Source organism: Heteronotia binoei, chromosome 5, assembly GCF_032191835.1.
Source record: "Heteronotia binoei isolate CCM8104 ecotype False Entrance Well chromosome 5, APGP_CSIRO_Hbin_v1, whole genome shotgun sequence".
Classification (NCBI taxonomy): Eukaryota; Metazoa; Chordata; class Lepidosauria; order Squamata; family Gekkonidae; genus Heteronotia; species Heteronotia binoei.
In genome coordinates, this window is record NC_083227.1 from 141,232,429 (window position 1) to 142,385,861 (window position 1,153,433).

General features: G+C 43.7%; 3 protein-coding genes across 6 annotated transcripts; 1 reads left to right on the forward strand and 2 right to left on the reverse strand.

Annotated features, from left to right (window-relative positions):
* Positions 1-87,871: 87,871 nt before the first annotated feature.
* Positions 87,872-165,214, reverse strand: FGF1 (fibroblast growth factor 1). Of its 3 annotated transcripts, none has more exons than XM_060240531.1 (4): positions 164,718-165,212; positions 106,519-106,720; positions 89,457-89,560; positions 87,872-88,841 (listed from the first exon to the last, which is right to left on the reverse strand). In XM_060240531.1, exons 2-4 carry the CDS (start codon positions 106,682-106,684, stop codon positions 88,650-88,652), a joined length of 462 nt encoding a protein of 153 aa, XP_060096514.1. In that variant the 5' UTR covers positions 106,685-106,720; positions 164,718-165,212; the 3' UTR covers positions 87,872-88,649. The 3 variants fall into 3 exon arrangements, with proteins under 3 accessions (XP_060096514.1, XP_060096513.1, XP_060096515.1); XM_060240530.1 differs by having other exon boundaries at positions 87,872-88,844; positions 164,718-165,206; XM_060240532.1 differs by having other exon boundaries at positions 88,635-88,866; positions 164,718-165,214.
* Positions 165,215-263,593: 98,379 nt separating this feature from the next.
* On the forward strand, positions 263,594-801,084 carry ARHGAP26 (Rho GTPase activating protein 26). Of its 2 annotated transcripts, XM_060240534.1 has the most exons (24): positions 263,659-264,478; positions 389,000-389,095; positions 395,541-395,602; positions 404,742-404,813; positions 407,243-407,344; positions 411,861-411,971; positions 423,132-423,236; positions 424,511-424,640; positions 424,847-424,947; positions 432,243-432,337; positions 476,794-476,872; positions 535,062-535,098; positions 556,016-556,081; positions 560,711-560,785; positions 598,037-598,121; positions 608,526-608,584; positions 610,106-610,211; positions 656,694-656,853; positions 668,299-668,437; positions 684,391-684,544; positions 713,186-713,266; positions 765,132-765,242; positions 780,098-780,189; positions 798,811-801,084. In XM_060240534.1, the coding sequence occupies exons 1-24, from the start codon at positions 264,325-264,327 to the stop codon at positions 798,897-798,899; spliced, it is 2,361 nt and encodes a 786-aa protein (XP_060096517.1). In that variant the 5' UTR covers positions 263,659-264,324; the 3' UTR covers positions 798,900-801,084. The 2 variants fall into 2 exon arrangements, with proteins under 2 accessions (XP_060096516.1, XP_060096517.1); XM_060240533.1 differs by lacking the exon at positions 713,186-713,266 and having other exon boundaries at positions 263,594-264,478.
* A 72,927-nt stretch (positions 801,085-874,011) lies between these two features.
* NR3C1 (nuclear receptor subfamily 3 group C member 1) lies at positions 874,012-998,903 on the reverse strand. The gene is made up of 8 exons (XM_060240535.1): positions 997,729-998,903; positions 948,936-949,099; positions 942,203-942,319; positions 929,335-929,613; positions 927,944-928,088; positions 882,594-882,724; positions 881,673-881,830; positions 874,012-880,532 (listed from the first exon to the last, which is right to left on the reverse strand). Exons 1-8 carry the CDS (start codon positions 998,901-998,903, stop codon positions 880,380-880,382), a joined length of 2,322 nt encoding a protein of 773 aa, XP_060096518.1. The 3' UTR covers positions 874,012-880,379.
* Positions 998,904-1,153,433: the final 154,530 nt, after the last annotated feature.

Here is a 1,153,433-nt window from a genome sequence, read left to right on the forward strand (position 1 = left end):
AGCCTCAAGGGGGCTCATTTTGCGGCATCTCCCGGCGGGAGGGTGGCACCCGCACGGGACACATATCAAATGAAAGAGGGGGCGCAGGGCTATCAGAAACAGCCGGCGGAGGGAGTTGGGAGAGCACCCCACTGGGGGATCCACACCCCGAAAGTGATGAAAGTGGCGCAGATAGAGCCAACAGAGCAAACAGGACAAAATAAATAGGCTGCATTATGCAGCACAGTTGAGAAAGTGCCTTATCCCATATACTGATGAAGTATATACAGGATTTGAGAACAAAATTGTTTCCGGCGGTGATATTTGGGGGATTTTTGGGGACGTCACAGGAAGTGCTGTGAAGTCACTTCCTGTTTCCGGCAGTGGCATTTGGGGGAAATGATGTCATTTGGGGGAAGTGATGTCAGAGGAAGTGATGTCACTTCCCGTTTCCGGCAGGTGACGCGGGGGAAATGATGTCACAGGAAGTGGTGTCACTTCCTGCTTCCGGCGGTGGCATGACATCACCGGAAGTGACGTCACCGGAAGTGACGTCACTTCCTGTTTCCGGCGGCGCGCGCGCTGCGCGCGCGCGCACCCCTACCTCCCCCCCCCCCCCCTCAGGTGTCCCTGGCTGGCCTTCAGACATTATGGTCACCCTACTCCTATTTTTATCATTTTTCAGGCCTCTGTATCTATTCCTTATTGTAAATTACCACTGCTTTTATGCCAATAAAGGTATGAAATTGAAATTGTATAATACAAACAGGAGAGAGAGATTTCGGTCTCCGACAGGAGCGTGAGGTGATATGGGGATACACAGGGGTGGCAGCCATCAATAACAGCATGACATCACTTCCAGGAAAATCTGGAAGTGATATCAGTGCTCTCTAGGAATTGCCAAAATGCTGTCATTTTACTAGAGAGGAGTGACATCACATTGCCAACCAAATGGCCATTAAAAAATTCTCCCACTGCTGCCCTGTGAAGCTGAGGGTGAGAGATCCCCTGCCTCCATGGGATGAAGGCTGGAAACCCTAATGGGCCAAACCAGAAAAGACTCAAGAGATCAGTGGTGAGGATGAATTTGAGCTTTCTCAACATCCATAACATTTCTTAAAAGCAGCCTTAAAGGGGTAGATTTGTAGAGAAAACACTCTTCCTCCTGGATAATTATCCCCCATTACAGCTGCAATTACCCACACTAGAGAAAAAATACATAAAAGGTTTTTAAGTAATTAAACTAAGGGTCAAGCTTGTAGAGTAACCCTTGTGTGTTTATATGCATTCACCTATTCACATGCAAAGAAAGTGGAGTATGAGTTCGGTGTTTCAGACTTATTTTCAAACAAAAAAGGGAGTATATTGGTGTGGGGATCCGCTCTGGTTCTTTCCACATTTTTCCCCAGGTAGGTTTACTTCCAGTATCTGAGCCAGGCTGCGGAAACATTGTGGAAAGAAAAGGGTTGTACAATGCAGGCTTTAATTCACCTTACTTAAGCTCTCTTATAAAGTGGACTTCTCCACCTCTCACTTACTTTAAATGGTGACCCATGAAAAATTGTTGTTGCTGTTATATTGTTTATACCCAATAGTTAAACCCCTGGTCTGCAGAGAAACATCTGCCTTTGCTCTACAATCAAGAATGTGAATTGCCTATAAAATGTGGATGTTTTCACCTTTCTGTTTGAAATCTGGTAGAGCTACAATCCTTGTGAACCTTCTCTGATTGGATCAGGAAAAGTTACAATGGAAAATGTGTTTCCCACTGAAATTACTGGAATTATAAACCTAGTATAATAAAGAAAAGAAGCCCAAATACAAATAAAGAAAAAGAATTGAAAATATTTGAAACAAACTGAACATCAGTACAGTTTTTGTGTTCACACCAGGCTGTGTTGGCTATATATTACGTCCCTTGCTTGCAAAAAGTTTAAATTTCTATGAGCTATCTATGGTTTATAAATGTAACAGTCTTCTAAGGAAATATTCTAAAACATTCTTGTGGAAATTGAGTGTTTTCTGTTGGAACTCAGATTGTAAACTGTTCTTGGGTAACAGAGAAAAGTCTGTGATTAACATTCTCCTGATTCACTCAGGGACATCAAGTCTAAACCCTTCCTTCCTGCCCGAAGTGGAATTATCATTAACTGGTAACTAGTTTTCAAGAGGAACATTTTTTGTAGTCAGTGGAGTTCTTCCAGGTTCCACCTCCCCCCCCCCACCCCCTAGTTTTTACAAATTAAAATGGAGAGCTGAAGCCAGATGCCAACAAAAATGCACTTACTATGTACCAGCTAGCCAAGGCAGCAAACCACAAGTTTAGCAACACAACCTCTAAAATATCCTTTCAAGCACTGGCTGGTAAAAACACTTTCTGAGGCCATCGTTGCAGTTACTCTTATTACTCATAATATCCTTTATGGAGAGGAACTTAAATAATACTTTAGGGAACAGGAGCTCCAAAAAACCCCGGCAGACTTTTGAATTTGGTGTCATGGAGCAGTTTTCTTTTGCACGATTACAGACTACAAACCATGATTATGGAGTTGAGAATAATGTCTGTTTGCTAAATCGCTACTTGCCTGCATGAAAAGGAGTCGTGCGGTGCCTTTCATTTCTGTTTTAAGAGAATGGCCTGACCAGTTTTTACCTTTTTTTTTTGGTTTGGTCCAGACTCAGGTGCTGCAAAAGAGATACTTTTCACAGGATTTTGCCTTGAATTACAGTGGAGGAAAAGGCATTTGAACAATTGCAAGCACTTAAACCAAATGTTACTTATATTTCAACACAAATTATTTCATTTTTATCTCCCTTCCTACAAGGAACTAAAGGCACCATTTGATAATTGAACACATGAAGGTGTGTTTACTTTGAGAGGTCTATGAAGGTATGCATTCCCTACTTTGACAGGCAGCAGCTCTCCAGGGTCTCAGGCAGGGGTCTTGCACATCAAGTACTATCTGATCCTTTTAACTACAGATGCTGAGAAAAGAACCTGGGACCTTCTAAATGCAAAGTGGATGCTGTACCACTGACCCATGGCCCTACCCCCAAAGTGGATTTGAATGAGTTATAAATGAGTTATAAAGAAAGTGAAATATATTAAGAACCACTGGGGAGGGACGGTGGCTCAGTGGTAGAGCATCTGCTTGGGAAGCAGAAGGTCCCAGGTTCAATCCCCGGCATCTCCAAAAAAGGTGCTGCAAACAGGTGTGAAAAACTTCAGCTTGAGACCCTGGAGAGCCGCTGCCAGTCTGAGAAGACAATACTGACTTTGATGGACCAAAGGTTTGATTCGGTATAAGGCAGCTTCATATGTTCATCCATCACCTGTAAACTATGTTGACAGAGACCTGGGATTGCAATGTTAAATTCCTTCCCTATCCCCCCACCTCAGCCTTTGCGCATAGGCTTGCCCATGTGAATATAAGACACTAAATATGCAAAGGTTAGATGCAGGGTTTGCCACCAAGCTGCAGTGATTGGCCTGTGGCTATTGAGTGAGCTTTGTGGATGAGCATGAAAATAAACCCAGGTTGTCTCAGTCCAGATCTGACACTCTGTACCCAGTGGTTCTGTTGGTTGATAGAGAGAGAGAGAGAGAGAGAGAGATTATTTCTTGCTTCACAGAAGAAAGTGAAAGATATTAAGAACCACTGAACCAGAACAGAATGTGAGCATGTAACAGCCTTTGAGTATTCTGTTAGCGCCTGGAGATCTCCTGCTGTTATACTTGATCTCCAGACAACAAAGAAATAGTTACTTTGGAAGTTGGCTTTTATGGCATTATGCCTTGCTGAGGTCCCTCCCAACCCCAAAATTTTCAGGTATTTCCCAATTTGGTGCTGGCAACCCTATCACTACATCAGAAGGTTGCCAGCTTCAGGTAGGGAAATCCTTGGAAATTTGGAAGTGGAGCCTAGAGAGAGTGGTAAGAGGGGCCTAGGCAGGCCATAATGCCACAGAGGCCATCCTTCAAAGCATCCATTGCTCTAGGGGAACTGATTTCTGTCATCTGGAGAGCAGTTGTAATTCCATGAAATTGTCACTCCCCCACCTGTGTTACCCAAAGTTGGCAATCCTACAGGATCCAGAGCCTTAGATTGGGTGTTCTGCATTTCTGCTTTTCACCATAATTTCAGTGTGGGCATGCAAAACGGCTTAATGAACTTACAAACTGAATCTTATTAAATGTTAACCCATGCTTCGATCAGTTTCCAGAGCAGGGGACCTTGATTGTCTTCCTGTAGACCACATTATTTGGGAGCAATGTTTTAATTTGTCGAAGAAATGTTGGCCTTCAGTGTCTATCCTGTGATGTAGGAATAGGAGTGGGTCATGTCTAAATATTATATTGGAATGTCACCAGCAGACCAGCACTTGGAGAACTTCCAAAATCTAATAAGAGAAGTCAGGAAAGCAGTCAAGAGGAAAATCTGCTTTATTTCTTCAGACAGATGCTGCTGCATTTGTTGGAAAGGAAATGGGTTCTCCCACCCTACCAAGTCTCTTATTCTGCAGGCTTGCTTTTCTTTTATTTCTCTTGTCACCAGGCACCTCCCGCTTCAGATTTGTCACCTTATAAAGATCTGGCTTTGCTGAGCCATTCTAGTCCTTACCAATGAACTGCAGGATATTGAAGGATTTTGACTGCAAGTCACCCAGCAGCAGCAAATCTGCCTCTTTAATCCAGCTCATTTCCATGTTAGATATAACTCATTCAGGTCTTGATTTCCTAGAGCTAATACTCTATTTCCGAGGGTTCATGTTTCTAGTTACTAAATCTTAGCGGTGTGTGTGTGTAAAATATGGAATCTGGTGCTAGTGAATGATAATGGTAGTATGAAGGCCTTTTTTAGCCAGCCTACTAAGAAGTAGCAGAATGGTTCAGATTGCTCTCCCTGTGCAGAGATCAGACATACCTGTGTATAAAATGCATATGAACAACATCCATGTGCTCAATAACGCAGTCTGAAGCACAGTCACACCCTTGTAAGTTCACTGAAACCAATGGATTTAGAAGGAAATAACTCTGATTAATATTGCACTATACATCAAGTCCCTTGCTATAATATACAAACAGATTATTAAATCATAGTCCTTGTTTGGTTGGGAAAGGATTGATCTCTTCTTTCTGGAACCGCCCCCTCGAAATATACTGAACTGGGTAATGCAGGAAAGTTGTCAGTAAGTGGCACTGTGACTTTTAGACTGGGTCCAGACTAGGGTTGCCAAGTCCAATTAAAGAAAAATCTGGGGACTTTGGGGGCGGAGCCAGGAGACTTTGGGGGTGGAGCCAGGAGACATTGGGGGTGGAGCCAGGAACAAGGATGTGACAAGCATAATTGAACTCCAAGGGAGTTCTGGCCATCACATTTAAAGGGACAGCATGCCTTTTTAAATGCCTTTCTTTCATAGGAAATAATTAAGGATAGGGGCACCATCTTTTGGGGCTCATAGTGTCACGGCTGATTCTGGGTCAGGCAAAGTCCAGGGGCAGTCCGAGGTCTGTAGCCAGTAAGCAGGAGGGTCCGAGGCGCCAAATCCGAATCACTGTACAAGTATCGCAGGTCCGAGGCCCAGAAGCTGAGGTCAGGGAGTCCAGAAGTCACAAGCCAAAGTCAGGGAGTCCAGAAACCAAAGTCAAGCCGGGGTGGATGCTAGAACGTCAGGGAGATGACTAGTTGCTTCCACAAAGCCTCCTCCCAAAGCCTACCGCGATATAGCCCTCTGCTGGCTGTTGCCCATTTGGGCTAATTGCTGGCTCAGAGAGGCAGCCAGGATCCTGTTACAACTCAAGCATCCTTGCTCTTAGAAGGGCCAGAATCCTCTCAAAACCCAGGGCTCAGGGAGCGTCTTGCTTGTGAGCGTGCCGCCCTCCTCCGATCCCTGAGGTCCTGACGGAGGCGGTCACGCACACGCGCCACCCGAGAGGGCGAGGCAGGGGGGCTGGGATCTTCTCCAGCAGGAGGCAGGGGCACTGGTGCAGGTGGAAGGGGCACAGTTTTTTCTGCAGGCTCCACTTCCTCTGCTGGGTCCCCAGCACCCATGACACTTAGAATTGGACCCTCTGGTCCAATATTTTTGAAACTTGGGGGGTATTTTGGGGAGAGGCACTAGCTGCTATACTAAAAATCTGGTGCCTCTACCTCAAAAATAGCCCCCCCCCAGAGCCCCCAATACCCATGGATCAATTCCCTATTATTCTCTATGGGAATCGTTCTCCATAGGGAATAATAGAGTGCCTAGTAGACATTTCCCTCTCCCCCCACGCTTTCTAAAGAGGGGGGAGGGCCTCCATACCAGGGAATCCCCCCTCCCTGCCCCCTCCCTCTCTCTCTCTCTCACACACAAATACTTACCATACTTGGTCTTCTTCCAGCAGAATTTGCTCGCTGTGAAAACAAAAGCAAGGCTGCACAGGAAAAGAAAGGGAGGGTCCGTTCCTGTTTCCTGTGCAGCCTTAAAGGGACACATTTTAAAAACGGATCCCAAGCTGTAAAACAGCATGATGCCTACAGGTATGTTCTCTCTCCCCCCATCCCCAGATTTTTTAAGAGCAGGGGAGGAGGCTGAAAATTTGGGGGTCCCCCACCAGGGCAGGAGGGTTGGGAGGCCTAGTCCAGACTGGCACTTTAAACCAACACAGGGAGGGCTCCAAAACAGGTCAAAACACCAAGTCCAAATAAGTACATCTGACTCCCATCCTGCTCCCGTACTCACCCCATCCTTAGGCATCTCTGAGACAGCTCAAAAAGCTACCATTTCTGAGGTGGTAGAAAATTTTTGTGCTGCATGCCATCTGCCTTTCCAGTGTCTGTACGCTGGAGCCACAAGCCAGGCTGCCCCAAGCTGCTTCTGGCTTTTAAAAATTATTATTATTTAAAAAACATTGTTTCCAAGTGTAAAGTACTGGGGTTGACGCAGTAAGAGACCAGAGTCGGAGAGTGATTTCAGCAAGCTTTACTTCAGGAACACAAACACAGAATGAGCTCTATTCAAACCTCCCGCTCCTTTATACAATTCTTGCCCCCTTCTGATTGGTCCTTAACTATGTACATGGATTGGCTATTTACAGGGGCCTAAGGGCCTATCAGGGTACAGTATGAGCCTAGATGTTGACTGGCTACTTATGTTTCAATCCTTCCCCTGATTGGGCACGCTTAGGCCTTCTCTGGAACCCTGGTGTGGAGTACAAGCTTTGGCTTGTTCAGCTTCCCTCCAAAAGTAACAGTTCCCTCCAAAAGTAACAGTTCTCCCATTTGAGCCTAGGACACAACACCCCTCCCCCCATAGTTCCAGCTATCAGGTGACATAGTCCTGGAGATATGCCGGAGGGCGGCGGTCTCGTGTCGAGCGTCGGAGCTCCGAGGGGACTGGGCGTTCCGACTCGGTTGGTGGTTCCATGGATGCAGAGCTGGAGACATCTGGGACGGCGGCCCCGGGAGACCTGGGTTCAGCTGCGCGGTCGGGGGTCTCCTCCTGCTGGGCCGAAGCGGGCTCCACGGAACCCTGTTCTGTGTCAGGCTCACGGGGACTTACGTTGTCCGGATCTGGAGCCTCTGACCTTGGCTCCCCGGCAGGCAGGCGACCACGGAGTTGGTCGATGTGTCGCCTCAGGAGATGTCCACCCTCCAAGGTCACTGCATAGGAGACCGGTCCGGTGACGTGGTCCACCTTTCCAGGGAGCCAGGCGGGGCCAGTGGTGGCATAGTTCCGTGCCCACACTGTCTCACCTGGGTAGAACCCTCTGGGGGCTTTAAGGTGTTCCGGCGCCGGTCGCCTGTCTGGGGCTCGGTCAGGGTGCAGCTTGTCCAGCAGGGTGGTGATGCGGCAGCCCATGAGGAGTTCGGCTGGACTGCGACCTGTGGAGGCGGTGGGTGTGGTCCGGTAGGCCATTAGGAAACACGCCATGTCTTTTGGCCAGTCTGAGGGGCCCAGACGGTTCAAGGCCTCCTTTGCCATGCGCACCATCCGCTCTGCCTGGCCGTTGGTGGCTGGATGAAACGGGGCAGAGCGAATGTGCCTGATGAGGTTCCTGGCTAAGAAGTCCTGGAACACTGCGGACATGAATGCTGTGCCGTTGTCGGTGATGATGGTCTCCGGCAACCCGTGGGTTGCAAAGATGGCCCTCAGAGCCGTGATGGTCGCCTGCGATGATGGTGAGGGCACCTGGACCACCTCCAACCACTTGGAGTATGAATCCACTAGTATGAGTAGAGTCCGCCCATGGAAGGGGCCAGCAAAGTCCATATGCAGTCTTGACCAGGGGTTTTTGATGGATTCCCATGGTTGCACTGGGCCACGTGGGGGGTCAGGCCTTGACACCTGGCATGTTGGGCACCTTTTAACCCAAGCCTCAATTTCTGCATCGAGGCCAGGCCACCAGACATAGCTCTGTGCGAGAGCCTTCATGCGGACTATGCCCGGGTGTGCCTCGTGCAGGGCTCTAAGCACTTGGTCTCGCAAGGGTTTGGGGATGACAACTCTGTTGCCCCATAGTAGGCAGCCTTTGTGGGTGGATAGTTCGTCTTTCTGGGCTGCAAACGGAGTAAATTCCGGCCCAGTCGAGCCCTTGGGCCACCCCCTCCCCACCCAGTCCAAGACACGGGAGAGGACTGGATCACGAGCGGAGCGGGCAGCAACGTCGCGGGCGAGCAATGGCCTGTCCGGAAGCATGTCCATCAGTAGGATCTGATGAGCCGGGGCTGGATCGGGATCCACGTCAGGCAAGGGCAAGCGGCTCAGGGCGTCAGCATGGCCCATTGCCTTGCCCGGGCGATGCACTAGGGTGTAAGTGTAGCCGGCTAGAAAAATGGACCAACGGAGGACCCGTGGGGACAACACCTGAGGGGTCTGCCGGTCTGATGCAAAGAGGCCCAAGAGGGGTTTGTGGTCCGTATAGAGGGTAAAGGGCCGGTCGTAGATGTAATCATGAAATTTTTTGACGCCGGCCACAACTGCCAACCCTTCTTTGTCGATTTGGGCATAGTTCCGCTCCGCCGACGAGAGGGTCCGCGAGTAGTACGCGATAGGGACTTTGGTCCCATCAGGGAGTCGGTGGCCCAGAACTGCCCCCACGCCATAAGGGGATGTGTCGCATGCAAGGACCAAGGGCAGGGTCTCGTCGAAATGGGCAAGGACGGAGTTGGACATCAGGAGGCCCTTGATATCCTGGAAGGCTTTAGCGTGCTGGCGGCCCCACGCCCAGGGTCGGTTCTTGTCTAGAAGCCGGTGCAGGGGTTCGGCCACCGCTGCCTTGTGGGGGAGAAAAGCATGATAAAAGTTTAGGAGGCCGAGGAAGGCCTGGAGTTCTTGCTTGTTGGTGAGCGCTGGAGCATCTCTGATGGCACGCAGCTTGGCGTCGGAGGGGTGGACCCCCTGGGCATCGATGGAGAACCCCAGGAATTCCACCCGATCCACGCCCAGGAGGCACTTCTCCCGTTTGACCTTGAGGCCGGCTGTTTCAAAACGTTGTAGGACTCCTCTAAGGCGGGCAGCAAATTCTTCAGGCGAGGCTGCAGCGATCAGCACATCATCGAAGAATGGAGTGACTCCGGGAAGTCCTTTTAAAAGAGAGTCCATGAGTTCCTGGAACAACCCCGGAGCCACACTCACGCCAAATTGCAACCGCTTTACTCTAAAGGCCCCCCGGTGGGTCACAATTATTTGGGCGTTGGCCGTGGCCTCATCCACCGGCAGCTGTTGGTAAGCTTGGGCCAAGTCCAACTTGCAAAAATTTTTGCGCCGGCTAGAGTGGCTAAAACGTGGCTGACGATGGGCACAGGGTATGCGTGGGCCTGAAGAGCCTTGTTGAGGGTGCACTTATAGTCTGCACAAATCCACACCTCCCCACTGGGCTTGACTGGAGTCACGATGGGAGTTTCCCAGGTTGCGTGGGTGACAGGCTCTAGTATTCCCTGTGCAATTAGTTTATCCAGTTCCTCCTCAATTTTAGGCTTGAGCGCGAATGGAACTCGCCGCGCTTTAAGCCTAATAGGCCTCACTGTGGGGTCGAGGTGTAGTGTAACCGGGGGACCCGTGTAGCAGCCCAAGGTGCCATCGAAAACGGCCGGGAACTCTTCACAAACCTTGTTAAAGTCCACTCCGACAGTCTTATTGACCCCCCTGATCTCTATTCCCAGGGGCTTGAACCAGTCGAGACCCAAAAGGTTTGTAAGGTGGTTCTTGACCACTAGCACTTGTAGCTGGCCCTTGAACCCCTTGTATTGGACTGGGACCGGGCCCACTCCCAAGATAGGACCTTATTCTTCTGGAAGTCCACTAAGGTAAACCCCGGGTCCCTGAGACGAGGCCTCAGCCTGGTGGGGATTTTAAAAAATGTCTCTGCCGCTATAATAGATGATGCTGACCCAGAGTCCACCTCCATTTGGCAGGGCACCCCCCCGATCCCTACATTGACCCGGATTTTGGAGGGCCTGACTGGCGAGGGTAGGTACTGTACCGGGTATGGGTGGGCGTGGAGAGCGTTGGTCTCGAAGTCTGGCTGGCCTTCGGAGTGCGCAGATCTTTGCGGGACGCGTGCTCGGGATGTGGATCTGCAGGCACAGGCGATGTGGCCTTCCTTGTTGCAGAGTCGACAGGTGGCATTCCGGAATCGGCAGGTCTTCCACTCATGCTGGCCCCCGCAACTTGCACATGCAGGTGGTGTCTTGTGTCTCATGCCCTGTGGGACATGGGTGGTCTTCCTTCCTGCTGAACGATAGCCGGTTTGTAGAGCTCTGTCCTCGTCCGAGTCCTCCATAGATGGTTCAGGGTTGATCTGGTGTGTCGCAGCCTGTCTTGTCAGCCGCGGCTCTGCTGATCTGTCCTTCTCCCAGCTGGTGGCCACGTCGATTGCCTTTGTTAGGTCGCACTCGGAGAGGGACAGGAGTTTCTGTACTAGTTTTTCGTCCCTCAAGCCCCATACGAACTGGTCGAGCAGGGCTTCATTAAGGTCTGCGAAACTGCATCGGCTTGCCACCCGGCGCAGGCTTGTCAAGAACGCCATGGTGGTTTCGCCTGCCTTCTGTGTCCTTTGTTGGAAGTCCCAGTGCTGGGTGAGCTTGGTTGGCTGGGGCTGGAAATACTTCTCCAGAGCGCTGATGATGTCGTCCACCGGCGTCTCTGAGAGCTTCCTGGGTTGGAGAAGAGCCCTGGCTAAGTCCACGGTCTCCGTGCCACACGTACTGATAAGCAGAGCTCTCTGCATGGTAGTCTCTGTAATCTTCCGGAAGGTCAGGTATGACTGGAAGCCTTCGACCCACGAGTCCCACAGCTCGGGGCGATCGATGCTAAAGGGCTGCAGGAGGTTGGCTGAAGCCTCCATTCTTGGCAGCATGTCTGGGCGGCTTGCGAGATGGGGTGTGCGCAGATGGCTTGGATTTAGCCACCTTTCCGTGTTCCTGGTTCTGTTGCTGGTTCTTACTGGCATCCCATCCTCGTCGCCAGTGTAAAGTACTGGGGTCGACGCAGTAAGAGACCAGAGTCGGAGAGTGATTTCAGCAAGCTTTACTTCAGGAACACAAACACAGACTGAGCTCTTTTCAAACCTCCCGCTCCTTTATACAATTCTTGCCCCCTTCTGATTGGTCCTTAACTATGTACATGGATTGGCTATTTACAGGGGCCTAAGGGCCTATCAGGGTACAGTATGAGCCTAGATGTTGATTGGCTACTTATGTTTCAATCCTTCCCCTGATTGGGCACGCTTAGGCCTTCTCTGGAACCCTGGTGTGGAGTACAAGCTTTGGCTTGTTCAGCTTCCCTCCAAAAGTAACAGTTCTCCCATTTGAGCCTAGGACACAACACCAAGCACATAGGTGCATAGGTTCATGGGTGCAAATGTGCATGACCACTGAAACAAATGGGGGAAAAAACCCAAACTGAGTTGAGGGGATAATACACTACAGCCATTTGACCATGCCAAAGCACCTCCCATGTGGGATACAGGTGCTTTGTGGGGGAGCAAGTGGATGGACTTCCACCACTCCATTTTGAGCTGGCCTGATTTGGGACACCTCCCATGGACCCCAAACTGCTGGTCTGGACTCAGCCTTAGAGGAGTTTCAGCTGATATTGGTACTTTTATTATTTGTTTTTGCATTTGTTGACTCATCTAACTGAAAAAAAAAATTACTAGATAACACTGGATTAACCTTAGTGTAGCATTGCACTGCCCATTATAGGGTTGCTAGCTCTAGATTGGGAAATGCCTGGATATTTGGGAGATGGAACCTTAGGAGGGTGGAATTTGAGGAGAGGAGGGGAGGGACCTCAGCAGGGTATAAACCCATAGAATCCACCCTCCCAAACAGCTATTTTCTCCAGGGGAGCTGATCTGAGTTGTCTGGAGAGCAGTTGTAATAATGGGAGATCTCCAGGTACCATCTGGAGGCTGGCAAGCCCCTTTTCATGTCCTTATAGTAGTAAATTCAGTTTAAGTTTAGTACATAACAACCCCATGAGATGATGTTCTAATGTTTCCCAACATTTCTTTCTTTTTTCCCTCAGAAAAACAATAGGGAAAATGTTTTCTCATAGCTTCATTATATCTAGATATACTGCTTTGAAGTATGGGCAAAGTACTTAGGATAGTGTCTATCAAGTTACTGTGAAGTTACATTTTGGAGTAAGTCATCTGTTAAATAAAATGAACCTGACATGCTAGTGAAATCCTAATTAAGGGTGCCTAATGAGGATACGGTGGAGACTACACTAGCTGTTATTTGACTATATGGCAGGGGAAGAATAATACAAAACCATGTCTATGTCCACATCATAAGAACATAAGAAGAGGTCTGCTGGATCACACCAGTGATCTATGTAGTGCAATATCCTGTTTTACACAGCAGCCAGTCAGTTACACTGAAGGGCTCACAGACAGTGCACAGAAGCCAAGGCCTTCCCATAATGTTGCCTTCTAGCTCATGATCTACAAACCATAGTAAATTTCCAGTTTTAGAAAATCATAACATCTGCCGTCTTGATTCTTTCAGTGCTCTGTTCACTGTATTGCTTTTTTGTTTTGTTTTGTTTTGTTTTGTTATTTCTTTCTCTGAATTAAGGAGTTTCCAGACTCTTACTAGAGTTTCCAATCTAATCACCACACCTCAAAAAGGATATTATAGCATTGGAAAAAGTGCAGAAAAGGGCAACTAGAATGATTACAGGTTTGGAACACTTTCCCTATGAAGAAAGGTTAAAACGCTTGGGGCTCTTTAGCTTAGAGAAATGTCGACTGTGGGGTGACATGATAGAGGTTTACAAGATTATGCATGGGATGGAGAAGGTAGAGAAAGAAGTACTTTTCTCCCTTTCTTACAATTCAAGAACTTGTGGGCATTCAATGAAATTGCTGAGCAGTCGGGTTAGAATGGATAAAAGGAGGTACTTCTTCACCCAAAGGGTGATTAACATGTGGAATTCACTGCCACAGGACGTGGTGGCGGCTACAGGCATAGCCAGCTTCAAGAGGGGATTGAATAAAAATATGGAGCAGAGGTCCATCAGTGGCTATTAGCCACATTGTTTGTATATATATATACAAATCTCTGCAGTGCAATTTCACTAATTCCACCTTCCAGGAGTAGACCTCTGATTCTCCCGTCATGTTCTTCCTGGGGAGCTGCGATCACACACACTAAATAATGTACTTTCAATCCACTTGCAGTGAATTTTCCAACTGGATGTTGCCAGTTCACACAGTAAAACCCAGTTGGAAAGTGCATTGAAAATGGATTGAAAGTGATATTATTTAGTGTGTGTGATCACAGTCGGGGTCCCCAAGAGAGGCAAGGGCGGGGGGGGGGGAGCCTGCAAAAGGAGGTAAGAAATTTCTCTCTGTTGATGCAAATCCCTCCCCCCAGTTGAGATGTTGCAGGGGTTCAAAGGCAGTATCTAGCTAGTAGCTTGTCTTCTTGGAGATCTTTGTACCTCAACCAGCCTTTCTTCAATTTATTGCTTAGTTTATCCCATCTTATATGACTGTGGTCAGGTTTTTCATTCTATGAATCTCAGATTAAATAACTTTTGATCATGCAACTTTTCTCAAATGCAGGTTGGTCTCTCTCTCTCTCTCTCTCTCTCTCTCTCTCACACACACACACACACACACACACTTTTTGTCTTACATGCTCACACACACATTTGTGACTGAAGTAAATTTATTTTGAAAAAATACACACATAACATAGAGAATGCTGTTTTCTCTGGAATCTACTACCTCAAGAGGGCTGTTTGACATTTCCTTACAATAAAGCTGGTCATTCCAAAATATTAATTTTCTACATCACCCCCAGCATTGCTGTTCTACTATAAGAGATAAAACAAGGGGTCTTGGGAAAGTCTTCTTTAGAAACACTGCAACTTCTCTTAATAATATTATCCATTGGACACCCATTTCCAAGCCCAGCTAAATCTTGACATCCAGTAAATTGTATGTTGCCTTTCCTTCCTTTTCTGCTATCCAACAGCTTTATCCTGTTGGAAATGTTCCCTCTGGTAGCTGAAGGAACCACTTGGCTGAATCTTATCCCTGCTGGGCTATAGTTTAGGCAAGGGAGCCTGGAACAGGAACTTGAAGAAATTCTCGCTAGTTGTAAAATGTGCCTCATGCAAGCATTTCTTTCAGAGTAAGAGGAAACAGAGAAGAAAAATACCAGCAGTATTGATGGCTTCTGCATATTCTGAGCGTGTGGTTTTGGCTTTGCTAACTTCACTGAAATGTGAGGAGAAATAAAGCCTAAGAAACATCTATATAACAAGGGGGAGAAGTTTTTTTCCAATATGTGTACAAAAATGTTTTAGGAAGACAGACTGTAGCACAAGGTTAGGTATCACTGGCTTAGCATAGGAATGTAGAAATTTAGTACCATATAAGGAGGGTTGGCAGCTCCAGGTTGACAATACCTGGAGATTTCGGGGATGGTGCTTGAGGAGGGCAGGGTTGGGGGAAGGAAAGAACCTCCCAAAGAATCCACCATCCAAAGCAGCCATTTGAATGGGAACTGATCTCTGTCACGCTGAGATCAGTTGTAATAGAGGGAGATCTCCAGCCACCAACTGGAGGCTGGCAATCCAAAGTACATGCTCAGGCATTGGGTATTTTTTTTCAGCCCTTCTAACTGAGGCTTCAAATACACCGTGAGCTCAAAGTCCTATATGTGGAGCACCCAGGTTTTTAAAAACTCATTCATCAGGTGTGCAGGGACTCCATTTGGACTGATGCTGGGACTAACACTTTTAGGCCTTGCACCCCTGCACTTTCTTGCCTGATCAAAAAAGACCCTGTTGTGAAAATGTACATGTGCCCAATACCAGTCATATGCATTTTCATGTTTGCGCAGATATTTTATTTATTTGTTTGATTTCTAGCTCTCCCTTCCCTGTATAGCAGGGCTCAGGGCAGGTAACAACAGTGGTTTAAACAATAAATACAATATCCATTAAAATCTAATCCAGTACAGTTAATAGTCAAACAGATGGCACATAATTAGGGTTTGTAGAATCTTTCGGGATCAAGTGCCGTGTTCTACTGGAGAAAGTTTTCTTTCCAGACGTTTCGTTCTCAGCTGCGGAGAACATCCTCAGTGGCGCTGCAGCCGGAGCAGGCGCTCAGACCTTCTTGGCTGCTGTGCATTGAGTGGGGGCCCTGGCACATAATGGCACATAAGACGCAAGTTCCAGTTCTCAAGGGAAGGCTTGTACATCATGTGTATCAGTTGATGATACAACTGATATTAAGACAGAGTTGGTGGCTGGAAAAGGAGGGGGCTCACCTGGGACCTGCCTACCTTAGGGACCATCTCTCCCCACATGTTCCCCAGAGAGTGCTGAGATCGGGGTCCCAAAACCTTCTTACAATCCCTGGGCCAAAGGAGGCCCGTCTGAAAGTGACCAGAGACAGGGCCTTCTCGATTGCAGCTCCCTGTTGGTGGAATCAGCTCCCGGAGGAGGTAAGGGCCCTGCGGAACCTTGAACAGTTCCGCAGGGCCTGCAAAACAGCCCTCTTCCGGTTGGCATATAATTAATTGTTATCGAAATGCCTGAATATTCAAATCTCGAACATCAGATTTTTAATACTGGAATATTGAAGAACTGATTTAAAGAAGGTAGCATAGTACATACTGAAGTGAGTTTTACATGTTTTTATGTATTTTATATGTATTTTATGTATTTTATTGTATGATTATAATTATCAATGTATTATTAATGTATTTTAAATTGAGTTGTTAGTTTTTGTGTTGTAAGCCGCCCTGAGCCCACCTCGGTGGGGGAGGGCGGGATATAAATCGAATAAAATAAATAAATAAATAAAAGCTATCATTGCCTCAGCCTCATGCCTGGTGGAACATTTTGGCCTTGTGGAACTGCATTAGGTTCAGCAGGGCCCAGATCTCATCTGTGAGAGCGCTCCACATAGCTGGCTTCAGACAGCTATGCCAGTCTTCTATCAGCACATCTAATGAGTCACCAGGGTGTTCCAGATCCTGCAGAACATTCTGGAAACCAACTGGATCCATTAATATTAGCATCACCTACGTAAAGAGGGTCTGGGGTACTCAGCTGGGCCTTCAGGACAAAATGGTCTGACCATGTGACATTCAGGACCACATCCATCCCCTTCCCAAAGATCAAATCCCATGTGTGACTACCTTGATATGTGGGGCCTGATACCAACTGAGAGATTTCTAGTGCTGCCATAGAAACCACCAGGTCGAAAGCCTGTAAGAAGGCAGTATTATCAATACAGACATTGGAGTTCCAAGGCCCAGACTGCCACCGCCTCCAACAGATTCAGCAGGGTATCTGCTGGTGTGCTAGGCAACTGGTATGCTAGCCAGATAGCCAAACTCTCTTCAGAGCCCCACACTAGGACTACACAATCAGTGTTGGAGATCTTGGGGCTAGGGAAAAGACTGTAAAATGAGTATTGCCACTCCTTCCCCCCTCCCCCCTCCAGCCTTTGCCTGAGACTGATCAAGCACCAAGTAGCCTTGGGAGGGTCAGTTTTGCCTTTCCTCACCCAGGTCTCAGTTATGCAGACCAGGTTCACCTTTTGCACCACAAAATAATTTTGCATTGTTGCAGTCTTATTATTGATGGACCTGGCATTGCACAACATCAGTGTTAGGGGAAAGTTTATTTTCCACTTCCAACATGTCTTGGGATGGACGAAGGTTGGAAAGAGACTGAGCATAACTGTATCTCCATCTTCTCCCTGTTTTATACCTTGTCCCACTGCCTTACCTCCCACATCCCCCAATCACTGGGATTCATGACTCCATAGAGACCCTCATCACATCTAATCTGGTTCCATCTCTTTGCCCCTTGAGCCATTTTTTATTGGGAAAAAGGTGCAGGGGGGGAGACTTAAAGGCCTTCCTTTTAGTGTCCTAACACAAAGTGTGCCTTTGTACAGGAGTAAGGGAGTGTTTGTTGAAAGCCTGGTGCTCCATATGTAGAACTCCCACATATTGTATAATTAGAACCTCAGGTCCTTTAACTAGGAATGTGTTTGTGTCCATCAAGTTGCTTCCAGTTTAAGGCAACTCTATGAATTAATGACCTCCAAAATGATGTTAGGGATTAATCTTGGCATATTCTGCATGCAAAGAATCTGCTGTACAGCTGAGCTGTGTGCTATCCCCAAATGCGGTTGTATACCAGCCAAAACCTGAACCTGGCTCATGAGGTTGAGAATTTTGTTGGTGACTCTATACTGCTGGCACATATAGTTTTCACAGTCATCCAGCAGGTACATATCTTTCCATCTGAAGAATTGCATGTCTGTGGATGACTTGTCTCACCTTTGAGCAATTCTCATTCCATCGAAATAGTCCACAGTTATGAGTTTCATTTCATCATGTCTTACCATCTTTCACAAAAGGGAGGCTACAAAAAATACAATGAAAAAAAACCCCTTCCAATCTGATAATAGTCAAGACGGAAAAACTGTTTAGAGAAAATGTGAAAGTTCTACACCCATGAATACCAAGTGGCCTTGCAGGTTTTTTGAGACAATGTTTTGTGGGTTTGTTTAAAACCACACTTTTCTCCCTTTATTCATTCTAGAAACAAACTAGTACCCATAATGCACCCATGTAATGGGGGGAAGGAAAGAAAGAGATAGAGAGAGCCTTGCTGCAGGGGAAACAGTCACACTCATGTTCCTTTAGGGGGGAGAAGCATTTCTTTATGATTTTATCTGACTTTTCAGCACCTCAAAGTCCTCATAGCACTCCAAACCAAGGGAAGATGGATGTTCTGTCACTTGAGTAGGCACAATACTGACGCCAACCTACTATATAATTTTTTAAAGTGACATTAGCAGTGCAGTTGTAGGGAAAGAGAGTAGTTCTGCTGGTATTCTTCTTTTTGAAAGGCAAAAGTATTCTGATCTTTTTATATATTTTTCATGCTATTAAATGCTCCTCATATTATGTCTATATGGATGGCTTGTAAGAGCATTTCTATGATTTCAAAACCACAAGGCAGGATCCAGTCAGGCTTAAACATGTCAAGTCCCACTGATTTCTATGGAGAGTTAAGTACAGTGGGAGGGGAAGCAACTGTCTACTACTAGCTGGAAGCACGAGATATATGCAAATAAGCTTCAAGAGAATATTGCAGCTGCAAAATTAATCATACTCTTTATGCCCCCCATTTCTCTCTTAGCCTCTATCAGCTCTGCCCTTAATTTAAATAACAGACCCTGATGACACATTTTTGTATGCCAGAAATGAAACGATTGTGTTACAGTTACTCACAAACATGCTTAGCAGCACTTATCTTTCATGCACTGTGGCAATGTATGGTCAAAGCTTCTGCAGCCAGTCGCTGTGTCTAGCTAAAAAGAGTTTTCATTGATCATCAAAATTTATGTTTCTGGATCTGCAGTTGTCCCAGACTGCCAATATACCTAGGCTAGATGCTTTCTTCCTATTCCTTCTCCTCTGCCAAAATGATTGTCTGTGAAGAAAAAAAACCCTGAGGCACCCCCATTATTCCTTCACATATTCTGTCATTGAGCAGGGACACTGAAAAATCAGTCCAGGCCGCAGCCCTGTCACTCTTGGCTCAAATGGACTGTACCTTTCCACTTATCTATATGAAGCATTTTTCAAATCCACACAAAGTACAAGTAGATATTGGCTGCTGAAAATGGATTTTCGTTTTCCTGCTGTCCGTTCCTTAGTTAACAGAAGCTTGTGGAATGTTTCTAAGCCCTGGATTGGCTTTCCTTGCTGCTTCTTGGAGTCCTATTAAGACATTGGGTTAATTGCACAGGAAATGCACAGTCCGTTGCAAGGGAACCAAATTGCCATTTCTCAGCGCTCAAATTGCTGTCACTTGGGAAATAAACCCCACCACCATCAGTTAGCAGTTCCTTGAAACTGAAAGTGGTATTTGGATAACACTGGCTGTATATAGATCATTCAAGGGGGTAGCCATGTTGGTTGGAAGTAGCAGAACAAAGTTTGAATCCAGTGGCACTTTTAAGACCAACATAGTTTTATTCAAGGTGTAAGTTTTCATGTGCAAGCACACTTCTTCAGATACAGCTTAAAGCTTGAATACAGCTTATACCTTGAAGGTGCCACGGGACTCAAACTTTTTTCTTCTAGCTGCGTATCTGTCAAAAGCAGCTGTTGGCTATTTTCAGTGTCCTTACTAAGCATCAGTGACACCTCTTCCCAATGTACATACCATTGAAATGTTATTTCATATTTCTAGTTTATTACAGCATAAACTCCTGCCATCATAGTACTTCCACAGTTATATAACAGGAGGAGGATGACAACCAGTTGATGTTCTCTGAGTACAACTATTTCAATCAACTTTTTAAATTATTATTATTTATAACCCGCCCTCCCCGCCGAAGCAGGCTCCTGTACAATGGCTATCCAAACTCACATCCATCATGGGGACACTTGTGTGGCTTTATGTGAGGCAAGATCTGTCTTGAATGCTAACAGATCGTTTGCCTTTTCCATCATCTGGAAGAGCCCTAGGGAATTTGGACATGAGTGCTAGAGTTTCTTTGGAAATATTAGGCAAGCATTGCATAAAATGACCTCTTTTTGTTATATACAAATGGACACACATCTGTAATCCCAGGCTGTGCCTCAGCGGAAAGGTACACACAAAGAACTACTCAAACCAGAGGAGACACTTTTAAGTGCCACATGCATTCACAGCACCTAATTTGCCTTGTCCTTCAGTAATTTGTCTGCTTTCTTTCCTCTTTGGTTGCTTCCTGCCTCGTAAAATGATAGCCAGCTGCCTCTTCAAGGGAATGATGGAAATCCCCTGGGAACAACTTAGAGAGAGGGAGAGTTGTGGGGGGGGGGGGACATGCCCACACAACCCCTCTCTCCAACTGATGACCAACTTGATGCTATCTTAAACTGTTTATCAGTCCATATGCCAGACTGACCACTCTGGATGTGAATATAAGAGACCACATTTTTAAAAATGAACGTTTATTTTTGTGGGAAGGGAAACCACATAAAACACACTAATATCTTTTACATACATACATACATACATACATACATACATACATACATACATACATATATATTCCCAGTGGAAAATTAAAACAAAAAACAAGTTATTAAAACACACTTCCTCCTTTCTCTTTCTGTTAAAAATAGACATTGATCGAACAGATAAATGGTATCAGTTATGACCCAAAGCACACAAAGTGCCTCATGAATGCAGAACAAATCTACAGTACGCATACACATACAAATATAGGGATATAAAATACAGGGCAAATCTACACTACACTACACATACAAATATAGGGATATAAAATAAAGGTTTATACCCACTTTATCCAGATGGCTTCTGTGGTGGAATAGTCCTGTTCCGTCAGCAGGCCCTGTCCCACCTAGCCTTCCAAGGTTCTCTCAACTGTGAGAAAAAGACCCCTAATTTCAGAACATCGTAGTCACCCATTTGGTTGCCAGGCTGCCTGGAGACTCAACTCACACACATCTGCCAGGAAAAATGTGGGTTTTGTCTACCAGACTGTAAGGCACTTATGTGAGTACTAACAGCCACAACGATGCAGTGGCACTCCGTATCTCTGGAAGAGTGCTAACCAGGAGGACAGATGGGTTTCCAGCCACTCCGTGTGTGCACCATCTCAGCTGTTGCAGCAGAAGAAGTTGCACCACCAGGAACTGTCCGGGCAAGTGGATTCCAGCCTTGACCATAGAATCCATATAGGTAGGCTAACATCATCAGCAACTATCTTCCTGCAGTGCCAGACTCCATGACAGCAAAGTGGGAGGCTCACGTACTCAACAGATGTCACCTATGCATAAGGCAATCACGCTTATCTTAGGCGTGGATCCTGTCAGACTGCCTAAAGCCTTTGTCCAACAGAACCCAAGACAAAGGATGGTGCCAGTAGAGGAATGAAGAAGAGGAAGAACATCTTCATCCAGAGCCAAGCTTCTTTGTATAGATCGGGTGTTACCTTAGGTAGCAATTTGGCCATCTATTGTCACCTTTCAGATAAGTTTTGATAGCCTTTTAATCACTTCCACCCCAATAATTTCACCCATTCTTGCCCTTAATGGTCATCCTGGAGCCTCCCCTTTTTGGCCCGTTGTTACCTGGAAGTCCAATCAGGTAACCAGAGCCAAGTCTGCTCATTGGCCAGGTATGAGCATCCAATCAGGTGCCCCCAATAAACTGGCTATTGGCTACCGCATAAGTCCAGCCCTTATGGTCATTGCGGAGCCTCCCTTTTTCTGAGGTCATGTACCAGCTGACCACATGTTATCCGCCCCTGTACCTCCTACCCTCTAAGGACTCAAGGTAGTCCTTATAACCACAGTCCCAACTCCCCACAGGTGTGCATCTAGCAGTACCCCGTTCCTGCTGTTTAGATACATCCCTGATTCTTGGCCAGTTGAGGGTCCCCTTCCCCATTATCCTCGTTTGTCGCCATTGGAGCCTTCCTTGAAGACTACGATCGGTAATTATCACCCTGTTTGTCCATCCTTATGTTACCTCTATGCATTTCTCTCTATTTTTATTAGGTCTGTATGTATGTTATATGAGTCTATTATCTTGTATGTGTGTGTTCTGTATTGTTCCGTAATAAAATTATAATTGCTTTACTTAATTAGTGTCCTTGGTAAGTTTAGCAATAATTTCTGAAAGTGGAATCCTATATACATAGATTCTAGGTCCTTTTTAAGCCAAAGGTGCCCACCTGTCAATTCCCCAACCTCTTTTGAGGACATTTTGGTTTACACAACACCTGGAGAGGCTCTGGTAACCCACCACCACCACCTCACCTTTGTAGGACTTGTCCATTGGGAGGGTCAGGGCTCCTAGCTTCCTACCCAAATTCGCTGGCCTTGTTTCTGTGTCTCTTGATGTCCAGCTCCTGGTCACTATAGGGATGGTTTACTACTTTGTGTGCTCCTGGAGGAATAACGACTTGCCAACTGCTCCAAACTAGATTGCCCCAGAACAATTGCACAGGCAGACACTGGTAACTTCAGTTTCAATGTATCTGAGGAAGTGCATGTGCACACAAAAGTTCATACCTTGAATAAAACTTTATTGGTCTTAAAGGTGTGACTGGACTCAAACTTTGTTCTACTGCTTCAGACCAACATTGCTGCTCACCTGGAAGTATCCCAATATGTCAACTTGTGTGGGGTGAGGGTGTGGAAAGCTGGGTTGATGCATTGGGATGTCAGCAGTGATCAAAGCACTGATGTAGGAGAAAAGTGATCTTGCACTCTTTACAAAGGGCAAAGGAAAGCCTAGCTTGAAAACTTAGAAAAAGTGTGGGGGGTGGGCAGAGGAAAGTTTGTAATATGGAGTCAGCTTCTTAAATCTCTAAATTGCTTTAGCCTAAAGTGCGCTGTAAACAGAAGAAATGCAGAGCAAAGCATTTAGTGCAGAAGTGCCCCTTGGGCTTATAACAAATGTCCAAAGCCTTCTTGGAAGAACAGCAAGGTGGAAGCACTTGTCAGAGAGAAGAACACACCCTTCCCAGCAATGTGCCTATTGGATTTTTTTATGCATGTCGTTCTTGCTGAAGTAGCCTTGCAAATGATTTTGGAACATGTTTCATATGCAACGGTAGAAGAGCCCAAAGAAAACACAGGCCCTAGCCAAACCCAAATTTATGTCTGTGGGTTTGAAGCTCATGAGATCAATTTTTGTTCAGTCAAAAACTGATTTCAAAGGTTTAGTCTCTCTTTGAGTTTCTGGGCAGGGAAGCGGTAGTGGTATACCCAGCGCTACAGCCCATAGGAAATGCTACTGCAGACCCACAGCCCTGGTATTACATTTTTTGGACAGCATGGAGATGGCGGTCTGTGTGAAACAGAAGCATGTGGGGGCCCCTTTGGGCTGAGTGGAAGCAATAATGCCGTTAGTATTATTGCAGAGCACCATTGGTTGCTACTGCTGGAACATATAATGTTAAGGTTGCCAATCCCCAGGTGGGGGCAGGGGATCCCCCGGTTTGGAGGCCCTCCCCCCGCTTTAGGGTCATCAGAAAGCGGGGGGAGGGGAGGGAAATGTCTGCTGGGAACTCTGTTATTCCCTATGGAGATTTATTCCCATAGAAAATAATGGAGAATTGATCCATGGGTATCTGGAGCTCTGGGGGGGCTGTTTTTTTTGGGTAGAGGCACCAAATTTTCAGTATAGCATCTAGTGCCTCTCCCCAAAATACCCCCCAAGTTTCAAAAAGATTGGACCAGGGGGTCCAATTCTATGAGCCCCAAAAGAAGGTACCCCTATCCTTCATGATTTCCTATGGAAGGAAGGAATTGAAAAGGTGTGCCGCCCCTTTAAATGTGATGGCCAGAACTCCCTTTGGAGTTCAAGTATGCTTGTCACAGCCTTGATCTTGGCTCCACCCCTAATGTCTCCTGGCTCCACCCCCAAAGTCTCCTGGCTCCACCCCCAAAGTCCCCAGATATTTCTTGAATTGGACTTGGGAACCCTATATAATGTTAATGAAGGGACACCAGAAGAGAGAAAGGCCTCCTTGAGGATTAATATGCAGCTGATAATTGTACTGGGCAATTTAGCTTGTACAGGAAATCTGTTGTATGAATTGAGTAGTCTTTTACTCATCTGTCAAACTGTGTATCCTGATATGATCCCGACCCTGTGTCCTTTTCATTTTTCAATTCATTTTATTTCATTTTATTTGATTTATATCTCGCCCTACCCCACCGAGGCAGGCTCAGGGCGGCTCACAACACAGAAATTCTAACAATAGGATCTAAGAATTAAAATACATAATAACTTACATAATTAAAACAACTAAAATCAATCGATCGATGTCAGTGTGCTATCTTCCTTGGTGAATGTAACTGGCTTTTGTGAAACGAACTTTCTGTTGAGTGTGTTTAGAATTGTAGCTCTAATAAGTATGAGGAAGTGAGGCTGAAATAGGGCTTACTTCTGAGTATGGCAGGGTACAAATATATCAGGACTCATGGTGGATAGTATGGAAAGGAAACTTTCTTCCACTTTTAGGGCTCAGAAGTGAAAGGGCCTGTGCAATACTGAATACAGGACAGGCAACTGGATTGGGCCAGAGGGTGAGGGTTATGACAGACAGTAGTGGGGGTGAGGATGAAAGACAAGGAGAGGAATCAGGGCAGCGCCTAAGGAGCTGAAGGAACTTGGCTGGTTGTGGGTGGAGCCTATCTTAAATTGCTAGCTTAGAGGTACGGGCAAAGCTGGACAGGACTTAATAAAAGTGGTTTCAGGGTAACAATTGGGTTGAGACAAGATTATGGGCATAAACCTGAATAATAAAGAAATGTATGGCAAAGGCAAGGATTTGCCATTATGCTTGCCAACTTTAGATTGGGAAATTCCAGGAGATTTGGGGGTTGGTGCTTGAGGAGAGAAGAGGTTGGGGATGTGATGCCATAGTGTCTATCCTGTGAAGTTGCCATTTTTCTCCTGTGAAACTGATTTCTGTCACCTGGAGATCAGTTGTAATTCTGAGAGAACTCCAACCCCTGCCTGGAGTTTGGTAACTTAATCTGTCAAAGACCCCAAAGGAGTGGTTTCCAGCCTTTATGCTTACCCGTTACATGTCCATTTGCCTGCTAAAGAACCCCTGCATGTCTGGTGGAGAAATCTGTGCATTGTAGAAAGGTTGGGGGGAGGGATTTCAGAGCACCCCTTCAGTTCACGTAGACTATTAGGCTCCACTTTTGCTCCATGGGAACTGAGAGTGTGCCTGGGAAAACGTCTTAATGTGTTTTCCTGCAGCTGCACATTACAAGGGAGATTAGTAAATGGAAGGAGAGCTGCTTTACAAGGAAGATGCTCCCCCCCCCCATTGATCTTTTTGAGGAAGTTCATTAGTGTACCCTGATAAACTTCCAAGGAACTCTAGAATTCTTCGGAACACAGTTTTAAAATAACGCCCTTAATAAATTTTGGTCCATCTTGCCAATGAAAGAGCATTCACAGAAAATGTGAGCTGGAGAGCTCAGCTCCTAGCAAATGTGCTAAGAGCTTGATTTATTTTTTCATTGTTGTGTAACTGAATTAAAAATAAGTCAGGATAACTCACAGTGGTAACTGATGAAACCCAATTAAACTTTTGGTTTCATCCTATATATTTGGGCTTTATCCCAGAGGGATGTAACAGCCTGGAACAATGTGCACATTAACATCCTTTGCAATAAAGTGTATGAAAGATAAACATGTGGGATAAATAAAGTGCAGGACAGGAAACAGTGGTTTATAAAGCAGTGGCCAAGAACAACACAGGTGATGTCAGAGCCCAGGCTCTCCAGTCTATCTGCTCCCCTTTCTGAATCCATTAGGCCTGATTCGTATTGCTCAATAAGGACCTCCAAGCTGAATGCTTAGTTTCTTTTGGAAATCGCTCAATTTAGACGTTGCTATTTGGAGAAGTGGGGAATGAATGTTTTAAGATGGTTTGCCAAGGTAAGCCTTAGTGTAGTGAATTTCCCTGGTCCCACTGCCAGCTACACCATTGATAAAGATTCTGCTGAACCAACTCGCAATGTGATGGGCAAGATTCCGATATGACTGTTCTCACTGTGGTAAAGCTAACATCTAGATCACCTTAAAGCATTATCAGAAGGGTTTAGTACAGTCACTGGGGCTGCTATCGCTTCACTCTTTGAACACATCTTCCCATGTTGCCCAATCAGCTACTGAAATTAAGAAGAAATCTAGGAGCAACTTTCAATCTGCGTAAGAAGCTGTATTTACGAAAAAACAAAAACAAAAGGAAACCCCATATAAGATCCTGAAGAAGTTATTTGTTGCCAATATATTTAGCATTCCTTGAGATGAAGTAAACACAGGTAGGGCCAACAGAATTTACCTGGTTTACTGAACTGTTAATACCACATTTTTGTTAAGCCTCTTCTAGGTTTGCCAACTCCAGACTGGGAAATTCCTGGAGATTTCCGGTGCAGCCTAGGAAGGGGAGGGTTGAAGGGAAGGGATCTCAGCAGGGTCTCATACCATACAGTCCACTCTCCAAAGTGGTCTGGTGATCAATTCCCCAGATCACCAGGCATACCTGGAGGCTGGAAAGCCTACCATCTCCCTGTTCATTGTGCATGCTTGCACTCATGCCATTTCTCAGTCTCTTTATAACTGTATTTTAAAAAAACTGTATTTTTTAAAAATAATTGTTAAAGGCATGTTAATTTCATTCTGCATTCAAGGGAGTACAGGTTTGTGAGGTAGGGAAAATAATCAACGTGTTTGATTTAGAGGTCCTTGCTTCAAGTCAATAAATTGATTTTTTAAAAATTGAACTGCTCCACATTTTTATCTTATCAGCCCAAAATGCCTTTCAGTTGCTCCTTCAAACTGTCCAGCCAGTTACAGCTTCCTAACAATGAACTGACTCTATATTTACAAAATTAAAATAATAGCAGTTTTTCAGAATTTTCCCTTTGCAATGGTTATAGGTAAACCAGAAGCAAATATTTTATTTATTACTTGATTATGTAGTTAGTACCTTATTTTTGTTAATGAATATTATTTTGTTGCATTTAAATTATTCTGCTTAGAAAATAATATGGTAAATTAAAAGGATTAATTTTCAGTTCCTGCCAACAAAGGTCAGGTGTATGAACATGACGGTGGACATGTTTAATCTCTGTAACAGGTGCATTTTCCCTTCTGGTTAATCTCTTTTGAAAAATGCTTCTTTGGTTGTTTACATGGCGTTGACAAGAAATGATTTTACCTCCACAGAGCACAAAGAGCTTGTTAACTCCAGGATTTTGTACAGACTACAGAAATAAACTCTCCCCCCTCCCCCGAGAATTATATTCAACTCAAAGCATTTTAAGAGTGGCATATTTTTGTTCATAATGAAAATGCACACCATGGCCACTTAGGCAAAATGAGTACCCAGCTTGCTGGGGGTAAAGTGTAGCTGACTGGGGAAGGCAATGGCAAACCACCACATAAAAAGTCTGCCAAGAAAATGTCATAATATGACATTTCCCCATGGGCTGGTAACAACTCGGTGTTTGCACAGGGGGGAGGCTACATGACAGTGGCTTTTAACCAGACAGTGGATGGAAGATATGCAGGATGTTGTCTGACATATAATAATATATGTAGCATAGATACAGTACATGATATGCTGCCATGTTTAATTCTTAGAAGGCTGTTATGTCTTGAATGTCAGTCTTAATGTTATAACACAGAGAATGCTACAGAGGCGACCAGTGGAAGCCCACGGGTCCCCGGATGTAGCTCGCTAATATGCTCCGTCAATCAAGATCTGTGGTGGGAAGTTTAACTGGCCAGGATTGGACCTGGCCAGACAGAGGGTTGTTCCGGGGTATGTATATAATCAGGACCCGGCCCACGTGTCTCTCTCTTGTGATGTACTCACCAATAAAGTATGTTGCCTTCAACACGTCTCGTCACTCAGTACATCACAAAGGCATAGAGGTTAATCTGAAATTAAGTTAGTGTTAACAGAGAAAAGCCCAAATCTAAAAAAAAAAAGAGATTGTATAAGAAATAATCAATGTTTGGTTTCCAATAGATAATACCAGACTCAAAATTGTCATGCTATGCACACACCCTGGGGAGTAAGCCCAATTAAACAAGATGTGTATGTTATACGGTCAGGTTGCTTCCTTTTTATAATGACCCTATGAATAAATGACCTCCAAAATATCCTATGGCTAACAGCCTTGCTCTGATCTTGCAAACTGAAGGCCATGGCTTTCTTTTGGGTTTTTAAACGTTTTTTTATATGTGCATGTGTATGTGCATGCAGCTGGAAGTTATGGTAACCTTTGATGACTGACCCCTACTGGGGGCCTGGAGGATATTCAGGGAGGTAGCTGAATAAAGCTTGCTTCTGTGCCTCTGGTACTCCAAGGAGGTCTCCCATCCAAATACTTGCCAGAGTTGTCCCTGCTTAGCTTCCAAGATCTGATGAGATCGGGCTTGCCTGGGCTAGACAGGTCAGGGCAAAATGGAACTTCTTTATTGAGCCAATCTATCTCATGATAGGCCCTCTTCTTTTCCTTCAATTTTTCTAAGCATTATTGTTTTTTCTAGTGATGTTTGTCTTTTCATTATGTGGCCAAAGTACAATAACCTCAATTTAGTCATTTTAGCCTCTAGCAAGAATTCAGACTTGATTTGACCTAGAACCTACTTACTTGTCTTTTTGGCAGTCTGTATATCCATAAAACTCTCTTCTAACACAGTGGCTCCCAACTTTTTTGGCACCAGGAACCGGTTTCATGGAAGACAATTTTCACATGGACAGGTATTTGTGTGTCTGTGGTGTGTGTGTGTGTGTGTGTGCTGGGTTTTTTTTGTCACCCCAGGCTGCCCCCTGCCCACACCCCATCCCTGCCCCCCATGGGGTTCTTTAAATGAGGGGTAGGTGAAGCTCGCTGCTGCAGTGCACCTTCTGCCCACCTGGGATTTGGGTGGATGGAAAAGGTGGTGCTTTGGAGTGAGGCCATGCTGCCTTTTTTGTCTGACCAGGTCCTGGGCGGGTGAAAGGGGCGGTGCAGCACCTCTGCCTCGCTCTTCGGCCCGGTTGCTAACAGGCCACGGACCGGTTCCGGTCCACGGACCATGGGCTGGAGACCCCTGTTCTAACACATTTCAAATGAATGAATTTTCTTCCTGTCAGGTTTCTTCATTGTCCAGTTTTCATACATAGCAATGGGGAATACCAAAGTATGAATTATCTTGATCTTGGTCTCCAGCGACACTTCCATATGTTTAAGGATCTTTTCTAGTTCCTTCATGGCTGCCTTTCCAAGTCTCAGTCTCCTAATTTCTTCATGTAATCTCCCTTTTGTTTGATAACGGAGCCAAAAAATAGAAAATTCTGAACAATTCCACATAATTCAAATTTTATTAAGTTTAACAATTACAAAAATTTTTTAACACAATTCTCCCAACTATAAAGTAATAATGAAAATAGTAAAATTAATATTAATTGTAACCATAACAATAAAATAATCAATAATAATAAACCAAAACATTTAAAAACAACAGTATAGCACAGTTCCATTTTTCCAAGTACAAAAACTTATATAAACATAAGTAAAATACAAAATTCAGATATTTAGTTGGCACTGAAAATAATTTAGAGCCTTTCTTAGTTGTATATGCAAAAAAATTACCACTTTTCTACAAAATTGTTCTCCAGTAGCAGATTTTCAGCCAGTAATATTTGCATCAAAAGTTTATCTTTTACTACTAAATCCTAAACTTTGTCAAACCATTGACACACTGTTGGAACCTTATTTAACTTCCAGATCTGAGCTAAAGCCAATTTCCATGCCAGAATCAATAGTGAAATCAATTCTAGTTTTAGTTTAGAGTGATTATGATCAGGCCAGAAGTTCAATAAAACAGTTTCAGGTTTAAAAGCAATTACAAAGCCCACTATCTCACTAATAACATCCAGTATTGAAGCGGGAGAGGGCTCGGCAAGGTTGGGGGTGGTCCGAGCCACGTGTTCTTTCTTCGAGAACATGTGGCTTGGCCTGCCCCGCCCTTACTTGGCCCTCTCCCGCTTCAAAGGGAGCCAGTAAAGAGGCCATCTCCATCTTTCTTGCTTCTCTGTTCCCTCTGAAGCCAGAGAGGGCCAGGCAAGGGCAGGGTGGGCCAAGCTGAGCCGCATGTTCTCAAAAAAAGAACACGCAGCTTGGGCTGCCCTGCCCCTTGCCCAGCCCTCTCCCTCTTCCAAGGGAGATGGGAGAGAGGCCACCTCCTTTCTTCACAAGAAAGAAGGAGGCGGCCTCTTTCTGGCTCCCTTTGAAGTGGGAGAGGGGCGGGCTGAGTGTTTGAACAAAGTGTGTGCAGCCCGATGATGTCACTTCTTGGGGGCGGGCAGGGGCGCAGGGTTCTGCCTGGGATGCTAGGCGGCTCATTTTTTCACCGCCACTCTCCCCAAGCTCTTTCCTGCCTCCCCTGCTCTCCCTGCAGTCCCATTTTCACCACCACCGCTATCCCCGGGCTTTTCCCTGCCTTCCCAGCTCTCCCCGCAGCCCTGTTTTTTCTGTAACCGCTCTCCCCAAGCTCTTCCCTGCCTCCCCCACTCTTGCTGCAGCCCCGTTTTCGCCGCCACCATAAGAACATAAGAGAAGCCATGTTGGATCAGGCCAGTGGCCCATCCAATCCAACACTCTGTGTCACACAGTGGCCAAAAAAATTAGATAGATAGATAGATAGACAGACAGACAGACAGACAGACAGACAGACAGACACACTGTGGCTAATAGCCACTGATGGACCTCTGCTCCATATTTTTATCTAACCCCCTCTTGAAGCTATCTATGCTTGTAGCCGCCACCACCTCCTGTGGCAGTGAATTCCACATGTTAATCACCCTTTGGGTGAAGAAGTACTTCCTTTAATCGGTTTTAACATGACTGCTCAGCAATTTCATCGAATGCCCATGAGTTCTTGTATTGTGAGAAAGGGAGAAAAGTACTTCTTTCTCGACTTTCTCCATCCCATGCATAATCTTGTAAACCTCTATCATGTCACCCCACAGTTGATGTTTCTCCAAGCTAAAGAGCCCCAAGCATTTCAACCTTTCTTCATAGGAAAGTGTTCCAACCCTTTAATCGTTCTAGTTGCCCTTTTCTGGACTTTTTGAGGTGCGATGATCAGAATTGTACACAGTATTCCAAATGAGACCGCACCATCGATTTATACAGGGGCATTATGATATTGGCTGATTTGTTTTCAATTCCCTTCCTAATAATTTCCAGCATGGCATTGGCCTTTTTAATTGCAATTGCACACTGTCTTGACATTTTCAGTGAGTTATCTACCACGACCCCAAGATCTCTCTCTTGGTCAGTCTCTCCACCACTCTCCCCGGGCTCTTCCCTGCCTCCCCTGCTCTCCCTGCAGCCCCATTTTCACTGCCACTGCTCTCCCTGGGCTCTTCCCTGCCTCCCCCGCTTTCCCCACAGCCCCGTTTTTCCGTTGCTGCTCTCACCACCAGGCTCTTTCCTGCCTCCCCCGCTCTCACCGCAGCCCTGTTTTTGCTGCCAATGCTCTCCCTGGGCTCTTCCCTACCTCCCCTACAGCCCTGTTTTCACCGTTGCCGCTCTCCCCTGCCTCCTCCGCTGTCCCCGCAGCCCTGTTTTCACCACTGCCACTCTCCCCAAGCTCTTTCCTGCCTCCCCCGCTCTCCCTGCAGCTCTGTTTTTTGCCACGCCACTCTCCCCGCCTCCCCTGCTCTCCTCGCAGCCCCATTTTCACCACCGCCGCTCTCTTCGGGCTCTTCTTCCCACCCCCAAGAGCGTATGTGAGAGAGAGTTGGGACCCAGAGGCTGGCTACTGGAAGAAGCATCCAAGACTCCACTGCCCCCCACCCAAATTTTATGTCATCCCCCCCCCCCCCCTAATTTTATGTTCTGGGCTCCCCACCTTAAAATTTTTTGCTACGGGGCTGGGTAAAATACCAGCATGAATAACATTTAGAATTCTATAACTTAATATCTGCAAATCTAGACTTAAAAAGAGATTTCCAGAGAAATGCCCATTGTTCATTACTCAGAGTCGATTTACAACCCGCATGCCATTGTTTCTATTGATCCCAAGATTTCTGATTTAATAGAAATGACTCCCCTAATTTTCATTTACTCTGATTTCAAAATAGTTTCATTTCAGCTATTTACTTTTGTGTACTTCTGTGTAATCATTAGGGTTGTCAGTTCTGGGTTGGGAAATACCTGGAGATTTTGGTGGTAGAGCCTGAGGAGAGCAGAATTTGGGGAGGGGAGGGACTTCAAAAGGGTATAATGCCATAGAGTCCACCTTCCAAAGTGATCATTTTCTCCAGGTGACTTGATCTCTGTCACCTAGTGATCAGTTATAACAGCAAGAGATCTGCAGCTACTACCAGGAGTCTGGCAACCCTACTAAACGCCACAAATAGTAAGGACAACCGAGACTGGATTTTGCTTCACAAAGAACCTTTTAGTATCCCAAGAAACAATAAAGAAACATTGCAAGAGATATTAGAGAGAAGGATGTGTCACTAATGAGTTATATAAAATATAACAAACAAGTCGGAAGAAGATTAATAAATAATACAGTGAGCAACACAGTTAAGCACAATAAGAGATCCTACTCATATGTAAGAATGAAAAGGAAGGAGGCGGCAATTGCAGAATTGATGCTCAGTAGGGTTGCTGCATTACTCATAGAGCACACAATGAAAGTAAAATTACTCAGTGCTTTTGTCCGCATTGGTGGTGAATTGTGAGCAGATGATGAGCAAAACTGACACAAAGAAACCATGGATAAAGATAGGAAACCATAGGAAAACAGTAGAGGAGAGAATATTAGGTTCTTTAAATAAATTCACGTACACAGGATCTGATTCAACATACTGCCAGGTGTCACTGAAACTAGCTGAAGAATTCTTCCCCCCACAATGTTATATTTATTTATAAACTGTAAGAAACCCCCCCCCCTACTTTTCATACACATGGACATCGTGATCACCAGTATGGTTGCCAGGGTGCCTGGAGCTTTGACTCACACACATCTGCTCTAAGAAGTGGACTTTGCCCACGGTTTCTAAGGCTTATGTGAATACTATAAGCTTTGCAGCAGCATTCTACATCTCTGGATGGGTGTTAGCCAGAACTACAGACGAGCCTCCAGCCGCTCCTTGCGTGCCCAGTCTCGGCTGTTGTAGTGGAAGAAGCCATGCTGCCATGAACTGTACGGGCAAACAGTTTCCAGCCTGTTTCCATGAACCAAAGGCTAACACCACCAGAATCCATCTTGTTTTCCTGACTCCATTACAGCAAAGCAAGAGACTCACGTATCCAACAGCTGCTTCAACTTCTGCATAAGGCAATCAAGCTTATCTTAGGTGTGGATCCTGCCAGACTGCCTAAGCTTTTGTCCAACGGAACACAAGACAAAGGATGGTGCCAGCAGAGGAGTAAAGAAGAGGAAGAACAGCTTCACTCAGAGCCATAGTTATTGTATAAATCGGGTGTCACCTTAGGTATCAATTTGACCCTCTATTGTCACTTATAAATAAGTTTGGATAGCTTGTTTAATTATCTCCACCCATGCCCTGCCCTAACTGTCACACTGGAGCCTCCCCCTTGCCCATTGTTACCTGGAAGCTCAATCAAGTAACCAGGGCCAGGTCCGCTCATTGGCCAGGTATGGGTATCCAATCAAGTGCCCTCAATAAACTGGCCATTGGCTACCGCACAAGTCCAGCCCTTATGGTCATTGCAGAGCCTCCCCTTTTTCTGAGGTCATGTACCAGCTGACCACCTGTCATCCGCCTCTGAACCTCCTACCCCCTTAGGGGTCAAGGTAGACTTTATAACCTCTGACCCAACATTCTGCACATGTGCATCTAGCAGTACCCCATTCCTGCTGTTTAGATACATCCCCGATTCCTGGTCAGTTGAGGGTCCCTTCCCCCATCGCCCTAGTTTGTTGCCATTGGAGCCTTCCTTGAAGACTACGATCAGTATTTATCACCCTGTTTGTCTATCCCTGTGTTACCTCTGTGCATTTCTCTCTATTTTTATTAGGTCTGTATGTGTGTTATATGTATTCATTATCTTGTATGTGTGTTCTATAAGTTTCTGTAATAAAAGGATAATTGTTTTACTTAATTAGTGTCCTTGGTAAATTTAGCAGTAATTTCTGGATGTGGAATCCTGTATATATGGATTCTAGGTCCTTTTGAGCCAAAGGTGCCCACCTGTCAATTCCCCAACCTCTTTTGAGGGCATTTACAAAACATACACTGTTCACACAAACATTATATTACAAATAAAGCATTGTTGTGCGGAGATAATATAGAGCCTTAATATAGTACCAAATAAGCAAGAATATATATAAAAACATCATTCTACTCATCTGTTCACTAAAAAAGATTGGAACGTTGTACTCTGTTTGAATATCAACCTTTTTCACCACAGCCCAGATCTTCAGTTTGAGAAATTTATGTTCAGAGACGTAAGTACTATGGGCACGGGTGTGGTCAGTGTTCTGTCACTTTAAAATGTGATTAATTTCACTTTTGATATGTTTACTTTGGTTATAAGAATTTTTGTAAATCACACTTAAATTTCTTTATTGTTGAGGCTGGTTCTCGTGGAGGTTTTTCTACCCTTACCCTGCCCCACCCGGGGACTGGCACCCTACGAGGGGAAGGTGTAATTGTACAGTGTAGGACAGGGGTGTCAAACTCATTTTTTATGAGGGCTGGATGTGACATAAATGAGGCCTTGAGGGGCCGGGCCATGTCGGGTTGGGCTGGACTATGTGTGTAACTATTTAAGATTAGGTAGCAGAGATAAATTTTATAAAGAACATAAAAACAAATATATTTTTTAAACAATGAAAAACATGCTTAAAACGTTAGCACTCAGATCAACAGATCAACACCCACAAAATTGGACTAGCATGACTGTATTCTCCAGCTACTAGTTGCAAATCACTGTTAAGAGAACATAACAGAGGCAGAAGGAATATAAAGATGATTGTGAATAAGAACGTAAGAGAAGCCATGTTGGATCAGGCCAATGGCCCATCCAGTCCAACGCTCTGTGTCACACAGTGGTAGGGTGGCCATAATGTCTGAAGGCCAGCCAGGGACACCTTTAGAGAGGGGAAGGTAGGGGTGTGCGCGCGCGAAGTGCGCGGGCCGCCGGAAACAGGAAGTGACGTCACTTCCGGTGGCGGCATGCCACCGCTGGAAACAGGAAGTGACATCACTTCCTGTGACATCATTTCCCCCACGCCACCTGCCGGAAACAGGAAGTGACATCACTTCCTGTGACATCATTTTCCCCGCGCCACCTGCCGGAAGCAGGAAGTGACACCACTTCCTGTGGCATCATTTCCCCAAAATGACATCATTTCCCCCAAATGCCACTGCCGGAAACAGGAAGTGACTTCACAGCACTTCCTGTGACGTCCCCAAAAATCCCCCAAATATCACCGCCGGAAACACCAAGATTATTTATAGAGAGGGAAAGGGGGAAATAAAGTTAAATAAAACTCTTTTTTTACTTTTTTCAAAGTGAGAAGACTAGAGAGAACGGGTTCCACGCTGAGAAGCCAGTCAGATTCCAGTGAGATTCCAGTGAGACTGTGCTGCATAATGCAGCCTATTTATTTTGTCCTGTTTGCTCTGTTGGCTCTATCTGCGCCACCTTCATCACTTTCGGGGTGTGGATCCCCCAGTGGGGTGGTCTCCCGACTCCCTCTGCCGGCTGTTTCTGATAGCCCTGCGCCCCCTCTTTCATTTGATATGTGTCCCGTGCAGGTGCCACCCTCCCGCCGGGAGATGCCGCAAAATGAACCCCCTTGAGGCTTATGGTGGCAGGGCTTGGGGGAAGCGAGCTAGACTGCTGTTCTTTTGAGGGGTTATAGAGTGTTTCGAGCCCGTCCCTGTGGCATCGGTCCCATCATTGTGGGACCCAGGGGGCCGGCGCAGCGGCACGCTGAACCAGCCTGTCACTAATAACACAGGTCGAGATGCAGGACAGGAACCCGGAAGTGACCGACAGGCTGCTTCAGCGTGCCGCTGCGCCGGAGGTCGTTGCAGTGTCTGACTTGGCCTCGTTGGTCTTCATGTAGCTGGATGATCATGCTGAGGAACCTTGGGGGACATCCTAAACGTTCCAAGATTTGCCACAGGCCTTTCCTGCTAACGGTATCGAAAGCTTTGGTAAGGTCGACAAAAGTCACATACAGAGCCTTGTTCTGTTCCCTGCATTTCTCTTGGAGCTGCCTGAGAACAAATACCATGTCGGTGCTGCTCCTGTTAGCTCTGAAGCCGCACTGGCTCTCTGGGAGGAGTTCTTCTGCAATGGTGGGCACCAGTCTGTTCAGGAGTATTCTGGCAAGGATTTTGCCTGCGATGGAGAGCAGGGTTATCCCCCGGTAGTTGGAGCAGTCTGACTTTTCCCCTTTGTTCTTGTATAGGGTGATGATGATTGCATCGCGAAAGTCCTGTGGTAATTTGCCTTGTTCCCAGCAGGTGACAAGTACTTTGTGAAGTGAGCTATGTAGTACTGTGCCCCCATGCTTCCAGATCTCTGGTGGAATTCCATCAACTCCTGCTGCCTTGCCACTTTTCAGTTGCTTGATGGCTTTAACAGTCTCTTCTAGAGTGGGGATCTCATCCAACTCTGTTTTCACTGGTTGAAGTGGGGTGAGGTGAATTGCTGAATCTTGAACTACGCGGTTGGCACTGAAGAGAACCTGAAAATACTCCGACCACCGGTTCAATATGGATGCCTTGTCTGTGAGGAGCACTTGGCCGTCTGCACTACGCAAGGAACTCTGAGTCTGATATGATGGACCATATACTGCCTTCAGGGCTTCGTAGAACCCTCTTAAATCACCAGTGTCTGCACACAGCTGGGTTCTCTCAGCAAGCTTGGTCCACCACTCGTTCTGAATGTCTCGAAGCTTGCACTGGAGGTTGCTACATACAGCGCGAAAGGTTGCTTTTTTCCCAGGACAGGAAGGCTGAGCAAGATGTGCTTGGTAGGCAGATCTCTTCTTCGCCAGTAAATCTTGGATCTCTTGATTGTTCTCATCAAACCAGTCCTGGTTCTTCCTTGTGGAGAACCCGAGGACTTCTTCAGAGATCTGCAGGACGGTAGTTTTTAGGTGTTCCCAGAGTGCTTCTGGAGAAGGGTCTGTGGGGCAACTGGGGTCCTCAATTCTTGACTGGAGTTTTGCCTGGAAGGCAGCTTTAACTTCGGCTGACTGGAGACTGCCAACCTGAAACTTCCTCCGAGGGATACCTTCTCTCCTGGGTGTGGGTTTAAAGTGAAGACGGAGATTGCAGCGTACAAGACGATGATCCGTATGACATTCTGCACTGGGCATTACTCGGGTGTGTAAGACATCATGAAGGTCTCTCTGGCGCACCAGAATGTAGTCGATAAGGTGCCAGTGCTTGGACCGTGGGTGCATCCAGGTTGTCTTCAGACTGTTCTTCTGCTGGAAGATAGTGTTGGTGATGGTGAGCTGGTGCTCCATGCAGAATTCTAGCAGGAGGCGCCCGTTGTCATTGCAGTTGCCAATGCCATGTTTGCCAAGTACTCCTTTCCAGGCTTCCGAGTCTTTACCTACTCTGGCATTGAAGTTGCCAAGGATGATCACCTTGTCCTCTGTAGGGGTCTTCCATACGAGGTTGTGTAGATCAGCATAGAACTTGTTCTTTTCTGCAGGATCTGCTTGAAGGGTTGGGGCATACACACTGAAGAGTGTTGCATGCTACTTGTTTTGAAGTGGGAGGCGCATGGACATGATGCAATCTGAGTGACCTGTTGGCAGGTTTTCGAGTTTGGAAGCAATGGAGTTCCTGACCATGAAGCCAACGCCAGAAAGGCGGCTCTCAGCCTTTGACTTACCTGACCAGTAGAGGGTATAGCCAGCACCGTGTTCTTGAAGACTACCTTCCTCAGGGAAACGGACCTCACTGAGAGCTGCTATGTCGATATTCAACCTGAGAAGTTCGTGGGCAACTAGAGCAGAGCGTCGTTCAGGGCGACCACTGCCTACTGTGTCAAGCATGGTTCTGATGTTCCAACACGCAAGCTTTAGTCTTTGCACACTTTGTGAGGCAGGTGCATGCCTTTTCTTTGTTGTTATTTTTTGACCGCAAGTAAGGATGCCCGTTGACCGCGGCTAGCCAACTGGGGTGGAGGAGATGAGCTTTGTTTAGGCCACCTTTTCTAGGCCCCTCTCCGTGTGGAGCAAGCAGTGCTGTCCCTAGATAAGGCTGCTTGGTCGTTCAGGGTGCTGCCGAAAAATGCTTTCGTCTCCGGGTTAGCATCAGGCGACCAATACCCTGAACCGCCTACATGCAGGATCGGGACTGCGGCTTCCAGTGGCACCTTCCACCTGCCGTTTCGCCCCTTGCCCATCGCTGCAGGACTTGATGCGTTGTGGGTTGTGTATGTGGATATGCCCTTCAGGCCTGCGCAGAGGAATTTTTTAGGTGAAGCCCAGTGTGCGCGGTACTGGCTCCACCCTTTCACCTGGGGGTCATCTGCCATGGCCCAGTAAGCCGGGACGCCGGCAGCGAGTCCTCCAGGTGGTAGGTGTTACATTAACGAGCTCTATCTGCCCGGGTTTGATGTTAGAGTTTTCCTTCTCTTAGGCTGGCAAGGTTGGTGGGCCCAGCCTGCCCATCCGGTTATACCGCCGGACAATTCGGTCGCACCATGACGTAGCAAACTCTGTGAAAAACGGGGGGGACCAGCGAGAAGGTGTTGCTATGGATGCAGTAATGCAGGAGAGGCCATTGCAGTGACCATCTGCCAGGCATAGCCAGACAGTGACCACGCGGCATTCACTACACCGGGAGAGGAGAGGCTATGTATTGCGCATACACTTTCCCTGGGGGGGGGGTAGGATACCCAAAGGGAGCCCACCCACCCCCACCTCCTTATCCCATATACTGATGAAGTAAATACAGGATCTGAGAACAAAATTGCACCAGAAGACACAAGCACAAAGCTCCCTTACACTGAATCAGTGCTTGGGTCCACCAAAGTCAGTATTGTCTAGTCCAGTCACAAACACAAAGCTCCCTTACACTGAATCAGTGCTTGGGTCCACCAAAGTCAGCATTGTCTAGTCCAGTCACAAACACAAAGCTCCCTTACACTGAATCAGTGCTTGGGTCCACCAAAGTCAGTATTGTCTAGTCCAGTCACAAACACAAAGCTCCCTTACACTGAATCAGTGCTTGGGTCCACCAAAGTCAGTATTGTCTACTCCAGGGGTGGCCAGAGGGAGGGAGGGAAGGAAGGAAGGAAGGAGGGAGGGAGGAAGGAGGGAGGGAGGGAAGGAAGGGAGGAGTGAAGGAAGGGAGGAGGGAGGGAAGGAGGGAAGGAGGGAAGGAAGGAAGGAAGAAAGGAAGGGAGGAGGGAGGGAGGGAGGGAAGGAAAGAAGGAGGGAGGGAGGGAAGGAAGGAGGGAAGGGAGGAAGGGAGGGAGGGAAGGAGGGAAGGAAGAAAGGAAGGAATGGAGGAGGGAGGGAGGGAAGGAAGGAAGGAAGGAAGGAAGGAGGGAGGGAGGGAGGGAAGGAAGGAGGGAAGGAAGGAAGGGAGGAGGGAGGGAGGGAAGGAAGGGAGGAGGGAAGGAGGGAAGGAAGAAAGGAAGGAAGGGAGGAGGGAGGGAGGGAAGGAAGGAAGGGAGAAAGGAAGGAAGGAGGGAGGGAGGAAGGAGGGAGGGAAGGGAGGGAGGGAAGGGGGGAAGGAGGGAAGGAAGGAAGGAAGGAAGGAGGGAGGGAGGAAGGAGGGAAGGAGGGAGGGAAGGAGGGAAGGAAGAAAGGAAGGAAGAGAGGAGGGAGGGAGGGAAGGAAGGAAGAAAGGAAGGAAGGAGGGAGGGAGGAAGGAGGGAAGGAGGGAGGGAAGGGAGGAGGGAGGGAAGGAGGGAAGGAAGGAAGGAGGGAGGGAGGGAGGGAAGGAAGGAGGGAAGGAAGAAAGGGAGGAAGGGAGGGAGGGAAGGAGGGAAGGAGGAAAGGAAGGAGGGAGGGAGGGAAGGAAGGAGGGAAGGAAGGAAGGGAGGAGGGAGGGAGGGAAGGAGGGAAGGAAGAAAGGAAGGAAGGGAGGAGGGAGGGAGGGAAGGAAGGAAGAAAGGAAGGAAGGAGGGAGGGAGGAAGGAGGGAAGGAGGGAGGGAAGGAAGGAAGGAAGGCCGGCCGCCCCCTCCCGCCAGCCGCCCCCCCCGCTTTCGACCCCCCCTGCTTACCTTGTTCCAGGGCGGGTGGCGGCCTCTCCTCCGGGCGGCTGGTGCTGCTGGCGGGGCTGGCGGCGGCTGTGGAGGCCGGGGAGGCGGCAGAGACGCCGGCGCTGGTCTCTGGAGGGCCTCCAGGGACCAGCGCCGGCCTCTCCGCGGCCTCCGCTGGCCTCTGGAGGCCCTCCAGGGACCAGCACCGGCCTCTCCGCAGCCTCCGCTGGCCTCTGGAGGGCCTCCAGGGACCAGCGCCGGCCTCTCCGCGGCCTCCGCTGGCCTCTGGAGGGCCTCCAGGGACCAGCGCCGGCCTCTCCGCGGCCTCCCCCTGGCCTCTGGAGGCCCTCCAGGGACCAGCGGCGGCCTCTCCGCGGCCTCCGCAGGCCTCTGGAGGCCCTCCAGGGACCAGCGGCGGCCTCTCCGTGGCCTCCGCGGGCCTCTGGAGGGCCTCCAGGGACCAGCGGCGGCCTCTCCGGCCTCCGCCACCGCCGCCGGGCCCTGCGCGCAGGCGGGGAAGGTGGCGAGTGAGGGAGCCAGCGTCCCTGCGCGTGCGCACACCGCCATGCGCACGCGCAGGGACGCTGGCTCCCTCACTCACCGCCTTCCCCGCCCGCGCGCGCGGCCCGCCGGCTCCCCGCTGGCTATACCGGGACTTCTAATGGTCCCGGTATAGCCAGCCCGGGAGCCGGGAATTGGGGGCCAGAACTGGGAAAGTCCCGGGAGACCGGGACGGTCTGGCCACTCTAGACTGGCCAAAAAAATTATATATATATAATATATACACACGCACACACACACACGCACACACATATATATACACACTGTGGCTAATAGCCACTGATGGACTTCTGCTCCATATTTTTATCTAACCCCCTCTTGAAGCTGTCTATGCTTGCAGCCGCCACCACCTCCTGTGGCAGTGAATTCCACATGTTAATCACCCTTTGGGTGAAGAAGTACTTCCTTTTATCCGTTTTAACCTGTCTGCTCAGCAATTTCATCGAATGCCCACGAGTTCTTGTATTGTGAGAAAGGGAGAAAAGTACTTCTTTCTCTACTTTCTCCATCCCATGCATAATCTTGTAAACCTCTATCACGTCACCCCGCAGTCGACGTTTCTCTAAGCTAAAGAGCCCCAAGCGTTTTAACCTTTCTTCATAGGGAAAGTGTTCCAAACCTGTAATCATTCTAGTTGCCCTTTTCTGCACTTTTTCCAATGCTATAATATCCTTTTTGAGGTGCGGTGACCAGAATTGCACACAGTATTCCAAATGAAACCGCGCCATCGATCTATACAGGGGCATTATGATGGATAAATAGTTCTTTGAACTAATAAGTCCTTGTTTCTGTCATAAAAAGTATAATTTCCTTTCTGCATGAGTGGTCCATATAACAAAACTTATAAAAGAGAAAAGTCACACATCCATAACCCATTCATTCTGAAGGTGGTCAGAGGAAGGAATATGGTTTTCAGTGTGCTTGCCTGTGTGCATACATTAAAGAAGACGTATGCCCTGTGAGCAGTAAATGAATTTACACTTAAGACTGAAGATCATATCTTCTGATGGATCATAGACAGTATCAATGAAACTATCTTAAAAACTATTGAAACCATCTCCCAGAACTCAGGTGAGATCCTCAATCCCAAAACAAATATAATAACCTACAAAAGATTATGATGTTTACAGTTGTAATTAAGACGATGACATCATTTAGCGCAACAGGAAAACTCAGGTTGTGCTAGAACCAGAAATACTTTTGTGAAAAGTATGTATTTATTTATCAAAGTCAAGACAGATGGCCCAAGTCAATAGACTGTGCTGCAGGCTACAGGGATGGTGTATTACAAGTTTTTTAAAAAACCTCAATATCAACAATTAGTTGGACAATCAGAGTGCAGAGTTAAATTCATTCTCCTTCTAGATAAAAGCAGTGATCTAGACTGAGTCAAGAAGCAACCGAATTCAGGGTTTCCCCCCTATCCTGCAGTCCTCCCCCTCTTATGTTTTAATTAGATGTTTAGAGATCAAAGTTTCTTGTGTCTTAAAAGCTCAGAGTTATATATAACCTGCCAAACAGGAGGACATTTTTCTCTAAATGGCAGAGCTCCCCCATGAAACAGAGGCTCCAAATGGCATTCCCTAAATGCCATAACAAACTCTCCTCTTGTCATTTGAGACCACAGTCTTCAACACATCTCATGACACTTACATAAGGGTGATCCTTCAATACTGCCCACTATGTTAACTTAAGATCACTGGCATAGTCCCTACCTATATTCTTCTCTTCTTTGTATGCCAGTGACATATCCATCAAGGTGGGCAATTGCTCTGGAAGCAAAGTTGGGCTTTGATAACTCACCCCAGCCTTATTAATGTAACGGGCATACTTGGAGGCACAGAAAGATCTCGTCACCTACCTACTGTTCTGAAATCTACTACCCAAGCTATGGTAACTGTGAATGTCAGTGAATGGAAGTTGCCAACTGCCTGGAGGGGGAAAATCCCATCCCTTTAATAGAGGGTTAATGACATGATATTTCCCATGGGGGCCCCATGCTATGAAAACCTTCAGCTGCCCATTTCCATCCATTGAGCCTCTATTAAAGGACCAGGACTTCTTTTCCCTCTGAAGGCAGCTGTAAAGGGGACTGGATGAGATTGTCTTCAAATTATATTCATCTCTATAATTCCTTGCTTTTGCTATCAACTAACAGTTTGGGATTATGGGAACATATCTACTAACTAATTTCATAAATGAGAAATATGCACAGGTGAATTTATGCCATTTGCCTAATTTGGGCTTGTTTCATGTACAAGATCTTTCTTTTTTGGCTTTTTAACACCAAAGGTTGCAGATGGCTTGGCCCAGGCAAGGTAAATTACAGAAGACAGGAACTCGGAATGTGAACTCCTTGGAGGAGGAACAGAACCTACAAGGCTTCAACACCTGAAAAATACTGTTTTGTTTTATGAACTAATATTCCAAATTCCTTGCGAAAGTCAATTCCTAAGCCTCAGATGTCCATGACAGAGGAAGTGAAGAATGAGTCTCTTGCCAGCAGCGTCAGTGCATTGAAAGAGTATCTTTAATAATAACCAGATGGATTCATAGAAATGGTTAGCTCCTTACCTCTCGCCCTGCCCCCAAATCAGTTGTGGGATAAATGAGATTCAAATGGCTTAGGAAGGACATCTTGGAGAACTCTGGTGCTGTGATTCCCCAAGAGATCTGGGATATGGCTGAAATACAAAACCCTGCCGTGGGAGTAGTGCTTCCTAAGCAAACTTGGAAGAAAGGTAGTACAGAGGCCTGGCTGCATCCGCTGGGGGAATGATAGGTTGCACTAGGAGTGATTTCATCAGAGCTACTACCTCTTATGTTTGCACAGTGGTTGCTAATTTGATCTGGATTTGAAATCCTGTTTTATTTATGAGTCTGCTTTTAGAAACTGCCTCTCCCCCACCTTTTCTCTTTGGGTATCTAGGGATATTTGGCTCCCCCTAACCCGCAAAAGAAAGGAAATGGGACTACTGCACTGTGCTGAGTTTTTGTGTTGTAAATCAAAAATAGGAGAAGGGAAAGGGGAATGTAAGATTTTGAGGCATGTCACTTGGATTTGTTCCTCTAAATTCCTGTTTTGGTGCAGCTTGTTCACTCAGGCTGTTAAGCAAAGTCTAGCAAATTTGCTGTCTCTATTCATGCAGGGCAGTGGTGAGGCTTGGGTTGCCTGGTCCCCCCTGGCCACCAGTGAGGGATGGGGGGTGGGTTAGGGTTTCCATCTCCAGGTTGGGAGACTTCTGAAGATTTGGGAATGGAGCCTTGGGAAAACAGGGACCCCAGTGGGGTACAACGCCATAGAGTCCAACCTCCAAAGTATACATTTTCTCTAGGGGAACTGATCTCTGTAGTCCAGAGATGAGCTGTAATTCTGGGAAATCCCCAGGCTCCACTTGGAGGCTGGCATCCTTAGGTGAGGTCCACATTGTGTTCACATCATAGAAGCTTTCATTGCATGGTGGTGGTGGGGGGGGTATTGTCAGCAGGTAGCCAACTAATGTCAAAGAGGAGCCTGGATAGGGTTGCCAGCTCTGAGTCAGGAAATATTAGGAGATTGTTTTGGGAGGTGAAGCCTGAAGAGGATGGGGTTTGGAGAGAGGAAGGATTTCAGTGGGGTATAATACAATAGAGTCCACCTTCCAAAGTGGCCAATTTTACTAGGTGAACTCATGTCTGAGATCCCCAGCTGCTACCTGGAGCTTGGTTAGGCCCAGAATACAGAAAGTTTGAAGTGTTCCAATTTAAAACTATCACAGTCAAAAAGGCTAACATAATATTGCAAAGTAGACACAAAAGTAATGAATTCCAGATTTCTTAAAGTTGTGTCAATGTTAAATACAGATTACTTGTTTATAAACAGAGGCATAGGGTTTCCAGGTCTGTGCTGGAAAATACAATGAGATTTTGGGGGTGGATCTGGGAGAGGGCAGGGTTTGGTTAGAGGAGGGGCCTCACCATGGTACAATGTCATAGACCTTTAAAGCAGCCATTTTCTCCAGGGGAGCTGATCTCTGCCAGCTGTCAAGATCTGGTTCTTGCCATGATATCATGTAACCTGCATTTTCATGTATTTTGATTTTTACACATTTGCTTTGGCTCTGTATGTATGCTCACATTCTTTGTAACATTGTTATAAGTAATCTCTCTGCCCTGGCTAATTCTTCTCAGAAGCGGCAAAGTTCAACTTTATCTGTCTAGCTGGAGACTGTTAACTTTCGATTTTGGATAAAACTGTCTGAACTGTGGGGGGAAGAGGGAGAGTGTCTATCTGTGAATTATTGGTACCTGATTAATTTCAGGCCAAAGCTTGTGCACCTTCAGGACTATGTAATTGACAGACAGTAGTTTATAAAGGTACAGTCTGACTGTTGGAGGTCAGTTCTAGCAAGACCAGTCCTTGCTGTGAATATGCTCATCATTAAATAAAGCCTAATTTGATTTACATCAAAGAGGTGTAATTAATGAGTGCTGCACAGAACTTGACACCAGCTGGAGATCAATTGTAAACGAGATCTCCAGGCCTCACTTGGAGGCTGGCAACCCCACCACAATTTGTTTAATTGATTAAACCTCCAAAGAATATTTTAGGGCACAAAAATATTAATTGGCAGGCCTGATAGTCAAGGGGCATTTGATTATTAGCAAGGATATTTTTATTCTGGTGTATTACAATATCAGAAAGTGAAAAAGAAAATATTACCTTGCCAAATCAATTGAGTAGTAACAGGGTGTTTGTTTGTTTTTTAGCAGGAATGCACAGGAACGCAGTTCTGACTGGCTTGGTGTCAGGGAGTGTGGCCTAATATGCAAATGCAAAAGTTCCTGCTGGTAGTGTTTGTTTCTTAAACATTTTAAATGTATTTATTGCTTACCCCAACCTGAAGGGCAACTTAGGACATCAAATCAGCAATCCAGACAATACAGCCTTATATTATATGCATATGTTAATGATATATGCATACAAAGCATAGATCTTAGACATACATTTTGCATATGATAACAATCAGTCAATCAGCCAACTCCTTAATGGTAGATTTGGTTCTGATTTGCTGTGTGCCACTATTTAAGGCCTGGGGGATAAATCTAAGATCTGAGATTGTATCCTCAGGACAACACGAACAAAACAGCATAAATCAACTGTCTTCTCTTAGCTGTCAGAACTCATTTCAAGTGGGAAGAAGAGTTGCCTAAAATTCCAAATGCCCCCTCCATTCCCTTCCCAAACTTGGAATGCCCCTAATATATGTAGATCACTCCACAGGGGGAGGTCATATATCCTAGTTAAGAATCACCGCAACCCTGTTCAAGAGGAGTGTTGGATTCCACACAGAACGTTTGGATATCTGTTAAGACTTTTTTTTAATGTGGACTTTATGAACAGAAGGACTGCTCTTTTCTGTAGTGGAACCACCCCTTATGTAAGAAAGAGGTTTTTTTACTGCACAATTAGGTATTTCACAATATTCTATTAATTGACACAGAGTCTATAATTTTTTGCTGTATATTTATTTCTTGCGCACAGTATTGATATTTTTGCTGTTCTTCACTGTGCAGCCACTTGCTTTTCTTTGGGGTGTCCAGTCTCTGGAAAGACACCAGCCTGCTGTCCCTCCTAACCCTACTCGGGGACTGCTTTCTTAGCTGTTTCCAGTGAGTCTGAAGCATAGCTGTCTGATCGCAATTCCAATGCAGGTTCCTGATGTTTAAAGTAGCTTTTCTTCTAATAGTTTGCATCCGGGCTGCAGAAAGTGTGCCTGTCGTTTGCAGCCTAGATAGAATGGGAGAGCATTCCAGAGCTGCTTAGCTTCTTTGCTTAGTGGATTTGCTGTTTGCCTGGGGAGGGCGGTGGAGCACAGAAAGGGTGTTGGAAAGGAAGCTTTCTATTTATGTACCAGCTAGCTGTACTGCAGGTGGTAAACCTTACAGGGTATAAATTTCCTCCCGCTGTCACATCTTGGAGGTAGGCAGCACCTTCTTCTGGGCTTAGTCCAAATACTTTAGACTGGCCAAGATGGTAAGAATGACAGTACAAAAAAAATGCTAGAGTTCTTTCCAGATCAGTAGTCTGCCTCTGTACTGCCCCCTTCTGGGTACAAAAACAATTTCTAAGATAGATCGTGTTGGTCTGAAGCAATAGAACAAAGCTTAGTTAGTCTTAAAGGTGCAACTTAATTTCTAAGATATTTTGCACATTGCATTTTAAAGGTCCGTCCATGAAATGTTTAATGTTATGTACATAAAATGGAGTTCCTGAATATGACGCATCAGTGCTTGCATATGTGTGCATTATTTATTTGCAGAATGTGATGATGATAGGAAGTGCTATCACGTTGCAGTCAATTTATGGCAACCCTGTAGGGTTTTCAATGCAAAGAGATGTCCAGAAGTGGTTTGCCACTGCTTGTCTCTGCGTTGTGACCCTGGACTTCCTGGGTGGTCCCTGAGGTAAATACCAGCCCAGGTTGGCTCTGCTTAGCCTCCAAGAGATGATGAGATTGGACTACCTGAGGCCATCCAGGTTGCAGAATGCACAGGTCTTTTTTATATGCTTATATAAATCTCCACAGGGTCACAGCCACAGGGCCCTGTGGACATTTATATAAACATTGTCCAATGCCCGCTCCACCCCTCCCTCCGAATCTTCCCTGTCAGTTGAATTTTGGCAGGCCAACTAAGAGCAGAGGTGGAGGGAGCCAGGGGTAACTGTGCTTGCTGCTGTCTCCTTTGGTGTACTATTTTTTCTGCTCCTGCCACCTTGTGGTTGGCTGGAAGAGGGAGGGAGTCTGGGGCATATGATGCTGACAGCAAGCTCCTCCCCCACTGCCCTTGCTACCCCTGCAAGTTTGCTTTTCTGGGTTTCTATCCTTCCCGTCCCTCTGAGCCCACGTGTCTCTTTTTTGCAGCCCAGCAGAAAAAAACAGCAGAGCAGGGAGGGGCTGGGAGGCTGGCTGCACAGGCAGGCCATTCTCTCCTGGCTGCTGCTTTCTCTGAAGTGAGCCTGCAGTGGAGCCTGGGGCAAGAGGAGGGGAGTGCTGAGGAGGTAGGTGTGCAGGGCCGTAGGCAAGCTTGACTGGCTATGTCAACACCTCACTGCACCTATGCCAGCCAGCCCAGCCGACCACAGGTCACATGACCTCGCTACTGGCATGATGTGATCTGTCATGTGACCTGTGGTGATATCAGAAGTGACACAGGGCACGAGATATGTCCCCTCCGTGCCCCCTCTATGTCATTTTCTGGGGGTACCTAATTGTGTTAGCTATGTGCTTGGAGACTGGGCAGAACCTTTTAGAGGCCAGAGCATGGTTCTCAATTCTGACGTTTTGGCTACATCTTCATTTTAGGGCTAAGCCCATGTGTTAATTTGATGCTGTCTGATCCCTTTATATCTCATTAGGCACACTGGATCCAAGGGAAAATACAATCTATAGGTGTTCCTCTCTACTATATTCTTATGTTAAATGAAGCCAAGCATACAGAACATTGAAATAGAGACTTTTAGATCTAGAAAAACAAACCCTCTTTTCTCTAGTACTTAAGACATGCTCCCCTCTGGTGTTTGACATCATCCCTAATTATGAGGCACCTGCTGCTTACTTCTCACAGTTTATTCTCCCTCAACTACATTGAGCTTTCATGCTTGCATGATTCTATGCCCTACCATCAGTGGCTCTGTCTGGGAGATTTGCAAACATTCCCTGTCACGAAAGACTCTGCCCATGTAGAGGAAGGAAACCTGAATTGGTAGCTCGTATTCTACTCTACTGTGATTTTTATGAAAAAGTGCAGAACACCACAATCAGCTCCCTCTTGTTTAATCTTTATGGACTATCTGAGGAGAGGCTAGTTTCCCTTTTATTATCTGACCGGCATCCCCATATTACAGACGCAGTAGCAAGATGTCTTTCAATCGCTATGATGATTAGGGAGCATAAAATTAAATCTCCTGCTGGGTGACCCGTTATTGTATTTCAGAGCTGAGGAAGCATTTTAAATCTGTATTCTTTGCTGTATATTCTTTTTGTATGCTAATAAAGGTACTGAAATGAAACATACAGGGCTGGTCCTGCCACAAGGCAAAGTAGGCAATTGTCTAGAGTGCCAACCTTCTGGGGGTGCTGAATTGGTCACTCCCCCATGTGACTCAGTGACATTATCCGTGCGGGAGCGGGGCGCCAGAAGTTTGCCTTGCTTAGGGTGCCAGATAGTCTACGGCTGGTACTGGAAACATATAGAGTGTTTTCGCACTGACCTTAATCGGGAGCAACGTCCCTCTTCATCACGCAGCGTCTGCGCGGATTTCGCACTAATTGCTCCGCAGAACCCGGAAGAGCCGCAAAGTCCCACGGCTTTTGCGTCGCAAATGTAAACTGGGTTTTGGCCAGTTTACATTTGTGACGCAAAAGCCGCGGGACTTTGTGGCTCTTCCGGGTTCTGCGGAGCAATTAGTGCGAAATCCGCGCAGACGCTGCGCGGTGAAGAGGGACGTCGCTCCCGATTAAGGTCAGTGCGAAAACGCTCATAATCTGTATGTCTGTGGGAGTGCTGGTAGTGAAGAAGCCTCTGGTAATGAGTGCTTGAGAGCCTTGCAGTGCCATTCTAAGCAGAGGTCCGCCCATCCGTGTGCATGGAAGTCAATGGGCTTAAACGGGTGTCACTCCATTTGGGTTGGCACACTTAATGTCATTCAGGAGAAGGGGAGGCAGACGTTTCTAGCTGCTCTGTCATTGGCTAGATATCTTAGAGTGGGGCAAAACATAAAGAAGGAACTAGGAACTAAATGACGGAAGAGTCAGAGAGATCATCTGGCTAAAAGACACGAGGGCAAGCAGGAAAGAAAGCTGTGAACGTAAGAACAAAGAGAAGGAACAAGAGAACAAGTCAAGAGAAGCATAGCATGTTGTAGACTGCAGAGAGGTTCACCAATAGATTTGAAACAACCAGCCACACTTTTGACTGCCAGCCTCTAAATATACTATATAGTAATATGCAAAATAGTATCCCCCATGTAGAAGACATGTCAAATATTAATTGATGTCAACACAGTCTCTGGCAGAGTTACAATGTCACGTGCTGGGGCTGGGTCAGGCAAAGTCCAGGGGCAGTCCAAGGTCTGTAGCTGGGGAGCAACGAGGGTCCAATATGCCAAAACCGAATCACAGTCCAGGTATCGAAAGTCAAAGGTCCAGGAGCCGAAGTCGGGGGGGGGGGGGGTCCAGAAGTCAAAGCCAAAGTCAGGGGGTCCAGAAGCCAAAGTAGATGCTAGAACGTCAGGTAAGTGACTAGTTGCTTCCACAAAGCCTTCTCCCAAAGCCCACAACTATATAGCCCTCTGCTGGCTGTTGCCCATTTGGATTAATTGCTGACTCAGAGGGCGGCCAGGATCCTGCTGGGACTCAAGCATCCTCACTCCTTGAGGAGCCAGGATCCTTTTAAAACTCAGGGCTCAGGGAGCGTCTTGCTCATGAGGGGGCTGCCCTCCTCCGGTCCCTGAGATCCTGACGCAAGCGGTCACGTACACAAGCCACCCGAGAGGGCGAGGCCGGGGGGCTTGGATCTTCTCCAGTAGGCGGCAGGGGTACAGTTTCTTCTGCAGGCTCAGCTTCTTCTGCAGGGTCCCCAGCACCCATGACATACAACACCATGTTGTGACAAATCATTTCCATTGTACCAAACAAGGAACAACAGGCTTGATAGCACTGCCACTCTTTAAAACTATTTCCCTGTTCAGCTGAAAGAAAGAGCTGGAGAAGGCCAATTGAGAGGAACTTCTCTTCCTTGGAACTATCTCTTTGCTTGGGTGCTGGCCAGAGGAAATGGTGTGGGGGGGGGGGAGAACACATGCCAGCATCACCAATGCAGTTATATAACTTCAGCTAAAATCTGGAAGCTAAAATTTGCTAGCATTTTACCATAGATTTGTTTCAAAATGCTAGAGGCATGTCTTTTCCATTACCAGAAGTCCCCCTGGCCACCAGCAGGGGAGCTGGTGAGCCGCCCTGAGCCACTTGTTGGGAAGGGCGGGATAAAAATCATTAAATAAATAAATAAATAAATAAATTGAGGGATATGGTTGCCAGTTCCAGACTGGGAAACTCCTGGGAATTTGTGGGTGAAGCCTGGGCAGGACAGGGACCTCAGTGGAATACAGTGCCATAGAGTCCACCCTCCAAAACATCCATTATCTCCAAGGGAACTGATATCTGTCATCTGGAGATGAACTGTAACTCTGGGAGATCTCCAGGCCCTGCCTGAGAGCTGCCATGCCTAGGAGGGAACCACACAATTCTGTCATGAAATGCCACCAAATGGACCACAAGAGTCCGATGTGTGTGTGTGTGGGGGGGGATGGCAGAAAAACTTGATATGGAATCTGTGCAAGTCCTTGTGAAGGTGACCCTTTCCCTCTGCATTTTTTTAAACAGATAGTTCCAGGTCTGAGACAGGAATACCGCACATTGTGCTGCTTTTGTTTTGCCAAGACTTGTTTCAGATAAGGAGACACGGACAGTCAGTCTGTAAGGGTTACCTACATTTTGCACATATTTTTAGATATCAAAGGCCATCAACTGCTTTTAGGGAAGGAGAATCATACAGATGGGGAGCTAGCCAAAGTTTCTCCTTTCCTTTCCTTTCCTTTCCTTTCCTTTCCTTTCCTTTCCTTTCCTTTCCTTTCCTTTCCTTTCCTTTCCTTTCCTTTCCTGTTAGTGGTCGTATGCATGGAGTTCTTGTGTCACCATAGCGGAATGGTTACTTGTCATGTGATCCTACTTTTCCTATGTTCTGCATTCTTACATTACTGGAGCGGTGTGGGTTGAAGCCATGGGGGGCATGGAAAGGCAAAGAGATGAGAAGCAGTCCAGTGAAAACCCAGAAGGACCTGGAGTGGGCACTGAGCAACAATGAGCCGCAAGAACATAGCCATTCTTATTCTCTTGTCTTTCTTTGAGGGAGAGCCAAACACTTTCCCCCTCTTCGTCTTGGAAAACCTCTAATGAGATGCTTCCCTTCTGACCCAGCTGCACACAAATCTAGTCGGGTAGAAAGTTATGAATGTGAAGACTTGATTTTCCTCTTTGCTAATCTTTTTGACATAAAGAAAGATTATTTTGACTTTAAAAAAAACCCCAGACTCAATGAAGGGTTCTTGCAGTCAGTCTGAATGTGTGAGGGTGGGCAGATATTTCCCAGTTCCAAGGTAAAAACGACCCAGTTCCCTGCTTTGACTGGATGGAAACTTTGAGATAATCAGTCACAGGATCACAGAAACCTCTGTGGTAGGTAGGAGCCATGTCATTTCCATGCCCTTGTTCGACTGACACAGCAGCCTCAGGTCTGCCTGGTGATGTAGCATCCTGACGGTATTCCTGTCCTGCCTCCCAGAAGAACTCTCATTCCAGAGGAAGCAATTCTTCCCTCCCCTGTGCTTAATAGGCTCCTTCCTGCCCCTGATGGCACCCTCGGGCAGCAGCAGCTTCCTCAATCGCTGGGAATTGAAGCCCTGGCATTGATGGTGGGCTTCTGCTCCCCCCTCCCCCACCCCACATCCTGCTGAACAGAAAAGCTTTAAAAGGAAAAGTGCTGTTCGGCTAGGAGTGAGATAATCAAACAAAGACAATGGCCTGCCTTTCTCTATGACTGTGTTCATCGACATTGGAAGCCTTTCTTCAGCTTTAAAAGAGCCTTCCTCTGAATTGCCAGAGCGAGGCTTCAGACTTCAAACTGAGCAGAGCGGTAGGAAACAGGCCTGGCAATATTCGCACTGAGAGACTCAGTCTGGTGTAGTGGTTAAGTGTGTGAACTCTAATCTGGAAGAACCTTGTATGATTCTCCATTCCTCTACCTGCATCTGCTGGTATGACCTTGGGTCAGTCATAACTCTCTCAGAGCTGTTCCTCTCAAGAGCAGTTCTCGGAGAGCTCTCTCAGCCCCACCTACCTCACAGGCTGTCTGTTGTGGAAAGAGGAAGGGAAAGGAGATTGTAAGCTGCACTGAGTCTCCAAGTGAAGGACAGGGTATAAATCCAACCTCCTCCTTTTCCTCTCCTCCTCCTCCTCCATGGGTCAGCAGGTTTATAGTGATGAGGGACATGGGTGTTTGGGGAAGAGAGGAGATTGGTCCCATGTCTTTTTCAAGCTCTTTTTGTGTGTGTTTGTTTTAGAGTATTACTAATTCTAAGAAGAAGGAAGAAAGGCAGTGCAGAGCAAGCCAGAGTACATTTCCCTGTGTCTAGAAAGTTGATGAAACTCATAACTGATGTAAGAAGCTAACAATTGTTCTGCAGTTCTACAGGACATTCTCTCTCTGTGTGTAACATGATCATGCGGCAGCTATTATCTCCATGTTCACATTCTTATCAAACAAGTGGCATACCTGAAAAAAAATTCACTGTTCAAAAGCATGATACACATAAAATAAAATTAGTTTGGTAACGGGAGGAAGTAAAAATTGCTGTTTCTCATGCCCTGCCTTCTGAAACATTAAACAGAAATTGGCAGGAAAAAATTCTACAACTCACTTGTTGGATTATTTTTAGCACAACATTGTAGTGTTAAGAACTCTTTTTAGAGGAGGTTTCTTTTTAAGATAAGTGCACCTGATGTTTGACTTACCTTTCATGAGATTCTTATGTGAATTTGTTATCTTAATTACTTCAATAAATTGCTTGATCCCTCCAAGTGGAAGATGATTGGACCATCTTCAGTTAAGCTTAGGAGTGGAAATGTGGTCTACTGTCTTCTTCCTGAGTCAGATCTCTATCATACTACCAAGCCTCGTACCCATGCTTACCTTGGCAGGAATAATTCTAAAAGGACATACTGATTAATTTTCTGTCTCTGCTATTTAAAAGGTCAGAGTCACACAGCTGCTGAAATATCACATAAAGACCACTAACTACATTAAACAATCCCCAATACACAACATTTCCCAAAGGAATTAAGCTGAGGATCCACATTATGTGGTATCCCATGGTACTGCCATGGAAAAGAAGGAAAAGGTTCATCCCATCCTCATCTGAGAAGGAATACTAATTTTGGCTGCCCCAAGAGGGAAGACATCCAAAGGTCTTTCCTAACCATTGGCCAAATAGCTGTGATATCATAGAAGTCTGGATGAGGGCTGGAATGGCAGTGAAATAAGAAAGAGGAGACTGAGGGTGTTTTTACATTCAGTTTGATCCAGAGTTTTTGGGTGTTCTTACACTGACAGTTTGTGACTATCACCGCGTTGGAAACTCACCTTTTACATTACCTAACATTCTCACAACTGTTTAGCATCGTTGCTGCCCGAAGCATCTACATTTGTTTCGGTGAGATGAGTTTCGGAGCTGCTGCTGCAACATTTCTCTTCACACTAGTTTTGATCTGGTCTTTTCTCTAAAGGTGTTTCATACTTGTATTGTAGAAGTTTTCATGCATTTTAAAAGACTCCTCCAAAAGCTACCACAAGTGCAGTAATTTGCATAAGAACTGACAGCACTTGAAATTTTTACATATTATTGCTTGCCTCAGCTAGTAATTTAAATTTGCATTGTTTTTGCAGTGTTGACACGATTTCCAAGCAATCGTATACATTTAACTAAGCACTGGTATTCTGGCTGCCTTCTGATCAGAGACACCCCCTTCCCCCAAATTGAAACGCTTAAATGTAAAAGGAAAATAATTAAAGCGGAACAGTGGCAGACGATTTGAAGACTCTAAAACTCTGAATCAAACTGAATGTAAAAGCACCTTTAGAGTCTTCAAATCGCCTGCCACCGTTCTGCTTTAATTGTTTTCCTGTTACATTGGTGGACTTGCTCTGCTCATTTTGTGTAGCCAAACTTCTATATTTCCTGCTGAAAGCGTTTCAGTTTTGGGGGGAGGGGGGGGTCTCTGATCAGAGGGCAGACGGAATACCAGTGCTTAGTTAAATGTATACAATTGCTTGGAAATCGTGTCAACACTGCAAAACAATACAAATTTAAATTACAAGATGAGGCAAGCAATGATATGTAAAAATTTCAAGTGCTGTCAGTTCTCATGCAACTTACTGCACCTTGTGGCTTTTGGAGGAGTCTTTTAAAATGCATGAAAACTTCTACAAAACAAGTTTGAAATGCCTGTAGAGAAATGACCGGATCAAAACTAGTTTTGAGAAAAATGTTGCAACAGCAGCACCAGAACTCATCTCACCGAAACAAATGTAGATGCTTCGGGCAGCAATGATGCATAACAGTTGTGAGAATGTTAGGTAATGTAAAAGGTGAGTTTCCAATGCGGTGATAGAGAGTCACAAGCTGTCAGTGTAAGAACACCCTGAAAGAAAGCAGTTGGTCTGAATGCCAGAAATACAAAAAAAAAAAAAAAAAAAAAAGGATCCTGAGTGAAGGAAGCTGAGGAGGCAACAGAGAGATCAGGGGAAACAAATGAGTGAGGAATTAAGGAATGGAGGAAACGTGTGGTTCTGTGGGAACTAGGATTGCCACTTGCCAACTCTGGGCTGGGAAATACTTGGAGATTTGAAAGTTAGAGCCTAAAGTGGAAAGGGATTGGGGAGGGGAGGGACTTCAGTGGGGTAGTATAATGCATAGAATCCACCTTCCACTGTGGACATTTTCTCCTGGTGAACTGATCTTTGTTGCCTGGAGATATGCTGTAATCCCAGGAGAGTTCCAGCCACCATCTTGAGGCTGGCAACTCTGGAGGTAACTGAAGAAACTGAGTGAAAGAGACAGAAGGGTGTGGCATAAGGAAAAGTGCAGAAAAGAGAGTGTGAAGCTTATGAGAGGAAATTGGGACAAGCTGCGGTGAGAATGCTGGGCTGGTGAAAGTACCATAAAGGGAATATTAGGCCACAGGAAATATGTGGTGTGTGAAAGGAAAAATGTATGCAAGCACTGACCCAGATCTTTGTCTCTGCCTAAATTTCATGCGTGTGATCTTTTGAGTCTGTTTAATTTTCTTTCCTCTTGACAGCTGTGACTGTATACATCCCTTCCAAAGTCTGATTACAACCTGGAATGATTGCAAAAGCAACGAGAGGATCTTTGCTTCCTGCTCTAGGCTGCAGAGGTACAAAAGTCAAGTGTGATCAAGAGAAATGGAGGAGGTCTAATTCTGTTCTGCTCCTTGGAAGCTTAATGCTGTGCGTGGAAAAAAAAAATCCCAGAAACTGTAGATCTGGATGTGGAGATTTTCTATTGTCCTCATTTCCTTGAATGTAGCTTCTTTAGGTTGGTGATAATCACACTACACTCTGATCCTTCTTGGGGCTAATAATATGTATATTCTAGCTGCCACATGATGACTGCTTGAAAAAAGCAAGACATTCCTGGCAATGGTATGGACATTATTTGCACTATTAGATTGAGCTATGTGGTAAACTGCTCTATCTATAATGGCTGCCCTAAGGAGCTGCTCCCATGCAGACATTGTTTTCCATGTAGCAAAGCTGTTCATAAGGTAAGTGCAGGGAGTAAATTATTATTTATTTATTACATTAGATTTATATTCTGCCCATTCTACGAAGACTTAAGGCGGCTAACAACATATTTGATTTCCTATATATTTGAGTTTCACAACACTTATTTTGGATTCTTTATATATGGATTAAAACTACTAGGTTATTTATTTCCATTTATTTTAATGGTAATGCCATTTCTGGTTGTAACTCTCCTCCCCCACCCCCATTAAATTGTAATTATATGTCCTAGGATTATATACTACTCATTCAGGACTTCTTTTTGAGCAGGAACACACAAGAACGCAGTTTTGGCTGGCTTGACATCAGGGTGTGTGGCTTAATACGCAAATGAGTTCCTGCTGGGCTTTTTCTAAAAAAAAAAAAAAAAAAAGCCCTGCACTCATCCAAGAGTTCCTCACTTTCAGATTTCAGTCAGATAGGAAGACAGGACTCAATCTTATAAGCAATTATAATTCTGGATATAGGGAATCAAGACAAAATTGATGGGTGAGCTTTTCTTTATTTCAAGAGAGGGGAAACAAGGGTGAAGGATATAAATATCTGAAACAAAAAAGTAACAGTTGTGTGTCTAAGTGGAAAGCTGTCATGGGTCCGCCTCAGCCTGAACTAGCTGCTTCTGATAACATCCATGGTCATGATAGTGACACAGAGGCTGCAGAGGTGGACCCCAGTGCACAGGCTGTTTATGACAGTGCATTGTCAGCTCTCACAAGCACCAAGACCACCAAGGGGGTAACTCTGCAAGGCAGTGCCCCATCAGTCCAGGATCCTGAAGACATTCCACAAGCAGCCTCACCTCCGTCTTCTCTCAAGTCACTGGAATGCAAAGGCAGTGGGCATGCCTGGAGCTCCTCGAGAGAAAATGAAGTGTGCACCTCACCACCACCTGACAATTACCAAGTCAGGAAGAGCACCTGGGTCTAACAAGCCAGGTGGATGACTCACTCATGAGCTCAACAGGACCCAGCTGTGAGCCTACTTTCAAAGAGGGAGCAGCAGAAGGCTTGGGCATGGGAGTGACTCATCACAATTTTGTTGATGCCATGAGTACTGTACCAAACCCTGCTACCTCTTTTTTTTTTAGTTTTATATATATATAGCCCCATGGCGCAAAGTGGTAAAGCTGCAGTACTGCAGTCGGAGCCCTCTGTTCACAACCTGAGTTCAATCCCAGCAGAAGCTGGTTTAGGTAGCCGGCTCCAGGTTGACTCAGCCTTCCATCCTGAGGTCGGTAAAATGAGTACCCAGCTTGCTGGGGGTAAAGTGTAGATGACTGGGGAAGGCAATGGCAAACCACCCCGTAAAAAGTCTGCTGTGAAAACATTGTGAAAGCAACGTCATCCCAGAGTCGAAAACAACTGGTGCTTGCACAGGGGACTACCTTTACCTTTTTATATTATATATATATAATTTTATATTATAACTCGTTATTTCTCCATCTTACATTCCTACAATATCTTACATTCATATTACAGATCCATCAATTACTCTCTTCCTCCCCCCTCCCTCCTCCCAAATTGACCATAATACTTTCGGAAAGATGGCGCAGTGACACAGTGCACTGGATTGAGTGTCCTCTTCAAGTATGCTGATTAGTAGTCTTAGAGGGGGGTATCCCCAAAAAGAGAATTGGTAAGAATCTCTATAGCTAAGGGAGTTGGTTGGAATGCTGGAGGGGAGATGGAGGTCCCCTCCCACCCAAGTTTCTAACCTGTCCCTTGCTGAGGTTAGTAAACACTTTGTGCAACTCAATTGGGCCTCCAGAGCTTGGAGGAGTGAGAATGCAGAAATCACATCAACTGGCGTTAACCCCAGTAGAGAAGTTAAAAGATCTACATACCCAATTGTGTGAGTAATGACGGGGAGAGAGCTTGTGCCATGAAAGACTGGAAGAAATTGAAAAAGGAAAGGGAAGTTGAAGCAGGTTATTGGGAGATTGGTCAAAGTGAAGGAGAGTAGAAGGTCGAAGGAAGTGTGTGGAAGTGCGTGGAATGTGAGAGTCACCATTTTGGTGAATTAAAGGGGGAAGAGGCGGTTCTTTGTGGGAATGCAGCTGCCTCTTCCTTGAAGAAAGGGCTGCGAACTACTCCTGACTGTAGTGGAGAAGAAAAGATCAGTGAGATTGTTGCAGGGGGAACTGTGGGTTGACTTGAGCTGTATTTTGATCTGGAAGGGATGGTGCAAAACCGGTTGAAATTAACAGAGAGTGCTACTGACTGTACGGGGGTTTGTGGGAAGAAGAAGCAGGAAGAAAGAAGAACAAAGAAGGAAGGACAGTATTGTGTTGTTGTAGATGCTCTAGAGACTAAACTTGTTGCCTGGGAGGATGAATTAAGACAGAAACTTTTAAAGGGGAATCTAACAAAATGCAGTGGATGCTTTGAGTTTTATTAATTTCAACTAATTTCAATTCATTCAGTACTGAATGAATTGATTAAGCCTAGATTGTTTTTGTGACTGAGGTAATTAATTTGTGATTGTATAGTTAATTAATTATTAATTGAAGAACTGACTGGAAATAATTATTAGAATAAAACTCAAATGAATTAAACAAATGAGCAGAGAGAACAAAGTTGAATAGAGCTGATTTAAATTGATAGGAGTGACTAAAGTGTCTAGGTATGCCTTATATACAAGAAAGCCTTATATACAAGAAGCCTTATATACAAGAAACTATTAGAACGTGTTGATTAAAATGTATTAGATACTTTAGTGTACATAGAACAAATATATTGATAAGAGCTAAACAGGGTAAGAGAGAAAAGGAAAATGGGGGGGGGATTTGGAGTCAAAGATTAAAAAATCTGGACAAGGAGCCTCACCAGGAGTAAACAAATTTGTTGCCATAGCCATAAGCCAAGATGCCATTGAAAAATTACAGAATATGATGATGACTGGCTTTAAACAAAACCAAAATATATTAGAGGGAATTAAAGTGGAGCTCAAAGAAGAAATAAGAAAGACTAACAAAAAATTGATTAATTTAAAAAACAATTATTAATTAACAGCCAACAAACCCATAAATTATCAGCTAAAGTGGAAGAATTGGATGAGAAAAAGATAACTATGTCTACTACACTACAAGAATGGAAGGATAAATGTAGAGAGATTAATTACAGAACTATTAAATTAGAAATGGAAAAAGCAGCCTACATTCTGAGGTTCCAGAATGTCCCAGAGGAAAAGGGAGAAGATATATGCAAAAAAATTAATGAGCTCCTAGCCTCAAGTGTAGAAGCGGTGTTAAAAGACATTAAACAAGAGATAGATTGGACTAGAAGAGTGGCCTCATCTTATACTAGGAACTCAAACCTGCCGAGGGAAACCCACGTAAAATTCATGAAAGTTTCAACCTGTGAAGCCATTTTGAGAGCCACAAGGGGTAGAACTGATCTGGAAAGAAAATAAGATCAAAATTTTAAAAGAAGTTCCTGGGAACATGAGGCAGAGAAGAAATAGATACAAGAAATTAACAGCTTGGTTGATGGAAAATGATATTCAATTTAGATGGCAAATTCCAGAGGGTGTTCTCTTTACCTTTCAGGAAAAAAGGTTCAATCTGAATTCAGTACATAAAGCACAAGATTTTTTGGAACGTTACGCAGAAGATAATAGACAATCATCGGAATCCAAGGAGGAAGTAGAGCGTGAATATGAGGAAGAAAAGGATGGTGGGAAAGTAAGAAAGAGAGAAGAAAAGGAAAAGAAAAAGAGGGGGAAGATGAAAACGAGATCCCAAACCCAAAAGAACAAAGAAACAATATCAGATAGTAATAATCAGAAGAAATAATGAATAGGGAAAGATTAAAAATAACATTGGTTAACGTTAACAGTTTGAATGCGCCCCAGAAAAGGAAGAAGATTGTTCTGCAATTGAAAAAATTACAAACTGATGTAATATGTTTGGAAGAAACACATATCATACAGAAGGATGTTAAATACTTATAAAATAAGAAACTAGGAAAATTGTATACGGCATCAGATCAAGTGAAAAAGAGAGGGGTCGCAATCTATGTTAAGGACAAGATTGAATCCCAATTATTGTATGCGGCAGAGGATGGCAGAGTGCTTCTGGTTGAAATCATACTTAATGACAAAAAAGTGTTGCTAGCTAATATTTACATCCCAAATGAAAAACAAGATAAATTTTATAAGAATATGCATGATAAGATTGTTGGTTTGGACTATCAAGAACATTGTATCATAGGTGATTTTAATGCAGTGTTTGATGTGGAATTAGATTGGAAAGCTGGAAAAAAGAATAAGAAAAAATGTCAAAATCAATTTCCAAAAACTTTTTAAAAGATGGCCGAAGAACTAAGATTAATAGATGCTTGGAGAACACAAAATTTTAAATCTCGAGATTTTACCTTCCATTCTGAAGTCCATGACTTGTGGTCTAGAATTGACATGTGCTGGATCTCATCTGCTCTGTTCCATGCTCTTGAAGATGCAATGATTTTGCCTCGGACTTTTGCAGATCATAGCCCAATACAGATTATCTTGACAAACCTTAGAAACAGACCTCGATCGACCTTAAATCTTCAACTCTTGAAGGAAGATGATTTTTTTGAAAGAAGCCAAAGATGAAATTAAGATTTTTTTTAAAGAATGTGGAAGAAGACACCTCAATCCAAATAATTTGGGATGCGTTTAAAGCTTTTTTCAGAGGAATTTCAATACTCTTCTAGAAGGAATAGCGATAGAACATGAACTTACAAACAATTAATAGAAAATCTGGGAATTCAAAAAAAGAAATTGAAAGAAAAAAGCAGTGAGGGAATTAAGATTAAGATTCAGAACTATCAGCATCAGATAAACTTGTTATTAAGTGAAGAACTAGAAAGTAAATTGTGAAGGGTCAAGCAAAATTTCTTTGAGAATGCCAATAATACTGGTAGATGGCTGGCTTTTAGACTAAAAAAAGTTTTAAAAAAAGAATGATTAAGAGCTTAAGGAAGGAAAATTTTGAAGAATCACAGAGAAGAGACCAAATGGAAGAAATTGTTAGGAACTTCTATCAAAAGCTATATAAAGAACAAGAAATGCTAGTGAAACAACAAGAAAAATATAAAGAGGTGGCCAAAGTAAAGAAAACTCCCACAAATTTAAAAGAGATTCTAGCCTCAACCAAAACAATCCAAGATATTGTTGACACAATAAGAATACAGAAAAATAATAAAGCTCCTGGTCTGGATGGTTTACCGGCAGAATTTTATAAAATCTTCGCAGAAGAACTTTTGCTTCCATATAAAAAAGTGGTTGAAGGTATAGAACGTACAACTAAAGTTCCAGACTCTTGGAACGAGGCCATGATATCCCTGATTTATAAAGAAGGATCAGAGCCAACGGATATAAGAAATTATCGACCTATATCTCTCTTAAATACTGATTACAAGATCTTTGCTGCCATTTTGGCACAAAGACTAAAAAAAAGTTTTGACAAATGTAATAGAAGAAGACCAAACTTGGTTCTTACCAAAAAGACAAATGAGAAAAAAGGAAGGAATATTTTAAACATCTTGGAATATTATCAAGAACAATATTATTTATTTATTTAATTTGATTTATATCCTGCCCTACCCCACCGAAGCGGGCTCAAGAATTATCAAGATAAACAAGCTGCTTGGGTTTTTTTAGATGCGGAAAAAGCTTTTGACAATGTTAATTGGAATTTTATGTTAAAATGCCTAGAAGATATTGAATGTGGGACATATTTTAAGTGTATAATTCAAGCCATCTATACGAAACAGCTAGCAAAGGTAAACATTAATGGAGTGCTAACAAAACTAATACAGATCCAACAAGGTACAAGGCAAGGGTCATCACTGTCATCACTGCTATTTATTTTATTATTAGAATATTTGATTCATGTGATACGAGAAGACTTGGAGATTAAGAGATTGAAACTAAAAGGGGAGAATTATAAGGTACAGGCCTTTGCAGATGATTTGGTGATCATTTTGGAAAATCCAAGTACATCAACTGAAAGACTTAAAGAAAAATTGGTTCAATATGGTAAAGTAGCTGGTTTGAAGATTAATTATAAAAAACCGACGTTCTTGACAAAGAACATGACAAAAGAACAAATTAAGGAGCTAGAAACTAAATCAGGCTTTGAATATGATAAAAAGGTGAAGTATCTAGGATCATATATTACGGCCGGAATAAGGAAGTTGAAAGTCGACAGTTACGATAAACTTTTAAAGGAGATTAAAAAGGACCTAGAAAGATGGCAAGACATCCAAATATCACTTTTAGGAAGAATCGTGACTATAAAAATGAATGTCCTGCCAAGACTGTTGTTTTTGTTTCAAATGATCCCTATAATCCTACCAGACGCTTTCTTTCGACAGCTAAATACCTTAGTCTCCAAATTCATCTGGCAAAAGAGACCTAGAATTAAGTTGAAAGTCCTACAGGATGTTAAACAGAGGGGAGGTTTTGGTCTCCTGGACTGGCAGCTATATCATAGAGCCTGCACATTGGTGTGGGCAAAAGATTGGGTTACTCTAGAGAAAAAAAAGACATTGGTCATAGAAGGCGCTGATTGTCACGAGCTGGGGCCAGGCCAGGCGAAGTCCAGGGGCAGTCCAAGGTCTGTAACCGGTGAGCAAGAGTGTCCAAGGTGCCAAAGCCAAATTGTTGTCCAGGTATCGTAGGTCAGAGGTTCAGAAGCCGTAGTCAGGGGGTCCAGAAGTCAAGCCAAGGTCAGGAGGTCCAAAGTCAAAAGCCGAAGTGGATGCTAGGACGTCAGGTAGATGACTAGTTGCTTCCACAAAGCCTCCTCCCAAAGCCTACAGCTATATAGCCCTCTGCTGGCTGTTGCCCATTTGGGCTAATTGCTGGCTCAGAGAGGCAGCCAGGATCCTGTTTATTTATTTATTTATTTATATTAAGATTTATACCCCGCCCTTCTCACCTAGGTGTCTCAGGGCGGCTTACAACACAGTAATTAAAACAATTTCAGTTTAAACAATTAAAATACCATTAAACCATAATTTAGTAAAAACAAGATAGAATAAAAACCGGCGGCCTATAGATACATTTTTTCATCCAGGATATTTTACATTGTCAGTTAATATCATAGGCCTGCCGGAAGAGGACTGTCTTACAGGCCCTGCGGAATTGCCCTAGATCCCGCAGGGCCCGCACCTCCTCCGGCAGCTGGTTCCACCAATAAGGTGCCGTTATTGAGTAGGCCCGATCCCTGGTGGATTTTAGGCGGGCCTCCTTTGGCCCGGGGACTACCAACAGGTTTTGTGAACCTGAACGTAGTACTCTCTGGGGAACATGTGGGAAGAGACGGTCCCTAAGGTAGGCAGGTCCTAGGCCATATAGGGCTTTAAAGGTCATAACCAACACCTTGTACCGGACTCGGAATATTACTGGCAGCCAGTGCAGACCCTGGAGCCCCGGTCGAATGTGCTCCCATCTTGGGAGCCCTAATAACAGCCGGGCAGCAGCGTTCTGCACCAACTGCAGTTTCCGGGTTCGGCACAGGGGTAGCCCCATGTAGAGGGCATTACAGTAGTCCAGCCTCGAGGTGACCGTAGCATGAATCACTGTTGCCAGGTCGTCACGTTCCAGGAAGGGGGCCAACTGCCTCGCCCGCCTAAGATGAAAAAAAGCGGACTTGGCAGTGGCTGCTATCTGAGCCTCCATCGTCAATGAAGGCTCCAACAGCACCCCCAGGCTCTTAACCCTGCCCGACGCTGTTAATGGAGCGCCGTCAAAAACTGGCAGGGGGAGTTCCCTTCCCGGGCCGCAGCGACCTAAGCAAAGGACCTCTGTCTTCGCCGGGTTCAGCTTCAGCCCACTCAGCCTAAGCCACCTAGCCACTGCCTGTAACGCCCGGTCCAGATTTTCTGGGGCGCAGGCGGGCCGGCCGTCCATAAGCAGATAGAGCTGGGTGTCATCAGCATATTGATGGCAACCCAGCCCATACCCTCGGGCCATCTGGGCAAGGGGGCGCATATAGATGTTAAATAACATCGGGGAAAGCACTGCCCCTTGAGGCACCCCACACTCAAGCGTGTGTCTCCGGGACAGTTCCTCCCCAATCGCCACCCTTTGTCCCCGACCGTCAAGGAAAGAGGAAAGCCATTGCAAGGCCAACCCCTGAATCCCTGCGTCGGCAAGGCGGCACGCCAGGAGCCGATGGTCGACCATATCGAACGCTGCCGATAGGTCCAACAACATCAGCACCGCCGAGCCGCCTTGATCCAGATGTCGCCGAAGGTCATCCACCAGGGCGACCAGCACCGCCTCCGTCCCGTGGCCCGGGCGAAAACCAGACTGGTAGGGGTCAAGGACAGAAGCGTCCTCCAGGAAGCTCTGTAGCTGCAACGCCGCTGCCCTCTCTATAAGTTTGCCCAAAAAGGGCAAATTCGATACCGGCCGGTAGTGTGCCAATTCGGTCGGATCTAACGTTGTTTTCTTCAAAAGGGGACGGACCACCGCCTCTTTGAGCGCCGATGGAAAATGTCCCTCCAATAGGGATCTTGCAACTCAAGCATCCTTGCTCTTAGAAGGGCCAGAATCCTCTCAAAACTCAGGGCTCAGGGAGCGTCTTGCTTGTGAGCGTGCCGCCCTCCTCCGATCCCTGAGGTCCTGACGGAGGCGGTCACGCACACGCGCCACCCGAGAGGGCGAGGCAGGGGGGCTGGGATCTTCTCCAGCAGGAGGCAGGGGCACTGGTGCAGGTGGCAGGGGCACAGTTTCTGCTGCAGGCTCAACTTCCTCTACAGGGTCCCCAGCACCCATGACACTATCCCCCCCCCCAGGGCCCCCCTCCGTCGAGGGGCCTGGGAGGTCGGGGTGGTCGTTGTGGAACCGTTGCACCAAGTCTGGGGCATGAAGATTGTCCACGGGCTCCCAAGACCGGTCTTCTGGGCCGTATCCCTCCCAGTCCACAAGGTACTGGAGGCCTCCACGATGGTACCGGGAGTCCAGGATCTGGCGCACCTCGTATTCTTCTTCATCATCCACCAACACTGGTGGCGGTGGAGAAGGAGGCCGAGCTGGGTCAGGGCGTGCAGCTGGAACAAGGAGGGAGCGATGGAACACGGGGTGAATGCGGAGGTGGGGTGGCAACTGGAGCCTGAAGGCGACGGGGTTTATTTGTTCTAAGACAGGGTAGGGTCCAATGAACCGCGCATCCAGCTTGTGAGACCGACCAGGCCGGCGCAGGTAGCGAGTTGAGAGCCACACCTGATCCCCCGGCTGGATTGGGGGGCCTTCCTGCCTCTTCCGGTCCGCAGCTAGTTTATAGGCTTCCTTGGCCCGCTGTAGCTGCTCTCGGAGCAAGTCTTGGCTGGCGCGGAGTTCTTGCAGGTAGGCCTCAACGGCGGGGACATTCGTGGGTGGCAGGATCGCCGGGAAGAACCGAGGGTGGTACCCGTAGGTTGCAGCAAACGGGGTCATTTGGGTGGAGGAATGGACCGCGTTGTTGTATGCAAATTCCGCTAGAGGCAACAGAGTGGTCCAGTCGTCCTGCTGGTAGCAGGTGTAACAGCGGAGATATTGCTCTAGCGTGGCATTGGTGCGCTCTGTCTGACCATCTGTCTGTGGGTGGTAAGCTGAGGACAGGTGCACTCGAGTCCCCAGGCTGGAATGGAGGGCTTGCCAGAATCGAGAGGAGAACTGGGGGCCCCGGTCTGAGATCAGGTGGGCTGGGAGTCCGTGCAGACGAAAGATGTGTTGCAGGTAGAGCTGGGCTGTCTCCTGAGCTGTGGGAAGTTTCGGGCACGGAATGAAGTGGGCCATCTTGGTAAATAGGTCGACGACCACCAAGATGCACGTCTGACCCTTGGATCGTGGAAGTTCCATGATGAAGTCCATCGAGATGGTATCCCAGGGTCCTGAGGGTGTGGGCAAGGGCTGTAACAACCCCGAGGGTTTGGCTGGGACGTCTTTGGCCCGTCGGCAGACGTCACAGGAGCTGACATAACGGGCAACATCGGAGCGAACTCGTGGCCACCAGAATTCCCGTGTCAGCAAGTGGGTGGTCTTATGTTGTCCAAAGTGCCCAGCGGGTAACGCGTCGTGGGTCATGCGTAGTACTTCTGCCCGCAAGGGCCCGGGCGGCACATAGAGGCGTTCGTGGTGTAGCAAGAGGCCGCCTCGAGTCGTGAACTCGCCTGTTGCGCCATCTTGGAGTGCCTGGAGGTGTTGCTGGACCCAGGGATCATTGGCCTGGCTAGCACGAATGTCCTCCACGAGTGCTGGTGAAGTGGAGGTGGCTGCAAACACTGAGGGTGGCAGGATGGGAGCAGCAGGCACGGTCTCAGTCGAAGCAGGAGCGTATTCCGGTTTCCGCGAGAGCGCATCGGCTTTCCGGTTCTGGGTATGGGGGATGTAGGTGATCTTGAAGTCAAAGCGGGAGAAGAATAGGGACCACCGGATCTGGCGCTGGTTGAGACGGCGGGTGGTCTGGAGATGCTCCAAGTTCCGGTGGTCGGTGAGCACTTGGACAGGGTGGCGAGCCCCTTCAAGGTAATGTCTCCAAACCTCAAAAGCCACCTTGATCGCGAGCAACTCCCTCTCCCAGATGGTGTAGTTCCTCTCTGCAGCAGTGAGCTGGCGTGAGTAATAGGCGCAGGGCTGGAGTGGCTGGGACGGCTCCTCGCGCTGGGACAGCACTGCTCCCAGGGCCACGTTGGAGGCATCAGCTTCCACCGTAAAGGGAAGCTGGGGGTCGGGGTATCTCAGGAGTGGCCCGGTGGCGAAGCGGGTCTTCAGGGTGGAGAAGGCATTATCGGCCTCTGGGGACCAGTGGAAAGGTTCTTTGGGGCGGAGTAGTTGAGTCAGGGGCGTGGTCAGAGATGCATAGGCTGGGATGAATTGCCGATAGTAGTTGGCAAAACCAAGGAACCGCTGCAGGTCTTTGCGATTCTGAGGGGCCTGCCAGGTCAGGACCGCTTCCACCTTTTTCGGGTCCATGAGGATTCCCTGTGGTGACACAATGTGACCAAGGAACTCGACGGAGCGCAGGTCAAAGTCGCACTTCTCCAGCTTGGCGTAGAGGCCATGGGCTCGTAGGCGCTGTAGGACCTGGCGGACGTGCTCGGCATGCTGGGCAGGATTGCGGGAGTAAATTAGAATGTCATCCAGGTATATGATCGCGAAGCGGTCGAGCAGGTCCCGGAATACATCATTCATGAACCTCTGGAAGACAGCGGGGGCGTTGGTCAATCCGAAGGGCATCACCAGGTGCTCGTACTGCCCGTATCGGGTCCCAAACGCGGTCTTCCATTCGTCTCCGGGCCGTATGCGCACCAAATTGTACGCTCCGCGGAGGTCCAGCTTGGTGTAGATTTGGGCCCCCTTTAAACGATCCAAGAGTTCAGGGATCAGTGGTAGAGGGTACCGGTCACGGATGGTGATCTTGTTCAGGGCCCGGTAGTCATTGCACAGCCGGAGCTCCCCGCTTTTCTTCTTCACGAAGAGGACTGGAGCAGACAGGGGAGAAGTTGAGGGTCGGATGAATCCGCGCTTCAGGTTCTTGTCCAGGTAGTCTCGCAAAGCTGCCAACTCAGGCTCCGACATTGGGTACAGACGCCCCACCGGGAGTGGTGCCCCAGGTACCAAATCAATGGCACAGTCATAGGGTCGGTGAGGGGGAAGCTGATCTGCTCCTGTCTCTTCAAAGACATCGGCGAAATCTGCATACTTCTGAGGGAGCTGAGGACCACCACTCGGGATGCCGGCTGCTAGAGTGGTGGGAGGAGTCAGATGGGGGCATGGGTCTCGGAAGCATAGTTCTTGCTGAGCCCAGTCCACGATGGGGTTGCGCAGCTTCAGCCAGGAAAGGCCTAGAATCAGCGGGAAGCGAGGCATGCGGGCGACATCAAACTGCAGCTGTTCTTGGTGCTGCTGGACGTGGAAGGTGATGGGACAGGTCTCCTGGGTGACGGGGCCAGAACGGAGGAGGCGCCCGTCAATAGCCTCCACCAGCGTCGGAATCTCTTTTGGCTGCACTGGGATCTGGTGCTGCTTTACAAAGGCGGCATCTACGAAACAGTGGGCCGCTCCCGAGTCCAGCATGGCATACACGAACAGCCAGCGTCCATCGGGCAGATGGAGTTTGACTGGTAGCAGGAACGGGCCCGGGGTATCAGCCTGTTGTTCGGAGGACCCAGCTAGTCACCCCAGGCTGGAGGGTCCACTTACGCCTGGGGCTGGCCTTTTGGCGGCGGTGGCAATGTAGGTCTGGGTATTCGATGTTTAGCAGGGCAGCCAGAGGCATAGTGGCCTGCCGTGCCGCAGTAGAGGCACAGGTTCTGCGTGCGGCGTCTGGCCTTTTCTTCTGGAGTCAGGCGGGGTCGAGCAGCTCCAAGCTGCATAGGCTCACCCTCGTCTCTGGTACTAGCTGGGGATGGGAGAGGAGCCAAGTGGCATGGCGCAGGGAGCTGGCGCCCTCGGGTCTTGGCTTGGCGGCGACTTTCCAGGCGGCCATCGATGCGGAGGCAGAGGGTGATAAGTTCCTGGAGCGTGGGGGGCCGCTCCACCCTGGCCAGTTCGTCCAGGACTTCCTCTGCCAACCCCTCGGTAAACTGGTCCATCTGAGCAGCCTCATTCCACGCCAAGTCTTGGGCCAGGAGCTTGAATTCGGTGGCATACTGAGCCACCGAGGACTGGCCTTGTTTCAGGGCCCTGATTTTCCAGTTGGCTGTGGCTGCTTGGACTGGGTTGGAGAAGGCAGCAGACAGGTGGGCCTCAAACCCCTGGTAATCAGTCAGTAGGGGAGAGGACCCAACCAGTAGGGGTGTGGCCCACTTGGCCGCCTGCCCCTTTAACAGACTAATGATAAAACACACCTTCGTCTTGCCATTGGGGAAGTCCCGTGCTCTTAGTTCAAAGTACAGCTGACACTGTGCCAGGAACGCAGGAAATTCTTCCACAGCACCCCCAAATCTGTCAGGTGGGGGAACTGGGCACTTGGCTGGAGCACTGGCTGCAGGCTGTTGCTGCAAGTGCACTACTGCCTGTGTCAGCTGCTGTACCTGGGCTTGGAGGGCAGCCAGTAGTCCTGCGGTTCCACTTGCTTCAGCATCCATCATGTGGAATGGGTGCTTGTGTGGGTGGAAGCAATCTGTCACGAGCTGGGGCCAGGCCAGGCGAAGTCCAGGGGCAGTCCAAGGTCTGTAACCGGTGAGCAAGAGTGTCCAAGGTGCCAAAGCCAAATTGTTGTCCAGGTATCGTAGGTCAGAGGTTCAGAAGCCGTAGTCAGGGGGTCCAGAAGTCAAGCCAAGGTCAGGAGGTCCAAAGTCAAAAGCCGAAGTGGATGCTAGGACGTCAGGTAGATGACTAGTTGCTTCCACAAAGCCTCCTCCCAAAGCCTACAGCTATATAGCCCTCTGCTGGCTGTTGCCCATTTGGGCTAATTGCTGGCTCAGAGAGGCAGCCAGGATCCTGTTGCAACTCAAGCATCCTTGCTCTTAGAAGGGCCAGAATCCTCTCAAAACTCAGGGCTCAGGGAGCGTCTTGCTTGTGAGCGTGCCGCCCTCCTCCGATCCCTGAGGTCCTGACGGAGGCGGTCACGCACACGCGCCACCCGAGAGGGTGAGGCAGGGGGGCTGGGATCTTCTCCAGCAGGAGGCAGGGGCACTGGTGCAGGTGGCAGGGGCACAGTTTCTGCTGCAGGCTCAACTTCCTCTACAGGGTCCCCAGCACCCATGACACTGATCTTCCAAGAGGCTGGCATTCTTATATGTGATACCACCCACCCACAAAAACCAGTATGTTTGTTAGGTATGAAATTAGGAAGGCGGTATATAGAACTTGGCAATGAATTAAATCCCAACTCTATAGCAAGGTGCCGAAGTGGCTGTCTCCAATAGAAGCTTCGATTCACTCAAACTTATTTAACTGGGATGAAAGTTATACTTATAATACACTATTAGATAAACAAGGAAATTTGAAGATTGAGGGGAATGTAAAATTAGATTGGTGGACCAAGATGCAAATTCAATCCAAATATGCAAAAGATAAAACTCTCAGCTTTGCAGAAAAAATGAATGAATTAGATGAAATATGGACTGGAACTGATGTAAAATTTATTACAAAAATATATAGTGTACTATTAGGGATGAGAATGCAAGAAGAAATTGTCAAAGAAAGCATGGTTAAGTGGATGCAAAATATTGGACATACGATAGCATTAACAGATTGGGAGAAACTATAGAAAATGAACATAACATTGACTAGATCATCCACCTTCAATGAAAACGTATACAAGATGGTCTATAGGTGATACGTTACTCCTGAAAAACTATAAAAAATGTATTCGAATAGCTCGAATAGATGTTGGAAACATCAGAAAGCTGTTGGTTTGTTTTACCGCATGTGGTGGCAATGTGAGAAGGCAAAGACATATTGGACCCAAGTACATACGTGGTTGCAAAAGATATTTAAAATAAGCTTAAAGCATTTACCAGAAGTTTACCTTTTGAGCATATGTCAAATTCCCATCTCCAAATTGCATACTAGATTTCTGGTATACACAACTACAGCTGCGAGGATTGTATATGCAAGGCATTGAAAGACACCACTGATACCCCAAAAAGAAGAATTTGTACAGAAATTGCTTGAAACAGCAGAAATGTTTCAGTAAAATTGTCTGAAGGAAATACAAGCTATTGCAAAAAAAACCATGACAACCTATGTATGATTGGTTGGATAAGGAAGACTAGGTAAAACGAGGAAGAGGAGTTAAGTAAAAAGAGGGTCTGTATATATTTAAGATGAAATAAGTGGTATACAATTGACTAAAGTTCTCACCCCCCCCCCCCAATTTTTTGTTTATTTGTAGTTTTGTATTTGGTATTGTTTATTGGTTTTCTGTTTTTTTCTGTTGTTGTGTTGTTATTGTTTTGATTTTATGTTAGGAATATTCTTAGAAATAAAAAAGATTTCACATTGTTATGCAAAAAAGCCAAACAAACCAAATTGACCATAATAGAATTCATTTATATTTGCAACCACATGCACACCTTTTGAAGCCTGAGCCTTATTTCATTATTGGCCCCTCCTGTTTTTATCCATCCTATATATTTGTACCACCTTTCCTTGATTTCTTAAATCTTATCCTCTCCTTGCTTTCCTTGTTTTAGTATTGATGGTATATCTGACTGAATCCATTCGTATAAATAACCGTTCCATTTATCCAAAGTCCATTTCGTGGCATCTTTCCAACCAAATGCTATGACAGCCTGGGCTTCCAAAATCATAGCTTTAAATATCTCCTGGAAGGGCTTCTCCACTTTAGGATTTCCCAGTATTCCCATAAAGAATACCTTTCCCGAAAGTTTAACTTTAACTTTACACACTTCTTGCACTTTTCCCAAAATCTTCCACCAGAATTCAGCCACTCTTGAACACTCCCACCATAGATGTGCATAATGTCCCTTCTCTTTATTGCAATGCCAGCAACTGGATCTCAATCCCTTAATCATATATGCTAATTGAACTGATGTTCTATACCATTTCCAAATTAATTTCATTTCTAATTCTCTATATTTTTCTAATTTTATATCATTAATATTCCTCATTACTTTGTTTATCTCCTGTTCCGATAGTTCCACATCTTTCTCCCACAAACCCTGCTACCTCTTGAACCTCTGGCCTTGACCCTTGGACCTGCTTGACCATGCTTCTTGGACCTGCTGTAACCCTACCTGCCTCTGAACTCTTGCTTGACTCACCCGTGCATGACTCTTGGTCTGAACTCTCAAGTACACAACTCTGGTTAGTGTTTTGGCTTGACAGTTCTAGCTTCTCCTGCCAGAGTCCTTCCTGACCCTGAACAAAAGCTCCCATATGTGGCTGTTGGGAACATCAGGCATGTGCCATACCTCTCGATCTCAGGGACAGTGACTTCCAAGACACCTAAGGCTCCTAAATATATATCTTGCAAATTACAGAAGCCGCAACAGCAGAAATTCACATATGTTTCTTGAAACTTTCTGCATTTTCAGCAGTTGGTTTTATTGGTGTTTTACAGTAGTTTGCATCACTGCCAGTCAGCAGAGTCAAAAGGGATTCAGTTTCGCTCAGGGCTGCTTCCATACCAGGGGGATTTTCCATGGTAGTCTGCCCCTCCCACTGTGTTCTCACATGACCCTCAGGAATCTCCACATAGCTTGTCTTAATTTTTTTTTTTAATCTTTGAGAAGCATGGGTAAGACAATTCTGCATAAAAATAATGCGATGCTTAAACTTTTTTTTTGGGGGGGACGCCTCCCAAGTCTTTTTAAACACCCCTGACAATGCCCTCCCCCTCCCTAAAAGGCAGGGTGAGCTATGGGTGATTTTCTTCTTTTCAATAAACAACATAAGACTAATGCAATACCTTTAACAATCTTTTTTGGTTGTTAAGCCAGTATGGTGTGCTTAGGAGTGCAGACTCTAATCGGGGAGAACCAGGTTTGATTCCCCATTGCAGCTGCTGGGTGACTCTGGGTCAGTCACAGTCCTCTCAGAGCTGTTCCCTCAAGAGTAGTTTTCAAAAGAGCTCTCTCAGCCCCACCTACCTCACAGGGTGTCTCTTGTGGGAGAGGAAGAGAAGGAGATTGTACATTGCCCTGAGACTCTGAGTGAAGGGTGAGCTATAAATCTAAACTCTTCTTTAAAAAAACAAAACAAAAAACCCTTCATATTTGCAGAGCCTCCAACAATAACCGCCCCCCCCCCTCCAGGGCAGGTTATTTTCTTCTGTTATTATAATTGTTGGTAGTGACTGTCCCCTTGCATCTGGCCATCAACAAATGAAAAGAGGGACTGACCAGCACTTCACCCCTGCGCTCTTTCCCCTTCAGTCCCAAGAAACTGCTTGTGCTGATAATGCCCTGACCAGGAAATACTTGGGGGGTATTTTTTAAAGCGTATGTCCCTGCATTTCTGTGTGAATGCACACATCTGGAAGTCATAGCAACCTCTGGTGACTGACCCTTAATGGGGGTCTGGAAGAAATTCAGAGAGGTGGCTGAATAAAGTCTGCCCTTGCCTCCCTCCTGTGGAATTCCAAGGAAGTCTCCCATCCAAATACTTGCCAGAGTCAGCCAAGCCTGCTTAGCTTCCAACACCTGATGAGATCGGGCTTGCCAGGGCTATCCGGGGCAGGGCAGGAAATACTTTTTAGAAGTTTAAAATAAAGCAGATTTTTGTGTATGGGAAGAACAGACTGTTTATGGTTTGTGCCCAAATGGAGGATGATGCCAAGTGGAAACATGCAAAAAAAAAACCCACTTCAGAAATGTGGCCGAACCGTGGGAAATTTTTGTTATAGATAGAATCCAGGTTGCTATAGTTTTTTGCAGGACTACAGAGTGTGGTAGGCCCCCAATCGATAAAGATCACTGTCTCGTATTCAGGCTGGACAAATATCTGGCCCAAACTTAATCTTTCCAATATCCATTTACATTGATATTTGGGGATGCAGATCTTTTTATATGTATGCAGTTCCTCTAGGGAATACTAAGTTTAGGTTTAGTCATTCAGCTTTTGTGTTCTTTTTCTAAAGATTGCTGCAGCATCCTCATTAGCTTCTGTGGGGCTTTAGAAAAAGAAGAATTGCAGATCTATACCCCGCCCTTCTCTCAGAATCAGAGACTCAGAGCTGCTTACAATTTCCTATATCTTCTCCCCCCACAACAGACACCCTGTGAGGTGGGTGGGGCTGAGAGGGCTCTCACAGCAGCTGCCCTTTCAAGGACAACCTCTGCCAGAGCTATGGCTGACCCAAGGCCATTCCAGCAGGTGCAGTTGGAGGAGTGGGGAATCAAACCCGCTTCTCCCAGATGAGTCCACACACTGAACCACTACACCAAACTGGCTCTCTTCCTCCCCAACAGACACCCTGTGAGGTGGGTGGGGCTGAGAGGGCTCTCACAGCAGCTGCCCTTTCAAGGACAACCTCTGCCAGAGCTATGGCTGACCCAAGGCCATTCCAGCAGGTGCTAGGGGTGTTTTTACGCTGACAGTTTGTGACTCTCTATCACCGCATTGGAAACTTACCTTTTACATTACCTAACGTTCTCACAACTCTTTTGCATTGTTGCTGCCCAAAGCATCTACATTTGTTTTGGTGAGATGAGTTCTGGTGCTGCTGCTGCAATGTTTTTCTCAAAACAAGTTTTGATCCAATCATTTCTCTACAGGTGTTTCAAACTTGTATTGTAGAAGTTTTCATGCATTTTAAAAGACTCCTCCAAAAGCCACAAGGTGCAGTAATTTGCATGAGAAGTGACAGCTCTTGAAATTTTTACATATCGTTGCTTGCCTCATGTAATTGAAATTTGTATTGTTTTTGCAGTGTTGACACGATTGCCAAGCAATTGTATACATTTAACTAAGCACTGGTATTCCGTCTGCCCTCCCCCAAATTGAAATGCTTTCATCAGGAAATAGAGAAGTTTAGCTACTAAAATGAGCAAAGCAAATCCACCAACGTAAAACGAAAATGATTAAAGCAGAACGGTGGCAGGCCATTTGAAGACTCTAAAACTCTGGATCAAACTGAATGTAAAAACACCCTAGCAATGTATACCTGTGGGATGATCTACTGACAGTTCTTTTTGCAGGAGTTTTTACACTCTAAAAATCCTGTGTTGCTGCGGCCTAGCTCAGGTGCCCCCAGATCTTTTGAGAACCTCTTTCTCCCTCAACATCCATAAGGAAATTGTACCATTCCCCCACATACACAACTTGAAAACTCACTAGGGTTGCCAAGTCCAGTTCAAGAAATATCTGGGGACTTTGGGGGTGGAGCCAGGAGACTTTGGGGGTGGAGCTAGGAGACATAGGGGGTGGAGCCAGGAACAAGGGTGTGACAAACATAATTGAACTCCAAGGGAGTTCTGGCCATCACATTTAAAGGGACAGCACACTTTTTAAAATGCCCTCCTTCCATAGGAAATAATGGATAGGGTACCTTCTTTTGGCGCTCATAACATTGGACCCCCTGGTCCAATTGTTTTGAAACTTGGGGGGTATTTTGGGAGGAGGCACTAGATGCTATACTGAAAATTTGGTGTCTCTACCTCAAAAAACAGCCCCCCCAGAGCCCCCGATACCAGCGGATCAATTCCCTATTATTCCCTATGGGAATCATTCTCCATAGGGAATAATAGATGGGGGCGGGGCTTCCCCCTCCGGCCAGCTGGCTGGGGGAGGGGGGAAGCCTGTAAAACCAGGGGATCCCCCGCTGGGACCTGGGGATTGGGAAGCCTAAAACTCACTAACCTACACGGTCTCATCTGCCATTTTTATAACAATTTTTTGTTTTGTTTTAACTATGTATTAAATTCTAATTTTTTTAAAAAGGGAGATTTTCATTTATTTCACTGTTTGCTGTAAAGAGGGAAAGATGGGGTGTTTATTCTACTTCACTTGTGTAGGGCCATAATCTAACACAGAGTTAAATGGGTTTAAAGCCATTGAAATCAATAGGCTTAGCACACTTAACTGAATGTTGGATTGCGGCCTGTAGCTTTAGCTGGTGATGCCGTCGCTCTTGTTCATCCATCTGGAGCAATTACTGGGGATTATTTTTCAGGAGGGAGTGTTGACATTTTCCCCCCAGCTGGGTGTCAAGTATACACCTGAGGTTAGTAATAGCTGGCCTTCAGATGCCTAATGAAAGGAATGCCCTGAGGTTAATGAGGTGCTAGGAAAAAGCAGAACTAAATCCGATATTACCATTTTCCAGCTTTCGGGTTTAATTAGAAACCCCAATCACCTGTGCATATAGACATTTCTCTTTGTACCCAGTTGGCAACTCAGCCCTTAAAAAGGGGAGTGGGGATAGTGACAAAATCTAACAACCTATTGGCTAGATTTAGAGGGGTTCTCTCACCTCCTCATGCCACATCCCAGATCCATTCACGTTTACACCACTCAAAATATTCCTCTTTCCCAAAGACAACCAACAGCTTCCACAACAGCATGTCTTACAAAGAAAATTTGCTTCAGGCTTCCATCTGTGCATTCCCTCCCCTCCCCCCCCCCCCGCAATGAAAGAGTTCCCACACTTTTTCTGTGTGTGTGTTGGAAGGGGCCCAGGAGTTTGGCCTTTGCAAAATTGGCTGCTACTGAGTAGTCACACATCTTTTAGTACAAGGCTTTCCAACAGTTATCCATCATAATTAAGTATTCTCAGGCCCCTGCTGATAGATGAGGTCTGTATCTAAGTGAATGAATTCTGAGGTTAAAGGTTGAGTGGTTTAACCTGATGAGAAGACTGGGGCACTGGCTTGTAGAACAACACAACAAGGCTAATTCTGTGGTTACAAAAACAGATATTTCACAAATGCTTGCTAACAACATTGCAGAATGAATGGAAATGGTGTCATGATTGACAGATGCGTAAGCCTCAAGATAAAGGAACTAGTGCATTGATAAATGTGACCAAAATGGGCTGCTTCCTGCCATGGTTTTAAAAAACATGTTTAGACTTCAAATATATTTTGTGTTTATTGACATGGGACAAAGTAGTGTGTGTTCCCCAATGTGGTGCCCCAGGCACTCACCAGATGTTTTTAGAATGTGGGTGGGGCTAGGTGGGGCTTTTGTCCTGAAAGATTTCTGATGGGCCATTAGACATTTGATTGGCTGTGCAGATTTTAAAACCTGAGTACAAAAAGTTCCTGGGTTTAAAGGGCTAAATATATGCACAAGAAATAATAGTGTGAGTGTGTTTTAAGTGGTCAGGGTTGCCTCCAATAAGTAATGTGTTAGGGTTTGTAGAATCTTTCGGGATCAAGTGCCGTGTTCTACTGGAGAAAGTTTTCCTTCCAGACGTTTCGTTCTCAGCTGCGGAGAACATCCTCAGTGGCGTTGCAGCCGGAGCAGGCGCTCAGACCTTCTTGGCTGCTGTGCATTGAGTGGAGCCAGGGCTGCTGGAGAGCTGCTATTTCTAGGCTGGAGGGGGTGTGATGAAAGGGCAATTGGTTTGTGGATGTGCCCATTGTTTGGTGGGGCTTCCTGGAAGGGTAGTGATAAGGAAACTGGCTGTTGAATGTGACCATTGTTCTGTGTTAATTGCTGGGAGGGTTGGAAGGGGTTTGAAGATAAGGAAGATGGTTGTTGACTGTGCTGATTGTTCTGTGGAATTTGCTGGTTGTTCTGAGACTTTCTGCAATTTATCGTCTGTAGGGTGTTTTGCAGAGCTGGGTACCAAGATTGGTGGATGAAAATCCCTTCTTCCTTTCTGTTAAAATTGTGCTGGTGTTTGTAAATCTGTGCTGGTGTTTGTAAATTCAACAGCCAGTTTCCTTATCACTACCCTTTCAGGAAGCCCCACCAAACAATGGGCACATCCACAAACCAATTGCCCTTTCATCACACCCCCGCCAGCCTAGAAATAGCAGCTCTCCAGCAGCCCTGGCTCCACTCAATGCACAGCAGCCAAGAAGGTCTGAGCGCCTGCTCCGGCTGCAACGCCACTGAGGATGTTCTCCGCAGCTGAGAACGAAACGTCTGGAAGGAAAACTTTCTCCAGTAGAACACGGCACTTGATCCCGAAAGATTCTACAAACCCTAATGATGTTACCAGCCGTGAAAACCTGAAATCTTTGATATTAATGTGTTATGTAGGCCTCCTGATTCATCTGTGGCTAGGACTATGGTAGATTAAGATTACTGCAAATGTGAGCTATAGGAGAACACATCAAGCCCATGCCTATTTGTGTCCCGCCTGTGTCTGCAAAAGATCACTCTGTTTCCTTCCTTTTCACTGGCTATTACATGAGATTGGAAAAATCTCTAGTACAATGAGAGAGAGACAAAGGATTGCTCTTTTTGATGGTAGGCTACAAACTCGGTCATATTTACCTGTGGAAGCTTAGATACCCAGCCATCTTAACTAATCAACTGGCGTTTACTTCTATTGGAGTTTACTTGTATTCCACTGGGATACAAATAACTTTTCTTCATCATTAATCCCAAACAGGCAGCTGTGTACTCAGGGTCGGCCCAAGTGCTTCTGGCGCCCAAGGCAGCACAGTTCCACCGCCGCCCCTGAGTCCCGGGCCTGCCACTTACTTGCGTGTAGACCCACAGCTGCTGCCTACTCAAGAGAAGACCCGCGGAACTGGGAGGGCAGGAAGGGAGGCAAGGAGAAACAGCGGCGATCGGGGCAGGCAGGGTGGGAAAGGAGGCAAGGAGAAACAGCAGTGATTGGGACTGGGAGGGCAGGAAAGAAGGCAAGGAGAAGCAGCGGTGATTGGGGCAGGGAGGGTGGGAAAGGAGGCAAGGAGAAACAGCAGCGATTGGGACTGGGAGGGTGGAATGGAGGCGAGGAGAAGCAGCGGTGATCCAGGCGGGGAAGGTGGGAAAGGAGGTGAGGAGAAGCAGCAGCAGTCGAGATGGGGATGGCAGGAAAGGAAGCGAGGAGACGCAACGGTGATCCAGGCGGGGAAGGTGGGAAAGGAGGTGAGGAGAAGCAGCAGCAGTCGAGATGGGGACAGCAGGAAAGGAGGCGAGGAGAAGCAGCGGTGATCCAGGTGGGGAAGGTGGGAAAGGAGGTGAGGAGAAGCAGCAGCAGTCGAGATGGGGACAGCAGGAAAGGAAGCGAGGAGACGCAACGGCGATCCAGGCAGGGAGGGCAAGAAAGGAGGTGGGGAGAAGCCACTGCGATTGGGCTGGGGAGGGCAGGAGAGGAGGCAGGGAGAAGCCATGGTGATCAGGGCAGGGAGGGGAAGGATTTTTTTTAAAACCAAAGGATGAGGGTGGCCAATTTGGTGCCCCTCCAGGGCTGGCACTCTAGGCAAGTGCCTAGTTTGCCTAGTGGAAGAGCCAGCCTTGTGTGTACTCTGTACTCTACTTGAACTCCATTACCTGCATCAGCAAGCTGGTGACCATAGACTGGGGCTAGGTTGGGAAATTCCTAGAGATTTGGGGATAGAGCCTGGGGAAGGCAGGATATGGAGTGGAGAGGGAGCTCAACCGAAATGTAATGCCACAGTGGGCACTCTCCAAAGTTCCCATTTTCTTTAGGTGAACTAATTCTATAGTTTTGGAGACTGGTTGTAATTCCAGAAGAACCGTAGGCTCCACCAGGAGGCTGGTAACCCTAAAGTTAGTGTGATTATACTACTAAGGTGGGGGAGGGGACTTGCATTTTTGTAAGCCACAGAAAAGTTATAGAGGCTATAAAGAATTGTTTAGTTTATGGGTTGGTTCATGGCCCAGGAGTTTATACCTCTAAAGGATCTACTCCCTATCTAGTTACCGAAGAAGATAAATTGAACGTGGAAGCTCTTCTTGTTTACATTACAGCAGACAAGGGGCTCTAGTGGGCCAGGTGGAGCCCATATAGTGAGAGACAGCTGGAAATGTCAACCACAGCTCTTGATCCCAAAAGGGGATGATGACTGAGTTCAGTGGGGGGAAATTTATAGAGAGCGGATTAGGAAGGGGGGGAAAAAATGGCAAGAATTTACAAACAGAAGAAAACCAGAATAGCTCATCTTACTTGAGAGATGAAAAGTTTGTTGCAATGTAATACTGCTGAGTTGTATTTTACAAAAGTAAAAAAGACGCCACTGAGCAAATAAATTTTAAGCAAATAAAAAAGTGCCTTATGAAACAAGCATATTAATTGCAGACTCTGGTTAAATGGGACTCAGCTTCTTCACTGAGGAAAAGTTTCTGTCTTGGGAAAAGAGATTTCTTGCATTGCCCTTTGTCCAAAAAATACAACACATCCTTCCTTTAGCTGCTGTTCTGGAAATACTTATCATGTGGCTCATAGCCCACTAGTAGAATATGTGCTGTTTATGTAGAAAAATCTCAGTCTCTACTCCAAGGATTTCATGTAGGAGCATTGGAAAAATCTTTCTCTGCCTGAGATGCTGGAGAAATTTCTTTTGGAGAAACATGTGATGTGTGTACATGTGATCATGCTTCATACTGAGTAATCAGCAAATCTGTGATTAGGAAGGATCCCAGGTCTTATTGGCTAATTACTCTGGAACAGGGGTCCCTAACACAACCGGCACTTGCTCCAGGCGCAAGATCACTTTTGTGTATCAATTTTAAAACCCTAATTGCATTTACTTGCTGTGTTCATTAAAGAACACTTTCCCCATTCTTAACAAGTATATTATCAGAGCAACTACTCCATTCTTACATTTGACAGTACAACTTACAAGAAATCTGTTACAAAAATTCTTTATATAAAGCATGATAAATCCACGCAATTATTCAGACCACATGTGGAAACACAATTCAATTTGTGTATCCAGTCGCATTCTTCCAGAAGCAGTCTAGTGCGAATATCCTCAGAAGAACCTTGCATTTCATGTTTATACAGAATGAGATATTTAAAGCTGTCATAAGCATGCAATTTTTCCATTAAATGGGATGAGCGAGTGCCAGTTGTAAGAGATTCATGGAGACCTAGTGGATTTTGAAATTCACAAAGATTTGGATTGTGATTGATTTTGAAAGAAATATTGTAAGTATGGATGCATATTCCTGTATGTGAGGTTGGGTTGCAATACTGGTTGGCATGTAATATCAGCATTGTAGCAGCATGAATATTATATTTAATATTTCAGTATGAACTTGGAATATCTCTTGTTGAAGAAAGTCTTGAAGCAGGTGTACCAAGTCAACTACCTGTCCATGGGATTCCATATTTCATACGGCAACACCAGGACCAAGAGGATTATTATCTTTATTCAGGACTTTGAACATCCAGAAAGCTAAAGGAAGATTCCTCACATGTAAGCGTTGGTGCCTGTATTTTTTGCATTGCATGCATTGCCTTCTGTAGTACTGGGACTTGTTATATTTTGTACCTTTGCCTTAGTATATGTTATGGAATTGTGTCGGAATTTGATGAATGTTTAGTGATTTTGTATCACGATAGCCTTTTGGTTGTGTTACATAACCCTCCAGGTGGGGTTTGAAGATCTGCTTTTACAACTGATCTCTAGCTGGCAGAGATCAGCTCCCCTGGAGAAAATGGCTGCTTTGAAGGGTGGACTCTATGGCATTAGACAATGCTGGTACCCCTCCATTCCCCAAACCTTGCCGTCTCCTGGATCAGCCCCCACAGGTATTTTTCAACACAGACCTGGCAACCCTGAGTGGGGGAAGGAGAATGTTTGACAGAGTAGAACTGTACATTCACATGGGTAGCCATGCTGGTGTGAAGCAGCAGAACAAAGTTTGAGTTCAATGGCACCTTTAAGTCCAACAACATTTATAGGTATATGCTTTCATGTTTTATTCCAGGTATAAGCTTTCATGCAGAAGAGCTGCTTAGAGCAGGCAGAAAATTTGTAACTGAAGGATCTCAAATGCAGGAACAGTATCTCAGTTCAAGAGTTCAATGGAAACTAAACATTGACCGTTTTCCCACTGAGCTTACCTCGGAGCGACGTCCCTCTTCACCGCGCAGCGTCTGTGCAGATTTCCCACCAACTGCTCCGAGTAACCAAGTAGAGTCGCGGCTTTTGCGTCGCTAACATAAACTGGTTTTTAGCGGTTTCCATTTGCGACGCAAAAGGTCGGGAACTTCCTGGTTCCTCGGAGCAGCCTCGGAGCAGTTGGTGGGAAATCCGCGCAGACGCTGCGCGGTGAAGAGGGACGTCGCTCCGAGGTAAGCTCAGTGGGAAAACGGCCATTGTTTCTTATTCTTATTTTTCTCAGACTGATTTTTCACTAGGACTTGTTCCGAATGGAGAGCCCTTTTGATCCCGGTACTTTTCTTCATTTTCGCACAAGTTGCCCCGGAGCTGCGAGTTGGCGTGCCGTTCTCCCCTGGCAAGCAGAAACCACTTGGAAGAGGATCCTGCTTGCAGCAGAAGAGCATTGTGCCAACTTGCAGTTCCGGGGCAACTTATGCGAAAACGGAAAAGAGCCCTGGTTGTGAAAGGACTCTCCACCCGGAACAAGTCTCATGCGAAATCGGTCTCAGTGTTTTGTTCATAACATAAATAAATGTTTTCTTGTTTTGATTAATTCTGTGGGCTGCATATTTAAGGGAAAGAATCATACACAGGATAGGATATGAATTATTGGTGGCAGTGAGTGACTGGAACAGTATTTGAGTCCCAACCCTGATAGTTCTGTGTGAGTGAGGGCTAATTACTAAAGGGAGCTGGGCTACCCTGTCTGTGGATGACTTTGGGAGTGAGAGAGAGGACCTGAGATGTGAAATGGTCATAGCTCTCTTTATATTTTAAAAGACACAGCCTGACCTACTGATAACCCTGAACCTGAGGGAGAGATGCTGTTGAGGGTGAGTGGAGAAAGGGCATTGCAACAGATTCATGGAGGGTTCTATCTAACAGATTCTATCAGCGGCTACTACTCAATCGAACTAAAGGGAATCTCCAAATTCAGAGGCAGTAAACCCCTCAATCCCAGTGCCAAGGAGGCAACATCAAAGAAAAGTCTTGGCCTCTATGCTCTGCTTGTTAGTACTTTGGGACAACTGGTTAGCTGCTGTGTGCAGAGCCGGCTCTTCCACTAAGCAAACTAGGCACTTGTCTAGGGCGCTGGCCCTGGAGGGGTGCCAAATTCAGCGCCCCCACCTTTTGTTTAAAAAAATTCCTTCTCCTCCCTCCCTGCTGCCACTTCTTCCCACCTCTTTCCCCTCCCTCCCTGCCCCAATCGCTGCTACTTCCCCTATTGCCGCAGTTTCTTCCTGCCTCCTTCCTCGACCCGATCGCTGCTTCTTTCCCCATTGCCGCCACTTCTCCCTGCCTCCTTCCCTGCCCCAATCACTGCTTCTTCCCCCGGTGCCACGGCTTCTCCCCACCTCCCTTCCCACCCCAATCGCTGCTTTCCCCCCCATTGCCACTGCTTCTCCCCACTTCCTTCCCTGCCCCGATTGCTGCTTCTCCCCCTCCCCCCCATTGCCGCCGCTAGTTGGGCAACTGGTATGATCCAGCAGGGCTCTACTTATGTTCTTAGGTCACACGGCAAAGTCTGAAGCCACTTTTCTCATAGGAAGTTTCCTTAGGCTGGAGGATGGTTTGCAACTTTGCTTAGTGGAGTGGTAGTCTATAAGTCAGTATAATCACTTCATATGTTCATGTGCTCTTCCAGTGAGCCCTTTCCAAAACAGACAATGAGGGTGAAATGAGGAAACAATCAGGAAATGAAGCATTCCTTTAGAAATGTCAGTCTTGCATTTATTATTAGAGAATTGGCCTAAAAGAATTTATGAACCTGCCGTGCTGGTTTTGGAACAACTGGTTTGTAGGTAACAGAGCGCCCCATATTCATGTTTGTTCTGGAATCATGTGTGTCTTTGGAGACACTCAAGAAATGGCAGGAACTTTATTTGTATGAAGAAATAATACCAATGGGAGTTGTCTCTTGGCTGTGCTTATAGTAATGAGGTAAAAAACAACCACCTCAGATTGAGATATTCACAGGGGTCGTTTTGTAGAAAAATATGTGGCAGAGCTCATTAACATAACTCATTAGCATATGCCACCACCACCCACCCCATCCAAAAGCAACCCAATGCAAGAAAGGAGATCCCTGGGCAAGCGAGGCCTGCTTGGGCTGGCTAGAGATCCAGCCAGCCCAAGCAGGCCTCTCTCACCTGGGGCTCTTCTGGATTGCCCCCCACCCCCAATCCAAAGGCCAGCAAGCCACATAAGAAGTGTAGAAAGGGTGGTGTGGATTTCTCCAGGGGTTAATGAGGGCTGCTGGGGGCCTGGCAAAGCCCCTGATGGCTGGCTGGCTGCCTGCTTTCCTAATCCAGGGATTGTTATGCAGCTGCACCTACTATTCAGTGGAAAAGGTAGACGAGGAGGAAAAGGGGGAACCCTCAGAAAGGTTCAGGAGCTGTGCTCCTGTGAGCTCCTACTGAATCCAAGGCCTAGATATTCAAAAGGATTTTGAATGCCTTGATTTTGTGTGTCCAATGCAGACTGCATATTTAAGCAGAAGCTAATCAGAATGTTTTCTTGCAACTGAAGTTCATCTGAAAGTAAAAGTCTATTGTGGGGGGGACAGACATCAGTACAGGAAAATATTGTTTGCTTCCCCTAGCAACTGAAAAATTCAGATGGCTTGATCAGCAAAACAAATAGCTGATCAAGCAATTTTGGAAGTGCAATAAAATAATAGGGATTCATAAAATTTGTCTTTGGATGAGAGAAATTCAATGAGGCCTTGCCACTGGCAGATTCACAATTTTATCCTAAAACCACTACAATGATGAAGGATAATTACTTGAACTGGGTTAGTCTTTTAAACATGAAAGGAAATCAATGGAACTGAGCAAGTACAAGGAATCTAGGCTATAACTATGGTCTGTGAATCACATAAGGCCTCGCTAGGGTTGCCAAGTCCAATTTAAGAAATATCTGGGGACTTTGGGGGTGGAGCCAGGAGACTTTGGGGGTGGAGCCAGGAGACATTAGGGGTGGAGCCAAGATCAAGGCTGTGACAAGCATCATTGAACTCCAAAGGGAGTTCTGGCCTTCACATTTAAAGTGACCGCACACCTTTTCAATGCCTTCCTTCCATAGGAAATAATGAAGGATAGGGGCACCTTCTTTTGGGGCTCATAGAATTGGACCCCCTGGTCCAATCGTTTGGAAACTTGGGGGGTATTTTGGGGAGAGGCACTAGATGCTGTGCTGAAAATTTGGTGCCTCTACCCCAAAAAACAGCCCCCCCCAGAGCCCCAGATAACCGCGGATCAATTCTGCATTATTTTCTATGGGAATAAATCTCCCTAGGGAATAATAGAGTTCACAGCAGACATTTCCCTCCCCTCCCCCCGCTTTCTGATGACCCTGAAGTGGGGGGAGGGCCTCCAAACCCGGGGATCCCCTGCCCCCACCTGGGGATTGGCAACCCTAGGCCTCGCACATATGTTACGAAAAGACATGGAGAATTGATCCTAGCATATCACTTGGAATCTGGGTATTTAAGCATGTAGTAATTGGAATGGATTTCCATCATGCTTCAAAGTTAACCTATAGCCCAGAGAAACCTTTGCTGTGCAGCACTATACCCAGGGCTGGACCTAGACTGTTTGGCACCCTAGGCAAGACTAAGTACTTGTGTGTCCCACCCCAGCACTGATAACCATTTTTCAAAAACAGATGAATTGTGGGGGAAATGCAATTGCTCCCTGACCTGGATAGCCCAGGCAAGCCTGATCTTGTCAGATCCTGGAAGCTAAGCACGGCCAACTCTGGCAAGTATTTGGATGGGAATCCTCCTTGAAATAACAAAGTTGGGAGGGCAGACTCTATTCAGCCACCTCTCTGAATATCATCTAGGCCCCCAGTAGAGGTCAGTTACTAGAGGCTGACATGACTTCCAGGTGTGTGTGTGTGCACATGCGTGCACACACACACAAAATACCAGCTACAGGTACTCTGCACTCCAGGCAGCTGCCTAAGGTCGCCTAGTGGAAGATCCAGCCCCGACTGTACCAAACTGTGCCAATGTTTCTGAAGCCTCAAGAAAATGCAGGTATATTAGAAACACATGCCCTCAAAGCCATGAAATAGATGATGGTGGTGATATTTATCCTGATGGGAGAAATGTGCCAGGAGAGCCAGTTTGGTTTAGTGGTTAAGTATGCAGACTCTTATCCGGGAGAACTGGGTTTGATTCTCCACTCCTCTGATTGCAACTGCTGGAATGGCCTTGGGTCAGCCATAGCTCTCATAGGAGTTGTCCTTGAAAGGGCAGCTGCTGTAAGAGCTCTCTCAGCCCCACCTACCTCAAAGGGTGTCTGTTGTGGAGGGGGGAGTAAAGGAGATTGTGACTGCTCTGAGACACTGAAATTCAGAGTATAAGGCGGGATATAAATTCAATATCACCATCATCATCATCATCATCAAATGACATCATACTGGAGTCAAAGGCCAGATGCTGCACTGTTTCTAAATGTTTCTAAAAGACTGTTTCTGACAGTCTTTAGTTACTTAATTTTTAACCTACTTTTCCCTAGAGGCAGACATGGTTTCCTCCCACTATTTTGTCATCACAGCCAATAAAGTAGATTAAACTGTGAGGGGGGAAGTGACTGGTCTAAGATCATTCAGTGAGCTTCATGACAAAATGGGGATTTCAGTCAGAGGGCTTGATCCTCAATCAATGAAGTGATGAGCTCGTTATGTCACTGTGGGCCTTGTTGCCTCTTGACAGGTAAGCCTGTGGCAGGGGTCTCCAATTTCTTTGACTCTGTGGATATCTTTGAAATTCTGACGCAGGGTGGTGGGCTCAACTAAAAACTGGCAGCCACAGGATGCAGAGCCAACCACAAAATGGCTGCCACAGGCGGTAGAGCCAAACATCAAATATCAGAGAGAGAGAAAGTAAAGGTAAAGGTAGTCCCCTGTGCAAGCACCAGTCATTTCTGACTCTGGGGTGATGCCACATCACAACGTTTTCATGGCAGACTTTTTTATGGGGTGGTTTGCCATTGCCTTCCCCAGTCATTGCCTTTGCCTTTCCCCCCAGCAAGCTGGATACTCATTTTACCGACCTTGGAAAGATGGAAGGCTGAGTCGACCTTGAGCCAGCTACCTGAACCCAGCTACTGCTGGGATCAAACTCAGATCGTGAGCAGAGCTTAGGACTGCAGTATTGCAGCTTTACCACTCTGCCACGGGGCTGCTTACATCAGAGAGAGAGAGGTCATGCATAATTCTAATAGTAACTACTCAGGATTTTAAGTAAAAACTCTGTTTAACATTCTGTTTAAAATGCTTTCTTTTACACAGCTTATGTTCAGCTACACTGTGAAGCTCCTTGTGCTGTGATGACAACTGCCGTTGAAGCAATGTTTTAAAAATCTGAACATCCAATCAGATGTCCAATGGCCAATCAGAAGCCCTGCTAGGAAAAAGCCCTGCCCACTTAGGGTTGCCAATCCCCAGGTGGGGGCAGGGGATCCCCCGGTTTGGAGGCCCTCCCCCCGCTTCAGGGTCGTCAGAAAGCGGGGGGAGGGGAGGGAAATGTCTGCTGGGAACTCTGTTATTCCCTATGGAGATTTATTCCCATAGAAAATCATGGAGAATTGATCCGCGGGTATCTGGGGCTCTGGGGGGGCTTTTTGGGGGGGTAGAGGCACCAAATTTTCAGCGCAGCATCTAGTGCCTCTCCCCAAAATACCCACCAAGTTTTAAAAAGATTGGACCAGGGGGTCGAATTCTATAAGCCCCAAAAGAAGGTGCCCCTACCCTTCATTATTTCCTATGGAAGGAAGGAATTGAAAAGGTGTGCCGTCCCTTTAAATGCGACGGCCAGAACTCCCTTTGGAGTTCAATTATGCTTGTCAAAGCCTTGATCTTGGCTCCACCCCTAATGTCTCCTGGCTCCACCCCCAAAGTCCCCAGATATTTCTTGAATTGGACTTGGCAACCCTATGCCCACTTCTAGGGATTTTTTGGTAGAAAAAGCCCAACAGGAATTCATTTGTTTATTAGGCCACACTCCTGATGCCAAGCCAACCAGAACTGTGTTCCTGTGTGTTCCTGCTCAAAAGATGCCCTGCCCACTTCCTAAAAACACTTGGTGGGTGCCAGGAAAAGTGTTGGTGGGCTGCTGTGTTCAGCTGGCTGTTGGTGCAGGATGACAACTGATATCAATACAGTACAACTAAGTTGTGGATCACATTCTTTAATCCTGCTGAAATAAATGATTTAGCCACAAAGGCAATCCTGCTGATTTCAATTGGACTTACAGAAGTGTACTCAAACTTCTATTATATCCTTTGTGTTTTTCAATATGTGGTCATTTTCGTTACCAAAATCTTGATTTCTTTCCCCCTTATTACTGTATATAGTACTTTGATAATTTACAGTTAAAATTGTTCAACAGTATACAGTATTACTGAAATTGTTTAACAGTTTAGAATGTATACAACTTTACTTAAAAAATAAATACACATTTCATATAACAGATGCTATCAAGAATCAGAGCACTATTATTTGAAGAAAATGTTATGTATTTGGTCCTAAAAAGCACAAAATTAATTTGTTTCAAAGGAAAGACCAATTCCAGTGTCATCAATTATGCTTCCACACAATAAATAAGGAGTATGAAAAGCTGTCTTTGAAAATTATAATATCAAATACATGTTTCAAAAAGGGAAGCCTTACTATGTATGGCTGTAGGAACTGTGTGTACATGCCTATCTATGACTATAATTCACTTAGTCCATTTTAGAGATAATATTGTGGGATGCATCTGTATTATGATAGCAGTGGGTGCATATTTAATATAGTTTGCTTTTTTTTTTTTGTCCCATACACTTTTGTCCCTTTTAATGTTCCCCAGAGTGGCAGAATAAATGGAAAGGAAATGGAAAGGCTGCTGGGTGGTTAATCCTAAGGGACATACTGTACTTTGTGAGGTAAACTTGTCTAATCAGGAGATACTGGTAGAAGAAGGAAAAGTATAGCCTTTTGGCCACGATGCGTCCGCGGTCCCAGTTTACTTTTTCCATTCTTTTTTAAGCCAACGAACCAGTTCTTATCTTCATGCTTCTTCGATCTATAGGTATTATAATTGTTTTCTTCTACCTTTTCCAGAAACAAACATTCTTCCGTTGGTAACTGCTGAAGAAAAAGAGGGTGGTGACTTCATAAAGGGAGACAAATGAAATGACTGGGTGGCTTGTTACTACTTATCTATGACTGGGTTGTTGTCTGTGAAAAAGAGACTGAGACAAAGTGATGACCCACATAACTGGCAATGCTGAAAAGCTGCCTATATCTCAGTTGACCAATATGGCCAAAGACCCATTGGGGCCTACGAGCGATTATCCTGTGGGATTGCTGCTGCCTAATTCTGCTCCTTCACTATTAAAACTGTCAGTGTGTCTGCTCACTCTTCTCTCAGCATCTGTGGGTGCTAGATGAATACCGCATGCAACATCTGTGATGTTTGTTTATCCTAGGACTAAATTCAACTCAGGATACCTAAAGGTATCACCCTCTGTGATTTGGCAGCTGATACAATATTGTTCCTTCTGAGTAAGAAATCCAGTATCTGAAATATTTTAGGAATGTTGTCTCCAATTATTTTATTTATTTTTCCAGAAATAATGCTGCACAAAGGGCGGCAATCCAATAGCAAAAACAACAAACACCATCTAATTTCTGCTTGTGGGCTAAGGCACAAACCTCAAAACCTCCCCAAGTTCATTCTCACAGAAACCTCATACTTACCGAGCCATATAAAAGTCCGTTGTCATCCATAGCCAAGTACTGTCCAGACTCTGTGCTCTTTATATACACCTCACCAATATTTTCCGCAGTCAGCAGCAACCGAACTACAATTGGGGGGCGGGGGCGGAGGGAATATAACAGCAAGAAAGTAAAGTATGATTGGAGGGAACAAGATATACTGTAGTTCTTTTGTTGGAGCTAAGTGAGCCTGGCCACCTAAATGAGAAATGGAACAGTATATCAGATGCTCTGAACTCTATAGCAGGAAAACAATCTATAATATACAAAAAAGCATCAACAACTAAGAGTCAGTAACCATGAGCTTCTCCTTTTCCCTCCTGCTGCCATTATCTCATCTTCTTCCCTTTTCTGCTGCTTTCCTCTCACTTCCATTTTGACCCCCCCTTTCTGCATCTTGTTCAATGTCCGAATACTGACCAGTTCGGGTAGGGGTTTTTTTGGTGTGTGTGTGTAATATCTGCACATCTCTTGAGTGGTTATCCCCAAATTAGGCTTCCACTAACAAAAATTTCAGATTTTCAGATCTTTCTGCAACCATGGGATTCCCCCAGGTCTGCAGAACCCTACATCATAGGTGTAACTGGTACAGATTTTAATTTCTTAAATTTCTACCTGCTGTTTGATATTGTTATACTGCATTGTAACTTTTAGTTTTATGGATTATCTAATTTTTCTTGTAATTTATGCCACTTGGAAAAACATGCTATAGATATTTAAAATAAATAAATAAATATCGGCATACCTCTCACATACAATTTTATAGAAGCTGTGTTGATTTGTTGTGCAGTTTTTTTTCAACTACAAATGTCATTTGGGAAAGGAAACAATTTTAGAGATCAGCCATTTTTCTTTCTTTTTGACAGATTCATAAAATTTCACCATCTGAGGAGATCATTAAATCGTCTGGTCTGACTCCCTGCACATATCTGGAATCCAGTTTTAACCAGTCACCTATATATAATTTTTACCCTTAAACATCAGCAGGTTCAGCCAAAAGGGGGGAAAAAAGTCAAACAATGCATACTACGGCAAGAGAAAAGTAATGAGGGGGAATGTGCTACCATTGCCAGTAGCAAGGAGTTTTAGAAGGTGACGCTTAAATGACTTAATAAGATGAACCATTGTTTTGGTGTAGAGGAACCTGAAAACTCTCCAGAATTAATTAGGTCATGTAGTAATAGGGCAAAGTAGATGGTGTAGCCAACAACAATTACTAAATGCAATAATTGCTTTCTGTGGGATTGTGGACTACAGATTCTCAGTTCACATTGTATGGTGTGTTTTTGTTTTAATTGCTTTGGCCTGTAAAAAGACACTGAATCCTCACATGACTTTACCTCTGGAAAACACAGGCTGCTGTAGCTCCTCTCCTTCAATTAGACACTCTTTAGAGAGTATGCTGCATAATTAGCAGATGGGCTAGGAGAAGACTTTCAGTCATTTGTGGCTGCTTTGTTCTTCTCTGAGCGTTGGAATTTGGCATTTGAACAACACTTGAATCTGCTTTACACAGGTCTCTAAATGTTGCTGTCAAATAGAGTGGGTAATGGAGGAGCAGAGGAAGCAGAGCAGCTGCATTCTTAGCACAGGGGACTAAAAAAGAGCCAAGACTAGTTTTTTTCTCTTGCTGAGTGTCAGAAGAAAAAATACAGCTGAAGGATTCAAATGTGCTATTTTCACAGTTCTATGTCACAGTTCCATGAAGAAAATTATATATGAAATTGTGCACATGCCTATTTGCCACCATGCTCTGTGACCTCCTAATTTACATTATCATGGCTAGATGACCCTGGAGGTCCCTGCCAACTCTGTGATTAGAGAATTCAGACCTGCAGCTGGTGGGAAGGAGGAGGCGACCCCCAAGGTGTCTTGCAGTGGGGCTGGATTGGGCAGGGCGCAGAATTGAACTGCCTGTAAACAAGGACTTGGGAAGCAGGGGGGGGGGGTATGCTTTGCTCCCCTCCAGGACAAGGTTCAAGGCAGGAGGGCTAATCCGGAGCATTAGGGAGACCTTGGACATTGGCTCCCTCTCTGCAGAGCCCTGAGCCCAGAAGCCAGACCCTCCTCAGCCTCTGTGGTGGGGGAGGGGGAGGGAGTGTTCTGCTTCCCCCAGATCCTGATGTTGTCCCACCTGACACCTGTGGGGTGAAGGGAGTGAAAAACAAAGACAGGATGAGGTGGGAAGGAAGGAGGAAGGCGGCAGGGGAGAGGGCAGGCGGCCAAAGGCTGGGGGGGGTGGATCTCCTCTTCCTTCTCCTTGCGGCTGTTTCCCAAATCCCAGTTCCTGTGCTGACAGCTTGGGGTGGGCTGAGGGGGTGGGGGCTGTGCTGTACCCCAGCCGGTAGAGACAGGACCTGCCTGAATTTACACCGCCGCACAAGGAAGGGGAAACGGGGCCACCCTGGTTGGAGGTGCTGATTTGGAGCACGGAGCCTGTTTCCACATGGGTTATGATGGGTTAAAATCATAGAGTGGGAGGGGATCTCCGGAATAATTTGGTTCGACCCACTGCACAGTGCGGGAAACTCACAAACACCTCCGCCCCTCCCCCTCTGCACATATCCCCAGTGGCCCCTGCTCCATGCCCAGAGGATGGCAAGGATCTCCAGGATCTCTGGCCAAACTGGCCTGGAGAAAAGTATCTGACTGATCCCAAAGTGGCCTGGGCGTGTAAGAAAGGGCCATGAGAACTAAGCTCGGATGCAGCCTTTCCTGCCCTCCTTCTCATGATCTGACTGATTCACAGGATCCACATTGCTGTCAGATGGCCATCTAGCCTCTGTTTATAAACCTCCAAGGAAGGAGAGCCCATCACCTCCTGAGGAAGCCTGTTCCACTGAGGAACCGCTCTTAACAGTCATAGAGTCACAGAGCTGGAAGGGACTTCCAGGGTCATCTAGTCCAACCCCCTGCACACTGCAGGAAACTCACAAGTACCTCCCCCTAAATTCAGAGGATCTTCTTTGCTGTCAGATGGCCATCTAGTCTCTGCTTCAAAATCTCCAAGGAAGGAGAGCCCACCACTTCCCGAGGAAGCCTGTTCCACTGAGGAACTGCTCTAACAGTCAGGAATATTGAACCAGGAACTCTTGAGTTTAATTTCAACCCACTGGTTCTGGTCCTACCTTCCGGGGCCACAGAAAACAATTCCACACCCTCCTCTCTATGACAGCCCTTCAATTACTTGAAGATGGTGATCCTATCACTTCTCAGCCACCTCTTCTCCAGGCTAAACATCCCCAGCTCCTTCAACCTTTCCTCATAGAACCTGGTCTCCAGACCCCTCACCGTCTTTGTTCAAAGCTCTTGGGAAGTGGGTTTGTTCCCCCCTTCCCCCCAGCATCATGGTGCTTCTGTGAGCTCTCAGCCCTCCCCCCCAGCTTTTCTCTAACCCTGTCCCAAACCGGCTTTACTGGGAAGTTTTGGAAAAGATCCCAGCAGCCCTGGATAGGTGGTGAGAAGGTTTGATCTCCCAGTCCTGCAGCCACCATTTCCCCTCTCCTTGTAACAATCAGGCTTGAGTTGGCCTGATCCAACATGGCTTCTCTTATGTTCTTATGGCAAACAGACATTTGAGCATTCTTCTGACAGCAGCATGTGGATTTTGCTCAGGTCTTGCTGCACAGTTGTAAAGGGAAAAAATTCCATGACTCAACTGGCTCTAGAAGGAGAATCTCATCATCTACTTTCCAATCCCTGCTCAACTATGGTGTTCACTAGCTGACTTTGAGTCACTCACTAATTCTCAGCCTAATCTATGTCACACAGTTGTTGCAACGTTAAAAGGTGGTGGTGGGAGGTGTTTTTCATATATTTTGTCTTGAACTCCTTGGACAGATGCAATCCCTTAGACGTGTATCAAATTGATCACATGGGTTACAGTTGCTGCCACAGCTTTTTAAAAAAAATCTTTGGTAGAAAAAGCCCAGCACGAACATATTTGCATATTAGGCCACACCCCCTGACATCACCTTGTTTCACACAGGGCTTTTTTGTAGAAAAAGCCCAGCAGGAACACATTTGCATATTAGGCCACACCCCCTGACACTAAGCCAGCCGGAACTGCATTCCTGCTCAAAAAAAGTCCTGGTTGCTGCATTTTAGAACACAAATTTTTTAAAAAAACCCTTACAAATGAACAATTCAAGCCCAGTGCAAGGAAAGGCACGCTCTAAAACCATCAACACTCTAGTAAGCTGTATGTCTGGTTCCTATTGCCATAAATATGGATAATGTATTGAGTAACTACAGATTTTTTTTTTGGCCCTTCACATAATTCTTTGGAAATAAATCCCACTGAAATTAATAATCTAATTGAGGAGGGTTGGAATCCAAAGGGAGATTAATCAATATAATTAGTCAGCTAAAGTTTAAATCCAAAAGCAAAACAATCCTTTTTTTTTTTTTGGTGGTCAATAATGTTTGTCACTTGGGACGTGAAGGGGCAAGCAAGATCTGGTTTGGACTCAGTGCAGCTGCGTGGTTAGAAGGAGGTTGATTTCACCACCTTCTCCCAATTTGCTGTTGGCCATGGACCTACATGACTATCCACGTGGGTCCCATGAATGCAGGAATCAACTTTCCTGGAGTCAGATGAGACTCCTGGGAAAAAGGGAAAACAGGGAAGGTCTGTGAACACTACACATATGGATTGATGGATTCAACCCAACAGCTCCTTCCTTCCTGAGCCAAATTTGATGAGGAGGAATCTTAAAGATGGTCTCAAAAAGCCACTGTAATTGAGAGTTTTCTACATATAAATGTGTTTTAATTCAAATAACGTACGAATTAACTGCTGCAAAGCAAGACAGTTAACTTATTTAACTAGTTGAAAAGCCTACCTAGAGCTTTACTAGGATGGGGTCTCTAAAATTCCATTACAGCAAGCAACCCAAAATGTAGCTTCCCAAGAGTGAGAGAGACTCCAGATCCAAAACACAGAGACAGCCTAGATGGGAATGAAGAGACAGGGAAGAGGTGGAGTCAAAGAAAGAGAAGCAGCATCTATGCATTAAGACACCAAAAGCTAGGACACAGGAGAGTTAAAAAAGTAGGGGTTTTCCAACTGAGCTCCAGAATATGCATGAATTCAACACTGGAGGAATGCACCTACTTGCACCAATTAAGGGAACAGAAGCCTTCACTCTTGACAGATGCGGGATCCGCATATTACTTCAGCATGCTACAGGGGACCCATTTTTGAAAAACATGTTCACCTTTTTGCCTTCTTTCACCAGATCATCAGATTCTTTCTATCCCTCACCCATCATTTCATCTCTCTTTAAACAATCTCTAAACAAACATACAAAAAACCATGGCAATGATACACTGGTGGGATTGCCAACTATGGATTGAAAAATTCCTGGACGTTTGGGGATGGTGCATAGGAATGGTAGAGTTTGGAATGTGGCTCAGCAGGATATAATGCACCCATGAAAGCAGCTATTTTCTCCAAAGGAATGGATCTCTGTAGTCTGGGGAACAGTTGTAATTTCTGGGAGAACACCAGGCCCCACCTTGAGAATGATAACCCAGATAATGACCCTCCCTTCCTCCCTTTCTCACTCTCCTCACCTAAGAGTACCTGACAGGTGGTGGGGAATGTTGGGTCTGGTTTAGGATGGCTGGTCAAGCAGCCGTCCTTACCCTCACTTAGCAGAATGCTCTTTCTGAGCTTCAGCGCAGCAGCATGGCCTAGTCAAATGGTTACCACACTATCTTACAAACTGAGCAGAGAGCCTTGCTTTATGTTAAGAAACTGTTATGTATTCACATAAGCTGTGTACCGCATGGCGATCCCTACAGAAGGCGACCCCTGGGTCCCCGGATGTAGCTCGCCATACGCCCCGCCCACCAAGATCTGTGGCGGGAAGTTTGGACTGACCAGTATTGGCCTGGTCAAATGAGGGGGCAGTTCCAGGCAATGTATATAAGTGGGACCCGGCCCGCGTGTTCCCTCTCTTGTAATGTGCTCCTAATAAAGTATGTTGCCTTCAACCCGTCTCGAGTCCCAGTACATTACAGAAACTAATACTTGTGTATTTATTTAAAGAAACATAGCATAAAAATATTGTGGAGAGAAAGAGTGTCTAAACTACTCTATCTAACTGGACGGCTTTGGAGTCTGTAATAGGCTATCTGCTTAGTTCAGTTCAGCAGGAGAAACACCATGCTGTTCCTCCTGATGCATGCAGGGAAGAAGAAAGAAAGCTGAGAACAAGGAGGAAGGAAGTTCCCTGAGTTTATATTCTATTGACTAGAGAGGGTGAATGATAGCAGAACAAACAGGAAGGAGGCTGACATATGAACCTAGCTCTCTAGCTTGCTCTATGGTGTTTGTAGTCTTGGAGGACTAAGAGACAGTGCCAGTCTGTTCTTCTAACAGGGAATGTGTGTGTGTGTGTGAGAGAGAGGGCTTGGATTTTGCCTTTGCCCTTCACTCTCTTGTCTTGAGTAGCCAGCCACCCCGCATTCAAACTGCCCTTTCTTTTGCCATCCATAGTTGGAGGTGCAGATAGGAGCTCTGTGTGTGTGTGTGTGAGAGAGAGAGAGTGGGCTTGGATTTTGCCTTTGCCCTTCACTCTCTTGTCTTGAGTAGCCAGCCACCCCACATTCAAACTCTGCCCTTTTTTTTTGCTATCTGTAGTTGGATGCACCCCAGGTGAGATCTTTGAACACATTCTGAGATCTTTAGATAAAAAGAAGAAAGATATTTATTTGCTAAAATACAACTCTGTTCACGAGAGCACAGGAGCACTGGAAAATTATATCAAAACATTGCAGAAGTGTTACAGACTAAGAAACATGAAGCTAAGTTGAACAAGCCACATGTTTTATCTTGGCGTTCTGTTACAAGGAATGGACACAAGCAAACTTGGAATTTTAAAACAAGAGGCTTGTCAAAGTACCCTTTACTTCAATTCTCCCCTATTTTCTGGCCCTTGGCCTGCATACTTCAAAACAGTATGTTCAGGTTTTTAACTCCTTACTCTCCCAGATGGGTTTCTTTTTGGCTTATTTTGAAATTGGGTTTGAGTTCCTGTGTGTGCTACCCAGTACCTTATCCAAACATAGCCAGGTACACATCCCCAAACTTTTATTACCCCAACTCAGGTAGGGTTTCCAGGTCCCTGCTGGCTACCGGTAGGGGGTAGAGATAGATCCAGGTTGGGAAATTCCTGGAGGTCTGGGGATGGAGCCCAGGAAAAGACAGGGAGCTCCGTGGGGGTACAATATCACTCAGTCCACCCTCCAGTGCATCCATTTTCTCCAGGGGAACTGATTTCTGTAGTCTGGAGATGAATTGTAATTCCTGAAGATCCGCAGGTCTCACCTGGAGGCTGACATCCCTATACTCAGGAGATCGAATAAGTCTTGTCCCTTCCTGACAGGTGGGTGAGTCTGTTGATCTGGCTATTTGTCACCATAAACAAAAAACCAGTTTCCTTCTGGCTGGAAATCCAAGGTGTTTATTATGACTTTGCAGGGCCTCTCAGATGTTGAACAAGGCATTCTGTATTCCATCATAAGAACCAGATAAAAACCAATATGTAGATTGGTTTGGCAGTCTGCTCCTAGCCTCAGAATGTATACTTGAGAGTCAGGGAAAAGACTGCGCATCTCTAGCGTAGCTGCAAACCATGTCACACCAATAAGAGGGCCCTGCCTTATGCTTCGGAAGCCAGGAATTTTAATGGACGCTCAAGGCTGAACTAAACTTCCCCAAATATTCCTGCTTCAATATAACTGGCCTCTGCCTTTTTCAGTAGTACGGGGGGGGGGGGGCTAGGCTACATTTATTAGTAGTCTGTACAAATGTCATTGCATAGATGAGCTCCATAGGTTGTGGAAAGTGAGGGCGCCACCCAAGTTTACTTACGTAGTCAGCTGTAACTAGGGTTATTCCACTGGCACATATCCATTTAAGGAGTTTCCTCTGTAAATATTTTTTCATCAGGATGTCCAAGTTTAATAGCTCATTTACGCTAAGCTCATTTCTGGCACAGGCTCCCAAACACACATCCTTTAGAAAACTACACTGGCTACATGCAACATGTTTCCAGCGAGCCCCTAATGAAGGAACGATGCCTGGTAGGAGAGGTTTTTTTTTTTCATTTCAGTCAGTTCTTTCCTGCCTCGTAGCTGTGCCTGCTCTTATCGCTTACTGGCCTACTGGAGGAAGGACTAAAAAACAAAACAGCTCACAGTTGTAATACAGTTGCATCCCAGAAAAGCCTGGAGAATCCTTTTACTATCACAAGATGGGGGTGGTGACCAGTAGGTAAGATGAGTTTTTGAAAGAATTAGACAAATTCAATAGAGTGTATGAATATCAGCTGCTATAGGTGATAACAAACCATCTGTGCACAGAAGCAGGGTACTTCTAATACCAAACCATGTAGGGAAGGCCAACATGTTACATGCAGCCAATGCATGCCTTGCTTGTGAATGCCAAGAGTTATCTGGTTGGGCACTTTTGGAAATAACGTTGGAGTAGATAGAGATGTAAATTTTCCAGGCTGAGCCTGGCAACTGGAGGGAGGGCTGAGGGACATGGGAGGGGCATAATGGGAGATGGCATTGAGAACATAATGATGTCACTTCTGGAGAAAACCCGAAAGCAATGGTGGTAGCATTAAGAACCAGAGAGTTTCCAGTGATCAGCACTGGTGCTAGGGTGCTGGTAAGGGGCTGCCGCCCCAGGCAAGCTGCCTCCCACACCTGACTTCCCACCTGCTGCATGCCCTTCCCTCCTCCCCACCCAAGTGTGGCAGTGGCAGGCTCCAGCTGGTGTGCTGGAGTGCATCCGCTGCTGTTCCATGTCACCACCCCGACCAGCCACTGGGTGCCCTCACCACTTGAGGCTGGGAAGAGAAGGGAAGATGTGGAGCAGCGGCAGGAAGAAGTCGAGAGCTTCCTTCCTGCCTTGCAGCCTCTTGTCTTGCACCCAGCTGCTTTTATTTGCTGATGGCTCATCCACCCTAGCAGGCTGCTCAGGCCACCTATGGGGAGAGGGTGGGGGTGGGAGGGTGTGCCCAGTGACCCTGTAGGCCAGGTGGCTCCCATAGGTGGTCGCCTACATGGCCTACTTGGATGTGCTGGGCCTACCAGTGATTCCTTCAGCTACTACCATCACTTCCAGTTTCCCCTTGGAAGTGATGTTATCCCGCTTATGATCTGGTGAGTTCAAGGTGCTGGATTCCTTGCCCTGATAGGGGGCTTGGCAGGCCTTAGCCTTGGTTTAATCCTTACAATTCTTATATTCTAAAGTCAATTCTGAGCAGAAGGCCTAAAGGTCTAACAATATGTTCCCCAGAGAGCGCTACGGTCAAGTTAAAAAAATCTTCACGAAATCCCTGGGCCAAAAGAAACCAAACTAAAAACTACCAGAGAACAGGCGTTCTCTATGAAGGCCCCCCGATGGTGGAATCAACTGCCGGAAGAGGTGCGGGCCCTGCGGGATTTTAACCAATTCCGTAGGGCCTGCAAAACTGTCCTCTTCCAGCTAGCTTTTTAAGACGGAACCCCTGATAACATCAATAACACCGAGCCATCTTATACACAGTTTGATTATTTTATAATGTTATATTGTTTTATTGGTTTTACTGTTTAAATTATTAATTATATTATATATTGTTTTATTGTATCATGGTTTTACCATGTCTTGTTAGCCGCCCTGAGCCTGCCTTGGCGGGGAGGGCGGGATATAAATAAAAGTTTATTATTATTATTATTATTATTATTATTATTATTATTATTATTATTATTAAACATAGATTCTGTTAGAATTAAATGGGCATGGAGCTAATATAAAACCAAAATGTAGCCACATGTGTTATCTATGGGTGAGGTTCTCTAAGAATTTGAAGAGACGTTATTGTCAAGGCTTGAAAGATAAACACTTGACTTTGAATCTGGCCTTTCCTCCACTCTTATGAAATAAGTGCTTGATTTTGTTGCTTTCACACAGAGCAGTATTTCCATACACAATCTCTAGTGTTGGAGCAACCTGAAAAATTAAATGCATTTTCAGCAATTTCAGTTGCTTATTCCATTTGGGAAATTTTCATTAGATCAATACAACTTCTCTTTGTTGTGGCTTATATAATTACATGGAAAATTCCCTGAGTCAAATGGAAAGATGTTTCATGCATAGAGAGCACTACATGAAGCTGCTTTTACATGGCTGTATTTTCAAGTGGTTCATCAGGAAAGTATGGTTGAAATGAGCTTTAGAGGGCTCATAAAAGGCCATTGGTAGGTCCTAGGTTCCCAACCAAGATGTGGGCCATCCCATAATGCTAAATAATCCCATAATGCATCCTATAATGTTTTTAAAATCCCACCAAGTTTCAGAAACAGCAAAGGGAGGAGATCTGCTGCTTTACAAGAAACAAAACATACAAAACTATTGGACATACAAAACTAGTTATACTCTTCTTTGGTCCTTGGAGCCCATCATGTGTCAAATAGGGCACAGGGGTGCTCCCCAATACAGTGGATGGGGCATTCATCGAGTATCTTTGCCTGCAACTTGTTTTTTCTTTCTTTGCAAATGGCAAGCACATTTGGGCCTTCTGCAGTATCCTTGTTTGCTTTCCTACCTCCCTTGCTTGAACAGGGTTTCAAAAAAAGGTTACATGCCAGTTTATTCTAGGTTAGAGACTTCCTGTCTGTCCTTTGCTATGTTTATTCAGGATGAGATCACCTTCATTCAGTCTACTTTTGAGTGTGTGTAAGTGTGAGTGCGTAAATGGCATTTATAATTAAAACTCTACCATAAACTGACTTCAGAAACAAACCAGAAAGCAAAGCTGGGGCAGGGGAGGAAAACCAATTATTCCTGCGGCTTTTCATTAAAAAAGAAGTACTTTTCTTAGAATCTAGAGCGTGTGTCTGAGTCCCGGCGCATCCTGCAGCAGGGAGTCCAGCTGTATTCCAGTAAACCTTCAGTAGAGCAGTGTATACACAAAATAGGAAAAGGCCCTTTCTGTGAAATCAGTGCCTTTTGTGTGTGTTTTCTTGGTATATAGCAAAGCTCTGTGCATTGATCTTCTGGAAAATCATAACAATTAATCTTACTATTCCAATATCAGCTTCCATTTCCATAACACCTTTTCTCTTGGCAAGGGATCCCAACAAACCTTCCATGAGCCATCCATTTTGAGATCATAATATTATTGGTGCCTTACAGCTTCAAAACCCAGATTCCTTTGAATCCATGTCCCCTCCACTTTTTACTCCTTTATGTTTCTTTTCTGTTTTATATCTGCATCTTTGTAGTTTGAAGCAGTGTGACAGATGCTGTGATAGAAAAGAATAAGGAATAATCACCAGAGGATTGTCCGTAAAGACATAAGGCCATATGGGCACTGCAGAGAACCTATAGATACCTTCAACAGCATCTAGGAATTCTGTTGGGACTCGCTAGAAAAGCACATCATAGGCGCAACCTTAGTAGGCTTGCCAACTTCCAGGTGAGGGGTGAAGAGCTCCTGGAATTAAAACAGATCTCTAGACTACATATATCACTTGTCTGTCTGTCTGTCTATCTATCTATCTAACACATTTATTTCCCTTCTGATTGAGAAAATGGCTGCTTTGGAAGCTGGAATTTGACATATACTCTATCGTTCCCTCCTTTCCTTAAGCCCCACCTTTCCAGACTTCAGCTTCTCCAGGTACTTCTGAACCCAGAGTCTTGAAGGAAGTCTGACCCCAGAGTCTGAGGGAAGAAATATGGTGGTGAATGAAATGTGGATACCATGTTCTCCACAAATATGTTGTTGGTTTAAAAAGGGGAGGAAGGATTCTGCCTTACATAATTAAGCCTAAACACATGATGCATTGTTTACAGGTGCACTCTGGATCCTGTGGATTAGATGTGTTCTGCCTGTAAATTCCACACATGAAATTTAATACCCAGGAAAGTGGTAGCCTGAGTTGGATTAGGACCATGGCACATAAGAGAAGAGTCCAAGGTTCCTCCCACACTATTTTCCTGATCTGAGACAGGGCAAATAGCAGCTCCTCAGGGCTGTCAAAGGTCAGTGGGGGAAACAGGTTGCGGGGGGGAAGCTTATTCCCTCTCCTCATGTGTCATAGCCTTGATCTAAATCGGGCCCTGAGAATAAGATTCAAGCAGGGAACTCCAAACACACATCCAGGCCACAGGACCCAAGACCAGATACAGGCACAAAAAATGTATTATGAAGTTAGGCCCTCAGTACCCAGGTGTGGGCGCTTGTTCCCCTTCATATTTCAACACTGTCCCAAAGTGCAGCACTTTACTGTTCTTCACAGGAGTCAAGGAAAAACATACACACAGTGAACTCAGAGAAACTGCATGTGAGGATAAACCTGCTCACTCTCCTTGGTGACCTCATAGGGATCAGGTCTACTCTGACTCCTCCTGAGTTCCCACATACCTTCATCCAGGATGCTGAGAAGGTTGGAAAGAGCATCCATTTCCAGGAATGCAATCATAAACCAATAATGTTTACTGTAAAGCTAACATATATGCATTAGGATTGTTTCTCCATTAGTGGCTACCTCTCTGTTTGAACACTCAGCACATATGGTCCCAATATAGAACTGCATCTTAAATATATTTCTGAGTGAAAAAAGGTTTTTTTTTTTTACAAACTTGTTTGCCTCATTAGATAATGGTCATTATTTTTTCCTTCAGTGGATGCTAAAGGGGGGGGGGGCAAGGGACTCAAGGGAAATGATTTGCATGGATAGAACAAGAAGGGGTACATTCATATACATGATTCATAAAGAAAATAGACAATTTCACACAGGCTCAGAAGCATGTGTAAAGCATAACGGAATTCAGTGGAAGACCAGATTCATAGGGCACTGCATTGGAAAGAAACAATATGAGCTCTTTACCCCTTTGCTGTCTGAATGATTATTTGCTAGCAGAAGCAATTTAGCAGAATGTTGGGCTTACTTCAAGTAGTGAATCCAAAGGAAACAGTTTGTTAAAATAGATGCATGATGCAGTCCATAATGAAAATAAAACTGTTCATGGCACCCTAACTCAGTGCAGTCTGATTCTGGACATACCATAAACATCAAAGACTTGAAAATTACTGGTCTAACTGATAAGCCTGAAAAAGCTGTCTTATGTTGTCAACTGGAGAGTAATGGTGCATTCTTTAATATTCTTGCTTTAAATATAATATTGGTGAATGAGCATTCTCCAGTCTTCGCACTTCTACTCGCAACCCCACAAGTAGGAGGGGTCAAGGATGGAGTATTGGTATAATACTCTTTCAACTTGCTTTTAAGATGGAACCCAGGAAATGACATCAAACCATCCTATGCATATATCGAACTGTAGCACTTTAATTTATAATTTATAATATTTTAATGTGTATTTAACTTAACTGATGAATGTAATGTAATTATATTTTAACTGCCTTTTATAGTAATGATTGTATTTTATTGTAATCATGGTATACCATGTTCTGTGAGCTGCCCTGAGCCTGCCTTGGTGGGGGAGGGCAGGATATAAGAATAAAATTATTATTATTATTATTATTAAGACTCAGAAAAAGTAGGGGAGTAAAATTTTAAAATATTACTACTTATAATGTTGTCGCCACTGTTGCCATTTGCTCACTTTGTCTGGTGGTGACATTGCTGACCAGCTGCTTCTGCAGTCTTAAGTTATAGAAGGAAAGACAGCAGACTCAAGTCTTTGCAAGAGCAACAGCATTCTTCCTTTATAATTCTGTTATGGATGCCAGTCCCCTGATTTTGGGGGCTCCAGTTCACCACTGGCTAGCTGGCCTGCCAGTCTCCTGCAGGGTCCTTCAAATTTGTCTGGAGGAGAGGGCAGACTGACCCATAGCTAGAAAATCTTTGGTGGGGGGGCCCACAGAATAAAATTTTGGACAGAGGGTCCCCCTCTCACGGCCCCCACTATCTCTGGCACAGTGGCGCCGCTTCTCTGGCGGCCCCTCCCTCCCTCCCACCCTGCGAAATGCTGGCTCCTCCTTGGGCTCTTTCCAGCCCTCCCCCTTTCCGCGCTGGTCGCACTCATCACAGGAAAAGCTGCGCGGGGAGAGCGCCGCTCCTCTGCTGGCCTTCCAGCACTCTCTGACGCTCTAGCGCTGGGGCCGCGGCAAAAGGAAGCGCCAGCAAGCCCTGAAAGTGCGCCCACCGCCTCTGCTGCTTCCTCCCTACTTTCCTCCCATTCGATCCGGAGAGGGAAGCAGCAGAGGCGGCAGGCGCTCTCTTTCACTGCAGCCGCAGCGCTAGAGCTCCGGAGAGCGCTGGAACGCCGGCAGAGGAGCGCCGGTCCCCCGGTGCAGCTTTTCCCATGATCGGCGCAGGTGGGGCTGGAAAGAGCCCCAGGAGGAGCTGGTGCTTCACTGGGTGGGAGGGAGAAAGGGAGAGGGAGGGGAGCAGGGACCGCGAGAGCGGCAGGGAGTTTGGGGGCTGCCAGGAGGGGCCACACTAGTCAAAGAGGGGGGGGTTCAATGGAGGGGCTGTGCCCCCCCCCCCCGCTCATGGCTACGGCCCTGGGAAAGGGAGAGGGGCAACCGCTGGCCGCATGCCTGCACTCCAAGCAGTTAATTCACTGCTCAGGATTCAGGCGTGCAGGCCCTCACTCCTCAAAAAGCATTTAAAGGTTCTCTTTCAATGCTCTTGGAGAACAGGGGCCATCTGTACCCGAATCCCAAGGAGTGGCTCACATGTGTGGGGTCCCTCCTCTCAAAAAACATTTAAAGGCATTCTTTAAATGCAATTGGAGAGAAGGGTGGGTGCCTGAATTTCAGGCACATCCCCAATGTGGTGATGTCACTTCTGAGTGACACTATCACATTGAGGACATCCCTGCCCTCTCCACTGGGGAGGAGGCAGGACATGGCAGATGGTTCGGGAAGAAACAAGCATTCTGCGCATTTTTGTTTGTTCCTTCCCATTTTCCAGGGCTCAGTGATGGCACAGAAAATGGGTTTTGGATTTGGATTAGTTTTGTGTTGAATTTGTGAAGTCAATGATATTTTAAAATGCAACCAAATTGCACTGTATTAAATTTGTAATGGACATTTTAATTAAAAAGAAAACAAGTTTTGGAGTTGACAGACTGCAACGCTATGCAAAGTTACACCAGATTAAACCCATGATTTAGGCTGGAATACTTCTGCATACAATTGCATTGTAAATCCAGGATTGTGCACAATTCTAAGTGTAATAATACACACAGCCTACACACAGCCTAGGATTGCCAGGTCTTCCCTGGCCACTGGCAGATAGGGGTGCGAGATTCAGGTTGAGAAACTCCTGGAGATTTGAGGATGGAGCCTGGAGAGGACAGGGATCTCAGTGGAGTACAATGCCATACAGTCCACCCTTCAAAGTAGCCATCTTCTCCAGGGGAACTGATCTCTGTAGCCTGGAGACAACTGGTAATTCTGGGGGATTCCCAGGCCCCACCTGGAGGCTGGCATACTTAACACAGCCACAAAAGAAAGATAGTACCTGCAAGAGTTTTTTCTAAACACTAGTGAGAAAGACTCAGGGCTTTTTGCTTCACATTGCTAATGTGTGTGGCTGCCATTAAACTGCATATCCCACCCCCACATTTAATATGTTTAGTAAAAGAAATTGAAGTTGTAACATTGACTTGTTGCAGCAATGCCTATTTCAATTCATTGTGACCCGCAGAAAGGTGGAAATGGTAAATCAGCATTTTCATACATCGCACCACCCCCCCAACACTACCAGAGAGATGCATGGGAAAATATGATTTGGCACTAGCCACATCTCCCTTCATTTGTAATTAAGCCTTTAAAGCAACTTGTATGCCACAATGTTCTTTGCCTAGTTTTTGGTAAAAGGAAGACTTACAGACTATGTGTAATGGATTTCCTCCTGATACTGTACAACCTTTACGTTGCTGAATCACACTCTCCCAACTATACTCCTATTTGACTTGTAGTTTGTCCTAGTTCACTCTATGAGACTGGATATTATTTGTATTGTAGGGGCTGTCATGTTATATTTAGTGATTTTGTTTAAAAATATGAAGGCCCTCTATGTGTCTGCTGGGTGGGTACATATATGTGCCTTTGGCACCTTTTTTGTTTGCATGTGGGAAACATCAGCATGGTCCACTGCTATGCAGAGGAGAAGACTTGGTGCAAAGCACAACTTGCTTTTTCTTTAGTGGCTGACAAAACAACAGCGCAAAATGCCATAGTTCCAAAGGGGAAATGAAAGGTAGGAGACAAAAACTAAAAATAACACTGGCCATCTACAACAGGAATTTTAAAACTGTGTTGCCAGGATGTGTGATGTCCATTATCAAGTGTTCCTCAATGAGAACAGTGATGGCAGACACACTTTCCTAGTTAGAAGCTTGCCTACTATTACTGATGTTCCCAATCAATGCCCTGTCACATGGGGAAATCAGGCATGATTTCATTGCTTGAAAAATCATGGTAAGTCCACCCATGAACTCTAGAATATGCCCAGAATCCTTGACAATACACAAGGGATCCATGGCCAGTGTTCACAGTTTCATCAGGTGATAGATGGTCATCTTTCAACAATCCTACAAGATAAGCCCATATATATATCCCTGTATTATAGATGGGGGCTTAGAATGAGAATGGTTTGTCAAATATCACCATACATGACTGAACCAAGGACTTCCAATGCATAGCTCACTAGGGCAGGGAGTTGCAAGCAACTTCTCTAAATAAAGTGGGTGAATAGTCTCATGTTAATCTGGTGACTTCCCCCACCCTGACTGGTCATTTTCCTCTTTTCATGCTGCAGCCATGAACTCTTGCATTGCCTCTTCTTTCTATAGCTCTCCTGCCCACGGTTCATTACGGAGTTGAAGAAAGAAAACAAGGAAGGATCTCCCTCCCACTCCACCCCATTTTTAATCATTGCAGCCCTATGGAGAAGGGTAATAGCTGAAGGAGCCAGCTTTTGTGTGCTTAGCTGTGCCATATTAATTCATCTTGAGGCAGAAAATCTCTAAACTCAGAGAAAAGGCCAGGGAAAAGCTTACTATATTGGTCATTTCGGTCCCTTGTGCCATCAACTTTGCCATCAGGACGTATTCTCAAAAAGTGGCCTCCACTGCTGCAGTAAAGCAGTTTGGGCTTCTTGTAATTCGCCATTGGAAGGTCAAACGTTTCTGTAAGAGCCATGAATGTTATTTCCCCTTCAGCCATTTCTTCCTTGCCTCTTTAGGTGTCAGGGCTTCAGTCCTGGAAAAGAAATTCAACACAGTAGCCATCATAGCAATAAAATACTCAGTTCATTTGCTGCCATTGTCTAGTCAAAACTGGTGACTTGTATACAATTAATTGTGTACATTAATCGTCTCTCACATTCCCACTTAGGGCCCCCTTTTCCCTCTCTATTTGGGGCCGAGATTAGTTAGGCAGCCACAGGTTTGCCATCCTTGTCTCTATTCATTTTAACAAAAGCCCTGACTCTTTTATATATACCAGGTCTCCCCTTTCTTTCTCTGAGACACCACCAGACTGTTCCCTTACCAATTTCCCCTATCCCAGATATTTCCCTGAGAGAATGTGGTAGGGAATTGAATGCTTCTTCCCCTTTCCCACTGCCACCATATAGCTAGATACATAAGCTGAGGCCTGACTGATTTGTGCGTGTAATTTTATACACTGAGGCAATTCACTTGCAAGTCAACAGAGACAAACAAAAGGGAATTAACTTGTATTGAATGGAGTGATCTATGTACATGGACACAACGTTTCTCAATACTTGAACTCACAATCCCTAGTTCTCCTTATCCTTCTAGTCTTCTCAGTTACAAACTACCTCTCCCTCCCAGTCAGCTTCCAACTCTACCTCCTCTCTCAGATGCAACCTCCTAACTGTTAACTGTCCCCTCCCCTCAATGTTCTGTCAGCTGTCATTGAGTGCACTCTGAGAGGGGCAGAGTGGGATCTTTCCATCACAGTGCATGATCTAGCAGTAAGCTCCTTGCACAGATAGATGAAGTTGAGAAAATAGGGGACGTACAATCATTCCAAGTTTTGTCCCACCAACATGCCAAAGGACTGTTTTGTAAATATTACGACTCCCTATTGGTTGTACTTGGAAGATTAATATAGGCCTTAAAAATTGTAACATCCTTCGTTTACCTATTAAAACAATCTTAGAGAAATAAACAAGAAGATACTGTTCTGATGAGGTATTGCATATAGCTTATCTACAATAGCACAATGATACTCACTCCACAGCCTGCAGAGAAACATTTTGATAATAGCCATCAACCAAAGGAATCACATGAATACTGTATGCCCTTTTTAGCATCCCACCAAACACACATTTAATAATATAACTATCGATATGAAATATACAACTATAACTTTTTACATTAGCAGGGTATCTTTGAGCATGTATGGATGTCTCTCCCTACCACTGCTGTATCTTAGCCATCCTTGCATATCTGGAGTGAGGGAGAGGGCTCACAAATAAGTCCGGTGACACAAAACAGGATACAAGCTTCCAAGTTCCTCAGAGATCACAATTAGGTTTTAAAGAGTAGTGCTTAATTCAACTATCTCATTCAGCTGCATGTTGATCCAAGTTCATAGACAGAGCTTCTATATCTCCACAATTTTTACATAAACACTATGGAGAAGTGTTGTGTTGTAAAAAATAAAACTGTTAGGTTTATTTTGAATCCACATTAATGATGAAACTATCAATTTCTAACAAGTTCACCCTATCTCTCCTTACTGTTTTCATCACCAAGGATAGGGCTGAATGGCTTGAGAAACCACTAGTTTCACAACCTGTGAGCCACAAAAATGTGAACTGAATAATGCTATGTAACAGTTACTCAAAAATAAGTCCCTCTTGGTTACTGGGATTTACTCTCAGGTTAGTATGTACAAGATTGTAGACCAAACACCACACCTGGGAAAATATGAGGGGGGTCTCAAAAATATTTAAAACTCACATCAGTACTGGCCCTGCGAGGGAAGGACTGGCAAAGTGCTTGTCTTTTCTCTGCAGAACCTGCACACTCAGTTTAGGTTTGCCATTGTGTAGTGGTTTTCCATCGAAGTACTAACCAGGGTGGACACTGCTTAGCTTCTGTGAGGTGACAAGATTGGACTAGCCTGGCCATCCAGCCCAGGGTGACTCAGTTCTAGGCCTGCTTAATTCTTGTGGAAAGGAAAAATATACAGATCGCAGGCCTTAGTAAAGCATTTTTAGTTATTTAGTACAGGGGACAACAAAACAAATCAAAAAGCCCCTGAAGCCAGGGCCCAGTCCTTAAATATGCTAAAATATGAGGGGTAGGCTAGGATGTTTCCCTTTTGTACCTGATGGACTAATGATCCAAGTGCTTCTCCAGAGCATTTTAGCAGAACAGTTCCGTTGGACATTTGGAAATGATTTCATTAATTTCACATTACTATACTCCTTTAAGACTCCACACTATTTTTAGAATGCATCCTTGCTTGCCAGCAGCTTTTGACTCCACACAAGAAGTTGAATGAATACTATTTTCCACCCCCATTGTCCTGCTGTGCTAGACATGAACGCTGTTCTCATACTTTTATGACCATGTCGTTGGTATTCCACACACAGCTCCACTCACGGCCCTACTATTATACTTTTGGCAAAGGGATGTTGGGCTTTACGGGAATGAATGTGTGTGCGCGTGCTCAAGGAAGAGAGAGGACGCAAACCAAAGACAACATTAAAATAAATTGTTTTTCTGGTTAGAGGCCTAACCTCTTAATGATTAAAACGCTTGGAGAAGATCACAAATTTTCATCCAAGATGCTAAGTAAAAGATATCTCTTTCCAGCAGCTATGCAGCACCCCACAGTGAAAATGAAATGGTCCAACAGCTATTCTGTCCGGAAATGTCTTGTGGCCTTTCCAGACGGGTGACAGTAATTTATATTTTTGCTGATACTGAATTCAGGGGATGCCATATCAGTCCATACTTTTACTCATGCTTCCAACGGCCTTTTTTGGTAGAAAAAGCCCAGCAGGAACTCCTTTACATATTAGGCTACACCCCTGATGTCACCATTGTTTCACACAGGGCTTTTTTGTAGGAAAAGCCCAGTGGAAACTCATTTGCATATTAGGCCACATGCACTGATGCCAAGCCAGCCATAACTGCGTTCCTGCTCAGAAAAAGCCCTGGGTTTCAGAACTGTAGGAGAGTAATAAATGACAACAGCTATACGTATCAGAGGATGCTGGGTTGCAGTTGGGCTGCCATCTCCCAAGTGAGGCCTGGGGAATCAACATATGAAGCTGCCTTATACTGAATCAGACCTTTGGTCCATCAAAGTCAGTATTGTCTTCTCAGACTGGCAGTGGCTCTCCAGGGTCTCAAGCTGAGGTTTTTTCACACCTATTTGCCTGGACCCTTTTTTGGAGATGCCAGGGATTGAACCTGGGACCTTCTGCTTCCCAAGCAGATGCTCTACCACTGAGCCACCATCCCTCCCCTATTCCTTGAATTACAACTAAGCTCTGGACTACAGAGATCAGTTGCTCTGGAGAAAATAGCAGCTTTAGAGGGTGGCATTATACTCTATGGCATTATACTCTCCTGAGGTCCCTGCCCTCCTCAAACCATGCCTTCCCCAGGCTCCACCCCCAAATCCAGAGCTGCCAACCCTCCTTGCAATGTCTCTGATGTTTTCAGTTCTTTGTAGCTTCATTGTGAAACACTTCTAAGCAGGCATTCTGCAAATCACAAACTTTTTATTCAGAATGTATTCCAGCGTTAGACATCTTGGGTATTGTTAAGAATTATCTTACCGTGAAATGATGCAGAAGTTCATAACGGAATTCTAAACCTATAAACCTTTAGGTTGAAACAAAAATTATTACAGTCTTTAGCTGTAAATAGTGAATATTAGCATCTTTGACCTTTTATTGTCAGATCTATATTAAAGGGGTGCCTAGCAGAGCACTCTGCAGGCAGTAAAAGGTAACAGTCAACTTGCATTTCGCTTGGTTTAACTCTTTCGTTTTTTTAATGTTTAGATCATCATTTCCCCCAAATTCCGATAGCTGAGGCACACTGTTTTCTGATCTGAAATGAAGATGCTACTTCAAGGTTACCAACGCTGGGTTGGGAAATTCCTGGAGATTTGGGGGCAGAGCTTGGGGAGAATACAGTTTGGGGAAGGAAGGGAGAGCCCAAAGCAGCCATTTTGTTTTCTCCAGGGCAACTGATCTTTGTGTAATTCTAAGAGAACTCCAGCCTCCTCTGGCAATCCCAGTTTATACACAAAAAGTTTTATACTTAGGGTGCTGAAAACACGAGCCACTCACACTCAAAAAAGGCTAGCCAGGAGGAGTCCCCATGACCCACAGTCCCATGACGCAGCATAAGATACAACTGTCCCTGTTCAGTATCTATTGCCTCAGTTTCTTGAAATCTGTCTCTTTGTATTGCTGTCCCTAAAATGTTCCAGTGTTTGCCTTTGGGGATTCATGCTACTTATTATATTTTTGATTATCATGATATTGATACTATTGAATTTGTAGTATGAGCCATCCCCTTGGATACTTGGACCTTTATAATACATATTGCACCCTTCATATGCAGATCCTCATTGCACGTTCTATAGCTGGTAGGGGTTATTTTAAAATTTGATAATATATGAAGAAAAATTAAGTTTCTTCCCCTTGAAGTTAAAATAAAAATACCTTTGACATTACAAAGTAAATAAATGTTGTACATAGCAGAGAGCTTGGGTGATAATTCTTTGATATGAAAATAGGGATGTTACATGCATGTCCTAGTCATGTTTTTTAAATGTCAGAAGGTGCTACAGCAACAACACCAGGCTTACAGTAAGAAGGCAAGGCAGAACAGTAAACCAGACAGAGGTACAGCAGCCAGCCTCCTCTGTGAGTGATCATTCTCATACCACATTAGCAGTTTGGGAAAATATTTGTTTAGACTGTGAGCTGTTTGGCCAGGTTTTTAAAAAAATACATTTTAGGGATTATTATAAATAATAAAATAATGCTGTTGCTGGAGAGAATATAACAATAATTCTCCCATGTATAGATTGGTTGATCCTGTACCTGAACGTTGCCACTTCCTTATCGTGGTCCTTTCCTAGCAGCATGTAGGCTTCATGATGAATTGGATTTTGAACCCAAAATTTAACTTTAGCCTTTTATATTAAATTGCCACAGGGGTGTTGAACATGCAGGCTCCTCTCCCTCCTGGTCCCCTGGGGAAGGAAGGAAGGAAGGAAGGAAGGAAGGAAGGAAGGAAGGAAGGAAGGAAGGAAGGAAGGAAGGAAGGAAGGAAGGAAGGAAGGAAGGAAGGAAGGAAGGAAGGAAGGAAAGAGCCAGAGCTTCCTTTGTCCAGTTCCCTCGATCCCATGGGAGAAATACTAAGAAAGCACCTTTAAGACCAACGAGTGCTAACGTTTTAAGCATGTTTTAAGTTTAAATTTTTTTTAAATTATATTTGTCTGTGTCCTTTATAAAGTTACCATCTCTGCTACCTGATATTAAATAGAAACACACACGGCCCAGCCAGACATGGCCTGGCTCGACAAGGTCTCATTTATGTCAGATCTGGCCCTCATAACAAATGAGTTTGACACCCCTGGCCTAAAATATCTTTTTTTGTTGTTTAAGTTTCTTTTATGTTTTTTTGAAGGAAATAAAAAAGATTTTCGAAAAGAAATTAAAACATTGTGGTGTAGTAAACTGAGAATATAAACGGCAACTGCTGGTCCCTGATATTGATACCAGATGAGTCTCTTGATATATACCATCTTGCTGACAAATACTCCTCTCTTTCAAGAGGCTATCTCTGTGCAGCATTCATGGATCTAAAAGCACACCTCTTTCTTTAAACAAGAAATAGTTTCTCTCTCATAAGAACATAAGAGAAGCCATGTTGGATCAGGCCAACGGCCCATCAAGTCCAACACTCTGTGTCACACAGCGGCAAAAAATTTTATATACACACATACACTGTGGCTAATAGCCACCGATGGACCTGTGCTCCATATTTCTATCTAAACCCCTCTTGAAGGTGGCCATACTTGTGGCCGCCACCACCTCCTGTGGCAGTGAATTCCACATGTTAATCACCCTTTGGGTGAAGAAGTACTTCCTTTTATCCGTTTTAACCTGTCTGCTCAGCAATTTCATCGAATGCCCACGAGTTCTTGTATTGTGAGAAAGAGAGAAAAGTACTTCTTTCTCTACTTTCTCCATCCCATGCATTATCTTGTAAACCTCTATCATGTCACCCCGCAGTCGACGTTTCTCCAAGCTAAAGAGTCCCAAGCGTTTCAACCTTTCTTCATAGGGAAAGTGCTCCAGCCCTTTAATCATTCTAGTTGCCCTTCTCTGGACTTTCTCCAATGCTATAATATCCTTTTTGAGGTGCGGCGACCAGAACTGCACACAGTACTCCAAATGAGACCGCACCATTGATTTATACAGGGGCATTATGATACTGGCTGATTTGTTTTCAATTCCCTTCCTAATAATTCCCAGCATGGCGTTGGCCTTTTTTATTGCAAACGCACACTGTCTTGACATTTTCAGTGAGTTATCTACCACGACCCCAAGATCTCTCTCTTGGTCAGTCTCTGCCAGTTCACACCCCATCAACTTGTATTTGTAGCTGGGATTCTTGGCCCCAATGTGCATTACTTTGCACTTGGCCACATTGAACCGCATCTGCCACGTTGACGCCCACTCACCCAGCCTCAACAGATCCTGTAGTGTATCAGTAAATAATATGCGACCAGGCGCAGGGGCAACTGGGCCGTCCCAGAAGCCCCAGCACAGGGCGCGAATCTCCCCGCCTATCAACAGCTGTGGCGGGAAGTTCAACGGGTCAGGATTGGCCTGACCAACCCTGTAGGTTGTACCGGGGATTGTATATAAGTGGGACCCGGCCCGCGTGTTCTCTCTCTTGCAACGTGCTCCTAATAAACCATGTTGCCCTACTCTCGTCTCCGCTTCGAGTACGTTACACTGGCGACGAAGGTGGGATTCTAGCCTTATCGGCTACGACGGAGATCTTGGGCAACGAACGACCGGTCACGACCGCCGCCGCCACCATGGCCAACCAGGGCGGAATCACCGGCTACCTCGAGGCCTTCGACCCTGCTAATCCAGAGGGCTGGGAGTCCTACTCGGAACGGGTCGAGTTCTACCTCCGGGCCAACAAGGTCACCAACGCCGGAACAAAGAGGGATGTTCTCCTGAGCGTATGCGGGCCTGCCACGTTCGAGATCGCAAAGGGTCTCTCGGCGCCCGCCCGCCTGGCGGAGAAATCTTACGAGGAGATCATCAGACTCCTCACGGGCCACTTCTTGCCGCAGCCCTCACGGGTGGCTCGCAGATTCCTGTTCCACAGGAGGGACCAGGCGGCAGGAGAATCGGCCGCCGACTATCTGGCAGCCCTCCGCAAGATCACCGGGAACTGCAACTTCCCCCAGCTGGAAGACACCCTGGCCGACCGGTTCACGTGGGGCCTCCGCGACGAGAGGCTCCAGCAGAAGCTCTTCGCCAAAGAGGAGCTCACCCTCCAGAGCGCCTTCAGTGAAGCGGTGGCGTTCGAGAGGACCTCCAGGACCTTTCCCAAGACCCGGTCAGACGCCGTCCACCACGAGGAGCTGGACCACGACCGCATGGAGGAGAGAGAAGCCTACCAGCTGCGTCGCCCCGCCGGCCCACCCAACAGAGCGGCCCAACGCCCCCGAGCGGCCGATCGACCACCGGCGTCGGAGAGGGCTCCGGCCACCAAATGCGCCAGCTGCGGCGACTCCCACGATCGGAGAGACTGCCAGTACCGGACCTGGGACTGCCGGAGCTGCGGGAAGACCGGCCACATCGCCAGGGCTTGCCGGGCCAAGCTCAACCGCCGGAGGCCGACCACGCACCACGAGTCAGCGGAGTTCCACTCAGCAGACTCCACGTCCCTACAGGTACTGAACTTGCCCCTCGCCACCCCCGATAAAATTAAAGTGGCAGTCCTCATCGAAGGAAACCCCTGCCAAATGGAGGTGGACTCAGGTTCCTCCATTTCCCTCATAGCGGAGGAGACCCTGAGGGAACTGTGCCCCCGGCAGCGGCTGCAACTACGGCCGGCGAACTTCATACTCCGGGACTTTCAGAAGAACCCGGTGCAAGTTGCAGGGTGGGCGCGGGTGCAAGTCGAGAGGGGGTCCTTCTACGGGCCGCTGGACATCCTGGTGGTAAAGCGCCAACTTGCCACCCTGCTAGGGCTGGATTGGTTCAAACCCTTGGGAATACGCGTGGAGGGGGTGGGGCAAACCCTAACGCCCAGCGGGTTCGGGGAGATTTGCAAAGAGTTCCCCGAAGTATTCGACGGGTCCCTGGGAAGCTACAAGGGGCCGGCCATCTCACTGCCCCTAGACCCCACGGTCAGGCCGATTCGGCTCAAGGCAAGGAGGGTTCCGCTCGCCTTGAAGCCCAAAATAGAGGCCGAACTAGACCGCCTTACAGCCCAGGGAGTCCTGGAGCCAGTGGACTACGCCCCCTGGGAGACCCCCATCGTAACCCCACTTAAGCCAAACGGGGAGGTGCGGATCTGTGCAGACTACAAATGCACGATAAACCGGGCACTGCAGGATAACCCCTACCCAGTGCCGGTGGTGAGCCACGTCCTGGCTGCCCTCGCGGGGTCTAAAATCTTCGGGAAGCTGGATCTGGCCCAGGCCTACCAACAGCTCCCGGTAGACAATAAGACGGCCGAGGCCCAGACGATAGTAACGCACAGGGGGGCCTTCCGGGTGAGGAGGCTACAGTTCGGGGTAAGCGTCGCTCCGGGGATCTTCCAGAGTATAATGGACGCTCTCCTTAAAGGGATCCCCGGAGTCCAGCCATTCTTCAATGACGTTTTAGTCGCCGCCCCGGACCCCGAAGAATTCGGCAACCGCCTAAGAGAGGTGCTCCGCCGGTTCCAGGCTGCGGGGCTCAAAGTCAAGAGGGAGAAGTGCCTGCTGGGGGTGCCGCGGGTGGAGTTCCTGGGGTTCGCCGTGGACGCAGCGGGAATCCACCCCACGGAAGAAAAAACACGGGCCATCGTGCAAGCTCCGGCCCCCACCTGCAAAGCGGAGCTACAAAGCTTCTTGGGGGTCCTTAACTTTTATCACTCTTTCCTCCCCCACAAGGCCGCCCTGGCAGAGCCCCTTCACCGCCTACTGGATAAAAAAGCCCCTTGGGTTTGGGGAAAACGACAAGCCGCCGCGTTTCAGGCGGTCAAGGACGTTCTGGTGTCCAACGCGGTGCTCCACCATTTTGACGAGGGCCTCCCCGTCATCTTGGCTTGCGATGCGTCGCCGTATGGGGTGGGAGCAGTCCTGGGGCACCAACTCCCGGACGGGAGGGAGGTGCCGGTAACGTATTACTCCCGCACACTGACACCGGCAGAGCGCAATTACGCGCAGATAGACAAGGAGGCTCTGGCGATCGTGGCGGGGGTTCATTAACTAGGGGGGGAGGGGTGTAGTGTATCAGTAAATAATATGCGACCGGGCGCAGGGGCAACTGGGCCGTCCCAGAAGCCCCAGCACAGGGCGCGAATCTCCCCGCCTATCAACAGCTGTGGCGGGAAGTTCAACGGGTCAGGATTGGCCTGACCAACCCTGTAGGTTGTACCGGGGATTGTATATAAGTGGGACCCGGCCCGCGTGTTCTCTCTCTTGCAACGTGCTCCTAATAAACCATGTTGCCTACTCTCCTCACAATCCTCTCTGGTTCTCACCACCCTGAACAACTTAGTGTCATCCGCAAACTTGGCCACTTCACTGCTCACTCCCAACTCTAAATCATTTATGAACAGGTTAAAGAGCATGGGACCCAGTACCGAGCCCTGCGGCACCCCACTGCTTACCGTCCTCCACTGCGAAGACTGCCCATTTATACTCACTCTCTGCTTCCTATTACTCAGCCAGTTTTTGATCCACAAGAGGACCTGTCCTTTTACTCCATGACTCTCAAGCTTTCTAAGGAGCCTTTGATGAGGAACTTTATCAAAAGCTTTCTGGAAGTCAAGGTAAACAACATCTATTGGGTCTCCTTTGTCCACATGTTTGTTCACCCCCTCAAAGAAATGTAACAGGTTAGTGAGGCAAGATCTTCCCTTGCAGAACCCATGCTGAGTCTTCCTCAATAACCCATGTTCATCAATGTGCCTACTCATTCTGTCCTTGATAATGGTTTCTACCAACTTTCCTGGTATTGAAGTCAGACTGACTGGCCTGTAATTTCTCGGGTCTCCTCTGGAACCTTTTTTAAAGATGGGGGTGACATTTGCTACCTTTCAGTCCTCAGGAACGGAGGCAGATTTCAATGAAAGATTACAGATTTTTGTTAGAAGATCCACAAGTTCAACTTTGAGTTCTTTCAGAACTCTCGGATGTATGCCATCCGGACCCGGTGACTTATTAGTTTTTAATTTGTCTATCAGTTGTAGGACCTCCTCTTTTTTCACCTCAATCTGACTCAGGTCTTTCAACACCCCTTCCAAAATTAGTGGTTCTGGGGCGGGCAAAAAGTTCTCATCTTCCACAGTGAAGACGGAGGCAAAAAATTCATTTAGCTTCTCAGCCATTTCCCTATCCTCCTTCATGGCCCACCCAGTCCAACATTCTGTGTCACACAGTTCCCAAAAAAACCAAGTGCCATTAAGAGGTCCAACAGTGGGGCTAGAAACCCTTCCACTGTGCGCCCCCCCCCCAAAGCACAAGAATACAGAGCATCACTGCCCCAGACAGAGAGTTCCAATGCTAAGTTGTGGCTAATAGCCACTGATGGACCTCTGCTCCATATGCTTATCCATTCCCCTCCTGAAACTATGCTTGTAGCCGCCACCACCTCCTGTGGCAGTGAATTCCAAATGTTAATCACCCTTTGGATGAAGAAGTACTTCCTTTTATCCATTCTAACCCGACTGCTCAGCAATTTCATTGAATGCCCACGAGTTCTTGTATTGTGAGAAAGGGAGAAAAGTACTTCTTTCTCCACCTTCTCTATCCCATGCATTATCTTGTAAACCTCTATCATGTCACCCCACAGTCGATGTTTCTCCAAGCTAAAGAGCCACAAGCGTTTTAACCTTTCTTCATAGGGAAAGTGCTCCAACCCTTTAATCATTCTAATTGCCCTTTTCTGCACTTTTTCCAATGCTATAATATCTTTTTTTATATTATACACAATACTTTTTTGAATTGTACACAATACTCCAAATGAGGCCACACCAGCGATTTATACAGGGGCATTATGATACTGGCTGATTTGTTTTCAGTTCCCTTCCTAATAATTCCCAGCATAGCGTTGGCCTTGTCTCGACAGTGAGTTATCTACCACAACCCCAAGATCTCTCTCTTGGTCAGTCTCTGCCAATTCACACCCCATCAACTTGAATTTATAGCTAGGATTTTTGGCCCCAATGTGCATTGCTTTGCACTTGGCCACATTGAACCTCATCTGCCCCACTGATGCCCACTCACCCAGCCTTGACAGATCCCTTTGGAGTTCCTCACAATCCTCTCTGGTTCTCACCACCCTGAACAATTTAGTGTCATCTGCAAACCTGGCCACTTCACTGTTTACTCTCAACTCCAAATCATTAATGAACAAGTTAAAGAGCATGGGACCCAGTACTGAGCACTGTGGCACCCCACTGCTTACCACCGTCCACTGAGAAAATTGCCTATTTATACTCACTCTCTGCTTCCTATTAATTAGCCAGTTTTTGATCCTCAAGAGGGCTTGTCCTTTTTCTCCATGACTCTTGAGCTTACTAAGAAGCCTTTGATGAGGAACTTTATCAAAAGCTTTCTGGAAGTCAAGGTAAACAACATCTATTGGGTCCCCCTTGTCCACATGTTTGTTCATCCCCTCAAAGAACTCTCCTGTCTACATATTCCTGGAATTTGTCCCTATTTGCATGCCAGGTGGTTAGTGCTCACACACATGACCTAGAGTTAGGGTTGCTAGGTCCTTCCTGGCCACTGGGGTGGCTGGGTGGGTACAAGCTCCAGCCTGAAAAACACCTAGAAATTCTGGGGTGGAGCCTGGGGAGGACAGGAACTTCAGTGGAGTACAAAAGCATCCATTTTCTCCAGGGGAACTGATCTCGGAAGTCTGGAGATGACTTGTAATTCCAGGAGGTCCTCAGCTCCCAGCTAGAGGCAGGCATCCTGAATGAGAGTGTCTCATGTTTCATCTCTTTAAGGCTGCAATGCTGTGAATACTTACTTGTAAGTTAGGTCCATTGAACACAGTAGGACTTCATCCTGAGTAAACATATTTACAATGGGAAGTGGATGCCGCTGAGAGGCTTGCCAGATGTCTGGAGAAAAATGTTATTTACCGAGTGCTATTTACCTTCATGCCACAAAAAGCTTCATTTCCACATTTCCTCAAATTAAGCCTCTGTGAAAGGGACAGTGCATTTTCTTCAGATCTGTTGGCAACCCTGGTGCACAATTCTGCATTCTATTAGACTTGGGGGGTGGGGCTCCTTATGAACCAAACCATTGCACATCCTGCTTCCAAAATCAGTGCAGGACATGGACAAAGCCAATTCTTTCCCAGTCTCCCTTTTTCCTAGCTCTATTTACATGTACATCTTTTTGTAAGAAAGAGTCACATTCCCTTTACAAATGAAACTGGGCACCAGTACTTGGATAGATGTGGAGTTTGTATTACACGTTTGATTGTACATGTGTTGAATATAATGTGAGAATCACTAAATGCATATACAAAGAACAATTAAGTGTGCACTGTACGTGGATTGTACGTGTGTTCTCTATAACTTGTGAACAGAGCTTCTTTTACAGAAGGAAAAAGGGTTCTCTGGACAGTTCCCAGTGTTTCTATATACTTGAAAAGCAAAGAAGTAAAGTATGTAAGACTCTTTTGCCCTCTTATGGATTAGAACTTTTACTTCATCCAAAAGAATCAAGGAATGTATTTTTTTTCTTAGTCTTTTGATTGTATAAGCAACTAGTGATTAAACTGTATTAATGGTTAATTAATCTAGGCTTTCAGTGTGCAAGCTGGTTATGCAATCAAGTTTTATTTGGTTTATTTATTTTAAATTTCTTTCTATTGTGTTGCCTATTTATTCTTTGGGATAATGTTCAGTCTTCCTTGAGATGGGTGGGACAGTTTTCAAAGAGAAAAACCAAACTCTCTGTTTTTGTTGTAAAGCTTTTTGCCGTGATTTGCTAAGTTAAGTTCAATGTGATAAATGAATTCATCGCCAGGCTATTTGCTACCTAGTTTTTTTTACCTTTGCCATTTTAAAAAATACAATTGGAAAATGGCTTGCAAGAGTGACACCAGGTGGCTGAGTCTGGTATGACTAATTTATTTCCTTGAGAATAAGCATGTTCATTCTGAAGAAACCTCAGGGCCAAGCTACATGCTACACCTGATCCATGCCAGGTCACAGATGCAGTATGTCCATACCATACCAAACCTTTAATGGCATAACAGTTGCAAATAAAAATACACAGAATATAAAAATTTAAACATTGGAGATAAAATCAAAATGAAACCGAGCTTATAGATGCATTCATACATGAACATAAGAACATAAGAGAAGCCATGTTGGATCATGACAATGGCCCATCCGGTCCAACACTCTGTATCACACAGTGGCCAAAATACACACACACACACACACACACACACTGTGATTAATAGCCACTGATGGATCTCTGCTCCATATTTCTATCCAATCCCCTCATGAAGTTGGCTATGCTTGTAGCCGTCACCACCTCCTGTGGCAGTGAATCCCACATGTTAATCACCCTTTGAGTGAAGAAGTACTTCCTTTTAACTGTTTTAACCTGACTGCTCAGCAATTTCATCGAATGCCCACGAGTTCTTGTATTGTGAGAAAGGGAGAAAAGTACTTCTTTCTCTACTTTCTCCATCCCATGCATTATCTTGTAAACCTCTATCATGTCACCTTGCAGTTGATGTTTCTCCAAGCTAAAGAGCCCCAAGCGTTTTAACCTTTCTTCATAGGGAAAGTGTTCCAAACCTTTAATCATTCTAGTTGCCCTTTTCTGCACTTTTTCCAATGCTATAATATCCTTTTTGAGGTACAATGACCAGAATTGCACACAGTACACCAAATGAAACCACACAATCAATTTATACAGGGGCATTATGATACTGGCTGATTTGTTTTCAATTCCCTTCCTAATAATTCCCGGCATGGTGTTGGCCTTTTTTATTGCAATCGCACACTGTCTTGACATTTTCAGTGAGTTATCTTTTTTTTTTTTTGTAAAATTTTTCAAGTTTATTACACCACAGTGAAAAGACAAAATACAACAAACTAAAAAAACACAAACACATCATAATATACAATACATAAAAGTCCTCTCACCCATCTCACACATCCTGAAAGTTGCAAATTCCCTCCACCCCTCAAACATACTCCCAAACATCCGGGGAGCGATTGGAGAATAACTTCTTCTATTTCTATTGTTCCAATGTCAATCCTTTGCTTTTAACCCAACAATAAATTGGTTCCCAACTTTCTTTACATTTTAATATATTGCCATTGCGTACTTTTGTAGTCATCAAATCCAGTTCCGCAGCTTCAATAAGTTTAACAATAAATTCTTCCCTTGACGGAATTTGCGGGGACTTCCAATATTTAGCGAATAATATTCTCGCAGCAGTAACAATATACATCAATATCTTAATTATTTTAGGTGGAAAATCTTCTCTACATACATTTAGAAGATATAATTCTGGTGAATGATTCAATTTAATCTTTAAAAATTTTTGGGTCCAAGTATGTATTAAGGCCCAGTACTTTTTGGCGCGCTTACATTTCCACCAGATATGGATTAGTGAACCTTTAATTTTTTTACATTTCCAACATTTATTGGAGTAACTAGGATATATCTTAGCTAACCGGTCATTTTCAGTGAGTTATCTACCACGACCCCAAGATCTCTCTCATGGTCAGTCTCTGCCAGTTTACACCCCATCAACTTGTATTTGTAGCTGGGATTCTTGGCCCCAATGTGCATTACTTTGCACTTGGCCACATTGAACCGCATCTGCCACGTTGATGCCCACTCACCCAGTCTCAACAGATCCCTGTGGATTGCCTCACAATCCTCTCTGGTTCTCACCACCCTGAACAATTTAGTGCCATCTGCAAACTTGGCCACTTCACTGCTTACTCCCAACTCCAGATCATTAACGAACAAGTTAAAGAGCATGGGACCCAGTACCGAGCCCTGTGGCAGCCCACTGCTTACCGTCTTCCACTGCGAAGACTGCCCATTTATACTCACTCTCTGCTTCCTATTAATTAGCCAGTTTTTGATCCACAAGAGGACCTGTCCTTTTACTCCATGACTCTTGAGCTTACTAAGGAGCCTTTGATGAGGAACTTTATCAAAAGCTTTCTAGAAGTCAAGGTAAACAACATTTATTGGGTCCCCTTTGTCCACATGCTTGTTCACCCCTCAAAGTACTGTAACAAGTTAGTGAGGCAAGATCTTCCCTTACAGAACCCATGCTGAGTCTTCCTCAATAACTTGTGTTCATCAATGTGCCTACTCATTCTGTCCTTGATAATGGTTTCTACCAACTTTCCCAGTATTGAAATCAGACTGACTGGCCTGTAATTTCGTGGATCTCCTCTGGCATCCTTTTTAAAGATGGGGGTGACATTTGCTACCTTCCAGTCCTCAGGAACGGAGGCAGATTTCAATGAAAGATTACATATTTTTGTCACGAGATCCACAAGTTCAACTTTGAGTTCTTTCAGAACTCTTGGATGTATGCCATCCGGACCTGGTGACTTATTAGTTTTTAATCCATCAATCAGTTGTAGGACCTCCTCTCTTGTCACTTCAATCTGACTCAGATCTTTCAACACACCTTCCAAAATTAGTGGTTCTGGAGCGGGCAAACACTTCTCGTCTTCCGCAGTGAAGATGGGGGCAAAAAAATGCATTCAGCTTCTCAGCCATTTCCCTATCCTCCTTCAGTAATCCTTTGACCCCTTGGTCATCCAAGGGCCCCACTGCCTCCCTGATTGGTTTCCTCCTTCTAATATGTTTGAAGAAATTTTTATTGTTGGTCTTTATGTTTTTTTTGCAATATGCTCCTCATAGTCCCTTTTTGCCTTCCTGATCACAGTCTTGCATTTGATTTGCCACAGCCTGTGTTCCCTTTTATTAATCTCACTTGGACTAGCTTTCCACCTCTTAAAGGAGCCCTCCTTACCTTTTTCAGCTTCCATTACTTTGTTTGTTAACCATGCAGGCCTTCTCTTATACCTGTTTGTGCCTTTCCTAACTTGTGGTATATATTTTATCTGAGCTTCTAGGATTGTAGTTTTAAATAGCCTCCAAGCTTCCCCGAGGGTTTTGACTGTATTTACCTTTCCTTTCCGTTTCCTCTTCACATGCCTCCTCATCTCAGAGAATTTACCCCTTTTAAAGTTAAACGTGGTTGTGCTGGTCTTTTGGGGCAACTCCCTATTTATACAAATGGTGAAATCAATAACATTATGGTCACTGCTCCCAAGTGGTGCGATCACTTTTACATCTCTCACCAAGTCTTGGGCATTACTTAGGACCAAATCCAGGATCGCCCCACCCCTGGTAGGTTTTGTGACCATCTGCTCCATAGCACAGTCATTGAAAGCATCTAGAAACTCAATCTCTTTTTCTTGACCTGAACACATATTGACTCAATCAATCTGCTGGTAGTTAAAATCACCTATTACGACACAGTTTTTACATTTAGCTGCTATCTTTAATCCTTCTATCATATTATAATTGTCCTCTATCTTTTGATTTGGTGGGCGATAACAAACTCCCATAGTCAATTTTCCTTTTGGGCCCTCTATTTCGACCCAAAGCATTTCTAGAAGGGAATCTAATTCTTTGACCTCAGTCTTACTGGATTGTATACCCTCTCTGACATACAGAGCCACCCCACCTCCTTCCCTCCCTATCCTTCTGATATAACTTATATCCAGGAATCACCGTGTCCCACTGATTCTCCTCATTCCACCAAGTTTCTGAAATTCCCACAATGTCTATGTTTTCTCCCAACACTAAACATTCCAACTCACCAATTTTACTTCGAACACTTCTAGCATTTGTATACAAACATCTATAATTTCCCAGGCAAGTTAGACCCGCAACCTTCCTCCTGCTGCCTTGAGACTTTGGCCCATACTGTTTGTCACCATCTCAGTGGACAACTCTGATCCATTACCCGGCAAAAAAGTAACAGGTAACCCTTCATCTCTTTGAGATTAGTCCTCCCGAACCAGAGACATTTCATCTCCTGTTGGCTTTCCCCCAAGATTTAGTTTAGATTTAACATGGTCAGATTTAAATTTAAGGATGTCAGCCAAAAATTTTGCCACAGCCTCGCTAACCTCCCCCTCAGTATCATTCAATAAATAATAACAGGGTGGCAGAATAGAGAAATCTGGGGAGAAAGAAAGCTTGCAAAATAAATCTTTACGGAGATTATGATAAAAGGAACAATCAAGCAATATATGCTGAATTGAGTCGGGAATATTCGCTCCACAGGAACAGAGTCTGTCGCCTAAAGGGACTCGATGATATCTCCCTTGTAAAACTTTGGAGGGAAACACATTTAGACTAGCCAACATAAATATCCTGCGATGACTTGGAATGGTTAAGTCTGATAGATAATGGGGCATTTTGCCGCAGAAAGCATAAAGACCTAAGGATGCTGGGAAGCAAATATAATGGTCTGTTGGCCTTAGTTTTTTTTCCCTCCAACTCCAACAGTCTCAATTTAATACATCTGAAGATATATGACTCATCAGAAGTAAAAAAAAAATCATCAACCTCTATCCCCAACTGATTAAGTTTGGACATAAGAACTGCTGACCAGGATGAAATATATGGGTCTCTTTTCATACAATCAAGAAGGCTGTTAGGATCTGTTCTAAAGTGAATTTTGAGCCAGAATTTAAACACTGCAATCCAGGCTTTTGTCTCCACCAAAGACTGACCCACTTCAGAGCAGAGAGCAAAGTAGGACACACATTTTGGCATACCAAGAATTTGTCTAAAGAATGAGGCTTGAATGTCCTCCACTTTCCTGGTAAATGCTGAGATCCATATAGGGAACTCAGGTGCTGTTACACCATTATGCACCATTATACAATATATGGCATTTTTTTAAAAAAAATGTCAACAGGTGTCTTGGAATCAAGACACAGAAATATCTTCACAATAATGAAAGATCTTGCTTACCTGTTGGCAACCGAGTGACCCCAAAAAAGGCTCCTTACAGATGAACTGTCTGCTGGACAGCTTTAACACTTTCCAGACAGGTCTGTTTCTACCAGCCTTGAGATAAACCCACTGATAGATTATTTAGTTGAAGTTAAACTTCAAACCTACATATGCCTGTGCTTCAGGGCTCTGTCAGCATGTTTTGTGGGGCGTAACCTTACCAATGCCAAGGAAAATTGCATGAGACGGGCCAATCTGGTTTTTGCATCAGTGGTGCCTCATTAGCAACTTAACACCAGCATGATAACTGGAACTGGCTAGATGTTAGAGATGTTGGTGGAGAGAAGTTTATGTTATCTGTGGACTCCAGAAGAAAAATAAATTATGGTTTATTGAGCTTGAGCAAAGGAATGTTGGCTTCCTTCCTTTCTTTTCTGAGTAATCTTGTGTCTAACCAAGCCACATCAAGTGCTGTTATCATTTTTTGAGCCTCTTTAGTTTAAAATGGAAAGTGTTGTTAGTCATTACAGTCAATAGAAAACATCAAACACACGGGCAGGGACCTACCATGACACAATGAATAATCCTGTTCTGACACATCATCCAGCTTGGGTACCGGAGAACATTTTAAAAAGAGCATCTTGAGCTGTAAGGGATCATTTTTGATCCCACCAGAAGACAACCCAGAAAGTTGAACACTAATCAAAAGCCAGTATGGTACAGAGAGGGTCTTAAGTGCAGGGCTCAGGACAAGGAGACCTCAGTTCAAATTTCTCACAGCCATGAAGTTTACTGGGTGACTTTTGGTCAGTTACTTTTGCTCAGCTAAACCTACCTCACAGAATCAATGTGAATTTAAGTGGTGTGGCGAGGGCATATTGTGTATGTGTTGTGTGTGTGTGTGTGTATTAAGTGTCTTCTGGTTTATGGTGACGTTTCAGATTAATGACCTCCAAAATGCCCTGTAATTAACAGCCTTTCTTGGGTCTTGCAATTCATCTCATGTTGGTTTTTGATTTGATCTGATTCCTGCTGCCTTAAACTTTTCTAGCATTATTGTCTTTTCCAATGACTCTTGTCTTCTCATAATGTGACCAAAATATGATATCCTCAGTTTAATTATTTTAGTTTCAGAGTTCAGGCTTGATTGGGTCAAGAACCCGCTTATTTGTGTTTTTGTCAGTCCATGGTATCCATAAAACTCTCCTCCAACACCATATTTCAAATGAATCTACTATCTTCCAATCTGCTTTCTTCCTTGTCCAGCTTTCGTACTCACTTAAGAATCTGTTTTAGCTCCTTCACGGCTGCCCTTCCCAATCTCAGTTTCCTTCTGAGTTCTTGATTGCAGTCTCCCTTTTGATTGAAGATGGAGCAAAGGAATAGAAAATCTTGAACAATTTCAGTTTCATCATAATCAACCTTTCTCTCTCTCGGCTTGGCTTCGCGAACGAAGATTTAAGAAGGGTGCAATAGTCCACGTTTGCTGCAGGCTCGCTGGTGGCTGACAAGACCAATGTGGGACAGGCAGGTCCGGCCACAGCGGCTGCAGGGAAAAGTCTGATTTAGGGTTGGTCCTGTAGCAGTGCGATTCTTCCTCAATCTCCTTTTGTCCTCAAGACCAGCTATGCGTGTGTTCTCAAAGGAAGAGACAGCCTGGTGGATGGTGTGCCTCCATGCTTTGCGATCTGAGGCTAGGTCAGACCACTAGTGATGGTTGATGTGACAGGTGCTAAGGGATTTCTTCAAGGAGTCCTTGTACCTCTTCTTTGGTGCCCCTCTATTTCGATGGCCGGTGGAGAGTTCGCCATACAGGGCAATCTTGGGAAGGCGGTGGTTTTCCATCCTAGAAATATGCCCTGCCCAGCGCAGCTGCGTCTTCAAAAGCAGTGCCTCGATGCTGGTAACCTCTGCCCGCTTGAGGACTTCAGTGTTGGTCACAAAGTCACTCCAGTGGATGTTGAGGATGGTGCGAAGGCAGCGCTGATGAAAGCGCTCAAGGAGTCGCAGGTGATGACGGTATAAAACCCACGATTCGGAGCCATAGATGAGGGTTGTCATCACAACCGCTTTGTAAACATTGATCTTTGTGCCTTTTTTCAGATGCTTGTTGCTCCACACTCTTTTGTGCAGTCGGCCAAATGCACGGTTTGCCTTTGCCAGCCTGTTGTCAATCTCCTTGTCGATCTTGGCATCTGAGGAGATGATGCACCCCAGGTAGCTGAACTGCTGGACTGTCTTCAGAACTGATTCACCCACAGTGATGCAGGGAGGGTGATAATCTTCCTGGGGTGCAGGCTGGTGGAGAACTTCTGTCTTCTTCAGACTAACTTCTAGGCCGAATAGCTTGGCAGCCTCTGCAAAGCAGGACATCATATGCTGCAGAGCTGATACCGAGTGGGAGACGAGTGCAGCATCATCAGCAAACAGTAGCTCTCGGATGAGTTTTTCCATTGTCTTGGAGTGTGCCTTTAGTCGCCTCAGGTTGAACAGGCTGCCATCGGTGCGATAGCGGATGTAGACACCATCGTCCTCATCTAGATCTACTGCGGCTCTTTGAAGCATCATGCTAAAGAAGATCGTAAAGAGAGTTGGCGCAAGAACGCAGCCTTGCTTTACACCTGTGCCTATTGGGAAGGGCTCCGAGAGGTCGTTGCAGTGTCTGACTTGGCCTCGCTGGTCTTCGTGTAGCTGGATGATCATGCTGAGGAACCTTGGGGGACATCCTAAACGTTCCAAGATTTGCCACAGGCCTTTCCTGCTAACGGTATCGAAAGCTTTGGTAAGGTAATCAACCTTAAAGTTGCGTAAATCCCCTGTAGTCGTTACTTTTGTCTTCTTGATCACAGAATCATAGAGTTGGAAGGGGCCATACAGACCATCTAGTCCAACCCCCTGCTCCATGCAGGATCAGCCTAAACACATCTCCATGTTTTTAAGACTGCCAATGAATGGGAGGTCACCACCTTCCTAGGCAGCTGGTTCCAGCTCTGAACTATTCTGACCATAAATCCCTCCCCCCAACCCCCACTATCCAGCCAGTACTTTGCTGCTTGTAATTTGAGCCCATTGCTTTGGGTCCTATCCTCGGCTGCCAAATGGAACAGCTCCTTGCTCTCCTCTAAATGACAGCCTTTTAAATATTTAAAGAGAGCAATCATGTCCCCCCTCAACCTCCTCTTCTCCAGACTGAACATTCCCAAGGCCCTCAGTCTTTCTTCATAGGGTTCTTCCTCCAGGCCCTTGATGTACCTCTCTTTTGCACCGGCTCAATTTTGGTTGGCATCTTTTGGTTAGGATTTTGTGGATTCTGTCTCTGTAAGCTTGAAATAGCTCAATTGACATTTCATCTACTTCTGGCGATTTGTTTCTCCCAATTGCTCTCAGTGCAGGTTTCACTTCACTTTCTAAAACTGTAGGTTCTTCTTCAAAAGATTATTCTTCGAAAGAATCTGTCATCTTTTAATCTCTTTTGTATAGTTCTTAAGTTAGTTGTTCTCATCTCTTCTTTATTTTTTCCTGTTCAGTTAATATCTTTTCATGTTGATCTTTCAGCATGCCTAACCATGCTTTAAATTTACCTTTGATTTCTTGGATCTTGCAAAATCCATCCCCTGTTCTATCTTTTTAATTGTCCTCTTCTATTTCTTTACACTGGTTATTATAATAGTTCTCCTTGTTTCTATGTGCAAGTCACTGGAATACTGAATATAGATTTCTGATTCTACTTTTCTCTTTTCTACTTTTGCTTCTTGTCTATATTTAGAAACTGTAAGAGTTTCATCAGTCATCCTTTGAAGCTTTTCATTTCTTTTGACTATTGCAGGGGTGTCAAACTCATTTGTTATGAGGGCCAGATCTGACATAAATGAGACCTTGTTGGGCCGAGCCATGTGTGCCATAAAATGTGCTGCGTAGCAGAGATATAAACTTTATAAAGACACAAACACAATTTAAAAAAGTTTAAAAGTGTAAAATAAAACATGCTTAAACATGCACTTGTTGATCTTAAAGGTGCTTTCTTTATTTCTCACCCATGTGATCCAGGGAACTGGGCAAAAGAAGCTCTGGCTCTTTCCTTCCTTCCTTCCTCAGGGGGCCAGGAAGGGGAGGAGCCTCAGCCAATAGAAGAAAAAGAGGCTTAACTCAGTACCTCTGCTGTGCAATTGAGAGAGCCTGGCAAAGCAAGCAGGGATGCAGAAGGAAGCAAGAAAGAGAAGGAAGCAGATGACAGCCAGTTACTCGGGGGCCTGATTCAGCCCGTGGCCCACATGTTTGATACCCCTGGACTATAGGAATAATCGTTGTATATTCTTCCTTGATAATTTCTCTGGTTTTAACCAATAGTTCTTCCAATTCATGATCACTTGTCTTGCATTTAGTGCAAATCTGTTCTTCATAGATCTTTAAATACTTCATAAATGTTGCTTAGATGGTATTTTGGCACTATAACTGTTATAGTGTTTTTCTTCAGCTTTATTTTAATTCTCAGTATTAAAAATTCATGGTCTTTACCACAGTCAGCTCCTGGTCTTGTTTTAGTTGAGACAATAGATCTTCTCCATCTTCTTCTAATGAATTTGTAATCCAGGGCTTTTTTGGTAGAAAAAGCCCAGCAGGAACTTATTTGCATATTAGGCTACACCCCCTGACATCACCATTGTTTCGCAAGGGACTTTTTTGTGGAAAAAGCCCAGCAAGATCTTATTTGCATATTAGACCACATCCTCTGATGTCAAGCCAGCCAGAACTGTGTTCCTCTGCATTCCTGCTCAAAAAAAGCCCTGATGCAATCTATTTGATTTCTATATTGGCCATCTCCTGATGTCCATGTATACAGTCATCTGTTCAGTTGCTTGAAACATGTTTGCAATGAACAAACTGTTGTCTTCACAGAATTCTATGACTTGCTTTCCTGCCTCATTTCATGCTTCTAGCCCAAATCTTCCAACAGTATTTGATTCTGCTTTGTTTCCTACTTCTCCATCCCAGTCACCTATGATTTTCCAGCACATCTCAATTAGGTGTGTGATTAATTTCTTCCTGGACACTTGCACAAAAACTTTCAGTTTCTTTTGTTGTTTGTTGTTGGGCCATAAAATTGAATGATGGTTACATGACAGGCTTTCCATGAAGTCTGATTTATATTACTCTGTCAGATTTTGCATTATAGTGCCTGACTGCTTATGCTGCATCTCCCCTCACTATTACAGCAACTCCACTATTAGAGCAACTTCTTCTGTGTTTGTCATTTCCAGAGTAAAGCACCTTGTATTTTTTGACTGCAAATTGCAATCCTTAAACATTCCATTATGCATACTGGCTTCCATTGTGAAAAGGCAGAAAGACACTGAATATAATAATTTTTGCTGTGTTTGTTACAACAGTTAATTATTCTGAAATTTAAGCCCACACATACAAACATACATAATTATACTTTATGTTGTGAACTGATTTGAGCATAGGCAATGGGTAAACTATAAATTGAATTAATAATTATACAATAATTGTTGATTTGTGCATGTGTGTGTATATACAGCTGATAAACAGAGCTCTTCTCTACTGTTATGGTATACACATTTACCTCAAATGAAACAATCCCTTATTAATTGCATCATTTGCTACCTTTTCTGCTCCTTTCCCAGTCCTCCTCTTCCTGTGTAATATTACCTTTGCCCCTCCCTTTCCTGTGGTGGTGTGGAGCATGTTTTTACTTGTGGCATGAAGAATCTGGAACTTCCCTCTCTAATTGTTATTTGTGGGGAGGGGGAAATGAACCTATAAATGAAAAACATAACAATTAGTCATGAAGCCCTGCATAATGTCAAATGACAGAACTGCCGTATAGGTGAAATTAAGCCTCTTCCAGTTCACTCAGAGCAGCAACATATTATGTTAACGTTAACAAGCAGAGTTCAAGTAATATAGCTAAGCATCGTACATTCCACACTACCTAAGCCTATTTAGACAGACAACTACTGACCTTCTTAGGTAAGGTTTGTACTTTGTATAGTTGATGCTGGGATTTGAGCACTGAAAATCTTTTAGTGAATACAGCATCGTTGTCACCAGCTTGTTGTTTTGTTGTAATGAATCTTTTTATGGTATATTTTGATTCTCAATATCCTCCCCATGCCTGATGCTGTGAATCTTGCACAGAAGTACTGTCAAAGTGATCTGAACTGAAAGCTGATCAATAAAGATTCAGTAACTGGCTATGGCAAGGGGCTGTGAGTTGAACAGAGAGCATTATAGGAATAAAAAACAATTTCACTCGGAGGTTAAATCGGGCCAGATAATCATGTTCCTCTCAAATGTTGCCACCTACCGCTTCTCCGCCCCCTACTTCGCTTTTGTGTGAGACATAGGCCTAAATGTCAGACCACAAAAACAATACAGCTCAGGTTTGTTTGGTGTTTTGCTGCAGGCGTGGCTTCCTCAGCAGAAAGATCCTGCCCTGACCACCTCCCACAGAAGCACTTACGTAGCCATTTCCTTCCACTGCATGTTGCCAGAAAAATAAACCAATTAAAAAAAATCACTCCTGGACCAAGGCATGGCCTTTAATACATTTATTTCTCAATGCCATTTATAGACACCATTCTGTCTCTTTCTCTCTGTCTCACTCCTTGTGTGTTTGGACCTGAAAATATAAATGCCCAGTTGTTTGTGGTCAAGAAGCAAGCCACTCACACCATTGGCACTAGAAAGTATTTAAGAACATTCCATCTGAAGGACTCTGCTACTGCATATACACAAAATTCCTAATCTAGGACCATCTGTGTATGTAATACTTTCTCAGTGTTCAAATTAAGCTTAAAGGAAACAATCTAATTTCCTCAGACATCACAGTGAACTCTATCTTGAGACACAAGGTCGAACCAATTAAATATAGGGTTGCCAAGTCCAATTCGAGAAATATCTGCGGACTTTGGAGGGGGAGCCAGGAGACTTTGGGGGTGGAGCCAGGAGACATTGGAGGTGGAGCCAGGAGACATTGGGGGTGGAGCCAGGATTAAGGTTGTGACGAGCATAATTGAACTCTAAAGGGAGTTCTGGCCATCACATTTAAAGGAACCTTTTAAATGCCTTTCCTCCATTGGAAATAATGAAGGATAGGGGCACCTTCTTTTGGGACTCATAGAATTGGAGCCCCCTGGTCTAATCCTTTTGAAACTTGGAGGGTATTTTGGGGAGAGGCACTTGATGCAATGCTGAAAATGTGGTGCCTTTATCTCAAAAAACAGCACCCCCCTGAGCCCCAAATACCTTGGATCAATTCTCCATTATACCCTGTGGGAATCGGTCTCCATAGGGAATAATGGAGTGTCCAGCAGACATTCCCCCCAGCTTTCTGATGACCCTGAAGCAGGGGGAGGGCCTCCAAACTGGGGGATCCCCTGCCCCCACCTGGGGATTGGCAACCCTAACAAAACAATCTGCCATTGAATTCTGAATCTCTGGCGAGTTTGAGAGTCATATCAGTCTGCATGGACAACTTGGATTTACCCATCTTTACTGACTGATGGACTTTGGGAAAGTCAACAGTAGAACAATTCTTAATTTCTTACTTCAGCTGATTTGTGTTATTTACCAGGTTATCCATGCATTTGCCTCTCATAGGACTGACCTCTAGAATACACTATACTTGAGATGATTTAGAACTTTCTTCAGTGGGTGCAAAACATTACTACTGGCAACAGCCCTGGCTACCTGTGAGTTTCTAATCCTAATTCAGGGTGTTGATCTTTAAGACCCTTTGGGACATGAGATGTTCATAGTTTGGAGTGCATTTCTTCCTGTATTTATTTATTAATTTATTAAAACATTTATGTTTTGTCTTTTTCACTACCCACAGTGGTTCAAAACAGTTGACCCTGTCTTATTATTATTGTCTGGAATGGTGTCTTGAATGTTCAGAGTTCCCATAGTGAAATAAATTAGATCATCTGGGGGCAAAATAGGACTGTTTCTACATTAGCCTTGAGTTATGGTATGATTTCCTGGAATAAAAGAATCCATGAAAGTCTCTTTTAGTTTTCTATAAGCTATGGATGGCTATTATTTTAAAAGCTAATGGTTTATGCCTTTAATTTGATTCTATTGAATTTCCAATTGTTTGACTATTATTTTTTAAATATACCTTGGTCCCAGGATAAATTCTGGAGGGCACATGATATCCAAATGACAGAACAATTTTATTATAGCTAAGGAGACCACTTCCTAGAAAGGGAATCTCCTGGAATTTCTATGCATCCTGTTCAGAGCTTGAATATAGAAAGGGGAGGGGGGGAATGAAATAAGCTAGTTTCAAGCAGCAGGAGAAGAAGCATATAAATTCACTAAGTAATTACTGTGGCATACTGATATGATATAGGAACTTTATCTACCAGCTTTATCTATTTATTGTTGGAATAGAATGGATGGATTTTGCCTGAGATAGGCAGTGGAGCTATTGAGAACAGGGGCACATCATCTTGCAGATGTATGTCATAGCATCAAGCTGCTAGATCAGAATGCTATGAAGTGTATGGCCGTTTTCGCACTAGCGTTTGCTCCGGCGTAGCGCCCCATTTACCTCCGGATCTTCCCTTGGATTTCGCACATGTTGCTCCGGCGCTGCGCTTTGCTCCGGCGCTTCAGGGATTTTACGCCGGAGTATGTTTTTCAGCATGTTGCCGGAGTTTCCGAAAACCTCCGGATCCACTCCGGATCCACTCAGCGGAGTTTCCTGTGCGAAATCCATCCACGCCGGATCGACTGCTTTGTGGGCGTCACCCTCTCCCTTTCCGTCCTCCCACCCCATCCACCCGCTTGGCCAATCATCAGCCTTTCGCGGCGCTTCCCCAAAGTGCTGGCACGGCCATTTTTTAAAAAAAAACTTCACAGTTTTGCGTAATAGCGATATTTCGAAATTAACAAATAGAAAAAAAAAACCCTCCTGGAATAGCCTCAATTGCCACTTCAATTGGTTTCGTTAGAATTTTTTTTATTATTATTGACCTTAGTTGCGTTATTTCGCTGTTGCGTTATCTCGATAATGCGAAAACGACCATTGTTGGGGGGGGGGGAATCTAGTGCCGGTGCGGGCCAAAGCGTTCATGTGTGTGTGTTTTAAAAAGGGAATGCCTCCCTCAGCTGTGCCACCAGGATTTCTGGACCTGCACAAAATCTCCATGTATAAAATGGGAAGTTGGAATCCTGCATTCTTCTCCCTGGCTACATTCCGCTCGGTTAGAAAATAGACGCGACCTCGCGCTTCACACGTGCCACAGAAGGGGAAGGAGAGAATGGAGCGGGGGGGGGGAGCTCTGGCAGCAGGAATCAGTCAGGTCCCCGTTGCAAGCGCCAGCCGGGGAGGGGAAAGAGAGCGGAGGAAATTTGGGGGGGGGGGGATCTAGTGCTTCAGAATTTTGGGGGGGGGAATCTAGTGCTAGGATTCTCCACTGTGAATGCTTCCGTTAATACATAAAGGGCTGTGGAGGATTCTACAGCTGCAGCCAATCCATAAGCAGCAGCAGCACACGTGATGCGGTTTGTCCAAGAAAAGAAGGGGAGGGAACAGCTCGATGTTACGTTAGTACGTTAGTACGTCATTACGCAACCAGACTTGCGCTTAAAAAAAAAATGATTGACAGGGCATCGGACTCAAGCCGATGCCAGTGGGAAAACGATTTGAGCCGGGGCTTCAGGGAAGGCGACTCCGCAAAGAGTCACTAGTGGGAAAACGAGAAAAATGATCCGGACATAATTGCGCCGCGGAAAAAGGGGAGCAAACGCTAAGTGCGAAAACGGCCTCTGTGTTACAGTTTATATAGGACTGCCAGCTCTGGGTTAGGAAATACCTGGAGATTTTGGGGGTAGACCCTGAAGAGGGCAGGGTTTGAGGAGAGGAGGGACTTCAATGGGTTATGCCATAGAGTCCACGTTCCAAAGCAACTGTTTTCTCCAGGTGAACAGATCTTTGTTGCCAGGAGATCAGCCGTAATAACAGGAAATCACCAGCTATCACCTGGAAGTTGTGCAACCAAAACAGAGAATCATGGCAAAGAAAGGCAGGGGAATCCAAAGCACAAGGCTTTCAAGCCATGAAAACCAGCCTCCAAAACCCCCCCACAAAAAATCAAAATTATTTAAGCAATATATATATATATATTAAAACAGACAACTCAATTAGTCTTTTATGCAAAACAAGGAACATATTCACTGGAAAGCAGTCCCATCTTTTTCAGCAAATTAATGCCAAATCATATCAGGAAAATCCAAGTGAAGTAGAGAATGATGTCAAAACTGTCCAGTATTTCTTGATATGTGCAGCCAGCAGTCCATAAAGCAACAAGGTCATACTGGTGCCCTTGATTCACATTAGCTTCTTCAAGCTGCATAATAAAATTATGAATACTTAAACACTCCCTAAAAATACAGTACTATAGGTACTTCATGAACCAGATTCGATGCATTTCTGTGTGATCCTTAAGTTTCCAACTATGTTGCAGGATAAGGTGCATAGTAACAGATGGCTTCTCCAGCAAGAAATGTGCATGATATTCAAACTTAATACATTGATTCCTGTGGGGTTAAATAATGAATGGGATTTGACATCCTTTCTTTAATTTTAGGGTTCTGAGTGTCTTCTTATTGTCATTCTTGTATTTTATGTATGGACATTGCTCTAGCCTATAGTACTGTATCTTTAAGGAACGCTTAAGTGTATGCACCTGTGGATATATAAGCTGCTAGTATTTTCTGACATTATCACGATTGAAGTGTTATCCAGTGTTGAATGTTGTTGGCGTTCTTACCCTGTGGATGAAATTATTTGTGAGAAGGTTATTTGTGAGAAATACCAGTTCAATTTTGCTTGTATATACATGGATTGGATTTTTATATTTATTGTTCATAATTTTATTATGCAACTTGAAGAAGCTAATGTGAATCAAGGGCACCTGTATGACCTTGTTGCTTTATGGACTGCTGGCTGCACATATCAAGAAATATTGGACAGTTCTGACATCATTCTCTACTTCACTTGGATTTTCCTGATATGATTTGACATTAATTTGCAAACTAATGTGAATTAATGTGAATATGTTCCTTGTTTTGTATAAAATACTGATTGAGCTGTCTGTTGATGTATATATAATCATATTATTTAAACATATATTGTTTAAATAACTTTGACTTTTTGTTTGTTTGGAGGCTGGTTTTCACAGAAGCCTTGTGCTTTGGATTCCCCTACCACCTGGAGGTTGGCAACCCTAAATGTATAGCTGTGATGAAATGAGATGCACACCCCCCATTGTTCTCAAAAAATTCCGCTGCCTGCTAAATTCGAAAAAGCAGTTTAGAGATTGAGTACACTGAAAAGGAACATTTTTGCACCACCATACATACACCCCCCTCTCCTGTTTAGGAATCTCTGGTGCTCTCTAGTTTTTTGTAACTAGCGTAGAGCTTAAGGAGCATTTTGAGAAAGAGAATGTTGTGGGTCATCCCCTCTGACCTGAACTACTGAGGACATGTGTGTATTTGAAAGGGGAGGGAGAGAGCTGCATGCACCCCAAGGCTGATATCAAAGAAGTCTAGCGTAATAAATCTGGTCACAAAGGTAACAATGCTTACAAGAACTGTTCCTGCACTAGTGCCAAAGAAACCCACAGAAGCCAGCTTTAAAAATGTTGGTTTCTTCTGTTTTTCTTATAGTAGGGTGGTTCCAAAGATTTTTTTTCCCATAGAAGCCCAAGCGACCCCTTCCTTGATCTTCTTAACAAAACAAAAATCACCACATAAAAGAAAAGGAGTAAATGATGGGTTTAGAATTCTATAAGACTGGGCAAAATTATAAGTTTGAGTTGTCGGTGCTTTTAGCCCAGGCTTCCATGAAAAAAATAGTCTGGGTGCTTTTATAATTGAAACCTGTGAATAGATGCACCTTTTCAGTTGTTAAAGTAACTACTCCTGGAATAGAAAATTGCTCTCTTCTTGGCTATATGCAGTGCTTTTCTCTCCCAAATCCAAATTATAAACAAAAACAAATACAGAGACAAAATGGCAAAAACAAAACAGTTCTAAAACTGGAGTGAGAAACTGATCAGTCTTGAGGATCACATTTGACCAACTTCAAGGCTGAACTTTGTGCCAGTGTGACCTCCTGTGATATTAAGCTTGTTGTGCTGATTTTATATATAAATTCAATACCTTATAACAGAATTTACTATCTCATAACAGAATTCACAGGGAAAAGTGGCAAAATAGCTCCTGGTGGGTGGGAATGGTGAGGCTATTGGTGATTTTGCAGGTACGAGCCAAGAGGCAGAATCTGCATCTGGCTTCTCAATAATTCAAAGTGAACTATTGTGAATATTTGCCAAACTTTATTTAGTGTTCACTTTAGGACAAAGAAGGGTACTGATTGCAACAAGAGCACTTTCCAATTGGCTTCATTGTTCTTAATTAGTTTTTATCTGTCATTAAGTTGGTGAACCATGAGACTATATTCTCTGAAGTGACCCTATCACAATTGACCCATGACCACTGAAAGATTAAATTTGCCCCCAATGAAATGTAAGTAAGAAGTGATCCCTTTTCCAGTTGCTACTTTTGTGCACATTGCAGGGAAACCAGATTAATTAAATGCAGGTAGTGTTTTCACAACTGACAGCAAGGGTATGTATTTTCCCAGTTAAGCTTGGGATGTTTACGCCTCTCTTCAAAATGTAAACAAGAGGCTAAGGATTTATTTTATGATCGTTTGAGTCCACTGATTTTACTTTGAATTGATGGAGTAGAAAGTATTACTCTGCAGTTTAATATATTGTATTTGCTAAGCTGGAAACACAGCTCAGGTTACTTCCCTTCCCACAAACTAAAGGTTCATTCTCACATGGCTTGATTTTTACTACAATTTGATTTTGCCATTTTCTTCATGGTATCGCCTTACTTGGCAACTCACAGCTCTGTGTGACAACTCTGTTCAGGTGATGTGGGAGCTATTTGGTGCTTGATCTTGGATGTCTGCATCACACACGCAAGTCATTACTTGATCTTGCACGCAGCAAACCAGGAATTTGTGTGTCTGAATGAACCTTTACAACTTCTAAATGTGAGGAGAGCAAAGTCTGACCTTTTCAGTGTTTACTTGCCTGGCCTTACGGTATAGTTTATTTAGATATTTATATCCGCTTTCTCTCCCATTGGAGCTATGGTTGCTTAAAACACTGCTCTTCTCTCCTACATGTTGTCCTCACTAGTCCATGAAGTAGGTGAATCTGAGAGAGAGAGAGAGAGAGAGAGAGAGAGAGAGAGAGAGAGAGAGAGAGAGCACCCAGTGACCTTCCATGGTAGAGTGAGGATTCAAGCCTGGATCTTTCAGATCCTAGTTCATCATTCTAACCACTACACTACACTGGCTTTTCCTGCTTATAAAACTCTAGCCCCTCATGGCTGCTTAAATTAGTTGGGGGGCGGGGCTGGCTGAATGGGCCTGAGAGACAATAAATTCCTCCCTGAGAAAACGGATGGTTGCTCTTGCCTTGAAGCTGACAATGATGTCCACAACTAAAGAAACCTACTCTGTCTAGATCCAGGAGATTTTACTAACTATCATCCTGTCTCAAATGTACCACTGTTGAGCGAGATAACAGAATGGGGTTGGGCAACTTCAGGGGTCCCTGACTGAAGCCATTCGCTTGCATCCATTTCAGTATAGTTCTATCCCTGGTTACGGGATTGAAATGGCCTTGGTCGCCCTGGGAGATGATCTACACTTGGAGCTGGATGGGAAAGCATGACCCTGTAATTCTCCTAGACCTCTCTGTGTCTTTCAATACAATTGGTCATGGTATTATTTCTGTGCTGCCTTTTGGGACTGGGACTGAGAGGCACTTTTCTGTGGTAATTCCAATCTTACACCAAGGATAGGTTTCAGATTGTAGTGCTGGGGGACTGCTGCTCTGTCCCATGGAGTTCCTCAAGGTTCCATCTTGTTCCCATGCTTTTCAACATCTATGTATTGATGTACATTTATGCATTTTTATTGAATTATTTTAGAATTTTGAATGTATTTTTAATTGTTCAAATGTTTGAATATTTTCATGTTCATGGCCTTGGGAATCCTAACTGGGTGGAAAGGCAGCATTAAGATGTTTTAAATAAAAAGGTTAGGAGTACACTGAACTAGACAGAACAAAGCCTCGCATGGAATGAGGTTTCTACAAGTGCAGGCGACTTGCTTTGTAGAAGCCTAGGTAAAAATGATAACAAAGATTTGTTGGTATTGTGACGCAAGTATCATACAAATAGCTTTCCAGCAGAGGGTGCTCAAGGTTAACTATCAAGATAGTTTTGGAGGGTAGCTGAGTTGGTCTGCCGTAGAACAGTTAGACTGGAGTCTGGTAGCACCTTAGAGACCAACATGGTTTTCAGGGTACAGGGGACTTTGACTCTTGAAAGCTAATACCGTGAACATCTGGTTGGTCTCTAAGGTGTTACTAGACTTGAATTGTGAGTGCCTAGTGAAACTACAGCCAGAAATGCAAAGATACTATTAGAGTTCAAGCGTCCTAGCTGTTTGGATAAGGTTCATGGCCTTGGTTGGGAACCTAGTTTTCCACCCTCTTATCCTATAGTGCTTAGGCCATTTTAGTTGCATAAGTTACTTTCCATTTACCAGTAAACATCATTGCTGAGATTTTACTGATAAAAGTTGGCATGTTCCGACAATAATGGAGAAAAATATTTTTAAGGAGTCATTGCATATTTGTTCTAAAACCAGTACCTTGACATTATTTATGGATATTTTTTGCAATTCCTCAGGTTATTTGTGCTTCCTTTAAACAGATACACTGGGTTGGCTCCAGTCACTCCCTTCCACTAAGTGAGGAGTCTTCCTCGGCTACTTGAAGCTTCCACCAATAGAGCAAGACTCCTGCCTCTGATGGAAGAAGTCTCTCTGATTAGAAAAAGGTAATCAGAGTCACTGTATTAATGTTGCTCTTAATAGTTAAGACTGTTGCACTTTTTAGCTTTTTGTTGAGCATCGTTTTGACTACAGAAAGCACTGGGTAGACCCAAGTGGCAGGAAATTTTTGAATCAGTTCCCAGGCTGAGCATAAACTCATTAAATATATTCAACTTTGTCCTCATGGACTGCAAAAGCAATCATTCCTCTGGAAACCCCTACACCAGAGATTTCTAGCCAATAGACAGAGAGCATGTTCAATACGATAAATCAACAATCCCTCTGAGATCAGAAAACGAACAATTGGCAGAATGGGATCAACAGCCTATCAGACATAGAAAGCTCCCAAGCTGTTTATAAATGTAAAAGCTTGTTGTGTTCATTTTCAAACTTGTAATCCCAGCTACCTTCCTAGGGTTTCCAGCAGACCCATAGCCATTGTGGGGCATCTTGGGATCAGGCCCCTAACTTTCCAGTCATACCCCACACATTTTCATTCCAGAAAATAACATTTATTTCCTTTTTTAATTTAAATCAGGAGTGCTGCATCACTACCCTACCCCCGTTCTTCTCCTGATGATTTGGTTAGCCTCGTTTTGAATCACTGGCACCCCTTGACCTTGTTTGCGATGAGGGGAGGGATGAAGAACATGAGCAATATCTCTGCTTTCCCAGCACAACTCTGATTCATGCAGGGAAGAGCAGTGATGAAGGGGAGTGCCCTGTTCCACTGCCATCAAACATCCAGAGAGGCAAGGGGGAGGTTGTCTTGCTTCTGCAGCTGACTTTGGCTGCAGAAGCAGGAAGAAAACTCAGTGATCCTGCACCTCGCAGTCAGTCAGAGGGGGAAGGCCTTTTTCTTTCTCCCCCCCCCCTCTTGCTCCCCCACCTCCCAGATTTCCCAATGCCCCACCCCCAAATTCCTGACTGTGCCCCTGGTTGCCAGGATGATTTAATTATCAGCAGTCATGACAGATTATACTAGTTCAGGATACCAATCATATTAACACCTTTTGGCTACCAAGCAGTTGCTTGAAGCACAGCAATATGAGGTGTTTACACCTGGAGATCTGGGTGTCTGAATTAACTGACGGTTTCCTATAGCATTAAAAAAACGTAAGAGACCAGTCCTGATCTCTTACCTGAATAAGGTAAGTATGGGCGTTTTCGCACTCACGTTCAGCCGGCGCGACCCCCCTCTTCACCGCGCAGGATCTGCGCGGATTTCGCACTAAATGCCGCGGAGCAGCCGGAAGAGCCGGAAACTCCCGTCGCAAAAGCCGCGCAAACGGAAACTGCTTTTTGGCGGTTTACATTTGAGCGGCTTTTGCGCCAGGAGTTTCCGGGGCAAAAGGATGCTCCGCGGCATTTAGTGCGAAATCCGCGCCGGCTGAAGGTGAGTTGCGCCGGCTGAAGGTGAGTGCGAAAACGCCCTAAGTTCTTCAAGAACTCTGTTGACTGGCCATCCTGAGAAGAAAGTCCCTCTTTTAGAGTACAACCTATGCTCAGAATCTGAGCTTTCTGATGGCAAGGCCTCAAACTACGGACCCTGGCAAATAGAACCAGGTGCCTTACTCCCAGCACAACCCTAGTAGCAATCAGAAGGAACTTGCTTTTTGCTGACCTTAAGCACTATCAGTGTTACAGGCAGAAGGATTATCAAAGCAATTATCTGCTCCGAGGCTGTCAGGTCACACCAGAGGCCAATGAGGTTTCTCATGGGTCCCAAGCCTAAGCGTGGTTTTTCAAGCCAACCAGTGTAGTGTGCTGGTTAGAGTGCTGGACTAGGATCTGGGAGATCCAAGTCCTTCAATGATGCTTCCTAGTTGATTTTGGATTAGTCACTCTCCACCTAAGCTATCTTACAGGGGATAGTGTGAGGACAAAATGGAGGAGGGAAGAATAATGTGCACGGCTTTCAGCTCCTTGAAGGATAGGCAGGATAAACATATATGAAATAAATAAGCAAGCACACATGCAACTCATTTCTTGAGTCCAGATGAAACCGCTGCCTGCCTGCTCAGTTCTGCTTGCCTCAAGACCACCAGACAGTAAATTCACTGCTTTGATATTCTCCTTCTTCTGCATGTAGATCAGCTGAAGGTGCAAGTAAACCAGCAAAAACGTCAGAGAGAGAGGCTTGTATATGCTTCATTTGGACAGAAAGAGCCCAGAATAATTAACAAGAGAATCATGACCAAAAAAAGCCGTCTCATCCATTGTGCTAAAGAGGTGAGGACGTAAGGAACCAACGTTGCACTTTCATCCAGAACTTCTGCTGAGCCAAGCCACTTCTCGCCTGTACTGTAACGTCTCATGAAGTCTTCTACTACCAGAAATAATCAATCCCCAGGGTGTGTATCTCATTTATTTATGTCTCTTTAAGGAGTTATTACATCTGGAATGGATGGATTCTCTTCTAAAACTCATTCCAGGACCCACAGGCTCCCCACAATATATAGCCTGCTAGAATGATGCCAGAGGCAGAAGAAAACAGCTTTCTCCCGATATGCTTGTTTCCCACCCAATGGAAATAAAACGGTAATACCAGCTGCTATAGCACATATGTTTCCCATGAATTTATTCTACATAATAAATGACAACTCTTGTAATTATTTGTTTTATGTTGTGATTAAAAAAAAAAAAAACCTTGAGTAATTCAAGTTTTATTCCAAATTCAGTGCAACCATATGTATGCATTTTGTTCTTTGAAAGGGCTCACATGTTTTTAGGCTATGGCTGACATAAGTCTCCCCTTCCCCCTTGGAAACAGCCAATAAAAAAAGAGATATGACATCATCACAACCAGCGCTTCCCTGTTCTGTCTAACCTACTAGCAAAAATGAGAGTATGGGCAGGAAATGCTAAGCAGGAGAATGCCAGAGCATATGTTTCTTGCATTACTGGAGACAGAGGGGTGTGAACAGGATGGTGTCAACCAGTGTTCCCTCTAAGCTGAGTTAGTGTGAGCCAGCTCAAGGGTTTTTAGCCTCCGGCTCACACATTTTTCTCTTTGCTCAGGAAAAATGGCCCCAGAGCAAACTAATTTATGCAGTAGCTCACAACTTTAATGCCAGTAACTCACAAAGTAGAATTTTTGTGACTCAACAGCTTAAAGGGAATATTGGTGTCAACCCTGTAATGTGCAATTAGGCCTTATGGGCTGCTTCATGGAATTTTGCTCCATTCCCTTATACAAACTACATGTGTTCTTTCTCCAGAAGTGAAATGATAGCTGCATTGGCATGCATATCAATGTTCCCTCTAAGCTGCAGTCTTGTGAGCAAAAATTCTACTTTGTGAGTTACTGGCATTAAAGTTGTGAGCTATTGGCATTAAAGTTGTGAGCTAGTGCATAAATTATTGTGCTCTGGGGCCATTTTTCTTGAGCTAAGACAAAAATGTGTGAGCTGGAGGCTAAACATCTGTGAGCTAGTTCGCGCTGACTCAGCTTAGAGGGAACACTGATGCATATATATATCAAATATCTATGCATACATTCAACATGCATTCAAGCACAGGAACAATCCCCAACTCAAACGCAAAAGAGCCTGGACCAGCCAACCATCCAGCACTCAAGGTAAGTCTAAATGCTTCTTGCTTTCTGTCAGATACAGAATGATGTGGAGCTAAGTGTGGTCCACCGCTTCTCTTGTTTGAGAGTTGTGTTGTTTGGGGCAGGGCTGGAGAGCTGGCATCTGTAGATTGTGTGTTCTGTGGCAGGGAGGCTGGCACCTGGTTGTGAGACCCAAAACCAGCATGCTTGTTGTGCTTGGCCAGCTCTCCCCATGTTGTTTGGGGCAGGGCTGGAGAGCTGGCATCTGGGTTTGCTGCAGCCAGGTCTGCAGCGTGGACCTTGAGCAGATTGTGTTTTGTGTGTCAGTGACATTGGCAACTGGGTTTATATTGGTTCCAGGTCAGCAGGGTTATCGAGTAGATAGATGGATGTAGTGCATTTGGGTCCTATAGAGATTCTCTGGTGTGAAGTTAGGTTTGGCTTTGTGTGCCCCAGGAATTGGACCCCCGGGCTCAATTTTTTTTTGGCCTTGTGGGTTTTGTGTGGGACAGTGCCCTGAAGCTGCACAGCAGTTTTGGGGGCTCTCCGCAAAACCCCTGCTCCCCAGAGCCACTTTTCCCACGACAATTACAGTGGGGGAAGTGGCTCTAATTGGTTTTTTCTCACCATTGGGAACAGTGTTCCTTTTGGGGTGTCCACAGATGGGTGCAGTCTTTTTGGGCCAGGGAGGGTTACATGGGGGGGAGTTCCATGAAGCTGCCCTGCAGTTTTGGAGCCTCTCCCTCAAACCCCCCTCTGACCAGAGCCACTTTCCCCACAGCAATTATAGTGGCGGAAGCGGCTAATTGGGCTTTCCCCAGCATTGGTGGCAATGGGCCTTTTGGGGAGCCCAAAGACAGGAACCCCCTGGCCCAATCTTTTTGGGACTTGGGGGTTTTGTAGGGGAGAGTCCTCTGCGAGTTCCCTGCAGTTTTGGGGGCTCTCCTTCAAACCCCCTGCCCCCCAGTAGCCTCTAATTATGCCCTATGTTGCCATTGATTTCAATGGCCCTTAGGGTATAATGGTGGGATAGGGGCACCCTCTTTGGGTGCCCCTGGAATGGGACCCCCTGGTCCAATCTTTTTGGGACTTGGGAGGTTTGTAGGGGAAAGTCACCTGCAAATTTGGGGGCTCTCCCTCAAACCCCCTCTCCTCCAGGCGGCTTCCAATATACCCTATTTTGCCATTGATTTCAATGGCCATAGGGTATAATGGGGCCGTATATTTGGAAATAGCCACGCATCTACCATATATGCTATTCTGAGTACTGGTATTTGGAAATATACGGTATTCCAAATTTTTTTGGCCCCGTATATTTCCGAATCTGATTTTTTCCAAATCTTTTTTTTTTGCACACCCCTACCCACATCCCCTTCCTCAATGCCTCTGGCCAATTGGGATCATAGTGTGAGCAAGAGACCCCTAATTTCAGTTATATACAGACATCGTAATCACCCATTTGGTTCCCAGGGTGCCTGGAGATTCAACTCACACACATCTGCTGTGTAATGTGGGTTGTATCTACCATTTTCTAAGGGGCTTATGTGAATACTAACCGCCTCAGCATTACAACAGCACTCTATATCTCTGGAAGAGTGCTAGCCAGAAGTACAGATGGATTTCCAGCTGCTCCACGCGTGCACCATCTTGGCCATTGCAGTGGAAGAAGTCACATCGCCAGGAACTGTCCAGGCAAGTGGTTTCCAGCCTTGACCATGAAAGCCATATTGGTAGGCTAGCATCATCAGCGACCATCTTCCTGCAGTGCCAGACTTCATGACAGAGAAGTGAGAGGCTCACATACTCAACAGCTGTTACATCTACATAAGCAATCAAGCTCCGCTTAGGCGTGGGTCCTGCCACATCGCCCGAGTCTTTGTCAAATGGAACTTTAGACAATGGACGGTGCTAGCCAGAAGAGCAGAAGAGGAAGACCAGCTTCACCTAGAACCAGAGTTCTTTGTATAAATCGGGTGCCACCTTAGGTACCAATCTGGCCCTCTATTGTCACCTTTAGATAAGTTTGGATAGCTTGTTTAATCACTTCCACTCAATACCTCCATCCATGCCATGCCCTAACTGTCATTCTGGAGCCTCCCCTTTTCCTGAGGTAACACACCATGTGACACTGCATCATGCCCCATCTGACTCAGCATCGTAATCCTTTTGGCCTCCTACCCCCTAAGGGCTTAAGGAAGACCTTATAAGCTCTGACCCTGCATCCCACACGTGTGCATCTGACAGTACCATATACCCCGCTATTAGATACACCACCTGATCAGTTGAGGGTCCATCCCCCATCTTCTTTTTCGTCGCCATTGGAGCCTTCCTCAAAGACTACGATAGGTAATTATTAGCCTGTTCGTCAACCCTTGTGTTTACCCCTATTTCAACCCTATCTTTATTAGGACTGTATGTATGTTGTGTGATTTTATACCTTGTATGTTTGCCTCTATTTTATAATAAAACCCCTTAATTATTAGACCATATATTGCCTCATTATTGGGTAACTTCCAAAGAAGACGCCTTCTATAAAGGTTTTAGATCTCGCTGAAAGGCTGATTGCCCACCACTCTAAATTCCCCCAAACCCTATTTTTAGGACAACTTGCCTTACAGATAGGTACAGGAAGGTGACAGAGGAGTTGTGTGGATGGGGGTCAGCAGCAATGAGCCAGATCAGAAGTCCTGGGCCCTGGCAGCTGTTCATCCTTAGGGTATGCTGCCACTGGCCCTGTACAGATGTATCCTGACATCACTATATATTGTGCAATTGTGTGTGGACAAGATAGTCTAGTTGCAAACAATTTCTGCAACACAATGATAGCACAGTATCATGTGTGGCTATGGCTCAGATTGCCAATGTATTTTAAACAAGCAAGTGATGAAAAAGCCATACTGCTGGTGTTGTATAGAATGTGTGGAACCATGGAATGTAAGACTGTATTCTTAAAAAGAGGGACTATAGCTCAGTGGTACATGCTTTCCACATAGAGGGTGCCAAGATCAATCAACTGGCATATTCAGTTAAAAGGATCTTGGTAGCAGAGCTGGGAAACTGACCCTGTTGGTGCGGTCACACTCACCATTAAATCCATCTGCAACGTGCCTGTATTATAATTTTCCGATCAGACAACAGCCAGGCTCCCGTTCTATCCCATGTGGGTCCCATTGCTGGTCGATCAGATTGCTCTACCGGACCTCATTTCATGAGACGTCAATCTGCATTAGCGCAGGCACAGTGATGCCCGCTATCTGCAGTGCGTCGCTTTTAAATGGGTCAGATCACTAAAGTTTTGCTAGTCCGTTGGCACTACTTTTCCAGCACAAGCACTACGCGTGCAGAAAAGAACCCAGGAATTCAAATCAGTTCACATCTACTTTCAAAAGTGATTTTTGTTTCTGGACATAAGGGCAGGTAAACGATTTATCGAGCCAACATTCGCTCGCTCATTCACTGGCACAGTGATATCACTTGCAGGGGCTTTGGGAGGGAAGCGGTGGTGTGCTTCCGAGTCGCCAACGATGGAGCGTTCAAACTCCGCTCAGGAACCGTCAGAAGGATTTTGTTCCTGATTTAAAGCAGTATCAAATTAGTCCGCGCCCCAGTCGTCTCAACGCGGGACTCGAACGAGCTAACCACCATTCGCAGATGCTGACGTTTGGACAACCGCTTAAAATCCGACATGCTTCCGGGCTCCACTCATGCTCATAGCGGGATTTTATGAACGTCTGACCTCACCCCCAATCTGTTGTAATCAGAGTGGATTTACTTCTGAGCTGGACTATGGACCACCAGTCTGACTGATAAGGCTTTGTCTGTTGTGAAGACACTCTAGTTTCATACCCAGGCAGAAAACTCTTTGCTCAGGCGTTCTTTAAAAGATGATGCGTTAAAAGAGACTCCATGATCCTTTTTACAATTGGACCCAGAATTTGTCTGTGGAGTAAGTATGGGAGCAGTAGAGAGCACCAAAGCCTATTTTCTCCAGGGAGTGTTATTGTAAAGTAAGAGTCCTGAGAAATATGCCAGTTCTCTTGCCAATTACAACAAGGCTTGCCTTAAATTAGCAAAATGGTATGTTTAGCTTAATAGCAGGAACAAGATGAAATAGAAATCTTGCTTATGCATTGCTGCCTACACATAAAGATAGCAGACACATTGATATTCTTGGGAGCTTCCTGCTTCTACAATGTATTATCATTGTTTACTGTAATATTAAAACCAAAATTGCTTGGGGATTGGGGATAGTGCTGTCTGTTATCCTTTGGATTAAAGGCTATTACAGTACAATTGCAAGTCACAGTGGTTTTCTTGAAGCTGCTGCCAATTTATCATAAGGCAGAAATAAGAAATTTGTAAAAGTTCAGATACTGACACAGTTTTTTTAAATAATAATAATAATAATTGAATTATTAGCTAAACTTGATCCCCAGAAGAGCACCCCCCCCTCTAACCCCCCCCCCCCCCATTTTAGAGAACTTTTGAGGAATGTCAAAAATAGCTTTTTGAAGAATCTGCTTCTTTGGCAATAGCAGTCTTAAGTAAATGTGGCACATACTGATAGAACACATAAACAGAAGAGCAAACTCTCTAAGGAAATGTCCACTTCTTCTAGCCAATCTATGAACTGTCTGGAAAGGGGCTAATTTCTCACAGATATATAAATTCTCTAGGTGAACAGCACATACACTGCCATGTGTAAAGAGCACATGACATCTTAGGAAAATTATTTCCTTAAAGGAAGTCATTGTATATGGAACAGCCCAACGTCTACCAACTAAAATGAGCTTGCACTAACATGTTCTGTTGAAGAACACTCAGTCGTATATATCCTAAAAGGTTTGTTAGCTTTGAGATATGAATGACATATCTCCTTCATTGTCTATATATTTGTGTGTTCTTACATGTATAAAAATAAATTTAAAGCCAAATGAAAACAAATAAAATTCTGAAGCTGACCCATGGACCCATTCCTGCTCACCTCTGTCTTTGTAAACACTAAAGGAAAAATAATAAAGTCTGGGAATAGGATTAGGTAAGATTCTTTTAAATTCTTCTTTGGCAAAATTCTGTCCTGGACAGATATAACTCTTCTGAATCTTTAATCATGGTAAGAGCAGAAGCAGGCTATGGAATAGAACACAACTCCTCACTTGCACATGAATCCCACACCCCTTGTCCAGGCCTTGAATTCAGCAGGAGCTCACAGGAGTGCAGCTCCCGAACCTTTCTGATGCCCCCCTCCTCCTCCCCACCTACCTTGTCCATTAAACAGTAGGTGCAGCTGCATAGCAATCCCTGGATTAGGAGAGCGGGCAGCTATCCATCCACCAGAGACTTTGCCGCACCCCCAGCAGCCATCATTATCCCCTGGAGAAGCCCACGCCACCCTTTCTCCACTTCTTATGTGATTTTGGGTGGTGGGTGGCTTGCTAGCCTTTTGACTGTGGGGGGAGGTGGACAAGGAGAGCCCCAGGTGAGTAAGGCCTGCTTGGGCTAGCTGGATCTCTATCCAGCCCAAGCAGGCCTCGCTCCCTGGCGCTCTCCTTTCTCGTGTAGGGTTGCTTTTGGCTGGTGGGGGGCCGCATATGTTAATGAGTTAAGTTAATGAGCTCCACCACTTATTTTTCTACAAAATGACCACTGCCCTTTTCCATTCTTAACTATAGTTGCAGTTTACATTAGCAGTGATCTTAACCATGGTTAATACTTACCAGAGTTTGCTGTAGTTAAGAACAGTATAATTGTAAACCATAGACAAGGCTACTTAGAGTAATGGAAAATTGAAGTACAAAGGGGGAAGGAGTTGTGGAGAGACAACATGTAATCCTGCAACCTAGACACTTTACTCTGGTGAAGGAGCTGGGGATATTACATTTAGAATAACTGCCCATGGCTCTATTGAGAGATAACAGCAAGCCATAATTTGTCAGAATGGGAATGAGCCTTGGAAGTACTTGCAGGGCCGGTTCGAGGGGGGTGCTTGCCCCAGGCACCACCTGGGGGGGGCACCAAATTGAGCGCTCCCTGGGGGCGGGTGGGGGGAGCAAGCCAGCAGCCCCGCAGATCGGCTGCTTTTGCCGCAGCAGCAAAACTGCCCTGCACCCCCTCCCATCTGCCTCTCTCCCTATTTAAAGACCTTGCTTTTCTGGCAGTCAGCAGTGCTCCCCCCCCACCCCCGGCTGATGTTGTCCTGGCCCAAGATGTTTGCTAGTGATTGGCAGTAGTCGGAAGGGTGGAACTGGTGCAAGGGTGGCTGATGTAAAGCTCAGAGGGTTGGAATTAATGAAACTGCGGATCTCTTGGGGAGGGGGGAGTTTAAACAAAAAAGCTCATCTAGAAAGAGTCTCAATTCCAGGGAAGCTTGTGTTGCGCCCCTCTATTTAATTTGTGTGTGTGTGTGAGAGAGAGAGAGAGAGATCATGGTACAAGGAGGCAGCAGCAGGGCCCTGCTTATGAGAGTTTGAGAGGGAGCTGTGCCTTAGGATTGTGTGTGTGTGTGTGTATGCATGTGTAAGTGAGAGAAAGGGAGAGAGAGCCCACGCTGCTTCCTTCAAATCTCTGTCTCCCTATTCTTGCTGCCAGTCTACCCAGCCTTCCCTCTGACCTCCCCCCTCCCCCCAGTGCTCCAACCTCCGTGTTCTCACTGCTGCTCAGGAAGTGTGGCTGGGGAATCCTGGTGCTGGCAACTAGGGATGCCAACCTCCCCAGAATTATGGCTCATCTTCATACTACAGAGATCAGTTGCCCCGGAGAAATGGATACTTTGAAGGATAGACTCTATGGCATTGCAGCCTACTGAAGTCCCTGTCCTCCCTAGGTTCCACCCCCCAAATCTCCAGGACTTTCCCAATGTTTATCTGGCAACCCTACCCTCCACCCCCCACCAGAAGCCAGGGAAGACCCTGGTAACCCTTGCTTCTTAGCCAGGGAAGGGCACAGAAGGCGGCTGAGATGCAGTTTGCAGGAAGCGTATGTGCACATGAATGCTCATACTTTGAATGAATTTTTTTGATCTTAAGGTTGTCACTGAACTCAAGCTTTGTTCTAAATATAGCCGGTGGGGGGGGGGGGTGGGCAGAATCTTTGGGAATGGTGTAATTTGCATTTGTTGTGAAACAGTACCACCTGATTATATTATATTAAAAACATTGATCATATTATATATGTGTGTGTGTGTGTGTGTGCATGCCATTTTTTACTTTCCCCCTCCCTCAAAAATATGTAGATCTGGCCCTGAGTACTTGTAGCAGGCATTTTGAAGTGTTCCTGGTTCCCAGAGCTTGTTGTGACATCTGAACTGGATAAAATGACAAACTTGTTTTAATCACAGCTTTTTGTTCTGTCCAATTTGAATGTCATGAGGAGTTGCGGTTTCTTGAGAACCAGTCGGTGTATTGAGCCCTTCTTCCACAGCATGACAGGAGCAAGGAAGCAGGTGGATCTATCTGACAGGTCAGGTCAGAGTAACCTTGTCAGCAAGCCGGTTCTGGCTGGACTATGACTAAGGGAAAGTACCTGCTGAAGTCAGCAAGTATATGGACTGCCTTGATTGGCTGACTTGTATATATAAGGACTGCAATACCTGTATGTAGTTCTCTCACTCGAGAGGTGGATGCTGGCGGAGCACTTTGTCGCTCAGATCTATGATTATCACCACACTAGTTACACTGTATATATCTTGTAAATACACTGTTTTGATACTAGGTGCTGGTGTGTGGCTTACCTTCTTTCCTGAGTTTACCCTTGTACAGTTCTCTATTCCTCCCTCTGCACACACACGCACCGGTAACATTGGCCTAAATCAACGCCAAGTTTTCATTAATTCTTATGCTTCCTGCATAACTGTGCATATAGAAGCATCATTGCTATAACCATGCAACATACAATTTTTAAACAGATCTTCTATGCAACTTCAGAGGATACACTAACAGTCTGATCGTATGCGGTTACTCAACTCAAAGCCCACTGAAAACAACAGGCTTAGACTGGGCTAGCTCTGAATATTACAAATTTAGATTTGCGCTTTCAGTTTCCTAGATATGTAATAATGTTTTTGTTATTGTAGAAGACTGTGCTGGCGAGTCACTTTATGGTGACTCCATAAAGTCCCACCTCATGGGGTTTTCAAGGCAAAAATTGAGCAAAGGTGGTTTGCCATTGCCTTCCTCTGCACAGCAGCCTTTCTTTGTGGTCTCCTGTCCAAGTATCAAATCTGCTTAGCTTCTGAGTTCTGAGATAGCGCTAGACTGGGCTTTTTCACATGTTTATTTCCTTTATTTTCCTCTTTGTTTCCACTTCTTTCAACTATATTGGAGGTGACTGTCAATTTGCAATTTCATCCTTTCTAGGGATTGTATTCTTTCATCCATGGGATCCTGCATGCCAAAGTTTAGGTAGATTGGAGAAATACTCTTTTTTCTTTTTTTCTCCCATCTAATCTTCATCTTCTTCTAATTGGGATTAATTCTTAGGGCTTGTAAGAGATCTTTCCTGCTGAATTTCAGATAGATAAGGGAAAGCAGCCTGTTTTATAGGCAATTAACATTCTCGACAGGATATTTGCCAGCCCTAAAAGGGCAGAACAGGCAGAAGAAATAATCTGCCACTCTAAGACATCAAAAACATTACAGAGAGGGAAGAGATAGCCCTTGGGAGCCTGTGGAGGCAGGCAGGAAGAAATATAGCACAGAGGATTTCCATGCACATACTGGAAGAGGCAGCAATACAGGTAAGATCCCTCTTTGATAAGGCAGTGACTGATGGAAATGCACCCAAACCTAATATATTCTGTTGACTGGTCAACATGATAATCACTTAAATTATCTGCCAATTCACTCTTATTCCTTCTCCATCAGCTGATTCACTCCCCTCTCCAGCGCTTGTTGTTTGTGTTCTCCAAACTGAAGGCACATTAGCAAGCCACAAGAACTAACGGGGATTAAATACTCTCACCAACTATTTCTGCAGAGCATTTGTTTTTGTTTTTTTAAATTTGTATTCAGTGTAATGGCTGCATGAAATTGCCGTGAGTGCAGGGGAAAGTGGGATAACAGTTGAAAGAATTAAATAAATCACAGAATCTTTAGTTCATATTTTGATTAATTACTTCACTGTAGGAAAGGTTATTAGACATAGATATTGCCCCAGACTTTTAAGAGAATTGAAGTAAGCTGGGAGGACAATGGAAAGGCAATGTGGATGCTAAAGCACTGACATAATGGACTGTCAGTGACTCATCCCTTTGAAGAAACTGGGTGACAGACACTTCCAAGCAGTCATTAAGGGCAACACCATTTAATAGCTGCAAGTACTGTAGGCAAGGCACTATACCTGAAGGTTGTTGGCTCAAACTCAGGCCTATTATGGCTCACAAATACAGGAAATACTTGGGATTATTAAGGAGCACAACTGTGACTAATACCTACAATTTCAACATCTCTAATTCCAGGTCTTGCACGCAGATCAAAAGAAACAATGGGTGAGATATGTAATGAGTTTTACTATGCAAGTTTAAAACAAAATTCTTACCTTAAGGCTGAGAGATGAACATGAACACTTTTTCCCCATCATTCTTTAAATCTTACGTATTCACTCAGTGAGGCCAAGATCATTTAACTCATTTACAAGACAAGATTTAAAAAAAGATAATGAGATCAGTAAACGCTGACAACAAAATTCCAATATGAAAAGTACCTGTTATTTGAACCTCAAAACTTCTGGCAGCCTTTTCTTTACTCACTGTTTTAGCTAAAGATCCATCAAAACCAAACATCTAGGTGAATACCACACACATACAAATAAGCTGAAGATGTGTTTAAAGGGCTGGCCCAACCACTAGGTATACCTAGGAGATCATCTGTCCGTGCCCTAGGCAATCACCCATCCAGATGAAGGGGCACTAAGCCCATCCGCTGACAGCATTGTGAGATCTGTTGCAACATAGCAGCCCCTGGAGGGTGCCGTGGGCATGTTGATGCACCACAGCAGTCAGTGGCTAGGGCCTTCCCATGTTGCTGGATCCATGAGCAGTGGCAGCATAGCACTCAACAAATGGTAGCTCTGGGCACGGCCATGCCATGCCAGTGCCCAGGCAGAGTCATCGGCCTTTCTCCATTAGTGGCAAGGACTCAGCAGCAGCAAGCCCCAGCCTCAGTGAGGGCTAAGGTAGTCAACTCCAGGTTGAGAAATTCCTGGTGATTTGGGGCTGCAGCCTGGGAAAGGTGAAGTCTAAGGAAGGTGGAAACCTCAGTGGGGTATAATGCCATACAGTCCACCCTCTAAAGAAGCCATTTTCTTTGTGGTCTAGAGATTAGTTATAATTAGGGTGTGTAGAATCTTTCGAGCTCAAGTGCCGTGTTCTACTGGAGAAAGTTTTTCTTCCAGACGTTTCGTTCTCAGCTGCGGAGACGTCTGGAAGAAAAACTTTCTCCAGTAGAACACGGCATTTAAGCCTGAAAGATTCTACAAACCCTAATGATGTTAACAGCCATGAAAACCTGAAATCTTAGATTAGTTATACTTGGGAGATCTCCAGGTTGTACCAGGTTGCCCTTGGAGGTTAGCAACCTTAGGTGGCCTATGGGGTCAGCTTCCTTGCAGCATGGGCAGTGGTGAGGGTATATTCACTTAACTAGGCTGCCAAAAATCCTTGGGCTGGCCCTGCATGTTTCCCTGCCTTTCTCTTCATATATAATATATTATCCGGCCAATTGAATTGTTATTTAGTTTGTCCCCTCTGTGATTTAGTTTGCTTTTCACATTTCATGAAATGGCTGATCTAATTCCCATCACTGACCAGGGGATTAGATACTTTCCTGGAATGCATACACTTCCACTTGAGATGAATTACACAAAGAAGACTTTCCAGAAAATAATTACAAGGGTTTAGAACAAGGCTTGAATCCAGTAGCACCTTAAAGACCAAGAAAGTTTAATTCAGAGTATCTCAAAGGTCTTAAAGGTGCCATTGGACTCGGACCTTGTTCTGTTGCTTCAGACAAACTCACTTGAAACTACAGGGGTTTAGGAAAGCATGAGAGCAATAGATGTAAATGTATTCCTCACATTTCCCACACTTCGTGTAGTTACATTTCAAATGAATTCTCTAATGTAATACAAACAATGTTTCAAACTCCTGCAAGTAGTTCTCTAACAATTTGGCCAATGTGCATTCCCTTTTACTTAGCCCCCATTTTGAGTTTACAGAATCCTTGTACTTTGAGATAAAAGACAGCTAGAATCCCTGCTTCCCACACTAATACTGACATGGAACTTATTCTGTGTGTCAGGAGAAAGCTGGAACATGTAGCATGTTAATGGCACCAGCACAAATGCCTCTCTGTTTTGGTTGAGTTTGAACAAAAAGCCAGCCACGCACCACTGAAAAAAACAGCCATTCACATGAATTGCACACTTACAGGTGAAGGGCAACAATGGAGCATTGGATTCATATGGGAGCTCCTCTTCCCTTGCAAAAACTGCGATGGAAACAGCAATCTTGCTTGAGTTTGTATCTATGAAAAACTTCCACAGAAATCATCAGACGGTTTGAAATGGATGGAAATATAGAAAAGCTATGAGAGAGAAAACTTGCATGTCAGGAGGGCAGATGTGTCAATTAATCAGACCTTGTTGTTGACTAGAGACAATATTTTAATATTTGAATTATACCATAAAATGGAATCTCTTGGGGCCAAACTAGATGTTACATCACAGACATGTATAATTGTTTCTTATTTATAAAAAAAATGCAAGAAGGCTACAATCAGAAATTGAGGAATGGCAGTACAGTACAAGTGCTGCTTAATCCTTCTCCTCAAACTTGGAATCATAGAATCATAGAAGAGTTAGAAAGTACCTCCAGGGTCATCTAGTCCAACCCCCTGCATAATGCAGGAAACTCACAAACACCTCCCCCTAAATTCACAGGATTTTCATTGCTGTCAGATGGCCATCTAGCCTCTGTTTAAAAGCCTCCAAGGAAGGAGAGCCCACCACCTCCCGAGGAAGCCTGTTCCACTGAGGAATCACTCTAATGGTAAGAAAGTTCTTCCTAATGTTGAGCTGGAAACTCTTTTGATTTAATTTCAACCTATTGGTTCTGGTCCTACCTTCTGGGGCCACAGAAAACAATTCCACACCATCGTCTTTATGATAGCCCTTCAAGTACTTGAAGATGGTGATCATATCACCTCTCAGCCGCCTACTCTCCAGGCTAAACATCCCCAGCTCCTTCAACTCTTCTTCATAGGACTTGGTCTCCAGATCCCTCACCATCTTCGTCGCCCTCCTCTGGGCCCGTTCCAGCTTGTCTATATCCTTCTTAAACTGTGGTGCCCAAAACTGAACACAATACTCCACGTGAGGTCTTACCAGAGCAGAGTAAAGTGATACCATCACTTCACGTGATCTGGACACTATACTTCTGTTGATACAGCCCAAAATTGCATTTGCCTTTTTAGCTACCGCATTACGCTGTTGACTCATGTTCAGTGTATGGTCCACTAAGACCCCAAGATCTTTTTTGCACATAAGGACATAAGAGAAGCCATGTTGGATCAGGCCAATGGCCCATCCAGTCCAACACTCTGTGTCACACAGTAATAAAAAAAAACCCCAAGTGCCATCAGGAGGTTTACAAGTGGGGCTAGGAGCCCATCCACTTTGCCCGCCCCCCCAAACACCAAGAATACAGAGCATCACTGCCCCCAGACAGTTCCAATAATATGCTGTGGCTAATAGCCACTGATGGACCTCTGCTCCATATTTTTATCCAATTCCCTCTTGAAACTGGCTATACTTGTAGCTGCCACCACCTCCTGTCATAGTGAATTCCACATGTTAATCATCCTTTGGGTGAAGAAGTACTTCCTTTTATCCGTTCGAATCTGACTGCTCAGCAATTTCACTGAATGCCCACAAGTTCTTGTATTGTGAGAAAGGGAGAAAAGTACTTCTTTCTTTACTTTCTCCATCCCATGCATAATCTTGTAAATCTCTATCATGTCATCCCACTACTGTTAAGACAAGTCTCCCCCATCCTATCACCATGCATTGGATTTTTCCTACCTAAATGCAGAACTTTACATTTATCTCTGTTAAAATTCATTTTATTGGTTTTAGCCCAGTTTTCCAGCCTGTCAAGGTCATCCTGTATCCTGTTTCTGTCTTCTACTGTATTTGCAACCACTCCCAATTTAGTATCATCGGCAAATTTAATAAGCATTCCCTCTATTCCTTCATCCAAATCATTTATAAAGATGTTGAACAAAACAGGTCCCAGGACAGATCCTTGAGGCACTCCACTTGTCACTCCTCTTCAAGAGGATGAGGAACCATTCACAAGCACTCTTTGGGTGCGATCTGTCAACCAGTTACAGATCCACCTAACGGTAACAGGATCCAAACCACAAGGATAGTATGTGGAACCTTATCAAAAGCCCTACTGAAATCAAGATAAACGATGTCTACAGTATTCCCCTGATCCAGCAAACTAGTCGCTTTCTCAAAAAAAGAGATCAGGTTAGTCTGACCCATGCTGGCTCTTAGTAATCACAGCCATTCTTTTTAAATGTTCCAGGACCAACTGTTTGATGATTTGTTCTAAAACTTTTACAGGTATAGATGTCAGTAGTTACCCGGATCCTCTTTTTCCCCCTTCTTGAAGATGGGGACAACATTCGCCCGCCTCCAATCTTCCAGCACCTTTCCTGTTCTCCAAGAAGTCTCAAAAATAATAGGCAGAGGCTCAGAAATTGCATCCGCAAGCTCTTTTAGAACCCTTGGATGCAATTCATCTGGCCTTGAGGGCTTAGTTTCATTTAAAGAAACTAGGTGTTTATGTACTACCCCTATCCTGTTCCTAGGTTATAACATCATACCCTCCTTATATGTTCTGTTTTTGCCATGTTGAGCACCATTTCCCTCAGACGGGAAGACTGAGGAAAAGTAGGAATTGAGCAGTTCTGCCCTCTCTTCATTACCCATTACAATTTCACTTTCTTGCCCTTGCAATGGGCCTACCACGTCCTTGCTCTTTTTCTTACTCCGAACATAAGAAAAGAACCCTTTTTTGTTGTTTTTAGCATCTTTGGCCAGCCTAAGCTCATACTGAGCTTTAGCTTTCCTAACTTTTTCTCTACAAGCACTGGTGATTTGTTTATATTCATCCTTGGTTATAAGGCCCTCCTTCCAATTCCTAAAGGAGTCTTTTTTATTTCTCAAGTCTTTAGAGAGCTGTTTATGGAGCCACTTTGGCTTCTTTAGGCTTTTTCCATTTTTTCTTCTCATAGGAATCGATTGTGATTGTGCTTCCAGTATTTCGCTTTTAAGAAACTCCCACCCCTTCTGAACCCCCTTCCTCCTAAGTATTTCTGACCATGGGATTTTACCCAGCATAGTTCTAAGTTTATTGAAGTTTGCCTTTCTGAAGTCCAACCTATAACTCTGACTAGGCATATATTTTCTCTTCCCTAAGACTGTAAATTCCAAAATCACATGGTCACTACTGCCCAGGGTGCCCTTCTTTCCACTTCTTCAATCAATTCTCCTTGTTGGTGAGAATCAAATCCAAGATAGCAGATCACCTTGTATCCTTCTTCACTTTCTGGAAAAGGAAGTTGTCAGCAAGACAAGTCAGGAATCTATTTGACTTTTCATTTTTAGCAGAGTTGGACTTCCAACAGCTTTTTTCTCCTCAGACCTCTCCCCCTAACTGCTTTTCCAGAAAAAAAGATACATAGCCCGAGGGATAATTTTGAGTGGAAAATGAATAGAGAGGAAAGGGTTAAACAGTCTCACATGCTTACTTTTATTTATTTGTTTTTAATTGAGAGATTGTTCCATTGGTTTGCACTCTATTGTCTATTAGCCCTCAATAGTAACATTTGTCAGTTCTGGTTGATCTTACACATATACTATAGTAACTTGTCTCCAGATCTCTTTATCTGAATTATTTGGAAGGCCCTATTATGATCATTTTTGGGTGGGGGAGAGGAATCCACCTTAAAGTGTTAGCTAATGAGCACCACCTTAAAGTGTTAGCTAATGTTGCAGACAAACAACAATCCTCATAGGTACATCAGTCAGGATATGCCTGCAAAATGATTTCAGCACAGAGCTGGAAATAGGGCTTCATTTTAGCAGAATAAATATATTAACAACTTGCGTTAGTTCAGAAGGCAGTTTTACCCCAAAGAGATGGCCTGAGTCAGATGCACGGGAGATGGGAAAAATAATATTGTTGTTCTCATTGCGTTGACTTGGTGTTACTTGTGTTTTTACAAATCTCTTACACTGTGTTTCCCTTGTTTGTTTATTATATACATCTATAGGATATGGTTTTATGGAATGAACAGTTTTCTTTCAGTGATGTAGATAGAGAGTGTATTTTGGAAAATATGGCTTCTTTAGTAGAGGTTCCTTTGAATAATGAGGATGGAGACTGGAACCAATTACTGATTCTTAATAAGCAGAAGGTACAAATGCAGTTGCATGCTATGTCATATGACTGACTATTATAAAGCAAGGCATATTCCATGTGACCTCCAGAAACAAAAGGCTCCAGCTATGTTTCTGGAGTCAGAGGAATTTAAGAAGAAATGGGTTTTGATCAGTAATAAGCGTTCCTCTGATTTGATGCTCCTGATAATAGAGAAGTCACAGGAGGAAATTTCTAAACTGAATGATGCCATAGACAGGTTACAACTTACCACTAAGGAATCCGTGTCTACTAATACTTTTGACATTCATCTACTGGAATTACAGAATAATATTAAGAGCTTTGAAACTAAGATCAAGGAAACCAAAGCTAGGTAAATTTAAAATAGACATTAGGGACTGTCCAGGGTTTATTGGAGGTGTTCTTTTTCAGTGTTGGGGAGGAAAAGAGTATAATGGTCAGATATGACCATTTCTAATATCAAAGGGGGAAATGGGACATGAGTCAGCAGGAAGGTCAGGATATGAGTTGAGACCAACTAGACAAATGAGACCTTTTTTAGTCAGAAAATCCAAAAAAGAGGACCTAAGAAACATCTCGATACCAACCTCACAAAGCAAGATGCAGACTTTAGTCATTAATCTTTCCTCCTGTGTTTTGTCTAATGTAGAACAAAGAGTTCTGGATCTTGAACTGGGTTTTGTTCCCACTACTTATTCACATCTTGTAGATTTCTTTAAATTGATGTGATTGTTAAAATTAAGGATTATGTTTCATTGATACTGCAGATGTTCCTCAGAATAAATGGTGTCCCAAATCTACATTCATGCCCGCCATTATTGAACTATTGATACATTCTTTTGAGAAACTCATATTAAGGGATCTAGAACAATTGGAATAATGAAAACCATGCCTGTGAGGAATAATAAACTTTGCACACATTAACAAAGGACTTCAGCATAATTATAAAACAGGCAGATAAAGGGGGAGCCACAGTGATCTTGGATACAAAGGTTTATCGTACAATGGTAAAAGTCTCCTTGGTATACCAATAACATAATGAATATTATAAAGGAAACCATCAATTAGGCTCTCATGTTAAGATACATTGCCAGGTTTTTGTGTAATAGATATCCATGACGTCCCATTTTCTATGCGCTCCCAACAATAAACAAGAAAGGATCTCCTGTGGGGAGATCCATTGTATTGGTATAGGTTCTGTACCAGAACCATTGGCAGAGTTTTTAGACTCCTTCCTTCAGTTTTGTGTTTTATTACTGGGGATTAGCTATGGCTGTATGAGAGCTGATATTCAATGGACAATGATGCGACAGACTTTATCATTGGTAGAAAGAGTAATTTCTTTTGAGCATTGGGTAATTTTTATGAATAGTACACTACGTGTGATACTTGCATAGAGACTAGATGCCAACTATTATGTTTCTTGTTTACTCAGTTCCTTCATTAGTGTTTATTGCAACCGTGAAAAAGATCCTAGAAACATGCTTAAAGTTCTGGATCCATATTGTCACTGAAATCACCTTTGTTGATATGAAAGTATAGACTGACAGACAGACAGACAAACAACCTTTATTGGCATATCAAAGATAAATAGACTATCAGTTGCTGAAACTACTTTTGGTTGCTTCTGAAATAATAGTGCTGACAGCCTTGGACTGCCAGTTGCTGCAACTATCTTTGTTGGTTTCTGAAATAACAGCACTGACAGCCTTAGAAGTATTTTGGATGAATTTTGTCTCCGCTTGTCACAATCAGAATACTGAGTACTACCAGCGAGAACTTTATATATATTCCTTCTGTTCATTCCTGTGGATTAATTGCATATTGTTATGATTGAGTTGTTAAATCTGTAAAAAGTATTATTCATATTTATCAAATAATATATCTTTAAAAATCATAGAGTTCAAGTCATCAGGATTCGTAGAATGTTAAGTTAATTGAAAACACTATTGTTGTTCCTCATTGGGTTGACATGGTGTTATCTGTGTTTCTGCAAAGTGATTTCAGCACAGAGCTGGAAACAGGGCTTGGTTTGAGCAGAATAGCTACATAAACAACTTACATTAGTTCAGCAGGTATTTTTACCCCAAACAAAGAGATGGCCTGAGTCAGATGCAGGGGAGATGGGGGAATCGTATTAAATACGCCCTATTGCATGAAGACAATACTATTAGTAACAACTGCCATAACCCTTTTCAAACAGGGCATTCAAAAACAAAATCTTTTTATCCTTCCAAGCCTTGGTTAGTAATTCCCTGAGCTGCTAAACAATTGGGATGAGCTTGCACCCTCACTGTATTGGAAACTTATCATTTGTGTATGTAAACCTGAATAAGCATCCTCAAAAATGATGGAGAAGGGCTGTAGAGTACAGAGGAGGGAGTTGTTCCCTGGCATCCCATTCTAAAAAAGGCATTCCAGTGACAGCTGCTAATAATAATTTGGGCTGATAAAAATTTTGTGTAAATTATCTTGATAGGAAAAAAAAACTCAGACACTGAGACTACTGAAATAATAACGATATCTATTCTACCATTTAAACTGCGCTCTTTGGACATTACCTGTCTCCAGAGAAATCATTTCAACCCAGTAGAGGCCCACAGATACAGATTATGCATCTGTGCATAGCATTCTGATCCTCATTTTCTGAACCCCGCTGAACTTGTTAGAATTACCTGGTGAAAGGATTCCCATCCTTTTGTGGGGCTGCTAGATGCATGAAACACACACAACTAGAGTTGCCTTGGGGATCCATGTTATAACCCTCTATTTAGGAAAACCATTTAATCCATTGAGCCTACTGGGAATAAGTCATTGGTTAGGCAACAACAAACACCCACATAAACATTTTCCTCTACTTCCATGAACTGGGATACTAGGCTGTAATAGTCCATGAATTTTTATAACTGTGACAAGCAAGGGACTTAAAGCTGGGGGAGAGATGCCATCCAGTATGAAAAAGACAACATTTACTATATGGTGTCAGATTATAGCACTCAACTCAGTTAAAACCAGAAGAATCTATCAAAAAAACCTGCAACGTTTAGAGGAACAATAGTATGATCAGTTCTGAGTTTCCATTCATGCACTAGACCAACAACATGGTTATAGATCTTTCTAACTAGGCAGGCATCCTCTTTCTAACTAGGCAGGCATCCTCAGGCTAGCCCAATCTTCTCAGATCTCAGAAACTAGGCAGGGCAGGCCATGGTCAGTATTTGGATGGGAGATCACTAAGGAATACATGGGTCATGACATTGAGGCAGGCAATGGCAAACTGCCTCTAATCATCTCTTGCCCTGAATACCCTATGGGGTCACGTAAGCTGGCTGTGACCAAATGGCAAAAAAGAAAAGTCAAAGACAAAAGGCAAACACTTAAAATGTACTCATCTATCAGCATCTTGGAGTACCTAGATTCTAAGGGTGATAAGAAAGGGCCCAGCTTGCTCAAAAACACTATCAGAGAGGCTCAAAACTTTTAAATAGAACTTACACCTATTTTTCTTTCAGTTCTAACTATTCACAGAAAATATTACCCCATGGAAATGCTATAGAGCAGAATAGTTCCAAACAAATGCAATTGCAACATCTGCCTCATAAACCTGGGTTCTGCATTCAGCACATTATAAATTAGATTTATTTATTTATTTATTTATTTATATCCCGCCCTTCCCACAAAAGTGGCTCAGGGCGGATGTTTAGGAAGTTTTCATTTAAGATGAAAACTTCCTAAACATCAATCTCACTATGTGAGAGGAGTAATCATTCCCGTAGATTGTAGTTTCTGTTTGTCTGTTTCTTTGTATTTGTTTATTATATTTCATCTTGTTCTTGGTCCAAGCAGCTCTGTATGAAATACAGTGTTCTTCCCCCTTTATCCTCACAGCAACAATATAAGGTAAATTAGGCTCAGATAGCATTATGGCAGAATGGCAATTTGAATCCAGTCTCTCCAGTCCTCCTTCGACATTCCAACCACCAGGAATGATGGAATGAAGTCTGATTCCTTGCTTCATTTAAAAATTAACTCAGATACGGACAACTTGTGGCTAATTTACAGATGAGCATAACTGATAGGAAAACATGCTAATTGTGGCCACAAAGAACACAGAAATTGCTGATAGCTATGCTAGCCAATTAAAAAAAACTAAAAGCAGGTAATACTTGTATTATGACCAACAAAAACACCATCAAGCAGCAAACAAGGCTGTGAATCCATCAGAAGTCTTCTTTTGGGTTGGGTTGTAAATATGACAGTGGGAGGGGTAGATAAAAGATGTTGCTGGCCATGATGAAAAGATGGCATTTACAGATTTTAACTGCCTGAAAATGGAGCAGAGGAGGTGCTATGCACACTTAATTAGGTTAGGCTAGATTAGGCTTGGTGCTACTTGATTGTTCTGTAGGGTTGCATACCTTCAGGTGGGGCTTGGAGATCTCCTGGAATTACAACAGATCTCCAGATGATACAAACCAGTTCCCCTGGAGAAAATGGCAGCTTTAGGGGGTGGACTGTGAGGCATTATACCTTGGTGCGGTCTGTCCCCCTCCCAAACTCTACCCTTCATAGGCTCCATCCCCCAAATCTCCAGTTATTTTCAGACTTGGAGTTGGAAAACCCAGGGATGGAATTTTAGCAGGAGCTCCTTTGCATATTAGGCCACATACCCCTGATATAGCCAATCCTCAAAGAGCTTACAAAATAGAGCCTTGTAAAGGTCTTGGAGGACTGGCTACATCAGGGGTGTGTGGCCTAATATGCAAAGGAGCTCCTGTTAGAATTCCACCCCTGAGAAAACCTACTTGAAAATATAAAAATACAAGTTATTCAAATATGTCTTCAACAATGATTGGTACCTTGTGTGGTCTAGAAAGAAAACTAAAATAAAATGTGGTGTTAGGAAAGAGATTAATTTTAGGTGATGCAGTAGGCAAAAAGTAATGGTAATATAACCATTGTTTTAGGTTGTTGTTATAATTATTGCATAATTTTCCACATAATCTTTGTATGCTTTGAAGAATACAGAATTTAGCCAAGTCTAGAACTGGAGAAAAATGATCTTCCATCACTGCATAATGGGACTGTGCTGATATGCCCTCCATTTACTAGGTAATGTTACAAGATTTGGTTTGTATTGACTTCATTTTGTAACGTACCACATAAAAATCATCTTCAGCAGTGCCATGTATGAAAATTCTCTACATCATTCTGGTTATGAAGTGCTACATGCAGACAGGAGAAGGGATCATGATACACCATGCCACCATTCCTGTATGGTCTGGTACTAAATTGGTTCAACCCAACAAGCCATTCTTTAAACTACAAAGCCACAAGGATCACCACACTATCACAAGATTTAGCAATAATTCTATGGTAATTATATACTCAGCATCTAAACATAACTTATCTATGAAGTCTTCCAGTTCAAAACTTTACCATAAACTTATCTGTATCCAGTTATAGCCATGTCCTTTGCCACAGCTGAAGGTGTGTGTATACACATATGTAAGGCTATTTTTGATTTTAATTACCTCTAGGGTTGCCAAGATGTCTGAAGAAAACTGTCCACCCTTCAGTAGAGACCTAATGTGTAGAAATGGACAACTAAAGCTTTTCATGGCATGGACATAAACAATGTCACCCAATAAATAACATCCCATTTAGCCTCTATTAAAGAGACAGGACATTTTCTTCAGGCTGCTTACATCCCTACAAGATGTACCATTTTCATCCATATATATGCATATGTTCTGCAGGTACAAAAATACAACAAGAAGTCTGTTTGATTACAAAGCACAATATCACTGAAAGATATTGTTCCAGGCATGTTCAAATATCTGTTTTCAAGAGCTTAGGTGAACCATATCACCTAAAGTAGCTACCACTTCCCTCATCCATTCCTCCCACACATAGCTCTTTGGCCCAGTGTTTTCTCTAGGATTCATATCCTACTTTATTCCCTTACCTGCTGCACAGTCTTCAAGCTGATGGTGTTGGAGCCTTTTGCTGTTTGTGTCAGGGAGGCAGGTTCTTCAGGCTGAGCAGTGGGAGGGAAATGTGCCAGCACTACTTCAGGTTTCGTCTCCTACCAGATTCCAGTCTAGTTTCACTTGGATGCTGCCTGTAGTTTCCCCTCTGTGGAGTGAGTTTTTCCTCTTCCTTCTTTTTTTACTACATTGCTCAGAGTACAGAGGTGACAGGTCACAACATGCATAGCAGGTTGGTGGAAAGCTTCCAAAGCTGTGTCCAGAGCGCTTGCTACCCGAGAAGCAAAAGTCTGTTGTCAGTTGGCTGAGTCGTCCATCCCACTGGTGGCTGCCCAGCTCCTTTCCCTGCTGCTTTGTTTTATAGACAGCTGGAAGAGAAACCACCCCTCAATCTAAAACCACAAGTTGACACAGAGCAGGAGGAAAAAGGGACCTAAGACCGATGGCTGACAGAGAGCGTGGACAGTAAACAAGAACAACAGGCAGGCTCTTCTGCTCTGCTCACACAGTCACTGGCAGGCAGCAGGCACTGCAGCAGCACAGCTCTTAAGTAAATCATGTCTAATGGTTTTCCTCTAGACAGATGATTAAACTGGAAGGACCACTCAACTAAGCCAGAGAGATCTGAATTTATTTTGAGGCTCCAGTGCCAAAGAATGGGTGGATTGTGCTAGTCGGATCATTTTTAAACATCTGCAAGATAGTGAATATTTTTTCCTGCTGCATGGATTCCTGAGAGAGGGGAGTGTTGTTCTAAGTATAGCACAAGGGCAAAACTAGACAGGAACTAGGGATGCCAGCCTCCAGGTGAATCATGGATGGTAGTTAAAGAGACAAGGCAAAGCCTCTCTGTGTTAAACGTCCAGGCTCTATCTATTTCAAATGAAAAAAACATTCAATGTTTTTACACAAAACCGTTCATACATTGAAAAAAAACTTGGAAATTGACAACCACGAATGGGACAAATACAGTGCAGAACAGGCAGTCCAACCCCAAAAAGTCGCACCAGTAAAGTTCAAGTAGTGATACAATCACTTATTTCTTTTCCAAGGGGGACATCTTCTATTCAAGCCACTGCAGATTGAAATCTACTAAAGATCAGAGACAGACAGATAACAGGAAGCTGCTAAATGAGCATTTCTGGATATTAGGACCTCATTTTCACAAAGAGCTTCATCCAAGCTTTGAAATTCACAAGACGTATATCTTTGGGATCCAACTGCTTCTATCTCTGTGCTTCTTCCAATAAGGTTACAAGCTGTGCTTTTTCAAATAAGGTTAATTTGTAATAGATAAAGCTTGGATGTTTAACACACAGAGGCTTTGCCTTGTCTCTTAGCCTCTAGGTGGGACCTGGGGTCCCCCCAAAATTACAGAACATCTCCAGATTACAGAGATCAGTTCATCTTGGAGAACATGGATGCTTTAGAAGGTGGACTCAATGGTATTGTGCCCCACTGAGGTCTTTATCCTCCCTAGGCTCTATCCCCAAATGTCAAGGAATTTCCCAACTTGGAACTGGCAACTCTACCCCTCCCCTGATCCCCTGGCAACCCTAACAAGGACTGTAGCAGATCACTCTTTAAATACTAATCTAGCCATGTATAAAGCTGAAGGGTGTATGGCTTCCATCCCCAAGGTGAGGCCTGGATATCTCCTGTTATTAAACTGACTTTCAGACTACAGAGTTCAGTTGGAAAAAAATGAATGCTTTGGAAGGTGGACTGTCTGGAATTATAGCCATCTGATTTCCTTCTCCTCTCCTCACTACCCCCCCTCCCAAATTGCCAGGAATTACCTATCCTGCAATGGGCAGCCCGAAAATGTTGAATAATTTCAAAAACATAGGGAATGCATTAGGAAGGGGATTTGCTGAACTCTCCCTGCCCTCATTATTGCCTTTATCCTCAGCAGGTGTTTGGTGTTTTTTTTTTTACAAGATGTGAACCCAGATGACAGAGTGTTGGACTGGATGGGCCATTGGCCTGATCCAATATGGCTTCTTTTTTTGTTCTTATGGCATGCTAAGAACTGTTCCTCCCTCTGATAGAAAGCTGCTTTTTATGAGCTTGTTAACTGTAGCAAATGTTAACAGAGTGCAAGTGGCAGGTGCATTCATGGCTAGTTTAGCACTCAGGCATTAAATTGCAAGTTGGGAGAAACGAGACGCACATAAAAAGTTATTTTGTGGTCAAAACAGGATTCCTGCCTGGAAGCTGCCTTGGAATTCCAAAACAAATTATGGGAATATTTATGCAAACTAATTTTAAAAATGTTGGGGCAATTTGCAGCATTAAAACATATATAATGTCATCTAAACACAGTGTACTGAAATATACTAAAATGATATTAAATAGATGATGGAACTTTTTTGGCACTAGATTTTTATGTATAGTTTAAAATAAACAGGCCATGATTTACCATTTGATTGTGTGGCTGCTTCAAGAGGGGATTGGATATATGGAGCAGAGGTCCATCAGTGGCTATTAGCCACAGCATATTGTTGGAATTCTCTGTCTGGGGCTGTAATGCTCTGTATTCTTGGTGCTTGGGGGGGGGGTCAGTGGGAGGGCTTCTAGTGTCCTGGCCCCACTGATGGGCCTTCTGATGGCACCTGGTTTTTTGACCACTGTGTGACACAGAGTGTTGGACTGGATGGGCCATTGGCTTGATCCAACATGGCTTCTTTTTTGTTCTTATGTCATGCTAAGAACTGCTCCTCCCTCTGATAGAAAGCTGCTTTTTATGAGCTTGTTAACTGTAGCAAGGCTGTGGTCAGACATCACTAATTACTCCATCACATTTTGTGATGGAGATTTTCAATCAGACTCCCACCCTGATCCGGCCTCACCACATGCCTCTTCCATGGTTGACCATCTAGATTAGAGCTGCGTATCAACGATGGAGCATGCGGCCCAGCCTTTTTTCTTTTTTAAAAACAACTTTGACATTTTTTAAAAAAAATTCTTGGGTGCACATGTGAACACATGAGCATACGTACTACCAGTTTAAAACAAACATACTGGCAACAAACAGAATTAAAATTTATAATTCTGAACAATCTTAAGTGCACACCAGTGGAGTTCAAATATTCGGAAACATGGGATGAATATGCAGAAATCCATAAGCACTGGACTTTCTCTGGTGGCTATCTACTTTGCATTCGACTTGTCATACAATGAGGTGAGTATGATAGGGGAATGAATGCCAGATGTGGCTATGTGAACGAGCCCATTAAATCTGTAAGGGAACAGCAACTATATTGGACCAAACTGCCTGTCTGACTGCAGCCCAAGTTTAGCTCTCATCCTTAATGCTGGAGCATAATTTATGCCTAGGTGAGGTGGGGGGAAAGGATTACTCTGGGCAGTTGGGCCCAGCATTGGCTGTCAATCAGTTAGCTCTCAAGCAGCTTCCTGCAGCTCGCCCACAGAGGCCAGCCCATTGTCGGAAGTGTGGGGAGGCAGGCTTGGGGGCTGCAGCTTTTTCTCTGGTCTTTGGCTCAGGTTGAAAAGGAATGGGCTACAGGTGCACTGGGCATTCAAGAACTCTCCCCTTGCAAAGAAAAAAAAAGATATACTGTGGTTTATTCCACAGTGCTCTGTCTTTAGCGGCTGTACAACCATTTGACATTGGGATGCAATCCTTCAGGATCTGGGCTGCCATTTCAGCATCCTGGGGATTGCTCAGCTGTATGATAAAACCACTTGGCAGGTGATGGTCTCTTGCATTCAAATCTTGTATGGGGCCTCACATACTGGCTTATCTTATGCTCTCTGGTACCTCTGGATACAGCAGCAAGAAGGAAGGCAGTTTGGATTTGTAGGTGTAGTATTGTGCTCTGGGAGAAGCTTCAGGTAGTAAAGTCTGGGTGAGGATTCCAGTTTGGGCTGGGGAAAGCACTGGACATCAGTTGGCTGGGCCAACGGAGCATGAGCTGGTGCCAAACTCACCAAGGCTACTGAACACCATGATCATCCACACACTCTTGCCCTTCAGGAGGGTGAAAATGATTTAAGTAGATGATCTGGCATCTCACTGTGTTTTACAGCCTGAGATGACCTGGAGCAATGCCTGCAGCAGTTCCCAGACATCCAAGCTTCTGAAGAGTAGGGGGTGGTGAAGTTAATGGGACCCCAAGACAACTAATTGTGCACACAGCAAATTCAACAAAGTGCTCTGAGGGGTGGTGTGATTGAGCACCCAGGTATTCCCACAACCATGGTAGTAACAGATCAGATAGTAACGATATAGGGCTTGGTGATCTCAGAGATGGCTTGATAACACATATTACTGATTCCTTTGGTTTGATGGTAGAGCCAGGCAAACTAAGCTGCCTGCTTCCTGTGATGTTTAGGAATTCACTGTGGCCCATAGTGCAGATCGTTCAGGGTGGGCTCCCTGTATGACTGACTGACTGACTGACTGACTGACTGATTGATTCATTCATTCATTCATTCATTCATGTTTCTATCCTGCCTATTCTATGCAGACTCAAGGCAGCTAACAACATAAAAATAAACAGTGGCAATATTAAAACAATAGAACAATCAGATAAATTGCTATGGTGTTACTTCAGGCATATAATATTTCCTTTCTCAACGTGAACAGATCTAGGCAGTTAGTACTAAGTGCGATAGATCCAGATGCGGAGGCAGCCCTCTCCCATTAGATGGAGGCAGATGTGAAGGCAGCCCCTTAAGGGGCTCCATTGGGGAAGGGTGCACAACAGGCAGCTTCGGGTCTGACACATTGGCTACGCCCCCAAAAAGGTGATGATGACTAGAAATTGTGGTTTCACTTTCAGCCCTAATACCAACCTCTGCCCTTGGTTACCACAACTGGTGGGTTGGGGAAGGACTGACAGCTGTGAACTGCACTTGTTGTCTCCTGTTCCCAGCCTATGCTGTGCCAAGACTTGAGGAACCTGTAATCAATAAAGAACATAAAAGAAGCCATGTTGGATCAGGCCAGTGGCCCATCCAGTTCAACACTCTGTGTCACGCAGTGGCCAAAAAACTCAGGTGCCATCAAGAGGTCCATCAGTGGGGCCAGGACACTAGAAGTCCTCACACAAGCACCAAGATTACAGAGCATCACTTGCCCCAAACAGAGAGTTCCAACCAGGCCTCGGATTAAGCAGGAGCTCACTTTTTGTGTGAAAAAGTACTTCCTTTTATTTGTTCTAACCCAGCTGCTCAGCAATTTCATTGAGTATCCAAGAGTTCTTGTATTGTGAGAAAGGGAGAAAAGTAGGTCTTTCTCTACCTTCTCTATCCCGTGCAAAATCTTGTAAACCCCTCAATCAACATTTCTCCAAGTTAATAAGCCCCAAGCATTTTAACCTTTCTTCATAGGGAAAGTGTTCCAATCCTTTAATCATTCTAGTTGCCCTTTTCTGCACTTTTCCCAGTGCTATAATATCTTTTTTGAGGTGTGGTGACCAGAATTGTACACAGTACTGCGAATGAGGCGGCACCATCGATTTATACAGGGGCATTATGATACTGGCTGATTTGTTTTCCCTCAATTTGACCCACTAGGTAAATTGTCTCAAACTCCTTCTTTAGTTCTGTCGCTGGATGCCAAAAAGGCCTTTGATAAGGTTGAAGTGAATTATTTAAAAACATTACTATGCTTTATAACATTTGGACCTAGATTTTTGGATTCAATAGAAGCTATTTATAGAACTCCAGAACCCCAAATTAGTATAAACTATTATAGACCTGATGAGTTAAAACTGAATAGGGGCATACATCAGGGATGTCCCTTGTCACCAATTTTGTTTGCTTTGTCTTTAGAACCATTAGCCCATCTAGTTAGACAAGACCTGAGACAGAAAGTATTTCTATTGATAAAATAGCCCACAGGTTAAGTCTTTTTGCAGATGATAGTGTTTTATTTAAGTAATCCTTCTAAAACCATATCTATATTAAAAACTATAATTTATTGCTTTAGTACATATTCCAGATTTTCAATCAATATTTTGACATCAGAGATATATCCAATTTATGACCTGCCAAATATTAAACAGAAGATTGAAACCATTTTCCTCTTCAAATGGGTAACCAAAACATGGTGGCACTTAGGTATCTACATACCTTTGAATATGATCTAGAGGGAAAACAAAATCTTTAGGCTAATTGACATCTGTACTAATAGCAAACAGAGTATTCTTGCTCAATTAGAACATAGATTTAAAGACCAAATCCCCTGGCTGGAATATACTAAATTACATCATGCTCTCCATAAAGTTATACCAATTATTTTTGCACAGATAGAATTAGCAAATTATTGGAGGATGAAAAAGATCTCTACTTTTAAAACCTTAGTAAAAGTTTATGTTATATATAAAAAAGAATTAGCCTGAGATAAATGGGACTTTGTTTACAATCTTTATTTTAGAAAATCTATACCCCAGATTTTTGCCCTCATAAGGACTACAAAGACAGCTAACAATGTAAAAACTCACATAATATAATCACATCTTTAAAACCAACAAAAACATATCATTAAAACAATTAAAACGGGATCATAGAATTATAGAGTTGGAAGGTACCTCCAGGGTCATCTAGTCCAACCCCCTGCACAATGCAGGAAACTCACAAATACCTCCCCCTAAATTCACAAGATCTTCATTGCTGTCAGATGGCCATCTGTTTAAAAACCTCCAAGGAAGGAGAGCCCACCATCTCCTGAGGAAGCCTGTTCCACTGAGGAATTGCTCTAACTGCCAGCAAGTTCTTCCTAATGTTGAGCCAGAAACTCTTTTGATTTAATTTCAACCCACTGGTTCTGGTCCTACCTTCTGGGGCTACAGAAAACAATTCCATCCCATCCTTTATATGACAGCCCTTCAAGTACTTGAAGATGGTGATCATATCACCTCTCACCCGCCTCCTCTTCAGGCTAAACACCCCCAGCTCCTTCAGCCTTCCTTCATAGGACTTCGTATCCAGACCTCTCACCATCTTTGTCGCCCTCCTCTGGGCCCATTCCAGCTTGTATAGATCCTTCTTAAAATGTGGTGCCCAAAACTGAACACAATACTCCACGTGAGGTCTTACCAGAGCAGAGTAAAGCGATACCATCACTTCATGTGCTCTGGACACTATACTTCTGTTGTTACAGCCCAAAATTGCACTTGCCTTTTTAGCCACCGCATCACACTGTTGACTCATGTTCAGCGTATGGTCCACTAAGACCCAGAGATCCTTTTCGCACATACTACTGCTAAAACAAGTCTCCCCCATCCTATAGCCATGCATTGGATTTTTCCAACCTAAATGCAGAACTTTACATTTATCTCTGTTAAAATTCATTTTATTGGTTTTGGCCCAGTTTTCCAGCCTGTCAAGGTCATCCTGTATCCTGTTTCTGTCTTCTACTGTATTTGCAACCCCTCCCAATTTAGTATCATTGGCAAATTTAATAAGCATTGCCTCTTTTCCTTCATCCAAATCATTTATAAAGATGTTGAACAAAACAGGTCCCAGGACAGATTCTTGAGGCACTCCACTTGTCACTCCTCTCCAAGAGGATGAGGAACCATTCACAAGCACTCTTTGGGTGTGATCTGTCAGCCAGTTACAGAGCCACCTAATGGTAACAGGATCCAAACCACAAGGATAGTATGTGGAACCTTATCAAAAGCCCTACTGAAATCAAGATAAACGATGTCTACAGCATTCCCTTGATCCAGTAAGGTAGTCACTTTCTCAAAAAAAGAGATCAGGTTAGTCTGACATGTTCTTGAGAAACCCATGCTGGTTCTTAGAAATCACAGCCATCCTTTCTAAATGTTCCAGGATTGACTGTTTGATGATTGGTTCTAAAACTTTTCCAGGTATAGACGAGCTGATGGGTCTATAGTTACCCGGATCCTCCTTTTCCCCCTTCTTGAAGATGGGGACAACGTTCATCCACCTCCAACTTTCCGGCACCGCTCCTGCTCTCCAAAAATTCTCAAAAATAATAGCCAGAGGCTCAGAAATTACATCCACAAGCTCTTTTAGAACCCTTGGATGCAGTTCATCGGGCCCTGAGGACTTAGTTTCATTTAAATAAACTAGGTGTTTATGTACTACTCTTATGCTGATCCTAGGTTGGAACTTCATACCCTCATTATATATTCTGTTTTTTGCCATGTTGAGCACTGTTTCCCTCAGAAGACAAGACTGAGGAAAAGTAGGAATTGAGCAGTTCCGCCCTCTCTTCATTACCTGTTACAATTTCACTTTCCTGCCCTTGCAATGGGCCTACCATGTCCTTGCTCTTTTTTGTACTCCTAACAAAAGAACAGAACCCTTTTTTGTTGTTTTTAGCTGATCAAAAATAAACATTTAAAATGTAAAATATTGGGCAGAGAGGACAGGTTTATGCCTGCCTTTCTCCCCAGTGGGGACTCATAGCAGTTTGCATCATTTTTCTCTCTTCAATTTTGGCTCACAACATTCTTCCCTTCTCCATTTTATCCTCCCAACAATCCTGTATGTCAGGCAGAGGCTATGTAGCTGGTCCAAAGTAACCCAGCAAGCTTCCATGGCGAAGTAGGGGTTTGAACCCAGATATTCCCAGATCCTAGTCCAATGCTATAACTACCACACTGCTATAACTACCACACTTTAGCAGACTTATGCAGAGGACTGAAGTTCAGATCCAGAGACATTTATGTATTATGGGCCAAGAAGAATGAGTTGACAAGCCCAATCAGCAGCAAAGGGGACAGAAGAAACAGAGCTGTGAGAAGCAATGGTGGCTGGGAAAAGAAATTGTTCTGAAGCCCCAGCAGCTTAGCTTGATCTTTAAGGCGCTGTTTCCAGATCTGGCCAACTCACACGAAGACACTTGTAGAACTTTTACAGATTTTATTGAAATCCCAAGCATTTTACAGGCTACTCACTGCGTTCCTGTCATAAGGTGGGAAATGAATGCTGAAAAAGCTCTTACAAATGACGAATGCGAGGTGGAAAGACAGATGCATGGGCCTCCATGTTGCACTAGTTGCTTAACAAAGGATTGTAAACAAGCAGGAAGAAGACAATAAAAATAACCTTCCTGAGTCTGCAGATGGGGCCAAAACCTTCCACAATTAGCCAATTGAGTGGGACTATATAATCCCACCTGACCTACAGCACCTAAAAACTACAGATCCCATCACCCCATATCCTTAAAGGTACAGCATTTCCTTCTTACTGAATTAATTCTCTGCCCCCTTGCGCGGGCAGAACAGAAATACTTCTTTAGATTGGATGGAATACAAACAGCTGTTTTTTGTTTATCTGATTTTGTTTTGGTCTTCCTTATAATATTTGAAAAAATTACATTAAAATAATTTAGTAACACATTTTAGATCCTGAATTTTTTTTTTGTTGCACTGCTAGAATTAAAGCTTTTTTGGTGTGTGGATAGAATGTATCTTCTGTTGTTTGAGTGAAGGGAGAACAGAGGAGACTGGGCTATGCTATACCATTCCACATCCCCCAGAATTCAAAAAGAATTATCCGAAGACCTCTCTCTCTTGTGCTCTCTGTGTCTTGGCATCTCTTCAACTCTGCAGTTCACAACCCCAGCTCATATGTTTATCAGGAAAAAACCACAAGAACTTTTTTTCTCTTAGTTATTAGAGGAAACAGATGTAACTACAGGCCAGGTTTGGAAATAGTTATCTGTTTTTACTGGTTCCTAAATAACACGATGACAGTAATATTGGGGGTTTAGAATCTGTACTTGAAAGTTGCAGTTTCTGGGTATGCCACACTTCAGACATCTTTGCCAGAATGTATCATAAAGAGTAATTTTTCCTGTCTTCAGGAAGCAAAGCCTCTAGTGTGATGAAACACGATTACTGTTTACCAGAGCTTTTTTTCTGACAAAGATGGAAATAAAGGAGAAACATATGGGTGCCCCCCATGAACTTTTAAGCATTTTTTGAGACTTTTGTTTCCACAAAGAGATTCTGGAACTCCATTCCACCATGTTTCCCGAGAAAAAAAGCCCTGCTGTTTACTGATGGACAGGCAACAGCCTACAGTGATTCATGAATGGATAATACTGGCTTAAGAAGAGTACTATTAAGATCAAAACTAGCTGGCACAATTTTGTCCCTTTTGGCGGGGTCATCAAGGCCTTACCAGAAGAGGAAGGGTGAACATGTGCAATCATAGTGCATTGTTTTGCTTAATCAAAAAAGAAAGAGGCTGCTGCTTTCCTCACTTTCACCGCGTACATTAACAGTGCAATCCTAACCAGAGTTGCCCCTTGCTAACTCAATTGAAGACAGCAGGCTTACAAGTACAATGTAATTGCTTAGAATTGCAATGTAAAAGGTTTAATAATTGCTCTATTTTGCTTTCCTCACTCTTCTTTAGTTTCTGTTTGGGCCATTAATTTGCTAATCTCCACCCTCAGTCTTCTGGAAATCAGATTCCTGCATAACCATAGCCACTGTGTCCCTATTAGTGTTATGCAATAATCTTATATTTGTTATTGTGAGTATTGGGATTTATTTTTGTATTAATTATTAACCATTTAATATTTATCAGGTAGCATGAGGTCCCTTTTCATGTTTTTAGAAAATTTGTGGAATATCCCCTGTTGAAAAAGAATTGGAAACAGACGGGGCAGAAGTTGACGACCTGTCCAGGGATTTTCAAGCAACATTTGGAAATTCATATTTCATTGATGGAAATTTCACTGAAGAAATCACGACGTGAAGACGATGTTCTCATGTTGAACTTTTCCCATATGTATCTATTCTAAGGACTTTATTAGGGACATATGTTTCTTTGTGTTTATGGTTAATAATACAATTGTTAGTTAATTGTCACTATAACCTTGTGGTTGTGTTTTGATAATCCCCAGTTGGGGACAGGGGATCCAGTTTGAAGGCTCTCCTCCTGCTTCGGGGTTATCAGAAAGCAGGGGGAAGGGAGGGAAAGGTGCTCCATTATACCCTATGGAGATTAGTTCCCCATAGGATATAATGGAGAATAGATCCATAGGTATTTGGGGCTCTGGGTGGCCAGTTTTTAAGGTAGAGATACCAAATTTTCAGCATAGCATCCAATGCCTCTCCTCAAAACACCTCCCAAGTTTAAAAAAGATTGGATCAGGGGGTCCTGTTCTATGAGCCCCATAAGAAGCTGCTCCTAGCCTTCATTATTTCCTAAATGGAGTGAAGGCATTTAAAAGGCGTGCGGTCCCTTTAAATGTGATGGCCAGAATTCCCTTTGGAGTTCAATCATGCTTGTCACAGCCTTGCTTCTGGCTCCACCCCCAAAGTCCCCAGATATTTCCTGAGTCAGACCTGGCAACCCTACTAGGAGTGGCAGCTACTCTGTAGAAGGCAGTCAGTTCCTACCTTCTTGCTAATCCAGTCCCAGGGCTCAGAGGGAAAACTAGTTTTGGGGCCCTTCCACAAGATTCAAAAAGGACCAGGTTCTCCAACTGAACCGTAACCTACTTATGAGTAAAGGCCTTCTCATAAGGCAAGCAAATGAATCATGACAAACAAAAGAATCATGAAATGAACATGGCTGGAAGCTTTAGAAGAGAGAGGGAGGCTTGGTAATAGAGTTGCCAGTATTCCTTCAGCAGATGCTGGAAGGTATTGAGGGTGATGCCTGGGGGTGTAGTTTGGGGAGAATGTGACATCATTTCTGGGTGATGCTCTAGGACAGGGTGTCAAACTCATTTGTTATGAGGACCAAATTTGACATAAATGAGACCTTGTTGGGCCTGGCCATGTGTGTCATAAAATGTAATGCCAGATAGCAGAGATATAAACTTTATAAAGGACACATACACAATTAAATATTTTTTTTTAAGACTTAAAACATGATTAAAATATTAGCACTCATTGGTCTTAAAGGTGCTTTCTTTGTGTCTCTCCCGTGTGATTCAGGGAACTGGGCAGAGTGTTCCTTCTTTCCCCAGGGGACAAGGCGGGGGGAGCCTCAGCCAATAGAAGGAATAGAGACTTGGCTTAGTAGCTGTGCTGTACAATTGAGAGAGCCTGGCAAAACAAGCTATTTCTGCCCCCTTTCCTCCCCAAGGGAGGAGGCTCAGCCAATGGAGAAAACAGAGACTTTGCGCTGTAGCTTCTGTGCTATTGAGCAAGTCTGGCAAGGCAAGCTGTGAAGCAGAAGGGAGCAAGAGAGAGTTAGAAGGAAGCAGATGACAGCTTAGTTGCTTGGGGACCTGATAGGAGCCCTCTGGGGGCCTGATTCAGCCCCCAGGCTGCATGTTTGACACCCCTGCTCTAGGAGCTTCTCATCTCTATAGTAAAAATCACAAATACCTTGGGAAATTCCTAGAGTATTGTTAGGGAGGCCATTTCGTCACTATTTGTTTTCTTCTGCTTCTCAATAACTCAAGGGCAGGGGACTGAGGCTGAGGGTGAGAGTTTACCTACTGTTGGCAAAATCGTGACAAGGCAGCAAGGAAGGAGGGAATTCAGAAGCTCATTCTTTCCAGATAGGGAGTCAAGTAGAGAAAAAGCGAGTGCAACTAATCCACTTTCCTCTGGCTGAGGCCAAAAGAATTTATAGTTTGTTCCACATTTCTTCCTCACAATTCTCCAAATGTTTTTTATTTTGTCAATCTCATTGCAAATGAGAAATATTTCAGAAAGCACCACTTTTCCTCTGGTGGTACCAGAATCCTTCTCCTTTGGCAAACTCAATTATCACCCTAAACCATTCAGAGAAATAAAAGAAGGAACCTTTTAAAGTCATCTACGGATCATTTCCTATCAAGCTTTTAAAACTAGCAAAGAAAGAGTCCTCATTTAGTTCTGTGTTCTCATTGCTTAGACAGTGTAATTAAATCAAATCCCATCTGGCATCTAATAATCCAATATTGAACCAGAAATATTGCCTTATAAAGATTTTTTTTTTCTGGAGGAAGTCTGCCTCAAAGCTTGACGCACAAGGATTAGAAAAAAGTCTGAATTACCCCTTTTGCCAAACACACCCAAGCTGAATCTGTGAACTATACTGGGATCTTAAAACCATAAACACGCTGCAGATCACTTGGGACAGAGGTGGGGAGAACAAATGGAAAAGCCATTCTGAGCCGCCTTCTTGACTGCAAATGCTAAAGGGGGGGGGGGGAATCAGAAGGATGCTTCAGAGTTTGAAAGTCTTTATTAAAGACACTGCAACCATGTCACTGTGTTCAGTTCTGTGGAAGTTTTGAGCTGACCTGTTCCTATAAATGCCATGTTTTAATCTTGAAGTACAATAATTAAAAAAGAACAGCTGAAGTGAGGAAAATGCTACTCTGACTCATGGGAACATGATTTCTTAGAACAATATAACTTGTATCTTTACCTTTCTACTCTGGGAACAAAGCAGGCCCTAAAAACATAGAGGGGAAATTATTGTTCCTTAGATTAATGTAGCATTTTCCTATTCAGTTTGAAGCACCAACCCTAGTCAGTATCACTTACCAAGGTCAAAAGTGTGCAGGATGCTACAGAAGCTTGAGAGGAATCAGGCTATCTGAAAGTTCAGATTGTTAACCGGTTTTGGGGTTGGGAGCCCTTGACCCTCAACAAATTTCCAGGCAGAGACCTCTTTGCTCAAAATCCAAAGATTTATTTGTAAGAAAAAGAAGAAGAAGAAGCATTTGCAAATGGGGAGAAAGATTTCAGGCTCAGCTGAGTCTCTCTCTCTCTCCGTCTTGTTAACATAAGCTGCTGGTTTTTAAAGCATTCCCGACGCAAAGAAAAAAAACAACCCCCCCTCCTTTCTCTTCCTGAGGTCAAAAACCGGCCAGAGGACTCACAGTCTGACTCCTCCCGAGCGCAAAAAAGCATTTCCCCCCCCTCCCTTCCTTACATGAAAGCACAGGCAGGTACTGAGCACATTACCTCATTTTGCTTAATTGGCTAGGGCCTCTTCTGCCCAGCTAGATAGATAACGCTTCCCGTCCTAGCAAACTCTAATATATATATATATATTAATATATACTCTAATATATATATATAGTGATTATGAGTAACATACACAACGACCCTGCATCCAGGTTTTCTTCTGAGTGAACAAGACTTGGCCTGAATTATGCTCAACAAGATCACTGCATCAACATCCATATTGAACAAGGTAAAGGAATGACAGCAACCATTCGCTTTTCTCTGAGTTTTTTTCTTTCTCTCACGTGACCTTGCTTTTGGACTTAATTCAAAAGATATTTTAGGGCTGGCACAAAGCCCAGGGGAAAGGACAAGAATTCTATCTGGCCTGTCTCCTCCGTATGTACAGAGAGTTCTTAGGCATGTTAAACAGTCTTTATTTGGATGTCAAGTAAAAATTAAAGGAAAGGTTTCATTAGGTGTAATCAGCCATTTGTCTTTTTCACTGGCCATCTTTCCTCCTAGACAAGAAAATCTTTAACACTCCATTAAATAACCCTTCTGGATTAATAGAAGGTTAATTTCAAGGAGAATGGCAGGTTGTACAAGACACTGTGATCCTTTTGGGCAAGAGGAGAAGGAAGAGGTGAAGGAAGAGCAAACTAGCCTTACTTATTTCTCCCAGAAATTAATTTCCTCAGTTACAATTTAGTAAGATGAACTATACTATGCTGTGAAAGAAAAGTACAACTTTGGGTTTTTTGTGAAGGCTAAGGCTTAATGCTGCCTAGAAGCTATCCTTTGGGATTTGAAGGCCTAGTCCCTGACTTCCAGTGACCAACTGTAACTACTCAGATAAAGAGAGATAAAGACATTCTGCACATGGGCAGAGGCACACTTTTCTTATTCCTTCTTGTTGCAACAGATACTAGCTGACCATTCCTTGTTTTGACGAATAACTCAGAATGATCAGCTTTTCTTTCCTCATGAGCAGGCCTCGGATTCAGTGGGAGCTCACAGGAGCACAGCTCCTGAACCTTTCTGAGAGTTCCACCTCCTCTTTCCCACCTTGTCCGTTGAATAGTAGATGCAGCTGCATAACAATCCCTGGATGAGCTCCACCACCTATTTTTCTACAAAACGACCCCTGCTCATGAGTGCTAATCGTTAAAATACATTTGGCAGGCTCTGTGAAAGAACTCATCAGACTTTGGAGGAGATGATAGCAACTCTGGGTTTTGAAAAGCTGGAATTAAGAACTATGAACTGGCAATGCTTAATCACCCCACCCCCCATTTTATGTGAATTAGCTGGCCTCCTGTAATGTAGAAAACTTGGCTACTCTAATGGTTAGCCTGCAGCTATGTAAGGAAAAGTAGCATAGTGCATATTGATGTGAGTTTTATATATTTTTATGTATTTTATTGTATAATTATTAATGTATTTTAAACTGATCTTTGTTAGCTTTTTGTATTGTAAGCCGCCCTGAGCCCGCCTTGGTGGGGTAGGGCGGGATATAAATCGAATAAATAAATAAATAAATAAATAAATAAATAAATAAATAAATAAATAATATGTTTTTGAATGAAGGAAGCATTACAAAAAACACTGTTAATGATTTCAGAGGTCATCCCTGAATGGTAGAACTTGTGCTGATGTACATTCCTTTACATTGTACAATTCAGCCTGAAAATGGAGAGCTGTTGTTCCCATGATGTTCTCTATAGTGAATCGTTCCTTATCAGGTTTTTAAAAAACCAGTTATGCTCTTCTCATTTCTCTAAGTGGTGAGATGTTCCAGAGAGCACTGGAGATTTATGGCACTGTGTAATGCTGGCTTTATTTACAAATATGCAAGTGGAGTCTGGGTGGAGGCAAATCCTCCTCCACACATCAGTTGCCCAAAGAGATCTGACACTGTTGGTGTGCTTCAGCAAACTACTAGCAGTCTGTCTTATTTTCTCTCTGCCTCTCCCAGAATATAAACTGCTCCCCCCCCACCATAAACACACACATGCCCCATCTTTTCATCTGGTAGAGTGATTCCCCGCACCCCCCCCCCCCCCGGCAAGCCCTCATGGCTGCTTGGAAGGAGTTATTTCCTACCACTGAAGACCTACTGAAGAGACATCTTTATTTGTTGAGCAGCATTACCATTTGCCATAGGCAAATAAATACCGTATTTTTCGCTCCATAAGACGCACCTGAGCATAAGACGCACCTAGTTTTTAGAGCCGTTTGTGTGAATTTAGAGGCATTTGTGTGAATTTTTTGCAGTATTCGCTCCTTAAGACGCACACACTTTTCCCTCCACTTTTTTGGGGGGGAAAAGTGAGTCTTATGGTGCAAAAAATACTGTATCTCTTCAGGCATGTCACTAGAGGCTAAGCTCAGAGGAGAGCCTCATTCACAGTCAACAGACTCCAAATTCAAAATAATACCGTATGTATGAAACCCTTGCTAGTTTTGCTTAGGCCAGTTCTACTGAAGACTGATTATATGTACTTTTCAACACATTACCCAATGTATACATTTCATTGTTTTCTCGTACTTGATTTTTATTTTAAAAGTATGTCGCTAGACATAACTCACCTGAGATAGTATACTTGTTGGTACGTTTCAAGACCATGCAAGAAAATCTGAACACAAATTACATGGGAAATAATTGTATTCCCTGTGGTCACTTGTGAGCTGAAAACTTGGCAAACACTGGCACCTGCAGTCTGATGAGAAGCATGACTTTACTCCCTGATTCTGCTTTAATATTGTTTTCAGCCACTCTGCCTGGGAGAGAGGAAAGTGGGTTAGGCTGGCAGCTTTGATTCCACTGATTTATAAAACCGTTTAGCAAAGTGGTTTTTAAAAAAACGTTTGTAGATTCGAAGAAGGGAGGTTTAAAGAATATAATACAGAGATCCCCAATGTGGCATCCACTAGTGTGTTTCCTGTTGCCCCTTTGGTTTTTCACAAAGCATCTCTTTTCCATAGCAAATAGCCACACTGATAGTGCAGTAGCAGCTGCTCTACCCCTGGGCGTCTGCTTTCCCAGAATCAAGCAACTGATTCCCCACCAGTTGTTCTTGTATGGCCGGCCCTTCACCATCTTGACGAACCACAAGCCCCTACTGGGCCTGTTCGCCCCTGACTGCCAAACACCCCAAATGCTTTCACCACGGGTGTTGAGGTGGTCCATTTTCCTTGCAGAGTACCTCAAGTACCGCCCGGGGAAGGCGATGGGCCACACCGATGCCCTGAGCCGCCTGCCACTGCCCTCAACGGACCCAGATCCAGCCCCAGCGTTTCAGATCATGTCACTAGCATCCCTCCCAGACCGCCCGGTACATGCCAAGGACACTGCCTGCTGCTCCTCGAAGGACAAAACTCTATCTCGAGTTCTGGACTGGGTATGGAGGGGGCTAAGGGGAGGCTTTCACCTCAGCCGAGTTCCAGGATTTCTGTGGCTGGAACTTAATAAGGCACATACGGTCGGCCCCCTTTCATCCTGCCACCAACGACTAAGCAGAGAGGATGGTGTGGGTTATGAAGGAAATGCTCTGCTACATCATACATGGAGAGTGGGAAGCCCGCTTAGCCGAGTGCCTCCTGGCACAACATTCCACCCCCAGCACCATCACAGGCCACAGTCCAGCTGAGCTGCTCATAGGTCGACGGCTTACTACCCTGCATGACCGTATACATCCCAACCGAGCTCCCGACCTACAAGAGGTGCCGGAAGCTGTCCGGGCACCCCAGGGGTTTGACACAAGTGATTTAGTGTTTGCTAAAAACATCAGGGTGGGCCAGTAGGGATACCAGCATGGGTTTCCAGAGTATTGGGTGCCGTTATGTACAAGATTACATCCGAGGGGGGTTTCACGATGAGGCAGCACATTGACCAATTACGGGCACGCAAGTCACTCGGAGAGGAGGGGGACAAGAGCGTCACAAATCTGACAGCCATGCCAGATGCCGCATCGTACAAGCCAGAGGAAGCAGAAAGACTAGAAGCAACACTCCTGCCGGCCCCCGAGATGGTGGAGCAGCCAGGACTACCACCTGAACTAGAGATCGCGGGGAACCCGGCTCCGCCAACCGAGTTCCCCTCGGCACCAAGCCCTATGCCCAGGCCGCTGGAAGCTGCCACCACGTCCCCAACCACACCAGCGCTCAGGCAGTCAACACGAGAGCATCGCAAGCCCGCGTACCTAAAAGACTATGTCCACTAGGAGCTTGCGAACTAAGGGGGGAGGGATGTTATGTATGTGGACTCAAGTGAAGACTTTGGGTTTGGCTGCCGGGCTCATTGGAGCCATACGGACTGAGCTTGGGGACTTGGGAACAAAGGGCTGCAGGATCCAAATCTCTGCAGCCCTAGACCAATCACAAGCCTCCACCAGTTTGAATGACCCAATGATGTGCTAGAGCAGGAATCCAGAGATGTATATAAGTTGGGCTGGTAGACCCCATTCCCAGTCTTGTAATGTAGCCCTATCCTATAGCATGTCTTTTAAAGAGCTTATGATCACTCATCTGGCGACTCCTCCATGCATAGAACCCACTATATTATAATTTATACCTTGCTTTTCTTCCCATTAAGGACACAAAGTGGTTTACATTATGCTCCTCTCCTCTGTTTTATTCATTTTGTATTTATCTACTGAGTAGAACATAAACAACAGAAAGAACAGCAACCTCATTTTTTACATGCAACATCTCTGGACTCACCCGAGTTTGCCTTTTGTGACTGCAGTGCATGAAGTGAGCAAAGGGGAAGTGTTCCCCTTGGCTCTGCAGAGGCAGCAAAGAGCTGTGTGGACCGGTCCTGGCTGCATCCCAGCCCAGCCAATCAGGCAGAAAGACGGCGCTTCTAGCAGGACCTGGAAGTCAGAATCTTCACTCTAGTCTACCTCTCTCAAATATAGCCAAATTGGTTGCCAGGCCCTGCACTGTTGACTCCAGGGTTCTCACCCACTATTCCTTCGTGGTTGGTTGGTTTGGGTTTTTGGGTCTTTGTCGCATGTTCTCCTTACAGCTTTAATAGACAATTTGGGTATAGGGCTGAATCCAATCTTGGAGAGAGGCTGATCCTGCATGGCTGCATTCCCTGATCTGGGGACCCCCATAAGGAGTCTCGGGGGTGGGACCATTCAATGATATGTCCATCTCAGTCAGCTCTGACTCTCAGATGGCAAGAAACCACACAGTAGCTTGCACCCATTTGGGGTCCTAGGACTTACCATCCCATGTGGCTCCCCCAGCAGGTGGGCTGGGTGGATGGCTGGTGCCATTGTCCAGTAGGTGGGTTGCCCAAAGCTGGATCCATGCCCTATGGCGCACCAGTGCTTTTGTGTTTGTGTTATAAAACTGTGTGACTTGTTTTCTCCCCAGTCATATTGTCTGCGTGTTTGTTCCTCTTTTGGCCCTTGCTCCCTCCCCTGCCCCCAAGTCTGCAAATAGATTTTATTCTAGCTAGGATACAGAAAAAGGGAAAATAAACAGAAGAGATCCACAAGATTCCCAATTTTCATGTCTGCCAAGAAGCACTAGATTCGACTGTACTGGCACTGACCTCTTTGTCTTCATGGATGCATAGCTCTTCAAGTCTGATATTCAAATTCTGAAAAACTTCTCTTGGCACACCCTGCAATGTCTGTTCCCAGTGCTGCATCCATGACCTGAACCTGGCAAGACTGTCATGATTGAAAGGCTGAAAATAGAAAGGGCAATAATGTTTGTGTGAGTATTAGACATGATATGATAAGCAATGCAGAAAACAGTACTACATGTGTGGAAAATGATGCTGTGAAAGCAAGATAGTACACACAAGCAAACAGATAATACACACAGTAGTGTAGTCCACACAGTCCCATAGCTTTTATTACAGTACCTTTTTGAACCATATAGCCTGCAACAAAGAAGGTACTTTGTTACAGCACCTTCCTGAAGCCCTATAATATTGACCTATTACCTTTATAAAAATGTCTTAAACAATGCTGTTTTACATAGTTTGCAGACTGGCAAACTAGTTTAGAATGCTTCTGATGTTTGCCCTTCTAAAGTACATCCAAACTAAATTGGAACTTCTTTCTTAAAATTGTTTTGCTGTTCTAGGCTCTTCAGTGTAAGAAAAATATCACTAAAAAGCTCACCTTCTGGGGTAAACAATTTTTGTACTTTAGACAGAAATAATGAATGAATTTTCTATTTTGGGGTCAGAATTTGTATACAACTAACTTCAGAAGACCCAGCTGAAATTAACAGAATATTCACAAGATATGATGATGGACACTAGTATACATGATTTTTCAGAAGGCATTAGACCAACTTGTGGGGATCAGGTCTGCCAGTGACTCTTAGTTACAGCAGGTCTATGAACTTTCATGCTCAGAGGTCTTTCTGAATACCAGATAGATACCAAATAAAAACAAACAAACAAACAGAAGACAGGCAATATTATTACACTTTGATTATCAGCTTCTATAGGCCAGTGCTGGAAACAGAATGAAGAACAAGACAAACTTTAATCTGAGCCAATAAGGTTATTGTTATAGAGTCACATTAATGGGGTCTATGTTACCCCTAGTTTACCACTCTATTAAGCACAGTTTATTTATTTACTTATTTATGTATTAAAATATGTATGCCCTACCTTTCCTTTTTACTCATGTTTGAAGCCTTTCTCCAATCTAGGGAGTCTTATTCCAAAGGCCCTTTCATTTGCCACTTGAGTAGGCTTCTAGACTGGAGGAAGGCTACTTGAAGGACGGATGGTCTACCAATCCAATCCAATCACACCTTTATTGTCATAACGAAAAGAGATATACAGAGACTTGCCAACCAAACAACAATCAGATATGTCTGTTCAAAGAATAGAAGGCTAAACTATTTTCTTGAATGTAGGACAGTAAGAAAAGACTATCTAACAGAACCTTCCGGAGATTAGTATACAGTTGGCAGTTCAATAAAATATGCTGGATGGAATCTGGCGAGCTTGACCCATATAGACAATGTCTCTCGCTAAAGGAGACTTGACGAAATCTCCCATAGAGAACATTGGAGGGAAACGCATTCATCCTAGCCAGCATAAAAGCTTTCCGATGTTGCGGATTATCTAATTCAGATAAATATTTGGCCATTTTCCTGGCCGTCTGATCAGGTCCAAGTGAGGCAGGAGAGCAGGTATAAAATTGGACAGGCCACAGTTTATGAGATTCTAGATCTAAGATTCTCTGTTTGATAAATCTAAAATTATAAGATTCATCAGATAAAAATAGATTGTCAATTGCAATTCCCATGTATTTGAGCATAGACAATGTCTCTCGCTAAAAGAGACTTGAAGAAATCTCCCACAGAGAGATTTCATGTTGGCTGCAATACATGTAACAATAGCCACAAGGGGGTGCTCTGTCCATATCTGCAGACTGCAGGCCAACTGGTCCGGTTCCAGAAACAACCGGAACTGATCATCTCCTTTTAAAAGAAACATTTGACAAATATATTTTTTCTGCTTGAATTTGCTCTGTTGAATGAATGTGTCTTGAAAGATTGTTTTGCATCACTACATTCATGTGAATCATGCAAATGCTATGCATGAGAATCAGAACTCTTTGCAAATTCATATGTGACACCTATTTGAATCTAGAAGTGCCCAGAGAGATGCCTAGTAAGCCTTTAGTTATTGGATGCAGGAGCCATTGATTTAGTACTTGCATATGTATTGCCCAATGCTGCATACATAAGATCCTGTTACTGCATACAAGGGTTTTTACCCTTGTACAAGGGGGTGGGGAGGGAGGCTGCAAACTTAAGAACATTTCCTTGCTTGGGCATAAGCCCTTCTGAGTAAAATGGGACTTTCTTCTGAGTTCACCTGCTTTGGATTCCTCCTCAAGGCATGAGCATTGTTTTACAACTGGTATGCCGTCAATGACTGGTGTGGAAAGTAGGGTCAATTGTGATGATAAATAATCTCTCCATCAAAACAAGAAAAAGAATAACCAAAGTAGATAAGCCATGATCCAGCCAAAGATAAACACTTGTATGCAGGGAGTCAACCCCAACCTGAACCCTGACCCACCAAATAGTTCCAGGAAGGGTTTTTTCCCTGTGAACGTGAATTAAACTCCAGCCTAAAATAATTGGTTTTGTTTTTGGTTCAGATTCAAAGCAACTAACAGACTAATTGTAGACAATAATTCTAGACCAACTGTGGAACAGGGATCTAGGGCTTACAAAAGAAGCTGACCTGAACAATGGTGAAGAAATGCAACAGTCACCAAAGTGACAGTCACTCAATGCCCAGCAGCCAAGAAGGTCAGAGCGCCTGCTCCGACTGCAACGCCACTGAGGATGCTCTCCGTAGCTGAGAACGAAACGTCTGGAAGCAAAACTTTTTCCAGTAGAACACGGCACTTGAGCCCGAAAGATTCTACAAACCCTAATGATGTTACCAGCCGTGAAAACCTGAAATCTTTGATAGTCACCAAAGTGCTCACATTTTAAATTTCCTGTCATGTTCAAAAATCACTTGTACTTTACACTATGTAGGGCAAAACTGGGAAAAAGGAGTTGGATAGATGCTAGAAAGCAGGTGATGACAGGAACACATATGTAAGCAGGGCTGGGGAAACAGGGTGGAACAGAGTTCCAGAACCTCTTTGTGGAAACAAAATTATTTTTTTAAAAAAAAGTTTAAAAATTCATGAGAAGCACCCATGTGTTTCTCCTTCATTTCCTTCTTGAGAGTTCTGGCACCTCTTTTTCCAGAAAAAAAAACCAAAACCCTGTATGTAAGAATTGATGAAATGTATGAGATTTTGCGTCAAAGTTCTAAAATAAACATTAGGGGTACACAGTGAGAAGAATGTAATAATATTGAACCCAGGCTTTCGAAGGGGGATTTTTTTTTACCATGATTGCTTATTTTAGTGTAGGATAGTTCAGGTTCAGGGTTCAAAACTGTGTGTTCTGGAGTTTTCAATGGGGAATGTATATGAAAGTCTGCGGCAGCTGTTTATGAAGATAATGGCACCAAATTTGCGCAGAACACAGTCCTCCCTGTAATTTAAAGAACCACTCATTTTCAAGCAGATTGAACAATGAGTTTTGATTTTACAGACTCCCAAAGTAGGTGATGTGTGAGATAGGGACATTTTTCTCTATAGATTCCTAAAATGGCGGTCAAGTGGCAGTCTAGCAAGAGAAATCCAGCTGACCATGGCATTAAAAAGTCTGCATTTTTCTGCTCTTGCCATGACTAATTGACAATAAAAATCCACTGAAAACTCTGCATTTGCCACTTTCCCTTGTTGCGGTCTGTTTGTTTCCTTTTATAAAGTGAAAATAGCAACCTTTGAAAACTCCCCCCATCCCTTTCCATCAGTCTGCCATTATATTCTATTTGGACATTTCAGGGGGGGCTGGAGTAGCTGCTTTTCAGCCAAATGATATAAAAATTGCTGCAAAGTGAGTGCTGTCTGTCTGCTAAAGAACTTCTGTCAAACAAATTGGAAACCAAGGGGACAAAATCTATCAGCTCCAGAACAAACTGCCCCTAGCCTTCATAAGTGCATAAGTGGCTCTTTTTAAACCAAATGACATCAAAATTTAGGTAGACTGAGTGCTACCTATCCAAAGTTTCAAGCAATTTGGGCCATGGGGATGGAGCTCTCTATTTCCCCAATCATAGGAATTCCAAAGAACAAAAGGGCATGGTCCCCACAAAAGAGGGAGGGAAAGAGAACTGCAGCTCTCTGTGACTTGTCTCCTAAGGTGATTGGCTTGAAGCACTCTGTGTCCCCCCTTGCAAGGTGCTGAGTGGAAGGGCAAGCAGTAGAATCAAAGGAAAAACACAAACATATGCTGTAGCTGGCTAGCAACTCCCAAAGATGAAAAACAACATGGATTGTTTGGGGAGGAATTTTCCTAATACCTAAGAATCTCAGATTCGTGTTACCATTCCAGAAAATCACAGTAATGGTTTGAACCACTGATTTCCGTGTACATTTTTGGTTCAGGAAATTTGTGATGCACACCCTAATGCACATGGTGAAATCCATTGTAGGCGTAACAACAGTTATGCCCTCAGGTATCAATGAACGTAGGTGCATTGTGTTGGACTGTAGTCATTGTCAAGAACATAAGGATGAATTTAATAAATTGTCTTGATATCAAGTATGACAACAGACAGTCTCATGGCACTCACCCAGGCCAAATGCAGGATTGGAGTGTGCAATAAATTGTGGGGGGGGGGTCGGTCTTCAATGTGCAACGTCTCTTCTCTTCACTCCACAACAAGCCCTCTTGTTGTTGGGGAATTTCAGCTTTTATTCAGCCAGCCAGCCTTGTTACAGACTTGTGCAGGCAGTTCACTTCACTTCCACATGTTCTGTCACTTCTGCTCCCTTCTACTTTGCAGCATTGCTGACCACACCCAACTCCATTTTACCACAGCCTTAGAGACCAGTCCCAGAAACAGAACCTATCCCCTTATTCCAGCCCTTTCCTGCCAGGCCCAATAATCATGCAGTTCTACTGTTACCCCTTCACCACCAACAGGCACTGAAATTGCTAGGAAGCCCTCTCTGTATTCTTACTGTACTCATGCCTGGCCACACATGCCCAATGGACTACCACCAGCCTTGGCTCCTTCCCTACTCAGCTCCTCCATACCTCTTCTGTAGCCACATTCAAGAAAAAGGGCAGACAGTTTTGAGCCCCTCTGTTATACCAATTATGAAGACAAGTGATGGCCAAATTTCTGGGGGTAAGGAGTTGGTGGAGTCAGTGATTTAACTATATAAGTATCTCTCACTGAGAGAAATATCCCCTCCATTTAAGGGAGTAAAGTGATAAAGCTCCTTCGGGAGAATTGATCAACCTGTACTCCCTTTTAATTAGCCAGTTTCCCAACAAGTTTGTTTTTAAAAGCCAGTATACACAGTGTTTGCTGAAAGAAAACAGTATGAGAAAATTCCAGGAATACCTCCAACTAGGTCTGTCTTAACGCATGGGCCTGATGGGCACTTGCCCGTGGGCCCCACGAGCACAGGGGCCCAATATTGTTTTAAACAATTTTATTGATAACATATGGTAACTATTTCCGTTAATAACTTCTTTTCATCTATCCCATATGCTTCTTTCTAATCACCCCTCCCCCTGTTACTTGACCCCCGCCAGTGTTATTTACTCAAAATACTAACATTAAAAGGTACCGTTAATTACTAAGAACTAAAATTAATATTCTTCTTTCTTCTAAAGTTTAATCATTATCAAAAATTGTCCAAAGTCCTTTTACTTTCCACTCTACATAACTTCTAAATTTTTTCCACTCCCTTTTAAAATCTTCTAAATCATAGTCTCTTAAAGTTCTTGTTAATTTGTCCATCTCACTCATGTCATAACTTTTACAATCCAATCCCATTTTTCTGGTGTTTTTTCTTGCTTCCATAGCTGCGCATATAGTGTCCTAGCAGCTGAAAGCAAGTACCAAATTATAGTTCTATCTTCTTTTGGAAATTTTTCCATTTGTAATCCCAACAGAAAAGTCTCTGCAGCTTTCTTGAAGTCATATCCCAAGATCCTAGAAATTTAATAATAATAATACTTTTTATTTGTATCCCGCCTTTTCCGCCAGGCCAATACTTTTTCGCTCTTTCACAAGTCCACCACATATGGTAGAAAGAACCTTCATGTTTTTTGCATTTCCAACATCTGTCTGGCATCTTGTTATTCATCTTTGCCAATTTTTTAGGAGTCATATACCATCTATACATCATTTTAAAACAGTTCTCTTTAATACTCTGACATGTTGAAAGTTTCATAGAGTTCTTCCATAAATATTCCCATGTATCCATCTGTATTTCTTTATTTACATTTATTGCCCATTTAATCATTTGAGATTTCACTACTTCATCTTCTGTAGACCATTTTAAAAGTAACTTATAAGTTTTTGAAATTAATTTTTCATTATCTCCAAGCAGAACTTTTTCCATTTCTGTTTGCTCTCATCTTATTCCTTCAGTTTTAATATCATTTTCCACCAAACTCTTTATTTGTTGCATTTGAAACCAATCGTATTTGTTATTCAACTCCACAGCAGTTTTCAATTCTATTTTGCCACTTTGTATTTTTAATAGTTGATTGTATGACAGCCATTTTTCCTCACCTGTCTCAGCTGTTATTTTTACCACTTCTGCTGGCACTATCCATAACAGTTTTCTTTCATCACTATATTTCTTATATTTCATCCAGGTATTCAACAAATTATTTCTTATATAATGGTGAGAGAAAAAACTATCCATCTTTTTCTTCCCATAATACATATAAGAGTGCCAGCCGAATTTATTTCCATGACCTTCCAACACTAAAAGTTTTTTTATTCAACAGCATCACCCAATCTTTTATCCACACTAAACAAACTGCTTCATGATATAATACAGGGGCCCCATACTAATCTGTATATGATGCAGTACTTACCGACCATTTACATTTTTATTCCTGTGAGTAGTTGTCGTAGGGGCCCAGTACACTGCTTGGCCCGGGGCACATAATGCTGTTAAAATGACCCTGCCTCCAACAGTATATTCTTTCCTTCCCTACATTCATCTTGTTGGACCATCATGTAATCTCTGTTTCTTTTGGGGTTTTGTAACACTTTTGATAACAAAATTGAAAAGAAAATCCTAAATAAAGAATTTTTTTTTAAAATCTAAAATATGCTCAACTTTGTCTGGACTTACCTTTAATTTTTTGAGCCTTTTCTTAGCTGCTTATATCTAGGAATGATATGATCAAATCCATATGTTTATCCACCAGTAAAGAAAGAAGAGATAAACAAATGGATAGTTCATATGAAAACATTGGGAGGCTGGACTTACTGTCAAGTTGAATATCTAGAGACATACACAGAATGTGCTCTTTGATTTAATAAATTATCATTTCCATTCATCACTATAGATGGGGAAAATACTGTAGATGGGGAAAATAGTTTCAGGTAATTTTATGTTTCTATATAATTTAACAGGTACTTTAAAAATGATTTATTTTAATATTTCTCCCCTGAGTTTTTAAATAACATGACAGCCGCAAATGCAAGGTGAAAGCGCTGGAATCCCTAAAGACCAGACTTTCCCTGATGTCTGTTAACCATTTAGAAGATATTGGATTTAGAAGACAGGGATATTGGCGATTGGGGCACAGAAGGCAGATATCACTGTCTGATCATGCTCTCCTTCCTGTTGATGTGTTTTGTTTAATTGTTGTTTTAAATTGGTTTATATGTATATATTTATTTTAAAAAACTGGTTTTAATATTTGTTTGCTGCCTTGGAGACCCTACATTGGGTGGAAAGGCAGCAAAAAATGTTTTAGATAAATCATGGTTTGTGAATTTCTTCTGTGTACCTCCTGTCCTTTAAGAGGACACACAGGCAACATTTTTGACAAATGTTATATGTGATACTCATAATAAATAGGTAGAGTCTATGGACCCTTTCAGACAGCCTTTGTAATCCATTTTAGTAGCTACTTCCTAATGGGTTTTTTTGTGTGGGTCATTTCAGACAACCTTTTTAGCAACTGGCTGCTAACTGATTTTATTTACCTTTTCATACAAAGCATGGTTGTGTTGTTCTTGAGAGAAACTGCTTTCTTCCATTTTCACTTCTTCGTTCTGCTTCTGGTATAATGTGCTGTTTAAAACATCTGCAGCCCTTCCAACAGTGCCACTTTTCCCTGCACTTTTTCATGGTATAATCTTCCTCAGTCCTTTTTGAAACATTCTAAATTGAGTGCTATAGTGCTAGACCAATATAGCACTTCAGTGATATAGCAGCATCATTGAGATACCTTGACACCATTTAGATACATTGAGATCACAGCTGTTCTTATGTGGATAACAGAGGAGAGAAGTAGCTCACTGGGCAGTGGGTGCACAGGGCATCAGTGATGGGTGTGACAGAAGTTGCTAACCTAAGCTGTTCGTAGCAAATATCCTTATGTTCACCCATCCATGCTTCATCCACTCCTCCTGTATCTATGTAACAACAATCACAATCTCAGTTTATCTCAGTGGCACCAAGATATCTCAACGGTGCTGTTGTAATGCGGAATTGCTATATTAATCTAGAGCTATAGCTGTCTACTTAGAATATTCAAAAAAAAAAAAAGTTCCAGGAAGGTTGCACCATGAAAAAGGGTGTAGGGGAAATGACACTGTTTGAAATTACCATAGTGCTTCAGAGACAGCTCATTAATGGAATGAAATTCACTGTGTGAAACCCATCCCTGTATTGCTTTACTTGGAATCAGGCCAACAATGGGTAACATCCAGTTTAGAACAGCAATGTGAAAGAGGCCTACATCTCAACTCTGAGCCCATTAAAGAACTTAGTCTATGTTTCTTTGCATGATAACACTTCATTAAACATAATGAAACAACATCTACATTATCCTGGACAAACACTTCAGAATGCCATTCATCCCAGCCATTGTTCTTGAAGTTCTTTCTCCATTACCATAACTTTAATAATTGTGTTTAAAATTATTTACACTGATCTAGGGAACAATTCTCATCAACAGGCATATGGTTTCTGCCTGTTAGATAATGAGAGTTGCTAGCGACCTTTTATAACGCAGGATGCTACCTGCAGAAATACCTTGTTCCATTTACCCTACTTCAATGAGATGCATGGTGGGATGCACAATGATACAGTTTTTCAAGGAGCAACCATAGTCCCAGGAAAAGGAGCACACATGTAGCAAAACACAGGAAGAAGAGCACTGAGACACAATAAAGGTAAGATAGGTATGTTGGGAACTGGGGAGTGGGAGTAGCTCAGTGGTAGATGGCATGCTTTGGATGGAGAAGGTCCCAGATTCAGTCCCCAGCATCTCCAGATAGCTTGTGTTGGGGACTAACCTCTCTCCACCTGAGACACAGAAAAGTGGACACTGTTGGGCTGGATGCACCAATGGTCTGATGGTATAAGACAGCTTTGTATGTTATGCATTGCAACAAAGCATTAGTGCAAAATGTTGCAGGCCCATCCAGGGCTTTTTTTTTAAGCAGGAAAGCAGTTCCGAGGTGCCAGGGGTGTGGCATAATATGCAAATGAGTTCCTGCTGGGCTTTTTCTACAAAAAAAGCCCTGGGTCCATCCAATTTTTTCAAACATTGTTCCACAGCAGGAGACATTAGGGAAGAGGACACTTTCCATTCCTGTAGTGAAACTTGCCACCAGTTCTTAAATGTGACATTTTCAATGACATTGTTCTAGAGAATTTCCCTCACTTGTTAAGTGTTTCCAAAATCAGTTCCTTTGGGGGGGCGGGTTGTTCTCTTTTTTGTTTACCTCATCCTCATTTATGTGTTGGCAATGAAATAGATGTTTTAGGTTCCCCTCCATTCTCTCTCCCCCTTACTTTTATTTGCTGAGCCAGAAAATAATTAAGAAAAGCTAGGGCCTTGGAAGGATCAGCATCCAGGATATTTTATTTGTTACCATCAGTCAGTTCAATGTTTAAATGCCTTCTTAAGCAATAGTTGTTGCGCAGCATTTCTTCAAGAGGTAACAAAAATCACAGGCATTTATGTCCATTTGTTCCCACTGATGCTTCATTGCCTAGGATCTTGAAGAATTCCTTATTTTGTCTTCTCTCAGTCCAATGATTAGCACAAATAGTATCAGACAGGCTTGTTCATACAATGCCTGCCGGGTTTCATGTCATTTCCCCTGGAACAGAGGCATGGAGAGCCCAAACAAAGAAAAGTCTGTCTCTCTCCTTTTCTACTGGCATCCAGGCATTCATCTCAGAAAATCTAGCTTGCTTTTGTCTGTGGCATTTTTGAATGTGCCTTTGCTGAGTTCTGCAAGCCTCTTGTGTGTGTCAGCAGAATTTCATTATCTGTTCAATACTGCAGCTCAGTGTCCGGACCTCCGTTGATGTATGGTCCCTGTTAGCTGGAGGTGTTAGCTGTTACTGAAGGTCAAATCATGGTCATGGCTGAGAGGAAAGGGCACTCTGGATGTGTCCAGTAGGGGCTGTGTTGGCCTTCTTTTCCTACTTTGATTGGAATGGAGGATGAGCATCTGCTTTCAAGTTTGGGACCTTTATTAGCAACGTCTTAGAACTGGCAGCCAGCAAAGAAAGGAGTAGGGAAGTCTTTATCTACATACATTGAAAATAGCCTTAGTGTGCAAGTCATCAAGAGTTATTTGTCATTATTGCAAGTCACTAACTCATTGCTCAATAGGTTATATTTGACATAAGAGGATCACTCACTGCTGAAAACCTACAGACAACCCTTAATTATGCATTTTTAAAAAGAGCATTGAAATCTGCCAAGGTTTAAAATGACTTTAGATTGCAGGAAAAAATCAAATGGCCAAGTATCACTACTAACAACAATAAAAAAAAAATTGGTCTCCAAACTCTAAGATCATAGTTGGCACTTGCATCTCAAACTTGACAATGTAATTCATCTTGCAAGTAAAAACATGCTTGCTTTCAGACTTTTTCTCAGCATTTAACTTCAATAAAGTTAACATTCAGAAGACAGCAGTCTACAACATCTTAAAAATGAAGCTGCCTAATTAGTGGGCTGTCTAGCCAATAGTGCCTCCACTGTATTTTAGTGCTGGAGGAATCCAGAATTCCAGGAAAGGCAGCCTTGTCGGATATTTTCTCAAAGAGAATGGTGGGAATGAAGTGTCTCAGGAGGAGATGCAGATGAATTCAGTCACTCCTGAAAAGCCCAGCCACCCTTCTTGGAGGAACAGAAAACTGACTCAGAGATCCTGTCCTTCCCACATTGCTTCCAAGGCCATTGCACAGAGTGTGGAAGGCGGGCGGGGGAAAGAGGGTTGGTTCTATTGATGTTGTCTGTGTTTTGAAAAAAAGTGTGGATCAGCAATGTTTTACTGGGGTGGTGCAGCTGATAGGAGGCACAGCACTGGAGTGGCACAGCAGGGGGAACATTCAAATGGCAATCTTAAGGGCACTTTCCTGGGAGTAAGTCCCATTGAATAAGGTGGAACTTTTTTTTCTGAATACATCTGCTCAGGATTGCTCTCTCAGTCTCTGAGGCACTACAAATAAACACATTAAAATGAAATGTTGAACACTGACAAATGCCATTGAGGAGAGGGAGATATTCAATAGGGATCCATAACATTTGAGTCCCTGCATTTCACATTGCAATGACAATAGCAAAAACAATGGCTTGTACATTATCCACTGATGGAAGGGATTTCTAACAGCAGAGAGGAATTTCTTCAGCTCTCCCTTCCCCTGCAGCCTAAAATGTCCCCAGAAATGCAGTGGAATCCATGAACAGCGTGGGAAAGGAGTCAAAGGTCCTGGAATGAGAAGATAAAAATCAGTAAAAATCTCTCCTTCTCCCTTATTTCACTTGAAACTTTTGACTGGATTCAACCCATAAAACATCTGGCACTGTGGAAAAGTAGTATCTCTACAACACAAGTACTGTCTTGAAACATTTGTACTCTAGTTGCCAACTACTGGGGGGTTTTTACTGGTCCTACAAGTATTCTGGTACACACATAAAATAAAACTTAAAACAGGACTAAAATGAGGGTTGCTATTGGTTCAGAACCTACCAGTCTATAACCATAATATCTCAAATTGTTTCTGATACAGTACCCACTTGCCATGCTGAAATTTGGCTTACATCCTCTAAAACTTCCTGAGTAGCCAAAAGCTGTGAATATTAGCATGTAGAAGCAAACAAGTTGGCCAGCCATGAATCAGGGGGAGCCTCAGCTTTCCCCTCTACCCTCCCCAGTATTCAGGAAGCTGCTTATTGTGGAAAAGCAAGTCATAGTATGTGCTCCCCATCTGCCCTGCATGCCTGCCAGTGGATGCAAGTGACACTTTGCCCTGCCTAACAGGCACAGCTCCAAGGAATGAAATAGTTCACTCAAATATAAATCCCATGCTTATATCAAAACAAAAGCCTCCCCTCAAATCCTGAGATAGCGGGGAAATGTGGAATGATGGAAAATCATAATGCTATGCCCAGAAACATCTAGAGGTACAATCTAAATTGGCAAGAAGATGGGGACATTGTCTAAACAAAACTCTTAGCCTGTCAGGCACAAAACTGCAAAATCTCTTCCCTCAATGTACCTCCTGAAGCTTGGGAAAATTAAACCAGTCAGTGAGATCAGAAGATTTCCAGTGCTTCTCAAATGTTGGACAGAATTCTATTTATATTTGGAGCATTTACTGTATTTACAGATGGGAATGGTTTGGTTGGATCCTGAATAATAAAGATCCAACAGCACTTTGGTAATGTAACTGTCAAGCATCGATATTTCTCAATAATCAAGCTTTTGTTATTGAATCAAAAGTTGCTGTATTATAAAACTCCATAGCTTAGTCAAGGACAGAATCCTTGGAAGTAATGACGTATACAGATTCGAATAGTTACTTTATAGGAAGACTTCAAAAGGATAACATACAGATGTGATTTGAGTCACGGGCTCAAAGGCTACTATCTAGTATCTCTTTTATTGCTAAGGAATGCAAGCTAATAAAAACATCTCCCTTTCTCACACTTTCGCAGAGAGTAGATAAGACCTTTCTGTGTGAATCTGGGGGAGAGGCGCATTACATCTTTGCTACAAGGCTAACCTAAACATCCTCGGGCCAGATGGCATTATTATGCACCCTTTAGTTGTAAAGGTGGGGGGAGCAGGCCAGAGTGGTGTTCTGCTCTGTGTCTGTTGGGCCTGCATGACACATGTAAATACGCATGCTTGACAGTAACATGGTGTTCAAATATGGACTCTTCCATCTGCAGACTAAAGTGGTACAGATCTAGGATGGTTGTAAAGTCTGCTCTTTGTACTTGCCTGAAGCCCCACTTCCTGCCATAGTTTGTCTATTTTAAACAACTGCTGAATTGGGGGAGTGAGCTGCCATCTTGGTTATTCACAAGCACATATTTTTTCCATGCTTTCAGTTTATTATTGGACTAGATGACCCTGGAGGTCCCTTCCAACTCTATGATTCTATAGGAGGATGCATAATGAAAATCATTTTCAGAATGAAACCATTTGCGGGGGGGGGGGATTCATCTTATTCTAGACATCTCTTGTTTTACTGTTGTGCCATGCATAAAGTCATATTGTTGCAAAGCTCTGGAACAATGACCCAAAACAACAAATGAATTGTGAAGCAAAAGGAGAGCATAAAAACCATACTCAAGTAACACAGCTTGACGGCCTTCAGCAAATACAATAAATTTTGACTTGATCTGATATGACACAGCATATGATGAACATGGGGCATATACTGCAATGGGATCTATTAGTAACAAATTTTCAGTCATAAACATTACATTTGAAAGATTTCCTAACAGAAATAATCTCCAAAATTCTGTGCATATGAACAGGGCTAAGTTTGTCTCAACAGATTTGCTGCATGCATCATTTGGTGACCATGAACTGGAGAAAGGCAAGAACATTTTAAATCTGAAACAACTGCTTTTGTTGAGAAATTAGTTCTGATTTTGTTTTTTAAAAATCCTTGGCAATGGTACTAGGTCAGAACAAAGAAAAAGGTCAGTCGGCACAACTGGCATTCATTTGGATTCTGAGAGTAGTAGAAGATGGCGTCTTTGAATCCTCATTAATAAGATCTTCCTTTTTCAAATGCTCCGGCAGCTACTACTGGGCCAGTACAATTCAAGATAGTTTCAAAACTTCCTGTTATGTATGGACTGTCTAGACCTAAATGGAAGCTACTTGAAATTTCTTCCTCAGATAGCTGTTACATCTAGACTGGACTATTGCAATGAGCTTAGAGCAGCACCCGCCTCACGGCCTCACTGGACCTCTTTATTTCAGTCTCTTCGGAGTATTTTACTTGTTTTGTTGATGGGACCACAGCAGCTTTGTTTGTTCTTCCCACAAAATATAGGCTCTTGAGAACTTTAACTTAAACCACAGATTTATTGTAACACAAAGTCTTAACTTGGGGATATGGGAGATATTTACACAGGCTAATACGTTGCTCAGTTGTTTCAGGCTTTACAATCACTTTTACTTTCTTGGAGTCTCTCACAGTTACACAGTCCACAGTTTCCCTATAACTCACTCTCCACCTCTAGCCAAGGTCTGGCCTCTTGGGATTGATGTGTCAAGTCTCACCCCTCGACTGGAGTCTCTCCTCTCAGCCCTCTTTGTGAGGAAATGACCCCTCTTTTCCTATATTATAGTGACAAGCACGGTTGCCAGGGCGCCTGGAGAAGTGAGCTTGCACCCGTCTGGCCAGAGAGTGCTAGTAAAGCCATCCAGGAACTAAATAAGACTCATGTGTACAAGCAGCATTATTGTGCTGGCATTCTAAACAGGCACGAAGTGCTTGCCAACATATACGAACGTTTCCCCCCTGTCACTGAGTGGGCCCGCCATGGTGAGGAAGAAGCTGCGCCGCCACAGAGATGTCCAGGCGACCGGTGTTGAAGCGCTAAGCATGGAAACCACTGTGTTTCGCTAACACCACTTGTAGCCATCTTCCTGCCAGGCTGGACTTCATTCCTTCTTAGTGGGAATCTCACGTACGCACCCTGAGTCATTCCTAGCCCGCAAGCAACCCATCCGTTTTATGAATGGATTAATAGCTCGACTGTTGATCCTAATTGCTCAGTAATATCCTGAACAGTAGCTCTGGTCTAGGAGATGATGAGAAAAGAGGAAGGATCTCTCCTGTCACATCCAAGCCTTTTGTCTAACCCGGGTGATACCTAGGCCAGTATTTGATTCCCTATTGTCACCTTCCCAGATAATCCCATCTCATCCCAAGCACCCAACCATTTCCATACTGATATCATCGGAGCCGCCTCAGGCACTGTCGCAACCTGGAAGTTTCTAGGATGCCCAGGATAAAGGTGAAGTTCATTGGTTGAAGCAAACACCCAATCAGGTGTCACCAAAGACTCACCATTGGTTCAGCCGATGTCCAGCCTTCGCTGTCATCACAGAACCTCCCATCTCTCCTCCCTGTTGCCTCCCATCCCCTAAAGGTACAAGTGAGGCTTTATAACATGTGGACTAGCTACCCACATGTGTGCTTCTATTCAGCAACCCATTTACCGCTGTGTAGATACATCCCCGATTCCTGATCAGTTTCGGGCCCTTCCCCCATTCCCTCAACTGTCACCTTCGAAGTCTTCCTTGGAGTCTGCGAGAGGTAATATCGCCCTGTATGTCTACCCTTATATGTACCCCTATCGATCTATCTTTATTTCTTAGGTCTGTGTGAATGTGTGATTGTTTTGTATTTTATCCTTGTGTGAAAGAACTATTATTCTAAAATAAATTACAATTGATTTTACTAAATTAGAGTCCATTTTATTGAGCACTCACTCTCTGGATGATTGAGCCTGGTATACATTTGGTAAAAAGATTCCTATTAAGCCGGGTGTCCACCTAACTAATTCCCCAACCTCGTTTTGAGGGCATTTGGCTTAACATCTTGGTGTCTCAGACCCACATCCACTCCCTCAACCACCTCACTAGATCTTCAGAGTTGTCTCTAGGTGTTTGTGACCGTTCAGGTCTTAACTGACTCACACACACACAGCCCTCTTGGCTGATTTTGTCGAGCTTGCAGTCTCTGGAAGACTTCCCCGTCTCTGCCTCAAGCTCCTTCACAGGATCAGCTGTCCTCTCAGCCTCTCTGGCAGGCTCGAACTGACCCTCTCAGTCTCTGTCAGGCTTCACCACTGACAGACTTCTCTGACAGGCCTCCACTCTGTCAGACATCAACTTGACTGACTCACTGCCTCAGCAGTTTCTGTACTAAACTACTTTTCCTCCCTGAGAGCTCCGAGCACTTTGCCCCCACCCTCAGGTCACCTGACGCAGGCCTGTGCGTCTTCAGTTTATGGTTGCTTTCCGTCACAGAGCTCTACTTGGGTTTATTCTTGAAGGGTGTTGAGCAGCTGCAACTATTGCAGGATGTTGCGGCTAGGTTGCTGGTTGGGCCCAGTTATCAGGAGCATGTGAACCCAATACACAATAATCACACTGGCTACAGATCCACTCCTGAGCCCAATTCAATGAGTTTGTTTTGTTCTTTAAAGTCCTACGAGGCCTGGGACTGGGTTATCTGAAGAAACTATATTCTCTAATGCATTCCTGCCTAGGAATTATAATCAAAGGGACAGTCCCTCCTGACTGTCCCACCAGAGAGGGCCTTTTCAGTGGTAGCCCCACAATTATGGGACAACTTCCCCAGAGAGGTGTGTCTGGTCCCCTCACTTTTTATCTTCAGGATACAGTTGAAGACAGTTAAATTTATAACTGCATTTGACTAATTTAGTTTTTTATTTTATTTATTTATTTACGTTATATTTATATCCCGCCTATTCTATACAGACTCAAAGTGGCTAACAGCATAAAGTAGACAGTAAACAAAAGCAATATTAAAACAATAAAACAATCAGATAAATGGCAATGGTGCTACTTCAGGTGGATCATGTAATATTTTCTTTCTCACGCACACAGATCCTAGGCAGTTAGTAATTAAAGCACGATGGATCCAGATGTGGTGGCAGCCCTCTTGTTATATGTTATATGCCATCCAAAACAGTTCAGTCCTGCAGGCCCTGCGGAATTTATTGGTAGCCCAACTTGAGATTTTAAATTGTGGGTTTTGTTTACACTGAAAGCCACCTTAAGTTCCACAAGGTAGAAAGGCAGCTAATAAATGTTTTAAATACATAAAATAAATAAATTGTATTAAGTACTGAGCAAGACGGACCAATGGGGGGGGCGTGGCATGCTCAGCTGAGAGGAAGACGTGTTTTGTTTGAGCTCCCGGTAGAATGCTAAAGGGAATTAAGTATTCCTTCTTCTGGTGATAAAAATAACAAAGCCTTGAAGACTTTAAAATAAGTCGGTGATAGTTGTGAAGTGGGAGTCTGGAAGTTGGCCATAGGCTAAAGTTAAAACTAATTGGTGCTGAGAGAAACGGCAATGGCGACCTCGGACTCAGAAGTTGAAAGTGAAGATAAGGTAATGAAACCAAAAGACTTTCAATTAGAAGTTAAGAGGGCTGTGGAAGCTGCCAAGAATAGCATTATTAAGGCAGTATCAAAGATTGTGGATGAAAAAATAACTAATTTAGCTGAGGCCGTTGAAGCCATGGCAGAGACTGTGAATAGTGCATGGGAAATGGCGCAGCTAAATGAGAAGAAAATTAACTTGTTGCAAAAACAGTCCAGACAGTTGGAAAAGCAAAATAAATACCTTAAAGATAAACTGATGGACTTGGAAAATCGGGCCAGAAGGTCAAATTTGCGGTTGAAAAATATTCCAGAAACGGAGGACATGGATAATGTGATTAAATGGATGGCTGAAATGCTCCCAGACTTAGGAATTTCAAGGGAAGATTTGGATCGTATTCATCGAGTTGGGAAGCAGACAGCTGAGTGGAGGTGGCCGAGAGATGTGATAATGTGTTTTGGAAAATATACATTAAAGGAGCAGGTGCTTAAAGGCATGAAGGCCTTGGATAGGCAAGATAAGTTACTGTATAATGATAAAAAAGTGTTGGCTTTTGAAGATTTATCACAGGAAACAATCAACAGGAAGAAAAAGTTAAGAGTGTTTACCAAGGTGCTGCAGGATAAAGGAATGAAATACAGCTGGAGAATGGCACCCTTTGCTCTGAAAATGGTGCATGAAGGAGTAGAGCTGTTTGCAGAAGATCAGAAGCAGATGGAGGAGCTATTTAAACGTGTGGGACTGCAGCTGCCTAAGGATTACAAGCATTCCCCTGACTGGGACTCAGAAGGGGAAAATAGTTTGGAAGAGCAAATGGGGAACACTCAGAAACAGAAGAAGAAGAAAAAGGAGGAAAAAAAGACTTGGGACTTCAGGGAAAGGACTAAGACTAAGAAATGATTGAGGGAAGATGGATTAAGGAAGAAGGAAAGAAGATAGAAGGACCGGAATAGCTCAACATGAACAGTTTTTTTGGTGTTTTTTTTTTAATTGCTGCTGTTGCTCTTTTTGAGTTTACAGTGTGGGAGAGATGTCTTTTTTCTCCCCCCCCCCCCAATATGGATGTTAGTGGTAGCTGGATGTCTGATGTGTTTAGTGGCAGGATTGGGAAGAAGATGTGTAGATGGTGGCTGATTGGGATGATGTTGGTATGTTTGGATGGTGTGATTGGGGTATGGATGGATAATTGGGACCTAAGGGGTGAATGGGTGGAGTATGAATGGAGTAAGAAGGTGAGTGAATGCATATTGGGTAGAATTCTTTATACAAGAAATATGCCACGAGCATTGGCATATTGCATTTTTCTTGGATGGGTAGAATTGGTAATGGAGGGTAGGTGGAGGGTAGATAAGCAACATCAGGTGGGGTTGGTTAAGGGTGATTGGGGTTTAGAATTCCAGGCTGGTAGAGAACAGAAGAGATATGGGGAAGAGCTATGGTTAGGTATAATATGATAAAAAATGTTAATGTTATATGTACAACTCTTAATGTTAGAGGGCTAGGAAATCCAGTGAAACGGGCAAGAGTTGGGAGATATATTCAAGAGTTAAAAGCAGATGTGCTGTTCTTGCAGGAGGTATATAATGGGGGGGAAAGAGAGATGAATTTCCCTGGATTTGGGAAAGGTAAGAAATTTATTGCTCCAGGCTCCTCAAAGAGCAGAGGGGTGGGAATAGTATTTAATTCTAAAATAGATTTTGTTGCAGATAAAGTAATGAGAGATAAGGATGGAAGGTTTATTTTTGTACAGGGTCATTTGGAGGGAGAGCCGGTGGCTTTAGCTTCTTTGTATCTCCCTAATGTGCATCAGTTGAATGTATTGTATAGATTTTTGCAGAAGTTTGAAAAATTTTCACCCTATACTAAAATAATAGGGGGGGATTTTAATATTAACTTGCAGGGGAAAGGTAATGTTAAAAAAAGGAAGGCGGAGAAATTTAAAAGAATGTGCGGGAAATTTGGTCTGCTAGAATCATGGATGGAAATGTTTCCTAATGATGATGTATATTCTTTTTACTCTGCCGTGCATGGAACTTACTCAAGATTAGATGGAATCTTAGTCTCTCAAGAAATGAGGAATTGGGTAAAAGATATGGAGATCGGGATGATTAAGATTACTGATCATGCCCCTGTTTCAGCCTTTTTGCAAATAGGTCATTGTAATAGATCGTATAATTGGAAGTTTAATCCATGGTTAGTGGCAGATGAAGAAAGTAAGTGTAACATTAAAAATGCAATGGAAAGATATTTTGAAGAGAATAGGAAATCAGATACTTCATTAACAATAGTATGGGAAGCAATGAAAGCCACTATTAGAGGTGTGTGTATACAGAATTTGGTGAGATTGAAGAAGGGTAAAGATAGGAAAATTAAAGAAGTAGAAGAAGAAGTTAGAGTATTGGAGGAGAAATTTAGGAAATCTAAGAAGAAGGAGGATAAAGAACAAGTAATTAGGAAAAGGGAAGAGTTGAATGTATTGGATGTTAATAGGACTACGTTAAAATTATGGTATAACAGACAGAAGTATTATGAGTTTGAAGGGAAAGGAGGAAGAATTTTAGCAAATAAAATTAAGAATTTTCAGGTTAGGAAAAATATTAAGGCAATCAGGAACGATATAGGGTTTTTGGAAACTGAACCTAAAATGATACTGGAGAATTTTATAGAATTCTATAACAAATTGTATGCAAACAAAGGGATTAAAAAGGAAGATATAGAAAAATTCTGTGAGGGGTTGGAATTTTTAGAATTAAGTGAAGATAGTAGGAAAGAATTAGATAAGGATATAACGGAAGAAGAAGTTAAGATGGCTATAGATTCTATGAATATGCAATCTGCACCCGGACTGGATGGTTTTAATGCGGTATTTTATAAGCATTTTAAGGATATATTGGTGCCTCATGTGACTGAATTGTTTCAAGGAATTTTGGATGGATCTCCTACACCGCCTACATGGTTGGAGTCGAGATTGGTGTTAATTTCGAAACCTGGGAAAGATCAGACTTTAAGGGATTCATATAGGCCAATTTCAATCACCAATATGGATTATCGAATATTTGCAAAGGTTATGGCAATGAGACTCAAAAAATGTATTGCACAATTGATAGGGAAAGAGCAATTTGGGTTTATGCCTCAAAAATATTTAGTAGAGGCAGTTAGGAAGGTGATGGGTATGGTTTATTTAGCTAAAAATAAGGATTTGCCGCTTACGCTTTTGGCGTTGGATATTTATAAGGCCTTTGATTCTGTGGATTGGACATACATGAAGACTATATTTCAAAAGTATAGGTTTGGGGAGAAATTTCAAAATATGATTGAGGCAATATATTCTAAATCTAAGGCGTTGATAGGAGTTGGTGGTTCAGTAGAGGGATATGTTCAGGTATTGAGTGGTACGAAGCAGGGATGCCCTTTATCCCCTATGTTATTTATTTTAGCATTGGAACCGTTAGTGAATAAATTAAAAAAGGATAAAAGAATTATAGGCTTTGAAGTTCCAGGGAAAGGGAAAATAGATGGGAATCTCTTAACAATGTATGCAGATGACATGATGGTGACAATTAAGGATGTGGAGCCCGCAGTGGCACCTTTAAAAAAGATACTACAGGAATTTGAGGAAGTGTCAGGGTTAAAAGTGAATTTTTCAAAATCTTCAATGATGTGTGTTAATGTAAAACCAGGGTTACAATTAGCAGCTTCAAAAATTTTGGGTATTCCCATAGCAAATAAAATGGTGAAATATTTAGGGGTTAATATTCCTAGGAATATTAAAAAAATATTTGAGTATAATTATAAAAAAATCTGGAGTGGAATTCAAGTTAAAATGAGAGACTGGAGGAAGAGGAAGGAGTCAATTAGTACAAGGAATGCCATGGTTAAAATGTTTTTAGTTCCTAGGTTGACTTATTTATTTTATGTATTGCCTTGGCATATACCAGAATACGTACTGAAGAGATGGCAAGGAGATATAGATAGATTTGTTTTTGCATCAAAGAAACCAAGGACAGCCAATAGGTATAGATATTATGGTATTAAAGATGGGGGATGGGGGATTCCCAATATAATTTACTATTATGATGCATATCAATTAAGGCATTTAATGATTTGGTTGGAGGGAGAGTTAGGAGAAGAGCTGAACGGGATAGAAAAGGAAAATTTAGAGGTAGTAGGAGGAAAGGAAAGTTTATTTGATAGAACGAAAAGGAGGAAGAAGATAGGTGATAAATTATCAACATTTATAGGGCCCAGTAGGGTATGGGAGAAGTGGAAGATAGAACTCGCTCCGGAGATATCATCTATTATTAAAATGTGGTACTATGATAAATTTGCTCCATTAAGGGGATCACTGTCAAAGGAAGTAGGAGATAAACTGAAGAGGATTACGATTCAAGAATTGAAAGAGGTTTGGGGTACTGATGGGGTGAAGAAAGAGGAGTATAATATTTTGAATAATATTAATTGGTTGTTAAAAAGTCAAATCTCCTCATTGCTGAAGGAGGAAGAACTTAAAAATATTGGTAAAAGAATTAATACTCCCTTTGAAAAATTGGTGAAAGAGTATAGAGAAGATAAGTCAAAAATAGTTTCAAAATTGTATAAGATTTTATTAGGTACAGGGAAATCCCCGAGAGAATTTTTGAAGGAACATTGGGAAACAGATATTGGAGATAAAATTTTAGATGAAGATTGGGAGAGGATGTTTAGATTACCTCCCTTTGTTACAACATCTAGGTTAGTGCAGGAGCAGGGATTGAAGATGATACAGAAATGGTATTATACACCCATTAAGATGTATTATATTTCTAAATCAGGGAGTAAAAATTGTTGGAGGAAATGTGGAGAAATTGGAACTTTCAGTCACATGTGGTGGGATTGTCCCTTAGTGAAAAAATTCTGGATGCAGGTTGGCATAGAGATGACAAAGATTATGGGATGGAAAATAAGTATATCCAAAGCAATGGCAATTATTAATTTGGATGGTGTGGGATTAAGATCAAAAGAGGATAGTAAATGGATTAATTTGATGTTAGTAGCAGCAAGACAAGTGATAGCAAGGAATTGGAAAGAAGCTGAGGAATTGACAATTAATCACTGGAGGGATAGAATGAATAGTATAATTATTTTGGAGTATTTAACGATGAAGATACGAAGAATGAATGGATTAAAGGTTAGGGAACAGGAGGAGGGATGGTTTAGGAAGATGGTGAGATATTTGGAAAAGTTTAAACAATTTAAGACGATTGGTTGGTTAATAAGAAAATGAATGGATAAGATGTTTAAATAGAGTGACGGAGTTGTATTTGGACGGAATGTTAATAGTTATAAATTTATGGATTATTATAATGTATCTATGGCCTGGGACTCTCACAGAGGTGGATTGGTGGTGGAATACATAACAATAAAAATTTTTATTAAAAAAAAAAAAAAAAAAAAAAAAAAGACGGACCAATGGGTTAGGCTGCTTTCACATACACTAAATAATTTGTTTATTTAATTCGATTTATATCCCGCCCTACCCCACCGAAGTGGGCTCAGGGCGGCTCACAACATAAAAAATCCAACAATAAAATTAAGAATTAAAATACATTAATAATTTACACAATATATAAGTAAGGCAGTGGTTTAATTTCATTTGTTACCCAACTGGGGATTGGGGACCCTCCACACAAAGTAGAAGGCCTGAGTTTGTCCGTCACCCTAGCAACGCCGCCGCCATCTTGTTTACGTCCGTCTCCCTGAACGTCCAATGCACTTTCCAACAGGATTTTACTGTTTAAACTGGCAAAATTCAGTTGGAAAGTGCATTGAAAGTGGATTGAAAGTGCATTATTTAGTGTGTGTGTTCGCAGCCTTAGTTGACTATAAAATAGCTTTATATGTTCAAACCTCTTCTGGGGGGGGGAGGGCTTCTAAGCCACCTTGTGAAGGCCCTTTTACATGCCTGAAGTGTCGCTCTTTCCAGTGAATGAACAACCAGTACATTCCACAGAACAATCAGCACAATCAACAACCATCTTCCTTTTCTTCACACCCCTTCGAACCCTCCCAGCAATTAACACAGAACAATGGTCACATTCAACAGCCAGTTTCCTTATCACTACCCTTCCAGGAAGCCCCACCAAACAATGGGCACATCCACAAACCTATTGCCCTTTCACCACACCCCCTCCAGCCTAGAAATAGCAGCTCTCCAGCAGCCCTGGCCTCACTCAATGCACAGCAGCCAAGAAGGTCAGAGCACCTGCTCCGGCTGCAACGCCACTGAGGATGTTCTCCGCAGCCGAGAACGAAACGTCTGGAAGAAAAACTTTCTCCAGTAGAACACGGCACTTGAGCCCGAAAGATTCTACAAACCCTAATGTCACTCTTTCATTTAATGTTCTTGACATAATGGGAGCCCTTGTTTCTACAGATGATGCAATATAAAAAATATGAGATATTTAAAATCTGTTAAATGTTTTGATTACCCATGAAATCTCTACACATGGTCACACTGCTTCACATAGGTACATACAATGTAGCTTGTGACAGTTTGTTGCACTTTTGGTTGGTACACCAAACAGACACTGTGCTAGTACCTTCCTTGTTTGTTTTGTCTTGTTAGAGGCAGAAACCAAATGCCTCTGAATTCTTGTCTGAGATTACTAGATACCTTGGGAAAAGCAGTTCCATTATTCAAAACAAAACAAAAGTGTAATGGTGTATCATTTTCTCTTTGGCCTTCATTGTCTTTTTTGTTTGATTGCCATGAATATAGGTCTTCTGCTTACTGCTAGTAGGAAGCTGCTCTTTGCTTGCCAGGTATATTGTTTGATCTTTTTATTGCAGATCTTCCCTTACTGTGTCAGTTGCTGCATTATTTTGGTATTGAAATATCTAGTCAGACAATCTGCATTTTATTCTTCACAATTCTCAGTGTTCCAGTCAGAGCATGAAAGCAGCCACTTAATGGGTTATTCTGTCCATGAAGGGACTAACTTTGTTCATTACCCCCCCCCCACCACCACCACTGCTGTACAACAGGATTTCTCACATGTCCCCTCCCTCACAGATTTGTTGCTACTTAACTGCACCCACCTGCATCCTCCCCTTCCCTCACAGACTATTAATCCTGGGGTCAAACATAGTGAGGGGAAGAGCACAAAGGATCTGCCCATGGGCAGTTGTAGCAGTCATGCACGGATTGCTCACCTGATGAATAGACCTGCTCTGAGGTGGGTGACATCCCTCATCAGAACTGTTCCCATACTGCGGATGGGGACCAAGATCATTTAATGGGCCCATGGCAGAGGTTTGAACTAGGGGTGTGCAAAAAAAAAAAAAAATCGGAGTTAATCGGATTTGGAAATATACGGGGCCAAAAAATTCTGTACCCTCCTTGGGGTGATCGTTTTGGACAGAAAACTGTCCCCAAAGCTCATCTCCAAGGAGGGCTGCTCTTGCTGCCCCTCCTCCAGCTGCTGAGGACGAGCGACATCAGCTGGAGGAGAGACTGCCTGAGCAGCAGATCCCTGCTCAGTGCCAGCACCTAATGGCACCTCTGCTGGGAGGGTCCCAGCAGCAGCCTTGATGAAGGGCCCAAAGCGGGCCTTCTTCTTCATCACACTCCGGCCAGAGGTCGGAGTGCTGGAAGGTGGCTGTGGAGTGGCCCTACGCAGAGGTGTGTGGGGGGGAAACCTGGGTCCTCCTCCTCCCCTCCACTCCTCTAGTCTTCTCCTTAGCCTTGCCCCCAGGGCCCCTCTTTGGCTGCCTGTCACTCATGTCACCCTTGGCCAGTCTCACACAACCTGAACTGAGAGTGGGGTTTTTTACAAACCTAACTCACTGCACTGTACCCTGAACCAACAGGTGCCCTGACTTCTTTTTAAAAACCCTCCCACTAAAACTTGTTTGTTTGTTTTTTTGGTCCCTAACCTGTTCTTCTTTGGGTTGGGGTAGTAGTAGTCTGGTAAAGTTTAGGAGACTAGGTGATCCTGCCTCTACCTGGCTACAGTTTTTAAAAGGCTACCTTGAGATGAAGGCAATCCTTGTTATATCCTCCTAGTTAAACTTCTCCTAACTAGATCCTGGGACAAACCGGATTTCCTTGCAAACTAGAAATCAGGTGTCCCCTATAACTTGAGAGAAGCTGTGGTTTACCCTATGGAAATCTAAGGATGCACCAGCTTTCAGTGGCTGAAACAAGATGCACTGCAACCCTAGTCTTTTTAAAAGGGAGCCTGATGTGGCCTAGTAGTACTAGTCTCGCTGCCTTTTATGAGAAACCTAAAATCTTTTTAAATCACCCCTATCTGGCCTAGTTGAATTTTGAAAGAAGATAAAGCCCTAAACTGGATTATTTTTTTTTAATTTCAAAAAACACAATCCCTAAAAACACCCTTATTAGTGGGGCAGCCTATTTAGTGGCCCTAGCCAAACCAAAAGCACCCTCAGACTCCAAAAATAACTCTATAAAAACGTGAAAGTGACCCACCCCACACAGCCCACACACCAACCCCCCACCACCAACCAGAGGTAATTTAAAAAAACCAAAACGTGACAGAAAGAAACTTAACTTTTAACCCCACCCCGCCCAAAACCAGAACCAGGAAAAGGGACAACCCAAGAAATCCAAACCACCCAAATCAGGAAAAGTAAAAGGACACTGCACTTTTAAAAGTCCTCTCACTAAAGTAAGATATGGGCAAATTGGCAAACCCCGCACCCCAGGCCCCCACCACCAGCAGAACCCCCTAACCCCAAATAAGCTACCCAGTACTCACCCACCCAAATCTGGATAAGTAAAGGGACTCTGAGTCTTAAAAAGTCCTTTTACTAACTAAAATAAAAACAAGAACCCCAAGACTGTCTTACCTTAGACGTCTTCTCTTCACCAGGCAGGTCAGGCAAGGCTGAGAGAGAGAGCAGCAGCTGAGGCCAAGGGCCAGCGCAGCACAATCTCTCTCTCACACCAACACAGCAGCAATGGAATGGAGTTCAGCCAGGCAGACTCCTTAAAAAGGTTCTCTGGCCCTACACAGAGCAATTTCAAAAAATACCACTGCTCTGTGATTAGCCAGAGAACAGTATTTACTTGGATACCCAAGTAAACAAAAGAACAACAATGTTGCTGATGGCTGGGGGATTAGCCCAGCCATCAGCTACACAACAGCCCTGCAAAGCATACATTTGCAATGCATTTTGCAAATGCATGCTTTGGATTGACTGCTGGGGCTCCTCTCCCCCTCCCTCTTCCTTCCTGATCCCAGGGAGGCTATGGGAGAGGCGGGAAAAGGCTTCCAAAGGTGGGAAAGGAGGCAAGCAGCTCCCCCGAGGCTGCAGAAGCTCCTTTCCCGCATTTTCCATGGAGTTCTGTATACTTCCAAATATCTATTCCGAAGTATACGGGGAGCCGTGTAATGGCTTCAAAATGGATTCGGAAGTATATGGCGCCGTATACTTCCGAATCAGGGGTTATTCGGCGCTTTCTTTGATTCGGCCGAACTGAATACACACCCCTAGTTTGAACTACAGATTGCCCAGCTCTCAGCTCAGTCTTTTAGCTACTGCTAGAGTGGCCAGCCTTCAAGAGGGCCTTGGAGTTTTCCTGGAATTAGAACTGATTGCCAGACTATACAAATCAGTTTCCCTGGAGAAAATGGCAGCTTTGGAGCGTTGAATCAATAGCATCATGTCCTTGATGAGCACCTTCCTGTCTTCAAACTCTCCCGCATGCTCCATGCCCAAACTTTCCCAACATGGAGTTGACAACCATATCTGTGGTAGCTCACCATTAGACCATTCTGGAGTATCTAAACTGTTTCTAGTGGTTTACTTTCAAACATAGAAACCTGGGGAAAAGATACCAGAAAATCTATCCCCTAGATATTCTTTATTTTGTAGTCAGTATAATATCCTATCTGTCTCCATGGGGGCCGGAGCAGTTCACATGACACTTTTCTCCCAATTTCACCCTCCTAATGACCCTGTGAGACAGATGAGGGAGAAAGAATGACCAGCCCAAAATCAAACTGTGCGCTTCTTCACAAAGTGGGAATCTGATCCATTATCTACCCAGTTATACACATCATCTGCTGCATTACACTGGTTTAGACCATTCCTGTTTCTCCTTTTCTATCTCAGTTTCCTTCCACTTATTACACCAGGCCTTGGATTCAGCAGGAGCTCACAGGAGTGCAGCTCCTGAATCTTTCTGACAGTTCCACCTCCTCCTTCCCACCTTGTCCATTGAATAGTAGGCGCAGCTGCATAACAATCCCTGGATGAGCTCCACCACCTTTTTTCTACAAAATGACCCCTGTATTACACTAATGCCACTAGTGATTTTCCACTTAGATGTATGTAATACAAGAGTCAAGGGGAAATTTCCTAATGGTTTCTTTTGTACAATTGTGTTCTTACACAGACCTCTTTTCATGTAAGTTTACATGAAGCAACTTCCCAGCAGACTTTGGCCTTAGACATTGTGAATGCAGAGCAAAGTCAGACATGTTAACAGGTTTACAGCTATCCTACCTGCTTTGTCATTGTCATTAAATATGTTCCCCAAACTGATCCATTCAGACATGATATACTCCAAGATCTTTTCAAACTCATTTAACTTACTTTATGAACACATGAACCCTCTCCAATGATAATCTAATATTACATAATCATTAACAGTGTTCCTGTTTTACTGAGTAGTGATTACAAATGTGAATCCACTACAGGCTTTCTGATGAATACCCAAGCTTTACACATAAGAATCTCAAAAATAAAGAAGCATACTTTTGCTTCCAGTAGTTAAATAATATTTCTTATTTATGGAGGGAACTAGGAGTAAGGCCCATTGTGAAGAAAAATACAACAGACTCTAGAAGGAGGCTCTGTGTGGGTGGAGCACTTGTTGTCTTCTCACCCACCCAAGGGAAGGCATTCACCCCCCCACACACAAACACACACACCTCAAGAAGTGTGAATCTCTGCCATCTGGAGAGCAGCTGTAATTCTGAGTGCTCTCCAGCTGTCACCTGGAGATTGGCAACAGTGGTTTCCCAGGAGGAGATGCCTCTCCCTCAGAAGCCATCTGGAGAGCAGTTGTAATTCTGAGTGGTCTCCAGCCATCACCTGGAGATTGGCAACAGTAGTTCCACAGGAAGAAATGGCATTGTACCTGTCTGAGGTCCCATCCCTCCTCAAACCCCATCCTCTCCAGGCCCCACTCTTTAAATGTCCAGGAATTTCCTAACCTGGAGTTGGCAACCCTATATCTTTCTCTTTATCTACACCTCTTTCAGCTTTTCATCACCTTCCCCCTCCCTGCAGCTTTTATATAGGAAAAGGACAGTCTTTCTCCACAGTGTGGGTGAGCCAAGGGCAGGTTACATCATTCTCCTCTCCCCACCCCTTGATCTGAACAATAACTCTGTGAGGCAGATTAGGCTGAAACTCTGTGACTGGTCCAAAATCACAGTCAGCTTCCACAGCAAAGACTTGGGTCTGGCAGACCACACCCTGAAGCTCTAACGTGTATACTCTCCTCAAAGTCCACCACAAAATCTCTAGGAATTTCCCACCAACCTGGAAAGGTATCACTAAAGGCCTCTGGGTGAGTGCCCCCCCAGTCTTGCCATCTTCCCACCCACGCAAGTGAAGGCATTCACTCCCCCCCCCACCTCAAGGGAAGCTGCCATTCTGAGTGATCTCCAGCCCTGATAGGGTTGTCAAGTCCAATTCAAGAAATATCTGGGGACTTTGGAGGTGGAGCCAGGAGCAAGGGTGTGACAAGCATAATTGAACTCCAAGGGAATTCTGGCCATTATAGTTAAAGGGACAGCATACCTTTCTAAATGCCTTCCTTCCATGGGAAATAATGAAGGATAGGGGCACCTTCTTCTGGGGCTCATAGAATTGGACCCCCTGGTCCAATCGTTTTGAAACTTGGGGGGTATTTTGGGGAGAGGCACTAGATGCTATACGAACATTTTGGTGCCTCTACCTCAAAAAACAGCTTCCCCCAGAGCCCCCAATACCCGCAGATCAATTCCCCATTATTCCCTATGGGAATCGTTCTCCATAGGGAATAATTGCCCAGTCGACATTTCCCTCTCCCCCCCCCCCGCCACTTTCTGATGACCCTAAAGCGGGGGGGGGGGGGCTCCAAACCTGGGAATTGGCAACCCTCTTTCTCTCACACACACACACACTGGATCAGTTTCCTTCACAACGACATCTGAAAAGAAGAGGGGCTATGCTGCTCTCTCTTAGTTGCTCTGAAACGAAAGCAAAACAAACTGAGGGACTGTGTTGCCGACCCTTCCCATGAAGTACTTCCTGCTTAACTTTAAAGACACACAGACATGCACACATTTTGAAACGGACCTGTTTGCAGGTTTTTAAACCTGTCCAAGATCTAGAGCTGCATGGTGGCTGTGGGGGCGGGGCTTCCCCCACCAGCCAGCTGGCTGGGGGTGGGGGGAAGCCTGTAAAACCAGGGGATCCCTTGCTGGGACCTGGGGATTGGGAAGCCTAAGCCCTCACCTAAAAATTGGCAACAGTGGTTCCTCAGGTAGAAATGGCTGGTTTGGGGTTGGCCTTGTCTGAGGCCCCACCCTTCCTCACACCCAATCCTCTCCAGGCTCCACCCTTCAAATCTCCAGGAATTTCCCAACCTGGAATTGGCAACCCTATCTCCTCGGCCAACCATCCTGGGATGAGGCTGAGGGGAGGAGGGAGACAGGGAGTGAGGAAAGAGGCAGGAAAGACAGGAAATAAGCTCCCTGGCTTATTTTGGCAACCTTCAAATGCAGCCTGAATTGGCAGGTCATCTGTGAGGGTCGTTGATAGGGTGGAAGAAGTTTATTGCTGGTGGTGGCCACAACACCTTTTGTGAGGCTGCAGTATAGCGGCAGTCCTTTCTGAGGCCAGCTGACAGAGAGGACACAGAGAAGAGTGGGATATGTGTCTCTCTCTGAGGTAAGACTGCTTTTGGCCCTGAGTAGGCAGGGGCAGGAGAGTCAGCCAGTGGGAGGCAAAAGACTCTGACTGAGCTGTGATCAAGCAATGGTTTCTGGAGTGCCTTGCTTTCTTCTCACCCAAGTGAAAGCATTAATTCCCCCCATACACATACCTCAAGGGGAGGTGACCTGGAGTTGGCAACCTGGCAGCCTCTACATGGGGAAAAGGACAGTTTTTCTTTTGGGAGGGAGGCAAGCAGCTGGAGGTTGGCAACAGTGGTTCCCTGGGAGGAAATGGCTGGTAGCATCAAGCAGTTGACATTGTGGGGAAAGCCTTTGCAAGCCTCACTTTCGCTCCCTCTGAAGTGGCCCCTCCCTGCTGTGAACAAACATTCCTTGTCAGTTGAAGAGATGTTAACTGCTACTGTTTGTCTGTATTAAAGGGAGGAAGGCAGACAGACAAAATGAAATTAAAAGACTGAAAGACAGAGATACAGAGAAAAAATGAGAGAAAGAAGGAGGTGGTAGAAAAAAGAGGGAGAGAAAGGAGTGAAAGGAAAATGAGAAGAAGAAAGATAGACAGGGCCCTGAGGAGAGGTAATAGTGATCAGTTAGCCCCCAGCAGAGAACTGTCTCAGACATCAGTGGCCATCTGACGGTGTTCTTGCCTGACAGGGCCGGTGGTGGGTGGGAGAGGGCAGAGGATGGGGGGACAGGGCAGTGAGCCAATGTGAGACCATAGGGGTTGATGGACATGTGATGGGCCAGCGGCTCTTGGAGTGCAGGCTTAGCCAATGAGGGACCTGGATTTGGCTTCACCAGAGGACTTTTAGGGCTGTTATTATAAAGGATGGGAGGCATATTCTTCAGGTTGTCTTGCCAGCTCTGGTTGGGGAATTCCTGGAAATCTGGAGACTGGCAAGGACAGATTTGGGTAGGGAAGGGAGCTCAGGAGGGATGTGATGCCACAGAGTAGTATACTAGCAAACCTTTGTTAATATTATGAACAGAAGTGGGGCAGGGGGAAGAATTATCCCATGATCTAAGAAAATAGTAAAATAACACTTCCCCTCTCTTCCACCCTTTACAAACATGGTAGCTGAACATTAAACTGTTTTAGTGGCTATACATGTAGAATAGAAGTTAGAACTCCCAGTTCAGACACTGGGTTACAATCACTATTGTGTCTGTGAAAGATCTAATAGCCCTTTGTAAAAGTTACTTTGCTATATGACAAATGATGTAATCTTTTAAGCAGGGCTTTTTTTTCTTTAAAAAGCCCATCAGGAACTCATTTGCATATTAGGCCATGCCCCTGACATAACAATTGTTTCATGCAGAGCTTTTTTTTCTAGAAAAAGACCAGCAGAAACTCATTTGCATGTTAGGCCACACTCCCTTGCACCAAGCTGGTCGGAACTGCATTCCTGCTCAAAAAAAGCCCTGCTTTTAAATATAATTAAAAATGACACATCGATGTTGCCCTATCCTTACATTTGGCCATAGCTGTTAATGTGTAAGGGAAAATAAATTTGAGAATCAGCTTCAGGATTCTAGTTCTTTTACCAGAAGTAGAACAATTTGAGCAAAATTCTGGAAATAGAGCAACAGTTGCACCTTTGTGTTTGTGTAATTGTAGTAGGCATTCAGCCTGCAGCAGTCATTCATTTTGTAATACTAGACAAGTCATTCAAGATGATAATGTAGTGCTTGTGGTGTCTGAAACACATATATGTATGATTATACGACTTAAATGGTGGTTTTAAAATGAGAATAGAAAGGGTTATTGTCCTTGGGCCAAGCACTGGCTTGTACTCCTTAATCTATGGTAATTAACTTGATATATTAGGGTAAAATACACCACACTGTAGAATAATCATTTTGTTTCACTAGTGGGATTTTATGATCTCTCTCTAGGAGTAAGACCAGAATTGTCTATTAAGCTGAAAATAGTTATTACTGTCAAATCCCAACAGTTTACTCTTCCTTGGTCTCTGCATTCTTAAACTTTCCAGACATATTTCTTGCTCCAGTTTTGTTGAAGCGGATGCTGAAGTTGCGTTGCCAATAATGGGATTTATCTTTAAGAGTTTCTGGATCATGGCAGCTTGCACAGTATCTTAGAAATCCAACGTTGAATTTGACCTTGAAAAGTGTGATAGTTGAAAAGAAGAATTGGGATTTGCCCACCAAGGTCGGAATAACGAGTCGGACACAATGCATTGGAATGAAATTGGGCCACTTTATTAACTTACAACATGAACAGCAAGGGCACCCCACCAGCGGCCTGGCCAGGGCTAGGGGTCACCGCGACCGCTCCCCTGCCATTAACGGGCGAGGACCCAGCCCCCCAGCCGGAGCTGAGCCGCGCAGCTCCCTCCAGGGAGGCCCGCACCAGAGGGCCCAAACCCAGATGCATGTCTCGGCAGAAAGGCACCCTTTAGCCGAGCCTCCTGGACAGTCTGCATTCTCCAACCCGGGTCTCCAAACCCCAAGGTCGATCATGCCAGACCCCAAAATTCCCCAAAAGGGGGATGCTTCACAGTCCTCCCCTAGCCGCATAGTGTCCTAAACCCCTAAAACCTGCCACTAATAAGGCCAAGTCTCTACTTAGGGCTTAGCACCCACCGGGAGGCCCAAAGCCACCCGCAACCCTTGCTGCAAATCTCTCAGGAAAAGCATATTACCCTTTTCCGAGAGATGTACCCCATCCCCTCTGTAGAGGTCAGGACATCTCACCGAAATATCCGGATGGGGTAAATAGTGGCCCAAACCCTTCTCAAGTACTTTTCTAATTTCTTTATTGGCTTTATACCTAGCTCTTTCTATGGCTGCAGGGTCCACAGCATGACACCACACCTGGCGGGGCAGCATGGCTGACCAGGCTAAAGTGGTCTTCGGCCATCGCTCCCTAATGCGCTGGAAGTCATCCCGGGCTTGCCACACCAAGGCCTTACCCTTCAATAACCCCAGATCATTACCTCCCAGGTGAACAATTAAGACCTGTGGAGGAGGACCCGCTCTACCCTTGAATAACAACGGCAGCAAGCCTGGCCACTGGAGGCCCCGACGCCCCTGCCATTCAATAACTGCATGCTGGCTGAGTCCCAGCTGAGAGCCGACCGCAGTTCTCCGTGCTTGAAGAGCAGCCCAAAACACGTAGCTATGGCCGCAGATGAGAACTCGGCTCCGGCTCCTCTGGCCAGGAACAGCAGCATCTAAAAAGAGAGAAAACCATTAAACACGAACAGGACCAAATCATTCCACAATCCAAAGTGCTCACTGCCCGAAAAAGGGGCGTATGTAGGCCTTATAGGCCGAAGAACACCAACGCCCCAACCTCTGAATAGAGGTGGAAGGAAACTCCATGGCAGCCGCTGTCGAGGCCGCCCCAATTCTAAAGGAGTGGGTCCCAAACCGCACCCCTGCTAACCCTAATTCACCCAACGCCCTGGACGTAACAGCCCCAAACTGGTGTTTCGTCAGTGGCTTACCATCCAGGTGTATAAACAAAAATTCATCCTTGGGCCCGCGCACTGCCAAATAAGCAGCCAACGCATCAACTGGACACAACTCAAGCTCTGAACAACTACCAAGCTCGAGCACAGTACCCCGCTGCAACTGATCCGTCTTCGAGCGACGGACAGTAATGACCGCCTTAGCCTCGAACAACCTCAGATCCCTCAACTGCAAAGCTCTACCAGAAACATCGTTTCTAGACTGAGCTACCAGCTCACTCACTCTAAGAGCCCCAAAAAAGGCTAACAAGGACGCAGCATGAAATAAACATGCCTCAAAAGGCGAGGCACACACCACGCCCCATACCCTCTTCAAACCCTGCAGAATCGACGGAGACACCGGATTCCGCGTATCAACCCTGGGCCCGGCCTCTCTAGACCACCCCTCCAGCATCTTTCAAAGACGAAAATCTGCTGTATCATCCCTATAACCAAGTGCCTTACTTGCAAAAGCCAATGCAGACAGGCACCCCCTAATAGAACGCACGGCCAACCCCTTACCTCGTAGCGAAACACAGTAATGGAGCAATTCCTCCACCGGGAGGGGCCAAACCCTGAGATACCCTACCTCAGCCCGAAAGTCTTCAAACTGCCGCACGGCCCGCTCGTAAGACTTCCGAGTGCTAGGCGCAATGGCTAGACCTATCGCTCTGCAGGCTTCGGCTCTCCAATTTGCCATAACTCCTGGGGCATTGGCATCGGCTCTCCGTCTGCCTCCGGGGCCAGCTGACGAAACCTCTCCATCTGTTTATGAGATAGAGCGTCAGCCACCCCGTTGCTCACCCCAGGAACATGCCTGGCTAAAAACAATATATTGAGCCGCAAACAGCGCAGAGTGAAGGCCCTCACCAACCTCATCAACCGCTGCGATTTGGATGAAAGGGAATTAATGACGTGGACTACTGCCATGTTATCACACCAACTAAACTGCAACTAAAATGGGAAAGAACTCGAGAAACGTAAGATCTCGGTTCACCCCTACCCGCGTCCAGGAATCAGGCCAAACATCCGCGTACCAGTGTCCACGAAAGTACACTCCAAAGCCTAAAGATCCTGCAGCATCAGACATGACCTGGAGCTCGGCCTCAAGCATCAAGTCTTCCCTCCAAAAGGAGACCCCATTAAACGACTCCAAAAATTCCTGCCAAACCCTCAGATCATCCCTCATGCTGCAGGTAACCCTAGTTCTATGCTGAGGCAAGCGTAACCCTGCCATAGCATCACACAGTCTCCTAAGAAAAGCCCTTCCAGGAGCAACCACTTTGCAAGCAAAGTTGAGGTGCCCCACCAATTGCTGCAATTCCAGCAAAGTGACCTTCTTTCTAAGAAGAAATGCATTAATCCTAGCCCTCAGCTCCACTACTTTCTGAAAAGGCACCCTAGACAACTGATCGATCGTGTCGATCTCAATCCCCAGGAAGGTCAACCTCTGGGTTGGACCTTCCGTTTTTTTCGGCGCTAAGGGTACCCCAAGTTCAGCAGTGAGCTCAGCAAAACCAGCCAGCAGCTGGCCACAACGCCCTGTCCCCTCGGGCCCCACAAACAGGTAGTCGTCCAAATAATGAACGACGTCCTGCAACCCCACTTTCTCCCGCATAGCCCATTCTAAAAACGTGCTGAAACGCTCGAAAGCGGAACATGACACAGAGCAGCCCATCGGCAATGCTCTATCCATGTAAAATTGGCCCTCAAAAGAAAACCCTAAGAGATCAAAGTCATCGGGGTGGACGGGCAAAAGGCAAAACGCAGACTTGATATCGCATTTTGCCAATTCTGCCCCCACCCCGCAATGCCTCACCACAGCGATAGCTTGGTCGAAGCTGGTGTACCTAACAGAGCATAAATGCTCTGGGATCCCATTATTCACTGACTGCCCCTTAGGAAAAGACAAATGGTGAATCAAACAAAATTCACCAGGCGTCTTTTTAGGCACCACACCTAAAGGCGAGACTCTCAAAGTAGTCACTGGAGGCTGTAAAAAAGGACCAAGGATCCTTCCCTCAGCCAACTCCTTAGCAATCTTGTCTCTAACAACCTGTTCCAAACCCTGAACAGACTTAAGATTTCTAGACATGAACGGAGCTCGAGACCCCTGAAAAGGGATCCTAAACCCAAACTTGAAACCCTCCAACAGGTACAAAGCGTCAGCCCTCTTAGGATACCTAGCCAGCCATCGCTCAAGCGGTCCCACCCTTATCGGGCTGGGCCCCTTTCTTGGCTGGAAAAGCTCCTCCGCTCCCGCTGGGCCTCTTAGGATTCCTGCGCCCCCGGGCTTTAGGGCAGCTGTCGAAGGCATGGGATCCACCACACATGGGGCACTCATGCCTAAACTGGCACGCCTTTCTATTACACACCCCCAGGGATCCAAAGTCCCAGCAGAGCAAGCGGGGTTGAACCGCCTGCCCCGCTGTACCGCGGGGAGAGCTCGACGAAGCAGATGTGGACGCCCTACTCACTAAATGACCGCTATCTGATCGGTCACCCAGGTTAGGCCTAGCCGGGGAAATAACCTGCAGCCAAAGCTGCTGGTGAATCCGATCCCACTGGAGCGACGGATATAGGGCAGCCCTCATTCTAAATTCCTGGTCGTACTGTAACCAGGCTGATCCACTAAAGGCTGTATAGCCCTTATAAATTATGTCCAAGTATTGAAACAAGGATGCCGCCCGCCACGGCTGCGCCCTGGCAATTACCCCGGCATAAATGCAGAACCCAGGCAGCCAATTAGCCCATGTTCTGTCAACCTTTCGCTTCCGCAGCTTCTCCTTCTTCTTTTCATCTAATTCCTCTTTGTCTTTCTTTTCTATTTCTCAATAAAGAAGAGAAAATATGTCCACATATTCTCCCTTTAAAATTTTCTCCCTTGTGGCAGGAAGCAAATGGTCCCCGAGTGGCAGAGCAACCTCCCCAAAAGGCAAGGCTGTAAAAGGCACCATCCCGTACTGAGATGGTGCTCCCAAAATGGGACCTGACAAGCTCATCTGCCCTGTACCTGGATGCACCCAAGGCATGCCCTGCCCCCCTGGCCAAGCCCAATTCTGCACCAGCCCAGCCCCAGAAGGAGTAGGCACACCTAAACCTATCCCTGAGGCGCCCTGCCCGGCTACATGTTCCCCATGGCCAAACCTGCCCAGACCCAACTTGCATACCATCACCAGACCTACCTCCAAGTCCAGCAGGCACCACCGGCAAACCAATGCCCGACGTCCGCGCCTCCTCCACTGCACCTGCATCGGGGCCACTGGAACCGGCATCCTTGCCAGGCACGACTCCACCAGACCTGCCCTCAAAAATGGACAACCTGGTGAGAATATTAGCCTGCCTTGCCTTTTTGGATTGCCTAACATTGCCCCCCACACTTAAGGAAGGAACACCCGCCGCCTGCTCTAAGGCCTGCAGCCTACTCAAAATATTATAATCCACCGCCCCTTCACCCTCCTCATCCGAAGAGGATGACGGAGGTGGTGGCCTCCTGGCAGGAGCTTTAGATGGTCTGGGTGCAGGCTTCTTACCCTTGGACTTGCCTGAACCTTTACCCCCAGACATTTTGCCCACCTTCCTTATAAAAAGGGCACCTCAAAATGGCCGCCCAACCGTCTTTCTGCCCCTTTCTCAAGGAACCTAAAATGGCCGCCCAAACTGCCTAACAACAGCCCCAGCTACCAGCACCTCAAAATGGCCGCCCAACTGTCTTTCTGCCCTTTTCTCAAGGAACCCAAAAATGGCCGCCCAAACTGCCTAGCAACAGCCCCAGCTACCACAGCTAAATGCTACTCCACTATAACTAAGGGTGGTGTGGGGGTTTCAACTGACTCCACCTCCGGTGAAGACTAATGTCACCTTACCTGGCCCAAGCTTCCACCAGGATCTATCTCAGATTCTGAATAGCTTAAACTGCAGTACTGCAGCTTTAACACTCCGGGCAACCAAGCTCCTGCAACATATAATTGGAACACACCATATGCAGGAGCAAGGAACCCCGACGACCACCCCAACTCCACCAGGCTAGGCTTCAAATTGACCCTCAACCACGTCAAACACCCAGCCCCCCAGAACAACTCAGCCAGCCAGCGTCCAACCCCATCAGGCTAGGCTTCAAATTGGCCCTCAACCACGTTAACCGCCCAGCCCCCAGAACAACTCAGCCAGCCAGCGTCGATCCGCTGCTCAATGAAGCTGCCGCCACCGCGCCTCACGAGGAGCACAAGGAGCCCCAACTCGCTCTCTCCACGATGAAACGAGCCCCCAGGAAAAACGCGCCGACACAAACAGCCTCCCGCACACGCTCCCGATCGCCGAGGGACTGAACAAAGGGGACGGGGAGCTAGCCGTTGACGCGGCTAAACCCCGCCCCCAGCAAAGCGCGCCTGAACGCGGCGAACACCAACTCTTCCCGCCCTGGTGGGCAAACAGCTCCAAGCAGCCTAGCAGCTATGCTGCAGGCTGCAAGATCACGAATAGCTACATTTTGCATTAACATTGCCTAGTTTTTGCTGTACCAACGTCTTATGAAGGAATTTGCCATGTTTATTTTACATATTATAGAACTTTAGGCCCAGTGGTCCCACAATCATTTCAGAAACCATCTTAGAAAACCTAGCCTTGATTCTTAGACTCTACCAGGAGGCAGATGGCCTTTCCTGCAAACGTTTGATTAACTATTAGGGTTGCTAAGTTCTAACTAGGTTGTAGCGAGGGACTCCATTTCGCACACTTTGTACATGTGTGCCACGATGACATCACTCAGAAGTGATGCCGTTGTGCAGGGCATGATGTGCTGGGGATGCCCTAGGATTCAGGATTACCCCAAATGCTAGAGAGTCCCTGGTGTGACATGCCCTGTGTGATGACCACTTCTAGGTGACATCATCACGCTGGGCATGTTGTGTGACGATGGAGGTCTTTGGGGGCAGGGATCCCCTGGTGGCCCACTCCGTGCTAGCAGGTTGGGGAGCCCCAAACTGAGGGATCCCCTGCCCCCAGTAGGAGCTTGGCAGCCCTATTAACTATGTAATCTTGTCCTATACAGTACTCCTAACTACACTATGCACCAGTCATAAGCACAGGGAAAATATGGCTGCCACAAATGGGGCAGGGAGTTGCTTCTGACCTTGAGTAAAATACTTTAGCAAGTGCATGACTTTTCCTAACCTAGCATAATACTCTTCCAACCTCTTTATTTTTGTATGGGTCATTCTGCAAAAGAAATTATGAGGAAAAGGGGAGCATCCTAATTCCTGGAGGTTCCAAAGGAGCAGAAGAAAATTCTTATTAACATCATTAATCAAAGTCTTCTATAGTGATTCTAATCCTCTCTTTTCTGAATGGGGTTGTCAACAGCTTAGAAAAAAAAAAAGCCTTGCCCCTCATCTCTGTGCCATGAAAAATTTCTACACATTAAACTTCAATTAAAGGGGGAGGCATTTTTTCCCCCAGGTTGTTGGTAGGGTTGCCAGGTCCCCCAGCCTCCAGTGATAGATAGCTGGGTAAGGTTGCCAGATGCAGGCTGGGGAATTCCTGGATATTTCAGGATGAAGCTGGGGAGGACAGGGACCTCAGTGGGGAACAATTCCGTAGTGTCCACCCTCCAAAACATCCTTTTCCTCCAGAGAAACACATCTCTGTTTCCAGTGCGATCTCCAGGTCCAACCTGGAGGCTGGCATCCCTAGTGGGCAAAAATTATCAACTTAAAAAACAGTGCTCCCCCAAGGGAGAATGATTCAGGCCAGCAAAATAAATGCAAATAATTGTTTTTCTATTTGAAGTCATGTGGGAGAGCCTAATCTGGCACACACACACACACACATGGCCTGCCACCCTAGGCAAATGCATAGGTCCAGGCAGGCCTCAGATTCAATGGGAGCTCACAGGAGCACAGCTCCCGAACCTTTCTGAGAGTTCCACCTCCTCCATCTGAGAGTTCCACCTCCTTGTCCATTAAATAGTATGTGCAGCTGCATAACAATCCCTAGATGTGCAGCTGCATAACATTCCGCCACCTATTTTTCTACAAAATGACCCCTGGGTCCAGGGCTTTTTGGTAGAAAAAGCCCAACAGGAACTCAGTAGCATATTAGACCATATCCCTTAATATTAGCATATTAGGCCACACCATCTGGGATAATCAAGTGCAAATTGAACTGGTGGTAGCTGGCTCCCACCCCTCACCCCTGCTACCCCTCCCTCTGTCCCTTCACGTGGAAACTGCAGCTGCTCCCAGCAGATCTTTAAAGGCACCCACATACCCCAGCAGTAGTCCTTTACAATGCTCACCACTCAGGCTTCACAGAGAGAGAGAAAGGAAGGAAGGGAGAAAGGGGGTAGAAAGGAAAATAAAGAAATGGGTAGAAGAAAGGGAAATGAAATGGAGGGAAGAAAGGATAATAAAGGTAAACAAAGGGGAGAAGAAATGGAAAGAAAAGTAAATAAAGAAATGGGGAAGAAATTGAAATAAAGGGGAGAAGAAAGGAAAATAAAAAAATGGGGGAAGAAAGGGAAAGAAAGAAATGGGAATAAAGGGAAACAAAGAAATGGGAGGAAGAAATGGAAAGAAAGAGAAATAAAGAAATGAGGGGGAAACTTACATGAACTGTGACAGTAACTTTTCCAGGCCCTGCAGAAATTCTAGCCGGCCAGCCATCCCCCTGGGAGGCTGCCGCACAGTACATCTGGGCCCTGTGATCCCTGCCTGGCCCTGGGGAGGCTGCTGCACAGTGCGGCTGGGCCCCACAATCCTCGCTGGCCAGCCAGGCCCCAGGGAGGCTGCCACATGGCTCGGTTCAGCCCAACAATCTCTGAGGCCCACACCAAGTGACCCTGCTGGACAAAACCCACCCAGGCCCAGTCACTTTCTAAAACATTTGGCAGGCACCAAGAAATGTATCAGCAGGTGCTCATGGGCGTCTCATTAGGAACCCTTCTTTAGTTCATATCAGTTCAATAGCAAGCAAGAAAAAGGGGAAGACTGGAAAATGTGTTGAAGAGAATGAATTAATTTCATTAATTAATTGAACTCTATCAATATCAACACTACTGGTTCTTACTAGTTCAGAATGTCCTACATGGTTATTATCAAGTACTTTGTAATCCATTTCATATATCAGTTCTAATGCCAATCAACATCTATTAGTCTCATAATCTGTTACAGATTTCTACTTGATTCCACTGGTAGTTCATTAGCTGATCATTCATTAGCACCTCATAATCAATCATTTAAATTAGCTGGCAATGTATTGCCTTATTCTCTTATGATTTGAAAAAGATACTGACATCTGAATTAGAAAAACCCAGTTTCTACTATGTTCTCAGATACAAGTTCCTCCTCCTCCTCATTATTAATTCAATTCATAAATTGCCGAATCCCTGCTACTGTAGGGACAGTCTCATAGATACGTTGGTCCCTGACTGCTCAAGGCCTTATAGGTCAACAGCAAAATGTTGAACTTGACTCAGTATTCAAGTAGGAGCCAGTGCAGCTGGCACAGCACAGGATATATACGAGTCATCCTTGACATTTCATTGCTAATGGTAGCAGTGTGGGATACTTGAATACTCATTGGTTTGGCTCATGTCTTGTTTTTCAGCCAGAAACACGGACATGATTTTCAGATGATCAGTTCAAATGTTTATCAACCCATTTGTGGCTTCAATGCATTTTTTCAAACAGTGCAGTTGAGAATAACAGTATTTTCCTGCGGCTGTGGCTGCCATGTTCCCTGCTATGCCACCAAAGGGCTTTTTGAGTTCTCAAAATTGGTAATTGCTTTGCAAAGATGTGCACTAGCCGTCTAACCCTTCTGTTTTTCTGTTGTGTTGATCTCTGTATCCATGTGTTGATCTCTGTATTCAGCTTGAATGTTTTTTTTAAAAAAAACAACAACAAATCTCTGGCCCTTTTCCTTGCAGAGTTATTAGGTGAAAACTGGGGTACACAATTTTTCTTATAACTCTGCAAGGAAAAGGGTTGGAGACTTATGTAAAATGAAAGCTGGGATCTCAGAAATCATGGTAATAATAATAATAATAATAAATTTTATTTCTATCCCGCCCTCCCCACCTTAGCGGGCTCAGGGCGGCTAACAGCATATTACAAAACATACAGTGATATTATAAAAACATTTAAATCCAACAATATAAAACATCAACAATGAAACTACTAACATTAAAAACCAGTTCAATGATATAATTATTCTGCGGTGTGAATCTTCCGACCGCATTGGCGGCTCCTTAATTCTTGATCTTCCTAACAGTCCGGATGTGCCAGTTTAAAAAGGACGGTCTTGCAGGCCCTGCGGAACTGCTCAAGGTTCCGCAGGGCCCGCACCTCCTCGGGGAGTCGGTTCCACAGAGTAGGAGCCGCACTCGAGAATGCCCGTACTCTGGTGCTCTGATGTTTAATCTCCTTCGGCCCGGGGATGGTCATCAGATTTTTCCCGACTGACCTCAGTGCTCTCTGGGGTTCGTATGGGGAAAGACGGTCCCTCAGGTAGGTGGGTCCTCGGCCATATAAGGCTTTAAAGGTAACGACCAACACTTTGTACTGGACTCGGTATATAATCGGCAGCCAGTGCAGTTCACGTAGCCCCGGCTGTATATGCTCCCGTTTTGGAAGTCCCAACAACAGCCTGGCCGCCGCGTTCTGCACTAGCTGCAGCTTCCGAGTCCGGCACAGAGGTAGCCCCAAGTAGAGGGCATTACAGTAGTCTAGTCTTGAGGTGACCGTTGCGTGGATCACCGTTGCGAGGTCCCGGCGCTCGAGGAAAGGGGCCAACTGCCTTGCCCGCTTCAGATGGAAGAATGCTGACTTGGCAGTGGCTGCTATCTGGGCCTCCATTGATAGTGAAGGCTCCAGTAAAACACCTAGGCTCTTTACCTGGCGCGCTGCTTTCAATAGCGCACCGTCGAAGGCCGGGAGAGCTATTTCCCTTCCCAGGGCGCCGCGGCCCACGCACAGGACCTCTGTCTTCGCTGGGTTCAGTTTCAGCCCGCTCAGCCTGAGCCATGTCGCGACAGCCTGTAAAGCCCGGTCGAGATTCCCTGGTGCGGAGTTGGGCCAGCCGTCCATTAGCAGATAGAGCTGGGTGTCGTCTGCATATTGATGGCAACCCAGCCCAAACCGCCGGGCAATCTGGGCGAGGGGGCGCATATAGATGTTGAACAACATCGGGGAGAGAACTGCTCCCTGAGGCACCCCACAATCCAGTGTGCGCCTCCGGGATCGTTCTCCCCCAATAGCCACCCTCTGTCCCCGACCTAGGAGAAAGGAGGAAAGCCATTGCAGGGCCGACCCCTCAACCCCAATGTCGGCGAGGCGGCGCGTCAGTAGCCGATGGTCGACTGTATCAAATGCAGCCGACAGATCTAACAGCATCAGCACTGCAACGCCGCCTCGATCCAGTTGCCGTTGGAGGTCATCCACTAAGGCGACCAGCACCGTCTCCGTCCCATGGCCCGGCCGGAAGCCTGACTGACATGGGTCCAGGACAGAAGCGTCATCCAGAAACCTCTGAAGCTGCTGCGCCACAGCCCTCTCAATAATTTTACCTAAAAACGGTAAGTTAGACACCGGTCAATAGTTCGCCAATTCGGCCGGGTCTGCTGTAGCTTTTTTCAAGAGAGGGCGGACCAAGGCCTCTTTTAGGGGTGTTGGAAATTGCCCCTCTAAGAGGGACCTATTTATGATGTCCCGTAAAGGACATCTAAGCTCCCCCTGGCAGGATTTAATCAGCCAAGAGGGGCAGGGGTCCAGATCGCATGTTGTCGGGCGAGCAGCGGAGAGGATTCTGTCGACTTCCTCCAGGCTGAGCGGGTCGAAGTGGTCCAGCACTAAACCTGAAGACAGGCACGGAGCCTCAATTTCACTCACTGTATCCAAGGTGGTAGGCAGGTCTTGGCGGAGCAACGAGATTTTATCTGCAAAATATCTCGCAAATGCCTCACAGCCTATTTCCAATTCTCTAACATTTGGTTTGCCTTGAGGCAACGTTATAAGATCCCCAATTATTCTAAATAATTGTGCTGGGCGCGAGTTTGCAGATGCAATCTTGGTAGCAAAGTATTCTTTCTTTGCAGCCTTGACTGCCATCTCATAAGACTTCATAAACGTTCTATAGGATGTTCTCGTTGCTTCGTCCCGAGTATGCCTCCACTGCCTCTCTAGTCGTCTAAGCCCTTGTTTCAGCCGGCGCAACCCCAGGGTGTACCATGGGGCCAGCTTCGTGCGAGGGCGTAGAGGACGCCGGGGTGCAATTTCGTCGATAGCCCTGGATAGCTGGTCCTGCCAGATCTCCACCAGGTCATCGAGGGAATTGCCAGTGGGCCAAGGATCCCTCAGGGCCGTTTGGAACCGTTCCGGGTCCATCAGGCCCCGAGGGCGAGCCAAAATAGGCTCTCCGCCCATACAGGGTTGGGGTAGCATCCCCATACGGGCCTTAAGGGCTAGGTGATCCGACCATGGTACCGCTTCTACGGCGATATCGTTCACCAAAATCCCGGACGCAAAGATCAGGTCTAATGTGTGCCCGGCCTGATGCGTGGGAGTCGTGACAAGTTGAGAGAGTCCCAGTGTTGCCATGGACGACACTAGGTCCATCGCCTGAGTGGAGGCCGTGTCGTCGGCATGGACGTTGAAGTCACCCAGGACCATAAGCCTCGGGTACTCCAACGCCCAGCCCGCCACTGCCTCCAATAGTGATGGTAAGGCATTGGCCGGTGCGTTAGGCGGACGGTACACCAGCCAAATTGCCAACCCCTCTCCAACATCCCACGCCAGACCGGCGCATTCAATCCCATCAATCTTTGGGCCCGGGAGAGCCCGAAAGGAGTAATCCTCCCGTATGAGTAATGCTACGCCTCCCCCCCGCCCGCTACTCCGTGATTGGTGGAAGACCGAGTATCCCGGGGGGGACATCTGGGAGAGAGCTACTGTCTCCCCGTCCCTCACCCAGGTCTCGGTCACGCAAGCCAGGTCCATGTTCTGCTGTAGCAGAAACTCCTTAAGGGTCGCGGTCTTATTATTTATGGACCTGGCGTTACATAACACCAATGACAGAGGCGAGCAATTCTTCTTAGACCCACTACCCGCCACCATTGGGATGGGAAGTAGACTGGAAGGTGGCCGAGCACCGCTTTGTCTCTGTCTCCTTCCATTATATTTCTGTCTATTCCCACCGTCGTATCTTCCCCTCCCCAGGAGCACTGGAATCCCCTGGCCGGCCATCTGAATCAACTCACTATAAAGTCACCAATGTCACTCTCCGATTTATCTCCACCTGCCACTTCGCTTACCCTCCTCACCAACCTTACCAATTCCTGGTTGACAGCCCACTATTTATATCTCAAGTTAATTTAGTAACCCTCCCAGTCCGCCTTGCAATCAATTAGGTTGAATTCTGCAAATTCATTGATTCTTAACTTATTAATAAATAAATAATCCCCCCCTCCCATCCTAATAAATAAGTTAAGTTTTTTTTTTCTGATCTAAATATTAATTTTATCGCTAATTGATTGATAAAATAATCTATAATTAAATTAACAATAATAATAAATTAGCACTATTAGCGAGCTATCTGTCATTCCTCCATGGGGTGTGAGTCCAGGTAGTCTGTTGAGTCGTTATTACCCTGCCTGTAGATGTTCTTCATTAGTGATGTTTACTAATTAGTCTCGATAATACTCTCGGTGATGTTAGTTACAGGAGCCAGTGGTGTTGGATCAGTTCCGATGATGCTAAAGTGCGAGTGCAAGTGGTGACCACTCTAGGCTTGATTCAGCCGCTCAGGTCTCTGTAGCCTGGCAGTCAGGAGAGGGGGGAGGCAAGTTTCCCTTGCGGTCTCTTAGCTGGTCCGGTCGAGGAGTACAGCTTCTGTTCGGGCGTTTCAGGTCTTCTCTGGTCTTCTCTGGCTCAGCGTTCAGCCGGGGTTCCCCTGAGCCCCGTATAGGGCTTCTCTAGTTGGGGATACCCGGCTGCTGCGTCAGTCGTACCATTTAGCGCTTGCCGGTAGCGGGGGGGGTAGGCGGGCCGGTGGGCGCGAGATGGCAGAGAGGGGCCAAGGAGGGGGGGGGCGGGGAGCAGGGCGGGGGCAGAGGCATCCGCCGGCGCCCTCGTCCTGGGGCTCGCCAGCCTCTCCTCGGCTTCTCCACTCCTCGGGGCTCCGTTGGTATTCCCCAGTCCTCCCAGCCGAACGCCTGCAGTTCGTCTATGGCGCTCTCGGCCGGCCCCCACTCCTCGCCTCTACCGACCCCCGCTCCGCGCCGGTTCGTCTGTGGCGCCTTCGATGGATTCCCGCTCCGTGCTCCCGGCTGTCCTCCCAGGCAGCGCCTCACGACGGACCGTGGTCACGCCTCACCTCCGTCCCAGCGCCAGGCCAGGTCAGTCTCCGGTCGCTGCCTCCGTTTTCTACCGATGCAATTTCCCCGCTTAGCACTCCGTCGGTGTTTCGTTGGTGTTTGTTCGTTACGGCTGCTGTCGGGTCAGCTATCGGCTTTGATATTTCAGTCCTATTTGTTGTTATTTGTTGTTATTAAAGCCTCGGCGGGAGCCCTATCGTCTAGGCTTCAACCGCCACCGCCATCTTGGGTTTTTTTTTTGGTAATAGATCAATAGGACATTAGTGCACATCTCTGCAATACCAGTTACTGTTGTTGTTTTTTCAAAAGCTCTCTGATGGCACAGAAGGGGGAAAATGCAGGGGAAATTATGGCATCTGTAGACAGTTAAGTCAGTTACAAATCATATAAATCTATAATAAAATTAATGCTTTTTTTTTTTAAATTATACCATTCATTGTTTGTCTAAGTGATCCTTGGCAATGTTAATGGCTGCCAATCTGTTTGAATTGGCAGCCTTTTTTGTGCACTCTCAGGTTTTTTGGGAGGGGGGAGAATGCAAACCTGTTAGCCAGATAGTAGTAGTAGTAAACTAAAATGTACTGCGCTTGGCCAAGAACCTCTACAATCTTAATTTTAAAAATGAGAGAACGATTATAAAAACAGATTAAATTAAAATGAATAAGGAACCAAAAGCCTGGCCCCCAAACACAAACTCATATGTGACAAATTAGGTCCCAAGCACAACTTTAGTTTGAGAGAAGCCATGAGAGTGACCTGCAGGTCTACATCAGCTAGAAGAATTTTTTTTTCTGATGCTAGACCTGGATCAAGGCTGGCTGAGATTGCTGTGAGAAATTTGGATCTAGGCTTCCAGAGGGCTCCACAGAGACACAGGGGATGGGTAACAGGTTTTCAAGTGTGGGGACCCATTAACTTGGTTGTTGGCATAGTTTGACAGCAGATGTCTGTGAAACCTACTCTAAGTCTATGAGACTCTGTTGTGATCCTTTTTGATAAACCTGAAGCATGGGGAAATTTGGAGCTGGATACCTCATGCCTGTGAAATGCAGCATCAAGTTTGTAAATCTAGGTATAATGTTTGGAACTGTCTGGGGTTACATCCTGGAAATTAGATGGTAAAGAATAGCGATGCACAATTAGGTTGCAGCTAGCAACTCGGGTAGGATCTCTCTCTCTGCCCCTAATCACAAGAGTTCATAAATGTTCTGCACAGGGTTTTTTCTTTTTTTGGCAGGAAAAGCCCAGCAGGAACTTATTTGAATATTAGGCCACACCCCTGACATCACCATTGTTTCACACAAGGTTTTTTGTGGAAAGAGCCCAGTAGGAACTCATTTGCATATTAAGCCACACCCCCTGATGCCAAGCCAGTTGGACCTGTGTTCCTGTGCACTTCTGCTCAAAAAAAGCCCTGGTTCTGCGCAAATCAAACTGGTGATCAGTTCATTTTTGATCAACAGATTTGAATATGAAACATTTGTCTGTTGTATATGAGCTATGTGAAATGACTGGCTGGCTGGTTGAGAACAAATCCTTCTTAGTGGAAGGGTGAGCTGCTATTTCCAAGCTCCAGTGTAGGCTGAGTTCTGTTTCTGTAAAGCCAAAAGAATTGGAAATGAATATGAGATACATAATTTAAAGACCTTTAGACTTTTCTTTCAGGTAGAGCCGAGAATTAACTTTGAATTAATGCAGATGAGTGTATTAGGGAATAATAATAATAATAGATTTTATTTATATCCCGCCCTCCCCACCTAGGCGGCTCAGGGCGGCTAACAACATTTCACACAATTAACATAAATAGATAAAAGTTTAAATTTAACAATTAAAAGAAATTAAACATAAAAACCAGTTAAGTTAAAATACATAATTCAAATTACATTAAATATATCTGGCAGCAATAAAATTGTTTGGCGCTGGTTCTGCCAGTTTAGATAGTTCCATGATCGTATTATAGATGGCGGTTCTTTATTCTTAGCAACTCAGCAGTCGATATCGGCATAGGCTTGTCTAAAAAGGGCGGTCTTGCAGGCCCTGCGGAACTGGTCAAGGTTCCGCAGGGCCCGCACTTCCTCCGGAAGTTGGTTCCACAGTGCCGGAGCCGTGGCTGAAAAGGCCCGTGTTCTGGTGTTTTGAAGTTTGACCTCTCTCGGCCTAGGGATGGTCACTTTATTTTTACCCATTGACCTCAGTGCCCTCTGGGGTTCATATGGGGAGAGACGGTCCCTTAGGTAGGCTGGCCCTCGGCCATATAGGGCTTTAAAGGTAATAACCAACACTTTGTACTGGACTCGGTAGGTAATTGGCAGCCAGTGCAGTTCGCGCAGCCCCGGCTGTATGTGCTCCCATTTCGAGAGCCCCAATAGTAGCCGGGCCAACGCGTTCTGCACCAGCTGCAACTTCCGGGTCCGGCACAGAGGTAGCCCCAAGTAGAGGGCATTACAGTAGTCCAATCTTGAGGTGACCGTTGCATGGATCACTGTTGCGAGGTCGCGGCGTTCCAGAAAGGGGGCCAACTGCCTCGCCCGCTTCAGGTGGAAGAATGCTGACTTGGCAGTGGCTGCTATCTGGGCCTCCATTGATAATGAAGGCTCCAGTAAAACGCCCAAACTCTTTACCTGGCGCACTGGTTTCAATGGTGCGCCGTCGAAGGTTGGGAGAGCTATTTCCCCTCCTAGCGCGCCGCGACCCACACAAAGGACCTCTGTCTTCGCTGGGTTCAATTTCAGCCCACTCAATCTGAGCCACCTCGCTACAGCCTGCACCGCCCGATCTAGATTCCCTGGGGCGAAGCCGGGCCGGCCGTCCATTAGCAGATAGAGCTGGGTGTCATCTGCATATTGATGGCAACCCAGCCCAAACCTCCGGACAATCTGGGCAAGGGGGCGCATATAAATGTTAAATAACATTGGGGAGAGAACTGCCCCCTGAGGTACCCCACAATCAAGTGTGTGCCTCTGGGATCGCTCACCCCCAATAGCCACCCTTTGTCCCCGACCAGAGAGGAAGGAGGAAAGCCATTGCAAGGCCAGCCCCCCAACCCCTATGTCGGCGAGGCAGCGCTTTAGCAACTGATGGTCGACTGTGTCAAATGCCGCCGACAGGTCTAATAACATCAGTACCGCAGTGCCGCCCCGATCCAGATGCCGCTGAAGGTCATCTGCTAAGGCGACCAGCCTTAGAATGAGACAATAGGGAAGAATAATCAAGATTTACTAAAAGCAATGATATCAGCGGGTAAAGCCGTAATAGCGGCAGGATGGAAGGATAAAAGTAAATGGAAGGAAAGAACTTGGCATAATTATTTCTCTGATTTTGTTCAGTCAGATATAGCTGCTATAATGTCTCAGGAAGGATCATGGGAGGAAAGAAGATCAAGAATTAAGGAAAAGTGGTGGATCTACCTGAAATGGGTGAAGGAAGAAAGGAGAGTGGACATTCAGTGGAAGCTTCAAGTCCTTTGTCCCTGGCTGGAAGAAGAAGAGGATGTATAGACTAAGGGGGGTGGGTTGGGGAAAATATGTAAAAAGGATATTAGAAAGTGTGTAGAGAAATGGATAATGAATAATGATAATAAAATATACATATAAATAAAGACCTTTAGACTTTAATATTAACATATGATGTTTGGGGAGGGTCTGTGACTGCTTAGCAGGCAGAAGGTCCTTGGTTCAATCCCCAACAATTCCAATTAAGCACCAGATAGTATGTGATGTGAAAGGCTTAGGGTTCCCAGCTTCCCACTGGGGGTGGGCTTTCCCCTGGTTTGGAGGCCCCAACTCACCAGCATGGATCTCTGCCCTGAAGAACTCTATTGGTGCCTGACATGCCCAGCACAATGACATCACCCAGAAGTGACATCATCATGCTGGGCATGTTGGGCAGGGGATGCTCTAGCATTTGGGTTAAAAACTCCATGGTGCCATTGAGTTTTTAACCCAAATGCTAGAACATCCACCACATGATGACATCACTTCTGGGTGACATCATCACACTGTGTGAGCTTTGTGCTTGCAAGTGACATCCCCTGCCGGGAGCCAGGCAACCGTAGAAAGGTCTCTGCCTGAAATGTGAGAGAACTTCTGCCAGTCTCAATAGCCAATACTGATTTTATGGGACAGGGCAATAGTCAGGATTTAAAGTTTGGTGGAGCCCAGAGACAGTTTTTGATTGGGGGCCAGGGGGCCACCAATAATCCCCTCCCCAAAACAAACAAACTCTGTATAGCCCTGCGATACACACACAGTGAGAAGACAAAAGACAGATTGGCACACAAAAGCGCTGCTTTTCCTCACTTACACCCCCCGCCACCAACTGTGTTTGCTGCCAATAAGAGAAAGGAGGACCTAAAGAAGGAAATCACTGACCATGCTGGCTCCATTTCCAAAGACCACTGAAACAAAGAAGAAAACAAGGAAGAGGCTCCCTTCCCCCAAATGAGGCATCGGACGGCGGAGTGGAAGCTGTGGTGGGATTGGCACATGCTAATTAGGAACCCAGCCCTTTTACCTTGGCCCCAAAGGTTCATGGGAAGAGCAGGAGACAGGGTGGCCAGCCAGGGAGCTGTGGCCATAAGAAAAGCTGGCTGGAGGCATGGGGCATTGGGGGAGCCAGCCAGTGCAGCGCAATTGGGCAAGCTGGGCAGGCACTGGCAAGGTGAGGCCAGAAGAAGGGAGGGAAGGCCACCCTGATGTGCCCACCGGGCTGCTGCATGAGGGAGGGAGATAGGGCCAGTCAGCTGATGAACATCTCTGGGGTGGCTAACAGAGCTTACATGGGAAAGTGCTAGCTGGTGGTGGAGAAAGCTGGTGGACTGCAGCTACACCAGGCAAGGCAATGAGGCTGGCTGTGGGCTCCATCCAGCAAACCTGCTGTGAAGCTCCATGGCTGCCTTCTCCTCCCCGCCTCCACAAAACTTCTCTCCTTCAAGCCCTCTCACTCTGGCAAGCCTGGGGCAGGGAGGAGAGGGCCTCTCAGCTGCAAAGGATTTGGAGGCAGTGAGTCCAAGGGCAGTTCTCCACCCCCACCCCCTGCTGCACTGAGGATGGCCGCGGGCCCCTCAGTGGCAGCGAGTGACTAGAGGGGTGGGCCAGAAAGGTTACGGAGGGGAGTTGATTGGACCCCCGGGGCCCCCCTGTAGCTATGGGCCTGTGGACCAACAGTCTGATTCAGTGTAAGGAAGCTTTATGTGTATGTATAGTCACTAATTTTCTCTCATTTTCACTGATTTTCTCCCATTTTTCATTTACTTGCAAAATTCAAGTAAGGATAATGCTGAAAGAGACCACACCAGCTCTCACAGTAGGCCAGCATTTTGTTAGGTTCCCCCACCCCGACTTCCCACAATTGAGTTGTCTCACTTTTCTGGCAGAGTTTTTGTGTTTTTAACAGCTGCATTTCTGGGGGGAAAAATCAACAGGTGTTTCCCTTTTTCACTGTTTTCCCACTCTTAGAAAAATTTCACCTGTCAGATAATTACTTACCCTACATTTGTCAAAGGCACAGGGGTCTTGTCAGACTAAAGGTGGCAACCTTAGTCCATAAGTCTTCTCATTTTTGGACAGTAATCAGGTTCTTAACTACTTCTGGAAAATGACTTGCTTTGCTCTGGTTTAAATGGAACTGTTCTAAAATGTGCCCCAACACTTTAAACCCAGCTGTAGTCAGCCACAACTAGGTTAGCAAATCAACTCTATTAGAACTAAATTGTTGCAGATGTACAGTGCAGCCAAGCCAACGGATTAGAATTTCTGCACTGGCAGCACACTTGGGGGGGGGGGGTGAGGGGGAACCAAACAAGAGAAAACTAAAAAAAGAATATTCCTTCATCTGAGTTCTGAGAATACAAAGCAGGACCATGTTGTAACCAATATGCACAAAGACAAACTAAAGCTGAAGGTCATTAACTGAGATCAGGCAGGAGGCTGTGGTTAGCTGAACTGTTACTGTTACAGGCTCAGGACACCACACAGGTCCTTTACAGAGAATCTACTTAAAACTGTTAATGATAAAACAAATGCTTAATTTAGATGTCCTTCCCCCCACCCCCCAAGCTATGTAGGATTGTGCTACATTATTTAGAAAATATGAGGCTAAACTATACCCTGTGCTGGAGTTCTATGACTGGATGTGTGGTGTGGTGTGGTCTGTAAAATGGCCCATAAAAGGTGTGAGGAAGTTCCATCTGGACAGGGGTCAAGGCACTTCAGAATGGGTTTAACTCCATTTCCCTAACTTAAAAATGCCCCTCTCCAGCTGCTTTAAGTCCCAATAAGGGGGAAAAGACAGATACCCTAAAGCACCTTGAGGGATACTTTTGAGAATGGAAATAGTAGGGCTTTTAATGTTGTACTTTGTACTGAGTACTGACACCTTTTGTGGGAACTCTTTTTCAAGTCCTGAGCTGGGAACTGATGGAAATCAGCACAGCATTATATATGACTATTGGCACCTTTTTTATATACAAAAAAAAAGCAATGGGAAACAGTGAATTCAAAGTGGGGGAATAGTCAACCACTCCATCTTCAGCACCATGGCCCTAATCCATATCACCCCATGGCAATATTATTTTTTTTAGCATCAAGTAAGAAGAGTTTTATTCACGAACCTCCAACACAATGTGTACCTAGGCCCCAAGTATGGTGAACACATCACTAGACCTATTTAGGTTGCTAGATCCTCCTTGGTCACCAGCAGGGGATGGGGGGTAGAGTTGCTAGATCCAGGTTAGGAAACTCTTGGAGATTTGGGGAATGAACTTGGGGAGGATAAGGCAGTGAGATACAATGCCATAGAGACCACCTTCTAAAGCAGGGGTCCTCAAACTTTTTAAATAGGGGGCCAGTTCACTGTCCCTCAGACTGTTGGAGGGCCGGACTGTTGTGGTGGCTGCCGTTACTGTACAAGGCCGCGGGCCGTCAGTTCTCCGTCTTCTGCATCTCTCTCCCTTCCCCACACCACACACCCCAGCCTGGGAACTCACCTCACCTCGGTATTGCCTCACACTCTGTCTCTGCCGCCTCAGCCCAGTGCCAGAAGTGTGCATTGCTAACGCGAGTTTAGGTCGAACGTCACTTCCGGTCTGATTTTGCCATAACCCGGCGGGCCGCATAAACGTCCTCAGCTGGCCGCATCTGGCCCGCGGGCCGTAGTTTGAGGACCCCTGTTCTAAAGCATCCATTTTCTCCAGGGGAACTAATCTCTGTAATCTGAAGATGAGCTGTTATTCCGTGGGATTCCCAGGCCTCTCCTGGATGCTGACATCCCAAGACCTATTATTATTGTTGTGTTTTAACAATTTATTAATAACATACGGTTACAATGTTTAGTTATATCTTTTCTATCCCTAACCCATATATTTTCAATCCCCCCTCCCTCCATTATTAGGTTTACCCCGAAGTTATGTATTTAAATCCAAATATAAAGGTAACCCAAACCCATCAAAATACAATGTCTTTTTCTTCTCATTCATATTAAAAAATTGTCCAATGTCTTTTTACGTTCCACTCTAACTCTATATATTTTTTAAATTTCTTCCACTCCTTTTTAAACACTTCCTAATCATAGTCTCTCAAAGTTCTTGTTAATTTATCCATCTCATTCCATGATAAAACTTTCACAATCCAATCCCATTTCTCTGGTATTTTTTCTTGTTTCCACAACTGCGCATACAATGTCCTAGCAGCTGAGAGCAGATACCAAATTAAAGTCCTATCTTCTTTTGGAAATTTTTCTATTTGTAATCCTAGCAGAAAAGTCTCTGCAACTTTCTTGAAATCATAACCCAGAATTTTAGAAATTTCTTGTTGTATCATCCGCCAAAAGTTTTTTGCTTTTTCACAAGTCCACCACATATGAAAAAAGAACCCTCATGGTGCTTACATTTCCAACATCTGTCTGACATCTTTTTACTCATCTTTGCCAGTTACTTCGGAGTCATATACCACCTATATATCATTTTAAAACAGTTCTCCTTGATATTCTGACATGTTGATATCTTCATCGAGTTCTTCCAAAGGTACTCCCAAGTATCCATTTGAATTTCTCTGTTTATATTGATTGCCCATTTAACCATTTGAGATTTTACTATTTCCTCTTCTGTAGACCATTTCAATAGTAATTTATATACTTTTGATATTAATTTTTTTTGTCTCCAAGCAAAACCTTTTCCAATTCTGTTTGCTCACGTCTAATTCCATCAGATTTCATATCATTTTCCATCAGACTTTTTATTTGTTGCATTTGAAACCAGTCATATTTATTATTTAGCTCTTCTGCAGACTTTAATTCAACTTTCCCACCTTGAATCTTTAACAATAGATTATATGACATCGCTCTTTCATCCTCAGATTCAGCTGTTATTTTTATTACTTCTGCTGGCACTATCCAAAGCGGTTTCCTCTCATCACCATATTTCTTATATTTTTCCAAGTATTTAATAAAGTGTTTCTAATATAGTGATGAGAAAAAAACCCATCCATCTTGTGTTTCCCATAATGCAAATACGCTTGCCAGCCGAATTTATTCCCATGAGCTTCCAACCTTAAAGGTTTTTTATCCAACAGCATTATCCAATTCTTAATCCACATCAAGCAAACGGCATCATGATACAGTCTTAAATCCGGGAGCTGAAAGCCTCCTCTCTCTTTTGCATCTGTTAAAATTTTCATCTTGATTCTTGGTTTCTTCCCAGCCCATACAAAGTCAGAGATCTTCCTTTGCCACTTATTGAATTGTTTGCTATCTTTCACAATCGGGATAGTTTGAAACAGATACATTATTCTTGGCAAAATATTCATCTTAACTGCAGCAATCCTGCCCAACAAAGACAAGTTAAGTCTGTTCCATTTTATCAAATCTTTGTCCATCTTGCACCAGAGCTTTTCATAATTATTTTTAAATAAATCGATATTCTTCATAGTTATTTCTAAGCCAAGATATTTAACTTTAGAAGTAACCTTACACCCCGTCAATGCCTGCAATTCATTCTGTCTATTTGGTTGCATATTTTTACATAAAAACATCAACTTCTCTGTATTTATATATAGTCCTGCAATCTCTCCATATTCTTTTATCTTGGTTAAAAGCAATGGTGTTACTTGAATCGGATTCTCTATAATAAACACAATGTCATCTGCAAAAGCTTTATATTTATAAGAGCATCCTTTAATTTTTAATCCTTCTATTTCTTTGTCGTCTTGTACTTGTTGTAATAAAATGTCAAGAGTCATTATAAACAACAATGGTGATAACGGACATCCTTGTCTTGTATCTTTGCTTACCATCAATTCTCTTGTAAGATCTGCATTTACACACAATTTTGCTTGCTGTTCCGTATATATTGCTTTCGTCATTCTTATAAAATGTTCCCCTAAATTAATTTTTTCCATTACTGCAAACATAAACTCCCAATTCAAATTGTCAAAGGCTTTTTCCGCATCTACAAAAAATAAAGCCGCTTCTTTTTCTGGATGCTTTTCATAATATTCCACAACATTAATGGCAGCTCTTACATTGTCTCTTATTTGCCTTTTAGGAAGAAATCGAGCTTGATCTTTTTTTATAAAGTTTATCAGATATTGCTTCAGTCGTTCTGCCAAAATTCTTGTGTAGATCTTGTAGTCATTATTTAATAATGAAATTGGTCTATAATTCTTTACATTTGTGACATCTTTATCTTCTTTAGGGATTAATGAAATTACAGCTTCTTTCCAAGTATTTGGAATTATCCCTTTTTCTCTTATTATATTGATCAATTTCTGCAGTTTGGGTGTTATCTCATCTTTAAGGGTTTTATAAAATTTAGATGTAAATCCATCTGGCCCAGGAGCCTTACCTGCTTTCATTGCTTTCATTGCTGTTTCAATTTCGATCTTTTCAATTGGATCATTTAAAATCTTTTTCATATATTCAGTCAGGGGCGCTATTTGAATATTTCGTAAATACTTTTCCATTTTTTCTTTTTTATTTGTCACGCCTTTAAATAATTTTGCATAATATTTGAAAAATTCTTTTTTGATTCCATCTTAGTCTACTATTTCTTTTCCATTCGCCATAATTTTATTGATGGTTTTATTTTCTTTCTTTTTTTTCAACTGCCAGGCTAGGTACTTCCCAGGCTTATTCGCACCCTCAAACGATTTCTGTTGTAAACTTTTTAAATTCCATTCTAATTCTTTGTTCAGCAAATGTCTTACTTGAGATTGCAATATTGTAATTTCTTTTATTAACTTCTTTTTTCCTGGTCTTTTTTTCAATTCCCCCTCTTTTATTTATTTCATTTTGTAAAGCTAGCAACCGTTCTTCTTTGGCCTTCTTATCTTTATTATTCAATGTAATTACTATTCCTCTCATTACTGCTTTGTAAGTGTCCCAAACTGTTTGAAATTCTACATCATCAGTTTCATTTATTTGGAAGAACGCTGCAGTTTCCTTCTCTAAAAATGCCACAATGTCTTTATCTTGTAGTAGGTCCTCATTAGTTCTCCATCTTCTTGTTTTTCTTTGCAATTTTGTAGTCCAACATATTGGATTGTGATCTGCAAAAACCTTTGGTAGAATCTCTACTTTTTTAGTCATGAGGCCCAAGTTTTTGGAACCCCATAACATATCTATTCTAGAAAAAGAATTATGTCTTGCTGAGAAGAAGGTATAGTCTCTTACTTCAGGATTAAATTTTCTCCAAATATCTTCTAAATTTTCTTGTTTAACTAACTCAAAAAAAGAATTTGGTAATTTTCCTTCTTTGTCTTTCTTCTTTTGGCTTGATCTATCAATATTATTTTGTATTGTCCCATTAAAATCTCTCATCATCAAAATCTGGTCGTACGACATTTCATCCAACTGTCTATTAATGTTTTTTAAGAACTTGTCTTTTGCTCCATTAGGTGCGTACAATCCTAATAACAATGTTTTTTTTGTCTCCATTGTCACTTCTACTGCAATATATCTTCCTTCTTTATCTTTGAGTATCAGTTTTGGCTCTAATTGTTCTTTAATATAAAAGACTACCCCTCTTTTCTTTTGTTCTGCCAATGAAAAAAATTCCAATCCCAAATTTCTGTTCTTCAAAAATTTACAGTCTTTTTGTTGTATATGAACTTCCTGTAGACAAATTATATTACATTTTTGTTTTTTAATCCAAGTAAATGTTGCTTTTCTTTTTTGTGGTGAATTTAGTCCATTTATATTCCAAGATAGTAATTTGTACTCCATTATGGTGCAGAATCTTTATTCTCCTCGAAAAAGCTATACATCTCTTGTTCATACTTTATTGTAATCCTTCTTTCATGTTGTTCGAAGCCAAGACCTTCAGGTAGTATCCATCTGTATCTTGTACCCTCTGCCCGCAGTTTCTCTGTTAGTCTCTTATATTTCTTCCTGTCATTAATCACTTGTCTTGGTAGTTCTTTCATTATTTTAACTCTAGTCCCTTCTATTATCCAAGCTTTTTGAAAGCCTTTGTTTATAATTTTTCCTGCTATGTCCTTGGACCTTAGTTTTATAACGATATCTCTGGGTAGGCCTTTGTTTTTTGCATATGATGAGTTGACTCTATAGACACTATCCAGCATACTTCTAAATTTTTCAGGATCTTCTTCTAAGTATTCAGCGATGATTTTCACCATATAGTCCATCAAATCTGTTTCCTCTCTTTCAGGTAGTCCTCTCAGACGCACTTGTGTTTCCATCAATCTGCAGTCATGAATTGTAACCCTTTCTTGAAGCTTTAACAAAGTAGAAGCCTGTGTGTCTACTTTCTCTTCAACTTGTTTGACTCTATTTCCCAGTTCATCTTTAAAGCCCTCAATATCTTTTCTAAGATCACCAAAATCTTTTTTCAATTCTTTTTTAAGGGCCAATAACATTTTATCCACTCTTTTCATCATCTTGGTTTCTAATGCATCAAATTGGCTTTGCATCTTGTCAAAAGAATGAGCCCTTGATCGGGTTACTCTCTCTTCTGACATATAAAAAAACTCACCAAAATTAAAAAGGTCTCCAAATTAAAATTCAGCACCAAGTCCAATAGCTTAGAGTATGCTGTTTAAAATAAAGCTAATTTCATCTTCCTCCCATCTTCCTGGGCTGAGATATTGATTTTCAACAAATTTGGCTGTTTCCCCCCCCTTTTAAAATGGCAATCGTTCTTTCTCTATGGTTACACACAATCTTAGAGAGGTCCTTCTTTGATCTTGGTTTTAATTCCTTCCTGGTTCAAATGTAACAGCTTTTGTAATCCTTGTAGGCTTCACCTCATTGGCCAGTAGGTTTTACTTCCCAGTTCAGGTTGCTCAGTTCCCGTCCATCAAATATCGCGACTTTTGAAACTTGCAGATAAGAGCGTGGAGTGATAAACAAAAAGCCTGCATCATAGACCTCAGGAATGTAAAACAACTTCCTTCTTTTACAAATTCTATTTAAGTCTTTAGCTTCCAAAAGTCCAAATTTAGCAGGCAGTTATCTCCTTCTATTTTGCTTCACTTCTATTTGTTTTTAATTTGCAAGGCTATTCAGATTGGCTTAAAAGAGTCCCAGGAGCAGAAACATTGAATTACGGTACCTTATCAGCTTATGCTCTTTCACTTCGGCTTCTTAGTTATCTTGCAGTTATAAATCAGTCCTTGAAGTGCCTGAGTTCCGACAGGCTTAAGTCAATTTAATGGCTTTTTAATCCTTTGTAGATGATGGAAGACGCTCCCCCAACGTTGGATCTCAAGGCTCAAAAAAGGCGGCTTCAGCCACCTAATTTCAGCCGAGGTCAACAACTAAAGGTATTTAGGCGTCATCTTTGTCTAATCTCTGGCTGAGATTAGTGGGCAGGGCCCCCGAAAGGGTCTTTCTGCCCTAAACAAAGGGGAAAAAATCCCCCTTATTCAGAGGGCTGCAGCTCTGCCGTCAGCTCAAACCGGAAGCCCCAAGACCTATTATTATTGTTCAACAGTAAACAAATAGTTGTGTAATAGTAATGCTTATTGGAGATTGTGCAACTGAAGTTCTTCAAGAGCAATAGCTCCCACCATGAAACACAAAACCCATATCCCCTTCACAGACAGGAAAGGCTTTTTCTATGGCTGTTTCACTCACCAGAGGGAGCCCTGTGGTGCAGAGTGGTAAGCTGCAGTACTGCAGTCCAAGCTCTGCTCATGATCTGAGTTCGATCCCAGCAGAAGCTGGATTCAGGTAGCCAGCTCAAGGTTGACTCAGCCTTCCATTCTTCCAAGGTCTGTAAAATGAGTACCCAGCTTGCTGGGATTAAAGTGTAGATGACTGGGGAAGGTAGTGGCAAACCACCCTGTAAAAAGTCTGCCATGAAAACCTCATGATGCGATGTCACCCCAGAATCAGAAACGACTGGTGCTTGCATAGTGGACTAAAAAGGTAAAGGTAGTCCCCCTGAGCAAGCACCAGTCATTTCTGACTCTGGGGTGACGTCGCATCAAGATGTTTTCACGGCAGACTTTTTATGGGATGGTTTGCCATTGCTTCCCCAGTCATCTACACTTTTCCCCCAGCAAGCTGCGTATTCATTTAACCAACCTTGGAAGGATGGAAGACTGAGTTAATGTTGAGCTGGCTACCTGAACCCAGCTTCCACCAGGATTGAACTCAGGTCGTGAGCAGAGAGCTCGGACTGCAGTACTGCAGCTTTACCACTCTGTGCCACTGGGCAGCTGCACAGGGGACTACATTTCCTTTTTTTCTCTCACCACACTGTAGTAAACTCAGGCTTGCTTTCAAGTATACACTTGACAGGAAACAATAGATAGAGTTGCAAATTGTCCAATAAAGGGGTGGGAATGGATTAGCTTACCATGAAATGTTATACCTCATTCTCTAAAGATGGACAGTGCAATTGTTAAAGATCAAAACATCATTGAAAGAAGAGTTGTGAAGGTTTCTTTGGACACTTCAGCAATGCTGGTGTCAACAGTGGGAAGATCTGGCAGATGATGAAGCCCACTACTGCTGTGAAATAATTGTTCTTTTTGTCACACTGTAAACTTCACATCACAGTAAAGTATTAGTAATAAGGCCCATTATGGAGAGAAATCTAACGGGCACTAGAAATTTGCTATGGGTGAATTTCATGACATTGGGGTGGGGAGGGGAGGGAAAGATAGATGGAGGCAAGGTATATAAAGAAGGCAGCTGTTGGGAAGGGAAATGGAGAAAGTGGGGAAATGTGGGGTAGGTTATCAGAGAAGGGAGGTATCTTGAGAAATAAGGGATGAAAGGCAAAAGAGGTGGGGTAGCTTTCTTTCCATCTCCTCCCCCCTCCCTGCAACCTCTATCTAGGAAAAGTGCAATCTTTCTCTGCAGTGAGGACCAAAGCAACTTACAAAATTCTCCTCTTCCCCCCTTTGATCTACACAATAACCCTGTGAGGCAGGTTAGGCTGAAAGTCTGTGACTGGTCCAAAATCACCCAGTCAGTTTCCACAGCAAGAAGCTGGGTCTGGCAGACCCTGCTATGAAGTGCCAGCTGCTGCCATATCACACCGGCTGTCACTGGGGGGGTGACCTCAGCAGAGTATAATGACTCAGAGTGTAGTATTTCTCCAAGGGAACTGATATCTGCCCATCTGGAGAGCAGTTGTAGTTCTGTGGTCTCCAGGCCTCACCTGGAGATTGGCAACGATGGTTCCCCAGGAGGACTTGGCTGGTTTGGGGAGTGGAATCTATGGCATTGTACCCGTCTGAGTTTCCACTCTTCCTCAAACCCCCTCTCCACGCTCCACTTCTCAAATCTCCAAAAATTTCACAACCTGGATTTGGCAACCCTCTCTCCTTCCCAGCCAACCATCAACCTACCTTTATCTGCCCCTTGGACTTAAGCTTTCCATCTCCTCCTCCCTTCCAGTCTTTCTCCACAGTGGGGACCAAAGAGCTTACATAAGTATCCTCTCCCCCTTTTGATCCGCACAGACTTGTGATATAGGTTAGGTTGAAATCACCCAGACAGCTTCCATAGTCTGGGTCTGGCAGACTCTTTCCTGAAGCGCTGATTGTCACATCACAGTGGCTGTCAAAGTTATTGTGAGCTGAAACCATATGTAATACTTCCACTTAATTGTACTTTAAATATGATATTTTTAAGAGATGAACTGGGCTCTATTTCTTACATTTACTAAATAACTGCAGCAGCATCCCCTTCAATGATACGTGAATGAAGTATTTACATTTTTTTAGAAGTATTTAAGACATTTTAAACTCAGACCAGAAACATATTATTTCCCTGAGGATCTAATGGAACACAATTTATGAATCTTTACTATATCACTGAATCTTCTATATATTACTGTTTTATTACCTTTAAGAAAGAGATATCCAAGACACAGCTTGCTAGAGCTACCTAGAATAGTTTTCTTTTAAGTAGAGTTAGTTTTCAAGCTTTTAGGAGAGAGCATTTTGCCAGTAAAATTCAGAAGGCTTTTGCATCTAGTTAAGAATAGGTATAGGACTGGCTTGCTTCTAAATTAAACATTTAAGTCGTGTTGAGAGCATTTTGCCATCAAAATTCAGAAGACTTTTGCATCTGGTTAGAAAAGAGGTCCAGGAATAGCTGACTCCTAATATACATGTAATGCAGAGAGCATTTGGCCAGCCAAATCTAGAAGGCTTTTGCATCCGGTTAGGGAAGAGGTTTAGGACTGGCTTGTTCCTAGTATAAATATAAACATTTGCAGGGTTGAGAAGTCAGCTCTTGATAATAATCAAGAATATATGTTTAAAAATTATTCATTTAATTTTTTTGAAAGTTATCCACTTGCAACAATCACCATGGTTTATTCCAGGATGAGAAATTCTGAAGAAAATAAAGAGGTAGCGGAGAGCATTTTGCCAGTCAAATTCAGAAGGCTTTTGCATCTGCTGGTGATCCCTGGCCCTAGAGAGGTCAGGCTGTCCTCAACAAGGGCCAGGACTTTTTCAGTTCTGGCCCCAATCTGGAGGAACACTCTGCTGGAAGACACTAGGGCCCTGTGGGATCTTTTACAGTTTCACAGGACCTGAAAGGCAAGAGTTGTTTCACCAAGCTTTTATTTGAGGTCAGCGACAGTTGCTGGGCTGGCAACCCTTTCCCTCCCCACCAAGGGGGCTCCCTGCTCCAATGCAGCATCTAGAAAACAGCAATTGGTAGCACTTCATAACAGATGTCATCAGGTTTGTTACCTGTTTTTAGTGATTGTTTTTTATGATTATTGTATGTTTTATTGTTGTACATTGCTCAGAGCCCGGCTGTGATAAGAAGATGTTAAGGCCTGACAGGCTCTCAATATTAACACTGAATTGTAATAATAATCTGATAACTTTGAAGAAAAGAAAAACATTCCTGAGGAAGACTTTTGATGAAATGAGCCTACATCTGGGTGCGCATTGGATGGATTCTTCTTTGCAATCTTGTAAAGTTGAACTTCTTTATAATGTGTTTTAAAGGGTTTATATGACTTTTTAAACATGTTTTACTAAATGTTGTTAGCCAGTATATCACAATGTTTTGTCTCTGTGTGTGTATTTTCTGAACAGGAGCAAGCAGCCAGGCCCAGTTAAGTCATGCCAGTCAGGTAGCATCAAGTCATCCAGAGGGTGCTGCCAGGCCTAGAGTAGGAAACCTCCAGGAGGAGGCTGAAGATATCCTGGTATCACAACTGAACTCCAGAGAACAGATCTCTTTTCCCTTGGAGAAAATAACAACTTTGGAAGGTGGACTCTATGGCATTCTATTTAGCTGGGGCCTTTCCCCTCCCCAAAGTCTGGCTTCCATATATTCCACCACAAAATCTCCAGGAATTTCCCACCAACTTGGAACTGGCAGCCCTAGCCAGGACTGGTCCCAATGAGTTCTCCCTCAAAGGCCAAAAAAGCCCCCCCCCCCAGTCTTTTACTGGCAAAACCAATAGGGTTGCCAGGTCCAACTCAGAAAATACCTTGGGGCTTTGAGGGTGGAGCCAAGAGACTTTCTCATTCCCCCCCCCCCAAATAAAAATACAATACCATTCCCCTGAATACAGTCTTCATTCCTTCTCCCCCAGCAGCTGACTGCACTTCCACTAAATTAAAGTGAACACACACACTCTCTCTCACACACACACATACACAAACACAGCCAAATAAACACAGTTTGCTAGCACACAATTTTGTGATCTCACTGGAACCACCTGCTCTATTTCAACCAACTTCTTAACACTAACAGGAAAATGAAAGCAGAACAGCTCCAAACAAACAGAGGGGCTCTGCTCCCTTCTCTTCCTTTTACACACTCACCAGGAAGATCCAGGAGCCCTCAGCCAATTGGGGGAAGGCTTTCTGTGGCCGTTTCCCTCCTCCTCCTCCCACACTCAACCAATGGAATGCAATAGACCTTGACTGATGATTTGACAGGCCAAAGGTTGATGCAGCACAGTCCCAACTAATCAGGGTGCTCCATTTTGCCACCACAAAAGGGCTTTTATATATATAGGATGGTGATGGATGCAAAGTTCCAACCAAAAACCGAAGGACAGTTTGCTCACTCTATTCACACATGTTCCTCCTCTTTCTGACAGTATCAGATCAGTGGACATCAAGGAGAATTTCTGGGTATCAATTATTCTTTTTAAAATGCTATATTAAATTAGTTCATCCCCCTCCACCCTTGAAGCAACAGAATGCTGGGATGTGGGCATACAGAATTTGCCAAACCTACCATGAGAGCTCTGTTTGAGACATCTTGGTGAGGCTGCATAAAATCATAGAAACATAGAATTGGAAGGGACCCCAGGGTCATCTAGTCCAACCCCCCTGCACAATCCAGGAAATTCACAAATACTTCCCCCCCCCACACACACACACACACATCCCCATTAACCCCTGCTCCATTCCCAGAATATGGCAAAAACCTCCAGGATCTCTTGCCAAACTGGGCTGGAGAAAAATTGCTGACTGATCCCAAAATGGCAATCAGCATTTCCCTGGGTGTGTAAGAAAGGGCCACAAGAACTAGGCACTGATGGAACCCTTCCTGCCCTCTTTTTCATGATCTGCCTAATTCACAGAATCAGCATTGCTGTCAGCTGGCCATCTAGCCTCTGTTTAAAAACCTTCAAGGAAGGAGAGCCCACCACCTCCCGAGGAAGCCTGTTCCACGGAGGAACTATTCTGTCAGGAAATTCTTCCTAATGTTTAGCTGGTAACTCTTTTGATTTAATTTCAACCCATTGGTTCTGGTCCAACCTTCTGGGGCAACACAAAATGATTCTGCACCATCCTCTATATGACAACCCTTCAAGAACTTGAAGATGGTGATCATATCACCTCTCAGTCATCTCCTCTCCAGGCTAAATAGCTCCTCATAGAACTTGGTCTCCAGTCTCCTCACCATCTTCATTGCCCTCTTCTGGACATGTTCCAACTTGTCTATATCCTTCTTAAAGTGTGATGCCCAAAACTGAGCACAATACTCTAGGTGAGGTCTAACCAGAGAAGAGTAAAGCAATACCATCACTTCATGTGATCTGGACATTATTCTATTGATAAAGCCCAAAATTGAATTTGCCCTTTTAGCTACGGCATCTCACCACTGACTCATGTTCAATGTATGGTCTACTAAGACCCTAGATCGGGGTGTTGAACTCATGAGGGTTGGATCTGATATAAATGAAGAAGAAGATGAAGAAGAAGATATTGGATTTATATCCCGCCCTCCACTCCGAAGAGTCTCAGAGCGGCTCACAATCTCCTTTACCTTCCTCCCCCACAACAGACACCCTGTGAGGTGGGTGGGGCTGGAGAGGGCTCTCACAGCAGCTGCCCTTTCAAGGACAACCTCTGCCAGAGCTATGGCTGACCCAAGGCCATTTCAGCAGGTGCAAGTGGAGGAGTGGGGAATCAAACCCGGTTCTCCCAGATAAGAGTCCGCACACTTAACCACTACACCAAACTGGCTCTCCACACCTTGTTGGGCCAGGCCATGTCAGGTTGGGCTGGGCCACGTCAAGCCAAGCCATGTGCCAAGCATCGATATTTCTCAATAATCAGTCTTTTGTTGTTAAATCAAAAGTTGCTTTATTGTAGAAACTCTGAAGCTTTACCAAGGACAGAATCCTTGGAAGTAATGAGGTATACATGATTACACTGTTACTATACAGGATTACTTCAAAGGATAGCATACAGATGCAGTTTGAGTCACGGGTTCAAAGGTTAGTACATAGTATCTAGTTTACTACTAAGGAATTTAGGTTATTAAAAACATCTCCCTTTCTCACACTTCTTCCAGGCCTGATAAGAACTGTCTGTGTGAATGTGGAGGAGAGGCACCTCACAGCCAGGCTGCAGCGTAAACATCCTTGGGCTAGATGGATTTACTATTTGCCCAACCATAGAAAAAGGGAGGGAGGCGGTGGATACTAGCGGCCTGCTTTCTGTCTAAGAAACCACCATTGTACTTAGAAATATGCATGCTTGACACCATGTGTATATCTATTCAAGATTAGGTAGCAGAGATATAAACTTTATAAAGGACACAGACAAACACAATTATTTTTTTTAAAACCCTTAAAACATGCTTAGGATGATAACACTTGTTGGTATTAATGGTGCTTTCTTTGTATTTCTCCCATAGGATCCAGGGAACTGGGCAAAGGAAGCTCTGGCTTTTTCCTTCCTTCCTTCCCCAGGGAAAAGAAGGGGGAAGGAAGAGAGGCTTGGCTCAGTAGCTCTGCTGTACGATTGAGAGAGACTGGAAAAACAAGCTCTGCCTTATTTGTTCTAAAACTTTTCCAGATATAGATGTCAATCTGACAGGTCAGTAGTTACCTGGATCCTCCTTTTTCCCCTTCTTGAAGATGGGGAAAACATTTGCCCACCTCCAATCTTCTGGCACCTCACCTATTCTCCAAGAATTCTCAGAAAACCATGAGTTTGTTTAGTATCCTTGGATGCAGTTCATCTAGCCCTGAGGATTTAGTTCCATTGAAAGAAACTAGTATAGATTCTGCACTTAGCACTTGGCTAAGTGCAGAGTCTCCCTCCCTTCTATGCAGGGCTCCTCACAGCAGTTTTTTCCCCTGGATTCTGCATCGGCATCTCCAGAGTGGAGTGGGGCTGCATGCTCCCTGTTTGCTTCTGCAAACTAAAGAGCCAGGAATGAGAGCAGGACAAAGACTAATGCAGAATTGGTCTAGGTGTTTATGTACTACCCAGAGGAGGTCATTTGCATATTAGGCCACGCCACCTGGCCTAGGAGCACATGGTTGCTGCATGGCGGGTTGGGCCAGATGGAGCCCTGGCCAGCCCAAGCAGAGCTCTGCTCCTGTGGGTTTCAGCAGAAAAAACAACCCTGCCTCCTTTACATGTAATGCTACACCTCTGTCCTTTCTTATTTGTCTGTCCCTTTTAAATAAGTTGTACCTCTCAATCCTAATATTCCAAATCATGGAAGGCTTACTCTTTCTGAGTAAGCAAATGGAAATGGAAAAGGGATGGTTGAAGAAGAAAAAAGTAGAGCCAAAGGGGATGGTCCAAATGGAAGGGCCATGGTTAGAGGCAAAAGGGATTGAACCAAAGAGGAAGAGAGTCAAGTCATAATCGTTCTCCTAAGGCCCACACAAACCTGGAACAAGCTCATTTGAATCATAAAATTAAGTTCTCTTCTATCAGATGGGTACAAATGAAAATATTGCACATAGTAGGATCTTTCAGTTGCTTAAATGTTTTGGATGGATGCAGATTTTCAGTGATGACAATGGAGAAACTTTTCTTCAAAATCTCAGATGAAGGCTCCTCTAGAACAACATTTGTATTGCTTTTGCACAAACAGTGTCAATTTTATGGAGCAGCGCTGCACATAAAATTAAGGAAAATATATTTTGTTCTTTCTGATTTCAAATAAAGTAATAAAAGTAACTAAGAAAGGAAATATTTTATGATCTTTTTACCGGAGTAAGCAAAGTGATGTTGAAAAGAGATTGGCTGAACTAGAAAGAAAAGTGGGAGGGGGAGGGCAAATGGGAGAGGTGCGATTAAAGGGGAGGGCCCAGTTATACTCAGCTGCACAATAGCCATGCAAACCTGAAACTGGCCCTGCACTTTGGTGGAAAGGGTTGCTTCAAAAGTGGTCATATCCAGCTGGACTCCCTAATATGGACATTTCTGCAACTATGTCTATAACTGCCACTTATTAACATTTTAGATGTACAAATAAATCATCTTATCTTGTATACCTCAACTCCATGATGAATGCAAGCAGCCCTTCCGAATACTTTAGGATTACGTTTTCTGCATTTTCCATCACAACTAGATAATGGCTTTTGTGTGTGTGTGTGTGTGTGGGGGGGGAGAAATTAAAGCCAGGCTCTATGTATGGATTCTGCAGCCCCATTGGTGTGGTTCCTGGGCCAGTCAGAAGGGGTCTCTAGAGAGTTAAGGTTTGCTCTCTTTACTCTCCACAGTACGATTTTGCATCAATCCTTCCCAACCCAAATGTCTCAGTCAACATGTATATATGGGATGGGCAGCTAACAAACTTTGGTCACAGATATTTTGATAATAAAAGTATTTGTTTGATCTATATGTGTCTGTGTGTGTGTGTATAAAGATCAAACTTAAATACTTTTATTATCAAAATAAATACATATTGTAATGTCTCATCATTTATTTTGATGGGCATTATGATTCAGAAAACTTCAACAGAGCCTGCATCCCATAGCCTATCCATTGTTTACCAGGATTCTGAATGGCTTCTGTTTATTTCTTACCAACCCAACACTAGGGTCACTTGCTCCCTTTTCTGTCTCTTGTTCCAATGGCTGCCTACCTGTTATCACCAAATATTCCTTCACTCATGGCTGAAACAGACACCAACATGTTTCCAGGAAGGGAATGAGTTCTATGATATATTACAGTGGTTTCCACACTTACATTCAGGAAACCTGTGTCAGGATGGAAATTCAGTTAGTCATAAAATCTGTAATGGCAAACAAATGTCTTGGAAAGATTGCTTGTCCACCCCTACTTGTCCTTTCCTTGCAGTAAGTGGGTGCAAAGGAGAGTTAAATGCATTCTAGTGTGCCTTCTCAGATTGTACAGGGTAAGGGTGAAATGTTCCAGGCACAGCTTACTGCCATGTTTAGTGAGATCTTTAGTAGAGGTCCTTCTATCATAACTTCTTTCTCTGCTACCCCAGATCACAATTCACTTCCCTATCTCTACACTACAGAATCCTTTTTCCTACCCCAATTTTGACTATGCTAGAGGGAGTGACTGGTGCAGAGATCTGGAAGGGGCAAGAAAGAAAAACTGCCATCTTGCATTGGTTTCTGGGACAATATGGAGGAATACCAGGAGGAAGTATCAAAGTGCAATTTCTTATGCTTGGCTTTTACCACTGTCTCCATGCACTTCTGGCCTCAAGAAATGGACAAGTGATCTTTTGTCTCCAATCAGGGTTGGATACTCTGCCCATTTGTGAGTCTTGACACCATGTTAGCCACTATTGCTGGACTTACCCCTAGATTTGGCCAGCACCCTTCACACTGAGCCTGGACTCCACATATTGACCCCAGCAACACACAAGAGTTCTGTGGCAAACAAGTTCATGTGTGAATTATACCCTGAAGATGGACAGTTTGAACACCACTGATTTATTGCTTAACTCTCAGAAGCTGATGCCATCTTCATTTATTTGCCTCCGCTTTGGAAGAGGGAGAAAACTCTGGCATGATAGAACTCTACTGTATTTTCTCTGCCTCCCCTCAAGCTTTTGCGAAGAGGAGTCAGTCATCTATTGTTAACCCTCATGTGGTCCTGGAATTTGGCAGGCATATTGACATAGCCATTGGTAAAATAGATAACATCAGATACACTATGGATGTATCCTCTGCACTATTACTTAGAACTAACAATGCAATCCTAAGCAGAAGTCAAGTTTAGAAGGGTATAACTCTGTGTGCAATTGTACCGTAATTCTTCAATTAATGTAGTTAGTTCTTAATTCTGAATAAGCATGCATGCACTGGATCATGCTCCAGACCAAATTTGTTTGGAATGTGAATAGAATTTAAAGCAACCACAACTTTAAATAAAAGCCAGAAATATTTTTTTCCCCCGGGGGCAGTTAGAATATGTGCATCATAAATTTTGAAACGAGGTGCAGCAATTTATTCAATTAAATGTACCTGGACTGGGACACAAATAACAAAATAAGAAAAAGTTCAGCATTCTCCAGGTGTTAAACCAGACAGCAAAGGCAAATAACATAGATATGATGAAGGAGGGATTTGAAACTAACAATGCATACGTTCTGGGAAATTATCAGAGACGCATCCACTACATTAAAACCATTACATACAGTGAATGATTAATGCATTGCGCTTATGTTGCTTCTCATCCCATCAAATGCCTTGTGGAAGACCTTTTGTCTTGTTAATGCTTGTTCTCTAGTGCCCTTAAGGGCAGCAACTGAATGCTCAGGAACAGTTAAATATTCCTGAACAGCATGGAATAAACAGAGCTCCAGCCTGCACTTCTAGACAGGCTACCATCCCTTATCCCCAAATCTTTTTTTTTAAAAAAAGGTTCATGTCACCAATTGGTTCTTCTAAGGCAAACACACCATGTTTTAAGAGACCTGAATTAACAGGCATCAGACTAATAGCATGACTCGTGCAGTTCACACATAGTATTAACCCACATGCACAGTTCTGCATTACAAAAAGTAGCGGTATTAAAGGGCTATTAGATATTAAAGGAATGAAGTAGAAGCTTAAAAAGCAAAATGCAAAAGTGAACTTCAAGGGAAACTTGAACTTCCAGCCATTCTGATTCTGACTAATATAAACTCAAAAGCTGATGTGTGATGTATGATGCAGAAGTGACCCCCAACACAACTTCAGGCTGCACAGCCTCCTCCAAGCAAAGCAGAAAGATCAGCTATGTTACCTGGATTCCCTAAAAATCCCCAGATTTTTCTACTCAATACTCAGCCTTCCTAATGCACAAGGGAGCCAATCAGGGCATTGCATACTTACAGTCTGGAGTCTTGTTGGCAAGTGTGTCCTTCTAGCTAGTGAAAAGAGAGAATTAAGACAGCCATGTGGTACAAGTACTGGAAGGCAATTCCAAAGCAGACACCTATGAAACAGGCTATCCAATTGATGTAGTAAGGTTATTTATACTTATCAAAAGCAGGAAGATTCTTCCAGTAGTCTTAACACTTCACTAAAAAGGACTGCCAAGAATATCAGACACAGGAAATTCCACATTTCACATGTCAGCAAGCAGGTTTTCAGACAAGAGGAAAAGTTTGGGCCTTTAGACAAAATGAATTTTCATGACCAATTTAAGATGGCAGTTGATGAAGGTTAAGGTTCTCTCTGTGACAAATGGATTTCTGTATGTTTCAATGTTTATAATATTATTCATTCGCTTCTTTGTGAAAAAGCTGATGCAAAAGTAGCAGAGAGAATTGCTAGCAGGTGCCATCATCTGTAACAATAGAGGATATGTTAGTGAAAGGGTCTGTGGTAGTGCAGCTGGTGTTGATGGATCTAATAAGAGCATGGCTATGTTATTTGACTTCTGTAACAAATCTGTGAAGCTGCATTCTATCTCTCTTCATATGTTTTGATTTCATTGCCTGTATTTTCTAGAGCTCCCCTACCTTATGTGCTGCAAACCAAGTTTTATTATCAGCATTAATGGCAGTGGGAAGCTGAATTCAGCCACAACTAATTGAGTGGGGGCCACTATTAGAAGGCAATGCTTATGATTTAGAAGGCAATGCTTATGATTTTCTAGCCATTATACTATTACACTCTCTCACACACACCCTTGCTCACCCAATGGACAAGAGCTTTGGGGCAAGTTTTCTACTCTGTACTGTCAATCTTGCTGTTGGGGGCTAGTACTTTGTAGCGTTGAAATGCAAAGTGAAAGACACTGGGTCCAATTCTACTCTACCCTCTGTGCCAAGCTTGTTCTCAGGTGACTTGTGTCATACAATTCAAAGTAAAACGCATGTGTGGTATTTTTTAAAATTACATTACACAGCATCAGGGGTTGTTTTGTAGAAAAATAGGTGGTGGAGCTCATTAGCAGACTATTAGCATATGCTGCCCCCCACCAGCCAAAAGCAACCTGATGCAAGAAAGGAGAGCCCTGGGCAAGTAAGGCCTGCTTGGGCTGGCTAGTGACCCAGCCAGCCCAAGCAGGCCTCACTCACCTGGGGCTCTCCTTAGCCATCTCTTCTCTCCCACCCACCGTCAAAAGGCCAGCAAGCCACCCACCACCCCAAATCACATAAGAAGTGGAGAAAGGGTGGTGCAGGCTTCTCCAGGGGTTAAGGGTGGTGCAGGCTTCTCCTGGTGGCTGGCTGCCTACCCACTCTCCTAATCCAGGGATTGTTATGCAGCTGCACCACAGCTGGACAAGGTAGATAAATGGAAAGGAGGAGGGGGGCATCAGAAAGGTTCAGGAACTGTACTCCTATGAGCTCCTGCTGAATTCAAGGCCTGCACTGCATCAATAGGAGCAAACTACACATTGGTTAGTCAGGGGTGCCAATCTCATTTGTTATGAGGGCCAGATCTAAAATACATGCGACTTTGTCGGGCTGGGCCATGTGTGTCATAAAATGTAATGCCAGGTAGCAGAGATATAAACTTTATAAAGGACACAGACAAATGCAATTAATTTAAAAAATTAAAGTAAAAAATGATTTAAGTATTAGCACTTGTTGATCTTAAAGGTGCTTTCTTTGTATTTCTCCCATGGGATCCAGGGAACTGGGCAAAGGAAGCTCTGGCTCTTTCATTCCTTCCCCAGGGAACCAGGAGGGGGAGGAGCCTCAGCCAATAGAAGGAAGAGAGGCTTGGCTCAGTAGCTCTGCTGTGCAACTGAGAGAGCCTGGCAAAGCAAGCTCTCCCTTCCCCCCTTCCTTCCCAAGGGAGGATCCTCAGCTAATTGAGAAAATAGAGGCTTTGATCTTTAGCTCTTGGGCAACTGAGCAAACATTGAAAAGCAAGCTGTTATGAAGAAGGAAGCAAGAGAGGGAGAAGGAAGTAGATGACAACCAGTTGCTCAGGAGCCTGATAGGAGCGCTCCAGGAGCCTGATTTGGCCCCTTGGCCACATGTTTGACACCCTTGGTTAAATTGTCACTTACTCTGAAGAAAAGCAGCTTTGGAAGGGGCCTGTTTTGAGTGGAAAAGCTGGGGGGGGGGGTGCTTTACTTTTTTCACCAGCTGCCATTGTTCTTCTGATTATTCCCAATTTACTTCCTCCTCTCCCCTAATCGTGGGGTTCAAAATACAAGCTAATATATACTTGGAACTTTATCTGCAAATAAATTCAAGTAGAAGAACAGATTTGGCCTTTTCCTGGAGTTGCTTTTCTTCACATAAATAGCAAGTAATTTGCTTCTGGGAGAATACAGTCAATTCCTATGAAGACTGACAACTGATAAACTCTGTAACCAGTGACAAACAGCAGCAATGGGCAGCCAGAATTTTCACTTCAGTTTTGCCTGTAAACTCTGATAATGGCATAAGACATGCTACTTTTCTCAGTCTGCATGTCTTTAGGCTAAAGTGTGCACTCCTGGATCTAGGGCCAGCCTGAGCAAATAGGCAAACTGGGCAGTTGCTTAGGATGGCTTCGAGGGGTGCCAAATCAAAATAGAATTGAATTTCTTTTCTCTGTTTTTAATACAGTATTATGCTATTGCTGGAACTCATTTTTCTCATTTAAGTTCTTGCTCATGTTTTCAGGGCACAGTGTTGCTCTGTTGTAAGGGATAGTTCCGATCTGGCAACTACAGGCCTGAGCAGAACCCTGGAGAGGCAGCATATGAATTTCCTAAATAATACTACAGCTGTCATTCTCCGCCCCCCCCCCCCCCGCCCATTTGTTTTTTGGCCCCTGTAAACCATGTTTTTTTAAAAAAGAGGCAAAGGTAGTCCCCTGTGCAAGCATCAGTCGTTTCCAACTCTGGGGCGATGTCGCATCATGTTTTCACGGCCAACTTTTTACAGGATGGTTTGCCATTGCCATGAACCTTGCAAGAAATAGCTGGATTACTGTAGCTGTGTGGATCGTATGTCCTTAACTTATTAATCATATTGCTTTTCTAGATATTCTGGTACAAAACCATAAGGACTCTTGCATTCAACCCTTCTCCTTGTTCAAGCATAACTCTGGCCAGTGAATCCATATTTGGCCTTGAGACTGGAATCAGTGGGATGGTTCCAGCCTTAAAACCAGAAGGAGTGAGATGTTACTGTGACTTACTTTACAAGAACATACTACTTGTTCACAACATTTATTTCTGTTGAATTTTTTTATGCCCCCTCTCCAGGAACCTGTCCAAGAAAGTTTACATGACCAGTTACTAGATTAAAAAAGACCTTTGGTAGCATGTAACTGAAACTTTGAAAGTATTAATTGAGGTTGTTTCAAAATAATGCTAACTTCTCTTGCCTAATTCAAAGGCAGAAAAATGACTAATTCCTTCATTTCATGGTATTTATTTAATTTGAAAGAAATAATCCTAAACACAGATAGGAGTATGATCAGGATAGTTGGTAATTGGTTTAAAACTTCCCCCTAGAATTGTTATTAGAAATGTATTTCCTATTATTTCTCTTATAATGTGACAATAGTGAAGAGAGGTGCAGTTTTAATGTATAAAGAGTTCCAGTACTTTCTAGCTACGTTAAATATAATAAAACTAACCCTCTGTAACCCCTTCAGATACACTAATCCTAACAAAAGCCATTTAAATAGGGTAACCATCTGGTTGTTTTTTTGCAGCCCAACCTTTAAAAAACTCCAGAAACCTCCTGATCTGCTCTTGTTAGCAAACAGGATATTTTAGGCTGAGCAATACCTTCTGAAACTTGTCAGGCAAAATAAATAACAATAGGTTAGTGTAATGTACTGAAGTCGGAAATGTTCAGATGGCCACATGGTTTATTAAACAAGTACATCACAAAGACAACATTGCGGGTCCGGGTCCCCTGATATATATATTTCCCGGAACAACCTCCTTACTGGTCAGGTCCAATCCTGGCCAGTTAAACTTCCCGCCACTGATCATCATAGCATTCATCCCTTCTAGGCACCGCCCACAGGTGCGCTGTGCTGTACTTTCCGGGACGAACACCAGACACAACACTCCTCCCCCCCTAGTTCAAGGTACATAGTCTTTCAAATGAGCTGGCGGCTGCTGCTCTCTGACATACCACCGAGGTTCAATCTGGGGAGCTGGGGCTGCGACCTGGGGTTCTGTAACCACTGGTTCCTCACTATGGGCCGTGGTCGGTAGAGCGTTGTCTCGAGCCTGCAGAGGTATCTCCCCTGCCATGTAAGGCTCCTCCACCAGTGAGCCCGGTGAGCTTGGCAGGGTTCTTGCAGTGGCCCCATGCTCTCCCCATTCCCCAACCCCCCTGGCCCTGCCGGTTCCTCTGGCAGGGTGCGGCGGCAGAATTGGTCTGTGGAGGAGCTGCCCCCCTTCCGACAAGACCTCGTATGAGCGGGACCCGGTGAGCCACAGCACGCGAGCTGGTATCCACTCTGGCTCTCTCGCAAAGTTCTTGGCATAGATCAGATCCCCCGGAAAGAACCCCCTAGTGGCCTCCCTGGTCTCAAGGGAGCTGCGGAGGTCCGGGGCCCAGTAGAGGTGTAACCTATCGAGCCGAGTAATTATCCGCCTGCCCATGAGTAATTCGGTAGGGCTTACACCCATAACCGGTTTGGGGTTGATCCTGTTCCCAAGCAGAAAGGCTGACAGTCGGTGGTCCCAATCTCCTTGGACTATGCGACCCAGGGCCTCCTTGGTTGTGCGAACCATGCGCTCCACTTGGCTGTTAGTGGCTGGGTGAAAGGGAGCGGACCATATGCGGCAGATGAGGTACCTATTCAGGAAGTCTTGGAACTCCCAGGAGGTAACTGCCGTGCCATTGTCCGTCACTATGGTATCAGGGATTCCGTGGGTGCAAAAAACCCTCCGTAAGGCTCTGACTGCGGCCGCGGTGGAGGTGGAAGCAACTGGGATGACCTCCAGCCACTTCGTTTAAGCATCCACCAAGACAAAGAATATTTGTGCCTGTTGTGGCCCCACAAAGTCTAAGTGTAGCCAGGACCACAGCAACCGATTGAATTCCCAGCGATGAATGGGGGCACCAGGCAGATTTGGCTTGGACTCTTGGCAGGGCGGGCACCTCCTAACCCGCCCCTCTATCTCTTCGTTCATTCCCAGCCACCATACATAGCTCTGTGCCAGAGCTTTCATACGCAATATCCGTGGGTGCGTCTCGTGCAAGGCTTTGAGCACTTGCTTCTGGAGTGGGGGAGGGACCACCACTCTGCTGCCCCAAAGAATACACCCTTTGTGTAAGGAGAGTTCTTCCAGGTGGGAAACAAACGGTCTGAATTCAGCGTCCAATTTGCCCGTGGGCCACCCCCTCCCCACCCAGTCCGAAACGCCTGCAAGGATGTGGTCTCTGCCCGTGGATCTGGCTACCTCCACTGTGTGGAGGGGCCGCTCCGGTAGATACTCCAGGAGTATCACGTGATGAGCCGGGGCCAGATCTGGGTCCATCTCCGGCAGTGGAAGGCGGCTGAGGGCATCTGCATGGCCCATTGCCTTGCCGGGGCGGTAGACAAGCTTGTAGGTGTATGAGTTGAGGAACCCATTCCACCGCAGGACCCACTGTGACAGGATCTGCTATGTCTGGCGGTCTGGGGCAAGTAGGCCGAGCAATGGCTTGTGTTCTGTTGCAATCGTGAAGTGCCTACCATACAGGTAATCGTTGAATTTGTATATGTCCGCCACGATTGCCGATGTCTCCTTAACCATTTGGGCATAGTTGCGCTCGGTCTGGGTCAAAGTGCGAGAGTAATAAGCCACAGGGACCTCTCTCCTGTCCTGGAGTTGGTGGCTCAGGACGGTACCCACCTCGTAAGGGGAAGCATCGCATGCTAAAATCACGGGAGGGACTCATCAAAATGGTGGAGTACCTCATTTGAAACCAAGATGTCCTTGACCACCTGGAAGGCTGTGGCCTGCTTTTCCCTCCAGACCCATGGAGCGCTCTTATCTAGGAGTCTGTGTAGGGGTTCAGACAAGGCTGCTTTGTGGGGCAAGAATGAATGGTAAAAGTTCAGGAGCCCCAAAACACTTTGTAGTTCTGCCTTGCAGGTGGGGGCAGGGGCCTGTACTATCGCCCTGGTCTTGTCGGCCATTGGGTGAATTCCTGCGGCATCCACCACAAACCCCAGGAACGCCACCCGTGGCATCCACCGCAAACCCCAGGAGCTCCACCCTTGACACCCAAGCGAGCACTTCTCCCACTTCACCTTGAGACCCGCATTCTGGAAATGGCGGAGCACCTCTCGAAGGTGTCGGCAGAACTCGTTGGCGTTGGGTGCCGCTATCAAAATGTCATTGAAAAAGGGTTGTACTCCGGGAATCCCTTTAAGGAGAGAGTCCATTAAGCTTTGGAAAATTCCTGGAGCCACGCTGACCCCAAATTGTAGCCTCTGCACCTTGAAAGCACCTTGGTGCGTAACGATGGTCTGGGCCCCAGTCGTTTGCTCATCCACTGGAAGTTGTTGGTATGCTTGGGCCAAATCCAACTTCCCGAAAATCTTGGAACCGGCCAAGGAGACGAGGACATGGCTGACCACCTGGATGGGGTATGGGTGGTCCTGTAGTGCTTTATTAATTGTGCATTTGCAGTCTGCACAGATGTGCACTTTCCTGTTTGGCTTGACTGGGGTGACTATAGGGGTTTCCCGAGTGTCATGGGAGACTGGTTCTAGCACCCCCTGGACTACAAAGCGATCCAGTTCGGCTTTGATTTTTGGCTTAAGTGCTAACGGAACCCATCGAGCCTTCAGCCTTAAAGGCCTAACCATGGGGTCCAGCTGCAACGCGATAGGTGGCCCCTTGTACGTTCCCAGAGCTCTATCGAATACTTCCGGGAACTCCCAGCACACTTGGTCGAAATTGTGGGCCTGTATGTGGTCCGCCCCTACAATTTTGATGCCCAGGGGCTTAAACCAAGGCAATCCCAACAGGGTGATGAGTTGGCGCATCACCACAAGTATGTCCAGGGCCCCTTTAAAATATCTGAACTCTATCCAAACTCTGGCCCACCCCATGATCTGCACTGGATTCTTTTGAAAGTCCCGCAATATGAACTCCGCGGGCTGCAGGGCCGGCCGGTTGTGGGGGCAGAGTTTACTGAGGGTCTCCTCCGAAATATTGGAGATGGAGGATCCTGTGTCCAGTTCCATCAGGCAGGGACCCCCCTTGATCAAGACCTGCACTTTGACCTTGTTGGGGGTGTCCTGGGGCAAGTTCATTACCTGGATGCTGTTTGCGGCCGTCATGTGTGCATCTGTCACATCGTGGTGTGCGGACTGGGGCCTCTTGTTGGTTCTGGCCCTGCAAGCTTGGGCGATGTGGCCCACTTTTCCGCAGCTTCTGCAGTCTCGGCGCTCATGTGGGTCCCCACAGCTGGTGCACTTGGTGCTTGGTTTCTTCGCTGCCTGTGGCTGGTTTGGTGTTTTTAGCCTGCCGCGTGACTGGTGGCGAAGCTGGTGTGCGGAAGGGCTGGTGTGCGTCTGTTCGAAGGTGGTTGGCTGTTGGAGCGCTTTCGCGAGGTCGATGTCTTTGTCCTCATATGCTAGATACTTTCGGCGCATTTCTCCTTCCGGATGCCAACCGCGAATCGGTCCAGCAGGATCTCTTCCAGGTCCCCCATGAAATCGCATCTCAGGGCTAATCCACGGAGCTCTGCAAGATACTCAGCAGTGGACTCAGCTTGTCTCTGCTGTCTTGTGTAGAACGTGTGCCTGCGTGTGAGATGGGACGGCTGTGGCGCCATGTGGTTTGTCATTGCCTTGACCAGTTGGTCGTAGGTGGCCCTTGTGAGGGTGGTTGGCATGATGAGTCGCTTCATCAGCTGGATGGTCTCCACCCCACATGAACTCAGGAGAAGCGCCTTCTTCTTGGCCGCTGCCTCCATTTTGTGCAGCTCTATATAGTAGTTGATTTGGTCCACCCATGATTCCCATAAGTTGAGCCGGGTGACATCGAATGCTGATAAGGTTTGTCCAGGAGCAGTAGCCATGGCCTCGGCCGTGGAAGCACTAGAGATTGGAGCGCTGTAGGCTGCTCTCCGCTCACCGGTATCCCAGTCTTGTTGCCAGTGTAATGTACTGAAGTCAGAGACGTTCAGATGGCCACATGGTTTATTAGCGAGTACATCACAAAGACAACATGGCGGGGCCAGGTCCCCTGTTAAATACATTTCCTGGAACAACCTCGTGATTAGGTCCAATCCTGGCCAGTTAAACTTCCCACCACTGATCATCATAGGTGGGCTGCGTTCATCCCTTCCAGGCACTGCCCACAGGTGTGTTGTGCTGTACTTTCCGGGACGAATACCAGACACAACAGTTAGAATCAAACACCCAGTGCAAAATAGTGATGATCTGAGACAATAGGTATTACAGAACGGAAAGGAAGAAATAACTTGAGCAGTTGCATAGACTTGAATGTTAGGACAGGCAAAAATCCTCAGTCATGATAGGCAAAAAAAAAAAGGGGGGGGCAACTTTCATTCCAGCAAGGGAAAAGCTTCTCCTGTTCAACGCCTGCCTCTCTTGCAAAAAACAAACATCGCCACGTGCAAGCTGCAGTTTTTCATCAAGTTAATTTCCATTCAGGAGAATTCCCAGCTCCAAAGACATCTGATTCCATCCACCGCCTATGTTCAAACCCATTTTAGGCATTCAATGGTCTGAATAAACGTCCTTTTTTTTTAAAAAAAAAAGACACGCTCGAAGAGGGCAATCCTTGCGCAAACGTGCTTCACGGGCCCGTTAATTCCCTGCAGGGCAATGATTCCGTTTGTTCATTTAGGCGGCGGCAACAGGCTTACTCTCTATGCCCTTGAGCAACCCTCACCCGGCTATCTCCCCTCCACTCCCGAGGGAGACAGAGGCTATTCCTTTAAGAAGGCGGGCAAGCGAGGGGAGACGCTCCACGCGGTTTGACATAACTCTCGCCACGCCCTCCACCATCCCCCGGTCTGTCATCTCAGGGCATCTTCCTCTCTTTCCCTCCTCCTTGCCCCTCGAATAGACTGCACGTTGATTGGCTCAGGCTGGCGCAAGAGGCGGGGTTACGTTCGGGGAGGAAAAAAAACCAAAACACCTCCCTTACGACGTTCCAATGGGCAGCGCGGTCGGAAAATGATATTCAGTGTTCCAATGGGGAAGTGGAGTGTCCCGATTGATCCCGGATGCCGACGGCGATGGCTGTGCTGAATTGATCAAGTCGCCGTCGCTTGCTGCTGAGCGAGGCCGCGGGAGACCTCACCGGCTGCCTTGGCTGAGGGCTTTTATTTATTTATTTCGTTTTAAAGGCAGCGTTGCAGTCCCCACCAGGCTCTGGGGTAAAAAGGGTTCCGGCAACAACAGCGGTTCTGAGTTTGCAGCGCGTTTGGTTGTTCTCGCCATGAGTTCTCAGGCAGCGGCATTCGCTACTACAGCAGCAGGAGCACCGCCCCCCTCCTCCAAGCGGCTCCCGGTTTCTTCTTCAGGCATCTGAAGCAGCTCCCAGTGCAAGTTCTGCGCCTCATTAACTTCGCTGACCTGGTGTGCTTTTTTTTTTTTTGTAATTAATTGCTTCACTTCCCTGCCTCTAGGCGCCTTGAGAAACTGAGGCTCCTCACTTGGTGTCTCTTTGAATTTTGTTAAACAAACTGCATGTATTTTCAATTTTAATAGCATTTTTTTTAAGGCGTTTTGGGAAGGACGTTGCATTTCTGGCTTTTTCTGTTCCAGCTGATTTTTTTTTTAAACAAAAGCTTCGTTTTGGAAGGGCTCGTGGAAATCATGGGGCTACCTGCCCTGGAATTTAGTGATTGCTGCCTGGATAGCCCTCAGTTCCGAGAGAGGCTGAAATCGCACGAAGCTGAACTGGACAAGACCAACAAGTTCATCAAGGAGCTCATAAAAGACGGCAAGTCGCTCATTGCAGCGCTTAAGAGTAAGTGGCAGGGGCTGCCCGTGCCTGTCAGGAGTCTGAAGAGCAGGGCGATGGTGAACGGGGAAGTGGTTGTCCTGATGACTTAAACTGTGAAAGACCCACCTCAGATAGTATGTTCGCAAGCCTCACCTGCTGGGGCGCCCATAGCAAGGAGCAGAAAGACCAGCCTCTTGAAAATGTGGTAGTTTAGTAGTCTTACACGCAAATGGAGAATAGAGTTTGCACCATAGTTTGCGCCTCTGTTCCTTGCAACAACAAAGATGTGAAAGCGCTGAGGGAAGATAAAGAACCACACTGCAGTGGCAGTGACACTGTGCTGACTAGCCACAGTTGTAGATTAAGAACCTTGGGTGTGTATTTCAAAAACATGTAAGTCATTGTGTTCTTTTCCTGATCTGATCCAGCAACCTTTTGTGAAAGTGAAAGGCCTTTGGGTATGAAACACTTCTCAAAGAGCACTGAGGGTTTCCGGGTTAGGCTGTTTGGCTTAAGGAGTGGTATTTCTCAGCTGTCTTTTGCCCTTACTAGAGTTTACTTTTGCATTTGAAATGATTTTGTTATACATTGCAATGTCAGGCATTGAAATAACCGGCTAAAGATTTCCTGTTTTTGTCTTTATTTGGTTGTTAATTAGGGTCATAACCTTAGCAGAAGAATTATACTGTTTTTTATTTTAATATGTTCAGATCTCTAGATTGGTACTCAGGGAACCTGTGGCACTGAACACTCTTTGATGCTCTAGAACTCTAGAGAGATGCTCTTTAATAGAAACGCTATCTAGTCATAGTCCCAAATAATGTTACTGCTCTATACTCTCTTGCCCGTTCTCTTCAGAATTCCAGCAGAATTTCAGTCGCGTACTTATATGCTACTGTATAGTTGACCAGTATGCAGTTGTTTGCTTCTTTACTGTGTCTTGGTTTCTCTCCCCCCCCTTCTAAAACCAAATCTGTAGAAGAGTGACATCTGAAAGAATTGTCATAAAAGATAACTGGAGGATTTAGTTTGTTTCAACAGGGACAATACTACAAGACTGTCTTGGAAAAGAAATGAATCGGACAAGGTGGAGAAAACCATATCTACTTGATCAGGCGGCTAAGTGATGAAATGGAAGTGTTGCAGGCATAAACCTTACCTTACCGCCTGATCTTGTGTACTTAAGTAGGCAAGCTTGACTCTGCACAATATTGGCCTGTTAAGGCCGACTGAATCTTATCCTGTTACACTTGAGTTTGTGTAACCAGCTTGGTGTAGTGGTTAAGTGTGTGGACTCTAATCTGAGAGAACTGGGTTTGATTCCCACCTCTCCACATGTACCTGCTGGGTGACCTTGGGTCAGCCACAGTTCTCTCAGAGCTCTCTCAACCCCACCTACCTCATAGGGTGTCTGTTGTGGGGAGAGGAAGGGAAGGTATGCTGCTCTGAGACTTTTGAGTGAAGGGTGGGGTATAAACCCAGTCTCCTTCCCCTCCCCCTTTAATGCTAACTTGTCTTAAACTGTCTTTACAGTATCATTGGTGCACCTCAGGTTTGATTCTTACACATTTCCAAGGAGAGAGAAAGAGAGGGGCATACACAACCATGAATATCAAGGTACCAAATGGTACTGTTGGTTAGCGGCATGGTTATGACACTGCAGATGGGGCATTGCTGTACGTTCCCTTTCTCATAGGTCTGTGACACCCTGCCCAATTTTTGTCTAGTGCTGATTTACACATACGGCATTCTTTGTAGCCAGCACACAGGGCTGGAATTTCATTAATGTGTGGCTCTTGCTTTTCTCTCTTCATAAACTAAACACTTGTCCCACCAGTAGGTGCCCAGTTTTGGCAGTACTGGAAGATGGTATCTGAAATATGTTATCACTGTTAAAAGGTTTGGTACCTGGATTTGTGTCTCTGTTAGGTGGCCTATTGTTGGTAAAAACTGTTTTGAATTAAGAGTTTGTTTTTTTAATTCAGCTTGAATTTTGCATCATTACACTTCATCCTAAACTTTGTGTTATCTTCTTGTGACCCTTTGATCCTGCTGTTTTGTGTGTGTGTGAGGGGGCCATACTTCCTACATAAAATTATAGCATAGTGAGGATCCACTAATTACATCTAAAGGATGTACTCTAGTCCATGAAAGTTTATGCTAAAATAAAATGTTACTTGTAAAGATGCTACAAGACTTTTGTCTCTGCTGTAACAGGCATCCCACTGGGATTGAAAAACTGAGTGAGAAAAGTTACAGGTGAGTGCGTGGAGTAATTCTGTAGTTGTCATACTGAGAGAGCATTGCAGCTCAGATATTCTTTCTGCTGTTTTTTCTGTGCTTCCTTGATAGCACAGTGTTAAAGGGTCTTTAACTGCCTTTCAGTTTTGAGGAGGAGGTCTCCTAGGAATGTATATTCCTCCCCCCCACTTTTGTTCTATAGGGGTTCCTTTGGGACAAAATCTTGTGTTGACTGGTATCAAGATGCTACCATGTGACATGATAGTGCATTCCTACTTGACACAGCAGCTTGGAAGTTTTGCATGCCGTGACTTATTTTTGGCTCCACTAGCATACACTGGGTTGCTTACCAAGAATGAGGGCAGCTGGCATGACTATTCAGGGCCTGTGTATATCAGGATTGCAGTTGTAGAGTTGCTCAGCTGTAGCTGTGAAGTTTCATTTGTGAATCTCCTTTCTACTTTGGGGATCAAATTATGATAATATTTGTGCTGTTTTGTGAGTTGTGATCCATCCAGAATTTGGCTTTTGAACATGCCCCTTTTACACTTTGCATGACTGTTAAAAAAAAGATATTTATAGTTCTACCAACTTGTCACCAGTAGTATAATAGCAGCTTGTATGTTTTTGCAATATGTGAGAGATTGCTGTCCTGTATATTTTTGCAGGTGCGAGAGATTGCTGTCTGGGCTAGAAATTAACACTATATTGTGTAAAAGCCATCTGCAGTGCCACAGAATTCTTTTTGAGAGGACAGTGAAATATAAAATGTCTTTATTGGAAATGTAGTGTTTGGTCAAACTGTATTTCTAGTAAATTCCTGAGATCATGCTGGGTGGTGAAAATTGCCATTCAAAGATTTTTTTTCTTGGAATAACAACCATTTATAAAACACTGTACTAGTCTTTTTTTTTCTTTACTGCTGGAGTCTGCTAATCATCAGATTTTTGCACAAAGTAAAAATGATTTCTGTGATCAAGCAATAGATGGCTTGGCTGCGAATACTTCCCATAGTAGTGGCAAGATTAAAGTATGAAGGAATTGCTTTGGTATGAACTCCCTCAGAATGTGATTTGTTCATGTTTCTTAAAATAAGCAGGGTGAGGAAAAATGAACAAATGGGATTTTACACCTGTTAATGCTCTCAAGCTTTATCTGTAGATGACTTGCCTTGTATATAATCATGTTCATCTGGATAATAGTTTTCATGTGGATAACAGCTCATCTGGATAGGTGTTTGTACAATTTCCCCTAGGTTAAAAATGGTCAGTGTATTTTTTAAAAAACTTTTAAAAGATAAAGGTAGTCCCCTGTGCTAGCAACAGTTGTTTCCGACTCTGGGGTGATGTTGCATCACGACATTCTGTGAGGTAGACCAGACACAGACAATGAATGGCTCCGTCACCCACTAAGTTTCATGCTTAGCAAGGACTTGAATGCAGGTTCAGCACTCAGACAACTAATGCTGTTATTTTTAGGACTGACTGGTGAGAAACTTGTGTGGTTCAGAAAGTGGTCTCTGTATTGAGGGACATGTTTATGTTCTATTGAGCTATTGTATTACAGATGAACAGCATTTTTTAATACAAGGGCATCTGAAACTGCAATACTTTTAGATGACTGGTGTTTTTTGATGGCAGGCTTTGGGTGGGGGCTACAGGAAAAATCACTTGAAATTTGCTTTATTGCTGTCTCCGTATATCACTCAGTATTCAGAGGGACCTGTCCTTTGTTAACACATTTCTCTCTTTTTGGTTCCTTATGGTATGTAAAATTCCAAAACTTTAGCAAATGACACATAAAAATGAAAGGCAAATACTGGGTGTAGAAGACGTAAGGGTAAGAATAGCAAATGGGAGGGAACAGTCTCAAAAAAGGGATGGCTAACTTCAACAACATCAAAGAGCCACTGAAAATGCTGGGTTCTGCAGCTCATCTTCACAAAATGATTTTTGGTTGGAGTGCATGTTTTGCTACTTATCTGTAGCTTTGCAGAAATATAGGAGACTCTGTTCCTCGGGGTGGGGAGGGGTGGGTGGGGAGGGGGGCGGTGTTGGATCCATTGCTCTCTGTTACTTGACCAGTGTAATTTCCCCTCCCTGCTATTAGCTCTGTTGGAGGGAGAGGGAAACTTAGGCTTTAAAAAAGTTATTTGCTTTGTTGTTGTGGCAGTTGGGGGGGGAATTCAGACTTGGTAAATGGCATGCGATAGACAGGGTTTAGTTTGACTCTGTTGGTGAAATTTTAACTTAGGGAAAAAATGTGCATCTACTAGCAGATATTTGTTAACCATTGGCTTAGAATTCTGTTTGGGGGCACAACAAATACTTGAACTAAACGTGCATTTGTTTAAGCTTTGGCAGAGCTCACTTGTTTTGCTTCCAAAGTCCTTATGGAGTGCTAGAAGTGTACAGTGTTTGTGCATGCTGTATGTAATGGAGGTTTTCAAGCTATTATACTAATTCCAGGTGTCTAAATTAATTTTTTTTTAAATTATCTATAATCTTTAAATTCATATTTTCCACATTGTTAGCTCAGTCGCGAGATCTAATACTTTGGTATGAATTGATGTTCAGTGTAAATTTCTATAGGCAGAGCAAACTGAAGCTACTAAATATTTTGCTGGCTCAGTCTTCTCCTGTCCTGTCCATAATGCCTCTTTTCATTCTGTGTAAAGGATGATTGCTGTTTAAAATTGTTGTATAAAGGTGGTCTCTGTTCTTGTGCAACTATTTAGTGCCTGCATTAAGACTTCAAAGCTGCCATGAAATAATTCAGCAAATTGTTGTGGCTTAGAAACAGAGTCAAATACTTCCTTCTAGTTCTCTTGGTTTTTGTACGGTAAAACCTGTTTTGTTAAGTCAAGATGTTCAACTGCTGATATGAAATTAGCTCATGTAAATTTAATAATAGAGAAGAAATTGGTACATCTTCCCTCACATTTAATGGGAAGGGAGGAGATGAACCTGTTGTACACCATTAACATACATCCTGTTATTGATGGAGCCGCAGCAGCCTTCAGTATCAAGTTTAGGTAGTCATTGTGTCTTTCCCCACACAGAGAAGAAGAAGCCACCTTATGGGGTATATTGCTGCCATGACCTTTTAAGCTCTATTTTGTTGGCATCAGTCTCTTGGCCTTTAACTGGCCCATGTATTCGGTCAGTCTTAGAAAATTTGGGCCAGCCCTTGTTCAGGAGTTGGGTTTTTTTGGGGGGGGGCAGGGTGGCATTTACTGGACAAAGGAGGTGAGTTGGACAACAGGAAAGGCAGAAGCAGGCTATTTTCCATGATTTAGTTCTAGCCATAATGGTCAGCTGACATGCCCAGAGAAGATTAAATCTGAATCAATGAAAGGCCCAGAAAGAAACTGATGAATCAGGCATGGCTGGCTTTGCAACTATTATTCTTTCAAGCCATTCAGGTTATTGTGGGGCACAATACTCCGTAGGTCTTTTCTAACAAAAGAATCCTGATGATTTCTGCCTGTAAAGTAACTGTTTCTATCCCAAAGCTGGCACCTGGCTTGCCTCTATTTGGAAAGCTTTTCACTATAAGGTCCTTCACTAGTCACACCTTCTTCCTACCTCAGGCCTTTCCCTGGACCAGTTGGAAAGTTTACACCAGGCTTCCCGTGCCCTGCTTCCAACTTTGGAAAATTAAACCTTTGTTCCCTGTATTATCTGGCCTGTATAACGGAAATGTTTCCATCATTCCATTTTTAACTCTGTACCTATCAAATTAAGATTTGACAGGAATTAAGATTGCCGGGAAAAAATATCAACAAGCTCAGATGTGCAGATGACGCCACTCTAATGCCAGAAAATGAGGAGGACCTAAAGAATCACTTGTTGAGGGTGAAAGAGGAGAGCACAAAAGTAGACTTGAAACTCAACATCAACAAAACTAAGATCATAGCATCCGGCCCCATCACTCCTTGGCAAATAGAAGGGGAAGACGTGGAAGTAGTGACAGACTTCACATTTCTGGGATCCAAGATCACTGCAGGTGGTGACTGTAGCCATGAAATTAAAAGACATTTGCTCCTTGGGAGGACAGCTATGGCAAACCTAGGCAGAATAATAAAAAGTAGAGACATCACTCTGCCAACAAAAGTCCATATAGTCAAAGCAATGGTATTCCCAGTAGTAATGCATGGTTGTGAGAGTTGGACCATAAGGAAGGCCGAGCGCAGAAGAATAGATGCTTTTGAGCTGTGGTGCTGGAGAAGAATCTTTGGACTGCAATCCTTTGGACTGCAAGAAGATCAAATCAATCAGTCCTAAGGGAAATCAACCTTGACTGTTTCCTGGAAGGTCAGATGCTGAAGCTCAAATACTTGGGCCACCAAATGAGAAGGCAGCATTCACTGGAGAAGATCTTGATGCTGGGAAAGACAGAAGGCGAAAGAAGAAGGGGATGGCAAAAGATGAGATGGCTGGACAGCATTACTGATGTAACTAACATGAATTTGAGCAGACTTAGGAGGATGGTGGAAGACAGGAGGGCCTGGCGTGACTTTGTCCATGAGGTTGCAAAGAGTTGGAATTGACTGTGTGAATGAGCAACAACAAAAATCTGTCAAATCCATTGCTGCTCCACCAGCTTTCCTTTTTGGATTGCTTTGAATTAATGTCAGAATGCTGCTTCGTTCTTGTTTTGACAAGCTGTCAGAGGAATCCTCCTGGAACTCCAAACCTCTGGATTTATGTAGGTTAAAGGCCTGCTTATATGGGGATACTTGTTTAAGCCACCCTGGCTGACATTCATATGAAGGAAAAGATTAGGACTCTTTCTCTACATGTTCCTTTTCTCCTTCTCTCATTTTCCATCCTTTGAAATACATGTTACATAATGCTTTTGTGTGGGTGCTGGGACAGTGTACTGGTACTGTGGGCATCTTTGTATTTTATGCTTATTTTAATTACATGTTTGTAGCCCTGTTCTGGCTTATAGACTGTTTATGATTATTCTGCTAAGTTCCTGCCTCCATTTAATTTCCAAACCTGCTTCGTACCTTGGTTATAAAGGTCCCTTAAAATATGTGTGCGTCGTTCCTCTTATACTGCATGTTACTCTAAACCTTCAGCTCCTTTGGAACAGGAGTGGGAGGTGCTAGAGAGATTTCTGTCTTATGCTTGACCTTCGCAGTGTGAATTTGGACCGAAGTGGGAAGCAGGCCTCATTAACATAGATGTATGTTTAGCATGCATAAGTGCTCCTGAGCTTACGCAGTAACAGAAGGTAGATGCCTCTGAGATCTGGCATAGTTGTACTAGAAAGAAATAGATGACCCAATTAAAAAAAAATCAGTCTATTGTACCGTAGATGCAGGTCAGGAACAGAGATATCTACCATTTATCACAAATCCAACCCAGGAAGACAACAGCACATGTTTTGTCCAGCAGCCTGAACAGTTGCTCAGACTGTAGAAGATATGGTGGCAGCAGCAGCCAGAACTCTGAATGCCCCATGTTTCTGTGGACACCTACTTGGTCTTAATGATACGGTACTTAGTCCGTGCTGGGTCTTCAATCACTACTGGCCAGTGTGGGCATGTTAAATTCTAAACCATGGTCAGCGGACATGCTCAGAGAAAATAAAATCTGAGTCAATGAAAGCCCAGACAAAACAAGCCTATTATGCAAATAAAGCCTATTATGGCATTTCCACCTCCCTCAAAAGGTTAGATTGTTGATAAGGTAGTGTAGGATGGGGCTAACATAACTCCTTTCCTCCCAGATAAGCTTTACTTGTTTTAATTTATTTATACCCTGCCTTCCTCCCCAGTGGGGATCCAAGGTGACTTACACTATTCTCTTCTCCTCCATTTTATCCTCCCAGGAACCCTGTGGCATAGGTTAGGCTGAGATTGTGTGACTGACCAAAGGTCACCCAGTGAGCTTTCATGGCACACATGGGGGATTTAAACCTAAGTCTCCCAAATACAATCTTAACCACTATACCAGACTGACTCTTACATGTTAGAACTTTAATTCTGCTTCATTGTAGAGATTTTTTTCCTGCCTTGCTTGAGAGTATGGTCTTAGGTAACCAAGATTCATCCCAGAGGGGATTTGATTGAAGATTAAAGGATGTATTTTATACTCTGACCTTCCTAAATTACTCTCCCCCCCTGCTTCTACTTATATTCCAATTGTGGAATTTATTTCAGTGCCAGAATCTAGCAAGATTCCAGCCTATGGTTTCTTGTGTAATGTTTGGGTAGCTGTAAGTACAGGTGTAGGTGAGAGGGTTTCATATGTCTCTCTTCACGATAAAAAACCTTGCAGTGTGTGATTGCTTCCTCATCTGAACATTCACAATCGAATGGTAGCATTCCTGGTATTGAATAATAAGGTTTTGATCCTTTCACACATCTCGCTTTGTGTTACTGCAGTTGCCCACAGAGTAGTATTGCAAGATGTGGCATTGTGCCAGTCGAGGACATTAGCGGACATTAACATCTGATGTTATCACAAGTCTCCATTGCTTGTGCCAAAGCAAACTGATCACAGGTCACACAAGTGGCGTTTAGTGCCCTCCCCACAAGAGTTCCAGAATCTTCAGTTGTAGCTGGGCCTGGGGCAGCAAAGGTAGAGGTTATTGTCAAGCTGGTGGGTTGTGTAGGCCAACATCTGCCAGTTGCTCCCCACTAGTTTTGGCTTCTTAATATCAGTTAGCCTTAAGTTAATGCATCCTTTTCTGTTCTCCCTGCCTGATTTTCTCAGCAATCATATTCTGTTTTTATAGTAGGTGGAATAGGGCTTTTTTCATCAAACTTTGTGTTTTCAAACATGTAATAGAATGCTTCTTTTCACTGGTGTGTCTGTTTAGAAGCGCTTTACCCAGCCAGCTCACGCTTCCCACATTCACAAGACGCAATCGGCAACCATTCCATTCACATGTGAAGCTGTTCTGACAATAGAAATATACATGTGATATACCAATATACCAGTATCCGTGAGTTATTGGTAAACTGCATACTGTTACAATTTACTTGCACAAACAAATACCAGATGTACATTTGCAAATACATACTATGTTAAGGAAAACTGTGATATCAGAACTACCTGAATCACACAACAATAGGTTGCAATCCATATCCCACTGGCATATCACTCATAATGACTATAGGTTGCACTTTAAGAGACTTGCCATGTTATACAGTCAACTGGAGAGCCAGTTTGGTGTAGTGGTTAAGTGTGCAGACCAGGTTTGATTCCCCACTCCTCCACTTGCACCTGCTGGCATGGCCTTGGGTCAGCCATAGCTCTGGCAGAGGTTGTCCTTGAAAGGGCAGCTGCTGTAAGAGCTCTCTTAGCCCCACCCACCTCACAGGGTGTCTGTTGTGGGGGAGGAAGGTAAAGGAGATTGTGAGCAGCTCTGAGAATCTTCGGAGTGGAGGGCAGGATATAAATCCAATATCTTCATCTACCTCACACGGTGTCTGTTGTGGGGGAGGAAGGTGAAGGAGATTATGAGCAGCTCTGAGACTCTTCGGAGTGGAGGGCAGGATATAAATCCAATATCTTCATCTACCTCACAGGGTGTCTGTTGTGGGGGAGGAAGGAAAAGGAGATTGTGAGCTGCTCTGAGACTCTTCGGAGTGGAGGGCAGGATATAAATCCAATATCTTCATCTACCTCACACGGTGTCTGTTGTGGGGGAGGAAGGTGAAGGAGATTATGAGCAGCTCTGAGACTCTTCGGAGTGGAGGGCAGGATATAAATCCAATATCTTCATCTACCTCACAGGGTGTCTGTTGTGGGGGAGGAAGGAAAAGGAGATTGTGAGCTGCTCTGAGACTCTTCGGAGTGGAGGGCGGGATATAAATCCAATATCTTCTTCTTCAACCACTGCAGGACTGGCGCTGATGCTTAGGTCTGTTATGCTTAGGATAGAAAACTATCTTATCTTTGGTAGTTAACAGTTGCAGTTATGCTTTTTTGAACGGATAATTTGCTAAGTTCCAGAACAATGGCTGAGGAAATAGACTTTATGTATGCAGGAAAGGTATAAAATGATGCTAGTGATTCCACTATAAACAATGCTTCTACCATTGGCTGTCATTTAAGTTACAGCATTCAATGAAACTGCTAGAGATGTGCAATCAACAGCATGGAGGTTTAAATGTAAAGCTTTTTAATATTGTGATTGATGATGATAGCTCAAAATTAAACATGCTGCTTTATATTAGTAATCAATATTTTAATTCTCCAAACCATTCACATAAATGGTACCATTCACATAAATAAGAAAGGAGAAGGGCCTTAATGAAAATAGCCGAGGGCTCGAGCACATGTTTTGCATACAGAAAGTTCCAGATCCAGGCATTTCCAGTTAAAAGGATCTCAGTTAGCAAAAATATAGGAAACTATTTGTCTGAACAATTGGAAGAGCTGCTGCCAAGTAAGACTGACAATAGTGGGCTATATGAACCCCTAGTCTGTTTTGTTATTAGTGCAATCCTACACATGTATACTCTGAAGAAAAACCTATTGTGTTTTCTAGTAAGTGCATTTTGGATTTCAGATTGTAACACAGTTCCTTCCATGAATTTATTTTACTGTATTTCTGTCCTGCCTTTCCTGCATGCAGGTTCAGGGTGGGGCACAACGTGTAAAACAACAATAAAACCAGCTCTAATATTCTAAAATCATTAACACTTAAAACCAAGATTGCGTTCTGGGAAAAAACTATTTCACAGCATTCTGGCACAATATAACTGTTGAGAAAAAGAGAGGCCAGTGCCTACGAACATTTCCAGATGGTACAGTTCATTGCTCTCAGATAGATCCAGAGCAGGCCTTATATTCCAGTGATATAACAGATTACAGCAGATTATGGCAGGAGGGGCCAGATGGTATTTTACATTCGCTGCCTCATCCAAAAGCTGGGTGGAACAGCTCCATTTTATAGGCCCTGTGGAACTGTAAAAGATCCTGCAGGGGCCTGATCTATATTGGGAGCTTATTCTACCAGGTTGGGGCCAGGGCCGAAAGCACCCTGGCTCTGGTTGAGACGAGACAGATGTCTTTTGAGCTGGGGATTTCCAGTAGGTGCTGGTCTAGTGAGCCCAAGGCCCAATGGGGCATGTATGGGGAGAGGCTATCCTGTAGGTATTTTGGTCCCCTGGCTGCTAAGGTCTCTGAAGGTTAAAAATCAACACCTTAAAACTGATTTTGAATTGTTGGCAGTCAGTGCAGTTGACACAGCACTGGCTGAATTTGTGCCCATGGAGACATCACAGTCATCACGTGTGCTGCTGTATTCTGCACTAGCTGCATCTTCCAGGTCAGGTACAAGGATAGGCCCATGTAGAGAGAGTTACAATGGTCCAGTCTGTAAGTGACCATGGTGTGGACCACTGTCGCTAAGTTGTGGGTGGAGAGGTATGGAACCAGTTGCTGAACTTGCTGCAGATGGAAAAAAGCTGACTTGGCAACCGTGGTGACCTGGGCCTCCATGGATAGTGAGGTATCCAATATCACCCCCAGGCTCCAAACTCTTGGTGCTAGTGACACTCCACCCAGTGCTGGAAGCTGAATTTCCATACCTGGCCCCCCATAGATCAGGTCCTGTGTCTCCACTGGGTTTAGCTTCACCTGGCTTTGTTGTAACCAATTAAACCCCCCCCCCCCAAAGCCCTGTTCAGAATACTGGGGCTGAGTTTGGCCACTGTCCATTAACAGATAGAGTTGAGTGTCATCAGCATATTGATGACATCTCAGTCCAAACCCCTGGATTAACTGGGCAAGGGGGTGCATATAGATGCTAATGAGCATCAGGGAGAGGATCATCCGCTGAGGGATGACACAGTCCATTGGATATCGTGGAGAAACCCTGTTCCCCACCCTCTGTCCCCAACCCTGGAGAAAAGAGGAGAACCATTTCAAGACAGATTCCTGAATCCCCATGTTGGTGAGGCGATGATTCAAGAGATTATGATTGACTGTGTCAGATGCTGCTGTCAGATTGAGAAGCGTGAAGATAGATTCGGGTGGGTAGCCATGTTGGTCTGAAGCAGCAGAACAAAGTTTTGAGTCCGGTGAGGTTTGGTTTGGGGTGTGTGGGCTTTCATGTGCATGCGTCTGAAGAAGTGTGCATGCACTTGTGCATTGTGCCTTGAATGGAACTTTGTTGGTCATGGGGGTGCCACTGGACTCAAACTTTGTTCAGTTTGTAATACAGTTTGTAAACCTATAGGAAAGTGTAATAGTTTAGTGATAATCAAAAATCCCCGGCTGAATCCTACACCCTTCCAGTTAAAACAATCTTTGGTAATTGGGTTAGCAAGATCTGTGCTTGAGATGGGAAATAAGGATATGAATTCAAATATTTTTGGTCTGAAAATATACATGAAGAATACCTTGTCTGTATTTTTGTAGTATATTTGGGATTTGTTGTGATAGCGGTGAATGGATTCCCCTGAACATTCTGGAAATATTCAGGAGTATCTGGGAATATCAAAGCTTTCAGGATTGTTTTTCTTCACTTTTACAGTATTTCTGTCTGTGTTCTCTACCCAGGTGTTGATATTGACCTGCCAGGTTGGTTTGGCTTGGATTCTGTAATTTGAATTTGGTCTTGTTTGGCTTGCAACTTTGGCCCTGTTCAGATGCACAGTATTATCAGATGTCGCTGCTGTTAGCCCCCCCCCAGTCCTTCTCGGAACCACATTATTTTGTTACCTGCTCTTTTGCGGTGTTTTTTGAGTTCTCCGGTTTTACCTTGTAGTTTTCTCTGTCTGGATAGTTCTGCTGCGATATTAACCAATTTCCAGTTGTCTGAAGGCTGTCCCAGAGCAAAAGGAGCATCAGACATCCAGTTTACGGTTGCCATTTTTTTCACCAATTAGCAATATGCGCATAACCGCGTAACCACATGTTTTAACCTATGTGCATATGCGCATAATACACGCAGGCGCATAATAGTGGAAGAAAAAAGAACTGCATCGTGCCATCCAATGTCCCTCTAAGCTGAGTTAGCGTGAGCTAGCTCACAGATTTTTAGCCTCCAGCTCACACATTTGTCTTCGCTCAGGAAAAATGATCCCAGAGCACACTAATTTATGCAGTAGCTCACAACTTTAATGCTAGTAGCTCACAAATTAGAATTTTTGCTCACAAGACTCTGCAGCTTAGAGTGAACATTGGTGCTGTCATGTGGACGGCAGAAGGTGGTTTCACCATGGAGTGATTTGAATTGCAGTATGGCAGTCTGATCGATAACATCCGGAACAAAGATATTCGGAATAGAACCGGGTCAGTTTAACACGGACTCAACACGCTGTGTGAGCAGGGCCTTTGTGTGCTTTAAGTTGATTTGATTTGGATTCTCTGGTTTGACATTTGTTGGGCTTGCAATTTGTTTGGCTTAGGTGCTGTAGTTTGGCAATGGCTTGGACTTGATATCTATTGTGTTAGGCATGCCACATTGACCTGTGGTTCTGCTTGGATTCCCTGGTTCTGCATTGGTTCTGTAGGGCAGTGGCCAGTGGTCACTTTGCTTGCTTTTGCTGTTCTTTGCACTGGTGAAAGCATGGGATTTCCCCCAATAACTATCATCTACAAGTGTGTGTGTTAAGTGCAGACAAGTCACTTTTGACTTATGGAGACTATGATGCTCTCCAAAATGTCTTGTTAACAGCCATTCTCAGGTCTTGAAAACTGAGGGCCATGAGCTCCTTGATTGAGTCAGTCTATCTCATGTTAGGTCTTCCTCTTTTCCTGTTAACTTCAACTTTTCTTAGCATTATTATATTTTCCGGTGATTCTTGTCTTCTCATCATGTGACCAAAGGGCCTCAGTTTAGTTGTTTTAACTTTTAGGGAGAGTTTAGGCTTGATTTGATCTAGAACCCACTTATTTGTCTTTTTGGCTGTCCATGGTTTTTGTAATATTCTCCTCTAACACCACATTTCAAAGGAATCTACTCTCTTCCCATCAGTTTGCTTCACTGTCCAACTTACATACCCATTCATTGTAATCGGGAGTACTGTGGCATGAATTAACTTGATCTTGGTCACCAGCGTCACATCCCTACATTTAACAATCTTTTCTAGCTCCTTTATGGCTGCCCTCCCCAGTCTCAGTGTCCTTCTGATTTCTTGGTTACAGTCTCCCTTTTGGTTACTAATTGAGCCAAGGAATAAAAAATCTTTAAAAATTTATGTTTCTTCATGTCAGCCTTAAAGTGGTGCAATTCCTCAGTAGTTTTTGTCTTCTTGATGTTATTCTAGAATCCTGTTTTGGCATTTTCTGTTGTAACCTTCATCAGTAATCATTTCAAGACTTCCAAGCACTATCTGGCAAAGTCTTACTAGGTTTTCTAGTATTTCTGAATTTAAAAATTGGCCTGTTCTTCTACATCTGGCTGCCATATCTGCTTTTAACTTTCATGCCATCCCTAAGCAGGGAATTCTGTGGATTGGCTGCATTGTATCTGATGTGCTGCAATGTTCCTTAGTTTTCAGTGTATTATCCACTCAACTGAGGCATGACTCTTATGGGTTGCGAATTGAGGAAGAGTCCATGTTTTCCCTGTGGGCCATATGTTGTTCAGTCCATAAAAGTAAAATGTCTGGTAATAAGGGATTTCCAGCAGTTAATAAAAATGGATGTTCTGAGTTTCTTGGGAATGTTCTTTCTTTAAGTGTGGAAACTGAAAGTGAGGAAAGTTTGCATCCTGTTTTTGACATAGAACTTTAACTGTGTGGTTGGGAAAACATGCACCTATGTCAGTGTGAATTTGGTGCAGATTCACTCTGCAGTGTAAGGAGGAAATCTTTCCATTGACTCTCACTTTTGTGCTAAAGGAGCTTCTGACTTAGGTTCTATGCTTTGTTTAAAGAGTGCTCTTAATCTGCACAGTGACCCATCCATATAAAGAGATCTGTTGACAAAGTGGTGAGATGTCTTCAGTTTGGAAGGAATAGTGAGAATCCAGATGAAGTGGAATCAGAAACAAAGTTTATTCAGAGGCATTAATGCTGTTCTGGAGAACTTGCAAAATCAGGCATTCACAACAAGCATCCAGTAACAGTACCGAACACTAAAATGTTTGTTATGAAATGAATATCCACACTTTCATATGTACTGTGCAATGTATTCCTCTTGGGAAGGGGGACGTTATGAGACTATGCAGGTTGTTGGTAAAGGTTTGATTTCCAAAGCAGATATCCAGGTATTGGGGTACCTAGTACTTCAAAAGATTAAATCCAGAAGAGGGAGCAGTTGTATGATGGTTGCCAGGAAGGGGTTCTCCTCAGCTACAAAAACCTCGTGGCTTGGAGTCTCAGGTGTTCATGTATGAAGTCTCAGGTGTTCATATAGGAATACATATTGCAGAAAATTGTGATTTCAGTGGGTAGTAACATGTTATATAAAAACATACTTTTATTTATTTTGACATTTAAAAAAATCAGGTAAAGTAAACAGATTTTCTGTTGACCTTCTGGACTCGTTAATAGATTAGGGAGAGAAACTATAAGTATTGGTAGGTGTGGGATATGCATAAGCAAATGGAGCAGAGTAAGTTATTCACTTTCTAGACATTTATTTACAATTTTATATTTACTTTGAACCTTTACTCCCCCCTACCTCCACTACTGGTACTGTTCAGTACAATTAGCAATACATGGCCATGCAGATAGGCCAGAGCAGCTAGTAGACAGTTGGCTTTTCCTTGTATTGTCTACATCAAGTAGTAACAATGAGAATATAAGCAGTAAAACATAGCAGCTGGGGGTTTAGTTGTCATTGACTCCTCCTTTTCCTTTATCACTTATCTCATTTTTTCTGCAGAACTTCCTCATCAGGTAATCTACGTGGAATAGTAGAAACACAGTGCTATGTTTTTATTTGAATCTTGGGTTTATGCCATTTAACACTTTTCCAAGAACTGATTTCCTTATCTCTCCTTTTGTTTGTTTTTTAAACAACCCTGTATCATAGATTTAACTATGGCAACTTCCCACAAGACAAATATGTATTTACTAATGCTTTTACAGAAGGGAGATTTAGCAAATGCAGGGGTGTGCATTTGGGTCTACTCAAACCAAAAATATACCTGAGAAACACCATATTGGTATTTTTGAGTATATTTCAGCTTCCCAAATGCAGCTAGGATTTTTTGGGAGATCAAAAAAAAAAAAAAATCCCAGAAAAAATCCCAGATATATTCAGGAATTACTGGCTCCATATGAGCCTCTGGGGAGGACTGTTCCCAAAGGATCAGCTCCTGGGTGGGCTCTGTCGGCAGTTCGGGTTAAACTGGGCTGTCCATCAGAGCCCCAGTGTGCCCTGTGAAGAGAGTTCTCCCTTTAGGATTGGCTGCTTGGCAAGCTCTTTAGGACAGTCCAGTTTAAAGAGATTGCCCAAAGAGCCCCAGATCTGAATACGTCATTGGAATTGGGATTTGGGTTTTTCCCAGGAACTCTGAAATTTTTTCAGGTCCAATAGACCCGAACAGAAAAATACCAAGAAAAAAATTGCACACCTCTAGGCAGAAGAAACTGTGAGGATTTTTGCTTTGTAAGAATAATCACTTAACAAAACCTAATATATTCTTTGTAGTAGTATGGTTTTTTTTTTTTAATTTAAGGATTAATTCTCTGCCACATTCCCCTATCAGAGGGAAAATTCAAATAACTAAGTGCCCAAATAATTGTTTAGGAACTGGCCTGAAAATAATTGGTAAATTCTTTAGAAGCTAGGCACTTCTGAGGTAAATTATAAAAATGTTTTCAAGTATAGTCCTACCTTTCTTAGGTGTACTGTGGAGGTACATTTTGCTTCTGCTTTCCCTTGGCAATTGACAGAATTTCATTGCCCACTTGTGAGAACCCAGAATGAGACCAAAAGTAACTAACATTTCCTGGAAGGGGAAAGAGTGGTTTTAGTGTTAAAGATTAAAATATATACATATGAAATGGTTTGTAGGATTTGTAGTGGAGGTACAGCTTCACTGTAGAATATATTTTGCTTTACTGGATCTAATAATACACAGATCTCAGTCTTTCCCCAGCTGCCCACTGCTACAAAGTCTAAATTCTAGAGCTGAAGAAAAATCCAGTGGCACTTGACAATAATAATAATAATTTTATTCTTATATCCCGCCCTCCCCCGCCAAAGCGGGGTCAGAGCGGCTTACATGACATGGTTTACACCATGATTACACTAAAATCCAGTCATTACAATAAAAGACAATTAAAATAGTTAAATACATTCAATTAAATTAGATAAACAGTTAAGATTATTAACAGCTACAAAATAAAGTGCCACAGTTCAATATATGTATAAGATGGCTAGGTGTCATTTCCGGGTTCCATCTTAAACGTGAGTTGATAGAGGGTGGTTTTGCAAGCCCTGCGAAACTGATTTAGGTCTCGCAGGGCTCGCACCTCCTCTGGTAGTTGATTCCACCATTGGGGAGCCATTGTGGAGAAGGCCTGCTCCCTTGTTATTTTCAGTCTGGCCTCCCTTGGTCCATGGATTCGTAGTAGGTTTTGGGAACTGGATCTCAGTGCTCTCAGGGGAACATATGGAGAGAGGCGGTCCCTAAGGTAGGCAGGTCCTCGGCCATATAGGGCTTTAAAGGTAATGACCAGCACCTTGTAACGAACTCGGTACACAATTGGCAGCCAGTGCAGCTCCCGCAGCCTAGGCTGTATGTGTTCCCACCGTGGTAGTCCCACTAGCAGCCTGGCTGCCGCATTCTGCACTAGCTGCAATTTCCGCGTTCGGTACAAGGGCAGCCCCATGTAGAGGGCATTACAGTAGTCCAGCCTCAAGGTGACCGTTGCGTGGATCACAGTTGCCAGGTCACCGCGTTCCAGGAAGGGGCCAACTGCCTCGCCCTCCTAAGATGGAAGAAGGCGGATTTGGCAGTGGCAGCTATCTGAGCCTCCATTGTCAAGGAAGGCTCCAGTAGCACTCCCAAGCTCCTGACCCTGCGCACTGGTATCAGTGACGCATCGTCAAAAGTCGGTAGGGAGACCTCCCTTCCTGGCCCGCCGCGACCCACGCAAAGGACCTCTGTCTTCGCTGGATTCAGCTTTAGCCCACTCAGCCTGAGCCAACCCGCCACGCCTTGCAACGCCTGGTCCAAGTTTATGGGGACATCGTCGGTCCGGCCGTCCATCAGTAGATAGAGCTGGGTGTCATCAGCATACTGGTGGCAACCCAGCCCATACCTCCGGGCAATCTGGGCAAGGGGGCGCATGTAGATGTTAAACAACATCGGGGAGAGAACTGCCCCCTGAGGCACCCCACAATTAAGTAGGTGTCTCTGGGGCAGCTCTCCTCCAATTGCCACCCTTTGTCCCCAACCTTCAAGGAAGGAGGAGAGCCACTGTAAGGCTAGCCCCCGAATTCCTGCGTCGGCGAAGCGGCGGGTCAGCAGCCGATGGTCGACCATATCGAACGCAGCCGACAGGTCTAACAGCAGCAATACCGCCGAGTCGCCTCGGTCCAGATGTCACCGGAGGTCATCCATGAGGGCGACCAGAACCGTCTCCGTCCCATGACCCGGGCGGAAGCCAGACTAACATTTATTCCAGCAAGAGCTTTCATGAATCAGAGCTCGCTTTCTCAGAGCTTAACCATCAAGTGTGACCCTCCAGGCAGTTACAATAACCCAGTTGTTAGATTTTCCATAAGCTGAGAGAGCTTTCTGTAGCCAGCTGTTAGACTTACAAACCCTACCTGAGGAATGGCGGTCAAACCACCCTTTTTAACTCCTCCAGTTCCCCATCCCATTTCTCTCGGAGGGTTCCTTGGCAAGGGCTCTGACTGGCTGTATCTGGCTTCTCTAGTGTGCAAGCAAAGTTAAAGGGTATTGGTGGATTTATAAAAAAGAGAGTGAGAGAGAGGCTGATTTAGCCCTGTCTGTCACAAAGGCCTAAACCAGTCAATAAGGACTGCCACCCTTTCATTATATTATGTAAATGTCAACGTAAAAGATGGCTACTCATTTTGGAGGAGATTAAAAAGGGATGCCTGTGCATTTTGTTGCCCTTGTATATCACCAGAGTTGATGAATATTTGTAGATAATGGAGTATTGGAAAACTCAGGATATTATCTGCCCGATTAAATGCTAACTGCTCAATTTTACTATTAATGTATTATTGCTCTCGTAAGTCTCTGGCAGCTTCCGTCTGCTACCACATAATGACAAATTCCAGAGTAATAGCCATGCAGCAAACTCTCCAAAGAATATTGTGGTACTGTTAGAAGTATAAAATTTATGGACAGGTTGAAGCTGGGGTGGGAACTGTTTTCCTTTTTAAATGAAAAATTGAGGGAAATGAAAACACATTGAATAATATCTTATCAAAGCAGAGCTTATTGCTTTCCCTACATAAAATTAGTAATTTATAACAGCCTATACAGTTTTACTATTTGGGATATTAAATGAAAAAGCTGAAATGCTTTAGTTTTCAACAAGCAGTATTGCAAATTACCTAGTGTGTGTGTCAGAGAGTGCACATATGTTGTGAACTGCTGCAATGTAAACTTCCTTACCACATGTTTTAAGTTTTTGCAAACTGAAGATTTTTTTTGGGGGGGGGGAATAAAAGTTGAAAACAGGGAAAAACAAATCTTGTAGTAAAGGAAAAGATGTGTTTGGATAAAAAACAAGCATAAGGCTGGTAGCATAGATACTGAGTAGGGATGGGTATGAACCAGCTCATGAGCCAAAATTCAGCATGTATTTGGGTCGGTTTGGAACTCTTGAACTCATGTTCAGGGGAGGTGCCTTTCCTGAACATTTACTGGACTTTTATCAGGGTTGGTTTGGCTGTTCAGGGCCTTTTAACCCTAACATCTGAGTAGCATGGATCCGCACACCCACCCCACCGTTAAGGTTGAAATGGCTGCCATTTGGCTGTGAAACGGCTGAAGTGACTTGAGACTGAACTTTAAGGACATTCCGGGTGAAGGGTTTAAGCATAAGTGAAAGAAGGCAGGGATAATATAATGGGCCTGTGCTGTTGAACCTTCACCTCCTGCTGTAGGATAGATTGCTCAAGCAAAACCAAGTAAGAACCACAGTTTGAAATTATTAGTGAACAATGGAAAACTGTGTAGCACAATAATAGTATGTCAATGAGGAACAATTATGACTACAATTTCTGTATCCAACCTCTGGTATATTATAATAAAGAAAATAAATGTGGCTGACAAATAGGCACTGTCCATAAGATTAATGTCCATAAACAATATCAGTGCACAGTCCAAATACTATTCGAAAATTATCCTGGAGTAGATCACAAATTTGAAGAATAACAAAGGAAAGGACGCTGCGGCCAGAACTAGAAGCTCAGGACCGGTTTTGATGAAGACACCTTCTTCAACTTTTAGGCTCCACCTGCAGCTGTATAGAAATCCTTGCATGAGGACAAGTAAAAAATCAAACGCAAGTCCACAGTGTCTGAAAACACACACTCAACCACTACAGTCATGAATATGTGTTGGCCATGGAAGCTCCAGTCATTATTCATTCGGTAGACATAGTGCAAACAGTTTGTGGCTGGAATTGCTTCTTAGGGTTGCCAATCCCCAGGTGGGGGCAGGGAATCCCCCGGTTTGGAGACCCTCCCCTCGCTTCAGGGTTGTCAGAAAGCGGGGGGAGGGGAGGGAGATGTCTGCTGGGAACTCTATTATTCCCTAGGGAGATTTATTCCCATAGAAAATCATGGAGAATTGATCTGCAAATATCTGGGGCTCTGGGGGGGGCTGTTTTTTGGAGTAGAGGCACCAAATTTTCAGTGTAGCATCTAGTGCTTCTCCCCAAAATAACCCCCAAGTTTCAAAAAGATTGGACCAGGGGGTCCAATTCTATGATCCCTAAAATAAGATGCCCCTATTCTTCATTATTTCCTATGGAAGGAAGGAATTGAAAAGGTGTGCCGTCCCTTTAAATGTGATGGCCAGAACTCCCTTTGGAGTTCAATGATGCTTGTCACAGCCTTGATCTTGGCTCCACCCCTAATGTCTCCTGGCTCCACCCCCAAAGTCCTCAGATATTTCTGGAATTGGACTTGGCAACCCTATTGCTTCTCCATAGCAGTTGCCAACACCCACTGTCTTTTTAATAAAAAGAATCAGAATCACAAACACCTGTAGTACTGATTTAAAGAGACATCGCCACACAAGTTGTTGTATCGTGTTACAGAGAATCACAGTGCAGCTGATCACCTGACATGCAACCTTTTACAAACATAAATCTATGTTGGCTGTAAAAGCTCCAGTCTGTGCCATTCAATAGACTTTATGGCTGAAATGGAGTATGCCTTAGCATTTGCCATCCTTTACCAATCTATAGTACTTTCCAATGCCAATTTAAAGAGACATCACCATGACGGTTATTAGTACAAAGATTGACAAAAATGCAGCTAGTTCCATGGCCTGATTCAACCCTGCTGGAATTGTTTTGAGAGTATGTATCCGATAGCATTCCCTTCTTAAAAGATGTTTCTGTACATCAATCTGTTCATAGGGTCTTGACACAAATTTCTCAAGAACTAAAAAAGTGAAGTCATTAGGGGCATGTCTTGCCTCCTGAAAATGCTGATAGAGGGGGGTATCCTCATTCAGTGTCTTGAGGCACTGATATTGTTTATGGGCATTAATCTTATGGACAGTGCCTATTTATCACCCACATTTATTTTCTTTATTATAATATACCAGAGGTTGGATACAGAAATTGTTGTCATAATTGTTCCTTATTGACATGCTATTATTGTGCTACACAGTTTTCCACTGTTGGATACATTGCTGACAAGATTCTTTGCTTGTGGGGAGCCTTCCTGGGCAGTGCCCTCGTCAACCAGGCCCCTGCAATGGTCTTTAGTGGCTGCATAGGATCTGTCACTGCGGGGCTCATTTGTGACTTGTCGATCTCTTGGGCTGTTGGATTTTTGTACTGACTCATTGCTGTGATTATATGTCTGATGGGATGGGCCATTCTGGATTTGAGAAGGACTTGGTTCCTCACATCCCCTACTTTTGAAGTGACTACGCTGTGGCAGATATTTTCCAATCTCATCCCATTCCATGATGCTGGAATCTTTTCCATGCAAATTGTGAGACTCAGAAATCTTTTGAGTGAATTTAGTTTAGCCAGGATCTACACTTCTCTAGTTTTTTAAAAAAATATCTAAAAGAAGTTATAAGCATCTACCAGCAGCTGCAAGGAAACTTATTTTTTGACTTCCAGCTTCCTAAAATCTTTGTGGCAGAGGTTTGGCCTGAGACACAGAATGAAGATTCTTATCATCAAAAACACCAGTACTCTCTTCCTGTCAGGAGTCTGTATTTCCATTTTAGAGGAGCTTTGTAACTCCTGCCTTCATATGCTTTGTAACTCCTACAGGTTTTTTACACAGTAGTTAAATACACATATAATGTGGGGTATATTTAAACTCTCCTGTGGTAGGGCAGTTTAGCATTAGGTCATATAAGGAACTGCCACTGTAAATGTACCCTTCAACTGGGATTGGTTATTAGCTAATCAAAAAAAGTCTGTAATCATCCTGTTAACAGCCTGTAATTGTAACTCTGCATCCTTTCTAGTGCCTTAATTTAAGTTGAAGAAGTGAGCTCTAGTCTCTTAGGAAAAAGAGGGTTTATTAGAGGAGAAGAATGATCTCATATTTGGCAGGTTTTAACAGTGAAAGCTTATAAAAATGAAAAGGAAGTGGTGAGGGAAATTCAGTGGTGACAGATGGGTATAAGGCAAGGGAATTAAAAGTGGGTGTACTGTAAAACCCTGCAAGATTCTTACCGTTTTAGTTTAGGCAGCAGCTTACAGGGCTTCGTTGCTTTGTGCATATATATGTACTTGTGCCCATGATGGAAGAGTAGACTTCTGCAAATCCTTTTCCAAAAGGTGCAGTCCCAGGGCTGCTGTTAATTTCAGGTCAACTGGGAGCAAGGCAGCTAGAAGGATGAGGTGACAAGGCCTTCCTAGATGGGACATAACACTCTGAGCCACTTCACAGCTCTCATTTTTTGTGCAGATCTGTGAGTTGCATTTTCTAGTGTCAGGAAATGGTGATTGACTTCAGCCTTCTGTTGAAAGTTATATGTGGATGGAAACAAACCTGAGTTTGACTGTGGTAAGTGTGTGATGGATTTTGATATGCATGAGGGTCAGGCCTTGAAGCAGGAGCTCACAGGAGCACAGCTCCTGAACCTTTCTAACACCCCTTCCCCCCACCTACCTAGCTTGTCCATTAAATAGTAGGTGCAGCTGCATAACAATCCCTGGATTAGGAGAGCGGGCAGCCAGCCAGCCAGCCACCAGGAGCTTTGCTACATGCCCAGCAGCCCTTATTAACCCCTGGAGAAGCCCACCTCACCCTTTCTCCACTTCTTATGTAATTTTGGGTGGCGGGGTGGCTTGCTGGCCTTTTGACTGAGGGGGGGGGGCAGCCAAGGAGAGTCCCAGGTGAGTGAGGCCTGCTCACCTGGGGCTCTCCTTTCTTGCATCAGGTTGCTTTTGGTAGGTGGGGGGGGGGGCGGCATTTGCTAATAAGTGCCACCACATATTTTTCTACAAAACGACCCCTGATGAGGGTTGTAGTTTTGTTCTCCAATGCTGTAGGACAGGGATGGCCAACGGTAGCTCTCCAGATGTTTTTTGCCTACAACTCCCATCAGCCCCAGCCAGCATGGCCAATGGCTGGGGCTGATGGGAGTTGTAGGCAAAAAACATCTGGAGAGCTACCATTGGCCACCCCTACTGTAGGGGAAGGTATAATTCTTGGTGTTCAGATGCCAGATGAGGTGGGTTGTAGTAGTTCTGAGGCTGTAGGAGGCAACTGTATGGTCAAGGAAAAAAAATACTGTACTCTGTATCCTGGAGTGAAGCAGTGATTTCCTTCTCATCTTGCACTTCTGCTTTATATGTGGGTGAGGTCAAAACATGTACAGTTGGAACTGCCTTCCTGAATCAAGCACAGGACGTTGTGGGAGGAAGGTTCCTGGCTGTGAACAAGATGGAGTTGACTCAGATGCCATGACTGAAACCCTTAGTTTACCCTGATTCAGACTCAAAAATCAAAGCATTTAACATGGAACTGGGGGATTCTTTACTACTTCTGGGCTTGAAGTGGAGGTATGCAGTTGGAACCTATAACTTCTTTGTTGAGATTTTTTCTGTAACATAGTGAAAGCTAGAAAGTATGTGCAGGAACACTGATGTGAGGGCTTTTTTTTTTGTAAATGAAAGCATAAATCTTTAAGGTTTTTGCCAGAAATTACTATGTTAGACTAATGGGATTCAGTTCTTTATTATGGTCTTTTGACCAAACATATAATCAGCTTTACAGTTTACACAGTGAACAACATTTATACAATAAAATGTGATCTAATAAGATGTAAACCTGGTTAGAACACATTTCCATAGCCTAAGTATTCACACACATAATTTGGTTACTTGGTGCATAATCCTAGGGTTCTCATCACATAAAACAGTGGCCCCCAATCTTTCTGGCACCAGGGACCGGTTTTGTGGAAGATAATTTTTCCACAGACTGGTGGGGGTGAGGGTGCTAGGGTTTTTGATGGGTTCCTCTGGAATCCTTTTTAAAGATGGGGGTGACATTTGCTACCTTCCAGTTCTCAGGAACAGAGGCAGATTTCAATGAAAGATTACATATTTTCGTCAGGAGATCCATAAGTTCAACTTCGAGTTCTTTCAGAACTCTTGGATGTATGCCATCCGGACCTGGTGACTTATTAGATTTTAATTCGTCTATCAGCTGTAGGGCCTCCTCTCTTGTCACCTCAGTCTAACTCAGGTCTTTCAACACCCCTTCCAAAATAAGTGGTTCTGGGGCGGGCAAACACTTCTTATCTTCCACAGTGAAAACGGAGGCAAAAAATGCATTCAGCTTCTCAGCCATTTCCCTATCCTCCTTCAGTAATCCTTTTACCCCTTGGTCATCCAAGGGCCCCACTGCCTCCCTGCCTGGTTTCCTGCTTCTAATATACTTGAAGAAATTTTATTGTTGGTCTTTATGTTTTTTGCAATATACTCCTCATAGTCCCTTTTTGCCTGCCTGATCACAATCTTGCATTTGATTTGCCACAGCCTGTGTTCCCTTTTATTAATCTCACTTGGACCAGCTTTCCACTGCTTAAAGGAGTCCTTCTTACCTTTTACAGCTTCCATTACTTTGTTTGTTAACCTTGCAGGTCTTTCCTAACTTGTAGTATATATTTTATCTGAGCTTCTAGGATTGTAGTTTTAAATAGCCTCCAAGCTTCCCCAAGGGTTTTGACTGTATTTACCTTTCCTTTCAGTTTCCTCTTCACATGCTTCCTCATCTCAGATAATTTACCTCCTAATCTCAGATAATTTATAACGTTATGGTCACTGCTCCCAAGCGGTACGATCACTTTTACGTCTCTCACCAAGTCTTGGGTATTACTTAGGACCAACAAAATCAACAAAAGATGTTATATAGGGAGTATTTCTCAATAAGTTGCTGTATAATCAAGGACTGATCCAGCACGGATTTGCCTGTTCTAAAACCAGCCTGTTTCCCCATTGAAACATGCTCCTAGTTGAGCCAAATCTGAAAATTTGTTTATTAGGTGCCTTGCATAAAACTTTACTATAATATACAAGCTGATTGGCCTGTAGTTCAATGGCTTGTCCTTCTTGCCCTTTTTATAAAAAGAGGACTACTATAGCTAAATGACTAATGAGGTTAATGTTGCATCTTTTGCTCTAAGGAAAAGATATGGTGGTGCTAACTCGTAGTATACTACATCATCTGTAATGGACATAAAAATAAAATCCTCTTTTTATCTGCTGTAGTTGGTCAAAAATGTTAGTATTTGTCTTTAGTCCATGGATACCAGATAAGAGCTATCATATTTCTCTCCTGAGCACCTGAAATAGGTTACCTCAGTTCCATGAACAGGAATTGACAAGAATATCTGTTGCTTGCTCTAGTTCTTTAAGGAGCAGCATCCTTTAATCATGCTCTCTTCTGAATTAATTGGTATTGCTCAAGTGGAAGTATGGGGCTGTAACCTGTAACTTTGTCCTCCATTGTAATATCTTCATGACACATTGACTATTTTAAGTTAGTGAAAAAGGATCAAGACTAGAGGCATTCAGGTGTAAACACAGGTTGATTGATATCAACTTTTTGGAAATACCAGTTAATCTTTTTTTGTAGGAAGATGGAAAGTAACTTCTGCTTTGACTGCTGCTAAATTCTTAGGCTCTCATGAATTAAGAATTTTTTATTCAGGAACTAATAACCATTGTGATTGTAAACTTTATTATGAATAAGCCTTTAAAGATCAATTCAGGTTATTGTATTAGGCTGTGACTCCAAAATACTTCTGAACTAATTTGATGATTCCGAGATGACTGAGATGATTTTGGGAGGAAGAGGGGAATAGTTTATAGCAGAAGGCAATAAGATCTGCTCATCTGCTTAGAGAGATGGAGAACGACAGATATTAAAAACCCGTATACTTTGGTTCCTTCCCCCATGGTACTTCCATAGAACTCTACAAAAGTTTCTTTCTGCAGTGTATATTTTCTATGGTACTGACTTTTTAAAATCCTTACAAGCTGGTTTGATTGTGCAACTTTTTTCAGCTGTTTGTAATTTAAAGAGCATGTTAATGTCTACATACTCTTCAAAGTTCGAAAAAGTATTTTCAGACTGCAATTAATGCTTGGCCTTTCATGTACTCATAATGCAGAACAAATAGAGTGGCTGCTGAGTTTCAGGGATTATATCAGTTAATAAAGGGGTCCAATGTAACTGGAGGACAGGATTCATGGTGATGTATCCGGATCCAAAGGTTTGCAGAACACTGACAATGCATCATTTTTGCAGACTTTTTGATCTGGATGAGAAGTTTATGGTGTCTGTCTTCTCACTGCCCTGAGAAAAGAGGAAGACCGCTAAATTTAACCAAAGACTTGGGCACACTAAGATTTTCTATTTGTATTTTTGAGGCAATTGAATGCAGCTTCATCGCCCACAGATTGCAGTGATTCATTTTATATGCTCTTGCTAACAAGTGTAATGCTGTGAAATGATTGGAACTGAATTGTAGCTGGGCGAGATTCAGAAGTGTTTGGCATCCCATGGCTGGGGGAAAGCAAAGCATCTGGTTTGTAGGAACAGCGCAGTGTCTTCCAGAATGCACTCTGGCTTCTTGATGAGATATAAATATACTTGTTTGAACATGCGATTTCTCTCATACCAAGAAGGATTATCACTCCAACAGCAATTGCTGCAGTTAGGGGGAGGGGAAACTGATTTAGAGGGATTCTGTCATAATCCACAGGTGGTGGCTTTGCCATGGTCTCATCACTTGAGTATGGAGAATAAGTATCTGATGCTACTGTTCTCTTCAGAGTAGCAGCAGTCATTTTAACTCTCCTCCATGGCCTAAGGGACTGGTGGGGTGAAGTTACCATCTGTGGGATTGTGATTAACCCTAATACAAAATACCTACAGCCCCCTCAGCATAAATATATGCTTCCACAGAGTTCCACGTTAGTTTTACTACTTTGATATTTTCCGTAAGGTTGCACCAAGGTACTTTTTATGAGAAATAGCCCAGACATCTCTTTGCCTTTTTAAAAATGTGTAATGTTATACACTTTTTCCCTTTCTCAAGGTAGTTGAACTATTTGGAATATTTAGTATGTGTTTATCTAGTTGAGTTTGGCAGGTTCTTATCAGATGTCTCTAGTTTTTGCTAGGGAGGGAAGAGGTATGTAAATTTAAGTCTTCCTAATAGTGAGAAAAGGCAGGGAGAATATAGAAAAACAGAATTAATACTTAATGCCAGTTTTCACTGTAGAGAATGTGGGGCAGAGCTGCTGTTTTCAGGAGTGGGGGTTGGAAGAACGGAGTCAAAAGAAGTGATGGGATGAAATTCTAGAGATAAATTAAAGACTAATAGGTTACCAGGTTGAGATGGCATGCACCTGAGGATTCATAGGATGCTCAAAAGGGGAATTGTTGGTATCTTAACAAAACTACACAATGTGTCACTAAAATCCAGAGGAAGGTAGCAAACACCAGCATTTGAAAAAAGGAGATGCATTAAATTATAGGCCAGTTATCTTAATGGCTGTTCTGGATAAATTGGTGGAGGGAGGGGATAGAGCATATAACCATTGGAATGAACACCCAATGAAGTTGGTAAGCTGAGGACAGAAAAAAGGAATTCAGGGAATAATATACTTTTGGAATGTGTTGCCAGAGGTCATGTCGGTGACCACTAGTTTAATTGGTTTTAAAAAGGCATAGGGCAAATTACTGTTGGATGTGTCCATCAATGGCTCTTAGCCACAATGAGTTAATTGTTCCTCCATGTTCAGAGGTAATACCTCTCTGGAGGGGGAAGCTTTGTGCTCCACTTACAGGCATTCCATGGACAACAGGTTGGCCACTGAGTTAAACAGGATGCTGAACTAGAGGAGCAATTGGCCTGCATTGCTGCTTTCAAATACTAATACCTTTAACAAGAACTGGCAATTTAACAAGAACTGTCCAATTCAATTGAAATGTGGTGTAGCAGGAGAATATTACAGATACCATGGACTGCCAAAAAGACAAATAGTGGGTTCTAGAGAATGAAGCCTGATGTCGTGGGTCAGTCAGGGCTCAGCAATAGTGAAGACCCCTCAGGAGAAGAAGAACCTTGTGTAGCCAGCCTTTAGTTAACAGAAGCTGATCAGCAGGAAAATGAGCTGCAAGATGAGTAGTTGCAGGATTACTTCTGAGAAGCTGGCTGCAACTATTAAAACCAGACAAGAGAGGTTGTTAAGTGTGGACACAATAAGTATGATAGATACTAAGCCACTGACTCTGCCTTGCCTGACTTCTGGCCCCCTGACCTTGGACTGAATGACCCTGCCTTGCCTGACTTCTGGCAGCTGATACTTAGAGCCTGCAAACCAGTACACCTGAACTCTCTCTAAAATCTAAATAGATCAAACTCAGCCTATTGTAATTTGGACACATTATGAGAAGACAAGAGTCACTGGAAAATACAATAATGCTAGAAAAGTTGAAGGCAACAGGAAACGAGGAATACCTAACATGAGATGGATTGCTTCAGTAAAGGAAGCCACGGCCCTCAGTTTTTCAAGACTTGAGTAAGGCTGTTGATAATAGGACGTTTAGGAAGTCACTAATTCATAGGGTCACCATGTCAGATTTTGACAGCAGTTAACACACACACAGATTGTTCAAAGTAAGTAAAATGTGGTAGACTTAAATGGAGAGCTAGTTGATAATTAGTACTGACACTCCCGAACAGTTACTGATGCGGCAGGTATACCAGGGTGTAACGATTTTTAAAAGATTATAAAAATTACATTTAAAATGCTAATATTAATTTAAAGTTATATATGAATGTAATGTACAGTCTGCATCATAACTTCTTACAACTGAATTCATGACCTTTGTAAAACATATTACTAAAACCTGTTTTCTATGTAAAAGAACAAACAGGGACAAGATACATAATTATTGAGGCAAACCATTATATGTTTGCCACGGTCATATAAAGCATGTATTATAAATTATGCATATTTAGATTATTTCCCATGTCATAGAGAAGCATGAAGATGGTAACTAAGAGCCCATATATAGTGCTCAAGGTGATCATACTTAGTATCAGGGCTTTTTTTCTGGAAAAAGAGGTGCTGGAGCTCTCAAGAGGGAAATGAAGGAGAAACTCGTGGGTGCCCCTCATGGACTCTTGAACACTTTATGAGAATTGTATCTCCACAAAGAGGTTCTGGAACTCCATTCTGCCACGTTTCCCCAAGAAAAAAGCCCTGTTTAGTATCCTTATAAAAGAGAGAGAGAGGCAAACATAGGCTTAAACATATGTTTAAAATATTTAAATTGCCTACGTTTGTTTACAGATATCGGGATGGAGCCTGGAAAAGAAAGAGTTTAGGGAGAGGAGGGAGCTCAGTGGGGGATGTGATGCTACTCTCTGAAGCTGTGATCCCCCCCCCCCCGGGAACTTATCCGTGTAGTGTGGAGATCAGTTGTAATCCTGGGAGAATCCCAGTCCCACCTGGAGGTCGGCAACCCTAACAAGGCAGCCAACAAAGCAGCAAAAACTGTAAGGACACAAGCATTCTAACTGACTAGTACACAATTTTAAATAGATCTAAATGGGCAGCTGTGTTGGTCTGTAGCGGTAGAACAAATGTTGAGTCCAGTGGCATCTTTAGCAACAAAAGTTTATTCAAGGAATGAGTTTTTGTGTGTAGCCACACTTCCTCTGATACATCAAAATGGAAGCTTACAGTTTGTTCTCATTCTCTCTCTCTCAACATAGGTTGATAGAGAGATAGATAGAGAGATAGATAGATAGATAGAGAGAGAGAGAGAGAGAGAGAGAGAGAATAACAGGGAGGTCGCAGTACTGGGAGTAGGAAATGTCCAGGTCTGTGTTGGAAAATACCTCTTCTGAAGTTTTCACCCTCACTTTACTGCAGGCATGTAATGTGTCCTTTGTTCAGAAAATGCTGGTAGCAGTTTCTTATGAAATAAAAACAAATATGTCCATTTTAATGGTTTGTGTGGGAAAATAAAAACTTTGTAGATCAAAGTTGCTCGGGTCCTTTTATCTTGAAAGCCCCAATATCTTGATACTCATGGATAGATGAGCAAGGACAAGGCCTCTGTTACAAGAAAAACCCAACCTGGTCCAAGTATTATGATCTCCTTTTTGCCTTATAATGCAGGAACAGCTGATATGCAGGGTAGGCACCCTTTGATTCCTTTCTACTAGTTTATGTGCCTGTAAATTGCATAGAGCTAGAAAAAAATTATTTACTCAGTGTGATGAATAAGTTTAGTGTGGCCTGTTGTGGGTGGGTAGAAAGAGACTTGGAGGGGAGAAGTAATACCAAAATCTGCACAGCTTGTTCACTTCAGCACTTCTTCTAATGAATCATCTGTCTCTTTATCCACCACGTCTGAGCAAGCTGTTGCAATGAAAGCTGTTACCAGCAAAACTAAATCGACTTGCTTTCTTGCTTTTTTTGGGTCATGTTTCTTCTGTGTGACAAATGATTTAACCGTAATCCCAAAGACTTTAACACCTGTTTTCCTAGGAAGAAGGAATGGCTTTGAATTATCTGCTCTTCTGCATCAGATCAGATTTATTGTTGATTTGGCAATTAGCTGATAAGTCATGGGACACTCCCACCACTTTTTTCATCTTTAGGAAGTATTGTGGGGGTGGGAAACCTACATTTTCCTTATTTCCCACCCCCCCCCCCCTATAATAGGCAGAAAGCCTTCCATCTTAACACAAAATTAGGTTTCCCATCTTGCTTGTGAACAGGACAAACCAGCAGCCTAAGTATTTCTTATATGCTAAATTGATAGTTAAAATTTTGCCACTTCTGTTAGTCCCAAATTAAGATGCATGTGCTTCATTCATCTGACAGATGTTATTGTTTTAAACAGTTATGACATAAGCTCTTTGATGCAGCGTATCTGCTCGTTTTAATCATTTAATGCTTTCAGAGAAATCCTGGTCTTTCATTTCTGTTCAGTGTGTAGAAATATTTCTGTCTGTCTTGTCTCTTCCCCATAATTGTTGGCTTTAAAGTATTCACCGTAGCTTGTAATTCTGGGTTATGTACTAAAGGGAGTGTAGAATAGCTAGCTAACAGTATAAGCAAAGATAATGGGTTGAATGCAATGCCTACAGTCTGTTCAGTGAGTAATCTGCATCCTATGGAATAGGTGCACTTGCTTAACAGAAGGGAGTTGTTAAATTCAACCTGTTTCTTCCTGAATGACCTTTCTTTCCACTGTGAATAAATTGGCCAGGCCATGATGAGTAGTTTCCTAAGATGTGTTTGTGAGTTAAAGGCGACAGAGGAATCTATCTTTTTTCAAGACAAGACCCTGGCTGGACAGCTGTATGGTATTCTAACCATAAGCTTAGCCAATAGTGGGTTGTGATCTCTGTACACAAGTGGATGGAGTTATTGTCACTGCTTACAAATTCTGGTCCCCTGAATCCAAACATTTAAGGAACTGACCGGGAGGGGGGGAGCGGGGGGAATCAAAATCTTGGTTCATGACGCACAGCCTGACACTGCTTTCTCTGAGTATAAACTAGTGAAAGTTTCCATGTTTATTCACATAAACACTTAAGTTTTATTATTTCCTTTATTTGCTAAGTCTTACATTACCCCAAATGGGGCAAAAATTATAAGATACTTGACAGTTGCCAGAGCAGAAACCCTAAACAGTAGGACAATCTCTTCTCCTCTCCCTTTCCTTCCAGTACAAGACTTTTTAGATAGGCAGAGATTTTCCTGAAGAGCCTTACACTGTAAGTTGGTTGTAAAGAATTTTAAAAAATAATATGTTTGATATATGAAATTGCATTGAAAAATAGAATTTTAAGCTTTATGCTAAAAAGAAATCTTTGAGAATTGTGCAGTTAAGAACATAAGAGAAGCCGTGTTGGATCAGGCCAATGGCCCATCCAGTCCAAAACTCTGTCACACAGTGGCCAAATAACCAGATGCCATTGGAAGGCCCATCAGTGGGGCCAGGACACTAGAAGCCCTCCCACTGTCCCCCCCCCCTCTGAAGCACAAAGAATACAGAGCATCAGTGCCCCAGACAGAGAGTTCCATCTATACCCCGTAGCTAATAGCCACTGATGGACCTCTGCTCCATATGTTTATCCAATCCCCTCTTGAGGCCATCTGTGCTAGTAGCCAGTATCACTTCCTGTGGCAGTGAATTCCATGTGTTAATCAATCGTTAGGTGAAGATGTACTTTCTTTTATCCATTCTAACCTGAATGCTAAGCAATTTCATTGAGTGTCCACAAGTTCTTGTACTGTGAGAAAGGGAGAAAAATACTCTCTATTCCATGCATAATCTTGTAAAACTCTATCATGTCATCCCTCAGTTGTCGTTTCTCCAAGCTAAAGTCCCAAGCGCTTTAATCTTTCTTCATAGGGAAAGTGTTCCAACCCTTTAATCATTCGAGTTTCCCTTTTCTGGACTTCCCCCCAGTGCTATAGTACCTTTTTTTTGAGGTGTGGTGACCAGAATTGTACACAGTAGTCCAAATGAGGACACACCATCGATTTTTACAGGAGCATTATGATACTGGCTGGTTTGTTTTCAATTCCCTTCCTAAATCCCCATCATAGCATTAGACTTTTTAATTGCAGTCGCACACTGTCTCGACATTTTCAGACATTAGCTACCTTCCAGTTCTCAGGAATGGAGGTGGATTTTAATGAAAGATTACATATTTTTGTCAGGAGATCCACAAGTTCACATTTGAGTTCTTTCAGAACTCCTGAAAGTATGCCATCCAGGCCTGGTGATTTATCAGTTTTTAAATTGTCTATCAGTTGTAGGACCTCCTCTCTCGTCACCTCAGTATGCCTCAGGTCTTTCAATACCCCTCCCAAAATCAGTGGTTCTGGGGTGGGCAGGCACTTCTTATCTTCCACAGTGAAAACAGAGGCACAAAATGCATTCAGCTTCTCAGCTATTTCCCTATCGCCCTTTAGTAATCCTTTTATCCCTTGGATTTTGCAGAGATTCTTACTGATGGAAGAGGAGGACAATTTTGACTTATTCTCCCCTTCCTGAGTTTGATCTCAGAGTCCTTCCTCAAGCTTGTCCATGGGCAGCATTTGAAGAAGTGTTTTGGGCTGCAGTGATGGGTGGGGTGGGGGGGGTGCTAATGGTAGAAATTTCTGTCACTGGCAGAAATATGTCATGGATCCAAGCCAGTGTATCAGTTCTCTCAAGAAACAAAATGCGCTGGTTTGTATTGGACTTTTGTGATTGGGAAATATGTTACAGGCTTGGGTAACTTGTGTTCTTTCACACCTGACTGCACTTTCCTATTATCCATAGTGAACAAAATAGTGAACAATTGTTTGCACAGGAAGAGGGAGGAGAACACATGTGAGCATGAAGTTTGGGCATATACTTCCAAATTATGGTTTGCTGTTCCATGAGAACTGAGCCACTGCATGACCACCTAACTTACAGTGCTGACAGCTACCCACACACACTCCGTGTGACTATATGCCTGAGTTCATATGTTATGTTATGTTATGTTATACATGGCATATTTTGGGGAGAATCTTAAATGCGTATTTAAGACTTAGTTTTCAAAACTGTTCTGAACCCTGCCATTAAGGTAACTGCATGATAAATGAACTTTAAAAAGGCTCAGTAAGTGCTTCACTGATCCAGTCATAGCCATCCAGTCACACATGTAAAAATTGGATAAGGATGGGGTTGCCAGTAGACCTGGAGAAAAATATCCTGCCCATTTTGTAGAGGTTTAATATGTGGAAATGTGCTTTTGACATTTTTCATGGCATGAAGATAAAAAACAAATTATCTGGTGAGTAACATCCTATTATCGCTAGATGAGGATGACTGAGCTACACAGTTCTCTCTCACTCTGTGCCTTCATATGTTCCGTGATGCAGCTGTATGAAAGCAAACTTGTGTGTTAGCATATCTGATTCATTGTTATTTTTTTCCAGCCTAATATGCTATTGTCTTAATGAGCACCAACAACACATGGTTATCTTTACAGGAATGTCTGTGTAGTGATCTGGGTGTGCTTACTGTTTAAACAGTACAGAAGGTGGAGTTCTTCCTTTGTTATTCCTACCAGACAGTGTCTTCCAAGAATGCCAGTACTCAGGTTGCTGAGCAGTTTTTGTTGCCAAATGGACAGCATGCTCTGTGTTCCATGATCTTTGCTTCCTTCTACTTAACAGTGATGCAGCTGCTGCCTGGACCACGGATGGTGAAATTTAAGGAAGAGAATTAGTGGAAATGAGTTGAGCTACTGCTATAAACTCCTATCTTTAATGTAGATGTATGACTTGCATTCAGAGGTCATTTTGTAGAAAAAAGGTGGTGGAGCTCATCCAAGGATTGTTATGCAGCTGCACCTACTATTCAATGGACAAAGTGGGAAGGAGGAGGTGGAACTGTCAGAAAGGTTCAGGAGCTATGCTCCTGTGAGCTCCTGCTGAATCCGAGGCCTGCTTGCATTAAATAAAACCACTTTCCCTCAGATGAGTGATAGTGCATATTTGCCAGAGTTCGTAGGGTGTAGGTGGTCATACTTCTCTGCCATTGAAACAAAGCCTGTGTACGTTAACTATACATAGTCATCCCCTTAGTACCCTGATTCTCTGCTCATTGCATGTTTTTTCAACATTTGAATTGTAAGCTCTGTGGAGAGCGGTATTGCTTGTCATGTTACTGATATGTATTTATGTGCGTTAAGTTGCAACCTACACAGAGCTTTCAAGGCAAGTGAGAAGCAGAGGTGGTTTACCATTGCCTTCCTTTGTAGAGTCTTCTTTGGTGGTTCTCCATCCAAGTACCAGATGAAGAAGATATTGGATTTATATCCCACCCTCCACTCCGAAGAGTCTCAGAGCGGCTCACAATCTCCTTTACCTTCCTCCCCCACAACAGACACCCTGTGAGGTGGGTGGGGCTGGAGAGGGCTCTCACACCAGCTGCCCTTTCAAGGACAACCTCTGCCAGAGCTATGGCTGACCCAAGGCCATGCTAGCAGGTGCAAGTGGAGGAGTGAGGAATCAAACCTGGTTCTCCCAGATAAGAGTCCGCATACTTAACCACTACACCAACTCCACTTAGTTTCTGAGACCTGATGAAATCGGGCTGTACTATATCATTTAGCATCCCCATATCACTGATAGCACAATATAAATAATAACCTTAAACTCCTGTATGGTTTACTTATTTAATTAGGAGTATGGCTAGGAATCTTACTGTTGGAAATGCCTGTCTTTTTTTTCTCCAGAGACTGAACTGTAGAATGCTTTCAGGAAATCCTTAGGGTTTTTTTGCATATTGTCATTTAAACATTGCCCCTTCCTCAGTTCTGTTTGTGAGGCAATAAGGACTTAAAAAAAAGAACTTCCTATTTCTTCTTTCTAAGTAAATTGTTTTGTTGTTTTCTATGGCTACTGCAGAAGAAAGTCTGGCTTGACTATCTGAAAAGTTATTTTTTGGCCAATGTCCCTGATGAATAAGATAATATCAATTGCTTTGTAATATTTATTAGTAATGTTCAGTTGGTAATGTTCAGTTCCTTGCCTTCCCCCTCAACCATATGGTTGAGTGTAGAAATTTTTTGCTACTCAGCTGCTAGCTACAGGAAATGAAGAAATTTTGTCCTTTTCTTCAGGAAAAAAAAGAGGAAGGAAGGGTAAACTTCCTGTGTTCCATTCAAGGCTTCTGGCCTGAAATGTATTAAGCCAGTTCCTGTATTTTGTAATCTTCAGGGCATCGATCAAAAGTATCTTGCTGAGTGTTTTCTTGTTAAAGGTATTGGGACTGCTTCTTTACCATCTACGTTAGGGGCGTCAAACTCATTTGTTATGAGGGATGGATTTGACATAAACGAGATCTTGTCAGGCCGGTCTATGTGTGTCATAAAATGTAATGCCAGATAGTGGATATGTAAGCACAATTAAAAAAATTTTTTTTTAAAAAAACTTAAAACATGCTTAAAAGATTAGCACTCTTGCAATATTTTGTTTATTTAATGGTTTCTGATAACTGACATCTCTTGCTCTGAATTATTGTATCAAAATCTGGAGACAGTGTCTGTGCTGTAACAATCAAGTAGGCTGTTCAGGTGTTGTTCAGGTGTGTATTTGTAAGTTGTGAACCTATTTTTGATTTATTGACATTCATTACAGAATTCTCATGGCCAATGCGTGACCCTAAGACCCAGGGTAAAACATGAAATGGCTGGGCATTTTGAACTTTTGTACATGAGTTGCTTTGTGTGCTGGTCATCCAATGGAGAAAATAGAGCCTTTGCTCTTAGCTCCTGTGCGATTGAGCAAGACTGGCGAAGCAAGCTGTAATGCAGAAAGTAGCAAGAGAGATAGAAGGAAGCAGATGACAGTGAGTTGCTCATGGGCCTGATAGGAGCCCTCTGGGGGCCTGATCCAGCCCTCAGCAGCACATTTGACACCTCTGATCTAGGTAGTGGCAAAAGGTGCAGTTGATTTCAAAATCTGATCAAGGCCCAAGTGCTGTGAATTTGGTTCTTGAGTGCAGCAACAATACATTTCACCATAAATCTGACACTAATTAGTAATGCTAACTTGACTTTTTATGTTGATTCAATTGAGATGTCATTTTCCAGTTTGTTTGGAGGACAAGCAACATGTCTTTAGAACTGTGTTTTAGCAGAAGTATTCTCCTTGCTGTTTAGTAGTTTGTAATAACTAGTGATTTGGACTAGCTTCTTCAAGTATTTTTTGTTTAGTTGCACAGTCAAGTCCATGGGCCAACTCTTTGCAACCCCATGGGCCAAGTCACGCCAGGCCCTCCTGTCTTCCACCATCCTCCAAAGTCTGCTCAAATTTATGTTAGTTACCTCAGTAATGCTGTCCAGCCATCTTATCTTTTGCCATCCCCTTCTTCTTTTGCCTTCTGTCTTTCTTAGCATCAGGGTCTTCTCCAGTGAGTGTTCTCTTCTCATTTGGTGGCTAAATATTTGAGCTTCAGTGCTCTTGAAGTGTAGCGGCATCATAATTCTAGCAAGCATTATGTGTCTCTTCTTGGTTAAGAACATACACATTTCTATTGAGGTAGGTTAGGCTGGAAAAAATGACTGGCCCATGGTCATCCAGTGAACTTCCATGGCAGATCTCCCCACGCTATAACCATGATACCATACTGGATTTGAAAATTGTTTACATTTCACTGGTGAGAGACTCTATTCCAGCATTCTGGATTTGTAGTGTTAAACATAAGTAGTCTAGCCTTCCAGCTAGCTATTGATCACATCAAATGTATAAGCAAGTGTCCTTTTCCCGAAATTACTACAGAAAGCTGGGAGATGATTCATTTAGGACTAACATTCATTTAGAAATATACTTTGTAGGCCAGGTTATTGGGGTTTGATACAAAACATACAAACAAGTATTTGCTGTTTGAGTTTGGAACACTGGAACACAATTTGGACCTATATACTGGGTTACATGGTGGCTGAAATCTCCTGGGATTACATCTGATCTGCAGATGATAGAGATCAGATCACCTGGAGAAAATGGCTGATTTGGAAGGTGGATTCTATGGCATTATACCACACTGTAGTCCCTCCTGTCCCCAAACCCTGCTCTCCTAAAGCCCAACGCCCCAAATCTTCATGTACGTCAGAACCCAAAGCCAACATCTCTACTAGGAATGGGCATGGACTGTGGACCAATTTTTCCCCCAGAGTAGGATCTGGTTTGTGGTTTGTGAACCCTATCTGTCCATCCACCAATATGGACCTCCATAGACTATCCCAGGAAGTCCATGGGTCCATGTGGGAGCAGGGCTTGTAGAAGCTATACAGCATGCAGGTGATGGCTGAACAGTGATTTCATGGTGAACTCACCTCTTTGCCTTCACTCACACACTGCCTGACTGCAAAATGTGCGGTACTTGAGTGAAGGCCAAGCGCTGAGTTCACCTACCCGTAAGTGGGTGAACTCGCCACTCAGCCTTCACTTCTGTGCTGCATAGCTTTGTAAAGGCCATTTAACATTTAAGTGGCTTTTGCAAAGAGGCCAAGCAGTGACATCACTCACTTCTGGTTCACCTGGAAGTGAACTGGAAGTGGATGAATGGACCAAACTGACCATGGTCTGGTCTGTAAAAATTGTGTGCTCTGTGGTCCAAGTGGGGGGGGGGGTGTCCATGGGACCTCCACAGACTGGACCTGGGCATGGACCTGGGCATGGACTGTGGACCTCCACAGACTGGACCTCCACAGACTGGACTTTTTTTGCTGGACTGTTGCCATCCCTAATCTCTATCTATAGACCATCAAATATGCATTTTCTAATTAGGCATCTGACAAGATTTTTCTGATCTCTATGGTCTGACTGGAAGAAATACAGTAGAAGGGGATATGATTGGTCATATGTAGCAGCTATATGAACAGGCAAAAATGTTTGGGAAAAACTAGTAATTAAATTAGAGTCTAAGTACTGAAATTCCACTGAGACCAGAAATATTATTATTCAATTATGTTGCAATGGTAGCTAAAAGATACCTGGTTGTTGTATTATATTTGATAACGACTGCTAGATCACTTTTTGCTAGGTTTTGGAAATAAGGGACATTTCTGGTGATGCAGTGATGGATCAAAAAAAAGGCAAGGGAAAGTTTATAGTAACAAAGCCGACAGCCAGGGAGTTGAGACAAAACAAATTGAGTTACTCTCGAAGTCAATAATTGATTGGTCAGAAAATATTAGTATGTAATGATCCTTCTTTTCGCTTCTGGTTGTTAGCAAATATCTCTTTGTTCAAACATTCTTATTTATTCTCTGGTTTGTTTTGTCTTTTCCTTTGTATATTAACATCTGGATTTTTAAAAAGGGAGATGACTGGTAAACAGGGAATGTTTTTGATACTCTCTTCTGCTCATTCATTTCTCCCTGCAATTTCTCCACTGCTGCTTTTTTTTTTTTTAAATTGCTTCTTCTAGCCAGAGGACCCTGCACTGGGGTCATTTGTTGCATGTAGTTCTCTCTGAATGAACAGTCAAAGATTTGGAATGTGAGTTTATGTTGCCTCATTTTAGTATTCCTATCCTTGGGCTACAGGCATGGGCTCCAGACATACTCTCTTTGCTCTTAGCATCTGCAGACAGTTGTATCGATCAGTTTGAACAGCTTGCTCAAAAACACATTTCAGTCCTGCTTTTTTAGGTTTCCAACTTGGAGAAAATGTGGCAATACTTAGCAAAAGTGATACCCTTCTAACTCAGTTGAAGTCAGTAGACTTAAAAGGATATCGCTCTGTTTAGGATTGTGCTGTTTAGCAGTGTTTGAACTGCACTTCATGCCTGTTATTTCCAAGAACAAAGCAATTGCTACCGTATGTGTGGTTTCATGTGAAAGTGAAAGCAATTTAATTAAGAAGAAGAAGATGATATTGGATTTATATCCCGCCCTCCACTCCGAAGAGTCTCAGAGCGGCTCACAATCTCCTTTACCTTCCTCCCCCACAACAGACACCCTGTGAGGTGGGTGGGGCTTAGAGGGCTCTCACAGCAGCTGCCCTTTCAAGGACAACCTCTGCCAGAGCTACGGCTGACCCAAGGCCATTCCAGCAGGTGCAAGTGGAGGAGTGGGGAATCAAACCCGGTTCTCCCAGATAAGAGTCCACACACTTAACCACTACACCAAACTGCAATTAAATAAAAGCAAATAACCATACAACAATAATTGCAATAGCCAGTGAATACTATTTTCCTTTATTATACAGTGCTCAGCAAGCTGCTTTGATATAGCGATATAGATAACATATCTGCTAGATCACATCAACCAGTTGTCTAGTCCAGCATCCTGTTTTGAACACCAAGATATTTCTGAGAAATCCACAAGCAAGGCATGAAATGACAGCCTTTTCCCACAGTTTGTTTCCAGTGTCTGCTATATGGCATAATGCCTCTGAAACTTTGAATCCTCACACTGCCACTGAAGCTCTCTGGATGACCTTGAGCCGGTTATTCTGTTTCAGCCTAACCTAACAATAGATATCTGTATGTTCTTATAGAAGAAGGGACGCATAATATTTGCTGGAATTAGGATGCTAGTTAGTCATTCTGACTTGCCCTTTTCATGTTGGTTCAATTCAGATGTCATTTTCAAAAAACATTTCTGCCCCCCCCCCCCCCAAAAAAAAAATCTAGGGTTTTTTCCCACTGGAGTAATGGAATAAAAGTTCACTAGAACACAACCTTCCTCTAAATTTTCCATTCTTTTGGTTTCTTCTCAGTTCTAGTGGTAGAGCTCTGTATGAAAACAGTACAGATAAATTCTGGTCCATTAGCACCTTAAGAGTCCAACAAGATTTTGTGGGGTATGAGCTTTGGAGAAGCAAAGCTCCCTTCATCAGATTTAAAAAAAAGAATATATTTGCATTCCTACTTGTATCTCAAGAAGGAAACATCGACTTTTGAAAGCTCATAAACACTCCCCCCCCCATTTTGTTGGTCTTTATGGTGCAACTAAACAGAAATCTACTTGGTCTACTACAGACCAACATGGCTGGCTTCTGAAAATATGAAATAGTACTTCCTTTTCTTATCCTAAATCTATTGCTCATCAATGTAATATTATTAGGGGAGGGGAATCTTTCTCCAGTCTCTCCATAGCATTCATGATTTTATAAATACTTATTTCCTCTAAGTGAAGATGTCCAAATGCTTTCCTTATACAGAAGGAGTTCTATTATCTGGGTCTCTTGGGTTGCCTTTTTCTGTGCCTTTCCATTGTTGTGATGGAAGTTCACAGAGATGCTTAGAGTTGTTGAGAGCATTTTTTAAATGTTGACAGCTTGTCTGCTGTATTCTTGAGCCTGGAAAAGGACAAAAAACCTGGATCTTATATGGCAATTGTTCAGTGAGTTCAAAAAATATCCTTTTTTCCCCTCCATTTGACATAACCCATTAGGTACCCTTTCCCAATTCTGTAATTTAAACGTGGTTATATCTCTTAACATCTTCTACATAAGACCCCTACAAAGAATTAATTTAGCTTCTCTGCAGCACTCTCTAGTCCTCCTGTGCTCCTTTCATGCTCCCATGAGACTCGTTTGAAAGTTCAGCTAGCACACCTACAGGTGGATGGCATAGCTGTTGGATTTCAAATGATTTCCTCTCACAGGTCAGAACTGTTTCCCACCCTTTCCTGTCTTGAACATCCCGCTGATGTTAAACAGTGAACTCTAGTAGATTGACGTAAAGATTGTTAAGGGAATTTTTTTTAATGGAGTACTGTGACTTAGATCTCTTAGAGATGTCAGTGTCTGCTTGAACATGAACTTTTGTTTTGAGTCACACCTGCTTTATAATTATCCTTTAAATGAAATGTGAAGATGGGTGGCTTGCTGCAGGTTACAGTGAATTTGGTTTGCTTGAGGCAGCTGTTTGCAATAAATGGTTGAGAGGTCCTGACCTTAGATAAATTGTTTTCTGAATGTAGTGTGTTTATTCCATACGGCTTCAGCCATTGTCTGTTGCTACGTTGACTGCAGAAAGAGGCCTCTTACAAGTAGTTAGTGTACGCGTGTGTTTTTTTCTGGAAGTTCTGGAGTGTCCATTTCCCTGATCAAAATGACTGACAGCAGGTTTTTGTAATAGGCTTTTTCATACAAACCTGGATCACAGAGATCCCACTAAGCACATTCCAGAGACATTTATATTAATCTATTCTTGGGAAAAAAAGGACTAGTGGCAAGCTTATTGAGGCACTGTGGTAAGCCAGAGCTTGCTCTTTCAGATGCATTAAGTGATCATGTAAGTGGTGATATGATGAAGGGAAATCTGAGCCGCATTAAATTTACCACATTAAATTTCATAATACTCATATTTAAAGTGCCAATAACTTAACCACCTGCAACAGAGTACCATGGTTCAGTATTCCTTCTAAGTTGAGTTAGTGTGAGCTAGCTCTCAGGTTTTTGGCCTCCAGCTCACACATTTTTGCGTTTCTCAGGAAAAATGGCCCCAGAGCAAGCTGATTTTTGAAGTAGCTCACAACTTTAATGCCAGTAACTCACAAAGTAGAATTTTTGCTCACAAGACTCCACAGCTTAGAGGGAGTATTGCCATGGTTACAGACCTGGAATACTGTGTGGTTGAACTTACTTCAGTTTACAGCAGTGTCAGAAAGTGCTGTTGTTCTGACCTGTGTGGTAATGAGGGTTCATTTTCTTCACAAATCAAATAACAGTACAGTAGGGTTTCCAAGTCCAACTCAGGAAATATTTGGGGACTTTGGGGGTGGAGCCAGGAGCAAGGTTGTGACAACCATGATTGAACTCTGATGGGAGTTCTGGCCATCACATTTAAAGGGACTGTGCTAACCTCTGTTGGAAGAACTGTGGTGAGAGAGGAGTCTATATCCATTGTTGGATGAGCCGCAGCAAACTTTAAGGATTTGGGAAAAAATATCACAATGCATCAAACAAAATGCAAATCTAGACGTCTTCTTAACACTTGAACATACTTTTCTAAACAAATGCATGTCATACAAACAAAATATGGTTTCTTTTCTCCTAGCTGCAGCTAAAGCAGCTATAGTGACAAATTGGAAAGCTGCTACTGCTCCATCACTCTTTGCCATGGAAAAGTATGGCATTATTATATAATGGATAAAATAATGGGCAACATATACCATCTGGAACATCCTACCTCACAATCAAACTTCTCTGTTATTTAGTTACCTATTCTTAATTATTTGGTTGAACAAAATGAGATTCCTAGACTGGTAGATACTTTGAATCTATGGCAAAAGTTACTGTCTTAGAAATATAATGTTCATATTCAGATTTTTTGAGCTTTATTAGTAGAACTATTCATTGATGAGTAAACCCATTGTTATTGTTATAATGCTTCAATTAGTTTTTGTATCTAATAGAACATGAAGTCATCTATATAATTCTGAATTTATATTTGTACTTTCTTACCTTGTATTCTGCAATATAATCTGACCATTTTTTCTTTTATTTGCAATAAAATATGTTTTGACATGACGTAAAGGGACCGTGCACCTTTTAAGTGCCTCCAATTATTAAGTGGCACCTTTTAAGTGCCAAAGGAATTTCTATAACATTAGTTTCAGTGACCAAGCAGCATAGTATCATAGGTGGCCCTAAGTTAAATGTCTCAAAGTTAAATGTCAGCAGTTTGGGCAAGGGATAGTGCCTTCAGGAGAAGGAGAATAGCCCATTATTAATAGTTACTAGAGTATATCCTTGTGACTTTGTGTACAATTTCTTTAACACACCCAGATTAACTAACCATAAAATAATACCTGCAAGAACTGGCCAGACTATCAAAGGAAGCATTTGGATTGTACTGATGCCGGAGCTGGGAGTGATGACTCAATCCAACAGGTCAAAGTTAATTGTAATTTCATAATACAAACTCGTGGCTGCTTTGTGTGCCTCTTTTGTGCAGAATTTGGTTTGCTAAATTGCTGGCAAGGAGGGGGCAAGGTAAAGTTAGGTAACTGTCTTCGTTTCTCTTTTGATCTTGTATCATCTTCATAACTGAATAAATTTCTTTTTGTGGTCATTCCAGAAAGGCATTGTGCAGTGGCAAATGCTATCTGGATACATGGTCAGTTTTTCAAAATTCTAATAAAGGGGGAGAAAGGTCTTTATTGTTAATGAATTATTAATTAACTATTAGCATGGAGACAGAAAAACATTCTGCATTGGAAGAAAACAGATGCTCAGCTAACACCTTTCAATTAGTTATTATTTATTTATTTACAAAATTTATACCCTACCTTTCTGCCCTCATCAGGGCCACAAAGGCAGCTAACATTAAAAACATGCATCTGAAAATCCATTAAAACCAAACAAAAACACAGCATTCAGCAGGTAAAGCAAGTTAAAATACTCATACATAAAAACAGCAATTAAAATGGCAGGAGGAGGAATCATTGAGGAACTGGTAGGAAAACAAAAACGTCTACATCCACTGGTAGAAGACAGCAATGAAAGGGGACAGGAGAATCTTTCAGGGGAGAGAGTTTAAAAACTTCAGTACCTCAACCAAGAAGGCCCTCTCCTGGGTTGCCACCTGTCTAATCTCAGAGGGCAGGACATCTGAAGCAGGGAACCCTGATGCTTTATTTTCATTTTACAACATATATACCCCACCTTTCGGTCCTCATAAGGCTGATAAATTAAAATATACATAAGATCACATTTTAAAAACCATAATGACCATAGAGGAGTAGGGGTTCCTAAAGGTATGCTGGTCTCAAGCTATGTAGACTTTAAAGGTCAACACTAGCAGATTGAATGATGCCCAGAAACAGATTGAGAGCCAGTATAGGTGGGCCAAACCTGGAGCAATATAGTTCCTACAACCTACTTTAGTCAACTAGAAATTATCCCTTAATACCATGTAGGTAGGTGTGTATAGTGAGGGAAAACACTACATATGTGTTAATCATTCTTTGTACATAATTATTTAGCTCTTCCCAAAGACCCTTATTTTCTGTAGTGAGCGATGGTAGAGCATGGGGCTGCTTGGATATTATATCACCTTGGCCTTCAACCATATTAAAATATTTCATTTTCTGTAGTGAAAGAATGTAGTGTTTAAACTTGCTTGGGCATTATGCCTCTTAAGTGGGTGAGGACAGAAGCTTGACAATGAATATTCATTAGTGTGAAAAAGGCATTCTGCTAATGCCCAGAGACTGCATACTTTTATACAGGGAAGTTATAACGAGGTGGTTTGCAGTTAATCATTAAAATCAGATAGTGGAATAAGTGAAAGTGGACATTCATTTTTTTGCTTCTTCCCTCCCCGCCCCAACCTACTCTTCAGATAACTTTTCCAGTACAGACAGAGGAAGCAACTCAGAAATTCTGTAACTCTCACTCCAGTTTTCTGTTCAGTGTCACTGGGTATTGAAGAAGAGAGAAAGAAACAAAACAAAAGCAAAGGGGCTAGTGAGAAAAGGTGATAGGATAGAGCAAAACTTTCTTGAGAAGTGGGTTAACTGAATCACAGTGCCATTCTAAGCAGCTCTACTCAGAATCTTATTTAGGTCTGGCTTACTCCCAGGAAAGTGCTCTTAGGATTGTTCTGCCAGTTCCCACTGACTTGCTGCTCCTCCTCCATGATTCTTTACCAGGTAATTGAGACATTTCCCCTCTTGTATCTCTGCAATGCAGATTAGAGACTTGAAGCTTGGAGGGGTTTGTGTGAGGCAAAGCACCCCTGGCCTCTCTTCATGGGTTAATGTGAATAGGTGTTACTAATTGGCTTCTGGGCCTACACAGCTTCTCATGAGAACCTGCAGTCTGTGTGATGGGGAGTGGGGAGAGCCAGAGGTGATGAGGTGATTTCCTAGAGGTTTCTCCTGGAGATACATCTTGGAGACACATCACTGCCTGATGTGTGGGGCCTAAAAAAAAATAATTAGACTAAAGCCCTGAGGAAGAGGAATTAGCTTGGATTTTGATGGACTAGAGGCCTAAACTATGACACACAACTAGTAGTAATGCAGAGAACACCTGAACTTTGGCCTTTGCTTTTGGAACTTAAGGTTGGTGCTGTCTAACATATATTCTGAGGAGTGTTTGACAGTTGAGCTAGCTTTCTTATTGTTTTGCAATGTGATCAAAGCGTAATGTGTTGCATGTAGAGTAATTCTTTATTTCGTTTAGAATTCAGTAAACTTAATCATTTTTTAAAAAATAAATAATGGTCTGGTTACTTGTGTGCCCTGGGGACCCCTCAGGAATCAGCTTTGAACTCCTTGGCAGGAGAGAAGACATTTTGAGGGCTTGGACAATAGCCCCCAAATAATCCCCTTGTAGCTAAGGGCCTGCTTGGAATCTGCAATCCGTTATACTCCTTTTTCAAATATTTCAGTATGATGATAACTTCTACAACTTCTTCTTGATCAGATCAGACATAAATGAGACATTGTCGGGCTGGGCCATGTGTGTCATAAAATGTAATGGCAGGTAGTGGAGATATAAATTTTTATAAAGGATGCAGACAAACACGATTAAAGATTTTGTATGTCTCCTGTGTGACCGAGGGAACTGGGCAAAGGAAGGTCTGGCTCTTTCCCTCTCTCCCTAGCGGATGAGAGGGCGGAGCTTCAGCCAATAGAAGGAAAAGAGGCTTGGCTCAGTAACCCTCCTGTGCATTTGAGAGAGCCTGGCTAAGCAAGCTGTCTCTCTCCCCTTTCTCCTCATGGGAGGAGCCTCAGCCAATGGAGAAAACACAGGCTTTGCTCTGTAGTTGCTGTGCGAATGAGCAAGCCTGGCAAAGCAAGCTGTAACAGAGAAGGGAAGCAAGAGAGAGGAAGAAGAAAGACTTGCTCACGGGCCTGATAACCCTCCAGGGGTCTGATTTGGCCCCAGGCTGCATATTTGACACCCTTGCTCTACTTTCCTGTGTCCTATGTTATGGAGCTATTTAATGCAGCTATTGTGAACCTTGAAATTGATTTGAAACTTCTGCTGGCTGTGGTTAGTAACTACATGTTGGTTGATGCTATGGCTTTATACTTATCAATAAGCACATGTTTTCTGTTATTTAAGAATTAATTTAGAGCAGGGGTGTGGAACCTCTGGTCCGACCCACGAGACCCCACGGACTGTGCACCGGCCTCCCGAGGCCAAGCTGGCCAGCGGGAATCACTGGGCCAGGCCCTGCGCTGGTGTCCCCGGGCCCAGCAAGGATCGCTGGGATGGGTTGCGCTGCCCTGAGTGCCGCATCTTAGTGGGCTGCGGCGTGGATGAGCTGCCCCCCAAAATTTTGCTCGTCTGTCTGCTGAATGGCATCAGACAGAGACCCCATGGTGGAGTGGGAACAAGAGTCGGCGTGGGTGACAATTGTGCCTTATCCCATATTTTCAAAGCACAGTCCTTCCCCATACTAAAACAGGCTTCTTGCAAGTGCTTAGTTTCTTAACAAGACCGGAAAGAACTTTTTCTTCCCTCCCCTTGCTCTGCAAACGCACAGCGCTCCACCCCTGCCAGCGGGCTGCCTGCACATCCACCTGGACCTGTCACAACATGCGCACGCATGCAACCCCCCCTTCAGAGGACCCGTTATTGTTTTCTGACCTGTGTGCAGGCATATGTCCTGATTTGTCCCTCTTTTTTCAAAATTAGCGGCATACGGTGCTACCCACTGTTGACTAGAACAGGGCCATTTGTCTTAGTTGATTGGCAACTTTGTTGTATTTCCTATTGCTTTTTTGAAATTCTGGTGTCAGTACAGATGCATAATGCAATTACAGCTTTCCAGTGAATTCCTAGGGGAATGGCAGTATCCTTTTTTTAAAAAAATCCTTTTTTATTACCCTACTAGGTGGAAGGGAACTATTGGAAAACAGAAGAAAAATCCTGTACATAATTACTTTTAAGTCTTTTAATTGCTGTATGGAAGAAGTGTTCTATGCATCATGAAAGCTTGCATACTTTGTGTACATTGATTGGACCTGAGAAAGGCGTTGCTTTACTGATTTTGTGAGTTGCTATAGGAGTAGCTAAAACCTGCAAGAACCCCTTTCTTTTACCCATTTCTTCCTCACATTTCATTATTTCATTTTCTTTGCTCTCATTTCTTTATCTCTCTCTCTCTCTCTCTCTCCTAAGTGGTGGGTGTTGTGAAGGACGGCTGGTGGGGTATGTGGGTGCCTTGGGTCTGGTGGGAGCAGCTGCAGATTCTGCTTAGAGGGAGGGAGGGGTGGCAGGAGTGGGAGCCAGCTACCACCAGTTCAACTTCCACTTGATTATCCCAGATGGTGGGGCCTAATATGCTTATATTTGGGGGTGTAGCCTAACATGCTAATTAGTTCCTGCTGGCCCACGAATGATGTCATAAATTTCTAAATGGCCCTTGGTGGAAAAAAGGTTCCCCACCCCTGATTTAGAGCATCAATGTTACGACCAATTTTGTGGGCATTGTTGCTTCTGGCTTCCTCATGATATGCAAAATGCTTTCTGAGCATCAATTAGGGTTGTTCAATACTGATTCCCCGCTAGCCTTGTCCCGGTCTCATGCTCCTCATCTCTGCGGCCCTTCTGTCCGATTTTGCACATGCTGCCGTGGGCTGTGACTCTCCCCATCTCTTTCCTGCAGCAAGCAGAAACCAGTTTTCAGAGGATCTTACTTGCCGCGGAAGAGGCAAGGTGAGTCGCAGCTTCGTGGCAGCTTGCGCGAAATCAGACAGAAGCGCTGCAAAGAGGAGTGTGAGACCAGGACAAGGCTATTGGGGAATTGGTTTCTCTGCTGGCAAAACTAGTGGCTATTTTAGCAGGGCTTCCATCATAGATTAATAGCAAGCATAGAGGCAAGAATTATACAAATGACCAGCAATAATAACAATTTGATTTCTTTTTACGGTATTTATAGCTTATTGAAATGTTACAGATCAGCTTCCTGATGATAATTCACTCACAGTCAATACTCTCCCTGTGCTTTTCTAAAAAAGCGTTTTCATGCTAGGACAGCAAACAGAATTACTGGGGCTATATGCTTTATTCATTGTTGCCTCTGCTGTCAAACCTCTTAATGCTTTATTCATTGTTGCCTCTGCTGTCAAACCTCTTAAGAGTATAATTTTAGAATGCAATCCTGAAATGAAAGCTATGAAGTGTAAATAAGTATTGAGAACTTAGGGTCCTCTTGCTAAGACCTTAAATGAGCACATGGGGGAAACCCTTATATTTAACATTGTGGTTGTTCAAAGCTCTGTTTGTTTCCTGGGAATTAACGTTATCTGCTTTTTGCTGAGTGGGACCGCAGTGTCTATCATAATTACAGCCCACTGTGGAAGTGGTGGTTTTAAAGGAGTTAGCCTGTACTGTCAAGCAGAATTTGGTATATCTTGTTCTGTTGCTATCCTCAGTCCTTTGATTTAGGCTGCTCTTGCTTTTATTATGGGTTATGTTGGCAGGAGCTGTCTCCCACACTCATTTGCTATGCAAAGAGACCTAACTGCAAAACACAGTCCTTGGACATTTCAAACCATTGGTTTCCAAGCTCTTTGGTATTGTGACACAGTCCAAATTTACTTGGTATGGTGGCCCACTTTAAAAAAGCATGCACAAATTAATAAAAACTGCAAAAGCCTGGGACCCACTTTGACAGGCTTCATGACCAACAGGTTGGCAAACACTGGTTCATAGAAGGTATCTCATGGAATCTGGTAAGCATTATCCTTAGCAGGCATTGGTGCAACATGTAATGCTAAACATGGTTTAAAGGAAGTGGGAGTAGACAAAATGCATGCTCTTAGCGATTTACAAATCACTGCGTGTGGGGAAGCCAGTAGTCCATCAGCTGAGAGACTTACTTTCTTAAGCTTAAAATCTTGGTATGGGTGGGGAGCTTAAATGCCATGAATGCCTAGAACTTTCTAGAATAAGGCATCTAACAAGATTTTGCATCCCAGATCTAAGTACCCTCTGGGGAACATTTGGGGAGAGACGGTCCCTAAGGTAAACAAGTCCTTGGCCATACAGGGTTCTAAAGGTGATAACCAGCACCTTGTAGTGAATCCGGTATACTATTGCCAGCCAGTGCAGCTCCCGCAGCCCTGGTTGTATGTGCTCCAGTTTGGCTTTCCCTCCCTCCAACATCTGATGTTCACGTCTTGCAGCTCTCAGACATCTGACATTTATTCTATGTAGTTCTTACGTTAAGCAAGCTTGGCCACCCCTGCTGTAAGCCTTTCCTCCTTATGCTTATATCTTCTGCTTCTGCTGCTCCTGATTCTGATTCAAGGAAGTGAAAGTGGGAATGGATTGTGAGTGGGTGAGTGTATGGGTATGTGTGCAGTCCGGTATTGCCTTTGAGTGGCTGTCATATTTAGCAAATCTGATGTAATAATAGCACACTTGCAAGACTCAAATTAATATTCTTTTTATTTTCTGTCACTGTCTTTCTTTAAAGGTCCCACAATCTTATCCCATATTTTCAAAGCACAGTCCTTCTCCATACTAAAACAGGCTTCCTGCAAGTGCTTAGTTTCTTAACGAGACCAGAAAGAAGAACAATTGCAGATTTATACCCCACCCTTCTCCCTGAATTAGAGACTCAGAGCAGCTTACAATCTCCTATATCTTCTCCCCCCACAACAGACACCCTGTGAGGTGGGTGGGGCTGAGAGGCCTCTCACAGCAGCTGCCCTTTCAAGGACAACTCCTGCGATAGCTATGGCTGACCCAAGGCCATTCCAGCTGGTGCAAGTGGAGGAGTGGGGAATCAAACCCAGTTCTCCCAGATAAGAGTCCGCACACTTAACCACTACACCAAACTGGCTCTGACCCTGGGGGCAGGGTTGATTCAGAGAGCCTGCAAATCCATATGAGAATTGAAACAAAAATAAATATAGGGCAAAAAGCCAAATATTGTTAGCTGGCCAGGAAATAGAGCTACCTTTTTATAGGTGTGTGTCGTTTGTAGCACAAGATCTACTCTTTCGCTGTTTCTTTTTTTTAAAAAAAGTCTGAGATTTACATCTCATGTGCTTATTAAAATACCTAGTATCCTTTGGTCATTCTTATGCTATAGTGAAATGTAGCAGTGAGCCAATGCAATGGAATCTAATGGGACTCCCCATTACTCCCCCAATGACACCAGGAAGGGAATTTTGTTTTGTTTTGTTTTCTTTTTTAAATAATGAATTATTTATTCAGGAAAGAAATTTTCTGTTTGCTGGCTGGGAGTGGCAGGAACCAGTTTTATATATAAACATGAACTCTTTCTTTAAGGAATAGCTTACTTTCCCAGCATCTCTCATTTCAGACAACTAGTTTGCTACTGCCGTTGTAATTAGGAAAAATAGTTCTAAATGAAGCATAATGTTACATAGACCTGTCCATATTGTTTAGTTAGTCTCTGAACATTGCTGAACATAGACCTAACCATCAGTATGTGGCTTTTTAAAAGTAGCCTTTGACTATTTTCATGGATATTTTTTATTTTATGTGGCATGCTGAAAACCTTAATCCTTGCCAGTTTTGGAGAAGTCAGTTGAAGGCTTAAGGTTTGCTGTGCCGTGCCTTATAACAAAGTTACTTCAGACTTATGATATAGCACTCTCTGGCCTATTTCAGGGTAGTGATAGTAATGGTCTGTGTTCAGCTCGTAATCCTTGGCATAGTACCTAATGTTTTAAACATCTACTTTGCTCATACACATGCACACATGGATCCAGATGAGCTTTGCTTGTGAGCTGGTTCTGGTGAGCACCTTTTTTCTTGCCAGTCTAGCCTTTAAGAAGCCAAAGAAAACATGTTAACAAAATGGTGGCAAAATTCTGAGGTAACAGAATGGGACTCTTCTACATACTGCAGTAGAGGGTTTACATTTTTCAAAGTTTCTCTAGGTTAACAATTTCCTGTAAGTGCAAAACAACACAAAAAAGGTTAATATATAATCTTTATCCCTAATGTGCTAATTAATTTACAGGGAGTTTTTAAATGAAGAATCATACAGCATGGGATCTCCCCTGTAGGCTATGGTGGTACAGTGCATTCTGCTACCTCAGATCTCTGCCATCGTGTTCTGTTGCATGCATAGACCAGCAGGCCTAACTGCCTATATTTTGAAGGTCTAATTCTGTGGGCCAGTTAATCTATGTGGTGGTGATGAGGGGAATCAAACCAGCTGATCACACCACATCTCTGCCTGCCATCTCTTGCTCCATGATCCTATGCTCTGAGCCCTTTGGAGCTTAATGGAGTAAGATGCCAGAAAAGAACAGAGTTGAGAGAATAGCCAAATATAGGAGCCTATCCACCTCTGTTGGAGCAAGAATCTACATAAACCCAGTCTGACAGCTACAGTATGACAGCTGGTGATCTAGCTGCCAGGCTAGGTCACAGTGACCTGATCAGCAGACCGGCTTGAGCCGGCAGAAGCCAAGTGATGCAATCTGCTGAGTCAGCACGGCCAGGATTGGCTGCTTGGACTATATATGATCTGTGTGTGCATCACACAGGTCTCTCCCTGTGAGATGGTGGTTAGGCGAAGCACTTTGTCCGTGGAGGTGATATTGTATAGACTGCACAAGAGAGCACTTGTTGTGTATATATGTTAATACACCTTTTGGCACTAGTTGCACGTGTCTGCCTGATTTTCTTTCCTGAAGCCCTGTGTCGGGCAAGTCATCTCCCTCACTCTGCTACTCCCGCTCCGACAGGGTTATGGGCCCAGGGCGGTTCCGCTGCGCGGAGGAGAGAGTTGAGAGTTGAGCTGACTGTGAGTTTGGAAAGAGCCGGAGGCGAGGAACGCCGGTGAAGGACACAGAAGCACCACCGTTCTCTGTTTGAGAGCCAGAGGGACGTCGGCAGCCAGCTGTGAGGAGGAGTCGGCACGATGGCTCAGCAACAGCTTGGAGTAGCCGTTGAGAAGCTCACCTCAGCCAACTACGCGGTGTGGAGCCTGAGAATGCAACACTACCTCAAGCGTGAAGGGCAATGGCTGTTCGTGAGTAACCCCCCTGCTGACTTATCTCCTGCCGAGACTGTGTTATCGGATAAGGCACTGGCCAACATAGTGCTATCTATAGGAGATGACCAGCTGGTTTATGTGCGAGGGAAGGACACTCCCAAGGCTGCCTGGGACGCGTTGAGTGCGGTGCATGTTAGCACCACTGCTGGTTCCTTCATGGCCTTGACAAGGAGGATGTTCCGCACCGTTATGCCGGCTGGAGGGTGTGTGAAAGATCACGTCAAACGGCTAACGGACTGTTTCGTTGAGCTGGAGGCAAGAGGCAAGACTGTAGCTCCAGACGACAGAGTGTACATTTTGCTGTCGTCGTTGCCACCTGAGTACACTCCCCTGATAACTTCTCTGGAGACGGTGGACGTAGCGACCCTGACCATGGAATACGTCTGTGCCCACCTGCTTGACTTCCAAGAGAGAATTGCGGCCGTGAGCTGTCCGGGGGTGTCGGCCGGGCAGTGTGCTGTTATCGGTGTGTCCGGGAAGACAGCCAAGAATGAGCCAGCTTTTGCTGCTGGCAGGCGTCCGAAGGTGGAGGAAGTGGAGCCGACTGCGTTTGCAGTCCGTCGCTGCTATGGATGCGGGTCGTCGCAGCACCTGCTCCGAGCTTGCCCTGAGAGGGAGAAGAGGCGGGGGCGTGTGCGGCGAGAGCGGAGGACCGCCAGCCCGTGTGAGGAAGCAACCCGGCTGGTCACGTCTGCAGTAGAGAGCACAGGGTCTGCTTGGATTTTAGACTCCGGGGCAACGAGCCATCTCTGCTGCGAGAAGGAGTTGTTGAAAAACATTGACAGTCCTGAGCATAAGTATGTGAGATTGGCTGATGGGACCACTGCCAATTCTGTTTGCTCAGGCAATGTGGAATTTCCTGCACTGAAATGTATGTTGCAAAATGTGTTGTATGTACCCTCACTGCAGTCTAACCTGTTGAGTGTTAGCACACTGTTTGACCAGGGATACCAGGTGAGATTTGAGAAAACCTGCTGCAAAATCCTGGGAGGTGGGGGAAAGTTGCTTGTGACAGGAAAGAGGGAAGGTAAACTGTATGTGGTCCAGAGTGATTGTGCCCAGGTGGCTCAGGTGTCGAATGAGCCTGTGCACAATAATTGTATACATTTGCTCCATAGGAGACTTGGGCACTGCGGATTTAGGGCGTTAAAGAAAACCCTGGAGCTTGTGCCTAGTTTGAAAGTAAATCCTTGCAAATGTTACTTGGATTGCCAGGTCTGCAACAAGACCAAAAGCAAGGCGTGTGCTGTTGCTAAAGAAAGCTCAAGGGAAAGCACACGAGCCCTGGAACTAGTCCATTTAGACGTTATTGGCCCATTGCCAAAGAGTCTGTCGGGGAGGAGATACTGCTTGGTGGCCACCGACGACCACACGAGGTACGCGTGGGTTTTCACCATGGTGCATAAGTCTGAGGTGTATAAGACATTCACCAAGTGGGTCAAAGCAGTGGAGAGACAATTAGGGGTTAATCTCCTGGCTGTACAAACCGACAGAGGGGGGGAATTCTTATCTAACCAGATGAAACGTTGGCTGGAGAACAAGGGCATCGCCCACCGTCTGACGAACCCGGCAACGCCCCGAGAAAATGGGCATGGGGCTGTATTGCAGAATGTGATGTATTGCATGTTAGAGGATGCACAACTGCCAATGACCTATTGGGCAGAAACCATACATGCAGCTGTTTTTTTGCAAAATAGGGTTTGGTGTAATACTGTGAAAAATGTGCCTTACAGGTTACTGTTGAACAAGACCCCAGATTTGAGTTCTTTAAAAGTCTTTGGGTCACGGGCTCGGGTTGGCATCCACTCCACGAGTAGCGGGGAGGGGGATGTCCGGGCAGAGAGCCTAATTTTTCTGGGCTACAAGCCAAGGGCCAGGTGTTATCGTTTCTGCAATAGCAAAAGCAAGATAACACTTAGTAAGAGTGCCCAGTTCAATGAAGAAAGCAGCTGGCCAAGGTTGCACTCCTTGCAGAAACAATTTGTCCTGCTGCCAAGTAGCGATAACGATGTTGGAGCGCAGCCCAGAACTCCAGCCCAGGAGGTGGCACCCAGTGGGGCTGGAGAAGGTGAGCCGAATGCTGGCACAGAGCCTGACGAGCAGAGTCAGGAGGCAGAGCCTCAAATGCAGGAACTGGAGGTAAAGTGTGAGAGTCAGGAGGTTCAACACCCAATTACAGGGGCAGAGCAACCAGCCCAGGAGGTGGTAACAGAGCAACCCGAAGAAGACAAAGCTGGTCCAAGCACAGGGCCACGGGTGTCTGCCAGGTCCACCAAAGGCCAACGTCCCGCTAGGTACAAGTGTCCCTATGTCACTCTGACTGTCAATCCAGACCCACCCGGATTTGAGGAAATGTTAAAAGAAAAGGCTAAGAAATGGAAAGCCTGGGTGGCAGAGTGCGAGGCAAGGGAGAAGGAGGCTGAAGCCAAGCGTCTGAAAGAGCTGGCTGAACAGGAACACGATGATGTGTTTTACAATCATGATGAGTTCCTGAACGAATTCCGGAAAGGGTTCCGAGCTACGTAAATATGAACTGTAATGTTGCTGGTGGACATGTATGTAAACTGTGTAAAGTGTTTTGGTGCACTGGGTTTAAATAGATTAGGAGGTGTGTTGGAGCAAGAATCTACATAAACCCAGTCTGACAGCTACAGTATGACAGCTGGTGATCTAGCTGCCAGGCTAGGTCACAGTGACCTGATCAGCAGACCGGCTTGAGCCGGCAGAAGCCAAGTGATGCAATCTGCTGAGTCAGCACGGCCAGGATTGGCTGCTTGGACTATATATGATCTGTGTGTGCATCACACAGGTCTCTCCCTGTGAGATGGTGGTTAGGCGAAGCACTTTGTCCGTGGAGGTGATATTGTATAGACTGCACAAGAGAGCACTTGTTGTGTATATATGTTAATACACCTTTTGGCACTAGTTGCACGTGTCTGCCTGATTTTCTTTCCTGAAGCCCTGTGTCGGGCAAGTCATCTCCCTCACTCTGCTACTCCCGCTCCGACAACCTCTTGTCACCAAATTATAGGAGCATGTAAAAAACTAGGCAAACAAACAAAGCAAAAGAAGAAGAAGAAGAAGATATTGGATTTATATCCCACCCTCCACTCCGAAGAGTCTCAGAGCGGCTCACAATCTCCTTTACCTTCCTCCCCCACAACAGACACCCTGTGAGGTGGGTGGGGCTGGAGAGGTCTCTCACAGCAGCTGCCCTTTCAAGGACAACTTCTGCCAGAGCTATGGCTGACCCAAGGCCATGCTAGCAGGTGCAAGTGGAGGAGTGGGGAATCAAACCCGGTTCTTCCAGATAAGAGTCCACACACTTAACCACTACACCAAACTGGCTCTATGCAATAACTATGCATGTTATTGTTTAATGATGAACACTATTCAGCAATTTAAGAGTGGGGTTAATTTAGGGTTGCCAAGTCCAATTTAAGAAATATCTGGGGACTTTGGGGGTTGAGCCAGGAGACATTGGGGGTGGAGCCAAGATCAAGGCTGTGACAAGTATAATTGAACTCCAAAGAGAGTTCTGGCCATCACATTTAAAGGGACGGCACACCTTTTCAATGCCTTCCTTCCATAGGAAATAATGAAGGATAGGGGCACCTTCTTTTGGGGCTTATAGAATTGGACCCCCTGGTCCAATAGTTTGGAAACTTGGGGGATATTTTGGGGAGAGGCTCCAGATGCTATGCTGAAAATTTGGTGCCTCTACCTAAAAAAACAGCCCCCCCAGAGCCCCAGATACCCATGGATCAATTCTCCATGATTTTCTATGGGAATAAATCTCCATAGGGAATAATAAAGTTCCCAGCAGACACTTCCCTCCCCTCCCCCCGCTTTCTGACGACCTTGAAGGGGGGGAGGGCCCCAAAACCGGGGGATCCCCTGCCCCCACCTGGGGATTGGCAAGCCTAGGTTAATTGCTCTTATGATTTGAGCAAGGTTTTTTTTTTGTAGAAAAAGCCCAGCAGGGACTCATTTGCATATTATGCACCAAACCAGCTGGAACCACGTTCCTGCTCAAAAAAGCCCTGGATTTTAGCAATCTCTATTTTATTTCCTTTCTGCAGTCTCTGTTTACAACAGCACCTAGATCTGCCTTGGTTGTTCTCTATCTGGAGCAGGTCATCTCAGCTGCCTGGCACATAGCCATGCCCTCTAAGACAACTTTTTGCAGCTTTGGATCCCTAGAACCTTCCATGATCTGATTTCTTGTTTAAAAGCTGCTGTTACCTACCAGAAGTGGGGGTGTTTTAAAGCTCCATGCCACTTCTGGCTTATGCCCTCATCTAATCCAAGTTTCCTGACTGTCTTCCACCCAGGCTCCTATACTACATCCCTTCTATCTTAATATACATTAAGGGAGGCTAGATAATAAGGAATGATTCACATATCATAATAAACGTTGGTTTGTTATTTTTGAAACAGGCCTTAGAAATTCTTGACTTGTGCATTCCCTCCTTTCCCTTTTCATGCAGTTTTCAAATTAAGAGTCAAATGGTAAATGAGTCATGGTATACCGTAGTTCATTGTTGTATTTGAATAATAAACTAGATTTCCCCTCTCTGCCTTCCAAAACAGGTCTTCACATCATAGTTCATGATTTGGATGCGCCAAGCTAAGATATGTCACAGAAATGATTAATTTCAGAGCCGTGTACAAGCTCAAGGTTTCCCAAGGCTCATTCTTGTAACAATAATCCTTAAAATAAGTACTCATTAACTTTGACTCATTTCAGTCAACACAAAATAATGGCTTTTCAATTAATTGTAGCTAATTCATTATCCAAATATAGGCCACTAAACCAGGCCTTGAATTCAGCAGGAGCTCACAGGAGCGCAGCTCCTGAACCTTTCTGATGGTTCCCCCTCCTCCCTCCCTCCCTTGCCTATTGAATAGTAGGTGCAGCTGCATAACAATCCCTAGATTAGGAGAGCGGGCAGCCAGCCAGCCACCAGGGGCTTTGTCACACCCCCAGCAGCCCTCATTAACCCCTGGAGAAGCCCACACCATCCTTTCTACTTCTTGTGTGATTTTGGGTGGAGGGTGGCTTGCTGGCCTTTTGACTGTGGAGGGGGGGGGGCGGCCCAGGAGAGCCCCAAATGAGTGAGGCCTGCTTGGGCTGACTGGCTCTCTAGCCAGCCCAAGCAGGCCTTGCTTGCCTGGGGCTCTCCTTTCTTGCATCAGGTTGCTTTTGGCTGGTGTGGAGGTGGTGGCATATGCTAATGAGTTATGCTAATAAGTTACACCACCTATTTTTCTACAAAATGACCCCTGCACTAAACGAAATATGATTAGTTAAGGGCTATGAAGCCAGCATCTTTGAGTGATCTGCCTTATTGCTCTCAGTGCTTTGTTCTGGAAATTTGTCTGCTTCATCCATTGTAGCTGTGGTGTGGTATGCTTACCCCTAGTGAAATCAATTCACTTTACTATTTATGCCTCTTGCAGAAAGATAGTGTTGTGAGAACAGAAATGACAACAGTAGTTACAGCGTTATTATGACAATTTGGTGCCAGCTAGACATTGGGGGAAAGTTTATGTGCTAAGTCATTAATCAGCAGTTGACTAGGTGGGAATAAGTACAAATATTCAGTATTGGGCAGGACTTGGTTTTCCTGTTATGTTGGACTAACATTGTATATACACATGGTTTCATTCATTTGAAAGGTATTAATTGTAGGGCTCCCAGAGTTGGATCTTTTATGTGCTTGTAGACAGTTTGTGAGAATGTTGTTATTATGGTGGATAAGAGAGTTATTCTCTTTATAAGTATATATCAATTGCCAGGGTTTTTTTGGGGGGCGGGGAGAGTAACAGTCTGTAAGACCTAGAAAGATTTTTTTTAGTTGTTTGTAGGTGTATAATCTCTTGACATCCACCTACTAAAGCAGTAAATTTTTAGTTTTCAGATGCAAAATGGTAGATTAAAAAGTCAAAATTGTATAAGGACATATTCAAAGGACCCCTCATGTGGAAGCGGGCTCGGCGCTAGGGTTTCCTGCGCCCCAGGCCAAACCCTGCTCCTCCGCCTCCCCCCCCAGAGAATATTTGCACGTGCTTTGTGCATGCGCCCTGATGATGTCACCGATGATGTTACGTCATGCTCCCCGACTTTGCCAAGGTCTCCCGAGAGCCTTGGGAGGCCTTGGTGAAGTCTGGAAGGCAGCGCGCGCACTCAGAGCCTAGTGTGTGTTCAGAGCCTGGCTCTGAGCATGCGCACTGCCACGCCCCCCCTCCACTTCGCTGAGGTCTCCCGAGACTTAGGTGTAGTCTGGAAGGCAGTGTGCATGCTCAGAGTCCGGCTCTGAGTGCGTGCACTGCTACGCCTCCCCCACTTCGCCAAGGTGTCCTGAGCCTCGGGAAGCCTTGGCGAAGCCCAGAAGGCAGCACGCGTGGGAGAGGGGGCACCTCATGGCGCTCCTAGGCCAGGTGACACCCTAGGCGGCTGCCTACTTGGCCTACTCCCACACGCTGGCTCTGCGTGGAAGTAGGACTGTGGCTCAGTGGGAAGGTATCTGCTTGGCATGCAGCAAGTCCCAGGTTCAGTCCCTGGCATCTCCAGTTGAAAGGTTCAGGTAGGAGGTGATATAAAAGACCTTTGCTTGAATCCCTGGAGAGCTGTTGCCAGTTTGAGTATAGACAGTACTGACTATGATGGACCAAGGGCCTCATTCAGTATAAGGCAGGTTCATGTGTTCAGAAGCAAACACACCTAAATTATATTTTTAAAAATTGTATTGTTATTTTACCTTCTTTGGTTTGAGTTACCTTCTTTGTATTGAGTTATTTTTACCTTCTTTTGGCTTCAGTTTCCTGCTCCTGTTATGTTCCAGTGTGTTGTCTGCTGTGACCACTGTTCTGGCAGTTGAAGTTTGCCCCCACCACCAGGCCTGACCAGGGACTATTTTATTGGGTTGCTCATCATGGCATGTCATGCCATAATCACCACCTGAAAAAGAAGGCTTCTCATGCTGCTCCCAAACACAGACTGAGATAGGGAAAAGAAAGCGCATATTCTTTTAGATCCGACCGACGAAGATATGGTTATGCATATTTAGCTGGTTTTTTTCCACCCTAAAAAGAAAAAGGCATATTCAGATGTTTAATAAAAGCAGAAAAGAAAAGATGAAGGCTTATTCAGTGAATTGTGCTGATGAACTGAAGCTACTGGAACACCTCTGCTCTCTGGGTGGCTGACAAGGTTTGATGTGGGAACAGTAGTCTCTTCAGTGGTTACATACCTTTGATTTCCCCCTGAAACATATGCATATTTATTCCAGATACTTTCAAGGTGCAAAAGATAAAGAGCGTTGGGATGTAATGATGCTGGAGCAGGTGGCACCAGTTATTACCTTCCCATTCAACAAATTTTCTCCTGATATAATTGTGAATAATAAACGATTTCACCTGGGTAAAAGTTAAATCATGGGTGTCAAACAATGCGGCCTGGGGGATGAATCAGGCCCCTGGAGGGCTCTTATCAGGCTCCAAAGCCACTGGATGTTGTCTGCTTCCTTCTCCCTCTCTCTTTCTCCCTTCTGCATCACAGCTTGCTTTGCCAGGCTTACTCAATCACACAGGAGCTACAGAGCAAAGTCTCTGTTTTCTCCATTGGCTGAGGCTCCTCTCTTGAGGAGGAAGGGGGGAGGGATAGTGTGCTTCAAAGGAAGCTCTGGCTCTTTCCTTCCTTCCCTAGGGGATTAGGAGGGGGAAGACCCTCAGTCAATAGAAGGAAGAGAGGCTTGGCTCAGTAGCTCTGCTGTGTGATTAAGAGAACCTGGATTGCACGTGAGAGATACAAAGAAAGCACCTTTAAAACCAACGAGTGCTAATGTTTTAAGCATGTTTTAAGTTTTTTTTTTTTAAAAATAGTTGTGTTTGTCTGTGTCCTTTATAAAATTTATATCTCTGCTACCTGGCGTAACATTGTATTTATTTATTTTATTCCACTTTTGTCCTGCTCTCCCCGCTGAGGTGGGCTCAGGGCGGCTCACACAGACATGCATGTGCATGATTCAACGTAATAGTACAGCATTAAAACCACAAAACATAGAATAAAATAGACATAAAATACATAAAAAATGTTATGGTGCCATTATGACACACATGGCTCGGCCAGGTCTCATTTATGTTAGATCTGGCCCTCATGACAAATGAGTTTGACACCCCTGAGTTAAATGGTTGCAAACAAGAGTATTTAATTCTGATCCTAAGCACTTTACTTTAGTTGTCTAATGGTTACTGTTTTACTTTATGTCTACACGTGATACAGACATTCAGTCTATGCGGAAGGTGAAAAAGGTTGCTTGTGTATATAAGAACATAAGAGAAGCCATGTTGGATCAGGCCAATGGCCCATCCAGTCCAACACTCTGTGTCACACAGTGGCCAATATATGTGTGTGTCTGTGTGTGTGTGTATGTGTGTGTGTGTATATATATATATATATATACATACAGTATATACACACACACACACATATACACTGTGGCTCATAGCCACTGATGGGCCACTGCTCCATATTTTTATCCAATCCCCTCTTAAAGCTGGCTATGCTTGTAGCTGCCACCACCTCTTGTGGCAGTGAATTCCACATGTTAATCACACTTTGGGTGAAGAAGTACTTCCTTCTATCAGTTTTAACCTGACTACTCAGCAATTTCATTGAATGCCCACAAAGTCTTGTATTGTGAGAAAGGGAGAAAAGGAATTATTTCTCTACTTTCTCCATCCCATGCATTATCTTGTAAACCTCTATCATGTCACCCTGCAGTCGACGTTTCTCCAAGCTAAAGAGCCCCAAGCGTTTTAACCTTTCTTCATAGGGAGAGTGTTCCAAACCTTGAATCATTCTAGTTCCTTTTCTGGACTTTTTCCAATGCTATAATATCCTTTTTGAGGTGTGGTGACCAGAATAGTACACAGTATTCCAAATGAGACCGCATCATCGATTTATACAGTGGCATTATGATACTGGCTGATTTGTTTTCAATTCCCTTCCTAATAATTCCCAGCATGGCGTTGGCCTTTTTTATTGCAATTGCACACGGTCTTGATATTTTCAGTGAGTTATCTACCATGACCCCAAGATCTCTCTCTTGGTCAGTCTCTGCCAGTTCACAACCCATCAACTTGTATTTGTAGCTGGGATTCTTGGCCCCAATGTGCATTACTTTGCACTTGGCCACATTGAGCCTCATCTGCCACGTTGACGCCCACTCACCCAGCCTCAACAGATCCCTTTGGAGTGCCTCACAATCCTCTCTGGTTCTCACCACCCTGAACAATCTAGTGTCATCTGCAAACTTGGCCACTTCACTGCTTACTCCGAACTCCATATAGCTTGGCCATATGTGCTGGCTCTATTCCACTTTACTGAAGGCTTTCACGATACTGGTAGAACATGTCACTAGAAATGGGATATTCAGAATTTGCATTATGTTTGTGAATTACTTCATTCTGAGGAGAGGTGAAGAAACACAAAAAGGACTGATGGCTACCATTGTTCACTGTAAGCTGAGTTGGTGTGTTAGTTCACAGTTTTTTAGCCTCCAGCTCACAAACTTTGTCTTAGCTCAGGAAAGATGGCTCCAGAACAAACTAATTTATACAGTAGCCAAATCACTCACTCACAGCTTTAATGCCAGTAGCTCACAAAGTAGAGTTTTTGCTTACAAGGCTCCACAGCTTACAGGGAACATTGGGCCACTGTTTAGGTTACAGAAGAGGACAGGAATTTGTTTTCTCTCTCTCCCACATATACTGCTTTATGTTGGAGTTGGCTGCCATTTTTAGCCACTTCCTTATTCCCTTATTACAACTCGCAACTGCTGACTGCCCAGTCAGAGGCTATGATTTCCAGATGGGATTGAATCCTGGTTCTTCCATGCTTGAAAAAGGGAGAAGAAGATATTGGATTTATATCCCGCCCTCCACTCCGAAGAGTCTCAGAGCGGCTCACAATCTCCTTTCCCTTCCTCCCCCACAACAGACACCCTGTGAGGTGGGTGGGGCTGGAGAGGGCTCTCACAGCAGCTGCCCTTTCAAGGACAACCTCTGCCAGAGCTATGGCTGACCCAAGGCCATTCCAGCAGGTGCAAGTGGAGAAGTGGGGAATCAAACCCGGTTCTCCCAGATAAGAGTCCGCACGCTTAACCACTACACCAAACTGGCTCTCCATAGAATATTGGCAACAACTGGATCTCTGATACAGTCAGATCTCAATCTCATTATTTCCTCCCAAGCTGGCTCATAAGTTTTTGCAGAAAGTGTTTTTGTACCTCAAGATATGAGCACTGCATAGTGACTCTCTTCTGGGCTCATGTTCTGATCTTTATGTTGTTAAAATGATTCCATTTAAAAAAAAAAAACCTCACCCTGGCTTTTAAGTCTTTGCTTTTTGTCCCCAGCATGAATGCTCAGATTTCCCCCCAGTTATAGCTCATTTTCTCTGCAACATGCTCTTTGTTGAAAGAAAATCATGTTCACTTTTGTGTGGGTTAGAATCTTTTGTTACAAATTCTGATTATTTATAGATAGGGGTGGAGGAAAGGGAAAGACTAAAGCTTCTGCCTTCCTTTCCTTTTCCTGTAACATTTTCCCTTAGAGATGTCAAGGAAGAGAGAATAATACACACCTTCCTGTCAAAATATAATGTAGCCCCCACATGAAAGCTAGCAAAAATGAGGAGGTTATTCCCTTGTCTTTTTTAGGTAGAATTAAATTGATATTTAGGTTTCACAGGAATGTACAGGTTAATTTCAAAAATATAGCTTACTTTAAAGCACTGTATATTCCTTTCTGTCGTGTCCTTTGCTTTTTATGCATCTGATCTCCCCAAACAGCACAGAAGTTAACCAGTATTATAAACTGGATGGTTTTAGTATTAGAAGAGAAATACCTTGGTCTCTGGTTTGCACATGAACACACACTCGACATGTAACCATGTCCTAGGACAGAATTGTGGTTCTTTGTTACCATTTCTGGTGAGGGCTCTTCAGTTTATGCATAATTAGTTTTAGTATTAGACTAAATAATTAAAGCCATGTGATATTTGTGAAGAATTTGGATGTAGCTTTCAACGTAGGTTAAAAAATTTGTGGTTGGATCCAATACTCCCTCTAAGCTGTGGAGTGTTGTGAGCAAAAATTCTACTTTGTGAGCTACTGGCATTAAGTTGTGAGCTCCTGCATAAATTAGTTTGCTCTGGGGCCATTTTTCTTGAGCTAAGACAAAAATGTGTGAGCTGGAGGTTAAAAAACTGTGAGCTAGCTCACACTAACTCAGCTTAGAGGGAACACTGGTTGAAGCCAAAGGTACTATCACATTGCTGTATTTTTTATTTATATTTCGATTTGTATCCCGCCCTTCCCACCGGAGTGGCTCAGGGCGGCTTACAGCATATAAAATCTAACATAGGTTTGGCTTTAAAACATCAACTAGCAGCAGTTTAAAACAGCAAGTTAATAAAACATAAAACATAAAAACCAGCGGTCTGTCAGAATGCACACTACCACCATCCAAAATTCCCAATGTCGGTTAGATGTAAGCCAGCCGGAAGATGACTGTCTTGCAGGCTCTGCAGAACTGCCCAAGGTCCCGCAGGGCCCTCCCCTCTTCCGGCAGCTGGTTCCACCAGCAAGGCGCCGTTACCAAAAAGGCCCGATCCCTGGTAGATTTCAAACGGGCCTCTTTTGGCCCGGAGATTACAAGCAGGTTTTGAGAACCCAATCTCAGTACTCTCTGGGGAACATGTGGGGAGAGACGGTTCCTAAGATAGGCAGGTCCTAGGCCATATAGGGCTTTAAAGGTAATGACCAGCACCTTGTACCGGACTCGGTATATTAATGGCAGCCAGTGCAGATCCCGAAGCCCTGGCCGAATGTGCTCCCATCTTGGGAGCCCTAATAACAGCCGGGCAGTGGCATTCTTCACTAACTGCAACTTCCGGGTTCGGCACAAGGGCAGCCCCATGTAGAGGGCGTTACAGTAGTCCAACCTTGAGGTGATCGTACAAATATTGCTGTTCAAATATTTCCATTGTAGCAGGATGGGTGTGATTTTTTTTTGCTTATCTCCCCCCTCACACTGCAGATTTTTGTTCTGTCCCCATAATGTTCCTGAATGTCATGACCTTGAGCAGAATTCGGGATTAAAATCTGTGAACCATAGCAAGAAGGGGAAGCCAGGATGGCACACTGTAGAAGCTCTTCTCTGCTCATGGTGCTTTGTCTCTGACAAAGTATATAGCATCCATCTATACCAAGAATTCAATGGAAGAAAATCTGTTTAGAACTGAGTGTAAGAATGTTTGATATTTGTATTAAGTATACATGATGCCAAACATGTATGTAATGTGGACTTGGTAGTGTAACACATACGAAAAAGATAGGTCCCTGTCACAAGGAGTTCACAATCTAAAATTTGACAGTAAGAGGAAGAAGGCATGAATGCAAACAAAATGTGACTCAGACAGATTATATAAGTGTGTAACTTAAATGCACAGTTTATATATATATAATTTATAAGGTCTTCTGTTTTTTTTTTTTTAATTAAGTGCCATATGTTGGAGTGATATTTACATATTATTGTCAATACATTTCCACCTGCCATCCTTTTTCAGTATAAAGCAAATAAAAACTATGGGAGTAATAAATTTAAGAATGCGTAAACAGTGTGTTGTAAATTCTGAAAGGCAAGGGAAGTAGTAGAGTGGGATAACCTTGCTTCTCTCTTCTTTTCCATCGTGATGAAGAGATCTGAAGAATTTAGTATGCTTGACCTTCAAATCTTTGGAGATGAAATATTTATTGTTCTAGAGGAAATCACTGCATCTTCTTGTTACTGTAACAGTGATGCAGTTAGGTAATTTTGGATTCCAGACTTCATGGTCTCATGAGGTTCCTTTAAATTGTAATACCTGCTTTAGAAGCGAAGTTTCAGCCTGCTTTTGGGGTCTCCACTGCTAAGCTGGGGCTGTGGACTTACTCCACAGAAGTTAATGCCGATGACACCATCTGTTGGGTTGTGGAACATACAAGAAAACCCTATATAGCTTGGGACTGGCATAACTGAAGGGCAGACTGTTCCCCTATGAATCTACCCAGCCACAATGGTCATCTTCTGAGGCTCTGCTTTACATGCCCCCATCTTCTGAGATTAGGTGGGTGGCAACCCAGGAGAGGGCCTTCTCATTTGTGGCACCAAAACTCTGGAACTCTTTCCTCAGGGACACTCATCTGTCTTCTTCTGTTGCCACCTTCTGCTAGTGGGTGAAGACTTTTTCGTTTAGGTTGATGTTCTCTCAGTGATTCCTCAGTGATTCCTCCTTCGTTTAGGTTGATGTTCTCTGCCCAATGTTTTAATTGTTGTTTCTATGTTTTGTACATTCATTTTAGCTTCAGTTGTAAATATGTTTTTGTTCAGTTTTAATGGCTTTTAAAATCTGTTTTACAATATTTATTTTTAATTTGTTAGCTTCCTTGATGGCCCTGATGAGGGAGGAAAGGTGAGAGAATCAATTTTGTAAACAAATAAGAGAAAGTAGAGGATGGTAAGAGAAGATCCATCTCTTAAGATTTCTGAATCTAAAATGTATCTGTTAGTCATGTGGTATGGAGAATCAAATTCCAGTACAGATGAAACAGAAGCATCCAGTATAGTGGCTGATGATATAGGTGTTAATTCCCACAGGTGATTTTTGTGAATGTGGCACCAGAAAAAAAATCCTCTTGCCCTCATGCAGATTGTCATCAATGAAAGTACTGAGGATGTATTGTGTCTGATGTTTGTGTCTTTGTGGCTGCCTATCCAAAGATACTTGTTTACAAACATCTAACTGGCCTTGAAATTATGAGTTTGCTTCTTGGCTGTTAGCCAAGTGATTGTTGAAGATATTTCAAGAATATTTGAAGAAGATTTTTAGTGGTATGTAATTCTCAGTAGTCCTACTACATTTTTTTTAAAAAACCCTTTTGATTCTGTCAGTTTTGAAATGGGCTGTTATAAATATGCATTTTCCTGCCTCTTCAGTGCATATGTGTTGACCAACTTATCTATATTTGGTAGCTAGCTACAATGTTCCAGGGACAGGTTCCTTTTTTCTGTGCAGTAAACTTATTTGCAGCACACAAACATGGAAAAGGAAAGGAAAGGTCCCTTGTGCAAGCACCAGTCATTTCCGACTCTGGGGTGACATTGCTGTCACAACATTTTCACGGCAGATTTTTTACGGGGTGGTTTGCCATTGCCTTCCCCAGTCATCTACGCTTTCCCCCCAGCAAGCTGGGTACTCATTTTACCAACCTCGAAAGGATGGAAGGCTGAATCAACCTCGAGCCGGTTACCTGAAAACCCAGCTTCCACAGGGGATCAAACTCAGGTCATGAGCAGAGCTGAAACCACCTCAAATCAGGCCCATAGCCTATCTTATGTACAACTGTTATCAACAGGGGCAACAGCAAACTTAAAATTTCTCGAAGTAGGCTGGAAACTCTGTGGTGGAATTGTGACGGACAATGCAGATATTGATGAATTGGCCCTAACTAATTTGTGCTCTAACATGTCGTGCAAGTGGCACTCAGTTGTGCAGATGGAATCTTAATGGGTGAAGAAAAATATGATAATAATGGATTTATACCCCACCCTTCACTCTGAATCTCAGAGTGGTTTATAATCTCCTTTACCTTCCTCTCCCCCAACAGGCATCCTGTGAGGTGGGTGGAGCTGAGAGAGCTCTCACAGAAGCTGCGCTTTCAAGGACAGCTCTGCAAGAGCTGTGACTGACCCAAGGCATTACAGTAGTTACAAGTGGAAGAGTGGGAAATCAAACCCATTTCTCCCAGATAAGAATCTGCACACTTAACCAGTACACCAAACTGGCTACACCAAACCTGGCATGATCTTGAGCTTTATCCCTTGCAGTAGCAAGGAGCTGTGGCACATAAACAGTCAAACATAAAACTTATATCAACTATTATTCCCTGGCATACTCCCCATTCAAAAAGAATCCCATATCTGTATATACCATAGTGGATAACATACATGAATTTAATAGTAAAATGGCTAATAATTTTGTGAAAAATACTAAGGTGCAGTGATCTGGGTCACAACTGAAGGGGGCGCTGGTTAAAGGGTGTCCCTAATTGATTGTATGTCAGCATTTGTGGAGCTTGTAGTTCTCTAATTAGATGACCCATAGCATTATGAGGAGACTTTGGCAATAGGCATTTCACTGCAGTATATTGCATTGAAATGATATTGTTCTTCAGCATCGGGTTCAGGTAATTCTGTAGGCTGAGATATGGTGGTGGTGCCTTTGGTAGTGGTAGGAAGGGACCTCTCTGATCATGGGGAATCAATATCTTTGCATCTGGATGGAGGGTAGTTTTTGGATGATGTCCTTTATCTGGTAGTGGGAACATAGCTTAGGCTTAGGTGATCTGTTTCTAATCATAGGAATGGGAGAAAGTTTAGGTGATCAGAGAAGCTGGAGTCAGTATCTGAGTTACTGAGTTATCTGAGTGTGTGTGTGTGGTGTTGTTTTCTTTGTTGTGTTTTTCTGATGGGGGCCATCTGTGGGCTTCAGCCCCTTGCCTGCAGGCACTTGCTGCCTCATCTGGTACTAATAACAAGCTGGGCAACCACCAACTGCCACCAATGAGTCTGAGAGTATCTTCTGCCAGATGGAGTCATATGTCTTGCACTCCATACTTGTGTTGCTATTTAGATCCCCTCCCTAGTTGCTGTGTGTACTGCTATGCTGAAGATGGCGACAAGGCAGGAGCTCTGGTGCTAGGGCTCCTGAAAAACTGAAACCTTATGCCTACTGCACGCCTGCAATAGTTGCTTCTAAGGGCGGACCTAACAACTTGTTGCTAGGGAAAGGTGAGGAGCGAAAATTTAAGAACCTGGAGGGTTCCCCAGAGCATCAGCCAGCCCTATATTGGTTGGTTCATCACTCCAATGGGGTGCTTTCAGTATGTGTTGTCTTTGACTGTGGGATCATGCTGTTTGGGTGATCACTCCTGATTCCTCTGGAATGGCCATCTGTCATTTCCTGCCTGACATATTTCTTGAAGCATTCCTGCTGCATAGTGTGCTGATTGGTAGTGTTCCTAGTTTCCACACATGAAGCAATAATTACAAGTGCCCCCTTTTCCAGACAGTTGACAGGTCTGGCCACCTCTGACAGCTCTTCTGCCCTCACAACGAGTATTTTGACAGGTATTCTGAACAGCTTGTTTTAGAAGGGTAATGTCAGTTTGCACATCCTTGATTTCATTAGAGTTGGCTTTTGGTTCCCTTGTGTCTTCCAAAAAGGAATTGCTGTTTTCTTTGGGTGAAAATAGCTTTTATCTCATTCTGTAGTGCAGGGTTTCTTCTCTGTTTTTGGGCACCATTTCCCTTGTTTCTCTTTTTCTTCACTGATAGCCAAGTTCAGTTTTGGAAATAAGGTATCATCTACAACTGGGCTGTCATTTAAATAAGGCTACATTAGGATCCTAGTATCAGTATTCTGCAGTCCTGAATGAAAAAATGCAGTAGCGTGTTTTCAACCAAAACAGAGTCATGCTTTAGGCCAGAAGTTGTATTTTGGGAGACGAGCAGAATTTTTGTCTCAAATCCAGCATCTTGAGTAGAAAATCCTGAGGTGACTCTGTATTGCTTTTGATAACTCAAAGTAAACTTCAGTTGCATCTTTCCCCTGATAACAGGGTCTCAAGGTATGCCTTAATTTTGCTGAGATTCTTGGAAAAATTTCCTTGATAATAGCTTCTATGACTACCACTCTGTATCCTTTCTAAAGCTCAATTTTCAGTCTGATAGGCCAAGCATGATAACGCTCATCCTCTCTCATTACTGAGAGTTGCCCGTCTGCCCACTTACTTTGAAATCTTTCCTTTGGATTGATTCTCATGTCATTGATAGTTTCCTGTCCATCAACATTTTATGTCTCGTTCTACCTTTTCTTCAAATTGTGCCTCAAGTAGCTTTACATTTTCAGTATATTGCTTCTGTAGTTCTACCTCCTTAGTTGCAGCACTGAATTCTGCAATCTTTATCTACTTCTGTGTATGTATGCAGCTCTCTCACTTTATGTATGTGATGATGGTATATCATTAGCAAGCCACAGCAGCCAATAGGCCATAGAATCATAGAGTTGGAAGGTAACTCCAGGGTCATCTAGTCCAACCCCCTGCACAATGCAGGAAACTCACAAATACCTTCCCCTAAATTTACAGGGTCTTCATTGCTGTCAGATGACCATCTGGCCTCTGTTTAAAAACCTCCAAGGAAGGAGAGCCCACCGCCTCCTGAGGAAGCCTGTTCCACTGAGGAACCGCTCTAACGGTCAGGAAGTTCTTCCTAATGTTGAGCCGGAAATGCTTTTGATTTAATTTCAACCCATTGGTTCTTGTCCTACCTTCTGGGGCCACACAAAACAATTCTATACTATTCTCTATATGACAGCCTTTCAAGTACTTGAAGATGGTGATCATATCACCTCTCATCTGCCTCCTCTCCAGGCTAAACATGCCCAGCTCCTTCAACCTTTCTTCATAGGACTTGGTCTGCAGACCTCTCACCATCTTCATTGCCCTCCTCTGGACCTGTTCCAGCTTGTCTATATCCTTCTTAAAATGTGGTGCCCAAAACTGAACACAATACTCCAGGTGAGGTCTTACCAGAGCAGAGTAAAGCAATACCATCACTTCATGTGATCTGGGCACTATACTTCTGTTGATACAGTCCAAAATTGCGTTTGCCTTTTTAGCCACCACATCACACTGTTGACTCATGTTCAGCATATGGTCCACTAAGACCCCGAGATCCTTCTTGCACATACTACTGCTGACAAGTCTCCCCCATCCTATAACCATGCATTGGATTTTTCCTCCCTAAATGCAGAACTTTATATTTATCCCTGTTAAAATTCATTTTATAGGTTTAGCCCAGTTTTTCAGCCTGTCAAGGTCATCTTGTATCCTGTTTCTGTCATCTACTGTATTTGCAACCCCTCCCAATTTAGTATCATCGGCAAATTTAATAAGCATTCCCTCTATTCCTTCATCCAAATCATTTACAAAGATGTTGAACAAAACAGGTCCCAGGACAGATCCTTGAGGTGGAGTTCCAGCGTGTGCTGACGTCACCAATCAGTGTCTGTTTCTCATGCAGCCGATTCGAGTCCATATTGCTGTGTGAGAAGTGACCCGTGATGTGCTGACACTTCTGGAGCAGAAGTTGGTAGTCATGGGTCGTGGCTAGATACCGACGATCCTGGCTTTTCGTCTGACCCAATGCGTCCTTAACCATGAGGTGGAGAAGGTGGGCCACACAAGGAAGGCGTTGTAGGCCCTGACGCTGGACAGCCGCCTTGATGTTGGAGCCACCATCAGTCACCATGAAGCCCGTGGTGACGTCCCCACTGCCTACCCAGCCCTCTGACTGCCGTGAGAGGATGGCTCTGAGAGTGTCTGCCGTGTGCGGCGGGTCGACTGCTTCGGCGTGCAGCAAGGCCCAGTGATAGCTGGCCTGGCGGCCCTGACCCTGCCTGCCGCTACTGCCACCCCCACCCTGCAGCTCACTGGGTTGCCACCAATGCGCAGTCAGGGAGAGATCCCCCTCGAACGCATGTTGGGAGCTCCAGATATCTGAGGTGAAATGAACAGTCTCCCCGGCAGCATGGGACAAATGCACCTTCACCACAGATCTGGTTGCCCTGAAAATAGATGGCACAATGGTCCTGCTAATTGTGGTTCTAGCAGGAATTTTGTACCAGGGCGCCAGGTACTCGAGCAACCCTAGCACCCCAGCATTCTCGACCACTGAAAATGGAAGCCCATGGACGACCAACCTGGCAAGGTTCCAGGCAATCACCCTCCTGCCGTACCTGATTCCCCCTCTTGGCACACAGGTGCCACCCCTACCAAACATCTCAGGCAGAGATGGCTGGCATCCCTGCACTGCCACAGAACTCTCCTTGAGAGCACTGGAGGTAGTCACGATGGGACGGTCCTCCTGGCTGGCTGATGTTGGCTGCTTGGGCACCCCAGCACCAGCCTGCTTCTCCCCCTTAAGAAGCACCGCCTGGTGGTGCTTCCGCAGGTAGTTCTGCATCACCCCCGGAGTCAGGTGTCCAGGGTCCCGCCTACGACTTATCCAGGCGCTGCGCATAGTGTGGATTCTCCATAAGTCGGAAATGCTTCCGGACCAGCAGCTTGGGTGTCTGGAGCCACCTCCTGTGAGGTGCTCAGGGCAGACACATAGTGTCTCAGGGTGGCAGGAGGGGCTGGCTGCTGGGAGGAAGTGGGCAGAGGTGGAGGCACCTCGTGTTTCTCCATCTCTTTCTCCTCCACCCCATGTGGCCTCCCCTCCTGGCCATCCCCTGAAGGACTGCTGTTGCCCGAAGGAACCGAAGAAGGGGGCTGGTCCTCCTCCACCAGCTTCTCCTCCAGCTCCTGCAAGACACCCACCGCAAGGAGGGCCTTGGGGTGATCGTTTTGGACATAAAACTATCCCCAAAGCTCATCTCCAAGGAGGGCTGCTCTTGCTGCCCCTCCTCCAGCTGCTGAGGCCAAGTGACATCAGCTGGAGGAGAGACTGCGTGAGCAGCAGACCGCTGCTCAGTGCCAGCACCTAATGGCACCTCTGCTGGGGGCACTCCAGCAGCAGCCTCGATGAAGGGCCCAAGGCAGGACTTCTTCATCACACTCCAGGCAGAGATTGGAGTGCTGGAAGGTGGCTGTGGAGTGGCCCTACGCACAGGTGTGGGGGGGAAACGTGGGTCCTTCCCCTCCCCTCCACCCCTCTAGTCTTCTCCTTGGCCTTGCCCCCAAGTCCCCTCTTTGCTGCCTGTCACTCATGTCACCCTTGGCCAGTCTCACACAACCTGAACTGAAAGTGGGTTTTTTTACAAACCTAACTCACTGTACTATACCCTGAACTAACAGGTGCCCTGACTTCTTTTTAAAAACCATCCCACTAAAACTTGTTTGTTTTTTTGGTCCCTAACCTGTCCTTCTTTGGGTTGGGGTAGTAGTAGTCTGGTAAAGTTTAGGAGATTAGGTGATCCTGCCTCTACCTGGCTACAGTTTTTAAAAGGCTACCTTGAGATGAAGGCAATCCTTGTTATATCCTCCTAGTTAAACTTCTCCTAACTAGATCCTGGGACATACCGGATTTCCTTGCAAACTAGAAATCAGGTGTCCCCTATAACTCGAGAGAAGCTGTGGTTTACCCTATGGAAATCTAAGGATGCACCAGCTTTCAGTGGCTAAAAGCAAGATGCACTGCAACCCTAGTCTCTTTAAAAGAGAGCCTGATATGGCCTAGTAGTGCTAGTCACGCTGCCTTTTATGAGAAACCTAAAATCTTTTTGAATCACCCCTATCTGGCCTAGTTGAATTTTGAAAGAAGATAAAGCCCTAAACTGGATTAATTTTTTTTTAAATTTTGAAAAGCACAATTCCTAAAAACACTTTTATTAGTGGGGCAGCCTATTTAGTGGCCCTAGCCAAACCGAAAGCACCCTCAGGCTCCAAAAATCTCTATAAAAACATGAGTGACCCAGCCCACACACCAACCCCCACACCAACCAGAGGTAATTAAAAAAAAACCAGACAAAACCTTAACTATTAACCCCTCCCCCCCCCCCCCAAAAAAAAAAACCAGAACCAGGAAAAGGGACAACAGGACAGGATGCAAAACCAGCAACAACAGAGAATAGATCCAAACAGATCACTGCGAAAAGGCCAACAAACTCAACTGTTAAAAAAGTGACCTTTTCAATAATAAAAAACCTCAGGCCAAATCAGTCAAACCCCCCCCCCCCCCCCAAACCAGAACCAGGAAAAGGGGCAACAGGACAGGATGCAAAACCAGCAACAATAGAGAATAGATCCAAACAGATCACTGAGAAAAGGCCAACGAACTGTTAAAAAGTTACCCTTTTAACAATGTAAATTATGCCAAACAGCCGCCCCCCCAAGAACCAGAAGAGAAAAAGAACAACAGCAGCATAATACAGCAGCTACAAATCAAACACAGAATCCTTTTAAAACAAGTTGACTTTAAACAATACAGGAACTTTACCAACCCCTCCCCTTTAAAAAACTTGACTTTAAACAATACAGGAACTTTACCAACCCCTCCCCTTGCAAAAAGCCTTTACCCTAGCCCCAAGAAATCCAAGCCACCCAAATCAGGAAAAGTAAAAGGACACTGCACTTTTAAAAGTCCTTTTACTAAAGTAAGATATGGGCAAATTGGCAACCCCCTCACCCATGGCCCCCACTCCCAGCAGAACCCCCTAACCCTAACCCCAAATAAGCTACCCAGTACTCACCCACTCAAATCTGGATAAGTAAAGGGACTCTGAGTCTTAAAAAGTCCTTTTACTTTTATCCTAACTAAAATAAAAATAAGAACCCCAAGACTGTTTTACCTTAGACATCTTCTCTTCTCCAGGCAGGTCAGGCAAGGCTGGTAGAGAGCAGCAGCAGCTGAGGCCAAGGGCCAGCGCAGCACAATCTCTCTCTCACACCAACACAGCAGCAATGGAATGGAGTCCAGCCAGGCAGACTCCTTAAGAAGGTTCTCTGGCCCTACACAGAGCAGTTTCAAAAAATACCACTGCTCTGTGATTGGCCAGAGAACAGTGTTTACTTGGATTCCCAAGTAAACAAAAGAACAACAATGTTGCTGATGGCTGGGGGATTAGCCCAGCCATCAGCTACACAACAGTCCTGCAAAGCATGCATTTGCAATGCATTTTGCAAATGCATGCTTTGGATTGGCTGCTGGGGCTCCTCTCCCCCTCCCCCTCCCTCCCTGATCCCAGGGAGGCTATGGGAGAGGCGGGAAAAGGCTTCCAAAGGTGGGAAAGGAGGCAAGCAGCTCCCCTGAGGCTGCAAAAGCTCTTTTCCCGCCTTTTCCATGGAGTTCCAAATTTGGAATTATACGGCACCGTATAATTCCAAATCAGGGGTTATTCGGAGGTTTCTTTGATTCGGTCGAACCAAATTCATACCCCTACCTATAAGTCTGGCTATGTATAGCTTCCCCCTTCCCTAAGACTGTAAATTCCAAAATCACATGGTCACTACTGCCCACTATTTACACTTCTTCAATTAATTATTCCTTGTTGGTGAGAATCAAATGCAAGATAGCACATCCCCTTCACTTTCCTTCTTCACTTTCTGGGAAAGGAAGTTGGCAGCAAGACAAGTCAGGAATCTATTTAAGAACATAAGAGAAGCCATGTTGGATCAGGCCAACGGCCCATCAAGTCCAACACTCTGTGTCACACAGTGGCAAAAAATTTTATATGCACACATACACTGTGGCTAATAGCCACTGATGGACCTGTGCTCCATATTTTTATCTAAACCCTTCTTGAAGGTGGCTATACTTGTGGCCGCCACCACCTGTGGCAGTGAATTCCACATGTTAATCACCCTTTGGGTGAAGAAGTACTTCCTTTTCTCCATTTTAACCTGTCTGCTCAGCAATTTCATCGAATGCCCACGAGTTCTTGTATTGTGATAAAGGGAGAAAAGTACTTCTTTCTCTACTTTCTCCATCCCATGCATTATCTTGTAAACCTCTATCATGTCACCCCGCGGTCGACGTTTCTCCAAGCTAAAGAGTCCCAAGCGTTTCAACCTTTCTTCATAGGGAAAGTGCTCCAGCCCTTTAATCATTCTAGTTGCCCTTCTCTGGACTTTCTCCAATGCTATAATATCCTTTTTGAGGTGCGGCGACCAGAACTGCACACAGTACTCCAAATGAGACCGCACCATCGATTTATACAGGGGCATTATGATACTGGCTGATTTGTTTTCAATTCCCTTCCTAATAATTCCCAGCATGGCGTTGGCCTTTTTTATTGCACTGTCTTGACATTTTCAGTGAGTTATCTACCACGACCCCACACCCCATCAACTTGTATTTGTAGCTGGGATTCTTGGCCCAATGTGCATTACTTTGCACTTGGCCACATTGAACCTCATCTGCCACGTTGACGCCCACTCACCCAGCCTCAACAGATCTATTTGACCTTTCGTTTTTAGCAGAGTTGGACTTCCAACAGACATCCGGGTAATTGAAATCTCCCATGATCACTGTGTCCCTTCTCTTGGAGAACTTTGCAGTCTGTTGTTGAAGTATCTCATCCAAGTCCTCTGCCATCCATAGACACATGAAGCTACCTTCTACTGAATCAGATCCAAGGTCCATCAGATTTAGTATTATCTACTTGGACTGGCAGCCAGGGTCTCAGGCAAAGGACTCTCATGTCACCTGCTACCTGGCCCTTTTAACAGGAATTACTGGGGATTGAACCTAGGACATTCTGAATGCTGCTTATCTATCTGCTTTGAGGAGACAGAACCTGAAATAAAGCAAGATCTCTGGTCTTGTTGGAACAAAGCATTCATCCTTTAAAAAACGATTAGGCTGCTGCTTGATTTTTTTTGTGTATGTGTGTGCAAGAATAGGATTTTATTTTGCTGAGTGGTGCAGCATTAGTCATGTGTCCTTTTTGTCATATAAATCTGTTGACTATTCAACTTACAGTGTTCTTTTTCTCGCTTTTAATTTGACAAGGCAGCTACTTTGTGCTATGAAAGTGCTTCCTGTATGTGTATAAAATGAACCGTAGTACCATATTTTGTCCAAAGAGCAGAAGAATGTGCTTTATGGGTTGTAGCAAAGGACAGTTTGGAAATCCAGGTAGACATTACCAGTGTTTTTATAAAACAAGATTAACTCAAATCTTTCAGTTTCTGTTCTGCTGCAGTTAGTTTGTGATAGTTTGATTAAAAAGTTGGAAAATCTCTTTAAGACTTCTTTATTTTGTGCACCTTTCTGGTTGTTTATTGAACCACTGGCACCTTCTGATTTCTGTTCTTTTTTAGCATATCCTCATACACAATATATTTTTGCAGGAATGATTTTACCAATAGTGTTTACTCATGTAGGGGATTTGTGCATGACTGCAGTTTCCACATCAATTATTACAAGGTGTTGTAACTGTGAGAGAGTTTTCTTGTAATAAAGGGTGCCTGTGTACCACTGGGAGGGTGGGAATAGCACCATCTAAAAGAATCAGTTCCCACCCATACTGTAACCCTTTTGTTGTTATCCCTAGCTAAGGAGTGTGTGTGAGAGAGTGAGAGTTCACATTCTATTGCCACCACTAATCATTAGTGTTGGCAACGTGTCTATTGTATGTGCAATAGAGAAAGTTTTGTCATGAGTAATGTGCAAATACCATCTGTAAAATATAGTAGTGATATGGTCCAAGTGGCTTGAAAATAAGATACTTCAGTGGTAAATAGCTGGCACAGATACTATTTCAGTGTTAAAACATTCAGGCAATTTACAGACTGATAAAACTTTACTCCAGTTCATGAACTAGAGCTCACTTCTTCAAATGCAATCACTGGTCAAATTCATCTGTTCATATTCAAATGCTCTAGCTCAGGGGTGCCAAACTCATTTGTTATGAGGGGCGGATCTGACATAAATGAGATCTTGCTGGGCTGTGTGTGTCATAAAACGGAATGCCAGGTAGCAGAGATATAAACACAACTTTTTTAAAAAAACTTAAAACATGCTTAAAATATTGGCACTTTTTGATCTTAAAGGTGCTTTCTTTGTATTCTCCTGTCCAATCCAGGCTCTCTCAATTGAACAGCCGAACTACTGTCTTCCTTCTGTTGGCAGAGGCTCCTCCCCATCCTGGTCTCCTGGGGAAGGAAGGAAAGAGCCAGAGCTCCCTTTGAAGCAAGCTATCCCTCCTCTCCCTCCTCTCCAAGGGAAGAGCCTCAGTCAATGGAGAAAATAAAGGCTTTGCTCTGTAGCTCCTGTATGATTGAACAAGCTTGGCAAAGAAAGCTGTGAATGCAGAAGGAAGCAAAAGAGAGTACCTTCTGTTAAAGTCCACTTACCAACAATCTCTGCCTTTCATCATCTGGTAGAAGGGAAGTCTGTCTTCTTACATTAGGTTTCAAAGAGGTTCCTCAAGGACCTTAACAATCCGAATCCTCCTAGGACACCATTGTACTTCAGTGGTCCCTGTCCCTAGTACTGACCCATTTAATGTAACCTGCTTTTTTGATAACCTTTCCTTCAAGGTGTCCTTCCTAATGGCTACATCTACTAGGAGGGTAAGGGAAATCACAGCCCTTAGGGCTGACTACCTTTTTATTAAGTTTCATGACCAAAAGTGATATTAAGACCCAGTGTTTGCTTTTTTACTGAAAGTGATTTCTAGATTCCATTTGAGCCAGGACATTTCACTTTCCACCCTTTTCCTGCTCCCATTGTCTGCACCTGAAAGACGGCTACACACATTAGATATAAAACTTGCCCTATTATTTTATTTAAACAGAACAAGTTAATTTGAAAAGGTTTCAGTTGTTTCTCTGTTTTCCTGTCTCCTTGAAGGAAGAAGCTGCATCTGCTCAGATGGTGTCTAGGTGGATTGTCTTTACTATCAGGAGAGCCTAAGAACTGACATTGGTGCAGTATCCTTTACAGATATGGACACACTCTGCAAGGGCTCAAGAGACATCTACTGCCTTTCTACGAGGCATCCGGTTAGCTGATATTTGCAAGGCAGCAACCTGGTCATCTGCAGATGCTTTTGTTAAACACTATTCTGTGGACATTGATACAAGAAATGAGATATCAGTGGGGACAGCAGTTCTACATTTGATCTTCTAGTAAATCGCTCATCCCACCACCTGGTTAAAGCCAGTTTGCTAGTCTCCCACGTGTGCCTGCATAGAACAATGATGATGAAAACAATGCTGCACTTACTTGCAACTGTTGTTCATCTAGTTGTCTCCATGTAGGCACACACCCCTACCCCACTGTGAGCTCCTTGACTCTGCATTTGATAGATGCTTTTGAGCTGTGGTGCTGGAGAAGAATCTTGAGAGTCCCTTGGACTGCAAGAAGATCAAACCAGTCAGTCCTAAGGGAAATCAACCCAGACTGTTCCCTGGAAGGTCAGATACTGAAGCTGAAGCTCAAATACTTTGGCCACCAAATGAGAAGGGAGCACTCACTTGAGAAGATCCTGATGCTGGGAAAGACAGAAGGCGAAAGAAGGGGACGGCAAAATATGAGATGACTGGACAGCGTTACTGATGTAACTAACACGAATTTGAGCAGACTTTGGAGGATGGTGGAAGACAGGAGGGCCTGATGTGACCTTGTCCATAGGGTCGCAAAGAGTTGGACTCGACTGTGCGACTGAACAACAAAGTGATGACTAAGGAGAACTGAGGAGGGGAGAGGGGGTCCTCCCCAGAGCACATGACTGTTAGGTGGGAAACATGGATCTGATTGGGAGGGGCCCCTCCTGCTCTGTTAACCAGGCTAGCTAAAAAACTTCTGATGACTGGCCTGCAATTGTGCACAGTCCATGTGTGCCTGCACACAGACAACTAGATGAACAACAGTTACAGATAAATTTGACGGTGGAAGACTGCCCTCCTTCAGATATGATCAGATGACTTGTTTTAATGGTAGTGCCAGCTGCTAATGACCCTTTAGGTAGCTTGCGGCATTTGGAGTTGGTCATGGTTCCCAGTCTTGGGACCAGAATATATGTATGTGTGCTGCTTTCACAGATGATTGACAGATTGGTACGTGGGGCAAAGGATCAACTTCAGAAATAAAGGTCTTAAATACATCTCTTCAGGTTGACACACATTTCTACTGTAACTTGGGGATCTCCTTGTAAACTCATTGGTGATGTATGGTAATCAGATTTTCAAGAAGCGTTTTCATGCCCTTCCTTGAATAATATGGTTTCTTAGCAGGAACATCTTGGAGTGGAGTGGATAAACAAACGTTACTTCATGGAGACAACCTTTGAAGTGCCTGTGGTGTTATCAATTACAGTCTGGTTTGCATAACCTGAAAACAGCTTATTCTTGTTTGCATACAATGCTGCTTGTCGGTAATGTAACAGTGCTGCTAGTTTTCTTACCTAAATAAGACATATACCTGGTGTGGTGTACAGTAGTGGAAAAATGGTACATTCTGTCCTGGCAATTATTTGTATCATTTGCTATTTCTTACGCAAAATGAGACACTTACGTTGCATGGATTTAGGAAACTCAGGAAATTGTTCAACACACCTTTACAGAACTGGAACACAGAGAAAATTTGAAGCAAACAAAAAGGTAATATTCTCTAGTATTTTATTAAGGCTTTCTAAGAACTCCGTAGTAGCCTGTGGCGCAGAGTGGTTAAGCTGCAGTACTGCAGTCAGAGCCCTCTGCTCATGACCTGAGTTCGATCCCAGCGGAAGCTGGGTTCAGGTAGCCGGCTCCAAGTTGACTCAGCCTTCCATCCTTTCGAGGTTGGTAAAATGAGTACCCAGTTTGCTGCGGGGAAAGTGTAGATGACTGGGGAAGGCAATGGCAAAACCACCCCATAAAGTCTGCCGTGAAAACGTTGTGAAAGCAACGTCACCCCAGAGTTGAAAATGACTGATGCTTGCACAGGGGACTACCTTTACCTTTTTAAAGAACTCTGTATAAAATGCAACAATGTAAATTCTGTGAGATAGGTGGAATTGAAATGCTGTAAAAGAAAACAAACAGAAACAGATGACAGGGTCCAAACCATCCCAGTATTGTGCCTGATAAAATCATAAGCATTTGGCAAATTAGTGTGAATTTCTAATGTCTGTAATCCCTTCAAAAGCAGATATTTCTTCATTTCACTCCAGTGTTTACAAGGCTATTATAGAATCTGCATCCAATGAAGTGCTATTTGAATTTATTATAGACTTCAGTTATACCTCATTTCCCTGCTCCTCCTCTTGTGTGTGTGTGTGTGTGTGTGGGGAGACACAAAACAGTTTACAATCAGGGGTGTCAAACATGCGGCCCGGGAGCTGAATCAAGCCCCAAGCAACTGGCTCTTGTCTGCCTCTTTCTCTCTTTCTCTTGCTTCCTTGTGCATCTCAGCTTGCTTTGCAAGGCTTGCTCAATTGCACAGGAGCTATAGAGCAAAACCTCCATTCTCTCCATTGGTTGAGGCTCCTCCCCCTCATGGTCTCCTGGGGAGGGGGGTGTCACAACTCAGAAGGGTCTTACTAAATTACTGCCACCACTCTGGGTTAAGGGTTCCCCTTGAGAAGGCCCAGAGTACCCTCCCTTAGCTAGGCCAAATAATGGGCGTGAGGACCAGACAGAGTAAACAGCAACAAAAAGTTTTATTCCAGTGCAATATAAATTAACAATGTGCATTAACCAGTAAAAGGGTGAAAGGAAAATAAACAGATGCCCTAATGCATCTTACAGTCCCTACTCTTACCAGCACTTACCCCCTTGGGTAAGGGTCTCTCCTCTGCTTCCAGCTCTCCAGGCTACAGCCTGCTTCCAGCTAAGCCTTCCAGGGAAAGAACACCCACTTCCTGGGCTTGGCCTTTATATAATCTCTTCCCAGGCCTCACCCCTCTCTGGGCCTGTTTCCCTCCAAACCCCTTGCTACCCAATCAGAGGGACAGAGGGGATCCTGGGAAATGTAGGCTTTTTCCAGTAACTCCTAAGCAGGCTTCCCTGGGGCCTGCAGGCCTCACTAGGCCCAGGATCATGACAGGGGAGAAAGAGCCAGAGCTTCCTTTGCCCAGTTCCCTGGATCCCATGAAAGAAATACAAAGAAAGCACCTTTAAGACCAACAAGTGTTAATGTTTTAAGCAGAGCTTTTTTTGTAGCAAAAGCCCAGCAGGAACTCATTTACGTATTAGGCCACACTGTGAGGATATTGCTTCACATAGGGCTTTTAAGTAGAAAAAGCCTACCAAGAGCTCATTTGCCTATTAGGCCACACCCCTGACACCTAGTCAGCCAGAACTGTGTTCCTGTGCGTTCCTGCTCAAAAAAAGCTCTGGTTTTAAGCATGTCATATTTTAAGGGTTTTTAAAAAAAATCTTTAGTCGTGTTTGTCTGTGTCCTTTAAAATAATATAGCTCTGCTGCCTAATCTTAAATACACATGGCCCGGCCTGGCCTGGTCCGATACTAGGGTTGCCAAGTCCAATTCAAGAAATATCTGGAGACTTTGGGGGTGGAGCCAGGAACAAGAGTGTGACAAGCATAATTGAACTCCAAGGGAGTTCTGGCCATTACATTTAAAGGGACAGCACATCTTTTTAAATGTCTTCCTTCTACAGGAAATAATGAAGGATAGGGGCACCTTCTTTTGGGGCTCATAGAATTGGACCCCCTGGTCCAATCATTTTGAAACTTGGAGGGTACTTTGGGGAGATACTATACTGAAAATTTGGTGCCTTTACCTCAAAAAACAGCTCCCCCAGAGCCCCCGAAACCTCCAGATCAATTCCCCATTATACCCTATGAGAATTGATCTTCACATACGGAATAATGAAGTGCTCAGCAGACGTTTCCCTCCCCCCCCCTCATTTCTAGCAAGTCTGAAGCAGGGGATTGGCGTCTCTACTCACGGGTTGCTGCCAACTTCTTCACAGCAACACAGACACACCATCCCAAGAGGAAGCCTTTCAATCGGAGACTGAAACCTCCGGAGGTGCAAAGGCACATGGTCCTCTGGGGGTGGGGCTTCCCCCCGCCGGCCAGCTGACTGGGGGCGGGAAGGAGCATGCAAAAGCGGAAAAACTTCCGCTGGGATCTGGGGATTGGCAAGCCTATCCGATACAGCCTGGCCCAACAAGGTCTCAGTTATGTCAGATCCAGCCCTAATAACAAGTGAGTTTGATACCCCTGGAACTGTTCTCTAGTTCATTTTATTCCCACAACAACCATGTGATGTAAGTTAGGCTGAGGGTGTGTGACTGGTCCAAGGTCACCTAGTAAGCTTCCGTGGCTGAGTGGGTATTGGAACCTGGATCTTCCAAATTTGAGTTCAAGACTAACTGCTATGTCTCACTTCCTGTTTGAAAGACGCGGAGTGTCCTTTGCCAAAATATATCTACCCCATTTTTAAAATTTCTGTAAAAAGAAAAAAAAAAAGTTCCATCAAGTCTCAACCATTTGACTATCTTTTGCTTTTGAAGCCCCATGGGGTCACCAGTAAGTCAGCTGTGATTTGATGGCACTTTCCAGCACCAGTATAGATTCATCTGGAAGGAAGAGTAATATTCTAAGTCTTTTGTTGCTTGTTCATACAAATATTAACAGTTTACTAATCACATGCTTAGAGATTTCTCTAAGTTTATATTCTAGAGCGGATTTTTATTTGTGCTCTGTGAAACCATGCCAAGAACAAGTCTGGGACATCCGTCTTTTGAGTGAATGAATGGAAAGAACAGTGTTGCTGTCTTCTATTCACAAAACCTTTGAGCAATTTACTGTTAAAGAATCACTGTAGAAATTATGAAAATGGTTATCCATACAGCACCTCTTTCTGAATAAGGATCTCTCATATTCACCTGAAGTAGATGGGTATATTTTCTGATTATTCTCCAATTTTCAAAAATTTCTTTTTTTTGAATATGTGCTCAGAATGCAGTGTTCATTTTTTTAAACATGTTCCTGTGGGCTGTAAATCAAAGAGAACTGCCGTCATGGGATTTATGAATGCATTGTTGATTGCCTTTGGTATGTTTTTCAAAATAACAAATCCCTCTCGTCAATGGCAATTGAGCTGCTGCTTCATTATAAGCCTTCAGTCAGTTGTTTTCTATTATGGTGCAACAGTTCTGAAGCTAACCCAAATGTTCTGAACGGATTAATACATATAGAACAAGAGAATGCATTCTAACATTCTCCATAAGAGTCTATTGTAGAAAGTATCTATTTAAAGGGAGACGTATGATAGGTTCACTTAGCTATCCAATAGCATTTATTTAATTAAAATTTTAGGCTGCTCTTCCCTGTAAGCTGGGCTCAAGGCAATTTACAATAGAAAGGAACACATAATAAATAACCAGAAGTTAAAATACTACAGTAAAATACATAATATATACATCAAAATTCAATCCATTCCAAGATGGCAGGAATATTTTGGATTTCACAGGGCGGGGGGGGGACTTGCGAAGAGTGCCAGACTACATGCTGTACTATTGCTGTCTTCAACCAAATGCCTGGTGGATCATCTCTGCCTTACATGCCCTCTGGAAAGGTAACAAATCCCACAGGGCACAGTTGTTCTCCAGCAGATAGTTCCATCAGGTAGAGGCCACAGCTGAAAAAGCCCTGATCCAGATTGAGGACAAACCAGTATGAAGTACAGCAGAGAAGAACCAATAATCTTGATGATCATAAGAAAAAGTCAGCCATGCTTTAAAAAAAGGTCTGCCTTGCAGTGGCTGACCTCCTTTCTCCAAGATCGGGGACAAAGGGTGGTGATAGGGGAGGAAGCATCCCAGAGGCACTCTCTTAATTGTGGGGTGCCGCAGGGAGCGGTCCTATCCCCGATGGTATTTAATATCTATATGCGCCCCCTTGCCCAGATTGTCAGGAGGTACGGACTGGGTTGCCATCAATATGCGGATGACACCCAGCTTACCTATTGATGGGTGGCCAGTCTGACTGTACCCTGGAAAATCTAGACCTGGCGTTACAAGCCGTGGCTTCTTGGCTCAGACTGAGTCGGCTGAAATTGAATCCGACGAAGACGGAGGTTCTCTACCTGGGTCGGGGTGATCCGGGGAGAGAGATCCAGCTGCCGGCCCTTGATGGGGTACCACTGATACCGGTCCCTAAGGTCAAGAGTTTAGGCATGCTCCTTGAGTCCTCCCTTACAATGGAGGCTCAGGTGGCAGCCACCGTTAGATCTGCCTTCTTTCATCTTCGGCAAGCGCGGCAGCTGGCCCCTTACCTGGAACGCAACGACTTAGTGACGGTAATCCATGCTATGGTCACCTCAAGAATAGATCACTGTAATGCTCTCTACATGGGGCTACCCCTGACGCTAACCCGGAGACTGCAACTGGTGCAGAACGCTGCGGCACGGCTGTTAATGGGGCTGCCACGACGGGAGCACATTCAGCCAGTGCTGAGAGAGCTGCACTGGTTGCCTGTTGTGTTCAGAGTTCGCTTTAAGGTGTTGGTACTAACCTTTAAAGCCCTTTATGGCCAGGGACCTGCCTATCTATGGGACCGCCTTTCCCCATATATCCCCCAGAGAGCACTGCGATCAGGGACAAAAAATCTGTTGTCTGCCCCTGGCCCAAAAGAAGCCAGGTTATGCATAACAAGATCCAGGGCTTTTTCGGTGGCAGCAGAACTTTGGAACACCCTCCCAGAGCTATAAGGGCCCTGCGGGATTTGTCGGCGTTCCGCAGGGCCTGTAAGACCGAACTGTTTAAACAGGCTTTTGCGGTTTGATTGGAAAGGGGCTGCCACCAGGACATCCACAGAATGCTGGCGATCATAGTCGGAAAGTCAATACCGCCTATATTGGATTGAAACAGCGCTAGAATGTTTTTAAAATTGATAAGTAAATTATGGTTTTATATGTTTTATTGAATTGAATTGTTTTTATGATGTTGTAAGCCGCCCTGAGTCCGCTTGCGGAGAGGGCGGGATATAAATGTGAAGTAATAAATAAATTAAAAAAACTGGAATTGAATGTATCCTTTTGTAGTGGGAAATCATCAGTCTCTTTAGAGACTGTGGGCACAAATCAACCAAGAAGCAAATGAATATGTGTTGTAATAGTAGTATAGTATCTGAAGGGAGAAACTTCAGGACTGGGCAAGGACTAAGTAGAAGTCATGGATGCTGATGAAGCTTGCAGCTATATTCAGATTTTTGACTCGTGCTTGTATATGTGTCAGTAAGGTTAGCTAATAACTTGTAAAACATAATTTATCTGGTGGGTGGGAACTAATATATGTTGAGTATGTGTGTATGTTATGCCTTTATTAATTTGTGGCATTTTCAGTACATTTAAGTTTCCCCAGTGGGGTTAAACAGCAGTACCCTGGGGTTGTTTTAGGTCAAGATAAAAGTATTGGGCAGGGTCATGTTGCAGTCCCAATCTGAACTGATCTTTATGTGAAAAATAGTTATGAAAATGGGCATGTCTAATTCGGCTCAGGGACCCCAGGATAAATATAGAATTACAAGGAAGGAAGAGTAACTCTGTCTCTCAGCTTAACTTGGTTGTGAAGGTAAGAAGGATAGCCATGCATGCCAGTGTGAGTTTCATGGAATTTGGTAAATTGATAGCTTTAAAGTGAGGTCTTCGGTGTAACTCAACTTTAGATTTGGGTCATAGCTTTTGTGGTTTTTGGTGTGTTCTGGCTTTTTTGTGCTTATTCTTATGGACTTTATCTAGCTATTGTATTAATAGGATGTCTTGGTAGGTGCAGGGGAATGAGAAAGTTGTTTGGAAGTGCTAATTGACAAGGCAGACAATGAGGAATAAATCATATGGAGTAATAGTGGTAGGTGAGAGGTAATGTTGGGTGGCAAAGATGACTTCAGATACATTTTTGCTTTAATCTTGAGTTTATTTGCAAAGATTTTTGTTACTCTTCTATTTCATTTACCATATTTCTGCAGCCTTCAATAGAAAGATTTGAAGAAAGAAGGAAAACAATACAGAATCTCAGCCTTACTTTTAAGCTTATTGGCTAAAGGAAAACAAAAATGATGCCGTGAGAGTTTCCATCTCTGAACTGAGTACAGGAAGCACTGCATGGAAAGTTTCAGGTCTTTACAACACAATAATTAAGAGAGAGAAAGTGTGTGTTGTGTGTGTGTGTGAGAGAGAGATATATCCCAAGTAATTCTTTTATTTGTTTCTACTATTCTTGCCAACCTACTTGTGGGGTGCTTTGAGATTCTTGCTTTACTCCTTTCCCAGCAAGCAATAGAGCCATTTGATGATATAGTTTAAAATAAAAGGTCAAAGGCACACACACCAGCTGTTTGTTGTTCCCTTCTTCTTTCAAAGACTAATGAAACAAAGTTAGTATGCATATGATACAGGGACAGAAAGAAAGATTCATACAATAAGCAGCTGGATTAAATTTAATTACCTTCACTACCTTACTGAAATATCCCTTAAAACTAAAATGATTAAAATATTTACCAGAGAATTACTGGTAAAGTCAGGCCTTGAATTCAGCAGGAGCTCACAGGAGCACAGCTCCTGAACCTTTTCAAGGGTTCCCCACCTACCTAGCTTATCCATTAAATAGTAGGTGCAGTTGCATAACAATCCCTGGATTAGGAGAGCAGGCAGCCAGCCAGCCACCAGGAGCTTTGCCATACCGCAAGCAGCCCTCATTAACCTCTGGAGAAGCCCACACCACCCTTTCTCCACTTCTTATGTGATTATGGGTGGTGGGTGGCTTGCTAGCCTTTTGACAGGGGGAGGGGTCCAAGAGACACCCAGGCGAGTGAAGCCTGCTTGGGCTGACTGGATCTCTAGCCAGCCCAAGCAGGCCTTGCTTGCCTGGGGGCTCTCCTTTCTTGCACCGGGTTGCTTTTGGCTGGTGTGTGTGTGGGGTGGCTTATGCTAATGAGTTTTGCTAATGAGCTCCACCACCTATTTTTCTACAAAACGACCCCTGGGTAAAGTAATAATCTTATTGAATATTTTAGTATCATTTATGCTTTTAATGTCTACTAAGACGTGAAGTGTGCCTGCACATGAAAGCTTATACCTTGAATATTCAATCAATCAACCTTTAATGGCATGTAAAAACAGGTTAAAAGAACAATGGGTTGAAAAACAGAAAATAGGTTAAAATACTGGACATCAGGATTAAAGTACATTTACATAAGATCACAGTTAAATGGGACAACAAAACTGTTCCTTGTCTTGACGAATCATTTTGGCCCAGTACAGAAATAAGGCAGTGTTTACAGTTATGTCAGGAGTAACATCCTTCAAAAGAAACTGGACCTTATCTGGATCAGCCAGACCCATCTTATTTAAAAGAATAGGATCCAAAAATCGACCACGAATACTTAGATAAAAGGGACAATACAGGAGAATATGTGAAATGGTTTCAATAGATCCAGACTTACATGGACATAGTCTGGCCGGGTAGGGTATGTTGTGATATCTACCATATAAAACTGCTGATGGCATAACATCAAATCTTGCCAATGAAAAGGCCCTACGCTGTTGAGGACTTTGCAAAGAATAGAGATCTTAAAGGTTCTACTGGATTCAGACTTTGTTCTGTTGCTTCAGACCAACATGGCTACTCACCTGAATCTAAGACATGATATGTTCTTCTTTTAGATCTAGAAATGCCTGTTTGTTGCTTCTGCGTTATAAAATAAAGTCTAGTGTATAAAGCCCAATAGTGTTCACAATAATGATCTCTGTAACTAGCAGCAAAAAACCCTAAAATCACACATCATTTACTAAAAGCCAACAAGCATAAAGAAATGTGAACTACGTAGAACAAAACTGTGGGCGAATGGAGAAGTACATATATATGCTATGTACCAGATGAACTGTTAAGGGGATGAAGTTCTGAAGTTGTGGTGACACCATACAGAAAAGGTCCTATTCTTAGTAACTTCATACTTTGTCTCCATGGTGAGACATGCTCCTGGAAACATTCTGGGGATGTTTCTAATTGACAGGCAGATAAAATGAAATGCTGCAGCAAACACTGTGAATGTATTGAATTTGATTATTATGTTACTTGCTATAGAATATGGAGTAACAGAGAATAAACGTAATTCAAAAATTGGGAAATAACAGGTACATTTTAATCCAACACAAAGATAACAATAAATAAGGAATAACAAATGACAGGAATGCAGATGTAGTCCTGTTCTGTAGCTATCGTCTCCTGCATACAAACAACAAAAGTTCTGACCTCTTATGAAGTTATCTGTTGTAATAAGTGGCAAAACCTGTAAAATATAGATGTTGTTTTAAAATGTCTTTAATGATAAAGAAAAACTTGACAATCTTATTTAATCCAGCTGCAGTTTGAAACATTTCCTTATAAATTAACAATACCATTATTTCCATTTGTCAGTCCTGAATCTATTGCCCATCAGCGTCATTGAGTACTCCCAAGTTCTGGTATTATGGAAAAAGGAGGAAAAAAATCCACTTTCTCTACCCATGCATTATTTTATAAATGCCTCTCATGTTTCCCCCCGTCTTTTTTTCTAAGCTGAAATGTCCTAGATTCTTCAGTCTCATAAGAAGGGTGCTCCAGCTTCTTAAATTGTTTCAGTTGTCTTCTTCTGTACTTTTCCCACCTCTCCAATATCCTTTTTTGAGATATGGCAACCAGAATTGCACATAGTGATCTGAGGAGACCACACCATAGCTCTTTGCAAGAGTCTTACAATATTGTCTGCTTTATTCTCAGTGTCCCTTTCCTAATAATTTCCAGCATGGTGTTGTGATTTTCACATGAATCAACATTTTCATGAAGTTGTACACTTAACAGCCTCAAGATCTCTTTCAGTCTCAGTCTTGGCCACTTCAGACCATATCAGCATATATTTAAAATCAGGAGTTTCCTTCAGCCATTTTTATCCCTTGATGTGCTTAGATGGTTTTATCTTTAATAACAATTTCTACTAATTTGCCTGGAAAAGTTATTAGGTTAACTGACCTATACATCCCTGGCTTTCCTCTGGACCCTTTTTTAAAAATTGGTGTGACAGTTTCTTCCTTCCAGTCCTCTAGCACAGAGGTAGATTTTTGTAATATTATGTATACTTGTTAGTGGATAAACACAGTTTCACATTTGAGTTCCTTAAGACCCCTAAGGTGTATGTTGACAGTCTGGACCTGCAGAATTATTGTTTTTTTGTTTACATAGTAGTCCTAGAATTTCATGTCTTGTAACCTCAGTTTTGCAGTTCTTTAGATCCCCTGCTGAAAAATAGTGGCTGTGGCATGGATGTATGTCCCATATTTTACCCAGTAAAGTGGGGACTGGATTTTGAAGAACATTTTACAGAAAACATTCCTTATCTAACACATTTGTCTCTATTTAGTCAGATGAAAATTAATCATGATATTTCCTTAAGTAGCATCTAATTTTGCTCTAAAATTACATGTTTGTTAATAATTCTCATCTTTCAGCAACTGAGGAGTGTTTGTTTGCCATGCTAGAAAGCATATATATTAACTTTGATTCTGGCATTTTTGAATGCAGCATAGAGCTCTTTCTTTCATTTATAGGTTCTGAAAGTCATGAGAGAAAGCCCCCACTAAAATGCTTTACATACATTTTCTTTGTTTTGAACCTAGTAGAAACCTGAATGGCAAAGGTAGGTTGGGTGAAATAAAACCATAACATACCAAGATGTTGTAAGTCTGTCTTATTTTTGGCTGATTCCTTTGCTGCAATGAAGTTGCTAGGCGACAAGCCAGTCTGCCTTGCTGTTATAATGGCGATGAGTAGCTGAAGAAGGATGAAGATGATTCAGTACTGTAGCTGCTAGTTAGGGAAGGAGACAGTCTCCTTTACTTTCTCTTGCCGGTAGACTGCTGTCAATAGCACATTGATGTGGCAATTAGTATCACAGTTCTGAAACAACATTGACTATCTTTTGTTCTGTTTCTTTCCTGCATCTTTTTTTGGAGGCAAAGAATCTTTATTTAATTTACATCTGGATCAGATTATTTACATTTAGTATACGTAAGCAACTTTCAGTACAGTCAGTAGTGTTACAAAATCTCACAGGGGAGGGGGGATGTTCCTCTGTGGTAAAAGCACTTATTCATACGTTCTTTGCTTAGCAGCATGAGTTTGTAAATAGGCACTCTAATGACTCTCGGTGCAGGTTAAAATCACCACCATGTAATTCTGGCAGGAAGCTTTAAAAATTGGATTTTAATTAGTTGTTGTAGAGTTTCTGGGCTGTATGGCCATGGTCTTGGGATGGCATAGTAGTACCTGACGTTTTGCCAGCAGCGTGACTGGCATCCTCAGAGGTATAACAGAAAGATAGAATTCTCTCTGTGTCAGATTCCTCTCACTTTGACACATAGAAAACTTTACCTTTCTGTGTTATACCTCTGAAGATGCCAGTCACAGCTGCTGGCAAAACGTCAGGTTCTGCTATGCCAAAACCACGGCCATGCAGCCCAGGAAATCTACAACTAATGAACTCCGGTCGTGAAAGCCTTTGACAACAAATTGGATTTTCTTTTCTCTTTCTTTATTTTGGACCACAAGTGACTGATATGTTTTTTTATTAAACATATAGAACAGAGGTCCATCAGTGGCTATTAGCCACAGTGTATTGTTGGAACTCTCTGTCTGGGGCAAGTGATGCTCTGTATTCTTGGTGCTTGGGAGAGGCAACAGTGTGAGGACTTCTAGTGTCCTGGCCCCACTGATGGACCTCCTGATGGCACCTGGGTTTTTTGGCCAATGTGTGACATAGTGTTGGACTGGATGGGCCATTGGCCTGATCCAGCTTGGCTTCTCTTATGTTCTTATGATAGGTGGGTGTGAGCAAGCAAGTAAATATTTGGCGGGCTTAGGAAATGTTTAGATTTTCTAGTAGCTTTCAAACTTTTTAGCAGATTCTTTCCACTGAGGATCCTTTGTACATCTTCAGTGTTTTAGTGACCGATAGTCCTATTCAACCTTTCCAGACTTGGAACCTCCTTCCTTGGTGACAGCATGGGGACTGACCTAGTGAGCTTTTAAGCATATGCATGAAGTCACATGTCATCACAGTAACCTAACAGGAAGAGGATGTGTTAGAGTTGTGTGTTATCTAACAGAAAGAGGTAGCATCATGGTTAGCAGACCAAGAGAGCAAGAAACAAGAAGTGCAAGTTGAGGCAGGTTCAGAGACCCTTCTTTTCACCTCAGAAGCTCTTCCTTGCTGTACCTCTTTCCTCACCTGATACACCCCATCTTGACTTACCTGCTAGTCACCTATGAGGGGCCCACCCTCCCCTTCTCTCTCTCTCTTACATGCACATGCATATCATGCTTTCTCAGGAGCTGTGGTTCTGTGCAATGAACACATGCACAGAACATAGGCAGGCTAACTGGTGGTGATGGTGGGATAGCCAAGCTAGGTTGTGCTGTATGGTGTAGAGTAAGGAAATCTTTTGTGAGGAGTAGGAATATCTGAACTTGCCTGAGCTAAAAGTATTTCTCCACTAGCTCTCCTTTTGTTACTTTAAGCTTGCAATAGAAGCAGCAAGCCTGCCTCCTTGCTCTCTGTTCAAGCACACTAACTACGAGTCCTTCCAAAGAGCTGCAAGAAAAAAAAATACATTTATGTAGGGAATTGCAGCCCTTCTGTGTGGTCATGACCCATGGGCTGAAGACCGCTCATCTAGAGGAAACAATTCATTTAGAGTTCTGTCTCAAATTTTTGGGACCTGATGTCATCTTGCAAACTGCATGTGTCCTGGACACACACAAATGTCTGTGACTGCATGTTGCAGAGTGAGATCAGAAGTAGCAAGCTGTATTTCAGGGAAGCTTGTCTGCTATTTATGATCTAATTGAAGAGCCCAAAAGTCCCTCAAAATACAGCTTGAAAACCACTAATAAAACCAGGCACATTTCACTCTAGTGATCTTTCAGACTTGCTTTGGAATACTCCCCACTACACACACACTTAATGTCCAATCGGTATTTATATCACAAAGCAGGAGTCGAGTGCACCTGTAAGACCAACAAAGTTTTATTCAGAATGTAAGCTTTTGTGTGGTAGAAGAACACTTCATCAGACAATAGGATGGAATGGCAAACAGTCCTAAGTATAGAGAAAAGTGGGCAGTGAATTAGTATGCAAAATCATGGAAATGTTTGTTAGCAGATTTAAAGAATCACAATTTGGGATTTCGTTATTGTTAGTTTATATTAACTGGGCTGCAACAACAAGGAGTCACTATAAGTCAGAATAGCAGATTGATGTCTATGTCATTAGGTGTGAAGTGCAATAAATAAGAGTCTGTTGTAATGTTAGTTCTGGGTTTAAAATGAGGGCATTAGTTTCTGAGAGGTTTAATTTAAACATGTAACACACATAAAAACATCATTCTGGCTTGCTCTTAGAAAAAAAAAGAATACATTAAAATGAAGATGGGTTAGTATATGTAATGAGATAAACTGCCAATATCCCTTATTTGAGTATGTCAATGCAAAAAAAAAAAAAAAATCACCAGACCCCAAATTGTGATTCTTTTAATCTACTAACAAACATTTCCATGATTTTGCATACTAATTCACTGCCCACTTTATATTTAGGATTGTTTGCCATTCAATCCTATTGTCTGATGAAGTGTGCTTCTAGCACGCAAAAGCTTACATTCTGAATAAAACTTTGTTGGTTTTAAAGATGCAACTTGACTCCTGCTTTGTTCTACTGCTTCAGACCAGCAGGGCTGCCCACCTGGGTCTATTTAAATCACAATTGTTCCAGAACTTTTTTTTTTAATACAAGGTCTTCTCTATATGTGTCTTACCTCTGAAATTTAGAGTAAGGGAAAGGCCTCTTTTCTCTTTTGTCTGTAAAGCCTTTGTATTTGTCTGTGGCAGTGTGACATGCCAGGGAAGAGTTCTATGCAGGTGTTGGGGGCTGTGGTAGAGCACAGGCTTTGTGCACAGAAGTTCCTAGGTTCTGTCCCTTGCATCTCCAGTAAACGATCTCTAGTATAATGTTTTGGGAAAGATCTTTATTGCTTCTGCCTGTGAAAACTGTGGGTTAATAACCTCACTTGGAATGGTAACTTAGTGGGTTCTTGTTTTCAGGGTCCCTTTTAGGAAACTTGTGCTGGATGTCTGAGTGACTCCTCGGAGATCTCATTCAGCCCAATATTTCACTTTCCAGTGTTGAGTAGCAATATAAAATGAAGAGAGAGGTACAGATCACTTCTGTGTACTTGTTGCAAACAACAGTGCATGTTTCAAAATGTGTAACATGGGCTGATGGAAGGGAAATGGTAGCTAAAGAATGTGACTGTAGCTGGAGAGCACCAGCTGATAGTCTGCAAGCTGGAAGTGAAGAGGGGCTTTGGAAAAGACAGTTGGATGTGGAGAGAGCATCTTAGAGGGTAACATATCATTCCTCAATCTTAAGTCTTCTCCACTCATCTGTTCTCTAGTTTCTTGTATTGCTAAGGAAACTGAAGTATTTCCAGGTGAGGATTTTTTCCCCCTTCTGTACTGTTTGAGCCATAATTATACTTTTTACATTTCTTTCCTTTAGTGGCTAGAGCCCAATTATCAGGAGTGCTAGTAGTGAAGAGGTCTCTGGATGGTTGACATAAATATGACTCACTCTTTTCACGTGTATGTTTACAGTCTGTCGGTGATTTTGTCGTTGCTTGCCAAGGCTGTTATTACTGAGAAGTTCCAAGTTCACTGCTGGCTTTCCCATTATATTTAACAGCTGCTCTATATAAATGTTATTTAGATTGCACAGCAAATCTTAAATGTAAAGAGGACAGCTGAGTGGGGGGGATCTTTAGTAAAAGTTCGGGTAGTGAATCATGGTTCCATTCAAATCTTCAGGGGGTTTCACTCAGCCAGATAAATAATCCTGACAGAACTGGCAATATGTATTCCTGTCACTTTACTACCAGCACTAATAAATAATGAAAATGTCAAGAAGCCCACAGTGGGATAAATTTTTCCTTTCCCATACTCCTTTCATTGGATCGCAGCTACAGTTCTTCCACCCTTTTTCTCATTTCAGCACCTTCTTATTAAGAGGAAAAAACAACTATTGAAATTACAGCAATAAACACTTCAGACAATATGCTGTGCAAGAGTGGTAGTGAGTTTTAGGATGACTGTTTCCTTTCACTTGTTTACTGAAGGCTGGGCAGAAAGTGAACTTTGAAATCAATGTGTTTTATATTCAGAAATTTTGTACTATTTTGTGGAATAAACACAACATTGGCTACTCTCTTCCTGGTGTCATCTGCACCCTGTGGGACCTTGCTCAGTTCTGTAGGACATTTAAAAGAGATGTTCCACCAGGCTTATGGCTGAGGACAGCAACAGCTCACACTGTGGCTTTTATTATGGCTTTCTCCCTCTGAGGCAGAGGCCATCTTGTGAGTGATTCCCAACCCACTTGTAGGGAGCCAGGACTAACTTCAAACTTCCTTTTCCCGTTGGGATTCACCCTAAGTCAGTTCTTTTCCTGCGTCAGTAGGGAGAGCATCTAGTTATAGGCTGTGCCTATTGCCTTAGTAGTTTACAAGTCCTTATTCTATTTCATTTATCCCTCTTGACAGCTCTATTACTGCTTTTTTCTTAACTAGCCTTCTGTTACCTGTCTTCCTCTCCTCACCCTTCCTTCTTTTCCTTCAGTCGAGTGCAGGCTTCAGCTCCCCGACCGCCATTTTTTGGCGTTCTTTTTTCCTCACCGAGAAGGATCAGCACGGCTAGCAATCATGACGTGACGTGAAGAGGACGACGGATTCCTATCGGAGGGAGAGGGTCAGAACCTCACCTCCGGACCAACGATGGCAAAGGGAGCTGGCAAGACTCAGCAGTGGCTTGTGCAGGACTCCCCGTTGGAGCCGCCATTCCATGGCATGCAAAGAGTGCACCAAAAACGGCTGCTCGGTCACTGAGACGAGGCTGATGGCTTCAGGCCCGGCAAAATCTTCCTTCCCATCCAGCAGAGGCGGTGAGCGTAGCGACCTGGGAATGAATACCGCGGGGGCCCCCTTAATCAGCATTGCGGGGGAAGGGGAAGGAATGAGCCGCTTTATTCACGACTCGCAAGTAGACCAGTTTGAAAATCCCCAGCCAGGGGATCTTATTCCCATGCTTCTCCCCCAAGAATTCATCACTATGCTATGTGATATGTGGGATGAGATAGGGTCTTTGCATAGAAAGCGGACCAGATCCAATAGGTCTCCCTCCGTATCCTCCTTGAGATCCCCTTCTCCTCACAGAGGGTCTAGGCCCCGAAAATGCCCATGGCCAACTAAGGCAGTCCAGAAGCGTATGCTGGTCCAGGGAAGAGATAGGGCCGGAGAAGGGTCCCCCCTTAGAGATGGACTTCAGACACCCAGTGACAGGAAAGAGGGTGAATTTTCCTTGGACGAGGATCCAGATATAGAGGTCCCAGAGCCAGTGCAGAGATTTTTCAAGGTGGAGAATCTGCAATAGAACCCTCACTGCTCTGGATCTTCATGATGATCCTGACATGGAGGAGGAGGAGACCAAGTCCAAGGTTAATCACAAAGAGGGAGACATGGAGTTTTTTCCAAAGAGGGCTTCATATGCCAAGGCCTTTCCTTTCCTAGCTTATTTTGAAAGGCAAATGAGAGCAGAGTGGAAAAGACCACTTGCTAAGGGCCATCTCCTTTCTGGCTGACTCTATGCTAGACGCTATAGGGTTTACCTCCAGAGTTATTTCTTCATCATCAGCAGCTAGACATTCTATTTGGCTAAGAGCTTGGTCAGCAGACACCTCCTCTAAGAACATTGTGATGGCATATCCCTTCCATGGGGTGTAGGGCATTTTTTTACACACACTCCCTCTCTCATGCAGCAGCATCACCATAACCAAAGGTTGGGCTGCACCATACAAACAGAAAATCAAATAAAAGAAGCAACTGACATACTCGTTACATTTTAAAGATTACATAACTCACTATCATTGTTCCCTCTAAGCTGGGATAGCCAAACTTGCTTAACATAAGAGCCACACAGAATAAATGCCAGATGACAGAGCCACAAGACATGAACATCAGATGTCTGAGAGCTGTAAGACATGAACATCAGATGTCTGAGAGCCACAAGACATGAATGTCAGATGTCTGAGAGCTGCAAAACATGAACATCAGGTGTTTGAGAGCTGCAAGACAGGAAGGAAGAGAGGGAGAGAGGAAGGAAGAAAAGCAAATACCGTAGATGGGGAAGAGAGAGGTAGAAAGAAAGCAACTTTAACTTTAAATGCATTCTCCAAGCTGCCAACTGGCTTGGCTTGGACAAGTGAAAGAGAGAGAAATGCCTTCTCCAAGCTGGCCAACGGGGCAGTGGGGGCTTCAAGAGCCACACAATATGTGTGAAAGGGCCACATGTGACTCCCAAGTTAATGTTAGCTAACTCACTGATTTTTAGCCTTCATCTCACACATTTTTATCTTAGCTCGGGAAGGATGACCTCAGAGCACAATGATTTATGCAGTAACTCACAACTTTAATGCCAGTAGCTCACAAAGTAGAATTTTTGCTTCCAAGACTCTGCAGCTTAGAGGGAACATTGCTCACTATATAAATATCTAATGTTCATCCTACAACAGCCTCTTCTCACCTAGAAGCTTGCAGATAACAGTTGCAAAACTAGAAAACTTTTAAAAGGTCTATCAAATTTCTTTCATTCTCTTCTGCCTCTGCAAGAGAAATGACAAAGTTATTGCCCCCAAAGTTCTTAATTGGCAGGGAATTTCAGGATCTTGGTGCTGCTTGCTTGGTGCATCTGCTTCTTGGAACTCTGCAGGCATCTGCTTTGAGCCCATGCAAATCCAAGCTCATTCCAAAAAGGCAGTCTTGTGAAGTACAAACTCTGAGGACTGCTTTCCCATTGACCTTACTATACGGAAATGCTTGTAAACATCAGCACTTGAAGTATGCTGAACAGTTTTGGAAGCTCGTAGAAGCAATTGCGAAACATGGAGTAAGTACAGCTGCATCGTGTTTCATATTTGCCCTACTGTACAGAAGAAATCATCAGGGGTGTTGGTCTCTGCGAAAAACTCGACCTGTGGAATCACTACCTGCACCCAGTTGCTGAAAACTGGACATTAATTGCCTTCAAAGTGATTTTGGGCAGGAGGTGGATGTTCCTTATGCAACTTTTCTATGAAATGACATGGTTCAATATGGATAGTTTTATATGTTGTTTAGTAAATTAAGTTTGTATTATTTCTGAGGCTGGTTTACACGGAGGTTTGTTAACCTGCTTGTCCTGCTCCATTAACTGCATTGCTTTTTGTTGGTTTCACAGTCCCCAGTTGGGGGCAGGGGATCCCCTGGTTTGGAGGTCCTCCCCCTATTCCAGGGTCATCAGAAAACAAGGGGGGGAATGTCTGCTGGGCACTCCATTATACTCTGTGGAGACCGATTCTCATAGAGTATAATGGAGAATTGATCCGTGGGTATGTGGAGCTCTGGGGGAAGCTGGTTTTTGAGATAGAGGCACCAAATTTGCAGCATAGCATCCGGTGCCTCTTCTCAAAACATCCCCCAAGTTTCAAAAAGATTGGACAAGGGGGTCCAATTCTATGAGCCCCCAAAGAAGTTGCCCCATTCTTCATTATTTCCAAATGGAGAGAAGGCATTTAAAAGACATGTGGTCCCTTTAAATGTGATGGCCAGAACTCCCTTCAGAATTTAATTGTGCTTGTCACACCCTTGTTCCCTCCCAGCTCCACCTACCCCCAAAGTCTGATGGCTGCACCCCCAAAGTCCCCAGATATTTCTTGAGCTAGACTTGGCAACCCTAAGCATATTTGGAGTTATACTTCATATCATTGAAAACATTGAACTGCTCTGTAGTTGGCTTTTTTTTAAAAAAACCCCTCAACTCTTATGTTCTCTTTCCTAAATTTTCAGTGTCTTTTTTTGTGGGGAGAGGGAAGGGTGTCTTCATATCTTTATTCAAAATTTTGGACATTTTAGATAGTTTCCAGGCAAAATATTATGAAATTATTCTTTCTTGTAGTCAAATGAAAACACTGATATGAAATGGCTAAAAATGGGGGATCATGGTCCACTGGGGAGGAACTTTGAGGGTTCACATTACTTCAGTTTTCTTTCTCTGTTTAAATGTGTCCGCAATTAGCAGAGGTTGGTTGTGGATGGTTTGGTGGAAGAAACCAAGTTATTTTAGTCCTTAATGGCAAACTTATGGCTAAGTCTGCTTGTTGCCTGCCCTTCTAGGAGGAAGGTATCTTTTTAGTGTTTGGTGCAGCTAGGGGAGATCAAGATTCTGACCTGGCAAGGGGGACACAATGATCACGAAGATGGTTTTCCCAGGGTGAGGCTCATCTGTTGAACTCTGGGTGTGTTGCTTCTTGCTATCTCCCTCAATGTAAGGGAATGTGACTTTTTTTTAAAAACATCATTGTGCTGAAATGGATAGAGTGGCAGACTTAGGCTGATTTTACACTTATTGTTGATTCTGATTTTTTGAACACTGAATTCGCCTGCTAGAAATCTGCATTATATTATTGGATCTACATTCAAAATTTTGCTCCTCACTTTCTCCGGAGTTTTTTAACTTTACAATTGCAGTGGTTTCCACGATTCTTAGCTATGGATTAATTGTGACAATTCAATAGATCTGTGGTTATGTACTACATCCACTAGGTGGCTTTAGATCCTAATCTGCAGAAAACCCCAGTTCACAAGTGGTCTTGTAAAGTGAGGAGCGGCACTGGTGAAAACAGTTTCGGTGCCAGTTCCAGAAACTGAATGTGAACGACTACTAAAAATGCAAAGCAAGACAGAAGTGACTGTGGTATGCAATGTAAACTAACACTTTTCAAAGTACACTGAGAGAGGATCTTCTGCCCAATGTAAAATCAGCCTAGGACTAGCTTGCTGGGTGGCCTTGGGCCCATCACAAGGTCTTAACCTGTCAACCACAGGGTTGTTGCTGTGAGATAATGGAGGAGGGGAGGATGATGTTTTAAACTGCTTTGAGTCTGAACTGCAGGGGGAAAAGTTGGATATAAAGAAATACAAACAGGGCTTTTTTTGTAGAAAAGCCCAGCAGGAACTCATTTGCATATTAGGTCCATCCCCTGACACCAAGCCAGTCGGAACTGTGTTCCTGTGAGTTCCTGCTCAACCCCCACCTCCCAAATACAGATTTTAAAAAAGAAAAGAAAAGAATGGAGCTGATGTGTCCTAGCTAGAGTATCTGGCAGTAGACTTCAGAAATAATGGAACCCATTTTCACAACTTTACTACATTGTGACATTTTCTGTATAATGGGCTGATTGTTAGGGTTTGGCAAGGAGACTTTACTCTGCTTCAGCCTTCCATATGGCTGTGATGTTGGAAATGAAGGAAAACTGCAATCCTGTTCTTAATAGGCTAGAAATGTTCTCAATAGAACCTTGAAGTTGGTCATTCTGAAAGGAGGCTATAACTTGCCCTGCAGCCATACTCTTTGCATGCTCTTCTTCCTTCTGACTTCAGACTAAGGAAGGCATAAGCTTTGGGAGGCATATATTTCCTGTTTTTAAATATAGGCAATTACGCAATACACTGCAACATTTGTTGAGAGGAAGTGCAGAAATAACCTCTGTGTACATTATAGATCCTTGTTCCTTTTGGAGTAAGTGTACTTAATGTTCTAACATTTGTTTGTCACTTTAATGTTACCATTATTAATTTGTTGCCTTTGTTGCAGTACTAGTGTACAATTTTATGGGTCATTTGCCCATTGTGCCCTTCTAAAATTCCAGCAGCAATTTTTTGTAACCTCAGCAGTAGCAGCAGCAACCTGGTGTCTTCTGACACTGACTCGTAGATGTCTGACAGTGCTCATTCAAGATTTATTAGCTGCCTTGTTCAATGGTAGTTAAAACAAATGCTTTAACTTTTTCTCTTTAAATGCAATACTAAAAAATAGCATTGAGGGATTTTTTTTCTTTTTTAGCTGTGCTGAACTGTCCGCAGTAATTTTTCTTTTGCTTGGAGTAGGGGGATGAAGGGATAAAAATTGCATCTAATATGGGGGTTGACCATGTCTCCAAGGGAGTTAATTTTGTGTTCTCACTAAGTCAGTGCAATGAATTGTTGGTACCATGAACGAGATGTCCTGGATATTGTGCCCAGTATGACTAGTTGGACAAAGAGAACGGTACCCCCCACAAAGAAAAATACTGGGCACAGATTCCAGAGGTTCTGAAGCCAAAATACATTTCCTTGCCTACCTCAGTGCCATGCCAAAGTCAACATTACCTGCTGTTCATAAAATGTGCAAAGACTTTCCTGTGACCACAGTTGAAACTAGGAGGAATCACACCCTTGCTTTTGAGATGAGAAAATTGGATTTCTGGGTAAAATGGCAAAGAGATCTATGTAAGGTTCCACAGTTACCCTCAGTAGGCTTGTCCAATCAATTTTTTTTTTAAACAAAGAGCATGATTTACATCCCTTTTCTGTCTTAGGTTCAGTTCCCGGCATCTCTACTTAAAATGATCTTGGGTTGGGAAACACCACTGCCTGAGTCTTTGCAAGAACAATTATCAGTCAGAGGAGACGGTATAGGACTGAAAAGACCAAAAGTCTAACAGTTTAAAGCAGTTTCATACATTCATATACAAAATGCTTAAACGTCTCTTTGATGTTGCAGCTTCTAGCCCCCCCCCCAAAAAAAAATTCCAAACAGAAGGAATCCTCACATCTGCCCTGACCTTTTTCTAAAAATAGCCCCACTTGTCCACTACAATAGTCACACTTGCTTACTGGAAACTCTTTATTGTTTTTTTTGTTTCTTCTGAAAAACACTCTGCCTTCCCTATTGTATATGGTCTTTGATGTTTGGTTACTGTGGCCTTTGGAAGATCAAAAGAGTACAGAAACAATTTTGTTGGAGCAAAAATGTAGTAGACATGTCTCTCAGCTCTAATGTCCACTACTACTGAGGTTAGGGTTGCCAAGTCCAATTTAAGAAATATCTGGGGACTCTGGGGGTGGAGCCAGGAGACTTTGGGGGTAGAGCAAGGAGACATTAGGGGTGGAGCCAAGATCAAGGCTTTGACAAGCATAATTGAACTCCAAAGGGAGTTCTGGCCATCACATTTAAAGGGACGGCACACCTTTTCAATGCCTTCCTTCCATGAAGCGGGGGGAGGGCCTCCAAACCGGGGGATCCCCTGCCCCCACCTGGGGATTGGCAACCCTAACTGAGGTACAACAAAAAATCTTTGCTATAAGATGAGACTAGGCTTTGTTTACAGTTTGTCATACAGTCAGTTTGTGGGGGGAGGAGTTATTAATGAGAAAGAAGTGAAATACAAGCACTTTGTAATTAACGAGCAGGTTTCTGAAATATTAGGGCAGAACCACAGAATATACCTGACACGTGTTGGGCCACAGATGTGCAACAAGACTTGCAGTCAGCATACATTGCGATCGATTTCCCACTCACCTTACTTTGCTGTGACGGTCCTCTTCTCAGTGGGGCTTCCTTCTGATTTCACACGATCTGCCCCAGGGCTGCAAGTAATGTTGGTGTTTTTGTGCGGCAAACAGAAACTGATTTTTAGAGGTTTCTGTTTGCTGCGCGAAAATGCTGACGTTACTTGCAGCCCCAGGGCAGATAGTGTGAAATCGGAAGGAAGCCCTGCTGATAAGAGGAATGTGAGAGTGGCGTAAGGTTAGCAGGAAATCAGTCTGGGAGAACTCAATTTTAAAAGGTGTTTGCTCAGCAATGTGAGGGAGCATGTGCGGAGGTGGGGGTGGGGAAGCAGCTTTGTTTTCGCTTCCATCCTGCTGCTTTTTTTTAAGCAGAAAGAGAGACAGGGAAAGTTAGGAAGGACATGTGGAGCCGGAGAAAAGAAGCAAAAGACTCCACCACCGCTCTTGCCATTGGTGAAAGTGGTGTGGGAGGGCAACCAGAAGCTCCTCCCCTTTTGCGGTGTTGAGCAAACACATGCTTTTGAATAGCCCCCCAATGTATGTCTGTAAGTCCAGCCCATATACCTATGACCTGACACGTGTTGGCCATATTGCATATTTTGGTCCTTGGTTTGGTCTTGAAACCCATTTGTTGGGCCACATAGTATAAATATTGTGTTCCTCTGATATTTGTCTCCAAAGGACCACTTGGCTCATCAAACAAATAACATCAAGAAATCTTTTCTAGTTTCTGGAGCAGGTCTGGGATCCAGCATGTATGGAATGTTGCGAAACGTCGTTTTCTTGTCTATCCTTGACTTTTTGAATTTTAGCAGCTGAACAGAAAAAGTATTTTCAAAATAGATGAAACAATATGTGTGTGACAGCAATGCTCTCTCTAAGCTGTGGAGTCTTGTGAGCAAAACTTCTATTTTGTGAGCTACTGGCTTTAAAGTTGTGAGCGAGTGACTTGGCTACTGCATAAATTAGTTTGCTCTGGGGCCATTCTTTCTGAGCTAAGACAAAAGTGTGTGAGCTGGAGACTAAAAAACTGCGAGCTAGCTCACACTAACTCAGCTTAGAGGGAACACTGCTTGTGAGTGTGGAACTTGGTGGTATATGATGTGGAATGTCCTCCTCCATGAAACTATTAAGAGCTATGGTCCTAATTTAGTTATCATAGTTAACTCCTAGTGTAAAACAGAACTGCTTTTCATTTTCTTTTCCAATGTAAAGGATTTTAGTACACATAGACCTCTCCTCTGCATCCATAAACATGCAGTTGTGGTTTTTCAGTTGATGTTCACAATATGTTGGATGCCTGACCTTAGTAGTTCTGGGAGTTTTTCTGGGACTCTTCCCCTCACCTGTTGAGTTGGCCTTTGACTCAAGTTTCTTATCCAATAAAGTATACTTATATTGCTTCTTTGGTACAAAGTTCCTTCTAATCAAGAGATTGATCAGGACTTCGGTCAGGGCTCTTTCAATCATGGTCCTGTCGAGTCAACTGAGTCTTTGAGTCTTGACTTCGTAGGCCATAGTGTAAAAGGTTTTACCTTAAACTTCCTTTTAAAGTATAGCTGATGTGGTTCCTGCTGTGAGCATGGAGACCTCCATAGGGTACGCTTGGCTTGCCAGTGGCCACATACTTTAAAGGGGGCTGTCTGGTGGATGGAAGGTGTTGGCAAAAGAAGGGGAAAGACTTTGGAAAGGGGGTCCTAAAATGTAAATAAAAATGGAGGTCTTGATGTCACACGTTTGACAGCCACTGCTTTAGAACAGTTTCCCTACAGTAGTGGCTACTGAAGTTTGAGCTTATATAGGAAGGAAGAAGCTATTCTTCTAGACCCAAACCAGAGTGGTGCAGTATGGCCAGGAGAGTGTGGGGGTGTGGCCTAATATGCAAACAAGTTCCTGCTGGGCTTTTTCTATGTAAATAGTCCTGGATGGGGGTCATGCTTGTTACCCTCCTGGACGCTGTAATATGTTAGGGGCTTGAGAAGTCCAGGTTCCTCTCCTCTTTATATTTTCCTTTTCTTAATTTGCATTCAGTATACTAGAGGACAAGGAACGTGATCATTCTGAATCACACTATTTTATTTGAAACAGGGGAAGGCTCTTTTTTATTATATTTTGTGCCAGCTTCAGGAATGCTCTATGCACCTCTGCCTCATCTCTACATGGCCTTAACTTGCCATCCTAGAGCAAAATCTTTGCCTCTTATCATCAGTATTAGATTCAGTACAAGCTGGGAGAAACTGTGGGAAGACAAATGACTGGGAGACCCTGCTATTCAGTACTCTCCTTCTAGGGTTGCCAAGTCCAATTCAAGAAATATCTGGGGACTTTGGGGGTGGAGCCAGCAGCAAGGGTGTGATAAGCATATTTGAACTCCAAAGGAAGTTCTTGCCATCATATTTAAAGGAACTGCACACCTTTTAAATGCCTTCCCTCCTTTGGAAATAATGAAAGATAGGGCCACCTTCTTCTGGGGTCGTAGAATTGGACTTGGAGGGTATTTTGGGAAGAGGCACTGGATGCTATGATACAAATTTGGTGCCTCTATCTCAAAAAACAGCCCCCCAGAGCCCTGATACCCACAGATCAATTATCCATTATTCTATGGGAATCGATCTTCATAGGGAATAATAGAGTGGCCAGCAGACATTCCCCCCCCCTTGTGCTTTCTGATGACCTTGAAGTGGGGGAAGGGCCTCCAAATCAGGGGATCCCCTGTCCCTACCTGGGGATTGGCAACCCTAAGCTCAGAAGGCAAGTTCACCCAGTAACACTGCTTAGAACAGCAGCCTTAATTCAGCATGCCTACTTCAGAGAGCACTCCCAAATCAGCGTGCAGAAGGTTGGGGCAGCTCTCTTCAGCAGGAAACAGAGGCACTGCGATCTTTCTTGCGCCTAGTAGGGAGTAAGCTCAGCTGAAACACTGGGATTTGCTTCCAAGTAAATGTGCAAAAAGAAGATTATGAAGAAGTGGGATGACGGAAGCCTGTGGAATGCAAAGCGGCTGCAAATTGATCCCAGCAGGTTCTCTGTGTAAACGCCGGGATTGGGAAGTAAAAGAGAGAAGCCAGAAAGCACGGGGGAGGGCGGCGGCAATCCTACAAGGGCTAGGCAGTATGCAGTTAACTTACCACTCCCTCCCTCCCCTGCTCCAGGAGGCCCTCTTACCTTTGTGTGCGTGACTGCAACCAAAGTTCCCTTCAGAAGATCAGACGAAGGGGGCTTTGAATCTTGAAAGCTGTTTATAACCCTAAAAATCTTGGTGGTCTCTTAAGGTGTTCCTAGACTCGGCTTGGCTCTTCTCCTGCAGAGGAACTGAGCTCTCCACCTTAAGCAACTGCTCACAACGGAATCGCTCCCAGACGCCATACCCTCCACCCCGCTTCCAGTTTTTTGGAAAGCGGGAGAGAAGGGGGCTAATCCTGGGGTCCCCTGCCAGGGCGGGAGGTTTGGGAAGCTTATCTCCTTCAGCATACTGTCAGCTCTTTAAAAACCTTTGCCAAGCCCTCAGAGGGCATTCTGAGTGCTCATCATGCTCTTTTGAGAGGTGTCCTATATCTTTTTAATTGTACAACCTTTTTTTTGCATGCCTAGAGATTCCCATACTTATTCAGAAATCCTGAACCTTTCCCTGAATGGGCTGCTTTTGCTGCCTCTGTGATAAACTTGTAACTGTCAGGCTTGCTGTTAGAACACATAGCAGAGATAGAAAAGTGTTTGGTAGATATTTAAATACCTCCAGAGCTGTAGATATTTATATTTAAAACAGTAACTATCATTGTAGTTCGCTGGGAATGTTTCTGAAGTCTGTTCCTCCGTTTAGTCTTATCTGTGCCTCCTCTGGGCTGTCTCTATAACTCAGCACTAAGTGTTTTTAGAAAGTAGGTGGAGCTTTTACCCTGCAAGGTTTCTAATTGGCCATAGAAGATTTGATTGGCTGTGCAGATTTTAAAAAAATTGCTTTTAGAACCGCCAAGCTCCTGTTGGAGGCGGGGTTTCCCCCAGTTTGGGGCCCCCCCAGCATGCTGGTATGGAGTTGGCCAACGGGGGGATCCCTGACCAAAGAGCTCCATTGGTGCGTGTCGTGTCCATTGTGATGGCATCACCCAGGAGTGATGTCATCATGCTTGGCACATCATGTGTAGGACAGTCTAGCATTTGGTAAAAATTCTATGGTACCATTTGGTACCATAGAGTTTTTTACCCAAAGTCCTACCAAGTCAAAGGTGTTCCTCAGTTTTTTAAGCCCTAAATGGTAAAAAAGGACATAAAATACCCCCTGACCAGAATTTAAAATAGCTTGAGTGGAAGGGTATTTTTTATCATAAAGCGGGACTGGGAGAAAGAGTTAAACTGCCCTTTGCCATGATCTGGACTGGTGCTCCAACAACTGCTGTCCAAGGCCAAGATTACATGCCTAGAACCCTAGGAGTTCAGTGCCGGCATTGTGTGACCCTTAATTTTGAAAATATATTAAGGATGAGGCCACTGTTTCTGGAGTAGAGAAGGCGAGAAATTATTATTAATTATGAGCCTGCCGAGAATGAGTAACCTCCTCTTTAGAACAGCGGTTTTGTTCCTTACAATCCCTTCTTTTAAAAAAGGAAGATTCCCTTGCTTGATAAGTATACTCTTGGGCAATTTGATTTTATTGTCTTCAAACTACCATAATTAGTATTAATAGTACTGCTGCCTTAATGTATGCTCCCTTTCTCCACAAGAATTTTTATGTGACTTTCCCTGCCTTTTATAATTGTTTCCTACAATTCTTGTGACCTGTGGCCATGGTTCAAAATCCAGTTACATGTGAGTTGTGTTGGAAGAAGGGGAATTCTTAAAGCACTTCAGCCAGAGTGGCAAGATAATTGTTTGTCTTGTTAGAATTCTTTTGTTGAAATCAAATTTCAGACAGGATGTTTTTGTATGTGGGCACACTTAGGAAAGCTGAGGGAGAGGGGAGTTTCCAAACACCAAAGGGACTCCAGAGGTATGCAGGAAAATGGAGTGTGTGTTAAAAATGTTATAGTTTTCCAAATCAGTGGGACAGAGGGCTGAGCATATGCATGGTCCTCTTGCTGCCTTTGAATGTCATCAGTACACAGATAGCAAGACCACAACTGATAAGGGCTGTTAGTGAGGCTGAAGTAAAGGATGTGGTATGCCAATCAAGTGGAGAATCTTCAAGATGGCTGTAAGGAGGGGAGGCTGTTAAAGGATACAGGGGAATAGTAGGCAGTAGTAGGAGAAGAAGACCGTAGATTTATACCCCGCCCTTCTCTCTGAATCAGAGTCTCAGAGCGGCTTACAATCTCCTTTATCTTCTTCCCCCACAACAGACACCCTGTGAGGTGGGTGGGGCTGAGAGAGTTCTCACAGAAGCTGCCCTTTCAAGGACAACTCTGCAAGAGCTATGGATGACTCAAGGCCATTCCAGCAGGTGAAAGTGGAGGAGTGGGGAATCAAACCTGGTTCTCCCAGATTAAGAGTCTGCATGCTTAACCACTACACCAAACTGGCTCTCACACGAAACTGGTAGGAAGAGTCTGAGTTGGATGTTTCATGGTGTCTCAGCCCTGAGGAAGAAGGGATGGAGCAGGGGCACAGCTCTGAGGAAGGCAGCAGCTCTGTCTCAGAGCCAAAGAAAGAGCTAGCATGGTCTGCAAGAACAAGGAAGAAGCAGACAAGAGTAGGGCTCAGCAACATTTGTTCCCTATGGAGCGAAGGCCTACTTTGGAGTAAAAGCCTCCTCAAGAGAAAGGTGCTGTTCAAGAATAAGAGCAAGGAAGCTAGGGGAAGAGGGACGAAAGGACCCAGCTGACGCAGGTAAAGGTGGAAGCTGGGAAGGAGCTGTAGGCACACAGGTGGGGGTGAACCCTTTACAGGTTAGGGATTACTGAGCCTCCCGGAGTCTCAGAAGATGGCATTCCTGGCCCAGAGGAAAGCTAGAAGGAATTTTTCCCACCTGATCTAGGTAGACTGGCTTCCCCCTGGCTTAACTCTACAGGAAGGGCACAACAACCAGGGCCAGAACTTAAGGAGCTGGTGTTCTGAAAGGAGCAAAGTAATTAAAAAGGTAGTCCCCTGTGCAAGCGCCAGTCGTTTCCGACTCTGGGGTGACGTTGCTTTCACAACGTTTTCACGGCAGACAGTTTACGGGGTGGTTTGCCATTGCCTTCCCCAGTCCTCTACACTTTCCCCCCAGCAAGCTGGGTACTCATTTTACCAACCTTGGAAGGATGGAAGGCTGAGTCAGCCTGAGCCAGCTACCTGAAACAGCTTCCGCCGGGATCGAACTCAGGTCGTGAGCAGAGAGTTCAGACTGCAGTACTGCAACCTTACCACTCTGCGCCACGAGGCTCTTTTCCTCAAAGTAATTAAGTGTCTTCATTACATTTCTGACATGTTTGCTTGTGTTTGGCATTATCAAAGAATATAGCATCTCCACAGGGAGACGTGAGCTCTGACCCTGGAGACATCACACATGGCCCGAAGTTTTCATTCTCATTTTCATTCTCAGAAACCATTCACCCTCTACAACAAATGCTGTATTTCTTTTGATGCACGTCCAAGTGAGTGTTCAGTTCTATACAAATAGATCACACTCTGGATGTGTACTCTGACAACATGCACAATTTTTGTGAATCTGCGCTTGAGTTTATGTAATATCGTTGAAGCAGACTGTGGTGTTCAGATCTGCTGGTCTTGCCTTATTTCAACTTAACCTATGTGTTTCAAGGGTCAAACCAGATGTGTCCAACATGGGGATTCATCTACCATTTTAAAGCTTAATGAGGGTGATTTAATAATGTAATGAGGAGCCACACAGTGCCTTGGGGTGAGAAGCTCTTATCCCATCCCCCACACTTTTTGAAATGTACTCCTGAGAAATGTACTCCTGGCTCGTAGGTTTGGGAGTGCTGCTGGATCCTAGTACTTAGTTATTTGGGGCTGCTCTGTTTGACATTGTATCTTGTATTGTCTTTGACCTATTTACCAGCCATGCCTCTTCCTCAGAAAGATGTGATCTGGATATGGTGATCAATGTCTTGATATAATCAAGATTAAGTTACTGTAGTATGCTTAATGTGGGGGTTACCTTTGAAAACTGTCTGGATAACTCAGTTTGGTTCAAAGTGTGTTACTCAGGCTATTGACTGAGGGGGTGGGGTGGGTAGAGAGAGATACATGGATTGTATCACTCCTGTGCTGAAACATCTGGCTGTATTTGGAAGCATTGATTGGTGGGAAGATCTGGCCTACTATGGCATGAGATGGTAGCTGACAATTAAGGGGTATTAGCCTTATTTCATGCTTGTTAATAAGCTAGCGAATAGGCTAAATGTTACAGCCTGTTTGCATGGCTGATGTAAATATGTCTCTCATTTGATTCAGCTTGTTTGATTTTTAAATATTGTGGTATGCAAAATGAAATTCTTGCTGTATAGGAGTTAATTTTGGTTCATGTTTTAGTCTGGAAATTCCCTTCACAATTCCAGTTAGCATTCTTGCAGATATTTTTAATTGCTGGTACTCTTCCAACGGCTAAGTAGCAAGGTGGCTTTGTTGTAGACTTCCTTTTTTCATGCAACAACAGATGAATGAATAATGGAAGAGATTAATGTGGAAAGATGGTTTTCTTGTGGAATATATCTCAGGCCCAGAATAGCACAGTTTTCTTAGAATCTGTTTTTTGCTCTTATCTGGCTTGTTAGTTTCCATTTCCCGCCTTTTATTTCTATCCAGTCTCTTCCATAAACATTTGCATAATTCAGTAATTACTCCAAAGCATGGTTACAGAAAATATGTTTGAGTGTAATATTTGATCTGATAGAGTATTACTTGTGATCAGTGTTCCCTCTAAGCTGAGTTAGTGTGAGCTAGCTCACAGATTTTTAGTCTCCAGCTCACACATTTTTGTCTTAGCTCAGGAAGAATGCCCTCAGAGCACGCTAATTTATGCAGTAGCTCACAACTTTAATGCCAGTAGCTCACAAAGTAGAATTTTTGCTCACAAGACTCTGCAAGTAATAGTTTTATTGTATGTGCCATTGGCCATTACAATATAAAATCACAATATAAAAATTTACATTCAAAAAATCATAGTGAAACAGCAGATCTTCAGGTTAGAACTGTACACTTCTAAAGTTTCATAAGTACATCGTTAGTATGTTTAAAATCATAATAGCTGGGCTGGATTATAGAGCTCGATATGGTGCATTACTAGGAGCCACCTTGGAGCTAACTTTTCTAGCTGCGAGTGCAAAAAGTGCTACCTTGCGTGAGACCAAGGGGTTCATGCCCGACAATTAAGAAAAATCAGTTTTTCGTTGTCAGATAAGTTGTGTACTTGACTTAAAATTCCAGAGAGGAATCTGCTTCTTAGGTCTGAATATAAAGGGCACACCATTATATAGTGAAAGAGATCTTCCATTGCTGTTCCATGTATGCATACACATTGTTCCTGTGGTTTGTTAGTATACCTTCCAGACAGCAGTTTCAGTGGGCATAGTTTGAAAATGAAGTGCTTAGAGGGAACATTGCTTGTGATTGCCCTGCGAAACAGAGTAAGACACTGTAGTTTGGTTTGGTGTGTCCATGACTTCTGCTGTGTTGTGATATGGTGTCTTAATTAACAAACTACAGTTGCAACCAGGACTTTTTTTGAACAGGAACTCACAGTAATGCAATTCTGGCTGACTTGACATCAAGAGGTGTGGACTAATATGCAAAAGAGTTCCTGCTGGGCTTTTTCTACAAAAAAGGCCCTGGTTACAACTAGTACTTTTTGCAGAAATGAGTGCTGGTGAGCAAAAGGGAAAAAAAGGTTGAATAGCTCTATGCATGGTTGACTTACACTTTTTGATATTCAAACTATGATTTGTGTTCTAAAATGTAGTGCAAACCATGAATAGGGTGATGTCTTAATTGAGCCAAAGTTTGTGCAAGGGAACTAATCTAGAGATGTGAAGTCATGAGGAAAAGAACTGGGGGGAAAATGGAAAAGAAGGATTTTTCCAAATACTTTTAAAAACAATTTTAATGGAAAAGTCTGAAATTTTATAGTGTTGACAGAACTAGGGGTGTGCAAAAAAAAAAAAAATCGGCATTACACGGATTCGGAAGTATACGGGGAAAAAAAATTCGGAATCCCCATATACTGCTGAATACCGCATTCGGAATAGCTGCATATACGGTAGATGCGTGGCTATTTCCGAATATACGGCCCTATTATACCCTATGGGCCATTGAAATCAATGGCAAATAGGGTATATTTGAAGCCACCTGGAGGGAAGGGGGTTTGAGGGAGAGCCCCCAAATTTGCAGGGGACTCTCCCCTCCAACCCCCCCAAGTCCCAAAAAGATTGGGCCAGGGGATCCCATTCCAGGGGCACCCAAAGAGGGTGCCCCTATTCCATCATTATACCCTATGGGCCATTGACATCAATGGCAACATAGGGCATAATTAGAGGCTACTGGGGGGGGGGCAGGGGGTTTGAGGCAGACCTGGCTGCAGCAAACCCAGATGCCAGCTCTCCAGCCCTGCCCCAAACAACACGGGGAGAGCTGGCCAACCACAACAAGCCTGCTGGTTCGGGGTCTCTCACCCAGGTGCCAGCTTCCCTGCCACAGAACACACAATCTACAGATGCCAGCTCTCCAGCCCTGCCCCAAACAACACGGGGAGAGCTGGCCAACCACAACAAGCCTGCTGGTTCTGGGTCTCTCACCCAGGTGCCAGCTTCCCTGCCACAGAACACACAATCTACTCTATAAAAACAAGAAAGTGACCCAGCCCACACATCCCACACACACCCTCACCAACCCCCACACCAACCAGAGGTAATTTAAAAAAACCAAAACAAAACCAGCAGAATCACAAAAGGCCAAGTGTTAAAAAGTGGCCTTTTCACCAACAAGAAAGCTCAGGCCAAATCAGTCAACAACAACACCCCCACCCTTAAAACCAGAACCAGGAAAAGGGGGACAAAAGTGGCCTTTTAAACAATGAAAATTAGGCCAAACAGCACCCCACCCCCCAATAACCTGAAGATAAAAGTAACAGAAACAGCACAACACAGCAGCAACAAATCAAACACTGAATACTTTTAAAACAGTAAAAAACCCTCAACTTTTAACAATACAGGAACTTTGCCAACCCCCCCCCCCCAAAAAAAAAAACAAAAACAAAAAACCCTTCACCCTAACCCCAAGAAATCCAAGCCACCCAAATCAGGAGAAGCAAAAGGACACTGCACTTTTAAAAGTCCTCTCACTAAATTAAGATACGGGCAAATTAGCAACCCCCCACCTCAGGCCCCCACCCCCAGCAGAACCTAACCCCAACACCAAATAGGCTACCCACCCAAATCTGGGCAAGTAAAGGGACTCTAGTCCTTTTACCAACAAAAACTAAAACAAGAACCCCAAAACTGTCTTACCTTGTCTTCTCTACTCCAGGGAAGTCTGGTAAGGCTGAGTGAGAGAGCAGCAGGCAGCAGCTGACGCAAGGGCCAGCCAGCAGCAGCACAATCTCTTTCACACCACCAACCCACATACACCAACACAGCAATGGAGGAGTCCAGCCAGGAAGACTCCTTAAAAAGGTTCTCTGGCCCTACAGAGAGCAATTTCAAAAAATAGCACTGCTCTCTGATTGGCCAGACAACAGTGCTTACTTGGATACCCAAGTAAGCAAAAGATCAAAATAACAACAATGTAGCTGATGGCTGGGCCATCAGCTACAAAACAGCCCTGCAAAGCATGCATTTGCAATGCATTTTGCAAATGCATGCTTTGGATTGGCTGCTGGGGCTCCTCTTCCCCCTCCCCCCTCCCTGATCCCAGGGAGGCTATGGGGGAGGCGGGAAGAGGCCACTAAAGGCGGGAAAGTAGGCAAGCAGCTCCACTGAGGCTGCAGAAGCTACTTTCCCGCCTTTTCCATTGACAGCTGTATACTTCTGAATAGCTATTCGGCAGTATACGGTGAGCCGTATTCGGCTGCCGCATAATAGGCGGCAATGGGAATTGGCTACGGCCAATTCCGTATACAGCTGAATCAGTGTTGATTCGGCTGTATATACAGTTCGGCCGAACCGAATGCACACCCCTAGACAGAACTCTGATTTTCTTTTTGGAGAGAATGACAAGTTTTACCCATTCACAAATTAAGATTCATGTGCAAAGATAGCATAGGGTATACCAGCTTGTAGCATGCTCTATCTTGTTACTACTGGATATGTTAACTTTGCTTGTAGAAAAGTCATGTATTTATAATTTCCTATATGTCAAATAGTACAATTTTATATGTCAGTTCAGTTACCTTTATTGGCATTAAAAGAGAGATAAAAAAGAAAATTTAGATATAAACACATATGCAAAAAAGTAAAGGTAGTCACTCATTCATACAAATAGATAAAACATGCCATCAGGAGTCAATAAAAGAATGTTCTAAAAGGGACTAAAATCCATTAAAAATGTCAAAATCAATCTGTCAAACACAAGTTTAAGTTACAATACATTACTGCAAATAAGAAGAGCAGCCTGCAAAAACTTTGCCACAGCATCGGTTATGATCCCAGTTCCCATAAGTGTTGTTCAGTAGATACAGTAGTTTATATGCATCAGGAAGCTCTAAGATACTATCAAGAATTAACAATAAAATGCTGTGGCAAATATTAACATAATAACAGCATTCTAATAACACGTGAGATGCTGTTTCAATAGACCCACTTGCACAACGGTATAGTCTATTAGCAAAAGGTATACTGTTAAATCTCCCAGTTAAAATCGCTGAAGGGGAGGGCATTGGACCTAGCAACAGAAAAGGTTCTGCGTAGTGCTGAAGTCTGAAGTTTGTAAAAATAGCTAGCAGGAAAGCCCACGGAAGGCAAGATCCCATGACTAAGAGGGGAGCATGTCTTGTTAGCTTCATTGTACAGTTCAGATAGCTCTACCTCAAATAATCTGTCCCTTATTGTTCTCATTGCCTCTGGTTCTGAAAGGGAGAGAAGAGATTCAAAAGAGATATTCAGTATTCAGTTTTATATGTGTAATTATAAATGATGTTTTATGCTATTAAAGTACTAGATCTGATCAGAAGGAACATATGGCATAAATTTCACCCTCCCTCCCCAATTTGGAGAGCAACCAATTCTTTAGACTTATTTTTTACAATAAAACAGAGTAGTGCCTAAGTTTACCTAGGACCTGGATGGAAAATAACAGTACATACTGTCAGTTGCAAACAGAAAATTTAGTCTTGTTTCTTGTGGTTGCTTCCCTTTCATTATAGTGAAAGTTAGTTTAGAAAATTGAACATCTAGAGCCCAGAACACAGTTGCATGTAGGATGGGCATCAACCAAATTACGAACTGAAATTTGTCATGAATCTCAGTTCATGCCATGTTGCTCCCGCAAACCTCCCTTGAAATTCCCAGGTGGCTTTGGGAGGTTTGTGTGGTTCATGTTGGTAGATGTGCTAGTGCTGACAGTGGGGCTTGGAGGAGGCATTTAAAGAGACCATGTCTTCTCCAAGCCATGGTGTCATAAATCAGTGAGGCATTTAAAGACCTTCTGAGTTCACTCATCAAGTTGTGCTGCGATAGCTTGCAAAAGCCATTTAAATTATTTTTGCTCATAACAGACCTCATAAAGGGTGCCAGATCATTTTTAAAATGGTTGAACAATATAGGGGCCAAAATACAGCCTTGCTTGACACCCATTGTAATTGCAATCTTAGAGGTTAGGTTTTCATCTTTTGAGCGTCTAACCTGATTACTTAGTTTCTTTCGCAGATTGTCCCTGGGCACTGAATCTAAAGCTCCCTTAAGGTCTAAGAAAGCTGTGTATAATTTGGGTCCTTTCCCTTTCCTGTATTTATTTACTAGATGTCTAAGGACTGCACAATGGTCCAAGGTTGACTTACCCATACAAAAGCCAATTTGCTCCGGCCCCAGGGTTTGCTGGTCTAGCATCCAAGATTTAAGCTTATTGGCCAAGTAATTGGCATACAGCTTCCCCATGATGAATAAGAGACTGATCAGTCTATAATTATTTGGGAGCTGAGGGTCTCCGTTTTGAAAGATGGGCACTAAGACAGCATTCTTCCATGCTTCTGGTATTACACCAGACCTATCTATGGCTATAAAAAGGGCTGCTAGGAAGGGGGCCCACCACTGTGGAAAAGCCTTGATAGCCTCAGGGGGAATAGCATCAGGCCCTGGGACTTTTCCCAGTTTAAGTCCTATGGTTAGAGATTCAGTCTCCTCAACTGCATTGGAGCCCAAATTGGACAATCATCCAGACAAATCAAATTCCTCTTCAGGATTGTACCTGGTCTCCTGAAAAATCATAAAATGCTTATACCAGCAATCAGCTGTGATCAAGCTATTTACTGAACCATTTCTTCCCATTGAGTCAGCTGTCAGGGACCAGAATTTCCTTGAGTCATTGTTAACTGTGGCCTGCAGGAGAGGTTCCCAGCTTTTAAGCAGAACATTTTTTCTGCTTGTCCTTATAGAGTTGGTGTAAAGCCTTTTTAAATTCAAAGTATTCCAATGGGACATGGACTAAATTTGACTCCCTATAGCGATGGTAAATATCACATAAGTGGCTCTTCATCACCTGACACTATCAAACCAACCGCATGCAGAGACTTCCCCGATGCCCCGTTGTTGCTTTGCATGCAGTGAATGTCATGATCCCAGAAAGTTCATTTACAAACTTATCATATGACAAGATCCGCTCTGATGGTGTGGTATCTAATAGAGCTACAAATTTATCTAGGATGCTAGGGTCAGGACAAGCCCTGTTACACACTTATTTCCTATTTTGACATTTATTGCTTCTAATGTTGTTCCCCCTTAATTGGATCCATACAGCTGTTAACCTTGTACACTTGACTTGTTCCTGTTTTGTCTCAAAATGTCCACATCATGTTATATGCTAATTTGTTTTCCCAGTCTGCTTATACATTTGAATGGTTTTCTTCCATTTCATTGTGTCCGAAGAAATGTGTATGTGCGCATGAACATTTATAGCTTGAATAAAACTTTGTTGGTCTTAAAGGTGCCGCTGTAATTTTATTCTGTTTCTTCAGACCAACATAGCTGCCTGCCTGGATCTATTAACATCAGATAATTAGACATATCTGGAAATTGCAGAGAACTGCAGTTCTCAGTTGATAGTCTCACTTTTTTTTTTTTGGTAACACATGTGGAAATACAAATTATTTCCTTGGTGTTTATGTCCTATGAAAGCTATTTCTACAGTTATTAATGCATTTATTAGAATGATGTATGAGATCACCATCTAGTGGTGGAAGAAGAGAATCCCTGTGGTAGTCATGGTAAATGGAATGAATAATTAAAACTGCATGTAAAGTTGGGTGTAATTTCTGATCTTTAATGCTCCTGACATGCATATTATTTTGAACTATTATTATGGTATTTTTAAAAACTATCTTAGGCTGAAGCAACACTGTTGATTTTTCTTTTGGATACTTTGATCTATTTTGTTACCAAAGTGGTGGGCTTAGAGTCTTCCCATCATTTAGGCTGATGGCTTTGTTTTTTCTTTCTCAGCCTGTGATTAAATTATTTTCCCCCCCTCTGACATGGAGGACATCTTGGTGGGTAATTTCCACCATCCTTACAGGAGGCAGGACCAACTTCCTCTTCCTGTCTGTGTCGCGGAAGTCACCCACCTTCTCAGTTCTGTTCCTGTCTCAACAGGTGAAGCAGTTCTTTCACAGGCTCTTTACCTTTTAGAGCAGAGGTTCCCAAACTTATTTGGCCTAACGCCCCCTTTTCAGAAAAAAAAGTTATGCAGCGCCCCCCTGGAAATCTACCTTCAAGAAGTGGACTAAAAAATGCAATTACATATTTGCAGATAGATTAAACAAAGATGTTGTAAAGAAGAAGAACTGCAGATTTATAGCCCGCCCATCTCCCTGAATCAGAGACTCAGAGCGGCTTACAATCTCCTATGTCTTCTCTCTCCACAACAGACACCCTGTGAGGTGAGTGGGGCTGAGAGGGCTCTCACAGCAGCTGCCCTTTCAAGGACAACACCTGCTATAGCTATGATTGACCCAAGGCCATTCCAGCAGGTGCAAGTGGAGGAGTGGGGAATCAAACCCCATTCTCCCAGATAAGAGTCCACACACTTAACCAGTACACCAAACTGGCTCTCAAAGAAGACACTTTGAAGCTTGAAATTTTAAAATTATTTTATAAAATCAACCATAGTAACATTCGCATACACAGAGAATTTTTGAAATTTCTTTGTAATTATTACCCCCCCTCCCCTTGTCAGCTCCTTGGAAGCCCCTGACAAAGTGCAGGCAATGTTTGCCCTGTGAAGAAAAGCAGCAGCGTGGCAGCACTGCCTGGGGCTCTTGGCTGGCCTGCTGGCTGGCGCAATCGTGCCACTAGGGAAGGGGGAGTAAGGGGGTGCCCAGCAGCGCCTCCTGGCAGGGTGGCACCCTAGGTGATTGCTTACCCACCTACTCCCATGCACTGGCCCTGCAGAAGCAAGGTTGCCACTTTTGGAAAAGTCAGGGAAATGGAAATTGGTCAGGGAAATTGTGATTAAAATATATTCAAGCAGTGGATTTTTGACCTGCTGCTGAAAGGGCATGATCTGTTCTTGTGGCAACTGGAAGAGAGAAGTAGCAAAATACAAGTAAAAATGATGCCCTTTCCCAGTTCCACCTTTTTCTCAGCTCCACCCCCAGCAACCAGCCTAATGTGTTTGTTGAGCTCTGTCTCTGCATGATTTCCAAGGTCTGCCTGTAGCATTGGCAAAGTGAGGCGAGTTTAGCAATATACAAACTTTAAACATCTGTTTTCGTTCCTCCCTGCTAGTACTACATTTAACTTACATATAAAAATAAGCATGTTTTTGGGTCATGCTTGTGTATGGAATGGATGTTTTCTCTCCTGCTAAACCCAGCACAGCGTTGCAAATGAGAAGCTTGACGCTCTGTAGAAAACCTTGTGAGGAGCAAGCTACAGGTTGAAACTCTTCAGAGAAGTTTGTGTAATTGCCTCAGTGCTTCTACTGTCCTGACTTGAACTGTATTGCTGAGAGAGAAACTGCAAGCAACCTTGAGAAGCTGCTAGCTATAGCAAGTATTGATTAGGATAGACTAGTAAGGTTTTTTTGTTTCTGCCTTTCTTGTTTGTCTGTATATCTCTATTTTTTTATTCTGTCTTGTAAATAAACTGCATCCTTCTTATATTTTAATTGGAAGGAGTTCTGGTCCTCATTACTAGTCTAATTGGGTGAAATCGCTCTAAGTAGCAGACAAAAAGGAACCCTCTATTTTTGTTAACTGGAATTTTTCTCTAAATTAGACATTCGGGACCCCTCGCAGAAACATGATGTTTTGACACCTCTCACCCTCTTTTCTTCCTTTATGCCTCCACTGCCCCCTTGTTTTTATTTACCGCCCCCCCCCATTGCACCCAAGTCTACTACTGCCCCCCTGGATCATTCTACTGCCCCCCAGGGGCAATATCACCCACTTTGGGAAACACTGTTCTAGAGCCTTTAATTACCTCTCCCTTCTTTTACTAACTATTCTTTATACCTTTTATTCAGTACTATATCACCTCTGTATCACCTTTTGCTCTCCATCCCCTCTTGGGGGGATCCCGCCACTCCTGATGTGATCCAGTAACTGAATAAGAGCACTTTAAAGATGCCATCAGGGTTTGTAATTGTAATGTAACTGATTCTGTCTGTCTGTCTATCATCCAACTATCATCCAACTATCATCCATCTATCCCTCTATCCCTACCCATCCCCTACCCTCATCTATCCATCTATCCAGTAACTGATTTTACTGTTCTACATCGCCCTGAGCCTGGCGCTGGCCAGGATAGGGCGATTCATCAAAAATAATAATAATAATAATAATAATAATAATAATAATAATAATAATAATAAAATCAATTTCACCTTCTATTCTTTATTCTTTGAAGCTTAATGTCTCCCCTCAGATACTCTAGCAGTCGTGGCAGCCATTTTGACAGTCTATAGATCAACTGTCGCTTTAAATCTCCAACTGGCTTCTAAGGAGCGCTCAAATGGATTTCTCTCAGGAGAGATGGAAGTTCTGCTCACAGCTATCACTGTTGAGCAGATCACTGCAAGTTCAGACATGCCCCCAAATTGGCTTGCTAGGGTCACCCTAGTCAAACCAATGACTCAGAAACTTTGCTAGTCTTAAAGGTGCCAGGTGGCTCACAAATGTGTGAAAAAGTGCTACCTTTTGAAACCTGCCACAGAACCAACTGTGTGCTCCAGTTTCAAGTGGCAGCCATTTTGAATGGTCTAATTCTGAGCACAGAGATTCCTTGTAGGCTTCTAGAGGTGCTCCAACCCCAGAGAAACTGGGAACAATTTTTCTCTGAAGGAGATGGATCCAAGATTGCTCCCTTCAGAGCAAACCTTGACAGCTGAACCAAGTGCTTTTCTCTAGATGGGTAATATGCTGGGACTCTGACTTTTCTGCCTGATTTTATGAATATGTTAAGACAAACAATGGGGGAGGAGATCTGTAGTTTCTGCCGCAGTGGAAGTATATGATCTAGCAGGGCTCCATCTGTCTCTTCTCTCCACCCTCCCAACAGACTAGTACAATTTGTGAAATGGGTTCTCAATGACCTAACCATGGCAGCATGGAAAACCCCTATTACTATGAAGCAGAGGGACCCACTGGGAGGGTGAACCTTCCTCAGTAGTGACCTGGAAGAAAAGCGAGGAGAATTTTTATCAGATGGTGAAAAAGAGATTACTGTTCCTGAATAATCTATTCTATTTTTCAAGACGGAGGATTATTAATACCTTCTAGCCAAAACCTTGTCAGCCTTAGAACTGCACTTGGACAAGAGAGCAGAATTCGTGTCGAAAAAGACAGATGGACTAACTGTTTTTGTAACTGTACACCTTTATGTTATGGAAGCCAACTTACTCTGGCTATACCCCCAACACCATCCCTACCTATGTCGGCATGGGGGCGGACACCTCTTGTTATACTGACATCTGTCTGCTCCATCCCTTTATGGTGCCTTGAAGCTATGATGTTCTAGCTCGGGGGCGGGGAAGGGATCTGGAAACTGCTCATGTTTAGCTATTTATTGCTGGAATTGTTTTTATCAATATATGTATGATTTTACTGTCGTTTCCTGCCCTGAGCTCTGTGTATTCAGAGATTGGCGGTACATAAATCTAAATTATAAATAAATATATTTTGGACAATCCATATATTTAATGTGTGGACTGAGCCTATAGCATGGAATTTATTTTCCCTCCTAGTAGAGGCTGTTCAGATAATAACCACTGCTGAGCCTGGCTTGCTGTCCACCCATGGTTTTTAAGCTAATGCTTTGCCAAAGGGGCTTCTGCTGTGCTTTGAGTCTGGCAGTTTTCCAGGCCTTACGCTAAGTCTTTTTCCCACTCTTCCTGTCTCTGGCAGAATGGGGTGTTTGGATCCCTCCCAAACACTGCATGGCTGAAAGATGTTGTAGTAAATCCATTTTGACTAGGAATCCACAAGCAAATAAACCATCCTGGCCCATTGCTAAGCTTACGGTGAATGGAAGGGTAAAGTATAGCAGAATACTCTGTAAACAGCCTCTGTGGCGTGAGGTCAACATACAGCTTAGAGAAAAGGAAATGGATCCTTATGTAATTAACATTTAGCTTTCTTATTATGCATGGAATGGCAGAAAGCTGGCATCACTTCTGAGTAGCTAGGTTAAGTGCTGAATCCTCTTGAGCCTCTTCCCTTTCTGAAAACATTTTAGTTCTTCTATACACATAAAACATTTTAGTTCTTCTATACACATAATACGGAAGTGGTTCTGACATTCCAAAACAAGACCTTTGAAAAGATTTTAGGATTATCTGATGTGTTTTATTAAATGGATTATTTTGTTCTACTCCAATCAGGCTTGTGGGGTAACATCTGGTGAGGTCAGAAAAGCCAGTGGTTTTTTTCCCAGCAATATTAAATGTGTTGGTGTGCGTTAAATACAGTTTCCTCTGTCCCTGTCCTGTATTATCACTGGTTTTATGTTCTTCATTTTCAACGATTGCCATACAACATTTCTGAATGTGTCACTGAATGGACTGGCTTGGGCCCAAACTAATGTTTCCAGAGGTGAAGGATTTCTACCAATGAAACACAATCCCACCCCCACCCCCAATAGTTTGAAATGAACCTAAGATGTTATTCATGGGAGAGAAGAGGCAGGGATATCATATTCTGCAAGTGGAACTCCTTACACCCCCCTGGAAACATTAAAGTGGATCCAAGCCATTGATACACATGAAGTAGCTTGCTTCCATATAGTTTATTCATAGCTTTATTATTCAGATTTTTGAAGATCGCCATTGACCCTCAAAGTTTGTTAGGCCCAGTGGGGCATAGTCCTTAAACAATAATCACAGGGTGTCACAAACCAGAGCAGATATGACTTCCCTGCTAGAGTTGTGATATGAGTAGGTATTGAAAGAGGCAAAGCTGAAGGAGAAAATGTAGAATAGCAGAAAATGAGCAGGAGGGTGAAATTCAGGACCATCAGAAGGGAAACCTGGAAACACTTATGGCTAGTTGTAATGATAGGTCCTTAAAAGTACTCTTCAGTTGTGAAAGTAAATAGTTAGTGTCCATATATTGTTGGTGCTCAGGCTGCAGAGTAAACAGCAGGCAGTTGATACCTTCTAGGGCTATAGGCTGAAGGACTTGAGGCCAGTTTCTTAGTTGAATTGACTGGGCTGGGGAAAAGTTCTTCTGTGCATTGCCTCTCCTTAATCTGGTCCTTCTAATACTCATGCACATTTCTGATTCCTGAGCACCCCTCCCATCTCTGCCTGTAGAAATATTAAAAGGACCACTTTCAAAATTTCCTACTGTAGTCTTCTTTCAGACAAGTTTGGATATGGCTTGGTTACCAAGCAGCATTCCTGGGTATTTACTGGCTATTTATCAAGCAGCATTCCTGGGTATTTACTGGGATGTCTGCATTCTCCCTACTTCACAGGTCCCTCCTCTCACCTCCAGGTAGTGAGCGTCTTATATTACAAAAGAACCTGATAGCAGATGATGAATTGCATCTGTGTCCTGAACTCAACTTTGCCATGTTTTGTTTTGTTAACTTCTTAGCCCAGAAGCATGATCTTATGTTTTGAGCACCACATTGGTGGTCTCCTTGAGGCATCATCTTAGGAATACCAGGGTGTGTTTGTTTCTTGGTCTGTCTCAAATAGTGGAAAGCAAAGTAGTAGTTCAGACTCTAATTTTGCCAATAAATGGAGCAGGTTAAGCTGATGTTGCCCTGACCTGGACTGCCCAGGCTAGCCTGATCTGGTTGAATCTTGGAAGCTAAGCAGGGTCAGCCCTGGTTAGTAGGGATGGGTATGAACTGACTTATGAACCATAGCTTGTGATGAACTGGGCTGGTTTGTTGGTTCACAAACCACAATTTGGGCAATCTCATTGTTCACGAACTGCCCACAAACTACTGTGTTTTTCACAGTGGCTTGTTCTGTTTGCAGGTCTCTTTAAATGTCTGCCCTTCATTTACTGTGGCATGCTGCCATGACATAACATGCCACATGAAGAGAAGGAATTTAAACAGACCTACATGCCTTCCCTTTATTTGCTGAGGTGTGCCGTGGTGGTGGTGCGACTCATTGAGTGAAATGAAGGAGTTTTAAAATGCCCCCCTGCAGAAGCTCTCCCCAACTCTCAAACCAACAAATCATGAACCAGTTCAGAAAACTGAAGTTAATGAGGGTTCATGGTTCGTTCTTTCTCATGAACCATGAACAACCTCAATTTTTTTGATTTATGTCAATCCCTGTTGATTAGTAGTGGTAGGCCACCAAGAAAGTTCAGGCAAGCAACAGCAAACCACCTCTGATTTTCTCTTGCCTTAAAAACCCTATGGTGTAATAAGTCAGCTGCTACTTGATGGCAACAAACAAACATGATGTTGCAGTCTGTATAATAAAGGTTGATGGGTGGGTGTGGATAACAGCAAATATAAGTTAAAGTTATCTCTTTAACTAGTAAACTAGTTCAAATATTCTACATAACACCTGTCCGATAAGAACAAGAATGCTCTTTGTTATCAGTATCTAAATGTCATGCAGTTCTCAAAAAGACTTCTTGGAAAGAAGGCTTTAGTGGCAGGCACAAGACACTCACCAGGCATCCTTGTTCTTATCGGACAGGTGTTATGTAGAATATTTGAACTAGTTTACTTTCCCTGTTGAAAAGAACAGTATTAAAACTGTATCCCCCCCCCCTTTTTTAAAAGAAGGCATCTTAAAAAAAAAAAAAAAAAAGCAGCCCTGTGGCGCAGAGTGGTAAAGCAGCAGTACTGCAGTACTGTGATCTGAACTCTCTGCTCACGGCCTGAGTTCTATCTCAGCGAAAGCTGATTCAGGTAGCCGGCCCAAGGTTGACTCAGCCTTCCATTCTTCCGAGGTTGGTAAAATGAGTACCCAGCTTGCTGAGGGGAAAGTGTAAAAGGCTGGGGAAGGCAATGGCAAACCACCCCGTAAAAAGTCTGCCATGAAAATGTGAAAGCAACGTCACCCCAGAGACAAAAACGACTGGTGCTTTGCTTGCACAAGGGACCTTTCCTTTCCTTTTCCTTTAAAAAAAACCTTAAATGGTTTTTTATGACTGTCCAATCTTTGAGATAAACACAAATTGCAACTCATACGTTGTATGAAATTGCATGTTTTTTTAGAGGACTGTTTCTTCCATTCCTGTGATACACTTCTCAGGCCCTCGGGCTCTGCTTCTAGTACTGCAGCTTTTCTTGGAACACTTGATTTGTGCATGTTTCTCTATGAAAGAATGATGGAAGGGATCTTTTTAGTGTTTTGTTCTTCTCCAGAATTATTCTTGCAGCTATTCGTACAACAGCTTAGTTCCCTTTATCATGGTCTTTCTTTAAGAGACAGCCTTTGTACTTTCAAAACAACCATGCCTGACATGAAGGAAACGGCTTTAAAGTTAGCAGGATGTCACATTCTAGTATTCTGTGGCTCATTGTCTTCGTTTTTTTCTTGTTTTTCTCGGCAGATCTGTCGTCAGCAAAGCGGAAATTTGCAGATTCCTTGAATGATTTTAAATTTCGATGTATAGGTGATGCAGAAACAGATGATGAAATATGTATAGGTAAGTTCATGGCCTTCAGACCAATGTGGGCTTGTTCCGAACAGCTGATTTAGTTGTTGAAACTGAAGTGGAATCCATTGATGAAACATGCACAATGTCAACTATATTGGTCTATTTTGTGAACAGAGAAGTTCTATTTTGTCTTCAGAAAGTTCTCAGAAGTGTCTAGTCTTCTGAAGTAGATGATCTGTGACTGAAGAGAGGCACTGTTAACTTTTAAGTTACTCCTTTTTATAAGAAGGTTGACATTCAAGGTGAAGTCCCTGATCTGCCGGAGAAGGCTATAACATCTGTCTCTTGGTAACCAAAGCAATGTAAATGTGGAGTGGAATATTATTTACTCTTTGCCTGAAACAACTAGCAGCTGGCTACTAAATAGTATGGTTGGCTCTTGACTGACTCTTGTTTTTCTTTGTGTTCTATGGCTTATGTGATATTTTCATAGTTGATTTTAATTGTAATCTCCCATGAGGGCAGTGCTGTTGTAGATATGCAAATGTTATGATTAAATAGATAGCAGAGCTATTTTTGATTTTAACCTCCTTGTTCCCAAAAGGACTGGTAACAATGATACAACAAAAAAATATAGCAAAAACACATGAGCCTAACACATTTCCCATTCGTGGGACGATTTGCTATGCTCTGTTCACTTAATGCTTCCCAGGTTCAAAGAATCTTGCTTTGCATCTGGAAGAAACTGAAGCAGATCAAGAAGCTGAAAGGTGAAAAGAACTATTTCAGGTCCATCCAGTATAACTCCTTTCCTATGCGTCAGATGCTGATGTTCAAGAAGGCCTTTTGTGAATGTGTGTTTGGTCTACAGCTGAATCCTGAGGGCTGCTGTGGTGGATGTGGCTGGCCTCTGTTGCTGCTGAGGTGCCACTGGTCTATTCTCTTGGCCGGGGAAAAAACATATGTCTCTCAGACAGTATAGCAAGCATGCTGAAGACCTCAGCAACCCCAACCAGGCAGTGGCACCCAGTGATGTTAGTCTGAATGGTACACACAGGCAGAACCACTCACTGCCTGTGGATCTGGCCACTGCCCCTTGATGCCAGTCCTCCCCATGGAGAGCCAGCAGACGGGAAGGAAGGATTCAGTGACAGTGCAACCCCCAGAGAAGCATGTGGCCTGAACATTCTCCCCCACAATCCCATAGGGGAAGGATGCCCATACAATTGGCAGAATACTTACCCCTCCCCAGCAAGGGTCTGAATGGCAGCAGAAGTGCTGCCCTCACACAACCGTCCTTGCTGTAAGCCACATAAACTCCTTCCCCTGGGAAAGTAAAAACAAAAACAGAGACCAGATCTCCCCATGCCAAACCCACATCCCCCCATGCCAAAGACTAGCATACTAACCACTGAGCAAGAAGGCAGATGAAAAGGAGGCATGCCATCAAGCAGTAGGCACTCCACCAGCCACATGCATACTATCAGAGAGCACTGCAAAGGCGGGCATGGCTGGACAGCCACAGGCATATCATGGTCAGGGCTCCTGGTCTGATTCCCATTTGGAAAGAGGCCAGAGGCAGGCAGACTTAAACCTGATGTTTAGCCCCTACAAACTGCAAAAGGGGAAACAGGATGGCCCAGCTGATAGACTGCAATGTAGAGCCATCATTTTGACAAGTTATGCCCCTTCACAAACCCCTCCATGACATACCCATGGCAGCAACTCCCCTGTTCTGTCTACCCTGAGCCCCTTGCAGACATACACGGCCGACTTCATGGCTTACAGATTCCACCAGTGCTGTGGGGCAGTGTAGGACCCAGAAATTGTGATCCGCTCATACTAGAACAGCCACACACCCCCTTGGACTGCTCACCAGCCCATTCCCTTTGCAAGCCTCACACAGCTGCCAGCAGAGGGTTCATGTGGGAAGGGGGTGGGAACCAACAGATGTAGTCAGTCTTCAGTGACTGCAGCCACTGGACCTCTATTACATTATGCAACTGGACTTCTGTTACATTATGCAATTGAACAAAGCAAAGTCCAGTGGCACCATAAAGACCAATGACGAGTGCATCATAGCATGTGCATCGCAAAACCAGAGGCTACCCTCTTGGATGTGTAAAGGGGAGATCACCCCAGGAAGCCCAAAAGGGATGTCTCAGGTCTGAGGGTAATGGTAAAAAATGTGTGTGGAGCAAGTCTCATCTGCCTCAAAAACAAGTCGACAGGGACAGAATTGTAGAATACCCCAGACTTTATTAAACAACAAATTATGATGTCTGATGATTAGGATTGCCAATTCCCTCTGTCTGGAGTGGCTCCTCTGCTTGTGTACACTGCTCCAAGGGGCTGTGGGTAGACAGAGTGAGCTGTCCCTAGCACAGCATTCATATGAGTGGCGTTGCCAGATGGAAAACATCCTGATGCAAGATGCTCAGGGCTGAAACCCATGACTTAACTAGAGTCTCAGGAACTGCACTGGTCATATTCATAAGAATATAAGAGAAGTCATGTTGGATCAGGCCAATGGCCCATCCAGTCCAACACTCTGTGTCTCACAGTGGCCAAAAAAAAAGGAGGTTCACAAGTGGGGCTAGAAGCCCTTCTACTTTGCCCCCCCCCCCCCCCAAGCACCAAGAGTACAGAGCATCACAGCCCCAGACAGTTCCAATAATATGCTGTGGCTAATAGCCACTGATGGACCTCTGCTCCATATTTTTATCCAAACCCCTCTTGAAGCTGGCTATGCCTGTAGCCACCACCACCTCCTGTGGCAGTGAATTCCACATGTTAATCACCCTTTGGGTGAAGAAGTACTTCCTTTTATCCATTCTAACCCTATTGCTCAGCAATTTCATTGAATGCCCATGAGTTCTTATATTGTGAGAAAGGGAGAAAAGTACTTCTTTCTCTACTTTCTCCATCCCATGCATAATCTTGTAAACCTCTAGCATGTCACCCCGCAGTCTACATTTCTCCAAGCTAAAGAGCCCCAAGCGTTTTAACCTTTCTTCATAGGGAAAGTGTTCCAAAACTTTAATCATTCTAGTTGCCCTTTTCTGGACTTTTTCCAATGCCAATTCCAATTCCAAATACCTTTATTGGCATAGAAATAAAAAGTACAGCATAGCAAATTTACATGGAGTTTCAGCTATAAAAACCATTCAAACATCAAGAAGGGGAGCTAATCTTTTGCTCCCTGATTGTTATGGCAGCCAAAAGGTACTTTGCAACCAGGCTTGTGATAGGGGAACATTGGTCAGATAGTAGAAAAAAAACTAACTTTGCTTCAGGTAATCCATAAAAATTAGACAGAATAGGTTTGATTATACAGTCTCTCACTTCCCCATAAAAATCACAATGAAGTAAGACATGGGCGACGGTTTCAAGGTGCCTTCCATTACATGGACAGACTCTATCCTGATGAGGGATATTTGCCAAACCTCCCAGACAATACCACTGAGGGTAGAACATTGAGTCTTACTAACATAAAAGAGCGGCATAACTTGGGTGAAGTAATCTGGGAAAGGTAGGCAGCAGGCAGCCCATGATCTGGGAAGATACCAAATGCTAAAGGGGAACAAGTTTTATGTCCTGAAGAACAAAGGGACTGTTTCTCAATATCTAAGATCCTGTTTCAGGATTCTGAATGCCTGCGTTTCACTTAGCATACAGAAGTTGTCCAGAGGTACACCTATGGAATATATTTTCTTCTGGATCTGACTATTCGAAGTGGAAACAAAGGAATCTGCTGGCATCATATGGATATAACTAGCACGGTTTGCCCTAAAGTGTAGGTGTAGCCGAAACTTTATAGTTAGTAGCCATGCCCTGGTCTCCATCAAATGGATTCCAGTCTCTAGGCACATTGCAGCATAGTTGACACAGTTGGGGACTCCTAAAATACAGTGTAAAAATGCTGCCTGAATTTGCTCGAGTTGGAAATTGAGGGCGCACACCCAAATGGGGATCCTATATAACAACTGAGAAACTGTTTTAGCATTAAAAACACGAATAGCAGCTGGGACAAATTGCTTTCCGTTCTTGTAGAAAAAGCTAACCACTGCAGACGAACTACACCTTGCTGAGATGACAGCTTGCTTGCATTGTGCTGTCCAGTTATGGTTTTATTGGAAAAAGACCCCCAAGTATTTGAAAGATTTCACCTGTTCAATATTATTTCCCTTGAGGCATCAGCTTTGTGGTTTCCAGGACTTTGAAAATACTAAAATTTTGGATGATTTTACATAGTTTATGAACAGGAAATTTGTCTCGCAGTATGAAGTAAAAGCGAGTAACAGGCGCTTGAGGCCCTTCTGCGAACGTGACAGTACAACTGCATCGTCAGTGTAGAGCAATAAAGGGATAATGGATGGCCCAGGTTTAGGGGAGTGACCATCAATAGCATTTAGAGAGGGGGGCAGATCATTCAGGAATAAATTAAACAAATAGGGGGCTAGAATATAGCTCTGTTTGACTCCCCGATTGGAAATGATCTTTGAAGTTAATGCACCTAGGTCGTTATATCGCACTTGACAGCTATTAAGGGAATATATTTTATGAATAAGAAAAAGTAGCCGTTTATCCAGACCCATGATGTCCAATTTGTCCCAGAGAAGATCCCTGGGAATAGAGTCAAATGCCCCTTTTAAATCAAGGAAGGCCGCAAACAGCCTTCTTCCCCCTCTACCACTATATTTCTCTATCAGATTGTTAAGAATTATACAGTAGTCCATTGTAGACTTGCCGGAACAAAATCCAATCTGTTCCCCACTTGGGAGATTCTATTTGCCCTTTTCTGGACTTTTTCCAATGCTATAATATTCTTTTTGAGATGAGGTGACCAGAATTGTACACAGTATTCCAAATGAGACCGCACCATCGATTTATACAGGGGCATTATGATACTGGCTGATTTACCTACAGAGATGCCAAATGGAAACACATGCAGTGGTAGCAAACAGCACAGATGCCGTGTCCGGTGTAGCCATGCCTTTCATTCCCCAGCAGGATCTGCAATTCTACCCCAGTGGGGAGTTCCAGTTCCCTTCAGGACCCCCCCTGAAGCACATGCCATATCCATACAGATGACACCTACTGACCCTGTGAGGGAGTTCTCTGCCGCCACTACATAGGGCTACAATCTTGCAAGGCAATGGGTCCCAAGGGTGTTTGTCCCACTGATACATGGAGTACTCTGGGGCAGCTGTCAGGCATCCTTAACCACAGTTGTGCCCTGTTCCCTACCTGTAGTTTTTGTTGCATTACTTTCTGCCAGTTCTGGGGGGGGGGGGCATTCTTGGCTTGGGGTGCCTGAGGGAGCCATCTAACTTCTGCCGCTTCTCCAGGATTGCCCCTTTCCCTGCCAGTGCAGTAGTTTGCTTTGCACTGGTGCTACACTAGTGCCCAGCTGGGGCACAGTACCAACAGGGCTCTCTGCTGGTACATCTTGATGATATACTGACATTGCACATCATCCGTTTCCTGTGGGCTTTTGTGGGCCCCCCCCCCCATGCTGCCAATGTTCTGTGAAAGTGCCTTACTTTTCTACTGGAAAATTTGGGAGGTGTCACCTGCTAAATATTTGCTTCCTCAGGGCAAGGGAAGATAGCTAATTACATTATGTAATGCATTTGTTATAACAAGCAAATAGTAATTCAGAAAAGTATTGGGTAGAGCTGTCAGTCTGCAGGTGGGGACTGGAATTCTTTCAAAATTATCACTGATCACCAGGGTGGCCTCTATGGCATCACATCCCTGCTGAGCTGCCTCCCCTCCCCAAACTCTGCCCTCCCCAGGCTCTACCATCAAAGCTCCAGGACTTTCCCAACCGGAGTTGGCAACTAGAAGCTAAACACAGGTTGATTGAACTACTGGTGCCTTTGTCGCTAATGTGCTTTTAGAGTTTATATTTGTTTTGTAAGGTTTTGTTATATTTACCATCTTGTTGAATTTGTTTTAGCTTGGCATTAGACAGGCTTCTTCTAATAACTTATAAATGGAAACAGTGCAGACACTTGGGAAGAAAAAAACCCCCTTGATTTTACATGTCTGAAATTCTTGCACACGTTGAGGAATTTGTTTGAAAATTCGTATCAGCTGGCCAAAGAAGGAGACTTGTTAAATCAACCCTTTTCCTCCCTAATGTATGCCAATATTATACAAAAGCAGACAGACACAAAATCCTATTATTATATATGCCTTCTACCATGTGAGTATTATTTTTCTGTTTAAATGGATATAATCAGCAGTGCAGGCCTAAGCACAGTTATTCTCTTCTAGGTCCATCGACTCCAATGAACTTAAAACTGTGTAATTCTGCTTTGGCTTGCACTGCTAAGGTAGTAAATTTGTTTGCTGATTTTGGGGAGAAAGTAATAATGGTTCACCTCCTAGAAAGACTAACATTCTTTAATACATTTTAATTCAATTTAAAAAACAAAGAATAACATTCTTGAATTAATCAACCTTGTGATTTTGTCTTTTCCAGCAAAATCCCTACAAGAGTTTGCTGCTGTCCTTAGAAATCTGGAAGATGAGCGCATGCGCATGGTATGGGCTTAAGTATGATCTCTTAAAAATAGTGGAAAGGGAATTGGTGATGAGTTGTCAGAGGGTCAGAGCAGTGCAAAGATGGGATAGAGGGAATCTTTGGGAAAGCTGACAATTCTGTTGGTGTTTTCTAGGTGAAAATGACTGGTACATACAATCTTATTTTGAGAAGTCCCTTCTTGGCCTAGGCAATTTTGGATCAGTACTGAGCTGTGCACAGAAATGAGGGTTGTATTTTGTTTACATTGTATGATGTTTGATACATGCTGACCAAGAGAAGAAGCTTGTGAAGAATTTCTGTGCCTTTTCTTGCCTTGTTTGGCCAATAGCCTTGGGCTGGTTCAACAGCTAGAATCGTCAGCTTTTGTGCCTTGGAGAATAGCAATATTCATCCTCTGGGAGTAAGTCTTGGCAGCACAACAGGGACAGCAAACCACAATGAACTGCCTGCTGCTGAATCCAGTTGGTCTCGCACTCGGAGAACAAAGGCCCAATTATGCGCTACAGCTTGTTTGTACATTTTTGCTCTCAGTTGGAATAAAGTTTCCCTGATAGCATCAAATGTAGAAGTTGTTGTAGAGCTGGTTCAAATATGCTGATTGTGTTCCCATTTTCCAGCTCTGTGGATACTTACTGTAACTTAGCAGTAGCCCGATGTCACTGCCACGTCCCTGTGCACAAGCAACTGTTTCTTGTAGGATGATTTTATTTCTCATTTACTCACACACTCCCCGTTTCTCCCTTACTTGTAGCTTTGGATGTTGTGGTTCCCAACCACCTCTGGCTCAACTCAGCAGAAACTGTGATGCATAGCGTAAGGACAATATGACCATCAAATGGTTAGATCACACTCTGTGCAGGTTGTGATCTGTGGTGTTTATGGGCAGACAAGCTCTTCCTGTCTTGCCTTTGCAGATTTACTACCAATGTTTAATGCAGAGTGTAAATAGATTAACTTTAAAGCGGCAGACATTAGTCTTATAGTTTTTGGCTCAAAAGGAATAGTAAAGTGTGAGTAGTTCAGCATTAATTTGAGGGTCCCTTAAACCAGTTTGGGCTGAGAAGAGGGCAATATCATCATAGAAGGCTTCACTTTCAAGTCTTACATGCTAACATTACATTCATTCCCAAAGCTGCTGACAGGCAATCCTTATTTTTCTGGCTAGTAACAAGTCCCTATAAACAAAGTCCCTATTGGGAGGAACTGTTTTGGAAAAAGAACTTAAAAGATGCAATAGCTATGTGCAAGCCTTTGGATTCACAGGACTGCTGTCCTGAAACACAGACAATTCTGGTGCTGGCTTACTACATAATAAACTGAACTCATCTTTGACTGACCTCCTGGCCAAAAGTATCAAAGGAAACAAATACACATTTTCCCCTTTTGTGCAACAGAAAAAAAAAATTGTTTGCTTTGATACTTCTGTGAATGGAGGTGCAAATAGCGCAATTACAGTATTGAATTCCATGTTCTTAGTTATGGTGAGTGGCTCTGCAGAAGACTGAAATCTAACATTCTCTCTCCCTCACATGCAGGATTTTCCCTTCTGTCTTTTCTCTTGCTGAGCAGCCCCTTTATCTATTTTCTTGTTTGTCTGTAGCTATCCCACCCAGTAGCTTTATGTGTGTGTATGTGTGTGTGTGAATTTTCCTGTGAGAGTGTGCTATCTAGCAATGTATGCAAGCAGCCTACAAAAATTCTACTTGTCCTCATTTGTAAGTGCTCAACTATATGAAAACTGAGAGAGGCACATCATTCCTGTCTGTATTTAATTTTCTTTAAAATCGGCAGGCGAGAGTTTGAATCAGAGTTGGAACTACAATGTGTTAATTTTTCCATCTTGTACTGTTTTCCTGATAGAAATCTGCTCCCAGTGGGTCCAGCTGGTGGTGGTGGTGTTTTCTCCTCTGTTGGGTTTAATAACCCCTCGGGGGGGGGAGGGGGAAGGGGTTTCTGTCTAGGAAATTGAGGTGGAGAAAGAGCCAACCTGTTCCCCTACTACCCTCCTTTGTGGCCCTTATTTGAATCCTCATCTGCCCCTGCAACTGCATGTATTTCACATTTTAAATTTTTATTAGTTTTCCAGAAAAGTTAAGGAAACAGGGGAAAGGGAAATAGAAAATTAGATATAAACATCAATATCAATATAGTTTAGCCTGTATGAAAGTACTTCCTTAAAATCACACCATATCAAATATTATTATCACTTTACTCTGTGTCATCATGCTCTTAGTAAATTGTTTTAACGATTGTAAGCCCTTGGCTAAATTATCTAATTAGCTTTATATTTCTAATATATGTAATATTATACTATAAATTACAGGAGAAGGAGATAAAAGTTGACACCAAAAGATCTTAAGTATTTAACCATGCATATAGCTTCACCCAAAGTTTTCTTGCTACTTCCTTAGATTTCCCGGCAAGGAACTGGGATAAATAGTCCATCTCAGCCGTTTCCAGTATTTTCTCCATCAAGTCCGATCTTGTGGGAATTTCTTGAAGTTTCCATTTCTGTGCCAAAAGAATTGTAGCTGCTGCATTAATGTGCGCCAATAAATGTCTCATCTCTTTCGTATAGTCATTGGGATATATATTCAATAAAAATAGTTCTGGTTTAAATTGAATCTGTGTCTTCAAGATTTTCTGTAATAACTCATGCACCATCTTCCAATAGTCTTTCACCACCTCGCAAGTCCACCGCATATGGTAAAAGGACCCAACATGCTTAGTACATTTCCAACATTTATTTGACATATTAGAGTACATTTTAGAAAGTTTTTGTGGGGTTACATACCATCTATAAAACATCTTATAGAGGTTTTCCTTAAAAGCTACTGACTTAGTTTAATGTTAAGTTTCCATAACTTCTCCCATTCCTCTAACATGATATTATGACCCACATTCTTAGCTCATTGGATCATGCAATCTTTTACAGTCTCATCTTGCATCTTCATCTGTAGTAAATATGAATATAGATTAGAAATTAATTTTTCTTGAGGTCCCAATTTTTTTTTTTATCAAATGGGTATTGTTCCATATTAAAGTCTATTGTCTTGTCTTTGGCATATCTGGATTCTACTTGTGTTCACCTGCCAACTCATTTTAATAGCCATGTTTTCTAATTCTTCCTTGGATTTCAATTGGTTATCTTCGTATCCATAACTGGTTTGGTTTTATAAGGTTTGGTGGTGTAAATGCTTCCACAGGAGACACCCGTCTTGGGATTTTCTGATAGATTCTTGGTTTTAACCATGTCCATGTATGGTACAGAGATTTCCAGAACCAGTGATTTTTAAAATAAGAGTGTCCTTCTAGTCTTTGGTACCATAGGTATGCATGCCAACCCAAAGTAAGATCATGGCTCTCTAACATCAACTGTCTCCTATCATTCAATAGGACCCAGTCTCTTACCCAAGACAACACTGAAGCTCTATAATACAATTGCCAATCTGGAAGACCCAAGCCCGCTCTTGTTTTAGAGTCCTGTAATGTCTTCAGTTTAATTCTTGTTTTTTTCTTTTGCCAAATAAATTCAGATACCATTTTATTCAATTCCTGAAAAAATACATTAGTTAAGAGCACTGGTATAGTTTGGAAAAGGAATAACAATCCTGGCAAAATATTCATTTTTGCTGAGACTATTCTTCCCATTAAGGATAGCTTCAAATCTTGCTATTTTCCAAAGTCTTTTTCAATCTCTTTAAGCAGTTTATCATAATTGTCTGCTTTTAAATTACTGCATTTATTTGTGATGTGGATGTCCAGATATTTAACTCTTTTCTCATGAGAAAATCCTGATTTTTGTTGAAGAAATTGTTTGTTCTGTCATCATGTTCTTGGTTAAAAATTTTGTTTTATGATAGTTTATCTGCAATGCTGCCCAGTGACCAAATTGATTAATCTTGTTCAGCAAATGATCAATAGAGTCTATTGGTTGCTCTAGTATGAAAACCAAGTCATCCGCAAAGGCCCTCAGTTTGTATTGTTCACCCTTGATCAACGCTCCCTTAATACTTGGATCTTATCTTATTTGATTGTTCAGTATCTCTAAACGAAAAATAAAAGTGGTGACAGTGGACAGCTTTGTCTTGTACCCTTTTGAATAGCAATTGCTTCTGTTAATTTGCCATTCACCATCACCTTTGCCCTTTGTGAGGAATATATTGCTTGTATCGATCTCAGAAAGTTCTCGCCGCATTCCATACCCTTCAGTTGTAACATAAATTGCCAATGGACGTTGTCAAAGGCCTTCTCTGCATCCAAACAAATTAATGCCAATTGTTTCCCTGGGTGGTTCTCATAATATTCCATTATGTTACATATTGTTTTGATATTATTTTTCAGAAATCTTCTGGGAAGAAATCCTGCCTGGTCTTGATGAATCGTACTCAATAAAACTTTCTTTAGACGTGTCAATATCGAGGCAAAAATTTTATAATCCACATTTAAAAGAGAAATTGCTTGAAAATTCTTTGTCTTTCAAGTCTCCACCCTCTTTAGGAATTAAAGATATTGTGGCTTCTTGCCACGAGGCTGGAATTTGAGCTTCAATTTTAATCTTTCCAATAAGAGATTTGAATGGTACCAGCAAACATTCTTCAAAAGCTTTATAGAACTCTGCAGGTAAACCACCTGGACCTGAGGATTTACCATTCTTTTGGGGTGCAATTGCATCTCCCACTTCCATTACTGTTATTGGTTCATTTAAAATTTTCCGTTGCTCCTCTGTGAATTTATTCAGATTGTTCTGTTTAATGTATTCTTCCAGATCTTCCTTTTGGACTTGTTTGACTTCATATAATCTTTTATAGAATTGCTCCACAATTTGGCATATCTCCTGTCTTTGAAATTTCTCTTTATCATTTTCATCTTTCAATACCGGTATTGTTCTTTTTGCGTTCTCTTTTCTCAGTCTGTAAGCTAACCATCTTCCCGGTTTATTGGCATGCTCAAAATAGTTCTGTCTGGCAAATCTTAATTTTTTCTCCACTTCCTTCACAAGTAGTAGGTTAAGTTGATGTACTTTTTAAATCTTATTTTGGAACTTATTTTGTAGGTTGTGCTTTTAAGTTTTTTTCAGCTTTCTCAGCCTGCAACATTAGTTTTTGGAAGTTTTCAGTTCTTTCCTTCTTTTTCTTGGCACTAAATCTAATTGCTAGCCCCTTAAAATATGCATTGGCTGTGTTCCATACCACTTGTATCTTCACATCTTGAATTATATTTTGTTTTAAAAAAGATTCCATTTCTGTCTTGGTTTCTTGAAGGAAATCTTTATCTTTTAAAATTGAGGTATTTAACCTCCAAGATCTTTTCAACTGGGATCCCTTGAGTTTTATCATTATAGGGTTGTGGTCTGATATAACTCTTGGTTGAATTTCAGTCTCCACTAGATCTTTGACCCAGTCCGTGGACAACCAAAACATATCGATTCTTGATCATGACTGGTGGCTAGTAGAATAATATGTAAAGTCTCTCAGTTTTGGATATCTTGTTCTCCATGCATCAACTAAATCCAGTTCTGCGAGTTTCCAAGAATTTGATGGCAATTGAAATCCTTTGGCTTTAGTAAGTATATGTTTTTTTTTTTGTTCAATTGTCTATCACAGACTTCATTAAAATCTCCTGCTAGGCATATTCCAGGTTTAGTAGCTTAAGATGCAGATCTTTAAAAATTTTTTCCTGATGTTCATTCGGTGCATAAATATTTGCCGGTAGAATTTTTTTGCTATCCACGACAATTCTACTAATAAAATTCTTCCATCTTCTGAAGCATACTGTAACTGTGAATTAAATTTGTCTTTTGTATAAATTGCCAGACCTTTTTTTCTTGTTTGAATCTGTTGCTATAAATAGATTGCCAAGTTTCTTATTTATCAGTAGATGTTGATCTTTTGCCAAAATATGAGTTTCTTGTAAGCAAATTATGTCCATCCCCAATTTTGCCAAATATTTAAAAGTCTTCCTCCTTTTTATTGGAGAGTTAAGTCCATTTACATAGATAGAAACTATTGAAGCCATTCTAGATTTTTCTTATCACTATCTTTATCTTTTCTAGTCTGGAGTCTTGTTGGATATTTCCTTGCTCCACTTGGATCCTCTTCATCTGAAATTTCCTCTTCCTCCTCTTCATCTTCCTTCTTTTTCTTCCCTTCTTTCTTCTCAATTTTCTCGAAAAATTTTTTGGCTTTAAAGGTAGAGTTTATCCTGTACCTATTCTCTTCATATGTGAAAAGAAGGCCTTCCTGCATTAACCACATGTATGGTATTTCTCTTCCTCTCAAAAAGTTTGTCAAGTCTTGATATTCTCGCCTCTTTTCTCTAACTGGCCATGGTACCTCTCTCAAAATCTTCACCATATTTCTTGCTATCATCACTGGCTTGTCTCTCATCTGTTTCAAAATATTATCTCTGGTCACCTTCCTTGTCAACTTTAAATGAATTTCTCTAGGTAATTTGTTTCTCCTCATGAAACTTGATGGTACCTGCTTAACCTGGTCAAACTCCTCTTCCATTTTATCAGGTGTCACTTCTAAGATTTCTGAGAGAGCTTTGCTTAGTATTTTCTGTAAATCTTTAGATTTTTTTTCTGGCACATTTTGAAACGGCAGCATATGAGCTGCTCTATCCAGTTGAAGAAATCTACTATCATATACTTTCTGCTCTTTTTCCAATTGTTCCACCTTTTGAGTATTGTCAGACACTTGTGCATCTAAGACCTTCAAAGCTTTATTAGTCTCTGCAGTTTGCTTTCTATTCTCTTGAAGTTCTTGTTTAATCTCTGCCATCTGTTCGCCTATATTATCTACCTTACCAGACAATTGTGCTGTGGCAGTTAAAAGAATATTTTGCATTTCTTTCATGTCACCCTGCATGGCTGCAGGTGTGAACTTTCTTGGGCCAGATGAAAAGCTAGGCGAAGGGGTCAAGGGTCTACCTTCTTGATTCTCTCTTTTCTGTTGTGGCTCCTTAAACCCAGTGGTTGCTTTATTGTCCATCTCCTTTAATATATTGGTCCTCACACCTAAACCACTGGATGTTTTCTCTTAGCCAACCTGTTTTGGAACACAATGTTCCTATTTGTATCAACAAACCCAAAGCTCAACAAAAGATGCCAATGTTATGAAAAAATAGTAATTTGTTTGGGAACAAAACCTTCTAGTTTAAGGCAACAATTTAACCAACCCCAAACAATGCTAAGCAGTATGTTAAACAAGACCTTTTCACCCAAACAACCTTTAAATGTCTCAGGCACCAAAGAGTCTAACTCACAGTAACAGTTCACTATAACGCATTCTGCAAATGAATAGTTCAATCCAGACTAGTCCTTCAAAAGTCCATTCAGATATTCCAAAGTGAAGAGTTATAGGGGTTCTGATAATTATAATCCAGGGCTAGTTGCCCAATTTAAGTAGTTTCCAAAGGAAAAAAACTAAATAATAGTACTAAAAGAGAGGCAAAAAAAATCCAGATGTCCCCAACCAAGATTAAAAAAAGCAAAAGCAAAAAACCCACAGGAAAAATTGAGAACGATGCAAGAGTCCCCTTCAGCCAGCCAGCTTTTTATAATCCATTAAAAAAAATTAAAGAACAAGAAAAAATGCTAAAACCATATGGACATCAAATATTTTTGTAATCCACTTGAAAGCTTGGAAACTACACAGCTAATCTTCCTAAAGTCAACCAAATAGCTGTTTTTTATAAACCATTGACGACACCAAATGGCCCCACGTATATATAATTAAGACCAGTAAAGTTTTATTTGGAATGGATGTCTTCCCTTCAGCACAGCCGTAGAAGCCTTTTCTATCTTTAAGACCAGCAAAGTTTTATTCAAAATCCGTATCCACAGATTGTAGCAAATAAGCTCTAAAAATCATCCTCTGGTTTCATAGATCCAAGGCAACTAGTCTTCTCAACCCAATATGCTTACCGCTAGGCTGCTAGCCTGCAGTCTCTATAACTTAAAATCCTTATACTCCTTGTGATTCCACCACAACTCCACACACACACCAAAAGAAAAGGCTATATGGCGAAGCTAGTCCAGTCCAATCTGTATAAATCAGTTAGATAGTATTCATATTGAAATTAATGGTAGCCAGCACAGTCTTCAGGGCACAAAGTTATAATAAGAAACTTAAAGTTCTTGGCAAGTCTTTCGGAGGCCCGTGAAGCAGGGAAGAGGGAGCTAGGGGATTCCCCCCCCTTCTCCTTTATGATCGCCTGCCTCTTTGCCACTCTGTCTCTTTGCCACTTAAGCAGCCCACTCTCCTGTCACTCCAGCTATCCAGTATAAAAGTAAATAAAGATGTAAAGTGGCATTTGCAATCCACTTGTCTGAAGGAAGCAGTCCATACAGCAGTTTAAAGTTGAGATCAAAGAAGAGAGCCGGTGTTCAACCCCAATGCCATTAAAATGGCGATCAGGACAGTGAGGCTTGCAGCGACAGTTGGCTTGGGAAACAGCCACCGCTGTTGATCCCACTCCATGCTGTCAAGCTGCCAGCCATCCCGGACCCTCCCTGGGTCCAGGAATCGAGCCCCCCAACACTGAGGAGCCCCTCTGCTGTCCGATTAGTGAGCGACTCTCGGGAGCCTTCTTGGATCGCTCACTACATTAGGTCGCCGAAACCAGAAGTCTCCCTGCAACTGCATGTAAAGAAAGTTGAAAGGTGTTGGGAGATCTGTGCTAATCTCCAGTGTTTCATCTAGTTGAGCCCTAAGATTTATTTTAATTGTCTATGGCTGCATTGTGGTATCTGTTTTAGTATGGCTTTTCCAGTACATTTTTAACAGAGAAAAGAGGATCAAACAATACTTTGGAATAGCTACCTATTATTTAATATGTTAGCCATGACTTCGTCATCTGTCCTTCAAGAAAACTGAGGCCAAGGCACATCGTACTACTCTGGAGCTGTTTCTGCTTGAACTATTTATACTACAATGTATGTTCTTTTTGTATAATTGAGTGTAGGAATCATTAAAGTATATCATCTGTGAAACTATAGTGATATCTATTTCCTGGAGAAAGGTCTGCATTATTCAGACAAAATTATACCAGTAATTGAATGAGGTGTTTTGAGAGAAAAAGCTTAGTACTGGAAAGATGGATAATATATTCATTTTTTTCTTCTTCTGTTAGATCGAGAATGCTAGTGAGGTCTTGATCACACCTCTGGAGAAATTTCGGAAAGAACAAATTGGTGCTGCTAAGGTAGGTGGCAGACTGGAGAATGCTTATTTTCAGCTTTTCTCTACCCAGGAGATTAGAAAGTCACATTTGACACACTGTGTTGGATGTTTGGAAACATTTGATACTATATTTGGGTCATTTGGGGTTTTTGGCGTCGCTTTTTGAAGGCTTTATGACCATTTTTACCTTCTTTCAACAATTTGGTGGAGGCCTCAAAAGGGCATGAAAGTGTTCATTGGGGAAGGACTGTGTCCATTCTGCTGAGGCAATCTGGCTGAGGTATGGTTGCTTTGCCACAAGTGGCAATTCCCTCCCATCCCTGCACCAACCGAGAGTGACAATCAGATACTGTCTTTATTTGCTCACTGTGCGGTCACATAAGCCAAGTCTGCATGAGTGTCTGGAAAAGGGCACTGGTGCAGCAGCTGAGGTGGGAAGAGGGTTGTAAATTACTGCAATTAACAAGCAAAATATTTTTTCCCTTTGGGCTTTCCCACTCCTTAAAACCCTTCTTCTCTGCTTTGATATTTTTGAGAGTAAAACTCCAGGCCTGTGTTAATCTTTTCTTTGCTGTTCTGATACACTTTACCTTTTCCCTTGTCTTGCTTTGTTACTATAACAACTAGTTGGTAAGAAATAGAGATTCTAGCCAACTTTTTATAAAAGAGAAGCTTCTTGTAAACTCTTTATTGCTGAGATTCTGATTTTGGTGTTTGAGTTCAAATAGCACCTAAAACTGACACCAAGTGGAATTCTTGTTGTGCTAGTTGTGATTTAGTGTACTGTTACAGTGAGGACCATAATCAAAACATGTTTGTACATTTACCCCCACAATGGTTTTACAGAACAATTAGCTAGTACAAGTACAAAAAAAGATTCCCCTACCACACACAGCTCGACGGCGTATTAAGCCTTGAATGGATGTTAAAGAGTGAATACTTGGGTGACTAGACATCGTGTCTCAGTTTGGATCTGATGCCCCCGGGCCTTCAAACCATAGTTTGGAACATGCTACAGTTCTTCTGCCTTGACACATGCATTCCAGTCCCATCTGTGACTTCTGGCTTAAGGCTAATCTCACAGTTTCATTATGTCAAAAGTGGCAAAACTATAGTTGGACTTGCTATCCAAACCAGAATTGGATGCCATGAGCTTGGATGCAATGTATTTCCATGGATGGAAGGAGTACAATTTTGTCCCCTCCCCCCTCCTGTAGCCTAAAGTGTCTCACAAAATTCTGGCCTTGGCCTTCTGGAACAGCATTTTGGTTGTAGTAATTATGAACTAAAGACCCAGGTTTGGATCCCCACTTTGCCACAAATGGGTAACTTGGACCAGTCATACTCTCTCAGGGTTCTTGTGAGGATAAAATGGAGGCAAGGATAATGATGTAAGCCGTTTTTTGTCCCCTTTAAGAGAAAAACAAGGGCATACATTAAATAAATAAATAATTTGGGGGACACTTTGGGCTGCAGTGGGAGGTGGGAGGCAAGAAAGTCATGCTGCGTGGGTGAAAATCTTCAGTTCATGGAAATATTGCACTGGATCCAAGCCCATCATTTGAACTGGATTTTCAGATCCGGCTAGGAGGGATTACTGGTTATCCGTTTTGAACACAATGGTAAACTACAGCTTGCCTGTACTGTAAGTCAAGAACAGGCAGGATGAGAGGGAAGAAGGAAAGGAGGAAATGTGCACACTCTAAATTTTGGAGCCAGTGGTGGTTATTTGGTTGTAGATTTTCTGGACTATGTGGCCATGGTCTTGGTATTGTGAGACCTGAAGTTTCACCAGCAACCGTGACTGGAATCCTCAGACGTGTAACACAGAAAACTGGAGTTCTCTCTGGGTCAAATTCACCATTTGTCCCCAGAGAAAACTCTAGTTTTCTGTGTTACACCTCTGAGGATGCCAATCACAGTTGCTGGCGAAACGTCAGGTCTCACAGTGCCAAGACCACAGCCACACAGCCCAGAAAATCTACTACCAATGGACTCTGGCCATGAAAGTCTTCAACAACGTAGTGGTGGCTATGATTTCATGGAAGTGTTTATGTGTCAGTAAAGAAGTTGATTTATCTTATTGGACCATCTTCTTTTGATATAGCTTTGGCAAGTTTTCTAATTCACCAGTTCATAAGTTGCTAAAAGTTTACCTCTCCAAATATGTGGTGAGGAATTCAGATTGCGTCTCCCTGATCGTGCTACGTATGGTGACAAGAGCTTTTGTACTTTAAATGATATATGGTACATTTATTGTCTTACTTGGAGGCTGGTTGCCCACGTAGAAATGGGTAATGTTTGACTTTGCCCTGACACAAAGTTGGCACAGCTCACTTCTGCCGTTACAGAGAGTGAAGGAAGACTCTGAAGAACTGCTACAGTACAGTCATTCATAAAAGCTTGTCTATGTATAATTTTTCTTTTTCTTTTCTTTTTTTTTTTGGTCAGGAAGCTAAGAAAAAGTATGATAAGGAGACAGAGAAATACTGTGGTGTTTTAGAAAAGCACTTAAACCTGTCTTCTAAGAAAAAAGAATCTCAGCTTCAAGAGGTGAGCATTATTCCTTGTTTTCTTTTTATCACACAGTCCTGTGACAGTTTTCAGAAATCTGTTTATACATTTCAAGGCACAGACTGCCATGAGCTAGTAGTAGTAGTAAAATTTATTGCATAAAGCCATTGGCCATTACAATTACAGCAACTTACAAGTTAAAAGCAGTCAAAGACTTTAAAATTAAAACATTCAAATTTAGAGTATTTACATTCTTAATTGCATACAGCGTCCCCGTAGTTCCATAGTCAGGCTCTAATTGTCCAGTTAACAACATCATTTTCCTGTCTACCTGGATACTGCCTTTGCCCCGATTTTGCTAGCAGCCAGAGCAAAAATTGCTACTTTATAAGAGACCGTAGAATCAACATCTGATAACAGAAATATTAGCTTATCCATATCAGATGCCATATAGAATTGATCTGTTATTTCAGTCAGAAATTTGTGTCTAGGTTCTGAATACAGTGGGCAAACCATAACATAACGGAAGAGGTCCTCTGCAGAAGTTTTGTATATCGAAATACACTGTTACTGAGGTGTTTTAGAATATCAGCCCAGGAGATATTCTGTTGGCATGGCCTGAAACTGCAGAGCTGTAAATGCTGATCTAAGTTTGTACATGGTAATATCCGCCAGATATGTGGATCTTAGGTGGTTCTTTATGGGCGTTTTCCCAGAGAGCTTACCTCGGAGCGACGTCCCTCTTCACCGCACAGCGTCTGCGCGGATTTCCCACCAACTGCTCCGCATAACCAGGAAGTGCCGGACCTTTTGCGTCGCAGATGTAAACCGCTAAAAACCAGTTTACGTTAGCGACGCAAAAGCCGCGTCTCTTCCTGGTTATGCGGAGCAGTTGGTGGGAAATCCGCGCAGACACTGCGCGGTGAAGAGGGACGTCACTCCAAGGTAAGCTCTGTGGGAAAACGCCCTATATCTTTATACTATGGGGACGATCTTGTCCGAACAATTAACGAACGGTCTATTATGCCGTTCCCATTAAACACCCATTGATGCAAATCATGATTATTTCCTGAGGCTCGCAAGAGATTGCTTGGAACTGTATAGCGAGAAATGATGTAGTTAATGAAATCAGAGTGAATTTTATCTTTATTTAATATTAGGTAGCTAAGTTCACCAAGTGATGGCCGCCATGAGCAGTGTGCTATTCCTTTGAATTCACCAGAGCAATTCTAAGGATGTTATTTTTAATCTGAGTTTTCATGGTATTGAGAAAGAGAACGGAAACGTATCATACCCTGAGGGGGCACAACCATTAGATAATGGACGAATTAGTGGCTGAAATAAGATGTATTAACATGTTTGTGTGCATGGTCATCTTAGGCTTTTTCATCACACAATACCATTAGGTTCAAACACTTATTTAAAAAGTAGACTATGGGATGGATGCAAACCAAGGTTAAAAATAAATATGATAAACAGCTGCCTCAAAAATGGTAAAAATTCCTTACCACCAATAATCATATCCTTGGGAATATTTTAACCCCGCCCCCCACTCTCTGAGGATTTGTGCATTACTTTTATTATGTTTGTACTGCTAGAAACAGCATGTTCATGGGATGTTTTCCACACATGTTGATCATCATTTATTTTATATCTCATAATCTACCTGAAGATGAGCCTGCTTACATAATAATAATAATAATAATAATAATAATAATAATAACAACTTTATTTTGGTATCCCGCCCTCCCCCACCAAAGGCGGGCTCAGGGCGGCTCACAGACATGGAATTCCATGATTCAATAAAACAATATAAGCAACAATTTTAGATACAATCAATTACATAAATAAATTAGTTAAAAATAGATAAAATAGGTGCTATAAATACTATACGTCATAATCATACATAAGATGGCTAGATGGCTACAAATCAGTTTAGCCAGGTTCTGTCTTAAAAGCAAGCTGAAGAAGAAATGTTTTGCAAGCCCTGCGGAATTGGTTCAGGTCCCGCAGGGCTCGCACCATCTCTGGAAGTTGATTCCACCATCGAGGGGCCATTGCTGAGAAGGCTTGCTCCCTGGTTGTCTTCAATCTAGCCTCTCTTGGCCCAGGGATTGTTAAAAGATTTTGAGAGCTGGATCTCAGTGCTCTCTGGGGAACATATGGGGAGAGGCGGTCCCTTAGGTAGGCAGGTCCTCGGCCATATAGGGCTTGCATAACAGCTTGCAGAGCCTGTTTCTGGCAGCCTGTCTGTGATAAAAGCAATCTGCAGTCTGACCGTTTAACAAATCCCGTGTTTCATCTTGTAGAATGCTGAAGTGGGAAGATGTCACAGAAAATGCTTTTTTTTATGCCATTGAAAAAGAGGCTTTCCTAAACTTTTGAACCCCTAGCAGATAAGTCTAAAGACATTGTACTGTAAAATCTATAGTAACATTATGACAAGGAGCACTATCATTTGTAGGCCTTCAATTCAGCAGGAGCTCACAGGAGCGCAGCTCCTGAGGGGCTCCCCCTCTTCCCCCCCACCTACCTACCTTCTCCATTGAATAGTAGGTGCAGCTGCGTAACAATCCCTGGATGAGCTCCACCACCTATTTTTCTACAAAATGACCCCTGTTATGGCAGGGAGAACTCTAATACCAATTAATTGATTGGTGTGAAATTCACATTTCATCTTTGGTGGGAACAAATAAGGGTCATTTTGCTGGAATGAAAATCTCCCAGGGGATCTTGGGAAAAAGGAACACCATGGGGCAGGTTGAGGATTGGAAAGGTAGCTGGGTCAAAGACACAAAAGACATGGAAGCTCTGGAATGGAAAGCCTAGATGCAGGGTAGCTGAAGGGGAAGGGAAGCAAAATGAAGAGGAAGGTAAAAAGATACAGAAGGCTGAAGAAAAAAAAAATTAAACTGTGGAATGGAGATCTCTCGATCTAGACATCAGTAATCTCCTGTGCCTCTAGGAATTTTGCCAGGTGTTAATTCTACCATCACTGCAGCAGTTCTATTTGGGCAAGAGGTAGTCAGGGCAAAAACACCATGTTGAAGCTCTCAAATTGATTTGACCATAACCTGGCAGTTCTTTTGCAGTAGGGCATCTGGTGCCACCTTGTGGACATCTTTCTTATTCACATTTAGTTCTGCAAATTTTTAGGAAGAAATATTTTGAGGTATTTGAGAACTGCATGTTTCTTGATGCAGACTGTCAGACCAGTATTTAGTCATTAAGCACATCTGTCTCTGAGGGTGCTGACCTCTTGTGGGCTCCTGCATTAGTTTTTTGGACCAATAAATGCAATTCTGATGCAAAAGCTTTGTGACATCTTTGGATGCCTAGCACTTTGGTTAGATGCTGCAATTTGGAACAAGGCATCTAAACTATGTGTCCTCCAAATGGAAGCAAAAGACCACATGTTCTCAGGCATAAAATATTCACAGTTTTAGGTATTGAGCTAGTATTTCAGAAGGGGAAGCATGTCATTACAATGACAGATGTATGTGGAGTGGCTTGTTTGTGGTAATTTTAGAAGATCAGATGCTGTGCACAATTAACAACACACAGCTGCATCATGGGTATCAGGCTCAGTCACAGACAATAGTTCATGTGTCGACTAACACTTCTATCGAACAATATATTGATATAGTATTTGTATATAGTAATCGTAACGTAATGCAATGAAAATTGAAATATATTTCCCTACATGACACTGCACTCCACCCCAACAAAAGTGAAAAAAAATGCTGTTTGTTACCTGCACGCTTAAGAGGAGATGAATGGGGCATTGCAAAGAAGTCTCAGTTTACTTCCCACAATTAGAAAGGATTCTGTTACACATTTATCACTAATCTTGACATATTTATTGCTTGAACTATTGTTCCCCTTAATTAAATTCATACAGCTGTTGACCCTATACACTTAACTGGTTGTTACTGTTTTGTTTCCGCTGCCGCATATCTTAAAGTATCTTTATCATGTTATATGCTAGTTTGCTGTCCAGCCTTTATAAGTCTGAATGCTTCCATTGTATTATATCTGAAGAAGACTGTATGCACACCAAAGCTCATGCCTTGAATAAAACCTTGTTGATTTTAAAGGTGTCACTGGGCTCTAATTTTATTCTGTTGCTTCAGACCAATAAGGCTACCCACCTGGATCACACTGTGTTCATATAAGGGGTTTGCCAAGACTTTTGGATATAACTGTGGTTATGACATGGAACACAACCATCATTCTTCTGTGGTGGTGCATTGCAGGGGAATATGGAAAATAGTGGTTACTGTCTTTCAGGGAAGCATATCTTTAATTACTGATCTTACTGAGAGGCCCCTGAGAAGCTTCCAGGGAATCTCAGAGTTTCTTGGAATGATATGAAATCCATTGTTCTATTTTCACTTGTGGGGTAGTTGATGATGCAGTCAGAAATGGGCAATGATCTTTGAGGTCTTGATATGTTATCAGCATTTTTACAGCATTATGCTGTAAAAATAAATGGACAAATGAAGCCATATTTTAGTTGCTGATCTGTTTCTTTAATTCCTATGATAAATGACAGGCAGACAACCAGGTGGACCTGGTTCGGCAGCATTTCTATGAAGTCTCTCTGGAATATGTTTTCAAAGTACAGGAAGTTCAGGAGAGGAAGATGTTTGAATTTGTGGAACCTGTAAGTAAACATTCAGAGCTTGCAAAGCATTGCTACTGTTTTGTGATCTATTGTGTAATATAGAAGGAAGAGCTAAGATGTCTTTTGTTCCTGGTTTGCAGTTTACACCCCAAAAATTGGCCTACTAACTGTTTCATGGGTGAAAGTTAGTTTTGTCTTACTCAATCAGTTTTCAGATGCTGGGTTTCCAGTTTCCAGACACTAGGAGATAATTAGTGTATTTTTTAGAAATGGTGTATTAATTGCAATAACAAATAATTAATAATGAATAATAAATTAAAATAATAAATTATTATTTTTATTATTAGACAGCCAGTTTGGTGTAGTGGTTAAATGTGCGGACTCTTATCTGGGAGAACTGGGTTTGATTCTCCACTCCTCCACTTGCAGGTGCTGGAATGGCCTTGGGTTAGCCATAGCTCTCGTAGAAGTTGTCCTTGAAAGGGCAGCTTCTGGGAGAGCTCTCTCAGCCCCACCCACCTCAAAGGGTGTCTGTTGTGGGAGATGGTGAAAAAGGGGATTGTAAGCCGCTCTGAGACTCTGATTCAGAGTGAAGGACGGGGTATAAATCTGCAGTCATCTTCTTCTTTCTTCTTCTTCATACATTGTATAATTTCAACTATTTAGCCTGTGTATGTTAATTTATATTTTTCATTCCTCTGTCGGTTTTCCCTTCAACACAGCTCTTGGCAATTTCAGATCTTTGGCATAAGATCCTCACAAATAAAGGTTATTTTGAATGAACCATTTGCCTCTTCAACCAGTAGTCAAGTTTATTTATTTGTGTTAAGCCATAGGCTATTACAAACAAAAATATCAACGAGGTTCATAGAGATAAAATGTACAAGTGGAATACAATATAAGTAAAATATCATATAACGGTGAAACAAATTATGAAAAATTCATCAGAAGATAAACAAATATTAAAGACCGCAAATGAAACAAACCGGGCAAAATACACCACAAAATAAGAGCAAAAATTACAGTCACAAAGTAACCACAGAATCAGTAGTTAATTGGCACCTGTGCAAACCGCTTTGGCCTGTAATTTCTTCGCTACAAGGGCATACAATGCCATTTTGTGAGATATATTGGCATCAACGTCAGCTAACAGAAATACAATCTTCTCAGGATCTGAATAGGCATGTAGATTAGTTAATATCCCAGAGAGAATTTTTACCCTGGGTTGAGCATACAATGGACGGTTAAGAATGTAATGAGGTAAATCCACACTCACAGAAATGCCACAGATACAAAGACGCTCTTCCTTAGGGATTTTACTGTAACGGCCAGCGAGCATTGCCGTTGGCATTGTTTCAAAGTGCAAGGATGTGAAGGCAACTCTGAGGTTATGGTTAGCTATACTAACCAGGTAGGGAGACCTAGAATGATCAAACTTAAATAATTTAAACCAAAGTGCTGACTGACATTTTAAAATTAATTGTCTGTCTAACATGGCATCGCACTTAAATACCCAGTCTCTGAGATGCTGATTGTCTACTGAGACAGCAAGAAGGTCATCAGGAATGGAATATTTTACAAGTAAGTTGTTGAAGAAGCTAAGGATCTTTAGTAGTCTTACTTTCATATCCACAACCAAATTAGCAGAAGGGCTTGAAAGACAGAACAAGGAAAGCTGAAAAGAAAAATTAAGAACATAAGAGAAGCCATGTTGGATCAGGCCAATGGCCCATCCAGTCCAACACTCTGTCACACAGTGGCCAAAAATTTATATATATACACACTGTGGCTAATAGCCACTGATGGACCTCTGCTCCATATTTTTATCTAACCCCCTCTTGAAGCTGTCTATGCTTGTAACTGCCACCACCTCCTGTGGCAGTGAATTCCACATGTTAATCACCCTTTGGGTGAAGAAGTATTTCCTTTTATCCGTTTTAACCTGACTGCTCAGCAATTTCATCGAATGCCCACGAGTTCTTGTATTGTAAGAAAGGGAGAAAAGGACTTCTTTCTCTGCTTTCTCCATTCCATGCATCATCTTGTAAACCTCTATCATGTCACCCCGCAGTCGACGTTTCTCCAAGCTAAAGAGCCCCAAGCGTTTTAACCTTTCTTCATAGGGAAAGTGTTTAAACCCTTTAATCATTCTAGTTGCCCTTTTCTGGACTTTTCCCAATGCTATAATATTTTTTTTGAAGTGGGGTGACCAGAATTGCACACAGTATTCCAAATGAGACCACACCATCGATTTATACAGAAGCATTATGATACTGGCTGATTTGTTTTCAGTTCCCTTCCTACTAATTCCCAGCACGGCGTTGGCCTTTTTTATTGCAATCGCACACTGTCTTGACACTTTCAGTGAGTTATCTACCACGGCCCCAAGATCTCTGTCTTGATCAGTCTCTGCCAGTTGACACCCCATCAATTTGTATTTGTAGCTGGGATTCTTGGCCCCAATGTGCATTACTTTGCACTTGGCCACATTGATCCTCATCTGCCACACTGACGCCCACTCACCCAGCCTCAACAGATCCCTTTGGAGTGCCTCACAATCCTCTCTGGTTCTCACCACCCTGAACAATTTAGTGTCATCTGCAAACTTGGCCACTTCACTGCTAACTCTCAACTCCAGATCATTAACGAACAAGTTAAAGAGCATGGGACCCAGTACTGAGCCCTGCGGCACTCCACTTCTTACCGTCCTCCACTGCGAAGACTGCCCATTTATACTCACTCTCTGCTTCCTATTAATTAGTCAGTTTTTGATCCACAAGAGGACCTGTCCTTTTACTCCATGACTCTCAAGCTTTCTAAGGAGCCTTTGATGAGGAACTTTATCAAAAGCTTTCTGGAAGTCAAGGTAAACAATATCGGGTCTCCTTTGTCCACATGTTTGTTCACCCCCTCAAAGAAATGTAACAGGTTAGTGAGGCAAGATCTTCCCTTACAGAACCCATACCCAGTCTTCCTCAATAACTCATGTTCATCAATGTGCCTACTCATTCTGTCCTTGATAATGGTTTCTACCAACTTTCCCAGTATTGAAGTCAGACTGACCGGCCTGTAGTTTCCTGGATCTCCTCTGGAACCCTTTTTAAAGATGGAGGTGACATTTGCTACCTTCCAGTCCTCAGGAACGGAGGGCAGATATCAATGAAAGATTACAATGCAGGCCAACAACACCCCCAGAAAAATTGTAAAAATCTAGAGGGACCTAAAAAGGTAAAACATATGATATGAAAAATACAGATAAAAAATTAAAAGATTATACAGCTCCAGTAAAATATTAAAATATACTGATTAACAATTGTTTCAGTTTCAATAACATTTATGGTAGTATACAGAGTACTCAGGGATTAGGATAAAGTAAAATACAAGCTTGGGAATATTCAAAAATAATAAAAAAACAGACAGTTTCAAGACCCCTTCGTTACATAACCCTCATGAATTCTACTAGCTGCCACCAAGAATTTGGCACAATTAGATGTAAATTGGGGGTTAGAATCTGATAACAGCATATTTCTGATTTTATAATCAGAGAACCTCAGGCATCCCTTAAACAAAGAATAGATGTACCTAGCGCGTATGCCTAGGTAAAGGCCACACCATGGACCGTAATAAAGCAGATTGAATTGAATTGAATGAAAGATTACAAATTTTTGTCAGAAGATCCACAAGTTCAACTTTGAGTTCTTTCAGAACTCTTGGATGTATGCCATCCGGACCTGGTGACATTAGTTTTTAATTCGTCTATCAGTTGTAGGACCTCCTCTCTTGTCACCTCAATCTGACTCAGGTCTTTCAATACCCCTTCCAAAATAAGTGGTTCTGGAGCAGGCAAACACTTCTCATCTTCCACAGTGAAGACGGAGGCAAAAAATGCATTCAGCTTCTCAGCCATTTCCCTATCCTCCTTCAGTAACCCTTTGACCCCTTGGTCATCCAAGGGCCCCACTGCCTCCCTGGCTGGTTTCCTGTTTCCTGTCTCTGTTATTTTTATATACATACGTTTGCATAACTTTTGCCCATATATATTTTATATTTTGATTATTATTTTTCTTGCCTGCTAGGTATATTGATTCTGACAATCAGGTAGTTGTGTCCTCTGAGTTTTAACTTTCCATTTATGCAGTGCCTGTCTTTTAGCAACCAATGCAGTTCTTTTGATTCTTTCCTTATTGATTCTTTATATTACAAGTAACTGGAATGTTTCCTAATAGTAATATCAGAAAACCATATATGTTTCTGGAACTGGATTAACCTATTTACCCTTCATTGTCCTGAATTTAACTCATGGCCATTTCCCAATATGTGTGCATTAAAATGGCTACATGTTTTCCACATGTCTAGCAAGCATCAGCAGTATCCCTGTTTAGAGCATTCATCTGCGCCCCAGAATATTCTATGTAGGATTTACAGTTGAGTCACATATAGAGTGGAAGATTTAATATTTGCCAGTCCCCCTTTCTGACAAGCTGAGAAAATTTTGTATTGGGCAGCCAAAAGTGGCTGCAGGGCCATTCTGCCCAGCTCCCAGGCTGTCTCCCCTGCAAGAGGAGGAGGCAGCCTTGGAGTGAGACCGCTCTCTTCCAAGCCCGGCTAGGAAGCTGGGCTTGGAGGAGAGCACACACTGGTGCACCATCCGGACAGCTGTCTTGCAGGGGAGACAGCCTAGGAGCCCGGCAGAAGAGACCCACAGTCCCTTTCTCCTGCCCGAGACTTAGGCAGACAAAAGAGTGGCAGAATGGGTGGAGAGGGCACCCAACGGCACCCTGCAGGTGAGGTGGCATCCCAGGCAGCCACCTACCTTGCCTACTCCCATGCGCTGGCCATGGGGCCAGTTATTGGGGAAAGAACATATGCTTATAGTTCAGAGGCTCTGGGAGGCAGCGTGGGATTGAAGGACTCTGCATTTGGCTGGCCCAGTGTGAATGAAGAGCTGGGTCTAGGGCAGAGGTGCAAGAAGGTGGGAGTTGAGCAACTCTGGCTGGGGAGCCAACAACGATCTAAGCAGTGAGATTCCTGGAGAATAAAATTGTGCTTCAGCCTTGAGTTGGTGTCTTGATTTTGGTAAGGAAGGGAGCTGGAACCCCACCGCACGTTGAGCTTGTTGAGAGCCTCCACCCTCACTAGTCCATGTCTCTGTGTTTCAGCACAGTCATGTGCTACAGGCACATTTGAGATCTTAGGCAGCCCTTCTGTCCCCTTGCAATGGCTTCTGACAGGAAGTAAAAGATAACTGTTTTATACTGCTTACCCTGCACTGAGATTAGAATCCTAGATAAGCCGAGGTCTGGGGAAAGAACCTTCCCCATAACACTGACCAAGTTTTTCTGCTTGGTTTGGCTCACATGTTTGGCCAATTGCTTTCAGGTGGTGTCAGGCCCTGCCCCCGGTGCACCCACGTCATCCATAAGCTGATGTGCTTGCGTCACTTCCAGGTAACATGGGGTGGACCTGGTGCCGCCTGGAAGTGATGCAGGCATGCTACCCAAACTGGTTCAGTTTGGGGGGGTTTTTTGTTCAGGGGTTCATTTCAGGGCTGCCTGATTTGCAAGCCCCAGACTGAACTAGGCTTTCCTGGTCTGTGCTAATCCCTAGTATTTAACATTTGAGCAGGATATTGAGGTTGCCTTCACAAAAGACTATCAGGGTTGTTTTTTTTTTGTGATGAACACAAGTTCAGCCTGTTGTCTCACACATGTGCTTCCTCCCTCTTCCTGCTTTCAGAAGCCTTCAATCAAATTCCAGCTGCTTGTGCCTGTGCAAAAGGGCGTTCTGACTACATCTCACAGACCATGATTGTTACCAGAAATTCAACTGTGTTGTTGTGTGGGATTTAAACATCATGGCAAAACTGGAATTTATTGAAAACGGAAGAGTTTAGATTTCTTTATGTCATGCACGTGAGCTTGCCAAAACAGTATCATTTCTGTCACAAACTAGCCTGTTTTCAACATCCTTTTATAATAATAATAAAACCATAGTGGCTTTGGCAAAATGAAGCTCTCACATTGGTTGAAACGTGTGCTCCAAAAACCATTGGCCCATCACCCACCACTCTGCACACCTATTGGATCATTCAGCTGTCCCCCACCCACTTCAGACTGGGAATGTTGGAAAAACCCTCAGAGGCACTCTTACCTCAGACAGACACACATATCCCACCCTGCTCTATCTGCTCTCCTTTAGAAGCCCTCCCGAATGGCTCCCAGTGTCTGGTGCCCTGCTGAGCTGCCTCCAGGCCGCCCTTGCCAATATAGCTCTACCTGCCTGTAAATGGCCCACACAGGTGGCCAGATACAACACACAGCCCCTCTCTCTCTCCCCAACAGCCTTGCCACTCTGCCACACACTCCTCAATACCCTTGGGGCCCTATGCTACCAACATTGCTCTGACTCCCCCTTAGTGGCTCACAAACCCTCCCTCGGAGGGTAGTCCTCGCTCAACGTGAGCCCAAGTCCTCCTGGCAGACCCAATGTTTACACAGGAAGGCAGCGACTGTTGGGCATCATGGGCCAGCAACTGCTGGATATCATGGGCCTGATGTCAGCCATGCCATTGTGCTCCTTTCCATGCTGGGTTGGAGAGCAGGGATTCTGTGCTGAAGTGGGGAGGGGGGAGAGTCTGTCTCTGTTCACAATCACACCAGTAACTCCAGAGGAATGCTTTACTTTGCATGAGAAAGGCAGAAGCTGTGCCTCAGTGGTAGAGTCAGCCCATGTTGGGGGTGGGGTGGGGTTCATTTACACAATGGGTTGGAGACTGAGGATACTGTGCTGGGGAGAAAGACACACCCTCACCAGCCTCTGCAGAAAATCTCATAAATAACTCCAGTTTCCTTTGCTTCCTACAATTCCTGTCTTAACTGGAAATACCTTCAAATTCTCTGTGCATGACACTGGCAGGCATTCATTTTTTTTTGTAGAAAAAGCCCTGCAGGAACTCATATTAGGCCACGCTCCCTGACACCAACTGCATTTCTGCTCAAAACCCCCCCTGCTGGCAGGCTACTAACAGCTGCAAAGAATTGAGAAGGGCAGGGGCTGCAACTCACTGGTAGAGCATCTGTGTATTGATTTGAATTTATGGATGTGTGTTCCTTTAATGGTTGGTAAGTTGCCTCATGGCGCAGAGTGGTAAAGCTACAGTACTGCAGTCTGTGCTCTCTGCTCACAAACTGAGTTCGATCCCGGTGGAAGCTGGGTTCAAGTAGCCAGCTCCAGGTTGACTCAGCCTTCCATCCTTCTGAGGTCAGTAAAACGAGTACCCAGCTTGCTGGAGGGAAAGTGTAGATGACTGGGGAAGGCAATGGCAAATCACCACATAAAACGTCTTCTGTGGAAATGTCGTGATACGACGTCACTCCAGAGTCGGAAACAACTGGTGCTTGCACAGGGGGACTACCTTTACCTTTTTTGCTTAAGTTGCAGTAGAGAAAGGAGGGTGAAAGAGGGGGAATGAGTGAGTGAGGTGATTAGTTGGTGCCTGAGGGAGTGTGGGCTGAGCTAAGAAGTATGTGTGTGGGGAGAGAGGGAGGGCTCAGCAGTTAACTCTCTGCAGAGTGACAGCAGTTAACTGTCAGTCGTGCTCAGTCAGCAGCCCGTGGAGTCTGAGAAACAGTCTTCTGATTAGAATCCCATATACTGCTGTGAAAAACATTAAGATTTTATCTATAGAAGAAAAGTAGAAATACTTAAGAGGGCATATTAGGGCTTGATAGAAAGCCAAAATGTAATACTGTCAGAGTATTATAGCTGTGTGAGAGACAGAAGCTGTCAGAAAGTTGAGTTAGGAAGAGAAAGGAGGATTTGAGAGTGAGGAGTGTGTTAAGTGAGAGTGACACCTCTGTCAGAAGTTATTGTTATTCACTAGAGAATTAAGCTATAAACATCTTGAAACCGATATGCTTATTGTACAAACAAAATTTATTTTGTTGGAGTCCTGTGATCTTAAAATATAAGGGTCTTATCTTCAAGGCCACATAGCCCAACAAAGAAGCCTTAAAGTTTGGGCTCAGTTCAGTGGGGAACATTAAATAAAGTGATTGGAATTAAATTCCTGGTGGCAGCATCACACACAAATTAAAAAAGAAGTTGTGACAATTTGCTTGGCATGCATACGCTCACAGCTTCAGTCCCTGCCATGTCCTAGTAAAACTCTGCAAGAGATGCTGAACGGATAAAAGGAAGTACTTCTTCACCCAAAGGGTGATTAACATGTGGAATTTACTGCCACAGGAGGTGGTGGCGGCCACAAGTATAGCCACCTTCAAGAGGGGTTTAGATAAAAATATGGAGCACAGGTCCATCAGTGGCTATTAGCCACAGTGTGTGTGTATATATAAATTTTTTTGTCACTGTGTGACACAGAGTGTTGGACTGGATGGGCCATTGGCCTGATCCAACATGGCTTCTCTTAAGGGCTGCTGCCAGAGTCTGAGAATGCAATATTTACTTTGCTGGACCAGGGGTCTGATTCACTATCAACCTCTGTCATGCCATGACTGTTCAAATGCCATCTTCCACTCCAAGGGTTAGAGTTGGGACGCTGCACTTACCCCTTCTGAAATTCGATACACATTCATCAACCCCCCCACCCTCTTTCTAGAGCCCGTTATTTTCTTCTCAAAAAGGGCCTTATTGCTAGTCTGAAAATAATTTTAGTGTGAAAGCAGCTTCTGAATGGTGCAGTCCTCTCTCAATGGGAAGTGTGAGTGAAGATTGCAATAATTACTTGAGTGAAGCTGATTTCATGGGTCTTTTCCAACCAATCATAATAATCTTACCTGGTTACTTTTCTTCCGTGGAGAAAGCTCAAAGCAAAGTATTCATGGTCTCTAGAAGCCAGTAGCTGTGACCCTCATCTGAGATGTAAAAGGGGAAGCAGAAAAAAAGATACATTGAGCTATGAAAAATGTCAAATACAGAATTTACTTTTTCAGATTTTTTTTAATACTATCTCTCCATGTACCTGCTAGAGGCTGCTCTAAAATTAAAAACAAAAGGGACTCTTTTACTTTCTGGTGCTGCAGTTGCTTTAGCCTTTCTGTGAGATTTGAAAATATCCTATTGTGTTTATTGCTTTATTTGTTTTTATGGAAGAGTAAATAAAAAGTTAACAGAAGTCATGACCTCAGCACTGGTTGGCACTGCCTGATGTTAGCCACAGCCAAATGTAATTTTGATTGTGTGCTGCAGTGGGTTTATTTGTTAGCTGTTAAGAGGGCATGGAGAATGTATTGGGAAAGCAAAGGGCACAGACATAGTTTATATAGTATAGCAAAACACAGCTTTAGAAAACTGTTAGATTGCTGGAAAACCCTTTTTCATGTCTTGTTTTGCATAGTAGTATTAATAAAAGCTTTGGTAGGGCTCAGCATACCCAAACTTCAAAGAGAGCTTGAGAAAAGGGATTCTTTTAAACACATGCACCCACCCACCCATACTCTTATATACAGCATTCAAGTTCATGGAAATTATCTTAATTGTCCTTATTGAAGTCATAAAAGTTCTTAGCTGCTGTTCTGTACCAGCTCCCTTCTGAAGTTGAAGGCCATTTCTGTTGTTCATTTAATTTGCTAGAGATCCTATAAGTTGGCATGGTCTGTGAAAGTGTGTCTTTGAAAAATTCTGAAAAGGGGTATCTCCCATGCTTTTTTTTTTTTTAAAAAAAATGAGTCTGGTTGCTTTGTTCTTGTCAGAATACTTCAGGGCCTTAGGACCAGAATGCATTTGTGCTTTGTTTCCTCTTATTTGAAATGACAGGCTGGGGGTGGAGAATATTTTTGTTCCTTCCTGGAGCTTTGAAGGAGTAAATCCACAGTTCTTCAATAGCTGAGTAGCAAGATAAGAGGCTTACAGTTTTGTTTTGGCCCTGCAGATGGCACCAGCCAATTCAATTGTTGCTTAGATATAAGTGATGCAATAGATTTGTGGAATGTACTGTTTATAAGAATGTTATTGTGTATAGAAGAAGAAGAAGAAGATATTGGATTTATATCCCGCCCTCCACTCTGAAGAGTCTCAGAGCAGCTCACAATCTCCTTTACCTTCCTCCCCCACAACAGACACCCTGTGAGGTGGGTGGGGCTGGAGAGGGCTCTCACAGCAGCTGCCCTTTCAAGGACAACCTCTGCTAGAGCTATGGCTGACCCAGGGCCAAGCTAGCAGGTGCAAGTGGAGGAGTGGGGAGTCAAACCCGGTTCTCCCAGATAAGAGTCCACACACTTAACCACTACACCAAACTGGTATAGGCGCATGTGTGTTTGTAGGTTAGAAAAGTTATGACCGAGGAGGGACATACAATTGTTTAAATGGGATAAAGAATCACAAGCAAGAGAAGGTGTGGTTCAAAAATATTTACATACATGGCATTTTTTACCAATGATCCTTGTTGGTTGCATTAAACTAGATAAGGCAGAGAATGTGTTCATTATTTATTTTACATAGGCCATTCATGGTATAAGGCAGTTGCATGTGCTTTTTCTTTGATTGTTTTTTTCAAATCTGGTTTTGTTTGAATGTACAGATCTCAGAGGTACTGTGACAGTCCACATGGGCAAGACATTGTGAAGTAAATTGACTACACAATTAGTGTTTAAATATGCTGCTTATTTACATGTTTTCTTAAATTCAGAGACCTGTGCAGACCAAAATACTTTGTCCAAAGCCATCCAACATAGAAGTTTGTGTTTGAAGATCCGCTGTGATCAGGGCCCAGCAGAAACTCATTTTCATATTAGGTCACACCCCTTGACATCACCATTGTTTAACATAGGGCTTTTTTGTAGAAAAAGTCCGGCAGAAGCTCATTTGCGTATTAGGCCACACCTCCTGGTGCCAAGCCAGCCGGAACCGCGTTCCCGTGCTTCGTGCTCAAAAAAAGCCCTGGCTGCGGTTTTCTGAAGGCTGTACAATATCACATTATAGATCTTGTACACAGTGTGATATTTATGGGCTGGGCTGCTTGTTCCCATGTATTTTTTTTAATGAAATAAGTTTGATTGAGTGCAATGGAACATTTCTAAGTAAGTGTACATCGAATACAGTCTAAAACTTATGTAAAATTATTCTGATTCCATTGCTTTCATTGGTCTTAGATTGGAGTAAATCTACTAGACTAAACAGAATCCACCGAGAGCGTACCTCTCCTAACTCAGCCACTTGTGTTCTTTTCCTCCTCCACTGCAGTTGCTGGCTTTTCTGCAAGGGCTGTTTACATTCTACCATCATGGTTATGAACTTGCAAAGGACTTCAGTGATTTCAAGACAGAGCTGACAATCAGCATACAAAATGTAAGCCTTATGTGGAAACATCTATTGGGGATAGAAACACAATAATAATAGTGGTTTAGTTTTTCAAAATGCATGTTTTCCTATACACTAGTTCATAAGAGGAGTAATGTGTAGAACTGCAAGCAAATATTTTTATGTGTATGATGGTAAAGGTGACAGCAGATTATTTCTTTTTGTCCTAAGAATCTTAAGTGCTAAATGTCCATTTGCATGCATACTTAAGCGAGCCCTTATTTCAGCAAGTATTGATAACCATTCTTTTCTTCTTCAAGAATGTGATGACATGAGTTTTGGTGTCAGAAGCAGATATTGGCAACTTTTGCTCTCTATTCCTTATGCGTGGTAATTTTTCTTAAATCTGAAAGTAGATTGTGCTTCTATTTGTGGAACATAGTATTTAGAACAATCTGATGCTTCTGTTCTTCCTGAAGGATTAACATTTATTGCCAACGGTCATGAAATTAAAGGGCTTTTTTGCATTCTAAATTTGCTTTTTCAAGTATAAAAATGTTTTTGGCTTGCCTTATTATTTGCCTTAGTGGTTAAACAAAAATTGTATTTGAGAGAATTGTGAGCAAGCTCTACTGTAGCTCCCACAAGTTTTCCAGAAGTTGGTCATGAACTCTAAGCTGTGTGAATACCTAGGCAAGATTTAAAGTTTGGGGTGGTTGAGTTCAGACCTAAAAACTGTGAGTCAATGTACTTTCCTACCCACCCATTCCCCTGCTGTTCGAGTGCATTTCTTCTTTATGAGACAATATTTTGCTTCTAATCTGATTTTATTTGCAACTGTTTCCAGTTACTTGAATGGCCTTGGAACTGTTATGCTATTGGAACTATGGTGTGTAGCTTCATGGAACAGGGGATTTTTGGAGGCAGCACCCAAAAAAATGAATACTGTCCCAAGTTGTGCCCTATCACTCCTGGTTTCTAGGTATCTGGCTAAGACAACTCTTTGCCTCTGCAAAGTCTTCCTTAGTGGTCTCCCATCCAAGAACTGACTCTCCTTAGCTTCTGAGAGCTGATGATATCAGGCTGTACTACACCATTCCACATCCCTAACTACAACTACTTCTAACTACTACCTTTATAAAGTGCCCACTCGCACAATTTTGTTTTGCCACATCCCTATTTCCCATTTATATAAATGCCTTCCTAACCTCATTAGGCAGACCACTCTACCAGGAGGGAGCTTGGGTACAAGTGAAGTCCTGGGATTTTAAGGGTTGGCAGATGCTACCTAACATCATCTCTGCACTCTTCTTTAAATACAGACTAGAAACCGGTTTGAAGGCACACGATCAGAGGTTGAGACCTTGATGAAGAAGATGAAGGAGAATCCCCATGAGCACAAAAACATCAGTCTGTACACAATGGAGGGTTATCTATATGTCCAAGAAAAGCGTAAGTGCTTTTATTTTGAGACTACGGAGCTCCACTGTGGACTCTTCTAGTGATAGTTTCTCTGTAAACTGGTGGAGGAATCCTTTTGGCTTTGTGAAATTAGGTGAACAGAACACAAAATTTTGTTTAAAAACATTTGCTTTGTCATCAGTGGATACTAAGGGATTTTTTTTAGTGTGCATCTTAACATTTCATTTGTGTTATAGGTCACTTTGGAACATCCTGGGTGAAGCATTACTGCACCTATCAGAGTGACTCTAAGCGTATAACTATGGTGCCATTTGATCAGAAGTCTGGTGGAAAGGGGGTAAGTTGAAATTTGTATATGGCAATTGGTATATGGTATGTGGTATAATGAAATTGGTATATGGTATATGACAGAGTCATCCAAAAATCATAAGATTCATATTGGGATTGTAGAGAGGCTACTCAGTAGGGTCACAGCTAGTTACCATAATTCCTCAATAGGAGATCCAAACTCATTATTCTTTCCATGGAAGTACAATTAAAAGAAAAAAAAATCAATCTTCCTAGCTGATAAAGGGTACAACTAGCTTCTGCAGTGTCTTGGGTAAATAGCACTGATCCTGAAGAAATGAAAAGGGTAGCTGCATTTACCTCTCAATGTTGTAGGACTCTTTCCCCAGGCAAGAGTATATTTGCTGTAGTATACTTGTTTTGTCCTTTGAAGAACATAAGAGAAGCCATCTTGGATCAGGCCAGTGGCCCATCCAGTCCAACACTGTGCCACACAATGGCCAAAAAACCCAACTGCTGTCGGGAAGTCCACCAGTGGGACTAGAAGCCCTCCCACTGTGCCCCCCCCCCAAAGCACCAAGAGACATTTAACATTTTTAACATTGAGCTAAAGGGGTAGACTGCTGGTTTAGAAAGAAGTGCAGAGCTGTAGAGTAATATGGTGCACCAAGTTATTCTGTGTTCAGATTTAAAACCCCTTCCATGAAAGAATGTAACTGCTTGTCTACCAAAGGCATTGTTACTTCAGAATTAATTTTCTCTAATTCAGAGTCTCTGTAAAGAATTTCACTTGTATTTTTTGTGTAATTAATGAAGATAATCTCTAGATCATCAGTAGGAAAATTCTTTAGAATGCGTATTTGAATTTAGGTTAACTGAGCAACACCTTTACTAACTGTAACCATGTATTTTAACAAGTTTTTAAGTATAGCCCATTTACATTACTTTCTGGAGGGTGTTTTTTTTTGGGGGGGGGGTATGTGTGTTATTTATTTTTTTAAAATCCAGCCCCATGAGTTGGGAAATGAGTCCGAATTGGTTCCTTCTGGACTTTATCTGAAGACATGTATGAGAAAGATATTGTCATGAGAAAGGGTTAACATGGAAAACGTCTTCTTCAAAGAAGGCTGCTTCTCAAGAAAGCCTCACAGGCAATTAAAATAGAAATTTCAATGAAGTTGTCCTTCCTGCAACCAGGGTGATTGCATTTTTCTTAATCCGTGCAGCACAGGAGAAGATGCCTTCAGCAGTAATTGCAGGTGCTCTTGAAGTTCACTGGTTACTGGTGAATCATTACATTCACCGTCTTGCCCTGCAGCATTTTGTTTATTTACATTTGAGTTGGCAATTCTCCTACATCTATAAGGATCTGTAGCTCTGCTGTTTAAAATAGTTTTCTTCCTACTCCTCTTTCTGGGTCAAGTCATTCCTCCACTCTAAATTACTACTTTTCATGCAGCTAGTGCTCTTTGTAAATACTGTTTCTTCAGTAGAATAGGCCTGATTTTTGCCTTCCTGCCTGCAGTATAATTCAAGGTCAGAGAATGCTTGAACCAGTCAGTAATTCAGAGGTTCTACCTCCACCAACTCTTTCCAGGAGTTGCTTTGATTTCCGGAACAGTTGCTATAAAGAACCTGAGGGCTGCAGAATATGTTGTAAGATTTAGTATATTAAAATATTTATACGTTGCCTTTCCAATCAGTTCAGGGCAGCTATGTAGCATATATAGTGATTGTCCATGTATGAGAATTACGGTTTGGAGAAGCTTTAATTTTCCATATTTGTCATGGGCTTCTCTGCACATAGTGTATTGCTTATATGCAGGCCCATAACTATGGGGGGGGGGGGAGAGGCTAGGCCTTTCCATGTAAACCTCCATTCCCTTTGTAGGGCCCCTCCATTCCCGCCTGCCTGCTACACCCCTTTGTGCCCCAGGGCCTGCAGGTGCCTGTTGGGGACCCCGGGAGAAGAGCGTGTGCTGGCTTTTCCTGCCTCCTCCACCAGCCTCCTCTCTCTCTGCAAAGTTGGATAATTGAATTTAAATGGACAGTGGGAGAGCGAGAGGCAGCAAAAGCGACAGAGCGAGTGAGCAACAGAGAGAGCGAGAGCGTGCAAGAGAGAGCTGGGACTGGGCGGCTGGCCGTTGAAAGAAGCAGCCAAGCCCCACAGCCCCCCCACCCAAAATCTTATCCCCTGCCCCCCCCCCCAAAAAAAATTCTGGCTACGTAGCTGATTATACATACTTTTTGTTTATTTTCATCATGGAACATGTCTGCTATTGTAACATGGGTGTGTCAGGGTTCCCCTGAAATTTCAAAACATGATTGATTCTGCCAGTATGCTTTATGAAATCTTTTAGGGTATATGACATGGTTGCATCACCATAGGCAAACTGTGATCCATTGGGAAAGAGCCTTTGAGAGGAGTTGAAAAAGTTATCCCTGATATGTTTAAGCAATCAAGAGTTAATCTCTATATACAGTGGTGGGATTCAAATAAATTAACAACAGGTTCTATGTCCTAATGACCATTTTAACTATACCAAAAGATATACTGAAAGGTAGTTTAATAATTCACGCATTAAATACTGCAATAAGAACAGTAAAAGAGGTAAAGACAATTAAACTGTTGTTAATTTATTTGAATCCCACCATTGCATAAGACCACCCACTAAATTCATTTATAGGTGAGATATGAACCTGGAGCTTTGTGGTTTGTGGCTGAGCCACTAAACTGTACCAGCACTGCAGGTTAGGGAGTGCTCTGAAGGATTGTGTAGAAGAGCTCTTTAAAAGTTGCATCCTGCCAAAAAGATTCCAGTTGTATATCGTTACAGTTGGATCAGTGTTTTTCACTCAGTGGATTGGAAGCCACATGTGGCTCTTTGCCATGCTCTTCTGAGTACTGTTCCCCAGTGTAGGACCTGGCCCATGTTTCAGGAAAGTAGACCAAAGACTTTGCCTAATGGGGCTTGTGGCTGATAGCTGGTTCTCACTTTGAAATAGCCACCAGTGGAATAGGTAAGCTGCAATTCTCCTTAAGATGCAGTCCTCCTGCCAGGGATGGAAATAAATATGGCTCTTTTGGTTGATGGCAATCGTAGATGTTGCTCTCCATGAACTACTGAATGAGTACCACTGAATGAGTACCACGGAGTTAAAGAGAACACCTTAAAAGAAACTTTTGCTTCACACTGAAAGAGACAGGGTGGTAGGGTTACCAACAGACCTGGAGGAAAATGTCCTGTCCTTTTCAAAGAGGCTTAATCTCTGGAAATGGGCAGGGAAAGTTTGTTATGACATCAGGTAAACCACATCCTGTTAAGCCTGTTAGAGGGACAGGGCATTTCTAGCATCTTTTTTCTCCAGGATGTTGGCAGCTCTAGGTTGGTCTTAGCTACAACTCAGCGCTTTCTGTCTAACCAGTCTCTTCATTTCTTTTGGACCACACCTTATCTGGAATGATCAAGTGGAAATGGAACTAGTCTTTATCTAGAATCATTTTGTATTTGTGAAGCTATTAAAAGGTGTTCTGAATTCATACATTTCCTGGCAAGAGTGACTCATGGGAAGACATAACAAACTCAGTTGTAAGCCAAGTGATAAAAGATAGATCTTTCTTTCCAAAATGAATGTCTTCGCAGTGATAATGATGGGAAAACCACCAACCCATTTTGGAGAGTTCTACCCCTCCTTTCCTGAACAATTAAGACATGTGGATTTATTTAGCTATCCCTTTGCAAATGTCCCCAGGTTAAAAGACTGGCCAAACAAAAACTGGCACAAAGAAAGTTTTTGACAGAGAGTGGAAAGCACTTTGGCAGTTCAGTAAAGCTATCAAAGCAGATCTCTTTACCCCTTCAAAAAACTTGGTGAGATAGAGTGGCTAAAACTGTGAGCCAGAAGTTCTTCATTCATATCTAGCTTTAGGTGTGCCAGGTCTGTGTTGGAAAATACCTGGAGACTTTGAGGGTGGATCTGGGAGAGGGTGGGGTTTGGGGAGGGCAGGGGCCTCAGCATGGTCCAATGCCATAGAGTCCACCCTTCAAAGCAGCCATTTCCTCCAGGGGAGCTGATCTCTGCCAGCTGGACATCAGTTGTAAAAGTGGGAGATCTTCAGGCCCCATGTGGAGGCTGGCAACCCTGCAAAGTCACAGCAACTGCACTGGGTAGCCTTAGGCAAGACATTTCTCCCAGCTCCTATGTGTAAAAATGTATAATAAAGAGGCCTACTTTATAGGAGGGTTGTAGGGGTTACCAAGATAACAAGCCTTGAGCTTCTGAATGTGTCATAATAGCAACACAATTCAATGAAATTATGGGCCAAACTGGACAAGATATGGAAATATTGGAAATGAAACTCCTAGTGTTGTCTCCCTCTCAAAAAAAAAAGACATGTGGGGCCTGAACTTGAATTAACCATAACATGAAAGGAGTAGGTATCTGTCTCTTGCCATTTTCCTGATCTGAAATGGCCCCAAGATGTCCTGACCTGGATAGAGCAGCCAAGCCCAATCTTGTCAGATCTCAGAGGCTAAGCAGGCAGTGGTCAGTACTTGGATTGGAGACTCCCCTTAAAATACCCAGTTGGAAGGTGGAGACAGGCTTATTCAGCCACCTCTCTGAATATCCTCCAGGCCCCCAGTAGGGGTCAGTCACCATAGGTAGACATGACTTCCAGGCGCAAACACATGCAAAAAAAGAAGAAATGGTTCCAAGGTATTCCTATGGATATCATTTCACAGTCACTCCTCTGACTGTACTGGCTGCCCAGCAGCTACCAGGGTCAATTCAGGGAAGTGGCCATCACATAAAGAGCCCTTCATGGCCTGGATCCCACAATCCATGAGTCTGCATCTCCCCCGTGCTCCACCATGAGCAGGGCATTCTGCAGATGCTCCCCTTCAAATAGGCAAAATCAATAACTGCCTGAATACGTATATTCTCTGTTGTGACCCCCCCACGCACACACACACCCCTTATAGAATGGCCTGTCTGGAGACGTCTCACCCACCTGGCTAAACTATGCAAAAATGAATTATTCAGCAGAGCTTTTTATGTGGATAATAGGACAATAGTTTAATGAAATGTTTTTCAGAATGATATTTTGGTAAAGGAATAGGTGCTGTGGACTGGGCTACAGTATCTAGTACATACTATCTGTTGCTGTAAGTATGATCCTACCTTTAAATGCTTTGGGGAGGAAGTGAGGGGGGGGCGACACACACCTGCAATCCAACCTGCAAAATCACAGCTTGGAGTGCAAATGCATGTGCATGCTCCACTTCATCCCAAGCATTAAAAGATACCTTTAAATACTTTGGGGAAGAACTGGGGGAATGGCATGCGCATGCAATCCAAACTATGAAATCGTGGTTTATTGTGCAAATGCATGCAACCCGTCTTCTCCCTCAAAGGATTTAAATGCTTTGGGGAAGAAGGGGGGGGGGCATATATGTTTGCACTCCAAGCCACAGTTTCGCAGCTTGCATTGCACGTATGCTGGGGATCCCCTCACTTCTTCCCCAAAGCATTTAAAGGGAAGCTGGGGAGTAGGGCGCCTGCCTGTAATCCAAGCCGTGAAATCATGGTTTGGAGTGCAAATACATGCGTGCAAAGGATGCTGGTGTTGCCCCTCTTGCTCTTGCACCCGGGGCAGCTGCCCCCTCTGCCTCCCCCTCCCCGATCCAGCCCTGTCTTCTGGATACAAAGCTACTGAGCCTAACATCAGCAGCATGACCTGTAAATTAGGTATTTTGCAGTGCCACCCTAAGCAAAGTTACACCCTTCTAAACAAACTGACTTAAATGAATTTAGATAAATGCAACTCTTGTGGTATTTCGCGCCCTGGTATGTGTTGGTGCCGGTTCCTACCTACAAACTATCCTGCATTCATTGGAGTTTCTCAAGGATTTAAAGGTGGTCGTGGCAAAAAGCAAACCGTGACGGTTCTGGGGCCAGCCTTTCCAAGCGGGCTTCAATCGCTACCAAAACGTCCCTCCCTCCCCGGTAAGACTCACGACGGCCAGTTCTCTTCCGGATTCTGCATCCTGCCTCCGAAGTGCCGGCAGGGTTTGATGACGTTGATGTCACGAGGGGTCAGCGCAAGGTGACGTGGCCTTGCGGGAGCAGGCTGGGGAGGGCCGGCAGCGGGTGTCAAGAAAGAGACAAAAGTTCACTGCGGTCGCCTCTTCGCCCCTCTCCCCCCCCCCGCCCGAAGCGCCTGGTCTCGCCGCCCTATGGAGCCCGCCGTTTCCTCCAGCCTCACCTTCATTGGGGCGCAGAAAGCAAAGGCGACCCCTTCCTCCTCCTCCTGCTGCAGCAGGCGCCCGACCAACAAACGGTTCTGCCGAACTGATAGCACATTAGCTATCTGTTCGGTAGAACCGGTGCGAACCGGCTGAATCCCACCAATGCCTATATATACCAAAGCTTTTCCATTGTTAAGTGTACTCCAGAAGCTAAAATACATCCTAGTGATTATGTATAGTGAGTAATAGGGTCTGTGTCCTGACAATGAGCACATTTGTTACTGTTTAAAGGGTAAAGTAAATTACTCAGTATCAGCCTTTGCATAAAAAATGAAACACAGTCACAGTAATGTAACATAAATGTAAATGTATTAGACTAAAGATTCTGTATTTGTTCTGCCTTTATTTTATTGCTCATATGATAAGTCAATGCTAAAGCATTTAAGAACATAACTGATATTTGGGATCCTATTAAGACAATAAGTTACTTCTGGAATTTTAGCAGAATAAGAAGGTGAATACGAACCAATGAGGGATTTCCTTTGCCCTGTGAGGCTAAAGTTCTCTGTACCTTTTTGCTCTATGGAAGACATCCAAGACCTAGTCCCTCTCTTCCAGTAGAGTTCTTATTGGGGTGAATTCCCACGCCCCAATAAAGGCAATGTGGCTCTAAATGTCTGTGGTATCCAGCTGCAGTCTATTGCTTGTACTTCATAAAATGTTGTAAAAGATTATGGCAAACTTGCAAGACCCAGTCTCTGAATGAAAACCATGCTTTTTGAACTGTGAGGAAGGAGTATAAGAGTTTTAATACAGAAATAGAAATAACTTTTTAAAAGCAAAGACGTTTTATGGCACTAACAAATTTACTATGGCATGGGCTGCCAGTAGTCAAGAGGCTGTTTTATCAGTTCTAAGGTTGAGGGATATTCACAGTGCCAATTTAGAAAGGATAGTTTGCTGGTTACACTGAAATCTTGATTACGTTAGTCAGTACCTTCATTACTTACAAAATTAACAGAACTAGGATTTAGAAAAAGGCTATAAACAGTGTGATTTTTTTTCATGTCCTGCTCCTTACTTCCTCTGCCAGGGAGAAGATGAAGCTATTACTCTCAAGTCATGCACACGTCGGAAAACTGATTCCATAGAGAAGAGGTTTTGCTTTGATGTAGAAGCAGTGGATCGGTGAGTTGTGTGTTTCTTTTTGTCTATCTCAGTAAATCCAAGGAGGACAAATTTCTATTCCTTGAACTGCACTTAGAAACCAATTAAAGCTCATAAAATGTCACCAAGTACTTAATAAATTTTTTAAAATAACTTATATTCCACCTAAATCAATTCAAGTGTATGGCTGTGTTGGTCTGAAGCAATAGAACAAAGTTCAATTCTGGGTATAAGCTTTCATGTATATGTATGCTTCATCACTGGACTCAAACTTTGTTTTATATCCCAGCTATTTACAATACACTAACAACAACAGTTAAACAACAACAGTGAAACTAACAACAAACAGTTAAAAACGATCCATTGTAAGAAATGATGTAATAAAGCAAAAGCATGTCTAGCCAATAATAATTATGAAATAAAAAAACAAAAAATTAGCATAAATTAAATGCTACTCAGGGCCTGGGCAAATTATTTATTTTATTGGAGTCCAAATATAACCATGTAGTCCTGGATGAATATGCACAGCATTGCACAGCATTGCAGAGTTTGAAGGCTGACAGGGAAGGCACTGTCTCTCATAACCGCCCATCTCATATCTGAAGGTATAAGGGGCAAATAGAAACAAACTGGACTAGCTAAAAGTTTCTGAACACTCTTCATAGGCATCCTCGTAATCATTTCAACAATCTAAATCCAGAACTTTAAAGGGGAGGACAGGATGCAATAAAAACAAGAGGAAAACATTTAAAAAGAAGCTAATTACAGCCAATTGCTATTAACTCTTCTTAAAAGCACAGTAAAGTAGGTTCCGTTTCTTATCATATCTAAGTGACTGTAATGATTGTGTCATAAAACTTCTTTGGGGAGAAATTTCACAACTGCAGTGCTTTCATTGAATGACTGAAGACCATCATGTAGGTTGTCCCCAACCAAAGGTCATAAACGGAAGTCTTAATTGACATTCATACAGGGAAAGCTGTCCTTTGGTACCTCAGTTTCAGCCTCATTCTTTCAGGCTGACTTCTGGTCACCTCTATCATGAGAAGTTAATAGCTGATCTGGGAAAAAGAGTAAATAAATTAATGCTATTTTAAAAGATTTTTACATGTTTTTTTCTCCTCAGTAAGGACCCAAATGTCTTAAAAATGCAGTTTAAATAAGCAAACAGTAATAAACAGAACAACACACCACATCCTAGGCTGGTCGCAGTTCACTTGGTACCTCAGCCTGTGAGTCAGAGGCCCAGAGGCCAGCTACAAGAATATTTTGATCTGCAGCAGAGGCTTATGCCTCTGGCAATGCTCAAGCTGAATACCTGAAATTGGAGGAACAGAAACTCATCCCACTCAGCTGGCAAAAAGATGCTCCCAACTATACTCCCCTGTACCATTCCCCTGACCTATTTACAGTATTCCTGAGTGATGTAGTGGTTAAGAGTATTGGACTCTAATCTGGAGAATTGGGTTTTCTTTTCTAAATCATGGGATTCTGGGGAAGAAATGCACTCCCATTCTTACCCTGGTGATAGTCTTGGGCGAAGTAACAAATACTTACCAAGTAACAAATGGATTCAGGAGACTTCCAGGTTCCGGCATCTCAAGCTCGATGGGGTGCGCAGAGCTTGCTCTCTGCGAGTAGGGGGGGTGCCACAGCTGTGGTATTTAGAGGAAGATCCTGGAAGGGCCTTCCGACGGCAAGGGGCTCTATGGGAACCAGGGAAACGGCGACGGTCATCCCTGTTCCTCTTGTCTGCCCTGATGCCCCACCGTCGTGGTCGCCATGATGGCAGTAAGAGATGAATGCCCGGCTGCTTTTCTTTCTAAACACCTTAATCACCGAAATGCTATCATGCAAGTTAGTTTTTCTTTTTACTATTACCAATTAATGGATCTTCTGTCATAACGCCAATTCGGACTGTTCAAAAAAGGGAAACAGGAGGATATTCCCCCCCCCCCTTTCCCCCAAGGAAGGCTTCAAAAAGACAAAGAACAAACTTAAGAACCTCTTATAACTTAAATTGGACTGAACATGGACATTTGAATGGATTTGGCTTACAATTAATCAAGCTACAATGAGAGAATTATTTTATTTTAATACAGTCTGAACAAAAATTTGCTATATTTTTAAAGAGACATGCTTTTGACATCTGATCGGAATTGAAATAATTATAACTGAATTGTAAGAGGAAAGCTCATTGCTGGAAGAGATTGAGAAAGATAGACTGGGACTTTGAGTTGGTTTTTTAACTTTGATCATCAGACTGAGTTACATTGTAGAGAAAATGGCGATTCAACCTGAAGCGCTTTATAAAAAAGATATTATGATTGCCATATCCTCCTTATAGCAGGAAATAAATATCCTCCTTAAAGCAGGAAATCGGTCTGCTAGCAGAGTTAATACAGGACAAGATGGAAATCTTTATTTTAAAACACAGCTAAACTGAAAATCTGCATGAGCGGAATGATGCAGGGATCCCAGTGATGTCTACGGAGATGAGAGAGGCGGAGAAAGATCTGGTGGGAAAGGAGTCGGAAGAAATTAAAATGAAGACAATGGAGACATTGTGCACAGTTACAAAAAGGAGGCGCAAATCAAGCTTGATTAAAATTTGTGCAGGAGGAAATGACGTTGTGGAGATCCCATTGTGTTTAATAAAATGGCTATATATGCTAAAGGGAGAAAAGGCTGAGTACTTCAATAAGATCAAGCCTTGGAAAACTTTTTAAAAGAAGGGATTATAAACTGTTGCTCTTCCTTGTAACTGGTTAACATGAAATTAATAAAAGGGAACTGGCGCATGGCCGTGAAACGGACTGAAAATGACAAGTGTGATTTTTAGAGAGGTATGATTTTGAAATGGCAAATGAGATTTTTAGAATCTGAATGCTTTTGGACTTCCGGTTTGGCATCTCAAGATCAGTGGGGGTCCGCAGAGCTCGTTCTTGTTGGCCCCTCCGAACTGGGTGGTTGGAGAGATGCCAAGGAGTCTTCTGACAGCAAAGGGCTCGACAGAAGGCAGAGAAACAGCGGTGACTGATCTCTGTTCCTTCTGTTTGCCCTGAAGCTCTACCATCGCAGCAACCATGATGGCAGAAAGAGATGAATACCCGACTGCTTTTTCTTTTCTAACAAGCTTTTATAACTTCTACCTTAAACATTGAAACATTGCAAGTAAGTCTTTTCTCTTTACTATGACCAACTAATGGATCTTTTGTTATAACGCCAACTGGGACTGTTCAAAAGGAAAAGGGGAAAGGGAGGAGATCCCCCCCTCCCTCCCCCCCCAAGGGCGGCTTCCAAAAGACAATGAACAAATCTAGCAACCATTACGAATGCAAATGGGACTGAGTAAGAAATTCAAGCAGATTCGGCTAACAGTTAAATAAGCTACAATGAGAACATTATTTTACCTTAATATGGTCTGAATAAAAGTCTGAAATATTTCCAAGAGGAATACTTTTGATATCTGATTTGTATTGAATTGATTACAACTGGACGGTAAGAGAAAAGCACAGAGCAGGAGGTGAATTAGAAAGGTAGATTACTTGGGACTTGGAACTGGTTTTTAACTTGGTTTTTTGCACTGAGCTAAACTGCACAGTCTAAATCTGAAATGTGTGGTAAAAAAGACATTATGGTTGATATATCTTCCTTAAAGCAGGAAATCAGACGATTGGCACAGTTAATACAGGATAAGGTGGAGATTTTTATTTTAAAACGCAGCGAAATAAAATATATATGAGCGGAGCAATGACGGGATCCCAGTGTTGCCTACGAAGATGGGAGAAGTTGGAAATGACCCGGAGGGAAAGAAGCTGAAAGAAATCAAAATGGAGACATTGTGCATAGCGACAAAAAAGAGACGGAAATTAAGCGTGATTAAAATCTTTGCAGGAGGAAGTGACGATCTGGAGACTTCATCGACTTTAATAAAATGGACATATGCATCAAAGGGAGAAAAGGCAGACCAAGAAATCCAAATTTTGGAAAGCTTTCAGAAAGAAGGGATTATAAACTGCTGCTCTTTCATGTAACCGGTTAACACGGAATTAATAAAAGGGACTTGCCGTGCAACTTTAAGCAGCTTGAAAGGGACAATGGAGACCTATTGAGATGTGTGGCTTTAAAATGGCAATGAGATTTTTAGAATTTAAATGTGTTCTCTCTATTTGTGTTTGGTGCTACAGATTGTATGCTCCCAAAGCTAAATAGAGTAATTAGCAGAGGAAAAGCTATATAGGTGTATGATTTTCAGTAGGGGTAAAAATAAATAAGGGTGAGAGAGGAGGCCGTTTTTATTTAGGGACTTTCTCCCTTTTATTCTACAAAGGCAAACAGAGCAATTTAACAGAGTAAATGATAGAGAATATATGACTTCTTATTTGGAAAATATATATGCAAAAATAAGTAGGGGATCTGCCATTGCATATTAAACTGGTGACCCTTTTTTCTCCCTTTCCAGTTTTTAAAAGATTATGGAAATGGGAGATATAGTCTCCAAAACCTAATGAAATTAAATACTGAAATACTTAGCTTAGATAAGCAATTAACTTGAGTCAAATTATAAAAGTTGATGTCACAGGTATTTGAATATTTGAAAGATCTGCTCCTGGTTATTCTTATATTGGTTTTTTGTTTTCTTTTAACAACAGATTTTGTTGATATTGAAATAGATAAGCTATTCTATGTTAAGTTTTATTTTGGCTTTTTGTTATTCTTATCTTTCCTCTCTTATTTTTGAAATAATTAAGAAAGTATTAAGGTCAAGAGACTATGGCCATCTTCCCTGCTTATGATTACTGTTGTTGGTGACAAAATTAGTACTTATTGCTGAGGAGGTTAAAAACTTACAGAGAATTTTATTTAGTGACTGACTTGTTTTACTTCTTTCACTGTTGGTATTAAATGAATAGTTTAGATTTATATCATAAGTAATAAACAGTTAAAATATATAACAAAATAGTAAGACTGTAGGATGTAATGGTTGTATTGAGTTAAAATTTAAAACTTACAGGTAGGAAAAATTATACATGAGATCTGAAAGGTAGAAATTCAATAGTTATTTATTGCTTCTCTTTTTCTTTTTGGTTAATGTTTCTTTGTCTTAGGCTCACACGAACTACCCTTTTTTTCTTGCTTCTGTATCTCTGCACTATTTCCCCCCTTTTTATACTGATATTCAATAAAAAAAAATTGAAATAAGAATCTGAATGCTTTTTTCCTATTGTTATCTTTACTTATAGGGTCCATAGTTTTAAAACTAGTCAATTTAACAGAGAGTGGAGGCATATGATTTTTATAGAGGCATATGATTTTTTCCATGGGTAAGATAAATAAGTGAGAGAAAGGAGGCCGGTTTTTTTATTTAGGGATTTTGCTTTTTTAAAATATAAAGTTAGATGGAGCAAGTTAATAGAGAAAGGGTTACAGAGACTGTATGATTTTACTTGGGTAAAAATAATAAGCATGGGAAATGAGATTGTCACTGGTTATTAAATTTGAGTGTTTTTTTAGGGTAACTTGAGTCTCCCAAAAGTTTTAGACAAATAAATAATCAATTCATTTGGGTCAATTTATAACAAGGTAGACAACACAGGTATTTAAAAATGTTAAAGATCTGCTCTTGGTTATTTTTTTGCATTGTTCTTTCATTCTAGCAATAGGTTCTGTTGATATTGAAACAGATAAAGTAATATTTATTAGGTATCATTTTGCTCCCTTGTTATTTTTATTTTAACTTTTTTCTCTGTTGACAATAATTTGTTGTATAAACAATTTTTATTAGTAACATATGGTAGTAGAACTATATCTACAACTTATAAAAAGCTTAAGATAAAAAAAAAAACATCATTCTACCCCACATCTTACTTTCCTCCCACCCCTCCCCCCATTACTTGACCCCCGCCAGTGTTATTTTTTTTTGAAAAAAAAAACAGATATTAAAGGTACCTTTAACTATCAAGAAAAAACAAAAATTGATAAAGAAAAAGATCCCCCTTCAAAAGTTATATTCTTATCTTAAAAATCTTAATCATCAAAAATTGTCCAATGTCCTTTTATTTTCCACTCTTTTTCTACATATCTTCTGAATTTCTTCCACTCCCGATTAAAAAGTTCTAAATCGCAGTCTCTTAGTTTTCTTGTTAATTTGTCCATTTCACTCCATGACATAACTTTTATAGTCCATTCCCATTTTTCTGGTATTCTTTCTTGCTTCCACAACTGCGTATACAATGTCCTAGCAGCTGAGAGCAAGTACCATATTAAAGTTCTATCTTCTTTTGGAAATTTTTCCATTTGTAATCCCAGCAGAAAAGTCTCTGCTTCTTTGTTGAATTCATATCCCAGGATCTTAGATATCTCTTGTTGAATCATCTGCCAAAACATTTTAGCTCTTTCACAAGTCCACCACATATGGTAGAAAGAACCTTCATGCTTTTTACATTTCCAGCACCTATCTGGCATCTTATTGTTCATCTTTGCTAATTTTTTTGGAGTCATATACCATCTATACATCATCTTAAAACAGTTCTCTTTAATGCTATGACATGTTGCGAGTTTCATAGAGTTTTTCCACAGATATTCCCAAGATTCCATCTTTATTTCTTTATTTACATTAATTGCCCATTTTATCATTTGAGATTTCACTACTTCATCTTCTGTAGTCCATTGTAAAAGTAATTTGTACACTTTTGAAATTAATTTCTCATCTCCAAGCAGAACTCTTTCCATTTCTGTTTGCTCTTTCCTTATTCCTTCAGCTTTGATATCATTCTCCATCAAGCTTTTTATTTGTTGCATTTGAAACCAATCATATTTATAATTCAATTCTTCTGCAGTTTTCAGTTCTATTTTCCCACTTTGTATTTTTAGTAGTTGGTTGTATGATAGTTGTTTTTCCTTAACTGTTTTGGCCGTTAACTTTATCACTTCAGCCGGCACTATCCACAAAGGCCTTCTCTCATCGCCATATTTCTTGTACTTTATCCACACATTTAGCAAGCTGCTCCTTATATAATGGTGAGAGAAAAGACCGTCCATCTTCTTTTTTCCATAATACAAGTATGCATGCCAGCCGAATTTTTTTCCATGGCCTTCTAACACTAGAAGTTTTTTATTTAATAGCGTTATCCATTCTTTCAACCATACTAAACAAATTGCTTCATGATACAGTTTCAAATCTGGTAATTGGAATCCACCTCTCTCTTTTGCATCTATCAGGACTTTCATTTTGATTCTAGGTTTCCTCCCGGCCCACACAAATTCCGAAATTTTTCTTCTCCATTTATCAAATTGCTTAGCATCTTTCACAATGGGGATGGTTTGAAACAGATACATAATCCTTGGTAAAATATTCATTTTTACTGCAGCTATTCTGCCCAACAATGACAAATTGAGCTTGTTCCACTTTAGCATATCTTCTTCTATTTTACGCCATAGCTTTTCATAATTGTTCCTGAACAGATCAATGTTTTTCATTGTTATCTCTACCCCTAGGTATTTTACCTTAGAGGTAACTTCACAACCCGTTAGTCTTTGTAGTTCTTGTTGTCTATTTTTCTGCATATTCTTACATAAAATTTTTGGTTTTTCTTTGTTTATGTAAAGTCCCGCCAACTCCCCAAACTCTTGTATTCTCGTTAGCAACAACGGTGTAGCTTGTAAGGGATTTTCATTTATAAACATTATATCATCCGCAAATGCTCTGTATTTATAGGTATACCCTTTTATTTGTAGTCCTTCTAAATTTTTTTCATCTTGGATCTGCATCAGTAAAATTTCAAGAGTCATTATGAACAACAATGGTGAAAGCGGGCAGCCTTGTCTAGTACCTTTACTAATTTTCATTTCGTCTGTAAGATCTGCATTGATGCACAACCTTGCCTTTTGTTCAAAATATATTGCCTTTATCATTCTTATAAAACTTTCTCCAAGCTCCATTTTTTCCATCACTGCAAACATGAAGTCCCAATTTAAATTATCAAATGCTTTTTCTGCATCCGCAAAGAATAGTGCTACTTCCTTTTCTGGATGTCTTTCATAATATTCTACAATATTTACAACAGTTCTAATATTGTCTCTTATTTGTCTTTTGGGAAGAAAACCAGCTTGGTCCTCCTTTATAAAATTTATCAGATATTGCTTAAGTCGTTCCGCCAGAATTCTTGTAAATATTTTATAATCATTGTTCAAAAGTGAGATTGGTCTATAATTCTTCACATTTGTGACGTCTCTTTCTTCTTTAGGTATCAAAGAAATAACAGCTTCCTTCCATGTATTTGGTACCTTCCCTTTGGCTCTTATTACATTCATCAGCTTCTGTAATTTTGGTATTAATTCATCTTTAAAAATTTTAAAATATTTAGCTGTATAACCGTCTGGCCCGGGAGCTTTATCATTTTTCATCACATTGATTGCTGCTTCAATTTCTATTTTTTCAATTGGGTCATTCAAAATTTTTCTCATATTTTCAGTTAAAGGCTCAATTTTTATTTTCTGTAGATATTCATCTATCTTTTTTCTCTTAACTTCAGCACCTTTAAACAGCTTGGCATAATACTTAAAAAATTCTCTTTTTATTCCCTCTTGAGTAACTACATCTCTTCCATCTATCACAATTCTACTAATTATTTTGTTTTCCCTCTTTTTTTTCAGCTGCCACGCCAAGTATTTCCCCGTCTTGTTTGCTCCTTCAAACGATTTCTGCTGAAGCCTTTCCAGATTCCATTCCACTTCTTTATTTAGTAAATGTCTTAATTGAGTTTGCAATATTGAAATTTCCCTTAGAATCTTCTTTTTCCCTGGTCTTTTCCTCAGCTCTCCTTCTTTTTTCTTTATTTCATTTTGAATATCCAATAGTTGTTTTTCTTTTTCCCTTTTATCTTTGTTGTTTAGAGTGATCAACAACCCTCTCATTACTGCTTTATAAGTATCCCAGACCGTCTGGAAGTCAATATCTTCTTTATCATTCACTTAGAAAAATTCCTTAGTTTCTTTTCCTAGGAAAGTCACTGTTTCTTTGTTCTGTAGCAAATCTTCATTCAGTCTCCATCTTCTCAGTCTTTTGGACAATTTTGTAATCCACATTATTGGGTTATGGTCAGCACCAATTTTAGGCAAAATATCTATCTTCCTTGTTGTAAGGCCTAAGTCTCTGGTTCCCCACAGCATGTCAATTCTAGAAAAGGTCTTATGTCTCACAGAAAAAAAAGTATAGTCCCGCTCTTCAGGATTAAGCTTTCTCCATATGTCTTCCAAATTTTCCTGTTTAACTAGTTCAAAAAAAGACTTTGGCAATTTCCCTTCTTTCCCACTATTTTTTTTCCCTCCGGATCTATCCAATGAGTTCTCAACTGTTCCATTAAAATCTCCCATTAAGAGTATTTGATCGTAGGTCAGCTCGTCTAGTTGTTGTATAATGTCTTTAAAAAAAGCATCTTTTGCACCATTAGGTGCATATAGTCCCAATAACAGCGTTTTTTTCCCATTTGATGTTATTTCCACTGCTACAAATCTTCCATCTTTATCTTTAAACACCAATTTTGGCTCCAGGTCCTGTTTAATATAAAAAACTACTCCCCTTTTTTTCTGTTCAGCTAATGAAAAAAATTCCCTTCCCAGTTGTTTGTTCCATAAAAATTTATAATCCTTTTGTTTGATGTGGACTTCTTGCAAACAAATTATATTACAATTTTGCTTCTTGATCCAATGAAAAGTTGCCCTTCTTTTTTGTGGTGAATTTAGTCCATTAACATTCCAAGACAATAATTTGTAATCCATCATGGTGCAAATTCTTTATTTTCTTCAAAAAATCTCCTCAACTCTCTGGCATTTGTAATTGTAACTCTCTTCCCCTGAAGTTCAAAGCTCAAACCCTCGGGGATTATCCATCTGTACCTTGTGCCATTGTCTTTCAATTTTTCTGTTAACTTTTTATATGTTCTCCTGTCATTTATCACTTCTTTAGGTAACTCCTTCATAATTCTCACTCTGCTACCTCTTACTGTCAATGACTGTTCAAAGTTTTTCTTCATAATCCTTCCCACCATTTCCTTTGTCATGAATCTTACAACAACATCTCTTGGTAAGTTGTTTTTTTTGGCATATAACGAATTGACTCTATACATGTGATCGTACATACTTTTAGTCTTGTCAGGGTCTTCATCTAAGAATTCTGCAATTATGTTTATCATATATCCTTTCAGATCATCATTCTCTTCCTCAGGTACTCCTCTCAAGCGTATCTGATTTTCCATTAATTTGCAGTCGTGGATCGTCACTTTTTCTTGGACTTTCAGCAAGGTGGTATCATGTATTTTAACTTTCTCCTCCACCTTCTGTACTTTCTTGTCTATTTTCCCAATTTGGTCTTTGAGCTCATCCACTTCTTTTTTAATTACTGTGACAAGTTCTTCCTTCATTTCTTCCATCATTTTCTTAACTCCTTTCATAATCCTGGCTTCCATAGCCTCCATTTGGTCCTGCATTTTTTCTAATGAGAGGGCTCTTGTTCGGGGCTGCCTGGGCTCTGACATTTAGGCAAGGAGCAGGTAGATAAAATAGAAATACCAAAAATTTCCGTCTCGCAAATTACAAATTTGGCTACCAAGTTCAAAAGGTCTGAATTTTCTCTCTTATTTAAACTTTGTTCTGTTTTCTTCTGAGTTTCCCAGGCCCAGATATAGATTTTTAAAGAATTTTTCCCCTTTAAAAAAATGACGAAATTTTTGACTTCACCAATTTGAAATCTGACGGCCAGGTTCAATAAAGCAGAGCTTGCCCTTTCCAGCAAGCCTAATTTCGCTGGTTTCTGAGCCTCCAAAGCCAAGATATTTATCAAAAAAGTCTTCAAAAATTCCAAAATGGCGGCCGCGATTTTTCCCTTTTAAATTTTTTTCCCCTTTTAAAGTCACCCCAGGAGCCCACCAATAATGTAGTCAATAGCTCTTGTCCTCTTACCCTTTTTCTCGCCGCTTCTGTCAATTTTTAAAGTCCCAAATCTTTTTAAAACAATGTTTTAAATTGGACCTCCCAGCAATGGCTGCCGATGTTTCTCTATGATATAGAGTAGGCTTTTTTCTTTACTACTTCCTGTCTCTGTCACCTTCAACTCTCATGGAAATCTCACGATACTTGACGCACTTCCTGTCTTGCTCAGAAGAGTTGCAGAACTGTTCCAGTATATTCCAATGCAACGTGGCTGTTTACTCTTCACAAACCGCAAACCGCAAGTAGACAAAACTATGATCTCTTTTCAATTTTTAGCAGTTTTTAACACTGTCTTTGGTATTATAACAGTCCAAACTTCTCTATTTCCTTCTTCTAATTGCAAGCTTTATATTTTCCCTTTCTTCCCACCTTTAATACGTCCCTTTAGTCTGTAAATAGCTCCGGAGTGAAAAAAGAGCTTCTGTACCTTTTTTTCTCCACTTATCCAAGTTCCACTGGTCTTCCAAAACTTTAGTTGGTTAGAAATGTCCCAGAAGGTTAGGATTCTGACGAGCTTATGCCAAATCAATGACTCTGAAAGATCTTGCAGACGATAACTATGCAAACTTCTGAGACCCCTCAAAGCCTCAAAGGAACCCTCTACAGGGCTCCTTTTCAGCCAAGGTAAATCTCTTCCAAAGTTTTTAGTGCAAGTCTTGGACCTTTCTCTCACTGAGAAAGGTAGGCAGTGGGCTTTGATTTGCCCTCCACTACCCCGAACAAGACCTTCAGCTTGCTCCCGATGTGAGAGACAACTCAGCTCGCCATTTTCCTCCCCGGAAGTCTCTGTTGACAATAATTAAGGTAGTGTTAAGGATAGAGAAATTATATTCATCTTCTCTCCTTATGATTATTGTTAGTATTGTTAAACTTAGTACTTATCTCTAATATGGTTAAAATAAGCTACTGGGTTCTATTTTGTGATTGGTTTCTTTGCTTTTCTGGTTTGTGGACATTAAAGATGAATAGTATAGATTTATATTATAAGTAATAATTAGTAAAATATATATAATAAAGTAATAAGACTGTAGAATGTAATGGTTGGATTGGGTTAAAACCTACAACTTGCAGGTAGAAAGATTTTAAGATTAGGTTTGGAAGGTAGAAATGTAACAACTTTATTTACTGCTTCTCTCTTTTTTTCTTTGTATTGTTTTCCCCCCAACTCCCCCCCCTTTTTTTTGCTTCTGTATCCCTGCACCATTCCTTCCCCTTTATACTGAAACTTAATTAAAAATTAAAAAAACAAACAAATGGATTCAGGTTGTGGGTAGCCATGGTGGTCTGAAGCAGCAAAATAAAGTTTGAGTCCAGTAGCACCTTTAAGATCAAACAAAGTTTTATTGACAAAGTGTGCTTGCATGTGAAAGCTTATACCATGAATAAAACTTCATTGGTCTTAAAGTTGCCACTGACCTTAAACTTTGTTCAAGTAACAAATGAACAGACTCCTTGAAAAAAAATAATATATATATATATATATATATATATATATATATATATAAAACTTAATATATTTGCAATGATTAAGTGTGCAAACTTTTCTGTTATAGTAATAATAATAATAATAATAATAATAAATTTATATCCCACCCTCCCTGCCGAAGCAGGCTCAGGGCAGCTCACAACATAAAAACTTCAACAATTAAAACAATGCATATTTTAAATTATACATACATATTATAAATTGCACATTATAAATCAAATATTATAAAGCATACATTAAAACCATCTAAGTTGATTTGGTGCTAAAATCTTGATGTTATGCATCTTACAGTTTTTCTGTGGTGACGATATTCCTTCTACAGTAAATTCCTTCTTAAGTAAAGGCCAGCTGAAAAAGAGTGGCCTTGCTGGCCCTGTGGAACTGGGCAAGGCTCCGCAAGGCCCGCACCTCCTCTGGCAATTGGTTCCATCAGTGGGGGGCTACAATCGAGAAGGCCCTTTCTCTGGTGACTTTCAGTTTGGCCTCCCTCAGCCTGAGGATTACCAATAGATGTTGAGAACCAGATCGCAGTACCCTCTGGGGGAATATATGGGGAGAGACGGCCCCTAAGGTAGGCAGGTTCTTGGCCATATAGGGCTTTAAAGGTGATAACCAGCACCTTGTAACGAATCCAGTGCACTATTGGCAGCCAGTGCAGTTCCTGCATCCCCGGCTGTATGTGCTCCCATCTAGGAAGCCCCAATAACAGCCTGGCCGCTGCATTCTGCACTAGCTGTAGTTTCTGGGTTCTGAGTGTAAAATAAATTATGGAGCACTATCCCAGTAGTGCCCACTACAAAACAGAGACATGGAAACCAAAAGTGCCTGACTGTTTTAAAGCAATGTGTTAACCACTAAACCAGGGGTCCTCAACCTACGGCCTGCGGGCCAGATGCGGCCCGCTGAGGATGTTTATGCGGCCCGCCGGGTTATGGCAAAATCAGACCGAAAGTGACGTTCGACCTAAACTTGCGTTAGCAACGCACACTTCCGGCACTGGGCTGAGGTGGCGGAGACAGAGTGTGAGGTGATACCGAGGTGAGGTGAGTTCCCAGGCCAGGGTGTGTGGTGTGGGGAAGGGAGAGAGATGCAGAAGACGGAGAACTGATGGCCCGCGGCCTTGTACAGTAACGGCAGTCCGGCCCTCCAACAGTCTGAGGGACAGTGAACTGGCCCCCTATTTAAAAAGGTTGAGGACCCCTGCACTAAACTATAAGGCTCTGTGAAGAATGATCAGTCTCTTAATCATTCAGCACAAGTACTGGTGTTCTGACTTAAGATCGGTCAGATGTTTAGTCCAGGTCTTGTTGAAAACCTTGTATCCCAGCCAAGGGTTACACATTGTTATCTTTTAACAATATTATTTAAGATTTGCCTGGTTATTACTGAACAGATTAAATAAACAAGAATCACAATTCTACAGAACACACCAGCATATGTAAATGATACTATAAGTAAAAAGCATACGTGTCATCCCTTCTCCAAACTAGCCTTAACTGAAGATATGTTTGCACAAAACCCTCTGTATGGTATATCTTGAACTTCTTTATTTAACATAGCTAGCAATATGAAATACGAATTTCCGTTATCTCTTTCAGATGTTCGTTAGTATAGAAGCTTGAACCTGATGGAGAAATAATGGCAGTCTTACATTTTACTTATCCAATCTGTCATTCAAGAACAGTGAAAGCACAGTATTCAGATTAGTGGTTCTGTGGGTAGAGAGTCAGTAGAGGTCATTAATAAAGAATTTTTACTCTGACAGTGGAATCTGTTACTTATTTGGTAAAAGAGGTTGGCATTCTTTTTCAGTCATTTCCCTTGCTCCGTGACATGTAACAGAATTCGTACTGGTGGTGTAAAATAAATTGAGAGGATAAAATGGGCACCTGGAATACAATAAGAGTGGATGAAGTTGGGAGAGATGGTGCCAGACCAGAAAACATAGATGATCTATTTTAGTCGTTCTGTTTTGCATTCTGTGTGACCAGTAGGATTAACACTCTGGGGGCGGGAGATAGACAGATGGCTTTAGTCATTCCTTGCTGCTTCTCAGCATTAATACTATAAAATCCTCTCCTGTGGTTCGAAAAGTATGGCATTAATGAATAACGCTGTAAAAGAGTGTGGTGCTCATAAATGCCCCTTGTTTCAATAAATGTTGGATAGTTTGATGCTGGGTTTTATGTTATATCTCCAGGGCTTTTTTTTTTTTTTAGCAGGAACACAGTTACAGCTGGCTCAGTGTCAGGGGCTTAATATGTGGCTTAATATACAAATGAGTTCCTGCTGAGCTTTTTCTACAAAAAAGCCTTGTGCAAAACAATAGTGACATCAGGGGGTGTGGCCTTATATGCAAATGAGTTCCTGTTGGGCCTTTTCTACAAAAATGACCTGTATATCTCTAATCCATTCCTTTTTTCAGTGGTAGAGCAATGATATGCAAAATCATGAACAATGAGATAGTTACAGGTTAAAGAAAGTACCAAACACAAACATCCAAACAGAAGGGGGTAATGAGGAGGAACTACTGTTCTTATTTTATCAACATTCCTAAATAGGGCTGTTTCAGTCATTAGGCCAGGTCCATTGGTGGAGAAGGGGAGGCTGTGCCTACCTCCCCCGGGTGGGGACCTCCTTAAGTGATCTTGGGAATGAAGCTCTCCATTGACATGCCCAGCTTGGGGGTTGTCACTCGACTGTACTCCCAGGTGGCAAGGGAACCATGCAGAAGCTTGTGCCTATATGGATCCACCAGAATTGCCATTCCAGTTTTACTCCCAGCAGGTGGACCAGGGATGGTTTCATTGGTTGGCAGTTGGGTCAACCAATGCCTGGTCCTGCATAATCAATAAAACTGTGGCCTATTTTCCTTTACTTGAACCTATGTGTGCATCTGTTTCCCCCTTTCCCCTCCCTTTCCCCTTCCCCTGCCCTTAAGGACCACAGATCATAACACAGCTAAGATGACTATTGCAGTGTGCTCCAGGAATTTTTTTTTTGCTTGCATTTTGGTTGTTAATTAGTTAAGTGAGTTGGGGTATATAAGAGAGGTGAGGCAAGATATATCAGTTGATCATAAAAGGTAATACTGTGATCAACAGAGTCCATTCTGTTCTATCTGTTTGCAAACTTACAGAATACCAAACTGAATCACATATATGTGCTTGTGCGGGAGAATGCAAACAGCTTGCCAATGATGTCATCATCATAAATCTATGGGTTATTCATTGCTCTGTCATATTATACATGGAAATGTTCTTTATGTGAAAGCCTTTTTGCAAACCCAGTGTTGTCTCTATTATAGGAAGGCCTCTTTATAACCTTGCTGAGAAAACAGTAACATGGCTTGCTACTTCTGTTTCAGCAGAGATTAGAAATTGAAATTATTTATAAATCAAATGAGAAATGAACATTTTTGGGGGTAATGGTTCAGCCTGTAGGTGGCGACCATGTATGCAGTATCTGGTTAAGCTGGCCTTGCAAATAAACAGTGTCACAGATGGTTACGCTTAGGGAACCTGTCAATGGTGTTGAGCTCAAGTACTTAGCTATGCCAGTGATCTAGGCAAAAAGAAGGTGTGTGTGTGTGGTGGTCCTTTTCTTTTTTTCTAATTCATGTGAATCGCTTTTATTATGTTTTTCATGCTGAGTGATATTTGGTCTACTTAAGCATTCTGAGTCAATCTGGAACAAAATGTATTCAGGCAGTTTATATTCAAGAAATGGGAAAATTTTCATATCCTTTCGGAAATGCATTTAAGATTTTACTTATGGAAAACCAAAAATATAGATGCCTAATTTAACAATTGTATTTCGAGACACAGGATTATTAAACTTGGTGTTGAAAATTATTCATCTTCAAATAAAATGTTTTAAAACCAAGTTTACCTTTGTTCTCAATTTTCAGTTTCTTCATAAGTCAAGTAATAGGAATAAGCATTGGCTATCTTGCAATCAAAACAGTGCCTGAAATTCCCTGTTTAGTTTCATATCGGGTTGTTTCTGATCTGAAACAGAACAGGGAATTTGGGGACCCTGTTTTTTTTATCAGAAATATCTGAATGCACACTCATATCAAGTAATGCACACAAGTGAATTGATGATTGTTTGACAATAACTATAAGTAATAGCAAATGAATAATTATATCTATATTTTAGTTTATGACCATGAACACATGAACACATGAAGCTGCCTTCTACTGAATCAGACCCTGGGTCCATCAAAGTCAGTATTGTCTTCTCAGACTGGCAGCGGCTCTCCAGGGTCTCAAGCTGAGGTTTTTCACACCTATTTGCCTGGACCCTTTTTATTTGGAGATGCCGGGGATTGATCCTGGGACCTTCTGCTTCTCAAGCAGATGCTCTACCACTGAGCCACCGTCCCTCTCCACCGTCCCTCCTCACCATTTATCTGTGTGCTTCCTTATGTGTATATTTGTGCTAACTGGCTTTGCAGTATTTGGGAATTTTTAGTGTTTGTAAACAAATGTCTAATAAAGTTTCTTTGCTGTGAAAACCACAAGTAATATTTCAAGTAGTTTCCATCCAGTGTGGTGAATAGCTAGGCAGCTGTTGGTGTATTCTCACCATTTCTCAATTTACTGGATTATATACACCTTTTGATCATTATGGCCAGGGTCTGAATCACCTTTATCAGATACATTTCATGAATATTTGTTACTTCTGTAACTATACACTCAGTGGCATTAGTCATTGGTATTCATCATACTGGAACATGTTCAGAAATTACTAGATCAAGCTCCAGCTCCCAACCTGCAGCAATGGAATATATAGATTGCACCTGCTCTGTCAGCATTATATCTTCTTCGTGGTCTCTGTGCAGTCCCACACATGGGTCTTGCCGCAGGCAACGGATCCATATCTCGGAGCTCCAATAGCTTGCCTATAGCGTTTTTTGGCGCGCTCTCCTCCCGCCCTGGGGAGCAGGCAGCGATTGCGCATGCCTGGAGTGGGGGGGGGAGCGCCCATTCCACTCAGTTTCTTCCTTACCGCCGCCCGGACAACACCTTCCTCGCTGCGTTTCCTCCTTAGCTCTCCCTCGTCTCTCCTCTTCGATTGGTATCGTATCTCTTACTTACTCTCATATTCCTTTGCCTTTTCTCTCTATTTTCGTCCCTATATATAAAAAAAAGAGGTCCGTTTCTGCGCTTTCTTTCCCCTTTTTTCTCTCCCTCCCTCCCCTCCCCTGTCCGGAGCGTATGGAAGGGAAGGTTACTTTTAAAAAGTGCAGGCGCTGTGGGGCTAAGATCCCCACCACTGACGGCCACAGCTACTGCCTCTTCTGCCTTGGGGAAGCCCACCGGGTGGACTCTTGCCCACACTGTGCTAATTTCGGGAAGCAAGCTCGTAAAAACCGTGCAGCAAGGCTCCAGAGTTTTCTGCTTGAACGGTCTTTGAGGGCGATGCCCGCATCTGATTCGCCGCCTCCCCCACCTCGAGCGGGAGATTCAGCTACTTCGGACGTGCCTCTCTCGCAAAAGCAGACGCACAAGTCCGTAAAGAAACTATCGAAGCACGCCGGGACCGGCCATAAGTCTTCTAAGAAATCGCGTCATTCCGACTCCGCGGATTTGGCGCCTAAAAGACCTCGTCACTCCGAATCGGCTGATTTGACTTCGAGAAAGCCCTACGAGTCGCACCCGACCTCGCACTCGACTCGGGTTTCGGCCTCGGCTTCCGCCTCTATGGACCCCAACGCGACCCCGGCTGGACAACTTTTGTTCCCTCCGGAACTGTCGGCCCCGTCAGATGTTATTACTGACATGCCGCAGCTAACTCCTCATTCATCTACGGCTGTAGAAGTAATTCCGATCCGATCGCGTTCACCTTCGGTCCGTAGCGTGGTTCCGTCTGAGTTCCTCGAGCCCGACCCATCCTCCGACCCTACTCAACAATATATGAAGTCTTCACTTCGACTTGGATCCTTCCGAGATGTCGCAGTTTCTCCCTTGTACAGGGAGTCAGCAACCCAGAGTTCTGCTCACCGAGTCCGCTCTCGTTCTCCAGCGGACCAGCCCCTGACGCATCGGATTCGATCCCGCTCGCCGACACCTCTTCCTCCGCTTCGAGTCCGCTCTCGCTCCCCATGTAGGCGCCGCGATTCCGGCTCGTCGAGTTATTATGAACATCATGGTCATTATGCGCGCCCGCATCTCGACTATCCATCTCGTCCACGCTACGACTACTCATCCCATTCGCGATCTTCTTCACCAAGGATTAGGCCTCGCCATCGCCTGTCCCGCTCCCCTTCCTATGAAGGAACACACCGCTCCAGATACCAGGAGCTGGGTTGTGATGTTATTACCCCTCGAATCCGTTATGACGACTCTCCTCGAACCCGTGCTTACGGTCGACTCCGGGACTCTCCTAGAACCCGAGACTCCCCTCGAACCCGTGGTCACGATCGACTCAGAGTTCTCCGAACTTCGAGACCCCGAATACTTTCCTTCTCAGCACTTGGAACGTCTCCAGTCCAAGAGCGTCCTCAACCTCGGGACTCCGACAAACCCCGTACCATCTCCGCTACGGCTTCGACGGCCCCCATCCTTATTTCTCCACCTCGACCATCTCGAGATACTCACACTCCTAAGCCTCGGGCCTTGGCCTCGGAACCGATCGCACCACCCCACTCACCCACTAGAGAGGACTCCCACTCCGACAAGGAATCCTCTGCATCGTCGGATTCGGACGACCACCCTGCTTCTGTAGCTTCAGAATCCGCACCACAGCTGCGCCTTTCGCCATCAGATGCTTCTAAAGCATACTTAAATCTTATCACCACGATGGCTGATGCTTTAAACATTGCTTTGCCTTCCGACTCCCCCAAGGTTTCAGACATTGTGCACGACTTAGTGCAAGCGGACTTCCCACCAGGGTCACTCCTGCCGATGCTGCCCGTGCATCTCGAGGGCTTGCGAGAGGCGTGGGACAAGCCTGCCTCTGTCCCACCTACTTCTAAGCGGTTTGACTCGCTCTACAGAGTACATGCCCCGGATGCCAAATTTCTGGCTGCACACCCAGCGCCTAATTCTATCATAGTACACTCCGCCACTAAGGCCAAGCCTTCTAGACACCCCACTCCGCCCGATCGTGAGGGTAGAAAGCTGGATACCCTGGCACGGAAGTTATTTAATCTGGCTTCTACTAATTCAAAACTCAATAACTATTTAGCCTACTTCTCTGCTTATGTCTTCAATCTGGCGAACCAATTTACGCCCCTCATCCCCTCCCTCCCTGAGACCTCTCAGAGAACGGCCTCAAACTTGGTGTCTGAATTGTCTAGAGTCTCCAAACAGCAGATTAACACCATACGACATGCTGTTTCTTGTTCTTCAAGGGTCTTCGCTTCCTCCGTTGCCTTGCGCCGTCATGCCTGGCGATCTACCAACTTGCAGCCGGATATCAAGCAAAAAATCGAAGACCTCCCCTTTGACGGCCTAGGCCTCTTCCATGCATCCACGGACGAAGTGCTGACCTCAGTTGATGATGGCCGCAAGCGTGCCAAGCGCCTGGGAGTTTCCCAACCTAACTCCCAGCAATTCACTCGTGCTAAAACATGGAGACCATCGTTCCAGAAATGCCAACGGTCACCGAAACAAAGTGACTACTGGAGGAGAAGGGGTGCACAGCAAAAGCCTCAGTTTCAACAGAAGCCGAGGTCCCAACAAACCAAGAAGGCCTCCCTCCCGTCTAAGCAGTCTCTTCGACTCTCTTCTAATTCCTCCTGCTTACCAAACTCGTCTCTCACCCTTCCTTCCGACTTGGAACTCGATCACAACCGACTCCTGGGTGCTAACCATCGTGCGCCTAGGCTACGCAATCGAGTTCATTTCACCACCTCACCACCACTATTTCATAGCTACCCCGCACTCTCCTCACGTCCATCAGGAGATTCTGGACTTGCTCCAGAAAAATGCCATAGAACCCGTCCCTCCTCAACATCGAGGGACAGGCTTCTACTCGAGATACTTTCTGGTTCCCAAGAGGGATGGAGGCAAGCGTCCTATCCTAGATCTTCGGAAGCTGAACAAACGCATCACTTACAGGAGGTTCAGGATGATATCTCTACAAACCATCTTGCCTCTGATACCCAAGAATTCTTGGATGGCTTCCCTAGATCTCCAGGACGCTTACTTCCATGTGACAATCCGACCTCAGCATCGGAAGTATCTTCGATTCGCCATAGGCCAGCATCATTTTCAGTACATATCCCTGCCGTTCGGTCTCTCCACTGCACCGAGGGTGTTCACCAAGTGCATGGCGGTGGTAGCAGCTGCCCTCCGCATCTGGAGCATACCAGTCTTTCCATACATCGACGACTGGCTCCTCATTGCACCATCTCGGGACCAACTGGAAATAAATCTCAACACGACCCTCTCTCTCCTAACTTCTCTGGGCCTGCGTGTGAACACCTCCAAATCACACCTCACGCCAACCCAGGACTTGCAATTCATAGGGGCCCGTCTGTGCACCTCTCCTCATCGTGCTTTCCTTCCGGAGGACCGGGCACTGACCATCATCACTCTTGCCAAAGCCGTCCAGCGAGAGCCGCTTCAATCTGCCTTCATCATCCAACGTCTTCTGGGCCTTATGGCAGCCACTACATCAGTCCTTCGTTTTGCCAGGCTCCGGATGAGGCAACTGCAGCTCTGATTTGTGCGTGCTTTCCATCCTCACATGCAACCACAAGGTACCCTGCTCACCATTCCCCAGAGAGCACTTCTTTCTCTCACCTGGTGGACTGTACCCGACAACCTTCTCGCAGGCATGCCGTTCCTACCACCTCTTCCAACGGCTACCGTAACAACAGATGCCTCCAAGTGGGGTTGGGGAGCCCACTTAGAAGGCAAAACTGTCAGGGGACTCTGGACTCCCTCAGAGAGGGCCATGCACATAAACTGTTTAGAACTGATCGTGGTGCACAGGGCCCTGCAGTCGTTCCTCCCACTCATCACGGGTCGGCACGTTCAGATCTCCACAGACAATATGGCAACAGTCTTCTACATAAACAAACAAGGAGGCACCAGATCCCTCCGGCTGTGCCGTATTGCTATACTTCTCTGGGAATGGTGCGTCAAACACAACATCTATTTGACTGCCGTTCACCTCCCAGGTGTGGAGAATGTTCTGGCCGACTCTCTCAGCAGAGTTCGCATAGACGACCACGAATGGTCCATCAATCTGATCTACCTTCGTTGCATCTTTCGGTGCTTCGGGACACCCAAAGTGGACGTCTTTGCTTCCAGGGACAATGCGAAATGTCCCCGATTCCACACCAGGAGAGGCAACGACGCCTTCCTGCAGGTTTGGAGAGGCCCTCTTCACTACCTTTTCCCTCCAACCCCCCTACTGACACGAGTATTGACGAAGATCACACGAGACGGCACGGACTGTATCCTCATTGCTCCATGGTGGCCACGGCAACCGTGGTTCACGAGGCTACTACAGATGTCCTGCCACACTTACCATCGCCTGCCTCCTATGGCCGATCTCTTATCTCAGGCCAATGGCCAGATACTACATCACAACCCTCGAGTTTTGGCCCTGACAGCCTGGAGAATCCGCCCTCCTTCCTCTCTACTGAAGTAGCTAACATCATCCTCAATGCTAGAAAGCCTTCCACTAGACTTTCCTACCAACGCAAATGGAAGCGCTTCTGCTCATTCGCGACATCCAATCATCTACAAGCAGAATCTGCGCCTCTAAATCTGATCCTTGAATATCTGCTATCCCTACAGAGATCAGGACTCTGCTATTCCTCCTTAAAGGTTCACCTCTCTGCTATTTCCGCATTTCATGACCCCATTGACGGCAAGACGGTATTTTCCCATAGTCTTTCCAAATCTTTTCTCAAGGGCATGCTGCACCTTCACCCACCTGTTAAACCATTTGTTCCTGCTTGGAGTTTATCCCTAGTTCTTTCCTGCCTAATGAAATCTCCCTTTGAACCCATGGTTACCATCAATCTCAACCTTCTATCTTGGAAGACAGCATTGTTGGTTGCCCTTACCTCTGGGAAACGCACAAGTGACTTATGTGCTTTCCGCCATGACTCCCCCTACACCATCTTTCATAAGGACAAGGTTGTTCTCCGACCAGACCCTGCATTCCTCCCTAAAGTCGTCTCCCAGTTCCATTTATCGACATCGACCTCCCTACCGACGTTCTTCTCTAACCCTACTGACTCAGGACAAAGAGCTCTGCATTCCTTGGATGTCAGAAGGGCTTTATCTTTCTACCTTGCTCGTACACAACCTTTCCGTAAGGACCCTAATCTGTTTGTGGCCTACGGTAACCCTCACAAGGGACACAAAATTTCTACCCAGAGACTATCTAAATGGGTAGTTAGTGCTATCAGGTTGTGCTACGAACTGGCTAAGCAGCCTATACCCGAAGGCCTTAAGGCCCACTCTACCAGAGCGGTCTCGACGTCTTCGGCCTTTCTACAGGGCGTCTCCCTAGAGGACATCTGTGCTGCTGCATCGTGGTCCTCTCCTTCCACGTTCGTCTCCCATTACGCCTTGGACGTTCGTGCGAGATGAGACGCCTCCTTCGGCCAAGCGGTCCTCAGATCCATCTTCCATTGAAGCCATGGGTGAGTGCATCCGCTTACATCTATAACCTGTTTGATGTGATTTATTGTGTGACTAACTCTTTTCTCTCTCCAGCACCCTCCTCCAGGACATTCATCTGGCTAGTCACCCATGTGTGGGACTGCACAGAGACCACGAAGAAGATAAACAGGTTGCTTACCTGTAACTGATGATCTTCGAGTGGTCATCTGTGCAGTCACACACGCCCACCCAGCCTTCCCTGCTGCTGGTCGCTTGTAATTGTTGCTTAACCTTGTCTGATGTCTGTACCAGTGGCGGCTGGAAGAAACTGAGTGGAATGGGCGCTCCCCCCCCGCTCCAGGCATGCGCAGTCGCTGCCTGCTCCCCAGGGCGGGAGGAGAGCGCGCCAAAAAACGCTATAGGCGAGCTATTGGAACTCCGAGGTATGGATCCGTTGCCTGCGGCAAGACCCATGTGTGTGACTGCACAGATGACCACTCGAAGATCATCAGTTACAGGTAAGCAACCTGTTTTTATCAGGTTGATGTATGGACAGACTTTACTTAGAACTATGGACAATGCAGCTCCCTCCACCAGCACTCCCCAGCGAGCTTGAGGTAATGAACTGAAGTGAATCTTTTGAAAAAAAAATTTTTTTGTTAGGTGGGATGGTATTAGAAATGGTTTGTTAGATCATAGTCAGCTGTGTGGAAAGATACAAGGAAGTGCATGTGCTGGTGGCATGACAGTTTTGAGAATACAAAAAGCAACCAGCTTTTAGGTGTTCAAGAGTGATGCTCTCCATTTATGATCAAACTGAAGGGTGTTTGCTGCATTGGTACCCCGTACTTTTTCAAACCTTCGGCTTTTGGAATTTGTATTACCTGGACTTCCAGGATAGATGCAATTTAATGATAATCAAGATTAAGAGACTGAATATAGGTCATGGGATAAGTTCTTGTATGTGAATTCCCCCCTTTCTCTCCCATCCTGAACTGTCATTCATTCATTCTGTGTGTACTAGTACTAGCTATGGTTAATACAAAATCGCTTGAACTTCTGCCTTATCATGCATTCCTTGAGTAATAAGGGCCTTTGTTCTGCTAAAGATGATCTGTAACTGTAGCAAAGAGTCTCTCTCTCTCGGCTTGGCTTCGCGAACGAAGATTTAAGAAGGGTGCAATTGTCCACGTCTGCTGCAGGCTCGCTGGTGGCTGACAAGACCAATGCGGGACAGGCAGGTCTGGCCACAGTGGCTGCAGGGAAAAGTCTGATTTAGGGTTGGTGCTGTAGCAGTGCGATTCTTCCTCAATCTCCTTTTGTCCTCAAGACCAGCTATGCGTGTGTTCTCAAAGGAAGAGACAGCCTGGTGGATGGTGTGCCTCCATGCTTTGCGATCTGAGGCTAGGTCAGACCACTGGTGATGGTTGATGCGACAGTTGCCAAGGGATTTCTTCAAGGAGTCCTTGTACCTCTTCTTTGGTGCCCCTCTATTTCGATGGCCGGTGGAGATTTCGCCATACAAGGCAATCTTGGGAAGGCGGTGGTTTTCCATCCTAGAAATATGTCCTGCCCAGCGCAGCTGCGTCTTCAGCAGCAGTGCCTCGATGCTGGTAACCTCAGCAAAGAGTACCCATGCACTAAATCCATAACTAAACCTGTAACTGTAGCAAAAAGTACCCATGTTCTGAAAAGAGCCAGTTTCATTTGATGATGTGTTATGATTTGTTCTGGCTGTTGATGACTACAATTCTGAGGTACAGACCTAGCTAGTTGCATGTGAGTTTTGTTCCAAATTGAAGTTATATCACTGGAGTTCAGGAGTATGAAACTTGTAAAGAAGGTACAGCTGCAGAAATGGTTGAGATATGCAATCTGAGTGGAGTGTTGAAAAAGGAAAGTATACAAACAGCACTTTCTTAAACTTCTGAACTTTCTATGCAAATTGATCTTTGTTGACTAACCATAATAGAAACAAACATGAACTGGCTGAAGAACCAAAGTTCATCCTGAATTTTGGCCTGTTTGGATTCACAAATTGGAGTTCATGGACTGAAGAACAGGGATGAACTACCACAAATGTTGGCAAAATTAGTGGTGGCTTGTGATGGTTCATGAAGAGCAGAAAGCAGGGGTTTATTGCTTTCTGCTTTTTAGAAGAAACAGCTGAGTGGCTGGGAGCTCCCCACTGCTCAGCTGTTTGGTGCAAATGGATCAGAGCCATGGGGAGCAGAAAGGTTTAAATGGAAGGAGTAAAGTGTCTTCTTGGAGACATTTCACTCACACCTTTCTGCTGGTCGTGGTTCATGGTGGCCAGGAAAAAGGGAGAATGGAAGCTTCTAGCTAGGTAATCCCTCCCCTTCCCCCTTACCATGGCTTGCCATGGCCAGGAGAAAAGGCGAAGGGAAGCCTCTTCCTATGCTCACTGTGGCCAAGAGAAAGGGGGAAGGGAAGTGCTGTTTTTTTGGGCTATCTTCAGCAATCTTTTTGAAGTTTAAATGGACTATTAGGGTTTGTAGAGTCTTTAAAGATTTCAGGTTTTCACGGCTGGTAACATCATTAGGGTTTGTAGAGTCTTTCGGGATCAAGTGCCGTGTTCTACTGGAGAAAGTTTTCCTTCCAGACGTTTCGTTCTCCGCAGCTGAGAACGAAACGTCTGGAAGGAAAACTTTCTCCAGTAGAACACGGCACTTGATCCCGAAAGACTCTACAAACCCTAATGATGTTACCAGCCGTGAAAACCTGAAATCTTTAAATGGACTGCTGAAGACAGCACAAAACAGCTGTGTGGCAGGGACCACCACCCTGCCATGTAGCTGTTTTTTAGGATATCTTGTGTAGTTTAAAGGGACTACACAAGACGCCTTGAAAGAGCTGAGTGGCAGACAGCTAGCTGCTCCCCCCTTCCCTGCTCATCTTTTTTTGTTTTGCTTTCTGAAAACCTCATTTAAAAAGAATGCAATCCCTTCCAACAGGGTTTGCAGGGCCATGAACCGGTCCAGTTTGTAAATGGGCCTCCTAGCTTGGTTTGGGGTTCAATCCATGGGCAGCCATGGAGCCTGAACCAAATTGTCTTTTTCTGGTCCATTCCCATCCCTAAAACATAGCTGTCAGTACAATTCTACAGACACTTTCCTGAGGGTATGCCCCAGTGAATACACCTGAGTAGGATTCTGAGTAGACCTGCTTAGGATTACTCTATATGTATAATTTTTCTTCCCATCCTACCAGCAGTTCTTCAGCTTTGTTATTTATTGATTTTTCATCTCTGTTAGATGCATTTTGTGCAGGTCAAATGCAATACAATCTGTACTTGTTCTTTTGCTGTGTCACATTTCCAGTGACCTTTATAGATGAATGAAATCTTGAAATTATCATGTTATGGCTAATGCCGTATAAACTTAGGACTCATTCTCCCTTTTTTTTCCTGCTCCTTCTCCTCACCCCCAGTTGTGTACCAATTTGTAGAGATGTACAAGTGGTGATTCCCAAATGGTGGTTCATTCCTTGTCAGTCGGGAATTGGAGGTTTATAGATGAGCTGTTAAAGTAACAGCAGTAGATGCTAAATAAAATACAGTGTGAAGGGTTCATAGGGAAATGTCACTGAGTCTGGCACTAAAAATAAAACTTAGCAGTATATTGGGTGTTGCCTAAAATCAATAAGTATCAATTCTGTTCATTCTGTACACTTTTGCAAGAAGGCTTCTTTTGGTGCAAAATGTGAAAGTGAAGAACTGCATGCAGCGTTGACTGCTGCCTCCTCACTGCAGCAACTCAGGTGGCATGACTTTTTATAATCCTTAGCACTGTCTTTCAGCACTTGCCTGTGTCTACTAAGGAAGCTCAGTGCCTTCTGTTGGTGCTGCATAAGATTCAACCCCAATAGAATTTGAAGTTAGCCTTAATACACAGCTATAGGAAGCATTATTCATCACTTTTAGGAAGCATCTCTGTACTTCATCTGTTTTCTAGTATGGGATATGACTGGATGCTTATGAATATACTAAAAACTAGTTGCTCTTTTGTGCTCTTACCCCATTTAAAGAAACAGCTATAAGAATGCACCTCTTTTCACAAAATAAAATTGAAAAGTGGAAAAGGTTAAATGTCATACTTTTTTCCAGGGACATGGAGTCCTATAATTTAGACCGCATGAAACAGGAATAAGGAGGACAGCCAGTATTTGTCATATGCCAGGGGAACAGATCTCTGTAGTAATTTCCACTTGTAATTTCAGGAGAACTCAGGTTCCACCTTGAAGTCGGTAACCTTATTCAGCACTGAAATGGTTTATGTTTTGTTTGTTTGTTTTTTAAAAAAGCTTTTAAATATCTGAGTCCAGATCGTTTTGAATTTTAGCTTGTTTTCTAAATCAAATGAATGGCATGTTGAGCTGCTCTCACTCTTATTACTTCCCCCAAATTTAATTTGTGACCACAGAGGCATGAATGGAGAGGCATATAGAGGATAGTTCTGGAAGCCTTTGTTTGGCCCAAAATATCAGTAAGGAGCCAATTGTAAACTAGTTATCTTTGTGCTTGAACTTACTGATGCTTTGGAGTCTAACAAGTGCATGAAGAGTAGTCCTTCATCCCCCTTACTTTACATTGCAGGTCCTGTAAAGTAAGTTATAAGGAAAGGGGAGGTCACAAGGCAATTGGAAGTGCAGAGGCTCCAAACCCTGGAGTGGGCATGGATGATGGGTACAGTAGGGTTGATGAGATGGAGAGTTTCTGGCAACTGATTTCTTGCCCCTCCCCCTCTGTAAAGGAAGAGGGTAAAGAAGAAAGTAACCATTTGCTGGGGAAAGTGAAGAGCTGGTAGGGAAGAATTTGAGCATGTACACCTTGATGAAATTTTTGAGGTTTTTTTAAAAAATCTCTAGAAGAGTTCAAAAAGCTATTTCCGGTTTGTAGGGTTGCCTACTCTGGAAAGGATTGTCAGGTCCAACTCAGAAAATACCTGGGGATGTTGCTGTTGGGGGTGGAGCCTGGAGACTTTGCGGATGGAGCCTGGAGACTTTCCCATTCCGGAAAAATAAATGAATAAATAAAATTACAGCATTGCAGTTCGCCTGAATACAGTCTTCATTCCCTCATCATATTTTTTGCCTTCAAAGGGTTCCTCTGCAGCTGCACTTCCACTAAATGAAAGTGAAATTTGCCATATGCCCACAAGTCCCTTGTCAGGCTTTAGTAGCATTTCCGAGCATGGTTTCATTAAGGGACACATACTTACAGAGCACCCAAAATAAACACAAACCGTTTGCAAGCTCACACTTTTTTGATCTCACTGGAGCAATGGTATAAATCACTCTACTTATGGGAGTTGCTAAATGTAACAATCTGCTGCATTTCAACCTGCTTCTTCAGACTAACACAGGAAAACAAAAGTAAGGAAGAGAGCAGTTTAGGAACTGGAGTTTTCCTCCATGTCATAATCAAGTTCTAGGTAAGGGTAAAGGTTAGTCCCCTGTGCAAGCACCAGTCGTTTCTGACTCTGGGGTGACATCGCATCACAATGTTTTTATGGCAGACTTTTTTACGGGGTGGTTTGCTATTGCCTTCCCCAGTCATCTACACTTCCCCGCAAGTTCTAGTTAACTGTTATCCCTTTTACTATTCAAACAACTTCTGAAAGGAATGCAAAACAAAACCAGATGGATTGGACTTTCCCCCCTCTCTTTCACACTCCCCAGGAAGAGCCATGTGGCTCTGCCTATTCAACACCCCCCCCCCCGCAGATTCCATCCTGCTGAGATTCAAAGGCACACAGACACGTTCCAAAACACAATGTTTACAAGCTTTGTCTAAACCTGCTGAGATTTAAAGGCACATCATGGCTGTTGGGGGCAGGACAACTGGCTGGTGGCAAGGAGGAGCCTCAGCCTGCAAAACCGGGGCATCCCCTGTCTGGTCCTGTGGGTTGGCAAGTCTGACTCTGGGTTGGGAAATTTCTGGACACTGGGAACTGTGACTGAAGTAGGTGGAATTTGAGGAGGGAAAGGGGGCTCAACAAAGATGTGATTCTGTAGAGCCACCCCCCCAAAGCTGCCATTTTCTCCAGAGAAACTGATCTCTGGAGTCTGAAGATCAGTTCTAATTCTGGGAGAACTCCAGCTCACACCTGGAGGTTGGCAGTCATACCAATCCATGGCGGAATTGTGCTAATCTCTATATATGTAATGGGTTACTTCAGTTTAAAAAAATTGAATTGGTAGCTTAAAAGACTTTATATTGACTTGCTTGTTTAAAAATTATTTCAAAACCTGCTCTGAAGAAACAGAGCTTTATTAGTAGACTCTTTTGCTGTTGAAATAGTTTAAAAAAAAACCCAGTTGTGGGCTCTGATAAAAATCACTGTGCTTGGCAAGCTTTCTTACCTGTTTGGTGTAGTGGTTAAGTGTGCGGACTCTTATCTGGGAGAACCGGGTTTGATTCCTCACTCCTCCACTTGCACCTGCTGGAATGGCCTTGGGTCAGCCATAGCCCTGGCAGAGGTTGTCCTTGAAAGGGCAGCTGCTGTGAGAACCCTCTCCAGCCCCACCCACCTCACAGGGTGTCTGTTGTGGGGGAGGAAGGTAAAGGAGATTGTGAGCCGTTCTGAGACTCTTCGGAGTGGAGGGCGGGATATAAATCCAATATCTTCTTACCTGATCTCAAAGCCCCTGTCTCAAGGCTTCTCTGGTTCTGGAAACCCTCCTTTTAGTATCAAGCATTTTGTCTTGTAAAAAAGTTGGATTAACAATATTCCTTCATGCCAGTATTGCTGCAGTTTATAGGTAGTGCTGCTGAAAAGCACTTATTGATTGGAAGATAACAATTAGGACTGGTTATATTGTTCCAATTCAAATGCTGTCACTTCCTAGATGTTTATTATGTTACTAGCAACTCCACTGTTGTTGCCCCTGTTCCACATATATCAGGAAAAACCAAGTTTCTTTCATTGGCATGTTAGGCAGAGGTTTGTCTTACCTCATTTTCTGTTTACAAAGAGTGGGTGACATGAGCTCATTGACTGAAAGCAAAGTTGCTCTTTCTAGGGAGTGGTATTGCAACTGGAAAACCATCAGTGGGGCGATTTAATTTTTGGTACAGTGTTCCAAATAGGTTAAAGGTTAAGTGGTTTTCTCTAGGCTTATTTTTCTAGAATGCTAATCCTATAAGTATCAAGTGGCTTTTTATACACAGAGATTAACAAAAATAATATGCAACATGTCTGGATTGTTTAGATCTAGATCTGGTGCAAGTCAGAACAGCTTGTGTCCTTTGCTGGGTAAACTGTGTGAGCTGCTTTGTGTACATAATTATGATTCCCTTTCCATCCGAATGGCCTTTTGCTAATGTCACAGGATTAGAATTTGGAATTCTTAAACCCCTTCTTTATTTCTTCTTTGTTATTTGGATCCAGGGGCAGAGGGCAATGGCCAAATGTCAGTTTCTCTAGGATAGATGTTAATTTTCTCTTAACCAGAGGCCTTACTTGAGTCAACAGTTTTCAGAATAGGCTGCACTGCAGTTTTCATTTCTTTTAGGTGCCTGTTCTTGTGTAAAGCATTGCTGACAACATAGATTCTTGTCAGAAAAAGAGAGGTGTATAATATGGTGGTCAGAAAAAGTCCACATGACCACAAACAGTTTAGACTGGGTAGTTAATACTGTATTTTCTCTTCCTCTCTTTTGCTTTCTGTCTGAAACAAACTTCCTGGTGCCACTCACAGTTTTGATTACCTGAATTTATTTTTATGTTTATGGAAAAAAGAGAGACATCAGTCCTTTTCACATTACCATTCTAAACCTGATGTTAGTTGTTGTAGGCCCAATTTCAAGGACAGTTCAAAGACAGGGATTTCATAAAGCAAATTTCTTTCCATTAATGAGCTGTCTCTGAAGTGCTATGATCACTTCAAACAGTGCTGCTTTCCCACACACCCACTGTTTTTCGCCACTCATTCTTCCTCAGACTTTTTTCTTTCTTTTTTTTTAATGTTCTAATGTGTTATAGTGCTAAACCAGCTATAGCGGCACCATAGAGATGCATTGACTCCATTGACTATAGCACTGAAGTGCTATAGCGGTTTAGCACTACAGCATTCACTGTATAATGCTTTTTTAAAAGAAAAAAGTCCAAGGAAGATCATGCTGCAAAAAAGGGCAGATTGCAGCAAGAGCTATGGAAATTTTAAACACACCACAGCAATTCAGAAGTGCAACAAACGGGTTGAAAACAGAAAAAAAAAAGTTCCCCTCAAAAGTGGCTCAACAACGCTTTACTAACCTGATGCCAAGTGGGTTTGTAGGAACAGGTAAATAAGTTTCGCTGGCAGCCAGTTACTAAAACGTGTCTGTCTGAAATGACAGAAAAAATTCATTAGCAACCAGTTACTAAAACAGAATACAAAGGCAGTTTGAAAAGCTATCATTCCTCAAACTGTAGCTGACTTAAATTTGTCAGGTTATTTTCACAGACATTCTGTAGCCTTTGATTTGTCAATACATGTTTGAAATTTAACATTCTGGAAGAAAAAGACATCTCAGCTTTTTTATGATGACTACCACTTTCTGTCATGCAGAATGAGGAAGCTGTTTTTACTGTGAGTGTTGTGGAATATCTGCTAGTTGATGGGGACAAGCAATGCTGTATATCAGCAAATGAGTTTTCCATTGTCCACTACTTGATGGAGCTCTCAATTATTTTGTCCATGAACATGTATCATGTAGCAGGAAACAGTGGCTACTAATGTGTGTGCACCCTCTATATTTTTAAGTGTGTGCCTTCTTTCCAAACATCTCTTTTTTTTTGCTTATGCAAAGCATTCCCCTTAAAAACCCCCCAAAAACAAGGTGGCTGCCAATCTGTGAAACTTTAACAATACAGAAAGAATCCAAACAAATATATCCAATTTAAAACCAAGAAAAATATTTACTTATTTAGTACGTTTTAATCTCACCCTTTCCCAAGGAACTAAGGGCAGTAAACATTGTTTTCCCATTCTGTATCTTAACCGTGTAACAATCCTTGTAGGTTTATATAAGAGCAGACTGCTTTCCAGGTATCTGATCCCAAACCATTTATGGTTTTTAAAGCTAAAACCAGCACCTCAGAGTTCAGGAACCCATTGAGAGCCATTTATGTTGCTTAGCGATTAGACTCAGTCTCAAGCTGTAGACCAAATATGTTGGGCAGTATGGTGGAGGGGAAGCAATCTCAATTAGAACAGGATGTACCCCTGTCCCCAATTCAGAAGAAATTCTCACCACCTCCGTCCTGTCTGAATTAAATTTCAGTTTGCCATCAAACAACCAATTCACACATTGGCTCAGATTTGATAGACTTACCTTATGCAGAAGACAAGGAAAGATAATGTGGGTGTCATTTTGTATTAAATCCAATATGCCCTGATGACCTCATCTCGGCATTTTTTGTAGCTGTTAAACAAATATTAGGTAAGATGGATTCCTCAACAAACAGTAATGCAAATGCTGGACTGGACCAAAATTTCCCCGTACCACCTTCTGATACCTACCTTCCAGTTAGGAGAAGAGCCACCATAATATAGTGCCTCTAACCCAGAAAGGCAGGTTAATAGTACTGAATGCTGCTGAGAGATCAAAAATAGCTAGGAGGGTTGCTCTTATTCTTTCTATTGAGTACGTTTTTATTCTGCTTTTACAAAAATTAGCCCGTAATGGTGTACATTCTCACAACAGCCCTATGAAATAGGTTGCAATGAGACAAAGAGAATGACACTCATATCATCAGGCAATCTGGTCAACTACATTCTAACAACTGTACCCCATACTATGTTTCTCTCATTGTAGGTTGTCAGCAAGGGTGATTAAGGCATCCTTTGTCCATAACCAGAACTGAATAGTGATCACTGAGTCATTATGTAGTTGCTGCCATTGTAAACAAACCTTAGCTGAACCAAGGCAAGACAACAGCTAACATTGCTTTTCGCATTTTCCCTTCCTGTCAGATTGTCTTCCTTTGGCTGTCGATTTAGGAATGAATTAGTATGGCCACTGTCGTTTCTTTTTGATTTTATACGTTGTTGTTTTCTGTCTGCTTCATTTTCTTTATGGATGTTGATGATTCTTTCATTTTTTGCATCCTTTTGTATGTCATTTTTACACTACCTCTACACAACCTCTACGCTATCTCTACCTCTACACAACTGATGCACAAACAACAATGAAAAATGTGTACACTTGATTGGGAAAATTTGACATGAGGAATAATATTGGTGCAAAATAAAGACTTGAAGATTAATTTCTGACAACAAATTACCAAAATGGAAATGAGGTTGCTTGAGTAGAACCATCAAGTTGCAAAATCCTCGTATTCCTGGTGATAGTCACTAGGGCTGTGATGAATGGCTTTTAGTAACGTCCTACTGGTATTTAGAGCTGGTAAGGTCTCTGGAGCATTCATGGACTTTCTGACTAGCTGAAGCACCTGCAGGTGTGTGACATCCTGTCCTGTATGTTGACTGACTTTTCTATACATGTTCTTTAGAGTGTATTTATGGAAAGGAATATTAGAAATGACCTTTGATCTCTGTAACAGCAGAGTTGGTGAGGCTATGAGCCCTGGGATAAAAATGTATAGGTCTTAAGAAAATGCTATAGAAAGTTCTTAAATAGAAACCTCATTTTCCTTTAATGTACAGTTACCACATAAAGTTGCTAAGCCCTGATATGTCATTTTATAATTTGGGGTCTTAATGGCTGGATAATTGTTACTGTTCTAAACTTAGACTAGTCTATCTGCCAAGTTCTGAGTAGGTCATACTGCCTCTACTATGAATCATATTAAGTCTGCCCACATCGGCATAGTAATTGTTTGAAGAATATATTCTCATATCTGTAATATCAGCTCTGTGACTTTAAAATGCTGTTTAGCCATCTCTAGAAAATCCGGGAGTTGTTTTAACTGACATACTCTAACATTACTATCTGTGTTGGTGTTTTTTCAGTGCAATTCATATTACAGTTCTAATCATAGAAACATATGGATGTGGAAGTGGAAAATAATGTTGCACATATGTAATTTCAGAAGCAAAAGGAAATATTATGACTCAACTTTGAGTGAGGCAATGCCACAGCGAAATAATTTGCTTTAGAATTTCTGAGACTCTCTGAAGGAAATAAGGACCAGGTAATAAGGATCAGGTCTGCTTACCAGCATTACTTCATTTCTCTTTTTGCTGCTTTAGCTCCAGCTGCTTTCAAAATCAGACTCTGAAAATTGTTTTTGACTACCTAAATCAGGAGTGTCAAACTCATTTGTTATGAGGGACAGATCTGACATAAATGAGACCTTGCTGGGTCGGGCCATGTGGGTCATAAAATGCAATGCCAGGTAGTGGAGATATAAACCTTATAGGGCACAGACAAATACAACTAAAGATTTTTTTAACTTAAAATAAAACATGCTTAAAACATTACCATGTTTGCAATGTTTTGTTTAACAGTTTCTGATAACTGACCCCTCTTGCTCTGAATTATTGCATCAAAATCTGGAGACAATGTCTGTGCTGTGGCAATCTTGACTATGCTGTATCTGTAAATTGCAAGCCTACTTTTGATTTATTGAAATGGCTGGGCATTGTGAGCTTTTGTACATAAGTGCTTTGTGTGCTGGTCAAGAACGTGTGAAAACACCATAAACTGAGGGGTATATGTTTATCTATAAAATTATAATATTCCCCAGAAAAATAACTGCAACTTCTATGAGCCAGTATAGTGGTCACTATCAGCCTACTATCTGCGAAGCCTGGGTTCAAAATCTGCAGTCCACACAGGAAATGTGCTGGACACACTCTCTCAGCTGAATCCACCTCACTGTGGATTATGAAACTGTTCCCATTGCTTTCCTGTTGAAAAAGACTGGATCAGGGCATGAATATGGTGAAAAGGGGGAGGGAACCCATTTGCACCCAGGAGAGCTCTGACAAAATGAATTTAACAACAGAGAGAGAGAGAAGCAAGGCAAAACGCTCATACCATGAATAAAACTGTTAAAACTCTTAGGAGTGTTTTTTCCATTTCTCCAGTGGAACTGAGGCAGCTGAGCCTCTGCTCGTTCCCTCTTCCCCCTCCTTTTTCCCCAAGGGAGGAGGAGGGAGGAGAAGCCACCCTTTTCTCCCAGCATACAACCATGTCATTCTTGAGGGATTTGATAAAGCTCAACCCACCTCATAAGATGTTTTTGCTAGATTGGACTCTTGTTGGTTCTAGCAAAACTCATGGTGGAGCTCTTTGAGCCCTTAGCAACTACTGGTTTATGTCTTCTCACTTGTAAGACAGTCTTCTTAGTGACAATCACCTCAGCTAAGCTCAGAAGTGATCTCTGTGCTCTCTGTATGTTACCTTCCACAATAAAAAGGTGCTGTGACCTGACCTCTGTTTTTTGCCGAAAGTAGTGACAGCTTCTCACCTTTCACAACCTACAGTGCTTCCAGCATTCTTAATGTGGCTCAGTGAGTACTACTCACTCTTGACATTCACAGGGCACTCTTATTCTACCTGGACAGAACCTGGGCATTTCTTTTAAGACCCTCAGTTTTTCACCACTTATGGGGAATCCAATAAGGCACAGAGAGTTTCCCCTCAAAGACTGGCAAAATGGGTGATGACTACCATTTCTCTCTGTTATGAGTTGGCAAACAATACCTACCTGCCTACAAGCCCACTCAACCAGAGCGTTATTGACTTCCACTGCCTTCATGGGGGTGTCTCCTTAGACTACATTTGTACTACTGCTACTTGGTCCTTCCCGTTGACCTTCGTAAATCACTGTGCCATTGATGTGAGGTTCTGTCAGGATGTTTCATTTGGCCAGGGAGTTCTGAAGTCAGTTTTCCCACTGACCTTCATTCTTCATCCTCTCTATTTTTGTTATACCTTTCTAGCTTCACCCTGTTGCCAGCACCCTTCATCCTCTCTTTTCTTTGAGCTCACTAATCACCTGTGTGTGGGACTGCACAGAAACCATGAAGAAGATAAACAAGTTGCTTATCTGTAACTGATGATCTTCAAATGGTCATCTCTGCAGTCACACATGCCCATCCAGCCTTTCCCACATCTCTTAATAATAATAATAATAATAATAATAATAATAATAATAATAATAATAATAATTTTTATTTATATCTCGCCCTCCCCGCCGAGGCAGGCTCAGGGCGGCTCACAGACATGGAAAGTGCTATGATTACAGCAATACATTATACAATAAAATACATTAAAATACATTAAAATACATTAAATAAATAAATAAATAAAAACCATTACAATAATAATAATTCACAGGGCACTTGTTCACTAACCTGGTGTTTTATGAGACTTACGAATCATAGTCCAAAGCAGGGTTTCCCAAACTCCCCCCACTCCATGGCCCAGTTATTTTTACACTTCTCCTTTGTGCCCACTAAAATTTGGGGGTGGAGCCAGGAGACTTTGGGGGTAGAGCTGGGAGACAGGAAGTGATGAACAAACAAGCCTAAAACTCTTGGCACAAGGATCACACAGCAGAAAACTAAAAATATAAAATGCTCTCAGCCTAGGAAAACATGAAATGGCAGGGCATTTCAACCTTCTTTCCCCACCTCCCCAAGAAAGAAAGAAGGAAAGAAAGAAGGAAAGGAAATGAAATGGCATGGCATGGCATCCCTGGAGAAACATGAAATAGCAGGGCATTTCAAGCTTCTCTTCCCCCCTCCCCAGCCCTACTCAGATTAGCAATGGGAAGGAAGGAAGGAAAACAGGGCGAAAGACTGACAGAAAAAGAGAGAGCGAGAGAGAGAGGAAGGAAGACAGGGGGAAAGACTGACTGACAGAAAGAGAGAGAGAGAAGGAAGAAAGACGGGAAAAGACAGAAAGAAAAGAAAGAAAGAAATGGCAGCGCTGGGCATTTCAGCAGGGCATTTCAAGCTTCTTCCCCTCCCCCCACCCACCCAGCCCTACTCAGATTAGCAATGGGAAGGACGGAAGGAAACAGGGGAAAAGACTGACAGAAAAAGAGAGAGAGAAGAAGGAAGACAGGGGAAAAGACTGACTGTCAGAAAGAAAGAAAGAAAGAAAGAAAGAAAGAAAGAAAGAAAGAAAGAAAGAAAGAAAGAAAGAAAGGGCAGCGCCGGGGGAAACACGAAATAGCAGGGCGTTTCAAGCTTCTTTCCCCCCCACCCCACCCTTCCCTACTCAGATTAGCAATGGCAAGTAAGGAAGGAAAGAAAGAAAGAAACAGGGGAAAAGACTGACAGAAAGAGAGAGAGAGAGAGAGGAAGGAAGACAGTGAGGAAGGAAGGAAGGGAGGGAGAGAGAGAGAGAAGAAAGAAAGAAAGAAAGAAAGAAAGAAAGAAAGAAAGAAAGAAAGAAAGAAAGAAAGAAAGAAAGAAAGAAAGAAAGAAAAAGAAAGATGAAATGACAGCGCTGGGGAAACATGAAATAGCAGGGCATTTTAAGCTTCTTTCCCCCCCACCCCACCCCTCTCTCTCTCTTGGCTTGACTTCGCGAACAAAGATTTAAGAAGGGTGCAGTAGTCCACGTCTGCTGCAGGCTCGCTGGTGGCTGACAAGACCAATGCGGGACAGGCAGATCCGGTCACAGTGGCTGCAGGGAAAAGTCTGATTTGGGGTTGGTGCTGTAGCAGTGCGATTCTTCCTCAATCTCCTTTTGTCCTCAAGACCAGCTATGCGTGCGTTCTCAAAGGAAGAGACAGCCTGGTGGATGGTGTGCCTCCATGCTTTGCGATCTGAGGCTAGGTGACCACTGGTGATGGTTGATGCGACAGGTGCCAAGGGATTTCTTCAAGGAGTCCTTGTACCTCTTCTTTGGTGCCCCTCTATTTCGATGGCCGATGGAAAGTTCGCCACACAGAGCAATCTTGGGAAGGCGGTGGTTTTCCATCCTAGAAATATGCCCTGTCCAGCACAGCTGCGTCTTCAACAGCAGTGCCTCGATGCTTGTAACCTCTGCCCTCTTGAGGACTTCAGTGTTGGTCACAAAGTCACTCCAGTGGATGTTGAGGATGGTGCGAAGGCAGCGCTGATGAAAGCGCTCAAGGAGTCGCAGGTGATGACGGTATAAAACCCACGATTCGGAGCCATAGATGAGGGTTGTCATCACAACCGCTTTGTAAACATTGATCTTTGTGCCTTTTTTCAGATGCTTGTTGCTCCACACTCTTTTGTGCAGTCGGCCAAATGCACGGTTTGCCTTTGCCAGCCTGTTGTCAATCTCCTTGTCGATCTTGGCATCTGAGGAGATGATGCACCCCAGGTAGCTGAACTGCTGGACTGTCTTCAGAACTGATTCACCCACAGTGATTCAGGGAGGGTGATAATCTTCCTGGGGTGCAGGCTGGTGGAGAACTTCTGTCTTCTTCAGACTAACTTCTAGGCCGAATAGCTTGGCAGCCTCTGCAAAGCAGGACGTCATATGCTGCAGAGCTGATACCGAGTGGGAGACGAGTGCAGCATCATCAGCAAACAGTAGCTCTCGGATAAGTTTTTCCATTGTCTTGGAGTGAGCCTTTAGTCGCCTCAGGTTGAACAGGCTGCCATCGGTGCGATAGCGGATGTAGACACCATCGTCATCATCTAGATCTACTGCGGCTCTTTGAAGCATCATGCTAAAGAAGATCGTAAAGAGAGTTGACGCGAGAACACAGCCTTGCTTTACACCTGTGCCTATTGGGAAGGGCTCCGAGAGGTTGTTGCAGTGTCTGACTTGGCCTCGCTGGTCTTCATGTAGCTGGATGATCATACTGAGGAACCTTGGGGGACATCCTAAACGTTCCAAGATTTGCCACAGGCCTTTCCTGCTAACGGTATCGAAAGCTTTGGTAAGGTCGACAAAAGTCACATATAGACCCTTGTTCTGTTCCCTGCATTTCTCTTGGAGCTGCCTGAGAACAAATACCATGTCGGTGGTGCTCCTGTTAGCTCTGAAGCCGCACTGGCTCTCTGGGAGGAGTTCTTCTGCAATGGCGGGCACCAGTCTGTTCAGGAGTATTCTGGCAAGGATTTTGCCTGCGATGGAGAGCAGGGTTATCCCCCGGTAGTTGGAGCAGTCTGACTTTTCCTCTTTGTTCTTGTGTAGAGTGATGATGATTGCATCGCGAAAGTCCTGTGGTAGTTTGCCTTGTTCCCAGCAGGTGACAAGTACTTTGTGAAGTGTGCTATGTAGTACTGTGCCCCCATGCTTCCAGATCTCTGGTGGGATTCCATCAACTCCCGCTGCCTTGCCACTTTTCAGTTGCTTGATGGCTTTAACAGTCTCTTCTAGGGTGGGGATCTCATCCAACTCTGTTTTCACCGGTTGAAGTGGGGTGAGGTGGATTGGTGAATCTTGAACTACGCGGTTGGCACTGAAGAGAACCTGAAAATACTCCGACCACCGGTTCAGTATGGATGCCTTGTCTGTGAGGAGCACTTGGCCGTCTGCACTACGCAAGGGACTCTGAGCCTGATATGATGGACCATATACTGCCTTCAGGGCTTCGTAGAACCCTCTTAAATCACCAGTGTCTGCACACAGCTGGGTTCTCTCTGCAAGCTTGGTCCACCACTCGTTCTGAATGTCTCGAAGCTTGCGCTGGAGGTTGCTACATGCAGCGCGAAAGATTGCTTTTTTCCTGGGACAGGAGGGCTGAGCAAGATGTGCTTGGTAGGCAGATCTCTTTTTCACTAGTAATTCTTGGATCTCTTGATTGTTCTCGTCAAACCAGTCCTTGTTCTTCCTTGTGGAGAACCCGAGGACTTCTTCAGAGGTCAACAGGATGGTAGTTTTTAGGTGTTCCCAGAGTGCTTCTGGAGAAGGGTCTTTGGGGCAACTGGGGTCCTCAATTCTTGACTGGAGTTTTGCCTGGAAGGCAGCTTTAACTTCGGCTGACTGAAGGTTGCCAACCTGAAGCTTCCTCCGAGGGATACCTCCTCTCCTGGGTGTGGGTTTAAAGTGAAGATGGAGATTGCAGCGTACAAGACGATGATCCGTATGACATTCCGCACTGGGCATTACTTGGGTGTGTAAGACATCTCGAAGGTCTCTCTGGCGCACCAGAATGTAGTCGATAAGGTGCCAGTGCTTGGACCGTGGGTGCATCCAGGTTGTCTTCAGGCTGTTCTTCTGCTGAAAGATAGTGTTGGTGATGGTGAGCTGGTGCTCCGTGCAGAATTCTAGCAGGAGGTGCCCGTTATCATTGCAGTTGCCAATGCCGTGTTTGCCAAGTACTCCTTTCCAGGCTTCCGAGTCTTTACCTGTTCTGGCATTGAAGTCACCAAGGATGATCACCTTGTCCTCTGTTGGGGTCTTCCGTACGAGGTTGCGTAGATCAGCATAGAACTTGTTCTTTTCTGCAGGATCTGCTTGAAGGGTTGGGGCATACACACTGAAGAGTGTTGCATGCTGATGATGGGATCTGAGTGACCTGTTGGCAGGTTTTCGAGTTTGGAGGCAATGGAGTTCCTGACCATGAAGCCAATGCCAAAAAGGCGGCTCTCAGCCTTTGACTTACCCGTCCAGTAGAGGGTATAGCCAGCACCATGTTCTTGAAGACTACCTTTCTCAGGGAAACGGACCTCACTGAGAGCTGCTATGTCGATATTCAACCTGAGAAGTTCGTGGGCAACTAGAGCAGAGCGTCGTTCAGGGCGACCACTGTCTACTGTGTCAAGCATGGTTCTGATGTTCCAACACGCAAGCTTTAGTCTTTGCACACTTTGTGAGGCAGGTGCATGCCTTTTCTTTGTTGTTATTTTTTGACCGCAAGTAAGGATGCCCGTTGACCGTGGCTAGCCAACTGGGGTGGGGGAGACGAGCTTTGTTTAGGCCACCTTTTCTAGGCCCCTTTCTGTGCGGAGCAAGCAGTGCTGTCCCTAGATAAGGCTGCTTGGTCGTTCAGGGTGCTGCCGAAAAATGCTTTCGTCTCCGGGTCAGCATCAGGCGACCAATACCCTGAACCGCCTACATGCAGGATCGGGACTGCGGCTTCCAGTGGCATCTTCCACCTGCCGTTTCGCCCCTTGCCCATCGCTGCAGGACTTGGTGGGTTGTGGATGTGGATATGCCCTTCAGGCCTGCGCAGAGGAATTTTTAGGTGAAGCACAGTGTGCGCGGTACTGGCTCCACCCTTTCACCTTGGGGTCATCTGCCATGGCCCAGTAAGCCGGGACGCCGGCAGCGAGTCATCCAGGTGGTAGATGTTACATTAACGAGCTCTATCTGCCCGGGTTTGATGTTAGAGTTTTCCTTCTCTTGACTGGCGAGGTTGGTGAGCCCAGCTTGCCCATCTAGTTATACCGCCGGACATTCGGTCGCACCATGACGTGGCAAACTCTGTGAGAAACGGGGGGGACCAGCGGGAAGGTGTTGCCACGGATGCAGTAATGCAGGAGAGGCCATTGCAGTGACCATCTGCCAGGCATAGCCGGACAGTGACCACGCAGCGTTCACTACACTGGGAAAGGAGAGGCTATGTAATGTGCATACACTTTCCCTGGGGGGGGGGCAGGATACCCAAGAGGGAGCCCACCCCTCCCCCCCTCTCTACTCAGATTAGTAATGGCAAGGAAGGAACGAAACGGGAAACGACTGACAGAAAGAGAGAGTGAGAGAGAGAAAGGAAGACAGGGGAAAAGGCTGACTGACAGAAAGAGAGAGAGAGAAGGAAGAAAGACAGGGGGAAAGATTGACTGACAGAAAAAGAAAAAAAGAAAGAAAATAAATGGTAGCGCTGGGGAAACATGAAATAGCAGGGCAAGCTTCTTCCCCTCCCCCCACCCCACTCTACTCAGATTAGCAATGGCAAGGAAGGAAGGAAGGATAGATAGATGGAAGGAAGAAGGGGAGACACAGGGGAAAAGACTGACTGGCAGAGAGAAAGAGAGAGGAAGGGGGAGTGTGAGATAAAGCAAATAGGGAAAAAAGACTAATAGAAAGAATGAATGAATGGAAGGGAGGGAGGGGGGAGAGTTGGAAACAGATAGAGAAAAAAGAAAAAAGAAAGGAAGGAAGGAAAAGGGTGGGACGGAGTGAAGGAAAGGAGGGACAAAAGAAAGAAAGGAAAAGGAACTTACCTTTTAACGTGCTGACTCTGGCCGCTCTGCTGGCCAGGGGGAAGTCAGGCTTAGTTTGCTCCCCCCACGCCTGTGTAAAGATCTCCGCCCCCTCCCCCCGCTGACCGCCTCATCGGTGGGGAAAACGGCATGCACCAAGCGCTGACTCATTGCTCAGGCATGCCAGCAGCAAATTGAAGGGATGGTGTCCGAAAAGGGTGCCACAGCTGCTCCCGCCCCCACACTTCCTTCCCATCCAGCCTGAAATTGACCTGGGGTGGGGAAGGGAGGGAGGAGGAGGCACGGGGGTGGGTGTGATGTTCCTGGGGGGACATTGGCGGGAGGCCTCGTGACCCGGGATCAAGGCCTGCATTGTCTGATGCCAGGTCACGACCCTGCCATTGGAAAACTCTGGTCCAAAGGAACTGAGCAGGAGGGTGTTTTCTCCTCAGCTCCAGGCATGCATAGTTGCAGCATGTTCCCCGGAGTGAAAGAGAAAGCACACCAAAAGGCTTGAGACTAGCTCTAGAACTTTCTGAGGTCAGAAAATTTGCACAGGCACAGCATTTGATGTGTATGACTGTGCAGATGACCATTCAAACACCATCATTTACAGCTTAACAATCTGTTTTTCTCTCTTGTGAGAAATTAACCTTCGAGTCTGTGAACTCAGAGAAGGGTGGTATATAAATCTAAATTATAAATAAATGCCCAGTTAACATAAAATAGTCTTGCTCTTTTCAAGTTCGTAGGAATTTTGAAGTGAATTTATAGAAGTCGTTTGTTCCAGACACCTGCCGTCCTGGCTATTTCCAGGTACGCATAACTTTTCTGGGTGAGAATGGTAGGATACAGGCCACTGAATTTCCTTCTCCAGGCATAACAACTCCCTGTTGTATCCGTGATTGCCAAGGTCACTCGTTATATTTGTTCTCATGAATGCATATCTGAGAATAATCTGAATGGTTCCTACGTGACACGTGGGACTGCTCATCTGTAGAGCAAGATTTTTTGAGTGAAGCATCCCTGTGTCTTGGTCTGAACAGGCTATGCCAGAACTACCACTATCCCATCTATCTATGAGAGTTTTTCACTGGCTATATACTTTTGCAAAGTTTAGCTGAAGTGCAATTGTTTTGCCAATCTATAAACAGTCTTTCTTAGGATGTACTTTTTGCAAAGGGCAGTCAAAGTTGCTTAGAATGTTTGCTTTGCTTTGATTTTTACCACTTGTATACCTGCATGCAAATGAAAGAAGAATTTGTTCTCAACAAATCCCCATTTTGGCCCTGTTAGGCTGTGTGTCTGCCAGTTATTTCCAAACTTGAATTTGGACTATGGAAAGGTACAGGGTGGATTTGATTTAAATCAGATAGTCAGTAAGACTTGATTTAAATCATAGTTTTCTACGTAAAGACTTATTTTTGCTGGTATAATCTTAATATTCACAATTAGATGAAGATTTAATTTTTAGGATAACTGTTCATATTAGTTTTACAGTTATATAAAAATATTGATTTTTAATACTATTAGAAACGCATTATAGATAGAAGAACTTCATTAAAATTGGGTCTCTTTTACGGCCTGCTGCCATTATAGGTTTTCTCCTCCAGGGAAAGAATACTGTGATAAACCTTGGGTTATACACACAAAAGATCCAAAGTCTTGTGGAGTATTCTGCTCAAAAATTTCACTTTCATTTTTACTGCTTGGCCCTCCCTCCTCACACTTAAGTTTCTTCTTGTGCAGATCTATTCCATTCCAAGCAATCTTTTTCTATTCATTGAACTTTCTGAAATTTAGCACTTAAGAGGTTGATTCTGTGTACATAGGTGTGTAGAACAATGAGATTAAGGCCTTTTTCTCAACTCTACATTTTTGTTGTGTAGAAGAGGCATGTGATCTCTGCAAACACAAATTACAGTTTTGAGAACTGCAAAACCAAGCATCTGTGTTCTGTGATAATACCTTGTAGACAGAGAAACTGCCCAGTAATCTTACAGAAACCTCTGGAAGAGCATGACATTGTGAATGGATTAATAAAATTTATTACCAAAAAAATTAAACATTGCATGAATATACAGCCTTATGCTTCAGAATTAAAAACTAATCCTTATTTCATGATGGAATAATCTTTGGATGATATTTTCCTCAAAATGCATTTTATTTAAAAATATGATTTAAATAAAAATCCAATTTAAATTTAAAAAAAATCTGATTTTTTTAAAAAAAGTTAAAAAATCATTGATTTTTATCCACCCTAGAAAGGTGCATTGTAGTAACTTGTGCTGAATGTAACTCAGTTTGCTGTTGATCTTTTTATGTGTGTTATTTACTCAGTAATTCTTTTTAAATCTCTGCAGGCCAGGAGTGATTACAATGCAAGCACTTTCTGAAGAAGATCGAAGGCTGTGGATGGAGGCAATGGATGGACGGGAACCGGTAAGCAAGGATGTTTATGAATAGGCATGGGGTGGGGAATTAAAAGGCTCTTTTCATGGTCTGAGGACAGATTGTTGGCTGTGAAACTGTGTGTCTCTTACTGAGTATGCCAGCACAGCTCTGTCATGCTGGCAAAATAATACTTTTAAATCTTTAGGTTAAAAACTTCAGGGAATACTCCATCTCCTCTGGTAAGCATAATAAGAAAATGTTTCTTCTTAACATTGCTAAGGAAATCCAGAATGTTTTGTTTCAAGTGTCATCGTAATTTGCTGGGGGGGAAAAAGATTTAAAAAGGCAAATGCAATATGACGTTTTCAGAACTTTCTGAACTCTGCTGTGTTGTAAGCTATTGAAAACTTGAAGCCACCATTGAACGTCCTGCAGTGTTGGGGCTTGGACTAGATGATCCTGGAGGTCCCTTCCAACTCTATAATTCATGCTCTAATATCTCCTTGGGGAAATGGTCCTCCAGCTCAGTCCTAGGTGCTGGGCACTTTGGCAGGATCTGTGGCTCATCAGATCAGATGGAAAGACTTCATTATCAATCGTGCTCTTGTGTAGTATGAATGTAAGGACTCCAGCACAAAAGGTGTCCTTAGGCGATCAGTGGATTCTTTGTAACATTGCTGTGTTTTCTTTGTTATGCTGCACACTAGACTTTTAAACTTCCTTTGTATCACTGTGCCATATCTTTGTTTTCTTTTTAAAAACGTTTCCCTTGCAGTCTATAGTATAGCTTATGAAGTGAAGTCGAATGCACATTGTGCATTGTTTCTTGCCTTTTCTCTTGATGGTCTTGCTCTTTGTGAAAATGTAGGATGTAAGCTGCTCAAGAAAGGGGTCTTTTTGTTATGTTGAAATATTCTGTAAAACACCTGCAAGATGACAACAATGTATAAATAAATAAATTCCTCCTTTATCCTTTCTCTTTCAGCACATATCACTATAATTATACTTCTCACAGATTACCACTATGGAAAATCACTGTTAAAGGGTATGACTGCAACCTTATACTGTGGTTTTGAACTATTGCACATATCACACACTTAAAAACAATATACTGTTAGGATGTGACCTGACAGGTTGTTGATTTGGTTTCTTTCTTTTTTTCTACTGTGGTTTGATCAGAGCAGTGCCATTGAAGGGTTGCCAGTGCATGCATTATTTCCCCAATCTGAACTCTCTCCCCACAACTTTAAGTATAGGCTAATGGGAGTCTGAACTTGCTAAGTCTAAGAGAGAAAAAGATCTTGGGGTCATAGTGGATAGCTCAATGAAAATGTCAACCTAGTGTGCTTCAGTGATGAAAATGACAAACTGTATGTTAGGGATTATTAGGCATGGGATTGAGAACAAAACTGCCAGTGTTGTAATATCCTTGTATAGATCTATGGTGCAACCTCGTTTGGAATACTGTGTACAGTGCTGGTCTCTCTGTCTCCAAAAGGACATTGCAGAGCTTGAAAAAGTACAGACGAGAGCAACCAAGATGATTAGGGGATTGGAACACCTTTCCAGTAAGGAGAGTCTGAAACTTTTCTATTTAGAAAAGAGACAACTAAGGGGGACGTGATGGAGATTTATAAAATTATGCATGGGGCAGACAGAGTTGACAAAAAGAGAAATTTTTCTGTCTCCCAAAATACTAGAACTTGATGGCATCCAATGAGACTGATGGGCAATAGGTTCAGGATAAACAAAAGAAAATACTACTTCACATAGAGAGTGATTAAAATGTGAAATTCGCTGTCAGAGGTGTAGTGATGGCCACAAGAATAAACAGCCTTAAAAGGGGATTAGATAGATTCATGGAGGATAGGTCTGTCAATGCCTCCTAACCATGGTGACTGAGGGGAACCTCCACATTCAGAGGCACTAATCCTCCGTATCTCAGAGCCAGGAGGCCACCGTAGGTGAAGGCTTCAACCTCTATGCCTTGTTGGCCATCCAGAGGAATTAGTTGGTTACTGTGTGAAACAGGATGCTAGACTAGATGCACTATTGGGTTACCCCTAATGCTTTTAGTTGCCCCAAAGGGGCTGTCTCCTGTTTTGGTGGAGGGAATTAGTGAGGAGTAGACAGGGAGCTTCCAAGATGGGGTAAAGTAGCGAGATCTTCCTACCAGTGTTTATGGGGATTTTCCCTTAGAGAAACTCTCAGAAAATGAACAAGGTGGTTTGCTTAACCAAGAAAGGTTGTTTTATTAAAAGAGGAAATGTCAAAAATAACATGCATACAGAAATAAATATACACTGGAAAACAGACACACAAGCTGTTGGAAATATAGATGTGAGCAGGAATACAGGAGAGTTCTTTTTTTGTGGGGGGAAGGTGGAGATTGTAGTTACTTGTCAAGTTGAGGCAAGGTCCAGGACAAGAGCAACATGTCCAGCATCTTTGGTATGCAGTTTGGATTCAGGAGAATACATCCACATGCATGGGGCAGAACACGCCCAGTTATAAGGCAAAATGCCACCTCAGGGTCCCTCAGAACAATGTTGTGAAAGGATTAGCTGGAAATAGAACAGTGGGTTGGGAAATGCTGAATAGGGTTCCCAGGAACTGACAGCGATCTGGAAGAACTTGTGATATTGTGCATGAATGTAGCTAATGATTGCTTGATGACCATCTGTTGTTGGAAGTGGAAGCTACCAGGGATGGCTGGAACGTGCTAAGTGTTTCATAATAATGGCAAACGAGTCAGGAAAAGATTAGGGCAGGTGGGGAGATGTTTAGTTTAAGATGAAACAATGTCTTTTCCTGGAGACCCCCATTATAGCCATTGTGTATGGTCTTAAAGTGGAGACTAGGTCATTAGCAGACAGACCCATGACTTTACATCTTATGAAATCTCTGCCCTGTGTTTGCTGGCATCCATTTTGTGTGACACCAGAACCATTTTGCAGAGCAGGCAGTGCTCAGAATGTGTGATTTTGGAATGTATTTAAAATTAAAGGTGCTTGGGCTTACTCCTTATAGGTGCCAAGTTCGCCTTTCAGGAGGAGGAGGGGTTTGGGGCTAACAATTGATCTGATCTGGCAGGGCTCTTCTTCTGCTCTTATTTGTTCAGTCGAAAAATAATAAATGCCTGTGTACCAGGACTCTCTCTCCATTAAATGTTTTGTTGAGCACTGCCATCATTCCTCCATGAATTATTATGAAAAATTCAGAAAACAGTGTTGTCAAACCACTGTAGTTTCCCATGTTGTACCTCCACTGTTTTCCAGGCTTGTAGCAGTATTTTCTGGCTTGAGTGTAATTTCAATGTGTCGTCTCTGGGCCCACCTCTGGCCTGAAGCAGGGAGGAGGACTATGGGCACTCTCAGAAGTCCAGGAAGGAAATGGTCTCCCTATCCCCCCCAAAACAAGTCATGAGGCGCCAGGAATGATCAGCAAGGCTTTATTGTTATGGTTGTTCTTCAATCTTCTCCCAGGCAAGGGAGTCACTCCACTCCATTTGTCAGCGGCTTGGGACCCTCTCACCACCCTGTGCGCATCACATCTACCTTGTCCTCCATCTCTTCGGTCTTGCGCATGCCTGCTATTGAATCCATCTCATGTGGTTGTCCAGGATACCCAGGGAGGGGAGCTTTTCTCCCACTCAGAGTCTTGGCTGTTCCTGTCAGTCAGCTGTGCCTGATGTGATGGCTGTCAGGCCAAACGCATCCTGTGGGCTTAACTCTTGTGCTGCTGCTGCCCCTGTGCCCTCTCAGTGGAATGGCAAAACCATGTAGGTGCATGTGGGGAGAGACATGGTTGTGTTGGGGATATGCTTGGTAAGAGCTTCCCTTAAAAAATCTCTTCCCCTGTTTTTGAACAGCCCAAGATTGCACAGAGGAAATGAAATCAGGAAGTTGTTAATTTGATGCCAGTTAGACTAGCAGTAGAGGGAAGCATGAACTCATACATTTTTCTTTGCTTTGTGGTGAATTTAAAAGAAAATAATTTCCTGATGCATCCTTGAACCTGGTACACATAATCGTTGGGGGACAAGAAAGAAATAGCATGACTGACAGAACAATTTCAAACATAATGGCAAGCAAATGGTGGGATTACAAAGCAGAAATGAGATCAGGAAATGATTAATACTGCCAGTAGTTCAGAGGAAATGATTCATAAGTCATAAGGAGTACCTGTGTGTTATCATTAGTCACAAATCCAGAAAATAGAATCACGCAATAACAGTATAGACCAGGGGTGTCAAACTCATTTGTTAGGAGGGCTGGATCTGACACAAATGGGACTTTGTGGGGCCTTGCCATATTTGTCATAAAATATAATGCCAAGTAGTGGAAATATAAACTTTATAAGGGACACAGACAAACACAGTTAAAGATATTATTTTTAAACTTAAAATGCAAACATGTTTAAAACACTTCCAGTATTTTGTTTAAGTTGGAAAGGTGGGGGAATAGCAGAATTTTTAATTTTTAAAATGAATCATCAAGAAAAAGCACAAAGGCTCTGACTCTGTGGAAACAATGAAATGGCATTGTAAGCTTCTTCCCCACTTCTGAATCTACTCAGATTGGCAATGGCTTTCCAGTATAATATCCCCCTTTGGCTGCGGGTTTCCACAGTAGAATACTCACTAGATTAAGGCCATTGGACAGAGATAAACTGGCTGAAAGCATCAGCCTTTTGTTTGCAAGGACACAACTCCAGGAAGCATGAGTTTGAGCTGGCTGCAGGAACCCTGAAAATGTAACCATCTCCACTCCATTTGAAACCATTGCAGAGCAAAGACAAAGTTGCAAGAAAAATATGGAATGGACCTTAAAATCCACCCCACGTTTTCCTTGTAGCAGCCAGCGAAGAAAGGCAGGAAGAGCCGGGAAACTGAGACTCAGCCAGGGAGGTTCAAAGAGTTCCCAGGCTGAAAGAGACTGCATCAGAGTTTCAAAGAGCCTGAAAACTGAAAGAGACACAACCTCCTCAGAGCTTCAAAGGGTAAGAATGGGGGGGGGGGGGGTAGAAGGGGGGAGAAAAGTGACCCGCAAACCTGATAAAAGCCCTGGGTGGGCAGATTTAGACACTATAAATTTAAAATGTGTTTGTCCCCAAAATGGGCACAGTAGATGCAAGACAGTATTGAAACACAATGATTACATACATTATTAAATTGCAGCCAAGAGTTGCTTGTTAGTTTGCAACTTTAAAAAGAGTGTTAACTGTGAATGTTATCGCATGAATTAAGTGGGTAATCTTTCAGGAACACTTGCTAGGCTTTGTTGGATCAATGTCCCTTCAGTTTAAACTGTAACTCTTCTTCTGTCACCTTCTATTTCCTAGGCTAGTTATACTTATGACGCAGTTCCTATGTATATATATTTAGTAGAAACTTCATTACTATTCCAAGAAGTGTAGTGGTTTTGACCCATAATGTTCTCCGTCCATTGTGGTCACTGTGACTTTGAGATTAAGTTTTTTAAAGGCAGAGCTTTTCAAACAGGAACGTAGGTGGCCCTGGGAATGCAATGTGTAGCTCAGCAGATTGGCCACACAGAAATGGTGCACTATGTGCACAACTGAAAAGGAAAATCCTTTTCTAATGCTCCCTTCCAGGAAGTTTCTGTACATAGAAACTGCCTCCTCCATTATCCTTTCCAAGGGCTGTACTATTATTTGCAATCTCAGTATGAGGCTACTGCTGAGTGAATAAGCTTGCTATTGAGCAACCTTACTTCCCTTTTGGTCTGAAAAGATGAACTTACCTTTACTTGTTTGCTATTATTTGAGAGCACGTTCATGTGGGTTATTATCCTGCATGGTGCTGTGCTTTAAACGATAAGAAAACATGAATGGGGCTGAGCTGAAATAAACAAGAATAGTAACAAACTGGCAAGCAAGTCTGAGGATGGACCACCCCCAAGCCTGCTTAGGGTTCAAAGCCTCCCACTGGGGGCAGCGTTTCCCCCAGTTTGGGGGCCCCCGACTTTCTGGCCTGGAGCTGGCCCTGGGGGAGGATCCCTGCCCATAAAGAGCTCAGTCATGCATGACGTGCCCAGTGCAATGATGTGTCCCAGAAATGTCATCAACACGCCAGGCACATCACGTGGGGGACACTCCAGCAATTTGGGTAAAAACTCTGTGGTGCCATAGAATTTTTACCAAAATTGCCAGAGTGTCCCGGAGCAATTATGTCACTTCCAGGTGATGTCACTGGGCTGGGCATATCATATGCATGAGGATCATCCCCCACCCAGAGCCAGACAGGACCTGGCAACCCTAAGTCTGCTCTGGAAAAAAAAAATCTAGGGACCTTCTTCTAAGTTGCACAGTTAAGGTCTATTGTAGGTCACACTGCTAATGCAATATGTGCACACCTCCATTCCTTTAGCTGCAGTGGCCCATATTAATCACAGAAGTCAGAGATTTATATGTTTTGTGGGCTGCTGGGATTTCTATATTTTAGGTAATCTTCCCCCGGCCCCAGTGATCACTGTAACTGCAGTTTTAAGGTGGATTTTTATATGGTTTCAAAGCCATATGTATAAGCCCACTTGAGCTTTGAGAGAGGCAGTGTATAAATCTATAATGGCTGAGTTCAGTATCTTCTTCGTGGTCTCTGTGCATCACACTGATGGGATATAGGCGCCCGCGCCGATCACGATCGGTAACTTAAAAAGCTGCGGATTTCCGCGCCCCAGGCCCAGTGCGCATGCGCAGAAGCCCCACCGAGCATGCCCACTGGGACCGGAGCGGACATCCCGCCAGTTCTCTTCTGACCGCCGCTTGGATCAGTCGATCATTGGCAACGGTCGGTGAACTTTCCTAAATCTTTACATAGGATTGTGGATTTCCAGACTAGAGACTTTCATTTCAACTTTTCGCTATTTTTTGAGGAAGTTGAGGTGCGGAATTGCTTAGTGCCTCTTCCTTTCCCTTCCCAGTCCCCTTACCCCCCCCCCATACCACATGGAAAAGCGGTGGGAATTTTTCCGGAGGTGTGCAGAGTGCGGAAGCAAGATCGCCCCTCCGGACGGACACACTCTGTGTTTATTCTGCCTGGGAGAGTCTCATAGACCGGACTCGTGCGCGCATTGCGTGAAATTTTCAAGGCAGACAAAGAAGAATCGAGCAGCCCGCTTAGCGGCCGCGTTGATGGAGAAAGCGCTATCGCCTAAGAAAATGGCGGCGACGCACAAGCCTTCGACATCGGAGTCGGTCGATACCGACAGACCCCTTACCGACGCCGATCGCCCTACAAAAAGAACGGACTCGGCATCTAAGTCGGACTCTTCCATGCCTGCAAAGCGGCCTAGGGAAGAGAAGGGAACCCACTCGGAGGCGAAGAAGAAGAAGGCAGATAAGCCTAAGCACGCAGTGCGTTCTGCTCCCACGTCACCATCGGACCCGACGGCTGGGGTTGTACCACCACTGAAGCTCTTTGCGTCTCCAAGCTGTCGGCTAAGCCCTCCGACGTTGACATCAATGTCGACTCAGATCGCCATATCATCCGACTCGGACCGTGACATTGAGCTCACTCAGCGCTCGACAGTGGAGGACAGTCCGTTGGAACTGCTTCAAGCTGGGACTCCATCCCCTCGAACCAGAACCCCGACTAGGATCGACCGAGCTAGCCCTCACCGGGGTCGATCTCGTAGTTTGCATCGATGGCGGTCCTCCTCATGACATCGATCTCGAAGCCTTGGCCGGGATCGCTCTTGCAGCCTTCGGCACGAACCATCTAAGAGCCCTCAACGTCTGCGTTGGTCGCGGGAATCTGAAGACGGCAGCTCGCCTAGACTTCGTCCAAAGAAAAGATCCCCACTCCGAAGGCCACCGCCTCCATTCCCCTGGGACCAGCGGCAATGGCAGTACTTATACGGCTCATACCCGATGCCATCGATATTTCCTTGGCTTCCGCCGAGACAAATGGAATGGGACCAGCAGTCAGAAGCTTCGGCCAGATCTCGAACATCTTACAGGACTCCGAAGCATGCCCCATCGGCATCGATGTCAAGACCTCCCGATGTCGAATCATCCGACAGACAGAAGGCCTCTCCACGACCAAAGTGAGGGTAGTGACTCCTGAGCCGCCCAAGGCTCCTGCTACTCCTCAACCTCTGTCTGAGCATACTGAATCTCCAGAAGGTTCGTCCAGATCGGAGGAAGGGTCGATGCCGGAGGATCAAGGCGCTCCGTCATCTCCGGAGGAACCATCACCCCCACAGAAAGTGGGAGAGGAGTAACCCATATCTCCGTCTGAAGACCTCAAATCCTACGGAGACCTTGTAAGACGTATGGCCCAGACCTTATCCCTGCCTACAGTTCAACCGCAACCTGTAGTCACCGATAGTGTCTTTGACATCGTACAGATGGACACTTCGACTGCCATTGCACTACCCCTAACCACAGTGATGCTACACACGGCCAAGTCATCTTGGGACAAGCCTGCATCGACACCGATATCCTCCCGCAGGCTTGACCATATGTATAGAATTCAAGAGTCTACAGCTGAGTTCTTATTCAACCACCCCAAGCCAAATTCGGTCGTGGTTGCCTCCTCATCCAAGGCAAGGAAAACGCACACTTCTCCCCCTGACAAAGAAGGGAAGAAACTCGACAACTTAGGCAGACGTTCTATACAGCAGGTTCACTAGGGGTGAAGGTAGCAAACTATTCGGCGTGTATGGGGCGCTACCAGTACGCTTTATGGGACCAATTGTCGAGTATCTTACCCACTCTTCCAGAACAGGCCAAGAGTGCGATAAAGAAAGTACAAAGGGAAGGCATGGCATTGGCAAAGCAACAACTAAATTCAGCGAAGCATTCTGGGGACATTGGGGCAAAGACTATCTCTACGGCTATTACTCTCAGACGTCATTTCTGGCTAAGGTCCACTGCGTTACAACCTGATACGCAGACATACATTGAAGACCTTCCTTTCGATGGTAATGGCCTCTTCAGCGCCAATACCGACTCTGTATTACAGGAAATGGACAAAAGTATCAGAACGTCCAGAAACCTGGGAGTATCTGCTTCATCCAAATCTCAGAGCAAGAGATCCTGGACTAAACCGTGGAACAAGAAACCGTTCCAGAAGCAGCAGAGCGAACAGCAATGGAGGCCCAAAAGCACAACATCCTTTACTAAGCCTCCATACACTGCGAAGTCTAAATATTCTCCAGCTTCGTCCCAATCCTCACGCCAGAAGGGTAACCGCCCGCCCAAACAGGGCCTTTGACTGTGTTCTCCCCTGCCCTTCCCCCCCCCCATTCTTCTTCTTCGGACCACACCAGACTTTACCCCTATTTGCAGGCATGGTCCAATATAACAACAGACAGGTGGGTCCTGTCCATAATACAATCGGGATATCAGATAGAGTTCTTTCAAAACCCTACAGTGCCGACTTTCATCCATACTACCCCTTCCCCAACTCTAATGGAAGAGGTTCAATCACTCCTCCGCAAGAACACAATAGAACCAGTTCCGGCACACCAAGAGAAACAGGGGTTCTATTCCTGTTACTTCATAATTCCCAAATGCGACGGAGGTCTTCGACCCATCATGGACCTCAGAGCCCTGAATCTCTTCATTTTCCACCACAAGTTCAGAATGACCTCCCTGCCGAACATCCTCCCCCTTCTCAACAAGGGAGACTGGATGGCCACATTGGACCTGCAGGACGCCTACTTTCATATCAGCATGCACCCAGCACATCGAAGGTTCCTTAGGTTCACCATAGGAAGATCTCATTATCAGTATCGGGCTCTGCCCTTTGGCCTCTCGACGGCTCCAAGAGTCTTCACAAAGACGATGGTCGTTGTGGCAGCGCATCTGAGACTACAAAGGATCAATGTCTTTCCATATATAGACGACTTGCTTCTAGTAGCAGATTCAAAACAGCGTCTGATCCAACACATCAATACCACTCTGACCCTCCTACAGGAACTGGGACTACAGGTCAACAGACAGAAGTCCTGCCTACAACCCTCACAGAGGGTACAGTTTATTGGTGCGATACTGGACACTCGGGTGTGCAGGGCGTTCTTACCACCAAAGAGGGCGGAAGACATTATTTCCCTTGTGCAGTACTTTCTCCACAGTTCGACAGTCACGGCACTGCAAGTCCAACTCCTACTGGGGCTGATGGCTTCTACCACGGCAGTTCTAATGTTCGCCAGGTTCCACATGAGGATGCTTCAGTTATGGTTCCTCAGACATTTCCACTGCCAGAGGGATCCTCCGTCACGCAAAATGATCCTTCCAGTACCAGTTCTTTCCACTTTGGGGTGGTGGAAACAGAGACGACATCTCCTAGAGGGAGCGCCCTTCCACAGAAGGAACCCCAATCTGTCCATAACCACAGATGCCTCCCTATGGGGATGGGGGGCCCATATGAACGGGATGTGCGTGGGAGGCAAGTGGCCGCCGTGTCACGTGCAGTTCCACATAAACTTCCTGGAACTATTGGCTATCCATCATGCCGTTCTGTCCTTTCGCAGACTGATTGCCAACAGAACGGTGGCAGTCTTAACGGACAATACTACCGCGTTAGCCTACATAAACAGGCAGGGCGGCACGGTGTCCCAGAAGCTTTGCCTGTTAGCACTGCGCATATGGGAGATATGCAGGGAAACAAATAAGACACTGTCTGCAACACACCTCCCAGGCAATCTCAATGCATGCGCGGACTTCCTCAGTCGAGGTGGTGCCATTCTCCACGAATGGGAGATAAACTGGAAGTTTCTTCAACCGGTGTTCCAGATGTGGGGGACGCCAGAGGTGGATGTATTCGCAACACGCAGCAACTCAAAGTGCGAGAAGTTTTGTTGCAGGGGAGGAGTGGATCCGAGGTCGCTGGGGGACGGGTTGCTATTCCCTTGGTATCAACAACACTTATACCTGTTCCCTCCCATTCCATTAATCACCAAGGTGACCCACAAAATTTACAGCGAGTGTCCGAGAGGGATCCTCATTACCCCCTGGTGGCCCAGACAACAGTGGTTTGCTCCAATCCTAAGACTGTCCAGTGGAGTCTTCCACCAGTTTCCCATGGCTCCAGATCTCCTTCTGTCCCACCAGGGACAGGTGATGCACCACGACATACCGAATTTGAAACTGACGGCGTGGAAGTTGGAGTAAGGGCACTATCGGCAAGGGCACAACAGGTTATCCTGAACTGTCGGAAGCCATCTACGCGGAGGTCGTACGAATACAAGTGGTCCAGATTCGTGAACTTTACCTCCTCCACCTCGGTGGATCCAAAAAGGGCAGGTCTTTCTATAATTCTAGACTTCCTGTTAGCCCTGCTAGACAAAGGTCTGGCGGTATCCTCTCTCAGGGTGTACTTGGCAGCCATCTCGGCTAACCATGCACAGATCGACAGGCACTCGGTCTTTACACACCCGGATGCTAAGAGGTTTCTACGTGGTCTCGCTAGACTTTATCCAGCAACACGGCATCCAGCTCCCGCGTGGGACCTCCCGGGGGTTCTGCATGCGCTGTCTGGGAAACCCTTTGAGCCGATGGCGACATGCTCCCTCCAGCTACTAACTTGGAAAACAGCCTTCCTACTAGCTATAACATCTGCACGTAGGGTGGGTAAGTTGGCAGCACTACGCTGTGATGGCCCATACCTGCGCTTCTGCACAGAGGGGGTCTGGCTACGGCCAGATATCATGTTTCTGCCGAAGGTGATTTCCTCATTTCATTTGAACACTGAGATTTACCTACCAGTGTATTTTCCTAACCCTAGCACGGACTCGGAACGAAGGTTCCATGTGCTAGATGTAAAGCGAGCTCTGTCCTTTTACCTGAAACGGGTCAGTCCTGATCGCAAGGACCCCAGACTTTTTGTTTCTTACGCCCCATCATCACGGGGTAATAGGGTTTTGGCCCAGAGAATCTCGAAATGGATCACAGAGACCATCAAGCTCTGCTATTTGTTGAACAAGAAGCCTCTTCCGGGGCCGATCAGAGCTCACTCTACCAGAGCTATGGCGACCTCCACAGCGTTCATGAAGGGAGTGCCGCTGAGGGACATTTGCAAGGCTGCCACGTGGTCCTCCCCGCATACCTTCGTGAGACACTATGCATTGGACCTTCGGTGGCATCGAGGCTCATTGGTTGGCTGGGCTGTGCTGCAGTCTCTTCCTTTGTGATGGACCATTGCACCCTCCTCCAGGTAGGATGTTAGCTTGCTAGTCTCCCATCAGTGTGATGCACAGAGACCACAAAGAAGATAAACAGGTTTCCTACCTGTAACTGATGATCTTCGAGTGGTCATCTGTGCAGTCACACTATCCGCCCTCCTTCCCCTCTGCTGCCGGTCCATCTGTGGATCATGCAGCGGTCAGAAGGAACTGGCGGGATGTCCGCTCCGGTCCCAGTGGGCATGCTCGGTGGGGCTTCTGCGCATGCGCACTGGGCCTGGGGTGCGGAAATCCGCAGCTTTTTAAGTTACCGATCGTGATCGGCGCGGGCACCTATATCCCATCAGTGTGACTGCACAGATGACTACTCGAAGATCATCAGTTACAGGTAGGAAACCTGTTTTTCCCTTTGTTAGTTTTGATTATATACAAAATAGGAACCCAGAATGAGTTGCAGCAGTCACTTGACTGTATCCCCTTCCCAAGTTATTTCCTCTGTATCCCCTTCCCAAGTTATTTCCTCTGTATCCCCTTCCCAAGTTATTTCCTCTGTATCCCCTTCCCAAGTTATTTCCTCCTAGGTGCCCCATATCCTCTCCCTTCCCCCCATCTCCTGCTTTACTTCCCATTTGCCAACCAACCATTCTTTTATCTGCCCTAACTCTTCATTATTTATTTCATTTATACCCCACCTTCTCCCTACTGAGGACCAAAAGCTGCTTACATTGAACATATGAAGCTGCCTTCTACTGAATCAGACCTTCGGTCCATCAAAGTCAGTATTGTCTACTCAGACTGGCAGCGGCTCTCCAGGGTTTCAAGCTGAGGTTTTTCACACCTACTTGCCTGGACCCTTTTTAGTTGGATATGCCGGGGATTGAACCTGGGACCTTCTGCTTACCAAGCAGATGCTCTACCACTGAGCCACCGCCCCTCCACATTACTCTCCTTTCTAGTGAGGTAGGTTAGGCTGAGAATGTCTGACTCCCAAGGTCACCCAGTGAGCTTCCATAGCAGTGGGGATTTTAAGCTGGATCTCCAAGATTTTAGAGTGACACTCTGACCACCACACCATACTGTCTTCAGGCTTTTCACTCCTTCCGTCTATCTGGGGAAAGTCCAGCCAGGTAACAAAAGTTGTGTAGTAGCAAATCACTCAAGTGAGTTGTGTGTTGGCCATTACCAGACCTAGCTGAGTCATGCAGGTTTTACAGAGGTTGATGCAGGAACCAAGTAAGTTGTGTGGCGTCATGTCATCCAGTAGCCTCTACAGCATCTAGGTGAATTTCTGGCCTTGTCTCAATAAGTCCTTCCTCTAGGGCAAGAGAAAGGGAAGTTGTGATGGACAAGGATGCCAAAATAATCCTGGAAAGGGCTCTGCCCCCCTGCATTTTTCTGAATGAAATCAAGTTTGGAAGGCTGGCAGTATTGTTGTGGTTAACTAGCAGACCCCACCATGGCCACTGAGATCATCCATTTCTTAAAGGTACAGGTGCTCCTATTATTTTGTGTTTTTACATACATACACATACACAGAAAGAGAGAGTACAGATTTCCCAAGGTTTGTAGAAATATCTGTCTTGCCTGTTTATGGCTCTGGATTGAGGTATCCATAGATAGGGCCACATTAAAAATTAGATATATAGATAAGTAGGGAACCTGAAAGGGCCATATTAAGAATTAGAAATATAAGTGGGGAACCTGAAAGGGGTTGTGAGGGTCATTTCATTTCCCCCTTCCTCATACTGTTTCTTCTTTCTATCCTCCTGTGAGCCTCCATCTTCTCCCTTTCCTTCCCATCCATCAACCAACCTTTCTTTTATCTGCTTCCTCAGTCTTCAGCTTCATTTATTATCTATTTGCCTTATATCCCACCTTTCTCCCCAGTGGGGACCAAAAGCCTAATTATTTCAACCTTTTTCAGGTTCCAATTGGGAGGGGTTGCAAATACAGTAGAAGACAGAAACAGGATGCAGGATGACCTTGACAGGCTGGAAAACTGGGCTAAAACCAATAAAATGAATTTTAACAGGGATAAATGTAAAGTTTTGCATTTATGTAGGAAAAATCCAATGCATGGTGATAGGGTGGGGGAGGCTTGTCTTAGCAGCAGTATGTGCGAAAAGGATCTCGGGGTCTTAGTGGACCATACGCTGAACATGAGTCAACAGTGTGATGTGGAGGCTAAAAAGGCAAATGCAATTTTGGGCTGTATCAACAGAAGTATAGTGTCCAGATTACGTGAAGTGATGGTATTGCTTTAGTCTGCTCTGGTAAGGCCTCACTTGGAGTATTGTGTTCAGTTTTGGGCACCACATTTTAAGAAGGATATAGACAAACTGGTCCAGAGGAGGGCGACGAAGATGGTGAGGGATCTGGAGACCAAGTCCTATGAAGAAAGGTTGAAGGAGCTGGGCATGTTTAGCTTGGAGAGTAGGCGGCTGAGAGATGATATGATCACCATCTTCAAGTACTTGAAGGGCTGTCATATAGAGGATGGTGCGGAGTTGTTTTCTGTGGCCCCAGAAGGTAGGACCAGAACCAATGGGTTGAAATTAAATCAAAAGAGTTTCTAACTCAACATTAGGAAGAACTTCCTGACCATTAGAGCGGTTCCTCAGTGAAACAGGCTTCCTCAGGAGGTGGTGGGCTCTCCTTCTTTGGAGGTTTTTAAACACAGACTGGATGGCCATCTGACAGCAATGAAGATCCTGTGAGTTTAGGGGGATGTATTTGTGAGTTTCCTGCATTGTGCAGGGGGTTGGACTAGATGACCCTGGAGATCCCTTCCAACTGTATGATTCTATGATTTTTTTCCATTTTTTCCTCACAACAAACTTGTGAAGTAGATTAGATTGCTGTGAAAACTTGCTCGGTGGGGAGGGGCCAGAGTAGGGATTTGAACCTGGCTTCCAGACCCACTACACAACAGCTTTCCTTCCTTTTCCCCAGCAGCCTCTTCTTGGGAAAAGTCTGGTCAAATAGCAAAAGTTGTGTGGTAGCAAGTTACTTAGGCATCTTAAGTGGTAGCTATTGTTGGACCCAGACAAGTTACATAAGTTGTATGAAGGCTGTCCAAACATGTTGTGTGGTGTTAAGTCATCCAGTAACCACTAGTGCATCTATGTGAGTTGTGCAAATTGCATGGTAGCAAGCTGGTGGTTGTTGCTAGCCTGACCCCAATGCGTCCTCCCTCCAGGGCAGAAAGGAGTGGAGTAGGGATGGACTGGAAGGCCAACAGACCTGGAAAAGGTCCTGCCTCCTTGCCTAGCCTTTTCTGAGAAAAATGAAGGTTTCGAGGTTGTCAATATGTTATGGTTGTGTAGCAAACACCACCATGATCACTGAGAGCACATTCTTTTCTTAAAGGTACAGGCTAGGGTTGCCAGCCCCAGGTTCCAGTGGGAGATCCCCTGGTTTTGGGGGGCTGCTTCCCACTAAGGACCAGCTGCCCAGCAGGGGAAAGCCCTTCCCTAAACAGGGACATTGCCATGACATCACATAGATACATGGGGAATGCTCTGGTTTATGGGCAAACTCTATGGTTTAAGCCCAGTTTAACCATAGAGTTTGCCCCAAAACCAGAGCATCCTTTGTGCAACATCCCCAAAGCAATGATGTCATGTCCAGGTGACATCATTGCATTGGGGATGTTGCACAATGTCCCTGCCCACCCCTAGAATGCCCCCCCCCCCCAGATCCCACCACCGGACTGGTGAGAGGACTTGATAATCCTAGTACAAGCACTGTTTCTATTATTTATTATTATTTAGCATATTTTTATCATGCTTTTCTCACCAATCCCTGCCCCCTCATATTTCGGATTTCTCTGCAAACTTGGGACTTCTCTCAAGATTGGAGAAATATCTGTATTGTCTGTTCATGGCTCAAGTATACCAAGATAGGGCCACGTTAAGAATTAGGTGTATTGATGGATTGTTGCTAAGGTTAAACGAGATTATTGCCCATCATTCCAACTTTCTTCTTATTTCCTGTTAAATGAGTGCTTAGAAGAATGTTAAAGAATATATTTCTGGTTCTGGTAGAAAATCATAGAAGGGCTGAGGGTGTTCTATATTACATAGTTATATATGCCTGGTGTTCATTCTGTTGCAATCAGGAAAAATATGAATACTTACAAAGTGAAATTATTCATCTGGATAATTTCAGGATTTGGTGCGATTATGCCATTGTTTGCTCTTTTAAACTAGAAAAAATTGGATTGGAATCCGAATTCATAATTGCTTCAGTCCATTTTAGACTACATGCAGTGTCGAGTTCATGGAGTAGTTCATCTGCTACTTCTGGATCTTTGCTGATGAGGAAATTTTGATGCACCCTCTTGCCCTGATCACTCCAGCCTGGAATACATTCTTTCCGATATCTTTGAAGAATGTGCCTTTTGGCCATAGATATGCCCGCTCCAATGATTTGCCAGCAGTTGTTATGTGTTGGAAGGACCCATCCAAGACACCTATCCAGATCTTTCCTGAAACTTTTCCAGTTCAACCTCTTAAAGTTCCAGCGTGTTCTTGGAAAAGTCCTGATAACTGATATTCGGATTCCTAGCTTGAGGATTACAAGTTGAAGCTGACTGTGTGGGAAAGCCTCAAGAACATGTCTGGGTATAGGCAAGACTGATTACTCCAGGCAGATGAAACAAATGTTAAATCAGGGTTGGACTCTATAATATAGTGGGTTCAATCCAAGAAGAAGACGCTGATGTAGTGATTATAGCTCCTTTATTAAGTACAGCATGGTAATGGCTGAACTCAAAAGACTGATGAACTGAGCCAACGGGGCCAACTATATACACTTAAAGGTTCCTGCACTAGGACGCCATTGGATCATTCAAACCAGCAGGGGGCTCATGATTGGAGCAGGGCAGCAAGAATTTGTATCCTACTGCCCATTGTTCCTGAGTCCCCAAGCTCGGTCCTCAAGGTTTCAATGAGCCAGGCAGGAACACTACTAATAACATACACATTAGTCCACATACACAACAGACTTTTTATTCCATGCCACTGCTCTGAAGGTGCCTCTGTCTTTAGTGTTGAAAAAGTGATGCAAGCAGTGGTCATTTTGTAGAAAAATAGGTGGTGGAGCTCATCCAGGGATTGTTATGCAGCTGCGCCTACTATTCAGTGGGCAAGGTGAGAAGGAGGAGGGGGAACCCTCAGAAACGTTCAGGAACTGCACTCCTGTGAGCTCCTGCTGAATTCAAGGCCTGGATGCAAGTCATGTTCTTCAGCTCAGTTGACAGGTACCTCCACCATCCTTATTGTTATCCACATATCTCCAGTTTCCATGGTGTCTGTTAAAGCCACCAGCATATAAAGTAGGACATGAATCTGCGGAAGGTTTGTAAACACTGATGACATGTACTTTCCCAGCTTTTACTATGATTGTATGGATGTCTTTGTGGATGTTGGTTAATATTTGAGTTATTATTTTTAAGCATCTCAAGCAGCCCATACAATAACTAAAAATAGGTATTTAATAGCAATGCAAAAATAGAATGGTCTTGCTAGTCAGAGAAGTAGTACCAATTTCATCTGCTATAGTTGCAGCTCTTTTCAAGACTCTTGGATTGATTTAATATTGATCTTCTTGAGCACGTATAAGAGAGTTCCTCTAAAATCACTGAAAAGCATTCACTGTGGAATTCCTTATTCTATAAGAACATGTGAGCCTGTTTATGAGTCTCACATGAGCCCAGAAGGAGATCAGAGAGTCAAGATTTGGTAGGCTGCAGTTATGAATGCTTGCCTTGAGTTGCTCCAGATTAACAACAAAATAATAGTCAATTGATTTGATTTAATCTAAAATCAACACTTTATGAATGGATTAGGGCAGTCGGTGGATCTTTCTTAAGCTTAACTACCACGCAGTCCCTCACACTTCTTTAAAAAATTCAAAATAAAGAATGCACAGCAATTTAAATGAGTTTGAAATGTCCAACATGAGCACCTCTCACAAAGAAAAATATGATGTACAACCGTGCTTAAAACAAAATACTTATCCTCTTATAGCTCTTCCTCTTGTGCAACACTGATAACTAGATATATAATCCCTGTAATATAAATCAAGGGAGGCCTGTGGCTATTGCTCTGCAAGTCTAAGGTTTTCTCTTCTAACATGACCACCAGGACTGCTTCTGCTTAGTTCAGCTAGCGCATTTTTGAGTGCACAGTGGCCTTCTTATTTGCAATTTTATTGTGGTTACTTTAGCATTAATTAATTCCATTTTTATAGCTAACCATCAGTATTTATACAATTTTATAAGTTTTACTGGTGGCCTGCCTTTACCATTTGTAAAACACACAGTTGTCTATGGGACCTTCTATTAAAGAGAGGGGAATATTCTTGCACATTACCTGAAATATAATCAAGACAAGCCTAGGAATGTCCCTACAGGCTAAGGGTTTTCATCCTTTCTGCAATGGCTGCCTTTTCGGCAAACTAAGCAAATATTTCTCCCCATCTGTAAGAGGGGGGCACAACTACCTATGCAACCAGTAAACCAAGCAGGGAGCTATGTCTTTAGGTAGGCCAGTGACCATTATTGAGTCTCTGTGTGTCCACAGAAGCAGCTGTCTGAGATTTTAGAAGGAAATCTTTTTGGAGTAAAATTATGTGTAGACCTATCACGGTCATTATGATTCACCAGGAGACTCTGATACAGTAAATAGTCAGAGGGAGAGAAGAAGAAAATGCCGTATGGTTCTGTGAAACCTCATAATTAGGTTTGCCAGTTATCTTCTTGGGGGAGATCTCCTGCTTCCTGCTGCTCTAGGGGAAAATAGGAAAAAAAACATGGTTCAACAGTTTCTGGTGATTCCTAAAGAAGTGTGGCATCATTTCTGAGTTTTCCCCTGAAGTGACACATTTTTGTCACACCAGCAACACCTCCACAATCCTTCCCTGTTCATAATTTCCCTATTTATAATCTTCCCTCTTTGTCTAACTTTGTACTCCTTTAGGTAAAAATGTTGCATTTCTGATGCCTATTAAATTTTGCTACAGAATACAGGGCATGTGAATCAAAATGAAAACAAAACAAAACTAAAGACAAAATGGTTACCTCAATCTGATATATTCTCTAGCCTTATCCAGATGTTTTATTTGGTCTGTTACTTACACAGAGGCTGTGATTGACCTACATGAAATCCAGATTAAATCTGCTTTTAGACTACTTCACACACACTCAGGAAAATAAGTGCTATGAACTCACACAATGGGGAGCTGCAGGCTGTCCAGCATTCTCTACAGCAGGGACCCCCAACCGTCTGGCATATGGGGATTCGCATTAGAGCACCCAGTGCCTAAAGAGGGCCACATCTTAAATCAAAATGTAGGACGATTATTTACCTACCTGTTCAAATTAAAAGTAAACATGTAGAGGGTCAGTGAAAAAATGCGTTCTGTTTTGGAACACTATTTTACTGTGGAATCCTTTTATCTAGCTTCACATGCTTACTTAGTCAGTGCGATTTTCTAAGAAGAATTAAAAAAAAAAGGATTATGAATCTGACCTAGGGTTGCCAATTCCAATTCAAGAAATATCTGGGGACTTTGGGGGTGGAGCCAGGAGACATTAGGGGTGGAGCCAAGATCAAGGCTGTGACAAGTATAATTGAACTCCAAAGGGAGTTCTGGCCATCACATTTAAAGGGACAGCACACCTTTTCAATTCCTTCCTTCCATAGGAAATAATGAAGGATAGGGGCACCTTCTTTTGGGGCTCATAGAATTGGACCCCCTTGTCCAATCTTTTTGAAATTTGGGGGGTATTTTGCAGGGGAGGCACTAGATGCTATACTGAAAATTTGGTGCCTCTACCTCAAAAAACAGGGCCCCCAGAGTCCCAGATACCTGCGGATCAATTCTCCATGATTTTCTATGGGAATAAATCTCACTAGGGAATAACAGAGTTCCCAGCAGACATTTCCCTCCCCTCCCCCTGCTTTCTGACGACTCTGAAGCGGGGGGAGGGCCTCCAAACCGGGGGATCCCCTGCCCCCACCTGGGGATTGGCAACCCTAATCTGACCTACTTGATGGCAGAGTTGCAATCCTAAGTACATTGAATACTATGGTATTTATTTCTTAATAAACACCCTATCTTGAGGTCTAAATATACACGTGCTAATACTTTAAAAAAACAGGGCCCTCAAAAAAAGGGCAGGTAAAGAGAAAGAGCGAATGAAAGGGCAGCCTCCTGCCTGCCTGGAGCAGAGGATATGCCATTAAGTTGGCTTCAAATTATGTGCAGGATACACATACCCATCATAGCCTGCCAGCCAAGGCCTCAATCATGAGAAGCAAAATGGCAACTTGGGAGAGGGGAACTTGGCTGGAGGAAGATGTGGGAAGGGGAACTGTATAAGCTTCTCTGCTAAGAGAGTACCCCTTCCCTCTCAACCCAAGGGACCATCCACCATCTCCCGCAATCGCAAATGCATGAGAAGACTTCTCGCTGAAGTGGGGAGGGGAGGAGAGGCAAAAGCAAGCAAGGCAAGATGTCAGAGCAACCAGCTCTTGTTGAGGAAGGAAAAATGCTTTTGCCTGCAGCATCAACCTCATCAGTAACCTTGAAGCCCCTTGGAGGAGCCTTAATGGGTTGAGCTGCTAGAAATGTTCAATATGCAAAATACTTTCTCTGTTGCAAAAAAAAATGCTAGCCATTTTACTGTCCTTTCCCTGCCTTTTTTTGGAAAAACACAGGGCCAGACATCACATTCATACAGCAACTTTATCTTCCCTACACACGGACATGGCCCTCAGCATGGTAATGTATCGGGGGGGGGGGGAGGGTTAAAAAAGCCGAGTGGTATGGGTAACTGAGCTTTACTGGCTAGCAAAGCACCCAGAAAGGCCAAAATGCTAGTATGGAGTATAAAATCAAAAGGAGACAGACAGAAGGAACTATAAAGACCAGAAGAAACGATGTTGCTGTTGTGGGGGTTTTTGCAAGAAAGGGACAGGATGAGGTAGATGGGGCCTCTTGAGGCTGGAAAAACAGTGTGGATCTGAGGGAAAATGCCTTGTGGGTGATAGCGGCAAACAAGCAGGTTGGAGGGCTGCACAGAAAAAGCTCGGGGGCTGCATGCAGCCTGTAGGCCTCAGGTTGGGGACCCCTGCCCCTACAGCATACATAATGTATGAAGCAGCAGTAACCCAGTGAAAAATAATTCTATGCATTCTTTGAAACCAGACAATTACAAATGCTCTAAAGCTGTTGGTCCTTTTGAAGGGTGGGAAAGAAGTTGTTCCCAAGCAGGCATACGTAGAGGAAGCAAGTCTTGTGAGTCAGGCACAAAATGGAGGCGAAGATTCCTTGCAGCAATTGTCATATAAGGTTTTGTCCACTAGATGGTGAAGTGAGACTTGCTGTCTGCTTGCGTAGCTGTTGTCTGAACCACGTGAGAGCCCTGATCTCAGGCAGAATTCAGCAGCTTTTAATATGAGTATTTTAAAAGATTTGCTGCTCCCCTATCTTTTTTGTGCTGTATTGGTTTTTAAAAGGGGATGAGAGAACATAAGAAATTAAATTGAGAGTCCATCCGATGGTTTGAAAATTCTTCATGTGGTTTAGGAAACTGGATTTCTAACAGGGTGCCACGTATCGCTAGAGCTCATTTTCCCCCACCCTCCTTCATGGCAGTGTTCACTCAGTCAGCACCAAACGAATTTTGCTAATGCACCCAGTGGGACATGGTGGAGTGCACATCATTCTCCAGCGCCGGGAGCTTTTGCCGAGACGTGCGCAGATATGCACCACTCACGACACTCTCTCTGTGGGTTTTCTCTGTGAGTAGACAGAACAGTGATGGATGAGAACAGACTACTTGTGTGCACAGCTGCCAGCCCATCCTAGCATGGCAGTGCTTTCTGTGATACAAGCCAGACCTTCTCAACTTTTAAAACCTCACAGTTGGTATTAGAATTTAGATTTTCTTCTCTTTTTAACTTTTTTGGGTTTTACTTATTTATTGGCAGTGGTTTGTGTACCATCTGCAGCACAAACCAAATACACAAAAGCAAACAAAAAAGTTACAACAAGCCTCCCACAGGAAGAGGAAGGAAATCCTTCTCTCTCATCTGCCTTATTATTAAATACACTGAAAAACTTTCAGTTTACTTAACAGGGAGTAAGAACCATACACTGTTCTCTCTGATTATTTTTCTTTCCCTGGCTGCTCTTTTTTGAAGGGTAGCTTGCTTTCCCCCTCCCCTTTCTTTCCAGCCTCTTCCTCCTTTTTCTTCCAGTCCACCATGTTCCTCCCCATTCTTCTATTCAGCATAGCCTTGTTTTTGTCTGAAGAAGTTGAAATGTTGGCAACATCTCATTTAGTTGATTTCAGATGCTGCTGATTATTTTCCTTTTCCATGGAATTGCCCTTCACTTGTTTCAGAGAGCAGCAATGAGCTCTGAGGATGCAGTTGCTGCTGGGCTTGCATGTTTCCATGGTGATCTGTTGTCGCCATACTAATGACTTTCAACTCCTCTCTGACGTTTCTGTGGCTTCTTGGTGTAGCTAAACTGTCTTTGTTTTGATTTGTCTGATCACGATGGGTGTGCTTCTTTAGCATGACCCTAACTTGCCTGGTGGGGTGGGGGGCAAAGAATGCTTCAGGATTAATTAAATAAATCAGAGTTGACATTAGATCGATCTGTACAGGACAGTAATTCATAATTCCCAGACTCCTGAGGCGTTAGCTCAGTGTGTCATCTGGGATTTAGCCCACAAAGTGGATTATAAGTGCAGAGGCTGAGACGGGTATAGAATATGAGCTTTGAGAACAATTTACACTGATATTGAGGGTTTTAGAAATAGGTTTCTGAAGGTGCACTTATTTTCCGCATCCTTCTCTTTCCTTTCTTTCAAAAAAAGGACTCATGTATTGAGCTAATAATTTACCTACCCCTAACCTGCCTCTTTGTCCAGCTTTATAAACTAGAACCAGTTTCCCACTCACCTTATGCCCCCTCTCACGTTCGTCTTCTCAGCGGGGCTTCCTTCCGATTTCACACTACCTGCCCCAGGGCACAGCAAACAGAAACGGCTAAAAACCAGTTTTTGTTTGCTGCATGAAAACGCCGATGCTTGCTGCAGCCCTGGGGCAGGTGGTGTGAAATCAGAAGGAAGCCCTGCTGAGCAGACGAATGTGAGAGCGGAGCAGCGTAAGGTGATTGGGAAATGGGTCTAGTTTTAAAAATCTGCCATAAAGCACTACCTGAACAGGAATACCCTCCAGGCACTTCTTCCCCTTCTCTTTCTAGGTACAACACTCATTTCCCATCTCTCCTTCTCGCTTGCATTCAGATCTCCCTGTTTCATATTCCTGTAACTCGGTTCACAGTTTGCAAATGGGCTGAAACTAACGATGTTATAAAACACCAGAGAAAGTATAATGCTACACACAGTCATTACCTTCAAAATGGGAAGAGGAAAAAATTAGATGGGAGAGAAAGGATGGGGAGGGCTGTTAGCTTAGAGAGCTCGCTAGATTTCTGTGGTTAGCTAATGGGGCAGGGTGTCATGTGCTACTGGGAATGATTTTCAAAAGCCAATCAAGTGGAAAAAATAGTCTGTAATTATGTTTTTTCCCCCTGTGATCTTCTTGATCTTCTTCAGCTTTCTTTCTGAAATAATTTGTACAAAGTCCTTTGAATGACCAAGAACAGTATTATTGATGATAAAATGTCATTATGTGGAGCATCAAAACTCAAGTAAGGATAATTTAAGATGAATTTCATTCTACTGGTTTTTAGTTTAGATATGGTTCTGAAGTAATGACACGTGATTGATTGTTGTGTGAAAGTTCCTGGGTGGCTTTATGGACTTTTCACACCATCTCCTAAATTCCTTTTTGCTATCAACTGAGAATATTATAGGAGAGTTGTTGAAGGACCCCCCTCCCAAAGTAGTCTTGTGATTCTTTAAGGACTTAGCTGAAAGACTTACATGAAGCAACCTGATTAAAGGTGTCTGCTTTCACAAGAAATAATAGTTTGCCATTATGACCTGAACAACCACTATAAACCAGGCTCTCAAATGCTAGCTTAATTCTGGTTTGGAATCTTTTTTTAGAAAGGGAGAGGGCAAACAAGCAGCATATATGGATTTAGAACTAAAAGTTTATAACTTTGAAAGTAATGAAGTCTTCAGCATTTTATTTTCATCACACATCTATAGCTAATGTTCCCTCTAAGCTGCAGAGTCTTGTGATGAAAAATTTTCCTGTGCAAAGACAAAAATCTGTGAGCTAGAGGCTAAAAATCTGTGAGCTAGCTGGGCTTTCCAATCACCAGGTCCCAGCGGGGGTTCTCCCGCTTGCCCAGGCTCCTTCCTGCCCCCAGTCAGCTGGTCAGTGGGGGAAGCTTCACCCCCCACAGCTACCATGTGCCTTTTCCCTTCAGAACGCCAGAAGAAAGCTTGCAGAGGCTTCCTTTTTGGATGGTGTGTCTGTGTCTTTAAGGCTGAATGAGGGCGGGGTCAGTAGCCAGAACAACGTGGCTGCTCCCAGTAACTGTGAAAGCAGTCCAGACCCTCCCTTTGTTGTGCAAGCTTCTCAGAGGTCATTTGTATAGTAAAGGGGAAACTTGAACCTTTGGTTTCCCTGTGTTATTGGAAGTTCAGCAGCTCAGGACTAAATTGCCCCAGTGGGACCACATGAGTGTGGGATTGCAAACTTTTATTTTTGCTTGTGTGTGTGTGAGAGAGAAAGAGAGAGAGAGAGAGAGATGATTTGCAGCTGCTTCGGTGAGGAAATGAAGACTGTATTCAGGGGAACTGCACTGCTGTGTTTTTATTTATTATAGAGAAAGTTTCCTGGCTCCACCTCCAAAGTCTTCTGGCCCCACCCCCAAAGTCCCCAGATATTATCTGAGTTAGACTTGGCAACTGTAGAGCTAGCTAACGCTAACTCAGCTTAGAAGAAACACTGCTTATAGCACATTAATTGTTGACAAAATAAGCCACAATCAGAATATGAACATATTCTGAAAATATGTTGTATACAAGTGAGGGTTCTGCAAGGATTTGTGGGGGGCATCTCATTTCCCCCTCCCCCAATATTTCATCTTTCCCTTTCCTAAAAGCCCCAATAATCTTTATCTGTTTACTTCATGTATACTCCACCTTTCTGCCCAAAGGAAGATTTGAACCTGCGTCTCCCTGATTCTAATCTGACACTGTAACTACTGCACTACTTTGGCCCTCAACTTTCTTCTCCTCCCTCCCCCTGGCAGCCTTTCTCTGGGGAAATTCTGTAAGGTTCTAGTAATTAGGCGGGCCCAGTTCTATGGAGCTGGTTGCACAGTGGGGAACCTGCAAGGATTTGCAGCATGCACCTAAATTTCCTTTGTATCTCACTGCCCACACTATTTCCTCTTTCATTCCTGCTGTTCTCGCGTTTCTTGCTCTGGGCCCAGAATGGCTTCCGGACTCTGAAGCTGGGCCTAGAGTCATTCCTTTAGTCCGCTGCTGTTATGGCTGGGCCCAGAACAGCTTCTGGATACTGACGGTACTGGCTTTTTCCTTTTTGGATGGTGTGTCTTTTTGGATCCAAAAAGACACAGAAGGTAGATAACTCCATTGTTTACATGTATGCAGACAATACACTTGTATTTTGGATGGGATTGAAACCCCCAAATGTATTTTTTGAAGTCTTCAGGTTTTTCTGTGAACCGAGGAGGGGCGGGGGTCCCCCAAAATTTATAGAACTACTTGTTTACAGTCAGTGTGGATCTGATCTATGGTTTTAGAAATCTGCCAGTTGGGCCACTGTCAAGAGCGCTCATTTCTGTAATATATTTTTCCTAGAGAAAGAGCAGGTCACCAACTCTTTACTGCTCCCCCCTTATTTACAGCCAGTGGGCAAGTAACAAATCCATCTGGCCCTAGGATGTTTATGCTACAGCCTGGCTGGCATTACCTTCAAGTCGCCTTTCCCACAGGTTCACACAAACAACCCTTATCTTCTCCCAGACTGGTGTGAGAATGTTTGATGTTTCCAATAGCCTAAAATTCCTTAGAAATAAAATAGTAGTTTAGTAACCTTTGAACCCGTGACTCAAGTATGCATCTGTATGGTAACCTTTGATGATATCCCATATAGCAACTGTGTAACTGTGTGCACGTCATTACTCCCAAGGCTTGTGTCCTTGGTACAGCTCCTGAGTTTCTAATAAAACTATTTTGATTTAAAATAAAGAACTGGTTATTGAGAAATATTGGTGCTTGACATTTTGGTGACGTAACTGAATTGGAAACTTTCTACCACAACGGTGGAGAAAGCTCCAGATAACAGAGAAGCCCCCGACAACCCAGACCGACCGATTGGCGATGATCAAGGACCCGACACAGCCCCCAGACAACCTCCGTGACACGTACTCGACGCCAGGAGGCCGGCAGGGCTAGGGTCTCCGCTGCACATACAGTGACTCAACGGATTGGGGCCTGATGGACAAAGCACCTGCTCGGAGAGAGGCAATCTTAGCACTACCTCCCCTGTGCACATGGATGGGGGATGACAGTGACCAAAGCACCTCTGAGGCGAGTGGAGAGGATGGTCGAGAAGACGAGGTCCCGATCCTATCCCAGACGAGGAGGAAGAGCAAAACCCCGACCCATGGGACTTCCCACAAACGATGAGGTTGGAGATGGCAGAGATGGCCAGAGAACTCAGAGAAGAAATGTGAGCAAACAACACCTTTATGACCCAAGAAGCAAGAAGGCAGCTAGACCGGGCGCTGCAACCTCCAGCGCTGAGAGGGGGGCAACCTCAGCCGCCACCGCCAAGAGATTACGGCCAGGGAAGTGAGCTGAATGCCACTCCTGCTTGGGATTTTAAAGTAGGAGATACTGTATTCCTGTCTACCAAGAACTTGCCACTACCACAAGCTTCTAAAAAGCTGGCATACAAGTTTTTTGGACCGTTCCGTATTAAACGCATGATCAGTAAAGTAACCATAGAAGTCGAATTACCAAAACTGTTCAGTAAGATACATCCCATCTTTCATTGCAGTTTACTTTGAAAAGATCCTGGAGCGACGCCTTGGCACCCCAGACCCAAAGCTCCAGAACCTATTCCAGTGGGAGATCAGAATCACCATGAAGTAAAAGAAATCTTAGATGCTAAACTGAAGTGGGGTGTATTGTATTTTCTGATTAGATGGAAACATTTCTCAACAGCGCACGACAAGTGGGTGATTAGTTCAAATGTGAGAACGCCAGTGCTTATTAAACAATTTTATGCTAAATATCCTTCAAAGCCCAGAAGGGAGGCTTGGGGGGGTCAGTATGTCAAGTGCGCTCATTTCTGTAATATATTTTTCCTAGAGAAAGAGCAGGTCACCAACTCTACTGCTCCCTCCTTATTTACAGCCAGTGTCCTTGGTACAGCTCCTGAGTTTCTAAAAATAAAACTACTTTGATTTAAAACAAAGAACTGGTTATTAAGAAATATCGGCGCTTGACAGCCACACTTGACTGTTAGAATGAAAGATGTCTGCAGTATACATAGGAATTATCATTACCTCTTGCTGTTGATTGACACAGGGCTGTAATAAAGATTTCAAATTTGGTGGAGGCACAGGCAGGATTTTTCCTTTAGGGGGCCAGTGCTGAAGCCAGATCCCCCAGGAACCAAGGATACTGTGGTGTCTACTTGGGAGTAAGCCCTCCCTGCAAATGCCACACTGCCTGGTAGGAACCTCCACCAGGAATCCACTCAGGGGCTTCTTCCAGTGCCTCTGCCCCTAGCTCTGCTGCTCTCAGTGGGACTCCCTGGGTGCTAGGGGGGAACCCGGGCTGGGTGCACTTTCCCACTGCTGCCCCATGGCCCTGCTGTCCAGGGCTCAGCAGCAGCTCCAAAGCTGCAGCAGTGCTATGAGGTATGTGTGGGCGCAGGGCTGGCAGGGACCAAGGCAGGGAAGGCCACAGTGGCAGGGAGGGCTGCAGGCCAGGCTGTTGGTGGGTGGGTGCGGGGGTGGGCAGGTGGAAGCAAGGTTCTGCTTCACTGTCCCAGAGCAGAGAGTGGTGGATGCACGTGGGCCAGCAGTTCTCCTCCCCCCACTGGCTTGGGCAGGCTCTGACCCCGGCTCACCTGCTGCTGCATGGGCCCTAGGAGGAGGTCACCCACAGGTGAATCTGCTGCGCAGCAGGGGACAAAGGGAGGGCCTGTCCTTGGTCTTTAGGTGGTGGGACTGGGACCTTGTGGGACCCATCATAGTTACGGGCTTGGATTGGCACATACTATCCATTTTCAGTGAGTAGCACCTTACTCAAGAGAAATATCAAGGACAGAATGAGTAGGCACATTGATGAACACGGGTTATTGAGGAAGACTCAGCATGGGTTCTGCAAGGGAAGATCTTGCCTCACTAACCTGTTACATTTCTTTGAGGGGGTGAACAAACATGTGGACAAAGGAGACCCGATAGATGTTGTTTACCTTGACTTCCAGAAAGCTTTTGATAAAGTTCCTCATCAAAGGCTCCTTAGAAAGCTTGAGAGTCATGGAGTAAAAGGACAGGTCCTCTTGTGGATCAAAAACTGGCTGAGTAATAGGAAGCAGAGAGTGAGTATAAATGGGCAGTCTTCGCAGTGGAGGACGGTAAGCAGTGGGGTGCCGCAGGGCTCGGTACTGGGTCCCATCCTCTTTAACTTGTTCATAAATGATTTAGAGTTGGGAGTGAGCAGTGAAGTGGCCAAATTTGCGGATGACACTAAATTGTTCAGGGTGGTGAGAACCAGAGAGGATTGTGAGGAACTCCAAAGGGATCTGTTGAGGCTGGGTGAGTGGGCGTCAACGTGGCAGATGCGGTTCAATGTGGCCAAGTGCAAAGTAATGCACATTGGGGCCAAGAATCCCAGCTACAAATACAAGTTGATGGGGTGTGAACTGGCAGAGACAGACCAAGAGAGAGATCTTGGGGTCATGGTAGATAATTCACTGAAAATGTCAAGACAGTGTGCGTTTGCAATAAAAAAGGCCAACGCCATGCTGGGAATTATTAGGAAGGGAATTGAAAACAAATCAGCTAGTATCATAATGCCTCTGTATAAATCGATGGTGCGGTCTCATTTGGAGTACTGTGTGCAGTTCTGGTCGCCGCACCTCAAAAAGGATATTATAGCATTGGAGAAAGTTCAGAAAAGGGCAACTAAAATGATTAAAGGGCTGGAACACCTTCCCTATGAAGAAAGGTTGAAACGCTTAGGGCTCTTTAGCTTGGAGAAACGTCGACTGAGGGGTGACATGATAGAAGTTTACAAGATAATGCATGGGATGGAGAAAGTAGAGAAAGAAGTACTTTTCTCCCTTTCTCACAATACAAGAACTCGTGGGCAGTCGATGAAATTGCTGAGCAGACAGGTTAAAACGGATAAAAGGAAGTACTTCTTCACCCAAAGGGTGATTAACATGTGGAATTCACTGCCACAGGAGGTGGTGGCGGCCACAAGCATAGCCACCTTCAAGAAGGGGTTAGATAAAAATATGGAGCAGAGGTCCATCAGTGGCTATTAGCCACAGTGTGTGTGTGTGTGTGTGTATTATATATATATATATATATTTGGCCGCTGTGTGACACAGAATGTTGGACTGGATGGGCCATTGGCCTGATCTAACATGGCTTCTCTTATGTTCTTATGTTCTTAAATATCTTATAGTTCTTTTTTCCCTAAAGCTTCCCCAGATTTTCAGTTTTTCTATTTAATGATTTGGGGAAATGTTCCTGGATAATGCAGGAAGAAGAAATATTTTGCCTAATTTTTCTGGGCTTTAACTGTTTTTGTCAAAATAACACACTTTCTGTTGATTTCAACTTCCCCTGCATTACACTTTTCAGCTGGCTAGAATTTCAACTCTAGGACAGGGTTACTTTCCTTGTCAAAAATGAAAGCATATATAATTTTTAATGAATGTGCTGTGCAGAATGATTTTTTGCTAATTAAATTATGTTGTTAATGTAATAAGTTTCTGTTTGATAAGAAAGTAAGTATATAATTCAGGCAGTACTTACTTTTGTATCAGTTTTATTTTCTTATTCGTTTAATACAGTTTTCTATGAAATGGGGAAAAGATTTTTTTTTTAAAGTTTAGATCTCAGGTTTACTGTAGCACTGATCTTTTTCTGTAAGCAACTTTGAGTCCCTACCTGCTCCTGTTCAGCCACATTGTGGATAGGGGGTGTGAACCCCCTTCTAATTTGTTGATTGAATTGTTTAGAAATTAGATCAAGGCCTCTTGAGTTGTGGCCCTATAGAATCAGTTGCCCTTGTGGGGCATGTACAGACAATAAGCTTTTTTAAAACTTGCTTTTAAAGCTGAACACTGTTGTTTTGCAAACTCTAGAGAATCGGTGTCAGAGTTTTCCTCTTAGACTTTGGTGCAGTTTCTGTCCCATCTCCTTCTGATCTCCCACCCTGCAAGATCAGACAATAAGCTGTGTTACCCAGTTACCCAGATTTAGTCATCATAGTGGTTTGAGGGAGAGGTGAAAAGGTCAAAAGAATAACAGGTCAAAAGGATAATGGGCCTGTTAACAGTTGAAGTCATGAAAGCTCTTCATACTCTCATCATTAAGGTTGGATATTCTTCTAGGTGCAGAAATGTGTCTGGTATATGTCTGTAACATGTCCACCTTGTTTTAAAAATCATTTCACTCATTCAAAAAGAAAATATTTCACAGGTTTTTTTCAGAACTCTCCAAAGTTTCTGTTAGAAAAATGGGTGGGGGAGACTGCCCCCTCCATTATTCCATTTCCTCCCGTTGGTCTCCAGATTTCTATGTGTGCCAGTAGTGGTATCCTGTGAGAAGCCCAAACACACTTCTTTTAGTAGTGTGGAATATTTTATGTGCATGTGGGGACTGGGGGGGAGAGATAAGAATTCCCATTAAGAGTGTACAAGAACATGCATGCACAAACTGGTGCAGATTTGGACAGCTTAAAAGTCAAGGACAAATACTGAGGGACATTACTGCAAGGTACAATGAAGCACAAAAGTGGTAAGCCTAATTTTTCAGAATGTTCTTATTGTTCCTCAGAATGAAATGTAAGCAAAAGATACCACCTTGTTTCTATTGAGAAATAAGGCAATCACCAAAGATGGATTGGATGGAACTGTCCTTCCCCTCCATGTAGCTATAATTTGAATCTGGGACTTGGGTAGTTCTTACAAGCATTTTAAAACTCTTCTAGCATTTGATGGTTCTTCTAGTAACTGTTGGTCCTATATTGCTGATCTTTTGATCTAGCTGTTAACTAATATTTTTATATTACACTTATTTCTTGTGTTTGTACAAGAAAGACCAAGAGTCCCCTCCCACTAGCACTTTGATGACCAACAAAATTTCCAGGTATAAACTTTTCAGAGTCAAAGTTCCCTTCATCAGATTTGTCCTTATGAAATTTGGTGTTCTTGTTGGTATGAAACCACCTTCTTTACACTTTTGTGCATATGCTCCCGCTCGTCTCTCCCCCCCACTCCCCATCGATTCTCGTCTCTTGTTTTTTTTGCCTTCTTTCTCCCTTTTAAAAAATTCATTTCCAACACTCCAGATCTTTAAATCTCTGGTTTTGTCCCTCTCTTTTGTTTTTGGTTGTTCTTCACTTTGTGAGCTTGTCTGGCTCAGGCAACCTACTGAACTTTGTTTGAACTTCCAGATTCAGCCCATGTGGTGCTTGCTTACAGCCTGATTAGATCTGGAATGCCTATTGCTGACAGTGCAAGTGTAAACAGCATTGTGTGTTGGGTTTGCATTTTGACAGCTCTGCTTTAGAGGAGGGCAATATGATGGGTACATCAGTCTGTCCTTATAAATTAGTAAACAACATCGGATCCAACATGTGATTTTTTAACAAAAAGCGATTTCATTGCCTCCCATAATTTGGGTATACACTGAAATTCTATAGTATAGAAAATGCAGGGTTTTTTAATGTGCAGTATGTAATTGAGTATTTCAAATGTGAGCCGGTCGAAGAAAGTTACAAAAATACTGTTTATCATCTAATGCTTTAGAATAGGAATATATATTTCATTGTTCATTTTTCATTAGTCCGATGCAATTTCATTTGACATTGGGGAGAAACTGAAAAGCTAACACATCCAGGGATGGATATATGGGTTCATATTTGAAGAAGATGAAATGCAAACTATTTCTTATTATGTTGGGGGTTTCTGTCTGTCTGCACAGTATTCTGGAACCTTTGTGTGATTTGTACAACCAGGGCCAGAGCCATTCTTGATTATTGGCATATTTCAGCATTCTATTTTGATGCAAGTGCCACTGTGGCTGCCGTCACTATGTATTTAACTAATTCATTATGATTTTTTGATACTTTAGATAGCAACATATTCTGTAGCATATTTTTTGGATTCATTGGGAAGTTAACTTAATTTTTTTGTATTTCTTCATGAATCTGTATCCAATATTGTTGGCTTTGTTGCAGGACCACCACCTGTGATAAAATGTTGAATTGGTTGCATTTCCAACATCTGGCATTTTAGCTCTTGTTAGTTTTTGCAAGTTCTTTGGGTGTGATGTACCATCTAAAGAGCATTTTGCACCAATTTTCCCATAGGGTGTGGGATTCAGTAAACTTGATTTCTTTTGTCTGTAAGGTTTTCCACTGGGTAATTGAAATATTCTCTCCAAAATTTTTCATCCATTCGATCATACAGTCATTCACTTGTTCTGTTTCATATTGCAATAGTATTTAATATATTTTCCCTAATAGATGTTGTAGGTCACCTGTGATCAATTGTTCATAATCTGTTTTCTGTCTTAGATGACCTCCTTCTTTTACTATTTGTATTTTGGTGCCATTTGATATGTCAACCGTTGAATATTCTTTCCTTCACTTTGTGTATCTTGCCAAGATTTTATTCTTCCATGTGTTCTCACATAAACATAGGTTAAGTGATCATTTTTTCCACTGGTACTTGCATTACAATAGACATTGATTGGAGATGTCAATGGTGAAGTAGATGGGCTTATTCTGTTTTTGCATTGAAACTGTCTCAGCCGTCCATCTCTCACTGTATGATTGCTGTCTTGTTTTTAATAGCTTTTAATGACTTCTTGATTCATAAGTAGTTGTGAATTCCTTCTTTTGTATTTGCAATTTCCAGTTTAATATTCCTCTCATCTGGGTTTAAAATCCAATCTGATACCCAATCTAGTGCTGCTGCTTGATGATATAGCATAATATTTGGTACTGTGAAGCTTCCTCTCTTTTTCTCATCTTGCATTATTTTAAACCTTACTCTTCGCTTTTTTCCATTCCTTATGAAGTTGCCATTCCTTATGAAGTTGTTTTCTGCTATTTTTTAAAATAACCCTTCTATATTGATTTGCAGCATTTGAAACAAAAAAAGGTCAGTTTTGGTAAGACATTCATTTTGATGGCAGAGATTCTGCCTAGCCATGAAATTTTCAGTCCGTCCCATCTTTGTAGGTCATCAATTATACTTATCCATACTTTTTGATAATCATCTTTGCATAATTTTTGTTATATTGATGCCCAAATATTTTATTATAGAAGTAAGAATATTGAAAGAGTGGCAAAGATAGATAAACATGGAATGGCAAAAAATCAACAATAAGCTTCAAAATACTACAAGATGATAAAAAGAGAGGAGGGCTAGTAGTCCACAATATAAATTATATTACAAAGCAGCAGGTGTGATCTGGATTGTGAATTGGATTAAAAACCCAAGACATAGTAAAGATAGAACCAGCAGACCTTGATGAAGGCTTATACAATCATTTATGGATTAAGAAATTGGCTAAAAGATCATAACACAAGAGAGAAGTCACATAATCAGAGATGGATTTTAGAGATTATGATTTACATGATAGAATTTATTGAGCTGCTCAAGTTCACTGCTTATGTCCCCAATAGAAGTTTTCCATTATAAGAATATAAGAAATAAAAATGATTTTTAAAAACTTTTTAAACAACAAAGAATAACAAACAAAACTTGCGGTATGATTATAAATACTCGGGGGGGGGGGGAATCAAGATATTAGAAATGGTGTAAACATTCAATGGCTGCTATATTATCAATCAGTCTCAAGACTAAAGGAGATCATGAGCACTAAAGGTGAAGGACTGAAGGATTATGAGATGTGACTGAATTTGAACAGCTGATCATGAAACAAAAAGAGTGTTTATTACAATAGATATATAAGATTTTGTTCCAGCTAGAAACAGAAGGTGAACAAGTAAAAAAAATATGATTAAGTGGATGCAGAACTTTAAAGAACAGATATTTATGCAATAGGAACAACTGTGAGAAAAGGCACAAAATTACAGACAGCCAGACATTAAGAGAAAATTGGTACAATTTTTTTTTTTTAGATGGCCATAACTTCAAAGGGCATTGAAAAAGCATAGAAAACTACAAATGGAAATGCTGGAAATGTCAAGGCCTAGATGGAACCTTCTGTCATGTGTGGTGGATTTGTAAAAAGCGAGAAAAAATGGTTATGGAAAGAAATAAACCAAAAATACAGAACATATTAAAGTTTACCAGTGGAAGCTAACATGCTATTAGGTAATCTGCCTAACAAATTACCAAAAAATTTAGAAGAGACATTCAAATACATGGTGACAGCATCTAGAAATATTTAAACAGCAAAATGGAAATTAGATGTCTGTCCCATTAGAAGAATGGGAAAATAAACTTGCTAAATATGCAGTAACGGCAAAATTGACAACCTACTTGAGAAACAGGTCTATTACAACATTTGAGGAGAGATGAAGTGTATATTTCCTATACTATGGTAGGTGGAGACAAGCTTAGAATGAGAAGCAATCTAAAATATTACATAGAACTGTATGGTGATGAAATAGAAGTAGAACTAAAATCTGTTTTAAATCTAATATATTGAATACAAATGGGTTCTGTATGAGATATATAATGGACCTTCCTTTGCACTTTGATATATTTTTTATCTGTTAAAGGCTATAATGAATATATAGAAATGGTGAAAATATGTAATACTGAATATGTAGTCTCTCTCTCTCTCGGCTTGACTTTGCGAACGAAGATTTAAGAAAGGTGCAGTAGTCCACGTCTGTTGCAGGCTCGCTGGTGGCTGACAAGACCAATGCGGGACAGGCAGGTCCGGCCACAGTGGCTGCAGGGAAAAGTCTGATTTGGGGTTGGTGCTATAGCAGTGCGATTCTTCCTCAATCTCCTTTTGTCCTCAAGACCAGCTATGCGTGCGTTCTCAAAGGAAGAGACAGCCTGGTGGATGGTGTGCCTCCATGCTTTGCGATCTGAGGCTAGGTCAGACCACTGGTGATGGTTAATGCAACAGGTACCAAGGGATTTCTTCAAGGAGTCCTTGTACCTCTTCTTTGGGGCCCCTCTATTTCGATGGCCGGTGGAAAGTTCGCCATACAGGGCAATCTTGGGAAGGCGGTGGTTTTCCATCCTGGAGATATGCCCTGCCCAGCGCAGCTGCATCTTCAATAGCAATGCCTCAATGCTTGTAACCTCCACCTGCTTGAGGACTTCAGTGTTGGTCACAAAGTCACTCCAGTGGATGTTGAGGATGGTGCGAAGGCAGCGCTGATGAAAGCGCTCAAGGAGTCGCAGGTGATGACGGTATAAAACCCACGATTCGGAGCCATAGATGAGGGTTGTCATCACAACTGCTTTGTAAACATTGATCTTTGTGCCTTTGTGTAGTAATGATAAAACTAATGATGCACCTGTATTTTGGCTACTGTGTGACACAAGTTATTGGATTAAATGGATCAGCCATTGGCCTGTATTGGATCAGCCATTGTTAAAATGTTGAATGCAACCATATTTCAATAAGAACTATTGTATGTTATAGGTAACTTGTTAAAAATTATAATGAAGGGGATGTAAGGGATATTGCCTTATACATTTTGTATTACATGATTGTCTTTGACAAACATATGTTGTATAACCCCCGCTGTTTTAAATAAAGAAATAGATCCGAAAAGTATAAAGCTTTTACCAGGAAAGTGGAGGGCATTCAAGCCTCATTCTTTAGACAAATTCTTGGTTTGCCAAAATGTGTGTCCTACTTTGCTCTCTGCTCTGAAGTGGGTCAGTCTTTGGTGGAGACAAAAGCCTGGATTGCAGTGTTTAAATTCTGGCTCAAAATTCATTTTAGAACAGATCCCAACAGCCTTCTTGATTGTATGAAAAGAGACCCATATATTTCATCCTGGACAGCAGTGCTTCTGTCTAAACTCAATCAATTGGGGTTAGAGGTAGATGATTTTTCTACCGCTGATGAGTCATATATCTTCAGATGTATTAAACTGAGACTATGGGAATCGGAGGAAACGAAATTACGGCCAACTGAGCCTTATATTTGCTCTCCAGCTTCCTTAGGTCTTTATGCTTTTTGTGGCAAAATGCCCAATTATCTATCAGACCTAACCACTACAAGTCATCGCAGGGCATTTATGTTGGCTAGACTAAACGCGTTTCCCTCCAAAGTTTTACAAGGGAGATATCAGCGAGTCCCTTTAGCCAACAGACTTTGCTCCTGTGGAGCAAATACCCCTGACTCAATCCAGCATATATTGCTTGATTGTTCTTTATACCATAACCTCCGTAAAGATTTATTTGGCAAGCTTTCCTTTTCTCCAGATTTGTCTATTCTGCCACCCTGTTATTATTTATTGAGTGATACTGAGGGGGTGGTTAGTGAGGCTGTGGCAAAATTTCTGGCTGACATCCTTAAATTTAATTCTGACCATGTTTGAATGCATCTGTAAGCTCGGTTTTATTTTGATTTTATCTCCAATGTTTAAATTTTTATATTCTGTGTATTTTTATCTGATTCTATTATGCCATTAAAGGTTTGGTATGGTATGGTATAAAGCAGTAAAATATTAGAAAGCTTTGTTCTGTTCCATTTCCTCATTTAAGTATGGAGTAGGGATCTTTGAAAGGAAAAGGTGTACCCTGTTATAGTCTGAACCAAGTGCTTAGAACTGCTTTTTCTTTGACCTGGCAAAAGCATTCAAGCAATAAAAAGGGAGTTGGGAAATAGTATTATAATCCATGATACAGGAAACATTTAAGTATTCATGTTTTTTCCTCATGGTTTCTATGGTGGCGGGAAGTGTTGTCAAATCACAGCTGACTTATGATGACCACATTGGGTTTTCAAAGCAAGAGACGAACAGAGGTGATTTGCCATTGGATATCTTTTGTAGCAACTTGTACTTCCTTGGTGGTTTTCCATGCAAGTACTAACCAGAGCTGATCTTACTTAGCTTCTGATATCTGATGAAACAAAGCTAGTTTGGGCCATTCAGGTCAGGGCCATGGTCTTGATACAGTTCCACATTTAGGTTCCATATCAGTTCTTCCCAGACTGCATTTTTTTCTTGTTAAAAGAAAAAAAATGGGACATTTTTCAGATGAGACTTATGACTTTTATGTCCCTATGTGCCTTATGGCAACATCACACTGTCTGAATCTGTACCCACGGTACAGTCACCTTCATGCTTTTGTTCACTCTTAAACCACTATACACCATGCTGGTTCTCTGGTGCTTTTGGTGATTTGCTTAGCTATGACCAAGCCAATCTGGGTGTTTCTGTCCAAATTGTTATGGTGGTGGAAGGTACTGTCAAGTTGTGACTGATGTATGGCAACCCCGAAGGGTTTTCAAGACAAGAGATGTTCAGAGGTGTGCAAGGTATGAGCTTTTGTGTGCAATGTATGAGCTTTTATTTCTGAAGAACTGTGCGTGCACGCAGAAGTTCATACCTTGAATAAAACTTTGTTGGTCTTAAAGGTGCCACTGGCCAGAGCTGTTTGCATCTCTTTAGTGCTCTGTGCTTGGGAATTGATGACTCATCCCCTGTATTTTTTCATTTTTGTTAGCTACCTACTTGCAATCAAGCTCCTGAATGAATATGGACAATGGGGCGGACCCAATTCTTGTAACATTGTCACAATCTCTTATGTAGAAGGCATCTCTTTACAGAAGATGTAATAGTACTGACAGGCCAACTGAAATAAAATCATGTAGAAAAGCGTTCCTAATATAAGTAAACAGGAGCAATACTATATAACTGATCACAGTCCTTTTTTTCAGCAGCTCCATGTAAGCCAAATGTGCATAGCTAAAAATAAACCATGTTTGAACTGAGACTTACTACTTAAACAGTATCTCAGTGTATCTTCAGTGCCTGCTTCTTGTGATGATTAATCTGCTCTCCCCTCTGTTTACTGATGCTCAAATAAGTATATTTTGGATGCTAGGGTGCAAGGCACGATGGACCAAATTTAATATATAACATCTTGTTCTAGTATACCATTCCCATATTCTGCCAATGGCTGTTTAGTAAGAGCATAAGCACCAGTTAGAATTTTCCCTGGAACATCGGTGATGCCAAATGAATAACGCATCATCCTTATTTGAAAGTGTTGCTGCTGAGGCATGAGGTCATCCAGTCTTTTGGTCATGAAAATAGGGATCAAGGACTTATGGTCTGTTTTAATCACAAAACGTAACCCAACTACAAAATCTTAGATGTTCACATTCCCATGTGATATACAAGACAAAAGAGCCCCTTGGATCCAATTAAGAGACTCAACAACCAAGTGTTAAGAGATCTGCAGTTCCTTTATTGTTTTCATATCGATGTGAGGAGGAAAGCAATCTCCCCCTTCCCGCAACCTTTCCCCCACTTTCCTCGGAGCCATCTTCACAAAGCCATAACATTTATACATTTCCGATAACAAAGGCCGGCCTGAAGATTGGCCCCAGAGTTCTCACTTCTGACCTTTTGCTTATACCCATTGGTCAAATAAATCCCATCTCCCATTTTAGAAATGGTAGATGAAGTGATACCTCATGGGGTCTTTTAATCAGGACTCCCCAATCCTCACTTCACATTTGTGGTTTTCAATCTCTCTCTCTGGGTACTTGGCACATCTCCAGGAAATTTGTAAGAGGCAAAAACTTCTACCTTTGTAGGGTGATATGACTTCCTCTGGAGGTAGAGAGATTGTTTACTTTATCTTAGAGGATGTTTAGGAACATGGTGATTCTCTGTACTCTATGCGGTTTTAGAGAAAGGACTTCAATAAGAAACTATATATATTTTTTGTTCTCAAAATCACTAAAGCCTATAGCCCATAGAAAAGTGCTATTTCATATATTTTAAGGCAGGTTCTGCAAATATAATAGTTAAGGCAGGTTAGTGCAAATGTGTTCTATGATCAGGATTAGTGCAAATCTATCTGGCAGCATGTGCATGTTCTAGTGCAAATCTGAGTCTACATTCTACCCATGTGATAACTAAAGCTGGTTGTAATGCTTTTCTGATGCTGATAAATGACCTTGAGCCAAAAGCAGTCAGCCAAAGTTGTCCATAATTTTGATATTGTTGCATTGCTGTTCCCAGTCCGTAAGATGAGGTATCTGCTGAAATAATAGTTTTCTTCACTGGATCAAAGGTGACCTGAACAAGTGCTCTGATGAGAGACTTTAATTTTCTGAAAGATTTGTTCCTGACTTGGGTACTAGACAAAGTGATTGTTTGATTTAGTGGATTTGTAAGATCTTATAGGCAAGGCAGGAGTTATCTCAAGAAATCTACCATTCCCAAAACTGATATATTTTGGAGTTGGAAACTTTTTCTGCTTTCCCAGGATCATGGTGTATATTTTCTCCATCCAAAGAAGTACACCTTCTAACATGTCCAAGGACGTACACCCTTTGAACTCTAGACTCACATTTTTCATTTTTACAGTGACATTTGCCCTCCAGGGCTGTTGCAAGAGCCAGTTTGGTGTGGCAGTTAAGTGTGCAGACTCTTATCTGGGAGAACCAGGTTTGATTCCCCACTCCTCCACTTGCACCTGCTGGAATGGCCTTGGGTCAGCCATAGCTCTGGCAGAGGTTGTCCTTGAAAGGGCAGCTGCTGTGAGAATCCTCTCAGCCCCACCCACCTCACAGGGTGTCTGTTGTGGGGGAGGAAGTTAAAGGGGATTGTGAACCGCTCTGAGATTCGGAGTGGAGGGCGGGATATAAATCCAATATCTTCTTCTTCTTCTTAGTCTTCTATCAGGGTGCTCCATTGTAAGCCCAATAATTATTACATCATCCATATGGCAAAGGACCCCCTCCAAGGATTGGGCTAGCTGATTCATTAACTGTTAGAAGTATTTGGGTGCAAACTCAGGCTGCTTGCATGCAGCCAGTGCACCGTAAGTGGAAACAATTGTATGCAATGACTCAGATTTGTGAATTGGATTCTGAGGACTATCAAGAAATTCAGTAAGATATTCATACTTTGGCATAGTACAGTGCATAAAATTGCTTTGGCTATGCACATGCATTTGCATGGATCCCTTTACTGTGTGCGTAGTCCCTAAAATTCCTCATTGGTGTGTAAATGGAAAATCCTACATTTGACTGTTTTCCTCCAAGTAAGAGGAACTAATAATGTGTGTGGCAGCATTCTTATGAGGAGAAGAGCTTCTTATAGAATGTTTTCAAAGGTCTATGAAAAGGCAGTGAAGGCTGCTAAGAAGGATTTCTATGCTGCTTCCATTGCATCTGCGAAATCGCACCCGGCCCAATTATTTAGAACAATTCAGTCACTTACCGAACTGCCAACTGGCAATCAGAATGTTAAGGAATTGGATATTGGCTGTGAGGCTTTTGCAACTTATTTCGCAGATAGTCCTGACCCTCCGCCAAGATCTGCCAGCCACAGTTGATACAGTACAGGAACTGGAAGCCCGCTGTCTGTCTTCTGGCCCTATTTTGAACCACTTCAGCCGACTTCCCCGGGAAGATATTTACAGGATCTTGACTGCAGTGAAGCCTACCACTTGTCCTCTGAATCCATGTCCATCATGGCTCTTAAAGCATGTGGTGAGTGGGCCGGGAACGATTAGGGTTGGACATCTGGCTCCCAACCCTGGATGGTGCATTTCTTGTGCTGGCTCAGAAGGTGAAGAGCCTGGGAGTGATACTGGATACCTCATTTTCAATGGCGGCACGGGTCAACTCACAACAGTTGCTTGGTCTGCCTTTTAGCATCTTCAGCAGACCAGGCAGCTAGTGCCCTACCTATCCCCTCAGGTTCTGGCTACAGTGATCCGTGTGACAGTCTCTTCCAAATCGGATTACTGTAACTTGCTCTACACGGGCTTACCCTTGAGATTGATCTGGAAACTCCAGCTGGTGCAAAATGCAGCGGCTCGGCTGCTGATAACAGTACCTATCTGGGCACACATCCAGCCAGCGCTGCACCAACTGCACTGGCTGCCAGTTGAGTACCGGATCAATTTCAAGGTCTTAGTTTTGACATTTAAAGCCATACGTGGGCTGCGACTGACATATCTACAGAACTACCTCTCCCCATATGTGTCCCAAAGATCATTAAGATCCAGTTCACAACATCTACTGACTGTCCCTGTCCCAAAGGATGTCTGACTTGCCTCAACCAGGGCCAGGGCCTTTTCGGCCTTGGCCCTGGCCTGGTGGAATCAGCTCCTTATAGAGATCTGTACCCTCACTGAATTACTACTTTTTCGTAGGGCCTGTAAAACGGAGCTATTCCGCCAGGCCTTCAGTTGAGGCAGCGGGCATCCTATTCCATCGATTGGCCACTTTGCTGTGATATCATCTCTGCTGCGATACCGTCTTTCATTCTTAATTACTGTTACAGACCTCAGTATGTTGTAAAATGTACCCAACTGAGCCGCCATCTATAACCTTTTTATAACTTGTCTACAGCTTATTGTATTGTTTTATATTATTCTGATTTTAATTGTATATTTTAAATTGTCATATTATTATGATGTTATCCGCCCTGAACCCATTCCTGGGAAAGGGTGGAATATAAATTGACTAAAATAAATAAAATAAAGAGTTAGTACAAATCGAACAGCATTCCAGGGTGTTCGATATCTTGAAGATTAGAAGAGTGCAGCATGCAGCATGCAGCTTTATCATCTGGAATGCTTTGTAGTTCTCTATTTTTATGATCTATTTTAGTACATTTTTGTGATATTTCTGTTGGAATGTTTGTCTGTCTAGTTCTATATATTGCAGCCAAGATTATTAATTTTTTGTGCATTTTGAGATGATTTCCCAAATGCTGGCAGCAGTGGTGCCCTTTCATTCAAAGACTTTCAGTTGTTGATTTTAATCCATAATTTTATGATAATTGTCCCATTTTCTAAAGAAAGGGTACAATCAGACTTTTATGTGGACTGCAGCATAACTTTTGAGTTCTTATGAGCAGATATATAAGCAAAAGAAAGCATTGTGCATATTATCTAGTATGTTGACAATGCACTGTGTGTCTTATTTCTGGCCTGTAACCAACTACCAAGGAGATGAGTAAAATAATAATAAAGAGAACTATTTCCCTGATGTTTCCCATCCAGCATTTCATAAGGCTTCAATTTTGAAAGGCTTCAATTTTCAAACATGGTATTCTCCCATATGCGTTTCGTTTCTTTCCCTCCAAAAATATCAATTTTATGCTGTCATGTTCTGAATTGTGAATATGTGATATATCCAATATCTGTTTGGAGGTGTTGTCCTGGAAATTTGGTTTGCATTTCGTAGCTGTTCACATTTGCTACTGTATCGGATAAGATGGTGTTGCGACATGCAAGAAAGCGTGCCCTAGTATATGAATACAGGCATACAACTTTAGTAGTCAAGATGGGCATACTCAAGATTCTTTTACCAGTCAGTATTAATGTGGCACACAACTCATTGTGCTTGAGTTGACACTTATATGCCAGGCTGAGAAGGATTGTGAGCAGCTGCCAGGTATTATAGCTACCAATCAGAGGATTTCTTATCAAACTCATTACTGTGGGAAAGGTTTACAGTAGGGTTGCCTGTGGCTGGCAACCGGTGGGAGTCTGGAAGGCCACCAGTGTTACGACATTTCAGAGAATGGACCTGGAAGTGATGTCACGATATTCCAGGAACCACCAGAAACTCTCTGGGTTTCCCCCTGGAAGTGACATAACACCATCATGTCAACTGTGATTTATACCCCCACTCAGGCGTCGTTTTGTAGAAAAATAGGTGGTGGAGCTCATCCAGGATTGTTATGCAGCTGCACTTACTATTCAGTGGACAAGGTGGGAAGGAGGAAGTGGAACTCTCAGAAAGGTTCAGGAGCTGCACTCCTGTGAGCTCCCGCTGAATCCGAGGCCTGTCCCCACTTGGTATGTGCATGAGAAGCCAGCTGTTGATGTTGTTTACTTAGATTTCAGTAAAGCTTTGACAAGGTTCCCCATGTTCTGATGGGTAAACAAGAGGACTGTGGACTGGACTCTAGGATAGTTAGGACTTACGCCAACAAAGATCAACAAAGTTTTAGTTGGTCTTAAGGGTGGCACTGGACTCAAACATTCACTAATACACACAGTTGTGCAGGAAAAGGAAATAAACTGAAGATTCATCAATTGGTCATCTGAAGTGGCTTAAGAGCCCTAGTTTTGGGAATGAGCACAGAACGCTTTCTAAATCTCCTGCTTAACATGCTTAGGGGAATTCTCAACCTTTGATTTTCAAGGTCAGCGCTCCGTTAACTACTAGAAGTTTAGTCAGATCACTCTCTGAGAACTAAGATGGAAATTTGGTGAGAAATTCTCTCTACCACCACAAAACTGACAAGAGGCCACACAATACCCCCTGAGTTTGCAGAAATAATTTGATATCAACTGTCTAAAGCAGCAGGACTGACCAAAAGGGCAACCCCCTCAACCCAACAAAAGGCCCTGTGCTTTTTTTCCAGTAGCATCTGCTCCTAATAGAAGGGAAATGTTGTACATGCCAGCTTTTTATCTCTTGTACAGCTGTCACAAATGCTATCAAAACCATGCCACTAAACAGCACTGTTTTGTCTCTTCCCACCTCACCCCCTAGCAAGTGTACTGCAAGAGAGGAGAATGGGATAGGGCAAAAATTATGTATTTCTATATTTCCTAGAAAGGCTGGCAAAGATTATGCTGGGCATAAAGGACCTGATGTTTCTGCAACACCACATACGGGGGCAGCCCGTGCCTGGTCAACCTCCCCTCTAGCTGAAGCTAACTGTGCAAGGTTAGAATGATGGAGGAGAGGGAACCAGATATGCCTCCCTGAACTCTTCAGAGGAAGAACAGGACTAAGGAAGGGAAGAAAGGAAAGGAGAGGAAGGGAAGGGAAAGAAAGGAAATGTATTGGGTGAACTTGGTCTTAACACACACTCTCAGACTAACCCACTTAACTGGCTTGCTATACACACAGAGAGACGCACATAGGAAAATGAGGCAAAGGGGGAGGTGGCCCCAGTGGCACCCAGGAAATCTGCAGCCTACAGAACACAGAGAGTTTGCACAGAGATGCAAGCTAGGATGGTGAGGGGAAAGGGGAGGTGGCCCCAATTCCTCCCGGGAGATTTGCACATACAGGGAGGGAGGGGAGGAGACTGGAAAGCTTTGGAGAAAACTTTGTTCCTTTTTAGATGGCACTGGGCTCAAACATTGCTTTGCAATTTGCGTGCGGAGATGATTGCTAGGAAGGTGGGGGGGGGGGGCGGGGTTGACCACAAACTTTAGATCTTACTGCTTTGCTGGTGAGGCGCCATCAGATTGACTGCCGAAGCAAGAGGCAGGTGTTGCTGTTCTTCCTCAGCATCTCCTGCATGGCCCCTCTTCCAGTGAACGGAGGGGAGGGGGACAGGCAGGGTAGAGATTGAGGGAGATCAGTTCCCTTGGAGAAAATGGATAATTTGAAGACTGGACTCAGTGGCATTGTACTCCACTGAGGTCCCTGCCCCCCCCCCCCCCCATGCTCCATCCTCAAATCTCCAGGAGTTTTCCAACCGGGATCTGGGAACTCTACCTCCCCCCCCCCCCACCAGTGGAAAGGGAGGATGTGGCAATCCTATCTACGGCTAATATCTCTTAATTTAGAGAGGGATTTACTTCCTTCTTTTTAAAATAGGATTTTATTTCTTGCTGGTTCCCTATGAAAATTAATATATTCTCTGAGAATATATATAAATTGAAAGATCATTTTCCATATCAATTGACAATATAGTTTTGTATGTAGGCATCTTGGTGTCCAAGCATAGTTTATGCCTTTTGCTTTCTGTACAGTACTGTGGAGCTGACTGTTTGACCCAAACTGATTCTACCCTTCCGTTTAGAACAAAAGTCGAAAACATTATGGGATTATATAACAAGTGCTGAGCTAAGCACTGTTGATGGTTGGCTCTGAGCCCTCTCAGCTTCAGCTGCTGGAAAAACTTGGAAAGGTCTGAAGTAGCTCTTTCAAAAAAGCCTAATTTTTAATTAGAATGTCCATTGAGTTTATCTCTCAGTTCTTGAAACACTAGCTCAAGCATACAGGATTTGCAACCTTGGATTGTCAGTTAGGTGAAAAATATTGAGTAAAATCTAGAAGTGTTAACTAGTATTCTTATTTGTATTGTTGCAGGAGATCACAAGATCTAGCATGATTTATTATTTGTTTATTATTTATTAGGTTCAGTTTTTAAACTGCCCTTCCCCGGTTATTGATTAATAACCCAAGATAAAAACATAAAGATTGTCTGCCTGTAGGTGTGCTTTCCACACAGTCAAATCTGAATTATTTTGTGATTGTGGTGGTGGTTGTTTGGGGAAGGGAGATTAGGGTGGGAAAGATTAACATTTCTTCCCTGTAAACACGCTTCTGGTTTAGAAGCCTGTAGCAGTTTATTTCTATGGCTTCAACAACAACAAAACCAGAGCCTGGGTTTGAATAAGCCTGTCTGTTAATATGCAGATTTGGCCCTCAGACAGGATGAGAACAGAGCTGATAAAATGGAGCCAGCAGTTTAGGAGTAATTTTTCACTAGGGTTGCCAAGTGCTGCATATTCTTACAAGAAGAGTGCTATTTTGGACTTCCACCTTCCCCCTTCTCTGCCTTGTTTTGGCATCCTGCTGCCAAGGTTGGCTGGTTTTGGATGACAGTGTGCCAAGTCTGCTTGGGTGTCAGGTGTAAAGTTAAGTCCTCTGACAGTGGAGATCATGGAGACTGGCTTAAGGGTCAACAGAGTATTTTGTTGTTGTTGTTGTTTTTGCTGCGATAGGCAAACTGAGAAGTGTTCTTCCTTCTCCATTTGATCGAAACATTTCACATTGTCTAGCTCCACAGAGTCACAACTCTTAAAATAGTACTGTAATATGCTAACAATTCAATTCCCAATATAATTGCAAGTGGCCGAATAATTTGTTTCCCTTGAGCAATCTCTTGATTTATATGCAGAGATAGAGGGTTGCCTTTGATAACGGAGGAATTTATTTTGTTTTGTTTTAAAACACGAAGTAACAACAACAGTGCTTCAAAAATAGCAGCACTGATGTAAAATGTGCTTGTATTGAACCCAATTTAGCACAGTTTTTGAAGAAAAGTATGTCTGCTGTTTAGTGATCTCGCTGTATAAAATGCCTTGCTTAGTCTGGCCTGTTTGAGAATTAATTTAAAATAAGATGTGTGGGAAGTAAAGTTGTGATTCATATCTTAAGTTTAGATTCTGGAAGATAAAAACTGAATGGCAGGATTTGTTGCCAACATTAACAACAAAATTCACAGTCTTTTCTCAGTTTGGACCACTAAAACAATATTTACAGTGTAGCGTAAAGTTGGAGGGATCTAAGAAAGTATCTGCTGAAAATGAAAAAGGGAGAGCCTGCTAAAACTGCAACAGTCCTATAAAAAGCTTTGGGTGGTATCTTTGGAAACTGAGGTAGCATACAGTCATTGTCTAAGAGAATGCACTAAATAATTCATTGCAGAATCTTACACGCTTAAAATTCTTCAAATGGTCAACTTTTTTTAGATGCTATTGTAACGTGACTTTTATCCTTCTTGTTCTGTTCCTTCAAGAACCACCAGAGAACGCTTTCAGGGTTCAGCTCAGCTGAGAAAAAATGAGTAAGCAACTATTTCCTGTAAAGTGTTTTCTGAAAGATATGCATTTCCCATTAGTTGTGGAAGAATAGACATTTTGCAGGCTTAGTGTATTCCTGTCACTTCTGCTTCCTCTACCCCTTTTACACATTTTGTTAGGTCAGAAGCAGAATTCGTTGAGGTTCAGTAGAAAATGGCTAGCATTTTAATAGATTTTCATGTTTATTTAGCTAATCTTATCTTCCTTGGTTGAAACAGGTAGTTTTGTTTTTATTTGTAGTGCTGTCATTCCCCATTTCTGAAGAGGTTCACCATAGAGTATGACTATGGACTCCCTTTTCCTGTGAGTTGCTAGTGCTGATGGCAATTGAGCAGGACAAGTTGGATCCTGCAGTGTCACAGCACACCATGGGACTAGTAAGCTGGTGGATGTTTTTTGTATGCACCATTGAAGGATTGAACTCCCAGGCTATAATTGGGCAGGATTTGTCAGTTGAGGGCTGGACAAAAATTAGAAGAGGCAGTCATTCATAGTGGGATGACTTGTGAGAACTCTTTGTGCAAAATGGCATGTTGATGCGTCAGGATAATTCCTTTCTTCTGTAATTTGTTCAGTGACAGCATCCCATCTCAAGGAAATTATTTATTTATTTATTTCCAAGTATTTATACTCTGCTTCTCCATATAAATGTCTCTGAAGCATTTTGCATTTCTCAGCATTGTGTCATCATCAGTAGCTTCTCTTTTCTCTTTTGGGTGTTTTATAACGGGTAGGTCAGGTGATAACCAAGATGCTGGTTATGGTCAAATGTGATACAAAGCCTGCAGTGAAAGTTCTTGGGCAAACTATAAAAGGAGCAAGTGGAATGGTAGCTAGCAAGCATGATGTTTTTGCTACCCTGCTGTATGATACTAAAACAGGTAGCCCTACATAGTAATCAACTCCAAGTTGAGTGGGGGGGGGGGCGAGCTTTGAACATTGCTCACTTCCATATCATACAGGCTCTGCCAGATCAATTGAAAAGGAAGAAGGCAGAATTTTTGCCACATGGTCTTCTCTTAAGATCTCTAAGGGACCATATCCCTATGAAAAATAAGGAGATATCTCAGTTGCCCAAGAGTCCTCAACTCTTTGAAAGCATCTAGGCTATAAAGTTGTTTGTTTTGCATATTGTGCAAAGGTTATTCTACATATAGACAACCGTCTTCTCTTTCAGGCACATGTAATTGTAGCAAACATCAAAACCAGGGGCAGCTTGGAAGTTTAGATGGAGTTTGCAATTAATTGCTGGAATTGGATCTTGTGATGAAGCATCTTGTTTTTTGCTTTATTAACTTAGAGTGGGGTGGAAGGATCTCTCTTCTACAGTTGTTTTAAATGGCTGGTGGTTTGTGAAATAAAGACCAGCTGATGTTAAGCTGTATCATTTTTGAAATCAAGGAGGGTTCTTCAAATAAGTTGTGGCAGACCAGGCCTACATTACCTATTGGGTCCTGGCTCTGCCTAACCCTCCTGGGGTCCTGACCTGAAGGGGCCATTCCACTCCACTGCCTCAGGGTGTTGCTGCCACCACTGTCCCTGTCTTTGGCTCTGGTTAGGTGGAACAACTTCCTAACCTCCCTTCTGTGTCACTAGGAACCGACCTTGAGGCTTCCCAGGGATTTTGGGGGCTCCTCTGCAGAGCTGGCAACTAGCCATTTTACCACTTTTCTCCTTCCTGGCGATTCCCTGACCCACTCCTAGTGTTTCCAAGTGGTTGGAGAAACTATATGGTACAGAGGGATTTCACTCCTTCAAAAGTTAAAATATTTACTTAAAACAACTATTTACAGGCATATCAGAAACGAACAGAAGAAATAAAATAACATAGGCAAAAAACAATCTCTCTCCCTACCAGAAACTCATGCCCTATCTAGACAGTATTCAGGGCAGGCACCTAACTTAATCACTCTCAAATAAGGCCAAACTTTGTCTGGAGCCAGGAACTGCCTCTCCCTCCTGCAGCATTCTGCGGCAGATCTCCCCTAGCCTTGAGGAATCTCCTGTCCTCTCTAGGGAGTTCCCTTGGATTACTGGTTACAGACAGGAGGGGAGGGGGGAATGAGGAAGAGACTAGGCCAAGGCCTACCTAAAGTTTGATAGTCTCCTCCCATCCAACACACAGACAGTTAAAGCCACACACACAAAATGGAGTATCTAGATACCTCCCCCTCCTTAGATTCTGAGACAAGGGGTATCCTCAAACAGAGAGAACCTCATAGCAGAGTCCAATTAACTGAGGAGAAAGCATCACCCTATCCCCTCTCTCAGAAGTTCAAGAACTAGGTGTTTTGCCATACCAAAACTTAGTTTGAGCTTTGGCCAAGTTCTCTTTTACAGCATGTGAAGCAGAGAAATAATGAGGTCCGCACATTGATATCAAGGCAGAACTTAGCCAGCCATCGGCCCAATATGACTAAGTTAAAGTTATTTTCATTCAGACCGTTTTTATTCACACCCCAAAACAAGCAGGCAGGCCCCCAGGCTTATCTAACTCAACATTCCCCACCCCTTTGCTCTCCTACCTTCTGTCTCCATGCATTATCAGCTCTTGCAAGAAGCTTCTCTGAGACCTCTGTTATCTACTTTACAACCTTGAATCTGCACCCACTAAGACTATCTGGCCTCTAACGGACAGTTGCTTCAAACAAACATTGTATCAAACACTCTCTTTTTGAAGGCATAAGCGTGCTTTCATTCATTATTATAGGGGTATTCATTAATTATTCAGGGATCCCCCTTCACATGCATCATCCCCCTCAGTCATTCTCAGAAGGATATTACATAGTCCACCACCGATTTCTTTGCCTTTGCGATTTTCTCCTCCTTGACCAAGTCTGTAGGTCCCCTTTCTAGTAACCATAAGTTCAAAAGGGAAGATCCCAGTGGTTTTCTATGGTACCTCCCTATAAGCCAGGAGTGGGGAGCCTCAGGCCCGACAGCTGTTTATGGCCCTCAAGATCACTTAATCTGGCCCTCAGGGATTGCTGGGCCGAGGACCCCCACCCCTCATGGGCATTGTGAAGAACTGCTGCTGGGGTATGTAGGTGCCTTTAAAGGACTGTTGGGAGCAGCTGGAGGGAGGGCTGGCAGGGGTGGGGGGTGGGAGCCAGCTACTACCAGTTCAATTTGCACATGATTATCCCAGATGGTGTGGCCTAATATGCTAATGAGTGTTTGACCTAAGATGCTAATGTTAGGGAAATGTGGTCTAATATGCCTGGACCTAGGCATTTGCCTAGGGTGACAGGCTGGGGTGTGTGTGTGTGTGTGTGTGTGTGCTGAATTAGGCTCTCCTTACATGACTTCAAATAGAAAAACAATTATTTGCATTAATTTTGCTGGCCTGAATCGTTCTCCCTCGGCGGAGCACTTTTAAAAAAACTGATAATTTTGTATGGCCCTTGAATGATGTTACAAATATTCAAATGTCCCTTGGCAGAAAAAATGTTCCTCACCCCTGCTATAAGCAAATAACAGTTGTGGTAGTTTTTCCTCCAAGTCTTGGGGCTGAGTGTCCACATAGGCTCTTAGCATTCACTTCAATGGCCCATTAAACCTCTCACTCAACCCATTTGCTTGAGGATGGTAGGCTGTTGTTTTCAGGTGCTTCACCCAACAGCATTTCCACAAACATTCCATTAGTTCAGACAGAAAGTTATGCCCCATCCATTTCAGCAGGAAACCCCAGCTGACAAAATACTTTTATCAGGGCTTCTGCTGCCATTGGAGCCTCAATGGAGGCTAGAGGCACTGCTTCTGGATGCCTCGTTGCATGGTCCACTAAAGTCAGAATAAACTATTTGCCTCTCTGGATAGGGTTTGGGAACGGGCCCACTATGTCAATTCCTACCATTGGAATACTTCTTTCGTGATAGGAAGGGGAAAAAATGGGCACAAACCAAACCATGAATCATGATTCATGCTAAAAATGGCCAATTTGTTGTTCGTTCCAAACTAGTTTGTCTGATCCTGGTGACCACAAACCAGCTGTTGTGCCTGGCATGTCATTTGGTTCATGTTTGCTTTGTTTTTCCAGACAGCCTAGCACCGGCATGTTTCCTCAGCCCCTGTGCTTCTGGTCAGTTTCCAGTGAAACTGACTAGAAACAGCAGCTCTGCTCTCCCCCAGGAAACTGAACAGAAGCGCAGGGGGCTAGGGAGAGTGAAGATGCCACTTCTAGTCAGTTTCCAAGCTTCCTGGGGGTGAAATGGGCCAGAAGCTGCAGGGCAGCTTCCCTTTCTTCCCCCAGCTTGACATACCCCTAGGAGAGCAGTTTACTGGGGGCACCTGCTTTGTGGGGCTATATAGCTCGGCACCCTGAAATTCAAATTGCACCAAACTTGGTGAACAGGTAGAGTCCCCTGAAGAGTTTGTCACAAGTTTGGCATCTCTAGCCCACTCGGAGGCCATTCTACACCTTCCCGAATGGAATAAACAACAAATAACTAATTGTTTGGGAAATGGAAAAAAAATAAATTGAACCATTGATTCAGGCAACCCAATAAACCACGAAATGAATCAAACCACCTTTTTCACATTCCAAGCCCATCCCTAGAAGGGACTGCAAAGGGACTGCACTCACTCTTACTCACCTTTTGACTTGTTGAACATGACTTGCAGTAGTCCCTCACATCCTGAGTCAGCCCTGGCCAGTAAAAGTTTAGCAAAAGTCTCTGTCTGGTCTTGTTAACCCCTAAGTGGCCAACACAGGGTATGTCATGTGCCACCTCTAAGAACTTTAGCCTGTATTTTTCAGAAAACACAAGCTGTTGAACCACTTCCCAAAACTCTTGTCTTATCAGGTGGCAACCAGAGCCTATACGACTGACTCTGCTTCCATACCACTTGTTCCTTAAGAACTTCTGAGAACTCCACTTCCTGGTCTCTTGCTACCTTGTACAGTGGTTCCAGACTAGGATACATTTGAACCTCTGACAGGAATGTTTCTGGGTCCCCCAGACCTTTTGCCATCTGTTCGTCCAAGCCACACCTAGTACTACTGTTTCCAGGACCCTCTGCAAAGGTTTGGTTTGGGTTCTCGGTCCCCTCAGTTGTGAGAGTTCACAGCTTACGGCTGATACAGGTGGTCATTATCGGCCTTCCAGTTTCACCCATGCTCTTCGAATGCTGGTGATGAAGGCTTAGAATGGAGCTCCAGGAGAGAAGACAAAAGTGCACATCTCTTGACCTGATGCCAGCTGCTTTCTGATGATGAATAGCTGCAGGGTTACTCCCAAGTAGTTGGACACAAGGAAGTCCTTTCAGCAGGTGCTTATAAAAGCCAATCAAGGGAGACTGCTTGATGTGAAAGCAACAAGTCACACTTGGTGAACTTCATCCACAGCTCCTGACTCACATTTGCTCCAGTGACCTTTGGACTGACTTTGGACTTGGATCTCAGAACCAGCTTGTTGTTATGTACGACTGTGGACTGAACTACTCTGCCTGGTCTGACTTCTGGAACCCTGACTTTGGACCGGATCCTTTTATTTAATTTCAACAGGCTGGTTCTGGTCCAGCCTTCTGGGGCAACAGAAACAATTGTGCATGATTCTTGTCTGAACAATAATAGGATCCAAACTACATTTTACCAACTTGTCAACTAGAATATTATGTGGAACCTTATCAAAAGGCTTTCTGAAATCAAGATAAACGATTTCTACAGCATTGCCCTGCAAGGTAGTAACTTTCCCAGAAAAAAAGATAAGGTTAGTCTGATGTGATGTTCTTGAGAAAACCATGCTGGCTCTTAGTAATCACAGCCATCCTTTCTAAATGCTTAAGGACTAACTGGTGATCTGTTCTAAAACGTTTCCAGGTATAGACATCAAGCTGACTGGTTAATGCTTACCTAGATCCTCCTTTTTGTCAAGCAGGCTATTTCTATGTACCTAATAGGCAGGCCAGATATACAGCAGAACACCACCATGGCCTATTCTCCCCCACCACCACCACAGATACAACAAAAGAGTGCATAATAAATGCATCTGAACCCAGGATGTTTAGGTTAACCTTTCAGTAACTGTGTAGAGTGCCTCTCCCCCAGATTCACACAGCCAGGTCTTATCGGCTCTCAGAGAAAGTGTGAGGAAGGGAGATGTTTTTATTAGCTTGCATTCCTTAGCCATAAAAGAGATACTAGCTAGTAGTCTTTGAACCCATGACTCAAATGGCATCTGTATGTTATCCTTTTGAAGCTATCTGTATGCCTTCCTTTTGAAGTTTTCCTATAAGTAACTATTCAATGCTGTGTACGTCATTACTTCCAAGGAGTCCATCCTTGGACAAGCTATGGAGTTTTACAATAAAGCAACTTTTGAAGATGGGGACAACTTTAGCCCTCCTCCAGTCCTCCGGCAGCTCACCTGTTCTCCAAGAATTCTCAAAAACAGTGAATCCCCCACTGGGACCTGGGGACTGGCAAGCCTGTTACCAAAAGAGGGAGTTAAGCAAATATCTGGTCCTTGTAGAAAAAGCCCAGTAGGAACTCATCTGCATATTAGGTCACACCCCCTGGCATCACCATTGTTTCACACAGGGCTTTTTTGTGGAAAAAGCCCAGCAAGAGTTCATTTGCATATCAGGCCACACACCTTGGTATCAAGCCAGCCAGAACTGCGTTTCTGTGCGTTCCTGCTCAAAAAAAGCCCTGTTTTTAAAAAACGCTGTGACTTTATATATTGTAGCACATAAAGAAGATAAATAGTTGGCCCCTTTCCTAGAGCGTCGGGACCTAGCAACAGTGATTCATGCGACGGTCACCTCAAGACTGGACTACTGTTATGCCCTCTACATGGGGCTGCCTTTGTGCCGAACCCGGAAGCTGCAGCTAGTGCAGAACGCGGCGGCTAGGCTGTTACTAGGACTCCCGAAGTGGGAGCACATACAGCCAGGGCTGCACGAACTGCACTGGCTGCCAGTTACATACCGGGTTCTCTACAGAGTGCTGGTTATTACCTTTAAAGCCCTATATGGCCGAGGACCTGCCTACCTGAGGGACCGTCTTTCCCCATACGAGCCCCAGAGAGCACTGAGGTCAGCAGGAAAGAACAAGCTGACTATCCCTGGGCCAAAGGAGGCCAAATTGCAGAACACCCGCGCACGGGCCTTCTCCATCGCAGTTCCATGCCTATGGAACCAGCTCCCGGAAGAGGTACGGGCCCTGCGGAGTCTTGACCAATTCCGCAGGGCCTGCAAGACCTTCCTTTTTAGGCTGGCTTTTGCAGATTGCTGATTAATGATCGCTAAACAAATGGATCGGCCAAAATGATTTTGCCTCAGGGATCTTCGCTATCACGTAAACTGACAGAAATAGCGCCAAGAACATCACTGTTACTGTCAAATTATGTTAAATGTGAATTGTGAATGTGAATTTAGAATGGTTTTTAGATAATGTCGATTTTAACGTCTTGCATAACTACTGTAGTGTATATTTTATGGATGTTGTTAGCTGCCCTAAGCCTGCTTAGGCGGGGTGGGCGGGATATAAATAAAAATTTATTATTATTATTATTATTATTATTATTATTATTAAATATAAGTACACAAACTATAAATTTGCAAGTATGATAAATGAAATAATGCTTTTATAAGATCTTCCAGTTAGCTATAAATGCCCTAGCAGTTGGGAAATGACTTTGGGAAAGTACAATACAATATAAAAAGTAATTGTTTAGTACTTCTGGAGAAACACTTGACATTTAACTGCACGCTATGATATATCATGTAAAGGCTTCAGTGTAAATCAATGGATCTCGGGTGGTTGTTGTTTTTAAGTGGAGTATCTACAAAATTTACCACACAAGTCAATAATGAAGTGAGTACAGACATTTCTGTATGTTGTAACAAACTTCCCCCTCCCCAACTTTGTAACTGGTGTGTATGGGAGGGGTATGGGAACAAACAACAGTTGATTGTAGTTTAATTTTCTTGTTTTAGGGACAGGGAGGTAAAATGCTTTGATCATGGAGAGCCAGTTTGGTGTAGTGGTTAAGTGTGCGGACTCTGGGAGAACCGGGTTTGATTCCCCACTCCTCCACTTGCACCTGCTAGCATGGCCTTGGGTCAGCCATAGCTCTGGCAGAGGTTGTCCTTGAAAGGGCAGCTGCTGTGAGAGCCTTCTCCAGCCCCACCAACCTCACAGGGTGTCTGTTGTGGGGGAGGAAGATAAAGGAGATTGTGAGCCGCTCTGAGACTCTTCGGAGTGGAGAGTGGGATATAAATCCAATATCTTCTTCGTGCTTTTACATAGCTCAGTGCAAAGCCCTACATTGTTGCAAATGAGGCTTGGAAGTTGGGACAAGGCCTTCTCTGTTGTGGTCCCAGGTTATAGAACTTCATGGCATTGGACCCCTCTCCTTTGAAGCCCCTCTTCTCTCTTGGACTTCCAAGCGTAATTTAGCAACTTGAATTTTTTTGAGGGCTGTTAAATTTAGTTAATATTTAGAGGTTAATCAAATTGTTGGTGTGGTACTTAAAGGACTGTTAGATCTGTTCTGTGCCTTTTTAAAGTGGTTTGTTTTAATGCAGCATTTCAGTCTGCTACTATGGGGAGGATATAAATTTTTAAAATGAATGAAGTAGAACTAGAGGTAAAAGTGTTCTGTTTGCACATACCTCTATGCCTAGTACATTTTTATCCTGTTCTTCCTCCAGGGAACTCAGGGAGATGTACATGGTTCTCAGTTTCCTCACTTTATCCTCGTATGAACCTGTGAGGTACATTAGACTGAGAGACTGTGACTGGCCAAAGGTCTCAGCCAGCCAGCTTCATGGCTGAGAAGAGATTTTTGAACCTAAATTTCTAATACAGCACACTAACTTCAATATAACAATGGGTCTCATTCTCGTATAATGGTGATTGGTTATGTGACTAATCATGCAATCCTATACAGAGTTACTCTAGACTGGAGTAACTGTATGTGGGATTGCACTGTAATTGAGTGTTGGTAATTGCATTTGAGGGCTGGATAGAATACAGATCCATATATACCACTTATACCACCATGTGTTCTTTAAACTAGCCCTGCAGTTTCCTCTTAGCTTAATGGCACTGGGGTATCAGTAAGTTCCCAGCGAGAATAAGACCAGCAAAAGTAGTTGTGTTGTTAAAGAGAAAGGCAAGAAATGAATGTGGTGACATTGTTCCTTTGCTAAAAGTATGAGTTTTTGAGAAATTTTACAGCTTGTAGAACACTGCTGTTCACTTTGAAAGATGGCTGAACTTTTTATAGACTTTGTGGTTTCTTCAGTTTTCTAAGCCACAAAATGTGATTGTGGTGGAAATAGCCACATCAAACTTTTTACATGGAAAAAGCAGCTTTTGTTGAGCTGAGTGTGGTCTAATTGTGGCCCTTAAAGTGTCCGGTGGGATAATAGGAATGATGCCACTGATGGAATCTATTTTTTTGAGACTGGAAACACCTGAAAGTATTATTTTAATTGTGTTCTGAAAACTAAAGAGAAAAAAGAAATTAAGCTTCCATTATACCACAGAATTCTAAGTCGTGTTATTTTTTGGAGGGTGGGTGGGGAGCATGACTGATACTAACTTCTATTCACTGAAGAACTGAGTAGAGACTTCTGTCCTTTCAACCTCTCAAATATCCTTCATTAAGGGCTAGAACACATAACTACTTCTTGGGCTTACGTTCAACCCTTCATGTTTCTCATCCATATTCAGTAAGAACTGAAGTATTAAGTGGAATGTCCCACCTCATGCCCATTCCCTGGTTTAGCACAGCACTGCGAACACTTCAAAAATGTTGTTTGTGCTGGCATGCTAAGTCCAGTATCCTTTTGAGCAACTGCTGGGGCTCAAAGGAATCCTCCTTATTCTGTACAATTATAGATGCCTTCTAATCTCCTTTCCCCTTGTACCCAGCCAATTGGGCCTCATTTAAACATGAAGAAAAAACAGCTAATGTATAAAATAAAAAAGAAATGTCAATTAGAAGACTTTAGTCATGTGATCTACATATGCCCAATATTGTTTAAACTGCCTTCCTGTACACGTAACGATGTTGCATGTTCAAGATTAACATGCTGGTGCAATGTTCACTAGGCTTTGGATCTCTAGCATGATAAAATTTCTTGTGAAGCAGCTGAGAACTTGGTTTAAACAACATGTTGGGGGTACATTGAAGATAGCATGCATACCTACCAATATTATGTTTAAATTAAATTTTCATGTAATTTTAAGAAGATGATGATATTGGATTTATATCTCGCCCTCCACTCCGAAGAGTCTCAGAGCGGCTCACAATCTCCTTTACCTTCCTCCCCCACAACAGACACCCTGTGAGGTGGGTGGGGCTGGAGAGGGCTCTCACAGCAGCTGCCCTTTCAAGGACAACCTCTGCCAGAGCTATGGCTGACCCAAGGCCATTCCAGCAGGTGCAAGTGGAGGAGTGGGGAATCAAACCTGATTCTCCCAGACAATTGTCCGCACACTTAACCACTACACCAAACTGGCTCTCCAAGTTAACAAATAGTATGCCTGCGAATGGCACCAAAATAAGCAAGAGGGAGAGTGGAGAGATAAAAATTGTCTACCTCCCCTTCCCCTTATGTTCCACATCAGTTTTAACTGTGTAAAAGAAAATGAAAAAAAGCCCTGGTCCTTCCCAGTGACCATAGCTTTACCCTCACACATCTCGTTCATCAGCCAGTTAAAGTGCAATTTTTGTGTAAGTAAAATGTGTTAGTTTAATACACTACACCAGTTTGGTGTAGTGGTTAAGTGTGCGGACTCTTATCTGGGAGAACCGGGTTTGATTCCCCACTCCTCCACTTGCACCTGCTGGAATGGCCTTGGGTCAGCCATAGCTCTGGCAGAGGTTGTCCTTGAAAGGACAGCTTCTGGGAGAGCTCTCTCAGCCCCACCCACCTCAAAGGGTGTCTGTTGTGGGGGAGGAAGGTAAAGGAGATTGTGAGCCGCTCTGAGACTCTTCGGAGTGGAGGGCGGGATATAAATCCAATATCTTCTTCTTCTCCATCAATCTATGTCTTTTCTTTTTTAATATCTTAATACCGTAATACAAATATTGCCCAAAATTAAGTCTTTTCATTATTTTTTTTCAGGTCTATAACTCAAACAAAGACAACCAAAGTGAAGGCAGTAAGTAACTTATTTTTTGATTGATTGTATGTGTGTGTGTGTGTGTGTAGAAAATGTTTTGTAAGATTGTATTGTTGTCTCTCATAAGCCAGTAGGTGGCATTGCAAATAGCATTTTGTCCAATGATTATGTAGGGCTGTACTACTGAATTTTGTCTGGCCATCATGCATATTGATGCTTTAGAGATTTGAGTATTGAGTAGTTTTCTGTGACAGTAAAATGGCCAAAACAGGCTGATAATTGTTTTTGAAGCCCCTTCTATAATATGATAGGAGCCTCATGGTGCAGAGTGGTAAAGCTGCAGTACTGCAGTCTGAGCTCTCTGCTCATGCCCTGAGTTTGATCCTGGCGGAAGCTGGGTTCGGATAGCCGAATCAAGGTTGACTCAGCCTTCCATCCTTCTGAGGTCGATAAAATGAGTACCCAGCTTGCTGGGGGGAAAGTGTAGCTGATTGGGAAAGGCAATGGTAAACCACACTGTGAAAAGTGCTGTGAAAACGTCGTGATGGGATGTCACCCCAGAGTCGGAAACACAGGGGACTACCTTTACCTTTATGTAATACAATGCATACATATTACATTAAAAAGGGCATTGTATTTTAAGATAGTGCAAGTATGGTTGCTGGGTGCCATCCAGTTGCTGCAGAGTTCTAGAGCTGGATGTATCACAGATTGTTTCTTTTGACAAATTACTAAAGTGCCTTTGTTTCACTTTTTTCACAAACAAGGCATGGAAATTTGCAGAAGTGAATCAAGGAGAATGAAGGTTCTTCTGTTTCTTGTTTTAGCTTCCTTAAATGCTGATTGGTAGACCTGAGTAGTCTTGTGGTACTAAAAGTGTGTGTCAAAGCAGCTATGGCTTTTTGCCTGCTGCTGCTTCAAGCGGCAGCAGGAGAAGGGGGAGGAGCATGCTGGCGTTCTGTGATGTCACTTCCATGGAAAATCCAGAAGTGAGATCGTATCATTCTAGGAACTGGTGGCACCTGTATGGTTTTATGACCATTTCCTTCAATTTCTGGTGTGATTTGACATGAAAATGATGTCATGGCATGTAAGCCACTCAGGCCCCCGAGCTCCCTTGTCAAAGTCTTGAAGCTGACCCTGACCCTGGACCTTTGCTAAACTATTCTTCATGCAAAAAAATAGAACTATGTAAATATTTTCTGTTTTAACTTTAAACAGTGGGCAAAACAGAGTGCCTGTGAGGTGTGTAGAGGGCAATCCAAATTTCAGAGTTCTTTTTTTTTTAAGCATTCTGCCAGTCCGCAGATGTCTGCCTGCTTTGATTCTAACCTTTGTGTTGTACGCTGAAACGGCCGCAGAGCTCCAGTTTATCCTGCCTTTGGGAGTACGAAGTTGTCGTGGGTTTTCTTTTCTGTATTTGTGTAACATTCATTTCGAGAACACTAAATACTGGCCCCTTCTTTAAACATGCCAGTTCAGAAATATTTGGAAGAGAGTGAATGATAGCTGAGAGGGGGAATCCTGCTGCATGTGTATGTGTTTTTAAAGACAGGCAATGCTCAGTTTGTGAGATCATCATCCCTTTTATTGCTAAGGGATTCCGTCTGGTGGTGTGTCTTTATAAATAGAATGTTGTCCCCAGTAAATCTGAGAAGTAGCACAAGCATTAAAGGGAGGCATATGGCACAAATCCTTCAGCTGTTAGGTCAGTCTGGCTGACCGAACACTATGCTGTTGCTCAGCCTTTCTTCTCAGCTATTGATAAATGGCATATAATTTTAAACCTACACTTTCCTCTCTTGGATCTCCTCTTTCCTCTTTCAGTCCAAGATTTATGTACCTGTCATTTCTTTAACAGAACCAGTGAGCTATACAAGATGGTGCAATTAGAGGCAATTACGCCTCGATAGGCTATACAATTCTGTCAACATAGTCTTCCCATTGTGTCTGCGAAGTGTTTGCTGCAGCTCATGTTGTTTAAAAAGGTTGAACTAGGCATAATAGAGCAATTTGATACAAGGCACATTAGCAATTGATTCTCCAGATAGCGCTGAGAATTTCTTTGGATGCTACGCAGAGATGTGGAACTGTTAAAAGTTGTAAAGGCATGCCATAGTTGCCTTGTTTTTTATTTCTTTGTTTTTGAATGCTTAAGTGCATTCAAACACTTGATGCTAATTTCACATGGAAGCAGAACCATGTCTGGATCCAGAAAACAAAGGAAGGGAGAAGAACTACTTCATGGGTTCTGTTTGGGTGTTCTGACTTCCATTTGATGTTGCCCAGGGGTAGTTTTGTAGGAAAAAAGGTGGTGGAGCTCATCCAGGGATTGTTATGCAGCTGCACCTACTATTCAATGGACAAAGTGGGAAGGAGGAGATGGAACTGTCAGAAAGGTTCAGGAGCTGTGCTCCCACTGAATCTGAGGCCTGATGTTGCCATATGGCTATTTGTTAGGGTTGCCAAGCCCTCTCCGTGCCCCTGCAGAGGACTTTCACACACGCGAAATAGGTACCATAGGTACCATAGAGTTTTTATCTCCCAAATGGCTAAGAGCGTCCAGGAAGACCATAGAGTTTTCCCAGAAATGCCTAGAGAGGCTGGCGTGCAACGTCACCGGCACAATGACGTCACTTCCAGGTGATGTCATCACGCCGCTGACATCGGGGGAGGTTTCTCCTGCCAGCCCAGTGTGGGCCGGCGGGTTGGGAACCTCCTGGGCAGGGGAACTTGGCAGCCCTACTATTTGTTGCAATTCATGGTATGGACATGCTTTGTTGCTGTTGACATGCTTATGGTCCTTTCTATGGCTCTGGTTGTGGGAGGCCTATATTTGTACAACAAATAATTAGAAATCTTTGAGAGAAAGTTTCCGTAACTGTTTAACAATCTTCTGAATTAAATTCACTAAGAAAAGTTGGATTGGCAATGACTTTGTTCTCTTTTCGTTCTCCTTTCTGTCATTTCCAACATATACAGATATTTGAATTGAAGCCAACACATTCTTCATATGGGTCTGTTTGCTCAGCAAATTCTTGTGCAGTCTCTCAAGTAGCGTCCTTAAAAAAGGAAGATATTCTTTTCTCTGCTGTTATTCCTGATCAAACAGTGCAGATACGGCTATGTTATGGTAGGAAAGGGGTAATTTTGTGTTTCCTTGCTAGAAAATTCCCTAAACCAATGGTTCCCTGGAAGGTATCCTGGTAACCAGTTGCTACCACTTCCTGAGAATGTCTAGACTGAGAAGGTAATCTTATATCACAGTACTAAAGCAACAACAGAATACCTTATAACCAACCCCATAGCACCCATGCAGTCCAGCATATGGGGAAGAGATTAAAAGAAATATCCCAGAGAAACAGGGTGTACTAAGCAAGAGCTCCTCCCACTAAAAAATCTTTCTAAAAAGGTCTATTGTGAAAGAAGGGCAGGGCAGGAAAAGGTGGCTGAATTTAAATAGGAATGGGAAAAGGCGTAAACAAAATACTGGGAAAAGCACACATCAGCAACAGCACAGAAAGATTCAAACAAAAATCAATAAAGTTAAACTAACTAAGCTAAGCACGTGTTACTTACCCTGTATAAGGTTCCGCAGGAGCATGTGCAAAGTTTCTTGTGGTGACAAGAGGATGAAGGGATTGTTACATCTTACCCAACCTCTTGTGGACCCAGTTTCCACGGAAGACTGAAAACTTAAGAAAAAACCCCAAATATCCAGATATGGTAAATGGAATTGGAACTAAGCCAGTCTCCTTTTGAAAAGCGACAAACTAATTTCTCCAATCCCATACAAATCCCCATCTTTGATGTCAGAGGCTGCTGTTACCAAGCAGAGCATTATAAAATATAGTCCCACCTCCAGCAAGTACCAGGTAAGGGCTCTGAACTTTCATTACAGGTGGCCTGCTCCAAACTGGATTGTCCTGGGTTTAAAAGGGATTATGTCTGCCATGATGGTCCAATGTGGAATAGAAATGAATGCCTCACTCTAATGGAATTTCCATGGATCCAAGGTCCCAGACACTCTAGGTCAGGGGTGTCAAACATGTAGTTCGAGGGCCGAATCAGGCCCCTGGAGGGCTCCTATCAGGCCCCCAAGTGAATGGCTGCCCTTGCTTCCTTCTCCCTCTCTCTTGCTTCCTTCTGCATAACAGCTTGCTTTGCAAGGCTTGCTCAATTGCACAGGAGCTACAGAACAAAACCTCTGTTTTCTCCATTGGCTGAGGCTCCTTCCTTGAGGAGGAATAGCTTGCTTTCCTAGACTCTCTGGATTACACAGCATAGCTACTGAGCCAAGCCTCTTCCTTCTATTGACTGAGGCTCACCCCCCCCCCCCGCACAAATCCCTAGGAAAGGAAGGAAGGAAAGAGCCAGAGCTTCCTTGGCCCAGTTCCCTGGATCCCATGGGAGAAACAGAAAGAAAGCACCTTTAAGACCAATGAGTGCTAATGTTTTAAGCATGTTTTAAATTTTTTAAAAATATATATTTGTGTTTATCTGTGTTCTTTATAAAATTTATATCTCTGCTACCTGCTCTTAAATAGTTACACACATGACCCAGCCTGACATGACTCGGCCCAACCAGACATGGCCCGGCCCAACAAGGTCTCTTTTATGTCAGATCCGGCCCTCATAACAAATGAGTTCAGCACCCCTGCTCTGGGTGGCGCCATTTTTAGGATTTCTGTCACAGGCCCATAATAGGTTCTGTCCACAATGCGGTTAAGCAGTGTCTGCAGCAGCAGTGTAAGTGAATGGTGGTGGTGGAGCAGTTACAAGGCCAGTTGTATATTGGATATGAAATCAGTTCCCTTAAAAGCTGCAGATAATTTATCTTTAGTTTTAAAACTGGTATATATGTCCCTTACCTGAACACACACAAAAGAGCACAGGCTCTGTGTTGTTGATTTCTTCTAGGGAAATCAAGTATTGCCTATATTCTCTGCTCACCAAAATATTTTTTTCTGTGAAGGTGTCATGCTAAAGTTTTTAAATGGTTTTATGTGATAGAGATCCAAAGAAGAACAATTTGAAATGGGGAAGCATTTCCGGGTCTGATTTAATTCTTGTTATCACATTTCTAGTGGTATGCATTCACAGGAACTGCCTTTGATTCTGCATCCTTCGGGTAGTCTGATAATTTATCTTATTTGAAATAACCTGCTTGCCAACAAACAATCCAAAGATGCTGGAGGAAGTGATGGAGAATTTGAGACAATGCCTCTCCTTCCAGTAATCTATTATAACATATTGGTGAACCCCGAGTTCTCCTTCAGTGGAGGGAAGTCATCCAGAAGTGGTTAGGTCACACCTCTGCTCGCTCGATAGGTCTATGCAAATTTCTTTTGTTATGTGTGGCTCCTATCACAGAGACCAGGTTGACCTCTCCAGTTCTGTATAGCCCTGTGCTCAATAGGTCGCTTGAGCTCCTGCTCCAAGCTTTAAAAGAAAAAAAGGCGAGCACGTGGCATTGTTTACAAGCAGAGCCTGGGGAAGAGAGTTTTGCAGCAGCTCAAAGCATGAGCAATCAGGGAATGCCGGCTGCAGAGGCTGTTCCCATGCTGTCCAAGACGATTGGCAGGAAGAGGCCCCCTCCCTCATCTGAGGCTTCGGACGGAGTCAGAGGAAGTAGCGGCACCAGACCCCTTAACCCCCGAGGCTTCTAAGGTGAAGGAGGGAATGAGTAAGATCGCAGCAAGCAACGAAACAGCCATCAGGGAGGTTGAGAAGAAGCCCCCACGGCAAACAACAGCAGTGGCGACAGGGAGGTTGAGTGGTCCGAGCCTGCAGGCTCCCACTCCCCTCTGCGCCTGAAGAAAGTGACTAAGAAGTTGGCCATCGGGAAGGAAGTGACTAGACGCCGTGGGAAACAAAAACGGCTGGTGAGCCCACGTGGTGAGCCCGTTCCAGTGCTGGGGGGGAGGGCCCGATGGAGGAGCTACCTGAGGGCCCGATGGTGGCCACAACAGATGCCAGCAAGCAAGGCTGAGGAGTGCTCTGTGGGTATCAGGTAACACAAGGAAAATGGTCAGAGACAAAAATGAAACACAGCATCAGCTGGCTGGAACTACAGGCAGTCAGACTGGCACTAGTAGCCTTTAGCCACTTGCTGAAGGACCGCAACGTTCTCATGTGCACCGACAACATGACAACAAAGGCCCATATAAACCAGCAAGGGGGCACTAGATCAAAGTCCCTCTTTCAGAAAGCATGAGCTCTGCTTCTGTGGGCAGAAGAGAATGTCACAAGCATAAGAGCGGAGCACCTCAAGGGCCAGGCCAACTGCCAGGCGGACTGGCTGAGCAGGGAGGATCTGGACCCGGGAGAGTGGACCTTGAACAGAGAAGTCTTCACCCAGATAGTGAACAGATTTGGACTTCCTGTAATGGATCTTCTAGCAACCTCGAGAAACTGTCAAGTGGACCAATTCATTTCCAGATTCAAAGAGCCAGCTGCAGAAGGGGTAGATGCACTGATGCACCCATGGCCCAAAGGACTCCTGTATGCTTTCCCACCGCCAGCCCTGCAAGGAGACCATGGTTCTTCAGCCTGGTACAGATGGCAACCTCAGAACCATGGAGACTGCCCCTCAGACCGGATTTATTACACCAAGGTCCTGAGCTACACCCAGATCCAGAATGGTTACAACTGATGGTATGGAGATTGAGAGATCAGGGTTAGAGATCCAGGGGTTCCCCAGGGAGGTGGTCAAAATCATGGTTGTCTTTTCTGTTTGCAGTGGGAAATTTGCCTCAGAAATAGCAATAGGAGGGAGGAAGAGCAGGAAAATGAATGTCTCCTTGCATTCAGTCTGGTGTCTGGTTTTAATCATTAATTGCGAACCACCTTGCTGTAACTTGCTTGTGTGAAGTAATGTATGTCTGTGAACATGTGCAGAATGCCTATTAGTCACCAGTAAAAAACACCTGTCAAACTCCTGTCCTTCCCTTCACCCAAATCTGGGATAAGGACTAAAAAGGCATAAGGTTTAAAAGCTTTTTACTACAGAAAGGCAATATGTGTTAAATAATACATTTTCAATCCAGAAACTGTTTGAAAGTGGATTTTGTCATTTCACACAGCAAAATCCATATGAAAGTGCCTTGAAAGTGCAATATTTAGTATGTGTGACTGCACCCAAAAATTGTTTTACTGCAGAAGGACTGAGGGTACATAATATCCAGGTGAACACTATCACTTCTCACTACAGAAAAATACAGAGGGGGGAGGGATCTAAATAAATCTGTCCCAAGAGTAGTCAATTCTCTGAATGCCAAGACGGTGAATGCTCTGCAGATATGGATAAACCAAACAATTGGATAAACCAATCAAACCCAAGATAGACAATTAAAGCATGGATTTGGTAGCATCATTTTGAGCTCATTTAGTCCCATCTTGTTAAATGATATTTAAAGCATTTTATTAATTCACACAAAAGTGACATCATCATGTTGGGAACCAGGGTTGCACATTTAAAGAAATATTTTAAATGTTTGGGGATGAAATGGGGCCCATGCGCATTTGCACTCCAAGCCACAATTTCACAGCTTGGATTGCACGCACACATGCCCACCCTTCTCCCTCCCTCATGCAAGATTTAAAGGACCCTCCAGCTGTTCATGCTCCCCATCAATCAGCTTAAGGGCCCTTTAAATCTTGCAGGAGGGGAGGGAGAAGAGTGGCTGCCAGTGGTGAGGCTTGGGGATGGGGCTTCTCCCTGCCGGCCAGGTGGCTGTTGGCAGGTTGGAGCCCCCAAAACCAGGGGTCTCCTTCCTGGACCTGGGGTGTTGAACATGCAGCCCAGGGGCCAACTCAGGCCCCCAGAGGGCTCTTATCAGGCCCCTGAGCAACTGGCTGTCATCTGCTTCCTTCTCCTTCTCTCTTGCTTCTTTCTGCATCACAGCTTGTTTTGCAAGGCTTGTTCAATTGCACAGGAGCTACAAAACAGTGCCTCTATTTTTTGGGGGTTTTAACAATTTATTGATAGCATATGGTTACAAAACTTCTTAATTATTTCAGTATTAACCCATATGACATTTCAATCCCCCCTCCCTCCAATGTTGACTTCCCCGAGGTTATAAATTCAAATTCAATACTAAAGGTACTACTAACTGATCAAAATTCAATATATATGTTCTTACTACTAAAAAATTGTCCAATGTCTTTTTACTTTCCACTCTTTCTCCATATATCCTTTAAATTTCCTCCACTCCCTTTTAAATATCTCTAAATCATAGTCTCTTAGTGTTCTAGTTAGTTTGTCCATTTCACACCACGATAAAATTTTCATGGTCCAGTCCCATTTCTCCGGTATTTTTTCTTGCTTCCAAAGCTGCGCGTACAAAGTCCTAGCAGCTGATAGCAAGTACCAAATTAGAGTCCTGTCTTCCTTTGGAAATTTTTCTAATTGTAATTCAAGCAAAAATGTCTCTGCAGTTTTCTTGAAGTCGTAGCCCAGAATTTTGGAGATTTCTTGTTGTATCATCTTCCAATATTCTTTCGCTTTTTCACAAGTCCACCACATATGGAAGAAAGAACCTTCATGTTTTTTACATTTCCAACATCTTTCTGACATTTTCTTGCTCATCTTAGCCATTTTTTTCGGAGTCATATACCACCTATACATCATCTTAAAACAGTTCTCTTTTATACTCTGACAAGTTGATGTCTTCATTGAGTTCTTCCAAAGGTGTTCCCATGCATCCATTTGTATTTCTCTATTCACATTTATTGCCCATTTGACCATTTGAGACTTTACTACTTCTTCTTCTGTGGACCATTTCAATAATAACTTATATAGTTTTGATATCAGTTTTTCATTATCACCAAGCAGGACCATTTCCAGTTCTGTTTGTTCTCGTCTAATTCCCTCCGATTTGATATCATTTTCCATCAAGCTTTTAATTTGTTGCATTTGTAACCAATCATACTTATTATTTAGCTCTTCCGAGGATTTTAATTCAATTTTGTCTCCTTGAATCTTGAGCAGTTGATTATATGACATTTCTCTTTCTTCATCGGATTCAGCTGTTATTTTTATTACTTCTGCTGGCACTATCCACAGCAGTTTTCTCTCGTCCCCATATTTCTTGTATTTTATCCAAGCACTTAGTAAAGTATTTCTAACATAGTGGTGAGAGAAAAAACCGTCCATTTTATTCTTCCCATAATACATGTACATGTGCCAGCCGAATTTATTTCCGTGGGCTTCTAACCATAAAGGTTTTTTATCTAACAGCATTATCCAATCTTTGATCCATGTCAAACAAACTGCATCATGATACAATCTTAAATCAGGGAGTTGAAAACCCCCTCTCTCTTTAGCATCCGTTAAGATCTTCATCTTTATCCTTGGTTTCTTTCCGGCCCAAATAAAGTCAGAAATTTTCCTTTGCCATTTGCTAAATTGTTTGGCGTTTTTTACAATCGGGATGGTTTGAAACAGATACATTATTCTTGGCAAAATATTCATCTTAATTGCAGCTATCCTGCCCAGTAAGGACAAGTTAAGCCTATTCCATTTCATCAAATCTTTGTCCATCTTACACCACAGTTTTTCATAATTATTTTTGAATAGATCAATGTTCTTCATTGTTATCTCTATTCCAAGGTATTTAACTTTGGTTGTGACTTCACAACCCGTCACCTTTTGTAGTTCTTTTATTTTATTTGGTTGCATGTTTTTACATAAGAATTTCGATTTCTCTTTATTTATATATAATCCTGCTAATTCTCCATACTCTTTTATCTTAGCTAGCAACAATGGTGACACTTGAATCGGATTCTCCAGTATAAACACTATATCATCTGCAAAAGCTTTATATTTATAAGAGAATCTCCTGATTTTTAAACCTTCTATTTCTTCGTCTTTTTGAATTTGTTGTAGCAGAATTTCAAGAGTCATTATAAACAACAATGGTGATAACGGACATCCTTGCCTTGTTCCTTTACTCACTTTCAATTCTTTGGTAAGATCTGCATTTATACACAGTTTTGCATACTGGTCCATATATATTGCTCTTGTCATTTTTATAAATTGTTCCCCTAAATTAATTTTTTCCATTACCGCAAACATAAAGTCCCAATTCAAGTTGTCAAAGGCTTTCTCTGCATTGACAAAAAATAGGGCTGCTTCCTTTTCTGGATGCTTCTCATAGTATTCCACGACATTGATTACAGCTCTTACATTGTCTCTTATTTGTCTTTTAGGAAGAAATCCAGCTTGGTCTTTGTTTATAAAATTGATCAAATATTGCTTCAATCGCTCTGCTAAAATTCTTGAGTAGATCTTATAGTCATTATTCAACAATGAGATTGGTCTATAATTCTTTACACTTGTGATATCTCTGTCTTCCTTAGGAATCAAAGAAATTACAGCTTCCCTCCAAGTCTTTGGAATTTTCCCTTCTTCTCTTATCGTATTTAACAACTTCAACAGTGCTTCTATTTTTTCCATTGGCTGAAGCTCCTCCCTTGGGAAGGGAGAGGGGAGGGCAGAGCTTGCTTTGCCAGGCTCTCTCAATTGCACAGCAGAGCTACTAAGCCAAGCCTCTCTTCCTTCCCACTCCTGGTCCACTGGGGAAGGATGGAAGGAAAGAGCCAGAGCTCCCTTTGCCCAGTTCCCTAGATCCCATGGGAGAAATGCAAAGAAAGCACCTTTAATACCAACAAGTGCTAACATTTTAAGCATGTTTTAAGGTTGTTGTTTTTTTTTAAAAAAACCATTTAATTGTGCTTGTCTGTATCCTTTATAAAGTTTATATCTCTGCTACCTAGCTTTAAATAGGTATACACATGCCCTGGCCCAAAAAGGTCTCATTTATATCAGATCTGGCCCTCATAACAAATGTTTGACACCCCTGCCCTAGGGGGACCAGTTTCCCCCCCTCTGTACTGGTCATTTAAACAACAACAACAACAACAACAACAACAACTCAATAATGTAGACTAAGAACATAAGAAGATCCTGCTGGATCAGACCAATGCTCCATTTAGTCCAATGTAGTGTTTCATGCAAAAGCCAACCGGTTGTCACAAGCAGGGCATAGAGGCCAAGGCCTTCCCTTGATGCTGCCTGCTAGGGCCGTTATTCAGTGGTTTGCTTCCTTTGCATAGGAGGTTCTCTTTACTCACTTCCACTAGTAGCCATTGATGGAGTTATCCTCCCTGAATCTAACTCTCTTTCAAAGCTCTCTGTGCTTATGACTATTGCTATATCCTCTGGCAGTGAATTCCACAATTTGGTTACTTGTTAAGAAGTATTTCTGTTCGCCCGTCCTGAACCTTTTCCCCCTCGGTTTCATGAAGTGCTCCTATGTTGCCAGATCACATGTTCCTCTTCCCTCTTGCAGCTGGGAGCCAGAAGTATGTTTCTGGTTAAAAGGATGGGGGGAAAGAAAGAGCCACAGTCAAGCAACAACTTTCGCTCCCCAATAGTAACCATAGAGTCCTGTTCGCACCCAAGCAGTTACATAGGGAAGGAATAGGGAACCATGGAAACGTTGGCCTGGAAGCCTCATCTAACTGAGAAGACATCATTTAACATGTAATGTACAGAAGGGAACAACAGGTGCTGACCTTCCAGTAACCTAGACAGCAAAGAAGGTAACATGATAGTGCACGTGAAGAGACTGACAGAACACTGAGGAGAAAAAGTCAGTTGGAAAGAGAGAAGAAAAAAGAAAGCAGATGGATAAGACATTAGCAAGAAAACAAGAAGAGAACACCTAGTAGCATAGATGCTTGACAGAAAGGAACTTTCAGAGGTTTGACTAATGATAGCTTGCACTATTGTCATATCATCAGAAGTGGTTTAGGTTTTGAAGTTCATTTTATATTTGTGGTTTGTTCATCATTACAGATGATAATGAATTGGCCATGTTGATAGTTTAAATCTGTAGCATAAATAAATGCTGTAGAGCATTTATTATACTAAGTTTGATAGTCTGTATTTCTTCTTTTATAATTGAGGACAGGTTTTGCAAGAGACTAAGAACATAAGAAGAGTCTGCTGGATCAGACAACGGATCCTTCTGGTTCAGCATATTCTTTCACAGAGGGGCCAACCAGTTGTCTGGAGGGCCAAATGCACAGGGCTGATGCCATTTCCTACTTCTGCCTCCCAGCACTGGTATTCAGAGGTTTGCTATTGTTGTGAGGTACCATTGAGGAAGAAAATTATTGGTGAAAAAGAGTCAAAATCTTTGATAGCAAGATCATTCATTAGTCCTCATCTACAGATCCCAAGCCCATGTTTAAATCCTACATTTTGCAGTGGAGAGTGTTTTCTTAAACTTCTTCAGTCTTATCACCCACACGCACATTTGCCTTCCTTAATGTGTTGCAGGTTATTTCCTTTGGTTGTCAGTTGCCCTGCACAGAAGGCTATACCCTCACCATGTCTGTATTTATGGTACTTTTAATTCAAAAGGGACTCTGTATTGTTTCCTAGGGCTTAGATGCTACAGTGGCCTCACACAGTATTCATGCTGTGTGTAATTCCATTTTCCATACGTCCCAAAAAATTGGTTCTGTCAATTTCTTGTCCTCCCCAGGCATCCCAGAGAATGGGATATCTATTTAGTTATCTTTACACACACCCCCTTTTCTCCACTGTTGAGAGCCAAAGGAACGTACAAAATACAATTTAAATAAACAGAAAAAAGAGTACAATAAACAGTGTCCTGAGCTGATCCAGGATCCAGTAAATCAGCTTGCTCAAGGCCACAGGCTGTGAACCAAGGGTCAAGAGTCCTTTGGCTCTTGCCAAAAGATTCATGCCTCTGTCTTTACCCAAGCAGTCCTGAAGGGAAACAGAAGCTCAGCACAGATCATAGGCATCTGGCAGACTTGTTCCCAGCAAATATTCTTCTCCCTTGCTAAGTCCAAGTTAAAGGCAAGAAGGGCTTCACAATCTTTATTGATAAGGATGTCTCACATTAGGGAGGAGCAACCTTTTGTGGTGCACTTTAAACAGTCTTCAGTCAGAAAGCAGGCTGTAATGGCAGTGAGAAAGATTCATCCTCATGGGAACTCAGCTCACTCAAATCTGAGAGATATTTTCAGAATGTGAAAATTAAAAAAAAAAAATTGCTTGGCATGTTGACCATGTGGGCAGAGAAACCTTTAGGAATTTCCTGAGTCTTGGTGGAAGAGGATCTGCTGAAAATAAGAAATCTGAAAAGCTTATTGTTGGAGGCGATTACATATTACTATGGAATCTTTGTATAGCATTTGTTTACTGGTGATCTGGCACAGAATTATTAAAACATGTTGACCTTCTGGAAAACATGTCATCCTGCTCAGTCTTGTTAGTCACTAGCTGATAGTTTTGGATTTGTTCCAGATATATTACAGAGATGTCAAGTGGTGTTTTTTTTTTATTTTTATTTTTTACAAAATCCCAGAGCTTCTGCAAACTGCTCTGCCCTGGCAAATTAGGAGAATATGCCTCCATGGACTAAAATTGTGTCATGGACCCCTTGACTTTATAAAAGTATTGGAATGTCTTTTAAAGCAAGGTCTAACTAAGGAGTTGTATACTTTTAGGCAGGGCTTTTTTGTAGTAGGAACTCCTTTGCATATTAAGCCACACACCCCTGATGTAGCTAATCCTCCTGGAGCTTATAGTAGGCCCTGTACTAAGAGCCCTGTAAGCTCTTGGAGGATTGGCTACATCAAGGGTGTGTGGCCTAATATGCAAAGCAGTTCCTGCATCAAAAAACCCTCTGCTTTTAGCTCGGATTGTCTTAGTTAAATTTAAGCAAGTATGAAGACTTAAAGGATGTTAATACCTAATTAGCCTGCCGTGTCCAAAACTCTGTTTTCTTGTAACTCTTTGCAGTGGTTCTTCGGACAATCAGTAACTTCTTTACAACTTTTCGAAAGAAAAAAAAAACTCTTGAGTTTTCACTACTGATGGTAGACTCCCCACCATCCAGTCCACACCATAAATAATAATGATAACTTCATTCAGATGGGGGGGTGGGTGGGATCTAAGCTTCAGATTGGGTTCAATTGCACTGGACCCCTACCATGTTACTGCAGAATGAGCTGTCCTTGATGCCTCCTTATATATTAGGATGTCACAATAGGGCAGACTTGTGGGAGGTACCACAGTAGGACCTATCTTGAGTTCTAGATGCTTCTCTGAGCATGCCTGCACAGAGTCATCTAGAAATTATGGGAACCATGAGAGTTACTTTCTCCTAGTACTTGGTGGTCATTGACTCTCAAGTTCCAAGGCCTATTGTGTTAAGGGTGCCTTCTGCTCCTACCCAACAAGATACATTTGGAAAGGTGGTGAAGAATTCTCCGAAGTAGCATGTGACATGGTATGAAACAGACAATTTAGGATCAGCCTGAACTCAAGAGTAAGGGGATGGGTTTGGAACCTGTTTTAATCTGAAGATATGGACCTATGGAACCTGGTCTCTCTCTCCCCATTTACCCAAATCATGTATGTTCTCCATAGTTTTCTTTGTTTTGAGTTTGTTTTGTTTGTTTGTTTTGGGTGTGTATGCTGAATATATTGTAAGCAGTATCTCCTGGAATGTATAACATTATTCACCCATTTGAAACTGCTATGCAGTCAACTCAGATTACAACTATGCATTCAGGACTTGTAGACTTCTAAGGCAGCTGTACAGTTCACAGGTTAATCTTTAAGCCAAATTGTGTATTATCTTCTCAGAGAGGATAGGAAGCCAAAGAATCCTTTCCTATGTGCATTAAGGATCCACAGTTGCAGCTGGAGGTTCTTTTTCGGCCAGTTTTGGTTTGCCTTGCCAACAGTAGGCGCTCCAGCTGTGCATGCAGATTTCTTGCATGTTAGTTAAATAATCCTTTTTTCCAGACATTTAAATATTTTGCATAAATATTCACCATTTACAAAAAAATATATTTACATAAAGATACAAAAATAAATGTTTAATCGGGAGTATAAAAGGTTTATGGAAAACATTCCTAGAATTTCCAACAGTGGATTCATGGATATGGTTGGACAAATTACTGAGCCAATTTTTGAATTTTTTACAAAGAATCATAGTACCTGCATATGCAAAAGCATACCTCAGATAGTTTCTTCAAATTGAGCTGTAGGATGGATCCAACCAACCATACATAGAGCAAATGCATGGGAAGGATAACCACAAGCCCTCCCCCCAAACAGTGCCTCTCTACTGGGGAGAAGGGGGAATTGTCAGAAGTTTCCCCTCAGTGTTCAGCAAGCTGCTCTGAAAAAAGCAGGAATCCATGCAAGTGTATGGAAGGGCAAGATTCTGTAGATTTCCCCTTTCCTGCTGTAGCATCCCCTCTCCCTACTGCCTCCTGTGCTGTTCCTGAGGGTTTTTGACTTTCAGGGACACCTTTTCAGAAGGTTTCAGGGAAGGGAAGGTGGCAGTTGTCTCTTCTGTGAATGTACTTTGTCAATGATTGGTCGGTTTCATCCTAAAAAACATGCACAACATTTGTTCCATGGGTATTCCTTCCAGCATCTAACCTCAGCCTCTGTAATCATTGTGTTTACATATGACTTTGCACATTTACCTTTGCACATTTACCCTTTACAAAGTGTGGTTACTGAGTTTCCATGTGAATTATTTCTAGAGTCAATAAAAATATATGAGCAGGGTGTCAAATGTGAACTCTGCCTTCATATATCATTACTGCCATTGCTTCTCTTGAGGCAAGTTCACAGGGGCCTAATTTCTACAACACATATGTTGTGAGAAAGAACAAAGAAAATACAATGAATGCTGTGTGCTGTGTACCTGTGTATTCATGCCAGAGTCCACTAAGGAACTGATCCTGTGTATTCATGACAGAGTTCACTAAGGAACTGATCCTAAAATGAAATCCACAATAAATTCCATTTTTCCAAGTCTCTGAAAACTCAATTTATGTCATCTCTGCAGGAGAATCTGTATTATTATGTACAAATTTAATTTAAACCCTTTAAAAAAAAACTTCCTTATTTTCAAAAAGCTTGTTTCCTTTTAAAACTGATCTACTTGCAAGTAGACAAAGTAGATTTTCCTTGACAGTTGACTGCAAATAATGGGTTCCATATTTTGCTCTAAACCCGACCGTGTTGTATGTTACTTCCTTAGGGATCAAGATCTTAAGCAGAGATGTGCATGACTAAAGCATTTAAATTAAATTTAAGAAGGGTGCTGATGGCAGTTAATTGAGTCTTCTTATTACTGTAGTGAGAATGCTTTAATTCTTATTCAAGAACTATGCCAGATACCTTCAGGACATCATAATTTGTATAAAATAAATATTTAATTCATCATGATAATGCATTTCAGATATTCTGCAAACGGAGCTGATTGAAAGGAACTGTAGTCATTCTGTGTTCAGAGTACGGTCATTTGTGGATGTAAAAACTGGCACCTATTGGAAGAAGAGCTTTTTCATTTACTTCATTTTTGCTTTGGTAGGGGAAATCTCGCATGTGCTACAGGAAAAAAACAATTATGCAGTAGAGAAAATCTGCTTTATCGCTATTTAAAAATATTTTGTCAAAAGGCCTTTTGCTGCGAGGCTACTTAGCCTATAGTTTCTTATCTTTAAATTAAATAATGGTGACTTCATTTTGTGATGTGCTGCTTACCTGTGACGTTTAACTGCTCTTTATCCCACAGTCACTCTACTTTAGGGTTGTAGACACATGGCTGGTTTGTCTTGTAACGCTAATTCAGCAGCTGTGTTTGCACTGCCTTTAGCCATGAGGAAAGGTGGAATATAGATTATTTTAATCATTAAATACACTAAGAGAAACTGCACTGATCTAATGGTCAATTTTGGCTATTGTTCAGTCAAATACCTTCTAGAGCAGGGGTGTCAAATGTGTGGCCTGAGGGCCAAATCAGGCCCCCGAGCATCTCACTGTGATCTGCTTTCTTCTCTCTCTTTTGCTGCCTTCTGCATCATGGCTTGCTTTGCCAGGCTTCCTCAATCACAGAGGAGCTACAGAGCAAAGCCTCTATTTTCTCCTTCGGCTGACCAGCACATGAAGCAACATGTACAAAAGCTTGCAATGCCCAGTCATTTCATGTTTTCCCCTGGGTTTTAGGCTCAAAACATTGATGAGACTTCTGTAATGAATGTCAGTAATTCAGAAGCAGGTTTATAACTTAAAGACATGAACATGAACAACACCTGAACAGGACACTCAAGATTACTACAGCACAGACATTGTCTCCAGATTTTGATGCAATAATTCAGAGCAAGAGGTGTCATCAGAAACTGTTAAGCAAAATATTGCAAGAGTGCTAATCTTTTAAGCATATTTTAAGTTTATTTTTTTTAAAAAAAATCTGTAATTGTGTTTGTCTGTGTCCTTTATAAAGTTTATATCTCTACTACCTGGCATTACATTTTATGGTACACATGGCCTGGACCAACAAGGTTTCATTTATGTCAGATATGGCCCTCATAACAAATGAGTTTGATACCCTCAAGGTAATAAGATGCGTCAATTCTAAACAATGTGTAGTATTAAGATTTTTCAATCTTTTTGAATAGCAAAAGATAGAGATGTTGGGCAACTCCATATTGGGCGGGAGGCTGTATTTCTTTTAAGGGGGAGTATGTTATATTCATGCACCAACCTGCCTATGAATAAAATGTATTTTTCTGTGGTTGGTGGGAAGCTTGTGTTGGTATAAGCAAGGCTGCCAATCAACAGATATCATACTGTATTTGTGGATACTGATGAATACTATAACCATAGTGTAACTCAAAAGTGGCATCACATTGCTGTAGCACAGAAGTATCAAACTCATTTTTTGCAAGGGTTGGATCTGACATAAATGTCACTTTGTTGGGCTGGACCATGCGTGACATAAAATGTAGCATGAGGTACCAGAGATATAAATTTTATAAAGATGGCAATAGAAGGCTTGATTGGATTAGCTGTGATATGCAGAGGGGTAGTAGGCATGGAGACAGGCCTCAGATTCAGTGGGAGCTCACAGGAGCACAGCTCCTGAACCTTTCTGAGAGTTCCTCCTCCTCCTGAGAGTTCCACCTCCTTGTCCATTGATAGTATGTGCAGCTGCATAACAATCCCTGGATGAGCTCCACCACCTGTTTTTCTACAAAACGATCCTTGCATGGAGATATCAGCATTAGTAATGAGACAGGGAATCTAGGTTTCAGTGTGGTACAGGAGGATTCAGTCCAGGAGGATGCAAAGAATAAATTGAAATAAGTCTGAAGAAATGAGCAGTGACTCACACAAGATCATGCCCTACCACAAATTTTGTTAGTCTTTAAGATGCTACTAGACTCTTGCTCTTTTCTACTGCTGCTAGAAACCACAACGTTCAAAAACCTGTATGGGGAACATTTTAACCTTCCAGGGACATTCAGTTGCTGACCTAAGAGTAGCAATTCTCTTACAAAGGAATTTCAAAGGGAGATTAGAAAGAGTGACTGCTGAATTGCAACTGACCAGGCAATGCATGTTCCTGGACTGAACTGAAACCTAGGTTTCTTCTGTCCATTACCAATGCCTGCTGTTGTCATTTGGCATCTGAAATCAATTCACTCTCCAAGTTACAAGGACAGAGGGACTCACATTCTAATCTAGCTTTATCTGAAGAAGTGAGCAGTAACACATGAAAGCTCCTGTCCTACTGCAAATTTTGTTAGTCATTAAGGTGCTGCTGGATTCTTGTTCCCTTCCACTAATAAAGAATGTAAGCTGTGAGGATTCTTCCCCCTCCCCCCACATATGTAAGAAATTGAAAGCACTCTGTGTGTGTGTGTGTGTGTGTGTGTGTGGCTTGTGGTCTCTGACTCTTTCCCTTCCTCCCCCTCCCCTCTCTCTCTCTCTGAAGAAGTCTGTAGGCACACAAAAGCTTATATATGGAATAAAACATCGTTGGTCTTAAACAGGGGACTCCATTTCTCCCCCCTCTCTGTTTTGCTCTCTCTGGCTCTTTCCCTTCCCCCCTTCCTCTCCCTGTCTCTCTGAAGAAGTCTGTAGGTACACAAAAGCTTATACCTGGAATAAAACATTGTTGGTCTTAAACAGGGGACTTCATTTCCACCCCCTCTCTTTGGCTTGTGCTCTCTGACTTTTTTCCTCCCCCCCCCCCCCCGTCTCTGAGGAAAAAGGGTGCTTGCAAAACAAAATTTTTCCAGGAATAAAATGTTGTCAGTTTAAATAGGGAACTCATTTTCCTCCCTCTTCCTTCCTTCCTCCTTCCCTCCCTCTCTGAAGAAAAAGTGTGCTTGCATGCAAAACTTATACCAGGAACCTGGGCTTTTTTTTTTTAGCAGGAACACACAGGAATGCAGGTCCAGCTGGTTTGGTATCAGGGGGTGTGGTTTAATATGTAAATGAGTCCCTGCTGGACTTTTTCTACAGAGAGCCCCTATGTGAAACAATAGTGGTGTTAGGATGTGTGGCCTAATATACAAACGAGTTCCTGCTGGGCTTTTTCTACAAAACATTGTTGGTCTTAAACAGGGAATTCCATTTTTCCCCCTTTCTCTCTGGCTCTTTCCCTCCTCTCTCTCTCTCTGTTTGAAGAAGTATGCTTGCACAAAAAAACCTTATACATGGCATAAAATGTTGTAGGTCTGCTGCCACAGGATGCCATTCTGTGTGTGTGTGGCTCTTTTCCTTTCCTTCCCTCCCCAGAGGAGGGGGAGGAGCTCTCAGCCACTGAGGGAAGACTCTCTTTCTGTCCTCTGTGAAGGAGGAAATAGAAGAGACTGGGCAAAAGGAGCTGCAATGCAAGAAACAGGAAGTAGGAAGCAGCAGAGGGCCAGTTACTTGGCAAGCCAGATATGACCCCCTAAAAGGGGCCATTTGGCTGACATTCCTGCTCTAACAATTCCCAGAAACTGTATAGTTTCACCATAGAGTTTCTAGGGATTCCTAGAGTGATGTGGCATCACTTCAGGGTTTCCTCAGAAACGTTGCCACTGGCAACCCTAGCTAAGTTAGAGATAGGAACTCTGTCAAGAGACAAAGCTTGTTTACTAATTTGTGACTAGAGAGATTTTTTGGAGATGGTGAGGGATCAAGTAAACTGAAGGACACATAAACTAGAAGGATGGAAATAAACTCTCTCTCTCGGCTTGGCTTCGCGAACGAAGATTTAAGAAGGGTGCAATAGTCCACGTCTGCTGCAGGCTCGCTGGTGGCTGACAAGACCAATGTGGGACAGGCAGGTCCGGCCGCAGCGGCTGCAGGGAAAACTACTGTCAGGTCAAAGCACATGTGGTTTGTTGCAAGTTGAAGAGCCTTCCTGGGTGGGTGTTCATAAGTTAGAACAGGATGAGTGCATCAGTTAGGCCCATGGACATCATTCCAGGTGCCCACCAAGTATTTATAGAAAGCAGGTGGGGTCAGGTGCCATGGAAGACTTCTGATTGACCACTGGAAATTTGATTGGCTGTTCAGGTTTTTTAAAGTGTTGCTTTGGCAGCAACTGCTACCACACACAAGGATCTTCACCATATGACTGAAGGTACCTTGTGGCAACCATGTTGTGGCTGCACCTAGCACAGTGTATCAGAATTCCAAAGGTTTCTGCAGGCTCAAAAAGGTTAAGGACCCCTGAGTTAGGTAGGGATCTCAAGATTTATACAGAAGATGACGATCAGCCTTGTTTTAGTTCACTATACAAAAATTCAGGAAGACATGCATTTCAGTTTTGAATAGAAAAGGACACAGCACTTCGGATTGTGGGGGAAGTCTTTTTAATGTTTATATAGTCTAACATAAAAAATTCTGAATAAAAATCCTTTAAAGGAATTGTATGATGATTAATCTTGTCCCTTCTCAAAATGTTCCCTATTTATATACCAAACCATCTTCAGAATAGTGTGTTTATAAGACGTTCATGCAACCCCTCCCCCAAATGCTGCATTTAGGATTATTCACATTTTATAAATTGATATGTTCACATTTGTTGTTCTTTCTTTTTAGCTGCCCAGCTGGATAATATGGGCTTCAGCATTGTCAAGAAATGTATACATGCTGTTGAAACAAGAGGTAGAGTGGCTTACCAACGTATTCTTATTTTTAAGTTGAGATGTGTCTTATTTTAATGTGTCTTATTAGACAAATGATACTATCTTGAGACTCTTAAAGCTATCACATTGGTAGCCAGGGCATAGTCTGAAATTCATGTTATGGGTAAAACAGAAGGCAAATGTTTAATTAAACTATTTTAAAATTTAATCTATTTTGTCAGTCTTTTGTTTATTTTGTAATCCACTTCTCATATACAGAGCCTATTTGAATGCAGAAATATTTAGGTGTTTTTCAGATCACATATTGATGCTACTTTAAGAAAAAGAAATGTTGAGCTGCAGCTTTGAAGACACTTCACGACAAATTGGCATTCATATTTGTAACTAAGTCCATATACAGTTTTGCTGATGAATGTTGCAAACACAGTTTTAAAAGCACTGGTTTGAATTTACAATACAATAAATACCTTCTCATCTGAACCAAACTCCTAGTAATTTGGAAATTTGTGTGTTTATATATATTCTTGTGTAAACTACACGCAAAATATATTTTAACCCTCTCAAGGATTTGGGGGTATTTTTGATCCCAGAGTCATGGGGAAAAATGGTTTACCCATTTAAAGCTTTCTACAGGCACCAAACTCCTGTTGAACTATCTCCTCAAAGAACTGCAGTGCCCTGAAGTCCCTCTCTCCCCTCCCCACTGTCTTTCTTTTTTAATTTTGAGTTTCGTCAGAAAGGGAAATGAAGTCAATCTGGCCCCAATAAACATGGCTTGAAAATGGAACACTATACATAATCGTAATTTGGGTTACTGTTAACCCCCCCCCCCCAAAATGGGAAAAATATTTTAGCACTGTTCCCATGTTTAAATAGATGGTCCAACGCCTATTATCTCCATTTTATAGAACGTTGGAGCAAACAGTGAAAACAAAATCTTTTCATCCACCAATCTTGGTACCCAGCTCTGCAAAACACCCTACAGACGATAAATTGCAGAAAGTCTCAGAACAACCAGCAAATTCCACAGAACAATCAGCACAGTCAACAACCATCTTCCTTATCTTCAAACCCCTTCCAACCTTCCCAGCAATTAACACAGAACAATGGTCACATTCAACAGCCAGTTTCCTTATCACTACCCTTCCAGGAAGCCCCACCAAACAATGGGCACATCCACAAACCAATTGCCCTTTCATCACACCCCCTCCAGCCTAGAAATAGCAGCTCTCCAGCAGCCCTGGCCCCACTCAATGCACAGCAGCCAAGAAGGTCTGAGCGCCTGCTCTGGCTGCAACGCCACTGAGGATGTTCTCCGCAGCTGAGAACGAAACGTCTGGAAGGAAAACTTTCTCCAGTAGAACACGGCACTTGATGTCGAAAGATTCTACAAACCCTAATGATGTTACCAGCCGTGAAAACCTGAAATCTTTGATAAAATCTTTTCTCATAATTTATATCTATAGACCCTTTTTTTTGGCTTTGAGGATTTAGAACACGTTTGGAATTGGGGGTTGTAGTGACCCCAAGGGAAAGCAGTCTTTGCAACAAGAATTATTGAGTATATAGTAGGAGGTGGTAAAAGGTGGTTTTTGTGCTCTGTCAAAGCTTCCCTCATGTTCACAGCCTCATGGAAAAACTCAAATTGAACTATACTGCGCTTCTGGAAATGGGGTCATTCTGTACCCCATTGAAAGACAAGCCAGAGCATCTTTGAGAAGGCATCCTCTGAATCTCACATTTTCCATACTTGAAGGAGGTATGACTCCTGGCCACCTGTTTTCTGAGCTAATTGCTTCCCTTTGTCCTCCTGGCCTCTTGTTTTTTGAGCTAATTGCTTCCCTTTTGCCCTTCAAATTTTGCAGACCTCAGAGTGATCTTTTTAACTTTACATATCTGGTACTCTGGATCAGCAGTCCCCAACCTTTTTGGCACCAGGGACCAGTTCCGTGGAAGACAATGTTTCCATGGACTGGGGGGGGGAGCAATGGTTTTGGGATGATACATTACCAGAGCACAGCTCCCCACCCCCCCCCCCCCGAGAAAGTCCCTGCACTTAATGGGGATTCTGGGATCTGAACAGCCCTGCCTGGAAAGAAACTTGAACTAATTGCCATGCAAGTGAGTCCCGGGCGGTGGCTGGGCAGGGAGGAGCCACTGCTCACTTCACCCTTGAGTCATTTGCTCAGCTGAAGCATGGTGAGGGACCCATCCCTTCTCAGATCGGACAGATTCTTCTCTGCACAGCAAAGCTGCTGAGAGAAGCCACTCAGTGCTGAGAGTGAAGCAGGAGCCATGAGGGAGGCAGGTTGGGCAAAGAGGAGCTCCTGGGCAGCAGTGCTGAAGCGGCACACGGCAAGACCCTGAGGCTCTGAGCCCCCTCCAACACCGACTCACTCTCACCCGCCCGTGAACTGTGCGGGCATGGTCCCTGCTTACCGATTGGGTACCGTCCCGGCAGTCATGTTAGTTACCCCCACGGGGCACATCGGGGAGGAAGCAGAGCGGTGAAGCCTGCCTGCCTGCCTGAAGGAGGGGGAAGGAAGCAAGCAGTGTGCGGTAGGAAAGGAAGGCGGCAGGCACAAATACACCACATGCTCACTCTCTTGTGCTTCCTCACTCTGCACAGTCACGTTGCTACCCCGCCCCTAAACATCCTCTTTGCATGCACATAGGGCAGCATGCACTGCAGCAGCAGCCCAGCAAGTCACATCATTCCGATGTCGCCTCCCAGCTGCCAGAGGCACCGGCACCCACCCAGCACCTGGAAAGGGGGGGAAAGAGCCAGGCAAGGCTCTGGGGGCAGGTGGGGCGGCTGGACTCAGAGGTTTGTCTGGTTGGTGCAGAGGTCTCTTCCCCCCTCCTAGATCCAGCTGTGCTGCTTGGGCACTGCTCAGCTCCTGTGTGGCCCAGTTGCTGAACAGCCATGGACTGGTAGTGGTCCTGAGCCCAGAGGTTGGGAAACACTGCTATAGATGACCCCAGCCACCTGTCCACTGAGCTGATTGGTTCCCTTTGTCCTTCAAATTTTCCAGATCTCTGATTCGATCATCTCAACTTTACAGAGGGAAGTTAGTCTAGATATCCCATAGCCACCTGTGCACGTAATGGTTCACTTTCCAATTTCCCAAACCCCTGAGTCACCTTCTGAACTTTACATATTTGGTGTGTGTGTGTGTGTGTGTCTGTGGAAGGTTACAATGATTGCTTTCTTTAAAATACTGTTTCTTTCTATAAAACAGTTTTATAGATTCCCAACTGTGTCTTCTGCTTTAAAAAATGATGGGGTTAATTTTATCCCATTTACCTTTTTGTGGGTTTTTGTAATGAAGGGTATTTTTGACCTGAATTCCAAATTTCTCTGTCCTTTGTCCTTCATTTCTGAGGAAAGTTATTCTTGAGGCCTGATTTTTTTTTTTAGTAGCTGATGCCATGACTGAGAGAACTATCAGGTTTCCATTGCTTTTTGCTGTAATGTGCTGTCATATTGACCCCTATTTTTTTTCTTGGGAGGGTTAAACAGTACATCTATGAATGTCTGCCTGCCTGCCTTTCTGTCTGTCTGTCTATCTAGATGGGAGAGACTAACACTGTAGTCCTAAGCAGAGTTATTTTATTGTTGTTCAGTTGCGCAGTCGAGTCTGACTCTGCGACCCCATGGACTAAGTCACGCCAGGCCCTCCTGTCTTCCACCATCCTCCGAAGTCTGCTCAAATTCATGTTAGTTACATCAGTAACGCTGTTCAGCCATCTCATCTTTTGCCATCCCCTTCTTCTTTTGCCTTCTGTCTTTCCCAGTGAGTGCTCCTTTTTTATTTGGTGGCCAAAGCTTCAGCTTCAGCATCTGACCTTCCAGGGAACAGTCAGGGTTGATTTCCCTTAGGACTGACTGATTTGATCTTCTTGCAATCCAAGGGACTCTCAAGAGTCTTCTCCAGCACCACATCTCAAAATCATCTATTCTTCTGCACTCGGCCTTCCTTATGGTCCAACTCTCACAGCCATACATTACTAGATGCACAGATAAGGTTGTAGATAGAGGCATCACATTTCTGCATTTCCCACCCCATACAATTACAGAGATTATCTGCTTTCAGTGTGTTTCCATGGATCTGTTACAGCCCTATTTTGTGTTTGCCATTTTAACTCAACGTGTAACTGTGCTGAAATATTTATTTACTGTTGGAAATATGTATTAAATCTCCATAATGGAATTGCATCTAACTTATTTTTTACTTTTTTCTGATAATGTTAAAATATGATATGCCAGGGGTGGCCAACGGTAGCTCTCCAGATGTTTTTTGCCTACAACTCCCATCAGCCCCAGCCAGCATGGCCAATGGCTGGGGCTGATGGGAGTTGAAGGCAAAAAAACATCTGGAAAGCTACCGTTGGCCATCCTTGTGATATGCTATGAGGCAAGACTTTTCTGAGTTTCTGTGCTGGTTTGTAATTCATACCTGAAATCTTAGGCATCAAAACAGGAAGTCATTCTGTTAATGTGTTTAGAAGTCCGTTTGGAAATGTGAGAAATATTTAACAGATATAGGTCTAAAAGATGCCACTGTCAAAATGGGAAAAAAAGCCCAAATCAGTTTCTTTTCAAATGTTTTTCTACATTAAATAAAAATTTATTTTTCTTTCTTAGGTATCAATGAACAAGGGCTCTACAGAATAGTTGGTGTCAACTCCAGGGTGCAGAAGCTATTGAGTATCTTAATGGGTAAGTAATCTTTTAAGAACAACAGCTTAATGTTTTATTTTGGCAATGTTGCCAGTTGTAGTGGTAGATGCATTTGCCAAAGATCTGGAGCCTGCCAATATGAATTCCATTCAGAGAAAATTCATTTACAACATAAAGGCCTCTTAGGGGTGAGGATGTTGTACTGAACCTTCATTAGGCTAGAATGCTCGGGGGCATAATTAAAACATGGGGTTGGATCCAATGACCCTTTTCTGCTGTCAGAAGCTACATTCCTCTCCTTCACCCAGCCCACTGAGCTCTTGCTTCTGGGAGACAGGTCCTCAGCAAGAAGCCCGATGAGTGATTTGGGGGTTTGCAATGAATATAGACAGAGCTTTGCTGAGTAAGTTTGAGTAAAGGAATGCATTGTTATTGGGGGGGGGGTGGATTTTGAACCACAGCTGGAGAGAGCAGTGAAAAAGTTGCACCACTTATCTACAAAATTTATATCCTGTCTTTCTGCCCTCGCAAGTGCCACCAAGTTGGCTGACAATTTAAATCATACATGATAAAATCCCATTTTAGTACCATTAAAATCAACGTCCCCAAAAAACACCATTAAAGCAGATTAAAAGAAAACTTAAAGGATCCAGTAGAATCAACAGAGTCTCACTACCTCCATCCATCTTCCAAGTGCAAGTCATCCACTGGGGTGACTAAGGCAGCTTCAATCCCATAACCAGGCCTAAATTGAGACTGGAAGGGATCTAAACAATTTACATTCTCCAAGAAAGCTTGGAGCTGTCCAGCTACCAGACGTTCAATCACCTTGCTCAATAGAACATTTGAGACTGATCAATAATTATTGAAATCTCCTGGGTCTAGAATAGGCTTGTTTAGAAGTGGACACACCACAGCTTGTTTCAAGGCTGGGACAACCATCCCCACTGTGTGATACAGAGTGTTGGACTGGATGGGCCTTTGGCCTGATCCAACATGGCTTCTCTTATGTTCTGTAAGTACTGAAAAAATAATGGAGCTTCACTCTCTGTTTTTTCAACTGTATCTGGTAAAGAAAGAACCTGACACTTTCAAGTAACGCTTCAGTTGAATCTGGTTTATGTTTTCTCTGCAAAATGCTTTGACAGTGCAGGGCTCAAACTCCTTTTTACTTTGTACCAGATATTTAATTTTTTTAAAAAATGGGATTATTTGTCACGTTCTCAGGGTGCAGGCAAGCAGGAGTCTAAAGCTGGTCCAAGGTCAAAGTCCAGGAAGTCAAACAGGAGCCAAGTCACCAATGCAGAATCACAAACTGGAATCAGAAGTCCATGTCCAAAAGCCAAAAGGTCAGGGTGCCAAGGAAATCAAGCAGGTCAGGATCAGGAAGGAGTGTGGATGCAAGCCAGAGAATAGACTTGTTGCTTCCACAAGGTTTCCAGGTCCTGGGTGGGAGCTATATGGGAGTCTCAATCAGCCTGCTCCCTGGGTGGCAGTGACTCTGCTAGAACTCAGGGCTGAGAGATCTGAAGCATCAGGGTGCCTCATGTCTTCGCTCTGAAAGTTCTTTCCGGAGCCTGCTTCAAACTTTTGAGATGGGGGGAGGAGATAGATTGTCAACAGCTGACACTGGTGCCTGGAGAGTGATTGATGGGCCAGCTGCTGTTTGTTCAGCCGAGGAACTGGCTGGCAACTCTTCTAAGTCTGTTAACCCTTCCAGCTCCTCCTCATCAGGGCTCATGACGCTATTCACTGTTGAACCTCTCTTATGACTAAGGCTGCCATCTGCCACTTGAAGAAGAAGACTGCAGATTTATACTCCGCCTTTCTCTCTGACTCAGAGACTCAGAGCGATTTACAATCTCCTATATCTTATTCCCCGACAACAGACACCCTGTGAGGTGGGTGGGGCTGAGAGGGCTCTCAAAGCAGCTGCCCTTTCAAGGACAATTCCTGCGATAGCTATGACTAACCCAAGGACATTCCAGCAGGTGCAAGTAGAGGAGCGAGGAATCAAACCCGGTTCTCCCAGATAAGAGCCAGCACACTAAACCACTACACCAAACTGGCTTGGACTAGCAGTGGGAGAAAAAACAAATATTGACATCCTGTGCACAGCTACATTACTTCTGGAAAAACCCTTAGAGTTTCAGGAAATTCCTAGAGCTACCCTACGTCACTTACGCATTTTCCCTGGAAGTGACATAGTGGTGCACAGGATCTCATAGACCTCCATGTCTCATTCTTAACCTGTCAAATATAATTCTTGAAACCAAATACAATTCTTAAGTAAAAAGCCATGATTCAATGAAGTTTCCAGAAGGTTAGTTATATCTTTGGCCAAATAGCAATGCCTCAGTTCCACGGTTCCTTCTGCTTCAATCAATCTTTATTGAAAACAGTCATAGACCAACACAAATCATAATTTGCATAATTCACATTAAATATAGGTATAGGCATAATATAGTAGAGAAACACTAATTAATTGAGTGAATAGATGAAAAATTATTAAAATATTATAACCTGTGGGTTTTCACCTATAAGTAGCATTCTGGCATACACCAGATCTGAACAACCAGGATATCTGTTAAGTAAAGGAAGAGCCAGTTTGGTGTAGTGGTTAAGTTCGTGGATTCTTATCTAGGTGAACGGACTTTGATTCCCCACTCCTCCACTTGCAGCTGCTGAAACGACCTTGGGTCAGCCATAGCTCTTGTAGGAGTTGTCCTTGAAAGGGCCGCTGCTGTAAAAAGCTCTCTCAGTCCCACCTACCTCACAGGGTGTCTGTTGTGGGGGGCGGGGAAGGTAAAGGAGATTGTGACCACTCTGAGACTCTGAGATTCAGAGTATAGGGTGGGATATAAATCCAATATCATCATCATATTCAATAAACTAATACATATGTTGGTCAAAATTTAATTTAACATAAAATCAAAAAATATGAAGCTACAAAATCTCTCAATATATTGTTCCTATATATTCTTAGCATCTCTTGATTTTTGAGTGGACTTTTCATCAGTGGGTCTTTTTTACCACTCCTTGAGATATGAGTTATAATCATATCCAGCTTTTCATAGATTTCTTGCAGTGTTCTAGCAACTAAATCTATCTGAGCAGCTAAGAGGCTCATTTCCTCAGATTTCCCTGGTTGGCACAATGGGAATGATGGACTCAAGTCATACATCATTAAGCCGTTGTTTGAAATAATTGTTCCACAGAACAAACAACCTCATCCACAGCCCGGCAGTCAGGTGTGTTGGTGCTTGGATAGAGCAACAACAGTTTCCATCTTGGTTTGTTTTCTCACAGGAGTTTCACTCTCTTCCTCAAATGAATAGGGTCTTTTCACTCCCATAGTATGCCTGACACTTAATTTCTATCAGATGAGGGCAACTCATAAATCTTAAATTTTCTGTAGTCTTGGTCTCTTCCTTAGCCTAACCTGGTTATGTTTGTTATTACATATTTTTGCTGCATTTTCAATATAACTGGATAAACTTGTAAAGCAATACTAGTAAATAAAGAAGTTACAGGAAAAGATTCATTTTAATGCAAGCAGTTGTACCACCTATGAGACCAAAAAAAACAAACAAAATTTCCATTCTTTTTCTAGTTTATCCTACCTCTAGCAGGCATGTAACAATCCTATGTAGTAGACTTTTTTCCAACTCTATAATATTGATTGTTAAAATACGTAACTTTCAGTAACTCATTGTTATGGGAAATGCTTGTGGTCTCTTTTCATGGGGAAATAAGCAAGATACTTAGGTAGAGCCAATTTGAGCAGAGATCTTTCCCACCAAGGATACAAAGATCCAGTTTCAGAAAAAAAAGTCTCTAGAGTAAATGTATTTTAGAATGTTCACTATAAAAATATATAAGAAGTACAATCACACACACAAGCAGGGCTTTGGTTGAGCAGGAACGCACAGGAACGCAGTTCCGGCTGGCTTGGCTTCAGGGTGTGTGGCCTAATATGCAAATAAGTTCCTGTTGGGCTTGTTCTGTAAAAAGCCCTGTGTGAAATAATGGTGATATCAGGGAGTGTTGCCTAATACCAAAAAAGCCCTGCACACAATCAATACAAAACACAGAATCAAAAGCTAGGAAAATAGAGATGAGTGATAGGGAATTTTAAGGATTGTTGAAGAGGGCAATATTATCTGTTCCAGATGTGTAGACGTCCATTTAGAAATTAAAGATGGAGATATGCACTGCCATTGTGCTATGTCTGAGGCCCATTACTCAGAGTAATGGGGGAAAAACCAGTGTTTCCAGATTGAACAAGGAGGTGTGGCTTACTCTGTTTATATAAGGTTTGGAGGAGTGGGGAGCCCTCCCAGAGTTGATGGCTCTTAATGGTCACTGATGGGCTTTTCCTGGGTACCTGAATGGATTCCCAGCCCAAGACAATAGGTGGAGATGACTCTTAATGTTTGCCAGATGGGCCATGATGGGTTTAATGTTTGATAGTAATTTAATTTCAATACTCTGAGGCAGAGGGTGGAGGACAAAGGATTTGGGCAACAGGTCCTACATTAGCATAGAAGTAAACAAAAGAGGCTGAGTTGTAGCAGGAAGGCAGGCAGATGAGTCATTAACAGCTAGGCTGGGATTAAGAGGTGAGCAATACTTTACCTGTGAACCCTTTTGTTATGAACATTTCATTGGGAGGGGGAGCCAGACCAGGAGAACACCTATGTTGTAATCAGAACAAGCCCAGACATATTTCTCTGACCCTTTGCAGAGAGTGGCTTCACTTGGCCTGTTTCTGACAAGCAGCATCCATTTTGTTTCCAGAATTGGGGACCCTACTGCTTGTGAGTGCTCCCGTATAAAGCAGGCAGTGCCTCCAGGCCACAACGTCTTCTAACTGTTGAGGATTCGAATGTTACTTTAAGCTCAATTTCTTGGGAGCTAATTTGATTATTTAACCTCTTTAGCTGGATTTTTTTTCTTCTGACTAAATGCATTTTTTAAAAACTTCTTTTATGTGAGCCTTGAATTAAGGGTCCCCTTTTAAAAATAAGCCAATTATTTTTGCAATAACATTAAATGGAAAAAAAAACCCTTATAAACACATTTGGGCTCTTCCAGTTGTAATTCTACTTTTTGTAGCAACCACCTGCCTATTCTGCATTTAGTAGAGTAACCTACTATCAAAAGTATATTCTGTAACATTTGGATTAATCTGTATAATTAAGACTTCTTTTTTTGTAATAAATATGCTTTATTTATAAACAAGTTACAGATTCAAGAAAAGAGGAAAAATAGTGTTTGTTTAACTAAAGTTTGCATACATTCAGTCAAGGAAGGATAGGCTACATTTGAAGCACACACCATGTTAAAAAAATAATGCAAAAAACAACAAATCAAAAAAGAAAAAAAGGATCATAATAACGCCTGCAATAAGCTCATGCTTAGACGCGTCATGGCTGCTTTTCCAGATATATTTCAATAGGTAGCATTGATTGCTTCAAGTTGTGAAGAATAAAGTTAGTTGGAGGCAAGATACTCTAGATAAGGGAACCAAACCCGTGGAAAGGTAGGTTCAAAAAGTTCGGAGTTTTGTTGATTAAGACTGTTCTTGAATCCACTTGAATCCCCATATCATATGTGGTGGAAATGTCTAACAGTGTCAAATTTTTGGAATAAAATGGTAGAGCAAATAAAACTTACATTCGATCTAACCATTCCAGTAGATTTGAAACTTCTTTTATTTGATATCTGGCCTGATAAGCTGCCACGTAAAGATCAGAAATCTTTAATCTTGACAATGTTGGCGATCACTCGCATGACGATTGCTAAAAATTGGAAACCCCCATATACCCCCATGATTGAAATGTGGTATAATAAGTTATGGAACCAGTATGTAATGGAAAAGACAATGGATAACCCTTTCTTCGAAAATGATACTGATTTGGCTATAGATTATGATTTGCTTTGGGTCCCAGTTTTGGAATTCTTTGGGAATATTTCCTTTTTGCCTAATATAATGAATTGTGGGCTATTTCTTAATTATTAATACCTAGCATATTATGTATTGTTTTTGTAAATTGTTTGTTATATGCATCCAGTATTCTAAATTGGATTCTTGTATGTTAGATTTATATTTTATTATTTACTTTCCCTATGCTCCCAGTGTATTGGATTAGATTCAATAAAATAAAATCTATTTTAAAAAGAAAGAAAAAACTGTCCTAATAAATTAAAGAGTGTTGAAGCAGTGGTTTTGAAGTTATTAAGCAGACCTATCTGCTTAAAAACTTTAAAACCACTGCTTAAAAACACTCCATTTATTAGAACAGTCTTCATTAAACAGATGAAAAATAGAATTCCTTAATTATACTATCTAAAATTAATTATTCTGTCTAAAATAGAATTCAGTAAACCAGATTCTCCTTTTATGAATTGTTCAGTCTTGTTAATTAAAATTCTGTTTTTGTTTTGTACCCACATAAATAAGTGGACTGAATCCACTTGTCCTAGAAGTAGTGAAGTTGACTTTTTCAGAGCAGGTTGAGAGATCAGGTGCTCATCAACGCTGCCTTGTTGTTTTAAAAGCAGGTTGGGATGATCGCCAGGGGCACCTTCTATAAGCAGCATCTGATTTGCCAACTTCCTCATAACCTAAAATCAGCTGATCTGACCACACTGATATATGTTTCTGTAGCTCATGGCTCGATCACTGCAATGTACTGTACTTGGAGTTGGCCTTCAAGATAACCTGGAAACTATAGCTGGTCCAGAATGTGGCAGCCTGACTGCTGTCAGGGGCTAGCCACTGGAAAGATACATTGCCCATTTTGAAACAACTTCATTAGTTGCCAGACTGTTTCTGAGTTTCATTCAAGGTGAGCTTTAAAGCCCTTCTTGATCTAAGATCCACATATTTGAAGGACTTGCCATATGTCCCTGTGTACTAACTGCAGTCATTGGGCAGCCATCTGTTGGCTGCCCCACCACTTACGGTGGCCCATCAGGCATTGACCAGAGCCCAGATCTTTATCATTTTGGCTCCTTCTCTGTGGAATGGCTCCCTGAAGAAGTGCCCTACTTGGAGATCTTCAGGAAATGCTGCAAGACCAGTATGTTTGCCAGGGATCTTGAGGGGTTTGAACAGCAGGCATCTTTTAAGCGGGGAGTGGGGGAGGAATTTAGGGCTTGTTATTTTATCTTTGGTTTTAGCTGGTGATGTTTTAATTATTGTTGTAAGCTGCTTTAAACCAAGACAAAAGGCAGGATATTAATGTTTTAATAATTAAATAAATATTTATATATTATTATAAATAGTCCCTATCATCCTTTTTTATTGCCAGTGATTTCACTAATAAAGAAATACAGCCACTCACTTCCCCACCCCCACCCCCCGGACATCAGAAACCATATTACAATATCCTAAATTCATGTTTTGCAAAACAACCCTTCATCTCATGTCCTCATTTAAAAATAAATGTTTTAGCCTGTTTAGGCTAGAAATACTGTCATATGTACATACTGATACAGTGTAATAACATATTAATGTTAGGGGTTCTGCCTTTTGATGAATAAAGTTGGGAGTCCCAATTCATGCTGACTAAATTCAGGGTGTAAACCTAAAGGTTTATTGTAAGATGCCTGTTTCTGAATCTTAAGCCAGTACCAAAGTACTCAAGTCATTTTTTTTGGTGTGTAACTTAAGACAAAGTTTCTTCTGTTGTAACTTTTGTAGACCTGAGAAGATCCGATGCATTGAATATTGACCCTTTTAATTGTGATTTGGGTACAGCTAATCTGATCATTTACATGTTTCATGGCTAACATAATGCTTGAAATTACGTATGTATTGGCTGCTGAAATTATGTATGTATTGGCTGCTGTTACATAGCTATCCCCCCCCCTTCTTTTTTTGGTAACCTTGTTCTCAGTAATAATTGATAGGTCCAACACAAGATCACGGGCAGCCCAATCCAGAGATAAGGGGCGGCTGGCCATGCGCCGCTAGTAGACTTCCGAAGGACTTCGGCACGCTGGAGCGTGGGGAGGGGAGAGGCGTAGCTTGCCATGAGGGAGACGGTCGCCATGGCAATTCTGTTGGTGGAGGCACAGAAGTGAGGTGGAGGCAGCCGGAGGGGAGGGCAAGCCCACCCCCTCCCATTGGCCAGTCCTGGCACATGCACCACAGCACATGACAGTCAGGGATAGGGAGAGGCGGCCCCAGAGAGGCTGATAGCCATCCCCAACCCGCCCCCAAACAGAGAACGGAGCCAATGATGGACAGACCATTACAGGCAAAGGAGAGACAGCCCACCAACACGGGGAGGGAACAGGAGTGAGGCTGGGCATGCGCGCACAAGAAGCCTGGCTTGGTGGCGAGGTGGGGGTGGGGGCAAGACAGGCCTGCACGGGACCATGGAGAAGCCGTTAACCCCCTCCCACCCTCCCACTGTCAGAGACTCTGCCAATGGCAGGCAGACAAGCAGGAAGTACCAAGTGCAGGAGTTCGCTGTCATAGACAATGTCTGGAATGTGTGTCTGGGAGTGAGCAGCCCAGCAGCAGACACCCCCCCACCCGGAGACCCCCTGTGCTGCCCTGACGCCCCCTGCCATGGGCATGGAACACCTCCCCCGGGGGCTGCAGAACTCAGAGTACGAGTGCATCAGCCACAGAGCTCTGAGTCCACTTCATCAGCCCCCCCTTAGTGCCTGCGCACAACAGCCCTGTGGGGTTGGGTAGGCTGTCAGCCCAGGCAGGCTGAGGGGCGGTTCTCCCCTCACCTGTGCAGCCACACGGGGGCAGCATGGCGGCTCATAGACCGTTCCCCCCCAAAACCAAGTCTGCCCCCCTCCCAGGCATTCCCTCGGAGAGACAGGGGAAGAGTTGCCCAGGGAACGTGCAGCAGATGCCAAGTGGGAGAGACAACAGAGGGCACAGCTCATATTTTTCCGGAACAGAGTGCAACAGTCTCCCTGGCGCACACTGGGCAGTCTTGCCGTAGGCGGGGCTCCATTCTGAGCGGCAGGAAGAAACAGCTGAAGGAGTGGGGGGCGGTGGAGTGGCACACACAGAAGCCTCTGTGTTGGAGTCCCACCTGCAAAAAGGAGATAGAGATCAAGAGCACCTGCAGGGATGGTGGCTGGAAGAGCGGGCTGCATTTCAGCTGGGCACTCTCTTAAAGGGACAGTCTCTGACCCACCTCCCCACAACGGGGCAACTGCAACACACATACAGCCCGTGCCCTGACAGGGGTTGGGAACACGGCAGAGGGTAGACCAAGAGAAGGGAGGAGGCTGCAGCACAGGGGAGTGGGGTCAGCAAATACCCCCTGCCGGAACCCACTGCCTGGTTCAAGTGCCAGAGACGCTTGCACACCGAGCGGTCGAGAGCAGGGGGAGGGGGAGATCGGGGGGGGGGGGCAGTGGAACATACCCAGCCATGGGTGACAGTCCTCGCATGCAGAACCTCTGGGAGCCTGGAACTTGTGGAGACCTGGAAACAAGAGCAGTTAGCCCCAGGGGAGAGACCTCTCCCCCTCGCAAGTAAAAGATACTGTCAAAGCAACCACGAGGTGCAAAACCCGTCACCAACGTGCCTGCCCGTCCCTCACTCTAAGTCTGTATGGCCGGGAACTCGCCGGCAGAACTACCGCCACGTGCTCCTCTCCCTAACAACTGAGTTGTGCAAGGCCAGAGTGGAAGTATTTCTAGGAGGGGAAGACTGCTATTGAGTGCTGGGGAGGGGGCTCATCAGGCTGAGGTGCGAGGGGATTGGTGAGGCTCCCTAAGGGGTTTGCGAGCTTCCGCAGCAGCAGAGGCGACCTTTGTTTTTGGTTTCAACAAGTGTCTACGGGGCACGGCGCCATTTTTGCAGGCGTAAAGTTGCACCTCTCGGAGGGGCGTGTCATGGGCCAAACTGCTCAGGAAGCTGCCTAAGCCTGGTCGCGCCCCCAACTCTACCCCCTCCTCTGCCTGAACTCCGTGCTCCGCCTCACTTCCGCCAATGCTCAGGCACAGCCCTCAGGCGCCGCTGCCCTCGGACGGAGCGGCGCTCAGGCGTCCCCCCGCTCATGGAACTCCCCTCCGCTGGGGCGGCGCCGGTCATACATCAGCGCAAACCCTTCCTGCGCCCACGTACCGACTTGTCTGCTCCCAAAAGACTTTGCCCCCCCCCTGGATTACACTCTAAGCTTCCCAACATTTTCAGTATCATAATGCCCCTGTATAAATCGATGGTGCAGCCTCATTTGGAATACTGTGTACGATTCTGGTCACTGCACCTCAAAAAAGATATTATAGCATTGGAAAAAGTCTAGAAAAGGGCAACTGGAATGATTAAAGGTTTGGAACTCTTTCCCTTTGAAGAAAGTTTAAAACACTTGGGGCTCTTTAGCTTGGAGAAATGTCGACTGCTGGGTGTCATTATAGAGGTTTACAAGATTATGCATAGGACAGAGAAGGTAGAAAAAGAAGTACTTTTCAAAAAAGATATTATAGCATTGGAAAAAGTCTAGAAAAGGGCAACTAGAATGATTAAAGGTTTGGAACTCTTTCCCTTTGAAGAAAGTTTAAAACACTTGGGGCTCTTTAGCTTGGAGAAATGTCGACTGCTGGGTGTCATTATAGAGGTTTACAAGATTATGCATAGGACAGAGAAGGTAGAAAAAGAAGTACTTTTCTCCCTTTCTCACAATACAAGGTGGTAATTCAGTGAAATTGCTGAGCAGTCGGGTTAGAATGGATAAAAGGAAGTATTTCTTCACCCAAAGGGTGATTAACATGTGGAATTCACTTCCACAGAAAGTGGCAGCGCTACAAACATAGACAGCTTCAAGAGGGGAATAGATAAGCATATGGAGCAGAGGTCCATCAGTGGCTATTAGCCACAGCTTATTGTTGGGACTCTCTGTCTAGGGCAGTGATGCTGTGTATTCTTGTGCTTGAGGGGGGGCACAGTGGAAGGGCTTCTAGTCCCTCTGGTGGACCTCTTGATGGCACTTGGTTTTTTTGCCATTGTGTGACACAGAGTGTTGGACTGGATGGGCCATTGGCCTGATCCAACATGGCTTCTCTTATGTTATCCACCCAGTAGTTCTTTCCAACCACAGGAAAGTTAATTCTTAGAGCTATGGGATCCACATGCACTAACAGTCCATAGGTCTGGTGACTGCATTGGATGTGGGCTAGTAAGTAAATTCACTTCCTTTTATCTGTGGAGCTTCACTTTTGGTAAGGGAGCAGTGTTGACCTCTCAACCCTCCCTGCTGCAGCCTCTTGTGTTATGTGGCAATTTGTGCACAAGGATCCTACAACCACATAAATAAACTTTCCTAGAATCGGGGAGAATGCTGTGAAGATTGGCAACTGTTATGCTTTCTAATCTTGGATTGTGGGATCCAGTCTAATGATAATCTTCTTCATGGTCTCTGTGCATCACACTGATGGGATTAAGGCGCCTGCGCCGATCACGATCGGTAACTTCAAAAGCTGCGGATTTCCGCGCCCCGAGGCCCGGTGCGCATGCGCAGAGCCCCCACCGCGCATGCTCACCCGGCCCGGAGCGGACATCCTGCCAGTTCTCTTCTGACCGCCGCTTGGATCAGTCGATCAGTCGCTACGGTCGGTACTTTTTTCATAATCTATCCAGGATTGTGGATTTCCAAATATTTCTTATTTTTTCTTTCTTGTTTTAGTTTATTGTTTTCGCTTTGCTCAGAGAAAGGGTGAAATTTGGACTTTTCCTTCCCTTTCCACCTCCCCTCTTCCCCTCCTCCCCCTCATCCTTTCCCGCCACGCATGGAAAGGCGCTGGGGATTTTTCCGGAGGTGTACGAGGTGTGGCAGCAAGATAGCCCCTCCGGACGGACATTCTCTCTGCCTACTTTGCCTTGGAGAGTCCCATATTCCTGACTCCTGTGTGCACTGTTCAAAGTTTTCGAAACAGACTAAGAAAAATCGAGCAGCCCGGCTGGCCGCTGCATTAATGGAGAAGGCGCTTTCACCGAAAAAGATGTCGACCACCCTAGACCGTCGACATCCGAGTCGGTCGGTACCGACAGGGCCCTTACCGACGCCGATCACCCCAGCAAAAGAGCGGGCTCGGCATCGAAGTCGGACTCTTCTACGCCCGCGAAACGGCCTAGAGAGGAGAAGGCTGCCCACACCGAGCCGAGGAAGAAAAAAGCAGAAAAGCCCAAACACAGCGGGCACTCTGCGTCTTCCGCTCCGACGTCGCCATCGATACAGGCAGCTGGAACGGTTCCACCTTGGAAATTATTTGCCTCTCCGAGTCGTCGACTCAGCCCACCTGCGCTGTCCTCCATGTTGACACAGATAGCAATTTGGTCAGACTCAGACCGTGACATCGAGCTCGCTCAACGCTCGGGAACGGAACAGAGTCCTCTCGAAGGTCATCATGTGCGAACTCCATCCCCTCAAACTAGTGGGGGCAACCGCACTACTCCTTTACGAGGTCGGTCGCGCAGTCCGCGCAGAAGATCTCTCACTCCTCGCCATCGCTCCCGAAGTGCCCATCGGGACCGATCCGGCAGCCGCTCCAGAAGCCCTAGACGTTGACACCGATCGCAAGAGTCGACCGAAGCTAGATCGCCGGTCGATCGTTCTCCGAGACCGAAGCCTAGGGAAAGCTCCCCGTTGAGAAAGCCAACGCCTCTGGTGCCATGGGACCAGAGACAGTGGCAATACCTATATGGATCCTATCCGATGCCTTCAGTTTTCCCCTGGATGCCCCCCAGGCAGATGGACTGGGACCAACAATCTGAGGCATCGGTGAGATCAAGAACGTCGTACCACACACCGAGGCATGTACCGTCGGCATCGCTGTCGAAACCCCCCGGTACCGAAAAGCCCGCAAAGAAGGGAAGCTCCCCTCGCTCCCGAGGATCGGAGAAAGCGACTCCAGAGCCAACCAAGACTCCGGACACACCCCGCCCCAGGTCGGAGCGCTCAGAATCACCAGACGAGTCTAAATCGGAGGAAGAATCTGCCTCAGAGGAACAAGGCACCCCTTCTTCTCCTGAGCAACCATCACCTTCCCAGAAGGTCGGGGAGGAACAACCTATATCCCCTTCTGAGGACCTCAAATCATATGGGGACCTCATTAAAAGGATGGCCCAAACACTGGCCCTGACCACTGTCCAACCCCAACCGGTAGTAACAGACAATGTCTTCGACGTTGTACAACTGGACACCTCCACAGCAGTGGCATTGCCCTTGACTACAGTCATGCTACACACAGCCAAATCCGCATGGGACAAGCCTGCGTCGACACTGATATCCTCGCGCAGACTCGACCACATGTATAGAATTCAGGAGTCTACAGCTGAATTTCTATTTAACCACCCTAAGCCCAACTCGGTGGTAGTCGCCTCATCTTCCAAAGCTAGGAAGACCCATTCTACCCCCCCAGATAGGGAGGGTAAGAAACTGGACAACCTGGGCAGGCGATTTTATACAGCTGGCTCACTGGGCGTAAAGATGGCCAACTATACAGCATGTATGGGACGCTACCAATATGCTTTATGGGACCAGCTATCTACCATCTTACCCACTCTTCCGGAACAAACTAAAGTAGCTGTTAGAAAACTACAGAAAGAAGGAATTGCACTGGCAAAGCAACAAATAAGCTCTGCTAAACATGTAGGCGACGTTGGGGCCAAGACCATCTCCTCAGCTGTGACTCTCAGAAGACACTCCTGGCTGAGGTCAACGGCCCTTCAACCAGACACCCAGTCCTATATAGAAGATCTTCCATTCGACGGCAGCGGGCTGTTTAGTGCCAATACCGACTCCGTATTACAGGAAATGGACAAAAGCATTCGAACATCTAGGAATCTGGGGGTGTCTACCTCATCCAAATCACAGACCAAACGTCCTTGGTCAAAAACCTGGAATAAGAAGCCCTTTTCAAAACAGCAAGGGGACCAACAGTGGAGACCCAAAGGCTCAGGTTCTTTCTCAAAAACACAATATACCACCAAGACTAAATACACCCCAACGTCAACTCAAACTCCACGCCTCTGCAACCGAACAAGACTTTACCCATTTTTCCCAGCATGGTCCAAAATTACTACGGACAGATGGGTCCTGTCTATAATTCACATGGGCTACCAAATAGAGTTTCATCAACAACCCACCGTCCCTACAGTCGTCTACACCACTCCCTCTCCGGCACTAAGGGAAGAAGTACAAGCGCTTCTACGCAAAAATGCGATAGAATCAGTTCCACCAAGTCAGGAAGGACAAGGTTTTTATTCCCGATATTTTATAATCCCCAAGCGGGATGGTGGCCTCCGACCCATTATGGACTTGAGAGCTCTCAATATCTTCATCGCTCAGCACAAGTTCCGAATGGTCTCCCTGCAAAACATTCTACCACTTCTCAACCAGGGCGATTGGATGGCCACGTTGGACATGCAGGACGCATACTTCCACATAAGTATCCACCCAGAACATCGGAAGTTCCTCAGGTTTACTATCGGGAAATCTCACTTCCAATACCGGGCACTGCCATTCGGCCTCTCAACGGCCCCGAGGGTCTTTACAAAAACCATGGCAGTAGTGGCAGCGCATCTGAGACTACAGGGGATAACAGTGTTCCCATATATAGACGATTGGCTTCTGGTGGCAAACTCGAAGGATCGTCTACTACATCACATCCGGGTAACCTTGACCCTCCTACAAGAGTTGGGACTACAGGTCAACAGCAAGAAGTCGCATCTTCAACCTTGCCAAAGGACACAGTTCATTGGAGCGATCCTAGACACACAAAGGTGCAAGGCATTTCTTCCACCAAGCAGAGCGAGCGGCATCATCTCCCTAGTGACAGAATTCCTCCGCAACCCAACTGTAAGAGCGAGGCAAGTCCAGCGCCTTCTAGGACTGATGGCCGCTACCACATCGGTCATCGTATTCGCCAGGTTCCACATGAGAATCTTCCAATTGTGGTTCATCAGAGCTTTCAACAATCTGACAGACCCCCCATCACGCAGGATGGTCATCCCGAGACCAGTCCTACTCTCTCTGGAGTGGTGGCACCAGAAACAGCATCTGATAGAAGGCGCCCCATTCCACAGGACAGCTCCATCCCTAACCATAACCTCGGATGCATCCCTGTGGGGATGGGGAGCACATCTGAACGGCATGTGTGTAGGGGGCAGGTGGCCTCCATGCCACCTACAGTACCACATAAACTTTCTAGAGTTGCTGGCGGTCCATCACGCCATCCTTTCCTTCCGGAAACTGCTTGCCAACACATCAGTGGTGATTCTAACGGACAATACGACGGCCCTAGCCTACATAAACAGGCAGGGAGGCACAGTGTCCCGGAAGCTATGCCTGCTAGCGCTGCGCATATGGGAGATATGCAGGGAAACACAGACGACACTAACCGCAGCACACCTCCCAGGCACCCTCAACGCTTGTGCAGACTCCCTGAGTCGAGGAGGTGCCATGCTTCACGAATGGGAAATAAACTGGCAGTTTCTCCAACCAGTCTTTCAGAAATGGGGGACCCCGGAAGTGGGCGTCTTTGCTACCCGCAGCAACTCGAAGTGCAGGAGTTTCTGCTGCAGAGGAGGAGCAGACCCGAAGTCGTTGGGGGACGGCCTGTTATTCCCATGGAGGGGGCAACACGTCTACCTGTTTCCCCCCATCCCGCTCATTACCAGGGTGGTCCACAAGATCCACAGCGAACAACCGCGGGGGATCCTCATCACCCCTGGTGGCCGAGACAACACTGGTTTGCACCGATCCTGAGTATATCCAAGGGGATCTTTCACCAATTCCCACCAGCCTTAGACCTACTATTGTCGCACCAAGGGCGGGTGACTCATCACGATGCCCCACACCTGAAGTTAACGGCGTGGCGGCTGAAACAGTTCCACTATCGGCCAGGGCACAGGAAGTCATCCTCAATTGTAGAAAACTGTCTACACGAAAGTCCTACGACTATAAGTGGTCCAAGTTTGTGGAATTCGCTTCCTCTACGGGGGTAGTCCCTTCCAGGGCAGGTCTTCCCACTATTTTGGACTTCCTACTCGCCTTAATCGATAGAGGTCTAGCGGTATCATCAGTTAGAGTGTATTTGGCTGCCATCTCGGCGAACCACATACACATTGAAGGCCACTCAGTTTTTACTCACCCAGACACAAAAAGTTCATCCGCGGCCTTACTAGACTCTACCCAGCAACAAAGTTTCCGGCCCCTGCGTGGGACCTCCCAGGGGTGCTCCATGCTTTGTCGGGTAAACCATTTGAACCCATGGCAATGTGCCCACTTCAGTTACTTACGTGGAAGACGGCCTTCCTGCTAGCCATCACTTCAGCTAGGAGAGTCGGTGAGCTTGCCGCTCTCCGCTGTGACAATCCATACTTACGTTTCTGTGCGGAGGGAGTCTGGTTGAGGCCGGATGTCAGATTCCTTCCAAAAATAATATCCTCTTTTCACATAAATACGGAGATACACCTACCGGTATATTTCCCGAACCCTACGACTGATGCGGAACGCAGACTCCACGCACTTGATGTCAAAAGGGTGCTGTCCTTTTACCTACACAGAGTAGGGCCGCTTCGTAAAGACTCCAGACTTTTTCTGTCCTATGCCCCAGCATCACAGGGGAACAAGGTCTCAGCTCAGAGAATCTCAAAATGGATCACAGAGACCATAAAACTCTGTTACTTGATAAACAAGAGGCTCTTGCCGGGACCCATTAGAGCTCACTCCACCAGAGCGATGGCCACTTCGGCAGCCTTCATGAAAGGAGTGCCTATGAGAGACATATGCAAAGCAACCACGTGGTCCTCACCGCATACCTTCGTCAGGCACTATGTGCTGGACCTGAGATGGCATCGGGGCTCTTCGGTTGGCCGGGTGGTGCTGCAATCGCTGTCTTGCTGATGGACCGTGACACCCTCCTCCAGGTAGGACATTGGCTTGCTAGTCTCCCATCAGTGTGATGCACAGAGACCACGAAGAAGATAAACAGGTTGCTTACCTGTAACTGATGATCTTCGAGTGGTCATCTGTGCAGTCACACTACCCGCCCTCCTTCCCCTCTGCTGCCGGTCCATCAGTGGATCATGCAGCGGTCAGAAGGAACTGGCGGGATGTCCGCTCCGGGCTGGGTGAGCATGCGCGGTGGGGGCTCTGCGCATGCGCACCGGGCCTGGGGCGCGGAAATCCGCAGCTTTTGAAGTTACCGATCGTGATCGGCGCAGGTGCCTTAATCCCATCAGTGTGACTGCACAGATGACCACTCGAAGATCATCAGTTACAGGTAAGCAACCTGTTTTTCTGGGTTGTCTGTGTGATGTTTTTCCTGACCAAATGGAGGAAATGCACAGTAAAGACAGTGTTTTATGAATTGTGTTGTCCTTTTGAGCTGCTCCTGCACAAGGAGAGTATGGTGATATCACAGTGCTAAGTAGCCAGTTATATTTTGATATAACCAAGAACAAACAAAGCCAGTTCAGAGTCAATGTGAATATTCTTCTATCACCATTCTGAATGCCAAAGTGCTTTTATATACCCTTTGATATACCCTTTTACTTGCCTTCTCCATGGGGAAAAATGCTAAAAGCTAAGGGGGGGGGGGGATGTTTTTTGGATTGATGTGAAAAAATGCCCCAGGGTAGCTCTGTCTTTTGACCTCTTGTCTCATCAATGTTTAGGAACGGAAGGGATCCTAATTCAGAGGCAGAACACATACCTTTCACTGGTTGCCTCCCTGCTACCTGAGGTCTTGGTGATCTGCCATGAGTCAGATCAGTAAATAAAATACAGGGCTAGATAGCCCAATGATCTAATTTTGTATAAGGCAGCTTTGTATGTTCATATACCCAGTACTGTATTTCATGGGAGCTGTGGTATCATGATCGCCTGGCCTGGGTGTTCTCTAAATGTCCATTTGATTAAACAGAGCAAATCAATTCTGCTGTACTGCAGATAGCACATTAAAGTTGCAAAGCAATTTTAGGCACAGTTTCAGAACCAAGACCCAGTGTCTCCTGACTCCATCTTAGAACTTTAAAATTATTTCACATTATTCATGCTAATGAGTCTAACCCTCAAGATTTTTCCACTGTTCATATCAAAATCTGAAAGCTTAATGAAGCAGATTTTACTCACAACTTCAGACCTATATTTAAAAACAAATGCAGTTAGCATTCTAGCTTAACATTTTGTCTTAATGGCAAATAGATCAGGTTTCAGGGAAGCTCGTCTGGCCTTGAAAGTGACAGTGCCATGGGAGCATTTGGAGTGACGTCTGTATGTTAAACAGGAAGCATTTTATGGCTGATGTGGCCTGAACTTGGAACCATCAATGGACTAAGTATTGCATGAGCAGCAGCTGCAAGAGGGCTTGCCGAAGACATCCAATATGATTTGGACAAGCCTGTGCCTTGCATTTCCTAACCTTTCCCATAGTAAAAGGAGGGAGTAATTGAAAACCATGGCTTGGATCCTAACCCTTTGTTCTATTTTTGCAGCATTTCCTCAATTGCAGGAAGTGGTGCTCTGTTGCAGAACCACACATTCCTCCATCACTAGGCTCTTCTGTTCATCGCAAGATGCTGAGCAGAAAGCACCTCACTCTGGTAGAATGTGTCGTGCAGCTGAGTGCATGCTGTGGAAACAGAAGAAAGGTTCAGATGCAAGCCTTGAGCTACAACACAGTGATGCACCCGGAATATGTTCTACTAGAGAAGGGACTGTGTAATACTTACCTGATTTATATGTAGTATATCAGGTTTTCATTCTGTTGTAGAGATAGAATACGTATTCAGTTCCTCTGGGAGTGTGTGGATAAAGTGTGTCGTATTCTTGCTAATTCTCAATATATACATTTCATAGCTTCTTGCTTACCACTTCTCAGTTCAGTAGTACCAAACTTCTTTGAAAAATGAGCCATTGGGCTTGAATCCACTTGAAAGAGAAAAGAACATGGTTCCAGTATAATGAAATTTGCATGTTCTTGGCGGGTGGGGGTGGCCAATATGTAGACCATATGCTGTTCCAAGATACTTCTTGTAATTCTATATTCTTGAATAAAGGCTCATTTTCCTTCTACTTTCTTTTTAAATCAGTTGAAAAGCTTCCATTGTGTTTAGCTGGAATTGGTTCAGAGTCTCAGATCTCAGATATATTTGGCATGGACTGTACTTGTTTTCTTAAACTGCAGTCATGGTTCATTTGAGCCAACTGGATTTAACACTATCTTGTATTATCCAAGTTTTATTCCTGGGGAAATGTTGGCAAATGTTGGCTAATTTACTCACATTATTGGGCGAGTTTGCACATTTAATGTATATTGTCATTTTTCCAGAGAATTGTTTTGTCTTATAACAAGGTTTATGGTTGAGTGCCTGTCAGTATAGCAATGCAGCAGGGCCACCCACAGGCAAGGCAATGGTTTCTGAGCACTCTGAGCATTCACAAGGCAAGCAGAAAGGTATTAAATTAAGAAGAAAACATACAACCTTCTTCCAGCCTTATCAGGGCTGAACATTTTCATTAGGTTTTTTTTGAAGCATGTTATATAGAGTGTAGCTGAGTGTCATCTATATTGGAGAGGTGACAGCATGAGAGTGATTTCATTAATGTAAATATTAACACAGTGTGTGTTTAGTCCATTTGAACTGTAGTATATTCACTCTGCTGTTTACACCTGTTGAATGCTTCTCTTTCTACCCCTTCCCCCCCAACTTCTTGTTGTGCTTCCCCTCTTTAAGTCAATTCTTATATATTAAAAATTCTGCTGTTGGAAGGCCTACAGTAAGTTAATACTTTCTGTATATTCTGTTGTTGCAGTAAACTGAATTGAAAGCAACTCTGTGCGCTTGCTAACAATCAACATCTGGGCAGAGCAATCCTAACATCCACTGCAGAGGTGCGCCCGAGCGTAGAACTAACGTGGGTGGCGGCAGTTGGCTCCCAAAGGAATGAAGTTTCACTGACACGGGAAGGGAGTGCAGTTGGGTGTGCGCATGTGAGAGAGAAGCCGTCACCATGGTGAATCTGCTCGAGCGTGCACTATTGGCTCGCTGACGAGGTGGCGGCAGGGGGAGGGATGAGGCAGTGTGGAACCACAGGATTGGCCAGTTCCATGGGGGGTGCCATTACATGTGACAGAGGGCAAGAAAGGAGTCTCCTGAGAGGCTGATAACCCTGGCGCCCATCCGCTGTCAGAGACCTGTTCCAATGGCAGGCAGGCAGAGTCATGTGCCATCCCAGTTGACTATAAAAAAACAGGAAATACACATTGCAGGAGTCTGCACTCAGAGATGCCAGCCAGAATATGTGTATAGCAGGGGCCTGGTGTACAGGATGAGCAGACAGAGTCCCAGCATGCCACCAGGTCCTACAGGCAAGCTCCCCACAACACAGACTTGGAGACCCCCTGTGATGCCATGATGGCCCCTGCTGTGTGTGTGAAATCCCTCCCCCGGTGGCAGAGGAACACAGAGTGCGAGGCACCAGCCATGCACCCATTCCTTTAGCGACCCTCCAGTAGGTTGCCTCATTCTCCTATTCTCTGTGCTGTGAGCACAACAGCCCCATGGGTTGAAGTGATGCATCTGACCCGAGGCTACCCTCTCCCCCATGATTTGAGTGGGGGAAAGACCCACAGGCTCCCCAGTTCAGCCTCACACAGAGGTAGCTCATTTGTTCCCACCACCCTCCACCCCCCGCACACAGAAGCAAGTGAGCTTGCCTCTTAGACATTTCCTTGGAGAGCCCACAGACAGAGTGGCAGAGAGGGTGGGGAGGGAGAGGGGCAGAGAGGAACGTGAAGCAGAAGCCAAGCAGGAGAGATAAAGTAGGGGCACATCTAAGGCTTTATTGCACTGGAATCAAGTAGGACAGCATTCCAGGTGGAACGTGAAATGTCTTGCAGGGCATGAGAGCCTCCTCTGAGAGGAGGGCAGGAACTGCTGACCAAGTTGAGTGGGGGGTGTTGGAATCACCATACTTGGAAGCCTCTCTGTTGAATCTCCACCTGCAAAACAGAGAAACAGACCCATTGCACCTGTGGAGGAGTGCCCCGCCACCTGCAGCCATGGATGGGGGGGGGGCTCCAGCAGCATGCAGGGGCCGTGGCAACGAACGGCAGGGCCCATGCCACCCCATGCCTGAGCTCGCTGCTAGGTTCAATTGCTGGAGGTCTCTCACTCTGCCCAGCCTTGAGCAACCTGTCTGTGTGCAATCACCCTCATGCACTGAGCCTCCAGAGGTTGGGTACCTGTTGAGACTTGGAAATGGGAGAGGTCAGCCATGGAGCAGAGACTTCACTCTCCTCCTTGTATGTCAAAGAGCTTGCTCTGTGCTGCCTAAGTGCCTTCTCTGTGCAGCGGCCACCACCAAAGTGCATCGCCCATTGCTCTAAGTCCGCACGGCAGGGAGCTCCGAGACAGAGTCCTGTGCCATGCACCCTACCTAGAGAGTTGTGCAAGGCCAAAGCAGAAGTTTTTGTAGGGAGGGGGCTGTGATTGGGTGATGGGGAGGGGGCTTGGCCAGCCCAGTGTGGGAGGGGATTGGTGCTGTGTTTAGTTGGCTCCCTGAGGAGTTCTGAGGCAATGGCATGAGCAGCAGCAAACTTTGTTTTCATGATCTATGGGTTTCTATGGGATATGCCAGCTGTTTTCTTGTCATAACTTTACTTGTCTTGGGGGGGGGCGGGGGAGGCCTTTCCCAGCTGAAAGGTCTTAGGAAGCTGACTAACTCTGGCCACACCCCTGACGACACCCCCACCTACGCCAGCATGACTGTCTATGCCCCAGGTGCGCCGCTGGCCAGGCGCAGCACCCCTCCACCTGAAGCCAGGAGTGGGAGCACAGCCAGGCACTCATATACGGGTGTAACTCCCATTTCCGCTGGTATGGAATGACTTAAAATGGTGTAGCTGACGTTTATGCCCATGTAGGATTTGGTAGTGGCTGCTACCTGGGCGTGGTTATATGATCACCATGTTGAAGTACTTGAAGAGCTGTCAGATAGAGGATGGTGCAGAATTGTTTTCTGTTGCTTCAGAAAGTCAGACCAGAACCATCAGGTTGAAATGAAATCAAAAGAGTTTTTAGTTAAACATTAGGAAGAACTTTCTGACAGAGCAGTTCCACAGTAGAACAAGCTTCCATGGGAGTTGGTGGGGTGCAAATCTGCAGTTCTTCTATTCTAGATAACCATGGGAAACGTGTAGTACTAATTGCACCATGTTTTAGCCATAGTCAAACGTGCAACAGCTGTTTTATATTAACTTGCAAAAAAAAAAAGGTTTTCTGTAATTGCAAGTTGCAAGTGGAGTAACAGGTTTCATGCTAAACCCCAAATGCCATTAGGTAGCTATAGGGTCAACATAAAGATTATGCCTTGGTGGTGGAACAGGTGTCACATGAATGCAACCCAGCAGAGTGGACTCTTGATTTTATCCTGTAGCATGGTTGCTCCTGGGATTTCAAACCATGTGAGCAATTAGCTGCTTGTGTTCATGTGACAGGCAATTTTCAACAACTCCAGGTAAAACCTCTCATTATTAAGAATGGTTTTATTAAAAATTGCCTAATCGACATGCTTTACACAATGTGCACCACATGGTTCAAATTCTGATGACAGCAGTGCTTATTAGTATAACATCTAATTCTAATGTTGTTCTTGTCTCTTTTATCTTCCTAAGCTGTTTTGTAATGATGGCCTAGATGTTTTTATGCATAGCAAGTAACTAGGAACAGTTTTTGGATAGAGGAGCTTGAAAATAACTGAGCCAGTCCATGTTTTTCTTTTTGTTCATTTGGAGGTTTGAGCATCTCTAAGTTCCTCTGAAATCACCTGTGCATGTAAAAGAGCTTTTATTATTAATTGGAACTCCCCTCCCCACTTCAGTTAATGCCCCTTACAGCTGTACATGATTATGCTTTCCCAAGTTTTAAGCCTCTCTGTTCACCTCATAAAGGGGAGTACACAGTAAATCTCAGGATCCCTTCCAGCAGGTCTGTAGCTATGGGGGGCTGTGGGGGCCCTGCTTCTGACTTCCTGTTAGGTGCCCCAATTTGAGTGCCCTGACTTTCCCTCCCTTCCTCACCCCACTGCTGCTTGAGGGGCCATGGGGGCGAAAGCTGAGAGGTGGGCAGCCACCCCTCCCTCCCCATGATTTCAATTGCATTAGAAGCAGTCACTGCCCCCCTGCACCATTTAAAGGGCCTGCTCATGGCTCAAGTGGCAGCAGGGATGGGTGGGAGGAAAGATTGGGCGCTCTGAGTCGGGTGCCCTGAATTGTGGCAGTCGGTGAGGGAGGGGAGCCATTAAGTCCCCCCCCCCCTGACTTTTTATATGCCCCCCAACCATTTAAAATCCTGGCTATGGTACCAGGCACCCAACTTGCAAAGTTTGATTATAGAACAGGACACCTAGGGAATGGGGCTGAATTAAATCCTAGGTTATAGTTTACTTTCTGGTTACTGACCTGGCAATCACATCACTATTTTGTATCTAGTCTCTTTACCTGACCCATTTGGTTCAGACTGCTTTCCCAACCTATGCCTGAGAGTGTTGAAATCTGCCAAGGCATGCTGCCTTCCTGAATCACTATCTTTTTCCTACCTGTCACATACATGGATAAGCAGCATCACAGTAAAGAAAGACAGTAACAAACAAGAATGAAATCTTTTAAGAAGGCTAAAAAAGAAACATGCAGTACAAAACCAATAATTGTTATATAATTGCAACAGAATTGAAAAATCTGCAACCCGACAACAGATGTCAAAAAAGAAGAAAAATGCTTTCTGAAGGAGCAGCAAATCTAAAAAAATGAATTGATTGTGGAGGAAATTAATTAGCCACATTTTCAAAAACAGCTCTCCAGATTTCATGTTGAATATTCTTATACTGGATAACTTGAACATCCAAGCCGAAGCTTCCTGTTTGGCTGTGCTCAGGAATTCATGATGCTATTGGCAGCCATAGGACAATCCCAGGCAGTATTTATTATATTCACTTCTTCTACACTAAAGTGTGTGTGTGGGGGGGGGGGGGGGTTGCTGATCTAATTAAGAGGGTAGAATTGAGACACCCGCTGTAGGCAGCCCCCACCCCCAATAGCCCTTACTGATCTAATTCATTTCAAGATACTCTTGAGAGATTTGGGGAGTCTCATTTCCTACCTTGTGGAGGGGCCTTTGAGTACAACTTGGAAAAACAGGCTGATATATGTGGTCCAAGTATGTATCTGGAAAATAACATATTTTTTTTTTCAGTTATATTTCAGATCTGGATCAATATTCGAGAATCTCAGCAATACCAATATTCCAATTCTGAATATTCCCAGATGCATTTGGGAATATCCAGGGCTAGTGTTTTAAAACTGCAAACTTCTTTTAAAAATTATTTTTGCATGTTCCCCAGACAGCAAGAGGTAGTGGAGAAGGAGACAGCTCTCAGAGGCAAATGGGATCACTTGTGACGGGGAGCTTGCAAAGTTGGTTCTGCTGGGTTACTGTGGTTTGACATTAGTTCTGTTGGGCTGGAAATAGTGTTCCTTCTCTTACCTCAGTTGGTTTGGCTTGGATTCTCCAGTTGACATTGGATGTGGTGGACTTGCCATATTGACCTGTAGTTCTAGGATTCTCTGGTTTGACATTGGTTCTGTTGGACTTGTTGGTTTGCGTTGAGAGGCCTTTGGAAGTATGCATACATATGAAAACTTGCATTCTGAATAAAACTTTGTTGGTCTTAAAGGTGCTACTGGACTCCTACTTTGTTCTATTGCTTCAGACCAACACAGCTGCCCACCTGGATCTATCTTCTTTTTCCTGTGTTTGGCTGTTCTTTTGCCCTGGAGAAAGCATGCAGTTCCCTCCCTGCATAGGAATAAATGGGGGATTGCTTTGAATACCTTGTTCAGGGCCCCTTGGATTGGACCCCTTGGTCCAATTCATTGGAAACTTGTGGGAGTCTTTAGCAGATAGGCAGCAGTAACGCCACTGCAATTTGCTCAAAAAACAGCCACTCCAGCCATTCAGCCACTCCGGCAGATTTTCCATATGGGAAAATGGACCCAAATTCCAAAATAAATAAACGAAAATATTAAACTGATATTTGGGACCTGAATGACCTGGAATACTGATGCGTTTGCCAAAATCCAAATAAAAAAAAATACTGCATTTTTTCCCATGTGTGCATCCCTACATAGAATCCCAAGTCAGAGTTGGTACTTTTGTGCCCTCCTTTAGATCTCTAACCAGTGGTTACAAGAGAGTTGGGAGGCTTGAAGAAGGCTGAGATCTGACTAGGCGAGAACATCAACGGTGGAAGACTTGTGCTGTGTCAGATAGAGTCTGCTATAAGACACATTTGCATGTGGTGGTAAAGAATTTTTTTTTTGTCCACCACCATTGTATAAGTAGTATCTTGTCAATATACTGATGATACCAAGCTCTCTCTTGTTAACAAAGCCCCTAGATGTTTCAGTGCTAAACTAGTTTTGATGCAATAGTGTTTTGATGCAATAGTTTTGTGTTTTGATGCAATAGTCGAGTGACGGAGAATACACTAAAATTCAAACCAGACATGACAGAAGTAATTCTGCTCAGTAGAGCTGATATCATAAAAGAGATTAACCTTTCTGTTTTATTATAGACAGGAGTTAATTTTGAGTATTTAAAGGATCTCGGGATGTTTTGATCATCAGACACTCTGGAAAGCAAGCTCAGTCTGTTGCCAAGAGTGTTTTTTTGCCAGCTGCATTTGATCAAGAAATTGTTAGCTCTTCTAGATTCAGCTGATCTGTGACCCAGGCTTACTGGGTTCTGAGATTAACCATTCTTGGTTGTGTCGCAATTGTATGGATATGAGCAAAAACAGCCCAGGAAAGGGGCCTTACCATCAACAGAGGGAGGATTGAGGGAGAATGAGCAGGCTGCCCATATCATGCATAGTGAGGGCTGCTCTTGTACCTGTCCACCTCATGCAAGGCATGGGCTGCACGGTTGGTGACTCTGGCCTGCCTTGCACATAGTTGGCCCTGGCATACACACGTGTGCACACAGATACAGAGGCCATCAGCCCACTATGATTTTTTCTGCTGCTATTAATGATTAGTCCACCCCTGACTATGATTATTTTAGTGCCTTAGTTATGTGATTATTGGGTGATTTTTTTAAAGTAATCTTAGAATTGTAGAGATTGTCTGTTTCAGCTTGAACAACCCCAAACTGGTGGGATATAAATGTTTTAAACACTTGTGCCATGTTTTCCAAGTACAACAGTGTTTATATTTTCCTGTCCTTTGGCTTGTGTTCGTATAAAGTGTTAAAAAGTTGTGTTCCAATGAAGAAATCATAACTGGATACTAATGAGACCAGATGGAATAGAAGCTGGTTAACAACACATATCTCCCTGCCAGTGTTTCTCTGATAGTTATCACATTAATATTGTAATATTTATTAACTACCAAAAACTGGGTACTGCACAAAGGTAGTTATGTCAGAGAGTCTGTGCCTACAAGCATATAATCTAAATCAGGAAAGAATAAAATAGAAACCAGAGGTAAGTCACTGAGCCCGAGGGAGAAAAAACTTGGCTAGGAAATGCATGACAGAGTAAATTTTCTTTAAAAAGAAAGAAAGAAGAATTCAGGAAGAAGAAATGCATGTTTGGGGGAAGGGTAGTAGGAGAGAAGGAATTCTATGTGCAGTGGAGAGTTTTATTTGTGTTTCAGACATCCAAGGCCAGTCCTTAGCCATTACTGGAAGAATGCTGTAGATACAAAATTTTACTTATTCAACTGAGTAGTGTAGGGTGGCATTAGATTCATTCCAAGTGTTATCTATGCTGTGAAGTGTGGTTGCCAGCTTCAGTGTCTGCCACTCTTTCTGGAAGAAACGTATTCCACTCATTGGCAAAAGAACAGAGTAGATTAGCACAATAAACTACATATGCAACTGCCTATGAAGACTGTCCAGAAACTTCAGCTGAGGCAGAATATTAGCAGCCAAGGTTGCTAACTCACCACTACTTGCTGGTGTTTCAAGGTGCAAGTAAAACTGCAGATGTTGCAGATAATAACAGCTTGGATTCGGGATATCTGGAAGACCTCCTGCTTCATATAAATCTTGTGAAGTGTTAATTAGAGTTTAAGGGACCTATCTTTTGGGATTAGGTGGGTAGCTACTAGAGTTTTTCCATGGCAGTGCACCCATGGAACTTCTCCCCTTGCCTGTTCACTGGATGCTCACTTTGGTGACTTATACTGACATTTGATAGCATGATAAATTAATAATTTCGCTGTTAAATTTATGCACGTTTGTAATTTTACAGTCATGTTCTCATGTCACAGTTTTAGCTGTAAGCTCCCTTGAAGGCTCAAGTCAAAACCTGGGATAAAATATTCAGAAGTTCAATACATTCAGCATTTGAGCAGATCTATAAAATGAACACAAATAGTTGTAGACTACTTCAGCCCCTGTGTGCATTAAGTAATCCCAGTAATAAATAATAACTAATAATTAGAAACACAGCATAGAAAAGTTTGTCACCAACTTTTCCCAGCAACATCTTTTTGGTTTTAACCTTCAAAGTCCTATTTGGCCAGGGTCCTGCATACCTGAGGGACCGCCTTTCCCAGTATGTGCCCCAGCGTGCACTTCAGTCTGGGTTTCAAAACCTGTTGACAGTCCTCAGCGTCAGGGAAGTTAGGCTTCAGTCAACTAGAGCCAGGGCCTTTTCTGCGGCTGCACCTAGCTGGTGGAATGAGTTGCTGGAGGATGTTAGGGCCCTGCATGAGCTCTCACAGTTCCACCGGACCTGCAAAACGGCACTCTTCCACCTTGCTTTTCCATAATGACATTTCTACAGCAATGGACAAGGCCCATAAATCCCGAAACTTAACATCACTGGACTTCCTACCACACTATGGCGATTTGGGGTCCCTTTGGAACGTCTAATTCTGACCATCCAGTTATATTGCTACCCATCAAGATTTAACTGCTTTCTGAACCATTGTATTAGCACCTATCATTATGTTGTTTTATAACTGATGTTTTAAAATTGTTTTTTTGTTTTATGTTTTATTGATGTTTTATCCTGTTGGTCATTTTTCCGACCCCAACCTGTAAGCCACCCTGAGCCTGCCTCTGGCGGGGAGGGCAGAATATAAATTAAATAAATAAATAAAATAGTAGGACCAAGGGAACCTGGGAAGGCAAGGAATTGGTAGTCCTAGTGTACTGTGTACTACTTAATGAAGAATCTTGGGGTATATAGTGGGGAAGAAGAAGATATTGGATTTATATCCCGCCCTCCACTCTGAAGAGTCTCAGAGCGGCTCACAAACTCCTTTACCTTCCTCCCCCACAACAGACACCCTGTGAGGTGGGTGGGGCTGAGAGGGCTCTCACAGCAGCTGTCCTTTCAAGGACAACCTCTGCCAGAGCTATGGCTGACCCAAGGCCATTTCAGCAGCTGCAAGTGGAGGAGTGGGGAATCAAACCTGCTTCTCCCAGATAAGAGTCCGTAAACTTAACCACTACACCAAACTGGAAGGAGATCAAGTGGCGAGTCAGTCAGGACCTATTTTGGTCCAGGGCTTGAAGGAAGGGGGATAGTATAGGCAAAGCTATGTAGGTTTTTTGCATTTTGTTATGTAGGATCTTTGTATCTTTTAGGAACCTGAGATCTTCTGCTTTAGGCTCTTTTGCTGTCTCTTCTTTGGTGTGTGGACTTACCTTGTTTTGAAGGCCTGGCTTTCCAATTTAAGCATAATATTACATTTAAAAAGTGAAATAAAGTGTTCAATCTGTGCATGTTGTTCATTGTTTTTCCTCCCTCTGTGTGTTAAATCTATAATTAAAGCCAGGGAATTCTGATCTTGAATTGGGAGTTTGTTCTGCTGCCGTGAAATGCTACATAAACAATGTTAGTTCTGATTTCTTAACACTTCCCCTTACGCTCAAAGAAGAGATTTCCACCAGGTTTCTTTAATCAATATGTTTTGGTGATGGCAGGAGGTGTTTGTGTTGGCCGTATAAGCTTGCCTGGGTAAGGAAACTCTTACTAAAGCAAACCCGAACACACTCCACCCACCCAGTGACTTCAGGCAGGTTTATTTTGTTTCCAGAAGGGCTGAGAATAAGAATAGCCAAGTGCTCGGCCTGTTGGGAAGATCCATTTTGAGGTGTGGTGACTGGCAGGTTTTGCTGAAAACAGATTGTTTGGGAGACTCCCAGGGACTGGGATGGAAAAACGAGTCTATTAAAATGGATGGTTTAAAATGCATGGCCATAAATAGCTTTGTAGTCCAGCTGTTATTTGAGTAATTTCTCTGTAGTTTTATATAGCTGTTTGTGATTTGAAAAACTGACACATGGAAAGGCAAAATAGGCAGCCTGCAAGCATGTGATTCCTGAAATGTCTAGCGCACCTTAACAAACTTCCCAGTTTTGGTCCCTGTGCTGCGTAACGCAGTCTTGAACTGGTCTGGGATCATGGCTCAAAATTTCCCTGAAATCTGAATTAGAGCATTTTGCTGGCGATTACACAGACTAATGGCTAGAAATCATGATTACAGAATGAGAAGGGAAAGGCTTTAAATATGAAGATGATGATGGCAGACCCAGAGGTTTTACTGACAGCATGAAAATGCTATAATGTGCAGTGGCACTGAGAAGCCAAGAGCCAGAAAAACAAGCTGAAATTAGGCATTTAGAAGCCAGCAGCTGCCCAACCCATTCCAGCTCTTCAGAATGCCTTGTGCAATATTTAAAAGCAGGCTACCAGAATCTATTTGTGTACAGTTTTATTTCATGTGCTAACCTTCCAAACCCATTCACCGCTTAAAAAAAACCCACCCAACTTCAGTCCCTTCCTCTTGTCTTTCCTCTGTGTGTGTGTGTGTGTGTGTCTATATCTATATATAAAATGACTTGCAAAGATAAAGTTAGTTGGCCTCAGTCTTCCTTGTGCCTGAACTCTACTTAACAGGTCTCCCTAGGCTCTCTGCAGATGTTTGTGGTTTGCAAGCTAGTGGGAACTGCCTGAGCAGAATTTCCTTGTCTTCTAACAGCAAATGTCAGTCTGGCGAGAGTGCTCATCTGGCAAAAGGTTTCTGGAGTTGTGAGCTTAAGATCTGCTGGGTCAAGCAGCTCAGCGGATAATTTACTAACACATGGCAGTGCCAAAGCCCCCTTACATGGCATTGTGTGAGAACTTCATTTTTCTCTGTTATAATCCAAACACAATGTAACTGCTGGATGCAGCAGTTATAGTGAGTGTGTTTGTGTGCTCCTGTCTGTGTATACACACACTTTTTTTTTTAAAGGAGGAGGGCAGAGTCTAGCGTGGAGTCTGCCCTGGACAAGTATACAAACACATATGTAACTCTGCCAGAAATGAGACACCCATAAACTGTTGCACGTAATTTCACATAGTACAGTCATGCTACTTATTATCATAATTTATTGTTAGCAAAAATTATCACCCATCATTATGACTGGTAGGGTGTATGCACATTTATGTTGAATTATACGCCCTTCTTGCCATTAGAGGCTGGGCCACATTGTGTCAGAATGAGCAAGCATTGCATTTTATACCAATGCAGCCCTTAAATGCAGGGTAGTAATAGGCAATGTGTTCTAGTGGTTCAGATTCACTTCTGCCATGTCAAACTAGCCTGCTTCATAGCTATTTTCAGAAAGAATGGGGGATAAAATTGTAAGGGATATAGTTCTTTAATCTTGTAACAGCAAATGGCATCTATACAGGAGAAAGACCATCCTAGGTGAAGGTTAAACCTGCCTGTGCTCCTAGTTGTTGCCCCTTTCAACTTTGTAACAGTTTGTAGCCTAATTGCATCCTGTGATGGACTTTGAAAGTGGACAATTCCAGTCCTGCATGGCCTCATTTCAGGTTCCATTCTCATTTCGTAGTGCATCTCAGGGTGTGCTAAGAAATGTTTGTGCACCTGTCATTGTTTTCCTTGATTTACTCTGGGGAACTCAACTTTAGGTTAAAACTAGCTGGTATTGCTGACTGCTAAGCACCCACCTTTGTTACCAAGATTTGCATTTTTGTCCAATGGTGCTATTCACGGAACCATAGAGTTGGAAGGAGACCTCCAGGGTAATCTAGTCCCTTGCCCAATGCAGGAAAATCACAGGTACCTCCCCCTGCTCTCTTTCTCATAATCTGCCTAAGTTCACAGAATCAGCATTGCTGTCAGATGGCCATCCAGCCTCTGTTTAAAAACTTCAAAAGAAGGAGAGCCCACCAACTCCCAAAGAAGCCTGTTCCACTGAGGAGCCACTCTGTCAGGACATTCTTCCTAATGTTTACCCCAAAACTCTATTGATTTCATTTCAACCCACTGGTTTTAGTCCAACCTTTTGGGGCAACAGAAAACAACTCTGCATCATCCTCTACATGATACCCCTTCAAGTACTTCAAGATGGTGATCACTCATCTCTCCAGGCTAAACATACCCAGCTCCTTCAGCCTTTCCTCACAGGACTTAGTCTCCAGACCCCTCACCATCTTTGATGCCCTCCTCTGTACATGGTCCAGGCTCTTGTCTATATCCTTCTTAAATTGTGGTGTCCAAAACTGAGCACAACACTCTAGGTGAGGTCTAACCAGAGCAAAGTCATACCATTGCTTCACGCTATCGGAACACTATATTTCTGTTGCTACAGGCTAAAATCGTATTTGCCTTTTTAACCATTGCATTATACTGCTGACTCATGTTCAGTGTATGGTCCACTAAGACCCCTAGATCCTTTTCTCACAAACTACTGCCAAGACAAGTCTCCCCCATCTTACAATAATGCATTGGCTTTTTCCTACCTAAATGCAGAACTTTACATTTATCCCTGTTAAAATTCATTTTATTGGCTTTAGTCCAGTTTTCCAGCCTGTCAATATAATACTGTACTTTGACTCTATCTTCTACTGTATTTGCTATCCTTCCCAATTTAGTATCATCTGCAAATTTAATAAGCATTCCCTCTGTCCCTTCATCCAAATCATTTATCAAGATGTTGAACAAAACAGGTCCCAGGGCAGATCCTTGAGGTACTCCACTTGTCACTCCTCTCCAAGAGGATGAGGGAACCATTCACAAGCACTTTTTGGGTGCAGTTTGCCAACCATTTACAGATCCAGCTAACAGTAATAGGATCCAAACCACATTTTACCAATTTGTCAACAAGAATAGAATGTGGAACCTTATCAAGGGCCTTAGTAAAATCAAGATAAACTATGTTTTACAGCATTCTCCTGATCCAGACCCACCCAGGTCCTGTTTGTGGTGCTTCAGGGAGGGGGAAAGCAGAGCAGCCATGGTTACCTTGACTGGGTGGAAGAGGCAGACTAGGGTCAAGCATGGGAAGCTGGTGCCTGCTTGGACCTATTAGCTGACTCTGGGGTGTTTGAAAGGGTGGAGACATGCAATGGCTGTTTAGGGTGCCACACCACCTCTGATCTCCCTCTTTGACCATTGGACAACTTCTGTTTACTTCATTTCTTGTCACAACTTGACGGTATCAGCATGAGGCTCGATCCATTCTCAGGAAAACCAGCCTGCATGTGGAAATCCCCATAAGGGATCTTGGTGTGAGGAGCAACTGATTTGCCCAGCCCAGGGGCATGTCCAGGGATTATACTCATGCTCAGGTGGCAGGGGAGGCCACCTCTGGGCTTCTGCTCTAGTAGGATCCAGAACCTGCCATCCCTACCTAACCAGCGAATCATCAACTGGCAGGCAGATCAGTTGATGAGTGGGAGCCTTACCCCATGCTGTATTAAGGCTTACTACAGCTGTAACCAATAAAGTTGTGGCCAATTTTATTACACTCTTTCTGAAAAATGTTGTGTATGTGTGTTATTTCAATGGAAACTGTAAATTAGATTAGAATTTGTGGGCATAGTAGAACTTTTGTCCTGGGTGCCCCCTCGGCCCCTCTCCTTGGTGCTGGAGTCTCAGAGATATCATTAGTCTGATATGACTTATTCTTGAGAAACCCATGCTGGCTCTTAGTAATCACAGCCATCTTTTTTAAATGTTCCAGAACTGACTGATGATTTGTTCTAAAACTTTTCCTGGTATAGACGTCAAACTAACGGGTCTGGATCCTCCTTTTCCCCCTTCTTGTAGATGGGGACAACAATTTTTGTTGTTGTTCAGTCGCACAGTCAAGTCCGACTCTTTGGGACCCCATGGACAAAGTCACGCCAGGCCCTCCTGTCTTCCACCATCCTCCAAAGTCTGCTCAAATTCGTGTTAGTTACATCAGTAACGCTGTCCAGCCATCTCATCTTTTGCTGTCCCTTTCTTCTTTTGCCTTCTGTCTTTCTCAGTGTCAGGATCTTCTCCAGTGAGTGCTCCCTTCTCATTTGGTGGCCAAAGTATTTGAGCTTCAGGCTGATGTTTCTACTTTTTATTATACTGCCCAGGTTCACCTAGCTGTCCTCCCAAGGAGCAAACGTCTTTTAATTTCATGGCTACAGTCACCATCTGCAGTGATCTTGGACCCCAGAAATGTGAAGTCTGTCACTACTTCCATATCTTCCCCTTCTATTTGCCAAGGTGTGATGGGGCCAGATGCCATGATCTTAGTTTTTTTGATGTTGAGTTTCAAGCCTACTTTTGTGCTCTCCTTTTTCACCCTCAACAAGAGGTTCGTTAGGTTCTCCTCACTTTCTGCCACTAGAGTGGTGTCATCTGCATATCTGAGGTTGTTGATATTTTTTCTGGCAATCTTAATTCTGGCTTGTGCTTCATCCAGGCCAGCATTCTGCATGATGTACTCTGCATATAAATTAAATAAGCAGGGTGACAATATACATCCTTGTCAAACTCCTTTTCCTATTCTAAACCAATCAGTTGTTCCACATCCCGCTCTGACAGTTGCTTCTTGACCCTTATACAGGTTTCTCGGGAGACATGTGAGGTGGTCTGGTACTCCCATCTCTTTAAGGACTTGCCAGAGTTTGTTGTGATCCACACCATCAAAGGCTTTAGCGTAGTCAATGAAACAGAAATGGACGTATTTCTGATACTCCCGTGCTTTCTCCATAATCCATCAAATATTGGCAATTTGATCTCTAGTTACTCTACCTCTCCAAAACCCAGCTTAAACTTCTGGTAGTTCCCGATCGGCATACTGCTGAAGCCTAGTTTGTAGGATCTTTAACATGACCTTGCTGGCATGTGAAATGATTGCAATGGTGCGATAGTTTGAACATTCCTTGGCATTACCCTTCTTTGGGATTGGAATATAAACTGAACTTTTCCAATCCTCCTTTATGATTTTGAAAAGCTCAATTGGGATACCGTCATCTCCACTTGCTTTGTTGTTAGTAATGCTTTCTAAGGCCCATTTGACTTCACACTCCAGAATGTCTGGCTCAAGGTCAGCGATTTCACTGTCATGGTTGTCAAGTGCATTGAGATCCTTCTTGTATAATTCTTGCCACCTCTTCCTGATCTCTTCTGCTTCTGCTAGGTCCCTACCGTTTTTGTCCTTTATCATGACCATCTTTGCACAAAACGTTCCCTTGATTTCTCCAATTTTCTTGAAGAGATCTCTTGTCCTTCCCATTCTATTGCTTTGCATTGTTCCTTCAGGAAGGCCTCCTTATCTCTCCTTGCTGTTCTCTGGAAATCTGCATTCAGTTGGGTGAATCTTTCCTTTTCACCTTTGCCTTTTGCTTTCCTTCTTTCCTCAGCTATTTGTAAAACCTCATCAGACAGCCACTTTGCTTTCTTGCATTTCTTTTTCTTTGGGATGGTGTGGTTGCTGCCTTCTGTACAGTGTCATGAACCTCTGTCCATAGTTCTTCAGGCACCCACCTCCAATCTTCTGGCACCTCACCTGTTCTCCAAGAATTTTCAAAAATAATGGCCAGTGGCTAAAAAATTCCGTCCGCAAATTCTTTTAGTATCCTTTGGTGCAATTAATCTGTCCCCAAGGAGTTTCATTTAAAGAAATACTACCCCTGTGCTGATCCTAGGCTGCAGCTTCCTTCCCTCATCATGTGTTCTGTTTTTGCCAGACTGAGTACCTTTTTCTTCACCAGAGGAGACTGCGAAAAAGCAGGAATTGAGGCGTTCTGCCCTCTCTTCATCACCTGTTAAAATTTCAGTTTCCTGTCCCTGTAATGGGCCTACCATGTCCTTGCTCTTTTTCTTATTTTGAACATAAGAAAAAAAAAACCCTCCCCCTTTTTTTTAGCATTTCTCACTAGATTAAGCTTGTACTGAGATTCAGCTTTCTCTCTACAAGCACTGGTTATTTGTTTATATTCATCCTTCGTTATAAGGCCCTACTTCCATTTCCTAAATGAGTCTTTTTTTTATTTCCCAAGTCCTTTGAAAGCTGTTTATAGAGCCACCTTGGCTTCTTTAGGCTTCTCCCATTTTTCCTTCTAAAGGAATCATTTGTAATTGTGCCTTCAATATTTTGCATTTAAGAAACTCACACCCCTCTTGAACTCCCTTCTCCTTAAGCACTTTTCTGGCCATGGGATTGTACCCAGCTTAAGTTTAAGTTTGTCAAAACTTGCTTTCCTGTAGTCCAACCTATATGCCTGACTACATACATCCTTCTAAGGATACATCCTTCTAAGTCTGTTGGGTCTTGCCTAGTTTACAGGAAGGCATTCTCCCACATTTTTTCTGTTCATTTGGTGCCTATATTAGTATTCTGAGTAGCTTATTATCATAGTGGAGATCTGTTCTTAGGTTCTAAGAGACATTTTAGTGCTCATTTTCTTGATGTGGACATATAAACACCAAGTAATTTGATATCATTAGTTTAGAGCATGGAGTAGAATAAAAGAAACATTGAGAAATAGGACATTAATATTTTTATAGAAGTTTGATCTGTCTAAGAAAAGGACTTCCTTGGGTGACTGTTGGAGCTTCTTAGGCATTTGTTTTGAAGACTCATAGTTCTTGTCTGTAAACTGTGTTTGGGCTGTTATTGATGTGTTCTGGATGGACTTTTAACAGATGGACTAATAAGACTGCTGATGATCCTGTTTCTGATTATGAAAATATCCCTCTGACTTGGATTTGCTATTAGTCATGCTAGACATTCCTTTTATGATTATCAGAATCGTAATTTAAATGCCTTTAAATTTGTGTGTGTAGCACTTGGTTGGTTTCCACAGCTCTCGTGTAGCTTTTATCTGTCTCAAGCTGCTTTTCTCAACCCACAATACATTTTATTTTACTTATTTAAAATATTTGGATTCCAACCTAAGGCACTTTCTTAAGCGGTCCCCTTCTAGCCTGAGATGACAGGACAGCTGAAGCAGACCCTTGAAGATGATTGTCCTGTAGGCTTGTATGGGAATCCTTAAAGTATGCAGGTCCCAGGCCTTATAGGGCATTAAAGGCTGATGACAACACTTTTCTGAGGGGAAGAGTTGAGTCTGGAAACCTAGGAGCCAATTCAAATGAAGCAAGATTGAAATGTTATGTATCCTGTGATCTGCTCCAGACCTCATTCTCACTGAAGCATTCTTTACCTGCTGTATTTTCTGGACACTCTTCAGCAGTAGCCCCACCTAGAGTATTACCGTTTTCGCACACAGTTTACCTCACAGTCACAATGCTGTTCCCTCTGCAGTGTCTGTCGGATTTCCCACCATCTGTGCCGGAGTTACAGGAAGTGCCGCGGCTTTTGCATAGCAAACGTAAACTGGGTTTTAGCGGTTTACGTTTGCTACGCAAAAGCTGTGGCACTTCCTGTAACTTCGGCGCAGATGGTGGGAAATCCGACCAGACGCTGCGGAGGGAACAGGATTGTGACTGCGAGGTAATCTGTGTGTGAAAACAGTCTATATTTCAATATTCTAATCTAGATGTTACCAGGGCATGTACTGTAGCATGAACTCATGAAAGGCTGCAGTTGTCTCACCGACCAATGCTGGTGGAAGGTGCCCTGGTCACTGCTGCCACCTAGTATCTACTGAACTTCTCCAGAAGTCAGATGGAGCTAATTGTGATATTTTCCTGCAGCAATATAAACCTTTTAGAAAGAGGGTCCCAGTCCTCTTAACCTAAATACTCTTCCTTTTTTGCCTAAGGTGGTGAGGAGAATAAGTGGTGGCAGAATAGATTCGTCATTTCCAGTCAACAAAACACAGTCCCTTTTCACTTGCTGCTGGGCCTATAGAAGCAGTACTAACCAACCGTGAAGTTGCAGCAAGGAGAATGTATAGGTAGTGCATTATAACCAAGAAACAGGTTAATTTTGGTGTCTGTCTCACAGATTAATTTGTTGCCTTATTTCTCCATCCTTAGATCCTAAAACAGCTGAAACAGAAGATGACATCTGCGCAGAATGGGAGATAAAAACAATCACTAGTGCACTGAAAACATACTTGAGGTAAATTTAGAAGTTACCTTGCGGTCTGTCCATTTTCTTTTTTCCCCGTCTCTTTTTTTGTTCCTGGCATCTCCAGTGTAGTAAAATTTATAGATGTGCCCTGTAAGTATCCCTGCTTAGAGTTTACTTTGCTGGCTGTGCCTGTTCACACTTTTGCAATAACTTTAGGACTTAGGGTGGAAATGCATTTTACAAAAGAAATTGAAAGCTTCCAACTAGGGATGGGCATGAACCGAGCTGAACATTTGGTTCATTTTTGCGGTTCGTTTTGCCAGATAGCCTGGCCCAAACGCTGTCAATTTCTAGGCAAGGTAGGGGGTGGACTTCAAGGAGCCCTAGAAACACCCATAGCAGTTTTCCATAGCTTCATAGTCAGCTCCAAGAGCTAATCATGGAGCTCCCATTCTGCAGCGTGAAGAGTTGTCATGAGAGCTGAAGCTGAAATTCCCTGGGGGCACCTGCTTTGGGGGGCTATAACTCGGACATTCCAAATCCAGTCTTCACCAGACTTGGAGGATGGTTGGAGGAGAGCCTGCTGAAGACTCCCAGCGAATTTTACACCTCCTGAACTAAACCAACCAACAAAACATGAGCCGGGTCAGAAATCAAATGAATCGCAAAAATGAAACAAACCACCATTTCCCCTGGTTCATGTCCATCCCTACTCCCAACCTTCATATCCCTAGTGATGTTAATTGTGGAGGGGGCTGAATTGCTCTTGGGTCCACTGATTCTCCCTTGCAAATGCTGCTGTCTTTTTACTGATTTCACCCCACCCCCAACCTAAGCTCCAAAGCCATAAGACCATAGGAAATATCCTGCCAGATCAGATCAATGATCCATTTAGTCTCATTTAGTCCAGCATCCCTCCCATTTGGCACAGTGACCAACTAGTTGTCCTGGGTAGACAGCAAACAGGAAAATATAGGGAAGGCCTCCCCATTGTGTTGCCTACTAGTATTCAGCGTTTTACTGCCTCTGAATGTGGAGGGTCTCCTTGTTCATCTTGACTAGTAGCCACTGACAGACCTCTCCACAAATCTGTTTAAAACCCTTTCAAAGCCAACCTTGCTCTCTACATCCAATGGGAGTGAATTTTGAAATTTAATGACTTGCTGTGTAGAAGAGGTATTTCCGGTTATCCATCCTGAACCTGTTATTCACCATCCTCACTGGGTGCCCTGGGGTTGTAACGTTACATGAGGAGAAAGCTCTATGCACCCTCTCTGCCTCATGCATTGTTTTATAAATTCTTATCTATATCGATAAATAGATATAGATATATAAATGCCTCAGACTCTTTAGTCTTTCCTCATAGAAAAAGTGTTCAAGGGACAAAAAAAGACAAGTTGCCTCGGGAGCACCCTTGAAGATAAGAATCAATAGGCGTAGAAAGAATTAAGTACCGCCAAGTGTGCAGCCCACACCTTGCCCCTGCTTTGGGATTAACCAGCAAGCGCATATTTGGGAAACACGTGCTTGCTAGCATAACGTGTAGTTCCACCCTTAATCATTGCTACCAAGACTCTACTACAGTACAGGCTTAATCTTGCAGAAACTCCCTGCAATGTATTTTAATAATTTATGACTGCCTCTATTATGATTTAAGCTTTACCCTGCCACTAAAGGCACTATGCATTCCTGCATTCTACTCTCCAGCACATTTTGATGTCTTAAAATGAGACAGCAGTTTCCGACCCCCCCACCCCTCCCCACTACTTTCCTAGCAGAGTCAGACTTCACTTGACGTGCCAGCATGGATCTCTTGTGTGGCTGAATTTTAAAGTGTAGGGACACAATTGCTGTGAAATTTGGATTTGTTTGCAACAAAGCAAGAATGGTAAATGTCACTTAGTAGAGTCCCAATCCAGGAAACTGCACAGGACCACGTAATGCCAGAAGCACACTGTTTCCTTTGGCACTTTCTCAACACAATGAAATGTGTTACTATTAATCATGCAGTAATAAAGATAAAGGGATGATTTCTTTGGCAGCATGTTACAAACCACAGACATGATGAGGGAGACCCAATCTTAGTTTCCATCCATATTTTATGCTACTCCCCTCCAAGCTTTGGCAGGCATTACAAAGGCTATCCTGAGAGATGCAGGAGGCAATTCTGACCCAACAAGGGGTCTCAGTTGATTTGTTGATAGCATAATTATATTCATTAACTATTGACTTGATTCACTTTGGTGTAGATGCTTTTCAAAGACAGTGAAAACCAGAAACTAAATTAGACTTTTCACAACAGTTTTAGTTGGTTTAATGATTAATGGGACAGTAGTGATACTGATCCTTTTAATAAACAACAAAAAGCCCTACTATGAAACCAAACCACAAAAATGTACATTGCTGCTATCCCTGTGGACAATCAGGTGATTGTATGAAGTTGGGAGGCAGGGACAGCTTGCTCATGCCCCCTCTTGCTCCGTACACATTTAGTAAACTTGTGGGACTGTCTTCTGTAGTGGGCTTCTATAGTAAACAGCTCTGACTGTCTTTGAAACAGTATAGGCAAATAACTAAGTAAGTTGCTAGCATTTCATAAGCAGAGAACATCAGGTAAGTGTTTCAGAGTGATCTGGGTGATGTTGTCAGTGAGGTTTGGTCCACCCTTTTCTGCTAGCCTCCTTCTGTCTCTGCCCTTATTTCTGTTCCCTCAGTAGAAAGATTGGAACACTAGTGTGAACCAATAATTCTGCCATTGCTTCTCTTAGTCCTCCCTCATATGCCAACAACTAGAAAGAAGGAGAAAACATGCAGGTGCACCCCAACTAGGCAACCGTTTCCAAACTCAGATAAAGAAAAGGAAACAAGAGATACCTTATTCCTTTCATTGAGGCTTGATGCTACATGGAAAGTATACGCCTCTTTGCTAAAAAAATTTCTCTTGGCATAAAATGACACAAAACTACAATACTGACTTGTTTATTTGACATTCTTCCTCTGAGGCAGAGGACGTCTTGGATGATTTCTACCATCAAATCAGGGAGAGGCAGGAAATCTATTTCTTCCTCTTCCTGTGTGGTGGAGGAAAACCCTTTCCCCAGTTCTGTTCCTGCCTTGACAGAGAGAGGATCTTTGTAGGCGTTCCACCAAACTTCTGATTAGTGTTTTTCTTTCATCCATTACCTATATTTCCTTTTCTGATCATTTCTTAATTTTTATTCTAGTCCCTTCCTTCTCCTTCCCATCTTTTACTCCTCTAACTCCTTACCTAATGTAAATTCTAGCTTTCTCCCAGGGATGGGGCAAAGCATGAGCATCTGCGAAGTGATGGCACTTCTTCCTGCGCTAGGACTCACCCAAAAGGAATTGGAATAAAAACTGCCATTTCTATGAGATATCATGATGTGAGATGGCTAGGCTGGGCAATATGTGATGTCATGGTAATCTGAGTGCTGTTGAGTTGTCTGTTTTAAAATGTTTTTATTGTATTTTATTGTTTTATTATATGTTGTACTCTGCCATGAGCCCTATGGGGAATGGGCGGAATAGAAATTTACTAAAATGAATGAATGAATGAATGAATGAATGAATGAATGGGCTGTGGCTGGCACCTGAGGCAAGCCAAGAGGTCATGCTGGCTCAGTTTCTCCTTTTTAGATTCACCCAGAGTCTTATCTGGCATCCTCATCCAGACCGGTTGCATCTAACTGGGTGGAAGTTGAACAGGACTCCCTCCTAAAGCTTAATTATTCTCCAGAAGTGACTAGGGCTATTCTAGCATCCAGGAAAGGCTGTTGAGTTGAGTGCTGTTGAGTTGTCTGTTTTAAAATGTTTTTATTGTATTTTATTGTTTTATTATATGTTGTACTCTGCCATGAGCCCTATGGGGAATGGGCGGAATAGAAATTTACTAAAATGAATGAATGAATGAATGAATGGGCTGTGGCTGGCACCTGAGGCAAGCCAAGAGGTCATGCTGGCTCAGTTTCTCCTTTTTAGATTCACCCAGAGTCTTATCTGGCATCCTCATCCAGACCGGTTGCATCTAACTGGGTGGAAGTTGAACAGGACTCCCTCCTAAAGCTTAATTATTCTCCAGAAGTGACTAGGGCTATTCTAGCATCCAGGAAAGGCTCCACCACCAGAATATGTAATGCCTCATGGAAGGCCTTCCACAGATGGTAAAAGAGAAAATCAATCAATGTCCAAGAACCATCTGTCTAATTGGTGTTGGATTTCCTGAATGACTGCTTGAAATTTGGTCAAAAGCCAGCCACAGTTAGGAAGCAGGTGGCAGCACAGGCTTCTCCCTCTCTTCACACCCACATGTTTGTAGATTTTTAAGGGGGGCAACGCTACATAGTCCCCCACAGGTAAATAGATTTCCTGCATGGCAGCTTCACCCAGTGTTGTCAGCACTCGTGGAACCTCCTTTTGAACTGATCCAGGATATTCCATTAAAGTAGTTACACATGAAAACGATCTTCCTAATCGCAGTGATGTCGGCTAGATGTTGGCTAAACTCAGCACTCTTTCAACGCATTCATGGATTTGTATATTTCATAGGGACAAGATATAAATTGGGCAGCAGGAGAAGGCAGCACAAAGCTGAACCTGCAGGGAGAGATAGGCATAGCAATGCTGGCTGGGCTGCTCTCACCTGCCACCTGGTTTAAATCCCCAGAACTGCCATCTCCTGCAGTGTGGTTTAAACTGAGTGACAGGAGAAGGCATTGCAAAGTTGCACCTGCAGGGAGTGATTGGTACCCCACAGACACAGTTGTCCCAGAGTGGGCTGCTCTCTCCTGTTTAAACAGTTTAAACAGATACAATGTGTGTGTTCAGATACAATATACAAGTTCAGCAGCAGGATAAGGAAGCCAGGGCGCTAGTCTCTCCACAGCCCTAATTGGCTAAGCACACTTTCCTCAAACAGATCTACATAAATAGGAAATTAATTTAAAAGATTATTTTTAAAACAACAGTTTTGAGGGTAGAATGCCAGGAGGGGTTTGGGGGCTCTCCAGCATATTGCACTGATTACAACATGAATGAGTATCTGCCAGCTGGACAGAAGTCATAGAATCACAGAGCTGGAAGGGACCATACAGGCAGTGGAGTCATACCTCCAGCTCAGTGCAAGATCAGACTAGAGCATCCCTGACAAATCATGGGTGTGTCCTCAGCTCAAAGGCTTCCTGATTTTCAGGAAACGATGTTTGCACCTTGGAAGCCAAGGTGGCTGACTTGGAGAAGCAGAGACAGTCAGTTAGAGACTCAGATAAAACTCTTGGGGACTTGTTAGATGTGTCCTACTCCAAGAATGACAGCCCCATCACTGTCAGGGAGCATGAGGGTCAAAGGGAAACGGCATCATGCTGAAGAAAGGTGGAATGTTCTCTCAGAAGGGACCCCTTCCACCGTTGGTGACCAGGTATCCTTTTGCAATGAAGAACGATCCCTGGGCAAGAAGGGAGGGAGACTCTTGGTAGTTGGTGATTCGATCCTTAAGCATGTATATAGATGGGTTGCATACTGACAGCATAGTGACTTCCCTGCCTGGTGTGAAGACATGTAGATAGATGTGTCCCACAAATTTTGATGCACAAATTAGGAGTCTCAATGCTTGGATGAAACAATGGTGTAGGGCAGATGGGTTTAAGTTTGTTAGGCACTGGAATGCTTTTTGGAACAAACAGGACAGCTACAAAAGAGGTGGCCTCCACTTGTCCTGAGAAGAAACCTGGTGAGAGGTGTAAGCATGATAGTACCAGTTGGAAACAGTGACTATAGTGCTGTTAAGTTTAGCACTTATTCAAAAAGGGAGTTGTCACAAAAGAACAGCATAACTACATTTAACTTTAGAAGAGACAACTTTTCTAAAATGAGGAGGCATGTGAAGAAGAAACTGAAAGGGCGTTTTCGCACTCACCTTCAGCTGGCGCGACCCCCCTCTTCACCGTGCAGGATCTGCGCGGATTTCGCACGTAAAGCCGCGGAGCAGCCGGAAGAGCCGGAAACTCCTGCTGCTTTTGCGGCGCAAACGTAAATCGCCAAAAAGCAGTTTCCGTTTGCGTGGCTTTTGCGCCGGGAGTTTCCGGCTCTTTCGGCTGCTCCGCGGCTTTACGTGCGAAATCCGCGCAGATCCTGTGCGGTGAAGAGGGGGGTCGCGCCGGCTGAAGGTGAGTGTGAAAACGCCCAAAGAGAAGGGAAGAAGGCTCAAATTCCTTCAGGAAGCTTGGAGACTATTTAAAACTACAGTACTGGAAGCTCAGATAAAATGTACGCAGCAAGTTAGGAAAGGTACAAAATAGGTATTTTAAAAGGCCTGCATGGTTAACAAAGTAATGGAGTAGTAAAACAAGAAAATTTAAATACTTGGGGATAACTTTTAATCATATTAAGCTGGGTTTCACATCGTAACAACACCATCAACTTGGCTAAATGCTCGGTTGCTCAAATTAAACAATTTTTCTTTGCAAGGGGCAACCAATTAGTTCCGGCAGCAATTAAGGTGTTCAAAGCTAAAACGCTAGCCCAAATTCTCTATGGTATCCCTAGAGAATTTACCAGGAAAGTGGAGAGCATTCAAGCCTCATTCTTTAGACAAATTTTTGGTATGCCAAAATGTGTGTCCTACTTTGCTCTCTACTCTGAAGTGGGTCAGTCTTTGGTGGAGAAAAGCCTAGATCGCAGTATTTAAATTCTGGCTCAAAATTCACTTTAGAACAGATCCTAACAGTCTTCTTGATTGTCTGAAAAGAGACCCATATCCTGGTCAGCAGTTCTTATGTCCAAACTTAACCAGTTGGGGATAGAGGTTGATGATTTTTTTACGTCTGATGAGTCATATATCTTCAGATGTATTAAATTGAGATTGTTGGAGTTGGAGGAAACGAAACTACGCCCAACAGACCCTTATATTTGCTCTCCAGCATCCTTAGGTCTTTATGCTTTCTGTGGCAAAATGACCCATTATCTATCAGACGTAACCATTCCAAATCATCGCAGGGCATTTATGTTGACTAGACTAATTGTGTTTCCCTCCAAAGTTCTACATGGGAGATATCATCAAGTCCCTTTAGGCGACAGACTCTGTTCCTGTGGAGCGAATATTCCCGACTCAATTCAGCATATATTGCTTGATTGTTCCATTTATCATAACCTCCGTAAAGATTTATTTTGCAAGCTTTCTTTCTCCCCAGATTTGTCTATTCTGCCACCCTGTTATTATTTATTGAATGATACTGAGTGGGAGGTTAGCGAGGCTGTGGCAAAATTTTTGGCTGACATCCTTAAATTTAAATCTGACCATGTATGAATGCATCTGTAACCTCGGTTTCATTTTGATTTTATCTCCAATGTTTAAATTTTATATTCTGTGTATTTTTATTCGCAACTGTTATGCCATTAAAGGTTTGTTATGGTATGGAAAAGATAAGAAGAATTCCTTTAAGCAGTGGAGGGCTAGTCCAAGTGAGGTAAATAAAAGGGAGCACAGGCTATGGCAAATAAAATGCAAGTTGGTGATCAGACAGGCAAAAAGACACTATGAGGCACATATTGCAAAAAATGTAAAGATCAACAATAAAAATTTCTTCAATATATTAAAAGAAAACCAGACAAGGAGGCAGTGTGGCCCTTGGATGATCAAGGGATAAAAAGATTACTAAACGATGAAAATGAAATTGCAGAGAAGCTGAATGAATTTTTTGCCTCAGTCTTCACTGTGGAAGATGGGAGATGCTTGCTCACTCCAAAATTGCCAGTCAGGAAGAATATCAAAAGAATTGAGGCAGATCGAGGTGACAAGAGAAGAAGGAGGTCCTGCAACTGATGGACAAATTAGAAAATGACAAATCACTAAGCCCAGGTGGCATATGTCCCAGATTTCTGAAAGGACTCAAGAGGGAACTTGTGGATCTCCTGATAAATGTATGCAATCTATCGCTAAAATCTGCCTTTATTCCTGACGACCGGAAAGTAGATAATGTAACCCTCATCTTTAAAAAAGGTTCCAGAGGAGATCCAGAAAATTAAAAGCACATCATTCTAACAACAATAGTAAGTTGGTGCAATCCATTATAAAAGAGACAGAATTAGTGAGCACCTTGTTGAATAAAAGCTATTAAGGAAGAATCAGCATGGATTCTGCAAGATCTTGTCTCACTAACTTTTTAGAGTTCTTTGAGGGGATGAATAAACATGTGGACAAGAGTGACCCAGTATATGTTATTTACCAAGCCTTCCAAAAAACATTTGATAAAGTTCCGCATCAGAGGCTCCTAAATAAACTCAGCAGTCATGGGATAAGAGGTCAAGCCTTCTTGTCGATTAAAAACTGATTAATTAACAGGAAATAGTGTGAATCTAAATGGGCAGTTTTCACAGTGGAAGGTGGAAAGCAGTGAGGTACCACAGGGCTTGGTACTAGGTCCACTGCTTTTCAACTTGTTCATTAATGATTTGGAATAACATTTGAAGTGGCTAACTTTGTAGATAGCACTAAGTTGTTCAAGACAATAAGAACCAGAGGGATCTTTTGACGAATGGGAATTAGCATAGCAAATGAGATTCAGTGTGGACAAGTGGAAAGTAATGCACATTGGAGCCAAAATCCTAACTATAAATATACATTGATGGGACCCAAACTGGCAGTAACCGACCAGGAGAGAGATCTTGGAGTTGTGGTAGATAACTCATTAAAGATGTCGAATCAGTATACAACTGCAATAATAAAAAAAGGCAAATGCTATGCTTGAGATTATTAGGAAGGGGACTGAAAAAAAATCAACCAGTATCATAATGCTCCTGTATAAATTTATGGCGTGGCCTCATTTGAAATACAATTCTGGTCACCACACCTCAAAAAAAGATATTATAGCATCCGAAAAGGTGTAGAAAAGGGCAGTTAAAATGATTAAGGGGACTGAACACGTTTCCTATGAAGAAAACTTAGAGGTTAGGGGGTTTTTTAGCTCCAAAAAACAACAGTGGAGAGGTAACATGACTGAGGTTTACAAAATTATGCATGGGATAGAGAAGGAAGAGATACTTTTCTCTCACACAAACAATAAAAGAGCTCATGGGCACTCAATAAGGTTAACAAGCAGTAGGCTTAGAGATGACAAAAGGAAGTACTTTTTCAGCCGAAGAGTAATTAACACATGGAATTCACTGCCACAGGAAGTGGTAGCAGCTAAGGTTTATACGGTTTATTGGATTTATATCCCACCCTCCCTGCCAAAGCAGGCTCAGGGCGGCTACAAGCATAGACAGCTTCAAGAGGTGACTGGATAAATATATGGAACAAAGGTCTATCAGTGGCTGTTAGCCACAAGGTATAGATTTAACACTCTGTCTGGCACAGTGATGGTCTGTATTCTTGCTCCTGGGGGGACAGTGGAAAGGTTAGAGTTCTGGCCTCACTGGTGGACCTCCAGATGGCTCCTAAGTTTTGGCCACTGTGTGACACATGTTGGACTGGATAGGCCATCGGCCTGATCCAACATGGCTTCTCTTATGTTCTTATTAAAAGAGAGGACACGAGAAGATCACAGAATACCAAGACCTATGAAAAGAGTTAGAGCACTTTGGGGAGAAAAAGGTTACCATCATGGCAATTGTCACTGGAGCCCTTGGAGCAGTGCCTAGAAGCTTCAAGAAACACCTGGACATTCTAGGCATTGAGCAAATAAACTAGTTCAGATCTCAAAGACAGAGTTGCTTGAAATAGCGAGAATCCTGTGAAGACATCTCTGTAATTCCCAAAAACTTGGCTAGGTATCAAATTGCAGAACAGCATCTATCAATCAAATATATGACTATTCACATACTAAGTGGGGGTTAAGGATTTAAGAGTAATATAAGGTAATTTTACAAGTAAAAATATGCCTGACCTTTTTCTCTTTCTTCTTTTCTTATTCATTTGTCCCTTACTAGAAATACCTTTTGTTGACCAAATGAAGTGGGGATGTATTTTTATAGGGATAATTGTCATCTTATTTTCAGGAGGATTTCTTTCACTCCATTTTGAAGTATTTTCAGGATGTGTTTGTTTAAAGATTATGTGAATTATTTAAGAGGGTTTATCTTGCTACTTTTATTATAAAGTTTATTTAGAACCTGTCATATACATATCACAGGGGAGAAGAAGGAAAAGTCTAAGTATTATGGGATATAGAGTAAATTTGAAGAGTAAAATTCATATCATTCTACTTCTGATATTTTGCTTGATTTTAATGAAATGGAAATGGGGAATTAAATCTTCTCTCTCTTTGATATTGTGATCTTTTTGTTGAGAGCAGCAAGCTGGCTGAGTTGGCAGTGTTTTGTTGTACCCTATATGATTAAGAAAGATTTATGGTAATGGCAAGCTCTCAAATGCATTTCATCCATTTGTCATCTCTTTTATTGCTCTGATTTGTCTCCCCTTTACTCTCTGTATCCCAGACTGCTCCCAGGGCCACTCATGATGTATCAGTTTCAAAGAAGCTTCATCAAAGCAGCAAGTAAGTACTTCCACACAACCTCTTGGAGGAAACAGCGGAATGTTTGAATGCCTCTTGCAATGCACTTGCCCAGATCAGCTTTTTAAGAATCTGCTGCAAGCGGGAATGGAATTGTAGCTTCAAGAGGACATGTTAGTTGTGTTCTTCCTACAATAAAAATGTGCTCGGGTACTGTGAAGAGTTTACAGGCCAAACATATAAGAGTAGTTGGTCTTCCACTGTCTGGATTGTTGCAGTCAGCAAACAATATTTGATTATTGAAGCGTGACTGCATGATTTCAAAAAGAGGTGGGGATGCTGAGGACTTCTCTGATCACATTTGCCAGCCAAACGTGCTACTTTTGACTGCCACTATCAGAGGTCAGCTGAGCCCTAGATCTCTTCATTTTGTCTCTACACAACCCAAGTAGCTGTTTAATGGGTTTTCTCATTTGCTTCCCAGGGTGGGAGATCAGAAGCGAAGTCTCAGCTGATCAGGGAATCATCTAAGATGACTTCTCATCCCACTCACAGGAAACTTTACCAAGGGGAAGGGGCTAGGGTTGCCCAGTCAATTAAAGAAATATCTGGGGACTTCAGGAGTGGAGCCAGGAGACATTGGGGTGGACTCAGGAGCAGGGTTGTGACTAGCATAACTGAACTCCAAACAGAGTTCTGGCCATCACATTTAAAGGGATTGCACACCTGGAAATAATGAAGAATAGGGGCACCTTTTTTAGGGGCTCATAGAATTGGACCCCCAGTCCAATCTTTTCAAATCTTGAAGGGTGTTTTAAGGAGAGGCATTGAATGCTATGCTGAAAATTTGGTGCCTCTATCTCAAAAAGCAGCCCCTCCAGAGCCCAAGATACCCATGGATCAATTCTCCATTATATTCTATGGGAATTGGTCTCCGTGGGTATCTTGGAGTGCCCAGCAGACATTTCCCTCCCCCCCTTTCTTATGACCCTGAAGTGGAGGGAGGGCCTCCAAGTCAGGGGATCCCTTGCCCCCACCTGGGGATTGTGCAACAAAGAGTCCCACAGAAAGGAGAACTGGAGAGTAAGCGCGATGCTCCATGTCAACAATGCCTCTTCCTTACACCCACCTTAATTTCTTATAATAATGATTAAAGAATCACATTGGCTCAGTCTTTTTTCTATTTTATATGCACAAGAATGCTCACAGGTACAAAATTAGTAGCAAGTGGTAGAAAGTCTAAGCCTTACACAGACTTCACAAGACTTAGTATCCTTCCCCCAACAAAGTGGCTTGCATTAATATTCTTCTATTTTTCAGCCAAAACTTCTCAGTATTCACAATGCATTCAAACAGCAACAGGCCATATGTTACCATATGATGATCTGGAAGAATGAAAGCTTTCCCCCCCACAAAGTGCTTCATAAAATTACATCAGTCATGTTTACTGATTTTTACAATATTGATATTTATATGTGCTTGTATCTAGTGCATATTACAGTTACTGAGTTAGATTTGGGTTTATGCTTTGTGTCCTGAAAAGTTTATTTCGTCATCTTACAGAACTGGAGAATCAAGAATCCAGAATCTCAGAGATCCATAGCTTAGTACACAGACTTCCTGAGAAAAACAGACACATGCTCCATTTGCTCATGAATCACTTGGCAAAGTAAGTACGTTTCTTTGATTAGCTGCCAGTTTGTCCACCTCTCTCAAAACAGAAAAAGGAGCAACAACATCTAGGCGTTTATGAAGCTGCCGTACGCCAAGTCAAACCATATTGGCCCATCTAGCTCAGGATTGTGTACTTTGACTTGCAGTAGTTCTTGGGAATTCAGATAGAGATCTTTCCCAGAGTTGTACCTTAAATCTGTTTTTTTTAACAGGAAATGCTAGGGATTAAACCTAAAATGTAAAGTATGTGCTATCCTACTGATCCCTGGCCTGAAAGTTTGAAGATATGTCAGTTCTCTCCCCACCTTGAATCTAAAGCAGGGATGACCAACTAGCAGCATTACAAGATTTTAAACTCGGTTTGTTAAGCGATTTTGCCAGTAATTTCATTCACAGCAAACAGGTAAAGGTTGTGAGAGATCTCACACTTCACTGTTTTGTCACTCTTTAGTGTTTAATGCCCTGGCCATGCCTTGAACAAACATGGTCAGTGATATGAATCCTCTGTACAATTATGCAGCGAATATGCTTCCAAATTCTGCACTACTCTCTGCAGAATTAAATGAGCCTTAGAATATCAGACTGGCTAGCCCACTGTTAGCTGTCAAGCCTTTTTGAAGTCTCCACACTATATGCTTGCGGTACTGGGGTGTTTTGAGAGTGGGAAGAAGAAGGTCAAGGATTTGTTCCTGCTTTTGGAACATACTGCTCCTGCAAGAAACTTAAGTTCCAGGATATTCAGGAACAAGATTAATTGTTGAGAGAGAACAGGCAGGAGGTTTATAAACATAGGTACAGTGTGGGAAACTTTAAGATATAGCTGCGCTACCACAGTTGTAACCAAATTGCAAAGCTCTACATATTTTACTTTCTGCATAAATATGTGACAACTTGCCCTGGTCACTAGAAAAATGAAGAGAAACTTATTGGAGGAAGAACCTAAAATAGCTCTCATGCTCTTTCACATGTGTTTTAGCAAACTTATAAATGGCTCCGTAATTCTAGCATATTCCAAGGGCCCAATTTTGAGGAATTCAAACTCAAGAGATGTGCTTGGAGAAGTTTCATGGCAATATCTTACTGTTACACTCCTATAGAAGTGAAAAAAATGCCAGGAGATAGTTGACCGATTTATTATTGTACAGAGTCCCTGTGTGTTTTGCCATGCAGGCTTCATTAGGGGAATCTATAAGAACATAATTTTACATTTAATGCAAATAATAGGAGGATTTCTTAATAACAGTTATTACAAAAGTATTTAAAATACTTTTTAACTCCACCATCCAAATATTCAAAATGATTGGATGTGAAGCATCTGTTGTGAATAAAATTGATTTCAGTAATAAGTTGATGTGCACAACAGCTGCCCCGGGAGTGCTGGTAGTAGTGGGATGAAATTGATTACAGTTTTATATAGTGTTTAGGTCACAGGGCTGTCCATGGCACAGTGCTGCTCTAAAATTCCCCCATTTTAATCCCACTGCACAGCCAGATTTATGATTGTTTTTATATTCATGAACAGTTGTCTGTGCCGTGGGGATGGCGGACTTGTGGGTTATAGTGGCAAAACAGATCCGCATGACTCATGGAAATTACTTCCCCCTGCTATAACTGCCAAAACACTTCTTCACTTAGCATTTGAAGGGGAAAACATCTGGAATGACTAAGCAGCTTTAATGTGTCAGTTACAGGCATTCGTAGGCTGTGACTTGCCATCCTCCATATCAGAAGGTTGTGTATACAGGAATAATTGGGGACTTTGGAAAACGCTGGAATGAGTTAGACTATAAACAAGACTGTGGAACAGAATATAGATAATAATATAAAAGAGGACAACAAATAAACTTTGAAATGTGCTTTTAAAACAGTTTCCAGATGCTCTGTTTTAACTTGCATTTGTGTGCTTTCTGTGCACATCAGAGTATGGTGTTTAATCCAGAAAACTGGTTTAGATCTCAGGGTTGTTGTTTTTTTTTTAAAATTTAAGAAAGAAAGCTTGGATATTAAAAACTTGGGCTTAAAGGTATGTGGACTTACAGATATTTCTAGCAGCTAAGCTGCTTTCTGGGATTCATTGCTTTTGGATTCATTTCCCAAAGGAGAGGCAGAGTTTTTGTTAAAATGAAGATGAGGAATGGAGATGAGTATGGAGAGCTGTATGTATGCTTGCATATGACTTCAGAAGAGCAGAAACTTCCTCCTCCATCAAATGTGCCCTTGCACATTTATAGAATCCAGTCAAAGCCCTCTCCAAGCTAGTGAGACAACAGTGTGACTGGTGTAAACATTTTGGATAGACAGATCTATCTGTGCAGTTTTCAGTGGCAAGGTGTGTTAATAGATATCCCGAATCTACTGAGCTTCTCCACATTTCCCCCCCTCCCTCTGACTGTCTTGATTATGACAAACAAGTGCAAGAATTACCAGTTCCAAATATTTCCACATATTAACTGCTGTTCTTATATCTATGTGGTGATGTCATTGAAGGCAGATAGAATCTTTCCTTTGCCCTCAGTTTAGGGGGTTGGAGAGGACACATCTATTCCTGTAGCCAAAGCAGTTCAGTTTATGCTTCTTGCATTGTTGCAGTGTGTTAGCAGTTTTCTTGGCTGTGACTCCAGAGCAGGAAGACTTTTTGCTCCAGTTCAGGTCTACTAACACAAGACTATTTGGGGCAGAATGTGCGTAGGAATATGCTTCCCACTGAACATAATGCAATACAGATAGACAGTAGCAGTCAATCAGATGGATGTCAGTCATCTGAAAGTTACATTTATGTTATCCACCTGCACTGCATTTCCCTATCCTCCTCCCCGCAACTAGTCATGTAATGTCAGTAGCTCCCTGTTTTCTTCTAGACACAGTTGAAGGCATTGTTTATGGCTTATAAAAGTCCTGCATTCCTTCTAGTCCACTGTCTCCTATGTAGTTATCTTTCAAGATTAGGCAAGATTGACTTTTTGGCTAGCGGTGGAAAATGCTGTCAAGGTGCAGTGGACTTATGGCTGCCCTGTAGGGTTTTCAAGGCCATACCATACCATACCATGCCAAACCTTTAATGGCATAATAGATTCAAATAAAAATACACAGAATATAAAAATTTAAACACTGGAGATAAAATCAAAACGAAACGGAGTTTACAGATGCATTCAAACATGGTCAGAATTAAATTTAAGGATGTCAGCCAGAAATTTTGCCACAGCCTCACTAACCACCCCCTCAGTGTCACTCAATAAATAATAACAGGGTGGCAGAATAGACAAATCTGGGGGAAAAGAAAGCTTGCCAAATAAATCTTTATGGAGGTTATGGTAAAAAGAACAATCAAGCAATATATGCTGGATTGAGTCAGGAGTATTCGCTCCACAGGAGCAAAGTCTGTCGGCTAAAGGGACTCTTTGATATCTCCCTTGTAAAACTTTGGAGGGGAACGCATTTAGTCTAGCCAACATGAATGCTTGCGATGACTTGGAATGGTTAAGTCTGATAGATAATTGGGCATCTTTTGCCACAGAAAGCATAGAGACCTAAGGAAGCTGGAGAGCAAGTATTTCGTTTCCTCCGATTCCCACAGTCTCAATTTAATACACCTGAAGATATATGACTCATCAGAGGTAGAAAAATCATCCACTTCTAACCCCAATTGATTGAGTTTGGACAGAAGCACTGCTGTCCAGGATGAAATATATGGGTCTCTTTTCATACAATCAAGAAGGCTGTTAGCATCTGTTCTAAAGTGAATTTTGAGCCAGAATTTAAACATTGCAATCCAGGCTTTTGTCTCCACCAAAGACTGACCCACTTCAGAGCAAGGGGTTTTCAAGGCAAAAGAGGAATAGAGCAGGTTTGCCATTGTCTGCCTTTATGTAGCAACCTGGACTTTCTTGATGGTCTTCCTCTCCAACCAAATACTAATTTAGGATGATTCTGCTTAGCTTCTAAGATCCAATAACATCAGACTAGCTTGGTCTATCCAGGTCAGGGCACTTTTTGGCTATACCATCTTTATACCAGCTGAGCCTGAAATTTTCTGGCAAAGCTAATATTCAACTCCCTTCTGAGATAAAGCTCCTAAGTACATGCTACTCTTTTTCTGTCTCCCTTTGCATTGCACTCCAATATGAACTGAGTCCCCATGCACCTGAGAATTGACTTTGGGGAATAACTGGGAGCTCCATATTCCGTGCACATATCTGGTTTGACAGGACTTAGGCCACACCCAGAAACGCTGCAATATTTAGCTAGACTTTCAGAGATGGATGAGCCTGGAGAGGCCCATTTTACCTAGCTGGTATTGTTTGGGAATCTCTTTTAGCAGAAAACAATATAAATACTTAGAAAATTAATATTCCATTTTAAAAAATATTTTAATCAAAAGATGTGAGTGTATACTGCACACATAAATTCATGCAAAAACACACTATGTTGTCTTTGTGGCACACTGGTGGATTGATTATGGTGGCCTCATATCATATGCTGAGAGCCTCCCTTCCTCTTAAAATTTCACCTTTGAACCCACTTATTTGTATTGGCTAATCGCTCTCTGCTTTTGTTCCCCATGTGTCAAATGAAAAGCATTGTTTCTGTCTTGTTTTATTTTTATGAAGAAGCACTATAAAATATGTTGCCCATAAAAGGAGATATATGAGTGTCATGGAATGATAAGTGCTTTCATCTGTTGATGCTTCATAGTGATTCTTTTGAATAAAACCTAGGACCTGCTTGAGCCAGTCTCTGCATGGCGACTGAGCAAACCAACATGTATAGAACAGCCTGGCCTATGGACTACCCCCCCCCCCCCCAAAACCAAATTGCATGGAGATTTTCTGTTCTGTTTCCAGTAGAGAACTTCTTCTTAAAAGGATTAGAAAAATACAGTTTTTATAAAATTATAATTTTCCATATATTGGGTTCATTTAAAATTTTCAGTCAACTTGCTCTTTAGATTCAGTCATCTCAATAGCATGTGCAGGAAACATTCGACACATTAATATTTCATAGGAAGCCCTTAACATGGTAGTCTGTGTGTATGTGTGTATTCAGTCAACTGAAGACACTCTGGCTGTAGTAATTATTTAGGGTTTCTTCTCTGAGAACTTTCCCTATCCATCTATTTGAAATTACAGCAGAACACAACAAAGATCAGCATGCATTCTCCCAGATCTGGGGAAGTTTCAAAATACTGATAACTGGTAGCATCTGTATTAGACTACTGCAATGTGCTGTATTTGAGTCTTTCTGTGAACAGTGTTCAGGTGCTACAGCTGGTACAAAATGCTTACTAGAGTCTTGTTCCTACACGTGTTTCTAATCAGCTTCCAGGCTCAAATCAGGTTGCTGGTATTGGGCTTTAAAGCCCTATACAGTTTGAGAACAGCATGAATTAATTTATAATGGTCACAGACCAGCAAACGATTCATAGAAGTCCAGTTCATAACCAATAAAAGGCAATGTAATTATACAATAATAATATATGATACCATCTAAAATATACATAAAATATGAATACAAATTTTAAAACTCAGAAGATCTAAAATTAGTGTTAAAACCAAGGATAAACTAAAAATCCTGTCTAGACCTCTTTGTTTCTCCCCTAATTCGATAAGCCATTCAGAAAAAATTAGCAACCCTCCTAGTCACATTTTGATTATTGGCCGCAAACTTAATTGACACAAGTATCTTCCTTTTGTGACCAGGATAGGCATTGACAGTGGGCATGACCAGTACTTTCCTGATGTCATGGTATAAACTGCAGTTAAAGATAACATGTTCTAATGATTCATCAACTCCCTTCCTGCACAAGCAGCTCTTCTTTGAAGATCTAGTAAATCTAGCCTTGAGTACAGTTGAGGGTAGAACATTATACCTTAAAAGAGTAAAAATTCTCCTGTGGTTACTGTTGTGTAAACATTTAATATAGGGTCTTAAAATTATCTTGTAAAGTATACTTACATCAAAAACAGGGTTCCTAATCCTACTGATGTCTGTCTATCGATCAACATCTGCTATTCTTTGTTTTATCAAGGTTCTAACCTGAGCATAATCCACAGACTGTATATACTGCTTAGAGAAGCCATGATAGCTCAGTTTGGCTTATATGTTCTTCTGCCATGAGGAAACAAAAGTATCTTGCATCATAATCTCAATAAGGCCAATAGATGAGAAAATCATTTTTAACCAATAACGAAGAACAAAAATCCATAATTTTGCCTCTACTGAAAGCAGGCCTGCCTCCAATCGTAATGCCGCATAGGACACACTTGTAGAGACTTGGAAAATAGTTCTTAAAATTTTTGATTGTGTTCTTTCAAGAGAAATCAGTTCAGACTGAAGAAACAATGGAGCTCCATACAGTAACTGAGGTAGTATTTTTACGGAAAATAGCTTAATAGCAGCTTCTGTATTATGACCTCCTTTGAACAGATAGAACTTCTGTATGGCACCAGCACTTTTCTGCAGATTTGCAGTCAGGTAATCAACATGTCCTTTCATATGTCCAGATGACTGGAACACAATACCCAGATATCTATAACAGCGAACCTGTTCTATGGGATGAGAATTGATAAGCCAATTAAACATCCTAGGCTTGTTTGCAAATACCATAACTTTGGTCTTTAAGTAATTTATCTCCAAGCAGTTTCGACCACGGTATTGTGAAAGGGCACATAAAGCTCTCTTGAGACCATTAGGAATTCTAGAGAGCAAGACTGCATCATCTGCATAAAGTAGCAGGGGAATATGTCTATCTGCAAGCTTTGGGGTGTCAAGTGCCTTGCCATTTTTTTATTTGGAAGAAGCTGTATTAATGAGTGTGGTTGCTTTGCTCTTTCACTGCACCGCTTATCTTGTTGTAACAGTTATACAAATTTTTTCCAACTGTCATATGGAGTTGCTAAGGGTTACCAAGGCCACGCCGATAGCCAAGATGCACCTGGAAGGGGACGGTGGTGTCTTAGGGGGCAGGGTTAAAGACTTCCCGCTTTTGCTTCCTGCTTGCTTTTAAATGTATAACAGTTTGCGGTAACCTATATAAGGGTCCAAGTTGCCTGCCTAGTCAGTCTTTGCAAAAACCGCCATGCCTGTAACCCGTTGTCAAGGGTCAATAAACAACCATTTATAAAGCAGAATGTGTGTGCTCTTTGAACTATGGGGGGGGGGGTCTTGACACGGGGGATGGAATTCAAAATTATACAAAAACTGTACCATGTCATTAATATAAATTTTAAATAAAAGTGGCATAGTTAAGGACTTTTGTAGTCATTTTAAGGGACTTTTCTTTGGTGCTCTCGCTATCTGAGGCAAGAGGGACTGCAACCCGTAAAAGGGCCTTCTCAGTGGTAGCACCAAAATTGAAGAATCCCCTCCTCAGTGATTGTCTTTCACTGTTTTGTTTGGGGTTCCCTCACTGATCCTCTTTCTTGTTTATGTGTTTTAAATATTTTTTTACATATATTGTTTAAAAACCATGTTTTAATTATCTTGATTGTCTGCTGCCCTGGGGGACCCTGAATTGGTGGAAAGGAAGTGTAAATAATTATTTTAAATAAATAAGAGGACTGCAAGAGAATTACCAAAATAAGGAAAGGACATGTGTCTCTGTGTTCATAATTGCCTCTCTATGTCTTCTGGCAGAGAGAAAAAAGCAGAGTACAGTTTGATTTGTATATATTTAATATAATGTATATGTTTAATATAATTTGCCATTGCAGGAAGAATGATGCTTGTCTCTCCAAGGAGACCAAGTACAGGAAGTTGGCATAGATACAAGCCTATGCAGTTCTAAACAGTTTGCAAATTAAATGCTTTGGGGGCCTTTACTTCGTTAAAGTACCTGCTGTTCTGATTTCAGTCCCTCTATAAAATAATAACTTTTGTGGAAAGAATAATGTTAATCAGAGTTAAAGCATTTCAGTGAATAAAATTGTCCACGTTTGAAACCTGGTGTGGGGGGGGAGGGTTGGATCTTGCTCATTTTTCCCCTTTTCTGTTTCTGTGTTTATGCAATTCTCCATTGATTAAATGGGCCACACCTTGAACCTGTTCTTTGTAGACAAAGGTATCCTCACCTACAGATACAATGCTTGTTACATGGTGAGTGTGAACGGCTTTCAAGTGTGAACGTACGTTCACCCTTTCTGCAGTGCAGTCATTTGGTATATTTATCCACTTTGGGGTTTTTTGAAGGCCAGAAATCTTTGTTTTCTAGTTGAATACGAGCCTTTCTACCCTGCATAATAGATTGCTGCGTTGTTGGACTGACACCAAGAGCTGAGCCTTTGGTGCTTCTAGTAGGAGCTCTAGAATGTCTCATGACCAGCATGCAGTGTATGTGTGCATGTGTGAGCAGGGGGTAATGATGACTTTGGCAAAACAGGATGGTCATGAACTGGATTGCTATTACCTCTTTTAAAAGAGTTAGAAATACTGTAGTGCAGCAGAATAAACTAGCCCGGCAAAACAATTACATTTTAAGTATTTGTTTGCATAATTTCTTCTGAGTAGTTATGTTCACGATTACACAAGCATTTATTATCAGCAAGTCATGGGATTTATTATTTTTTTTCTGCAGCAAAGCTGGAAGTTAACACATTGCTATCCATAAAGCCAAAATGCCTTTTTGACTGTCCAAGTAGAGCTGTCAAGTAGTTCAGATCTCTTGGTACTATCCCAACTTTATTGGCCAATTTTTGCCCAGGTTAATTCCTCATTTTGAGAATCAGTGGCACACAGGATGAGAAACTAACTGCAGCACTAAATGAATAATAATTAGTGTCATAGAAAATTGTGCTGAATATAGTAACTGCAGAAGGATAAACATTATGCAAATTAATATTTTCAAGCATATTTTCTTGTGCTAATAACCCAGTTTTCTCAGGGCTTATAAAATGTAAATATGTTCATTTTTTTCAATCAGCTACATTGGTCTGTCCATCTCCCTCAATTTGCTTGTTAACATTTGTGTATATAATTTTACAGACACTTTTATTTTCTGACTTCCAACCACAATGCCGGCAATTTTGTTTGCTGATTGAATATAAATATAAATTGTAAGAGAGTGAAGAATAATAAACATACAAGTATATGACAGTTTTCTTGGAGCTGCATAAGGCAATATTACTCATTGTGTCAAAGAGTTTGAGAGTTGATATTGACAGCTGTTTCCTCCCTCCACCATCCCAGAGAGGGATTTTTATATATTTTTTAAAAAAATAGGGACCAGAACATCATCATATTGACACAATCTGGTAACAATATATCTGGTAACAATGTAACAGGTTCTCTGAATTTTCAACTTCCTTTTTTTCAACGGCTGCACCAGCAACAGGGAAATCACCCAAGCCTGACCCCTCTGGAAAACTACCCATGATTCAAAATACTGTGTAAATTTTTACTGAAAGTTAATTGGCCAGGACTCTGATCAGAACTATGTGAAACTCTTCTGGCAAAATTCTGTGTAACTTGAACACTAACAGACGCTGGCCCAGCAGGAAAAAACAAAAGAGAAAGATTGCTTGTTTTTATTAGTCCCTGATTTTCTGGAATGAATACGTTAAGCTTGTAAGAGTGTACTTTGCAGACATCTTGCTGAAGTTAGTTAGGTCTGTGTCTAGTTGGTACTTGGATGGGAGACCTTGATGCCCCTTGAAGGGAGAAAGGTAGGTTATAAATATAATACATAACTAAATATTATTGCAACAACTGTTTAACAGTCAGTGTTATCTAGTGGTTATAGTAGCAGGCTAGGCTTGAGGAGGCTTGGATTCACCATTTGAGCTTAGTCTTTCAGACTAACCTAACTTCACAACATGGTTGTGAAAACAAAATGGAGAAGGGAAGAACCACATAAGTCAGCCTACCTTAAAGGAAGGGCAGCATAAAAATTCAATAAATAAATATGTTTACCCCTGCTTCTCATTTCTTCCTCTCACATGGTTGACTTTTCAGCTGTCAAAAATTCAGGATACAAGTTCCCTAGGCATGGATCTTTCTCTTTTTGCTTGTTAACTTATAAAAGGTCATATACTCTGCTAGCTCCATATCACTACATACATTATAAAGAGCACAGTAAAAGATCTTTTTATAGATTGCTTTCTTCTTGGTCAAATGGTTCCCACTAGGGATGTGCATGAACCTAAAAATTTCAGATCAAGTCGGCCCCTGAACCAAACTCTGAACCAAGCCAAATAATGTCCCAAATTGAACTGGCCAGTTGCATCCCTTTTTCCTGGCTGCTGGTGTCCATTTAGCACTTTGGTTTCGTTTTCCCCTGCTTTGAAGTGGGGGGAGTAAAGTTGATGGATTTAATGGCCAGCCATTTAAACCTAACAGCTGATAGGCGGTCTCACGCCACTGTTAGGTTTTATTGGCTGGCAGCCATTTCAGCCTGACAGCAGGTGGGTGTGTCTGTCAACTGTTAGACTGAAATGTATGCGAGCCATTTTCCCAGTCTGTTTTGCTTCCCCCTGCTTGGAAGCGAGGAGAAGTGAAAGTGACTGATGTTATGGCTTGCAGCCATTTAAACTTAACAGCAAGGTGGCTGCAGCCATCGGCTGTTAGGCTGAAATAATTGGCAGCCATTTCACTGCTCTGTTTTGCTTCCCCCTGCTTCAAAGTGAGGCAAGTGAAATGGTTCATGGCTGTTTAAACTTAACAGGTGAAATGCGGACCTGGGCTGCTCAGCTTTAGGTTTAAATTACCTGAACAGCCAAATCAAACCAGACAAAAGTCTGGTAAATGTTCAGGAAAGGCATCTTCCCAGAACATTAGTTCAGGGGCTCTACACTGGGCCAAGTTCATGTCAAATTTTGGCTCATGAACTGGTTTGTGCTCATCCCTAATTTCCACTGTTTCTAGAACATAATAGCCAGCTATTTGCCATGAAGAATAAGGGTCATACAGCCCTCAGTGTCATAAGAATGTGCTTCTTTTTTTGTGGTGTTGTCCTTGCCTTGATTTGGAAAAGTAAATCTGCCCCCTTCCCTTTCTATATTTTGCATGACTCTGCTTTTAAGGGGTCATCATGTCTCCTGTTTGCTATTTCCTTTTCAACCAATGGGGAAAAAATTTAGTTTCACCAAAAGTACCTGATAGTGAGCACAAAGACAACTTCTCAGTTTTGAAAAGCACATCAAGTGATAGGACTGATCGAGGCTGGACTGTTGCTAGAATGGAGTAGCTTATACCCCCAAACTTTAGGCTAGGAAGCAACGATCTCACCATCAAATCTTGCAAAATCCTACTTGCTCCTGGTCTGTGCCACTTAAAAATGCATTTTTGTATGTAGAATTGATGGTTGGCCTCACAACTTTTGTGGTTGCTGTTTCTGTTTGGTTGATTATGTGTGTTCAAAAGTGGTTTCCTGGGCTGGTCAATAGACAGCAGGCATCTAAGGAAATCCTAGTGGAGCTTTTAGATTCCCTTTTTTTAATTTTAAAAAATATTTTAAAAGCGTCACATTTCTTCTTTACCTTCACATTACCTCAGCTTCTGTTGCTCAGGTTCCTTTTGGCAGGGAAGGCTGTCTACCATGCATATTTGTATATGCAAATCCACTGTGGAGGACCTCTTCCATTATGTTACAGTTTGCCCACTCTAAGAACATAAGAGAAGCCATGTTGGATCAGGCCAATGGCCCATCCAGTCCAACACTCTGTGTCACACAGTGGCAAAAAATTTTATATATACATACACACTGGCTAATAGCCACTGATGGACCTCTGCTCCATATTTTTTATCTAAACCCCTCTTGAAGGTGGCTATGCTTGTGGCCGCCACCACCTCCTGTGGCAGTGAATTCCACATGTTAATCACCCTTTGGGTGAAGAAGTACTTCCTTTTATCCGTTTTAACCTGGCTGCTCAGCAATTTCATCGAATGCCCATGAGTTCTTGTATTGTGAGAAAGGGAGAAAATAACTTCTTTCTCTACTTTCTCCATCCCATGCATTATCTTGTAAACCTCTATCATGTCACCCTGCAGTCGACGTTTCTCCAAGCTAAAGAGTCCCAAGCGTTTCAACCTTTCTTCATAGGGAAAGTGTTCCAGCCCTTTAATCATTCTAGTTGCCCTTTTCTGGACTTTCTCCAATGCTATAATATCCTTTTTGAGGTGCGGCGACCAGAACTGCACACAGTACTCCAAATGAGACCGCACCATCGATTTATACAGGGGCATTATGATACTGGCTGATTTGTTTTCAATTCCCTTCCTAATAATTCCCAGCATGGCGTTGGCCTTTTTTATTGCAAACGCACACTGTCTTGACATTTTCAGTGAGTTATCTACAACGACCCCGAGATCTCTCTCTTGGTCAGTCTCTGCCAGTTCACACCCCATCAACTTGTATTGGTAGCTGGGATTCTTGGCCCCAATGTGCATTACTTTGCACTTGGCCACACTGAACTGCATCTGCCACATTGATGCCCACTCACCCAGCCTCAACAGATCCCTTTGGAGTTCCTCACAATCCTCTCTGGTTCTCACCACCCTGAACAATTTAGTGTCATCCGCAAACTTGGCCACTTCACTGCTCACTCCCAAATCATTTATGAACAAGTTAAAGAGCATAGGACCCAGTACCGAGCCCTGCGGCACCCCACTGCTTACCGTCCTCCACTGTGAAGACTGCCCATTTATACTCACTCTCTGCTTCCTATTACTCAGCCAGTTTTTGATCCACAAGAGGACCTGTCCTTTTACTCCATGACTCTCAAGCTTTCTAAGGAGCCTTTGATGAGGAACTTTATCAAAAGCTTTCTGGAAGTCAAGGTAAACAACATCTATCGGGTCTCCTTTGTCCACATGTTTGTTTACCCCCTCAAAGAACTGTAACAGATTAGTGAGGCAAGATCTTCCCTTGCAGAACCGATGCTGAGTCTTCCTCAATAACCCGTGTTCATCAATGTGCCTACTCATTCTGTCCTTGATAATGGTTTCTACCAACTTTCCCGGTATTGAAGTCAGACTGACAGGCCTGTAATTTCCCGGATCTCCTCTGGAACCCTTTTTAAAGATGGGGGTAACATTTGCTACCTTCCAGTCCTCAGGAACGGAGGCAGATTTCAATGAAAGATTACAGATTTTTGTTAGAAGATCCACAAGTTCAACTTTGAGTTCCTTCAGAACTCTCGGATATATGCCATCCGGACCCGGTGACTTATTAGTTTTTAATTTGTCTAACAGTTGTAGGACCTCCTCTTTTGTCACCTCAATCTGACTCAGGTCTTTAAACACCCCTTCCAAAATTAGTGGTTCTGGGGCGGGCAAAAAGTTCTTGTTTTCCACAGTGAAGATGGAAGCAAAAAATTCATTCAGCTTCTCAGCCATTTCCCTATCCTCCTTCAGTAATCCTTTTACCCCATGGTCATCCAAGGGCCCCACTGCTTCCCTGGCTGGTTTCCTACTTCTAATATATTTGAAGAAATTTTTATTGTTGGTCTTTATGTTTATTCAGAACCTAGATTCAAGTTTCTGACTGAAATGATAGATCAATTGTATATGGCTTCTGATATGGATAAGCTAATATTTCTGTTGTCAGATACTGACTTTACGGTCTCTTATAAGGTAGCACTTTTTGCTTTGGTTGCTAGTAAAATCAGGGCAACAGTAACATGATGTTAACTGAAAATAGATAGACAGTAAAATGATGTTAACTAAACAATAAGAATCTGATTGTGGAATCACAGGGACACTATGTAACTAAGATTGTGAATAATCTAAATTTGAATGTGTTAATTTTAGAGTCCTTGACTGTTTTTAACTTGTAGCTTGCTGTAATTGTAATGGCCAATGGTTGTACACAATAAATGTTATTACTACCACTGTATTAATAAAAATCATTCAATTAAACATGCAGAGAGGCATTTAGAAATACAGACGCTGCCATTTTAGAAGCATTTGTTGTTGGTTTGTCTGACAACACCTCAGCCCTTGGATGCTCCTAGAAGACCCACCAGACAAGGTGAAGACTCCATCAGGTGTAAGTGGGGAGTCTCAGGCTGAAGTCAGCATGCCATGCGCTCAGTCCTGCGGCCTGAAATACGAAGCTTAAGCAGAGGCCCTGCAGCCAACAGCCTTAACCCCAGGGTTGCCAAGACCTTTGGAATGCCAGAGAAGGCAGGCACAGGAATGGTGCCATGGTATGTGGTTGGCGGCCCAGCACTGGTCAACCTCTGCCTGTGAATTAAAGTCACTACAGGATCAGGGTTGACAGCCATGTAGATTGCTCAGCCATTGATGACTTGCACCTGTCCCTAAATGACTCAGCATGTTGAGGAGTCACACCAGACCCTGAATGACTCCTGGTAAAAGCAGCCAGAAAAGGGAGACCCAAAGTGGAAGCAACTTGTTCAAAATCCTTTTGTGCTTCTGTGACATGCTTTAGACTTTTGTGTATTTGATATTCTGGACTGTGAACTGGCTTGTGCTTTTTGGATTTGCCTTTCTAGTTTGAGGCTTGGATGTTTGACTAGCTGTGCTTTGACCCTGGACTGTGTGTGGACTACATTTATTCCCTCTTGCCAGGTTAGGGTTCCCAGCTTCCTGCTGGGGGCAGGGTTTTCCCCAGTTTGGGGGTCCCCCACCTGACAGCGTGGAGCTGGCCCCCAGGGGGATCCCTACCCCCAAAGAGCTCTGTTGCGTGCAACATGCCTGCCGTGATGTCACCCGGAAGTGACCTCATCACACCAGGTATGTTGCGCGGGGGATACACTAACAGTTTGGGTAAAAACCCTATGCCAGGTGCCTGCCTGAACCCAGACAGAGTTGAAGTGAGCCAGCAACACAGCCCATTCCTCTGCAAAAGATTGCCTACTCTTAAAAAGGTCTCCATGAGTCATGTAGGTGACTTCAAAGACTATTGCTGCCCAGATGGGGTGTTGTATCTTTACCTTTTTGAGAGATACAGCCCATTTTAATTTGTTGGCATTTTAAAGGGAAACATTGGCCAAAGAAGTATATAGCTGTTTAGTTTCAGAGGTAGCACTTGTGGAAGGGGGAGATCATCATCTAGGAACATAAAAACCGTGAGGGGTACTGCAAGAAGGAAAAGCAAAAGAAGATGGTATCTAGCAACCCTTCAGGCAAACATAGTGTAGACTGAGAACCTGAATCTTTCTTCTGTTTCCTGGTTCAAGTGGCTCTACAGTAACATATCTGTTTCCCAACCTATAAGAACTGGGAGGAAGAAGAGTGCCTCCTCTTCTGAAGAGGCAGGAACAGCTCTCATCTCCCTGAGATTCTGAGGTATCCTTTCCAGAGAAGTGTGAACTCTCCAAGGAATAATCAGGGACAAGAATGCCTTTGTCTCCAGGATACCTTGAACTCCTAGCTGAAGTCATAAGAATGCTGGAATTTGAGGAAAGTCAAAAAGAGGGGAGAGAGGTTGACAAAACATGCTAAGCGGACTAACACTGCCTTTCTGCAGGTTTCAACAAATGACCTCACTATATCTTTCCCAGAAATATTTGATTTAATTTGTTTATTTACAAAATTTATATCCTGTCTTTCTGTCCTCATCCAGGCCACCAAGGTGGCTAACGTATTTAAAACATACATGATAAAAATTCATCTGAAAAAACCATTGAAGCAAAAAAAAAAAAAAAAAAGCCCCAACCACCCAACACTTCATTAACACAAATAAGCCAAAAGCTAAAACACATATACAAAACATAAACAAGAAATCAAACAAAGAAAAAGGAAGGAGAATAACTGAGGGAATGCCAGATGAAACAAAGAAGTCTTCACCCACTGGTGCAAGATAGCAACAGAAGGGAATGTCTTTCTGCGGAGAGAGTTCCAAGGCCAACTCCTGAATTGTCACCTAACTAAACTCAGAAGGAGGAGACACCAGAAGCAAAGCCTAGGAGGACTGTAGCAGTCAGGTTTGTAAGCATGTAGGCTGTCATTCAGTTATGCTCATGTGAAGTCATGTAAAGCCAAGAGCTTTTAAAAGCCAACACCAGCACCTTGAATTTTGGCTACAGCATTCTGCAATAGTTCCAGTTTCTGAACTCATCTCAAAACAGCCCCGTGTACAGTTTATTGCAGTAACCTAATCTAGATGACTGGGGAAGGAAATGGCAAACCACCCTATAAAAAGTCTGCCGTGAAAATGTTGTGAAAGCAACGTCACCCCAGAGTCGGAAATGACTGGTGCTTGCACAGGGAACTACCTTTACCTTTAATCTAGAAGTAACCAGGACATGTAACATAGTGGCCAGCTCTTTTTTTGCTCAGGAAAGGTCAGAGCTGACTACCCAGCTGAAGCTGGTAAAAGGCAGTCCTCACTACAGCTGCTGCGTGAGAACACCCCCAAGCTACAGACCTATTTATTCAAGGATAGTGCAACCCCACCAAGAATGGGTGACACTTAAGTCCTTGGTCAAAACGTTTGCCCATCAGTAAAACTTCCCATCTTTTGGGGATTTAATTTTGGTTTATTAGCCCATATCCACTACAAAACTGTCTCCAGGCCCTAGTTCAGGTTTTCTACAGTCTCTATGTGATCAACCAGAAGCATGACAGCCCAGACCAAATCTCTGGATGATCTCCAGCAGTTTCATGTAGATATTGAAAAGCATATGGAAAAAGATGGTACCTTGCAAGATCCCTCAGGTCAGAAGCGAAGCTGCTGAGCAGCAGTCCCCCAGCACCACCTTCCGATACCTGCCCTCCAGGTCGGACCATAATCACTGCAAAATGGTGCATCCCAGTCTAGAATGGCAGTCCAGAAGAATACCATGATCAATGGTATCAAAATCCTGAGAGGTTCAGGAGAATCATCAGAGTTGCACTCCCTGAGCGTTTTCGCACTGACCTTAATCGGTAGCGACGCCCCTCTTCACGCCCCTGCGCGGATTTCGCACTAATTGCCGCGGAGCACCCGGAAGAGCCGGAAAGTCCCGCGGCTTTTCCGGCGCAAACAGAAACCGCCAAAAACCAGTTTCCATTTGCGCCGCAAAAGCCGCGGGACTTTCCGGCTCTTCCAGGTGTTCCGCGGCAATTAGTGCGAAATCCGTGCAGATCCTGCGTGGTGAAGAGGGGCATCGCTGCCGATTAAGGTCAGTGCGAAAACGCCCCCTCTGTCGTCCTCTCTGTACAGGTCATTCATCAGGGTGACCAAGGCTTAGTCCTATAATAATAATAAAATTTTATTTATATCCCGCCCTCTCCCGCCGAAGCAGGCTCAGGGCGGCTAACAACATCCATAAGCAAACAATACAGTGGATAAAAACATTAGATTAACATTTTTAAAAACCAGTCAATACTTAATTAAAACATTACTAACCAAGAGAGGTGAAGCTGCAATGCACCCGCAATCGGGCCTTCTCCTCTGTAGCCCCGAACCTATGGAACCAACTTCCAGAGGAAATGCGGGCCCTGCGGGACCTTGAACAATTCCGCAGGACCTGCAAGACCTTCCTCTTCCGACTGGCTTTCGCTGACGAAGAAATGATTTTATGATTACCGCCATCATAAAAGAACAAATAGCATTAGCACTTTTATCAATTTAATTAATTAATTTTAAACTTATCAGAATTTTTAATGTTAATGTTTAATGTTAAATGTAACCTTGTCTTTTGTACAATGGAAATTTGAATGATGTTGTTAGCCGCCCTGAGCCTGCTCTGGCGGGGAGGGAGGGATATAAATAAAATTATCTATCTATCTATCTATCTATCTATCTATCTATCTATCTATCTATCTATCTATCTATCTAAATCTGACAGTAACATTGTTGTTTTGACGCTATCCCTGTCAGTTGACATAATAATAACTAAGGTCCCTGAACCGAACCGTTTTGGCGTTTTCCTTTGTTACAACTATAATTCAGCAGTTCACGAACGCCAGCTTGAAGAGGGTGGTCTTGCAGGCCCTGCTGAACTGATCCTGTAACCTGAAACGGGATTGGAAAGGACCCAAACAATCAATTTCATCCAGGAATGCTTGCAGTTGTTCAGCCGCTACCTGTTTGATCACCTTGCTCAAGAATGGAGCATTTGAGATTTGTCAGTAGTTACTGAAATTTACTGAGTTCATTCATATAGAATGGGCAGTCTCTGTGTGTTAAGTCTGGACATAGCACTGCCTGCCATGTTCTACCTTCCCTGAACAGTAATGGACAATCTCACAATGTCTCTTGTTAATGCTAGGTTCTAACTCATTAACCACAGCTAATTCTAATGGGGTATCTGGAGGGATCCATGTTATTTGAGGTAGCTCTAAGGAAGAGTTTTGAAGTATATTTTGCAAGTCTTGGAGCACGCACCGCTGGTTATGTTTTATGCTGGGCCTATGGACTATCTAACTAGATCCAAACTATACTTTCCCAGGGAGGTAAATAGAATCTTTAGAAAGTATCTTCTTCCACAACTTTCCTGGCAGATTCTTCAGTGGATTCAGGCAGGCAGTTCTCATTCAGAGCCATGGAGTCCTATGTAGCAGCATGCAGAACATCTGGTTTCACTGTTGGGAGATTCATCTAGGTTTCTAGTTTCACTAGAAATGTTCCTTTATCTGATGCCAAGCTATTTGGAGACTCATTGGATGGCATCTTGGAGAAACATGAAATAAAAGGAAGCCCTACCCACCATCAGAAAGGATGTGTACGATTCCAGCAAGATGCAAGCCTTTTGTGACTTCAGAAGCACTGCAGTTCTAAAGATTTCAGAATCTGCAAAGAGAAATGGCAGCCATTTAAGCCCTACAGAAGGGCCCAGCAGTCCACCAACCAGCAATCCTCTAGTTCAACTGGAATGCAAAAAAATAACAATAATCCTACCAAGCATGATGTCTGGGAGGATATTTTCAGCACTTCACTGCAGTCTGAGAGTGCATAACTTTTTTATACATAGGAAACAAAACATGATATTTCCTTATTGCAAAATGTCCAACTGTCTCATTAAATATATGATAAAATATCATCACTATATCTAATTCTCAAATTGGCCAAATCTGAGGATACTTCAATCTGGAGACTGGAGCAGCAAATGAACAAGAAAGCTCTTCTACAAATCTGAAAAATGTCCCATGTTTGCAGAAAAGTTGGAAGGGGGGCGGCGGGGTGGTTAAAAAACCCCTAAGGATAAAAGGAACACTTGTAGCTTTAAGAAATTAATGAGACAACCACAACAGTTTTGGGAGGATTCAAGGCTTGGTTTCTATTAGTGAAAGGCAGAGAAAGGGCACTGGGCCATTTTGACTTTTGAAGGAGGATTCAATGGGACTGGGGCTGGGGGCAGCAGTAACCACCAGGGTACCTTGCTACTGCCCAACTTGCATGATTCACCTAGGGCTGGCAGCCACCCCACAAAAAGTAGTGTGGTGTAGTGGACAAAGTTTCATATGGGAACCTTGAATCCTCATTCTGCTGTGGAAGCTAACTGGATGACCTTGAACCAGTTACATGTTCTCAGCCTAATTTACCTCACAGGCAGGGGTGGATTGGGCATTAAGAGCACTGGGATGCCTTCTAGTGGGCTGATGCTACACCCCACCTAGGCCTGTGACAAAAGGGCTGAGCCCAGTTTGCTTGGGTCTGCACAAGGTGGCAGTACCAAGCCTGATATGGCCCTTGCAAGTCAAGGCAGGGAGGTGGAAGCTGACTCAGCCCACCCAACGCCTGCACATGGTGAGAGAAAGCACCTCCTGGCTCTCCTCTACCACTTTAAAGACATTGCACCAAAATTTCTTAACTCTGAATATTGCTACCAAATGTGGAAAACAAATGATTTTCAAGACATCCTTCATGGCACTATTTAATGTGGTCTTTGTATTGTGTCCCATACATTATCTGATAATTCTTTTCATATATCCTTTTGCCATCTGTTTTTTAAACATATGTTCATTTTTCCATTTTGGCTAATACTGCATATTTCAGCTAATACCGCAACCAGGTTTTTATGGTTTCCTGTCCTCATTATTGTATGTTCGAATTATTTAAGAGGCAAGTGATACTCATGTAATGCTACTTTCAGAGATTTAAGCTCTCAGTTTGTAGATATGAATATATAAAATGGGGCAGACACTGACATTTGTTTTATTTTAGAGAAAATTAAGTGTGTATGGTTTTTAATTAAATCTAGCAGTTTTGTAAAGCCAAAAATTAAGATTGTATGCCTCCTTGAACTATATTGTGCATCACAGCCATGAATAAAGAAGATTACAGCCGTAGCTGAACGTTATGTTTATCCCATACCAGACTTAGAATCACCCATATCATATTCCCTCCTGGATCAGAAAGCCGATATTTGTATCTCTAGATCCAGATGGATAATGAGGTGTCAATATCTCATTGTTCGAGTTCCCAATTTACTTGTCTTCTCTTTCCAAACAGTTGAATATATGCCCAATAGCACCTTAAAGACTAACAAAATTTGTGGCAAAGTATGAGCATTGTGAGTCACCGCTCACTTCTTGAGATATCTGGAAAAGTGAGCAGTGACTCATGACAGCTCATATAACCTGCCATAACTTTTGTTAGTCCTTAAGGTGCTACTGGACTCTTTGCTTTTTTCTACTGCTACAGATAGAAGAAGAAGAAGAAGATATTGGATTTATATCCCGCCCTCCACTCCAAAGAGTCTCAGAGCGGCTCACAATCTCCTTTACCTTCCTCCCCCACAACAGATACCCTGTGAGGTAGATGAAGATATTGGATTTATATCCCTCCCTCCACTCCGAAGAGTCTCAGAACGGCTCACAATCTCCTTTACCTTCCTCCCCCACAACAGACACCCTTTGAGGTGGGTGGGGCTGGAGAGGGCTCTCACAGCAGCTGCCCTTTCAAGGACAACCTCTGCCAGGGCTATGGCTGACCCAAGGCCATTCCAGCAGGTGCAAGTGGAGGAGTGGGGAATCAAACCCGGTTCTCCCAGATAAGAGTCCGCACACTTAACCACTACACCAAACTGGCTAACAAGTAGGCTAACAAATCTACCCATCTTGATCTATCTCCACTGATTATGTGTCAGTCTGGTCACACAATAATACATTTCTATATCAGTCCCTGCAAATCCTCCTTTAGGGAGCACACAACTTCTGATCATGGAGTGATGAAGACAGGCCCTCAGATTTACTCTATGAAGATCAAAACACGTCCTTTCAATGTCCATCTAGTCTAGAGGTCTCAGTGTGCCTCATCAAATGCGGAATGATTCTTTGAGCCATTTACCTCCTATTTGAAATACAAACAATTTACTACATATTTGAAATACAAGCTGGTTGCAGAGGACCGTCTTTGATTCAGATGCTACTTGTTTTTATATAGTTCCAGAAATGGTATGTGTGTGAATGTGCCAAATTTCAGGAAGCTCGGCCTCAGAATGAAAGAAGAAACACTTCCAGTTTAAGATGATCCATTATAGCAGCATTTTGCCTCAAAGACTCGGTGACTTTGATAGAACTCTCCAAGACTCAATTCACACAGACATCAGACCAGAAAGTCAGCAGATGCCCAAGTAATTCCCCTGATTTTGATGTCTTCTAACCAAAATAATGATACCATGACAAGCAAATGACCAAGGAGACTGATGGGTGCATTTTTGCCTGCTCAAGGTATTCCATAGGCTATATTAGAGCTGATGACAGATGTCATCCTTATAGCTCTGTACTAGGTGGTCATCCCACAGTGTTTGGACCTTTCAGCCCAAGATATAATCCTTCACCCAGAGCCAGACCTTTTGCCATTACCAACTTGGTAAATGGATTTCAACAAGGCCTAGGGCCTTGGATAACCTGCAGAGTAACAACAGCCCTCTTTATCATCTTGTACATCTTCTGCCAACAGGGTGCACAATGCTACTTGGTACACCTCCTTGTCATAGGCAGGGAAATGGGGCTTGAGCTTAAAAGGATCTATATAAAATGTTTGTTATGAAATTCTTGACAAGGTCTTGCCTAGGGTTGCCATCCTCCAGGTTGCACCTGGTAATCTTCTACTATTATAGTTGATCTCCAGATGATTCCCCTGGAGAATATGGTTGCTTTGGAGGGTGGATCCTCCCATTACCCCACCTTCCCCAAGCTCCACCATCAAAATCTGTAAGTATCTCCCAACCCAGAGCTGGCAACCCTAGCTTGCTTCCAACACCCAAAGGTGCTAAATGGCCTTGCTTTCTCATGTTAAACAGTTTCTTAGGATGACAGCAGAGTAATCATCTTACAAGTCTATAAGTTCCTTATGTGGAAGCCCGGTGTAGTTACATTAGATGTACCACAGGCTCTCTTTGAGGCCTTAAGGTGTGACTGTTAACCAGTCTTCCTTACTCAGCCAGGTGGGTATCCGAATTAAGCATCTACTCTGTGAACAAAGAATTCTATGTGTTTTCTTGAGTATTAAGTTGAACAGACCTGGCATTAATTCCAGTTTTCTGAATCCCCTCACTCTTGTTGTACACTTCAACTTCCCACTTGGGACTTCTGAGTTATATTCATTCTGAGGCCCACAAAGGCATCTTGAGTTTCGTCAAACTAGGATCTGGGAGACCCAAGTTGGAATCTTTACTCAGTCATGGAAGGTTGCTGGGTGACCTTAAGCTAGGTATACACACACACAGCCTAACCCATCTCACAGTGTTGTTGTGAGGATAAAACTGAAGGGAACTATGCAAGTCACTTGGGGTCCCCACTGGGGAGAAAGGTGGGGTATAAAGGAAGTAAATAAAATAAATGTCCTTGCTAAGTCAGGGCTGAAAGAGAACTAGATAAGCTGTGGTGACTGGATGTGAATGTGTCTTTGTGTGTGGATAATATGGCACTGAAGAAAAAAATCCTGGTGAAGTCGAAGCTAGGGATGTTATACACTCTTCAAAACAAATAAATCAAACATTATCCTGAACTAAACCAAGATAGCCAGTTTTGTAAGTGAAGGTTTTCCCTCAAATGTGAGCATCCTTTTCTTTTCTTTTTGGTGTAGAGTGTGAGGCATTACATTTTTAGAGCATTTTACTAAGTTGCTATGGGCTTCTCTGGGTTTGGTTTTATTTCATAGTTAAGTTAGGGCAGTGGTTGAAAGATCATAGTTCAGTGATCTCCAAATGTTTATGTAACCAAGCCGCTAGTCTAGTTTGATTTTAACAGAAGCTGCCTGTAGCTGTTGTTAGAAATGCAGGCATTTCATGCCCTGTGATCCTCTTGCCATGAGTCTGTCTGTCACCTGTTCAAGCTGCTATTATTCTGATAAGCTTCTGTTTTTTTATTTTTTAATTCTAACACACAGTTTTTCAGAGGGGCAGAACTTCTGCTTTAGGTCTTTTTGCAGAATGCTTTGAATAAAATGTGTATTTTTTCCCCTTCCGTCTGATGTATTTTAGCAGCAGTTTTTGCTGTCTTGTTTTTTCTCCACCTAGATTGCATTTAACTCCTGTTACCATTTCTGGAAATCGCCTAAAGAGTCTAGACATAGATGATGGCTATAGCTTTCTGAACAATTGAATATTTTTGTGGAAACCCTTTGATAGCCAGATGTTGTTTAAATTAGAAATTCAGACAGATTGTAAACCATAGATAAGGCCCTATTTGCTTAAATGTTTTTGATCAACTTTTTTCTCCACTATGGGGAGCCTAAAGTGGCTTACAACATTGCTGTCCCCTCCTCTGTTTTACGTTTACAACAACAAACCTTGCAAACTAAGTTAGACTCAGTGGCCCAAGGCCACCCAGTAAGCTTCCATGGTAGAAGCTTTTTAAATGGGACTCCCAGGTTTTGGTGTTCTGTTTGACAGTCTGTCAAGATAGATCAAGATGGGTAGATGTGTTAGTCTATCTGTAGCAGTAGGAAAGAGCAATGGTGCAGGAGCACCTTAAAGACTAACATTTGTGGTAAGGGATGATCTTTTGTAAGTCACTGCTCACAGGTGCTACTGGACTCACTCTTTTCTACTGTTTGACATCTTGACCACTACACTTCATTGATTGTCAAAACTAAGAGGATACTAACGTGTTCTATAAGCAAAGTCAAGCAAGACCTAAAAGGCTTCCTTTAGGAAGTAGAAGTCTTGTCCAAGCAAGAACAAAAAAGTGCCCAGGGACTGACACCACATCTGAAAGTCAGCAATAAAGCAGAAAAACATCAAGACAAAATCTTTGAATGTTATGGAGTTGTTGCCAGTCCCAGGGATCTGCACTAGTATGAGTGCTATTTAATTTGTTCCTAAATGATCTGGAATTGTGGGTGATAAATGAAGTAGCTTGCTTGTAGATGCTATCCAGTTTTTCAGGATGATAGAAACCAAAACCATTGTGAGGAGTTCCAAGAAGATCTGTTCTGATGGGGCAAGTGATTAACAACTTGTCATGAGTAGGTAGGAGTATAAAGTAATGTGCACTGGCATAAATATCCTATGGTGGGACCTGAACTGCCAGTGACAGCGCAAACAAATGATCTTAAGGGTATGATGGGAAAGCTCCATGAAACTGTCAACTGAGTGTATGGCTGCAGTGAGAAGGACAAATGACTGAGTATATTAGGACATGAATTAAAAATGCAATAGTAATGTAATGTCCTCACATAGATCTGTGGTGTAGCTACATTTAGATGTCGGAAAAGGGGAAAGGTGCAGAAAAGGGCAACAACCAAAATGATCCAGAGAGTTTGAGCACCTTTATGAAGAAAAGCTAAAAGGTTTCGCACCACCCTTTAAAAAAAGAAAGAAAGAAAACAGGATACTGGGTTAGATGGGATCTTGGTCTCATCCAGCAAGGCTCCCCCCCCTTCCAAATTTGTATCCATAAGCTGCTTTGAATTTTCACTAAAATCACTCCCAACTCTGATCTTATTCCTGCCCCCTCCCTTGGTTCTGTTGTGCAATTCCTAACCACATCTCTGTAACACAAAAATTATGCATAAAGGAAATAACACACAAGGAGCATCTCTTCTGACTGAGCCAGAAAACAAAACCAAATAATGCTGTGTTGAATTGATCTGGAGGCCATGGAAAAACTGATGCAGTTCACTTGGCATACAGACCAGTGGCCATTTCCTTCCATTTTAGATTTCAGCAGTGGGGTTCTTACCCTTCAAAATTCATTAGCTGCAGACCATGGCAACTTGCCTTATGAAAAGCAAAATTCCATCTACAATTATAGTTAAAACTGCTGCTGAGAAGAATCTAGCACGTTCTCCTTTAACTTGATTGCCTTTAATCGAACTCTACCATCAATCTGGCAGCTTTTTTATATCTTGCTGGGTGACAGCACAATGGGGAGACTGCAGTAGTTTTTTGGTTTTCTTTTTTAATGGCTCAGCCCATACATTATGTTTTCTCCTACCATCACTTTTCTTTTTTTAAAAAAATACACTGGGCATGCTTTCTCCAGGAGTGGCTATTTAATCCTTTTCTCCCTTGAAATTCTGTTGCTGAAAAAAGCCATTCCTAAATCGCTTTTAGCTCCACTGTGAAAACTCCACTGACGAGTATCTATTTTTTTCTCCAGAAGCTGTTTCTTTGTGCCACTCTTTTGGGGGGAGGGATAGATTCCACTAGGGGAAGAAGAAGAAGATTGTAGATTTATACCCCACCTTTCTCTCTGAATCAGAGTCTCAGAGCAGCTTACAATCTCCTTTATCTTCTTCCCCCACAACAGACACCCTGTGAGGCTGAGGCTAGTGGCTGAAGGCAGTGGCTGAAACGGCTAGAGAGTGCTTGACTGTTGTCTGCCTTCATCACACACTGGTGAAGACCCATCTTCCACCATCATTCTTAGCTCCCCCCCCCCAGGGACCTTTGGAGGTCTCAGAATGGATAGGAGTGGGGGTTCAAGCACCTGAGTCGACCTCCTGCCCTATTGGAGGCTTCTCTCTCTCTCTCTGACCTTGGATCTGACTCTGCTCCTTCTCAGCCTCTGCATCCTTTTTTTCATTGGTGAGGCAAAGGGGCTTTTGAGGGACAGGGCTTCTCCCGCTCTGAGACTCACTTCTCATCCTCCCCCGAGGGGGGAAGATCAGGGCTCAATTCCATCTTTGGACAACTCCTATGTCTTCTTTCCCCTTGCAATCCCAGCACCTGAATTTGGAAAAGGAAAACGAATGTGTTCTAGAATTCTTATGGGAGGAAATGAGACATGCAGTTTCTGCGTATGTCTCTGCTGGTATAACACTAGACAATGGTGTGTCAAAGTTTCTGAGCCTGGTTTATGAAAATAACATGATATCTCAAAGGTAAAGCTTTCTAGGTCTTACACAGTAGCTCCACTTTTCAAGTGACAGCTTGTTTGGGCAGCTCAGATTTGGCAACTGTGTTCCATACAGGCCACTTTGACATAGTGCAGGTGAAAGAAAAGCACTAGGGGAAGAAATTCAGAGGGCCCATCCAGGAACAAGTTAGAACACATCATAATGTCTGTTCTGTGATGGTGATGGCAGCAAAACTTAAGTACTGTTTGCAACCCTCCAATCTGTACAAAGCTGTCCAGTGAAGCTTTTCTGAGTGATACCAGATCTTGGAGAAGATCTGATATCACTCAGAAAAGCTTCACTGGACAGCTTTGTACAGATTGGAGGGTTGCAAACAATACTTAGGTTTTGCTGCCATCACCATCACAGAACAGACATTATGATGTGTTCTAACTTGTTCCTGGATGGGCCTACTTTGAATTTCTGTACCATAAAGAGGGTAATTTAAATCATTTAGAGCCATGTTGTGACTTGTTTGCAAGGCATTTTGCAGACACAGTTGCATTAGTTCTCATTTTGGCTTCACTGTTTCTTCAGGGCATCATGGTCATAACAGTTGGAAAGAATTTCATTTGTTGAGAAATTGGACGAGTTGCTTGGACGGGCTTGACCTACTACATCTCAGTGTAACTGTTGTGCACTGTAGCTTATTGTATTTTGGTGGAGAGAGGGACCTGTTGGATTGAGCAGCTAGTCAGTGTTTCTTTGTGTGTGTGTGTTGGGGTGTGTGGTTATTTTGACTAGCTTGAAAGAGGCCATCATGGAACCTCTCCTGAGGGAATCCTTCCCCAAACCCTAGCACATAAATATACCTTTCTTGGGCAAGATGCTTGAGTGGATAGTGATTGTATGACTCTGGACTTTCTTGAAAAGCACCACATTTGATCTTGTTTATAACTACTATGGTTGCTCTAACCGATGTTTTTGCAAGGGAAGTGACAGCAAGCACAATCTGAGGTTTCTCAGCATCTTTCACACCAACTTTCATTATTAATGCTGGTGGCTAGATGAACAGATGTAACCTATATAGCAGGAGTGGCCAAACTGCAGCTTGGGAGCCAAATGTGGCTCTTTCATGCATATTGTGTGGCTCTCAAAGCCCTCACCACCCTGCTGGCCAACTTTGAGAAGGCATTTCTCTCTTTAAATCACTTCTCCAAGCCAAGCCAGAAGGCAGCTTGGAAAATTCATTTAAAATTAAAGCTGCTGTCTTTCTACTTCTCCTCTTTCCTCCCTCCCTCCAGTCTATTTGCCTGCCTGCCTGTCTTATGGCTCTCAAACATCTAACGTTCATGTCTTGCGGCTATCAAACATCCGATATTTATTCTATGTGGCTTTTATGTTAAGCAAATTTGACCACCCCTGATATAGTGGCCCACTGTCTTATTCGACCCATCTAATGTATATATCTCTGTATGTAAATATTTATATCCCATGTCCCTTTCAAATAGGGACTGAAACTTATAACAAAACTCTACATAATTTTGCCTGCACAATAGCCCTGTGAAATAGATTAGGCTAAGAGAGTGACTGGCCTAGGGGTCATCCAGCAAGCTTTCATAGAAAAGCGGGAATTTGAGCCTGTCTTACATATCTTAGTCCAGTACACCAACCACTACACCACACTGGCCTGTGGATACTGATGAAACCTCTCTACCACCTCTTATTCTTATGCTAAAAGCCTGGCTTAGGTTCAACACCTAGGTTAAACAAATGCTCTCAGCCTGGGTGGTGAGCAGTGTTCCCTCTAAACTGAGTTAGTGTGAGCTGACTCACAGATTTTTAGCCTTCAGCTCACACATTTTTGTCTTAGGAAAGATAGCCCCGGACCAAACTGATTTATGCAGTAGCCAAATTGCTTATTCACAACTTTAATGCCAGTAGCTCAACAGGGTTCCTCACTGTGCTTAGAGGAAATACTGAGAATCCAGATATTAAGAGTTTATTGAAAATAGAATTGAAAGAATTGGACTACAGAGCTAGCAAACCTAAAGAGTCAAAATAATATAAAGCACTGTACCCAACACTGTCTGTCTGCCTCTCTCTCTCTCTCTGTAAGTGCTGTCAAATCACAGCCGACTTCTGGCAACCCCAGAGAAGGGCATTCATTGCAAGTGAGAAGTAGAGGTGATTTGGCACTTTCTTCACCTGCAGTCTTCCTTGGAGGTCTCCCATCCAAGTGCTAACCAGGGCTGACCCTGCCTAACTTATGATATCTGGTGAAATTGAGCTATACCATGCCGCCTTCCCTGCTGCCTAACACTAAAAAGCCCATATTAAGAGTCAAATGCATCATTTGGAGATGAGAGGGCAAAGAGGTATGCTGATAGGATAAAGCGGGAGGTGAATCTACCTATTCATAAAGGTCTGGCGATGATCCAGTTCTCGAGGTGGGTTTTCAGGTATCTGGGTAGTCAGTAATCTGTGCTGGATTCACTGTGCTGGATTCCTCATCTGATGAAGTGTGCTTAAGAGCACACGAAAGCTTACATTCTAAATAAAAATTGGTTGGTCTTAAAGGTAAAGGTGCAACTTGACTCCTGCTTTGTTCAACTGTTTCAGACCAACACAGCTGCCCACTTCGAGTAATCTGCTGAAATTTATCATGTGTTTCTGAAATGGGTACTTTTGTAGTTACACAAACTGGTGTGGTTTGGAGCTAGCCAGAAATGCACTAAGAGTAGGTCAACAGACTAAGCATGGTAAGACTGAGCAGACTATAGGAAGCAGATCTTGACTCCAATTATAGGCCAAGAATCTTTATTTAAAATAAGGATCCCCCACCCCCAGAGTTGTAAAAGAGGGACCACAGGGTAAGCTGGCATTCAGGATATATCGCCAGATCAGCTGAAAGGAGGTGAAGAGGGAAGGTAATATTTCTAACAGCCCAATCCTGACTTCCATGGCAGCTGGCCATGCCGTAACTAAGACGCTGCTCGTCGACTCCCTAAGGGCTTTGGCAGCTCAGACATAGGGGCAGGGGGAGAGAAGAAGTGTAGGTTACCGCATGTCAGACCGTCGCCATGGCAACTCTGCTGGAGTACGGACTCCTGGCATGCGAGTGAGGCAAATGCAGCAGAAGGGGAGGGACAGCCCAGGCCTCCTGGATTGGCCAGTGCTGGTGCAGGCACTATGGCACATGACAGTCAGGGGCGGGAAGAGGCAGCCCCGGAGAGGCTGATCGCCTTTCCCACCCCACCCCCTGACAGAGAACTGAGCCAATCATGAGCAGAGGGTCAAAGGCAAAGGAGAGAAGTCCCGCCAACACGGGGAGGAGACAGGAGTGAGGCTGGGCGTGCGCGTGAGAAGCCTGGCTCGTTGACGAGGTGGGGGCGGCGGAGAGAAGGGGAAGTGCGGAGCTGCAGGATTGGCCGGTCCTGTGGCTGTGCCCACCCACTGTCAGAGACTCATGCCAATGGCAGGCAAACAAGGGAAGTCATATGCCCTCCCCGCGAGCCATAAACAAACGAGGAAAACATAGTGCAGGAGTCTACAATCAGGGAAACCAGGCAAAATGTGTCTATTGGAACGAGCAGACAGAGTCTTGACATGCCGCCAAGTCCCACAGGGAAGCCATGGCATGGACAGAGTCTCACCCTGACGCGCCCCCCCCCCCAAAAAAATACTTGCTGGGAATCCCTTCCCCGGTGGAAGCAGGACACAGAGTGCGAGGCAGGTGTCCGTTGCATTGTTCCCCCCCTGCACTCCCCTCTGATGTGTGCCATGGGATGAGGGGGGAAAAGACCCTCCGGCTCCACTGTCCAGCCTCTCAGAGAGGTGGCTCATAGTTTGCACCCATCCCCAAGAAACAAGTGAGTCTGCCCTCCAAGACATTCCCTTGGGAGCCCACGGACAGAGTGGCAGAGTGGAGGGGCACAGGGAACATGCAGCAGATGCCAAGCAGGAGAGACAAAGTAGGGCACAGCTCAGACTTTATTGTGCTGGAACTGAGTGCAATGGTATCCCAGGTACAACTTGAACAGTCTTGCGGGGGTTGGGGCTCCACTCAGAGCGGAGGGCAGAAACAGCTGACGGGGGTGGAGTGCCACACATGGAAGCCTCTGTGTTGAATTCCCACCTGCAAAACAGAGATCAAGAGCACCTACAGGGGTGGCAGCTGGATCAGGGGGCTGTGTTTCAGCCGGGGACTCTCTTAAAGGGACTGGCTCTGACCCACCTCCCCACAGGCATTGGATCAGCTGCCAAACCTCCCCCCATGTCCTGCCAGGGGTGGGAACGAGGTAGAGGACAGACCAAGGGAAGGGGGCTGGCAGCGGCACGGGCGGCAGCCATCCCCTGCTTGAGCTCACTGCCTGGTCCAAGTGCCGGAGATGCTGTCATACCACCCGGCCTCAAGCAAGAGGAGGAGGAGGCAATTGGGGGTGCACAGTCACACTTACCCTGCCATGGGCAACCGTCCTCATACACTGAGCCTCTGAAGGCCGGGTACCTGTTGAGACCTGGAAACAAGAGCAGTTAGCCCCAGGAGAGAGACCTCGCTCTCCTTGTGAGTCAAAGAGCTTGCCCTATACTGTCTAAGTGCCCTTGCTGTGCAGTGTCCACCACCAAAGTGCCCCTGCCCTCACTCTAAGTCCACGCATCAAGGAGCTCCCCGGCAGAGTCCCATGCTGCATGCCCTGCCCTACCTAAAGAGTTGTGCAGGTCGGGACGGAAGGCTTTGTGAGGGGGGGACGTCTGTGATTGGCTGCTGCAGAGGGGGCTCGTCCTGCTAAAGGTATTTGGGGATTGGTGTGCAATTTAGTCGGCTCCCAAAGGGGTTTCGAGGCTGCGCCGGGAGCGGCAGCAAACTTTGTTTTCGGGATCCATGGGTCTCTATTGGATATGCCTGCATTCTTGTTGCCGTAACTTTGAACCTCTCATGGGGTGGCAATCCCCAGGCTGGAAGGTGTTAGGGAGCCGACTAACTGTGGCCGCGCCCCTGGGGCCACCCCCTCATATGCCAGAGTAGCGACGTGCACCCCAGTTCCTCCGCTGGCTCAGCGTGGCACTGCTCTGCTGGAAGCCATGGGCGGGTGTACGCTGAGGCACCCGGGGAATGGTGCAAGTCCCATTTGCGCCAGCAGGGAAGTAGTTAGAATGGTGCAACTTGCATTTTCGCCAGCATAGCTCCCAACGCACTTTCAGCTCCCCCCCTTAGGATTGTGCTGTAAATAAGGACACAGGAGAGGTCTCCAGATGTGGAGAAAGTATGTTTGAAGGTGGCCTTGGATACCTCATTGAACTGGCATTTCATTGGGCAGTTTGAACAATCCAAGTTGCATGCTTAGGACGGTTCTTTTCTTGTCAAATTGCTAGCACATTAGGAGATTTTTATGGCTAAAGCACACTTCTTGTCTCTTAGTAGAAAAGAGTCCCCGGGCCAAAGGAGGCCTGTCTGAAATCCACCAGGGATCGGGCCTTCTCGGTAACGGTGCCTTACTGGTGGAACCAGCTGCCGGAAGAGGTAAGGGCCCTGCGGGACCTAGGGCAGTTCCGCAGGGCCTGCAAAACAGTCCTCTTCCAGCTGGCCTACAACAACTAACTGACACTGAGAATCTTTGGATGGAGCTAGAATGCATTTGATAGACCGCTGCTTTTTATGTTTTACGTTTTACTAAATTATTATTTTAATTGTTGTTATTTAACTGTTTTTAAGCTAAACCTATGTAAGTTTTATATGTTGTAAGCCGCCCTGAGCCACCTTGGTGGGAAGGGCAGGATATAAATCGAAATATATATATAAATAAAGTCCAGTAGCACCTAACAAAGACTAACAAAATATGTGGCAGGGCATGAGCCTTTGTGAGTCACTGAAACAGGACAATTGAACAATAAACTCTGTAAGCACTTGTTCAGTAGCGAGGGGAAAACACTCTGCATATGCTCAGGTGTGCTTTTGTTAGTCTTACTACTTTGCACAGAGGGTAACAGCAAAGCTGCCTGGTTTTGATAATGTCAAAGCAAGTATATACAAAGGACTGCTTGTGTATTTTGAAGTGATACACACACACTATACTTTGTGACCAATGCTTTGCAAGTCTGCTGTCTCATAAAGAAACAGAAAGCTCTGGTTAACCAGTAAGAAACTTCCTTCTCTGCCCCCACCATTGGTTTGTGCTTCCTTCGGTCTAAGGCTGCTGTTAGTCTTCCTGATGTTATTTTCCTTTGCAGTCTGCTAGTGTTCCCCCCCCCCCCCAAAAAAAAGCATTATCAGATTCTGTGCAAGTAAGTTTTGCAGTCCGGACCCAAACAGCAGTTATAACCTTCTAAGTCCACTGAAATCAACAAGCAGAGAAGGATGCAACTGTATTTATGATTGCACTGTTGATGGTAGTAAAAACAAACTACAAATTACCATCAGTTTATCTAATGAATTCTTTTGTCTCTCTCCCCTTCCTCCTCTTGAAAATGCAAATTACAACATTGGAAATATTTAGTGAACTGGCCCATGTTTTGTATACTCTTCAGATTGACCTGTATTATGAAACAAGCAAATGCTAATCAGCACTCAAAAGGCCATTGTTTGTACATCAAGGATTCCAGCCAAGAAAGAGGAAGTATGAGGGAGGGGTGCAGTATTTTAAGAAATCAAATGGAGTTCTCATAAACTAAAGGAGATGCAGTGATTAAAAGACATTGCAAAAATTTTAAATCCATTTTTGGTATCACTTCTTTACAACCTAGCCTTCTTACAAGCCCTGTCTCACAAAAACTGTGCAGTCCTGTACCATATTTAGAAGTGGCATCTTTGAAGGAAACGCACTTTTTTCTGCAATTACTAGTCCACTACTAAAGATCTATAATTCATGGAAGCTGTTGCAAATGAACTGATTTACAAAAGTTCTGTACACAGCTTGTTCTTGCGGTGATTTATGTTAAAAAAAACCCCACAATGTAATGGTCCGTTGTAATAAAAAAAAGTCAATATAGTTATGTCTCAATAAGAAAAATATGATGAGTCTCAACAAAAGTAAATGTAGCAGTCTGCTCCAAGCTTTGTTCCTCTTTTGGAAAAAAGTTTGACGTCTAAACCTAATATCTTTGCAAAGACATTTTGTGACCTTGTGTCTAGCTATAAGCACATGATTGTTATTGAAACAAACGGGGTATAAATATGCTTCTAAACAGAAGTCCATTTCTTAAGGGAGGAATTGCACATTACATGTGACACCGGTCTGCAAGTGAAAACAGCATTCTCTTGACATATAAGAGAATATGGCTTGTGTGAAGACTGGGTTGTGCTGAGTTCTGCCTGTCCCGGTTCTCAATAACTGTTGGTGGAGGTGGTGAAACATACTATGTGATAATACGATAATGCAGTGTAAGTGCTTCATTGTGGTAGGAAGTTCCTGTTGGGAATGTAGTGTAGCCGCTTAACCAACACAATATACCCTTTCTGGGTGGAGATGCCTCTGATGTTTGCCAGACCTCCTCCAAGGAGCTCTGACCACTTATGGCGGTAGGCATCATGGATGCTTGGCCAACAGTAGCACAGGTCTGAATAGGGGGAGTTACAGCAGTTACTCCAGACTGCAGTTGTGGTTCCTGTGTTCCCCCACGTATAGGCGAGGGGGTGACACAATCAAGGTATTGTGCTGACAGTAGGATATTAGAATGCTGGCATATCTCCTCAGTATATCATCAGCACCAAACACCCTTAATACGATCAGGTGTTGTGGGAGTTGGTGGAGAAAATACACAGAGTAAATACAAGAGAACAGGGAGAGATGATTATAGTATTCCCTTCTTTTGCTTACTTGTGTGGGGTGTATTGTCCTTGGTCAGGGAAATAGGGTCTCCCTTTCAGTGTCTTTGTTCTGATATGGTGTGTCTTTAAGGACCCCTCCTCTGTATTGCTAAATCTCATTTGCATGGAGTCCCAGTCACTCAAGTGCAGTACTTTGTGCTGAGAGATATGGCCCTATGCCATGCATCTTATCATCTGAAGTATGGTTGTTGTGTGCTGAGATTTATATGTGGTATATGAATGGCATGGGGGGGGAGCTTTGGCTACTGGGCACTGACAGCAGGCTTATTTGGTTTGGGGAAGGAGGCGGGAGACACTTTGGTTTTTGTTCTTCCTTTCATGGTCCTCTATGAGCTGCACCACAGTTTTTGCTGGTGCAAAATTATTGGGGTGTTTCTGGAACTGGTCAGCCTGGCAAGCTGTTATGTTCTGCCCACAACCAAGCCCAGCACTGCCCAATTCTATGCTGGAGTAGGATTTACACCTGCAGGGCCTGCCACCAATGTATTTTTGGGATTTGCTGAAACTTTTAGTTAAGGGATTGATCTTTGAACACATTTTTAATCTGAGTTGGTTTCAAGTCTCAGGAGGGTCGCTTGTGTTCATCTGCAGTAGAAGAGCTAGATTCAAGTCTAGTAGCAACATAGGGAGTGATCGCATGAGAGATTTGGTCCAACCTAGCCACGCCTCCCCTCTGGATTTAATATGCATAATTACATGTGCACATCTGCCCCTTGAGTCCCGCCCGTACTTACCTCATCTTAGGTCAGACTGGGAACAGATTAAATAGCTACCAGGAACTTTCCAGTAGCAAATCCCTAAAACGCAGGCAGGGTGCATTTCTGGCTGTCTGAATGGCTGGGGCATGCAAATGTGCACACCCTAGACCTGCAGGTCTGAATGCTGCTCTTGTGTGTTCAGCCCTTGCCTCTCCCGGCAGCAAGGTGGGGGGGGCTGTGCGATTGCCAGGACTCACATCAAAGAGCATTGTTTTTTTTTCAAAGCTGAGATACTACCATGCCAAATTCCATAGCCCACCCATAGAGACCAACAAGATATTTGGGGTATAATATAGATTTCGAGAGTTAGAGAGCTCCCTTTGTCAGATGTTTAGGCATCATACTAAGCCCATTCAAGCTGAGGGCTGAGATGGGGCTGTGAGTGTACTTAAATGAGTCACTGACATAAGATGTATGTAACTCTCTTTGCTATTTTATGAAAAGGAAGATACATTGAGAGTAAACTAATTTTTATTGTCCTTGATTGTTGTTCATTCTTACATGCTCTCCTGGTTCCTAAATGATGGGAAACGAGTAGTTAAGAGAGTATATCTGCTTCAAGGTAATACTCCAGGAAATGCCAGAATGGTACGTGTGCCACCCGAGTCTCTCTTCTTGTTATGGACCTTTAGGCATTCTCAGGGAAAAGATAACGTGAAGAGCCTCCCGCAGGCATGTGTGTTCTTGTTATGAGGAGAGCTGCAGAAACAGCACGTCATAGGTAGTTTGCCGGCAAAATCTTTGCTGTGCCTCCGGGAATCTTGTTAGCCATAAATAAAATCTATATTTAATCACTTTCCAGGTCGGTTTTTGTTTCTCTTCCACCAGTTTTGTGGATCCTTTGCAGTGTAATCCACAGCTGCTGGGCTTTCCAGCAAGCTGGATTAGTCCCTTAAAGAGAATGAGGCTAAAAAAGCATAAATGGTTGGAAAATATCCTTTTACGTGCACTCATTTTAATAGCTTCCTTCCACCAACGCTATCTCTGTGCGATAGAGATTCTTTAATACCATAATTGAAACACAGAAAATTCATGTAGTGGGTTGCCCAGAAAGGTGATTGGGGGCTGGTGGGGGAGTATTGCTGTATGACAGAAAAAGCTTTTTTCTTGTTTGCCCTGACTTCTATTCTCTGCAAAGGGAAGGGGAGCTGCTGCTATAGCAACAGATTTCGTACTTGCCTTTGTTTCTACCATAATATTGGAGTCTGGACAGCATGTGGCAAAAGTCCATAAATGGAACAACTTTTAGGTGGTTGTGTTTGAAGAATATTATTATGTTTTAATGCTTGATCCGAGCTTAGAGACCAATAAGATTTTCAGGCATCAGCTTTCAAGAGTCAAAGCTCCCTTTGTCAGGTCTGAGAAAGAGAGCTTTGACTCTTGGAAGCTTATACCCTGAAAATATTGTTGCTACTGGACTTGAATCTAGCTGTGCTACAGCAAGACTAGCATAGCTACCTTCTGAAACTGTGTTTTAAAGAAATATTGTATTAAAATATAAACACATGTGCAGGACATACTTCAGTATCCAGTCACAATATGTTTCTTGGGCATAGCCATTTATAAACTAAAATTTTATAATTAAGATAGAATCTGTAAGAGTGACTCTAATAACCTCTGGAAAGCTATCCCTTCTAAATCATTTTCTCCCCTTTCCCACCTCCAGGAAAAGCAGAGTATCTCATACTATATACTGTACTGTTCCGTATTGAAGCACAGATGAAAATAGATGCCAGTATTTGTTTTGTGTTCTACCGTTACCTGTGCATGTCATGTTCTCATCTGTTTACTCAGAAAGTGTATACTGAAAGACATCTGCTCCTCTTATACAAGTGCCCTTTTCCTGGGCCAAGGATGTGATGGTGACTCAAAGCAATTATGTCCCCACATAGTTGTTTGTGATTGATATGAAGAGAGCAGTCTGTTAAGGAGGTAGACAAGAGATGCCTCTTCCTACCCTCCCCCGTTCATGATATCTAAATCTTGATTCGCAGGATGGTTGTCCTACACCAGGGGGACTTAAAAAGAATTTTTCCATGCTGATTAAGTTCTGCTTGCCAGAGCAGTAGCAGGTGAATTGTAAAATGTGTAAGTCTTTTATAGACGTCAGACCATTCACAGAGTGTACTAAAAGGCAACCATTTTCAGATTGAGTTCCCCAGCATACTTCATGCTGTCAAAATAGGCTTGCCAATCCCCAGGTCCCAGCAGGGGTTCTTCCACTTTCCCAGTCTCCTTCCCGCCCCCAGTCAGCTGGCCAGTGGGGTGAAGCCCCGCCCCCAAAGCCACCATGTGACTTTCCCCCTCCAGAGGCTCCAGTCTCCAATTGGGAAGGCTTCCTCTTGGGATGGGGTGTCTGTGTTACTTTTAAGAAGTTGGCAGCAACTCGTGAGTAGAGAGGCCAATCCCTCGCTTCAGAGTCGCCAGAAATGGGGGGGGGGAGGGAAACGTCTGCTGAGCACTTCATTATTACCTATGTAGAGATCGATTCTCATAGGGTATAATGGGGAATTGATTTGGAGGTTTCGGGGGCTCTGGGGGGAGCTGTTTTTTGAGGTAGAGGCACCAAATTTTCAGTATAGTATATAGTGCCTCTCCCCAAAGTACCCCCTCCCCAAGTTTCAAAATGATTGGACCAGGGGGTCCAATTCTGTGAGCCCCAAAAGAAGGTGCCCCTATCCTTCATTATTTCCTATGGAAGGAAGACATTGAAAAAGGTGTGCTGTCCCTTTAAATGTGATGGCCAGAACTCCTTTGTAGTTCAATTATGCTTGTCACACCCTTGTTCCTGGCTCCACCCCCAAAGTCTCCTGGCTCCACCCCCAAAGTCCCCAGATATTTCTTGAATTGGACTTGGCAACCCTATGTCAAAATGCTTCACAAAATGGCAACAACAAATCTGCTTACTGCAACTTCTATAGCCTCTGCCAGCATCCTCTGCGTTCTGGCTTCTCTTGGCATGCTGCCATAATATAGACTGCTAATTATGACATGGAAAGTCTAAACACCAGCATCTCACCTTCTTGGAAACTCCATACAATACAGAGAATCTATGCAACATATTACAACACTCCATGTGGGAGTTGTAGTTAGTAGACAGCTCTTTCAGATAATAAGGAAGCCAACTGCTATGCCTTATGCAAATATTCCTGTGGAAGCTTCAAACAATGCAAGCTCCATTTTATTGACATTTAGGCCTCTTACTATGTATCACCTTTCTTTGTTCTGCCTTTTCTATAAGGAGCTCAAAGTTGGGGTACATGGTTCTCCCTTCCCTTCTATCTTCATAACAAACCTTGTGAGGATAGGTGAATCTGAGAGAATATGACTGGTATTCAGTAAGCTTCATGGCTGAATGAGAATTTGAACCTGGATATTCCTGAAGTAGTATGCTAACTGCTGCGCCGCATTGGTCATTTGCTTTATGAACAGATATGAAACCATACAGTCTATGGCAGGGGTGTTGAACTCATTTGTTATGAGGGTGGATCTGACATAAATAGGACTTTGTGGGGCTGGGTCATGTATATCACAAAATGTAATGCCAGACAGTGGAGATCTAAACATTATAAAGGACACAGATAAACACAATTAAAGATATTATTTTTAACTTAAAACACAAACATGCTTAAAACTCCTGCAATATTTTGTTTAAAATGGAAAGGTGGGGAAATAGTGGGATTTGGCAGTGGAATTTTTAAAATGAAAGAACAGGAAAAAAACACAAGGATCACAGCAGAAACTAAAAATATAAAATGCTCTGAGCTTAGGAAAACATGAAATGGCTAGGCATTGCAAGCTTCTTCCCCCTCCCCCCCTGGGTCTACTCTGATTGGCAATGGCTCTCCAGTGTAATATCCCCCTTTGGCTGTGGGTTTCCAGGTTAGAGCACTCACTAGGCACCAGTTCTCAGGTCCATTCAGCAGAGACAAGCTGGCTCAAAGCATCAATCCATTATTTGCAAGGATACAACTTCAGGAAGCAACAGCTTCATCTGGCCATAGGAACACTGGAAAGTGAAACTGAGCTTCACTTCACTGAAATGCATTGCAGCACAGGCAAAGTTGCAGGAAAAACGTGCAATGGATTTTCCATTAAGGTCTCTGGGGCCAGATAGACTATCTATCTGGGTTCAGAGGCCTTAATGGAAAATCCATTCCACATTTTCTTTGCAGCTTTGCAAGCCCAGAAGAGCTTGCTGCAGCTGTCAAAGACAAGGCAGAAGGAGCTGGGAACTTCAGCAGCCTCTGAGCTTCAAAGGGTAAGGACAGGAGGGGGAGAAAAGAGCCATGGGCATGAGTGAAGCCCTTGGTATGCCAGTTCTGGCCTGCGGTCTGGACATTTGACACTCCTGGGTCTATAGTCTGTAAGCCATAGGTGTTTCTGCATGGGGATGGGCTTGTTCAGTTTCTCCATTTATGTTGCAGCTTCTGATTCAATGAGCTGGAAATGGAGCTTCCACATAGCAAGTTTCACCATCGTTTCTCTGCCCCAGTCCCCTGAGAGCAGCTGTCCTCTTCTCTGTGCCACAATGGAATAGTATAACAATTCATGTACCAGTTTTGCTGAATTTTCAGCTGAAGTCATTTTTTAAAAAAAGCTAGCCTATAGCCCCTTTCATTGCACATATATGCATTTCCCTTATATTTCCACAACTAAAGAGACTAGAGACTATTTAAAACAATGAAAGGTGGGAATTCAGAGAACCTTATGTATTGTTATAACATTATAATTATCTTCAGATTCGGATTTTAAAAGTACCCCATTGATTGGATGGGGCAGATGGCCACCACAGGGATAGGGCCAGGGAAAATGACTGCTATATGTATGGGACTAGAAAATCTGAACCTTCTCATCTGTGTGGTTCCTTGCTTTGCTGCAGTATTTTCACAAACTTCACAACAAAAGAGCTTTATGAAATAATGGAAGAAAAAGCACAGGAAACCTAGGTGTGTGGTGGGGAGGGGAGGTTTACACATGTACCACACTGATGTTGGGGATGCAGGAAAAGATCAACTTCTCAGCATCAAAAATGAGGCAAGTAATCTCTGTGGAAATGGCCATACCATCTCTTCAGGGGCATTAAACAAATTTATCTTAGCTTTTTAAATCCTAACATAGTGTTTTTAACCCAAGTCTGGATTCCCTGCTGAAAATGGGAAATATCACCTCTTGAAGTATTATTTTTATGCCAATCCAACACATCTTCTGATGTAACAGTTAGGAAATAGATTTTGACTGGAGTATTCAATGCAGCCTTCTGTTGCTTTCAGTATTCTGATTGATGTAGAATGCCTCTGAGCAGAGTCTACGAAATTGTATGTGCTGGCCAAATTAAGACATGTATTTTTAGAACAGAAAAGTCGCTTTACCTTTTTACCCTGAGGTGACTCATACACTGGACACAGCTTGTGAACCCTCAGCAATGTGCCCTCCCCTTAAAAGTCATGTGCCATCTTGCCTTATATTTAAATCATAAAGCAAAGGGGAAATCATAATACCATATGTGAATAATTTAAAGCTGCAGATATTTAGTCCAGCATCCATACACAGTATGCAGGGGATTCAGACTACACTGAAGCTGAATATTTGTTTCAGGCTTGGCAAGCGCTTCTCCTGGAAATGATATCCAACCTTTTTCTCCCCTCTGGGAATGAATGGATCCAGCTGAAATAAGGCTCAGCCAGGAGAAAAAGGAGACCCCATTTAAGTCAATAAAATAGGATAATACAATACTATCTTCTTTTAGCTTTTAAATCAGATGCTTAGATTGATAAATCTGATTGAACTCACTGATTTTAATCTTGACACAGTGGTAATAACAGGCATAGTAGTAACATACGGTGGAGTATTTTATTGTGGGCTATTTTTCTATACATCAATATCCAGCCACTTTATAGAAGATAAGAGGGCCTTTCCACCTTGGTTTCTTTAGGTTACTCCCATTTTTCCTTCTCCTAAGTATCATTTGTCACTGCGCCTTCAATATGTTGCTTTTAAGAAACTCCCACCCTCTTGAATTTCATTCTCTTTAAGTATTTCTGGTCATGGGATTCTACACAAAATTTGTCAAAATTTGGTTTCCTGAAGTCCAACCTATATGTTTAATCTTTTCCCTTCCCCAGGATTGTATAGGCCTCCTTGGGAGGTGGTGGGCTCTCCTTCCTTGGAGGCTTTTAAACGGAGGCAGTAATTTATGAAAGTTGACCTAGTAGTAAAAAAAGAAGAGCTGCTGTTTGGTATATTGGTCTTTGTGTGTGTGAGAAAGAGAGATAATGACACCAAAATATTCGCTAATTGAATCCCCATGAAGATAATTACAGGTTGAATTTGAGAAGTAAGTGATGTACAATAGTTCATAATAAAGAGGAGGAAAGCAGTTGTTCATACATTTTGCACCATTGCTTAATATAATTTTACCATTATTACTTTTACATCCCACTTTTCTTTTTGAGATTGTATGTACAGCATTTTGAGGCAGTTTCTGATACAGTATTACTGTGTGAGAAGACTGTACAAAATGTTCTCTTGCGTTAATAAAATGCTTTAGTAGAATACAAACAACTTAACTGTTGTTATTTTCTAATATACTAATTTCTATTCAGCCATTTATAAACTTATCTTACAAAAATTGTTTCAGTGTAACCGAAACTTGATCAAGTGAGTGATATTTAAATAATTGATATCAATGGTGTCTTCCTGATGTATATCTGTGGGGAGTAAGGAGGTTGCTTACATTCAATAGGTAGGTGACAACAATTGGAAAAATAATGCTCAGGTCCTCCTGGTGCAGTGCAGGAAGGTTTACATGTATTGAACAAATATTTTTTTTTAAAAAAAATGCGTTTGTACTTACTGTTTTGAAAATGTATTCCTCCCTCTTTTTTTGCAGATATTATGTTCTAAATTACCTGGTTACAGGGCTTTTTTTGTTGAAAAGCCCACCATGAACTCATTTGCATATTAGGTCACACACCCCTGACATCACCATTGTTTTGCATGCAGGGCTTTTTTGTAGAAAAAGCCCAGCATGAAGTCATTTTGCATATTAGGCCACATCCCCTGATTCCAAGCCTGCCGGAGCTGCGTTCCTGTGCATTCCTGCTCAAAAAAAGCCCTGCCTGGTTATATTTGCAGAGCTGTACCAGTGAGTTACCAAAGTCTCATTCTTCCTTTTTCTTTAAAATTGCCTGACTTTATCAGATTGCTGTTCAAATGCAGTTTGCCACAATTTTCAGTTCACCTTATTTTTTTTCTTTGCCATTTACTGATGGATATGAGCACGCATGTATACAATTAAATTGCAGCTCAAAAACAGGATTCCTGATGTGATTGCTGTAGGGTGGCCAGACCGTCCCGGTCTCCCGGGACATTCCCGGATCTGGCCACCCAATCCCGGATCCCGGGCTGCCTATACCGGGACCATTAAAGGTCCCGGTTTAGGCAGCCCAGGAGCCGGTGGGCCGCGGGCGCGGGCGGGGAAGGCGGGGAGTGAGGGAGGGAGCGTCCCTGCGCCTGCGCAGGGCCCCTGCGCACGCGCAGGGACGCTCCCTCCCTCACTCCCCGCCTTCCCCGCCCGCGCGCGGGGGCCGGCAGCGGTGGGGGAGGCCTCTCCGCGGCCTCCGCTGGTCGCTGGGGGCCTTCCAGAGTGTCTGGAAGGCCCCCAGCGACCAGCGGAGGCCGCGGGGAGGCCGCGGAGCACCCGGCGCTGGTCCGGGAAGGCCTTCCAGAGCCTCTGGAAGGCCTTCCCGGGCCAGCGCCGGCCAGCGAAGGCCTCCCCGCGGCCTCCGCTGGTCGCTGGGGGCCTTCCAGAGTGTCTGGAAGGCCCTCAGCGACCAGCGGAGGCCGCGGGGAGGCCGCGGAGCACCCGGCGCTGGTCCGGGAAGGCCTTCCAGAGCCTCTGGAAGGCCTTCCCGGGCCAGCGCCGGCCAGCGAAGGCCTCCCCGCGGCCTCCGCTGGTCGCTGGGGGCCTTCCAGAGTGTCTGGAAGGCCCCCAGCGACCAGCGGAGGCCGCGGGGAGGCCGCGGAGCACCCGGCGCTGGTCCGGGAAGGCCTTCCAGAGCCTCTGGAAGGCCTTCCCGGGCCAGCGCCGGCCAGCGAAGGCCTCCCCGCGGCCTCCGCTGGTCGCTGGGGGCCTTCCAGAGTGTCTGGAAGGCCCCCAGCGACCAGCGGAGGCCGCGGGGAGGCCGCGGAGCACCCGGCGCTGGTCCGGGAAGGCCTTCCAGAGCCTCTGGAAGGCCTTCCCGGGCCAGCGCCGGCCAGCGAAGGCCTCCCCGCGGCCTCCGCTGGTCGCTGGGGGCCTTCCAGAGTGTCTGGAAGGCCCCCAGCGACCAGCGGAGGCCGCGGGGAGGCCGCGGAGCACCCGGCGCTGGTCCAGGAAGGCCTTCCAGATCCTCTGGAAGGCCTTCCCGGACCAGCGCCGGCCAGCGAAGGCCTCCCCGCGGCCTCCGCTGGTCGCTGGGGGCCTTCCAGAGTGTCTGGAAGGCCCCCAGCGACCAGCGGAGGCCGCGGGGAGGCCGCGGAGCACCCGGCGCTGGTCCGGGAAGGCCTTCCAGAGCCTCTGGAAGGCCTTCCCGGGCCAGCGCCGGCCAGCGAAGGCCTCCCCGCGGCCTCCGCTGGTCGCTGGGGGCCTTCCAGAGTGTCTGGAAGGCCCCCAGCGACCAGCGGAGGCCGCGGAGCACCCGGCGCTGGTCCGGGAAGGCCTTCCAGAGCCTCTGGAAGGCCTTCCCGGACCAGCGCCGGCCAGCGAAGGCCTCCCCGCGGCCTCCGCTGGTCGCTGGGGGCCTTCCAGAGTGTCTGGAAGGCCCCCAGCGACCAGCGGAGGCCGCGGGGAGGCCGCGGAGCACCCGGCGCTGGTCCGGGAAGGCCTTCCAGAGCCTCTGGAAGGCCTTCCCGGGCCAGCGCCGGCCAAGGAAGGCCTCTCCGACGCCTCCCTGGCCTCGCCGCCGCCCCCCGCCGCTGGACTCGCCGCCGCCGCCCGACCCCGCCGCCGCCGCCCGACCCGCCGCCGCCGCCCGACCCGCCGCCGCCGCCCGACTCGCCGCCGACCGCCACCGCAGGTAAGGGGGCCGAAAGCGGGGGGGGGCGGCCTTCCTTTCTTCCCTCCCTCTTCCCTTCTTTCCTTTCTTCCTCCCTTCCTTCCCTCCCTTCCTTCCCTCCCTCCCTTCCCTTCCTTCCTTCCCTCCCTCCCTCCTCCCTTCCTTCCTTTCTTTCTTCCTTCCCTCCCTCCCTCCTCCTTCCTTCCTTCCTTCCTTCCTTCCTTCCTTCCTTCCTTCCTTCCTTCCTTCCTTCTCCCTTCCCTTCCCTTCCCTCCTCCCTTCCCTCCTCCCTTCCCTTCCCTTCCCTCCTCCCTTCCCTCCTCCCTTCCTTCCCTCCCTCCTCCCCTCCCTCCTCCCTCCCTTCCTTTCTTTCTTCCTTCCTTCCCTCCCTTCCCTTCCTTCCTTCCTTCCTTCCTTCCTTCCTTCCTTCCTTCCTTCCTTCCTTCCTTCCTTCCTTCCTTCCTTCCTTCCTTCCTTCCTTCCTTCCTTCCTTCCTTCCTTCCTTCCTTCCTTCCTCCCTTCCCTTCCCTTCCCTTCCCTTCCCTTCCCTTCCCTTCCCTTCCCTTCCCTTCCCTTCCCTTCCCTTCCATTCCCTCCTCCCTTCCTTCCCTCCTTATGTTCTTATGTGGCGCAGAGTGTTGGACTGGAGGGGCCACTGGCCTGATGCAACAGGGCTTCTCTTATGTGACACAGAGTGTTGGACTGGATGGGCCACTGGCCTGATCCAACAGGGCTTCTGTTATGTTCTTATGTGACGCAGAGTGTTGGACTGGATGGGCCACTGGCCTGATCCAACAGGGCTTCTGTTATGTTCTTATGTGACGCAGAGTGTTGGACTGGATGGGCCACTGGCCTGATCCAACAGGGCTTCTGTTATGTTCTTATGTGACGCAGAGTGTTGGACTGGATGGGCCACTGGCCTGATCCAACAGGGCTTCTCTTATGTTCTTATGTGACGCAGAGTGTTGGACTGGATGGGCCACTGGCCTGATCCAACAGGGCTTCTCTTATGTTCTTATGTGACGCAGAGTGTTGGACTGGATGGGCCACTGGCCTGATCCAACAGGGCTTCTGTTATGTTCTTATGTGACAATACTGACTTTGGTGGACCCAAGCACTGATTCAGTGTAAGGGAGCTTTGTGTTTGTGACTGGAGTGGACAATACTGACTTTGGTGGACCCAAGCACTGATTCAGTGTAAGGGAGCTTTGTGTTTGTGTCTTCTGGTGCAATTTTGTTCTCAGATCCTGTATTTACTTCATCAGTATATGGGATAAGGCACTTTCTCAACTGTGCTGCATAATGCAGCCTATTTATTTTGTCCTGTTGGCTCTGTTGGCTCTATCTGCGCCACCTTCATCACTTTCGTTGTGGGACCCAGGGGGCCGGCGCAGCGGCCCGCTGAAGCAGCCTGTCAGTCACTTCCGCATCTCGACCTGTGTTATTAGTGACAGGCTGCTTCGGCAGGCTGCTGCGCCGGCCCCCTGGGTCCCACGACGATGGGACCAATACCACAGGGAGGGGCTCGAAACACTCTATAACCCCTCAAAAGAACAGCAGTCTAGCTTGCTTCCCCCGAGCCCTGCCGCCATAAGCCTCAAGGGGGCTCATTTTGCGGCATCTCCCGGCAGGAGGGTGGCACCCGCACGGGACACATATCAAATGAAAGAGGGGGCGCAGGGCTATCAGAAACAGCCGGCGGAGGGAGTCGGGAGCCCACCCCACTGGGGGATCCACACCCCGAAAGTGATGAAGGTGGCGCAGATAGAGCCAACAGAGCCAACAGGACAAAATAAATAGGCTGCATTATGCAGCACAGTTGAGAAAGTGCCTTATCCCATATACTGATGAAGTATATACAGGATTTGAGAACAAAATTGTTTCCGGCGGTGATATTTGGGGGATTTTTGGGGACGTCACAGGAAGTGCTGTGAAGTCACTTCCTGTTTCCGGCAGTGGCATTTGGGGGAAATGATGCCATTTGGGGGAAATGATGTCACAGGAAGTGATGTCACTTCCTGCTTCCGGCAGGTGGCGCGGGGGAAATGATGTCACAGGAAGTGATGTCACTTCCCGTTTCCGGCAGGTGGCGCGGGGGAAATGATGTCACAGGAAGTGATGTCACTTCCTGTTTCCGGCGGTGGCATGACGTCGCCGGAAGTGACGTCGCCGGAAGTGACGTCACTTCCTGTTTCCGGCGGTGCGCGCGCTTCGCGCGCGCGCACTCCTGCCTTTCCCCCCCCAAGGTGTCCCTGGCTGGCCTTCAGACATTATGGCCACCCTAGATTGCTGTGAAGTTTATTTTCACATGGTGTTTTAATCAGTTTGCATCTGTGCCTGGGAACATCAGTAAATTTTAGGAAAACAAAAGAGACAGGGCTGAAAACTACAGCAAACTGCTCATTCACCAATTCTGAAATTAATTTTAGAAATTCTCTGACTTAAACTAGAATGCAAGCAGGTCAGTACATAGAAACTTCTCCCTAAGTATGTTTTTTGTTTGATTATTAGTTTTCAACATCTAAATAATAGTATGGAAAAGGTTGGCTTTTAATATTTAGCTTCTTGAGAAACTTACATAGCTGATGTGCCTTTTAACCCTCCTGTTCCACACAGCTGAGCTTTGCAGGAATAAAAAAACACACAAACTAGTCTGAGATTTTCGTCAATGACAAATAAAAGCTACTGACTGAGCGTTTGGTGCCTGTTTAATAGCCTCTTTTCCTTTCCTTCCTTACAGTGTCGCTAAGAACCACAAACAAAATCTAATGACTGTCGCAAATCTGGGTGTTGTTTTTGGACCAACGTTAATGCGGCCACAAGAAGAAACAGTTGCTGCGATTATGGACATCAAGTTCCAAAACATTGTGGTTGAAATCTTAATAGAAAACCATGAAAAGGTAACTTCTCCATGTGCTGATTCTTCTCCTTTTCGTAACCTGCTGTTTACAAATGCTTTGGAACCCAGTGCATGTTATCCAACTGGCTTTCTTCATACACTTGCTGAAGGAAAAAAAGGGCAAAATGGAGAGAAACTGGCACTCATCCTGATATCATGTGTCTAACTTTAATTTATATTGCAGTGTTAAATATTTCAGGGTATGTATACCTTGATAGTTTGTCAGTGAAACGTGTAAATACCTAAAATGTAAGCTATTCTCCATCCTGAAGAAATCTATCTTGTCACTGCACAAAATTCCTATTTTGTGCACAATTGTCCTGATCTGTGCCTTTTTAAAAAATCTGATCCCATTTACCTTTATGGTATGTTTTTCCAGTTGTCTTTTCTATGTGAGGAACAGCTCTGAGGATTTTTGTTTTCAGTTTTGATTTTTGCATTGTTCTGTACATTCAGAAAGAATCCTTCTGTTGTCTCTGGTCATATTCTGCTCATGGCGTTAAAAATCCAATTAAAATAGTAATTGGGAACTTGCTTTTCATTAATAGCAGGGGTGGCCAAACTGTGGCTCCGGAGCCACATGTGGTTCTTTCACACATATTGTGTGGCTCTCGAAGCCCCCACTACCCCCATCAGTGAACTTGGAGAAGGCATTTCTCTCTTTAAATCACTTCTGCAAGCCAAGCCAGCCAGCGGCTTGGAGAATGCTTTCAAAGTTAAAGTTGCTTTCTTTCCACCTCTCCTTTCCCCATCTGTTTGCCCGCTTGCCTTCCTTCCTTCCTGTCTTGCAGCTCTCAAGTATCTGACATTCATGTCTTGTGGCTCTCAAACATCTGATGTTTATTCTATATGGCTTTTACATTAAGCAAGTTTGGCCACCCCTGATTCAGAACTTTTAGGAAATAATGACTGAAAAATAACTGGTGGGAGTTGTAACTTAAGTGAGATATTAGGTGGAAAAGGAAGAAGCCCACCTATATTTTAAACATTTGTAAATAATCATAAGAGCGATTTTGCTATGGAAAATAGTGGACTGTGCTATCTTTCATGGCTGGATAATGTTTCTGTTTTATTTTTAAAGAATCAATCATTGGATGACACTTCATGTACTACATCTGTCATGTACTTATCTTCACTTTCAGCCTTTAGCGTACCATATGCTGTGTTATGTGGGCACTCTTTTTTTCTTTCACGGATTTCATTTTGTTAAATGCTGTTGCTCTTTCTAAGGGTAATTATTGGCAACTGATCTCCGAGATGGTCTGTGTCAGTTTTAGGGTGATCTACCCTTTTTTTGGAAAAAAATGTGAGATATGGAACAGTCACTTTAAAGAACAGCACCAATTCTGCAAGATACTAAACACAAACTAAACAACTGTGCATTGCTATCTTGACATAGATTCACTTTTTACAAATGTGAGGGAGGAAATAGTAAAAGTGGTAAACGATCTGGTTGAAAGTCACTGGTGGTCCTAATTAATGTATTGTGCCTCTGTTTTACAGCATGACTTAATCTGAATAAGTTTAAGTTAATATGCAAACATAGGCATGAAATACACCAAACTCACCTAAGCCTTACTAGGTTGCTTTTGGAAGGTTTGTATCAGTGACTAATAGCACAGTCCTGAGGGCTGCTGCAATGATGATGGCCCAGTGCAAAAGTGGTGCCACTGGTCCATTCCCTGAAGACATGCTGTGAAGAGAAATAAACTATACACATCCTTCCCCAAGGCATAGATGGCATAGCAAGTTCATTGGAGTCCATAGCAACTCCAGGAATATCCACCAATTAAAAAAAAACTGCAGCTGATGACACCCCTGTGAGTGGCATACACAGGTGCAGCCAGTCACCACCCACCAACCCACTAACTCTCAGTGCCACATTAATTACCACCATCACACCCAAGGAGAGCCAGCAGACAGGGAGGAAAGACGCAGCAACAGTCCAACCCCAATGGAGGCAAATGTCCCAAGCACCCCTCAAGCCTATAGAGGATGGGTGTCACGTTCTCAGGGTGCAGGCAGGCAGGAGCCTGTCCAAGGTCAAAGTCCAGGAAGTCAAGCAGGAGCCAAGTCACCAATGCAGAATCACAAACCGGAATCAGAAGTCAGTGTCCAAAAGCCAAAAGGTCAGGGTGCCAAGGAAATCAAGCAGGCCAGAATCAGGAAGGAGTGTGGATGCAAGCCAGAGAATAGACTTGTTGCTTCCACAAGGTTACCAGGTCCTGGGTGGGAACTATATGGGAGCCTGCTCCCTGGGTGGCAGTGACTCTGCTAGAATTCAGGGCTGAGAGATCTGAAGCATCGGCGTGCCTCATGTCTTCACTCTGAAAGTTCTTTCCAGAGCCTGCTTTGAACTCTTGAGATGGGAGGAGGAGAACTTGGAGGAGATTGATCGTCAACAGCTGACACTGGTGCCTGGAGAGTGATTGATGGGCCAGCTGCTGTTTGTTCAGCTGAGGAACTGGCTGGCAACTCTTCTAGGTCTGTTAACCCTTCCAGCTCCTCCTCGTCAGGTCTCATGACAATAGGTATCCATGTGGCAGACAGGAGCCACACAAACCTCTGTCATGAAAACTGAAGAAGAAATACCAAAAAGAGAGAGAGAGAGAGGGAGGCCAGGCCCAAACCCACAGCCTCCACATTCACAACTAGCAACCTAATCAAAGGACCAAGAGGAGGATCAAAAGGTCCAAAGGAAGCATGCTAACAGGCTGTAGCCGTGAGTTCACCACCAGGCAGATGGCACCAGGCGGAGACCATTGCATAGACAGGCATGGCTCAGTGGGAAGGCACTGGGATAGCATGGCCAAGCCTCCTGATTCTGTTCCCACACATGGAGATGGTTAGAGACAGGTAAAAGCCTTGGAGCTGACGATTTTCCCCTGCAAACCACAAAAGGGAGAATGGGATGGTACAGCTGATGGACTGTCCTGGAGAGCTATCATTTTGCCAGGGATCCTAGTCTCCCCATGCTATAGCAGCCACATGCACCTTTGGACCACTCATCAACTTGTTCCTCATGCAAGCTGCACACATCAGCCAGTGTGTGCCAGGGAAAGGAAGACCAATATGTGGAGTCAGCCATCAAGGTGCCACTGGACCTTGCCATGTGTTGCAGTTGAACAAAGAAGAAGTCCAGTGGCAACAGAAAGACCAACAGTAGTGATCCCAAAATGGCCATCCCCAAGTCAGAGCTCACACTCTGAAATGTGTGAAGGGGCAGCCTTGAAAAGGTCTTACAGGCATGGCTGCAGTAATGAAGAACAATGCTGATACTGTGACCACTTTAGCCATACTTGTGGGACCCCTCTGGGTTTGCAGTTCCACCCCTGTGTGGAGGTCCACACGAGGCATATACTTGAGGCATATACTGTAGCCATTCAAATGATGCAGATCTCATGAGGAAGTGCTCTGCAACTATTCCATCTGCTGTTGCTGAATAGGACTACAATCCTGCAAGGCAATAAGTCCCATGGTTGCTTGTTCCACTAATCCACCCGGCACAATTGGGTGGCTGCCAGGCATCCCAACCCACAGTTGTACCGTGTTCCCCATCTGGACGGAGGGGTGCCTGGAAAAGGAATATACTAACAGCCCAGTATGGGAGTTCCAGCATTTTTATTCCACCTCCCACTTCAGAGAGAATTCTCGCATAGGAGAAGCCATGTTGGATCAGGCCAATGGCCCATCCAGTCCAACACTCTGTGTCACACAGTGGCCAATATGTGTGTGTGTGTGTATATATAAGTTTTCCCCATTCATTTTTAAACTTCTCTAGATCATTTTCTTTTAAGATTCTTTTAAGCTTGTCCATTTCACTCCGATGCATAACTTTTAAAGTCCAGTCCCACTTTTCTGGTATTTTATCCTGCTTCCACATCTGCGCATATAGTGTCCTTGCAGCTGAAAGCATGTACCAAATTATCGTTCTATCTTGTTTCGGAATTTTTTCCATTTGTAATCCCAACAAAAAGATGTCTGGTGCCACCTTAATATTATAACCCAAAATTTTTGAGATCCCTTGCTGAATCATTTGCCAAAATTGTTTTGCCTTTTCACAAGTCCACCACACATGGTAGAAAGATCCTTCATGTTTTTTACATTTCCAACATCTGTCCGACACCTGATTGTTCATTTTTGCCAGTTTCTTAGGTGTCATATACCACCTATATAACATTTTGAAATAGTTTTCTTTAATGTTATAACATGTCGATATCTTCATAGAGTTCTTCCATAAGTACTCCCATGACTCCCTCTGTATTTCCTTATTTCTATTTATCACCCATTTTATCATTTGAGATTTGACTACTTCATCTTCCGTAGACCATTTCAACAATAGTTTATAAATTCTTGAAATCAATTTTTCGTTATCACCAAACATCATTCTCTCCAGTTCTGTTTGTTCTTGTCTTATTCCATCATTTTTAATGTCCTATTCAAGCAAACTCTTAATCTGTTGCAAATGAAACCAGTTATATTTATATTGTAATTCTTCAGCCGATTTTAATTCCACCTTCCCTCCATGTATTTTTAACAATTGTTTGTATGATAACCATTTATCTTCATTGATATCAGAATATAATTTTATTACTTCTGTTGGCACAATCCAAAGTGGTTTCCTTTCATCATATCTTTTATATTTTAGCCATGTAGTTAACAAATTGCTTCTTATATAGTGATGTGTGAAAAACCCATCCATCTTACTTTTCGCATAACACATATATGCATGCCAACTAAAAACATTTCCATTATGCTAATGCAGGATTTTAATGGAACAGTTAAAAATATTCTGGACAGATCTGGGGAAAAAAATAATGACCAAAGTCATTTTTTGAGTTAGTAAAACAAGAAAGTCTGGAAGATATATGGAGGGAATTTAACCCTAAAGAACGTGATTATACTTTCTTTTCAGCAAGGCATAATTCTTTCTCAAGAATTGATATGTTATGGAGTACAAAAAATCTTGGACTTATAATGAAAAAAATAGAGATTCTTCCTAAAGTAGAAACCCGTGAAAAAGACTCTACAAAACCCGTGAAAAAGACTCTAAGATGGCGAATAAATGAAGATTTGCTACAGAAAAAGGAAGTAGTGGTGTCTCTGGAAAAGGAGACCAAGTCTTTCTTTCAAATAAATGAAAAAGAGGGCATTCAATTTCAAACTGTGTGGGATGCATATAAAGCGGTAATGACGGGTATTTTAATTACATTGAACAATAAAGATAAAAGATCCAAGGACAAGCTAATGGTGGATATTCAGAAAGAGATTGTAAAAAAGGAGAAGGAGTTTAAAAAGAGATCTGAGAAAAAGAAAATTATAAGGGAGATTACAATATTACAAAGTCAATTGAGACATTTGTTAAACAAAAAAGTGGAATGGAATTTAAAAAGACTTCAACAGAAATCTTTTGAAGGAGTGAATAAACCTGAAAAATATTTGGCCTCGCAAATGAAGAAAAAAAGGGAGAATAAAATTATTAACAAAATAGTATCGGGAGGTAAGGATATTGTTGACCAGGAAGGAATTAAAAGAGAATTTTACAAATATTATGCCAAGTTGTTTAAAGGTCAAAAGGTGGATAAAGGAAAAATTGAAGTATATTTACAGAAAATCAAAGTAAACCCCTTAACAGAAACTATGGAGAAGGTATTAAATCAACCAATTGAAAGAGGAGAAGTAGAGGTGGCAATTCAATGAAATTAGGGAAAGCACCCGGTCCAGATGGTTTTACGGCAAAATTTTATAAAGTGCTTGTGGAGGCACTATCACCAAAATTTCAGAAATTGATGAATATTATAAGAACAGATGGGAAAATACCTAACACATGGAAAGAAGCAGTAATTTCGTTGATACCGAATGAAGACAGAGACGCCACGAACGTAATAAACTATAGACCAGTTTTACTACTTAATAATGACTATAAAATATATGCTAGAATTTTAGCAGAATGCCTTAAACAGCATTTGAACGATGTTATTAAAGAAGAACAAGCAGGATTTCTTCCCAGGAGGCAAATTAGAGATAATATCAGAACAGTGGTAGATATTATTGAATATTACAAGAAACACCCAGAAAAAGAGGTAGTATTATTTTTTGCAGATGCAGAGAAAGCATTTGATAATATGCAATGGGATTTTATGTTTGCAGTGATGGAAAAAATGAGACTGGGAGAAGATTTTATAAGAATGGTAAAGGCAATATATACTGAACAACAAGCAAGACGACGGAATAAATGTATAAATGCAGACGACGGAAAAGATGACAATTAGTAAAGGAACAAGACAAGGTTGCCCTCTATCTCCATTGATATTTATAATGACTTTAGAGGTTTTGCTTATGCAAATTCAAGAAGATAAGGAAATAGAGGTTTGCAGATGATGTAATGTTTATAAATGAAAATCCCACTCATGTAACACCACTGCTGCTTTGTAAGATACAAGAGTATGGAGAACTGGCAGGTTTTTACATAAACAAAGAAAAATCGAAAATATTGTGTTAAAATACGTCAAAGAGTAAACAGAAAGAACTACAAAATTTAACAGAATGTGAAGTTACTTCTAAAGTAAAATATTTAGGTGTGGAAATCACAATAAAAAGATTGATTTGTATAAAGACAATTATGAGAAGCTTTGGCGTAAGATTGATGGAGATTTGATAAAAAGGAACAAGTTGAATTTGTCTTTACTGGGCAGAATTTCCGCAATTAAAATGAATGTCTTACCAAGAATTATGTTCCTATTTCAAACAATTCCAATAGTGAAAAATAATAAACAATTTAGCAGATGGCAAAGGAAAATCTCAGAATTTGTATGGGCTGGGAAAAAACCAAGAATTAAAATGGAAATTTTGATTGATGCAAAAGAAAGGGGAGGTTTCCAACTTTCTGATTAAAGGCCGTATCATGATGCAGTATGCTTGGTGTTGATTAAGGAATGGATGACATTATTAAACACAAAACTACTAGTACTAGAAGGTCATGGAAATTTAACATGCATGTTTTGGGCTTTTACCTGCCTGGGAGAAGAAGGTAGCAGGCGTTGGGATCGCCTTCTCTGCTCAGAACAGAGGCTCTGAACTGCTCCACTGCTGAGAAGCACCTCAATCCTCCATGACAAAAACGGAAGTCCTATCCAGTCCCCCTTAAAGCTGTCTATGCTTGCAGCCGCCACCACCTCCTGTGGCAGTGAATTCCACATGAATTCCACATCACCCTTTGGATGAAGAAGTACTGACTGCTCAGCAATGTCATTGAATGCCCACGTGTTCTTGTATTGTGAGAAAGGGAGAAAAGTACTTCCTTCTCTACTTTCTCCATCCCATGCATAATCTTGTAAACCTCTATCATGTCACCCCGCAGTCAACGTTTCTCCAAGCTAAAGAGCCCCAAGCGCTTTAACCTTTCTTCATAGGGAAAGTGTTCCAAACCTTTAATCATTCTAGTTGCCCTTTTCTGCACTTTTTCCAATGCTATAATTTCCTTTTTGAGGTGTGGTGACCAGAATTGTACACAGTATTCCAAATGAGACCACACCATTAATTTATACAGGGGCATTATGATACTGGCTGATTTGTTTTCAATTCCCTTCCTAATAATTCCCAGCATGGCGTTGGCCTTTTTTATTGCAATCGCACACTGTCTTGACATTTTCAGTGAGTTATCTACCACGACCCCAAGATCTCCCTCTTGGTCAGTCTCTGCCAGTTCACAACCCATCAACTTGTATTTGTAGCTGGGATTCTTGGCCCCAATGTGCATTACTTTGCACTTGGCCACATTGTACCTCATCTGCCACGCTGACACCCAGTCACCCAGCCTCAACAGATCCCTTTGGAGTGCCTCACAATCCTCTCTGGTTCTCACCACCCTGAACAATTTAGTGTCATCTGCAAACTTGGCCACTTCACTGCTTACTCCCAACTCTAGATCACTAATGAACAAGTTAAAGAGCATGGACCCAGTACTGAGCCCTGTGGCACCCCACTACTTACCGTCCTCCACTGCAAAGACTGCTCACAAGTGCAATTCCATAAGAGTATGCTCCAGTTTATGACATGGGGTGTGATGCCAAGTAGGCCTGGCTCAAGTTGTCCCCATAAGCATTTACTTTGAGCCTTGGGTGTGAGAGTCAGCATTATTGGGGAGAATGGGGAAGGTGGGTAGATTGAGCCTCCAAAGACATGGGACCAGTCAGGATTCTGAAATAAGATATATTAACCACAAAGCATAGATTTTGCTCTCCCCATTGAGTGTTATGTTAGTGCTAAGTGCTCCCTCAGCAGTGCTAAGTGTCCTCTCTCCACCACACTAAAGTATAATGCTGTGGCTCTAAGTGAACCAACTGCATACTTTTGAGACAGAGTCCTGTGATGTGGACCTTATCTACTGAACTACTATACTATGAGGTTTTCTGGCTGGGGTTTATGTAGTACTGAGGGGGTTGTGATTTTTTTTGGGGGGGGGGCTGGCTGCTGCTGGGGAAAGCAGTGATTGGGTATGGCTGTAACTGGCATCTGTATTCTCTTGGGTCTTTTGGAGAGGGTTGCACCTGGAGAGATGTATTTGGCTATTTCCATTGTAGAGGTGCCAATGGGCTGCATTGCTGGGCTTGGGCATCTTCGGGAGCCAACTAACTCCTGCCGTACCCTGAGTTGCCCCTTTCCCTGCCAGTGGCGTGCGCTGGCTTTGCTCCACTGTATTGTCACACCAGCACTCAGCCAGGGTACTCCACCAGCATATGCCGACATACCACATAGGGCGTTTTCGCACTCACCTTAATCGGTAGCGACGCCCCTCTTCACCGCGCAGGATCTGCGCGGATTTCGCACTAATTGCCGCGGAGCACCCGGAAGAGCCAGAAAGTCCCGCGGCTTTTGTGGCGCAAACGGAAACCGCCAAAAACCAGTTTCCATTTACGCCACAAAAGCCGCAGGACTTTCCGGCTCTTCCGGGTGCTCCGCGGCAATTAGTGCGAAGTCCGCGCAGATCCTGCGCGGTGAAGAGGGGCGTCGCTACCGATTAAGGTCAGTGCGAAAACGCCCATAGTCAGCTCCTAGTGTACTTTCACACTCCCCCTTCAGGATTGTATTGTAAAAGCAAGGAGATCATAAGGAGAGTTACACAAAATGGTGTAGCCTTTGAATGTTAAGCTGGCTTTGTTGTAGTCTATTCAGTAGGAAAATGCAGTTGATTTGAGTCATTTCTAGTTTAGCACTGTAGCTCTATTTCTTCTGAGCAAATTCAGTGATTGTCCTCCTTTCACTGGGAAGGAGAAGTGTGGCACTGAATGTTTCTAGTTTGATTAGGCGTGAATAGAAAGTTCACACGGGCTTCAGTTATTTTTACTAAGATCACCAATAATATCCAGAAGAATAAAACCATGGAGAAAAGGTAATAAACGATTCTGCATTAACTAGTTTGGAGGAATGCTCAGAATGGGTTTGTGCATGAATTTCTGTATATTTCCCCTGATTCCATCTGCCAGAATTAGAATGCCAAAAGCTAACACTTTAGAGTGCTACACGTGTTTTGCATAATTTATTAGCTTTAAGTCTGTCTTCCTGTTATACAGTTGGAGATAATGCATCTTCTCTCTATACAAGGGTAATTCCTAAAGAAAGTTAGAGATGACAGGATTCTGTAGACCTTGGTGTCCATCTAAAAGCAGTTGTCCAGAGAAGTACCATAGCCGATTCCTGCTGAACAAAGGAATTGGAATTCACGTTGTTTGTTCTACACTTATTGAGATGAAGATGGCACAGTTTAAGCCACAGGATGCCAAAATTTCTACAGTTGGCAACTTAGCTGCACATCTGTGGAAAGGGACTGGCTTGGATTTCTTACCAATAATTAACCTTCTGGGTGCGTCTCTTGTCATTACCTGTACACTGCATGTTATTTTAGGATGAGATCGGTAACCTGATTCATTATCTGAGTTGAAAAGTCTCTGTTGAAACATGTAACTTTGCAGATCAGAATACTCTTTAGCAAACTAAGCATTCATTTTTGCTTAATCATGTTGTAGTACTATGAATCTGGTCAAATCACCCTTATAACTTACCATGGTGCTACTTAATACTGACATATCAGTCTCAAGCTGTTCTCCTTTTCCAAGACAGGCAACTCAGTGTAGGGAAGATGTGGCAGTGATTTGAATTACTTTGATGTAAATTGAGATGCCAAAGGGGGGAAAGGAAGAATAAGCATTGTTCTTACACCTTCCTCCCCATTTGAAGAAGACTGCAGATTTATACCCTGCCCTTTTCTCTGAATTAGAGACTCAGAGCGGTTTACAATCTCCTATATTTTCTCCCCGTGGCACAGAGTGCTAAAACTGCAGTCAGAGCCCTCTGTTCACAAGCTGAGTTCGATCCCAGCGGAAGCTGGTTCAGGTAGCCGGCTCCAGGTTGACTCAGCCTTTCATCCTTCCGAGGTTGGTAAAATGAGTACCCAGCTTGCTGGAGGGGGGGGACTGGGGAAGGCAATGGCAAACCACCCTGTAAAAAGTCTGCCATGAAAACATTGTGAAAGCAATGTCACCCCAGAGTCAGAAACGACTGGTGCTTGCACAGGAGGCTACCTTTATCTTTTTATATATATCTTCTCCTCCCACAACAGACACCCTGTGAGGTGGGTGGGGCTGAGAGGGCTCTCACAGCAGCTGCCCTTTCAAGGACAACTCCGGGATAGCTATGGCTAACCCAAGGCCATTCCAGCAGCTGAAAGTGGAGGAGTGGGGAATCAAACCCAGTTCTCCCAGGTAAGAGTCCACTCACTGAACCACTACACCCAACTGATCTGCAAATTTGGAAGTATCAGCACTTCAGCAATGAATAGTTGTATTATTTTAGCTTAATTCCTAGTTCTAATTTAAGCTTTAGGAAAAACGATTCTCTCTGTACAATGAATGAAGGAAGATGAGTGGTTTAGAATAACATTAATTCAGTGAAGTCATTGATTAACCTTAAGCTTGCCTCCAATAAATCTCTGATGAATCAATATGTGCCCTCAATATGAATCTATGCATTTTAAGATTAGCATTCATGTGCTGTGGATCTTAGCAAAGAAATTGCAGCTTCAATCTTCCTGGAACAACTTGGTATTCATTGCCAAAGTGTCAGGTATTCAGGCCATTAAACTGTCTATGTAATCAGAAAAAATTAATAACTTTTGAGGAGCTTATGGTGTTCTTTGACTAGCTTCCAAATTAGAGATAGTATCTTCAGTTACGCTGACTAAAAACAGAGGTTCCCTTTATTTACGGTCCTAAATATTTTAAAGATTTTGGATCTTTGCAGCCATCATTGAGAACAGCTATACTTAACACACATTCTTCCATGATGAACAGTCACCTCATGATATTTGGGTGTTTTGCATTTTAAAGCATACAGTAACTTTGGCATACCTGACAGTGGTTTTTCAAGCCCCTCTTCTTCTTTTTTAAAGGTATTTAACACAGTTCCAGACACACAGCAGTCAAATTCACAGCTGCTTTTGTCTCGAAAGAGGAGTACAGATTCAAAGCCTCCTTCATGCAGCGAAAGGCCTTTAACACTCTTCCACACAGTGCAACCTAATGAGAAGCGTAAGTATCTTAATCCTCTCTTTTAGTACATTTTGTAGTGATATTATACCACATTATTTTACAGTGGCCCAGGGGCTCAGTTCTCAGATGATTAATGTCATTAAGAGAGATGCAAGTTCAGAGGAGCAGAGCATGAAGGATGTAAAATATTCCAGTCTCTCTCTGTTCCCTCAACATTTAAAACAATTGATCTAACTAGCCATGCTCCATTTCTTCCTAATTCCTCCCTACAGACAAATACTTTGCCAAAGGTGAAGTAGTAGTAGTTTACACCGATGTCACTTCCTTGTACTGGTAAATTTCACCTATTTCAGGGATGGCCAAACTGTGGCTCGTGGCTTGTGTAGCTACCAGAGGTCGAGGAGGTCGAGGAGGAACCTAATTCAGGCTTAGTCTTGAGTAAGCATGCTTAGCATTGGAACCTCAGCCAGCCTCAGCCAGCCTCCACGTGCTGCTGACCCATAGATAGGCAACTATTTCTGCCATGTGTGACGCAGGGGAAGAGGGAGAAATAGGCAGGCTTTCAGGCTCTTCTCCACCACCACAGAGGATGCTTAGTCACCTTGAGTGGGGAGAGAGAGTCCAAGGAGGCCACCAGAAGGAGGGATGGAATTAAAGAGGGCTGCATAGGGTTCCTCCTTAGTTTCATAGCTCTTGTAGGAGATGTATGAGAAGCGTAAGTATCAAGGCAAAGACAGATGCATAATGATGCAAATGATGTTCAGTGATTTATATGGTGCATGTGTGTTCCCTTGTCCTACTGGTGCAAAAAAATAATTCCCTATTCCCTATTCTGTTTTTTACAACACAATCATTTAAAAAAAACTCCTAGCATGGCCATGTTGTAAACTGTTTACATATGTATTTTATCTTTCTGTGCAAGATGTATGTGTAATATTTATTCATGTATTGTGACTCTCAAACATCTGACATTTGTTCTACATGGCTCTTACAATAGAAGAAGAAGATATTGGATTTATATCCCATCCTCCACTCCGAAGAGTCTCAGAGCGGCTCACAATCTCCTTTACCTTCCTCCCACACAACAGACACCTTGTGAGGTGGGTGGGACTGGAGAGGGCTCTCACAGCAGCTGCCCTTTCAAGGACAACCTCTGCCATAGCTATGGCTGACGCAAGGCCATGCTAGCAGGTGCAAGTGGAGGAGTGGGGAATCAAACCCGGTTCTCCCAGATTAGAGTCCGCACACTTAACCACTACACCAGACTGGCTCTCCAATAAGCAAGTTTGGCAACCCCTGATCTATTCTTTGGTTAATTCAGCTCTCTTGACTGCCTTGAGAACTAGAACAGATGAAAAGACAGCTATTTTAAAAAGCAAATGAAATGTCAAAACTTGGCATCAAAGTAATTAACATTGTCAGCATAGCCATTTTTATGCTTAAAAACACAGATGAGCAGAGAGCCATACAAAAGACAGTGGTCAAACATTTTTGTTCACTTAAATTCTTCCACCATAGAACTTGAGTGGCATATGCAGGTGTCCAGTCCAGTACCTGACCAGACCCACTTAGTTTCAGCAAGACTTGTATATTATATGCCTTCCAACTATTACTCCACATACCATCTTTTGATCAGATTGTCCCTTCAAAGATTTACTACTCAGAAAGCTGCAAGCTTACTGTCCCATAGACCATTAATTAAAGAAATAATTATACAGAGAAAAATCCAGTGGTGTCCAGCATTGCAGTTCTGTTAACAGAGTGGAAGAAATTACTCTTCCCTCCCATGTCTACCGTAGTCAGTACAAATGTCCAGAGGATGTCAGATTCACATGCTAGCAAGTTGTGGCAAAACAGAAAAATGGGCTCCAAAGATACAGAGCCTAGAAGAGCTGGTAAGGCTTTTTTAAAGAATGGCAAGAAACAAGAAGACAAGACATAGGCTAATTAAAACAGCTCCCATTAGATGTTTTTGCCATTCCAAGATTCCTTCTTTTTTAGCATTTAGAGAAATTATTTTTGTATTTGCAGACTTGTTTGTGCCGCTTTGAAGAACTGAAACGTCCTTTCTTTTTAACAATTGCCATAAAGATGTTTAAAATTTCACAACCAATTCAATTCCTTTTGTTTCACCACTACTGTTTTCATTTCCTGCTGATGCCACTCTAGATTTACTGTGTTTTAAGGGGAAGGGCTCTTGCTCAGTGGTTGTGCAAACAGTTTACATGCAGAAAGGACCTCAAATTTATTCAGATCTTAGGATCTCAGACATTTGGAAAGACCAGAGATCCATAAAATGGGGAATACTGGTCTGGCTCAGATTAGGGCACCTTCACATGCCCAGTTCTTAGTTTTACTGAGGAGGAGGCTCAAGCCTCATTACCAGCAGAGATGTGGGTTTTCCAGGTAAATTTGACTTGTAGGAATGTGCCAGAAAAAAATTCTGATATAAATTTGAATAAATAAAGTTGGCAAATGTACAAGCATTCAAGTTTGTCCTAGCTTCATATCCCACATTTAGCCCATCAATTATGATTGATTTGCAACACAACAGTCTGACAACTGTAGATCAACAGACTATATTTACATATGTGGGATAGAAAATATTTTTCACCCACACTGCTGACTACCAGTGGTGGTAGCGGGAAATGCCTTCAACTTATAGCAACCCTATAAGGCAGAGGCATCAAACTCATTTGTTGCAAGAGCAGGATGTGACTTAACTGTCACTTTGTTGGGCTGGGCCATGCATGCCATAAAATGTAACATGAGGTACAAGAGATACAAATTTTATGAAGGTGATTTCAGATGTCGAATGGCAATAGCAGGCTTGATTGGATTAGGTGTGATATGCAGAGGATAGTAAGCATGGAGATACCAGCATTGGTAATGAGACAGGAAACCTAGGTCTCACTTCCATCCAGGAAGATTCATTCCAGGAGGATGCAAAGAATAAATGGACAGAAGTCTGACGTTAGAAACGACAACATTCAGTTGATGACCTAAGAGTAGCGGTGCTCTTGCAAAGGAATTTCAAAGGGAGATTAAAAAGAGAGACTGCTGAATTGCAATTGATAATGAAGCTCAAGACTGTGGCGCCCATCTGCCTCCTGCTCCCCTGGGGGTGCTGACTCCATGGCTCTGGGGATGGTAGGGGAGCGCTTGTGGCCTCAGAAACGGAGGGTAGTTGAGTTAACTTCACTCAGCTGACGCCTCCAGTGGAGCAGGGTTCCATGTGCCCTCTCTCTCAGTTTATCACCCTCTCTACTTCTTCCTCCCCAGCATTGGGGCCCCACTGAACCCATCGCCAGCAAGGCCAGTAAGGGGTGGCATGCTCTGAGTGGATGAGGCAGCTGGCTCTTGGCTCTCAGTCGGGCCCCGTACCTTCGGAGCATGGCAAGAGGGGCGGGCCATGGGGGTGGTTGCCAGGGCGCCAGGAGAGGCTGGGACAGTGAGGCCCGGACAAAGACAATGCATCCTCCTGGTTATGAATCTATGGTTAGATCATAAACTAAATTCACATATTTTAGAATTAATAGAAAAATTAACAGGAGCCATAATGGTAATGGCAAAATATTTGGAGTCTATGAGAACATTAACATCTTCTTCGTGATCTCTGTGCTTCACACCCCTGGGATGAAGCACCAGCGCCGATCCCTGATCGGTACTTCCAAAGTCCAGGATGTTTCGCGCCCCACACTCCACGGGCATTCACAATAGCCCCAGTGCGCATGCTCAAGGAACGGGCACGGAGATTCTGCCAGTTCCTTTTTGACTGCTGCGTCAATCAGTCACACTCCGTGCATCTCCGGTCAGTACTTACCCTTTCGTATTTTTTCCGGTTCTTCACCCTTCGTTCTTCATTTTCTTGTTTGTTTGTTTTTAAATTAAAATTAGTTTCTGTTAGATACTTTTGCTCCAAGTTGCCCTTTGGGGTCCCCTCCCCCTCTTTTCGGAAGCCTATGGATAGACGTTGGGGGTTCTTTAAGCGTTGCCTGAATTGCGGAAGCAAAATCCCCCCCCCTCCGGACATTCTCTTTGCTTGTTGTGCCTCGGGAAGGGACGTCGCTTTGACTCCTGCCACCACTCTTCCAAGCAGACCAAAAAGAACAGGGCAGCGAGGCTATCTGCAGCCCTCCTGAAGTTGGCCCTTTCCCCACAAATGGTGACTCTGGTGACAACGGGCTCTGCTTCGGCACTGTCAACATTGGCTTCAGCATTGACGCCGATGGCGAATCAACCGATGCAACCACTAATTCATACCGCCCGCCCCTCTAAATGTGCGGGCTCGGTATCTCGCTCCAAACCCTCTACCCCTGCTAAGAAAACTAAAGGGGAGAAGGATGGTCATTCACAGGAGCTCAAAAAACATCGGAATGAGAAATGTAGACACCAGGAGAGGCGCACCCCCTCTCCTCTGTCTAAGAGGAAGTCGGACCCGATGGTCGTTCCAGAGGTGCCCCCGAAGAAGCTCCTAGCTTTGCCGGTTCAACCACATAGCCCCTCGGGCCCAGAGGATACGCAGCTGATCTCCCTCTCCGGCTCTGATCCGGAGATGGATCTAACTCAGAAGTCTCCTCCTTCCCAACCAGCCTCCCAGGATGACAGTGATTCCGGTTCAGCCTCAGGATGCAGCGCCCTGCTACCAAAAGACCGGGAGGTACCCATCGCTCCCCATGTGCCACCCCCAGAGAAAGGCCCAGAGGCCCCCGGGCATGTTTTGCCGTCCGTTTCCACCATCGAATTGGAACACTCACCAATGGCATTACCCGTTTGGGGGTTTCCCATACCAGTCGCCATACCCTTGGTATCCCCCATACATGATGGACTGGGACCAAAGGTTGGAGGCATCTCATCGCTCCCAAACCTTCTGTCACTAGCCACCAACTTGGCCAGAGCCATCGGACCCGATGTTGGTGCTGAAGACTGTTAAAAAGCAGCGCTCTAAACCTCTAAGCAAGCAAAAATCCCCGGACCCCATTCCTGATGCTCCACACTTACCTGAGCAGTTGGATGATAGCGACCCATCTTCACACTCTGCATCTGAATGAGAGACTGAGGATCAGTCAGACCAATGTCACACAGACTCCTCCAAATCCTAGGACAGCCGAGGACCTTCCAATTTCTCCCTTGGAGGACCTGATGTCATATGAGGAATTAGTGAAAAGAATGGCTCAAGCTCTTTCACCACCTGTAATACAACTCCAACCAGTCATTGATGACATGGTGTTCGACATCATGCAGAAAGACACATCTACAGCCGTGGCTCTTCCAGTCACCAAAGTCATTCTTCAAGCGGTGAAGGAGCCCTGGTCCAAGCCTGCCTCTACTCCTAATTCCTCTAAGAGAATGGACCACATGTATTGTATTCAAGAACAGGGTGCTGAATTCTTGTTCAGTCACCCATTTCCCAATTCCGTTGTAGTGTCGTCTTCGTCCAAGGCAAAAAAAGACACACTCTTCTCCACTAGATAAGAAGGGCAAGAGAACTGATAATTTTGGCAGGAGGTTTTACTCTGCAGGTGCCTTAGGAGTTAAAATTTCTAACTATGCAGCCTATATGGCAAGATATTAGTACTCGCTCTGGGAGCAGCTTTCACTCCTCTTGATCCTGATCCCAGAGGATAAATATAGTCCAGCAAAGAAACTACAGAAGGAGGGCTTGCTCCTAGCTAGACAGCAGTTGGCAGCCTCCAAGCATATGGTGGATACGGCTGCCAAAACACATCCGCAGTTAACCTGAGGTGTCACTCCTGGCTTAGAGCTACAGCCCTTCGTCTGGACACCATGTCTTGGGTCGAGGACCTTCCCTTCGAGGGTGAGGGACTTTTCAGCTCCACCACCGATGCAGTCCTGCAAAAGATGGACAAGAGCATTAAGACATCCCAGAATTTGGGTGTACCACTTCCATCTCGCTCTAATAGACCTCGCACTTGGGCTAAGCAATGGCCCAAGAAGTCCTACCAGACAAAATCTCTGGATACATCTTGGAAACCGCAACCCCCCCCCCCCCCCGCCCCCAGCCAACAGGAGAGTAGGACTTCTTACTCCACCAGTTCAAAGACCAAGTTCTCCACCTCCGCATCTGAATCCAATCCCAAGGGCAATCACACCCATAAGCAGGGTCTTTAACTTTGGTCCCCTGGTCAACCCTTCCCCTCCCCCTCCTTAGGCCCTACCTGCCCTTTCAGCTTCCTACCTGCGTGGCGAAGGATTACATCAGACAAATGGGTCTTATCCATCATAGAGGAGTGGTATGCGATAGAATTTGCTTGGATTCCTTCATACTCCAAATTGGTCATCACCCATCCTTCGAAGGCTCTTATCAAGGAAGTCCAAAACCTCAAAGACAAGCAAGCAATAGAACCGGTCCTGGACCACCTTAAAGGACAAGAGTTCTATTCCCAATACTTCACAGTCCCCAAGAAAGATGTCCCATGGACTTAAGGGACCTGAACGAATTCATCACCTACCAAAAATTTCGAATGCTTACCCTGCAGAGCATCCTACCTCTGATCAACAAAGGGAATTGGATGGCCACTTTGGACTTGAAAGATGCTTATTTTCACATCACTATCCTTCCCAGACACAGGGAATTCCTTCATTTCACTATTGGCAGGGATCATTTCCAATACAAAGCCCTTCCATTCGGCCTTTCAGTGGCTCCCAGGGTTTTTACAAAGATTATGGTAGTGGTGGTAGCCTGTCTTTGGTTACAAGGAATAATTCTCTTTCCCTATATTGGCAACTGGCTGATAGTCGGCAACTCCAAACCGCGCCTGCTGAATCATTTAGACACTACACTCACCTTGCTGAATGACCTCGGCCTGCAGGTGAATGCAAAGAAGTCTCATCTGATCCCCTCCAGACATGTTCAGTTTATTGGAGCGGTGTTGGACACCTCAGTTCACCTAGCATTTCTACCAGACAGCAGGGCGCTAGACATCATATCCCTAGTTGGTCAATTGCAGGTGAAGGGTCAAGGGACGACCTTTCAGATTCAGCATCTGTTGGGGCTGATGGCAGCCACGACAAGCATTCTTCTAGTTGCAAAGCTAAGGAAGAGTACCCTACAGCCTTGGTTCCTCAGGCACTGGAGCCCCATTCTAGACTCGCAAGCCAAGCTTGTACTCATCCCACCAGTTGTCCTTCATTCCCTGACTTTGTGGAAGCTAAAGGACAATTTTTGTCAGGGAGCACCCTTCCACCTCTCACCCCCCTCAGTTACAATAACGACAGACACCTCCCTGTGAGGTTGGGGGGCCCATCTGGACAATTTATGCAGTGGAGGCCCATGGCCCCCAACTTGCTAGCCATCACATCAACTTACTGGAGCTCACAGCTATTCAGCTGGCCATTTGTTCTTTCAGACTGCTTATGGAAGGTCAGACTGTGGCCATTCTCCCTAAGAGGCGGAGGACATCTTGGGGTGTTTCCCACCGTCCAGTCAGGGAGGCAGGAATCTTAAAAACTTCCTCTTCCTCCAGTTTATTTCCTGCCTTGACAGGGAGAGCAAGCATTTAGGATAGTTCCATATCCCTTTATCTTTCATTGCTATTTGGGGGGAGGAAAAAAAATTCCTTTCTTCCTCCTCCTTACCTTGGCTGTTTTCTTCTTGTTTTCTTCTAGCAACTAACATCTCCAGCTTTTCTGTCTCCTTTTTTCCATTCTATTTCTTCAGCCTCCTCTGCATCCTTTTTCCCGATCCCCCCCCCCCCCGGCTTTTCCTCCACTCGACTGAGGAGTGGCACGGCGGCGGCCCTGGCGCGAAACTCAAGCCGCAGCAAGAAGAGGAGGCGAATGGCGTGTTGGGCGAGAGACACGTTTATGGATGGCCCGGCTCCTGACGCATGGTGCGGAGCCGAGAGCTCACCCTCCGGAGCCGGCATGACCGCAAGGCTTGCCTCAGCTACCGGCAACGTGCCCTGTAGGGGCAAGGCAGAGAAAAGTGGACGCAAGTGGCGCTGGTCTTCTCTGGCTGCGGAGGAGGCTTCCTCCTCAGGCTTTTTCCCCAGCGCCGGCGGCCATGTCGGGGAGCACAAAAAGGCATGGAATGAGAGGGACCAGCAGCCTTGCAGACTCCAGCCACAGGAGCTTTCCGGTGCCAATCTCCAGGTGGAAGACTTCAACACAGAAGATACCCAGCCTGCTCTGGAAGCCGCGCAGACCTTCCAGCCCCAGAGGGGCTTGGGTAACATACCCTTAATGGGACCTTCGTTTCTTTGTGAATTTTTAGAGTCTATAAGGCAGACTGTGGGGGCAGCAGTCAGGGCAACTGCCCATAAGAGATCGGGATCCTCCAGATCCAGTTCCTCCAGGTCAACTTCTCCCAAGAGATCCAGGGATGGCACCACCCACTCTAGGGCTCATAAAAAGTCCTTGGTCAGTGATCAGATGGAGAGTGAAAGATTTTTTTGTGAGAGTCGCTCTGAGGATTCTTATGGGGGAGATCAGGAGGAAGGCGAATTCTTATCCGATGAGGAGATAGAGAACATTACAGTTCCGGAACCCTCTTCACGCTTCTTCAAGGCAGAAGAGTTCCAACCCCTCTTGGCCAAAGTGCTGTCTGCCCTAGACCTCCAGGTGTCCCCTGAGGAACAGGAGTCTTCCAGCCCACTGACTAACCCCAAAAATAAACCCAAGGGGAACACGGAGTTTTTTCCTAGATACCAATCTTCTGATAAGGTTTTCCCTTTTCCGGAGTTTTTTGAACGCCAGTTAAAGTCTGAGTGGGCCAAGCCCAGTGCTAATAGACAAGTACCCAATTTCGTGAAGAAGCTTTATGAGTTACCTTCCTTTGCTAATGACATGCTACAGGTACCTTTGGTGGATGCACCGATCGCAGCCTTGCAGTCCCATGGCCTGTTAGCTGAGGACGGCCATGGCTCGGTTCGAGACAACTGGGACAGAAAGATAGACCTGGCCTTGAAGAGGAGCCACGAAGCTACGGCTCTGGCAATTAAGGCGGCTGCGACCAACTCCATAGTCTCTAGAGCAGCAATTGTCTGGATAAGGTGACTAACTCAACTTTTGCTAGACGCAGATAAGAGGATCCTGGAAGGCACCAACAGACTCCTTAGGGCATCCGAATTCTCAGCGGATGTCTCTCTGGATGCTCTTACGTTCTCTGCTAGAGCAATGGCATCAAACACCGTAGCGAGAAGAGGCCTGTGGCTTTGGGCCTGGCCGGCAGACATTCACTCGAAGTAGATTGTTTCAGCCTATCCCTTTCAAGGAGAAAAGCTGTTTGGAGACACCCTGGATAAGATCCTGGTGGAAACACGGGATAAGAAGAAGGCCATGCCCAAGTATCTGAGACATACCGACAGAAGAGGGTTTGGATCTAATTCCTTCCGTGCCTCCACCAACCTCTCCAAGCCTAAACAGGAATATAGGAGATCAGCCTGGGGTCAGCCCAAATAGAACTTCCGTAAAAGTTTTTCCAATACACAATTCCAGAGAAATCAGCCCAATAGGTCCGACAAGTTCGAGAAGGGCTCCAAGCCCAATAAAGCATGACTGGGACTCCATACCAGTAGGGGGCCGCCTGCTACTCTTCCACCAAACATGGGCGGCTTCGAAGGTCGATTCTTGGACTCTGGAAATTGTTTCATGGGCCTACCCGATAGAATTCAAAAGGACACCTTAGGAGCGTTTCATTGTATCTCCTCTTCACTCAAACCCGGGGCAAAGGGACGTCACCTTCAAAGCAATTGAACATCTGCTGGAAATCACGGCAATAGAACAAGTTCTTTCATGGCAGAGATGTCAAGGCGTGTATTCTATTTTTTTCACAGTACCCAAGAAAAACGGGGACTGGAGGGCAATTCTGGACTTAAAATTTCTGAACAGACACATCAAGCTCTGTCACTTCAGAATGGAGTCCATAAAGTCAATAACGGAAGCCCTGCACCATCAGGACTACCTGTCATCTCTGGACTTAACAGAGGCCTATCTTCATATTCCAATCCTTCGTGCACACTGCAAATTCCTTCACTTCTGTGTGAACGGGTCCCACTACCAGTTCAGAGCTCTGCCATTTGGCCTTGCAACGGCACCACGGGTATTCACCAAGGTATTGGTGAACCTGATAGCACTCCTCAGGCAGAGGGGGATACACGTGCATCCTTATCTCAACGACCTGTTGATAAGATCTTCGTCGAGACAGAATGCGGAGCAAGACATTCAACACACTATCAATTGTCTCCAGCAACACGGGTTCATAATCAACTTATCCAAGAGTCACTTATGCCCATCCCAGAGACTGCAACACCTGGGTATGGTCATCGACACGAACCTGAACTCTATTTTTCTCCCAGAAGACAAGATACTGAAGACCAAGACATTAATACGTCAGGTAGTACAGGAGCCATCGTCATCTCTCCAGACTTTGGCAAGGCTCATGGGTCTTTTGATTTCAAATCTAGAGGCGCTTCAGTGGGGACGCTTTCACACCAGGCAGTTGCAGTTGTTTCTACGCCCGTATCAAATCCAGATCATGGAGAGGCATCCCATGTTACTGACCGTTCCCAGGGCAGTCAAGGAAAGTCTCCTGTGGTGGACCAAGGACTCCAACCTACGTCAGGGGAGAACATACTTCGTAGAGAGGGAGATACAACTTTTGTCCGCTTTCTACTGCATGTACTGAAGTAGAATGGTTTAGGCAGCTACTAAAGGACCTGCAAATAGAGGCAGAGAAACCTGTTGAAATTCTGGAAGACAATCAAGCTGTGATTGGGATTGCAAAAGCAAAAGGAGTAAAGACAAGAAATAGGTACACTGACATACGGTACCAAAATGTCAGATCATGTATCATAGAAGCGTTGATAAACATAAAGTATTGTGATACTGGCGACAATACAGCAGATATGTTTACTAAACCCCAGACTATGGAAAAGCATAATGAGCACTGTAAAAGGCTTGGATTAAGAAATGAGCAGAACTATTGAGAAACGAACAGAACTATTAAGAGGAGAATGTTGGAAATCAGTCCTAAAATGGCTGACTGACTCCATCTTAGTAATAGTAATGTTGTTTCTGCAATGTCATGCTGAGTCATGCTGCATCATGGCCCAGCTGTTTCTTGTTACCGAGGTAAGGTGGAATGACCTCACCTGTAATTAGGCTTTGCGCTGACTCACAGAGCTGATGCAACCTCTGGTGAGCTTGCATGATTGATGTGTGTATTTAGGGAAGCTCAGTGAGCTTGCTCTTCCTGCCTGTAAGGATTGTGGGTACTGTGAGACTCATTGTCCGGGTGGCAGCAAACACTGCTGGTGTTGATCCTGTGCTACTGTGCTTGGATCGTGCTGTGTATACTTATTGGTGTATACTGTTATCTACTGTAGTGTGAACTGATTACTGTGTATGACCTTGGCCTGGCAACGACTTTGAATATTGGATACTGCCCTGGTAAATATATTCCACTGTTGAATACAGTTGCCTCTCTTGTCTATTAATTCCTGTGTTTGCCTGTCCCTCTTCTCCAGTGTTTTCTGCTGCGTGCAAATTCTCTAACAGTTATCTGTCCCCATACCCAAATATCTTCTGACACATGGTCCCAGTTGCACTCCCAGTGACTATGCTTGGGAGTACAATAGAGTCCAAATGCCTCCTGCAACCTACTTTCATCCTATAGTGAGATCTGGCTGGAGTGATCCCTACCTGTGCCTTGAACATTACCGTTGCAGATTCCAAGCTGCTGAGGATCCTAGGAAATATACCTTTCTTTTAGTATGGACACCTGATGCCCTAGAAGCTACATGCCACATTCCTACTGAACCTGGCTTGGAAAAAGCAGCCTTCAGGGTGCCAGGGAGGGAGGCACATCAGCCCAAATTGCAATCTGAGTCCAAGAACAATTTTGGAGGTAAATTGGCTCAATTTGAAATGCTGCTGAGCATTAAGAGTCAGCCAACCTTGTTTTATGAATCAGCTAATTATGAACTTCAGCAGCATCCCTAGTCTGGACATGTATGGAGGCCTCCCACCCTTTAATCAAACTTTTGTTCATTGATGAAAATAAAGCTTTTCCTTAATTGAAGAAAGTAAATCTTTTCATCTGCAGACAAGCAGATAGTTAGGCTTGTAGATAACAGAAAAGGAACTGGTTGGTTTTATGTAGGAATGAAATAATGAGCATGCAAACACTTTTAGTACATTCACATTTTAAGATTAATTTAAAAGCTGGTTAGAATTTTGTGGTCTGTCCTCTGCTTTTTGTCACCCTTAAATGAAACACTCCATTCTCTGAGAGTGTCTACTAAGATTATTCATTCTCATTTCATATTAGTGCTTTCAAAATACATGACCTGGATTTGTATTGGTTTGTTAGGTGCAAAGAACTGTTTTTTCACAGCTTTGATTTGACAGAATACACTAGAGAATTTTAAAAACATTTCCTGCTACTCTGGCTCCAGTGCAGATTGGTGTCTCTTCTTATAATTGTGCACTTTGCCATGTTAAGTTTTGTTCCTCAGTCACTGAACAAAAATAGGGCAAATTGATAGTTCCTTCTTGGCTAGTGTAAAATAGAATTTCTTCCTAAATCTGAGCACAATCACACCCATAGGATATTTGTGCTGCTACTTAATCTGTGTCAAATATTTAGCACTGTTTGGAAGAGACTCTCTTCTGAAATGGACACTTTCCAAATATAGGGATTAAAAAAATAAGATCAAAATGTAGTTTCCATCATCCCTTTTTAGGTCCCAGGTGCTTCCAGATTATTGCCCACGTCTTGAAAGAGGGTTGGAAGGTTGTTATTGTGTTTATTTCATGAAAGACAAGCTTCCTGGGCTTGAGACAATATTGATAATTTTAAATTCCCACAGTAAATTGTATAAAATATATACTATATAAAATCCCAATGATAGACTAAGCTGCTGCCCTTGCTTTAGTTTGCTGAATAATGACTGCACAGAAACATAAGATATTTAGGAGTATGACCAGCCCTTGTGGTGCTGTGCTGTTGATATTTTAAATGGGACAAAGAGCCCAACTGTTTTGAATCGGTGATATTTTAGCAGACAGTAGGGCACCCTGGTATGGATCTGGACCACACTTGGGGGGAGGGGTGTAATTTTCTCCCTCCTGTGCCTCTTCTGAAATCAGAAATGTTTGAAACAATATGGCAGGGGTGGCCAACGGTAGCTCTCCAGATGTTTGTTGCCTACAACTCCCATCAGCCCCAGCCAGCATGGCCAATGGCTGCAGCTGATGGGAGTTGTAGGCAGAAAACATCTGGAGAGCTACTGTTGGCCACCCCTGCAATATGAGATTTAAGAAACAGAAGAGCAATCTGACTTTTTTACTCTTGGAGCCTATCTGTACTCTCACCTCCTTCCCCAGCAGCTTCTTTGGGCCAAGGAACACATCAGTTCTTCCAGTTATGAATCGCTGGTGCCTTATGTATTATTGCTCTGTGAGTGGACCTTTTTCTCCTAGCAATTGCAGCAACAGGCCTGTACCAAGTAGGGTTACTGGTCTCCAGGTAGGGCCTGTAGATCTCCCAGAATTACAGTTCATCTCCAGACTATAGAGATCAGTTCCCTTGCAGAAAATGGCTGCTTTGGAGAGTGGACTCTATGGCATTATACCCTGCTAAGGTTCCTCCCCAAACCCCACCATTCCCAGTCTTTACCCCTAAATCTTCAGGAATTGCTCCAGCCAGAGTCATCATCCCTAATACCCAAGACTTCCGATGAGCAAAAAAGAGAAGAGTAACCTTGAACAATGTTCCTTTGTCAATACAGTAATCTTCCAACTAGATCTGTTAGACCATCTCAAAGAAATTCCATTGTAGTTTCAAATTTAGGCAACTGACAGTAACTATAGCATTGGCCAGTCTAAAAATCTGTAACATTACAAAGTACCTGACTGCATTTTTAATTGTGTAGACTGGCTAGATATATTGCAGCATCTGTAACATTACAAAGTACCTGACTGCATTTTTAATTGTGTAGACTGGCTAGATATATTGCAGCATTATCTTCCAGCTCAGCTGTGACAGAATTACAAGGCACCAGGAAAATTCTTGCTGCTAGTAGTGATTTATTTCCTTAAGTGGTCCAAAACCATTTAACGTAGTCCCAAATCAAGCCCAGCACTAACCTGCCTGGAGTTCAGGGCCGGCCTTATAGGGTGCCCTGATGGTGTCCTTGCCATAGGGAAAACCACCATGGTAACTTTGCAGGTCTCTGGGACCTCTGAGCTTTTAAGCATCTCATCAGAGTCCTTTCCCAGGAGGATCCTGGTACCGTCCTCCTGCTCTCACTGGCCCACTCCCTTCTGTTAATGGCTATGGCTTAAATTCTCTTCTTTGTCACCTGCAGTGCCTGTCCTCAGCTGCTCTGACTTTCCTGTTGGGTACACCTGGGCAGCTTTTGGATGCTCATGCTTCAAGGGCCTGCTCACCCACACACCCGCCGGCTCATTACACCAGTTTTCTCTCAATATTCTCGCTGGTCACTACAAATAAGCACTTATGAGGCAAGCTGGGCAGAATATAGCCAGCCCATGCAAAGAGAGAAAGAGGCTTATCTGGAAGTAGACCTTAGGTCATAATTGATACTATAGCTGAGAAGTCTTTCAAATCCAATTTTAAGCACCAGGTCTAATGGCGGTACTGAGCCACCTTGAAATTTAAGAAATTGGTGATCATTATTGATTTTTTTAAATGCTTAAGCAACTTGCTTTGGGTAGTGAAGGGCAGGGTATAAATCCAATCTCCTCCTCCCCCTCCCCCTTGTTAGGATTTCTCTGCTGCTTCCCTATGCATACACATTGCTGCTAGCACAAGGAACAAGAGTTCTGATGTCCCAGCTTTGTCTCAGGGGACCTCTTAGAATGCTAGAAATGGCTTTCTGTAAAAGGATGTTACAAGTGTCTTGATGGACCAGGAAAGCTGTGTGGTCTTTTCTGGGGTGACTGAAGATTAAAGGCAGATACACACATGCATTCATATCAGGGATATTATGTTTTTAACCTCAGCTTTAAAACCAAATTGTGTTTTATGATAACTTGTCAAAACCCTTTTTTCCTTGAGGAAGCCTAATGATGACAATATTTTCATAAGGTAACATTGAAAAGGATTTACCTAACAGTTTTTAGGGAATGTCAGGACTGCAATGAATCCTGAGAAATAGTTGTTCTCTGTTCACATTGTACTCATTTACTGTATCAAAGAGGTGTGGAAAGGAGTGGTGTTCAAATACTGGATTGTCGTTTCTTCAGAACTGATATTGCTTGTGATAGTAGGAAGACCAATCACAGTGTGCAGCGAAATCAAACTGAACCCAGTGAAAGAAGCATGGAAAAAATATCTGTATCATATGATATGTTAATCTTGGTTATTTGGCAAGAATGTTTTTTTTTAAATGAAAAGGAAACAAATAATTGAGGTCGGTCTTCAGATGACTGACTATCTAGACCTCAGCGGAAACTACCAAGAGTGAAAAGGGTCATATGAGCTATAATGTTTATCTTCTCAACTGGGAAAAAAAAAACCCAGCATGCTTGCAGAGCAATCCTATACAGAATTAACCCAGTCTAAATGATTGATTTTGTTGAATTGTGCTGGAGTAACTCTGCATTAGATTGCACTGTTACTTTCGGAACTGGCAAAGAAGTCGCTGTGAAGGTTGGTGGGTGTTGTTTGAATGGCTAAAAAATTCCAACATTCTGTTTATTTATTTAAAATATTTTATGCCAACGTTCTACCCGATCAGGCAGTGAACATAAAAAATATTAAAACAAGTAAAATAATAGTTATGATTATAAAATAATTCACTTAAAAACACATAAGTAGCACAGGAAGGAAGGCCCATGACCATTTTTGTGGGTAGATCCAAATTTTTGTGGGTGTGCCAGACAAATCAGAAAAGTCTTCACCTATTGGCAAAAGACACTGGTAGAGAGAGACAGAGAAAATCTCCCTTGGGAGGCTATTCCAGTGTTCTACATAAATTCATAGTAGTGGCTCTTTCTTCCAGAGGAGAACAGGAACAGTATCATCAACTCCAGCCTGGAATCAGTCATATCATCCAACATGAACAGTTTCCTCCGCTCCAACAGCACTCCTCAGTCTAATATGAACTCCAGTGACCCTGACCTAGAAGTGATTAAACCCAACAGGCCAAACTCACTGTAAGTAGAATCTTAATAGCATGTCAGAAAATATATTCAGCTAACCCACAGACTTATTTCTTAAGAAAAAGAAGTTGTTTTCCTCAGTGTTAAATCAACAATGTCATTTTTTAAAAATTAGCATGTAGCCACAGGCTATATGCCTTGCAATAACATTGAATTTTGGGCTGCTTTTTACCTCCTAAATACAAGGGGTGTCTCTTATATCTTTATACTGCTTCTTGCTAGTTTGTGCTTGGTTCTTTTATTTAATGCTGGCTGCACAGAGGTGTTTCCCAGTTTCATTGACTCCCAGATTTAAAGAAAAAAGGATTTCCTCTTCAGCTAATGCCTCAAACTGCTTTGCCACAGTTGGTCGTCTGCTAATGTGTGCATTCTTTCTGTTGTTTCTGCATTGGCAAAGTTCCAGTGAAACGATTAGTCCTAAATCTCAGGGGAATGATCCACTGGGAATTGTTCTTAATCTCCTGCAGCTGAGTTCTCACATGAGCAGCAGGCTTCTGTCAAGATGGAAAATTCTATCTTTTCCCCAGGCTCTGTTGTGTTCTATAGCAGAACATATCCCAGCCCACCTGAGTTTATTTTCTGCACAGATAGAATTGTCTCTAGAATGGACAGGAACTTGATGTTACAGCGGTTGTGCAGCTGCGTCAGTAGCATCAGCCCTGGTTCTATTGTTTGTATTTCCAAATGAACACTCTAATTGTGATGTCATGAAGTTGTGAGATGTTCCTCACTCTTGCTGAACTTGGAACAAGGACTACTAAACTTGCAACCTAATGGTATCACACTACGTATTTTTGAGTTTGTAGATGTTCCCAAGGGAAAAAGAGTAGGAGATGCAGGGCTTCTACTTTGGATAGCAACCACTTACACTTTGTGATGTCTAGCTCTGGTTCAGCAACAAAAAAACTGCTTGTCAAGCATACAGTATTGGTTATTATGCTGTGCTCCAGAACATGGAAGAATGGAGCATGCTCAGTTGTTCCTGTTACTGGAAAAGGCCACCAGTGGCTAAAATTGAAAAGTCACTGTTTTTGTTGCTACATGAGAACTGCATGCCATTTGTAAGGCTGCAGCTGTTTTATTTCTGTTAGGTGTTCGCCTTGCAACCAAGTGCCTTTCCCTATCATAGATACCGAGTAGACCATAGATACCGAGTGGACAAAGGTGATGTTGCTATCACTCAAACATGTTGCATTCTGGAAATATGAGAAGAGTACAGAAGGGTATACATGAAGACTTATTATTTTCTTAGTTGCCAAACTCTCTTTGCAGTTGTGTATATATTTTTAATTTAAATATTCAGATCCTGGTTTTCAATAACTATACCATATAGTAGCTGGTGATTTTCATCGCATAAGAAACTCCAACTATGCAAACTTAAAAACTAAGCATGGTTTTACCTCTCAACGTAAGCTCTGTTTCCCGTCCTCCTCAGAACATTTTTACAGCAGCACCAAGAGAAGAAAGTATATAAAGTTTATCTCAATGTTTGACCACTGTGGATTACATGTCTATGTCCTAATTGAAATTTACTGAATATGAGACTGCAATGAACTGAGTTTTCCATTTTCCGTGAAGACAGTGTGCATCCTTCCAATTAGGAAGAAAGTTGGGATGGTTGGGAATCAAGGTCTCACTCGCAAACACTGATAAAAGAGTTGGTCAGGTGCTATAGTTTACAAGATTTTCTCAGTCTAGATTTTCCAAGGAGGAGCAGTAAAGGTTACATCTTCTCCATTTTTCCTGCATATGTTTAGAACCCTGGCTCCTTGGGCTAAAACTGAAAAACAGCCCAAGTTCAGACTGTGGCTCTTACTATAATATATAGGATCATAGAGCTGGAAGGGACCTCCAGAAATCATTTTATTTATATCCACTTTTCTCCTGTCCTCAAGAAGGACCCAAACTGGGTCCCATCATTCTCCCCTCCTCCACTTTATTTTCACTACAAAAACGGTGTGAAGTACATTAGGCTGGGTGAGAATGACAGGCCCCAGATCATCCAGTGAGCTTCCATGGTAGATGGAATTTAGATCTCTTTCTCCCACAACTATACCATGTTTGTTCTTTCAGAATTGGTGAGTTCTGGCAAAACACCAGTGACAGTGATAATACAGTTTTGTACTATCTGGTCCATATTAAAGAACTCAAATAGAATTTCTGCGGTGAGAGTGAGCAGTTCTATAAGTACCTTTACCACGTCTTTAAAGTTTTGTGTGTTTTCTTTAGTCTGCTTGCTTATAATCACGGATCGCCATAAGGAATGACCAGAAGTTATAAAGTATCGTCAAATAATTGTCTGCTATAAGCATTGTCCAATTGAATAGTCCTCCTCCATGCAAGGGGCATGGATTTTTGTTGAATTCCCCCTCCCCAGCAGTTTCTTAACATAGAAAGTTGATTCTCAGGGCTGCAGGCTCTGTGTGAACAAAGAGCCACATTGCTACAGTGTGACAGGGGAAGGGGATGAGTTCATCTCACTCTTCTGCAAATACAGCTCCACTGGCATATGATGGAGAAGGGGTGATTTTGCCCTTTCTCACTGCAGCCTAGCACCCTTCATGTACACACAGGCTGCAGAGTTCAACTTTTCTGAGGTCAGGAAGGATTTAATGGTAGAATAAATTTATGGACACATTTAAACATAGGTATCATTTTCATATAATATCCTCTTGGATAAGGTCATTAACTTGTTTAAAAGCAAAGGACCATTAATATCTTCCATAGAAAATCAGTTCCAATAAATGTGTTTTTAATAAACAATACTGTAATGTAAAGTTATATTATTCATATACAGTAGTCTGTTTCTCCTCAAGAGACTGTTTGATCTTGCTTTGCTTCCCTGCAACATTGAATGGGTCTAGACATTATTGTTGTATAATAATTCTGATAAAACCTGGAAAGGGAGACTGTCCTGTGCTCCCACATGATTATGGCAGTCTGGTTGCTTCTGTTTCAGCCAATATAAGGTTGGAACACTGTTAACTTAGAAGTCCATAGTCATCAACATTAAAATAAGGTTGCAATGAGGTAAAGATAAAATGTTCTAAAAGAAAAAATCATCCTAGATCTAATCTGCTAGTATGTACCATCCTCTTCGCTTCTGTGCCATAAATCATTTGTCAGCGGCCTTTGTTTTCAGAAACTTTCACCACAGAAAAGTAAATAATCTTCTTTTGATCTAGAAAAATTTATAACTACATCCATGGATCTAATACCCTGCAGTCTAATTCACTTGAAAATGTTATCCCAGAAATGTTTAAGAACCTGGATCCTGTTGTATGTGAAACTGTGAATCTCTTCTGCATTAATGTAGGTGGGTAGCCACATTGATCTGAAGCAATAAAACAAAGTTTGAAGCAATAAAACAAAGCTTGATTCTGGGTATAAGCTTTCACTTCTACAGATACCTTGGGTAGTATAGTATAGACTGCAGTCCCTTATAATTTGCAAACCTCATACAGTATTGTCTGCATAAGAAAAGCCCTATTGAATAATTCAGTTTTGAATAGTTTGTGGAAAGCCAGGAGAGTGGGAGCAATTCTGAACCTCCTCAGGCAGACCATTCCACAGAGTAGAAGACACACAAGAGAAGCCATGTTGGATCAGGCCAATGGCCCATTCAGTCCAACACTCTGTGTCACACAGTGGCCAAAAAAAGGAGGTTCACAAGTGGGGCTAGAAGTCCTTCCACTTTGCCCCTCCCCCCAAGCACCTAGAAAAAGAGCATCACTGCCCCAGACAGTTCCAATAATATGCTGTGGCTAATAGCCACTGATGGATCTCTGCTCCATATTTTTATCCAAACCTCTCTTGAAGCTGGCTATGCTTGTAGCCACCACCATGTCCTGTGGCAGTGAATTCCATATGTTAATCACCCTTTGGGTGACACATGTGTGGACAGTTGTTAATGTTGCCCATTTGCAGGTTTGGCACCTGCAGAAAGCCTTGCTAAGATGAGCAAAGCTGTTGTGGTGCAGTGTAGGGGGAGAGATGGTCTTCTTGCAGATTTGATGGCCCAAGATAATAAAGGGCTTTATATGTGATAAAGAAAATAGGGGGCCACACCAAGGCAAAATGGAGATGAAAAGACAAATGGTGCAAAGGAAATAATCTTTAATGATTGTGTAGCCCCTACATGTTTCATGTGCAGCTTGTCAGTGGGAATCTTCCAGATGCTTTTAGTTCCATTCTCATGTATATACTTTAGCATACAGGAATGGAACCATAGACTCCACCACAAAATCTCCAGGAATTTCCCACCGACCTGGAACTGGGAGCCCTAGTCAGGACTGGTCCCAATGAGTTCTCCCTCTAAGGCCAAAATAGACCTGGAAAAGGCCTCCCCCCCCACCTTTTACTGATAGAACCAAGCTTGGTTGCTTTTACTGACAGAAGCAAGATTGATTGTTTTGTAACACCTAATGCCTAGTAGCTTCCCCAGTGGCCTAATCTTCATCTGTCCTGGGTCTGGCACTGGAGGAGGAAAGGAGCATAGCCAGCAAATGGCACAGAAGAGTGATTGACTGGCGATTCATGAGCCAATCATTAATGGAGTGCACACCACATCCAAAGGGAAAACTGGACCGAGCCAATTCCATTAGGGAATTATCTATGATACGGACAATATAGAGGATACATACAATACGGAAAACATAGATATAAAAGTTTAAATTAAGAAATGATACCATTAAGTGTGATAGACAATTTTTTTGCAACTGCCAGAGTCACATTTGGATCATTGACTGCTAATAATTTTGCTACAACCTATTGTTTTGTGGCAAACAAAATTTTTCGGCATAGATTGTAATAAAATTGGTTCATGATAAATAGATTACAATCTATACAGAAGTGCCAAAGAATGTCCAAATCACCAGATTTACTGCCAAGAGGTGTTTGAAAATTTCCTGCAAGGAATTGGACTAGATGACCTTAGAGGTCCCTTCCAAATCTACGATCTTCTTCGTGGTCTCTGTGCAGTCCCACACATGGGTCTTGCCGCAGGCAATGGATCCATACCTCGGAGCTCCAATAGCTCGCCTATAGCGTCTTTTGGCGCGCTTTCCTCCCGCCCTGGGGAGCAGGCAGCGACTGCGCATGCCTGGAGCGGGGGGAGAGCGCCCATTCCACTCAGTTTCTTCCCTACCGCCGCCCGGACATCACCTACCTCGCTGCGTTTCCTCCTTAGCACGCTTTTCTCTTCATCTTTATCTCCTTCTGGTATCGTATTCTCATCCCTTTATTCCTTACTATTTTTCGTCCCTTTAAAATATATTTTAAAAAAAATCCGTTTTCTGCGCTTCCTTTCCCCTTTTCTTCCCCTCCCTCCCCTCCCTTGTCCGGAGCGCATGGAAGGGAAGGTTACCTTCAAAAAGTGCAGGCGCTGTGGGTCTAAAATCCCCACCACTGACGGGCACAGCCATTGCCTTTTCTGCCTTGGAGAAGCCCACCGGGTCGACTCCTGTGCACATTGTGCGAATTTCGGAAAACAGGCTCGTAAGAACCGCGCAGCAAGGCTCCGGAGCTTTCTGCTTGAATTGTCTTTGCGGGCGATGCCCACATCTTCCTCGCCGCCTCCCCCACCTAGAGCGGGAGATTCGGCCGCTTCGGACGTGCCTCTCTCGCAAAAGCAGACGCACAAGTCCGTAAACAAACTTTCGAAGCACGCCGGGACCGGCCATAAGTCTTCGAAAAAGTCGCGTCATCCCGGCCCCGAGGGATCGGCGCCGAAAGCACCACGTCATTCGAAAGCGACGGATTCAACTCCGAGGAAGTCTTCCGAGTCGCACTCGACCGAGTCGCACCCGACCTCGCACTCGCATCGGGCCTCAGCTTCGGCTCCTGACCCTATGGATGCCTCAACTTCGCAACTCCGGCTCCCGTCGGAACTCTCGGCTCCGTCAGATGTAATCACTGACATGCCGCAGCTCACTCATCAGTCTTCTACGGCCGTAGAAGTCATCCCTATTCAGTCTCGTTCACCGTCGGTCCACAGCGTAGTTCCTTCAGAATTCTTGGAACCCGACCCGTCCGATCCTACTCAACACTACCCAAAGTCTTCACTTCGAATCGATCTTTCCAGGACGTCGCACTTTCCCCCAAAGCTCTACTCATCGACTTCGTTCGCATTCTCCAGACACCCAACACAGACCGCGTCGGATTCGATCACGTTCCCCGACACCTATGCCTCCTCGGTACCGCTCTCGCTCCCCGCGGGGATACCGCGATTCCGGCTCCTCCGCCTACTATGACCGGTATGACCCGTATGCTCGTCCACGCTACGACTACTCTTCGCAGTCACGATCGCCTTCGCCAAGGGTTAGGTCTCGTCATCGCCGATCGCGCTCTCCTTCCTACGAGGGAACTCACCGCTCCAGATATCTAGACCTCGGTCGTGATGTCATTGCCCCTCGGATCCGCTATGACGACTCTCCTCGAACCCAAGTATACGATCCTCACCGAACCCGAGCATACGGTCGATTCTGTGACCTTCCTCGAATCCGACATTCTCCTCGAACCCGTGACGTCGATCGACTCCGAGACCTCTCCGAGCCTCGAGAATCCGATCACCTCCCTCGACAGTCGGCTCTGTCTCCACTGCATGATCACCCTCGGGACCTCAACAAGCCTGTTACTATCCCCTCCGGAACCTCCACGGCTCCCATCCGGGTTTCTCCGACTCGACCAGCCCAAGACACTCACACTCCCAAGCTTCGGGCTTCGGCTTCGGAGTCGATCGCTCCGCACCACTCACCCAACACCGACGACTCCCACTCTGATCAGGAATCCTCCCTTTCATCGGATTCGGAGGATCACCCTGCCTCTGTCGCTTCGGAATCTGCACCGCAGCTGCGCCTTTCACCATCAGACGCTTCCAAAGCATACCTGAATCTCATCACCACTATGGCTGACGCTCTCCAGATTGCCTTGCCGTCTGACTCTCCTAAAGTTTCAGACATTGTACATGACTTAGTACAGGCTGACTTCCCACCAGGGTCACTCCTTCCGATGCTACCCGTACACCTCGAAGGGTTGCGAGAGGCATGGGACAAGCCGGCCTCTGTCCCTCCTACCTCCAAACGATTCGACTCTCTCTACAGGGTTCATGCCCCGGATGCTAAATTCTTGGCGACTCACCCAGCGCCCAACTCCATTATAGTTCACTCTGCAACTAAGGCCAAGCCCTCACGGCACCCTACACCACCAGATCGCGAAGGGAGAAAACTGGACACCCTTGCGCGGAAGTTATTCACTCTGGCCTCTACCAATTCCAAGCTCAACAATTACTTGGCTTATTTTTCTGCCTATGTCTTCAATCTAGCCAATCAGTTCACACCCTTAATCCCTTCTCTCCCTGAAACCTCTCAGAGAACGGCCTCCAATTTGGTCTCAGAATTGTCCAGAGTCTCCAAACAGCAGATAAACACCGTACGACATGCTGTTTCCTGCTCCTCGAGAGTCTTTGCCTCCTCCGTTGCCTTGCGCCGTCATGCTTGGCTACATTCTACTAACCTGCAGCCCGACATCAAGCAGAAGATAGAGGACTTGCCCTTCGATGGCCTAGGCCTTTTCCATACGTCCACGGACGAAGTGTTAACCTCTGTCGATGATGGCCGCAAACGCGCCAAACGCTTGGGAGTTTCCCAACCAAACTCCCAGCAGTTCAATCGAGCAAAAACTTGGAGACCATCATTTCCAAAACGACAACGGTCACCAAAACAAAGTGACTACTGGAGGCGGAAGGGTCCACAATAAAAGCCTCATTTCCAACAGAGACCTAAGCCCCAGCAAACTAAGAAGGCCTCTCTCCAGACTAAGCAGTCTCTTTGACTCTTTCACAAATCCACTTGCTCTCCAGACTCCACCGTCCTACAGCACACGTCTCCTTCCGTTCCTTCCCAATTGGAACTCGATCACAACCGACTCCTGGGTGCTGACCATCGTGCGCCTAGGTTACGCAATCGAGTTCATTTCTCCACCTCGCCACCACTACTTCATTTCTATCCCCCCGTCTCCACTCCTCCATCAGGAAATTCTGGACTTGCTCCAGAAAAATGCCATAGAACCCGTTCCTCCTCAACATCGAGGGACAGGCTTCTACTGGAGATACTTTCTGGTCCCCAAGAGAGATGGCGGCAAGCGTCCTATTCTAGATCTGCGAAACCTCAATCGATACATCGAATACAGGAAGTTCAGAATGATTTCCCTGCAGTCCATCTTGCCCCTGATTCCCAGGAATTCCTGGATGGCTTCCCTAGATCTCCAGGACGCTTACTTCCATGTGACCATTCGACCTCAACATCGGAGGTATCTGCGATTCGCCATGGGTCAGGACCACTTCCAATATGTGTCCCTACCATTCGGCCTCTCCACTGCACCCCGCGTTTTCACCAAGTGCATGGCAGTGGTGGCAGCTGCTCTTCGCATCTGGAACATCCCAGTCTTCCCATATATCGACGACTGGCTTTTCATAGCTCCGACTCAACATCAGCTGCAGAGCAACCTCAACATAGCCCTCACCCTTCTGAAATCCCTGGGTCTTCGTGTGAATGCTTCAAAATCTCACCTCACACCTACCCAGGACCTCAAGTTCATAGGGGCCCTTCTGCGCACCTCTCTCCATCGTGCCTTCCTCCCCGAGGATCGGGCACTAACTATCATTGCCTTAGCCAAGTCAGTTCAACAACAGCCTCGTCAGTCTGCATTCACAATCCAACGCCTGCTGGGCCTCATGGCCGCCACAACATCTGTCTTTTACTTTGCCAGGCTTCGGATGCGACAACTACAGCTCTGGTTTGTACGAGCCTACCATCCTCAGGCGCAACCACAGAGCGTTTTACTCACTGTTCCACAGAGAGCACTTCTATCTCTCACTTGGTGGACTATGCCCGACAACCTGCTCGCAGGCATGCCGTTTCTACCGACTCCTCCGATGACTGTCGTGACAACAGACGCCTCCAAGTGGGGATGGGGAGCCCACTTAGAGGACAAGACCGTCAGGGGGCTGTGGACTCCCTCCGAGAGGGCCATGCACATAAACTGCCTAGAACTGATTGCTGTACACAGGGCCCTCCAAAAGGCTGCCAAAAGAAGTGAAGGAACTTTTAGAGCTCTCCCCACCATTTGTCCCTCTCTGGGCCTGGAATTCTTCATTTCCAGGAGCAGAAAGATGGATGCTTCTTAGCCGGTCAGTATTTGACAACTATGTCTGTCCAGCCTGTGAAGCAGACTTGACATCATTCCAGCCTGCCTGAGGCCTAGAAGGAACTGGATTTTTCTCCCTTATGTGCAAGAAAGACCATTCCAATTCAAATGGGCATTGCTGTGTCATATTAATATTAATATTTTAGGGTTACATTGCAATATCACATTCCAGGGGTGCATGGCTTGGGAATCAGTACAGGGGTGTATTTCTGGATATCAATTAGGCCATATCCCTTGACACCAAGCCAGCCTGAACTGCGTTCCTGTGCATTCCTGCTCAAAAAAAGCCCTGCCTGCAGTTGAAGAGAAGAAGAAGCAGAAATCACAAACCCTCTCTAAAGAAAACTTGCATGCCCTTAAGTCTTTGGAACAGGGTTGGATACAGACCAGTAAGGTATTCCAACAGGGTCTTCAACTCCTGCTGGATCCTGTTTACAGACTATGGTTAAGCAGTGCTGCTGCAACTTTCTGTGCGTCAGTTTGATAAGGAACTCTGCCTAAGAAGGGTGCTGCTGGATCAGGCCAACTGACTGTCACATCTGTTGGCCTTTTTCTGCAGCAGCCAACCACATACTTCTGGGAAGTGCACATACAAGGCATGAAGACAGCAGCCTTCCCCAGCTGTTATCCCTCCACAGCTGGCTCTCAGAGACTTTCTGTTGCTAAAGAAATATAACTATCAATAGGCCTAACCTTCATGAATTTGTTTAGTCCCCCTTTAATGCCTCCTAAGTTAGTGGCCTCCACTACATTATGTGATAGTGACTTCCTTCACTTAATTATGTGTTTCATAAAGAAGTACATATTTTTGTGATCCCGAATCTACTAAACTTCAGCAAGAAACCTAGTGTTATAGAAGAGGGATGGAAGGTTATTTCTTTCTCTCAGTATTTTCCATACTTTATAAACAATATTTCCATGTTTTATAAACAAGTTCCTATTTGGTTATTTCCCTCCCTGAATTTAGAAGCTCAAAAATATTTAGCCTTTTCTCTCTTCTTTTCTTTTATTGACTCTTTTTTTCTAAAACCCAATCTCTGATCACAGAAAATTACACTACAAGTGGCCCTGAGAGAAACAAGGTTGTTGGGCTGGTAAATTTGTACTGATGAGCAAACTTTCATGGCAAAACAATAAATCCTGGAACTCTGCAGAGGATTTCTGAGGTGATCTCCCCCTCTTCAATTCTGTTACTTCAGCTTTGAACACACACTCCACCATGGCCGAAATACAATTACTTTGTTTCACATACTAGCTCTAAAGTAATAAACCCATTGTGGAAGCTTTCACAAGAGTCGGCCTGCAGTGATACCTGAAAGCGTTTAACAACTACTGCCGGCTTAACTCACTTGCTATAAACTATTCCAAATCTAAGGTTGTGGTCTTTTCTAAAAGTTGGCGACCCAAAAATGGTATATAGGCAAGCAGGAAATTGAGCGATCCAAATGCTTTAAATATTTGGGCATAACCTTTAATTACAATCTCAAATGGGCAGTTCACCATGACAGAATAATAAATATAGCTAGTTGTTCGCCATCTCAAATCAAACAGTTTTATTATAAAAAAGTAACCAATGTTTGCCTGCTGCAATCAGAGCTTTTAATGCTAAAACACTATCACAAATTTTGTATGGTATCCCTCTGTGGATTAATGCTCTGAACCCAAAAACAGAAAATATCCAGGCTTCATTTCTGCGACAACTTTTAGGAATCCCCAACTGTGTTCCTTATTTTGTAATCTGTTCAGAAACAGGCCAATCTCTGATTGAAACAAAAGCTTGGACTCTAACTTTTAAATATTGGTTACGGATATTTTATAGGGCTGAACCAGCTAGCTTGCTCAACTACCTAAAAAGAGACCCTTATAATGCTGCTTGGCAAGATGGAATCATGTCGAAGCTCAAACACATGGGAATTGCAATTGACGATCTGTTTTTATCTGATGAATCTTATAATTTTAGATGTATCAAACAGAGAATCTTGGATCTAGAATCTCATAAACTGTGTCCTGTCCAATTTTATACCTGCTTTCCTGCCTCACTTGATCAGATGGCCAGGAAAATGGCTAAATATTTATCTGAACTAGATAATCCGCAACATCAGAGAGCTTTTATGCTGGCTAGGATGGATGCATTTCCCTCCAGTGTTCTCTATGGGAGATTTCTTCCCCTTTAGCGAGAGACATTGTCTATGCGGGTCAAGCTCGCCAGATTCCATCCAGCATATTTTATTGAACTGCCAACTGTATACTAATCTCCAGAAGGTTCTGTTAGATAGTCTTACCATCCTACATTCAAGAAAATAGATTGCCATTTCCTGTTAAATGACAACATAATCGATATCACAAAAGCTGTTGCCATATTCTTGGCTGAAATTGTTAAAAATTATTCTAAACAGGTTTTATTGTGATCTTAATCTTAGTTTAGCCTTTTATGCTTTGAACAGACACATCTGATTGTTGTTTGGTTGGCAAGGCTCCGTATATCTCTTTTCGTTATGCCAATAAAGGTGTGATTGGTTTGGATTAGATGCTCAAAATATTTCTGTTTTCAGCATCAATTTATGCAACACACAAATTTTGCCTGAGGTTGTGTAGGCTTGTACTGTAATGGCGAAAGCAGAGCGTAACATCAGCATTTTGTTACCCATCAGATTAATCTCCCTGCAATACTTGATTGGTTCAGAGGTACATTAGCACTGATCCTCTGTTCACTGTGATGTGAAATGCATTTTAAAGAGCTTTTGGTGAATGGTGAACCTGCTGCAATACTGTTTTGCCTACAGTATTCTGCAGGATTGCTGTTTATACACTGTAGCTCATGTTACTGTAGCTAGTAATACTTGTATCTTGATTGTTCCCCCTCCCCCATAGAGTTTGTTTTTGAATTATATTTTTGAGAGTTTATTCTCATATTATGGATCATAATACATCCTTGCACAGCCATTTTTCTATTATTGTCTTCTATTTTACTTCAGCATAAACCTTCATGTAGTGTGTGAAAATAATGTGTGACTTTGGCTCCCACTCCTTGGTACTACAAAAAAATGATGCCCCTTATTTTTAAAAAGAGGTAGAATTATGTATGTTAGTGTGAAGTCCAAAGAGTGGGATAAAAATATAGATAGATATTCTTGTAAATGTCTTTTTCCTGGCTTGAATCATAATTATCAGTTGTACCCATACTTCGGAGAAGGGTGCTTTCCTCTTCTGTTTTTCCCCTAGATACGTTCAATGGATTTTGTACATTAGCTCTCTCTTTGAGTCACCTTAGGGGAAAAAATTGCTATGGTATGTACTCTTTTTTTTGCCTGATTTCCTCTGATTTTTTTCCATCACACCGTTTTGCATCGCACCTAGCCACCCTCTACTATAACGCTGTCTCTCTGACTCTGAAAGAAACTGAATAATCCTCAAGAGGAGAAAAACTTTCATGGGGCCTGCCCTTTAAAAAAGGAATCAATGCATAATATCATGTTCATTTTAAAAATGTTTAGGTGGGAATGCACTTTATTCAAAATGATCTACATCTTGTTTCTCTGACTGAAAAGGGAAGCAAGGGGTAACTTCCGACTGTATTTTACATAGAGTATAAAACCAATGTGCAAAAAAAAAAAAAACCCCAGTTACAAGCTGTTATAATAAAAAGCCTGCGCAAAATGGACTAAGCAACATCAGTAAAATTTTCCTAAATCCCTTTGAAGTAATACAGCATTCAACTTGCTCCAGGAAGACTGTGATGAAGGAGCACAGTAAGCTGCTCCGGACGGAGCTCCATAACATTGTGGCTTCTACAGAAGAGGCCCCATCATGGGGGGCTACCCCTTCGGTCTCTGAAGAAAAGCCTGTGAAGATGATCTTACTATCTGTGTGGGTTCATATGGGAAAGAGTGGCTGTACATTGTTTTCCACCATGTCTGCACTTAAGAGTTTTCTTCAGATTTTTCAGCCCGCTTTTAACATTATCTAAGTTTACCAGTGCCCCCCCCCCCCCACAGCTTTGAAAAAGAGATATCTTTTGGTCAACCATACAGTACTGTGCTAGTTCCTTCCCTCATAGCTGAGGAAGCAGTTCAATTTGTTGTTTTTTGGGAACAGCCACAGTTAACAGATGTCAGCTTGGTCACCAGTTATATTAATTATTCTCATTGAGTCTACTGATTTAGGATTTCTAGTTCTTCACTTGCATTGTCGTCCTTAAATTATGTTTTGTAAATTGTTTTGAACACTAGAGTACAAAAAGCAAGGACAAAGCCTCCATTCAAGGGATTTGTTGTTTTGCTCAGGTAATCTGTGTTTTGATTTTTTAAGTCAATGAGTAGTTGTCTTGGAAACCTGTATAGATAGGCATTCAGTGCATGCTGAAGGCTGCATTTGCCCAGATTACTATCCACCTCGATCCAGAATGGAATTCAATATGTTTAGAGGAACTTCAGTTAAAGCACAGATTGGTTTTATTAACTGTTCTGTGCTATTGTCTGTTTCAAAGGGCTGTTGTTTACTTGCTAGCAGCTGAATATAATAGATTAGCTAGTTGAAGAATGTGATCTTCCTTCATACATACTCTGTGGTGAATGCCAGTTTCAAGTTTCCTGCCTTGAACCCCCATGTAAAGATACTTTGGAAATTTTATTACTTTAGCATTCACAGATCAGGTTCTGTTAAATTCACCTTGTTACTGAGATAGAGTGGTAAATACAGTAAAAACAATTTGCATATGTTGCAATTTTTCCCCAATTTTGCTTTGCTTTATATATCACCATCATTTTGTACTCTAGTGGGGGAAAGCCTTGCCTTATCACATCATAGGTAATAATTCCCCTATGGTGGTGGCCAAATGGAGCACTCCCATTGGCTGATGGGTACACTCAACAAACCATTGTTCCTTCATGTATCAGTCACCACCTCTGGGTTCCCATTGACAGACTCCCCTGTCCCCCACCTTCTACAAGCTCAGGAAGACTGAACAAACTGCCAAAACGGTCTTACCTCAGAGATAGACACATCTCCAACACTTCTCTATGTCCTTTCCATCAACCATCATGAAGCATTTCCTCAGAGGCCATGATGGCCACCTCTTTCCTGTCACTCCCTCCCTTCTTCCTTCCCTCAGCCTCACCTCAAGACCAACAAGGATTGGGCCACTGGGGAAGCTGCTCACCAGCGGCTGTTGCTAGGTAACCAAGGTTGCTCTTAAGCTGAATATAATGCCATAGAGTCCACCCTCCAAAGCAGTTATTTTCTCCAGGGGGGGAGAGATCTGTTGTTTGGAGTTCAGTTGTGATCCCAGGAGATCTTCAGGTTCCACCTGAAGGTTAGCAAGCTAAACGGGGGAGGGACTGTAATACAGAAGTTAAGCACAAAAGCCCAAAGAGCTGTTGCAATCACTCTTCACTAAACCATAAGCATCAAGATATCTCAGAACTGTTCAAAAAGTCTTTATATATCACCTTACAAACATTATTGCTTATAACTATCATATACAAATGTTATATTCATGAATGTTCATATATAACCAGAGTAAACATTGACATGTGTGCCATATCTGGATTGAAGACCTCCTTAATAGTATTTAAAGTTGAGGAAAAATAATAATAATAATAATAATAATAATAATAATAATAATAATAATAATAATAATAATAATAATAATAATAATAATAATAATAATAATAATAATAATAATAATAGAACCAGGCAAGGATGTTCTGTAGTCACCGCCAATGAACTTGTCAAACAATGCTTTTTCTAGACAGGACTTGTTACAGTAGCCAAAGTTCCAACCCTCAAACATAAACTGAATACATTCACATCAAAGAATCTTTCACTGTTCCAACAGCTGTACTTTGCTACCAATCATCAATGTTCCAATCCTCACACATAAATAATACCTTCACCTCAAGATTGTTGCCAATTTCCAGGTAAAGGCTGGCAATCACTCAGAATTACAACTGCTCTCCACCCGCAGAGATCAGCTCCTCTTGCGGTGGGGGGGGGTGGGGTGAATGCCTTCACATGAGTGGGTGGGAAGACAGCAAGAGTGGGGCGCACTCACTCAGAGCCTCTTTCTAGAACCCATTGTATTTTTCTTTCCACAACGGGCCTTATTTGTAGTGTGGAAGGGGGGTTGGGATGTCTGTACAATGGAGCTAACCTTGGCAGCATATTCCTGTTTACTGTCATTATGATTATTCATATGAAAGAGAGAGTTTTACTTGAGGCCAGCAACTTCCTGTATTTTCATGTGATATTATTGGAGGGAGATGTTTTGAGGACAGCCTTTGCAGATGTTGTCTAGCAGTTTATTTTCTTGCCTTGCAGTCATGATGCAATCAGCATTGTACCCCATGCTGCATCAAATAGATATGGGGTTGTAAGTAGGGTATAATGAAGTGCAGCTGGGGGCAGGGGGTTTGAGGTAGAGGCTCCAAATTTTTAGGGAAGCTTCAGGAGACTCTCTTCTACAGAACCCCCAAGTTTCAAAAGGATTGGACTGAGGGATCCAATTCTGTGGGCACCCAAAGAGGGTGCCCCTATCTCTCCATTATTCCCAATGGGCCATTGAAGTCAATGGCAAAATAGGGTATAATGAAGTGCGGCTGCAGGACATGGGGTTTAAGATAGAGACCCCAAATTTGCGGGGCACCCTTTTTTTTTGTGCACACCCCTAGCTGAAAGAGGTGAAACTCATCTGTGTGTGTGTATACACACACACACACCATGCTTTTCTCCCCAGAGGAGACCCAAACTGTCTTACAAAATCATTTTCTCCTCATCCATTTTACCCTCACAAGAGCTCTGTGATGTATGTAGTTTGTGTGCTCTCCATCTTCTCCCCACTCCCTGCACCCTCTACCTAAGAAAAGGACTGTCTTTCTCCACAGTGGGGACCAAAATAGGAGGGAAGCTACCTCAGCAGGGTAAAATGACATAGAATCCACCCTGCAAAGCAGCCATTTCTCCAGGGAAGTGATCTCTCATCCAGAGAGCAGTTGTTATTCTGAGTGATCTCCAGCCACTGAAGATTGGCAACAGTGGTTCCCCAAGAGGAAATTACTGGTTTGGAGGGTGGAGTGAATGACATTGTACCTGTCTGAGTGAATGACATTGTACCATCCCTCCTCAAATCCACCCTCCCCAGGCTCCACCCTTTAAATCTCCAGGAATTTTCCAACCTGGAGTTGGCAACCCTATCTCCTTCCCATCCAAACATCAACATACCTTTATCTGCCCCTGTGGCTTAATCTTTTCATCTCTTCCCCCTCTCTCTGCAGCCTCTACTTAGAAAAAGGACAGTCCTTCTCCACAGGGAGGACCAAAGCAGCTTACATCATTCTCCTTTCTCCCTTTTGATCTTCACAACAACCCTGTGAGATAGGTTAGGCTGAAAGTCTGTGTCTGGTCCAAAATTACCCAGTCAGCTTCCACAGCAAGAACCTGGGTCTGGAAGACCCTGCTTTGAAGCCCTAACTGCTATGCCGCACTGGCTGTCTTAAGAGGGCTGCTGCTAAACAGGAGGAAGCAGCCAGGCTTAGTTAAGACATGCCAATCAGGTGACATCAAGTCACCCAGAGTGCTGTCAGGCCTTAGGTAGCCAACCTCCAGGTGGAGCCTGAAGATCTCCTGGGATCACAACTGAGCTCCAGACAAAAGATCTGTCTCCCCCTGGAGAAAATAACTGCTTTGCAGAGTGGACTTTATGGCATTCTATTCAGCTGAGGCCTCTCCCCTCCCCAAACTCTGGCTTCCTTAGACTCCACGCGAAGTCTCCAAGAATTTCCCACTAACCTGGAGCTGGCAACCCTAGTCAGGACTGGCCTCAATGAGTTCTCCCTCAAAGGCCAAAATAGGCCTGGAGAGGGCCTCCTCCTTTTACTGACAGAAACAAGCTTGGTTGCCTAGTATCAGTCACTGCCTAGCAGCTTCCCCAGTGTCCCAATTCTCATCTGTCCTCAGGCTGGAGGGTGGGGTTGCTGTTTGAGCAACATGCAGCTCAGCCAAAGGGAGAGTAGGTGAGTCATCCCCAATATGGGTAGTTTTGAGAGAGAGAGCACAATGTAAAGTTGTAACAGGAACACATATTCCTTTACCAATTTCCTGTTTAGCATTTAAAGGTTACCAATAGTGCAGCATGGCTTCATTTGTAGTGGGGTAAAAAGATTAACAGAATATGAGTGCATGCCTGTGTTTCCTCTTATGTGCTCTTGTATATGACATCCTGTGTTAATTTTCAGAATTAGTGTTATGTTTTATATCTAAATTGCCATAGTCTCCAGCCACTTTTCCAAAATTTGAGCCAGCAAACACCTATTAAGAGAAAATTATTTCACTTTTGTAGACATCTGTTTCTATCTATTTCTGGTTCTACCTGGAGATTTTTGTTGTATGATTCTGCTAGAAAATAATAAGCAGAAGCCCTGTAAAAAATTGTGGAGGAAAGAAGACCACATGTTCCCACCCCTACCAGACCCTGGGTCTCTGTCACTAGCCAGATGGGAAGAAACTGAGAATGGGAAGTTTGCTGAATGCCCTTTCTTCTCCAGCTCCCCACCCCACCCCCGCCAGTTGCTGGGCAGTAGGTTCAGAATAAGATATACTTATAGGCCACATGACCAGTGATGTATGCTTAAGAAATAAGAACATAAGAGAAGTCATGTTGGATCAGGCCAATGACCCATCCAGTCCAACACTCTGTTACAGTGGTCAAAAAAATCAGGTGCCATCAGGAGGTCCACCAGTGGCTCCAGGACACTAGAAGCCCTCCCACTGTTGCCCCCCAAGCACCAAGAATACAGATCATCACTGCCCCAGACAGAGAGTTCCATCTATACCCTGTGGCTAATAGCCTCTGATGGACCTCTGCTCCAAATGTTTATCCAATCCCATCTTGATGCCACCTTCTGTGGCAGTGAATTCCATGTGCTAATCACCCTTTGGGTGAAGAAGTACTTCCTTTTATCCATTCTAACCTGACTGCTCAGTAATTTCACTAAGCATCCACGAGTTCTTGTATTGTGAGAAAGGGAGAAAAGCACTTTCTTCTCTACCTTCTCTATCCCATGCATAATCTTACAAGCCTCTATCAGGTCACCCCTCAGTTGACATTTCTCCAGGCTAAAGAGCCCGAAGCACTTTAACCTTTCTTCATAGGGAAAGTGTTCCAACCCTTTAATCATTCGAGTTTCCCTTTCTGGACTTTTTTGCAGTGCTATAATATCTTTTTTTGAGGTGTGGTGACCAGAATTGTACACAGTACTCCAAATGAGACTACACCATTGATTTATACAGGGGCATTATATTACTGGCTGATTTGTTTTCAGTTCCCTTCCTAATAATTCCCAACTTAGTGTTGGCCTTTTTTATTGCAGTCGCACAATATCTCCACATTTTCAGTGAGTTATCTACTACAAGATCTCTCCTTTGGTCAGTCTCCATCAGTTTGGACTGCAGCACTGTATTTCTATTTAGGATTTTTGGCCCCAATGTGCATTACTTTGCACTTAGCCACATTGAACCTCATTTGCCATATTGACATCCACTTGCCCAGCTTCGACATAACTCTTTGGAGTGCCTCACAATCCTCCCTGGTTCTCACCACCCTGAACAATTTAGTGCCATCCACAAACTTAGCCACTTTACTGCTTACTCCTAACTCTAAATCATTAATGAACAAGTTAAAAAGCAGCAAATCCACTACTAAGCCCTGCGGTACCCAACTGCTTACCACCCTCCACTGTGAAAATTGCCCATTTATACTCAGACTGATTTTGCACTCACCCTATGCCGCTCTGACATTCCTTTTTTCAGTGTGGCATCCTTCCAATTTCCCACTATCTGCCCCTGGCCTTCAGCTTGTGTTGCCGTTTTTGCGAGGCAAAGAGAAACTGCTAAAAACCAGTTTCTCCTTGCCACGCAGAAACAGTGACACAAGCTGAAGCCCCGGGGCAGATAGTGAGAAATCGGAAGGATGCCACACTGAAAAGAGGAATGTCAAAGTGGTGTCGGGTGAGTGCGAAATCGGTCTCACTCTTTGTCTTCTATTAATTAGCCAGTTTTTGATCCACAAGAGAACTTGTCCTTTTACCCTATGACTCTTGAGCTTACTTAGGAGCTCTTGATGAGGAACTTTATCAAAAGCTTTCTGAAAGTCAAGGTAACCAACATCTTGCCCACCTGTCTGTTCACCCCCTCAAAGAATTCTAGCAGGTTTGTGAGACAAGATCTTCCCTGAGAGAACTCATCTTCCCTGAGTCTTCCTCATTATGCTTGTTTGAGGATTCCTTGAGGAATCCAGTTGTCCTTCATCTGAGATGGTTTGAGGACAGTTAGACAAAAGGATAGTTCCCTCATCCGCAAGTGCAGTACTTGAAGAGACGATGCCAGTGCACTGTGGCCATTGAGGGTCCCCCCCCCAAAAAAAATTAATTATTGTATAACCAAACATAATACAGCAAGTTACAAATTATTATATGTTAACTTTAAAGATTAACATACAACAGATTTTGTAATTTTTTATCGTAAACATAGTTCTTCTGTTATGTTAGGAATCTCTTCTTGGTTAACCAAAAAGTAATATAGGAAACCAAACTGGAACAAAGTTTACTGAAGAAGCACTGTGGCCATTGTTGATGGCTATCCTGCTTTTTGTGTCCCAAACTGCAAATTTGTTTTGTTGCACTCGCTTTTTTGTTCCTATTAACTTGGCATGTAGGCTTTGGAAAGCTTTTTTTGTTCGTAATCTCATGTTTGCATTTGCCTTTCAGCATTCCCCCTCTCCTTGTTAAACCCCAAAACGAAGCCCAACATTTTGGTATATATTTTTAAGTTAATTTGTTTCACTCTGAAAACGTAACACAGGATTTTCTTAAGGCATTTTATTTGCTGAAACACTCTGGATCATAGAACATTTCTGTCAAAGCTACAGATGTATCTTTCAAATGATAGATTTTCCACGTCTTCAACTTGATCAGGATTATGAGAAATGTATGTCTGTCACCAAAACACAGTAGTCCTGTCCTTCCTGAAAATGAGTTATGTCATCTAGTTTGAAAGGGGTCTGCTATTTAGCTATATGAATATTTGTGACAATAAACAGAGCATTTTTGTTTTGTTTTTGTAGATTGTATACAACACAAAGCTGCATAGCACCCAGTGTGTGTGTGTCTCTGGACTCCACTTTGAGCTTTTTGGGGAGAAAGTGGCATATAAATATATTAAATAAATGAAGTAGAAAAACATTTGAAACAGTTGGATGTCACCGAATGTTTTCAAACTTTCCATCTACTCAAGGACTAGCTTTCGAAATGCTGCCAGGTCAGTTACAGAGAAGGAAGGGAACATTCTAACTGTGGTTGAATCCAAGTGTTCCTGTTGAGTGCTTTTAGAAAGCCAAAGAATTTTTGTGTGTGTTTTACAGGGATGTTAGAAAACACATATCCATCCACCTCCCTTGTCCATTCCTTCTCTTCCTGAGGAATAAACACTATATTTCTGTAAATGATGAATGATAACTGTCAGGGGCAGAGAACTTGTAATGCCTTTTATAATTACAATTCCAGTGTTTTCTAGACTATAGGAACTGACTATCTCTTGCCTTTGATTCATTCAGAAGACCAAAAGAGCTAATGGATCTTCTTCGTGGTCTCTGTGCATCACACTGATGGGATATAGGCGCCTGCGCCGATCTCGATCGGTATTCTTGAAAGCTGCGGATTTCCGCGCCCAGGACCCAGTGCGCATGCGCAGAAGCCCCACCACGCATGCTCACAGGGACCGAAGCGGACATCCCGCCAGTTCTCTTCTGACCGCCGCTTGGATCAGTCGATCTTCCGCACGGTCGGTAGAAATCCTTTCTTGGAAGTTGCGTTAACCTACTATTTCTATAGGACTTAGATTGGACTTTAGATATTTTCTTACTTCTGTTTTTGTGCGGAGAAGGCGAACCCTCCTTTCGGGGGGTTTTTTCCCCTCAGTTCTTCTTTTCCCGCCTTTCCCCCCCTCAGTTTTCCATCTCCCCGTATGGAAAAGCGGTGGGGATTTTTCAAAAGGTGTGCGAATTGTGGGAGCAAAATCGCCCCTCTCGACGGGCACGCTCTTTGCCTTTTTTGTCTGGGAGAAACCCACATCCCTGACGCGTGTGCACACTGCGCGAAGTTTTCCCGCCAGACTAAGAAGAATTGGGCAGGTCGCTTGGCAGCTGCGCTGATGGAAAAAGCGCTATCGCCAAAAAAGATGTCAGCGGCAGTACAGAAGCCGTCGTCATCAGAGTAAGTCGGTACCGACAAAAACCCTTCCGGCGTCGATCGCCCCACAAAACCGGGCTCGACATCTAAGTCGGACTCCTCCACTCCTGCAAAACGGCCAAGGGAGGAGAAGGGATCCCACTCGGAAGCGAAGAAAAAGAAGAAGTCCGACAAGCATAGGTCGGCTGCAACTTTGCTCCCGACGTCACCATCGGAATCGGCAGCAAGGGTACCCCCTCTGAAGCTCTTCGCTTCACCACGCCGCCGACTAAGCCCTCCGGTGCTGGCCTCGATGTCCACACAAATCGCCATCTCCTTGGACTCTGATCGCGATTTAGACCTGACCCAACGATCCGGGACGGAAGACAGTCCACCCGAGATACATACGGTGGATGATACCGCTCGGTCCCGAACATCGCTCCAAGACCCATCGGTCAGCCCCAAGCGTCAACGATCCCGCAGCCCAATCAGGGGACGCTCCACCACACCTCGGCGCGGAAGCCCTGGACGCGATGACTCGCAAAGCCCTCGTAGGGGCCATGACAACAGCCCTCGGCATCGACACCGATCCCGAGAGTTGGAGGAAAGATCCCTCCATAGAGAGCATTCGCCTCTTCGAAAGCCACTGCCACCGATGTCCTGGGACCAGAGACAGTGGCAATACCTATACGGATCCTGCCCGATACCGTCGATGTTTCCGTGGTTTCCCCCGAGAACTAGATTGGGACCAGCAATCTGAAGCCTCCGGCAGATCCCCCAAAGCATACACCCTCAGCGTCGATGTCGAAGCCACCAGTCACTACATCTCCCAAGAGACCACGCGCTCGAAGTTCCGAACAAGCGAGGACTCCAGAGTCACCGAAGGCTCCAGAGACCCCCAAACATTCCTCTGAGCGCTCGGAATCGAGGGAGGGCTCCCCCGGATCAGAGGAGGGCTCGCTCCAAGAAGAACAGGGCGTCTCCTCCCCGGACGAACCATCGCCATTGAACAAAGTGGGCGAAGAACAGCCTATATCCCCGTCGGAAGACCTAAAATCCTATGGGGACCTAGTGAAACGGATGGCCCAAACCCTGTTGCTACCGACGATACAACCTAAGCCTGTAGTGACCGATAACGTTTTCGACGTCGTCCAACTCGACACTTCAACAGCTGTTGCTCTACCTCTAACGACAGTTATGCTCTATACTGCAAAATCGTCATGGGACAAACCAGCGTCGACCCCGATAAGCTCCCGCAGACTGGACCACATGTATCGAGTCCAGGAGACCACGGCAGAGTTTCTATTCAACCACCCTAAGCCCAACTCAGTGGTGGTGGCCTCATCTTCGAAGGCAAGAAAGACACACGCTTCTCCCCCTGACAAAGAAGGGAAGAAGCTCGACAATCTGGGCAGACGGTTTTATACCGCCGGCTCACTCGGAGTGAAGGTCGCTAATTATGGGGCATGCATGGGGCGATATCAGTATGCCCTATGGGAACAGCTGTCCAGCCTACCAGACCTCTCCGAACAAACCAAACAGCAAATTAAAAGAATCCAGAAAGAAGGCATAGCATTGGCTAAGCAACAGATTAACTCAGCAAAGCACGCAGGTGACATCTCTGCAAAAACCCTCACCTCAGCAATTACTCTGAGGCGCCACTCTTGGCTAAGATCGACAGCACTCCAACCAGACACCCAATCTTATGTGGAGGATCTCCCTTTTGATGGAAACGGCTTATTCAGCTCAAATACAGATTCGGTATTGCAAGAGATGGATAAAAGTATCCGGACATCACGAAATCTAGGCGTTCCCATCTCATCCAGATCCCAAGGTAAACGCACCTGGAGTAAGCCGTGGAACAAGAAACCGTTCCCCAAACAATCCACTGAACAACAATGGAGAGCAAAGGGTTCTACAACCTATTCAAAACCTCCGTACAATCCAAAGTCAAAGTACTCACCGACTTCGACTCAGACTCCCAGGCAGAAAGGGAGCAGGCCATCTAAACAGGGCCTTTGACTGCCTTTCCCCCTGTTTTTCCCCTCCCCCTGGGGACCAGTACCCTACCAGGCTGCTCCCCTATTTCCAAACATGGTCCGCCATTACTACGGACAAATGGGTTCTATCGATAATCCGGCTGGGTTATCAAATCGAATTCCAGGAAAACCCTACGATTCCTACCGTCGTTCACACCACAGCGTCCCCCACTTTACAAGAAGAGGTTCAATCCCTCCTCCAGAAAGATGCAATCGAATTGGTCCCAGCCAGCCAAGTGGGTCAAGGGTTCTATTCCCGATACTTTACCATCCCCAAGAGGGACGGAGGACTTCGACCCATCATGGACCTTCGAGGTCTGAATCATTTCATCCCACACCAAAAATTCAGAATGATCTCCCTGCCACACATCCTACCCCTACTCAACCAAGGGGATTGGATGGCCACCCTAGACCTGCAGGGCGCCTACTTTCACATAACGATACACCAGGCTCACAGGAAGTTCCTCAGGTTCTCCATAGGGAACACCCATTACCAGTACAAGGCCCTACCCTTCGGCCTCTCCACGGCACCGAGAGTGTTTACAAAGACCATGGTGGTAGTGGCTGCGCATCTAAGGCTTCAGGGGATTACTATATTTCCCTATATAGACGATTGGCTGATAGTGGCGAATTCCAGGCCTCTATTGTTACAGCAAATAGACATCACCCTAACCCTCTTACGAAACTTAGGTTTACAAGTCAACCTAAAGAAGTCTGCACTGCAGCCCTCCCAAAAGGTGCAATTCATAGGGGCCATCTTGGACTCACAAGTTTGCAGGGCATTCCTCCCAGTGCAGAGGGCGGAAGACATCACATCATTGATACAGGTATTTCTAACAAGCTCTACAGTCACCGCGGTCCAAGTCCAATGCCTTCTGGGCCTGATGGCAGCGACCACAGCAGTTCTACGATTTGCCAGATTCCACATGCGAATACTGCAACTGTGGTTTCTACGAATCTTCAACTGTCAAACAGACCCTCCATCGCGCAAGCTCACTGTTCCAAGAGCAGTACTGCTGACCCTATCTTGGTGGCAAGAGAAGGAGAATCTTCTCCAGGGGGCTCCATTCCACAGACAGACCCCAACCTTGACCATAACAACAGATGCATCTCTTTGGGGGTGGGGAGCACACCTGAACGACATGTGTGTGGGGGGCAGATGGCCTCCAGACCTTCTGCGCTACCACATAAACTTTCTGGAGTTATTGGCGATACATCATGCCATTCTCTCGTTCCGACCCTTGATCGCAAGAAGGACAATAGCGGTCTTGACAGACAACACCACAGCTCTAGCTTACGTGAACAGACAAGGGGGCACAGTCTCGAGGAAGTTATGCCTCCTAGCACTGAGAATTTGGGAAATCTGCAGAGAATCGGACACAACCCTAATTGCCACCCATCTACCAGGGAATCTGAATGCCTGTGCAGATTACCTCAGTCGTGGAGGAGCCACACTCCACGAGTGGGAAATCAATTGGACATTCCTGCAGCCAGTCTTTCAGAAATGGGGCGCGCCGGATGTGGATGTTTTTGCTACACGCAATACCTCGAAATGCAAAACTTTTTGTTGCAGAGGGGGTGCAGACCCGAGGTCATTAGGAGATGGACTTCTGATCTCCTGGAAGCACAGACATGTATACCTCTTCCCACCAATCCCTCTGATTACGAGGGTTGTTCACAAGATCCACCTCGAGCGCCCCAGAGGGATCCTCATCACGCCATGGTGGCCCAGACAACAATGGTTCTCCCCAGTACTGAAGCTATCTCAGGGAATATTTCATGAGTTCCCGATGAGCCAGGACCTTCTGCTGTCACACGGGGGTCGAGTGATTCACCACGACGTGCCTCACTTGAAGCTCACCGCTTGGAATCTGGGGTGACGCGTCTGTCGGACAGAGCTATACAGGTCATGCTGAATAGCAGAAAATCTTCCACTAGAAAGTCTTACGAATATAAGTGGACAAGGTTTGCCCAATTTGTATCTGGGACGGGCACGGAACCTAAAACAGCGGGTCTCCCACTAATCTTGGACTTCCTGCTCTCACTACTTGATAAGGGTCTAACTGTATCCTCAGTGAGGGTTTATTTAGCAGCCATATCAGCTCATCACGAACAGCTCGAGGGCTATTCAGTGTTTTCACACCCCGACACCAAACGGTTCCTCAGAGGTCTTGTGAGAATGTATCCAGCAGTACGGGACCCAGCACCGGCCTGGGACCTTCCAGGAGTGCTGAACGCACTAACAGGAAAACCCTTTGAACCCATGGCAACGTGTTCCCTACAACTGCTATCATGGAAGACAGCCTTCTTAGTAGCCATTACATCCGCTCGCAGAGTAGGAGAACTGGCAGCGCTATGCTGTGATGACCCGTACCTGAAATTTAGTGCTGAGGGTGTATGGTTACGACCTGATGTGACTTTTCTTCCGAAAGTAACCTCTGCATTCCACCTGAACTCAGAAATATGCCTACCCATATACTTCCCAGATCCGGGTACGGACTTGGAACGAAAGCTCCACACGCTGGACATGAAGAGAGCACTTTCTTTCTACTTACACAGAGTAAGGCCGGGTCGCAAGGACCCTAGACTCTTTATCTCTTACTCCCCGACATCACAAGGTGTCAGAGTCTCGTCACAACGTATCTCAGAATGGATAACCGAGACGATCAGACTATGTTACTTGCTGAATAAAAAAACCCTGCCGAGACAGATTAGGGCACATTTGACTAGAGCCCTAGCAGCTTCGGCGGCCTTCATGAGAGGGGTACCTTTGAAGGACATTTGCGACGCTGCTACGTGGTCCTCCTCGCATACGTTTGTGAAGCACTATACATTGGACCTGAACTGGCGTAGGCGTTCATCAGTGGGCCGTGCTGTGCTTCAAGAGGCTTCTCGCTGATGGACCGTTGCACCCTCCTCCAGGTAGGACTCTGGCTTGCTAGTCTCCCATCAGTGTGATGCACAGAGACCACGAAGAAGATAAACAGGTTTCCTACCTGTAACTGATGATCTTCGAGTGGTCATCTGTGCAGTCACACTACCCGCCCTCCTTCCCCTCCGCTCCCGGTCCATCTCTAAGAGCTTACGCAGCGGTCAAAAGGAACTGGCGGGATGTCCGCTCCGGTCCCTGTGAGCATGCGTGGTGGGGCTTCTGCGCATGCGCACTGGGTCCTGGGCGCAGAAATCCGCAGCTTTCAAGAATACCGATCGAGATCGGCGCGGGCGCCTATATCCCATCAGTGTGACTGCACAAATGACCACTCGAAGATCATCAGTTACAGGTAGGAAACCTGTTTTCTTTAACACTCACAAGCCCTCCTCACTTGAGCTTCTCAAAAGCATATTTTTTTCTGGAATCTGGAGGAACCTGACAGCGCTAGGTAGCAGCAGGAGAGTGGATCTGAGCATCTTTTTGAGTCAGGTCCAGTTGTAAATAGTATAACCCCCCCATTTTTTGTCAGTATAATTAGAAAATTCTTGATAGAAAGCCTTACATAGGCCCTAGTGACATGAGCGGCTTTTGGGGATAGGCAGAGAACTGGGAAGAAGCTTCTATGGGACAGGGAGCTCATGGGTACAAGAATAGGCAATAAGCAGAGAAAGAGAAAACCTAATGATGAAGTAAAGAAGAAAGTACCCATGAGGAAGAGCCTGAAATGAGAAGGGATTTCCAATGAATTTTAAGACTTATCTGTATATTTATAAACTGTATATACCATTTTTAATCAGCTTTTCAAAGCAGCAAATGGGAATAAAACTATTAAAGGTTTTTAAAATTCTCAAAATTCCTGGATCCATAGAACATCATAGGAATTCACAGTGTCATGATTACAAAATCAGACAGTTGAGAGACAGGCAACAAAATATCAAAGGAAGCAAGAGAATCCACTATATAGATCAATCTCACCCAGACTGCAGTAGAAGTCATAGAAGGGAGCTACCTTTTAAAGTTTGAGGCTGAAAATGTATAGATTACCCATTTACTTGTTTCCTTGTTTCATTAAAATTAACATGGAGATAATTGTGCGCCAATGTATTTTCAAAAAACATTACACATGAATATTGCCAAAAGAAAAGGTCATGGATTTTTTTCTTTTAAGTGAGAACACATTTTTTTAAAAAAAAAAATCTTGAGGATGTGAATGTGAGAACAAAGATGACTGTCTGAAGACATTATTTGGATACTTAAATGTATTTTTTTTAAATCTATGCAGATATATAACTGAGAACTAATAAGTCTTTGGCTTATGTTTCTGGCTCATTTTTTGTACTCAGTCCTCACAGTTTCCATAAAGTTACTTATTTTCAATATTTTAAACAAGTGAGTTAGACTGAACATTATGGAACACACATGACTTATGCTGAACACAGCAGCCCCAAGTCACTGTTCTCTTTTCCTGGTCATAGCTAATATGTTATGCTATCAGATTCAGAATTTCTTCATCTTCATTTCACTGGGTTTTTCTTGAAGGGACAAGGAAACTCCAAGCAGATGACATCATATGTTTTAAAGATGTGGAGAAAATGTCTGATTTTAGTTAACAAATCTTCTGGATTTGGGGGGAATGTTCTATGATTCAGACTGATACAGATTTTTTTGCTGTCATATCGAAAAGGATTCTTTATTTCCTGTATACTCTTGTCATTAGAACTTCCTCAATTAGATTTATTTTATGTTAAATAAAAGTTATTCCTGAATCAACCTCCATAATCAAGGGGATTTGCCTGCCCTAACCACTTCCTATTGGTTTGATCAGTCAGCCTTGCAGTTCCATTGGATCAGATTTCTGCGTTAGCAGTAGATTTCTCCTAATGGTCCAGAGAGAAAATAGAACCTTTAAGTCATAAAGACATCCTGTCTCATTCTGAAAGGAGATCCCAGCACTTAATTAACTTCATAAATTAGCTGTAGCTATAGTACCATCACTTTACTGCCAAATGGAGGTAACATAATCTCTCTGATCCTTTCTGCCATTGTAATGGATCCCAAACATCAATTAATGTGTCCTTGAGCCCTTTCCATTTGGGAGCATTATGGTCTTGGACAATCTAATGTGCAGACTCAGTTCACAGAGGAGTGCTAAGCTGTGAAATTATCGATAGGCTAAGAATTATAGCAGGTTGTTCGTTTTCTTCTGGTTATGCTCTATTTTTTCCTCGTTCTCATATTTTAGAGCTCCCCCTGCTCCAACTGAGGCTGCTGAAGATGCACCTACTTCAAATCAACCATCAGTGGAAGGTGGCAGCATTGACAAGTGATGTTGATTTCGCCTGCTACTTTTGACGTGGACTTTGTTTCTCAGGAATTGTACCATGTCTGTGAGACATTGAGCTCAGACAACTCTTAAACATACACAAAGTTACACTTCTCCCCCCCCCTTTATACACTAAACAGTCCCTTCAGTTTTTCTATATTCTCCTTTCACCTCTATATATAGGAAAGAGGCTGCATTCTGTAAATTTTAAAATTGAACTTGGCATCAAACAAGTTGATTCCATATGTAATTGTAAACAATTTGGAAGAACAAGCACATAAAATTGTGAAGTAGCTTTTTCTTACCAGTAAGTTTCCCCCTCTGTAGTTTTTATACATGTCCTGGATATCTGCCCACTGTAGACATCATGATTACCTGGTGAAAGAACTACCAGTGAACAGCTTTTAAGGATTTACTGTGCAATCCTAAGCACAGTTACACCCTTGTAAATCCATTGAAAACTATGTTTGGTACTGCACTGTAAATCCTTAAAATTAATTGGTAAATTACTGAACATACTTACTATATACTTTAAGATAGGATAATCTTACTTTCCAAAGTATTGTATGCTATGATTTTGGAAACAGGCATTTAAAAAGAAAGTACAAACAATCAGCAGGCTAACAAGTGAGTAGATACACAAATATGGGCATGTGTAACGTTGAACTGGTGTGTTGACAGTGACAAAGGAGAAAATGCAATAAAAACCTCATAAGCTCACTCACACTATTTTTTTCTTTCTCCATTCCAAAATGTCTGACTTGGTGCACTCAGGCTGTGCATCTGAGTGGCAACAATACAAGCAGAAGAGGTGTACTTTACAAGCAAAGATTGCATGCTGCTGCTTGTTTTCTAGTTGTCTGTGTATTATCATTTAGGGAGTACTAAAGTTGGGATCTGCCCAAGGCACAGAAGCAGCTCATGCATCTCTTGAACACTTTGTTCTGAAGTAGTCCTGCTTATTTTAAGGGCAAGATATAGGAAATTTGGTTGAAGGAATGGTTCTTAGTCTTGAAAATAGCAGTGTCATGCCTAGAATACAGGCAAGTTGTTTGGCTGTGCTTTTCCCCCATTTCCTGTTTTTTTAAACTTTAATAGATTTTAAACAAGCATGCATGTAAATATCAATACTTAATGTCTCCTGTTAAAGGATTTTTGGTGGGGAAAGACCTCTGCAAGATATCTTGGAATGTCATGTCCAGATAGAATAGATGTGACTGGACTAAACACACCAAAGGTTTGACTTGTTGTGGACTAAACACACCAGTGGTATGACTTCTTATAAGGCAGCTTCATTCGTCACATAGAGAGGAAAGCCCTCTTCAGTATCCCATTCCCTTCTTCATTCACAAATTTCTGAACATTTTCAAAATTGTTTCAGAAGCTCTGTGATGTGCCAAAATATTTTGCACCTTCATGAAAAAAGACTGTTTAAAACAAAAATGTTTTTTCTGCTTATATAATGCAAGTAGCAGTTCATTTTCAAGTTGTTTGTACCTGGGGATAGTTATTTGAGAATAAGATAATAGTGAACAAAGGGAAATGTAGCATCCAAATGTTGTTGAGCAGGAATGTCTGTCAAATGGATATGCGAACTACATTAATTACAATACATAAAAATGAAAAATAGGTGAAAATCTCTCTGTTAACTCATTAACTTAGAATTAAGCTCTAACACACAAATAAAATTCCTCATCAGAACAATTATGTATATTGAATCTTAATATACTTTACAGTTATATCTTAATATACTTTACAAACTGTAGAATGGTGAAGTTCTGATTGAAAGTAGGGGAGTGCAATTTAAAAAAAAAAAAAATCAATATTCTTTGGGATTTTTTGGAAATCCTGGTTTGTTTTTTTCTGGTCCAATAGACTCGAGAAGAAAAATATCAGATTTTTTTTTTTGAAAGCCATCCTGATCCTGAGGCTAACTTGGCTTCCCCTGCAGTCTGATTTCAACCATGCCACGCCACAGGAGAAGCCAGCTCCAGGATCTGCATGCCACAGGAAGATTGCTCCCCAAGGCACACAGATCCTGGCTGGGCTGGCTTCTCCTGCAGCCTGGTTTAAAACTGGCTGCAGGAGAAGTCAGCCCCAAGCCACGCAGATGGGAACAGTTTGTTCCTCCTGGCACTGCTGATCCTGATTCCTGAGCTATCTTCTGCAGTCCCTTCAAACTATGAAGGGCCTAATGCAGTAGAAGCCCAACAAACAGCTGAGAAGCAGGAGCAGATTGCTCTGTTTTTTAATCTACCCGTAATTCCTAAATATATCCAGGATATTTTTCCAGTTTTCCCAAGAAAACCCAAATACATTTGGGAAGCCAAAATATACCCCAAAATACCAATAACATGTTTTTCAGATATATTTTTCAGTTCAGATAGACCAGAATGCACACCCCTGTCTGGAAGGAATCAAATAGATAATTTAATATAACTTCCTGCTCTGTAAAATTTGCAGGTGCCTGTTGTTCAGTGCTGGTTGTTGTCACTATGACTTCCAGAGACTTTGCAGCCTCTTCATAGATTTATTGTTGCAGATCTAGTGGGTTACCAAGGAAGACTTCCCAAGATCTGTCATTCTGTAGCTGAAGACCATTGACCCTTTCTTGAGTCAATGGGACAAAAGGCAAGAACTGCCTTGTGAGCAGGATGGGTGAGGTGAATACTGCTTTATACTTCAGGGTTTTTAGCAAACACAGGGACATACTTTATTAATTCAAGAGTTAAGTTGCTGTTTTAGGAGACATTGCAGTAGTCCTCTGGCTCAGTTAATTAGTAACACCCCTCTTTTTTTGCCTCCATAAATAAAAGAAACAATATTCTCCTGTAACTAATCAGCAACACTTGCATTTTGCTTTCTTATTCTTTGTTTCTAGCTAAAATGTAAGCAATGTGTGTTTGTGTATGTTAATTAGGTATATGGGTAAGGCTTAGAAATAGAGAACAATGCAGTCTTTGAAAGGCCCTTTCCTCTCACTATTGATCTGTAATTTTCCCATTTTGGTTCAGAATACTCCCAAAATACGATGGTTTGTAAAATAAAGTTTTCCTCTTCAGTCTAAAGTTGCTTAATAAACAGCATGCTTGATTTGTAGTATCCAAAGGCTACATTTCTTCAGAAACCTTCAGAACAGCATTTTGTGCTTTTTAGCAATTAGGTCCCTGGCAAGTTTTAATGTAGCCTTTCTTGGCACAACTTGAATGCATCCTTTCTTAACAGAATACTTTGCCAGCTTTTCATTGTGTTACTCTACTCGCTCTGGGAAATGTGCTTTCTGCTTTCATTTCCCAATTGGGATTCTGAGATCCTGAGAATGGGGAGACACATTTCTTAGGTGCAGAGAAATAGCTAGTAAGAAAAAAGCCACCAAGAAATAAGCCCCTCCTGTTTTCCTCTTATGTGGCAAGAGAGAGGGAGCACAGTGATGACAGAACAGTGGTGACAGAAGACTTACAGAGATCACCCTTATGCCTAGATTTGTTGGCTTCAGGCCCAAGACATTGTCCTGTGTTCAGACTTCTACCACATGCCTTCTGCAACCTAAGAGGCAAATTAGTTGTAAATGCATTCCCAATCTGTTTCTGTGTAGTTATCTAGAAGGACTTTAGCATCTTGTTATCTTCAGGTGGGTTCCTAGCCCAGAAACAACTGGTGTTTCAGATAAATTCCCTTATTAAATGTTTTCTAAAAGTAGGGAGGTTATCCTCTCCTTCAAAAACTAAATGGGGTACTGAAGCATGCCCTAGTGTGGTTATAAAAACAGATGGAGTTGCATTCTAGCCATATCTGAAGAAGCAAGCAGTGACTCACAAAAGTCACAAGTTTTGTTAGTCTTTAAGATGCTACTGGACTCCTTCTCTTTTCTACTGTGGTCAGAGTGTCAGACTAAGATCTCAGAAACCCACATTGTAATGTTCAGTAATCTGTTTGACATTTTTAAACGAATTCCAAGATACTAAAATCTGGAGAACTCCCAGTCCAGGTTTTACTCATGTCTTGATTGGCTAGAGGTTTTCCTGCATTTGTTTTCTCTTGAATAAAGTCACCATATGTTGATTAAAATAGCGATCAGCATCTTCCTGCATGATTGCAGCATCTTACACAAATCGCTCTGCCATGCAAGTTTGCTGGGTGCCCCGGTTCCAGTTGCAGTATCTCAACCTGATCTACCTCAAAGGGTTTTTGTGAGAATAAAAAGGAGGAGAGGAGAATGATGTAAGCCACTTTGAGTTCCCGCTGGGGAGAAGAGCAGGTGAGAAATGAAGTAAATAAATGAAACGTAATCCCATTCGAGCTAATAATCTCTTTTATGGGACTGGAATGGAACCTATAAAATGCTTTTAAAATTATTATTAAATCAGCTCATCGAGTGCTTGAATTAGATATTTCCCTGCTCAAGTATTAGTGCATTTTTCAATGAGCAAATTTTCCCATCATCTATCTATAGCAGAGGTGTTGAACTCATTTGAAGAAGAAGAAGAAGATATTGGATTTATATCCCGCCCTCCACTCCGAAGAGTCTCAGAGCGGCTCACAATCTCCTTTACCTTCCTCCCCCACACCAGACACCCTGTGAGGTAGATGAAGATATTGGATTCATATCCCGCCCTCCACTCTGAAGAGTCTCAGAGCGGCTCACAATCTCCTTTCCCTTCCTCCCCCACAACAGACACCCTGTGAGGTAGATGAAGATATTGGATTTATATCCCGCCCTCCACTCAGAAGAGTCTCAGAGCGGCTCACAATCTCCTTTACCTTCCTCCCCCACACCAGACACCCTGTGAGGTGGGTGGGGCTGGAGAGGGCTCTCACAGCAGCTGCCCTTTCAAGGACAACCTCTGCCAGGGCTATGGCTGACCCAAGGCCATTCCAGCAGGTGCAAGTGGAGGAGTGGGGAATCAAACCCAGTTCTCCCAGATAAGAGTCCGCACACTTAACCACTACACCAAACTGGCTCTCCAAACTGTTATGATAGCGGGATCTGACATAAATGTCACTTTGCTGGGCTGGGCCATTTGTGCCATAAAATGTAACACAAGGTACCAGAGATATAAACTTTATAAAGATGGTTTCAGGTGCTGAATGGCAATAGCAGGCTTATGCAAAGAGTTGTGCTGAGGAGCTCCAGCACCTTTTTTTTCTACTAAATGACCACTGCGTCTGGATAAAGGTGGGATGCTTTAGTTCAGCATGCTTGCAAATTAAGCACCAGATATTGTAGTGCTGAAAAGGTTTGCACAAGTATAAAGATGGTATTTAGGCTAATAATATTTCTTATTGTAAGCAGAGATAAAGGGTTTAAATCTTCTGTTTCAATATGCAATTGGAAATATTGTCTAATTTTATGCTCTTTTTCAATATACCATAGCTCTAGTTTTGTGATACTTTGCTGTTGACTTGTAAAAATAGAGGTCACTTATATGGTCTGTTTGCTCAGGCATTATAGCCTGTGGTGTGCATGATTCTGTCCTCAAGCTGTAGGATATTTTTGGCTGCTGACTCATAGAATTCCCTCTTCCCAGTGCTTGCCATTCAATAGATGTTAATATCCCAACCCAACAATTCTAATTTTAGCATCCTTTTTAGTATCCTCTTTCTGACATTTTTGTGCTAGAAGTAATCTTTTTGTTTTCTGATTCCGTACTGTCCTTCACAAGTGTCTCAGCTAACATAGATAATGCAAAGGAAAACAGAGTCTGCTTACCTTTTTTGGACATGGAATAAGAATGTACAATATCATCCAGATATAAGCAATATTGAAACAAGTCCTTCTGCTACCTTCGTTGCTTTTGTGCTTGGAAGGAATTTTCATTCAGGTAATTTCTTTCTCCTATATTACAAATTGATTTTAACTGATTCTTCAATATAATAGGATAAAACTTGGACATTAACATTAACATAGCATTGCGGTTGAAAAAGGAGAATATTGTGAGATGCCTTAACAATTATACACACAGTTTAAATGATATTATCCCATTCATACCGAAGTATTAATATATTATAGGTTTAAGCACCTGGTGATCTGACAATCCATAATGTCCTACCAACTGGTAAAAAGAGTTTTACCACACATTTTACCTGATTGGGAATCCAAGGGACACACAGGACATTGTAGATACCGTTGCCATCTCTGTGCAGAGAGAATCTATGCAGAGAGCATGCTATACGGGTGAGCTATATGTTGTGATTTTGAATACTAACTTTGATAAATTACAGGAAAAGAGCATTTATGTCAAATTCATCTCATTTAGAGACTGTAACTATATGTGTCACATGGAACACAATTATTTTAAAAGAATAGCACTCTACAAAGGGAATGTGCTGGGTGAACTTGGTCTGGACACATACTCAGTGGCTTGTTGTTATTGCTCATCTACATAATTCACATTGCTTTCCTACTGAGAAAGACTGGATCATGAAGGCATGAGTACATTGAAAGGGGGGAAGCAAACCGAGTTGCACCGAGGAAAACCTTGGCATAGCAAACCAACAAAACCCTCTCTCTCTCTCTGTAGTAAGGCAGAAAGCTTATACCTTGAATAAAACTTTGTTGACCTTAAAGGTGCTTTGTATCCTCTGTGATTGAGCGGGCAAGGAAGTTCTGGCTCTTTCCCTCCCTCCCCAGGGGATGAGGAGGGGAAGGTGCCCCAGCCAATAGAAAGAAGAGGGGCTTGGCTCAGTAGTTCTGCTATGTGACTGAGATAGCAACCCTGGATTGCTCTCCCCCCTTCCTCACCAAGGGAGGAACTTCAGTCAATGGAGAAAATAGGGGCTTTGCTCTATAGTTCTTGTGAGATAGAGCAAGTCTGCAAAACAAGCTGTGATGCAGAAGGAAATAATGAATGAATGAATGAACTTTATTACAGTCATAGACCAATATAAAAACTATAACACATCATATAAAACCCTCCTAAAATACCTAAGATAGTATAAAATACCCTCCTAAAAAACCATAAAATACAATAAAATACATAAACATTTCCCCACCTATACAATCCAAGATAACTAAAATATAATTGAACCAATTTTAAAATTCAAGTCAGTTCCAATTTATATAAATCCTTTAAATCAGAGTATAAAAAACATTTATAAACTAAAATTCCAAGAGATCATACAAGACATGCAGTTTCTTGTTTCTTAGTATGGAACTTCACAAGATAATGGCAAAATTTGGCTATCTGTCTAGAGATAGTTGGACTTGCATCTACCAAAAGTTTCTCCAAACATGCCTTGTCCGCGTCTGCCATTGGTTTAACTACAAATGGGGAAACAAACCTATCCCTCTGTACCTGGTGGAAAGGGCATCGAAAAAACATATGAGTCATCGACTCCACCTCTCCCATAGCACAAGGACAGCGTCGGTCTTCATACGGGACTTTTCTATATTTCCCCAGAAGGAAATAAGAGAGAGGCAAAAGGGAACAGACTTGCTTGTGAGCCTGATGGAGCCCTCCGGGGGCCTGATCTGGTCCCCAGGTCCCCTGGTCCACAATTCTCAGTGAGTGGGAAACAATAATATTGGCCTACTTTATAGGGAGAAGGATTACTGAGATGAGAATGCATGTGAAGTGTTTTCAAAAGGTGCTACAAGGGTAATTAGTAGCATGCATATTATCATTACTTTAATACATGACCTAATTTGCTCATAGTTAGACCCTACCAGAGAAGGAACTGCTTCTAGTTCAGCCAATGTGCGTGTTACAATTGGAGTATTTAACTGCCATCATTTCGACATTCTCTTTAGAAATGTTTCAATCAAAGCAAAAGTCTTATTAGTCACCAGGACCCTTAGCATGATTCAGTTGTATACACTGTGCTCAGGAGTTCCCTGCTGTCCTCAGATGTCCTGTGAGGCAATTCTGTATATTAAACACCAACCTGAACTAACAGGTTCTGTAGGACATTAGGCAGCTAGTAAAACAAACACATTGCTTTATCATGTGCCTCAGCTGACAAGAGGTATCTGCCTGTCTTCCAGCAGTATACCTGCTGCCGCAGCCCTTCCCGCCTGTTCAATATATGTAAGAAAAGAGGGCACTGACAACCAAAAATCAGTTTTCCCAGTAAAGATCCATGTTCATTACTCCTCTGCTAGATCTCTACCTTGGGTGCATGTATGTGGTGAGCAGAAACATAAGACAAGACCTTCAGCTTTCCAAGCTACTATTTGTTAATAAAGGCAGGAAGGTCTCTGTGGTCTTGTTCAAGAAAGGAAATACACGTTTGAGTGGAAGTGGCACGTTATTTCCATTAGAGAGCAGAAATTTGTCTATATAAATGTTAAAGGAAATACGTGTGCATGCCTTCTTTTCCTTGTGTATTGGAATCTTTAGGGGGAGGCATTGAAAGGCCCATTTTGACATGTTAGAATAAAAGTTATGCATTATTCATATGTAAGTGCATTATATGAAGCCTTTCATTTATTCCCAAGAGTGGGAATCCACAAGGACTGATTGCGGGGCATCTCATGTGCCCCTTCCGCACTATTTCCTTTTCCTTTCCCGAAAACCCCCATAGACTCTTCCGTTTTCATGCTCCCTTCTCACCCACCTGCAACCTACTTTTATCTCCCCCCCCCCCCGCCCTCCACAGCTTCAGCTTTCCAGTCTTCCCTCTCCTGGATTGAAAGCCTCTACTTGGAAAAACTATAGCCCAGTTGCACACCGTCAAGAGCTGGCCCAAGCCCAGTTGCACAGTGGGCGAGTGGCAAGGGCTAGCAGAGGGACACCTCATTATTTCCATCTATATCCCCTTCTTCACAGTATTTTCTTTTTCTCTCCTCCTGGCAGCCCGCCTAGCCTCACCTTTCTCTGCTTCTGTCACTCCTTCTTACCCACTCACCAGCCTGTCTTTTAGCTGTCACCCACATTATATCACTAGGAATAAGGCCCATTGTGGGAGAAATACAACAGGCTCTAGAACAGGGGCAGGGAACCTTTTTTCTGCCAAGGGCCATTTGGATATTTATAACATCATTTGCGGGTCATATAAAATTATCAGCTTAAAATACAGTGCTCCATCAAGGAAGAATGATTCAGACCAGCAAAATTAATAAAAATAATTGTTTTGCTATTTGAAGTCATGTGGGGAGAACTTAATTTGGTACACACACACAAGCACACACCTGGCCCACTGCCCTAGGCAAATGCCCAGGTCCAGCAGGAATTCATTAGCATATTAGACCACCCCTAATATTAGCATATTGGGCCACACACTGGTTAGCATATTGGGCCACATCATGGGTGCAATTCTAGCAGGAGCTCCTTTGCATATTAGGCCACACACCCCTGATGTAGCCAATCCACAGAGAGAGAGAGAGAGAAAGAAAGAAAGAAAGAAGAAAGAAAGAAAGAAAGAAAGAAAGAAAGAAAGAAAGAGAAAAAGAAAGAAAGAAGAATAAAGGGGAAGAAGTAGGGGGAAGAAAAGGGAATAAAAGGAAATAAAGAAAGGGGGATAAAAGGAAAGAAAGGGGACAAAAATGAAAATAAAGAAATGGGGAAAGAAAAGTTAATAAATGAAAATAAAGGGGGGAAGAAATTGAAATAAAGGAAAACAAAGAAATCAGGAAATAAAGGGAAATAAAGAAATGAGGGGGAAACTTACCTGAACTGTGACAGTGACTTTTACAGGCCCCACTGCAATCTTGGCCAGCCAGCCAGGTCCCAGGGAGGCTGCCACACAGAGTGGCTGGGCCACAGGTTGGCTGCCACAGGGCTTGGCTCAGTCCAGCAATCCCCGAGGGCCAGACCACGTGATCTCGGCCCTTGGGCCTGGTGTTCCCCACCCCTGCTCTAGAAAGAGGATCTGGGTGAGTGCCCCCCAACACCCCATCCCTCCTTCCCCTTCTCAAGGACTGAGTATTGCTTTGAGAGCTGGGGGAAGGCTGAGGAGAGGAAGCCAAGCCCCAGAGCTGAGTGAGGGACTGCATCAGGGCAGGGAGCATCTTCCCTTTTCCCTCTAAGGAGCCACCTTTATCTATGCCAAAACACCAGAGCAGAGTCAATGGTATGTGTTTTCAGCCTGAGGTTTTATAAGTTTTGAAGGGTAGTGAAAGCAATGTGTGATAGCTGGGAAGGAAGGAGGGAGTTTGGGCTCATCTCCTGCTGCAGAGCCCAGTCCCTGACACAAGAGCTGGTGCAGGTGCAGCTGGAGGAAAGGTGGCAGCAGCTATGATAGCAAGTGCATTTTCTGTAGGATCACTCACGCTCAGGGAGGAGCTGGGCATCGAACTGCTACCTTGTGAGGTGAGACTACTCTGTAACACACACACACACACATCCAGCCTCCAGAGTCTAAAAAAGGCTAGGGGACTCACCTCCTTATAGCAGCCATTTTCCTTTACTGCTGGCCAGGGCCCCACATGATCCACGTGCCATGCCCACCCAGCAGCAGAAGGCCCAGTGGCAGCAGCCATAGCTGGTCACCTGCACCCATGGATCACCAGTTCCATAACTTGGGCAACCCAGACGCATCTGCTGCAGCCTCCTTCTGGCAAGCCCTCATAGTGGTGGCACCGTGGATATGACCGCTGAGTGCCATTGCTGGGGCAACCCAATGGTGGCAGCCTCCTCCTCCCGGCGAGCCCTCATGGTGGTGGTGCTGGGAACATTATTGCCACACTTCTCTCCACTACCCTAGAGTGCTGCCTGGCCCCCTCAGCCATTGCCTTATCTTTGTGCACTACCTCAGTTGCCACCCAGTAGTGGCAGCCATGGCCCATCGCCAGCACCCATTGCCACGGCTCACCAGGAGATATTACCACTGAGCACTGAGTTACTGCCAAGCACTGTTGTTGGGGCAACCCAGTTGTGGTCTTCTCTCAGTGAGCCCTGGTGACAGAGGCACTGGGGAGTGCTCTAGGGCCGTGGAGAGAAATATAGCAAGGGGGCAGAGCCATGCATGGAGAGGCAGGCAGCCCCAGGCACCCACCCACCCACTCGCAGCTGGTCAGAGCATATATATATATGTGTGTGTGTGTGTGTGTGTGTATAGGATACTGGTGCAAGATTACTCAGCTTCCACAACAGAGTGATGATTCAAATCTGGGGTTCCCAGATCCTAATCTGAAACCCTAACCAGTACACAACACTGGTTTCCATGGGGTAGAATTCTAATATTGGGGGGGTTAACTCCCCAGTGTTTTTCTTTTTGCCTGTTCGTTATAGATTTCAGAATTTTTGTGCAAACATGGAGTGCTTTTCAGGCTGACAGAAAGATCTGTCTTGTCTGTTCATGGCTCCAATCTCTGGATTTAAGGACAACCTTATTCATATTTAGAGTAACATATATTTCGGACTTTAAAATGAAAATATGTTCAGTATAGACAATGTTTTTTTAAGAAAATGGAAAAAACCAGAGCTAGTCAGCCATATTTAATAATAGCTATTTTTAGCAAAATAGTAGAGATAGGATTTTATAGAAAGATTTTTACAGCGTATTTCTCTGACTTTTGTGTACCATTTCCATGGTAATTCTGATGCACACACATAAAAATATTTACAACCATTCCAGCTTTATGTCTCTAAATTATTTGTTGCTATGGAAGCACACAATGGGGAAGGGCTGTTGCCTTCAACATATGCTTGTGGGCTTCCTGGAAGCACCTGGCTAAACATTCTTGGAAGCTGGATGCTGGAATAGATGAGCATTCAATAAACGAAGCCAGTCCTTCTGAATTCAAGGGAAACCTCCCTCCACAATTTCTTTCTTGCTTGTTCAGGAACTGAAATCTCACTGACAGTAAATGAAGGTTGGACTGTGTCTACTTCAGCATTCATGTCACATACAATTTCATTTGATTGTCATCAGTCACTCTTCCAGACATCATTGGGGCATTTCTGCACATGTATGCTACTTCTTTCTGGAATTGCATGTTTAGAAAGGGTTGTTCATTTCTTTCTCTGTGTATGTGGGGGTTTTTTTAATTAATAAATGCTGCAGTTTAAGAACTGCACCTGTGTACTCCTACCCCACTCCAGGAAATGTGCTGAATCTATATAAATGTGCTGAATCTATATAAGATAACATTAGCCAAGTATTCCAGTGAGTGGAGACACAGATGCAGCCATTCATTCGAGGAAATGAAAACCAGAGAAAGATTCCAGTAGTAAAAGCAGAAGAATAGCCTAGAAGAGGCAATGTGATGCTTTAGTCCAAACAAGTTAGAGCAAACCGTTGTACCTCATCTGAACATGGCATAGCAATATAAAACAGGGTACGACAATCAGTGCAGCCTGCATTACTTTCTTTCCTGAATATCAGCAGCAAGTGGTAAAAAGTTAAATTAGATGCACATTCCTCAGAGAACCTGTACTTCTTGAGGACCAGTTGGTTCATTTTCCTGTACAGTTGTGGCTGTACAGGGTTTTTTTTTTCCTTCTGCAAAGGTTCAGAAATTGTACCAAAGCCACTTAGCTGTTACTATTAGGTGTCTGTCTATTGCATTTCATCCCATCCCTCTGCCAACATGTTAAGAGCAACATACATAGTTCTGTCTTCCCCATTTTGAATCCTGTGAGGCACATTATCATAGGAAACGAGACTAGCTTCATAGGGGACTTTTTAATGATCTGTGGTTGAAGAGGGTTAAATATAGGAAGTGGAAGGAAAAACCTATTGATAGGGACAAATCTAGAAGGATAGCTAAAATCTGTAGGAAAGGAAAGGGAAATTGCTGAATTACAAATTATTACAACACTTGAAACAAACTCCTCTCCAGGACTCAACAGAGATATTGGTTCTTTAGCTCATTAGATATGCTGAAACCATTCCCACCAAATAGAGTTACTCATCCACTGTATTCTAATGTATTTCTTTTTTGTATTACTGTACTGGAATAATGTTTTGTAATACTATGCTACATATTAGAATGTAATTAGGTGATAGAAACACCTCTAAGAGGAATAAATTGTTAGTTTAAAACCCATGCTTGAGAAGAGACCAATAAGCATGAATTCCCAGTCTCCAATTCTTACATGTTTACTGTCTTTGCTGTCCTTCCCCAAATTGAACCCAGGCAAATGATAACCAGAACCAAACTTATTATTCTTTTAATCTGTTAAAAACATTTTCACTATTTTGCATGCTAATTCACTGCCCACTCCCTATATGTAGTACTATTCATTATATATTATATAGTATATATAGTACTATATGTAGTATAGTACTATATGTAGTACTATTCATTGCATTGCATTCTATTATCTGATGAAGCTCATACCCTGAATAAAACTTGGTTGGCCTTAAAGGTGCCATTGGACTCTAACTTTATTCTATTGCTTCTGTTGCTTCAGACCAACATGGCTACCCACCTGCATAAGAACTGTAGGGGAAGAGTCCAGGGGACTAAGGCCCAAAATGAGCTTCATTTGTCGTGGGAGGTAAATAACAATATGCATTGGGCGGGGGGGTGTTGTTGTTTTAATCATGTTAGGAGTAAGAGAAGGAATAAGGAAATGTTGATTTCTTTTAAGGAAGGTGGTGGATGAGTTTTAAAGAGTTATTGGGAAATGACCAAGCTTTTAACTAGTATACAATGGGGAAGGGAGAGTGGGGATAATGAAGTAGAGGGATTTTGAGTTAGAATAAGTAGGGATGTGGTATGGGAACATCTGGTTGCTTTAAATCCTTACAAGTTTTCAGGACCTGATGAATTGCATTCTAGGGTGTTGAAAGAGGTGGAGGATATCCTCTCCGAACCTTTCTCTTCAAAGGACAAAGGGACATATTGGGACTGGGAGGAAACTAATATTCTGCCTATGTTTAAAAAGCAGGGAAAAGATTATTCAGGAAATTATCAGCCAGTTAGTTTGACACCAATTCCAGGAAAGATTTTAGAAAAGATTATTAAGGGGTCTGTTTGTGAACACTTGGAGAAATACAGTGTGATGGTTAAATGTCAGCATGGCTTTCTTAGGAACAAGTCTTGTCAGACCAATCTGATCTCTCTCTCTCTTTTTGACAAAATTACTAGTTTGGTAGATTGGGGGATGCGGTGGATGTAGTTTATTTGAATTTTAGTAAAGCTTTTGATATGGCTCCCTGTGATATTCTTGTTGAGAAGCTGGTGAGAAATGGGCTAGACCCCATTAGAGTTTAGGCAGATTAAGACCTGGCTCGTAGATCATACCCAAAGAGTGATGGCTCATAATTCGCCATCAACCTAGAGTGGGATGACAAGTAGAGTTCCTCAGGGTTTTTTTTTTTTTTTTTGGGGGGGGGGGGTCCAGTGCTGTTTAACATCTTCATAAATTACTTAGGGGAGCTCAGAACATGCTTTGTGGATGATTCTAAACTGGGTGGGGTAATTAATACACTGGAGCATAGAAATAACATGCAGCTGGATGGGGAGGGGGGTCCAGGCAAATGAAATGAAGTTCAATGGAGACAAGTGTAAAGTGTTGTGCTTAGGTAGTAAAAATCAGATTCATAAATATTGGATGGGTGAAACCTGGCTGGGTTGGATTAGGTGATCCTAGTGGTCCCTTCCAACTCTGAGGTTAAATAAATAGATGCTGTTGAAGACTGACTGGCTTGAGGTCACCTAGCAAGGTCATTGGTAAAATAGAGATTTGGATGTGGATTTCCCAGATGGTAGCCCAAAACCCTAACCATATTATTATACCACACTGCTTCTCTTTATATTTTGGTCTCTTAGATTATTTCAGGATCTTATCCATATAGTACATACATGATTGCAGGTATATGTGTAGAAGCAATGTATTTTCATGAAACAAACTGTTCTTTCTGTGTTCATGTCTCACACAATGCGATGCTGGTGTTTCTGGCCCAGGCTGGTTTACCCTACCAATCTGCAAACAGATGATGAAATCTCTAGACTGTCATCTCTCAAGGCAGTGCTTCACCCTTATCCAGAAGGGTAACACCCAGATCAGCCAGATCTAATAATACTGTCAGATCTAATAATACTGTCAGTTGCTGTTTTCTTCCATTTTGACCCTTGGAAGGTCTTTCAGGTTAGTCTCAAATTCCACAAGTGGGTCTACATTTCTGATGCTCTGGCTGATAGGCATACAATACATCCATATCTCTCCCTGCTATAAATGTTTTTTTTTTTTTAAACCTTTTCAAAAGTTTGTTGAGAAAGCTTCAGAATATTTAGAAAGAAAAATAAGGCCATTAAGCTATAAACAAGTAGACAGGCAAGCAAATAGTGTGTCAAGCAGCAGTAAAAAATTGAATTAAAAATTGAATTAAAAGAAATCACATATATATAAGACCATAAAGCTTCGCATACTTAGAAACTTATTAAGCAAATGTATAGTAACTCAAGAGGAGACCTTGGGCAAAATAATATTAATATTAAGTTTACCATGAATAACGATAAACGATAAAATACGATAAACGATAAAATAAGAAGCCTGAAGAAAAAGAATAAAATAAAGAAGTTAAATAAAATAAACTGTATATAGTAACTTCCGCTCCTGCGTCATGAAACAAATGCAGAAAACAAAAGCAGAACAAGAAAGAATTAAAAGTAGAGCATAGACGTTTGTGAGGGGCTGTAAGGAGGTATTTCTTGAGAAGTGGCATAATCAACAAAAGGAAACCATTTAGCAGAAAAGTTGGAGGAGTTAGAAAGTTGAAGATTAGAGGTAATTTTCCCCATGATGAAATGTTTCCACACTTTTGAGAGCCAGGTGGTTATAGTGAGAGCATTGGAGACCTTCCAGAAAGAGGCAATCAAGGCTTTGGCAGCAACTAGTAAGCTGATAATTAGTTCCTGTTCCATGTTAGGGATAGAAAAAGAATCCCAAAAATTCAAGAAGATGACAGCAGGGTTGAAATGTATGTTGTAGGAAGTGATGAGTTGAATCAGCTGAAGAACATCAGTCCCACATTTCAGTACTAACGGGCATTCCCACCAACAATAAGCAAAGGTGCCTAGTTGGCCACACTTCTTCCAGCATAATGGAGAGGTAAATTTCAAGAAGGATGCAAGTCGGACAGACTTGAGGTACCAGTGATTATCTTGAATGTCTGTTTGTTGTTGTTCAGTCACACAGTTGAGTCTGACTCTGCGACCCCGTGGACAAAGTCACGCCAGGCCCTCCTGTCTTCCACCATCCCCCGAAGTCTGCTCAAATTCATGTTTGTTGCATCAGTAACGCTGTCCAGCCATCTCGTCTTTTGCCGTCCCCTTCTTCTTTTGCCTTCTGTCTTTCCCAGCATTAGGATCTTCTCCAGTGATTGCTCCCTTCTCATTCACACTACTTCCATGTCTTTCCATTTGCCATGGTGTGATGGGGCCGGATGCCATGTTCTTAGTTTTTTTGATGTTGAGTTTCAAGCCTACTTTTGTGTCTCCTCTTTCACCCTCAACAAGAAGTTCTTTAGGTCCTCCTCACTTTCTGCCATTAGAGTGGTATCATCTGCATATCTGAGGTTGTTGATGTTTTCCCCAGCAATCGTAATTCCTGCTTCTGCTTCATCCAGGCCAGCATTCCGCATGATGTACTCTGCATATAAATTAAATAAGCAGGGTGATAATATACATCCTTGTTGAACTCCTTTTCCTATTCTAAACCAATCAACTGTTCCATATCCCTTTCTGACTGTTGCTTCTTGACCCTTATACAGGTTTCACAGGAGACATGTGAGGTGGTCTGGTACTCTTATCTCTTTAAGGGCTTGCCACAGTTTTTTGTGATTCACACAATCAAAGGTTTTAGCATTGTCAAAGAAACAGAAATAGACATTTTTCTGATACTCGCGTGCTTTCTCCGTAATCCAGCAAATGTTGGCAATTTGATCTCTAGTTCCTCTACCTCTCCGAAACCCAGCTTGAACTTCTGGTAGTTCCCAATCTACATACTGCTGAAGCCTAGCTTGTAGGATCTTTAACATGACTTTGCTGGCATGTGAAATGAGTGCAATGGTACAATAGTTTGAACATTCTCTGCATTACCCTTCTTTAGTGAAGCCTATCACCTTATCTTTGACATAGCTAGATTCCACTTGCATTCTCATCCACCAATTTATTTTAATATCCATGCTTTCTAGTTCCTCTATAGTTTCAGTTGATTTTCTTTTCCCAACAAATCCTCATACCTGTAGTTCTGGTTTGCTTTTAAAAGATTTGGGTGAGTAAATGCTTCTACTGGTGAGACCCATCTTGGAACTTTTGAGTAAATCTTAGGCTTCAACCATGACCAGGTATGATATAGAGATTTTCTGAACCAATGATCCTTGAAGTAAGAGTGGCCTTCAAGTCTTTGATACCACAGATAAGCATGCCAACCCATAGTAAAATCGTGTCCTTCTAGTAGCAATTGTCTCTTATCTTTCAGCAACATCCAGTCTCTTATCCACACCAATACAGATGCTTTGTAGTACAATTGCCAGTCTGGGAGACCCATACCTGCTCTTAATTTGGAATCCTGTAAGGTCTTTAATTTAATTTTGGATTTTTTGCCTTGCCACACATATTTAATGACCATCTTATTTAACTCTTGGAAAAATCCACTGCTTAGAAATATTGGAATAGTTTGAAAAAAAAAAATAATAGTCTTGGTAAGACATTCATTTTTATCAAAGCTATTCTTCCCATTAAGGATAAGTTCAGATCATGCCATTTTTCCAGATCTTTTTGAATTTCTTTGAGCAGTTTATCGTAGTTGTCTGCTTTTAGATTGCTGCATCTATTTGAGATCACCACACCTAAATGTTTGATTCTTTTTTCATGATGAAATCCTGATTTTTGCTGAAAAGCCTGAATTTGTTCTACTGTCATGTTTTTGGTCAAACATTTTGTTTTATAATAATTAATCTTTAATCCTGCCCAACAACCAAATTGTTTAATCTTGTTTATGAGAACAGTCTATAGAGTCCATTGGTTGTTCTAATATAAAAACTAAGTCGTCAGCAAAAGCTCTAAGTTTGTATTGTTCATTTTTTATCACAGCTCCCTTTATACTTGTATCTTCTCTTATTTGATTGTTCAATATCTCTAATGCTAAAATGAAAAGTAGAGGTGACAGTGGGCAACCTTGTCTAGTACCTTTTTGTATGTTAATTGTTTCTGTTAATTCGCCATTCACTGTCACTCTGGCCTTTTGTAGGGAGTATATTGCATCTACTGTTTTCAAAAAGTTTTCCCCACATTGCATACTTTTCAATTGCTGTAACATGAACCTGCCAATGAAGATTGTCAAATGCCTTCTCAGCATCTAGGCAAATTAAAGCCAATTGTTTTTCTGGATGGGCTTCATAATATTCTAAAATGTCACCAACTGTTCTGACATTGTCTTTCAAGTATATTTTAGGCAAAAATCCTGCTTGGTCATAATGTATTGTAAATTGCAAAACTTTCTTCAAATGTTGCGCCAGTATTGCAGCAAAAATTTTGTAGTCCATATTTAAAAGGGAAATTGGGCGATAATTTTTAATATCTTTCAAATCATTATCTTCTTTTGGAATCAGAGATATCGTAGCTTCTTGCCATGAGTTTGGGATTTGACCTTCTTCCTGTATCTTTTCAATGAGGTGTTTAAATGGTAAAAGTAAGGATTCTTCATAGGCTTTATAAAACTTAGCTGGTAGTCCATCTGGTCCTGGTGACTTGCCATTCTTTTAGGCAGTTAATGCCTCTCCAAGTTCCCTTATTGTTATAGATTTATTCAAAATTTTTTGTTGTTCTTCTGTAAATTTGTTAAGGTTATTTTGTTTAAGATATTCTTCTAAGTTTGTTTTATCAACTTGCTTATCTTCTTTTTTATATAAAATTGTTCTATAAATTGTCGTATTTCTTGTTTTTGAGATTTCTCTTTATTGTTCTCATCTCTCAACGTTATAATTATTCTTTTTGCCTTCTCTTTTCTCATCCTATAGGCCAACCACCTTCCAGGTTTATTAGCATGCTCAAAGAAGTTTTGTTTAGCATATCTGAATTTAATCTCCACCTCTTCCATAAGAATTAAATTCATTTTGTGCTGCATTTCTCTCACCTTTTTTTGAAATTTATACTTTGTTGGATACTTTTTAATATTCTCAGCTTCTCCCATTTGTGACATTAAGTTTTGATGACTTTCAGCTCTTTCTTTCTTCTTTTTAATGCAGTATCTAATTGAAAGCCCCCTGTAGAAAGCTTTTGCAGTATCCCACACTGTTTGCATCTTTACTTCTTGTGTTGTATTTAGTTTAAAGAAGGATTCCATTTCTAGTTTAGTTTCTTTAAGGAAATCTTTGTCTTTCAAAATTGAAGAAGAAGAAGAAAATATTGGATTTATATCCCGCCCTCCACTCTGAAGAGTCTCAGAGCGGCTCACAATCTCCTTTACCTTCCTCCCCCACAACAGACACCCTGTGAGGTGGGTGGGGCTGGAGAGGGCTCTCACAGCAGCTGCCCTTTCAAGGACAACCCCTGCCAGAGCTATGGCTGACCCAAGGCCATGCCAGCAGGTGCAAGTGGAGGAATGGGGAATCAAACCCGGTTCTCCCAGATAAGAGACCACACACTTAACCACTACACCAAACTGGCTCTAAGTTGCTGTGTTTAACTTCCATGGTCTTTTTATCCGTGAACCTTTTAGTTTTATCATTACCGGGCTGTGGTCTGATATGACTCTTGTTTGAATCTCTGTGTTCATTAGGTCTTTAATCAAGCTTGTGCAGAGCCAAAACATATCAATTCTAGACCAGGTTTGGTGACTAGGAGAGTAGTAAGTAAAATCTCTAGAACTGGGGTATCTTGTTCTCCAAACATCCACCAAGTCCAATTCTTCCGCTAATTTCCAGAAACTTGTAGGAAGCTGAAGACTTTTGGTTTTAATCTGTTTATGTGTTTTCTTATCCAGTTGCCTATCAGACACTGTATTGAGGTCTCCTATTAGACAGTGTTCCACATACTCCAAGTTTGATAATTTAAAACGCAAATCTTGAAAAAATTTCTCTTGATGCTCATTTGGAGCGTAGATGTTTGCAAGTAGTATTTTCTTATTGTCCATCGTAATTTCCACTAATAAAATTCTACCATCTTCAGAAGCAAATTGTAGTTGTGGATTAAATTTATCTTTAATATAAATTGCCACTCCTCTTTTGTGTAAGTCCGTAGCTGTAAATAGATTGCCAAGTTTTTTATTCTCAAAAAATTTTGATCTTTGGTTAGGATATGAGTTTCTTGTAAGCAAATTATGTCCATTTCCATTTTTGCCAAATATCTAAATGTCTTCCTCCTTTTAGCAGGAGAATTAAGTCCATTTACATTAACTGAAACAATTGAGGCCATTATAGGTTTTGTTTATCTCTATCTTTCTTATCTTTTTAAAATTGTAGCCTTGTATGATATCTCTGTGTCTGGTTTGAATCTTCATCACCTGAACCTTCTTCTCGTTGCTCCTCATCATCCTTTTCTTTGTTTTCTTTCTTCTTTATATTTTCCAAAAAATTCTTGGCTTTAAAAATTGAGTTGATCCTATATCTATTCTCCTGGTATGTGAAAAGAAGGCCTTCTGGCATCAACCACATGTAGGGTATATTTCTTCCTCTCGAAAACTCTGTTAACTTGGTATTCTCTCCTTTTTTGTCTCACTGGCCAAGGAACCTCTCTTAAAATTTTTACCGTATTTCCAGCTATCACCATGGGTCTGTCTCTTTCTTGTTTCAGGATGTCATCTTTAATCTTTTTTCTTGCCAGCCTCAAATGAACTTCACTAGGTAGTTTGTTTTGTCTTGTATAGCTCGATGGTACCCTTCTAACTTGGTCAAACTCATCCTCCATCCTCTGAGGAGTCACCTGTAGAATTTCAGCCAAGGCTTCACTTAGTATTTTCTGTAAATCTTCATTTTTCTCTTCTGGTATGTTTTGAAACCTCAACATGTAGGCCACTTTATCTACTTCCAACTGTAGAAATCTAGAATCTTGTAAGGTCTGTTCTTTTCCCAGCTGTTCCACATTTTGAATATTCTCTGTTACCTGAGCCTCTAATGCTTTTAAGGCCTTGTTGGTTTCCTCTGTCTACTATTTTCCTTGAGTTCTTGTTTAATCTCTGTCATCTGTTCATCTATTTTGTCTATTTTACTTGCCATCCATGTTATGGTAGACATTAAAGTAATTTGCCAATCTTTCAAGTCACCTTGCATAGGTGTAAATTTCCCTGGGCCCGGTTGGCCATCAGGTGAATAAGATGGTTTCGCTTCTTTAATAACGTTTTTCTTGGCCGGTTCCTTGGGAATGGCCCCTGCTTTACTATCCATTGTTATTAATATACACACACTCCAAATCAACTATTCAAAAGAAGTCATTGACTGTTTGTTTTAAAATCCTGTGTTCTGTTTTTGGCAAAGGAATAATCTTCTCCAAATAGTTTAAAAAAAAACAAAAAAACAGGCTGCTAGCTTCTCTCAGCAATTTGTAATAGTCAAAACAGCACTGAAGCTACTAACAAACACAACGTTCAGCACAGTAGATATTCAGTAGACAAAACAGCAGACCACAGTTCACTGTCCAAGAATTTCCATCAACATTAGTTCAAAGACAAACCAGCTCACAACCTCAGCTTTCAAATATCTTCTGTGCAGCACAGTAGACAAGTGAAATTTTATAATCCAGGGCTGAATACCCTATTTATAATCCCAAAAATTAGTTGCAAACCAATAATCCAAACTGAAAAACAATAATTCCAACAAGCAGGCAAGGGGGAAAAAATCCAACAGAGCCAAAAAAGAAACAAAAAAAACCCAAAAGTAATCCAACCAGTATGATAAATAAAAAAAGAAAAAGCACCCCACAGATAAAAACAGTCCAAACACCAATAAACCAAGAGCAGACGGAAAAATAGGGAGCAACTTTCAGATCTATATCCAAAAAAAGAAAAATTAAATCCTTAAGATCCACAGATAAAAATAGAGATGAAAATAAAAATAAAACCTCTTCTCGGAACCCCAAAAGCTGTAGTATAATGTCAGATAACCACCAACTTGCAAGTACAATTTGCACTTCAGAACTTCAGCTTCTGTTACAAGGAAAAATCTTCCAACCAAGCCTCTTAGCATTCATAGCCTCTTATCAATTGGAAACTTTCTCCGAAACAAAAACTTTTTCTTCCTTCCACCAAATACAGTAAGTCAGTTAGGCTTAGACACCAAGTCCAGTAAGTAATACAAATTAGTGTAAACTTGCAGATGATTTCAGTTTTCAACAAAGGCAGAGTCTTTTGCAAGCCTTGAAAGAGAAACGGGGAGAGTTCCCCCCCCACACACACACCTTTCTCAGTCTATAGCCACACTCACAGTCTGCCACTTCTTTGTTCCTGCATCTCTGACATCTCTAACATCCAAAAAAAAGTATACTGATGAGAACTTACAGGGGTAGAAAGATCCAGGTCGTTTGAGTTGATTAAAGATCAGAATGCAGAGTGTTGAAAAGAAGATAAGCTGGTAGCTGACTTTTAGCCATTTAAAAATGGCGTTTGAGATGCTGAGGCTCGGGGAAAGCGGGCTCGGGAAGCAGCCGCCACCGCTGGCATTCCCGACAGACCACTCCGACCCCCCTGCCTTCTAGGACCCTCCCTGGGCCCTAGAGTCGAGTCAGCCTTCGTGGGCGACCCCTCAACACCCCAATTTGAGAGCGGCTCAGGATGCGACGATCCGAGCCTCTTTCAAAGGCAAGCCGCCGAAACCGGACTTCCAATGCAGGAAACTTTTGCGGCTTTCCAGGAGTGAAGAATTAAGGAGGAATGACCAGGAGGAAATCAGGCTTGGTTAGAGATGGAGGAGTAATGAGAAAGTTCAGGAAACAATTGCTTATGATGAGAATCCCAGATCTTAAAAATCTCATCAAGTGTAAGGTTCCGTTGATGGCTAGAGGCAGTCCAGATAGGATCTTGAGGAGAGAGCGGTAGTAAAAGCGATCCAAATGGTTTTGACCACTCAGTAGAGTCACTGAAACACACCATTTTAACTACATGAGCTAACAATGCAGTCTTGTAGAATAGCAGTAAGTCTGGAAAATTAAGTCCCTCCATGATGACAAATAACATGGAAACCAACCCTAGACTTCTTGTTCTTCCATAGAAAGGAATTAAATGATGCTTGCCAATTAAGAATGAGTGACAAGAAAGAAGGTGGCTGAGAGGTGATATGATCACCGTCTTCAAGTACTTGAAGGGCTGTCACATAGAGGATGGTCTGGAATTGTTTTCTGTGGCCCCAGAAGGTAGGACCAGGACCAATAGGTTGAAATTAAATCAAGAGTTTCCAGCTCAACATTAGGAAGAGCTTCCTGACCGTTAGAGCGATTCCTCAGTGGAACAGGCTTCCTCGGGAGGTGGTGGGCTCTCCTTCCTTGGAGGTTTTTAAACAGAGGCTAGATGGCCATCTGACAATGATGAAAATCCTGTGAATTTGGGGTAGGTATTTGTGGGTTTCCTGCATTGTGCAGGGGGTTGGACTAGATGACCCTGGAGGTCCCTTCCAACTCTATAATTCTATGACAAAGGAATGACAATCCGGATAGTGCAGAAGAGGAATAAAAGTTTTGGAAGTGCAAAAGATTTCAATAGGTGTAATCTATCAGCAAAAGATACAGTCAATTTATCACATTTGATAAACTCAGAAAATATGTCTTTAAATTTTGCCTTAAAGTTGAGAGATAGTAGTTGGGAGAGGTCATTAGGTAGCTGAATACCCATATATGGAATGGAAGACTTAGACCACTGAAAGAAGTAAAGCTGTTAAAGAGATATCTCAGATGCAGCCAGTAAGTTGAAAAGCAGAACACTCGACTTAGACTGGTTGATTTGTAAACCCGACATGGAACATAGAGTTTGGAGATGAGGAATAGAAGAGTCAGGCTTGGAGATGTAAAGCAGCATGTCATCTGCAGACATACTTAGTTTCATGATGTGAGATCTGCAAGGAACACCTTGTATGTTATCATTGTTTTGTATTAGAGCCACCAGAGGTTCAATTGCTGATGCAAATAGGGCAGGAGATAGGGAGCAACCCTGCCTCGTTCCCCATTGCAGAGTAAATTTGTCCAATAATTGGCCATTGATGTTGATCTGAGCTGATGGTCATGAGTAGATTGCTCTGACAGTTTTAAGAAAGTTAGCTCCAAAGGACATGTTGAAGGCTTTCTCAATGTCGAGAGAGAGTAGAATTGCTGCAGATTTAGTAGATTCAGACGAGGAAATAATATGCAGAGTCTTATGAAAATTTTCAGTAATCTCCCTGCCAGGCATAAAACCGGCCTGGTCCAGATGAATGTAACTAGTTATTAGAGAACTGAGGCACTTGGCAAGTGTACCATTGAAGATTTTATAATGGGACGAAAGGATGCAGGGTTTGTGAGATCTTAGCCAGATTTAGGCAGTATGATGATTGAGGCTTCATTCCACGTAGAAGGTAGAGAATTTGTTTGAAGCACTTCATTGCAAGCATCAGTTAGGGGTTGGACAAGGAAATAGCGTATTTCTTGTAGAATTCCAATGAATAAATGTTTGTACCTGGGAACTTATTGGTCTAGAGCAGTGGTGGCGAACCTTTGGCATGGGTGCCAGAGGTGGCACTCGGAGCCCTCTCTGTAGGCACACGTGCTCCCTCGCGCCCCCCCCCATGCACAAGGCTTGGCTCCCCACCTTCCCTCCCTCCCTGGAGCTGCAATGCAGCTGTGCTCTTTGTCCCCCCCTCCTCAGAGGCACACTGAGCCTCACTGCACTGAAGCTGGACCCTACTGTCTTCAATGCGGCCAGCGTGCCTTCTAACTCTTTGAAGCCCATGCAGGAGAAGGCGCGCTGGCTGCATTGAAGGTCCGCTGGCCACATTGAAGCCGGTAGGGTCCCATTTTGGCACAGCGCTAATGCCTTCTCCAAGCTGACCGATGCACTAGAGAGATGGGTATAAGGTAGCTTCACGTTTTCATGTGGCCGAGACCTGATTGCGTTTCATATTTCAAAACTGTTGTGGCACGGTCCAAGCCAAAGGGAAGAAGAGAGCATGGGTGTGTGGGGATGAGTGGGGGAGGAGAGATCAGGACCTTGAATCAAGCATGGTTTCTTTGAAGGGATGTGGGTTTATTACAGGAAATGTTGGATCCCACTAATTTGGCAGAAACAATGGCTGGGATCGCCTCTGGTTTAGGAGTGGAAAGGGAGGAACTGCAGGCTTCCTTGCTTTCAAATATGATATTTCTGATAGCAGTATCTGAGCAGAGCTCTTTCAAGCTATAGGGACCATAAGGCCTATTGTTGATAAGCTGTTTTTGAACTATTGCACTGCTGTTCTGGTTTACCAGAGCATCTCTGCAAGTCGCTGCTTAAAGACTGCCAGTGAGGGGTTGATTGCACTGTTGAACAACTCTTACTGTTAAAAAGTTTTTCCTTTGCCAGTCCTCTTCTCTGCTGCCAAGAGGAACAGCTCCCTGCCCTCCTCTAAGTGGCAGCCCTTCTAATACTTCAAAAGAGCAATCATGTCTCCACCCCCTCAACCTCCTCTTCTCCAGACTGAATATCCCCAAGTCCCTTAGCCTTTCCTCATTGGGCTTGCTCTCCATGGTTTCTCGAAAGTAATCTACAGTGAGCACTGTGGCACCTACTCTCTACACATGCACAGGATTGCAGTTTTAGTTTAAAGAAAGAAGAAAATGTTGGATTTATATCCCACCCTTCACTCTGAATATCAGGGTGGGATATCCTTTTGGGGGAGGAAAAGCAGCTCACAATCCTCAGAGCAGCTCACAATCTCCTTTATCTTCCTCCCCCACAACAGACACCCTGTGAGGTAGGTGGGGCTTAGAGAAGCTCTCCCAGAAGCTGCCCTTTCAAGGACAGCTCTGTGATAGTTATGGCTGACCCAAGGTGATTCCAGCAGCTGAAAGTGGAAGAGTGGAGAATCGAACCCGGTTCTCCCAGATAAGAGTCCATGCACTTAACCTCTACATCAAACTGGCCCTCCTTTCTCACATCAGACTTTCTAATTAATACAATTCAGACTATCCCTGAAGTTTCTAAGGGTAGCCATGCTGGTCCATAGTAGAACAACTAGATTTGAGCCCAGGAGCACCTTAAGAGACCAACAAGGTTTGGGGGAAGAAGAAGAAGAAGAAGATGAAGAAGATATTGGATTTATATCCCGCCCTCCACTCCGAAGAGTCTCAGAGCGGCTCACAATCTCCTTTATCTTCCTCCCCCACAACAGACACCCTGTGAGGTGGGTGGGGCTGGAGAGGGCTCTCACAGCAGCTGCCCTTTCAAGGACAACCTCTGCCAGAGCTATGGCTGACCCAAGGCCATTTCAGCAGGTGCAAGTGGAGGAGTGGGGAATCAAACCCGGTTCTCCCAGATAAGAGTCCGCACACTTAACCACTACACCAAACTGGCTCTCCACCAAACTGGGGGAGGGGGCACAAGCTTTCCAGCATTAGAGCTCTCTTGATTAGATAAAAGGAGCTTTGACTCTCAAAAATCTTGTTCTCTAAGGTGCTGCTGGACTCAGATTTAGCCATATAAATCAGTGGACTCCTTTCATCAACTTAATTTATTAACTAACATCATGTATCCCTTGCCTTCCTCCCCCAAAAGGACACTGAAGTGGTTTGACACACTCTCCCCTTCTCTTTTATCCTCACAATGAACCTATAAAATGGGTTAACCCAGAGTATATTACTGGTCCAAGGTTTCCCAGCAAGCTGCCAGGGCAGAGTGGGCATATGAATCAGGACCTCCCAGATCTGATTTGGACACCCTAACTACCAGCTCCTACTAAACACACTATATTTTAATGTATTCTTTTTTCCTAATGGCAAACTAGAATGATGTTTATAATGTATGTTATATATTCAAAAATAAATTAGGTGGACAGGAACACCTCTGGGAAAGGCATGTTCTCAGTTTAACCCAGACTTGCAAGCAACAGAGCAATGAACAGCCTCCATTTATTGCCTTATGACACTCTCACCATCATTCTCCCATTCTGACATGTTACTGTTTTGTTGGTTTCCTAAGCAAATGCTATCCAGACCAAATCTTCTTTCAGTTTATTAATTTCACTATGAGTTGTTTTTTCTAAACTAAAACCTCAGTATTCAGGTTAAATTGCCGTGTTGGCACTTTGCGATAAATAAGTGGGTTTTGGGTTGCAGTTTGGGCACTCAGTCTCTAAAAGGTTCACCATCACTGGTCTAGAGGGTCTTTATGGTGTCCAAAAACTCGGAAGGCTCAAAAAGCTGATCCAGGAACAAGCGATTTTCATCAGATAAGTGCTTGATCGGAGGGTGTCGAGAAAGAAAATCAGAAATCAAAAGAAATGAAGAGCATAAGTTTTTGTAGTAGTCCAAGAATATTTTAACAATGTCCAAGGTCTTGTTGCATAGACGACCATCAGCAGCACAAGAAGCGTGAATAAACCAAAATGCAAAATTATCTTTGACCGGCCCAGAAAGTAACTTCAAAGAATGGGAAGAATTAAACCAATGCTTTTGCTTGATATATAGAAGATTCCTCTGGATTTGGGAACTTTCCAGTGACTCTAAGATTTTCCTTTCTATAGTTAGTTTCTTGTAGATTTTTTTTTGCCACCATGCTCTTTATGGAGGCTCCCCAACTTTTGAATTCTGGATAAAACTTCTAATTTAAGAGCTTTGCTACAGTTCTTCAGAGATAATGAGATCATTTCCTCTGATTACAGCTTTAAGTGCCTCTCATCACATTGAAGCAGAAGTATCAAAAGCAACATTTTCATTCAGGTATTGTCTAATGTGGATTTTGATTTGTTGAGAACATTCTTCATTTAGTAGTACAGATTTGTTCAAAGACCGGTGCTTGGGTGGTAATTGAAAGCAGTCAGAGTCCAAGGAACAGCACACAAAGAATGGTCTGACCAAACAATGGGGCCAATATCACATTTTGTGGCTTTGTTCAAGAGAGAGTTGGATACTAGGATATAAATCAATTTTTGTATAGACATCAAACCACAAGGAATAAGTGTAGTTACTTTCAGTTCCATGATGTAAGTGCCAATCATCTGACAGATGAAATCTCCTGGAGAGTTCTTGACAAATTGGCTGAGCATTTGCATTGATGAGAATACCAAGGAGAATGATGTGAGCGATCAAGAGCATAGTCATTGATGAGATTGAAGTGGCCTCCAGTAAGAAGTTTGCTGTCTTGAAAATCATATAGAGCACCAAAGGTCTCTTCCAAGAAAACCAGCTGATTGTTGTTAGGCATAAATCAAAGCGATAGTGACCTGCAAATCATCTAAGATACCTTTAACAAAAATGAAACGGCCACAAGGGTCCTGTTGTGTGGCTTGAAGATGAAATCTCTTTTGGAAATACAGTGGAAACACCTTGAGAGTTGGAGCTGCTTGGGGCACGATATTGAGACTGAATCTGTGAGGCCTTCAGAGATGCATCGGTCGTGTGTCTTACATGGGTTTCTTGAAGTAAAATGATATCAGAATGCAGCTTGGAAAGGTTATTCAGAATTTTTCCACTTAACGAGATTATGCAGCCCCCTCACATTTAATGAAGCAATGTTCCAGGTGTAGCCCAGGATGTGTTCAAAGAGGGGAATGAATCAGAAGAGAAATGGACAGGACTGAAAGAAGAAAAAGAAACACACAAACTAGAGAGAAAGGAATACACAGATAGCAAAGATGACACAAGAATGGAACAGCAAAACAAAGGGGCGAAAAGGAAACCTAATAAACTGGAAAGAGAAAGTAAGAAGGAAAAATCAAATTATGTAACAAATAGCTTTAAAGAAAGCTGATCTAGTTCATGTGCCAAGAAGTAATCAAGAATCGTAGCAAAGGTAATAGATATTAGAAGTCAAAAGAATATAATCAATAACTATAATTAATTAGTTGATCCCCCCACATAAAAACAACTGCCAGAGCAGACTAGATCGCTAGAGCAGACTAGATATCGGGTTGGATACTTAGATGTCCAAAAATTCAGAAAAGCTTTTACTCTGGCCAGATGCTCAGCGCTTCCCTCAGCAGTTTTTGAGGGCAGGTACAAGGGGATCCCTTTTGCACAAAGGTTTTGCCACTGTGGCTTAGGGGAAGTTGAATCCAATACACACATAATTCTTAGGTGTTCCTGCTATAAAGAGGCCCATGTGAAATATACAGAGCCTATATTAAGGCAAATTCTGGGCTGCTGGAATCAGAATGTCTTAATCTCATGCTTTCAGATGAAAACCAGTTCATTTCCGAAGCTGTTGCCAAGTTCTGTGCTGCCTGCTATAACATCTGAAAGTCTAGTTTTGCTGCTTCTCAGTTTTAAGATTTTCTGTTTTAACTTGTGTCTTGATGTAATCTCTTATACTGAACATATTGAGACAGTTATCTATCCTAATACTTACCATAGTATAGATTTTATCTTCTGTGTTGAAGCTTTTAAATTCTTGGGTTTTTTACTTGGTCTGTGACTGTAAATAAACTGAACTGATTAATACAATAAGAGAGTTATCTCACTAAAAGTTAATCAAGCTATTATGAATCAATAACAATCAGTGTAGTGGAAAATTTCTAGGAGAGTAATATAGCAATAATCACAATAACAAATCAATTGATATAATAAAAAAACAGATACTGTAAAACTTAAAATACCTTCATAAAACAGCAGTGCAAATATGGAATTTAAGTGCTTTGGTCTCCAATAAAAGTGAATAAAAATACAAGATTAAAAACAATAGTGTAATGACAATCTGTGGTAAAAAGAGAAGAATTCTGTTAGCAGTACAGTAGCAATATGCAAACAAAGCTAAGTAAAAATTTGACAGTGCTATGAACAATACTCAGAAGTAATCTATCAATATATGTAAATCCTTTGAAGATATATGAGCAGAGAACAGCACTATAGTGTATACAAAGCTTTAGGTAAGTGTAGCAATACTTAAGTAAACAGTCTCATGTAATTCAAGGGGAAAAATTACTGGGGGGGATCCTTAATAAGAGACTATTGATGACACAGAGGCAAACTTGAGAAAACTCCCCCATACATACACACTCCTCGAACCTTGATAATAAAAGCTCGCAGAACTGGATAACAAATAAGAACCATCAGAAAACAGATCATATGCAAAAGCTAACTATTGTAGTACTATACTGGGCATAAAAGTTGAGAATCCAGTTAAAGCTATAAAGAGCTCAGACTGTAGAATTATCCCTCAGTGGAGGAGGAGGAAGGGTGATGCCATTTCTGGTTAGTCTTGGGGGCATCCAGAGGCAATTTAATGTGAAAAGACTTTAGCAGTCCAAAGCCGAAAGCTAAATCATCTACTTGGTAAAACTTATCTTTAAAAGAGACCTGAAACCTCATTAGATTCTTCCACTTGTAACAGCGAAGCATCAATGATGTGTTTAAGGCTCAACTGGCAGCTAAGGACTTCAGGGGGCAAATCTCGGTATACAGACATCTGATCAGCTTTATACTTTAAATATCCTTTGGCATGAGCAGCATCAAGGACCACTTTCCGCACCTGGACATCAGGGATGACAGCAATTATATCCTGCAGTCCTCGGTGCACCAGGTTGTTCAATTGTCCTAACTGGTACGCATTGGTAATAATCAGGAATAAGTTATCGTCAAGATCTAGTTCACACTTTAGCCAGTCAGAAATAAATAGTACAATGTCGGTATTTAAAGTGAGCTGTTCATTGAAGCCACAAAATTTAACATTATTTTGGTGCACTGTAGATTCTAGCAGTAAAACCTGATCATGGAGAGTGCCATTTTCTGTCTGTCAAGCACTAACATTCTCCTTTAAGGCAAGCCCAGGATCTCTCACCCCCTCGAACTGTTGGATGCACAGTGTTGAGTACTTGTTTAAATTCATTAAATTGATCAGTCAGAGGTTGTATAAGCACAACAATAGTGTCTTTCAAATGGCTCTCCATAGAGGCCAGAAGAGAAACCAATGCCGGAGTGGGAGAAGACGGGAACATCAGGCCCATGGCCCCTTTTTCTATTGCCATATTATTGTCATCTGAAAGATCAGGCTTTGAGTTTTTGTCAGCAGATTGCTTAGGGAAGAAAGCAGATATAGCCTTACCACTGGTAGAATTGGAAGTATCTTTCTCAATGTTACTTTTGCCCATAATTCAAGAGTCGCAGTTCTGACTGTAGACGCCAAAATAGAGATTCAGGGAGGATCATAGAAAGGAGCTACTCTATTAAGTGACCATCTTCCTTGGCACCAGAGCCAACACCACCACCCCCTTAATGGTTACTTTAAAGTATATCATAACAAAGTTTGCTATCTATCGAACTTCATGTTTTACAACCAGAGATCAGCCTTTACAGCTATTTGTTTCCAAACATCACACAACAATACTCTCATAAACAGTTTACCCAGCATCATAGTTCCCTCTAAGTTGCACTAGGGGGTGCTGGCACACAAAATTTTAACAGGCAGCTCAAGGGTTTCTGCTTCTGCCCGCAAGGAAACATTAGAAACAATGAAGGATGGGGGCACCTCATTCTGGGGATCGTAGAATTGGACCCCTGCTCAAATCTTTTTGAAATTTGGTGAAAATCTCCCCGCCAAGTGGAGACTTTACAAATGGGTTATTGATGGTAAAGAGATAGAGCAAGTCAAGTATTTTAAATACTTAGGTGTTTATTTTCAATATAATGTGACTTGGTCTACCCATCGCAAGTATGCAGTGAAGATAGCTAACATCAGCGCATCTGCCATAGCTCGCTTTTTTTATGGCAGAGGTAACCAATTTGTGCCAGCTGCCATAAAAATATTCAAAGCCAAAGTGTTTTCACAACTTCTGTATGGCATCCCAATCTGGATTGGATCTTATGAAGGTGCTATCTTATGAAGGTGCTATCGAACGTATCTAATCCAAATTCTTGCGTAAAATTCTGGGCATGCCAAAATGTGTCCCATATGCAGTTATCTGCTTAGAAAGTGGCATGTCTTTAATGGTTACTAGTGCATGGCTCATGACCTTCAAATTCTGGCTACGCTTGCACTACAACTCTGAACTGGGGAGCTATATCTCTCAAATGCTCTCTGAATTTAATTTGTCAAATTGGTCAGCACAAATAGAGAGAAAAATAAAAGCAATGGGTTTATCCCTAGAACTATTGTCCATGCTGTCCTTCACCACCACAGTCCCAACAAATTAAAAACAGGTTGCTAGATATTGAGTGCCAAGACCTATACAGTCTGGCTAAGAAAACTTGTCCCCCACTGAGTTTTGAGATCTCTCTTAGTACTGGGAAAATGGCCTCATATCTATCTGTCTTGCAGGTGCCACAGCAGCATAGAGCTTTTTCCCTTGCCAGATCCAACGCCATGCCCTCTGCCATTCTTTATGGCAGATTTAACAAGACAGCCTACTCAGTCAGATACTGTCTCTGTAAGCAAAAATGTGTGGAGTCAGTTACTCATATTCTTCTTTATTGTAATTTGTATACAGATCTTCGTCACAAGTATTTACATCCTCTTTTAGTTAGCATGGTTGATTGTTCTGATGCACTTAAGGTTTATAATCTTTTGAACGATACTTCATCTAGTGTCACTGAGAAAGTGGCTAAGTTTCTTTATTCTGTTTTAAAGGCATGCCAGAGGATCTCATAGAAATAGTTTATGTTTATGCTTTTCCTGATGTATATGTATGCAATCATTCCATTTTATCTTTTTTTAAAAAACCAATTTGCTCTGATATATACATCTATATATTTTATGCCAATAAAGGCTAACTTGACTTGACTTGACGTCACTTTAGGTGACATCATCTTGCTGTGCATGCTTTGCACGCATGATTCAGGTCCAGAGGGGGTGGGGTTCTGATATATACCTTCAGGCCTGCCTATGGGTCTCATTGACTATAATGATCCCCAATGGAACTGGGGAAAAGTTGTCTTTTTTTCTCCCAGCCCTATTATGCTTTTCAGTATGATTTGTAAGCTTCCTTGAGTTACAGGGAAAAGTAGGATTTAAGTGGGCAAGCTGATAACATTTAAGCAACTTCCTGCTTGTTAGGTTAGGCAGGGTTCTGACAGTGATTGTTCCTCTGTTATACTTGACCTGCAATGCTGGTTGTCATAGTTCACTTTAAAAAAAGACTGCAGGTATTTTTTCTAAGGCTCAGCACATGGCGCCAGTCCAAAGCCAGGTCTAACCAAGATAATGGGAAGGGGTGGGTAAACCTGTTCTCCAGAGGCCAGATCTGCCAATTTGGCTTGATTCTGTTTTCTCTTATAATGTTTAAATTATTCTTAAAATATGGTTAAAATGTGATTTAGAAGAATTCATTTTGATATGTGATTTAGAAGAATTCATTCTGATATGCTCTCGACAATATGGAGCTAAGAGAGAACATTGCCCACTGTACATGTATTTATGGTGTATTCAGAAATAGCCGAATATACAGGAGATATTTGGTTATTCCCGAATATACAGCCCCATTATACCCTATGGGCCATTGAAGTCAATGGCAAAATAGGGTATAATGAAAGGTGGCTGGAGGGGAGGGGGTTTGAGGGAGAGGCCCCAAATTTGCAGGGCAGCTGAAGGGTCCTCTCCCCTACAAAACCTCCAATTTCCAAAAAGGTTGGACCAGGCAGTCCAATTCTGTGGGCACCCAAAGAAGGTGCCCTCATCTCTCCATTATACTCTATGTGCCACTGAAGGAAAGGAAAGGTCCCCTGTGCAAGCACCAGTCGCTTCCAACTCTGGGGTGACGTTGCTTTCACAATGTTTTCACGGCAGACTTTTTTTACAGGGTGGTTTGCCATTGCCTTCCACAGTCATCCACACTTTCCCCCCAACAAGCTGGGTATTCATTTTACTGACCTCAGAAGGATGGAAGGCTGAGTCAACCTCAAGCCAGCTACCTGAAAACCCAGCTTCCATCAGGGATCAAACTCAGGTCATGAGCAGAGTTTAGGACTGCAGTACTGCAGCTTTTACACTGCGCCACGGGGCTCTGTGCCACTGAAGTCAATGGCAAAATAAGGTATAATGAAAGGTGGCTGAAGGGGTATAATGGGTATAATGAAAGGGTTTGAGGGAGTGGCCCTAAACTTGCAGGCAGCTTGAAGGGGCTTCTCCCCCACAGAACCCCTAAGGTCCGAAATGATTGGACCAGGGATTCCCACTCTAGGGGCACCGCAAAAGGCCCATTTCCCCCAACATTTGGGGGGGCGGGAAAGTTAGTCCATTGCTACAGTGGGAAAACTGACTCTCCTCTGCAGGCAGTGCCATGTCCCTGAGCAGACCATGCTACTGCTATTTTGGCACAAATAGTACCTTAGATCAAGAGAGAATCTCTATCATTCAAAAATTGGTGTAGTGACTATTTGTAAGGACTGCTGCACAGAACCAGTGCATTGAGTACAGTACTGCCATGCAGCGGAGATGGGGCATGGACTTCACACATCTAAAGCATCTGCCTACTGAAACACAGCCCCACAGTAGAAATACCTGTTTCTTGCTGTTTGTCGCTGAAAGAAAATCCTGGGTTTTAAAAGAAGCTGATGAAAAATTAAGGCTGCTCAATGGGAACCTTGACTGACATGCCAACTGGCATGCAAATATCACCTCTGCTCTTCTTTTAAAAACAAATTTCTTGGGAATCTTTCACTGCAACATACTTATCATACATCTTGGTTCTGGCATGGCACATTTCCAAGGAGAGAAGCATTGTTTTTCTATCACAACAAAGCCGAGAGAGCAGTAATCCTAAAAAGAGTCAACACAATGGTACCCCCAGGACATAAAAGAGATATCGACTTCCATAAGAATTGAAAGCTCCGTTGCTTGGTTCTCAGCTTTTCACAGAAATCAGGCTATGTGGACCTTAAGGATACCACTTTGGTCAAACAGTTCTCAGGCATGTATCCAGTCCCGCATGTAACCCTGCCAGTATCCAAAAATGCAGCTATTTTGGTCACATTTAATATATTTATCCACTTCCAGCTGCAGCTACCACTCTGTGTCAAGCACGTTTATTTCTGTAACACAATTGTTTCTTAGACAAAGAGCAGGTCACCAGCTCTGTACTGCTCCCCCCTTATTTACAACCATGGGGCAAGTAATAAATCCATCTGGCCCAAGGATGTTTATGCTACAGTCTAGCTAGTACCACTTTCAAGTTGCCTCTCCCACAGGTTCACACAGAACTCTTCTGCTAGAAAAGTGTGAGAATGGGAGATGTTTTTAATAGCCTAAATTCCTTAGTAATAAAAGAGATAGTGTTTAGTAACCTTTGAACCCGTGACTCAAGTATGCATCTGTATGGTAACCTTTGAAGATATCCTATATAGCAACTGTGTAACCCTGTATACGTCACTACTCCCAAGGCTTCTGTACTTGGTACAGTTTCTGAGTTTCTAACAATAAAACAGCTTTGATTTAAAACAAAAGACTGCTTATTGAGAAATATCGACGCTTGACACTCTGTCACTTTAGCATCTAGACTCTAATGGTCCTTCCTAGCAACTGATCTCCCCAGCCACATGTAATATGAGGGGACATCCTTTTAATTTAATCTTACAGAACTATGGGCTCGCTTACACCATCTAGCAGTGACTTTTGCTTGTCTTGAGATGCCACTGGCACACTTCTAAATGTCGTTCTCTCACATCTAGGTGTTCAGTTTTGTACATGCTGCTGTATTCCAACCATGCCTTTCATTATCTATGCTTGGATGGCGATATTACCTTTGCTAATTTTTTGAAATCATTCAACTTTGGTTTGGGGATGGGATGAGTGAGGGGTCTGCCAATCATTTGAGTGGTTAATGGGCTGTGGCTCCATCTTTGAGTTCTAGATTTAATTTTTGGGAGAGCGTTTTCAACGCAACCTCCTAGCATGAACTGTGAGAGGGTGCAGGCACAAATATGCACTCACTTCATTCATTCTCAAAGTCCATGTTTGGTGAGCTGAACAGAGGCAAATTGACCTTCAGGAAGACCAACTGTTCAACTGTCCAGGGGTGCAGGCGAGAGTGATGTGAGCAATGTTGTCCATATGCGAAAAGATGCGCTCACTCTACACGCTTATTGTTGGGCATGAGAGGAACACCTGGGCCATGGTGGAGAGGTCCAGTCAGGGACCACAACCCGGTAGCTCAGAGGACACGTGTGACTTGTAGGGCTCTGAAAGGTACTCTCTCACCATCGCAGCACCTGTTCCCACTGTCAGGGGCCTACTGTAAGCCAAAATGCCCTCAAAACGAGGATGGGGAATTGTCAGGTGGGCACCTGGCTTAATCAGGATCTTTTACCTGTGTATACAGGATTCCACGTCCAGAAATTAATGCTTAATTAATGTGATTATCTGTTTTAGATGTATTTAAATGGTTTTAATGGTTTTATGAATGTTTATCTGTTTTAGATGTATTTAAATGGTTTAAATGGTTTTAATGGTTTAAATGGTTTTAGATGTATTTAAATGGTATGAATATGAATATGTGTGTTTGATGTGTTGGTATGTTTGTGGAAGAGCACCTCATTTCGTTGCTCTCTTTTTGTGGAGAACAATGACAATAAATTTATCTATCTATCTATCTATCTTAAAAATATTAGGGACTCTAATTAAGTCAAACAATTAAAATTTATTCCAGAAAAATATAGGCTTACATACAAGATAAAATACTCATAAAATCATTCATACAGTCCTAAGAAAAATAGAGAGAGCGATAGAGACACCACATGGGTAGACAAACAGGGTGATATTTACCGATTGTAGTCTTCAAGGAAGGCTCCAATGGAAATGAGCAAGGAAGTGGGAGAGGGGACCCAAAACTTGGCCTTAGAATCTGGGATGGATCTAGATAGTGGAATTGGGATACTGCTAGAAGCACACCTGTGGGTAGCTAGTACACAGGTTATAAGGACTATCTTGGGCCCTTAGGGGATGGGAGGTACGAGGGAGGAGGAAGGTGGTCAGCTGGTGCATGACCTCACAAAAAGGGGAGGCTTCGCAGTGACCATAAGGGCTGGACTACTGCGAGAGCCAATAGAAAGTTCATTGGTGGCACCTAATTGGGTGCCCATACCTGACCAATGAACTGGCTTGAAACCTGGATACCTGAGTGAACTTTCAGGCTGAAATGGACCAGGGTGGGGATGCTCCAAGGGGATAGTCTATAGAAGAATGGGGAAAATCACTGGGTGGAGGTGTGCTTATCACACTTATCTAAAAAGGTGACAATAGAGAGCCAAATTGTTATCTAAGGTAACACCCGGTTTACACAAAGGAACTTGGCTCTGGCTGAAGATGGTCTTCCTCTTCTTCTGTCTTCTTCTTGGTACCAATCTTTGTCTTGGGTTCTGCTGGACAAAGACAGTGGCGGTTGGGCAATTAGCCACGCCTGGGATGGGTTGATTGCCTACAATCACAGGTGACCTCTGGAGAGTACGTGAGCCGTTCGCTTCGCTGGAATGGAGTCTGGCCTGGTAGGAAAATGGCTGCGTGTGGTGTTAGCCCTCCATGGTGGATTCCATGGTCAGTGCTTCAAACCATTCGCCTGGATAGCTCCTGGCGGCGTAGTCTCCTCCACTTCATGGCCGAGATGGATGTCATACAGAATTGTGGAAGGCCCTCTGTTCTCCTGGCAGGCACTCTTGTACCGCGCTTGAGTGCCTTTGTAGCATTGTGGCTGCTAGTACTGCATAAGTCCCTTTCACCCCTGGATAGGTGTGCTCACACTCTCTGGCCAGACGTGTGTGAGCTACTTCTCCAGGTGCTCTGGCAACCAAGTTGGTAATCACGATGTTCTGTAAGGGGTTTTTCCTCACACTACAGCTCCCAGAAGGGCCAATGAGCCACCCAGTGAGTGTCATCTCAGCATTCTTCATGGCAGGAGCACAGGACAAATGCTCCTTCACCACGGATCTAGTCACCCTATGGACAGCACAATGGTCCTGCTCATGGTGGTCTGAGCAGGAACCTTTTATCAGGGTCCCAGGTACTAGAGCATCCCTAGCAACCCAGGATTCTTGGTCACCTTGAAGGGAATCCCATGGGTGACCATCCTGGCAAAGTTCCAGGTGAGCACCCTCCTGCCATACTTCGTCTCCCCTCTTGGCACACTAATGCCACCCCCACCAAACATCTCTAGCAGATATGCCTGGCGTCCCTGTCCTGTTGCAGAACTCTCTGGGAGAGCTCTGGAGGTAGTCACAGCAGGACTTACTTCCTGGCTGGGTGGTGATGGCTGCTTGGGCATCCCAGCAGCAGCCTGTCTTTCCCCCTGAAGAAGCACTACCTGGTGGGGCTTCTTCAGGTGGTTCTGCATCCCTGCTGGACTCAGGTGGGAGGGATCTTATCCATTACTGCTCCAGGCCCTACACAGCTGGCACTATGCATAATGGGGATCCTCCATCAGCCAGAAGTGCTTCCAGACTGTGGAGGTGAATGGATGCCCCTGCTGACCAGCAACTTGGGTCTCCAATAGTGCCATCTTCTGTGGGGAACTCAGGGTAGAAATAGCATGTCTTGGGGTGGCAAAAGGAAATTGCCACCTGGAAGAAGAGGACTGAGATGGAGGCACCCTGTGCATCGCCATCTCTTCCCCCTGCACTCCCTGAAGCCTCCCCTCCTGACCATCCCCAGAAGGCTTGCTGATGCCCAGAGGAGCAGAAGAGGTGGGCTGGTCATTCTTGGCCAGCTTCCTCTCCAGCTCCTCCACCACACTCTGCGTCCTCCTTGGGCTGATCACTTTGGACAGAAAACTGTCCCCAAAGCTCAGCTCCAAGGAAGACTGCTCTTGCTGCCCCTCCTTCCACTGCTGAGGCTGAACAATATCAACTGAGGGAAGGACTGCCTGATCAGAAGACCCCTGCCCAGTGCCTGCACCTATGAGGCCGCCCCAGAAGCAGCCTTGATGAAGAGCCCAAGGCAGGCATTCTTCATTGCACCACTACAGCCAGAGGTCAAAGTGGTGAAAGATAGCTGTGAAGTGGTCCTGTGCACAGGTGTGGGGGGAACCGCCGTCCTCCTCCTCCTCTCAACTCCGCTAGTCTTCTCCCTCAGCTTGCCCCAGGGCCTGCTCCATCTGCTTCCTGTCACTCATGTTACCCTTTGGCCAAATTTTACCTTGCCTGAAAGTTGGGGTTTTCACACACTGCCTTGAACCCTGAACCAAAGAGAGCCTGACTTCTTTTTAAAAACCCTCCCACCAAAAATCTGGTGTTTATAGGTCCCTAACCTGTCTCTTGGGGGGGGGGGGGGTGAATGGTCTAGTTAAAGAAACTAAGTGATTCTGCCTTTCCCTGGCTACAGTTTTAAAAGGTTACCTTGAGATGAAGGTTGAGATGAAAGCAGACCTTTTTAGAAGCACTGATGTGGGACAAAAACCAGATTTCCTTGCAAACTGAAAGTCAAGTGTCTCCTATGACTAGAGAAAAGCTGTGGTTCACCCTATGGAATGTAAAAGTGCACCGCCCTTCAGTGGCTGAAGGTCAAATGCACAAATACCCTGGTCTCTTTTAAATGGAACCTGTGCTGGCCTAGTTACACTGCTTTTTAGAGAAACTCACACTCTTTTGGAAGTGTTCCCTGTCTGTCCTAGTTAGTTGAGAAGAAACTGAAGTCCTAAACTGTATTACTCTAACGTTTAAAAGAACACAATTCCTAAAAAAAAACCCCTTATTAGTGGGGTAGCATATTTACTGGCCCGTATCAAACCAAAAACACTCTCAGATACCACAAAACTCTAATGAAACACAGTAAAAGAGAACCAAGGTAATGCAAGGGCAGAACAAGATCACTAACCTTTACCTAATGAACCACACAGTCAATTCACACTAATCCAGAACACCGCCACAGTCCTCCTCCCCTCTCACCACAGCCAACAGGCCAAAGGGAATTCAAAGGAGGGGGATAATTAAACAAAGGTACAACCACACTAAACAATTGAGGAACAGATTAGAGCAGCAGCCCAAGCCAACAGCAACACCCCCAGTAACTCCAAAATCAACTAACCCTGAACCAAAAATGTAACAACTAAAGCAACCAAAGAAGTCTGATATTACACAAGACCATAACAGAACCACCACCACCACCCCCAAGGAAAAGAGGGCAGAACCAAAACTGAACAACACAGTGAAAAGCAACCCACCTCACACTGGCCACCAACTGCCTCCCAAGCAAGCAACTAGAAGGAAGACAGGGACTTAAAAAAAAAAAAAACCTTGGTCCATGACCAACAACTCACACAGTGCAGAAAACAAACAACAGCACTATCAAGAACACATACCCCAATAAACAGTGGGGTCCTTTAAAATATCTGTCACAAACAATCTAATGTGCAGTGCAACAACATAACTCGTGAACAACAGTGAACAAAACACCCAGCCCTACCCCACTCAGCAAAAAGGGGATAATTCACAACGCAATACCTTAAATGCTATTATTAAAACACTTTAAAAAACAATTTTTTAAAACTTGCACTAAATATTAGGCCAAATCCCCCCACCCCAACAGAACCCTAACCCACTCCAAGGAAGCCACCCACCCAAAACAGGAAAAGTAATAGGATACTTTATTTTTAAAAGTCCTTTCACTTGTCTTAAATCCTGTTTTCTCAAAAAGAAGGGGAGGGGAGAGGAGGAAGGAAGGAAGGATCCCAAGACTTACCTTTAGATGTCTTTCAGTCACTTTCTGGAGTCCAGTCCATCAGGCAGGCCAAGACACAAAGAGAGAGCAGCAGCAGCTGAAGCCAAGGGCTTATGTGATGTCTTTGTCTAGGAAATTCCATACTGCTCAGCTCATGATTTTGGGTGATTTTAATGCTCGGAGAAGCAGTAATAATCAGAAGTGGATCTCTCATTTTGACTTTGAAGCGGCTGAATCCCTTCCACTACAATTATGTTTGCCCCGTTGTTCTAAAGATACTTTAACCAATAAGGCGGATTTTCGATTAATTGAATTCTGCATAGCACACAATGCTATAATATTTAATGGTCTCTCCAAAATTCCGGCCGCAAGTGATTTTACTTTTTTTTCCACACGGGGTTGCAGTGTGATAGATTTTTGTTTGGGTTCACCCAACCTTCTGTCATCTATCGATAACTTTTACATTGATTCACACACGGAAAGTGACCACTTGCCCCTAATTCTATCTTTAAGATTGGATCTGGAGGTTAATATGGTATCATCTTCCCAATCTGTGAAGGCCTCTGAGAATATTCTAAAAAAAATCAAGTGGTCCCCGACCCTAGAAAGGGAGTTTTCCTCCCTCTTTGGCACTGTGCAGATTAAGGGATTCAATCATAAATTCCAATTCAGATGATACAATCCTTTCAGGATTCTCGTTATTAATTGATTACTGTAGTGCTAAAGCTAAACCTGTGATCTTGTCTAGGTCTAGTTTCTCTAGCTGGTTCGATACAGATTGTTTAGCTTGTAAACAAGAACTGAGAGCACAATTTAAAGAGGCCTGTCACTCCAAAGCCAGTTTGGTGTAGTGGTTAAGTGTGCAGACTCTTATCTGGGAGAACCGGGTTTGATTCCCCACGCCTCCACTTGCACCTGCTAGAATGGCCTTGGGTCAGCCATAGCTCTGGCAGAGGTTGTCCTTGAAAGGGCAGCTGCTGTGAGAGCCCTCTCCAGCCCCACCCACCTCACAGGGTGTCTGTTGTGGAGGAGGAAGGTAAAAGGCGATTGTGAGCCGCTCTGAGACTCTTCAGAGTGGAGGGCGGGATATAAATCCAATATCATCATCATCAAAGACCCAACAAAAATTAAGGCCTATATTGCTTGTAAGACAGCCTACCTGGAGCTTATTACATCCAAAAAGAAACTTTTCTTTCAGAATAAATGGGACCAACTTTACCACTCGATAAAATCTAATGATAATAAGGCTTTCTGGAGAATCATTTTGGGTAATCTAAAAAACAATTCTGTTACGGACCCAAATATTTCTGCGCAAACATGGGTTGATTACTTCTCTTAACATTTTTGCTGCTCTGTGTGTATCCCTTCCTATCTTAGCAAACCCCACAGTTACTGATATGCCAGTCTGGCCTCCAGTAACTCTAGATTTATTGAAGGATTTAAAAGCGGGTAAAGCACCAGGCCCTGATGGCCTTCCCGCTGAGGTATTTACAAAGTTTGCCGATTAGTGGATCTTGCCCTCTTGCCCCTTGCAAAATTGTTCTCTTTCATTGATCTGCATGGCTCCATCCCAGACTCTTGGCTTGATTCTATAATTATCCCAATATACTAAAAGGGGGGGTTGAAGTTACCAGAAAATTTCCGCCCCATTAGTTTATTATCTATAGTGGGCAAATTGTATGCCAAACATTTAGCACTTCGATTAACTGACTGGATGCATCTAGGCAACATCATAGGTCCTGAACAAATTGGCTTTTCCAAAGGCAAATCTGCTATGGACCATTGCTGCACTCTGGCCTTCTTTGCTGAAAAATATATCCATATTGGGACAAAAAAATTATATGCTGCCTTCATCAACCTGAAGGGCGCATTTGATTAAACAGATAGAGCCCAACTATGGATTAAGCTAGGTTACCTGGGAATGGACCCTCGTCTGCTGTTTCTCTTGAGGAAACTTCATTCTAATACTTTTTGCCAAGTGAAATTTTCTTCTAGTGGTGACTTAACTAGCAAAATCCCAGTGTTAAAGGGAGTTAAACAAGGTTGCGTGCTGGCCCCGCATCCTTTTAATTTATTTTTAACTGACCTGGTACAATTTTTGAACCCTATTAATGGTCATCCGCCTAAACTAGCAGGCCAAGTGGCCCCCTTATTACTTTATGCCGATGATACTACCATCCTCTCTTGCACAAGTGTGTGGGCCTGCAAAGGTATTTGAATGCCTTCTGTGACTACTGTAATTGTAATTCACTATCAATTATGCCAAATCTAAAGTAGTTGTCTTTTCAAATTGCTGGCGCCCACAGAGATGGTTTATTGGCAACTCAACAATTGAGCAAACAAAATTTTTTAAATACTTGGGGATCACTTTTAATCACAAGTTAAGCTGGGCTTCACATTGTAACAACACTGTCAACTTGGCTAAATGTTCGGTTGCTCAAATTAAAGGGATTTTTTGCAAGGGGCAACCAATTAGTTCCGGCAGCAATTAAGGTGTTAAAAGCTAAAACACTAGCCCAAATTCTCTATGGTATCCCTATATGGATCTCAGTATTTACCAGGAAAGTGGCAGGCATTCAAGCCTCATTCTTTAGACAAATTCTTGGTATGGCAAAATGTGTGTCCTACTTTGCTCTCTGCTCTGAAGTGGGTCAGTCTTTGGTGGAGACAAAAGCCTGGATTGCAGTGTTTAAATTCTGGCTCAAAAGTCACTTTAGAACAGATCCTAACAGCCTTCTTGATTGTATGAAAAGAGACCCATATATTTCATCCTGGACAACAGTGCTTATGTCCAAACTTAACCAGTTGGGGATAGAGGTTGATGATTTTTTTACTTCTGATGAGTCATATATCTTCAGATGTATTAAATTGAGACTGTGGGAGTTGGAGGAAATGAAACTACGTCCAACAAACCCTTATATTTGCTTCCCAGCTTCCTTAGGTCTTTATGCTTTCTGCGGCAAAATGCCCCATTATCTATCAGAATTAACCATTCCAAGTCATCGCAGGGCATTTATGTTGGCTAAACTAAATGCGTTTCCCTCCAAAGTTTTACAAGGGAGATATCATCGAGTCCCTTTCGGCGACAGACTCTGTTCCTGTGGAGCGAATATTCCCGACTCAATTCAGCATATATTGCTTGATTGCTCCTTTTATCACAATCTCCGTAAAGATTTATTTTGCAAGCTTTCTTTCTCCCCAGATTTGTCTATTCTGCCACCCTGTTATTATTTATTGAACGATACTGAGGGGGAGGTTAGCAGTTTGCAAATGCATGACTTCGATTGGCTGCTGAGGATCCCACCTCCACCTGATCCCAGACAGGCTTTGGGAGAGGTGGGAAAGGAGATGAATAGCTTTCCTTTAAAGTTAAACCTTCTTTCCAGCCTGCTATTCGGGAGTTCCGAATACCACCAAATACTGATTCGGCGGTATCCGGAGCAGCTGTATTCGGCTCCTGAATAACAGCAGGAAATCTGATTTGGATGTATTCGGAGCCGAATACATCCTAATCAGCAGCTATTTGGGTGTTTATTCAGTTCAGCCAAACCAGATGCACACCCCTACCAACCACTCCACCAATCTGCATGGTAACTATTCCATCAGCAGACACTTTTTTATCTGTACAAACAGGAATTATGCTTTTGTGGGATTTGAGCTCTTACGTCCCACAAGCCCCTGTTTTTCATGGTGAGAGGCTAGGACATTTCTTTACCCTTGTTCAGGAGGTTTGTGCCACTGTCACCTTCTGTAAAAACCTGGCACAGACTGAAAGACACATGTACTCAACATATTCTGCCTTAAGCTGAAGACTTAGAGAGGGGCAGGATTTTGTTTTGCTATGCAGGAGAAATGCTTATTTGTGCCTGCTCTGAAGTAGAACAAGACCATTCTTCTTCCCAAAGTACTCTGAATAGGCTGAGAGGCCTTATTTGGTTTCATGTGGGTCTTTTGCAGAAGAACCACGTGTAATTCCCTACTTCTGCCTTTTATAGAGAATGAAGACAGATCTCTTCTCTAGTTGCATTCTTTGTAATTTACAGAGCACTTGTGCAAGGGGGGAGTCAGAGCTCAGGGGGACCAGAGCAGGACATGGTGTTGCCATTGGTGACCTGGCAAGGAGATTTGGGGAGTCCTGCCCATGTTTAGCAGCTCTGTGCCAAATAGAAAGCATGAACAAAGCTTCCAAATATGTGTGCCTTAACCCCTTGCTAGTCACACATATCACAAAGCAAAAGCAGTACTGGGTTGGAGTCAATACTTTTTGTGCTTGTGGGAAATGTTAGCTTTTTTTCCTCAGGCCTCGTATATATACACACACTGCTACAACTTTGTCTCAATGCATTAGCCAGGGGACCAAGAGTTAGAAAGAAATTAGCCCTTCTAAATTTTAATTAGGCCTGGATAAAAACTGGCCTTTCCTGTCTCTGCAGTAAAGTGGGCCTCTCCTTCAGTGACACTCTGAGACAGGGTTCAAAAGGGGAGAGAACTTGCAGCACAGCTTCTCAGCCATAATTTCTCCACATACATGTTCAGGCTCCTCTCCTTGGTATTTGGTATTCAGGTAGCAACACTCTGGGGTTGCTCTAGAGTGGGTATCTATTTAGTCCTGATAGGTGGCTGTTGCTGTATGGCTGTGTTTTTAAATAGATCTTCTGTTTCCATGGGAACAAGGAAGCCATCATGTAAGCAGTCAGATATAACTCTATGATGCTGCCACTGTGGGCAAACAAAAGGCAGTTCTGAGCACGGGTGATGCTTCCTGAATAAACATTGTTTTGCTCTGAATTATATTCATATGCCTTCAGTGCCATCATATAGCCAAATCTGATTGGATGTGTGACTGCTCCCCGTTTCTAATGAGAGAAAGAAAATGGCATCATAGGGGCAGCTGATTGGGGCTCTGAAGATTCTCTGAACCAGCATAAAATAGGTATTGTGTGGCTGTGGGATGAATGAGGTTCATATGCAGCTAAGATGTTCAGTTGTGACCACGGTTTTAATTTTGTTTGGATACCTTTTATCCACATTTGTGCTAATCAGATATTAAAGTCTGTGACGGATAAACCTACACATAAAGCAGTTTGTTAGAAATCTGACCTCAAATAAAAAGTATGCTAATCTGGTCAAGAATGTTCTCTGGCTGCCAAATTATGATGGTGATTCTTATGATGTGGATATTTTCCCACCAGAAAACTGGACTGAAGCCACTAGCTCCTTGCACACAAGTTACTGAGTAGCTTTTGGCCTTCCATGTACAACACATGATTCCAATGTAAAATAGAGAACAATAGTGTCACAGTGATTCTACCTCCAGTGAATTTCAAGAAAAGAACACCCAAAATGTTTAGTCTGAATAAAATAATGCAATCCCTGCTTGTGACTAATTGTGTTGTCTTGAAGGCTATGGATAGAAGTCTGGCTCACACAGATGTTGTTGGAAATTTAATCTCTGTTGAGTGAGTATGATCTCTGATGATTTAATTTGATTTCTGTTGACCTAATTCCAAGCATGATCAAATTAAGTAAATGTTCTTACAGTACTGCTGTCCTTAGAGGACCATTCAGAGCTGTGGTTCATTTGCTGATACTGTCATGTAATTGGATTGGTTGTGGTGATACGCATCATTGTGCTTCTGAGCATCCACAGCATCATAATACTCATAAAAAATTACCTGGATTTCCACAGCCAGCAGGAGTTAATGGCGGTGTAGGCATATAATTCTGAGAACTGTGATAGCAAAGGAGAAAAATGCAGCTGAGTAGAACAACATTGAAACACATCTAATAGGTATTGAGAGGGGGGGGAGAATTCTCAAAAGTTTGAACTTTTCAGCTCTTAGGAAAGCCAACATGAAATGAGGTAATTCCAAGCAGCTCAGCCTTGTAGTAGATACTTTATGCAGTGAACCCTTCATATACATTGGCCGTATCAGGTAGATTAGCTCTCATTTCATGGCTTGTCATCACCAGATACACCTGGTGGCAGTATATGGTGGTGTGGATACCGTACAGTGGGAGATTATTTGCTTGGATTGCTGTAACGTACCAACAGTTTGCCATATGTAGGCAGTTTTTTGTTTATATATCTATTTATTGAAAACATTTCTTCCCTGGCCTTCAGCCAAATGTGTCCTCAAGGTGGCTTACAAAAAGATTAAAATATTACAATACAATAACATTAAAACTTTCAAGGAGTTTACATCATCTTGAAAATTTCCTTAAAGGGAGTTTCACCAAACAGCAGTAAGATTTTAAAAAATAAAAATCAGAAAACCTTAACAGTGTGTTATTCTGAGCATAGTTATAGCCAGGGCTTTTTTGTAGCAGGAACTCCTTTGCATATTCGACCACACACCCCTGATGTAGCCAATCCTCCAAGAGCTTACAGGACTCTTAGTACAGGGGGATTGGCTACATCAGGGGTGTGTGGCCTAATATGCAAAGGAGATCCTGCTACAAAAAAATCCCATAATTATAGCCTTCTGAGTCCATTGGAGTCCGCGGGCTTAAAAGCTTGTAACTTTTTTTAGCATGGCACTGCAAATCAACAGGCTGTTTTATGCAGCCAGTCTGTTTGTTTGATACAAATAATTCAGCAGTAAAGTCCACAAAAGGTGAAAAGAAACAGTAAAATTATAAAACAGATTATAAGACCCCCAAATCTGGGTCGGGGTAGCCCAGGAAGGGAGATCCCTTTACCAGCTCTTGACAGGGTGTCACTGATACTGGCCCCTATGGTCAAGAGCTTCTGGAGTCCTCTGACAATGGAGGCCCAAGTTGCAGCCACTACCAAATCCACCTTTTTTCATCTTCAGTGAGCTTGGCAGTTGACCCGTTTCCTGGAACATGACGACTTAGCAATGGTGATCCATGCCACGGTCACCTCGAGAATAGATCACTGTAATACTCTCTACATGGGGCTACCCTTGACCCTGACTCAGAAACTACAGCCAGTGTAGAATGCAGCAGTGTGGCTGTTAATGGGGCTCCCTCGATGGGAGCACATTCAGCCAGTGCTGAGAGTACTGCACTGGCTACCTATTGTGTTCCGAGTCCGTTTCAAGGTGTTGGTATTGCCCTTTAAAGCCCTATATGATCAGGGGCCTGTCTGTCTTTGGACCACCTTTCTCCACATGTTCCCCAGAGAGCACTGTATTCAAGGACGCAACATCTATTGTCCATCCCCGGATCAAGGGAGGCCAGGCTGTGCTCTACACAGACCAGGGCCTTCTCAGTGACACCACCTGAAGTGGAACACACTCCCGGAGCCCATAAGGGCCCTGCAGGACTTCTCTCAATTCCGCAGGGCCTGCAAAACTGAGTTATTTCAACAGGCTTTTGGTACCTAAACCAGGAGAGGACTGCCACCCTACACTACTGAGAAATTGTGATCACTACAGGCTCACTGTTAGTAAAGGATGATCCCGCTTAGGTTGTTGCTTAACAGCACGATAAAATGTTTTAACATGTTTTAATTGTATTTATTGTTTGAAGTTATTGAACTGATCGTTAGCCGCCCTGAGTCTGCTTGCGGAGAGGGCAGGATAGAAATTTAAGGTAATTAATTAATTAAACCAACAAAGACCTGGGAGGACTGAAAGTAGGCTTAGGTTCAAACTAGACAGCAGTTGTTTTGGCACTTGAAAGGCACCAAGGGGACAAAGAGCATACCCTCTCCCCATGCTGCAAGCCCAATCAGGATCAGGCCCTCGAAACTTTTTTTTAATGACTCACGAAATGCATGCCACACAAAATCATAGATCTGAATCTGCCTATAGATGACTTGATAGTAAAGATAATAGAGACAGCTGAAGCAGACAAATTGACATATATGCTTAACACTCAAACAGACAAGAAATAAGGTACAGGATTGGTCAAAGTTTTATGAATGGTTATACCAATGTAAATGAATAGCAGAATGTAAGGAATATTTTAGAAGAATGGTAGTAGGTTAAAAAGGTTAAGAATGGAGGGCGAATGAGCATAAAAAGGGGAAAAAAATAAGAGAGGGATACAATGTTGCATATAATTAGATCTTGTAAAGAGTAACTGCTCACCTCATCTTTGTTTGTTTTTTTGTTTGTAATATATGTTTAAGTATGGTGTGCGATGTTTATGTTATATGGCAATTTGAATAAAATATTGAAAACGGGGGTGGGGGGGAGATCTGAGTCCAGTAGCATCTTAGAGACTAATAGGAGATCCAGACACAGAAGCTTTCACTCTCAAACACTTATACTATGAAACTCTTGTTGGTCTCTAAGCTGCTACTGGACTCAGATCCAACTGTTCTATTGCAGACCAGCATGGCTTCCCTCTGAAACAAAAAAATCCAATTAGTATTTAAGATATAGCTTAATTTATGGTTAACATAAAGTGTGATTTTGAAACCAATTCTTACCCCCTTCCTGAGTAATCATTTTTAACTTCCCATGAAGAAAGTCTTCAGTTTGAACGTATGCAGGACATGTTCATACAGAAAGTGAAACACTATTTGCTCAGTGATTCTGCAAAATGAAAAATTGAAGTGGGGAAAAAAAATCTTGATAACATCCTTTAACAAAAATATGTTTCCAAGTTACTGTTTGTTTTCCTGAGATAAGAATTTGGTGAGTTAAACATTACTCAGAATTGAATAGCCAAGCTTTCTGTACATATTTATATGTTGCTTACACAGCAATGTATTTAAATGTAGGCCAGATCAAGAGCTTTGATAAACAAAACTGGAGTTCCTGTCCTCTATTCACGTGGACTGTAATTTTGTGAATTTCAATTACTAATTTGTTCTTATTTAATCGACTTGTTCAAATTCATTCTTATCTGATGAAGTATATACACAATTAATATGTGCTTTGCTAAGTTAGTTAACATTTCAGAAACACAAATTCCTGGTATCTTGCTCAACAAAGCCTGTATCAACCAGAGATTGTACTCTCTCTTATTTGATCATCCTTTTATGACATTGAAAAAAATATATTTTGGCCTTTTGAAATTTAGATTAATTCCTCCTACTTTGCATTGTGCTGCTTATATTTCTGAAGGAGTAGGTAGCAAACCTTTAGCATGGTTTAAAAGAGTGTTCTTGAAGACTGCCTTCCTCTAATTAAAAAAGAGGCTCTATCTGCCCACATGGAATTGCTGGGTACTTCTGTGAGTACTGGGGTATTTTTGAGTAGAACAGCCTTAGGTGTAGGGCAAAACTGTGAAATTTTTAGGGTCAAATTGAGTTTGATTGATGTTTTGTCTTGCAGGCGCAGGCACACCAGTGGGGCAGACAATGCCCCTCAGAGCTGTTTCAAGTTGGGAAAATAGCACAAGGAGGACAACTGAAGCCTCTTTCCCCACTTCAGCATGGTCCCAATCCAGATTTGAGCCCCTGTGATGCTTAGGAACTTTGTTTGCAATAGTAGCTGTCTGACTACAGGGAATGAAGGTCAGGTCAGGGAAACCTTGATCAGACTTGTAAAAAAAATGTAACGTGTACTTCGACATGCAGAATTTGATGTACTTATATGCTAAATTTCAGTTTCCTATTTTCTAAAGAAAACTGTATTAGTTTTCTACTCGGTAAAGCTATAATTCCTCTTCCAGCACTTGCAGTAAACTGATCCTACTTTGTAGAAAGAGCTTAAAAATATTTATATTCAAATAATTCTGCATGGTATGTTGATACCTCCTTTAGAACTGAAACAGAAAACATTTTTAAATTGTCAATTCAATGTTTGTTTCTAAACTGGGGTGGGCAACAAACTCATGGTGGATATATCTCCTTAGACTAGCTTCTATAGGTTGATGAGTTTCCATATACCAGTTCTTGTGTCTTTCTATTTTCTTTGATATTTTTAATATTTTTTCATATTATACATATAGCTCATTTTTGTTTGTAAGTAAGCCATGCACATAAACAGTTGTAAGCATTAAAATCAACAAAGGCATTTAAATTTAAGTTTCTTTTTAACTACAAAAATGGGTGTGTTAGTGCATATAATCATTCACATTTGGGGGGGGGGGATCAACACAAATGGCACAGACAGCTATGGCAAAAGCCAGCTGTGCATGTGCTGTAGGCTTTATTGGGGTATTGAAATACTGCTGAAAGAACGGAGGAAAACTGAGCCACGAATGCTTTTCCATAGCAAGGACCTGGTAGTTCTTGATTCTGAGCTCTTCAATAAAATTTGGAAGGTGGGAATTTCAGAAGCATCTCTGCATAAAACACAATATACATTAGACATTTTTTCCCCTCAACATATAGCAGCTCCCAACTAATAGCACCACACTAGAAAGGTCTGTATTAGAATGCCAAGAGACTTCCACTGACCATTGATCCATTTAACACACAGAAATCATAACTTTTAACAGTAGGTGGTATCCTACCGTAGAAGGCAGAAGGAGCCTTCCTTCATTGTGGGAAGAGCTATTTAAGTTAGGGGAAGGCTTCAGAATCGGCTTAGTGGAATGGTAGGTAGCAAATTGATCAATGGGTTGTATATCCTCTCTAGCAGAAATCTTGTTCAGTAGGATGCTTAATGTGATCCTCAGCAGCTTATATGTGAAGATTACTGTGTTTAAACCTGTTTTTATTCCCTTTGGGAAGCTTGTTGCTTTATCAAGATTGGGGAACACAAAATGTACACTTTATTCATTGAGTCTATTCTTCATTTCCATCATTGCCCAAGCTTTGATCAGTCTGATTTACTGTACAGCTTTCTTTTCTAACTAGCATTCCATATAGAGTGGTAGAGACAGCTCTAGCACCACTTCCTTGCCATCCTTTCAATAATGAATTCCTCTGAGCTTCCAGCATGCAAGGCTCATTTACTCCTAAATGTAAACAGGAAATTGCTTTCATGTGCTGTGGATTGTGACCCACAGAGCAGCAGTCTTGTACCACAACAAACGAACAAAGTGAGAGATGCAATTTTGGTTGTTGGTTAAGTGTTGCAAAATGTGATCCTGCAACCTTTGGAAATCAGCAGGGGACCTCAGAAGCAAAGCAAATTGATCTCTGGGGAAAGGGGCATAAGCAGCTTTGTGCAATGATGTGCTATTGCAGAAGTCTGCAAAAGATGCAAGCTTGCCAACCGAGAAATCACAGAGCAGGAGTTAATAGAGAGACTGATTTGTTCTTTTGTTTTTTGCTGGAGCCATTTCCTGAAGTCCACAATGCTACCATTTTGAAGTTTCCTCTTGTGCCATAAATGTCCTCCCAGGACACACATTGCTGTTGGATCATGCCTTGAGTTGCTGTGTGTCTTTGTTGTGGTTTCCTGTGTCTTGATGAGTTATCTGGTTCTGTCTTGCAGCCCTCAGAATCCAAGTCCAACGTCACCCCTTTCACCGTCCTGGCCTATGTTCTCCGCACCATCCAGCCCTATGCCCACCTCCTCTACGTCCAGCGACTCATCCCCCATCAGGTCCGTTGCAGGTTTGAGGGTTTTATTTTGCTCGTCTCAGTTGCTGCTGCTATTATTATTATATTTTAAGTTGATACACTTCTGTTTTTCCCCTGTCTCATTCAAGCTTCTTCACTGCAGTCCAGCTTGCTGTTTTCCTTTTTAGCCTTCACAGCCCCTCAGCTGCCATCAGACAGCAGGAGAGGAAACTTTTAACCCTTATGTGACCCCCCCGCAATTGAGGAATAGCTTGAGTAGCCTAAGCACTGCATGAGTAAGCTATCAAGTGTTTCCATCCTCCCAGCTGCAGTACCACATCTTTTTAAAGAATTAACTTCAGCTGTGGTTGATTTGATGGGCTGGTTAAGGTTGTAAATTGTTGAACCTGCTGCAATCAATAAATTCACCACTCCAAAAAGGTAAGCTTCCATTACCGCTCCCAAAGTGTAAAGAGGAGGAGGTAAAGTTTACTCACTTATTTTAAGTCTTCCATGTTTCTATAGTCAGTGAAAATAACAGTGAAGTCTTCTAAAAAACATGCCACATGGGATTAAGATATATATCTAAAATGGATAATTATGCTGCCAAACTGCATACATCCAAAGCCCACGTCAAGCAGATGGAATAAGCTGCTCCCCACAAAAAAAGCTTTATTTCATTATTTGCTGTTTTCAAATGCTTGCCCACTCTGCAAACTATTACATTTGCACTGTTAGCATCCTTGTACCAGCATTAGTCTTTGTATGGAATGGTCTCTCCCCAGCATCAGCTCTAGGGTGCGTTGCGCCCCGGGCAAGCTCCTGGAACCGGAAGTGAGGGGGAGCGAAGCCTTCTCCTGCGTGTGCTTCAAAGGATTAGATGGCAAGCTGCCCGCATCGAAGCTGGTAGTGCCCAACCACAGCACGGCATGCACTGATGGAGGGGGCAATAGAGCATGATGCTGTGGAGGGAGGGAGGGTGACGGCAGGGGAGGCAGGCAGGCCAACAAGGTGGTTGTCATGGGCACCAGTGGGAGCCCAATTCGGTGCCCCCCTCCTCCTGGCGCCTAGTGGGTGAGCCAATCCTCTTTCCCCCTTTTAGCTGTTTATAAGCCATGCCTTTATTTCAGTATCAACAGACTATCCAACGCTGATCTTCTGAACAGGTGTAGAATGCAGTTCATCCCTGGAAAACCACAATCTGTTTAGATCCAGGGCAAAGCTTCCAAATAGGGTTGCCAGGTCTGACTCAAGAAATATTTGGGGACTTTGGGGGTGTAGCTAGGAGAATTTGGGAGTGCTAGGAGCAAGGTTGTGACAAGCATGACTGAACTCCAAAGGGAGTTTTGGCCATCCCATTTAAAGGAATTGCACTCCTTTTAATTGCCTTCACTTCACTGGAAAGAATGGAGGATAGGGGCCAATTCTATGAGCCTTCTTTTGGGGCTCATAGAATCGGACTCTCTGGTTCAATCTTTTTGAAACTTTGGGGGGGTTAAGGAGATGAACCAGATGCTATGCTAAAAATCTGGTGGCTCTATCTGAAAAAACAGCGCCCCCCCCCCCCCCGGAGCCCCAGATACTCACAGATCAATTCTCCATTATGCCCTGTGGGAATTGGTCTCCATAGCAAATAATGGAGTGTCCAGCATACATTCCCCTCCTCCTCCCCCTTGCTTTCTAATAATCCTGAAGTGGGGGAAGGGCCTCCAAACCAGGGATCCTGTACCACCAACTGAGGACTGACAATTCTGCTTCCAAATAGACTAGAGCCTGATACTATTCTCACAGATGTAATGACCGTGGGGCATTGCACACTGAGACATGAAACAGAGTGCCTACTGCAGCAACAATATACAGTGAAGTGGAGGTGGGCAGAGATAGCTTTTGCATTACCCTGTCCCTGCCCTACTTTTTTTCTTGTAGCCCACCCTCATTATTGCTGCCCTGCCCCTTGCAAGATTCCATATCAGCAAAGAAGCATCAAGGTTATGACAATCACACTTCCCTTCCAGAGACCCCTCCCCTTTACTCTCCAGCGGAGCCATAGTTAAAGAAGCAACGTAGCTCATCTATGATACCACCCCCACCCCCAAAACCACTCATTAGAGGGCTGAATGGAACTTAACTCTGCCTTCATGAAGGCAAAGTATAATTCCAACCCCGTTCCCAGATTGGCTGCAGGCAAAGCTTCCAAACAGAGGCACTGCCTGAAGCCACCCTGCATATTCCCCTTTAAGTCAGAGCAAGGAAGGTTTTTCCTTTGCTCCATTTACAAGGGAAATTTCCATGAGCCCCAGATCACATGGAGTCTCTCTAAAAACATGGGGCCATCCTGCTGACCACAGGGAACTCATCTGTATGTAACAACAAAATGGCAGCTGTGAGGGACAGTCAGGGTCAGCTTGGGGGAAGTGACCACCTCAGGCACACAGAATAAAATCCTGTCAGAAAATAACTAAGCACCAGACATTTTTAAATTCAAAACCAAAAAGTACATTTATTAATTTACAGAAAGCAAGGAAGGGAGTGAAATAATAATGATTGGTTGGTATTAACGAATCAGTTGGCAGGCAGAAGTTCAACTAAACAAATGATCTCTAATCACCAGAGATGTTGGTGGGCTGAAATATTATAAAAACTATTGGCAGGCTGAAGATATATAAAACAAGCAAAAACTAAACAGGCAGGCAGTGTTTCTTTAACTCTCTAGAAACACTCTTATTCAGAAAAAGATTACAAAACTATACTAAGGCTTTCTAAAACATAAAAAAGGATCACACACAGAGGACTATCCAGCTTGTGTCATAAATATCCCCACACAGACACTCTCACTAGCATACAGGTACACTCCAGATGTTAGAGCAATACCTCAGAACTCAAACCCTTGAGTGCTATCACACAAGCCCCTCAATCCCATGTGTTCTCAGTCCCACACAGCTAGTGTCCCTGTCTGCCTCCTGGCGTTTCTTCACAGCCACAAGAACCTAGTCTCTCTCCTAGAGTGTTTTTATGTTCTTATTTGAACCAAGAGTCTGCCCTGAAGCACTGACAGATTTCCTCAACAGAGCCTTCAGTTTTCCTCTGCTCTAGAATGACAGTGTGCCACCACTCAGAGAGCTTTTTCACAGAAAGAGCCCGGTTTTGCCCCTTCTTTCAAATTAAAACTCTCTCTTTCAGACAGAAACTCAAAATTAATTCTGTCACAAGGAACTCAGCCCAGCCAAGAGGCTGTTTCTCAGCTCCTTCTCAGTCAGTCGCCGCAACTGAACTCCTTCAGAACTCCTTCAGAAATAAACTGTGAGGCAATTTCCCCCACTGCTAGCCTCCTTCCAGTCAATACATTCTGTATCCATGGATGTGGCTCAGCCAATCAGAGTGAGCTGTTCCCTGCTCACCCAGGCTAACTGCTTTAGTCCATTACAGCAGCATCCAGCTTTACTGTGGAATAGGTGGGTATTACATACAGAACCACACTGGGAAGTTAGGATTAGTGGCCTCTGAAGTGCTACAAACCAGCACTCAGGCTCATGCCTGGCCAGAGACACCTGGCTGTGCTATATCATGAGTTACATTTTTCAGAAATATTCCACAACAGGACTACAAGTCTGCCCATAATTCTTCCCCCTCCCATGACCTTATATGGGATAAGATTTATTAGTTCATGAACAGGGCATAGAAAAGGCATATGCATCCCCCCGCCCCCCGAATACAGCTGAATAAATTAAATGGCTGACCAACCTTATATTTTAAACCTCAAATTCCCATAGAGAAGTTTTAGATTTGGTTTTGATGTAGGGTTGCCAATCCCCAGGTGGGGGCAGGGGATCTCCCGGTTTGGAGGCCCTCCCCCCGCTTCAGGGTCGTCAGAAAGCGGGGGGAGGGGAGGGAAATGTCTGCTGGGAACTCTTTTATTTCCTAAAGCGATTTATTCCCATAGAAAATCATGGAGAATTGATCCGCGGGTATCTGGGGCTCTGGGGGGGCTATTATTTGAGGTAGAGGCACCAAATTTTCAGTATAGCATCTAGTGCCTCTCCCCAAAGTATCCCCCATGTTTCAAAAAGATTGGACCAGGGGGTCCAATTCTATGAGCCCTAAAAGAAGGTGCCCCTATCCTTCATTATTTCCTATGGAAGGAAGGCATTGAAAAGGTGTGCCGTCCCTTTAAATGTGATGGCCAGAACTCCCTTTGGAGTTCATGATGCTTGTCACAGCCTCAGGGGCGTAGCTAGGGCTTTGGGGGCCTGGGGCCCAAGATTTATGTGGGCCCCCCTATGTGTGTGCACGCCGCCAGAAACAGGATATGATGTCACTTCCAGTGATGTCACTTCCGCAAGATGGCCACCACTTGCAAGGAAGCCCTGCTGGAAACAGGAAGTGATGTAACTTTCCCAAAATGGCCACCACTTGTGGGGGGGAAACAGGAAGTGGTGTCACTTTGGGGGCGACACCCCCCCCCCCAAGATGGCATTTCCGGAATTCGTTGCCCAAGAAAGAGTTCGGAGTTCACTTACAATCCCTGCCTTGTTTTAAGTAGCCGTTGGCAGCGCACAGGTAGAAAACAAGTTGTGGGGCTGGTTAGTGGCACGCAGCCCGGTCCCAGTGGAGCTTCTGGGCTTTTGCAGACACCTCCAACAAGCACCGCCTTGACGCCCACAGACTGACCGCCTAACCCGCCAGGGAAATAACAGGGCGCGATAAAGGAACTCACCCTTTCGTGCCCCTCCGGCTTATTCCTCTCGAGGAGTCGCACTCCTCAAGGCGCAGCTGTCCCGGCTTCGGAGACGCCTCGAGCGCTGCGCGGGAGAGCACACACACCGTGTATCGCTGGGAAGATAAGCACACGCGCGCAACACACCCTCCCTGGTCCAACAATTTCAGGGGGCCCGGAGAACATAAGAGAAGCCATGTTGAACATAAACATGTTGAATCAGGCCAATGGCCCATCCAGTGCAACGCTCTGTGTCACACAGTGGCCAAACCCCCCCAAGTGCCATCAGGAGGTCCATCAATGGGGCCAGGACACTACAAGACCTCCCATTGTGCCCCCCCCCCCAAAAAAGCAGCAAGAAGACAGAACATCCCTGCCCCAGACAGAGAGTTCCAATGATAAACTGTGGCTAATAGCCCCTGATGGACCTCTGCTCCATATGCTTATCCAATCCCCTCTTGAAGCTGGCTATGCTTCCATAAGTATTTGAACACCACTGAACTGAAAGGATATCATATTAGCACCATATTGTTTTAATGAATGGCTGACCTGTTGATATTGTTTGTTATTTTGATTTTTTTTGGTTGTGAGCCGCCCTGAGCCCGCCTAGGCGGAGAGGGCGGGATATAAATCCAATAAACTGCTTGCAGCCGCCAAAAAAAGGTTTTCTCTTTCCCTTGCCCCGCTGAATACTTTGCAGCGAGAGGATGCCCACCCGATGCACACCCATCCCATTCATTCACCCCTTCTCGCAGTCATTCTTCTTCGACACCCCCCCGCCCCCACATCAGCACCAATGAATAGATGAGATTGGAAATCCCTCCATAGCCCAAAACCGTCTCAAAATGGAATACCATCCCACCTCCCACCCCCCTTCTTGTCCTTGGAATGTGCTTGAGACTCTTTGTATTAGGAGCTGGGTTGGTGTTTTCTCCCTCAGGAGGGGAAGGGAGTGCTCGTCCTCCTCCAGCCCCCTCAAAAAGAGCAGAAAACCCCCGCTGCAAAAGCTGAGGCATCACCTGAAGCTCTAATGGAGGCGCTGCCGCCCTCGCCTCTAGGGAAAGACTCCGCTCAGAACTACATTTCCTAGCACAAATGGCAACGTGGAGACCTCGGGCTGCAGAAGGGGGCTCATCCTAAACTAGAGAGGAACCGCTCTTCTCCCTCCACTTTAGCCGCTAGCCTGGGCCGGGAGGGGGGGGGTGGCAGTGCCGACTCCACTCCGGCCGGCCTCGCTTGGGGCCCGCCATGGAAGCTGGCTGCTTCCCCCCGTCCCGTGGCTTTTCCCGCCGGGCCTGCCCTGCCGTGCCCCCCTCGGTCCCTCCTTCCCTGCCCAGCGGGGCTCCACCTCCTCCTTACGGCGCCCAAGCGGCAGCTCAGAGGCGGGAAGCAGAAGCTGAGGCCGGCGTGGCTGGGAAGAGATCTCTCTCTCATCTGCCCAAGAGGGCTCTCTGGCAGGGACTGGAAGCCAAGCAGTCGCGTCGGTCTCGCCCACCCTCTGACAATTCATTGACCTCCCGCCGAGCATCAGCCGAGGGGAACGAGGCAGCCAAGCCGGCAGACCAAAGACCAGAGCAGGGGGCGGGCGGTGGGCATGGCCAGGTCTCCCGACGGGCAGCAGGGCTTCCCTCTTCGACTCGGCTCCGCACGGGATGGGCGGGCGCCCAAGGGGAGAAGGCGCCTGCAGGACCCTCCTTGGCAATGCGGGGACCCCCCAGACCTGGGGCGACCCGCCCCCCCTCCCTACACCACTGCACAGCCTTGATCTGGGCTCCACCCCAATGTCTCCTGGCTCCACCCCCAAAGTCCCCAGATATTTCTTAAATTGGACTTGGCAACCCTATTTTGATGCAAGGCTGCATCTAGTGTAAGATATTTAGAACTCTATCATTTTGAGGAGGGGTGGCAACTCTAGCTTGTCCGTAAACTATTCATGGTTGCATGGGCAGGATTCTGCTGAGTGCTTTGCTGGCTATGTGCCATGCTTGGAGGCAATTAAAAAAATAGATCAGAAAGAGCCAGGGCTCATTTATGTCCTTGATAATCCAGTCTGGGCTTTGAAGAGCACAGCAGTATAAAAGAAGGGCACTGCAGCACTGTGCATGGATATATAGCAAGGGGCAGGTGGAAGGAAATTGGAGGCCAGGCTTAGATCATGCAGTGGAAATTCTTTTGTGAAGCTGCTTAATTTATCGTATGGCAGAGTTGCACACAGGGAGCATATAAATAATATAAAATACGGAACCAAACTGATAGAACGGGATGTGATTCCCCTAAATACTAATATCTACATTTTTAATCCACTCAGTCACACCTGAGGAGAGTTCAAAGAGCCCTGTAACATCTCCCTGGAAAGCATGACACTCACATTCTTGTGACAGATGGAAAATATTTAGTTTGTCAGGCTGTACCACCATTGCATTCAGGTCCTGGTATTTTGCCCCATTTAAACAACAGGTCTGCACAGCTGCCACAGCTTGTTTGTATTCTATTAGCTGTCTTCTATACGTTACATGGCAAGTCAAATCCTGATGGCTTCTCATTGGTGTTTATCAGGTTCTGGATATCGTGTGGAACTGATTGCATCCATGTTCACAACCATTCATTCCCTAGATTGAAATTTTGTGGTTGCAGGATTTGTGCAGATCTTATTGCTGAGTGTCAGGATCTTAGTCTGTATAGGCCTGCATCAGCCATGTCTTTGTGGATAGGCAAAACTACTAATTGTATTAATTACCAACAGATGCACTGCATTTGCCCATTTATTCCAGAGTTCCTTCCACAAAGCTGCATAGCTACAGAATTTCCTGAATAGTGGGGGTTTAACCACTCTGTTTTGTCTGTCAAACAGTGTTTCTTCCCACGGCTTCTATTCCAGTGATGTCATCTCTGAGACAATATCAGATTTTATTAAAAAGCTTCCTTAAATTCTCTCAAATTAGTCTGATTTCGGAGTTATAGATAGCTGCGTGGAGTTCAATTGATTTTCTTTCTTCTGTAGTTTAGAAGACATATTTAACTGATAGCCCTGTGTTATGTAAAATTCAGAATTACAAACATATGTAACGTTAGGGAGGGGATGGCAAGATCTTTTATGGGCAAACTTCATATGAGGAAGTTGTGAAAAGCAGATTTCACAGCAACAACATAATGTAACAAAAACATTTCCTTGTGGAATCTTTCTGTAGTTATCTATTTATTTCCAAGTTTCTGAACTCCAATTAGTGTTTTGGATGATTAAATCCCTGTTAATCTAGTCCACAAATGTAAATCCTAAAAAAAACTTAATCTGGGGGGGAGAATGCTCTTTTGTGCCTTTGTGGGATGACAGGTAATTCTATGAAAATGTGGATTCTTATGCACCATCTGAATCAGAAGAGAAAGGAAGGGGGAGCATTTGATTTGTAGAAGCCTGATTTGTCTGGAAATGTTGCATTCATAAAATACCTGCTGTTACAAAACAGGGATGTTTCCAAACATCATCACTATCTGAAACTCACCCCTGATTTAGTGGTCTGGTCCTATTCATGGAATAACACTGATGAGTTAGTTTCTTTCAGTTCACATTTCCAGAATTTATAAAGACCAGTGGTTGTTTGTACACAGTTAAGTCTTGCTGTAACTTTTTGTTCCAACCAATTGTTCACATTAATTTATTACTTTGCAGGTAAAACCATCTAGATGAATGACAGTTCATATTAAAATGCTGGTTATGAATTGGATATGAGGAAATGTGCACACCCCTTTAAAACCTCTGTGCTTTCCGATGAATTAGATTATTTGCAGGTGAACTGCGAAGCCACAATCCTCTCTTAAATCATAGATTACAGTTAACCCCTTTTTAATGATCCTGTTGAGGGGGGGAATGATTTCTCCTCTCACAGGCTGGATGAAATCAAGTACTCGGTTTGGTTCTGCCACCAGGGATTTGTAGGGCAGTGCTAAAGCCTACTCTTGGAAAGTGGAGCCCCCACTGATTAGCAGTTTGCCTACCTGCCCATTGCAATGGAGGCAAGGTCTTCATGGCACTGGAGAGGGGGGACCAACAATAAAACTACAAGCAAGAAAGGCAGAGCGTTGAAGCAGCAGATGCTAGCATCTGGCCTTTCAACTTCCTCTGCTCCTTCTACACTAGGTCATGATAGGTGAGGCCTGGAGATCTCAAAGAATTACAACAGATCTTCATACAGAGATGAGACCATTTGGAGAAAATGGCTGCTTTGGAGGGTAGACTGTATAACATTATACTCTGGTGAGGTCCCTCCTTTCCCCAAACGTCACCCTCCCAAACTCCATCCACAAATGTTTAGGAATTTCCCAATCCAGAGTCAGCAACCCTAGACACTTCCTTCTCACTGTACAAAGTGGCTGGATTCTTTCCTCTTCCCCCCATATTGGAGCAAAGGCCCCAGATTCAGTGTTAGCTTTATAACAGCTAAATTGGCTATTATAAATGAGGGGGTGGGTTGGGGGGGGATATTCTTAGGAGATAATGTCACCTGTGGAACAAGAGACCCTTCCCCCTACCACATGATGGTAGTATTATTCTTGCAACCTCCTGGTCACTTTCTCTTGGACAGTCATCCACTCAGCCATTGTCTGGAGACTTAAGGTGACTACCACTTTCCAGAGGTCTAGGCTAAGCCCTCTTATACCTCAGTAATTAGCTTGGATTTGCTGCTTCTGTCACAGCTCCTTCTGTCACAGGCCCTCATTCAAGAGCCTCTCTAGCTCTTGCAGAAAGTCTAAGAGAAAAGTGCCACAACAAGGGCATCATGGGATGTGGAAAATGTATGAAGATAAGTGTTTTGTTGCTCCTGCAGCAAAATGAAGTGTCAGATCATGGGGCAGATCTAGAAGAAGAATCATAGAGTTGGAAGGGGCCATACATGCCATCTAGTCCAACCCCCTGCTCAATGCAGGATCAGCCTAGAGCATCTCTGACCAGTGTTTGTCCAGCCACTGCTTAAAGATTGCCAGTGAGGGAAAGCTTTCCTTGGTAGCTGATTCCACTGGTGAACAACTCTTACTGTAAAAAAGCTTTTCCTAATATCCAGCCGATACCTTCCCACCCTTAATTTAAACCCATTGTTACAAGTCCTCTCCTCTGCTGCCAACAGGAACAGCTCCCTGCACTCCTCTAAGTGACAGCCCTTCAAATACATATAGAATGCAATCATGTCCCCCCTCAATCTCCTCTTCTCCAGACTGAACATTCCCAAGTCCCTCAGCTTTTCCTCATAGGGCTTTGCCTCCAGGCCCCTGATTATCCTCATCACTCTCCTCTGCGCTCACTCCATTCTGTCCATATCCTTCTTGAAGTGAGACCTTCAGAACTGCAGACAATACTCCAGGTGTGACCTGACCAATGCAGTGCACAGCGGAACTATGACATCTTGCAATCTGGAAGTTATGTCTCTGTTGATACACCCCAAGATGGCCTTTGCGTTTTTTTGTCACTGCATCACACTGGCTGCTCATATTTAACTCATGATTCACCCATATCCCAAGATCTTGTTCACACACACTGCTACCCAGAAGTGTATCTGCCATCCAGTATATGTGTTTCTCATTTTTGTTACCGAGATGTAGAACTCAGCACTTACCCTTGTTAAATTGCATCTTGTTCACTTCCGCCCACTTTTCCAGCATGTTCAGATCTCACTGAATTCTATCTTCCGGTATATTCTCTGCTCCTCTCAATTTGGTGTCATTGCAAATTTGATGAGTAGCCCCTCTGCATCCTCATCCAGATCACTGATAAAAATATTGAAAAGTACTGTGGCACCCCACTGAACACCTTCCTCCATTCAGATACAATGCTATTGACAACTACTTTTTAAGTGTGGTTCTCCAACCAGTTCCTTATCCACCTATCCTAGAGTCCAGTCCACAGTCCTCTTGTTTACCCATCAGAAAAAGGAGCCCTGTCAAAAGCTTTACTGAAATCTAGCTAAACAACATCATTCCCTTGATCCAGTAAGCTCGTCACTCGATCAAAGGAAATGAGGTTGGTCTGGCAGTACCTGTTAGGGACAAATTCCATTCTGACTCCCCCAGATCACCATGTTGTCCTCTAGGTATTCACAGTATTTTCCCTGGGACAGAGGTCAGACTGACTGGCCTGTAGTTTCCTGGGTCATCCCTCCTCCCTTTTTTGAAGATTGATATGGCATTCGCCCTCCTCCAGTCTTGTGGCATGTCTCCTGTCCTCCAAGAGGTCTGGAAGATGATTAACAAAGGCTCTGCAAGCTCTTTGGAAAGTTTTTTGAACACTCTTGGGAGCATACCATCCGGTCCAGGGGATTTGTACTCATTCAGTGCAGCCAGGTACTTCTCAACTACCAGTCTGTCCATGTTGACCAGCAGCTCAGATGCCTACTAATCTTGCCTACTAATGTCTCTAGATGAGCCTGTACTCTTCTTCAGGGGAAAAACTGAGGCAAAATAGGCATTAAGCCTTTCTGCTTTCTCTCTGTCCTCTGTCAGAGTTTCTCCATGGACTGTATGAGTCCAGTTTTTGCCCCTGGCAGGCAACACACCTCTCAAGCCAGAGAGTCAGGCCTGGATACATGACTTTCCATACCCCTCAGCAGGGAATCACCTATGACCAACACCTTCCTTTTCCTTCTCTTGTCATTTCTTAGTATCTCCCTGTTCTCCACCCACTATCTTCCTGGTGTTTGTATTACTTCTGTTGGGAATGTTTCCATCTGCCTCCTCCACAAGTGCTGGAATGGATTTCTTAGTTCTAATGGCATAGAGTGCCATCTTGCTCAACATCTTTGGGGTAGGGCTGTAGCACTCTGAGGAATCTCGTAAAAACACTCAACTGCACCATTGCCCCTTCGACTGGTATTTCCTTCCCTATGCAAGACATTTACAAACTCCTCCCCTTTCTTGATTTCATATAGAGTAGTAATTCTTTCTTCCAAGCTCCAAACCTTCTCCTCTAAGAGTCCTATTAACTTGCACTTCTTACAATAGTAGTCCATCTTGTCCTCAGAGAGGAAGACAAACATGGTAGGTCCCTGGAAATGGTCCATGGGCATTCATCATCACTTCCCAAGTGGAGTAAGCACAACAATGCAAACTTTCCTAACTATTAGGGTTTGTAGAATCTTTCGGGCTCAAGTGCCGTGTTCTACTGGAGAAAGTTTTTCTTCCAGACATTTCGTTCTCAGCTGCGGAGAACATCCTCAGTGGCGTTGCAGCCGGAGCAGGCGTTCTGACCTTCTTGGCTGCTGTGCATTGAGTGAGGCCAGGGCTGCCGGAGAGCTGCTATTTCTAGGCTGGAGGGGGTGTGGTGAGAGGGCAATTGGTTTGTGAATGTACCCATTGTACATTCACCCCCTCCATTGTACCACACCCCCTCCAGCCTAGAAATAGCAGCTCTCCAGCAGCCCTGGCCTCACTCAATGCACAGCAGCCAAGAAGGTCAGAACACCTGCTCCGGCTGCAACGCCACTGAGGATGTTCTCTGCAGCTGAGAACGAAACGTCTGGAAGAAAAACTTTCTCCAGTAGAACACGGCACTTGAGCCATGTTCTACTGGCCCAACTCTTTTCTCAAGCACAGCTAAGTCACTTCTGCAAGTACCCAAGGTAGCGTCTACCACTCCACCTCACCTTTGCCACACCTCTACCATCATCACCAGGCATGGAACAGCTTTCCCACCTCCCTGCTTAAATGGGTGTAGTGTATTTCTCCAGCATTTCTCCTTTACAAAGGAAAAGGCTCCCATGATCTTTGGTCTAGGAGGGTTCATTGGGCCCAGTACCCAATGAAATAAAGAGTTGATTAGCTTCCCCACCCTTATGTAGATCTTCCTAGACTCAACTGCCAAATTCTATTACACATTGCTAATAGGTTCCTAAGTTCAAACAGGAATGAAAGAAAATAGTTTGAAGACAGTGATCATCTCCAGGTCAAACCCCTACTGAGCATTTTAAAAATTCCTGTCAGAACCGCTCTCCAACTAGAGGTTTCTTCTTTGAAGACCATCCAGCATCCTCATCTAAATCCACCAAACTATCTGGGTAGTTCCACTGGGGAGGCTTCATCAGCAGCACAGCTTACTTCATTACTGATATCCTTTGAATCCACTTTTAAGGAGAGGAGTGAACTCTTAGAGCAAAACCTCCCTTATCATCTGACAAGACTATGGTAACTGTTGAAGAAAAGGGGAAGGTGAGATCCCTGGCTCCTTCCATTAATACTGAAACTCCTCTCCCTTTTCAAGCACAAGCTATTCTTTATGGAGGTTGAATAACAAACCCTGCAGTCCTTTGGATGCAGCCGCAGATTGTTCTCTATTTTTCTGGCTTTGTGGAAGTCTAATATCCAGGTCTATATAGCAACAGTACATGGAAAACCTATTATGCATGGTGGAAACAGCTGGGAAATCCCATCCTTGGAGCCACAGTTGATTACATTTTACTTTTCATCATGGTGGCCTGGATGATGATCTCTGCCCACATCTGCTGAGAAGGCAGGTGTCAGCTATTTCAGACATTTTATGAGATCAGGGAGCTGCATTCTTTTCTTCCCACCCTCTGTTCAGGAAATTACTGTGTGCCACTTTATTGATCTCCTCTCCTGCTGTTGAAGTGCCATTATGGAATCTAAGTGTGTTCTACAAGTGTTCCCTCATCTACCTTTTGAACAGTGCACGATCTGAGTGCACAATCTGAGAAGGCTCTATGCCTCAAGATTGTTTTATTAGTAGCCATATAACATCTGCAGCTCTGTGTCATGTTCATGAAGGAAAAGCTATGCATTGTTCAGAATGATATTCATCTTCTGGCCAGATCCCTAGAGATATGTATGTAGCTTTCATTACGATTTAGAAGCTAACATTACTATCATTTCCCCCTCATCTGCTCCCAGCAAGCAAAAGTGGGCTTGATATGGACTTTAGGTTCTACATAAACACCTCTAACAGTACAGGTGTGTTTTTTTTTAATCTTGTAACAATAAGTGTTCCTATACCACACTGTCAGTGAGAGTGCATTGTCCTTGAATATATCATATCAGACTTACAGGTTCCAAATGGGTTTCCTGGCTAAGGACACAGTTGCCTTCAAAGCTCTCACTGACAGGGCCCTCTTTGAAGAAAATGGTAGATTAGTCTATGTGGGCCTCCATTCAGAGGGCATAAGGTTGGCGCATGCCAATAAGGCAACCGAAAAGTCCTCAAGTCCTACGGCTTGTTAACTGCCAGAGTATTTGAGCTTTGAATGCCTTTCCCCCATAAAATATAATGGGTGTAGACTTCCTTCCTACTTGCAAGGGGAGAAGAAGCCCTTCTTACTTAGTAAATTCACTTCTTCTCAAAGGCAAGAGAACCCCATTTAATTATTCTGGACAGAAGTGCAGAAGTGCAGTCAGTCAGAGTCTTGGTAAATAATAGAGAGCCCACATTCCTGTTTGTTCTGCAGTTCACAGAAGAGTCAAATACTTTCTAGAGTGCTCTTGCCAGTTCACACAGAGTGATAGCAAGGCTTAATGGGTTTCACTGCTACCAAGCACTGATAGTGTGTACCTAGAGGCACTGCAATTCTCAAGAAGGTAAGCTGATAAGAAAAGAGTACCTGCAAAACTAAAAGTTTGAACTCTGTTGTAGTTCAAGCAGATGTAGTTCTGAAACAGAGCTAGGAGAAAAAACTGCTGAGGGGGAGACCCTTAACAAAATATACCACCCCAAATGATTTATTGTGCTGAGAGCCAATGGAGTTTATGTTGCCCCAAGCAAGAACCAGATGCCTAGTTCAATGCTTCTTATTAACAGCTCTCAAAAATATTCTGAGCTGACTGCCAAATTGCTCCCTCCTTTTTTCTATTTTATAGTCTGTTTTCTTCCTGGACCCTCTGACATAGTATTGCCCAGTACATTGAGCAACCATGTAAATGCCTGAATTTCAAATGCTATAGAAATGCTTTTAGCAAAATGTCTGAAATGATGAAATGTGGTTTCATGGGGTTGGGAAAAGAATATGCTTCAGTTCCTTTTCTGCAACCTTTGCTCTTTATTTTCACCTTGCCATTTGGCACCTCTTACAACTCCTTCAAGGACTTTCCAGGAATTATAAATTTAAAATCTACTTTTTGTGTCTACACACAGAAGTAAACATATAGAAACTGTTTTAATACCTAACTGATTTTTAAAACAATTATTTTCACAGCTCACCATTCCGCAAAGCCAGAGCTTTATATGCTTGTAAAGCAGAACATGACTCAGAGCTCTCCTTCACTGCAGGCACAATATTTGATAATGGTGAGTAGTATTCAAGGGTGGGGACTCCAACAAAACACAGAAGAAGCATTTTTCAGAAGAAGCATTGGACTGATTTTGCTGAAGGCTTATGCTTTCCACTAAGTAGAATAATCTAAAACTCCAATCTCCATTCAAACTCATTGTAAAATAGTGCTGAGTTTTCTGACTCTCCTGGAAATCCTCAGTGCACCAAAATTCTATGCTTTGAATTTCCAAACTGAAACTTTAGATTATGAGGACCAAACTATACATGTACATCTGGGATTGTAATAGGGTTGCCAGCCTCCAGGGAGATCACCTGGAGATCCCCCACCATTTCAGTTGATTTCCAGATGACCAAGATCAATTCACCTGGAAAAAATGGCTGCTTTGAAGGTTAGACTGTAGGTCCTTCCCCAGGCTCCATCCCCAAAATCTTCAAGTATTTCCCAATCCAGAGTTGACAACACTAGCTGCAAAGGCAAACACTCATTTGAAATCTGGTGGATGGAAAGCCTCATCTCAAATGGGGGGATGAAGGCAGAAATTCATCTAGTTCCACATATTTAGCATAAGCCTTTCCCAGCTGCTAAAGTCATTGTTCAGATTATACTGAAAGGTTTTCAGATTAATCATGTGGACAATGAAACAACAGACAATGAAACAACAGACAGAGGTGGTAGGAACTCTGAAAAGACATTCAAAGTCTCACATGGGTTGGTGAGCAGTACCTTATCTCTCCATGCCTGTATTGTTTTGCATATATTGGGTCTGACTTGACTTGTTACCATACTTGTTAAAACATTGCCAAAAAGAGGGATCATACCGCTAGGGGGTGGCTGTAACCAGGGACTTAATTTGGTTTCAAATGTTTTTTGCAGTGCTTATGTTGCAATCTTGTGCATAATAGCCAGCAAGTAAAATGAGCTATGCAGGTCTGCTTCACATTAATCAGACTGCAGGTGGCACTTCCATAATCTTTTTGCTGAGTTTGTTTATTTACAGATTTCACCATGAGCTGCCATTTCAAGGAAGATGTTGGAGAGAGGGCAGAAAGGAAGGTTATTTAACTTCCCACCTCCCTTTCATGCTGTCTCCCTTCAAAACTCACCGCCCCAACTTATGTTTACTTGCACAGGGGTATGGATACATGATCCATGTACCGATATGAGTTCCATTGCTTGCATAATAACACAGGCATCAGTCCAGTATAGGACCTTGACTTTACTACCTGGCTGAGAGCAGCCCAAACAGTGCTTGTTTGCACTCTTTCTTGCAGTCTGTTTCTTTTACAAGGAACAGCATTATAAGTACAGTGAAAAGATGGGGCCATTAACAGCCCTTCGGGCATTCTGTGGCAAATGGTAGAGGCACAAAGCCTGTTTGTCCATGCAGCCTTCATATCTCTTAGATACTTACTCACTCTGGCTACAAAGAAGTCAAGGTGGTGCACATGGATCACACCCTCCCCAATTTTGTCTCCACAACAACCAAGGAAGTTAGGCTGAGATAGAGTATCTTGTCCATTGTCAATCCAGTAGGCTTCACAGGTGAGTGGGAGATTCGGACATATTTCACAGCCCTAGTCTGACATGCTAACTACTTCACCATGCTGTTACTTAAATTACTATGGAATTCCTAGTTGTATTTCTGTATCCTGTGCAAAAAATAACAATGATAATGTGATTTTTTTTCTGTGAATACCATATATCTCAATAAAATTGGGACAGCTGGAACTGTCTGTTTGCAAGGTTTCCTTCCTTCCTTCCTTCCTTCCTTCCTTCCTTCCTTCCTTCCTTCCTTCCTTCCTTCCTTCCTTCCTTCCTTCCTTCCTTCCTTCCTTCCTTCCTTCCTTCCTTCCTTCCTTCCTTCCTTCCTTCCTTCTCAGTTGAAACACATGAAGCTGCCTTATACTGAGTCAAACCCTTAGTCCATCAAGCTCAGTATTGTCCATGCTGACTGGGAGCAGCTTTCCAGGGTCTCAAGTCTTTCATATCACCTAGTACCTAATCCTTGTCACTGGATATGCCAAGAATGGTACCAAGGACCTGCTGCATGCAAACTCAAAGCAGATGCTCTGCCACTAAACCTGCTCTTTCCAGCCTGCCATCTGGTCCCAGTAAGATGGTCTGATTTTCCTAGAGTTGTTTCCATGTCTTAACAACTCGGGAGGGAGGGGGAGGCGGGGGGGTGTCTGCGTATTTTAAAAACTTAATTAAATTTTACTCACTTCTATATCCTGCTGTATCTTATTCACATTCATTTTTGCTGTGGCTCTGAACAATTAAGGATCTTTAAAAATACTAACTCTGTTTCTTCCTCAGTAGATATAAGTATTTGTCCTACAAAATTCCTGACCACTGACAATATTCTGCTGTGCACTTCCCTCGTTTCTTGATGTAAAAAAATGTTTTAATTAGATATGAGTGATCGTTCTTGCTAAACTTATGTGTAGCCTTTGTTCATGTGAAATATTGTGCTATTTATAATTGTCCTTCAGTGGAGATGTTGAAGCTTCGTTGCTAGCCCTGCAGCTTGTGATTTTGAGAGCATTGTTGGCAGCACAAAGCTGTTAGCAGGGTCTCCTTCAGAATGGTCAAAAGGGCAGGAGTGAAACTGAAACCTATCCATTGGGTTGCCCCTTAGTTATTTTGGACTGGGCCAAAATTTAGCCACCCTATTCAGAATTGTGGATGCTATGACAAGTGATGATTCTGGAGACAGAGCAGTTGCTGGTTTAGAGACTGCAATGTAAGTGCTGTCTCTAAATCAGGAGCAGCTCAGGTCTTCATAGTGACTTAAATGATTAGAAGGAAAAATAATGCAGTGATGCATTCTTCCTCTTAGTGCTGAGAACTTAGGTTCTGAATATGGGAGCAAATAATATATCAAAGTTTATTGCCCCCCAAAGTTGGAATGAAGAGTCAGACACAATGAATTGGATGAACTAAGGGCCACTTTATTAAATTGTATTCAAAATCGGCAAGGGCTAAACAGCGCAAGCGGCCTGGTCAGGGCCAGGGGTCTCAATAGACACCTTCCCTGCCATTTAACGGGCGAGCGCCCAAGCCCCTGGCCAGAGCTGTACATCACAGCTCCAACCAGGCCAACTCAGCAAGCAGGCAACATCTGGAAAGTCCCCCCCCCCCCAACGAGCAAGGCAACTCAATGAAAGGACCCTTCCAGGTAAGTCCCAAAGGACGATCTGCATTCTCCCACCCCGGGCTGGCAAACCCAAAAATTGATCCTGACAAACCCCTAACCCCACAAAGGGGGGGATGCTTTGTGGTCCTCCCCTAGCTGCATAAGCTCATTAACCACCGAACCTGCCACCAATAAGGCCAAGCCTCTGCTTAGGCCTTAGGTCCCACCGGGGGGCCCAAGGCCACTCCAAGCCTTTGCTGAAGGTCTCTCAAGAAGAGACCATTACCCTCATCTGAAAGATGAAAGCCATCACCCCTATAGCGGTGGGCATGACGAATATGAATGTCCAGATGAGGCAAATAATGGCCCAAACCATCATCCAAGGCTCTTCGAATTCTTTTATTTGCCTTGCAGTGGGCCCTATCGATGCCCACAGGATCCAAAACACCCCGCCAAACAAGATGAGGGATCATGGCCGACCAAATAATAATAGTCAAAGGCCATCTCTCTTTGATAGCCCTAAGGTCCTTCTCTGCCTGCAGGGCCAAAGCTGTGCCCTTCATCAGCCCCAGATCATTCCTACCCAGATGTATAGCTAAGACCCGGGGTGGAGGACCCGCATTCTCCTGGAATAACAATGGCATCAGGCCAGGCCAATGAAGACCCCTGCGCCCTTGCCACTCTATTGTAACCCATTGGCTGAGCCCCAGCTGAGAGCCGACCGAAGTTCTCCGAGCCTGATGTGCAGCCCAAAACACATAGCTGTGTCCACAGACGAGAACTTGGCTCCTCTGGCCAGGAACATCAACTGACAATGGAAACATCATGGATGGAACAAAATGTATTTATAGGCCGCCGGTTCTATTTTATCTTATTTTATCTTGTCTTTATTAATTTATGGTTTGATTGTATTTTTAAATGTTTTAAGCTGAAGTTGTTGAATTATCATGTTGTAAGCCGCCCTGAGACACTTAGGTGAGAAGGGCGGGGTATAAATCTTAATATAAATAAATAAATAAATAACAACAGCACCTGCAAGAAAAAACAATCAACTATCAACTATAAACACAACACTCCATGTTAAAACGCATAAAGTTAGGGATAGAGCAAGTGGCGAACATACAACTTATAGGCCGCTGAGCGCCATCGACCCAGCCGCTGAATAGTATGCGCAGGCTACCCCAAGGCAGCAGCTATAGAGGCTGCTCCAATTCTAAAGGAGTGGGTACCAAACCGCACCCCAAACAACCCAAGCTTTGCTAAAGCCTGGGAAGTCACAGCCCAAAACTAATTCTTCGTCAGTTGTCTGCCGTTAAGGTGACAAAACAAAAACCCATCCATGAGACCCCTTACTGCCAAATAAGCAGCCAAAGCAGGACACAACTCCTGCTCAGAGCATGTGCCCAGCTCCAAAACTGTCCCCTTGCAGCGCTGGTCAGTCTTAGAGCGTCGAATGGTAATGACCGCCTTACTCTTCACTAACCTCAGGTCCTGTAGCAACAAAGCATTACCAGAAACATCATTTCTGGAGCCTGCCACTAGCTCACTGACCCTAAGGGCCCAAAAAAAGACAACCAGGGAAGCAGCATGAAACAGTGTGGCTTCAAAATAGGATGCATACACTGTGCCCCAAACCCCCTTCAAACCCTGAAGGATCAAAGGAGAAATAGGCTTTCTAGTGTCAGGATTATACCCGGCCTCTCTAGCCCAGCCCTCCAGCATCTTACGCAGACGAAAGTTAGCAGTTTGCTCCTTATACCCCAACGCTTTACTAGCAAAAGCCAGAGCAGACAGGCATCCCCTAATGGATTGCATGGCCAATTCCTTACCTTTTAAAGAAACACAGTAGTGGAGCAACTGCTCCACTGGGAGGGGCCAAACAATGCGATACCCTACCTCTGACCTAAAGTCCTCAAACTGCCGCACAGCGCATTCATAAGACTTCCTGGTGCTGGGTGCAATGGCTAGGCCTATTGCTCTGCAGGCCTCTGCAGGCCTCGGCTCTCCAATCAGCCATAACTCATGGGGCATTGGCGTCGGCTCGTGATCAGCATCTGCGGCCAGCTGACGAAACCTCTCCATCTGTTTATGAGAGAGAGCATCAGCCACCCTATGTTAAGCCGCAGACAACACAGAGTGAAGGCCCTCACCAATTTCATAACCCATTGGGATTTGGGTGACAGGGAATTAATGACATGGACCACTGCCATGTTATCACACCAAAAGTGAATTGTGCGATTGGCCATATGATTCCTCCACAGCCAAACCGCAACAAGAATGGGAAAGAACTCAAGAAATGTAAGATCTCGGCTCATACCCGCCTGAACCCATGACTCTGGCCAAGAATCCGTGCACCAATGTCCGCAGAAATAAACCCCAAAACCTAAAAGACCCAGCAGCATCTGACATAACCTGAAGCTCCGCTTCAAGCTTCATGTCTTTCCTCCAAAATGAAATCCCATTAAAGGACTCCAAAAACTCCTGCTATACCAATAGGTCTGCCCTCATGCTGCAGGTAACCCGAGTTCTATGCTGTGGAAGACGTAGACCAGCCATTGCATCACAAAGTCCACGCAAGAAGGCACGTCCAGGCACCACAACTTTGCACGCAAAGTTGAGATGCCCTACCAGCTGTTGAAGCTCAAGTAAAGTAACCTTCCGCTTAAGAAGGAAAGAATCAACCCTCTCCCTCAAATGTGCAACTTTTTCAGTAGGTATTCTGGACAATTGTGCCAGAGTGTCCAGCTCAATCCCCCAAAAAGTAAGTATTTGTGCTGGACCCTCTGTCTTTTCCTGTGCCGGTGGAACACCCAGTTCCACTGCCAGCTCCGTAAAGCCAGACATTAACTTTGCACAATGCCCAGTCCCTTCAGCACCTACAAAGAAGTAGTCATCTAAATAATGAACCACTTCCTGTAAACCCACTTTCTCACGAACAGCCCATTCAAGGAACATGCTGAAGCATTCAAAAGCATAGGTAGGCACCCCTTAGGTAGAGCTCTGTCCATGTAGAATTGCCCCTCAAAGGAAAAACCCAGAAGCTCGAAGTCAGCCGGATGGACAGGGAGAAGGCAAGAGGCAGACATAATATCGCATTTAGCCATCTCTGCCCCCCTACCACAGCATCGCACAACACAAACGGCCTGATCGAAGGTGATATACCTAACAGAGCATAAATGCTCAGGAATGCCATCATTTACTGATGCACCCCTAGGATAGGAGAGATGGTGAATCAGACGAAATTCACCCGGCGCCTTTTTTGGCACCACTCCCAGGGAAGAAACCCGAAGGTTAGGTTCTGGAGGATTTGGAAATGGGCCCAAAATCCTACCATCAGCCAACTCTTTGGCAATCTTATCCCTAACTACATGCGCCATACCTCTAACAGAACCATGGTTCCCAGAGCAAAATGTGACCTGAGGACCCTAAAAAGGAATTCTAAAACCAAACATAAAACCTTTTATTAGATAAGCTCTATTGACCCGTTTGGGGTATCTGGCGAGCCGCCGCTCAAGAGGTCCCACCTTTATCGGACTGGGCCCCTTTACCAGCTTGGGAATTATCTCAACTTCCGCTTTATTTCTTTTGGCCCTTATGTGGTCGAGCTCTGGGGCAGTTGCTAAAGGAGTGAGAGCCCCCACACATAGGACATTCGTGCTTGTACTGGCAAGCCTTCCTATTGCACACTCCTTGTGAGCCAAACTCCCAGCAGAGCAAGCAGTGTTGAACCGCCTGCCCTGCAGAACTGCGGGAAGAGGATGAAGAAGACACAGATGACCTAGCAACTAAATGACCACTATCAGAACGGTCGCCCAAATTTGGTCGCGCAGGGGACATGACTTAGAGCCACAGCTGCTGGTGGATACGATCCCATTGAAGGGAGGGGTATAAAGCAGCCCTCATCCTGAATTCTTCGTCATATTGAATCCAAGCGGGCCCATTAAACATGGTATACCCCTTATAAATAATATCCATATACTGGATAAGTGAAGCCGCCCTCCAAGGCTGGGCACGTGCTATCACACCAGCATATATGAAAACCCCCAGCAGCCAATTGGCCCAAGTCCGGTCCACTTTGCGCTTCTTCAATTTTTCCTTCTCTTTGTCATCTAAATCCTCCTTATCTTTCTTCTCCAACTCATGGAACAGGAGGGAGAAGATATCTTCATATTCCCCTTTTAGAATTTTATCTCTCGTCGCTGGCAATAAATCGTCCCCTAAAGGTAGTGCTACTTCCCCAAAAGGTATGGCAGTAAAAGGAACAGCCCCATAAGTGGTGCTCAAGGGGGGAGGAAAGCCCTATCCTCCCATCATGGGACCTGACAGAAATAAAGCCCACAGGGAAGCGCAATGCAATTGGAATTAAAATGGCCCCCTCTCCGCAGCACCTAAAATGGCCGCCTTCTTTCCCAAAAGAACAGCCCAAAGGGAACTTAAAATGGATGCTGCCTCCCTTCTACCCGCAGCTGAAAAAGTCCTATTCTGAAAGGGCCTTTCACATTACCCACTACCCAATCCTAAATCAGCTCCCTAAGAAAGAAATGAATTTGCATCCACCCCACCACAAAATTGCCCAGTAAAAGAGGAGGGGTAAAGGGGGGGAAGTGAAACCAGCCGTATAATGATGCCGCCGCAACAGCGCGGTGAGTAGACTCCCACACAACCACCAGAGTCCCACCGGAAGCACTAAACACCCAGAAACACACCTCAATCACTACCATGCCTGCTGCCTTATCAGCGACCCAATCTTTCGAGAGACACCTGACGGCCCGGAGGCAAGGGAAACTGACAAGAAGGAAGAGCAAACACTTTCCCAGCGTTATCAGCCGCCCAATTTTCCCCGGATGTGCTAAACGCTGCTATAAAAGAGCCGAGGGAAACTGACACAACCAGAGCCAGCAGTCAAAAAGATACTCCTCTCCCGTCCAATCAGCCGGCCGACCCCCACCCAAATGCAACTGACATGATCGAAGCAGGAGCAAGCCAAAAGCGCTCCTGCTCAGCCCGATCCTGCATCGGCAACTGGGACAGGCAGGGAGAGCACGCTGCTATCGCAGCCAGCTCCGCCCCCAAGCCCGAGCCCAGCGGGCTGTCAATCTTCCCCTCCTCCAACAAAAGGGCAGCAAACATGTCCCTCCAACCTTACAGCGTAGCTGCAGGCTGGTTGGGACAAAATGTAATGTAATAAAAGAGAAGTAGCAGCTGTTCTCAAATTACTCTCAGAATGGGGGAAAAAACAATTTTTGAGAAGCTGAAAACCAGGGCTTTTTTGTACCAGGAACTCCTTTGCAGATTAGGCCACACACCCCTGATGTAGCCAATCCTCCAAGAGTTTACAGTTGGCCCTGTAATAAGAGCACTGTAAGTTCCAGGGTGTGTGGCCTAATATGCAAAGGAGTTCCTGTTACAAAAAAACCTTGCTGAGAACCGAACATTTTGACTGAGATGGCCTTGCTAATTTGTGCACCTAAAATACTGCTGAACATATTACTTTGTGTGAGAAATATTTAATCAGCAGCATAGTGTGCTAGTTCTAGTTATGACGTGAAACTTTAAAGCTGAAAATCACTGAAAAGAAGAGCTCTGTGTTGGAGGTTTTTAATATGTGTTTATAAGTGGCCATATCATGTGGCCACATCATAAAGAGTTCTAGTCTAAAGATATTAATGAATAGCTATAGAAATTAACTATTTCAGTGTAACCACATACATTTCATTAGGGTTTGTAGAATCTTTCGGGCTCAAGTGCCGTGTTCTACTGGTTGAACACGGCACTTGAGCCCGAAAGATTCTACAAACCCTAATGATGTTATCAGCTGTGAAAACCTGAAATCTTTGATCACATACATTTCATTAAGAGTTTGGGATGAGATGGAGGCAGGAGAAAGATGATTGAACCCATTTATGCATAAAATACAATTTATACTTTAAAAATACTAGTCAAAGAAAGTATGTGAATGTGAGCATTCCTGAGTCCTAGGACACTGCAATCTATAGATTAGAGAGAGGACTTTTTGGAAGAAAAAGCCCACCAGGAACTTATTTGCATATTAGGCCACACCCTCTGACATCACCAATGTTTCACATGGGGATTTTTTTTAAAAAAAAGCCCAGCATGGACTTATTTGCATATTAGGCCACACCCCCTGACACCAAGCCAGCCGGAACTGCGTTCCTGCTCAAAAAAAGCCATATATATATATATGCAAGGTAAGGAAATCAGGTCACTTAACGAAAGCAAATTTGAGAATGCATATTAAGTAGTGAATATAAAATGTCCGTGGACCACTGGATTGGAAACAACAGGCTCTGTGGGGTATGAATTAAAACAGAAATGGAACAGATGGAAAGTCAGCTAGTGTTGCATAGAAAACAGATTTTTTTAAAAAGGGAGAAATCTGAACAGTTTAATAAATGCTGTACAGATTCCATAAGGGAGAAGATGTTATTAAGAGTTATGGTGATCCAATAAAAAGATGCATTTTTTCTTCTGGTGTTTATTTATCTGCCTGACATCCAGGACCTGAAAGTTCAGACCTGGGCCTGCTATAATTTTAAGAGGAGTTTTCTTATATGTGTAGCTTTCCTTATAGACTTGCTAGAAGTGTAGCCATGAGTTTTGTTTTGTTTTCAAGTAGCCTAAATAAACTTGTGATGCTACTGGACTGCTGATCTGAAAACTTTTCAGGTATCATATGACTATCATTTTGTTGATAGCTTTAAATCTGTTTTTAAAAAGTGAATCCCTCAGAAAAAATCACAAACACACAAATAAGTATGTCTTCTGAATCAGAGAGAGAAAATGTCCAGATCAGACTAAAGGGCAGTAGTTCAATGATGCTTCATAGTTTTATTGGTTTGATCATCAGAGAAACTTTTGGATTTTGAACACTGAAGCAAACCACTTAACATTCAGACTGAGGCCCCACCCTCTTTGCATTATTAAGCTACACCTTGCCAGACGCTGAGCACATTTCAGAGAGCTCTGAGAGAGAGCGGAAAAGAAGTGCTATAAAGGTGAGGTTTGGCTTTCTAAACAGCTGGGGAAGTGGCTGAGAATTTCTGAGTTTGTGTGACTGTGTGATTGCTGAAAATTCTGAGGTTGTGGTTGCTGGGGAACTACTGTTTGTTTGGTTTGAGTGGGTTGAAGGTGATTGTTGCTGATTGATTAGGAGTGGCTGTGTTCCTGGGGCAGACTGAGGCCCCACCCTCTTTGCATTATTAAGCTACACCTTGCCAGACGCTGAGCACATTTCAGAGAGCTCTGAGAGAGAGCGGAAAAGAAGTGCTATAAAGGTGAGGTTTGGCTTTCTAAACAGCTGGGGAAGTGGCTGAGAATTTCTGAGTTTGTGTGACTGTGTGATTGCTGAAAATTCTGAGGTTGTGGTTGCTGGGGAACTACTGTTTGTTTGGTTTGAGTGGGTTGAAGGTGATTGTTGCTGATTGATTAGGAGTGGCTGTGTTCCTGGGGCAGACTGAGGCCCCACCCTCTTTGCATTATTAAGCTGCACCTTGCCAGAGGCGTGAGGCTTTGGCGCGAGAGCTAAAGGGCTCTTGGCCTGGGGGCTGTGTAAGGACCAGGAACCCAGATCCCTATTTTTGTCAAGTAGACGGATTCAATGATGAGTCCAAGTTGCTACAAAGACTACGTTTATTGATAGACCGTTACTTTGGCTCAAGCCTTGGCTTGAGAAGAATGGAACCAATACATTGATACATAAGTTTTAAGGTACACTTCAAAGGAATTCCTACGGGGAGGGGAAGCAGGGGAGCATTCACACATAGCCACAAAGATTCATTCCCAGGGTGTTTATCAGATATTTGGTCTTGCATCCACCAGATGGTACTTCCTCCCTCAGGAGGATTCATGGGAAGGTGCTGATTGCTTTGCCAGCCATAAAGCAGAGAGGGGCCAGGAAAGGCTAATAAACTAGCAGCGTTTGGTTCATTATGATTTTGCCCAGGCCTACTTGTGACAGGCCAGGAACCCATCAGTCATGGATAAGAATCAGTCGAGCTTGACAATTTTCCTTGTGTTCCCAATAAGGCCTGCATGGTTAACAAACAAAGTAATGGAAGCTGCAAAAGGTAAGAAGGATTCCTTTAAGCGGTGGAAAGCTAGTCCAAGTGAGATTAATAAAAGGGAACACAGGCTGTGGCAAATCAAATGCAAGACTGTGATCAGGCAGGCAAAAAGGAACTATGAGGAGCATATTGCAAAAAAAACCATAACAAAATATGTAATCTTTCATTGAAATCTGCCTGTGTTCCTGAGGACTGGAAGGTAGCAAATGTCACCCCCATCTTTAAAAAGGATTCCAGAGGAGATCCAGGAAACTATAGGCCAATCAGTCTGACTTCAATACCAGCAAAGTTGGGAGAAATCATTATCAAGGACAGAATGAGTAGGCATATTGATGAACACAAGTTATTGAGGAAGACTCAGCATGGGTTCTGTAAGGGAAGATCTTGCCTCACTAACCTGTTATAGTTCTTTGAGGGGGTGAACAAACATGTGGCCAAAGGGGACCCAATAGATGTTGTTTACCTTGACTTCCAGAAAGCTTTTGATAAAGTTCCTCATCAAAGGCTCCTTAGTAAGCTCGAGAGTCATGGAGTAAAAGGACAGGTTCTCTTGTGGATCAAAAACTGGCTAATTAATAGGAAGCAGAGAGTGAGTATACATGGGCAGTCTTCGCAGTGGAGGACGGTAAGCAGTGGGGTGCCACAGGGCTCAATGCTGGGTCCTGTGCTCTTTAACTTGTTCATTGATAATTTGGAGTTGGGAGTGAGCAGTGAAGTGGCCAAGTTTGCAGATGACACTAAATTGTTCAGGGTGGTGAGAACCAGAGAGGATTGTGAGGCACTCCAAAGGGATCTGTTGAGGCTGGGTGAGTGGGTGTCAACATGGCAGATGAGGTTCAATGTGGCCAAGTGCAAAGTAATGCACATTGGGGCCAAGAATCCCAGCTACAAATACAAGTTGATGGGGTGTGAACTGGCAGAGACTGACCAAGAGAGAGATCTTGGGGTCGTGGTAGATAACTCACTGAAAATGTCAAGACAGTGTGTGGTTGCAATAAAAAAGGCCACGCCATGCTGGGAATTATTAGGAAGGGAATTGAAAACAAGTCAGCCAATATCATAATGCCCCTGTATAAACCGATGGTGCGGTCTCTTTTGGAATACTGTGTACAAATTTGGTCACCGCACCTCAAAAAGGATATTATAGCATTGGAAAAAGTCCAGAAAAGGGCAACTAGAATGATTAAAGGTTTAGAGCACTTTTCCTATGAAGAAAGGTTAAAGCGCTTGGGGCTCTTTAGCTTGGAGAAACGTCAACTGCGGGGTGACATGATAGAGGTTTACAAGATTATGTGTGGGATGGAGAAAGTAGCGAAAGAAGTACTTTTCTCCCTTTCTCACAATACAAGAACTCGTGGGCATTCAATGAAATTACTAAGCAGTCGGGTTAAAACACATAAAAGGAAGTACTTCTTCACCCAAAGAGTGATTAACTTGTGGGATTCACTGCCACAGGAAGTGGTGGCGGCTACAAGCATAGCCAGCTTCAAGAGGGGATTGGATAAAAATATGGAGCAGAGGTCCATCAGTTGCTATTAGCCACAGTATATTACTGAAACCGTCTGAGGCAGTGATGCTCTGTATTCTTGGTGCTTTGTGGTGGGGGGGGGCAAAGTGGAAGGGCCTCTAGACCCACTTGTGAACCTCCTGATGCCACTTGGGGTTTTTTTTTTTTTTTTTTTTTGCCACTGTGTGACACAGAGTTCTGGACTGGATGGGCCATTGGCCTGATCCAACATGGCTTCTCTTATGTTCTTATTTAAATGTTTAAATATTTAAAATCAGAAGTTTCTTCTGATTTTGAAAAAAAAGGTTTCTGTTTCTGATTTGGTTGATCTCCCCAGGTAATTTTAAATGCCGTTTTATATATTCATTTCCACATATTTAGACTGGGAATCAGATAGAAACTTCCTTTGTGTACATATGAAACTGCCTTAGATTAGTCCATATAATATAGTGTTGTCTACTCTGACTAAACTGAGGGTGGAGCAGGAATTAACAATAGCCTGATATTTTAGCATTTATTTTACTATAAGTTTAATTTGATTTACAGCCTATCCCCACCCCCAAGGTCTCAAAGAAGGCACTAGGTTCAATTCACAGAACTTAATGAAATCACTATCATTGCACCTTGTTCCCCCCTGTCCCTGCCTATTTAGCTGTTGTTAATAATAACTCAGACACCACAGTGCTCTTTACAAAGTATATTGCATGATTTCTTTTTAGGGAGCTTGGACCAGGATCACTATGGGATACAGCAGTGTCCATTTTTATCTCCACACTATTTTAAACACTTTGTCACTAACTGATTCTGTATCTGGGAGCTGGTTACACGGCTATGCTTGTGCTTATGACTTCTTGGAATTTGAATCAGTAAGGGAAGGTCTTTTCCAAAACAAAGCATAGGAAGTCTCTTAATGAACATGGCAGAAAAAGAAATTCTCTAAACTATTGAAGGTTAGCTTTCCAGATTTTTTTAAAGCCCCATTCACTCCCAAGAGTGATCTTTGTATTATCAGCATAGAAACAGAAATGGCTTCTTCATAATAGTTCCTTCCTTCCTTCCTTCCTTCTCTTCCTCTTGTGGGCCAACATGTATGACTAGGCTTATAAAACCCCGTTGTCATCACATTGGCTTTCACAAACAGGAATATAATTTCCCAAGGTCTGTTAACTGCATAAATACAGAAGTTTTTAAAAAATGTGAGGGCGAAGAAAGGAGGTCAAGATAGGGGATTCAAAGACAATGTAGTGTGAATCGAATAAAGTGGAATTTTAGGCTAAAGAATACACGATGTGGGAAGGAAGATAGAATTTAAATTTCAGCACTGTGGGGAAATGGGGGTGTGCATGAGGAGTATGAGAAAGCAGTCTTTAGGAAGAAAATGGCAGAACTCAAGAGTGGTGCTTTAATCCATGAGTCCTCAGCCCATATTGAAATTAAACCTGAATACCTTCATCTCTGATCAAAATTTAAGGCTGTGAGTGACTTAGAGCAGGGAGTCATCCTTTTTTTTCTTTTGGTTATATTATTCTGTTGCAGTAGGTAATAACTATTATTATTGTTGTTGTTATTGTTATTATCATCAGGGCTTTTTTGTAGCAGGAACTTCTTTGCATATTAGGCTGCGCCCCATAATGTAGCCAATCCTCCTGGAGCTTACAGTATGCCCTGCACTAAGAGCTCTGTAAGCTCTTGGAGGATTGTCTACATTAGGAGTGTGTGGCCTAATATGCAAAGGAGTTCCTGCTACAAAAAAAGCTCTGATTATCATCATCATCATCTTATGTAAAACATCTATTAGCTGCCTTTCTTCCTTATTAAGCTTCCTTATTAAATACAGTAAATACATTAAATAAGATATTTTGTTACTTTTGAATTTCAAAACATCTCATGTACCATTTTCGTTGGTTTAAGTTAAGGGTGATCCTGACCCTTCCCTCAGGTTCCTGGGCTGAGCCAGCAGTAAAATAGCAATATGAGACAGGTTTGGACAGCCAGAGTTTTTCATGAAAGAAGAAAACAGACCACTAGGGCTGCTCAATCACAAAGGGGGGAAAAAAAGGGAAAATATTGCCTCTGAAAGGGAGGGAAGTGGGCGGGGCCGTCATATTTACAAAAGCAGTTCCCAATCTTTTTTGTATGGTGACCCACAAGTTCAAATATATTTGGTATGGTGATGACCCATCCAAGGCTGTCCCACGGGTTGGGGGTTTTGTTTTATTGATTTATTTATATCCCGCCCTACCCCACCAAAGCGGGCTCAAATATTGTTGTTTGCACCCTAGGCAAACTATGACATTGGCACCTGTCTACTTCAGCATTCCATTTTCAACAGTGACTAATTAGATGCTTTTGATAAACCAATAAACATTGCACATCTGCCCCCACCTTGAACCCCAAGCAAGTTTTATTCTGATGCATGGAGCCTTAGCATATGGAGATCACAGTCCAGCCTTTTACCACCCACGCCTTCATTTTTAAAAAAAAAAAAAGTAAAGGTGCAAGCACCAGTTGTTTCCGACTCTGGGGTGACATCTTATCACAATGTTTTCACAGCAGACTTTTTACGGGGTGGTTTGCCTTCCCCATTCTGTTACACTTTCCCCCCAGCAAGCTGGGTACTCATTTTACTGACCTCGGAAGGCTGAGTCAACCTTGAGCCGGCTACCTGAACCCAGCTTCTGCTGGGATTGAACTCAGATCATGAGCAGAGCTTTAGACTGCAGTACTTCAGCTTTACCACTCTGCGCCATGGGGCTCTTTCCCTCTAATTCTCCCTAAGATTCTAAGAAACTCTCTCTAGTAACCATCAGCACACATTTTATTTGATCAACTTGTATATGCAATGAAGAAAAAATAGCAAGTAATGTATGACATGGAAGATATTGTTTTCAGGGTCTTGGTTTCCAAAATACAAAAGAGAGCAATGGAAAGGGCAGGGGCAACCTTTAGGGAGGGCTGGCCTGTGACCCAGTTTCAAAGGCTTTGTGACCCACTTTTGGGTCCCAACCTACAGGCTGGGAAACACTTTTTTACCATATAGACCTACCTAGTGAGCTAATCAAGCCCTTAATAGGGTTGGAAATGAAGTCTGGCATCCCTATCAGAGTAATTCCAGTACTCTGAAAATCTGATTCCTACCACTAGCAGAGAAGAGCACAAATTTTAAATATAAAAGGCTTCCTTTTAGGCAGCAGTGTAGGTTCAGTTTCTCCCCGAATTGCTTCTCCACTACTGCTACTTTAGACTCCGTCTCACCTGAGGATTGTCCCTCCTCCAATACAATGCATGACAAGGTTCATTTGGTTCAATTCCACATTCAAGACTGTTCCTCGGTCACCAGTATTTCAGGAACGTTCCTCTGCAGTGCCCCACCCCCCCAATTATAGTGATGCGTCAGACAAGGCAACATACAAACCTTTTCTACCGTATTCACTCTCAGCTTGGCTCACACACAGCCCTGGACCTCTTACTTATTTTCTTCATCTGAACCACTCCAGCAATCTCTCTTCCTCTGCCAGCTCCTGGCTTTTCCTCCCTTTTCCTCGGTTTCATGCCACTTCTCTCCTCCTCCTAACATTGTGCAGATAAGTCCCAAGACTCCTTTCTGTGCCTTTCTATTTTTTCTCTTTTTATTCCAGCTTGGTGTAGTGGTTAAGTGTGTGGACTCTTATCCAGGAGAACCGGGTTTGATTCCCCATCCCTCCACCTACACCTGCTAGTATGATCTTGGGCCAATCATAACTCACAGAGCTGTTCTTTTGACAGCAGTCTTGGAGAGCTCTCTCAGCCTCACTTAACTTACAGGATGTCTGTTGTGGGAAGGGAAGGAGATTGTAAGCTGCTCTGAGACTCCAAGTGAAAGGCAGGGTATAAATCCAATGCCTTCTCTCTTCTTCCTCCCTTAAGTCTGATCACTCTCTCTTTCTCATATGTGCCTGTAATATCCATTTTCCTCTATATCTTCAGATTTCTTCTTGAGGATACCACATTCACCATCCATTGTTGGACTTCACTTGGACCAGTTGTGGATGGGCTTGTCCACCTAAAATAGACCATTTTCATGAGGCATTGTTTTAAATGCTCTCTGTTGAATTTCTCAGATTTCTGTATTGGATTGTATTTTCATTGTATTTCCTAAGTGATATTTTATCACAGCATATTGCATTTCTGCAATATGTTTTCTTTTCCTTAACCTTTCTGTCTATCACTGTAGTCAACAAGGATCAGTTAAATTAAAAGCCCACTCTCAAATTTATCCAAGTATTGCTTCAAGATTATATCTGGTGTACACAGACTTGGAAACCCCTTCCTGGGGCTAGGAAGTGTATGTATAAAGACACTTATAAGTCACACATATCACACACACACACAATGAAATCATTGAGTGTAATGCCCTCCTGCTGCAGCCCAAAATGCCCCATGAAATACTGTTCCTGGGGAGTTCAAGATTGATGCAGGAGTGGGAAGCAAAAAATCTTCCCCTGGATCCAAACAAAATCCAAAAAAATCTTCCCCTGGATCCAAACTGCTCTTTTCCATAGATTATCTTTTTTTGTCCTAATCCCTCCCATTTGGGAAAATGATGTCACAGACAATTCTCACTCTAAGCTGTGGAGTCTTGTGAGTGAAAATTCAACTTTGTGAGCTACTGGCATTAAAGTTGTGAGCTACTGCATAAATTAGCTTGCTCTGGGGCCATTTTTCCTAAGCTATGACAAAAATGTGTGAGCTGGAGGCTAAAAAATTGTGAGCTAGATCGCACTAACTCAGCTTAGAGGGAACACTGGTCACAGATCTGAATTTCTATTTGGATGCAATGTAACAAGAAATCTGTTTCTTTTAAAGATTCCTTTAGGAGAAAGATAGTCCTTAGTTCAACATTATCTAGGTGTTAAAAAAAGAGCTCATGCTATTAGTTTACAAATCTCTGGACAGGGAATCTTCCCAAGGCATTAGGTTTCCTGGGAAGAACAGCCTTTTGGAGTTGAGCTTAAGTTGAAGAAACCTTTAGAGCAGCCACTTATATAGCAGTTCAGTATACCCATAAGGCACTATAAAATTAATATATAGTCATATAGAGAAAAGCTGGCACTGGGAGACTGAATTTTTGAGGATATGTATAATATAGTGAGTTCAATACAATGAAGAAGTGAGGTGGTAGTGATCACAGCTCTTTAATAGATACAACATAGTATAGGGCTGCACTCAAAGACTCGCTAACTGGGCCCACATGGCCAACTATGTACAACTCAGGGTTCCTGCACAAGCACATTATTGGATCATTCAAATTAGCAGGGGACCCATGATTGGAGCAAAGCAGCAGGGATTTGGATCCTGCTGTCCATTGTTCCCAAGTCCCCAAGCTCAGTCCGTCTGGCTCCAATGAGTCCGGCAGGAACACCCATATCAGTCTTCACTTTGGTCCGCATACACAACGTTGTGGGTTGCCTTTTCTTATATATTCCAGTGAGCAAACCACTGTACGAAAGGGCTGAAATGGAAATTTTGCTTAACCTGTAATTTTCTGGTTTTCTGATAGTTTGGGGACCATCTTGCCCATACTTCAGTAGTGTCCTTTTCTGTTGTCAGGTTTACCAATAGGACTGGAAACCCCTGACCTGCCTTCTCATCCATTTCTTGATTCATAGTGATGCAGTAATTTAATACATGTGCTAAATTGGTTTGGAGCATACTTGGAGAACTGCACTGTTGAAGCATTGTCTGGGTATGTTAGAGGCTGCTCCTTTTAGAGAAAGAAAAGAAAGGGTAGGCACAAAGAGGGGCAATTCCAGTGAGTAAATTGCCCAACAACTACCACCAAGAACTGGAAATGTATAGGAAAACAAAACTCCTGGTTTTAGAATTCAGATTTATACATTAATAATTTGTAATTTTTTTTCTTTATAGTTCATCCATCTCAAGAGCCTGGCTGGTTGGAAGGAACTCTGAATGGAAAAACAGGATTGATTCCGGAGAACTATGTAGAGTTTCTATAACTATGGACACATTCATACACAACATTGTTGAGCTTTACATGGTATCCATGACAACTGCTGATTAGTGTATTGTAGATCATTTGCTGTTTGCCACTGTGAAAAGCAAGGTGAAGGATTCCTATACCTGTTCTGAAGAATGTCTATTTAAATAATAATTGTATGTTTCTCCTTATGTAATGTATTGTTTGTGCAAAGACATTTCAGAAAATGGCAAGGAGCAAATGAATGAGGCTTGGGCATTGGGAAGTCTTTCAACTGTTCCAGGAAAAGTGTCTTTGAATTTTCTAAATATTTTTTTTCTGGTTCTGAAGGGTATGATATGAATACTGAGTGAACATGGCTAAAAATCTTTCAGGGCCACTTTCTATTTAACTGGATCCATTTTCAAAAACAACAACAACAACAACACCATACCAGTTGGCATCCAGGCAAGGTGAAAAGAGCAAAAAGCTATACCCAAAAGCTTTCCCCTGGGCTGGCAAAAATAAACATTTGATTGCTAAGAGGAAAGCATGTCTGTTCCTTTTATCTTTAGCAGGTGAAAGTAATGTTTATATACATCAAGACACTAATGGCTTGTGCTAGCTAACCTTGACAGAATTCAATCCATTCTCAGCACATAAATAATTCCGGTAATGAGAACTGCATCACCAACTACACCCAAAAAAAGGCAGTCGTTGAATTACAGTAATGCTTTTAATTTTTTAATGCCCCAAGTCGAATGGTTTCCACAGTGTACATATGAAGTATCTGGTCCTAAATAATTATTAGCAATATGAAGGAACAAATGGACCAAACCTCATAATTTTTTAAAGGTTTTGAAGGTTTCTGAGAAAACCATCTACAAGTGTTTCCTTGTGGGAGAGTGGGAGAATGCACAAGATTGCAGCTTCTATAGAATAGCTCCCCATTTGAGTGACAGAATCATTCTGTTATCACTCACCAGCACAAGTTTTAGAAACAATCACCTGCAATTTATTAGATGCACATCTCGTCATTTCTTGTGCATGGACTATTTCTGTCATTCACTATGGCTGCTTTCCAAGATGGTACCCTTTGCTTGCTTTGTACCTTGCTATTGTTGTCAGGTGTGTAGTAATTGTTCTAATGCAGTCAGCTTTCTTCAGATCTGATGTTTGTTGTGTAGGCAAGTGAAAACTTTAAAACACACGCATACACAAAGTATTAGGATTTGTGATCCTTTTCACCATTAATGATGCCTTTCATTTATGCCTTTTCAATGGATGGGGGGAGCCAGTTCATCCTTGAGATGATTATGAGAACCACCCAATGAGTTTGTGTGCTATTTCACAAAGTTGTAGATCTGATATTTAAACTGCATTATCTGAAAGCCAGTCTTTCCAGATGTCATGTAGTATTTTCTGTGTCCAATCAGAATAGGTTAGTCTACCTGCAGAAATAGCTGTGGGTACTTCTTGGTGGACAGTGTTCAGTTTTACCTAGCTGTGGCATTATAATGTTTTAGTGGCCATAGACCTTTTTTTCTGCTTTAAAAATGTGCTTTTTAATTTAATTTAATGGTCACATTGCTGTATGTTTCACTGATAGATTGTTTGAACATTGAGCTGTAAATATGATTATTTGAAATATTGTGAGGTAAAAGTTTTTATATATCCTGGTTTTTAACAGAGATGTGATAAAGTAGACGTGCAGTGTTCGTTTGAAACCTGTTTAACAGGAGATTCAAAGGCAAGCACTAATATACACCCTAGCTTAACCTTTCCTGCCCTTCTTCATTTTGACTTCTCTTCTGTAAGGCAGCTGGTAGTAACTCCTGAAGGAAAACGGCAGGTGTGTCTTTCTGTAGCGGCCAAATTCTGGTTGGGGGTTGAAGTTCTTCTGGAATTAAACTGAGCTCTGGAGTCCAGACCACATAAATAAATTCCCTTGGGGAAAAATGGCAGCTTTGGACTCTATTGAATCAAATCCCTGCCGAGTTCCCGCTCGTCCCCAGATTTCTCCCTCTGAAATCTCACCTTCATATGTGCAAGAACCTCCCAGCCTGGAGTTGGCAATTCAATATTATGTATTGTTCATTTTAAAATTTTGATGTTTACTGAATGAATACACATATTGTATACAGGATTCATCTCTTTTTTAAGATCTGGAGGTGTTGCTATTTTTGGATCATACACAAATATATGCTGTTCATTTTTCCAATTCATGAATATCTTCCTTTTCTTCCCACAAGAGTGGGACTCTTTTCTCAAAACTCAATGTATGGATTTTCATGGACAATTTTTTTTTTTGGGGGGGGGGAATAGCTTTTGTTTTTCATTCCTAGAAAGCCAAGCAATTTTATGAACCAGTTTATGAATAGCGGCATCTGTTGCAACAGACATCATCGACTGGCTAAAGGCCTTTAAGTTTCTTGTGTTGTCATCCCAGAAGGAAACTACCCTTTGCTTGGTTTTCTCTCCTGAAAATGGATTATCATTAAAAAGAAGAGAAGCAGCCAGCCAACAGGAGTCTTTTTTAAAGAATGGAAAGACTTCCTACTTGTTAAGGTTTTTCCAGCCACAACATTTTAAATCTTGTAACCGCCTGTTGTTCATGAATATTAAACCACAGCGGATGGGACAGAATTCACTTCAAATTATGCAGACATTTGGCATATTTGAGACAGAGGGGGAACCAAGAAAAATAGTTGTGATTTAGTAAAGCAGACTGCATTGCTTCACATTGCAAATGGGAGGATACCCTTATTTGAATGGCCCGCTTTAAAAAAAAAAAAGTTCAAGTGAAAAATATTACATCCATATAACAGAATCTAGCCCAGCTTTAAAATGTTTAAAGTACAAGTTTGTTTGCTTACATTCAGGGAAATCTGTTTTAATGTAGTGAAGAACTCAAAAGTGTAACCTACTCCCACATCTGCAATCTATAGTTCATTCTACTATCTTAGAATTGGACCAGCTCATTCTGATGCATCATAACCTGGTCTGATAGGATGCATATAATAATATAAAATACATTTCCAAGTTGATACAATCAGTATGCAGATCAATTGAGCAATCCCCCTAAATACTAATACCTACATTTTTAGTCCACTCAGTTACAGCTGGGGAAAGTTCAGAGAGCTCTGACACATCTCCCTAGAAAGCACAACACTTACATTTATGTGACAGATGGAAAACAGTTTGGTAGGCTGCACCTCAAGGTCCTGGTATTTGGCCCCATGTAAGCAACAGGTCTGCACAACTACCAAATCCTGTCCATATTCTATTAGCTGTCTTCCATACAAGTCAAATCCTATGGGTCTCTCATTGATGTCTATCAGGTATATTGGGTGGAACTGATTGCATCCATGTTCGCAACCGTTTATTCCCTAGACTGAAATTTTGTGATTGCAGGATTTGTGCAGATCTTATTGCTGGGTGTCAGGATCTTAGACTGGATAGGCCCATATCAGCCATGTCTTTGTGGATGGGCAATTCTCTGTTTCCAGTTATCTTTCTTTATTCACGATGAAGATCATCTTGTCTTTGAAGATGTGGGGGAACAATGTGGCACAACATGGGTAGCCAATAGGTGGAGTGAGTTTAATACATCCACTGATGGTTCTCATTGTATTGAGTTGGACATCAAGTTTGTGGACATTGGGGCTGTTGAGCCACACTGAAGCACCATATTCCACAGTACTATACACTGACCCCAAAGTTGAGCATCTTAGCAAATGGACCCCAAGTTGTACCACATAATTTTTGGAGAGTGTTGTTTTGTGTGTGTATTTTCACTACTATATTGGTAGGCTGCTTTTTATAGCTCAAGGTCTTGTCCAAGGTAATGCCAATGTACTTAGGTGTATGGTTGTGTGTAAGTTGGGTGGCATTAGGGTAGACATTCAGTTTATGACTGGCAAGATTGTTATTGAGATGGAAACAAGAACATTCTGGTTTTTCCTGGACTTGAGATAAGCCACCACTTACAGTAGTAATAAAAGGTAGTCCCCTGTGCAAGCACCAGTCATTTCTGACTCTGGGGTGACGTTGCTTTCACAACATTTTCACGGCAGACTTTTTACGGAGTGGTTTGCCATTGCCTTCCCCGTCATCTACACTCTCCCCCCAGCAAGCTGGGTACAAAATAACTCATAGGATGCCATCTGGGATTGTTTTAAGAAATGTTAATGTCATATGTTGTGCTGTTTTTAGTTCATATACTGTTTAAATGATATAATTTACATTGCTCTGAGTACATATTATATAATTAAAAAGGGCAATTAAAGTAGTAGTAGTAATATCCCAGTGGTCCCTGTCCCTAGTACTAACACACTTAATGCAACCTCCCTTTGAGCCTTCAGCCACCTTCCCCCTTGACAACCTTTTCTTCAAGGTGCCCTTTCTAGCGGCTATTACATGTGCCAGGAGGGTAGAAGAAATTACATCCTTAGGACTGACTGCCCATTTATAAAATTTCATGACCAAAAGTAGTTTTAAGACCTAGCATTCACTTTTTCTAAAAAGCGATTTCTAGATTTCACTTGAGCCAGGACATTTCTCTTCCAGCCTTTTCCCCACTCCTGTTGTCTGAAACTGAAAGACAATTATACACTCTAGATACAAAACATGCCCTATTATTTTATTTAATGAGAACAAGTGAATTCAGAAAGGTTCCACAATTGTTTCTCTGCTTTGCTGGTCCCTCAAAGAGAAAAGCTGCATCTGCTCAGATGGCGTCTAGGTGGATTATCTCTACCATCAACGGAACCTAAGAGCTGACATCAGGGCAGTGTCCTTCATAGATACATGCTCATTCTATGAGACCTGAAGTGACATCTGCTGCCTTTTGACGAGGCATCCTATTGGCTGACATTTGCAAGACACCAACCTGGTCGTCTGCAGACACTTTTGTTAAGCACTATTCTGTGGATGTTAATACAAGAAGAGAGACATCACAGGAAACAGCAGTTCTACATTCAGTTTTCCAGTAAATCACTCACCCTACCACCTGGTTAAGCCAGTGGGACTGCATAGAACTATGATGATGAAAACAGTATTGCACTTTGTAACTGTTGTGCATCTAGCTGTCTCTGTGTAGGCACACATCCCTTCCTCCTATCCCGCTGTGAGCTATTTGTCTGTTACAAAAACTTTTCATATCTGGCTTACACGGTTGGTTCAGGAGAACTGAGGGGGAGTGCAGAGCCCCACCCTGGAGCACATGATTGTTAGGTGGGACAATGGCTCCAATTGGGAGGGGCTCCTCCTGCTCTGTTACTAGGCCATCTAGAAAACCTTCCCGCAGTTGGCCTGTATGCCTGCACAGAGGCAACTAGATGCACACAACAGTTACAGGTAAGTACAACACTGTTTTCTAACTCTTTAGTGTTATCCAGGGTGCACCATGAGGAGATGAGCTAGAATTGTACCCCAACTCCAGGCCACTCCAAACTGGAGGTGAGGAATGCCATTCTAAAAGCTCTCTCACAGTAAAAAAAACACACACCCAACCCTGCATGCAAATAGCACATTGCTGTGGAAGATATTCACCTACCTTGCTGCCTATAGGAATATTTTCTCTTTGCACTGGGGTGGGTTTTTTTTTAATTCCAATAAAAAAAATTATACCTCATCTACATCCCAATATGGTACAGCCTATTCTGAGGCACTGAGAGCCCTGGCCTTACAAAAATATTGAAAGTATGTTACAGTTATCACATGAAATACCAAACCTAAACTTCATTGTCCAAGAGTTATGGCAAATTTGTCTCTGAGACAGAATGCATCAGTACAGAGAGAAAGACATTTTAACTATATCACATATCAATAACTCTGCTGCACCCTTCCCCCCACCGCCTCCAGTCCGAAAGAGCTGATGAATACTGGGGGGAAATGCATTTGAAATGGCAGCTTCATCTGCATTAATGTTATCTTTTAGGGACCCAGTTTCAATCTCTGGCAGCTTCCACGGCCTCACAACTGGAAATGCAGCAATAGCTGCCATACTCCCTAGGCTATGCCCTTTCTTCTATGCTGTCATGTGTTTACTAAAATAGATTATTTGGGAGGAAGCATTCCAGAAACAAAAATAACATAGCTGAGATTCCAAGTTATAACCCTTTAATACCCAGGGAAGATGGTTCATTCTGTTAAATTGAGAAACTATGAAAACTGGTCCTGGTTATTTTTGCTGTGTAGCCCTCACCAGGGCTGGCCTGAGATTTTTTGCTATCTCTCCCACCCACTCACCCACCCAACCAGTGAATTAACACCAGCTCCCTTCCTGTATTTTAGGCAATCTAATAATCGCAAATCATATGTTCAAGAGGTGACCAGCATTACAATTTTCTCTTCTTCCACAGCAAAGGAGGCCTCAATTTAGAAGACACTTGCATTTTGTGGCTGCTCCAAGTGCTCAAGTTAAAGGACAGCTCTTCCACCGTAACTGTTAACATGAACAAGACCTTTAGACAAGCATTATGGGATATTAAGGAAAGCAGCTGAGTTATAGTCAGACTAATATAGGGTTGCCAAGTCCGATTCAGGAAATATCTAGGGACTTTGGGGGTGGAGCCAGGAGACTTTGGGGGTGGAGCCAGGAGAAAGGATGTGACATCACTTTGTGATGTCATATCCTGTGATGTCACTTCCAGGTCAAAGGTCAAGTGATGTCATTTCTCAAGCACTGCCCCTTCAAATGATGTCACTTCCAGAATATTGCATCCAAACGCCTTCCTGTGACGTCATTTTCCCCTTCCAAATTTAAATTTCTCACTTTACATTGATTTCTGACCCTCAAACCTTTGTTGTAATAGCAGGGGATCTCCAGCCACCATCTGGAGGCTGGCAATCCTGATTTATACCCTACTTTTAGTGGGAACCCAAGCTGCTTCCATCAGAGGTTGAGAGTATTCCAATGTTACCCAGCAAGCTTCCTTGGCAAGGTAGAGATTCAAACCCAGGTCTCCTAGACCCTAGTCCAGCACTCTAAAGCTGGAATCCAAAGGATGGGTACATAATATAAAGGGAAAGAACTACTCCATGCACAGCAGGAGCTTTGCTTGTACTCTTCACTGCAGGAATTTCTTTTGCTAACCAGGCAAGGTGTACTGAAAACTGCACAGAGGTTTGTGTTTGAGGGCATTTGGAACTAATTGATGCTGAGAACTCTGAAATAAAATTCCAGCTACATAGGCAGTTCTCTTTTTTGATTTCTAAATAATTAGCAAAACTGATTTACTGTCTTTTCCCCACCCCCAACCCCAGCTCCAAATGGCTGTGGAATATCTTTGCTGATCATTGGAGAAGGGTGGGCTGCAAGATGACAAAAGATACAACCTATGCTTGACACCTTCTCTCCCCAGGACTCCCCTGCTCATTTGGTATTCTAAAACCACCAAACCAGAGTTTTGAACCAGACCTGTATGTTTAATAAACAGTATTCAGAAATATGGAGATGAACACTTAATAGCAAAGAAATCAAAGAATGCTAGTTAGACATCAACTCATAGAAATAAGCCCTCCTATTAATTCTGAAGTTCTCATTATACGAACAGAGAAGTCACAACTTTGTTTGCACTACTAAGACAGCAAGAAGAGGAACTGCTGAGTTCTCTGAGACAGTGAAATCTTGAGGAAAAAATGACAATAGTAGAGCTGTAATGAAATCCACTGCTTTATAAAACTTTGTTAAGTTCAATCAGTAGTAATGTCTTAACACAGTAGCCAATATACTGTTGAAGTAAATGGAAGAATGGCTTGAAATCTGTTGCTCTTCAGTTACAGACTCTATTTCTATCTAATCTTTAACAAACTTTTAAGAAAAGCTAAATATGTAGTTAGTACTAAATATGTAAAGACAAGATTGTCCATAGAAAACAATAGCAGAGCCTGGATTGTCCATAGGATATAATGGGAGAGAAGATTGTCCATCGACTTGCATGGGCTTCATTGAAATACATTGAAGCACAGAAACGGCTTTAACAAAAACCTGGAATGGATTCTTTCAGGAAAGTCAAAAGATACTACAAGTGTCCTGGGGGAGGGTGGGTCATACTCTGTCGCCATACTCTGGGACTGCAAGGCTAGGGGACTGGATTGTCAGGGGGAAAACTAATCTGCCAGCCTTTAGGACTGGATTGACAGGGGAAAAGGTAGTTTTCCATCCTCCAGGACTGGATTGACAGGGGAAAATGTACTTTGCCAACCTCCAGTCCCCAAGGCTGCCCTTCTACCCTGCAGTCCCAGAGTGTGGCAACCCACCCTCCCCCTGACAATTCCATTCCAGGACACTTGTAGTATCTTTTGAATTTCCTGAAAGAATCCATTCCAAGTTTTTGTTGCAGCTGTTTCTGTGTTTCAGTGTATTTCAATTAAGCCCATGCAAGTCAATGGACAATCCAAGCTCTGCTATTGTTCCCTATGGACAATCTTGTCATAGGTTTTAGAACATCCCCGACACACACTCAGCGAAGATCTTTGTTGATTTGAAAGAAAGTGGAATAGGGGGAGAACTGAAAGGCGCTGGAACGGGAGGGGGAGAAACAGAGACGACAGTCTCCCTTCCAACACACACACAAACAAACAAATACCGGAAGATTTTTGTTGATCTTAAAGAAGCTGGAATGGGATACCGAGGACACACACAAACAAATCAGGGAAGATCGTTGATTCTAAAGGAGCTGCTGGAACGGGATGTTGAGGGGGAGAAAAAGGACACCTCCAAACATTCACTGAAGGGGGAAAAAACTTTGTTGGTGCTTCAATGGGATGAAGGAGGAGAAAGGAGAGTGAGCGTGCATGGCTCCCCCCCCCCTTCCATCCATGGCTCCCACACGCTTCGGCTGGCCCCTTAGCAGACTCTCTCACTCACGCGTGCACACACTGGCCTGCCCCCTCCCCTTCTGACAGACCTCCTCACCTCAGGACTGGAGGAGAGCGGAGCAGGCCGACGACGCTGTGCACTGCTGCCCGCTCGCTCTTGCTGCCTGAGGCCTGGCCTGCCCCCTCACCTTCTGACAGACCTCCTCACCTCAGAGGACTGGAACAGGCCGCGGCCGCTGCGTGCTGCTGCCTGCTCTTGCTGAGTCCTGGCCTGCCCCCTCCCCTTCTCTGATTGACCTCAGAGGGGAGGGGAGCGGAGCAGGCCGACGCCGCTGCTGCCTCTTCTTCAACTTGCTGCTCCAAAGGACCCGGACTCGCAGCCTTTGCGCCATTCTCCCCTTCCCCCCCCCGCTTCCGTTTTCTGAGACAGCGGGAGAGGAGGATGCAAACCCGGGGGTCCCCCGCCAGAGCGGGAGGATTGGGACCCCTAGACTAATATTTCATGGAATTATATCAATAATAGTCCCAAGCAGGGGTCATTTTGTAGAAAAAGCTTTCCAGGAACTCATTAGCATAACTTATTTGCATAAGTTATTTGCATATGCCACACCCCTGACATCACTGGAAGTGTGTCAGAAGACAACCCCCACCGCTCAGGCTCCACCCCAAAATTTCCAGGTATTTCCTAAATCAGAGCTGGCAATCTGGAGAAAAATTGCATGAGCTACAGAAAGCAATTCACTCTTCAAAATCCTCAATATCTCAGCAAAAAGACTTCCATCAAAACTACATCCCACAGTAAAAATCCAACTTTCCCTCACTTTCCTGAAGTTTTTGAATTGTGTCTGTTCCTGAGATTCTATTCTGATATACAAGATCCAGAAGCAGTCACTGGAAAAGCAAAAGCAGCTCATCTGTCCCAAACAGCCTGGCTCCCATTGTATTCATTTAACAGCCACCACTACAAACTCTTTCACAGAAAGATGTATTTGACAAGCAATAGCTCCCTCATTTTGAGACAAATAGAGGAGGGGAGGGAGAGAGACAGATGAGAGGAAAGAGTGAAAGAGGTGGGGATAGAGATATAGAATAGATGGAGGGAGGGAGGAAGGAATGAGAGACTTGAGGCAGCTTGTAGGGAGGGAGGTCTTGGCCTTGGCCACCATTGACTGGTTCTTTGCCTCCTGTGGAGCGGGGGGAGGAATCCCCATGAGAAGACAAAGGATGTATGCCAGCCAGAGAGGATGCATGGCCTGTCAAGTTACTTTTGAGGGGGGAAAGATGGGGGGCAGAAGGCAAGGGGAGATAGAGAAAGGAAGGGGGGATGAGAGAGGCTTCTCATTCTGTACTCCAAACTTTTGTGACCCCCATCCCAGGGATATTATCTGGCTGTTAAGTTTGCAACAGCTCTTGAAAACAACCGTTTTCTGGAGAGTCGTTTAGGAGTCCAGAAAGTCAAGGCTGGTTTCTCTGACTGGGACTTGCCACTTCTTTCTGGCTTACACCATTATTGTTTCATGGTTAATTTTATTTTGCACTAATTTAATTGGTCCAGTTAAAGGTCTTACATTGATTTTGTTCTTGTTTCTGTAACTTTATTTTGCCAGTAGGGCTGTACGCACACACACACACACAAATCAGTAATATCCAGATCCAAATATCCGGGGCCAAACTATCCGAAATTCCAGATATTTCTGAATACTAGTATCCAGTATATCAGAATATATAGGACATATCCAGATATTTCCAGATATTCGGCCCCATTATACCCTATGGCCCATTAAAGTCAATGGCAACATAGAGTATAATGGAAGCTGCCTGAAGAGGAGGGAGTTTGGAGGAGAGACTCCAAAACTACAGGGCGGCTTTAAGGGACTCTCCTGCAAGGAACCCCAAAGTTCCAAAAAGTTTGGATCAGGGGTCCCCACCCCATCATTATATTCTAAGGGCCAATGAAGTCAATGGCACAACATAGGGTATAAGAGTTTTGGGGGAGAGCCCCCAAAATGGCAGGACAGGTGCAGGGGACTCTTCCCCAAGGAATCTCTAAGTCCCAAAAAGATTGGACCAGGGGGTCCAATTTCAGGGATACCCAAAGAGGGTGCCCTCATCCCACCATTATGCCCTATGGGCCATTGAAATCAATGGCAAAACATATATAATGAAAGGCAACTGGCAGACAGGGGGTTTGAGGGAGAGCCCCTCAAACTGCAGGGCAGCTGCAGGGGGTTCTGCCCTAAGGAACCCCCAAGGCCAAAAAAGGCAGGACCTATCTGTGGGCACTCCAAAAGTCTTTACAAAGGCACACACGCACCCAACACAGCCCAGAAAAACAATAAAACACCACCAGCAGTTCAACAGGTCAGGTCACCATCAGGCCTGGCCAAACTTGACTCAGGCTCCAGAGAGGAACAGCCAAACAAAGGCCAACCACCCCAAACCAAAAGCCATCCAAACCACACACATACACCCCAACACAACTAGGAAAAACAGTAAAACACCACCAGCAGTTCAACAGGTCAGTAAGCCACCACAGCCTGGCCAAGGGAAAACAGAGGAAGAAATCAGACCTCACACAACCAGGTCAACCAAAGCCTGGCAGAAATTTAACAGGCAATTAAAAAAAAATTAACAGGCTGATTTAAAGGTTCAGCTTGCATTAGATGGTTCCGCAGAAATCTGTACCTTGCCTCTGTATGGAAGAGACAGTTCAAAATGAGATGGGAAGCCGTATCGATCTCCTCAAGGCCGCACGGGCAGGTCCTATCTTCTAGCGGGATCTTTTGGAAACGGCCCCTCAGAACTGCCGTATCCAAAATGTTCAAGCGTGCCAAAGACAGCATCCGCCTGAACTTAATTGGCTGTATCATTTCTAGATATCTGGCACTTTTAGGTTTACTTATGAAAAAGGTTGGGATATACGTCCCCCCAACTTTGGTCAGAGATTGTTTTAATTCCAATTCCAGTAATCGGTCTCTGATAATTGATTTTGCCCCGTTCTTAAACATGAGGGCTAAAGAATCAATATTCAAATCACTTTCCGCTAGTTTGGATTTTAATTTCATTAACCAATTACTGACAAATGAGTCATAGAAAATTTGATATGCAATATCATCCGGATTCGACAGGACCCTTAGAAGGAGACTCAAACCTCTATTCCACATTAATGTGGAGAGGCTAGAAAGCCCCACTTCCAACCTAATTGCAATAGATGAGGCATACTTTGGCACCTGTAGAATACAACGCACAAACTTCGATTGAACAATCTCCAATTTAGTTAATTTGTTGTACAAGAAAATCTCTGCTCCGTACATTAACTGGGGTATAACCTTAGCGTTGTAAACCTTAATAGCCGCTAAGGCATTATAAGTGCCCTTGGAAGTGTAAAACTCCTGCAAAGCAAGGGCCGTACGTTGGGCGTTACAATGTACGTTGTCTATGTGCCCTTGGTAAGATCCTGTGTGATGAAAAACAACCCCCAGATATTTGTATGTTTTAACTTGTTGGGTGAATTAATGCCACCATGAGAAAATAAATGCTTAGTGAACGAGTCCTACTTGATAATGGGTAGATCCCATAATCTATCAGTGGAAGGTTCTTACAGTTTTGGATCTTTCCAATGTAGTCTTCTCAGTGCTCCATTCTGGCCCGAAGTAAGTTTATTTCCTGAGTTGTGGGATCTGTGTGGACTAACAGCCACATGAGCTGAAAGGCTACAGAAAGGACAGGGAAACAGGTGAAATCACCCATCACCCATCCTTCCTCTGCTGTCTGCACAGTTCTGCTGGCGATTTCACCCCATTCCACTCTCCATTGCAGCCCAACCCATGGGGTTGGGTTGTTAGCATATATGGGAAAGATCCTTGCTTCTGTGGGGTCACTGGATCCAAACCAACTTTCACGCTTTCCCCACAAGATTTAGTTCCTTATTTTTATGTATTCTCAGCCTCCGAACATGCACTAGTTTGTCAATTAATTTCTTAAAATGTGATTTCTAGAAATGGACCCAATACTCAAAATAAGGCCTGACTGTGCAAAAGAGAGTGGGACTATTACTTTCCATGAAGCCCACTACTGTGATAAATTAAACACCTACCCCCTGCCAAACAAGGTCTCCCCCACCTTATACCTGTTGCTGTGATTAGGGGGGGGGGGATCTAATATAAGACTTTATATTTAGTACTGTTAAAATTAATTTTGTTGGTCTTGGTTTAGTGTTCAAAACTGTCAAAATGTACAGCGGTGAGTTTTCGATGATAACAAGGTGGTGCTTAGATCCAAACCCGTATTAATGCCCAAGGTAAAGTCTACTATGCAGGAATCCATATCATTTTACCCAAAGCTGGTTCACAAGCAGAAGACCTGGCATAAACTAAATGTGCAGAAGGACTTCCTATTTCTATTTCAGTAGAACAGCCGCTGTTAAAAATTTCAGAGGCCTTACTTGTCTCTTCATGCATCAATCTGAGTATGTAATGGGTGTGGTCCTCTAATATTTTGGACTGTGAAAACACCTTTCTGCCTTACAGTTCAGTCTATTAGGGAGTTAGACACTTCCACAGCCTTCTAGGATAGGCCTTCAGTTTAGCAGATATGTGGAGCCTCAATGTGGGATTTGGTCCTGGTGTTTTTATGATCACTCTTTTTTCATCTGAAGATGTCACTCTGGGTTAGTGGGTACTTCAATACCATGAGACTCTTTAATCTGACTTGGATAACCATCAGGAATAACATAGTTTTTGCACATCCAAAATAATCTAAAATGCTCTGTGGGAGCCAAGGAAGAACAGGTAATTACATAACATAAATTTCTATACACAGTCTGGAGGACAGCCATTGATTTTGATGTCAAACTGGTTTGTCTCCAGCATGAGCCTCACCCTGTATATGAGGGAGGGAGGCAAAGATTCACAGGAATTTCCCTTCTGTCCTGCCCTCTCAGGCCTCATTCTCTTTATTCTGCTCTGGTAGTTTCACATTTTGTCTTTTAAAAATCTCAACAATCGTGTGTGGGGAAATGGGTCTCACAAGCCCTCATTTCTGTCCATGTGGAAGTGAGGTTATGCAGCCATTCCAGTCTTCTACACAATGACACTTCTCTTTCTCCACAAATCTCTCTTCCCCCCATCACTGCAAGTATCAAACCAATTTAAGTGTTCACCTCACTTGTGGGTTTGAGCTCACCCCAGCTGCTTTGCCAATAAACTCCATTTCCCTTTCTTCTCACACAGTACGAAATGGCCTGACACACTGGACTGAGTGCTCTAGGGAGGTGGGACTAACTGCTGCCTCCTCTCCTCTCTGCTCCTGGCACATGTGGCCAGAACAGGAAGCTTTAACATAGGTCACGGAGGTCATTTTAGCCACATTAAAAATGGAAATAGGTTTAATAAGAAAAAATACATCGTACCTCATTTGCAAGCACAAAAGACTAACAAGAATTAAAAGAAAAGTGAGGGAAACAGAATCTTCTGATTACTAGTTTTATAACTATCCCTACAGGTGATAATCAGAGGTAGGCAATATAACTCTTCAAGATGCAGGATTTTAGAAATCATCTATTATCCTGGTTTCCATGTCTGGGGTTTCCACCTTTGTGATTTCATTACTACGTGGTCATGGCTGCCTTCTGAAATTTACAGGAGTCTGGTATCACCTTAAAGACTAACAAAATTTGTGGCAGGGTATGAGCTTTCATGAGTCACTGCTCACTTCTTCAGAACCAGAGAAGTAAGAAAGAAAGTGTCTTCCCTTGGAGGAAGAAGTGGAAATGCTTGGCCCTTGTTACGTACTAGATTTTATGTTTAGCGGGAAGCTTTCATGCAGCCAGGAGGCAGCAGAAATACTAGAGACTCTTTGATACATTTTGAGATCTGGACTCTAAATGGAAACCAGTGAGCAGTCTTGGGGCAAAACTTGAATGCCGTGATTTGGTTTGGGGATCTGGGAGGTGGTTCTTATGCATGCATATAAGCGGGCATGTGGCCCTGTTATTTTGTCTTGTTCTGGAGTTATCAATAACGCATGTTCCTGTTTTGAACATCTATGTATCAAACCCAGTATTTAGCAGTCCTAGATCCTGAGCCAAGGGAAGCTGCTGTCCTAAAGAATCAAGAATGCTATCTTGTGTGAGAAGAAAGGGAGACCTTTCCTTTTTCTCCTTATAAAATCTTTCCTTGATCTCCATTCAGGTCCTAGAAGATGGATTTTCAGCTAATGTATTGCTAAAATAATAAACATTTTCAAATCATTTGTGAAAATTTGAACCAGCAGTATAAGAACGATGGCTGGGAGCATTACTATGTAAGCAAATATTTTTCAAGGCAAAATATTTCTGTCAAGCCTGCTTATTCACTTTTTTATGTGGGCATATTTTTGTGGATCAGCGCTAACATGGTGCCAAAATCAACAGTATTGGCTGTTTGATAAGTAAGTTATTGAGGATTTATTTTTGCAAGTTGAATTAGCTTTTTTGTGGTTCTTTGCTGAAGTTTTCCCCAATGCAAATCTTTATGTGTGAGAGAGACTAACCATAAATCTCCCTTTATTATCTTTCAGCTTTAGGTGAGGAAGCCGTAAAAAAAATGAAATTGGCTAAGTAACAAGTTGCTAATTTAAAACCATTAGTTTTTATATCAAACATACAACTACATTTATTAACATAAAGAACATTTTCTGTATTACCTAATTAAGAACACTCATTGCAAATTCTTTTCTCAATTTTGCTTAATATTAAAATACCAAACAGGCTCTGATTAAAATATGTGCTAATAATAGAACTGCTTGATTTTTTTAAGGCACATTCACAGGGACTGATGTGTTCTAAGTGCGACTCAATTTCCTTCAGTACTAAAGTATGTATAACCAGCATTACCTGCCAAGTTGCTTGCAGTTGAACAGTGTTTCCTTTTCTATCCTGAATTTCTGAAATCACGACTCTACATCAGAATCTACAACAGAATTTTAACGTGTGTGTTTATTTCATACATACTCCACCTTTCTCGCCAAGAGGCACTCAAAGCAGCTGACACACCATACCATTCCCCTCCATTTCATCCTCACGGTGATGCTTAGGTTAGTCTGAGGGTGTGTGATTGGCTCAAGGTCACCCAGCACAGAGAAGGGAGTGCTCTCCACTCTAACCACTACCCTGCCACATCACTCTTCACTGGCTAATTAGGGGACTGAAAGAGGCACAGAAATTGCAGTGGCCTTTTGCTTATGTTCTTCTATATCTTTTTCATAACCTGGGGAGGAAGAGAAAGCCTCACCTATATTTGCATAGATTGGGAAAGGGTTTAGACAGGTGGGCTTGCCCTTTAAGGATGGGCTTAAGGACTGCATGACTACTTTCTGAGCTGGGTTTTCCGCAGGTTTTTTTTCTGCACAGCTTCCTTAAATCTCCCCCTTTCAGGCTAGGCTTATAAAGGTGCTAAACATACTGTTGGAGAAGTGTGTTTAGAGATCTATAACTGAGTTTCAAAAGCCAAAACACAGGGGATTATATTCATTGGAGACATGGTACTGGAGTTTGGGGAGGGATAAATGGAAAAGTGAGGTGCCCCTCCCATGAGTCCTTATGGGTTCCTTACTTGTAATAGTCTAATCGACAGTAGCCATAGTATAATTTTTTAAGTGCACATGGAAACATAAATTTAGAGAAATCTCATTGGTTAATGTAAAGTAAAAGGGTTTAGGATTGCAACCTAAACATGAGGGTTAGGCCAGGGGTGTCAAACATGCAGCCTGGGGGCCTAATCAGGCCCTCAGAGGGTTCCTATCAGGCCCCTGAGGAACTGGCTGGCATCTGCGTCCTTTGCCCTCTCTCTTGCTTCCTTCTGCATAACAGCTTGCTTTGCAAAGCTTGCTCAATCGCACAGGAGTTGCAGAGCAAAACCTTTATTTTTCTCCATTGGCTGAGGCTCCTCCCTTGGGGAGGAAGGGAGGGAAGCAAGGCTTGTTTTGCCAAGCTTTTACAATTGCACAGCAGAGCTACTGAGTCAAGCCTCTCTTCCTTCTATTGGCTGCGGCTTCTCCCCCTCCTGGCCCCCTGGGGAAGGAAGGAAAGAGCCACAGCTTCCTTTGCCCAGTCCCCTGGATCCCATGGGAGAAATACAAAGAAAGCACTTTTAAGCCCAATGAGTGCTAATGTTTTCAGCATATTTTAAGGGTTTTTTAAAAATTGTTAATTGTGTTTATCTATGTCCTTTATAAAGTTTGTATCTCTGCTACCTAATCTTAAATAGGTACACACATGGATCGGCCTGACATGGCCTGGCCTGACGAGGTCTCATTTATGTCAGATCCATCCCTCATAACAGATGAGTTTGACACCCCTGCGTTAGGCTCAGAAATCCCTTGAAACAATGTTTTAATTCATCTATGGTTAGTGTGATCATTCAAACGTGGGCTTCTCCACTAATGATGGTTAGTTTAGGTTCACCAGAGCAGCCTCTGAAGTCATGATTTGAGATGCTGGCTCACTAGCCCTAGATAATTTTAACTGTGGTTTCATGTGAAGTACAAATGGAAGACCTCCTGGCTTACTCCTAAGCTCTACCTTAGCCATAATGCAGAATAAGAGCCAAGTCACTACAAGGGAGGTGAAAGAGAGACCGAAGTCAATGAAACCAGGATTTGTTCAGACAGATCAGGATTTGAACCAAATCCTTTGAACCAAATCCTAACTGTAGTTAAGATATACCATAAGCTTGCATGATGTGTGAACCTTAGAAAGCAGACATCCTAATGCTTATTTTGGCTTTCTATTCAGACAGAAAGGTTTATTTTTTTAGAAAGAGATTATAAATTGAATGTTATAAGTGCTTCTCCATGAGGGACAAGGGGGGAGGGGAGAGACCAAGGAGGATCTTGCTAGTTACCAGAGCTGAGCAACACCTTACTAAGTTTGCTTTCCTCTCTGCACACAGATATTTAAACTCTGGGTGTACACACCCAGAGGTGTGGCTGAAAGGCAGAAGTCAAAGGACTGGAGCCTAGAGCTGTGCAGAAGAGTGGACGTTGAAGCGAGAAGCAACCAGAAGCTTCCCTTTCTTGTTTCTTGCTGTGATTGTATTGTTTTCTTTGTTTTGCTAACCATATTGGATCCCCAAAGCAAAATGCAAATACACTAAATAAGTAAACACAAACCCTGCTGGTATTCAATACTTGCAAACATCCAAGGAGGAATACTGGAAACCAAAAAACCACATTTGGAAATGGGTGATCAGTGTTTGTAAAAGTTCAAAATCTGCATTCAAGACCCGCATTCTAAAGTTTGAACACATTTTGTAGAATTCCCTTGAGAGTTTTCAGTCAGTGAGAACCATAGGCTATAAGAAGACTGAATTGCTATCTAACGTATTTGAGTGTTCCGGCACTTCCATTTGTATCCATCTCCATGTTGTCCAATGGAGATGCACATTAAATTGAAAATGTGAGAATGAGAAAGAATTGGGTAGTAGAACTGGTCAGACATTTTGGAAAGAAGAAGATCTCTTTATCATGTCCAAAAACATTAGGGCTTAATCAAACTATAATGAATTTTTACCATTTCAAATTTGAAAGTGTTAATATAATTTTTTGTTCGGGACTATTTCGTCTCTATCTGGAAGTATCATCAGCAGATCAATACGTTAGGATGTGTATCCACCTAGACTTGGAGTGGTTTAAAGCAATAGACAGGAAAGGGGGATTTATGCTGCAGTGCCCCCACCATCTCATCCAGCCAGCAGTGATGGCCACTTCCTATTGGGGCTGGTGGGGGAGAGAGCAAGGACACCAATGGTACACCGACCCAGCTAATTCTGGTTTGGCCTTATCCCCGTCCCTTGCCATTCTACTAAAAGCATTTAAGTTAGGGTTGCCAAGTCCAATTCAAGAAATATCTGGGGACTTTGGGGGGTGGAGCCAGGAGACTTTGGGGGTGGAGCCAGGAGACACTGGGGGAGGAGCCAGGAGACACTGGGGGAGGAGCCAGGAGCAAGGGTGTAACAAGCATAATTGAACTCCAAGGGAGTTCTGGCCATCACATTTAAAGGGACAGCACACCTTTTAGAATGCCTTCCTTCCATAGAAAATAATGAAGGATAGGGGCACCTTCTTTTGGGACTCATAGAATTGGACCCCCTGGTCCAATCTTTTTGAAACTGGGGAGGTATTTTGGGGAGAGGCACTAGATGCTATACTGAAAATTTGGCACCTCTACCTCAAAAAACAGCCCCCTCCAGAGCCCCTGACACCCACGGATCAATTCCCCATCATTCCCTATGGGAATCGTTCCTGGAGGTGCATAATGGCTATGGGGGTGGAGCTTCCCCCGCCGGCCAGCTGGCTGGGGGAGGGGGAAGCCTGTAAAGCCAGGGGATCCCCTGCTGGGACCTGGGGATTGGGAAGCCTAATTTAAGTACTCCAGGACACTATTCTTAGCATCCTAACTGAACTTAAATGCAGTTTGTCTAAATGCCCTGGTGGCAGGCTGATATCTCTTTTGGGCACATGAGCATGATGTCAGCATGTTGCAGCAACGTAATTATGTTACCAGCAAGGGCCCCGGCCATTGGTAAGCCCCCCATCCACCCACACACCAGCTGCCAGGCCCTCCCAGGCTCCATGTGTGGTCTGGAAATCTCCCAGAATTACAATTGATCACAACACTACAGAATCAGTTCCCCTGGATAAAAATGGGCATTTTGGAGAGTGGGCTGTATGGAATTATTCCCCAGGTTTCACCCCCAAATCTCCAGCAATTTCCCACTTGGAGTTGGCAACCCAATGCCTTATTGAGCTGCCATAGGCAACCCAGGCTGCCAGTGAGCAGGAGGTGTTCTGTGGTGGAGGCTTTAAAGAGACAGTACACTTGTCCAGCTTGTCTTTGGTAGCCATTGTATTCTTCCAGCTGAGAGACCCCCACTGATTGACTTTTTTTTCCCTCTTCCTCCTTCCAGGGAAAAGAAGAAAGACAGGTCTGGTCAGTGGATTCTTTTGTCGCTCACTGACTTAAACAAGGCAAGGGAATGACTGCATAGCTGACAACCTGCCACTCCCTGGATGATCTGCTAAAGAAAGTGAGTAGGAAGAAGCTGAGGGCGTCCTGAAATGGTGACACATGGCCCCATCTAACCTAATGGACTAGCCTCCATTGCTAATCACACTGCAAAATCTTTCGGGAGAAATTTGAGCGGAGGAAAGGGTGCAGCTTCCGAGACGGGTGGGGGAAGGGGCAAGCAGGGCCAGCTTGCCCACTAGGCAGTTGCTTAGGGTGCCAGCAGGGCGGGGGTGCAGAATTTGGCCTTCCCCCTAGGCAAATGCCTAGTTTGCCTGCTCCTCAGCCTCCTTCTCCCTGTCTTCCACATCCCAGATCTATTTCAATGCTTGGAAGGGCAGCCGAGCACTGCTCCCAGGCTGTCTAAAGGCGCTCCCCCCACCCCTGCTGCTGATCAGCTGATTGGCAGGTAAAACCGCAAGGTGCTCACTGTTTGTGAGTGCTGGGCAGGCCAGCAGCAACACAAAGGAACTGTGTCCTGAAAGGGTGCCACCGCTCCCTGCTCCCCACTGCATCATCTAGTTTGCCTGCCTGCCTCTCCCCCCACCCCCGCTGCCGCCCTTTTCTGTGAGTAGCTCCACACCTGCTGCCTATTTGCAAGTAGCCCTGTGCCTGCCAGCTACTCGTGAGTAGGTGGCAGGCCTGGTGACTCGGGGTGGGGGTGGAGCTGTGCTGCCTAGGGCACCAGAAGGGTTAGGGCCAGACCTGGGGGTAAGCATCCCTTTTTGCCTGCCACTACTTTTTAAGTCACTCCCAACTGCTGTTTTATGCCCGGGGGAGTGTGGTCAGTGAGAGCTGAAACTTTCATCCCCGAAGAGGCAATTGTTAATATCTATGTCGGAGACCTAGAGCTAGGGCTAAAAGAACAACAGGCCTTGTGAGACTGGGTGGGGGGGGGAGTAGCAGCAGACCTCTAGGTACATATATGTGGACATGTTAACTTGTTCCCCCGTTTGCATCTGCTGTTTCATTTTTCACACAGGAATCTTGTGCCGAATCTGTGTGGAGAATGTAATACCCGTAGCTCAGTCTGTGAATGATTTATGGCAAGTGTGTGTGTCTCAGGTTAGGAATGACCTCATTGCTCCTGAGTTGCCTTGTTGGCAGAGTCATTCCTTACAAGAGACTCTGCCTGGCAGCTTTCAGTCTTCGGCAGAGGCTATTCAGCTAAGGAAATATTTTCTTTTTTTTAAAAAAGAAAAAAGGATAATATTTTTCTTCTCCAGAAATACCTTCCCCCAAAGAACTTAATGACACAGTCAATAAATAAATGGTTGGCACTGTGTCCTGCTGAAACACGTGTTCAAGTAGAGAAAGAACGTTAGAGTCTTCTGTCCCATATGGACTGGAAATGGAATTCTATAAAGGTGGCTTTGCCTTGGACCAATTAATCTGGCAAGAAGGCCAAGGAAATAAGTTAACTGAACCATCCAAGATTCTTGTAAGCTTTGTTAGGCTGCTTCAAGTGTCATTTATGCATCTTTTAGCCATGTTTCTATATCTCTGTAGGTATTCCTGTGTGGGACTCTTTCAAACAGCCATATGTGAATCTTCCTGGAACTGATGCCAGAGTCACATTTTGACTGGATTTGCATTATTAGGTGCTCTTTTTTTTTTTTTTTAAAGAGAGTTAGTGACCTTTCCAGGCTCCTTGTTTTTCTAATGGTTAGTCGATGGAGACCTTAAGGAGAGGGTCCTTGGTGGCCTGTTTCCCAGACAAGTCAGAAAAGATACTCTCCGTGTTACAAAACAATATCAAAATATAATTGCAATACTTTCCATTCACAACATAGTATTACATGCAAATTTCAGTAACAAATTCAGTGACAAATACCATCCAAAGCACACAACTTTACTACTGTCCATAAGATGATGTCAGGTTCTTTCCAAACAATACAGTCTGACAATGCAAAACCGGTCCGTTCTCGTTTCGGATCCTTATGATCCTTCCTCTGGGACCGTCTTATTAATTTTGAATGCAGAAGTCTGATGGTGCCTTATTTCTTTACTATACACTGTTTCCCAGGCTTTCTCTAATTTATTTCATTACTGGAACGCTACTGAAATGCTGAAAGGTGGAGAAAGAACAGTAGCGTTCTAATAATGAAATAAATTAGAGAAAGCCTGGAAAACAGTGTATAGTAAACAAATAAGGCACCATCGGACAACTGCATTCAAAATTAATAAAACGGTCCCAGAGGAAGGATCATAAGGAGCCGAAATGAGAATGGACCGGTTTTGCATCGTCGGACTGTATTGTTTGGAAAGAACCTGATATCATCTTATGGACAGTAGTGAAGTTGTGTGCTTTGGATGGTATTTGTCACTGAATTTGTTACTGAAATTTACATTGTAATACTATGTTGTGAATGGAAAGTATTGTAATTATATTTTGATATTGTTTTGTAACGCGGAGAGTATCTTTTCTGTCATTTCCTGATTGTTAACCTCCGTGGTCCCGGCATTGTTTGACGTTTCCCAGACAAGAGCTTAAATCATGCTGATCTGCATAATCCATTCTTATTTGTGTGTGCTTTGGAGATGATCTTCCTAGAACTAGAACTCTCTGCACTGTACGGTGCTGCAGAGGAGACTGGAGTACCCCTGCAGCTGGAGTGCAACTGGGGCTTGTTGGAGCTCGTGTGGGCCGATCGGTCATATATTCATTTGCAGTGTCAGCAACGGAGTTCAGTTTCTGTACACTGCAGAATTACACAAGGTTGGAGTTTTCTTTCCCTGCAAAGAGGTTTCTCAACCCAGAATGCAGCCCTGCCAAGAAATATTCAGTGCACTGGAATACTTTGGAGATGATGCATCTCGGCTGAGGAAGCACTTGGATTCTTTGAGAGGAGGGCAGCTGAGAGAAGGAATTAGCCAGCCAGAGGCTGCTTGTTGATATTTCAGCAATAATACTGCAGCTAAAATTAGCCATGCCAAAGTCCAGCTGTCTAGCCAGCCTCTCCCCATCCTCTCCCTTTAAATCGCTGGTTGGTAAATATAAAAATGAAATGAAGTAAGCTGACGCAACCTAAACAAGATGCCGTTTTCCTGAGCGTCCTCGTTGAGCAGGCAAGCGGGGGTTATCATGGCATGATAAATCTGCTGAAATTCTATTTTAATTTGGTTAAGTTACCTCTCTGTTCTGCCTGGCTGCTCCTTCTGCAAGCAGTATTCTTGTAAACTAAGCTGAAATGCTGACCGCAGATATAATTTGGACTTTGTAACAGATATTCAGGAGGGAATTGCAGTGCTTTGCAACTGGACTGGCAACTGATAGAAAGGACTATTTAAAAACATGTCCTTTGTATAAGCAGGACTGCCAGTCTCTAAAGAGCAGGAGAGAGACTTAAGATCTTGTGAGCAGCAAGGTCTTATGGTTAAGAACATACAGTAAGAAGACCCCCGCTGGATAAGACTTGTGGTCCATCCAGCTCAGAGTTCAGTCTCACACAGCAGCCAATCAGTTCCTCTGGAGGGTACAAAGATGGAGACTGGCCACCGACCTTCCCTTTATGTTATGTCCTAGCACTGGTATGGTTTACTGCAGGGGTGTCAAACATGCAGCCCAGGGGCCAAATCAGGCCCCCAGAGGGCTCCTATCAGGTCAGTGAGCAACTCACTGTCGTCTGCTTCCTTCTCCCTCCTTTGCTTCCTTCTGTATCACAACTTGCTTTGCCAGGCTTGCTCAATTGCACAGGAGCAACAGAGCAAAGCTCCTCCCCTGGGGAGGAAGTGGAGGAAGGAGAGCTAGCTTTGCCAGGCTCTTTTAATCACACAGCAGAGCTACTGAGCCAAGCCTCTCTTCCTTCTGTTGGCTGAAGCTCAGCAAGCCAGTGAGGTGGATTAGGCTGAGTACGTGTATTTGTCTGTGTCCTTTATAAAGTTTATATCTCCCTGACCTGGCATTAAATTTTATGACCTGCATGGCCCAGCCCGAGAAGGTCAAGATCTGGCTTCATGGCAAATGAGTTTGACACCCCAGATTTACTGCCTCTGGACATGGAGATTCCCTTTAGTCACCATAGCTAGTAGCCACTGATAGACCCATCCTCCAAGAATCTGTCCAATCCCTTCTAAAGTCATTTTTGCCTGTTGCTAACACTACATCCTCTGGCAGCAAATTCCATATTTTGACCACTTGTTTAATCACTTAATATAGCAGCTTCCTGTATTAATCAAGCAGGGTGTAGCAGTCTAGTTCTGTTCTTGCCTGGCATCCATTCATGCACTTCTGAGTCCCATCATGCATACACTGCCAAGGAGGTGTAGAGTGTGAGACTAAGACTAGTAAAAGGACCTGAGTAAAATCTCCACTCTGTCATAAAGCTTGCTGGATAACCCTGGAACAGTCATTCTTTCTTTGCCTAACATACCTCACAGTTGGTTGTGAGGATAAAACAAATGGGGGGGGGGGATTGAATGTGCCACTTGAGGGATAGATTGATGAAAATGTGATACACAACTTTTGCCAACATGTTTGCCCCAATCCACCTCCTATGGCACATACAAGTTCATATCAGGGACATGAACAACTCTCTCTCCCTATGCCAAAGAAGAGCCTTATACATCTGCACTATGGTTCCCCTCCCCACCAACCTCCCCCCCCCCCACAAACACACACAGGGGAATCAGTGCTAATGGCTATGAGTGACCCTATGCTGTTTCCCACCATTGGAGAACAGGAAGAAGTTTTCCTTTGTACATACACTTGGGGACTTTTGTCCAGAACAAGCAGATGCCAGAAGAGCAGGCACACTGAATGTTTTTCTAGCTGTGCAGGAAGCTTATAATATATTAGGAATAAGGCCTGTTGTGAAGAAAAATACGGGCTCTAGAAAGAGGCTCAGGGCAAGTGCCCCCCTCACCTTGCTATCTTCCCACCCACTCAAGTGAAGGCATTCACTCCCTCCCACCTCAAGGGGAGCTGATCTCTGCCATCTGGAAAGCAGTTGTAATTCTGAGTGATCTCCAGCCCTCACCTGGAGATTGGCAATATTGGTCCCACAGGAGGAAATGGCTGGTTTGGAGGGTAAACTCAATGGCATTATACTCTGCTGAGGTCCCACCCCTCCTCAAACCCCACCTTCTCCGGGCCCCACCCCTTAAATCTCCAGGAATTTCCTAACCTGGAGTTGGCAACCCTATCTCCTTCCCTTCATCTGTCTCTCTGACTTCATCTTTCCATCGCCTCCCCTCCTCCCTGCAGCCTCTACATAGGAAAAGGACAGTCTTTCTCCACATTGGGGGGGGGGGGACAAAGAAGTTTACATCAATCTCCTCTCCCCCCTTTGATCTGCACCACAACCCTGCAAGGTAGGTGAGGCTGGAAGAGTGTGACTGCTCTGAAATCACCCAGTCAGCTTCCACAGCAAGAACCTTGATCTGGCAGACCCTGCTCTGAAACCCTAACTCCTAAGTCCTCCTCAAACTCCACCACAGAATCTCCAGGAATTCCCACCAACCTGGAATTGGCAACCCTAGGACTGGCCCCAAAGAGTTCTCCCTCAGAGGCCTTTAGTGACAACTTTCAGACTAACACTCTGTTGATCTTAAGCATTGTTGATCTTAAGCATAGGACTTCAATCACTCTCTGTTTCTTGCTTTCCCTCCCTATCTCTCTCTCTGCTGCTATGGGATGCTATGTTTTCCTCTGTCTCTAGCTGTTCTCCTTCCAGAGGAGGAGAGGGAGGAGCACTCAGCTAATCAAGGGAAGGCTTTCTCTGGTTCTTTCCCTCCTCCTCCCTTCCTCCGCCAATCTAGGGAAGGGTTTTTTCTCCCCCACTCCTACGTGAAGCAATGTGACAGGCAACTCAGCCAATGGGAGAGTAGGGAGAGCCAGAAACTGCCAGAACCAAAGCTAGTTGCCTTTTACTAACAGAATCAGCTTGGCTGACTAGCAACAGCCACTCAGGCAGGAGAGAGGAGCGGACTCAACCAATGGCATGCAAGTACTGTTGACTGATGGTTTGACAGGCCAAGGGTTGATGGAATGCACCCCCAACCGATGGGAGAGCTCCATTTTGCCAAGATGAAAGGGCTTCTATATCTATGGGATACCAAATTCACTGCCTGTGGATTTTGCATTGTAATATTTTTTGCACATTTTCTTCTGGAGCTATTTTTCAGGGATGGGGGAGTTATAGAACTAGTCCATAAAAGGTTCCATTTCAAAAATCTCCAATCCACGTGGCACGTAGATTTTGGACACTGCATAAGACACTGGCAGGCCTGATCCAACATGACTTCTCTTATGTTCTCTTATGTTTAAAATTGATTTTTAAATCATCATTTTAAAATGGGAAGCATATTTGCATATTCCCCCAGACCCCAACATAATGTGGTGATAAGTGTTTTGTGTGTAAATTTTCTTAATGAATGAAATAAGGCAGATTCAGGAAAGAATAGCTTCTAGGCATGTGCTAATTAGAATGTAAGAGGCAATTCTTCTTTTTAAAAGGCTAAAACGGTGCTATTGGTTCTCCTGGGATACTGAAGTGATTATCTGAATGCCAAGTATGACAAAGGAGCTTGTAATTTACCACATTGCTAAGAGGAGAGGACCTTGTGATGCCTATGGCAAATCCTCCAGTTAATGAAATTTATACTGGCTTATAAACCTCCCGTGGAAAATGTCTTGGAAACAGCACCTGGGCTCTAAAACTCAGTGATGCACTAAGGAAGAATAAACTGTCAGCGAAAGGGGGAGGCAAGGGTGTGTTGCTGTGTAGACTATATTCCTCTGTTTGAGAAAAAGTCAGTAGGAATAAAATTTGTTCTATGTTTTTGGCCCTGTGTAGTGTTTGGATAGCACAACTTTTCTTAGGCTGTCATAGTTGATGCCAAGGGTCGTTCTGTAGAAAAAAGAGGTGCAGGAGCTCATTAACATAACTCATTTGCATATATCACACCCTTGATGAGTTATGCTAATGAGACAATCAAAGAGAAAGAAAGCAAATTGATGGGGAAGAAAGGGGGAGAAGGAAGGAATGAAGAGAGAGGAAGGGGGAGGGTGGGAGGGGAAACAGAGAAACAAAGAAAGCAAATAGATGGGAAGGAAGGAAGGAACCACCCTGCAATAGAAGCTGGGGCCAGAATCTCCGTGCAGCAGAGAGGTCTCTCCTCATTGCATGGAGAGCCTGTTTACAGGAGAGAACTGTTGCATGGAGAGCCAGCCCCAGGATCTACATGCAGAGGCAAGGTCTCTCCCCACTGCATGGAGAGCCCAGTTGGAGGCTTCTCTTGCGGTTGGCATTAACCAACAGGGAAGAGAAGTTGGCCCCTTTTCCTGGGGGAAGTTGGGCAACGCGGCCAAGGTCAGCTTAACTTCCAGAGCACTGCTCCAGTGAGCTCCAACCCAAAATGAGGTCTGATTGATAGAAACCACAGAGATTTTTCAACATGCAAACAGTTCATTCTCATAAAATGCAAACTACCAAGAGTGGATTCCATATTGACAAACTTCAGGAGGGTTTTGGGGGGGGGCTTATTTGAAGATACTTCCTCACATTTATTTTGAGGAAATAAATTTCATGTGATGTCAACATTAATTTGGCTTCACCCTCTTTGCAAATCAGTTGCTTAATTTCCACATACTCAGTGTGGCTTTAAATACCATGCTGTTTAAATGCTATTATTGGTTGATTGGTGTATGTATAGTTTTTATTGGGGGGGATTTTTTTAAGCATCAAGATGTAAGAAGACCTATTATGAAAGTACCTAAACATTCATGTGGCATGAACTAATACAACATATTTGTTTGCAATCTTCATATCTTACCTAAGATACCTAAACAGGCCATACTGTGAAGCAGCATTCATTGTGCTGTTTCAATCAGAACTTCCTTGTTAGAAATGTAGTAACCATTTCTGTCATCCAAGAAATGTGGCTCAAATTTGTAATTATAAACAATTTTTATTAATAACATATGGTAGCAAAACTATATCTACATCTTACAACTTAAAAAAGAAAAATTTATCTACCCCATATCTTACTTTTCCCCCACCCCGCCCCCCGTTACTTGACCCCCACCAGTGTTATTTACTTAAGGAAAAACAAATATTAAAGGTACCCTTAACTATTAAAGAACCAAAAGTTATACTCTTATTTAAAAACTTAATCATTATCAAAGATTGTCCAGTGTCCCTTTATTTACCACTCTTTTTCTACGTATCTTCTGAACTTCTTCCACTCCAATTTAAAAAGTTCTAAATCATAGTCTCTTAATATTCTTGTTAATTTGTCCATTTCATTCCATGACATAACTTTTATAATCCAGTCCCATTTCTCTGGTACAATGTCCTAGCAGCTGAGAGCAAGTACCAGATTAAAGTTCTATCTTCTTTTGGAAATTTTTCCATTTGTAATCCCAACAGAAAAGTCTCTGCAACTTTGTTAAACATATCCCAAGATATTAGACATCTCTTGCTGGATCATCTGCCAAAACATTTTAGCTCTTTCACAAGTCCACCACATATGGTAGAAAGAACCTTCATGCTTTTTACATTTCCAGCACCTGTCTGGCATCTTGTTATTCATCTTTAGAAATGTGGCTCAAATTTGTAACCAGAAGCCTAGCACTTGCCTGCCCATATATACTGAATTTGTATTGCAATATCATCTACTAATGATAAAAAAGTTACCATCATGTTCAAGAAATGACTGAAATCCACTGGTGAATTGTGGAGTTCATCCTTGCAGATTTGTTTGAGTATTCCTTTCCAAAATATACTGTGAAGCTGGAAAGGGCCCAGTAAACCCAACAATGCTGAGTCTCACTAAGTGCTATTGATAACCAGCAAACATAGCTATGGAAAAAGCAAAGTCTAGTAGGCTGATGTTGCCCATGGCACTATCCCAATGGCTTGATTCTTATGAACCAATAATAGTTCTGCAATGAAGAGATGATTTTTAAAAATTCAGTGAAAGTTGGACAATAAAGAAAGCTGACAGGAAGAAAGATTCCTTTGAAATGTAGTGTTGGAGGAGAGTGTTATGGATACCATGGACTGTGGAAAAGACAAATAAGTGGGTTCTACACCAAATCAAGCCTGAAGTCTCCCTAGGAGCTAAAATGACTAAACTAAGGCTGTTGTACTTGGGTCACATTATGAGAGCATAAAAGTCATTGGGAAAGACAGTAATTTTAGGAAAAATTGAAGACAGAAGGAAAAGAGGAAGACCTAACATGAAATGGACTGACTCAATCAAGGAAGTCACAGCCCTCAGTTTACAAGACCTGAGAATGGCTGTTAACAATATGACATTTTGGAGAACATTAATTCATAGGGTCAAGTTGGAAGCAACTTGACAGCACTTACACACACTTCCATGGTATAAATAATGGGCAATTGGTAATGACCATCTATGAGGAGAATCATTAAAAAAATTAGTTCAAACATTCTAAAGTAAAGGAATGTTGATTTATTTCCTATTGGGTTCATGCCACTTGCTTTTAAACATACTATATGCTCTTCTCAATGACTGTATTTCATTTTTAAACCTTGCAGGATTCCTCCCCTGCTTTATGATTAAATTCTCCTTCCCCTGCTTTATGATTAAATCCTACTAGCTGTCTGTGCAAACTGGCAACAGACCAAACACCAGAGGCAGGGTAAAAAAAAAAAAGACATTCTCCACTGCACTGCGAAACAACAATTGCTTCTAGCAATCCCATTAGGACTCGACATAGATTTCTGATGGACGTGCAAATGGCTGTGAACCTGTTTGTATTCCTTATGCCTGTCTGCTTTCAGTTGTGTTCATCTTTTGTAGGATGTAGAAATCCAAGGTGAGTGAAATCTGAAACACCACAAGATTAGGAAGGGCATGTTCCCCCTTTACAATGTCATTCTGCAGCAGAATCTCTACTTCCTCATCCCAGTTCATTTCACACTCATTAATGAAGATAATTTTAATTTTAGGGACAGAACTACTAATGTATAGATCTGCACAGCAATAGCTTCAAGTAGTTGTCAGGCATAATGATAGCTCAAGGGATTTCCTTTCCTGTTGGCTGCCTTACTACTTCTGCTTTCCTCTTGAAGAACCCTCAGCTACTTGAAGGAAAAATGAAAAGATGATAAGCTACTGAAAAACAAACTCTCTGTTCTGGTATTACCAGCTGCCCTCTGAAGTTCAATATAATATTGATAAATGGGCTTATAGCCACCTATTTTTCACAGTTTACAGCCCCATCATTAAGATGAACTTTTATGCTTGCATGCTTTGACTGCATCAGCAGTCCTTTATGGTAGATTTGCAAATGTTCCCTAACCTGAAAGGACTTGTCTGTATAGTAGCAGGAAAACAATCGATCTCTCACATCTTGCTTAGTTGTGAATTCTATGACAAAATATGGGATGTCTTAATTAGCCCTCTTTTGATCAATAGGCACAGTTGCCCAGAAGAGAGACTTGTATCCTTCCTTCTATCAGATCTCTGCCCCATATTACCTTTGCAGTGGCAAAGTTCCTCTTTATTCCTATGAGGGTTAGAGAATATGTTAAAGCTCTGGTGGGATGACTGTATATTTAAAATTCATGGTTATTATGTGTTATTTTTATTCTATGCCAACAAAGGTTTTGATTGACTGATGATAAGCTACTTTGGGTGGGTGGGTGGGTGGGAGAAGCAAGCATCTCCTTCTACTTCTATGTAGATAAAGTGTGAGGGCAGCTCTGTTCTGCTCTTTTGCACTCTTGCTTATTTGTCCTTTAATTCTGTCCCTTTTTTCTGATTTCCAGAAAGCAAACAAATGTTTAGAAATGCAATCCTGTTGCATCAGTCCTTCTGCCTAACTCATGAATCCACCTCAAAACTGTGAAATATACAAAATAATTGAAGACTCAGTCCTTCCATGCTGTTATTCCACCCCTGCACTACACCACAGTGGTGTGCCTTCTCTTTTGGAAGCAATCGATATTGGCCAGAATGGAAAAGAACGGAGGAGGGTCATGGTGACTCAGACCAGAGGCGAAGGGAAAAAGAGAACATCCCCTGCTCTTTAGGCACAAGTCTTGGAGTTTTTCTGTCTCATTTTACATCTCACCAGTAAACGCACATTTCAAATATTTTTGAGAGAGATACAATTCATAATCTGCAGATACAAATTTGTGATGTGATATATCATCAGATCACATCTGTAGCAGAAATTCTCAAGCAGATGAAAACACATGTCTCAATAAGGAGAGCCTGTAGTTGGCAATAACATTCTTGTTCTAAACTTACAAGAATACTTAAAGGCATTTCAATTACTTTTTTTTGGGGGGGGGGGTGAAACATGTCCCTATTTAGATAAATTACATTCTCAGTTGATACTCAGTTTACCCTTTTAGAAATTTTCAGTATATTACAGAAAATGTAACTTAAGGCTCCAAACACTGATATTTCAGGGTTGCTCAGTTCAACTTTAGCACTAATGCAAAATCATACACAAATCTAAACTTTTCCTGTGGTTTGCCCAAAGCCAGCCTTTTAATATCTTCTTACCAGCCTGCAGAGGATTCTGCACATCAGCCCAAATTATGACTCAACAAACAGAAGGGTTTGTGTTTAGAACCACACAGCATTACAGATAATTTCAAGTACCTGCTAAGATATTTTTTAAAAATCTCATCACCCAGGCCATGTTCCAATTAATGACAATAAGGTTCCAGTATCTCACTTTTCAAACAGCTGGCATAAGTCAAAAGATTTTGTGCACCTGATCTCAGCACTTTCTGGGGCACATATGGGAAGAGACGATCCCTAAGGTAGGCAGGTCCTCGGCCATATAGGGCTTTAAAGGTAATGACCAGCACTTTGTAACGAATCCGGTACACAATTGGCAGCCAGTGCAGTCTGCGCAGCCCTGGCTGTATGTGCTCCCACTTCGGGAGCCCTAATAACAGCCTGGCTGCCGCATTCTGCACTAGCTGCAACTTCTGGGTTCGGCACAAGGGCATTACAGTAATCCAATCTCGAGGTGACCGTTGCATATATCACTGTTGCCAAGTTGTGACACTCCAGGAAGGGAGCCAACTGCTTCGCCCGCCTAAGGTGGAAAAAAGCGGATTTAGCCGTGGCTGCTATCTGGGCCTCCATTGACAAGGAAGGCTCCAGTAGAACCCCCAAGCTCTTGACCTTGCGCGCCACTTTCAATGTCACACCGTCAAAAACTGTAAGAGGGATTTCCCTTCCCAGACTGCCACAACCTAGGCAAAGGACCTCTGTCTTTGTTGGATTCAGCTTCAACCTACTCAGCCTGAGCCAACCTGCCACGACTTGCAGCGCCAGGTCCAGAATTTTTGGGATGCAGTCAGGCCGACTGTTCTTTAGTACATAGAGCTAGGTGTCATCCGCATATTGATGACACCCAAGCCCATACCTCCGGGCAATCTGGGCAAGGGGGCGCATGTAGATGTTGAATAACATCGGAGAGAGCACTGCCCCTTGGGGCACCCCACAATCAAGTGAGTGCCTTTGGGACAACTCTCCCCTAATTGCCACCCTTTGTCCTCGACCATCAAGGAAGGAGGAAAGCCATTGTAAGACCAACCCCTGAATCCCTGTGTCGGTGAGGCGGCAGGTCAGTAACCGATGGTCGACCGTATCGAATGCAGCCGATACATCCAACAACATCAGCTCTGCCACGCTGCCTCGATCCAGATGCCTCTGGAAGTCATCCATCAAGGCAACCAGCACTGTTTCTGTCCCATGACCCGGGTGAGAGCCGGACTGGTGAGGATCTAAGACGGAAGCATCATCCAGAAAACTCTGCAATTGTGACGCTACTTCCCTCTCAATGATTTTACCCAAAAATGATAAATTTGAGACTGGCCGATAATATGCCAAATCGGCCGTATCTGATGTAATCTTTTTCAAGAGAGGGCGGACCACAGCCTCTTTAAGAGGTGTTGGAAAACGGCCCTCTGAGAGGGATCTATTTACGATGTCCCGTATAGGGCACCTAAGTTCCCTTTGGCAAGATTTAATTAGCCAGGAGGGACATGGGTCCAAATCACAAGCTGTTGGGCATACAGTAGAGAGGATTCCATCAACTTCCCACAAACTAAGTATGTCGAAGTGATCCAGAACTGAACCAGAAGACAGGCACAGAGCCTCAAGCTCTTGTACTGTATCCAATGTGGCGGGAAGGTCATGGCGGAGCAACGCGATTTTATCTGCAAATTTTTTTGCAAAAGCCTCACAGCCAATCTCTACTTTGCTAGCATTTGATCTGCCTTGAGGCAGTGTTGTAAGATTCCTAATTATCCTAAACAATTGTGCCGGGCGCGAATTTGCAGATGCGATCTTGGCTGCAAAGTAATTATTCTTTGTGGTTTTGACTGCCATCTCATAAACACTCTATAAGATGTTCTAGTTGCTTTGTCTTGAGTACGCCACCATTGCCTCTCTAACCGTCTGAGCCCTTGTTTCAGTTATTGCAGCTCCAGGGTATAACACGGTATAACACGAGGGCGCAGAGGGCGTCCTCGTTGATGGCCCTGGATAGTCGGTCATGCCAAGACTCAACCAGATCATCAAGGAAATTGCCAGGGATCCCACAGAGCCATTTGGAACCGCTCAGGGTCCATCAGACTCCCCGGGCGAGCCAAAATAGGCTCTCTGCCCAAACAGGTTTGGGACAGAGCATCCACATGAGCCTTGAGGGCAAAGTGGTCCGACCATGGCACCGCCTCGGCAATAATACCGTTCACCAAAACCCCAGCCGCAAAGACCAAATCTAACATGTGCCGTGCCTGGTGAATGGGTGTTGTAACAAATTGGGAGAGTCCCAGTGTTGCCATGGATAACACTAGGTCCATCGCCTGACTGGAGGGTGCGTCATCGGCATGGACATTGAAATCACCCAGGATCAAAAGCCTTGGGTACTCCAATGCCCAGTCTGTTATGGCCTCCATCAGGGATAGTAAGGTGCTGGCTAGTGCGTTAGGCGGACAGTACACCAGCCAGATCGCCAACTCCTCCCCCACATCCCACGCCAGACCGGCACATTCTATACCATTGATCGTTGGGGCCGGGAGAGCCCGGAAGGAGTAATCCTCTCATATGAATAGTGCCACCCCTCCCCTCCGCCGGCTAGTCTGTGATTGGTGAAAGACTGAGTATCCTGGGGGAGTCATCTGGGAGAGAGCTACAGTCTCCCCATATCGCACCCAGGTCTCAGTCACGCAAGCCAGGTCCATATCCTGCTTAAGCAGGAACTCCCTAAGGATCGAGGTCTTATTATTTATGGACCTGACATTACATAACACCAATGATGAAGGTGAGCAATTCCGCTTGACCCCTCTACCTGTCACCGTTGGGATGGGACGCAGACTGGAAGGGGGCCGAGCACTATTTTGTCTCAGCCTCCTTCCCTTATAATTCTGTCTGCTCCCACCATCATACCTTCCCCTCCCCTGGAGCACTGGAATCCCCTGGCTAGCTTACTAATAATTTAATCTAATAGTTAATTAATTTAAAAATCCCAACCCTATAATCTTCCCTCTAATTGATTAGCTAAAAATTCTTAATTTAATCGATAGCTCCTTAATAGAATAAAACCCTCCCAGTCAATACCCTCCTTCAATTAATTTGCCAAAAAATATATAAAGTTCATCAAAAGCCAAACAATTAACAATAATCCAATTAATTAGCTAATAACCTTTTTTTTCAATCAATTTAGTAGACAGCAATACAATTCTATATTCACACTGGTGAGTAGGGGAAGGTTAAAACGTCATTAGACAAGAGCACTGTGGTGCTAAAGTGCAAGGTGTTTTCCTTTTATTAAAGTGCGGCTTGTTCTTAAAGTGCAGCTGTTCGTAAAGTGTTCTTAAAGTGTGATCGTCCGGTGCGGTCTTAAGGTGCAGTTTTAAAGTATGGTAATGTTGTCCGAAAATCCGCGCAGCTCAGACGACTGGGGGGGGGGGTGTGAGACTTCCCCCGTGTCTTCCCCAGCCACACAGTTGACCCCTTCCGATTTCCAGCTGAAAATTGCCACAGGTTCCGCCGCCGTCCAGGGGTCGCAGCCCGACCGCCCTGCGATCCAGTCCACCAGGCCTCCACATGTCACTCGGACACCTAACAGGGCCTTGCAGTCGTGGGGCTCCCAACCGTCGACTCGACTGAAAGTCTGCGCCCCAGCAAACGCCGGTGGCACGCAGCAAAGGTATCCACAGGAATGGAATGCCCCAGGAGAAAAGGAAACCCCACCACTCCACCTGAAAACTGCCAAAGGGGGAGAACTACACCAGTAGCAACCATTCACTGCACCGCGTCTCCGCCACAGCCCGGCAGCCCCCGGCCGCCTCCTTCAGCCGACTGGCTGCCGCTGTCCTCGATGCCCAGCACTCCACTCAACAACTCAGTCCCACCACGCACTCCAGCCCGTGGTCGCGCCCAACCTCCACACCGGCGCCAGGCCCGGCTAGTAAGCAGCACTTCCAGTGTGTTTCAAAGGGCTTAGGGCTATAAAGTTCTTTAAAATCATACCCCGTCCTTCCCCAGCCACTTCTTGTCGCATTTGGCATTGCCTTATTGGTAGCGTGGTGCCGGGATAGTACTAATTTTGTTAAATTCAGGAGCCCTAGCACCCAAGCTCTTTTCTCGTCGCCATCTTGGGGAAGTATATATATATTGCTGTAGTCCATGCAGTGTGTGTGCATGGCCCACACACACACATACACACACACAGATGTACTCATGTTGTTTTTCATTAGGTCTTCCATACCAAATGTTCCTTTTATAGATTTTTTCAAAGACCATGTTTACAGAGCTACATGATGCATGTGTGTGCTATGATTCTTTAATGCTTAATATATCTTTGCAATCACTGAATCATTCCACACACTAGGACATTTTCCATCTTCCATACAATTTACATTACCTAGAGTATTGTGCAGTCTACACTGTAAAGGACTGTACTAGTCAATAGTCACTAACAAAATGAAAAGTTGCACTGCAATCAATACAAAGAATTAGAGCTAAAGTTTCTATGAGTGAAAACCCAAGTTTTGTGAAAACCCAAGTTTCTATGAGTGAAAACCCAAGTGAAAACTGGCAATACAGCGATACTTTGTGGAAGATGATTAAGGAACTTTGTACATTGGCTTTCTAACTGGAAAGTGTTATATCCTTTAGTTTGAAAAAAGGGGAATTGCTATTTGAATTATTCTATTAGCCTTGAATTTAAAAAATAAACCTCAGAACCTTTCTATAGTATTTGCAGAGTGACATCCATTAGTGAACTCTGAATGAATTTGTCGCTGTAGAAAATGTAGGTCTTTTAGACTTTAAATCCATCAAGCATTATAAAACAAAACTTTGAAGAATTATATAAAGAGAAAAACCAGCGTGCTATTCTATCTCTGTGTTTGTGTGTAGTATATGAAGAACGGGATGCATGCCTTTAAAAAATTTTTAAATGCAGTGATTACTAAATGAATACTAAAGGGTTGGAATAGAAGCTTACAAAAATAAAATAGATAAACAAATTAAACAAATAAATAAGATTTATATGATAAATATCACTACTGGGTAGTTTGGTCGAAAGAGAGAGGTAACATCAGGGAAATGTTTAATATTTCTATCATTCGTTTTAATTTTCTACCAAATTGATAGGATAAGAAACCGCTCCCCACATGTTGCTGCTGTGTGTGCTTACTGGTACAGGGGGAGAGGAACACAGTATCAGAGCAATCCTTTGCATTTGCACAGCAAACCTTTCTTGGTTGAGGAAACCGTAGAATTAGCCCGCAAATCACCTGTTCTCTCTTCAACCATCATACCCTCCTGGGGTTGCCAGGTCCTACCTTCTTCCCAGTGGAGGAATCTTTGGGCCTTTCCATGTGGCACGATGATGTCACCCAGAAGTGATGTCATCATGCCACTGATGCTGCACAGTGATACTCTAGAGGGTTTGGGGGGGGGGGATTCTATGGCTTGAGTCCAAATTTACCATAGAAATTTGCCCAAAAACTAGAGTGTTGCTGCATGATGTCAGCAGCATGATGACATCACTTCTGGGTGACATTGTTGCTCTGCGTTTCAGGGCATTTGCAGGTGGGGTTTTCCCCCCACCAACCAGCTGGCTTACAACAGGGAAGAGCCTGCAAAAGCAGGAGAACCCCCACCCAGACTGGGGCGGGGGGGGGGGACTGGCAACCCTATATTCTCACATTCAGACTCCTTGGACTCCTCCTCTGCTGGGACTCCCAGTGGGAGGGCTTCTAATACCACTGATGGACCCACTGATGGTGCCTGGTTTTTTTGGGGGGGCGGGGTTACCATTGTGTGACACAGAGTGTTGGACTGGATGGGTCATTGCCCTGATCCAACATGGCTTCTCTTATGTTCTTATGACTCCTCTGCTGCTGCCCACCTTAGTGCTACACTCAGCTCTGATCTTCACATATCACATAAAGTTGGCAGTAAAATTCTGAAGGGGTAGAAGATTTTTGAACCTCTCCAATCTGCTGAATGGATAGTCATATTGTTAATGCATCGCTACATTTAAAAACTCCCTGCAGATTAAAAAGTAGCATCTCATGAAGAAAACTGCTGTCCTAGACCTATTACCTGAGTAATTCAACTGAGCTATTCATGTATGAGAATGTAATCCTTCACCTGATGTTGAAGTCCACGTTACTACCTCTGCACTTTCTCACCTCATTTCCTACTCACTCTGTTATATACCCATCAGGCCTTCCCTACTGAAGAATTCTCATCGTCTGAGTGTGAAAGAGTAAAAGATCTTAGATTCATAGAGACCTTTGATTCGAGGGCTGCCAGTGTCAAACAATGTGTAGTTTGGCTTTATAGAACCCAACTGAAATTAAAGCACATGGAAGAACATACTGCAGTAAGGGTTTGTGAGCAAGTGGACTTCTTAAAGAAAAATTGCAGTTCTTAAGAAAAATGGTTACTATGACAGCCTCAATGGAAACTGCATATATGGCAATGAATGCCCTCTGCTGTGTGATCTCAATGGAATCTGCTAGCTTTGGTTGCTTGCACCAAACACACACTGTAATTTTATGCATGTATATTCAGAAGTAAGTCCTAATGGTTACTTCTAGAAAAATACACGATTGTAACATGATTCTCTTTCTGTGGAACGCCTGTCTAGTTCATTGACGCTATACGTCTTAGTACATCCTTCTGCCAATCTGAAACTGGACAAGGGAGGAATGTTTGGCTTGACTTAGACATCCCCGACATACAAAAAAAAAAAAATAACTGAAACATTATTCTTGGTAGGCAAAAAAGTAATTGCTTCTCATCAGAAGGCCTCCCTGTTGCCTGATGTAAAGGTGTGGTACATGTGCCTGTGAACAATATAGTTTTTGATAAAATAGCAGATGTTAAGAGGGTAAATGAATATCCTGCGTCTGAGTGGCACCTGGTTTTGGCAAAAACTTTTAAATAAAGTAGAGTCCCCATATTTTTTTTTTAGTAATCATCGTAGTTTTAAATTTAATGCAATAATTTAGATTTATATAAGACAATAATGCTGTAGTCATTCTAACTCTGTCATTGTTGATGTTACATTGATGTGTTGTTGTAGTGTTCTAAAAATTAATTAAAAGAAAAAAGAAATTGGGTAAGGGATGTGCCCAGAGGCGTTTCATTGTAGTAAGCCCACATTTTCTCTGAGGGCTGCTACTTTGAAGCAGGAGTGTGATGGGAAAAGTATGAGCCTATAAAAGTTGAGCAGAGCTGTGTACTCCCTTTTCTGTGGGACGTGAGTATAGAACATGAGTAGCCACAGATCAGCACAAGAGATGTGGCAAATTCAGACATCAGGAAGATGAACCTTAGGCACAGGCTCAGGTCTAGCCTTTTGTCGTCTGTTTCATTTTTAAGTTAAGAATAACAGAATCATAAAGTTGGAAGGGGCCATACGGGCCATCTAGTCCAACTCCCTGCTCAATGAAGGATCAGCCTAAAGCCTCCCTGACAACTGTTCATCCAACCACCACTTGAAGATTGCCAGTGAAGGGGAGCTCACTATTCCCTTAGGCAGCCAATTTCACTACTCTTACTCCAAATCCACCCCCAATATCTAGTTGTAATTCATACCCAAGTCCTATCCTCTGCTGCCAACAGGGACAGCTCCCTGCCCTCCTCTAAGATGACAGCCTTTCAAATACTTAAAGCAATCATGCCCCCCCTCAACCTCCTCTTCTCCAGATTGAACATTCCCAAGTCCCTCAGCCTTTCCTCATAGGACTTGGTCTCCAGGTCCCTGATCATCCTCATCACTCTCTTCTGCACCCACTCCATTCTGTCCACATCCTCTTTGAAGTGAGTCCTCCAGAACTGCACATAGTACTCCAGATATCCAATACAGCATACAGAAGGACTATGACATCTTGTGCTTTAAATGCTATGCCTCTGTCGATACACTCCAAGACTATATTAGCCTTTTTTGACACTGCAACACATGGACTGCTCATATTTAGCTTACAGACCACCTATATCCCAAAATCTTGTTCACATACACTGCTACCCAAAAATGTATCCCCCATCTAGTATTCATTCTTCTTATTTTTGTTACCCAGATGTAGAATTCTGCACTTATCCTTGTTGAATCCTTGGTCACATCCACTTACTTTTCCAGTTTTTTCAGATCATGCTGAATTCTCTCTCTCTCTCTGTGTTTGATACTCCTCCTAATTTGGTGTCATCTGCAAATGTAATGAGTAGTCCCTCCACCCCCTCTGCCAGATCATTTTTTAAAAATATTGAAAAGTACTGGGCCCAGAACTAATCCTTCTGGCGTGCCCTGGACATCTCCCTCCATTCAGATGAAACAGAGAAAAAGCTACCCCAAGAGATGGGGCTCAATAACTCAGAGTGTGCTATAACATTTCTTTTCCTATTTGATTTTTTAATCCCTCTTTTTAATTGAAAAAGCATTCAAAGTGGTTAACAAATATTAAAAATCCATTAGATTTTTTTTTTTAATAGCCTGACATACAATCATGTATTTCAGAGAGTTGAAGTCTTATTTGTGATTAAATGGTAGGTAAACAGTACAATTTTTACCTGGCACCTAAAAGGATTTAATGTAATCAACAAATTAATTTGAGTAAAGAGGGATTTCTGTAATCAGGATGCCACCAAAGAGAATGTCATGTTCCATAGCCACCTTACCTTCATAGTCCTGAAACTTGAGTTTCACAAGGCTTGCACAAAATGATAGTAATTACGAAGCACTACTTCCATTATTTTCAGCAAAGTAGATATAAGAATACAAAGCCCTCTTTTGGCTCTACTGTGCAGTGAGGCCTCTGCAGATAAAGCAAATGTCTTATAGCCAGTTAGTGAAGGTTTCTCTGTGCACCATGTTTCCTGCTCTAAAATTATGTCAAATTTACAGAGAAGTTCCATTGTACTAACCTCCCTCATTCTACAATGCCACCATCTTAAATTCCACAACCAAGGCTATTTTTGTAGGAAAAGCCCGGCAGGAACTCATTTGCATCTTAGGCCACACCCCCTGATGCCAAGCCAACCAAAACTGCATTCCTGTGTATTCCTGTTCAAAACAAGCCCTGTCCATGACAGTAATGATAAATGATGTGTTGTTGTTTTTTTGGAGGGGGTATATTGCAAACATTTTGCATAGTTGTCTTATGTAGTCATGCCAGTGGTGATATGATATTAAAATCCCCTTCCGTGTCTGGCAAAATACATCCATTACTCTCCATCATGTGGAGTGAGCAGGGAGGAGCCTTGGTATTCGTGGTTTTCATAGTCAGAGGGATCTAGAGATATCTGATGAAGATTTTAACTGACATGTTTATTTGGGAGAAACTATGCTTTAAAATAAATCAATCTCAGATTGCTCAGGCTCTTGTAGATCAAATTCAACACTTTGAATTCTGTTCAGAAACAGGTTGAGTCTCAATGAAGTCCTACCCTATAATATAGTGGGTCCAATGCAAGGAAGAAGTGAGGTGGTAGTGATCTTTATTAAGTACAGCACAGTATAGGGCTGCACTCTAAGACTAAGGAACTGGGCCAACAGGGCCAACTTATATACACTTCAGGGTTCCCACACTAACACACCATTGGGTCATTCAAACCGGCCAGGGGCTTGTGATTGGAGCAGGGCAACAGGTATTTGCATCCATCTGTCCATTGTTCCTGAGTCCCCAAGCTCAGCCTTTATGGCTGCAATGAGCCAGGCAGGAACACACACCATAGTCTTCATTCAGGTCTACATACACAACATCCCTCCTCCCCTAGTTCGCAAGCTTCAGCAAACATAGTCCTTTAGGTAGGCAGGCTTGTGGCATTCCCACATAAATCACCTGAGCTCCAGAGTAGGCTGAGGAGCAGTTGCCGCTTTCAGCGCGGCAAGCGGAGGGGCTGCTGATGCTGGAGTTTCAGCCGGTGGTTCAGAGTCCCCAGAGGCCTTCAGCTTGGTCTGGGGGGTGGTAGCCAGGGCCTCTACTTCTGCTGGTTCAGTCAATGGGGAAGTCAGAATGGCTGGCTGATCATCGGGGCTGTAATCCACAATCTCGTCCTCCAAAGCCTCGCATGACCATAACTGGTTGATGTACCACCTAATGGTGGACCTGCCTTCCATGGTGACCTCATACATGACCGACCCTAATACCTGGGCAACCAGAGCTGGGATCCAGGTTGGGCCACCCCCAAAGTTCTTAGCAAAAACCAAGTCACCTGTATCGAACCCGCAGGACACCTGGAGCACCTCTGGCATCTCCTGCAAGTCTAGGGCTTGGTCCGGGTGAAACTGGTCCAGGAGGGTGGACAACCGCTGACCCATTAGGAACTCTGCTGGGCTGCAGTTGGTGGCTGTGCAGGAGATAGTATGCTGGGACAGTAGGCATTCAGCATGGCGGACCTCCCAGTCCCCTTGGATGATGCAGCGAAGTGATTCCTTAGTCGACCGCAGCATCCTTTTGGTTTGACCGTTAGTGACCGGGTGGAAGAGGACTGACCTAATGTGTCTAATCAAGTTTTGAATGCAAAAGTCTTGAAACTCACCCAACGAGTATGCTGTCCCATTGTCAGAGACGAGGGTGTCTAGCAGGCCATGTGTTGCCAAAACCATGCGGAGAGCACCTACCAGGAGGAGGTAGATGCCACATGGACTACCTCGAGCCATTTTGAGTAGCAGTCCCCTGACATGGTTGGCATTGGACGACCCGGGACTCTATCGCATCATCAATCCCGGGCCACCAAATGTAACTGCGGGCGAGTGCCTTCATGCTCATGATCCCTGGGAGAGTTTCATGCAGCGCAGTGAGGACTCATTGCTGCAGAGCTGGGGGTACCACCACCCTACTTCCCCACAACAAACACCCCTTGTGCACTGAGAGCTTTTCCCAGTGGGACGCATATGCTGTAAAATCTGGGCTCACCCGGCTGGTGGGCCATCCCCTCAACACCCAGTCCCCAACTTGGGAGATGCGAAGAAACTTGTCCTTGGCGAAGAAATGGGCAATGTCCTTTGCATGTACAGGGCAGTTTGGGAGGAAACCAAGTGAGCAGGATCTGGTGCACTGGAGCAGAATCCGGGTCCTGATGGCAGTGGCAGGCGGCTCAAGGTGTCTGCGTGGCCCATCACCTTCCCTGGGTGGTACTGGAGGGCGTATTGGTACCCTACAAGGAAAATGGACCAGTGCAAGACCCGTGGTGACAGCATTTGGCGGTTGGTGGCAAAGAGGCCCAGCAGGGGGTTATGGTCTGTAAGGACGGTGAAGGGCTGACCAAGGAGGTAGTCATGAAATTTCTTAACCCCTACTACTATGGCCAGACCCTCTTTATCTATCTGCGCATAGTTGTGCTCTGGTTTCTGTAGAATAGAATAGTAAGCCACCGGGACCTTGTGGCCGTCCAGCGGCACATATACTGCCCCCACCCCGTATGTAGAGGCATCACAGGCCAAAACAACGGGCAGCTGCTAGTCAAAGTGTGCCAGCAAACTGTTGGAAATTAGGAGGTCCTTTGCCACATGGAAAGCAGCAGCCCCAGATTCACGGAGCTCTCTTGTCCAGTAGTCTATGGAGAGGCTCGGCCATGGCCACCTTGTGGGGAAGGAAGACATGGTAAAAGTTCAAGAGGCCGAGGAAGGCTTGTAGCTCTGCCTTGTTGGTGAGGGCCAGTGCATCACAGATGGCCCCGATCTTCTCCTGTGCTGGGTGGATCCCACTAGCATCCACAGTGTTGGCCAGAAAGTCAGTTTTTAGAACCCCCAGGCAGCACTTTTGCCTTTTGACCTTCAGGTTGGCTGTGTCAAAATGCTAGAGCACAGCACGGAGATACTCCTCCTCCATTGCGGCAGCGATCAGCACATCATTGAAAAATGGCTGGACCCCAGGGGTACCTTTTAAAAGAAAGTTCATTAAGTTCTGGAAAATTCCCGGGGCCATGCTGAACCCAAACTGGAGGTGCTTGTCATGATCGTTTAGCCTCGGCCAGGTGGAAGAGGGCTGCTGGTAAGCCTGGACCAGGCCCAACATGCCAAAGATTTTAGCCCCCACCAGTAATGCTAGAACATGGCTGACCACCAGGAACAGGTAGGCATGGTCCTGGAGCGCCCTGATTATTGTGCATTTGTAGTACATGCAGATGTGGATGCTGCTATTGGTGTGACAATGGGGGTTTCCCAATGTGTGTTGGTGACTGGCTCCAAGACCTCTTGCACCACGAGGTGGTCTAGCTCCTCTTCTATTTTAGGCTTAAGGGCAAAGGGTACGCACCGGGCCTTCAACCGTATGGGCTGCACATGGGGACTCGGCTGCAATGCTACTGGGGAGCCCGTATAAGTCCTCGGGTCCTGGTGAATACAGATAGGAATTCCCTGCAAATCCATTGAAAGTCCATGAATGTGGGGGTCTGGTGAATTCCCATCACCCTGATTCCCAAAGGATCAAACCAAGCCTGGCCTAATAAGCTACAAAGTTCCCCATTCACCACTAGCAAGGGTAGAGTTCCTGAGAACTGTTCATATTTCACCCTGAAAAAGCCAACCCCTAGTACTGTGACCTCCCGCTTCTGGAAGTCCTGAACGATGACTGGGGAAGAGTGCAGTTAGGGTCCCCTCCGGACACAGTTGTCTGAGGGTCTGGGCTGAGATGACTGTATAGGTGGTCCTTGAGTCAATCTCCATTTTGCATGGAGCGCCCTCTATTAGGACTGTGGTTTTAAGTTTTTCTGGGGAGGGCATAGAATTGGCATACCTGGCCAGCCAATGCCGTCAGAGAGTGTAGTTCCTCAACAATGGAGACCTTGTGGCATTGACCATTTTGTTGCTTCGTTGCTCCCCCTGATGACTGGTGGGTTGACTTGGAAAGGCAAACCCATGCCAGATGGCCCATCTTCCCGCACTGGTGGCAGACAGTGTCCTGGAATTTGCATGAGTGGGGGGGATATCCAGTTTCAGCACAATGGTAGTAGTAGTCACAATCCCGATGGCTCTTGCAGGAAATGGGCCGACCGTGCAGTTTTTTGGGGTCTCCTTGAGTAGGAAGGCCCGGTAGGACCCTGGTTGGGGGGTTCACAAGGCAGAGGGGGGAAGAAGAGTGAAAAACAGGAACTTTCTGTTCTCTTTTGAGCTCATACAACTCCCGAAGCCCAGACTGTGCGGACGTCTTTGGAAGGAGAAGCTGTGAATACCGGGGAGGAGGAGAAGATATACTAACAACAAAAAAGATAACAGAAATGACTCTCTTAGCAAGGTAAAATACAGACTTTATGTTATATACTTCGGTGAAGATATCAGGCTTAGGACCGATAAACGATTGAGCAGAATATCGTGCCTTAAAGGTGATTTAAAGGCGGAGATGGTGCAGATGAGAGGAGAGAAGGGCGGAGATGACAGAGAGGGTGAAGAACTTAGGACAACGGTATAGCAGACTCTGTTAAAGATTTGGTAAAGATAGACTGACTTTGCAGACAAGCTGCAGTCCATGATATCTGGATGGATAGACAATATTTGTGGTTAAGGCAACCTCTTTGCCTTGTTCTGCTTTCACAATTGGGACAAATACGTTAGTGTGTTAGTGGGTTTCATTGATGAATTGGAAGCTACAGCAGAACGAGTAGACAGAAAGGAGAAAAACCAGAGGAGGAAGAAGAGAGAAGATAGAAGAGAAGAAAGAAGACAGGAACTTTAGGGAGCTTTAAGAAACTTCCAGGAGATATATTGGACTGTAAAGAAATGCTTTATAGATGGGTGTGGTTGAATGTGAAATAGAAACAACAGCAGAGAGTCAGAGTGTGTGAGAGATAGGGAGTGGGTGTGAGAGCGTTAGGATCTGTATGGAAGGTTGATTAGAACAGTTTGAAACAGTAGAGTTTGAAATAGCAGGGTTTGAATCAAGAGGGCTGGGAGTGAGAGATTTTGTGAATGGGTGTGAGTGTTCTATTATTATAAAATGGAAGCAATCTATTCAGTAATTAACTCAGGCTGTTTTGATTTGAACAATTGTACTATTTAGTGAAATAATTAATGACCTAAGTAGTTTGATTTGAATTTGTGCAGAAAAATAGGAAGTATAAAAAGTATTGTAAATATAACAAATGATAAGAAACAGCAATTAATAGTTATAATTAAGGAATATTTTGTGATCATTGTGTTGATATTGAATTGTATTGAAAATCAATTCTAACTGAAAAACAGATAAGTAAAAATTACTAGTAGAAAGGTGTAGGAATATAAGTAATCTCCCAAACTACTTATGCACAATCAAGATGAATAAGCAAGGAAAATACCCCTCCCTGAATACTAGTATAAATAAAGACATTGGTCTTTAGGTTAAAAATATAATATTTAAAATATGAGGATGTTGGTCAAGTCAGCAGCCTCACTGGGTGCTCCAGAATCAATGGGGCCCACAATATTTCAGGACATGATCAAAGAATTACAAGATAATATGCAAATCTATTTTGGGACAGTATTGAATCAGATGCAGGTGAATCTAGCAGAGCAGATGGGCGGGTTGAATTAAAAAATGGATAACCTACAGGAACAAATACTAGGAACTAAGGAAGAGATTCTGGACTTAACTCAGTCTTTAAAGTGAAGGTTGCTAATCAAATATTGGAGGTAGATAAGACAACTCAAGTGATTAAAGAAGGAAAGTTAGTTAGTCCTGTGATGGAACAGGTAATTTATAGTTTGAGACCTCAAGAGTTCTGGAACAAAAACAAGAAGACATTTCACATGATTCAAGTGATGCACTGGGAGTAATAACAGAAATGGAGCCCTTGGATACAGAGGAAGAAATAGAGGATTTATATAAGGGTAATTCAGCCCATAATTCAGAGGGAAGATTATAGTACCTTTAACAGAAAAATGGGTAAGGAGGCAAGTTGGAAAATCTTAACAGATCAATTATTGAAAATTACTGAACAAAAGATTAATGTTTTAGGAGAAACTCCATGATTGGGGAGGAAGAAAAGGTCAAAACTAACTCTACTAGTCTGCACAAATGATCTCAATAAGAAAGAAAGAAAGAAAGAAAGAAAGAAAGAAAGAAAGAAAGAAAGAAAGAAAGAAAGAAAGAAAGAAAGAAAGAAAGAAAGAAAGAAAGAAAGAAAGAAAGAAGGAAGGAAGGAAGGAAGGAAGGAAGGAAGGAAGGAAGGAAGGAAGGAAGGAAGGAAGGAAGGAAGGAGAGAGAAAGAGAGTGAAGGGTTTGCTAAATATTTTGTGAAGGGAACAGAATTAATATAAACTAAGGAATGGGTCACCGCTCAATGATTGGATATGCAAAAGTAAATAATGGCATGTGGTTTATTTGTTTTTTTAGTGAATGAAGCCAGTTAAAAGGTTAGTAAGGTGGTATGTTGAGTGAAGAGGAGTTAGAAATATTGTGAAGGAGATACACGGTTGTGCATTGATGGATGGTTATGTATGGAAGCTTCATATCCATCCTAATTTATGTTATGTTGTTATGTTTTGTTTGTTTTGTTGTTGTTGTTGGTTTTGTTTGTATTTCTTTGTGTTCTTGGGTTTTGAAGAAAATAAAAATACTATTACAGGGGAAAAAAAGAATTTGCAGGAGTAGCACTTGTGGGGCTCCCCGCAGCTGGCACACTCTCGGGCAGGCGCTGTTTCAGTAGCACGTGGCACCGGGCACTTTGGGGTCGCGTGGTGAAGCTTGAGTGCATCGTCAACATGTGAGTCCTCAGATGCAGATGCAGTGGTGGGCCCGATGCACCCAGGTTGTGTGTCGCTCCTTTTGGGATCTCACATAACCAGTGGCCTTGTGGAGCGCCTTTGTTAGCGTGATTGTGGATCCCCAGCTTCCGTTACATCTTTTCATCCTGGAGGCCAGTCACGAAGCAATCGAGTAGGGCTTCCTCGAGGTTCGAGAACATGCCATTAAGGGCCAGCCAGCAGAGCTCCGCAAGGGAGATGGCTAGGGTCTCCCCTGACCTCTGCTTCCACGAGCGGAAGTCGATTTGTCGGGTCATGCATGTCAGCTGGGGTAAGAAGCTGTTAAATAGCTTCTCCACCAGTGTTTTGTAAGTGGGCTCCTTAAGCGTGGGGGGCAAGATGAGGCCCTCTGCCAACCACAAGGTGGCCATGCCGCAGATGCTGAGCAGGAGCAACTTCTGCTAGTTCTCGTTGGTGATCTTGTGATACCAGATGAAATAGTTCAGCTGCTTCTCCCAGGTATCCCACGTCTCTGGGTGTGCTGGATCGAGTTCCAGGATGTACCCATGTGGTCCAGGAGCAACAGCCATATTAGGGCCAGGTGTCGGTGTTGGTTGCACGGTGGCACTGGAGCTCGGTGTGCTGGACGATGCCGGTTGGTCCTGGGCTTCGCTCATCCGGATCCCACCTTCATCATCATTATAGTATAGCGGGTTCAGCGCAAGGAAGAAGCGAGGTGGCAGTGATCATAGCTCTTTATTAAGTACAGCATAGTATAGGGCTGCACTCTGAGGAACTGGGCCAATGGGGCCAACTTATAAACACTTCAAGGTTCCCACGCTAGCACGCCATTGGGTCATTCAAATTGGCCAGGGGCTTGTGATTGGAGCAGGGCAACAGGTGTTTGGATTCCGCTGTCCGTTGTTTCTGAGTCCCCAATGGCTCCAATGAGGCAGGTAGGAACACACACCATAGTCTCCATTCAGGTCTGCATAAACAACACACCCCTTTTTCAGAAAATGTGTTTGGTATAAGCATTCCAGATAACACTCTGGTTGCCTTACTCTAAAAAGAGCCCCGTGGCGCAGAGTGTTAAAGCTGCAGTACTGCAGTCCTAAGCTCTGCTCATGACCCGAGTTCGATCCCCGGTGGAAGCTGGGATTTAAGGTAGCCGGTTCGAGGTTGACTCAGCCTTCCATCCTTCCAAGGTCAGTCAAATGAGTACCCAGCTTGCTGGGGGGAAAGTGTAGATGACTGGGGAAGGCAATGGCAAACCACCCCATAAAAAGTCTGCCATGAAAACATTGTGAAAGCAACGTCACCCCAGAGTCGGAAATGACTGGTGCTTGCACAGGGGACCTTTCCTTTTTCCCCTGCCTTACTCTGGACCTACTAAAGTATCCAAAGTATCTTCAAAGGTAAGACCACTTATAATGTATAAGAATAATCAAGCTTGATAATTACTAGATCATGGATAATGATGGCCAGACAATTTCTACCTTGGAGGAACCAAAGCTGGTGAAAAACACTTTATTCAAGGGTAAAGCTGAATCAAAGAATACCCTGGATCTAAGAGTACTATGCATTTGATCCTTAAGGGGATATGTAATCCCTTTGGAACAGGTGAAGTACTGCATGATTTGATCACTTACCAATAGTACCTCCATTTTGTGTGTATTCTTTGGACATGATCTGTGGCACTGTTGGCTGCTCTAGGAACTAGTCAGATTTGTAAGGTATTTTTGTAGAACTGTCTCTCTTTCCCTTGACCTGCTACTATAAACCCTGCCTGTACTACTTACAATGCCCACCTGTCATGCAGCTTGGATATGTCTTGATATGTATGCTTCAGGGGAAAACATCTCTCTTATAAAACATATCTACTAATTGATGTTATTAAAATCATATTTCAGTGGATGATTCCGAGCTGTGATGATCCAATGGTGCCTAAAGCTAAAGCGTATGAAGGGTTTAATAATACATCAGTCACTTTAGAGTACTTTGCTCTTGGTGGGGGGCTGCTCTGCCTGCATTCTCCCTGATTATGAAGGCAATGTAAATTGGCCAATTATGTGCCCTGCACAAAGCTGCCATCTCAATATCTTTATAATTCAGTGAAGGATTTAAACAAATGTAGCTCAAGCAAACCTTAATCCATCACAAGCAGCTCACTATGGCAGAATGCTCCTGTCTGCTACTATAAACTGATTTCTTGATTTTTAAAAAACTGGAATTCCAGATGTAATGAGGTAAATAGTACTAGGAATAAGGCCCATTGGGAAGGGAAATACCACAGGCTCTAGAAAGAGTCTCTGAGCAAGTGTCCTACACTCTTGCTGTCTTCCAACGCACCCCCCCCCCAAATTTCCCTCCCCACCCCCTCCAACTACCACCTACCCACAACCACCTCTTCCTCTCAACCACCTCTGCACTCCTGGCATTCCACTACACCCCCACCTGTGATATTCACTCACATCTGCCAACCCTTGGCCAATCCTGGCATCTGCCAACCCTTGGCATCCAAGGATACTAGAAGAACTCACGAACATAATCTCTGAGCCTCAGACCATTTTTTTTTTTGAGAATTCTTGGAGAACAAGTGAAGTGCCAGAAGATTGGAGGTGGGCAAATGTTCCTATCTTCAAGAAGGGGGGAAAGGAGGATCCGGCTAATTACCAACCTGTCAGCTTGGCATCTATACTTGGAAAAGTTTTAGAACAAATCATCAGTCAGTCCTTGAACATTTAGAAAAGATGGATGTGATTATTAAAAGCCAGCATGGGTTTCTCAAGAACAAGTCATGCCAGACTAACCTTATCCCATTGAGTTTATATTAAAGAGACAAGTCCCCCCCCCCCCCCCCCGGCAAGGCAATTGGCATCCCTTATCTGCTTAAAAAAAAATCTTTGGTTTCTATTGCTTAGATGTGAATTTAAGTTAGAGAAATATACAGGAGAGGGAGATGTTTTGGATCAAAATAAGGGCAAGAGTGAATTTAATCTGAAGGTTTCTTATGTGAATGAAAAGCAGTGTTTGATATCCTCCACATAATTAAACTATTTCATCTGAACCATCCAGCAGGATGAACATGAACATATGAAGCTGCCTTATACTGAATCAGACCCCTGGTCCATCAAAGTCAGTATTGTCTTCTCAGACTGGCAGCGGCTCTCTAGGGTCTCAAGCTGAGGTTTTTCACACCTATTTGCCTGGACCCTTTTTTGGAGATGCCAGGGATTGAACCTGGGACCTTCTGCTTCCCAAGCAGATGCTCTACCACTGAGCCACCGTCCCTCCCCAGGATTTGATATTAATTCACAATACATAAACTTATTCCAGTTTTAAGATGAAATGGTCAAGTCAGACTGTCAGGGAGGTTTTAGTTTTAAACATGGCAGGTGAAAAGGCAACAGGAATGCCTGTTGAAAACGTAAAAAGTCTGCCGTGAAAACGTCGTGAAAGCAAAGTCACCCCAGAGTCGAAAATGACTGGTGCTTGCACAGGGGACTACCTTTACCTTTTTATTACATTTTTGCAAACAAGATGTTTAAAAAAATCAGAGTTGTATTTCTTGTATGGCCAGTTTCTTCTCAAGTTGAGCATCTTATATTTCCACTTCAGCGGCATATTTGCAGTGTAAACTGAAATGTATTTTGAGTACTTTTCTTCCTTGCAGTTGGCAGCATTTACATGCACATGGCAACTGGTTAGGCAGCTGCTGCTCGTCTAGATATAAAATTTGCTGACTTGCTTATGCCCCAGAGACTTCATAGGCAGGTCATGCATCTTTTAAAATCAACTATATATTCAGTTGACATGAACATGCTTAGCTTTGGGAATCAGGCACACAAACTAGAAAGGCCTGCAACACTCCCTTTTCACAATGAATTCAGTAGACTCAAGGCATCTGTTGCAGGTGTGAGGAGGCCACATGACAGTTCGTCTAAGATGACCATCCATTCCCATTAGTCCCCACACACCTCTTTTCCCTCTTGCCCCCTTCAGTCCAGGAGCAGGCAAGGGCCTTGTCTAGCTCTCACCACTCTGGTCACAGGATTCAAACTAGGGAGGGCCCAGAGTATTAGGGTTGCCATTTCCCAGTCCCTGAATAGAGAAAGAACAGTGGCAGCACAGTATCAATAGTATATTCAAAAACAACTGTGCCAAAAATACCAAACACTTGATACAGAATTTAGAAAACTGCAATATAATCTGAAGGTGCATAAGCATCAAAAAACTCACACAAAAATAGCAATAATAATCTATTATGAAAAGTCCCATACAACATATATTAATTACACTGGATGACTCCAAACAAATTCACAAGTCTTTTCCGAGTAATTCTACTCCAAAGTAACACGTAGACTGGAGTCCTTCCACAGATGTTGACTTCGAAGGAAAATTCACCTTCATGTGATCACCAGCTTGATACCACATTCCGCTGATTACAGCTTCTTCATAAGTCAAAGAGTCATCTTGGCTGGGAGGGATGGTGGCTCAGTGGTAGAGCATCTGCTTGGTTCAATCCCCGGCATCTCCAACTGAAAAGGGTCCAGGCAAGTAGGTATGAAAAACCTCAGCTTGAGACCCTGGAGAGCCGCTGCCAGTCTGAGTAGACAGTACTGATTTTGATGGACCAAGGGTCTGATTCAGTATAAGGCAGCTTCCTATGTTCATATGTACTCATACATGCCCATTTTCAATCTCTCAAGTGACGGCTATGTTCCTGATGTGATGACATCACACGGAAGTGATATCATCACACCAGGGATGCTCTGGTATTTGGACAAAACTCTATGGTTTGATGCCAATTTTACCATAGAGTTTTACCCAAATACCAGAGCATCACTATGTGACGTTCCAGACATGATGATGTCACTTCCATGTGATGTCATTGCATTGGGCACATCACGCATAATCCTGCCTCACTCCTGGAATGCTCCCTCCCACTCCCCATGGTGTGCCATTAGCACCTGGTGGTAACCCTAGTATCTCCCCCTCCCCTATGAGCAACAGCTTTAACAGGGAATAGGTTTTCAGCAAGCAGGACAAGATTAACACGTAAAGGAGTCAGCCAGAAAAACAACAAAGTCTCCTAGCACAGCTACTTCTCTGGTCCCTACAGGGTCCAACCCACCCTCCCGCTGGGAGTTGCTTCTCTGGCACTCAGCTCCTGTGAGAAGAATGCCTTCCCTTTTCAAGGGGGCCTTATATTATTCCTCTCCTGGTCCAAGCACCTCAGTGATGATGATTGACCTTCATTTTCCCTCCAATTTTGCCAAGTCTTATCACAGGCTCAGGGAACGTCTGGGAAATGTAGGCCAAAAGGAAAAAGGCCAGGCTTCTGAGTGGGGAAGAGAGACTGCTAGAGTTGCCAATGGGGTTGGGACATTCCTGGAGATTTGGATGTGTGACCTTGGGAAGGCAGGGTTTTGAGAGGGACCTAATTGGGATGTGATACAATAGAGTTCACCATCCAAAGCAGTCATTTTCTCAAAATGGAGAAATCTGGAGATCTGGAGCTATAATCTGGTGATCTGCTGTAACTCCAAGAGATCTTCAGGCCCCACCTGGAGGTTGGCAAGCCTAGGGCTGCACTGTGGCCTGCAGGCTGCTTCATCAAGCAGCCAGAGGAGGAGGAGAAGGCAGTATATGATTCATGACAACATCCAATTAAAATAACTCTTATTCCCTCCCCCGCCCCCCCGCCCATGTTTTAGGTAGATTGGGCAATATGCTGATAAAGGAATGTGAGGGACAGCTGTGGAGACAGCACTGTAAGAACTCCATGCACAAAACAGATGCAATATAATTTAGAGCTATTTTTTCAAGACAGCTGATAAGACTGCAGTTTGAATACAGAAACATTCACACATCACAATTTATTTATTTGCTTAATTTGTACCTCCTTGGGTACCCAAAGCAGCTAATGTCATTCCCCTCACCTCCATTTTGGTTCAGTTCTGGACTTGGGCTGCAGTTTAATAACAGGTGCTTTTGCTTCATACATCCAACCTGAGACTACGAAAGAGCATACAAAAGCTTACATTCTGAATAAAACTTAGTTGGTCTTAAAGGTGCACTTGTCTACTGCTTTGTTCTATTGCTTCAGACCAACACGGCTGTCTAATGGGATCTATCGAACTTGAGAGGCATTTACAATTTAATAAACTCCTCTGATCTCATCATCGTAGAGAGTTCTAGTAATTCAATCAAGATTACTGGTTTCAGTATACAAATATATGCTTTCCCAATACTTTATGACAATCTTTTGCTATATATTTGCTAAATAAGGCTGGTCTAGCTGTAAAGTCAGTCTGTCTATCACATATCTATCCCACCCTCCCTCCAAAGGAGCTCAGGCTGGCAAACATGGTTCTCCCCTCCTCCATTTCCCCCCTCGCAACAAACAACACATGGAAGAGGTGATGTATTGCGGCTGGAGTGTGTGGAAAAAGTCACCTCATAGAAGTCCACTGCATTAATTTTTGACATTTGTTCTACCCTCCCCCCAGCATAAGGCTTTGAAACAGTTCACAACATGATAAAACTGTCATAAAACAATGAGAGAAGCAGTAATATCACAGCATAAAAGCAGCAGTAAAACCAATCAAGGCAATGGAATACTTAAGCAAGGTAAAAAGAGTTTAAATGGTAAAAGCGAACAACCATCCCCCCCTCCCCGAGATCCTCTCATCAAAGTTCTGAGAGAACAGCTGCTGAACAAGAACTACTATTTATCTGCTTGAAGACGACCAAAGTTGGGAGGTAGCAGTCAGGCAAGAGAGAGTGAGGTCTGCTTTGTCACACAAGTACAGGAGATTTACTCAGCCACTCCTTACTGGCTTCCAGCCATTCAAGGTCAAGAGCTATTACAGAAGAGTGTGAGCTTGTCTTTATCTTACAAAGTATTGCAGCATTTTTCCCAACACACCATCGGTCCTATTGACTTTGCAGAAACATGCTTAAGCAGAGCTGCTTCAGGAAGCCTGAAGAATCTGTAATTGCTCAACTAAAATGACACCCAGTTTGGCTACAGTCTTCCGCTGCTGCAGAAGTAGCCCTTACACTTTTGACCAGGGTTATTTCTGATTCCAAATGGTAATAGTTGTCATACCTACGGAGGGATTTTTGTCGCCCAGGACTGGGCTGTAATTCAGTGGTAAAGCATTTTGCTTTGTATATAGAAGTTCTCAGATTCAGCTCCTGGTCTCTCCGGTTACAAACTCCAGGGAGAAGGTGATGTGAAAGGCCTCCTCCACCTGAGACCCTGGAGAACTACTGCCTGTTGGAGGAGACAATACTGAACTTGAGAGACTGATGACAGAAGTCAGGCAAAGGCAGCTTGCTCTGTTCACATAACTAACCATGTGTTCCCCATGTAGTGCATAGTGCTTGTCCTTTACTTTGCGCCAGCCATTATTATAGGCTGAGAGAGGAAACATTCCTTTCTGCAGGGATTGTTTTCATTCAAGCCTGACTTTCTTCTGAAATATTTATGTCCTTCACACTGCTAGTGAGGTCATAATGAGATGGGTGACATTCCTCATCTATTCAAAGGCTGCTGGAGGAGCAGATGCTGATGTTTTTCTGATGTGCCAGGTGGAAAAAGAAAGAAAAAGTCTGCCACTGCATTGTGCCACTGCCTCAGCTATTAACCAGCAGCCTCAGCTATTTATTGCTGTATTCAACATTGGATTGCTAGATTGCAAGACCTCTAGAAAAACAACAGGACTGCTTTAAACATTAGATATTTTTACAAGGCGCAAAGAGAGGGGAAAGTGTGATTATACATCCCCCTCCCCCGCAAAGTCCTGGATGTAATTTTACTTATTTATTATTCAAATATTTATACCCCACTTTTCCTCTTTGCTTAAGGCAGCTAACACATGGAAGAGGTGAAGACGGGAATATTTAAAGGCTAATCCCCTTCAACAAAATGTCTTTAATTCTACATTTTAGTTGTGAGGAGAAGACTGGAGTCTTCTTGAGAATGGTGAGATCAAATAATGGCATTTTTGATGCCTCCCTCCTTCTGGAAGAAACCAAATTGTCCTCCCCCACAGTCTATGCTGTGCTCTGAGCAGCCTGTGATTCTCAAAAGCTCAGTGACCTCTAACAAGCTTAGGGGCTGGTGTGAGAGGAAAGGGAATTCAATATGCACCTGATAACTCCCTTGCCTAAAGTGGCTTGTTAGACGTTGGGACAGGCGGAACTATGTCAATTAGATGTGTACTGGCTGAAGGCTGTAGTTTGATCTATGACTGCTTCAATTAATACAGAAGGCAAGAATCAGAGGGGTCTGAACTAGTGAAAACCTGCAGAGTTGCACTTCTAAATGACTGTTATGGAGGTCCCTCAGTTTTTAAAAACACTGAAATTCTGACAATTCTACCAGAGAGAGAGACAGAGACTTCAGATTCCAAATACCACATATAAGATGTAGTTTAACACAGGAGCTATTTAGACATCATCCTAAAATATATATATTAAGCTGGCTTGTTCTAGTACACAAAACTGGTTTGAAAGGTCAGAAGGCATCTTATTTGCACTTGGTATTGTACTAATAATGGAAACTCCATTCACTAATTATGCCAAATTCAACTAATTAGGCACAAGGCTTTGTTTTTTGAAGCCATGTTGTGCTGAGCAGAGACAGCATAACTGCTGCTCTGTCATATTACAAGGACTATTAGTCCTTAGGTTAAATGCTGCCTCAGCAGGTTTCCCACAAGCCATTCCATCTGTTTTTTTTATATAAAATCAACAAGAAGTCTCTCTTCCTAGAATGAGTCAGTTCTTCCGTTCCACACACCCCCCACACCTGGCAAAGCTTGCTTTGTGAGCTCAAAATCATTCTGAATTTATTGCATCGTTGTGTTCTAATTATAGAACTTGCAATCAAATATTTGAGTCCATGCTAGTAGCCTATATCAATTAACTTTCTGCTAACCTAGAATGTATTGATCCCCCCACACACAGCATGCTTATAAAAAGGAGCATTATGATAATAATGCCAATATTAATCAGCCTGTTCCACCACCAAAAGGCTTATAAGAAGACTGAAGACTGCAGATTTATACCCCACCCTTCTCTCTGAATCAGAGACTCAGAGAGGCTTACAATCTTCTATATCCTCCCCCCACAACAGACACCCTGTGAGGTGGGTGGGGCTGAAAGGACTCTTACAGCAGCTGCCCTTTCAAGGACAACTCCTGAGATAACTATGGCTAGCCTTTGCATAGCAGCCCCAGCGTTCCTTGATGATTTTCTGTCCAAGTAGTGACTGTTGGTCAACCCTACTTGGCTTCTAAACTCACAAGGTAAGGCTCGTCTGAGCCATTATGGATACTACTTATTCATGTGAGGGAACTGAAAATGCAATATAAATTATATATTACTACAAAGAAGTGAAGAAAAATACATTGGGCTCTAGAAAGAGGCTCTGAGCTGTCTTCCCACCCACATGAAGGCATTAACTCCCCTCACCACCACCTCAAGGGCAGCTGATTTTTGCCATCTGGAGAGCAGTTGTAATTCTGAGTGATCTCCAGCCCTCATCCGGAGATTGGCAATAGTAGTTTCCCCAGGGGAAAATGGCATTGTGCTTGTCTGAGGTCCCATTCCTCCTCAAACCCTACACTCTCCAGGCCCCACCCCTTAAATGCCCAGGAATTTCCTAACCTGGAGTCGACAACCCTATCTCTTTCCCTTCACCTGACCCTCTGACTTCAGCTTTCCATTGTCTCCCCCCGCCGGCCACAGCCTCTACATAGGCTATCTTTCTCCACAGTGGGGGAGGGACCAAAGCAGCTTGCATAATTCTCCTCTCACAACTCTGTGAGGTGGGTTAGGGTTGCCAATCCCCAGTTGTGCATAATATACCAAAGGAGAATCACGGGGAGATAGCAAACCAAACAAAATACTGTGGGGCTCCATAATGAGTTTGCAAAAAAAAAAAAAAAAAGTTTGTTACGAGAAGAAACATTTTGGATTTTTCCTTTACAATCATTAGTGCCAAATGGTCTAAATAATAACATCAATTTCTCTTGTTTTTGTAAGAACTATTTAGTTTATAATAGTGCATGTTGGCAGGCTCATAATCTTTTGTAAAAATTTGATGAACAGGTGTGGTTAATTTGGGTACTGTACCTTTAAAAAGAAGAAGATATTGTATTTATATCCCGCCCTCCACTCTGAAGAGTCTCAGAACGGCTCACAATCTCCTTTACCTTCCTCCCCCACAACAGACACCCTGTGAGGTGGGTGGGGCTGGAGAGGGCTCTCACAGCAGCTGCCCTTTCAAGGACAACCTCTTCCAGAGCTATGGCTGACCCAAGGCCATGCTAGTAGGTGCAAGTGGAGGAGTGGGGAATCAAACCCGGTTGTCCCAGATAAGAGTCAGCACACTTAACCACTACACCAAACTAGCTCTCCTACATACTGGGCTTGATGTCAATTGAATTGCGGTAATATGCCCTTGGAAGGTTTGCGAGTGCTTGTATGTGCTTTTGAATGTTTCTTTACTGGTGAGTTGTTTTAATTGTTTAAGCCAAGGTATTGGTGGGTAGACTGCAATTAAAATGAGTATAAGTTCAAGATGTCATTTTTTGTACAGTAAAAGTTTTGGAAGAACTTCTATCTCCCCTCTTTGACAAAGGAATTTGAAACGGCGCAGCAAGTGCCAGTTGGCTTCGGGCTCCGCCAGAGGTGGACCTGTGGAGTCGTCAGAAAATGGACTTTTGATACTTAATATGCAAGCACTTTTTGCACTCAGCACTTTATTGTGATAATTATATTCTCTCAAAGTATTGTATGTGCTCAGTTATTGTGAATGGCTTTGTATGAATTACTGACCTTGTAAAAATGTTTGAAAAATTGTGAAAATATCATTGTATTTATAAGATTCCTTGATAAATTGCTGTTATTGATTTCAATGGTTTTCGTAATCGCATCACAATATTTTGTTAGGTTTGCAATCCCCAGTTGTGGGCAGGGGATCCCTCGGTCTGGAGGCCCTCCCCCCCCTTCAGGGTCATCAGAAAGTGTGGGGGGAGGGAAATCTGATGGGTACTCCATTATTCCCTATGGAGGCTGATTCCCACAGGGTATAATGGAGAACTGATCCAAGGTATCTGGGACTCTGAGGGAGCTGTTTTTTGAGGTAGATGCACCAAGCATCCAGTGCCTCTCCCCAAAATACCCTCCACGTTTCAAAAGGATTGGACTAGGGGGGTCCAGTTTTATGAGCCCCAAAAGAAGTTGCCCCATCCTTCATTATTTCCATTAGAGGGAAAGCACTTAAAAGGAGTGCAGTTCCTTTAAACGTGATGGCCAGAACTCCCGTTGGAGTTCAGTTATGCTTGTCACAACTTTGCTCCTGGCTCCACCCCCAAAGCCCCCAGATATTTCTTGAATTGAACCTGGCAACCCTAGGCTGGAAGTCTGCAAGTGATCCAAAATCACCCAGTCAGCTTCCACAGCAAGAACCTGTGGCCTGGCAGACCCCACTCTGAAGCCCTAACTCCTATGCCCTCCTCAACGCCACAACAGAATCTCCAGGAATTTCTCAGTTCTGAACTGGCCCCAATGAGTTGTGCCTCAGAGGCCTTTAGTGATACTTTTCAGACCAAGTCTCTCTCTCTGACAATGTTGTTGGTCTTAAGTACAGGACTTCAATCTCTCTCTGTGTATCTGGTCCATTGGCACAGGACACCATTTTTTCCCCTTTCCAGAGGATAGGGGGGAATCCCCCGCCAATCAAGGGAAGCCTTTCTCTGGCTGTCTCCTTCCTCCTCCCTTTCTCAACTAATCAAAGGAAAGTTTTCTTTCTCTCCTCTGTATATCAGTGTGACTGGTGGCTCAGTCAATGGGAGAGCAGGGAAAGGCAGGTGTAGTGTATCAAGAAATGTCATGCGACCAGACGGGGGGGGCAACTGGGCAGTCCCAGGAGCCCCAGCGCCGGGAGCCAGTTCCCCGCCTATCTCCAGCTGTGGTGGGAAGTTCAACGGGGCAGGATTGGCCCGACCAACCCAGTAGGCTGTACCCGGGATTGTATATAAGCGGGACCCGGCCCGCGTGTTCCCCCTCTAGCAACGTGCTCCCAATAAACCATGTTGCCCTACTCTCATCTCCGTTTCGAGTACGTTACACTGGCGACGAAGGTGGGATACTAGCCTCAGCGGCTACGACGGAGATCTGGGCAACAAGCGACCGCCGCCGCCATCATGGCCAACCAAGGAGGAATCACCGGCTACCTCGAGCCCTTCGACCCTACAAATCCAGAGGGATGGGAGTCCTACGCGGAGCGGGTCGAGTTCTACCTCCGGGCCAACAAGATCACTGACGCCGGAGCAAAGAGGGACGTTCTCATGAGCGTCTGTGGGCCTGCCACGTTCGAGATCGCCAAGGGTCTCTCGGCACCCGCCCGTCTGGCGGAGAAATCCTATGACGAGATCATCCGACTCCTCACGGGACACTTCTCACCACAGCCCTCGCGGGTGGCTCGCAGGTTCCTGTTCCACAAACGGGACCAGATCGCGGGCGAGTCCGCCGCGGACTACCTGGCGGCCCTCCGCAAACTCGCCGGGAACTGCAACCTCCCCCAACTGGAGGAAGCCCTGGCGGACAGATTCACGTGGGGCCTCCGCGACGAAAGGCTCCAGCAAAAGCTCTTCGCCAAAGAAGAGCTTACCCTCCAGGCCGCCTTCAGCGAGGCGGTGGCGTGGGAACGAACCGCCCGAACGTTTCCCCGGGCCAAGATGGAAGCCGCCCACCACGAAGAGCTGGACCACGACGGCCCCGAGGAGGAGGAAGCCCATCAGCTACGCCGCCCAGCCGGGCCACCCAACAGAGCGACCCAACGCCCCCGAGCGACCGACCGACCACCAGCGTCGGAGAGAGCCCCGGCCACCAAGTGCGCCAGCTGCGGCGGCCCCCACGAGAGGAGAGACTGCCAGTACCGGACCTGGGACTGCAGGAGCTGCGGGAAGACCGGCCACATCGCCAGGGCTTGCCGAGCCAAGCCCAACCGCAGGAAGCCGACCACGTACCACGAGTCCGCGGAGTCCCACGCGATAGACTCTACGTCCCTACAGGTACTGAACTTGCCCCACGATTCCCCCGATAAAATCAAAGTGACGGTCCTTATCGAGGGGAACCCCTGCCAAATGGAGGTGGACTCAGGGTCCTCCATTTCCCTCATAGCGGAGGAAACCCTAAGAGAACTGTGTCCCCGCCAGCGGCTGCAACTTCGGCCGGCAGACTTCATACTCCGGGACTTCCAGAAGAACCCGGTGCAAATTGCAGGGTGGGCGCGGGTACAAGTCGAGCGGGGGTCCTTCCACGGCCCGCTGGACATCCTGGTGGTAAAGCGCCAGCTGGCTACCCTGCTAGGTCTGGCCTGGTTCAAACCCATGGGAATCCGCGTGGAGGGGGTGGGGCAGACCTTAACGCCCCGTGGGTTCGGGGAGATTTGCAAGGAATTCCCCGAGGTATTCGATGGGTCCCTAGGAAGCTACCGGGGGCCGGCCATCTCCCTGCCCCTAGACCCCACAGTCAGGCCGATTCGGCTCAAGGCCAGGAGGGTCCCGTTCGCCTTGAAACCTAAGATTGAGGCAGAGCTAGACCGCCTCACGGCACAAGGCGTCCTTAAGCCGGTGGACTACGCCACTTGGGAAACCCCCATCGTTACCCCCATCAAACCAACCGGGGAGGTGCGGATATGTGCCGATTATAAATGCACCATAAATAAGGCTCTACAGGACAACCCCTATCCGGTGCCGGTAGTGAGCCACGTCCTAGCCGCCCTAGCGGGGGCTAGGATATTCGGGAAGCTAGACCTAGCCCAAGCCTACCAGCAGCTCCCCGTAGACAGCAAGACGGCAGAGGCCCAAACGATCGTGACGCACAGAGGGGCCTTCCGCGTAAAGAGGCTGCAGTTTGGGGTGAGCGTCGCTCCGGGGATTTTCCAGAGCATAATGGACTCGCTCCTTAAAGGAATTCCCGGAGTCCAGCCGTTCTTCGACGACGTTTTAGTCGCCGCCCCGGACCCCGAAGAATTTGGCAACCGCCTCCGAGAGGTGCTCCGCCGGTTCCAGACCGCGGGGCTCAAGGTCAAGAGGGAGAAATGTTTGCTGGGGGTTCCCCGGGTGGAGTTCCTAGGGTTCGCCGTAGACGCAACTGGAATCCACCCCACGGAAGAAAAGACCCGAGCCATCGTACAAGCCCCGGCCCCCACGAGCAAAGCGGAGCTACAAAGCTTCTTGGGGGTGCTCAACTTTTACCATTCCTTCCTCCCCCACAAGGCTGCCCTCGCGGAGCCCCTTCACCGGCTGCTGGACAAGAAAGCCCCTTGGGTTTGGGGCAAACGACAGGCCGCCGCGTTTCAGGCGGTCAAGGACGTCCTGGTGTCCAATGCGGTGCTCCACCATTTTGACGAGGCCCTCCCCGTCATCCTGGCATGCGATGCGTCGCCGTATGGGGTGGGGGCAGTCCTGGGGCATCAGCTGCCAGATGGGAGGGAGGTACCGGTCGCATACTACTCCCGCACGCTCACCCCAGCCGAGCGCAACTATGCGCAGATCGACAAAGAGGCCTTGGCAATCGTGGCGGGGGTCCGCAAGTTCCATGAGTACCTATATGGGAGACGGTTCACAATTGCCACGGACCACAAGCCCCTTTTAGGTCTACTAGCCCCAGACAGACAGACCCCCCAAATACTCTCACAGCGCGTGTTGAGGTGGAACCAATTCCTCAACTCATACACGTACACACTGGTTCATAGGGCCGGCAAGGCTATGGGTCACGCGGATGCGCTCAGCCGCTTGCCGCTCCCGGAGACGGGTCCGGACCCCGCACCCGCACACCAGGTCATGATGATAGAGAGCCTCCCGGAGCCGCCACTCCACGCCGCGGAGGTGGCCAAGGCCACTCAGAAACACAAGACACTGGCACGGGTGCTCGACTGGGTGGTGAGGGGGTGGCCAGAGGGAAACATGGGTGAGGAATTCAGGCCTTACAAGGCGAGGAGGGAGGAATTAGCCGCACACAAGGGCTGCATACTATGGGGCAGTAGGGTAGTGATTCCGCCCCCGCTCCAAAGGCGTGTTCTAGAATCCCTACACGAGACTCACCCCGGCATAGTGCGAATGAAGGCTCTGGCCAGGAGCTACGTCTGGTGGCCGGGAATGGACGGGGAGATCGAGGGCTGGGTCCGCAGATGCCAGACCTGCCAGGAATCGCGGCCCGAGCCGCCCAGCGCCCCCGTCACTAGGTGGGAGTCCACCCGGAAACCATGGTCGAGACTCCACATCGACTTTGCGGGCCCTTTCCAGGGGCAAACCTTCATCATAATAGTGGACTCCTACACCAAATGGCTGGAGGTCATCCCCGTAGGGTCCCCCTCGTCCACAGCCGCGGTCAGAGCTCTGCGCAGGGTCCTATGCACACACGGCATCCCGGACACCATAGTCTCTGATAACGGGGCCGCCTTCACCTCAGCCGACTTCCAGGCATTCCTGCAAAGATATCTGATCAGGCACATAAGGTCGGCTCCCTTCCACCCGGCCACCAACGGCCAGGCAGAGCGGATGGTCCGCACAACAAAGGAGGCCCTTGGCAGAATTGTACAGGGGGACTGCGACCACAGGCTGGCCGCGTTCCTCTTCGATAATCGGATCACACCCAACCCGGTCACAGGAGTCAGCCCGGCTGAGCTCCTCATGGGACGCAAACTCATAACCAGGCTGGACCGGCTGCATCCCGACCGAGCTTCAGACACCCGCGGGAGTCCCGAAGTCCGAGACACCGTCCGGGACTTCTTCGCGGGCGACCCAGTCTACGCCCGAAACTATGCAAGGGGCCCCGATTGGGTGGCGGGGCGGGTACTGAGGGTAACCGGTTCCCGCCACTACGACATATCGACTGAGGGGGGCCAGGTGCTACGGCGGCACATTGACCAGTTGAGGCGCCGCACTCTCCCGGAGGCACCCGCAGACACAGACGAGGCTATATCCCGCGAGGAGCCAAACGGAGACCGCCTAGAAGACGCGATCCCAACATCCGGGATGCGGGCGCCAGAGGTACCGGGGCCGACCGAGCCCGAGGGATCCGCAGAACCGAACGGGCCGCCCCGTCCACTCCAGGACCCCCCGAAGCACCATCCCCGGCGGCCGCGCCGCCTCCACCCGAAACCCCCAGACGGTCCACCCGGGAGCGCCGGCCCCCCGCATATTTACAGGACTTTGTACATTAACCAGGGGGGGAGGGGTGTAGTGTATCAAGAAATGTCATGCGACCAGACGGGGGGGCAACTGGGCAGTCCCAGGAGCCCCAGCGCTGGGAGCCAGTTCCCCGCCTATCTCCAGCTGTGGCGGGAAGTTCAACGGGGCAGGATTGGCCCGACCAACCCAGTAGGCTGTACCCGGGATTGTATATAAGCGGGACCCGGCCCGCGTGTTCCCCCTCTAGCAACGTGCTCCCAATAAACCATGTTGCCCTACTCTCGTCTCCGTTTCGAGTACGTTACAGCAGTAACTGCCAGAACTAAGGTTGTTTTCTTTTCACTGACAGAACCAGCTTTGCTAGGTGGCAACAGCCACTCAGGTGGGAGAGAGGAGCAGACTCAACCAATGGCACGCAAATGCTCTTGATTGATAGTTTGATGGGCCAAAGGTTGAAATGCAGTGCCACCCAGTCCCAACCAATCAGGGTGCTTGATTTGTCAATAAGAAATTAGTTTTATGTCTATAGGATTGCAATCAGAGGACCCTCAAGTACTTGTGGGAGGCATCTCATTTACTCTCTCTTCCCCCACCCCCACAGTTGCCTAGTTTCAGAGGGTAGCAGTGTTGGTCAGTTTGTCCCATCTGCAACTACTTCAGATGTGGGAAGATGGATTTCTTCAGAACAGTGGCACAGGCATGGTTACCTGCATGACACCACAACATGCTAACATTTTCATGGCTGACCTGGGGAAGCACTTCCTCAGCTTGCATCTATTAACACTTCTCTTGTACATGAGATTTACTGATAAAAGGATTTTAATCATTTGGACAAATTAGACAGAACCATTGGAGAAATTTCACCAGGCTTTCAGCAACTTCCACCCCACAATCAACCTGACCATGAACTCATCCACACAAATAAATTTTTTAGACACCATAGAATCATAGAGTTGGAAGGAACCTCCAGGGTAATCTAGTCCAACCCCTTGCACAATGCAGGAAACCCATATATACCTGCCCCAAATTCACAGGATCTTCATTGCTGTCAGATGGCCATCTAGCCTCTGTTTAAAAACCTCCAAGGAACTGCAATACATAATAGTACATAATACATAATAGTAGCATTAAAAAAACCACCTTATACTGGAACCTACTGATTGCCAAACATATCTACATGCCTCCAGTCACCATCCTAAACAGACAAAGCTATTTTTCATCTACAGTCAAGCTCTATGTTATGGCCATATCTATTCTGAATCCCTCAAACATAGATTCTCATTTGCAGGGTCTACAACAGACTTTTTGGGAATTACAATATCTACCCAATGTGGTAAGGAAACAGATCAACAAAGCCAGAATGATACCAAGGGATAACCTCCTACAAAACAGGCTCAAATAAATCAGCAACAGAACACTACTGGTGGTCACATACAGCTCTCATTTGAAACCAGTTCATCACATCATTAATGACCTACGAGCTATACTGGACAATGGCATTCCTCTTTCACAGGTGTTGGGAAATAAACTATTTCTTGCCCGCAGAGAGCCTCCTAATCCACACACCTCACCCACAACAATGCCCTACCTAACATGGACACAGATTCTGGGACCAGGGCCTGTAACAAACCAAGATGCCAGCTCTATCCTCATATTCACTCCAACAACACTATCACTGAACTAACACCACCAGCAATACCACCTGATGTTCATTCACTTGTTTATCTTCCACCATTATATATGCTATCAAATGTCAGCACTTCTACACTCTGCAATGGACAAACAGCTCAGTCCCTATGCAAAAGAATAAATGGACATAGATCTGACATTATAAAACCACAACCCCCCCCCCAAAAAAAAACAGTGGGAGAACATTTTGGTATTCCAGGTTATCCCATTGCTGACCTAAGAGTGGCAGTCTTCAAATAAAGAGGCTTCAAGGAGAGATTACAATGTGAGATTGCTGAACTTGAGTTCATTCACAGGTTCAGAACAATGGACCCTCACAAGGGCGAAATTGGACATAGGATTCTTAGCTTACTACAGATGCTAGTTTTCTGCCCCCAAGTATTTCCCCTCTGCACTAATCACGCACATTGTACTTTTGCATCCTGAGTTCCTTCTTTGCAACATCCCTCCCACCTTCTGCCTGCGATATAAGGATTCAAAAGTCTCAATTCCAACTGGTATCAGATGAAGGGAGCCTTGACTCCTGAAAGCTTATGCCAAAAAACTCTTGTTTTGTTGGAATAGTGCTAAGCTACTATTTCTTCTCCCCTTTCCCTGGTAGTCTCCATAGCCTCTTTCCTTTTCCTGTTTCCTTCTCACTTTCCCATCAACCAGCCAACCTATCTATCTCCCCCCTCCCCCGTCCCGTCAGTTTTCCCTCCTTTCCTCCTCCTGGCAGCCTCTACCTGAAAAGCTATGGTTCAGATGCATGGTGCTATCTGTTGGATTTGCAGGGAGCACCTCATTTCCCCCTGTATACCTTTCCCACACTATTTACTCTTTTCTTCTTCCTGGCAGACCCTACATCTTCGAGTTTTTCTGCTTCCTTCCTGCTCACCAACAAACCTGCTTTTTAATTTGCTCCCAATCTGCAGTTATATTTATTATTTACTTCATTTATACTCTGTTTTTCTCCACAGTGAGAATGGAAAATAGCTTACCTCCTTCTTCTCTCCTCCATTTCACCCTGTGAGGTAAGCTGAGCTGAGGATGTGTGATTGACCCAAGGTCATCCATTGAGCTTCCATGGCAGGCTGGTGATCTGAACCTACATCTCCCAGATCCTAGGCTTACACTCTACCCACACTACACTTTTGTGGGATGGCTGCTGTTGAACAGTAGCAAGCATACAGTCCTGGGTGAGTAATGCAAGTCACCTGGTGGTTGCTGCTGGGTCTCTGGCTTGGATAAGTCCTCCCTGACAGGCCAGAACAGCTGCAGAAGGGGCTTGCAATCTCCATCTGCATTTTACTACCAGGAACCAAAGCTTGCAGGCTGGTATTGAAGTCATAGTTGCATTTGGCTCTTAAAAGTTGCTTCCAATCACTTTGGATTTCTTAAAGCCCCAATATTTGTTGAAAGATTTCAGATATTTCTGCAAACCTGGGAGATTTTTCTGGTTTGTAGAAAGATCTATGTTGTCCTTTCATGATTTCAGCCTCTAGATTTAAGTATTCACTGTTTTGGCCATGTTGAGAATTAGGGATGATAAGTGGGGAAACCACAAGAACTTGCAGGAGGCATCTCATTTTCCCCTCCCCTCTTTCCCTTCCCTGAAAGCCTCCATAGTTTCCCCCCTTTTTTGTCTCCTTTCCCACCCAGCAGCCAACCTTCCTTTATTTGTCTCTGTCTTCACCTTGCCCTGCTTCCCTCTCCCTGGTAGCCTCTATCTGGTAAAACGATGTCCCAGTTGTTTCATGTTGGCCGTGGGCACAGTTGTATGGCAAAGGCCACCAGGTTGTGACCAATGGCACAGACGGGATCCTGGAAGGATATGGTGCACCTCACTTTCCTGTTTATCACCCTACACTATTTACTCTTTCCTTCCTCCTGGCAACCACATATCCTCTCCCTTCCCTGCTTTCTTCTCTCTTTCCACTCACCAACCCACCTTCCTTCCTTTTATCTGCTCCCCATCTTTAGCTATACTTATTATTTATCTCATTCATATCCCGCCTTTCTCTAAAGCTCCTTGTGTCATTCTCCTTGCTTCCTGTTGGTTGATGTCAGGCCTGGCCCTGATGAATCCTCTGTCCAAGAGAAGGGTGGGGGGTAAAAGGTAGGGTTGCCAAATCCCCCGCGGCCTCCAGTACCATAAAGCTTTTATCCCAAATTGCTAGAGCATCCGGGAAAACCATAAAGTTTTCCTGGAAGCTCCTAGAGTGGCCAACATACAATGTTGCCAGCACAATGTCAGTTACAAGTGACATCATGGTGCCAACAATGTCAGGAGGAGATCCTCCCCATTGGCCCATTGTGGGCCGGTGGGTTGGGGACCTCCAAAGTGGGAGAACCCCCACCTGGGAGCTTGGCAGCCCTGGGGAAAAGTGAACTGAAAGGTCAAAATAGCCCTCTCACCTTCTAGCTTGTGCTTGTAGAAACAAGTACTGATGTATAGCATTGTGCAGAAATAAGTATTAAAGTATAGTATTGTGATTGTCTAGTAACCCTTACAATGGCCACTGAGGTGATTAATTTAGAATCCTAGAGTTGGAAGGGACCACCAGGGTCATCTAGTCCAACCCCCTGCACAATGCAGGAAACTCAAAAACCTCCCCCTAAATTCACAGGATCTTCATTGCTGTCAGATGGCCATCCAGCCTCTGTTTAAAAACCTCCAAGGAAGGAGAACCCACCACCTCCTGAGGAAGCCTGTTCCACTGAGGAATCGCTCTTCCTAATGTTGAGCTGGAAACTCTTGATTTAATTTCAACCCATTTGTTCTGGCCCTATCTTCTGGGGCCACAGAAAGCAATTCCACACCATCCTCCACATGACAGCCTTTCAAATACTTGAAGATGGTGATTATATCACCTCTCAGCTGCCTCCTCTCCAGGCTAAATAGGCCCAGCTCCTCCAGCCTTTCTTCATAGGAATTGGTCTCCAGACCTCTCACCATCTTCGTCGCCCCCCTCTGGACCTGTTCCAGCTTGTCTATATCCTTCTTAAAATGTGGTGCCCAAAACTGAACACAATACTCCATGTGAGGTCTTACCAGATCAGAGTAAAGCGATACTATCACTTCACATGATCTGGATACTTTACTTCTGTTGATACAGCCCAAAATTGCATTTGCCTTTTTAGCCACCCCATCACACTGTTGACTCATGTTCAGTGTATGATCCACTAAGACCCCGAGATCCTTTTTGCACATACTACTGCTAAGCCAAGTCACCCCCATCCTATAGCCTGCATTGGATTTTTCCTACCTAAATGCAGAACTTTATGTCTATCCCTGTTAAAATTCATTTTATTGGTTTTAGCCCAGTTTTCCAGGCTGTCAAGGTCATCCTGTATCCTGTTTCTGTCTTCTACTCCCAATTTAGTATCATCGGCAAATTTAATAAGCATTCCCTCTATTCTTTCATCCAAATCATTTATAAAGATGTTAAACAAAACAGATCCCGGGACAGATCCTTGAGGCTCTCCACTTGTTACACCTCCCCAAGAGGATGAGGAACCATTCACAAGCACACTTGGGGTATGATCTGTCAACGTTACAGATTCACCTAACGGTAACAGGATCCAAACCACATTTTACCAACTTGTCAACAAGGATAGTATGTGGAACCTTATCACAAGCCTTACTGAAATCAAGATAAATGATGTCTACAGCATTCCTGATCCAGCAAGATAGTCACTTTCTCATCTGGCCCTGAGGACTGTTTCATTCAAAGAAACTAGGGGCATTTTCGCACAGAGCTTACCTTGGAGTGACGTCCCTCTTCACCGCGCAGCGTCTGCGCGGATTTCGCACCAACTGCTCCGCAGAACCAGGAAGAGCCGCGGCTTTTGCGTCGCTAACGTAAACTGGTTTTTAGCGGTTTACATTTGCGACGCAAAAGGCTCGGCACCTCACGGCTCTTCCTGATTCTGCGGAGCAGTTGGTGCGAAATCCACACAGATGCTGCGCGGTGAAGAGGGACGTCGCTCCGGGGTAAGCTCTGTGTGAAAACGCCCTAGGTGTTTATGTACCACTCCTATGCTGATCCTATGTTTATGTACTACCCCTATGCTGATCCTAATTTCTTCATGGTATAGGTGCTGCTTCTTTTATTTTGGAATGTTAGATAGTGATGCCACAGGCATAAACAGCTTTGTAAGGGGCTTAGATTCATGAAGCTTGGATCTATCAGTGGCTACTCCTATGAAAGAGCCCATCGAGTTTGCTTCCCCCTTTATCTAGGTTACCTCTCCTGAATGTTTAAAATATTTAACTTCTTCACAAGAAGAGCATTTACGTTAGCCAGGTTAAATGCATTTATAGAAGAATGCTTATGTTAGCCAGCTTTAACTCAATACCTTCTTGGATAATGGATGATCACTATAAGAAGCTATCTTACTTGAATAGATTATGTTTGTGTCAGTGGGAGTGAATTGATACATTGTGTCATTTTTTCTCTTGGAATGTTGTGTTTTACTCAGATATAAGAGAACTATAGTTTTTGCTGCTTCTTCAAGGGAAGGCAAATATACCTATGGGAGAGAAACTGAGAGTGCTCCTAGCAGGAATGCAATTTGGCTATTGCAAAGTTCTTTCTCCAACCTATAGCAAGATATAATAACATGACTAAATAAATGAGTCCAAATCTGGAGTCAGGTTGTTTTTAATATTATTAGTGTGATACTGATCAAGTTCCATTGGGTTGAATGAGTAGTTTCATTTGAGTAAGTCTGAGTAACTAGTCAATGAAACATCCATGTTCAGTGGCACCTAACCTCTAAATACTGGTGCCAAGAGGCAGCATTGGGAAAAGGCCTTGGCCTCTATGCCCTGTCTTTGGATCTCTAGATTCTAGAGGATCTGGTTGGCCATTGTGACCCTTTTCAAATGACCTTTGTATCCTGCTTTAATAACTGGTTGCTAATGTTTTTTCCCTGTCATTGCAGGCAGGCTCATTTTAGTAACCAGCTGCTAGTGGAATTTATTTACCTGTTCATACAAAACTGCTTCTGTCAGGCTGGCCACTTTTTAGGGAAACTTTTTCCTCAAAAAAAAGTCCTCAATTTTTCCCTCAACAATTGTCCATATAGTCAAAGCGATGGTATTCCCAGTAGTAATGTATGGCGTTGAGAGTTGGACTATAAGAAAGGCTGAGGGCCAAAGAATAGATGCTTTTGAGCTGTGGTGCTGGAGAAGGATCTTGAGAGTCCCTTGGACTGCAAGAAGATCAAATCTATCAGTCCTAAGGGAAATCAACCCTGATTGTTCCCTGGAAGGTCAGATGCTGAAGCTGAAACTCAAATACTTTGGCCACCATATGAGAAGGGAGCACTCACTGGAGAAGATCCTGATGCTGGGAAAGACAGAAGACAAAAGAAGAAGGGGATGGCAAAAGATGAGATGGCTGGAGAGAGTGTTACCGATGTAACTAACATGAATTTGAGCAGACTTCAGAGGATGGTGGAAGACAGGAGGGCCTGGCGTGACTGTCCATGGGGTCGCATAGAGTCGGACTCGACTGTGTGACTGAACAACAACAAAAACTTTCCCCTCATTTTCAGCCCCTTTGTTCTGCCTCTAAATCACTGTGGTGTGATGTTTAAAATGCTCATAGCGCTTCCTACAATGCCATTCCCCTTGCCCTTTTTGTCACACAATCTTAGGTTCTAAGGTGAGCACATCTTAGAAAATAAAGATTCTTTACAGCAATGGCTCCCAATCTTTTTGGCACCAGGGACCGGTTTTGTGGAAGACCATTTTTCCATGGACTGGGGGGGGGGGAGGCACCACTGGGGTTTCTGCTGCCCCAGGCTGCCCCCCTGCCTGCCCCCTATGGGAGCTTTTTAAATGGGGGGGGGGGAGAGACTGGGACTGTTTCTGCTGCCTCCTGGCTAGGTGGCCAGGCAGCAGAAGGCCAATCTGCCTCCCCCTTCCATTTAAAGACCCCCACAGATCAGCTGATGGGATGGACAAAAGAGGTGGTGTGGCCTCGCTGAGACTCCAGGATCTAGGAACAGCTGAGCAAGAGAGAGGAGCGGAAGCCCCTCCAAGCTTGGGCAAAGTTTGGTCTCTGCTGGCCACTGGAAAAGAGGAGGGTCCAGCCCCTTCCCCACTACTCTGGAGGGGAAGCCAGGCTGAAAAGGGGCTCCAGGGCAAAAGCTTGCCTGGCTCCCTCCTCCTCACTTGGATTCTCTCCCTCCCCTTTCCCTTCCCCAGGCAGCCTTGCTCCCCTGGCTGTATGCAACAGACTCCTGTCTCACATCTTTGCCCCTTCCCTCTTTGTGCAAGGCTCCCCCCTTCCCTGCAAGACACACACAGACACAATAGAAAGACAAGGGAGGGTAAGCTCCAGGAGTTCATGCATCAGCCTGAGAACTGACTCAAGAGTAAGCTCACCACCCTCCCTCTGGGTCCCGATCCCTCCATGAGCAATGGCCCATCTCAAGCTTGTGCACACTCACAAACAGACCTCTCCCTGACCAGGCCACAGCCCCAATCCCACAGCAAATGCCCCCCCCCAAACCCCAGAGCCTTGTTTGTTTGCAAACTGTATCCCACTTTTCTGTGCTTACTCATGGGTTACCGCAATGCAGCCTTGTTCTCACCTGGATCCCCTTGCATGTGCAAAAAAAAGAAAGAAAAAGAAGCCCTAAAAAAGTTTCTTCCCAATTTTTAAACTCCCCCCACCATAGCTTTCTCCAGGAGGGATGCAGAATTGCAGCCTCCGCAAAAGATTCCTTGGAAGGCCGCACTGCTTCTTTCATCTGCCAGGTCCCAGGTGGATGAAGGGGGGGGGGGTGGCTCTGCCTTGCTCCGCGGCCCAGTTGCTAGCAGACCACGGACCGGTACCAGTCTGCAGCCTGTTGGTTGGGGACCCCTCTTTTACAGCGTTTACAGTCACGATCACTCCTATACCAAGTTTTGGATCTCCTTATCTTGCTCTCAAACTTGAGCAGCTGCTGCACAGTTTTGCAGTTGTGCAGTAACTGCGGGGGTGGTGGTGTTTCCTTCTGCTTTTGCATCTGTACAGAGGATTGAATTGATTCTTTCCCAGTGTCATGAATAGTCAGGAAATGAAATGGTGCAACTCACGGGTGTACACATAACGTAACATCAATAATATGGACTTAGATGACTGCCAAACAGTTAAGATTTAAACACACTTTGACTGACTGACTAGTTTGTGCCACAAAGGCAGAAATGATAGGATTGCGTGTAGGGAAAAGCAGGACTCCCATCGAGGTGTGAAAACAGGTATGCACAAAATGCTGTTGATTGCCAAGTATTGTCTGAATATGAGGAAAGTAACTTGCTCAGGCTGTTCACAAACAGTCAAACTGCCCAGTGAAAAATCAGTTTTGTGGTCATCTGAATGTCAGCTGAACTGGTGAGTTCATGAAAATTCCAAATGTATACCATTTTCAAAATATAACAGATGTTTTAAAAAATCTTAAACTGATCAAAGGCTTTCTCTGTATTGAGAGCCAGAATCATGATTCATTCCCCCCCCCACACAAGATTTCAGTAAATAGTTTGCTATCTTGGTTAATAAATGATACCAGATGATAAACAATGTACACATACTATCTTCTCTTGTGTTAAGTAGTACCATGATTCAGGACTTTCTATTTTCAAAGAAACTAATTAATCATGCGGTCCTAAACAGAATACTGAAGTCTATTCAGTGAAGATTACTCTCAGGAAATTGATCTTAGAATGGCGCTGTAAATAATTTTGTGAGCCAAGTTGGTAGCTGTTCCATGTACTTAAAACTTGGTGGACATGTCCAGTTAAATGCTTTCTCATCCTCTCCACAATTTAGAAGATTTTGGATTTATATCCCGCCCTATACTGAATCTCAGTCTCTCAGCGGTCACAATCTCCTCTACCTCCCCCCCTCACAACAAACACCCTGTGAGGTGGGTGGAGCTGAGAGTGCTTTCACAGCAGCTGCCCTTTCAAGGACAGCTTCTATGAAAGCTATAGCTGACCCAAGGCCATCTCAGCAGGTGCAAGTGGAGGAGTGGGGAATCAAACCCGGTTCTCCCAGATAAGAGTCCACGCACTTAACCACTACACCAAACTGGCTCTCAGTTGAAAAGATGATGATGAAGGTTCAAATGTAAAACAATCCAGTATGTAACCTGTTTTAAATTACCTGCATTTCCCTGCCCCTTCCAAGATGGAAACAAAAAACGTCTTGTGGCACTGTGCTGACAGACAACAAAAATGGCATTTTCCTAGTTAATATCTGATAGTGCTTATTTCTATACTCAACAATTCTATATAATACAAATCAATATTCTGAAGTGTTATTTCTTTCAAACACATTCATGGACATGGAAGGATGAATCTAACATCTGCCTACTGGAATTGTTTGAGCAAACTATTAAAATGTGCCATCTTGTTAATACATTTCTGGGTCTTACTTTAAATGTTTGCCAAATTAACTACAGATTTGAACTATCCCAGTATTTTCTTAGAATTATTTTCTGATGTATTGTCATGTTAAAAATGTTATGGCAATGGATATAATTGCCAGCTTATGTTTCCCATCCATACATGTTTACATTTGCAGTTTACTGAATCTGCCAGAATGTAGAGATGTAAATGCTTAATTAAATTCTGAATGAGAATTATGAATTGCTGCATACACATGTAGCATTCTTCAAATATCAATTTTTAGGGATTGGCAGTCTTGAACCTGAGCCAAAATTCGAACTGAACTTTGATCAGTTCACGAACCTTCTCCAAAACTCAATGAGCTTCTGCTTGGTTTGAGTGTTTGGTCCTTCCCATGCACATATGCCATTTCCAGGCAGTATTGGGCTCCACCCCCAGTATGCCTGCATCATCCAGAAGTGACATGAGCATGTCACCTGACAGCAACTATTTTATAAAGCTAAAATAAGGGGAACTTGTGGAGGTGAAATTTCTTCCACTCTCCCATTCCCTGATGCTATGCCTGCATGTTCCCTTCATTCCTGCTGGCCTACCCACCCAGCTACATACCCCTACACTGCTCTACCCACCCAGCCGTCTGCCTCATGATAGAGCAGTGGCAGCAGCAAGTGGTGGTGGAGGGGAGGCATCCACCTGCCTTCAGCACCACCACCTCAGTGGTAGATCTGACAGACCTTGGGGGTTGGCAACAGAGGTTCCCACTACTCTGGAGCTGCCCACCTTGGCGGCAGCAATTTGCACTCCATCTGCTTCCAGCACTGAAACTTCAGCTATGGGTGGAGGAAGAGAGGGTGGATAGGAGACATCTGCAAGTGCAGACTGTTTTGGGTTTTTTAAATACCTCCTCCCTAAAGGTTTGTGATATTTCTGCACATGGGGGGCGGGATCAAGTTTGAAGAAAAATCTTTCACCTCTGAACGTTGTCCTATTTTGCAGATTTAAGTATCCAGAAATGGGTTTGTGTTGACTATTAAATATATTACTTTATAAAGTTCTGAATTGTCCCACTCATTGAATTGTAATCAAGTCATCCTGTGACGCATTTGTTTTTGACAGCTTCAGTTACCTGAACTCCACTTCTGTTTACAACCCCGGTTTCAGGAAAATTTCTCCTGATCTCTTGCTTTGTAACTAGTAAAGCAACTCCTTTCAATGCTTTTTGTTTTGACTTGAAGTTGTGTGTGGTATCTCAGTGTTTTTTAATTGGACCTCAAGTATTTAACATCATTCCCCTCCCTCCATTTTTTTAAACCCCTTTCCTTTTTTCTTTTTAGTGTTAGAGGTTGACAGATTTAACTGTTCATATGTATGGCATTACTTAATCTCCAAAGCATATTTAAATCCTGTTTCCAAGGCAATAAGCCATTTATTTGTATTCTACTTGGGGAATAAGCAGAATTTATTGCTCATCAGTTTCTAGATTAAGTTGCATTCCCTGGGAGACGAAAGAGTATCAAGAAATTGTAGCCAGCTTTCGATCGCTCTGGGGACAAATAAAGCTTCTCTGTTCCTGTTCTCCACAACCCTACTGGAAATTTCAAGAATCTGACGCTAGTTTTCATACGAAAGTTGAGTGCTGGTGGGAAATAGGGAGGGGGCTTTGTGAAGATACTAACATTTTTTCTCAAATTCTGCATCTCCCTGCTTTAGCATTCTAAGTAATAGACAGCAATAACTTAGAAGTAGTTAAATCTTGATTATTGTAGGAGGACAATAGTGCACAAGGAAAAGTAAGTGGATGAAGTTAGTCTTTAGTGCTCTATACGAGACAAAAAACTACTTCAAAGGTATTTGAACATGTAATGAAAAAGCAGATTTTTATTAATTCTGTCCATTATTCAGCATTGCTGTAAATGGCTTACATTTACTGCAACTTCTGTACAAACGTGTGGTTTTGAATTTACTAGAACAGCGAAATTTAAAATGAAAAATAAATGCTTAACATTTCCACACAAGATTTTACAGTCCAACATTTCACTGAGTAGGTGAAAAGACAGTTACTACAGAGTTATTCAGCATGAATAAAAAACTACAACTTTTATTTTTAAACAGGAGTCACTTGTTTTAATTTTACACTGTTTAAAATTACCGTGAAAAATAATGAAAAAAGCTTTTTAATAATGCCATACACCAGCATAATATAGGATTTGTCCCCATTATATATCTTTTAATATACAAAGTAGAATGTTGACACACTACTGTTGAATCCGTGCTCTTAGAATGGGGAGGGAGGGTATTTTCATACACAGCCTTTGACCAGAAAACAAAAGCCTCAAAAAGAGTCCTTTAATGTTTTCCAACATGAGGCTCTATTCTGCGCCTGAAAGTATTGTTCCTATAAAACAGCAGTAGCATAAAATGTGTTTATCTTTGTAGAGCTGATTCCACTAGTTTTGCTATTGATTAGACAGTGGATGAAGCTCAGTTCTGAAAGGGTGGAGACTATGGTCCCTTACAGAATTCTTAAAGTACAGATTTCATCTTGAAGGGGCTAAAATACCAAGGTCTTGCCACCCATTTTTTTAAAAAAACTCAATGTCTTAATCCTCCTACACTTTGGAGGTCATACATGACCCTACAGAGGTATTTTAAAAATGTAAAGCAAATTTGGGGCCATTTTATTCTGCATTTATTGTCTTTCTCTGTGGTGTTCAACTTCCCTCCACCACCCCCCCCTTCTGTATTTTTATCAGTTTTATTAAAATTAGATTGGTGGGAGTTGGCATACTTCCAAAATAGTGAAAATTAAATTACTACTACCCTTGTTATTTAATGCTGAAACATCAATTCATCCCCCCCCCCAATACCTCCTGGAGGACTAGGATCGAAAGAACCACAAGTAGAATGAATATCACTACTACCGCTGTTCTGTAAAGTGTACATGATGAGTTCCTGAAGTTCTCTAATATGCATGCAACTCTACTGCAGCCGTCATTGTACTGCCCATGCAAACAGAAGAAAAATCTTTGGGTTTTGTTCACTTTCCTGTGTCACTAGTGTAAGTGGAAAAAGGTCCTTCTGTGAGAGGTAATCAGCTTCCACATGTAGAAGGGCAACTTTGATTCAACAGTTCTGAGGAAAATGTGCACTTTCAGTACTGTATTTCTCCAGGCCCAACTCAAAATACTGCGGTCATATTAGGGATCAGGTCAACAGAAATTTGATCTGTTACCTTCCCTCTTTGGAATACCCCTGGTACAGCTATAATTATTTTTTTTTCACATTCAACTAGAATCAAATTAATTGCTTTTTTAAAACCTTGGAACAAAATTGGGATACACTTGAATTTAAAAATGAAGTGCTTTTAGCAAGTGTCAAGAGGATTAAGCTGTTCCCATGGCCAACAGCAAAGTATACATGGCCATGTAAAATTAAGCCTCATCAGCTTCCTGCATGCTGGACAAAATGAAGATATGGCAAGCTCTGTGATCATTCCGATGTGCTTACACATTTGCAAATAATGGTTGTGTGCAAGCATGGCAAAGACTGCAGTCTCCTTCACTTTCCACCTTATCATTTATGTTACTAAATATGCAGGTATTTTGTAAAAGTTAGGAGGCTGTGTTTTCAAAGACAGCTTGGCACTTGTTCCAACAACTGTGTGCACTATTTACTCCTGCTGCTGTTTTCAAGAAGAGAATGCATTTTTTGGTTTACTCTGGGTGGCAAGATTGGCACACTAATCCTAAATACATTTACTAAGATGTCAGTCCCACAGATTTTATATGAGTTTACGTCAAAATAAATGTGCTTAGGTTTACAGCCTAAGGCTCTGACCCTTGCTTTACTGGTTCAAGAGCTGTAAAACTCCTTTTTCTCTGTTAGCATGCCCTAACATACCCTATGAAAGGCCATTCCTATTAGATCCCATGTGCAAGTTAACATACAGCATGCATATCTGGGGCTATCCAATTATTTCCATGTAAGCATGATATGGCAAGGCACTGAAGAGACAGAAGTCAGAATTTTCCCTGCTTTATTCAAAGTGCTTCCCCCACCCCTAGCACTAAAAAAGATTAGCCAGACAAGAAACAACATATGTTTGTTGATGCTTATGTACTTTAAATGGCTTGTGTTGTACCTTAACAGCATGTTTAACTTGAAAGTTTTTTTCCAAATCATTTGCATTGTTGTAAAAAAAAAATGAAATCCATAAATTGAACAAACACATGAAATCAAAAGAATTAGAGCCTTTCCTCCCCTGCTAAAGTACTTATTCTCATGTAACCATAGTACTGATTCTGGTATACTTCCATTATATTGGTAAACAGCCACACATACATTTGTCCATGCATGCCACTAGTTTAAACTCAGGTAACGGACTAAAAGGATTAATATGTCACTTCCCAAGTTTAACTTTTGTAGTTTTCTTTGAAATAAGGACAGGGTCTCATGCTCTATCTTTTCAGGGACCATATGGAAACCAAAACTTGTTAGATTTAGCTAAAAACTGGTAGAATAAACAATTTCATCCAATTGGGTTGCAAACTACTATTAAAATACTCTCTGAAGCTTAGGTTAACTATTAAATGTACATCCCATTAAGAGCTCATTAAAGAAGACAGAGAGATTGCTTACCTGTAACTGGCTTTTCTTTGACTGGTCATCTGTGAGTCACACAAATGGGATTCACCCTTGTGCACGGCACCTTTCTTTGGAACCTTTTAAAGCTTTAGAAAGGGAGCTGTGGCATTCCTCTGGAAGAGCAATGAGGGAATACTCAAGGGAAATGATCTCAGCAATGCTGCACTTGCAGCAGAAGAGAAGCAAGCAGGAAGATACTTATCCCACTCCTTGCAGAGAGGCTGGTTTCTATACCTCAGAGAACGGGCATGAGTGCCTGCTCCCTCTCTAGAGGTGTAAAAGGTTCTAGAGATGTTATCTGCAGTCACAACAAGGAATTGTGGGACTACACAGAAGCCATAAAGAATAATTACTTTTGATAATAAATGTGATCTTTTACTCCCATGTATTGAGCATAAACAGCTGGGGATTTTTATTTATAAGCCTAACATTTAAAAAGAGGATTAAGAAGAGGTGTCTAGGTAAAATTCCTACTTTACCATGAACATTTCTGTTGAATAATAGAAATGTAGTTAGTACACTGTGAATATCCTATGCTCTATATTTACATATTGCTGGTTAATGTATGCATTTTATTGCCAAATTTGACGAGCTGTTTTGCTGTGCTCTGTGAGGCTGTATGTGAAAGTAACCCCAAATATCCAGTTGTGCACATGAATAGGTAAAAATACCTGCATGGACACACTAATTCAGTTTGTTTTCTTTTTTTTTGCAGTGTAGGTCAAATGAACCTGTATAGCTTATGTAAGTTTAGTCCTGGAATGTGAGGGGTAGCCAAGCACACAGGCTTGCTTATTATGTCCAACTTTCAGCCTGTGTCTTTACCGATAGCGATCTAATGGATTTCGGTTTCAGCCCCAAGAACCCCCACTGAATACTGGGAGATTCCTTTAAACTTTAAAAAAGAAAAAGAAAAGAACAAGGAAAAACACATAAAACCAGAGTACCTCTTGAGATACTTCAGAACAATGCTGCCAGGATTAATACTTCCAGACATACCATAATTCAACACTTTTGTGACCCCCTAGAAAAAATATATTGTGTGTCATGATAAAGCAATCTGTCATCTAAAAACCATTCTTATCATACACTATACAAGCTATTTTACAATAATTTGATAAACTGCTTTTAAAGCTGTAGTAGCCCTTCCATTGTTTTCTTCAAACAGCAACAAATGATACATACTCGAAACTATATCTAAAATATATTAATAGCTTAATGTCCTAGTATTTTGATTTTTAACCCACTTGTTAGGTTATTAAGCCCACAATTTTTTTTTTACAGAAATATTCAGGCCACTTAAGAGTTAAAAAAATCATTTTGCCCTTTCTTTAGAGTGGCAAAGTGTTTTATTCCCTCCCCCCCCACCCCCGAAAATTCCTAAGGTGCTCAAAGAATGGGCTACTACAGCTTACAAATTGTTTAAAATATAAATCAGTGATGACAAGGAAAATTTCACAAGACATATACGGTTGTTTTATGGCACACTAGTTGTTTTGATACAGAAGGGATAGAGCTGCACAGAGACTAGGTTCTACTTTAAACCACAAAATCAGTAGCGGAATCTTCCTGACGTCCAGGAAACAAGATGAAACAGATGACAACAAGGTAGAAAATGGGTGTGTAATCATACACAGGTTTGGGATTTTTATCTTCCACAACTAAGAGGATTTTTTCCCTGTAGTTTGGTCTATTTTATCTTCTGCATATCTTATTTGAAACAAAATCTTCTAAAGAATTATTACAATAAACATAAAATATTGGGCATAATTACAACTATTTTTGTAAGTCAATGATATTTATGTTTTTATATATATATGTATGTATGTATTTATATAGAAAGTATGTATACATGTACATATATATATATATATATAGTTCCTGACTGTTAAAAGTCAATGGAAATTTAGCCATCAACTTAAAAAGTTGTTAAGAGTATACACATCTGCCCCAATCCAGTGAGTGATCAATGAGCAGAAAGAAACTTCTTTCTGCTTGTGGATCTGCTCTACTGGGAGTGCGAAAAGCTGCCATAGAGGTAAGCCCCTGATGCTCAGTTCCCAGGGTATTCTTGATCTGTGCACACACTGTGCAACAGATGGATACCACTAACAGCTCTAAACCAGTTCTGGTATCCCTTGCCTCCTTTCAAACGGATGATCAGATCTATCAGTGATGATCACATCCTTACATAGAGAAGTCTCGAAAGCATGACAGCAGAGCTCTGCTCCTAATTTGGTAGAATCCAGCAATTCTGAGCACCCCATAGAGGTAAATACACAACTTTGCACTTTGTGAACAATGATGATTGGTCACTAATATCGATCTCCTAATTTTTTAAAAAGCACAGTTTTTGTGGCTTTTAAACTGTGTCTAAGGAGAACATTAGACATACCACTGGTTGTGCATATCAGTTTTGTTCTGCTAACTATAGCTGCTCTGGATTGTGGCCACTGTATACACATACATGTATATATAATATGCACCAATACATACGTAAGTACACACGCATATGGCAATAAATTGAGTATGGAAAAAAGTTAATTTCTCCACATAGAAGTAAACCTTTTAAAAATTATGCATATTTTCCTGAAAGTTTCCTGATGGGCAGTCAAGACTGATCTTTTTACTGACTATCTAGCCCAAGGTTCTTACAATTATGGCTATCACATTAAGTGGAAATATCTAGGTTGTTTCCTTTAAAAAAGTTTACACCTGTTTAAGACAGAGCTAGGTTTTCTAGTAGCTCACAGAACATGTTTGACAAATATCAAAAGTATGCATTTTAGATTTGATTTGGAATACATTTCAATCCCTACTCCCCCCCCCCCTTAAAGAAGGCTGAATTTATTGGCCAAATTGATTAATATAGAAGGGTCACTATGACAGTCTTGATCAGATTAGAAAAGTCAACCTATATTCACATGAGTATATTCAAAGATTAATATCTGGAGGTCATTAAGCTATGAGCTGCCCCACCTTAAAAAACAGCTGTACAATAGGCATCTTGAAGTTTTACAAAATTATGTAAGAAAAAATGAGCAAGCTTTCACTGTATATAAAGTTAAAGGAAAATTGCTAAAACCAGACAATAATAGCTATAAAAGGCACAACTTCCCTTTTCCGATATACAGTTGTAAACTTTCTTCATGTTAACATGCACAAATCAAAAATGCTACCTTAACTATACAAAACATCTATACCAAAACAAAAATCTAGAAAATTTTATCCAGCCAACTTGCAGAAATTCCTAGCAGAATGTTAACAATGTAGATTCTGAGCTTGACACCGCTGGTTTTGGTGCATCCTATACTGCCAATATGGTGGTGTAGCACATGAATGAAAAAATCTCAACCCATATTTTCTTCTTTTTCTTCTTCCTGTAATCATTTAGTTAGACGGGGCTGATTCTGAAACCTAGGTCTTGGCCCTCTGTAAACCACATGTAGTGCATAATTACAAAAAACAAAACAAGAGCACCCAATATAGTTGCAAGGACAAAATTAACAAGTCTTTTAGTTTATAAAAAAGAAGCTATAATGACTTTTTTTTTTTCTTAAGGCAATCTTTCTGTATTAAGGCAGTCATTTCTGATGAAATAACAGTTTTTTGATATTTCCATTTGAATATTTTGGTAACTGATTGCTGATGATTTCTGCCAACATTTCTGGAAACTCAACACTCATGGATTTATCCAAAAACGTTTGGAAGCAAAAGCTTAGAAGATTCTCAACCACCTGCAAATTATAAGAGAGAAGGATGAAGCCAACTTTCCAATTTACAAAAACAAACATTGTTGCTGTCTTGGGCAATAGTTAAAATCACAAGACTAAATTATCAAGATTTCTGTATCTGTATAAAAACATTACACACTGACACATGGCAAAGTGAATTAAACTAAAAATGAATGTTAGTTTGGTTCTGCCATCGTGGGCAGATGTAGGGGAAGGAAGAATCTTGGACTTGTCATCTTTCCTTCTTTACCTTCCCTTCATGCACAACCAAATAATTTCTAGGTTCATGGGAAACCATACCTTTACACTGTTACAATGACCAATGCAAACCAGAATTCTAAAGAAAGGCTTATTTCCAGGAAGAAGTCCTGGTTTGCAGGGAAACTGAAAACTATGGTTTTCTGCAAACATGGCAATCTCAAATTATCTCTGCATGTGAAGAAAGAGAAGCAGGGAGCATGATACCTTAGATTTCAAGATTCAATTTATATAGCAGAAAGCCATGGTTTGCCTCTGTCATTATTTAAACATTACATCACAGCACAGTTTGCACTAAATACAATTTAGAACCCAGGACACCATTTGGCACTGCACAAGGGATTGAAGCTAGAAAGAAGAAAAGCTGGTCGTCCTCCCCATCCGCATACACACAGGCCTCTTTGGATTCTGGCCTGTCATTACACACCTCCCTGTGTATAATGCATTATGGCACTTCCTGACAAGTGTAGTACAACCAGTCATCTCCCTTTAGTGTCAAAGATAACCCAAACAGTAAAAGGAAGAGCATATATAGCCTTGTTCTGCCTTTTCTTTAATATGACAGTTAAATACTGCATAGTAGGGTCACTGGGGTTTTTTTCTTCTCCTGACATTTTAATGCAAAGTATCTACTCTGGTTGAAACAATTGTTAATTTTTATAAAATACTGCAGGGGGAAAACTATTGATGTTTGTATTCTCCCAAGATCACAAGTGCCAGAATGTTACCCTGCTGCTGTTGCCTTCATTGCCCTCTCGACTGCAGCACTTTCATTTAGAAGTATCAACACCATCGAGTCTAGGTGATGGACTTTTCCCCACATAACACCAGCTGCTGTTCATAATTGTTGTGCACACAGAATTAACAAAATGCCATAAATCTTACATCATGCATGGAGTCCAAAAGTTTTGTCAGTTGATAAAATCGTTGCCAGTTCTGACTAGAGTTCCCTTCTCTCTTCACGATAGCTTTCCCTAGCTCTTTGATGTAGGTCATACGAATTTCTTCAAACAGGGCTTGGCTCTTCAGGCCCTCCTTGGGAACTGAAATATTAAAATGTAGCATTTAGAATACTTCCCTTGTTCAAGTATTTATTTACAGAACATCACTTTCATTTGGAATTTAAGGCTGCAGAACAGGGCAAAGACAGGACACTTTAAAAATGAATGCTTCAGTTTAGTTATTTACAGTGATACAGATATTGTATGGTGACAGAGCATTAGTCTAATCACAACTGTATAACACTCTGCATTATTACAGTACATGAGTGTGGTGGAGGTCTCATACATGTCTAGTATTTAACCTGAGAGTAATATTTAATATTGACAAAGGTACATGCCCTGCCCCTTCTTCATTCAAACAATGAACGAGCTAGTACTCTAGGATGAGAGGCTGATCACTGATGACGTAAAGGGACAGCAGAAACCTCTGCGTACAGAAAACTAGTAAAGCTGGATCTGAGAAATTCAAATGAATCTTAACGGGTTGGATTCAGAGGAAGATTTTTACAGACAGAAGGGAGGAGTGATTTTCAATGAATCATCTTTCCTAAGGCAGATCTCCAACTCTCCCTTATCTTGTTCCTAGGGTTCCCCCGTCCCCCACAGGAGCAGTATTGGAGTGAGGCATTCTGGACTACAGTGGGAGGGTGGAGAAAGCTGCACTCCACTGAAAGAAATCTCTTTGTCAGTGGAAATTTCCAGTGGACCGAAGCCAATTATGTAATCCTCTTGGAAAATAAACTCTCTAACACCATATAAATGTTGACTGCTTTCATTTTCAAAGGTAGGTTATATATTTACCTACCTGTCGAGAGAAGCAGCAAAGTTTTCATACAGAGATATTCTTCATATGAAACTTGAAGCCGTGCTAACTCGTTAGTAACCATCAGCAAACGTTTGCATTGTTCATACATGCAGGGTAAATTCATTCTCTGCCTGAAAGAGAGAGTTCACACTTATCAGTTTCAGTACAAAGGCTTTTCTGGATAGAATTCTATCCTTTTCTGGATAGAATTGCCAAGGATAAAGAGCAGCAGGGACAGAAATACTGGGAACATCTCAGATAGTGCAGTTTGTTAAATATGGTTGTCTCATATCTCCCCTTCTCAAGTGGGCTGCTATACTTTGAAAATACTTGTATTTCTGAATATTCTTCAAAATATATCCTCCAAGTAGAGTTCATTACAGCATTATGCTGGTCACTTTCCTCTCAGTAGCAGTTCATGCATCAACTGAAGTTAGCAGGAGGCACTTTCCAGAGATGCCATTCGATCATTCAAGAATAGAAGCAGTTCAAGGAAAACAGAAAACGGTGTATCTGATCTTTCATAGGAAGGGAAAACCTTATCCAGAACAAATCAATTCCCAGACCACCCATAGTCAGTATTTACATCTTGTCTGTATTGAGCTTCATTGGACTCCAGACACCTGGCTGAGAACTGTCCAGCATCACCACCCAACATCTCCATGACTGTAGAACAGTGCCCCCAAATCACAACCAATAAGACGCAGGTTTGTGGTACCAAAATCATCTAAGCAGACTACTGGATTGCATCATCAATCTATCTCCAAGTACAAGTCATCTAGTCACACTGGTTTTCATAGAATCATAGAGGTGGAAAGGACCTCCAGGGTCATCTAGTCCAACCCCCTGCACAATGCAGGAAACTCACAAAAACCTCCCCCTAAATTCATAGGATCTTCATTGCTGTCAGATGGCCATCCAGCCTCCTTCAAAGAAGGAGAGCCTACCACCTCCCGATGGAAGCCTGTTCCACTGAGGAGTTGTTCTAACTGTCAGGAAGTTCTTCCTAATGTTGAGACGGAAACTCTTTTGATTTAATTTCAACCCACTGGTTTTGGTCCTACCTTCTGGGGCCACAGAAAACAATTCCACACCATCCTCTATATGACAGCCCTTCAAGTACTTGAAGATGGTGATCATATCACCTCTCAGCTGTCTCCTCTTCAGGCTAAACAGGCCCAGCTCCTTCAACCTTTCCTCATAGGACTTGGTCTCTAGACACCTCAACATTTTCGTCGCCCTCCTCTGGACCTGTTCCAGCTTGTCTATATCCTTCTTAAAATGTGGTGCCCAAAACTGAACACAATACTCCACGTGAGGTCTTACCAGAACAGAGTAAAGCGATACTATCACTTCACATGATCTGGATACTTTACTTCTGTTGATACAGCCCAAAATTGCATTTGCCTTTTTAGCCACCCCATCACACTGTTGACTCATGTTCAGCGTATGGTCCACTAAGACCCCGAGATCCTTTTTGCACATACTACTGCTAAGACAAGTCTCCCCCATCCTATAACCATGCATTGGATTTTTCCGACCTAAATGCAGAACTTTATGTTTATCCCTGTTAAAATTCATTTTATTGGTTTTAGCCCAGTTTTCCAGGCTGTCAGGGTCATCCTGTATCCTGTTTCTGTCTTCTACTCCCAATTTAGTATCATCGGCAAATTTAATAAGCATCCCCTCTATTCCTTCATCCAAATCATTTATAAAGATGTTAAACAAAACAGATCCCGGGACATATCCTTGAGGCTCTCCACTTGTTACACCTCCCCAAGAGGATGAGGAACCATTCACAAGCACACTTTGGGTATGATCTTTCAGCGTTACAGATTCACCTAACGGTAACAGGATCCAAACCACATTTTACCAACTTGTCAATAAGGATAGTATGTGGAACCTTATCAAAAGCCTTACTGAAATCAAGATAAACGATGTCTACAGCATTCCCCTGATTCAGCAAGGTTTTAACTAAGCCTAAGGGCCAGAAAGTTCCATTATCTATTTATATCATCCAGGAACCTTGGAACATGCTCCAAAATTTTTGTATTCAACCACCTTGCCAAAGAATGGTAAATTTGAGGCTGGCCAGTAATTTTTGAATCCTATGACAACTTTTTAAAACAATGGTCTTAAACTACGAATTAGCTGCCTTGAGCCTGCTTTGGCAGAGAAGGCGGGATATAAATTGAATAAACTATGAACTGGGGCTGGTTCGTGAAACGTGCCTTCCACAAACCAGCCCTGTAACTCCTTGAACAAGAGGTTCAGGGTGGGTTCATACCTACACTTGTCTTCCCCAGGCAACATGCAGCTGCCTCTCCCAGGATCAGCATTCACAGGTGCCCCAAGGCCTTGTGGTGCCTAGGGAACATGATCCTGGGAGGAGAGGCAGTTTAAACTGCCCCTTCTGATTCCCCAAGGCTTCTGCCTAGGGGAAAAGCAAGGAAAGGTAGCTTGAACTGCCTTCTCTTCCTGGATAGGCTTCCACAGGTGTCCGCACCTGTGCACAGGACACCTGTGGAAGCAGATCCAAGGAGGGAAGACAGTTCAAGCTGCCTTTCCTCTGAGCCCCAGCTGAGCTCATGAGGAAACCTCTCCCAACAGCTTCAGCAGTTTTGTGGGCTCTGCTAGACTGTCTGGTTGAAACAGCTCAGCAGAGCTCGCAGAAAGACCTCACCCTGCAGTGTCAGCTGTTTTGCTGGGATGTCCAGTTGAAACCAGGCAGCCCAGCAGAGTCCCCAGCTGAGCCCACGGGGAGACCCCTCTCCAATCTTTTTTCCCTTCCCTACCCAACCTGCCAAGTCTGGATGGCTGGAAAATGGAAGTGAGATTGAGGAGACAGATTGCTCCACTGTAACCTATGGGCCCATTGGATACAATGGAGGAATTGTGCCATGGTTGTATTACGACTTCAGATAAAGGGTTTAAAGTGTAAACCCCTTTTCTCTCGAGTCACACCACAGCAGCAGCATGATCTCTCCATTGGCTGGGTTGCCATCAGTATGCGGATGACACTCAGTTCTATCTATTGATGGGTGGCTGGTCTGGCTGCGCCCCGGAGAACTTGGTTCTGGCGCTGCAAGCCATGGTATTATGGCTCAGGCTGAGTCGTCTAAAGCTGAATCCGACAAAGACGGAGGTTCTCTATCTAAGCTGCAGCAGCCCGGGAAAGGTGATCCCTTTATCAGCCTTTGATGGGGTGCCGTTGACACCAGCGTTGAGGGTTAAGAGCTTGGGTGTGCTCTTGGAGCTCTCCTTAACTATGGAGGCCCAAGTAGCACCCACTGCCAGAGCTGCTTTGTATCATCTTCGACGAGTACGGCAGTTGGTCCTCTACCTTGAGCGCGGTGACTTAGCAATGGTGATTCACACCTTGGTCACCTTGAGAATCGATTACTGTAACACCCTCTACATGGGGCTACCCTTGACTCAGATTTGGAAGCTGCAGCTAGTGAAGAATGCTACAGCCAGGCTACTAATGGGGTTTCCTCAGCAGCAGCACATCCAACCTGTGCTGAGGGCGCTGCACTGGCTGCCTGTTGCATACCAGGTCTATTTCAAGGTTCTGGTATTAACCTTCAAAGCCCTATATGGCCTAGGACCTATCTATCTGCGGGATCGCCTTGCCCCAGAGAGCACTTCGATCAAGTTCTCAAAATCTTTTGGCTGTCCCTGAGCTAAAAGAGGTTAGGCTAAATTACAGCAGAGCAAGAACCTTCTCGGTGGCAGCCCCAACAATCTGGAACTCCCTCCCAGAAGTCATCAGGGCCCTGCGGGACTTATCACAGTTCTGCAGGGCCTGCAAGACTGAACTGTTTTGGATGGCATATGACATTTAAACGGGAGAGGGCTGCCACCTCACCTGGATCTATTCTGCATTAGTACCACCTGCCCAGGATCTGACCGCTTTGGAGAAAGGAAAATACTATATGATCTTGCCTGAATAGATGAAATAGCACCATTGTGATTTCATCTGTTTTATCGTTTTACTGTTTTAACACTGTTATCTTATATTGTTAGCTGCCTTGAGTCTTCGCAGAATGAGTGGGATATAAGTCTAACGTAATAAATAATAAACAAATGATAAACTTAAATACCTCCTCATCCCTCCCCTAGCCATGTGACTGCTGCAGGCCAGCTAGGGGAGGGAGGGAGGGGGTGACATTAAAATGCCTCCCCCTCCCTTCTCTGACCATGTCAAACCATGAACTATAAACTAGTCTGGGGAACATGGTGGCTGTTGGTTTGTGGCTCTTTCAGTTCATGCAATCAAATGAACCATGAACCAAATGAACTGCCACTTTTCCAATTCATGCCTATCCCTATCTTAAACATATTCAAGGGGACTGGAATCACCCCATCCTAAAGGAATGCATTAATCATCCCCTGGATCATTCCAGTAATTTTCTCTTGGCTAATTCAAGTATAAGGTCAATGGGACACCTCTCCAACAATCCTGTCTACATTTTCATTAGAAGAGATTCTCTTTTCCTCCATTCTTTCTCATTAGAAGGGGTGTACAATTTCCTAATATTCCAAAGTCATAGGAAAAAAACCTGGGTTTTGTCAATTTTTCTGAGAAAAAAAAATTGAATTTTTTGGGGAAAACACAAACGTGTGCAATACCTACTTTCCTACAAAACATAAACTTCAGTTAGTGTGCAAAACTGTACCATTTGACATACTTACGGAATTTAACTGTAGAACTGTCTCCATTATCTGTAATATAAATTGAAAGTGTACCCCTAACAAACTGTTGTACCCTATGCCACTAGAGAACACATATTCTAAATTTTGCCACCTGAAAAGTGTGTGTGTGTGTTGGTGGTGGGGAGGGGGGTTAGTTGAAGGTAGAAAATGAAATTATTATTTGGACAAATCTCATGCAGCCACAACAGCTGCAACCAGCAGTACATTAAGATACAAAGTTACACTTTATAAAATTAAAACAATGAGCTAAACACTACGGTCATGATCCTGGGCCTAATAAGACCTACACGCTCCAGAGAAGCCTGCCTAGGAATATTACAGAAAGCCTACATTTCCCAGGATCCCTTCTGTCCCTCTGATTGGGTGGCAAGGAAACTAGCCCAGAGAGGGGCAGGACCTAGGAAGAGAGCATAAAAAGGGGCCAAGCACAGATAGGGTGTGTTCTCTCTGAAAAAGGCTGCAGGAGAGATCCCTGGTATTAGAGTAGGGACTGTATAGTTAAATGCGTCAGAGCTTTTGTTTCTTTGCACCAACCTTTACTGTTTCATATTCACTATAACACTAAATCTTTATCACCCACTTATGTTTTAGAGCACTAATAGTAAACTTCTTTTTGTTGTTATACTGCCAGGATTCTCACGTCTCCTTGGTCACAGTTAAGAGGTATTTATTAATAAGGAAGACCAGGGTGGTTGGTTGATCTGGGCCCTCTAATGCAGACCCCTACCAGAGTGGTGGCAGCCAGTAGAAGGCCCAGCTAGGCCCCTGCTGTGTGACAATTACGTTTAACAAAACCAATTGAAAATGTTGTATATGTCTACCATATCATAGGAGTTATTATCTAATATTGCACACAGCTGTGAACAAAAACTTTCATAACACATTTTGAAAAAAAACGTTCTCCATTTTACTTATTACAAAAGGGAAAAAAAATTACATTGTTCATAAGATTTCCCATTTTTTTCCATTGGAAAAACAAAATCCAGAACTTTTCATGCTATATATTGTGTAAATGTGAAAACCCTTACTTTTAAAGCATCTCACTGATACTAGACGAGAAAAAAATTTCCATTCCGCCCCCCATTTCCTAATTCTTCTGCTAGAAAAACTGACAAGTCCTCAGTAAAAAAGAACACCACTTTAAAAATAAAACATGGATTTTTCTGGCCCTTCACATCTCTGTACAGAATGTCACCTGAAAATTATCCAAGTTAAGAACAGTGGAAGACAAGGACCCCTATATAGAATATTACAGGCCACTTCTACCAACCATACATATATAGAAAAATTTTAAAAACAGGTTGCTTACCTGTAACTGATGATCTTTGAGTGGTCATCTGTGCATTCACACCCATAGGGATTAAGGCGCCTGTGCCAATCCTAATCGGTACATTAATCGGTACATTAAAAAGCTCGGGATTTTTGTGCTCTGCATCCAGTGGGTATGCGCAGAGCCCCTACTGTGCATGCCCACTGGGTGGGACATGGATATCCCGCCAGTTCCTACTGACTGCTGTCGAGAAAGGGTTTTTTTTTTACTTCCAGCATCAGCTAAAAACTGACAGCAGTGGGGAAGGAGGGCGGGTGATGTGAATGCACAGATGACCACTCGAAGATCATCAGTTACAGGTAAGCAATCTGTTTATCTTCTTCGTGGTCTCTGTGCTTCACACCCATGGGAGACTAGCAAGCAGACCTACCTGGAGGAGGGTGATGGAGGTTAGATCGAGGTAGCTGCCTGCAACACTAGACGTCCCAACTAAGCCTTCTGGTGGTGACGGATGTCCAGAGCATCGTGCTTCATGAAGACATGCAGCGAAACCCAGAGAACTCAGAGAAGCACCCTGAAGGAAGGCTGTTGATGTAGCCAATGCTCTTGTGGAATGTCCCCGTATAGGGCCCAGCAAGGGTTTTTTGGTTAGCAGACAGCACAACTTGATGGTCTCTGTCAGCCACTTGGACAACCATTGGGCAGAGATCTTAGAGCCCTGTCTAGGTGTAGCATAGAAAATGAACAGATGCGGGTCTTTCCTCTAAGGTCTTGTTCAACTTAGGAAGAAAAGCAAAGCTCTCTTTACATCTAGAGAATGCAACCTCCTCTCTTCTGGAGAAGAGGGATTAGGGGAAAATGTTGGGACTGTGATTTCTGAGTTCAGGTGAAAGTCAGAGACAATCTTGGGAAGGAAGGTGATGTCAGGTGCAAGAGACACTCATCATGAAAGCACAAGTATGGAGAATCAGAACAGAGTGCCGTGAGTTCTCCTATTCTCCTAGCCGAAGTGATGGTGACAAGAAAAGCTGTCTTCCAGGACAGTAAATTCAATGGACAAGTTGCCAGAGGCTCAAAGGGTCTCCCCGAAAGTTTGTCCAAGACTAAGGGCAAGTCCCAAGGATCAGAGATCCATTTGGTGGGAGGGTGCAATTTCAGTAAAACCTTCAGAAAACATTTAGCCAATGGATGGGCAAATTATCTATAGTCTCATGGTGAGCAGAGATAGCCACCAGGTAAACTTGGATCGAGGAGTGATTAAGTCCAGAACCCACTAAAGTCAGCAAGAAATCAAATATGACAGGCAATCCCACTCTAGCTGGATTGGTATGGTGAGAGCTTGCAAATTTCTCCCATTTATAGCCATAAGACTTGCGTCTAGATGGTTTGCAGCTATTTAGTAAGACATGTTGCACTCTTGCTGATAAATCTGAGGAGCAATCCTCCATGCTGTCAGCTTGAGGAGAGGAACATTGTGATGAAGTGGTTTCCCCCCTTGTATGGAGAGAAGATCTGGTTCTGGAGGAAAATGATGATAGAGCCCTCTGGACAGGCCCACCAGAACCAGAAACCAACTCCGACACGGCCACCAGGGCGCTATTAGGATGCAGTCTGGGTGGTCGCACAGTATTTTGTTGACCACCTTGGTCAATAATGGCAGAGGCGGGAAGAGATAAAGAGATTGTTCCATGGAAGTGGTAAGCCGTCCCCCCAGTGAGTTCTCACCTGAGCCCCCCCCGGAACAGAACCAGGGGTACTTCTTTTTCTGGGCTGTTGCAAATGCGTCAATCTTGGGTTGGCCCCAGTGATGGAACACTGGGGACAGATAGGTCCAAGAGATTTACCACTCGTGAATTTAGGCAGCTCCCCTGCTGAGCGAGTCCGCCTGTATGTTGAGCTCCCCTGGCAGGAGGGTTGCCACAGTGGTCTGCAGACTGACGCATTCTCCCCAAATCTCCATAGCTAGAGCACACAGCTTTCTTAAGACAGCCCCCCCCCCCGATTGATATAACTGAGGGCTGTCGTATTGTAAGGATGGCAACTGTACGTTGAGTTATGAGTGGACGGAACAACCGGAGAACATATTGAATTGCCAGCAGTTCCAAAAAGTTTATGTGGTGTTGCAGAAGGCAAGGGTGCCAGGGGCCCCCCACACAGAGACCATTCAGGTGAGCACCCCATCCCCGAAGGGATGCATCTGTTGTCATTGTCACTGACAGAGGGGAAGAAGGAAGGGCGCTCCTTGCAAGATATTTGCCTCCTGTTTCCACCAATCCAAATATTGAAGGACTACACCGGGAATCTGGAGATTCCGAAAGTGTGGACTGGCTGAGCAGCGGCACTGTCTCAGGAACCAAAGTTACAGAGTCTGCATGTGCAGCTTGGCAAAAAGAAGTACGTTGGTTGTCACTGCCATAAACCCCAGCAGGCGCTGGATCTGTAAGACAGTGCCTGATTTTTGTGCTTGCAGTACGTTGACCAGGAACACAATGTCGTTCACGCACTGTTGTGGGAGGAAATCTCGATGCACTTCAGTGTCTAGCACCGCCCCAATGATCTGTACCCTCATAACTGGGGTTAAATGAGTTTTGGCATTTATTTTCAGACCTAATGGCGAGAAGCTTGAAGGTGGTATCGGAGGAGATCCTGCGAACTCGCCACCACCAGCCAATCGTCTATGTATGGGAACAATACTACTCCTTGGAGACAAAGATGGGCTGCTACTACCACCATCGTCTTGGTGAATACTCTTGAGGCAGTAGACACGCCAAAGGGGAGGGCCTTGTACTGGAAATGTTCAGCCCCAATCACGAACTGGAGGTACTTCCTGCAACGAGGGCGGATGGTAATATGGAAGTACGCATCCTGTAAGTCCAGGGTGGCCATCCAATCTCCCTGCTTGATTAGAGGTAAGATGCTCTGTAGGGTCAACATCCGAAATTTTTGATATGCGATGAATTTGTTCAACCGCCGAAAGTCCATTATGGGTCTTATTCGTCCATCCTTCTTTGGAACTGCAAAGTAACAAGAGTAGAATCCTTGATCTCTGTTGTGACTGGGAACCCATTCTATTGCTTGCTTTTGCAGGAGGTTCTGGACCTCTTCTAAGAGAACTGGAGCTGGAGGAGTCGTCACGAAAACTGATATGGTTGGAAGTTGAGCAAATTCTATCACATAGCCCTCCTCTATGATGTGAGGACCCATCGATCAGAAGTAATGAGGTGCCAAGCTAGTAAGTGTTGGTAAAGGCGCATGGGTCCAGAAGAGGGGGGAAGGGGGGTAGGGATGGCCAGAATGGAAAAGTCAAAGGCCCTGTTTGCGGGTATGAGCCTCTTTTGACCTCAGTTGGTGTGTAGAGGACGATGCAAACTTATTTTTGTTGTCATAGGACGATCTCCCTCCTGGCTGGGAGGATCGTGGTTTCCAAGTTTGGTCAGGAGACTGTTTTTGGAATGGCCTCGTTACAGGGCTTGTGCCAAGTTTTTGTTTTGGTTGCTCTAGAAGAAGAGGGAACACCCAGGTTGTGTGACGTTTCAATGCTCTTATCCATTCTTGGAGGACGGAGTCAGTAGCTGAGCTAAATAGTCCTTCACCCTTGAAAGCGAGATCTTCTATGTAAGCTCTGGTATCAGGCTGGAGAGCTGTAGCTTGCAGCCAAGCATGGCGATGAAGTGTGATAGCTGAAGTTAGGGTCTTGGAGGAGGTATCAACCATGTGTTTGGATGCCTCCAGTTGCTGTTTTGCCAGCATCATGCCTTCCTTTTGGAGTTACTTAGCAAGGTTGTGCTTGTCCTCAGGTAGGGTTGCAAGGCGCTCCAAGAGTTGTTCCCATAGGGAATAATGGTAACGTGCCGTGTAAGCTGAATAATTGGAGATTTTAACACCCAGGGCTCTAGCTGAATAAAACTTCCTGCCAATGTTATCGATCTTTCTACCCTCCTTGTCGGGGGGGGGGGGGGGGATAGAATGCACCTTTCTGGTCTTAGACGATGAGGATACCACTACTGAATTCAGCCAAAGATGAGTGAATAAAAATTCCACTCCAGGCTCTTGCACATGATACATATGGTCCAGCCTGCACCAAGACAGAGGTGCAAGCCGGTTTAGCCCAAGGTTCCTTGACGGTTTGCAAGATCACTTTAGTGACCGGGAGAGCTATGGCTGTAGAAGTGTCCCTTTGCATGATATCAAAAACGGTGTCATCGATTGTGGGTTGAGGCTGAACTACTGGTAGGGAGAGAGCCTGAGCCGTCTGCCTGATTAGGTCGCTGTAGGACTTGAGGTCCTCTGACGGGGAGATAGGCAGATCCTCAGCAACCTGAGGATTAGGAGAGGGCTCAGCGGGCGATTTGCCAACGGAATCTTCAGCATTGGAATCGGAGCCGACATTGGAGGACGCTCCACCAACATCAGAGTGTTTGGACAGGCGCGGTGAGGAAGGTGTGTCAGCAGCGTGTGTCTCATGAGGTGTTTCAGTGGGCTTGGACACACATGGTGTTTCCGATTTGCGGCATTTTGGCTGGAGAGGAGCAGGTGTAGTGATTGGCGCTGAGCGTCGGGTTGGGGATCTGTAGGAGACTCGGGAGCAAAGAAATTCTTCCAAGCATTGATCCCAATCCGGTAGATCGCATGGGGGATACCATGGGTATGGTGGATTGAACAGATAACCCCCATACAGATATGACCATTGGCGCTGGTCCCAGGTAGGTGGTGGAGGCAGACGGTGAAAGCCAGACTGTTGGTCTACATCAGGGTTGACTAAATGTCTCTTCCTTGGTTTCTCAGGCACTGAGGATTGGGCCCCTTCTGGATCGGATGGGAAGTCTTTATCTCTGTTTCCCCAGGAACCGGAGCAAGATGATGAGGTTAGCAGAGTCAGGTCGATCTTGGGTTCAGAGCTCGAGAGCGGCTGTGTCAGCAGCTGTCTTGGTACCGAGGGGCTTCTCCGATGTGTCAGGGAGGTTGCCTCTGCGGGATAAGACAGCCGTCGAAGCCAATACCGAATCTCTCGGAGCTAGAGAGGGAGTGTGACTGATGCGATCTTACTCCCACAATGCTCACAGCGTTTGAAGAACCCCCAACGCTTGTCCATAGACTGACGTGGGTAGCGAGGATCAAAGAAGGGGGGGGTATACCTCGGAGGGGTGAGAACTGTCTCTAACTACTACTTTTTTAAAAAACAGGAACCAAAGACAAAACGACGGATGAGGAAAACGGTGGAAATGGGTAGAAGAAAAGCTAAGTAAGTACTGACCAGAGCTGCAGAAGAACGGACTGTTTGGTGCGGCAGTCAGAAGAGAACTGGCGGGATATGCGTGCCCCGCCCAGCAGGTATGCGCGGTAGGGGCTCTGTGCATGCCCACTGGGTGCAGAGCACAAAAATCCTGGGTTTTTTAACATACCAATCGGGATCAGCGCAGGCGCCCTAATCCCCATGGGTGTGAAGCACAGAGCTCACAAAGAAAATCTTTGATTTGTTCTTATATACATATTAAACATATCTGTAGGCACTTCTGATCGTTGCCAAATCTTTAAAATTACTAGCTGAATTTACCTTGATATCAAACCAGCTTCATGACAACAAGAAATGTACATTTTCATGATCTCGCTGCTAAACAATGTAGAACTTATATGCTGGTTATATATATATTTTATAGAAACTCTGAAAAGTGGAGGGGTAAGGGAATACAAAAATGGGAAGGGAAAGGGGGTAAAAGTAAAATAGAATCATTATCATCTTTTCTCTGCATCACTAAAATACATAGTACTCTTAGTTTTAACAAGTTTATAGCCTATGGGTTATACTAAATAGTTTGCTACTATTCAAACCATATCAAAATGAGGAATACATTAGAAAGTGCAACAGGTATTATACAAAATCAAGTTAATGCGCTAAGCCATTCATATAAAAGTTTCCAAAGATTTTCTCAATTTTTAATAGCCTGTCCTTAAGATGAAGTGCCAGTATATCAATTTCTGCTGTCTCTAGTATTTTATCAATCAAATCTTGTTTCTTTGGAGCATCATGGAGTTTCCAGCATTGTGCTATCAAAAGTCTTGCTGCCATTATATGTATCATTAAGTGTTTACTCTGCCTTGGAAGATCTGTTGGCAATATGTTCAACAAAAATATTTCAGGTTTAAAATGAATATGTATTTTCAGTATCTTTTGTAGCATTTCATGCACCATAATCCAATATTTTTTCATAACTTCACAAGTCCACCACATATGGAAAAACGTCTCTCTCTCGGCTTGGCTTCGCGAACGAAGATTTAAGAAGGGTGCAATAGTCCACGTTTGCTGCAGGCTCGCTGGTGGCTGACAAGACCAATGTGGGACAGGCAGGTCCGGCCACAGCGGCTGCAGGGAAAAGTCTGATTTAGGGTTGGTCCTGTAGCAGTGCGATTCTTCCTCAATCTCCTTTTGTCCTCAAGACCAGCTATGCGTGCGTTCTCAAAGGAAGAGACAGCCTGGTGGATGGTGTGCCTCCATGCTTTGCGATCTGAGGCTAGGTCAGACCACTGGTGATGGTTGATGTGACAGGTGCTAAGGGATTTCTTCAAGGAGTCCTTGTACCTCTTCTTTGGTGCCCCTCTATTTCGATGGCCGGTGGAGAGTTCGCCATACAGGGCAATCTTGGGAAGGCGGTGGTTTTCCATCCTAGAAATATGCCCTGCCCAGCGCAGCTGCGTCTTCAACAGCAGTGCCTCAATGCTGGTAACCTCCGCCCGCTTGAGGACTTCAGTGTTGGTCACAAAGTCACTCCAGTGGATGTTGAGGATAGTGCGAAGGCAGCGCTGATGAAAGCGCTCAAGGAGTCGCAGGTGATGACGGTATAAAACCCACGATTCGGAGCCGTAGATGAGGGTTGTCATCACAACCGCTTTGTAAACATTGATCTTTGTGCCTTTTTTCAGATGCTTGTTGCTCCACACTCTTTTGTGCAGTCGGCCAAATGCACGGTTTGCCTTTGCCAGCCTGTTGTCAATCTCCTTGTCGATCTTGGCATCTGAGGAGATGATGCACCCCAGGTAGCTGAACTGCTGGACTGTCTTCAGAACTGATTCACCCACAGTGATGCAGGGGGGGTGATAATCTTCCTGGGGTGCAGGCTGGTGGAGAACTTCTGTCTTCTTCAGACTAACTTCTAGGCCGAATAGCTTGGCAGCCTCTGCAAAGCAGGACGTCATATGCTGCAGAGCTGATACCGAGTGGGAGACGAGTGCAGCATCATCAGCAAACAGTAGCTCTCGGATGAGTTTTTCCATTGTCTTGGAGTGTGCCTTTAGTCGCCTCAGGTTGAACAGGCTGCCATCGGTGCGATAGCGGATGTATACACCATCGTCATCATCTAGATCTACTGCGGCTCTTTGAAGCATCATGCTAAAGAAGATCGTAAAGACAGTTGGCGTGAGAACACAGCCTTGCTTTACACCTGTGCCTATTGGGAAGGGCTCCGAGAGGTCGTTGCAGTGTCTGACTTGGCCTCGCTGGTCTTCGTGTAGCTGGATGATCATGCTGAGGAACCTTGGGGGACATCCTAAACGTTCCAAGATTTGCCACAGGCCTTTCCTGCTAACGGTATCGAAAGCTTTGGTAAGGTCGACAAAAGTCACATACAGAGCCTTGTTCTGTTCCCTGCATTTCTCTTGGAGCTGCCTGAGAACAAATACCATGTCGGTGGTGCTCCTGTTAGCTCTGAAGCCGCACTGGCTCTCTGGGAGGAGTTCTTCTGCAATGGCGGGCACCAGTCTGTTCAGGAGTATTCTGGCAAGGATTTTGCCTGCGATGGAGAGCAGGGTTATCCCCCGGTAGTTGGAGCAGTCTGATTTTTCCCCTTTGTTCTTGTATAGGGTGATGATGATTGCATCGCGAAAGTCCTGTGGTAAATTGCCTTGTTCCCAGCAGGTGACAAGTACTTTGTGAAGTGAGCTATGTAGTACTGTGCCCCCATGCTTCCAGATCTCTGGTGGAATTCCATCAACTCCCGCTGCCTTGCCACGTACCCACTTGAGAAAAATATTTCCAACATTTCCAACATTTATTAGAGATAGTAGTATACATTTTAGACAGTTTATCAGGTGTTACATACCATCTACAAAACATTTTATAAACATTTTTAAAGGTAAGTGCTCTAGTAAGTTTTATGTGCGATTTCCATAGCGTTTCCCAATCTCCCATTTCAATATTGTACTCCAAATTTTGCGCCCATTTTATCATACATTCTTTCACTTCCTCATCTTGAAGTTTCATTTGTAGAAGCATTGAGCAATTTTTTTTAATTAGATGTTGATGTGATCCTAGGATTCTTATCAAATCCATGTTTTTCAGTAGAAAACCCTATTACTTTAGCATATCTTGATTCTAATTGGAGTCTTGTCCACCAATCAAAAGAAACACTAAGCTGCTAGGTCTTCTTGTGATTTCAGTTCATCACTATCAGTCAATAATTCCTCATAGGTAAGTATCATGTTTTGAGACAATAATTTCGGTTGGATAAAAGCTTTATTTGGTGAAACCCATCTCAGGATCTTGGTATAAATTTTGGGTTTTAACCAAGACCATACCTGGTGTAAGGACCTTCTTAATAGTATTAAAATGTTTGTGTCTATTTTCTGATACCATAGGTACGAATGCCAACCCTTTACAAGATGATGCCCTTCTAACATAAGCAATCTCTTATTTTTCAATAATATCCAATCTCTCACCCAGGTTAAAGCACAAGCTTTATAATACAATTGTCAATCCAGAAGTGCAAAACCAGCCCTTGCTTTAGAGTCTTGTAATGCCTTAAGCTTTATTCTTATATTTATTTTTATTCTGCCAGATGAGTCTAGCAGTTTAACTCTTGGAAAAATACTTTAGGAAGTACTATAGGAATGGTATGAAAGAGAAATATCATCCTTGGCAATATGTTCATTTTGACTGTTGCTATTCTTCCCATTAAAGAAATATTTAGATCTTTCCAAGTCTCCAGGTCTTTTTTTAAATCTCTTTAGCTTTTCATAATTCTCTTTATACAAGGTGCTAGCTTTGTTGGTAAGTTGAATACCTAAATATTTGACCTTCTTCTCATAAGCAAATCTTTATTCTTGTTGGAAACTTTTAATTTGTTCAAAATACTTTTTGCTAAAAATTTTGTTTTCTGATAATCTTCATTCCAGCCACCTCTCCAAATTGTTTAAGGTTCAAAATCAAGTGTTTGACAGACTTGGCAGGTTGTTCCAGAATAAAAACCAAATCATCTGCAAATGCTCAAAATTTATAATGTTCACCTCTAAATGAGAGTCCTTTGACGTTAATATCTTCTCTAATCTGGTAATTCAATGATTCCAAGGTGAGAATAAATAGTAATGGAGAGAATATAATGGGCAACCTTATACCTTTCTGAATAGCAATAGAATCCGTTAATTCCCCATTTATTGCCACTTTTGCTGATTAATGAGAGTAAACAGTATATAAATTATATGTTAATGGAATATCACAAGAATTACTGTATACAGAACAGACTTTGATAAGTAAGTAAACAAGCAGTATTGAATGAGAGTCCCAGGATATCCTCTGAATGCACATAATCTTCTAAAGAAGGCCTGGGGGTGGGCAACATGTAGATTGAGACTTCTAGGGAATCCTATGTACACCACTATTTATTTGCATTATTTGTAGCCCACTGGGACTCAGGGCAGATTATGTAGAATAAATACAAACAACAATACAAACCACAAGATAGGGCATTCAATAAAACCAGAAGTCTAAAAACAGCTTTAGCAAAACGTAAGTATTAATATGACATTAACAGTGCAATCCAAAGGGTGTGTGTGAAAGCACTCATGGAGCCAACTGATCTTTGCATTGGCTGTGCATTTGGGCACGTTACAATGGTGCAGCCCCCCAGCACCACTCTGTCACTCTCAGGCACCAGCAGAGACCTACAGCTGCTGTCTATTGTAGGTCAACTGAGGCAAAAGCCCCTGCACTGATGTGGTTGTGGGTGTTTTGGTGGGACATGGCTAGAGTTAGTTGGATCTGAGTCCTTTCCGCCTGAGAATGACCCATGCCTGAGGTGGGAAGTTACGGCAGCAAAAAACACGGCGGGCCCATAGGCATAAATCGGACTGAAAAATCAAGTCATCACCTCACTCCCCCCACCCCCAATGCAGGCATGCCAACTAGGTTCAGAAAAGCTCAGGACGCCAACTACAATCTCGGCCAATCACCTCCCGCCCCTGGGCAGCCAAGTCCCCTCCCAGGCACCCACGACCACCTCCCCTCCCTACAAAAACTTCAGTCAGGACATCTTACAACTCAGTAGTCAGGGCATGCAGCACGTGACTCTGTTCAAGAATTCCCCACTATGAAGGAGGAGGGGATTGGATTTATACCCTGCCCTTCACTCGGCGTCTCAGAGGTCTTACAATCTCCTTTCCCTTCCTCTCCCCTCAACAGACACCCTGTGAGGTAGATGGGGCTGATAGACCTCTTTTGAGAACTGTGACTGACCCAAGGTCGCTCAGCAGGTGCATGTGGAGGAGTGGGAATTAAACGCAGTTCTCCCAGATTAGAGTCCGTGCACTTAACCACTACACCAGTCTTAGAGCATGCAGCAAGGCACTTTGGTGATGGGAAAAGCACAGAGAGGGCACTTAGCATTAACACCCAAAGATAAGAGCAAAGTCCATAGTCTGTGGCTGACCTCTCCAATTTCAGAATAGCACCTCCTGCATTCAAGCCCAGCAAGTGGGGTGGCACAAGCCACAGCCTTGAACACTCTGACCCCAACATGCCATGGAAAAGATCCCAGGAAAGTCTCCCAGGAGATCGGGGGGGGGGGATGCTCTGTCATTTGCCTATCTCCTATCCTTGGTGGAAGATAGGGTAAGTGATTGGGGGAACAGCTGGCAGCTGCTCCATTGTACATGGTGAACCAGCATGACAGGCACCCCTATGACTCATTTCTTTGCAGAATCAGAGCCTCCAGCTGCAGATGCTGCTTGGATGGATCATTAGTAATCCCTCAGCATTTCAGGACAAGTGAGTATAATTCAGATGGTACTATCAAGTGCCTCGGGGTGGGGTGGGGGTTCCATGGGGAAGCATTCACAGACCCTGTCATGACAACTCATTCATGCCTGAGCCTGGCATGGCACTCATGCCTGGTTGCCACGGCTGCACTTATCTCTGAACCACTTTCCTGCAGGTGAAGATTCAACAGGGAAACTTGTGGGTGTGGCGAGTCCTGTATTCCCCTACCCACACTCTGATCAGTCTGCTGTCCCAGCCCTCCTCTTGGAGTGGAACACTTCACTTGGATAGCCCTTCTAAGTTCCACCAGCAATTCCATCCCACTTAAACACATCCTGTGTCTGGGATCCTCAGTCTTCTTTCCTAGGGCCCCAGGGAGTTAGTAGAGTCTTCACGCCTCACTATGGTTTGTGGTTCAATAAAGTCTGTGTTGTGCCACAACTGTGTCTCTGCTTGGTTTTGACTACGTGACAGGAACTCTACACCCCTCCCTGCCCCACTCCATCTGTAACATCCCCGAAGGCTGCCTGATGTCATGTCTACGGAGGCGGACTCTTGGATGCTTTGACTGGCTGTGGATGGTTCTGCAGCTGCCACTGGTCATAGTTATCTGACAAATATAGCATGGGCCCCATGGTATCTCCAGAGCTGATATAACAGGTTTCCTGTCTCACCTCACAGGTGGCTATGTGAAGGGGGAGAGGGGTCAGAGGGTGGCCTGGGTGAAGGAGCCAGCTTCCTGAAGTGGTTAGAATGTGAGACTAGATCTGGGAAACCCAGATTTCAATCCCTCCGTGTACCATGGAAGCTAGGTGGGTGGTGACTCTCAGCCTAACCAACTTACAGGATTGTTGTGAGCTAAAAATGGAGGACAGGAGAATGATATAAGCCACCTGGGGTCCTCCATGAGGAAGAAAGGTGAGAAATGAATATAGTGAATGAATAAAGTTCATAACTGTGTGCGTCTGCTCTAGGAAGGGGCAGCTTCTGTCACCCGAGGGAAGACATCTCTAAAAGCATCACTGAGGGAGCAGGGGATCAGAGAAGTCCCAGGAGTCAATAGCTAGAAGGGAGCCAATGCAGCAGGCAGACTTGATGTCTTTGGAAGTAGGTTGGAAGGGCACTGGTAGGGGAGGTGGGCACCTGAGTCAGATCCTGCATGTTGTAGCAAGGAAGTCAGAACCCTTGCTGGGCTCTCAGGATAGTGACTGAGCAGCAGCAGCAGCTACAGTCCTACCATGAGGAAGGGATGCTTTCTCCTGTGGCATGGAGGTTGTCTGCATCTGTGGAGGCAGCTGGCAGGCACCTGGAGAGGTTGCTGATGTCACAGAAAACACTGGGGACAGTCAGGAGTGCATCAAGAGGGGACGTACTAAAGCAACTGACAGGACTGCCCACTGGGAACGATGCGAGAAGCTTGAATGCCCGTTGGACATACTAGCAGCCAGGAATGCCAAATGACACCTGAAGACGACCCTGCTCTCATGAGTAAAGCTACTGCGGTGGAGGGTTCCATGATGGTATATGGATTGATAATGTGTTCAATTACCATGCATCTATGTGGACATGAAGTGACATAGTGAAAGCTAGCCTTTAATGCAGCAGACCCTGTCCCCTGATCGGAAGAGGTCAACTGTAACGGAAGACATTCACTGCATTCTATTAGAGCAAGTATCTGCTTCCGTGGAAATATCTTGACAGATATGTTTTCTCACAAAACATTATTTTGCTGAACTATACTACAGGAAATAGAAAATCAACAATTGATTAGTTTTATTAATTCACTTCTCTTTCTCCCCAGTGCTAGAATCAAAAGCAATCTAAAACCTTAGGTTTAATAGTAGTGTTGTCTCCCTTGTGAAATGCTTATAAGCCATGCAACGACATTTGGCTGGTTACTCTTGAAAGCAAAGGACAGGAAAGGAGAAAAAACCTGTCAAGAGTACAAACAAAGCAAAAGTCTGATGTGGTGTAAGTAGGGATGCTAGACCCCCTGGTGGGGGCAGGGGTTCCCCAGTTTCGGGTGCTCCCCCCCCCCCCAAACAGGCAAGAATCCAGAAATAAATGTGCCCACATGACCCAGAAGTGATGTACGCATATTGGTGGTGGGTGGGCACTCTGGTATTTGCGCGAATACCAAGAAGAAGCTAATTCTACCAGAGTTTTGTTCAAAACCCGAGCATTGCCTCCCAGCATCCCTGATGTGCCTACATCAATTCTGGGTCACACAGACGTGTGTTTATTTTTAGAGGTCCTCTGAGCTCCTGATAAGTTCACCCCCATCCCCTGCCGGCAGATCCAAGGGATCTAGCAACCCTAGGTCTAAGTGTTAAATGCCAAGATACTTCTTTGACCCAATATTTATCTAAGAAACACAACCTAAGTTTTACAGAAGACAGTAAGGCTGAAGAAAAGTGAATGGTCTTGATACTACAGAATGGAGTTACATTGTAAGCAGAACTTTAAACACTAATTCTCACTCCACAAACAACTACTTCTAAAAGAAATTACCAATACCCCAATATTTGTAGTAATCCTATAAAAAGGTCATACTCTGAATTGTTCAGCTCTCCTCTCAGCTTCCCCATTATTTAAGAGGCAAGAAACGCCCCCACAAAATTTTAGGCAGTCTCCTCAAGACCAAAGCAACACAAACTACTTTATTACACAATGCATAGTAAACTTGTGGAATTCATTGTTGCAAGATGTAATAAATTAGATGGATTATAAAAAAGATTAGATATATCCAAAGATAGGACTCTAAACCATTTTTAGTTATGGCGGGTCAACAGAACCTCCACATACAGGTATTTATACATCAGATGGACAAAGGACAGGGAATGTCAACAACATCAAGACCCACTTGAGAGTTTCCAGAGGCAGCTGGCTAACTACTGCTGAAAACAGAATACTGGATTAGGACCTTGGGATGACCCAGGGTGTATATTTTAATAGAAGAATAGAATGCTGAATCATTCTTGTACCCCTTATGCATTGAAAAGTATTCTGGCATATATTCCTTTATCTTTTCATTAACTGTTGCCTAAAACACCATTTTCCCCTCCCAATTAATCTATGCTTTTCTTATTTTATTTTCGTATTTATTTGATTTGCTTTATACCCCCCTCCCCGCTGAAGCAGGCTCAAAGCGGCTCACAGTATAAAACCACAACAACCAATTAAAACCATACATATTATAAAATTATACATTCAATAATTAAAACAGTCAAAATAATTTGGTGCTAGTCTCTTTGATGTCATATAATTTCAAAGACGATAGTATTTCTTCAATTTCCCTATGATACAGGCTCAGCGTCAGTTGAAAGCAAGCCAGAAGAGAGCTGTCTTGCAGGCCTTGCGGAACTGGACATTTTACTGAGTCTTGTCAGTTTTTCACTCCTCGTTCACAGGGTTAGAAACTGAGGAGAAGGAATGTGGGTCCATGTGCCAAAGCCAACTGTGGACATTCCCAGAGATTCAGGGTAGAACACCAGTCTAGTCTACTTCTTTACCAAAACAAATCAAGGTGCACATTATTTATGTGGTTTTAAACAATACATACTTGCCACTGGTACTTTTAGCAGTAACATGACCAGCAATTGGATACTTTAATGATATAACCTGAAAAGCTCTAAACCTATTTTCTAAATTGTTGCTCAGTTGAAAAAGATGATGAAGATATTGGATTTATATCCCGCCCTCCACCTCGAATCTCAGAATGGCTCACAATCTCCTTTATCTTCCTTCCCCACAACAAACACCCTGTGAGGTGGGTGGGGCTGAGAGGACTCTCATAGCAGCTGCCCTTTCAAGGACCACCTCTGCCAGAGCTATAGCTGACCCAAGGCCATTCATATTTGAGCTTCAGCTTCAGCATCTGACCTTCCAGGGAACAGTCTGGGTTAATTTCCCTTAGGACTGACTGTTTTGATCTTCTTGCAGTCCAAGGGACTCTCAAGAGTCTTTTCCAGCACCACAACTCAAAAGTATCTATTCTTCTACGCTTGGCCTTCCTTATGGTCCAACTCTCACAGCCATACATTACTACTGGGAATACCATTGCTTTCACTATACGGACTTTTGTTGGCAGGGTGATGTCTTTACTTTTCATTATACTGCCTACGTTTGCCATAGCTGTCCTCCCAAGGAGCAAACGTCTTTTAATTTCATGGCTACAGTCACCATCTGCAGGGATCTTGGATCCCAGAAATTTGAAATCTGTCACTACTTCCATGTCTTCCCCTTCTATTTGCCAAGGAGTGGTGGGGCCAGATGCTATGATCTTAGTTTTTCTGATGTTGAGTTTCAAGCCTACTCCTCTTTCACCCTCAACAACAGGTTCTTTAGGTCCTCTTCATTTTCTGCCATTAGAGTGGTGTCATCTGCATATCTGAGGTTGCTGATGTTTTTCCCGGTAATCTTAATTCCAGCTTGAGCTTCATCCAGGCCAGCCATTCCACATGATGTAAGGGTGACAATACACATCCTTGTCAAACTCCTTTTCCTATTCTAAACCAATCAGTTGTTCCATATCCCGTTCTGACAGCTGCTTCTTGACCCTTATACAGGTTTCTCAGGAGACATGTGAGGTGGTCTGGCTCTTCCATCTCTTTAAGGACTTGCCACAGTTTGTTGTGATCCACACAATCAAAGGTTTTAGCATAGTCAAAGAAGCAGAAATAGATGTTTTTCTGATACTCCCATGCTTTCTCCATAATTCAGCGAATGTTGGCAATTTGATCTCTAGTTCCTCTACCTCTCCAAAACCAAGCTTGAACTTCTGGAAGTTCCCGATCCACACACTGCTGAAGCCTAGCTTGTAGGATCTTTAACATGACCTTGCTGGCATGTGAAATGAGTGAAATGAGCGATAGTTTGAACATTCCTTGGCATTACCCATCTTTGGGACTGGAATATAAACGGACCTTTTCCAATCCTATGGCCATTGTTGTGTTTTCCAAATTTGCTGGCATAATGAGTAGCTCAACTGGGATTCTGTTATCTCCACTCGTTTTGTTGTTAGTAATGCTTTCTAAGGCCCATTTGACTTCATAATCCAGGATGTCTGGCTCAAGATCAGCGATTTCACCATTGTGATTGTCAAGGACACTGAGATCCTTCTTGTATAATTCTTCTGTGTATTCTTGTCACCTCTTCCTAATCTCTTCTGCTTCTGTTAGGTCCCTACTGTTTTTGTCCTTTATCATGGCCTTTTTTGCATGGAATGTTCCCTTGATTTCTCCAATTTTCTTGAAGAGATTTCTTGTCCTTCCCCTTCTATTATTTTAATTTATTTAGATTTATAGACATAGTTTAAAAAGAGCATATTCACCAGAAGAAAGCCACCCAGCAAAAACCTTGCAAATGAACTTCATTGTTGCATTCATTTAACTGGATGAAAAAATCACATACTCTGAATCAGATGCTGAATACTTCTAAAATCTCCAAGCAAACCTTCCATACTTTTTCAACCACATACCAGCACTAGAGTTAACTAGCTTTATGTGTAAGCAATTCCAAACTCCCACATAACTTTTACTTAGTAAGATACAGAGAAGCTACTTTAAAGCAAAATTCTAGTAAGATGTTTGAGTCTAATAATTCTAACAGCATATGTAGTTTATAAGGCATGCAAATCTGAAATCCAGTATAACTAATTTTTGCCTTTTAAAATAATGCTAGTGTTCATTCCCATGTCTGTATGTGACAGAAAACTCTTTTTTTTTTTTTTGCTTAGCAGCGTTTATATTTTATTTTTATTTAAAGGGCAGAATGTCCATCTTTGGCTCTAAGTTGAAGTATTTTATGCTTGTACTTGAAAGCAGACCTTGACAAATTTCATTATATTACTTCAGTTTAATGTTGCTATAAATTATGAGTGACTGCAATTCACTGCATTTAATGAACAAAGTCGTGTGTGTGTGTATGTCTGTCTAAAAACCAAATGACCTATGGGTAAGATTGGAGACTGCCATTCATCTGCAATTTTTATGACGGCTCCCATCTTGCAGAATGGCTTGCCTGAGGAGGTAAGGATGGTCCCCGCAGTTCTGTCATTGTGCGAATGTAGAAAACTGAAGTGTTCAGGACAGCATTTTTTATAAAGGGATTAGAATTTTAATATAATGTTAAACTCAGAAATTTGATTTTATGGGGAACAGGACTGTAGTTATTCAATGTTTAATGTATATATCACATTCCTTTTACTGCACTTTCTTCCATCTTTGCACACCAACTTTCTACATTATGGCTTTGTCATACCCTAGACCAGCGCTCTCCAATGTGTTGCCTATGGCATCATGGGATCAGCCAACACCTTTCCTGGCACCTGTCAAGTGCTTTTAGAAAACCAGTGGGCCAGGTGGGAATTTTGTCCAGTAAGGCTTCTGATTGGCAATTTAACTGGCTGTGCAATTTTAAAAAATATATAGTTTTGGCAGCTATTGCTACCACAACCATCTCCTCCCATATATGCCAGGGAGGTCATTACGTTCAGCCTCCCAACATCTGCTGGCCAGCCCAAGAGATGTCTGCCTTGCCTCAACTAGGGCCAGGGCTTTTTCAGACCTGGCCCCGACCTGGTGGTATCAGCTCCCTAAAGAGATCTGGGCCCTACCTGGCTTATTAGCCTTCCTTAGGGCCTGTAAAACAGAGCTTTTCCGTCAGGCTTTTAGTTGAGGCTGTGGGCATCCATTCTTGATCTGGTTGGCCTCCCCTGCCGGCACCGTCACCTGTGCTATAAAATGGAATAATATCTGCCATCTCTATGGGAAAACATCTTATCATGATGTGAGACGGCCAGGCTGGGCAATATGTGATATGAAAAATTTTCTGAGTGCTGTTGAGTTCTGTTTATAAAATGTTTTTATTGTATTTTATTGTTTTATCATATGTTATACTCCGCCCTGAGCCCTATGGGGAATGGGCGGAATAGATATATACTTAAATAAATAAATAAACAAACACAAGGATCTTCACTGTACAACAGAATGTAAGCTGAGGCAAACATTTTGCGGCTACCTTCACCTCCTGTGGCAGCCAATGTATGGCTCCTCATGTTGTGCCAGAATTCCAAACGTGCCTACAGGCTCAAAAAGGCTGGGTACCACAGCCTTAGACAGTTTTTTTTGTTGTCTGAGTCCTACTACATCATTTATTAGAGGGCACAGCTGTCTGATCAAACTTTTTTTTTTAAAGTGAGATATGCTTTGAGTCTCAGTGAGGCAGGTGGGATGTAAATTAAGTAAATAAAGTAAGATAAATATTTATCATTTTTCTAAACTAAGTTTAATTTCTGGTTTTGGAAATGTGATGTTACTTTTTGCCGCCAAGCTAATTTATCATGCTGTATTTGAGTAGTCAGTAGTTGTTAGCTGGATGGTGTACTCATTTACTGCATGCTGGCTTAAGGCTCTTGGTTGTTTTAACTGCAACAAATGAACATGACCTTCCAACAGTCATTTGCCATAGTATGTGACAGACAAAGTGTTGCTTATCAGTGCAATCCTACATGTGCCAAGATGTAAATAAGCCCTACTGAATATAGGTCATGCTGTATATCTTCTACATATCTTTCACAGGGCAAAAAATATTAATTCTAATGTAAATATAAAAGAGAAACTTGGTGCAGAATCAACTTAGCTGCTTGAGGAGGCAGCAAAATAATTATAAAAGGTGAGTTAGTAACAGCAAAAATATTTTTAATGAAAAAATAAGCAGGCTTAAGATAAAACAGATAAAAATCAATGGAATCTAATAACCCACTTACAAACTTTACCAACACACTAAGAGGAAACTGTTCTGCGTCTACAAATCTATATCAAAAGTTCAGAAATCTTTTAGAATTAAATACTGCCAGTTAATTCTGCCAAGAACGTAAGTTTTCAACATCTATTTTGCTGAAATAAGCAAAGACGTGAAGTGATTATAGTGAACTGAGGCTGTAATCCCAAGAATGCTTTTTTCTGACAGTGTCACAATGAAAAAAAAAAGAAACTTACTTCCAAATAGGCCTCCTTTACAGCACTAAATTCTAAACATACTTACTGAGCTTAGTGAAACTTTTTTTTTTTGCTGTCAAGTTGCAACCCCATAAGTTTTTCAGTGCAAGAGACAATCAGAGATGGTTTGCCATTGCTTGCCTCTGTTTTGCAACCCTATACTTCCTTCATGGTTTTGCATCTAAGTACTACCTAGGGCTGACGCTGCTTGTCTTCCAAGAGCTGATGAGATCTGACTAGTCTGGGGTATCGAGGTCCGGGCTCAGCGAAACTTACTTCTCCATGAACATGCCCAAGATTGCACTGTAAATAATACAAAAGAAAAGGGATTTTTTTTCTTTATTGCTCTGTAATGGCCTACCTACAGAATGACCCCATCACCATGGCCCATTCCCTAACCTGAGGCTGGCAGGGCAACAATCCAGGAGGGACTTACTCATTCCAGCAACAACCAGTGGGGAGGCGGCAACAAGTCTGAAACACAATGCATCTAAATTTGCCAGCAGAATGTGATGTTTAGCATCTATTAGGTACATTTAACCAAGTGCACTGGCGATGCGGGTTACTTCTAATTATGACATGAATTGTACAACTGAGAATAATTATAAAATAAACATGAATACGAATATACCTGCATATAACCTTGCCTTCCAGTAAAGGACATAATTAGTAATGATATGGTGCTAAAGCAAAACTGCATTATAATTACATTATAATTACTCTGCAATTACAATTTCCATTTCCTCCCTGTGTTATATGCCCTGTGAATACACTTGTGCTATTCTGAAGCTTGTGTTTTTAAATAGCTACATATTTAAACACAGCTATCTCCGTACTGAATGAAATACCAAGGTGGTGGGGCAGTACTTTTTATTCCACAATAATCTGTATTTTACTTCAAAAACCTTTGCACCCTGCCATTCCTGTCATTCAAAGTAGTATACAAATTAATTAAACATAGATCAGTAAAATTATAAAAATCATAATGTACACACAGCTAGCCATCCTGAGCCTGCTTCGGCAGGGAGGGTGGGATAAAAATCTAATAAAATAAATAAAGTACAGCAAATTAGTAAACCCTCAGAGACAGGAATAAAATATCACAGTGAATGTAATGACTGAGCAGGTATCAGAACCAATCTCTCCAATAATTTTCTGACCATCCTAACACATTGGCTTCTAGTTTAATTGTACAATTATTTGCGATATATGGTTTATGAAGACAGCTGTATTCATATTCTCAGTTTAACCCAGGCTTGAGGAGCAACAGAGCAGTTAGACTCTGCATTTATTGCCTTTGATACTCTCGCCATCATTCTCCAGTTCTATTTATTTATTTATTTATTCCGTAACTTATATCCCGCCCTTCCCACAAGTGGCTCAGGGCGGCTTACAACAAATAATAAAACAATAAAATCGGAACAAATTAATACATTTAAATTAAAACATTTAAAACCTAAAAACCTTAAAATTTTACATTTTACATTAAAACTGTGCAGTATAATCACATGTTTACTGACATGTTTACTGCCTTTGTGATTGTCCCATGGAAATGGTGCTCTTTCAATGTGTTAATTTCAACATTTTCCCTATTGGATTCTAACTTTGTAGCACTTTGCACGCTTAACCACTGCCCACCAGCCATATGTAGCACTGCTCATTGTACCTCATTTCATCATCCGATGAAGTGTACACGCACGTGAAAGCTTACATTCTGAATAAAACTTCGCTGGTGTTAAAGTTGCTACTGGATTCCAACTTTGTTCTATTGCCTCAGACCAGCACAGCTGCCCACCTGGATCTACAGCTGTATTCAGTTCTTTTTGGTACAAAATTTCAGTTTATGTTGGCAAAAATGTTTTTACAGCACCAAACAACACTTTAAAACAGGTTTAAAATGTGATTTTAAAATCATGTATGTTTTAATTTTATTTTAGATATATGTATGTATGTGTGCGTATATATGAAGAATATTGCAAGGTAGCATAGTCCCCCTACTTAAGAAGGGTTCAACAGCAGAAATTATTATTCACCTAGCAGAGAGTAAACAAATAGTACAGATATTAGTGAACTTATTACTTATCCCTTTATAGGACTGCAATTAAAAATAAGATGAAAGATGAAATAAATGTGTTCATTACAAAAAACCCCTATTGTACGCAGAGGGCTAACAACTTCAATTTCCTGTTTACATCTTGTTTCTATTTTAAAAATGTTTCATTACAAGTCAAAGCTCTACAGGGGAATTCTACAAAACTCCACTCAGCAAGTAATTTTAGCTACTGCACCAATGGGCTGATTAATTAACAGGGGTACAGAATATAAATTCTTCATTTTCATGGTGCAATTAATTGGTAAGTCTTACATGAAGAAATCTCTGATTATCTCAGTTTTCTTGCCATTTATCACACACACATGCCATGAAAAACATTTCAAGGATGTAAATTACTAGGTGAATGGGTTTATTTCTGCCTGTCAATGTCTTACATTTTAGCTTTTTGCTCCTATACCGGGGCTGGGGGGGGGGGGGGAAGGGGTCAGATGGGGTACTAGCTGATGAGTTAGAGAGGTATATTCTCTCTTTCTTCAGATACAGCAGCTGCTTGGCAGCCATCCAGAGTTCTTTTGGATTCACCTAGCTGCTATGCTGCAACCATATCAAATGCCTGCCTGGAATGCAATACTCAGCCATTCTTCATGGCTCACTTATTTCCACTTTCTGACTTTGGTTGTGATCTAATATTTGCACATGTAGGCAAAGAAATACAGGTGTCCATAGGATGCATTCCTGGGTCCAGCAAAGAATCAAATGGTCCAATGATATCCAGGTCTGACAATATGTGACAGCAGAACCCTGGAGTTGTTCAACAGTTGACCTAATTGTCCTTTTCAGATCTCTCTCAGTCTCCTGTTAAGAGCTCACATCAGAGATTTGCACTCAGTATACACTGACCTTAATTAATACCCAGAATTCAATGGAATACAAATTATACAATCTGATTAGGCTAATGAAACAACCATGCCTGAATAAAAGCTGATATTATTCCACTTATATTAAGGTATGGCTAGAAGGCATTTAAAGATACATGGTCTCTTTAAGTGCCTTTTGTGTTCATTCACCCTTGCTGCTGCATGACTTAGTGAGTGGACTCAGATGGCATTTAAAGTTTAAATGCCTTCTGAACTTGTGGAGTTGTACCGCAGAGTTTACTTGCTGAACTGCGCCACCACCATGGCACAACTCCGCAAGTTTGGTAGGCATTTTAACATTAAATGCCTTCTGTACTCCATTACACCCGATGAGGATGGTCCCCATAGTGTATAATGGAGCCGAATAAATTCGGGTTTCCTAAATATTCACCTGAATCCCTAAACAATGCCAATATTGAGATTCAGGAGTATTTGGGAATACTGATATTTTTCAGGTAATAGACTTGAACCAGAAAAATATCACTTTCCCCCCCCACAAAGCGAGTTGACATGTATCAATTTAAGAAGTCATACACATGCTACAGGCACTCACTGAGCCACGGCGTCTCTTGGAATAGGCTTTCTATGCCCATAGAAGCCATCTTCTGCACAATAGATTGACAATGCCTTGTCAGCTGGTACCATTGCACAACCAGCTACCATAGTCCTTGTCTAAATGCTGATGCCTCCGCATACTAATCAAGAGAGAAGATGGGATAGTTTTCCTTGTCTTCTTTACTTAAAGCTAAAAGAACAGTACATAACAAAACAACTGATACACCGTTACAGGTTACAAGTAAGTAATAGTAATAAATCCATTCTTCATCTTTTTAATTTAAAGAGTTTTGGGACAGAGTTTGAGGAGTTCCTATTTTAGATGTGTATAAAGCAGTTGAGGAAGCAGTTTTTTTCTGATTGACAGGAATAGGCAGATGAATAGCACTTGCACATCACAAAAATAATGCTGGACTGGCCCAGAATCAGTAAATATCAAGATCAGTTATATAGATTCTTTGCAAATCTAATCCACTTCACATTTATCTTGATGTTACAATCAACCATACCCCTTTGACTTCAGTAGCTCAGAAAGCCTACTTTCAAAGAAAGGTGAGGATTTACAGCTCCTGAATTATTTTCTGCATTAAACAGTAAATCCAAGCTAAAGAACAATTCCACTCCCCCATTTAGCTGCATAGCTGATCTGGAACATTGAAAAAACAATACAAAACATATGAAGGAAATAAAAATGCTTGCAGCATCTTCCTTCTTTTTTCACACTCTTCCCCCTGCACTGCATCAAGGAATTTTACTTCCCATAATGCCTTATGTTAATAATTTGGTATTAATTAATTAATTTGTTTAATTTTATTAAACGATGCCACCCATTTCAGGATGAGGAAGACATCCTTCTATGCTTGGGTACTCCTCCAATGATCCCTGGAAACAGAAAATAGGTTTATGTTTCAATCACTGATGGGGAGGGAATACCAACCCACTATTTAGTTTAGAAGCATGCTCAGCTGTCCAATAACTGCACAATGTGTGCCCATTTAATGTGTGACCTTTGAACTGTAACAAGAAAGGATAAGAAACCAGGAACACAGAATGGGGGAGAAATGAACATATGATCACAACTAAGAGGAACAAAACAATTCTTAGTAGACTGAAGGCAAAATTCTTGACCCCTTCAGGAAAACAAGCACAGACACAATAAAGAACCTCAAACCCAATTTCTCAAATAGAAGGAGCCTTTGTGGCAATGTCCAATGTTTTGTTCTCATTTGAGAAAGATAAAGGAGGACATTCTGCTATGCCTGGGATGTTACCAAGTCCACTATGAAATGAGAGGGACACCATTTGCCCCCCAACTAGGCCAAATTAGAGTACCTTCTGAACAACCTACCACCCACAATCCTCACTAGTCATAGCAACAGAGTCCATTTTATACTGTCTGACAAAAGTGGAAACAGAGGTCCACACTGCTCCTTTACAGAAGCATCTGAGCTGAAATCTATGGAAGTATTTATGTATTTTTGTTGAATGAATCGAAATCCTTAAGAAGGCTGTAGACTTTGAGATGCCTATGCAATGGCAACACATTCCTTTAGCTACCAAGCTGATTATTGCCTTAGATACCATCTTGCCCCTAATCACAGGGTGGTATTCTGGTGGGAACCGTTTATATTACATAGGTATGCAACACATTGTTCAAGTCCAGAGTGTGCCAGTTCTTTTCTTTGAGATGTGCAGGTTTCAGGCAGAAAGAAGGGAGATCTGTGAAAGGGTGAGCTCACCTTGGGCATAAATGAGGGGATGAGGTGAAGACCCTCCAGATTTTTGTGGAAGAAACATAATTCATTGATAATGGAATGGTCTCTCCACTTGGACACACGCTGTTCTGCTATGAAGACTACGATGTTAATAAGATATTTCAGCAAAACATCCTGAAGTGGCTCAAATGGATGCTAAGTCAGTGCCTGAAGGACTATGTGCAGACTCCAGGGCAGGAAGCAGTGGATTAGGGATGAGAAAATGATGTTCCCTTGCAAAAACATTTCACCAACAGATTTCTTGCCAGAGAGAAATCAGCTACAGAAGTTACTGCAGATAGCTATCCACAAAGGGTATTTGCTCCGAGTCCCTGAAACAGTCCATTTTGCAGAAAAATCAATAACTGGGGAAGACTAATGGTACCCAGATACCCCTTACATAGGCTTTCAAGGTACAGTTTTAAGTCCTTGATGCAGATATTTTATGGCTGACCAGAATGGTCTGTTTAATTTGGTCTGAAAATCCTTTCACTGCTCAGTCTCCATGTAATCAGACAAAACCAGTACAGATTGGAATGACAGGTTGAGGATGACCAGGCGAGTCCACAGAGGTTGAACTATGAGATTAGGTTTGTTAACTACAGCCTCCAGGGCCAATAAGGAGCTATGCATATACACTTTGTTTCCTCCTGTTTGAGTTTGCTTATCACTGTGGATAACAGTGGAATTGCAGAAAGGCGACCAGAAGTCTGTCCAGCCATGGAGTTGTCATGGCATCTGTTTGCTTTGCTAGGTCACCCTGATAATGAAAAAAGTCTGTCACCTTGGTGTTCTCCCAAAAGGCAATCAAGTCCACACAATGGTGACAGAACCACTGTGTCAACTTCTGGAATAAATCCTTGCAAACTGACCACTCCCTTAGGCCCAGCTGGCCCAGACACTGCAAACTTGCTGATGTGTGGTCCACTCTGAAGGGCATGAGGTGTTGTTCTGCCCAAGTAAAGAGAATTACTGATTCTTGTTGCAGGCTCCTTGACTTGGTGTCTCCTCTGATGATTTATATGGGCCTTGGCCACTGTATTGGCTGTCTAGATGCAGATGTTTAGAAGATGAAAGCTGTGGTAGAATGACCACTGGATACTTACTGTAAAGAGTCCTCTTCTGAGAATAAGAGGACACCTTGTGGGTGATTCCCGCCATCCTCTTAATGAAGTTCCCCTATGACCTCAGGTCTTCAGATGGAGATATTGGAAGTTCTTTGCCAACTGGGGTCGAAGGTCCTGGTATGGGTTCCCCTGTGCCAGAGGCAGCAGCATCCGATTAGATGGCCGATGAAGGGTTTGATTCTCTTGGGTCAGATCTGCCCGATTCCGAAGGTGCTGTCTGCGGTGGTTTGATAGGAGCAGTCAGGGTGACCTTTTTCGGTTGCTTAGGTGGGTGTATAGCTCTCTCGGTGTTGAGCAGGTCAAAAGCATCGAACACTGGTCCCAGTCCGAGGGTCTTTGGAGTGGAGGCCAGGATGGATATGGACCATACAGGTATTGAAGCTGTCTCTGGTCCCATGGGTGGTATCTTGGAAAAGATGGCCATCGGGGTGGATACCTGGGATCTCGGAGATCTGGGTACCAGGGTTGGTACAGATCGAGAGGGGCTCTCGGTGCATCGGGCTGAGACGGTGGCTCTGAGTCAGGCTGTGGTCTATCCGGTGATCCCACCAGGCTAGCTTGTGCCGAGTCCAAGGAAGCAACGCTCCGTTGTATGAGATCTATCTCATCGTCCTCTGTAGAGTCAAGGGCTACAATAGGATCCTTCAGAACTGGGGAGTTCACCCTTCAGATCGGAGTTTGGAGAATCTTCTTTTGAACTGACTCTGAGATCGAAGGGCCCAGTTGGGGTGGAGTGAGCGTCAATGCCAGTGGTTCTTCCAGTGTGGATGACAAGCGTCTCTTTTTATTGTGGTACTTGGTGCCCTTGAATGATGTTTGTCTTTCTTACGCTTCTTCAAAGGGAAGGCAGAAGAGGACTGCGAAGCTGAGGAGGGATGCACCGAACTCGATCCGCCTTTTGGGATTACCGTCGAAATCGAAGCCATGGATGCGGCGGGTATCGGTTTGGCTGGCATTTGCAGGCGGGGAATAACTACCGCTGAAGCCAGGGTTCCTCCTGGAGCGGAAACCTCACCCATAGTCCGTGGGGTGAGAGCTGATTCCAATAGTGCCGTTTTCAGGCATGCCACTTGGTTTGTGCGAGTCTGCTCTCCAAACGTTTGGCAGTGCAGGCACGTATCCGTGCAATGCCCTTCCCCCAAGCACAGGAGGCAAAGGGAGTGACTGTCTGAGGGGGTGAGCTTGCTCCCGCATCGGGAACAATGTTTAAAGCAGCCCCACATAGGCCAGGGGCCTGGAGTGGGGTTGGGGGGGGGGGAAGTTAACTTGGAAACTAATCCTAACTACACTATAACTATACTAAAACTATAATAACAGGTTTTTTTGTACAAAACAACGAAAGAAAGGAAGCACCGACTGGAGCGATGGGAGAAAGGTTCCTCTCAAGTGCATGGTCAGAAAAGAACTGGCGGGATCCAGGCGCCTGCCTCTGGACATGCATGGTGGAGTTCCCGGGCATGCCCAGTGCAGGGGTGCGAAGATCCTCGCTAAAGCTTTAAGAAACACCGTCAGAGTCGGTGCAAGCATCGTCTATCCCAACAGTTCAAAGCACAGAGACCACGAAGATCTAAATTATTTAATTTCCTGTTGGGAGTCACCCTCACCTCAGATTGATAACTCCAAAAAGAGTAGTAACTTTATCAGAAACTAGAAAAAAATAACTTTTACAACATTCAGAAGAAACACCAAACAGGAAGTAATGGAACTAGTACAGTTGGAAAAGAGAGAAGCTGATGTAAGAAAAAAGGCACTCTGTAAATTTTTTTTGGTAAATGTTTCGAGAACAGGGATGGTAACTGGGGAGGGCCAAGAGGAGAAGGACCCTTCATGGTAAGTATCCAATGGTCATTCTCCCTCTGAGGCAGAGGACATCTTGTAGGAGAGTCAGTCAGTCACTTTTTATTTGTATCCCGCCCTCCCCGCCAAAGCGGCTCAGGGCGGCTAACAACAAGAACTTAATGCATACATTGTACAATAATAACAACAATAAATAACATTTTAACTACAATTGATTAAAATCTATTAAAATTCTAAAAAGACACAGTCAGGCAGTTTGGTGTAGTGGTTAAGTGTGCAGACTCTTATCTGGGAGAACGATCACTGGATACTCTCCATGAAGGGTCCTTCTCCTCTGAGGACAAGACGACATCTTGTGGGTGTCATCCTACTTGTATGGAGGCAGGATTATTTATTTATTTATTTATTTAAAACTTCCTACTTCCTGTGGGAGTCAGTTCAGGAACTTCTGACAGCAGCAGACCTAAGAAAATTGGAACAACTGTAAAAACATAACAGCTCAATGAACAAACATGAAAAGAAACAACAATCGAAGGACTGCATAGCTTGAAACATAGGCTTAGATAGAAATATGCAGAGTATAGGCATGTGGCTAATCCTACTTCTTATCCGTCAATATCTGGTAAGGGTAGTTTAGAACTTTTTTGGAGCATAGAGATGGTGAGCTGGGTGGGCCAAGATGTCCTCTTGTCCTCAGAGGAGAAGGACCCTTCACGGTGAGTATCCAATGGTCGTTCTCCCTCTGAGGCAGAGGACATCTTGTTGGATATCTTAAAAACAGTATCCCAATGTACTGGGAGGGTCTCTGCCATCTCAGCCCTCCAAAATATGTTGTAGGACCTTCCGCCCAAAGGCTGATACATATGAATTGATTTTGTGATGACGTATAAACGTGGATAAGGAGGACCATGTTGCCGCTCTACAAATCTCTACTGAGGCCCTGTTGGCAAATGCTGCGTTAGTTGCAGCACTATGTGAGCGGAGATGCCCTGGGGGAGCTGTAGACTTTGGCTTTTGTACGCTTCCGCTATACAAAGTCTTATTACTTTGCTAATGGCAGGAGACATCTTCTTGCCTGTATGTGGAGGCACAATGTTAATGAAAAGAGAGACTGTGGCCCTCATGTCCTTTGTTCTATCTATATACTGTTTTAAGGCTCTTTGCACATTGAGAGAGTGCCATGTCTTCACCTTCAGGTGAACCGGATGAGGGCAGAAGGAAGGTAAGTAAATCTCCTGGGATCTGTGGAAGGATGAGTCTACCTTGGGCTGAAAGGATGGAACGGTACGAAGAATGAACTTGTCCTTATGGATGACACAAAAATTTGGACTAACAAACAGAACGCCTAGCTCTGAAACTCTTCTGGCAGAAGTGACAGCCACCAAAAACAAGATTTTCATCCGAAGGTAAGATAAAGAAATCTTGATTGGCTCGAAGGGAGCCCTTGTTAGTGCCCTAAGCACTTTGTTGAGATTCCAAGTGGGGAATGTGTACCTGAGGGGGTGGGTCCATTTGCTTTCTATGGCACCATCTGACGGATACCTTCCATGTATAATTGTAAATTCTCTGCATGGAAACTTTCCTGGCCGCCAAGATAGTTCTGGTAACCTGATCTGAATAACCCAGTTTTTTCAAACCTTGCCTTTCAACCTCCAGGCGGTCAAGCGAAACCACTCTGGACTGGGATGTGCAATTGGCCCCTGGTGAAGCAAACCTTCTGTCATCTGTAGTGTCACTGGTTTTGGGACTGCCAGTTCCTGCAGATCTGCCAACCAGGGTTTCCGTGGCCAATATGGGGCCACTACAGTAACCTCTGTCCTGAGTTGTCTTATTCGCCAAATAAGTCTCGGAAGAAGAGGGATTGGAGGGAAAGCATACAGCAGTTCCTTTGGCCAGGTAGCTGTCAGCGCATCTGTGTCCTCCACTAGCTGGTGATAGTAGCGTGTGTAAAAGCAAGGGAGTTTGTGATTCAACGGAGATGCAAATAGGTCCACTTCCGGTTCTCCCAAAAGTGCCACTATTTCCTGAAATGAGCTCTGTTTGAGTGCCCTTGTCTTAGCTGTTGTCTGCTTAGCCAATCCGCTTGGGTATCGAGAACCCCCTGTACATGTTCTGCCTTGATGGACTTGACGTGTAACTAAGCCCACACGAAGAGGCTGTAAGCTTCCCTGTAGAGCATCCTGGACCTGGATCCCCCCCTGCTTGTTGATATATGCCTTCGCTGCAATGTTGTCTGTGCAAATCAAGATGTGCTTGTGTCAAAGAAGAGGAGCAAAATGAATCAGTGCCAGTCGGATCGCTCTTAGCATCAAAACATGTATTGGAAGCCTTGTTTCCTGACTGGACCATGTTCCCTGTACTGGCATCTGTTGGTACATCGCCCCCCAGCCTGACAGACTGGCATCCGTGAAGATTGGATCCCATTCTTGGACACAGAAACATTTTCCCTGTAGCAAGTTTTGTGTCTTTGTCCACCATGTTAAGCTCATCTTCACCTGTAGAGGGATTCCGAGAGTCCGGATCTGCTTTTCTGGAAATCTGGTGCTGAAACAGCCGGAGAAAGCTCTGAAGATGTCTTGCGTGGAATCTCCTCCATTGGACTGAGTCCACAGATGCAATCATCAGACCTTGAAGAGAAGCCAATGACATCAGGGAAGACTGTTTGCTTTGGATGACCACCACTGTCGATTCTTTGATCTTCTGAGCCTTTTTTCAGGTTAGGAACAGCTGTGACGTCTCCGTGTCGATGACTACCCCTAGATGTTCCAGACGCTGAGATGGGCGTAGAGAGCTTTTCTGCCTGTTGATGACAAAGCCAAATTCCTCCAGTCACTGGATGGTCTTGTTCGTGATCAGATGGGCTTTCGTCATGGATGGTGAGCGTATGAGGCTTTCGTCTAGGTATGGATACACGTGCATCCCTTGCTCTTGTAGAATAATTATTGAATTGACGAGTACTTTGGTAAAGACTCGGGGGGCAGACGCCAGACTGAAGGGAAGGACTCTGAACTGGTAGTATTCCCCACTGTAACAGAATCTGAGGAATTTTCTGTGGCCAGGAAAAATTAGGATGTGCAGATAGGCCTCTGTCAAGTCGATAGAAGTTAACAGTTCCTTGAGTTTCAGGGACTCTGCAATGGATCGTAGCATCTCCATACAGAAATGCTTGGTCGCAATGAATCTGCTGACAAACTTTAAGTCCAGGATTGCCCTCCAGTCTCCTGAACGTTTGGGTACTGTAAAAAATATGGAATAGACTCCAGATTGTTGTTCTTCCATTGGTACCCTTTCTATTGCTTGTATCGAAAGCAGGTGTTGAATGGCCTGAAGAGTTCGAATCCTCTTTTGAGTGTTTCGGTGCTCTGGAGAACGAATGAAGCGATGTGGTGGGATAATGAGGAATTTGATTTTGTAACCGCCTGCTACCACCTCCTTGCATCAACTGTCTATTTGTGAGTCCTGCCAGACTTGCGCAAAGTGAAGTAGATAGGCACCAACAGGGAGACTCTGATAGTCATTGCTTGGATTTTGGATCTTGGTCAGTTCTGTCTGGTTGTTTGCCTTGTTTGTTGAACCTATTGTGGAAGGTGGGTCTACGAAAGGGTTGCTTGGACGAGAACCATGAGTTTCTCTTTGGGTCCTGTCGAAACTTATGATGGGTGTGTTAGGTACAAAAGGAAGATGAAAAATTTTGCCGACTGTTTTGATGCCTAATGAAGCGTGGCATAGCCTTCTTTTTATCCCTAGTTTCTACCAGGATCTTATCTAGATGTTCGCCCAAAAGGTGCCCCCCTTGGAAAGGATATGACCTTACTATGTTCTTGGACCTGGTGTCTGCAGACCAAGCTCTGAGCCGGAGGGAATGTCTTGCTCCGGCAGTGGATGCGATTGCTCGGGAAGCAAAAACCAATGAGTCTAAGGTGGAATCTGTGAGAAAGGAAGCCGCTTTTAATAATCTATTTGCTCCATCAATGACTCTAGAATTCTCCTCTGGTAGCATCTTTAGTAATTTTCTTAGCGAAATGATAGATGCCCTAGCGACCACAGAACTTATTGCTGAAGCTTTGAGAGACATAGAGGATGCTTCATGAGCCTTGCGTAAAGCGAATTCAGCTTTCCTATCTAAGGCATTTTTTAAAGACCCATGACCATCTTCTGAGACCACCCCATAACTTTGTAAAGCCACCACAGGGGCATCAGCTACCGGAACCTGCAAGAATTTCTTAGTGAAGGAATACAGATGGTATAGTTTCTTGATGAAACCTGGGTACTGCTTGTTAACAAAAGGTTTCTTCCATTCAGTTCTCATTTTTCTCTCAAAATAAGCTGGAAAAGGAAAGGCTTTTTCAGTGGCATTGTGCCTGGGGAAGAATTCCCTGTCGCCCTCCTTGTGGGCTAACTTATGTTTTACTTCTGCATCTTTATCAATATTGGGATCATCATCTAGGTCTAAGACTGCTAAGGTCTTTGAAAGTAAATATTGATAATCTTCCATATTAAAAAATCATTTTGCAGGTTCTCGGACTAGGATATCTGAGCCCTCATCGTCTGTAGAGAACTCTCCCTCCTCCCTATTATCTGGATTGTCTGGGTGGTCTGTCCCATCAGGAGACTGATCCCTTTGTCTTTCATCTACTGACACCTGTTTCCAGGCAGCCTTGGTCAGCCAGGACCTAGGGTTCTTTCCTTTAGGTCTGCTACATGAAGAGGACGGGGCAGATGGGGAGGGGGAGGAGGCTGGAGATCTATGTGGCCTCTTGCCCCTAAGGCTTCTGGAGGCTCACCAGTTCCTCTCTAAGCTGGCCCTTCAGAACCTCGAAAAAATCACTTGGTAGCAGGACTGGGATTAAGCCCCCTGACTTCCTATCATGAAAAACCTCTCGTGGCTCTACTCGCGAGTAAGCGGTTGTGCTGGCCACGTCATGCAAGGGGGGGGGGGGAGACAACTGGGCATTTACATCCACATTAAATGCAGTACTTGCCACCATTTTGCCCCTCTCTCTGCCCCTGGAGTGTTCCGGTGGCTGCTGTGAGAGGCCTCTCGCTGCGCCGCTCATGGCCGGGAAGTTTTGGCACTCTTCGTACTAGAGCCGCAATACTGCAGTGTCGATGGGGAGACCGAAACAAGCTGCGACTGGGTCTTGTCGGCTCCGCTATAGGCAGGCGTCTCTAAGGGCTCCCTATCTTCGTCTGATAGGAATTCATCCCGACTGCCTTGCATCCTTCCGCGATCTTTAATTGCGTCCTAGCTAGCTCACTCCCAGGACTGGCAAGCCTTGCTGGTGAGCTGTAAAATGGCTGCCCTTAAGGGCACTGGCCCTGAAGAGATTTTTTCTCTTTCCTCTCTCTTTGTCCTTGCATTGCTCTTCTTTTACAGAAAGAGACAGATAGATGGTGAAAGGAATAGGTGAAAGGAAACAGGAGAAATTGATGATTTAAAAAAAAGGCAAAAGAACAGCACTGCAGAGACAATTTTCTGAGGTGCTCTCCCTACTGAGGCAGGAAATGAACTGCCTCAAGGATGACTCCCACAGGAAGCAGGAAGTTTCAAATAAATTAATAAATTATTCTGTCTCCCTACAAGTAGAATGGAAAATCACCCACAAGATGTCCTCTGCCTCAAAGGGAGAACCGGGTTTGATTCCCCACTCCTCCACTTGCACCTGCTGGAATGGCCTTGGATCAGCCATAGCTCTCGCAGGAGTTGTCCTTGAAAAGGCAACTGCAGTAACAGCTCTCCCAGCCCAACCTACCTCACAGGGTGTCTGTTGTGGGGGGGGGGGGAGGTAAAGGAGATTGTGACTGCTCTGAGACACTGAGATTCAGAGTATAGGGCAGGATATAAATCCAATATCTTTTTCTTAAAGCAGTGTTCCTAAAGAGAGGGAGGGAGGTCACCACTGACATCCTCTAGAACGTGTTGCAGAACTCTATGTCCAAAGGCTGCATCAGCAGAATCGTACATGTTCATTTTGCAGAGTTTGATAAAGATAGGTAATGATGACCAGGTAGTAGCTTTGCACATCTCTTCCACAGATGCTTGGCTTGGCAATGGCTGCATTTGTGGCCGCACTCCATATGGAGTGGGCTGTTATGCCAGAAGGAACTGGAATCCTTTGAACTTTGTACACCTATGCGATACATAATTGGCTGATCTTGCTAATTGCTGCACTGGACATCTTTTTGCCCAAGTCAGGAAGATATATGTCCATGAAGAGTGCATCGAATTTGTGTAGATTTTTGGTTCTGTGAATGTAGCACTTCAATACTGACCTCAAGTGTATGCCACACCTTCTCCTTCGGGTGTATAGAATGTGGGCAAAAAGAAGGTAAATAGATCTCTTGGGATCTGGGGAAAGTTGAGTTGATTTTTGGTTGGAAAGTTGGGTCTGTGTAGAGTACAACCTTCTCCTTGTGAAAGATACAGAGCCTGGACTTCACTTATAGAGTTCCCAGCTCAGAGACTCTTCTTGCAGATATTACTGCTGTCAGGAGAAGAGCAGAGAGATCTCTTTAATGGGCTAAAATGGTGGCTTTGTTAGGGCCAAGGACTGTATTAAGTTTCAAGCTGGAAATCTGTGAGCTAGTGGTGGTTGAGAAGAGCAGCTCCTCTTAATATTAAGAGATGTGGATGTTTGGAGATGTTCATCTTGTGTATCTTAGGAAGAACAGATGACAAGGCCACAACTTGCCTTCATAGGGTGGCTTCCTTTAAGTCAGAAGATGGACCGTCTTGAAGGAAAGTGAGAATGGATTTTAATTTTGACTGGAGAGGATCAACTTGTCTTCTGCAGCACCAATGGACAAAAGCCTTCCAACTGATACTGTAGATTCTGTATGTAGAAGACTTTCTTGAAGCTAAAATTGTTTTTAAACTTGAGATGGATATCCTAATTTCCCCCTTTCAATTTCCATAAGGTCAAGTAGTGCCACTTTAGACAAGGATGGAAGATTGGACCTTGGTGTAGCATATCTTCTGAGATGGGAAGAGTTAGTGGGTGCTCCACTGACAACTCTTGGAGGTCTGCAAACCATGGACATCTCAGCCAATATGGGGCTACCACTAAGATTTCCACCTTGAGTTTCCGAATTCTCCTGATCAGTCTGGGTAGAAGTTAGATTGGGGGAAAGGTGCAGAGAATTTCCCACAGCCACGGTGTTATCAGGGCATCTGTGGCTTTGCCCTTTGTTGGAAATACCTGGTATAGAAACACTTCAGTTGGTGATTGTCTGGAGATGTGAGTAAGTCTATCGTTGGATTCCCAAAGGGTGCTCCCCGAATATTTTTGCACCCAAATACCTTGAATCCAAATTTTACTGAGGTTTTTTTTTTTGGCACTTCCCTACTAATAGGGAAGCCTATCCTAGGTGCTCTCCCTACTGAGGCAGGAAAAGAACTGAGGTGAAGGTAACTCCCAACAGGAAGTGGAAAAAAATAGTTTCATTCTATGGTGAATGGCTCCAAGTTCCAAAAACTGATATTAGAGGTTGTCTCAGATGCCCATCAAGCTTGTGTTCATGGTAATCTGCAGCTCTGTCAATTGTTGTATGGACTTGCCTAATAAATATGATCTGATACTCCACTGATGAATATCATGCTTCAGTTGTTGATCCACCAATAATTTCCAAAGTTTCTTAACAGTTATAACTGGTTGATAAAAAAGCAAGAACTCCTTCAGGAGCCTGGAGTGAGCTCTGGAACAGTAGTGACTGCTGCAACCAGGGAGCCAAACAGTTTGGCTAGGAACATCAGATTCAATATTTTGATTGACTGGAACAATCATACAGTGTTCATTCATTTCTTGACTTTGTGTAGTTTAAAAGTCAATAATGGCATCCAGGTGAAGAATCACCTAAAAGGCACTCAAGAATGCTCTGCTCATGAGAAGGTCAAGGATGCAAATATATAATCCTTGTCCTGAGTCTTGCTACAAGCAAGGTGATAAACATGGTTCAAGGCATGGCCCTGAATAGGAAGTGTTTCTTCCCAAAGGTAAACCAAAGGAATCTCTTGTGTTTGGGAGAGAAGAAGGAAAACTGGTAAATGCAGGTATGCTTCCATCAAGTCTACAGAAACCAAGTCTCCTGGTTGGAGAGCATCTGCAATGGTTTTGAAGGTGTCTGTTTTGACTTTTTGACAATTCACAAACTTGACACAGACAAAGACAAAAGACAAGAAGAGGCATACAAGGAAAAGAGGGATAATAGAGCAGCAACCTGACAGCTCTACAGAGAAACCCCCAGAACTCTCTGAAAATCCATGCTCTCACAGAGGCGGCAAGAAAAGAACTGAAGAGTAGGCATGCACACCCTTCCCTCTCAGAATCAGAAAGGGCTGCCCATTTCCTGCCTTCAGGAGTTATGTGAAAAGAAGTATCCAAGCCGAACAGCATGTCCTCCTTTTCCTCAAATGAGAACCACATTCCCAGAAAGTACCTGACACCTCCTCTCTTCAATCCTAATGCAGCCTAGGAAATGCAGTTTCCAAAATCCCTGTTATTAATTATTCTGCCACACTTACAAGGCAGACGAGTTAGGATAGGATGGATGGAAAGGGAAGAGGCAATTTCATCAGGATGCATAGAAACTGTAGCATTTCTGATGACATATGTCGGTGTGCCATGATATTTGCTGTTACTGCGAGCTCAGATTTCAGCTCTGGTAAAATAAGCTTTTTGATATATTATTCTCACCCCTCCCCTTAGTTTGTTCAAACTGGAATCTGACATGAACTGGTTGGGGTAGGGGGAACATCTAGAAAACACACACTTCATAAAACGTATACCAAGTACCCAACTGCTAGGTAGTTTAAGATCAGATTTAGCAATTCTATCCAATAACTGACAAGAACAATCCACATTTTCACAATATTTTGTTGCTGTGGAAAATATTTATTGCAATTAGAAATATTATAATTTAACTTGGCTTGCATTTCAGCATTAAGTCCATCATTTCAGAACTTTTATGAAGCAAAAAACTTTCACAAGATTGAAATATAGAAGTAATAAATTGTTAAGTCATAAAAAGTAAAGGTAGTCCCCTGTGCAAGCACCAGTCTTTTTCGACTCTGGGGTGACCTTGCTTTCACAACGTTTTCATGGCAGACTTTTTATGGGGTGGTTTGCCATTGCCTTCCCCAGTCATCTACACTTTCTCCCCAGCAAGCTGGGTACTCGTTTTACCAACCTCGGAAGGATGGAAGGCTGAGTCAACCTGAAGTCGGCTACCTGAACCAGCTTCTGCTGGGATCAAAATCCGGTCGTGAGCTGAGGGCTCTGACTGCAGTACTGCAGCTTTACCACTCTAAACCATGGGGCTCTTCGTTAAGTCATACTTGATGGTTAATTATTGTTTCAATGAATTTTCTGTGTTCCATCATTCAGGGCCACCAATACTAGTGTTATTAGATTCTATGCTACAATATCAGCTAGCCAGCAGTACTAGACTTATCATAATGTATTATGCAGAACGCATGAAGCAGAGGGCATCTGAAGGAAGCAGGCTTATTCAGCAGTGGCAGGGACATTTAATCCTCTTAACTTATTATGACAAAAGGATTCACAGATGCAAAAAATTGGGTCGGGGACCTAGATCAATATCAGTATAAATAAACATGCTATATACATTTAATGCAACTGATACTGAACAAGTATTATTGGCTGTTATCCTGATAGTTGAAATATTTTAAAATCCACATTATATTAAAATGAATAAAAGCCAAATGTAAGAAGAAGGGACTTGTGAAAAAAAAAATTCCACAGCTAAGGGTGAAGTGACGGCTAGTCTCAGGGCAAGTGCACCTTCCAAGGCCAAGGCCTTCCCTCTTCCCTCCTAGTCTTTTCAACTGAATGTAGAATTTTCAAACTGTAGCTTAAAAGCCAATGACAATGCAAGTCTAGGCAAAGTTATATGCTTTTAAGCCCAATGACTTCAGTGAATTTAGAAAGGTGTAACTCTGCTTACACTCTGCTTGAAGCAATAATTAACAAATGGGTATGTCTTAATAATGGGATCAGGGTACTTCAACAGACTCAGAAAAGAATAACCCTACTTAGACCTGCACTGTGGGAGAGGGCTAGAGATTGAGATCAGAAATCTAGAGACTTCCTTCAGGGGTCTACACCTGCATTCTGCCCTTTACTGTCAACAATTCTGGTAGCATATAGACGACAATCCTGGTAGCATTTACCTGAGCCAAAAATATACCCTCAAAATACCTTAATTGGAATTTGGGGGTATGTTCAGCATCCCAAACACATCTAGGATTTTTTTTTTTTTGGATACTGAAAAATGGTGTCGAAAAATTCCAACAATATTTGGAATTTACCAGGAAGACTTGGGGCCAGCATTTGCAAGTTCCTGGGAGGGGGATTTGTCTATGAGCTTGCCATGCTGCTTGTATCAATTCTGAGTGTATCTGTTGGTTTCAAGAGAGTCTTTTCTTCCTTCTTTGCCAGAATTGCTTTGTGTCCTCTTTGCTCTGTGCCTGGATTTGTTCTACTGTGGTATCTCTGGTTTTGTTGAATCTGCATTGCCACAGCAGCATACATAGCCATTTGTTTTGCCGGACTTGCAAATCCCCTCCCCGGATTTGTTCTGTTGTGATTTTCTGGTTTGACATTAGCCCTGTTGAATGTGCACTGCTACAGTGGCACTGGGGTCTGTTGAGATTGTGTACATTGCCATTTTTCTGTTGGGCTTGAAAAGTGCCCACCACTTCACTTTCTACAGCAGAGGTTCTCTGATTTGGCATTATTCAGTTGGGCCTGCTCTGTCATAGTGGCCCTAGGTTCTGCTGGGCTTCTGCACATTGCAGGTGGTTCTGCAGGGCTTGCAAAAATGCCTCCCCCCCACCCTCTGAGTTTCCACTGTAGAGATTGTATGGTTTGATTTTGGTTTTGTTTGGCATGGTACATCAAGCTTTGGTTCTACTGAGATTACTGGGGTCTGCAAAGGTTCTGTTAGGCTTGTTGTTGGTTCTTCCATGGCAGGCATCTGACCAGTGATTACTGCTTGCAGGCATGGCTTCTGCCCTGAAAGCAGCTTGGAGGTTCCCCCCACCCCCCCACACACATATGAAATAATGGAGGATGGCTGTGGGCACCCTGTTCAGATGCTCACAGAATCGTTCAGACGCTTGGTCCAATCTACCTGAAATTTTGGAGTTATTTAAAGAAGAAGAAGAAGAAGAAGAAGATATTGGATTTCTATCCCGCCCTCCACTCCGAAGAGTCTCAGAGCGGTTCACAATCTCCTTTACCTTCCTCCCCCACAACAGACACCCTGTGAGGTGGGTGGGGCTGGAGAGGGCTCTCACAGCAGCTGCCCTTTCAAGGACAACCTCTGCCAGAGCTATGGCTGACCCAAGGCCATCTCAGCAGGTGCAAGTGGAGGAGTGGGGAATCAAACTCGGTTCTCCCAGATAAGAGTCTGCACACTTAACCACTACACCAAACTGGCTCTCCAGAACAGGTACCAGCAGCTCCACTGCAGTTTTTATGCCTGTATCTTTAAAAACACCCCCTCCCGCCACTCAGAAAATTTTGCTACAAGAAGTAACTGACCCAAGAAGTTTGTAACAAGAAAAAAAAAGATATGAACACCATACTGAGTTGCTATTATGGAATACTGTGAATATTTGGAGTTTTTTTGCACACCCCTAATACAGACCTGGCCTTGGATGGAGGGGTGGGGGGAAAGGGCAGGAGTTGTTTGAAATCCTCAGTTTTTTTCCTATGCACCTATAGGGCCCCCACAATCTGGACAAGTTACCTGCTCTGCTGTCTTTCCACATTAGAGAGAGTGATGACAACAGGACATGGTGCTCCTAAATGTTACAAGGTACACATTTACTCTTAAAAGTCTTTTGCCAGATTCAGTAGATTTAATTATGTTCATGCATCTCTTTAGTAAAAACGTAAAGAAAGCTCCACAAGTTATATTACTTAACATAAATGAAGGGCAAATATTTCTCCTATTCTATAAAGTCCTGTACAATTTATTTTTAAAAAAATATTAAATAGGAAACAGACTTTAAAAGTTAAGCATTTGTACCACGGCTGTGTAGCTGGTTAGAAGAATATAAATGTTATACCGTGAAATATTTCCAGAAGTTTAAAAGGCTCCAGTACAACTTACTCATTAATGATCAAATCCGGTGCAAAACACAGCAGGCTCCCATTAGACTGCTTATATGATCTCCATCCTAAAGCAAAAGCCATCAAAAACATCCAAGAATACTGCAGAAGGGTCATTTGGTCATCCAGATGCAAGTTTCTGAAACCTGATTTGAAATAAATGTATAGGTTCTAGAACACTTCCTGTCATCACTGGTTCCAAGTAGTATTTTGACATTTATAATAGCTCAAATGAAAGAGGGCTCTATTGGTGCCCAAGAGACTAACAAAATACATGGTAGCATAAGCATTTGTGAGTCAGAACTCAGTTCATCAGCAAAAAGTGTACCTCCATTAGGCTGATGTTTATACTGGAATAAATTCTATTAGTCACTATTGGACTCCTGTCTATTGCACTGCTACAGATTAACATGGCTGCTCATTTGGGATTACACTTTGAACTTTTTCCTTCAGAATCCTCTGAATTAAACTATAACAGAAAAACATTACAAGTAGAGGGGAAATATAGTGATCTGGAATGAGGACAACCCATTTACATTTCTTAACCATGAATGTGGAAACTGACAATGGAAGTAAGCAGAGTAAAACACACTATGAAAAAATAGTAAGCAATCATGCTGATTAGTAATAGTGGGGCAAATCCTGAGGCCAGGGGTCCCCAACCCCTGAGCTTTAGACCGGTACCAGTCTGTGGCTTGTTAGCAACCTGGACACACAGGCATGGCACTCTCAGCTTCCCAGGTCAGAAACCCCGGAAGCTGAGAGTGGAGGGATGGTGTGTGCTCTTCTGAGCCTGGCTTCCCAGGGGAAGGCAGCCTCAGGCTCAGGCCACACTGCCTCTTTTGTCCGCCTGGGTTGCGGTGGGGATGGGGCAGAAGGGGCAGTGTGGTGGCGACCTTCACTTACCCCTCATTTAAAGACTCTGCCAATCAGCTTACCAGTAGGGGGCTTTAAATGGGAGGGGAAGGCAGATCAGCTGCTTCTGCAGCCCTGCTGCCTAGCAGGGAGGTGACAGAAGCAGTCCCATTACAGGGGTAATGAAAGAGAATTAGATAATAAACATTTTTTATCTAGTAACAGTTCTATGGAGAAGCCATATTTCTTTTTTGCGCCGTTCTAATCCTTCAGGCACAACATACCACCAGAACTAGGAATATCTAGGTTATCTAGGAATTCTTAGGTAATATTCAGATAATTTACAACCACCCCATTACGATGACAGCACATACTGAAGTGGAATACAGTTGAAGTCTAAGAAACACATAGCCAATATTTATTACTGTCAAAGGCCAACTTAAAATTCACAACATCTTATAAAATCATCTTACATTAAAACTCTAAAAATCTAACTATGATGTGTCCATTATACATATATTATAGAAACATAATTACCTGGAATTGCCTTTGCCCATTTCACTGCAGCTACCACTTGCCTTCCTCCTAGCATATTGAGAGTTGACATTATACGCCATGTTGTGTCTGGTATTGTGCTGTCATAGCCTGAAAACATCACTTCTGGCTCAATGACTTCCAGTAGGGAGACCAGAGTAGGAGTAAGTTGTGGTAGGGAGATAGGAACTACAGCTTTGTTTACAGGACTTTCAGCAGTATCCCTCCCTGCAGCAATGTTGGACTGTTGAATTCCTTTTATCTTCTTCTTAGTCTTTCGAGCTAGGAAAGTATTCCAAAAAGTCAATCAACAAAAGCAGAAAACTAGAAAATTTATTGTCTTAATACATGACACCTCTCCTCTTTGGCTACTGGCTTCTAACTGACTTCTTAATGTTATTTGTATGTGCAAAGGCTGAAGCTCTGGATTAAACCAAAGATAAACAAAAGAAAGCAGTGTATATGAGGACTGATACAAATATCAACCCTGTAGAGAGCCTAGAATTCAGTGGTTTCAAACTAGCCTTCCCACGGTACAAAATCATGACAAGGGAAACAAGAGACAGCATAATTTGGCAATGAGTCAACAACATAAAATATACACTATGGAATTCTGCATGTGTGTGCATGCATTGTGCATTTCTAGACAGGAATCACCAAAGCCAGGAAAATTTTGTTACTAGAACAGCTGGGCCAAAGATGAATTTTTTCCTTGGTAACTGCCTGCCGTAATTAAACTATGGAATATATATGCCAGATGAACTGTTTAAAATGTTGCTTCACTAAATATTGTTTCTAAAAAACATTTCCACAGTAACTATGGCACCTGAATGCCTTTTAACTTTTGTTAATCATATTTCATTAACTTTTATTAATCATATTAACTTTTATTAATCATATTTGCCAATATTCTTTCAATACATAAAGGCAAATTAAAATTCATCTCTTTGTTTTGCAATTGGAATAAAAAGAATTGGCATATATGATTAAAGGGATGAAACCAAATTGTTGGCACTGTAATGCAAAAGAAGGGTGGTACTCCCACTTATGGTGGGAGTGCCCCAAGGTTATAGAGTTTTGGGGGAAAATTCGGGGAAAAATAGTGGGGGCATGTAAGTTTAATATTGATATAGATGGGGAGTTGTTATTTATGGGGGTACTGGAAAACAATAACATTGAGAAACAAAACCAGAGCATTTTCAAAGCAATGATATTAGCAGCACATGCAGTGATAGCATATGGTTGGAAGGAGAGCTTAAAATGGACCCTGGAAAGATGGAACAATTATTTGTATGAATATATACAATCAGACATATTAGAATGTTTAAAACAAGATAAGATATGGGATAGAAAAATTGAAGAGATAAAAGAGAAATGGGATATATACTTCTCATGGGTATTTAAGGGGGAAGCCAACAAAGCTATATTTGAAAAATTGGGAAAAGTGTGCTCATGGTTAAAAATTTAATTGTAACTTTAGTATGGTCACTTGGTGGGGGGGAGGGATATAAATAGGGGTAAAAATGGTGTCATAAGAGAATTGGAAATGTATTCTATGTAATGTAATATTTGAGACACAATAAAATAAAAAAGGAAAAAAAATTGGAATAAAAAGAGGGCAAGAAAGAAAACTATCTATTTAATTGGAGTTAAATATAATAGTGGTAAGAACTGGAGCAGATTTTTATCATCTTTTCATACTCTGCTGCCTAACAGTATAATTTTTTTTTTTTAAAAAGGTTATTTCTAAATCTTCTGAGGTGAACAGGCTTAAAAAGGCACAAACAGGATTAAACTCTGTTTAGGTATGTATTGTCAGTGGCAGTTCATATTAGACAATAGCAAGGCTACGATGACATTAAGATACCATCCATTTCAACTGCCTTAGTACCTTGGCAGAACCTGCCATAGCTTGAAGCATAGCATATACTCCCTGTAGTAGAACTGTGAGCATACTCCACACACTCCAGATGTGAGTCTAACACAATATTTTGGGTGGGAGGGAGAAAGCATCATGAAAAAGCATGATTTTAAATCATAGTCTTCGGAGACCTTACTTGTGGCATTCAGTTAATGAACTGATAAGGGAAAGGGTTACAAAAACCTTTATTCTACACCTAAGCTTCCTGGCCTGAACAAAAAAATGTATGTTGTTCATACATGTGTCAAATAGACTCCCAAGTCAGTCACAAAAATAGAAAACCCTGGAGTTTCACACCAGGTGCAAAAGAAAACAATCTATATTTCATTAAATATTTCACAAAATATGTTCTTTGGTAGTTCAAAATAATTTGTGGTAAAAATGACCTCAATCCTGCCAAGTGATACTATAAGAATTACAATGGAGGGAGCACAAAGCAGCACAAGGCAATCAACCCCATTAATGTTGAGGAATACATTGAGTATGGAATTGCAGAACAATGGAAATGAAGTCTGGTCATTTAAAAAAAAATGTACTGCAGTTCTTCAGGTAATTTCATTGCACGTTTTGTCAGGACACTGAAGGACATTTGACTAGCCACTGCCATTAAAATGACTCCAATATAACATTTCTGCTCTACACTTTATACTTCATTTGCTTAGTAATTACAGTCACATTAGATTATGTTGAATATTCTTTAACCATAGGAAATAGTAACAGGACAAAATGCCAATATTTAAAGCATTCCTTGTTAATATGCTTTAGGAAAATACGACTTTCACGTAAACGTAATATCTGGTCAATCGGTTAATGTTCCCATTAATTCATAATCAGCTCTCCTACTCTCCTTAGACAGCAGATCTGAAGGCCAATGATAGTCAGATTACAACAAAAGGTTTATATAAAAAGCACATTTATCAAGTTAAATTGGGCTTTAAACCCTGTGATAGAAATGCAGTACTGTACTATATCTGTAAAATAACAGAACAAATCAGACCACAGTAAACCAAAGCTTTTTTATGGCTGCTAGAGATGCTGCATTGTATTTCCAAAGTATTCCGGGTCTGTCACTCTATTATAGTGTTTGGCTCTAGGAAAAATGTAACAATTTGGAGGAAATTCTTTAGTGTTAGGATAATAGCAAACCCAAAACATATGGCTCATTGACACTACTTGACAACAGCACAATCAGCCAGCTATTTTGGTTGTTTACCAAGCAGGGCTGTTGCCTGAAATGCTTGCAACAAATTTTCAGCTCATTCCACCTCCAAGTTTAGTGGTCTTTAGTAAAGAGATTCTTCTGTTGTGACATTTCGAGAGCACTTTAGACCAGCATTTTTGAAACTGGAGTTTCACAAGGAAGTCCATTGTAGGAAGTCCATTGTAGATAGTGATTTAAACACATCCATCCATGATGCAGCTGGTGAAGCTCTGCACTATTCATTTATTCTCTTACTCCAGCAGCAGCAGCTCCATTGCTGCTCTCCTCCACCAACAAAAATTCTACCAAAGAAAAGCCCTAGAGATAGGCTTTCAGGAGCACTGCGCATAGCATCTTGGAACAACAGCACCAGCAAGATGAGAGCAGCTCCTGCTTTGCAGACACATACACTTTTCCTCTAGCATGCATTCTCAGTCACTGGCTTGGCTAAGCTGCTAAGGAAGCAAGCAGTCAAGGAAGGCAGCAATTGCCTGGGTATCTATGCAGAGGTCTGCTGAAAACAAGGAGGGAAAGTCACAGCCTGATTATAAACCCTAGGAAGCAAGGACACAGCAGTTGTTGTTCCTGCACTTAACAATGTTGCCCACCAGCTGTCTCCTCCCAATTGCTGCAGTCTTTCTGCTCTTTTCTTTGCTTCTCAGGGCTTACTCAATAGGTCAAATCTGATATCTGTTGTAGATGATGTAAATCCAGCTGTATGGGGTTTGCAAAATGATAAAAGACATTTTGTGCACACTCAGAAATACTTCATTCTTTACTGATACTTCCTAGAACCAGACATAACGCTGAAAACATATCCAAGCTCTAGCTTAAATTAAATCATACTCGGAGCTACAGGAATAAGCACCAGATTCTAGATGCTTCTCATGAAGAGAATGGGAGAGCATCCCTCCACCCCACGGACTCCCGCAGTGGCTCTCAATCTTTTTGGCACCAGGGACCGGTTTCGTGGGAGACAATTCTTCCATGGACCAGCGGGGGTGGTGGTGCTGGGGTTTTTGACACCCCAGGCTGCCCCATGCCCTAGGGTGGCCAGATCGTCCCGGTTGCCCGGGAAAGTCCCGATTCTGGCCCCCAATTCACGGCTCCCGAGCTGGCTATACCGGGACCATTAAAAGTCCCGGTTTAGCCAGCTAGAGGAGCCGGCGGGCCGCGCGCACGGGCAGGGAAGGCGGGGAGTGAGGGAGCAAGCGTCCCTGCGCGTGCGCACGGCGATTGGCGGGCTGTGCGCATGCGCCAAATGCCGTGCACACGTGCAGGGACGGTCCCTCCCTCACTCGGTGGCCTGCATTTCCCTCCCCTTCCCTCCCCGACCCGCCGGGAGGCTGCCTGGGCCGCGCTGCGGCTCAGCGGCGGCCTCCATTTCCCTTCCCTTCCCTCCCCGCCCCTCCGGGAGGCTGCCCGGGCCGCACTGCGGCCCGGCGGCGGCCTCCCTTGGGCTCCCCTTCCCTCCCCGACTCACTGGGAGGCCGCCCGGGCCGCAGCGCGGCCCGGCGGCGGCCTCCCTTGGGCTCCCCTTCCCTCCCCGACTCACTGGGAGGCCGCCCGGGCCGCAGCGCGGCCCGGCGGCGGCCTCCCTTGGGCTCCCCTTCCCTCCCCGACTCACTGGGAGGCCGCCCGGGCCGCAGCGCGGCCCGGCGGCGGCCTCCCTTGGGCTCCCCTTCCCTCCCCGACTCACCGGGAGGCCGCCCGGGCCGCAGCGCGGCCCGGCGGCGGCCTCCCTTGGGCTCCCCTCCCCTTCCCTCCCCTTCCCTCCCTGACTCACCGGGAGGCCGCCCGGGCCGCAGCGCGGCCCGGCAGCGTCCTCCCTTGGGCTCCCCTTCCCCCCCTTCCCTCCCTGACTCACCGGGAGGCCGCCCGGGCCGCAGCGCGGCCCGGCAGCGGCCTCCCTTGGGCTCCCCTTCCCCCCCCTTCCCTCCCTGACTCACCGGGAGGCCGCCCGGGCCGCAGCGCGGCCCGGCAGCGGCCTCCCTTGGGCTCCCCTTCCCCCCCTTCCCTCCCTGACTCACCAGGAGGCCGCCCGGGCCGCAGCGCGGCCCGGCAGCGGCCTCCCTTGGGCTCCCCTTCCCCCCCTTCCCTCCCTGACTCACCGGGAAGCCGCCCGGGCCGCAGCGCGGCCCGGCAGCGGCCTCCCTTGGGCTCCCCTTCCCCCCCCTTCCCTCCCTGACTCACCGGGAGGCCGCCCGGGCCGCAGCGCGGCCCGGCGGCGGCCTCCCTTGGGCTCCCCTTCCCCCCCTTCCCTCCCTGACTCACCGGGAGGCCGCCCGGGCCGCAGCGCGGCCCGGCGGCGGCCTCCCTTGGGCTCCCCTTCCCCCCCCTTCCCTCCCTGACTCACCGGGAGGCCGCCCGGGCCGCAGCGCGGCCCGGCGGCGGCCTCCCTTGGGCTCCCCTTCCCCCCCTTCCCTCCCTGACTCACCGGGAGGCCGCCCGGGCCGCAGCGCGGCCCTGCGGCGGCCTCCCTTGGGCTCCCCTTCCCCCCCCTTCCCTCCCTGACTCACCGGGAGGCCGCCCGGGCCGCAGCGCGGCCCGGCGGCGGCCTCCCTTGGGCTCCCCTTCCCCCCTTCCCTCCCTGACTCACCGGGAGGCCGCCCGGGCCGCAGCGCGGCCCGGCGGCGGCCTCCCTTGGGCTCCCCTTCCCCCCCTTCCCTCCCTGACTCACCGGGAGGCCGCCCGGGCCGCAGCGCGGCCCGGCCGCGGCCTCCCTTGGGCTCCCCTTCCCCCCCCTTCCCTCCCTGACTCACCGGGAGGCCGCCCGGGCCGCAGCGCGGCCCGGCGGCGGCCACCCTTGGGCTCCCCTTCCCCCCCTTCCCTCCCTGACTCACCGGGAGGCCGCCCGGGCCGCAGCGCGGCCCGGCGGCGGCCTCCCTTGGGCTCCCCTTCCCTCCCTGACTCACCGGGAGGCCGCCCTCCGGTGACCAGCGCCGGCCTCTCCGCCGCCTCCCCGGCGGCCTCCCTTGGGCTCCCCTTCCCCCCCTTCCCTCCCTGACTCACCGGGAAGCCGCCCGGGCCGCAGCGCGGCCCGGCAGCGGCCTCCCTTGGGCTCCCCTTCCCCCCCTTCCCTCCCTGACTCACCGGGAGGCCGCCCGGGCCGCAGCGCGGCCCGGCGGCGGCCTCCCTTGGGCTCCCCTTCCCCCCCTTCCCTCCCTGACTCACCGGGAGGCCGCCCGGGCCGCAGCGCGGCCCGGCGGCGGCCTCCCTTGGGCTCCCCTTCCCCCCCCTTCCCTCCCTGACTCACCGGGAGGCCGCCCGGGCCGCAGCGCGGCCCGGCGGCGGCCTCCCTTGGGCTCCCCTTCCCCCCCTTCCCTCCCTGACTCACCGGGAGGCCGCCCGGGCCGCAGCGCGGCCCGGCGGCGGCCTCCCTTGGGCTCCCCTTCCCCCCCCTTCCCTCCCTGACTCACCGGGAGGCCGCCCGGGCCGCAGCGCGGCCCGGCGGCGGCCTCCCTTGGGCTCCCCTTCCCCCCCTTCCCTCCCTGACTCACCGGGAGGCCGCCCGGGCCGCAGCGCGGCCCGGCGGCGGCCTCCCTTGGGCTCCCCTTCCCCCCCTTCCCTCCCTGACTCACCGGGAGGCCGCCCGGGCCGCAGCGCGGCCCGGCCGCGGCCTCCCTTGGGCTCCCCTTCCCCCCCTTCCCTCCCTGACTCACCGGGAGGCCGCCCGGGCCGCAGCGCGGCCCGGCGGCGGCCTCCCTTGGGCTCCCCTTCCCTCCCTGACTCACCGGGAGGCCGCCCTCCGGTGACCAGCGCCGGCCTCTCCGCCGCCTCCCCGGCGGCCTCCCTTGGGCTCCCCTTCCCCCCCTTCCCTCCCTGACTCACCGGGAGGCCGCCCGGGCCGCAGCGCGGCCCGGCAGCGGGCTCCCTTGGGCTCCCCTTCCCCCCCTGACTCACCGGGAGGCCGCCCGGGCCGCAGCGCGGCCCGGCGGCGGCCTCCCTTGGGCTCCCCTTCCCCCCCTTCCCTCCCTGACTCACCGGGAGGCCGCCCGGGCCGCAGCGCGGCCCGGCGGCGGCCTCCCTTGGGCTCCCCTTCCCCCCCCTTCCCTCCCTGACTCACCGGGAGGCCGCCCGGGCCGCAGCGCGGCCCGGCGGCGGCCTCCCTTGGGCTCCCCTTCCCCCCTTCCCTCCCTGACTCACCGGGAGGCCGCCCGGGCCGCAGCGCGGCCCGGCGGCGGCCTCCCTTGGGCTCCCCTTCCCCCCCTTCCCTCCCTGACTCACCGGGAGGCCGCCCGGGCCGCAGCGCGGCCCGGCCGCGGCCTCCCTTGGGCTCCCCTTCCCCCCCCTTCCCTCCCTGACTCACCGGGAGGCCGCCCGGGCCGCAGCGCGGCCCGGCGGCGGCCTCCCTTGGGCTCCCCTTCCCCCCCTTCCCTCCCTGACTCACCGGGAGGCCGCCCGGGCCGCAGCGCGGCCCGGCGGCGGCCTCCCTTGGGCTCCCCTTCCCTCCCTGACTCACCGGGAGGCCGCCCTCCGGTGACCAGCGCCGGCCTCTCCGCCGCCTCCCCGGCGGCCTCCCTTGGGCTCCCCTTCCCCCCCTTCCCTCCCTGACTCACCGGGAGGCCGCCCGGGCCGCAGCGCGGCCCGGCAGCGGGCTCCCTTGGGCTCCCCTTCCCCCCCTTCCCTCCCTGACTCACCGGGAGGCCGCCCGGGCCGCAGCGCGGCCCGGCGGCGGCCTCCCTTGGGCTCCCCTTCCCTCCCTGACTCACCGGGAGGCCGCCCTCCGGTGACCAGCGCCGGCCTCTCCGCCGCCTCCCCGGCCTCTGGACCAGCCCTGGTATCAGGTAAGCAGGGCAGGGAGGGAGGGGGCCGAAAGCGGGGGGGGGCGGCTGGTGGGAGGGGGCGGCCTTCCTTCCCTCCCTCCCTCCTTTCTTCCTCCCTCACTCCCTTCCCTTCCTTCCCTCCCTCCTCCCTTCCTTCCCTCCCTTCCTTCCCTCACTCCCTTCCCTTCCTTCCTTCCCTCCCTCCTCCCTTCCTTTCTTCCTTCCTTCCCTCCCTCCCTCCCACCTTCCTTCCTTCCCTCCCTCCCCCCTTCCTTCCCTCCCTCCCCCTTCCTTCCTTCCTCCCTTCCCTCCCTCCTCCCTTCCTTCCCTCCTTATGTTCTTATGTAACACAGAGTGTTGGACTGGAGGGGCCACTGGCCTGATCCAACAGGGCTTCTCTTATGTTCTTATGTAACACAGAGTGTTGGACTGGAGGGGCCACTGGCCTGATCCAACAGGGCTTCTCTTATGTTCTTATGTGACACAGAGTGTTGGACTGGAGGGGCCACTGGCCTGATCTAACAGGGCTTCTCTTATGTTCTTATGTGACCAGAGTGGTGGACTGGATGAGCCATTGGTCTGATGCAACAGGGCTTCTCTTATATTTTTATGTGGCACAGAGTGTTGGACTGGAGGGGCCACTGGCCTGATGCAACAGGGCTTCTCTTATGTTCTTATGTGACACAGAGTGTTGGACTGGAGGGGCCACTGGCCTGATCTAACAGGGCTTCTCTTATGTTCTTATGTGACCAGAGTGGTGAACTGGATGAGCCATTGGTCTGATCCAACAGGGCTTCTGTTATGTTCTTATGTGACGCATAGTGTTGGACTGGATGGGCCATTGGCCTGATCCAACATGGCTTCTCTTATGTTCTTATGTGACAATACTGACTTTGGTGGACCCAAGCACTGATTCAGTGTAAGGGAGCTTTGTGTTTGTGTCTTCTGGTGCAATTTTGTTCTCAGATCCTGTATTTACTTCATCAGTATATGGGATAAGGCACTTTCTCAACTGTGCTGCATAATGCAGCCTATTTATTTTGTCCTGTTTGCTCTGTTGGCTCTATCTGCGCCACCTTCATCACTTTCGGGGTGTGGATCCCCCAGTGGGGTGGGCTCCCGACTCCCTCCGCCGGCTGTCTCTTATAGCCCTGCGCCCCCTCTTTCATTTGATATGTGTCCCGTGCGGGTGCCACCCTCCCGCCGGGAGATGCCGCAAAATGAGCCCCCTTGAGGCTTATGGCGGCAGGGCTCGGGGGAAGCGAGCTAGACTGCTGTTCTTTTGAGGGGTTATAGAGTGTTTCGAGCCCCTCCCTGTGGCATCCGTCCCATCGTTGTGGGACCCAGGGGGCCGGCGCAGCGGCCTGCCGAAGCAGCCTGTCACTAATAACACAGGTCGAGATGCGGAAGTGACTGACAGGCTGCTTCAGCGGGCCGCTGCGCCGGCCCCCTGGGTCCCACAATGATGGGACCGATGCCACAGGGAGGGGCTCGAAACACTCTATAACCCCTCAAAAGAACAGCAGTCTAGCTTGCTTCCCCCGAGCCCTGCCGCCATAAGCCTCAAGGGGGCTCATTTTGCGGCATCTCCCGGCAGGAGGGTGGCACCCGCACGGGGACACATATCAAATGAAAGAGGGGGCGCAGGGCTATCAGAAACAGCCGGCGGAGGGAGTCGGGAGCCCACCCCACTGGGGGATCCACACCCCGAAAGTGATGAAGGTGGCGCAGATAGAGCCAACAGAGCCAACAGGACAAAATAAATAGGCTGCATTATGCAGCACAGTTGAGAAAGTGCCTTATCCCATATACTGATGAAGTATATACAGGATTTGAGAACAAAATTGTTTCCGGCGGTGATATTTGGGGGATTTTTGGGGACGTCACAGGAAGTGCTGTGAAGTCACTTCCTGTTTCCGGCAGTGGCATTTGGGGGAAATGATGTCATTTGGGGGAAATGATGTCACAGGAAGTGATGTCACTTCCTGCTTCCGGCAGGTGGCGCGGGGGAAATGATGTCACAGGAAGTGATGTCACTTCCCGTTTCCGGCAGGTGGTGCAGGGGGAAATGATGTCACAGGAAGTGCTGTCACTTCCTGTTTTCGGTGGTGGCATGACATCACCGGAAGTGCCGTCACCGGAAGTGACGTCACTTCCTGTTTCCGGCGGCGCGCACGCGCTTCGCGCGTGCACACCCCTACCTCCCCCCCCCCAAGGTGTCCCTGGCTGGCCTTCAGACATTATGGCCACCCTACCATGCCCTGTCCCTGCCCCCCATGGGGGTCTTTAAATGAGGGATAGGTGAAGGTTGCTGCCACACTGCCCCTTCCACCTGTCCAGGACCCAGCCAGGTTAAAGAGGTGGTTGCTTTGGAATGAGGCTGCACTGCCTCTTTCATCTGCCCAGGTCCCAGGCAGGCAAAAGGGGTGGTGCAGCACCTCTGCCTTGCTCCATGGCCCGGTTGCTAACAGGTCACCCGGGGGTTGGGGACACCTGCCTTAAAGCGTCTTGCTGGCTACTGTAGGGAAACAAATGCTGAACTAAATGGACCAGCAAAGCTTGTCTTGTAAAATGATCCCAAAATAATTTAGAGCAATATTTCTCAAACTAGGGTCTGAAACAGTATGCCAGGGTGTCAGTGATAGTTGGGTGAACTCAGCTGAAAAGTCCATTCTTTCTTTCCCTGTTGTCTATCCCTGACCACTGCTAGTCCAACAATTCAACAGATTAACATTTTCCCGTCATTACATTTCTATGACCTTCTGGCCAAAGTTCATCACTGCGGGACAGGCAGGAAATCAACCCAGATTTTCCCATTACTGCGCTTCTGAAGAAAAGAAGGATGAGCTGCTAAACTTCTTGGATGATTGTTAAAGGCACAGGAGCCCTAGCAGAACACAACCAAAAAGATTAAGGTACTCCAACATTCAAAAATTCATAACTATATTTAAAGATAAAATGGAAGCAGTCATTTAGAAACTGGTCTTATGATAAATTTGTATTGAAAGCTGTTTGTATAAAGCACCTTCTTTTAAAATAAACCAGCATCTGTCTGATGACTGAAAACTTCATACTTCTAATGAAGCAGCCTCTGATTCATGAAAGCTTAGGGAGCCTTTGGACTCCTGTTTAATTATACTGCAACAGGCTATATTAACTGCCCCTCAGAAATGTTCTATTTGGACTAGATAGCATTTCAATGTAATGTATTACTTTGCACTTTTACTAGCTTGTAATAACAGAGTCTGAGAAAACTAGGGCACCACTAATCCCATCTGTACAGGAATGAGTCCTTAAACAAAGAAAAGCTTCTAATTCATGCAAAGTTGTCTAGACTTACATTAAAATGTACAACTGAAGGTCTGCAAACCTTTGACAAAATAACATGCCGTGATTTCTCATCAATTCCCTTTTACCCCACTACCTCAGAAACTGCAAGTATGCAACAGCTTGGATCCAAGCCGCCAAGAATGGAGAGCAGTTTGTGGAAGCAATTTTCACCGATTTCCCTCTTTACCACTGTACCCCCCCCCCTTTTGGAACTTCCTGGGAATGGTGCGTGCTGAACACACCACAGTGAAAAGATGCACACATCTATCTTGTGTGAGCACTTACATGAAAGTACTAAGAGCCTGCACAAATTAATGCAATTCTAGTGGATTAATGACCTTTATTCATGCCATTCTAGTAGATTGATGACCTTTAGGAGCAGCATTATGAGGAGGAGCAAAATCAATGGACAAAAGCCCCTTCTACAAAAGCCACTCAATTCACAGTAGCTTTAACCCAAGTCTATGTAACTAAATACCATCATCCATCCCCATGAAATGCCAGCCAAGACAACTTGCATGCTTTTGAAAGGTCTGCTCCTCTCCACCGCCCACTGCTGGACCCAGGATAGATGAGGATTGGGCCACTGGGGAAGCTACTAGGCAGTAGTTGTTGCTAGGCAACTGAAAAAAGCTGTTGCTTCTGTCAGTAAAACGCAACCAAGCTTGATTCTCTTAGTAAAAGGCAGGGAGGAGCAGACCCTTCCCAGGCCTATTTTGGCCTTTGAGGGAGATCACTGGGCCGTTCTACTCCCTCTAAGCTGTGGAGTCTTGTGAGCAAAAATTCTACTTTGTGAACAACTGCATAAATTAGTTTGCTCTGGGGACATTTTTCCTGAGCTAAGACAAAAATGTGTGAACTGCATGCTAAAAAACTGTGACCTAGCTCACACTAACTCAGCTTAGAAGGAACACTAGTTCTGACTACAGTTGCCAGGTTGGTGGGAAATTCCTGGAGATTTTGTGGTGGAGTCTAAGGAAGCCAGAGTTTGGAGAGGTCTTGCCTGAATATCATGCCAGAGTCCACCCTATAGACAGATCTGTTGCCTAGAGTTCAGTTGTGGTACCAGATCTTCAGGCTCTATCTTGGAGGCTGGCTACCCTAGGCCTGGCAGCAGCCTCAATTTTTACAGTTGTCCCCTGCTGCTCAAGATTCCTAAATCAATGAGTGTCTAAGGGTACATAAGGAAAGTTGCCCCCTGAAATCTTACTCACACTGTTCTCAAATTCTGCACTGGGAGTCTTTACTGCCTGAATGGATTGTTTTTATAATCTGTAATCACCTTCAAATGACGTTAATAAAATAAATTTGCATTCAAACTCCTTCAATATCTAACATTTCCCAAATTGGGTAACTGAAAGAAACTTTACCTAAATGATAAGCATGTGATGATGCTCAAAGGAAAGAAAAGGAAAGAAAATATTTGTGTGAACATATTTTATGTGAAGACTACAGTTAAAAATACAGTTCATGTGGGAGTGGGAAAAAGACTTGAAAAGCTTGTAGGAATAAATACCCAGCTTCTGCCAAGAATAACACTAGTAAATGCAAATATACATACAGTACTACTTATACATATGTACAAAAATACCTATACCTGGGATTCAATACAGTTATACCTGGATTTCAATACATTAAAGCACTGTAAGTTACCTTCTAGGTTCATGCCAGCTTGAAGACATTTCCGGTAGCGGCAAGCTGGGCAATTCTTTCTCCGAATTTTGTCAATGATACAATCATTTCTTCCAGCACAGAGATAATTGTGCTGCCCTATATTTGTAAACAAAAACCAACAAATTATAAATATTTATATTTTAGTACCCATTCCATGGAAGAGAGGGAATAAACTCTGCTATAGTCTCCAACTAAAATACTCTTAAATGGTATAATTACAATGCTGAATGAGAGATATCAATAGCACATTAACCACTGATAGTACTGGAAAGTGGTAAAAATATTCCATGTTCAAGAAGGAAGGAAGTCAGAGTAGAAAAATTGCAAGTAGAATTATGACAACTTGAGACAGTATCACATTTTTATTATTGCTGTTCCATCAAGGAGCTTGGGATGAGAAACGATTTAAAAGAGGTTTTTAATTAGAACAGGTTATGGAAAAAAATTATCATTTTGAGTTGCAAGATACATCAATGTACCTGGACCTTCAGCTTCCCAATGCAGAAATAACAAAGGAAAACAAATTAAAAGTAATTATGTAACATTCATGTGCATGACAGGGTTTTTTTTTCGCAGAACAGATTTTGAGTAGTAACAGATGCGGATGTCCCTCTACCCACCACAGTCAATTCCTGGGCTGCTGAATCCCCATACACTAACAGATATAAAAAAGAGGAGAGTTGCACTGAGAAGGTGAAAGGGGGCAATATCACCCTTTCTCTCTGCAGCAGAGCTCTGCTGAAAGATAAGGGAGATGAGGAAGATCTGTCTCTCTTCTTCTGCCTCAGTCCCCTAAACAACACAGCATTTAGTCTGTGCAGGGCCTACAACCCCAACAATCAACTTTCACAGCACCAGAAAGGGGAACAAGATCTACAAAACTTGTATCCACGAAAGGTGGGATACAGTTCTATGAATTCTCTGCCTTTTCCATTTATAAGCAGCCAGGAACTTTGCTGCCAGTAAGACCAGTCTGAAAATTTTTGTTCTGAAAATGTTGTTTTACCACTTTAAAAGAACAGGGAGGAAATTTCTTGGGTTTTGAAAGCTGTGAAGTGAACAAACCAAATCTTCCGGAATTTTTATTATACCAGGGATCCAAATATAGGCAGGGCTTGGAAGCAAAGTAAATCCTACTACACTTTTCAAAGACAAACAGTTTTCCATGTCAAATTACATAGCGGTTTTAACATGATACACTTCCTCCTTTCTTCTGAAAAAACAATCAAATATAAAATAAGACAGACATACAATTTGGCCTGTTATAGATAGATAGATAAATTTATTGTCATTGTTCTCAAAAAAGAAAATGAGAGCAACGAAATGAGGTGCTCTTCCACAAACATACCAACACATCAACACCCCCCCCCCTCAAAGGACATATACATAGACCATTTAAATGCATCTAAAAACAAATAACCATTCATAACCCTGCATTTAGCCTAACCACGGCACTTGGATAGAAACTGCCCTTGAATCTATTTGTCTTAGCCTTCAACACTCTATATCGCCTACCTGACGGTAAGATCTCAAATAGCAAGTGGCCCGGATGTGAAGGGTCCCTTAAGATCATTTGTATCTTCCTTTTACATCCCATATTATACAGATCCACCAATGAGGGGAGAGAACATCCAACATTGTTTTAATATTCCAGGCAGTAAGTACATACCACTTGGTATTCAACTAATAAGTGAAATCTATTTTTAAATACATAACCTACAATCTTACATACACCTGCTTAAAAATATCCACAAACTATTGATAGGGTGATTCAGGACTTGACATATCCCAGGCACCAGGTTGCCTAAGCACCTAGAAATTTAATTGTGGCACCTAGTATTTTCAGCAATAATTATATGGTAGTGTCTTCTCAGCAATTATCGTGGCTTACTTATCATTTCACATCAAGCGTATTGCTGCATGCCGTACAAATAAAAGTGCTTGAAGTTCTTATCAATGCTTGTCTACACATAAATGTAACTTTAGGCCATTCCATTGTGGTGGATGAATTCACTGCATAAGCAGTTACTTTTTATATTAGCTCCAATATTCAGTTAATCTGTCTTCCTTCTTCTGTCTCAGTGCTTCTGAAAACAGTAAAAAAATTATGAGATGTGTTACGGACTGGCTTCTGCTGTGGTGGTAACAACAAAGATTACCCCATATGCTGGCTCCAATGCTTTTGTCAGAGTTTTAGTAAAATTGTGTGGAGGATTAGGGTTTGTGGTAGCAGTCATTAAACTATGAAACTAAATTTCTGGGCTGGCTTCTACAGCCGGGGGGGTGGGGAGTCAAGGCCTGGGATAACCCCTCCCAAAGTTACAAGTGATATTTGCTCATGTGCAGATGTTGCACACAAAAAAATTGCTGGAGTGCAGGTAGCATTTTCAGTTACTATGGCATACAAACATTGGCAGCAGTCAGGATTACGAAGATGAACAGGTGACAGCTGCAGAAAGCTCTAAGGTCAGAGAGGCAAGCCAAACTGGCAGTGAGGGAGGGGGAACCTAGTCTGGTGGGGAGGGTGCGGTAGGACCAGATCTACAGCCAGCACTGAGGAGGAAATGGAATCTTCATAGCAATTGATAATTTCAAAGTAATAGTGAAGATTACCCACTGCTGCAAAACATTTCTGCTTACAGAAAATTTGTGGTGCGATCCTATGAATGTTTAACTACAAGTAAGGCCCACTGAGTTTCATGGGCGTAGGTCACACAAGTGATTATCTTAATATGCCCCATGCAATTCAGTGGGGCTTACTTATGAGTAAATGAATAGAATTATGTTGTCAGAGAGGGCTACTGCTCTTGCATAAGTTCTGGGTTTTAGGTTTCTCTTCTCTGTGTCTCCTACAAATTATATTAAACTCAGTTCCAAATTCTTTTAACGTGACTTTATGAGGTTCTCAGTCTTGCTGCCTGTCATTCCAGACCCACATGGAAGCTGGGGTTAAAAACTGTTCTTGGGCTATTTATGAAGAAAAGAGGTATGTTGATCATTGAAATCAAGAAGCTTAAATGTGCTAATTAGACTCTCAGTTGAGTGTCATCTGACTCAAGGGAATTTCCTCAACACTGTGAAAAATTGTTCCTGATGGGCTTGTTGGCAAGAAGGAAGAAAGTGCATAGGCATGCAAAGGAGTGAACACACAGCACAAGTGGCTTTGAAAATTTAGACTGTATAGGGCAGGGGTCCCCAACCCCCCATCCACGGCCTGTTAGCAACTAGGCCGCACAGGGCCTTGCCCCTGCTGCACCACGCGGTGCCTCACCCCCCCTCCCTAATTCACAATTCTAAGGCCTGGGAAGGGGCAGTGAAGTGCCGCCTTCCTGGGCTCTTTAAAGGCCGACCCCCCCCCACCAATCAGCTGATCGGTGGGAAAAGCATGTGGAAGGCTGGGCTCCTATGCTCCTCTGGCATGCTCACGATCAACGCTGGGAGCTGCAGAGGTGAGCAACTTGCTGAAAAAGTGCCACCACCCTTGCCTCCTCCCCACTTCCTTCCCACGCCTTCCTTCGCTCGCCGCTGCTGCCCCAAGCATTGATCGTGAGAAAGTCAGAGGGATATAGGAGCATGGAATGTGAAAATGGTGGTTCAATTTGTTTTGTGTTTTTTTTTCCAATTTCCGGAACAATTAATGATTCTTTGGTTCCGGAAGGTGTTGAATGGCCCCTGAGTGGACTACAGACACCAAACTAATGGCAAACTCTTCAGTGGACTCTCCTCTACCTGCTGTCCAAGTCTGGCACAAATTGGATATTTTTTGGGGGGGCCAAGCTATAGCCCCCCAAAGCAGGTGCCCCTAGTAAACTGCTCTAACAGTATGTCAAGCTGGAGAAAAAAAGGGAAGCCACCCTGCAGTTTCTGGTCCATTTCTCCCCCAGGAAGGTTGGAGGGGAGTGAAACAGTCTAAAAGCAGCAGCTCTATTTTCCCCATCCCCCTGCCTTCTGATCAGTTTCCAGTGAAACTGACCAGAAGGCAGAGGGATGGGTAAAATGGAGCTGCTGCTGACTAGAAGCCATAGGGGGCTGGGGAAAGCACAGCTGTGTTGCCTGGTCAGCTTCACTAAAAACTGACCAGAAGCACAGGGTGCTGGGGAGTCATGCCAGGCTGTCTGTAAAAATGAACCAAACAACATGCCAAGAAAAAAAGTGATTCATTTTCATGTTTGGGTGCAGCAGGATTAAAAAAAAAACAGTTCAGAACGAACCACAAACCCGCCATTTTTAGCAAATTATGATCAACGGTTCAGTTTTCGCCCATCCCTAGTTATTACCAGGCTTATAGTGCAATTCCATGGAGAGTTAGAGAAGCCCAATAATTTTTAATGAATTTAGGCTGGCTTAATTTGGCTCAGGAAAGCACTGTGAGAACAACAGAAGTAGGAGGCTTAAGTCTGTATACAGAATGCATCTGAGAGAGGGAAATTATGCCATTTAATCCAACCCAGGAACAACCACAGCTGAAGGAGACGTAGATACAGACAGATCTCTAATACATAGCACCCATAGAACTGTGTGTATGAGTGCACAGACTACTTTCACTTCTGTATGTGTGCACAGACTACTTTCACTTCTTTCTTATTCTGAAGTGTTGGTTTTTGTTTTTAAAAAAAGATTGGATTTCTCTGTTCCTATCTGGCTTCATTTTCTTTCAAAAAGCCCCTGATTAGGAATTAGAACACTTGGACCTGTTCTGCTATCTTGGAGAGTGGAGTGATTTCAGATGCCAAGTGATAATAGCACACACTGGCAATGAGGTAGGAAAACTAGCTCTCAGTTCAGACCAGGAGGATGCATTGTCTTGAGCTTCATTATCAACTGCAATTCAGCAGTTTCTCTTTCTAATCTCTCTTTGAAATTCTTTTGTAAGAGCACTGCTATTCTTAGGTTAGCAACTGAATGTCAAGACTTATGTCCATTTATTCCTTGCATCCTCCTGGATGAAATTAAGATCTAGGTTTCCTGTCTCGTTACCAACACAGGTATTTCCACATCTACTACCCCTCTGCATATCACACCTAATCCAATCAACCCTGCTATTGTCATTCTCCTGCTATTGCCATTCGACATCTGAAATCAGTCTTATAAAGATTTTATCTCCGATACCTAGTGTTACATTTTATGGCATGCATGGCCTGGCCCAACAAATTGGCATTTATGTCAGAGTTGGCCCTTGTAACAAATGAGTTCAACACTTTTGCCTTATATTAAATTAACTATTGATTCAAACAGTCCAGCATCTTCTACTCTGATTAGCCGAGGACAGCAGAGGATGTCAAGGTCTTAACTACAAATTGTTTTGTGCCCTATTACAACAGGCTCATTTACCTGGAGATGCCAGTGTTTAAACCTGAGAACCTTTTCCCATATAAAGCATGCAGTCTACCAGTAAGTTACAGCCCCTCCTCTTATCTGGAAATCTGTATCTATAAAAGTGTACTCTAATATATAAACCCGTGCCATCAAAATGTATTAGGCTTTAAATTGTTCTTAAAAAAACTCTCATCCCTCTTTATTGTTGTAATAAGCTCTTTGGGACAAGAAATGTAATCATTGTACAGAACCTTTTAACAAATCCTCAAATGGGAAAGAGCAATTTTTGTTGATTACCTCCTCCCATGGCAACCCTCCACTCTTCCCCAAGTGCTGTTATTAGGATTAATCCCAGAAGCAGTATTCTTGGGCTGCAGTGGGAAGGGAAAAAGAGAAAGCTGCATTCTTTGGATGAGACTCCTACCCTGCAGTAAGTTTTAACAGGATACAAGCTGTAGCTTTTAATACAGTTTTTCAAATACTACACAATATGTATACATTATTCAAAACAACCACCAATGCAAAGAAGTTATGAATTGTTCCAAATTTCTTCATATTTTTGTGAAATAAATTTTCTTCACAACATAATATACATGTACACAATCTGTAAATGTTCTGTAGTTGTTGAAATAAATGTATCTGAAATGACAACAAAAATTAAGAAAATGTTTTCTTGTTGTTAGCATATTTAGTATACAGTGTGATTAGGAATTATTGTTAAAGATACTACTGAGGTTTATACTAGAGAATACCATTCATGTACAAAAGCAAGAGTTATCCCACATTTCTCTCCATCACTGCAGCTACTGCTGACTTCTGGAAAGATAATTTCTGAGGTACCAGAATTCACAGACAGGAACAGATGTGAGGACTGGCAGGATGGAGTAAGGAGGAACAAGAGGATGAAACTGCTCTCCCCCAGCAATCACAACTCTGATAAGGGGAACAGGACAGAAGAACAATTTCAACTCTTTGTCCCTCCTCACTCAAGCCCTCCAAATCTGTGCAGTCATGATTACTGTTTCCTTAACAGATAAACAGGAAAACTATTTCTTGCTTGCCATAAGCTGTTGAAAGTATGAAAGTTGCCTGTTTGCTGATACCTGAGGATCTGTTCAAGTGAATAAGATAAGCACAGGGATCATTGCCTGTGTTAAATGCCAAAAGTTAGTATACGCCAGGAAAAGACAAGTGGATATGATTATATACACTCCTTCATTAAAAGTAACATCTGAATCCTTGATTAAAAGGAATCTGTGAATTATCTTTACTGTGTATATACATTAATTTGCAGAGAATGAAAGCATTTGAATTCAAAGAAGGGGTTAAAAAGTGAACAAGCGATTCATACATTCATCATAGCCATCTTCCATGAGTTAATTAAATTATATCCTACCTTCCACTGCTCTTTTGAAGAATACTTTGCAGCTGCCACAAGTTAGGACACCATAATGACATCCAGAAGCCTCATCTGAGCAAACAAGGCAAAGTTTGGGAGGTGGTCCCGTAGCTGTTGAGGAGGTAGATGGTGAAGTGCTCACATCAGATCTCATTCCAGGACTAAGGGAGTAAACAAAGCACAAAGCAATCAAGAGAACGGAACAAAATCATTAAAAAACAAATCAACCTGTGACTCTTGGTTTCAAAGGACTTTGGTCTGCTAATAAGCCTCCATGGTCAAAAACTGAGAAAACTTGCGTTTTTGAGACAGCCATATTACTTTAAGTCAAACATTTCATATGCTTTAAAGCCTTATCAGTCAGTGCCTTTTATACAAATTTCAGGACTGTATGAGCTTAATGATGTTCACACTGAAAGAAGTGCACCTACTTCTTTTTTTTAAAAAGTAAGCAACTATCACAACAATTATGTTTCAAAGTATAGCTTTTCTATTTCATTTTTGACTAGAAGAAAACATAAGAATTGGACGGTACTGTGACACAAGCAGTTTAGTTATGTTTAATCTATGTATTTTTAATCTGAATAAATGGCATTAGGAAGTTAATTGGAAATCTGCCTAGATGCTCATTTTACAAGTATTGTCTTGAGGCTATTAAGATCAACAGAATGTTTAAATGCTTGAATTTATACACATGGTACTTTCACAGGGATAAACCACAATACTTTTTTTTTTAAAGAGTATTACATAATCTTGGCCCAACAGCAACTGGAACAGTGGTGGCTGCTGGAGGATATTAGAATATAAGATTGTCTGAGGCAATAATTCCTAATTGCAATTTAACATATGAACTTGTACAGCAAAACTAGATGTTTAGGCTGACTGAACTGAGATCTCACCAATGAACTGATCTGAGGCTGCTTTAAAATATAACCTTATTAATACAACATTAGAAACTGACTACACCATTCTTTAGCGTGAAAACACAGATCTTTAATCTGGGAGTATATGCTCATTCCCAAGAAATCCACTTGTACTTTTGAATGGTAAATGTAGAACTCTCATATTATCAAAACAGACTTAGACTTGGTGACTCTTAAAACCTAGTAAAACTTGAGCACATGAAAGCTGTATATGTCATTTTTAAACGTATGGGAAACCACACTCTCTTTGCCTATTGTACTCTTCTATGTGCAAAGGTATAATTATTTAATGCAATGGTATCTATTTGTACTGCAGTTTCCCATGACACAATATGAAGACTCTGTCTACATTCAGCTTTCATTTTTGACTTGCTATGAACTACTCCATTCTGTCGTTTTAAAAATACATCGAAAATATTGGGGCTAGCTCAAAATTATTATTATTTTTCAGGAATGATCCTAAAGCACAGAGAAACTAAAAATGGTTGGTTGTTTAGAATAAAATAGATAAGTGACTGTAGTGAAAATGAACAGGCTAATCTAATCATCAGATGTAATGAGCTGGCAACCCTGTCCAAAATGTGCAAGCTACTTTTATCCTTCAAAACAAAAATGTTTAGGGGCAATATTGTGCGTTAATAAATCTTCTATCAATTGACCCACCCTTGTTCTGTGTGCCAAAGAAAGCTTTACTTTTTATGCTTGTGTTTGAGAGTGCATTAACAGTCCATCAGTGAAAATAAAGTCTACATTTAGAACTTTCTGGTCATTTCACTGGTCAAGAGGGTGCAGGGTCTTTTATTTACAAAGTTATTTTAAATGTACAGCTCTTCCCTCCGGGCCTGTAGCCATGGGTGTGTGTATGTGTGTGTATCTGTGAGGACACTGCCCCCTGACTTCCAGGGGGCCCTCTGGGATGTGGCCTGCTTTCCCTCTTTTTTTGCCATGGCTGAGCCAGTAAAGCAGCAGCAGCCGCTGGAGCTGGGAGAGCTGAGCAGGGTATAGTGCACTGCAGCAGCAAAAGCAGCAGGCGGAGAGAAGGGAGGTGGAGGAGCAAGAGGAAGCTACATGAAATGAGCTTGGGGGGGGGGGGAGAATGGATAGAGCTGCTGGCTGCAAAGTGCCGGGGTAGGGGAGAGGGAAGTGGAAAGAAACCCCCCATAAGGACTTGGCACTGCTACATTCTGGACAAGCTGGAGTTTCCAGGTCAGTCTCAAGGACAGCCCTGTATAGACTGAGTTACAGTAGTCTAATCTGGAGTTGAAAATGTACAGATTACCATGGCTAGGTCAGGGTGGGACAGGTAGAAAGCCAGCTGCCTAACCTGGTGTAGATGGAAAAAATGCTAGTCTGGCAACATTTGTGATCTGGGCCTCCACTGATAAGGAGGCACCCAGAATCACAACCAGGCTCTTGACAATTGGTGTCATATCAACGGCACACTGTCACGAGCTGCAGTTCAGCACTCCAAACCTGCAGCCCCCCTCCAGCCACAGAACCTCCATCTTAGCAGGATTCAGTCTAAACCAGTGCTGTTTCTACGATCCCACCATAGCCTCTAGCCCCTCAGCCAAATTTGCTGTGGCTGTATTCAGCCAACCACCCATTAACAAATACAGCTGGGTATCATCAGAGTACTGACATCCCAGCCTGAAACTCTGCACCAACTGGGCAAGGGTAGATGTTAAACATCATTGGAAAGAGGATTGCCTAATGAGGATCCCCACATACCATTGGGTGCCCCAGTTGACACCCTCTCTCCCCAACCTTGGAGGAATGAGGCAAGCCACTTCACTACCTCACAAACTCCTATGTTGGCAAGGTGGTAGGGTCAGAAGATCATGATTAACCATGTAAAACGCTGCTGTAAAAACAAACAAGTAGCAGCAGTGCTGACCCACCTCAATCCAACTTGTTTACAGAGATAGTCTGTGAGGGTGACTAGTGCTGTCTACTGAACTGGAATGGGTCCAACACCAATGTGTATGCTATACAAGTGTATTCTTCTAATTCATGAATTTGTTTCCAAACTTTGAAAAAACTGAGTTCAAATAATTCCAGAACATGTTACTCTGTTGCCGCCAAAATAATACTAAGGGTATAATAAACACATTTATATGTAGCGCTGGCTTTTGTAGGACATGGCCCATAGAGCTCATTGTTCTATGCCACAATCAATTTGTTAAGTTTAAAGTGACACTTGCTGTTTAATTAATGATCATTTTAGAGAGCAGGCTCTAACTTCAAAATGCCACAGCATGGAGATAAAAGGTCCTAGGTTCCCTTGGTTTTTTTTTTTTCTGGGAGGGTGGGGTAATTAAAAGTTGTTTAATCTTAAGAATGGATTTGCATGACCCTTTGCCAGTAACATTGTCTGAATTTCTGAAGTATTTAGAAAGGCATCCCCTTTTTTTACTAACACAGCACCACTTTATAGAGCTTGTGAAATGGGCAAAGGGCATTTAAACCTTATTTATATAACTACTGTCTATAAGCAATGGCAAAAGCATCTGTACGAAGGGCAGTGTTCTGAATCAGATATGCAGACGGTATAGGATCCGTGCAAGTACAACAGTTGCTTTCAAGAAAAAGTGCCAAACAACTATCAGTTTATTTTCTCTCCTTTCACAATACAATATTTGCTACAACACTTGTTGACATATGCGAACCATTCTAATTTCCCCTTGAGGTTAACATTAATATTAGAAGTCTAGTGTGGCTCACAGGTGTTCATGGATCTTTGTGTCCCTGCAGTTACCATCCTTATCTCTTTCAAGGCCAGGCACAAGAATGTTGTAATTGGTTAATCATGAGAACCTGTGCTCAACTGTGTAACCAGATTAGGAGCAGTTGCCAACATCCTCTAGAAAGTTCCTCAGAAGAAGATCCCTCATTGGACCACAGCGACCACCTGATGCCATTGGATAGAAAGCTATAATAAAGATATAGGCCAGAGAGAGTCTCACTAATGCTGTGCTAGTATGCTTTGATATGTTATGCTTCATCGTGATGGACTGCTATGTATAGAATGCTTAAATGCTATCCTTTGGATATTATCCTGCAAGAAGATTTGTGATCTAATTAAAGCTGGGCACAAACGTAAAAAATGGTTCAGTTTGCGATGTGTTGGATGCACACAAGAAAACCAGACCCTTTAAACATTATATAAAGATTTATTAACTCATTAAAAGAATTCATTACACAGTACAATCTGACCAGTTTAGTAACAAGGACCAGGAACCCAGATCCCTAATTTCCTTGCTCTCCCAATAAGGTAAGTTGACCTCCAGAAGGGGAGCCACTTAAACAAACAGGATTTAAAGAGGACTGTATTTTTTTTTTTTAAAGCTATCATGAAGGTAGAATGCCAGCACGGGGGTGGGGGCTTTCCAGTGTTTTGCACTGTCACATGTATGACTGTTTGCCCGCAGGACAGAAGTCTTGAGTGTGTGCTCGATGCAAGGAGCTCCTGGTCCTCAGGGAACGAGTTCGTACCCTTGAGGCCGAGGTGACTGCCCTGGAGAAGCAGAGACGGTCAGTTAGGCACTCAGGGAAGACTCTCGAGGGTGTATTAGATAAGCCCCGCTCTGAACGTGGCAGCCCCATTGCTGCCAGGCAGCATGAGGGTCGAGAGAGAACAGGGCACCGTGCTGAGGATAAGGGGAATGCGCCCTCAGGAGGGACCTCTTCTTCAGTTGGTAAGTGGGAATCCTTTTGTGCCAAGGAACCATCCCTGGGCAGGGAGGGGGGGGGGGTCTTGACAGTTGGTGATTCGATCCTTAGGCAAGTAGACAGCTGGGTGGCAAAACCACGTACTGACTGTATGGTGACTTGCCTGCCTGGTGTGAAGGTAGCAGACATTACGTGTGTAGAAGATAGGCTGATAGACAGTGCTGGGGAAGAGCCAGTGGTTGTGGTGCATGTTGGCACCAATGATGTGGGGAAATGCAGTCGTGAGGTCCTGGAGGAAAAATTTAGGCTGCTAGGCGGGAGACTTAAGGCCAGGACCTCCAAGGTAGCCTTCTCAGAAGTGCTACCTGTTCCACGTGCAGGGCAGGAGAGACAGGCACAAATTAGAAGTCACAATGTGTGGATGAGACAATGGTGTAAGGAGGAAGGGTTTAAGTTTGTTAGGCACTGGGATGCTTTCTGGAACAAGTGGGAGCTGTACAAAAGAGACGGTCTCCACTTGTCCCCAGCTAGAACCAGGCTGCTGGCGCTTAAAATCAAAAAGGTGGCAGAACAGTTTTTAAACTAAGTCTTGGGGGAAAGCCGACAGGAGATGAAATGTCTCTGGTTCGGGAGGACTCATCTCAAAGAGATGAAGGGTTAGCTGTTACTTTTCTACCGGGTAATGGATCAGAGTGGTCCACTGTGATGATGACAAACAGTATGGACTGTCTGCCAAAGTCTCGAGGCGGCAGGAGGAAGGTGGCGGGCCTAGCTTGCCTGGGAAATTATAGATGTTTGTATGCAAATGCTAGAAGTGTTCAAAGTAAAATTGGTGAATTGGAATGTTTAGCGTTGGGAGAAAACAGACATTGTGGGAATTTCAGAAACTTGGTGGAATGAGGAGAATCAGTGGAACACAGTGATTCCTGGATATAAGTTATATCGGAAGGATAGGGAGGGAAGGGTTGGAGGTGGGGTGGCTCTGTATGTCAGAGAGAATATACGGTCCAGTAAGACGGAGGTCAGATAATTAGATTCCCTTCTAGAAATGCTTTGGGTTGAAATAGAGGGCCCAAAAAGAAATTTAACTATGTGAGTTTGTTATCGCCCCCTAAATCAAAAGATAGAGGATGATTATAATATGATGGAAGGATTAAAGATAGCGGCTAAACGTAAAAAGTGTCATAATAGGTGATTTTAACTACCCGCAGATTGATTGGATCAATATGTGTTCTGGTCGAGAAAAAGAGATTGAGTTTCTTGATGCTCTCAATGACTGTGCTATGGAGCAGATGAACTCAGAACCTACCAGGGGTGGGGACGATCCTGGATTTGGTCCTAAGTAATGCTCAAGACTTGGTGAGAGATGTAAAAGTGATCGCACCGCTTGGGAGCAGTGACCATAATGTTATTGATTTCACCATTTGTATAAATAGGAAGTTGCCCCCAAAGACCAGCACAACCACGTTTAACTTTAAAAGGGGTAAATTCTCTGAGATGAGGGGGCACGTGAAGAGGAAACTGAAAGGAAAGGTAAATACGGTCAAAACCCTTGGGGAAGCTTGGAGGCTATTTAAAACTACAATCCTAGAAGATCAGATAAAATATACACCACAAGTTAGGAAAGGCACAAACAGGTATAAGAAAAGGCCTGCATGGTTAACAAACAAAGTAATGGAAGGTGTAAAAGGTAAAAAGGACTCCTTTAAGCGGTGAAAAACCAGTCGGAGCGAGATTAATAAAAGGGAACACAGGCTGTGGCAAATCAAATGCAAGACTGTGATCAGGAAGGCAAAAAGGGACTATGAGAAGCATACTGCAAAAAACATAAAGACCAACAATAAAAATTTCTTCAAATATATTAGAAGCAGGAAACCAGCCAGGGAGGCAGTGGGGCCCTTGGATGACCAAGGGGTCAAAGGATTACTGAAGGAGGATAGGGAAATGGCTGAGAAGCTGAATGAATTTTTTGCCTCTGTCTTCACTGTAGAAGATGAGAAGTGTTTGCCTGCTCCAGAACCACTAATTTTGGAAGGGGTGTTGAAAGACCTGAGTCAAATTAAGATGACAAGAGAGGAGGAACCACAAATGATAGACGAATTAAAAACTAATAAGTCACCAGGTCCGGATGGCATACATCCAAGAATTCTGAAAGAACACTAAGTTGAACTTGTGGATCTTCTGACAAAAATCTGTAATCCTTCATTGAAATCTGCCTCCGTTCCTGAGGGCTGGAAGGTAGCAAATGTCATTCCCATCTTTAAAAAGGGTTCCAAAGGAGATCCGGGAAATTACAGGCCAGTCAGTCTGACTTCAATACCGGGAAAGTTGGTAGAAACCATTATCAAGGACAGAATGAGTAGGCACATTGATGAACACGGGATATTGAGGAAGACTCAGCATGGGTTCTGTAAGAGAAGATCTTGCCTCACTAACCTGTTACATTTTTTTGAGAGGGTGAACAAACATGTGGACAAAGGAGACCCAATAGATGTTGTTTACCTTGACTTCCAGAAAGCTTTTGATAAAGTTCCTCATCAAAGGCTCCTTAGAAAGCTTGAGAGTCATGGAGTAAAAGGACAGGTCCTCTTGTGGATCAAAAACTGGCTGAGTAATAGGAAGCAGAGAGTGAGTATAAATGGGCAGTCTTCGCAGTGGAGGACGGTAAGCAGTTGGGTGCCACAGGGCTCAGTACTGGGTCCCATGCTCTTTAACTTGTTCATAAATGATTTGGAGTTGGGAGTGAGCAGTGAAGTGGCCAAGTTTGCGGATGACACTAAATTGTCCAGGGTGGTGAGAACCAGAGAGTATTGTGAGGCACTCCAAAAGGATCTGTTGAGGCTGGGTAAGTGGGCATCAACGTGGCAGGTGAGGTTCAATGTGGCCAAGTGCAAATTAATGCACATTGGGGCCAAGAATCCCAGCTACAAATACAAGTTGATGGGGTGTGAACTGGCAGAGACTGACCAAGAGAGAGATATTGGGGTCGTGGTAGATAACTCACTGAAAATGTCAAGACAATGTGCGATTATTAGGAATTATTAGGGGAATTATTAGGAAGGGAATGGATAACAAATCAGCCAGTGTCATAATGCCCCTGTATAAATCGATGGTGCGGTCTCATTTGGAGTACTGTGTGCAGTTCTGGTTGCCGCACCTCAAAAAGGATATTATAGCATTGGAGAAAGTCCAGAAAAGGGCAACTAGAATGATTAAAGGGTTGGAACACTTTCCCTATGAAGAAAGGTTGAAACACTTGGGGCTCTTTAGCTTGGAGAAACAGCGCCTGCGGGGTGACATGATAGAGGTTTACAAGATAATGTATGGGATGGAGAAAGTAGAGAAAGAAGTACTTTTCTCCCTTTCTCACAATACAAGAACTCGTGGGCATTCGATTAAATTGCTAAGCAGTCAGGTTAAAACGGATATAAGGAAGTACTTCTTCACCCAAAGGGTGATTAACATGTGGAATTCATTGCCACAGGAGGTGGTGGTGGCTACAAGCATAGCCAGCTTCAAGAGGGGATTGGATAAAAATATGGAGCAGAGGTCCATCAGTGGCTATTAGCCACAGTGTGTGTGTGTGTGTGTGTGTATAATTTTTTTTGGCCACTGTGTGACTCAGAGTGTTGGACTGGATGGGCCATTGGCCTGATGCAACATGGCTTCTCTCATGTTCTTACAAGAAAACAAAGAAGCTATCTTTCTATCTCATACATTATATACCTGAGTATTAGATCTAGGAATGGGCATGGATTTCATCATGAACCTATTTTCTTGAGGAACATCGCTGGTTTGTGGTTCACAAACCTGTCAGTGCACTCTCAGTTCCACTCACCTCACAGGGGAAATGATTTCACTGATTGTGAGAATTAATAGAGGTCATGATTACAGCACTTCCATGGATGGAATTATTTCTGCCCATGATGTGCCACTTTTATCATCTTCCTCCCTTGCTGAAGCCCAAAACATCCCTTGTACTTACTGAAGACCATACCATTTTGTACTGCCTCCCTCCCACAAAAAAACAGTGACAAAAAAAAAACAAGCAGAGAAATTTATTTTTTCCTGCAAACAGTAGTATTATTAAGATTCAATCCATGGATGAAGAACTAGGTAGTATAAGAACCAAACCAGGTGTGGGTTAAATGACTTGTGCCAAGTTGTAAAATTCCATAAACCATAACCCAGAAACAATGTACATTTCAAAAGTTTTCTGTCTTTTCTTTAAAATAGCATGTCTATTACAAAAGGATTGTCAGTATTTACCTCCAGGAGACTAAGATAAGAGTCCTCTAGAAGTTCAGAGATCAATTCATGTAGACAAGTCAAAGTTACCCAACATCATTTTGTTTGTTAATGATTTGTCAGAGTCTATCCAACACAAGGTCCAAACATATAAAAAAGGAGAGTGAAAGTCTGAGTGTTAAAAGCAAACTATATAATTTTGATATAAAAATGTGATTTCAGAAAGTACTACTTCAGCAATGGATGGAATTAAACTCATAAAAACACCCCTAATTACAAGTATGTTCATTAACAGCACCATGAAGAAACCAAGAACGAATAACGTGCATCAAACTTTATCATTGAACCAATGTTTTGCAAACAAAAACACCTATAATGGAGCTGCCAGGCTTTCTCAAAAGTGGAAACTAGTCAAAGGGTCAAAACTACTGACCAAGGTTCCAAAAAACATGGCCAAATACTGACAAAAAATGGATTATGCTTCTATACTTTGTGGAAGACTTCACCAAATTACTTTTATTCTTAGGAATAAAGTCCTTAAAGTACTTCATAAGTGCTAGCTACTGTTCAGACTTGCAGTAGCGCTCTCTTGTGATAGCTACCTAGAAGAAAAATATTTCAAGGAACAATGATTTGGGATATCAAGATTTCTTTGAATTCTTGTGAAATCCTATTGTGATGGCCATCCATAGAAAAAATCATGACGAAGGAAAATTAAATTTGATGCATTGTCTCCCAGTTCTGCCGTGCCCCTACGGAATGCATTATGAATGTTACAAGTGCCAATATCTACCATAGGCTCTCTCTCTCTCAAAATAAGATAATCATTCATAAGTTTAGTGACAGCCAATGTTCCCTCTAAGCTGCAGAGTCTTGCAAGCAAAAATTCTACTTTGTGAGCTACTGGCATTAAAGCTGTGAGCGACTGGCATTACAGTTGTGAGCTACTGCATAAATTAGTGTGCTCTGGGGTCATCCTTCCTGAGCTAAGACAAAAATGTATGAGCTGGAGGCTAAAAATCTGTGAGCTAGGTCACGCTAACTCAGCTTAGAGGGAACCCTGGTGACAGCCTTGGATATCTGGGCCATCATTACATAGCATTAGCAGTTTTGAGCAAGGAAGTTGTGCCAAATCCAAAGCTTCATTCAGTTTATTGTAAATATCTTTGGCTGTTGCCAAGTCTGAAGGCACCTGGTCAAAATCATGTTTTTGGTTGGTGACTAGTATTTAAAAGCTACCTGCACTTCTTTGTAAGATGCTGCATTGGTGGTTTCATCATCAAACAAGGTGTAATATGCACCTTAAAGTCCTTCAGCAACTGTTTTCTTAAGTATGGAGTCAGCGTATCTGCTATTAAATACTGTGCCTTTGTCCTAGAAAGGGAAAAATGTTGGTGCACTGCATTTGGAAACATAAGAAAGTTTTCTCAATATGTTCACAATACGGCTCAAAAGCAAAGTCAGCTGAAATTGTTTTCATTACTCAGATAATAACTGTTCCTTTGCGATCTGAACTAATTTTCTTCAGGGCTCCAGAATGAACCACTGACAGATGTAGCTGAGATGAAACCAGCTGATTCCTGCCTCATTCTTATGTTTACGGGATATACTGACTTTACAAAAAAAAAAAAAAGGTTTGTTTTTTTTAAAAAAACCTAACAAATTAATGACCAAGATGAAAAAGTTTTTTACTGAATTTACAGACCATTTTCCACCTTTGCTTTCTACACATGCACTGTATGAAACAGGCGTTGCAGTAAGCCAGCTATCTTAGCAGGATCTTGTAGCAGCAGTTTTCAGTTTCTCCCTATTTTCTTTTTCTACTAGCAACACATCTGTTTGCTGGTCTTAGACTCATTCCTAATAATAACACTCATTAACCCACTGGTATTTAAAGCAAAGCAATACCACAGTTCATCTGAACAAGCACATCTTAGTACATTAGTGTACAAGATAAACTATACAATTAAAGTTAAACCTCTCATTCCTTGTTATAGTTTTAATAATGTGTCCACACTTTGCTCAAAGCAGACTTCCCACTCTTGACAAGAGATTATTTAAGTTTGGAGATATACACATATAAAATTATCATCACTAATCAATTCAAAGGACAAAGTGCTGCTTGCATTATAAAGTCTAATTGTCTGATTAAGAACCCTTCCTGTTTCACTGAATGAGACAGCAACGATTACGTAAGGTTAGGTTCTTGAGCTTTCTATACAGCAGTTCCATTTAAATGACACAAATAAACTGCCACCCTTCTCTCTACAACAATATTTACAAACTTTAAAAGGAAAATTATGTTAATTATATTGTGATGTGAACAAGAGGGGGAAAAGTGTGTATGGGTTAACCCCTCAATAAAATAAAAAGGTCTTGTGTAGGCTCGGTTGAAGGTATTGGCCACCACATACAATGCTCTTCATGGCCTTGGACCCTCTGGACTCTCTCCAAGCTGACGATTAATACCTGAGATTAAAAGGTTACCTAGAACAGGGGTCTCCAACCCCTAGGCCACGGACTGGTCCTAGTCTGCGGCCTGTTAGCAACTGGGCTGCACAGCCCCACTGCCTTCCCCCCCCCCATTGCGCTGCACAGCCTCATCCCCCCACCTTGGCACCTCGGCAGAACGACTTAAGCAATATTTGATAAACTTTATAAAGGAAGATCAAGCAGGGTTTCTCCCCAAAAGACAGATAAGAGACAATATTAGGACTGTTGTAAATATTGCAGAATATTACGAAAGACATCCGGAAAAGGAAGTAGCATTATTCTTTGCGAATGCAGAGAAAGCATTTGATAATCTAAACTGGGACTTTATGTTTGCAGTTATGGAGAAAATGGAGTTGGGAGAAGACTTTATAAGGATGATAAAAGCAATATATACTGAACAACGTGCAAGGCTATGCATAAATGCAGACCTTACAGAAGATATGATAATTAGTAAAGGTACAAGACAAGGATGTCCGCTCTCTCCACTGTTGTTTATAATGACACTCGAAATTTTGCTGATGCAAATTCAAGAAGACAAAGAAATAGAAGGATTAAAAATAAAAGGATTTACTTATAAATATAGAGCATTTGCAGATGATATAATGTTTATTAATGAAAATCCAACTCAAGTAACATCCTTGCTGTTAGCTAAAATACAAGAATATGGAGATCTGGCGGGATTTTATGTAAATAAAGAAAAATCAAAAATTTTATGTAAGAATACGCAAGTAAACAAAAGGAGCTAACGGTTTGTGAAGTTACCTCGAAGGTAAAATATTTGGGTGTGGAGATAACAATGAAGAATATTGATTTGTTTAAAAATAATTATGAGAAGCTATGGCGTAAAATGGATGAAGACATGATAAAATGGAATAAACTTAACTTGTCATTGCTGGGAAGAATAGCTGCAATTAAAATGAACATTTTACCAAGAATAATGTATTTATTTCAAACTATCCCGATTGTGAAGGACAGCAAACAGTTTAACAGATGGCAGAGGAAGATCTCAGAATTTGTGTGGGCTGAGAAGAAACCAAGGATCAAAATGAAAATTTGAACAGATGCAAAAGAGAGAGGAGGATTCCAATTACCAGATTTAAAACTGTATCACGAAGCAGTCTGCTTAGTGTGGATAAAAGAATGGGTGATGCTACTAAACAGAAAACTTTTGGCGTTGGAAGGTCATGGAAATAAATTCGGCTGGCATGCTTATATGTACTATGGGGGAAAAATGGACGGTTTTTTCTCACCATTATATAAGAAATAATTTATTGAATACGTGGATGAAATATAACAAAATATGGTGATGAGAGAAAACCGTTATGGATAGTGCCAGCAGAAGTGATAAAAATAACGGCTGAAGTGGGTGAAGAAAAGTGGTTGCCATATAATCAGCTCTTAAAAATTCAAGGAGGCAAAATAGAGCTGAAAACTGCGAAAGAGTTGAATAATAAATATGACTGGTTTCAAATGCAACAAATAAAGAGTTTGGTGGAAAAATACATTAAAACTGAAGGAAGAAGAAAAGAATAAACAGAAATGGAAATAGTTCTGCTTGGATATAATGAAAAATTTCAAAATTGCTTTTGAAATGGTCTACAGAAGATGAAGTAATGAAATCTCAAATGATTAAATGGGCAATTAATGTAAATAAAGAAATACAGATGGAAACTTGGGAATATCTTTGGAAGAATTCTATAAAGCTTTCAACATGTCATAGTATCAAAGAGAACCGTTTTAAAATGAAGTATAGATGGTATATAACTCCTAAAAAGTTGGCAAAGATGAACAATAAGATGCCAGATGTTGGAAGTGTAAAAAACATGAAGGTTCTTTTTATCATATGTCGTGGACTTGTGAAACAGCAAAAAAGTATTGGCAGATGATTCAACAAGAAATATCTAGGATCTTGGGATATGAAATCAAGAAAGTTGCAGAGACTTTTCTGTTGGGATTATTTATGGAAAAATTTCCAAAAGAAGATAGAACTATAATTTGGTACTTGCTCTAAGCAGCTAGGACATTGTATGCGCAGTTGTGGAAGCAAGAAAGAATACCAGAGAAATGGGACTGGATTATAAAAGTTATAACATGGAGTGAAATGGACAAATTGACAAGAATTTTAAAAGACTATGATCTGGAAACTTTTAAGTTGGAGTGGAAGAAGTTTAGAAGTGATATAGTAAAAGAGTGGAAAATAAAAGGACATTGGACAATTTTTGATAATGGTTAAGTCTTAAAAGAAAGAAAAATAGAAATTTTTGTTTTATTAGTTAAAGGTACCTTTAAATATTAGTACTTTAAGTATACAACACCAGCAGGGGTCAAGTAACGGGGGGAGGAGGGTTAGAAAAGTAATATATGGGATAGATAAAAAGAAGTAATTAATAATGCAAGAATTGATTGTTACCATATGTTACTGGAATAAAATTGTTTTAAACACAAAAAACCACAACATTTACAAACTTTAAAAGGAAAATTATGTTAATTATATTGTGATGTGAACAAGAGGGGGGAAAGTGTGTATGGGTTAACCCCTCAATAAAATAAAAAGGTCTTGTGTAGGCTCGGTTGAAGGTATTGGCCACCACATGCAATGCTCTTCATGGCCTTGGACCCTCTGGACTCTCTCCAAGCTGGTGATTAAGATCTGAGATTAAAAGGTTACCTAGAACAGGGGTCTCCAACCCCTAGGCTGCCGACTGATCCCAGTCTGCAGCCTGTTAGCAACTGGGCTGCACAGCCCCACTGCCCTGCCCCCCTATGGCGCTCCACAGCCTCATCCCCCCACCTTGGCACCTCCTCCCCCTCCGTTTACACAAGTTTAAGGCTGAGGAAGGGGCGGTGAAGCGCCTCCCTGGCTCTTTAAAGGCAGACCCCCCAGCCAATCAGCTGATTGGCGGGGGAAACCATGGCAGCAGTGCGAGCAACCTACTAAAAAAGTCGTGCTGTCCTTGCCTTCTCCCCACTTCCTTCCCATGCCCAGGAAGGAAGTGTGGAAGAGGCAAGGGCAGCATGGCTTTTTCAGCAGGTTGCTCGTGCTGCTGCCATGGTTTCCCCCACCAATCAGCTGATCAGTGGGGGGTCAGCCTTTAAAGAGCCGGGGAGGCGCTTCACCGCCCCTTTCCGCAGCCTAAAACTTGTGCAAATGGAGGGAGGAGGAGGCACCACGGGGGGTGGCCAAATTCAGTGCCCCCACCCTGCCAGCCCTGGGGCTGGTCCCTGAGGCCAAAAAGTTTGGGGGTCACTGAGCTAGAATACCAATCTCATCAGCACTTGATACAAAAATCTCTGACTTAAGATCCACATATTTTGGTAGAGTCTGAGACAGGCTACCTGAACATTCTTGAGGCCCTAGATATATTGCATGTGCATAAATTGTATGTCTCTGGGACCCTGGCAGCAGGATAGCTGCTTCCTTGTGCAGTGTTTACACAGACTTTGGCTATTATGTAGCCCTTTCTTATAAGGATGTATGCCTGCTATTGCAATGTTAAGGATTGGCTAAGCTGACTGCCTTAATGTCTACCCACTTTATGTTTCTCACCTTTTTTCCCCCAGATGCTGAGTAAGTTTTCCTTGACAGGTACCCCTCTCAACTGGTCAAGCTACTACCCACAGTTATCTAGACTTGGGTCATTTCATGTACGCTGTTCCTTGATGGGATTGTATTTCTAGCTCCACCAGCATATGATATTAATTCTCAGATTGATTTTCTTCTTATCATACTGATATAAAAAAAGGAGAAACTGTTGGAGAGTACTTGCATGGAATCTTGCCCACTGTACAGAAATGACACAGAAAGGGAGGGAAGTAGTAAGAAAAGCAACATCTTTGCCTGCAGTGCACTACCTCATCTGAGAACTGATTTTCTCCTGCCCAACTCTGGTACTGTATAAAGTTTGGGGATGGCCAGAGGCAAGACCTTGAGTACTAGCAGAGGGGCAGGAGCCAAAGGATTCCTGGCCTTTTGACTCGTAGCCCTATGGCTCCCTGCCTGTGACTTAAATCAAGCCAGCAAGGAATCCAGGATCAGCCAGAGTTGTACTTTCTCCCATTTGCAGTGCACCAGTTTACATATCATTGTTCCTATAAACCACTTTGGGCTTTTTGAAGAAAATCAGGATATAAATAAATGGGAGAAAAATTAGCAACAAATTTAGCAAGGGAGATTACAGCAGTCTATTTTGATCTCACAACCTGCTTGACAGACTTTTCTGAGCCTCTTCCATGCAGAGATAACTTGTCCTGAATTGAACCAATCACTAACTCCTAAATAAAGAATGCCCTGAAATGGATTCCAAATGCTGCTCTGAACCCTGATCAGGAACTAGTGTTATCTTGAGAATTTCAACATGGAAATGTCCCCATATGCCTGTTCCTTGGATGGTGTTGACAATAGTTGATCATCAAGATACAGATGGATGCGTATACCTCAAATGTGAAACAGTCATCAGAGCTAATATGACTTGGAAAATACTCTTGGAGAGTTGTCCAGTCTGAATAATGCTTTGAATTGATAATGCACGTACATGCATGTGAATCTCAGGTATCTGCGATGAGGCATAAAAACAGATGAGGTTGATGGAGGCCACAGGGCTGTACAATGCATCTTCAGCAATTGATCCAGTATGACCATTCTGAAGTGTGTTTCTAATGAGCTTGTTCAGAATTTTAAATCCAGTATTGACCTCAAGTCCTTGTTGCATGATGAGAGAACCAGGATGAACATAGTGGCAAGATACAGGTTGCCTACACTTAATGAAGTTGTTGCATTGGTCACTAGAGCTCACACTAAGATCTTCTCTAATCCTCCCCTTCAGTCTGGAAACTTCTGTAAGTCCCAAGGCTCACAATGCAAACTGAAATACTTAGAAAGCACAATTCAACCTAGACTATTAACTGAGTTGATCACCTGATCACGGAACTTCCCTCTTTTTCTATAACATCTCTGTCCTTCTGCACCTCTGTGTTTCATTTTTCCTATGCCACTGATTAGCTCTAAGAATATATATGCAAAAAGCCGCAAGGACACAGAAAGTATGCCATTCCCACTGTTTTTACTGTGACAGATTAGGACACTGGAAGCAGATCTCCTCATGCCAATTAATCTTGGTCAAGACGATCAGATCTAATCACAAAACCACCATGTCCCAATGGAACATGCACAAGACCTTTCTGATGAAGATGGCTCCTACTCTCAAGATCCTAGAGGCTGAAGTCATCGAGACTAGAAAAAGGGTCTTTAACATTGCTGCCTTCAAAGAAACTAATGAAGCAGTTCAAAAAGATATCAAGTCCAGGACTTAAGGGCCAAATTAAGCCTACAAGTCAGAATTTGTGTACTGTACAAAGATGGGAAAGGTGATGCTCCCTATTAAAAATACCTTAATCAGCTGATGTGAAGAGACAGGGTGGCCATCACACTCTGGTAGGGCGGTGGCTAGAGCCATCAATCCCTTCTTTAAAGTACTGAGGTGTAGGCTCCTGTTCAGACTGCTCTATAAGAAAAGCAATATGTCCTTCAGGGTTGGGTTCAAATTCTCCATACAACTATCAGCGCACTAGTGCTGAATGCCTGCCATGAAATATCATAGATTCTAGAAGTGGACATATAACTGGCAGCTAGAACAGTCTAAATCACCTTGTCTGAGAGCAGCAAATGCTCCATGATCTGTGATCAAGAACCAGGTGGTTAACTTCAGACACCCAGGGTCTTGATGAAAAATCAGCCCATGCTGCAGGAGGTTCTCCTTTGAGTAAACTCACCAGACCTAAGAACGACCATCAGATACTTAGCATGAAGGACATCTACTTGTAGGGAGGCAGGAACTAATTTAATCACTTCCTGTTCCCGATGGGAGTCACTCGCAACCTCAGTTTGGTAACTCCAACAGCAATAAGCTCTAAACACTACAATATTCCAAGACACAGGAGGAAAGTAATGACAATCTGAGAGGGTCAAGGTGCCCTCCTGTCCTCAGAGAAGGACCCTTCACAGTAAGTATCCAATGGTCATTCTTCCTCTGAGGTGGAGGACATCTTATGGAACATCTCAAAGCAGTGTCCATAGGCATTAGGGGGGTGGTTGCCACCTCCATTCCCCAGAATGTGTAGCAGGATTCACTGACAAAAAAACCACCTCGGCCAACTCCTAAATATTGATTTTGTAATGTCTAATGAGTGTAGATATGGAAGACCAGTTGGCAACCTTGCATACCTCTTCAACTGAGGCCTGCCTAGCAAAAACTACATTCACTGCAACACTATGCACAGAATGAGCTGTAATACCGACAGGAACAGACAGATTTGTCTTCTGTAGGGTTTTGCTATGAAATGTCTGATGGCTCTGCTAATGGCTGCACTTGGTATCTTTTTACCTGTGTGTGGTGTAGAAATATCGATTAAAAGTGTGACCATCCAGCGAAAGTCTTTGGTTCTCTTAATATAGCAATTCAGTGTTCTTCTAACACCAAGAGAATGCCATGCTTGTTTCTTTGTATGAGAAGGATGCAGACAAGAATGATGGTAAGAATATTTCCTGTGATCTACGGAATGTGAAATTAACCTTTGGTTTGAAGGCCGGGTTTGTGTATAGAACCACCTTTTCTTTCTAAAAATTAAAGAGCTTTACTGAAAGAGCATCCAATTCCAGGTCAGAAACTATGAGTTTGTGGTGGTTGAGACAGAGAGGTCCCTTGGAGGGAGCAAAGAAAGTGAGAATATTTTGAGATGCTAATTCCCTATACTTGAGGTAAGACTGATGCCAACACTACCAGCTGTCTTCTCAATGTAGCTGTTTTTAAACTGGATGATAAACTGTTCTGTGGACACCAGAAGATGAACATCACCTTGAGCCATGTAGGGTCATGACATTTTGCAGCACCAGCAAACAAAGACCTTCAGGTGGTATTGTATATCCTGGCAGAAGAATGTTTTCATGAAATCAGGATATTGGTCACCAACAGTTAATATTGTATGAGAAGATGCTTCCCCCTTTCCACTTCCCTGTGGTCAAACAGTGCCATCTTGGCAGAGGATGACAAATCAACCTCTGGTATAACATCCAGTGACTGGTTGAGAACTTTCCCACTGCTGTTGAAAGAGGAGCAGATGGACTCTGACTAGACAACCCATATGGTCATATCTTGGTGTTCTTGGAATCTCTGTCAGAGCAATGTGGCTTACTACCTGCCGTCTTGTTGAACCATCTGTGGAAACCACCCCTCCCCAATGGCTGCTTGTTGGGCCCCCAGGAAGAGCGTTTGTTGTCTGGATGAAATCTATTAAAGGTGTGTTGTGTACAAAAAAGGAAGGAGAGGAAAATGTCAGGCCAACATATCAACTTAGGTAGTGCCTTAGGATCTTATCTATCGATTCCCAAAAAAGTATTCCCCCCCCCCCCCCATGAACAGGATATACTGAGACAACATTGTTTTGACCGGTAGTCAGCAAACCAGATCCTCAACCACAGTGTACATCTAGGGGCTGCTACTGAGGAAATAGCCCTATATGAAAATACCATAATGTCCAGAGTAGAACATGTAAGAGAGACACAGCTTCTAAAACTCTATTAGCTGTCTCCAATAAAACACTGGTTATCATCCAGCAGAAGAGTAATGATTTTATGCTTCCAAAGTTATAGTGGCGCGTGCAACCATAGATGACATAGCAAATGCCCTTTATAGCCATGGAAAAATCTTCACGTACTCTTCTGAGGGCAAACTAAGCCTATTCTGTCAAGATTGTCCTTAACATTACCATGAACATCCTCTGAAAGTAATCCATAGGGCTGTATTGCTATCAGTGTAATAACAAAAGAAAAATGGAGGAATTTGGATAGTAAAGGATGAGAAAGCATAAAGCTCTTTTTAAAAACAAACAAACAAACCCTGAGTATTGTTTGTTTGTAAAGGGCTTTGTTCACTCTGCTCACAACTGTTTTCAAAAAACTCTAGAAAGGGATAAACGTTTTAATAAGAGGACTCTCTTGGTGAAAAACTTTGTTTTCTTCCCCCCCTCATACACCTTTTTTAAAACTCTTGGGGTTGTCCTCACAATCTCCCTCTATATCTGAATCCTCCTGGAAATTTAGGGGAGACTGTGTTTTGGCCACCAGATACTAACAGACCTCACTCTTCAAGGAAGTATTTCGATACTTTCAATATCAATCCCCTCCTTCTCTGACACAGTCTCTCTCTTCCTTGTCATTGTGCTTATCAGAAAGGTCTTCCCTCCCTTTCCTGAGATGTCTCTCTCTCTCCCTCTTTTTTTGTGGCACCATTTGCTGCCATGCAGCTTTAGTCAGCCAGTAAGCCTTTCTACATACGGTAGACCTGTGGGGGGAGAGGAAGAGAAGCAGGCCCAGCATGTTCCTTTTTACTCTCCCTGTTAATTTTTAAATCAGTTCCCTTACGGCAGAGGTCCCCAACCCCTGGGCCGTGGACTGGTCCCGGTCCATGGCCTGTTAGCAACCTGGCCACCCCCCACCCTGGACCCTGGAAAAAATGTCTTCCACAAAACCGGTCCCTGGTTCCAAAAAGGTTGGGGACCACTGCCTTATGGTATTCTCCAGAAAGGGAAAAAATGGAGGGAAGAGACAGCAATCTGCATCCGCATTGTTACCTCCCTGAGCCATCTGTGGTGCTGCTCCCAGGTAACCTGAAGTCATGGAAGTTTCCTCCAGAGGGGGATAGTCCTCACTGCTCACCTCCCATCTGCCTGTAATAAGCCTAGCTGGAGCTGCATATGCACCATTGGCTTAGCCTTGCCTGTTGCCACTTCTGGAGCATGCTGCCTCCTCTCCAATAGAGAGTGCAACTCCTGTGGCACCGCACTGGCTTTTGGTGCCTTTAGATTTTTTGCCACCTAATGTCTGGCTCATTGGGGAGTCTGCAACAGGGTCTTGTAGGCTCCACAATGCCAATCAATGTACAGAGTCTCCTACTCCTCGGATGACAGAACAATGCAGCCGCCATCTATGCCACTAAGTCAGCCCCAAAAGGCTTTGAAGCTGCAAGCCCTATTGATCTAGTCACTGCGCTTTTTACTCTCACTGAGGCAAAAAGAAAATGGCCACCTTAGGGCAGGGAAGAACAGCCGTCACCAGCAGGCCCTAGGAAAGATTAGAATAAAGAGGGAAAATGCAGCATAGAACACAAAGAAAATGGCTGAAAATGAAAAGAATAGACAAGGGATAAACAGAAGATATAAAGAAACTCACGAATTCAGATAGAAGATGGAATAGCTATAAAGCAAAGCCTAGCCTAGTTGCTCTCCCTACAAAGGCAAGAAAAGAACTGAGGTTGAGGGTGACTCCCACCAGGAACAGGAAGTGAAGAAATTTGTTCCTGCCTCCCTACAAGAAAGAAAGGAAGATGTCCTCTGCCTCAAAGGGAGAACCAATGCCTTACAGGCAAAAAAAGGGAGAGCACCAATTACTTTCACCCAGTTCCTTCTCTTTGTGAAGGCATAAAAGTGGGAGGAATGCACAGAGAAAGCCCTCTGGCCAAGACTGGTGGTGTCCATCCCTTCTGCCTGAGGACAGAACCTGGACAGGGACCTTGGAACCTCTGCATTGCTCTTGGGAGAACAAACCCACCAAATCTGTCTACCAACTGGTTGCAGACTGATGTCTTTGGATATCCTTCATTCGGTCCCAAAACCAACCTGAAAAGCCAATCCACTTCTCTACTGGCCAAGCTTTTAATGTAATCTGCTCTTATGCTTTGTAGGTGAAGTTCTGACCACTTCATGACCCTTGAAGCTTTGAGATGAATGCTTCTCAACCCAGCTGTGTGTACACATGGGCCTTGGCCAACACACTGTTAGTCCTGACTCTCCCAAATAAAAATGCAATGTTGAAGGGGAAATGATGAAGGATCAAGGAAATGATTCTCAACTGTAGCCAATTTCCTGACTTGAACCAATCCTGAAGGGGCAAATTCCTTTGCACATGAATTGACTCCATGCAAGCTTCCCATTCCCCCAGGCTGGCATCCATTGTTGCCACCAGCTCTGGTGTGAGAATAACGGATTTGCCTCTCAAAAAGCTGGAGGAGTTGGTCCACCAAATTAAGGATGATCTCCCTTGTTTGAAACCTGAATTTTCAGATGACACTTTGCGAATTCTGATGTTTGCCAGGGAAGTATTAGCCACTGCAGGTGTCCCAAGTGTGCTTTTGCCCATGGGATCAGCTCATGAGAGCCAGGAGACCCAAAAGGAACATAATGATCAAGGTATGCAAAGACAGAACTCACTGAATCATGGTGGTTATTGCTTGTGCACAGCTTGGTGAAAAGAAACATTTTTCTCTCATGTGTCTATCACCACCCCCAAGTGAGTTAATACTAGTGTGAGTGACAAGCGGCTCTTCTTGAAGTTGATCATGAACCCATGTCATTGAAGGATTATTGTTCTCTGCAGAGTCTCAGCTCCCTTCTCTGTGGAGGGCAAGCTCAGCTAAAGGTTTCCAGGGTAAAGATAATGATAGAGGCCAATCCACAAAAGAGCTGCCATTAATGATACCATCAATTTGGAGAAGGACCTGGGAGCTGATGCCAGACTGAAATAACACTACTCGAAATCTGAAGCACCAGACCCAAACTGTGAATCTGAAAAGCTTCTGATGTAGGGGTCAACCCAGAATGTGAACATATGTCTTGGTTAGGTCTATTAAAGACAAGAAAAACCCCCATTCAGGGTTCCTACGATGGATTTGAGAGTCTCCACAGGGAACTGATGGGGCTTCAGAGACCAGTTTAGAAACTGACTGGAAGCCAGAGACGACTACAAAAACCTTCTTGAGGCATCTAGCTTTACCCTTGGAAGGTTTGGACTGAGCAATACCTGAATGGGCAACCAGATGATGAAGGCTGGAACATGTACGAAGGTATGTAGTGATTCCAGGAAAACCTTCTGTAGACCTGGGGGTTCCTAGGAGATCCAAATGCTCTAGGGTCACGGAGGAAGAGCCCAAATGTCTTGGCCATCTCCTGGAGATCCTGCAGTCTGAGAACAGGAGGACCTTCTTCAGCTTAGTCTCAATCAAAATGACTTCAAGCTTGTCACCAAAAAGTATGGAACCCTTGAAGAGATAAGATGCCACTAGGGCCTTGGTTGAAGCATCTATCGACCAGCTGCTCAGCCAGAGGGTGCCTGTTGACCACAGTAACACCAATGGTATTTGGGAAAATCTGCACAGCAACCAAAGTAGCATCAGCTACGAGAGTCATGACCTTTGCTGACCTCAGGAGGTCAAACTGGAGGTGGGGCATCAGAGAACTCTCTGCATTTTGCACAGCTGCCAAAGGAATGGTGTACACTAAAAAGGCACAAAGCTGCTAAAGCCTTGATAGAGAGGGCATTGAACTCATGGGCTCTGCACAGGGCTATGTCACTCCTGCAGTCTCTAGCAACCTTAAGTACCCCTCCTCCCTCTGATCCAGATGTCATATTGGACACCGGAGCATCCACCAGTGGAATACACAGGAGTTAGTCTGCTAAAGCTGGGAACGCACAGCACTTCTTAGCACATCTTTGCCTTGCAAACCCTGCGGCTCTGCACCAGGTCCCATAGGGCATGGATGTTATTTGGCACAGAGTTCCAGCAGGTAAGAGCCTGAAACCTGGAGTGAATTGGCTCATCTTATTCATCTTCTCTCAGTAGCCAGCCAGAGATCTCAGAGAAGAGTAAGACAGAATCCACTACTAGAGCTGGCCATAACCTCCTCGTAACTCTCTGCGTCAGGCTCTCCTTCCTCCTGATGTGGAACATCTGCCACAAGAGTAGGTAGTTTCAGCAACTTTAGAGCAACGATGAAGGAAAGACTTCAATGGCAAAAGGCCTCCTTGCACTGGGGGAGGGAAAGAGGTGACCCTAATCACTGATTTAACCTTGCCCCTGTTCAAACAGGTCAGGGCCACTATTGGTGAATCACCCAAATTTGGTGAATGGTCTACTCATGAGTAACATGTAAAGGGGCATATATAGTCAGAATCGTCCAATTTTGGTAAATTGTCTAGTCCTGAGTAACATGTAAAGGGACCCACATATCTTTGGGGTCTCCTCGTCTCATATGTCCCTCAAAAAGCCTTACGCTCTGCTGAAAATAATCTACTGGTGATCCCTAGTCCAAAAGACATCTGGCTGTCCTCAACCAGAGTCAAGGCCTTTTCAGTTCTGGCTCCTACCTGGTGGAACTCTGTGCCAAATAACATCCATGCCCTACGGGACCTGGTACAGTCCCGCAGGGCTTGCAAGGCAAAGATGTTCCACCAGGCTTTTGGTTGAGGATAGCAATGGGTACCATCCTATCTGGCACTCCCTCCCCCTCCCCCCTCCTGCTTTTTTTCTCTGTTTGCAAGACAGTAATGCAATTTGTAAATTGATTTTAGCACCATCTGAAAATGTTTCTCTTTGGATTTTGAATTGTATAGATGTTCTGTTTTTAACTGCCCTGAGTTCTATGACCTCAGAGAAGGGCAGTTTATAAATCAAAATTATAAATAATTAAAAAGGGCCAATAATGAAAGGTCTACTTATGAGTAATATGTAACAGTCGATGCTTGCTTTCTTCCAGGCTAGGTGAGGACCCTGGGTGGATCCTGTCTCCCCCTGACTAAAGGGTGGCTCCTTGTGCTACTCAGTTCTACTGGATTGCCTTGGGGGGGGGGCAGAAAAATGGGAGGAGTGCCTTTTACTGCCCTTTCCATAAAAGATTCCAACCAACCAATGCACAGCAGCCAAGAAGGTCAGAACGCCTGCTCCGGCTGCAACGCCACTGAGGATGTTCTCCGCAGCTGAGAACGAAACGTCTGGAAGAAAATCTTTCTCCAGTAGAACACGGCACTTGAACCCGAAAGATTCTACAAACCCTAATGATGATGCCAGCCGTGAAAACCTGAAATCTTTGATTCCAACCACTGTTGGAGGCCCTCTGGGATGCATGAGAGGAGTGTGTTGAAACTTTCCTTCTCCAGTTCCAATGCATCTTTGCTCAACCCTTCTGCAAGGGAGAAAGGTGTGGTCACCTTTCTGGTGGTAAGAAAGCGCACCACTACTCTGGTACTCGCTGCCATCTCATCACTTATCTGCTCATTCACAGAGGAGAAGGAAGAGATGATCTGGGGAAAGCTTGATGTCCCCTTTCAGAGCTTAACCAGACACACAATACCTCCTGCAGTTCAGTTCACAGAAGCTGCAAATCCCCTGGACTCTGCTGAGCCAAAGTACATTGCCTTAAGAGAGCTCTGAAACCAAAAGCACTCAGAGCTCTCCAAAAGCCTGTCTTCTCTGCTGAAAGGAAGAGAAGACTGAAGGGGATATAGTGGAACTCCTCCTCTCCAGAACAAAAAAGCTGGACTTCCTGCTACCAAAAGTAGAGGGAAAGGAATTCTCCATTTATCCAGATCTCCGTGTCCTTCCAAGAATAGCTGTATGTGCATCATACAATATACAACACCTATGTTGTTGTTTTGCTCAGCTATTTATCACATGGTGCCACAATGCCATTGCAGCCATTCAAAGCATTGGAGCCATTCCTTTGGCACCAAAATTACAGAATTCTCTCCACAGGCAGAATTTCAGTTATATAAGTATAACATAAAGTTGCACTAATATGTACTTCAAGTTCAATTATTAAGGAAGATCTCAATCTACCCGAAAAACAAAATTCTCTTAATTTTCAGACAACATACATGCAATATTTTTAACAATCTAGTGTTAAGAATTCATATGCACACAGAACTCTTCCTCGTTTGTATCAAATTTTACTACAAGGCACAGTCTTTGAAGCTGTGACTTCGAACCAAAGGTATGACAATTCTGATGTACCACTATTTTTATGTTTCATCTGAGAAACATTTTAAAAATGCTGACTTGATAAATGATAAAGCCTGAAGACAAAGAGCAAAGCAAATCATGGTCCCAAGTCTACCTTTTGGTTCAGTAAGCTCTATTAAAAGTTGTGGTTAAAGAACTGTTTAAGGGCATTATGGTAGGAACAAATTTATGGTTGTGCATTCAGTGCAATAATAGTTAGGTGATTTAATACTAGTTATAAAATTCCTATCCTGCTTGTATTCACAAACCATAAATGGTCTTTCAGTGCACAAGCTTCATCCTAAAATACATGAAATGTTGATGCTTTTCAGCTTGCTAAAATAAAGTCACATTTGTTTTAAATTGTTTTAACTCTATCATTACCTGATATTTATTGTACATGTTTTTACTGTTTTAACATGATGCAACCCCACCCTGAGTCAATTTGCTGGAAGGGCAGGATATAAATCTATATGATAAATAAATTTAATCTGCTAATTATTTGTGAAACAATGCATTAAAAATAATAATCCTTAGGCCAGCTATTTACTTTGTATCATCAGAGCTACCTTTTGAGGAATTGCAAAGCATTTTCTTTAAATTTAATTTTAAAAATAGCATTGTTTTTGAATTAAATACCTTCCTTCTAAATATGTAAATATCTGATGGGAAAAAATAAAACATTTACAAAACCTTGGGTTTCCTTCCTGCAGGATCCCACCCTCCACATTTTCCAATGGAAAAAATGGAAAATTTGAGGAGAACCGGAGGGGGGGGGAAATCAATCACCATGTAAATAGTTTCTCCTCTGTAATAAGTGAAATGGCTTTTAAGACAAGGTTTACACAAAAATCATTCAAATTCTGTCTTTAAGTATGGTAAAATTGCCCCTATACATGTGTTTTGGGTAACTATAATTTTTATGCTTTCCCCCTTTTTTCTATACTGCATCCCCTTAAAAACTCCAATAAAATATTTTTTTTAAAAAACTCAAATAAAAACATATTAACACAAAAAGAATTTTAAAATTATGTAATATAATCTACAGTATTATATAATGACTAGGAATAAGGTCTGTTGTGAAGAAAAATACAACGGGCTCTAGAAAAAAGCTCTGGATGAGTGCCCCCATTGCTATCTTCCCACCCGCCCAAGTGAAGGCATTCACTTCCTTCCCCCCCCCCCCCTTCTCCAGAGGAGCTGATTTCTGCCATCTAGAAAACAGTTGTAATTCTGAGTGATCTCCAGTCCTCACCTGGAGATTAGCAGCAGCAGTTCCCCAGGAGAGAATGGCTGGTTTGGAGGGTGGCGTCTATGCTACTGTACCTGTCTGAAGTCCCACCCCTCCTCAAACCCACCCTCTCCAAGCTCCACCCCTCAAATCTCCAAGAATTTCCCAACTTGGAGTTGGCAGACACTAAATCACAATGGATGTCATAGGGGGGCTGCTGCTGAACAGGAGCAAGCAGCCAGGCCTAGTTAAGCCACGCCAGTCATGTGGTATCAAGTCACTCAGAGGGTGCTGCCAGGCTTAGGGCAGCCAGCCTCCAGGTGGAGCCTGAAGATCTTCTGGTATCAGAACTGAATTATAGACAACAGATCTGTCTCCCCATGGAGAAAATAACTGCTTTGGAGGGCGGACTCTATGGTATTACATTCAGCCAAGGCCTCTCCCCAAACTCTGGCTTCCGTAGACTCCATCACAAAATCTCCAGGAATTTCCCACTAACCTGGAGCTAGCAACTGTAGTCAGGACTGGGCCCAATGAGTTCTCCCATAAAGGCCAAAACAGGCCTGGGAAGGGCCTCTTCCTCCCTGCCTTTTACTGAGAGAACCAAGCTTGGTTGCATATTACTACCAGAAGTAACAGCTTCTGTCAGTTGCCTAGCAGCAGCTACTGCCGAGTTGCTTCCCCAGTTGCCCAATCCTCATCTGTCCTGGGTCTGGCAGGGGAGTCAGCCAATGGGAGCCCATAGGTGGTGACTGATGCATGATGGGCCAGTGGTTTATGAAGTGTACCCCTAAACCAAGAGATCTAAGAGATCTTGACCTCACCACAGGGCTTTTATCATAGAAAGGATCTCCTATGTCTACTGTATTTCAATGTTTATTGTTTTAAATGTAACTAATCTTGTCCACAATTAATGTATATGATAAAATTGAAAACTTCAATGCTTTCAATGTTACAAACTTTATTCAATATCAAAATATGCCGTTACAACTGACTATATTAGACTGCTGCTGCAACACTTTGTGACAAGATCTGCATTGTCTATCTGCAACTCCCCCCCCCTACTTTCATATGAGAAAACTACTCATACATGCTAAAGCAGCATCACAGATATAATAAAAGACAATGTGTTGGCACATCCCTACATTTTTGTAGATATAAGAAAAGCCCAACCCATTGGCATATCCCTCAATTTTTATTGGAAGTTGTGGCAACCACAGGAGTGGCCTTGCACTCCATCTGTCACCACTCCTCCGTGTCCTTGGGTAGCCTCTCTGTGACCCACTTACTGCTGGGCCTGTCAGGCCAGAACCCCACCAGAAGGCCATTGACCTCTGAGCAAGACAATTCTCTGCTGACAGATTCTCCTGGGGGCTTACTGATCACTACTGCCTCTCCTCAGGGCATATTGTAAGAAGCCTAGGACAGTCCCCCCCGCCTTGGCAATGCTACTGCAAAGCAAACAGTGAACAGTTCCTCTGCCCCCACCTACTCAGGCCCAAGAATGTTAACAGTATTATCTCAGAGACAGCCAACTCTTCTCTGTGTCCTCTCTGTCAACCAGCCTCACGAAAGGCCTCCCAGCACATGCAGCCTCCAAAAGTTACACAAATAGCCAGGGAGGCAAGGCCACGCTGGGAGTGCTCCCTCCCCAGGAAGTGCTAGCCAGAGGCTGTTGCTAGGCAACCCAGGCTGCTTTTCTCAGTAAAGGGAGAGGCCTCAGGTGAATAGAATAACATACAGTTCACCCTCCAAAGCAGTTATTTTCTCCTGGATGGAATTCAGTTCAGTTGTCATTCCAGGAGATCTTCAGGCTCCACCTGGAGGTTGGCTACCCTAGACCTGGCAACACTCTGAGTGACCTGATGCCACCCAGCTGCCATGACTTAACTAGGCCCTATCATAGAGCAGTCTTTCTTTGATAGCCAATGTGAATTAGCAGTTGCCAACTCCAGGTTGGAAAATTCCTGGAGATATGATGGGTGGAGCCTGGAGAGGGTGAGTTTGAGAAAGGATGATACCATGACATAGAATTCAATCTCAAAATAGCCATTTCTGCCTGGAGAACCATTGTTGTCAATCTCCAGGTGAGTAAATAGCGATTAGCGGTTTTTTAATTTACACAGCTGTACGCTAAGATCCTATAGTTTCGCTAATCTCCAGGTGAGGGCTGTGTCATTATACCCTGCTGAGGTTGCTTGCTTCCTGCTTTTATTCCCATTGTGGAGAAAGACTGTACTTTTCTTAGGTAGATGCCACAGGGAAGGGGGAGAATATGGAAAACTGAGGTTAGATAAATTCCCCTACAGAAAATACCTGCCTTGAGGTGCATACTCTATGGTATACCATAACACAACCATGCCAGGACAAAAAAAAATCATGCCACAAGGTCACACTGATACTAAATACCACAAGGCTGGATATGACAGGAAAAGGTGACACCAATGGAATGCAAACAAAAGGAATGCTGTGCTTCAGTGCCTGTGTGACCACTGTCATACTCCTCCTGCACCCCCCCCCCCCCAATTATTCTTCCTTCTTGGTATTCTGGACCTTTTTTTAGGGCTTTGAGCCAGCACAGACATGGGCACACGCGCATGGGGGGGGGGGGTTGGAAAGCTGGTGTCTGTTTCAGCTGCAAGGTGGGTGCGAAGACAGCAAGGGTGAGGAGCTGAGTGAAAGCCAAGGGTTTTTTTCGGGGAGGGGGGGGTCTGCCAGACACAGGTTTTTGCTGTGGAAGCTGACTGGGTGATTTTGGGCCAGTCACAGACTTTCAGCCTAACCTACCTTACAAGGTTGTGCAGATCAAACTGGGGAGAGGAGAATGATATAGGCTGCTTTGGCCTCCCCCACCACCACCACTGTGAAGAAAGATTGTTCTTTTCCTATGTAGAGGTTTCAGGGAGAGGGAAGGCAATGGACAGCTGAAGTCAGAGAGACATATAAAGGGAAGGAGATACGGTTGCCACCTCCAGGTTAGGAAATTCCTGAAGATTTAAGGGGTGGGTTTTGAGGAGGGATAAGACCTCAGATACAATGCCATTTCCTCCTGGGGAACCACTGTTGCCAATCTCCAGGTGAGGGCTGGAGATCACTCAGAATTACAACTGCTTTCCAGATGACAGACATCAGCTCCCCTTCAGGTAGGGGGGAAGCGCTTGTCTTCACTTGGGTGGGTGGAAGACAGTAAGGGGCGGGGCAATCCCCCAGAGCCTCTTTCTAGAGCCCGTTGTATTTTTCTTCACAATGGGCCTTATTACTAGTATTTAAATAAATATCTAAGTCAAGTAAAGAGACACATGACATGTTATTACATAAGGTGGGAGAAGGGAATTGACATTCCTCATTATGTTATAAGGCTCACCAAAAGGATGATCCTTCTGCTGACTTCGAAGAACTGAATGAGTGTGCAAGAAATGTCAGTGATGGCATGAAAGCTGTCAAATACAAGTGTGATGCATGTGTCTAACATTAAAAATGATAACTTCTATTCTGACTGTGTGGATAATTCAGAATATGTTGGAGGAGCAGAAAGTACCTCTGTAGGTTGTCCATCTGCCCTATTCCCCTCTGAGAAACAGGAGGGTGCTGGAGCTGCATATAAAGAACTGATTCTTTCCCCTCAGGAAGACATGGCATTTGCTCTAGAGGCTGTTGCCTTTCCACAGGTAAATGCAGAGCATGTCAAGTCCTGGGTCACTGAATTGCATTTTCTTGTATTTCCCACTTTATTGTTAAAGAGTTGATTCTAGAGAAGCTTGACCTCCCACACAGTTACAGTAAAAGGAAAACTGATGTGTGTCACTGTAACGAAATGGTTAAAGTGCTGGCAGTTGGCTGGTTTTAAAATGGCTGCTGTTTGTAGTTTTAGATATTAAAATGTCCTCCTCCTTTGACCTACAAGGTCCAGCAGCCCTTGGGCCTAAAAAGTGCGGGGAAAAAGAAGAACTTTCCCAAGGGGCGGGGCAACCTCTATATAGACTCCTATCCAACCAGGAACAGGCAGTCTTTGAGCTACTGACAAGTAGGAGAGACTCCTGTGGAAGGGCTGTGCAGGGTGACCAGGCCACAGAGGTGGAGAACCCTGTAAGTCAGAGTTGGAATCCAAGGCATTCAGCTGCAACCAGTCTGCGGTACACTAGAGGTTTCCTGCCCTCTCTAGAGAGAGAGAGAGAGAGGTGAAGGAGAGCTGCTGGAGAAGAGACCCTGTCTTGCACTGCAACCTCCCAGGCAGAGAAGATAGGGAAGTGTGTAGGGAGAGATGACTGCATTTTTCTTCTGTTTTATTTGTGCCCTGCTGGTCCAGTTTAAGTTTTCCCATGTAGTGTGCCTTACTCAATCAATATATGTGCTCCCTGTTTATAGTGTAAATAGTTTGAATAAATACTTATATATTTTTTAATTTAACTACTGCCGTCGTGCTCTGACCATTTAAGTCTCCCCCGCTGTGCACGTTACCAAGAAAAGGAAATGGCTGTTTTTGGGTTGCCAACTCTCCAGGGCCACCCCAAATATTGGCGATTTTCCCTCCAAACCAGGAGATTCAGCCAGAAGGGTCTCACTGTCCCTCTAAGACAGCAGTGACAAACTCAGTGAATGGTGGCAGTGAACTAAGGAAAGGTTACACCCACCAGGGGGTGGGGTAGGGTGGCAGCGGGACTTGCAAGCCTCAGACGGCTGCACAGCTGCAAGGATTGAGGGCAGGTACCTGTTCTGTCACAGTCACCATGGAAAGTTTCATAATAAAATTCATGAATACAATGAATCATGTCCCTATGCAAAGGGTATTTCTCCTACATTTTTAATGCTGAAGAAATCAGGATTAATTGAGGCCCTTTCCCACTGTAAATAATTTTTGTGTGGATCAAATGTCTAAGGACAGGGTTTATTTATTTCTTTACTTACAAAAAAGGCATGAGGAAAACAATTACCGTATTTTTCAGACCATAAGGCGCTCCAGACCATAGTACGCACCTTCCTCCTGGGGGGCTACCCGCTGCCTCCGCCTCCGATCCTGGCGCTTCCCCTGCACCTGCCTGCCTGGCTCCAGCTTCTTCCAGTAAGCGCTGGGATTGCTCCACGCTGCCCCCACCGCAAACCCAGTGCTTCGCGAGCGCCGGCTGCAGAGGGGGCAGCGTGCTTTCTCAGTGCCTGTCTGCCTGGCTCCAGCTCTGATGCTTACAGCAAGCGCCAGGATCACTCCCTCCGCCCTCCGATCCCAGCACTTGCTTTAAGCATCAGAGCTGGAGCCAGGCAGACAGGCACGAAGGAAGCACGCTGCCCCCTCCACAGCCGGTGCTCGCGAAGCGCTGGGTTTGTGGTGGAGGCAGCGTGGAGCGATCCCAGCGCTTGCTGGAAGAAGCTGGAGCCAGGCAGGCAGGCGAGGGGGAAGCGCCAGGATCAGAGGCGGAGGCAATGGATCCCCCCCCCGAGGAAGGTACCTTCGCTCCATAACACGCACACACTCCCCCACACACTTTTTTTGGGGGGGGAGTGCGTCTTATGGTCCGAAAAATACGGTATGTTTTATCTACAAAAAGAGCCAGCCTATTACTGCCAACAATATGTCAAAATTTTGGAGAGGGCATGCACCAAGCACATGCAAGAAACCATGAAACTGGCCAAAATGGGATGCTTGTCCACAGATCCTTCTCAATACCTCACTCTGGCAGGTGTTTGTGTCTCACAATGTTCTGCTTTATATTTCTGAGCTTCAGCCTCCCCCCTCCCCAAGTTGATGACTACCATCTCCAATGAATGAGTTTTCAACTGCTTTGATTCAATGAATTACGTACATAGATTGAACATAGATAGAAGAGCCAGATCCTCCACAAATTAAAGGCTATGTGATCACAGATAATAAGACAGCTTTTGAATTTAATGGTTCCTTTTGGCATGGGTGCATTTAATGTTATAACATCAGTGATCTGAATCAGATAACCAAGTCAATTTACATGTTTCTTTACAGCATTGACTTACTGTCCGATGAAGTGTGCTTTTAGCACATGTAAGCTTACATTCATCTTGATAAAACTTTATTGGTCTTAAAAGGTGCTACAGGACTCCAGCTTTGTCCTACTACTTCAGACCAACAAGGCTGCCCCCTGGATCTATCTTGTTGGAAAATTGGTAATCTTAAAAGGGCAGGGTTTGAGGTCAGGAATATCTGGAAACATTAATGGAATACTCTGAAAAATGGAACAACAGGTATCCTTCTAGGTGCAGAAATGCATCTTGGATTTAAGAGCTATATAAACCTACCACATGCTCGCCTTGTCTTTAAAAGCATTTCCTGCAATCTATTTTTTACTTTTAAAATATTATTTTATTGAAAGTTTTTATACATAAAAAGAAAAATGTTTAAAAGGGTGAAAAGAAAAAGAGGAGAAAAGGTGGGGAAAGTCAATAGAAAAAATCAGAGAAACGTATCTTTCAAAATGTCAAAATTTCAAAAATTTTCTCAGAAACAAAACCAAATTATTGTTACTATTACAGTAAAAACATGATCACTTATTCATAACCAACCAACCAACCAACCAATCATCCTAGTTTTCTAAAAGTTTTAAAGTTCTCTTCATCATCTTCATTGTCCTCCTCTGGACACATTCCAGCTTGTCTATATCCTCCTTGAATTATGGTGCCCAAAACTGAACACAATATTCAATACTCTAGGTCAACGGTGGCCAATGGTAGCTCTCCAGATGTTTTTTGCCTACAACTCCCATCAGCCCCAGCCACTGGCCATGCTGGCTGGGGCTGATGGGAGTTGTAGGCAAAAAACACCTGGAGAGCTACCGTTGGCCACCCCTGCTCTAGGTGAGATCTAACTAGAGTGGAGTAAAGTGATACCATCATTTCACATGATCTGGGCATTATACTTCTGTTGATACATCCCAAAATTGCATTTGCCTTTTTAGCTACACCACATTATACTGCTGACTCATGTTCAATGTATGGTCCACTAAGACCCCTAGATCCTTTTTATACATACTGTTGCCAAGACGAGTGGCCTCCACCTTATAATAATGCATTTGATTTTTCCTATCTAAATGCAGAACTTTACATTTATCCCTGTTAAAATTAATTTTGTTTTAATACAGTTTTCCAGCCTGTCAAAATCATCCTGTATTCTGACTCTGTCTTCTACCATATTTGCTACTTCTCTCAATTTAATATCATCTGCAAATTTAATAAACATTCCCTCTATTCCTTCATCCAAATCATTTATAAAGATGTTGAATAAAACAGGTCCTAGGACAGATCCTTGAGACACTCCATCTGTCACTCCTCTTCAAGAGGATGAAGAATCGTTAACAAGTACTTTTTTGGGTGTGATCTGTAATAGGAGCCACACCACATTTTACCCACTTGACAACAAAAATATTACGTGGAACCTTATCAAGATAAGCAATGTCTAAAGCACTCCCCTGATCCAGCAAGGGTTGGTTTTATACCTTGCCCTTCACTACCAGAGGAAATCCTGGAGCGGCTTACAATCACCTTCTCTTTGTTTTCCCACAACAAACACCCTGTGAAGTAGGTGCGGCTGAGAGAGCTCTGAGAGAGCTGTGACTGACCACAGGTCATCCAGCTGCCTTAATGTGGAGGACTGGGAAATCAAATTCAGTTCTCCAGATTAGAGTTTGCCACTCTTAACCACTACACCAAACTGACTCTCTACTAATTAAGTACATTATTCAATAAAATTCAAACATGGGGCACAATCTCCACAAAAGTTAGCTGCAAGAAAGATCTTTTGAAGTAGCCAAGTGTGATTTGGCCAGCGCAAACTTAAATTCCAACTGTCTGAAAGGGGTTAACTATAATTTTTACTGGACTGTACCATATAACTTGACCCTCACATGAGCACAGTTAGCATTTAGCATGCCTGTATATACACAAGATGGAATCGATTAGCACTGATAAGAATCAAATAATTTAGATTCAAATTTAAACACACAATTTAAAGATGTGAATAATTGTAGCAATACAAACACTGGAGTTTATCCATGCTTCACATCCCAGATTTAGCCCACAACACGATTCATTTCATAAGCCTGGACAACTATAGAAACATAGACTATTATTTACATATGTCAGGTGGGAAATTTTTCTCAGAGAAATCTAGCACTGGAAAATTTTCTGCAGAAAAATTTCTAATCCCCCATCACAGGTTACAACGTGTTTGTACCTGTGCACAGGCATACGTTTATGGATCATAACATCTAACACTCTAATTCAGGAGTTGCCAAAGTACGGCTCAGGAGCCACATGTGGCTCTTTCACACATATTGTGTGGCTCTCAAAGCCCCTACCATCTCATTGGTCGGCTTGGAGAAGGCATCTCTCTCTTTAAAACACTTGTCCAAGCCAAATCAGCCAGCAGCTTGGAGAATTCATTTAAAGTTGTTTTCTTTCCCCCTCTCCCATTTTTTTCTTCCTTCCTGCTCTCAGATATCTGATGTTTATTCTATGTGGCTCTTACATTAAGCAAGTCTGGCCACAGTGGCATGGCCAGTGGCTAGGGCTGATGGGAGTGGTAGGCAAAAAACATCTGGAGAGCTACCGTTGGCCACCCCTGTTACATTTAGTTCAGTCATAAACATTGGCTTGTAACCAAAAGAGTTTTGCTTTCCCATCACCTTCTTCCTGGCACAGACCTTTGTAACTCCCCCCGCCCTCAAAATAAATAAAGCCATACTTGAAAGGGCCTCTCTGGAACAGTGCTCAATGTTGTTCAGGGGCTACACCTGGGACAGCAAGAGTTCGGCAGTAACTGAAGATACACACCCCTTTCTTCAGCTTCAAAAAAAAGCTGCTTGCTTAAGGGACTCTCTTTGGATTCCATGAATTATTTACAAATATTAAACAGAAGATGATTAAAGTAGTATGTTTTGTACATTTTAGTTTGCTTATATTTCCCAACTAAATTAAATAGTACAAAGGAATACAACTGGACTCATATCATACTGGATCATATCATACTGGAGAACACCAAGGAGGGGGAGAGAGCAAGCGCGAGTGCTGTGCTAGTGTGAAATATGCTCAAGATAGCCTTAAGCTATCATCACCACTCAGTTGGCCATCTCCTGCTCTCCCTCTCACTAACACACTGGTAAATCTTCTCAAGTGACAAAAATGAACTATTAATCATCCATAAACTGTGACACATTTGTCAATTCATGTGAAGTTGACCAATTTGCCAGTGATTGACTTTCACTGAAGCCCTGCTTACGTGACCACTCTAGTCACACAACTGTTATAACTTTAGAGCCACAACTCACATGTGATTAGGAGTCTGCCTCTTGTGAAGAAGTCTCCTCTCGCTTACAAGCTTCTGCATATCAGATGTCCCATGTGTATTCTTAGATTCTTCCTGGCACAAGAAAATCTAGCTAGAGACCAAAATGTGAAACAAGTTTTTTATCCATATATAACTTCTAAAGAATGGATTACTTTAAAGAACAAAAAAGTTGCTAATTTTGGAAGGTTTTGATTTAACAAGTGGCTGGCACTCATATCTTTGGTATCAAAAGGTGTTGGCGAAGAATGTATTTAATATACATGAAATTAGGAGATCGATATATCTAACTTGGAAGTGGATAAAACCTCATATAGGCATATTCAGAAATAGATATCACCTTTAGAAGCATTGAGCCAACCAAAGTTATTAAAGTTTGAAGAAATTCTCACATATGAGAACTTACTGGATGAGACTTGATACTCTAAAAATAGAAAAAAATAAAATGCTAGATTGGTGGATGAAAATAAAATTAAAATCTAGATATATGAAAGACAAAGAAACGGGTTTTGCAAAACAGAAAAACAAATATGACCAAATTATAACAGGACCAGAAGAAAAAATGATTCAAAAAATTTATAATTACTTATTGACTATGAAAAAGCAGGATGAAATAGTAAAAGATAACATGGTGAAATGGGTGCAAAATACTGGCTATATTGATTTAGCTGTCTGTGAAAGTGTATGGAAAGAAAATATTAAGATTATAAGATCAGTCACTTTCAAAGAAAATTTTTATAAGATGTTTTATAGGTGGTATATTACACCAAACAAATTGGTGAAGATGCTCTCGAATGTTCCAAATAAATGCTGGAAGTGTCAAAAATTGAAAGAATAATTTTATCATATATGGTGGCACTGCGACTTAGTGAAAAGTTACTGGAAACAAATTCACAATTGTCTTCAGAAAATTTTAGATTAATCTGCAGCATAAACCTGGATGTATTTATTGAATATTTGCCAAGATTCGCTTCCCAAACCAATAATCAAATTTTTTATTCATGCAGTAACTGCAGCAAGAATAATATAAGCAAAACAATGGAAAATGCAAAAAATACCTAAACTCTTAGAAACAGCTTTCTGCAAAATGATGAGAACGAAATATACAAGACAATAAGAAGATCTGGCAGCCACTGTATGATTGGTTGGATATAGTATAAGTTTGGAATTTGAGACAACTAAGCGGCAATGTATTTGTATATAAGAATATAAGATAAGGAGTGAGTACTGTATAAAAATACTGAATAAGATGATGCAATTATAAGAAATGTGTATTTGTAAGCTAAAGTAAGAATTATAAAGAGATAGAATGTTATAAGAGACAAAATAGAAGATACCAATTGTAAATGATATATAGATTTGAGTTGTGATTGAACCAGATGTATATGTAGCAAGAAAGAAAAAGTGAGACATTTGTTCTCTTCCTCCAAACCTGATTTTCCCATAATTTCCTATAGAATCTTCCTTTTCCTCTTTCCTATACCTGAAATTCAATAAAACTTAATTTGGCATAACTTCCAAATAAATTTCATATAAAAGTGCAATATAGATTATGCTTTTTTAAAACATAAAGGGGCGGGAATATAGAAAGATTTAAAATGAATCTAATTTTTCTACTTCCTCGTACCATCCATTTTCTCAGAGGAAGTTATTTGCAGAAGGAATGATCTCATGATAAATGAGCTGTAAGCAAGGAATTCAGTGATTACCTTTAATATGGAGCTAATCTTAAAACATAACATATACAAATACAAACAAATGGTGTTCTGTAACATGGTCCTTAATGGAATTTTTCCTGATTTGCATACATTATAGTTTACTTTAAATCCTCCATTTCCTTGTTTTAAATTTCATCTAAAGTAATGTTTTTCTTCTAAATTAAACAGCTAGGTTACAAAAGGGTTATCTAGCATTTAAATTAAAACCAGATACCCAACACATTTACAGTCTTAACCAGGTGCACCTCATTCAGTGGGCCATGGAGAAAAGTCTCTTTCAATATGTCTTAATGTCTATTAAGAATGCTTGCAACTGCAGCTTTTATTAACTAGTACAGGTCATAAAGATTTGTTTTAAATAAATATTTAACTCACTTCATAGGGAAGGACTGCTTTACAGTATCCTAAGAGGGAAAGTCTTATGCTTTGCAATTTGGCTATGTCCCAACCAATACTCCCTCTAAGCTGTGGAATCTTGTGAGCAAAAATTCTACTCTGTGAGCTACTGGCATTAAAGTCGTGAGCTGCTGCATACATTTGTTTGCTCTGGGGCCATTTTTCCTGCGCTAAGACAAAAATGTGTGAGCTGGAGGCTAAAAAACTGTGAGCTAGCTCACACTAACTCAACTTAGAGGGAACTGGTCCTAATTGTAAAACAAAAAAAACTATTTGTTCCCAACTACTAATAAAAGTGTACATTCCACTTCGCTTTCTATTCTGTTAAGAGCAGGAAGTGTATTGATGAGTAAGATTTTAACTCTTAGGGAATGTCTGAACAAACAACAGAACATTTTTCATTTATCAAAGCCATAAAGTAGTAGCCAACACTGCTAAAATAAAGAGGAAATGTGATACTGTGTAAACTATGCACAACGCATAAAGTAGCCTTTGCTTAAATCATAATTTTTAAAGCACTATCCCCAAAATTAAAGGTATGCTTGATTATAGTATTCTCTACAGCAGTGTTTCCCATTTGCAGGGTCGCAACCCGGTACTGGGACATGGAAGCCTCAATATCGGGTCACCAAGGGTGGCCCAACAGCCCCCTCTTCTCTATTTATCTTCGGCGCTGCATGCCACACCGCACTCCAGCCCCTGCACCCCATGCCGCCTGCAGCACTCAGAGAGCGCTACAGACACTGTGCACTGGCCAGAAGCCCTTCCTTGTCCCTCTCTGATGTTCGGAAACGTCAGAGAGGGTGAGGAAAGTTCCTGACCGGCGCACAGTGTCTATATCGCTCCCTAATCCTCCTCCACCTGGAGGAGGATTAGGGAGCGATACTGAGACTGTGCGCTGGCCAGAAGTACTTTCCCGTCCCTCTGGGATGTTCAGAAATATCAGAGAGGGCAGGTAAAGCTCCTGGCCGGTGCGCAGTCCCTGTATCGCTCCCTGAACGTCCTCCGCCCGGACCACGGGGAAGGAACTCGGCCACGGAGGGGAATTCTTCGATAGCAAGAATTCTGAGCAAGTAGTTGTTACTCAACTGTTCAACCAGGGCTGCAATTCTCTCTTGTAATCTGACCTTTCAAATACATGGAAGACTTAACCCTTCTGAAGCTGAATACATAAGTTATGGGAACCCCAATAATTTAATAAAGCAGCAAAAGAGCAGACTGCTGATCTGGCTTTAGATTAAATCTTGTATAATCCCAATAAATACATATATGATTTCCAGCTCTTGGCTGGCACATTAGTGACAGTAAAATTTCTCACAGAGATATGACAAGTGAAACAAATCTTAAGTTACAGAAAAAGCCAACATGTCTTCTAAATCAAAGTAGATTCCCAGATTTAGCTGATTATATTTTAAGAAAACTGTGCATCCCACAATGAACTTACCTAAATTTCTGACCAAAATTGTATTACAAGAAAAAAAGAAAATGAGATTGGCAAGCAGACTTCATTATTTAGTCTGTTTATCATATCAACAATGCTAGTAAGCAGCAGAAAAGAAATCAGAAGCAATTTTTGCATATTAGGAAATATTCAGAGAACTGTGCTCTGACTTCCTTCTCATTTGTCCAAACAACTTATTATTAAACCTGTAGAGGAACAACAAATTGGTAATTCTGTTATTAACACAGGGCTTTTTTTAACAGCAGGAACACAGTTCTGGCTGGTTTGGCATCAGGGGTGTGTGGCCTAATATGCAAATGAGTTCCTGCTGGGCTTTTTCTACAAAACAGTCCCTCTATTAACATATAAAAAGATGCACAGAAACACTAGATCAGGGGTGGCCAAACTTGTTTAATGTAAGAGTCACACCGAATAAATGCCAAATGTTTGAGAGCCACAAAACATGAACGTCAGATGTTTGAGAGCAGCAAGACAAGAAGGGAGGAAGGAAGAAAAGGTGGAAAGAAATCAAATAGGTGGGGAGGGAGGAAAAGGTGGAAAGAAAACAACTTCAACTTTAAATGCATTCTTCAAGTTGCCAGGTGCTTGGCTTGGGGAAGTTATTTAAAGAGAGAAATGCCTTCTCCAAGCTGGCTGACAGGGTGGTGGGAGCTTCGAGAGCCACACAATATGTGTGGAAGAGCCACATGTGTCTCCTGAGCCACAGTTTGGCCACCACTGCACTAGATCTTGTAATACCAAGACATAGTGCTGGAAGCTGTTTGCATTTTTTGTTCTCATTTTTGGTCCCCCACCCCTCCCTCCCTCTCACCAAATGATAACATTCTGGAGAAAGAAGACAGTTATTTACCAGAGGTGCTATCTTTTTCTGAAGATGAGATGTATAATGCTGGAGTATCTAGGTAGTTATTCACACACATTCAAAAAGAATGGTATAACCCATGGTATAACCCATGCAGAGAATCAGTTTTCAACTGGAATGTTGTGAGACACAGTTTGACAACTAGATTGCAGCTTGAACCAAGATGGGGTGAGTACTATAGCCACACTTGGATATAATAAACATGAAAAGTAATAAATTTCACAACTTAAACTGCTTCTCTACCTAAAGATACTACCTAAAATTAAAAAAAATTATGTTTTCCAAGTAGCTAATGAACCAAAATAAAATTAATGAAGTCCTGCCCAGAACAACAAAGTAAAAGAGTTGAGGAAGGGGGAAGGGAGGGAGGGAGAAGAGAGCACTGAGACAAAATCTTTTTTTACTCAACTGTTCAACCAGTCCTGAAAACATAATTGTCAGAGCAACCCAAAGTATGTCTTGGAGATGAAAAGACTGAAGGTGACTGACTGCTTGAAGTTTTGACACTTCTAAGGAATTTTGATAAAGATCTTTATTGAAATTTCTTTATTGAAATTTTGATAAAGATCTTTATTGAAATTTCTCAGGGCTCTAATATAAGAGATGTCCGTAATACAAAACATGATTGAAGAGGGAAAAATTGTGATGTTCTATTCAATTAAAACTTGAGACTATTTTAAAATGAATTTCTTAATTTTTTTCTTAACTATTGCCGTTTTTCAATTCTAAGGAAAAAAATTAGGTGGAAACAAGTCTTCCTCCACAGACTGTTAAATAGTAGCATTCATTTTTAATATAAAAAATTTACACATTTTAATCACTATAAGACAACTGCCTTTATGAAAACTGCTAATAAGCAGCATTTTTACTAGTATTTTATTGTCACCAACAGTGGGAAAGCAAAATTTAAATTTAAAACAGGGTAGAGTGGAAACACAGCCAGTACAACATTCTTGTACTAATTATCTGAAAATCATCTCTTCAACCAAAGCCAGGGCAGTCTAGATCTATTTTACCACATCAACATATCTTTCTCACATTAAAAGTCATTAAAAGACACAGGCATATATTTTCTGCTGGAGTCACACTGTTTCGAGTCACTGTTGTACAAAACATCTCAACACATCTCAACCAATATATATATTTTTTATAAAATTAATAAGTGGAATTTATTTTATGTTCCATTTTTTATCCTGCTCTTGTCCAAGAAGTTCAATGTTGTACATTATTATGTGCTTACTCAATTTTAGTACAACAAAATCCCTGTGAGTTAAGTTAGTCAGACATAGTCAAAGTTACCCACCAACTTCCATGGAGTTTTGAACTTTTGTCTCCCAGTTGCTAAGTCTTGCACCCTGATCACAACACATGCTCTGATCTTAAGAAGTTTTTTGAAACACTGTGAACATCACATTTTAAAAATAAAGATATTAATAAAAGGTATGTTTTATTGTGTTCCACTAACTATCTCAATGGTGCTGACTTGTTCAATTTAGAATGCATTTCACTGGCATTTAAAATGTATCACCTATTTACAAAAGCAACAACTACATATCTTATATTGAATTCCAAACCTGACATCCAGCATGAGGATCAAAAATCCACATAATGGGGCCAGGTTCAGATATTTTGACAAACCAGGGGGATCCAGGTTTGAAATATGCCCCAAACATAAAGTACCACCTGAAATCTCACAAAATCATGGCTGCCATTATAGGGTATAGCAACTCCAGCAGGATGCAACCTTTTGACTAGAAGAGGCAATGAAAACACACTGACAGGGAGAAGACAGCAAAAGTGGGGGGAGAGGGGGGAAGAGCAGGAAAAAGGAATAAAAACAGAGGAGGGCCAGCAAGGGAGAAGAAGAAAATTTATGTTTAATTTTTTATCCCAGCAAGTCTTGAAGGCTCAAATGTATGCGTTTCTGATAATGAAGCAGATGAACAAGCCTGATCACTACTTTGAGCCTCCTATATCTAATGCATATCATAGCTCAGTGCACATTCATAGACCCAGAGAATGAGGTAAGGTTCAGATAGGGCAAGGATGGCCAAACTCACTTAATGTAAGAGCCACATAGAATAAACATCAGATGTTTGAGAGCCACAAGACATGAACAAGGAAGGAAGGAAGGAAGGAAGGAAGGAAGGAAGGAAGGAAGGAAGGAAGGAAGGAAGGAAGGAAGGAAGGAAGGAAGGAAGGAAGGAAGCTATAACTCTAAATGTATTCTCCAAGCGGTGGGGGCTTCAAGAGCCACATAATATGTATGAAAGAGTGACATGTAGCTACCGAGTCACAATTTGGCCACCACTGAGATAGGGGGTATTCTTCTGTAGCCCTGGGGAACCCCCCAGGTCTGCAAAACAATAAGAACACTTAGAAAAAAGGGGGTTTAAATCCCTCAGAAAACAGCACAATTGTCCATGCTTGCACAAGCATAACCCTAAAGAGAATTGAAGGCAGAAGTCAACTGAATGGAGCTTCCAGGGCCCACTGCTGATGCTACCCCTCATGCCACTGCCCCTCCTATACAGACAAGCAAATAAGAGAAGCAGGAGGCTTTGGAACCTCCCTCCTCTGCCAATGGCCCCACCACTGCCATCAGTCCTCTCTGGGTGGGGGAGGGAGAAATGGAGCTCCTCCTCTCATTACACCTAGCAGTAAAGTACAGTAGCAATAAACAGACAGCGCGATATGCATCAATAATTACAACAGTGGTCAATTTCCACAGAAGATTTCCAGACTCTGCTTTTCAAGTCTAAAGTGATCAACAGCAGTAAGAGTCTTCAACAATATCTCATGATGATCATATCAATGGTGATCAGATTTCATTCACACAAGAATCCCAGGTAATAACCTCAAGGTGCTATACCATTACTTCATGTTGGATTCATTTGTGTTTTGAAATGCTGAATGGTACCCATGAGGGAGTAATTTATATTATTGTGGTAATGGTAATTTAAACAGCCTTTAAGAAATAGTTTAGAGCTGGATAATAAAATACCGCACTTAAATTGGTTTGACTGATGAAGAGGACTGAAACAAGATTATTACCTGGGATTCTTGTGTAAATGAAATCTGATCAACACTGATATGATTGTGACTAGTTGTCATCACATATATACACACACATATAAAGGTAAAGGTAGTCCCCTGTGCAAGCACCAGTCATTTCCGACTCTGAGGTGACACTGCTTTCACAACATTTTCATGGCAGACTTTTTACGGGTGGTTTGCCACTGCCTTCCCCAGTCATCTACACTTTCCCCCCGAGCAAGCTGGGTACTCATTTTACCAACTCTGGGAGGATGGAAGGCTGAGTCAACCTTGAGCCGGCTACCTGAACCCAGCTTCTCCTGGGACTGAACTCAGGTCATGAGCAGAGAGCTCAGACTGCAGTACTGCAGTTTTACCACTCTGTGCCACGGGGCTACATATATACACAAACACATATGAGACGCTAAATTATATATAAAAATTATATGTGTGTGTGTGTATGTGGGCACGTGCATATACATATATATAACATTACAATAGAACTGTGTTGTAATGAGATTCTTATTATATATATATAATTCAGCATCTCATTACAACACAATTTTCATACTGCTTTCTATAGATCCTTCTTAGTTTTGACGTGCCTCTCACTACACCACCAAGTTGGCAGCATTGCAGGTGAGAAGGGAGCTGTTGCTGCTTACTGCCTTGCCTGCTGGTGCTGACCCTGTCATTGCCACCTCTCCTCTACAGCTGGATGGGCAGGGGGAAAGAAACTGCTTTCCACCACATGAGCCAGGTGGGAGAGTGGAGCCAGCACTGCAGGCTAATGGGCAAGCAGGGGAAAAGGGATTCCCTCCACAAGTCTTGTGGGTCCCCACTTGTACTTTTCATAATTCTTAAACTTAGTGCATCTATTTCTCCATATTCTCTTATATTTATTTTTATAACCTAGGTAACGTCCTCCTGCCTATTTCTGAAAAATTGCTCCCTCTCATGGCACAGTAACTTCTATTTCTTGAAAAACAGGAACTGTTCTGATATAGAGGGAGAAAGTTCAATATGTCAACCCTCATTTTTTTCAGCAAAGCTTTTCCAATTCCCTAGCCCCACCTTCAATATTTCTGTGGCTACCTAATAATGATTCATTTATCAGTTCTTTATTTCTCCTTACTTAGGGGGAAACAGCATATTATATAGGAAAACTGCAAACAGAACCTTCAATGTTTTGTGTGCATGTGTTAAGTATCAAGTTGCTTCTGACTTATGGCAGCGCTATGAATTAGTGATCTCAAAAACACTGTGTCATTAACAGCCTTGCTCAGGTCTCACAAACTGAGGACCATGGTTTCTTTGGTTGAATTAATTCATCTCATGTTAAGTCAGGGGTGGCCAAACTGGCTCGAGAGTCACATGTGACTCTTTCACACATAATGTGTGGCTCTCCAAGCCCCCACCGCCCCATCGGCCAGACTGGAGAAGGCAATTTTTTCTTTAAATCACTCCTCCAAGCCAAGCCAAGCCAAGCCAGATGGTTAACCAGATGGTTAAAGCTGCTTTCTTTCCACCTCTCCCTCCCTCCTCCCATCTATTTACCTGACTCCCTTCCTTGTCATGCAGCTCTCAAACATCTGACAATCATGTCTTTCAGCTCCCATTTATTCTATGTGGCTCTTAAGTTAATCAAATTTGGCCACCCCTGTGTAAGGTCTTCCTGTTCTCCTGCTGCCTTCAACTTCTCCTAGCATTATTGTCTTTTCCACTGACTCTTGTCTTCTCATAATGAGACCCAAGTACGATAATCTCAGTTTGGCCATTTTAGCTTCTATGGAGAATTCAGGCTGGATTTGAACTGCAACCCACTTATTTGTCTTTTTGGCAGTCCACAGTATCCATAAAACTCTCCTCCAACACCACATTTCAAATAAATCTACTTTCTTCTTGTCAGCTTTCTTCACTGTCCAACTTTCCCACACATACGTAACAATGGAGAAATACTATGGCATGAATTATCTTGGTCTTGGGTACCAGCAACTTATCCTTATGCTTTGGAATCTTTTCTGTCTCCTTTACTGCCTTTCCCCATCTTTACTGCCCTTTACTTTCCCCTTTACTGCCTTTCCCCATCTTATTCTCCTTTGTGATTTCTTGATTGCAGCCTCCCTTCTGGTTGATGACAAGGAAATAAACTGTTAACAATTCTGATTTCTTCATTTATTTCGTTCCTTCATTTCCATTAAGCTAAAACTACCAGAGGGAAGCCCACTCTGGAGAAGTAGAACATTTGTGTGAACAGTACTGCCCCAGCCAGCACCCTAAAACTGCATTTCAATATAAACAGGAAAGTCAAAAGACCCAATCATGCATCTCTTACATGAAGTGTAACCTGTCCCACTAACTTTAAATCTCAAAAAAATGCCTCAGTCAGAGCTCAACAAATGTGGGGAGCTGTTCCACAATGCCTGGAAATTCTATCATGGTGTATAATATATTTGTCCTCCCTCCTGTGAAGCTGAGAAAGTGAAGCATTGTGGCCTGACATAAATTGGTGCCCCCCCCCCCCCGACAAGGCCAAGATATTGCAGTAGACATTGTAACTACAATGTTGCAAACTTTTCCAGGGTGAATCCAGTAATCCTGTGGAAGAATGTCTGGCCTCCTACTGAAACCAGCTGAGATGCCATTAGATGAGTCTACAGTGACTGCAATGATTAGGCCTGACCTAACAGTCAGCAATTTCTCATCAGAATCAAAGCAGCTCAGGTCTGCTGGAAAAAGCTCAGCCAACTAGACATACAGATGCTTCACACTGAATGATACTGCCACTGGTTGTTGCATGCAGAGATGCTGCCTGGGGTAAGGATTACTGGTGCTTGGGAGGCTGGACTGCAAGGCACTCTTCATAATTTGGGCAGTTCGGAGCCCTTCCAAAGTCAACACCTGGGGCTCTTTGTTCAGCCTGAATTCAGATGACAAAAGCAATAGGCTTTGTCCTTGCACAGTATGATGTACTAATATGAAGCTGCCTTATACTGCATCATGCCATTGGTCCAGCAATGTTAGTATTGTCTACTTAAACTGGCAGGGACTCTCCAAGGAAGGTGTCAGATGAGTAGTCTTTCATATCACTTACTTTCTGGTCCTTTTACCTGCAGATGCCAGGTATATAACCTGAGACCTTCTGCATCCTAATCAGATGCTCTACTACTCTGCCACATCTCCTCCTCATTCTTACTCCATGAAGTCTGATGGATGGATGGATGGATACAGCCCAATTTGGTTTTTAAACAGAAGAACCCCTTAATATTAAGATTCTCAACCCACCCCACCCCCCCAATATGCAATATGTTTCACCCCTCTAAATTTGCTCGTGCACAATAGATATAGAGAGTGAGGAAGCTCTCAGATTCTCTACAATGACTGAGAATGTACTGCCATCACTGCAACCATGCTCAACACGCAGGCGTGGGGGGAAAACTTTCCAGTAGCTACTTTGATGGCTTAAACCTGAAATATTCCTGGAACCCATGTCAACAATGGTTGAGAAACACTGATTTACAGATAATATTGTACTACCTGCCCTTTGTACATTCTGGCTTAAATCCTCTTGGTTTTCCTTGTTTCTAATTCACTATTTCCTTTTCTCTTCCCACTTCACTTACTGTTATTCAACCTCTCCCAGGTAATAACTAAATATAGACAATTTGAATTTTCTGAGTTTGATACTAATGGTGGGTACCAACACTGGTAACCGCAGAAGAACCAAGGCAATAGTTTCAGATGCTGCTCCTGATGTCACTTAGGATGCTATTATAATGGCTCTATAAACAGGTAAAGAGCTCCAAGATCAAGGTGGAATGTACAATAAAAAATAGCTTAGTTCAGACATCACATCAAACCACAGTTTGCGCTGATAATTATTTCAGAACAATATACTTCTAGCGTCCAAAAATGTAAAGACAAACAATGGTTTGAAACTGCTTGCCTCCTTTCATTTACTATCTACTCAACACTCCTATTTCTATGATGTTGCTATGATCTGACAATTCAGACATTACATCAAACTACAGCTATCACAACCACCATCACAAATAATAGCTTGGTGGCTCAGATCAGGGATCATGCTGAACTGCAGGATAACTACCAGTTTGCACCATTCATTAATTTTAATTGTCAGAAGGGGAAAATATCATTTAATAGTTTGTTTCCTATTATAGTAAAACATGAGAAATCATAAACATGCAGTCGTACCAACTAAAAATTTTCCTTGTTGATCAAGCAATTGTCGGTATCCCAACTAAAATTTCAAGCCTCATAAAGCTATGTTCTAGCTATAACTTCTCTGTTGAGAAATTCTAAGTATGATATTGATCTTGCTTCCTATATGGAATATTAAATATCCATTCACCAAAACCCTGCTGGTGGCATTTTCCCCCCTCTGCCGAACACATATGATTAGCAAAAATGCTAATTTACTAACTGCTTTTAATAGTATTTTATAAGTACTAATAATACCTGGAGTTTTAAATACAAAATTCTCAAAATGAACATATTGTTTCATTTTGAAGACAAGGTAGTTCTTACGTGCTGCACAAAGAAATATCAAAATCAATATTCATAATCGCTATGCCATTAAAGGTCTGGATGGATGAATATTCACAACCTGAGATGTTTTAGATATACATGCTCATTCACAAATTTCAAGAGAAAATTCCAATTTCATTTTTAGCTAAGCAAGATGGTCTACATCCTATGTGAGGAAGCAGGCTCTGGCCTAGCAGGTTCAAAAAGTGTTATTACTATGCTCCTCAACTGAAAGAAACACCATACAACTGCTTTCCTACGACAATCCAAAATAAAACTAGTTTTAGTACTGATATTAATGTAACCATCAAAAACAAATGAGAACATAAAAGGAATTAGCAGCTTTATACTAAGCATTTCAAAAGCAAATTTTAGACATGCAAGACTGTGTTCTCTGTTTAAAAAACATCAGCATTTTCTAAAAGCTACGTTCATATGCTTAAGGCTGCCACAAAATGCCAGCTTCATGGAATGTTATTTACAGCTTAACGAGAGTTATACCAGACTAGAAATTTTTTTATAAACTTCCAACTCAAATATTTCAAATAGCTAGCAACAACACCACTGATAATTTTTTTGTCAGCAAAAAATTGTTTTACTATGATTTATTTCTCAATTTTAAAATCAAAATTTAATTTGGCTCATACACATTCTGTCTTTTAAATAACGTAGATAAAAACTACTATCCAAACTATTAATGGTTATTGGGTTAACATATCACCAAGAAAAACAAAATTTAAAATAATTTAAAAACTTTACAATGATGACCCACCCAAACTGTGTATTGATATACACAACTTTGAGAAAAGGCAACTTTGCTTGTTTAACCAACCTGAATGTGGTTAAAAGATTAGTTTGAATTAGATACATGTTTAATCTTATTTTTTTTCTTATCTCACATTTGTTAAAACATGACACGTTGTTATCTAATCTAACCATGTTTTTTTCTACTTACATTGTGTTAACATCTCCAATGTGACAGGTAACTAACTAATCAGAACTAGATTACCAATTTAAGAAACGAGTATATTATTGTACTACCTATACTTGTAACAAATGCGAAACAAAAAAATTTCTTACCTTGAATATCCATTCGAGAAGGCAGGTCTTCCAGAAAAATTCAAAGTTCCTATTGCAGTAAGAGCATCATCCCCAGATCCTTGGCACCTATTCCAATTTTCTGAACTAGCAGGATGAGATGGAATGGCATTAAAAACTGGTTTCTGATCCTGCTGTTGCGAGACGGATGCTGTATTCAAGTCATAGTGGTACATTTGTCCTCCAGAAGTGCTGACACCATGAACAGAAATGGCAGATGTTTTATTTCCAAGGACGTTAGAACCAGAGAAGCTAGCATGGCAATAAACTGGGCCAATTTTCTCCTGCTTTATCACCCCAGGGGTGCACAGTTCAATAAAATCTTCTTTTTCAGTCTTCACTTGTGGCATCTGCACTGTGGGGGTGGGCAAAATATCCCCACGCTCATTGATTGTAGGCTTAGTGTCTGGTAAAATAGGAGGCTTGCAGTCCTCAATATCCTTTTCTTCCAGGAGAAAACCCTCATCTGCGCCCAGAGGTGAAAGCAAGCTGCCTTCATCCAGCAAGGGGTCCATTCTCCAGGGACTCCCATTTGTTTCTTTTCCGGGAGATACTGGTGGCAAATCAAAATCCTGCAGAATATCAAAGGTGCTTTGGTCTTCAGAAAAGAGCTTCAAATTGCCGCCATTACTGCCAACTTGGCCTTGCACTAAAGCTCCTTGCTCTAAAGTGCGATCATGACCAGCCATGCTTGGGAACCCTGGCTCTAAGGGCACGTCCAGAGATGCTGTACCCTTTGAGCCTTCTGCCAGGCTAGAGGTCTTATTCAAGCTTGCAATGCTTTCTTCAAGGAGCCTGAAATCTGTTTCTCCAGAAGAGAGACTGATTTGGCCCTGCTGTGGAAATCCAAGTTCGTTACCCATCACTTTAGTATCTGTCTCGCCCATATATATTCCCATTGACAGCGACACTGCTTTGGAGAGATCTGGCTGTGGTGCATTGCTTCCTAATCCCTTTGACAAATCACACAGAGAAGGTTGCTGCTTGCAGTCAGACTGAGAGGAGGCAGGCAGGGGAGCTGTAGATGCTGGAGTCTTGACAGGAGCTCCACCCCTAAAGGATGGAGGAAAGTCCATCACAAGTCCTCCTTTGTCACGGAAATTAACACTTTTCCCTGCTTCCTCCCCTGTGGACTTTAGCGATTCTTTGGACTCCATTGTCTTAATACTGGTTGTAAAAGAAAAGAAATAATCACTATTAGCCCAAAACTTCACAACTGAAAATCAAATGCATTGCAAGTCAAAGAGAGTCAGTATATGGCTTAATTAAAAAGACAGACATTATTTTCCATTGTTACTCTTTTCTAAAATAAAGTTTGTAATCCATCCCAAGAGCCTGGAATTGTAATTTTAAGCCCCTTTCTAAATTTACAATTTATTAAAGTTGCATTTAACCTACATCATTAAACATGAAGAAAACTACTAATTCAGAATATCTTACTTCATCTGTCACTGAATTGTACACATACACACCCACACACCACAAAATGAAATGTGCACATAGACATTATCTATTTCAAACCAGAGATAACCAATATTTCTTATTTTAATTGCAAGACTCTTCTCTACAAATTTTAGTTCAATCAACTAGTAATGCAAAAGAAAAATACAAGAACTTGCATCCTACAGCTTCCACATGCTTTTTCAATAGGGACCACTGACACTTTCATCAAGAAAAAATATTCCCCAGGCAACAAAAACATTAATTGCTATACAGGCTAACATCCCAAACTTCTCTCCCCTTTCCACTTCTACTTGTTACACTGGGTTGGGAGAGGAGGAAGAAAATGTAATGTTCTGGGATTACCCAACTGATTTAATTGTATTTTACTCTGGTCCAACGTAAATTTCAAAAGGGGTATAATTATGCCAACAGAATTACTGAAAATGTAACAGAAATTACTCCTTTACATATTTTATAATCTCCATAAATGCCATTTAAAGAATATATATATATTCAAAAATAAATTATTTGTACTTAACACATGCTATTAAATAAACTAGCTACATTTCATACAGACTTGCTTGGAGAAAATCAAATACATTATTGCATCCAAAATCTACTGTATGTTTATATAGAATGTTTCAATCCCCATTAGTAATTGATCAGACAAATTTGACCAGATGAACCTTTAAAAGGACAACCCTTAATAGTTCACAAGTTGAAAGGAAAAGGAAACCACTATTCTGAATGTTTATTTGGTTAGTTTGTTTTATGGTCACCTCTGTCCTTTGGGGGGCATATTAGGCCTCCCCAAAACATAAAAACGCGCTTTGTGAACTTATCAACTTTCTCTGAGACCTTCAAAACAAACAATAAAAACACCATGCCAAAAAAACCCCCCAACGATTTGATTCTACAATACCTATCTTTAGAAGTTGTTTGAAAACTTTTTGTTTTGCCATGTCATTAAAAAATTGTTTATAATAAAAGAAAATAAAACAACTGAAGCTACTACATTTGACAAGTTTCTGTGTTACTTTCACACACATTGCTAAATAGCCAACGCCAAAGAAGAAAAATCTGTCACGTGATACTACTGCAAACCTAAAAAAAAAATTAAGCACGATCTTTGTGAGCTGAAATGCGCCCCCTTTACCAAAAGTAGACCTGATTTTTTTTTTTTTTGAAAAAGGAAGAATGTGTCGGGACCTGTTGAGCATTCTGCTGGCACGCCCACTTCTGCAAAATAACACCAACCCTTTGCTACAAAAACTCTGCAAGTACCGAGTTTTTAATTCCCTTGATTGTTTCCAACCCCAAGGGCCCGCCAAATTGCTTTTGAGGTGGAAAAGGGGGGAAAAAGGACAAAGAAAAGGGTAAAGGAGCAAAGCCTTCATCTTAATTTTTTTTTTAAACCGTCTGTCTAGAAACATTCACTATTTAAAAGCAAACAAATCGAAAATGTCATTTTCTCCACGGGAAGGGGAGGGGGGGGGGCGCGAAGGCGAGAGAACTATTAATGGCCTCTTGGAAATTTTCTGAGACAAGGCTATACCAGACATTACTTTAAAGGCATAAAATTACATCCAAACGGTTGCTAAACAAAATAACACCAGCCCCACCATACGCAGTCCTTCCCCCAAAGCCGAATTTAACGCAGACGAGCTAGAAGTTGAACTTACCCGACAAATGAGAGGCGCGACACCCTCCCCCCCTCCCCCTCATCCGGCCTTAAGACTCAGCCCCAACCGCGGGGGGGGGGGGGAAGAAGACAGCAGAGGGTTATTACTCGAGAGGGGGGGAGGAGGAGGAGGAGGGTGACCTCTGAGGAAAATGCACGCCGCCCTCCTCCTCCTCCTCAGCTATGCACCTCCCTTCGAAAGCCACACAACCCCTGAGTAGAAATCACCCTTCCCCACCCCAACCCCGATATTAAAACCAAGCGCTTTACCTTCTTGAGTGAGGGGGGCGCCGGGGACTTCTCTAGCCGCCAACTTCCATGGCTCCCACAAGAAGCGAGGCGAATAAACAACTTGGCGAAGCCTGGAAGGAGAGTTCAGGGGCGACGGGATTGGGTGTGGGGTGGTGGGGGGGGGGTTGAAGCAGCCTCCCCTTTGCAGATGAGAAAGGAGGCAGGCAAACCCTCCCCCTTTTTCCTTCACACGCAACACCACTAGCCCCTCACCTGCTCCTCCTCCTCCGCACCCCCCGACACACACACACTCTTGCTCCCCCCCCTCCACTTAATTCAAGCAAATGACCTCCACTTCGCCCCCTCCCCCCTCCAAGCGTCCCGCCCCCCCCTTTTCCTCCTTCCTTCCTCCCCCCCTCCCCTCCTGACTGCCAGCCACCCCGTCTGCTCTCGGCTCTACGGCTTGCCCCAGCCACAAAATGGAGGACGGCGACGCTAGCAGCTGCAGCCGCCGCCTCCTCCCTCCCTCCCTCCTCCGCCTCCCCCCCAGACATGGAAAGAGAGGCGATAGCACAGATACACATAGGAGGGGAAGCAGCGCCGCGCTCGCCTGGCCACTCGCAGCATAGCAGAGAGCGCGTCCGGGGAAGGGAAGGGAAGGAGGCGGCGAGCGCGCGCATTGCGGGGCTGCCGAGGGGGAACGGTGCAACCTGTTGACTGAGAGCAGCAACTGCAGCCCCGCTCGAGGGCCTCCTTCTCCTCCTCTTCTACGGTTTCTTGCTCAGCGTTGCCCACCATTCTTCCCGTTCGCATCCCTCCCCCTCCTTTAAAAAAAAAATAATCATTTTCTTTCTCACTGTTGCTATCTTACGTTTGGCAAAGGGAAAAAGAGAGAAAATGTTAGTTCCGCCGATGGCGGTCTCAGCCGTGTTTATTTGGAAGCCGGAGGGGGGTTTTACTCCCCGAGGGAGTGTTCATTGACGAGATAGCAGCCAGGCAATGAGATCCTTTTACACCCGTGGAAGTAAATCGCAATCGGTTTCTGACGTGTAGAATCAGGCTGCAGGGTCAAGCAGGGAAAGAACTACGCAGACGCAGTGTGATGGTGTGCAAGCCAAATGGCCTTTTCCACCAGCCCCGCAACAAGTTCTGGTTAAGGCGACGTTTTCAATTCACTATGCGACATTTTGGAGACGATTTTAAAAAAGTATAGTTGTTGATTAGCTTGTTTATAGAGGGCCTAACTATCCTGTTGCCTTACTCAAAAAAAAAAAAAGTGTACTAAAAAGATCGAGTCCTGACTATCTAAAAATATAACAGGAGTGGAGAAAGGCATAGAAAGAGAGATCAAAAGCTCAAAAAGAAGAGGTATGTTTTCAAATGGTTAAACAGCCGTACGGAAGGAGAGGTGCTGACACGGAAAGGAAAAGCAGTGAGTGGGGTGAGGGGTAAGCAACAAGAAAATAATTTTGACTGGTTACATAAGAGCAGAGGCGGGGGCATACTCTGGGATCTCTAGAGCAGTAGTCTCTAACAGGTGTCTCATGAGGTACCAGCTATTGCAAAGTATCTGGCACATCTTCTGGAACAGTGGTTCTCAACGTGTACCACTGGTAGGACACAGAATTAGTCTAGGTGAAACTCCATGTCTACCTTGAAGGGTGATGTGTTGTCTCCTGCCAGTCCTGCACCCTATGGATTATCCACCGTTGACCTTTTGGTGTGCCGGTAGTAACCTTGGACACATGGGTGTTTCTTTTAATCCCCATCCGCATCCATGCTGCCCATCAGCTAGTGTCTTTCTGCCAACTCTACCTGTCAAGGATTCACAGAGTTATTTGAACAAATTATTTGGAACTGTGGGTCTATACTATTGTGTATAGCTTGCATCATTTAGCTTCTGTGTATACTGTGCAGCTGTGTGTATAGTTTCTGCATCATTTAAAGTGTCATGTTAACACTTATGCTTTGCCTCAACTGTTGGGAGGGGTTAGATTTCTGATTGGTTCTGCAACCCAAATCCCTTTTCATTGTTTATTCAATGTCTCATCCTGTTGATTGTATTGCCTCATTCTGTGTAATCTGCCTTGGGTCCCAGTGAGAAAGGCAGACTATAAATAATGTAAATAAATAAATAAATAAATAAATCTATTAAAGCCATAGCAATTTAATTTACTCCCAACAATAGCACTTTCATTATTAATGTTCTTAAAATAGGACTGATTATAAATACACACCTGAACACATGAAGCTGCCTTATACTGAATCAGACCATTGGTCTATCAAGACTAGTATTGTCCACTCAGACTGGCAGTGCCTCTCCAAGGTCTCAAGCAGAGGTCTTTCACATTATCCACTGTCTGGTCTTTTTAACTGGAGGTGCTGGGGAGTGAACTGGGACGTTCTGTATGCCATGTAGGTGCTCTACCACTGGTATCCTTTAGTAATAAAACCCATGTTGTGGTGGCAAAATGGAGCAACCTGATTCATTGGGACTGGGTGGGCTTGTAGGGCATCAACTATTGGCTCATCACACATCCATCACCCCCTCTGGCCTCTCATTGGCTGAGTCTGTTCTCTCCCACCCACTGCAGGCCCAGGAATGTCAAACACACTGCCAAAAGCAGTCTTACCTTGAGACAGCCACATCTCCAACTCTTCTCTGTGTCCTCTCTGTCATTCAGCCTGAGAAAGGGCCGCAGTTCTACTGCAGCCTCACAAAAGGCCTACGAGCACATGCAGGCTCCAAAGGCCACAGAAATAGCCAGGGATGCTGGGCCTCGCTGGGAGTGTTTCCTTAAAGGCCATGGCTGCCCCCTGGGAAGTGCTAGCCAGAGGCAGTTGCTAGGCAACCCAGGCTACTTTTGTCAGTAAAGGGAGAGGCTTCAGACAGGTACAATACCATTTCCTCCTGGGGAACAACTGTTGCCAATCTCCAGGTGAGGGCTGGAATCACTTAGAATTACAACTACTCTCCAGATGGCATCAGCTTGCCTTGAGAGGGAGAGTGAATGCCTTCACTTGGGTGGGTGGAAAGACAGCGAGGGGAGGGACACTCACCCAGAGCCTCTTTCTAGAGCCCATTGTATTTTTCTTCACAACAGGCCTTATTACTAGTAAATATGTAATAAGCAAATACCTGTGAGCATATAAATATCTTTATTGGAAAGAGGGGTTCTTTGTTTTTGTCATAGTGGGGCCCAGGTTCTATGATAGAGTTATTGGTGGAACATTAGATATAAAAGGAAGAGAACCACTGCCTAAGAAGACCCACTGTGAAAAGAACTGCTCTTGGCTCCCCCCTCCTTTTCCCCCTCCTTAGCTGATAGCTTCATAACCTGGTTCTACTCCTAGTCCTCCCCCCCCACCCCGACAGAATAAAAGTTGGTAACATATTGGGGAAGGGGGAGTAACTTGGAATAGTTTTCAGTAAGTTCAGGACAGATAAAAGGAAATAGTACTTTACACAGGGAGTGATTAAAATGTGGAACTGACTGCCAGTATAGTGTAGTCATGGCCACAGGAATAAACAGCTTTAAAAAGGGGTTAGATAGATTCATGGAGGATAAATTTATCAATGACTACTAGCCATGGTGAGTGAGGGAAACCTCCACATTCAGAGGCACTAATCCTTTGAGTCCCAGAGCCAGAAGGCAACGTCAAGGGCCAGGCCTTCGCCTCTATTCCCTGTTGTTGGACATCCAGAGGAACTTGTTGCCCACTGTGTGAGACAGGATGCTGGACTAGATGGACTATTGGTCTGATCGAGCAAGGCCCTTCTTACGCTCGTTACTCAACAGTAGTTCTCATTAAAGAAAATATTGGGAAGCCCGTAGTAATAATACAGTGCCACATTTATAACATTCTGTCTCTTGGAGAGTGTGGTTGTTGGGTTCCATTTCCTAAATCTACAAATCAATATTATTTATCTACTCCAGAGGTACAGAACACAGATTGTACTGAGACCACATAAAAAAATAACCCACAGGGTTGTGTCACTATGTAACAGAAGAAAAGCAATGTTGTTACACGTTTAACTCTTAAGTTTGTTTTCAAAGATACCCATTAAATCCCTCCCTATGCCCTTTCCTCTCCACCAAATAGTGCTCTTTTGGCTCTCTCAACACACCTTGCAGTATCTGTGCATTCATGCCTTTTATTTCCCAACTTTCCCCCCTTGCCTCATCCTTTCTGACACAAATGGGAAACTCAAACGAGAATGGCAGGAGTTAAATTTCCTTCTCAACCTCCTAGTGGCATCTTTCATTTTAAAAATGGTTTAATTTTTTTTAAAAGCATGTGAGAAGTCTCCAGTCCTTTGCCTGGGGATTATGCATTCTGGTACAGGCATTCCCTTATGCCTACCCTTGATATGTTTGAGTAGGCTTTAGGAATTCTCATGGTAATAGAAAAAAGAAACAAAAAACAGATGCTTGAGAATCATCCACATAACAAGGAACAAAAAACAGATATTTGAGAGTCATCCACGTAGCCACAAACAATAAGGAGTGAGCCACAATTAGCATTTATCTTCAGATCTAATTTTAATTTTGGGGGGGATCAGTTTAAATCCCTTTAAGTAAAAGTTACAGAGAATTATTGTTCACAAGATATTATATTACTGTTCACAAGATGTTAACAAGATTTAATATTCGGGTTGGGTTGTTTTGTTTTTTACAATTTTTATTTTACCATGCTGACAAATGTATAGTCCTGTGCAGTGGGTTTAGAAACCCATTTTATAATCTATTTACACTGATTACACTGCCCATGTTCTGATATTTATGAACACAAGGGAACTGGGGGCTGGAATAAGTTAAGTTCCAACCCAGCTGTTTTTTGTTTCAATGGAGTTTATGAGGGATCCATGCGTTGCGAAATGTATCCAAAATAATTTTCAGTGACGGTGCTGATAAATTCTTCTAAGGTCTGATTGACCATATTTATTTACTTCACAGTCAGCAGTTTAGAAAAACAACCCTAAATGACTGCCAGTATTTTTTCCCCTAATTGTCTGGCAATCATACTGAAGACATGGGGAAAAAAACCTCTTTTATCATGACTGTCTCTCTGACACCACCTACTGTTTTTACCAATATAAGAATTCGCCACTTCCTCCCGTTTGAATCACTCAGTTTTCTGTAAGGTAGACATCAGCCAAGCACACTGGCTGCATGACATAAGCAAAGTAATGATTGATGGCAGTGAGCATCTGCCTAAAGAGCAATATGATTCCTCCCTTCCCTCCCACATGGTATTTATTGGGACATCATCACAGCCTCTCACTCACCTGTAGCCATTAGGAATGGAAAAAATTTGTCAGTGGGTTTGAAAAGAGAGCAGGCTGGTATACCTTAGCTAAAAACCATTTCAGTGCCTGGTTTTGAGGTCTATATTGCCTTCTCACAGATTATGTTTTGTCTTAACTGCAGCTTCCTGCTTTGGCTTCTTTCAACATATTCCTGCTGGTAAGGATGCAGTACCCCATTTTTCCCCCTTTAGACTTCTGCAGGTAGCAGTAGACAGAGCAGAATTAGTAACCATATGCAGAGCAAGTGATGACTGCAGATGTTGACTGGCCCAGTCCCTTTTCCCTCTCTTCTTATCTGGGAGAACCGGGTTTGATTCCCCACTCCTCCACTTGCACCTGCTAGCATGGCCTTGGGTCAGCCATAGCTCTGGCAGAGGTTGTCCTTGAAAGGGCAGCTGCTGTGAGAGCCCTCTCCAGCCTCACCCACCTCACAGGGTGACTGTTGTGGGGGAGGAAGGTAAAGGAGATTGTGAGCCGCTCTGAGACTCTTCGGAGTGGAGGGCGGGATATAAATCCAATATCTTCTTCTTCTTCTTCTCTCACAGTGGGTTGCAAGAAGGGTAGTAGCTATCCACCAGAAGCAACTAACAGTAATGTCAATAAATGGTGAAGAGGGGGAGAGGGACTTTCTCTGTATAGATGTCTACATTGGGTTTTGAGTCTTCTGGTCTATGGATTTATTTGCCCAGGGCTTGTTTTTGTAGAAAAAGCCCAGCGGGAGCTCATTTGCACATTAGGCCACACCCCCTGATGCCACCATTCTTTCACACAAGGAGAAAAAGGGTTCTTAAGCTATTCACAGGGGGGGGGGAGGTTCTTAAGCTATTCACAGTTACTTGAATCTTTATGTTCAGAGGCTTTTGTTCCAGTGTTTTCCCCAAACACTTCAGTATACTTTCTCTGAGTATTCTCTGACTCTTGGTTTTCAGAAGGCTGGTCTACTCTTTCCAGTACCAAACCCTTTCCATTGAAATGCCAGTTTGGTGTAGTGGTTGAGCGCACAGACTCTTATCTGGGAGAACTCGGTTTGATTCCCCACTCCTCCACTAGCACATGCTAGAATGGCCTTTGATCAGCCCTAGATATCGCAGAGCTGTCCTTGAAAGGGCAGCTTCTGGGAGAGTTCTCTCAGCCCCACCTAGGTCACAGGGTGTCTGTTGTGTGTGGGGAGGAAGGTAGAGATTGTAAGCCGCTCTGAGACTTTGAAATTCAGGGGATAGGGTGGGCTATAAATCCAATATCGTCTAAATCATCATCATCATCATCATATTGAGTTTTTAACTGACTCCTAGGGCCTCCAAAGACAGTTTCTAACCACTCCAGACCAGCGATTTCTGTACTCTTCAGAGCTAACTCCCTGTTTGACTGAGTAGGGAATTTGTCCTCTGATTAGAAGATTTATCCCCTTTTCTTGGCCCAAATGAGAGTCTAGATCTAACTACCCACGCATCCTTGCCAACTTCCCTGTTCTCCTGTGTATGTTAAACTACTCTCAGTCAAGGCAGAATTCAGAAACTGAGTCTTTGCAGTTAGGGCTGAAATCAGACTGAATTTTATTAGGGTTTGTAGAATCTTTCGGGATCAAGTGCCGTGTTCTACTGGAGAAAGTTTTCCTTCCAGACATTTCGTTCTCAGCTGCGGAGAACATCCTCAGTGGCGTTGCAGCTGGAGCAGGCGCTCAGACCTTTTTGGCTGCTGTGCATTGAGTGGAGCCAGGGCTGCTGGAGAGCTGCTATTTCTAGGCTGGAGGGGGTGTGATGAAAGGGCAATTGGTTTGTGGATGTGCCCATTGTTTGGTGGGGCTTCCTGGAAAGGTAGTGATAAGGAAACTGGCTGTTGAATGTGACCATTGTTCTGTGTTAATTGCTGGGAGGGTTGGAAGGGGTTTGAAGATAAGGAAGATGGTTGTTGACTGTGCTGATTGTTCTGTGGAATTTGCTGGTTGTTCTGAGACTTTCTGCAATTTATAGTCTGTAGGGTGTTTTGCAGAGCTGGGTGCCAAGATTGGTGGATGAAAATGCCTTCTTCCTTTCTGTTAAAATTGTGCTGGTGTTTGTAAATCTCAATAGCTTCTCTGTTCAGGCGGGTATGATAATGTGAGACTGTAGAAAGGACCTTTCTACGGTCTCACATTATCATACCCGCCTGAACAGAGAAGCTATTGAGATTTACAAACACCAGCACAATTTTAACAGAAAGGAAGAAGGCATTTTCATCCACCAATCTTGGCACCCAGCTCTGCAAAACACCCTACAGACTATAAATTGCAGAAAGTCTCAGAACAACCAGCAAATTCTACAGAACAATCAGCACAGTCAACAACAATCTTCCTTATCTTCAAACCCCTTCCAACCCTCCCAGCAATTAACACAGAACAATGGTCACATTCAACAGCCAGTTTCCTTATCACTACCCTTCCAGGAAGCCCCACCAAACAATGGGCACATCCACAAACCAATTGCCCTTTCATCACACCCCCTCCAGCCTAGAAATAGCAGCTCTCCAGCAGCCCTGGCTCCACTCAATGCACAGCAGCCAAGAAGGTCTGAGCGCCTGCTCCGGCTGCAACGCCACTGAGGGTGTTCTCCGCAGCTGAGAACGAAACGTCTGGAAGGAAAACTTTCTCCAGGAGAACATGGCACTTAATCCCGAAAGATTCTACAAACCCTAATGATGTTACCAGCCATGAAAACCTGAAATCTTTGATAGACTGAATTTTCTTCAGCATCTAGTTCAGAAATCTTTCTCTGCTCAGTTGATCCTAATCAATAAGATCTCTTGGAACAGCCTGTCACTCATGGTTCACTGCTTTTGTGAAGAATTAACCGTTTACAGTTCTTTATCTGTTTACATAGCACTTCTAAGCTTTTAAAAGTGCACTCCGTAACAGATGGTTTAATTTTTGGAATTTTTATTTTAATTATGTGTGGATTTTTATTTGATCTATTGTGTTGTCTGCTGCTTTGAGCTCTTTTGGAATAGGCAGGGTACAAATGCTTCATATAAATAGTTTTTCCATCCCCTTATTTATTCATGCTTGGTTATTTTAAATGTTAGAAAATGTCTGCTTATAACAAACACCTTTTTATAAATAATAGTTAATTTACCCAGTATGTCCTTTGAGTATCTTGTATTAGCTAAAAGAAGGTATTTTTTTTTACTCCAAGATGATAAGAATGCTCTGGAAAAATCTTCTCTGAGTCAGTGGGAATCTTCAATATGAAGGGCAAGGCATGAGGGTAAAATTTAAGGCACTACTACATCCGGGGAAAGGAAACCAATCATTGCTGCCTCCACACTGGCTCTAACTTTGCATGTTTAGTTATTTCCTTGTGTTTTTTGTCACCTAGGCTATAGTTCAGCCTTTCTGTGTGCTGGCAGGAGTGTATTGGATCCATGTAGAGACACCTGAAATCAGGCGAACAGAAGACTGCTGATGAATGAGAGAACAGACAGGGAGGAAAGCTAGGCTCAATTGTTGACATACTCCTTTCCTGCCAAATCTCCTCTTCCCCGCTGCTCAACTGATGGCATCTGATGGGGTGATCCTCTCTGTACTCATCCAGGAATTCTGACCCACACTCAGAACCAATGCTCCCTCTAAACTGTGAAGTCTTGTGAGCAAAAATTCTACTGTGAGCTACTGGCATTAAAGTTGTGAGTGAGGGATTTGGCTGTGGCATAAATTAGTTTGCTCTGGGGCCATCCTTCCTGAGCTAAAACAAAAATGTGTGAGCTGGAGGCTAAAAAATTATGAGCTAGCTCACACTAGCTCAGTTTAGAGGGAATACTGCTCAGAACTATTTCTTGTCTTGGGGTGAGACTGGAATTTGGTTGACCAGGTTGCTAGGTGTTCCCATAGGAAGACTGCACAGTCAGCAATTATGTAGCATGAAAGAAGCAGCAGGTAAGAAAGGAGATAAACTAGATTGGCTTATTTACTACTCATTTCCTCATCAGTCAGCTCTCACACACTGCCTTTCAGTCAACTGGACCTAAAAATACTGTTTCTACCTTCTATAAGTTATGTTAGAATCAGCCCTGTGTTCAGATTCAGTTGCTTGAAGTTAGCTGGACAAACACAATTTTACAAAATTATAATCTTATTCAGGGAGCTTTTTTTGGAGCAGGAATGCACAGGAATGCAGTTCCAACTGGCTTGGTGTCAGGGGTGTGGCCTAATATGCAAATCCTGCTTGGCTTTTATTACAAAAAAAGCCCTGATCTTATTTGTTTAGAATTGCAGTGGGCAAAAAGAGAAAAAAGTACAATTAATCCCTGGAAATATTGTGAGTGATCCATTTTTGTTGCTAGTAAAAATGGTTGTTAGACCCCTGTAGTAAAATGGATGCCTATAACAATGACTGGAGAATTTAAGACAAAACGAAACAGCAATAAAACATACTCAGTCATGTACCCTTTGCATTCCTGTTTTCAGTATGTAATTTCAATATATTAATCCTCAAATCAGCAAAAGAACATGTTGTCCTGGGCTTTTCTTTAAAGAAAGATGTCTTGTCAATAACATGTCCTGGGCTTTGCTTTGGACAACAACTGTTAGCTGCTAATCCTATTTAGAAATAAGTAGTATTATTGTACTGAGTCCGGAGACATTCAACCACAAACATACTTTATTTTGGAGCATATTACAAAAGACAACATTACAAAAGACAACATGATGGGGCCAGATCCCCTTTTATATACTGTCTTTTATACTCTCACCTCCAGCACTTGTTTCTACAGCAGGGGGGGACCACGACACGGCTGCCCCCTAGGAGGTAGCCCTTGTGGGCCAAGAGTTTGTCTTGGAGGGAGCTGTAAGCCCTGAACTGTGGGTTGACCCAGCTGGTAGGCCAACCCCTCACCACCCAGTCCAAAACACGTGAAAGGATACGATCACAGGCTGAGAAACGGGCGATCTCCACGGCGTGCAGGGGCCAAATGGGCAGCGTCTTGATCAGCATCACGTGGTGAGTGGGCGCTGGATCGGGTTCTGCCAATGGTAGCGGAAGGCAGCTGATGGCCCACTGACTTTCCCGGCCTGTAAACCAGCGTGTAGGTGTAGGCGCCAAGGAACTTGTTCCACCGCAGAATACGCTGGGATAGGATTTGCAGAGTCTGGTGGTCCGAGGTGAGAAGGCCCAGCAATGGCTAGTGGTCCGTGGCAATCATGAAACACCGCTCATAGAGGTAATCATGGAATTTGTGCACTCCCGCCACGATTGCCAATGCCTCCTTGTCTATTTGGGCGTAGTTTCGCTCCGCCAGTGTCAAGATGAGTGAATAATACGCCATGGGGACCTTTCGCCCATCCAGAAGTTGGTGGCCCAGGACCGCACCAACACCGTACAGGGAAGCATCACAGGCCATGATCACCAGGAGGGTCTCGTCGAAGTGCTGCAGCATCCCGTTTGAGACCAGAATGTTTTTGACCACCTGCAAGGCGGCGGCCTGTTTCCCCCCCCAGACCCATGGGATGTGTTTGTCGAGGAGCCAATGTAGGGGTTCCGCGAGGGTGGCTTTGTGGGGCAGGAACGAGTGATAAAAGTTCAGGAGCCCCAAGAATGCCTGGAGCTCCGCCTTGCAAGTGGAGGCCGGAGTGTGGACGATCGCCATTGTTTTAGCGTCGGTTGGGTGGATTCCCATGGCATTGACCGCAGATCCCAAGAACTCCACCCTGGGAACCCCTAATGAACACTTCTCGTGCTTCACCTTGAGGCCTGTGATCTGGAAATGGTGCAGGACCTCGTGGAGATGGCAGCTGAATTCTTCGATGTTAGGGGCCATGATTTGAACATCATCAAAGAATGGCTGTACTCCGGAGATTCCTTTAAGGAGAGAGTCCATGAGATTTTGAAAGATCCTCGGAGCTATGCTGATCCCAAATTATAACTGCCTGACCCTGAAGGCTCCCCTGTGTGTAACAATAGTCTGCGCCTCAGCTGTTTGTTCATCCACTAGAAGTTGTTGGTAAGCTTGGGCTAAGTCTAACTTTCTGAAAATCTTTGAGCTGGCCAATGATGCTAGGATGTGGCTCACCACCAGAGCAGGATATGCATGATCCTGGAGGGCCTTACCGATGATGCACTTGCAATCCACGCAGATGCAGACATCCTCATTGGGCTTCACGGGTGTGACTATAGGAGTCTCCCACACAGCATGGGAGACGTTCTAAGACTCCCTGAGCACATACCAGCATGCGAAGAGGGTTGGCTGCGGTGATAGGTGGTCAGTCATAGCCTTGATCAGGCTGTCATATGTAGCAGATGTGAGTGTGGTGGGTGTGATAAGGTGCTTCATCAGTTGCAGAGTCTTGACCACACACGAACTCAGGAGGAGTGCCTTCTTTTTGCCGGCTGCTTCCATCGTGTACAGCTCAATGTAGTACTTGAGCCGATCCACCCATGGCTCCCACAGGTCTGGTGGGGTATGGTTGAACTCCAGTAGTTGGTGTCCTGGAGTGACAGCCATGATTCCAGCCACAATGTATGGCCCAGTGCACGATTAGAGCATTGGAGCGTTTGTGCGGGGCTTGCAGTGCAGCTGGGCAATGGCTGGCTCAACAGGATCCCATCCTCATCGCCAGTGTAATGTACTGAGTCTAGAGACATTCAACCGCAAACATACTTTAATATGGAGCACATTACAAAAGACAACATGGCGGGGCCAGGTCCCCTCTTATATACTATCACCTGGAACAACCCACTTCCTTGGCAGGTCCAATCCTGCCTGGTTAAAGTTCCCACCACAGATCTTAATTGGCGGTCACCCTCAGTCCCTTACAGTCAGGTGATCCACGGTTTTCCACGGCTCACCTCAGTTCACGTAGTCATGCTGTGTTGGAAATTCAGGGACTGAAATGCAAGACACAACAATTATATAGTTCAGATTGGTTAAATTTTCAGAATATAACATAGGATATTGATGTAATGCTGTAACAGTTATTAAGTAATTGACTGTTTTCTTTTTCATTTTTCTTTTATCTTTCATTATTCAAGTTTTGTTATGCACAATAATAATCTGCCCTTCAATTTTTGGGTCCACACCTTACTCTGCCCTCTTTCAGAGTTGATGTGAAAACTGTGAATTGTGAAATGAATCAACCCCTCCCCCCCAAAAAAAAATCCTCCTATTGGACAAATATCTAACTGCTGAATTTATCAAACTGATAAATTTCCTTTGTACCACAAAATGTGCATGATCGAAATTAGTCCATATGAGGCATTACTCATTGTATATATTATACACAAGAAATCCAGTGCTTATGTTTGTATGCCAGTAAAAGCTGGCAGTCACTTTAATTATCTGCTGCAAAAATATATGCAGGATGTATACAAATAATGTACTAGCTTAAAAAAATCAAGAGAAAGTATGGGATAGTAAGTGGACAAGTGGAACATTGCTCAGTGCAGTCAGCAGCCTCTCCTCAAAGGTCTGTTAAATTATTGTCTGAAAGCTCAGGTCAAATGGCGGTGGCAAGAACAAGGTAAAACTGAACTCAGGCAAGATGGAGGCTCCTGAGGAATGGGATGGGGGGGGAAGTGTGCAGCTTTGGCTTGGGTGAGTTAATCACTGGTTGAACTTGAGATTGTGGGAGAGCTTGCTGATGGATAAGCAGATTGGCACAGTTTCATTTAGTGTCTTCTTTCAATCACATCTGGCTCATAAACTATCCTCTTATTTATCTTTACTTGATCTCTACAGCAGATTGGATATTGTAATACATTCTCTATTGAGCTCCCCTTGAAGAGGATACAGAAACAGCCCCTTGAGGGTGATATAGAAACCACTGCTCAAATGATCAGGTGCTAGTTGTTTTCACACTGGTTCTTTCGAGATTCTGATGCTTACCTATAAAGTCCTTAATAACCAACATATCTAAAGGACCACATCTCACTGATATATACCCAAGGACCAGTTGTATTAATCTGATCAGTGCTTTCTGTACATCCCTATCCAAGCATTTGTTTCCTTTGCACTAGTTGAGTCTGGCCATTCTCAGTTGCCAGTCCAATTACCAGTTTGTGGTAAGACAAAGAGTTCTTTTCAAGGGCTTTTTAATAAATTGGAAAGTGGACTTTGAGCTACGTTATGTTTAGATCAATTTTTTAGTCATCTTATGTTTAGATCAATTGTTTAGTCATCTTATGTTTAGATCAATTATTTAGTCATCCTGCTTTTTTGTAGCAGGAACTCCTTTGCATATTAGGCTACACCCCCTGATGTAGCCAATCCTCCAAGAGCTTACAGGACATTTATTACAGGGCCTACTGTAAGCTCTTGGAGGATTGGCTACATAAGGGAGCACGCCGTAATATCCAAAGGAGTTCCTGCTACAAAAAAAAAAACAAAAAAAAACCTTACACAATTTTGCAAAGCCTACAAAGCGGAGATGTTCCACCAGGCTTTTAGTTGTGGACAGCAATGGTTTCCATCTTGACTGGCACCCACCCCTGTTCTTCAGGCTTGCTTCACTCCCTACCCCCCTGCCAGCAAAGTGGCCAGCAGTCTGCATTCAGGAAAATTATGTATTAGTAGCCAACATCTACTTAAAAATATTATGTATTTTTAATTCTGTTCTTCATTTTTACTTGACATATTTTTAATGCCTTTGTATATCACCCAGAGCCCTGCAGTAGGAGGGATTGGGTGATCCATACATCAAATAAATAATAATAATTTAACCAATTACTAACAGCCATATGTAAAATTCTATGTATTATGTATATTTGAAACAATTTGTTGCTTCAGTTTTTCTATGAAGTAGCATATAAATCCTCACAATAAATTGAATATCTGCCTCAATATACTGAATTACTCCACAGGAGCTTCTTTTGTTGCAGATTTTTCAGATCCTGCAAGACTATATGTGGCATCATGTAAGTCCCTCACTTACAGTATGTCACAGAAGTGAGTACACCCCCTCACATTTTGTAAATATTTAAGTATATCTTTTCATATGACAACACTGAAATAATGACACTTGGCTACAATATAAAGTAGTGAGTCTACAGCTTGTATAACAGTGTAAATGTGCTGTCCCTTCAAAATTATCATGACATTTCCACCACCATGCTTGACTGTAGGCAAGACACACTTGTCTTTGTACTCCTCACCTGGTTGCCGCCACACACGCTTGACACCATCTGAACCAAATAAGTTTATCTTGGTCTCATCGGACCACAGGACATGGCTCCAGAAATCCATGTCCTTAGTCTGCTTGTCTGCAGCAAACCGTTTGCGGGCTTTCTTGTGCCTCATCTTTAGAAGAAGCTTCCTTCTGGGACGACAGCCCTGCAGACCAATTTGGTTCAGATGGTGTCAAGAGTGTGTGGTGGCAACCAGGTGAGGAATACAAAGACAAGTGTGTCTTGCCTACAGTAAAGCATGGTGGTGGGAATGTCATGGTCTGGGGCTGCATGAGTGCTGCTGCATTAAGGGAACCATGAATGCCAATATGTACTGTGACATACTGAAGCAGAGCATGATCCCCTCTCTTCAGAGACTGGGCCGCAGGGCAGTATTCCAACATGATAACGACCCCAAACACACCTCCAAAAATGACCACTGCCTTGCTAAAGAAGCTGAGGGTAAAGGTGATGGACTGGCCAAGCATGTCTCCAGACCTAAACCCTATTGAGTATCTGTGGGGCATCCTGAAATGGAAAGTGGGGGTGCACAAGGTCTCTAACATCCACCAACTACATGATGTCGTCATGGAGGAGTGGAAGAGGACTCCAGTGGCAACCTGTGAAGCTCTGGTGAACTCTATGCCCAAGAGGGTTAAGGCAGTGTTGGAAAATAATGGTGGCCATACAAAATATTGACACTTTGGGCCCCATTTGGACATTATCAATTAGGGGTGTACTCACTTTTGTTGCCAGCAGTTTAGACATTAATGGCTGTGTGTTGCGTAATTTTGAGGGGACAGCACATCTGCACTGTTATACAAGCTGTAGACTCACTACTTTACATCGCAACCAAGTGTCATTTCTTAAGTGTTGTCACATGAAAAGATATACTTAAATATTTACAAAATGTGAGGGGTTGTACGCACTTCTGTGACATACTGTATATGTATAAATCTTCTATGGTGTAGAAACTCCCGTATCAAACCTGAGTGGTGTCAGTTTACAAAAAGGAATGACAAAACAAGCTTAAACAATAAAGTGTTTTACAATTATTTTTTCTGTAACAAGTTGGTTCTTTAACAACATGGCCCAATTTACATAGTTCACAATTTTCTAGAAAATACTGATCAGTAATTGCCATCATTTTACTCATGAGACTATGCATATTTTCAAAGAATACAACTTGAAGTTTTGGTTGTCAATTTTTTAAAGTAAGTTTCATACAGGGAAAATTGGGGGATTGTGGGAAAAGAGTAAAGGAAAGAATACAAAAAAGGAGAAAAATAGATTATAATTATTTCTACTTAAAAAAAAGTATATAGTTCATTATTCTTGACCTGTCAGCAGCGTTTGACATGGTTGACTATTATCTATTGACCCACCGCCTCTCTGTCACTGGAATACGGGGGGGAGCCTTGCAATGATTTTCCTCCTTCCTCCAGGGACGGGGACAAAATGTGATGTTGGGTGAGCAGACCTCCCTGCGACACCCACTTATATGTGGAGTGCCGCAGGGAGCTATTCTCTCACCCATGTTATTCAACATCTATATGCGCTCCCTTGCCCAGATTGCCCGAGGTTTTGGACTGGGTTGTCACCAGTATGCTGATGACACCCAGCTCTATCTGTTGATGAATGGCAGTCCGTCTTCTGCCCCTGAACATTTGTCCAAGGCATTAGAGGCTGTAGCGGGATGGTTGCAGCAGAGCCGACTGAAGTTAAATCCAACTAAGACAGAGGTCCTGTGCCTGAATCGAAGGGGGGTGGGTTGTGCACCCAGTTCCCAACTTTGGATGGCGCTGTGTTAGTGCTGACCCAACAGGTGAAGAGTCTGGGAGTGATCCTGGATGCCTCACTTTCTATGGAGGCCCAGGTCATGGCAGCTGCCGGGTATGCCTTTTTCCAACTACGACAGATCAGGCAGCTAGCACCATATCTTTCCCCCCAAGACCTGGCTACAGTGACCCATGCAATGGTCACTTCCAGACTAGATTACTGTAACTCGCTCTACGCTGGCTTGCCCTTGAAGTTGATCCAGAAATTACAGTGAGTGCAGAATGCGGCTGCTCGCCTGCTGACTGCATCACCTGTACGGGCGAGCATGTGGCCGGTGCTCCGCAGCCTGCACTGGCTGCCTATAGAGTACCGAGTTCACTTAAAGGTGTTAATCCTGACTTTTAAAGCCTTATGCAGCCCGGGACCAACATACCTGCGGGACTGTCTCTTCCCGTATATGCTCCGGAGGTCGCTTCATTCTGCCTACCAAGATCTTCAGTCCTGGCCCCAACCTGGTGGAATCAGCTCCCTATGGCGATCCAGGCCCTACCTGGCTTGCTAGCCTTTTGTAGGGCCTGTAAAATGGAGCTGTTCCGCCAGGTTTTTGGGTGAGGCAGCGGGCATCTATTTATTAGATCGGTTGGCCTCCCCTGCTGTACAATCCTACTGCACTGTTTTGCTGCATCGTATTGTTATGCCATCTGGTCCTGCTGAACTATTCTGTTGGAATGTATATTGAAATTGGTTTTACTGTAATGCTGTTTTATTATTATGTTGATTTTATTGTGATTTTACTATTCATGTTGTACTCTGCCCTGAGCCCCTATGGAGAACGGGCGAAATATAAATAATAATAATAATAATACCTTCAAATATTCAGAATTATTACATAAGTATTACCTTTACATTCTACAAACATTTTGTGACCTTTTAGTATTTTTATAAAATCCTACTGTTTTGCAAAGTATTTAATAACAAACTCCAAATTTATAGCTATCCTATTACAAAGCCAGATCAAAATATCCTTAATCTCTTTTTTAAAAAAGGAAAGGAAGGAAAAGAGCAAGAAATTCTGGTCTTCACTACAAGCTTATTAACCACCAATATAGAGCAGCTCCAGCTGTGTTCCTTTGTCTGAATTAAAAGCAAGAAAGTTTCAAGACTAAAGATAAGGGGAATCTCTAAGTTGAAAAGTTCAATTATAATGCACATGCTCTATAAGGTAATACAGATGCTTTTGTAGACCCTGTTTGGAATGTATATTTTAAAAGGGAACCAATAAAGGAACAGAGCAAAAGGAGATAACCGTTTCTAATTGCCTTTAGAACTTTCACACTAGATAGAGAGGGGATTTTCCACTTAGTAAGGATGTTTGCTTCAATCACAGCAGATTCTTCTTGCTAGCTTCCCTGGAAATTAAGAGAATAGTGGATTAATTCATTGGTGAATATCTCAGTTCATAGGGATTTAATCAAAAAGATTTATCTTCATCAGCTATTCAGAAAGGAGCCAATGTGTTCAAGCTAAATGTACATTTTCCCTTTTCTTTTTATGTGTGTGTGTATGAGTATATGTATGTTTAATTTTAACTAAAGTACTACTAATCATGAAGTAATATTGAAAATATATATAATAGGTTTGGTTATTAAAGAACTGTAAAAGATATATTGAGGACTGCATATGAGGACTGTCGCCCATGGCTGGGTAAGTTCCACTGTGCCCCCCCCCAGCCTCCCCCTCCCCTCGCTCTCGACTGCTTGATGTGCGAGCGTCACTGGCACTTGAACCAGGCAGTGGGATCCAGCAGGGGCATTTGCTGACCCCGCTCCTCTGTGCTGCAGCCTCCTCCCTGCCCTTGGTCTGCCCTCTGCCATGTTCCCAACCCCTGGCAGGGCACGGGGCGTGTGTGCGTGGCGGCTGTCCCATTGTGGGGAGGTTGGTCAGAGACTGTCCCTTTAAGAGAGCGCCCACCTGAAATGCAGCCCGCTCTTCCAGCCGCCGCTCCTGCAGGTGCTTCTGATCTCTATCTCTGCTCCTCAGCCTGCCCAGATTGACAGCTTACCCAACCCCACAGGGTTGTTGTGCGCAGGGCATTAAGGGGAGACTGATGAAGTGGATTCAGAGTTCTGTGGTTGATGCACTCTGAGTTCTGCAGCCCCCAGGAGAGGAGTTCTGTGCATGTGGCAGGGGGCATCAGGGCAGCACAGGGGGTCTCTGGGTGGGTGTGTGTCTGCTGTTGGGCTGCTCACTCCCAGACGCACATTCCAGCCGCTGTCTATGACAGTGAACTCCTGCACTTGGTACTTCCTGCTTGTCTGCCTGCCATTGGCAGTCTCTGACAGCAGGAGGGTGTGAGGGGATTGACGGCTTCTTCGTGGTCCCGTGTGGACCTGTCTCGCCTGTCAAGTCGGCTGGATTCAATAACAAGTCTTTGGGTAAAACAAAGCTTCTAGTTTATTGAAAGCAGAACGGAAGACCATGATAGAGATTGAAGGACTGGGGTACATGGACAGTAACCAAGCATTTAAGGTATAGATCAAAGGATTCCTACGGGCGGGGCACTCTATGCAGTATATTTTCGCACAAGGATGTTACTCCCTCGTTCCCAAGCCAAGGCCTTGGCGCTTAACACTCTCACAGACACCCAGCTTGAGAAGGCTCCACAATCTTGTTCACATATCAGCATTTCAAAGCAGACTACACAACAAAGGCATAGCTAAGAGGAGGAGGGGGGGGAGGAGAGGTAGCTAGCAGCATCGGTGTTCAGTAAGAGCCCAGAATCCCTTGCTTCTGAACCAGAGTTAGACAGCATGTTAATAACAATACAGCAGACTTGACATCGCCTCCGCTCCCGCCTCACCACCAAGCCAGGCTTCTTGTGCGTGCATGCCCAGCCTCACTCTTGTTCCCTCCCCATGTTGGTGGGCCGTCTCTCCTTTGCCTGTGATGGTATGCCTATCATTGGTTCTGTTCTCTGTTTGGGGGCGGGTTGGGGATGGCTATCAGCCTCTCTGGGGCTGCCTCTCCCTATCCCTGACTGTCATGAGCTGCGGCGCATGCGCCAGGACTGGGGTATGGGGGGTGGCCTTCCCCTTCGGCTGCCTCCGCCTCCCTTCCGTGCCTCTGCCAGTGGCGTTGCCATGGTGACCGTCTCCCTCATGGCAAGCTACGCCTCTCCCCTCCCCATGCTCCAGCGTGCCGAAGTCCTCAGGAAGTCTACTAGCGGTGCAGCAGCTACACCTTGGCTGGCCACCCCTTATCTCTGGATTGGGCTGTAAGTCTCCCAGGACCATGTTGGTATGGATATGGCCAGAAATATAGGGGAACAGTTGCTGGACTTGACCAAAAAGATTATAGAAAATGTTGCAGCACAAATAAAGAGAACGAACCCGGCCTCTCGGGTACCAAGAAGGGAGCTTAGAAACCCAGAACAGAATAGCCTTGAAGAACAATAGGAAAACAAAGTAGTAATATAATGATATGGCCTTGTGTAAATTAGAAGCTGTCTAACCCATTGTCAATAGATATGATTTGTTGAGGCCCAGGTGCAGAAGTATCTGAGAATTGCAAGAATTTCCAACTTCACAAAAGGAAGATATGGTTTAAATATAGGAGTATTGATTGAGGGCAAAATGATACTATACATATGAGAATCTTGTAATCGAAATATACTTAGTGAAGGCAAAAAGTAGCAAGAATGAATTAACATTTTCAGCATGGCTACCTTTACATCCTTTACAAGTATTCTTAACAACATCTGCCCTACCTTTTGACTAGAATAAAAGGACAGAGATCGCAGTTTCTACTGATGTCTGATGAAGGGAGCTTTGACTCTTGAACACTTATACTCTGAAACTCTCATTGGTCTCTAAGGTGCTCCTGGATTTGACTCTAACATTTTTATATATTCTAAGAAGACATTTTAAGTATAAATGACCTTGGAAGGAGTTTGAAGTTATGAGATAAGTTAGTCAAGAATATATGCCCTTACCAAGTAGGACAGTAAGCTATTATTAGCAGATGATTTTAGCACCTTATATTAACATATACATACTGACTGAAAGCTTCTCAGAAGAGTCTGCTTGCAGCGACCTGCTTACGTTTGGAGTAAGAAACTTCTATAGACTGATGTAATTGCTCTGCTTTAGTTTTCTATGTAACTGTGGTGGGTGGATGGTATAATGCTTTGTCTACATTAAGAATGCAATAGATGTACTATAATAAGATGCATAGATTGGAAACAGAGATTCTCTAACAGTATTTACTATAGGACAAACCTATAGCATTACTGAGACATACATTTGGCTAGTTAAATGGTATGGTATAGGAAAGCTTACTAGACACCTAGGTTTTCTTAAATGCACATCTAATACCTGAATCAGGCCTAACAAGAGTCATCCAGAAAAAATGTCCTTCCTTTGATGTAAGCAGCAACCCAAGACCTCAAACATCAGGTCTTTGATGTCACAATGAACATATTTGTAGATCTTTATTGTCTGTAGATCACATGAATTTTACATCACCCAATGGAGATTTATAATTAAAGCTGCAGCTCTGACACTGACCTATCATGGAAATCTTCCAGTGGATCAGGACAGAAGGCTTTGTGTTCAACCGCTTGAGCAATGGATTGAATAATGAGACTTCATCTTGATCTTTTCTCACCTTGATCAGCCTTCTGTTATCTAGGCACAGTTTGGATGAAGTCCAGGAGAAAACACAAGGGTATTTTTAATATAAGGAAACCAATGGCTTAAAGGCTTATTGTAATTCCAGAAGAGCAGCCATGTTAGTTTGTTGTGAAATAAAGCATAAGTCCAGTGGCACCTTAAAGACAAACTAAATGTATTGCTGCGTGAGATTTCATTAATCATTTCTTTAGATACTGTTTTGAGCAACAGGGAAACATAGATCTGTATATTATTAGACACAGCTAAAGCTAATGCTGCCAAATTTTTAATGGGCTATGCTGTCACTACTTGGAAGAATATCAAAATGGAGTGGGCGCTCCATGACCATGATATTACCTTGAAATCAGCATTGGACAGATATAGACCAAACTATCTATATGAGGTGTTTATTGTGCATATTATTAAGCACAGGAACATCTTTCTGCCATGGAATTTTAAAAGGCTGGAATATTATTGGATTGTTATTTTCATTTATATATTAGTTTATAAATCTTTGATAAATAAAACTTCTAAAGGAGTAAAACTGGAGACAATGCAGATTTTTCAAAGAAATTGTTAATGATAGGGCTACTCATGGTGTGAACATTCAGTAGTTGCCAATGGTAAAGTTTTTTGTTTGTATTAAAACACACACACACACACACCAGACTGTGACCAGTCTGAATAAAAGAAAATCAGTAGATTTAAGCACTGACAAATGCAATATCTAATTTAGACCAATAACTATAAAATACAAGAAGCTGACTTATAAAAACAAAACCATTAGTTTATCTAGACCATTGATATGTGCTCTGCCTGGCTACAGCATTTCACAGTTCCAGGGAGATGTGAGATTGTTTAACTAAAGGTGCAAGAAATTGCATATTTGCACATGTGTATTCCCACACCCTTCATACAAAGTGCATTCTTTACTTTTAGGCTATGGCCCTTTTATGTAAGATACATCAAGCCATACTGAAAAGGATTTTGTCTCCCAAACTTGGGGGAAGAATCTCATTCATCTGTTTCTTCATTCCCTTACCAAGTAGCCCCCGTAGCCGCTTCTCTTTTCTGTTTCCTTTTTCCTGCATCAGCCAATGTACCTTTATCTTCCCACTCCCCTGTCTTTAGTTTTCCCTCCTTCCCTAGCTCCGTCAGCCTCTACCCAGGAAAACTATAGTCCAGTTGCATGGCAATACCCAGTTGCATGGTGGGAAACAAGCAAGGATTGACCGGGGTGGGGCGGGGGAGGCAACTCATTTGCCACATATCCATCTCTTCATACTATCTCCTCTTAACCTCCTCCTGGCAAACTTCCTGCTGGCAAACCCTTTCTTTGCTTTTTTTCTCTCCTATCCACCCATCTTCTACCTGCCTCAATGTTTGGCTGTATTGATACTTATTTACTTTTTTATACTTCATTTTTCTTCATAATGGGGACCCAATACAGTTTACATCATTCTCTTCCATTTTATCCTCAGAACAATCCTGTGAGGTAGGTTAGGTTGAGATTGTGCTACTGATCCAAAGTCACCCAGTGATCATCCCTGGAAGACTGGGAATTTGAACCTGGGTCTCCCATATCCTAATCTGAAACTCTAACCACTGAAACACTAACTTTCATGGGGTGGTTGCTGCTGGGTGAGTCACACAAGTCAGGAAGCAGCAAGTCACCAGTGGCTGATGTCACGCCTGGTTCCAATGAGTCCTGACTCAAAGGCCAAAACAGACCTTGAAAGCATTCTACCCCACCCTTGCCTTTTACTGACAGAAACCAAGGTTGGAAGACAGATAAAACTGTTGTTACCCAGCAATGACCACTGAGTAGATTGACAATCCCCAGTTGGGGGCAGGAGATCCCCTGGTCTGAAAGCCCTTCCCCTGCTTCAGGGTTATCAGAAAGTGGGGGGGATGTCCACTGAGCACTCCATTATACCCTATGGAGACCCATCCCCATAGGATATAATGGAGAATTGATCTGTGGGTATCTGGAGCTCTGAGGGGCTGTTTTTTGAGGTAGAGGCACCAAATTTTCAGCACAGCATCTGGTGCCTCTCCTCAACCCCCCTCCCAAGTTTCAAAAATATTGGACCAGGGGGTACAACTTTATGACCCCCCCCCCCAAAAGGTGCCCCCATCCTCCATCATTTCCAATGGAAGGAAGGCATTAAAGGTAACATGGTCCTTTTAAATGTGATGGCCAGAACTCCCTTTGGAGTTCAGTCATGCTTGTCACAAACTTGTTCCTGGCTCCACCCATAAAGTCTCCTGGCTCTGCCCCCAAATTCCCCAGATATTTCCTGAGCTGCACTTGGCAACCCTACCACTGAGGGCATTAGTTTCTTAAAGCTAAAAGTGCTGCTTCTATGTGTGTGGTGGGGGGATTAACCACCCAACATATTTTTAAATTTTTAGATTCCAGATTCTTCTGCAAACCTGGGGCTTTTTTCAGGTTAGTAGAAACATCAGTCTTATCTGTTCATAGCTCCAATCTCTGGATTTAAGTATCCTCTAATGGGATCATGTTGAGAATTGTATTAATGATGCCTTCGTGTGCAGAATTATGGTAAAAGTAGCCTTGAAGAAGAGATTTTTAAAAGAGGCTTTTAGAGGAAGGGAGTGGTTGAGCATTTAAGATGCACAAAGATCATTGATTTCTGTGGGATACCAATAATGCTTGAAATGAATTCTAAAAACTATCTCTGCTTTCAGTATCTGAAATTAGGACATAGACATAGATTAGGAGCATATTAAACACTCCTCTAGCCCAAAAGCTGGTTTGCCAGAACAAGGAGTTAGAATCTTCGGGCGTTTTCCCACAGAGCTTACCTCGGAGTGACGTCCCTCTTCACCGCGCAGCGTCTGTGTGGATTTCCCACCAACTGCTCCGCATCACCAAGAAGTGCCGGACCTTTTGCGTTGCAGATGTAAACCGCTAAAAACCAGTTTACGTTAGCAAAAGCCGCAGCTCTTCCTGGTGATGCAGAGCAGTCGGTGGGAAATCCGCGCAGACGCTGCACGGTGAAGAGGGACGTCGCTCCGAGGTAAGCTCTGTGGGAAAACGCCCTTCCTCTTTCTGAAAATGACATGCTGTCACTTGCTGCTTATATTCTACTGCTATAGCAATACAATTCAGGTTTTTGTGGCTGCATGGGGTAAGGGCAACCTTGCTATAGAAGACTTTTCAGAGTCATCAAGAGGTTAATAAGAATGACCTGAGCACTTTTGGTCAAAGCTCAATATCGACCTGTGTACATGCTACATATGAAGATATACAATAACTAACCTTGAAGGAATACCCAGGAGAAGCAGATTCTTGGAACATCTGTATAAAGCTGATTGATATCCTCCAAGATGTAGAGATGTAATAGTTATCAGGAAAAAAAAAATCTAACACAAGGTCATATCCCCCTGCCCCATCACTTTCCTTCTTTTGAGTCATCAGATCTCTTACACTACAGTAATTTCTTCTTTTTTTTTTGAGACAGTAAAAATGATTAAGATTTAATCTAAATGATTGGAGAAAAATGATTAAGCTAAACGATTGGAGAAAGCAGGCTTGGAGAGGGCAGGCACTTCAAGAGGCAGTCCCTTAAGTGCCTGCCTTCTCTCCAAGCATGCTGGAATGCTCCACAAGCCACCCGGAATGCTCTGGAAGGTAGCAGGAACTCTGTTCCTGTGAATTCTGGTTCAACAAAAGCCATGAGAGTGGTTAGCATGCACATAATGTAATATTTCATGACTTCTGTTATAATACAATAGATTAAGTAATTAAAAAAAGAAATACTAGGGAAATGTTTGTGAGGCTTAGAGCAGCAGCAGAAATGTCTAAATTTGTTATTGCCAAAAATTATTGCAAACAGTTTCTGCATAAAGGTCATTGGTTGGCAAACACCAAAGACATCTTAATGACATAGGGTTGCCAGGTCTGTGTTGGAAAATACCTGGGGACTTTGGGGGTGAATTCAGGAGAGGGTGGGATTTGGGGAGGGGAGGGGCCTCAGCATGGTCCAGTGCCATAGAGTCCACCCTTCAGTGCAGCCATTTTCTCCAGGGGAGCTGATCTCTGCCAGCTGGAGATCATTTGTAAAAATGGGAGATCTCCAGGCCCCACCTGGAGGCTGGCAACCCTATGAGAGGGAAAGGGCAGTGGTTCTTTGCCACAACATCAAACCAGAGCTGAAAGGCTGCCTATAGTCATGCCATTGGAGGGGAGGACAGAGGTATCAACAGGTCATTGGTATCCTGGTGTGGATATACTGCTGTGGATGAAAAAGTGTATGGGAATAATAATTCTAACAGTCCTTCTGAGCATGGAGTATGTACATGAGTGGGAGTATTGGCCATCATGGAATTAAAAAGGCTGGGCAAAATCAAAAGTATCCTGGATCACCAGGGAGCCCTGAGTGAGGCTATTGTTCCATGTGGCTATCACACTGGATAAACATGGAGCAGAGGTCCATCGGTGGCTATTAGCCACAGGGTATTGATGGAATTCTCTGTCTGGGGCAGTGATGCTCTGTATTCTTGGTGCTTGGAGGGGGCACAGTGGGAGGGCTTCTGGTGTCCTGGCCCCACTGATGGAATTTCTGATGACACCTGGTTTTTTGGTCACTGTGTGACACAGAGTATTGGACTGGTTGGGCCATTGGCCTGATCCAACATGGCTTATGTTTTATGCACTCTTACGTGTGTTGTTACTACCATGTGCTATTAGGGACATGTATTTACTTAGCAACATGTCCATTAGAACATGGTCCATTTTCCAGCTTGGCCCAGAATTTACACTTAAGTAGCCAGAGCATAAAAGAAACTACCTTGGCTATGTTGCGTATCGCTTCAAGGCTAAAGGAGCTGCCAGCTTAGGTTTTACACTTGGTTCTGAGTGTGGTGTCCTGAGCTTGAGGCGCAACACAATAGACTGAGAGGATCCAGAGATCTGCATCCCGATTGGCTGCATAATTCAAACGACAATCGGGAGGCAGTATTAGAGGATCCTAGGATCTGCCAATGAGTATGCATATTCTACTGAAGGCTCCAAAAAGGGTGCAATCACAGGATGATTTCTGCTTCTTGGGGCAGCGTTTCCCCGGCCCCAACTGTATATATTGCTGTATTGTCAAGATCGACTAATAACGACTTAAGACTGGGGGATCATGGCCTAAGCAATAGGCCCTGTTAAAATCCTTATGGATCCACTGCTACTAATGTTCTACCTTAGTTGCTCCCCTTCCCACCTTTTCTTATTTTGATTTGTAACTGGGGTGAAGGAACTAGCCGGTGCCTTCTCAGGGCCTGAGGCTAGGGTTGCCAAGTCCAATTCAAGAACTATCTGGGGACTTTCGGGGTGGAGCCAGGAGACATTAGGGGTGGAGCCAAGATCAAGGCTGTGACAAGCATAATTGAACTCCAAAGGGAGTTCCGGCCATCACATTTAAAGGTTCGGCACAACTTTTCAATTCTTTCCTTCCATAGGAAATAAGGATAGGGGCACCTTCTTTTGGGGCTCATAGAATTAGACCCCGTGGTCCAATCTTTTTGAAACTTGGGGGGTATTTTGGGGAGAGGCACTAGATGCTATATGGAAAATTTGGTGCCTCTACCCCAAAAAACAGCCCCCCCAGAGCCCCAGATACCCACGGATCAATTCTCCATGATTTTCTATGGGAATAAATTTCCATAGGGAATAACAGAGTTGCCAGCAGACATTTCCCTCCCCTCACCCCGCTTTCTAATGACCCTGAAGTGGGGGGAGGGTCTCCAAACCGGGGGATCCCCTGCCCCCACCTGGGGATTGGCAACCCTACCTGAGGTGGAAGGAAGCCTTGCATAACAATTCAAGAGCATTTGCTAGCTATTGTCTGAGGAAGTATCTAGTAGTTGTGTGTGAATGTTTCCTCCTGTAACACCGCCCCCCCCGTAGGAATGTTTTGAAGTGTACCTTAAAACCCATGTATCACTGTATTGGTTTCATTCTTAGCAAGCTAGAGGCTTGCACCAGAGTACCGGTTATCAATAAATGGGAACTTAGTATCAATTTTGACTCATTCTTGAATCCGTCGACTTGACATGTATGTTCTGAGTGCTTGGTGGTAGTTTGTAGTCACTTAATAAAGATGCTGAATCACTATGCTGGCTGTACTCTCAATTTTGAGACCTTGGATAAGGTGAAATTAGAGATAGCTTATTAGGAGAAATAATTAGCATGCTCAGACATGCATGATAATATCAGACCTATAGTAACAATACATACCAAGATACAGATATTTCCAGAGCCTACACAGAAACACTCTGCAATATGAATCACCCAGCAAGGGGAAGGCAAGAGGCCAAAGAGGCAAAGTGAGAAATAAATATTGTCTGCTATCGTTTTGCTATTTCTTGTGCTAGTGGGAACACAGGCTCACCCTGCCCTCAGTACAATGTCAGTAATGCTGTTCAAAGCACCAACCCAGCTGCACTTACCTAGTCAGGTTCTAACCATCAACTCCCCCCAATTTTGCAGAATAATCAAACCTTCAATATTCACTAAAGTATCTGCAGAAACAAGCTGGCCATGTTCCATAGCCCAAATCCTGGAATGAGGAGAATTTCCCAGCATATATGCTGCCCTTAATTCAAGTGAAATATTCTGTCCAAAATTGCTTCATAGTTATTTATTGTATTTCTGTGGTGAATTTACAGAGGGACAAAGTAGAGTTCCTGAAACCACATGTCATTAAATAGCCATTGAGTTGCTCTCTGTAATGTGAACAGGCCTAAGGAAAGGAGGACAGTGCAATGCCATTTTCTGTGGGCCTCAGAGTTGCCAGGTCTGACTCAGGAAATATCTGGGGACTTTGGAGGTGGAGCCTGGAGACTTTGGGGGTGTTTTGTTCCCTCTAAACTGTGGAGTCTTGTGAGCAGAAATTCTACTTTGTGAGCTACTAGTACTAACATGTTGAGCTACTAGCATTAAAGTTGTGAGCTGCTGAAGAAATTAGTTTGCTCTGGGGCATTTTTCGTGAGCTAAGACAAAAATGTGAGCCAGAGGCTAAACAACTGTGATTTAGATCACAGTAACTCAGTTTAGAGGAAACACTTGTTTGAACTCCAAAGGGAGTTCTGACCATCACATTTAAAGGGACTGCATTCCTTTTAAATGTCTTGCATTCATTGGAAATAAAGGAGGATAGGGGCACCTTCTTTTGGGGATCATAGAATTGGACCCCTGGTCCAATCCTTTTGAAACTTGGGGATTTTTTGAGGAAAGGCACCAGATCCTATGCTGAAAATTTGGTGCCTCTACCTCAAAATACAGCCCCCCCACCCGAGCCCAGATACATACTGATTTATTCTCCATTATACCCTATGAGACCAATCTCCATAGGGTGTAATGGAGTTCCCAGTGGACATTCCACTCACCCTTTCTGATAACTCTGAAGTGGGGGGAGGGCAGGAGATCCCCTGCCCCTAGCTAGGAATTGGCAACCCTAGTAGGACTGTCTCTGCCAGCTGCTGCATTGCCTCTCCTATGGGTTGCTGGCAATTTTACAGCTGAGCAGGCAAGGGAGAGAGATTGAGGTTCCTCCCACTTGACTGGCTGCTCCAATCACAGAGAGAGATGAACCAGGTTTTAGTGAGAGCAAGTCAATGGAGGAAGTGAAAGATGATAAGATCATGAGGGGGACTTCTCTTTGGGTGATGGACATGGCAATTTGAGAGACAGCAGGAAAGGGAAGAAATTATGAGGAGGTTAGTAAAATGAGTACCCAGCTTGCTAGGGGTAAAGTGTAGATGACTGGGGAAGGCAATGGCAAACCACCCCATAAAAAGTCTGCCAAGAAAATGCCATGATATGACATTGCCCCATAGGTTGGTAACGACTTGGTGCTTACAGAGGGGACTACCTTTACCTTTTAGGCAATGAATGGGGATGAGATTTGAAGAAAGAGGGCATGTGGGTGCTCTAATTCTGGAAACAAGACTGAGAAGGGGAGGAGGAGAAGGAAATTTAGTACAGAGGCAGATAAGATAAGGCATAGCTAGCATAAAGCACGTTAGTCACAAATGGGCACAGGACACTATGGAAGTAAGCTAATTCCACTCATTATTTCAAGCCCCAAAGATTCTGGGAAAGAAGTCATATGTTTGGGAGAGGTGGTTCCACCCCCCTCCAAGAATCATCAGCAGAACATTTTTCTTGATGGGAGGGGAGAGCAGCAGACACAGCAGGACTATTTACTTGTGAAGATCTGTTAGCTGGTTTTCCACGTGCTAGCTGATGTTACAAATCTAGCTGGTTTGAAGAGTCTGTCCAGCTGTGCTTCGCTTTTGAACAGAACGGTTGAGAAGGGAAAATAAAGGAACACATTTGAGGGATCTGATCACACTGACAGCTGTGGAACCAGTCAAATGATTATGTGATTTGTTTTCATATGATGTTTGCTTTGAATCTAGGATCCAATCAGAATCTTTGTCTGAGGCTTATGGTGACTCTCAGCAGCATTATTTCTAAAGGCTTGAACAATGCACATTTTCTACATGTGGCTGCTAGCATAGCAGAGGACACAATGTGGTGACTTGGACTAGTTCACTGTGGACGTGATATTTTGTCTCCCTTTATGTACAGGCAGTGAGATGTCTCCTAAAAGAGTATTGAAAGTACATTTAAGACACAGGGATAGCTGTGGTAGGGGAAAGACTTTAAAGAAAATGACAGCAGAGATGCAAGGGATTAGATGCTTCCACTTTAGCTTCTAAAGCTGCTATCTGTATACACAGACACAAAGAAACAACCCATACTCATCACAAACCCTTTCAATCTGAATTAGCAACCTTGTCCTATCCTGACATTGGTTGACTTGGCTGTAACCCTTGGGCTCACAGACATCTCACAACCAAAAAGATCATTCTGTCCATAATCATGAAAATCACATACGTATGTGGGGAGGGGCAGAATGCCAAGGCAAGGCATATCTGAGTACCTCAGTATTCTTTGGATCCCAAGGGTGCCACTGTGGGACAAGGCCACAGTTTCTGCTGTTATTACAGGCACTAGCCAGCCTATCGAAGAGACAGTCCCAACATGACTAGAACTACTGCGCTAGTACCTTAAAGAATAAAACAGGAAACATCTACTTTTACTGTGGTTTTGGCTTGTCTTTATTAATTAGATTTCATAAAAAGGCTCCCAGGTCTTTAAACATATGAGAGATTTAATGATATTAATAATGAGCAACACAAAATTAAAAGCTTCCTGTGGGTTTCCCCTCCCTCCCCAGAACAGAGAGGAAGAATGAGAGGAAAAAGCAGAGCATGAATTCTAATTTCTATGGAGCGGCCTTAAGAAAACATGTGCATTGCAGATTTGAATGGACATTTTATGCTTCCTTGACAAGGCAGAACACTCCTGCCTTGTAACCATGTAATGAGGCACAAGGTTTGAGGCAAACGGCAAAGGAAAACAGTCGACCACTGTTTTCTCGCTGAGAATTTCTTACCAAGGCATCACTTTAAGGCAGCTCTTTAGTAGTATGGACAGATGGAAGGCAAGAAAATTAGAGATCTGGGGACGGTAGAATAGATAATCCCAGCTACTTACTAAGTATAGCTTGCAAAGACTCCCTGTTGCTCACTAAAACCTTCAGCTCCAATAAGATCGACGTTCCTTCAACCTCTATGCTGAACTACATAGAGGCTGAAGGAACTGAAACATTGAAGGAGGTGCCATTTAGCTGTTGGAAGCAGGGATCTCTCAGAAGATAACTGCAATTTGAAATACAAAGAAACATTTATACCAATTGGATGGGGCCATTAAAGAAGCTCCAGTGATCTTGGCATTCAGTTCTGAAAAGGAAAACACGTCCAGGCAATTGTGTGTGTGTTCACAGTCAGTGTCAAAAATCATGTTAAGCTGACCATGAAGGCCAGAACCAACATGAAAACATGCTCAGGGGTCAATGTGCCACAAATGCAAACTGAGTTGTTCGACCAGGAGCCAGAAGGCTAAAGAATACCATTCGTAGGATTTTAAAAAAAGGGTGGGGGATTAAAGTAAAGAGATCAAGTGGGATCAGGTGACAGGGGTTAAGGTAATAATGAGGTGAGGATCAGATGGATCAGGACTTAGACAGACTGAAACTAGTATATGGGAGGAAGTCACTAGGCAGCATTCCAAGGACTGATACAGCATTATGCCCACAATGGCTTGGATACAATGGAGCATTTTCACCAGTGGAGTGTGACTTTCTTGCCTCAGTCATTTTGGACTGCTGTGGAAAGGGGGGTGGGAGACAAAGAAGTTAACACTCTTCACAGGTGGACATGTTCTGTTGGATCCAAGCCATTCTGGGTGCCTCTGAAAACTAAACGCCCTCCATGGGTGATCTTACCTGGCCGCCACATTTTAAACCACTTCAATGTAGAAGTCACATCCAGAGTATCTCACCCTGTACCTGCTGAGATCTGAGTGGGGCATAGCTAAGGCTTGGATTTCTCACTACAGGGAGACTGTTTTCAGCCGAATCCTGGTGCTGAGCTTTGAAGTTTGGCTTTTCCTCCTTCTCTCCATTTGTTACAGATACAGGCAAAATAGCACTCCAGGAAAACAGTGCTGGGTCTGAAGCCAGCTTTCTTGTTACGTGACCATCACTGAAATTGTTTGCTTACAGGGTTTGAGGCAAAAGAACCATCCACTGAGCTCAGAAATAACTTTGATTTACAACAATATACATTGCGCTCACAAGCTATAGCTGTAAAATAGAAACATCATATCTAGAATACAGTTGTATGAGCAGGAAAGCCGTATTGAGATACAGAGAGATGAAAAGAAAGGTAGCACTTTTTTTTTTTTTTAAAAATGTCCTGGTCCTGTTTGTTCTAACATATTGAAATTATGATGAAGCTTATATGGGTGGAAATAGCTGTAGCTTTAGCGCACCAGGCTACACAGCAGGCCTTTTAAAAAAACCGCAGTAAAGTAAACTTAATATAAAGCCTGCCTACAAGATAGTTGCTGCACTGTTATTTGAAGGTCAACAGAACAGCAACCTGATGGACACTGCATACGAGGAGTGACAATGATGTGCATGTGTCATGAAAAAGAGAACAAGCTGCGGTCAATTCCCTAGAGATAGAATCTTTGGACTCTTAGCAAACACATTCCTACTGATCATAATACCAGCTAAGAAGCATAGCAGGAGAGGTATCCTAAGGTAACCATGTCTATACTATAGAGGGCTTTAGAGATTAAACTCCTGACCTTGAATAACACTTGGAAACAAAGCAGAAACTAACAGGATGACAGTGTGGATTGCATAGCACAGAGCAATGTTCTTTAATAGCCATGGAGCTGAATTTCTAACCAATATGTGTTAATGGGTCTCCATTTCTGTAACACACATAACTGAAGAAAAAAATTCTTAGTGCGTGTTCCTACTTTTCTAATTTTCACTTCTCTTTTTTAGTTTCGTTTTGCTTTCTTCATCTCATTTTATCCAGGACTAATTTCTGTTTGCGCAGACTTCCCCATCCTGAAATTGTGTGCCTTTCGGAGAAGGGTGGTTATTTGAGAGAGGAGAAGATGTTGTATTTGTATAGTTGCAGCAGTACCAGTTACACCTTGAGGTAAATGGATAGTGGTGAATTGCTCTTGGTGTTGAGCAACAACTAATACCCTTCCTGGTGTTCATCATTTGGTATTGAAGGCTTCATGGATGCATAGTTGGTGAATGGATACTGGGTGGACACTGCTATCCATATAATATACCTGCATGCAGCGGAGCAGCTGCCCTAGATGCTTCTGCTGCTACCTATCAACACCTACCAGAAATGGATGCCTCTCCCTTCCTGTTCATTGCTAATCAGTCAATGTTTATTGACAGCTGCCCCATCTCATGAGCAGCATCTCATGGGTCAGGCATTACCCATTACCCAAACATAAATTGCTATGGGGGAATGGAGTTGAAAGCTCTTCCCTGTTTCATCTGGGAGGTCAGAAAACCCCCATGGCCACCCCAAGCCTCTCTCCAGCAAAGCTACTTTTTCTCCTTCTTTCCTAGGGGTGCCAAAAACAAACTGGGTAAGCACCTGCTGCCACAAACAACTCTGAAAGTATATCCTTCTGGACAGAGTCATTTGTTCCCATGGTGCACATGCCTCCTTTGCTTCACAAACTGGGTACAGCTGCTAAGCCCCTGGACAAGATGGGGGATGTCCCATTCAAATTCCCATTCTTTTCTGCCACATCAATTGACAGTAGAATGAAAATTAAAAATAAATAAAATACTCAACAGCATCACCTGCATGATGATGTCACTTCCTACAGCAGTAGCTCTAGGAATCACTGGACATGCTATGGTAAAACTAGAGTTTAAAATAATTCCTAGAGCTACTGCCATTGCTTCTGAGTATTTCCCGGAAGTGACATCATTGTGCTGGTGATGTCACCCCTCACACCATTTCCTTGCTCCCACCTGTTTGCAGTGGGTAATCTGTTGGATTTTTGCAAATTTGAACTGTTGTGTTCTAGGGATGGTAAGCCCCTCCTCATTATTTCCGAGTTAAAATAGTCTTTAACCGATGCTGGGTCAGGCCCTTTTGCACCCTTTTTAGGTCTCTTGAGTTTTTCCCATTAAGGAAATCCCTTTCCGCCTGATCGCTCAATGCAGTTTTTACAGGGAGTAGGTAGGAAGCGAGAGCGCTGCAGTTAAGCATCCACCATTGAGCACGGGACGCCCTGCCCCCACTTGCAGTGACTCTCCAGGGTCTTCCCCAGTCCAGTGACCTGAGATCCACTAACTGGAGATGCTGGGCATTGTTCCCAGCACCTTCTGCATGTAAAATCAATGCTCGGGTTCATGAAAGGATGTGAACTGCAGGAAGGTGGGGTGGTGGTCTGGAGATGGGTATTGAAGAAGAATAAGCATGTGGGGAAAGGTATAAATATAGGCTTGGAAGAGGAGACCAGGATGGGGATGGACAAGCATAGACAGCTTCAAGAGGGGATTGGATAAGCATATGGAGCAGAAGTCCATCAGTGGCTATTAGCCACAGTGTATTGTTGGAACTCTCTTGTCTGGGGCAGTGATGCTCTGTATTCTTGGTGCTTGGAGGGGGCACAGTGGGAGGGCTTCTAGCCCCACTGGTGGGCCTCCAGATGGCACTTGTGTTTTTTGGCCACTGTTGACACAGAGTGTTGGACTGGATGGGCCACTGGCCTGATCCAACATGGCTTCTTTTATGTTCTTATGGACCTCCTGATGGCCCCTGGGTTCTTTGGCCTCTGTGTGACACAGAGTGTTGGACTGGATGGGCCATTGGCCTGATCCAACATGGCTTCTCGTGTTCTTATTATTGTGATATATCCTTTAGCCTGCATATCAGGAATAGGGTACTCACTCAGGTTTGTGCTTTGAGGTTCACACAACAGACACAGGTGTATTCAAAACAACATCAAATTATTAGCAGGGAGACACAATGGGAAAATGTCAGCTTTGTGTGTGTGTGTGTGTGTGCAAAAGACTCTTAGTTCCCCTTCAAAACACCAAAATTGGCTGAGCTGAGGACAGCACATGTGTATTGCTTTCATGCTGTCTCCACACACTGGAAGAAGAGCAGAGCATGGAAGCAACAGCTGTCAGCCAGGCAGAGCGGAAGTTATGGTTAAGGATAAGCAGCTTCCTGCTTGCTTTCCTTCAGCCTGGCCTAAGGTATTCATCCTCCCATCTGACATCTTCCTATTGTAGTTTTGAAGCCAGTGGTCTTCACCTTTTCAAGACCTGAGACAAAACTTCAGGTGGCAGCAGCAGGGAACCCTCTGTAGGCACATGGAAGGAAGACACGTAACATCACAGTCATGACACAATGAGAGGAAGCCATAGTCTTTGCATCTGCCTGTGCTGAAAAGTAATCCTCCCAAAAATCAATCAAGTGGGAAGACTCATTTGAACTTAGGTCATGGCCTTTTGAGTTGAGTTGTTGCCCTTGCAAACCATATATAAAGAATACTAACACTTAAAAACTTGCCTTTAAAGTGTAGAAGCTGTGTCAGTCTCACTGTATTGCTTTGAGGATTGTGGAGACTGGAAGCTTTCATGGGAAGCTGTGTCTGGGCTGCCAGACTCTGTCTAGGATATTCCTAGAGGTTTGGAGGTGGAGCCTGGGGAAGGAGGGGTTTGGGAAGGGGAGGGACTTCAGTGGCATATAATTCCATACAGGCTACCCTCTAAAACAGCCATTTTCTCCAGGGGAACTCATCTCTGTAGTCTGAAGGTAAACTGTAATTCAGAGAGATCTACAGGCACCACTTTGGCACCTGTACTAACTGCACACTTTGGAAATGGTACTGTCTGATGTGTGCTGGGTACAGTTGCAGGGATTGGGGAAGGCTTACATCTTATTATGTCTGATGGCAGAACTCTGGAAATGTTTAAATCAAGATGAGAGTTCCTGGACTGGTGAAGTTTGAGAACTGTTCGGCTAGAAGGAAACCCAGGTTAAAATTCCTACTCAACAACAAGCTTTCTGAGCTTCTTAGCAAGAAAGCTCTCTTACCTTAACATGCCTCACAGAATTGTTGTGAGAAAAAGGAATTGTTGTGAGAAAAAAGAAAAGGAGGGGACCTTGAACTCCTTTGAGGAAGATAAATATAACAAACCTAATGAATCACACCCACAGGGTGAAGAGACATGTTTATTGTAAAGCAAAGCAGAGTGACATGAACTGACAAGTGACAGCATATGTCACATTCGTCAATTGCCAGCAGCTTATACTGCATCACATTAATGGGAAAATGAAAAGGACTTTATGGATGATGTAAGTGATATATTATGCTGAGCTAGGAAGACAAAGTTCCAATTGAGTGGCACTGGAAATCAGCAGAAAGCCCCAACCATGGAGCTTTTAAAAATCACTTGGCATAAATTTCTGCCAACCTCCATGTCTGAGAAGATAAAAAAACCCAATAATGACTGGTTAGCAGCACAGAAACATAATCAATGCACACATTGAATTATGGAAGCAAAATAATGTTATCATCCAAATTACTGAACTAGCCCCTCTGTTTTCTCGCCCTGAATTCAAATGTCATTTAAATGAAATGTTAAGGTACAACCCAATTTAAAGGCAGCACAGACATTAAACATAACAAGACAAATGAGTTAAAAAGATACTATTTTCCATTCTAGATTATGTCACCAGGGTTAAATATGGGGAGCAGAAGGTTTAATCAAAACAAGTTGGCTAAGGCATTAGCATGCGACACAAAGAGCAATGCCTGATAAACATTAGTGCCAGACCTCAGATTGAGCTCACAGGAACACAGCTTCTGAACCTCTCTGAGAGTTCTACTTCCTTGTCCATTGAATAGTAGGTGCAGCTGCATAACAGAGGCTAGATGGCCATCTGACAGCAATGAAGATCCTGTGAATTTGGGGTAGGTATTTGTGGGTTTCCTGCATTGTGCAGGGGGTTGGACTAGATGACCAAGGAGGTCCCTTCCAACTCTATGATTCTATAACGATCCCTGGATGAGCTCCATCACCTATTTTTCTACAAAATGACCCCTGATTAGTGTCATTGTCAAACTATGAAAATAACAGCAACAAAGAAGAGTTGGCTTTTATGCACTGCTTATTTCTACCCTAAGGAGTGTCAAGGCAGCTTACAATCACCTTCTGTTTCTCCAACTCACAATCAGAGTATGAGCTTTTCTGCATGCTTACGTTAATCCTGATTTTCTTGGGAGTTGATCCACTGTTGCTGGGAGCATGGTTGTTCCATATGTCTGCCCTTTCTGTGCATATTCACTGTTGGGGAGTTATTATTCCCCCCCCACACACATACTTTCAATAATGAGGATTTTCAAGGGAAGGTGCTGGTGTAATCTTCAGATCAGTGATGTAATCATCAGTGTAATAGACCAGATTTAGAATGCACCCTGCGAAATGTGTAGGGACAGAAAATTACTTGGGACAGGTCCATGTTCATAATGGAGGCAATGAAATCCTGGATGAACTGTGCCCTATTCATTAACATTATCATTATGGAAAATCTGAATTGAAAAGAATAAAGGAAGTAGTATTTGGAAACATTTGGATGTGGCCATTATTCAGGTATCTGGCCATATTTTTGGGGTGCGCATGTAAGAAAGTTTTTAACAAAAATGGACAGTGTAGGGAGGAAAGCTAAACCTTACTACCTCCTGGACCTTCCTTGCCACTTCCCTGTTTTTTCAGAAGCCTGGCTTACTTTCAGTATTGGAACTTGGCCTGGAACTTAGCTTCAGACTAAGTGCAGCAAAGAAAAGTATGGTAAGGTGCAGTGTTTAAATTCCTTACTGAAGTGCTTTTTAAAAAATAATCTCTCACCCTTGCTTCTGGTATAACTAGGTGGTTTCATACACAACCTTCCTATTTTTATTATATATTATACAGTACTGCTTTGTTCAGCAATTAAGTATTTGTATTTGATATAAAACTTCCCTTCCCTTCCCTTCCTATCAGTCTAAAATGTACTAGGAAGGATCCTTGTAGTGAGAACTACAGTCCCTGAGAACTTCATCATAGTTGGACAGAAAAAGAAATGACAGCTATTGAAACCAAAGGAAACTAGGAACATTTATACTGAAAATGAAATTGTATGCGTTTTAATCATATTAATAAAGAGAAATATTTTAAGACTGAAACAAAATGAAAATCATATATGCCATGCACATCCCTAACACCAAAAATTCCAGTCAGACTACACCTGGAATTCTGCGTGGGGTTAGATTACCAATCTGAGTTAGATCAGTTGTCTGTTTTGAGAGGTTAATACTGTAACATAAAGATGCAATGTACAGCAAATCCTGCATACACAGAACGGCCTCTGTTTCTCACATATATTGCTTGCCAAACATATTCAGTCTTATGGATCATGCAAAATGTTGTAAATGCTCAGTCCTCATAAAAGACTGGAGATACTGAATCAGCTGAGACTCTGTATCTTACATGAGCTAGACTTTTATTTCATACTAGGAGTAAGACCTGTTGTGAAGAAAAATACAAAGGGGTTTAGAAGGAGGCTCTGTATGAGTGCCTGGCACCCTTGCTGTCTTCCCACCCACCCAAGTAAAGGCATTTACTCTGCCATCCACCTCAAGGGGAGTTGATCTCTGCCATCTAGAGAGTGATCTCTAGTGGTTCCCCAGCAGGAAATGGCATTGTACCTGTCAGAGTTCTTATTCCTCCTCAAACCCACTCTCTCTAGGCCCCACCTCTTAAATCTCCAGGAATTTCCAAACCTGGAGTTGGAGTTATCTCCTTCCCTTTATCTATCTGCCCCTCTGACTTCAAGATTCCATCACCTCCCCACTCCCTGCAACCTCTATATAGGAGAATGACAGTCTTTCTTCACAGTGTGTGGGGGGAACCAAAGCAGTTTACATCATTTTCCTCTCCCCCCTTTGATCTGACCAACAACCATGTGAGGCAGATTAGGCTGGAAGTCTGTGACTAGTCCAAAATCATCCAGTCAGCTTCCACTGAAAGAACCTTGGTCTGGCAGATCCGGTTCTGAAGGCCTAACTCCTATGCCACAGTGGCTGTCATAGGGGGGCTGCCGCTGAACAGTACCAAGCAGCCAGGCATAGGGTAGTAAACCCCCAGGTGGAGCTGTCCCTTTATCTGCCCTTCTGACTTCAAGTTTCCATCACCTTTCCCCTCCCTGCAGCCTCTACATAAGAAAATGACAGTCTTTCTTCACAGTGTGTGTGTGTGTGTGGGGAACCAAAGCAGCTTACATCATTTTCCTCTTCCCCCTTTGATTTCAAAAACAACGCCATGAGGCAGGTTAGGCTGGAAGTCTGTGACTGGTCCAAAATCACCCAGTCAGCTTCTACAGCAAGAACCTCTGTCTGGCAGACTCCACTCTGAAGCCCTAACTCGCATGCCCTCCTCAAACTCCACCACAGAATCTCCAGGAATTTCTCACCAACCTGGAAAGGTATCTCTAAAGGCCACTAGGTGAGTGCCCCCCCCTGCTGTCTTCCAACCCACCCAAGTGAAGGCATTCACTCCTCCCCATCTCATGGGGAGCTGATCTCAGCCATCTCTGGCTATTTCTGCAGCCTTTGGAAGCTCAGTGTGCTGAGACGCCTTTTGTGAGGCTGCAGCAGCTTTGCAGCCCTTTCTGAGGCTGGTTGACAGAAAGGATACAGAGAAAAGATGGAGATGTGGCTATCTCTGAGGGAAGCCTGCTTCAAGCAGTTTGTTCAACATTTCTGGACCTGAGTTGGCAGGGGAGAGCAGAGTCAGCCAATGTGAGGCCAGAGGGGGTTACAGATGTGTGATGGGCCAATCATTTGTTCTGGAAATATTAGTCAATGGCCATCCTCAATTTGGCCATGGCGATAAGAGGATTATTAGTGTAGATGAAATACAAAGTCTCACAAGATATCCATAGCTCTGGTGAAGAGCTACAGACATTCTGTTTACTGCGTACTATTTTGCTTGATGCTCCAGACCCTCTCTCATACTGTCAGAACTTAAGAACTTCAAACGGATCCCATACTTGGTTACAAAGCTAGGATTTTATTAGAAAGAACTAAGCACTGGAAGAGGCAAGATAACAGTGATGGCGAGAGCCAGCACCAACTCAATTTTATACACGTAAAGCAAACATCTCACAAAGCAACAATTCACACCGTTACAGGCACATCTGTCTTCTCACCATCACTATCAGTAGAGAGGATGCCTCCCTACTCCGAAGGCCATGCTGTTCGGCTTCAAAGGGTCCCAGTGTGAGAATGTGCAGAGACATAACATAACTCATTCTACAGCCCCAAATATTTTGGATACCAGTGGGGCAAGGTTAATTACTATTCAAGCACTTTGGGTTAAACAAAGGTTACAACATGGAGTCGGTTTGGTTCAGTAACAAAACCGTTCTGAATCACAGTGAGAGTACAATACAGCATTGGTTGCATTATAAGAAAGCAGCAGTAAAGATACAAGTTCTGACATACTGCCCCCCCTAAGCGCCCCCTCCCGCGGGGCCCGCCTTGGGCTTGTGCGGGTACAGTAGGTGAAATTTTTTCAGCAGTTGCGGAGCAGCTACGTTCTGAGATTCGACCCACTCATCACAGCTCGGGGGGAAGTGTTTCCACCTGATCAAATAATACAGTTTCCCCCTTTTGACTTTGGAGTCCAGGATCTCCTGGACTTCATGGTGACTCTGACCCCTCACTGTCGTCGGAGGGGGCAGTGGGGCCCTGGGATGGAAGGACGTAGCACCAGGGTCTTTCCGAAGCAAGCTGCAATGAAAAACAGGATGGATCTTACTTAGAGCTTTGGGTAGATCGAGTTCCACCGTTACTTTGTTTATGACCCTTTTGATTTTAAAAGGCCCCAAGAACTTCAGTGCAAGCTTACGGCAGGATTGGGGAAGGGGAAGGTTTTTTGTTGACAAGAAGACTGTATCCCCCACCCTTAGATCCCACTCTGGGGAGTGTTTTTTGTCAAACTGCTTTTTGTAGGCTTTTTTCGCTTCCTCCAGGTTTTCCTGAATACCCTTCCAGCCTTCACGAAGGCCCTCCCACCATTGTTGACATGATGTTGGTTCGGACGGGCTGGCAGGGAGGGTAAGTGTGGGAAACGGCTTGCCTTCGTAACCATTGATGATCTGAAAAGGAGAGGCTTTGGTAGAGCTATGGAGGCTATTGTTGTAGCCGTATTCCGCAAAAGGGAGGAGGTCCACCCAGTTGGACTGTTGGAAATTAATGAAACAGCGGAGGTATTGTTCTAGAAGACTATTAACCCTCTCCGTCTGTCCGTCCGACTGGGGGTGGTAGGCAGAGCTTAGTCCTTGCTCAATGCCGGCTAGTTTACAGAACTCCCGCCAGAAGTTGGCAACGAACTGCGTTCCGCGGTCGCTAATGACCTTGTCTGGGAATGAGTGTAGGCGTACAATGTGGGTGAAAAAGAGCTGGGCGAGTTTTTTTGCCGTGGGTAGTTGTTTGCATGGGATGAAGTGGGCTTGCTTTGAAAATGTGTCCACTACGACCAAGATGACTGTCTTGCCCTGTGAAGGCGGGAGTTCGACAATGAAGTCCATGGAGACTACCGACCAAGGCCGGGCGGCTGTAGGGAGGGGGACCAGGTGGCCCGGGGGTTTGCCACCCCTCCGCTTTGCCATGAGGCAGGTCGGACATGAGAGAACAAATTCCGACACATCTTTTTTAATTTTTGGCCACCAAAACTGGCGGGTGAGCAAGTTGAGAGTTTTGACATAGCCAAAGTGGCCGGCCAGGCGACTAGAATGGCAGCGTTCCAAGACTTCCTTTCTGAGGGGAGTGGGCACATAGATCTTTTCATTGTGCAGCCAGAGACCGTTTTCGGCTTTTACTAAATTGGGTGGGCGGTCAGTCTCCTGGCCATATTCTGAGAGGAATCTAGGCAGCAGGTCTGAATCCGGAGAGCCGGTCTGCCTGCCGGAGCGGGTGGTGACTCCCCCCGAAATGGCTGAGGGGGAAATCAGTGAGTCTACCACCTCCTCCCGGAGACTGTCGTGTTGCGGCATGCGAGAGAGGGCATCCGCCAAAAAGTTCTTAGAGCCAGGGATGTGTTTCAGCACAAAGTCGAATTTAGCAAAGAAGCCTGCCCACCGGATTTGTTTTGCAGTCATTTTGCGGCGCCCAGTGAGGGCTTCGAGGTTTTTATGATCGGTCCAGATCTCGAAGGGGACCCTTGCTCCCTCTAGCCAGGAACGCCAGGTTTTAAGGGCAAACATGACTGCAAACGCTTCCTTGTCCCAGACTGACAATCCCTCCCCCGACACTCGGAAACCCAAGTAGTCCAGTTCTGTTTTATGAAACTCGCATTTCGACAATTTGGCATACAGTTTGTGTTTACAAAGGGTGCTTAACACTTTTCTAACCAGTGGCACATGAGACTTTAGATCTTGTGAATAGATAATGATGTCATCAAGGTACACCACCACCCCCTTAAAGAGGAAGTCCCGTAGCACTTCATTGATAAAGTTCATGAATACACCAGGGGCCCCTTGCAGCCCAAAGGGCATAACTAAGTACTCAAACTGTCCCAGAGGGGTGTTGAAGGCTGTCTTCCACTCGTCTCCCTCCTTGATGCGGACGCGGAAGTACGCGTCTCGGAGGTCAAGCTTGGTAAATACTTTTCCCTTTGCTACGGTGTTCAACAAGTCTTTTATCAACGGGATCGGGTAGGCGTTGGACATGGAAATCCCGTTTATCGCACGAAAATCTGTGCAAAGTCTAAGAGACCCGTCCTTTTTCTTTCGGAATAGGACGGGGGCGGCATGGGGGGCTGTGGCCGGTCGTATAAAGCCGCGTTTAAGATTTTTGTCCAAGAACTTCCGGAGTTCTGCTTTCTCCGCCCAACCCATGGAGTATAGTTTTGCTTTGGGAAGCTGGTGCCCTGGGATCAGCTCAATGGCACAGTCCGTAGGGCGGTGGGGCAGTAGCTCGTCCGCTTCCTTCTCGCTAAATGCTAATCTTAGGTCCCGATACTCCTTGGGGATTGTGGCGACTTCCTCGAGTGTGAGGCAAGCCGCATGTTTTGGGGGGGAGCGTGCGGCCCCCATTCGGGGCGCCAGTGGTGGTGCTCGCACCTCCAATCGGGGAACCGGACGATTTGTTCCTCCCACCTTATGTCTGGTTGGTGGCGGGCGAGCCAAGCCGAGCCTACCACCACGTCGAAAGAGCAAGAGGGGGCAATTACGAAAGTCTCGATCCCCCAATGTTCCTCGGTTCCTACCGGGACCGCCTGAGTCTCAAGTGTACAGGGCTCCCCCCTCATGGGTCCCCCGTCCATCTGCTGGAATTGCATCGGTTGTGGCAGGGGCGAGGTGGCTAATCCCAACGCCTCGACTAGGCGTGGGGTGATCAGGTCTCTGTTGCACCCTGAGTCGATTAGCGCTCGGGCATGCATGAATCTCTTTAGGTTGGGGTTAAGGAGGGTAACGGCCATAAATAGTAAACCCCCTGAAGCTCTCACCGTTAGGAGTGCCGGCTGTTGTTGGACCTGCTTTGCGGCACCCATTAAAGCAGGTCGCTGTCGTTTCCCGCCGACTCGGTGTCGTCCGACTCCTCGGTCGATTCTTCCACAGTCGCCAGGTCGGTGGTAAAATCCTCGTCAGTCGCCAAGGAAGTGGCGACGGAGCCCCGACTGGGCTCCTTCGAGCGGCTACTCTTCTTCTTTTTCGGGCCCGGGGTGGTTGGCTTCGCCGTGGGTGGGGTGGTCCCCGCTTTCACTGGGCAGTTGGCGGCGAGATGATCTGGGTCTCCGCATTTGAAGCATTTGCGGGCAGGGGACGGAGTCGAGGTCGCCGGGGTCTTCCGCCCTTCGGTTTTAGTCGGGGTGTATTTGGCCCCCTTCTTTGCCAGCTGCTGCCGCCGCATCCCTACGTGTTGGAGGTTGGTCTCCACTTCTCCGGCCAGTTGGATCCATCCGACCAGCGTGTCGGGTCTCCCCTGGCTGTAGCAGCGGTCGAGGATGTTCGGGTTCAAGCCATTGATAAACGCAGTGTATTTCATGACCTCGTTCCATCCCCTCGCTGCGGCGCAGTAGCCCAGGAATTCGGTGGCGTACTCGCGAGTGGAGCGGTTGCCCTGTTCTATGTGCTGAAGGGCAGCGACAGCCTTCTCCTCCCGCAGAGGGTCGCCATACTGGCAGAGCATCGCGTGCAGGAACCCCGCCACGGTGGCTAGTTCGGGCTTTCTTCCCATGAAGAGCCCCACGTACCACTTGCGGGCCGGGCCTCTCAGTCGGGACGCGATGTGGTACACTCGGCTGGCCTCGGTCGGGTAATCGGCACCCCAGTGGGTGAAGAACGTGTCGCACTGTATTGTAAAGTACTCCACGTCCTCGGGATTCCCGTCGAAAGTAATCTTCAACTCTCTTCCTCGACCCTCGGCCCCCCCCGGGGCCCGAGGTGCCGCCGGCGGTGGCGCTGGGCCCGGTAGGGCCGGCAGGACCGGGGCGGGTGGCGCCGGTGGCGCCGGAGCGGCCGGAGCCGGCGGGGCCGGGACCGGCGGAGCTGGTGGGGCTGGGGCAGGCGGTGCCGGTGGCGCCGGGGCGGCCGGAGCCGGCGGGACTGGGGCCAGTGGAGCCAGCGGGGCCGCGAGCGGTTGCCCCAGCGGCAGCCCTCCAACCGGGACCCCCAGGACCGCAGTTTGCAAGGTGCGGAGCTGGTCGTAAATTGCGCCCAGGTTCTGCTGCATCTCTTCGGCCATCGACACGCGGGACCGATGCACGTCGTCGTGGATCTCCCGCACCCAGTCGAATAAGTCGTTGCGGAGGGTCCGGAGCTGGTCGTCTCCCCCTCGGGGCTCCGGGCCCTCTGCCGGGTCGTCGTCGCCGCCTTCGGCTCCCCCTTCGCCCAACATGCTTCTGTACCGTTGCTCCGCGGCGTCGACCGCTGCCGTAGACTTCCGCGGGCTCCAGGTTCGCGGGGCGGGGAACGCGTCGACCGAGAAAGGTGCTGGGACCTTAATTTTGCGTCGAACCCCCGTCACTTTTGGGTCGAGCGGCGGGTCCTCCGTTGGGGTGGTGGGCTCTCCGTCGTCTGGAACTTTTGCCGCCATCGGGCCAAGCCTCCAGTACAGATAAGCCACGAAACAATGGGATCACTGTTATAATGTCAGAACTTAAGAACTTCAAACGGATCCCATACTTGGTTACAAAGCTAGGATTTTATTAGAAAGAACTAAGCACTGGAAGAGGCAAGATAACAGTGATGGCGAGAGCCAGCACCAACTCAATTTTATACACGTAAAGCAAACATCTCACAAAGCCACAATTCACACCGTTACAGGCACATCTGTCTTCTCACCATCACTATCAGTAGAGAGGATGCCTCCCTACTCCGAAGGCCATGCTGTTCGGCTTCAAAGGGTCCCAGTGTGAGAATGTGCAGAGACATAACATAACTCATTCTACAGCCCCAAATATTTTGGATACCAGTGGGGCAAGGTTAATTACTATTCAAGCACTTTGGGTTAAACAAAGGTTACAACATGGAGTCGGTTTGGTTCAGTAACAAAACCGTTCTGAATCACAGTGAGAGTACAATACAGCATTGGTTGCATTATAAGAAAGCAGCAGTAAAGATACAAGTTCTGACACATACTTCTGCTTACTTGTTCTTTGTAATGCTGGACAATTTCCAAGCCACTTTTGACAGAGAAATAGGTTTAATGTGTGCTTGATTTTCTTAAATATATACTTATGCATTAAATAGGACTCTCTTGTTGCCATTACCTCCATCATCCTTAACTTTCTTCACTCGACCTGACTAGACCAACCTATCACTCTCATTTCTTTCACCCTTGCTACTCTGATTACCGGTACATTCTGTCCCACCTCCCAATCTGTATCGTAAGTGAACTGAACCATAAGGGTTAGTCCATTGTAATGACTGATGATCTACCCCATGGTTCACCTTACAGAATAGTAACAACCTCCTACAGGACCCCAGTGGCACACTGTTTTGTGTTTTTTTGCCATCAAGTCACAGCCAAATCCCATAGGATTTTCCAGGCAAGAGAAGTTCAGAGGTGGTTTAACATGGCATGCCCTCTCTGTAGTAACCTTGATATTCCTAGGTAGTCTTCACATCCAAGTACTAACCAGGGCTGACCCTACTTAACTTCCAAGATCTGATGAGATTGGGCTAGCCTGGGTTTAGGAAGGTGTTTAGTCACACTGTTGCTGCAAAGTTTTCTCCCAGAAACCAACATTTCTACAATTGTCTTAAATTTACGAACACTTACATGTTCAATATAACTTCCAAATGAGTTATTTGTAGAATTAACTAGCAATGTAAATTGTATGTTTTTCTCTTCAAGGTTATTTTAATAATTTTAATGGAGATTTTGATAGAGATATATAAGGCTGCAAGTTAGGTTGTGCTTGTTCAGTTTGGGCTATAATTTGAGCTAGGCTTCACCAGTCTCTGTCTCTCAGCTCTGAATGCCACCTCTGGGATATGTAAAGTCCCTGAGCATACACATTGTGTACTCCCCTTCTTAAAGCACATCATCTCTAGACTTTCAGATACATTGATGGATTAAAGCTGTTGTGTATGTGGACTCATGTGTACATTCCTCATCAGTGTTCTCGCCTGGCTCATTGAAGCCTGAAGGGCTGAGCTTGGGGGACTCTAGAACAATCGGCAGTAGGATCCAAATCCCTGCTGCCCTGGCCCAACCAGTAGCCCCCTGCTGGTTCAAACGATCCAATGGCGTTCTAGCGCAGGAACCCAGGACTGTATATAGTTGGCCCCTGTTGGCCCAGTTAAGCAGTCTTCTAGTTCAGTGGTTTCCATGCTGTAATCAATAAAGAGAACTATGATCACTGCAACCTTGCCTCCTCTATGTTTTGAACCCACTATATTATAAAAACCATGACTTTCTTGCCAAAAGATATAGTTTCCATTGTATATTGCTTTTCATTTGGAAATTAAGTGTGGGATTAATGTTATTTTCATGGAATAATAAACCAATTCAGCATTTTTTTTTTCAAATTCTATGGCAAATACCAGAAGGAAAGCAGAACTAAATATGAGCTGACGAAGAGATAAATCCCCACATTTGCAGTCAGCCCAGGAAGAGGAAGAGCAATGTTGAGGGGTTTTATGTATTTTTAAATTCAGTGTACATCTGTTTCTCTGTACGCATTTGGAGAACATAAGATGGTAGCATGCGCAAAATGGTACATGAATTTAAGCAGTTTCAGAATCTTTGTATATAATTCAACTGTTTGCCTTAGGAACAAAGGATCTTCAGGTAAGCTGATGGGTAGGTCACTAAGCCTGCAGAACAGGTATTGTAGTTAAATGCAAATGCAGGCAACCAAGAAGTAATAGCAACATGTTGCAAGAGATAGAGGGGATGTAGGAACTAGAGAAATGAAGAAACAGGAAAAAGATTAAACAAGAAAACCCCCTCAAGTATTGTATATAACCACACTCCTTCTAGCAACAGGGCAATCTTAGATGCCTTTAACAGCCTAAATGGAAAGCACAAACAGCCCTGTTTATTTCAGTATTCCTGCCTCTGTTCCCTCTCCCTGACCCTGACAAACACCAAGCCATTTCTTTCAACTTGCATTTTAATGTGTTTGCTTAAATGTTGACGCTGCCTTTTAAAAAAATCTCAAGAATTAAAGTTTTGTCATGCATTGTGATCCCCCCCCCTCCCAAGCCTGGGGAACACACAGTTCAGTCAATATATGAGCAATATGGATTTTTTCTGACAGTAAATTTCAGGATTTGAAAGGAAACAACTCTTTTGTTAATAAGCCCACTAATAAGGAGATTGCCACATTTTATTTGGTTTTTGTGTACCCTTTTATGTCCTCTGGATAAATTCAAGAACTTTCGTTAAAGAATGATTAGAGGCAGAATTTAGTTTTAACACATTTGATATCATTTCAGAAATGTCTCTATGTATATTCATATCAACTCAACAAATAGTTTAACTTTTTATTATTTAAACTACTTTGATTTGAATCCCTGGTCCCCCAAACAGTTCTGGATTCATATGAACTCTCAGTTGAAGAACAAGACGAATTTTCTTCCCTTGGTCCATGTCTTCAACTCAGTCATGTGAGCCAAAAACAGTATGTGATGGAATATGCCAAATGCTCAGGAAAATGTTTCTTAGAACTTTCATTACAATATCTACCCTCCTGAATCAAGCTGGCCAAAGCCTAATTTCCTAAGGGCACATCTGTTTGATTTGTAGACAGTGACCTCAGAAGAAAAGCTTCACCTCATTCATCCTATTACCTCAGAAGATTAGAAAGAAACTTTAAAAACACTGTCTACTATTAGCAACTGCTATTACCCTGAGCTGGATGGACCCAGTCTAGCCTGGTCTCATCAGATCCCAGAAGCCAAGCAAGGTCTGCCCCTGGGTGGTACTTGGATGGGAGACCTGCAAGGAAGTCAAAGTTGCTGCACAGAAGCAGGCAATGGCAAGCCACATCTGAGCATCTCTTGCCTTGAAAACCCACAGGATTGCCATAAGTCAGCTCTGACGAGACAGCGCTTTCCACCACCAAGTATTGCTACTGCAAAGTTAGCGATACTTCTTAAAAACAATAACATAACCATACACATTTGTTAATATTAAGAATGTATTCCATCACAATTACCTCCCCAAGCCCCAATCATATAAAAGTGCATGAACTAACACAGCATTTCTATTAAACACACACACAAACAATCATAATCATTATGTTTAAAGTATTCACATGTTGCTGATGCAGAAAATCTGACATAAACTCTGCTGAGCATATCCAGCTACACTACCTGCTCCCTCTCCTCCTTGCCTTCCTTTAACTTTCTAATCACGACTGAATCAGAACACCTTTTTGATAGCTTTGTTTTGTTGTCCCAGTTCTACACACTCAAAAACGCATGAAGGCCCTGGACAGCATTATTCTGACAACCTACTCTGCAAATCTGATGAACAGGACACACATCGCAGTGGGCTGGACTTTAAATAGAGTGGGCAAAGGATTATTAGCACTAAATGCTAACAGTGTCCATGTTGTAGCCTGCTTTATTTTTTTCCACATCAGCTTGCGATGATATCCCTACCTCTCTTTATTTGTTACAAACAGATAATAGCCCTTAATCACAAATCCCTGGGGCCTAGTGCCAATTATAGCTGTCCTTTTACCCTACACAGCAATTTCTGACCTCTTTTTCTGCTACATTTTACTACCCACTTGTTGCTCTGTTTAAAAGGTAAAGGTACTGTGCAAGCACCAGTCGTTTCTGACTCTGGGGTGATATTGTTTTTTTTTAAATTTAAATATATATTTTATTGTTATTATTGATTATCCATTTCTCTTACACTCTTCTTCTCATTCCATTTAACATATTTCCCCCCATCCCACCCCCCTTAGTCTATACGTCGTCTTCCAGCCAGGGACAAAGGACTCGGAGCGTCCACTGAATGTCTGCCTTCTTTTCTTCTTTTGCCCACTTCAGGTAGATCAGCCACTTTTCCTTAATCCTTGTTCTTCTTTCCTCCCATGACCCTTCCTGAGTCATTATGGCGGCTATGTCTGACTGAACAAAATCAAAAAGATAATCATGCCAAATTTTCCTTCCATTTACTTTTATCCTTCCATCCTACCGCCATTACCGCTTTGCCCGCTGATATTATTACTTTTAATAGGTCTTGATTATTCTTCCCTATTATCGCATTCCCTAGTATACTTATCTTCATCAATTCAAAGTCTATTCTCAGTTCAACTTGAAAAAACTTCTTTATCATTCCCACTACCATTTCCCATAATCTATTAGCCTCGGGGCATTCCCACCACATGTGGGTGTACCATCCCTTCTCTTTCTTACAGTGCCAGCATTTAGGGCTCAACCCAGGAAACATGTTCGCTAAGGCAGCCGGAGTTCTATACCATTTAGTAAAGAATTTCAATTCCATTTCCCTAACTTTATAAATTTTAACCTTTTTTAAATCTTCCATTAACTTTTCTACTGTTCGTTTCGTTATCTGGCCTTCTGAACTCCATATCCGTTGAAGGTAACCTATTACTCCTTCGATGTCTGAAGTCATACACCTGTATAAAATGCTTACTATTCCTTTTTTTGTTTTACCCATTAATTTATAAATCTTTTCCATAGGTTGCTCTTCATTTATATTATTTTTTTCCACTTTCTTTTTAACTTTAGTATACAATCCTATGGCTTTAAGCCAGTGTTGTACCCCTACTGCTTCTTGCAAGTCTTGTAATGGTTTTAACTTATCCATTATTAACAAATCTTCTACCCTTCTGTATCCTTTAAGATTGAGTAATTCCCTCCACCTATAGTCCCTGTCTTCCTCCATTAACGTTTCTAATGGCGTCCATCTAGATACCTGATTTAACCATTTTGGCTGCCACTTCTTCCACACCATTAACCCACTCTTCCTTGGTCCCTCATTTAAATTAAAGTCCCTCTTCTCCATATTCGTAAAGATACCATGTTTTCCTACTCCGTTATTAGCCTCATTCCCAAACCTTACCCATTTCTGATCATCTTCCCTCTCTATCTCTAACTATGCTTTAAGCTGGCAAGCTTCATAGTAATTAGTTATATCCAGAACTCCCCATCCCAAATCCGATTGATGACTGTATACTAGCTTTTCCACAATTCTAAATTTCTTATTTCCAAAAATCCATTCCCTTATTTTAGTGTTCCAGTTACTCATTTTTTGTTTATCAATCTCCAATGGTATCGTTTGAAATAAATATAATAACCTTGGCATCCAAAACATTGATACACTTCTTATTTTAGTAGTCAGACTCATATGTCTTGCCCCCCACTGCTGCATATCCTTTGCTATCTTCTCCCATACTTTTTTTATAATTACCCTCCACTATCCTATTAATATTTTTATATATTTCTATTCCTAAGTAAGAAATTAAAAAAAAATGGTATGCTAACAAGACACAGAAACTCCAGGAATTAGGTGCACTACAGAGTAGTCAAGATATAAGATTTTGCCCTGAAAGGGAAAAAAAAGATTGAAATTAGAAAGCAATTGGACTCCCTTGACTTTAGGATACTATAGAAGAAGCAAACTATGGTTAGGAATGAGTTTCAAAGGGAATCAATAAATTCTGTTAGGAGATTGGCTAACTATTTTAAGACTAGGAAAGAAAAGCAAAGGGTGAAAAGTATTAGAACGCAGAATCCGAGAAAAATCAGGCAAGCGTTTCAAGAGTTTTAGACCAATAAGTTTACTTAATCAGGATTACAAAATATTTGCTAAAATATTAGCAAATAGACTACGAAATATATTACCGTGCATAATAAAAGAGGATCAATATGGATTCATGAAGAATAGGAGAATTTAGAGAATAGAAGAATTTAGAGTTGGGAGTGAGCAGTGAAGTGGCCAAGTTTGCGGATGACACTAAATTGTTCAGGGTGGTGAGAACCAGAGAGGATTGTGAGGAACTCCAAAGGGATCTGTTGAGGCTGGGTGAGTGGGCGTCAACGTGGCAGATGCGGTTCAATGTGGCCAAGTGCAAAGTAATGCACATTGGGGCTAAGAATCCCAGCTACAAATACAAGTTGATGGGGTGTGAACTGGCAGAGACTGATCAAGAGAGAGATCTTGGGGTCATGATAGATAACTCACTGAAAGTGTCAAGACAGTGTGCGTTTGCAATAAAAAAGGCCAATGCCATGCTGGGAATTATTAGGAAGGGAATTGAAAACAAATCAGCCAGTATCATAATGCCCCTGTATAAATCGATGGTGCAGTCTCATTTGGAGTACTGTGTGCAGTTCTGGTCGCCGCACCTCAAAAAGGATATTATAGCTTTAGAGAAGGTGCAGAGAAGGGCAACTAGAATGATTAAAGGGCTGGAGCACTTTCCCTATGAAGAAAGGTTGAAACGCTTGGGACTCTTTAGCTTGGAGAAACGTCGACTGCGGGGTGACATGATAGAGGTTTACAAGAAAGGTTGAAACGCTTAGGGCTCTTTAGCTTGGAGAAACGTCGACTGAGGGGTGACATGATAGAGGTTTACAAGATAATGCATGGGATGGAGAAAGTAGAGAAAGAAGTACTTTTCTCCCTTTCTCACAATACGAGAACTCGTGGGCATTCGATGAAATTGCTGAGCAGACAGGTTAAAACGGATAAAAGGAAGTACTTCTTCACCCAAAGGGTGATTAACATGTGGAATTCACTGCCACAGGAGGTGGTGGCGGCCACAAGCATGGCCACCTTCAAGAGGGGGTTAGATAAAAATATGGAGCAGAGGTCCATCAGTGGCTATTAGCCACAGTGTGTGTGTATATATATATATATATATATATATATATATATATATATATATATATATATATATATATATATATATATATATATATATATATATTTGGCCGCTGTGTGACACAGAATGTTGGACTGGATGGGCCATTGGCCTGATCTAACATGGCTTCTCTTATGTTCTTATGTTCTTAAGATAATGCATGGAATGGAGAAAGTAGAGAAAGAAGTACTTTTCTCCCTTTCTCACAATACAAGAACTCGTGGGCATTCGATGAAATTGCTGAGCAGACAGGTTAAAACGGATAAAAGGAAGTACTTCTTCACCCAAAGGGTGATTAACATGTGGAATTCACTGCCACAGGAGGTGGTGGCGGCCACAAGTATAGCCACCTTCAAGAGGGGTTTAGATAAAAATATGGAGCACAGGTCCATCAGTGGCTATTAGCCACAGTGTATGTGTGTATATAACATTTTTTGCCACTGTGTGACACAGAGTGTTGGACTTGATGGGCCGTTGGCCTGATCCAACATGGCTTCTCTTATGTTCTTATGTTCTTATGAGTGTAGCACATCCTATAAGGAATATACTAAATGTACTTCATCATAGACATTCTGGGCAATTGGGATTGCTTAAATTGGATGTATATAAGGCATTTGATATGTTGTCCCATGAGTTCCTGTGGTCCACAATGACGAAGTATGGGATAGGTTCATTATTTTTAAAAGCTATACAGGAGGTTTATAGGGAGTGTACAGCAGTAGTAAGGGTAAATAATGAATACACGGAACAATTCCCAATTGGGAGAGGGGTGCCTGCTATTCCCAACCTTATTTATAATGGCAATAGAACAATTGGCAGAAAGAATTAGGAATGCAGATAGAATAGAAGGTTGTAGGATAGGTAAGGAGGAAATGAAAATTAACTTATTTGCAGACGACATAATTATGATAATGTTGAACCCGAAAGAGGCTATTAGGGAAACGAAAATTATATTGGATAATTTTGAAGCATCATCGGGTTTAAGAATTAATATGGAAAAATCAAAAATAATGTATTTCAACGTTAATTTGGAGGAAAGGAAAGAAATTAATAGGTTATCTGGGGTGATATTGTATCATGACGTTTTCACAGCAGACTTTTCACGGAAGACTTTTTGCCATTGCCTTCCCCAGTCATCTATACTTTCCCCCCGCAAGCTGGGTACTCATTTTACCAACCTCAGAAGGATGGAAGGCTGAGTCAACCTTGAGCTGGCTACCTGAACCCAGCTTCCACCGGGATCGAACTCAGATAATGAACAGAGGTTAGGACTGCAGTACTGCAGCTTTACCACTCTGCGCCACGGGGCTCTCTATAGTTGATTTTATAAGCATGAAAAAAACACTTGTCTGATGTCCCTTGTCACAGCCATTTACGTATCTTTTTAGTCAAGAAGAAATTCAGCTTCTGCCCATTTTGAGAAAATTGTACATTCTTGACTATATGTTCTTGTACTGTGACAGCTGTAGTTGACTGAGTGGTCAGGAGAACTTCTCTGTGGATTTAGATGAATCGGGAATTTAATGGTAAAGAAAATATATTCCATTATAAATACTAGTAAGGTAACTCTGTTTTGCAAGGAGGAATACATTGCCTCAGTTTCAGTCCGTTGCTTCCTTTAAATCAGGGGTCCCCAACCCCTGGGCCATGGACCGGTCCCGGTCCATGGCCTGTTAGCAACTGGGCCGCAGAGTGAGACCTTTGCCTGCTCCTCATTTAAAGACCCCCATGGGGGGGCAGGGACAGGGTGTGGGCATGGGGGCAGCCTGGGGCAGCAAAACCCCCAGCATCCCCACCATTCCATGGAAAAATTGTCTTCCACAAAACCGGTCCCTGGTGTCAAAAAGGTTGGGGGCCACTGCTTTAAATGGTGTCATTTTGCAAGTGAAAGTAGCACAATAGAGTTTACTGAGGAATTCTGGATTGCTGCTGAAGATCACAAGCAATGTCCCCTCTAAGCTGTTGACTGTTATTAGCAAAAATTTTACTCCATGAGCCAAAACACCTACAAGCATAAAAGTTGTGGGTGAGCCTAACTTTTTTAAAAATTAAATTTCAGTTTACAAGCATACAAACAAAGAAATGGGGGAAAAGGGAAAGAAAGAAAGAAAAAAGAGAGAAAAACAAAAAGAAAGAAAGAAATGGATAGAAAGAAAAATAAAAAATGGAAACAAGGAAAAGGAAAGAAAGAAATGAACAGAAAGGGAAGGAAAGAAAAGGAAAAATTGATAGAAAGGGAAAGAAAAAAAGAAAGAGAAACAAAAACATTGAAAGAAATGGAAGATAATGAACTAAAAAATGGATAATGGAGCCTGCCCCCACCCCTCAGTGGCACCGCAGGTGGAACCTCCCTTACAATGGAGACCCCTCACACTCACCCAGTCCTGAGCCAGGAGGCATAGGAGCCTAGAAGAGTTGGCTATCCACACTGGAACAATCTGGGGGCAGTGCAGCCAGGCCCCAGAAGTGGTGGGAAGCCCATAGAGGCCAGCAGAGGCTGGCAAGAAGATGTGATGGCTGGAAGCAGTGGAAAGCTGGGGAAGGCCTGCAGTGGCCACCAAGGCACCGAGACAAGGCCCCAAACGCAGTGGCAGCAGAGGAAGTCCCCGAGTCTGGCTGTGGGTGGGTGGCAAGCCCCAGGGTCAAGAGAGGGCCCACGAACCCCTCTCCCAACAAGGTCAGAGGTCCTGTCCAACCTGCCAGCAGTGAGGAAGCCCACCTCTCATCCCCAGGAGCAGGTCAGTCCACCAACCCCCAGGTAGGCAACCAGGATCTCAGTGGCTGTAGGGCCAACTCACAGCCAGGCTGAGTCAGCACACCCCACTCCAATGCTCTGGCCTTAGCTGAGCATCTGTACTTAAGTCTGGGGGTGGGGCCAAGGAGGGGGGCCAATAGGGTGGGAAGTGGGACACTCGGGGGGAATAAAATAAGGCCACTCATGGCAGACAGGGAGGAGTGAGTGCTGAGAGCAAGTGGAGGACAAGAGTGAAGGGCTGAAGGTGCTCCAGCCAGACAGGGACACCAAGAGGGTGATGTTAACCCAGCACCTGCCCATTCTAAGTCCTCTGGCCTTAAAGAAAAGGGACATCCTCTGAACCACACCCGGACCAAGAGAGGTGAAGCTGCAATGCACCCGCAATCGGGCCTTCTCCTCTATAGCCCCGAACCTATGGAACCAACTTCCAGAGGAAATGCGGGCCCTGCGGGACCTTGAACAATTCCACAGGGCCTGCAAGACCTTCCTCTTCCGACTGCCTTTCGCTGACGTAGAAAGAAATTGCTAATGATTACCGCCATCATAAAGAACAAATAGCATTAGCACTTTTATCAATTTAATTAATTAATTTTAAATTTATCAGAATTTTAATGTTAATGTTTAATGTTAAATGTAACTTTGTCTTTTGTATAATGGTAATTTGAATGATGTTGTTAGCCGCCCTGAGCCTGCTCCGGCGGGGAGGGCGGGATATAAATAAAATTGTCTGTCTGTCTGTCTGTCTGTCTGTCTGTCTGTCTGTCTGTCTGTCTGTCTGTCTGTCTGTCTGTCTGTCTATCTATCTATCTATCTATCTATCTATCTATCTATCTATCTATCTATCTATCTATCTATCTATCTATCTATCTATCTATCTATCTATCTATCTATCTATCTATCTATCTATCTATCTATCTAACCAAGGGTGACAGACATCCAGGGTCTTGCCTTGAGGGAGGAGGCAGGACGTGATAGATAGGAAGGGAAAGAAAGAACTGGAAAGAAGGAAAAGGAAAAAGACAGAGAGAAAGGGAAAGAAATAAATTGATTGAAAGGGAAGAAAGAAAAGGATAGAAAGGGAAAGAAAAATTGAAAGAACGAAATGGAATGAAGGAAATGGAAAGAAATAAGAAAGAAATGGAAAGAAAAAGAAATTGGTAGAAAGGGAAAGAAATGGAAAAAAGGAAATGGGAAGAAATAAGAAAAGGAAAGAAATGCAAAGAAAGGAAAGGAAAGTATGTTTGCTTCCCCCAGTGTTCCAAATCCCCACCTCACAAGCAGTTAAACAAGAGCTTTCAGGCTTACATTAAACGAGCAAGACCCTTGTGTAAAAACAATTTTATTGTACTGTAATATACTGTATCCACATACCAACATTTATCATTAAATGTTAGTACACATATATAACTTTTTCACTACCCCATCCCTCCCCTTTTGTGACCCCCAGCAGTGCATACCTCTTAATAAACGTCCCCATATTGTTATTTAATCTTATTTGTTATAAGGTAACAAACTCTATCTATTAAAGAATCTTTTTCCAAAAAAACCCAACCCCCCCCCCCAAAAAAAATTATAATAATAATCCATCAAAAGAGCCAGACCCTTGAGGTGGGCTGTGACCAAGAAATCTAATAAATAAAACCAACTGAAAGCAGCACGGGGAAAGGAGAGATGGGCTTCCTCTATTGTAAAGAATTACACTACAAACATTGATTAAAGACTATAACCAGGGATTCATTGGAATTGCTGCTTTGTTACTCCAAAATACACAGTGGGGGTTAGGGGTGGGAGAAAAGTAGGGCTGCTAAGCCCCTGGTTCGGGCAGGGTTTCCCCCACCCGGGAGGTTCCCAACCTCCCCCTATGTCATCAACATGATGATGTCACCTGGAAGTGATGTTCTAGCCATTTGAGAGGGAAAAACTCTATGATACCTATTGTACCATAGAGTTTCCCCTCTCAAATGGCTAGAGTGTCCAGAAAAACCATAGAGTTTCCCCAGAAATGACTAGAGCGGCTGCTGTGTGCTGTCGCAATGCCACTTCCAGGTGACGGCATTGCGTCGTGCGTGCGCTTTGCATGCATGCGAAAGTCCCCCGCTCCAGAATGCAGGGGACTTTGCAACCCTAGAGAAAAGGAAGGACTGAACATAAAAAACAGTAGGAAAAGGGTGATAATTAAAATGCATGATATGGTGGGAGGAGAAACAAAGATTATAGAAAAGGCTTGGAAATGGTAAAGAAAAGAAGATCAAAAGGCATAGTTGGAGAAAATATAAAAGTTGGGGAGACAAACACAAAAACCACTGAAGTGTTCCCCCTGGCTCCTGCAGAGGCAGCTCTGAAGTGCCAGGCCCAAGCCCTGGGTATTCCTCTTGCCCACCCAAAGCAGAAGGGAAAGGAGAACACACCCTGTAGGCATTTCGCTCCATCCCCGCTTCAGGAGCCTCTGCGTAGTCCATGAACAGGGAGAGAAGGAGGGCGGACCAACAGGAGCCATTCTTGCTGCCTTCTCCCTGTGAGCACACCAACTCAACCCCCTCTCAGCATTTCCCTGAAGAGGGGCTGATTTAAAAACCTGCTGTCCTTCCTGCAATGCCTTCATTGATCCTATTGAAAAAAGCACCGCTCACTTGGAAATTGGACGACTCCCCTTCCACTCACTCACACAATGAAGCTCCAGGCCTGCAATATGGAGCCCAGCCCCCATGATGTTTCTTGCCTTCCTGAAGTAGCAGGGAAGGGAAGGGAAAAGAATATTTCTTTGTCTCCCCCCTAATCATTTTGGAATCAGACCAGACTCCATGCATCCACCCACTCACACACAGAATCCCAGGAATGCCTCTTGCCTGTATAAAACAGAAGTGAAGGAAAATGGGCCCCCCAACACACACTGCAGCATTTTTCTCCCCCCCCCCCAACTTCAGGAACCACTCAGGAGTCCACAAACAGGGAAGGAAGGAGGGTGGACCAACATTAATGGGGAGAGCTATTCTTGTCACCTTCCTATGTGCACACACACAGCCAGCCACATCCCTCTCTCACACCTTAACCCTAACCCTTCAGAACAAATTGAATTTAAGCTCATGCTCAGAAAGGTTTCCCAAACCTCCGATTTGGAGCCCTCCCCCCCACCGCTCGCCAAAAATCCAGAAAGCGGGGGGGGGGGGGGGATGGCGGCCCTTCCCACGCAGCCTAGATTCCAGCAGCTTCTTCTCTCCCCTTCCCATCGATCCCCAATGCTTCTCCTCCTCCTTTCCCACTTCGGATCGCAGCAGCTTCTCCTTGCCCCTCCCCTTTCCACCCAGCTCCATTGCAGCAGCTGGACCTTTCCCAGGCTGCTTCCTGCCCCGCCCCAAAGGACCATGTGCCTTTGCACCTCCGGAGGTGGTGAAAGTCTTCAACTTTCTGTGTCTCTGTCTGTGTTGCTGTGAAGAAGCTGGCTGGTGAGTAGAGAGGCCAATCCCCTACATCAGATTTGGGAGAAGGGGTGTGTGTGTGTGTGGAGGAGAGGAAAACGTCTTCATTATTCCCTATGTGGAGATTGTTTCTCATAGGGTATAATGGGGAATTGATCTGGAGGTTTCAGGGGCTCTGGGGAAGCTATATTTTGAGGTAGAGGTACCAAATTTTCAGTATAGTATCTAGTGCCTCTCCCCAAAATACTCTCCAAGTTTCAAAACGATTGGACCAGGGGGTCTAGTTCTATGAGCCCCAAAAGAAGGTGCCCCTATCCTTCATTATTTCCTATGGAAGAAAGACATTTAAAAAGCTGTGCTGTCCCTTTAAATGTGATGACCAGAACTCCCTTGGAGTTCAATTATGCTTGTCACACCCTTGTTCCTGGCTCCGCCCCCAATGTCTCCTGGCTCCACCCCCAAAGTCCCCAGATATTTCTTGAATTGGACTTGGCAACCCTATGCTCAGAGGAGGGGAGAATAGAGAAATAACAGAGTGCTACTTTAATTTTTACTAGGTGGCTATGGCAGGAAGTGTCCCCAGGCCCGGACCTGCTCAGGAAGCTTCAAGGGCATGTCTGTAAAGTGTGGTGGGAGAACATGGGATGGCAGAGGAAGGAGGAGCCAGGCAATATTAAGATGGGAAGGGAGGACAACAAGCCAAGCAGGCCTGCTACTCTTCAACCTTCATGGGAGGGAAGAAGCCAGATAGCCTGCCCACTTACTCTGGGGGAAGCCCATCTTGTACAGCTGCACTGCCACCAGCACCCAGCCTTCCAGTGCCAGGCCCAAACCCAGCAGCCAGGCCACTGCTCCATCTGTAGCTACCATGTTACAAGGGAGGATTTTTTCGGGGAGGGAGATTTGTTGCCTCTGCTGTGATGACCCAAAAATTAGTGCGCTTAGGGCTAAAAAGGCCTGCTCCAGCGCACACCAGCACAGCTTAGAGAGAACCCTGATCACAAGTAGCAAAAATTTATACCACCATTTTAGCTAATGGATAACAATGGTCAAGAGTTCACTAAAGATCAATTTTTAGAGAAAGGTTGAGCACCAGAAGTTTGGGCAAAGATTTTATGAAATGTTTAACATTTTAAAAGGTGTGCTGTCCCTTTAAATGTGATGGCCAGAACTCCCTTGGAGTTCAATTCTGCTTGTCACACCCATGCTTCTGGCTCCGCCCCCAATGTCTCCTGGCTCCACCCCCAAAGTCTCCTGGCCCCACCCCCAAAGTCCCCAGATATTTCTTGAATTGGACTTGGGAACCCTACCATGTATAAAACTGAAACTTTGCTCCCTTTCCCCTAAAAATAGACGTGTTCTCAATAATTTTCTTTTTAGGTGTTCTGAATATCTGAAAACCTTTAATTGAAGAACGTGAAATTCTCCCCATTTGTGTGGCAGTGTAGCTATGTTATTATTTTTTTATTGTATTGCATGTGCATCTATGTATAAGAAAGTCTTAGCAGTGACGTATTACTTTAATTTTTCCTAAATCTATCCAAATCAGAGTGAGGAAAAGAGAAACAGGTAATGGTGTAAAACAGCAATATCAAAATATTTGACAGCTTTGGCTATAACCAACCCATTTGTGTTATATGCTCTCACTGAAAATCAAAGGTAACATAAAATTTCTTTCCTGTTAATTCCCTATAACAAAAGATTAAACCTGGGATCTTTAAAAAAAAGCCTGATTCCCTTAGACTTCAGAAGCACTTCTTTCCAAAGTGAATTATTTTTCTTGCCTATCAGATGGAGGTTTTTTAAAAGGCTTATTATTGATGACTTCTTTTTCCTGTTCTACTATCTTTGTTTTTATTCCTTTTATTTTTCCATTGCCATCCTCTGATTCTATGCAGATATTGTTTCCTCTTTGCACTATTTGTCTAAGGAAAAGAGTTATACTGCCCTCTTTTCATCCTGGTTGCATATTTATCAAAAGCAATATTTTAAAAAATGCAATCTCAAGAAATTAGTTCAGACATTTGTCCTTTCAAGTTTAGGCAGCATACATTCTGTTATCACTATCTGGGCAGTGCAATTTCTAACATACATCTTAAGTGTGTCCAGTGCAATTACAATTTCAGCATGAGCAAGAACCACATGCTAGTGCAGTAACCATTAGACTAGGCCACATTGCTGTGCTGAAGCTCAGAAAGAGCACTCTGCTATGTGAAGGATGGCTGCCTGACCAAATCCAACATAATCTGGCCAAAGGCAAACACTGAAGTTGCAGTGCTACCATGGCAAACTAGGATCACATTGTAGGCTCTACTAAATTAGATATTAGTCGATATTATAACCATGAAGGCAGATTTTGTGACAGATATATAAAAGTTCTGGTCTAGCTGTACAATTCTTAAAATTTTATCCAGTTTAAAATCCACTGTATGTGAGGGCTTCCTTTCAGGTGGTTAGAATACTGCCACAGGGCTGTTGACCAGAATGGATTATGTTATGTATTACATCTCACTGGGTTTTTGTTGCCTGAGCTTGAGACAGGCACTCCTTGCAAACCAGGATCCTGAAGTCTGGAAGTACTGGCCAATCAGGATACTAGGCATGGAACAACTTGTAACAAAGAGATGCAAATAGAGGATTCTGGAGTGAGCCAGTAGGAGTAACTGTTGCCTGATTAAAGGAGGTGTGTTTAACTCAACCACAGTGTATAATGTGATGTGCCTGTGCTGTTTGTGACTGTTTCTTCTTGCAATAAGGTGTTCTTGGTTGATTCAGAGCTGGCTGAACTCATTTTATTTCAGATTATTAAGAACATAACTTGATACTAATGAAAGACTTCACTGGCTTATAAATTGTGGTACTGCCTGCTTCTGTATGAACCATTTCCATCTGTGCAGTGTGATTTTCTCCCATTCCCTCCTGCTGCAACCCAAAATGTCCTTACATTTCTCAAATAAGCAAGTCCTAGTCTTCTTTTTGTGACAATGTTATGCATTTTCTTGAGGCACAGGCCTCATGCATTCATTATTAAGGTATGGGACATTTCAAACATAATGAAATGAGCTTATATGAAGAATATCAGAGAGTTGTTAATTGGCAAATGGTGATGTTGAAAAACCTTGAGTGAAGCTATAAACTACCTTTCATTGGTAACACAATTTTTGTCACTATTGCTTCCCAGGCGTAATGACTTCCATGATTTCCTGTTTTACCTGGGTGAGTCTGCATATTTGTGCTATGCCTATGGAAAATATAATTAAAAAGCTAAATCGCAAATGTATAACCTAACCAAAGCGAATCATTCTGAAGTTCTATAGATTTCAAATGGATATATTTAGGCATGCCATTTATTGGAAATCAATAGGCAAAGTGCTTAATTTTGGCAGGATTGTTCCCCCCAAATGCTTAGTTGATTCTTGATTTGCCTTTCACTATAGATGAGTTAATGAAATTTAGAAATAATTTGCATGGTGGAAAAATTGCACTATAAACACTGGTTTAGGTATTTTGAGTCCAAGCTAATACTTATTGAGGAGAGGCTGAACATTTTCTTCTTGTTTCATGTACAATATCGCACAAGAACCAAAACTGCTGAAATATAAATAATTGGAGCCTTCAGTCTGTTAATTGAATACTGCAGTGGAAAAGGACAGCGGGCTCTTTAAGAGGTAAAGTAATCTTAAAATGAATATTTTATAATTGCTATTTAATATGGTGTAAATAATGAAAACTGTGTCCTGTTTGCCTTTCTTTCTATGGAAATTACTTATGTGAACAAAGCACCAGTTGGAGGACAAGGTTTAGTACCGTAGTTAAAGTGTTGGACTAGGACTGGTGATACCCAAGTTCAAATCTCCACTCTGGCATAGACATTTCCTTGGTCACCTTGGGTCAGTCACTCTCTCTCAGCTTAATCTACCTCACAAGGCTGTTGTATGGTTACCAACTTTGGTTTGGGAAATTCCTGTAAGTTTTGGAGGTGGAGCTTGGTGAAGACAGAGTTTGGTGAAGGGAAGGACCTGAGCAGGATATGATGCCATAAAGTCTAACCTTTGAAACCACCATTTCCCCCCAGAGAAACTGATCTCTGTCATCTGGAGATCACTTATAATTCTGGAAGATTTACTGGCCCTGCCTGGAGGATGGCAACTCTGGATGTTGTTATCATAAAATGGAGGAGGAAATGCTATATGCATACCAACCTGAGCTCCTTGGAAAGATGACAGAATAGAAATATATTAATTGCTAAAAATTGGAAAGGGTGCATATTTTTAGTGGCCTACACTGAGTGGTTTATATAAAAATGTTCTGTGTATTTACAGTATTTGTATTTCACTTTTCAAAATATTTTATTTTTTGAATTTGAAATTGTAACACATTTTACAATAACAGAGGTTCCTACAATGATTTGTATACCACTTTCTAACCAGGGTGGTATTAGGCTTGCCAATCCCCATGTCCCAGCGGGGGTCTCCCGCTTTTCCAGGCTCCTTCCCACCCCCAGTCAGCTGGCTTGTGGGGGGAGGCCATGCCCCCACAGCCATCATGTGCCTTTCCCCTCCGGAGGCTTCAATCTCTATTTGAGAAAATCTTCCTCTTTGGATGCTGTGTCTGCGCCTTTAAGGCTGAAGGAGAGCGGGAGGGGGGAGGAGGCAGAACAACATGGCTGTGAAAGGAGCCCAGACTCTCTGTTTGTTGCACAATCCTTGCAGAGGTCGTTTGCATAGTGTGAAGGTAAACTTGAACCTTTGGTTGCCCTGTGTTACTGTGAAAAAACTTGAAAGTTCAGCAACTCATGAGTAGAGGTGCCAATCCCCAGGTGGGGGCAGGGGATCCCCAGTTTGGAGGCCCTCTGGAGCTTCAGGGTCATCAGAAATGGGGGGGAGGGAGGGAAATGTCTGCTGAACCATAGGGTATAATGGAGAATGAATCCTGGAGTATCTGGGGCTCTGGAGGGGCAGTTTTTTGAGGTAGAGGTACCAGATTTTCAGCATAGCATCTGATGAGTCTCCTCAAAATGCTTTCCAAGGTTCAAAAAGATTGGACCAGGGGGTCCAATTCTATGAGCCCCCCAAAAAGGTGTCCCTATCCTTCATTATTTCTAATGCAGGGAAGGCATTAAAAAGGTATGTGGTCCCCTTAAATGTGATGGCCAGAACTTCCTTTGGAGTTCAATTGTGTTTGTCACAACTTTGCTTATGGCTCCACCCCCAAGGTCTCTTGGCTCCATCCCCAAAGTACCCAGATATTTCTTGAATTGGATTTGGCAACCCTAGGTGGTATATATCCCTAGTACCTTATGTTGGTGGAAGTTCATTGGAGGAAAAGCCACTTAAGTTCAAGGAAGGCCTCAAGCTTTGCTTAGGAGCATAGTAGGATACAGATTGCTAATTCTCAAAGTGGCGTAAATATGGAATAACCGTCAAGACAGTTGTGTAACTCAGTTTAACAAAAACTTTGGAGGAACTTTAAGAATATTGAAAAGATAGTTATGGGTGAATAAATCTCTTGGGTTTATATCATATAATTAGGGTTGCCAAGTCCAATTCAAGAAATATCTGGGGACTTTGGAGGTGGAGTCAGGAGAAGAGTTGTGACAAGCATAATTGAACTCCAAAGGGAGATCCGGCCAGCACATTTAAAGGGACCACACACCTTTTAAATACCTTCCCTCCATTGAAAATGATGAAGGATAGGAACATCTTCTTTGGGGGCTCATAGAGATGGACCCCTGGTCCAATCCTTTTGAAACTTGGAGGGTGTTTTGAGGAGAAGCACTGGTTGCTATGCTGCAAATTTGGTGCCCCTATCTCAAAAAACAGGCCCCCCCCAGCCCCCAGATACCCATGGATAATTCTTCATTATACCCTATTGGAATCAGTCCTCATAGGAAATAATGGAGTGCCCAGCAGACATTCTCCCCCTTCCCCACTTTCTGATGACCCTGAAGCAGGGGGAAGGCCTCCAAACCAGGGGATCCCCTGCCCTCACCTGGGGGTTGGCAACCCTACATATAATTGTTGAAAATATGTACCACAGAAGAGAACAATATAGGTTTAGATCTGATGCTGGAGCAGAAGAAACAAATACCAAACCTAGTTAAGGAAGTGCTGTGTACTACAAATTTATAATCAGCTAAAAATAGATTGCCTTGAATAAGCAATACAGCAACCTGCAGATATTGCTGGATCTGTAAAAGGAAAATAATGAAATATACAGTAGTTGCATGCAAAGCAATCTACCACTGGTATATGCAAAGTCAACATAGTTTAAAAGTCTATAGCACAAGGAAAATCAGAAATATTGTAGGTTTAAACCTAAAAATTCTGGATAGCAAATTAGATTACACCACTATGCTGTATCCTTCTAAACACTGTAATACTTGATAGTTCAGATTTCTAATTACAACCATCTTTTGATGTAGTAAAAACACAGCAAACCTTTCCTCATCATTTGTGATGCAGTACCAATGTGGTCTGAACAGAAGCTCAAATGTTAAAAATCTAAATGTACTTGGGACCTACCACACACTTGGGCAACTTGTTGCTAGAAGAAGCCAGATATGGGATGGCGAGCTAATTTAAATGTGGACAAGGAGTAATCTATTATGGACTTTCTTAAACTGTACACCAACGATAGGTGTGCAATGCCTTCCAGCCATCAGGGCTGCCACCTAGCCTGTATTATTTGTTACGTAAAATATTTGCTTGTTTATTTAAACTTAGATGTCACATTCTAAGGTTGATACCTTTTTAAGACTCCCAAAATGCCTCACAATCCAAGAAACTGTAAATTGTACAAATTACCAAGGTGGCTAACAGTTTATAATTAAAGGAATATGGATCTAATCCTTCTAAATATTATTGGGAGTGACACCACGGAAAAGAGATGTTCCATGTGACAACCTCATGTTTAAATTAGCACTGACACAGTGTTGTGAGTCAGTGTTAATAGTAAAAGCATTTACTATTCAGAAGCATAGCCTTCCTTGTACAGCCCTAATAGCATCAGCTATACCATCTTATTCTGATTCAATTCCTTAAACTCTAATATAATATCTGTCATCATGCATCAACAGTACTCTTCTTCTCTTTACACTGGACAAACAGGTCAGTCACTAAGAAGAATAACTGGACTCAAATCTGATATTAAAAATTGCAATATTCAGAAACCAGTGGTTTAACATTTTAATCTTCCAGGGCATTCTGTTGCTGATCTCAAAGCCAATATTCTCATGCAAATGAATTTTAAAAGGAGAATCAAATGGGATACTGCTGAATTGGGATTAATCAAGAACCTTGAAACTATTCACTAGTTCTTAATAAGGACTGGGCATTTCTCAGTCACTGCAGGTGCTAATATATTAGTACATCCCACCCCAAACAGATGTAAATTAGTCCAATTGAAGAGTTGTATTAGACCTGTGTTAAATTAATCCTACTCTGTCTATATCCACTGTCCGGCTCCCGAGCCGCTAGATTCGGGCCTGGACTTGACCTGCCCATCATCGACCCTAGAAGCGGAGACTGAGGATGGCGGGCAGGGTGAGGGCCCACCTGGCAGCAATTCCACCCCAGCACTGTCCTCCAGGATTCTTGTCTCGCAATGAGAGGAGGGGAGAACACCTGCATGCGCCTTCTCTGGGCACAGCTGGATCTAATAAAAGCATTCAGAGTCAGTGGGAGGGGTGGGGATGGAGAGGAGGAACCTTTAAGAGGGAGCAGTAAGGTACACCGGGGAGGAAGAGCTCGGTGCTGTCGGGGCTGGAGTTTCCAAGAAAGACAATGAGAGGAGCAACCAGAGCAGGGGTCATGCAGGAGGACTGAGGTGAGGAGAACCTCCCCCACTGGCCCTGTCAGGTGTACCTGCCCCTTGGAAAGGCATCCTGGAGCCATCTCCCGGCCCCTCCCAAGACCCGTGGCCTGAAGAGCCGAACATCCAAATTTGAAGTGGTCTTCACCCATCTGAGTAAATTTATTATTATTTTGATTAGCTATTGTTTTAAACTGGTTCCTCTTTGCAACATCTTCCTTGGAGTATAAATATATCTGTCTAATGGTGGAACTTGTAATGTATCTGACATAAAACTGAGATTGGAATAAACGTTGTTAGTCTTCAAGGGCCTATTATGCACGGGTGTTTCCCCTCACTTTTGCTGTGCATCTCCATCAGGTTTTCCTTTTCCCTTTGCATTGATCCCCCCAGCACTCAGTTTATTTTCCGGTCACTTTTTCTCTGGGTTTTTTTATAGTGGTTTTGTGCTGATTTTCACTTCCAAGCCAAAGGTAATTCAAAAGCATACAGATTCCCTCAGGTTTCCTCCTGCCACTTCGTTGTCCCTCATATTGAGGTAATTCCACCCATTCTGCACCTTCCACCTTTCATTGTGTGGACGCTCCATGGATTACTTCCCCCCTCATTGTTTTACACTTAATTTTTTTTTTTTTACAAGCAACATGAGTCTAGTGATATGACAGTATCACTGGTCTTGGATCTCTGGGGGAAAAAAGAAATGATGGAGGGGTGGGAAAGCCTTACATATAGGCAGCGATGGAATTCTAGCAGGAACTCCTTTGCACATTAGGCCACACATCCCTGATGTAGCCACTCCTCCAGTTTGGTGTAGTGGTGAAGTGTGCGGACTCTTATTTGGGAGAACCGGGTTTGATTCCCCACTCCTCCACTTGCACCTGCTGGCATGGCCTTGGGTCAGCCATAGCTCTGGCAGAGGTTGTCCTTGTGTCCCGCCCAGCCTGGGCGAGGACTGCGCGAGGGGGACCCCCCGGTGCCTACCAGCCGTTCTAGGCCCCCATTGCCGCCCCGAGAGCCTCCCACACCTTCCCAAGCCCCCGTGGCGGCCCCACCCCTCACCTGGGCTGACGGGGCGCCAACAGCCGCCCGAGCAACGCCTCACAGCCGACGAGCCCGTCTCCGGGTCCGCGGAGCCTGGCCAGAGCGAGACGTCGGGGAGCAGGAGGGAGAAGTGAGCCCAGCGCTGGGCAGAGACGAGGAGAGCCGCCTGACTCGTCGCGGCGAGAGACGCCACATCCCAGCACGCTGCAGAGCTCCAGGACGCTCGAGGCATGCCCAGGCAGCTCGCCTCTCCCGGGCGTCTGGGGCTTTGAAGGGGGGAGGAGCCAGAGAGGGGCGGAACCCAGAAAGAAGAAGAAGAAGATATTGGATTTATATCCCGCCCTCCACTCCGAAGAGTCTCAGAGCGGCTCACAATCTCCTTTACCTTCCTCCCCCACAACAGACACCCTGTGAGGTGGGTGGGGCTGGAGAGGGCTCTCACAGCAGCTGCCCTTTCAAGGACAACCTCTGCCAGAGCTATGGCTGACCCAAGGCCACGCTAGCAGGTGCAAGTGGAGGAGTGGGGAATCAAACCCGGTTCTCCCAGATAAGAGTCCGCACACTTAACCACTACACCAAACTGGAGGAGTGGCTACATCAGGGATGTGTGGCCTAATGTGCAAAGGAGTTCCTGCTAGAATTCCATCGCTGCCTATATGTAAGGCTTTCCCACCCCTCCATCATTTCTTTTTTTCCCCAGAGATCCAAGACCAGTGATACTGATAGGGGGAGGATTGGGATGGGAGGATAAAGGGAAGGGAGGCAGGAGGTCGGGAAGGAAGCTGGCCGGTGCTTATTGAGGCTGCCTCGTGAGAGCGAGGGACAGGAGCCGCAGCACAGCCAGGAGGGGAATGGGGGCCTGTGGTGAAGTAACCCGGCTCCCACCCCCTGTTTCTGAGACCTCCGGGGAACGCCCCAGAGTGCCCGGGAGGGGCGACGGCGGCACCGGGAGACCGGGAGGGGAGCCCAGGGTGTGACACCTTGGAAGGGCAGCTGCTGTGAGAGCCCTCACAGGGTGTCTGTTGTGGGGGAGGAAGGTAAAGGAGATTGTGAGCTGCTCTGAGACTCTTCGGAGTGGAGGGCGGGATATAAATCCAATATCTTCTTCTTCTTCTTCTCCAAGAACTTACAAAAAAGAGCCTTGGCTACATCAGGGGTGTGTAGCCTAATATGCAAAGGAGCTCCTGCTAGAATTCCACCCCTGCATATAGGTAGAGACAGGGTGGGAGGGGTTAGTTGCCAGGCAGCAGATTTTCAGCAAACTTGGAAATTCTCCAGGTTTGCGGCAACAACAACAACCTTTATTGGCATAACAGCATAGATGTGCACAATCAGCAAGGGAGAAAACATATATTACCCCAACATTTGAAACATTCCTCTCCTCTTAGAAGCATAGCACAGATATTTAGCCACAGTCTCAATAATCTCAGGGTTATGAGAGGACACTAGGAAGAGAGTCTTACCACCATCAGTTTGTCCCTCATGAATCCAGGTTTGCAGAAAGATCGTAAATGTTCAAAAATATATATGGGGAGCTGTTAAATCCTCCCCAAAGTAAAGTTGTTCCCTTCCTACCTGAATGTGGTGGAGTCCAGGAGCTACAACAGGCCTGGTGGTAAAGCAGCCCAATGGCCACAGTGGGTCCAGCAGTGGCAAAGCAGCCTGGGGGCTGTGCCATGCTGGGTGGCAGCTGCTGGAGAGCTCAGGGGCTGTGGCAAAGCAACCCAGGAGCCGGGCTGGATGGTGGCGGTTGCAGAGCCTGAGGGCCACACTGGTTTAGGAAATACCTGGAGATTTGGGGATAGAGCTTAGGTAGAGTGGGGCTTGAAGAGAGGAAAGACCTGAGGAGGATATAATGCCATGATAGACCTCACCCTTCAAAGCAACTATTTCTTCCATGAAAACTACGGTTGCCAGCCTCCACGTTGAGGCTAGAGATCACTTGGGATTTGAACTGACCTCCAGATGATAAGAGATCAATTCCCCTGCTTTGGAGGGTGGATTCTATTACATACCCTGCTAGGCTCACTTTCTTCCCCACACCTTGACCCCTCCCAAGGCTCCACCCTGAAATCGCCAGAAATTTCCCAACGTGGAGCTGGCATACCCAGGAGGAACTAATCTCTGTAGCTGAGAGATCTGTTGTGATTCCAGGAGATTTTCAGAAATTTACCACCCTGGAAGCTGACGACCCTAGAAGGAGAGAAGGAAGCAAGAAAAGGAAGAGGCTACAGGGGCTCTGAAGAAAGAAGAAATAGTGGGGGAGGGGGGATATGAGATGCCTCCTGCAAGTCCTTGCAGGCTCCCTCTTGTTTATTTAATAACAGTAATATATTAAAACAACCAAAAAAGTTTGGTAGGGTCGCACAGGCTCTTTAGTAAGCTCTGATTGCTTGAATATTGTGGAAAACGAGCACATTTCTTTTGAATCCACCTGCTGAGCCGGAAGAGAAAACTGGAAAGAGTGAAGAGGTGTTTTATACAGCAGAGCTGCACTTTATTTGTGATAGTTTTGTCTTCTGGCGAAACAATTCTCTGCTGGTAAAATTATGTAAGCAGGTTAAGAAGATTTAGACAAAAGGACTAAATGGAAGGGGCTCACAACCCACTGTACAAAAGCTGCTCTTGACATTAGAAGGGTAGTATCCATGCAAACCATTTCTGAAGGCAGTAGAAATATTTATGTCATTGTCTTCCTTTCTGTTCTCAGTACATGGACCAACACTTTATTTTAAAAGTGCATCCATGTCTGCATTTAGTGCATCATCAAACATGACTTTTCTAAACACTGCTTTCGTGAAGAGCAGCATCCAGTTATGCTGGTGATTGTCACGATGCTTCATGTATACACTTATTGTTGCCCATATATACGTGCACGTACGTTTGCATGTGTTTTGCCATGGCAACCTATTCATTACACAGCCCTTTAAGAGACAGCAATCCTTTTCGAAAGACATAGTTTGGGAAAGGTCATTGAGAGCTTCAATTCTTTAGGAGGAAAATTTTAAAAATTTTGTTGGGGAGGAAAGGATATGCATTTTCTTTCTTTTGAAAGAGCAACCATAGAAAGAACTCAAAGAAAGCCCTGTGTGCATAGATGTAACCGGGGCTGCCAAGAAGGGACTAAGGGACAATCCCAGGGGTCTTCATTAACCTGAAGACCCATGGACTTGGGCTGGTGTTGTGATTTGCATATATATTTATTTTATTTTGTTCGATTTATATCCCGCCCTCCCCACCAGAGCAGGCTCAGGGTGGCTCACATGTGCATGTAGATACATGAAATAAATATAAATAAATAAAATAAAATATAAAAGTATATTTTTGTATTTATTTTATCAAATTTATATCCCGCCCTCTCCTAATGGGCCCAGGGTGGCTAACAACAGTTTAAAACCACATAGAATATTAAAAATATACAAAAAATCAATTCCACACATTTTTAACCATAAAATCCAAGATGCACGTCGATGTTTCTGAATATCCGTATTTGTCCAATGGGATTGTCAGTGCTGTGGTGTATTTGCTACTTCTCCTTAACTGTTGAAGGCAAGCTTAAACAGTTCAGTTTTACAGGCCTGGTGGAACTGTGGCAGGTCCTGCAGGGCCCTGATGTTTTTGGGGAGGGCATTCCATAGAGCGGGGGCTATTGTTGAAAATGCTCTAGCTTTAGTGGTAGACAATCAAACTTCTTTCAGTCCGCAGATCTGAAGGAGATTTTGGGACCCTGAACGTAGTGCTCTCTGGGGCACATATGGGTAGAAGCGGTCTCGAAGATAGACAGGTCCCAGGCCATGAAGGGCTTTAAAGGTTATGACCAGCACCTTGAAATGAATCTGGAATGCCACAGGCAACCAGTGTAACGTTTCCAGCGCAGGTTGGATGTGCTCCCGTACAGGTAGCTTTAATAACAACCTGGCTGTTGCATTTTGCACCAGTTGCAGCCTCCAGAGTTGAGTCAAGGGCAGCCCCATGTAGAGGGCGTAACAGTAGTCTATTCTCAAGGTGACCGTCACATAGATCACTGTTGCCAATTCGTTACGCTCCAGGTACGGAACCAACTGCCTTACCCGCCTAAGATGATAAAATGCAGATTTGGCAGTGGCTGCTACTTGGGCATCCATTGTTAACAAATACTCCAGGAGCACCCCTAAGCTCTTGATGTTGGCACCAGTGGCGTCCCATCAAAGGCTGGCAATGAGATCTCTCTACCCAAGCCACCGCGACTAAGGCATAGGACCTCTGTCTTCACTGGATTCAATTTCAATCGACTCTGCCTGAGCCATTTCACTAAGGCTTGCAATGCCAGGTCCAGATCTTCTGGGGTACAGCTGGACTGGCCTCCCATCAATAGATTGAGCTGGGTGTCATCTGCATACTCATGACAACCCAGCCCATATCTCTGGACAATCTGGGCAAGGGGGTGCATATAGATGTTAAACATCGAGGAGAGAACCGCCTCCTGAGGCACACCACATACAAGTGGGTGTCTCTGGGACGATTTCTCCCCTATTACCACCCTTTGTCCCTGGCCTTGGAAAAAAGAGGTAAGCCATTGAAGGGCAGACCCCTGAATTCCCACATTGGTGAGGCGGGACAGTAGTTTATGGTTGACTGTGTCAAATGCAGCCGATAGGTCTAACAACAGTACTGCTGAGCCGTCCTGATTCAGATGTCAAAAGATCATCCATGAGGGCGACCAGTACCGTCTCTGTCCCATTACCTGGATGGAAGCTGGACTGAAATGGGTCTAACATGGAAGCGTCATCCAAAAATCCCTCTAACTGTGCTGCCACTGCCCTCTCCATTACTTTATCCAAAAAGGGCAAGTATGACACTGGCTGGTAGTTTGCCAATGCAGCTGGTTTGCCAATATGGTTTTTTGAGAAGAGGGCAAACCACCGCTTCTTTAAGGGGCATGGGAGAGGTTCCTTTGATCAAGGACATGTTGATAATCTCCTGCAATGGGATTTGCAGTTCCGTCTGGCAAGCACACACCAGCCAGGGCAGACACGGATCCAAACTGCAGGTAATGGGATGCACAGTACAGAGGACTTTGTTGACTTCCCCCAAGCTGAATGGAGTGAAATGATCCAGGATCAAGCCAGAAGATGTGCTCCGAGCCTCGTGTTCGCTTACAATATCAAAATTGGCGAGGAGGTCATGGTGAAGCGACAGGAACTTATCTGTGGAAAAATTTGCAAAGGCCTCGCAGCCAGTCTCCAGTTCCCTATCATTTGGTTTGCTCTGTGGCAAGTTTATAAGGGTCCGAATTGCAGTAAATAATTGGGCCGGGCAAGAATTAGCAGATGCAATCTGGGTTGCAAAGTAAACCTTCTTTGCAGCCTTGACTGCCATCTCATAGGACTTCATAACCAGCCTATAAGATGTTCTTGTCACCTCATCGTGATCACGCCACCATCGCCTCTCTAGCCTTCTAAGCCACCATTTCATCAGCCACAGTTCTGGGGTATACCGTGGTGCAAGATGTGAGCGGTGGCGAAGAGGGCACCGGGGAGCAATCTTGTCGATTAAGACATAAAAACATAAAATCATAAAAATCAAAACATTTCTAGTGCCATATTAATCTTTGGATGACAATCTGATTGATAAGATGGATAGCTGCCTAATCTGTTTTTATATCATGTTTTACTATGCTGCTATATATTCTGAATATATGATATTCAGGCTGGATTTTTTTGTTTTTGTTTTGCTTTTTGTTATCAAGTCACAGCTGACATGGTAACCTCATGAGGTTTTCAAGGCAAGAGACATTCAGGGGTGGTTTGCCATTGCTTACCTCTGCATAGCGACTCTGAACTTCCTTGGTGGTCTCCCATCCAAATACTAACCAGGGCCAACTGTGCTTAACTTCTGGTCTCTAATGAGTTTGGGCCAGCCTGGGCTATCTAGGTCAGGGCAGGTTGGGTATAAGTGATATAAATAAGGACTGGGGGGATATGTGTTTGGAAAGCAATAGAGGCTCTTAATAGCTCTGGGTTCAAATCAGCTCACAGAGCAGATCCTGGCTTGCTAAATAAACAAGGGGCTTTGTCTTAGAAGTAGATCTGGAAAGGGGTGAAGTAGGGGGGAGAAAAGAAAAAAAAAAACAGTTCCTGATCTTCCTGGTAAATCCCAAATATTTGCATGGTCCCAAATATTAGAAGTCGCAAGCTTTGTGTCGGAAAATACTTGGAGACTGGGGGTTTGGGGAGGGGAGAAACCTCAGCATGGGACAATGCCATAGAGTCCACCCTTCAAAGCAAGCATTTTCTCCAGGGGAGCTGATCTCTGCCAGCTGAAGATCAGTTGTAAAAGCGGGAGATCTTGAGGCCCCACATGGGGGCTGGCAACCCTAGAAGAAAACTTTCTGGGACAGATATCACAACTACCTTATTAAAAGTTTTCATCTGGCATGGGAATTGTGAGTGTCCTTGTGAATTTCAGTGGCCTCACAGGTAATCATAATGTCTAATATTCTGTCAAGCTATTTGTGATATCTAGTGATCCTTTCTGAAGTCTGTTGGTTTCACAATTTCACCTAGGGTAGTCCCCCAGCCCCCTCAGAGTGCATTACTGTACTTCTTAGGATAAAGAGATGTTTTGTATGAACCCTTTGAAAACAGTGATAGACATTTCCTTCTTGTTCCATGTATTGAACACCCACTGACAGAAATTTTGTGTAAATATTATTGCTTTCCTTGTACATCATGAACTTGAACAGCTCTCCACATTTGTACTCCATATATGTCCATAGATCATTTGCTTGAAATGGTTCATTTGCAGATAAACAATTCCTATGCCAGAATCAAGCTATTTTAAAATGATCAGGTTAGACTGAAGAAGTGTTAATGCCAAATAAGTTTAGCTTTTACACCGAGAAAGGGGAAAATTGGAAAGGGCAGATATCCTTTGTACTAATTAGGAATGTGCATTCAGATTCACCTGAGCCGAAAATATACCTAGGAAAAATACCATCAGTAATTTTCAGGTATTTTCAGTGTCCCAAATATATCTGGGAATTTTTTTTTTGAAAAGTGGGAAAATGGTCCAAGAAATCTCCAAAATATTTGGGATTTACCAGGAAGATCAGGGACTTTTTTTTCTTTTCTCCCCCCCCCCCCCCTATTTCCAGGGGGGTGGTCCTATGGGCTTCCAAGTCCGCTTTTGTCAATTTGAGGCATGTTTTATCAGTTTAAGAGTGTTTTTCTACTTTGCTGGGGTTGCTTTGTGTCTCCTTCGTAATTTTGCTCAACACTTACAACCTGCCCCCCCACCTGGTCACACACACACTTGGATTTGTTCTGCTGTAGTTTCATTTTGGTTTATTTTATTTATTTATTTTATTTAATTTATATTCTGCTTTTTTCCACGAACAGGCTCAAGGTGGAGTACAACATTTAAAACATTAAAACAATTCAGCAATAAATAATTAAAACCATTAGGACTATAGACCAGTTAACAGAGGTGCTTAAATTTCAGTGGGAGGTAAATCCAGTAATAAGCCAGAAGGATGTTATAACAGCTCTACAGCAGCATAACAGCTTGACAGCACAGTGGCACAGCAAGGCAGGCCAATTTAGAGGTATCATGGATGCCCGCTGCCTCAACAGAAAGCCTGGTTCTATTGAGCTTACATGGTAACAGTGGCACTTGGTTCTGCTGGGCATTCTGTATATTGCAACTGGTTTTGTTGGGCTTGCAAAAACTCTCCTTACTCCCTGTTTGGATTTGTTTTGTTGTGATTCTGTGGTTTAACATCAATCCTGTTAATCTTGCACTGCTGCAGTGACACTGGTTTCTGCTAGGTATTCTGTACATTACAATTGGTTCTGCTGGGCTTGCAAAATGCCCCCCCCCCCCAGTTTCTACCACAGAGATTCTGTGGTTTGACATTCTGGCTAACTAGAGTTTTCCTTTGCATTGTAACCAGCTGAAGTAAGAAGAGGTATCAGCTGGAGCTGATTTCATAGTTGAAAGTGCTTTAACCATCATCACACCTGGAGCACTTGGACCTCAATGACTTGCTGATTCACCTTGTGTTCTACTCCCTGATTGTGATCAGAGAGCCGATTGTTCACTGAGCTGTTGAGATGTGGCATAGCAGGGATGGAAAAACAGCCCTAGAAAATGCCCCCTCTACCTCCTGCTGCCATGCCCTCTCACCTGATGGAGGACAGATGAGGCAGCTGGAGAGAAAGTAGGTGCTGCCATCCTTCTTCTTGCTGGCCACATCCTGCCTAGAGCTACCAAACCTCCAGTGGGAGTGGGGTTCTGTTGCCCACAGCTGCTGTGGCAGCAGGGTAGAAATAATAAAAAAGCAGCCTTGTGTACTCACTGGGAGCTGATACAGGAAACAACAAGGGCAGCTCTAGGGTTCATTGTTAACTTCGCCCATGATCGTATATGATTTTGCAATAAGTTCTTACAGTAACTTGAACATTCATAAATCTGCCTTATGCTGAATCAGACCATTGATCCATCAAACTCAGTATTTTTAGACTGGTAGCAGCTTTCTGGGGCTGGGGCAGAGGTCTTTCACAGTTCCTACTGCCATTTATTTTCACTAGAAATGGGACATTGAACCTGGGACCTTCTAGATGTAAAGCTGAGGCATGGGGAAAGAGGTATAGGGGAAAGAGAGGTGCCTCCCACAAGTCCTTGGGGATTCTCACCATGCAACTTGGTCTAGCCATGCTGCTGGGCCATACTTTTCCCAGGAAGAGGCTGCCAGGGAAAGAGAAGCTGAAGACATGGGGGCAGATAAAGGTAGGCTGGCTGGAAGGTGAGAAGAAAGCAGGAAATAGAGAGTTGCTATGTGAACTTCCCAGAAAAGGAAATATTGCAGCAGAGGAAAATGAGATGCCCCTGCAAATCCTTGCCAGTTCCCCCTATTGTTTTATGCTAAAAGGGAGGAGAATAACTAAAGATACTTATGGCATTGATGACAGGGAATATTGAAAGGATACATTCTACCTGTCCCTAATTATCGGGGACTTGTCTCCACTTTCTGGTTCCTGTGATGTCCCAGGTAAAAAACATTGTTCTGTTTTTTTTTGGGGGGGGGGGTTGTCCTTATGTTTGTCTTTTGGGGCTACCTTGTTAAAATTTTATGAGAGAGATTTGCAAGCTTTGCCATTCTTTAGAATTTAGTTTCATCTGCCTCCCTCTAGGTCTGTAGCAGTGACATCTGTGAGCAGGGAATGGATGCATCCTGTCTCAACTGTACATCCATGTAAATATAAATTCATGAACATTAAACCACCTTGTTGGGCGCCACCTGCCATTTCACATACTGCAGCTGTTTGAACAGATATATTCTGGACAATCTGGTATTTCTCTCCCCGCCCCCTCCCCCACTTCGTAGCAATGTCACATAAACCAAAAGATTTCTAAGTTTCAACAGCCACATTACACATTTATAAATTAATAAATAGATGCCATTGTTGCTGAATCAGATTTGTAAGCTTTGGTCATTCAATTCTGGGAAAAAATATTTAGCAATAACCATTTTTGCAGCCACTAGAAGATTCTAAATTGTATTATAATGTGCAGATTAAATGGGGTGCTCTAATGGGCTGTGCTTTTTCAGAATAGCTGTATTGGCTTTATCAAAACAGCCTCATTGGCTTTTAAATCAGTGGAGGAAGGGATACTGCAAAGGTAATGAATGTGGTATATAAACAATGCAGCAGATACTTCAAGAATGTGTGACAGAGGAGTCTGATGGAGAGTGGTCTTTCATATGAGCATTGGAATATTACACACATGTCCTAGTTTTCATATGTGCAATACTGGAGTGTATGGCACAAAGGCAGAAAATGTAAGGCTATTGGGGATGAGAAAACTTAAGGTAGAAAATGTAAGACTATTGGGGATGAGAGATGAAGCCAGTCTTTCTTGCTTGAGTTTACAATATTCCTTGATGGGACTTCCAAGAAACGAGTTTACAATATTCCTTGATGGGACTTCCAAGAAACAAATGGCAGATCACTACAGCTTATCAAAATACATTCCTGCAGCTTTAGCATAAAGCCCAAGTGTCTATATCTATATTATAGCCTATGAATTGTTAGCATCAGTCATGGAAAATTGATCACGAAAGAATTCAGAAGCGTTTACCATCTCGTGCTAAACATTTTCTTAAAAAATAAAACAGTAGTCCTGTAGAGCTTCAAAGAACAGGAAAAAAAATCATTCCAGCATAAATGATCATGACTCCAAACTGAATTTAACAGTTACAATGAAGATGAAGAGAGCTCTTGGCATCCTGTTGCAAGTTCCAGGGATGGAAAGGAAAGGAAAGGTCCCCTGTGCAATCACCAGTCATTTCCGACTCTGGGGTGACGTTGCTTACACAACGTTTTCGCGGCAAACTTATGGGGTGGTTTGCCATTGCCTTCCCCAGTCATACACTCCGCCCCCCCCCAGCAAGCTGGGTACTCATTTTACCGACTTCGGAAGGATGGAAGGCTGAGTCAGCCTCAAGCCAGCTACCTGAAAACCCAGCTTCTACTGGGGATCGAACTCAGGTCATGAGCAGAGCTCAGGACTGCAGTACTGCAGCTTTAACACCCTGCGCCAGTGGTGATCATGTGTTAAATGTAACACATGGTCTTTAAGTGCCGCTGGACTCTTGTTTTATGTTGCTGCTACAGATGAACATTGCTACACATCTGGGTTTTTCTTTAAGTTACCCTATACTCCCTTTAAGCACCTTACAATGCTTGGTGCCATAATAACTAAAAGGGGATATATAAGAAGACTGATAAAGGGTAAAGCACCTGTGCAAGCACAAGTCATTTCTGACTCTGGGGTGATAGTGTTCCCTCTAAACTGAGTTAGCGTGAGCTAGCTCACAGATTTTTAGCCTCCAGCTCACACATTTTTGTCTTAGCTCAGAAAAAATGGCCTCAGAACAAACTAATTTATGCAATAGCTCACAACTTTAATGCCAGGAACTCACAACTTTAATGCCAGGAACTCACAACTTTAATGCCAGGAGCTCACAAAGTAGCTTAGAGGGAACATTGGTGGTAACCTTGAAAAATCATCTTGAAAAGAGTGATAGTAACTTTCACAGCAACCTGGAGGAAGAGCTGGAAGGATGAAAAATGTGTAGATTGGATCACTTTTAAAGAGTTACCATTAAGATCTAAACGTTTGTAGAAGGCTTGATGTCACAAACGCTTGTGATGGCCAGAACTCCCTTGGAGTTCAATTATGCTTGTCACACCCTTGCTCCTGGCTCCACCCCCAAAGTCCCCAGATATTTCTTGAATTGGACTTGGCAACCCTACCCTGCACCCCCCCCCTTGTGCCTGCCCCACTGCCACACCCATGCCCACAGGGAGGGCAGGCATGGTGATGCAGCTGGGGAGTGCAGGGAGGCCTTCGGGTGAGCTGCGCCCACACTCTCAGAAGCAATCTGAGTCTACCTTTCTTAGGGCACTTTCAGAGTGCCTTCGAGAGCACACTCACAGGCGTTCTTCTCCGAGCTCGGGTTCCCTTGCAAGGGAAGCTAGGCTTGGAGGAGAATGTGCCCCACCTGGCTGCTCTTGCCTTGAAGGTGGCAGCATTTGGGTGGTGCCAGGCACTTTCTTCTCCTCTGAAGTCAGCTTCCCTTGCAAGGGAAGTCAAGCTCAGAGGAGGAGAAGGCACCCTGCTTGGCTGCTCTTGCCTTAAGACGAAAGCAGCAGGGTGGAAGGGAAGCTGAGCTCAGAGGAGAAGAACGCGCCCTGGTTGGCTGTTCTTGCTTTCATGCTGAAAGTAGCCAGGCATGGGGCATTCTCCTCTGAGCCTGGCTTCCCTTGTAAGAGAGCTCAGAGGAGTGTCCAACTGACATGCCATCCGGCCACTCTCAGCTTCCCATGTCTGTGACCCGGGGAGCCAAGAACAATGGGGTGAGAGGAAGGGTGCCTAGCAGTGCCCCATAAATGAGGTGGCACCTCAGGCCACCACCCACCTCACCTAGTCCCATGTGCAGCCCATGGATAAGCCAGACCCCTCTGCAGTCCATCAAATATACAAATAATTTAGCAAAATTATTATTTAATTATACTTGCTAAAATCACAACACAAATTGTTGCAGTGAATATGACATATTTTAATTCTAAAACAACAACGTAAAATATAGGTAATACCTGTTCATTCTCATAAGTGGAGGTGAATGGTTATCCACAATTACAAATATCTATGGTGCTTTACATGGTATTTTCCCATGTGAGCTTCTTTCCATGTGGACTTTTTTCCTGTGAGCATTTATGACCACAGGCTTTTTCCTGTGAGCTTTTTTCCGGTGGGCTTTTTTCTGGTTACCAGGCCACACCCCCCCTGATGAAGCCAATCCTCCAAGAACTTACAGGGCTCTTAGTACAGGGCTTACTGTAAGCTCTTGGAGGATTGGTTACATCAGGTGGGTGTCGCCTAATATGCTACAAAAAAAGCCCTGTTAGTCACACATATGTGTGCAAATGGTTATTTTAGACGGCTGTTTTGATGCTTTGACAGGCCAAAACAGAATGCTAACACAGCATCACTGCTGAGAAACAACTGAAGGGTGACAACAGCTCTTTTGACTAAAGGCACTGTTTTTGTTTTGGGTGACACTTCAACAGATATTGACTTGACACCTACATACAATCCTGTCTCTGTGTTTACTGCATCGTTAGAATTCTACCAAGAGTAAAAAAGCTGTATGCTAAAGCTGTACAGCCACTACAAGCTATATGCTAATCACACATGGTTCTGTTATCCGTGCTTCTGTGTGTCGAAGACTGCCAAATCTATGTGCAAATGATAGTCTAAACATTTGTAGAAGGCTTGATGTCACAAATTAGAAAGCCTAACTTCAATAAATAAATAAAGGTAGGTGGTGCGAATCACTACATCTAGGACTTGTCGCTGTTCAGGTTTTCTAATGTATACTTGTCATGCTTCCTGTTGTCTCTCCTGCTTGGCATCTGCTGCACGTTCCCTGGGCAACCCCCCCCCCCCCCCCAGTCAGTGGCCTCTCTGAGGGAATGCCTGGGAGGGTGGGAAGACTTAGTTTTTTGGGGGAAATGATCTATGAGATGCCACGCTGCCTCCTGCGTGGCTGGACAGGAGAGGGGAGTGCCGCCCCTTAGCCTGCCTGGGCTGACAGCCTACCTGACCCCACAGAGCTGTTGTGTGCAGGGCACTAAGGGGGGGCTGATGAAGTGGACTCAGAGTTCTGTGGCTGATGCACTCGCACTCTGAATTCTGCGGCCCCCAGGGGAGGTGTTCTGTGCACATGGCAGGGGGCGTCAGGGCAGCACAGGGGGTCTCTGGGTGGGGGGTGTCTGCTGCTGGGCTGCTCACTCCCAGACACACATTCCAGCCGCTGTCTATGACAGCGCACTCCTGCACTTGGTACTTCCTGCTTGTCTGCCTGCCATTGGCAAAGTCTCTGACAACGGGGGTGTGTGAAGACATTGATGGCTTCTCCGTGGTCCCATGTGGGCCTGTCTCGCCCCTACCCCCACCCCTGCCTCACCACCAAGCCAGGCTTCTCATGCGCACATGCCCAGCCTCATTCCTGTTCCCTCCCCATGTTGGTGGGATGTCTCTCCTTTGCCTTTGATGGTCTGCCCATCATTGGCTCCGTTCTCTGTTGGGGGGCAGGTTGGGGATGGCTATCAGCCTCTCTGGGGCCGCCTCTCCTCATCCCTGACTGTCATGAGCCGTGGCGCATGCGCAAGGACTGGCCAATGGGGGTGAGTGGGCTGGCCCTCCCCTCTAGCTGCCTCCTCCTCCCTTGCATGCCTATACCAGAGGTGTTGCCATGGCGACCATCTCCCTCCTGGCAAGCTGCGCCTCTCCCCTCCCCACGCTCCAGCATGCTGAAGTCTTCAGGAAGTCTACTAGCGGCACGGCAGCTATGCCACAGCCGGCTGCCACATGTCTGGATTGGGCTGTTAATCACTTTAAACATTGTCTTGGGATAGTACAAAACTTTTCATCTCATGTCCTACAGATTCAGCAGTTCTGAAATGATGAAGAAGAAGATGAAGAAGATATTGGATTTATATCCCGCCCTCCACTCCGAAGAGTCTCAGAGCGGCTCACAATCTCCTTTACCTTCCCCCCCCCACAACAGACACCCTGTGAGGTGGGTGGGGCTGGAGAGGGCTCTCACAGCAGCTGCCCTTTCAAGGACAACCTCTGCCAGAGCTATGGCTGACCCAAGGCCAGGTGCAAGTGGAGGAGTGGGGAATCAAACCCGGTTCTCCCAGATAAGAGTCCGCACACTTAACCACTACACCAAACTTGCTCTCAAATGATGCAGGTTATTTGCATGGAAATGAAAAATATGCTCCAACCATGCTAGTACTGAGTCACCAGTTCTTCCTGTATTGCATATATATTTAATTTTAGTGTCTGTATACATTTTAGTGTCTGGATCCTTGGATGGATTCTTGAGAGCCAGTGTGGTGTAGTGGTTAAGAGTGGCAGATACTGATCTGGAGAACCAGGTTTGATTCCCTACCCCTCCACAAGAAGCCGGCTGGGTGACCTTGGATCTGTCACAGTTCTCTCAGTCCCACCTACCTCACAGGGTGTCTGTTGTGGGGAGAGAAAGGGAATCCGATTGTAAGCTGCTCCAAGGTGCCTTCTTCTTCTTTTCTAGTAGGGATGGACATGAATTGGCTCACAAGCCAAAATTTGGCACAAACTTGGGCCAGTTCAGAACTCAGGAACTGATATTTCAGGAAGGTGCTTTCCCTAAACATTTACTGAACTTTTGGACAATTCAGTTGTTTGGGGCTACCCCTTTAAACCTTACTGTTCAATGGGTCTACTGCTCGGTTAAGTTTAAAAGGCTGTGAGCCATTTAACCCTTTGATTTTGCTTTCCCCATTCAATGGGGGAGGGGGGTGGAAGCAAAATTGAAGGATTAAATGGATTGCAGCTATTTAAACCTAACAACTCAGCAGCAGTTCCACCAAGCTGTTAGGTTTAAATGGCTGTGATCCATTTGGCTCTTTGGTTTTGCTTTCCCCCTTCAAGCTGGGGAAGCAAAACCAAAGAGTTTTTCCAGGCAATCCCCACCCCCTGTCTCCTGGCTGCAGTAAGCCGTGGCTGGGAGAAAGGGGGAAAGTCAGTCCTTTTCTGGGCAATTCTGTCTCTGCCTCCCTTTCTCCTGGTCCTGTTGACTCATGGTCAGGAGAAAGGTGGAAATAAAATCCCATCCAGGGCAGTCTCCACTCCCTTTCTCCCAGATATGTGTGTGTGTGTATGTATAGATATAGATATAGTCTCCTCATACTGGAGACCATCCAGGTTCTTGCCACTCTGTGGAGGGAGGAGGTGGTCTATGAAAGGATCAGGTTAACACAATATGCTACTGGATGCTGCCAGGATTTTTAAGCATTTGTTTATTGAGTAATTTTTCTCTGGCACATTAGGAGGTCTTTAAACAGCTCTGCACCAGAGAGGAATAATTGCTGTTCCTCTGATTAAGTTGAAATGCACACAGATGTATGATTAACAGGACATGGTATTTATGTAATATTCTCATATCATATAAATAAAGTGTACAAGACTATGGACAAAGCTTATGAATCATTCATATAGTTTATGTGACTGAGTGCAATTTGGCTTGTTCTTCAGAATTATTATACTTCTGGACCAAAGTGTATGTTGGGGGAAAGACTAAAAATGGGTTGCTCCACCATGAGCCCATTGTGGTGGGCTTATTGCTTTGTTCATTTTCAACAAAGATATAGGACAATATGATACAGGTGCAATTTCACCCTGGTGCATGTTGTGCTAAATATAACAGGACTAAATCTCAGAACTTTTTGACATGATTATTTTGAAGTACTATACACCTTTATTTTCTGCAGTTAGAGATAGGATCATTTGGGGATAAATTCTAGACATGTAGTTGTGTTTGTCTGTTGTAACACCTAAGACTGAAGCAGTTCTACCGGTTTATTTAGATATTCTTCCTTCTATTGAAGAACACCCATGTCCTTTAGCAATAATTTGAAATACAAAATACAAATATTTATTTATTTATTAGATTTATATCCCACCCTCTCCACTGAAAGCAGGCTAAATATTAACAGCTAGATAATAATATAAAATGTATAACACACAATAAATACCAGCAACATTTTGATTCAGTAACTGCTCTCTCTCTGTCTCTCAGCTTGACTTCGCGAACGAAGATTTAAGAAGGGTGCAGTAGTCCACGTCTGCTGCAGGCTCGCTGGTGGCTGACAAGACCAATGCGGGACAGGCAGATCCGGCCACAGCGGCTGCAGGGAAAAGTCTGATTTGGGGTTGGTGCTGTAGCAGTACGATTCTTCCTCAATCTCCTTTTGTCCTCAAGACCAGCTATGCGTGTGTTCTCAAAGGAAGAGACAGCCTGGTGGATGGTGTGCCTCCATGCTTTGCGATCTGAGGCTAGGTCAGACCACTGGTGATGGTTGATGCGACAGGTGCCAAGGGATTTCTTCAAGGAGTCCTTGTACCTCTTCTTTGGTGCCCCTCTATTTCGATGGCCAGTGGAAAGTTCGCCATACAGAGCAATCTTGGGAAGGCGGTGGTTTTCCATCCTAGAAATATGCCCTGCCCAGTGCAGCTGCGTCTTCAACAGCAGTGCTTCGATGCTTGTAACCTCCGCCCTCTTGAGGACTTCAGTGTTGGTCACAAAGTCACTCCAGTGGATGTTGAGGATGGTGCGAAGGCAGCGCTGATGAAAGCGCTCAAGGAGTCGCAGGTGATGACGGTATAAAACCCACGATTCGGAGCCGTAGATGAGGGTTGTCATCACAACCGCTTTGTAAACATTGATCTTTGTGCCTTTTTTCAGATGCTTGTTGCTCCACACTCTTTTGTGCAGTCTGCCAAATGCACGATTTGCCTTTGCCAGCCTGTTGTCAATCTCCTTGTCGATCTTGGCATCTGAGGAGATGATGCACCCCAGGTAGCTGAACTGCTGGACTGTCTTCAGAACTGATTCACCCACAGTGATGCAGGGAGGGTGATAATCTTCCTGGGGTGCAGGCTGGTGGAGAACTTCTGTCTTCTTCAGACTAACTTCTAGGCCGAATAGCTTGGCAGCCTCTGCAAAGCAGGATGTCATATGCTGCAGAGCTGATACTGAGTGGGAGATGAGTGCAGCATCATCAGCAAATAGTAGCTCTCGGATGAGTTTTTCCATTGTCTTGGAGTGAGCCTTTAGTCGCCTCAGGTTGAACAGGCTGCCATCAGTGCGATAGCGGATGTAGACACCATCGTCATCATCTAGATCTACTGCGGCTCTTTGAAGCATCATGCTAAAGAAGTAACTGCATCACATTGGGAAACAGACATCATGAAGTTGTAATAATGGAATTCAAGACTTATAAGATGTGAGAGAATGAATAAAATCAAAGAAACCAATAAAGAGATAAAACATGCAGCAATATAAATCCGTAAGATCTGCGAGATGAATTGTACCCTAAAGGCCTTCCAAAGTGAGTCAGTTACCGTTTTGTCAGAAGGCTCAGACCAAAGAAAGAAATTATTAGCAGCTGTCTGGAATAAAAGTAACATACAAAAAACAAGAACACAGTCCAAAGAATATATTTTATTAAGGTCAATCAAATGACATATAACAGTATGTGAGCTTCTGAGTTCACTTTTCTGCCTCAAATCCCAGGCTGGTTCAGAGGGATAGAAATCTGTACTTCAACTGCTTCAATCCCAAGCTATCCAGAGCTTTTAACATTCAGCACCAGCACTTTGAAATAGGTTTGGAAATAATCAAAAAGCCCATGAAATTAATGTAACATTGACTCTAGTAGCTCTTCATGAAAGATTCCTATGAGGACCATTGTTGTTGCATTTTATATTAATTGCAGATCCCAGACGTCGTTCAGACAGCCCCTTCTGGTGAACTTTTGCTTGCAAGGACCTACAAATGAAACACCTAGATTGTGTCTTACAGAATATCATGGCATCAGAAGTGTGTTAGTCTTTAAGATCCCACAAGGCTCTTTGGTTTTATTTATGTTGATTGTCTAGCACAATCAATTCTACCAAGCTCCCACCATGCAACCAAAAACAATCAAGGTAGGGAAGACAATAGAGGGAAAGGCATTAAGGGAGGAAAGGGAGAAGCCAGACTAAGCAACTATGAGTATGATAAAATGGCAGCTGTAAGCTCTATTTCAGTTTGGGACGGGGAAAGGCCTTGTTGGAGTTTGAGAAGAAACATGAAGTGAAGAAGAGGGATTCAAAATAGAAACTGTGTAAGAAACATTGTCTTTGTATCAGCGATGTGAACCAGATTTATCCTTTGAAGAAGGGACTTTATTTAACATGGCATGACATCTCAACAATTTACCAACTCAAGTGCTCTTCAACAGTGTGAAGGCATAAGATCTAGCATATCAAAGCTATATTTGGAATTTTGTAGAACAGTGATTTCTTATGAAGTTTGCTGAATTAGCAACAGTTGCTAAAAACACTTGAGATTTAAAATTAAGAATACTATGAATTGTACCAAGTGATCAAGAGCTGCTAGGTTGGTTCCAGTGTATCACAAATAGAACAAATTCATGGGACAGATCTTTCCTTTTCTTGTCATCCCCTAAAACTTCCTGTGGACCCTCAAAGGCTGCTTTTGAGGACTGGAGATTCTCTCAAACATACAGTGGGATGTGGTGCAAGGACTGTGATGGAAAGAAAGCATTGGCAGATATTGCTCAACACCCTGCCTCTTTCCCACCACTTGTGTGGCCTCATTTTACTCAAACAAAATATCGTTCAAGAGGAGAGTGGGGTAATTTCTGCCAATTTCCCTTTGAACTGCAGCCTCCAATGCTATATTCTAGTGCTGTCCATGGACGTCTCCTGAACTACAGGAGCAACTTCTGAGGAGTTATTCCAGGGAAGGGAGGGAAATATCTCTTCAGTGAACTTGCTGAATTTATGATTTATTGGGTATAGCCTTTGGTCAATGCTACTTTACTTCTGTTTCAAACTACTTCCAGTCAGATACCATGAAATGAAGCATGATTGCCAGCTATTTATCCAGAAGTCAAGGAGATTCTTAGTTTGGTGAAGCCTGGAATTGAATTAGGCAACAATTCCGGTCCCATCCATTTCAATGGAATTTACTTCCAAAGGAAATATGTTTAGGATTTTATTTGGCAGGTTTGGATTACAGGTACAGGGTAGGGTTGCCAAGTCCAATTCAAGAAATATCTGGGGACTTTGGGGGCGGAGCCAGGAGACTTTGGGGGGGGGGGTGGAGCCAGGAGACATTGGGGGTGAAGCCAGGAACAAGGGTGTGACAAGCATAATTGAACTCCAAGGGAGTTCTGGCCATCACATTTAATGGGGCAGCACACCTTTTTAAATGTCTTTCTTCCATAAGAAATAATGAAGGATAGGGGCACCATCTTTTGGAGCTCATAGAATTGGACCCCCTGGTCCAATCGTTTTGAAACTTGGGAGGTATTTTGGGGAGAGGCACTAGATGCTATACTAAAATTTTGGTGCGTCTACCTCAAAAATAGCCCCCCCAGAGCCCCCAATACCCACGGATCAATTCCCCATTATTCCCTATGGGAATCCTTCTCCATAGGGAATAATAGAGTGCCCAGTAGACATTTCCCTCCGCCCCATGTGTTCTAAAGCAGGGGGAGGGCCTCCAAGCCAGGGAATCCCCTGCCCCCTCCCTCTCTCTCACACACAAATACTTACTGGGTCTTGTTCCTGCAGAACTTTACTTCCTCTGAAAATGAAAGCAAAAAAAAGGGAGGGGCCCTTCTCCGACGAAACTGTTACTGACCCTTTGCCATGAAGCCCTTCCTGTTTCCTGCTCAGCCTTAAAGGCACACATTTTAAAAAGGGACCTGTTTGCAGGGTTCTAAACCTGCAGGAGCTCTAAAACTATATGATGACTGTGGGGGCGGGGCTTTCCCCGCTGGTCAGCTGGCTGGAGGAGGGGGGATGCCTGTAAAAACGGGGGATCCCCCGCCTGGACCTGGGGATTGGGAAGCCTAGTACAGTTCTTTTTTTGTAGCAGAAATTCCTTTGCATATTAGGCACCCATTCCTGAAGTAGTCATGTAGCCAATCCTCCAAGAGTTTACAGGGCTCTTAGTACAGGGCTTACTGTCAGTTCCAGGAGGATTGGCTGCATCAGGGGTGTGTGGCCTAATATGCAAAATATGCTACAAAAAAAGCCCTGAGTGTGTATAAGCCTGAAATTAGCCATTTTGTGTCTACTCAGTTTTAGCCAAAGTAACCCATACACTCTCAGAATTCCAGGAGCAGCAAAAAAGTTCTTTCCTGAAGTTCTGAGGGTCTTTTGAGTTTCAGAGAGCAAGAAGGAAGATAGCAAGCTAGCTGGTACAATGCAGCTGTTAGGCAGTGTCTCTTGCCTTTAAAGTTTAAAGAAACAATGCCTGATTAACAGTTGGACTCCTGAGGTCTGGAGGCCAGGCCTACCCACATCACTTTTTACTTGTTAAAATGAAAGAGGAAAGCCAGGTCTCCTCTCCTCACACAATGGTCCTTTACAGTTTAAAAAAAGAAAGAAGGGCCCAAGACTTACAGTACCAGCTGGTATCTCTGGGTAGCAGAACCCCCCGGGCCTTAATAGCCAGAGAATGGCTATCATTGGGTAGGCTCCTGGCAAGAAGAAGAAAGAAGAAGAGGAGTAGGAAGAGTTTGGATTTATACCCCGCCCTTCATTTGGAGTCTCAGTGTGGCTTACAATCTCTCTTTCCTTCCCCTTCTCACGACAGACACCCTGTGAGGTAGGTGGAGCTGAGAGATCCCTTTCAAGAACAGAAAGAAGAGATTGGATTTATACTCCACCCTATACTACCTGAAGGAGTCAAGTAAAGTCAAGTCAAGTTAGCCTTTATTGGCATAAAATGTATAGATGTATATATCAGAGCAAATTGGTTTAAAAAAAATAGAACGATTGCATACATATACATCAGGAAAAGCATAAACATAAACTATTTCTATGAGATCCTCTGACGTGCCTTTAAAACAGAATAAAGAAACTTAGCCACTTTCTCAATGACACTAGATGAAGTATCGTTCAAAAGATTATAGACCTTAAGTGCATCAGAACAATCAACCATGCTAACTAAAAGAGGATGTAAATACTTGTGAAGATCTGTATACAAATTACAATAAAGAAGAATATGAGTAACTGACTCCACACATTTTTGCTTACAGAGACAGTATCTGACTGAGTAGGCTGTCTTGTTAAATCTGTCATAAAGAATGGCAGAGGGCATGGCATTGCATCTGGCAAGGGAAAAAGCTCTACGCTGCTGTGGCACCTGCAAGACGGATAGATATGAGGCCATTTTCCCAGTACTAAGAGAGATCTCAAAACTCAGTGGGGGACAAGTTTTCTTAGCCAGACTGTATAGGTCTTGGCACTAAATATCTAGCAACCTGTTTTTAATTTGTTGGACTGTGGTGGTGAAGGACAGCATGGACAATAGTTCTTGGGATAAACCCATTGCTTTTATTTTTCTCTCAATTTGTGCTGACCAAATTAAATTCAGAGAGCATTTGAGAGATATAGCTCCCTGGTTCAGAGTTGTAGTGCAAGCGTAGCCAGCATTTGAAGGTCATGAGCCATGCACTAGTAACCATTAAATACATGCCAGTTTCTAAGCAGATAACTGCATATGGGACACATTTTGGCATGCCCAGAATTTTACGCAAGAATTTGGATTGGACACATTCGATAGCACCTTCATAAGATCCAATCCAGATTGGGATGCCATACAGAACTTGTAAAATCACTTTGGCTTTGAATATTTTTATGGCAGCTGGCACAAATTGGCTACCTCTGCCATAAAAAAGCAAGCTATGGCAGATGCACTGATGTTAGCTATCTTCACTGCATACTTGCAATGGGTAGACCAAGTCACATTATATTGAAAATAAACACCTAAGTATTTAAAATACTTGACTTGCTCTATCTCTTTACCATCAATAACCCATTTGTAAAGTCTCCACTTTTTTGAGAAAACTAAGATTTTGGACTTCTCATAATTGAGCTGGAGCTTATTACTAGAAAAATACAGAACACAACGGGACAACAGACGTCTTAAGCCCACTCTAGAGCAGGACAAAAGCACCATATCATCAACATAAAGTAACAAGGGTACATGTAATGCACCAAGTTTTGGACTATGGCAGTCAGGACCAGACAACTGAATAGTCAGGTCATTAAGAAAGAGATTGAATAAAAAGGGAGCCAAAATGCAACCCTGTTTGACACCCTTATTGGCAGCAGTCTTCGATGTTAGGTTGCCTGCTAATGAGCATTTGATCTGGCAGGTGGTAGAAGTGTGTAATCTCTTCATAAGCATAATGAGTCTTTTATCCATGTTTAGTTTATCTAGCTTAATCCAGAGGGGGTCCCTGTCAACTGAATCAAATACGCCTTTTAAATCTAAAAAAGCAACAAATAATTTCTGGTTATTATGCACAGTGTACTTGTTGACTAGATGGGATAGGGTAATGCAGTGGTCTAAAGTGGTCTTCCCTTTGCAGAAGCCCAACTGTTCAGGGCCTAGAATTTTTTCCTGCAACATCCAGAGATTGAGCTTGTCTAATAGATGTTTGGAGTAAAGCTTGCCAATGATGGAGAGTAGGCTAATCGGCCTGTAATTGGCAAGGTTAGTGTGATCACCTTTTTTGTATAGCAGGACCACTATTGCATTCAACTATGCCAAGGGAATTATGCCAGTTCGATCTACAATTGTAAACAGAGATGCAAGGGGAGAAGCCCACCAGTCTGGGTCTCATTTTAAGATTTCGGAGGAAATGGCATCTGGGCCAGGAGCCTTTCCTAATTTCAGATGTGTAATTCTTTTATTTCCTCTGGAGGGACAGGAGGTCAGTCAGGTAAATCGGCTAGAGGAAAATCAGATGATTCAGCACAAGTTAGATCTTGATGGAACAGAACTGAGAAGTGCTGAAACCAAACATAAGAGGAAATGGCAGACACAGATGGGTCATCGGCTCGGAATGCACCTGAGACTATGGCCCAGAACTGATTAGAATTTTTTTAGGTAGTAGCATGATATAGCTCTTCTCATTGAGTTTTAATATAATTGTGCCTCTTTTTTGTGATAAGGTGGTGCAACTGAGTCTTAAGCACAAAGTATTGTGATGGCAAGGTCAGGGCCTTTGAATTGCAGTATTGGTTGTAAACTTTACGCAGAAGAGTTTTTGTTTCTTTACATTCTCTGTCAAACCATCGGTGTGTAGAATTTACTAGAATAGTTGCACCTCTGCTTGGGCACCCTGAACTGACACTCAGTGATTCAGAGATACAAGATGTTAAATAATTGTGATACAGATGCATTAGGGTCAGATGCACATATTAAAGAGGATCTGTATTCAACAGTGGGACCAGATCTGAAGAGCTGTTGGGTTTTCCAAACTATGCGATCGTTCCATGGAATTTTGGGCAATAAGTCAGTCTTGTAAGGTTGCAAGGACAAGTTACAGGAGGGATAAATGTGAGGACCAATTTGAAGAGTCCAAATGAGGGGAAAATGGTCACTAATAATAAAATCCCCCAATGTAAAATCCTTGACATAAGGTTTCAGTAAAGGAGAGATTAAAATGTAATCAATTACGCTATAGCCCCTTGGGGAGACAAAGGTGAATTCTCCTGAATTTGGGTAGCCAATCAAACCGTTGGGCATTGCGCTCCGGTGGAGAGAGGTGGTGTTAATTTTCTGTTGTGTGTTTTCTGCTGGGTGATGATGGCAAAGACGGCTTTCACAAGACGCCATAAGATGCTGTCTTCTGGAAGGTTGTCAGGAACAACTAAAATAACATGCAATAGAAAACAGTGAAATTGAAGGACTAATTCTCCTTCTCAAAGAATCCAGACTTTAAATAAGCTGTCTCAAATTACATCACTTTTACATCGGAGGGAGCAGACGCCTGCTGACCTAGCTCCGTCGAAGGGGAGTACTGTTGTTTGGTTTTATTTCAGTTTTAGCTTTTATTATTTCAGTTTTAGCCTTTATACTCCTTTATACTATAGTAATCTTATCTTCAACCTTTTATAATGGTGGGGGAGGAGTGAGAGCTTTTAATGAGCAAACAGTAATGAAACTGCTGCTCCTCACTCCACACGGACTTTTTGACTGCGTTACCTTTGGTCTCTGACTGCTGGAGATTTTAGCCTTGAGATTTATACCTCAGCAGAAGGAAAGCCTTTACTGAAAAAAGTTGAAATATGGGCTAGGCTTTTCTTTTCTTTAAAAAAAAGAATCTCAGTACCTTGTGTCTGGTTTTGCGGCTTTTAGAGTTTTTTTTCTCTCCCCTTCTGAGCCTAGGTCTGAATCCCAGTTCTACATTATGGGCAAAAGAACTCGTGACCTAGATGACTCTTTCTCTCAGCTAGCACGTAAACAAACTAAAATTAATGATTTATATGCTTCAAGTCTACTCCCAGCAACCTGCGATATTCCAACTTCCAACCCTTTACACCCCTCATAAATCTCGACGAAGATACCAACTTTACTGATGGGAGGGAAGATAAATGTCTCCTGATGCAAACAGTTGACAAAGACTTCGAACTTGCTACAAGTGATCATATACAGCTAACTGCTAAAACTGTTGAATCTATTTTTGAGAGACTTAGACAAATTGAAAATAAAATTTACCACTTATCTCAGAAATTCTTGCTAAATACCAAAGTTAAAACAAACCCTGGGAAATTAGCAAGTGAAGAGTTGAAGAGCCCAAAGAAGAACTTGGAACAGCAGCAGTGTGAGGAGGGAACCCAATTAAAATTAAAGCTGCAACCTTCCAAAGTGTGTTTAACTGTCTGCCCTTACAAAGGACAGAAGTTCTTATGGAACTCATCTAAAAGCCCTTCTAAGGGGGAAATTACCATCAATTGACTTAATTATGGTGAAACCTCTTACCAGCCCAAATCAGGTTTAAAGAATCTTGCTCATTTTCAGCAGTTCCAGGATCCCCAGTCTGCTGCAGTTTCAGAAAGACTTCCTTCACACCAAGGGGATTTTTCCAGCTAGGGTCTTTGTCAATTCTCTTATAAACCCCCTGCTACCCCACTGGCAAAAAGAGGGCTGTTTGACAGAGGACATCAATTTCAAGGCAGGAATGACAAAAGCTGGAGACCAGAGTGGCTTGGCTCAGGGTCCTGATTCACCTTTCTACCTGAACCCAGCTTCAGAGCATCTCCTTCTTGAGAACGCCATAGAACAGGATCTAATTAACTCTTTCACAGCCCTCCCATCTATGGAACAACTTGCAATCACAACTAAACTCAAAGTGTTGAGGGACAACCTTTTGAAAACAAAAAGTGATCACACGCAACAAGTATCTAACCTGCTCATGATGCCCAACACTCTTGAGAATGGTCCAGCTTTATCAGTCCCTCTAATTCCTCTCATTTCTATGGAGGTAGACCAAAGGAAAACAGGAGTAAACCACTCACCCTTCCAACAAGTGAATCCTGAAGAGAAGACTGATTTAATTTCCACCATAGAAGGCAAATTGGATCTCAAGGAGAACCTTGAGTCATCAACACAAGGTTCATACGTCTCCAGTAATGGCTGAGAACCCCCTTCTGAGCAGCAATAGCGAAGGAGTCTCAGAGCAGTTTACAATCTCCTTTCCCTTCCCCTCCCCACAACAGACAACCTGTGAGGTATGTAGGAACAGCTTCTGACAAAGTTATGATGACTGACCCAAGGTCACTCCAGAAGTTCCATGTGAAGGAGTGAGGAGTCAAACCCAGTTCTCCCAGATAAGAGTCTGCGCACTTAACCACTACAACAAACTGGCTCTACACCAAACTGCTCTTGAGAGAACAGCTCAGAAAGAAATTATGACTGACTCAAGGTCATGGTGGCGTGGGGAATCAGACCTGTAAACCTTTAATGGAGTCATTTATATCCTAATATCTTTCTTCTAGGAGAGTACGTCAACCAGAAATTTGTGAATAAGCCCTTTGATTATATAGGACCATGATGGCGAACCTATGACACGCGTGTCACTGGTGACACACGAGGCAATTTGGCTGACACACCGGAAACCAAGGAGCGTGGCGAGCCGCGAGTCCTTCGGAGGCTGCTGAGCCCATCTCGGAGGAGCAGCAGCTGCTAAGGTGAAGGCGAGAAGAGGCGGCAGCAGCGCAGCGGGCCGCCGCCGCCTCTTTCCCCGGCTCCAGGCCGGGGTGGGGGTGGGAGGGAAGGTTGGGGGTGGGAGGGAAGGTTGGCCGACGCTGCCAGCGCCTCGCCTTGACCTGGGGGTGGGAGGAGACAGCCTCCTGGCGCAACCTGTCCCCCACCCAAAGCAGAGGCAGCCAAATGCGCCTCCTCCTCCTCGCAACAGGGCCGAACTTTGCAACCCCCTTTTCCCGCCCTCCCCGAGGCCTGAAGAAATAGGTGGGTACAGCAAGAAAGAAAAAAAGAGCATTGCAAAAAAAGAGGCAGGGGGGGGGAAAGAAGTGCCCTCCTCGGCGGGTCGCACCTTTGCAATGCCGGGGCTTTGCAAATGCAGGAGCAAGGCAGGTGTGTTTTTTCCCGTTTGTTTGCACGGAGCGGCTGGGGGGGGGGAGGCAGAGATGGCATTGCAGCAGTGTGTGTGGGGTGCAATGCCCGAGGGGGCGTCGCTCTTGGGCCTGTTGTGGGGCTGCCCCCCCATCCTCCTCCTCCACCCGGTCCTGGGTTTTTTTTTTTTTTGCAACCAACATGATCTTTCTCACTTTGCTCTCTCGCTCTTTCTCATGGCCGCCTGCCGGAGGCGGGGTTTCAGATTTAAAGGACAAGCTGCCCTTTTCAGCTTGGAAGAGGAGGAAGGGGGTGGGCGATGGGGGCTGTGTGTGGGTTGCAAAAGAGCAAGGGGAGGGGAGCATTGGGTCGCCCCCCCTTGGCTTCCCTTGGCAAGCGCTGGAGGAGAAAAGGCGGGAAGAAAAAAAGATACACCCTTTCCCGCAGGGTTACCAATCCCCAGGTGGGGGCAGGGGATCCCCCTCTCCCCAAAATACCCCCCCAAGTTTCAAAACGATTGGACCAGGGGGTCCAATTCTATGAGCCCCAAAAGATGGTGCCCCTATCCTTCATTATTTCCTATGGAAGAAAGGCATTTTAAAAGGTGTGCTGTCCCTTTAAATGTGATGGCCAGAACTCCCTTGGAGTTCAATTATGCTTGTCACACCCTTGTTCCTGGCTCCACCCCAATGTCTCCTGGCTCCACCCCCAAAGTCTCCTGGCTCCGCCCCCAAAGCCCCCAGATATTTCTTGAATTGGACTTGGCAACCCTCTTTCTTTATTGGGACTGCAAATATCATCAAATTATTGATATTTCTTGAAGTGACACGGTGAAGTGACACGCGACCCGAGGAAGACTACACTTTTTCCCGATTTTCGACACACCAAGCTGAAAAGGTTAGCCATCACTGATATAGGATAAAAAAAATGAAAGGTTGCAAACAGCCCTATAAATACAGAAAGGGTTATGTGTTAACAGAAATACAAGATAATGGGTACATTGTTGAGGGAAAACTTTAGAAGTAGATCTTAAACTAGACATGCTCATCACTTCTTTTTTAAAATAACAGTTATGTATCTGGATAGCAATCATTCTTAACTAGAGATAGGCATGGTCTGGCAAATCTTGGTTTGGTTTGCAAACTGAACTGGCTTGATTCTCTAACTGCTTCAAATAAAAAATGTCCCCCAAGCACCTAGAGGCTCCAAAATCACAGGAAATATCTAGCTGACTACATGCCTACTAAGTTGGGTGAAGAATGGATTCAGGGGTCTGGTTTATGGAACCTCCCCCCCCCAAAAAAAAAAAAATCCCAAGGTGCCCTGGATAGTGCTTTTCAATGAGAGATTGCATGCTGATTCAGGAATGTACAAAATGGACCCTGGTGAGCTAGAGGCACCCATTTTTCAGAGTGCCTCTTGAGGATGTTCCTCCATATGCCCAACAAGTGTGGGTTGGATTTGGGGGATCCAAGCAAGAGTCCCCAAGGAAGGTGATTTTTGGAGAGATGTTGGGCATGGCTTTGATTTGAAATGATTTGATTTGATTTTTAGCCCACCCTTCCCACGAATGGGCTCAGGGCAGGGTACAACACAGTCATGCCAAGACATTAGTTTTAAAACATGTTAAAACTATCAGCATTTAAAACCATAATCTAATATACAGATACAGTAGACAAAGATGGCGACCAGAAAATATTTCATGCATTTAAATCAACCCAGTAGACACAGCTTATCTACAGCTCTTGAGGACCAAGTCTGCATTATGCTCAATTGCAAGAAAATGACAGAGGGGCCTGGCGAAAGATGAATAAGTGATGCCCATCGCCTCATTTGAAAGCCTGGTGGAAGAGTTCCATCTTACAGGCCCTGTGAAACTGCAAAAGGTCCCACAGGGCCCTGACCTCCAGGGGAAGCTCATTCCACCACGTTGGGGCAGGGCTGAAAATACTCTGGCCCTAGTCAAGGCTAATCAGATGTCCTTTGGGCCAGGGATCACCAGGAGATGCTGATCCGCTGAGTGCAAGGCTCAACAGGGCACATATGGGGAGAGGTGGTCCCGAAGTTATGTTGATCCCTGGCCGCACAGGGCTTTAAAGGTTATTACCAAAATGAGTGCATAGACCAGACTACCCTCCATCAGATGTAAAAACTCGTCAGGACAAGCCTGCCCATCTCGACCCAGGCCCAGGAGCCATCATTAAATGGCAGAACAGTGGGTGTTAGAGATGCAGAGGAAGGAGGGAACCCCAAGGCAATGACCATGGAACTATTCAGGTAGAAACCCTAGTTAAATTGTGTGTGTGTGTGTGTAAGAGCAGCAAGGAAGCCCCAGGCAGCAACTGTGGAACACTTCAGGTAGCAGAACCCCAGCAAGTGGGAGGATGGGTGATAGAGATGCAACCCCAATGAAGGGCAACCTCAACACAGTGACTGTGGAACAATTCAGGGAGGAAACCCAGGAAAAAATTAGGTGTATTGGAGAAGAGCAGAAAGGTAGTTCCAGACAGCAGAACCCCAGAAATTAGTGGAGTGGGTTGGAGGTTGGAGATGCAGAGGAAGGAGGCGGCCCCTAGGCAGCGACTGTTGGAGAATTCAGGAAGAAAACTCAGGAGAAAGGGGGATGTATTGAAGAAGAGCAGAATGGGAATCCTAGGCAGCAATTCTGGAACAGTACAGTTAGAAGAACCCCAGAAAGTGGTGGGGTGGTTGTTAGAGATGCAGAAAAAGGAGATGAAGCCAAGGCAATGATTGTGGAACAATTTTGGCAGAAAACTCAGGGGAAAGGGGGTGGGATTTGAGGGAACCCAAAGCAGTCACTCTGAAGTGATCTAGGCATGGACAACCCAAGGAGAAGTGGGGGAGGGGGATGAAAAGCAGTAACACCCTTTTCAGCAGAGAAACAAACAGGAAAAGTACAGAAGCCCACAGAAGGCAATTGCCCTGAGTCCCCGAGAGACTAATGTTGATGAGAAATCATCATTTGGCAGTGAGTATCATAACCAGAAGATCCAGCAACACCGCCCCCCAGCAATGCTATTTCACAAATGCAAGGATACCCAGAACTCCTAAAGTCCCAATGCAAAGACAACGTGCACAGCTCCATTGCATATATACACCCTCCCTCCCATCATGAAGAGTGGAGATGGACATCTCTGATTGGCAAGCGACATTGCCTGTCAAGCCTAGGACTGCAGAAGACCACCTCCACCAGCTTTTTTGCATGAAATTTCTGGGTGGGATCTCTTCTCTGAGCCATGACAAAAAGATCAGATAGGTCTGTGCTGAGCACATGATTCCCAATTGGTGGCTCACGGACCTTGAACTGGGCAAAATGTGGCCTGGACTTCTGAGTCTGAATTGGTTCGTGCTCTTAACTCCCATTGAAGTGTGTGGCTGAATTGCTGAGATGCTGCTTATAGTGATTAAGTAGCATCACTTGTATACATTGTAGTTCAACACAGACAGGATGAAGTTTGGGCGGCATCCAGGGCTACATTAGACAACAACAGGAAGTTGCTTAACATTCTGTCTACACTCACATTTGGTGGGAGGTATTTCAATATTTCTCAAGGGTGCTGAGTTTTTATGAGATCTGGGTCTGTCACTCAAAAGTCACAGATGGAAACGTTACACAGATTCTTGACTGGCAGGAAATTTTGATTTGGATAGTTATAAAGCAATTACACAGTGGGGAAATTAGATAAAACAGTGTCTTCATGGTCAGAATTGCTATATCTTAGATCGAGCAAAATTTCCTTTCAGTCAGATAGGAAGGCAAACTAGGGCTGCCAAGCTGCCAGCTGGTGGTGGAAGATATTTAAATGACACTCAGCCTCCAAGGGAAGTTCCAATACTTCTCCAACTCTAGACCACCACACTCCTCACTGATGTTGTGTGCTGCTGCCACTCATTTGGATGGTGAGAAGAAATTTCGGGGTGAAATGGTAGAGCCAGATCTGCATCCCCGATGTAATTATGCTGCTTCTAGAAATGATACCATCACACTGGGTGATGCTATAGTATTCACCAAAACTCCAAGGTTAAACCATAGCGTTAAAGCATTGAGTTTAATCCCAGTGTGATTACCTCACTTCTGTGGCTTGCTGGAAAGGATGTTATTATGCTGGGGAGGCCTATCAGCCCCTCTGAACTGTGAATCCCTGCCTCCTCTGTTTCCTGCCAGTTGTCAGGTTTTTCCTGGCATCTCTAAGGTGAATCCAAGTTTTGATAGTATTTCTCATAGCATGACTCGCTTTCAGGAGCCAATATGATTACCAGGGCTTTTTTTGTAGCATGAACTCCTTTGCATATTAGGCCACGCACCCCTGATATAGCCAATCCTCCAAGAGCTTACAATAGGCCCTGCACTAAGAGCCCTGTAAGCAGGGCTTTTTTGTAGAAAGAGCCCAGCAGGAACTTATTTGCATATTAGGCCACACACCCTGACATTACCATTGTTCCACACAGGACTTTTTTGTAACAAAAGCCCAGCAGGAACTCATTTGCATATTACGCCATACCCCCTGATGCCAAGCCAGTCGAAACTGCATTCCTGTGTGTTCCTGCTCAAAAAAAGTCCTGCCTGTAAGCTTTTGGAGGATTGGTTACAGCAGGGGTGTGTGTCCTAATATGCAAAGGAGTTCCAGCTACAAATACAAGTTGATGGGTTGTGAACTGTCAGAGACTGACCAAGAGAGAGATCTTAGGGTCGTGGTAGATAACTCACTGAAAATGTCAAGACAGTGTGCGACTGCAATAAAAAAGGCCATCGCCATGCTGGGAATTATTAGGAAGGGAATTGAAAACAAATCAGCCAGTATCATAATGCTTCTGTATAAATTGATGGTGCAGTCTCATTTGGAATACTGTGTACAATTCTGGTCACCGCACCTCAAAAAGGATATTATAGCATTGGAAAAAGTCCAGAAAAGGGCAACTAGAATGATTAAAGGTTTGGAACACTTTCCCTATGAAGAACTTCTTCATACTTCTTCAACTAAAGGGTGATTAACATGTGGAATTCACTGCTGCAGGAGGTGGAGGTGGCTACAAGCATAGCCAGCTCCAAGAGGCCACTGTGTGACACAGAGTGTTGGACTGGATGGGCCATTGGCCTGATCCAACATGGCTTCTCTTATGTTCTTATGTTCCTGCTACAAAAAAAGTCCTGATGATTGCTAAATGTTCTGGGATGGATCCATCCAGCTTTTCCACAGTGAAAAAGGGAGGAGAGGATCTCCTTTATGTATCTGAAAGACTAGTCTTCATTTCACAGGACCAGTATAGACAACATCCATGTTTGACAGGGACTATATTGATGGGGAAAGCTGGCAATGGGGCCTGTTGCGCCTGCCTTGTTAGAGAGAGAGAATTGGCTAGAGTTGGAGAAGTGTTGGAACTTCCCTTGGAGGCTGAGTGTCACCGAGCTAAGAAAGCTTCGCTGGACATGTTTTAGCCATTGAATTTTATTAAGATCTAAGTTAGCGCACCACAATGTTAGTTTTAATACAGTTGTTAATGGTTTAATGGTTTAATGATGATTTTATTATTATAATTATAATTACTATGTATAGTTTTATTGTATATTACATGTTGTGAGCCGCCCTAAGCCTGCCCTGGAGGGGAGGGCGGGATATAAATAAAAAGTATTATTATTATTATTATTATTATTATTATTATTATTATTATTATTATTATTATTATTATTATTATTATTATTATTATTATTATTATTATTATTATTATTTAAATATTATTTTCCTTACATGTACCCTGCTAGAAAGATTTTCTGCAGTGCAATGGTCTATGAAAAAGCTGAAATATTTAAAATCTGCCCAGACATTACCATTGCTGTTCTTCAAGTATTGTCCATTGCCTGTTGGAATAAGGGCTTGTTTACAAATTGTGAGCAGAACTCTCAAATGCTAGAAAAAATATTTTCTTTTCCCCAAAAACTTTCCAAATGCTCCATGGATTCACATACTCAAGCTGCTATTCCCATCTTCTTCTCTTACCCATCATCTTTGTTTCATGTTGAAAAATCAGTGAGTTAAATCAGTGACTAAAACAATAGGTGTTTTAGTCATCACGGAAGTGGGGTGGGGGGGAAGGGGTATGAAAATAGCATGGTGCACATTCTCATTCTCCTTCGCTGTCCTCAATCCCGTATATATTATTGTTTGTTAATAATAACTTACAAATCAGGAGTCCTGCATTGGCTGTGGAGGGAGCTGCCTAGCTTGCTTCTTTATTCTAACTTTGCACATTTAGGCTTAGATCCTGCACTAAATTTCTCCTAAGTCAAGGGTATGTATGATGCTTTCTTTCTATTCCCTCTTCCACCACAAATCTTGAACTCTCCCTCATGCTGTTCTTGTGGGTCCCCACAGAAGAAGCATTTGGGGGAGAGTTTTGGGCTGCAACTGGAGGGGGCCATAAGGAAGCCCTACTCTGCTGATACAAACGTTTTCCAGTAGAAGAGAATTACCAGCCTTGGTGTTTGTTATTTCATGGGAGCATTCAGGTTCATCTGCAAATAATTCACACATGCGCATTCTCACACTGCATTCCCCATAGCTATCCCTTTCCTCCATCGAGCCAATGACTACACCCAACAGAAAAACAATTATCTTCTTCACTTATATTACATCTTTCTTGCAGTGACCATAATCAGATGGTTCAGCCCAGCCAGGACCACGCCCACACTGAGGTGCAGGGCCACATATTTGAACACTCCCCCATGTATTTATTTATAGGGAGTATTTATAGCGGCCCCGTGGTGCAGAGTGATAAAGCGGCAGTACTGCAGTACTGTGGTCTGTACTCTCTGCTCACAACCTGTGTTTGATTCCGGCAGAAGCTGGATTCAGGTAGCCGGCCCAAGGTTGACTCAGCCTTCCATCCTTCTGAGGTCGGTAAAATGAGTACCCAGCTTGCTGGGGGGGGGAGTGTAAAAGACTGGGGAAGTCAATGGCAAACCACCCCGTAAAAAGTCTGCCATGAAAACGTTGTGAAAGCAATGTCACCCCAGAGTTGGAAACGACTGGTGCTTGCACAGGGGACCTTTCCTTTCCTTCCTTCCTTCCATGTATTTATTTTCCTTTTTCAAAAACAGATTATCTGGGCAAGTTACAGCAACTTAAATCACAGCACCAATGCAGCATTACATTAAAAAGAACTACTGTCTAGAAACAGGATTGCCAGGTACCCCCTGGCTACCAGCGGGGGATGGGCCAGCCTTAGGGTTGCCAAGTCCAATTCAAGAAATATCTGGGGACTTCGGGGGTGGAGCCAGGAGACTTTGGGGGTGGAGCCAGGAGACATTAGGGGTGGAGCCAAGATCAAGGCTGTGACAAGCATAATTGAACTCCAAAGGGAGTTCTGGCCATCACATTTAAAGGGACGGCATACCTTTTCAATTCCTTCCTTCCATAAGAAATAATGAAGGATAGGGGCACCTTCTTTTGGGGCTCATAGGATTGGACCCCCTGGTCCAATCATTTTGAAACTTGGGGAGTATTTTGGGGAGAGGCACTAGATGCTATACTGAAAATTTGGTGCCTCTACCCCAAAAGACAGCCCCCCCAGAGCCCCAGATACCCGCGGATCAATTCTCCATGATTTTCTATGGGAATAAATCTCCATAGGGAATAACAGAGTTCCCAGCAGACATTTCCCTCCCTTCCCCCCGATTTCTGATGACCCTGAAGCGGGGGTAGGGCCTCCAAACCGGGAGATCCCCTGCCCCCACCTGGGGATTGGCAACCCTAGCCAGCCTCAAAACCAACTCAACAATATAATTAGCAAAAGCCCTTCTGAACAGGATGGTCTTCAGCACAGGATGGAATATCTGCAAAGTTAGGTCCAGGTGAATGTCCCCTGGGAGGGCATTCTAGTGCTGTGGTACTGTTTTGTACAAGACTTTCTGTCCACCGTATTTCAGACAGCAAAGGCACTCTCTGCATGAAAAGAAAACAAATGAACGGAAAAAAAATAGGGGAGTATAAAACCACAATCTCAAATGATAGAGTCCCAATTGGAATCAATCAAGTAATTATTTTGAAAGTGGAAAGTGCACTACATCCATTCTGAATTAGATTATTGGAAGTCTGCACATTGGGCCATGAATCTATGGACAGATTGCCCTCCTCTTTTAAATAATACTTATAACTTTTGCAAATCAGTTTCCAAGCTGAAGCAAATTCCTAAATGTTGGACACACTGAAGAATGGCTTCTATAGAACTCAAAACAATTTCTAGTTCCCAGATGATGTACAGCTACAGCTGGAATAAGTAAGACAGCTCATGGAAAGCCCTTTACTGGTGCAAGCGCTCCATCTTCACCTTCTGTTTTCCTTTTCCTTGTACTGAGCTGCACTATCATCTGGTTTCATACATTTCCTCTCAGCAGCTGATTAACAGAACATGTGTTGGTTAAAGGTAAATCAAAGTACCTTCAGTGAATGACATGCAGAATTACCCAAAGCGCCAGATTTATTATCATGTCCATACACGGCTGTATAGGAGAAAGGGCACAAAATGTATTTTCATGCTGTTTCTCTGGATACCGACCTGCACCTTTTACTGCTAGGGAATAGGCCTATTTATATGTTGTTTCTTTCCTGCTGCTGATTATGCAATTCTTCTTGTTTACAGGGCACAGATTGTTCTACCAAACAATTAAAATAGAGTATAGCACATGGTTAAAAATTGCTGAATATTCCTGTTCACAGGCAGACCTACAGCTATTGAAAGGGAACGCTGTGTCAACAGTACAAGCTACCTAGATTAAGCAAAAACATCTATAAAGACCACAAGGACTAAAATTTCACTTGCTTTGTTATAGGTGAACTGACGTACACTCAAAATGTTAGGATTTCAAGTTGGTGCAGCTTTTGCAGAACAGACTGCAAACAAAGGGCGTTTTCGCACAGGGCTTACCCCGGAGCGACGTCCCTCTTCACCGTGCAGCGTCTGCGCGGATTTCGCACCAACTGCTCCGCAGAACCCGGAAGAGCCGTGAAGAGCCGCGGCTTTTGCGTCGCAAATGTAAAGTTGTTTTTTGGTGGTTTACATTTGCGACGCAAAAGCCGCAGCACTATGCGGCTCTTCCGGGTTCTGCGGAGCAGTTGGTGCAAAATCCGCGCAGACGCTGCGCGGTGAAGAGGGATGTCGCTCCAGGGTAAGCCCTGTGTGAAAACGCCCACGGTGTAATTTCTGCTCAGTACTTGCTTTGGTACACCATCATATTGCAGAATTATGAGGCAATGGACTGGCCAGATGTTCAATCTGAAGTCCATGGAAATGGAGGGTGAACTGAGAACCTTTAACTAAAGTGTTTATTTCATATTACTGGCTAAAAACCCCCCAAACATACATGTTATAGACTTTACTTGATGAATAATGCTGTGGATGACATCAAAATGGAATAGATCCTGATGCTTGGGACTTGATAAAGCGTGTATGAAGAACCTTTTCAATGAGTAAAAACTATACTGAAATTAGGAAAGCTGCAGTTTAATTATGTCATATTCCTTGAAAGTCTGAGGCCATTAGAAACCTAAAAGCATTAAGAATCTGAAAGCAACTGTAATTAGCAACGAAGGCAACATTAATTGAGTTGTTTTAATTGTCCAGCTTAAAACTGCTACTCATTTTCAAAGATGGATGCATTTATCTGTAGAACAGTTAACAAAAAAATCTAATGCAATCAGAACATAAGCTTGCCTCAGCAACGGTGGGTGATAAGGTGAATAATAATTCTAGATGGACTTTCTCACAGACCTGGCACTTGATCTAGATCTCTGCACCAAGCAAAATGAAGCAATGGACATTCTTTTAATATGAATTATTGTATTAAATAATTGCAAATTTTGGAACTTAACTTCTCTCAATTCAAACTTGAAACCACTGGGAGGATGCAGATCTCAGAGCTCCCGCCTCCAGACAGTATTTGCATTATTGAGTATCAGTCCCTTTTTCTGGGGGATCTTCAGAGTCCTTATGTGGTGACTGCTCCACTCACCCAGAGAAAGAGAGGGTGGAAAATCAGAAACAGCCTAGTGGGAGGATTGCCCAAGGGAGGGGAGAATTGGTGGAAGCTGGCACATCCTTAATATATGAATACTAGCACCTTTACAAAAAAACAAACAAACACTGGGTACATTAAATATGGTACACAGGTCTGTGGATACAACTCAGTTGTATGGTGGCAATTTGTAAGTACTGTTTGTATGCTTTCATAAGAAAATAAAGAAAAACAAAGACCTTCTTAATCCAGTATCTGGTTTCCCAGAGTGGCCAAGCCGACCTACCAGAAAGCTTATAGAGCATGAAAGCCGGAGCCTCTTTGGGGTTGTCTGCCAGGAACTGATATACTGAGGGGCACTGCCTGTAAACATAGAGGTTCTGTTAAGTCATTGTGTCTAATAGCCATTGATGGACTGTGAATGTATCAGATCCTCTTTTAAAGTTATCCAAACCAGGAACCACCATTCTCATGGCAGGCGGAAGCAAGTAAAGAAGCTATCTCTGTGAATTCTTTTTCATTGTATCTTTTGGGTGCCAATTCCTTTTGGTTGCATTCTCTTTTTAAAATCTCCTTTGCTCTTCTTTTTGTTTCATTTCAACGGTGTGAACCTTGAGATAATTGCTCACAGCATTGAGTTGGCCTTGGCTGGCTTAGTGCAGCTGTTTGGGGCACCATAGCAGGAGCTTCCTTGCATCTTGTATTCTGGCATCCCCCCCCCCCCGCCCAAGGAGCAAGCATTTATGAGTGTTTGTGCAAGGCAAATCAGAGCAAAAGAAAGTGCATACGCATTTTCATTTGCCAAATGATGAAGTCAATTCAGAAGGAATTTTATTTATTCAATAAAAGATTTCTGGAAATGATTGCAGGTCAAAGTGCAAGTTTGAATTCTCTCACAAAAAACACAGTAATTATATATGGCCATGATGTTGGAGTAACTCTACAAATATTCCTTAAGTTTTTCCTCACCCAGCCAGCTTTTATTACGCACTCTGAAATGGCACATGAGGAGACGAACTTTTCCTGCTAATGAGGGCTTTGGGAATTACACTTGCAGCTGGAATGTTCTTCCCCTGAATGGGAAGTTGTCTAACACAAGCTCCAAATATAGTTTCATTGATTTAAGTGCATTTATTCATTAATAGAAACAAATTGACTCAAGCCAATTGGGTATCGCAAAAATCAAAATTCCATACAGAGGGTTGGAAGCGATGTTCTCTCTAAACTGTGGAGTCTTGTGAGTGAAAATTCTACTTTGTGAGCTACTGCCATTAACGTGAGCTACTGCATCAGTTAGTTTGCTCTGGGGCCATTTTTCCTGAGCTAAGACAAAAAGGTGTGAGCTGGAGCTAAAAATCTGTGAGCTAGCTCGCACTAACTCAGCTTAGAGGGAACACTGGTTGGAAGTAAGTGTACAAGAATTTTAGCCTGAAATGAGAGATGTTATGTAATGAAGTATATCTGTCAGAACATAAGAATTAGACCAAGGGCCCATTTAATTAGCATTCTGTCTCTCACAGTGGCCAGCCAATTTGCTCTGGGAAATTTATAAGCATGGCAGAAAAGAGCTGCATCTGGATGTTTGTTCCAGCGCTTGGCAATCTTTAATAGATTAGCTCCAATGGCAGCCAAGTGACCTCATATGTTAGGTGTACTGTGAAACAGCTGAAGAAAAATCTAGGAAGTGCTAAATCTAAAATGTAGAGGGCCCAAAAAGAAGAGGTTCCTGAGTTAGTTGTCCCTTTAAATAGATCCCTGTAAACTAAGGAAACCTTGGAATGTTTTCCCATTTAACTTCTTTTCTTGAAGATTAATTCTTTTCATAGTTTATGGTATTCTCTCAGTTGAAACATTCTATTGAGCAACAAGTACCATGGCAATGGCTAACTCCACTCAGCATTTCTTCCCTAACTCCTCCCTTCTTCACATCCCACCTACAAGGTAAGTATCTTCTAGAGAAGTTAATTACTTAATTTATTAAAACACTTAAATCCCACCTTTCCTCTTGGTTTAATTTAATTTTGTAGGTTTATTCTGGAATATGTTTCAGCCACATGGACTCCTCTGTTGCTATTTGTCTAACATCCCCTTTCAAAAATGATGACTTCCTCTTTGTTAACTATACTTCTCACCCAACATTATTACTTTCATCATGTAGCTATCGTCTAGCCTTGTTAATCTGAATGATCTCCACTCCACCCTTACATTTGATCAATTACCCTGAGTACTGTATTGTGTTTCCATTAGATTGAAAGTGACTCAGGGCATGAACCCAGTCTCTTATGAGTTGTGTAACACACTATGTATACTCAAGATGCTCCATAAATAATTATAATGAGCCAGGAGCAGATTGGTTTTATTAATCAAAAACTGTCTAAATATAAATGTCTCTTGGATGGCTACATTTCCTGCTTTGACTTCATCTCTGCCTGATCTTTAGGAGCACTAAATACATTTATTCAAAGGGTCACCAACAGGAGTGACAGGCAAATAATCAGAGGCTAAAAGCTAACCATGTATCATTCTGACAGGGCTGAAACAAATAAAGAATGAACTTTAGGATGCACAGGCTAAGCTAATACCACAACTGTTGCCATTTGATTAAATTAGTCTCAGAAGATTGGAATATCAAGACAACTATGGTGTGCAATTAAAATCTTTTCATTTACAAAGGGGAAAAATGTTCTAGGCACACAGACAACTAGTTATGCAGGAGTGTAATACATACAAACCACAATGTTAGAAAGGCCCCTGGAGACCCAATAATTCTGCAAATGTAACTTATTCAGTGTATTCAGGTGAACCCCCCCACACACATTTAACCACACTTCTCAGACAATTATTTGCATACTTTGCTTAGCAAATGCTTGTTTTCTCCTTCTGCTAGTATTCTTCTGATACCACCTATTTTGGCATTACCATCGTGCATGAACCAAATATTGCTATCCAAGTGACTGGGGCCAAATACACTTGAGGTGATACTTGAAGAAATAGAAGGGAATGGGGCACTGACAACTGATGCTAAGCACAAACAAGAAGTTACACACAACATGTTACGTTTAAAGTCATTATTGGGAAGGATCCATTTGGTGGTAATATGGATCAAGAAATGGGGACAAGAAAGAGCTAAGACCATCTTCTCCACCACTCCTGCCTCCCAAAGAATTTTTTCCCTTTAAAAACAATAATGTGAATTGCTGATGATGGCATGGCAACTGCACAGTTATTCATTATTTTATACCTTCTCATCAGTGGAAGGAAATAGCATAAGACTGGGGTGTTGAACTCATTTGTTATGAGGGCCAGATCTGATATAAATGAGACCTTGTTGGGCCGAGCCATGTTGGGCCGGGCCATGTGTGTACCTATATGATTAGGTAACAGAGAGATAAATTTTATAAAGAACACAAACAAATAAAAATATATATTTAAAAAAATTTAAAACATGCTTAAAACGTTAGCACTCATTGCTCTTAAAGAAGCTTTCTTTGCATTTCTCCCATGGGATTCAGGGAACTGGGCAAAAGAAACTGTGGCTCTTTCCTTCCTTCTTCAGGGGACTGGGGGGAGGAGCCTCAACCAATAGAAGGAAGAGAGGCTTGGCTCAGTAGCTCTGCTGTGCAACTGAGAGAGCCTGGCAAAGCAAGCTATTCCTTCTCCCTTCCTCCCCAAGAGAGGAGCCTCAGCCAATAGAGAAAATAGAGGTTTTGCTCTGTAGCTTCTGTGCAATCGAGCAAGCTGTTATGCAGAAGGAATTTATTTATTTATTTACATTAGACTTTTATCCTGCCCTCTCCGCAAGCGGACTCAGGACGGCTCACAACAGTCGTTTACACAATTTAAAACAATAAGTCAATACAATCTATAAAATCTATAAAACATTAATACAATTAAAATTTTAAAACTATTCCACGGTGCTGTACCATTACTGGGTTGGCGATTCTGCTTTTCAAACGGTTGGTCACCGGAAACTCTAGCTGATGTCAGGTGGCAGCTCTCTCTCAGTTTAAGCATCGAAGGCCTGTCGAAACAACTCGATCTTACAGGCCCTGTGGAATGTAGGAAGGTCCCGCAGGGCCCTTATGGCCTCTGGGAGAGCATTCCATAACTCTGGTGCTGCCACCGAGAAGGCCCTGGCTCATGTCAAACGCAACCTGGACTCCTTTGGTCCAGGGGTGGACAGCACATTTTTTGTCCCTGAATGCAGTGCTCTCTGGGGGATATATGGGGAAAGGTGGTCCTGCAGATAAACAGGTCCCTGACCATAAAGGGCTTTAAAGGTCAATACCAACACCTTGAAATGGAAGGAAGAAAGATATAGCGAGAAGGAAGCAGATGACAGCTAGTTGCTCAGCGGCCTGATAGGAGCCTTCCGGGGGCCTGATTCGGCCCCCAAACTGAGTGTTTATGCCCCTGGCATAAGAGATCCAAGGAGCTAAAAATCATAACTTCAGAATCCATAGCAATACCATGGAACAGCATTATTTATTTATTTATTTCTTGGATTTATATCCTGCCCTCCCTGCCGAAGCAGGCCAAGGGTGGCCCACAACAATCAAGACTAAAACAATAAAACAATGAATAAACATTGGAGTTTTGACAATTAAGTTGATAATAACAATTAAATAGCTTAGAACAATTTAAAACAGTTTTGGTGCTAGTATTAATTTCAACATGTTCAGCGATGTTGGGCGTCCTCTGATGACAACACCCCTTTGTAAGCCATCTATGGAAGCAACCAATCAATTCATGGTGTTTGTGCAACATCTCCCTTTCCCCACCCACACAAGAGAAGGAACTAAAGAAACAACACTTTCTGCTGTAAGAAGGACTATGGCATGCTCAGTAGGACCTCTGTAATTACCACATTACTGGGAATTCTGTAGATGGGAATTTGAATCCATTCCAGCAAACACTGAACGTTTTCGCACTGACCTTAATCGGGAGCGACATCCCTCTTCACCGCGCAGCGTCTGTGTGGATTTCGCACTAATTGCTCCGCAGAACCCGGAAGAGCCGCAAAGTCCCGCAGCTTTTCTGTCGCAAATGTAAACTGGTTTTTGGCCAGTTTACATTTGCGACGCAAAAGCCGCGGGACTTTGCGGCTCTTCCGGGTTCTGTGGAGCAATTAGTGCGAAATCTGCGCAGACGCTGCACGGTGAAGAGGGACGTCGCTCCCGATTAAGGTCAGTGCGAAAACGCTCACTGTCTCTTTTAACACTGCAAAAGTTGTCTAAAGTAGCACTGCCACTCTGATCACATCATCTGGACATGTGGCAGAGAAAACCTCTAGAGAAATGTCATGCCCCCTCCCAGGCTAAGATTCAGGACCCCCAGGAGGAAGAATGCATCAAGGTGTAGCTTTTTGCAATGCAAAGCAAACACAGAAAGGCCTTAGGAAGCAACCAATCACACAATGGAATATTCACACAAGGCATTTCTGTCATCCCTTCAAAGTTCAATGAGGGAAAGCACTCCTGTGCAAAATAGGAGGGAATGGAATTGCACCAAGAAGATGCATTGATTGGTTGCTTCCATACATGGTTTACAAAGGGGTGTTGTTATTAGCCGCCCTGAGCCTGCCTCGGCGGGGAGGGCGGGGTATAAATAAAAAAAAATATTTATTATTATTAGGCAAAGCCTACCATTCAGCTAGCAATAAGCTGAGGTAGGACTGAAATTTACACTTCATTCAATGCACATCATTCCTGTAGCTACACAGTCATGAAGGAAAAAGTTGCTTCAATGGGTATCTGATGTCTCCCATTGATGCTGGAAATAAAATTACACGCACACCAAGGCAAGAGAGACTGAAAAAGAAAGACATAGCACAGCATATTATCTGTATGAATGAAGTCTCCAGTTTGGATGGGGTGTAGCCACCAGACAGGGCAGCCTTAGTAGGAGTCCAAGACACAGCTGAGATTTGGGACCATCAGTCCCACACAGGTGGACAGCTGCTTCTACAGTTTGCTTGGCCTGGACGTCAATAATGTTGTTTAGCTCTTTTTCATGTGGCTATCCCCAGCCTGCTGCTATTCATTCTAGCAATTTTTGTTCTCCATCACCCTTCCTGACTTGTAGCTTGTGTGGTTTATCATACATCAGCAATGATCAGGAGATGTGTGAAACTGGAGAAGCCTGCCTCTCACTACTGCACAACTGTGGAGACAACACAGGACCCTCTTAGACTCCTCCCTGGGAGAGTGAGTCCGACTGTGGAAAGCAGCTGAGATTAGTAATGAACGGTTTGTTGGGGCTGGAATTTTTCCCATTAGAACTCCATTAAAACAGAAGTTCCTGGGGAGGGGGGGGCGGGGCAGGGAGAACAAAAGCAAGAATGCAGTTCTGAATGCAAATCAAATGAATGGGGATGCTAACTAAGATCTTCTAGCAAGACTCCTGTGCCTTTGCAAGCTGCACTGACAGATTGCACAATCAGAGGTGGAATTGTCTCTATCATTATATGACCATTAAAACTATATTGAGTAAATAACTATCTATTAAGGCAGGGGTGGCCAACGGTAGCTCTCCAGATGTTTTTTGCCTACAACTCCCATCAACCCCAGCCAGCATGGCCAATGGCTGCGGCTGATGGGAGTTGTAGGCAAAAAAACCATCTGGAGAGCTACCGTTGGCCATACCTGTATCAAGGTATATGCAATGTTGCAGACAACAATAAAAGAGTTGGCAAGCATGCAGCAGATGCACACTAATTGCTGCAGTTGTTGATTGTGTTGTTGGCTCAGAAGGTGGTTGATTCTATACTGTGAATGAATCCATCCTTGCCTCCATTCCTGTTGGAGAGCTTTTTGGAAGCCAGTTTGTTGTGGTGCTTAAGAGCAGCAGACTCTAATCTGGAAAAACCCAGGTTTGATCCTCACACCTCCACATGAAGCCAGCTGGGTGATCTTTGGTCAGTCACAGTTCTCTCAGAATGCACTCAGCTCCACCTACCTCACAGGGTGTCTGTTCTGGGGAGAGGAAGGGAAGGTAATTGTAAGCTGCTCCAAGACTCCTTCAGGTAATGAAGGGCGGGGTATAAACTTCTCCTCCTTCTCCTCCTCAGCCAAAAGATATGCAACAAGCCAAGTAGAATCAAACAGCACCCCACGCATGGAATGTGCTATGGAATGGAGTGACTGGCTCCACTGAAGTGATCTTATAGTTTTAGCATCTTCCTCCTTTCCCCTAGGAGTTCTCACAAGGTTAGATATACCTCTCCAGAGATATACTGTAGTCATTGGGCTAATACCCATTGGACTAATACACTTGTGACTCTGATCCTGCAAGGCAGTAGGGATCATGAGCATTTGGCCAGCAGTCACAATGACCGTGGTGGCTGGTTCACAAAAAACGTGGTTGTGTTCCCCCATTTCTCACTAGTGTGCATGTGTGGGGGAGAGTTATACAAACCTGACATTACACAGATACTGTAATGATGGTCTGCCAGCATATCTGTAAGGGTTGGCATTTATATACTGTGCATACTTGTCCTGTGCCAATCAGCAGAGATTAATATGGGCAATGTTGGAAGGAATAGTCTACATCAGGGTTTCCCAAACTTTTCACTCATGTGGCCTGGTTCTTTCCCCGTGGTCCAGGCAGAGGATGCTCAGGGAGCGATTCAGAGACTACCTACCCAGAATGCTACTTTCAGAGGTTCATTCCTTCCAGCCACTTCCCTCTCTCTCTCTCCCTCTGTCCGCTATGAGAGCTGGACATGCTTTCTACAATCTGTCTATCCTAGCTTAGATAGATGGCTAAAAGCCATCTAGTAGAGAATTCTCTCACAATAAAGAACTTCTATTTATTTTCTGAGTAACAAACCTATGAGTAAACTTTGAGAAATAGAAGAAAAACGAAGCCTTGGGTTCATTCTTCTGCAAAATCTCTAGGTTTCTAGGTGAATTTCCAGTGCAAAATCTCTAGGTTTCTAGGTGAATTTCCAGTGCAAAGTGTGTCCTTTTTAGAAATGCCAAAATTTTTACTGTGAACATGTAAGCAAGCATACCTTGTTTGACATCTTTTTATAATATGAGAGCCAGTTTGGTGTAGTGGTTAAGTGTGCGGACTCTTATCTGGGAGAACTGGGTTTGATTCCCCACTCCTCCACTTGCACCTGCTGGAATGGCCTTGGGTCAGCCATAGCTCTGGCAGAGGTTGTCCTTGAAAGGGCAGCTGCTGTGAGAGACCTCTCAGCCCCACCCACCTCACATGGTGTTGCGGTGGAGGAAGATAAAGGAGATTGTGAGCCGCTGAGACTCTGAGACTCTGAGATTCGGAGTGGAGGGTGGGATATAAATCCAATATCATCATCATCTTCTTCTATGTGAGTTGAATGTTTGTCCATTCACTACTTCAAATTGCTACCTGACAGTTTTGCACCTGTGCAGTAGCTGTGTTAGTGAAGTTCCATTGTAGTTCCCTTTCCCTTTCTTCTAGGAGTGAGAGACTGATGCTACCTGGGATTATGGATAGCCACATTGGACATTAAATGATGTGTATGTGGGAACTACACCCTATAAGACTGAAAAAATCTGCATTTGTGCAATAATATCAATAACAAGGGCTTATATGAATATTGGATGGTAATAATTTGTGTTTTTCACATTGATGATCGGTAGCTGATTGACTGATTTGCTCACTGTTTATTTATACTGTTGGTTACTGAGCGGCATGCAGTGATAACAGGTCTGTGAGGAAAAGGGGAAAGGAAAACTAGGATTGTCGTCAGGGTCTGCGAAAATGTGCATGTGTGAAACAATGCCAATTGCCTTGTATTGTACAGCATGAATACTTGAAAAGCAACCTGACAGAATGGCTCTAACTGCTCACAAACAATCAGCTCTCTGTTCACTACTAGTTCGTTACTGGTGAACAGATGATGAACTGTACTGGTGGGTATTTGAGCATCCCTAGTTCTGAGACTGCAAAATAGATTTTGCTGTGCATTTCCAAGCAAAATTTACATTCAAATACATTGAATGTTATCAGATCATATTTCTATGATGATGTTATCAGATCATATTTGTATGATAGGCTGTGTTTTTCCAAAGTCCCCCACACATGCTTTCCTGAATAAGTGCGTTCTGGAAGGAAAAACTCACAGGTTATTTTATGCACCAATATTGTGCATGGGCTGGGATAAAAAAGTACTCCAGTTGTAAAATCAATAGATTTCTGGGTTTTCCCTCCCCATACCTAAGGTGCTTTTTTCTTTACAGAAACAAAACTATAAGGGATATGAGGCTGTACTTTGAGGACACGGTTTACTAATGTGCTGGTGACAATGTCTGAAGAGGAAAGAATTGTAGATCCATTTTAGTTATACGTTCTACCAAAACAAGTACAGCATGGGTGGAAACTCACCACAGACAACTGTTAGACTACGCTAACATAAGGAGAGGAAGGTGCTACCACAGAGGAAGGTGCCCCAAATGTGAATGATTGCTTGTTTCATTGCCAGCACCTTCCATCATTTCTCTGCTGGGATGCAAACAATAATAATAAAAAAACCACCCAAACCTGCCCAACCCTTTCTGGGGAGGTGGGTTGTGCCGGAAGTCACCAAATGCAAAATGTGAATAAATTTCACTTTGGAAAAAAGTGCAGGAGAAACCAATTTCATTAGGAACAGGAAAAAACAGGGAAATTATGAGAGAGTCAAGGGATGTTTACAAAATTTGAACACCTAGGTTGGGAAAAGCAAGCCGAATTAATCTGTTAATACCATCTTTGCCGCCCCACCTAATGTGAGCTGTGGCTTAATTGTCTTAATTTTAAACTGTTTTAAATTGACTTGATTGTTTTATTGTGTTGGAAGTCGCCCTGAGCCCACTATGGGAAAGGGCGGCCTATAAATCTACGGGAAAAAATAAATAATAAAATAACACAAGGGGAAAAAAACACATGCTAACGTTAGGAAATACAAGTCGATTTTTAAGACAACATTAAAGATGCCTTGGTCTTGTTTTCCAAATGTACTTCTCAGAATTCTGAAGAGTCCATTTACCAAACCTTTTCCATGATTTACAATTACCTTCATTTACTAGGGTATCCAGTAAGAAATTATATATACTGGATTTGATTCAGAGAATGCAACACAGATTGTGAGATTGTGTATGTGTGGCAGGGAATTTCTATGGATTTTTCCTGACCTTCAAGAATCCATTTTTCACCATTTCCAAGGACCCTCAATTCTGTGAAGAGCAGAACTTCAGGGAGGACCCAGGGTGCTTCAGAAAGAAGGGAAGTCAGCTAAACCCCATTCTATGAGTGGCGCTTTACTTGTAGTACTTTGGATCCAGTCTTATATATTTCTTAATATGGCTCCCTTCTTGGTCTGCCCCCACCTTTTCTGTTATAAGCTCTTCAAGCTCTGCCTCATATTTTAAGATATTTATTTGCTTATTTATTTATTTAGAATATTTACATACCTGCCACTCTCTTGAGCATCTAAGGACCCAAGGTGAATATTGTTTTAAAAATTTGCATATTTAACAATATTTATGAATTAGTTATGAATTAGTTTTACTCATGTTCTGTAGCCACAGGGGGACCTGGGGGGCACTGCCACCTGACTCCGGGCAGGGGGACTTCCAAGGGGCCCTCCGGGGTGCAGCCTGCTTTTTTTCTTTTTTGCCAGAAGAAAGCTTATGAGAAGTGGCAAACCCCACAGTGCATGGGAAAGGGTGCCCCTTGACTTTTTAAAAAGCCCCCTGACTTTTAAAATCCTGGCTACACCCCTGTTGGTAACCTCCTTATAAACTGAAATGCAAACCTACAGTGCAGTCTTCAGCTCTTCTCTAGATCTGTTGAAGTCTAAGAATAGCGTACCCATGCTTAGTTACAACTTTTCTCTGTTGGCAGATGTATATGTTTTGGATCTTTTGAGCTCAGTTGTAGTGTCTAATTTTCCATGACTGAGCAAAGATTCTAACTCATCCAATGTGGATAGTTTATTTTAGATTTGGAGATCTGGAGAAGTGGAGAATTAGCAGTACAGACAAAAATAACCCTGTACTAAATCCAAGGAAGCTATTCTTGTTCCAAATCATGGTATCCTGTCTCAAACATTTCTGGCTGCTAATTGAAAGACACAATTACATAGAGATATGTTAGCCACCTCAATAAATACATAGATATTTTAGTACTAATCTTAATACAATATTTATTATAAATTATCACAAGTAATTGTTCTGCCAAAGCTTTGATGTTTGGCTGTGATAATCTTTTAGGCAATGACAACTCACTGCTGTTCAATACTATCAATAAATATCAAAATCCTTCAGAATTGTTTATAGGTGTTATTTTTCAAGCCTGTCAGATGGTAAGGGTTATGTTTTTATGCCTTAAATTTTCAACAGAAGTCCTTAATGACTGGTACTTCATATTCTGTTCAAATAGACTGCTGTGTGTGGAAAAGTTCACTTGAAATTAAACAGAGGTTGAAACATTCACTACCTTTGCAAAATAGTCCCAGGAGCTCTAAGGTTGGGCCCTTGATAACATGGACCAATAATATTAAGATTCATGAAAAGCAGCTTGGCATTTAACCTTCATAAAGATGTCTTGATAGTAGCCACAATTTTTACACAGAGTACATAAAATAGACTTCATTTTGCATAAAGGTTCCCTGTTACACAAATAATTTATGTTGGTTCTCTTCCCAAGTATGTTAATGACAACCTCAATATGCACATACACTATTTGCATTTCCCCTTCTAATTATGTGTTTCTAAGAGGAGCTCTAGCATTGCAGTGGCACATTAGTCAATTCATTGGACTTGGCTTTTCCCAGATTCACTCGGCTTTCTTTTAGGAGGAATTCAAAGCGTTCTTAAACAAACTTTCTCCTCAAAGCTTGGCAATATGAATTAAACTTGTCAGTATATCTGAGCTGTCTTCTGTCTTCTTGAAAGCATATGATACTAAAAAGTAAACTGTATTCACTAAAGAGTTTAGCAGTTTACTCATTGCTGCCAACTATTGTTTTGATAACTGTGAGTATTAGCTGCTGATAAATTAATTGCTTCTTTAAGTATGAATATGTGACCATTTTTGTTTACAGAACACAGTTCCTTCAAAACAAACATTCTTATTTTCAGCATTAATTTTCAAAGGTTACAATATTAGATGGCAACTATGAGCAACTTAATGGACAGTTCCACTGAAAGTCTTTGGATGTGCTTATTTTTTCAAAGTAGGCATTTGGGATGGTTAGCTTGCTACAGAAAGCAATTGTCCTTACGGTTTTATGCATACTGTCCTGATTCACCCTACTCTGATAATTCACCAGCATTTAGGAATCATCTACACCTACTTTGATCTGATTGTTTATTCTTTTTACTGGACCTCTTTATCCCCTGTGCTTTATAATGAAATGCAATACATTGATGTTCTGCCTGCTCTTCAGATGTTCGTAGCCAGGACTTTCTTTGTAGAAAAAGCCCAGCAGGAACTCATTGGCATATTAGGCCACACCCCCTGACGTCACCATTGTTTCACAAAGGGCTTTTTGTAGAAAAAGCTCAGCAGGACCTCATTTGCATATTAGGCCTTACCTCCTGGCACCAAGCCAGTCAGAACTGCATTCCTGTGCTGTGCGTTCCTGCTCAAAAAAAACCCTGTTCATAGCTATGTGTGAGCATGGAAACAAGGCTGGGAAGACTTGGGAAGGGAGAAGAGAGACAAAGACTACTACTCCCCTCACATTAGGTAACTAGCCTCAGGGCTTTTTTTAAAGCAAGAACACACAGGAACACAGTTCCAGTTGGCTTGACATCAGGGTGTGTGGCCTCATATGCAAATGAATTCCTGCTGGGCTTTTTCTACAAAAAAGCCCTGACTAGCCTACTTTGGAAAATGGGAATATAGAAACCACACTTCTACCATGAAAGCTTGTTGGGTTACTTTGGGCTTTAGCATGCCTCACAGGGTTGTTTTTGTGAGAAAATGGAGAAGAGAATGATGTTCTAAGCCTCTTTGAGTCACAGCTGGGGAGAAAAGTAAGATATAAATAAATAAATGCAAATGCCCTGCAGCAGTAAGAAGCAAAAGTTTTGCTTGTACATGCTGGCAGGTATTGACAGGGCAAACGGAAGGGACAGAGTATATGGCTTGATTATCTGTAGTAGCCAAGTCAAGTTGGCCTTTGTTGGCATAAAAATAACAGTACAAAATTAATAGATTATCTGTAGTAGACAGACAACCTATATTTCCAGCAAGGGACTGACGGCAATTGTTGTATTAGAAATGGCTGCGCAGCTTTGCTGGTGGTATCCAGTCTATACTGTAAACTAGGGTTGCCAAGTCTAACTCAGAAAATATCTGGGGACTTTGGGGGAGGAGCCAGGAGACTTTCACATTCCCTAAAACAAATAAATAAAAATACAGCAGTGCAGCTCCCCTGAATACAGTCTTCATTTCCTCGTCCCCCAACAGCTACATCCTCTCTCTCTCTGTTTTTCAGAGAGAGAGAGAGAAGCCAAAACAAACAGTTTGCAATCCCACACTTTTGTGATCTTACTGGGGCAATTTACTCATAGATAGGCTTGCCAAGTCCAATTCAAGAAATATCTGGGGACTTTGGGGGTGGAGCCAGGAGACATTAGGGGTGGAGCCAAGATCAAGGCTGTGACAAGCATAATTGAACTCCATAGGGAGTTCTGGCCATCACATTTAAAGGGACGGCACACCTTTTCATGTCCTTCCTTCCATAGGAAATCATGAAGGATAGGGGCACCTTCTTTTGGGGCTCATAGAATTGGACCCCCCAGTCAAATCTTTTTGAAACTTGGGGGTATCTTGGGGAGAGGCACTAGATGCTATACTGAAAATGTGGTGCCTCTACCCCCAAAAACAGCCCCCCCAGAGCCCCAGATCCCCGCGGATCAATTCTCCATGATTTTCTATGGGAATAAATCTCTATAGGGAATAACAGAGTTCCCAGCAGACATTTCCCTCCCCTCCCCCCGCTTTCTGACGACCCTAAAGTGAGGGGAGGGCCTCCAAACCGGGGGATCCCCTGCCCCCACCTGGGGATTGGCAACCCTTCTTATAGAGTTGTTGAATGTAACTATTTGCTGTATATTCAACCAAATTCTTCAGATTAATACAGGGAAGCCAAAGGTTCTAGTTTACTATTTACTCTCTATTTACTGTGCAAATGACTTCTGAAAGGAATATAAAACAAAATGGAGGGACTATGCTAGTTTCCCTTTCTTACAGCTTCACAGCTCACTCGGTAAAGCCACTGTTGCTCTGCCAGCTTGCCCCACCACCATTCAGCCTGGCTCCTACAGATTTAAAAGCACACCCACCATCCAAAAAGCCAGCCGTTTCCAAGCTTCTTCTAGCCTTCCAAGATGGAAAGGCACATAGTGGTTGTTGGAGCAGGGCTTCCCCCTGCCGGTCAGTTAACTGGGGGTGGGAAGGAGCCTGCAAAACTGGGGTATCCCCCACTGGGACCTGGGGATTGACAAGCCTACTGTAAACTAGGTGGAAGAGGATAAAGGTTAGAATTCATCTTTCCAACCATAAGGCTAAATTTCACTTTTCCAGCAGTAAGCTCTCTCACACGAACCTCTCCATCAAATGAAATGCAGGAGACTAGTAATGAGGTAAGATTGTCAGATCATCTATAATAATAATGAGAACTGCTGATTCAAGGACTGAGCTGGAATGGCTGCACTTTCAAATGCAAGGGTTAAAGCAGCAACCTGTTTCCCTGATAAAAAAAAAATCACTCCAAGCTGCTATTAGCCTTGGTAGAGGAAGGGCGCAAGAAATCCTTCCCATTCATATGTTTAAAAGTGGAGGGGGAAATTTCTTTTAAAATAAAAGTACAACATTTAGGTCAGGAGAGTTAAGCCAGGTCTCATCCGTCCTTTCCATGACATACTTTGGTGCTTCCAGCATTTCCACCTCCCCCCCTCCCCCTGCCTGGCTACCTTCTCTAGTGTCAAAGCCAGGCTGGAAAAAAATGCTGATATTACCAGAGCATAGTGAAGAGTCAGTGGAAGGTTTAATTTTGTTTTAAAATATACCTCAGTTCCTATTTAAGGCTTCCAGGAAAAGAAGGAAAACTAGTACTACATATGAATTCTCGCTGCTCTCCAAGTGAAAACTTTAATTATTTATGGAATGGGTGTCAGAGTGCAGCTGTGTTGGACTGCAGAGAACAGCTAGAGTCAGGTCCATGGAATGGGGATACTTTGTTTTATCTCCCTGAAATTGGCAGGTAGATTATATTTGGTGAAGGGTATGATCTATAAGCAGTTCATTGCACTTGAGTATCAGTCAGGGCTTTTTTTTTTTTTAGCAGGAAAGTACAGGAATGCAGTTCCAGCTGACGTGGATTCAGGGGGTGTGGCCTAATATGTAAATTAGTTCCTGATGGGCTTCTCCTACAAAAACCCTGTGTAAAACAATGGTGATGTCAGAGGGTATGGCCTAATATGCAAATGAGTTCCTGCTGGACTTTTTAAAAACAAAAACAAAAAAAGCCCTGGCATCAGTACATATGCGTAAGGAAAGTTGGGCCTGGAAATGTGTTTCATACTGCCAACAATGGTGACTCAGAGAATCTGTGTCACACAGCAGTGCACCAGACCATTTTGCTTGGCACATAGTGCTATTTTTGGGGTGAGCCCATTAGGCACTGTCAGCCACTTGTTCAGCAGCTTGGGAGAAGGTGACTGCCATGGGTTATGCCCAACTTTTCCTCATGGACCTGCACAACCACCAGCCAAGTTGGAGGGGAGCCTCTGAGGCTCCTTGCAAATCCAGTCAAGTAGACCCCTTGTCCTTTGTTTTTTTTTGTATTTAGGATGAAAGATTGTCTACTCATGTCCTAACACAACTAGCTTTAATTCTGATATTAAAGAATCGAAGTGATTTTAAAATGATTTGAATTCAAGGAATGTCGTCCCCCCCCAGTGTCTACTAGTGTGCAATTCTTAATTGATTGTATTCTGACTCTTCATGATTGTATGTATAACAAGAGAGAGGAAAACAGAATCATGCACACATAGACAATTGCAATTAATTGGAGAACATGCCAAAAACACTTTTTCCAGCTGGTTTAAAGTATCCTATCCAAGGGTTCATTTCCATAATAATATACATAATGCTTCTATTTTTCCTTACAGAATGCATTGTCATAAGGTGCATTTTTCTTTAATTTAAAAAAACCTCTCTCAAATCTGGCTTTAGGTGCAAGCCAGTTTGCAATGCACCCTTCTCAGCCTCTGAAAGCGGGGAGATTTTTCAATAAACAGGGAGAAGTCCAGTGATTGCTGTAAACTGGCTATGTGGTATTACACAGTCATACCATTAAATTCCTGTGTTCCTATTAAGTTTTCAGCCTATCGTTATTATTCTACTGACGTCAGCCATGCATCTACAATCCCTAATTTTGCACTACTTCTAGATATCAGTAATTTATTTTTCAGCCAACTGTTTAAGTGACTCATCAACAGGAAACATAGCTAAAAAACAAACTTTTTTTAAAAAAAGATGCATTTGTATCAGAGAAGGGAAGGCAGGAGGATTTGCTAGAAACGATCATTTTTCAGAAAGCATGTTTACCTTCACTTTCTTTGCTGCTACGGTAACTGAAATAGTGCATTGTTGTTTTGTTTTTAATTAAGCCTTTTAGCATGCATCTCAGCTAAAGTATTGGCTTTTTAGTATATGACTATTAAACAGCACATATACTCTAGATGTCATGTTTTTTATTTATTCATTATCAAATGCAGGATTCTCTCTTCAGAAACCATCCTGCACGTTTACTACCATGTGCTGCTAATGTTTCAGGAGAGAAAAGGCTAGAAGGAATGAATCAGCTGTCAGTGAGGCAAACAGGCCACAATCCAGCAAGAGCTGTTAAGGTTGCAGTTCTATATTGGTGGTTTGCCTTTTTAAAGCAAGTGGGACTTAGTTCCAGATAATCATGAATAGATTTGTGCTGCATATCCAACTTGAAACCAACAGAGTCAGCAAATTTACTCAGTATCTCTATTTAAAAGTAAGCCTTACCAGATGAATTGATTTACTTCCAAGTAAGACTGCATAAAGATTGCAGTCTTCATCATGGTGACCTTTGTTTGCATTGTACTTTTTAGTGAGTAATCATTATTGTGTTTCTGACAAAAATAGATTATGCCCCCGCCCCAAAAATAATAGAATCAGAATATTCAAACTTCACACCCTTCCTCCAACATTTTTTATTTGTTGGCTCCATAATCCCTAATTGATCTAGTCTAGGTATAGAGAATAGATCACATTTTGATGTGCAGCTTGCTTTCAAGCAGAATTCCCATTTTCTTTCTGAGTGCCTTGTAATGCCCTTTAAATCAAATGGGTAAGCCAGAAAAAAATCATTGGGGGGAGGAATTAGTATGCTATGGGCCAGCCTGAGACAAGCACTGCTGTATACTCCTCAGGAGAAAGAGGGACTCCTCAGGTGAAGGAGAGCCTTGTGTAACCAGCTCCAAACCCATTGAAAATGAAGAGCTGCAGTCTACTTAAGGTTCACAGCCAGTAGCTGATCCAGAGCCACCAACACCTAGCCCCAATGCAGCAAGTGAGACTCAGTTGATTGAGACTAGCCCACCAGGCTCACCTCCAGCCTTTGAGCGCCAAAGACAGAGGCTCAGAAGGCAGCTACAAGCAAGAAGACAGAGTGCACATCTCCTGACCCTTTGCCAGTCACTTGCTGATGACAACCTGGAGTAGCTATAGAATTACTCCCAAGCAGCTTGCTGCTAACAAGGGCTTGTTAGGAAGTGCCTACAAAAAACAGCTCTGGGAGCCTACATGTTGTGGAAGCAGCAAGGCACCAAGTTCTTGACTCAGTGACCATAGCTCTGCAGTTCTGCTTCTGTGACCCTTAGAGTGGTTCTTGACTCAAGAATCTTCTTCCCTGCACTCTTGAACAACCTTGGACTGTTGACCATTGCTTCCTGTATAACATCTGAAATGGGCTCTGCTCTCTCACTGACCTTTAGACTGGACTTTGTCTCTGACTCCAGAATTTGGCTTGGACTGACCCTAGATTCTGAGTATAGTGGTGGTGAACACATCATCATTAATTTATTTAAATCAGCTCTGATGATGGTGGCAAGCATGGTTACCCCACCCCAGGCTTCCTCCCGGGAGAGGGAAGCAGTACAACAAGGAGAGCTAGCAAATTTAAATGGTGTTCAGTCTCTGAGGTCAAGGCTACCTGGCTTCTCTACCTTTCAGGAAGCAGCTAACTGGGTGATTGAAGCTCTGAGCTCGGACTCACCCATCCACACGACTCCAGTCCTGGCTGCTTACATGCTGGTGAGGTGGTGGATGAAGGAAGCATGAGGGAGGTGGTGATGCTGAGCTAAGATTTTGCCCAGCGCCAGAATTCCCAGGGTGAGTCAGGCAGAAGCAAAAGAAGCAGACCTGACCCCTCATGCTCTAGCTATTGGTGAGGGGGCTTTATATTAATTAGCTAATAAAGGTTTCAATTAGTAGTTGGGGTCAATTTATTTGTAAAATGTAGATTGTGTAATTAATGGGCCTGAAGTAGTTTAAGAAAGCGTAATAGATTAAGGAACTGTAAAGTGACGTTATGGTGGACACAGGCTAGGTGAACCAACTCGGCTTGATAGCACTGTGCAGGGGAGGCCATGACTGGGTCAGGGATTTTGGTCATTTGGGGGCAGGGGAGATATGGCGGTGGGACTAGATTCCAGAGACCAGGAAGAGGTCAGAGATATGAGAAAGCTCAGGCCTCTTCCCTTCTACATCCCATCCCAAGGTATCCAGGTTGTGGGGCTAGGAAGATTCATCCGGCTCCAACAGTGACGTTGATTAATGCCAGGTCTATCAATAATAAGACCTACACCCTATGTGATTATTTCATGGAAAAACAGATAGACCTGGCATGTGTGACAGAGACTTGGGTACAGGAAGACGAGTCAGTCGCCCTGAATCAGCTTACACCACCCGGGTTCTCAGACCCGGCTGAGCCCGCTTCGGTGGGGTAGGGCGGGATATAAATCGAATGAAAAATAAATGAAATAAAAGACCTCCACCAATCGCAGATTACCGGCTGGGGGGGGGGGTTGCGGTGCTCATTCGTGAGTCTTTCTCTTTCAGGGCACTTCCCACCCCAAACATCATGGGCATTGAATGTGTCATTCTGGTATGAGAAGCTGAGGAGAGTTTGGCTATCTGGGTTGTGTACAGAGCACCCAACGCACCCCCAGAGAGCCTGTCTACCCTGCTGGAGACAGTATCGACTTGGGCACTTGCCTTCCCCAGACTACTGGTCCTGGGGGATTTCAATGTCCATGTTGATGATGCAGCTTCCATACAGGCTCAGGACCTGGTGTCATCCATGGAAACACTGTGACTCAGCCAGATTGTTTCGGCTCCCACCCACCAGGCTGGCCATACATTCGATTTGGTCTTTGGGGCTGGGATAACACCGGAGCTGTTGATACAGTTCCATGGTCAGATCATTCTGCCCTGAAAGTCCGACTGGACCTGCAGCCCACCTCCTGTTTGGGCAGCAAGCAGATTTATGCTCGCCTGTGGAGTCAACTGGACCCAGAGTGGTTTCAGGAGACTCTGCGGGATCCGATGCCCCTGGGTGGATTGCTAGATGAATTAGTGGAGGACTGGTATTCCCAGCTCTCCGTGGCCACCAATGATATCATGCCCTAGCACCCTCTTTGCTGCCGTACCAAAGCAGCTCCTTGGTATACCTTGGAGCTGCAGAGGATGAAGCGACAGCTTAGACAGCTAGAGCGAGTGTGGCGGAGATCTTATGACGAGGAGTCTAGAACTTCTTATAGAATGTTTATGGTCTATGAAAAGGCAGTGAAGTCTGCTAAGAGAGACTTCTATGCGGCCTCCATTGCATCTGCGAAATCGCACCCAGCCTGATTGTTTAGAATGATTTGATCATTGACTATGGTGCCGGCTGGCAATCAAAAGTTTAAGGAATTAGATATCAGCTGTGAGGCCTTCGCAACTTACTTTGCAGATAAAGTCTTGACTCTCTGCCATAATCTCCCAGCAACAACTGACACAGTATGGGAACTGGAAACCTGTTGTCCGTTGTTGGGTCCCCCATTGGACCACTTCAGCTGTCTCCCTCAGGAGGATGTGGACAGGATCTTGGCTGCAGTAAAGCCCACCACCTGTCCTCTGGACCTGTGTCCATCCTGGCTTGTTAAAGAAGGCGGGGATGACATTCAGGGGCCCTTAGCTGAGATTGTTAACCTATCCCTGTCCAACAGGGGTATTTCTGGCTAAGCTTAAAGAGGTAGTGGTTCGCCCACTTCTGAAGAAGCCATCTCTGGACCCACTGGTCCTAGCCAATTATCGCCCAGTCTCGAATTTACTGTTTCTGGGCAAGATAATTGAGAAGGCGGTGGCAGAGCAGTTTCAAGCTTTCATGGAAGATACATCTGTCCTTGATCCCTTCCAGTATGGCTTCCGTTCTGGTCATGGGCCGGAGACTGCTCTGGTCACCCTCATAGGTGACCTTAGATCTCTCAGCAGTGTTTGACATGGTCGACTATGATCTAATGACCCACCGCCTTGCTGACACTGGAGTCCAGCGGGCTGACTTACAGTGGTTTTCCTCCTTCCTCCGTGGTCAGGGACAAAGGGTGGTGATTGGCGAACAGTCCTCCCTGCATCGCTCACTAGATTGTGGTGTACTGCAAGGAGCCATTCTCTTGCCAATGATGTTTAACATCTATATGCACCCCCTTGCCCAGTTTGCCAGAGGTTTTGGGCTGGGTTGACACCAGTATGCAGATGATACCCAGCTCTATCTGTTGATGGACGGCCACCCAGACTCTGCCCCAGACTATCTAACCAGGGCACTGGAAGCAGTGGCTGGTTGGCTGCAACTGAGCCAGCTGAAGCTTAATCCAACTAAGATAGAGGTCCTGTACTGGGGGGGGGGGGGGGGGGGGGCTAAGATCAGGCATCCGGCTCCCCACGCTGCATGGTGCATCTCTTGTACCAGCTCAGAAGGTGAGGAGCTTGGGTGTGATACTGAATGCCACACTTTTTATGGAGGCCCAGGTCACAGCTGTTGCACGATCTGCCTTTTAATATCTTTGGCAGGCCAACCAACTAGCGCCCTATCTGGCTTAGCTACAATGATCCATGCAACAGTCACTTCCAGGCTAGACTATTGTAACTCTCTCTACACAGGCTTGCCCTTGAGGCTGATCCGGAAGCTCCAGCTGGTGCAGAATGCGGCAGCACAATTGCTGTCTGAATCGCCTTTATGGGCAAGCAGTTGGCCGATGCTGTGCAATTTGCACTTGCTACCAATCAAGTACCGGATCCGCTTCAAGGTTTTAGTACTGACATTTAAAGCCTTGCACAACCTGGAACTGGCACATCTGCGGGACTGTCTCTATGAGCCCCCTGGTCATTACGATTGGCCAGCCAACATCTTCTGACTATCCCTGGCCTAAGGGATGTCTGGCTTGCCTCGACCAGGGCCAGGGCTTTTTCGGTCCTGGCCCTGACCTGGTGGAATCAGCTCCCTGTGGAGGTTTGGCCCCTCCCGGATTTGTTACCATTCTGGAGGGCCTGTAAGACGGAGCTGTTCCACCGGGCCTATGGCTGAAGCAGACGGATGTCCTATCATTTAAACCGCCCCCCCCCCCTGCACTGATTGCTTAAAACTGATAAGAGCTGAGATTTTTGAACATCTGGGTTGGGACAAGTATGACTAATTGATCTGTCCACACCATCCATGCCACCTTAACTAATGTGAGCTGTGGCTTAATTGTCTTAATTTTAAACTGTTTTAATTGTTCTTAAACTGTTTGTTTCATTATGTTGGGAGCCGCCCTGAGCCCACTATGGGAAAGGGCGGCCTATAAATCTACGGAAATAAATAAAATAAATAAATAGATTGGAGATGGGTGTCACCCTTGTGGGCCCCCATGGCTAAGGGCCTGGGTACACCAGGTAGGGTTGCCAACCTCCAGGTGGTACCTGGAGATCTTCCACTATTACAATTGATCTCCAGATTATAGAGATCAGTTCCCCTGGATGAAATGGCTGCTTTAGAGGGAGGACATTATACCCCACTGGAGTCTTTCCTTTCCCCAAACCCCACCTTCCCCAGGCTGCAGCCACTAAATCTCCAGGTATTTCCTGATGCATAGCTGGCAACCTTGGGTCAAGGTTTCATGCCAGGTATGAAAGTAAATCTGGCTCTTTTGGTTGATGGTAATTGCAAATGTGGCTCTCCATAAGATGCAGAGTGATTACAGCTACAGTAAACTTTTTTAATTTTAATACAAAATGGATCTTTTCCCTGCCTTCCTCTTCTGCCACTTGCTCTTCTTCTGCCACCTTCCCTATGATTGATTTTTCATAGTAATAAAATAAATGTTTGGGAAGAAACATATGTTCATGGCAGGATTAACATAAGAACATAAGAGCCCTGCTGGATCAGACCAGTGATCCATCCAGCATCTTGTCTCACGCTGTGGCCAACCAGTTCCTCTGGACAGCCAACAACAAGACATAGAGGCTGAGACCTTCTCCTGATGTTGCCTCCTAGTTCTGGGATTCAGAGTCTTAGTGTCTCTGAATGTGGCGGTTCCTCTCAGTCACCATAACTAGTAGACGCTGATGGTTCCTTCCTCCATCAATCTGTCTATTCCTCTTTTAAAGCTGTTTATTCCTGTGTCCATCAATAGACCCTCTGGCAGCAAATTCTACATTTTAATCACTCTCTATGTAAAGAAATATTTCCTTTTTCCATCCTGAATATCCTGCCCATCTGCTTCATTGGATGCCCTTATGACCTAATATTTTGGGAGAGGGAGAAAAATTATTGACTGTTTTATTTTCAACCCCTCTCCTCTTAAACCCTTACACAGAGTTTGCCTTTTCCACTGCTGCAGTAACTGGATCAACTCTTTCATTGACCTACCCACTATGACCCCGAGATCTTTCCCCCTCTAAGTCTCAGCAAGTTCAGACTCCATTAGCCTATAGTTGAAGTTGGGATTTCCCCCTCTCTCAATGTGCATCACCTTACACTAACCAGCATTGAATTTCATTTGCCACATTGTTACCCACTCGCCCAGTTCATGAAGATCCTCTTGAAGCTTTTCATGGTTGGCCTGAGTTACCACCATCCCAAATAATTTTGTGTCATCTCCAGACTTGGCCACTACACTATTCTGCTTTGCCAGGTCCAACTCAAGAAATATATTGGGATTTTGGGGGGTGGAACCAGGAGCAAGGGTGTGCCAAATGAGACTGAACTTTGAAGGAAGTTCTGGCAATCACATTTAAAAGGACTGCATGCCTTTTAAATGCCTTGCCTCCATTTGGAAATAATGAAGAATAGGGGCAGCTTCTTTTGGGGCTCATAGAATTGGACCCCCTGGTTCAATCTTTTTGAAACTTGGGAGGGGGGGTGTTTTGAGGAGAGGCACTGGATGCTATGCTGAAAATTTGGTGCCTCTAACTCAAACCCCCCCCCCCCAGCCCCCTGAACCTCAGATACTCATGGATCAATTCTCCATTATACCCTATGAGAATTGGTCTCCATAGAATATAATGCAGTGCCCAGCAGACATTTCCCTCCGCCACCCCCGCTTTCTGATAACCCTGAAGTAGGGAGAGAGCCTCCAAACCAGGGGATCCCCTGCTCCCAACTGTGGATTGGCAAGCCTACCAATGATGAATAAATTAAATAGTACCGGCCCCACTACCAATCCTTGGGGGACCCCACTGCTTACTTTCCTCCATTGTTAGAACTGTGCATTAATCTCTGCTCTTTGTTTCCTGTAAATTAATCAGTTTTAATCCATAAAAGAACTTGTCTGTTTACCCCATGACTACTATGTTTATTCTGGAGTCTTTGGTGAGGTACCTTGTCAAAAGCCTTCAGAAAATCCAAGTATATACAATCTACGAATCCACTGTTGTCTACATGCTTGTTCGCTTTTTCAAATAACTCTAAAAGCTTGGTGAGGCAGAACTTCCCTTTGCAGAAGCTATGCTGATTTCCCCTCAGCAGGCTTTGATCTTCCATGAGTCTAATGATTCTATCTTGATTACAGTTTCCACTAATTTGTCTGGGGCAGACATTGCTCCTTTCAAAGTTTCACAGTCCTGCTAGGTCAGTCATCATTAGTGGAGGTGGGGTGGGGGGCATGCATCTAAAGTATAAGGAAGAAGCACTATTGATAAGAGGATACCACTGGAGTGACTATGTGACTGGGCTAGCTGGCCACCACCTAAGAAGCACAAGGATGAGGTGAGAGGGATCCCTATCCCTGGGGGAAGTCATCCAGTCATCCACTAGAAATCCCCCAATGGAACCAGCAAGGCATGGTTCTGCATAGAGATCTGTAGCCCAGGGTGTGACCTAGGGTGAGGCTGAAGGACATTCACATCTATGATGAGAGGAAAGGAGATTCTCCTAGGCCTTTGGTGTGGCTGTGAGGTTCAGGAGGGGCCTGGGGGCAGGCCTATGTGGGTCCTGAGGAGCCTGGGGGGCATCTGAAGCGGGAAATAGAGGGATGGATCATAGCTGAGGGAAGTGAAGGAACTTCCCTGAAGAGAAGCCTGTTCCCTTTTGTTTTGTTGTTGTTGGCAGTATCTGGCACATTGCCAAATAAAGAAACATTCATCTATTTCTAATAAGCCAGGTAGAAACTATCCTTCAGAATCCTGGCTTAGCACCCACTAAGAAACCACAGCTGGTTTGGCAGATGACTCTAATTAAATCAGAGCTTAATTAAATTGTGGTTTAGAACAGATTTATTGTGTCATCTGAATGCAGCCTAAGCTGTTATGATTATAGAGCAGGGGTGGTCAACGGTAGTTCTCCAGATGTTTTTTGCCTACAACTTCCATCATCCCCAGCCAGCATGGCCAATGGCTGGGGCTGAAGGGAGTTATAGGCAAAAAACATCTGGAGAGCTACCATTGGCCACCACTGTTATAGAGCATTCAAGGTAAGAATATCAAAAGTTCTTCAGAGGTCCCAGGAGTGGACCATTCCTTCTACTCCTGGGATCATAGCTCCTCCTCTCTGTGGGCAGGGCCAGCAGACTTGAACCAGGAGGGGAGGTGCTTGACCCTCTGCTTCCAGTTTGTTTGGCCCTGCCATCGGAGCAGAACATGTCAGCAGAGCTCTAGGCTTTGGTCCGGAGTTTATTTAAAAAAAAAAATCTTTGAATGCCAAGCGGCGCACGGTGCGCCGAAGGAGACATTGGGGAATAGTTCCCCACCGTTGTTGTTTCCAGTGCGGCCAGTGAGCCGCTTCCAATGGTCTGCGGCCCCACAGCAAGCAGGGAGGCCGCAGATCACTGTGCCCGGTTCCCATACGCAGCACAAAGGCACCCTGACGATCTCGGGGGCCTGCTGAGTGGCGGTACAGCCCGGAGAGGACACGTGGTGTTGCGCTGACCTCCCAGACCGCCAGAAGCTGCCGGAGAAGTGGCCACGTTCTAGGCGCCCAGCGGCGGCGTCGGGCACTGGCGGCAACTCACAATGCTCCAGAGGAGCCTGGTAGGAGCTTCCTCTTAAGGAAGCCAGGGTACTCAGCCTTGGAATGGGAGTGGGGGTGAGAAGGTCGACCTAGGTCTGCCCCCAATGGTTTCCTCCCCCCCCCATTTCTCTTCTTGCACCTTCCCTTTGGAGATTTTTCTAACGGGCTCTGGGCTTTCAGGGGCTTGGATCCTAATAAGGGACCTTTACCTATGGCTTTCCAGAGGAGGGGAAGACGGGAGCAAATATATCCTTTCAGCAGAATCCTTTTTGGGCAGGAAAAGCGGGCATTTTCTGCTCTCTTTTACTTTCAGATTGAGACTTTCAAGATGGCCACTCCCTCTTCCTTCCCAAAGGGAACAGTATTGGAGAATGAGACCTGTGACCTAGACCTGGCTGACTCCCCTATCCAGGAAGAGAATGCAGACACCCACTCTGTGCTCCTTTCAGGGGAAGAGGCCAAAACAAATCTTTTTTCTTGGATCCAGCAACTGGTCAAAAGGGAGGTTCAGAATGCTTCTCTAACCAGTACCCCATCTGAACCCCAGTCCAAGAAGGCGTCCAAACAGAAGCATAGAGAGAACTTGCTGTCCCCCACCCCTTCCAAATGTGCAAGATCTGGGGGTCAGACTAGGAGGTCAGACCAGGAGGAGGACTCTGATGCTTCTTAGGATTCCATATCCAAAGATGATGGGGAACTCTCAGAGGAAGAAGAGGAGGCGGTTGCAACTAATCACTCTAAACTGTTTCCTCAGGACATTTATTCACGGCTTTTACCTAAGGTTATCAGGACTCTTAAGCTTCAATATACATCTAAGCTCAAGGAGGAGAAAGAGGCAGATTTCCCAGTGGGAGATGAAGACACCATCCCCAAATCCAGCTACAAGCCTCTTCAGGTTCCCCTACCAGCAGGCTTTTTCACCATCATTGTCTGAGAGGGGACATCCTGCAAAACCCAAGGCTGCTTCTTCTAACTTCTCCAAATTCTACTCATTCATCCCTGAGGCTACCAGACAACTGAAGCTGCCTACGGTGGACCCTGTCAACAGCCTAGCCTCAAACTCTATCCTTCCTATGGATGCAGACGGGAGGCCAAAGGACCCTTCTGACAAAGAATAGAACAGACCCTCTGTTGAGACTTTGAAGCGTCTTCAAATTTTCTTAAAGTGTCAGCTACGACCACTCTTTTCTGCAGAGCCTCCTATATCTGGCTATCGGAACTTTCCAAAAGGGACCACCTTCCCAAGGATGTTAAAGATAGTCTGAAGAAAGCCACCCTAGCCAATGCCTTCGTGTCAGACGCCACCTTGGAGTCAATGCAGCTTTCGGCTAGAGCTATGGCATCTAGTGTCACCGCTCGCAGGAACACCTGGCTGCAGAGTTGGGACGCTGACCCTTCGGTCAGAGCCAAGGTGGCTGCCATTCCCTTTAAAGGCCGTTTCCTGCTTGGTGATGTGCTCGACAGATACCTGATAGAAGACAAAGATAAGAAGAAGGTCCTTCCTTCCAAGAGAAGGGAAAATAGGAACAAACACAGATTTCAGTCCTTTCGGGACAACAGGAGAGATTCCAGGCAGAACACCCACAAGACTTTCAGACAGAAATGGCAACCCAAGTCTAGAGATAACAGGCCCTTCTTCTTGGGAAGGCAGAGTATCCCCTCCAACGGTCCAAGGAAAAACTCTTCAGCATGACTACCCCGAGTTGGCTCCCAGCATGGGGATCGGGGGGCGTCTCCAGAGGTTCACTCCCAGGTGGCAGCAGTTGGTGTCTGACAAGTGGGTATTGGAGATGGTCACCAATGGCTACTCACTGGAATTTCACTCCATCCCCAGAGACCGTTTCCTGGAGGTCTCCAGATCTCAGTCATCCGAAAAATACCAATCGCTGCTGCTCGCCATCGACCATCTGATCAACATAGGAGCGATAGAGGAGGTTCCCCGACTAGAAAAATTTCTGGGAGTCTACTTGGTGTTTTTTGTAGTTCCAAAGAAGAACGAGGATGTCTGTGGAATCTTGGGCCTGAAGTGGGTAAACAGGTGCATCCTGACAAGGAAGTTCCACATGGAAACTCTAAGATCCATCCTAGCCGCCATCCATCGGGTGGATTTCCTAGCATCAATCAACCTGTCAGAAGCCTATTTTCATATCCCAATTGCCTCTTCTCATCGTCGGTTCCTGAGGGTCACATACGACGGACGTCATTTTCAGTACCGGGCACTTCCGTTTGGACTCAAGTCATCCCCCAGAGTGTTTACCAAAGTTCTAGTGACCTTGGTGGCAGTCCTTCGGATTCAGGGCCTGTTTCCGTACCTGGACGACATTCTGGTAAAAGCCCCATCCAAGGAACAGACCAGACTGCATCTGGAACAAACCATTGCGACCTTGTTGAACCACGGTTTCGTCATCAACACTCAGAAGAGTTCCCTGGTGCCGATGCAGAACCTGACTCACCTAGGAGTACAGATAGACATGCTCAGGGACAGAGTCTTTCTTTCTCAGGAGAGGAGGTCCAAACTTGCAAATCTCCTGGTCTGGGTGTCCAAGAGGAGGACGGAAAGCCTCGTGGGTCTAGCACAACTCGTGGGTCTAGCTAGTTTCCTGCCAGGATGTGGTGCAGTGGGCCCGCTTCCACACTCGGCCCCTTCAGATTTTCCTTTGACCCTTTCAAAGGGAGATCAATCTAAAGAAACTCCTGATGCTGACAATTCCCACACATCTAAGACAAGCACTATGCTGGTGGATGGCCTCCGACTGTTTCACAAGGAGTCAAGTGATAAGGGATCCAAAGAGGTTGGTAGTGACAACCAATGCAAGTCTCTTTGGTTGGGGGGCCCACCTAATGGGTACAGTGATCCAAGGCAAATGGTCCCTTCAGGAATCAGCCAAAAGCATCAACTTTCTGGAGCTCAGGGCCATTTGTTTAGCCTTGCTAAATATGGTGAGACAAGTAGAAGGGAAACATGTGTTAGTCCAAATGGACAACATGACAGCCAAGGCTTATGTGAACAGACAAGGGGGGACGAGGTTCAAGACGCTTCATGCCGAAGGACTCTTCCTTTGGGTGGAAAGCCATCTTCTTTCTATCAAGGCGATGCATGTGGCTGGCCGGGACAACACGATAGCGAACTGACTGAGTTGCCAGTCCATAGCCCAGTCGGAATGGTCCCTTCATCGGGCAGTCTTCCTTCAAATCTGCAAATGGTTCAGGACTCCAGAAGTCGATCTGTTTGCCTCAGCTTGATGAACCTGAGGTGATGGGATGTTTGTGTGACTATGTATACAGGGTCAACTCAGAATTTGCTAGAAAGTGCAAGCTACCAAGGGATGAAAAAATTTACTACAAGAGATATGGTGGGAAGGATCTTAAGTCAACAATTTGAAAGGTTGTGGAGGAAAGCAGAGTTCGGATAATGAAGGAGCTGCCAAGGAAGGTTATCAGTGACAGAAGACAGTTCAAGAAATTGACAGACAAGTTAAGAGAGAAGGGAATAAGATACAGATGGATCTTACCTGAAGGTCTTAGCTTTGAGTATAAAAGACTGAGAATGACAATAGTAGATACTCAAGGCATGGAGAAGTTTTTTGTGGACAATAAAAAGTTTGGGGATACAGAATAATTGAAGAACTGTTACAGATTACAAATTAATTTCTTGGAATGTAAATGGACTTAATTCACCGCAAAAAAGAAAAGCAACTTTCCATTGGATTAAAAAACAGAAATGTAATATAGTTTGTCTACAAGAAGTACATATTAAACGATTGGATTATAAATTTTTATGGAACAAATCTCTTGGAGAAGAATTTTTTTCATTAGCTAAAGAAAAAAAAAGGGAGTGGTTTTTTATATTAAAAAAGAATTGGAGCCAAAACTGATTTTTAAAGACAATGAAGGTAGATTTGTTGCAGTGGAGATGTTTATGAATGAGAAAAAGACATTGTTATTGGGATTATATGCCCCAAATGGGGCAAAAGCTGCTTTCTTTAAAGACATTATGCAACAACTAGACCAAGTGACTTATGATCAAGTATTGTTAATGGAAGACTTCAATGGAACTATCAAGAACTCTTTGGACAGATCTGGAAGCAAAAAAAACAAAGATGGCAAGCTGCCAAAGTCATTTTTTGAACTAACCAAGCAAGAAAGTCTGGAAGATATATGGAGAAAGTTTAACCCTAATATGCGTGATTATACCTTTTTTTCAGCAAGGCACAACTCCTTCTCAAGAATTGATATGGTATAGTCCATGAAGGACTTAGGACTTATTACTAATAAAATAGAGATTCTTCTGAAAATAGGTGCAGACCACAATCCATTAATGTGGTTAGTGAAAGAAAGGAAAAAGATGAGAAGATGGAGGCTGAATGAAGATTTATTGCAAAAAGTAGAAATAGTGAAATCTCTTGAAAAAGAAACTAAAGCTTTTTTTCAAATGAATGAAAATCAAGATGTTAAAATTCAGACCGTATGGGACGCGTACAAAGCTGTTATGAGAGGAATACTAATTACATTGAACAATAAAGATAAAAGAGCTAAAGAAAAACAATTGATGGACTTACAAACAGAAATAGGTAAAAAAGAAAATGAACTGAAAAAAAGACCAGGGAAAAAGAAAATATTGCGGGAGATTACAATTTTGCAGAACCAATTGAGTCACTTATTGAACAAAGAGGTGGAGTGGAATTTAAAAAGGCTACAGCAGAAGTCATTTGAGGGTGCTAATAAGCCAGGGAAATATTTGGCTTGGCAACTGAAGAAAAAAAGGGAGAAAAAATTCATAAATAGGATTTTTTCGGAGGGTAAAGAAATTGTGGATCAAGCCAGAATTAAAAGGGAGTTTTACCAATTCTATGCTAAATTGTTTAAAGGTCAACAAGTAAATAAAGAAAAAATAGAAGCGTACCTGCAAAGAATAAAAGTGAACCCCCTAAAAGAAAATATGAAAACAACCTTGAATGAACCTTTTGAAAAAGTAGAAATAGAAGCAGCAATTTGTTCAATGACATTAGGAAAAGCTCTGGGTCCCGACGGCTTTTCAGCAAAATTTTATAAAGTTCTGGCAGAAGTACTAGTACCTAAACTTCAAAAATTGATGAACAGTATTAGACAAGATGGGAAGGTGCCAAATACATGGAAAGAAGCAGTTGTTTCATTGATACTGAAAGAGGAAAGAGATGTCACAAATGTCAAAAATTATAGACCGATTTCACTACTGAACAATGACTATAAAATATTTGCTAGAATTCTAGCAGAACGACTCAAACAGCATTTGAACATTTCTATTCAAGAGGAACAAGCAGGTTTTCTCCCCAGAAGGCAAATAAGAGACAATATTAGAACAGTAATAGACATTGTAGAATATTATAAAAAGCATCCAGAAAAGGAGGTGGCTTTATTTTTTGCTGATGCAGAAAAAGCTTTTGATAATTTCAGCTAGGACTTTATGTTTGCAGTGATGGAAAAAATGAAACTAGGAGGCGATTTTATAAGGATGATCAAGGCAATATATACAGAACAACAAGCTAAACTTTGTGTGAATGCTGACCTGACATAACAAACGTCAATTAGCAAAGGCACAAGACAAGGTTGCCTTCTATCTCTGTTGCTATTTATAATGACCCTAGAGGTCTTGTTGATTCAAATAGAAGGATTGAAGTTCAAAGGTTTTTACTATAAATATAGGGCCTTTGCGGATGATGTGATGTTTATTAATGAAAATCCATTACAAGTGACACCCTTGATGTTAAAGAAAATAAAAGAGTATGGAGAACTGGCAGGTTTTTATATAAATAAAGAAAAATCGAAAATCCTAAGTAAGAATCTGTCACCAAGCAAACAGAAAGAGTTACAAAATGTTCGTAGATGCGAAGTTATCTCAAAAGTAAAATATTTAGGTGTGGATATTACAATGAGAAACATCAATTTATACAAGAACAATTATGAAAAGCTTTGGCATAAAATCGAAGAGGATATGTTAAAGTGGAATCAATTGAATCTATCCATGCAGGGGAGGATATCCGCAATTAAAATGAATGTTCTACCAAGAATTATGTTATTTTTCAAACTATTCCAATAGTGAAAGATAAGAAACAATTTAATCTCTGGCAAAGAAAGATTTCAGAATTTGTATGGGCAGGCAAAAAACCAAGAATTAAAATGAAAATTCTGATGGATGTGAAAGAAAGAGGTGGCTTCCAATTACCTGATTCAAGGTTATACCATGATGCAGTTTGTTTGGTATGGATTAAGGACTGGATAACTTTGCTTAATAGAAAACTATTGGCATTAGAAGGCCATGGAAATATTTTTGGTTGGCATGCCTATATGTACTATGGGAAGGAGAAGATGGATGGACTTTTCTCACACTGTTATATAAGGAGGAATTTGTTGAATACTTGGAAAAAAATACAATAAATATGGTGATGAGAGAAAACCACTTTGGATTGTGCCAACAGAAGTTATAAAGTTGTCTTCAAATCCGCAGGAAGAAAAATGTGTATCATACAAACAACTGCTAAAGATTCATGGAGGCAAAGTAGAATTGAAACCAGCTGAAGAGTTGCAAGATAAGTTTAATTGGTTTCAATTGCAACAAATAAAAAGCTTGGTAGAGAATGATATTAGGAATACAGGTATAAGGCATGAACAAACAGAAATGGAAAAAATGCTGTTGGGTGAAAATGAAAAACTGATTTCAAGGACTTACAAGTTGTTATTGAAATGGTCTACAGAAGAGGAGGTGGTGAAACAAATGATTAAATGGGCAATAAACTTTAACAAGGAAATACAAATGGAGATGTGGGAACACCTATGGAAGAACTCTATGAAAATATCGACGTGCTATAATATAAAAGAGAACTGTTTTAAAATGCTGTATAGGTGGTATATGACACCTAAAAAATTAACAAAAATGAACAATCAAGCTTCAGATAGGTGTTGGAAATGTAAAAATCATGAAGATTCTTTCTACCATATGCGGTGGACTTGCGAAAATGCGAAACAATTTTGGCTTATGATTCAACAAGAGATTTCGAAAATCTTGGGATATAATATTAAGAGAGCACCGGATGTCTTTCTGGTGGGATTACAAATGGAAAGCTTTCCGAAGCGAGACAGGTTATTGTTGTGGTACTTGCTTTCAGCTGCGAGGACATTGTATATGCAAATGTGGAAGCAAGACAAAATACCAGAAAAATGGGACTGGGTCTTAAAAGTAATAAACTGGAGTGAAATGGACAAACTTACTAGAATCTTAAAAGATTGTAATTTGGAGAAATTTAAAGAAGACTGGGAGAAGTTTCAAAACTATGTGGCGAAACAATGGAAAGTGAAGAGACATTTAGTGTTTTTTGATAACATTAATTGAACTTTCAAAGGAAAGAGAAGAACTGTGATTATTGATATTTGATTTAATATGCAAGTTAAATGAATAAGAATTAAGTAGAGGATAAAGTATGATAACCATCTTTGAGTTAAGATAATGGTAATTTTTAGTGAAGATTCTATAATTGTGAATTTTACCTTTAGATTGTATTTTAAATACCGGCGGAGGTCATGAATTAGAGGTGAGAGGGGGGAGGAAAATTTGCAATGTATTGGCTGATTATTTTTGGGTTGTGATAGAAGTATATTTTTCAATATATTGCAAAAATAATAAAAATTGATTTACATGAATAATAGGTTTCAGCTATGCTGTTTTGTTCTTTTAACAGATGTGGGGAAGTTATTCCAAAATAAGGACTTTCTGAGGAAAGGACACTGCAGACTTTCTGAAGAAAATACAATCTTTGATCAGCCTTCCAGAGGATACTGTTTTAGCCACCGTGAGTGTAAAATCTCTGTAGACCAGCATCCCAAACAAAAATGGATTATAAATTGTGGCAGAACAGTCCTGCTCTGGTCTGCAGGCCCTGTTCCAACACCTGGAAAGGCTTTTCTCTCTCTCAGTAACTCGCCACCACCTGATTTTTGTAAGACTTGCCTTCTGGGAGGGTCAGGATTCCCAGGTTCCCTTCCAAGTTCTGAGGCCTTGCCTCTGAATCTCCCATTGCCCATTGCCTGGTCACCATGGGGACATTTTACTGCCAGGTGTGCCCTTGGAGGAATAGCTGCTTGCCAACAGATTGCCTTCTTCCTGGCACTCCTTTTAAAATAATGTATCCAAGACGGTGGAGGTCTATGTGGTACACAGAACCATTACCAGTGTCAAAAGTTATAAAGTGATTATTGCAGGCAACTAATCCCTTTCTACTTAAATGTATATATGTAAGGCTTAAGGAGAACTGTTTCAATGTATCTGATGAAGTGTGCATGCACACAAAAGCTTATATTCAGAATTAAACTTTGTTGGTCTTAAAGATACAACTGAGCTCAAACTTTGTTCTATTGCTTCAGACCTATATGGCAACCCACCTGAATCTACCAACCATTTATAATAGAATTCCTAGCAGTCTTAAAAGTCAAAATACACATGATGCTGAATTTCCATTACTAGAACTCCAGACATGTAATTTGACCATAAAAGCATGCCACAAGAGGTCATGGTAGGGGGGAAGGGGTCAACTTTTCCTGTGCCATTTCTCCAGTGAAACACCCACTGCAGAGCTCCTTTAAGTCCCAGCAGGGAAAAATGACTGGTATCGTGGAGTTATGCATCTTTCCAACCTGGGGTCAGAACAGCATGGCAGCATTTCTGATTGGTAAAATGAGGATGAACAAATTAATCCCCCCCCACACACCAGTACTGCAATCCTGATCATGATTAGGCCATCATGGCTGCTTTTGAAGTCAAATTACAGATATGGATTTCTAGTCACTGCAGTATGACTATCAATGGCTTTCAGATCTACCTTACGCACGCTCAGACTTTTCATTTTCTTTCTGGTGCTGGAAGGCAGCATCCTGATCATATGAATAAAACCAGACCTGGAACACTATTGCAGCTTGTCATGATCTGAGGTCTAGTGCGGCCTACAGGGCAGGGAGAAGCCTGCCTAGGAGTAGATACAGTGGTCGATATCGCCTAGGATTCTTTCTGTCCCTCTGATTGGGTGAAGAGGTTTTGGAGGGAAAACTAGCCCATGAGGGTAGGACCTGGGAGGAAAGCATAAAAGGCCAAGCCACAGACAGGGTATGTTCTCTCTGGAAAAGGCTGCAGGGAGAAAGGTTTTCTCGGCAGAGACTGCATCAGGAGGAGGGTTCCCTCACTCAAGGAGGTTGAGTCTTTGGTATTCAAAGGAAGGGAAAGTCTAGTCAGATGCATCAGGGCTGTTTATTTATTTAAACCAACCTTTTCTGTTTCTTATTCCTCTGTGCACTAAAGGTTTTTCTACCCACTTGTTGCTCTGTCTAAAAGGTAAAGGTAGTCCCCTGTGCAAGCACCAGTTGTTTCTGACTCTGGGGTGATGTCGTATCATGACATTTTCACAGCAGACTTTTTACGGGATGGTTTGCCATTGCCTTCCCCAATCATCTATACTTTCCCCCCAGCAAGCTGGGTACTCATTTTACGGACCTCAGAAGGATGGAAGGCTGAGTCAACCTTGAGCTGGCTACATGAACCCAGCTTCCACCGGGATCGAACTCAGGTTGTGAGCAGAGAGTTTGGACTGCAGTACTGCAGCTTTACAACTCTGTGCCATGGGGCTGCTCATTGCTGTCTAAAGAATTTATAATAATTTTTTTGTTGTTATACTGCCTGGGTCCTCAGGTCTCTTTGGTCATGGTTAAAATGTTTTGCTAATAAGGAAGACACAGTGATTGGGTGGACTGGGCTTTCCCATTCAAACCCTTACCAGAGTAGTGACAGACAGTAGAAGGCCCTTCCTGGTCCCCTGCTGTGTGACATAGCTATATTGGAAAAGAGTGCTCAGCAACATTTCTTGCATTACTATATGAAATCTAATTTGAAGCCAGTGAGGGAGATGCGTAATTCTTAATCTAGTATGTGCCAGTATAAGCAACATGGAAAGGACTTAACCTGACACAGAGGTCTGTGGATTGTAGCCTATAAGTCTTTGAAGAGCAAACTTATTTGTATTCATTGTATTTACTTAATCCTTTCAGGATTTATTACTTCCTGTCTAGTTTACTAATTTAAGAGGGATGCACTTATGGTAATGGAGCTGCTCATCACTACTTCTCTAAATTGATTGTCTTCTCTTGTCTTTTTTCAGGACAAAAGTGCACAGTTGCTTTTGGAATTGCCATAGTTCAATGATGTACACAGTTTTTTCTCTCTCTGTAGTTGTCTTTTAATGGTACACAATAATGTACTTTGAATTGAAATGCGACCTGTCATATCATAGCATGTTACAAGAGACTGAGATCAACTTATGATTTGTTTTGCTACTTTATAATCATGCCAAGATGTTTTCTTTCATTCTGGACTGTGCTGCGGGGAGGGGGGGGGATTGTTGAGGTTATAGCCAGCAAGTGAATGGAACAGTCCTAAAACTTCTCAGCCCTTCTCCCCCCCCCCCCCCACACACACTTTAGCCTCCCGGCTAAAAAGTTGCTGCAAGGTTTCTGTTTGCACATTTCTCAAATCACTCCATCCCCCCAACAAAAATGATAGCTCTTTCACATTCTTACATTACTATATTCCATGCAGCTTCTCTGTACATGTGCCCAGTTCCTGATCACTGCACACCTGTAGGCTGTAGCCCTGTTCACTTTACAGTGAAGGCATGTACAACTTGCATGTACTTGTTTGAAATAAACTGCTGACACATATTCATTTTGCAAATGAAACTGGGCACCTGGATAAATCATGGGGTTTAAAAGTGTACACTATACAGATAGTATGTGTAACTTGGGAACAGGGCTTGTATGTGCTCATCCAGCAGATGGTCATTAGATCCAAGTGGGCAGCCGTGTTGGTCTGAAGCAGTTGAACAAAGCAGGAGTCAAGTTACACCTTTAAAGACCAACAAAGGTCTGATGAAGTGTGCTTAGAGAGCAAACAAAAGCTTACGTTCAGAATAAAACTTGGTTGGTCTTAAAGGTGAACTTGACTTCTGCTTTGTTCACATGGACATTAGTATGCTTAATCCAGCCCTAGATTCTGATTCCTTGGCACATCAGAACTAATTTGTGTCCTCTGATTCACACAAATCTATATGTAAACAGGCAATTCTGTTTTATATTTTAAAAATTTCTGAATTCTCTACATGTATTCATTCACAGTTTTTATTCTTTAAATTATAGGTAATAATGATCAGTACAATGTTTGTACAAGAAACTTACTGATTATTTACTTAGAATTTGTTAATTATTAAGCTGCTCCAAGTTCTGTTCTTTTAATGTGAAAATCAGTATCTTAATTCTGTTTATCATTTGATCTGGAAAGCAGTTAGGAATTCTGTTAAAATCTATGAAAGAAATGCCACAATTATTAAAAAGAAACTAGGGCTAAAGTAGCAGACAAATGTGGAAGCAGCAGGTCAACAACCATAAGTCAGCAATAATAATAATAATAATAAATTTATTTTTGTATCCCGCCCTCCCCCGCCAAAGGCGGGCTCAGGGCGGCTCACAGACATGGCATTCCATGATTTAGATAAAACAATGTAAGCAACAATTTTAAATATAATCAATTACATAAATAACTTAGTTAAAAAGATAAAATAGGTGCTATAAAATACTATAAGTCATAATATACACAAGATGGCTAGGTGGCTACAAGTCGGTTTAGCCAGGTTCTGTCTCAAAGGCAAGCTGGAAAAGAAATGTTTTGCAAGCCCTGCGGAATTGGTTCAGGTCCCGCAGGGCTCGCACCATCTCTGGAAGATGATTCCACCATCAAGGGGCCATTGCTGAGAAGGCTTGCTCCCTGGTTATCTTCAGTATAGCCTCTCTTGGCCCAGGGATTGTTAAAAGATTTTGAGAGCTGGATCTCAGTGCTCTCTGGGGAACATATGGGGAGAGGCGGTCCCTTAGGTAGGCAGGGCCTCGGCCATATAGGGCTTTAAAGGTAATGACCAGCACTTTATAGCAAACACGGTACACAACTGGCAGCCAGTGCAAATCCTGCAGCCCAGGCCGCACGTGTTCCCACCGTGGTAGTCCCACTAGCAGCCTGGCCGCCGCGTTTTGGACTACCTGAAGTTTCCGTGTTCGGTATAAGGGCAGCCCCATGTAGAGGGCATTGCAGTAGTCTAGTCTCGAGGTGACCGTTGCGTGGATCACAGTTGCTAGGTCGCTGCGTTCCAGGAAGGGAGCCAACTGCCTCGCCCTCTTGAGATGGAAGAAGGCGGATCTAGCAGTGGCAGCTATCTGGGCCTCCATTGATAAAGAGGATTCCAGTAGCCCTCCCAGGCTCTTGACTTTGCACACTGGTATCAGTGGCGCACCGTCAAAGGCCGGTAGGGTAATATCCCCTCCCGGTCCGCCGCGGCCCACGCAAAGGACCTCGGTCTTCGCCGGATTCAACTTCAGCCCGCTCAGCCTGAGCCAGTCAGCCACGGCTTGTAACGCCCGGTCCAAATTTATAGGGACCTCGCCAGCCCGGCCGTCCATCAGTAGATAGAGCTGGGTGTCATCCGCATACTGATGACAACCCAACCCATACCTCCGTGCAATCTGGGCAAGAGGGCGCATAAAGATGTTAAACAGCATCAGGGAGAGAACTGCCCCCTGAGGCACCCCACAATGAAGTGGGTGCCTCTGAGACAGCTCCCCCCCGATTGCCACCCTTTGTCCCCGACCTTCAAGAAAGGAGGAGAGCCACTGTAAGGCTAGCCCCCGAATTCCTGCGTCGGCGAAGCGGCGGGTCAGCGGCCGATGGTCGACCATATCGAACGCAGCCGATAGGTCTAGCAGCAGCAATACTGCCAAGCTGCCTCGGTCCAGTTGCCGTCGGAGGTCATCCATGAGGGCGACCAAGACTGTTTCCATCCCATGGCCCGGGTGAAAGCCGGACTGGCATGGGTCTAAGGTGGAAGCGTCCTCCAGAAAATCCTGTAACTGCAGCGCCACAGCCCTCTCGATAATTTTGCCCAAAAAGGGCAAGTTTGAGACCGGTCGATAGTATGCCAATTCGGCAAGGTCTGATGAAGCTTTTTTCAGGAGAGGGCAGACCAATGCCTCTTTCAGGGGTGTTGAAAAAGCAGCCTCTGAAAGGGATCGATTTATAATATCCCGTATAGGATATCTTAATTCCTCCTGGCAGGCCTTGATTAGCCAGGAGGGGCATGGGTCCAGATCGCAAGTTGTGGATTGTGCAGTGCCAAGAATTCTGTCGACTTCCTCCAAGCTGAGCGGGTCGAAGCAATCCAGGGTTAAATCAGAAGGCACGCATTGGGTCTCGAGTTCACTTACTGCATCTAAATTGGCAGGGCAGTCGTGGCGGAGCGATTGGACCTTATCAGCAAAAAATTTCGCAAAAGCCTCACAGCCAATCTCCAATTCCTTAGCTTTTGAATTGCCCTGTGGCAATGTAGTAAGGTTCCGAATTATTCTAAATAATTGGGCCGGGCGTGAATTTGCCGATGCAATCTTAGCCGCAAAGTATGTTTTCTTTGCGGTCTTGATTGCCATCTCATAGGACTTCATAAACTTCCTATAAGATGTTCTAGTCGCTTCGTCACGGGTACGCCGCCATTGCCTCTCTAGCCGTCTAAGGCCTTGTTTCAGCTGGCGTAGTTCCGGGGTATACCACGGGGCCAGCTTAGTCCAAGGTCGCAGAGGGTGCCGAGGTGCGATCTCCTCGATGGCCCTAGAGAGCCGGCTATTCCAGGTCTCAATCAGGTCATCGAGGGAGTCGCCAGAGGTCCAGGGGTCCCGCAGGGCCATCTGGAACCGTTCCGGGTCCATTTGGCTCCGCGGGCGAGCCATAATAGGCTCCTCGCCTAAACAGGTTTGGAGAGGCATATCTACACGGGCCTTGAGGGTGAAGTGATCCGACCATGGCACCGCCTCTGCGGTTATATCGCTCACTGCAACCCCGGCCGCAAAGATCAGGTCTAACATGTGTCCGGCCTGGTGAGTGGGAGTTACAACAAATTGAGAGAGTCCCAGTGTCGCCATGGAAGACACTAGGTCCGTCGCCTGACTGGAGGACGGGTCGTCAGCATGGACGTTGAAGTCACCCAGGATAATCAACCTTGGGTGCTCCAGCGCCCAGCCCGTCGCCGCCTCGAGTAGGGACGGTAAGGTGTTGGCTGGTGCGTTAGGCGTACGGTACACCAGCCAAATCGCCAACCCCTCTCCAACCTCCCATGCCAGACCGGCACATTCAATACCCTCAATCTTTGGGGCCGGGAGCGTCCTGAAGGAGTAAGCCTCCCGCGCAAATAATGCCACTCCTCCCCCCCCGCCCGCTAGTCCGCGATTGGTGGAAGACTGAGTAACCTGGGGGAGCTGTTTGCGAGAGGGCTACTGTATCACCCTCCCGGACCCAGGTCTCAGTCACGCAAGCCAGGTCCATATTCTGTTCGAGCATAAACTCTCGAAGTGTAATAAAATCATATTGGGCCATCCAAAAGCAGTGTAATAAAATCATATTGGGCCATCCAACTCATAATCAAAGAGTTCTCTGAGAACTCCAGAGAGCTCTCAAAGGCTCTCTGAAAATAACTGCCTTTGTCTGGTAGAAAAGAAAGAAGTAAGGCCCACTATCCCAGTAATGACCTATAAAATTCCTAATTACCGTTGGTTTAGCTCAACATCTCCATTTCAGTTTTGCTTCTCCCATGGAGGAAAAGGGCATATTTGTACATCTTTATTTCAGAGGAGAGGACCTTCATTGCATTCACTTAGAGCCAGTAGGGTGTAGTGGTTAAGTGTGTGGACTCAAATCTGGCAGAACTGGGTTTGATTCCTCACGCTTCCACATGCAGCTGCTGAAGTGGCCTTGGTTAAGTCATAACTCCCTCAGAGCTGTTCCTCTCAAGAGCAGTTATCAGAGAGCTCTCTCAGCCCCACGTACCTCACAGGGTGTCTGTTGGGGGGGAGGAGAAGGTGATTGTAAGCTGCTCTGAGACTTCAAGTGAAAGGTGGGGTATAAATCCTCCTCCTCCTCTCATGACAGTCTTGGAGGATCTTCACATGATGATGGGAAGCTTGCATGTCAGTTTTATCTCCTCTTGACTGACACTCTGTCTGTGCTTGAATTCATTAAAACAGACTGGCTGGATGGTATGTGTGTGTAGGGAGAATGGCTGTTGTCAGGGGATTGCAGCAGGGAAACTATAGGAAAGCCTTCCATGTCAAAATCCTATTGCTACTTAGCTGTATTGGCAGCCACAGCAGCAAGAAGGAAATTACACCACTGTAGAAAACACCTGAAATTAACTTGCTACTAGGAGAAGAGAATGAGGGAAAACCTCATGCAATAATGTCAGAATGAGTAGAATGTTGTGTGGTAGCTTTGCTTCCACGTAGCAGCATTCTGCTTATCTGGGACGCCAAATGCCCCTTCAGTAATGCCATCTAGGGATGGGCGTGGAATGTGAAAAAGGTGGTTCATTTCGTGTTTCATTGGTTTGTCTGAATCAGTGGTTTGGTTCATTTAATGGAAAGAACCCTGTGACACAGAGTGGTAAAGCTGCAGTACTGCAGTCGGAGCTCTCTGCTCATGACCTGAGTTTGATCCCAGCAGAAGCTGGTTCAGGTAGCCAGGTCCAGGTTGACTCAGCCTTCCATCCTTCTGAGATCAGTAAAATGAGTACCTAGCTTGCTGGGGGGGGGGAGTGTAGATTGGGAAGGCAATGGCAAACCACCCCGTAAAAAGTCTGCTGTGAAAACGTTGTGAAAGCAATGTCACCCCAGAGTCGAAAAAGACTGGTGCTTGCACAGGGGACTACCTTTACCTTTTTCATTTAATGGCTTTTAAAAATTTTCTGAACAAACTGTGGTTCGTTGGTTCATTTAGTTCAAGAGGGCTAGAAAGTGCTGGTGTGAATGTGCTCGGTGTGATGGCATCACTCTGAAGTGATGCTATTGTACTGGGCATGTTTGCTGAGGTGACATGCCTGGTGCGATAGCATCACTTCCAGGTGATGTCATCATGCCAGGCACGTCATGATGCACGAGGAGGATCCCCCACTGATAATGATATAGACAAACCACCCAAAATCCAAGCCACTTTGTTTTGCGAGTTGTGCATAGTGCAAGTATCCGAACTGATTCAGAACAAATCACAAATTGTTCTGACATACTTGAGGGACTGGCAAGCTTGAAGGGCTGCTTTGCCCCAGATGTTGTTGCAGTCTGCTACACACCTCCTGACCACCGCTGGCCTGAAGGACATCCATTTTGCCTTGACCAGGGCCAGGGCCAGCTCCCTATGGAGATCCGGGCCCTACCTGAATTATTATCATTTCGTAGGCCCTGTAAGATGGAGCTATTCCAACAGGCCTTTGGTCAAGGCAGCATCCTATTCCAACATCTATTCCATCAGTTGGCCTCCCTTGTTGGGATATCATGCTTTAGAGACTATGGTGCTATCCTATTTATTATCACCATCATTTTGTCTTGGGCCAGAAACTGCTGTATCCCTGTGAAATGTGCCCTTCCTGCCTGACGATGCACCTTATTTGTTTTCTTGTTCTATTGTTTTGATTTGCTAATTTTATTGTATTTTTTTAAAATTTAAATGGTAGGTTTTTATTGTTGTTCATGTTGTGATCTGCCCTGAGCCCATTATGGGAAAGGGTGGAATATAAGTCTAAAAATAAATAAATAAATAAATATTGGCTATTTTAGGCAGGTCCTCGGCTATGGCCGAGGACCTGCCTACCTTAGGGACTGCCTCTCCCCATATGTTCCCCAGAGAGCACTGAGATCCAGTTCTCAAAACCTTTTAAAAATCCCTGGACCAAGAGAGGCTAGATTGAAAACAACGAGGGAGCAAGCCTTCTCAACAATGGCCCCCTGATGGTGGAATCAACTTCCAGAGGTAGTGCGAGCCCTGCGGGACCTGAATCAGTTCCGCAGGGCTTGCAAAACCACCCTCTTTCAGCTCGCTTTCAAGATAGAACCCGGCTAAATTGACTTTTATCCATCTTATATATGACTGTGAATTGTAGCACCTTAATTACTAACACATAACAGCTGTTTTATCTAATTTTAACCTAATTTACAACTGTAATTTAATTGTATTTTGATTTGTCTTATTGTATTGATTGTATTTATTGAAATCATGGTTGCTCCATGTCTGTGAGCCGCCCTGAGCCTGCCTTTGGCGGGGGAGGGCGGGATACAAAAATAAATTTATTATTATTATTATTATTATTATTTTAGGCACAAATCGTGATGCATTTGATTTTTGGGGCAGGGATAAATGTGGATCTGGTAGCTGCAGATGCAGTTCCATGATCAGATCACTTTGCCCTGAAAGTCCGGCTGGACCTGCAACTCCCTTCCTGTTTAGGCAGCAAGCAGATTTATGCTCGCCCACGGAACCAGATGGACCCTGAGAGGCTTCAGAAAGCTCTGTGGGATCCAGTGCCCCCTCGTTAGATGAGCTAGTAGAGAACTGGCATCTTCAGCTTTCTGCAGCCATAGATGACATCGCTCCCCAGTGCCCTCTTTTGTTGTTGTACCAAGACAGCTCCATGGTATACCCTGGAGCTGCAGAGGATGAAGTGGCAACTTAGATGGCTAGAGTGAGTGTGGTGGAGTACTCGTGATGAGAAGTCAAGAACTTCTTATAGAACATTTATGAAGGTCTATGAGAAGGCAGTGAAGTCTGCTAAGGAGTTCTGTGCAGCCTCCATTGTGTCTGCAAAGTTGCACCCAGCCCAATTGTTTAGGACAATTCCATCTTTAACTACAATGCCTTCGAGCAAGCAAAATGTTAGCAAATTGGATATTGGCTGTGAGGCCTTTGTGACCAATTTTGCAGATAAAATCTTGTCTCTCCGCCAAGACCTTCCAACCATGGTTGATACAGTATGGGAACTGGAAGTCCCTTCTCTGTCTTCTGGCCCAATTTTAGACTACTTCAGCTGACTCTTGGGAAGATGTGGACTGGATCCTGACTGCAGTGAAGCCTACCACCTGCCCTCTGAACCTGTGCCCATCCTGGCTTATTAAGGTATGCAGGGATGGTATTTGGGACCCCATGGGTAAAATTATCAACATTCCTAGAGGGGTTGAAGGAGGCAGTGGTTTCTCTGCTTTTAAAGAAGCCAACTTTGAACCATATGGTCCTGGCCAACTACCGCCCAGTTTCAAATCTTCCATTTCTGGGTTGAGAAAACAGTGGCTGAGTAGCTTCAGGCTTTCCTGGAGGATGCATTTGTCCTTGATCCATTCCAGTCTGGCTTTTGCCCTGGCCATGGGATGGAGACTGTATTAGATATCCTTAAAGATGACCTTAGAAGGCATCTGGATCGAGGCAGGTCAGCGCTGTTGTTACTTTTAGATCTGTCAGCAGCGTTTGACATGGTTGATTATCATCTTATGACCGACTGCCTTGCTGACATTGGAGTTCAGGGGGCTGCCTTACAGTGGTTTTCCTCCTTTCTCCAGGGTCAGGGACAAAGGTGGTGCTCGGTGAGCAGACCTCCATGAGATACTCACTTGAAAGTGGTATGCCGCAGGTGGCTTTAATCTTGCTGATGATGTTTAACACCTATATGTGCCCCCTTGCCCAGTTAGCCCAAGGTTTTGGGCTGGGTTGTCACCAATATGCAGATGACACCCAGCTCTATCTGTTGATGGATGGCCATCCAGACTCCACCCCAGATCATCTGGCTGAGGCACTGGGAGCTGTGGCTGAATAGTTGCGACAGATAGTTGCTTCTTTAATCCAGCAAAGACAGAGGTCCTGTACTTGAGCCAAGGTGGAGTAGAATTGGGTATCTGGCTCCCAGCCCTGGATGGTGTGCCACTTTTGCTGGCCCAGAAGGTGAAGAGCCTGGAAGTGACTTTGGATGTCTCGCTTTCCATGGAAGCCCAGGTCACTACAGTTGCCAGGTCTGCTTTTTACCATCTTCAGCAGATCAGACAGCTAGCACCCTATCTCTCCCCTCAGGACTTAGCAACAGTGACCCAAGCAATGGTCACTTCCAGGCTGTAACTCGCCCTACGTGGGCTTGCCCTTGGAGCTAATTGTCAGAACTCAAGAACTTCAAACGGATCCCATACTTAGTTACAAAGCTAGGATTTTATTGAAGAGAACTAGGTGCTGGAAAAGGCAAGATAACAGTAATGGCGAGAGCCAGCATCAGCTTGATTTTATACACGTAAAGCAAACATCTCACAAAGCCACAATTCACATTGTAGGGCGCAGCTGTCTTCTCACCATCACTATCAGTAGAGAGGATGCCTCCCTACTCCGAAGGCCATGCTGTTCGGCTTCAAAGGGTCCCAGTGTGAGAATGTGCAGAGACAAGACATAATTCATTCTACAGCCCCAAATATTTTGGATACCAGTGGGGCAAGGTTAATTACTATTCAGGCACTCTGGGTTAAGCAGAGGTTACAACATGGAGTCAGTTTGGTTCAGTAACAATACAGCTCTAAGCCACAATAAAACTACCATACAGCATTGGTCACATTATAGAGGACCAGCAGCAAAGATACAAGTTCTGACATACTGCCCCCCCTAAGCGCCCCCTCCCGCGGGGCCGGCCTTGGGCTTGTGCGGGTACAGTAGGTGAAACTTTTTCAGCAGTTGCGGTGCCACTACATTCTGAGACTCGACCCACTCGTCACAGCTCGGGGGGAAGTGTTTCCACCTGATCAAATAATACAGTTTCCCCCGTTTGACTCTGGAGTCCAGGATCTCCTGGACTTCATGGTGACTCTGACCCCTCACTGTCGTCGGAGGGGGCGGTGGGGCCCTGGGATGGAAGGACGTAGCACCAGGGTCTTTCCGAAGCAAGCTGCAATGAAAAACAGGATGGATCTTACTTAGTGATTTGGGTAGTTCGAGTTCTACCGTTACTTTATTTATCACCCTTTTGATTTTGAAAGGTCCTAGGAACTTCAGTGCAAGTTTGCGGCAGGACTGGGGAAGGGGAAGGTTCTTTGTCGACAGGAAAACTGTATCCCCCACCTTCAGATCCCACTCCGGAGAGTGTTTTTTGTCAAACTGTTTTTTGTAGGCTTTTTTCGCTTCCTCCAGGTTTTCCTGAATTCCCTTCCAGCCTTCACGAAGTCCCTCCCACCATTGTTGGCATGATGTTGGCTGTGATGGGCTGGCTGGGAGGGCGAGCGTAGGGAACGGCTTGCCCTCGTAGCCATTGATGATTTGAAAAGGGGAGGTTTTGGTTGAGCTATGGAGGCTATTGTTGTAGCCGTATTCTGCAAAGGGGAGGAGATCTACCCAGTTGGACTGTTGGAAATTAATGAAACAGCGGAGGTATTGTTCTAGAAGGCCATTAACCCTCTCCGTCTGTCCGTCCGACTGGGGGTGGTATGCAGAACTCAGTCCTTGCTCAATGCCAGCTAGTTTGCAGAACTCCCGCCAGAAGTTGGCAACGAACTGCGTTCCGCGGTCACTAATGACCTTGTCTGGGAATGAGTGTAGGCGTACAATGTGAGTGAAAAAGAGCTGGGCAAGTTTTTTGGCTGTAGGTAACTGTTTGCAAGGAATGAAGTGAGCCTGCTTTGAAAAGGTGTCGACTACGACCAAGATGACTGTCTTGCCCTGTGAGGGCGGGAGCTCTACAATGAAGTCCATGGAGACTACCGACCAAGGTCGGGTGGCTGTAGGGAGGGGAACCAGGTGGCCCGGAGGTTTGCCCCCCCTTCGTTTTGCCATGAGGCAAGTGGGACATGAGAGTACAAATTCTGAAACATCTTTTTTCATTTTCGGCCACCAAAATTGGCGGGTGAGCAAGTTGAGTGTTTTGACATAGCCAAAGTGGCCGGCCAAGCGACTTGAGTGGCAGCGGTCCAAAACCTCCTTCCTGAGGGGATCGGGCACATAGATTTTTTCATTATGCAACCAGAGCCCGTTCTCGGCCTTGACCAAGTTTGGGGGGCGGTCAGTTTCTTGTTTGTACTCTGAGAGGAACTGAGAAAGTAATTCTAAGTCCGGTGGGTTGGTCTGTTTACCGGAGCGGGTGGTGACCCCCCCCGCGATGGCTGAGGGGGAAATTAGTGAGTCCACCACCTCCTCCCTGAGACTGTCGTGTTGGGGCAGGCGGGAAAGGGCGTCCGCTAAAAAGTTCTTTGAGCCCGGGATGTGTTTCAACACAAAATCAAACTTAGCAAAGAAGCCTGCCCACCGGATCTGTTTTGCAGTCATTTTGCGACGCCCAGTGAGGGCTTCCAGGTTTTTGTGATCGGTCCAGATTTCGAAGGGGACTCTCGCTCCTTCAAGCCAGGAGCGCCAGGTTTTTAAGGCAAACATGACTGCAAATGCCTCTTTGTCCCAGACTGACCAGTTTCTTTGTTCATTGGAAAATTTCCTGGAAATATAGGCACAGGGTCGGAGCACCCCATTTTCTCCCCTCTGCATTAATATGGCTCCTACAGCGGCGTCGGAGGCGTCGCATTGGACCACAAAGGGCTTAAGTTCGTCAGGATGAGCCAGCACGGGTTCGGAGGTGAAGAGGCGTTTTAGCTCAGTGAAAGCTTTTTGACAGTCAGGCGTCCACGTTAGGCGTGCGCCGGGTTTTTTAGCCTCGTCACCCTTCCCTTTAGTTTTGAGGAGTTCTGTAAGAGGGAGCATGACCGTGGCGAACCCCTTTATGAAGTCGCGGTAAAAATTAGCGAACCCGATAAAACTTTGTAACTGCTTGCGGGTTCGAGGGGGTTCCCAGTCTAACACCGCTTGGACCTTTGCGGGGTCCATGGACAATCCCTCCCCCGACACCCGGAAGCCCAAGTAATCCAGTTCGGTCTTGTGGAATTCACATTTTGACAATTTGGCATACAGTTTGTGTTTACAAAGGGTGCTTAACACTTTTCTGACCAAAGGCACATGAGACTTTAGATCTTGTGAATAGATAATGATGTCATCAAGGTACACCACCACCCCCTTGAACAGGAAGTCCCGCAGCACTTCATTAATAAAGTTCATAAAAACACCCGGGGCTCCCTGTAGCCCAAACGGCATGACAAGGTACTCAAATTGTCCCAGTGGGGTGTTGAAGGCTGTCTTCCACTCGTCCCCCTCTTTGATGCGGACGCGGAAGTATGCGTCTCGGAGGTCGAGTTTGGTAAATACTTTCCCCTTTGCTACGGTGTTTAATAAGTCCTTTATCAACGGGATCGGGTAGGCGTTGGACATGGAAATCCCGTTTATCGCACGAAAATCTGTGCAAAGCCTAAGAGACCCGTCCTTCTTCTTTCGGAACAGGACAGGGGCGGCATGGGGAGCTGTGGCGGGTCGAATAAAGCCACGCTTTAGATTTTTGTCCAAAAACTTTCGGAGTTCAGCTTTCTCCGCCCAACCCATGGAGTACAGTTTCGCTTTGGGAAGCTGCTGCCCTGGGATTAGCTCAATGGCACAGTCTGTAGGGCGGTGGGGCGGTAGCTCATCCGCTTCCTTCTCGCTAAATGCCAGCTTTAAGTCTCGGTACTCCTTGGGGATGGAGGCGACTTCCTCGAGTGTGAGGCACGCCCGCATGTTTTGGGGGGGAGCGTGCGGCCCCCACTCGGGGCGCCAGTGGTGATGCTCGCACCTCCAATCCGGGAACCGGACGAGCTGTTCCTCCCACCTTATGTCGGGTTGGTGGCGGGCGAGCCAAGCTGAGCCTACTACCACGTCGAAAGAGCAGGAGGGGGCGATTACGAAAGTCTCAATTCCCCAATGCTCCTCAGTCCCTACCGGGACCGCCTGAGTTTCTAAAGTACATGGTTCCCCTCTCATGGGCCCCCCGTCCATTTGCTGGAACTGCATCGGTTGTGGCAGGGGCGAAGTGGCTAATCCCAGCGCCTCAACTAGGCGGGGGGTGATCAAGTCCCTGTTACACCCTGAGTCGATTAGCGCTCGGGCGTGCATGAATCTCTTTAGGTTCGGGTTAAGGAGGGTGACGGCCATAAAAAGTAAACCCCCAGTTGCTCTCACCGTGAGGAGTGCCGGCTGTTGTTGGACCTGCTTTGCGGCACCCATTAAAGCAGGTCGCTGTCGTTTCCCGCCGACTCGGTATCGTCCGACTCCTCGGTCGATTCTTCGACTGCCGCCAGGCTGGTGGTAAAATCCTCGTCAGTCGCCAAGGAAGTGGCGACGGAGCCCCGACTGGGCTCCTTCGATCGGCTGCTCTTCTTCTTCTTCGGGCCCGGGGTGGTTGGCCGCGCCGTGGGTGGTGTGGATCCCGCTTTCCCAGGGCAGTTAGCAGCAAGATGATTTGGGTCCCCGCATTGGAAGCACTTGCGGGCGGGAGACGGGGTGGAGGTCGTCGGAGCCTTCTTCCCTTCAGATTTAGTTGGGGTGTGTTTGGCTCCCTTCCTCGCTAGTTGCTGTCTCCTCATCCCCACGTGTTGGAGGTTGGTCTCCACTTCCCCGGCCAGTTGGATCCAGCCGACCAGCGTGTCGGGCCTTCCCTGACTGTA

Coding starts and splice junctions, on each gene's coding strand:
- FGF1 (XM_060240530.1), bottom strand. CDS start 106,684: ATGGCTGAAGGGGAAATAACATTCATGGCTCTTACAGAAACGTTTGAC. Junction 89,561..106,518: donor GGACCGAAATGACCAATATA/GTAAGCTTTTCC, acceptor CCCCAATTGTAG/TTCGGTTGCTGCTGACTGCG. Junction 88,845..89,456: donor ACGGACTTTTATATGGCTCG/GTAAGTATGAGG, acceptor CTTTTTCTTCAG/CAGTTACCAACGGAAGAATG.
- NR3C1 (XM_060240535.1), bottom strand. CDS start 998,903: ATGGAGTCCAAAGAATCGCTAAAGTCCACAGGGGAGGAAGCAGGGAAA. Junction 942,320..948,935: donor CTTCAAAAGAGCAGTGGAAG/GTAGGATATAAT, acceptor TTACAAATATAG/GGCAGCACAATTATCTCTGT. Junction 880,533..881,672: donor TTTTGGACTCCATGCATGAT/GTAAGATTTATG, acceptor TATAATTTGCAG/GTGGTTGAGAATCTTCTAAG.
- ARHGAP26 (XM_060240534.1), top strand. CDS start 264,325: ATGGGGCTACCTGCCCTGGAATTTAGTGATTGCTGCCTGGATAGCCCT. Junction 424,641..424,846: donor TCTATATGTCCAAGAAAAGC/GTAAGTGCTTTT, acceptor TTTGTGTTATAG/GTCACTTTGGAACATCCTGG. Junction 535,099..556,015: donor AGACAACCAAAGTGAAGGCA/GTAAGTAACTTA, acceptor CTTTCTTTTTAG/CTGCCCAGCTGGATAATATG.